Here is a 1,041,660-nt window from a genome sequence, read left to right on the forward strand (position 1 = left end):
ATTGTTAGAACCAATAATAAACTTTGCATTACAAAGTGGAAAGATAATAAATCTGTTTTAATGATATCCACGGCTTTTGGAAGACAGCCGGAAACTGAGGTGCAAAAATGGAATAAAACAAAAAAAAACGTTCAGGCATAGCATGCCCAGCTGTTGTTAAATCATACAACGAAAACATGGGTGGTGTAGATGTTTGCGACCAAATGGTGGATTACTATCGATCTTTCTATTTAGTGTTTAAAGACAAATTATAAACAGGGTGGCAGAAGGTGACATAAAATATTCAAAATTTCATCAGGTATTAGACTTTTAATAGACTACGTGGTATGCATAAGTTATATGTAGAAACATGTTTTAGGGATTATTTATTTGACATATTAACCCCAAAATGCCAATAACTCGACGAACCAACTTAAGTCGTAGAACGCGAAATGCTGCAAGCCAACAACATATACGGGCAAGTCAAACCAACGAGCAACGCGAGATGCGAAATGAAGTTGAAAGGAATACGTTTTTTAATCTCATTAATTTTGGCAGCGATTCGATCGCAAAATGGAATTGCACTCGCACTTGCCTCATCAGGTATTGCAGCTACGTTGTTAGAAGGCGGTCGAACAGCTCATTCAGCACCCAAGTTGCCGTTAAACATGGAAATTATCGAAACTCCAACTTGCAACATTTCGAGGAATTGTGCGATGGCCAAAGTCTTACAACAAAGCAAATTAATCGTTTGGGATGAGTGCACAATGGCAAACAAAAAATCTCTGGAGGCATTAGACCGCACATTGCAAGATTTACGACACAACCAGAACCGGTTTGGTGGTGCGATGATTCTATTGGCAGGTGATTTTCGACAAACATTGCCGGTAATGCCACGATCAACACCAGCCCACGGACTTAATGCATGTTTGAAGTCGTCAAATTTATGGAACTATGTCAAAACACTTAAATTAAATATAAACATGCGAGTCGAATTGCAGAACGATTAATCTGGAGAAGCTTTTTCAAAACAATTGCTTGATATTGGTAATGGCAAAATTCCAGTAGACACATCGTCGGGATACATTAACTTCCCTCCCAATTTTTGTAACTTTGTTGAATCAAAAACCGAACTTATCGAGGAGGTGTTCCCAAATATTGTTCAAAATTATAAAAACCACGATTGGTTAAGCGAACGAGTTATATTGGCTGCGAAAAACGTTGATGTCAACGAAATAAATTTTGAAATTCAAAATAAGATTGCAGGCGATCTTATGATTTATAAATCCATTGATTCCGTTACCAACCAAGATGATGTCATTAACTATCCAACCGAATTTTTAAGTTCGCTGGAAATACCCGGACTTCCACCTCATAATCTGTAATTAAGAGTCGGATCGGTTATTATTATGTTGCGGAACATAAACCAACCACGTCTTTGCAATGGCACCCGCCTTGCGGTGAAGAAACTGATGAACAATGTCATCGAAGCAACAATTTTGAAAGGGAAGTACAAAGGCGAAGACGTTTTAATTCCACGCATCCCCATGATTCCCAACGATATGTCATTCGATTTTAAGCGGATGCAATATCCTGTGCGACTTGCATTTGCAATGACGATAAATAAATCGCAAGGGCAGTCATTTAATGTTTGTGTCATAAATTTAGAAAATCCATGTTTTTCACATGGTCAATTGTATGTGGCCTGCTCCCGTGTTGGAAAACCTTCCACATTATTTATTTTCGCTCCAGGAAAGAAAACAAACAATGTTGTGTATCAAAAAGCGTTACAATAAATATTTACTAGCTTTTTGTAATATTGTTTTGATTTTTTTATTAAATTGTTAGGTATTAACTACGGCGGTACGAAGTTCGCCGGGTTAGCTAGTATATTATAAAATGTATGGAATCAATATTTGTGTTCTCAAGTTTTATTTATGACATTATAACTATGTTTGCAATTCATACATTTTTAAATAAACTTAATTTATTGCGGAATTATTCATATAATCTAAAAAAAATTTAAAATGTATCTCCTGCTTTTTAAATGTATCCTGTATATTTAAAACTAGTTTTAAAATATTAAACATATCCAATAGTCCAGAGCCATAATAATATACAAGTATTATATTCGGGGTAAGAAATCACTCCACACACACTTGTTGGTTGATCCTGTATTCTGCTGTTGTTCGAACCAAATAAAAAAATCTCGATAATTCAATAAGTATTTACCTTGAGGAGATCCAACCAATTTGAAATCGTAGCGACGAGTGTGGAAATTTAATTTAAAGCCCCCTAACAGAACGTACAAAATGACCCTTTTCAGCACGTTTTGGTATTTTTATTAGTTAAATTCGTATAACAGGGCCTTTTTCCTCATTTTCACCTACTTCACGTGATAAAACAGTGTGAAGTGTGCGACTTATGAATGTTTTCTTTATTACTTTCCGAGATTTTGCTTTTATCCGTGACGGGAACTTTTAAAAAGAATTATGCAAACCAAAATCCATTTAGAAGCAAATAATGTTTTCGCAAAGCTCTTCTGCCGCTTTTCGATGAAATATAACATAAAGGAGAAGTCATAATAATTCCTTTTGTGCATCAAAAGAAATAGGCCATAGAAAAGTCCCTTTTCTGAGCTTTAATGGTTTCCCCAAAAAGATATTAAGATCCTATTTGTTCACTTGGGTACATTATTTACAAGTCTGGCATATCCCATTTTTTCAGCAGTCATTATCGGCTTTATCTATGATCCATAAATAAAAAATGGAAAATTTATTAACTTTCCCTCTATTGTTTCTTTTTTCGCCCCCTACAAAAAATCCAATAAAAATATATCATAAACTGCCCCATACATCAATTTTGGTCTTTTATTTTCTTTTATTTAAATATCGAAAGCCTTTTGTATCAGCCGAAATTGGATCTTTGTTTCGCCCCTTTTGATAAACCGATGCCGGTCTATTTCAGTCTACGTTAATAATTTTTCGGATAATAATTAAAAATAAAAAGCCAGAAAAATAGCTCGGCTTATCGATACTTTTTTTGTATCTATTTTTGTTCCATTTAAAGGCTATATCTTTAAACAAGGCGATATAGTATATCTGAAAATGATGGCTATTGATTTCCGGAAACTTTTAGCCATTAGTGCTGCCTAGAAAAAAAAACCATGAATTTGAAACCACTTTTTAATAATAACAGTAAATATAGACACAAAATATGTTGGATAATGGTGCATGTGCATTTATCAAATATGAAGAAAACTTATTAAAGCCAAATGAACAAGAGCTCATTAATGAAAATGGTAAGACGTTGAAGTATTGTAGCATTTTTCCCATTGGTTAGGTGTGAATTAAAGCAATCGAAAATAGTCAACTAATTTATTTACACACTTCACTACGAAAACACGATCACTCACGACCACTAGAGATATTTTTTTCACTCTATTTATTTACAACTATTTAAATCTCGCGCCAATATTTCGAACTTTACTTCACTGAACTATCGGCGATGCGTCTCCTTATATACTAGGCAGAACGCTGTTTCGCAGTTAAACTTTTGTAATATTAAAAGAACTGAGTGTACACTTTAATTTAGGAACTTAACCTACTTCCCGGGTCGTTAAAGACAATGAAATTATTATATTCTTACTTTTTTCCTTCAAAGCGTTACTTCTGCTGAAGCTTGAAAAAATGTAAAATCCATAGGTATATAGGTACCAGGTAAATTATATAATCTTTTGTTATTTCTAGGCAAAGGTGGCGTAATGGACGGCCACACTAGACTTTCAGCTTTTTGTGACGCAACAAACTGCAAGCGCCACTGTAGGAGGTATTGGCATCAGGTAGAGGACAGCGGCGCCGGATGCAGCTATATAAATATGAGATAAAAAAATATGTTTTAAGAAGGTATTTTTTTATGTTTGTCAATAGGATTACGGAATTAAGTCAAAGAAAAAATATATGAGACAAAAACAAATATAGAGGTGGGTTCTAAACCCCTTAAGTAGAAGCCAGGTTGAGAGAAGCTTGACACTGCAGAAAACAGTGGAAAATGAAAAACTATAAAAAAAAACGTTAAGAAAAATAATGAAAAGTAAGTCTTTTTATAAAGTCAGGGAGTGAAAGCTTATTTCTTACCTCTGATGGACGAGGTTAAGTCTATGGTTTAGTTATGAAGATTAAGACCTCTTTTCAGGCAGAAATAATATTTTGCATTGGCATGCTATATAAAAAAATTAAAGATTCAAGAAAGGTAATAAAAAAGCTTTTAAGCGATAATGATATACTGGTAAACTGGAAAACTTTTACTCACGTAGGAAATCAATTAAAGTCCCACCAAGCGGAATGAGTTTTGACCAATATCGCAAATCCTCAGTATCAACAACGTTACGCCAACATGCAGGTAACAAAATTAAGATTCAAATCCGATACAGAACTGTTAATTAACCTTAAAATACCTTAATTTTGCTCAGATTACCCGGCGTACCCATAGAAACTAACTAAGTGATCCACGCCCACTAACAAGGTTAAGGCTGCTCCTACATTGGAAGCGGAATTTCTTCAGACTTGACGGTCTAAGCGGGTCTGAATGGGTCTGACCGAGTCTGACGAAAATAAACACAAAGGCGCCGTATTCCCTCCTACACTAAAGCCAGTTGTCGTGCCGGGAAGGAGCGACGGATCTGAACTGGTCATACAACAACCAAAATAGTTTGTTTTTCTCCCAGTTGGTTCGTGTTTGGTGTTCCCATTTGGCTCGTGTTTATAAATCGTAATAATTGTTGTTATAATGGTAGAGAAAGGAAACTTGATTAAGTTAGTGCGTGAGAGAGTGGCTTTGTGGGATCAGAGGGACAAAAATTACCACAACCGCGATTTAAGGGGAAAGCTGTAGGATGAAGTTGGTAAAGAGCTTGGAATTGAAGGTAATAAGTTTATTATTACTAGTTGATATAATTATTAACTTATTTATAAATAAATATGTATATACAGGGTGCCCCGTAATTATTAACGACCAAAATTTTATCATGCTATAATGTAGGTAAAAAAAACAAACATTTTCATCATATAATGTTTAATGCCATAGTGCAGTATTCTGTCTGCCTTGCTGTATCTAAGGTTTATCTCTTATTGTTAACGTTGAAGACCATTTCATTCTGCCATGAAACACTTCTAGGGCCATTGAAGTAGTCTTTGTATAAATTTCTCACCTCTTGTGCAGCGGTAGAGGATCTGTTAAATCGTCGTCCGCCAAGATCTGGTCTTTCATGTTTTTGTTGGTATTCCTGTAGAGCGTTTTCAAGCACTCGTTGATTCAGTGTAATATTCTCTTTGTCAATAATCAAATTATGCAGAAGGCACATGCATTTGATTATTTTCTCAGCTTTTTCTACCTCTGTTTCAATGGCTTTGTAGAGTAATCTCCATTTTGCAGTTAAAATTTCAAATGCGCATTCTATACACCTTCTGCACCGTGACAATTGATAGTTGAAAACGCGCTGTGCTTCGGTCATTTTTTTCGAGCATTTTTCAAAAAAAGTTGAGATTGGAGAAGCTTCGAATAGGCCCCCGTCACTTTGCTTTCCGAAGGCTCCAACGTCAATGAATATGAATTTACACCGAGCGTCTGCTACACCGTGAAGATTAACAGAGCAAAAATGTTTATAGTTGTACAACATAGTACCACTCTTCCGAGGACTTTTGATTTTAACATGTTTGCCGTTTATGCACACATAACGGCACAGTTAGGAAAGTTCCACATGTTTATAAATTCTGCAGCAATTTCAAGAAATCTTTCTCAATTTGGAAAGGGTAAATAGATTGGAGCTAATTGGTTTCAAATAGCATCAGCAGTTTCTTCTACGATTTTACCCACGGTGTAGTTATTCATGCGAAATGTTTCGCTCAGAGCTTCAAAGGAAAGACCTGTTGATAGATACCTAAAATTAAAAAAATAATAATTAGAAATATTATAGTAAAACAGACATGAGCTAAGAGAAAAGTATATTTAAGTTTATAACCTTAAAACAGATAACCTGTACAATACATGTGTTTTTATATTAAGTATCATTTTATTGTTATTTATACAACTCCTTGTTTCAGGAGATATGGCCCACAAGAGTTGGGAGTTGCTGAGAGATATGTTACGCAAGAAAATTAAGGAAAACTGTGGTGCGTCAGGTGCTGCTTCCAAGTCCAAGTGGGTTTATTTTGATTTATTGAGCTTCTTGCTTCCTATGATGAAGCCAAGAGCTACTTCAGGAAATCTTCCTGCGTCTCAAGTAGCAAATACACTGATGGACATGGAATCAGCTGAAATTGATAAAACTCAGGAATCAGGCGAAACTCCTCGATCACAACATGACTTTGAAACCACACTGAAGATAAAAATGTTGATGAGCCTGAGGAACTTACACAAGTAAACAAAGCTCCACAACCTACTACCACCTCCTCGACAGAAGAGAGTAAGTTTCGGTGCCCCGGACCAAAGAGAAAGCAAAGCCAAAATATTTAAAACGAGGCACTAGAGTTAGAAAGAAGAAAAGTGCAATTGCTGGAATCTCGTTTTTCGGCATCATAACCGACCAGTTCAGTAGAGAAGGATGACGACCTATCATTCTTCAAAAGTTTACTTCCTTCGCTCAAACAATTACCACTCCTAAAACGAATGAAATTACGATCAAATATTCTGAATTGTGTCATCGCTGAGCTTGAATCACTAGAACCAAGCAACACACCATGGACATCGCCATTGACAGTTTTACCTCACCCTCCACGAAATTACACAGGATACTACCCCAATCAACCGTATGCATCCGGTTCTTCGGATACATCAAGCTCCATTCTTTCTCCATGCCAACCAGAAAATTCCGAACAAGCAGAATCTCAAAATATCTCAATTACCTTGCGAAACTTAATTTAATTTTTTTACAATTTAATTTGTTAAAATAAATATGTTCTATTAAAGGTAGGTATTAAAGTAACTTACCTCAATAAAATCGATAGTTTTTCTGCTGGCTCTATACAATTCCTGAAGTTACTCCACTTCTGTATGTCCCCTTTTATGTGTGACAAGATGTAGTCAAACGTTTCAACGGTCATTCTGTGATATTTTTAAATTTGTCTGGATAACCACGCATAGGTAAGCAGGTTAAGTAGTATTCACTTTGCCTGTGGTCTTCATTAAACTCATGAACCCACTTTCTCGTGGGTTTATTGAGTAGTAAATTTTGGTCCATTAATATAAAATCAAAAAGTTCCTCGTCCATTTTTAAATTCAGATAATCACAACTGGGGCAAAAACTTCCTTTCTCGTCGAGAGCTCACACTGTACTGCATCTTGAAACCACTTGCAGTGTAGAAGCGCAGGGTCTGATCGGGATATGTCTGGTCTGGTCTGATTTGGCCGGGTTGGCTGACCAGATCCCATCTGCCTCCAATGTAGGAGCAGCCTAACACCTCTCAAAATTGCTGGTGAAAAGAGACAAACTGATGATTGGCCTTGCGATTTATATAAGGATAGAAACCCGGCCGTAGAGCTGATAGGAGTTTATGGTACCGAGTACTACCGAGACTTAAAACATTACTCAAATTCGGAATATGCAATCAAAATCCACGATCTCTGAAAATTTGGTGTCATTTAATTTTGTGACCTAATTTTACGGCACAACACTTATAACTGGTTAAATAGATTACCTGAACTTTATATAAAATACTTGGCTGTTAAGTTTTATTTTAATTGTTTATTTATATAATGATTATTTTAGAATTAGAATCTATTTGTATTATAGGATTGATGTCCTTTTGGCAATAAAATAACTACCATTATATCACTACCTATAGAAAATTGGAAATACGAAAACAGCTTTTTGCTATAGATTTCCATTCCCATAACATTTGTTCAGAAACAAATCCAAAGTTTAGAAAAATGTTAAATATGCATTTCATGCACATCGCACGACGTCTCGAAGGTCAGCGAATCTTCTGGAATGGTTATCCGAGTATATAAGGAGCCGCGTCGCCGCTGGGAGTCAGTTGTCAGTTCAGAGCAGTAAAGTTCGGAACATTGGCGCGAGATTTAAATCAGACATAATTAATTCTAAGTAAATAAAGTGAAAATAAATATTTCTGATAGTCGCAAGTGATCGGATCTAGTAGTGTAAGCGTGTAAATAAATTATTGATGAGTTAAGTGAGCATAGTGGCATAACGATATTATTAAGCGGATATTGTTCTATCTAATGCATGTTCTTATGGAATAAACTATAGCAAGAGGGTAATTTGGAAAGTTAAGATAAAAGCTTCTGGTTAGGTAGTAATTTATCCAAAAAAGCTGTAGAATAAAACAAAACTTATTTCTGAATACGTATTTTCCTCACACTTTAAAAGGAAAGTAGTAGGCAGAAATCTCTTTAGCCTCTTAGACAAATTGCGTTGTGAGCTTAAGCGGCTGAAAAAACAAAAGTTATCCCCCTCGAAAGTATTCCAATTTTACTTCATTATGGTTTTTCTCCGTCGGTGCTGCGGTCGGTCCCGGACTTTATTAGGATTAACTCTCCAATTCGTAACCTAAATCAATACAAATTGGAGGGATAAACGGGAAACCCTCCTAGGATGATTACCAACTCGAATCAATAATACATAAAAGAAATTATAACACGGGATTATTGACGAAGATGATGCGGAAATATATATTTGTGATTTATATTCAAAAGGTGATTTTAAATAAAATAGGAAGTTATAATCTGAACTAAACAGGTACACAGTCCCTAAAATATTTCCAATAAACTCAAAGGAGCAAGTAATCCATCAATTAGGACAAGAAAATCCATTTGTCTTAAGGGGTGAATAGCTATCAAGCAGCGATAAATCGGAATAAGTGTTCTTCACCAGAGTATAGTAGATATTGGGTTTCTAATATTGTAATGGAACTTAGAAATACGGTTCTCTCTTGAACATAGTTAGGACGGGAATACACTTTTAAGTCAGGTAAACACTCTTTTTATTGTCAACGTCGTACTACAAAACCATCAGTTGGCTTTCTACTTTAAATTGTTTTCCAGATACAAAATCAAACTGAATAAAATGTTATGAATCGTGGTCTTTTTTAAAGACTTAGGCTTAGTTCAGATGATAGGCGTTAGACGCGCGTTCCACCCGCGTATTTTAAATGCTGACTGCGTTTATTGAGCGTTAGTATCATTTTGTTGGTCATCGAGAATGGACGTGAAAGAAGCTATTTGTTTGTGGATTGCGTATAGAAGAATGAGACATCGTAGAAGAGAAAGGGCGTATTGGGTTCAACTAATTTTAAGAAATAGACTTACTTTAAGTTTATACGTGACTCTCTATCCAAGTCTCAGAAGTTATGAACCTAAGTTTTTTAATTATTTTAGAATGTCGATAAAATCTTTTGACGCTTTGATAGAGAAAATTAATCATGATATTGCAGCCGATGACTCATTGTTACCCTAAGGTAAGTAATTACTTTTCTATTTTCGTACATCAGTACAAGGAGCATGAATCTTATTTTTCTGTGAATATGAACGATTATCATACGGATTAGTATATTGCGGATATCCAGAATGGGGCATACTTGTATTGTATCGTTCGCCGTAGGATGTGAATGGATAATTTCTTGATAATGGCGTTTCAACAGGATAGACACTCTTGGAAATCGGCTCAAGCGGTTGCAATTGCGTAGATTGTTTTTGTAAAATGAAGTTATAAATGTCAATTTTTAGTTTTACCCGCAGTTTTCTGGTACTTTTTTAATGTCGCTATATAGGGATAGACAGAATAACTTATCTTCATCCTCTTTTTTTTGTACAGTTTCTGTTCTGTTTGAATTTTTTTCTATGATATTAGCAAAATATTTATCAGCTGGATGGAGCTTTAACCTTGTCGCACTTTGTTTCTGCTTGGGATATTTAATTGTAATACTGTCATCGACATTTTCCAAGCTTGTATTCGGGGTCTGATCATCGCGATCGTTTATTTCAGTTGGTGTCCGTAACATTTTTTGAAATTGTTGGTTGTAGAAATGTTAGTCTGTTGAAATATAAATATATTGTTTTTGTAGAAGCACCTGATCCTGATTTTAAGCTTTTGATTTTCTTGGACTCCCTTACGTAATTGTCGCGCAAGCTTTTCCCCTTTTTTTGAAATGTTGATCCTGAAAAGAATAATATTGTTAGAAAACTGTGGTACAAATGAAGCATTTTCACAAGTTTTTATCTAACTTGCGACGCGTGTATTCATGTCCGTTCGGTTCAAATCTTGTTGTAAATAAATGTGTAAGAAAGTGGAAAATATAAAGTTTTGCTAGGGTAGACTTTATCTGATTTTCACCCACTGGGCCCTGATAAAATATTTGTTTTTTATTTTACAGGTACTTAGCAAGTGGCTGTTCGATTGCAGAACTACACTACGGATTCAAAATTGGAAAATCTACTTTATCTGGAATAATTCAACGTGTATGTCAAGTAATATGAGATACCGAACTGTATCGAAGCACTAGACGGTAAGCACGTGCGAGTAATACAACCGGCGCACTCGGGTTCAATGTACTACAACTATAAAAACTTATTTTCTTTGGTTTTAATGGCAATATGTGACGCTAACTATTGTTTCATTTGGGTTGATATCGGTGCTTAAGGAAAAGACAACGACTTAGGAATTTTCAAAGAATCTACGTTATATAAAAAGTTAACTGAGAAGACACTGGATATTCCTCCTGCAGCGTCAATAACAGGAAATGAAGGAGATAAATTGTCATATGTTATTGTAGCCGACGAAGCTTTCGGAATGATGAAGAATTTGATGAGGCCATATGGTGGAAAAATGTTACCTTATGGGAAAAAATTTTTCAATTATCGCTTAACACTGGCGCGTCGTTATATTGAGTGCATATTCGGCATTATATGCAATAAGTGGCGAATATTATATAGACGTTAAAGCCATACGTGTTTTGCAAAATTACGTACGAATTATTGATGGTTACAATTATGAAGATACACTCAATACAGCACCACTGACAAATTTAAAAGGATCACACACTGGACGCATTGTACGGGATGCAGATATGATTCGCACTAAATTTACAAATTACTTTATAAATGAAGGAAAAGTTGAATGGCAAGATCGAATAATATGCTTACCTAATATTTTCTTTTTTTCATCCGTAACGTCATTATCGCAAAAGATCATAACCATTTCTTCCCATGCTTTTCTTTTTGCAATTTTGTTGGCATATTCCTTTGAATTCATGTCCCAAATCGCAGGCCTCTTCTCAATTTCGTCGATAAATAAATCAGTATTAACTCCTTCACTTTCCATAATAATAATAATAATTGTTTATACCTAGCTACTGTACTTCAACAAATTGAACACTACGACTACTAACGAGGTCTGAAATACGATCTCAATGAAACAACCGAACGCATTAAAATTGGCGTCTCAACTGAACAGATAATAGAAATCTTCCGTATTTCAAAGCGCAATTTTCTGGCATCAATTCCCACCTAAGCAGCACGGAATTTTCAGTTTATGGTTTTTTTATTCAGGTCGTCAAGATATCTTCATCAGACGATTTTATATTTCTTGCAGTTGCTTTATGCGATGAATTTAAAAAGAAAAAGAAAACTAAACGAAAATATTGGGTCCATGACATATTTCGTGCAAGATTGAATGAGGGCGAATTCCATACAATTTTCGGGCGTCTCCAGCAAGATGAATAGAAGTTCTATAAGTACTATCGAATGTCCTCAGAAAAATGTAATGAACTATTCGGTCTTTTGTGCATTTCTTTGACGAAACAAAATACTAAATTTCGGCAGAGCATCAGTCCACAAGAAGAGAGGCTAACTGTTTTTCTAAGGTAAGCAAATTATTGATTTAATTAGTCCAAACATTTACTTTTAAGTGTTATGAAAACATAATTTTTTATTTAACGCAACAAAATAAACTGATTTTATGTTTGATAATATGATTGTAAAAATAAACACTAGTTAACAAAATAGTCCTAAGGAAACACATAGAAAAAATAAACTAAAAAACATATCTCTTCACAAAAAAATGGGCAAGATTAGTGAGGTGTCTATGAGTAAGGTAATTGAGTTGCGAATTGTGAATAGTATGTTTTCCCGAAGAATGTAGATGATTCATCTTGTACAGAGATGTGTTGTTGCAATGGCGGTCGAGTTTGTACAGATGGTGGATTCTGCATAGGTGACTGTATTTGCATTGGTGGCTGAAGTGGTACTGTCTCATGAATTTGGGATGGTGTCGTGGGATTGTGACCCAGTTTTTGACTCTCACTAGAAGTTTCTGTTATCAAAGAGGAATTTGATAACATTTGCAATTGGTATGAATTTACTATTTGAAATATTTTATTTTTCACGGTATCTTGCCATGGTTGCTGCTTTCTGAAAAGCGTCTCTTAAAGTTTTCCATCTCTGCTTACAAACCTCGGCTAAAAAAATGTGTAATAGTATTTAACTATATGTATATCGCGGAATATAAAAATATTTATTTATATAACAAGGTTACGAAATGAAAATTCGCACACGAAGTTGAATGTATTTCTCGCACTAGTATTATAATCAGTTAAAAAACATACACTATTTTTAACAGTTGTAAAAAAAATTATTTTTATATAGAATAGATTATTAAGTATGGTGTTCTTTTTCAGGTTTTTGGCAACAGGGGCAGACTACCAGACGCCTTCTTTTAACTTTAGAATAGAACACTCCAAAATACATAAGATTATAAGTCATACCGCCAATGTTATTTGGGAGACTCTAGGAAATATTGTAATCATCCACAACCCACAACAGAGTTACTTCGGTATTGTGCAAACAAATTTGAAAGTACTTGGAATTTTCCTAATTGTGTGGCTGCGATAGATGGCAAGCATGCTACTATACAAGCACCTCCCAGAAGTGGATCCTTGTATTTTAACTATAATAAATCATTCTCAGTAGTGTTATTGGCGATGGTAGACGCAGAATACAGGTTCATTGCCGTAAATGTTGAAGCATACGGTAAAAATAGCGATGGTGGGATATTTACTGATTCGAATATGGGAAAAAGTCTTAAAAATGGAACATTTGGAATGCCTAAGGATCGACCAGTTACTGTAAATGGGGAACCTTTACCACATGTAATAGTGGGAGACGAAGCGTTCCCTTGTAAAACTTATTTAATGAGACCTTACTCAGGACGCGGATTGTCAAAAGATAAAAGAATTTTCATTTATCGCTTCTCCAGAGCTCGTAGAGTCTCTGAAAATGCAGTATAATACAGATTCACCCAAAAAATGCAGATAAAATAATTTTATCTAGTCTTTGTTTGCATAACTTCCTTAGAAATGAGAATGTCTTCTTGACCGTACTAGAGCAAGAGAGAACAGAAAATGAAGCACCAGTTTTTACAAGTATATCTAACATTGGTGGAAAATGCTCCAATGAAGCAATCAAAATAAGAGATGTATTTAAGGGATATTTTAACTCTGATTCAGAGGCAGTTTCTTGGCAAGAAGATGCAACTAATATAAGAAATGCTTAAAAATGTTAACTAACTAACTGTAAAGTTATTTTATTATTATTATATGGTAATAAATAAAGTAAATTACCCGTTACTTATTAGTTTTAAAAATAGTGCCTATAAATTATCATCATTACTAATTATTTTTTAAAAAGGACTCGTCAATGAGTAACTATGGGTACATTGTATTTAAATGGATAGTAAGAGCAATAACAATTTAATATAAATTAAATAGTTAATATAAATCCAATAAATTAACACTTACCCTTTTTATTAGGTTTGTTACCAATTTCCGTCCAAATTATTTCTCTCCTGTGTTGGTAACTATAACTTTTATGAGCCATGTCATATAGCTCACTAAATCAGCCACAAGAACGATAAGTTTATCAATTTTTTCTCCGTCCATACTTTAAACTAAATCACTTCAGACTTTTAAGAAATAAAAACAAACAAGTTGGAACGAATTGCTGCCTGCGCGCGAATCTTCCAATTCCCACTTGTCCATCAACAAGCAGAGCGGCGAGTTTACGAGCAACATTCTGCGTGTCAATGCTTCACGGGAAATTAAAATTTTGCAGCGCCGCGCTGCTCTGTTCGGCGCTGCATCGCTCTGCTTAGACGGAAACGACCCCATTGAATTATACGTATCCAATTGTAAGCAGCATTTTGCTGCTCTGCGTCGCGCCGCTTGATGCTGCTTAGATGGGAATTGGCCTTAAAGCGCTTTTTAATTTTTGCCACAGAACACAAATATAGAGCAATGTGTGTTGCCTAATAAACAGACAGAAATTCTGTTGACAGCTTTATTGACGTTGTTGACAAAGACGGGGGCATCCATCTTGGGTGGCGTGCGGCGGGAAATTTAAGCTTGATCTATTGCTTGGTATTTAAATTTCAAGTAATTTGCAGTTGCATTACAAAGTTGATGCATTAACTGACGAGTGATGAGATATATTTAAATAGAATTTTATTTTATTTAAAAAAAAACAATATATTTTCATTTTAGAAATACCCACATTTAATTAAAATCATTTATTTTAAATGTTGAGAAAAAAAAAATCTCAGACATCCCTCATCACTTTAATCAAGAATTAACACATTAACTAAAATATTATTTAATTTAAATTTGGTTCTCAAGACATTGCTTATTTAAGATATTTAGCTATAAATACTTACCAAAAATTGGCCCGATATATATGGGACTAAATTTTAAATAAAAAAAAACAAAGCTAAATTGTCTTTTAAATGTTTTATTTTAAGATGAATTAAAATAAATTTAACAAAGGATTTTAAAATGCATAAAAAAGTCACAATATATTCTAAATGAAATACTGCAAACTATAAGTATGGTATTAATAACACCTTTTATGTAAAAAATAGAATTGTTGCAGGTATAAAGCATATTTTAACTGAAAATTCTAATTTCTGGAGTTTCAGGAAAAAATTACCTGTTTTTTTTTGTTTCCATAAGTATAAAACATGATAAGAAATACGTAACAAACATACCTAAATAAAAAATTAAACATATATATTTTTTAACCATCTATACAATTGCAATAAAATAAAATATATCCACAAATTATGGAAAACAAAATATAAGCTCTTATAAAGACAAAAACTGAACCTATCTCTTAAAATAAATCTGGCTTTTCATTGTAAATAAGTTAATTAATAATGACTAGATATAACACAAATACATATGTACGAGTTAATATGCATGTTTTTTTCTATTAAATTTTTTTAGTATAAGTACATAAAAACAAAATATGACTTTTGATTAGTCACAATCGGGTAAAGATGTCACAAGTCAGTGGGGTTGTCTCCAGTAAGTATGCAACATGAAACATAAGAAAACAGATTAAGACAGTGTATTGTGTATACAATATTATATATTCTATCAGGTTAAAATTAAATCTCCTAAAAGTAATTCATCCTAATGATCCAAAATACATAAGTTTTCATTATTAGTAAGTATTGATTATCACATTAGTTATGATTACAATTAATTAAGGTTCTAAATAATACCGTAAAGGATTTGATATTAGTCCATAATTTTACTTTAAGCTAATAATATGAATTTAATTATGGGTCAGTAAAAATAAAATAGGACTGTAAAAAGCATAGCATTTACTATTAAAATGTCTCAGGTATTTTAGGTATTTTAAAAAATAAGATATTACATACTAAAATCTTAGCTAAAAAGTTAAAAAACAAAATTATTCTGATTGTGTAGGTGTAGATCATGAGTATTAAATGAGGATATTCAGGATTTTTGTTTTTTTAAAGGCATTTTAGATAGTCAAATATTTTTCTGTTTTTTAGAATGACCAACACTTAAAGATTGTTGTTGTGGTTTTGAAGTTGGCTTTTGATTTTATACTTTAAATATTTATAAACCAACCAAAAGTTTTTCTCTAAATTGACTAAATGACCATGGCTATCCATCCATAAATGTGTATAACTTAAGGTGGATTAAGTCGATTAGGGAAATCAGTTTTTGAGAAGTATATGTCAATCTGTTTTCATTAAATTGAACAAATAGGTATTGTGTTTATACTCCATGTGAATATCATTTCTACTTAAGAACCAGAAAAGTGTTTGGAGCAAACATTTTTAGTCGGACTTACATGACAGAGAAGATTTTTGTAAGGATGGATTCAATGGCAATTAAAAAAATGTATGATTTCTGTGACTGTCTGGGCAATTCCTCATATATAAACTAGTGAATAAAGAATATTTGTATGAATATCTTAATCTAGATGAAGACAAGGAAAAGGAAATACTTTATATTTTCCCAGTGAAGGTTCAAGAATTAAAACTGAATTGTGAAAAAAAAAGTTAAATTGAGAACAGTGACATAGATATTCCCAAAATAGGATTAAATCTATAATTATATCCTGGAAAATGATAATACATCCAAGATACACCTAAACATTATTAGAAAACACTTAGGTATGTCATAATTGAAATTTACCTGTCTCCTGCTCTATGTAGTTGCACGATGATTCGATGTTGGCACGTTTGTAAAATAATGTATCAACCCAGAACTCAAAAAAACTACAAAAAGCTATAAAATTACTTAAAAACTTTAAATTAAAAGAAAATCATGAGGCTTGGCTTGTTTTCCACCCAAAGAAAACTTAAAAAAGACAATCGTCAAATACAACAGTTAAAATGTCACTATTGTCATATTTGATGTACGTCAAAAATTAGACAACATCAATCGGCCATCTTGGGTGGCAGACTATTCCGCCCCGCCACATTCAACCTTCATACCGGTGATTTTTGCGCTGAGCCGCGTCGAACGCTCGTAATATTTCGAATCGCGCGATCCATATGAACAGTTACTAGTAGTTGGTATAATTTTAAAACGCGAGTTAGGAAAACGCGCGTCTAACGCCTATGATCTGAACTAACCCTTATGAAACAATTTCTTCTGGTCTTTAAAGAAATTATTGTAACAGTCTCGCTCATGGAACTCGGCACAAAATATATAACGAATAACTCAAAAACCGATACATAGATTTATTTAGCGTCAACGGCAAACTTAGATAAATTAAAAACTTTTTAAAATGTTCTTTTTAATTTTATTGATGGATCCCAATTATCTGATTTAAAGGTTCCCGTATTAAACATAGAGCCTCTTTGTAGAGAATTTGAGAATATTAGTTAACCAATTAGTACGATAGATGAGTCTCAGTATGATAGTATGATGTTCTTAAAGATTATTATTTTATATGTATAATAAATAAACTAAAAGTAGAACAAATTTTATGAAATCTCAATAGTGTTCAACAAACACCATCAGCTGGTTTCAATAAAGGTTCAGAAGTATTTAGTGCAATTGCTGAATTACTAAATATAGGTTTGCCTTAATTTCATGGTAGTTTTGATAATTTTTTCCAATTTGTTGACACATTTCAAACTCTTATTAATAACAATCTATAAAAAAATGTGCTTCGCATTTTAATATTTATTAGATTTTCTTGAAAGAGAAGCAAAAAGGGTTCTAGAATGTTTAGAAGTAGTGTCACTTATACATTTGCTTTAGAATTGTTGAAAAAACGTTTATATAATAAACCTGTTATAATATATTCGCTTTTGGCTTTACAGCCTTGTTTTGTAATTCACTGTTTAAACGGGGGTCTCATGGTAACATACAAGGGTTGGTTGATAAAATTTAAAAAAACATCTTAGGGCTTTAGGAGCTTTAAAAGAACCAGTAGTCCATTGGAGTCGACAGGTAATATTATTCATGGAAAGAAAATTAGATTTAGAAAGAAAAAATAATAAGAAATTAAATCAATATTAGACTTTGGTAGTGCCCCTACACTTATTTTTACAGATTTCTTAGGTAGACTTCAATAATAGACCTTCTAAGAGTACTCATACTGGTATTTCAAAAGCATCAAATGAAAACAAAAGTAGTCATCTTAGAAATGAATTTTGTAAGGGCATTACATGTATTATTGTAAAAAATGTTCAGGATTTTCAGTTGCTCCATGCATTCTATTTCATTTTTTATTCCAGTCATCAAGTAGAAAAGTGTAGATCTTAGAACATTGAAAGACTAGAATTAGTAAACAACAACTTTATTCTAGTCCAACATGTGCACAGGGACACATGTTGGTCTATATGGTTTGCAAACATATTGTTTGATTCTTTGTTGTCAAGTTTATACACATTTTCAAAAGATGAAATTTTCAGTTATACATAATAATGTTAATTTATATTATTGATGTCAGATCTTGGATTGAAAATAAAAAGTAGAAATAGATATAGCTTATTCTAAGCCCAAAAATAACATCAAAGCCAAAAAATATAACGTTATTAGCCTATTCCTAAAACCGCTTCTAAAAAATTTAGAATGGCAACACCGTAAGCAAAAACTGAAGTCATCTTGCGAAATATCATCTTGTCAAATGGCTTTGTTTACATTCGGCATATGCAAAGTTCTGTGTTTTTTTTAAGTTTTTGACTGAAAAAGGAAAATGGTCACATTTGACAGCTTTTGTGAAGTTTTACGATGTTAAAACTTGTGTCACATCATGGAAAAAAGGCGCTCTTTTTAGAAGTTACTATTGATCATAATAATATCACATCAAGGGAAAACCCCCATCATAAACCTAGAATAATAAAAATCTATTAAGAATTCTATAATATATCAAAGTTAGGATTACTTTAAAGAAAAGTATATATGTTTAAATTAAGGATATTTTTTTAAATGCATCTGTATAAGATATTGTTACGATAATTCTATGTCACTACAAATCTCAGTATAGACATTTTTAAAAAAAGTTAAGACATCCTTTATTTCGTTTATGATGACGGTTCAATTTAGATCCGCTCTATAAAGATAAAACTGAAATGTAAATTTTTACCAAGGAGACTAAGGAGATTGATCTGTATGCTAAACGTGCGGACCCAAAAATGAACGATAACTAGTTTCAGAAAGTCACCATATCGGCGCGGTTAGTCAGAGGTGTACCTTACTCTGTTGATTGGCTCGTTCCATCTTTAAGTAATTAGGCAATTAATTGTGCTATTACTTATGAACCAGTAATGTTAATTACAGGGGTAGAATATTGTCACGTGTAGAGTAGCCAATGAGAGTGACGTACACTTCTGACCTACAGCGCCGAGGTGGCTACTTTGTGAACCCAATTATCGATTAATTTTGCGTATGCGTCATCCCATTTAGAAAGTTCGGAGATCTTCTAATCTAAGACTATAGCTTCTAACTAATTCTATCCCTTCGCTCTACTAATAACACATAATTATTGTATTTGAGAGGTCTCTGTAGATTCGCCTGTAGGCTATACAGACTTCTTAAAGACATTTGGTAGAATTAATTATGAATTGCTCGTCAAGAAGTTAAATGCTTTAAAAGTCTCTGGTTCTATGCAAAATTGTTTTTTTTTTCGTTTTTTTAGGTATAGAATACAGTTGGCAAATATCGGTTACCACATTTCTAGACCTAGACTCTAACTAAATTTCTAATAAGGCTGCGCAATTAGTTCTCAGCCTTTTGACTTTCATTATAGATTTTAATGCTCTCTGTGTTCTAGGGTTACCAACTATTGCATAATTGCTGATTTAAAATAAATAAATACTGTGACGGTGATTTGAATAACCTAATTAAAAGTTATAATGATTTATTCCATGGGGTACGAGAGCTCGAACATATTTAGAAAATTAAACTTAAAGAGCATGGAGTATCAGTTTCAGAAGCTCCTAGAAGATTCCTGTTAATATAATAAAAAAAATGTAAAAAAAGATCTAGATCGGATGGAGTCCATAGGTTAGACCAATTGACCGGGTTAGTTCTATGGTGGTCGTCAAGAAACCAGATTTATATAAAATGTTGATAAAGAAATTGTTGGTGAACGTTTCCAACTATCCACCTTTAAAGAAGAGAGCAAGCAGAATGGCTGCGGCCATCATAGTTTCAGTGCTTGATGGTAATAAAGAATTTTACCCAATCAAGCTTCAAGAAAAAGGCAAATTATTAACCACTTTGAATGCTGGCAAAGGGAGCAGATATGGCTATCGAAGAGTACCATATGGACTATTATCAGCACCGAAGCTGTTGTATGCCACAAATGTTTTAAAGATATTTTTGATTATTTGGAAGGCGTAGAAGTTTTTATTGATGACGTTATAATATGGGCTTTGGATCCTGAGATGCAGAAAGTGCAATTTCGGCTTAGAAGAAATCAGATGTGGAACCCATTTTAAATAAAGACGACTTAAAAACTAATATTAATAAAATTAAAACAATCCAAAGTATGGAAATTCGTAAGTGCGAAAAAGATTTGCAAACTTTTTTGGATATACAAACTTTTTAAGTTTCTTTCTCTAAATCTTTCTGATTGAACTAATAATTTAAAAACCCTTTTATAAAAAGATATTGAGTTTGTGTGGGACGATAAACACAGAAATAATTTAAGAAAATTAAACATATGTTGCCATAGACCCTAATTTTACGTTCAATTTATATAAAGCATCTACAAAATTTCAAGTTAATCTAATAATAATAATCCACCTAATGTAGTAAATCTAAATGATTGCTTCTATTAGGATAACAATAATTTAAAAACTGATAACTTATTAATAAGATTTATTCTGTCACCTGGAAATAAAAATTTTATAACAAATCCTGTTTCAAAATTTAGTAGTACTCTAAAGACACCATGTTCTTTTAGTGCTTATGTTTGATTTTCTTTTTTTTTTTTGAAAAGGCAGATGTCATGAAATAGTTGTTTCGTTACCAAGTCATGTGAATTCACCTTAAGTATCTTACGCTCGAAACGCAATTACATGTAGTGACAAGTGTCAATTATTATGGGAGCTTAGGTTGAATTTACATGTATTATGATTATATAGAATTATGTAAAGGAGTTTTTCAGTTATTAAAGTGTCCTGACATTTCCCAAATATATTATAGCTAACTAGATCACTATGAGAAATGTGAGATTTGAGAAAAGATTCTAACATCGTTAGCGAAACACCTGTTGAGAGTAAAAATAAAGAGTTTTGGTTCGTGGTAAAATTGTCTCGTAATTTGAGTGTCACACCAAAGGTTCCAACCATAGGACTTTTAAGTAACTGTATAAAAGGACACCAGTTTCGGATGATTAAGACCATAGTAAATAAATGAAAACTCAGTCTAAGGAATTAAGGCAAATAAATCTAGAATGCCTCTTTTGGAGAAACTGGAATACCGAACAACCTGGAAAGCTAGTTAGTGTTTCTATTTTTCAAATTAAACTAGTTATAAATAATATAATGAGCACTCGTGATTATACCAGTCTGGAAAAGTATGATTGGAGTTATTAGAGCTAAAAAAATAAAGTGGAACTTGCCGATACATATTTCTACTTATTGACTTTTTTCAGGCAAGACCACCAGAAATTTTGTCAAGAAAACGAGAAAAAAAAAATAACACAAATTGCATTTTTTCATAACACAATTGCAATTTTCCAGAATTGTCTGAGAATTTCGGGCGAAATATTCGATACATTTATGAAAAATTCCGTTATTCTAAAAATATTTCGTTCATTGATTATTCTTAAACTCTCATCAGTTATTCTGATCCTTTTATAAAAGGACCTTAAAGCTAAGAACAACGTAATCTACATCATTGTACTTTATAAATATAGCAAACTCTCTGTAGTTTCTCTGGCAAAGCAAAAGTAAACAGCAATGGCAAAAGTTAAAGATATTAAGTTTTCCCCTCTCTGTCCCCCAGACCTTCCTTCGTATGTCTATGGAAAACATCTGGCAAAGATTTATTTGAATGCACCCGCCTTCAAAAGTAAAACACTTACAGTTTAGTGGGGACTCGTTGCAAAGTTATATTAAAGCGTTCGCGCAAAGTTTTATTTCGTTTACATGCTAAACATTCCCTTCAGTTTAAACGGGAAGAATTACTGCGCCCTTTGTGAATTTTAATTTTTTTTCAGCGGATTTATGAGATACTGAGAAATTTTAAGTAATTTAGTATATTTTCCTAATATTAAAGAGCTCATCTCTTATAAAAAAAAATTAATTAGGATTTTGGATCAGTGTGTAAGCTTTGATGTATAAAGACGCCTCTTTTCCGCTTTTTTTGTTTGAAAATAAATACAGCCGTGTTTAGTTCTGTTATATTATACCTAAGAGGGGTGACACTACAATAGGCTCTTTTTCTCGACTTCTTGAGAGTAAACCTTGAGAGATTTTAAACCTTGAATAGTCCTATTTTAGTTTCTAAACTTGCACGCTCTGGAATAAGAGGTCCTTTACCTTAATTTCAGAATTGTTCGCAAAGAGTTGTTATAGAAAAACATGGATATGACTAATTTTTTGTGGTGAATATTTTAAAGATATTTCTACCAGAGACTTGCGTCCTTAATATTTGTCTAATAAATCTTTTTTTGTGCTCACAGGATTGTGATTTTGGGATAATGCGGTAGTCGTATATTCTTATTTTAAAAGGGAATACGGTCTGGTCCTGGACTGGCATTAATCTTACAGAGGACTTTTTTGGTAACATGGGTTATTTACTATGGATTGCAAATGTTTGAGTGCGTAATGTCATGCAAAAAATAAATCATTAATCAGAGAATATAATTCAAATCACATATCTGAAAATATTTAATAGGTTTCTCTCTTGATATGTTGGGTATTAGTCCTATTTCCAGAGAGAGTTTTTGACGTTCCGCCAATAACCCAAATTCTTTAGAGATGCTCAAATATAATTAAATTTTAATTAATTTAATTAAAAGTGTTTCTTATTTTCTTGTATTTGTCTCATGCTTCAGGACTTCTTTAACCCTGACCTGCAAGTCAACATGCCCAATAAGGTTATGGAGGAGAGAAGTTGGAGGAGACCAAGGAGACTGTCGTGTTTGTTAAACCCCAAAGAGCATTTAACAATAAGGAAACCAGAGCAAGAATTAGTCCATGATAAAAAACAAGGCTTTAAAGCTTTAATAATTAAAACTGAAAGGTATAAAAGACATGTGAAACTGTGAATGCCGCGACACATATTAATCTCATCGTTGACTGCACAAGACTACTAATAAAATCAATGCTGATAGTGTTGCCATATTTTCATACTAGAAATATTAATTGTTGTTTTGGTGATAACAGGACTTTTTGCCACCCTATTTAATACAAATATAGTATTAATTGCTTTAGCCTATAATAACTTGGGTTAACCTGTAGAATGTAACAATGTACTGGCTGCTTCTACAATTGTGCGATTTTCACGTTCGATCCGCCTATTCCGCTGAGAAAAATAAACACATGCTTAATATCCTTTTTATCTAAAATTGCTTTGATGTTCCTATTTACAAACTCCAGTCTATTATCAGAATTGAAAATGTTTAGGTCTGATAATGGACTGAGTTTCGGACATGGTCAAAAACTTATTTGTGTTTGAAAAAATACACTAGTCTAAAGCCAGCATAATCATCTTTTAATATCCAGAAGTATTTAGAGCCTCCAAGCGACTCTACCTCAAATGAACCACATAAATCAGAGTAAACTACTTCATTATATCGACAAGCTCTTGTATTATTGTTAACAAAGGGTAACTTATATTGTTTTTCTGAAAGCTAGCCTCGGCAAAATCATTATCGATTTCAGTGTATATAATATTATTTTGTTTCAGCATTGACCTCACTTGCTTAAAATTAATATGAGCCATCTTAATATGCAAATTTAAAACATTCTCCACAATATTTGCGTACTTTACATCAGTACGTTTGAGAGCTTACCCTGCTTTCTCGCAATAGTTCTTACTAATTTATCTGTGTCAACAATTTCATATTAATCTTTGTCTGACTCCATCACCAGGTTGTTGCCCAAATCTCTTCCTACTGAGAACAAGTTTACTTTTATTTCAGGGATATATAACACTTTGATATATAACACTTGACTTTGTTCGGTATTTATCCACTCTGTTCCATTCCATACCGGATACTTATTTAACCTAACAACACCTTTAACCTCCAAGCATTAGCCATCTCCTATTTTAACTCTCCTAGTTCCATTTGTTGCTTCCATAGATTGGAACACATGTTGTCACTCACGCCGCTATCCAAGCAACAATTTGAAGAGTCTATTTTGGCATCTACTAACAATAACAGAGCATCTGGTATATCTATCATATTAAAAACATAAAAGCGTTTGATATTGCACCATCTTCAAAATCTCCAGAAGCTCCGATTTCATGTTCATTCCTCTTTTTAAACCAGCAATGTGCTATGAAATGCCCCTATTTATGATAATAATGAAACTTGGCTCTCCCATTTTTGGCATCATCTCGCGATTTGTAAAGAGGACATTTTTTTAATATGACCTTTATGCAAAGAAAGCACTTAACACTTCGTTAAACCAAGTTTTGGGTCTTAAACTTGGTGAAAAGAGCATCTTCATAAAGCTTCTTATTGAGCCTTTCTTTCTCTATCAGAAGTCTGGATGTTAATTCAGTTAAAGTCCTTATATTTTCTGGCAAAAACATTAAAACTCTTGTGATAATCATTTTCTTACGCAACTCTTCACCTAAAGGTCTCAATTGACCCCTAATATCGTCTTACTGAGATATAAAGTCAGACACTCCACCAGTTTTGTACTACAGACTAAAAAATTTTTGGTGCAATAAATGGACACTCACCTAGGATTGATGTTTATACAGGGTGTCCCGTAAATAGTGGTCCAAATGAAAACTCCTAATAGATTGGACTATTTCCAATTAAAATAATCCAACATAGCTCTAACAAAAGTGTTACGGTTTTCGAGATATTTTGATTTTTCGAAATTTTAAGAAATACCTACCTGTAATCAGTTTTTTTATGGTGTATCACTAAATGAAAAAAAAATCACAATTTCTTCGGTTGGATATTATTTGCCGATAGATGCGCTTTATGATGCGTATTAAAATTTTTCAGTTATGCAAATATTTTTTACAGAAAAAATTTTAATTAATTATTTAAAAATTAATTCGGTTTATTTGTGTTTTGCAATTTCACAAAAGGTGTTCAAAATGGCCACCACCTGCTGCTATACACGCCCTACACCTTCTTATAAAGGATCGCTTAATCCGTTGAGCGTGGCCAGCTCTATTTATCTCTTGAGCAGCAGTTTGGATGTGCTCGCGCAGATTTTCAATGTTTTCTATGGGTCTCCTGTATACAATTTCTTTGAGGCATCCCCAGTAAAAAAAATCAAGAGGATTTAGGTCAGGTGACCGTGGGGATGCAGTATAGGTCCTAGACTAAAGGAACATTTTCCAAAGGGATGGGGAGAATATTTTGCAAAAAATGGAGATAATATTCAGCATTGAGATTTTACGGCAACTCAAACGGTCCTATAATTTCACCATTAATAGTCCCTGTCCACAAATTGATTTTAAATTGGTATTGCGATTTATCTTCTCTATTAATATGTGGATTTTCCGGACGCTGGAGGGCGCCACGAGTACAACAGCCAAGCCCGGACATCTAATAACCTACTTATATTTCTTATCTATGACCTATGACACCGAGATTAAAATTGTCACCGATGACAACTTGGCACTAACTTAAGCTTAAAGTTTTTTAATACCTCTAGTCGTTAGTATGGCGCAATACACATCACTTGAGTATGCAAATATGCACATTCATTTACGGCTTGTGTGAAGGAAACGCCAGGGCAGCCTCTGAATTATACAGAGAAAGGTACCCTAACGTTCGTCATCCAGACCACCGAGTTTTTATTAGGGTGCATGCTGCATTGCTCGAAAGAAGATTTCCTGGAAAAGGCGTAGGTGGCGCTCGTGAAGGTAGGCCGCATTTAGAAGGAGAAGAGGAAGTTTTGGAGGAGAGAGATGCGGATCCCAGTACCTCGGTACGTGCCATAGAACGACGTACAGGTATATCAAAAAGCAGAGTTCAAAAAATTTTAAAACGAACTTATGGGTTCCATCCGTATCATGTGCAGCGCGTTCAGACTCTCGAACCAAGAGACTATGAAGCAAGAGTAGATTTTTGTCGTACGATGTTGAGAAGGATGCGAGATGGAAATTGGTTTAAAAATATCTTGTGGGGCGACGAACCAATCTGCCGCAAAGATGGATTTTTGAATCTCCATAATTTACATAGCTGGCAATTGGAAAATCCACATATTAATAGAGAAGATAAATCGCAATACCAATTTAAAATCAATTTGTGGACAGGGATTATTAATGGTGAAATTATAGGACCGTTTGAGTTGCCGCAAAATCTCAATACTAAATATTATCTCCATTTTTTGCAAAATATTCTCCCCATCCCTTGGGAAAATGTTCCTTTCGACATTCGCAGAAATATGTAGCTGCAACACGACGGATTTCCTGCGCACTACGGTGTGCAAATTAGAAATTTTTTAAATGGATCCTACCCTAACCGATGGATCGGACGTCTAGGACCTATACTGTGGCCCCCACTGTCACCTGACCTAAATCCTCTTGATTTTTTTTACTGGGGATACCTCAAAGAAATTGTATACAGGAGACCCATACAAAACATTGAAAATCTGCGCGAGCGCATCCAAACTGCTGCTCAAGAGATAAATAGAGCTGGCAACGCTCAACGGATTAAGTGATCCTTTATAAGAAGGTGTAGGGCGTGCATAGCAGCAGGTGGTGGCCATTTTGAACACCTTTTGTAAAATTGCAAAACACAAATAAACCGAATTAATTTACATCGAAAAAAAAAACCATTTTTTTTTCACAAAATAGTTCTTTCGGCATTAAAACAACCATTTTTTTTTGAGGTTAACAAAAAAATCAAAAAGTTTTTGTCTTTAATACGGCATGGGATAAATAAGTTTTTACGCTAATGGGCACCAAGATTCTATTATTATTTTATTGCGTCATAGGACTTCAAACTTTTTGAAAAGAAAAAAAAATCCGATATTGCAATTTCAAAAATTTTTCCTGTGAAAAATATTTGCATAACTGAAAAATTTTAATACGCATCATAAAGCGCATCTATCGGCAAATAATATCCAACCAAAGAAATTGTGATTTTTATTTCATTTAGTGACACACCATAAAAAAACTGATTACAGGTAGGTATTTCTTAAAATTTCGCAAAAATCAAAATATCTCGAAAACCGTAACACTTTCATTAGAGCTATGTTGGATTATTCTGATTGGAAATAGTTCGATCTATTAGGAGTTTTCATTTGGACCACTATTTACGGGACACCCTGTATATGAACTTAAGCTTATCCCACATTTCAGATGATGTAGAATAGGATAAAACATGAATGAGTATCTTGTCTCCCAACCTTGAAACTATTACCTCTTAAGCTTTTGCATCATTCTTGTCCTATTCTTCTTACTGGCCTTCACTACTTCGAAATCACTTTATTACTGTAAAACTGCCCGTTCCTACTCGTATCTAATTTAACAATGACAATACCCGTGTGCCCGTGCCTTGATCTCTAATGGCTTACTTTGTGTTTTTCCTTTTTTATCGCAAACGCGTCGACTTTAAATTCGATTCTTCGTAACAATAAGAATTTGGTGTGTTCTGTCATCTACTGGAATAATTAGGCCCTTCACTTTTGAAAATGCCCGTATACTTTTATAACTGTGACAAACCAATACTTTAGTGCAATGCTCCATCAATTTTTTAAGTAGCCCTTCAAAACTTCCCTAGGTATACCTGAATAGAACCGGGTTTTAAAAGGATATTTAAAGAGTATGGTCTCTTACTCCTACGAAATAATTGAAAAACAAAATTCCACAGGCCAATAACAATGTTCCGATTAAAATGTATCAACCTATCAACAATGTATAATTGTATATTCTGGAACTTAGGAAGATCGTTAGACGAGTGCTAGGAGAAAAATTATTTGTATTTGGAGCATTGGGTTTAAGTACTTTGTACTTTCGAAACAATAATATTATTAATAGTTAAACAAATAGAAAGGAAAAACCTGTCTCCACTATGAATTTTGGAAATTAGCCAAAAAGCAAATTTTGCTAGATCGATAGACTAAGTTTCATATTTTTTAGATATGAGTTTTGGAAATATGTAGCAGCAGTAGGATTCACTATAGCTAACTATATTTTAAAATCAGCTTACGGGAAAAAATATATATCCAGATCTAGAAAGTCATTATTATCTAATTGTTAAATAGCTTTGTATTTGACACACACTTTGTATTTCATATTATCTAACCGTCCTATTATTCAGTTAAAAAAATTAGAATTTTCTGTTTAAGTCTTCCTATACTCAAGATCAGTATCTTAGTTTTAATATTATATTTATTATTAAAGAAAATATTCAGTTTTTGAACTTGTTCAATTAGTTTTATTACATGAAAAATTATAATGCATAATTTGATCTATTGGTACTGACACTTAAGAAAGTTTTATAACTAAGCCATCAAAATTTCCACAAATCCTTTAAAGAATTCCCGAAAGCTCAATTTAGCTCGGAGCTTTAATATATCGACAAAGTCAAGAAACTGCTTAAAACTTGGCCTGTTAGCCTAACAAAAAAGGCCATAAAAGAGTTTCGTCTTTAAGAATGGAAACTAATCTAGTTAAAGAAAGTCCAACGTAGTGTAATAAAAGCTAGTTATGCCGGCTTTCTACAAATGCCCCTTAAATTAGAAATGAGGAACGACCAGAAAAGTTTGCAAGAAAATTTGTATGAGATGTACTTGACATCATCTAAACTTTTATCGGAAAAATTCATCAAGCCTAAAAAGATTGTAAGAAAGTTCATTCTAACTACGCAATACAGAGACATCCTGGCAACTCCTTCTTGATTAGCATATTCGAGACCTTTCATCAAAAACTTTCGTCCTTATTTCCGACAATATATATTCCGCCATCACCGGATTTCTGTAACCAATAAAACTCGATCCCCAGAAGTATTTTAAAGTTCTAAAATTTTACTTCTGCAGGAAGTTACAGCTTAATCTAATATACAAGTTTGATGTCCATCAGCCGGAAGATTTTGTGCTTAGGGACAGATAAAATAGAAAAAAATTATATTTTTTTTAAAAATCGATTTATGTAAATGAAGAGTTTCTGAGAGACTGGTATACATTCTAAGGGAAATTTAATTTGGATTGAACGTATTAAAGACCATTTTAAATTACGACAGCTTCTAATATCTGTGCTATACATCTCATTTGACGAAATACTTTAGGCCTGGAATATCATGCAAATATGCTATATTTCGTATGTGCAAAAGTTAGGTTTATAGATTTAGCAGATAACTACGCCAGGAATATTTAAGCTTTTGTGCTGTTTAAGTATTTACGAATTATTATTAATGATTTTAAAGATAGGAACTTTCTCTTTATTGAAAATCGAGTTACATAAATCCGATTTTTAAGATAATATGTGGGGACATGTTATCAGTCCAATAAACAAATGCGAAATGCGTGTAATGGAATTATAGTAACAAATAACTATTTAGTTAAATGCAATCAAATGTACTGGATTTAAATAGATTACTCATTTGGCATTTGAGAAGGTAAATCACTCAATATTTACAAGCATTACAATAATAATAATATTAATAATAATAATAATAATAATAATAATAATAATAATAATAATAATAATAATAATAAGCTAAAAGCTACTCTTTATCTCTTAACCTATCCAGTTAAAAAAAAACTAAAATTAAAATTACTACAAAGTAAAACATATGTTCCATCAGATAAGTAACAAATAAATAAATAAACCGAAAACAACTAATCATTGCTGTTTCAAAAAGAGATCTTTATAGAATCTTCGATAACAATAAATGGTAACATGAAAATTAGGCCTAAAATTATTAAATAGAATCACAGCTTGATAGGTGAAAGAACGTTCAAACATTGATAATATAGTATGACTACGACTGTAGTCACATTGATTACGACTGTGAACCTCAGATCTGCAAAATCATCATTTTCATAGAATTAGGATTTATAAGATTTAGGTTTATCAGAATAATAAAACAAATATGTTAAAAAAACAACCAAAAACTTAAATTGCTTTGTTTCCCTACAATTGGCACAACTGAAATTTGTCCGAGTGATCAACATCGGAAGAACACAATCACGCAAAATGGCTGGCACCAGCTAGTAGTGGTCATTTACTTTTCATTGAATTGGCAGTCCAGGTAGATTTATTAAGTTCGTGGTTGTTGTCCTTTGGTTTGGTTTGTCAAGTTGGTTGTCAGTTGTCAATTTGAAATGACTGGTAATAAACGGATCTGGTTCTCGATGTCCGAATAAATTTTCGGATTTTTGTAGGATAATAGGTTAGATTGGATGTTGGGCTTACATAACTTTGCTCACTGTAAGTGCACATTTTCTAGAATTCTCACTTGATTTCCGGTAATGTGGTCAATAGTAACTTAAAAGGGTATTTTACAATTCCATTTTTATGGCCTTTTTCTTGAAAAAAATTATTAATAGACATTAACTTAACAAACCTGGGGAATTCCACCTTATCCCTCAACGTAAACTGAGCACTTTATGGCCACTAAAATGTATAGTTGTCTTCTTTTCAGGCTATCAATTCCTAGGCTTTTTGTCTTTTACAATTTTTCTTAGATTTTCTTCATCTCTATTATAGCTTTCACTTCTTTCATTGCCATGCAATTTGATCAATTATTAATGTACCTGATGTAATGTGCCGCTGCTGACTATCTTTTGTATTTGCTATACTGGACTGACCTGTACTTACCAATAGTTGCTTGGATGGCTACTAAGTAAGCTGTATTTTACCCTTTATTTTGCGGACAACAATATTATGAAAAACAAATTACATAAATGTTTCAATAAAGCATAAACTATAACCTCTTAAAGTTAACAACACAACATAACATTAACTTAAGTAACTACAATAAAATAAGTACTATATTTTTGTATTTTCTATATAGTTTAAAGTCTATATAAACCGCGCATACGTTTGCTGAAGTAGTAATCATTGTTATAATACACAACTTGAGTCCTGCATAAAATTATTCACTTTATCTTTAAATTCATCAGTAATTGGTAAAGATTGTATAACGAGAGTAAAAATATGATAAATAAATAAAATGTGATATACCTTTTAATGACAACACACTTGTTTTATTCCTGTGATAACTCCATCACCCCTTCCGGCCCACAAAAGACCCGGAGAATGTTAAGAGGTGAAGTAGGTTAACAATAGTCATCTCTTTTCTCTTTTTTTTATGTAACAAATTTTTTTATTCTCTTTTTGTAACATCCTGTGTCTTGTCCTACCCAGTTGCCTCCATTTGTATTTGTCTTCGCAGCTCCAAAAATCATCAAAACCGTAAATTCATTCTCAAACATTTTCTGTATTTAATTTTTGATCTTCGTGATACAACTAATAGTGAAATAATAAATCTGGAATACTTACGCATTTATTTCTAGATCCATCCTTCGGATCTAGACGACAGACGAGTTAGATGCCGGAGAACAGCTAATAGGCTCGGATGTTAATCGTAACATTAATATAAAAATTATATACTAGCTGAACAAATACATAAATTGTAGAATGGCTTTTTATTTGGTTAAACAAATACACAAATTACAACTCATAACTTACAAATCCATAATTTGAAATACATAAATTAATACGTCTCGCCATAATCGAGTCACGTTATAATCTCTCCTTGTCAATCACTTATGCCAACCTAACAAAACCTAATAACTGTCAACATAAATGACATTATATCTAAAGGCGCGAAATTCAAATTTTAAAATTAAATACTACAAAATAAATATTCTTCTGAAGATTTTCTTAAAAAAATGTGATATCAAGTGTTCCAGATATGTATAAATATATCGCTCTTTGTGAGTGAATCTTCTAATAAACTTGTCTGGCATACAAGAGCACAAAAAAATAATTTTTCATCCCCCGTAATGCATACTCGTCGCCCCATATGTTATTCCACAAATAAAGCTCTTATTGATACTCCCGCATTTTTCATTCGTCTAAATAAGCGCGCCTCGTACCATCAGCGCATTATTCTATTTCTTGTTTTTCGTGTCTCTGGGGGGCGCGAAAAGAAATACCCTCTATTTGCGTGAAAATATGATGTCTGCAAGACGCGCCCTTTTACTTGATCGGGGTTAAACGAGCTGATACTTGGGCGAATTGAAAAGGAAACTAGAGAAAGCTTTTATTTTTTCGCAACATTTTTTCTTAGTAAATTTGGCAATTTACCAAAAAAATAATAAAAATGAAAGATTTGAAGTTTTTTTGCAAAATAACATTAGAGTTGATTATTTTTTCTCTTAACAGCTTTATTTATTTATCCATCTACGGCAACCATTTACAATAAATATTTTGTATCAATAATATAAAACATGTCATCATACATAAAAATGTGAAAATTGCCTAAACAGCTAATACTAATCCAAAACATTAAATAATTAAAACAAGTACCTAAGCTAATTAAAATTAATACAAATTTAAAATTACATAAACCATAAAAGTTGCAACAGTTATTGCACTGTTTCTCGCACAATGCCTAAATATGGGTTCCAGGATTATTATTATTGGGGCACGCAAAGAAAACGCAGCTTTATATCGGTAAACACAGCTTTAGTATTAAAGGATAAATCAATGTCATAATTGATAAGTAATTTAACTTATAAACTCAGTTTAAAAACAATACAGTAATACTTAATTTATAATTATGAAATTTAAGACTATGAGAGAAAATAAAGTAAAATTAACACTTAATACTTATCAATTCTACATTTGATAATACCTCGCATTATATACTTACTTAGTTCCCAATTTCAAATCAAATCACTGATGGTGGCTATATAAACAATTTTGCTAAATTCAATTTAAAATATGTGACCATCTCTACATATTAATTCCAAAAAAAATCTTTTATAAATTACGGCGAGCCGATAAATCATTACCTGAAGAAACCAGGCCAAAAAGGGGTACCTGAAATCCTGAGTCTCTCCGACTGGCAGCAGGGCCCACCTGGTCTGAATGAAGCTCCGTTGTTGGCAGTTGTACGTTTGGGCCAAAACGGCAGCAGCAGATCAACCAGTTAGGAGGTCTCCAGAATATCTAGCAGGTAGTGAACCGCAATAGGTATTAGGTGTAGCCGATTGGAAAGAATACAAGTTCCGGAGGTGATGATCCAAGAGACTTGATGTGGCGAAACGTGGAATAGCAAGTGAGGTGGAAGCAGTAACAATAAAAAGGGCAGCAAAAGCAGAAGGTACAGGCCCAAAAATGGGGACCACACATGAGGTTTCGCATGACTGTCAGTTTTATGGCATTTTTGTCGGCAAGTAAGTTACATTTTATAAAATTGCTCTTTGAAAAGTTGAATGCATTGATGTTTTTTTTTTAATTAAACCGAAAAGCATGCGAATAAGAAATTAATTGAATAAAAAAATAGGAAATTGGCTTAGGAATGTGACATATGCTAACTTACCGAAGATGGAATGTGGCCTTTTCTGGGGTTTATTTAACACAAAAAAAAAACAGGAAGCCCTATAAACGCTTAGGCCTACTTAGTGCATCAGCAATGAAGCTATCCTAGCACATACTAGTAACTACAAAAAAATTAGGCCAAGGTGGGGTCTACCTTTTCACATTTGCATTAAGCGACACTATCTGTCATACATATGACCAGATAAAGAATGAATCTATTAAAAATAAGATTGTTAGTTTTCCCCAGATTTTAAGGTATGCACTTATCTGTCAAGTACCTAGGTGTTGACATGCTGGGTTTAACTACTAGATACTATCTGGTACCAACATTGGTTTAAGTGATTTGCAACTATGGAGCAACTTATAACTTGAGGCCATAGTTTAGCAACAATGATTTACAAAAAAAAACTGACAAACCATTGTTGACATTAACATTGTTATCACTATTGATCCTTATGACAACAAAATAAACAAATAATTAATATATGCTTAGTATTCATGAAAATCTAAAATAGGCCAAATAACCTGCAAGGTAAAATCAATGGCAGTTCTTAATGCTATTCAACTAACAAAAATATGAAACAATATCCCATATTATTATTTGCTTTCCTCATCTAATAATGGTTTTCCTTCTGTTTCAGATCGGGTATGTTAAGAAGGACCATCTTAATGGTGTATCATATCTGTGTAGTATGTATATATGTATATATATACACACAACCAAACTTATATGGAATCACCTTGTATTAATACGAAATATTTTAGTAAGATATTTTTTGTTGCAAGCAATAAAAAAGTACAAGTATTTACTCTCAAGGACAGCAGTGTAGCAGTGTCGATTTTACTGTTTCACTTGCAAGTCGCATCAAATTTATAATTTATTTATTTTTGAAAACTAAACAAGAATGCCATATATTGGGCTATCGGAAGTTCAGAGGGGAAGAATTATTGCTCTGGCAGAACAAGGCATGTCACAAAGGCAGATAGCTAGAACGGTGGGGGTTACACAAGGTGTTGTTTCAAAAACATATTCAAGATATTGGGAACCTTAAAAAACAGACCAAGGAGAAGTCGTGAAAGAGCAACTACTGAAGGGCAGGATCGCTTTTTAGCTCAAATAGCAAGAAGAAATCCTACAACATCTCATCCAGAGCTTCAAAGGCAACTTTTACAAGCTACGGGTGTGAGTGTTTCTGTCGAAACTATTAGAAGAAGACTTCGCGCTTGGGAATTATTTAGCAGAAGACAGTTAAGGGTTCCAGAACTTTCAAGGCAACATAAAATTGACCGTTTAAATTGGTGTTTGGAGCATGAAAATTGGGATATTGAAAATTGGAAAAATGTCTTATGTTCGGATGAAACCAGAATAGGACTACGATCCGATGACCGGCGGATTCGCATTTTAAAAGGTAGAGGGAGACAAGCTAGACTTCGTGCTGCCAAACCTATCCCGAAATACAAAGGTACCTCCTCCTGTAATGTTTTGCGGTGGAATTATGATTGGTGAAAGAACTCCTTTAATTCCAATTCGACAAACCCTAACAGGTCAAAGGTATGTAGATTTGGTATTGCAACCTGTAGTTAGGCTCTGGCGAGGTGGTTTTGGCAATTTTTTTTTATTTATGCAAGATAATGCCCCTCCACATGCCAGCAGAGTTGCAAAATGTTTCTTAGAAACGGAAGGTATTGCCGTTTTAGAGTGGCCTTCTTGCTCACCGGATCTTAATCCTATAGAGCACTTATGGGATAAGATAAAAAGAAAGATTAGAGCTCGCCAGAATGCTCCTGGTAACACTGAGCAACTTATTCAAGCGGTTTTAGAGGAATGGACAAATGTTCCCTAAGAAGACATTGACAATTTGATAAATAGCATGCCTCGTCGAATTCGTGCTTGCATCGATGCTAGAGGTGGCAATACTGATTATTAACATTTAATTTTAAATTAACTTTCTTGTTAAATTATCATATTCAGAAAAATCATTTTTATAGAAATCTACACTTTTTGTTTTTTGTTCTATTATTGTGAAAATTGTAATCAGTTTTATTATTTTTTTTAATAAACTTGGTTTTGAAAAAGTGCCCTTTAATCCTCAATGACTATTTTTTAAAATAAATTCCATTTTGCGAAATTACTGGGTGATTCTATATAAGTTTGGTTGTGTGTGTATATATATATATATATATATATATATATTTATATATATATTTATATATATATATATTTATATATATATTTATGTATTTATATATGATTTTTAAATAAATAATTTAATGAAACTATGGTTGAAACTTACTTTATCCTGGCAAAAAAAAATCAGTTAATGCTTTAATATTTTTGTGTTTGAATTTAAAGAGAATTAGTTAAGCAAAACAATTTATATCTGTTGGAGATTAAACCTGTAACACAGTACAAATCATTTAAACAAATTGTAAGTAGGTGGGTATCACAAAATGTTCTTTAAAGCTTGTCAAAGAGTCAGAAAAATTTATCTGATAAGTCAAACTACTTAGAAATCAAACGTGAAATAGGCTCATTGACGCCATATAGCTAGTCCAATGGAATGAAACAAAAAAACTTATGCTTCGTCTATTTCCAGAGTCCAACTTAACTAAAGCCAACAATTGGGGGTAGTCAATCATAGCACTGACAACCTGATGCAAGAAACATGTCAATCAGGGTTCTCCTTGCTTCCAAAGAATGTAAATTCAGACTTGATCTAACACTTATATTCATATTCGTCTTTCTAATGACCAGACCTGAGAGCCACAATTCTTAAAAATTTATTCTGCACTTTTTCTATTTGATGGACACAACAGTGATATGAAAAAGACCATACAACAGAACATGATTCCAAAATGGGACATACAAGAGAACAGTATAACTTCTTAAATGTAATTATTGAAAAATCGGTGGAAGATCTTTGGATTAATCCCAATACCTTCATTGCCTTTTAAGTATTTTAGTTTATGTGACTAGAAAAAGTAATTTTAGAATCTATCAGGATGCCAATATCAGAAGTCTCCATTTTAACATTGACTGAACCACAAAATACACAAAGTTGATTGGATTTTTTTGTCTTGAAAATTTTTTCTAATAGGAATTAATTACACATTTTTATTAATATTTTTCCAAAAGAAATGAAGGAAAAAAGGTTAATTTTGGTATGCAATACTCAATAGATATTTTCACAAATATGTCGTCTTTTATAATATTATAATCTAAAAGGATCACACCATGGACACCTGTGAAAGGAACAATTTGAATTTTTCTTTTCCCAATATATTATATGACCATTCAAAAAATTTGCATATATATAGTTTATACCTTCAAATTACAAAAAATTCAAGTCTTGTCTTTTAATTAGGTTTAGTTTGCAGTGTATGTAAGTTAAAACGCCATTGAAAAATTAACCATTCTTACTACTTTTATAAACCACAAAATTTTATCTTTATATGAAAAACCTCCTATTACCAAATTTCGCACTTTGATTTTGTATGAATTATTAAGACATAATAAAAATAAAATTAAATCCTGGATCTAGATAATAAATTTGGTCAAATTTTCAACAAAAGTGTATGCTGTTAATCTATGTCCATTCAGTGTTGTGTAGGTCATAATCATAAATTATAGCAAACATTGGCAACTTCAAATGATTTGTAAATAAAAATTATGAAAAGTTGGTACTGCCGAAAAGTCGTTGTTGGTAGTACTTTTATTAGACAAATTACTTCTAATAAATCTAATTACTACAGTATAATTTTGAACAAAGACAGGCTTATTTATATTTAACCAATGTTTAGTTTTAGCGACAATTTGTGGAAAATTATTAAGCTCTTCTAATGAAACAAAAAATGTATTTATTTTATGTCTTAAGGACTGAATATTTATGAGAAATACGCTGAACTTGCTAGAGTCCGATTTTAAAAAGGGTTTGTAAAATGAGAGAGGGACAGTTCATAGACAATAGATAGACAGAGTTTTAAATTTTAAGCCATTTATATTTAATCGTACGTTTTTAATAATCAAAGTCTCTTTTATATTTACATTTGGTGATAGACAGTATTACACGCATGTCCTATTATAGATTAACTCTTAGATCATGTAATTAAATAAATAAAGCAGATAATTATGATGAGCACTTGTCAATTACTCCAATTAATCAGGCTGTAAAGTGCAAACAATGGAGTCAAACATTTATTTAGAAATAAATGATATTAAAACAGTGATCCACAATAAATATGTATTTTCTCAAAGAAACGATTCTTGACATTGTCGTAATGCTACATGTAATAATGTCTTTATTCCATATATTAAACCTTCCCCTAACTGTTCCAAATTCAGTTCCATAACGACTTTGTCATGTTATAATACGATATCGACTATCTCTGGTCAAGCACACTTATTCCGATTTATCGCTGTTTGATGGCCATTCGCCCCTCAAGAGAAGACAAATGGAATTTCTTGTCCTAATTGACGGTTTCCTTCGGACCTTTGTGTGTATTGAGATAGTTTTAGAAGCATATTAACTCTATAGTTTGGTTTATAGTTTCTTACTTTGTTTAAAAATCGCCCTAAATATAAATCCTAAATAATTTTTTTTAAGTGCTGTATACCCCATTCTTGCTAAAGATAGCCGAAATGTGTTATCTATGGATTTGATGTATAAGAATGCTCCACAACATATCTCTGCGCCTGCATCGAAAATTACTCTCAATTTAGTAGTTAAACTAGCTTTATGGTGAGGAAAATAATACTGGAAAATATAACTGGAGTATCTAAATCAATTTCTTTTTGTGGAATAATTTTCATATGTCCTAATTAATGAATGATTCAAGCGGGGTTACGACAAGCTGATGTTGCTCTTGAGTTTAGACCATCACAAAAAATCTTGTAAGCAGGCTGTGGAATCGTTTTAGAGAAACAGGAATAGTCTTGAGGAAGCATAGACAAGGTCGTAGAAGGTGCACTACACAGCAACAAAATTGTTACATAACCCTTAGTATAAGAAAACAATAAATTGTTTCTACAACATAATTACGACGTCAGCTTGAACATCGTATGGGAGTCGCAATTTCTGTAACGACACACTCAAAGAAAAATCATTGTAAAATCAAAAAAAATAATAATGATTCAACTAAAATGCAATATGTTTTTGCTTTATTAGTGTTTGTTTTTAAATTAATAACAGGTCTAATGATTTTAAACGCATTTTTAAAGTAAGCATGCTCATAGTCATTCTAATTGGTTAATCCTATTAAAACGTCGCACTGTGGTATTTGAAGTAAATAAATATCATTAAGCAATTGAAATGACCTATCTATTTCAATGAACATGAAACACTGTTATTTTTATAATAGTTCTGTATAGATTGAAATGCCGATAATAACATTTTAAAAGTAAATTTGATTTGAAATAAAAATGCTATCCCGTGGATTTAAAGAGAAAATGATTTTACTTCCTTGGCTTTCCTTTTGTTTTTAAATTACGTTCTTTTTCTTTTAAAATACGTTCCTTTTATTTCAAAACTTACAGCAATATTATAAGTTGATTGTAAGTTTAAATCAAATTATTTTCTTTATGAATTAAAATGAACTGTTTATTAATATATTAGTATTTTACTTTGTTTAAAGTTTGAGAAGACTTTAATTCAAGCGCATTAGTACTAACATTTTAAATAAAATCAACATTAAATTTATAACAAAAATATATATTTTAATAATTTTGCATATACAAAAATAAGGTAAACCTATAACAACATCAGTCTAAAAAATAATCAAAACAAGATTGAACTCTAAACTAAAAAACAAAAACAATGAGGCGTATCTCTTTTAGATTTGACTAGATTTGTGTATCCCAGTCTTTCACTGGGATACACAAATCTAGTAAGTTGAAAAGTAAATAACAAATAAGTATTCTTTTTTGTCGACAAATGTTTAGTGTACTAGGACACATTTTTTTAAAAATATAAAAATAAATCAGAAATTTATTAAAAAATATGTCAAATATTTTGCATTTACAAAAATAAGTAAGCCGATATAACATCAGTCTAAACATATCTATAAAAACTCAACTGAATTCTAGTATCTAACAAACAAAGACAAACAAACTAAATAATTTACTTGAAAGTAAAACATCACTAACAAGAAACTGTACAAGAATGAGGCGTATCTTATATTCTTTTACTTTACTTTTACTTTTTCTTTTACTTTTACTGGTAAACTTCGATACACAAATCCAGTAAAAGTTTAAAAACAAACTAACAACTAAATATTCTTCTCTATGGACAAACGTTAAGTGTACCTTACAATATCATGGTATTATTGACAAATAAAAATATTTTTTACATTAACATAAGTATAATACAGACAGATAAATTAAGCTTCTGTATGTTACCCCGCAATCTAAAATAATGAGTAAATTGTTAAAATAGCATTGTTGTAAAAACAACATTGTTAAAATAGGTCTCAATAATATTTTCTTCATAATTACCTTTTAGTATTGGTAAAAGTTGCAATAGATTCCAGATTTCTAGCAATGTTTGTAGCCGATCAAGGTCAACATCTGTTTCCTCTAATTTCTCAGCTGAACGCCGCCTCTAGCAAAATTTGACGTATTAAACCTAGGCTCGAATTATTTAGATCATCAAGTGTCAAATTTAAGATAACAACGCCGCCGTCGCCGGCTTCGTCGAAAACACCGGGCTCGGCGAGAATGCCGGGTTCAGTGTTATCGCCATTTGCCAGGATAATGCTTGGTGGCTCTGCCATATTATCGCTAAGGGAATATGTAGCCGCCTTGCAAATTTCTCAATTCTCACGTGTTAACAATATAAAAGGATATTGTAAATACCTGTAAAGTGTATGCATAACTTTTATTCACACTACACGCTCACGCGGACACCGGACACCATTGTCGAAATGCACATAGACGCCAACAGCGGCTTTCTGATATGCAGGCTGCCAGTCAGCGTTGAACAGGATGGCGACTGCATCGAGTTTCTATTGGACAGTATTAGGTCACGCGGGTAAAATTCGCCGCAGTGTTTTTAAAATGTTAGCGAATCTTATAGAAACAATATCTTCTCGCTCTTAAAATAAAAATGTTCACATAAAATTAAAAGGATGTCTTATTGATATAAGCAGACGGGAAAAACATCTTTATATAATAAAGCATTGCTGTTTGATTCTAATGTGGTTCTTTTAAATCATATAACCGGTAATAATTGATTTAAAGGGAAATACTAGTAAACTTTTCAGAAAAGCAAATTAAAATAAAAATGTGTATATTTCATTGTATCGCCGCCCTGTTAATGTCAGAAGACGAGTAAAACAATTTAGCAATGCTGCTTTATTTTAAATGTAGTTCTTTTAAATTATATGTGATAATATTTAATTTAAAAAGAAGTAATATTAGATATCAAAGAAAAGGAAATTCCCTTAATTTTAAATAATTACATTTTTATTATGTATTCAAATCAGCATCATATCATTAGCGAACGTTTATGAAATAAATACTTTTAATTAATTAAATTAAGCAGATCAACTTAATTATTTTAACCTGATTTGTTGTGCAATTTATTTTAAAACGCATAAATTTTTTGAGTGCAGTGAGAAATCGTGTGCACGAGAGTGATTTATTTGCTCGAAGAGCATTTCGTGGTGTACCCCTTATGCGGGGACACAAAGCACAGCGTTTAAAGTGGGCACAAGAAAGAGCAAATTGGGCTGCAGAATGGAATTCGGGACTTTTTACTGACGAATCTCATTTTGGTTTGCATAGTGACTCAACAAGTTTAAGAGTCTAGAGAGGTCAGCTCTACATCGCAGCTTTTTCCAAGAAGATAAAGGAATCACTCTGGGACGTCGTGCACCTCCCTATATATGCCAAAACAATATGACAGGAATGCTTAATACTTCTGACATCATAAGGAATATCGTTGAACCGATAAGGAAAGCAGTCGGGGAAAATTTTGTTTTTTTTTTGGATGATAGTGCACTCTCGCATCGCACTCTAGAAGTTCGAAATACGCTTCAAAAAGTGGGCATTTTGCATCTTAGGTTAGCAGTTTCTCCAGACCTAAACCCAATTGAGCATGCCTGGGATATGCTTCAAAGGGCTCTTGTAATAGCGTGTAGTAATAGTAGGGACTAATAACAGACAGAACTTAGGAAGTATACTGCCCCAGTTATGAAAAAGCTCCAAGATTAATGAAGTTGTGAAGGTTCACAGAAATCACACATATGATTAATTTTTTTTAAATTGATTCAGCATATTTTATTTTTTCTTAACTTTTAGGAATATAATTAATTTCTGGAATATACGTTTTGCCATTTTTAATTAAATTTGTTTTTTAATTTAGAAAAACTGTGACCTTAAAGTTTTAAAATTTTGTAGCTGCTTATAATAAAAAAACTACTATATTCCCTAATTTTTGCCTCCAGTATATTTTTTCCGCTGTGTTAAATTCTCGATCGACATGAGTTAATTTATCTGGTACCGTCAAGTTCAGATATTTCAAATGAATGTAATGGGTTATTTATAGGAAGTTATATTATGCAGGATTGGAAAAGGAATTTCTACTTTGAAATTATTGTGTACTGACCTGAAAGTCAAATGCGTTTTATTACTACTTTGACTTTTCATTTGATTTATTCCGGAATTAGGATTATTTTTTCTATGCAACTTTAGATCTATTAGCAAATTGTCGGGTAACAAAATCAACTTGGAATCTAAAACTATTGCTCTATACAAAATTCATTCAATTTTATAGCTCTTAACTTTAATAATTGCTGTAGAGAGTAATATCTGACTAATATTTGAAAAAACTATAATTTAAGAAGTTGCGACTAATACTTTATTATTGAAGATCATCAAGGATTTGATGCTTAAAGCCTCCTGTCAAAAGACCATTATACCAGAAAATCAAGGCAGAAAAGGAGGTAAGAATCTTATGCTTGGATGTCCAGTTTTTGCAACCAGATAATCTACACCTTAGAACAGTAAAAGGCTAGAATTAGCATTGCCTTCGAACTATGGGCAGTTTGTTTGCTTGCAACATCTCTGATGCAATGATGCCAAATGCTTATGTAAAAATGGAAAAAAAACTTTATATCATAAAAATTTGTCACTTGTTTTGATAAGCACAAAACAATACTACTGTTCCTCTTTTATTTCAGCATTTTCTTTCATAAAATATAATAGGAAACTATATAAAGAACTCTAAATATTCAAAATGAAATGAATGCAAAAAACGTATATTAGAGGAAGAGGCAACAATATGGCAAGGGCGCTCGATTGCATTGTTGATTCCACCGACACAAGAAATCTTTACCAGTGCCGTCGAAAAAAAATATTTACATGATAAATATTTAATAATAATAGAATATGCTTTAAATTATAAACAATATTACCGTTTGTGAACTCTTTTTAACGTACGCATTAGAGTAAAGGTACCTTTCAAATAAAAAAAGATTTTTATAAAAATTACATATTATATAATTATTCTTATGAAATATTCCTTTACATCAAAGTTTGTATTTCTTAAACTTCATAGAAAGGTAAGGAAACTATTATTTGAATATCTCTATATAATCATTTTGAGAAATACTTTTACATTAAAATATTTATCAAGCATACAGAGTAATTATCGGAAAGACTAAGTTTATTCGATTGAGAAAATTTTATTCTCTTTTTTTAGATGTACATATCATAATTACAAAATCAATTATCATTTTATTTAAAAATTTCTGCAGTTTTCTAAAGCCTCTTGGAAGAAGGTTTATAAAAGAAAACTCTCTATGTTTCCTTAATTGTATAATTAACTATATTAGGAAGATTTTATTAATACAAAAAATTACTTACGCTACACTTGTCTGTTTCTGTGCAATTGGTCTAACATTTTATTAGGTTCATAGAATTTAAAATATTTTTTCCCAATGGGAAAGTGGTTAAAAGAGTTTTTAGGTTAAAGTCGGGTAGAGGTTCTTTAAAGAATGACAAATCAAGATTAATAATTTCTATAGGCATATTTTGAATCACCAGGAAATGTGCCAAACATTTTCCACATTGGATTTATTATTTATTACCTAAGTCACAGGTTGTTTCACTTGTGTGTTTATAACCTCTTCAAATAAAAGATCCCTCAAGCTTTGTATTATTAAAGTAGCGATTGTTGTATCCTGTATCCTATACATTTGCCTAAATTTAATATTTACTTCTACTTTATATGAGATTTAGTTTTTTAATTGCATTTCGAAGTGTAAATTTCATTTTTTCATGTTCAAGCTAATTTTTTTACTTATTCACAGTTAAGAGTGATTAGATAAAAACGGCATCAGATGCATTATACCTGTTCTTTAGACCAAGTAGCTGGTCTCTTGTTTTAAAGATTCTATGTCCTAGGGTAATATAATTAATAATTTAATATATTCATAATTTGAAGACTACATTTTATCAAATTTAAATAGACGCCTTTGAATTAATGCTATTTCTTTATTTCTGTAAAATATTTTAAAGAAACAAATGTATTTAAATAATGAGATGTAAGAAATTGTTTTGAGAAAAGTAACTTATGTCAATTGCCCCACTTCTTTAAATAAAATCGAACATACAACAGAACAGTTTTCCTTGCACTGACTGAAAATTTAGTATTCTGAGCAATTAAAGAAATACTACTGCCTATTAAAGAATAATTGGACTTGGTTTTAATTCTGCCTTTAACCTTAACAGAATACTCTTATCAGTAATATTTATCTGTGCACCGGTGTCAAGTTTAAACTGCGCTTTTTAACTATTTAAAGTTAGTGTAGGCACCCATTTTTAAGTAATAGCACTTTTTCCAAACCACTTTGTTTCACACATTTTTCCAAAGTGCCCATAACGCCGACCTAATGTCATTGTTTCCTAAAAGCTGAACACTTATTGGGTACAAGGAAGTTACCACATACGATACATGATTGTTGCTGGCCACTTTGCATTTACTGATTTCGGATCCTACATTTAAATCTGCTATAATTAAGTCTGTCAGAGGATCTGACTGATCTGAAGATTGTCGAGAATTTTTTTTTCTGTAGCTTGACATATTTCTATAAAACTCTTAATAAAATTAAATTTGCGTTCTCGAAGCAAACAAACTTGAGTCTAGGACTTCACAAAATATCCTATGATTAGAATATCCTTTAATGTGCTAAAGTTGCAATCTTTTGATAATTTTTTCAAATCAGTAACAAACTGATCAATTGTCTGTCACTCTATCTCTGTACTGTACAATTAAAAATGATTGAGGAATGAATAAGCACTTAAACAAATCGAGCAATTTAGCATAATCCTTATTTGTTGCCTCCTCGTCTTTCATCGTATTATAAAGTTCGAGGGCTTAAGATTCTATAGTATGCACTAAAATTGCAAATCTATCCTCACCTATTATTTTGCTGCTGGCCTTAAAACCAGAAACCAGCATATATAATGTAAATTGTTGTACTTTAGTCTTTAAGTAAATAAAACACCAGCAATTAACTAAGAAACTTTAATAAGTAAAAAACTACTCATTTTTACATAATTGGTAATCATAATTCATAACATATGTCAATTGAACCTAACCTCCCATAATAATTGACATCTGTCATTACACAAAATTGAGGGTATGTACCGTTATCAACTATCAGTACTGAATTTACTGGACGTCGTACTGATTTAGTACTGAATGACGTCATAAATGCGTCAGTGACGTCATTAATCTTTACTGGATTGACTGGGGATAAAAGCTACTGTAGGTACAGTAAAATAGTGGGGGAGTGTCAAACTGTCAGAAGTGTTGTTGATGTTGATTTCTTGAATCTTCTTGTTTACGTTGTGGGAATTATTTTCCAAGTTCAAAACATAAATTGTTCAAAATAAAAGCTATGGCTATGAACCCCAATAATGTAGCAGCCATGATAGTGGCAAACACCGTTTCCGTTTTATTATTAACTGATGATGAGGAAGATGAACTGGACCAAGAAGACTTTTATATTGCCCAATTACAGGCTTAAGGACAGGCCCGTATTCGCGTTCCAAATTATTTGGAAAACGTGATAAACCTATATTCCGAAGAGGAATTTAGGATGCATTTCAGGTACCTAGGTACAAATTCAAAAGATAATATAGTATATTACATTACTAGTGAAGAAAGTAATATTTTTCACTCAAGTGGTGATGTTTTTGAAATTCACACGAATGTATGAAATTTACTTTTTTCATGAATAATGTAGGTATACCCAATTTTTCCTAAGACCACAAATTTGCGCTCTTTAGCCCTTTAAATTTTTCAGAAAACTCGTAATTGTGCACATACTGCACTGCAGAGGCACAAAAGTACATGTGTATTTTACTTTCTCAGAGGAAATATGTTTGTTCGAAGTTTTATAGGTTAGGTTTTATAGGTTATGTTCCTTTTTTGGAGCAAAACAGCACGCTGTATAAAATCGGAACGACAAATTACAGTAAAATCAGCACAGTACAATCCACTGACAGTGGAAAATGGTACATACCCTGAGTATCGAGCGTACGATATTAAAGGTGAATTCACATGACTTGATAACGGAATTAGTTATTCCGTTATTATATTAATCTGTTTTTAGAATTTACTGTTTGCACATGTTTATTTTACATGGGAATTTATTTTCCTTCTTTTGAAAATATTCTAAATAACTTAACTAAATATATTTAATGAAACGTATTTTTAAACTAATCTTTCTAAATCTGAATTTCCAATTTTAGTTAATAGAAATCCCACCATTAAAAAGATGTCTATACATACAAATGACTGAATTAAGTTTGGTATTTTACATGCATAATAAATTAAATTAAGATTACAATGAATATTAGAGTGAGTTTGAATGAGCTGGTATTTTTGATAAGCTAGGAAGTTCCATAAAAAATTTTATTTCTACATTTTCATTTCGTTAAATATAGTTGCTATTTAACATTATTATCTGTTTCAACTATTATAGCTTTAAAGAAAAACGAAATATTAAGTTCAAAGAGCATCGATTTATTCATATACAGTTTGCAAAATATCACTTGACTTTTCCCTATTAAAAAAAAAAAATAAGGAACTCATTTTTTACAATTAAGTTTTTTTCAATATTTCCGACTAGATGATACATCGTATATTGCTCCTATATTTCTTCATTTTTCAAATTTCTAAACGAATATCCTTTCATCTTGATTAAGAAGCATAATCCACCCTCAGATAGTCACAAACGATTTGCCTCATCAATTTTGCAGGAAAAATGCCTGCATTCGTTTGACGAATTTACATAAAATTTACTTTGTTACGCGACGTTTCGCAAATGAATTTTATATTGCTCATGTCATATTAGGAAGCTGCCCCGCTTTCCTTTTACAAACGTCGTTTCTTTATTGCAGTTTACTTTGCATAGGAGTTTCGCTTTATATAATATGGAAAGGTAAACTTCAGTTTGATGATAGTTGACGGTATTGCACTCCTAAATATGTTAAATTAATTTATGTTTCAAATGATAATATTTAAACTTGTTTAAATATTTACATTTTTAAGTTGAAAAAAATGGTATGTAATAAAATAAAATGTAAAATAAAATATAAAATACATATTATAGATCAATATGTCAAAAGTATACTTATTGTATGTTTATGTTCCAGAGAGTTTGTTGGCTACCCAATTAGCAATTTTTCGACGCGACAACGTTGCAACTTAAAAGCAACGTTGCATTGTTACGTTGTCTTAACCGTAGAGACAACCCCGTTTTACACCAATTTGAAAGAGAGTTTTTTTGTTGTCTCAATTACGCAATGACTATCCGTTAACTTTCTAAACGCTTTTTTAACGTTTTTAGAGTTACTGATTTTTGGACGGATTTTTGGACAGAATGTTAACATTACATTCTGAGTTCTCATTGCTGCTGCTGCTATATAAATCCTAAAAAATAAAACTTTTTAAAATTTAACATTGTTTTCAAACAGGTTAGTCTTTTGTGTAAAGAAAGGCTATAAAGTAGGATATAGGAATTCTTCGCTTCCATTGCAAGTTTTTTTTGCGTCTTTAGTAAGTTGCAGAATATTTAAAGTCTTTATATCTCTTCATTTTTTAAAGCAAAACGAAAATAATAAATACCAATAATAAATTAAGTAGGTTATGTTGAATTGAATATTTTTTCTTCCTCTTATTCTCTCTACCTTTATTTTTCATCTTCTTCCTAAAACTCTTAACATGTTAAAAAGCTCCTTCTACAGCGAAAAATGCTTAACACAGTCGATCAGGCAATGTATTACGAATTCGCTAACGATGAGGTAACGTCGTTCTTACTGGGTTTTTGATTCGAAAAATTGTACACGTCTGCACGTCGTTGTTTTAAGTGTACATTACTACTGCTACCATCTATAGTAAAAAAATACGTTGTAAAAATAGCAGAGTTTTACAACAGTTGCGATACAGGTGCAGTACGCTAAAGTTTGGTCGAAAATAAACGTCGTTGCAAAATCAACTAAATTTTGCAGTGAAAACAACGTTGCTAGTGGAAATAAGAGTAATCTCAACTTAGGTGACTGCAAATTGTTACTTAAGTACGATCTTCAAAAAGAAATTTTCGTATAATATTCTCCCTTTCGCAGAAGTATTTCCTTTAATAAAAGCATTTCCAACACAAAAAGGAGTCAAAAAGTCCCAACACCACCCACACCCATAAAAAAATTGTTTAAAACAAGGAAAAATGTCCTGTTGTATATTCGATTTTAATTTAATGAAGTGGGCAATTGACATAAGTCACTTTTCTTAAAGCAATTCCTTATATTTAATTTTTTAAATACAATACATTAGTTTCTTTAAAATATTTTTATAGAAATAAAGAAATAGCATAAATAAAAATTTTCAATTTCGTGTTTGTGACCCAATATCTTTAATATTGTGGAGGGTTGTTGGGTGGGGTCAGAAATAAAACAGAAACCTGTTTACCTAAATGTCGACGTTTCGACTTATATTAAGTCATCCTCAGGACACTGAAATGGATTCAAGTAATTACAGAGATAAAACAAAGTAATTTCAAGTACATAAAAAACACTATTAAAATAAATGTTCTTTAAGTTACAAAAATTAAAACAACAAAAAACAAAAACCACGACACAGTTAAAATTACATTTAGGTACAATCCGTTAAAAAAAATTTTTTATTTAAAAAAAACAGTATAAAATTAATTTTTTTTTTGTTTTTTATATACATTACACCTCTTACCTAAGTCTAGGTTTCTTAAGTTATAATTAAAATAGAAGCGTAGAATTATTTTTAACATGGGTTAAATTGTAGGTGTTACTGTGGGCAAGCTAGAATCAACAATAAGCCAAGAAACAAATGTTTTTATTCTTCCGAGCGTTTATTTATTTAATTTTTATGATTTAATGTTATGTTGATAAGTTAAGGATTAGTAGATAAGGAAGATGTATGTATCTATACGTTCAAAACCAGAAACTTAATTTGTTAATACACTGTGTGATCTAAATTTGGGACATACACTCTTTGACAAAAATAAATTTTATGTTTTAGTTTTATCTTTTTGGTAGTAAATTAATTAAATTATAGTAACTTGCATTTAGATCATCGGTGTCTTGTTTTTTATTTATGCTTTCTTTATACTTTTTTATATTAACCATTTCTAGTAAAATTCTTTTTTTATAATTTGATTCTCTGCCAATGATCTGAGTGCTGTTAAAATCAAATTGGTGTTGTTGATTTAAGGAGTGTTCTGCTAGAGCAGTCTTCCCAGATGCTGCGTAGTTCGTTGGTTTTACGCTTCTTTCGTGTTCGCTAATTCTGGTTTTTAAGTACCTGCCCGTTTGACCCACATACAGACCTTGACAATCAGAACAGGGTATTTTATAAACCACGCCACTTTGTAACTCATTTGGTGTTTTATCTTTGAGTTTTGAGAAGTATTTGTTGATGGTATTTTCATTTTTGAATGCTATTCTGACTTCATCATCAGAAACAACTTATTTCTGACCCCACCCAACAACCCTCCGCAATATTGAAGATATTGGGTCACAAACACGAAATTGAAAATAACAAAAACTTGGAACATCGATAGACTGGAACGTAACAACATGGGATTTTTGGAAAATATAAAACGTAATCATGGAATACAAACCTATGAATACTTGAAGAAATGGGCGAACATCAGCAGACAACTTGCGAATTACAGAAATCACAAGTGTTTTCTTTTACAATGTAGAACCAACCAGGTACTTCCATTACATCTTAGTAGATCAATTAATTGTTTGCAATACTTACTAGTAGAGGAGACTCCATTTAAAAACAAATGTTTTAATCTGTTTAGAGACTTTCAAAAAAAATCGCTTAATTTAGAGATTGCGTACACACACTGGAAAGTTTCCCTACTAGAAAATGATTTAAAATTTATTAAACAAACTGTTAAAAATACTTTACCGAATAACATATTTTTGTCTTATGAGCAATCGCAATTTTCGTACTATAATTGTCATTTTAAAGAACAGAAACAAAAGCAAAAAAAGAAATTACAAAGTCTTATTTTGGAGCAGACTGGAATTGACAGTATAACAACAAGCAAAAAATGGTTTAAAAATTTAACAAAGTACACCTTTCCAAAAAATGTAGAAGTAACTTTAGCTTTGGGCAATAAATTTAATCTACCTTATGATAATCATAACTTTCCTCTTGAGCAGATTATAATCGATATAGAGTATGCCATTGGCCTTTCCAATAATGAAGAGTTAAAAATACAAAAAAGAAGCCAATCTATTAACATAATTACTAATTTTATAAACTCATCTATTCTAGATAAATTAAATAAATCTGAAAAAACCCTCCTAAAATACAGTAACGAAACGAAAGAATTCTTAAAAAAACATAATAATATCTTAATAACTAGGGCTGATAAAGGCAATGTCACCGTCGCGTTAGATAAGGAAGAATACCTACAAAAATCAAACCTTCTTCTTTCAAATACAGATACCTATCAAATTTTAAACAAACCCCACTACGTCTATTCAGAACAAACTTAATAAACTATTAGAAAACTTGTGTAAATCAAACTTCTTTTCAAAAGATCAAATAAAAAAACTAAAATGCAATAACGGAGTGCCTCCAAAAATGTATTTTTTACCAAAAATACACAAAGAAAATACTCCGCTAAGACCAATTGTAAGTTTTGTAGGTTCTCCAATATATAATCTCAGTAAATATTTAGCAAATTTACTTAACTTAGCATTTAAAAATAATCAATTCTACACAAAAGACTCCTTTGAAGTAGTCACGCAATTGCAAAATTTTAAAATTCCAAATAACTTTATTCTAATATCATTAGATGTAATATCTTTATTTACCAACATACCAACTGATTTAATTAAAAATATAGTCCAAAATAAATGGCACCTTATCAGAGACCACTGTAACATCCCTTTAGAAGAATTTTTAAGCCTTTTAGAGTTTGTATTTGAAAATAGTTATTTTACTTTCAATAATATATATTACAAACAAATCTATGGTCTTGGAATGGGTAACTGTCTATCACCTATATGTTCTGATCTGATTATGTGAGAATTACAGAAATATTGTATGGGGAAAATAAAATTTAGGTTACCATTTTTTAAAAGATTCGTTGACGACATTGCCACTTGTATTCCAAAAACTGAAATAGAAAACATAAAAAGTACATTTAACAGTTTCCACCCTAAATTACAGTTCACTATAGAGTGTGAAACAAATAACAAACTTCCATTTCTAGACATTCTATTAATCAAAACAGAAGATAATACAATCATCACTGATTGGTATCACAAACCCACTTTCTCTGAGAGATTTCTTAACTACCAATCAAATCACTCATTTAAACAAAAATTAAACATAATTAGCAACCTAGAATCCTGCGCAATAGCCTTATCTCACTCCAGTCTTCATAAAAAAAAATGTTAACAAAATTAAAGATATTTTACTAAAAAACAATTTTCCTCATAAACTATTAAACAAAATCCTAAACAACAACCCTACACCTATTAAAGTCAAAGAAAACCAAAACCATAAATTTGCAAAAATTCCTTATGTCAAAGGTTTGTCTGAAAGGCTATCAGGAGTTGTTTCTGATGATGAAGTCAGAATAGCATTTAAAAATGAAAATACCATCAACAAATACTTCTCAAAACTCAAAGATAAAACACCAAATGAGTTACAAAGTGGCGTGGTTTATAAAATACCCTGTTCTGATTGTCAAGGTCTGTATGTGGGTCAAACGGGCAGGTACTTAAAAACCAGAATTAGCGAATACGAAAGAAGCGTAAAACCAAAGAACTACGCAGCATCTGGGAAGACTGCTCTAGCAGAACACTCCTTAAATCAACAACACCAATTTGATTTTAACAGCACTCAGATCATTGGCAGAGAATCAAATTATAAAAAAAGAATTTTACTAGAAATGGTTAATATAAAAAAGTATAAAGAAAGCATAAATAAAAAACAAGACACCGATGATCTAAATGCAAGTTACTATAATTTAATTAATTTACTACCAAAAAGATAAAACTAAAACATAAAATTTATTTTTGTCAAAGAGTGTATGTCCCAAATTTAGATCACACAGTGTATTAACAAATTAAGTTTCTGGTTTTGAACGTATAGATACATACATCTTCCTTATCTACTAATCCTTAACTTATCAACATAACATTGAATCATAAAAATTAAATAAATAAACGCTCGGAAGAATAAAAACATTTGTTTCTTGGCTTATTGTTGATTCTAGTTTGCCCACAGTAACACCTACAATTTAACCCATGTTAAAAATAATTCTACGCTCCTATTTTAATTATAACTTAAGAAACCTAGACTTAGGTAAGAGGTGTAATGTATATAAAAAAAAAATAATTTTATACTGTTTTTTTTAAAAAATTTTTTTAACGGATTGTACCTGAATGTAATTTTAACTGTGTCGTGGTTTTTGTTTTTTGTTGTTTTAATTTTTGTAACTTAAAGAACATTTATTTTAATAGTGTTTTTTATGTACTTGAAATTACTTTGTTTTATCTCTGTAATTACTTGAATCCATTTCAGTGTCCTGAGGATGACTTAATATAAGTCGAAACGTCGACATTTAGGTAAACAGGTTTCTGTTTTATTTCTGACCCCACCCAACAACCCTCCGCAATAATAAATAAAAATGCCGGTTTTTAATTCAATAATATGAAGTCTTATTATAGCACAAATTATGAAGATGGTAAGTAAATTGTAAACGCCAGTACATTATCCCAAGACATAGAATCTTTAAAATAAGAATAATCAGTTGTACGCTGTGTTTGATTAATAAAATACACTATTTGTATTCAGTCTATATAATAAATTAAAAATTGCTGCCCCACCATAGGCCTTAAGACATTATCAAGGCAACGACACTATTTGAAAAAAAAAGAAAAACGATATACAAGTTATGGCCTATGGTTTCTTAAGTACTTCGCGTATATTTTAAATGATAAATATTTTAGTGTAAAAGTATTTCTCAAAACGATTATATAGAGGTATTCAAATAATAGTTTTCTTACTTTTCTATAAAGTTTAAGAAATACAAACTTTGATGTAAAGGAATATTTCATAAAAATATATCAAAGTTCGAATTACTTTAACGAAAAGTATACATGTTTGATTTAAGGATATTTTTTTAAATGCATCTGTATAAGATATTGTTACGATATTTCTACGTCACTACAAATCTCAGTACAGAACTTTTTCAACAAAATTAAGACATCCTTTATTTCCTTCCTAAAACTAAAATGTAAATTCTTACCAAGGAGATTACAGATAAGGAGATTGATCTGATGCTAAACGTGCGGACCCAAAAATGAACGATAACTAGTTTCAGAATGTCGCCACATCGGCGTGGTTAGTCAGAAGTGTATACCTTACTCTAATTCGCTCGTTCCATCTGGCCAAGTAATTAAGCAATTAATTCTGCTATTACTTGAGGACCAGTAATGTTAATTACAGGGATCGAATATTGTCACGTGTAGAGTAGGCAATGAGAGTAACGTACACTTCTGACCTACAGCACCGAGGTGGCTACTTTGCGAACCCAGTTATCGGTTAATTTTGCGTATGCGTCATCCCATTTAGAAAGTCCCGAGATCTTCTAATCTATTATCTATACCTTTTAACTAATTCTATCTCTTCGCTCTTCTACTAATAACACATAATTATTGCGTTTGAGAGGGCTCTGTAGATTCGCTTGTAGGCTATACAGACTTTTTAAAGACATTTGGTAGAGTTAATTATGAATTGATCGTCAAGAAGTTAAATGCTTTGAAAGTCTCTGGTTCTATGACAAATTGGTTTTATGGTTTCTTGAGGGATAGGATACAGTTGGCAAAAATCGGTTACCACATTTCTAGGCCTATGAATGATGTGCAGAGAAGTAATATTTCTGTTTGCATAAAATATCTCAGCTCATGTAATTTTAAGATGACGTAAACCTATATAAAAGAATATGTTTTATAATGTACAATTAATTCCAATAGATGTTTCAGAAATGTACTACTGATGTCAATTAAGTCACCTTAATACTTTCTTAAAAAAATACTTTTTTTAAATATATATATCGGAAATTTATTAGATGTGATTATAGTCGATAGTCATTACTGATTGCTTATTGGCTCACTTTTAAATTATGTTGTTTAATTTGGTAACCTTATTATTTTGTAGATTTAGTGCCGTTTCACATGAGGCGTACGATGCGCCCTACGTGCTACGCCAAAACCTCGGTTGGCATTGACTCTATTCGTACGTTTCAAATGCAGGCGTTTCGAGCGCGCGTGTACGCCAGCGTAAAATTTACGGCGCGGGCTCCACGCCTGGCCCGTACGCCCGACGTAGGTACGCCAGGCGTAAGGGCATGGTGGCAAGTATACCCATTCACATGCGACGACGCGCGCTGGAAATGGGGGCATTTGTAGTAGCCGTGCTGTTGCCTAAATTCCATTTTTTTTCTTCAGTTCACATTTTGTGTATTTGTATTTTGTATTGTGGTATTCGTGGTTCAATAATGTGATTATTCTTGCTGGACCATCCTTCAACTGTTCAACTCTCAATTCAATGGATCTCGTCGATACAGAATTGATGATTAGTGCTATTGAGGAAAAAAAATATTTGGGACGTTTGCGATGAAAATTATAAAAACAGACACGCTAGGGAAAAATCTTGGGTGGATATTGCTGCTGCTATTATTCCCAATTTAGATGACAAAAGGAAACAGCAGGTAAGTACACGTATTTAGTTTATTTAGATAGGTACATCATATTGTATGCTCATTTATTTTACTATCTTGCCAAGCCACTTTTCCACTGCCTACAATATAATTGGCAAAAGCATCTCTTGTTGTGTTTATAATAGAACTTTGTGGTATTCTGTATGTGGAATCGCGAAATCCATGAATTGTTAATGTATCATATGAGCAAAAGATCTCTCATATGAACAAAATTGTGCAGAATGCAGCAGGCTTTAATAATTTTTTTTTAAAGGCGTAAACTCACATTCAATGGTCTGTGAAAAATTCGCCATTTGTTTGATAATATCCCGAAGGTACATTCGATAAATCTTCTAGCACGGGTTAACCTATAGTTGAATATTTTGTTTTGTAATTCAGCTTCTTTCGTGCATATGGAAATAGTAAATTTTTTGTCAGCGGAAAGGCTTCATCACCTACTATGAAATAAGGTTGAGCAATATTTTCTTCAGGTAAGGGTTTTCCTTTTGGGATATTTAATGAATCCTTTTGAAGTTTTTGCCAAAACGGACCATTTTTATATACTGTTGAATCAGAAAACTTTCCATATGCTCCAACATCGACATAAGTAAAGCAATAATTCGCGTCACAAACGGCTAATAAAAGGACTGAGAAGAATTGCTTATAATTGAAGAAGAGAGGCTGATTAATGAATTGAAGAAGAAAAAGGGCTCCAAAAAGAAATGCATTAGAAGAAAGTCTGGTTAAATTTAAAAAAAAAACTGAAGAGCCTATGAGACAAATCATTTTGGCTCATTATTACCGACTCTTCGGAACTTCAATCAGGATCAAAAGCTGCAATTCCGAATTAAAGTATTAAATTTATTGGTTAAAATTTTAAAAAAATCCAAGTACAACCTGCAGCAATAATTACACAGGAACCCTATCCTCCAAACAATATTTATTATTGTCAACAATCTACGTCATCTGCATCAAGTGGATTTACTTCAATACCAACGATTTCTCCTAGTGCATACGACATTATATCGTCGCCACAATCAAATACATTTACTTCAAGCCAACCACCTGACCAGTATATGAACATTCCTGCCTATACTCAGTTGCCATAATGTAGTTAAAAATGTAATATTATGTATCTCAATAAATAATATTCAATAACTATCAGTAATATACATTATTAACTTACCTGAGAGCTACACACAGTCGTTCGGTCGCCGATATAGATAGCCTAACTACATTTTTATGGGTCAACTTAAATTCTAGTTTTACATTCAATTCGTCGAAGGTCGTAGTACTCATCCGAAAGTAATTAAAAAATTTCCTTGGATGCTTCCTCAACTCCGAATATAGGGTTATAAATGCACCTTTTACTAACCTTTGGCTGACAATAGGATGTACCCAAAATCGTCTTGTTCTTGCTATTTTTCTCTGAATTAAACAATATGCTGCCACGGCAACAACGCCCGAGGTACACAGTTGCGCGTCCATTTTGACACTGCTTCACTATCCCCATGTGAAAAGAAAGTCGACGCTCTACCACAGATTTACAGAATACTGTTTCTTACTGAATACTGTTTTATTCTGTAAATCTGTAGCTCTACGCCCTACTCGCAGCGTAGGACTTAGGCGCGTTGTACGCCTCATGTGAAACGCACTTAGATGTAAACGAGAGTCTACAAAATAAGTTTCTTGGTATTTAAGTATCATTTAAATTATATGTCACATTTTTACATATGGCTGTATACGTTTCCTTTTGAATCTGTATAATCTACAGAGTCGTAAAACAGTGAAATCTACTTTATCTATATAAGATTTTAAATAAAACAGTTAATTATTCAGATTTTTTTAAGAGGATTTAATATTTCCATTTGAGATATTATACATATAAAGAAATTTTAGTGATTATTCTCCTATTCTACACATCAACTTTGATTTGGATTTTTTTTTGGTTTGGTAAATTTTAGAATTGTCACATTGTAGTCACTTTAGGATTTATTATCATTTACTTGGTGCCTATATTCTTTAACCTATAGATTTTACTTACCTTTGTTATAGATATATATTTATCATTTGTGTTGTAAGAGCTATTATTTTTATCGGATTTGTATCTCACATTTTGGTTATAATTGTATATACGTATCTAGAATTATAACGGGTAATAATAATTATAGTGTGTAACTCCATTAAAGTGTACCTATTTTGATTGCTGGCAAACCATTCCCTAAATATCCCTGTAAAATTTATTATTATTTCAATACATTAATATGACGTTTGCTAGTTTCTACACAAATGTTTAGTGCATATTCATGAAATATCGTGCTTCTAGTATTACTAATTCAATTTTAATACACATACCTCAACATTCCATTGCTTATCATAGAAAATTTAATAATAAGCAATAAACTAAATTAATTGTGAAATTTAAATACAGTTACTGGTGTGACTGTTTTACACGTTAAATTATGCATCTCAGTTACAGCACATATTGTCATAAAATAAGCGACCATCGTATAATAGAATTTCAAATAATAATTTTTATTATTATTGACTTTTAAAGAGAATTTTATTTATGACTGAGGTTGGATCTGAATGGATAGCAAGATAATCTGGGAATAATAATAAAGGGACGAAATCTTCACAAAGAATTGTTGATTTTATGCCTGGCGCATTTCGGTTAATTACCATTTTCAAGAGCTAATTAATATTCAAAATTAAAATTTATTAATTAATAGTAATTACAAACAAAAATAATATTGTTAAGTGACATTATATTGGGTACTCCTTATTTTAACCTGCCAGATCTTAACAGAATTTAAAGACTCTCGATGTCTATGTACATACACAAATCACACAATACTAAAAATGCATGACTCTTGTCAATAGATCTAGTTATTCCAAAAGACCTGCGAATATATATTAAAAAGATTTGATTTTATCTTACTAATATTGATAATATCTTAATTTTTAAGATATTTAAATATTTTTTGACTTTCAAAAAAAATCTAAATCAAAGTGTACCTTATTAGAAATTTTCACGCAGACATAACGACATTTTTGGAATTTGAACTAGCATAAGATGTAATGTAAAACCGTAGCACCTATTAACAAACCTATTTTTTTATTTCTTACTATTTAACTTATTTAATTATTCTTTTAAATAACAGAATTAAAAACTAGATGTCTTTTCTATTTATAAAAAGCCAATATAAAAATAACTTTAGCTATTTTATCTGTAGCATTTTATTCATTAATTCATTGCCTTTTCCTATTCTACTCTCAAATTGGGATAGATAAATTAATAAACCAAAAGTTCAGAAAAGTTAGGACAGAGTTACTAAATAATTTATCCGATATAAGTTCATGTTACCTCAACAACCCACAAAATTTATTAAACTAAAGTTTTGGCCGACCTTTTGATTGAATTAAGAAATGCTCTCAAAAGTATTATCCATATTAATTTAATTTAAGTACACCCTGAATATACAACTTCACAAATAAAAATAAAATTTGTCGAGAACTAAATATATAAGATAAAACCGGCCGAAGTTTTAAATTAAGAATTAGGAGCTGACTGAACACTTAACGATCTCCATATGATAATAGATCTACATTTTGTTGTCATTGGAAAGAATCAGATTACAATTTTGAAATCTTGCATCACATCTGAAAATTTGGAAACTATCAAAATTTATATCATTTCGAATATGGTTACACTAAATTTTTTCAAGTTATTAAATTAAACAGGCTAATTGAATATATTTTTATAGGTTGAACTCTTACTTGTAATACCACTCTCTCTATTTTTATCATTTCTATATTTTTTTAACAATATATATATATTTTGAACAATATACCAGCAAAATATACGAGGTTGGTTAAAATGTTTTAAAATTTAAAAATCCAAGATCAAAGGTGGCAAACTCTATTATTTCCAAGTCTAGATATGGAACAAAAATATTATATGCCATAAAGCTTTAAATAAGTTTTATAGCAGTTTTTACCTATAAATAAACCTACATTTGTTGGAAGTCATTCTATAGCACATTCCTGACAGCTTTATTAAAAATACATTTTCAGTGATTTTAAAATTATTAAATAGGTACATTATAGAATATTAAAAGAGAAACTGGATAACTTTTAAAAAGTTTACAACTATGATTTTGAGGACCATCATCTTGATTTCCGTTGTTAGTAACCTGTTCAAGAACTCTACTGTAGAATTAAAACATTTTCCACTTTTTTCAAAGCATATTTCAACTGATGTTCCAAATTCTATTATTTTTAATTGACGAAGTATTACATAATTGTAGAACGCAGACAGATTCTAGACATTTTCCTTGTATAAAAATAAATTTTGTTATGCTTACAGTATTATTTAAATTCACTTTGATAATAAGCAAAAATGTATATTATATACTCTAAATTTTAGCATTATGCCAATAAAATAGAGCAGTACCTAACAAAATTTAGGCATAACTTAAATGGATATCATATCTTTTACTTAATTAATATACTCTAAGTAGCTTCTCCTAGTCACTGGCTATTCCTAATTCCGGTTTAAGATCAAAGGCACCATATTAGCAATTTTGAACCATTTAACAGTTAAATACTGATAAGGGTATGAATGCTTTAGCTTCACACTGACTATAAAAAATATCTGTACTCATTCTTGCTTCAGTTTATTGCAATTTTTTTGCCTAAAAGAAATTTGAACTGACAGTATGGTTTAGGTCGTATCTGTTTATAGTTTAGGTCCTAAGCAAAACAGACTGATTTAATAAATCAGCATAGAATTGGTTACTGTCAGTTTTCTAATTATATTTTCAATTTTAGCAAGAACGTTGTTTGAAAGCAGAAAGAATACCAGTTATCATCAGTTATAGAAAAAACAAGTTCTAGTATATAATTAATGCATTTTCTAAAAGGAAGGTTACCAAAGTAAATTAGTTTTTAATCTGCTCTTTGGTGAACAGGTCTTGTGACATCAGTCTTAGACTTCTCCCAAATCTCGACTTATATTATTTTGTGTTAAAAATATAATGAAAAAATTTTTCTTATAATAGATTCTTTCAGCATAGATCGACTGTCTATTTTAAATATTCTCTTGAAATTTAAATCGAAGGTTATAGATGTAAAGGGTAAAGATCAACAATAATGCGCCTCATCGTATAGAAATAATTAATAAATTCCTTCTTAAAATAATTATAAAATAATAGTATAAATCCATAATTTTTCCATATTATATTCTGTTTCTTTCTAGGAGAATATCGACTGCTTTTTATCGCCATATTTTTCGGAATTATATTCAACGAATAATTTAAATTGTTCATGACTGATTAGGGTTATAAAATTACTTTTATTATCGTAGACGTATATGTTGTATACCTACTACAAGCAGTACGAATTCAATTACGAAAAGTACGAAACAAACGATATCTTTCAATATAATTTTATCTAATTGTTAACTCAATCTTAGCCCAGACTTTTCACCTGGAAGTCATCGACTCGAGTCTGTCGACAACCCAAATGTAAAAAATTAGTTCAACTTCATCACTCTACCAGAAACAGCCCAGTGGTAGGTAAGCTGATAATCATACTTAAAACTATAGAAGAGAAGACTAATAAAACCAAACTAAACATTAGGAAATGAAAAAAAAACTAACATTAAAAAACAAAAACAGGACTCCTTAAGATAAAAAACATAGTAAATTTGAGTAAATCTGCAGTGGACGCAATTGCCAAAGGGGAGCAAATAAAAGAAGCTGCTGAAGTGACAAACAAGACACTTCTATTTCTGTTATAGGATAGCTTAAAGAATGGATGATGTATGAAATCCTTGATGTAATAAAAGAAAGAACACAACATAAATGCAAACATTGAAAAAATCGGATGGTAAAACAGGAAGTGCAATGAAAATTTTAACAATATATAAACAAAGACAAAGGAAAGGAAGGAGCGCTGACTAAAAAAGAAATGTAGTGAAATCGAAGAGTCCAACAGAAGATATATCCACAAGATGAACAAAAAATCAAAAAGCTAACCAGTTAAGGAAAAATCAGTAATTCCCAACCGAGACTAATAGACATAGATGGAAACCTTATATCAGATGATTTGAAGCTCATTGATACATGGAAAGGTGACGTAGATTTACTTTTTAATATTGAACGCAGAGTGACAGAAGGCCAAGATCACGACATGATTGAACTCGAAATACTAAGGTCTAATTGAAAAAAAATATGGCAAAACAGTTTTTATATGCAGGACGAGATTGAAGTCTTATGAAACTACATTAAAGATCCAGAAACATCTTGAGAGAGATTGCAGAGAGGCTTGAAGAACAGGTTGTACACTATAGAGGCAAAATGAGACAACGTTTCGTATGTCAGTGTAATTTTTAATTAAAATCCGCTAAGCGCTTTTGGTCTATTAGACCATTTTCAAGTTGACCGTCGTGACAACAAGCAAAAAAGGTTATGGAGTAGCCAAATATTAATAAATCTAAAAAGACTATTTACATATTAAAGGATACACAGAAAAACTCACTACATAAAGAGGAAAGCTCTTTGTATATCAGTTTATGTCTTTTGCCTTTCTTGTTATGTACAGACCACATCTGTTGTTTTGCATGGACCCGTACTAAGTCGATTTTTATTTAACTTGTTACTAATATAATATGTATATAAGCTGCCTGAAGCCCTTATTTCGTAAGCATGATTTTAAGCACATGTATTTTCATAGCATTTTAAAGAAAATATCACATTTTTGAAAGTATAATTTATTTTAAAAGTCATTAAGTTTTAGTTTTTTTTAGTTTAAATGTTGATATTTGAAGAAAAAATAACTTTTTTGAAAAACACTGCCTTTAAATCTTTAAAAAAATTGTAAAATATACTAATAATATCATTAGTAATAATCAAATTCACTTTTATGAATTTTAAACAAAAAGTAAAGTTTTCGAAAATAATAATTTACCAGAAAGAAGTGATTTTTTCTGGTATATTATTGAGATGTCATTTTTATAATTACAGTCATCAAGCACACGAATTTTCAAGATCTTTTAATAAAATAAATTAGTTCAAAAAAATCAAAAAAGTAATTTTTTCTAGTTTCTGAAAAAATAATTAAATATGTGTCTAACCATTTTAATTAGGCATTATTATAATATGAAGTCTTTAAACGTTATTTTTTTTTTGGAAAATTGCATTTTTGATAAAAGACTGAAAGATGCTATTAACAAAGAGTTTATAACTTTAAATTTTTGAAATACAGGGTATTTTGGAAAATATTGCATTTTGGGGCCTCCTTCGTATCTCTGTTACCCTGTAATTTATCGAAAAGGTAAAATAATATACTAATAGATTTTTTTACAGAATGTAGTGATGTAGATAATATTTATTACATAGCTACTATTTTTAAATTATATACTAAATTTATGTTTTTTTAATGAAACAGTGTATATTTATGGACAGTAAAATTTATCTTCTTTTTTTATAGTTTCAAAGATATATAATACTATACACCTTTTCTCATAAACACGCAAACAATTGACAATTTTGAAGCATTAAATGCATAATTTAATAGTAGACCACAAATAACAATAATAAATCATTGCTAACGATGAATTGTGCGTAAAGTATTCACTTTACACATTTCCCAAGGTTTATAAAGTTTCACTTTTTACGTACTAGTGCCTAAGTAGTTTGACGATTATATACACTTATTTTATAAATTGTATTTTTTTTTTTACGCACTAATACGTAAATTTATTTAGTATTTTTGATTTTTTTAGTATTTTTTTAGATAGCAGAAAAATTTCGTATGTTATACGTATGTAAAAATCTCTTTTCTTATTCATAGGAATTGTCAAATTTTCCTCTTATACAAAAAGGATCACTTTGCACACTTGCTACATAAAGAACTATTTAAAGGTCATGTTCACAAGGACGACCACTTTCTGCAATGCAAAATTGACACATATTGGTAATTCTTTGAAATGCATTAGAAAGCACCATTAGTCTCTTTTTCTCTCACTTTCAAAGTTCTGCTATTCCGTTGTATTGTTATGTATATAGCTCCAAAAAACTAAAATTTATAGATCTGGTGGTCATCTAACAGATCTGTTAGTACCTATCCATATTTGTGGAAAATTATTATCACGATATGCCCTTAAAAAAAGACTCTAAAGTTATGACTTATGGCACTATCTTTTAGATAAACAGAATTAAATTAAAGTAATGGAATACTTTTGAGCAGTTCTGGAATAACCTCCTCAAGGGTTTGTAGGTACCTATGTACTGTACAAAAATGCTGCTTTTTCAAAAATCTTATTAGCTATTTGTGTGCCCAAAATATTACATAACAGTTTCAAATGCGAAGAATCCTTGTTTTGCTTTCTCAATCATTAAATGCTGATTTTGTGTATGCCAGTGCCTGGTATTGTGACAATTAAAAATTCTCGCACTTGAAAAAATCCCTTATCTGACCAGATAACAATTCTTCCAAATAAATTGTTACTATAAATTTGCTGCAAATATGCTAGTGGTATTGTCCTGTAAGTTGTGTCCTATATAAAATTTATGTAGATGATAATTCTTCAGTATTATATATTTTCAGTGGAAAATATCTTTTCAAATTATACTAATTTAAATGGTTCCCTTTTCGACTTTAGAAACCTTAACTCACGTTTTAAACTACGACTATTAGATGACGCCCTGATATTTTTTTTTTTCATTTAAAAAAATTACCGTTGACGTCGTATCTTTTTTTTGTTCCACCCTGTATACGAAAATTTATGTGAAATAATGCGAAACTTAAAATAAAAATCGACGGGTCCGATCGTTTTCTCAAAAAATCATGTCTCAAATTTTTATCGAATTTATTCGGAACTTTAGGCGGTCACTGTATAGTTCAAAGCATGTTTCTTAAATGGCACCAGTAGAACTTAACTCAAAACAAGTGCGAGTTCAATATTTATTCTCACACTGATTAAAAAACGAAGTAATTTATTAGCTTCTAGCTTGTCCTATTTGTTGGTTTAAAATAAGAATTCCTTAAGGTAGGGGAGCGAGGGGGAATAGGAGCCAGCGGGTAATGGGAGCCACCTCGTTATTTACGCCATGATGTGCGTAATGTAATCTTGGAACTCAGCTAACATTTAACCTTGATGCTTTCAAACTACTTGAACGGTTACATCTAAATCAGTTCACTTTCGGCAGTCTTCCGACACGTTTGTCGGTATTCGCAAATTATACTCTAAAGACACGCAATACGAAATTTGAAGTTTTGAATTATGAGTTGTTAGGTATGCTTTCTCCTTTGATTGTATTACTTAGAGATACATTTAGATTCAAGAAACGTGTTTGTTTTGCTGTTAGCATTAACTGTTTTTAAATTAGGAAACTAAAATTAAGATGGCGTTAGTTGGGGTAATTGGAGCCACGATATGGCGCCAATTACCCCCATGGCTCTAATTACCCCAATTTTTTTTGAAATTAAAAATGTATTGTAGGAAATGCCTCGAAATTGGAAAAGGAAAACTGAGAAGGCGGCTTGGACCCTGGAAGACCTACAAAAAGCGGCGCAATTGGTCGGCGAAGGATTAGCTATCAGAAAAGCAGCCGTGCGTTGTGGAATTCCATACCAAACATTGCAGAAACGATTCGAAAAAAAACGAACATCTTTACCCTTCAGCAAGAAACGAAAATGGCACAACATTTAGTTACCCTTGCAAATATGTTTTATGGGCTAACTAGGTGGCAATTTTGTCGCTTAGCTTACAGATGTGCCGAAAATTTAAGAATTAATCACCCCTTTAATAAACAGAAGCAGTTAGCTGGAAGAGACTGGCTAGATGGATTCTTAAGATGGAATTCCACGATCAGCATTCGTAAACCTGAGACCACGAGTTTAAACCGCATCAAGGGTTTTAACAAGGACGAGGTAACTCGCCTTTTTGACAATCTTCACACGGTTTTGTCTAAACAGAATTTCAAGAAGTCCAATATTTTTAATATGGATGAAACGGGAATAACGACGGTTCATGAACCTGGAACTATATTGGCTAGAAAAGGTCAAAAAAGGGTAGGTTCGGCAACTAGTTGGGAGCGTGGCAAAAACATTACTGTAATTTGTTGCATGAGCGCTGCCGGATCGTTTGTGCCTCCATTTTTTATATTCCCCAGAAGACGATTTTCTCCACTACTTGCTAAGGATGGGCCTCCAGATGCGGAATATCAGGTTACTTTTAACGGCTGGACTAATCAGGAAATGTTCGAATTGTGGCTTAGGCATTTTGTAAAATTTGTTAAGCCCAATCGTGATGAACCAGTATTACTTATTCTAGATAATCATTCTAGTCATGCAACGCTTGAGAGTTACAATAACTGCAAAGAAAATTTCATTACGATACTGTCCCTTCCACCACATTCATCACATCGGATGCAGCCCTTAGATGTAACATTTTATGGTCCACTAAAGAAGTCCTACTATAAAGAATGTGACAATTATATGAAGTCAAATAACCTCACACAAATCACTCCAAATGATGTTGCAAGTCTTTTTAATAAAGCTTATTCCAAAGTTGCTTCTTTGGATCAGATGCACAGGTATTTTTCCATACCAGCCAGATATCTTTACTGATGCTGATTTTGTCTATAATTGTGTGCCACCAGCTTGCGTGGATACTAATGAGAAGACAACGGGATCACCGGCAAGTAGCTCTAAAATAACAGGAGCAAATAGCAAAGACAATGCCCAAAATCAGACACGGTCTCCTGTGATTCATAAAACACCAACAAAAGATGAAAGTAGTCGATCATGCGATCCCGTACCAGGTTGTTTGACATGGCAAGATGAATCTGATCAGTCCATTAATACGTCGTCCATCTCTGATCTCCTTTCTATAATATCCCCATTGCCTCAAAAAGACGATAATAAAAGCAAGAACTTAAGACAAACACGAAAACAGCATTCCGAAATGTTTACCCAGGCACCTATGAAGATATTTTTTTTGAAGAAAAAAGCAAAAGAAACAAGAACGTGATGAAAAAAAAAACATGTAAAGGCATGAAAACAGAGAACATAAACAAAACTGAAAAGAACAGCAAAATAGAAAGTGCTAAACGACAAGTAGGGGCAGACGAATTGTGGTCATCAGAAGATGAAGAACCTTTGAAGAAAACAGTTATTAGCAAATATGTGTCCAAAACGGAGTCAAAACGAGTTAATAAATATATTAAATATGCAAAAGGAAAAGTTGTTTACAAAAAAGGCACGAAAAAAAGACAAGTTGCTGAAGAATCGTCATCTTCAGAAGACGAAGAGATAAGTGAATAAGATATTTGTGACGACGACGAGTGCGATGATCTTAGCGACAGCGCCGCTCATATTAGATGCATTATTTGTGACGACGTTGGAAAAAATAATGAACTGTGGTACCGTTGTACAAATTGTGGCAGTTGGGCACACTCTAAATGTTCAGGCGTAGAAGATGCAGAGGGCTATATTTGTGATTTTTGTTTACGACGGTAGTTATATTTTAGCATGTAGGTATTTTTGCTTAAGAATTTATGTTACGTTTGTTACATTTTCAAATAAAATCCATTTCTTATGAGAACTAGCATAATATTTATTAAAAAGATCTTAAAAACTACAATAATAAATCTGGCTCCCATTACCCAATCGTTGTGGGAAATGAGAGCCAAACGCACTTTTTTAAAAAGTTTTTTTATAAAAAGAAATAAATTCATTTTTTCCACAACTGTTATTAAAATGTAACGTTTAAAAATCGTTTTAAACACTGGTATGTTTGAAAGAACTTGAAAGTTTTTTTAAATATTTTTATTGACAATAATGCATTAAGTGGCTCCAATTCCCCCCCGCTCCCCTAAGTGTTGCACGTAAGTAGGTCTTCAACTTCATTGGTATACTTCTTCGATAAAGCGATTTTGTTGAATGTGAATAATTTGTTTAATATGATCATTGGGACTTACTAAAATTTAATGTCAGAAGAAAATAATAATTAACTGATAGAACTTCTCAGGAGATCAAACTAAATGAAGAAAATCTTGTGGTCTTGAGCTTCAACAGATTGATAAGAGTCCTGGACATTGCAATTTATTCCGTTAGGACTGAGTATAAGTTTTATGTCTTTGATGAACTACATACTATTCTTAAATCTGTTTGCAGGCCAGGAATGTCTTCTCCTTTAGATAGGGTCAAATGTTCTCGCCTTCTGAGCCTTAGTTTTTAAGAAAATTGATGTAACATAATTACATTAATACAATTTGTTGATTGGAAAAGAGAACACAAAAAATCAAGTAAATAAAAAATCTATATTCCTGTACGAAAAATAAAATATTGGATAAAAACCAGATTAAAAAACTTTAAGTCCGTTTTTTCACGAAACCCGCAAAATATCAAAAAAAACGTACTTTCAAATAAAATATTTATTTAAGAAAAAAACGAACTTTATCATGCATTATCCAAAAACAAACGTAAAACGTCATTCCATCGCATGCAATTTAAGCCTGTTCTAGACAACCAGGCTCGACGTTATAAGAACTGAAAGTAAACAACCCGGGCAGAACTTTTCGCCTTGCTACCTGAGTATAATTAAGCAACTTTTCCTTAGAAAACTCCGCCAAAGCAAAAGTATACTCGCTTGTTTCTCGAAAATAATCAGACTAATGCAGTTTATTCGCAGGCTGGGGGTAAAGGAGGGGGATTCGTTATACACCTTATTGTCGCGGTTTAAGATTCTCAATTACGACTTTCTGTTGCTTAACATTTAGAATTTCTAGAGAGTGTTTTATTAATATTAAACTTACCAGCAGTAAATATTAAACTTCTGGTAAATCGATACGAGATAAATTAAATTAATTAATTTCATCCGGGTTTTCCGGGTCGTTTTCCACCGCCGGAATCCTTTTTAATTACTTTTCAAACTGCGATTCTCTGCCCGTAAGTTTGCCGTGATTAAGACTGTAAAAGTTTAACTGCTAGGCGACAGTAGCAGCCCGGCTAGAATATGCCCCTATATAACGGCTCCTTGCTCTCAACTTTCATGAAAGAGACAGTTATTGTTTTACTTTTTGTACGTCTTAAGGTGAAACTAGGATATCGAGGGAGAAAAAAATCAAAAGTTTTCTTATTTGCCCGACAAGACGGCTTCGTAAAATACAAAGTGAAGATTAGGATGATCCACGTGCGAACCTCGTTGGGATGCAGCGGGTGTGATAATTTGGCTCCGATGCTTTAGTTAAATACAATTTAGTTTAAATTCAGTCGGTTTGGTCGGGACTGAGTTAAATCTGCAGCTACAGAGGAATGCACTTTAGATTTAGGCTCTCCCGGAGTATTTTAAGATAATCCACTTTACTGTAAAATGTTAGTTTATTTAGTTTATTTTGTCCATTTTTTTTTGGTTTTCACTAAAATCTTTGTTTTAAATGAGAGGAATTAAGATAATCGTGTTAGGCCTATCGCCGTGTTGCCTAAATGACGGAAAGCTTCGATAAGTGAATATTTCTTGGCGAAGATTGAAGCGACATCTAGCGAGACATTTGTCAAGTACTGATATTTACCTTATTAGTCCAACCGTAGCCGATCGAGAGTTCTAGCCGTGACACTGGTTTCGTGGCGTCAAAATTGAAGCCGAGATTTGGTGGCGCACGCCGTACAGTGGAACGACTAAGTGGAGACACCGCGGGACCTAATATCAAAGTATATAGATTTCAAATTTCAATTTAGAAATAGAATTCAATTTAGAAAAGAATCAATTTTAAAATAGATTTCAAAATTCAATCACAGTTAGACTGTGCTAATATTTTACATTTTACAAGATAATATATTTTTTTTATTATTACGTATTTTTAGGTATATGATAAATGTTTTAAATATTTTTTATTATTTATTTTATTTGAGAAATATACATAAACGGTGTTTTAAATTCGTCTACCCTCAAAATACGAAAATGGATAATTTACCCCAAAGTTTCACATTATTTACTTGTAAAAGAATATGCCATATAAAAAAATATATATATTATATTTTTTGTGGTTTTGAAGATTATTGAAAAAAACAATTTTTCAAAAACTTATTCTTGACACTTTTGTGGGTTATCTTGGTTGCTATGGGAAAGTTTTTGCATTGCTGCATTACTTTTTCGTAAAAATGTTAATGCCGAAAACAAAATTAGGTAGGTACCTACGGCAAATTTTTGTTGCTTATTTAAAAAATCGAAAATTTGAATGATTCCGAAGATAATCAAAAAAAAAATTTTAAATCCATTTTAATTTTTTCTGAGCTTAAACAGTAGCACAGTAGTGAGAAATTCGCACAGCTCTATCTCCCACAAGATACATACAGACATATTAATATTATTTTTAATTGTTTTACAGTATTTACTTTAAATGGTTGGATAAGGTTAAAAACGAGGAATAAATTAATTATTATTCAATAAATGCTATAAATTGGTTTTATTTTATCTAATACATAATGGTATATAAAACCATAACCAAAATATTCTTAATAGTTATGGTAAAATAAAATATATAAAAAAAGAAAAACAAAACATACATATACTATATGTACTATATGAAACTAAGCGCATTGGTTTCACTATTAATATTTTAAGTTTTTTACAGCCTTATTTTAATAATCCTTATTTTAAGTTTTCTACAGCCATTTAGTTTTTATTATTTAACCTGTAGTCAATATTTTAATTATTCCTACTCTTATAGTACATAATTACAAAAATATTTATTAACAACAATCAAAACATTTCTATACTACTTGAACACCATATTTAAGACAATATCTAAACAATAATAAAAACAAGACATATATATGTTTATCCAATTTTCCCACAATAAATGTCACCTTCACAAAGTCACCCAGTCCTTGGTTCTCACCTATTAAATAACACTTATCTAAACCAGATAAGTCACTTCCCAGACGCCGGATCAGCAGACACCCACACACACGGTCAACCAAGATGCCTGTTCCCACTGAATCGGCATATTTTACATATAAATAGGATGACAAAAACTATTGTATAGAATTAATTAAATTAGAATTAATTAGATTAGACTCCTTAAGTTAAGTCATGATACTGTAATTTTTGAAACATAATTTTATACAATAAAAATATTTTTTAAAAAAAGTAATTTTAAAATCATTGATATAACATACATATATTCTATACAAAAATAAATAATGTATTTAATTCCATACTGTCATACCGTTACTTACTTTTAAGTTTTTTTATAGCCCTTTGTTTTTTATTTACCTGACTAGATTGAAAAGTTAAATTTCAAAACATTCTTTTAAATAATTACTTTTACAGTAATTATTTAAAATAATGTTTGCCATATGAACAATACATTGTTTGAATATTTGATTCCTATCATCTCCGCAAGAAAAACAAGAAATTGGAAAAATGTTTTTATATCTTAACATTTCTATAATATAATAATAATTACTGTAAAAGTAATTTAAATTTTAAATGCGTAATCTTACTATAAACTACAATAATACCTACAGTAAAATATTATTTCGGATCAACGCACAATATGTGCCCCAGCGCGGAATTTTTGCCATCGCGATGCGGTCGTCGCCTCGCATGATTTCGGCTTCTGTTGTGAGGTATCGATGGAAGCGGGGATAAGTGTCCAGGCTAGAAGTATCGATCGGCAACGGTCCAACCCACGAACTTAATAAATATACTTGGACTGCTAATGCATATGGCAACGATACCTAAAAATGACCAGTGTCTGGTGGCCACCATTTTTATAGTGGTTGTGTCCTTTTGATGTTGGTCATTCTGAACATTTTCAGTGTTGCCAACAAAAAATACATTAAATAACGGTAATTAAGTTGACCATGCTGACGTTTGACGTGTGAGTATAGCGGATTGGATTGATTATAGACGCATGGGTATATCGTCTGCAACAGGCGATATAGCTTCCTCCTTATTTATAACGTGGATAATGTATCACCATCCTTACTTAAACGTATTTGGTTCACTGTTTCTCAAAACCGAATTATTGTGAATTGTCTCTCTGTGTTGCTTATGATCGAATAATATATAGAGTTGTTTATTTTTACTATATAAACCCTTGCTAATTACAAACCCTCATAAAATCATGTATAAGGTACTTGAGGGGAATAAGGCCTAGCTAAGAAAAAAATTGAGTAAAGTGAAAGACTGTAATGTTAATATTTGGTTTAATACACCAAAGTGCTTATAAGGTTATATTAATTTTAACAAACTTGAAAAAATAATCTCGAAAACAACTAGAAAATAAATATTAAGAAAAATAACGCAAATCGGCCTTATTATCCGATGGAGGTTTAATAAAGCCTATACATAAAAATGGCACAACTCGTTAATTGGGCGAAGTTTAGCAGCCATCGGGACACTCAAAATCATCCATGTCATTGACTGTTAAGCCGTTAAGACTGTTATTCCTCATGGTACCATTTAAGAAATTTGCTGCACTGCCTCATATCGGCCTGCCTGTCTTCCTCACATCCATGTCAATACCATTCGGTATTTAACTTTTCCCTGGAGCTTTCAATACCTTTATTCAATTTGGCACGACTTTTGTTCTCCTCGGTAAAAAGATCTCTAGGGACTGGAGTTCCTTTGTAGTTTAGAGCTTTTTTTCGATTTTTTTTAGGTTTTTCATTAGTTTTTAATGGTGTGGGCAAAAGCTTATTAAAAGAAGTGACTTTTGTTGCTCATCTGTCTAATTTAGCAAGAGGGATATAGTCATCAGTCGAATCCGAGTCAGAAGAGTAAACATTGGAATAGGAAAATTTGCCAGACTTGTTGGCATGACATTCCAGACGGCCCAGGTTAAGGAGATTCAGGTGGACGCCTATTTTCTTTGTTGGTATCATCCGGTGCCGGTACGTCTAAGAGAATTGAAGGAGCAAATGCTGTTTCTGGAATTGCCTCGGGATTTAATGGAAACAGACCAGTAGCCTTAAAACCGTTTATAATGTTACTATGTGTCATGCATTTAGACCAAACATTTGAAAGTATGATGTTAAAACGTGATTTGGTCAGCTTTTTGTTAGGATTCTGATCCAAGAATAATAATACCTCATTATCACAATGATGCTCAAATGAACGATATACAAATTTGTCGAGGGGTTGAAGCTCATGTGTTGTATTCGATGGCAAACAGTAGAGATCTATATCAAGTGAGTCTCCAACATCAACAATTAACAAATCAAGATGATAAGCTACACCATCAAAAACTAAGAGGCACCGTCCTGGACTTTTGTATCGGGCTAAGTGCTTGAGGAATTCTTTAAAAAGTTCGTTAGTCATGTAGCATTTACTTGATTTTTCCACTAGAGTTCCTGGTGGCAAATTATCATGTAATTCTGGCTTTAGCCTCTTTCCTTTAAAAATAATCATAGGAAGTATTGGTATTCCAAGGGCATTGACACATCCTGCAATTGTCACACTCTCTGCATGTTCTGACGATTGAAAGCGAACACGTTTTACCCCTTTCTTAGCTAAAACGGTTGGCTGCTGATGAATAGTCAAGCGGCATCCTTTTTCATCCATATTATAAAGTCTTTCAGGGTGATTAATTATATCAAGATCATCATACATTTTCCCTATTTTTGAAAAATGATCATCAACTATAAATTTATTAAGTTTTTGAGCCCTAGCTGGATTCATAAACTGTGCTTTTCTTTTAGAAATTACAGGATTTCTCTTCATAAAAGCCTTTAGCCAGTCTTTACCAGCAAGTTTTGAAGTTGTATTAAATTGATGAGCAATTTTATTATAATCGCAGAATCTGAATACCAATCGACGAAGAATCCGTGAGAAGAGTCACAGGTAGACCTATTTCACTAAATCTTATTATTCTTTCAACGAGATCAGCTTCTTGTTCTTCTTTTAAAATAGATTTACGACCTAGTCTTTTTATTAGGATTCCATTCTGAACATGATTTCTAATGGTTCTTCTGGGAATATTAAACCTTGCCGCAACCCCATATGTACTCAGAGTGCCGCGTTGAACAGATCGAACTGCTGATATTAAATCCTCCTCGCACCAAGGTGCCTTTTAGGAGGCATGATGTTAAAAATCACTGAAAATAAAACGAGAATAGTTTAGAAGTTTAATAATATGTAAATAAAAACATTAAGGATGATAAGGCCTACATGGAGGGTAATAAGGCCTATAGCTTATTTTTATAGGCCTTATTACCCATCCATGACGAAATATTATGTAAATTTATTTAAATTATGTCGGCTAAATTTAATCTAATAAACTATTGAAATCACAAAATATAAAGTCTAACCAAAATATCTGCAGTTATAAATTAAAAATACAATTATAAATACTAAAAATACTTACGTTTTTGTTCGTTGTATCCTTATAATATCACACGCGGTGACCCGTCGACACAAGTTGTTGGAACCACATAACACATAAGAATACATCTACATAATCACATTCTTATGTGTTATGTGGTTGGAACTTACTGACCCCCGAAAGCGAGGAACGCGGGTAGTCCGTTCGAATGTCGTTTGTAAATGGACCAATAGGAGACGCGGACCCAACGCAATCGATTTGCGATTAATTTAAAGGGGTTTTTTTGAATATAGGCCTTATTACCTGCAGGTACCTTATTTTGATTTTTATAGATAGTTGTACCTATTAATGTGGAAACACTGTACATAGAAGGAAAGTAAAATGAGTAATAGTAAAAATAAAAAGAAAATAAACGTGTTTTTAACTGAATTTGGTAAGTAAATATAAGCAAAAATTTAAACGAAGATCATAATTTTTATGGTATTAGGATTTATAAGATACAAGATTATCAGAATAATAAAACAAATATATTAAAGTGCATGCATCTATTCCAAGTTAATTGAAGCTTTGTCTCATATTAGGTGATGATTACTTTCTTTCATAAATTTTAACGAAATTCTTAAAGAAGTTCAAGAAATATCACAGATCCAAAGGCAACTCAATCAATCTTTAATTCTTAACTAAATATAACTTTCTATTTTGTCCTTCATCATTACCTCTCAAAAACTTTAATTGTTTTGTTTCCCTACAATTGACACAATTGAATTTTGTCAGAGTGACCAACTTCGAAAGGACACAATCACGCAAAATGGCGGCCCCTTAGTAGTGCTCATTTACTTTTTATTGAATTGGCAGTCCAGGTATATTTATTAAGTTCGTGGTCAAACCGCACTTTTGACCGGTAAATAACCGTGTTTTTATTTTGCATCATTCGAAATTTTCTATTAATTTAAACTCAAAAACATGTTTGTTATAATAAAAACTGATTTCAAACCAGTTCAAATAAATTATTTTCACCAAAAATCGATAAGTAAGGGAACAAAATTATTGAACAGTCAGCGACGATAAAATTTTGTCTTTATTTAAGGAAGAGATTTGCGTGAAACCCTAGGGGCAACTAACATTAGAAAAATACAATAATTTTTACTCTCCTGTCATTGTGGTACGTTCGTTGCATCATCAAAATAAAATTCGATTTTTGTGAATACTATAAATTTATATCATGTGATATACAGGGTGAGATAAATAGATTCAAAAAAATTCAGGGGCTTATTCTTAGGTGAATTTTAAGAAAAAAACCTTATATGAACATATGTTCTAAAATGAGTAACTTATGAGATACCGGGTGGTAAAGATTGAAGAAAAATATATGTTATTTTTTTTATAAATTTTATTTTTTGAATACCCCTGTCGATATTTTAATAAAATCTGGTATGCATTTTCTATGCATCAAAAGGCATTTTCTGAGGCTTACTAATTTTTTTTATTTGTACCAGTGACGTTCATGAAAAATATGCTACGCGACTTTTAATTTTTTTTTTTGCTTTTGTATTTAATTCTCATTTATTTCTGAGCAAATTTGATCTCTTGACTTTCTTTTGTCCGAGGTTGCATATTCGATTAAAAAAATTAATCCCTCTACCTAAATATATTATGTGTTTAGATGTGATTCTAATTTTTGTTTTAAACCAAATGAAAGAAAAAGAAATTAAATAATTATAAAAAATTTTAAAAATGACCACCCTATGCTATTATGAAAGAGTCTATACGTCGCCGTATTTGTCGACGAATCCGATAAAAAATTCCGAGAGAATTTTTAATTACGGCACGTGAGTTAATCATTCGATTTCTCAAGTCATAAATATCCAGTACCGGAATCCTGTAAATCTAGTGAATTCATATCTGGTGATCGAGGTGGCCTATCCAACGATTTGGATATGTTTCGTCTAAATAACGACGTGCTAATAAACTAAAATGGGCAGGAGCCCCATTGCGCATAAACCACATTAATCTTCTAATATCTAGGGGTACCGCCTCAAGAAGTTCTGGAAGTATGTCTTGGAGAAAACGAGTGTATGTTTCACCATTCAATCTCTGTGGTAGAAAATGTGGGCTATTAAGACCACCTTCAATGATTCCAACCCATACATTTAATGAAAATTGTTGTTGGCGATGAGCTTCAACTATGGCATGGGGATTTTCAACTGCCCAAATATGGTTATTATGGTAATTAATGATTGCCTCTCTGGAAAAATTTGCTTCGTCAGTAAACAGAATCTGCCCTAAAAACTGAAGGTTTTGCTCAATGACTTCTAACATCCAACGAGAAAATTCAAGACGCCTAGGAAAATCTCGTGGTAATAGAGCCTGGACTCGTTGCACGTGATATGGATATAATAACTTCTTTCTTTAAAATCTTTTAAAATAGTCCGTACCGTCATATGATTGACATGTAGCTGCAGACCAATTTTTCTAGTACTGCTGTCAGGCTGTTCATCAATTAAATTAAGTATTGCTTGTTCCAATTTCGATGTTCTAATATCGCGTTGGCGACCACAATCATGCTTTCTTGGTTAAAAAGTTCCAGTTTCTCGTAGTCTTTGATGAAGGCGTGCAAATAATCTATGATGAGGTGCCATTCGTTGAGGGTACATTTCAGCATATATTCTAGATGCTTGCAATGAATTTCCGTTAGCAAAACCATAAACAAAATGCATATCGGCCATTTCTGCATTTGAGTATTTTGCCATTTTGATGAAATGGATTAAAATTACACAAAAAAAATTCTACTTTAAAGGAGGCAAGAACTGACAATCAACGAACAATCATCAGCAGACATTTAACAGGTTAATACAGATTAATAAGTTAATACATTATTTAAAAGGTTAAGTAAAAAACAAAAAAGGTTAAAAAGTTAAATAACAGTGGTGTACCGTATATTTCATCAAAAATATTTACTTTAACCCTTGCACGAACGTCACTGATGCAAATAAAAAAAATATTCCTAAAATGTCTACAGCGGTTTCACAGGTATTGTAAAAAAATATATATTCTTCGTCAATCTTTACCACCCGGTATCTGAAAAGTTACGCCTTTTAGGACATACGTTCATGGAAAGTCTTTTTCTTAAAATTTACCCAAGAATCAGCCCCTGAATTTTTTCGCATCTATTTATTTACACCCTGTATATTAATATATATACGGGGGCATTTGAAAAGTTTCCGGCCTTTTTAAGAAAAACACATAATTTAAGCCGAACAAAAATATATTTCTCGACATAGTCTTCAGACAAGTATTAGAAAAATAATCTTTAGGTAAACCTGAAAAATATAGATTCCACCTCAGTATTTGACCCATATTTTGTCCCTCCAAGAAATTTTTTGTTGGGGAAACAAAAAAAAATCACTCGGAGCTAGGTCTGGTAAGTACGATGGATGTTGAAGCAATCGAACTTCAATTTTCCCAATTTCGCTATTGCGACCATGCACATGTGGACTCGCGCGGTTTCCTGATAAAACAGCATCATATCTTCGTCGGTTGTTTTTGAGTTCCACATTCAATCGGTCCAATAACGCAGCGTTATAGGGTCCATTGATTTGCTTTCCTTTTATTTATTTATTTATTTATTTACATCAAACCTCCTTACAGGTAATAAACACAATTATAAGGGCAAATAAATAATAGCTAAAAATTAAAGCATACAAAGGATAACTACGTTACAGATAAGATGATTGTATATAAAAAAAGAGAATGAAGGTCACAAAAAAAAATTAAAACAAGTACTGAAATAGAAAACGAGATAAATACTAATTAGAACTAAACAGTAGCAAATATATTGCCGCCAAATTAAAATTATACAGAAAATGTGTGTACGTCTTTATAAATACCAATAGCTTCAAATATTTTGTAACTTTACTGCAAAAAGTTCAGCGTACTTTGATTTAGAATTATTGAATAAACTGCTGAAAATTTGAAAATATTTGTATGAGGTTCTATAAGTAAAAGAAAAAAATTACCGAGGCGAGAGTTCAAACGTGGTAGCGAATAATTAAGTTTTTCAAGTAAATCTGGGCAATCTACTAATAACTAGAAGAATGCACATTGCACAGCATGATCAGTAGACCATACAATAGAGGCATACTCAAGTTTAGAACAAACGTAGGAATTAAAAAGTAATTTGGCAGCGTCGATCTGCTAAATATCCTTGGTAGAACGTACTAAAAATTTAAACATACTCAAAACTCTGACACAATAATCTCATAGTGCGGAACAAATTATAATATTGTATCAACTAGTATCAAATTGTAAAACAAACTAACAATTAAAAAAGAACAAGCTAAAATATATTTCCACACAACCCTTATCGCATAAATTCACACGTATATATATATATATATATATATATATACATACATATACATATATATATACATATATATATATATATATGTATTTTTCATAATTTCATAAAATTTCTAAGCAAACAGTCAAATAAAATGACAGACCTATTTATATCGTAGTCCACTCGTAACGGAGTAATCGCAAATAGAAACTAGAAAACGCTCAATTACGTTCAAATCTCTTTCCGTGTTACGGCTCGATGAGTTCAAATGTCGCATAAAGTAAATAGTAAAAAATGTCGGAAAGGCAAATAAGCATAAAAACATATGAAAGTTCTCCGCTGCTTAGACTTTTAATACCCCAGGCACGATGAAACTGACACGATAAAATGCATATTTTAAACGTGCATGAAATGCATTTTTTGTTTTTCAAAACTTATTGTACTGTATTTGTACCCAATGTATCATATATATATTATATATTTGTACCCACCAGAACGTATTTTATTACCCAACTTTACAGACTGTGTTATGATAAATAAAAATATATTAATGGACACTCTTAAAAAGTTTCCAAACTACTTACAAGTTTACACAGATGGTTTTCTAAGACTGCAGAGGGCATCCTGTGCCCTCTGCTATCCCTAAATTAAAGATAGAAATGAGTTTTAGATGTGAAGAAAATGATTCTATTTTCACGGCAGGAGGATTGACTATATTAAAGGCTTTAGAATATGTAAACAATGCTAATAGTCTCTTTAATACTTTAGTTCTATCGGACTCTAGATCAGTCATACAAACTCTAGGTAAGGGATATAACTTAAATCATCCAAACATTTTCAAAATTAGAGTTCTTCTGGGACATTTTAGCCTATATAATAAAAAAATAGTGTTTGTTTGTAAAAGCTCACTCAAGATTATTAGGTAATGAGTTAGTAGATAAGGAAGCAAAGAAAGCCATTTCTTGCAACAATTTTATACGTAGAGTACACTACAGGGACTTATTCCCTTTTATCTACTTAAAAGCCTCTGAGTGTTGGAAAAACACATTTTTGGAATATGTATTAAACAGAAAAAAAACCTATACTTCAATTAGAAAAAGGCTGGATAAAAACACTTTAGTCCTTATCCATAATTTTCCAAGATACTTGTCAATATCCTATTTTAAATTTTTAGTCAATACCTGTATAAAATAAACATGAAAGACAGAAATTTGCGATAATGAGTCAATTGATGATCAGAATCATAGACCTTTTGTTTGTAAAAACAATGCTCAAGCGATTCAAGTTTTAAACATGGAACTTGGAAAACTATCCTTACTTCCAATATGCCACGCAGTCCTTATGGTAGAAGTTACCACGAATAAAAAACTAGAAGCAATTGCAATTTTTGCAATTTTGCAATTTTTGGTAAGTTTTTAAAGCTATGTAAAAATTACATATAATTCACATAAAAACTAGACTAGCATAAATGAATAGTAAAATTGTAATAGTATACTATGCTAGTTTAGGATAAAATAGATAAAATTCGACATACGATGGAAAATATAAGCTAGTTAAAAATACTCTCTATGTATTTCCTAGTGTTATTTTCCTACCTATCTGTCTGAGTCCTGTATTGTCTTATATTAAAACAATGCCTTCCTTGGACTCCAAGGCGAGAAGCGAGTGATCCTTTCTAAAATTTTCAAAAGATGTCCCATTCCGTTCTATTAGGTAGTAGATATATAAAAATTAATAAAGTAAATGAACATTTAATATAGATATTAAAATAATTGATATAAGCAGATATCTATATTATAGAGAGTTAGATATAAATTTTTAGATATATAAGTGAACCACTGAGTTTTTTTAATTTGTTTGAGACACAAGTGTATAGGTAACTGTGAGATAAGGGCCATCACACAACATGCATACCGTTGTTCCGCTTGAAACTTGAAGCTAAGTGTGCAGGACACAACTCTATTAAAAAAAGAAAAAAAAACTCACTGGAGTTTCCTTTCTGATATCGATACTGAAGTCTGAAGTTTACGTTTACGAGTATACTAAAGGCTTATGTTTATTTGCAAAAAAACCTGCGCCTATGAACTTAATTAAAACAAATTATATGAAAACCGTCTTTTTCTATGATTATTTAAGACATTATGGAAAAATCTATATCGAAAGTAAAAAATCTGTTACTGCTATCAATGATTCAATAATAAAGGTTTCGATTATGTAAATTATACTATCTTAGTCAACAAGTTGCAGCACTATGGGTTCAGAGATACTGATCTCGAATAATGTACATCATATCTGTATAACAGAAGTCAATAGAATGAAGGGTACCTAAAGAATAAATTCTTTGTCCTTATATGTTTCTAAAACTTATTTAGTGACTTTAAGCAGTAATGATACGATACTTTTAAATTTTATTTTGAGCCAGTTGGATATTATGGTACTTTATAGAACCATATCAAATAATCTTTAAAATCAACGTTACTATATCCTGTTTTTTTACTAATCTTTAGAACCTTAATGTTGCTAACACTAAAGTTTTGTTATATCAAAATGCGTTAGGTTCTTCTCTAATTCATAACACTAATTTAGATATCGTTAAATCTGTGAAGATTTTAAGTTTATTCTAGAGAAAGAACTTAAAATGGGACTTGCACATCGATGCTTTATCGATGCGATGATTTGCATTTAGATCGTTTACCGGAGATTTTAACTTAGCAACGCGTAAGTCACTCTAATATATTTTCTTTTGAATCCCATACCTGATATGTCCTTTCCTTATTGGGTATCCGTTGTACAACTCAATTTGAATGTATTTTTCAACAACTAAAGAGAGCTGTTTGTTATTCACTTACATGAAAGCAGTATATATGCAGGTAATTACCCTTCTGATTGGTTTTTTATAGCATACGTATAAAAGTCGATAATTGCAGTATAGCTGCCTTTTGTCAAAACTATTTAAATAAAACGATGTAGAATAAAGCGTGGGTGATACCTCTAATTAAAATAATTAGTAATAATTTAATGCATAACTTAATTGGACTTGCTTTTTTATAAGAAACAAATGTGGAATGAGGAATATTGTTGGGAACATTTTTACACTGGTAAGAGGTCACACGGTCAAAGTTTAGATATACAGTCGATCTCAGTTGCTGTAGAAGTCAGGTTGGGTCACTGTCCCTAAGATCTAGTGTGTGAGTCGAGTCGCTGGTTGAAGTCACGATCGAAGTGAGAAGTTGCTCATGAGTTACCTCTATTTCCTTTACTCTTTAAGACTTAACATGGCTCTTTCTCTCTCCGGACCCTTGATGGTCAAATACTGGTCCAAGAGTTGCAGTACACAGTCGAGTTGAGTTACTGCTACAGTCAAGTTGAGGCACTGTCGTCGAGAAGTAGTGTGTGGGTCAAGTCGCGAGTCGTAGTCGTGATCGGAGTAAGAAGTTTCTCACGGAAGTTTTCTCTATTATCTCTATTACTCCTAAGACCCAAAATGGGTTTTTCTCTTTCTTTCTCTCTCTCTTTAAACTTTTAGTGACCTAGGAAGGTCCGTAAGAACCCTTATACTCTAAACCCAGGTCAATAGGTTAAAGTAATTAACCCATTATAATGAGAGTCTAAGCACCATTGTTAGTAGTTAGTAAGAAATGAGTGAAGTTACCTGCTAAGAAGCAAAGTGAGTCTAAGTAAGGTCAACTTAAATATCCAGAAAGGCAGCAAAGAAAATCCATAATTTACAACTGCTTTAATGAATAACTGTTCCATTTTCCTGTCTTCGGATCTAATAAATGAGCATATTTTGTATTTTAAAAGTTTTTGTTTCATTTATTGAGATAATTGGTTCAGCGCCATATAAGCTGTGGTCCTTCGATTGAGTTTACAAAATAAATAAATACAGTCCCCTAGTACTCTCCAGTGGCACAATTAAACAACTGTGTCCCCCTCTATTTGGGAAAGAAGCCAGGCAGCAGTTCTCCCCCGAATAAATATAAAAAAATTAATTCAAATTCAAATTCAAATTCAAATTCAAGAAAATTTCAAACATTATATACTTGAATCTACACTATCACTAAACCTATTTTACATACTCAAAGAAATTATTAAGCATATAAAACAGTAACAGAAATAAATATATTCATTACAGCTAGTTATTACTCCGAAAAATAGGTCTTTATATCATAGTAACACTTTAAAACTAAAAAAGCTTTCAATTTCTTTTTAAATGTTGACAAACTATTGGATTTTTTTATGTCATTTGGCAATTTCTTAAATACTTTTGGACATATTTTCAGGATAACATTTTTTGAAAGAGTTATTCTAGTACGCAACAAAGATAAACCATATGTCACAAATAAATTAAGACTCTTAAAAACCAATAAACACACTTGAAATATATACATATACGGAACAGTTAAAATCTCGAACTTGTTTTTGACCAATAAATACACGACACGCATACGCTGAAAAACCCCAGAATTAGATCCCATACAGAGTGGATTATGGCATAGTATACACAAACTAACTGGTTTTTATTTATTAAGGACCTAATATTTTTTATGGCATAACAAAGGCTACCTGATTTTAATGCCAAATCATTGCAATGTGCCTCCCATGAAAGAGTGCCATCTAGTATCAAGCCAAGAAACTTTATTGTTTGTTGACATTGCAAGAAACTACCATTATTGCTCAAATGCATGTCAAGATCAAGATTTAATTGACGCCGATCAGTGCAAAAAACAATATGATTTGTTTTCTTGGTATTAAGAAAAAGACATGTTTTTGGCCTAAATAACTTTTTTTTTAATTAACTAGATTCATATTAAATTGAGAGATTAATAAAAAGTCATTAGGCCAATTACCACGGCTTATTTTGAATCAGGTTTGGCAACTCAAACTCAACTCTTTTTCATTCCCTTAATTTACCTGGGGAATCTTTCCTAAGAGGGATGAAAAGTCCCGGCAAACAAGCGAAAAAATAAGACACAATACGGCCATTTACATAATTTTTAAGCCCCGCCAGTTGGACGCTAACAAGCTTTCGAAAAGAAAAATACCTTCGCCGACATTTTCAGTCGTTCGTATCCATTTCCCGTAATGAGCGAACCTTTTGTAACGGTACTCGCACAATGGTGTGGGGACCAGATACGACAAAGGGGACACAATCGCGGGGCGCTTTTGTTTTGTTTTTATTTTTTTCCAGATTTGCTCTCTCCCTCTTGCTCAAGGAAATATACAAATGTTTCGTGTTCACTTATAGCGAAAAACCGCCCCGCGATTTGCATAAAAACGGCTTTGTCGAGCGAGATACTTTCCACTTAAATGAGTTTCGTCGTTTGTAGTTTAACCACTACTATAGTAAAGTTAATTTGGGTGTGATGCCGGCCAGAGTAAGATGTAAAAGCTGCAAGCTGGAGAGATTAAAAAACAACGCAAAATGACCAACAATGAAATCACTTTTGGGACTGTACGGTATAAAGGGATTTTCAGTTCTCACGGATGAAATATTAAAAAGTTTTTCTTGTGCAGCGTAAGTGGCAAATGTGATTAAAAGAAGAAAAGTTCGGAAGAGAACAGATTTCTTTTTAAAATTCATCGTCTCTACAGTTCACTAGCAGTTTGATATTTTCTAGTGTAATGTTACTTTTTACACGTTTTTAACTCTAAAAGGCATTTATTAACTTACCGAGAAACATTTAGGTGCTTAGAACTGCGCTTTGACGATTCTGTTGTTTTACAATTTTTTTTGCGATCTAGATAGTTAAAGATAGTTAATAGTTAATCCTACTTCCTTCTGGTCCCATATGCTTAAACCATCTTTCATCAAATAAGACTTTTGTGTTCTCTTGTTACACTATTTCCATAGTGCAGTGGGGCTCCGTACCGAGTTGAAACCAACGTACGAAAATCTTGCAATGGCAGATTTTATGAAAAAATTACTTATAACGTTTCTTAAAATTTCTAAAAGTTTGGTAGAATTTAGTAGTTTATCATAAATTAAAAATTCAACTGGATTATTTTTTAAAAGTCCAAATAAATAACTAACTAAGTAATTTATATTAGTCATCAATTACTCTGTATGTTAAGGCTCAAAAACTACTCTAAGAAATTAACCAGTTGCCGTACTTTTCTGTAGTGTTAATCACCAACCATACATCTTGGAATATATGAATCCTATGAAAGCAAAATCCGATAAATCCACTTTTAGAAAATTTTGGGAAATGAGAAAAAACGACAAGGGGAAGTTAAAAGCTCAATATCTCTTTAAGTTTCTTTATATACATAGAGCAAGTCATCAAGCATCTAATTTTAAACTATTCAACCTGGAAAAACATCTTAGTGTAAAGTTAATTGAAATTAATTTTTTTTTTTCGGATTTTGAAACTGACCATAGTCACCGAACATAAACTAGAATAGAAGGATCACTCTAAGCGCCGCCCAAAATGTTGCCTTTCTCACTCGCTTTCTGATGCTACTCTTTTTTGCTGCCCGGTGGCGACTGCGTTATACAGGGGCGTCTTCAATATTAGAACTATAATAGCGTTGTGCGGAAATTTTGTACTTTAAAAATGCCGGCGATATGTTGCGTAGATGGCTGCAGGAGTAAAAGGGGATATACATTTTTTTAAAATTAAAAATGGATTAGTTCACAGAAAAAAATACACGGTTTTCTTCAGTATTTCTTAAATATCTCGGAAAATTGAGATCCTACAAAAAAATCTAATAAACAAAAGTTGGTTTAAAAACAAAAGATTGGCTTTTGTTTGATTTATCTAGGTGCTATAGGCGCTAAGATACAACTGTGTGAACATAACCCCTTTTTTTAGATAACAAAATATAATGACGTAAAATAATAACGTGAAATAATAAAAAAAAACGTTTTTTAGACAAATATCTAGCACATTTTTCCAAGTATGTACTATCAAAAACTTTAAAAATAAACTTGATTGCATAAAAATTAAAAAAGTTAGGAATAAAATAAAAATAATTGCAGTTTTAAAAAAATTTATCAAAAAAAATTATGTATTTATTTCAAAAATTAAAGCGTAGCCTTCTACAATGTTAATATGGTTAATACGTACCAATAATATGTTCAAAAAGTATCAGCGATTTAGAGTACATATTTTTTTTAAATAAAATATAAATAAAAAATAATATGTTCAAAAAGTATCAGCGATTTAGAGTACATATTATTTTTAAATCGTGATTTTAATCTAAAAAAATGCAAAATTTTTGGTAATATTCTGTTATTAGTGGTGGTTTTTAATAGTGAAAGCTATCCGATTTATTATTAGTTGCATTGCAATCATTTGAATGATATAAATTTTAGCCACTTATACCGTCTAACCATACTTAAAACTGCATTTTTTTGTCATTAAGGGTGGTTTTTAATATTGATGTGTACTATAATCCCCAATGTAAAACTATATTTATCTTGCATATTTATATGAATTCTAGGTTGTAAAACACCTATTTTCATTTTATTTAAATTTTAGTGGTTTGTTTTTTCATCCCCTATTTTAAAAGCAAATAATTAGGCATTTAATAAGTTTTTTTATTTAACTGCCTTTTTATATTTCACTGTTACCGAGTTCCACATGTTGAGTGTTGTTATCACATTATTATGTAAATTTTATTAAATATTTAAAAAATGGCTATATTAACGAAGTTATTATTAATTAAGTGTATGTAATATTAGGTAGGTAGTATTACACGCTGCCCGCCGCGATGTACGAAAATATTCCTTATTAAAAATGTTTCAAACACCCCCCGTATCGTAAAGGATTACCGCCGAAACTAAATAATGATTTACGACCGGGTAAAAAAAGTCGGCACTGTTTAGAAGTCCCTACTTCAAACGGCCGCAAGAGAGTGAACCTACTGTCTTGTTCTTTATACTGTGCCATAGTGGATTTGTCGTATTTTGTAAAAAAAAAACTTTTGTTTTTGAAATACATATTTTATTACGGAAAAAATTAACAAACATAGATACTTATACCGACATTGTTTAAAAAATAGTTTATACTAACAAATCACTTAAATAAGGCATGTTTTCACACAAATTCTCTTAATTTTCTGGAATTTTTATGTTCTCCAGATTTTCCAATTCGTATTTTTCAAGAATATTCCTATAGTATTCCAATTCATTCAGTTCTTTCCATTTATCTCCATAATGTTTGGTGTGGAGTGTTTGGACATCCTTTAGTTTTTTAGGATTTGGCTGTATACCCTTTTGAACTAATACTGGTTTTATATCGGTTGGTGGCTTGCCCTTTTTTAAGACTGATATGAAAATACCCAGACCTAATTTATAGGACTGCTCTCCTTGAAAACCTGTCCAGAACTAGTGCGATTTAATATGTACCTCTTGCATGCATTAAATGAGAAGTGCCATTGTCCAGTAGGTTTTACTGCTTCCTTACAAGCTTTCTACCAATTGTGCACTTCTAAGTCAGATCCAAATCGATAAATTTTACCGTGATCAGCAAAAATATTTAGGTACTGTTCTACGAAGACTAAGACTTCTTCTTCTTTTATATTTTTTTCAATTCAAGCGAACACACGATCTGCAGGGAGAAAAGAATGCCCAACAACAGGAACGATAATTTCTAATTTTGAGCTGACTGAACCTTCTGACTAAGCCATATGGTACAGAATTGTAATTAAAGTAGAGTTTTCATTCTGACCTGCACATCCGTCAGCAACAAGTCTTACATTATTTTTATTCCTAAGATCTAGTTGACAAAGTTTGCAAAATACAGCGCTTGCTATTTCATTTCATCCCTTATGGTATTCGTCTTCAGTCCAAGCATAAATTGACACATTATTTTTAGTGAGGGGTGAGTGTGACCTGCCCGTAACAATGGTAAAATTGTAAATATAAAGCTGGCGGCTATAATAAGCTGATTGGTCAGGAATCTTTGGTAGGACCTGTTTCTTCTGGCAATTAAATGAGTCCGCTTCCTCATTATTTGCATGGCCTGCGTGGCCAGGTATCCAGATGAGCTGGACCCTGCAGCCAACCTGCACCAGTTTTTTCAGGACTTTAATGCACTCTAGTACAAGCTTGGAGCTTACCTTTGCGGCCGTGATAGCCTTAATGGCAGCTCTGCTGTCCGAGCATATTGATACGACTTTTAATACAGTGAATACTTCGGTCTGGAAGACAGTGGCTTGCTCCCCCAGCGAGTATGCCCTACTGGTATGTGGGATCCCACCACAAAGCCCTGATCCAGCTCTGTTATTAATTCTGGAGCCATCTGTGTACCAGATGGTTCCCCTATTTAGCAATGCAGGTCTGTTGGAATGCTGCCACTCCTCTTTACCTGCAATGTGCGTCACGAATCCCTCGCAGTCCACAGTCACTGGAGCCATGCAGTCACTGCCCATCAGAAGGAGAGGACATTCCTGTATGGCCCGTGACCAAATTTTTGCGTGACCGGTCTCTCACATAGTTCGCCGAGGACGTATAGCCTGTACGCAGTCCTCATTGCCTCGAATTGCACAACGAGGTCCAGAGGCGGAGGACTCAGCAGAGCCTCGAGCGCTCTAGTTGGCGCCGTCCGCATGGAACCCGTTATGCAGAGACATGCAAGACGTTGGACTCTGTCCAGTTGAGCACAAATTTTCGCTTTCTCCGTACATGGCCACCAAACGATAGCCCCGTATGTGAGAAGAGGTCTCACAATGCGCGAGGTTCAGGTTTTTCTTCTTTTAAATGATCAAAGAAAGCCTCGGCGCGTAATTTATGTACATGTCTTTCCGTCATTAGTTAATTTTTTTTATTTTCGTCTTTCTCATTTTTTATTTTTTCTGTTAATTGGAGACACACGGAATACTCATCAGTGCGGGGTGAACCAAAGCCAATGTTGAAATTGGTATTAAATATCATTGCAAAATAACTTTTTTTAACAAGGAGGGTTGGTATTTCGTTCATTTTTTGACAGTATAGTCTCCACATCTTTGAAATACTAAGTGTAGAGGGTAAATATTTGCGGTTAGTTCTGTTTCGGCAATAATGAGACTCGATTACCTTAAAACTTTCAATGAATTTCATTACTGACTCTTTTTTCGCACTATATTTTCCAGAAATTCTGTTGCCACCCCTTGTTTCAGATGCCATTTTTCCGGATTCTTTAAACCTCTTTAAAACCCCATTAATCCGATCTTTACCAACTGCTAAAATTTTAGAAAATGCATTCCTGCAAACTGCAACAAGTTTTAAAGTATTGGCATTGGGAATCTTATAAACAACTGAAAAACTTCTTTTGGACGCGCCCTTTTGGGTCCTTATATTGAATATTATGCAAAACACTGTCAATAAGTTTAAAAAAAAACTCACCTCTCATTTTGCTCTTGTTTTCTCTTCCAAGTTTCTGGTTTAGCCACTCTTTTCCTTGCTAAGAGAGGCGTCGTAGGTTTTATTGACTCTGTCAATTTCATTTCATAGAGTTTTAGGCACTTAAAACTTATTATTTATTAACAAAATTGGCAATAATTAAATAAAAGTACAAAATACTACTGTTCGAGTCCGCGAAAAACGTCATACTAACAAACATCGTAAAAAATTCGCGCGTAAAATTATTATTGTTATATGGACGCCGGGAGCGCCGTGATTGGTCGAAATGGATTTGTCGGTTTTTGTTACGACGCGTTGGATTTGACATTAGGATTTGGAGGATTTTGAAACTATAGCCAATACTACTTTAAATTTCAACGTATTTTGACGGTTTTTGATACCACAAACCTATTTAAATCTGCAGATTTTTATTACGTAAACAGTTCAAAACAATAACCTCGTTTCTGACCAAAAGTGGATTTGTCGGGTTTTGCTTCTATAGGATTCATATCTTGATTATTCTGATGCAGCCAGAATTCAGACACTTCAAACTGTTTTTTACGACTAAAGGTCAAAAACAGTTTAAAACACCTAGCCTCAAATTGTACACGTGTGTTTATTTTTGGTTTTAGTTTTATTTAATAATGTAGCAAAAACTAAAACTTATTTTGTTTAAATTTAAAGAGCTAAGTCGGTACCGTGTGTGTAGCATATTGATTTTACACAAGTATTTTTTTTTATTGGAGTTTTTCTAAGCAAAGTTTGTAAGGTTACATTGTGAATAATGAAGCCCTGCAACAAGTGTTTAAAGCCAATCAATGATGATCACATAGAAAAAGCCCCTAGATGTGATAGCTCCCGTGTATTTTTTCATTTGGATGAAAAATGTTCCGGTCTTTGTGCAAGTGAGCAGAGAGCCATAGTTGTGCAGAAACGCATTATTCTGTTCTTTTGTGATGCTTGTGTGCTGTCCTTCAAAAAAATTCCTTTGCTGACAAACAAATTTATTCAACTAAAGGATGAAGTGGAAACATTAAAAAAACAACAGACATCTCAACAGAAATTTTGTGCTCCTGCTAACATGGAATCAATGTTACATGAAATTGAAGATCGTGCAGAGCGGGCGAATAATCTAATGGTTTATGGTGTTCCTGAGTCTGGAAGTAGCAGTATGCAAGAAAGAATTGACAATGACAATGTTGTAAAAAAAACAGTTTACAGTTTACACTTGATAACGGTTGGAGATACTTACTAACCGAAACGTCGTGTTACATTAAATAAATAAGACAATGCAAGTTCGACAAGATGTTTTCACTGTACCATTGTCTACCACCTTCAAAAACAGACAATGTTGTACTCGCCCCTATGTTAAAAAATGTTGGTATCGCACAGGATAATGTTTTAAAGGCTTTACGAGTAGGGCAGGCTTCCGAGGGAAGGAATAGGCCAATTAAAGTTGTAACTAAACACTCAAATTTGGTAAAGAATGCAATGAAAAGGCGAAATAGACTTGATGGTAACATAAGAATGGGCTATGATAAAACAAAGCTTCAGCAAGAACAGTTTAAAGCTGTCCTATCTGAGCTACGCGGCAGACAACAAGAAGGAGAGACTGATTGAATTATTAAATTCATAAATGGTTCTTCATCTATTACCAAACAGCCACTACCAAAAAACCGAACATACTAACCTCCATATCTATTTATTTTCAGAATCTGGATGGCATTGGTACTAAACTTGATCAACTTCGTGGTGCAATATTGCAATGTGATTATGGTCATTATTTTGATTGAGACTTGGCTAAATCAACATTATACAATGAATTAGCTAATTCTGAATATCAGATTTTTTGGCTAGATCGCAATTCCTTAACTACTAAACAACGTGGTGGTGGAGTATTAATACGGTAAACTATTCATTAGTATAAACTGAATATCATCTTTCTTTTCATTTTCAAACAGTAACTCATTGGCAGTAATAGTATGGATTACCCCATCAAACTAATCAAAAGTAGACCTCCAAGTTTGGATGGGGTTTGGAGGTCTACTTTTGATTAGTTCTGCATTCCCTTTTTTATGCCTTAGCTTAATCATATGCCTAAAAATTGCTTTACCCTTTTGCAAAACTTGATTAACAGAAGAACTATGGCCACTTAACCCACAATTAAATGGATTTTTTAAAAAGGGATGCTTGCTATTTAGAGCATGGAATAAGTGGTTCGTTGTCTCCACAAACTCCAAACTAAACCATGAGAAAAAAAGTAAGAGTGTAAGGGGTTCACTTTCAGTTCCTGTTTGGGTAACTTTAGGGGTGCCTCAGGGGTCACATTTGGGGCCTCTACTTTTTCATTTATTTATTAACGATATTTTTAGCATTATCAAATTTTGCCAATTCCCATTTTTTGCAGACGACCTGAAGCTATTTTTACATGATCCCTGATGATACAATCAGACATAGATTCTCTATATAATTGGTCTGTCTCTAATAGCTTACATCCTAATAAGGATAAGTGTTTTATCATTTCTTTTACTAAATCTAGAAAAGTTATCCCATTTGACTATCACATAAATGGTAATATACTTTCAAGAGTATCGCTAATTAAAGATTTGGGGGTGTTGTTTGACAGTTCTCTGACTTTCATACCCCATATAGATAGTTTGTCTAGTAAAGCCCTTCGTACTCTTGTTTTTATAACTAGAAATACTCAAGACTTTTCAGTAGCTGCTTTCAGAGTTTTATATCTTACACTTATTCGTAGTGTCATGTCTTATTCTTTCATAGTCTGGTCCCCTTATTATGCTAACCATATTTAAAGTCTTAATAAGGTCCAAAATAAATTTCTCAGGACTTGTGCCTGGCGATTAAATGAGTTTTTATTGGAACTTCATTGGAAGTCAAGGCTAAATATGACTTCTCTTGAGGACTATCGAACTAAGTGTAATACGATATTTCTTCACAAGTTGATTAATAATGCTATTGATTGCCCTAAATTATTATCGTGGATAAACTTTAGGTGTAATACCTAATCCGAGTAATAATACCGAATCCTTAGAGAGACGTCCCTTTTTCTGGTTGAATGTCACCATACAAACTATGGTGATGTATGGTTTTCTCCAACTAATCGACTCCACATGTTGGGAAATAGAGTTAATTAGGCTTTTGACTTTGTGGATTTTAAGCCTTCAAAACTTAAAAGGTGTCTGAGTGAGTTTACACGTTGAGTACTATGTGTTAAGTATCAAATAAATTTGATTGCTTTTACTTTTTTTATTTTCATTATTTTTCCTAACGGTATGTTTTTAGTTGTTTTATATTTTTTTTTACTCAACTGGGGAAAACTATTTATTGTTGTATTATTTTTTTATTTGGCCAAGGTTAGTCTGTGCCCTAATTTTTCTGGAAGTTTTAATTTATTTGTATATCTTGGGCTGCTACATATTAATATACATTTAGATAGATATATTGTTGATTTATAGAAAATTTGGATATATAATAGATTAAGTTCATTATATATCTTATTTATATATTTGTTGATGGCGGAATAATTATATACATTTAGGGTTAGGATATAATTTATTTTGTAATTTTGTTAGAATGGAGACATCCCGTAAATAAATAAAATAAGAAGAGACCACTTATCTCATAGATTAGCCGAAGCAAACTGATTGACCATGCACTGTCGACAAGACATAAATACCATTTATTTATTTTTATATAAAAATCCTTAATTTAAGACACCTCCATATTTATTTAAAAAACTCAAATTTCATACAGATTTGCGTAATTTTAACATGAGGTGAAAGAATCTTCTAACTATCCTATTGCATAATAAAAAATTACTTAAGAGATTTTTTCATATTTGATTACTCATTATATAAATAAATTTAGGATTAGCCAATTTACTTTTTCCCTACTAATTTTAAACCAACACCAATTTAAATAAATCGTTTGAGTTTCTGTATAGGGTATACCCAAGTGTGGGAAAGACTCTCCATTTTTTAGTATTGATGTTTCTTTTTTTGCTTTAAGTTCTTCTTTACGACTTAATGTGGATCATGTGATGTCATTTATTATTAACTGTAAGCTTCAACAGAATTCAGGCACTATTTTGTTAAATGGTCCTGAAAGTTTGAATTAATGGCCTATTAGTTACCATATAATTAATACAATTTATGATATATTGATAATATTACCATAAAAAAGTGAGCACCAATCTGAGAAAAATATGGGTTTAGTTTGATACTATATTGATTAGAATATACGACTAATTTCCACTCTTTTTTTAGTTACCTAACAAGCTCAAAAAAATATGACTCTGTTAGAAATGTAAAGCAAATTAATACAAATTAATTAAAAATTAAATATATTCTATATATTTAATTTAATGTACCCTAATAGAGTCTTAGATAAAGTCAGATGTTATCAAGCCTCAAATCAGAATTCTATTATATGAGAGTACCCATAAAAAACTTAAAGAGTAGCAATTCAAAAAAACATAAAGCCGGTTATAGGGCTCTCGGCGGAAACCTCTTTCAACCCTTGAGTTTCGTAATGTAGGTGCTCGAAGGAAATATCCCGGACATTTTAGACGGAAACAGGGTGCGAGCAAGCGGCGTACCGTATAGAGTTTCATTAACTAGACTGAAAAGTCTAATTTATGTTACGTTGTAGCCGGGACAAGAGCGCAACATTAGTGGAATTCAGACCCCTTCTCGAAGTAGCAGAGCGTGCACGACGACGGTCGAAAGAACTCTTTACTCTCAATTGGTCTATTAAATGTTATATAAGTTTAAGCTTTTTAATGTTGCATTTACCGGCAAATAGGGAACTTATGGGAGTGAGTATAAGATATGGCAAAGAATAAATGGTAATATATGTTAAAATTATGAATTGAAATACAAAAATTGAAGAACTAAATAAATCATTTTAATCTTAAGATGCATAATTTAAGTGGGCATGAATTACGTTTTTATAATGCTTTACTCCTATTTTGTAATTCAGGTTTACTAGTCAAGTTTATTAGCGTTTTACTCACGATTAGTTATGTTGTATTTAAATTTAATAGCCTCACTTATAAAGTCTAGTTTTGGGAGTTTATTTGGTTTAAGAAGTCCATTTTATCCTAATATAAGTTTATTTCGGTAGATGCTTGTAGTTTTCATAGTACAGATTTTATTTTCCATTTATTTAAAATATCTTTACAGGCTTTGTCAAATAATTCGTGTTAAATATATACATTTTTTACCATCTTAGTTAATTAAAGTAATATCTTTATATCAACAAGGAGAGCAAAAATTAATCTCTTTTAATCATAATAATCTCTTTTTGACATTAATTCTAATTTTCAAATCATCCGTAATGTTTCCGTTGAACTCATGAATTCGTTCTTAATAAAAGTCAATTAACTTTGTTTAGTAAATATAAAGAAGCCATTTTAATGATCAGCAGTTTTCTTTGACTTTAGATGAAATTTTGTGAAGACCAATAGATAATTGTGAGAGTTTGGGTGATTATATCAACTCAGATCTAAGATTATTGACTCATGTATTATTATACGGAATTATTTTGAAAGACATAATATTGTATATGCATAGAGAAGTCTTTGATACACCAAATAGGCTCAATTTGTTGGCCTCATTGGTACCATCCTATTTCAATCCTTTAATTCAGCATGATGTCTTTGGAGAAAATTCAAAATACAAGCCTGAGATTTAGTTATCATGGTGGTATTTAAAAACAAAACAACTTATTTCTGCAAAATTGGTTGATACCGCATAATAATGGTGATCTGTAGTATATACCACATTATTGTCTTGGTATATAGTAAAAGTAAGAATAGAGTCATGCTTTTAAACGCTTACCTTTCAAAATTATTAAAATTTCATGTTCTAGTAACACTAGTAAAGATAATTTAGTAAATTTGAAGAAGTAGTCCATACTTGCAGTGGAGTTAATAAGTCAAAGTAACTAAAATTGTTTCGGTCATCCTCCACTAAATTTATTTGAAAAATCATCTATCCTACATGTTTCGGACATATAAGATGCTTATCATCAGGGATATACAATGAGAGTTTTCGTCACAACATATTAGAAGCAATCGTGCTTCTGGCAAGGTCTAAAGTTAAAATCACAGTGATTTCATCTTATATGTCCGAAACATGTAGGATAGATGATTTTTCAAATAAATTTAGTGGAGGATGACCGAAACGATTTTAGTTACCCTTTAATTTAGTAAAAATTTAATTCAGTAGCTATTGGATCGAAATCGAATGAGTGCCTGGAATTGTATATAATAACAGTTAATTTGAACATTTGAACCGGTGTAAGCAGAAAGGCCACAAGTCAATATTTTGACAAATTGCCATTATACCTAAAATGTGTCCTCCTATGGTAGACGCAACGGATTATGCATAAGGGGCACGCAAGTCCGCATCCCCGATGTCTTAGCAATGTCGGGTAATAATGCTAGCGTCATGCATAAAAGGCACGCGTCAGTGACATGTGCCGTTTATGCGAAATTTTAGTGTTTCAAATGGTGGGGTCAACATGTGTTTGTCGTGCGTTTTACGTCATCAGCAAAAATTCGACTTCAGTTAATCTGTTGGTTGCTTCGGGGACAGTTGCACGCGGCTTTAGTTTCATTTGACATGGATGACAATTCTGAATTAACACCTAATAAAAGACGAAAAGCAGAGCCTTCCAAGTATGCTCGTACACATAGAAAAAGGCAAGATTGGAAGGAAAGTCTTATAAAAACAGTAAAGGCATGCAGAGGCGAAGAGTGTGGGTTCAAATACTACACCTGTCACGTTTTTTCCTTTTTATATTTTTTTATATTTTTTGTTGAATTTTTGTACCGTGTTATTGTTTTTATTATAAAATACGTGACTATTCTCGGATTTAAATTTTATTTGTCAGTACTTAGCAGCTCATCTAGCTATAAGGTAATTTTAACTAATTTTTAATATTTGATTTTGTTTTAGTGTAAGGTTTTATTATTTGTTACGTGTGTTTTTCTGTTTATTGTAGGTCTGATGATGCTTTCTTTATTAGCGAAACATGTTTCCCGATTAATACATATAAAAAGACATTTTGAGACTGAGACTTAGAGTTTTCATTTTTTCTCTAGTTACGTAGGTCTCTTTGAGATAATGGACGAGTTCTTTCAAGTAAAAAATTTTATTCAAAAATAACTAAAGATATTGAAGAAAAGGAAAATAAAGACCTTCTGTCATTGGCCTTCGATTTTATGCAAAATGTCCAGTTACCTACAACGCCTGTAGGTGAGGTATTTTACTACCAGCAGCTTACTGTGTCCGTATTTTGTATTCACAATCTTAAGACAAATAAATCCAGGATGTACGTTTACCATGAGAGACAGGCAAAAAAAAACAGCTGACGAAATTTGTACGTTTGTTCTCGAATATCTTAATGAATTCAAGGAAAATCAATCGGAGCTTCATCTTTACAATGATAACTGCTGGGGCCAAAACAAGAATCATACTATGGTCAGGATGCTTTTGGCTCTCACAGATTCTGGTAAATTTAGCATGATCTGGCACTTTTTTCTAGTTAGGGGGCATTCATTTCTCCCGTGTGACAGGGACTTCGCGTTGGTGAAAAAAAAATTACGGAAACATGATAGAATATGCACCATTCACGAGATCTCCACGATTATTATTACCAGTACAAAAAATAATACAAAATTTTCAGTAAAAGAGGTTGCAATAAGTGACGTATTAAATTTTAAAAACTGGTGGGGAAAATTTTATAAAAAAACCTGTGTCTCTGAAGAAACAAAACATTTTCCTCGTAATGAAAAGGTCAACTTTCAAATAAGCACCTTTTCATGTTTTAAATACACATCCGAACAAAAAGGCACTGTTCAAGCCTATCCTTTTACTGACGGTTTGGTGTCACATACATTTAATTTATCACAACCTGGAATGGCCTGCCCAACTTTGCTAACGAGCCTTGTGCATCCCTTAGGAAAAGTTCCTATTAAGGCCAACAAAATGGAGCATATAAGGAAACGCACTGCTTTTGTTGCAGAAGAACACAAACCATATTTTGATGCTATACTTTAGTGGCCTACAATCAACAATCAATGAGTGATCCGAAGATTAGTTTTTCCAAAACATTGTACTCTTCTATTGAAATTAGCTGTTTATTTTTGACTTGTACTTTACATAATTAGAGCTGTATTAAAAAAAATAAATATTTTTCAAATTTACTAAATAGTATTATTTGCAAAAAGGGCACATGTCAATTCTTTCAAAGTTGTCTGGGGAAGCTAAAATCAATTTTTAAATTTAAAATATAAGGAGACAAATCGTGCTAATTATAACAATAAATGTTAATAATTTTACTTAATTTGATAAAATAACAGTTTTTATCGATTTCCCAAAAATGTGTTTTTTTGACATGTGCCCTTTCTGCTTACATCGGTTTATTTATTTAATAAATACACGTTAACTATACCTAAGCGAATATAATAAATAGTTTTCTCTTATATACTCAGTGCTATTCAGTTGCAAAAATATCTTAAAATAAAAATTTTAATTTTAAATGAATTTTATTGTATATTCTTAAGGTATATGGTTAACGTTTATACAAATTGTATTATTGATTAGTTTAATATAAATAATATAATTTTACAAAATTAAATGTTACTGAGAAGATTTCCATCAGATAATAATTTATATTATCTTTATAATACTATAATATTTTAATGCAGCCTAAAGAAATAACAGAAAAATAAATAAAAAAAAGAAGATACCTAATTGTACATAGAAATGTATAAATTAAAACACAGAGATGATTTTTTACTTTTATAAGAGATTAATGCACACTTTAATAACTTTATAAAAAAAAAATGAAAGTAATTAATTAAAGGAAAATTTAATTTTTGCATAAAACAAAATCATAAAAATATATTTTCTTTAAATTTTTAACCAAACAATTTGAAATGGTACAAAAAATTCTTTATATGAATAAAAGAAGGGAATAAGGAAAATATGTGCTTTCGTTTATATATTTTTGAATAAAATTGTACTAAGAAATCAAAAATGTTAAAAAGTAAAGTTAATATTTCAAATTATAAATCTTAAATATTTAAAATGTATGTAAAATATTAATGTTTTCATTTTAAATTAAAATTGCTTCAATATATTAAAGTAAAAAGATAAGTAAAGCAAGATCGTTGACTAGGTACGGCAGATTTAACTAAAACATAAAAACGTCTATTTGTACGTAATCTTGCTAATTAATTTCTAATAAAAATAAAGGTTAATGCATAACTTACGTGAATCTGACTTTGGTTTTCAGTTTAAAACTTTAATTTTGTTATATAGACGTTATATATATTTAAGTATATTTAGAGGTTTACAGTTAAGCTATGAATAATTAAGAATTAATTAAAAAAGATTAATTTAATTATAATCTTAATCTACGTTTTTACGATATTTTATATATCCTTGAATAACTCAGTTTCAAGGAGTCCGTGAAATGCAGAAAAGTTAATTTGTATGAGTAAACATCAATTATTACCTTATTGATAACCTAATTGAACTCATTAATTCATAACCCAATTGAACCCTATTTATCGTTTCATACATTTTAATAGTTTTCTTTTTTAGCCTCTGATTATTATTAATACTAATGAGCTTATTTTTGCATTTTAGAAAATTAAATAATACATATAAATATCTGTTGTTTATTTAACATTGACAATAGCTGTTCAATAACTTAATATCTAAAAAAATGCTATTAATTTCAATGTAAGTCTTATAAACTAATGTTAATGCTGAATAAGGCATAATTTAAATAAACTTAATATAAATATTGATAAATAATGGGTTAGAAAATAGCCTAGTTATTGGAAAATGCCACCAAAGTAGCTTAAGCAACTTATCTCAGGTAGTTAAAAATATAGAGCAAAAAATATCTTAGGATGACCCTAAAAGTAATTTGTTTCCAAAAGTCCAATTTTTTATTACTCTTGGACCTTGTGGGTGAAAAAGCGCTATAGCTTATTAAGGTTTTGACCTATAAAAATTATTTATATATCAAAATATTTCTTAAGGCATGCACAATGTTGTAGAGGGCACTATTTTTTTAAAAATCTTAAAACACTTTAAAATATTTGCAGTAGAATCAATGCCTGATGCTAAGAAATGCGCAATCTACCAAAATAATCAATTTTTTATTAAAATCAAAATACTTTTAAGTAATTGCATGAAAAACATGCCTCTCTAAAAGTGCTTTACTAAAGTAAATTTTTTATAAAGCAAGATATTTTGTATACAAAATTAATCTTTAAGGATCACTCCATCGTTCTGGGAAAAAATCATGAAAATATCACAAGTAGTTAAGAAGTTATAGCCAAAAATACCTCAGGATGACCTCAAAAGTTACTTACTTCCAAAAGTCCAATTTTTTTATTACTCTTGGACATTCTCATTTAAAAAGGGCTATAACTTATTATTATTTTGAGCTACAAAGATCGTTTATAAAAATAATCCTTAGGGAATGCATAATGTCCTAGAGAGTACTATTTGTTTTAAACATTAAAACACTTTAAAATATTTACAGTAGAATCAATGCCTGAAAAAATATGCCTCTGCTAAAAGTGCCCTACCAAAGTAAATTTTTCTCTGAACTACTTATTTTATATATAAAGTTAATCCTTAAGAATCATGCCATCGTTCTGTGAGAAAATCATAAAAATATTTCACGTAGTTCAAAAGTTATAGGAAAAAATATCAGAAGCTAATCCCTAAAAGTATTTATTTCAATAAGTTCATTTTGACTATTCTTGTACTTTGTCGGATAAAAACAGCTCTAAGAGTTTTTAAGGTACGATTATTCGCATATCAAAATATTTGTTAAGTTTTATTTAGTGATATTTATAGGATAAGTACCGCGATATGAAAATTTGTATCAATTATAGCTAGGTTAAAGCTATGGTTTAAATATAAAGCACTATTTAAAAAAAAAACAGGTTTCGATAATGGTAACTTAACAAGGCGATAAAATAAAAAAATTAAGAGGAGAACATTTGTGTATATGGGGAGAATTTGAATTAAATTAAATGGCGTTTTCGGTAGATGACGGTTTTCTGTAAGGGTAGAAAGAGATATTATTATTAACCTGAAAATTTTATTCAATTCTTGAGAAAATAAATACTCTTAAAACCAGTATATAATAATCTAGAGCAAGGTGAGTCCACATAAGATCCAATGTCATGTACTTAATTTTTGAATTAACTTAAACACTAGTAAATAACTAAGACACTTTAACACCTGACAACTTTTCATTTTAACAGAATTCGTAACAATCACAACACATGTAAATTCAACCTAACCTCCCTTAATAATTGATACATATAACCGAGTAGCGAGCGTACGATACTCAAGGTGAATTCACATGACTTGGTAACAAAATTACTAGCTAATGACAAACATGTGTAACTGCGTAAATATTCTTATATATTTTGGGTAAACCATACAAAAGTGGTATTCTAGGGCTCATGGGGTATAAGCTAGACTTGGAATTTTAAACTCCAAAGTTAAAAGACATTGGTCTAACCGGTTTTTTACTTTACAGAAAAAATTGTTGAAGGGTCTTTATTAACAGGATCAAAGACATCAGACGAAAGAAATGTAGTCACTAGAACTTACTAAAAGAGTATTTCTAAAGCAGATATTTGACAAACTTAAAAACCTTTTATGTAACATAACTTCTTTTTACCCAACTCACGTCTATGTCCCATAACATCACGCTTCCTTATTTAACCTATAAAAAGCTTTTTTGACAAAAATGCTCTCAAGACAATTATTTTTGTACCGTATTTGCAAGATATGGTATTTATTATGTTCCAGAAGGGACAAAGATGTTTAAAATATAAATCATTCTCTTCTGGAGATTTTCAATGTATAAATTGTCTACTTGGTAAATATGAAATAGAGCTTTATCTCAACTTACGCAAAAAAATTGGGAGAACGGTGTATGTAAAGAATAAATAGTTTGCCATTCTGACAAAATCCTAAAGAAACGGAGATCGAAGTTACACTAGATTAACTAAAATACAATATTTTATAGCATACCAGTTAACTATTTTGGTAGATATGATTGTTTTTCTTAGCAGTTATAATTAAAATGAGTTTAATCTACATTTTCCTAGCTGTGAGAATTTGAGAATTGTTAAAAAACATTTAAAGATGGGTAACTGTGAACTAAAATATTTTTATAAATAGTCCGATAAAATAAACGAGATAAACCTTATAAAACTATATTTCACAACCCACGACACATACCTTAAACTATCTGATTTATTTCTTTAAGGCTCGCTTACTTTAAACCATAAAGAATTAGGAAGTTTTCAGTAAAATTTACATTTTTCAAAGAACATAATTTACATATCTTATAAATTCATAAAATTTTCTGTAGTCTAAGACTGAATGCTTGGTATGCACGACCAAAATTTAAACCTCTCAAATTTTAACTTGAAAACACCTGAAATTGATTTCCTTTTAAGCAACAATATTTCCGGAATAATCCACGCCCATTGTGTTCAGACCTAATTTTCCAAGAAATTCCGCGTGCATAATGCAGATATAAGATATTGAAAAATGCAGGATTGGCAACGGTATATGGTAATTCGAGAATATGAAAAATTCGAATATCTCAATGTCGAGAGTTGCGAGCGCTTGGAAAAATATTTTTAAGGGCGTGATGCGTTTTAATAAAAAGAAATAAAATTGGTCATAAAATGCTTACTCAGGACAATTTCTTATACACAAAGTTATACTAGCATGCAACATGCAAGTCCCTTAATTAATATTAAAATAATTATAGTTATGAAAAGGTAATGTTGTGTTTCATGACTTTGATAGCTCATGTACTATTTTAGATTGGTTTTAAATTGAATTAGGAAAAAAATATATTTGGTTATAAATAAGAAATATAAGAGACAACAATAATGAGACTTAGAAGTCTTCTGAAGATATTGTGTATATTATGAAATTTCATTTTGTTATTTCAGTAAAAATGTAATTATTAAAATTATTATTAAGTATTATTAGTATCATAACAAATTGATAATTAAATTACAAAAAATAAATAAATTTCAGCTAATATATATAACCTTTATAAGTTGCTTTATAATCAGCAATGTAATTAAACAAAAATAAAAATGTATTTGTATGCATAATTTAAAAGAAAACTATTCATACTTTTCCCTATATTCTTCAAAAACTATATAAAATTAATAAAATATTATACAATAATATAATAATATGTCAAACCATTTATAAAAATTACCTATTTAAATATTAAAAGCAAATTATTAGTATATTCTTAAACATAAAGTAAGCACTATCTTTTATAGATTAAACAAACTAGATAAATACACTTTTATTTTATTATTCTCTAAAATAGAAACCGTAACTACCATAAATAACTTAGGCTAAAATCGATTCACCAATGAGCTAGTAGCTAATTAAAATATTAATTTAATTATTAAATAAATTTTTTGCATAATTTTAGCAAAGTAATTAATTATCTTATTTATTAATAAATAACGTAAAATGGTACCAGAAAACACTTAATTATTTAATATTATTACGTTAACATAAAGGCCGAATTTTTACCGCAAAGTTCTATGTGTATAACTGTTGAATTAGTTTAAAAAATTCTGGAAGTTTTAGTAAACTGTTAAACACCAATACGCAATCAATATAAAAGCTTTAATCACCATTATATTACCTTGGTTTATAACGGTTCCATTTACTTAAAACCTAATCCAATCTATATTAAGCTTTTTGAAAAATTAAGCATAACTTTAAAGCTAAATATACCCTTATAAGTTAAACCTTTAATTGGTATAAGTAGTAAGTTAAGGTTATAATAGTTTTCTTAGTTAAATTGTTTATCCAATAATTAAAATAGTGAATTATTTAGCCCTTCAGAAAAAACAAATTTTCGAATAAGTTTATACCAGTTTGATTTGTTGAAAATTGTTACCAAATTAGAGAAAATTATAAGAGTTAAGATTTTTGCTAAGAAGAAGTTTTTGGATAATGTCCTTTTAAATTTGAAGATTTTGTATGTTTTCCCTAAGTGTGCCCTAAAATGTTCAAGATCTTATAAGTGATATAAAATCATGTGATAAAGAGCAATTTTTCCAATATCGACTATTTCAAATATTCACTTTTTAATCATAAGTGAGCGAACATACTTTTAAATTTTGACCTTTATTATTTATATTACTTTCGCTTTAATATCTTTTACATTAAAGAGTTCTATGCTCAACTGTAACGCCGCCTTTAAAGGTGCAAATTTGTATAAGAGCTTCTTTTTGTAACTTTCTTTATTTGCCATTAGTTAATATCTGAAACTAGTAACATTTTTGCAATTAACCACATTATTTAAGCGGTTTTATAATATTTAGATATGTATTTTGTTATTTTATAAAAATTAAAAATTAGTAAATATTTTAAAATAGGTATCATCTTAGGTTATATGATTTTCATTGCATTTTGTATCCTCTTTTTACAAGAACTTACTTGGTAGTACTGAAAGGTTAGGATTAATTATTCTGCCTTTCAATATTAAATTAATTGTTGAATTAGCTAAAATTTTTCTAAGGTTTTAACCTTTTTAAGAAAAATATTGATAGTTAAATAAAGCTAATACTAAAAGAAATATTTACTTGCGATAGTCAGGTGTACAATAACTATTCAATATGAAAGCTTTAATCACCATTACCTTAATTTATAACAATTCGATTTACTTCAAACTTAATCCAATCTATATAAACCTTTTAAAAAACTAGGCATAACTTTAAAGGTAAATATACCCACATTCTTTAAAACCCATACTTTTACAGCCTTTTAATTCAATTATTCTTAAGCTTTATTTTAAAACCATTACTTTTTATACATTTATTAATAATTTGGACATTCAATAACTGTAAGTAACTTTAGGTAATAATTCTTTCTTTAACTCAAGATTTATTAAAATACTCAGTTACCAACTCGTTTAAAAAAAATTATGACATAAATTTATACCATTTTTGATCTTTATTATGAATATGGAAATGTATGCAAATGTACTACTTAAATATAAATGTCATAAATATTTTGGAAAATTATTTTGAAATTAAAATCGTTAATATAGTCGCCTTCGCTCTTATCGTGCGGGTTCAAAGGTCACCACGTAATATGAATCAAATTGAAAAATCAGTGGCTGCCAAAATGTTATTTCCTTGAGAGTTTGACAATACATTGAACGTCGTCATGTGACATATTAAAGCTGCTTATACACCTTAGATCATAATTATTAACTGGCGTTGATGCCTTTAACGCCGTAAAAATGTCTGCGGAATACTATGTATCCGAAATTCGACATGTAAAACATACGTTAGTTATTTCCTTTCATGACGTGAAAAAGCCCATAAGTATAAAGCCGCCTATATATGCCTAGAATCCCCGAGTTGCCAGACATAATATTTACTTATCTTTTTTGAAAAATTGTCCGAAATAGACGGAATTCTCAATAACAATTTTTCTTTACGCAATAATATCTAAATCTAAGCATTTTATATTTTTTTATGAGAGCAAAAATGCCTCCCTAGCCTTTTATTAAAATTGTACATACTTCATTTAAAAATGGTTGTTACCTAAATTTTTGTGAAATTAGTATACGATTTAGCATAACATACTAATTTGTCAATTTCAGGGCACAGCATCTAATTTTTAACGATTATTTGATCTTGTCTTCTTCTTTGTTTATGTGTGATTGTATTTTTTTGTAATAATTATTGGGATAATGACAAACAATTATTTTGTATTGTGTGTGATGCAGTGCAGTCACAGATCAGAAAATTACTTTCTTTGTTTAAAGGAAAATTCATGTTACAATCTCACTTTTAAAATGACATTTTAATTTTATGATTTATTGTTTGTTGTTCGACCCAATCTATACGTTGATGCACAGAAAATTAAAAAAGTTTTGTTATCTTTTCTTTTATATCAGTTAAAAGTCAAAAAAAGATAAAAAATAACTAAAAAAAAAAAACTGGTGAATGCGGCGGGCATTTCTATCTCCCAGCGCATTCACCAATTCATTTATTTAACTTTGTTTAAAAAGATAAATACGAGGCGAGCTACGACAGTTCTTTAAAATGTCGTTTTCTTAAGAAAATTTTTTTTTACACATTACAAGGCAAAAAAATATTTACACTAACTAAAAATGGAGAATGCGCCGGGCATATTTATCTCCCAGCGCATTCACCAATTTATTTACTTAGCTTTGTTTAAAAAAAAAATTTGTACTTTTTAATCATACCTAAATAATAAATGAAATGCAAAAAGAAAACTAATTATTTTAATAACGAAAAAGAAAATAAGGGATTGCTTAGAATGTACAAGAAGAAGTAGCTAAAGCGCTTGGAATTAGTTTAAGAATGGTGCAAAAGGTTGTATATGAAAACAAGAACAATCTTATTTCCAAGCAGGAAACAAAGTGTAAAAGGAAGAAGCCGAAGACTGAAGATTTAAGTGAATGTGTAAAAATGAAGTAACAAATTTGACTGAAAATAGAAACTAATTATAACTATCATTATCACTAACAGAGTCGGAAAACTCCTCATCATTTTCCGAATCTTCTTTAAATGGAGCAATGATCAATGATTCAACTTGGATATCGAGTACTTTTTCTCTCTTACACCAGGTTCTAATAATGTTTTCTGTGTGATCCACTGATTTCCGCCAATACTCCTTTGTGATGTGATTCAATGCCTCATTCCAAACAGCTTCAACCTGGTCAGATCTAAGCCCAGCACCCACATGCTTCTCATAATAAGATTTTGACCCTGCCCATATAAGCTCAATGGCATTAAACTGACAATGGTATGATGGCAATCTTAAAACTTCATGGCCATATTCACGTACTATTTTTTCGTCAACAGCATATATTTTTGGTCTTTTCAGCGATTTTGCAATTGAAAGAAGTTCGGATTTTAGCATATATGGCAAGGGATTCTGATTTTCTTTTACTAACCATTCATAAATTTCGCTTTTTCCCCAACTTCCATTTGGTTGTTTATTCAAAATTCTTGAATGATACGACGCATTGTCTAATACTATTAAGGAAGGTTCTTGCAAGTTCAGTATTAACTGTTCCTTTAACCATTTTTCAAACGTTTCGCAATTCATATTGTCATGATAATCCATACTTTTAGACTTAGAAGAAAAAATTAAACTTGCACCTGAAACGAATCCTGTTGAAGACCTGGCATGTAAAATAATAAATCGTTTTCCCTGACCAAATCCTTTTTTTCTTTTCACGCTTTTCACAGATTCATCTTGCCAAGATTTTATTCCACTCCCGTTTGAAAATATCCAAGTTTCATCTAAGAATACCACTTTCCTTAACTTTGATTTTTCATTTTGTGTATATTGTCTTAAAAATCCTAATCGTTGGCTAACAATATTTGGTAGTTCACACAAATATCTTCTATTGTAGTCTTTTTTATAGCGAAAACCTATGCTTTTAATTAATTTTGATAAAGCAGAAAGTCCAATTTCCAAAGTGCCGCGTTGCTTTAAAACATCCCTCAGAAATGGCAGCGTTATATTTATTTTTAGCCTATATAGTTCATAAATCCTATCCCTTACTTCCATTTTTACACATTCACTTAAATCTTCAGTCTTCGGCTTCTTCCTTTTACACTTTTTTTCCTTCTTGTAAATAAGATTGTTCTTGTTTTCATATACAACTTTTTGCACCATTCTTAAACTAATTCCAAGCGCTTTAGCTACTTCTTCTTGTACATTCTTAGGCAACCCTTTATTTTCTTTTTCGTTCTCGAAGTAATTAATAACATCAAGTACCATTTTTTTGGCTTGAGGATTTAGAAATCCACAAAAAGGATTTTTCTTTTCCATAATTTGAAATTTAAATTATCTTGTGACAAATAATGTCATCCGTCAATCGAAACGAAACAGGCATGTTTGTTATGAAAGTAATTGTTTTAGAACCACTGACATTTATCATTTTATCTTCTTTTGATACATTAACGCTGCATATATCTGTTTCGTTTATCTGACGCGTTGTAGTTAAAAAACGTTGTTGCGCAAATTGAAATGAAACGTAAATACAAAAGTTTGTCGTTGATAATCCGATACACCCGCACGGTAAGAGCAATTTTGATTATAGAAGTAATTCGCTAATGAAGACATAACCTAAAAAAATTACTAAATAGCCTAAGAATTATAAGGGCTAAAATCTTAGTTTTTGCATAACGACCTTTCAAATTTGAAGATTTTTTATGTTTTGCCGTTAATTTTTTAAAACTTTGATATTAGAGGCTAGATCTGACATTGTAGTTTTTTTTTGAAAATGTTTTAGCAGCATTCTTAGCATTTTTAAAATTGAAAAAATCTTTAATGATTTTTTTTTACTTTGAATTTACCTTTAAGTGTCCAAGATCTTATAAGTGATATAAAGTGTGATCTTTCCAGTATTGACTATTTTAAATATTCACTTTTTAGCTATAAGTCAGCAAATACAGTTTTAAGTCTTTACCTTTATTATTTATATTAACTTAACAATAATATGTTTTATATTACAGAGTTGTATGTTCAGTTGTAACAACGCCTGTAAATATTTGCATATGAGCCCTTTTGTGTAAATTCATTATTTACTATTGGTTAATACCTGAAAATAGTAATATTTTGGGAATTATACATATTAGATAAGCGGTTTTATAATATTTGGATTATTTGAATAGCTTTGTATTTTCTTATTTGATAAAAATTAAAAATTAATTACTATTTCAAATCAGGTTGGCTATATGATCTTCATTGTAATTTGTATCCTCTGCTAACAGGAACTTACTCGATAGTCTTAATTAATTTATACTTTCGATATTTTCGTGTAAATTAATAATTTTTTTCATTCTCTTTTTAGTACAATACCATTCAAGTTTCCATGTTTTGGTAATTTAAGAACATTTGGTAATTTATTTCTCTTTTAGCCAGATCTTCTTAGAGCTCACTACTAGATAATTGAAATATATGTAAAACTTATAAAATTACAAGTTGAAATTTCGATATTGACATTAACTTTTGTTTTTTCGATAATCCGATTAGGTTGAGTATATAAATAAAAAAAGTATGAGTACATCTATAAAAAAGTATTTTTTGTTTAAAATATTTAAAACCTATTGTATATATACCTTAAGATAGTTCAGTTATTGATTTCTTTACTTTGAAGAGAATATTGGTTACTGAAAAACCAATAACTGAAAAGTGTGCACTTTTTGTCATAGGTGAAAAAAGTTATTCTTGCGCAAACTTCATTTGCACACAAAATATGTTGACAATTGAATTAGACAACGATTGAGAGATTCGATAAGTTAACATAATTATAACAACTAGATAAATCCTAATTCATCAAGGAAATGTCCGTCCTCAAGTTGGCGCACGGTCGGCTTGTTAAAATGCATCGAGTGTAATAATACGGTCCCGGTGCACCGTTTTAGTTATACACAATTTAGCTGAAATCCGAGCGTCGATCTAACGGATTGTGTTAAATTCTGGTCAGAGATTTTATGGTAATCCGCCTTTGCATAATGCATTCCTAGTGCCTACTTTCTGCCAAGTATAAAACAATTCATTGGTTTAACAAATGTACTGGATTAAAGTTTTAACTTTTAAGATAGTGAAAGTTAAGCTCTGACAGTAAAAATTTCACTAAATTATTAAGGATCTTTAGGAAACATGTTAATTTAATTTGATTTTTTGTAATTATTTTTTTTTTTAATTTTCTGTTTTATTGTCAAATAATGTTCAAAATCATAGGGACACTTAAAATCAATGATATTTTTTCAATTGGTCTATCCGACAACAAAAACCAAACCAAGAAAAAAATCATTCTTAAGCATTTGTCTTATAAGTAACTATACTGTTTTAAAGTTTAAATTTGAAACATGTTTTGCCACAAGCGGCGTGACGTCACTTGTTAGTTGCCAATATTTTGGCCGAATCATCGTGGTGTTTACACGATGTTCTAATTAAATAAATATTTTAATTCTTAAAAAATTAAAATAAAAAATTAAGACATTATCAGATCTAGAAGAATTTAGCCTATTAAGCATAATAAATAAGTAAGAATTTATTTCATATTTTATGTGAAATAAATCTAATTTCCGCTAACTCATCGTGAAAAAAAAGCTCCAATCATGGTATTATTAAAAATGATCCAACGTCACCTAAATCAAAGAAGTCACCTTAATGTATGGAAACACTTTCTATGTTTTCATGCATTGCTTCCGAAGCATGTCTCGAACTAACTTTTGACGTCATAAAAAACTAAGAATGTTCTCGACCGCGTCTAGAAATCATTTGAAAAACTCATAAAGCCATCGCCTGACATGTAGTGTCAGTACGAGTATCTTGGGATAACGAACTATGTCACAGAGTCATTTTAAAGTATCTAAAGTCAGCAGCAAAAAAAGCCTTTTAAAATAAGTCCAGTCCAGGACCGAAGAACGGACCTACTTACAGATTAGAATTTTGCGAAACAATAATAAACTTGGTTGATAATAGTTTAATACTTTTAGACTGGATTTTCAGATGAAGCCACTTTTACTATCTTTCAAATTTTCCAAAACTCAGATATATATCCCGAAAACCTATGGTAAAAAATAGAATCTTATGCAGCCATCATAAAAATCAAATGTCAGTAGAAAGGTTTTACGAAATATTTTATTTTTAGACAAATAATCGTTTTGATTACATTAGAAACATATTCAAAACAGGAGTTTGCAATTCCGTACTCAGCATGCTCAAAAATGAAATGTTTGAGCTAGTATTTCTGCCACCATAATACAGAGCTATTTTTTATGGCCTAAAATAAAACGCCCAAAAAAACCTTGAGTCTCTGCAAAATCAAGTTCTTGCAGAAACGCTTGTTTGCAGAAATGATTGTTTTAACGATCATATTATGTGAAACAACTATATGTGTGGTTTTAAATTATGATACTTTTAGATATAAACTAACAATATTTTCTATCACAAATATTATCACAAAGATAAGACTAAGAGAGTAAGCATATTAGAGAGAAACATAATTAAAAAATTATACATAACTGAACATAGAAGTGGAACTTCTACAAGTAATTAGCAACAAGTTATACAGTTTGGGTCTAATATAATTTATGTATCTTAGGTTAAGATTATTAGTACTTTGTGGTAGTTTAATTTGCTAATTACACCTAGTTCTTGTATCATAATTATCATTAACAAAAGACTTTAAATTAGATCGAGTATGTATATAAGACCAGATCGTGAGAGTGTAAATTGATCGAATGTTAAAAATATCCTTATTAAATATCAAATGCGTAGGGTACAATCCACCTTTTTCAAAAATAATGCTTAAAATATATTTTTGTATTATATTTAATTTAGAGAGGCAGTTATTATAATGTCCTGTTAAAATATACCATATCTTATAATTGATTCTATAAATGCTTTATACATCATTTTTAAAGTCTTAGTATTTAAAAATTCCAGGATCAGGAATATAGCTAAACATTTTGTGTTTGAATTTAAATTATATAACTTATACTGCTTCAGTTATTCGTTGATACATGGCGTCTTCTGTACTGTACACCTCAACTGTACACCTCAAGAAATCCATATTGATTTAAGGATAAAATATTATTTATTTTTAAGAAATTCATTAGGCTTATCTTTATACATTTTTCATAGAGTTTCGCAAGATAAGCCTTTAATTACTAATGGATGTTTTGGAACCTGATTCATGAATTGATGTTATTACTGTTTTCAATTTGAGGTTTTTTTTACCAATTTCTAATATATGATTTCGTCTATGTAGGAGTGGATTAATTATTTCTAAATGTGTCTGTTTGTTCTGATATCAGATTTAATACCACCATAATCTGGTGGACTATTATTTTTTAAATACATTTTATTCATAAATTTTTTGTTATGGGGTTAAAATGAATTGATTTTGGTATTGGGGCAACCAATTCCTGTTTAAATTATGGTGATGAAATTGATATTTCCATTTCTACTTCAACATTGATGTAGAAACCTTTTACAATAATTTGATGCTTTAAATGGACCATAACAATTTTCTCTATAGTAATTTTTTATATAATTGAAACAATCGTTTTTATTTTTATCGTTTTTATATGTGGCATTTGTGATTATTTGGTACATATTACATATGATCCTTATTATTTTCAATTTTCTTCCTATAATATTCATTTTTCTGTTTATGTATCAGTTGGTTTAATTTATTTCTCTATGCTTTATATTCTTTTCTAATTGGGTGTCAAATTTTTTTAATATTATTTTCTTTATTCGATCTCTAGTTTTAATTGATATATTAATACCGTTACTAATCCAATCTTCTATTTTTTTGTATTTTTTGTGCTTTATATTGTAGGTTTCTGAAGCACTTATTAATAATCCTTGGTAAGTTTCTAAAAACATTTTTATTACCATCTCTGAGTTTTGATTATTTATCAAAATTGACGAATCGTCTATTTGTAGTAGTCGTCTTAACTAAGAAATATTCATTCATTTCAGTTTTAGTGTCGATGTAAGAATTTATTAAATTATATTGTTTATCTTCTATTTGACTAGCAAGAAACATTATCGGGCTATAATCTGTTATATTTGCTTCTATTATAGATGAATTTAGTTGTAAATAATTACATTTTATTTTTTTGATTAATAAACAAATGATCTAGGCACGTCTTTGAAAGAAGTCTTGTGACTGGGTTTGTATGATGTTTGACTTGGGAGATGTATGCCTTGAATTCTAATGTACATCATAAAAAAATAATTAGCAACATGATTATCATTTCGTTCTAAAATATTGTAGATTGACGTCTTTAGCAAAAATTTCAATATTAGAAAAAGTTGTTGTTTAATTTTTAAAGCTAAGTGTTTTTAAAGTATCTAAATTAATCACTTATAAAATCTGTACTTGAAATGGGTGAAGCTTGTATATTGCTATTAATCTAAAAGTTCTATCTAAAAGTACCATTACTTTTTTCAAAGTTTCTTTTGAGTTTAATTTTTATTATATTTAGCATTATTATACAAAAGTCTAGAGTCTGATATAATAAAACTGTTTATCGAATCAATTTGAAAGGTTTTAAAAAGCATAATAATATTAAAATATAATTTATATGTTTCTAAGTAAGTAATTGGATTATCAATATTCCTATTAAAGCTTCTAATTTTTAAATGAATTAAGCTAACAACATACTTATTTATCTTTTAACAACTTACTTATCTTTTAAAATTTCCAACCTTTCTTGATTCACCATTTTCATCTAGAGTCCCATTTTCTTTATTTATTTTATCCAATATATCATCCTGAGCGTTAAATACCATTTATTATAAAGACACAAGATACATACACTACTTGTTGTTTACTTTTTTATAAGAAAGTACCACAAACTTATAAAAGGTGTAAAGATGTAACAGATGTACTAAAACATCACCAAACTATTCCCTACTTTCCGGTATCGTGTTCCCAATATTTTGTGTCATTCAAGACAAAAAGGAGATAATCTAATTTTTTAAGTCTTCAGATGCGTGCTTTTTTCTAAAATATCGACCGATTTAAAGCCTCTGCCTCAAAAGTAGACAAATTCTTTGATATAAGTACCATGTCTTCACAGACCTTATTAAGGCTGGCAATATCCAACGGTGGAGGTGTTGCATGTATCGGAATACTCGTGGAAGCTTCGGGATCATCTATTTCCACCACAACTTTATTATTGAGCTGGCTATTCTCTGTAAAATTGGATGCGTCTGGAATATTAAAAGGTGCGTCTGTCACACAGGAAGGGGCAAAATTATCATCGTCAAACTGATCCGGAATATAGGGATATATTCCGGAAGCTCTGAATCAGTTTTCTGATCTTCCAATATTGGCGACGCTAGTGTAAGCTTGGTTATATAGTCCGGCAATTTGCATCTGCGTTACTACTTTTCCAGGGTTACTTACCATCCCTTTATCACACTCTCTACTGTACACAGTTTAATGGGCCAAAGAAACCAACATCCAGTGGTTGCATCCTGTGGCTTGCATGAGGTGGTAGAGAGAGTAAATCAATATAGTTATCCCTGCAGAAGTTTATTGCATCTAAATCACGGTGAGACGAATAGTTGTCGAGGATTAACAGTACTTGATTTTCGGCACGAGGTTTGCTGTAGCTTTTGAAATGCCGCAACCACTGACAAAATAATTCTTTGTATATAAACCCAGAGTCCGATATCATTTTGCAGGTACCAGTGGGTGCATTTAAAAAAAGCTCATCTTTAATTCTTTTTCTGGGAAATATCAAAGCCGGAGGAATATATGTCCCTATAATGCTAAAACAACATACCGCTGTAACGACCTGTCCCCGATCTTCCCTAGCTACTTTTCCGACCAGTTTTTTGCCTTTGCTGGATAAAACATTGGGTAATTTATCATTTGGGTACTGCGGATACCCCTGTTTCGTCCATATTGTATATTGAATTTGGTAGGTAGTTTCCCTTTTTATAAGGAGTCAAGATTTTTAAAAAACCGATCTACCTGGCTTTTATTGAAACACATTATTCGATCCATTGAACATTTTTCTGGCTGTCAAAGTACTATTTTGTGTCTTTGACAAAACTCTTTTACTTACGATGCACCTGCCATTTTTTTAATATTGCTGAACCTGTGTTGAAGTGTGTTAGCTTTAGCAAACTTATAAGCCGCTATTTTCAAATCTTTCTTGGTAATCCCATAAAATCAAAAATCCAGGTCCCTTACTTGTTGGGCTAAATCAGCCTCCATATCTAAAGGTATATCAGTTTTGAATTGTCCTGAAGGAGCTGAGGATCGTTCCTGCTTTTAATCGTTTTCTTAGTGGTGCTTTATTTATTCCCATTTCCTTGGGTATACTTCTTTTACTAAAACCATCTGCAATTTTTTGCCTAATCTCTTTTATATTGCCTTCGGTGAACACTATGAAAGCTAGTGCTCACTTTTTGTTTTGTAAGGGCTCATATTTCAAATTTGTTAATTTCTAAAAATAACGTTGATTTCTATGATATATTCACTAGATTACTTATAAGAGTAGTAGTAGTAGACTGCAAAGTCTAAGAGGACGCACTGCGTACTCTTGTGCATATTTTGATAATTTTAGATTTTGCTATAATAATATCTTCAATTTTAACCTACTTCTTGCTAAATTTTAGCCACACAAACAACAACAATATTCTAAAAAACATACAATAACGTGTATTAACCTGTAATGTTTGCAGGTACTTCACAAAATACTAATTATCAAGCACCAATAATTAGATCGCCAACCCATGCAAACACTTCTCGGCCATTTTTAAAACAGATGTGTCGATAATGTATATTTCTATTTTTGTATCCAGTGTCGTATGCTATTTGGAACATGACTGACTGCATAGATAAATTAATAGATGGCGATATGTATTAAAAATAAGCCTGCGTAGTATCATACTCATGCGTACTCTTATACAACATTACCCTACCCATTACCCATTATTGCTTTTGATTACACCAAAATAAACAATCCTTAGTAGCCATTAAACTAATTTTCAATTCGACCTTTCTTAGAGTAAATGAAACACTCAAACAGAAATCCCCCCGTGTACGACTAAGCTACAAGCTAAAAAATGTCACACTTTAGTCGTAAATATCGTCGTGCTCAAACGTCTGACAGTAATGCGTCTTCGTGGTCCCGCCAATTCATCTTAAAGTTAACGGTTTGAGACGGCGAGCTGCCTGGGTTGACCAAAATCGCGACGTAAACCCATAAACAACCCGATGTTTGGCTTACGGTTTACGGAATCTTTGCCAGGTGCCTCTCGGGAATCGAGCGGGAATGTCGGGAATGTGGAGTAGAGGTCGCCAAGGGTGAGAACCTATAAAGAGTAGTTAATAGAAAAGTAAATTTATCTTTGTTAAGCTCATACAAGTTTAAACCTTAAACATCAGTTATAAAAGATATACTTATTTTTTTAATCTTAAGAAATAAAGAAGGTTCTTTACCTGATTGAGAAGATATCAATCTTAATAGGCATCTAGGCCTTTACTTTTTATTAAACTCGAAGCATTCTTCATAACATTCGCAGTGTTCAGTGCATAACTTTATTGGATATGACCATTACTTTGCTATTGTGCGCTTGAATATACAGTCTTAAAAAAAATTATAAAATACATAATTTTCTTACATTATTTCTAAAAACATCAGAGAAAACATATTTTTTTAAATTATGTTTATGACATACGGGGTCCTTCAAAGTGCAGAAACATATCAAAGTTGTGTTTCCTTAAATGAAACACTCTGTATATTGTTTGACTTTTGGATTCTACATCGTAAATAAACTAACTACTAAGTAAAATAATTTTATACGTAGGCTTTTCTCGGTGTTAAGTTTTCATATTTCTAGTGGAAGATTATTAAATAATTAATACCAGGTTACAGGTTTGCAGGTGGTGTGGGAATCTATATAAAAAGTAAATTAAAATTTGAAACTATTGATTTTAACATTGCGTCGAATGAATTTGAGTCAATGTCAATTTTGTTCATCACTATTTATTGTCCATCATCCTCTAATATCAATCATTTTATTGATTGGATGGAGCAATTATTTGGTTTAACTATTTCTTGAAAATAAAATTGTTTTTTTTAAGGCAAAATACAGGAAAAATCAAACTTCAACAGTTACTTGATATTTTTAATTTAAAGCAAGTCATTACTGAGTCTACACGACATAATTTTACCACAAACACTTGAAGTCTTGTTGATCTAATAGTAACTAATCAAACCTCCATAATAAGAAAATCGGGCTCTATAAATATATCAGAAAATTTAACTGACCGTACTGTGGTATTTTCAGTATTAGATTTTCCTATGAATAATAATACCATTAAACGAATTTAATATAGATTTAAATCAGTTACATTTGGATGCAAGTCATTTAAATTGGGATCAAATTTATTACACACCTGATATAGATAAGAAAATTGAAATTTTCAATGAAAATTAAGTGTTCTTATTAAACAGGCATGCGCCTCTTTTAATTAGAATTATACGCGATAAACCATTTACGCCGTGGATTACCAATAATAATTGAACGCTTGCAATGTTAGAGACAAATAAGGAATTACACAAAACATGCTATTACTAGGGAAAAAATTACTTACTTTAATTTGAGTTATTTTAAATATCTCAAAAACAGGGCAAAGAATTCTGGAGGGATGCAAATAATTGAAATCTCGGCCGTAACAAGGATTCTGATCTTACTGATATGTTTTCTGATTCAACGGCTATTAATAACTATTTTACAAATTTGAGAAATACAGCTAATACAACATCTAATGACAAAATGCAATTTTATCAATCACATAAACATGTTATGATCAAATCTAAATTCTTAAATCAACTTTACTTAAAATTGTAAAAACCATTCACTCTAATGAAATCGGTGAAGACGCTTTTTCTTTTAAAGATTTACATCTCTATATGCCTTTTTGTTTAAAGCCATTACTTAATATTGTGAACTGTTGCATTTTACAAAATATTAATCCTACAATCTGGAAAAAGGCAATTATAAAACCCTTAGTAAAGGTCAGTAATTCAAAGGAATTTAAAGACCTTAGGCCTATAAGTATACTGCCGTTAGTATCCAAAATCTCGGAAAAATTTATTCACCAACAAATTTGGGCACATATTAAATCACATTCTTTAATTACTGAATCCCAGGCAGGTTTTAGAAAGAACTTTAGTACTTCTACCAGTTTGGTTAACCTTCTTAATGAAATCAGAAAAAATGAAGACGAAAAAGATTTAACATGTCTTGGGTTGTTAGATTTTAGTAGAGCCTTTCATACTATAAGTCACGAAATGCTATTAGCAAAATTTTATTATTTTGGATTTTCTGGTGATACAGTAAATTTTTTTAGGTCTTATTTAGCTGGCAGGGCTCATTGCGTAGTTCTAAATAGTGGTTTGCACCTGTGCTAACGGTTTCATAATCGAGGCATGGTCCTATTTATTATAGTGGTTTATTTATTGTAAATTGATAATTATGTCTGTAATTTTATTGATAAATACAGTTATTTTGAATTTGAATTTGAAATAACTTTTTACCTCTATATGAAAGAGAGGCACGTATAAGCTCAGAGTGAGGAATCATTAGAATAAGCTTCAATTTTTTTGAACAAATAACGTTAACGATGACTCTTATACCGCCTTTGCTAAGTCCGTATAACAGTGTCTACCTGTTTGGATTCTTCAAAGGCTTGTAGCAGTTGGTATTGATAAGTTAATAAGTTAGTCACTGTCGATCTGTCTTCAGCAAACCCATGTTGGTTGTCAGAAAGAATTTTTTTTATAGAGAAAATTGAGAACAAAAGAACTTGTCCAAAAGCTTAAGTATAGAGGATTGTATACCAATACAAACTAATTTTTTTAGATCCGTATTAAAAAGCTTACTTTCCAAAAGTCTGAAAATACACCTGATAATAACGATAGATTAAAGAGATGATGCAAGTGCACACACATTTCCTTAAGAAAGCAGATTATCGGTATATCATCGGGACCGGATCGATATTTTTTTGTTATTAAGCTTGAGATTCCATCAAATGTCCCTGTTAGTGATAAACTGATAAAATTTAAATCTATACAATAATTATTATTTATTTGCGAATAAATTAACCATATCTTGACCACCTTCAGCAAATTCATTTTTAAAAAATGCTTGCAGTTGGGATAGGCATTTAATTTTGTAATTTGTTATTATGTTTCCGAAGTGAGGATGGATTCTTAATAACTTCAACATTTATCGCACACAAATTTTTACTGTAATCTACTTCAGCTCTTGTTTGTTTATATATTAAGTGTGTAATCTTTTTTGAAAGCAAGATATTGCAGTTTTTTGTTAAACGAGGAAGGGAAATTATTTAATTAAACAAAATTCCATTATGATAGTTTTTAAACAAAAAACTATCATTAATGGAAGAACAAATGAATGGTTGTATAACAAAATTATGGCTTTTTGCTAAATATTTATCAAGTAAATTGTCATATAATACTTATTATAACATTTTCTGTTACACACTATATACATAAAAATGGAATTCGCTATGCGGCGATGTGCAAAATCAATCTAAAAGGCCGAAATGTCGCCGAGATAGGAAATCTTAAAAAGTTTTCTGCGTTTTCCGTTCGTCGGAAATGGAAAACCCTGGGCGCGGTGCGGGTTAAAGGAAAATTTGTCTATTTTTCACTAAAAGACAGTGATTTCCTTTAAATCCCCCTAGAAAAGGCGAATAAATACAAGATTCTTTTATTTTTTAAACAAAGTTTAAGAAAAAAAATGCAGTGCCTAAAGTGGACATTGTAGCAGTGTATTTTTCATATGGACGAACAAAGGCAGCCTGCGGCTAATAGTCTTGACGATACTCGAGCTGCTGCCGCCTTATGTTGTCTTAACATGAACTTTTTATTACGTTTTTACTGCAATAAGTTTTCAGATTATGCCTTTTGTGCCTTTTCCTTATATATTTCAAGCTTAAAAATTCACTACTTTAGACTTTGTAATAAAATTACAATAGCAGAACACGCCTTAAACGCATTTTAAACTTAATGCGAAGTTCGATAATTATTAATTATTTACAATTATATATGGTTGCCCTTAGTGATTATTTAACTTTTTAACGAAGTATATTCTTCCTTTTTTTAGGGTAAAATTTAAAAAATATTATTACATAAAACGTCTTTTAATACTTTAAACAATGCGGGTAATATTCTTTTAATTATTAAGTATATTAACCACATTATTTGGGAGAGGATTAAAACTTTTAGTTTTCTCCCAAGGATGCTATGATAATAAATATATTTTAATTTAGTTACCAATTAATAATATAAATAAAAAGGCATTAAATATACTTGTTTAACTAAATAAAATAAAATGAATTTACCTAAAATACCTGGGAAATTAAGCTTCATAGCAATAAGAAGTGTCATGGTAAGACAATAATTGATTATTAAAAGATACATACATAAAAATATTTTCCAAATTGCTTTGAGTTTTATTCAAACTTACTAATTCAAAAAACGTAAAATATGGTTCAAATATCTATATATAAATATGAACCAAAGCACTTAAGAAAGAAAAAATAACATAAAAAGCTTTATATTTTGCGTCATTTATTGCGAATTATATTTCACGTGTCGTTCATATATATTTTAATGAACGTCCAATTAACCGAAAAAAAAAACATGCCTTTTAACGTAGAACGCACCATCAGTCACACACTGAATCAGATGCCGTATAAAAAATAATGAAACAACTGAAAAATGGTTTTCAAAATTGAAATATCCCGAATCAGAGCGGGCGATTGCACTTCCGTTTGTCAATTTGCTCGACGGTGCCGGCAAAATCAAACTCTTTTTCGACAAGTTACGCAAAAAAAAACAACATGAAAAAGTGTGACAATAAATCTCGTAATTTTTTCATATGCTGGGTGTCAATGATGTTACGTGATTACGCATACAATCCAAAGATTAGAAATAATACGAAGAGTGCTTAAAATAGGATAGTTGGGGTCTGTTTTAGCAAGACTATTTGCTAAAACAGCTTTGCTACTAATGCTAATTTATTTATTTATTTATTATTTATTTTTAGCAATACAGCCCAAGTATAGTATCCCAGTGTAAACCATTTACAGAGCTAAAGGTTACAATAATGTGTTAACAATTTTTAAAATATAACAAAGACATAAATAAATTAAAACTAAAATATTCTCCGCGATATCATAGTATAAACTATATTTTAACAATTTATAGCAATAATCTTAAGCTTCCTATATAAAAATAAGCAATAACAAATTATAAACCCTAAACAAAATAAATACTCTTATACCTAAATCTCAAAGAGAGAGAAGAAAAACATAAACGATACAAACAGCTAAGTTAATTTTGATAATCCCAAAAAAGCTCCTACAACTTCAGCACCAGAGCATACAAAAAACTCACAATATTGTGAGACTCCTTTAGCGTTATTGAATATTACATACAGGGGTGAATATAAGAGTATATTCGTATTTGCCTTGGAACAGTAAAAGGTTTTAGTATTCCTAGAATTTAATTGTGGTACACAAAATTTAATTTATCCAGCAATTCAGAACAGTCAATATCCCCACGCAGAATTCTATGCAACAACACAACTGAGTTTCTCCTGAATTCAAGTGATTCCACGGAGAATCGAGTTAAAAGCAGATTATATGAAATGCTTGAATTTTTTTGAAACTCCTTGAATTTTTTCTATCGAATACTTATGAGTATATAACAGAAGCGTATTCAAGTTTAGAATGTACAAAGCTAAAAAATGTATAATGTTTCTATTGCTTCTATGTTATTAAAACCCCGAGAGTTGTATACTTATCAATCACTATCAACAAATCGTCCTGTCAAAGAAATGCTTTAGGTTCGAATTTTACATTTGAACAACATTATAATTTTTAACTTTGATTTGAAAGAAGACAGAGCTGATGTTGCGCAGATTAAGAAGATGCTGACTGACTTGTGCGAAACTACCGTCAATGTGCTGACGCTTAGTAAATTTGGGAAGCAGAATCGTAACGGGCGTCAGGCTGTTAAGGTGATTCTTGATAGTATAGACGATGTTAGGCTTGTTTTGAAGAACAAATTAAAGACTGCCGGTAAATTCTTCATCGAGACGGACATGACGCCTCGGAAGCGTAATGAGATTAAGGCAGCCAAATCGGAGTTAAAGCGATGCAAAGAGGAAGGAAAAAATAATTATTATATAAGATACATCAACGGTTTCCCCAGAATTGTAGCAAAAAACTAGATTCGCCTTTATTTTCACATGCTAGTGATGCTCACTTAACTTGTTTTTATCAAAATGTTCGTGGTCTTAACCACAGATGTAAATAGCTCCGCTCCGTGTGGAGCTATTTACATCTGTGGTCTTAACACTAAAACCGAGACTTTTTTTCTTGCCGCCACTGCTCAGGATTGTCACACCATATGCATCACCGAGACATGGTTGAGGCCAGAGATATCTAGTGGTGAAATATTTTCAAAGACTTATGATGTTTACCGATCGGACCGAAAATTTGAATCCGTTAATACCACACGCGGTGGCGGAGTTCTCTGTGGAGTTTCTAAGAACATTGTGTCTGAAAAAATTTGTTTGTCTGATTTTTGCAACAGTATGGCGCCCTCTATCGATGTTGTTGCCTGTAAATTTACTATTAAGTTACAGATATTTTACATGATTGTTTTGTACATCCCAACATCTATCACATCTGCAATTTTCGAGCAATTTCTGGATCAGTTTACACTTTTAATATCAAAGCTAAACCATAATGTAATAATAGTGGGCGATTTTAACATGTCTGATGATTTGTATCACCCTGCACAGGAAATTGATTTTACTATCTCATGCCAACATGTCCATAATTTTCACCTTAATAAGAACTTATCTCATTCTTTTACCCTTAGAAAGGTCAACTTACATCTCCTTTACGACTCGATCCTTGAAGCTGCTGGTCTACTGTTTATTTATCTTCTAACAATAATAATGCATGTGGAGCCTGTATGATATATTGAATGGCATATTTACCGCACATATTCCTCTTAAGGAGCAACATAAAAGAAGATTTCCAAATTATTATTCTCAAGAACATTTATAGGAAAGAAAAGGATTTCAAGGACTTTAAAATGTACAAGTCTCCATTCTTTTGAAATAAATTCCATTTTCTTAGATGCCTTATCAAACTACAAATACGCAATAAATATAAGTTGTATATATCAAACACTGAAAGGAATATTTCTATGAATCCATCTAGCTTTTGGAATTTTATTGGTTCCAAGAAGGCTGGCATCAGGATTCCTGGTATGATGAGGCTACCCGACGACGTGGTAATAATAGACCCACAAGACATAGTCAACATCTGGTGTAGACGGTGTACCTAGCTTCTTGGCTAAACATTGGTGTTCTGGCTGATCCGCTGACCTACATTTTCAACCTAATACTGTCAACAGAACAGATTCCTGAAATTTGAAAGACTACTCAAATAATACCTATTTTAAAAGTTGGAGACTCTGATCAAATCGTGAACTACAGGCTAATCTCATTACGCTATTTATTCACGTAAAGGAACTCATCTCTGTAGACCAGCATGGATTTTTTAGCGGGCGATCTTGTGTTACTAACTTATCATGTCTGTCTAGCCACATCTGTGAATCAGTTGATGTTAATACTCAAGTCGATGTTATTATTTATACTGACTTCCAAAAAGGCTTTGATCGGATAGATCACTATATTTTGCTGTATAAATTAACTCAGTATGGTTTTTCAGGGAGATTATTTAATTAAATTCATTCCTACTTGATTGGTAGATCTCAATATGTCGAATATGAGGGCTTTAAATCGAAACTTTTTAAGGTAACGGCAGGTGTACCACAGGGCTCGAACCTGGGTTCGCTCCTGTTTAGTTTTTTTATAAATGACTTGATTGAGTCACTCACTTGTCATAGGCTGGCTTTTGCCGATGATTTGAAGCTATATTTTAGTGTATATGGTTTGGAGAATTGTGTTTTTCTTCAAAACTGCCTAAATACATTAAAGGTATGATGCGCTGTTAACGGGTTAGGCTTGAATGCGGCTAAATATAGTGTGGTTAGTTACTCTAGATCAAAAACATCCTTAAATTTTAATTACTTCATTAATGATACTATTAGAGCAAATTACTGATCTTGGTATCACCATTGATCCTGAATTTACATTCGTTCCACACTTCAACAACATAGTCAAGTCAGCTCTGAGAAAGCTTGGGTTGATAATTAGAAGTTCTCAGAGTTTTACTTTGGAATTTACATTAAGACTGCTTTTCTGTTGCTTTGTGAGATCAAACTGGAGGTTGGCTGCATAATATGGAATTCGCTTTATCAGAATCATCTTGGTCTATTAGAATCTATTCAGCGTAGATTTGCTAAGTTTTTGGCCTTTGGGCAGGATGGCATATATCCAGATCATCGGCAACTATTGGAACGCTTCAATCTACATCCATTACATATTATAAGAATTTCTCTGTAAAATTCCTGCATGGGTTACTGAATGGATTAATTGATAGTCCTGTACTTCTTTCTGGTGTTTATTTCATGGCGCCTAGGCTTAATGCTAGACATCCCTTAACATTCTTTCTGCCAAGGCCTCATAATAACATGTTGTTGAGATCGCCGCTATATACAATAAGCGCTACATTTTATCGGATCTGTCACATCGGATAGTCTGTAATGATATAAATTTCTCTCCTGTTCATGTGATTGTCGATATCTTGGTGGATCATTACTCTTGTGATTAAGACCCATATGTTTAAGTTATAGTTAGTAGGGATATTGCAGTTAATTTAAATTAATTTTTTTGAATATGTGATTACCTTGTTAAATTTTTATATTTGGGTTCTTATATCATATTAATAGTTATTTGTTCTATTTTTTTGGATAACTTTTGAGATTGCAACTTTATTTTTTTTCTTTTCTTTTATTTTTTTAAAGGTTTGTTTTGTGTTTTTTTTTCTTTAAACTATATTTTTCATTATTTTGCAACTGTTCCCTGTTATTGGGCAAGTTGCCTATTGGAGTTATCTATGATAAAAAATGCGATTTTTTCACGAAAAAAACTGGTCTTTTATCAATTTTTTTATGCAATTCCGAAAATTTGTATTCCCTGTGAAAAAAGACTATTAAAGTTAATATACGTATAATTAAATATAACATCCTTTCAAACACAAACCTAAAGATTAAAGATGGTTTATATTAATGTTCAAAAAAGTACTCACATAACAATAAGATTAATTAAAAAACATCAACATGACTAACTACAAATTAATACATTACAATAATTCTTTAAAAGTTGAACGCCAAAAATTCCCCTACAAAATAGAAGGCACTTTTAAAGAATTATTTGTTATTTCGGATTTAAGATTGGTACATCAGGTAGATCTTATATAGCTTTTGACAATCTATTGAAAAATTTAAAACCTCATTGTCTTGGACTATTCTTACCCCACAAAGCATTGAACAAGGGCACCAACCTGTTTCTAAGTCTTGTGTCCTAATTGTAAACCTCTACATAATTATCTTTGTGTCATACATTTTTAATAATAATAAAAATAATAAAAGAAGTTGGAATAACAAGGGTACAAGTGCATTTTTCTAATCGTTTTGTATAAGTTCTTTATTCCGAAGGTAAGGCGAGTACTTGTTTGAATAAAAAGGATGCAAGTGATTTTAAGTAGCAAAAGACCCATCTACTAGCCATTGAAAAAACTACATAAATAAGAGTTTGCAATAAAAAGGGTACAAGAGCACTTTTTATTTTAAAGTAATATTTGTTATTGATTTATTTTCCTGGACCCGTATTACAGTTGCAGTATATACAAGTTGCCTGTGCTTTTTGAACATTTTTATTATTGATTAATTTTTTAAAATAAAATATAAATAATAAAATAATGAAAATAAGTATTTTGTATATTCTGCATTAATATTATGATAAAATGACACGAAATATTTAGGTCAATTGCTATAAAAAAATGTGAGGTTATGATTTTATAAATTCGTTTAAATGTATTTGAATATAAAATATTATTCGACCAATTTGTTTAGTAGATGGTATTTTATTATAATTCAGTATAAACGTTGCGTATTTAAGATCACTATAACTTAAATTATTTAGGCCGATTGAATTAGCGCTAAGTAGTTTTATTATTTAAACTTATTTCTGCTGGGTTTTTTACGATATTATATTGATATTTTTTTAAAAATTTAAGTAGACTAATAAAGTAGTCATTTTTAAATCTTCATCTACTTTTGACTCTGATGGGCATAAGTGCAACCCTAATAACACAGAAATATGCTAGAAACATGCCAGAAACATTCGTTTGCGACAGTAGAAACACGCTAGCAATGACCCTATTTTCTTACAGATAGTACCAGAAATGTTTCTGGCAGCGACCATGTCAACACTTAACGTCTGTATAAGATCTTATTTATTTGACATTCTAGAATGTTGTACATTTCTTTAGTACATGATATATTTTCTATGAAATTTACCATAAATGTTTCATTTAAACCATTTATAGTAATATTTTTTATTTAGTTCTTATTAAAATAAAAATCAATATATAGTTGATACCATTGAATATATTTTATACGTACTTTTATATTATAACACGTAATGAAAATTACACCTATCTTACATAAATATATTTTTTTTTTATCTTAAAGCTAGGGCTGTAAGAAAAAAAAATTGAGACCTGCGACTTAGAGTTTATTCAATACTATTTACTGTAAGAAAGAGTAACTTACCTGCAGAAGCAATACTACAATTAATTGAATTCACAAATGCGGCAATTAAAAGATAGGAAATTACACCGTTAAAATCTGACATATTAAACCATATATGAATACTTCTATATTTTTTCTTTAATATTCTTCTGATATTAAATTGCATCAAAAGTATTCGAACACGTTCGCATCACGTTGTCACGTCACACGAACAAAAACCCAAAAAGCGGCTATTAAACGGATTGAACCGGTGAAGATCACAAAACATAACCTTCAACGTATGTTCAGCTATCAAGAGCTATGTTCAACTATCATCAGCTATTAAGCGTCCATTTAAGATAATTTTCTATGAAGGTTATTTTTTGTGGTGAAGATGACCCGGCAGCATATTTACACATCCTCCTAGGCTATGGCACCGGGGTGCTGAAATCAATGAGGATGTGTAGTAACCGCTCCCAGGTTTCGGCACCGCGCTTTTCGCGATGTTATTTGCTGCTATTTTAAAAATGTTAACATGTTTGTGATGATTTAAACAGCAAGAAAATAAGATAGACATAAGATTTCAGACTTACGAGATTGATATATTATATTAAGAATTTTTTTATTAATTTTGTACATATTATTTTTTTTTTGTTAAAAGCTAGTGAATAGAAATAGAATTGGAAAAACTTTTATCATATTATGCCTTTTAAAATAATTTGGTGAAGATTTTTTATATGCTGCATCTCAATTAAAGAACTAAAGTACTTATAAGGAAGATACAATAAGTTTTAATATACAATATTTTTGTGACCAAATTCTTATAGTTTTTTATTTATTTGATTAGTAAAAAAAAGTTGCTTCTGTACATTTAATAATATTACAACATTGTATAATATTTAATAATATTACATAATTTGATTGGTGGAGGTAAATTTTGTTATTTTTTTATAGAGTAAATATGTTTGGTTTGCTTTTATTTTTTGTAGGTCAAAAAACTTTGGAGATCGCACTATTAAGAGTATGATAGAGATTATAAAGAGCAAAATCAATCAATTTTCTGAAAACGACATATATTCAGTTTCAGAAGATCCTTTCGTTATATGTATTTTAACACCTCTAATGAAACGTGCTCACCATGAAACCTTCAGCAATGAAATAGTATTCATAGACACAACAGGTCTTGTGATCAGTCAGGTTCAAACATAACTTAAGGTTGGTGCGATTCCCCTGGGTTGTGTTATCCATACTTCTCAAAATGAAGAATGCTACACCTATGCTTTTACGGCATTAAGAGAGCATACGTTAAAAGACAAATATGCCCAGCCAATAAGAGCATTTCGGCACAACAGAGGCGTAGCTTGCGTGCCGCCAAAATTCAAAATACGAATTTTTCGATGCCTGTCGTTAAACAGCGAGATTTGGCATCTCTGTCCTATATATTTGCTACTATAGGACTTTGTTTTGTTAGGCATTTAGATCGAAAAAGAAATGCGATGTGCATATAAAGGACGCTCAATAAAGAAATATTTGTAGCTGTTATAGATTAGTAAATTATTGATTTTTTTATTTATATTTACAGCATGATCAAGATTTTTAGGAAAATAAAAATAGACAGTTGTTGCATGGGGTCAGAAATTAAAAAAAAAAAAAAACAGAAACCAGTTATCCTCAGGACACTAAGTCTAGGTTTCTTAATAAATAAGTACAAGTGCATGAGTGAGAACAGTATATATACCGTGTAACGGTAACATTAAACCATCCATAAATTATGGCATTATTATTAATGATAACACTTAAAGTTTTTTTGGTATTTTTATTTTAGCTTGTTTTATAGATGTTTTTTATGGTATTATATTAAAATTTAGTGTAGAATTACTTGTTAGAATTAAACCGATACCTATAGCCATATTCCTATAGGTATCGGTAATTTAAACTTTTCATAATATAATAATTGTCAATGAACGTTTGAAAAGCATTTAAATTAAATAGCCAATTATACATTACTTAGGAGATTGCAATATGTGGATCAGATAATATCGAGTAGGTAGATGATAAAGATTGCCAGGCAATAAACAACTAAAACTATATGAATTTTTAAGAAAAAATCACCATATAAATAACATTTAAACTTTTATTTGACAATTAAAATCAAAATATATAAAACTTATAATCCTAAAAAATATGTGTATTTATTTTAATTTTCAAACTGTTTAGGCATTGTTTTGATAAAATCAATGATGACAAAAAATGATGATGCATCATCATAGCGGCCAAAAGAAGTAAATATTTCATAAATATTTTGAGGTTTGAGTATTGTGATGAAAGTTTTGAAATTAAACAATTCCCATCATATTTATTAAATATCTTAATGTCGACTAGCTTACTGAAATGTTTTAACCTTTAGCAAATATACTTTAAATTTTATAATAACATATTTTATAGTAAACTATACTATGGACTCTATATTATATTAACATGTATTATATTATATTATATCAACAACTTAAAACTAAAATGGTAGAGAAGAAACTAAATCCATCTAGCTTGGTTATAACCATATTATAAATATGGTTATATAATATTATAAACTAGCACTTCTGATCACAACTGATCCTACAAAGGATTAAAATTATGAATTAGTCTAGGAATATAAAAATAAATGCAATATTACCATTCTTTAAAACCTTAAATAAAATTCTTGAGGACCATGTCCCTTGATGCATATGCTTCCCCCAGACTTAATGTTTCTCATTTTACATAAGCTATTAAATCCTAAAAGTAAACAACAAAATATACAATTATGTCTGATAACTAAGAGTTTATATAACCTCTGATGTTTCTCCTGTTACAATTGTAAAATATATGTTATCCTCCATTCTCAAATTTATTTTGGATCTGGCAAGTATAATCGACTTCCCTATCACTTTGTTCTCTATAAGAGGTATATTCTTCAAAATTCCTAAAATTTAAAAATGATTGTTTTATCTTTATTTTATGGATATTAAACAAAAATGTTTGTTTAAACTATTAAAATAAGAAAATGTCTAGGTATCGTTGGTACACATTAATAATGTGTTCATACAATGTGTTCAATGTGACATATAATGTGTTCCTTGTATGCCTGGTCAAAAAATTCTGGGTGAAACTTCCTTCCTGAAACTCGCAGACTTCTCAGATTGCATTTTGTTGGCTAAAAAATACATAATTCCGATTAAACCTAAAAAAATTATATCTTACCTTAGTGTTGCCATAATTATCGTAAACAGAGACTGCAGCAGCTATAAAAGAAATTATAGAGGAAAGAAATCACTGAACAGTTTACTAGAAATTAAAAATCAAACACTAAAATGTTTCTTTTTGAACTCAAAATTAGCGTAGTACCGAATATTATAGACAACGCCGACAACGGAGTCAACATTAAGCACTATGACTGCTGTGAGCACTGAAATAGTGGCAAATTCGATATAAATAATAATTATCGGCGATAATTAAATAATTCAGGAAGCAAAGCAAATAAAATAAACTTTGCAATCTAGGTTAGGGAAAACAAAACAAAATTAATATGCCAATGCCAATAGACACGCGAAATTTTACGGACGTAAACGAAGGGATCAATCGGTATTTGGTCCCATCTTCAATTCTCATTGGCTGGGCATATTTGTCTTTTAACGTATGCTCATTAAGAGATGCTGTTAAGCAGTGTATGTTTTTTGAGAAATATCCATCGGTGATAATGACGGATGATAGTGCGGCTGAAGGTAATGCTTTAAACAAAGTTTTTCCAGCATCCAAACTACTTTTGTGTTCTTTTCATGTGTGTCAGGCAATGTGGAGGTGACTTTGGGATATCAATCGTTGTATTGAAAATATTGATAGGAAATCAATTATGTCATTATTTCGACAAAATTTATTCAAGCCGTAAGAGAGGGTTAAATTATGGCAAAGTTGCGCAATAATATTAATGCTTATTAAAATTCCGTTTAAAAAATTTGAAAAGAGAACGTTCGGAAATATCCGGAAAAAAAACAACATTTGTAAAAATCTTACCACTTGACCACCCTGTATTTAAATTTAAAAAAAAATAAACTTTTTGAGATAAAATAATTGCCCTGTATGATGTGCAATTAAAAGAAAAGCAATACATATGTGATTTAAAAACAAAATCTTATTCGTTAATAAACCACAATTTAATTATAAAATACGTGATAATTTTCACGGTACATCATATAATATACAGAGCAATTATTTTACGTCTTTTAAAAAAATTTCGTTTAAATCACCCTTTAGGATATATTGCAGCAAATAATAACGCTAACGTCTAAGTTATAGCTTGGATATTTCATAACTTATTTCTTTTTAAATTGTCTTGTTAGCTCAATTATTAAAATAGACATATTGATAATTATAATGTAGCAGCTATTTAAATAAAAACATTTTTACGTTGAATGTACCAATTTCGAACAAAATTAAAAAAGCACCAAACGGTCCTAATCTTACTACCCTTATCAAATAAGTTATAAATACTTAATCATACAATGATTATGTATTTTTTATTCAGAAAACAAAAATTAAAACCAAATTATTTTAAAGGTTATAGTATGATAAACGTACGAGTATGCCTATACCCTAAAAAAATGTAGGTAGGTATATTCCTTATTTATACAAAATTATTAATAAAAACCCTTATTATATATCTTTATGAATTAGTTATATTTTTGTTTTGGATTTTCTTGCTGTTTAAATCATCGGAAACACGTTAAAATTTTAAAAATAGCAGCAAATAACATCGCGAAAAGCGCGGTGCCGAAACCTGGGAGCATCTGTAGTTGAACGGTTACTACACATCCTCATTGATTTTAGCACCCCGGTGCCGTAGCCTAGGAGGATGTGTAAATATGCGACCCGGTACTTGAGACTGTTCATAGCGTCACTGCAGGTAGTGCTGCCAACGTAAATGTGGTGTCTTCTTGTTTCTCACCAATAATGTGGATTGGATACCATTTCTATGGCGGTTAATTTAAATAAATAATTTAGATAATTTTGGGATAGTTTTGCCAAATATCTGTAGACATTTAAGTAGTTCATAGAGTCCTTGCAGATAGTGCTGCCAACGTAAATATGGTGTCTTTTTGTTTCTCACCAATAATTAAAAGATAACTATACCATTTCTATGGCGGTTAATTTAAATACATAATTTAGATAATTTTTGGATATCTGTAGAGATTTAAACAAATGTTATGGTGAATTTATATTTTATAATTAGTAGACGATACTTACGTCAAAAACTGGACATTTTAAATTATTTATTTGCTGTATATTACATACAGGGTGTTCATTTAAAAACTTCTTACCACGGATTTATCAAAAACCACTGTTTAAAAAAAAAACTCGTTTTTTTTACGTCTTTGAATTCAAAGAGTGATTAAAATATTATTTAAAATTGTTGATTGTGGCTGTGAGAGGCTTATACCAAGAAAGAAAATATTATGTCAATGGTAAAAAGTTAGTTTGATGCCTACTTTCACTAAATACAAAGAAATCCTACTTCATCTCCTTCATATTCTAATAATTAAAATTACCTACATTAATGGTCATCAAAATTGTGACTGTAACGATATTAAGATTGTTTTTGAAAGTGTGTATGGTAGATATAGGCAAGAAGTAAAATAGTTTTTCGAATTTCGATTGTCCCTATTTTAAATTCACCATGACATTTTCAAATAATTCCCATGCTTGGGAATTATTTTACACCATTAACCATAATAACAATTCTACAGTCTCATATCCTAGAGATATGACATCTGCGTGAAGGGGGTCTCCAGAAGTTGAAAATGTCAACACTGGTCAGGCAATAAAAATCTATTAGTTGCATCCTAAGATGATGTTTGTAAACCCTTTATAGTTCTTTTTCAAAATGCAATGATATTGCTACTTTTGGTATAAGCAGCAAAGTTGGATCTTTAGGAACATTTTACATCGTTAGAAAACTATCAATTACGTATATTGTCAATTTTTCAAAAAAAAACACATGTCCAATATTCCGTAAGCCTGTCACTGAACGTAATATATTCTGTCTTTAAGCAAGGTATCACTAAGCAGAAATGGCAAGAACTTAAAAAAATAAACATAATAAAAAATAGATCCATCCAAATTCCAGAACATCTGTCCAACGTTCAGGAATTAAATAATTATTTTTCGTCGATGAATACCAATAATCAAAACATACATAATGAAACATTATTATCCTATCTAAATAACAAGCTCAATATTACAAATTCATTTTCTTTTATTTCTGTAGCAGATAGCGATATATTAAAAGTAGTTTATAACCATATAAAATCAAATGCAATTGGCCAAGATAAATTAAATTTAAATCTTATTTTATACTGTTGTCCATTTTTAATTCCTTATATTAGACATCTTGTAAACTTTTGCTTGATATCAGGTACATTTCCTAATTCATGGAAGCAAGCCAAAGTCAGTCCATTGTGCAAATCTTAAAAACCTTAAGGAATTTAGCGACCTTCGATCAATCCCTATCCTTCCTTGCTTATCCAAGATTTTAGAAAAAGTAATGGAGACTCAGATTGGCACTTTTATAAATCCTAACAATATTTTACCCGTTAAACAATCCGGTTTTAGACAGGGGCATAGTTGTGAGACAACTCTTGCTGAGGTCACTGATTCAATATTTAAATCATTAGATTTGAAAAATGCATCTGTTCTATCTATTTACATTTGTAACATCTACAAATGATCACCATATGTATGCGGATGATACCCAATTAATTTATAGCTTCACTATTCCTAGTACTGAGGAAGCTAATTCAAAAATAAATAGTGACCTTTAGTATTTATACAAAAAATCGACAAATATGCAGTTTAAACTTAATCCAGCCAAATGGAAGGATAACTATTATAGATAGTGCAAAAAACTTGGGTCTAAGTACAGATCAAAAATTACGATTTAAAGAACACATCACTACAAAACTTAAAATAGTCTATTCAACCCTAAAAATGCTTTATCCACACAGACATTATTTATATCAAATAACAAAAAAAACATTATGCAAATCCTTAGTCTTATCTCACTTTATCTTTTGTGACTCAATTTATGGCCCATGCCTTGATAATAAAACAAAACGTCGAATTCAAGTTGTTCAAAACTTCCGTTTAAGATTTATTTTTGGAAAAAATGTTTGTTTAATATGTAACATATTTAATTATACAATATGTGACGTAGCGCTGCATTTATGGTGTCATCTCTTCTTTTCTCTTCTTTACGCCTTGTTTTCTTTCGATCTTTCTTACTGTTCTCTCTCTCTTTCTTCCTCTTTATTTAGTAAATATATTCTTATACATATAATTATAAAAAAAATAATAAATAAATAAACAGTTTACTTCGTGGCTTCAACAGCCCCTACATAATTGTTATTAGGCTGAAAATTAGGCTATTTATTCCCCTATAATTATATTATTATTATTTCTTTTACAGCAATGTAAATATTGAATTGTTAATTGTATTGGGAATTAATAAACATTATTATTATTATTAATTACAATAAATATTATCCTTGACGATTATATGGAAATATCGTTTGCAACGGTTAATAACAAAACGTTAAAAAACTCTTTTCTAAAACTCCGTCTTCAATAACCTCATTCCACTCGAAGATTACTAAACAAGTGTCTATGAGCATAAACGGCGTCTCTGGTTCAACAAAATATCAAAGAAAGCCCCACATCCCGGAAATCGTTTAGGAAAACGCTAAAAGCTAGTTCGGGATATTTTTGGGAAATATAAAGCAGCTAAAGCTGAGAAGCTCTTTTGGTTGTTTCAGTGACGTCCGGGTAAACAAAGTGGGGAATATTGAGTTCGTTTGTTCCCTTTTTTGTGGTAAACAAGTGAGGGTTTTGGTTTGATTGGTTTTATTTATATAGAAAATGGATAAGCTTTTGATAGAAAAATTAGGGTTTTATTATGGTTTTTTATTTTGTTGGGTATAAGGTCACTATTATAGTAAAAATTCATTTAGGGAATACTCTCATACCCTCTGTTATTAAAGAGAAAAATATACTTATTCACGTATTTATAAATATGAACTGAAATCTTTAACGATACATTTCGTTATATATATTTTACTTCGTTAAATCTTAAATACAATAATTTACTTAAGATATAATAGATTTTTCTAAATATCCAGGAGTTTAAGCCTTATATTATATAAACTTTTATTTTGTCGTATAAGCTTTCTATTACATCTTTCTTTCCTCATAATGATTAGAATAAAATTTAAGATATCTATTAGAATAAGGTAAATTCTATTTTAAAATTTTTGTATATATTTTTTTAATAAAATATCAAGAACAAGGAAGTCGGCTATCAACCTCAGAGCGTAAAATTTATTAGTATATTTCTTGGAGTTAATGTAATTTACAAATAACAATTAATTTCTAAGGTCTATACCCGTAGCCGATCGATAGTTCTAGCCTGGACACTTATCCCCGCTTCCATCGATACCTCACAACAGAAGCCGAAATCATGCGAGGCGACGACCGCATCGCGATGGCAAAAATTCCGCGCTGGGGCACATATTTTGCGTTGATTCGAAATAATATTTTACTGCAGTTATTATTGTAGTTTATAGTAAGATTACACATTTAAAATTTTAAACTACCAAACTATTTTAATACTCGCTTTGAGTTTAAAAAAAAAAATAAAAATTCGGTATTTAAATTAGGTGGGTAAATTAACAATTTTATTTTTAACTTACATTTTACAATCTTAATTTTATTCAGAATAATGTCTACCTCTTGCTGCATTCCTGTTTAAGCTCAGAAAAATTAAAATGAATTTTAGTTTTTTTTTTGTTTCTTTTTTGATTATCTTCGGAATCATTCAAATTTTCGATTTTTTCAATAAGCAACAAAAATTTGGCGTAGGTACCTACCTAATTTTGTTTTCAGCATTAACATTTTTACGAAAAAGTAATACAGCAATGCAAAAACTTTTCCATCGCAACCAAGATAACCCACAAAAGTGTCACGAATAAGTTTTTGAAAATTTGTTTTTTTTTCAATAATCTTCAAAACCACATAAAATATAATATATATATTTTTTTGTATGGCATATTCTTTTACAAGTAAATAATGTGCAACTTTGGGGCAAATTAACCATTTTCGTATTTTGAGGGTAGACGAATTTGAAACACCGTTTATGTACATATATTTTTCCAATAAAATAAAAATAAAAAATATTTAAAACATTTATCATATACCTAAAAATACGTAATAATAGAAAAAATATATTATCTTGTAAAATGTAAAATATAAGGTCCCGCGGTATCTCCACTTAGTCGTTCCACTGTACGGCGTGCGCCACCAAATTTCGGCTTCAATTTTGACGCCACGAAACCAGTGTCACGGCTAGAACTCTCGATTGGCTACGCTATACCTCGTTATGGTAATATGGAAGAAAATATCATTAATATAATGCCAATATATTAAATTAAATTATTTTGGGAACAAATTATGAAACTGCTGCAGAATGGTTAAAACAGAAAATATTCTATTCGTCACCCTAATATTACAAGGTTGCATGTAACATTTCCAGGGAAATTTGGTTTGTAATATCACAAAGTACCATGTGGTGAGCCCTACACTATAATTTTGGAAATAAATTTAAAGCTCACATAGAACTCCGGTAATATAATAAGGAAAACCAAAGGTGTGTACCTAAAATTATGACAAATGGATATATCATAGTTGTAAGTTAAACATAGAACGTTAGAATATAAATGTTTAATAAAATAATAAATATTACAGGGTTCTATGTACTAATAAAATTTTTATTTTAGCTATGTGAGCTTAGGTTTTTGAATTTTTAATCTCTTTTTTTACTTTTTCACTTTTTATTGATTTTAGAATTAAAATTCGTAGTCGTTATATTAACATTCCAACCCGATCCAGTAGCAGTGAAAGCGAATGTGAAGAGTCAGACTTAGAAAGCCATTTAACTGGGTATATAAGTTATCATATTACTTTTTGGTTCTTAACCTATTGTTATGTTATATGTATATTACTTTAACCATTTTACATTTTCGGTGTGGTCAAGGAAAACGCAATAATGTAGATTTATGTTTTGTTTTAGAAACAATCCTGGCTGCTCTACTAGCTTGTATAAGGCTTCTAATTCTGCAATGCAATTTAAAGTAAACAGTAAATTTGAGATTAAAAAATCTTCTCATCCATCTTCTGTTCAGCTGCAAACACATTTTAATAGGTAAAAAATTGTTTATGTTTTATTTGGTTTTTTAAAACGATTTTTTACAAGATATTAGCAAATTTTAAATTATTTCCAACAAAGTTTTAAATTCTTGTTTTAGAAATGTTCCCGGTTGTTCCACTACGTTAACGCTAAACATCTCAAAACAAAAAGTGCCCTCAGTAGAAGATGATAATATTGAAGACCCTGAAACAGAATATTATAATTCTCATAACGCAGCAACCTCACATGATACTACGGATTCTAAAGAAGATAATTTGATAAATGAGACAAACAAAAAGTTAACACGCAAAAGACAAAAAAATACATCCGAATGGGCATGCAATATAAGAAAAACTAAATTTGATCGGGGCCTTAAATATATTTCTTCGCGAAAAAAGGCCGTTCCCGCCAGGGAGATTAAAAACAAAAAAGATTGTTTACAAAAATGCTTATTTAAATGCTCTCGAATAATAAGCGATGAACAACAAAAGGAGATTTTTAAAAATTATTATCTGCTTTCAGCTGTTGAAAAAAAGAACTATATTTTAAACACTACTAAAGTTGATAGTCCCTGGCGGAGAAGAAAAGGAAAAAAGCCTAATAATTCAAGAAAAAAGAGAACCTTCAGATATTATTTTGAGTTAAATGGTCAACCAATTCAAGTTTGCAAAGACTTTTATACAGGGACTTTATGTATAAGTCAGAAACCAATTTATACAGCTCACAAAAATAAAACGGTGACTAGCACATTGACTAAAAGTATACAGGGAAAACATCAGAAAAGGATAACGTCACCTGAAGCTATAGATTTTGTTAAAGAGTACATAAACTTGGTTCCTCGTCTGGAATCACATTATTGTCGCAAGAACAGTAACAAAGAATATGTCGAAAGTGCATTAAGCATTAAAAAATTATATGAACTTTAGGTGGATTTGGCAAAAGAACGCGAAAAAACTCCAGTTTCATTTTCTGTTTATAGGAAAACATTCTGCAATAATTTTAACATTGCTTTTCATAAGCCACGCAAAGACAGATGTGATACGTGCGAGAAAATAAAACTAAAAAAAATAAAAAATAAGATGACAAAAGATGAGGATGACAAAATATGCTGATCATTTAAATGAAAAAGAGTACATGAGAAACGAAAAACAAAAAGACAACGATAGTAAAATCCCAATACTGTGCTTTGATCTAGAAAACGTTTTAACATGGCCAAAAACTGACAAAAAAAAACTTTTTTTATAAAAGTAAACTAAATGCAATATGACTGGACACCTCTCCATAGGCAAAAAAGTATACTGTGCTGTGTGGAGCGAAGCTTTACATGGAAGAAAGGGAAATGACGTTGCAAGTGCGGTTTTCAAAATACTTGATAAAGTTATGCAGGACATTCCAGAATTTACAGAAATTATTTTGTGGAGCGACAGCTACGTTCCGCAAAATAGAAATAGTCTCATGAGTTATGGCCTCAGTCACCTAATTCAAAAACACAACAACCTATCAAAAATCACAATGAAATTTTCTGTTCCTGTTCATGCTTGTATCCAAGAAGTAGATGCAATCCACAGCTCAATCGAAAGGTCATTAAATAAGGTAGAATACTATTCTCCTTTATCTCTTTTACGATACCTCTTAAAAGTAAACCTCCATAATCCATATACAATTGTCCAAATGAAACAAGAAGATTTTATAGACTTTCAGTCTTTTTCAAGCCAACTCAACTACAATGCTGTGTTATTTTCAAAAGTAGTTTCTTTGCAGTTTTCTAGAGCGTTTTTCGAACTCAAGTATAAAGATATCTTTAACCCCACAGAAAAATTTAAATCTCTAAATTTACATCAAAGAAAATTGAGAAAAGGGCATGTTACAGCTGAAACAGAACAACTAATTATTCTACTGGAATTAAAAAGATGCGATAAAGCTATTCCCCTTGCATCAAGTAAAGTGGTGGCAATAAAGTCTATGTATAAATGGATTCCCGAGATGGACAGGCAATATTATGAAAGTATTTTTACCGTAAATAAAAGTTATATGCTTTGCCGTGTATGTTAAATTAAAGACTAGTTTTGTGTTACAAAATTCTATGTTACATTTGGAAAAAAGAAAATTTATTTTTGATATAACGGAATCCTATGTTTTTTTTCAATAAATTATTTTTTGAAGAAAGTGTTGTTTTTTTTGGAATTTTATATCAAAATAATTTATTTTTACTGTCCATTTAATTTTCTTGTTTAATAAAAAAGAAAAGTACTTAATCGTTTGCGTTTTAGGTAAGTCCATTTTTTTAAATCGATTTTTCCTAAATTATCATAATTGTTACATACAACCTTGTAATATTAGGGTGACGTATTGTCTAATGAGTTAACGTTTATGCTGAACGAAGAAGCTAAATTGCCGTTATTGGACACAAGAAAATCCATGTTGGTTGAGGCAAGACCACACTTAATTTCCAGGGAGATGGATTGGCAGAGGAAGAACTTTTGAATGGCCACCAAGAACTCCCGATCTAACATCTTTTGATTTTTTCCTATAGGGATATTTGTAATCCAAAGCTTATGTGTCCAAGCTCACGAACATTAAGATCGAGGAGTTAAAAACCAGAATAAGGCATAAGTGTAGACTGTGTATTAACATTATAATACGTATTTCAATTTTGAGACACCGTATTATAATATTTACATAAATCTTAATGAATGAGTAACAGATTTTATTATATATTAAATAAAAAAAAATATCTTAATTCTCTTGAAAATGGTTAATCACATAAACTTGAAATTTTGTAGTTATGTATAATTTAATACGTTTTTTAAAAATACGCCATAAAAATTAGGGTTGCTTTTGAAAAAAATTGTCGATAACTTTAATTAATTAATTAGAAATTTTGATTTTCAAAATTTACAAAGCAAGCCTTGAAACGAAACGCTTTAGCTTCCATGGAAATAAGTTATGACATCATATTATAAATTTTGACAGATAAAATTATCTACAATTTTAATAATTTTAAAATCATTAAAATTGAAAATAAATTAACGTATATCTTATTTTTGGGACACCCTGTATAACTTTGTTTTTAACAAAAAAGAGAGCAACTAAAATAACTAATCTATGTGCCTTAGGATTTTCTTAAGGAAAAAAAAGTTTAAAAACTACTGAATTTATTCCAATAAGTTACAGACTTACACTGTACACATACATATACTCCTTGATGAATATATAGATATATTTTAATTTTTTTATATTTTAACTTGACGTAAATATTATAGAAATACATTTAACTTGTATTGTTTCTTAATTTTGCAATTTTCTTTTTACCAATGGTTTAATTTTTTTTTAATAAAATTGGACTTTTTAATTTTAAATGATTTTTCTTGCCTTGTTAAAACTCTAAAAATTTACGCCAATGACAAAATAGATTTTTTTTATTTAATTTATTATTGAATGTTTTTTTATTCCTTTAAAAATGTATTATATTTAGACATGTTATTTCTTATAAGAAAATAAAAAATCATTGGAAAAAATTTTCCCAATATAACTTGATTTTACTTTCGTTAAAATTTTAACTACCTGTATTTCGAAATCAAATTGCTATTTTTCTTAATTAAAAAGTAAAAGTTATTTTCCTTGATATATATTTTACTTTAATCAAAAAAGGTTATGAAAAGATTTTTATTTAAGAGTCATCATAATCTAGACACAAATATGAAAACTATTTAATATTTTCAACTTTTTCTTTTACTCAATTATTTATCAAAATTGCCCTTTTCCTAACTGATTTTCTTTAAAGTCCTAATTTAATTATTATAAGCCTAGCAATTATTTTTTAATTCCGGGCCCTCAGATATTCAACAAAAAACCCAAACATTAAAGATTTTATTAGGATATAACAGGAAAATATGAATTTGCTAAATTCTACGTTAACACTTGTTGATCGTCATTTTTAATAAACATAAAATTACCAACCCAAAAAAGGAAATTAACACCAAACAAAAAGAAATCTTTTATAGCGTACTATGCCATTCGGAAAAGCAATTAAAATGGGGGGTGCGCCCAAAACAATAACACCGTTTCAGTTTTATGTGCCGAGACTGGCAGAATTATTCGGAAAACTTTTCTAATGTACACTGTCGGAACACTTAATGAGGTTAACTTTTGGCTAAAGTAATTGCACAACAGGCTAATTTCGTTTCCCAATTTAAAGTGTACAACAGAATGGTGTTTCGAATCCGATTTTGTTCGTTTTCTGGAAATTTAATGTTGGGTTTTCTTCTTTATTTCAAATGTTTTTAATTTTATGGCTTTGACTTTAAATACCTAAGGTGGTATTTAAGGTTTCCTCATAAATATCAAACTATGCTAGGTTTTAAGAAGAAATTACATAACTTTCTTAGCACACACCTATTTTTAGGATTAAAAATTCCATAGTTCTTATACAATCAACTTTATTTTAAAGAAAAAATCATATTAAGGGTGTTCGGAAATTACGCATCAGGATTTTGGCGGGCGATTTTACATAAAAAATTAATGTAAGAAACTTCGATACAATTTTCTCGAAAACTCAAATTTAAGGAAGTTACGGGATGTTAGAAGAAATTTCTTTTTCTTATGTAGATTATTACGGTCTGATTATTTTTTAATTTGTTTGCGTCTCTTTTGTAAGTTTATAATCTGTTTATCTTTTGTGTGTATTAGTTTGTTTATTTGTTTTGAAAAATGGGTGACGTACCTGTGAGCCATCTTTTGAATTTACCCCCTAAAAAACGAGCTTGTAAGAAACATTTTACGGTTTCTGAAAAGGAGGCAATTATAAATATGTATAAAGTATGTGAAGTAAATCATCCAGATTACAGCAAGACACAAAAAGTATCTTTTACAGCTGATGCAGCAGGTATGATATAATAAAATAGTCTTTACTTACTTACATGTATAAAAAACCTGTAAGTTGATTTTAGCTAAACTAAACTAAAATAAACTAAGGTATATTCTACGCACATTGGGCAAACGAACATTGAAAACAGCATTCTAATTTGGCTCACGGTGTAGAAAATATTAAAAGTCAAAAATACCCAAAAAAAAAACTATAGGCGTTTTAATTGACCGGCAGTTTTTTTAAGTAAATGGTTTTATGCCGTTTGAAAAAATAAATAAATAAAATTAATTACAAAATAAAAAATGTAATGTAATTTCATCAGGTGTTTCCAAAGGAGTATCTATAATATAGTCAAAAGTTATGAAAATACTCATACCTTTCAACCACCAACAAAGCATCATAGGGCGAGAGCTATTTTGATGAGCAAACAAAAAATGCCATCCGTAGAATAATCCATTCGTTTTTCCTAAAAAATGAGCCACCAACTGTCAAAAAGATTTTATCAGAACTTGAGAAAAATGAAGAAATTCCGAATTTTAAAGAAACAACTTTTCGACACTTACTCAGGGAAATTGGTTTTCGGTAAGTGGCAAATTGCCATATAATAAAGATTTAAAACAATTTGAGTAAAAAAAACAGAAAAGCTCACATAATTTTTTTCGTTACAGCCTTGTAAAAAGAAGTCGAAATAGTATGCTTAAAGAAAGGGATGAAATAATATGCTGGAGGTGACGTTATTTACGATCCATAAGAAAGGCTCGACAAGAAAATAGAAACATTTATTATTTAGATGAAACATGGGTGAACGCGGGTCACACGGTTTCCAAAGTATGGACAGGTACAACCGTAACCACCGCTAGAAACGCTTTTATCGCTGGTCAACTAGTTTTTGAATCAAAACAGACAAAAGATTATCACGAGGAGATGAATGCTCAAGTTTTTGAAGAGTGGTTCGAAAATATTTTACCTAGCTTAGAAAATGGCTGTGTTATTGTGTTGGATAACGCATCCTACCATACCCGAAAGCTTGACAAAACCCCCACATCTGCCACAAAGAAAGGGGATATTCAAAACTGGTTAATGACCTTGTTGGTTCACTTGGTTAATGACCTTTATCATATCTTGTTCATAATGAATGATGATAAAAGCAGAACTTTTGAAATTAGTAAAAGAAAACCGACACGCAGACACATTTGTAGTGGATGAAATGGCTAAAGCTACCGGCCGAACGGTCTTAAGTTGCCACCATATCATTGCGAGTTGAACCCAATCGAACTGATATGGGCGCAGATTAAGGGTGAAGTAGCTCGGAAAAATGTCACTTTTAAATTTGCAGATCTTAAACCACTTCTTGATCAAGCAGTGCAAAATGTCAGTCCACAAAATTGGAAAAATGCTGTTGCTCACATTATCAAAGAAGAAGAACGCATGTGGACTCTGGATGATTTAATGGAAATTCAGGTGGAACCACTTATTATAAATGTTGGCGAAGGTGACGATAAAACTTCTTCAGATTCTGAGAAAGATTAGTTTTTTAAAGGCCTGTGTGCCTGACTGTGTTTTTTTTGAATTATGGAATTTTGATTTATTAAAAATGTTAACGCCCTTTATTTTAGAGAGAAAGCATTTTTAAATCTATGTTGATAATTAGTTTATTTTTTACATATATTTTTGTAAAGAATCCGCCATTAAATTTTTGTGCAACAATAACGAATAACCCTGTATCATTACATTTGAAATATTATGTATTTACTGTAAATAGTTAACAAATTATAGTAAATTCATATTATTTACAAGGTATAGGGGTGAGCGTAAATCAAAACTCACACGGTGTTTCATAAGAAATTTGTAAAATAAGCCCTTCCAGTGACCTAAATATCTATAATAATAAATTTCTAATAATAAAAAATAAAAATAATACTAATCGATAAAAATACATTTATCGTATAATTATATACGTAAAAACCCGCTCGAAATCTACTCGTCTAATACAACAAAATGGATCGCGCATCGAACACTCGCTGATCACGCGCCAACCACGCGTTTTCCTTGGTGCATCTATTCGGCGCGTCAACTATAGTGTTTCTTTGTATTCACCCTACTAATTTGACGCTAGTCCTCAATGATAAAAGGCTTAAGCTATCCTTCACCTTGGGAAAATGACTCAGAGCATGAAAATATCTTTTAAAAAGGTGCTGAAACGAAATGCTTTACTTTTCATGGAAATGAGTTATGACATTATATTAGAAATTTTGACAGATAAAATTATCTGCAATTTTGATAATTTTTAAAATCATTAAGATGGAAAATAAGATGAATAATAATAATAATAATAATAATTTGTATTTCAACGCAGAACTACGCGAAATGCATTATTATTATGATGCAGCTGGGGGAAATGCGGTAAGAGCACAACGTTTGTACAGAGGAGCATTTCCGAATAAAAGAATACCACGATCGCAAATATTTAGTACCATCCATCAGAGACTAGGAAAATTTGGAGCATTTAAAATTAGTCGACATAATATAGGTCTTCCTCGAAGAACTCGAACTCAAAGAATGAAACTCCGTGTTTTAAATGAGATTGAGGATAACCCTACTCTTAGCGTAAGATCAATTGCCACTCAGGAAAATATTTCAAAGAGTACAGTTCATGAAATTTTACAAGAGCAACTCCTACATCCCTTTCATTATCAAAAGGTTCAAGCTTTAAGCCCTGAAGATCCAGTGGCTCGACTCAATTCTTGCAAGACCATTAGAAACCTTCATAATCAAAATGAAAAGCGCCTCAATGAGTGGAAAGATGGATTGGACGCGGTGGGTTTGTGCAATGGCCTCCCAGATTGCCAGATCTAAACGCTATAGATTTTTTCTTTTGGGGTTGCCTAAAATCTCTCGTTTATAAGGTTCTATTCTTGGAAACCGTAAGTCTTTATTCTTGGAAACCGTTAATTCTACAATGATGCAATAAGAGCACCTTTTTAAAAGATATTTAAATGCTCTTTACTGATTTGACATCCAAATTTATAAAAAGATTAAAACAAAAAAGTTCTTAGTAATTTTCCTAAGGCGAAGGACAGCTTAATACTTTAGTCATTGGCGACTAGTGTCAAATTAATAGGGTGAATACAAAGACACACTAATAAGATGCATGTAAAATTTGGCGAAAATCAGTACACTAGAAAAAAGTTATTAATTAAAATAAGAAAAAAAAATGTTAACGCCCTGTATCTTCTTTAAATTTTAATTTTCGTTTGTATAAGTTTGTTACATTAACTTTTCATGTAGAATTGCCCACCGAAATCCTGACGCGTAATTTCCGAACACCCTGTATAGGTCGAAAAAAGATATTTAAAACCGAGCACCGGTGTCTTAACTATACTTCATTTAAGAAAAATCTTTAATGGCATTGGCAGATCTAATTATTTTCCACTTATCGTCAAAACATGTAGCGAGTATAGAGACTCCTTGTCAAAATTAATTAAAAATATAAAACATTCTTACTACAAAATTAATATAAGCAGTTTGGTGATTCCAACGTTTTCATAAAAATACAAAAAAATAATTTTTATATAAATAAATGTAAAAAAAAATCAAACAACATTTAGTGAATAAGTCCTTTTTCCTACAGTCTATGAGTGAAACGAAACTTGTTAAAATAATTGGCTTGTTAAAAAATATCAGCTCATGCGAATAGGATAAGGCCTCCTTCAGAGTTGGGTAAATCAGGTAAAGGAAAATCACAAAAGTATTAATGAGCCAGTATTTTATCTGGTAAAGTATCGATGTTTTTCTTCGTGACCTTATCCTCAAGACTTTATTATTATTCCAATCCACAAAACTATTAATATAATATTGATGTATATATACAGGGTGGTCCGGTTTCGATGGCGGAAAATTAAATGGCCGACGGAGAACGAAAAAATAATAAGTTTGCTATTATAAATAATATTCGAAAAATGATTCGTTAAAAAATTACAGGGTGTCAAAATTCTAATTAAAAAAATCATTTTTTTTTATTTTTCTTAAACCACTTTAGATATTTTAATGAAATTTGGCACGTTTAGACAGGTAATCAAGACGCATCTTTTTGTGCAAAAATTATTAATTTTATTCACCAGTGGCGTGTGTGCGGGCCGACCTTCATACAATTTTAATTAAAAAAATGATGCGCCACTGTTTTTTTTTTAATTTCTTTTTTTTATGATATCCTTGTTTAATTTAAAATAAAAAACATCTCTTTACTTTTTGTCGTACGACACACTGTTTGCGAGTAAAAAAATTAATTTTTATAAATGCTGATTTTTTTTTTAATTAAACAAAAAATATGAAAATAATAAATTTAATTAAAGACTAAATTATTCTGTTGGGTTCTAAAAAAGACACAAGAATCTGGATTCCGAAATTCAAATAAATAATGAATATAATAATGCCGGCAAGAAGGCAATGCATGCATAAAACAAAAGACGGTTTGTTTGTATTTTATTATGACAGTTAATTATTTAAGTAAGTCAAATAATTGCGTTGGTTAACTTATTAATTTTGCTATTGTTAACAGTGTTGTTATAAAAGTTATAATATAAAAGTATTGTGAAAAATGCGTTTTTCAAGTAATGAATACGCTGATATTCATTTTTGTTATGGATTTTGTGATGGAAATGCGGAAGCGGCAGTTCGTGAATATCGAAGACGGTATCCAAATAGAAGAATTCCAGATGCTCGCGTGTTCATTAGAACACATCAAAATTTTAGGAACTTTGGTCTACGTGGTAATAATGAACAATACCGAAACCAGAGAAATAATAATGAAAATCGTGTACTGCGCACTTTTGATAATAATCCAAGGCTGAGCTCTCGCAAGGCAGCTCAACAACTACAAATTCCTAAATCTCAAATATTGCGAACCTTACACGCTGACCACAGGCATGCATATCACCTACAGCCTGTTCAGGGTTTACACCCTGGTGATGCTGAAAAGAGAGTAAGATTTTGTCAGTGGCTTTTAAACTCAACAGAGGAAAATCCCGACTTTTTACACAAGATACTTTGGACGGATGAGTCTTGTTTTACAAGACGCGGAGTAATAAATTTTCATAACATTCATGTTTGGGCACAACAGAATCCTCATGCAATTCGGCCAAGATCGTTTCAAAATGAATTTTCCGTTAATGTTTGGTTGGGCGTTATTCGTGATAATGTTTGTGGTCCGCATTTCCTACCTCCAAAGCTAAACTCACAACTATTTCTGGAGTTTTTAAATAATAGTCTGCCGGACTACATTGAGGATTTACCCATTAATTTGAGACATGAAAGTTGGATACAACTGGATGGAGCCCCCCCACATTTTGGAATAGGTGTAAGAAACTGGCTTAATAATAATTACCCTCGAAGGTGGATTGGCCGGCTAGGGAGGAATGATATTAATGATGAAAATGGTATTGGAGCAATACCCTGGCCACCCAGGTCACCGGATCTTAATCCACTAGATTTTTACGTTTGGGGAAACATTAAGGATAAAGTTTACGCTAATCCCGTATTTAACAGAGAGGAATTAATCTTAAGAATTCAGGAAGCATGTAATGACATGCAAAATCACAATTTTGTGGTACTGGCTGCAATAAACTCCTTAATAACTCGGTGTAGAAAATGTATTGAGGTCGGTGGGCTGCATTTTGAACAACTTCTTTAATTATTAATTGTTTTTATTTTGTTATTGTTTTTAAACGAATTAAATGTGTTATCTTCTTATGTGTTTTTATAAATCAGCATTTTTACTCGCAAACGGTGTGTCGTACGACAAAAAGTAAAGAGATGTTTTTTTATTTTAAATTAAACAAGGATTTCATAAAAAAAAAGAAATTAAAAAAAAACAGTGGCGCATCATTTTTTTAATTAAAATTTATTAAAATTGTATGAAGATCGGCCCGCACACACGCCACTGGTAAATAAAATTAATAATTTTTGCACAAAAAGATGCGTCTTGATTAACTGTCTAAACGTGCCAAATTTCATTAAAATATCTAAAGTGGTTTAAGAAAAATAAAAAAAAATTGATTATTTTTAATTAGAATTTTGACACCCTGTAATTTTTTAACGAATCATTTTTCGAATATTATTTATAATAGCAAACTTATTATTTTTTCGTTCTCCGTCGGCCATTTAATTTTCCGCCATCGAAACCGGACCACCCTGTATATTAATATATATATATATATATATATAATTTGAAGTGTATTTAATAAAATAGTAAAATAGTGCTTAAAAGCAAATTTACGGGATTACTTTAAAAAGAAACAGAAAAAAACTGTATTGCCTGTATATATAAAAAAAACCATATTAAAAAATAGTTATACAAGCTATGGCAAATGGTTAGAAATTTAACAGTAGGCGAAAAAGTTAAGCAAAAATGTGAAATAAATTAAATACTAATGAACAGGGAGACATACTGATCCAGAAGACATTGCAAATGCCTATCACTATTCAAATATTAAAGTATGCAAATAAAATAGGACCACCAAAAATGTACCGTTATTAAAAAAATCAAAAAATGTTAAGTTCCGTTTTTCAAATTTTTACATCTCCTGGTGAAATAAACTTGCTTATAAAAAGATTAAAATCCAAAAATGCACCTATTAAACCTATTAAACCTACCTATGATTCTATTAAATTAAAAATACCAAAAAATATATCCAAGTTTTTTTAATTAAAAATTCAATAAGTGATGTTATACTTGAAGAATGAAAACCACCAAATTTGGAGGTCGATATCTCGGTTTTATTCCAACGGTTTTGACATAGTTTCGTCCTTACGAATCAAACGAGACCATCTGTAAGGTCGTAGCTCTCATATTAGTCAAGGTTTAGTATTTTTAGAGCCCTTTTTTGGGCTGAAAAACGAGTTCAAAAATCCCTTAGTTCTGTTCAAGGCCCGTTATAACTTTGTGTATTCGCGATGTTGATGATGAGAGCAAGCCGCTGGTATAATTAGTTCGATTTCGGCAAAAATCAATTTTTGGTGAAAAAATTCGATACGGGAGGTATACTGATTACTGATTACTAATTTATTTGCTCATTTGATACTATATATGTAATAGAATAAGACAAGTCAGGAGGAAGAAACTGATAATCCTAATTAACTTATTTAAAAGAGTAAAACTATTCAAAAAAAAACCTAATTACACAGATCTAAAACTTAGAAACTATAATACCCACAAAAGTACCAACAAACAGTACAAACAAAGTACAGACACTGACTAGGCAGGAGTGACTTTCAGCATGTTGCTAAATATGCTGATATCATCGACGGCCGAACTTATAATAGGCCGTTTTAGTTTATTTTTAAATATGTTGAAGTCTAGATAGTTTGCTGCATATCTCGTCAATTTGAGAAAGAAAAGATAGGTGTTGGTCTATTATGCATCCCAGAAACTTAGCTGACGATTTGCAGACAATTGAAACAGTATCTAAAACCACACAAAAACTTTGAGCCTCCAACATATTCTTTGAGAAACTTAGGCATTTAGTCTTTTCCAAATTTATTATAAGGGGATTTCCCTCACACCAATCGTTAAACTTTTTTATAGTAGAGCAGGCTTTGAATTATTCGATTTCCTTCATACTTTCTCCTGTAACTACAATAGTACTATCGTCTGCGTACATGAACAATTTAACATCACCAATGAATTCTGAGAGATCGTTAATATGAAGTAGAAAAAGCAACGGCCCCAATGTGCCACCCTGTGGAGTTCCAAGTTAGCAGTTATAATGACTTGAGAAATCATCACCTACTTTTACAACTAACGATTTGTCGGTCATGATATAACCCAATTCAATACTCTACCTCGCACTTCCAATCTCTCTAATTTATGCTTAATAAAAATCGGATTAATCGTTTTAAAAGCTCGAGATAGGTCAAACAAAAAAGCCACTACATTCAATATTTTTTCAATATTATCCCATCGACATATTGAATTAATTCAATAGACTTATTTTTTCGAAAACCATGTTGCGAAGAATGTAGAATATTATATTTATCAAGAAACCGTACTAATCGATCATAGATAAGCTTTTCAAATACTTTGGAGAAGCTACTTAAAACGCAAATGGACCTGTAGTTCTCAATTCTATTAGGATCACCTTTTTAAACACCGGAATAACTTTCGAACACTTCAACTGTGTGGGAAATATTCCCTCTGCCACAGAATTGTTCATTAATATATACTTGAAAAATAAAAAATCATAAATTTTAGAGGTCGATATCTCGGCTTCTATGAGCACTATAGGAAAAATTTTAATAGTTTTCACTTAATTTCGTCCCTTCCGAGTCCAACGAGATTGTCCGCAAAGTGGCAGCTCTAATACTAGCTGAGATATTGCATTTTTAGAGCCGATTTTTGGGCTCAACAACGAAGTCGAAAAATTACTTTTTTTTAATTTTTAAGGTGTTCTAATTCCCTTAGTTCTGCTCGAATCCCATTATAAGCCAGTGGTTTCGTGATGTTGATGATGGGAGCAAGCCGCTGGTATAGTTACTTCGATTTCGAAAAAAATCGTGTTTTGGAAAAAAATTTCGATGCTTTTTTTGGCTTTGATTTCTTTAGTTCCTTGATTTTATTTCCTTGGTAAAAAAATGGTTAAACCGTAGAAATCACTTTTCATTTGATTTTGAAATTTTCCTGTATTCGTCGTTTGTTTGTCTTACTAGTGCTGATGATTTATTTGTAGTATTCATACCGGTCTTTTGTTCTAAAAAATCTTTACTTTAAGTAGGCTAACTTCTTTTTCTTGCATTTATTTTGACTTTTTGAGAGAACAAGAATCTTTTTTGGAATTGAATTTAGTTTCGGCACCTAAAGCTTCCTTAGCAACGTTCTTGATATTCCTCTTTTATTTCTCACAGCTAGCATTTACATCTTCCCGTTTTTGTATGTGCCCTATGTTGATTGATTTCTTCTTTGAGGCTCTTAGTTTCATCTGTCTGAGTCAGACGATACCATCCGCAAGGTGCTAGCTCGAATATTAGCCGAGATATCGCATTTCAATGAGCTCAAAAACGAGGTCGAAAAATTTCTTTTTTGGTAGAAATCTTTTGTAGCTGGGTCCCAAAGAAATTTCTTATTTTTTACACTAATAGCAATATTCTAGAAAAGAAACATTCCTGAAAAATCAAATGAATGACAGAAAATTAATTCTATATATGCCAGCAATATGCAGTTTACGAGATTTAATATAGGTTTTGACAGGAAAAAGTACACATCTTTTTCGACTTTTGGAACTATTCTTACCATTACTGTTTGTTCTATAAACGTTATAGCTATAATCGAAAAATTCTGTGTTATTAATACCAGAATCTAACCAGGTTTCTGTAAAAGATATAATACTATAATTTTCAGCCTAGTCATTGCAGTGAAAGTTTCAGGCTTCGTACATTTTTTGAAGAGGAGAACATCTTTATCTACTGCCTGTGACGCTCTGCGGACTCCTATTAAACATTTTCTCCAGATATAGAATTGCGACGAGGGCAAAATTCTTTTTTAGCAGTGGCACAGGGGCCATAGATTGCGATCAAGTAATTCCTTTACACCAATTTTAAAGAAAGCAATTTCCTCATTTTTGTCAAGCGTTTGACATTTTATATTACTAATACATAGTTGCTTTTCCATATAATCAATTATCTATTGTTCGGTGGTTACGAGTGATAACAGACACTGGTTGAGGATGATGAGGTCTAATGGCGTCTATTTGAAAATGACTGGTAGCTGAGCCACACGAGACGAATTTATTCTGTCGTTAACGATAGTCGCACAAGCATCAGACTTTTTACATGGCCAAATGTCATACAATTTCTCAAGCTGGGTTAGTCGGTCAAGTAAGTTGAGTTGCTGAAATGATTCCTAAATAGTATTAACTCTCTATAACTCGTCTTTTTATTGTGTTTAGTTGCTTTACTTGCTTGGAGTGTAATGGCTCTAATTCTTTGATTTTATCGTAAAATACTAGGAGATAATTGAAGTAAATTACTAGGTACGTCGACCTGATTTTGGTTGACGCTAAAAAGTCTAGTTAGATGTAGAGTGAATAGCTTGTGGATGATATAGCCTAGCATTTTTAATAGCAAAGATCAAGAAATATTGGTTGAGTTAAAAGAAAAAAACAAACGATGTTTTTGCCCTATAATAATCCTATATAAAGGGTAAAAAACAAATAAAGTATAAACTGAAATATAGTACAGTAAGTACTATAGTAGTAGAGGTTTAATAGCTTTTATTTATTGAGTTATCATTCAAAAATATTTTCTTTTATTGTTTGGGTTGCTGTGTCATATTTAGTTAGTCTGAAGGCTGACTTACTCGTGTTTTGCGTAAACTTAGCACAGAAAAGAGGTTTTGATAATCAATAGATAGTCCTATTTTCACCAAAGAAAATACAAATAAATATTTTGTAAATCTATATTATAATACCGATTGTGACAAATATAATTATTTTGAATTTGAATTAGGATGTTTATAATAAAATTGAAGCTAAAAAATATCTCTAAAAGTTCTTATTCTTACGACTTACAAATAAACAATCCTTACGTAAAATTCCACTGAAATCTTCAAATAAAAGAATAAAGAAAACCGGTACATACAGACAGAAAATCCTTTTAATAAAATATATCCAAAACACTTTTCTTCCTATTCACACTCACACTTTAACCCATACCTAGTTATTTACACCCTTAGCGAAACTGGGTCAAGTACCACCGGTCCTAGTTCCAGAGGAAGCCCTGGAAAGCTTTTCCCGATTTATTCAGAAATATCCGAACAATCCCATAACAATATACCTCCATAATTCAACAGGAGAATTTCGCGAGTGGTGTCGGCCACTAAAGCGCATGAGCCCGGATCGGAGCGCTTCCGAAAACTCGGGTAATAAGGATTCCGGTCTGTGTGCGACAAACAGTTCAGTTTTACATTCTGGATGTGATTGATCCGGATATCTGGATAAGCGGAATTTACGTTAAATAAACGCGCGCGCGAATTTAATTTTTGGATTATTTAATTTTCTTTGATTGACCAATATTGCGACCGAAGTTACTAATTGGTGCATTGATTTTCACGATATTTTGTGGTGAGTTTAGTGAAGTGATTTTAGTGGTTTTGACAGTTTTATTGAGGATTATGGACTAAATAGTTTCAGTTTGAACTTTTAAGGTATAACTAAATTGAAATTTTTTTCTAAGGATAACATAACATAATTTCTCAAAACGATTGAAGAAAAAGTCAAATGTATAATTTAAATGGAGATAAAATACTTCTTAATTCAAAAAAGCCAGATGTGGCTCTCTAGGTTACTGATTTTTAATCCAAGTTAAAATAACAAATAAAATCCCTAAAGTTGGCAGGCATTAACCGATACTGGGATAAAGAAAAAAATATATTTAATTTTTTTTATTATTTAATTTTATTTATTTTACTTACATAAATACTTAACTTACAAAAATAATTTAAAATATTCGCTTATTTTTGTCTTAAGCATTTTATAAAAATTAATGCATAACTTAAGTGAACATGAAAGACTTTAAATTTTGTCAAATAAAAATTAAAAGCATTTAGGAGTAGGAATTGAATCATTTATTTAAAAAGGTTTAATCTATTATTGGTTTTTCTAGTTTTAACAAATAATTATTTTTCTCCACTATGGTGACGCTGGAATTTTCTTTTCTATCTGCTAGAGCTATATTTTTGAATATTTGGATAATTCTTGTGACAAAATGCAACAATATTTGACACAGCAATAATAAATAACGTTCGTATGTGCATTTACAATAATTACTAGTTAATATTCATTTTTTATTAAACAAGAAATGTTTACTATGAATGAGTACAGCTCAGAAACGAGTAACGTAAATAACTTCAAGTCTGTAGCAATAAATTTTATAAATAATGTACTTTTTTATGCGCCGTATTTTCAAAATCCCTACAATTAAATTATTTTTCGATATTATATATAGAGAAAATGCGTTGCAGGTTTTGGACTTTAAATAAAAAGTGATTTTATTTCGGAAAAAATATTAACCTTTTAATCTTTATTTAGGCCTCTTTAAAAATGGAAATGACACGATATAGCTTATAAGTAAATAAATAAATTAAATAAAAAGCTACTATTAATGGCCAATATATTGGAGGATTTTTTAGACACGTGGATAAATAGTAGATTTTTTTTAATGTAGAAATAAATATTAAGATTTGGAATATTTACAGCATAGATGCAGAAGTTGTAAGAATAAAAAAACATAATGCGAAAATCTTTGCCAGTTATGTTATAACTAATTTTTCATATATAATTAAAAAAATTTTTGTTAATTAAAGAGCATTAAAAAATATCGAAAACACAGGTAGTTCTAGATTTACAAACACGTAATAATAATAATAATAATGAAGACTTCAAGTATAAGACTTACAAATAATTCTATCCTAAACATAATTGTATTATTGTGAAAAGAGACGGAGTTTATATATAGAGAACCTATACAAATAGGTTTATTACCTGCTCTACTTAAATAGAAGTAAATGATAAATTTCTTTATAAATATACCAACATAGATTTGCCTATAGAGTTGAAAAAAGTTATATATGCGGGTCTAAAAATTGGCATTTTATTAAACTCTAATGAAATATGAATATTCTTATTATTAAAGATTTGGAGTTTGATATTCAATCTTAAGCCTAAGTTAAGACAATTAAAATTATATTAAAGGCCCTGCAGTAAATAATATTAAAAATTTCTATAAAAAAAGTAATAGTTGTGACTACGCAAAGACTAGTAACAATATCTCTAAAATATGGTAAAAGGACCCACAACTTACAAACCCATAAAGTCTAAGCCAACTTTTAAATTCACCTGTCTGATTGTGTCTATAAATAAAAATATTTATCAGAATCTGAGGGTACATAATGATGTCACATACATACTGTGTTTCATTAATAATTAAATAAAAATAAATTTGGTAATTAAACATATTATTCATTTTAAAATTCTTTAATTATATAGTTGTTACATTTCTATTTCCTTTTATATTATCAAATTTTTTAAAAAATTGATTTTTTATGTATATTTTGCATTATATATACTTCGAGGCTAATATAAAAATATTAATTTCTAATTGCAGATTAAATCCGAAATAACAATACTTTTGTCACTCCAAAGTAATATATTATGAAATAAAAATTTATATTTGCTATAAGTTTATATTGTTTTGCATTTTAATTGTTTTTTTCTTCTTTTCCTTATTATGTTTCCCGTTCTGTAAGTTCTGTATACATTTTCATAATTTAATTTATTTTGTAATCTTGTTTTAATTATTTTTAATACCATTGCAAATAAAAATTATCTTTCAAGAATTTAAAATTAATTTACCTGCATTGCTTAAAATAAAATAAAAAAATCAGTTTACTGATGAAGCACATCAACATAAATACATACAAAAATACAGATCAGTATCTTATAAAAATTTAAGCACATATGCGTATTGAGTGATAATTTACGATTAGCGATAGTCCTTAACTTTTTGTACACATAAAAACAAAAAATTTTAAAATATATTAAAAGGGGTTGACATGAAATTTTACCTAGTTTAGTAAGCCGAATTAAAAAAAAAATGGCTTATTGGGAGATTGCGTTAATCAAAAAGTAGCAAAAACAAAGATGACCTTTGCCTACATGTGTTTCTGCTTATTGGCTAATTTAAGGCAAAGAATCTAAAAAATCAAAAGAAAAAAATATCTAAGGAGTCACGAACAGGCGTGAACAACAAATTTGTTTAATTTTCATGTTAACCTTTTAAATTTGCCTAAAATTATATTCGCTTTTAAAGCTGGTCTATATTTTAAAAGTTAACATAAGCTTCCTAAAATATTAATAACTAATAATTATTATATAAGGTCTTAATATTTTTTTATGAAATTTTAAAAACATTACAACTTGTGCGCTCTTTCAATTTATGCATAACTTAAATGGAAATGAACTACATTTACGTAAGTTAGTTTAAATAGTCAGTAAGATGTTCTAAATAGTTTTTAATTTTGTACCAAGAGGTTTGCGATTACATTTTTTGCAATTAACGTCAAAGAAAATTTACATTTCCGTAAGGAATTATTTTTTAAGATAAATGAGGTGAAAAACGTATGCATTAAAGATTCCCAAGAATAATAAAAAAACCTGATAGTAAATACGTACTATATTTTTTATCATGAAAATAATACTAATTAACCAATGATTTAAAAAACTAAATTTTGATTAGATTAATAAGTTCAGAAGAATTTATGGGTGCATATAATAAAACTTTTAATTTTTAAAATTTCTTGATTACCATGTAATAACTTTTAAGAAATTAATATTAAACAGTATTTTAAATAAAGATCCAAACAGCAGCTCATGAATACTCTCACATAAAAAATATAAAATTTAGTGCAGTCAAAATATTGCTTTAATGAATTAATTATACATATAGCATACATTAATTTCTTCACAATAAAAGTTCATTACAACTATTTAAAATTTTTAGAATATACAGGGTGTTCTGTTGATCATGTTACAAACTTTTAGGGCAGATAGAAAACGTCAAAAGAAAAACAAAAGTTCATATAAACATGGGTCCGAAGAAGCGTCCTCAGGGAGCTAGAGCTCTTTGAAAATAACCTTTAAAAACTAGTTTTTTTTTTAATAGCTCCGGTACTACTTTAGCTACCGCAACCAATTTTGGGAGGTAAATTATTTTTAGTACGTTTATTTTTTGAACCTACAAAATAAAAAAAAATTACCAGGGGCTTCAGAATCAGGGGGGTATATGGTAAATTTAGGCCCATTTCTTTGAGACTTTAATTTCTGCCCGTTTGGGCATTAGATTATGATGTTCCTATGCTTTTTACATAAAAAAGGTGCTCTTAGTAAAAGTCGGTAAATGGTAAATATCACCGTTTTTGTAAAAATTGATGAAAAGCAAGTTATGAGATACAAAAATGAATTACCTATTATTATTAATAAACAATTAAAAAAAAAATCTGGCGTAAATAAAAAATAAATGTTAAAAAAAAAGTTAAGGTAGCCACTTTATTAAATTGGTACTCAAATTAATTAACTGTCACTTTAATTACCTTGAGGCATAAAATATTTAAATGGTTTTAAGTGTAATAAAAACCAACAAATTAACAATTTTAGAAACGTAAACAAATTTTATTAAAGATTGGTATTACAAAAATAAACTTAAAATATTAATTGCTCAAAATGCCGGCCGCCACGATCGATACATTTATTGTATCTAGGCACCATATTAAGGTTGACGTGGTTAAAAATGTCAGGCGTGGTTTGGATTACTTCAGCAGCTGCGGAAATTCTGGCCACCAGGTCTTTTTCTGACTCGACTGGAGTTTCATATACGAAACTTTTCATATGCCCCCAAAGAAAAAAATCTAAGGGTGTCAAATCTGGTGAGCGCGCTGGCCAAGTGACAGGGCCTTCGCGGCCAATCATTTCATTTATAAACTCGCGGACAATAAATGAAAAATGAGCTGGCGCTCCATCGTGTTGTACCTATAAGTTCTGTCGTATATTTAGGAGCAGATCATCTAATAGTTCTGGCAGTACATTTCTTAAAAAATTTAAATAAATATTTCCCGTTAAACGAGGAGGCAACATAATTGGATCAATTAAGCGTTCTCCAACAATGCCGACCCACATATTGACCGAAAAGTTATGTTGATAGCTCCTAAAATGAATACCATAAGGGTTTTCCTCACTCCACACATGATTATTCTTAGAAATAAAAATGCCTTCTTTTGTAAATAAAGCCTCGTCAGTAAAAAGGACATATTTTGGAAATTGAGGTTCTTCTGTACACCGGTCAAGAAACCACTGGCAAAAATTCACGCGGGACATAAAATCATTGGGTCCTAATGATTGCATCTTTTGCAGGTGGTAGGGCCGAAGAAGCTGTTCCTTAACAACGTTCCATACCCTAACATGATTTACATGCATCGCAACAGCTACTGCTCGAGTACTTACTGATGGGTTATTTTCAAATCGCTGAAGCACTTCTTCCTCAAAATCCGGGATTCGGATGTTCCTTTGCGCGACATTATCTTGGCGTTTTATTTTAACGGAGCCAGTCTCCCTGAGCCGTTGATTGACCCTTTTAAAAAGTGTGTGAGCTGGGATTCGCCTTTCGGGAAACCGCTCTTCATATAGTCGAGAAGCAGCTCTACCATTACATCGAACTTCCCCATAAATTAAAAGCATATCGGCGTATTTAGCAAAAGTGTAATCTTCCATTACTTAACCGTAATAAAAAGGGGATTAATATTATGTAAAAAATACTGACAGTGGCAATGAATTAGCATTATTATTATTATTAAAATAATTAATTCAGGTGCTGTATCTTAGTTTGGTTTTAGTCAATTTCCACAAAAACTGTGATATTTACCGACTTTTACTAGGTGCACCTTTTTTTATGTAAAAAGCATAGAAACATCATAATCTAATGCCCAAACAGGCAGAAATTAAAGTCTTAAAGAAATGGACCTAAATTTACCAAATACCCCCCTGATTCTGAAGCCCCTGGTAAATATTTTTTTTATTTAGTAGGTTCAAAAGAATAAACGTACTAACAATAATTTACCTCCTAAAATTGGTTGCGGTAGCTAAAGTAGTTCCGGAGTTATTAAAAAAACTAGTTTTTAAGGTTATTTTCAAAGAGCTCCCTGGGGATGCTTTTCCGGACCCATGTTTATATGAACTTTTGTTTTTCTTTTGACGTTTTCTATCTGCCCTAGAAGTTCGTAACATGATCAACGGAACACCCTGTATAAATAAAGAATATATAAATTATAAAATAAGCATTATATTGTAGCTATAAAAATGAAAAACTAAATTAGCTCTTAGCTAAATTTTAAAAAAAAACGAAAAACGCATAACGGGAATGTGGGCAGTTATCTATACTAAGTAAATTGTTTCGCAAGGATTAAATTTATTTCAATAATACTATATTTGTTCTAGAGATTTATGACCTTTTAAGATAGTACACGTCAATTACTGAAGTTTAAGGTTCAAAATACAAAGGATTGGATAGCTTTATAAGAAGTAACAGAACAAAGGTATATTTGAGTAACTGAATATTTTCATATAATTTTGCGAATATCGAATTACTAAATGATTTCAGTACACAATTTTGTTCTTTGTTTAATAAATTAGATTGAATCAAGTGACAGGGCAATTTTTCTTCATTCTCCCTTTTGCAGATTTATATGAAGCGTAGAAATTTTGAAATGTGGTAATACTTACTTTTCTCATTTTTCATCAATTACTAACCTAAGTTAATTTACTAATATAATATTGTCATAACATCCCAACATTTTAACTAACTTAAAATTAAAGAAACTTTTTCTGAGTAACTATAATATGTATAAATTTATGCATAATTTAAATGGACATGCTTTGTATTTTCATAAATTAGTTCACACAGGTAAGTTTAATTTAATTTAATTTAATTTGGGTTTTTTTCCTTATTTTACGTTGTAGTATATTTTCAAGACATTTTTATGTAATATGCTATAGCTGTACTTTAAAGTATTGTTTTTTGTCTATCAAAAACTTTCATTTTGAAAACTTTAAAATTACCATATTAGTCTCACCACACAATTTTATCAATAAATTAAATCGAATCTGTTCACATCCTGTATAATTTATAATTTTAATAAATAATTCTTAAAAGCTCCGTCAAAAGTTTATATAGTGTGTTACCGCATAAGATGCTGATCTTTAAGGATGTTTCCTAGGTAATTTTAAGAAAAAAAGTTTAAATAAAGCTATATCTTAAGCTAATTCCTTAACTTTTGATCTACAGAGTGTAAGAAGTTGTAACCCTTAGAACCAAATTACAAAATTAAACAAAAATATATAAAAATATAAAATACAAAACCCTGTATGACATTTTTCAAAACTATTTGATATTAAAATACCTCTAGACTCCTAGAATTGGAGTTGTTATACTGTAATGGTAAATCAAATACTTTTGAAACTGAATTTTGAAAGGGTTAATACACTTAAGAATCACCATCTTGTTCGATAACATAAAACATATGTTTTTCTGAAAACACTGATCTTATAGTGTATCCTGTAGTAGTCTTGTTTTAAAGTAAATGCAAATATTTATGAAATTTAAAATATGCATAAATTTGAAATTATAAAATACGTTTGATAAGGTGATGAATGAGGCGATAATAGTTACAATTACTAATAAGGCAAGTATTTTAAAATTTAATTAAAAAAGTGCTCCAACCTATATTACACTCTCTACCTACATAAAGTAATAAAACTTTAAATTAAGTAAATTCAAATAAAAAAAATTAATGTGTTTCTGTTTCGGTAAAAACATATTTGTATTCTGGGCTTTTTATTTAATAAAAACACCATTGTCACTCTAATAAATTAAAATATTCTCTTTAGCCTTTAAGGGACAATTTATCATACCTGAATGTAAAAAAGGGGTTAGAGAGCAAAATATAATTTATATCTCATTTTCCTTATCGAATGGCACTTAATAAAAAAAAATCAATTAACCCTATGCACTTACAAAAATGAGTTTTCAATACGAGATCCGCATAAGCCAGTCATGCAATCCTATCTAATAAATCAAAAGAACCACTTGTTAGACCATGCAAGCTTTGATTTATGCCGGAAGGCTCGATAACGAGCAAAATGGAAACCGGGAGTTTCCGGTATACCCGGACTTAAAAAAAGAGACTTCTTTCAGATGTAAAGTTTTTAATGATTTTTTAAACTTTTGTGCCTAACTTTAATAATTTACGCTAAAGGCATTTAATTATGAGATATTTTACAGCTTACTTTTTAAAAACTATTAATATTGACATTTCATATATGTATTTTTTTAATAATTCATCTTTGGATATGGTAATGACTGTTTTTCCATTTACTGTAAATGTACTGTATGTACTGTAATATGTTTGTATCAAAAAAGAATGCTTTAGCTATTACTAATTTATGTAATTTTTATAAATATTCTTAAATGCTTTAACATTTTTTTGTTCGGCCTTCATATTTCATTTCATAGCTTTTACCTGAAATCCCATTTACTTAATCATTTTTATTTTTATTGTTTCTTATGTCTTCATGCTAATTTTTATATTACGCCTTTATTCTCTCTTATTCAACATATTAAAAGTTTCGGAACAACTTAAGTTGCTGACTTTGAATATGACAAAAATTGGTACCGAAAAGTTGGATTCGTAGGAATAAAGTTAACTAATAAGAATAAGTTGTTCGTAAGCTTTAAAGTGAAGTTTCCTATTCCATTATAACACTCAATTCATTTATTTGTTTTTTGTCAAATTATGTAGCTCAGCAACTAAGCCAATATTAACCCATAACTTAAATGGACAGGATACACATTTCCTTATTTATTTCTATATCTGGTATCTACATATATAGTTGATGATTTTATTTGTCATTACTTCATTTCTCTCAATATATTATATCATTTAAGTTAAAAATAACATTGATTCCACATAAGGGCTCGGTGAATACTTATCAGTTTATCGAGCAGGATGCAGATTCCAGCAAATTTATATTAAATTTAAGGAAGGCATTTTTATTAAGAGTATACTAGCAAGAGTCTATCATAATAACTGGATATTTATTTCTGGATATTATATTCAAATGAAGGATCTTGTAACCAAACAGACCCTAATTATCAAATTGCATGGGTTCAAAACCTTTTGTGGGATCAGAAAGTAGACAAAGCTAAATAACGAAATAGTTTTATAATTAATATGTAAAAAGTGTTTGAAGCTTTATATTCAGTTAATTGGTCTAGAGGATTTTGAATTTTTATCCTTTTTTTAATCGAGATAATTTAATAAACGGTTCACTTCTGAAAGGCTAAAAAAGTTTTGTATGCAATGCATTTAAATGACTAAATAGGTAGTTTATAGGAAAAATTTATTCATCTCTAGACAACTAGAAATTCTGTTATTAACGGTCAAATTTTTTTCTGTTAATTAAATTAAAATGTCATAATCTTGTAGGCATAACTTAAATGGGTAGCATATACTTTAATACCATTATACAACAAAGTAATATTAAAAGTGCAATAATAGTATTCTCATTTTAAATATGAAAAAGGACCTATCAGCTAATTAATTTTTAAATGGTTGATCTTCGAAATATAAGAGATTTTAAACCTTGAGTCCATTTAACCATTTTATAAGTTTAAAAAATGTAATTTAAATGTAAAAGTATTATAGAATTCCTGTTCAGCAACTTGAACTAAAAAATAGATTCTTAATAAAAAAATTTATGATTGCTTTAATTATAAATATAAATTATGTAGAAAATTACAAATAAAATATGAAACTCTACTAGAAATTATTTGTGTAATTAAGTTTAAAAAAATATGCATATCTCTTGTATAAAACATACAAGAGTATCGGTATAAGCTTATATTGATTCTTTAGAAACTCTACTTTATTTGATAATATGTTTCTATAATTATAATAAATATAATGCCAAAAATATGAAGTAATATTTTATAATTAAATTATGTAATAAATTTAACACTAAATTTTTCATTAAAAATAAGAACAAAAATAGCTTAGTAACAACGCGTAAAGAGACCAAAATCCAATTTTAGCAAGTTTCAGTGTACTATAACAGGTACTTAATTACACGTTTAATTACGATTGACAATGACCACTTTTTATATAATTACAAATAACTTTTAATAACTGATTCTCTCTAGTTAAATTATTCAAAAAATCTACGACTTAATCTAAATAGCTGAATAGTTTACAAAAATTAAGTAGTAATAACAACATTTAAGGAGTCTTATATCTCGAAGTCTGCATTGAAAATATGTAAAGCTTTGCATTTAACTTATCTTTACTTTAACAGTACTCGCTGCTACATAAAGCTTTTATCAGTTTATCTTGCTTGAGTGCTCTATTAGGGCCCCAATTTATGTTATTTTATTGTATATTCTTTTACGTTGAATATTTCAGGTGCTGTGTACTTATTTACCTACTCTTATATCACTATTATCTTAAACTTTTTTAACTGGGAGAAAAATAAGACTATAAGAAAAAAACATATTCAGGACTATAAAAAATTATTACATTTCTTTTTATCAGCTACTATACAAATGCTATATGAGATTGAAAGTTATTGTTGGTCCTAGATTTTCTTTTTCCTTATCATTTATTAAAAAAACCAAAAGACAATTCGAACAAAAAAACCTATAACGTATAAGCTTATTTATATTAGTACTTAAAATGTGTGTTGGTATTTAGGATTTATTTTATGGTGTTAGTATTATCTATTCAAATCCAAGTCTATACCATATATTTTAAATTTAAATTAAAATTAAAATTAGCATAAAAGCACTACTAGGGAAATAATACAATGATTTACTTATTTTGCAGTGAGAATGTTACATACAGTTGTGTAACAAATTTTTAATAATAATAATAAACGTTTTTTAACTAACAAGTTAATAATTTACAGTTTTGTAAATATAATAAATACATGTCTAGCGAAGCTAAATTATTAGGTTGGTATTTTCCCTTTTTTTCATTACGTATTATTTAAGTGTGTTCACTAAATAATACGTATTCACCATTGTTAATTTAAGTGTCTTCTTGTTATTAATTTAAAAAATCCTTTCATATTTACGATAGCTGAGTCTGTTGACTAAATAACAAGTGCCAAATTTTATATTTCAATTTATTTATATTAAATATTTTAAAATTATCAGGTATGAAATTATATCACCTTAAATTGCATTATATGAAAAGGACCTTTCATGTAGCGGTAACATTTTGCCTATGAACGCTTCTCCTTGGCAGATTTTTTTTTGTTAAGAGTATTGGTATTGAGAACCTTATGCACACATAAATTTGGGAAATGTAGTTTTTATTCAGTTTTCCAACATCTTCAAGTCATCTTCTATAGTTCTCATCTCAAGTCTTCATATTCCATACTTAAATCGAAATCATGCGTTTTGGTCCTTTGTATTTTCTGTCTATTGAGAGTTGTGACATAGACAGTATATAAAGGCGCCACAGTGAAAATGTGATAGCACTAATAAATCAGGTACATTTTTTTAAAGCTAACAGCGTGCTGATTATTATTTTATAATTTTGGTACTGAAAAGCTTTTTCTTGTTATATTGTGAACGTGCTCACTAAACCTAAGATCTTCCTCTATAGTTAAACCAACATTTATTTTCAACTTAAACTTGTTTTTAATAGAGTTTATTTTCATTTTTCTTATAATAGGTAATATTGTAGTTTTATCGGAATTTAGGTTTAGGCTATCCTCAGCAGACAATTCTTTATTTATTTGTTTTAATCAAAAGAGATAAAGATTGGTGTGTTATCAGCGTATGCTTGCGTTTCACAATAATCAAGAGCAAAAGTTATTTCATCGATTTAACTAATAATTTATTAAAATAATAATTATAATTATAATAATAATTATTATTTTATAAATAAATTATAAATTCAAGATACAGATTTATTTACCAAATACAAAAATCTAATCCTATAGTCTTTAATATAGTTTCGCACTTGAATTACTTGCAACTGAATGCTTGTATTTGCAAATGAGAAAAATTAATTTTGCTCTTAAATTTACAATACTGCTCGAAAAAATGCCACTATACTCTCTCTACTAATTAACTAAGGTACGATGACAAACAAAAATACATTATTGTAACCTGTTTTGTATTCATCAGCGCTATATAATTTACTTTTCTATAAATAATCTTTACAATGTAAAATTCCATGCTACCCCAAACCAGTATAGCATAAAGTAACAAAGATTCCACTAAGGATTAATATAATAAAATAGTAATATTGGTACTAATGTCTCTTTTAGAATATACAATTTATAAACCAATTTTCTAATTTAGGATGCAACATTATTAATTTGGGTCGCCCATTTAAGATTCTGGTCTATCATAATACCAAAGTACTTAATTTCGTTAGATGAATGAACAACATTTGTATCATTTAGGTTTATGGAATTGAAAGTTTGTCTATTATTTGTTTTTGGAGAGAAGGCAATTTACTGTCTTTTTTGCTGTTAATAGATAGTTTAAAACTAGCTAACTATTCTTTTAATTTCTTAAAGCCCAACTATCCACACACCTTGCCTTTCTCCTATGTTCTCCCTTTAAATATCAAGGCTGTATCATCCGTATAGAAAATAGTTTCTACCTTAAGCAGCTAGCACCAAGAATTGCACCTTGTGGTATTCTGATTTGGACAGTTTTTGGACGACTAACGAAATTATTAATTTTAGTGTGGTGTGGTCTGTTAGATGAATAGCGTTCAAAAATATTTAATACTGTGTCTCTGTTACAGTTATTTTCTAATAAGTTTTGTATGAGGCACCATGTCGAACGCCTTGGCAAGATTCATAAATACCACGATTGTTTTTTCATTAATGTTCATGTTGCTGTAGATACTTGATGTTCGGTCTCTTATAGCATCCAGCGTGCTAGAACCTTCAAAAAAACATATTGATTTTTTGTCAGTAAATATATCTTTATCTCTTAGGAATCTGGCTACACTCTTCCTTAAAGCTTTTTCAAAAAATTTTGCGACGTTACTCATACGACTAATAGAGCTATAGTTTTGTATTTTGTATGTTGGTCCTGATTTATAAATTAGTTTAAGTACAAATTATTTAAAATGAGGTGGTATTATTCCAGTTTTAAATATTAAATTTATTATATATGTCGAAAAAGTAATCAGGTGTAAATAAGAAAATTTTATTAATTTTACGAATATTACATTTTTTATAGAAAACTGTTTACTTTTAATGTAAATATCAGGGTAACAACCTCTGCTTCTGTCACAGGACTCAAAAACATAGAGCTATTCAAACGATCGAAGGTCTGTCTGGCGCTAATTAGTAACTCTAACTCTGTCTTCACATTTATGTAGTAATCATGACAAGAGTTCACCATTTCGATTTTTCGTCTTATCATATTTGTAATTTTCAGTTTTTTTAATTTCCTGTTAATGTTCGAATTGTTTTATATTTTTTTTATGTTCCCAGTCTATTTGCCGTTATCTTTATAGAGGTAACTCACTCTTTTGTAATCTGCGGGCGCAGTTTTTTACTAGACTTAGTTGATCTTAGATTTTCTTTAATTGATCAATTGAATTTATTAAGCATGATATATGCATTGTATTGCTTGATTGGGGCTACTGGTTCCATAGACAAGAGCCTATGTCTATGAAATTAGTAGAGTTTCCCTTGAGAGTTTTTCCTTTAGGGTTTCATAATCTACCTCTTTTTGTTCTGATTTGTCAAGCATGTGATTTATTACATTATTCATTTTAGGATAGTGGTCTGTAATATACGTGCCTAAAATGAGTGACTGGAAAAAGATGTTGAGTTTTGTTATTAATAAAAAAGTTGTTATTGCATGTTTCTGTATTATATCTTGATAAAGAGGAGGGAGGATAAAACAGCTACTTATAGCACACCCGACAGATCCGACTTGGTATTGTTATAGACCATCTTTTGCGACAGTTCCCTTAAAAATGAATTTGCTTGTTGAACAGAGTCCGTGTCGAAACCACAATATTTTAGTAGCTAATAGTAGATGGTGACCCAAGGTATCAAAGGCCTTGGAGAAGTCAAAAAGTAGCAGAATATTTATGTAGCCTTTATTGCAAGCCCTGAATATGTGATTAAGAACAGATCGTACGTACTAATATTTTCTCGAAATTGACATTGATTATTAGCCAGCATTTTTTTAACAGTAAAATAAGGGAATATTTGGTTGTAAATAATTCGCTCGAAATTTTTTGACAGCATCGGATTTTTTACTCAGAGTAGTATAAGTAGAATACTACTAATATAATTTGTTAAAGGGCTGCATGTGTATATCAATTTGGCCTGCATCAACAGCGTTAGTTCGGATGTTATGTTTAATGGAATGTATTACATACAGTGCATCCCAGAAGTTATGTCTAAATTCATTTAAAATTCAGAGGTGTATTCGAAAAAAAAACGCTCGGACCCGTCGATTTTTATTTTAAGTTGCGCATTTTTGTACGTGAAGTTTGTATTTACAGAATTGCTCAAAAATAAATTACGACTATCAACTTAATTTTTTCAAATGAATGCACCTTTTTTTAATTTCATTTTTGAATTTCGCGTGGAATTCTACGTATGTTTCATGCATCATGTCTTAAACCTAGTCAACAGTTATCGAAAAAAAGACGACCAAACATTATTATTGAAGTTTACCTTACAAGTCAGCTTATCTCTGAGAATTTTTATACAGAGCAAAATTCCATTCATTCGTGTTTTTTTATTGTTGGCTGGTGACCGTGTATTTTCATAGAAACTGTATGACAGTTGTACGCCAAAGAGATATTGTCAACTGTGAAGTGTACGAGCAAAGTTGCAGTTTTCACATGGTAAAGTTAACGGAACGAGAAAAAATAAAAATTCTGTGCATGGTTGGGTTTGGTGATAGAACACTTAAAGAGAAGTTGCTCAATTATTCAATGAAATCCATCCTGATCGTCCTCCGATATGTCAAAAGGTGGTGAGTAGAATAGAGGCTAAATTTAGAGAATTCGGTCATGTTAGAGATCTGCCGAAATCTGGTCGTCCTGCTTGAGATGAAAATGAACAACTTGACGTTTTGCTTTCTTTGAAAGAAAATCCATGCACTCCTCTGTCGCAGATTGGAGCAAATTTACACATGGCGAAATCTATACTTCACCGAATAGTTAAAAAGCACAAATATAACCCCTATAAAGTTATTCCTGTGCAAGAGTTATTTGATGACAATTTCGATAGGCGAAATGAGTTTTGTGAACGCTTACAAAACATGTGCAATCTAAATAATAATTTGTAACAAATATTATTTTTTCCGATGAAGCCACGTTCTGTTTAAATGGTAGTGTGAACAGACAAAATTGTCGATTTTGGGCAACAGAAAATCCGCATTGGATGATGGAGGTAAACACCCAGTACCCTCAAAAACTAAATGTGTGGTGTGGAATAGTGCACGGAAGAGTAATAGGTCCATTTTTCTTTGTACAGACTTTAACAGGACAAGTGTATCTCGATTTTCTTCAATTTGAATTAGTTCCAGCATTACTAGCTTTATTTCTAAATCCATTGGACCCGCACTATCCTGACGAAGAACGAATTTTCCAGCAAGATGGCGCTCCTCCGCACTATGCTGCCACTGTGCGTACATTTTTGGATGAAACCTTTCCCAATTGGTAGATAGGAAGGAGAGGACCCATCAAATGGCCTGCAAGGTCGACTGACCTAACACCAATGGACTTTTTTTTGTGGGGATACCTCAAGTCGAAGGTATTTGTTAATAGGCCAAATAATCTAAACGACTTGAAAGAGTGAATTCGCAGAGAAGTGTGCGCCATAACTTCGGAAATGGTTGAAAATGTGCAACGAGACCTTATTGACCGCCTTGGATATTGTCAAGCCGTGAATGGCAACCATTTTGAACATTTAACTTAATTTTTGTTCTTTTTTTATTTGTTACATGAATCGTCTTTTTTTCGATAACTGTTGACTTTAGGTATAGGACATGATGCATAAAACATACGTAGAATTCCACGCGAAATTCAAAGATGAAATAAAAAAAGGTGCTTTCACTTAAAAAGATTAAGTTGATGATCATAATTTTTTTTGAGCAACCCTGTATATACAAACTTTACATACAAACTTGCGCAACTTGAAATAAAAATCGACGACTCCGAGCGTTTTTTTTTCGAACACACCCCTGAATTTTAAATGAATTTAGACATAACTTTTGGGATGCACTGTATAGTGCAGCTAAAGAAAATTTAAAGTCAATTTCTGGGTTCAATATATGAGCATTATAATATAATACCCATTGATTATTTGGAATATCTGATATGGATTGCAAAAATGATGTAAAATAACTAATAGTTTTATTAGGCTTTAAGAGTTTTGTTGTATTGTCTAATTAAGAAGTATTTATATTATACCTCTTTTGTGCAACTCTAATGGCAGATAATGTTTGATACTGATACTGTCTAAGAAAAAGTCAGCTTTCAATCTAGTTTTTTATGCTTTTGCCAACTCTAATCTCTTAAGACCTTAAGGTAAAAAATTTAACCAAAGAGCTTTTCGTTTTGTTGCTCGAACTTCTATTATAGTGGAATGCTTATCAAAAAGTTTTGTAATGAACTAGTTGAAAAGCTCTAATTTAGCTTTTAAGTTTTTTTTAATAAAATTTGGTGCCACAACATAATAGAGATATAAAATATTATTCAAAATTTAGTTGATTAAAATGTCTAAAAGAAAATAATATAGGAGGTCCTTTTTAATAGTAAAAGACATATTAACAATGCTAAGTTATGGTCAAAAATTACATTTGAAGATATCGTTCAGAATTATTAATAAATATAGGATCAATGAGAAGGTCTCCGTCACTCTAGTTGGCTTATTTATATGCTGTGGTATTTTTAAAGTTTTCCTTTAATAAATACCTACTAAGTATTTAAAATAAATACTAAATTGACTTAATTTCTACTTAATTTATCTAATCCTTTAATAGTATTTATTATAATATATTAAAAATAAATAAATTAAAAAAATTAGATGTTAAAATATCCCAGATATAAAAGTATAGCTGCTTAAGGAAATCTCAGATATTATATTCAAAAGCATTTATCATATCGTTTATATTTGTGTTAAGTGGTCAAAAAAAGGATGCACATATTATATTTCTGTTTTATAGTGTGACTTCATAAATAAGGATTCTAGTTGATCTGATCAAAAAGTTTGAAAATTGCTAATCAAAACTTATTTGTTTTAAATTTTATTTTATGTAGGCACCAACTCCTTAACCCAGGTACAGGTTGATTTTTATGACAAAAACGATGTGATCGATTTTTATGATAAAAACGGCACTCAGAGAATGCGCAGTGAATCCATAGATTCATTTATATTTTAATTTAGCCACGTCTTGGTTAACATAATAAAAAATAAATTTATCTAAAAAGATAAAAATCCCATTCTATTAAGTTAAAAAAAATTAAGTAACCCACACTCGAAAAACAATAGTGAATAATAATTCTCGTATAAAACATACAGTTTAAAAAAAAATCCCATTAAAATTCCCCGTCAAGCTTTTGTTCTCCCTAGTCGGGGAATAAAGCGCTGCAAACTTCCGGCATATCGCAAAGTCATAACCAAAATTATTTCGCGCAGCTTCTAATAGTCAATTTTAACCTCTTCAATGCTAGGAGGCTTTGTAAATAAAAGAGAATTTATATTAACTTTTTAATGGAAAGGATATTAAAGTTCGCTATCGCTTAAAAAGTTTACTAGGCGAGATATAGGGTCGAGAGGAAATATTCCGTAACTTGGGCTTGCGTCATTAAAAAGTTTCTCCTTATGTGCTTTGGATTTTATGTTTCTTAACCCGCGTGGAAAGTCCTCTTGCTGATCCTTTATTATATAATGCTGAAATTGTACATGATTTTAGATTATATAAAGAATTTTTAATTTAAAATTTTCATGTGCTGTTTTAAAGTGGAATTTTCTAACATCTTTTAGAGTATGTAATTTTTTGAAAAAGATTTTTCTTATATTGCATGTTATTTGAAAAATTATAATAAAAATATTTTAATAATTTTTAACCTTGGTATTTTTTAACAAAATGTTAAAATAAAATAATTGATTATATCGCTGTTGCTAAATCTACCTGTATATCTTGTTCCCGCTTTTTTAATTATTTTTTATTTTAGTTTGAATTATGTCTTTTTTTTTAAGAAAAATGTAACGTAAATAAAAAACGTCTATATGTGAATATACACTAAGTGGTTTTTTCCAGTAACTTTATTACTTTAACGACTTAAATATTTAACGTAATTACTTAATTAAATTTTATAATTTCATCACTTAGGTAGGGTAAAACACCCAATCGTTGGCACTCAGCCTATTGTTGACACCCCGTCTAATTTTTTGCAAAAATTAAAATGAATCTGACAATATTATCGTCAATTTATTAATTAAGGTAATTTTGGCAACATCGCCGAGACTAGTGAAACGCCAATGCGTATTATTATTCTTTAAGTTTAAGTAAAATTGCGAATCGAATTTGACGTGTCGTGCGTGAAACTGAGACAAGGTAGGAATTTATGATTTTGTGGGTTTGGTACTTATAACTAACCTGAAAACTTTATGACTTCTTAATCAAATAGTTATTTTTCTTGTTGGTGATATTGCTAACTATCTTAAGTATAATTTTTCGTTTAAAAAAGTACATATTTTTCAATATAAATTAAAATTTGTAGGGTGCCAATGATAGGCAGAGAAAAATGTTATATTGCCAGTGGTTGGCACCTATGCCAATTATTGGATTATTGCTGCTAATAATATTCTCCCAATTATTGACACCCTATTCTATTTTTTTATTTGCTCATCTCAAGCAATGAGTTTTGTCTTAAAACTTTTTTGTTTTAATTCACCAGGTATAATTTTTAACATTTTTTGAACATTATTTTTTAAATCTAAGGCTTACCATATATGTTCCTATTAACTTTTATTCTCAAAATCAAACACTTCCTGTATTATAGGCTCTCAATTATTAAACACCCTGTATATTTTTTAAACCAAGAATTATTTGACTGTATTTTCATACAGAGTTTTATTTACATTAAAAAAAAAACATAAATAATATAATGGCATTTGTTATACCAACAAAAAAAAATTCTAAAATTTTATGTATCTAAAGAGATATAACAAGGGAACTTGTTCCATGTTGCATCTGCGGTGTTTATAATTTAAAAAATATAGCATATAAAATATAGGGTGTTTCATTAAGAAAAAACTTATGTACACTGTGTCCCATTTTGGATGAGACTGCAGGGTATCTCTGTCATTTTTTAAGATAGAGCTTTGCGGTTTTCACGACCCTGTATCACTTTTTTGTAAAACTTTTAAAGCCACAAACAGAAATATTCTAACTACTTTTGTTCCTGAAATACAGGGTGAAAACGAAAATGTTCACTTTTGGAGATGTTATTATTTCTCAGGCCCTGTATAAGATAGAATAAAAATGAAAACTGCTTATAATAGATATTTTTACATAAAAGTCAGTGGCGTATTTAATTTTTTTTTCTAATGCACTGTTTTTAAGATTGGGCACAAACTTGGTATTTTTTAAATGGAACACCCTGTATATTTTAACGTCAAATTTTTGCATTTTTTTTTCTGAATACATTGATTTATCACAACCTATTCTTTAGTAAATTTTAGCTTCAAAAATCAGAAAAATCCATATTTATTTTTGTTTTTAATAGTAGGCCATGAATTCTTACACACATGCATTTAATTATTACTTTTTTAAAACGCCATGTGATTTAAACCTGTTTATTTAACTATATTTTAAACATTAACTTAAAATATTAATATAAACATAAAAATGTTAAAAACAAAAAAAATATATCGGACCAGGTTTAACATTAAAAACTAATTAGTAATTACAAGAATCAAATTAGAAAATTAATTACAAAAACCAAAAAATAAACAACAAATATAAATTTAATAAAACTGTTTAAACTGCTGTCCATTTTGTCTTATACAAAAACCACATACAGTCTGTATTCGTCTTAAGGCATTTAAAATTATAAAGGGTTGCCTTTGTAACTTTATGAATGCTTCTTCAGTTGTCGCTCGGAGTTCATTTATATTATTATGCCGATTTGCATAAATTTTATTTTTTAAGTACGACCATAGAAAAAAGTCCAAAACACTTAAGTCCGGTGACCTCGGGGGCCATCTGATTGGCCCGTGTGTGCCAATCCAACGTCTATCAAAATGGGCACTTAAATATTCTCTAACTACCCTTGAATTATGAGCGGGCGCTCCATCTTGCTGGAAATATATTTGATGTCGCTGGGCTAAAGGTATGTCCTTCAGCAACTCTGGCAAATTATTTTGCAATATATTTAGATATCGTTGGGCAGTTAAGCTACCCTCAAAAATTGTATATACAATTTTAGTGCCCAATACAAAACAGGAAACACTAAAACCAAATCATCTTTGTTGCTGTCGTTCAAAAGTAATATGTTGGTTTTCTTGATACCAATGTCTGGTATTTTGCCTATTAAATATGCCACTACTGCTTATATGGGATTCGTCAGACCATATTACCTTTTTTACAAAATCTGGATCTTCATTAGTTTTGGTTAAAAACCAATTAGAAAATTCCAGTCGTTTAAACGGATCGTCAGGATGCAATTCTTGAATAATATTTATCTTATACGGTTTAAATTTATGCTTTTTTAAAATTTTTTGCACTTTTGTTTTGGAAACTCCTATCTCTTCCTCTATCTTTCTACAGGAAATTTGGGGTCTTGCTTCCACACACGCTAAAATATTAATTTCGCCAGCTTCATTTCTATCAACATGGGGTTGCCTAGGTTTTGAATAGCAGCCATAATTTAAATGATTAGATTTTAACCGGAATACCGTAGCCCGAGATGGCTGACGTCTTTCTGGAAACCTAATAAGATCTTTTTTATTTTTTGAATTTTGTAACAAAATAAAATAAGCTAGAGCTTTACCTATTTAAATATAATTGCTGCGCCGCTTCGACATTTTTGTTAGAAAGGTTTAAACATTTTATAATATCATACTTTTCAAAATTTTGGAATTCCATATTTTCACCGTCAGCCATCATTATTGATATGTATTGAGTCTGTTTGTGACTTAGTTTCCATGAATGCAATAAACAAAACATTTTTTTATGCATGTGTCAAAGAATTCATGGCCTACTTTTAAAAAAATAAACATAAATATGGATTTTTCTAATTCTTTGAGCTAAAATTTATCAAAGATTAGGTTGTGATACATCAATGTATTCAGAAAAAAAAATGCAAAAATTTGACGTTAAAATATACAGGGTGTTCCATTTAAAAAATACCAAGTTTGTGCCCAATCTTAAAAACAGTGCATTGGGAAAAAAAATTAAATGCGCCACTGACTTTTATGTAAAAATATCTATTATAAGCAGTTTTCATTTTTATTCTATCTGATACAGGGCCTGAGAAATAATAACATCTCCAAAAGTAAACATTTTCGTTTTCGCCCTGTATTTCAGGAACAAAAGTAGTTAGAATATTTCTGTTTGTGGCTTTAAAAGTTTTACAAAAAAGTGATACAGGGTCGCGAAAACCGCAAAGCTCTATCTTAAAAAATGACAGAGATACCCTGCAATCTCATCCAAAATGGGACACAGTGTACATACCTAAGTATAGAGGTTTTATAGGTTCCTTTCTTTTTTAAGATGGCTCCAAAACGAAAACAGAATCGCTCCAAAGGCTCCACCAGATATAGCGAGGAAATTGTTCAAAAAGCTCCTGAAGAAATTCGATCAGAAGAATCAAAAAAGGCATCTCGAAAGTATGGGATTCCAAGGGTAACCCTACAGTTCGGACTTAGTAAAAAATTCAAAAAAATAAAAAAAGGTCCGTCTACATACTTGACAGAGGTAGAGGAGATTCATTTAAAAGAATGGATCATTGATAGTCAGTGCAAAGGTTTCCCAAGGCGTAAAATTGACATTCAAACATCTGTTCAAACATTTCTAAATCAAACTGATAGAAGAACATCATTCAAAAATAATTTGACAGGCGATAAATGCTTCAACCATTTTTTAAAGCGGCATCCTGAATTAGCAAATCGAACTGCAGAAGCGGTCACTTCAGCTTCAGCAAATGTAGCGGAAAGCGATATTAAAAAGTGGTTCCCAGATATCGAATTTTATTTAAAAAAGAAGGAACTATTTGACATCATGAAGGATCCCAGCAGAATTTTTAATGGCGATGAAACAAACTTTTATTATGTGCCAAAACTTGGACAAGTCGTTGCTCTAGAAGGCTCTAAGAACGTTTACGAAGTAGATATGGGAGATGCGATACAGAATCTCACTGTGATGTTCACCTTTTCAGCATCGGGTACAATAACACCGCCGAAGATCATCTTCCCAAACAAGAGCCTTCCACAATCGGTGAAGGACAGTGTTCCGGAAGGATGGACATATGCGTTAACTGATAATGGCTGGATGAAATCCGAAACTTTTTTATTTTACCTTGAATTTGTCTTGCATCCCAGCCTTATCAAATCTGGAATTGTGTTTCCAGTAATAGTATTTGTTGATGGACACAAAACACATGTCACATACCAAGTAAGTACTTTATGCTCTAGGCTGGAGATAGTCCTAATAGCCCTATATCCCAACTCCACTCGAATTCTTGAACCCGCCGATGTTGCCAGTTTCAGACCCTTAAAAAATCTTTGGCGTTATGGGGTTTTGCACTGAAGAAGAAACCATTTATTCATGAAACTACGAAAGGAAGATTTTGCTTCTATTTTGTACACGGCAGTGGAAAAACTTGATGCAACAACTATATTAAACACTTTAAAGCATGTGGATTATTTCCTTGGGACTCCAATGCAATAGACTATACCAAGTGCCTAGGAAAAAATACCCATATTATTGATAGTGTAGGAGAGCCAGAAGCAAATATTAGTGAAGGCCAATCAGAAAAACAAATAATTTTGACTTTGTTCAAAAAGCTAATAGGCGATAGAAAATTTATGGAACTGGGACAGGCGGGAATGATATCGGACGATGAGAATTTTGCAATCTATAATCTAGAAAGAATCTACCTGTCCGTTAGAGTCAACCACGCCATTCAGCTTCTGCAAAAATGTGGTTAAATTTGTGGCTGTTGTCCTCTTATTCATAAAACCGTGCTGTTTTTCAGTGACAACACCGATTATATGATTATAAATTTTGTTATATAATATTGATTCAAAAATTTTGCTTGGACAACAAATTAATGCTACAGGTCTATAATTTGAAATATCAGCCTTGTCACCACTTTTAAATATAGAAGCTATTTTTGAGGTTTTCCATAAATCTGGATACATTTTTTTTTTCAATATTAGGTTAAATATTATTAATAAGGGCTCAATTAGAAGATCAATACATGCTTTAAAGATATAGGGTGGTATCTTATCTGGCCCGATCGATTTTTTAGGTTTTAATTTTTTTGCAGCGACTCTAGGGTAATTAAATATGTAAGGGTTATTAAAATTCAGCACACTTAGAAAATAGGAAGGGTAGTTTTCTTTATAAAACTAAACCTTATATACAAGGACTTAAAAAAATCTTAGTTGTTATCAAAAGTTATTAAGTTCTTTCTGATAGCAACACAAAAAGAAGAAAGTATGAATTTTATGGATTATGTCACTTATAAGTTTTAAAACTTGAAAGCTGAGAAAAAATGCTTTGAAAGAAGAAAAAATGCTTTACATTATATATTTTTTTAACTCACATGTGAGGTACAACAGAACATTTAAAACATTAAAAATGTTCATACTTCTATTTTTGTTTTAAATAAATATCAAAAAAATTATATTAAAGCTCTGTAGAATAATAAAAACTGGATAAAAAACAATAAATTTTATCAATTAGTTCATATCATGATATATTTAGTATTAAAATAAGTATGAAACTTTAAAAATAACTAAAAAAAAAGTCAATTTTTTCATCGTACTTAGTCCTAAAACAAGAGAGCATTATAAATTTCTTGCAAAATATAATATACCCACTTGTAGACAGTAACAAATGGGTCGACCCGTAATACACAAATTTCCCGCTTTTTTCCCGACAGGGCGACAACTCTCGAAAGTTCCACATGCGAAATAAGCATACATTATATACAAAATACATTTTCCAGCGGAAAATGAAATATAAATACGCGCGTCGTGGAAACGAGTCACTTGAAAAGTAAGTTGAATAAATTCAAAATGTAATTTATTAAAAAGTCCCTGAAAAACTGTATGGTGGCAGATATTATCCGGGACCCCCGGAGAATGCCCGGTATTATTATAAACTTTTTTGGGGGTTTCTGCTAGGCTGGACTTGAATTAATTTTATGCTAAATGTTTGAAAATTTACATTTCAAATGGAAAGTTTGAAATGTTATGTGGTTTTATTAAAGGCTTTCTTTCGACTTAGTTAGGATTCATGAGGTTTAAACAAATGATAATTTATCCAGGATATTTTGTTCAAATGAAGTCCATTAAAACAATATAAAAGCTTTAAGTCAGGGTTAAAGCCACAGAATACAAATATAGAGAAATGCGTGCTGCCTAATAAACATACAGAAATTCTGTTGATAGCTATATTGACGTTGTTGACAGAATTACAGAAGTTGATGCGTTAACTAATGAGTGATGAGAGATATATTTAAATAGAAAGTTTATTTTTAAATTAACAATACGCTTATCAGTTTGTGTTTCAATGTGGATATTTTATAAAAAACAATTTTAATAAAATACCCACATTTTACTAAATTTGTATTTTACCATACCCATTTTTAATTAAAAAAAAAGTTTTTTTTTTGAAAATTTAAGGTTGGAAAAAAATAAATATTGCTTATCAGGCGTCACTCATCACTTTATTCCAGAATTAACACATCAACTAAAATACTATTTGATTAAAATTTAATTCTCAAGATATTGTTTATTTAGGACATTTAGGATTTTTAGATATAGATACTTACCAAGAATTATAAATTAGCACGATAAGTATGGGAGCAAATTTCAAATTAAAAAAAAAAGCTAAATTGTCTTTTAAATATTTTATTAGATGAATTAAAATAAATTTAACAAAGGTATTTAAAATGCATAAAAATAGTTACAATAAATTATAAATTAAATACAGTAAACCGTAAGTACTGTACTGTACCTAAGACCTTTTATGTAAAAAATAAAATTGTTGCAAGAATAAAATATATTTTAACTGAATATCCTAATAATTTTTGGATTTTCAGAAAAAAAGGACCTGCTTTTTTTTTCCTTAAGTGTTTAAAACAAAAACATTATAAGAAACATGTATAATATAACAAACATACCTAAATAAAAAATTAAACATATATATATATATATATATTTTAACTTTTTAACCATCTATACAATTGTAACAAAATAATATAAATCCACATATTATAGAAAACAAAATATAAACTCTTATAACAACAGAAACTGTTCCTATTTCTTGAAATAAATCTGGCTTCTTATTATGAATAAATTTATTAATAATGACTAGATATAACACAAATTCATATGTACAAGTTAATATGCATGTTTTTTTTATTTTTTGAGTAAAAGCAAATAAAAACAAAATATAAACTGTAATAAAAACTTATCTTAATCCGTGACATGATATAACTATGTACAGCATGATATAAATACCATAATATGTTTTTTTTTATTTTTCTTTTTTTTTAACCACAAATCAATAAAAACAAAATATAAATTCTAACAAAAAAAAAATAAATAAAATAAAAATTTCTTAATGCAACTTCAAAGGTTTCCATTGTTGCCAAATACCTTAAGCTTGATTTTGGTTAGTCACAATCGGGTAAAGATGTCAAAAATCAGTGGGATTGTTTCCAATAAGTATGGAACATGAAACATAATAAAACAGATTATGGCAGTATGTTCTGTATACAATAATATATCCTAATCGGGTTAATTAATTATCCTAATTAGTATTTCATCCTAATGATCCAAAATACGAATGCATTGATTATCACAGTAGTTCTGATCACAATTAAGGTTCTAAATAATACTTTAAAGGGTTTTATATTAGTCTATAATTTAGCTTTAAGCAAATATTATGATTTTAATTAATCAGTCAATAAATAAAATAGGACTATAAAAAGCAAAGTATTTACGATTCTGATTGTGTATCATGACGATATTTAAGATTTTTGTTTTTTTTGAAGGCATTTTAGATTGTTGAAACTTTTTCTGTTTTTTAGAATGACTTAAAGATTGTGGTTGTGAAGTTGGCTTTTGATTTTTATCCTTTAAATATTTATAAATTACTAAGGAAGTGTTACCTTGAACAATTTGTTTAACATTGTCATGCTGGTCACAGTCCTTAAAAAAATTTTTATAAACCAACCAAAACTTTTTCTCTAAATTGACTAAATGACCATGGATATCCAAAAATTTGTATAAATTGAGGTGCATTAAGTCAATTAGGAAAATCAGTTTTTGAGAAGGATATGCCAATCTGGATGTGTCATCATTTTCCTTAAACTGAACAAATAGGTGTTGTGTTTCTACTTCAGGTGAGTATAAATTTTTATAACAAGTGGCACAGTTGTCTAGATCCAACTTTTTCAGTATATAACCAGCCACATATGCAGTAGCATAATTATTCTCTAACAAAATTTCCTCCTCATTAGTAATATCTGGATCTTCAAAGATACATGGCTGATTATTGCAATTAGACACTGGGAACATAGAATTATCAGCACAAGAACTTTCCGAATACTTTTGTAGAAAATCCCCAAAGTTACCCAGAGATTGACAAAAGTCATCTTCACAATTAGAGTTTTTAAAATAGGTGAACTTAAGTTGTTTATCACCAATGTTTTTAAAGCTCCAACAAATTGTAAACAGGTTGGATTTAAATTGCATATACCATGTTGCCTAATTTCCCCAAACAAGTTTTCAATTGGGTCTTGATTTAGGTTCCTTAAGTTGAGATATTTTAGACCCATTTTAATTAAGTTTTCCATAGAAGCATTACTGCTCTTATTGTAGTTTGCCAGCCCTTTACAAACTTATGTTTATTACTCTCTTTCCCCTTTTCCTTAACAATAATTTTCCTCATTTTAAGCAACATGGCTGACCAAACTTCCCAATGAGGAGAATCATCTGAGAATGCACAAAGGTACTTTTTGCCACTACTGTTTTTAAACTGCGAGCTATTGAGTGAGTCAAAAAGATTGTCAATCATATGACAAAATTCAGCAGTATAATTTGCTTCTGTTGTTAAAGCACCAACAGAACAAAAAGTTTTAATTGCAGCTGCCATTGACTGACTCAATTGACGAGCAGCTACACTAACTTTCATGACTAAAAAACTGTCCTTAAAATTGAAATTATGTTGCTTCAGCTTGTAAAGACATTTATATGTTCTCATGGTATTATCTACCTTAAATGCTTGATAGATATAGTACATAGTGGCAAATTTCCATTTATCAAATTCAATCCTATTTTTTATGAACGAATTTCTTGTATTTTTTAATAAATGTGGTACATCAAAAATGGTAGTGATGCACTGTCCATTTAAAACAAAATGGTAGGGCGTTGGCTTATCATCAGAATATTCTATAGTTAATTCCCTTAAGGCCGCAATATTTGTGCTGCCCTGATCACAAATGGTTGTGCAGACTTTCAAACCAATTGATTATAAATCTTTTATACAAGATAATATAAGTTTTTTTAAAGCCTCAGTTTTAATAGTGTCCTTAGTAAAAAAATAAGAAACAGGCATGTTGTAAGGTTTTCTTAGGCCCCTTACCATAAAAACCAAAGCATGATTTGCCGAGATTAGGGGTCCTGTCAAGCTCACCCAAATCCTCAAAACTAGAGATTCTTTGCTTAGATTTTTCATAAAAAAGCCTAGAAGTTAAGGACATTTCATCAAACATGAGAGCACAGCGGCGGTCTAGGTCACTCACAGACTCTGCCTGCAACTTAAGATGTTCAAGAATAGGCTTAATATGTCCACATTCAAAGGGAATATTAGAAAGTATCGATTGAAGAGTACAAGGTGATGGTAATTGAAAAAAATGTCTTAAATACTTGTACAGTCTGGGACTACGTTTAAAGATGGAAAGGGGGAAAAGCTTTATCCTTAAAAGACCATCTACGACCAGAAGGAGGACGGTTTGCATTTAAAATTTAGCAGTTTATAAAGTCCTTAATTACCTCATTAAGATTTTCCTCAATAAACTGAACCTACCATCATTATATAGTAATTTTAGAGATGCAACATGAGCTCTTTCATTCTTGAGAAGAAACTTAAGCTTAGATAACTTACACATCAGAGACTTATGTACATTATATATAATTTCTTGCTCATTTGTAAGAATATCCTTAGACAGTCCTGCCTTGGCAAGAATGCCCCTCTTATTCTCAAGAAGAAAAGAGTATTTGTCACTATGGTCTCTCTTAGTTTTCAAACTGGAAAAATCAGAGCTGGACGATATTGGAGTATTATCCAGATTCACAGTGTCTAAAGAGATGTTTGGTGAATTAGAATCTGTAAGATTTGGAACCATGATTTTTAAGGATTTTTGCTCTTGAAATGAACTTAGATCTTCTTTTCTAACTTAGTAAAGATGTTCTCTGTCAATCTGAGCAACATCAATGAATACATCTTGAGACACACTTTGGGACTGGGTTGCAAATAGGACTTTTTTTCATTAGGGACCTTTGAATAATTATGACCACTTTGCATTTCAATCTTATGTGGTACAGCATCCCATCTAAGTCGCACAGGATTATTAGGGTTATTAAAATCAGAACCAGAAAAGTGATTGGAGCCAACTCGATAATTGGTGACACTTTTAGTTGGACTTACATGACAGATCTCTCCAAGATTTTTGTAAGGATGAATTCAATGGAAATTTAAAGAATCTATGAGTTCTGTGACTGTCTGGGCAATTACTAATATACAAACTACTGCATAAAGGATATTTGCACGAATATTTTAATCTAGATGAAGACAATGAAAAGGAAATACTAGACATTTTCCCCGTGGAGGACCAAGAATTAAAACTGAATTGTAAAAATAAAAATTTAATTAATAATACTGACATTGATATGTCCAGAATAGGATTGAATTTATAATTATAACCTGGAAAATGATAATACATCCAAAATGCACCCTAACATTATTAGAAAACGCTTAGGTATGTCATATTTAAAATTTACTTGTCTCCTGCACTATGTAGTTGCACGATGATTGGATGTTGGCACGTTTGTGAAATAATTTATACTTAAGAAAACTAAAAAAAGCTATAAATTTACTTAAAAAACTTTACATTGGAAAAAACCATGAGGCTTGGCTTGTTTTCCATTCAAAAGAAACTTAAAATAGACGGTCGTCAAATACGACAGTTAAAACATGTCACTATTGTCATTAAAACAAACTATTGTCATGTTTGATGTACGTCAAAATCAAAAATTAGAATCAATCGGCTATCTTGGGTGGCAAACTATTCCGCCCCACCACATTCAACCTTCATACCGGTGGTTAAAGCTATAGTTCATAATCAAAATAATTAAAGGTGTTTATTGCCTTTTAATAATCAATTTGATATATTGCCCAATTAAGTTATGCATAGGATTTATAATAGTATTTATTTATATTCTTTAAAGATGGCTAGTTTAACTATTAAAAGAAATAACGAAGCCTAGGCTTATTTTTGTATAATTTAATTGAAATAATTCATTTCTTTAAATTTATCCTGTAATTAAAAAAAAACATTTAACAATTTTGTATCTTTGTTTTATGAGGTTCACATACATAACATTTATTTTTTTCTCAACTATTATGTTCATTTTCACTATTTTTGCACCTTGAAGAATACCAAATTTTAGCAAGACGTTGTCACAATGAAAATTTAAATGATTTGCAGTCTTACTAAACCAAATACAAATCTTCAACACTAACATTTTATTATTTGAAATTTTAATTTATACATAAAATAATATTGTTAGTAACTAAAGTATAAATTTAAAATAGTTAGTCAGAGGCTTTAATTAATAAATACTATTTTCTATTAAATATGAAGTGGTATTGAATTAGTTGAGTAAAGAAAACTACTAAAAAGTTGTATAAAATAACTTGGGAAATATTTAAATTAGCAAATGCCATTTTTTAATAAAGACAAAACTGTAACCAATTAAGTTATGCTTATATTATTACTGAATAAAATTGATAATAATCATTATTTATAATTAACATTTATAACATGCATAAAAACTACAAATAATTATTTTAACAATTCGGAGTAATTAGGCAAAATCTTAAATTATTAAATTTTCAAATAATATTTAATTAAGTAATCGACTAATCGTAATAATTTAGTTATAATATAATTAGGTGAATATTGTTTGTACTAAATTAACTAATTTCCAGGATTTTTAAGGACAGATATAATAGGACATTAAAAATAATAATAATAACGACCATCAATTTACTCACTACCTAAAGTTTTAAAATTTAAAATAAAATTAAACCAAAAATCAACGATAATTCAATTTTTGTAAACAATTTTATAAATACCGAATTTGGAGTTTTCTATATAAAATGAACAAACGCACAAATATTAATATTTGTTGAATATTATTGGATATAATGGATATATATATAAGGAAATATTAAATTATTATTTTATGATAAATATTTTATTTCTCCGTAAAGTTATTTGCTAATAAATATGCAATAAATATATAACGTTTTAAAATTTAATCGAAATATTATAATTTTTGTTTTTTATATCAAAAAGCTATTTATTGTCTCTTTAAAGTTTAATTATATTTTTAATACTGTAAATTTAAATATGGTTTATTAAAAAATATTTATTTAGAATATATTTGCTCTTAGTTATTAATAAACAGATTTTTGAAATATTAGCAAAATATTAATAGTTTAAAGTCGTCATGATCTAAATTTAAAAATCTTCTTTTGTAATGTAAATAATTAAACATATTGTTATTTTTATGGCTTTATTAAGTAGCAAAAATAAATTAAAGATTAACGAGGAGAATTTAAAAGGCATTAGAACCATGTTACTGCAGCTTAAATAAATAATAATAACTTAAGCAAATATAGTCGACAATTAAAACAATAATTAACTAAAAATTAGCACCAACATGATAATATTTTATACATGGTACCTTTATTACATACATTTTTGTCATACAGCAAACACAAAATAAAACTTTAACCCGAAATAGTATTAAATAAATCTGTATCACATTTCATAAATTGTCTTTTTGAGTTTCATTGAAACCATCAATAAACTAAGAATTAATTTAAACATGATCTTAGGTTATATATATTTTTTTACTTATTAAATAACGTTCATATATAGAAGAGAAAGTAAATTATAAATTAAAAAAAATATATATTTTTATACATACATATCTCTTGAAATAAACACCTACTGCCCATAGAATAAAAAATTTTATTCAGTCGAAGAATGTAATAAATTAAAATTGTTTTTACACACATTCTGCTATCATTTCGTTTTTTTTTCTGCTTATTTATTAACTTAACTATTCGTTACACTTACGTCAACTTATGTTATTGTATCAATAATTATTATATTATTTTAAATTTATGTTATATCAGTGTATAAAATATTATAATATTTTAAAATTGCGTAAATTTATTATAATTTAAAAGATGCGTTAATTAAAAATATTTAGTTTTTTATGTTGAGGAAGAAGTGCATTCTTGTAGTAGAATTGTACAATAAAACGCTCATAGCCCCCTTCTACTCGCATACATATTAACATTTAAATTAGAATACTCTAAATGTTGCGAACATAAATATGTTTATCCTCAAACGTTTCGAATAATTTATTTTGTTTTTTAAAATATCAATATATAAATACATATATAAATACATAAATTCTTTTTATTTTACTGGAAAGTAAGCCATATAATATATTCACAATCAGGAATTTTGCTTATGAATATGAGTTTATTTTGTGTGTAAAGGCTGAAATTGTTAAAATAGGTTCGAAGGGGGCATACCGCGCGACGTTAGTAAAACCACATCTTTTTAAGTCAAAATCTATATTAAAAGTTCAAACCAAAAGTATATATAATTACATCAATACACATTTACAAGTCAGCACCTTTTTTAGTATTTCACCACTTGCTTAATATAAAGACCCACTTATTTCCTAATAGTTTGCAATTTAATGTACCAAGTTATGACATCGTGTGGAGGTGCTAATAACCTCTAATATTATACTCGTAATATAGGATATTTTGCAATTGTCTAATTTGCTTAATAAACATCCGTTACATGTGTTTAAGGTTTTATATTCTATATATTTGTATGTTTGGTTTGCCATTTTATATTAACTTCCTTGTTATTTTTCTAATATTTTTATTTACCTTATGTTTCTTCCTATGCTTCGTCTGCTTAATAACAGGTATTTTTCTAAGGCTTTGTATTTAGTACACTCAGTCACTACTTTAATCTAATCTGTATATTACCTACTTTACTAAAATATTAAAGAAAATGTACACATAGACATACATTTTTTACACCAAGGGCCCCATCAAGGCAAATTATAGATATGCAACAATTGGGAGGGTAAGAATTGTTAGATAAGCTAAAATATATAGAATAATAACCTCAATTAAAGCTTTCGTCCTACTATATACAAATAGCATAGATAAATGCATAAATACATAATAGCATAATTAAATATGTACAAAAATTTAACTAATAACTAGTTCTCTACTGTATTCCTTCTATATAATTACTAGATTATAAGCATTCATTGATAGCATATTCAACTTGGCGAGTTCCTAATTCAAAAATATGGATACCTATTCGTTTGACTGACATCCAAATAACCAATAGTTTCGATCGTCAATAGTACTTCAACTACTGCATATTACATAATATCGATTTTCGACTATGTTTATTTTGTGTAAGAGATATCTTACATTATCCTGACCCATTGTCATGTACTAAAGTTGGTATTTTCAGTTGATGGCTCCAAGGTAAGTTGGTATTGTTATTTTGTTTATTGGTTTCCTCAAGGTAAGAAATCCGTATTTATCAACAGCTTCGCTAGATAGTCATTAGGCTAAATATCTGAGTGAAAATTAAAAAAAAAAAATTAAACTTTTAATTTAAATTTAAGTATATAGTTTAAAAGAAAATTCAAATATTTAAAACATGCAGAGTACGATATATGAATTCTTAGGGTAATATTTTACTCTAATTTTTTTTCCAATATGACCAGGACTTTTTATTTTGGTAACCCTTTGATAAGTTTTAGGTCGTAAATGCACCAAATATCAAAGAAATAACAGGATTGTTCAAAAGTTATAAATTAATAAATTACAAAACTGGTATTTTTACATTCTCTAATATAACTTATTTACATACATGTAAAATATGTCTCTGAAATGAAATTTCCCCAATAAAACACCCTACTTTTAACAAATATATCTATTTCTGTATAAATATAACCGGATAAATGTGCTGACGTACAACTAAAAGTTAATAACGTAATAAAACCCCGTTACCTGGTGCATTCCATGTCCAAGACTACTTTGTTAAAGGCACAACCCTTTAATAAAACACCCATTTAAAGTGGCCTACAAATGCAAATAGTAATACTTTTGTATAATTGGCGTCATAAATCTAACTATTAATACAACATTTTTTAGATTTAAAACACGCTAAGTTTTTAAACTTTAATTAAAAAATCACTTGGCGAGTAATAGTTATCAGAACGTACTGTTATTTGAGCATAATTGTACACATAATCATTTTTACAATAAATACTATTTTGGGTCATTGCATAGGTAATATTCCATAAAATAACGAATATTAATATACGCAGGGCATTTGTACAATGGCGGCAATATTTCAAATTGTACAAACACGTTACCGCATATTTATTCACCTCTACAAAACTGTAAAATTGTTTACTGCCCCGCAAATGAGTTTAACGAAAATATGTAACAATTTCCCTCGTTGTCGGGAAATGGAAAATTTATTGCTTAGTTGAACAATGCGTTATAGAAAATAGTACAATTTTAAATTAAATGTCGGGCGAAAAATACGCACTTTTTTGAATAAAATATTATGACTGATAGTAAATCCAATTTGCATCTTCGATATTGGACGTTATATTTATGTTGTAATATTTTATTTTTTTGTTATATTGTAATAAGTTTTTATTAAATTAATCATTTTAGCATTAAGTGAAAATATAAACTTTTATTACAAAGCCCTCAAGACTACAGAAAATAGTCAAAATGTTATAAGAACAAACCAGAATGTATTATTTTAAATTATTACCACATAAGTCTGTAAGATGAAATTTTTTCAATAAAAGTAAATTATTGCTGTTATTCAAAAAATCTTTTATTTAGTTCGGAATAATCACGTAATAAAATATTTATGCTTGATTTTTTTTTCTGCGCAGTTATTTTTTTGAGGTTTCTAATAAAGGTTCTATCGGAATATTGAGAAAAAAATCTACGCCTAAAAACAATTATTCCTATTATGATATTATTTAAAAGAAATGATAAAATGCCAAACATACATCTTTAACTATTCCAAAGATAAGGGTAAAGTGAGTGCATAAAAAATAAAACACGACGAAAATAATTTTTCTGTTGATATAAATTTTATTTGAAGTTATGTGTCTATATCTATTTTAATATGAAATGGGTAATATATTATTCCAAGTGTCCCATTTTAAATGGTCTGCAACACTTGGACGGATTCGTTGGCTACCTAAGTCACCAGACCTAACCCCACTTGACTTTAATTTTTGGGGACTTCAAACATATATTAAGTAAATAATTAAATCAATATATGGAAGATCAATCTTAAAAGCTAGCAGACGTGTGCTCAGAAATGTATTGAATAAGATACGGATGTTTTTCCTCATTTATTGCAAATTAAGTAGGTTTACTTAATGTTATTTTAATATATCAAGGGCGCCTGCCTAAATTTGGTAAAACTAATAATATCGCTATAACTTTGTAATTTTTAGCTGATTTAACCGACTCTCTACCTTAAATATTAAGAAAAACTAATACCAACAGTGCCGACTTAATCTAAGGTACCCTGTATAGTTTTAAGTAAAGAACACCCGTCTTATGCCGACAAAATTATTATTTTATCATTTACCTGGAAAACTTTAATAATACAATATATGGACTTGAAAACTATCTAAGGTTTTTCAATCCTGTCTGCTTTTAAATTTAGAAATGGTAAATAAGATTCGGTTGTACCTTAATTTTTTTAATTTTAAATAGCGCAAACTATATTATAGTTACTTATTACTATATTTGTACAAGTTTATATAGGTATTCCATTTAAATTGTGAGACAATTCAGTACGAGTTTAATTCCCCAAGAACATAGGTGCTCATAGTATCAGTCTGCTGATACTGTTTTTCAAGGTTTTGGCTAGTTTGTTTACGATTTCAAATTACTAAAAATAACCAGATGGCATATAACGTTACATGTTTATTTTTCGCCTTTGTTGTAATTTTAATAAAAACACAACACTTCATTTTAAATTACCGCACGGTAATTGCACAAAAGAAAATATAGCAATTTATTTAATGGCACGCAAACCACTTTGGCATGTACGCTGTCAGATTAATTTTTAAAATTCAATTTTATATTAGAAGACGTGTACATGCCATATATCGAGTATGGTAATGAGCAAATTATAATATTGTAATTACCCGTCCAATTGTTTTAAAATTATTAAAAGTGTTTTGTATATTTTAACACAAGTAAATAATAAATTAGTTGCCAAAGGTAGAAAGGGACAAACTTATTTTCTCACGAGCCTATTTTAAAATACTCATATGATGAAACAGTAGATAGTAGTATATTATGAATTAGAAGAATTTTCTTGCCGTCCTTAAATAAATGTTACTTTGTGTGTTAAAAAAACTTTCGGTTTCTTATATGCTAATTTAGCTTTGCATTTTTCAAAATTTTATTCTATTTACCCTGTGTTTTTGCATATAGAAAACGCTTTGACTAAGTTCTTGCATGAAAAAGTGGTTTTAGTATCCATTTATGTTATGCATAATATTAAAAATAAATGTATATTTTTTTTAGTTATTATTTGAAATACTTCTTTTTTAAAATATTTTCGGAAACTGGTAAATATACACATCAAAATGGTCTAAGGAACACTAAGACTTAAAGAACACTTATATTTTCATACGGAATAAATACTACCTTTAATATTAAGATACCAACGAAGTAAAATAAATATTTGGGTACAAAAAATCATGCCAGAACAGCGTTTTTTGCTACTTGCACATTTTGTCGAAATAACGCAAATTATAATTTTTAAATTCTAACGCAATATCGCATTTTCTGTGGTTCCAACTGAACAATTGTGATTTAGTTTTTATTCAATAAAAATGGAAAGACGACATTTAACTCGAGAGCAAATGCTAAGAGCAGTCGGAATGCTTGAGGCAGGAACAAGTCAAAGAGACGTTGCAAGAGCTTTGGATACATCTCCCAGTGTAATTAACCGTTTGTGGACAAGATATCGAGAGACAAATGATGTTAGAGAACGGCATCAAGGCCCGTCGCGAGTTACCACACCTGCCCAAGACCGTTTTCTAACTTTGCAAGCTCAAAGAGATCCCACGGTAACAGCCTCTGTTTTGGTTCAGCAGCTCTCACGAGTGCATAACGTCGAAGTTTCAGGTCCAACTATTAGAAAGCGTTCGCATGAGAGAGGACTTCATGCCAGAAGACCCCTAAGGGTTCCTCAGTTAACTTTAGGAAATCGAGGTGCAAGATTAACGTGGTGCCACGAACATGTAAATTGGAATCAAGAAAGATGGGCCACAGTTCTTTTTACGGATGAGTCTCGATTTTCATTTTATCCTGATTCTGGTAGAATTCGTGTCTGGATAGAGGAAGGAAATGAAAGTCGTTTGCGTCATGCCCGGGAAGTAGTAAGGCAACGTGGTGGATCACTAATGTTTTGAGGTGGCATTAGACTTGACGGAAAAACGTATCTCATTTTTGTGGAAAATACAATGACTGGAATAAGTTATAGGTATAATATACTACTGCCTCTAATTGTTCCATATTTACGCGAAATGGGCCCAAATTCGTTGTTGCAACAAGATATTGCCCCACCACATCGAGCACGGCTTGTACGAATCGCTATTGAGGAAAATCAAATCAATCTTCTACCCTGACCCTCTACCTCACCGGACCTTAATCCAATTGAGCATGTTTGGGATTGGTTAAAAAGGCAACTTCTTCAACGATTTGACTTTTTTCAAAGCGCTCTGGAGCTTCGTCTTGCTGTGACACATGTTTGGGAGGAGTTGCCCCAAGAATTAATTAATAATTTAATTTAAAGTATGCCTAGGCGATGCCAAAGTGTTATTAATAATAGAGGTGGACCATCTAGCTACTAGTTTAATTTGTATTTGGTAAATTTTTATTTTTATAATTTTCTTTAATAAATGGTAATAAATGGGATTTTGTTCTTTATTTTTATTTGGGCCCTAAATTATGAGTAAATTATAATATACAAAAAAAAGTTAATAATTATATTGTTATCTTATTCGAATAATGTAAAAAATCCTTCTCAAAAATATTAACATATTTGTATGTGTTCCCTAGACAATTTTGATGTGTGTATAATGCAAAATATGTTTTATTTATTAAAACGTACTGCATTGCCTTTAAAGTAAGAATCTTGCGAAATAATACACTTAGGCTAATGAAAAAATGAATTATCAAAGCATTTTTTTTTCTGATTTAGTTTGTTTCTTAAGATAACCGAATAAGAAAAAATAGAGAATTAAGAATTGTCCTGTACCATTATGTTTAAATCTTGGGAGCGTGAAGTAAAATTCAAGTAAATCAAGAATTATTTTATATACAAATAAAAAAGATTAATAATATTTTCAAAATATCCAGCTGCTTGTTGAATGCAAACTTGTGCCCGTATTTGACTCTGTTTTGTTGTATTTGTTTAGCAGCCTACTGAATGCTGTCTAACAAATCTTCACTTGTATTTGAAACTTGCGCATAGAATAAATCAAAATCAAGGGGCTGGTGATCAGGTGATGTTGATGGCCAGGCAACAGGGACAACCTCGACCAATTGATCTTGGATAGTTAACGGTAACTCAATTTCGCACTGAAATTCCAAAATGCGTTAGTGTCCTATCCATCTGAAACCACATATGTAGGCAAATATTCAGTATGACATCCTTCAAAAGTCCTTCCAGTTTGTCCATAAGAATATAATGGTGACTGTCAGTGATGATTGCACAAATGGTTTCTGATTCCCACCAATGCAGGTTTCTCAGATTTGTAAAGTCATTATCCATTTCCATTTATATTTATTCCATTATTTTTTCCATGCTACATTTTCGGTACTCTGACATGTCTATAGATTCGACGTACACTGTTCGATCCCTTAAAACTATATCTAGGATTTATCGATCAAAGTCTGCTGGCAAGATTACTATCCGACTAAAAAGATAATCACGCAGACCGCATTCCCAAAACTGTCTGTGTACTGCCAGAAATGTTCTGTAATAAGGCGTCTATTGCTATAGACCGATGTGGATACTCGATAACTGCTTAACAAGTATTGCTGTTACAGTAATTGTATCAAAAATGCATATCTGCGTACTCTTGAGAAAAAAGGCGGTAAGACGTTTTAATAAAGAAATCGTCACTCATTAAAAAGCTGGGACTTTACTTAAACTTGCTTGCTTGGATGTCAATGATTCTTAGTTGCTATTTTTTGACGGTTTATTGATTTCTATACGTATGTACTAATGACGCGCACGTAAAGATAACTGCCTTATTTATCATGAAACAGTTTCATTTGTATTTGTAATCTCCGAAATCTGTAGTATTATTTATTTTTAGTATTTTCTGTATATGTATATCATATAACTTTCACGTAAATGAAAATGGATATACAAGTTTTACGTTTTTTAACTTGAAAAGAAATGTATTTTACAATTCTAAAATTTCAACGTAACGATACGGGATACCTTGTATAAAAGAAAATATTTACTGAATTGATGATTGTTGTTCAATTGATTCATTTTCAGGAAAAGCTTTTTATGTAATATAATCGGGGACCTTTTCTTTCTATTTCTGACTTACTGGTATATCATATAGGCACTTGTTGTGCCTAACACAAACTACTTTTACTGTATACAAATTTTACTTATTTTAATAAGTAAAAATATTTTTTTAAGAGTTTTTTAAATCAATGATCCAAGCATTATACGTTTATTGATAAGATCATTTAATGTATCATTTTAAACATATTATATAAACTATATCTATAACATTTAAAATAAGAAGGCAATATTCTTAATAATTAAATTTCCTATATATTTCTAGTCTTTTATAGTTAATCTCTATATAGAAAATCATACTAATAGAAAATTATTTATTCTATAGAATTTTTGCTTGTTTCAGGATTTGGCCTCTATAATGGTAAAGGGACAAACTTAAAACATTTGTGATATACGTGAAAAGACTTTTAGATTTTGTCATTAAAATGATGATGTACTGCCTCCTTTGTTTGCTCACATTAGTCACCACACTACACGCCTATGCAGGTAAGTTTAAAAAACCTAAATCAAAAACTATGTTCAAATTAAAAAAAACTCATAAAATAAAATGATTTAATAAAAGTGCAATTAAAAAAAAACATAATAAAATCTTTTGAAAATATTTTCAGTAAAGTTTACAAAGAACACCAATAAAATTATATTAACAACCGTGAAATTTCATCGCTTTTGAAGTATATACAAGGAAGTAATAATTAGCGAGAAAAAAAAAAGTGAAGGGCTTACTCTCAAGACGCTTTCGGCAAAAAACTAATTTGTTCTCTTTTGCGCGGCCCCTTTCAAAGGAAAAGAGTTTTAAAAATTAAATTAAACTGTTAGCTTTACCCTCGGATGGCCTCGGAATATTTAAGTGGGATATTTTTGGGTATGCGACCTATTTGCTTCATTTTTTATGAGTACCCATAAAATAAATTCAATTTATTATTAAGGGTGATTTTTTTTTGCATGTAAAATTTTCCTTTAATCCAGTAAAGCCTTCAAATTGGCATATTTTAAAAGTTTTTTTAAATTTTAGGAAGTTCGCAGCTCTTAATGTTTAACATGTATTTATTATGTTCTTGTATTAAAAATATCATTTTATTAAGCTAAATAAAATATAAAAAACTATGTAGCTTGACAAATGTCTGAATATTTTACTGTCTTACGTTTAATATTGTTAATTTTTCATCATTTTAAACATTGACTGATAAACTATTGCGTATTTTGTATAGTCACACATGACACGTTTATTTTTACTCTTAAGTCTTCACGCTTTGAACAGGAGTGTTTATACTAATTATTTCAAATATTTCATACAAGAAATCAATAGGCTTAATGTCGGGCAATTAAGGCAGCCATGGCGTAGCACCGTCATTCAAATTTCAAAAACCGTCGGTACTTTTTGCCGCTTAGTCTGACGGAAAGAAATGAGGGCCAATCAATTGGTCACTAATAATTCCAAGCCAAATATTTATTGAAAAATCGTTAGTATACTTTATAATTATTTTATATGCCTATCACCTACATAAAACTGCATTAAACTTAAGTCACTACTAATGCATTAAGCCAATTTTTATAAATAATATGAAAGGGTGGTTAAATGACAGCTTCACTTGAATACCGCCACCTCGTTTGTTTTCTTGAACTTTGTACTACTTTCTGTATAAATAAATAAAACTATATGTTTTTATTATTATTAAATCGATTACCTAAAATTGCAAAACAGTTAATATATTACCTAAACGACCATGATAAACATTTAAGATAACCATGATAAGCAGTTTTCTTTTAAAAAAGTTGCCGGCACAAAAGAAATTATTCAGATGCAAAATTATCTAAGCTAAGTATTTTTATGCATAATTTTAAGGTATATGATCAACGTTTTTGTAAAGTTTAATTACAATGAGTTTAATCTAAATAAACAGCATGAATAAATAATTATGGCAACAAAATAAACATACAGAGTGTCTCTTAAAGGTCTGTAGAAAATCCTAGGACATATTCCTGAGGTCAAAATAAACTGATTAACAGTAACTTACCTTAGTCCAAAGTTGCTTCGTTTCTCAGTCATAGGATGTTAAATTTAAAAAACTAAAATAGATTTTATTTAATTTTTTTAACATTTTGCGACATACCATATTGAAAATTGGTACCTAGGGGTTTTTTAATATGAGCATCTCAAAAATTGGCATGTTTTTACTGTTGTTGATAGAGAATGCTTAATTTTCTTTTTGGAAATAAAACAATTTCAAAAAAGGTATTCTTGTTAGACCACGTTAAAATTAACCATTCCCAAGTTATTCCATGTTTTATTCATTAATGCCGCACCAGAATTTAAAAAAAAACTTTTTTTATAAGTTATTAGCTTTAGTAATAAAATTCAGTTAGTAATTAGTACCAAATGATTTTTGTTTAAGTTTTATATGTATGTCTAAAAAAGTAATAATAAACAAATATTTTTATTGTAAATAATTTTCGTTATCATCCATGTTTTGAAGAACATAGTGCGAAAATAAATAAGGTCTTTTAAGCTTGTTAGTAAAAATTAAATTTGTAATTTAATTAAATGGCTGCAAGATATAGTTTTAGAGAAATGACGGATATGTTATTACTTTTTGGGCTTGTGAAGGAACTGCCCGGAAAGTATTAGGGTATATGGGCAAAGACTTCCAAAACATCAAACATTTGCTGCTCTTGAGACACGTCTTCGCGTAACTACCGGTAACTCTCCTGTAACTCTCAAATATAAATGGTACCATATGGTCAAGACTCCTCAGATAAAGTAGTAATAAAAGGTAATAAAGAGGAGAAATAAAGAGAATAAATAAATTTTGGAAAGAATCCTCAAAGAATGAAGATCCTATAATAAGCACCAGATGCTTAGGTTTAGAAGTAGAAGCATCCAAGGAAGTGCTTCAAAGAATATTGAAAGCTTTATGCATACCGCATTCAAAAGGTACAAGACCCTTTGCTTACGGATTTTAAACAACATTTGGGCCTCTATCAATTTATCAAAATAGAACCAAAATTTAAATTTTGCTAAGCAAATGTTGTTTACAGATGAAGCATGCTTTATAAAAAGTGGTGCAACTAATTTTTATAATAAACATGCTTACGCTAATGAAAATCCCAATGCCACAAAAGTAACTCATTTTCAACATGAGTTTAGGGTCAATGTGTGGATAGAAATCATCACTGTAATCTTACCATCAAGGCTAACTAGTGCGAACTGATTACAAAAATTTACAAAATACAATACCAGATTCATTAGAAGAATTGCCATTACAACTTTGCCAAAATATGTGGTTTATGCATGAAGGTACTCCACCGCATTTTACTTTAAATGTTCGGAATTATCTGTATCAACAATGTCCAAATAGATGGATTGAAAGAGGAAATGACGCTTCGGTAAACTGGCCACCACGCTCACCGGACTTATCTCTATTAGTTTATTTTTTGTCCTTAAAAAAGATCGTGTACTCTAAAGCGATTAATATAGAAGAAAAGTTATGGGCAAGGATTCAAAATGTTTCAACATACTGAAGAAAAATGAGGAGTTGATGCAAATTAACGTGCTTTAACAGGCATTTGACAGGAATACTTTTCAATATTCTGCAAGTTTTGTACCCCTTTGGATTTTTGTATAAAAACATTTTGTTGACGTTTTCTCTCTCTTCTCTTTAAAGAAATATTTTTGATAATATGAGTCTTCACATTTCTGGCTTGTTATTCATATTGTGTGTATGTTTTGTTTAAAAATATGCTACAGCCAAGATTAGTCGCTTTGTACCAAGAACTTTTGTTAGATCACGCAATTCTAAATCGTCTGGGTATTCCTTGAAGTTCACATCATAAATGTATATGAAGAACATAGAAATGTTGATCGAAGAAGTGGAACTTTTTGCCCAAAAGTAACAACTAAAAGATAAGATCATTATGTAATAAAGTTTTTTCACTCGATCCCGTTCAGTTTCAGTTATAGTCTTACGTGGCCATTATTTAAGATCGTACCAAGGACGAATATTAGCTATCACTACAACAAGGAGGCCTCATGCTGCCAATTTAAGATCAGAAGAGTTTTACGTGTTCCTAGACTATTGTTTCGTTACTTTCACGAAATAAGAATTGGTTTAAGAAGTGACAGACAGCGTCATTGAGTGTGAAGGACATCTGGAAGGGAAGAAAGACTGGTATTCTTCGAGAAGTTGTTCCATACCAAGGAGGAACCATTATGTTCTGGGGGGATATAATGTTTAATCGCCACACACCTCATATTGCAATTGCCGGGAATATGAATGTCAACATTTATACAGAAAATATTTTAAGAGGTATAGTTCATCCACTTCGTAATGTAATAGGTGACAATTTCATATTTATGGATGACAGTGTCAAGCCCCATCACACCAGATAGGTACAAGAGACGTTAGAAGATGTAAATAATATTACGAAATTAGACTGGCCGGCCAACTCTCCTGATATGAATCCCATCGAACATGTATGGGATTGTGTTCAAAGAAGGATCCATAATAGGAAACATCCACCTGTGACCCTTTAGGAGATAATAATTGCAGCTCAAGTTATATCTATATCCCCCAGAAATCATTAATAACCTTACTATTTCTATTTATAGGCATGTCAATCTTGCGGTAGGAAAGAAGCAGATATACTAATTATTACACCCGTTACTACCATTTTTGATGTAACAATTTAAAAAAATAAAATGTTAATAATCTTGTGCATATTTTTTATTATTAGGGTATTAACGATGTAAAATAAAACTGAACCGTTTCTAATAAATGGAACGTGTATATATAAATCCTTGCCGAAAACTTCAAATAAATTCATTACACTATTTTGGAACTTTAAATCTTGTTTATCACACGACAAATGGAGAGTTATCAAATAAAAAAAAATATGACTATCTACTTTGGTAACCCAATTTTCAAATAAATTTTAGTTACGAGAGCTCAAATATAGGGCGAAGAAGGAACAGAAAATATGAGGCCATAAATAACATTTAAAAGATTTCTAAATTTGACTAGTTTTACGTAAAATAGAAAAAATGTCCCCTCAAATTCCAAAAAAAATAAAACCGATCATTCCAGAAAGTTTTTCCCGGGAACCGGTATTGTTAACCCGGCCAAATCCATTATATTTATCTTGACGGCAGGTCAATTTCAGATTCGGCGAGACCGAAATTTCAAAATCGCTTTTAACAATTTGTTACCGCCGTCTAAAAGACCTGGGATATTTCGAAATGCTGGAATTTTATCTCGGGATTTCGTTCCCGTATAGTGTCGTCCCTGTTTCCGATGACGATGCATTCGTTATTATGGTGCCTGCTGCTATTATTGCTTGCTTGCTGCTGCTGTTGCTGTTACCGATGCGGTTTTGTATTCGGAACGAATAAAAATCTCCTAAACAGAAAATGTTCTTGCGATACATCCCTGCTATGATAAACCAAAGCTGGAACTAATTGACTTATTACTTTCGTAACTTTTCGGGATTCTTTTAACGGGCACGTTTCATATATTTACGGAAGTTTATTCTCGGTAGGCTATTAATTGCTGTCTTGTTTCTTGGATGAAAAAAGTTTTTAGGCTGTTCTGCAGAAACTTTATAATAGAGCTTTAGTTTAGTAAGACTGTGATACAAAATATGTATATGTTTTAGTAGTTATGTCGGCTGCAAAACTTTTGTATTATTATTTTCCCAAAGTCTAAAAAATTCCATTCTTAAAACTAAATAAATCATCATCATAAGCTAATAATAAATTTTAATTAATTGAATCAAAATTAATTAACGCGAATAGTAGGGAGCACTCGAATGTACCTTAACCCATATATTGCCGTAATTAATACATCGCCTTATAGCAGTCATTGAATGCGTCTGTCGCCGTATAGTTTATCATGCCTATATTACTGTATAACTTAATATAACTCATGTTTATGTATGTCTCCGTTAAATGAAGAACGATAATTAATCAAGCCGGAGATGGGGACAACAGTAAATGGCTCTATTTGAGTTGTCATAAATTAGATTTTGGTTACATATATTGTTTACGGTTATTATAATAAATAGAGTTAGGATTAAATGTGATATTATGTTTGAATATTAAGTGAAGAATAAAATGAATTGCCTATTACTTTGAACTAATAACATCTTTCATCAAATTTATTAAATTGTATTTAGGATATTAATTAAAGCATTATTTTGTAGAAAATTGCCGCTCCTCATCACTTTGTATAAAACTGTACAGAAGTAAATGCGATATGAACTGTAAAATTAGCTCGGTTTTGAGACAAGAAAATGCTTATCTAGCGATAGTTGCAGATAAAATTCGAAGTGTCAAGTATTCCTGGCAGAAGTGGCTTTTTTTGTTAGCGAAATTTGGCACATTAGATTTTGATCCTTTTCAATATTCAATTTATTATTTTCGCTAAGTCTGCGTTTAAATGATGAAACAGGATGACATTTAGAAAAAAAAAAAGGAATAAAAAAGGATTCGCTGTAAAGTCTGACTGAGGTTCACAGAACTTTTAATTACTACGAAATAAAGCCGCCTTTTAGGAACATCTTAACTCTAAGAGGGGCGATCCAATCCCGTAACCATTAACGCCCAAAACGATCCAGAAGAGAGCGGCAAGGAAAATCATGGTGCTTAAATCTCGCTAAGCTTCTGAAATATCCTGTCCGTCCGCTTCTACGGGCATCGCTAGGTGTAAAGATGGATGCGCTTATTTGCTTTCCAGAAACCTAATCCCGTACCGCCAAAGTGTTTCACTATGATTAAATGGAAAGTAATTAATCCTAAGCAGGGTATAACACGCGGTATTTCAGTCATATATATCGGTTAAATTAATACGCCGACGTCTATAAGATATTCGTCGGGGAATAATATGCTTCAACGGGTTGTATATCACTTAATATGGATGTCTCAGGTATATAGTGTATGTAATTCATGAGTAATGTGTGTGTCTTTGTGCGAATTGTGTGAATACGTGCGGGTTTGGTTTGTGATTGGACTGCTGGAATTTAATTTAAATTATACTGGACCTGCAAGATTGATTAGGTCAGGAATTTAAATTAAAATAAAACTTTAGAAATATTTTGTGCTATTTACTAAAATGGCATAGAGTATGAGCTGGAAGTCCCGAGAAGGGTATTATTATGTTTTATATATTTTAAGTTGAAAGGCATTTATCGTCGAGTTTTGAGAAATATATAAGAGTTAAAGGGAATCTTTGTTTTAACATTTTAATGCGAAATTTGTGCTTTGAAAAGAGTGCTTTCGTTTTAGAATAAATCACTCTTAATAAACAACGACTTAATTTAGGTATAAATATAGAGAAGTCGAATTTTGCATTTCGTGTAGTTCTCTTAATTATTTTCTTATCTCCAGCCAACCTTACTTATATATTAAAAAGAAACTCTAAAGTTACCTATTTAACCGTATCAATAAAAACGTAATCGCTTAAGGTACAAGCAAATGAGTTGTAATAATGAATACTTTATCGACCAAACATTTTGTTATATCAAATAATGTGATCCCAAGCAACTACAGAATGACGTATGATGTGAAAAAAGACGTCGAAATATAGTTATTTAATGACGTAGTAAGAAAAATGCCCTTTTTGTGACGATAAAATAACGTCATTCTAGAATGTTAATTTTGACGTATAAAAGAAGGTCACTGGTAAATCACTGGTATCAAATGAGTTTTATTGTTATCAAATGATTTACTCATTAATAAATAATTTAAAACCATGTTTACATTTCTAAATATAGAATTGACCTGCCTTTTACCGGCATGGCGTTCTGTATTGCTAAATTAGTTATTTTCTAGCTAGATCCACTGAATTTAGTTTCGCTTTAGGATGATGTGGCGTGTAGTAAAATAGTAGAAATATTATTTAGCGGTTACCATGTCTTGGACACGTTTAATTTATAGACAAAATAAATATGTTCTGCAAAAAAATTACTAGTAAGTAATATAAGTTATGAAGGTTTGAAAATGGTAATAAAGTAATGGCAACACTGCGCTTTTTCCGTGTCATTTGTCGATCATCTTAGTTATTAATAGTAATATTTATGCTTAATATTGATTTTAATACCTTTTGTATAAAAAATAGTTGGAAAAAGTATTTTATTTAACTTTGTTATAGAATAATCTTTTTTATTATTTCTTACTTGTTTAACATGTCTCCGCACTGGCATTAAACAGTAAAACCTCTAATGATAAAAGTGTTAATAGGCATATAAAACTGTTTTAACTGCCATTGAAAAAACCATTTTATTATCAAGAAGGTGGTGTATAAATACCTAAAAAAAAATAATAAAAAGTGTTTAGAGAGGTTTTTTGCATTTTGATTTTTAGCACCTTAATTTAAAATAAACCTTGCAATTTTTATAAATGTAAATGTTAAGTAAAATGTAAATGACGAACCAGTGGATATACTACCTACAGCGCCTACCTACTCTACCAAATTTGAGAGCCCTGTATAAAAAGGCTCTGTAGAGACGCAATTAAACATTTAAAAAATAAGTGAGTAGAAGCTTCACTAAAATGTCGTCAGTAAACACGTCTTTAAATGATCGGTAATAAACGTCCCATTTACGTTACCTAACTGACGTTACTTTGGTGGGACTTATTCACGTGATTTTTGTCGTTATTATGACGTCATGTAAAAACTGGTTATAAAAAAAACACTGAAAGAACTAACATTTTAAAGACGTTTACAACCAGCTAAATTATTTTCATTGTTGATAAATATTATAAAACAAGCAAAATTAACTTAGATTGAAAATTTTTGTAATTTCAAATATTTTGTTTATTTTATAATATTGCTCCTAAAAATGTATGTTCTTTCTTAACTAGCAATATTGATTTAGATTTAAACGGCTCGATTTATACCTTATCTCCCTTTAAAGACTGAAAGACTCAAAACGTGTGGTTGTTTCCAAGAGCATTTAAAAATGCTGTGTTTAGTTGCTAAAATTTATCACTTTGTATAGCGTAAATGTATAGAAAAAGGATGACAAAAATTTTTGACACAAGAATTATATTTTTACAAAATATTATACAGCTTCTTTTAAAAGTTTATTTATTAATATATAAATAAGTGTTTGAAAGCCGAAACCAAGCCTCTATATTTTCAGTACACACACTAAAAGCCCATTTGTCAAGAGCCTTTTCCTAAAGAACTTTTGAATATAGAATATTCTTAGGGTCTGTTAGCTATCTCGGTTTTACGTTTCCTATTTGCATATAAAGAGGACAGATTTGTTGGTAAATATTTAAAACTAAAATTTTAATTTTAGCTTCTTTATCTTTTAAATAAGTCAATTGTGAAAAAAATATCCAATACATACAATTCTTTAAGCTCTCTATTTAAATTTAAATAAATGTTTTCTCTATTTCTTCAAGATTTGCACTGTATTGAATTGGACCTCGGCTGCAAAACATGTTATGCAACATAAAGGAAATAGTGAGAAACTTTTAAAAAAAATATTTTATTAATTAATTAAATAAAGGATATCTATTTTTTTTCTTTATTCTATTTTTTTAATTATAAAGATTATTTAAACAGAATAGTAATAAAAATAATAGCTAGAAATAACAAAATTTTTTAAATTCTAGTTTATTAAAAACTAAAAAAAGATAACAAATACCATGTTTTACATGACATAAAAAATCAAACAGACTCTAAAGATAACATAAAAAATATACTTAAATTATTCAGAGATAACATAACATGCAAAAAAAGCAACATGATTAACTAAAAATTTGCATTAAAAACGAACTGGAGAAACTAGAAATAAAACATTTTTAGTCAGTGTTATAAGGGCTCTTTTCTTCCAAATGATTGATTTGTAATTTGAGTGAATAATAAAAGTGTGTACTATCTTCTATCGGAAGGACTTTATGATACTTATATCGCAAATTTGCTATTCGTATCTCTTAAGAGAACTAGGTCTGCCTCGTTTCTTCAAAGAATAGATTTTAGGCAAGCCAGTGTAGGTTTTATGTACAAAAATTTATAAAGGATCTTCACAACAATAAATTAATATTGTATGAATATAGTACTTATCGCGACATCTAGTATAAAATCGGTTTATGACCTTGTAATAAAATAAGAACTCCTAGATGGCGTTAGCTGTTCATCGCTTTGAATTTTAAGCAATTTACTGGAATCAGATTGTTTTTTAATGTTTTATAACTTTGGTGCTTCAGCCTTTCTGAGGTGCAGATCCTTAAAGCCTTCCAATTCTTTAAGCAGCTCTTGACCTCCTGATTGGCTGTGAAAATCTTGATTTGATATTTATCACGTGTAGTGCATGTATCTGATTTTGGACCCTTAAAGGAAATATTATACTCTTCAGTAAATATTATCCTAAATTTATAACAACATATTGGAGTTTTTGCTCCCTGAGTGCATTTCCTGGCAAATTCTTCAAGAAAAGATGCGATATTATACTCAAGACTCATGTACAACTTGTTAGGATTTTTATTGTGGCTGTAGTAGCTCTCGAATTTTGGCAATCAGTCTATGAAATCTTTAATACTTTAAGATCAGCTTCACTATATTTTTTTGTTGTTGTTTGGAGGTAAGCATAAGATAATAATTTTGATAAAATAATCTATAATAATATCACAATAATTTAAAACAGTTGATAAAATAAAAAATTGACGCATTTTTTATCGTTTTAAAATTAAGAATGTGCCTATTTTCATATTCAAGATATTCATCCTCAAATATGTTTTTGTAATATCCTTTTGCTCCTTAAGTTCCTTACACATTGTGGAAATATTAACTTATTATCTTAATAACATAATATTTTACATAAAACAGTCGAAATAACATGTGCTAAAACTAACCTCAAATGTGTATGGCCTCTTCCACAGACTCGCTGTCACTAGGTTCTCCGCTACAGAGTCCCAACTTAAATAGTTAGATTTCGTTTTTCACTTTTATACCTACAACAACAAACACCTGTTAACTACATTGGCCACATTGTTTAAACACATAACACATTTTACTTGTGGCTTTTAGCAAGCACCGCGATTTAACGCAACTTACGTACTTCGAATGTCGCGTCATCTCTGATTAGATTCAGAAGTTAACTTTATTATCGAAAGAGATAGCACTAACAAGTTTTATAACACAAAATCATAATTTTGAGTTTAAATATCACTTAACAGATTTTACAGCTGAGGTATTTAATTGGTCGCCTGAATGTTTGTATATAAAATCTAGGACACATACGTTTCTAAGAAAATTTAAGTTTAATGAAGTGTCGCACTTGGAAAGTAATTTTAACCTAAAGTTTTTTTTAGGTAAAAGTTCTTTTAAAAAATTAAATTAAAAAAAAAATTGAGAACTAAAAAATTGATTTTAATAAATTGTAAAACACATGATATTAACACTGATTTGGCTTTAAAAGGCTAAAAATGTTTTTTGTTGACAATACCATTAGAATATTTCTAAAATATATTCATTTATTAGCACGTAAATATACACAAACAAAATAATATAAAGCATTAAAATGATTAAAGAACATTCATAACTGAACAAACAGCTGAAGTTTTTAATTCACACTCCAGTTATTTTGTGTGTCTTTTGACTTTTATATTAATTACATTAACAATGTTTATATTATACAGACTAAATAAAATATCTTTTCAGTATATATTTAATTAAATTAATTATAATTACCGATATAAAAATAAACTAATAAAAATAATCTGGCGTATTTTTATTTTTGTGGTATTCTTTAAATACCAACCTTTTTTGTTTTTTATATTTTTAAAGGAAACCAGGGAAATAATAAATATCCTTTTTACAGAGCTCTTTAGTATTATATTAAATACTCAATTATTAAGAGTTTATTTCTTAATTGAAGATGTGATTGAAGAAGATACCTTTTGAAAAAAAACACCTTAAAAAAACTTCATTTGATTTAATATTTGGCAAAATTAATTTTATCTTTATTATGTGCACTTAAAGCGAGTATTTAAAATTTATTGAAACCAACTACAGAGAATACTCTAAAAATTTGCTTTACTACCATTTTAACAAAAAATTAGGGAATAAAATAAAAAAGATTGAGAATTATAAATGCCTCCCTAAATGTTTTCATATAAAGTTTTTATCTTAGGCTTATCTAGGATAAAAAGTTTTTGGAAAAATGAGACTTTAAAAAAGGCACATCCTGTGAAATTTAGTTATTTTTAAAGGGTAAAAAATACGTAAGTTTTCTTTTAATATACATGGGAGGAATGCAATATTTCGATGAATAAAAATACTAAAAAGTGTTAAACACAACACTAAAATAGGCTCTAGATTTAAACCTTTATAATCGCTTTTAGGTGCAAATGTGTCTTTATTGATAAATGGATATTAGATAGGTAAATGAATGTTGCCAAAAATCTAGTTTCCAAAATAAAACCTATTTCATTTGAAGTATACAGTTACTGTCATTCAATTCCTAATGAGTCAAATATATACTTACTTATTAATTATTCTTTGTAAAATTGATTAATGTCGCAATTTGAATTAAAGTTACTAGAAATAACGACAGATTTTTAGCAAGCTGGTATTATTGAATAGCTATTAAAATTACTTTAATAACCAATTCCCAAATGAGTTTGCCTTACATATTTGCTTTACTGTTTTTCTTTACATTAAACTGTTCATAGATTTTTCTTTTTATATTTTGTTATCTTTATTTTTAAAAAGTTTTCCCCCTTATCAAAAACATACAAATTTACAAGTGGAAATGAATAAAAAATTGTGTTTTTTTTAAATTATTTTCACAAATCAAGTTAAGTACTGCCGATTAAGTACATTGATTATTTTTTTTAGAACTCACTATACTCTTTATTTATATAACAATTTCTGTTTTCCTCCAGTTACACTTTCTTAAATAAGGAAGTACTGCTGAGAAAAAATCTCCTTAATAATTATTTAAAGCATGAAAAGAGTTATTGTGTCAATAACTTTTTAATGTTAAAAAAAGATAATAATCAGTTCCGAAGAACTACAAAAACTAATCAAAGAAAAAAAAATTAAAAAGTTTACTTACATTGTATCTCTTTAAATTTTCTTTGTATAAAATGGAACTTTGATTGACCAAAACATATTATAACATTGAGTATTGATAACAACTCTAGAAATCAAATATTACTGATTTATCTAAGCTTCTATTTCCAAAAGGCAAGTGTTCAATAACAGAAAATTATTCATAAATTGGTTACATGTTTTCTGACAACTAAAATGTAAATAGACAAATATTAACTAAACTAAACTTAATCAAAATATCAAAGTAAAAAGAAAAAAAAGATAAAAAAACAAATCAAAATTTAAGTTTTAAACATGATCAAATGCGGTAAGCCCTAATCAAAATCACGATAATATGACAATTCTTGATATGACCATGTCGAGAAAGAATTTCAATTTTTCGACATACATCAAATAATTCTTTGGAAATAACTCCACAGATATTGTAGGTTGCAGCAGGAACTGATGCAACCAGGTTTTATTTACCGACCAAGCTTGTTTTACACAGGATGGTTTTTTTAACAGACGCAATTAGAATAAAGATAATCCTCATGCTATACCCCTTCGTAGAGATCAACATCAGTGTTCAATAAATATTTGAGCTGGAATCGTAAATGGGCAGATTTAAGCTCAATTTATAGAGCACGTACTTCCGGATCTATTGGACCATGTGCCACTAAATATAGGGTCTACCAATAAGAATGATATAAGTTTAAATTGCTTAAAAATAAAAACGAATTGGTTAATTTCTATGATTGATCTTTCATGTTGTAGTTTATTATGTAACATTATGTTTTAAACAAAATATCATTAAAATGTTCACCTCGGCTACGGCGGCAGACGTTTAGACGATGAACCCAATTTTAAATCACTTTTTCTAATAACTTGGGCTGAATTTCGCGAATAACCCTAATTATGTTAACTTTCAACTCATTGATGGTTTGAGGATTGAATGGTTAGAATACAGCTTCACATATCCCCAAAGAAAAAAGCCCAGGGGAGTAAGATCACAGGACCTTGGTGGCCAGTTGATATTGCCATGTTGCGAAATTATTCGATCTTCAAAACGCTCTCTTAATAAATTAATTGTGGCTCGGGCGGTGTGTGATGTTGTTCCGTCCTGTTGAAACCAATTCTGTTCAAAGTTTCCACCATCGATTGCAGGCCAAAGAAAGTTTGTTATGTCGCGGTAGCGCTCTCCGTTGACTTTCACAGTACGCCCCCCTGCATCCTCAAAAAAGTATGGACCGATAATTCCACCGACATGCAAACCACACCACACAGTCACTTTTAACGGGTGTAATGGCACCTGTACTAATTTCTGGGAATTGTTCTGACACCAGAAGCGGCAATTTTGCGTATTGACAACGCCACTAAGACAAAAATGGGCTTCATCTGAAAAGATGATTTGTTTTCCAAAATCGGCATTTTATTCCAACTGCAACAGGGCCCAGTCGGTAAACGTTCTTCGCAAACCATGGTCAGCAGGCTTCAATTCTTGAGTTAGAACCATCTTATACGGATGTAGGCCTAAGTCTTTCTTCAAAATGCGCCACAGAGACATTGGTGAAATGCCTAATTGCTGAGAACGGCGCAAAGCAGACACATTGTTATTCGCGTCAACACTTTCTCTTGCAGCGGCGATATTTTCAGCGGTCCTTGCACTTTTTTGTCGCGTTGGTGGCTTATTATCCAAAAGAGTGTACTCCCGTTCAAACTTATTAATTGTGCGCCTTATTGCAAGCTTAAAAGGCCGTTCACGATGGCCAAAATCTTCTCTAAGAGCACAATAACAGGCTCTAACCGATTGCGCATTTTCGTAATACCTTTTTACGATAGCTATACGTTGATCTTGACTTAAACGATTCATGATAAAATGTCAAAGTATACTTAACACAACTGACGCTTGATCCACGTTTTGACACATTCTATTTTGCGTACATGGCCCACTAAACTTCTATCACTTCTATTGGTAGACCCATTATTAGAGCTCGTAGGTGGTTTCAACGCAAACTTTCCTAATAGGTGAATTGGCCGAGGCGGGATTGTTCAATGGCCAGCGCGGTCGCCCGACGTGACCACATTGGATTTTTTTTTTATAAGGTTATGTTAAAACGTTGGTGTGATGAGACCCCCTGTTCCCACTTAAGAAGAGCTTTTGGGACGAATGATTGCTGAATGTGTAAAGGTTCAAAATAGAGTGCGGATATTTAAAAGAGTTCGGCAAAACATAAGCCGCCGTGCTCAGCTTTGCAACGAAAGATTTGGCAGATACCTTGAACAGTTCTTATAAGCTATATAGGATATCAATAAATTTGTAATACTCCCTCTTTTTCTTTTTGTTTTCTGGAGAGTGTTCAAGTAAAAAGTAGTCAAATAAAAGCTCTCAAAAAAAATTAACGTTTTTTTTTAAAGAATTTGGTATCAGTAGATATTTATAAAACGTAAAAATCAAAAAACTTTATTGCAATTTTTTTAATAATGAATACCTACCGTCAATACTATTAAACGGAAAATTTTTTTTTTTATTTCAGCTAGAAATAAATAATGGTTTTTATTTTTTTATGCGAAAACGGTACGTCAAAGAAAAAAAATCCAAGAAACAAAATTTATTCCAAATTAAATGAGGAATTTAAAAATATATTTCTTATTAAAAAAGATAGTGGCGTTTTATGTTTTTTAAGTTAAAACTAGGTTCTAGTAAAATAAATAATTAAATTATGTATTAGAAAATAGTACTAGATGCATAGAAACTACGTACTAATTTTCAGAAAAATATCTACAGGGATGTCAAATTTATCGTAAAAAATTAGATTTTTTTTTTCTTAAAATTTTGTTACTCTATAATTCAAAATCAAGTCATTTTCTGATAGGGATTTATGGCGCAAACTTGCTTATTTTAAAGCCCTCTACAACCTCTTCAAGTTTGTTCTACTATTATGAAAGACCCTGTATATCGCTAAAAATATTATATTGAGATATATTTTACGCAGTGCCTTAGTATTATACAAAATGCCCAAATATTTTCCTTAAATGCAAAATATTTTCACTAAATAAAAATCACTTCCCAATAATCAATTGAATATCTGGAGTAGTCATTTCTCTTTACAATTGGTTTTTTTTTAATTAAATTTAAAAGGAATATTTTAGAAGGTAATTATAATTTAAGCGAAATTTGTAAAATGATTAAAAGGGCGGTCTGCTATCTTTGAATGCATCTACTTTTGCTATTGTCTGTCGTTTGATGCGTGTTATTTATTAAATTGAATATCTGGAGTAGTCATTTTCTCTTTTGATATTGGCTAGTGATGCAAACATTTTATAATTTAAGAAAAATTTGTAAAATGTTTAAAGGGTGTTTTGCTATTTTTTTGTGCTATTTGGTTTGAAATTGTCTCTCATTTTTTAAGTGTTATTTTGTTAATTTTCCACGTTTTTGATGTATTTTGTATGTTATAAATTATTATAATTTTTTCTGAGAGAAGAATAAATGTATAGTGGACTGTATGATACTGTATGTAGACGCAGATTTCTGTGTGTTTTCTTAATGATAAAAAGTGCCTTAGTATTAGAAAAAGTGCTCTTCTATTAGGCCTTACAAAATATTTTTAGTAAATTCCTAAGCCAACTTAATTCGATTGAATATTTAAAGTGATAATTAATTTTTTTTAATATTTGTTACTAAATAAGTCATAAAGAAATAAAGTAATAGTGTAAGGCAACTTCTAAAAAAAAAGTCAGGGACTCATTAAACATATGTATCTATAAATTCTTAAAAAGCTACACGTGTTTCACTCCTATCGGAGCATCATCAGGCTAGACATTCACCTACACAGATTACATTACAATTAACAACAAGAAAGTATTATTAAGAAATTACATATAAATATGTTTAATGAGACCCTGATTAGTTTTTTTTGTGTGTGGTCTCTTGGAGAAAGAATGGATGATATGTTTCAATTCGAAACTTCTAAAATTATTTGCCTATTTTTAATAAGTTTCTAAGGTATCTATTTTGTTTTTATATTAAAACAGTATTGCGTCTATTACTTCTTTCAACCCTATAATCCTTGCAAAATAATTAGGGCAACAAATAAATTAAATTCCTAAGAGCCTATCAACTTATAGGATGACGCACAACCAAACAACCATTAATTAAACTTTTTTTCATCTCTTTTTTTCCTTCGATAGTGGATTTAAAAAATTTTAACAAACTAACACCCGTTTGTATAAAAGAGACTTCTTTTAACATCTACCGGGTAATTAAAGCAACTACCGCTTAAAACAAGGGGCGCATATCCACCGAATTAATTAATATTTTACGTACGTTTCGACATAAAAGCCAGTCGAATACACAAAACCGAAACTTGAATGTTTTGCCGAGACGAGGGGCTGTTTAATTTCTTTACCCGAATAAAGTGTTTTACTTAATTAAATTCTGCTCTGTTGTAAAGGCAACATCATGTTTGGCATATTTCATAAAATAATACCGCTGAAATGCAATAACTTTAGGTGGGTAATACATTCATATGCTCATTTCATTGGGTAAGAACAGGTGAGAATTTTATAGCAGTTAGGTCATTATTTACTCATTACTACTACACTGTGCAACTTTTACGATAGCGGATTTTTAAAATTTGCGATTTTGATAAAAATTAAAAGAACAATATTTTTTTTGAATTAGCTGTTAACCAATAAAAATATTACCTTCAGGATTCCATAAGTCTTAAATATTAGCAATTTTAATTTTACAAATCCTGCTAACAGGTGAAAATTATTCGAACAAAATTTTTTGAATATTTAATCATACAGGGTACAATTTTTGGATAAAGTAGACTTATTTTAAAATATCAAAGTTGTAGGTCGATCTTTATTCGTTCCAAGTTACAAGCCTATAAAAATATTAAACTATGTTATTACGATATAAATGCGTTCACCAAATTATAACTTATTTTAGTTTGCAAATATCTTCAAAATGCTGATAACAGGCTTGTGGAAGTATGCTCGTCATTTCTTATTTCACGCTCGTTTTCTTGTATTTACGGAAGGCACTTAATGAATTGCTGTCTAGTTTTTGTATTTGGTGTAAGCCCTTGTAGCGATCAGAGCCAATCCATTCTGGATAATTCCAAAATGTGATGGAACCACCTGTCTCTTCTTAGGATAAACCGAACTTTCTTTAAAATTTTTAGTTCTCCACTCTTGAAACAAGATTGGTACTTTATTTTGTGGAGAAATATACCTGCTAAGAAGGCATCTTTCTTATTAATCATTCACTTGACTTCTAAAATCGACTTCTTCAATAAAGTTCTTTATAATTTTTCGTCGAAAAGTGTCTATCAATCAGAATTATAAATTATTTTAAAAGGAATAATATGCAACTTGAAGCATGTAGATGGTTTATTCTGTGACTTAAAATATCATCCGCAAACGGATGATATTTTGATTTTACTAAAATTTGTTGGCTTAAGAGATAAGTTATAAAGAAGATAGTACTAATCCTTGTCGCGATTAGTACTATCTTCATACAATATTAATTTATTGTTGTGAAGATCCTTTATAAATTTTTCTTCCTATACTGGCTTACCTAGAAGCTATTTTTTGAAAAAAGAGCCAGACCTAGAGTTCTCTTCAAGATATCATGAAGACCTTCCAATAGACGTAAACTGAACGACACATTATCCTGTTTATAATGGATTCCATCTGTAGAATAGCTTGAGGTTTTGATTGACCCGCCCTATGTATATAAAAAAAACTTATGTTACGACCAACGAATTTTGAAGATTACCATAAAAAGTAAATATCTAATAACTCATTGCACCACAATAATTACTACAAGCCAGAGCCCACAACTATAAAATAAACCAGCCAAATCGAATTTTACATTAGGGACTATTTGTTATTGTGCGCTATATCCAACCATTTCAGAGATAACAGCCGGACGTCGGTGTAGAAATTGAGCTAAATTATCCTCGCAGATACAACACTAAATTTAATGAAACGTACGATTCGGTAGCACTTTGTTGATGATACCTTTTATCCTCTTCGTATCGTCTAAATGGGGCTAGTTTTCTCATTGCTCGATAAAGGTACTTTTTCCAACCATAAAGAAATTTAATTAAATTTCAGGCAAGGCAATAAACTACACAAAACTGCAATACATACCCTTAAAAGTGAAATTAAAAAAAAAAAGACAAACCGTTCTTCCGGGGCGCATTTTTCCCTCATTTCATGACCCAATTCGGTTCCTTATATATACGAAAAACAGTTGGAGCACGCTGCGATAAATCTGCAAAGATTAAAAATATATTTCAATTTGCACCACACTTATTGCAGTACAAGTTGAGAGAAATAAATATCGGGGCGCGGGCGCTTGGCACTTGGCCACGGACACCGAATTAACGGCCACCTGTCCAGATGTAAAGTATTAGCATGCGAAATGAAATCCCACAAGGGTTAAAGGGGTCGCACACAACAAAATGCATCATGGACCGAATTTCGGTTTCCAGGGATCGGATTAGGAGTGAGGGGGTGGGAGTGTGTAGATGGTAATTAGGGTTGGTTCGTGTGAGGATCGTGGATAAGGTGTTAAGTATGTTTAGATTGTGGAAATCTACTTCATTATAGGGGAGGAAAGGTTAGAGCAATTTTCATATTTGAGTAATAATTAAATATTTCGGCGTATTTGCTGCCATTCGTTAAGGTGGGAATTGAAACACTCGATTTATAAAAATTGTCAACTGATTTATTTTATACGTAGACACTACCACTTATGACTACAAACTATTGTCAAAACAGTACTTGTCCGAACAATTGAGTTTTTGTGAAAATAAATTTAGATTTTTAAATAAATCCTGATGTGTGAAATATACAATACTCATTTCAAAACAAACCAACCTTAGACCTCAAAAAAAAAATCAAGTCTGTCTAGATACACAGGGGGATGATTAATTTTATATTTGACGAAGTTCTGTCAATCACCTTCCCAGTTCCAGCTAATTACATTATGCTGCGTCAAGCGGAAATTTGATACATCATTGTAAGCAGAATTAAAATGTTTATTTATCTCAGGGCATTTATCAGAGGCAAAAAAATTAAAGCGGTTGACATACCACCTAATAGTGAGCTAAAATGCCTGTTAATATTAAATATTTTATCGACCTCATACTTTGGTATGTCAAATGGCTATCCTATAGTGTAATACATCATTTTAAAGACCTAAAATACAATCTACCACCCAATGGTGTATAAAAAATGTAAGTTTACAGACTTCTAAACAGTCATGCTATAAAAAGGCTCAAAATGTGCTTCGTTATTCGCGAGACAATAATAAAATCTGCTTTAAAATTCCTCACGAACATTGGCAGTATATTTCTACATTCACGTCCTTTAAATCATTATTATTTTGTGGGTATAAGTGGAGTATTTTAAATACCCACAAAGGAAAAAATCTACTGGTGTTAGTCCGACGACTATGTAATTCAATTGCACCATGCAGCCAATCTACATTCCCGTAAACTGTTTATTAAGCCACTCTCGAACTGCTAAAGCGTAGTGCGCGGACTATCTTATTAGACAAATTATTTCCTTTAGTACCCCAACACCATTTTCATGCACTTGATATTCCAAACATTAGACGGTCGACAGATATATTGTATTTTCGAGAAATTCTAAATAAATTTGTTCAGTTAAATGTTTTTCCAAAAGCCCGATGATCTTGTTACCATAAATTTCTGCTCATACATTAATTTTTTCAGGATACTGATTATAATCTCCTCCACAGTTATGCCGGTTTACCAGTCCATTTAGAAAAAAAGTTGACATGTTAAAGCAGATTACTAAATGGTCGTCAATTCGCTGGTACATCGGTTCGTAAAATTAAATTCTCCTATCAAAATCATCTTCTCCTTGTTGTTAAAGGTTTTGAAATTTTTTACGGAAAAATCAATATTTTTTTCAAAATTTTCTGTACAGAACCTGTTTAGATATTCGCCGAACTCTGCGAAATTTGGAATAAATAATGTGGAATCCGCTGCGAATTTTTCCAGTACGTTGATTTGACCTGCTTCCTTAACCCAGATATGCCTACTGTACGTTTAATCGAACAGTTTGCAGATCGATATTCTAAAATTTTTTCCACGTGTTCTGACACTTGCGGATAGATGGCATACTGGTAGGCGTGTTTTAGAAGTTTTATTTGTTTACTTGCTGCTGTTGAATACGAGTCGTGACTTGTGGTAAAGGTGAAAAAACAATTTCTAACCAGTTGTGTGTCTCATAATGGATAATCCAATCGACTTGCGGCCTGTCGGGTAAGTAAACTTTACGGTAATTGTTTTATTATTGCATGATATTTTACAAATGAGTAGAAAACATGTTTTTATAAACATTTCTGCTACTATCGCATAATAAATTATGGTTTCGGATTCTGCGCAAGTCTCTAAGATCGTGTGTACGTTAAAACATACAGTAGGCATATAGCTGAAATTATCAATTTTTTTATAAATAGTTAGAGACTAAATAATAGGTGTTTTTTTAGTGGCCTAACCTTGTATGATCTTCTTGCTGAATTAGAAGATATCCACACGAACTGAACTAACGATATTGAGATAATAATTCTTCCACCTACAAATGCGAATGATGATTTCACGGATGAAGATTCAGGTGATGAGCAGGAAGTGGCAATCAATAACTTGCCACCATCGCAATTACTAGCAGAAGCAGAATTTCGCAATAAGGATTAAGAGAGTGAAAATATACAAAGCCAAGTAGATACAAGCCAAAAAGAAATGGAAAGACGCCAAGAAGATATGTGGGATGAGAGTGACAATTCGCCATTGTCACATTTTTTGAAATCAAAGTCCAATAAGAAAAAAACATATAAATGCGAAAATCTCGATATTGACAATAGCCAAATAAATATTGCTTGGATACCAGAATTGACAGCTGCAAATGAAAGTTCCCCTTCGCAGCTTTTTGCCAAGTTTTTGATGAAGATGTTATAAAGCTCTTGGTAGAATTTAGCAATATGTATGCTTCAAAAGGAAACAGAAAAGCTGATATAAATTGTGATGAAATAAAATCCTTTTTAGGAGTATTATTGGTAAGCGGCTATTCCTCAGTCAGTAGAAGACGAATGTATTGGGAAATTTCAGATGATTCGAGAAATATTTTGATATCAAATTCTATAAGTAGAGATAGACTTGAATACATTATGTCTAACATTCACTGCTGTAATAACGATACCCTAGATACGAGTAATCGTTTTGCAAAAATAAGACCCCTTTTCAACATAATAAATAAGAATTGTTTAGCAAATGCACCACATGTTGAGCAGCATAGCATAGACGAGGCTATGGTACCGTACTTTGGGAGGCATCCAGGAAAACAATTTATAAAAGGAAAACCGGTACGATATGGGTATAAACTTTGGGTCGGTACCTTATTTTATGGCTATATCAACTGGTTTGAGCCTTATCAAGGCGCCAAATCAGAAATACCGAAATATAAAGAAATGGGATTGGGATCTTCAGTCATTTTGAACTATGCTGATATAGTTTGTTCAAAAATAAATGCCCAATATTATTTTTTTTTTCGATAATTTCTTTTCAACCATTCCGTTAGTTGAAGAGCTGACCAACAGAAAAATAAAAGCCACCGGAAATCTGCGAGAGAACAGACGAACAAATTGTCCTTTATCATCGAAAAAAATTTTTAGAAAATCAAAACGAGGCAGCTGGGATTTTCAATCTACAAACAAACGATCCATCATTATTGCGTCCTGGAATGACAATAATATTGTAAATGTTATTTCAAATTTTGTAGGAGTATAACTAACTCATACAGTTACACGTTTTTCACATGCCGAAAAAAAACGTGTAGGCCTTGAACAACCACAAGCTATTAGAGTATATAATTAATATATGGGAGAAGTTGACCGTAGCGATTAAAATATGAGTTTGTATCGAACGGCAATTAGAGGCAAGAAGTGGTATTTTTCCCTTTTTTGTCATATGTTGATTTTAGCAGTACAGAATGCCTGGGTTCTACGTAAAAAAACAGAGAATGGCAAACTAGATCATCTAACGTTTCGAAGGAGGATCGCTAAAGCATTTCTTAAAGGTAATTTGGGCCGAAGCAACCGTAAAAGATCTCGGCCATCATCCCTGGAAAATGTCGATTCAAGATTTGACTGGATTGACCACCTTATTGATACTCAAGAAAAGCCAACGCTTTGTAGGGTTAGTTATAAAGCAGTTTCTGTGATCTGTAAAAAGTGTAAGGTGGCACTACATATTAGATGCTTTGCGGTTTACCTACTTCCTAAATTTAAATTAGCTAATTTGATAAGGGTTTTCTTCTGTATTTTTACCATAAATATTCTACCAAAAAAAAAAATGTTTTATTTACATTGCCTTTTAGACCTTTTAGACCTAAGTGCCCAACCAAAAAATTAGAAGAAAATTTAAAAAAATATATTTCAGGCATATCTGGGTTAACAACTCTTTCCTCAGTACACTTTTTATTGCAAACAGATCTCGTTTGCTCAAACTTTTTACCAATTTTACTACATATTCATAGCCTACGTTCTTGCCTAGATGTCTGCCATTAAATGCCCTGGCAGTTCTACGAGCACGTCAGAATGATAGTTTTAACATTAATAATCAGCTTAAACGTTTTAAAAGTGCTAGTTATTTTTGGACTTATTAGGTACTGCAAAAAATACTATTAAAGTAAATATGACAAATGCGAAAAATTTCAAAATAGTTATTTTCCCGTTAATAGTAGACGCATATTTAAAAAAATATATTTAAATTCCCTGACATTTACGACGGAAAGCAATTAATAAATATTTTCTGGATAATAGAAATATTATATCAGATTGACAGGCACTTTGTCATTAACTTTCTGTCTGCCTTACTTTGGAGACCTAAAGAAGCTAAAAAGAAAAACTTCGAATATAAAAGCTCATTAAGTAGGTACCAATATCGTGTGGGATAGCAGGTTGGTTAAATATTAAGAAAACTGCTCAGTTGATTATTAGTTACTTTTCATATAAGTATACACCATATATACCATTACACCTTTTTTACTTTGGACACTAAAATGCACAACTCCTTTCCCATTTAGATGATCATGTTTGGTTGACAATACTTTTCTTACCTTTGACAATACCATAAAAAATCACGACATTTTAAACTATATGCAAAAAATAACCAATAAAAATAAAAACGGCTTAAAGAAATATTGAGGAGGAGGAGAGATAATACAATATACAAACATTTAATACTGTGGCCTTTAATCTCTTATATTCTGTAGGTGATCTTGGTTTCTATGAAATTCTAATGGAACTTTTAAATCAATCAAATGCTTTGAAATAATTGTAATAGACGAAGCTCTTAACTTTGAAGGAGGTTTTTCTCGTACAACACATGAGAATTAATTTGTGTACTACACCCTAGTAAATTAGATACATTGGATCTACAACACATCACAAATAAAATATTTTATTTTAAACTAATTATGTCTTACCATTAATTAAAGTTAATATCATATTCTAATAAATAAGTGACTTCACGTTCAAAGTTATGCAGAAATGTGTGAAGGTGCTCTGGTCTTTCATACTTGCGGTAGATTCCTTGGTTTTATATAGTTGCGGAAACTGTTGCTGATATGCCACAGCAGCTTTATTACCTTCTAAGCTACATAAAATTTGATAAGATTGGATAGCTAAATAAATAAAATTATGTACAGCAGTAATTAAACAAGACAAAAACATTTTGAATGAATAGTTTCTTTAGCTTTACGGTAATATTTTGCTTGATTTTTGGTTTGTTGAAAGTGACTACTATTTTATTTTACCTTTTATAGATAATGCAGAGGAAACAGATATTTAATCTACGCAACAAACAAATTGTCGATAAGTATATAATACGACCGAAAAAAATTGTCAATAAAACAAAGGCAGATAATGTTCTTAAGATAATGGATGTTTTTCTTAAGATAATGAATTTCTTATTAACATTTCTCAATTTTTAACATCCATTAATGAAATAATTAATAATTGTGATTTTAATATCCTGCTTAATATATACCAGTTAGCCATAGTCTAAAACCAAACAAATCCCATGGCTTCTTTTTTTATGCAAAAAACATCGAGGGCAAATAATAATTAATTTTAAAATTATTATAAAATTTTAAGAAAATTTATTTTAGTTTTTTTTAATCAAAAAAACTTTTTAATATAAAGAATAACAATTACTGATAAGTGGATAGAGAATGGAATTAATTCACGTAGATTTATTGTGAAAATAAGAATTTGCTTTTTAATTCTTTTACTCTCTAAGGTCTAAAAATATGTCTTTAAATATATACATTAATTTGTAATTAGAAATAATTTATATAGATGCTCGTTATTTTATTAGAGCAAAATTTAATTTGTTTTAATGTATATCCTATTTTATTACAAAGCCTCTCTACTCCAAATCTGCATATTAGACGGACCTATTTTTCTTTTTTTTTTTTCAAATAAATGTAATAAAAATACAACAATAACAATCTAATACCCCTTATTTTATTATACTTCCGTATTCAAATACTTCAAGATTAAAAGCATCCTAAAACAAATACTCACATTTCTGAAACATAATATACATCTAACAAATAATATCCATTAAGGCTTATGATATTCGTTTCCCTCTAAGCTCGACTCTTTGGTCGAAATTCTGCGCTACCACGATGCCGTCCTCAATTTAAACCGGAATGAAGCGACAAGATGCAATTTCTGAGGGACTTTGTAATGTCGACTAATCAAAATGATTTCCATTCGGGCTGGATAAAGGATATTGCCGGCTTAAATTAGGTAAAGGTCTTTCGGGCTCACCGCGAAGTTAGGAAGTGCACTAGCAGTAGCTTTGCAAGTCGAATATTTGATAGAGGTGAATCAAGGAAGGGTCTTAATTAGGGTCTAGACTTTGCCATTATTGTCATTATTATTTTCTGGAAATTATATTAAATCTTCAAAATTTAAAAATTCAAAAGTCTTATAAAATTAATCTTAAGTATTTGAATATTGTAAAAGATAGTTAGACGAGCAAATTAGTTTAAGTACATACCACAAAGTGTGATCTAAAGAGTTACGTGTATAAATAAACCTCAACAGACCTTACGTTTTATTACATAGGAGATTGCATAACTTAAAATTTTATAAGCATTGGCAAATTTTTTTATTAAAAAGTTTGCTTTTATATCATTAAATAGATAACAGTTTCCTTATCCAAACAAAAATTCACTATTATCTAATTTGTGTCACCAATTTATCACCAACTTGTACTACCGCACACACTGATTTTAAAGTGAAGTTGATTACAGGTTAACCTATTTTAACATAGAATTTCCCGCCATCTAAGAAATACAATAAAATGTAAATAAAACATGAAGGACACTAACGTGCCTTCCTTTTTAAATACTGTTCATCCTGTTTAGTGTTCTGTTTAGTCTTTGTGTGTCAAGTATTTTTAAATGTATTATCGTTCCTTAGAATAATTTTGATACTATCAAATGTGTTCCCACTATGGAAAACTTTTAAGCTTAACTGACAAGTGAGTATTTTCCATTCGTGCACCTTTACTAACACCCAACTTATTTTCAGTTAGCACTGATGATGGCTCATACCCCGAAAGCGCTCTGCTAAGTTTTTAAAAATAAATTGCTTTAAATACATCTGCCTTAATTAATTTGTATATCTATTAGGCAAATAGAAAATCCTATTTAAAATTTCCTCAATCAAAATGCCTATGTCCTGTTCCTTACATAGACAGTTTCAAAGTAACTTTTAAACAAGTTAACAATAGATTGTCCGTCATCTACAGACTCTTCATTATAAAACAAGGAATGAGGAAGATTTTGAGTGGGTTTTAAGTCTCGACCATATTTCGAACAATATTTAAGACAATAACTCCAAATTGGGACCAGCAAACTTCTCTCGTTCTTTTACGCTCGGTTCTCAACTTCAAATTCAAGATAATCTAAATGTGACCCCGATCTAATGCATGATTTATGCAACTTTTTGTTTTTGGTAGACAAACATCTTAATTCAGAAGAAAACCAAATAGCATAAGCGCTACTACGAAACTTCTTGAGAGGGACAAATACAGCAATTCTCAATATCTCATAAAAATATTTCAAATTATACTCAATATCGCTAAAAGAGAGGTTTTGTTCCCAGCGAATGCCGCTTAAGATATTAGTAAAAAGGTAATTGTCAAAACTTTTTTTATTTAACACTAACAAGAACAAGAACATGAAATAACCAAGATAAGAGCTATATTTTGTAATTGAATATTTTGTAGAATTGTCAAAGAAAACAAAATGGCCGCCATAAGAAAAAAAGAAGTTGGATATGCAATCTCAGAACCGAAACGTCGAAAACAAAAACTGAATTCAGCTATGCATTATCCTTAAAAAGTTGTCCTTATAATGTTTTTACAGATTTAAAAAATACGTTAAAATAAAAAAAATACAGCCCTTTTTCAAAAATGCAACTATTTAATTTTTTCCAAATATTTCAAAATCGGAAAAAGATAAAATCGTTCTGAAAGCGGCACTTAATTGGTAACTAAATGCTCTACAACTTTCCCCATTTAAGAAATTTTCTATCTCTTATAGTTTCCAAGATACTCATACATGTACACCCAATTTGGGCCACACTGTATACATAAAAATAGCTCTTTTTCTTGATTTCCTACTAGGTCAGCGAGACCTGTCAGCACAATCTAATTCGTTAAAAACTCACTACCCAAATTACTTTCTACTAATACTATCATAACTTGAACTGGTCATAGCCAATTTTAAAGATTCTAGCTTTGTACTAAGCGCTCCCACATTTTGGTAATAAATAAAGTAAGACCAATGTGCTTACATCGCAGGCAAATCTACAGAGACGGCGCTGAAGACTTTGGAAACCAAAGAGGTGTTAATAGCTGCCTTTCTGGGCGTTGAAGGAGCTTTTGACAATACATCAGTCGAGTCTATTACAAGAACCGCAGGACAACTTAGAATAAACGCGAGAGCATGCAGATGGATAAACTGCATGCTGAGAAGTAGGACAGTAAGATGCGAACTGCTGAGTGAAACTCTGGAAGCCTTTGTAACTTAGCAATCTACTCTGCAATCTGCTCTGAAAATCGTGAAAAACGGGACAGAGAGGAAAGTCTGTCCAGAAAATCCCCTTAAATCCGCAATTATACCATTTACCAAAAGACGAAAGATTGAGGGCCTTGAAGCAATATTCTGGCATGGTAAAGAAATTCCTATGTTGGAAGAGATAAAATATCTGGGGGTTATCTTCGACTCCAATTTCTGCTGGAACCAAGATCCCAACAAAATAACCAAGCAATCGTAAACAATTTTATTGACAACCAAACGCATGCATGGGCAAACCTGAAGATTACAGCCCCAAAATGGCAAAATGGCACCAGAATAGTATTGCCTACTATAACAAGCTGCACTAACGTGGTATCCAAAAACCCTGCGAGTAGGAGCAAGGCTTAAGTTAAGCAAAATACAAAGGCTTGCATGTCTAGGCATAACAGGAACTATGAAAACAACACTAACCGCATCCATGTAAGCCTTTCTTAACTTCTCACTATTACACCTGGTGATTGAAGCTGAAGCAAAGCTGGGACTAGAGAGCGAATGGGAAATAATAGTCAAGTTAACCTGACAGAACATCAAAGAATATCAAAAATCTGTGAGGTAATCAAATCAGAACTTATTTCGGATCACATGATTCTAAAGTATTGCTTCCGCATAACATTCAAAGTTGAATATCCAATACGAAAAGAATGGAATGATAGTAACCACAGATCAGATGGAGATCCTTTTTGGGACAGTTGGATCCAAGGCTAACAAGCGAACAGAAGCTGGAATTTTTAGAGAAAAACCTAAGTATGAAATGTTCCATCCGCTTGGAAGACATCCAGCCGTTTTTCACACAGAAATATTTGCGATATGTGCTAGGGAAATTAGGAGATCATACACTAACTAGGTAATTCTAATAATAATAAATAGCCAAGCCGGCCTAAGGGCTTTATCGAATCCTAGGTTTACATCAAAGTTGCTTGCGAATGCCTCATAGAACTATAAACATATATTAGAAAATGTAGAAATAGCAAAACTAGAAATAAATACACAAGTTAATTGTCTGAACGAACCTATTAAGGCCCACTACTGAGAAGCGGCCAAGATTGTACATTTATTTAAGTGGTTTACCACGTTCCTGTGAATTTACTGTTTTTGAAAATGTTCTATTAACCGCGTTTAATCCTAGATGTCTCTATTCGTAATACGGCTTTTTTTTAACCTTTTTATGGACATTTTGTGACAATATCATGTAAGTTTTACTATGTTTTTAATTAATTTATTAGTTTAATAACACCCTTTTATATTCTACTTACATAGTTTTCCCTTGATAATGGTTTAACAACCGAAACTCGTCGGAATTCTTGAAATAAAGATTGTGAAGTAAACAATGGTATTTCTCCCTGGAGAAATTTATGGTAATCATAAAATTTAAAAATTGTTGCATAAAATTTTATGTGTCTAAGTATATTATTTATTATTCTAGCTAATTAATACAATAAAATTAATAAATTCATTTAACTTAATTCTTAAGAGAACTGTAAAAATATTGAGGTAATACAACCCCTCTATAAAGATACGTATGCGTACGTACATGCTCCCTGAAAAGTAAAATTTATAGATTTACTTTCGTGAAACTTTCCTTGGGGCTAATGCAAGAACCATTTTTACTATGAGACAAGATGTTCACTTGACTCACGAAGGGGCGCGGTTCAAGTACATTTTTATTTTTCCACCGCGCCACTTTTCCGAAATAACTTTGATATAGCCGGAGTTTTACGCGCGTCTCGATATAAGAATGGTTTCACCGAGAATACCGTTTTCTTTCTATTTAATCCGAAAATGGATGTCGCGAGCCGCCCCCGGTAGACGCCTTTTGAAATATTGCCTGGCCGATCCATCAAACTGAATGGGTGTTGAAACGTAAATGCCAGTTTGAAGAAAAGTTGTTGCTCTGCTGTTTACGGAACTTTGAATTTTTAGTTCTTTTTGTTACAGCTGCCACTACAAACTTTAAAAGTTTTTAATGTAACTTTTTGGATAGCTAGTGGATTGCCTTTTACTGAACATATTGCCAAGTTATGTAATTTAGAACATTTTTAACATATCTCAGTCAAATCTATATAAACTAGATTATCATGATTTGGGCAATTCTTTGATGTTGATCGACATCTTGTTAATCATATTGTGGCAAAATCTGATACTATCTAATCATAAAAATACTAATGGTACCCATTCACGTACAGGCGGAGTCCAGTCAATAGACTGTCAAATTTGACCTGCAGTAGTGGACTGCATACACGTTCAGTTATATACAAACCAAGCGACCATGCGGCCTGCAGGTCATCACCTGACAGTCCTAGAATTGCAGGTCGCCTCAAACAAAATTTTACGATAAACTTATAGAAAAAATGCCAAATTTGCCTTCTAATGACGTAACAAAGCATATTTTAAATTTCGTTTTTGTGGCAGATGATGCGTTTGCATTACATGAAAATATTTTAAAGCCTTTTCCAGGAAACAATTTAACAAAAGAAGAATCTATTTTTAATTATAGACTTAGCCGAGTGCGCCGCACGGTTGAGAACGCGTTCGGGATATTAGCTAATCGCTTTCGAGTATTCCATTCTGCAATTAATATGTAACCTACAAAAATTGACAAAATTGTACTAGCAGCTTGCGCTTTGCATAATTTTTTGAGACGTTCTAAAACTTCATTTCTAACGAGAAACGATGTTGACACAAGGGATATAATTAGAGGGTACTGGAGAGCAGAAAGGCCATTAGATAATTTACAACTAGGATATGGTCGTAATGCTTTACGTGAAGCCAAAGAAAATAGAATCAATTATAAAAATGTCTTTAATAATGTTGAGAAAGTTTCCTGGCAAGAAAATTTTTTTAATCAATATAACTAGTATAATATTGTATCTTACTTAATAATTTTGTAGAATTAAGGAATTTATTTTAGACAACAAATAGAAGGATTTTATTTGATTTTTTTATTTGCAAAAAATTTCTTTATCTCAGTATTGGCATTGTCATCCTCCGACTCATCATCATTTGAAACTGACATCCTGGGTTCTTCCTGCGAAGCCGTAAAAAGCAGTCATTTATAGTACCAGAGAGTTGGCTCATTCAGCTCTTCTGTAGATGATTCACTTCTTTTTGATTTTAGAACTTTTTTGTGTTCCTTTCGAAAGCCACTTCTAATATTATTAATTTTCTTTTTTACCGTATCCATCGAAGCATTTTTGTCTACAGTTTTGCAATAACTTATTAGTTTCTCATACACCTTTGCCTTTTCTTTTCGATTTGAATATTGTTTTGACTTAATATTCCATAAACTTAGTAATTGTCGATAAATATTAATAAAACTAGTAACAAACGATGGCAAAATAACACGTTATAATATCATAAAATTTTATCATCTAATTTTATAAACGCAAAACAATCCAACTTCTCTTTAATGAAATCGATATTCAACGTTTAATGAATGTAGATAATGTATTTTAAAGAAAACGGTAATGGCATGGTGACGCCGCTCGAACCCATTGTTAATGCCATTGACGCAAGGAATACCAGTGACGTTGTCAAAAAATATTTACATGATAAATATTCACTTATAAGAGTATACTTTAAATATAAGTAACATGAGCGTTTATAAACCATTTATGTGTTTTTTTGACATTCTTATTAGGTTGATGTCTTTACTTTAATGAAGTATATAGGTATACACAGATTTTATGCCATTTTTTTACCACGACAATGAAAAAACATGAAAGTCTTGTTAGGAAATCCATGGACAAAGCTCCAATTTTTTTTTAGGCTATTAATACTGAAGCATTTTCAAAAAAAATCTTTAAATTTTAAAATATATTTATTCATACTCGTATTTCAAGCACACATTCACATTCCAGTTTTTATATAGGCTTATTGCTAACATCGCCTATTCTACGTTTATGAAGACGTTTCCCTTATAATGCAGTGTTATGAAAGTTTGGGTTTTCAATTGTGTTTAAGACATCGGTAGTCGTTACCATCATAACAGTTCACAAAAACACCTAAATGAGACCTTTTCTGTTTTTCAAGAAGAAACGAAATAAAAAGCTCACAAATGCCAGGTGTGAACAGAAAGCCGTTTGAACTTGAGAAGTTGACATTTTATGTACGTTTGCGGTGTTGCCGCGCCACATTTTTTAGAAGCGATAGGAAAAAGAATGTTAATTTTTTTTTTTTTTTATTTATGTGGAACATCTATTTCTACGTATTATTTTTAATCTACCGATTTTTATCAACTGTCAACTGTCATTCTAGGTATCAAAGTGCAAAACACAAAAAAACATAGTGAATTTCGACCTATTAACACAGTTCCGATCTACGAAAAGCTACTAGAAATGTGCGTTAAAGACCAATTAGTGCAGTTTTGTGACAAAAACCAAATAATAGTGCCCAACCAATCAGGTTTTCGTGAAAATCACTCTTGCGAGTCTGCAGTTGTAAATATTTGTGATGAATTTCTTAAAGCTATAGATTCTGACAACTACGTTTTGGCTGTGTCTCTGGACTTTAAAAGAGCCTTCGAGACTATAAATAGGGATATTTTGTTAAAAAAATTAAAAAGCATAGGTGTAAAACACAATGCTCTAAAATGGTTTAAATCTTATTTGTCCAACAGAGTTCCATACATTCATTCATTAACATACAGTTAAATATAATAATTTTTTATCTGAATATGTAATAGTTAATTACGGCGTACCACAGGGAACAGTATTGGGCCCATTACTGTTTTTGTTATACATAAATGACATAGTAAGAATAACAAAAAAATGTTCTATAGTTTTATTTGCAGACGATGCCATGTTATATATTATTGGTAAAAACTTAAATCAAATTATAGAGGACATAAATTATGAACTTAAAAATCTATTTTGCTGGCTTTGTAAAAACAAATTAAGTTTAAATACCAGTAAATCTAAATTCTGCATATTTGCAAAAAAATCTAAAACAAGTTCACTAGATGTCCAAAGCATTGCTATAACAATAAACGGTGAAAGGTTGATGTACGACGAAAATATTAAGTACTTGGAAACAATTCTGGACTCAAATTTCAATTTTCATTCACACGCTGATTACATTATGAGGAAGTTTTTAAAAAAGGTCGGATTTATAAACAGAGCATGCCAAAATTTATCACTTTATGCTAAACTTTCTTTATACAATGCCATTGCACTTCCTCATATACAATTTTGTTCCACATTGTTATATAATTTGCCTCAGTATAAAATCAACCAAAATGAGAAAATTCAAAATCGAGCCATGGAACGATATTAAAATGCAACCGATACACACCTATTAAAATTATATTAAATGTTTTAAATATGTTATCTGTTCAACAAAGGATTGCTTTTAATGTTTAAATGTTTGAATTTTTAATATTTTAATGTTTAATTTTTTTAAATTTAAATTAAAACAAGGTCTTTTGCCAAAATATTTAACTGATAAATTATCAAATTTTCGAGACGTCCATAGTTAGAACACAAGAAACTGTACTGATTTTATTTTAGTTAATAGATGTAATACCAACCAATTGCTAAATTCTATTCTTTGCAAAGGCTTTAGTGAGTTTAATAAATTACCAAATGATATAAAAGTTTGTAATAGTGTTAACTTCTTCAAAAGACTACTAAGGGAATACGTCTTAACAAAATATTAATGTTAGTATAACCACAAAAATGTAATTTTTCCCGATTATGACAGATTTTTATTTTATTTTTTATTTTTTATTTTCTGTAAATGGGTAATATATAAATGATTGTTTTATATTCTTAATTATACTGTAAAATTGTTTTTAATTTTAAATATTTAGTTTGTATGCATCCATATCTAGGTCATGGTCTGACGCACTAGAGTGGTGTGTTTCTATGTTGCCGGGATGTCGTCATTGTCCTGGTGACCCGGACAAAACGTGCAGCCATGGAAACAGCGTGGGACCGCACTATTTTGGCTGAGTCAACAAGGCCGCAACCCGACCCGAGCGCAACCAAATCAAAACATCAAACATCGATTGTGGAATTACGTGTGTGTGTGTGTATGGATGTAAATTAAACTATGTATGTATAAACTAGTCATGTAGCATTTTCTTGCTAAATAAAGATTATTATTATCTAAAATTTAATACAAATAATTTATATGTTATGTGTTAATACATCGCTGAAAATTTCCCCTTTTAAAAATATATGTAAGCTTGACAACACAGAATCGATAAATATGTTTGTAAAAAAATACTCTGCTCCTGAGCCCATATTCAAGTGATACAAAGTTGTTGTTTACTGTCTTTCTAGTCAAGTTTTGCTAGGTTAATTTCAGCGAAAAATGTCTGCTGTCCTGAAATAGTGGCTTCTATTGCTCACTGTATTTATACATTATTTTAAAAAAGTAGAACTGGTTTCCAACAAAAGAATAATACTTATAATAATTGCTATAATTAATTATGAGCTTTGTTTTTCATGTCAATATCGTAGCTATCATCTCTAATCTCATTGGCTTCAGAGAATTTCAGTTTGTTAAAACAGAAATTTTTCAAATTTCAAAGTAAATTTCTTTATTGCATTTTTTTTAAAACGCTAAAATAGGTGTGCAATGAGTTTGTTAGAAGAGTGTCGTTTCCCAAATACAGGGTGTTGAATTTTTTTTAAAAAGTCGATTGTTTTCCTCTGTATTAAAAACGTTTATAGCGATTTGAATGATATTTTTAGGTTTTACTTTTAAATGATAGGTGGTGAGGCAACTTTTTGAGGAATTGCAGGAGACTTGACCTGTCCAAGGGCGGAGTTGCAGCACATGTATGTTAATTTTTTTACAAAAAAAAGATACTCCACTGTTTTTTTGAAAATAAAATTCTTTTCGAAATATTTTGTTTATTTTTCAAAAAACAAATCCCTTGCATTTTTGCAATCGTTTCCGTACAAAAATATAAAATCGATATAAGGATTCTTACGAAAATTTTAATATCTTTGCAATAAAAAAATTATTTAACTAAACAATAAATAATTTAATACAAAAAAACAACTTAAAAAGAACAATTTAAACAATAAACATTATAAAACAATTTAAACAATAAACAATTCAAACCAAATGCTCAAAGTATCCTCCATGCATTTCCACACATTTTCTGCACCTGTTGACCCAAGATGTACGCAAGCAAAGACCCCTGGATCGTTTCCGCAAAAATGCAAGGGAAAAAATGTAACGTGCATGTGCTGCATGTTTGTCCCTGGACAAGTCAAATCCTCAATAAGTTGCCTTATCACCTATCATTTAAAACCTAAAAAAATTATTCAAATCGCTAAAGCGTTTTTAATACAGAGGAACAAAAAACGATTTTTTTTTGAAAAATTTTAACACCCTATATTTTAGAAACGAGGCACTTCTCGCCATTAATGTTCTATCTCAAACTACTTTTTTATGATTCTTGAATATACTGTAGCATTTTTGACTATTTGAAAGGGGACACTCTGCATAAATAATATAATTTTTTCCTAAACTTCAAACAGTGACTTAAAAGAACCAAAACAAAGTCTTATAGAATTTCCAGGAAAAAATATTAATTTGGTATAAATTATTTTTACTCTTTAGTCCATCGTCCATAAAACCATCCATATATATGTATAATATTTCTTCTAATAGAACCAGCAAATTTTGAATTTTAGTATATAATATACGCAGCAATCGATTTATTTTAAAAGGCCATATTTCAGACAATAAAGACTTGCAGCTTTTCCAAGGGAACTTACGACTCCAAAGGGAAATCTCATAAAACCGTAAAGGCAAATATTTAGGTCTTATTGGTTATCTCGAAAAAGCTGCTAAATAATTCCACTCTTAGTTGATTTTTAATGAAACGTCATAGACTATTTACAATTTTTAGAGTGGATTTTCTAAACAAGAATTGTTTTATGCTGTCCCTTTTTTGCAACAGAATGTTTTAATAAATGTTGCCCATAGAAACCTCGAAACTGAAGGTTGTCTGACTTTACCATTGGTACCCTATCATCATAAAGGTAGTTACTAGAATAAATCTTTAAATAGGTAATTGGCTTTGGGAAGAGAAAAGATCCAAATTTGGCTTTATTTTACAAACTTTGATGAACAGATACTTCAAAATTGGAACTTGTAAAGAATGTATGGATTTTTGACTAACGAACATGTAATTACATCTCCAGACTTAATTGTTACTATACCTGCAATATAAAATTTTCTTTTCTGCTAATAATAGCATCACTAGAGGTCCCTCAAAGACATAGTGGTATATCATTATAATAATAATTAGCCTAACATCAATAAAAAATTTGTATAATCGGATTAAGCAGGAAAATAGTAACTGGTGGGATGTAGATATATACACTAACTAAAATAATATAGAAAAACTCAGTAGCCCTCGAATATTTCGCTTCCCATAAATCATTTTAGTAATAATTATTTTCATTTTAATTATTATATATTATTATTATAATTCGATACGGAGTGTACGATATGAAAAATTGACAAAATATTGCATTGCATAAAGCAGACGCGAAAAGTAGATTATCAAGCAGTGAATAAAGATCTAACCACAAAGTTCAATCAAAAAGTGAGACGGATATAAATAACAAATCTATCTTGACAGCAAAAATATGTTCTAGATATTGAATACATACGCTTGCTCCGCACTTGGTGACTCCTCTAAATTTTCTATACTTGCATCAAAACAATATCTAAAAAGACATAATATCGTTGCCAAGATTTTGCATCAAGCATTGTCCAGAAAATACGTTGCATCTGAAATAAAGTCTCACGAGCCAATACCAGTTCAAGAAAGTGATAATTCCTCTATTTATTGGTACCGAAAGATAATTACAGATAAACCAATCCCAAATAATATATCTGACATTAAACCTAAAAGCTAAAGGAAATGTTTTTATTATAAATATTAAGGTTCCTTAAGGCAAGAATAAAAATAGAACTTATGTTAAAAAAATTAATAAGTACTTACTCTTGGCTGAAAAGATGAAGAGAATGTGGAAAGCAAGGTGAGTTACTATTGTCGCAACACTTGTTGGTGCTTTTGGCAATTCTATAAAAAATATTATTGTACTTCTGGACTTAAACATCAATATACACTTACAAAATGCAGAAAGCCGTACTTTTAAAGATATGTTCGACCGTACGTGTAGAATGCTAAGAGAAGTAAATATCGTTGCTCTTGAAAAACCAAAAAAAAATATTCATTAAAGAACAAAAGCTATTAATTACCTAGCAAAAAATATGCTAGAAATCACAATCTAAAACTATGCTAATAAATCATGTGCTCTTATTATAGGATCCAATAAAATTCAACTCGAAGTAGCAAGGGATAATTATACTGTAAAAATACAAATATACTAGTAGTGGATGAAGCCAAAAATTTGGGATAAATTGTTGATAGCAGCTTAAGCTTCTTAGCCCATATAAATAAAAATTAAGCATTGCCTATATGCGTCTAAGGGGTCTGCATAATCTAAAGCTTCACATTCCAGCCAAAACTAAATACTTCTTATGTAATACATTAATACTTTTTTTGTTTGACTTTTGCGATGTAGTTTATAATAATGCAATTACTAGTGCAATTTCTAGTTCTATCCAAAAACTGCAAAATTCCTGTATAAGATTTTCTTATGGAATATCATACATCTTCCCTTGCATTTATTTGCCGAAAAAGTGAAAAAGATAATGGCCCTATCAGTGTAAACTGAAAAAAAAAGAATATAATAATAATAACAATAATACCGTCGACATAAACCAAATTATCGGAGTACTATTAAGGCATTAGAGCTCATTTTTCAAATATTAAGTGGAAGATTTATCATATAATTGTTTCGACAAGGGATTAATATCAAATTAAAAGCAAATGCCACGGAAGATTAATGAAAATACATTTTTGAAGGTAATATTTCAATTTTTAAAAAGAGATGAAAACCTTAAATATTCTGCCAATATTTGCCTAAATTACGAAATCATTTTGGAGGTTTTAATTAAACACCTGCCCAAATATTTGGCAATTTACGTAGACCTCTTTGGGATTAAAGCCTAATTGGATGTAGGCTTTTAAAAAATATGAGAATTATAATGGTAATTTTTTTATATCTTACAGTTACGAAAGGCTTAAAGTATAATTAAGTAAAAAAATGTATGATTAGATTTAAAAGACAATTAAGCCATTTTTTGGGTCTGGACGTTAATTTTTCATTTTAAAAAAGTTAAAATAAAATATTTTTTTATTTTACTTTTAATTATATTCTCTTATCTGTAAATTAGCATAAAATCAGCTGACTCTATAAATATGAATTACATAAACAAATAAATCTGCATTTTTGTATAACTATACTTATATAGTAAGTTGTTATAAAAATATTTACTTTACAACACTTTACATTAGAACACTTTTCAAATTTGACTTTTCTACCAAATATTTCAATATTTCCAAGAAGTCATATAGATTTACTGAACGATTTCTCATTATTTCTAGCTGTAGATTGATAAGGAGCAAGAATTTCTAAAGAGCCCCAAAAGTCTAAGCAAAGTATATAAAATCTAGAAAATTCAAAGTAATTGAGGAGCGATCAAGCAAAACCATATAAATCCACTTTTTAACAAAAATAAGTATATAAAATAACATATAAAACTCTCTAAATCACTTTTAAAATCGATCTGAAAGTCAAGTAAATGAAGCAAAACCAAATAAATCCACAAAATAAAATTGCGATTCATGTTTTTTTTTGTAGTGTGTATTTTGTACGAAGAAATGTAATTTAAAAAAAGTCTTTTTTTTCTTATTTTTTGTAGTAAAAAATAAACGTGTGAACATATTTTTTTTTCTAAGTGAATATAATATTATTTAGCTTAAAAGAAATGCGAATAACATCATACATACATTCAAATATTCATTTTACATTATAAAATAAACTAAATATATTACTAAAATACATACAAACAAAAAATTTTGATGTTAATTTTTATCTTAATCCTATAAAGCGTTAATGTTAATTTTATATTTGTTACTTACAAAAAAGCATAAAATATGTTGAAATTTATGTCTTCTTTTCAATTAATTTTTTTTTGTAAAGTATTTTATATTTTTTAATATTTTCGTCTTTTGTGGCAATAAAGCATGTTTTTTTTTATTTTTAAGTCTCGTAATAATGCGTCTAAAATATAAAATCATTATTAAATGAAGCATGCATTTCATTTAAAATTTTACGAGATATTGGATATATTTTAAGTACCACTTACGTTTTTTAACATAATTTCCAAATTTAATCTGGAAAATATGAGAAACGCATTTTTCAAAATGGAAAATTAATTACAGAGCAACTTATTGGCCTTAAAAGCCAAATATAGAAAACATATTTGCAGAAAAGTTTAAAAATCGAACAGAGAATAAAAAAACAGAGTAAGTGAGAGTCAGGTCCACTTAAGTTATGCATTTGTAAATATACCTCAAGAGTTTTAATTATGTTTCTGTATTTGCGGTGTGATTAAAACAGGTCAATTATTAGTCAATAAAAGCAAAAGTCTATAAATTTAAATAAACAGTTAATAATTAAATATAAGTAATAATGGATACGAAATTAAATTTTACATTATAAAATAAACTAAATATATTTAACTCATGCAAAATCTGATAAATCAATTGTTATATTGGCAATAATTCTTATGGACCAAAATATTGTCTATTAGGCTTATAATATGAAACCTTTCAAGTACACTATATTTTATCTTGCTAAGTTCACTGATGCTCTATTGCCACGTTTTTTATTAATATCTCGAAATTTTATGTAATGGTTTTGCTTGATCGCTCCTCAATTGGATTATCAATATTATAATCTAAATTAATTCAAATAGGGCCCTCAGATAAGATAAGCTACTAGAAACTAATAAAATAATAATAAGCTAAAAGTAAATAAAATCCTCTGACGAATACTGAAACGAATACGGCTCTGGAGATATCACATTTAATTATTTATACCCCATAAATATTGTTTTTTTGAAATTTTTATTGAAAAACCTAGAACCTACTTTATTTGCTAGCATTTATAGTATAGCTACATTATGCTTATTTTAAAAAGCAGTGAAAACTGATATAATCCTCTCTTTAAATAACGTATTCAAATGAAACCATTGTATTGCAGAATCGTCTATGATATTCAGAATTTAGTGTGAGAATAGATACTAATAGCATATAAGTCTTCCTTTAAAACATAAATCATTGAATTAAACAATTTGTTCCCTTTTTACAGTATGACAATATACATGACTAAAGGTGCCAAAAAGGGTAACTGTTCAGACAAGTATACAAAAAAATTAAACTTGTGTATAAGATGTCTCTAATCTTTTTAGAACTTGGCTGTTATACTTCGCACTTGTTACACATGTTTTTTTTTTTCCTTAAAATTTCTCTGTTGCCTGAAAGATTTTTTTTTTCAATTTCAGGTATTGATGAAATATTGTTGTATTTAAAATATTACTGAACTACCTGGAAGAGATACAAAATGACGTCGATTACCTGAAAGGTATGTGGAATTAGCCCAAAAGCGTTAAAAGAATGAAAACTATGCCCAATTAAAAAAAAACAAATTTTTCGACAATTTTTGGAATAAAAATAATTAGTTTGTGTTTCCTTCGATGCACTTGAGGTCGTATTTAACCGCCTGAAAATATCCCTCAATTGCCTGGAAGATTTTTTTCTTAATTCCAGGCATTGAAGAAATATTTTTGTATTTCAAATATTACTAAACTACCTGGAAGATATACAAAATGACGTGGATTGCCTGGAATGTAGGTTGAATTAGCTCAAAAGCTTGAAAAGAATGAAAACGTATGTCTAATTCAAAAAACTCAAAATTTTCGACAATTTTTAGGGAAAAAAATAAGTTGACTATGACTAGTTGCCCAATTTTTAATGTTTTGTAGGAATTATGCTTGATAAATCATCACTGATGTTGTGAAAACCACAATACTGCCAAAGTCACAATTAAATATTTGCACCAAATACGCTATTCACTAATAAGTACGAATCGTGCTTAACGATTACGTAACCAGTTCCAGACGCGAAGGAAGTAGAGATGGGATTTTTAGTTCATTTATGTGAACTAGTTCACTCGGTCTCATTCATAATCCAGAATAGTTCATTAAACTAGTTCACTAGTTCACAGTAGTTCACGTTTACTTTTATAGAAGAATAATTAGAATGTACAATTTTAACTTTCTAAAAATTATTCGATTGAGGAAAACATGATAAAATACATAGTTTTCAGACTTTTAGACGTTTAATTCGTCAATTCAAACAAATTTAAACAACTGAATAAATAAACCTAATACAATTAAAAAAGGACAATTAAAACGGTTTTTATTTATCCAAAAAGTGAATAAAATTTTTATTTAAACAATTTTAAAAGGCTTTTTAAATTTTAAGACAAAAAAATAAAGTTTTTTCAAAACTTAATTATGAGTCATAGTTGTTTAAAAACCTAAGTTGGTATTCAAAGACATAAACCACTAAATGTTGCTGTTAAGAAATAAATTTGGGAAACTTTTTTAGATTTCAGCTGCGCACGTTTTTGTTTTAAGACTTGTCCTGCTTTTGAAAAAATACTTTCGCACGGAACTGACGTTGCAAGAATACATAGTCGACTTTTCATAAATCGATAAATCGTGGGATATACATAGCGACGTTCATACCACCACTTTAATGGGTCTTCCTTTCGGTTGAGAAGGGGTTCGCCTAAAAAGTTGGATTTTTTCCGGTGCCAATTTTTCAACAGTTTTATCAAACATGGACCACATGGATGATTTTTTTTCTGATGGAGTTCTTGAAGACGCTTCCTGATTTTCTATGGGTTGAAGTACATTTTTAGAGGAATAAATATGAGGCAATTTTTTTCGAAGATTTGCAACCGTGTTGGCATATTTTTTAACATCTTTAAATCCAAATTTTTTAAACCGAGGATCTAAAACGATTGACTTGGCTAATAAAATGTCCATGTCTTCAATATTTCCAAATCTTTAAAAAAAAATTCGCGGAAAACGTGAAGTACCGCCCTAAGTTCTGGCTCTATATCTTCCTGCGTGTAAAAGGTTTGGATATGCTGATACATTGCATAAACAAAGACTACCTGATTTCTTCTGTGATTTCTTGAAAAATTCGCAATATGTCTGTCAACTTTTCTAACATAGCCCAATCTGTGGCGGAAACTGTATTTAATTTTGCGTTTACAAGGGCTAAAGTGGAAATTAAGGCATTTTTTATAGTAACCGCCCTTTCTACCATATCTAGAGTAGAATTCCACCGGGTTACCACGTCTTGCTTTAATTTAAGTTTAGGAAGCCCCATTTGCTTCTGAATTTCTTTTAGCTTTGCTAACGCCGAAGAACTTTGTTTAAAAAACGCTATCACCTTAATTTTATTTAAAAGGTCTGAAATTTCCTTCAAACCATTTTGGACTAGAAGGTTAATTGAATGAGCAAAACAACCTTTGGACTTCCACCCACCATTTCTCACAGCCGCTAGAATATTTGCTGCATTGTCACTAACAACGCAGACAATTTTATTATCTATTTGAAATTGTTCAAATTTTGATCTTGATAATTCTTTTAGGTTTTCGGTGGTATGCCTTTCATTATACTGGAAACAATCAACTAAATGTGATTTAAGAGTTAATAAGCCATTTTCTTCTAATAAATAATGTGCTGTCAGTGCAGTAAAATTATCATTATTTATTGAAGTCCAGGAGTTTGTAGTTACACTTACATATTCGACGGAAAAAAGTTTTGCTTCAATTTTTTCTTTTATTTTTTCATAACTTTTTGACATAAGACTCTCGCTTATTGTTTTTCGGCTAGATACCTTGTATCCAGGAACAGCAAGTTCCATTAATTTGATAAATTCCGGATCTTCCACCATACAAAAAGGGTAGTATCTTTTGACAATCATCCTTGAAAATCCAGTTCTTTGCTTTTAGAAAGAGGTATCGGCTTTGTACTTCGTAAGTATGTTGAAATATCAGATTGCAGTTGACTCACCTTACATTTTTTACTTTGAGTATTGTGGATCTCGCTGGGTCCAGGGTCATAGTCATGGTCTACAAATATAATTATCCAATATTAAATTAACGAACTTAATTAGTCCGGATTAAAAAGTATAGTTAATTTTTCTTAAAATCGTTTTAAAAACGAATTATTTCGAACGCAAGCAAATATTGAAATAACTAGCATTTGCGGTAAAAGATTTATATCTACGCACAAATGCGCATTTCTAACTAAATTAACAGCCACCTTTTTTACACACTAAAAGAAATACATATCTATTTTTATTTTTTCAGTTATTTTGTTTTTACTTGACACATTATTATTTATTATTTTCAAACTTTAAAGTTAACATATTATACGCAGTTCCAGTTTTATTTAATATAACTTACCGTTTTGTGTTTGTCCTTCTGTGATTTTAGACATAGTTAACTGAGCTGAAGCTGAAGTATCAGTGTTCGAAACATGTAGCGGTGGCTCAGATCTTGTAGCGGGTATAGTAGAATGAATCTTTTTTATATGTCTGGTCAAGTTTCCAACCGATCCCCCCAATATTGATAAAATTTGCTTACAGTAGAAATAAACAAACAAACCAAGCTAATAGCTGAAATGAACCGAATACGAAAGATCGGCGCAAATGCAAAATAAGTCATTTGATTTTACGTACACATCTTGTTCACTACGGAGAGTAGTTCATTCGAACTAGTTCGTTCGTGAACTACACATCTCAAGAAGTCTTTAGTAGCTCTTCATCTCTCACACTGTCGATGCGCTCGATCTCTGTATAAGAAATATTTCCCGGAATTTCTAAAAATAGTAAAAAGTTTAAATATTGGTTTTTTTACTAGCAGTTTTTCTCTGTACTTCAAGTGTTGTTAAAAGTAGAACTAATTTTAGTATTAAAAGTTTTGTTGTACCCTTGAATGTAAGTGTTGAGTAAATAAGTGTGAAGTATTATGCATTTGAAGTAGTGATGTGTAAAAAAACGGATTCTTTTTTACAATATTAAAGGGATGTAAAGAAATAACCCTTATGTGTATTTTAATGTAACTGTTGCCTTTCCTGGGATAAAATTCAACCTATGGTTGTGGTCCTTCGAAGTCAATAGTAGAATCAGTTACGCAGTTCTACGTGGTGTAACTTTAAGTGTTGCACTCCTCTTAGATGTTGGGGATTCAGGAAACCCTACCCCTCCAACTACCAAAATTTGTTGACTCTTGCCATCCATCATTACTCTAAATTCAACTTCATCCGTAACATAGAAGCTACTTATATCCGTTAGCTTCAAATTACGATGACGCTATTTTGACGTCTGATAAACTGTTATCTAAAAATTTTTTTTTGTACATAAGGACTAAAAAACAGCAAAATAATCACATCTCTCAATCAAGTTAATTTTTAACCAGGTCTTGCAAAAGGTCAGGGCTTAACTTATTAATAATAAATTGAAATTTATTATACTCACTGGCACTTTTTCTGATTTAAAATATTTATTTGCTTCTTTGACGCCTGAAAAGCATTTGAAATTTCCTACTAAATGCCGAATAAAAACGCTATTATTAATTCAAACAAAACATTATTAAAATTTTATTTCAAATCATGAAGAAAAGGAGGTCAAGAGGAATGTCCCAAGGTATCAAATATTATCAAAAATATATATTAGATGTCAGAAGTATATGCGTTAAAAAATAATCTTTATAAATTATTCTTCCTCGCGAGTTTTCTGAAGAAAAAAAAAAGACAAAACAAAACGCAGACTTGCCCCAAAAATTAATTAAATCAGATGTCAGACCGGTTTTGGGCCACCTATTTTATATTCATGAAAAAACGTCGCCCTTCTCAGATAAGTGGTGTTATTTAATTTAAATTCATTAAGGTTCATTTACCTTCATGCCCCACATAAAGGGCTCCGGATTATCAGACCGCTTGCGCTACAAAATTAAATGGCCCGAAAATAAATGTTTATTAAATTAGTTTATTTTACAATAATGTCATTTATGTGCTTAGTATTAATGCGAAATGTACATCGGTTGACATGATTTGCATAAATAACTCGACTTTGCGCCAAAATTTTGGTATGTGGTGAAATAAATATAACTGTCAAAGTTTATAGACTAAAACGTTATTAAGGTTCGTTTTGGGAACCAAGTACCAATTTACTTGTAATAGTAATTCTATGTTTCTAGAAGATGTTTTCATAAAAGGAGACAATCTGTTTATTTATCCTTGAAAGCCCATGTAATTAAATTAAAATACTATAGAACCTTATTAAAAATCTCTCTGAAATTGTCAGTATTTTTTATAACTTATGAATAAAAGCTCATTGACTTTATTTTAAAATATTTTAGTTCATGTTTAATGCGACATAAACTGAAAGAAGAAAAAAAAATTAAATATTAAAGAAGAAATGTTATTACAAAATATCTTATATGCGTATATTCCAAATTTATCGAACATATTATTATTGTAGATACTACTTTTACCAAATAGTATGTACTTATTAAATTGTGTTTCTGATTTCAGTGCTTAATAAACACAATATTTTTACATTTATCACACGTTGTCAAAAATAATTTCTAAGGTCATTGATTTGCATTGTCGTCTTCTTTGGAATCATTCTAATTCAAAATCATATGTTATTGATTGTTTGGAAGGAATTTTATTATTCAGAAAAAATCAAGTATTTGCCTTATTCTTGAGAATATTCAGTTATGGAAGTTTTCGAAAAATTCATCCATTATCCCAAAGATGCTGGTCATATACTTTTATAAAAGGTAAAAACACAAAATCTATTCGTGATGCTGTAGATTTTGTGTTTTTACCTTTTATAAAAATGGAAGTTTTGTCTAAAAAAGGAAATTTGCCAATAAAACACCGGTGAAAAAACTTTTAGTAGTAATTCCTCGTTCGCTATTCTACAAATTGTTAAAACAAATCAGATAAAACATGATAGCCTTAGTTTTTTCCCCTTTGCTTCCAGGATCCCTACCAGTATTGACTTAAAGATTGGATAAATATGACTTCCTAATATCAGCAGCGCCTACATTTTTACGCCATATTGCCCTGAATTTGATTTTTTGCATTTCTCCAAGATGTATCTTGCACAAAACCAAACTAGTTATTCATAAATCATGTTAAATTTATATCGCTCAACTATTTTCTAACATAAAAAAATACATTTTAATAAAAAAAACTTACTTAGTGCAGTTAGGACAAACTTTTACTGCACATTGTTGACAAATAGGCTTTTTACAATTATTGCAAACAGTATTTGTTTTTCGGTCCTTTGACCATGGGCATATGGCAAATCTTTTTCGCTTGGACGTTGTTCTATCAGTGAGTGGCACATGAGGTTCTGGAATCTTAGTGTGAAATATATTGGAGCCCATTTCTCGAACCTTTCGGGGTATCTTTGTATTTCCTAGTTTTTTTATGACGAACGGCTTGCATAACGATACCCCTAGCCGCTTTAGAAAATCATAGCGCGTAATTTTTGTTTCATTAGATGCACAGTTATATAAAACATAACTATTAATTCCAGCAATATTCAACCATACAGCTATTGGCCAACGTCTTGTTCTGCGCGAAGTAGAATAATTTGCGCATTTTTCGTCAAGAGCATCAACCCCTGCTTTAGTCCAATTGTAGTACTCGAATATATCTGGTTTCAATGAAATTTCATTTATCTTATTATCGTGGTGCATACTTGATACTAATATAACTGCTTTATTAGTTTTTGGAACAAATGATACCATGATAATCGCCGGAGAAAAACCAAACAGTGAACTTTTATGTTGTCGCTTACGGCTGGGTTGAAATTCTGGTGGTATGTGACGTTTATTTTTTTTAGAGTGCCTACGTAAGTAAGCTTATTATTCAGCAGCTCATTTACTATCTCAATTGAAGAGTACCAGTTGTCAGCGGTTACATTGCGGTTGGTACCCATTATGTGCTTTGTCAAACGAAGCACAACCTCCGAAGGATTCGAAAAACGTTTTTCTTTAGGGGCTCGATCTCCAATTTGGGCACCTGTATATACTTCGGCGTTCAACATATAGTGGGTCTTTGAATGAAGTGGGAGTCGCAAGAATTTGTACTTTCAAGCCATACTTAGCTGGTTTACTAGGGATGTACATACGGAATCCGCATCTACCTCTAAAGGGTACCAACATCTCATGCAGGGTAACATTATCACCAGGATTATACATTTCCCGTGCGTTATCCATAAATGTATTAAAAACTACTGAAATCGGCGCCAGTTTGTCCAATTTGATCATTTCCTTCCTAGTTTGTAAATCATCAAAGCGTAAACAACAAAGCAAAAAAGAAAATCTTGCAAGGCCCATTGTAGCTCTAAAAATGTCTCTTCCTGTTCCATCAGCATATCACATTGACCTTAGATCCTCATGACCAGACTTGAATAAGCCTTGAAGATATAACAAACCAAAAAATGCTTTTAGCTCATCTTCACTTCATTTGTTTTGGCAATAAACGTTGGCTGAAATTTTCTTCTGGCAGCCCTACGTTTTTTGAAACTTTTATATTTGGCCCGACACAGTCCAATTTTTATCTTTAGGATCTTATCATTTATAAGTAAGTTCCATGCTGACTCAGGTGACTTGGGTGGATTGGACAATGCAAAGTTCTTCAAACCTGGTTTAGTGTAAATAACGTTATGAGCTGCTGCTCTTCCACGTGTTGCTGCTCCTTTTGACCATCTTTCTACTCCAAAGAAGCTTTAGAATATCACTTAAAATGTCAACATAAAAATCTTTTCTTATCTGAGTTTAGTGTACTTAAAGTATGGTCAACAAAGAAACAAGAAAACATTTTTCAGGCTTTGCTACAGATAGATACAGTCACTTTTAAAAGACTAACAGATCAAAAACACATTGTTGTCGGGCTTGATAGTTGTCAAATTTACGATTCAACTTCTGTAACTCGTTGTTTTAAATGTAATAATTTTGGGCACTCTAATAAATTCTGTAAAAATAAAATTGTTTGTCCTCTATGCTCAGGCTCACATAAATTTAAAAATTGCAATGTCTCAGAAGATAATTACAAGTAACTGTAGTAGTAACTGTAGCTTTGTAAAAGATAGATTTAAGTTAGACATAGACACCAAACACGCTTCTTGGAATTACAAAAATTGTTATTCATATAAGCAAATTAATGCAAAGTATAAATCTGAAATATTTGGGTCCACTCTGTAGCAATCATCAGGTTCACACCACTCTTCCTTCTCGCTTTACGACACTCTCTCGCTTCAACTTAACTCTTATGGCTGCAGTGGCTCTCAGTCGATCGAGACCCGGCAGCAGCAGCGTACTGACGACCTTTGCATCTATTATCAGAATACCAATGGCCTTCGCTCGAAAACAAAATCTTTTTTCAATTCTGTACTAACATGTACATATGATATTATCGCTATTACAGAGTCTGGGCTGAATGTTTTTTTGATTCAGAACTTTTTCCGAACGAATACACAGTATATCGCTGTGACAGAAACTACGCCGAGATGAGAGAGACAAACTTTTTTTGTCGTAAACCTAAAATTGGTTCTTCCTAACGATTTGCGTAGCATCATAGAAATCATTGGCCTAAAAATATTTATTAATCACACCAATCTTATTTCAATATTTTTTACTTACATCCCACCCGGACGTTTTTCAGAGGTTTTTGATTACATTTCAACGCTAACGTACCTTTACAATTCAAAAATTATGTTTCTAGGAGACTTTAATATTCCAGAGTACATTTTGTATTCGAGAGGAGCTAATCCGTCATTTAGAGTTAACCAACTTAATAATTTGTTAGAATTTTTTGATTGGAAACAAATAAATTTTATTGAAAATATCCAGGGACGGCTTCTGGATCTTGTTATTACAACTCGATCAGATCTTTGTAAAGTACAGAGATGCCATGATTTCTTAGTTAAAGAAGAAGATATTCATCCAGCCTTGTTGATTAAGTTTAGATATAACCTTGACAAAAAAATAAATAGCGGTAAAGTTGAAAATATTTTTTATAATTTTAAAAAAGCTGACCTAAGAATTTTATATCAGAGCTTTCTTAACATTAACTGGAATATATTGGAATCTGTGGATAATATCAATTCTGCCAACGAACTTTTCTATAATAAAATTTATAATTGTCTTGATAACTGTGTCCCTAAAACTGCCAGGCGCAAACGATCTTTTCCACGCTGGTTTACCTCTGAAATTATTGAATCAATTAGAAATAAACATAGCTCGTGGAAAAAATATAAGCGTTTTCATCAACAATATGATTTAACTAAATTTAGAGAGCTGCGATCGAAAATCAAAAAAGATATTGAACTGTCACACAGACAATACTGTGTTAATCTTGAAAATAATTTATTTTCCCAACCAAACAATTTTTGGACGCTAATTCAAAGCTCACAAAATAACAATTTGTTACCTTAAAATATGACTGACCAACAAGGAATGATTATGTCTGATCCTCAAGCTATTGCAAACGCATTCGTAGATTTCTTTAAAAGTGCATATATTTCTTCCATTGCTACACAGCCCGGCAACTATGCTCAAAACATATTTGCAGATACCATCATTATATCCAGATTCACGGAAGATGAGGTATTACGAGCTCTTAAAACGATTAAACCAAAAGCAACTGTTGGACCCGACAAAATTCCTGCTTTCCTTCTCTATGATTGTGCCATAGCTTTTGTTAAACCATTAACTTTCCTTTTTAATTTAGCGTTAAAACAAGAAAGCTTTCCTGATCTTTGGAAAATTTCTAAAATTATTCCTGTACACAAAAAGAGTGACATAAATCTTATAGAAAACTATCGCTCTATAACAATAATTAATAACTTTTCTAAATGTTTTGAACGTGTTCTGCATACTGCTTTATATCCATCAATGAAACATCTGATTGACAGTAGACAACACGGGTTTATGAAGGGCAGGTCTACCACAACAAATCTAGTTTCTCTTACTAAATTTATAACTGAATCAATAAATAACAACTCTCAAGTCGACGTCATATATACCGACTTTTCTAAAGCCTTTGACCGACTCGACCATGGCATTCTCGTTAACAACTTCGATCGAATTTATGGCTTTTCTTCCGGCCTAACGAATCTTTTTAAATCCTACTTGAGTGACCGCCCCCAGTACGTAGAATGCTATGGTCGAAGCTCGGCAAAGATTGTTGCCGCCTCTGGAGTCCCACAGGGCTCAATTTTGAGACCGCTTTTTTTCAACTCATTTATTAATAAAATATCTGATGAACTTTCTGTAAATAGTCTATTCTACGCGGACGATAAAAAAGTTTTTTATCGAATTAACAGCATTTTGGACTGTATTTTACTTCAAAGTGACTTAAACAAACTTAATGCATGGTGTAAAAATAATAACCTGCCTCTAAATGCTGCTAAATGTAATGTTGTTGCTTTCAGTTTATAGAAGAAAATAATTATTTATGACTATACCATAGACAATGTCACAGTCTCTAGATCAACAGTTTTGAATGACTTAGGTGTAACATTTGATAGCTCTCTTTCTTTTTAGCTATATATTACAGATATTGTCAAACGTAGCTACAGAATGCTAGGTTTTGTAATACGTAACTCTCATAATTTTAATAATATCCTCAGCCTAAAAATCTTATTCTTCTCATATGTCAGATCCATACTTGAGTATGCTTCTCAAGTTTGGTCCCCTTATTACCAAAACCATATAAATGAGATTGAAGGTATACAGAGAAGATTTCTAAAATTTCTTTGCTATAAATGCGATGGAGTGTACCCAGAAATCGGTTTTCCACATGCACGGTTACTGGAAAGATTTTTCTTTCATTCTTTAGAAGATAGAAGAAAATCTGCTGATTTGCAGCTTCTATATAAATTAGTGAACAACTTAATCGACTTGCCAGAATTATTACAAGAACTGAACTTTCACATACCTCGCATATCAGCCAGATACTCACAAACATTTTACTTACCTAGACCAAGGATTAACATTAACAAATTTTCTCCACTACGCAGAGCCTGTAACACATATAATTCTGTTCAGGGTCACTGTGACTTATTTAACTGTAGCATAGCATATATCAAAAAAGTACACTATTCTTAGTAAAATTTTGTTTTTTTTCTTTACTTTTCTCATTGTTTTTCTTTTTAATCATTTCCTTATTGTTATTGATTGTAAATGTTTTTTTTCCCATTCAGTAATTGGATGTATTTCTGTTGATTGGCGTAAATAAAATAAAATAAAATAAATAAAATAAAAATCTCGTTCCATCCTTTCCAACCCAAGACGTAAAATTAATTAGAGGTTGATCTTCCTCAGAATCATCATTGCCAGAAACCCCAGAAGCCTGCTAATCCTAGAATTTATAATACTAGTATTTATTTGGTTATACAGGATACAGGATAAAAACAGAATACAGAATCGATTTTGATTGTACATAGAAGCATATTTTATATAATCAAAGAGAAAACCAAAAAAGAAGAAAAGAAAAGTCAAGAGCCAACATAAAACAACAATAATAAAAAAATCTGATTAACAGATATATAATTAATTTTAAATATTAAAATTATTCGTTAAAATACTCTTCGATGCTGTAGTAAGCTTTTGGTAAGATTAATTTCTTTAGTTCTCTCCTAAGCTTTTTAAGGTCTCTAACAGTTCTTATTGAAAAAGGAACATGATTATATATTTTACGATTAATAAATATAATAGAGTTTCTCGTAAATGAGGAACTCAGGACGTATTGAGTATTTTTATGCAATTTTTGAGAGCACTAGAAAAATTGAAAGGATTTTATGCTGTTCTTAGAAAAGAGCTTTAGAGGTCTGATTAAGTCTAGTAATTATTAAAAGCTCTATTTATTTTAACTTGCTAATTCTTTTCACATAAATATATTTTAACTAAATATATCACTAGAGAACATAAAAATGTTGTTTTTTAAGAATATCTTGTAAAATATCCATTAATACTTTACTATAGCTTAGAAATACTAACCAAAAAGGTTTGACTTTATTAGCAGCTTTAAATGAATCATAAGTAATGTAAAGGATGTTACAAGTGAATATATGACAACAAATTGGTCTTATACAATTGGATTGGGTGCAAAAAATACTATTGATTGTAAAGTATAATAAGTTAGATGAATTTGACAATTTTCAAAATGGTGTTATAATAAGTTTAGTATTATTTTCTAAACAGGGGAGAATATTTAGACAAAAGAAATGTGTTTCCTGAAATAGAAAATTCTGGATTTTTTTAATTCAGGGAGATCTTTATTTAAATCTTAACAGAAATAAATAAATATCTTTAATTTAAATATGATGATTACCTCACAAGATAATAACTTATTTTTCAATGCTATTTAAAAACATTCCAGTAATGTTAATTTTTTCTATTTTTTGTATGTTCCTTTTGGTATTTAATACATATGCAAGTAGTGCATTTAAAATATACCAAAATTAGTCTACATGATAAAACCCTTATAATATATTTCTGCTTAACCGAACTCGTTCAAAACAAAATTCTCCTCGCCACACTTAATCGTATTAACAGGCGGTCGCGCATCAAAATTTCCGCATTGAATAATGTTCCTAATTTAAAAAAGTTCTTTCGTCGTTTGTATCAACCCTATTCGAGTTATCTCGTTTAGTTTTCCAGTAGATTTCCCCTGACCCGGTACAAACATGTTACGCATTACACCCGGTGCAATTCCCACCGGAGTTCAAACATGCAGTTTTCCGATTTCCAATTAAATTTCATACTAAAGGAATAAGAATGAACCAAACCGAGACCACGGAGGTCAGCACTAATTAGTTTGGTCCCTTTCCTACTCCTGGAAAGTTTTGCCCGAATTCGATTAAAGTTTTCCCATCGAAACTGGGGGCTCTCTTGGCTAAATCGATTGAATTTTGGCGAGGTGAAAAACCATTACTGCGTGATCGAAATTAATATAAATTAATTATTCTTGAACGTAAAGAATCGGAACGATTATGTTTTATGTGGAAATAAATATTTTAAGTGAAAAACTGAGAATCAACGCGTAAAAACGGCATTATTCAAATTCAGTTGAGTCTGCTCTGACGTTTATGTAGTAATTTATTGAAATAATGGCACGGTTCGAGAATATTGATTCTAGGTGACGAGAAAAGCAAATATTATCCGAAATGCAAAAGCTTTTTCCATTATTCTGGAAAGTCGGATTTATTTATGAGAATTTCGGAATATTTTCTTTTTTAGTTAATATTTTAAATGCAATAATTCAATTTTAATGCATCTTAGCTTTAAAAAAAATTAAAGTTCATAAGAGGATAGTAAAATAATTATGCGCAGTACCAAACATTTGTTTATATATTTTACATCAAACTAGTTAAAATATAGTAAAATATTGATGATTTGTTGGTTTTAGAAAAATATTTTTATTTAAAAATGTCATTGAAAACTATAATTTAAAAAAAGCTGGTAACTGGTCAAAGACGTGAGATAACAATATATTATTGTTTATGTAAACAAAAGCTAACCAGTAGCTGGAGAAGTTTTTTATCATTTATGTTTTTTGTCTTAATAGTGACCATCATGATTTTCCCCGGATATTAATATTTTTACTGCGTATCGATATATTAACTGTCGTTATATAATAGTTTATACTTAGCAGAGGAGTAAAACTATCTATAAATCAAAATATCATTTATTTCGGCTATTGTTATAGCCATCACCATATATAAAACTATATAAAACACCATATAACTTGTGGCTTGCGTTGTCTTTATTATTTAATTTTTAAAAGTAACAATATATTTCATATAAAACTGCATTTTAACATACTAGTTTACTTGTTTGTTGAAGCACCAATTTTTACTTCATATGAAAAGGATTGTGATACAGAGGGTAATATTTAAACCGAAGAAGACTACGAATTATCTAGAATAGAAGAACTAAAGGAAGATGATCAAGTATAAAATTCGACTTCCGTAACCTCAGAGAAAAATTAATAAAATTGAATATGGATATATTATTGAAATTTATTTTTAAATACAATATTTTTTCCTTTTTGTAGAGAGAGTCCCAACTACATCATTCACCTTCACCTGAGATTTTCATTGGTAGTTCTTCCTCCTGCCTAATAAGAAAGAGTTTGCCATTACGAGTGTAGATTACATGCATCATATTTGCCTTTTTATACTCTCTGCATTTTTTATATAGTACCTGTTTCTCTGTAGTCAAACCCTCGATAATTTTTTTTTCTCTTCAGCTGATAATATTGCATTTTTAATTCTATTAGATTTTTTCTGGCCGTACAGATTGTCAGCTTTCTTTATATTTATGTAGCTATATTAGAATTGCCCTAAAAACTCTTATTTATTGAGCCTGTGTGTTTCGAAAGGTCAAAATAGTTTAATTTTTACCCTGCTTAAAATAGTGTCAACAACCTTTTTTGTTTTTTCAGTTGGCTACACATAAATCCCACTAACTATAACATTGTTTTGCTTTCTCTTTTGTAACTGCGAGTTCATCTTCTCCTTCACCATCTTCAGTCTTCTCTTGATATCATTGTTTTTACATTCTGGTTTTTTAAATTTTACTGTTTGCCTTTTTAGGTTCCTTTTTTTGCTCTTCAAAGCAATCTGATGTAAACTGAAATGATCTTTTGAGTTCAGCGAATTCCTTATTAACATAATCTTTAAAGGGATTTACAATTCCTGTTAGTATGTTAATGGTCATCTTTTTTAGGGAACACCTACTTTTGGATTTTAGTAGAATTTATTTCCTTGCAACATTTTACAGTTTTGGCATTTCTTTCACCAAAAGTTAAATTTTTTTGCTCAGACCTACTAGGATGGAAAGCTGAATTACAATTTACGCAATTCTATGTATTTTAAAGACTCTTTTTATAGTGCTTATATACTTCCTTTGATGACATTGTGGCTTTTGTGGTCATTAAATAAGGCACACTTTTTGAAGAATTTAATTTATTATCACTAAACAAATGAATCACACTTTAAAATTGTCTAAAATTACAAAGAACATAAATAACGTTAGAAAAGCATCTCGGCATTGGAATGAGCGAGAGATAACTACCGTCAATTGTTGCTGCCATCCAAGCAAATAATTTTTTTAGACTTGTATTTCATTAACCTACTTTGGATGCTTGTATTCTTCTGTTTCGTTTTTAGTATTTCCTTTAAATCTTTGTTTAATTTTCTTATCTTCTGTTCAAATTCTTTGGCTGAATTTGGTTTTTCTTCAATTATGTTTGCCTGCATGCTGAATAACGTAAATATTGATTGACCTTAACTGAGTTTTATAATGTTGATTCTAATCACTGATTGTCGATTGTAATAAATTCTTTTTTATCGTTTTCACTTTTTCCTCTTTTTGTTCTTCTTCTGTTAGATTAAGCATCACTTCAGGACTCGTCCTTTCCTTGCTACACTTGTTAGTTGACTTCCTTCCTCTTCCCTCACATGTGACTCTCAAGTGGTATTATGTGAATCATCTTAGCCTACCATTTATAGATATTTTTTAGGCGTAGACGTTTTTTTGAAATTGTGAGATTTTACTAAATTTTAAATTCTAATAGGGTTGATAATGTTTCTCTTCCATCAGTATTTATAATTCCTATAATTTTTTTGTCTTTACCGATTGTAATGCAGGAAGGCCAATTGGTATACCATAATTTGGATACTATACATAAGATGTCTGGCTTAAAGATGTTGCGTAAACTAAGCATGCTTAGTTTACGCATTACCTCTATAAAGCTTCGATCTAGGACTCAGCGTCAGCAGCCATAAGGACAGCTTTCAGTGTCCTGTGAAAGCGTTCAATTCACTTATTCTACTGTGGGTGATTGTTGAATTTTATGACGATTTAGGTATTTTAAATGTTTTTATATTTATTGGCACTTTACTGGCCCTTAAGCTTATTAGATTCTAGGAACGGAAAAAACCTTTTTCTTTGTTTGATTTGTTAAGTGTTTCCATATGCGAGACCATCTGGCATTCCGTTAGGCGAAATAAGGATCGCCTTTCTCTTTTCGGTAATATAGATAGTGAGGAGGATAGTGAGTTCAGCGAGGCAATAGCATTGCTCTTTAGTCTTTCGATTCCGTTTTTCATTCTTTGTAACGCGTAGTTTAAGTTTATTTGAAATTTTTTTTTGTCTGGTTTATTCTGCTTGAACCCTAATATTTAACAGTGATACAGGGGTCGTCTTGATGTGGTGTACCTCCAGCATTGTATTAAACTGGCGGAATAACTGGCATTCGAATTGTGTTCCTCGGTCAGTAATTACTGTCCTTGTTATGCCAAAGCGAGATATCCATGCTACGAACGGTTTTACTGCTATTGCCCTCAGCAGTTATCTCTGAGATAGGTATGGCTTCAGGCCACCTTGTCAATCGGTCAATGATGGTCAAGACGTACCGGAAATCCTGGTTAGGCGGCAGTGGTCCTACAATGTCAACATGAATATGGGCGAATCGTTTGTCTGGCATATCTAATGATGATATAGGTGTAACACTGTGATTCCCAGTTGACATTAAGGGCACTGTGTAGACCACTGTTTGACTTGGTTATTCATGTTATGCCACACAAAGCGCTATGCGATGAGTCGCAGTGGGTTTCCTAGATGCGACTGAGTAGGGAATTTGAAAAAGGCATCTCACTGGAAGGTACCGGTTATATAAATTCGTACAAGCTCATCCTGAACACAATAAATGGGTCTATTACTCTTTGGTAGAGTGTTGCGTTGGAAATTCAATGAACTAGCAGGATTATTCAAAATTCGGTGAAAAGGTTCATCTGTAGACTGGGCATCAGCAAGGCGCTCATAGTCAATGGTGAGAGGCAGTCGGCGACAATATTTGCTGACCTTGTACATGGCGGATATCAGTCGAAAATTGATCAATAAATTCTAACTGGCTTGTGTGACTGGCTGAAGTGACGTTGTCAAATATGTTAAAGATTTATGATCAGTGTGTACGGTTGCTAGCATGAAGGGCAGCTCCCGTTGCCTCTTCTTCTGCCGACATAGGGGGCGGTCAATGGCAGTAGTTCAGTCGCAGCGTGTGACAACCAACGACGGTAAAAATTAACCATTCCCAAGAAGTAACGTAACTGTCGGTATGTCACTGGCTAAGTAAAATCATAAATATGCCCTGACTTTTGACAGTAGCATTCGTGGGATCCGAAACTTAGACTTTTCCTGATTAATTTGAAAGACGTTGATTTCCAAGATCTGTAAGACGAATTCTAGGTGTTTCTCGTACTCTCCTTCGGTCTCTGAGGCCTCGAAAGATGTGATCGAGAAACCTCTGTAGGGTTTGCGTGGCATCACGTAAGTTGAAGAGCACCAAAAGGAATTAATCTAAACCTTAGGGCGTGACAATAGCTTATTTCTGTATGTCTGAAGGCCGGATTGTGATATGGTAAAAAGCACGAACAAAATCAATGGTCGAAAAAATGTTCTTACCATGTAATTGCTCTGAAAAGTCCATGCTTTTCTAAAAAATTATCTTTAATTCAAGGGATCACTACCGACCCCTACTTCCATTAAAAAAAAATTAAGAGGTGACGTGTGACGTCAAAGAAATGTAATTTATGTCAATAAATATCTCCTTCAATATGTTTTTTAGGTTTTAGGTACAAGACGATATCAGAGATATTATTTAAGATTGTTTTATTTGTAATTATATTCCAATAAATCTAATAATCGTCACTTTCTTGGACTGGTGTTGGTTCGTATGAGTAGAATTTTTTTTATTTCAGATTCAAAATATTTTCGGATCATGCTTGATGCAGAATCTTAGCTCTCTAGTAACGTTATTATGCCTTTTTGAATACTGCTTTGGTGGCGGCACAGAACATTCAGCTATTATATGTTCAAGACTTTTTTTGATCTGTTTGCATATTCTTGGCACTTGATTTAAGGCAAGTTTTCCCTTAATAGTTTTTGATATATTTTGTCAAAATAAGCTGATTCCTATTAAAACATATAAAACACTCAGCATTGCACACACATTCATTTGCAGAAACATATTCCCTGACCATCTTCAAGATTGCGATAATAATCTATCGATTTATCTAGGTATTTTACATGCATAGATTTTTAAGCAATTTATCTTTAAGTTCTTCGTATTTATTTATATTGAGTTGAACGCCGTAATTTAGACTCTAGAGAAATCCTGTATATTTATCTCCTTAAATTTCTAAACTTGTTTGGTACTAAATTATAATTTGTATATTATTATAGACTAACGTAGAACGAGAATTTTCAAATAAAACACATGAAAATGATCTTCTCATTGAAATATTTTCTAATAGTAAGGGTTCAGTAATGGCATTAGCATTACTTGCAGTAATTGTTTAAATCCTTATATTAATCTCACTTCTCTAAGTAAATTTTAAATGACCTCTATATCTAAAAATATGTCTGCTAGCTAACACCAAAAATTCCTCATTCCCCTCCTAAAAATGAATGAGGAACCAGAAGTGAGAGGAGTGGACAAGCACTTAAAAGGGAACCATTTTAATGTATTCGAGGCATTTGAATGTATACTTCACTAGTACTCAAATTAAGTAACTAATCCCGTAAAGCCTTGCCGGTTATCGAAAATACCGGTCGGTAGCAGGAGTGACGGGCAGCTCAAGTATATAGAAGAAAGGAATCAACAACAGTCAGTATGTTCATTTTTATTATCCTTTTTCTCTCATAAATTTATTGCTCTCACCCCCACAGTAAGAATTTGATATTTTAAATGCATCGTCTTTTAAATACTCACCTTATTATTCAAAATAAATTAACTTTTTATTTTATCAACTCGTTCTCAAGAAATATGAATAAATTCTGCAAACTCTGCAAAACGTCAAAATATACCGTAAATACCGTATATTTCGACGCTTTGTTGGTTTAGTTATTTTTATTCTGGTATCAGTATTTTGTTGAAGAGAGCAATAATAACGGTAGCACGAAGTAGTTGTTTAATCTACTCCTGGTGATATTGACAGTATTGATAACAATGGTTTATATCCTGCAAGATGGAATTGAGTTGGTGAATTCGATCTTGCATAATCAACAAAGTAAGTCTAGAGCAGCAACACGTGCTTTTAATGATAATCATCCGGATTAATTAAGTCAGTTTCAAGAAACAGGGTCAGTACAGAACAGAATTAGGGATAGGTTAAATTTTGAGAGAAATTAACTGTACAATGTCTGTTTCTTGAATGAATGCTCCTTTTATTTACATAGTAAAGTCAATTAACACAACTGTTGATACTGGGGCAAATGAATAGGCTGGTATCCTGGGGATCATATTGTTGGATCTTTTTTTATTAATACAAATCTTAATATTAAAAATTACTTGGAACTCTTCCTGGTCGGAAAGGTACCGTAGAATGGCCTGCTAGATCTCCCGATCTTACCCTTTAGGATTTTTTTTTTGATAAGGTAATCTAAAAACCAAAGTCGAAGGCCAAAGAGCCTGACTCTCTTAAAGATCGTCGAAATAGAATTCTTAACGAATATTAGTTAATAACTAGAAGTTAAGTAAGAAGTCAACAAATATCTTGGAGGGGAGGACGCCAGAGGAACATAATTTCTCTCAACAAATGTCTCCCTCGTTCCCTTGTTCTTGGCTAAACAATTTATTTTTAAATATTTTCACGGTAGACTCTCTTGTGTCAGACACCCGGTATAATAAGCAGGTTACACCCAAAAAGATAACTTTGCAACTTACCAATTAATATAGAACATAAGAACACCAGTTTTTATTAGAGCAAAGTTTGTAAACAAGTTCGACTTTGACATTTGAGGTATTAAATAATAAATAGTATAAACAGCCCTAAGCTGACTAAACCTGATACAACATAAAAGAGGATTTAATTTTTAAACCACATCCTAGGTGAAGAGAAAGGATTATCTTGAAAAAATTTTTAAATTTAATTCTCACCTTTCATTTCTGTTTAGCCTTAATAAAGCTTACTACAGCACGTAAAAAATATGACTAGAGAATGGGGTACTAAAAGCCAAAAACTAATAAAGCCCGTTATTTATACCGAACGCCGGGTAGCGGCTCTCGAAAAAGGACCGAGTGTCATCACTTATCTATTTAAATTATACCATTACTAGGGCCGAAAGAGATACATTCCTCTTTTCGCACCGTCGTTCCGCTTGAGTGTCGTGTAAATGGAAAAGAGGACTTGAATAAAGGATGTCGTTACTGGGCGTCTCGTCGAAATTGCACCTTGACAGGGTTGCGGTTTTATTTCGGCCACTTCGATAGAGTGTCCATTTTTAAAAGGCGCAATGTGGGTATTGCATTTCCGTACTTTTGGGCGCTTCTTTCACTTCTTTAGGCCCTCGGAATTTCATCATAGAGGGCTTTCAGAAGCCCCGAGGGCTTTAGAGCTTTTTGTGGACTTGGGTAGATGCATTCGGTAAATAGCAGCAGGAAATTATTAAATTATTTTCAATAAGAAATTCTTGAGATTCTTTAAAGTCGCCTCTGGGATTCAGAAAAATATGTAATGAAAAGAAACTTTTTTTACAACGATATTTTGCGGCATAGATAAAAACTATGTCTATTGCTTGTAGAAACTGTAATTCATTATTGCAAAGGTTAAATGCATATATAGGGTGTTTCAAATTCGGCCCTTAACATAGAGATCTTAAAATCTATAAGAGATACAAAGATTGCTAAATTAAAGCAATATTTAATATTAATAAATTTTTGAGCTCTACAATAAACTTAATCAGCTTATTAAAAAATTTAATTAATTCCGAATAGTTCCGAAGATAATCGAAAATTATCTTCTCAAGAAAATGCCCTAAATTTACCTAAAAGTGGTATTATTGTGGCCGACGATGCTTTTGCTTTAAAAAGATCCTTTTTAAAACCATATAGAAGGACAACAGGCTTATCGAAGAAGCAGAAAATATTTAACTATCGCTTGTCTAGGGCACGCCGTATAGTTGAAAATAGATTCTGGATTTTGGCTGGAAGATTTAGAATTTTTGAAAAACCAATTGCAGTTGGAATTGACATGGTGGATATAATTATAAAAACGGCCTGTGCGTTGCCTAACTGGTTAACAAATACCGCAAGTGAAATATACAGGGTGTTTCCTAACTACGGTACGAAACTATACAGGGTGAATCGTTTTACCCTGGGGGTAAATTTAGTAATGTAGGGGTCGTTTTATCAAAAAAAGTTCCTATGAACGTATGTCGGGAGTTGCTTGGTTTCTGAGATACAGAGCGATGAAGGTTCAAAAAAATAACGGTATTTTAAATATACTATAACTATCCTTAAACCGATTTGGTTGAAATTTGGTGCAAAGTTATAAGACGCTTATTTAGTTGTAACTAGATTGAAATTATTAGGTCCAGTGGCGTGTCAGTGCTTATTGTTGAGAAAAAAAACAAGGCCAATTATTAATTGTTTTACAGCTTTTTATTTATTTTTGTATTTAAGCAACTAAAAATACAACTTTTTCGTATCTTATATTATCTTCATATCTGGCTTTGTTTTCGAAAAAAAAATTTTAAGTATCTTTAACTCATTCTAAAAATGATCCATGACAACATGAAATAAAAACCAATTAATTCGATAAACAATTTCGACCTTAAAGTAAATGAGCAAAATGCCCACCTTCTGATAAAATACACGACTGCAAACGATTTGCCATTGAGTGTCTGATACGCTCAAAAATACCTGGAGTATCCCTTATGATATTGCAATTGATAATTATCCGATTCCTTAAGTCATTCACATCTAGAACAGGAGTTTTATAAACAAGAGCCTTCAGATAGCCCCATAAATAGTAATCCAGGGGATTCATATCAGGACTGCGAGCCGGCCAATTTTGAAGTCCTGCACGTCCAATCCAGCAATTAGAGTAGATGACGTCGAGATGCTGATGAGCAAGAACATTGAAATGAGCTGGAGCCCCGTCGTGCATAAACCACATGTTGACTCTTGCTTGTAGGGGTACTTCTTCTAATAAAGTGGGTAAATGGCGTTGCAAGAAATCCGTATAGGATTCACCTGTTAATATTGCCTGTTAATCCAATTAGGTAGTCACCAATAATTCCTATCCAAACGTTTAGCGAAAATTGTTGCTAAAAAAAAGTTTCTCCAATAACGTGGGGATTTTCGTCGGCCCAAAATGATCATTGAGGAAGTTTATAATAGTATCTCTTGAAAAATTTGCCTCGTCCGTAAATAAAATATTTGGTAGGAAATTATTATTGTGTGCCATCGTATGAATCAACCACCTGCAAAACATTAATCTTGGATAAAAATCCCGAGGCAGTAGAGCTTGTACACGCTGTATGTGATATGGATGCAGGAGGTTTCTTTTTAGAACTTTCCAAACGGTTTTTGAACTGACTTCAAGCTGCAGTGCAATCTTCCTGATACTATTGGAAGGATCTTCTTCCATCGCATCAAGTATAGCTTCTTCCAGTTCAGGCGTTGTTATAGTTTCTGGTCTTCCACCACCCATATTATTATTAAAACTCCCAGTTTCACATAATCTTGCATGTAATTTTCTAAATGTTTTTGCTCATGGAATTACTATTAGGATATCTGTCCTGGTAAATTCTTCGTGCTTCTTCCGTATTTTCATTTGCTAATCCATAAATAAAGTACATGTCGGTCATTTCATGGTTAGTAAAATTATTCATGATGGAGTAATGAATCCCTGCTAATTGACAGCTGGATTTTACTTATAGCAATTCTATCACTGTCAGCTGGTCTCTAAAGCAGGTAGGTACAAAGGAGGTACTTGAATGGACTTGCCAATTATTTGTCATAAGAAGCAATGTATTTGTTATTTTGTTGTATTTCAAAAATCTGATAATAAAAATCGTAGTCAAGTTCAATCAAAGTTGAATGTTTATTATCATAGTAAACAAGACACAAGAGACCAAAAAGTCGTGCATTGGATGGTGGACATTTTGCTCATGTAATTTAAGGTCGAAATTGTTTATCGAATTAATTGATTTTTATTTCATGTTGTCCATGGATAATTTTTAGAATGAGTTAAAGATACTTTAAATTTTTTTTTTCGAAAACAAAGCCAGATATGAAGATAATAAGATAAGATACGAAAAAGTTGTATTTTTAGTTGCTTAATTACAAAAATAAATAAAAAGCTGCAGAACAATTAATTATTGGCCTTGTTTTTTTCTCAACAATAAGCATGTGGTGCCCACTGACACACCACTGGACCTAATAATTTCAATCTAGTTACAGCTAAATAAGCGTCTTATAACTTCAAATAACTGCACCAAATTTCAACCAAATTGATTTAAGGATAGTTATAGTATATTTAAAATACCGTTATTTTTTTGAACCTTCATCGCTCTGTATCTCAGAAACCAAGCAACTCCCGGCATACGTTCATAGGAACTTTTTTTCATAAAACGACCTAACGATTCACCCTGTATAGTTTCGTACCGAAGTTAGGAAACACCCTGTATATACCAATAGGTTTATTTGATACTAAAGATTTCGATGCTGGTTCTGTTATACCAGGCCTCTGGAGATCCGAAAACAGCCCAGTAGCTTTACGTAAATTAGACCACAACTTTGGAAGCAATAATTATACAACTGAAGCTGCAAGCAAATGTATACCGAATATTTTTCTGGTCCTGGAGCCGTGCCTTGGCAAGACAAGTTAAAATATAATTATTAATAATTGTTGATCCCAGCGTTCGTTTATACTTCCAATATTTTAACTGCAGTAATTAAAAAATATTTATAAAATTGCATATACCAAATTTGAAATACTCTCCCTTGTAACTGACACATCTCTCAAAAATAACTTCAATCATACTTAAACGATAAAATTCGAAATTTTGTGCAAGCGATTTTTGTCTTTCTACAAAAATTGAAATATCGGTTCACACGAGGATTTTTATTTGATTCTAGGTCATCAACAAAAGTCGTTCAACGAAAATTGACTCGTAAGAACCCGCCTTTAGAGTCGTTAGTACTAAGATGAATGACAAAATATGAAAATTGTGTATTATAATAATTTTTAGTATTTGTTAAGTTATGACATTAATTTTCTGTGGTAGGTACATTAAAATAAATATATTCATTACTGTCGAGTGAGCTTTCGCCAATATTTTTAATAGTGAAGTATTAAAAGTATACAATTATGTATACCCAATTTTTTTTTTAAATTAGGAAATATTTGGAGCCACATATACCTCATAAATATAATACAATAATACTAAATTCAAATTAGCCTGTGCAACGACTAATGTTACTTGAAAAAAATCAATATTATATGTTTGTTAAAACTATATAAAAGTCATACAACATTATAAGAAATAGAGCTTATTATTATTATTACTAATATTCATAATTTTATTTAATAATAAATAGTTAGCATATCTTCATACAATAAGTATGACGTATTTTTGACTAATTTTAACGCATAACTTGTGTGCTGCTATTTATGTACAGGAGAAATAAATAATAATAATATCAATAATTTATGATCTATTTAGGTAGGAATTAATAATTTTTAAAAATTTAATTACGCTACAATAAAGTTCGTATTTCATTTTTTAAGAAAAATTCACAAAGAAAAAGTACCATTTAATTTTTGCAACAAACTATTCTTAGTTCCTGTTTTTGGTGGAATCCAAAAAACAAAGGTAATGTTCATGGTCTAAAATAATAATTATATCTGACTATTGGAAACCTTACCACAATTCGAAAGAAAAAAAATTTAAGGAATTTTTTATTAGCGACTTCTTAAATTTCATTAATTTTATAATTACTAAACTACTCATCCTGAAAATATCAGGCGTGCCTGGTTAAAATATAGGAGATATCAAAAGAATTTCAATTTTAGTTAAATATCGAATTTTAGTTATTTTGTTCGTCATAACTTTGTAATTTAAATAAGGATTAGGTTGGATTTGGATGAGATCAGAGATGAACGCAACTAAAGAACGGTTAAAGAGATATTAATTTTAGTAAAAATTCATTAATACAGCAAAAACTATGTAAATTTGAAAGTAAACAGGTATTTAGAAGCAATAAGGAAAATAAACTCAAATTCAAAGTCTCACAAATGTAGCGCCTATTAATTAGGTTACGCGTTTCGCCTTTCGGTAGCATCAAACCTGAAATAAAGATTAAAATATGCAACTATGGTTAGACAATAATTCATAAAAAAATATACCTTATTTTAAGTATAATAACACATAAAAAAGAACGCTTATGATATTAGATGCCACAGGTAAACATAAGATGGTAACCATATCGTGTTTCGCTATGTAGAAAAAAATAATTTCTTTTTTCAAAGATCAGTTAAATTATGGCAAAGTTACATAATTAAATCTTTCTATTTGCTTCTGAAAGTCTTTAGCTAAGCCATAGAGAAACATCAGTTATTCTTTTTTATGGCTACAAATACTCTCTTTTGATATCAAATTTATAAAAAATTATAGTCGTTTTGTAGTGTCCATGATCAACAACAAATTTTCTTGGGGGCACCATATTCGATTACACATATTTAAATACTCTCCATTATTGCCATTTCATTGTCTCCATTCTCATAGAAATTTTATGGAAATAATTACTTCAGGCTTTACGAAAAGCCAGATATTTGAAAAAACCATTTATCAATTTTATTATCTGATAAGTTTTCTCTTGAACAGTCATTACACGTTTTCTTGTAAATATAGCCGTTTTAAAATTACTTAGTAAAAATGTTGAGAAAACTCATTAGGAGCTTCCTCTTTTTTTATTCTTGAACTCTCGAGAAAGTATGGTGACGTAATGATTTTCTTGAAAATTTTTAGTCGCTTAAATATTACTTTCGCTAATAAGATATCATGTCCAATTAGATTATGCATACTAGTACTAATATTTACTTAAGTAAAAAACTTTATTTATTCGATACTATGCCTATAATATTTTAATTTATGATTATTACATAAAATCCCTTTGGTAAGCTAAGAGGGATAACTTAAAATAACCGAAATTTACAACAACCGCACAATAAATATCTCCGAGCTATTAATGGCTTGGATTACAAGCTCGATGATAAATGGTCCGAAAGCTTAAGGAAATTCGGGGAATTCCTCATAAACCGGGTGGCGAGCATTAATATTTGAGTACCGGCCTATCACCATAATTCGTCGCCCTGTTTTATGTATGGGGTGACGCCCGTCAGGGTTCGTGCAAGCCCGTGGCTTTCGTGTTTCCAGCTCATTGTCTCCGTTCATTCTGAATTTAAACTAACCGCAAACCGCCACAAAATGATAAATTCCGGGTGCATCTTTGGCATAAGGCAACGAACATGCCGGTGCTTGATTGAGTATTCATGATTCTGCCGACCCGCCATCGTCCAACAAAACGAAACACCCCCCTTGCTGCCTCGAATACGAGGACATACTACACCGACGGCTCAATTTTTGTTTTTATTGTCATGCTAGATATCTGGGCGCTAAACAGAGCGCCTTTGTCTGAGCGGAATTTTAAATTTGATGTTAAATGTTACTGATTAACATTTTAAAAACTGTTTAAATGCTTTCTATTTTCTAGAATTGTCGCACTTAACATCCAAAGTTATCAGATTTCGTTTTCTAGTGGAATAAAAAGACCGATCAAAAAAAATCTTAGACTGTAGATATATCTTTTTCTTCTCAGGCCTAAATTGTAGATATGTTTTTAGATTTAGAAAAGCCTTCGATACTTTAGCACAGGAAATGATGCTTAAAAGACTAAAAAAATATTGTTATTAGGAAAATTTTATTAGTGTGATTACTTGAGCAAGAGACTCTATTTAATTATTTATTATTATTTAATTATTTATATTCTAGCATCTTCACGAGAAAGTGAAAAAAATGTAAACTATTCTTACATTATAATGTGTCGCCAATAATTCAGTCTCATGTAAATTTAAAAAAATTTCTTGTCACTTATTAAAATCATATTTGAGTACAAAATCTCAACAAGTAAAAATACTAGATAAACTACTAGTAGGTAATTCATTAAAAGTAAGGTTTGATTTGCTGATCATGTCATCTTTCTTGTTTAATACATATAAGTTGCTATATAAGTCTAAACCGCTATTTCAGGGACATATCTTAAATTTTTTAAGACAAATTGGCAAACAACAAAAGAATTTCATATGGCATAATCTTTGTAAACAAAAATTTTAAAATTATTTGTTTGACACCTGTAGTAGTACAAGGTTTCCCATTTTGGGTACTTTTGCGGGATATCTCTGTTATTTTTAGAGATAGAGAGTTGCGGTTTTCGCGACACTGTGCTACTTTTTCGTAAAACTAAAGATGCTGTTAACAAAATTTTCATAACCTTCTTATTTTTTAATATACAGGGCATTTTTGAAATTTTTGCATTTTGGGACCCCCGTCGTATCTCCGTTATTGTTAGAGGTGTTGTAACAGTACAAACTCATTATTATAGATTTTTTTCTATAGAATCTAGTGGTATAGATATATTTTTATTTTAATTAATAATTTTTGAGTTATAACCCAAACTTATGTTTTTTTAAATGGAACAATCTATATATTTATAGCTCATAAAATTGATATTTTTTTACCTATTCAAAAATATATAACAGTATGGACTTATTTTGAAAAATACACAAATAACTAAGAATTTTCTAAATTAAATGCATAATTTAATAGTAGCCCATGAATAAGAATAATAGACAAATATAAATTTTCAAATTAATAACGACGAATGGCGAATTGCATCAGTCTTATTTTTTTTTGTAATAAAGGAACATAAAAAACAAATATATTAATTTAATAAACACTATAAGAAAACAACTATATAACAAAACATTTTTACAAGAGACGTTCAAAATGACCACCATGTTCTCTGATACAAAATTGGCACATTTTTGTAACCCTTTGAATAGCATTCAAAATAATAATTTGTCTCCTTCTCGGATTTTCAAATGCTAAATGAATTGCGTCTTGAAGTTTTATGAGATTATTAAATTATTTATTTATTTATTAACGGTATCCACCAATTTTACAAAAATAAAATAATACAAAAGATACTAATATTAATTCAACTTAAGCTTGATAATAGTAAGACTTAAATCAATGTTACCAATTCATTTAAAGAAACATGTTAATTTAATAAAAAATAGTTTATTTTGTCATTTTTTTGTTTCTTGTTATAAACCGCCATGACCTCCCATTAAATTATGAATTAGATCATTTAAATTTAGAAAATTGAATTTTTTTTGGGTATTTTTTAAAATAAGTCCATACTGTTATATATTTTTAAAAAGGTAAAAAAAGGCCAATATTATAAACTATAAATATATAGGTTGTTCCATTACAAAAAAACATAAGTTTGAGTTATAACTCTTAATCAAAAAAAATATATCTACACCACTGGATTCTACGGAAAAAAATCTATAAGAATGAATTTTTACTTTTACAAAAACTTTAAAGATAACGGAGATACGACGGGGGTCCCAAAATACAAACATTTTAAAAATGCCCTGTATCTTAAAAAATAAAAGACACCCTGTACGGCTTCAGTGCATATCTTCTTCCATTCAATAGCTGTCTGCGTGATGCAGTTTTGCCATTTATCTACATTCGAAAACAATCTATTTAATTTTGCAAATAACACTGCAATGATGCAATGATCATATAGTTGCTGTTTTTTGGATGCAGTCAGTAGTCAACAGGAACTGTATTACAAGATATGGTTTACTACAAAAAAAAAATAATATAGTATACTAGCCCTTTCTTTACCAGAGCCGTATATATACGACAAGACCTAGGTGGGCTTTTCTTCCCACTGCCGTATATATACGTTCACCGGCCAAATGTTGGGAATTCCCACTGCCTCATATATCCGAAACCTAATTAATTTAAGAGTATTTGTAGACCCACCGCCACATTCATACGTCAGCCTTGAGGTGCTTCTAAACCCATTGTCGTATGATTTCGTTCAAATACAAGTGGCACTAGAACCAGTGTCGCATACATTCGGCATTAGCGAAAATACCCGAAAATATCCTATCGCATTATTTGTCATCGATCTAATAAGATAATTTGATTTTTAGTCTGTTCCAGTATTGCTCGTAGTAGGTACAGTAGTCAGTGGATATAAAATGGCGTCGAGTGAGCCGAATACATCGCGAAAAAGAAAACACGTTGAAAAAGAAAATAATCGTTTTTGCGGCCTTGCAGAGGATGAAATAAATAATATTCTAGGGTGTCTGGATTCTGTTGAGGATCCGTACGCTGACAGTGGAAGTGAGTATGTACCAACGGATAGTGAGGCAAGTAGTGATGAGGAAATTGACAAATTGATATACCCCGAAAGACTTAGTGAAAGTGACAATGAAATAATTGAGGAACAGGGTAATAATTTACAGGAAAATAGAGAAATGCGAGAGGTAAAGAACGCTTTACATGAAGATTTTTCTATAAAATGGTCTAACCGCAAATTTATTCCTTTAAACCATGACTTTGACGCTTCAAATTCTGGCGCTTGTGTGGAAAATATGACAAATACTTTCACAGAATTAGATTATTTTCTTTTATTTTTAAAAGATGTGATAGATATGATAATCACTCAAACAAATAAATCTGCCTTAGAACAAAAAGAAATAAATAAAAAAATAATTTGGATAGCACTTACTAAAGAAGATTTCCTCACTTTTATTGCTGTACTTTTTCTTGCTGCTCGCCATAGAAAAACAAATCAGTAGAGAATTGGTCCATCGATGAACTACTATACACTCCGATATTTGGAAAAGTGATGTCCAGAAACCGCTTTCAAATAATATTACGCATGCTTCATTTTGCAGACAATGGCGAACAAATTAAAGGTGACTCATTCCACAAAGTTCGAGGGATTTTTGACAAAATTAAAACTACGTTTGCCCAGAAATTTGTTCCATTCCAGAACTTGGTGATTGATAAGAGTTTATTGCTTTTTAAAGGACGTCTGTTATTCAAGCAGTTCATACGAACAAAACGACATCGTTTTGGCATAAAACTGTTCCTCCTGTGTGATTGTGAGACAGGCTACGTCCTAAATTTTATCATATATATATATAGGCTCAAAAACCGAAATTGAGTTGTATTAAGATCTTGGCATATCAGGGTCGGTTGTAACAACATTAATAGAATCTTATTTGAACAAAGGTGATTCCCTCTATACTGACAATTGGTATAACTCACCAGCTCGTTCCACCTATTTATTTAAAAAAAAGCAAACACATGTGGTACAGTTAGGAGTACCAGAAAGCAAATGCCGGATCTATCAGGAAGATTGGACAAGGGTCAAACAAAATCCATATCTAGTGAAAATATTTTAGCTATCAGATAGAAGGATCGAAGAGACGTTAACATGTTGACAACTTTCCACAGGGATGAAATGACCCAGTTGACTAAAAAAGATAGAAAGACGGGGGAATTTGTAAAAAAACCAGCATGTGTGGTGGAGTACAACCAAAATATGGGAGCAGTTGATAGGACTGATATGATGCTAAGTTCGACAGAATGCGTAAGAAAAACTTTAAAATGGTACAAGAAACTCTTTTTTCACGTTGTAGATCTATGTGTTTTGAACAGCCATGCATTATTTCTAACCCAAAATCCAGGAAAGTTACCACTAGCAGATTTTCAATTAAATCTTACTCGGCAACTTCTTGAGAGGTATAATGATTCTACAAGCATATTATTTTCAACACTGTGCACTGTGTGATTGTGTATCTCTCTCTATGCCACTGATTTTGAGGATTACGGGGCCGTACCCAAAAAAAATTTTGGGCTGTTTTTGTATTACTTTCGTCGTGTTTTTAAAGAGATCTTTAAGGATGGGTCTATCGCCTTTAAAATAGTTCTGTTGGATGGGTCTATCACCTTTAATAGTTACTTAAACCATAGACAGATAGATGGGTTTTAATGTAAAAGTTTATTTTAAAAAATATACTTCCACTTTTCTGACTACAGAATTACTTTTTAACAAAAGGTGTTCGTAGTAAATATAGAGATGGGGTTTTCATAAGTAAGTTATTATAATAATATATCATACTATGTATAAATTAAAAAAAACAATAATTAAACGATCAATTGACTTACCTTAAGGATAATTGATCTATATTATATGAGTATTGCCGTTCGAAGAATTACAATAACTACTTGTAGTCGCAATTTTTTCTTAGCTCGGTCATCACGAATAATTTAAAGCAAATTCCCTTAGTACGTTCCACTTCCCTGCAACCCCACTCTAGCCCATATTCAGTCACCGCCACAACCAGTCTTCACTGCAATTTTGCTGAAAATTCTGGATCAACCTATCCGGGTGGGATACTGGGGTGGGTTTGTAATTCTTCGAACGGCAATACTCATATAATATAGATCAATTATCCTTAAGGTAAGTCAATTGATCGTTTAATTATATTTCGTATTGCCGTTCTCGAATTACAATAACTACTTGTAGATGTTCAAAGATAAAGATCTAGAATTTTCTCCAAAAATATATTTGTAACAAAATACAGTATTTGTACAAAATATAAATATAATATAATGAATTTTCTATATTAAAGGAACACAACAAACTATAAACACATAAGTATCTAAATCTATTATTTAGAATGCACTATACCTAAGATCCCTTTAGCAAATGCTGCAGGATCTTCTGACAGGGGTCTATTGTAAAATCTCGCAAACGTGTTAGATTTTTGTGTCCAACCCGCTCTAGATCTTATAACCTCAATAGAAACTCCTGCCCTATAGGCTGCCGAAGTGGCTGCATGACGAGTACTGTAACCCGAAAATTGAGTGGTATTAATGCCACTAGCTGCAAGAGTAAGCTTAATCCATTTGCTTAATCTCTGTGCTGACACTGGATGAAAGGGTTTATTAACTGTTAGAATTAAGAAATCAGTGTCTGGGGAACGAAGATCCCTGGTTACCAGTATATATTGATCAATGACAGAGGCCACGCAGAGAGAAGCATTTTCTTTAAAATATGGGATTATCAATATTGGTTGAAAATTCTTATAAGATGAAGTTTTAAGTCTGTCTGAAATTTTTATTTCTAAACGATCTGGAAATCTAATGATATTTTGTAAACGTATACATGCCAAAGTTTGAAGCCTATGGCCTGTAATTAATGCTAATAATGTGGCCAGCTTCATTGGTAATTGAAACCTAGAAATGTCAGACAAAGGATATAGACTGGATAGATGTAAAAGAACCGGATGTGGGTCCCACGTAGTTTGGTATTTTGGCCTAGATGGTTTTTGGTTATAGATGCCTTTCAAAAAACGTCTTATAATATTTTTCTCTGATGTTTCTATTGAAAAAAGTAGGACTATAGCCGCATGTTGCGAGTTAATAGTAGAGTAGGATGCGCCACTTTGAAATTGGGTGCTTAGAAAGTCCAAAATCAAATTTAATGAATATTGAAAAGGATTATGGTTTTTTGTGCTGCAAAAATCCCACCATTTCCTTAAGTATGCAGTATACTGCTTTAAAGTAGATGTGCTGATTGAATATTTAATGGCCTGAAGTCCTATTGCTGGGACACCTCGTCTGTGAAAAGCCTCCCGGATAAAATTCCAACCTCCAGGGAAAGGGTCTGCCAAAGTGGGTGACAATCTCTGAAAGGTGAAGAAAGTAAACTTTGATCTGGTGTGAAAACTAAAGGTTTTGTTACGAGAAGTTTACGAAAGGTAGAGTACCATGGCTGGGTATTCCAGCGAGGAACTACTACTATTCCCTGGGCTCCTTCAGCAATGATCTTTTGTAAGCATTTTAATACAAGGCTAAATGGTGGAAAGGCATAGAAAAATTGACCTTCCCACGAAACAGTGAAAGCATCTACAGTGATAGAACTAGGATCTGGTTTCCATGAGATATATCTAGTACACTTTGCATTTAATTGTGATGCAAATAGGTCAATAGTAGGTTTACCAAAATACTGACATATCTTTTGAAAAGCATGATTTGATAATTCATATTCTGTATTAATTGAAGTCGATCGAGATTCCTTATCTGCATAGACATTATCTTTAGTATTAACATATGAGGCAACTAGGAAAATATTTCTAGTTTCACACCACAGCCAAATTTGTCTTGTGATATAATTAAGATTTTTAAACCTTACACTACCCATACGATTTATACAGGCTATGGCTGTCACATTATCTACTCTAAGTAGAATGGAACAATTTGATAAATCTGAAAAAACGAACGAAGTGCGTTAAAAGCTGCTAGCAATTCCAAATAATTAATATGTTTTACTCTGTCACATGTGTGCCAAAAACCATGTGTAACTTTACTTAGACAATGAGCACCCCAACCCGTTAGAGAAGCATCTGTAAAAATCTCAAGGGCAAACACTGTATTTGTCACTATATGTGTACCATAATTATGAGTTAAGGTTTGATGCCACCATTGTAATTCAGATTTTATACAGTCTGAAAGTAATAAAGTTGACTGATAATTATGTCTATTAGAGCGTAATGCTAAATACTTTTTACGCTCTAAAATTTTTAAATGAACCCAACCATATTTAACAGCAGGACAAGCTGCTACAAATTTACCTATAAGTTGAGCCAGAGTTAAAATAGAGCATTTGTCCTTCGTTAAAAGTTTTAAAATTTGTGCCTGAATAAGAGTTGCCTTCTCGATGGGTAAAAGTACCTTAAATGATATGGAGTTATATGCAAAGCCCAGAAATTTACATGTCTGAGAAGGAACTAAATTACTTTTCTTGGAATTAAGTAAAAAACCTAAGGATTCCAGAAGATCTTTTGTAGCTTGGCAGTCTTTACAAGCTGTCTCAAAAGTTTTACTAATAATGAGAATGTCATCTAGATAAATAACACATACAATGCCATTAGACCTTAAGAATTTTACTACAGGTTTCATGATCTTTGTAAACACAAATGGCGCTGTGCAAAGACCAAACGGCAAACAGTTAAATTGATAATATGAACCTTTAAAATCAAAGGACAAATATTTTCTAAATCTTTTATTCACTGAAATCAAAAAATATGCATCTTTAATGTCAAGTGATGTAAAGAAACAATTTGGATATAATAATTTAAAGACTGTCCTATGATCCTCTAGTTTAAAATAAGGAGGTCGTAGAAAACGGTTCAAAGCTTTGAGATTTAATATAAATCTATAGGAACCCTCGGGTTTTGGAACCAAGAAAATTGATGAAAAAAACTGACTAGATCTTGGATAAGTCTTTGACACTGCTCCTATCTGTAACAATTGAGTAATAACATTTTCCAATTGAGATGCCTCTGTTAATGTAAAACTTGATTTTGGTAAATAAGTTTGCACTGGTTTCTTCCTAAATGGAATCTTATATCCAGAAACCCAAGAGAGAACAACATAATCATTAGTGATAAGAGCCCATTTTTCTAAATATTTAGAAAGGCGGCCCGCGTATTTCTTATTTACCTGGCTAGTTAATAACTGATCTGGTTCTTCTCTTAACGTGGAGGATATGTTCTCCTGGAATGGTGGGTTCCGCTCCCCTCCTCCTTTTTGAAACGAGTCCGGCGCTGTGAGCGCCGATAGTTTAAAGATGTTGATATACCTGAAGGACCGGCTTTAGGTTGATTGGTTTTTTGTACAACCGGAGATTTGAAAGTAGTATATTGTGGAACCCCAGCTTTCTTCCTTATACTGGAACCCAAACGTTGTGCTTCATTAGAGCTTTTTAATTGGTCCGGGAATGATTTTCCAAACAAAAATTCGTCTATCGGGCAATCATCCAGAATTTTCTTCACCCCAATGTCCAAAAAAGGAACAATACCATGACGTCGATGTAAAGACAGGGCGTGGAAAACATCCGAAAATATTTTAACAGGATCACATTTTTTTTCTAATTCTTTCTTTGCCTCTTCAGTTTCGGTTTTCTTGGCTACTTCATATTGTTGGTCAAGCGGAATCGCTATCGCGCTTATACCAGCTGCCAACTGGGATTGTAACTTTCTTAGGAAATTATCCTGTTTTAATGCGTTTGCATCCAGGCAAGATTTTATTTCTGGATTAATTATAGGTGGTTGAAGTGCTGTGCAGTTAGCAATACATGGATAAGAATCTATGGTTGCATTACGATTTTCTTTATCAATTCCTTTAGTAAGAAAACCTGAGAGAAGAGCAGCTACATCAGAATTAATCTCAGGACCTTTAGTAACTGATGATTGGTTGCTTAATAAGGCTAAAATATCTTGCGCACCTTCATTAGCCAAACCAGCTGTTACTGCGGAAGTCGGTGGCACCAAATTTATTAATGGCGCATCCGAATCCGAGTCCGTCCCTGGTTCCTCATTTGAAAAACTTTCGGACGAACCTGCAATAAAGCAGAAATATATAAAACCATCTACGAACATCTGTGTGCATTTGTCGTAAATATTTACGCGATAAGAAAATTCCGACCGCCCCGACCTTGAGTTCATGTGAAAAAAAGGTGGACGGGGAATGCGACCCTTCGTCGCATCGAGACAAGTAAAAATCAATTTTAATACAGCATTCATGTGTATACTGTAAAAAAATTGTATGGCATTCTATTAACTAGACTTCATTTGAAAGTTCTAAATAATAGAAAATTACAGGAATTCATATGAATCCTATGGTAAATATACAGTTTAAGCATATCACCTATGTGAACACTACTGTAAATCACGCGGTCACTTGTCTGTTTTTCTTAAGAAATATAAGGGAACCTAAGAGAAATAACAAATAAATAGAATAGCAATATTTTACTTACTTGAGCTGTCCAATAATTCAAGTAACTTCTTTAGCTTTCTTTTCTTTTGTTTGATCGACACTTGTTTTGAAATTTTTCCCATTTTTCACAATTAAATGTTAAGATCAAGAATCTACGCGTCAACACCGAGCGCACGAAAAAATTGCAGTGAAGACTGGTTGTGGCGGTGACTGAATATGGGCTAGAGTGGGGTTGCAGGGAAGTGGAACGTACTAAGGGAATTTGCTTTAAATTATTCGTGATGACCGAGCTAAGAAAAAATTGCGACTACAAGTAGTTATTGTAATTCGAGAACGGCAATACGAAATATAATAAAGGACATTAAATGTGGCAGCCAAAATCCCCGTTAGTAGTAACTACCAAATAAAAATAAATCTCAATAACCCAAAAAAGGAAATATATAAAATTTTAAGACAAACCAAAACATTTTACCCTTAAATCCCAAATAATGAAATTTATGCCTTTTGATGATTTTAATGCCCGGATGTGTGTGCTACATTTCACACTTGAGTGGCTGGGACTGAGGTCAGTCGTCTAACAAAATAGTACGTGGGCGTCTGTAGTCAAATTTTACACATCAAATGTATATTTAAAAAAAAATTAATTTTTTTTTAAATTAAATGCAATGATTAAATATCGCTTAGAATCTTACTTTATGACTCTTTCCACATAAAATTTGGGATTTAAACATGCATACCATGTGACAATACAAGCAACACCGGCACACGGACTATTCGCGGCACATTAAAGATTCTAATAGACCTCTGAACTGGACTTTACCCACGTTAGTCTTACTTTCTTGTATGCTGCCAGTGTTGCCAACGTGTCTCTGCAGAATCGCCTTGAGGACAGCGTGACTATCAGAGTAGATTTAAATCATCTCGTTACGTTTCAATGCTTCTGGTTTGCTTGCTACTTTAAGTATAGCAAATACCTCCGGTTGGAGAACTGTGGTATATTTTTCTAGCAGAAAGGATTATTTTGAGTTAGTTTCCTTCATATCGGCTCGAAACCGTGAGCTCCCTGATTTGATTCGTTGACCATTATCGTGATCTAAAAAATATAAAAATAATAGTTTATTTAGAGGGCTTCGAGCTCAAAATATTTATGGTTTTGGTTTGTAATTTCCTTTAATTTTATTTGTCTATAACTTTCCTTTTGAATGCATTTTGTATTTTTTTATTTTTATTTCCAAAGATTTCATTTATAGGGCTAGAACCTACAAAATCTATTTTATTTCAGTTCATTGTGAACTTCTCTACATTACAAAATTACGTTATCGTAAGGTCAATTCAGGTGATACATGATAGAAACTAAATATAAATGATAAATTAAATCTTATCTACATAACATAATGCATAGTTATCTTAACAATTGCCGCATCACAATATAGAAAGTAAAGAGCTTAAACACAGATGGTTGCCTAAAACCATTGTTAAATAGCCAGTACCCAATGCCATCTAAGCACACTCTGAGCAAGGGAATGGTACTATAGATTTCTAAGTTTCGCCATTTTATGAGTATAAAGGATTGTTACATATTAAACTATTCTAATATAACATTGACATGATACAATTTTTCATTAGCCTTAATTGTCAGTCGCTGTAATACATCTGGATGTCAGAATTGGTACGTTCTTACACACCCTGAGATCTATGAGATCAATGGGATTGCATTCTTCGCTGTCCTTCATCCGCGTAAACGCCCCCATGTCCTTTTCATTTTAGACTGAGTTAAGTTACTTAAATAGTTAGAATCATTTTTCCATAATAAAAAAAGGTTGTACAGACTACGGACAGTACAGAAAGGTTTTAGCTTTGAAAATCACTGGATATCGAATTGGGGGTTATACAAGAATCCATTCTTGAACTTTATACGTATTTCTTATGATATTCGTCAATCCGTGTTTAATGGATAATATATATAACAGTCCTTTAGTTTGCCATGTTGCCAATGAGTGTTATTAATAGTGGTATTTTACCTTGAGTCTTAAAAAGTTGATTTTTTATGGTGTTGAAGGGTACTTGTATACTTATTTTAAATATTGAAAAGAGTCCCTTAATCGTAAGAAATCCTTTTAAAAAAATTATAGGCAATTTAGTTATCACAAATCTTTATTGGTTACTCTTTATTTTACTTCTCCCTAGATCAAACTCCTTTTTTTTGTTAGTACTATACAAACTGATACACCAATTTATCCTTAATTCAAATAAATAATCCATTAGTAGCGACGAAAACTTTATCCCCCAAGCAATATTTTCCAGGCATATTAGGGCTGATAAATTGGGCGCTTGTTTCGCAGCAACAACAAACTTATTGTTTCAAAATAAAGTGTCGTCGTCGACTTTGTGAACGTGTGAACAAGTGCGCTTTTAATCTTCTTTTATCACGTTTTTGGTTCGCCTGCCTCTCGTTGCTCTGGCTAATTTTGTGCTTTTGCTGGTTAAAGGCGAGATAGAAACAGAAATCTGTTTTGTCGGTGTTATATAATGTGACGTTTATATAGGGTCTTTTTAGTGTAATATATATAAGTATTTAATATAAAATATTTGTATTTTAAGCATCTTTCTAATTACTTAGTTTTATTTACATAATGGACATATGACCTTTTTATTGAAATTATTTTTTTAAAGGAATTCAAATACAGTTAGCAATTATTACATCGTTATAATCGTTTCATATCCAATTTTTCTGAGAAAGATCTTTTTTACACTAAAAATTTCTTAGTAGATAAGGTAGATCCCATTTCAACATGATTTTCAATTCAAGTATAAGATATAGGATTCTTGGAATCTATAATAACAGAGCGAAAACAGTTAGAAGAAGTAACCCAGTTATCCCTTATTGTCCTGGGGACGTACTATATTGGTCGCAAATGTCCTTTGTGGCATTATCCAAATAAAAATACCGTGAGATGTGTCTTGGATGTCGTGGATCGGATTTGCAGACGTAGGATATTCATGGGTTCACTTGGATATTTATATTTATATTCATATATAATAAATACAGGTATGTCATTATATTAAATAAACATTTATATATAATTTTTTTAGTGAAGCAGTAATCGTGAATATAGATATAGCTTTTCTAACGTTTAACTAATTTTAAGCACGCTTTTATGGAATAAAATTCAAATTTAGCGCCTTATTAAGCCGTTCCGTTAGACATGGAAAGGTCCCTATTGTCCTAGGTTTTCTTTGTTATTACAATGCACATTGGTAATCGAATGTTCGGTTCATTCCATTGGTGTAACTGATATGTTCTGCATCCTCCATTTCCTTTTTGGATTCGGTAAATTTGATCCCTACTGGCAACTAATTTTTTATAATAAATAACTTTTGACTTTTGTTTTGCGGCTTTTGATTTCATCCCTCTATCGGTATTTTGTGGTCGCGACGGTAAGTAAAAGTGGGCTTTGAACTGAAGTCCCTCAACTTTAGCTTCATTCTAAGGTGCCACAGTAGGGTGTTGCAAGAAGGTTAGTACCTGAATTAAATTTAAAATGCCTAACGATATAAAACCTTTCGGTGAAAGAACTTCACTTAAAAATAAATGAAAGTAATTATTTTATTTTATTTTAAAATTAGTAATTCTTAACCCAAAAATTACACAATTTACACGAAAAGATATTGAGATTATGCCATGATTGCGCCACGCCGCTGAAAGGATAAAGCTGGCAAAATAAAAATCGTCACGGTATAATATTAAAATAACTGTGATTTTTTTTTTAATATACCTCTATATAAGTACATGTTTTTCTACCATCTCTTATCCTATAAATATTTGAAAAAACCTAAATATTCTTGTCTCATATACATCCACTGGACAACCAATAAATCCAGCATACGTTTATAGTACTATCCAAAGGACGTCTATGAGCTCAAGTTGGGATACTCAGATTTGTGTCCCGCACTATTGCAGAACGACATCCCAACGATTTTTATGAGATGTAACGAGACGTCCCTGGGATTTATTCTGTCTCATTTTTGCGTCACTGGGACATCCAGGGGACCGATTTATGCTGAATAAAAAATAAGCCTATTTGGTGTCATTTCCTTCAGAAGATCGTAAAAAATAACTCAGCCTTTTATTTAATCTTCTTTATTTCATCATCTTCGTCTTTGATCATGGATTTTAGACTTTGAGTACATAAACTAAAGTTATTAATGAAAATTCTTCGGAATATATTAAATGCATGTTTTGCTGAGAAATTTGACTCTGCTTTAGAGTGTGTAGTTGTTTAACCTTAACTTCAGCAGGCTTATAAATTCTACAGGACAGATAGAAAACTCTCAGATAGAAAGCCTAATATACTTAAATCTTTTGTTGAGCTTTGTTTGGGTAAAAAACAGTATATAAAAAATAAAAGTTTGACTTCTTATAGGTTATGCCTAGTTCTCCGTTGACTATGTTGTAGTCTCTGGCCTTATTGTTTTCAGCCCTGGTTATTCTTAGGATCATAAAGAACCACAAATGCCTAAAACTGAGAGGGTTTTCATCAGTATGCTTCCAGTTTTCCGGTTATTTTTATGAAATTTTCCTTTGCTGTTGCATTGTTCACATGTTCTATTTTGCAAGTTTCAAGGCTTACCTACCTTGAGAAGCTCTGTTAAATGAAGGAGCATGCCGATGTGACAAAATATAATATAAATCATGATTCAGTTTCCCGCGGTTTTCCTGAAAAGCCGGTTTTCTTGTACACATGTGGCCAGCTTTTGTCCTGCTGTTTTCATCTAGAAATACCCGGTTTTGAGAGCTGAAACTAAGTTTGTTTACCATATAAGGTCATAGCCTATAAAATCGTACCGTTTTTACGAGGAAAAACTCTATTTTCATTAAGTTTTCCCAATTGCATTTTTATCCAACGATTGGTTCCGAGGATGTTCGTGAGTCGTCGGCATCCAAATTCCTGCGATGGGTATAAAAAGGTTCCAGGTCCACCAAGGTGAGACATTCGTCGCAGTAAGGTCGTACCATACCTTTCGAGCGAAGTATCAGTAATTTTTTAGTTGTAATGTGATCTGTGTAGGTCTAGGCCTGATGATGCTCCGATAGGAGTGAAACACGTGTAGCATTTAAATAGTTATATGGATTTGATGAGACTGTGACTTTGTGTTTTTACCTTTGTTTTGTTTTCGTTTGGTCTCTTGGAGAAAAAATGGATGATACGTTTCTACCTATTTACATTCTATAAGATATTTCTAGAATTTTAAAAAATGTTCCAGAAGAACAAATATGAATGAAGAAAACAGGGTCGTAGTAAGCTTAAAAATTTTGCGCAAAATCAATGTTTTGAATCACAAATTCAATTTCATATTTAAAGTCAATGATGTTACACATAATTTGTTTATAAATAAAGGAATCATTATAAGTACAATGAATATAGGGTGGAATAGTTGTCCTGTTTATATTGAATATATTCTTGTCATTTCGGCCTATTTAGCAATGAATTTACCCAAAAAAAATATACCAAGTACAGTGAGCAACCCGATATTAAGGAATGTCAAAAAATTTTAGGAAATGTGTGAATTGTCTCTTATGAAATAAAAAGTTATTCCATACTTTTTATAAATATCGATCACGTCACTTACTCAAGCGATATAAATCAGTGTAGAACACCGAAGAGAATGGAAAACATGCGAAAATAATATTTAGATGCTGAGATTGGCTGAGTATTAAATATTTCAATTATTAGGATTTTTTTTAAATAATAAAAATCATACAAATGTGTTTATAAATAATTCACAACCAAAACACTTATTCTGAGATCATAATCATAATAATCTAAGAACTGGAGGAGTATTAACTATAGAATGCATGCAAAATATAGTATGATACGTAGAGTTAAATATCTGTATACTGTTTTGTACCATTCTTCTCAAAATAAAAATGTGAAATTTTTGGTTTATTTTGGCAGTTACCTCTATAAGGTGACTATGTTTGAGGATGTCAACATAATAATGAGAGACTTTCATTTTAATTTATTGTTTGATTTGTTGAAACCTTTATTTATGGTGCAAAAATAGTACTATTTTTAAATAGTAGTACTATGCACGCGCCTCTTCTCGGTATTATCCCGCAACAACTTTAGTCAGTGTGTTGCATATCAACTGACTATATTGTAAGTTTCACTAGTTACTGCTTTTTCATTTTTTAATAATTTAAAACCTAAATGAAGAAATGCTTTAAAAATTATAGTGCAATTATATAATTAATTATATATTATTATTATGAAGTAAGTAATTAGTTATCACTAAAAACTATTTCCAAGCCGTAAAACTCGATTGGTATCGACTATGTCGGTTAAGTTCTATGTCGGTTGCCAGATACGAAATTGATATATGTCGGTTGTCGATGACCTATTTATCCAGGTCCGTTGCAGAGGCAAACCCTCTATAAATAGATTCATATATTCATCCTGGACACCTGCAAAATTGTTTATTAAAATCCTATGGGATTTTTCGAACTTATAGCCGTTTTAATTACTCCGCAACCGTTATATGCTGGGTTTTCATCTGCTGTTAACTGGCATATTAAAGGATCTCATTGGGGTATTAAAAATAATTAAACATTTCGCTGTATTTATTGACATTTAATTCTTTTTTATACACTATTACATTATTAAAATATATATGTTACGCGTATGTAAAATCATATTTTTTTACATTAAGAGCTATTTGAACTCTTTTGAATACTTTATATATTGAACAAAAATTAAAGAATTTTTAAAATTTTAACTTTTTACCTGCAAAATAAAAACCTATAAAACCTTCTAAGAAATACTTGTTGAATTTTCTCGGCATTTAGGTATAAGAACAAAAACACAAAAAATCTCTTGATGATCAAAACAAAAATATATTATTATTACAGAATGACTTGCACTACATAGACAAATAATAATATATTAACCTAAATATTTATACATCATGCCAACGTTGCCAGCTTTATTCTTTCAAGATATAATCAACAATACTGCTTTCTTAACCTTATAAGCTTATTAATAAACCTCAAAATTAACAAGTTTTAGAACGTTTAAAAATAGTTTAAATTTATGTAACTACGGTAAACAAGAAGCTTTATTCGGGCAGGTAATAAAAGCCCCTGGAAACTATTGATGGAAGCTGCGATTCAGTAAATTAAACATTGCCATAGCAAGTAAACACTTCATAATTTAAGTTTGTTTTTGGTTTTACCTTTTAATGACTTTATTGGCTTAATGAAAACTTCATCGCGATAGGTAAGAAGTCTATAAAATTTTATAATTTTACTTGTTAGAAGCCTCCTAATATTTAACAAAAATGTTACGTTTAAGGTTGTATTCATGAATATATTTTTTTACATTAATCTGAAAATGTTTAAATTTTTAAAAAAATACCATGAACCTAAAATCTTCAAAAATATTTCATAATTTTAAGTATTGACAAAATTTGTTACTTAACCATTTAGTGATGAGTTAATTTTTTGTCTATAGGACATAATTTCATATTCTTTCTTTGTAATTTAGTGAAGCTGCTAATTTTTTGAATTATTGACTGTCTGCATCTGTATATGAAGCAAAATATTTGTAAATTATTTGTTGATCTATGCATTATTTTCCTTAGCAATTTCTAACTTTTCTTTATTTGTTTATTAGTTTTTTGTTCTTCATCACTGACTTATAATTTCTTGTCCAAAATTAGGCTAGCCAGTAAAATCAACATAAATTAAGTAACATTAAGTGCTAAAAATCCCTATAAGAGTATTTTAGGATTTTTTTTGCTAAAAAAAATAGTCCTCAACCTTTCTGTGGCTATAAATTAGACCAGCTTGTAGAATCAATCTGAAGTAACCTTCAAAGGTGATTTTGATTTATACGTTTTAAATATTGCATAATCTTTATTTAGAATTGCTGCCTTGGTAAATGTTCAATAAATTACTTAAAAAAACAATAAACTTTAAGATTGCGATCGTGCTAGGGGCCAAAGGAAATGGTATTGTTTCCAACCTTATTATATAGTCGAGCACGCCAACAATGTAAGGTCTGATGTTCCAGATAGTGTTAACCTAAACTTTCGTATTATCTAGTTAGAACAGAATGGATTATTATATGCCTAATCTTCGTGTAATCCGAGAGCTGAAGCGTTCCAGATAAGAAAAGGGAACAAGTGTATTTTCCCTGCCATTGTTTTTAAATGTTTTAATGTATTTTATAAGATGATTAACTACAGTTTGTAAAGGTATTACTTTTTATCAAATATTGGGGTTTTAGAAATTATAGAAATCAATTTTTTAACTGAGTAAAGTTGGGTTTAAGACCGCGTCATTTACTGTTCTTCCTGGACCGGCGGCGGTGCATATTCCAAGTAAAAGCGCACAATTACAATTCAGGAACAAAAGCCAGGGTCTTGCATATTTAATAAGCTCCAATTCTATGGAAATTCTGCGAGGCTTGGAAGTATCCGCTTTTCATAAACTTTGTTTACAAACGTTTTCAACTATATAAACTTATGCCTTATGGATTTATAATTTTTCATAAAAATATAGATATTTTCTTTTTAATTAAACTTAAAAAAAATATCTGCATAGCAGAGTTCGATGTATAACCATTATTTAATATATCATCTAGTAATATTATAAGATAGAAACCTTACCACGCAATTACACCTTATAAGTGAAATTGATTAAACAAAATGTAGATTCAAACGCTAACTGAAAGCAACTACTTCATTCTGATTATGCTCGCAATCTACGGCTAATCAGGTAAATAAATTCGAATGGCGTATGCAAATTAAAATATACTATTTCCAAAAAAGAAATTCCTGAATTTAAGCCTGTTTACTTCCCTTTAAAGTAATCCTGACTTTGATATATTTCTATGAAATATTTCTTTACATCAAAGTTTATACAGGGTGTCATTGAAATGGTGTAAAAAAATTCGGGGGGTGATAGTACTCCTAAAAATTTTAAAAAAAGTTCCTATAACTATAGGGCGGAAAATGCATATTAAGGGAGTTAGGGGCACTGAAAGGGTAAATTTAAAAAACGGTTTTTTGAAATTGTAGGCTTAAAAAACGAGATAAAATTTCGAAAAAAAATCCTCTGCCATAAATTTTGACCCAAAATCAAATGGTGATACTGAAAAATAATTTGGAAAATCGGAAAGGGTAGTTTTTGCAAGGGTAGGGGGTTAATTCGTAAATAACTTTTTTTAGGTTATTTTTTTCGCAACGTGGGTTCATTTTTTTAAAAACTATATACTTTTTCCTACAAAAAAGGTACTCTTGTTGCACATCGCCCAGAACGATGGTTTTCGAGAAAATTGAAGGCAAAAAGTTTGCTCTGATGGGTTGCTAACTGGTTAAACAACATAAACCTATGAAAGTTATGGGGTTTCAAAAGTAAACACGTAGTTATTAAATAATTAATTGAAAAATCTAAATTTTATGATTTTTAAAACATCTTATTGCTTTAAAAAACGAAATAAACCAACTACCAAAATTCCTTATTAAAATAATGCATTTCTTAATTCATTCATAGTAAATGTTCAAAGTGAATGTTCAAAGTGAATTCATTTCAATGCAGACATCTGCTCTTCTTCTCCATGATCTGCGTACCCTGTGGAATATCCCTGGGGTTGTACGAATTTGATTGGAACAGTCGATAATGCGTTGACGTAGTTGCTCTTCAGTATTAATCGGCACTGAGTAAACCAAAGTTTTCAAGTGGCCCCAGAAGTAGAAATCTAATGGATTAAGATCTGGTGATCTTGCTGGCCAAGCTTGTGGACCACCACGTCCTATCCAACGCCTCTCAAAAACTTGGTTTAAATGATTCCTCACCGCTAGCGGAAAATGAGCTAGTGCACCATCATATTCAGTACGCGGACTAAAACCTCTACATATTCTCAAACCTATTAAGTCACAATTTGGAGTAATTTACGTGTAAACTTGTCAACTCGCGCACGTTGAGTTTGAGAATAGGGGATTGGGTCCGCGTATTGAATATTTGGTACTCGCGGTGTAAACTAGGCTAATGAATCAAATAAGTATGCATTTAATAAGGAATTTTGGTAATTGGTTTATTTCGTTTTTTTAAAGCAATACGATGTTTTAAAAATCATGAAATTTAGATTTTTCAATTAATTATTTAATAACTACTTGTTTACTTTTGAAACCCCATAACTTTCATAAGTTTATGTTGTTTAACCAGTTAGCAGCCCATCAGAGCAAACTTTTTGCCTTCAATTTTCTCGAAAACCATCGTTCTGGGCGATGTGCAACAAGAGTACCTTTTTTGTAGGAAAAAGTATGTAGGTTTTAAAAAATGAACCCACGTTGCGAAGAAAATAATCTAAAAAAAGTTATTCACGAATTAACCCCCTACCCTTGCAAAAACTACCCTTTCCGATTTTCCAAATTATTTTTCAGTATCACCATTTGATTTTGGGTCAAAATTTATGGCAGAGGATTTTTTTTCGAAATTTTATCTCGTTTTTTAAGCCTACAATTTCAAAAAATCGTTTTTTAAATTTACCCTTTCAGTGCCCCTAACTCCCTTAATATGCATTTTCCACCCTATAGTTATAAGAACTTTTTTTTAAATTTTTAGGAGTACTATCACCCCCCGAATTTTTTTACACCATTTCAATGACACCCTGTATATCTTAAACTTTATAGACATGGCTCAAGTACTCCTTTTTTTATAAAAAGATAAGTAAACTATTATTAAAAAATCTCCAGATAATTGTCATGAGAGATACTTTTAGTTTATCAAGTATACAAAGTTATTATTGTAAAGACTAAGATTATTTGATAAAGCTAAATATATTCTTTCTTTAAGATGCGGATACCATATTAGAAAATACGGAATTATTAAAGTGGTTTAAAACTGATCTTGAATTAAGGAGTTTAGTATTAATACTCAAAAGATTCAGTATAAAGAACTTAAGTTCTTGAATTGATTATAATTTAGTTTTTTAATTAAGAATGTATTTAATGGTCCTAAGAGTATGTTGTGCTTGATTTAAAACTATACATCTTTTATGTAAGTTTGCAGTTTTTTGATTTATGGTCCAAAAAGTTCTTGATTTAAGGAATTCTAGAATTAGTATCAAATATCAGAGTCCTTTACAATAATTGAGACTATTTATCTTAGAAATGAGCTGCTCCACAATGCATTTGGTGCAGGTGTTTATCAACTCCATTTTTAAGCAGGTCTTTTGCAATGTGATTCGTCTTAATTATTGTTAATGACTTAGTTGCATAATAAATTATCTATCTAATTCAAATTCTAAATATCGTACTATTCATGAGGATAAATCAATCATAAATACACATATATTATGAAAAATATAACTTTATTTGAAAAAATAAATATAAATTTTGCTTATTTATGACAACGTAACGTAACCCAATATCTTAAGATAATTAAGTTTAGAGTACAAAAATAATAATTATAATAGATTATTTTCAGTAATTTTTCTATAAAATTGTATTTTACTACAAATTGTAGTGTTATATCAATTGTGAATCTTCTCTGTTTCATAAGTTATTCAATTAACTGTACTAGGAAGATATTAACAATAAATAAAATTACTTACTTTTTAACAATAAAGTTGTATATATGCCGAAGAATAATTTTGACTAGTCATTTTGTTGTTGGTTTCATAGTATTTTAAAATACTTTTTCCCAATGGAGATTGGATTAAAAAGGTTTTTAGGTCAAAATCGGGTAAAGGTTCTTTGAAGAATAGTATTATATTATTTATTATTTTCAAATGGATTATGCCTAAATATAGTACTTACACCTACTTTATCTGAGATTCAGTTTTTTAAGTGCATTTCAAATTGTAAACGTTTGCCAACTTGTGGAATTAATTTGTTTCAACAAGTCTGCTCTTCTATGCAAACTTGATAATATTTCTATTTCTCTTTTATTTTCTAAAATGTTGAACAATAAATCTCCAAGTTAATTTTTTCGCTTATTAAGTATTAATTTGGCAAAAAAATTATAAAGACCTAGAGTATATAGATAGTACTCAAATTGTACAATAAAAATGACTTGGGTCACAACAACTTAAAAATTAGACTGACTATGCGTACGCGATCCTGCAATATCAAAGCCCACAGGATGCTTTAGTATCGCCATTATTATCAAAGAGCAACATGATTTGACAGGATTGTTTAACTTATCTCTAAATGTTTTAGTAATATTTTCATCGATGCCCCAATTTTTCAACAGATCATCCATTGCTAAATTATTTAAAATAATCCTTCCAACTAGTTTGGCGCAATCAAAATCAGGAAACACACTTTACACAAGAACAATGCAAAAAGGTAGTGGCTTAAGTACATCGGACTTCGGAGTGATCAGAGAAGAATGGTATCAGATGCGTTATGCCAGTTCCTTAGATCAAGTGCCTGGTCTTCTGTTTTAAAGATTCTGTGTCTTGGGGCAATATACTCGCGTTCATAATTTGAAGACTTCATGTTCTTGAATTAAAAACAGGCATTTTCGAATTAATGCTTATTATTTATTTTTATAAAATATTTTAAAGAAATTAATCTACTTAAATAATAAAATGTAAGCAATTGTTTTGAGGAAAAGGACTTATGTTAATTATCCACTTCATTAAATTTAAATCGAATATACAAAAAAACTTTTTTCCTTGTTTTAAGGAATTATTTTTAGGTGTGCATCTATTTTTTTCTATTCAAATAAATGGTATAAGTAATGCTCTTATACTAAGCCATAAGGTCAATAAAGTCATATTTATGGTTTATATATTGTTGCGCTGTTTTTATCACAAAAACCTAATTTTGGAATAAAATGCAAACGTTGTCAACAATGTCAGAGTTGTCAAAATTAAATTAATCTCCTGTTGATAGTATTAAAAAAAGTTATAAATTCAATATGGCTTAAAATGAAAAAAAATTGCAATTTACGCTAAATTAAACTTTATACAAGTTAGATACTACCTCGAATTTACATACATTATCAGTTTTTAGCGTTTCAAGATTCAGGTGATACTTATCAACTATAAAGCAATAAGAAGAAAGAAATATATAATAAAATATTAAAAATTAAGCCCAAAATTATCCTCTAAATACTCTGAGAATCTAAAGTAAGCCTTTCCCAGGATTAAGAAACTTTAATTTCCCTACAGATTTATTATAACCTTTAATTTTTTAATTAAAAAAATTAAGATGGTTAAAAAAATTTAAACTGGAATAAAGTAAGAGATTCTTTATTAATGTTGAATGAGGTATAGGCAAGGGTATAATATGAGTTATATAACTTCTTATAAAATTAGAGTTATCAACAGCTATAACTGATTTAAATTTAAAGGTTTATAGAATAAACAAGGATGTTAGTATTAATATTTTTTAAGGCTAAAAAATGGTTTGTAAGATTGAAAATGAATTAACCGACACATAAATGTAACCGCTCTTTTTAGGAGAATAAAAAGCGTTTGAAAAAGAGTCTCGTCACAGGAGTTAACACTACGGCATAATAAACGTCTTTAGCAATCCTGGCACCTAATTTACAAGCTACCACAAGCCACACAGCATAGCAACCACAAGTCACCCTATTTGCTTTCTTAATGATGTGCGTGACGAATCTTAATTTTGAATGAATCCAGATACCCAAGAACTTGTGAAACTTCTAAACCTCTCAGAAAGAGGCTCCAAATTTATAGTGGGGTCCGGCAACTGACTTAATTTATTTGCCTTAGAAACATTGAGTGGTAGCAAGTTAGCCTTACACCAATCTCCAAGAATATTCAGATCCGAGCCGACAGTTTGATGAAGATCCACCTTGGACCTGTTGTTCCCCAAGACATCAACAGTGGTGTCATCAGCAAACGTAAAAAATTCTCCAGAGATATTATAAAAACTCCACAAATATTCGTTATTGTCTGTCGTAAATCCAACACTAAAGCAGGTTCAGGTTCGTATACTTTTGCTTCAAATAGCCTCATAAAAAAAGTCTAGAGGTGTCAAATCTGGTGAGCGAGCTGGCCATTCCACATGTCCTTGACGGCGATTTGAAGCAAAAGGTGTACGAAACTAAACCTGCTTCAGTATTGGACTTACGACAGACAATAAAGAATATTTGTAGAAATATCGATGTGTGAAATTTTCGGATCGACTGTTCTTGTGTCAAGAAGTTCAAGGCAACCTTTTCTAGCATCTTCTCAATTGAGTTCAATGTATTTATTCGATATATCAAGTTCAATGTTAATGTATTCAGGTAATTATTAATGTACCAACATTTAGTGGTAGGTAAAGATATTGAATTTATATTCTAGGGTTATAATGTACTCGTTGGGAGCTTCAAAATACTTGCCACAAGATCACTCTTTCTATTTAATTTTTTTCCCAAGATACAGCAGTCATCTTGAAATTTTCATTTGTCAATTTTGCTTTAAAACATAGTATTCATTCATCGCTTGCATTACCTCAAGTTCTAACGTTCAAAAAATAAAGAAGGGCGGGACTATGTTTATTAGATACGGTAAGAGGGATTTAGCTCGCATTTCTTTAATAATCGCGATCCATAAAGCGGTGTTAAAAGTGTTTCTTACATCTAGTGTTACTAGTACCCACCATCTCTCCCCACCAATTCCGTCCCTTTAAATCCTGGTAGTGTTAGCATATTCCAGAATCTTTTACACAGCATGCATTGTAGACTTGCCCTTGCATAATCCAAACTGGTTTTCCAAAAGGCTCCCTCCCTCACTTCATCCAAAAGTCTCATTTTAATCAGCTACTCAAATGGCTTAGCTACTGTATTAGTAAGGCACAGAGTCTTATATGAATTAGGCTGCTCTAGGGGCCTATTTGGTGTCGGTATCAGGACAAGCCTGGCTACTTTCCATGGTTCTGGAAATCTTTGCTCTACCAGCTATGTATTAAGGCTTTCCAGAAATAGTTTCGGCTTCATATTTACAATTTCATTAATTATCTCTGGTGACTCTGGTGATTTAAAATCTAACCTAACCCAAGAAAAAAGTGTAAAAATGTTGAATCTTTAAAAAAAAATCCTAGAGGGGTTAGTAGGGTTCTATTGTTTAGCCCAAGTAAGCAACGAACAACTCTTTTTTGAAGCTTGAAATTACGGTCAAATTAAGTAACCCAGAATGCAAGGGCATAACGGAGATGCGACTCAGAAAATGAGACAAATTAAGAAACTGATCTTAGCGCAAAACAGGCAGAGCTTAATATTTTTGATAAAGCATCAATGTGCAAGTCTTATCTTAAGGAGTTATCCACAATAAGCCCCCAAGAATTTTACTTAATCAACGACGTAGTAGTAGTAGTGGTGTTGCCGCCAGTGCACCAAGTCTTTATGGTCAATAGATCAATAGAAACGATTCTACGGAATGTTATGTTGTCCGGATTGCTTTATGTGAGTCTGATATCGTCCGCAAAGAGACAAATTGTCCCGCTAATATTTAGATTAGCAATGTCGTTAATAAGCAACAGAAACCAAATAGAGCCTAAAACAGATCCCTGTGGTACTTCACATTCGATTGGCTTGCAGGAAGACATTGTCGAATCAACCCTTACAAGCTGACGTTTGTTACTAACATACGACTTAAGCCATTCAAAGGGCATCCCTTTGAGTTCGTAATACTGTAATTTATTAAATAAAATCTTGTGTCTTACACAATCAAAGGCTTGTGAAAAATCTCAAAAGATGATCGCTATTGAAGGATGGTTGTTCATGCTAGTAGTGTACACATTACTTAAAAGATAAAACATAGCATCATTTATGCATTTGTTATTCAAAAATCCAAATTGATAGGAAGTGAGAATTTTATATTGGGACAGAAATGATAGGAGCCTTCTTTTAACCGAAGTTTTTTTAACGAGAAGTGCAAATGGGCGATAGTTCGCAGCTTCCTTTTTATTACCTCATTTATGCAGGAAAAAATTTATTTATTTATGCAGTAGTAAGATCATTTAACGTACATTCCGGCAGGTTCGCAGACATTTTTGTTGTTAGTCCATCAGTTCCCGATGATGAAGATTTGGTTTTAATGTCTTTAATTGTACTGCTAAACTCTGCTATTACGATGGGTGTAAAAAAGGAACTCTGAAAGTTTACAGTAGAACTTGAAAGATATGACAACGGATCAATTGAGGGCTTTATGGTCTTAATTAACACTAAATTTTTAACTGTATTTACAAATTAATCATTTAAAATGTTCCTTGAACTAGAACCTTGAACTTTGGCTTAATAATGGTATGCCTTGATCCTGTATCAAGCAACATTGGCTTAAAACTGTTGTAGATCTACTTCACCGTATCTCATCTTTAAGGTACGCACCAGTAAGTTCAAATATAGGTGATCGTTAGATGGCACCATTCTTAGTATTTCTATATCTTTTTCTCTAAGGCATAGCTTAAGATAATTGCATTTTCTTCATTATCCCAGCGATTTCTCCTAGCAATGGCCACGAACTGATTCAAGTAGGTACTTTATGCTTCTTTCCCGTCGAATTTTCGTGTCTTCACTTTCTTCATTGTTTTTTTCCAAAACCAAGATAAATAGGGGCACGCTTTCTTACCATCTTTAGTTCTTGGATCCTTTTTTGTACTTGCCCCAATTCTTCTTTAACAATTGCTTCGAAGTTAGTTAGAAATTGTTTTTGTTTTATCTACAGATCTTTTAAATTGTAAAACTCGTTCCTTATGTTTTCTATTTCATTCGTCCTGCTTCTTTTTAAAATAATCTTCTTTTTCTATAAACCTTGCTGCTTCCTATCGTGCTCTTGTTCTACTTTCGTTTCGTCAAACTTCTTTAATAGCAGCTCCATTCATTTCTCGGTTTCTACTTTGGCCTGACTTCTTGTTACAGGCATCCGCTAAAATTAATATAATGCAGTTCAGGAACACATTCCTTTTTGAAACATATTTTTATTTACAACGACAAAAAATCTAATCTAAAAAAATCTAACCTTGACTCTATCGCATTGACTCTCATTTACTTGCTTCCGAGGTAAACAACACCACTGATTAAACTGATGAAAATATCATGAAACACGGTCACTTTTAAAGAACTTTTTTTTTTAAGAAACTTTGGAACTCAAATGAGGCCCTTAAACAAGATGAAGTACTAAAAAACGTATAATATACACTATAAGTAAAAATAATGAACTAAACTTAAGAAGAACCCTAAGTAAACCTAACTAATCAACTACAAAAGAACAAATTAGTACAAAAAAGAGTATAATTTGAAAAAAAAAATCCTCAATATTGCATTAGCTTTAGCTTGCTCCCAAAATTTAACATTTTTGTTTGTAAACACCATCATACAAATTTTATTTGTATGGGTCAGGGCCATCCATTTAGGTTATACAAAAAATTTTATACTTAATTACCTCCATCAAGCATCAAATTTTATTTATACATTCCTTTTTGTGTTCAAATAATTTGAAATCGTCCGTTTTAATTATACTACCAGGGAATGGTCCTGTGATATATAAGTGTAATTAAAGGCCAGCGCGAAAAAGCAAAGTACCCTATTTCTCTTTATATTTGCTCCCTCCTCCCCCACCCGGTCATCAAAAGGGTTAGATGAGGGTCGAGTTTCGTATAAATTTCATTTATATGTGGGAATTAGGTCGCTGACATGTGAAGCCTTTTTAATTGGGCGATTTGGTGAAATATAATGTTAAAATTGAGCAATCAAAAGGGAAAATATGGCATGATTGTTATAGAATTAGGAGCCCTCAGGCGACATTGTTTCGGAAAGTTTCCAAGTTGCTCAAACCTTTTCAAACAAACGTTTCCTTCACCTGTGAACATTCTTTTGTGGTGAGCCCGCCATAGTTACAATTCTCGTGTGCTAAACGACCGAAACTTTGATCAAAGTTTGTAAGTTTCGGTAAGAGCGGCCTTCCGATTTCTCTTTTACGATAAAGTTTCTACAAATTAGAGATCGAGACTAAACGAGTCGATATGCTTTATAAAATGGCAATCTTTTGCGGTCCGTAATGGATTTTATCTTTTGGTATTTGGACTGTCTGTAGAATTTTTATTTTATATATATTTAATTAAATTTTTTGTTCTAGTTAAAAAGGAATACGCTCACAGATAAAGACATTAAAATTTAAAAAATTCTTATGAATCATAAAAAAACAAATAGGTTTTCACCTCATAAGTGTTTTTAATTAAATCAAAGCAATATTGGCCATAGTCATTCTTACCGTTTAATACGTTTAAACCTTATTTTAAAACGGAAAATAAAATCTTATTTTCCTAATAAAATTTCTTATATTTTTAAATCTGCTTGCAATGACGTACGAAATTATACATACATTCTAAATATATTTTTCCTTAATAATAATTAAAATATAAATAATTTATTCATAAATCAAAATAAATACGAAATTTCAATACTACTAGGCAAAAAGACAATGTGTCGTGGAGACATTGTGTGTTTTACCTTATCTACTTTTTAAACAAGAAACAAACAAAAAAATGGCTTACATACTACAAAAAACAATATATTGAATATTTTTCTATTGAAATAATATGCATAGTATATAATACAAAATGTATAACCAACTAATTTAACAGATTATGTTCGATATAAAATTCATATCAATCCATTAATCAAAACTTTGGTACGTTGTTAGTTGTTATGACTTGCTTACAAATTTTTTTTCAACGTAGAATATTTAAAAATTAATATCCTGCATAGCATAACAAATATCCCGTTGTGTACCATCAAAATTTAGAAGAGGAACAATGTAGTTTTTAAGAACTCTAATTTCATTTTGTTATTGATAACTTTTATGTAAAAATTCTATTTAAACTATTCTTTTTGTTAACTACGGCAACGCCGCCCAATTATCATTTTGATAAGCGCCACCAGAGGTCGCAATGTAAAAAGTCGGTGTGCGTCCCTCTTGCGCGACTCTCTCTGTAACCATATTATCGAAACCACTAAATACGTTTAATCCATGTTAGAGCTGTTTTGAACCAGCAGTGTTTATCTATATTAAATATTAGCTAAGCTATCGAAGTGTTTTCTTCGCCTACCAAAATACACGACCTGGCGGGCAGAGACTTTATAGTTATTATCAAAGTTTTTAGTTTTGATGAAACACATATTACCAACGCAGAGTAAAGGCCTCATTGTTAGTAATTCTGATTTCTAATAAAGTCAATGTCGGGAAAAGCGCACGATTTTGCGAATTTCACGTATTGTAACTATATTTTAATTTTTACATCGTGAATGTACAGTCCATAGATTAAATACTTCTCAGATAGGAAACTCCCATGAGAGCCAATAGATCACTGAACGTCGACGCGTTGCGCCCTCTAAGTGTCGAGGAGTAGTACTAACCGAAAGTAAAATTAGGTTTGTGGCGTCATAATAGCGGGTAATTTAAAATTTGGTTATAGCGCCAAATTTAAAATTCGCTCTTCTATACATTGCGCTTAAAGTGGGAAATATGTGTATCTTTCGTAAATTATAGTAGGCAAATTGAAAAAGTGGTAAATTGGTACTTCTTGTCTCCCTAGTCCTCGGTCCTCGATTTGTCACTTTTCCTATTTGCGTACTACGATTTTTTAAAGACCCATCCATTTCCTACTAGATATATAGGTCTGGAATATATAGGAAATAGATCATAGAAAAAAAAATACAATTTCAAATTCAAATGCTTTATTTACCCAGATATAAAATTATAAAATACAGTTATAAATCTAAATTAAATTTTGACAAAAAGGATTAATTCTCGTTCATAAAAAGCGTTAATCTGTTGGTACAGACGAAATAACCCTTACAAATAATTAATTTATATCAAATATATAAAAAAGAAACAAGTAATAATAATAATAATAATAATATTAATAAAGAAAATTAATCCAGAACGGGAAAGCCGTAGATACGGCAGCGGATAAAAGAACCTAGGAGGGTAACGCCCAATATTAAGACCCTAAAAAAAAGCAAAAATGCAAAATGTCGATGTCGATGTCCACAAGGGGTAAAGACAATTTTAAACTAATGACAATTAATAATGTTTTTTTTTTTTTTTTTTTTTTTTTTTTTTACTTAATAATTATTTTAACTCCCGCAAATTTAAAAGAGCGCTGAAATGATGCGGTTCTATGGCGTGGCACAACAAAAATATCATTGTTTCGCGTCATGTGTTCATGCTCAAAATCCAAAAATTCATCTCGTAAGTTAGCCGGTTGGCCTTCCTTTATAATCCGATAAATAAAGTTAAACATATGATGCTTTCGTCTGTTTGTCATATTCAATACATTTTGGTCATTAAGATATGGCGTTATATGGTTTCTTCTTCTTTTATATGGAATATTATAGGCAAATCGCATACAGGAATTTTGAATTTTTTCAATTGCGTTTTTGGTGAACGTAAAGAGCCACCATATACCACATCGCCGTAATCGAACAAAGATAAAACAAGGCTTTCACAAAGTAAATATTTTTGTTTTGTGGACAAGTTCCGTTTAAATTTAGAAAGGTTTTTCAGGCGTAAACAGGCTGCTTTAATTTTGTTTTTTGCATGGGGTTCAAAAGAGAGAGAATTGTCAAATATGATACCCACATTTTTTGCCTCTGGGACAATTGGAACTGGAGTGTTATTTATATGAATATTTATCCGATTTTCAACATTTCGCCTTAAATTATTATTCAAACACATTAAAGGAATTTTAGATTTTTCAGCATTTAATTTGAGGTTGTGATTTTTTGCGTAGTTTTCTAGATTCATTAAATCAAACTGAAACTTATGCTGAAATGAATTATTATTCATATCTTCAATATAGAAACAGGAATATACAGTTGTGACTCGTCAGCATACTGCTGTAATGTGGAATGTTTTACAGTTTTATACATGTCTGCCACGTAGAGTGAAAAAAGTAGGGATGATTTTATAGAACCCTGAGGTACACCTTGATTTGTTTGCCTAAACTCTAAACATTGTTTTTCTAACCGTTGGACTGTCATAACACAACTTTCACGATTATATAAAAGAAGAATCTAAAAACTTTTCTTTAAAGAAGTTAATACCATATTCAGAGATTCCAAAATACCTTAGTTTAGCCAACAACATTTCGTGGTTAAGTGTGTCGAAAGCTTTACTAAAATCGAGTAGGGCCACACATGTCGCTTGATTTTGCTCTTCATTCACTCTTACATCATTTAATATTTTAACTAAACATGTTGACGTGCTAAAATTCTTTCTAAATTCTGACTGGCAATCGGGAATTAAATTATAAGCTTCAACAAAATTAGAAATCTGGTTATAAATATGTTTTTCAAACACTTTGGACACTGCAGGCAATATACTGATTGCTCTTAAATCCTTGTATTCTTTAGGTACTGAATTTTTTGCAATAGGTTTGATTATTGCTTTTTTCCATAAATTTGGATATTTTTTCTTAAGTATGCACTCATTAATTATATGTAATAACGGATTTAAGCAACATTGAGAACAAAGTTTAATGTCCTTAATTGAGATACCATCAATTCCCACTGCATTAGATTTTATTGAAGATATTATTTTAGTTAGAGTATTCAAGAAGCTGAAATGCTAACACTTCATTACAAGCTAGATTATTTTTATAGTAATCTATTGCTTCTCTACTTACTGTATTCAGAAGGGCATTAATACTATTAAAAAAATTATGAATTTCGGTTGGATTTAATAGATTAATTGGTATAATATTTTGATTTTTATTTCTTGTTAGATGAAGTTTGTCTGCTACTCTCCAAAAATCCTTTCCTTTTTTATCTGACAGTTGATTAAAAAAAGTGATTTTTTCTCTATTGATTGCATGTTTTATGTAATTTCTTAGTTCTCTATAATACTGCAAATGCGCTGGAAATTTAGTTTTTAAATATTTTTTATGCGCACGGTCGCTAAGTTTCATGAAAGTTTTTATATTTTGTGTTATCCAAGGACAAAACGGTTTTTCCTTGATTTTTTTAGTTTTAATAAGTGCATGCCTATTTAGGATTGTCAAAATGTTGCTGTTAAAAATGTCAACTTTTTCATTAATATCAGTCATGCAGTTCATCTCGTGCCAGGGAATAAGTTCCACATCATTATAAAAATTTTCGATGTTTATTGCGCTATAATCTCGAAAGGAAATATGTGTTCCTATCGCCTTTATATTCTTAAATTTAAAAATCGAAAAAATGATATTATGATCTGATATGGTATCTGAGATGGGCAATGATAGTGACTTCAAAGAAATCAAACTATCGCTGCTTACGATGTAGTCAATAAGACTTTGCGTTTCCAGTTGCCATATTCACTCTCGTTGGCTCTGATATACGTTGAAATAAATTAAAATATTCGAAAATTTGTTTAAGCCTATTTAAATACGCGTGCTCTTTTAAAAAATCAATATTAAAATCGCCTGTCATAATAACATGATCAAAGTTTAGAGTTAAACCAAGTAAGTCTTCCACGTTATCTAGGAACCTTGGTATACTACTAGATGAAGGACGATATATAGTAATTAACGCAAACGATGTTTCTCTTATTTCAAAAGTTATTCCTGAAACCTCGAAGCTACCAAAATTAAAAGTGGTACACTAACGTTTAGAGAGTTTTTTACATAGATCCTCATTCCACCACCACGTTCCTCCCTGTCTTGTCTTATAAATTTATAACCTGGTAGATCAAAGCATCTAGTGCTTGCGCTCTTATCAAGTCACGTTTCCGTAATGCAAAAGAAATCAAATGGATATTGAGAAAGATAGCATGAAAACTCGTCAAAGCCCGTATTTATGGATCTGATATTCAAATGACCCACCGACAAATTTTCCGAGAAATCTTGTAGGCACACTCCCATACCTTCATCGAGACTCGACACCTGCGGACCGGTGACCACCCCCTTCGCATCGCCACTACCGCAACATCCAAGATTATGCATAACCTAAATGCTAAAATACTCTCAAAAATAAAAATGAAACAAAACAATTAAACTAAAAAATATATACCAGTAATAAAATAAACCAAAAATTGTAATATGACCGACCAAAACAAACCAAATCCGCTCATTTCACAAAGGTCTATATCCTGTTATAGAGGCTATAAAAATTAGGCAACTTTAATAGCAGATTGACCAAGAGTACCTTTACATACATGTAAATAAATAAATTTTATCTTGTTTTTGTTCACTTATTTGAGACTGTTCACTTATTGAATTTAAGTAACTATCAATAAATTAGTAATAAAAGAGGCAATGAGAAAATATGTTAGAATTTCATACTTCAAGATATGTGTAGGTTCCAAAATTGCTCGAGCATTGAAACTCCTGAAATTGATCTTCTCTCAGGTTTAATAATGTCAGATTTAGAGTAATTTTTGACATTGAGGCTCTCAAAAGTTCTATACAGAAACTAGATGAAATTTTCTGCGTATTGACTTGGATTAGGTAATTTATTTTGAATTCCAATGTCAAGAAATAGAAGGAAGTATTAATTTTTTGAATCATTCAAAAAAATTAAATCTCACCCCATTTTGCTAAATTGTCCAACTAGGATCCTATGGTATTACTAAAGACCTGGCTTTCAAAGCATATTCTGTTCTTGGCTGCTGCTCTGTGTGATTAAAAGTCGTCAGTTCTTTCTAATCGTGATCTGAAACAAGACATTTTTAAATGGAATGTCCTTTATACTTAAGAACTTAGACTTAAAGGAATAAAAATACATTATTTTATTGTTCTCGTGAATTGCTGACCAGATATTGTGTATTAGAAGAGGTATTTTGTGGGTGTATTGGTCAATTATTAAACAAAACTATTTGTTCCTAGCCAACATTTCGAATTTTATTTAATTTATCTTCAGGATTCAAAGTAGTTTTCTCTTGTTAAATTTAAAAAAATCGGTTACGTAGATACATATTTAAAAGATGAAGTGGAACAAACCGGTAGACTAGAGAAATTTACAATATTATTATAGAATTTCACGTGGGATGCTGTTTGATCCAACATGACCAAAAATGTAAGAATTATTGGCTTCTTTGATGTGTGGACAAATAACCGATTGGTTTTTGTAAAATCCTGTTCAGGTATTATACTTAAAGGTGTCCCAATGAGCAGGTGTGCAAGAGTGATTAGTATTATTAGTATTAAACTCAATAGAATCAAAGGGAAGATGAAAAAGAGGTCTGGAAATGAGACAAGCTTGTATTTGGTGAATTACAGTACAAAAATCTTGGAAAGTTAAGAGGAGCATCATCGCCTATTACACGCTTCAAATGGTATTTTATAGATTTGACACCTGACCATAACAAATCGCCAAGATATGGGGCTCGTGGTGGCATTGTAAGCTATCATTTAATAGATCATTGAAATGTTAGTCATTGTTATTTGCACTAATGAAAGTCATTGTCAGTACATGTTTGTAAGCATTCGCCATGTGTACCCATCAAACGTTTTATAAATAATAATACCGTGTGATACTCCTTTCCGAAAAAATCGTGGTAAATAAGGCTCCAAGGAAAAAAAGGTGAAAGGTGAATCAGCTGCGGAGCAAAAAACATTAATACAACCATCACATGCCATTAATGTCAAAGTCATGTGTGCAAGAAACATGTAATAGTAACAAGCCATTGCGCTACTTGCTTCGATGAACACCCAAGTGGATCAGAGTAATTTAGTTATTAGTTCTGGTTAAAACTTTTTTTAAGATTTTTTTTCACAAAAATATAATATACTTTTTAATTTTTGTATTTTTTAGGAAATTTTGTAGTTATATTTTTTCTTATATTTGTTTAAAAAGTTATTAAAAATATGTGCATCTTTAATTTAATAGATATTTCAGGCAAGATAGATTATTATTTTTTAATAAGGAACCCAACAAAAAAAGCAAAACAACCTAGTAATTTGACAAAATTAAACCAAATCACTTTATGCTTCACGCACCTGCGGGTTTTATAAAAATGGGCGCAAAGTTAATTTGAATTTTTAATGGTGCTAAATAATTTATTGTTTTTATATCCAAACAGCATTTTAACCCGATGCCCTTTATTGAAACTATACTTTAAGTTAAAACAGTGCTGTAAAATCGGTGTACAACGGCGTATCGAGAAGGTTTCGCGAATTTATGTTTAAAAGATATTTATCCCGTTCCGGTCTTGAATTTAAATCGCACGTTTAACGAAATTGCGAAGATGTTAGCAAGATTTATATTTTTGCGGGCGTGTTCTTTTTTATGGAAAACGCCGCAGTTTGTCTCGCAGGTAGTCGTAAAAAATGCGCAAACTTTATCAATAAATTTACCGTTTAAAATAATAAATCGATCGTTTTATTATGCCGGCAATATGGAATTATTGTTTATCATCGCACGGAATTTCCAGAATGATAGGATGAATATAACAAAAAAAAAACAAGAATGATCGGAATGGAGTGAATTTGCATTTTACCCCAGATACATGAAATTAATTCGGTATAGGGGAGATCAAATCACTGTTTGGTTCGTGCACTCCGATGTGAAATATCGGATCAATTAAAAATTAAATGATCCAGCTGATTTTTAAAATTGATATGAATACGTTTATTTTTAAAAAAATTAGTTTAATTGAAACGAAAGCCTTTTTCCAGGAATGTCACTCAAGGTGGATTTATAATATTGACGGCAGCCACTGACATCCTCATCTGCTCGACGCTTTAAAGGCGAATTTATAAACCTGGAATTATCAGTGACGGCCTTGATTAAGCTTGTCGCTGGCATAGTTAGAATTGTTCGAACCTGGAATTTTTCTTTTGAACTCTCTTTGACTGGCGCAATTTGTAATTCTTGTAGGTTTATTCTCTTTAAAGCATTGCATTATTAAAAACACTAAAATACTAGTTATTTAAAAGGAAAATCAGATTTAAAATGTGGTATATTACTTGTCAAAGTTGAACTAACTAATGGGTGTTTGCAATTGCAAATTCACTCAAGAGTCATCCTCATCATATAGTCACCCAAAAACCTAAACATCATATAAAAATAACTTAAATTACTGTTCTGTTAACTTTTGGAATATTAAAATATATTCACTGGGGAACCTCGGTCTCCTTGCAGTATTTCAGTTTATATCAATTAACACAATGTTACATTCCAATATTTAGATATATGGCACTAAGATTTTTTTTTGTTTGAAAACAAAGGAAATTCAAAACATATTGGAGATACTAACATGACCATTAAATTACTAAGTAAAAAATTAGTCTGACAGCAAATACCATAACCATTGCAAATTATACATGGAAGATAATGGAACGAATTGACATATGATGCGAATGTTTTGGACTGGAAAAAATTAATGAGTTTACTCTATAAACTACCAAATTATAAATTGAATGTCTTAAAGTATTAATCGAAACCTCAACCTTAATATTTTATTTTTCCAACTCAATTTGGTTATATTCATCTGTTATAATACATACAGTTTTAGAGCATCTCTAGACTAAGATACATCATTTTTAGATCAAGTTGTGGTAACACTTACAGTTCCATATATTATAAAGTGCTTATCATGTTCATATAAGTTAAGCATTTGTTATAATTTTGTCAGCCATGGAGTTGCCAGTAAGGTAGGCGTAGGGTAGAGTTGGGACAGATGACGCACCTGTTTTTGTTGCGTGATAAAGTTTATAGTTCTAACATTGGGAGACAGTAAATAAAAACCACATTTAAATGTTTAAGTTTATACGTGAAAAATGTATTATTTGAATTCAATAAATCAGGTATTTCTGTCAATAACATTTTTTTTCCTTATTATGCATCTCACCCATCCTATATGGGTGAGTTGACGCCGACCGAGTGGGTGTTAAGTGAAAAATGTGTAAGAAAAATGTAAGTATTAAGCTCACATTAAATATAGGTAGCTTAAATAAAATAAAAAAAGTAACAGAAAGAATTCTAGATAATATGAATTAAATATTAACATGGCTATTTTGTAAAAACTAGTTTAGCACATAACATGCAATGTTGTTCATATGAGGTGCAGCAAAAAGCATGAACCCATTTCTCACATTTCATCCAGTCTACAGTGGTTGTTTGGTCGTACTTTTCTAAGCAACCAACACATTCATTCTGGTGGAATCATTAATTGAAAAATCATCATCATTATCTGATGATGACGACTGACTTTCAACTAATTTGCGTTTGGCAGAATTAAAAGCACTCACGCGAGAAAGTGAGAGAGGATGTTAACGTGGATTGAGGACGATCAGGTTCTGAGCGTTCACTTGGTAAATGTTGAGAAGGTAGTTCATTTTCCTCGGCAGAAAGAAAAACATGATCTGGGATAGCAGATGGTTTCAAGGGGTAAATTCCTGTAGCACGAAATCCTGATATTCCAATCTCAGTTGCTGCTGCACGTGTCCAAGAATCAGCAAGTTTCCCAAAATGTCTGCGTTCAATACGTTTGCCTGGATTTGCCCTTATAAATTCATCACATGTACGTTTAAAGTAACTTTTCAGTGGCTTAAAAAAAGAGCGATCAAGGGGTTGTAAAAAATGGGTAGTATGGCTGGGCAGGCACAATAATAAAACGTCATTTTCCAGGGCAGTTTCTAGCATTTCATAGAAGTTCATATGAGAACCACGACCATCTAAAATCAGGAGACACTTTCCAGCTGGCTTCCTGGGTATGAAGTGATTTGTTAGCCAATCCATGAACAGCTCTTCACAAATATAAGCAGACTTTTTCTCATTTTAATTATGGCTACGGGCGACATATTTTCTTCCCAAACTTGTTGCTTGTTCACCCCCTTAAAAATACAATATGGTGGTAAAAATAAACCTTCTAAATTACAGCCACAAGAGTTATAGTCCACCACGATTGCCCTACGATTTATGTGGGACAGTCCGGGAGAAAAATTTCAACAAGGGTACAAGACCATCTAGGTCTGGTGAACAAGTTTAAAGCCACCGATATTGTCGAGACCAAGTCAGCGTTTGCCAATCATTTATTGTCAACAGGTCATAATTTTTCCTACCCCAATAATGTGGCAGTGGTTCATGACCGTCAGAAGGGCAAAAAGCTGGATCTTCTAGAGAAGCTAGAGATTACAAGAGCGAAGAAGAGTCCAGTTTTAACTTGCGTTAACGACGTGTTCAATTTTGAGTCGGGACTCATTTTTAATAACATCTTGTAGTCTCCTCCTTTCTTTCCAAGCTATCGCATGAACGGTATGGCCTAGCGGTCAACGCAGCAAATGGTAACAGTCTTGCTGCAAGGTTGTAGGTTCAAATCTCGATAGTTCCTTTTTACTTCTTTATTATTTCCTTTTATTTAAGATGTATGTTATTGTTTTTTATATATTTGTGACGTCAGTTTTTTAAACTTATATTTTACCGTTCAGTGTGTGTGTATATTTGACCCAGTCGGGCGTGTTTTTAATCTTCTTGAGGTATACTTTTTTGTTTTACTTTAAGGTCTTTTTTTAATATTATTTGGTTTTGTTTACATTATTTTTTAGGTCTGATGATGCTCTTAGGAGCGAAACACGTGGCACCATTCTAACAAATCAAAGAATTTTTTAGACCGAGACTTTTGTGTTGTTCTCCTTTGATTTATTTTATTTTTTCGGTAATAACATTATAATATTTTTTATAACTGAAAATTTTTCCTGAAGCTTTATTTTTATTTATATCTAAAATAATTCACCTTTAGTACATTTTTTATATTTTTTATGAAAACCTAAGCCCTTAAATAAGACCTAAGGATATAAGGTAAAAGTATATAATTATAATAGCTTTGACCTGATTCAAAATATAATATACCAAAGGAAGAGACAGAAATAAATAAAAATTTAATTAAAAAAAACTAAGTCAGTTAAATTTACCAATGCAACATAATTATAGAAAACTAGCTTATAAAAGTAATATTAATTGAAATATTTGTTCTTTCATGCTTCTAAAGATATATATTCCATGTAAATTCGCACAACTACAATCCAGGAAGTAAATCCAGAAAGTAAATCCAGAGACATGCATATTAAACAATCCCTAATTCTAAAGGAATTCAGAACCCCTGGAAATAGCTGGTTACTGAAAATTATGTGTCGTTTACATAACTATACATATATGCGCAACACATGTAAGAAGGGTTTTAGTATAATTGACCATTAATGCGTCTTAATTATTTAGAAAACTAAATTCATTCCCTCTGACCTAGTTTCTCGCAAAATTAATCTAGCGTTATCAATTATTCAGCAAAAGCCATACGATAAACAGTTACCATAGGGAATATTAATATGCATGCGGTTAATTTTAATCTGGAATATGCATATATCTTTCATCATATATATTTCCTTGAAATTAGCTTTAAATATATAATAAAATGTGAAACTTATAATGGATAATTAAACTAAATCATAGTTAAACTCAGTTTATGGAATGCCATTTACGCTTAATTTATTTTAAGTTGGCTTTCCAAATGTTGGTATTTGAAATGGCCTCGTAAATGTTTGTATAGTCTATTGTTTAGAAAGTATGCAGGAGAACTAACCTTAAAGTTAGTAGGATCAAACTTTGCTTAATATCCAGTATTAAATGATTGAAAAATAACTTTTAAACCATAATAATTAATACTACAAAGTGTCATTTTAAGCAAAATTGAGGTATATGTGAGCCTAGAATTTTTCGTCAATAAATACAGTTTTCAAGTTCAAAACTTTTTCTTTCCTCATATTCTACCATGGTTTTTAATAAAAATTAAATGCAAAGCGATTTAGCCTGAAGGAAGAATTATTTTATTATATATGCAGGTTGTTTTGTTTGATAACAACATTAATCTTGCGTATAGAAAACTGTTTGTTTGTAGCCTGTTTCTCAAAAAATCAAAATAAATTATCCTTAAAAAGATGCTTTAAAATAGTAGGACAGGCATACAAAAATATATATAAAAGAAATTACAGGACGCAGCAATACAAGATAAACAAGTATTAAGGAGAATATAGTATTATCAAGAATATAATAAATATATTATCTTTAAGAAATTACTCTACACTTTTGACATAATCATAATTTTATTATTACATGTATATTACAACAAACGTACTAAATAAACAAGACCATAACAGAACTTATAACTGAATAAAAAATATGCATATAATATCCATTTAAGTTATGCCTACAAGTAGTCTTGTCATAACATATTATACAAATAGCCATGCAAACAAATTAACGATTTTTGTTACACATTTAAATTTTTAATAAAGTTTTCTAGGTATTGATGAAATTAATTTTTAATAAAGGCATAAGCTCGCAATAATTTATTTATTGCAATTACATAGTTACTATTAAGTTACCTTGATGTGGCTTTCTGCATAATTGAGTAAACTATTTTCAAGTCGCTATAAATAAGAAAATGAAATAATTTCTTTTAAACAGAAATATTATAACTCAAAATAATATGCGATAAAATAAAAATCATTAATCTTCTATAAAATACTGCGCCACTTAAATGGATATTTTCCGAGTCGGTCACGATATTTTCGCATCAAAACTCGCGTTTTACGGAAAAATGAGAATTTTGCAATGGAATAAATATGATATTTTTTACCTTATAAAATAAAATATTGTGGAAAAAATACAGACATATTAGAAAATAAAGTTGTCGCAACCAGTATTTTTATTATCTGGATAGGTAGGATATTTGCTTTTTGGTTCATTATTTTTATAGTGCCTTTTTTCATTCATATATATGTGTTAAAATGTTCTAAAACTAGTATAGAAGAAGTTTAACGCTAAAATAAGTGTGATTATATTTCTTCCTCGTTTCGTAAATAAGAATATTGGTAGTTTCTACTCATACTGTACAACACGAATTAAAAAAAAAATCATCCACACATTCTCCTGGTTTTACAGGTTCTTATGATGGTCCAGATACATATCTATTTAATTCTATCTTATATTTAATTTTATATGTCAAGTGTACTCGATTGTTAATAAAAATATAATTGTAAAAAAATCCAATCTACATCTAGCCTATATGTTCAATGACCAAGTGATTGATCTGGCAGCATATGCGATATAGAATGGTATTTTCTTAGGCCACCAATAAATTGCAAACAATTTTATAATAAAATTTTCGAATAAATATTTTGGTTTTTAATTAAACCATATGTAAATGTTGTTTGAAGAAGTTTGAGAAAGTGATGTTTAAATGAAAATAGCAGTTTTAAAGACTGTAGTACGTAAATAAATATGTGCGGAAACATGATTTGAACATTTGCTTAAATTTGCTTGAGTGGTTTTTTTATCATCAACAAGCAAGCAAGCAATCCAATAATTATCAGTTAATCGTAAGCATTAACGAGCTAATAAAATAAATTAATTAACGAGTTAATAACAAGGTTAATCATAAGCATTTTTGGTAAAGTCCAATGCAACGATATATTAGAATGGTCACCCGTCAAAACACCAGCATTTTACTTCTCAAACAATGTAAATGTAATGTTTTGACGGTTGACCATTCTAATATATCGTTGCACTGGATTTTAATAGTACCACATTGCATTTTGCTGATGAAGAAAAGTAGTTTTGTTTTTGGCTATTAATATTGATTAATACAATTAGCATACTGCAATATATTGGAATTGTATAAAATAAATATAATAAAGTCCTTAAAATGGATCTTAAAGGAACAGAATTACAATATATAAAATTATATTATGGCCCCCAAAAAATCGTGATTAATATCAAATGCCTGGAATAATACAAGAAAACCATAATGACGTAATTTTTTAAGCTGCGACAGTACTACGTTTCTCCCTAAATGCAGACTGTCAAGTTAGCAAGATGTTATCAACAGTAAGAAAAGCAGACTGCTATATATAACCGACCCTTTTTAATAACTCTCAGATATCGGTAAAAGAAAACTTTGGACGAAAGTCTTGTAACGATTAGGGGTTGAATACTTTGGGGATTAGGCACATAATTGAGTCACGCTATGACTTTCGGAAGTAGCCTGTCTCTAAGCATGAATAATTAATGTTTGTAATATGATCAACAATTTGTGGCAGACAAAGGTGTAGGTAGCATTTACAGTAACATGCGATCATTGTCTGATGAATTATATTCTTTTTTTATTATTACAGCTTTCATATTATTTAAATATACTTAGAAAGTATCGTCATTAATTCCATCACCCATTACTTGGGCATTACAAAAAATGCTAAGCGGGTTTTTAGATTCTTAAGTATTCCCAGTACGTCACTTTTTTCCATCTTATATAGACTAATGGAAATTTACACAGTTTCTTATAATGGTACCAATTGTCAACACTTTAAAGCTTCCTAAATTTAGATAGAGCTCTGTCCCCCCTGGCATTTCACTCCTTTTGATCATCGTCTTATAAGCTTCATGTTTGCTAAACAAAAGATTAATTTGGTTTTCTCAAAAGTGTACTTTATCGTTAATATAAGTCACATAAAAAATTGTATTTTAATAAAAGCTAGAAAGATCTTAAAATCTTTTAAAATCACAAATTTTAATTATTTATGATAAATCGCCTATAATAGGACAATAATTATATTTTATCATTTCATGTCGTCAAACTTCGTCTAAAAAACTCAAAATGTCAGACACTTTTATGTTAAGAGGATGGAACTGTTATAAAAACCAACCTTATTATCTAGAGACAGAAACTGTTTACGTTATATTACTGAAATTTTACTTTTTTACTTTTACGTTATTTATGTTAACGTTATTATGTAAATAATCTTGCTCATTAGGTTTGCTCATGACCCTCAACTCTATTGTTCTTATCCTCATAAAGAGCCTACAAGCGCACAAAGAAATTGGATAATTTTTTAGCCGTTGCTCCTTATTATATGGAAGATATCTTTTCGTAAGTAAATTCTTTTTAAACTCTTTTGATTTTGAATTTTTGCATCCAAAGGAATGTCTATTTTTTTATCCTGTTCTATAATGATAAATGATAAATGATAACTTATTAAAAATTTAGCAAAACAACCTATTATATTGAGAATAGTTCTTAATAAAAATAATGAACCTAAAAATTAAATAAGGATAAAATTAAAAAAAAAAGTTGCTAATAAAAAATTTTAACAGAAGCTAATTCTGTACATGGAAATTAGAAAAAAAATTCTTATAGAAGTTAACATAGCTACTAAGGCTTTCTGTTATTCTAGTATTAATGAAATTTGTGATAAATCAGAATCTAAGTCAGGTTCAAAATTGCAAATACTTATTGTGGTATTCCTTTGAGATTATTCAACTTATTCAAAAAATAAGCTTAAGCATAAACTTTAATCTTAAATCAAAAAAATCACCGTTCCACAAGAGCTTCTATTAAAACTAACCTCAAATCTGCCTAGATCAAGTATCTAAACCACGTGGAATCTGGATTACGAACAAATCCCTAAATGTTTTGGTCATTTATTAAATCCCTAAAAGATTTGGGAGATATCATGAAGGAAATGGTATTTAAGGACAAAATTTATATAGGTTCTTAAAAAAATGCGTACAGATTTACAAGATTTTTAAGTCCGTGGATATTTATGACAATACCTTGCAACTTACTTGCCATTTAAGCTCATATCATTTTTTATGATCGGTTGTTATCTGAGAATGAAATTTTAAGCTATTAGTAAAATTTAAGGGAACAAGGTTATTGGTGCAGATTGCATTCAATTTTGATTGGATCCAATTTGTTAAGACTATAAGAATATCTTTTAACTTCTATTCTTAAAACTTCAGAACTTTCCTATATATTCTTTATTCTTAATCTACAATCCCTAAAAAACAAGATGGATGAGCTTCATCTTTTGCTGGACACATGTAATTTTCCTGATATTGTACTTCTGACTGAGCACTGGTTGAGGCCTAGTGAATGTTTTTTAATATCTGATTATGTTCCTATATCAAATTTTTGTCGTCAACAATCTATACATGGAGGAACCATGATCTTGGCTAGGCAAACAATTGAAACGATTTTTTGTAATATTGATAAGTATGATAATCTTCTGTTAGAGAATGTTTTTGAATTCTCTCTTTCTTTTTGTAAGCATTTTAATTTATATATTCTTTGTGTTTATAGGCTACCTACAGGAGATATTGCTATGTTTTTGGACAAACTTGATTCTCTTTTATCCCAGTTGTCCCTACACTCTAAGGTTATATTGGCTGGTGACTTTAATATCAACTACACTGATGAAACCCTGCCACGTACTTCTCTTTTACGTATTTTAAATTCTTACGACTTAAAAATGCACGTTCTTTCTCCCACACGAATAACTTCTTCATCTGCAACTACAATTGACTATTTCTGTACAAATTTTGATGACGTTTTATGCACAGTACTCCAATCTGGTATTTCCGAGCATGAAGCTATTCTTGCTAAAATGTCATATAATACTGTATTATCTTCATCTCATTATATGGGAAGAATTTTCAGCAGGAGAAATTTCAATGCTTTTTCTGCTGCTACAGCTTCAGTAAATTGGAATGCACTTGAAACGGCTTCTGACCCACTTACTTTATTTTTGCAAGTTCTGTGTGATAAGATCAATCAGTGCTTTCCTAAAATGAGGCTTAAAACTAAGAAACGAAAACTATGGGTTATAAGAGGCCTTAGAATTTCAGCTAAAGACCTCCGTTTTTTGACTAAATTGTGCAAAAAGCAGTTAGATACTTGTATTCTGCTAAGTTAAGAGATTCTTGCAAACCCTTCTTCATTTCTGAAAAAATCCTAACTCTTTTTTCACTCTTTATCTTAGAAACAGCTACTCTTATTCACAAAATTCCCAAACTACCCTCTGATACTGGCCATTTGACTCGTCGTGTAAATTATGTTCCCCTACCTATTCCTACGTCTTCCCTTACCAAAAAATCATTAATTTACATAAGTAAAAAAATTTACAATCATGTTCCTCTGTGTATTAGACATATATCGGATATTAAGAAATTTAAAAAAAAAATTAAAGACGCTTTTATTGGCTAAGGTATATTATAACCTGGATGACTTTTTTAATGTTAGGTTTTAACCTTGGACATGTTGGAAAGTTTTGTCAACAAGTTTACCTTTATTTAGTAATTGATTGTTTTATTTAGTTATCTTAAATTCAAGTATGTTCAAAGAGTTTTGTCTTCTTGTGTTTAATTTTGTTTATTGTTTTGTCAATTTTTGAAATTGTATTTTTGTTTTGTTTTTTTTTAGCTTGTAGGATGCTTGTACGCAAGATTATTCTTACGTAATATAGCACATTTTCTTTCTTTCTGTCTTTCTTTCTTTCTATATACAAATCTGGCTCTAGAAATGTAATTAAGGACAATCGCCCAGTTACTACTATAGAGCTCTATTTCTAATATCTTTGATTTAATTATCTTTGAGTTCCTTTTATATCTGCTCACTTTACTCATGAACATAACATGGATTCTTGCCAAAGAAACAACTATAACAAATCTTGCCTCATTCTGTCAATATGTCTAGGAAGCCATCAATGAAAATTATCAAGTCAATGATATCTAAACAGATATGTAGGAAACATTTACTTAAGTAAGTTAATATACTCTTACCTAATTCAGTTATATTTCGATTGAATCCTGGATTTAAAGGTTCTAAGCATATTCATTTGTCTTTAAAAGTACCTGTGGTGTTGTTCCACAGGGCTTTAATCTTGGACCACTCTTGGTTTTCGCTACTGTTAATTAGTTTAATTTGCAATGTTAAGAATAGAAGCGGATAAAGATCTCCCGTTTCAAATAATTTCTTCATATTTAATCAGAAAATGATTGTCAGGCGTTGCAAGATGATTTTTTTGATACTGCGAGCTATAATAATTATAGTGCAATTTAAATAGCTTGAGGGTAAATATAAGAAACTGAGAAAATCTGTATTGTTGTGATGAATTCATAATGATTTACTTATTTTATTGGGTATTACGTCACTTATAGCAAAAATTAACTTAGAAATTTTTATCTCACACGCTCAAAAATTGATTTGAGCCAGATTTGAGTTCGTATTTCTTTTAAATGCGTAAATAAGTCTATTTTCTTCTTTTTCTTCTTCTTTTCAATTTTTGAGCGTGTGAGATAAAAATTTCTAAACTGATTTTTGCTATAAGTGACGTAATACCCAATAAAATAAGTAACTCATAAGAAACTGTGTCAGTATGTAATGACTTTATGTCATTTACTCCTAAACCATAATATGCCATAATTTTTATTTAAGCCTTATAATTTTATGCATAACAATCTTAAAGAGATAGATCCTTCTGCTGCCGTAGGACAAAGATTTAGGAGTAATTTTTGACACCACCTTTTAATTTTCGGCACATATTTTATCTAACTGGCATAACAAAATTTTTTAATAGTTGATTTTCCCAGTTTTGGAATATGCGCCTATTATTTGGTCTCCTCAGTGCAGTGTCTGGATAATGAGTTCAAAGAATATGTTTGAATTGCCTTAATTTGGTATAATATATCCCCAGAATGACTATTATAATGTTCAATTGTTAGAAATTTTGATAGACTATTTCTGAGTAAAAGAAGAATTTACATATTTTTGTACGCCTTTTTTTTAAATACTAGAAACCAAATAAAATGTTGTGAGATTCATACTTTATATTTTATCCACGAACCAACCTTTATTCTCTCATTGATAAACTTGTGAATGAAACTGTGTATAAATAGTAACCTATATGCTTCCGATATTGACATTGATTCAGCTATTTTGAATCAGTTTAAGATAAAAATATCAAATAAACTGAAACTGAACCGAACTTTCTAGTAATATGTTAGGTATTGATTATTGTGCTTTATTGCCAAAGGTAATTTCAGCGTTAATATATGTATTTACTCGTTTTTGTATTTCACCTATCATTTATTTCAGGTATATTTTATAGTGTCTTAAATTATTATCTGTAAGTGGCTTGATATCTCTTGATATATGTAACAAATAAATAAATAAAATACTAAAAGAAAATAAATGTTATTATTCTATACCAAAAAAAAAGATAATAAACGGAATATATAATTATGCTTAAGCTATAATGGAACTTTTAATGGAATAAGCAAAATGAGAATAATACAATAATATATATTAAGAAAAATATCTGAATAAAACTAATAATGCTGTAAGGTTTTTAGTATAAATAATAGTAACATAATATGAGTGTAATAGCGGTCAAAAGCAAAATCAAAGGAGTAAAAAAGCGCATTATTTTTCTTCTATAAGTATTTTTCAATTAAACTCTATTTAGTATTACAATTATTGTACGAAAGAACTAATATTGAATTAAATACGACCTCTGTTTACTTTATACAATTGAATAATCAAAATCAAATGTCCAGCATTATCCAATAATAATTTAATCCTAATGTTTATTTTTGTAATTTATAAATGAAAACAGAAATAAGGTTTTAATTTTCCTAAAAATGTCCGGTTTTATCAACAGCGTTGAGTTTTAAAAATATAAAATGCAATTTGCCGCATCCGGTTTATTTTAATTATCTCGCATACGGAGATTTGCAATTTATTTTTTATTAAAACGTGTATGAAGCTAATTATAAATTGTTCTTTTGTGGTTATTATGTTGCACAGTGTTTTAGCAGTTTGGATATTCTAGCTTTATCCTGTTGACATTATAACATAAAGGGCTTGGTAGGCGAAGCGTAAGTGAGAAGATCAAAAGTCTACGCTACTGGTATTAATATTACACAAAATTCGTATACTAGAGCTCTCTTAACAATTTTAAGAACAAAATAAAATAGCACAAAGCATCAAAACAAGTAAATATTTAAATAATAGTTAATGATTTTAGTCAACTTCCTTTAATAAAATTTTGAAATAAAAAAAAATAACAGTACTTATACTGAAGCATTTCGCAAAAACATCTTTTATATAACGTTTAATTTTTTTTTGCATCAATTAACTTGCCTTTACATTTTTATTGTCATCTATCATTCGTTATAAATGCAGCATGAATTTTTTGTATTTAAATAACGTAATTTGTTCTACTTAAAAAGTATAAATAAAAAAAACTAAGTCGAGGAACGAACTATACCACCCTTCCTATCTATTTCTGAAATTGTCGTTATAGAAATTATAAAAATAATGGTATTATAAGTTCTCGATAACTTAAGCTATAAAAATGTTGATTTATAAGTTAAAATATATTTACTGTTGAGCTCTAAAATAAAAGTATAGTAGAAGAAAAAACGAAAATATGAAATAAAACCTACTAGAAACTGGAGTATCTTATTTTTATTATACCGGTTGCTTACTTAAATATTTAGATATTAAAAGTTCCAGATCTTAAATCTCTTATGAATATACCCTTCAAGAGGGGCAAAAAGCTAAATACTGGTGTTTCCATTTATTTCCCCTAATGCTAGGAAGTGCCTATGCATTTTTAAACATTTCTTTACTATTTTTTATCATTTTAAAAATATACCCTATAATCCTAATACATTAGTGATGATAAAAGAAAGTAAAAAGATCTATATATACATGTGATATATGTTAGAGTACTATAATTTTATACAGAAACAAGAGTAGATGTTAAGAGATTATCTGGAATAATATTTAGGCTACAGAATAATATAAGCAATTTAAAATCCTATATCTTAAAAATAAATGCTGTTTGGCTTAACGTTTTTAGTGGGAACAACCTCTCCTACACTTTTGTCATCACAATTCTATAATATTACTTATATTAGGCATAACTTAAATGGATATGACTATCCTTTTAATAAAACAAACTGCCTCAACCATATTAATAACTTAAAAATTAAAATAGGTAAATTTACTAGTGTTTCAATCATTCTTCTTTCTAGGCCACTTTTAAATTCCATTAAAAACATATCTTATTTTTTAATTTATTCTCCGAAATCTAAAAATCGTTGCATTTATAGCAGACACGCAGCTTTTTCCATTAAATTATTACCGTATAGATTATCAAATCTCCACACTCATTTCCGAAACTATCTCGAGCTTATCTTACGAGATGCGTTGTTATATTTTAGTCGGTTAAAGTTTGCGTCGTTCTATGACACAACCCCGAAACGAGATCTGCACCCCCGGCGGTATTTCGTGTCTCCCCACAAAGGAGCATCAAGTGCGCCCTCAAGATTTATCGGATGACTTTACGCGGATGATGATGCGACCCCAAGATAGGTTATGATGTACTCGCCATTTAAAGTTTAATGTTCTTTTAAGTTAATATTAACAATTTTAGATAAAAAACGACGTAATTATATTCAAGCACTTTTATTTTTGTGACCTTTTTTTTAAGCTGCCAAGCACAATAAATGATATCTTTTATCGTTACTTGTGCGTAAGTTACAGTAATTTAAAATTAATGATTCGACTTTTTGCCTTTCGGACTATCATTAACTTTTTTTTGGACAAGTAGGCCATCTAATCATTGTTTTAAAAAAGTTCCTGTCGTATTTACTTTTTTGTACTTAATATATTTTAAGCCTGAAAGTTGATTTATATACAAAGTATCTTAAATAATTGAAGAGGCGCTTGTAAACAAAGCAACTCATCAGCCTTGTAAAACGTTCACGAAATCGTTAAAAGATTTAGCGTTCATTGACTGTATTAATGTTTTTTTTTCTGATCTAGTCAAATCTACGCAATACATCTAAAATAGCTATAAAATGCTTCTAAGTTGAACTAACATTTTAAAACAAATTAACCGTAGAGAGTTATTCTATATGATTTTGCCTAAATTACTTATTGCTTTTTCTATTCATTTAATAGTTCAACCGTAATTCATTATGTAGTTATTTTTTCAAAGTTAATTTAATTATAAAATTAAAATGCAAAAGTAGATGTTTTCCTAAAATTGAAAAAGTTCTACATATTTCTACAAAATACGAAAAAATACAAATATTTGCTTCGTTCTAGTCGTAAATAAATCCAAAAGTAAAACAAATGCTTAACTGCCTTATATTTGACAAATTCGCAATAAATAATACCGTAACCAAACAAAACAGACAGAGGGGGATATATTTTAAAATTCCCGCTCGTATATCTCGTCGAAACATCCAATTTAAAACAATACCATCAGACCGGGGCCGTCTCGTGACAACTTCTGCGAAAACGCTGCCTGTTCCTGCTTAGATTTATTCCTTAGAACGATCCTTAAATTTTGTGCCAAATTAAACAGACTGCCAGCTGGGGATCGTTGCTTTTGCACGCACAAAGTTTGCGGTTCTTTCTTATGTTTGTAGAGGGACCTTTTTTTTGCTTTTAGCTACGTATAATTTACCTAATTTATTATATGTTTGAAATCTTTTGAGCATATGGGTAATTTTCGTTATATGTGAACCATACCACTGACCTTCATCTAGTCCTATTTTTTACTACATCTTCACAATTTCGTATTTTTATCATATTGGCCCCTATCACTACATTATCTTTTCCTGTCTGCCTAAATCATCCTAGTTGACATCTTGCCTATGTTTCTCTATAAACAATCCCAATATCTTTATGCTTTGATGTGTACTACATGACCTGCCCATGCAAGCCTTCCGGAACCTCTTGTGCTAGTGATCCATGGCCGTCTATCCATTTTCCTTACTATATCATTTGGGCATTTTCCCTTCTAAACCTTGTGGTTGTAAACCTATTTTCCCTAAAATTTTATTATCGAAAAAGAGCAGCCTTTCTTGCACTCTAATAATCAATCTCTCACAGAAGCACTGGAATTACCGTTGTATTATATATTTTCAGTTTCATTTCTCTTGGAAGGCTTCGTGATCAAAGTAAATTGCTTGCTACGACTCTATTTCTGCTATATATTCAACACTGTTTATCTGTCAGCTCAGACATTCCACCTTTTTAAAAGAGCCATTATCTTATTAGGTTAACGCCTCTGTGTATTTCTCTTCGATTTAATTTAATATATTTAGTTTTTCCTTACTTATCGTAAGCTCTATTCTCATTTCTCTCTCTTTAATTGACACATAGAGTCTTTTAAGGCCTTCCTTTGATCCTTGAATCTTGCACGTATCCTAGCGCCTTGAATTTGTTGCCTATTTCTACACCCTCATCTTTATCAAATTAAATCAAATGTGCTTTGTTGTCAAAAAATATGTAGACAAAGCTATACGAAAAAAGAAAAACACACAAATATAGAAACCAAAATATAAGTACTAAATAAATATATACAAAATTGGGTACAAAAGACATAAATGTACCTGGTCAAATTTCTTATACTAAATGTAAAAAGTAAGAAAATAGAAGAGTAAATAAAAATAGTAACAAAAAAGTAAAATCAAAAAAGGAAAAAAAATTACAAAAAGAGTCAGAAACATTAATACAATGTTTAAAAAGTCATAAAAAATTTAATAATTAGCCAGTGCGTGCATGATACTCAAAAATTAATATTAAAAAAAAATCATCTACTGCATATAAAGCTCTCTTCAGTAAATATGATTTCAAAGCATTGCGAAATCGAGGAAAAGTTGTCAATGATTTAATTTCTAAAGGCAGATTATTGTACACTTTTTTAGCTCCGTAAAGAATAGAGCTTTTTATTAATTCTAACCTTGGGAGTGGTACATAAAGATCATGCTCTGCGTTTCGAAGTGGATAATTGCGAGATGGTCTATTAGGAATTTCTGATATATGCGGAATTGCTGATATATGAAAATGCGCTCAAACTGAGATTCTGGAGCACACAGCATGTGCCCCAGAATGAAAGGGCGTAACGAAGATGGGACTCAAAAAGGGCATAATACACTGGTCTTGATGACGAAATATTTAATTCCCTGGAAACTGATCTTATGGCAAAACGAGCTGAACTTATTTTTTTAGATAAAACATCGATATGTAATTCCCACTTTAAAGAGCTGTCAACAATAAGTCCCAAAAATTTCACAGATTTCACAAAAGTACAAAGGGTTGGATAGTACCTTTATAAGAAAACACTTTAGTTTTTGAGATGTTTAAGAAGAGAAGATTTGAATCGCACCACCATTTAATGTTGATAAGGTCTTTAGCAATAGTTGCACGAAGTGCCGCAACATCCGGATTGCTCCATGTAAAGCTAGTATCATCGGCAAAGAGACAGATTTTGCCGCTAATGTTAAGATGGGCCATATCATTAATAAACAGCAGAAACAGAATTGGGCCCAGAACTGAACCTTGAGGTACCCCACATTCTACTGGTCTGCTAGAAGATAAGGTCGTATCAACCTTTACAAGCTGACTTGTGTAGCTAAGATAGGACTTAAACAATTCGAGATGCATTCCTCTGAACTCATAGTGCTGTAATTTATTGATCAAGATAGTATGGTTTACATAATCAAAAGCCTTGGAGAAATCACAGAAAATAGTTGCTGTTGAATGATGATTGTTTATACTGGAGTAAACTGTTAAAAAGGGAGAACATAGCATCATTAGTGCATTTATTACTCAAGAAGCCAAATTGATGGGGAGTTAGTATTTTATGTTTAAACAGGAATGATAATAGCCTTTTTTAACCAATCTTTCTATGATGTTCGATAATGTTGGAAGGAGAGCTATTAGACGATAATTTGAAGCTTGCACTTTATCTCCTCCTTTATGCAAGGGAATAATTATTGCAGTCTTAAGGCAGTTAGGAAAGACCCTCAAATTCTCAAATGGTTTAAGGTGTTATCAGGCAGATTTGAGAACATTTTTAGAGTAAGACCATCTGTACCTGATGATAATTTGTTTCTTATTTCATTTATTGTACTTTGAAGCTCTGTTATTAGTACAGAGGTAAAAAAGAAACTATGTAAGTTTTCATTAGAGAAATATGAAAGTGGATCATAAGAGGGTGTTATAGTAGTCATTAGGTTTTAAACCACGTTTACAAAGTAATCGTTAAGATTCTCAGGTGAAGAGGGGATAGTGCTAGTCGAAGAAGGCTTATTTCTTAACTCGTTAACAATAGACCATGTTTCTGTAGCAACGTTACTAGAATTAGCCAGCTTGTTCTAATAATAATAAATATCTTTTACGGCTTTTATTGCTTTTCGGTACAATTTCCTGTATAGCCTTACATAATTATAAAAAATTATGCTGTCCGAAATTTTTTTTAGTTATGATAAAGAGCGCATGTTCCTTGTAGACACACGTAAGCCTTTAGTTGACCAGGGTTTATGATGCTTAATTTTAATGGGTCTATAAGGAAAGGACTTATTTGCAATACTTGACAAGGTCTTTACAAATCTAGAAAACTCACCATCGATATCATCAGAGGTAAGACCCCAGTCAGCTGTTTGGCATAGATTCTTGAACCAAAAATACGGCCTAATTTACGAAAGTTATTTTTGCTTAAAGTGTCAATAGTAAATCTGGCCAATACAGCTTCATGGTCAGAAAAACCTGAATTGAGAACAGTACAATCAACGAAGTTCAGAGTAAAAGATGACACGATATAGTCAATGGTGCTGGAACTATTTTTAGTTATTGTGGTTGGTAAATTTACATGCATTAAAAAACCCATTGAATCAAAAATAGACTAAATAGATTCTTGAGCAACACACACACTGGAGTAGTTAATATTAAGGCCGCCACACAAAATTTTTGGAGGTTTACTTTTTAGAGGCATAGATTCTAGCAAGCTTAAAAGTTTTAGACAGAAATTCTGTACATCAGCGTCAGGTGTTCTATAACCACAAACTCAATCGGTAATTGTAGATATTATCATAGTACCTCCATGAGATAAATTACTTCTGTTAAATCTTGCTATTGTAGTGTAATTTTTAATAAAGACAGGTTCATCTATGTTTAACCAATTTTCAGTTATAGCAACAATTTCTGGAAAATTAAGCTCTTCTAATAAAAGAAATAGATCATTAGTTTTGTGTCTTAAGGACTTAATAGTAGTAGAAATACTAAGCCTTAGACTTAGTAGTAATGACTTAGTAGAAATACTAAGCTTGCTACTGTCCGATTTATCAGAGGGTGCTTGATCCTCTTTTCGCATCACTTTATCTAAAAAAAATTATTTCTAGATGGGGAACCGCTAGAAAAATAGTTAGCATGACTTTTTCTCGAGAAAGATGAAAAAAAGGATATAAAAGCAGAGAGGTCTTCTTCAATTTCGTCCGAGGCAATACCATAGACGTCGTGGAAGCGGTTATAAAGACGTCGCAGCGAATCCAAGTTAGCAGTTAGTCCCTGAGATGCCAGCATTAATTTTGCACTGGTGTTGAAGTACCCTTCAAAACATACATTGAAGAGTTGGTCATGGAGGTATGCCAGATAAAGCGTCAGGGTTTTTAAGATCAATGGGTTTCTCAGTCTAGCGAGCAAGTAACGTCCATTATCAGCATCCGAATTTTGCGACAGCCGCACTATTGGTGAAATGATCGGGTCTATTTGTAACCCATCATCGTCCGTGGCCTTCTCTATAAACTTAATGGTGACATGCTCCCGTCCTAGTGACTTGCTTGCAGCTATCGCCTCTTTATCGGAGCCAATCGGCCGAACAAACAACGGCGATAATAGATTCACTTCAAGACCATCAATTACAGTACCAGCTGGCCAAGTATTTGGCTTTTTCAGCTGGATAAAAAGATCCTTATTTTCAACACAAATTTTAAAAGTGGAGTCTGAATTATTCTTTTTCTTCGGCAATGGAAAACATCGGATAAAGTCAGTAGTTCCAAGTTTTTCTTTGATGGAGTGAGCAAGTTGATTAACTGTGTAGTGGGATGGAATGTTGGATACCACTACATAATGCCATTCCTTTCTAGCAATGATTTTATGAGGTGTAGGAGATTTTGATTATGAAGAAGTAGAAACCTCCGTGATCTTGTCGATCTGGGTGGAAATGGACTTTTTTATGATAGGCGGGATGTATTTGGTAACACTTGGTGTATCTTTTACGCCTATTTTTTCCATTTTAAGTGTCATTTGCTTGACACTCCAGCGTAGATCCTCCATTTCCTTAAGAAAATCTTGCTTAGAGGAATCGTGAATTTCAACCTTAACAGTTTCGTTGTGATTTCCCATGAGTATTGATGAGATGTTAAAAATTTCTTGCTTCATGTCCCTGACCGAATGAAAAATTGATTCTTGACCACACTCAGACTTACTTTTGGTTAGAAGGTCATGTATGTCATCCATTTTTTCATACAGGGAATTCCATTTGGAATCATGATGACTCAAAATGTCGTAGAGTTCGGTCATGACAAGGAAAAGGTTACCATTCTTTTTGAGATATAATCCCAAAGCATCAATAATTTCTATGGGGATCTGCGATTTTTCCAGTTGTGAAACTTTGTCGTGGAGATATTTTAAAGTAGCAGAATCACAAATACTGCAGAAGAATCTAATGTTGTGATACTTGTCCTTGTCCATTTCCGTACAGGACATGCCGAAATTACGGCGACATTCCCCACTACAGCGAATTTTATATTTTTCCTTCTCCAAGATGGTCCTTTTACAGGAATCATCAAGCTCTCTTTTGACATATTCTAGAGCTGCGTTAAAAAGTAATTGTAAAAGCGCGTCACTCTCTTATAAATTAGCCCACTTTAAATATTTAAGACTGCTAACTTTGTTCTTTAAACTTTAAATTGTACCTTGATATTTGGATTGACATCTTCGTCAAATTAATCAGCTTGTTTGGCAAATTGAAGTTATTCATGATTTAGTATGTTTATTTAGTGACCCAGTTCAAGTTTGTTTCATTTTAAGGGTTATATTGGATGTATGATTTATTAAAATCCAAGCTGTTTAAATCTTTTTTGTGTGTGGTGGCTGGTTCTTGTTCCAGAATTCTTTTAATTAATTTTACAGGGTAGCTATTTTTTAGAAGTAAGGTTTTGCTGTTATTTATATTTTTGTTGAAATGGGTCCATTGACTTGCAATTGAGTAGTTTTTTAGAAAACGTTGGTTTTGTGGTACCAGTCAGTTTTTGAATAATTATTTTCTGTTCTTAAGAGTAAGATATCTAGAAATACAATTTTGTTGTTCTTTTCAACTTCAGCGGTAAACTGCAGTTTATGATGGAAACTGTTAAATGTGTTCATAACTGTTCGAACCTAATTTATTGGAACACAAGTAATAATATCATCGAAGTATCTTTTATAAAGGGGAATTTCAAAATTGATATATTATGAACATTTTTTTGTAGTTCTGACATAATTATATATAAACATATTGACAGGTTTCCATACCTAGACTGAAAATCTGTTTAAAAAATTTTGCGATCAAGGGTTATAATTAATATCAAATGTGAAATTTAGAACTTGAAAACATGGTTCTTTTGATTACAATCTAGTTGAAAGTTGACAATTTTATTTTTGGATAATTGGTATGTTGAGGTTAGTTGGAATGTTTGTAAATTGAGAAATAACATCGAAATAAATTAGTATATTCCTATGGGGCATAATACAATTTTGTAGATCAGAGATCATTTCAAGAGAGTTCCTTGTGCAATACTAGTCTTTATTAAATGCATACTGTAACAATTCAGAAAAATGTGTTGAAAAAAAAGCTGGTGGTGGCCTCTTTTTGTCAATGTATCGACAGTGTATTAGTAACTTCTTGAAATACAAAAATCTTATTGATTATTCGCAAAGAGACCGACATACAAAATTGACGGAAACAAAGAAAACACAAAATCACAAACTTTACGTGTTTCGCTCTAGCTCAGCATCATCAGGCTCAAAATCAAAAATATTAGTCAAAACAAAACTAAAAACTTAAATAAAAGACCCTAACATACCCGCCATACAATTGAATGCTTGCCTTGTCCATTTAAATTATTGACCGTCTTAATAGCAATTTTAACATTTAGAGACTTAGAGAATCTAGCTAAATTGAAGGAGATTGAACCAAAAAAAGACAGAGATCTAAAGGAACTTTTTGTGTCCTTATTATGCACTATATTGTAGGTCAATTGAAGAGCGGAAATTAGAAAGGACTTAAGTGCCAAAAAAAGGTTTTGAGATAGTAGAGAAAAACTAAATAAAAGTCAGAGAACTTTTTTAAGTAAAGCTTTATTAAGTATTATGCATTTAAACTGAAACGGAAGACCTACTTCTTAACAAAAATTTGCAAACTAAACTTCTTACTACAAAACAAAAATGTTTAAACAAGTAAAATTAGGAAAAGGCCTAAGTGCCATAACTGATTATTAGTATAGAAATATTCATAAAATACATTTTACTTCTTTTTTTGTTCTAAATCTGAAGTAGCTGTTTATAAAAACATTGGTGTTCTAGATTTTGAAGATAAGGAATCATGCTTCGAAGAGATACCTTTTTATATTCCAACCTTGCTTTCTGATGGCAGCTTAATTATATTAGCCTGTCTGAGTCCAGCTAAAGTTTTCCCTTTCTTTGAAACATTAACTTGCATCCCTTCTTCAAAATCAGAAAATGAAGTTTTTATCTTAATAAGTGTAGGATTGGTAGCTTCGATCGTTATTACTGTAGCTTTACTGATATTTAACTTGGTAGTGTTAATATACTCATCCGCCGCTTGTTTTAGGTCCCAAAAGCCTCGTGAAGTCATGTCAATAACATTAAAAGGTGGAACGTACTTAGCTGATTTTACTATTGCTTGGAGGTCTGAGGGTACAAATGCCTTAAATACTCGTACTTTCTTCCATTTTTCTACTAAAGCAAAATCACAGGGCATGAAACTATGGCTACTTACAAGAAATTTCTGTTCAATAGTGTGGAAAACCCCATTGGCCACCAAAAAGATCAATGTAAACAATAAAATTCTATTCTTATTTTGGCCCGCACAATTATCACACCATATTACCAAATGCTCCTTAAGGATCAATCCACGGTTAAAAATGTATAAAAGACATGATGCAATTTCGTTGGCTCCACGAGAAGCTACTCCCTCATGCCACATACACATGTAGGCCTCATTTGTATCCCCAATATGAGCTCCTAACTTGTAGCAAGACAGCTGCGAAAGGTAGAACATGTCGCTGTGTGTCAATGATGGAACAAACATGACCTGCTGTAGATCCATGGATAAATAACACTTTGTGCTTTCGGGATCTTGAGACTCAATCGTATCTTGCTTTAATATCTCTCTTGCCCTTTCGGCCTTTCGATGATGGATTTCCAGCTGATCTGTTGCAGATTGACTTGACTTAATGTTGGCTTTAATTTGATACTCTAATTTGTCATATGTGCTACACGTATCAACTCGTGGTCTGTGAAAACTTAGGTTGGGAAAATCCTTGATGTAAACAGATCTATAAAATTTGTATGTGACTGGCGAATCTGGGTGTAATTGTCTGTAAATTGGTGTAATTGTCTGTGGATATTTAAGTCAGGACTAAGGTATTCTTTTTCGGATTTGGCCCTTGAATAATAACCAACTTCCCTTGGTATCATGTTTACATGATTTTTTACCAGAAGACGATCAGCTTCAGAAAATTTTGGAGCAGCATGTCTGGTACGTTTATCATTATAACAGGTCTCACCCACTTTCTTCTTTTCAATGAGGACCCGTACTTTTCAATCGTTAACACCGAATGTATTTTAAAATTTTTACTTACATACCCGTTTAAATTTTCCTTGGCCATTAGGAAGGGAGTAAAATATATTGTTGCTTGACGTCTGCTATTTTGCTCATCCTCATACGAACCATGTCGCCTTCTTTGAACATCACAAACACTTATAAGCCCCATTAGAAAAGTGCTTTGTGTTTTTATATTTTGTGCATGGTACTTTTCAAAAAGAGAACGTCTTCTTTCGTGGGTAACACCTTTGCAGTTGAACTTACATTTGCATGTAATCTACAAAAAAATAAACAAAGTTATAACCGGAAAAGAAAACAGTAGCTATTTTCGCGGAGATCATCCCGAACCGGTTCTGAACACTAAGGCCTACCCTACAAATACATTCACAAACCAACGTCAATACACATACCATTTTTTTAGTGTAATTCCTGCCTTAGTGTTGAGAACCGGCTTGGAATGATCTCCGCGAAAATAGCTAATAAGTTTGTATTCCATACCTGCTGTTCTTGACAGTTTTTTTTAGGTACTATCTTCCTTTTATAAGTTTTGTAGGACTTTCCACTTGTTTTTAAACGACTCTGTTCACTTCTAAATGAACCACTGCCTTTACTTCAGCTTTTTCCTTAGGTTTCTTCCATTATAATGTATTTCAAATTAAGAAATTATCACACACAACGTACACGTGCAAATGTCTAGACATAACTAAGGTAATAAATATATGGGACTTAGGACCTTTCTAAGGAAAATGCTTGCGCACATAAAACTATCGACATTTACGAGGGACTCCTATAAAGGTAAAAATGTAATTTTGGCACTTAGTACTTTTCATAGGACGTTTCTATGTAAAAAAACTGAATTTCGGCACAATTTATATATATTTAAAAAAAAATTTTATCTATTAAGTGAAGGGGAAATCCGTTGAAAGAGCAATATGTTTTATAATATTCAGTTCTTTAGCGAAAGCTTCTTTTCACAAAGGGATATTAACCAGTCTATAGAAAAGGGATTGAAGGAGGCAAATTTGTAAGAGTATTGAATTACATTATCGGTAGTGGTTAGCTGACAATATATGTCAAAAATAAGTTTACTGTTGTATTTCTTTATTAAAAGGTCCAGAAAAGGCAAAGTAGCATCTCTTTCTTTTTTATTGGTGAATGAAATGTTAGACATTTTTGGTTGAACTTTAAAGATAAATATCGAATAAAATATCCGCGTGATACATCTTGACGAATTCAATTAACAAGAAGGTTCATTACATGTTAATAATATACGATTACTATTTCATAAAAGTTAAACGTTTAAGTCTGGCATGTTGCTTACTATTTAAAGATGTTTACAAAATGCGTTTAATAGAATAAGCTGCTGCACAAATATACTTGCTTAAAAATTAAAAATTAAAAAAATGTTTGAGTTTTAGGTATAGAAAACCAGTATAAAATCTTTATTTTAATCATTAAATAAATGTTGATATTGAATTTATAATAATGGTATTTATCTAAGCTTAAATTATGGAAGGTTATACCCGGTCTAGGTCCAGAAACTACCCACAAATTTTACAGGGTGATTCTCTTACTAAAAATAGGATTATTTTTATATTAATGTATATTATAAACTTCTCACTTTCGTTTCCATAAAGTGTTAAAACTTTAAAAGAAATATTTTAAATAACTTTACTACTAGTGTCGATAATTTTTTAAATTTAAATATTTTTTATACGTCAAGTGACGTATTTCGACGTATAAGAAAAAAAATTACCAGTGGCGTACATACGAGGTTTATTGTAAATAATTTTCAAAAGGAAAAAAGTACATCACTGAATTTATATAAACCTAAATTGTATAATTCGGTTTTTTTATTTGAATATCTTATTTGGCATAATGATAATGCATTTCCTACTTTTTTCTAGATTTCCTTGTATCTGATGTTCCATTATTACACTATACTATGTATACGTGTTTAAAAAATTTATCGTATACTACACAGTGGCATATATGTGCTATCGAGGTTATTTCATCAAATATTTAAAGTGTTGCAATCGAGTTAAAAAAAAACTAGATGTATTTCGTGTTTATTTTTTAATGAAAATTTTTTTTTCTTATTTGTGAAAGAATAGTATTCTGCAGTATACGTTTGATAAATATAACAAAACCAAAAATTTACTAAAAAATCGTTGAATAAATATATATTTAACGATAATAATATATGATGTGTTTGGTTGGGTTCTTGTGTATAATTTTAATAAAAATGTTTGGAAGTTCAGCCTTAGGATATTTTATTTAATTTTTCAATAAAAAAATATTTTTTTCAGGATTTTACCAGTGGTGCATTAATGCAACGGATTTTTTTTAAATCTAGAAATGTTAAAAAAAAATGTGGTAATTATTTCTACCCCTAGGAGTATACAGAAAAACCATATTGTTTATATATAACCTAATTGGTTAATATGATGCTCTGATAATTTTCATAATTTATAATGTGATACTGCTCTCAAAACTTTCTAGTAATAAAACTACCTAAGCGCCAAAACAACGAACGTCAGCAGAAAATCTAAAATTCACCCTCCGATTTCCTATAATCACGTTCGTATCGGTTTTCGAGGTTTTCGACGCGATAACAACTTTTTGCGGCACTTTCCATCGACATCGAAACTTCAACAATACGGGACCACTCGTAATAAATTATGCTCATAAAAACTTTCACCGGTCGTTTTACCCTCATAAAGTGCCATAATGGGAGCTTCATAAGACAAACTTTTTACCGGGCACGGTAATTTACAGCGGATATTAATATTTGATGGAGGAACTCCGTGCCAACTTTTTTTTTGCACTCCCAGTGTGATACGCGTAGGTTAAGGATGTTTGCCGGGTCTCGAATTGTGGTTTTGTGAAATTACGAAGCGGACGCGTTGATGTGTGTCAGATTCGTGACATTGGCAAATTATGATGGAACTTTATCATGAAAATAACATGTTAACCATGAAAATAAATTTATATATAGTCTAAGAGTAATGTATATTGGTGTTGGAGTGACTCTATAAATTTATATTAAAAAACCTGTTAAAAACGAAAATTATATTCTCTAATTTATGCGTTATTAGAAAATAACATGCGCATGGTTTAAGGAGGAAACTGCCATAATAATAAAACTGGTAGCGCTGACTAACAGATTTCCTTTGAGTGAAAATATCTATATGCCTAACTAGAAGTAGTATATTAATATTTAATTAAATCACATTGTTTTTGGTTTATTGGTCAGAGATTAAAGAAATCAATTTTTTTTAGGCCAATGTTTCGAAATATATTTAATTCACCTTTAGGGCTCGAAATTATAGTTCTTTCTTTAAATATAGATATCGACAGCAACATAGAGATTTTTAAATCACAACAGAAAGTTACAAAAAAATTACATAAACAAAAAAGGTAATTTTGTGACTCAAAGGTCCCTGTGTTGTCGGTGACATCTATGTTTGAACCTGTGATGTTCTTTTTTCTTTATAAGATGAATTAAATATAATTTGAAACGTGGGCCTAGAAAAAATTGTTTTCTTTAGTCTTTGACCAATAAATCCACAACTACGTCACTTACCTGAAATAACTCAATATTAAATCATCATTGTCAATAGACATTACGATTTGAAGAAAGCACCTTATGAATGACGGAATTTAATGTATTGAATTAAAAAAACTAAACTGAGTGGAGATATATTAGCAGTAAATGCTACCATTATCATAAAAATTACAACTACTACTACTTCTAAAGAAAATAAAGTACACATAGTGCTTGAAATAGTATAAAAGTTTTACCAAAAATTATATCCAATAAAAGTTATAACAGTAAAAAAAAGTCTTTAATGTCATTATAACCACTAACTACTGTTTAAATTTGGTTCTGGAAACCATTTAATAAAAGTTATTTAAGAAAATAACCAAAATTTCAGTAGTAAACAATCCTAGTTACTTTGATGAATAATGAAGTGAAAGAAAATACTTTTTTTCAAACATTTTCCGGACACCATCTTATTACGTAATCGTTCTCTGAGTGATATGGTTATATATTAGGTTAAGGATATTTTTCTGACCTGTACTGGGATTCTAACATTACGACTCGATATGACTGATTCTATATAAAATTTTTAATCGTGAGTGTCTTGCGGATTACCTAGTTTTTAACGATTTGTCGACGACACGCTTGGGTATATCGTATGCACCAGATGAGATATATTCTTCCTTATTTAATATCTGCATAATTTGTTAGCATCCTTTTTCAAACCTATTTGTTTCATCGGTTGTTTATCAGGTTTTCATTTGTTTATCAAGAAGCTTTTATAAACCTAACAACTAATAAATCTAATTCGACCATATTTTCCATAACCTCCTGTCAATAATAGAGGCAGAGGACGTAGAGCTACCATTAAATTAGCAGTTTTAGTATGTCAAAATTTTATCCCACAGGTTTTGGAATTACTGTAAGTCGTAGGATCCATAAATCTATTAAAACCAAAAGTGGATGAATACAACAAGTGATTTTCCATTAATTCAATTATTATTTCCCTATGGGTAGTGGTGGTTTTAAAGGATATTTTTTAATAAAAATAAATAATGTGGGCATATATTTAAATAAAAAACAAGGGGACGAAAAAATTAACAAAACAAATGAAAATTCTTAGAGTGTTTATCAATAGAAAAGACAATTGACGTTTCCATCTGCCAAATATTGGAGAAAATAACGAATATATACCAGCAAACCTAAATCAAATTGAATTAAACGAGTTTACCTGACGATTGAAATTTGGAATCATCTTTCTCGTCATGACTGAGTCGTGATCAAATTCGAAGTCGTGATCGTATCGAGATCGAGTCGTGATTTTAGATCCCCAGCCCTGATTTCGAAATAGATCCGAATATAGATTTTATCACCAGTAGTGATAAAACAAAAATCACAGTAAAGTTTTAGTTTTTTACAGTCTAACCTTGTGCATTCCTTAAAATCAGAAATAATAATAAATCATTATATTGTTCCAATTATTTATAACAATTTTGAAAATACAAAACCTCAGGCCCATAAAACCTCACTCACTGAGAAGCTGCTGTCTGATCCTTCTTTTGAAATAGGATAAAGATATATTACAATGTGTAACTTGAAATTTATTTACGGCTGACGCCATGTTATAAAAGAATCCTTTGTTAAAGAGTTCCGTATTATGCTTGGAAATCGTAACGATGTGCTTTCTACGCACATTTATATTATAAACATCAGTTCTGTAGACAATTTTCCTACTGAGATAGATAGAAGCCTAAAATTTAATGATGTTATAAAACAGACAAGCCGAGTTTAGTACACGCCTATTGAACATTGACAACCAGCTAAGTTCTTTAAGCTTATGTGATATGTGTTGTCCACGTCTTATGCCACATAGAAAACGTATGCATGAGTTTTAAAGCTTTTCCAATCTGCGGGCCTGTGTTGTATCCAGAAAAGGACCATAGACACTATCCGCGAAGTTAAAGTGTGGTAGTATAAGTGCATCACATAGTTTAATTTTGGTTTTCTTTTCTAAGTAATGCCTGTGAGGAAAAACAGATTCAATGGCGCAGTAGCATTTTTTAATACAAGCTGTTATGTATTTGGTAAATTTAAGTTTAGTGTCACAAATTAACCCTAGGTGTAGAGGAATTTTTAAAAGAAATATTAGCGTTTCCGATACTAAGATCCAACTGACCCAAGATGTTTTCTCGTAGTTCATCATTACAAAATAATAAAGCCACCGATTTCAAGAAGTCCAACCTCAGCATGTGACCCTCGGACACCTCACAAAGCGCCCGAAGGTCCGTATTTATTCTAAGGTTAGCTTCTGTCGCGTTTTTTAGCTTAAAAGAGTATAAAATTTGAGTGTCGGCAGCATATAAATGATAATCACAATGGTGAATAAAATTAGACGTGTAAATTGTAAAAAAAGGGGCCCCAAGATACTTCCTTGTGGGATACCTAAGTGTAAATTCATTACCTCAGAGTACTTTCCATCAAGTAATACCCTCTGCATCCTGTTACTCAGAAATGATTGAATCATATATTGGGCATTAAACCAAAAACCCATATAAACCAAAATATTTAACAAAACATCATGGTTTAATAAGTCAAAAGCTTGTGAATAATCTAGAAATACCAGGACACTCGGCTTTACTTTGCTTGCAATTTTCTATTAATACGGTCTGTAATCTCAGTTGTAGAACTATGTTTACATCGAAATCCTGACTCCTTTTCTGCCAAAGTATTATTACTTGAAATAAAGACAGAAATTTGCATTGCCATAACTTTCTCTTAAATTTTGATAGATCTAAGCTATCCATAGTCATTGGGCTAATTAACTTTTGGAAAAGGAATAACAATGGCCGATTTCCATGCACTCGGAAATGTTGAAATTCGTAAACAATAATAAATTAAATGTTTTATATAAGAAATGATAAAGGATAGCACAGTATTAAAGTAGTACTGTTTATATCATCGCTTCCAGAAGCCTTAGATTTCATCCCTAGTTCAATATTGGAAATTATATCCTCTGTTACCTAAGTGAAACTTCTAAAAGGTCTTTGTTGTGCCAACAAAATGTGAATTGATCTCGTTAGGTTTTGCCGGAAGTAAATTTATTTTTTTATTCACAAATTTTTTTTTTAAATTCAGCTCACTTTTGTCTAGAGTTTTTATTTTCATCCACTTTATCGAAAATATAAATAGCATTTCACTTAATTGCTTCCAAGTCTTGCTGAAGTTGATTTATAATTATCCTTTTGAAATTTCTAAAAGTTACACTAATACTATCCGATTGAACTAGATCCTGATCAAGTTATGTACATGTTATAAGATAATGATCAGAAATATTAATATCTTTCACCTCAACACTAATTCTAAGGATACTATTAAAACAGATTAATTTAATTAAGCTCTCGCAATTTGTGTCAATCTAGTTAATTAATAGTAAATATTATCGTTGTTTTAAAAAAACAACTTAAAAAAGAATACAATATTATTTTCTTCCAAAGCTGATATAGGTACTTGTTAAGTTATTATAGATCAACTAAGATATTTTTTAAAGTTAGAAAACTTCTTAAAATATATCAATTTTATCGAACAATCTAATAATACTCTTACACCTTTTACCATTTACAAATAGTACACAAGTGAAAAGAAACTTACTCTAAGCACTCCTTGCTAATGCTTCTCTAAAATTTCACAAACATAATATTCCCATTCAGTGGTGAGATTGACACCCGTTCCAAAACTTTCTTTTTGCCTAAATAGTTTTTTTATCTTCTTGTTTAAATAATTTTCTTTTGTATTGCATTAAAAACTCAATCGATATTGTAAAAAAAATTAAAGATACGTATATTTCAGACAACACTATTTTGACCTTACTTGACGTAACTAACCTTTTCACGTTTAATTCCACGTTTTGAAACTCATTACCCATTTTCAGCGGTTTTTATGAACATTGTCGTGAGCACGTTTACCATTTTTAGCTGTCTTGTTTCTTTATCTAGCAAATTATCGTTATTCAATTATTCACGTATCTAAACAAATTTCTTACATGTTGGAAGAAAAGAAAATTTTAAGTAATTTAAATATTTTCATTTGCCTAATAATTTACATTCTTCTATTAAATTCAGTTTAGTATCGGACACGGATAATAACCTTAAATATCACAATTATTTAAAAGAAGAATTATCTTTCAATTCATATAGAGGCATTAATTATTTAAATGAATCATATCCATTTAAGTTATGCATAATAATGTATAATATATAAAGCATCATAAGAAGATTATGTTGTAACTTTCAATTTTTGTTAAATTTTCATCTAGATTAATCAATAGTTTAAATAACAAGAGTAAAACTATATTTTTTGAAATCTAAGTAGTAGAAAAAAAAGAAAAGTAGATAAAAAAAAGAAAAAACTAATATTAAAGAGTCTCTTCTTATATGTTACTAGTAGATAGTCATTTTGGATTTCAAAAAAGGAGAAAATATTTTAAAAAAAAAGGAAAAAAGTAGAAAAAGGATAAGCTTGTAAAAACCTTAGGATAAAGAGGTTTATAAAACAGAAAGGAGAACAAAATGTTAAGCATATTACGAATGCAGACGAAATACGAATTCTAAATAGAAATATCTTAAAGAGCATCAGAAGATCAATAAATAAGAAAGTTTTAATTTAAAGAAATGGGGAAGTTTAAAAGATCTCCAAACAAACTTCTCCTTTACTTAAAGATAAGATACCAGGAATATCTATAAGCTAGAGAATGAATCAAGCTGTACTAATTACAATAGGAAAGAAATTTTAAAGTTGGTTTCGGACTGTAATATAAAATTATACAAAAAAAGAGAAACACAATATGATTGTAAAATTGCCTCATATACAAAATAAAGGTTCAGAGATATATTATAATAATATAACAAAATTGCTTTTGAGTCTATTAAGGTAAAAGGAAATATATTGCTTAAGAATATATGTAATCTTCTCAATGCATGTCTCCTGAAGGCAATAGCAGCTTTCCAGTGGAATTATGCTATAATAATCAAGATGAATAAAAACGTCGCACGTCGTAAAACTAGAAGTCAGCTTATTATCTACAAGCTTCCTATGAAGATGGTAACGAAGCGTCTGATATCTATATTAGACTTATATCACCCACGTAAATGGTCGACTACCTTTAATTTATTAAAACGCTATTAAAAAAATGTATCGAGTGTAACAAGCCACTTATTTTGGTATTCATAAATTTCAAAAATTTTAAAAACCTGGACTCAAAATGTTGCTAGCATTAGAGAACTCTTATATTTATCACGTATTTACTTCTCTATTAAAAAACTTATTTAAGTGAATAAGTGCATGTCTAAAGTTAGATGCAAACACAAATAAATTTCAAATCGCAAGACTTCGCCAATTGAAAGGTTAAGAGCTATATTGTAAAACAGATATTTTGTAATGAAATTTTGAAAATAAAAAAGTAATTTTTTTATTATTATTAATAATAAATAGAAGTTCTTCAGGGTGACTCAATAACTCTGAAACTACTTACCACCGTATTGGAATATAACTATAAAAGAATAAACTTGGAAGAACTCCTTGCCATATAGGTAATGCAATTTTTCCATTCTTAGATAAGTTATTTCTATATCTAGAAATTAAAATTAAGCAAGCAATCATTCACGCATCTTAATCAGTTTTAATCATGTTGATAGAAAAGAAAATTTTAAGCTGGCACATAAACGATTGTTTCATCAACATTTTTATTTTCCTAATAATTTACACTCATTTATTAAATTCACTTTGGAATCGAAAACTCCTAAAGGCCATATGCATCACAATTATTTAAACTACCTCTCATTTTAAATATTCTGAATACTAACCCAAATCGACGACATTGTCCCCTTTTAATATGATCATCCCATATCTAGTACAAAAGATTAATATATTGGGAAAGCAGTAATTATTAAACATTTATTTTACATTTACTTAAAAAAAACACATTAGTTCTAGTCAATATATAGGCATTGATTATTTAAAAGAATCATATCCAATTAAGTTATGCATAATGATGTAAATATTTGCATATGTGGGCAAATTAGAATTTATTTAATAATAAATAATAAAGAAGTTCATTTAGTATAATAGCTACATACATTACAATAATTATAATTATAATATAAAGCAGTACTAAAGTCTACAAAGAAAATAAACCACAATAATAATAATAAACCAATAAAAGTTCATTACATACAGGGCTACATTAGGTATAATAAAGTGGTGACAGCGTAATGAAAGAAAACCTACACAACAATAATTGGTATAAATAAAACCTAACCTAGGACAACACAAATGGTATAATAAAACTTATAACTAAAATCATAAAAAGTATATAATGTACAACACAAAAAAAAAAGAAAATAGAAATACTCTTAGCTACCCTTATTTAAAAGATGTTTTCTCAATAGCCTCCTAAGCTGGTTTACATTATCACAGGTCTTAATTATCACAGGCAATTTATTAAATTCTATTGAGCCTCTAAATAAAATCGAATTAAGTAACTGAACAGTGTTACACCTATCCACTATGGCGAAATCTTGACGATGTCTAGTATTGTATGTGTGTACATCCTCAAACGATTTTAACTTATCACAGATATAGCTGGGTAACAAACGATGTTTCAATTTAAATATAAACAAATAGACATTAAACTTTATATGTTCGTCACACACATCATATTTAGGACACTTAACATACATTTAATTGGTGTATATCGATCACATTTTAAAATCAGTCTCATAGCTCTATTCTGTATTACTTCCAACTGGTGTATTTTATATTGTGGCAGATTAAACAACAACATGGAGCAATACTGTAAATCCGAAAGTGCAACGCTATTAAACAAAAGCAACTTTGTGCTCATGGAGAGGTTTCTTTCCACTCTGGTGATATATCCATCTTTTTAAGAGAATTTTCGCATGACGTAGTCTGTATGTGCACAAAAGTTTAAATTGGCATCTATAATAGTACCCAAATACTTAATTTCATTTACAGTAATGCTCACACTATCCATGTCTATTTGATTAAGTCGTAATTTTTTGCTAAATATGCAAAACTTCGATTAAGCTGTATTTAAACACAATTTGTTAGTGCAAAGCCAGACAAATAAACTATTCAATTCATTTTTAAGGTCGATTTGCATTTGCTATAAGTTTTTGCCTATAATATACACCATTGTATCATCTGCAAATAATACCACCCTACACTTTTCAAAAACTTTTACCATATCATTAATGTCCAGTAGAAATAACAATGGTCCTAAAACAGTTCCTTGAGGCACACCATAATTACCAGAAACACAATGAGATATACTATTTTCAAACATTACACGTTGAACTCTGTTGGACACATACGAATTAAACCAACCCAAAGCATTATCCCTAATTCCTAATTGCTGTAGTTTGGTAATTAAAATTTGTCGATCTATCGTTTCGAAGGCTCTCTTAAAATCTAAAAATACCGCTAAAACAAGATTATCACAGTCGATAGCTTTGAGAAAATCATTACAATAAATTAATAATTGATTTGAAATAACTTTAAAAAAAAAAAAGATTAATTTTCAGATAAGAATAAATCACATCAAAACTAAGAATAAAATGGTTAGTCGTTAAAATATGGACCCGTTTAAAAAAAAACTCAGAAATATGTAGACAATTTTTAAAAGACTAAAGTATTAACTTGCATCTGCAGTAAAAATGCAAACATTCATATTGATGATAATAAAATTGATAAAATGATCACTGCACGCTAATTAATAATTATAACGTCTCTTATACTGCACAGATTCTCTTTAACACGTTGAGTGCCATGAGAAGCAACATATGTTTCACACTAAATTTTTTTTTCTGGGGCCACTTGAAACGTATGTGTTGCACACGTCAAATTAACTATCAAGGCTTGTGCAATAGCTCTTGCTTCTCATCTCCATAAGAAATATATGGGCAACGAATCTATATGGCCTATGGGTACGGCAAATGACTTTGGCCTGTTATTATGAACGCATTTTAATTGAATTTTAGAGAGTAAATAATTTAACATATTTTTTACGTTTTTTTCATTACAAATACAAAATCAACAAAAAAAGTGAGTTTGAAGTTCTACAAGCCGTTAATCTAAATAAAAAATTAAAACAAAACAAAATACATTCTGAAACAAAACAAAATAAATAAAAATATGTTTTCTTACAGAGTAAGCCAGACTACAAATAATTTTACACAAAAAAATCAATTATTTTTAGTGCATTCAGGTACCTCAAAGAAGCACGAAATACAGTAATGTTTTTTACAAACTTCACAGAAAAACTTTGTATTTTTGGCGTTTATTTGGGCCTGTTTTCTACCGAACTCTTCGGATAATTTACGATAACATTCAATGAATTGTCTTCGGCACTCTTTTTCCGTTAGCACATGTTTCTGTTCATTTCTGTTTGGCGCTGGTTCATTGTTAACACAATTTATGTCTAGAAGTTTTTCACACAAAATCTCTTTGAAAGTAGTGATACTAATTTTATTTTGTATAACAGAACAGTATAAAATGTATGCTTTTACAATAGTAGTTCCTAATATCATTTCTATCGCAAGTTTATGGTACCACTTGATACCTCTCCTAAGTGAAGAATTATATGCTTTTAGTTGGTCCGACAAATCGATGAATGCCTTTGAATTGTTATAATCCATCACAACTAAGAGCTTTACAACTTCTTTATTTCGCCGTTTTACTGTAACAACTTCGTCGAAAATGGCACTATCTATATAAAGAAATATCATCATACTTTTATATTTCTATAAATGCACCTATTTGATTATGAAATCCCTATAAATTGTTACCTAAAATATTTCTTCTTTACGTTTAAACCTTTTTTGAATTGTAGTAATTTGCTCATGATACTGTAATATTTTTTTATTTCGTTAAACTAGTAATAAAGCATAAAACCAGTATATTTAACTTAATCATTATAGAATTATCGAAAAAAAAATAAATTACCAAGATATATAGACAAAACTGGAAAATTCCTAATTAAATATTTTTCCAAATAAAAAAAAGTATATTTACAGATATAAAAACCAATCCTTGTTTTTATATCTACCCCAGATGTTAGACGTTTTTGTCAGAATCAATTAAGTTTACTGGAAAATTAATTTAAATAAAATAGTGATGCAATATTCCAACTCATTTTCAATCTATTAAATTTTCGTTGTTTTTTTAGTCCATATACTATTTTAACGTCAAGGTGGCTCTCCCTAATTCAAGAAAAAGATTTAAAAGTTCGTGAGAAGGTTATTAAAGAAAGAACTCCTAAAGAAACCAGATATCGAAACAAACGTTCCGACTTCAGTTTATTTGATCGGAAGTTTACTAAACTGAAAAAGTTTTGGAAAGCTGAAAGTAAACTTTACCAAATAGACATTTTCCTTCAAGTGGTTTCCGTCATCACAATATATATTTACTGAAGAATTTATTAGTTGATGTGTGCGAATTTATACTGTTTTTATTTTTACAAAATTAAATCATAATGCTTTTTGACATTAATATGGGGTTAATTCAGTAAACTAATTTCTGAGAAAAAAACCGCTTTTATCATAATACAGCAGAACTATTAAAAAAATTAAATTTTAATACCTCATTAAATTGGATTTATCCAACCGTTCCATGAAGGTAATAACAGCATCATTTTCGTCGAATCGGCTTTTCGCCTTCCGGGAATAATCGACGAAAGCGATATTCCGAATGCGCCTTTTCAAATGACATTTTGATTGATAATCCATGCATTTGTTAGGCAGGATTAACTTCATTCCTATAAAATTATATTTACATAAGACGAGGTTTATTTAAAATTGGTTATAACGGTTATGTCGTTTTGATTAACTTTTGTTTGAAATATTTCTTATATTTGACTTGCATTTTATTACCAGAACTGTCGGAAACTTTACAGTTACAGTGCATAAAATTGCTTAAATATAAATAAAAGAACCTCTACCATATCTTTTTAAGTTATGCGTTATACTAAATGCGTTTTCCTAAAAATGCCCAGAAGTCGATCTCTCTAACTCTACGTTTTCAAGAATTTTAGGATAAACAAATCTTGCAGGTAGATATTTTAGGATAAAATAACACTAATAAAATAGTAGGTAAACAAATTATTAAGATATTTAGAATTTAGTAGAATAATCTCTGAATTTTGACTTATTAAATCTTTATAAATCTTTTGTTTACTTTGAAATTTTATATTAGTTTAAGGAGTGTAGGTAAGAAGGCAGATCTTTATACTAAAAAAAATTTTAATTTATCCTAAAATATGGTTACTATAATTTACACAAATAAATTTTTCTTTTCTTATTTACTGGCGAAGTCTAGCCTAGGACTTCTCAAACTCCCTCATCAAACCTAGTTAACAAAATGTTTTTAAGAAACTATGTATAAAAAAATAAGTATAAATAAATAGACAGCGCCTTGTATACATGTAAGAGTTACATATTTATCAAACCGAAATCTTACTACTAAGATAGAAAAAAAGAGAAAAAAAACAAATAGGCAGATATAGAAAAAAGAAAGAATTGGTGATAAGTGAGATTATAGTGCCTAATTTGTTTATGGAATATTAACTTTAACACATATTTAAATTTATTTATTAACAAATAAAGAATTTTACAGCATTATAGAATATTTTATGAAAAAAAGTTCTAAGATGTAGTAGCCTATTTTCCATATTTATCCAATGAATTTCGATTATTTTATGAAAAACACTATCAAATTTTCCAAACCTAAATATTAGGCGACAGCATATATTTTTTTAATTCTAGAGCGCTTAGTTTAAATAGGAGAATGCTAAAAGAGTTACTATATTAATTATTATAACTAATTTATTTTAATTATTTGATTCATGTAATATTTATTACTATTAGCTTGCATATTATTAACGAAACTAGCACATCCTCTCCCCAAATCTGCTAGAAGCTTATATACAATATGTTATAAACCAGTTTTGTTATAAATAAATAATCATGTGCCATATCCATTCATGTTATGCGTTACTATAAACACCTTTTCTTAAAAATGCTTAGCACTAGTTTTCTTTAAACCAACCGATCCATTTCTTGTCAAGCCAGCCTTGCCAGAAATACATATTTTACATTTTTATGACTGGAAAAAGAATTTTTACGATAAACAAACACTGCGGACGGTTTTTAGTGTAAGCTTTTACAGGTGTCCTTTATCCAGACGATTCCCACGATTTTAAAATAAAATAATAGAAAGTAGTAAAATAGCAGGGGCATAAAATAATAAAATATTTAGATTTTCGTGATTTTTATTGTGAGTTTTTAAATGTTAAATTGTGTGGTCTTTTGATTATTGCGAGTAACATATAAACAAATTAAAATTATTTATTTTTATTGGTACTAAATACTAATCCCTCAACATATAGCTAGCATACTATCTTTACAAGCTTTTGGGTGTTGATTTTTGTTTGGTTGACAATTTAGCGATACTGGTATCAGAAAATATTAAATCCTAAACGTTTGACTATAACCTTTAAACCAAAAATATTTTAGATAATTTAAAGAAATTATTCCGAGAGTCTATACAAGAAACAACATAATACCTTATTATACTAACTCCTGGTTCTAAAATATGAGTGACTTATTGTGATTTCTTACTTATTTGATAAAATTAATCAGATATAATTTATCTAGACATGCTTACGCTATGTTGCTATTATTCTATATTGTCAATAATGTTTTTTCAACATTAATTACTGTTACATCATATTTGAAATTCAAAACGGAATTATATAGAACTTTAAATTGAACGGTTTGTTCTTAGTTCTCCATTTCAATATCAGATTCTAATCTTCTGAAAATGCTTTTGTTTCCTTAATGCGAACAGCGAGAAGTTGCACTAGTTCTCTTTACTTCATTTAATTCTAAAGCAATGCCGTTTTATAATAGAAATGTCAGAAGAGCTCATTTTGAAACATCTTTATAATTGTATTAAGTTTCTAAACAGTTGTATGGGTTTTATTTTTATTAGTAAAATCATTATTCTTAGTTACAGAGAAATATAATTAAATTATGTCTGTTTGCTGCAACAAGAGTTTCTGTAAACAGTGTGATAAGCTTTAGAGGTTATGATATGAACTAATTTAATAACATGTTGAAAGTCACTCCTGCCTAATCAACCTCTGTACTTTGCTTATACTGTTTGTTAGTATGTTTGTAGTTGTTTTACTTTGTGAGTGTCACATAATATGTGTAATCAATTTTTTTTCTCAACTTGATTTATTCTATTGTATATGTAGCAATAAATAACGAAATAAAATAGTAAACAGTACATAATAATTTTATCTAGGTTCTCTATAGCTATTAAATGAAAGCTAATTTTAACGTCACTTTTTGCCTTTCTACGGTTAAAAATTATATAAAAATGCATAACTTAAATTCATATGATACCCGTTTTGTTACAAGAATGTCAATTCTTTTGTTAGTTTTTTTATTTTTTATTGAAATGTCATTTTTAACAATTTCTGTACTACAAGAATGAGCAATTAGATTAAAAATGTAATTGATGCCTATTTATTGGCGTATTTTGGGTTTTTACTCTTTAGATATTTGAAATTTTTTTTAACCTAGTATGTTTAATATAGCATTATTTAATTTTATATTTGCACAAACGTTAAAATGCATGCAAAATAGATTATAATAAAATGGCTTTTAAATAATAATGTATTATTGCTTGTAAGTATATCATTTAAGCCACATACGGTTCTGCTTTTATTATAAACACAGGATGTCAAAAAATGTTAAGTATAAGTATACAAATGTTATATATTAGAAATAGTCTGTCTCCGAAAAGCAAAACTATAAAAAAATATCCCTAATAGATTCTTCTTAAGGATAGTCCTCTATTTTTTATCATACTAAAATTTATTGAAAAGACAGGTGTTTCAGAACTATGGGATCAAACTTCTGTGGGTTGTTTAGTGCAACAGAAGAATGCATTTGAGTATAGGAACCCATGTCCGGAAATGCGTCACTACGCCACTATGGCCCTAAGATGCGTTAAAATGTATAAAAAACATTAATTACCTAAATTGGATCTGCTGCATTTATTTTTACCTTTTGTACATGATACCATAACAACAGTTGTTTAAAATCAACGCTTATCAATGTCAATTCTCAATGTCAGGTTTAAAAATTTTATAGCTTACAATTTTTAAACATTTATTACTAATGGAAAACTTTACCTATCAAGAATTGGCGGATATGCATTTGGCATACCGAGCAACAAACTGCAATGCACGAGCAGCATCGCGGTTTTATCATAAACGTTATCCCGACTGACAGCATCCTGGATACAAAAAGTTAATTGCGGTTCATCGGCGGCTCGCTGAGACAGGCATGCTTAAGACCAAGATGCATGATACTGGTGTTGCTCGAACCGTAAGAACGGTCGAATTTGAAGAAGAGGTGCTTCAGCGAGTTGCCGATGAACCATCAAATAGCACACGTGACGTCGCTAAGAATATGAATACGAGTAACGCTTCTGTCTGGCGGGTACTACACGAGCAACAACTCCATCCTTACCACTTCCAGAAAGTTTAAGGTATGACTGCAGCCGATTATCATCCTAGAGTTCAATTTTGTCGATGACTTCTGTATCACATCATTACACAACTAAATTTTTTACGATATGTTTTGTGGACCGATGAGGCCTTTTTACAAGAGACGGTATTTTTAATAGTGGGAATAGCCATGGTTGGGACGAAGAAAATCCTTATGCAATTTTTCCAAAAAAACATCAGAATTGTTGGTCTGTCAACCTATGGACAGGCATTGTTGATGATTGTTTAATTGGGCCATACCTTCTACCGGAACGGTTAACAGGACCTATTTATCTGCGTTTCTTGGAGGAAGTTCTTCCAGAACTCCTTGAAAATGTTTCACTTAACGTTAGACAGTAAATATGGTTTCAGCATGATGGAGCGCCGGCTCACTTTGCTGTACAAGTACGCGAGTACTTGGCTCAGCGGTTTGGGCACCGTTGGATTGCCAGAGGTGGAGCAGTTTCTTGGCCTCCTAGGTCACCCGATTTAACGTCGCTCGATTTTTTCTTGTGGGGACATATAAAGTCTTTAGTCTACGAAACTCCAGTAGAATCAGAGCTAGACTTAATTGGACGAATAACAGCAGCATTTGAAATCATTCAAAACGAGGATCAAACTTTTAGTGTAGTCCGCCGAAATCTTGTGCGGCGTTTAAATCGGTGTATTGAGATTGGAGGAAGATATTTTGAACAATCTTAATTCCAGAGTTTTCCTGACAACCTGTCAAATAGGTATTGGAGTAGCTAATTTGTTACAAAAAAATATTTAAAGAGTTTTTATGTCTGAATGGAATTTTTTTAGCTTAGATAAAGTCTCAGTATCATATTGTACTTTATATCCTTATTTTAATGTAATTAGGCTGTTAAGATTATTACAACACTCATTTTTATTAATGAAATGCATAACTTAAATAAGAATGATGCTGATATCGATGTATTTATTAGCTTAATAGAAGTTTAACATTTATATAACAATGATTTTTTATTTATTAAAATAGTCTAGCAAAACTACACGCTTAAATAAAACTCTTTATTTTTCTTCACCAGTGTTCGATTTTGAAGATCAAAGTTAAATCCCAATAATTTTAAGTCACATCTCACAAAGTGGTGATCTATTGTTCATACAATTAATTATTTTAGATAAATCACGTGATATCTCTACAGATGTGAAGATTACAAATTTTAATAATTTCGAGTAAGATCCTCTATTTAAATAGAAAATCTTAGATAAAATAATCATGATTTTATCTTTTAAGCAAATTTATATAATTTCAATACTAAAAAGACACAGAAAATTAATAATACCTCAAAGAATAACAAATTTAAAGAAGTTTAATCAATATCCATTATTTTATTAGGAATAAAAATAAAACTTGCAACTTGCAATTTCATTATTTTAATAATTGTTTTTTATACGAACATCTTAAAATCGTCTGAAAGGACGAGAAAAATTAATATTTTTACTTTAAACTGCCCACTCTATCAATATTATTTTCAAGTTCTCCTACCTTCCTTAACGATATCTTTTTAAGAAAATCGTGGAAAGAAATTAATAAAATTGAAATCGGTGGGCTTCGTCAGCACATTCGTATCAAAGGACCTCTTGATAATTTTAATTTTATAATTTCTTTGCGTTTATATATTTGCATAATTTGAAAAGATATGATACTTAATTTCTATGAATGATAATAATTGAGTGTAATTTTATCTATTGGAATACTACTTTATTATTAGGTACACAATTAGTAGGGATACTAAAATATAGCTAAGCCTCTCAAAATTAGAAAAAATTTATTTATATTCGGTAATAACCTAAGTAGCGCTGATGGAATTCATAGCTGTCAAAAAATGAGTTTACATATTGCTGAAACATTTTTAAAAATGGTAATAAAATACCAATGTATTTAAAAATACACTTCTTATTTTTAGAAAGACTTAAATATTATAATGATAATTATGCTTCTATACTGGTTATAGTAGGACTACTACTTCATTCCGTATATTTCAAAGGTTACTTAATTATAATTGTGCTTAATTTTTAGAATTATTTTTTTCATGACATTATTATTTGGTCCTCAATCTAAGCTAGTTAAAAACAATTTAAGTTATTAACCCTACTTTATATTTTTGTATTTTTAATAGGTTTTATATCAGCATTATTGACATAACTTTTGATAACAAATAAATTGTACTACTTATAAAGTTGCCTGTGCTTTTTACTTACTGTATAATTATAGTAAATAAAGGATGTTTTATTAGGCAATTAAATTCAATTTTTAATAACTTCAGTAAGTAGTAGATATTTTCAAAGTTTGTGACTAAAAGTTGTATTTTTTTCAGTGAGTTAAATAAACATACATTAAATTAAGCATGTAAAAGTTAAATTAATAATTACTTGGAAATTGCTAAATTGTCAAAGATTCTAAATTAGATGTTGTATTTTCTAGGTAAAACAACATACTTAACTTATCATTGACTAAAAACTACGTTAGTGCGTAAGTACTAGTCGGTTAGAAATAAATATTTTTATTCAGCATTTTACCAATTTACCTACAAAACATAATATTAAATTTAATAAATGCCCTTGCATAAAGCAGTGTCGGGATGAATATGATTAATATGTTTTAAAAATTTTAGCAAGAGATGAAGAAGGAAGAATAAATTTACCATTTAAAATAAAACAAATATTTCATTCATAGATTCATTTGTACTATTCCAATGTAAGTAATAGTAAATATTCCATGGTTGTTGAAAGGATTAGAAAATGGTGAAAAAAAGTTGAAGATGGTAAAAACAAAAGAGAAAATGCTATATAACAACAGAAATAAAATATAAGCGATTTACTACTACGAACAGTGGAGGAACCTTTATGCTAGGCTTATTCTAATAACTAGCTACAAATATTTTGAGAATCAATTAAGTGTGCGACGAGACTATTTTAATTAATTTTGAAAACATTAAAATAAGAGTATTTTATTATAAAGGATTATGCTTAAGTTTCTATAGCATATTTCAGTTCATTTTATTTATTTCTATATTAATATAATAATATTAATATAGAAATTTTCACTTTAATTATTATACTTCTAATAAAACAAAAATTATATTAAGAAAAAAACTGAAACCTGTCCAAATATATAATTCGTCATTTAATCGCTATTTATACTTATTTTTTAATGTTCCGGTTTATAGTATATATACTTGTATGAAAGCAAATTTGACCAAAGTCAATTATTAATAATTTCTTTAATAGATACTTGAGAAAATTTTTAAAATTAAATAAGTTTACCACTGCAAGAATAATCTTGTCCTTTTAGACTCAATAAATCAATAATTATGGGAAACAAATGCATAACTTAATTGAATATGATGATAGATAAATTTGTATTTCTTATTTCATATTATTTCTATTCTGAAATTAATATTCAAATTATTTCTACTGCACAAAAAATTTTAAAAGACAGTTGCAGATTCACCTAAAATAGGACAAATTTAATATTAATTCGAAAAAGGTCTCTATCCACTAAATATCTTTACAAAATTATTAGTAACATTTGTTAACAATGATACTAATAACTAATTAGCACCATTTTAAATTTTTAAAACTAATAAAACTATTTGTACCAAAATATTATTCCTACATTCACAAAAATTATATTAAAGTTTCCTGCAGTTCATCTTTTCTTATATTATAAACATACAATGGCTTTTAAAAAATGCATTTGACTTCGTAGCACGTTGCAGCATTTTCCAGAAGTGCTCTTAAAGATATTAGTAGTTTTTGTCCCATCCAATTTTTTAGTTAAATATTTCAATTTCCATGACCAGAAATACATTTCGACTGAAAAGGCTAAAAGCGTGCTCTTCCACTTGTATATATTAAAAATAAGTCTATATATTAATCTACAAAAAACTTTGATATTATAACAGATAAATTTTTAAAATGACAAATATATAATGGTGAGGTCTTTAACAAAACTCAACGCAACTCAACTCAAGCAAACTTGTTCATAAATTTTACCTCTTGAGTGAATTTCTAAATCAGAAACACTATTTATTATCTTTAAAGTAATTGTAAAATCAATGATAAAATATTTTAAAATAAATCGTTATATTTACAGTTTGCTCTTAGATAGAGCCCAACTAAAAGGTCGCATTTCTATTTGTGACCTGTCGCTATATTATTGAAAAGGCTTTTTGGGAAGAGAGAGTAAAAATAATAAAAATATAATAACAAAATAAGAACAATTTTAAAAGCTACTCTTTAATTGTTTAATGCATTTCATTCAGACAAAACTAATTACTAATTAATAATAACTGTAAACGATAAGTAAGTCAATAAAATAATAACAAAATTTGAAGAAACTGGATGTGTAATATTCGCTTTTCGCGACTGCTTTTTCAGGATTGAGATGCTCAATAGTACAAGGATTTTGAAGGACAATAAATTTCACTCGTACAAAGTAACGCTTGTCCATGAGCATTATTAAAGATGATTTTGATAGAAAGTTAGAGTTTATTTATTAATGCAGATCTGTTTTTGGATGAGTCTACGTTCTATAACAGGTGCTGTAAGTAGACATAATTGTGAAAATTAGAGTGATTCAAATTCACATCTATTTCCAGAGGTACACTCGCCATATTGTGATAAAATAAATATATGGGTCACCATTTTCGGAAATCGTACCTCAGAACTTTCTTTAATGCATGAAAACTTGCTGGTTGAGACTTACTTGAACATTTTAGAAGATAGAATACTGCCATAAATTACCGAAGTATTAGAAAAATGTGTTAATTATAATAAAACTGACATTACTTTTTAACAAGATAATGCATCACTGCACTAACTAAAGCTACTGGCTCCAATACCACAGTTTTTTACACCCTTTTCAATCCTAATTATATTATCTTATTCTGTTATATGTTACCTTTGTTACTGCCCATTCTCGTATTCTTGCCTTTCAGAAAATTCACTGTAAGTGATTTTTTTAAATTTTAAACTTCTTTGGCAAACAAGCTGCCAGTTTGGTATACAGAAACCATTTTCCCTGAATTTTATTTTAACCATTTTTTTCTTCATAGAATGATGTCGATGGCTTAAAACATGAATTTAATGGGTACAATAAGATGAAAAACAGATTATCTTTGAAATTTTTTGGGCAAACAGTGGATGTTAATATTTTTAAGTATTATGGATAAAACGACACCCATATTTCTTAACAAAAATATTTTGTATCAATGCATTTGTATTTGTTGAATATAAAATACAATTAATTAAAATAGAATTAGGAGTTTTAAAAATGAATTGAAAATAAGATAATTAGATATTATGTAAGTAAAATGGAGAAAAAAATTTGAGGTAATATGAGGAATAAATGTAAAAAGGAAATATAAAAGAAAAAAATGACGCATTTGAATATAAAGTAAGAAAGTTTAACAAATACTTATTTCATTTGCTTTTAATGTTTCTTTTGCAAAACTTCAACAAAAAATAGGGTACTATGTTCCTACAATATGATTTGGTTTATTAGAATCAAGCAAAATTAATAATGTTTTAATTTTTATTCGAAATAATTTTTTTTATTTCTATTTTTGGAAAAAAAATATGGAATTTATTTTATTTGCATTTTTTTAAAATTTTACCTTAATCTATGTTTTACCTGAACTTTGTCTTTTGTATAATGAATTATGGCCTAACAAAGAAAAATTATTGCATAAACTGGTTGGAAATGAATTGAATTGAATTGAATGAATGTTTATTTTTTTTATATTTTTAAGTTAATATTAGAGGTATATAAAATTTTATTTTTATTTGCTGGAAAAACAAACAGTATCTTTAGCATAAATTAATAATTACACAATGTGATAGAAACTTATTAATTATAACTTATTATTATGAAAATGTAAATACGTTAATTATTCTCCTAGTTTTTGTACAATTTTATTAATATTCTGTAGTTAAAGTTGATTCGTAGGGTTTCTTTAGGGTTCTACTTACGTTTGGTTTATTATTTTTATCTATAGTGTTTAGTTTTTAAGTAGTTCATCTTGTTCGAGAGCCCCATTTTGACCCCAATTTAGGTTATTTGGGTTATATTATTGTAAATCCCTGTAGTTCTAATTTTCAAGAATTTGTATACTTGCTTGCTTTGACTGTCAGTATTCTCCTAAAATTATTGTCTCTTTGGGCAAAAACAATGAAGATAATTCTAAATATTTCGAAACTGTTCCATCGGGTTTTAAAAAGGACGCGCTTCATGACAATTCATTCAGTTTTAATTGTTTAGTCAGTTTTTACCTTGGAAACAATTAAACGACAGTCAAGACGAGTTAGGTTAGTGTTTTTGACGTTGACAATAAAAGTGTGTTCCTGAATTTCGTTACACTATAATAAAGTTAAAATAATTATTCGAGAATAATATACCTTTGGGTATTGTGTAGAACATCTATAGTTTTATTTTTATCGCATCATATAGTTATACAAATAGGATATACCTGTTAAGATACCCTGAGAAAAGTTGCAGTACTTAATTGTTTACTATAAAATATAATGAAGTTTAATATTGACCACTCTAATTAGAAAACAAAGAGAAAATTTTAAAAAAAGGAAATTTTTATAAAAGGTAAAATTTCTAAAAAATACAACTGGTAGAAAAGCTTTTATTTAAGTTGTGTGATTTAGCAGAGCAACTTACTTTATCCACTAAAGCAAATCAAAGATGCATGTGCATCTTATCTATTTAAGTTATGCTTAGAAAATTATAAGAATTAAGTATTGTCTTACTAGAGTTTATAATTAAATTTCTCATGATATATTTTAATTTGGCTTCTCAGTTTTATATAGCATTTTTAGAATAGATTTTTTTTACTAACCTTGCCATACAAACTTTTATTTTTTTAACGAGAAAACTGTAGATGTATTTTTTTGATTTTGCTTTTTATTATATTATATTTAATTTTTTTTTTGTAAAAATTTGTGGTATATTAAGCAATTTAAAAAAAATTGTTTGTAAAAGCTTTCAATAATTCAGATTAGTATAACTGTTTTAAGAAATTTTATTCAAAGTTTATAAAAGGCGCAGTTAATAATTATTCAGCGAATTGTTATCCTCTACACTAATTTATGATTCATAATATTTAAGGTTAATATTATTATTTATAATAAATACAATATTTAATATTTACTTAAACATGTCACAACTTATATAAGTATATAAGTTTCTTTAGAAAAAGGCTTAGCAATTTCCTGAACGGACGAGAAAAGTTTATTTTTTAATGATCTTCCTGTCAAATGCAAAGGCTATATTCGTATTTTTCTAAAAATAAATAATTGGTTATACCTGTAAATAGAAACCATTATGTAAATATATTGTTTAGTATACAAAATTATACCAAAATTAAATTAGCACTTTTCCTTTGGTTAAAATACATTTATTTATGTAGTGCTTTTATTTCAAAATGAGCCATCCATAATAAATTTCTTTTGAAAAAATACGGTAGCTAGGATATTACAAGAAAAATGTAATTTTTTATTTAGCAAGTTTGGCAATTTTTCTCTTATCCCATTAACATATTTAAATGAGATCAACCGAAGGTGAGAAGCTGATTAACAGGAAATTTCTAAAACTGAAAGTTAATTTATTTATTAATTTATATATATGCGTAAAAAGTTACGAAATTTAATTAAGATTTTTTAATTATATAAATAAGTAATTTAATTAAGATTTTTTACTATACGACTAAATAATTAAAGTGAATAGTGGCTTTCCTCTAAAAAACTCTTTTTCATTATATTACGAATCATTATTCTCTAACCGCATAAAACCCGACCCATTTAACATTTATAATACAACTGGCATAACCTTATTTAATATCTAAAAGTAACCGCCGCTAATAAAACGAATTACTTCCCGTGCTACCCACGGGGATTTTATACGTTTTTCTAGAAAGGCAATTTTGTTTAATCATAAAACTTTTAAATTGAAAACCCGTACTTTAGGATTTAACGTGAGAGATAATGGAGGCCAGGTAATAAGAGTCGGTCGTTAGAAATCCCATTTTTCGAATTATTATTCTATTATCGGAACGAATAAAGGCATCCCCCGGGTTTATAAAAACAATAAAATATCATTTCGTATAAAATAAAGTAAATAGGTTTTAAAAGCTGTTGGACGTAAATTTAGAAAAATAACAGGAGAGTAAACTCAAATTTGAGTAGTAAAAACTTACAGTTTTATGAGGAGAGACATTAGGTTTAAATCGTTGAGGGTACAGAAAGTATTAAAAGTAAATTGCAAAACTTTATAACGAGATAATTAGAAACTCGTTAAATTGGATTTTATATTTTCAAACACATAAGGCCGGCACTAAATAAAATACTAATATTTTATATAGAGCGTAGTAAACTCTTTATAACTATAATTGGCTCAACAGCGTTTATCTATGTTTTACAGTATATGTTTTGGCAATGAATGCATTTGGACCTATTTTGGATAATCAAACTATGTATCGTATACATTTAAATTATGCTTTTAAAATTACTACTTATCTTGCGTTATGTGCTCTTAGAGTTTATATTCATTATAAATATTTTCGTAGTATATTAAAATGAAATTAAGGAAATAATTACTAATGTGGTTCTTATATATTCTTAGCTCATTAACTTTTAAAGGTTAAAATTAGAGGTTTTTTTCCAGTAATACTACCATTAGGTTTCTATTTAGTTTTCAATTAATAAAGTCCTAAAAAGGACATCGCACAAAATTAAAAATAAATATATATTGTTTGAAACAAACAAAATTTTAATAAAAAGCTAAGATGCTGGAAAAAGATAAAAAATACATTAACTATATTCTTCTTTTTTGATTGCATTGCATTGTTATTAAAACAGTTAAAAAAATTAAATAGCACATCATACTAGAACAGAAATCATAAAAAATAATTTAGTAAAAAAGATAAGATGAAGGAAAGAAAAAAAGGGGCTAAAATAATGAAAAAGTATCCAAAGTAATTTTTTGTATTTGCCCTTATTAGTTTCATATACATATAGAGAAAGAGAGAGCAAAAGCAAAACAGTAAAGCAGAAAATTAATGTTGTCAAAATAAAAGGTCATTTAAATTATGCTTTACAAAAAAAAGATTAATTTTTATTTTAATTATGAAATTATAAAGATTATAAAATAATTTAAATCAATATGGTAAAAAATTAATATTAGGTTTGCTGGTGATTTTTATTGACACACGATTACTTGGATCCTTTCTATTTAAAATGTCAATACTAATCTATTTTAAATACTGCAAAAGAAATCTATTACAGTGGGAGGCTGGCAAAATCTGGCAATGTAGCTAAAGAAACATGGTTTATTGTTAACGAAGTAAGAAATAATTCTACCTCAACTAGCACTATCTCTACATCACCCCAGGACCTAAACAATTACTTTGTAAACGTGGCAACAAATCTAATAGCCACCATAACACCTTCTGATGATCCTCTGTCATATCTCTTTAATGAAAATTTGCACTATTTCTTTTTTACGCCAGTATCATTTACAGAACTTCAAAGTACAATTAACGAAATAAAAAACAAATCATCAGCTGGTACAGATGGGCTTACTCTTAAAATGTTTTCAAATATGCCTGATTGTACTCTAATCCATTTAGTAGACCTAATGAATATGTCATTTCAAAATGGGGTCTTTCCAAACTGCCTTAAAACTGCAATAATCAATCCATTACATAAAGAAGGAGATAAAGATCAAGCCTCAAACTATCGTCCAATTGCACTTCTTTCAACCCTCTCAAAGATCACATTAGAAATAGAACGCCTGGCTAAAAAAAGGTTTTTGTCATTTTTGTTTAAATATAATATCTTAACCCCTTATCAGTTTGGATTTCTGACCAAAAAATGCACCAACGATGCTATGTTCTCCCTATTTAACAGCGTTTATTTAAATATCAACAAAAATTACTTAACAGCAACAATTTTCTGTGACTTTTCAATGGCTTTTGATTGCGTAAACCACATTATTTTAATTAACAAATTGCAGCACTATGGATTCAGAGGTATATCCCTTCAATGGTTTAAGTCATATTTGTGCAACAGAAGTCAACTTGTAAAGGTCGATACGTCAAGATATTCTTGTAAACCAATTGAATATGGGGTACCTCAAGGTTCCGTTTTGGGTCCTATGCTCTTTCTGCTGTTTATAAATGACCTGGCCAGCCTGAACATAAGCGGAAAAATCTGTCTTTTGGCTGATGATACTAGCTTCACTTGGAGCAATCCGAATGCAATAGCACTACATACAACAATTTCCAACGACTTGGTCTTCATTAAATCGTGGTGCGATTCCAATCTTTTATGCCTAAATCTCTCAAAAACTAAAGTCTTATCAGATAAAACGACTCCATTTATTCTAAACAATACCAGTTTGGAAGTTGTTGAGTCTATCAAGTTCTTGAGTCTTGTTATGAACGGCTCTTTGAAATGGGATTTGCACATAGATACGTTATCTAAAAAACTAAGCTCGGCATGTTTTGCCCTAAGATCAATCTCAAGAGAATTAGGCTTTTTCAAGGCCAAAACAGTTTATTATGCTCTTTTTGAGTCACATCTTCGTTACGCCCTTACATTTTGGGGTACATGCTGCAAGACCCAATTTGAGCGTGTATTCAAACTTCAAAAGAGAACGCTTCGCTACTTATTAGGACTTGATAGTAGAGCTCACTGCCAAGTAAATTTTATAAAATATAAGATCCTTACTCTTCCCTCGTTATTTACATTTGAATCTATCTGCCTTATCTGCAAACATGTGTCGCAGATTCCAGAAAGACCATCCCACAGCTATCCACTAAGGAATGTTGATCATAATCTTCATCTGCCAATTTCACGGTCGGAATTAGTAAAGAACTATATACTTTATGCAGCAATAAAAATGAGAAGAAATGTACGGTAACAGAATGCCGGTAAAAAAAAAGTAGTAAAAAAAAATATTAAAAAAAATACAATAATAACAAATAGGTCGGTGACATGGAACCAAACCCTAGGGCGTATATCCAATACCAATTTTAAACCTTTTATTCCCTGATGGTGAACACCACTGTGTCCGAAACATGTGGAAAATTTTAAATAACTAAATGCTTAATAAATAAGTGGAGAGAAACTGCAAGATTTTCATTTTACCGTAAATATTAAAATATTGTGACATTTATTTTATTCAGTGTTGTAATATTTTGTCATTGCCATTATACATGTGTCATCTTAACTTTAATTTTGAGCGTATAATTTTATCTTTACTATTTTTAATCTAGGTTAGTTTTTATCACTTTTTAATGTTTAGTTTTTCGTGCTTTTCAAGGTTTTTGTATTTTTTTCTTCTTGCATTCTTATGTATTTGGTATTCTTTTTTGATACCAGTTTTTTGTATGTAGCTGTTATGCTAAATAAATGATATTATTATTATTGAATATACAATTGAATTAAATATTATTAAAGATATAATTTAAGATTTAGGTTCATATCTCTTGCAAATGCGTGAATAAATCTATTTTCTTCTTCTTTTTAATAACTAACCGAATTATATAGTATTTTCTAAATTATTATTTACTGAAATAGTAACGTAGGTCCAAACATAAAAGGTAACTAATATCCTTGAGCTATAATAAAAAAATATTTACCCCCCATTTAAAACTTTATGCCCATAGGTGAGTGTAATATAAGAATGTCGTGACCAAACTGAAAAACAATCTATTAAAGCGATGTATATCGGGCTTTATAATGAGTAAGCTTAAATTATAGGCATGGCGCTAAATCATATTGGAAACTAGCTCACAAAAACAGTGAAAAATGTCTTCCTTCGTAAAAACAGTGTTCCGCTGACCCAATTCGACGCTTTAAAAACTGTTTAATTTTAGAATTACTTAAAAATTATTAACACGAACAAATGTTTATCAAATTCCCTTTGCAAGGAGGGCAAAAAACCTACATAATTTCGCTAATGCGCTTAAAATTGTCGACGCGCCCCGCTACTAGATCTAATTTTATTTCCTTTTTGCGAGAGTTTTCTTTATGCGGCCTTTCGCTATAGCTCAAACTAGCATTTAAAATAATTCAGCTTTCGCAAACTTTAATCAACAAAATGGGAAAATAAAACGGCTCGAATAAAAGTTAGGACTCTAATTAAGTCTACTTTAATCACTTTGTTATTTTTAGTCTGGGGTAAAAGAGTTAATTCCTAATTAAATAAACTAAATTAAATATATAAAGTGGTGAAAAAAAAAAATTTTTGGTTAAACCTATTTTTGGGCATAAGTAAGTTAAGGTTAATTCAGATTGACAAAATAATTGTTTAGTTTTCCTAGTTCCATATTCTATATAAAAAAATCATTAAAATTGCAAGGATTCAATTGCTTTATAAAGTTTTTGAGCAATTATTTTTAAAAGTTCATATTGTTATTTTTGCTTATAGCCTTTATCAATTTTTTCTTTCGATGACTCTTTTTATTCGTCAACCGCTGATCGACTCAAAAATTGTAAAATTTCTTTATTAAGTAGGTTTCTGTTGTAAATGCATCTAATGTCTATAGGCAAAAGGTTAGGACTAATAAAATGTTACAAATCTTTGGTTTTTCGTTTTAGTCATTTTTTAAATAAGTATAAAATACACAAAATAATCTACTGAGTTTAATTCAGGAAATCTTCTCGACCAAGGAATTGGTCTACTTTGCCCAATGCAATAATTTGGAAGTTGATTGTCTAGATAGATATTCCTGAACATGCCTACCAAGATGTGCAATTAAAAAACGTAAAAAGCAATTTAATGCCGAATCTTTATAAAATTCAAAGATTCGAAAATAATATTTTCACTGTGCCTAAATATGCAATTCGTAAATCTTTTAAAATTGTTTAATAAGGATTCTATTTAAATCTCTATACATTCTGTTATTTGTCACTGAGATGTTATTTTTATATTAATATTCTGCTTATTATAAAACATACAATATAGAAACATTTTAAAGTGCCAAAAGAATAAATAATAAATAATATTTCGACATTTTGTGCAATATTTTCTTTATTTTAGTTGCTGTTGATAGTTTTTTTTTATTTACAAGATTATTTTATATATTTACATTTGGAAAATAATATTTACTAATAGTAAATATCTTACTATTAATCTTTATAAGCTCTGTTTGCTTGATTGCATTATTACAAGATTTAATCAACAAATGTTTCTATTTCTTTGTTATAATCTCTTTAATTATTTAAAACATATAAAAGTTAAACTAAATCAAATTAGTTTAACGAATTAGTAAAATAGTATAAAAAACTACTTTAAATATTGATTCTATTTTGCTATTCTATTTTCAAAATTTCAAGTTTTGCTATAAACCAGTCTAAAGGTCTAAAAAAGTCTCAAGTTCTTTCTGGATAAAAAAAGGTAAAACAAATCTTTAAGCTTATTCTTCTTCACTTCCTTGACAATTTAATTTATTACTTTTTTTCTAATAGGCTTTTTAAATTTACATTTACCTAAAATTTATATTTTTTTGGGCATAATTTTAATGGATATGACACACTTTCACTGGCTAGTTTTTTAAAACATGTTGGAATAGATATCTTGCTATTAAATAAATCTCAAATTAATTATGTGCTATTTAATCGACCATAAATAATAAAGAGTTCTCTTTATAAAAAATTGTTTATTTCAGTTAAAACTAGATAAAAAAATTGAAGGCTTATCATTAACGGGAAAACCTAAATAGGAATATCTGGTTTAAATTAAAAAAAGCGTGCATTATTAATTTTTTGCCAAACTAAAGTGAAAAAAATTTTGGTAAAAAATTTTACTGTGAACCCAATTAAACAATAACCAAAATGTTAATTTTAATTAACTTGTAATTTACCAGTGCCTATTGTACTCGTATTATATCACGAACAATACACGAAAAACAATGATTTTTGCATAAATAAAATAAAAGAGCAAAAAACCTGCTCGGAATAAAATTACTATTTTTTGCCAAATCCCACTGAATTATTCGATAAAAATCTAATTATAAACTCTAATGACACAATACTCATACATTACTATTGTTTTCATCAATGCTACTTAATTAAACCCGATGCATGTTTGGCTATAGATTTTTTAATAAATTCCTACATCATACAACGCAAATAAATGCTTTTTTACTAGTTCAAATTATAAAGCCTTTAAGTAGTTTTTGAACATCTTATTTAGCGTTTCTGTTTTAATTTACTTTTACTAATTATAGAGTTTGTATGTCTATTTAGTATATTAATTTTAGGCCTATGTCTGTTTTTATTTCAATTGCTATGCAATTAACCAGCAGGTTTTTAACTAATACCCCTAAAATTATACAACCAACAATAACATCAATAAATTAAAGTGACTTATCCTTTAAAGTGCTGAAATAAAAATAAATAAAAATATAATTAGAGCTCAGAATTTAATAACCTGGAAATAATAAATAAATGTATATTATTTTAAATTTAAAGAACCCACTGAAAATATTCTTTATTAATAAAATTATTTGAATTATAGGGCAAACATTTACCCTGAATCCTTAATAACATGTTACCCAAAATTTTATATTATGTATACATTGTACACTTATTTATTGATCTAAAAAAACAAATTAAAACATGCTCTGCTTATGGATATCATAAAATATTTATATTTTTTTATTCATTTATAGTAATAGAGAGAGAAGAAGCTTTGCATTTTATTTGGAGCAGTGTTCTTATTTGTGTTATTTTTCTTTAATTTTCGGAATGTATTTTTTTCTTTTTATTAAATTTTCTTTAATTAATACAATCTATAATACGTAAGTCTTATGTAATAATATGTAACTATTATCCACTAAAATTAAAAGCTCTCTAGTGATAATACTGAATTTTTTTGTTTTTTTTTTATTAATAAGTTTCTAACATAATGCTTGCTTACTCTTTATATCGCTTGGTACTGACTTATAATTTAATACTAAACTATCGTACTACACTTCTACAACTACAGTTTGAACGAAATAATAAACAATTTTGATATCAAAAAGCTCTCAAAAATATTTTTGCTAAATTGGATTAAATTATACAATAAAAGTTTAACCCTAATATTACATTTTCCAAAATTTGTTAATTTTGAAATGCACATAATTTAAGTATCAATATTAAATTCAATAGATATGCCCTGCTAAAATATGTACCCCAACACTTAAACAAATATTTTTGACCTAATCATAGTTATAAAGGAGTTTACGTTATTATGTCATAACTTCACATTCACATCATTGTGAATTAAGTCTAAGGCAATTATTTCTTTTTCTTTTTTCCTTTGATGGTATTTTTCCAGTATCTATTTTTTTCCGTTGCAATCTCTTTAATCATTTTAAAATATTTCCTATAGATGGAATAATAGACTATGTTGGTACTTTTTTAAGTTTAACCTCTAGCATTTTTTCCTTTTTTTGATGATTTAGCTATTAGATTCTTTAGTATATGCACTTTAATTATTCACTGTTGTACTGATATGAGAGCTATAGGAAAAATAGAGAGTCTAAAGTTTTTTCTCTCGATAACGTAATTTGAATTTAAGTAGGAATTAGAATAAGTATATGTTATATTCTTTTCTTATTTTTTTTTATTAAGATTTAATATCAATCAATCAAAATGCTTTATTGTCAGAAAATTTACATTTTATTGACAAAGCTAAAGGAAAAAAAAATACTAATATAAACAAATAAACATAAAAAATAATACTCAGACAAAATACACACAAAGTAAATAGGTACATAACAAAACAAAAATACTGTACAAATTATCAAATTGTACAATTTGGTCGAAATACATAAATAAAATAATTTTTATATACAAATATACACACAATTATATGTATAAAATTGTCAAAAACCTTAGTCTCAAAAAAACAAAAAAAAAACATACAATAAAAACCAGGCACATTGTGCAAATAATAGGTGGCTAATACAGCCAGTGTGTGTGCTTTAAAAGGAAATATTCAAAAAGTCTTCTACTGTATATAGGGCTTTTTGCAGTAGTAAAGATTTTAGGGCATTGCGAAAACAACTAAAAGTTGGTGGTGGATTTTTATTGCTGCATGATGCATAATCATCCGTCCGTTCGGTCCTTGTCAACAACAGAATGTAAATATTGGTTGAAAATGAGACTAAAAGGCATTGCAAGAGCTTGTGTGCATGCAAAAAATGTATGCTGAAATGTTGTTTTACCTGTCGCTTTTTTGGGTTTTAGTTCTTTAATACTCTGAAGAACAATTGTCAAAAAATTACAACATTTTGTAGACAAAGCTAATTAAAAAAAAACATATAAAAACAAAACAAAAGACACAAAATAAAAAAATAAAAATAAATACATGCAAAACTGTACAAAAACAATGTACCTGGTCAATATACATGTTGTATAAAATGTCAATAAAAATAAACACAATAGTCAATAACAGTAAATTAATTAAATACAGAATGAAAGTGCAATTCATTTACTCATTCATCCTCCACTGCGTACAAGGTATTTTCCAGAAAGTACGCCTTCAAAGCCTTATGAAATCGAGGAAAAGAAGTAATTGATTTAATTTCCAAAGGAAAATGATTATGCATCATTTTGGCTCTGTTATTTAAAGATGCGCTCAAATTGAGTCACACCGCATGTGGCCCAGAATGGAAGGGCGTAACGTAGATGTGACTCAAAAAGGGCATAATAAACTGTTCTTGATGTTTGAAAACTTAATTCCCTGAAAACTGATCTTAAGGCAAAACATGCTGAACTTAATTTTTTATGTAGGGCATCAATATGCAAGTACTATTTTAGGGAGTAGTCAACATTAAGTCCCAAGAACTTCACAGATTCAACGACGTCCAAACTGGTGTTGTTAAGTACAAAGGGTTGAATAGTAGTTTTATATGATAAGACTAATTTAGTTTTTGAGACATTTAGGTTCAGAAGACTACAATCGCACCACGATTTATTGGTAATTAAGTCATTAGAAATAGTAGCATGCCCTAGCATCCGCATTGACCATATTAAGATTGGCCATGTCATTTATCAAGATCAGAAACAAAATAGAGCTCAGGACTGAACCTTGGAGTACCCCACATTCTATTGGTTTGCGTTTGAAGACTTCGTCGTATCAACCTTTACAAGCTGATTTCTGTAACTGAGATACTATTTAAATCACTTAAGGGGCGTTCCTCTGAACCCATAGTGATTCAATTTGTCAATTAAGATATTATGGTTTACACAATCAAAAGCCTTGGAGAAATCACAAACAATTGTTGATGTTGAATGATTATTATTTATACTGGTGTAAACACTATTAAAGAAAGAAAACATAGTATCATTTGTGCACTTGTTACTCAAGAATTCAAATTGGTGAGGAGTAAGAACTTTATATTTAAACAAAAATGTTAAGAGCCTTTTTTTAACTACTCGTTCAATGATCTTAGATAAAGTGGGAAGGAGTGCGATTGGGCGATAGTTTGAAGCTTGTTGTTTGTCTCATCCCTTATGCAAAGGAATAATTATTGCAGTCTTAAGGCAGGTAGGAAAGACTCTATTTTGGAATGACTTGTTAATTAAGTTTGTTACATGGATTAAGGTGCAATTTGGCAGATTGGAAAACATTTTGAGAGTGAGCCTGACCAGATGATGATTTGTTTTTTATTTCATTTATTGTAGTTTGAAGATCTGTTGATACAATGAAGGTAAAAAAGACGCTGTGTAAATTTTCATTTGGGAGATATGAACGAGGATCGTGAGAAGGTGTTATGGTAGCCATTAGATTTTTAGCTACATTAACAAAGTAGTGATTAAGGTCCTCAGGTGAAGTAGGGATAGAGCTAGATGAAGAAGTCTTATTTCTTAATTCATTTACAATAGACCATATTTCTTTGGTAACATTACTTGATTCGATCATCCTTTTATTATAATAAATATCTTTTGCAGCTTTTATAGTCTTATGGTAGATTTTTCTATAAAGCTTGACATAGTTATGAAAAAATACGCTGCCTGTAAATTTTTTCAGGTGTGATAATGAGCGCATGTTTTTGCAGAAAGAACGTAAGCCTTTAATGGTCCATGGCTTATGATGTTTAATTTTGATAGGACTAAGAGGAAACGACTTATCTGCAATACTTGATAAAGACTTTATAAAACTGGAAAATTCACTATCTATATCGTCAGAAAGAAAATCCCAATCAGCCGTCTGGCATAAGTCCTTGAATTGTAAGAAATTATTTTTGCCAAAAACACGGCTTAATTTACGTAACGTGTTTTTGCCTTTAGAATTTATGGAAAATTTAGTTAATGCAGCTTCATGATCAGAAAATCCGGAATTAAAAACCGTACAATCTACGAATTCAGAAGCAAAAGATGACACGACATAGTCGATGGTACTAGAACTATTTCTAGTTATTCTGGTAGGAAAGTTAATATGCATTACTATACCCATTGAGACGAAAATAGAGTGAAGAGATTCTTGAGCAGCACACACTGGAAAAAATCAATATTAAGGTCGCCACACAAAATTAGTTTACCTTTAAAGGGCAAGGATTCTAGAAAGCTTAGTAGTTTTTGAAGAAAATTCTGTAGGTCAGCGTCAGGTGTTCTATATACACAAATAATATAGAGGTCGTATGTATTATGGTAAACTATGGAAAATTCAAATACTTTTTGTGATTAAAAGTTATCAAACTTAGTTACCGGTGAAAAATCGTTGTCATAGACATAATCATAGTGCATGAGCTAAATTAGTTCTATTAAATCTTGCTGTTGTAGTGTAATTTTAAACAAAAACAGGTTTATCAATGTTTAGCCAGTGTTCGGTTATAGCAACTATTTCTGGAAAATTTAGCTCTTCTAATTAAAGAAATAATTCATTAGTTTTGTGTCTTAAGGACTGAATGTTAAGAAGAAATCCGCTAAGCTTGCTATCATCCGATTTATCAGAGGGTGCTTGATCCTCTAGTCGCGTCACGTTATTTAAAAATTTTTGTCCCTAAATGAGGAACCACTGGAAAAATAATTAGATTGACTTTCTCGTATTTTTTGAAGCCTTAAAATTTTTTCTGAAGAAAAGAAGGATCCAAAAGCGGAGAGGTCTTCTTCCACTTCGGCTGCACCAATTCCATAGACGTCGTGAAAATGGATATACAAGCGTCGGGGTCTATGTTAGTAGGTTAGCCCTCCGAAGCTAACATTAGCTTGACACCGGTCTTGGTGTGGCCTTCGAGACAGACGTTGAAAGACTGGTCATAGAGGTATGCCAAGTAGAGCCTAAGAGTTTTTAAGATGGTGGGAACAGGTACCGTCCATTTTCCGCATCAGATTTTTGGGGTAGTCGCACTACTGGAGGAATCATCGAGTCCATATTATGCAGTCCATCATCATCGTTGGCCTTCTCCAGAAGTCTGAAGCTGGCATTTTTTTGCCTAAATGACTTAGATGCAGCTATCGCATCTTCATCTGAACCAATTTGAAGCATATAATTAATCTAAACCATTTGGCTTTTTAAAAACAGTACTATAGGATTGCGCAAATGCATTTGCAATAGCCTGATAACTGGTTATATTTTCGTGTTTACAAGATAATTCTAATAAAATGGTATTAATAAAAAACCAGAAATTGTTTGGTTATGTATGCAACTTTTTTTTTATGTTTTCATTGAATGATTTTGTTATTAAATTAATTTTATCTCTCTTTTCAATATTTTGTATTCATATGCAACTAAAGAATTGAAAATAGTTTTATTACATGGATTTAATTACCTATGAAGATGATTTTTACGATTAATTTTTGTAATGAGCTCAGGAGTAAAGAAATTAGGATATGTGTTTAATATTCTGAATATTATTGGTAAATCTTGGCTGAGTATTGATTAATCAATAGAAACATATAAGTTTTCATAAAATAGCAGCATACATGTATTTACATCAGCACAATACTCCAACACACTTTACTCAATCTTGTTTTTTCTCTGCATATTATAAAATAGTTGTTAAAATAAGTAGTAAGTAGAAAAGTAAAATAAGTAATAAAAAAAACTTGGAATACAACAAAATATTGTAATAGAGTTTAACAAAGAGTATACTGTGCCAAAAAGTTACTGTATTATTTTCCCTTGCATACAATAATATGGCTTGATAAAATTTGTTAAATTAGAAATAAACATATGAAAAAGTATATATTAATTAGAACAAGAAATAGAATAAGAGTGCTATCAATTATTTTGTTGTTTAAGTGTCATTCATATTCAATTTAAAATTTGGGTACTGAGTTAGTTATATTAAAATAGATCACCAGATAACAGTAAAGTAATGGGATGTTTTGTCGCCTCATCTATGAAAATTTTAATACCATTTTAAAACAAAAATCTCTCAAACTAGTTATTAATATTAAAAGAAAGTAGAGGGTTTGTGAGGTGAGATTATACGTGGTGGTTTCCTCGCAAAAAAATCATAATTTGAATGTAGCAAGTGATTATCAATAAAAGGAATATTTTAGTTTTCGATGTATAAGGTAATACATAATGTTTTCCTGATAAGCAAGTCCATTTATCCGCTTTTTAGGTAACTAAATTTCTTATTGTTTATCTTCCTTAAAACATTCAAGCCTATAGTAAAAATTGTATTATTTTCCAATTAAATTTTACACAATCATTATGTGGTATGTGACTTACCAACTATAGCTAATTATTTTCCCAAAATGTTCGTATATTTAGTTTAGCATACAAAACTAAGTCACCCTAAGGTCCTTAGAACTATGTTACAAAATTAGGTCAGAGATTACATGATTAATAAACTGGAAACTTTGGGGATAAAAGCTCTTAAACTTTTAAAAGGATGTTTGAACATGATTTATGCATAACTTTAGTGACTATGAAGAATACTTTAAACAAACTAAATAATAAATAGAATAATAAGGTGAATACTCCCATTACGCCAAAATCAAATCATGTATAGTTTATTAATATTTCATTCTTGCGTAATTGGTGTATTTGCGAATATCTCAGATATCTTATGGTCTTTACAGTGTTAAAAATTAATTTTAAGAATAATAATAAAAAGTTGGGTCGAATAAACCAATTGGCTAATAAATTAAAAACCTTTGAGCAAGTACAAGATTTAAACTTCTTTCTAAAAGACTAAATTTTATTAATTATAAAAAGAAATAGGAGTTAAAATGGTTTTTAATGTTTTATAACTAACCAAATTGTGAACATGTTATAATTTTCAAAACTAATAATTTAGGCTTTTTACAGCCCTAAAGATGAGTTCTCGCTAATATTCTTGAATTTAGTTTAAGAGAAAAAGACGGTAAAGTCCTGGGGATATTATTACAAAATTGGGTCAGCAAGATTACACCGTTATTAAATTTGGAACTTTGCGGAAGTTATTAGTTAAATTTTGCGATAAAAGCTCTTAAAATGATATCTGAACGTGACTTTTGCATTAGTTTAAATTGGGGACAATTTCTAAATATATAGTAAAACCACTTTAGGGATATATTATTTAAATTCTATTAAATAGAACTTTCATGCCATTAGTTAAAGGCATTTACATAAATAAATTTTAATGTGGAAAAACATTCCTCTTTTGAATTTTTTAGTAGGCAAAGTGTGAACTATTATGAACTTTGGAAGTCTTATTTTTGGCTTAAAACTTTTTGCTCATCAATAAAATCTAACAAAATTCTGTACTTTTTTAATATAACTAATAACGTTAAAGAACTAGTTCATCTTTGCAATGCAGTTGTAAAGTAGGGTAATTAATATATATATATATAGATATAGACTGTATATTTAAATATTTAATTTTACTTATAATTGAAGACACAAGTGGATGAAGGATCTATGTAACATTTAAAAAAAAAATAGTTTTTGTGCTTGACCTATATTTTAGATATCTAGTTACCTTTTGATTTGGGTTTTGTGTCTCTACGATCAATAATAGCTAAAATATCTAGCTGATAAAGGAGTGATATACATATTTTTTTTCCAATGAATAATTGATAAAAGATCTATGTACAGCTTTTTTATGTAGATAACTCCTTCATCCACTAAACAAACTAAAATATTGGACTTAAATCCTTTATCCATTAAGATGCATGTACATGAATCCTTTATCCATTTAAACTTGGTCGCTTTTTATTTTAGACCTTATTAATCGGTACATAGATCCGTAAATTGAGGTTAGATTTGTTGTTTGTTTATATTTTGTGCCTGGTGATTGTGCAGTTTTTCTTCAAAAAAGCATAATATTGGGTATAAAAATTGCTAAAAAGTGTAATTACCGAACTCCTACAGTGCAAATATGTCATCAAGGACAAAGTCAATGCTGCAACGTGCAAAAATTATGGTCTTTATTGGTAAGTATATATACCTCAAAGTTTTTAAAAAAAGCTTATCATACAGCAGTCCCTAGCAATGCTACAAAAACAACAATTTAAATAATCAAAAATTTTAGGGTTTTTAGTGAAGGGGTTTTGAATAATAATCTATAATTTCCCGAAAATTAAATGTGTTTTAATCTTGAAGAAATGTTTTTTTACCTTAAAAAACATATGCAAAAATAGTGCTAGTATTTTTACATTATTTATAAGGTTCTCTGTAAGTTAAGAGCATAAGAGTCATAGCAAATATAGGGCAAAAATTAGAAAAGTTCTGTTTGAATATATCTATATAATATATTTGGTGTTTTTAGATTCCGATATTGATGACGCTACAAATATATCTGAGCATGGACCTTTCGAAAGAGTTTGTACCTCAGCTTCAAAAGATATTAGTTGCTGTTCGGCTACAAAACCATTCTTAAGTATTTTTTAAACTTTTTACATAATATATTTCGTTTCTTTGTTTTACCTCCAATAAATTAAAATATATTTTAGGCCTAATTTACGAAAATGTTAGTATGAATTCGCCAATGTTGTCTGCTTTGCCGAATAAAGATCCTGAAATTTTAAGCGCAGATATTTTAGAACCATACCTTGACCTTAGACCGCCAGATGATTTTAGTGGTTAGAATTTTATTTACCCACTTTCATTATTTTTGTGCACTTTTATTTTTTATTGCCCTTATTTAGAAGGGAATCTCAATGTGGCGCAGGCGTTACCAACAGTTCAAAATAATGAAACAAAAAATAAGTTCTCTATTCCTTTTTATTAGTGCCACTGCAGTATCTGTCTGAATTTATGTTTTTTGAGGTTGATTTTTTTTTAGAACTTAATGATGAAAGTCACTATGTGTCTTCCGCATATTGCCGTTCCACCACTAAATCCCGATTTAACTATGAAGACATCTGTTAAAATACATTACAATATGGGTAAAGTTTTATTTTAATTTTCTTTTTATTTTCTACATCAACATAGTTTTTTAGATTTTTCTAACAATGGTTCTTCGGATAACTATAGTCCATCAAGTAGCTCTGATGAATATAGTAGTGACTTTTCTGATTCTTCAGGGGAACGCCAGAAAAAAAGTAAAAAAAAGTAGGTTCTGGAATTAAAGTTACACATATTGAAATAGAAAAACGCAATGCAGAACAGAATAAAAAAGAAAATAGAGATCCGGATACAACAGATATGCAAAAAGAACCACTTAGTGATTTGAATCCTGTTCAAAGAGTAAAAAGAAAAATTATTGAGTTGTCTGAAAAAACTTCTAGAACAAGAAAAAGAAGGGAACATGAATGGAAAAGAAAAAAAGCAGCAATATCTAGGGAAAAGGGAGAGAGTTATATGTCGCAAAAAGGAAAGTTAATTCCAAGTAAAAAGATTGAGTTTGGTCTTTTATGCAAAAGAGACAAATGTAGATTGCAAAGTCACTCCAAATTTGATGAGGAAGCTAGAACAAGCATTTTTAAAAAAAATTATTCTCTAGACATTAATTCCAAAAATGCTCTGCTATTTAGTAGTACTTTGATTCAGCAAGTTGCATGCCGTAGAACAGACAGGCAAAATGACAAGCTATTTTCTTTTAAATAGCGGCTTACTTTTAAAAAGGAGGAAAGGTTTGTGTGTAAATCGGATTTTATGAATCTCTACCAAATTTGTGCTAAAAAAAAATCAGCTGATTCAGAACAAACTTAAATCGGGTTCCACCGAGCCTACTCTAGATGAACGAGGTGTTCATAAAAAAACATTCAAAAGAAGTAATAAATTTTATTATTTCTCACATCCAAAAATTTCCATCAGAGCAGTCCCACTACTCCAGGAATAAAAATATTATTAAATTATATCTCTCACCTTTACTAAATTTACAAAAAATGTATAAGCTGTACATCGAGTCATGTAAAGAACAAAAGCTCCCTAAAAAATATTTGTTGAAACAGTGCACTTATAGTAACGTTTTTTCAAAATACTTTAATCCTTCTTTTGGGCAGCCAAAAAGCGACACCTGCTGCACATGTGATGCAGGATTAGACAATGAAGAGCATAAAGAAAATTACAAGCAGGCTTATCATCAACAAAAACGAGATAGGATGAATGCCGAAAAAAGCCCCATTACAGTTTATTTAACTATGGATCTGCAGCAGACGATGCCTTTGTCAAAATTAACTACCTCCAAAAGTTTTTACTTAAGACAACTCTGGCTTTATAATTTCGGAGTACATGCGGTTAGCTAGTTAGGTGATAAACCATTTTTTTTCACTTGGACGGAGGATGTGTCAACGAAAGGGAGTTTAGAAATAGGTAGCTATCTGTACACATTCGTACAACTGTTTGCAGTTTCCAACACCATTGACTACTTAACTATTTGGTCAGATTCATGCGCGGGCCAAAATAAGAATTTCAATATAATTACCCTTTATCAATACTTTATTCTAAAAGGATATTGCAAAATAATTGACCATAAGTTTCCTGAAGTAGGGCACTCTTACATCGATTCTGACCGGGACTTTGGTCGTATAGAAAAGTTGCCGACATCTATACTCCTTAAGAGCATCGAGATCTTATCAAATCGGCAAGTGTTAAGAACTTTGTGGTATTTGATATGACAGATCATTTTTAAAAAAATGAGGATATTTCCGAAAAAATGCACCTTGTAAACAAGAAAAAGAATATCTTAAATCAGCAAGTGTGCTTTCGTGACGTTATTAAATGGATTCGAGTGGAAGAATATAGAAGTTATTTATACAAATCAACTTTGGATGAGAATACTCCCTTTTCGAAGGTTGACATTCTTAAACCTAGGTGTTAGAGGATCAAGGCTGAGGATTTTACACTAAATATTATAAAATCCAAAACTAGCATCATTTTAACAGAAAAAATTTTAAACATAAAATGAGCAACTTATTTATGTCCATGAGGAGTTATATATTATAGATATTTTTATCAAAAAATCATTGATAATGCAGAAGATGTCTCCAAGACAAAAAAAACTAAAAATGCAAAACGAAGAACAGTTTAAAGAATTATAAACCCTTTATCAATTTGAGTTTTTATTTATTTATATAATATCCTATTTGATAAAAGATCTATGTTACCTATGGTGAGACTTAAATCATTCATCCATTTTTGTAAATTAAAATTCTGTTTTTTTTTAATTGATAAAGGGCTTATGTAACTTTAAAATTGTTTTTACAAAAATTAGTAATTATTTTGGGTTTCTAATAAAGATAACTAAAATTTTTTAATAAACATCTGCTTAGATATGGTGACAGTATTTTTTTTAAACCTTCAAAAAAAAAGTAATACATCGAAAACTTTAAACCTATTTTCCTCATATTATTTTTTTGTTACATGAATCCTTCATCCACTTGCGTCTTCAATTATTCAATTTTCCAACATTATTGCTTAGTTTAATATTTTAATGTAAAAGACCCTAATGTATTTAGGGTAATATTACAGAAGTGGGTCGGAACATGGTCAATAAATTTAAAACTTCCCCAAAATTACTGGCCAAATTTGTAGATATAAGCTCTTAATACGATGTAAGATCATAATTTTTAAATAATTTTAATTGCTTCTGGGAAAATTTCTCGATAAAAATTAATTTTTTCAATGATTTTAATATTAGAAGAATATTTATGCTGTATTTATGTACTTTCTATGAAATATTCAATAATATTAGCTAAAATTATTGGATAAATTTGTTGATGAAAATATCTAAAAGAATATTTAGACGTAATTTGTGCATAACTTTAATGGGCATGGTAAACTCTAAAGAGTAAGTCATCAATAACGTAAGAATTAAATATTCAGTTTATGTATTAGCCAACCCAATATTATTTACCTATTTTATTAATTATTACGTCACTATAAACTAAAAATGTATACAGTATTATAACTACTACGCCAGAAAAACCCGAAACAAATTTTTATAGTTGGATTAATTATATTATATTGTAATTCTTCGCTTTTTGTTGATTGAATTATTAATGAAATAGAGAATTTGGTTAAAAATCTATTAAAGACCAGTTTAGGTATACTAACGTGATTTATTGATTAGTGTGGTAAGCCATTACGATATCTAGGTAAGTCAATTTTAGTGTGTAATAATTTTTACAAATTATGCATATAACATCAAATAAATCCCACTAAACAGGTAAAAGTCTAAGAATTCATGCAGTGCCTACTTTACACAAAATAAAGTAGATACTTTGCGCACAGTAATAGGAAAAATAGATTTAGGCACTTATTGTTTTAATATAGATAGTCTAAAATACCCTGATAAATAATCAAATAAATTTGTTTCTATAAAATTTAATAAACCTTTTTAAATGAGCTAGTGACATAAAGTAATATTAAAGTTTTCTTCTGCGTATGTTATATTCCATTTTTGCTATCATACAATTTCAATTTTTCCAGGGCTTGTCTGGTCGTATGTAAAGAAAATTAGGAGCATCACCCGGATTTCATTATATAAATGGCGAGGTGAACCGTGAGCCGCAGAGCATGCATTCTCATCATTAAACCGCATCGCATTGTACGACGAACCTAATGAGGTTTTCAGTTTCGGAATGAAAAATAACCTTTTGTTTCGTTAGAGTTGTTGCAAATTAACCTTTTTTAAGGGCTATACCGGCTCAGCTAGTTCTTAATATGACTAAAATGTCAAACAAAAATTTAATATGCTAGAGTAGTAAACAGAATATTTAATTTTGTCGTGCAGATGTTACAAAATCCGCTCTCACTATTAAGTAACTTTAGAAGGTGCAAAAAAAATTGAGCTGAGGCAAAGTTCCACAATTTTGTAAGCTGGTGTTAAATACACTCTTAAATTTTGGCAAGTTTCAACGATATATTAAAAAAACTTTAAATTAAAAAAAAATAGTTTTTAAGATGATGTAACTGTTAGTAATATAGTAATAAAAAAGTACCAATATATATTTAAGGTAGTGTGCCTATATTGTTCTCCTGACATAAATAGGCAAGAATTTCTAGATGATTTTTTAATGCAAATTTAAAGTAGTAATATTGCCGGGCAATTTTAAAATAAATATGCCGAATAAAGACGACTATAAAGTAAACTCATATTTGACTATGTTGAACTACTTCTTGGGTATTTATCCTGTATAAAGGGCCCAACGAGAAAAAAAGCACGTCTAGACCATAGTTTTCTTAGAAATAAAGTAAAAATTATGAACTCAATTAATTTATAGACATAAACATAGACCTCCCAGATCATGACTCGGTTATGCAAAATATTGGTAAGGCACACCATGAACATGATAAAAATAGAAAAAATATTCTTCAAATAAAAAGACCATTGAGATTATTAATGAACAACGGTTGTATAATTTAATTAAAGAATGAAGTTGGAGGACGATTCCAGACTGCTTTAGTGAAACTGAGGCTACCGGTACTTTCTATAATACCATAAATAATTGAATTTTACAATCAATAATCAATAACTCAAACAATAATTAAAAAAAGTTATATACAATTTCATAAACACCAGCCTTCAATTACAAATGCATTCAAAAATAAAGGTAAGGACACAAAGTCACGGGCTCATCCAATCTATATAATTTCTTAAAAAAGCTTAAAAGCTACACGTGTTTCGCTCCTGTCGGAGCATCATCAGGCCTAGACCTACACAGATCACATTACAACTGGAGTTGTGACTTTGTGTCCTTACCTTTGTTTTTGTTTTCGTTTGGTCTCTTAGAGAAAAATGGATGATACGTTTCTATACAAATGCATTGATTTAAAGTATTACAAAATTATTAAGAACCAAAGGCACGAGTATTATAAAAGCGAGGTTGATAAAGTAGGATATAATATTTATAAATTGATATCAGAGGCAATAAACAGAGACTGGAATGGCTTAGCAGCATAGAATAGTATATTTCTACACCGAGAAAAAACTTCGTTAACGGTTAAAGTTAATGGTTAAAGTTAAATAGGTACCAATGAAATACTCTTATTGGCGCAATGAAAGTGGTCTAATTGGTGCTAACAGATATTTTTTTAATCACAAAATAGTTAAATGGATTACTATATTTGTAGGTGTAAAATTGATTAATAGTCTTTAACAAAAACTTTGATTATGGCAATCCAATTGCTCGTTTATCATAATAAAAAACTTAGATTATTACAATAAAACTCTTTGATTGTGATAATCAAATGGCTTATTAATATTAGAAAAAAAAATCGCTTTATGATTAGAATTTATAACCTTCAATATATCAGAAAAAATTTAATGAGAATTACCTAATAATTTGATAATATTGTTTCTAAACGGTACTGCAGATTATAAATCGTCCTATAAGAATAAAGAGATATACACTGTCTGTGAATAGGTTTTAATTTAATGATATTCAGAACTGTTTCAATTTTTTTTTCAAAATCTTTCATGAAAAATAAAAAACTTTCCTTTATCACCGTATATTAATATTAACATAAATTTTATTAAAACTATGACTATTTGTTTAGGTAAAGATAATTAAATGTATATAAAAGACAATAATATATAATAGAAAAACATCTGTAAGAAAACTTAAAATTATTATCAAATATCTATTTAACTATATGATTATTTATTAATGCAAAACGCATTTAATGCAATAATGGTATAAAAACTTACCTTGGTAATCAAACTGTTGCAGCTCGATTTTTCGATGTTTAATTTCCTTCAGAACCTTTTGACACAACAGGCCACGTTTGGTATATTATGTCTTTACATTCGGAGAATCTTAGATTAAAATCAATTTCTATCTAAACAAATATTAAAGGTTTATAAAAACATCGTATTCTGTTTTTCTTACCTTTTTTTATATTCCCACTTATATGTAAATGCATAATCTTAAACATGTTTATTTGCCAACAATACTCGTACCTTATACCAGCACTATTATTGTAATATTATCCTTATTTTTTGGTTTTGTTTTGGTTTTTAATTTTAATTTATTGGTTTTTAATATTATATTAAATATATAAAATACTATGTATTTTATTTTTATATAGCAGATTTTTCTAAATAAAGAAAGATTATTATTATTATTATTATTATTTGATTTCATTTTATATTCTATTCTTTTTCATAGGTAATTTGTAGCTAATAAACATTTTTCTTCAAATTACAAAGATTTTCTAAAAGTACAAACAAAGATTAAATGAAAGCATTACTTACGAGGTCAATTTCATTGTTCTGGCCTAAACACGGGTAACTTATAAACATATCTGCTTAGCTTAAGTAGAAATCTTTTCTCCTTAATTTGTAAGTTTCTTGCCATGCATATCGAACTTTTTAACAAGATTCAATATTAGCAAATAGAAAATTTAGTAAATCTTCTTGCTCGGGCGTCTTTACAGGTGATTTTACCACAATTTCGTTATTTGTGGACAGATGAATTCGCGGCCTTAAGTGCATTTCTAATATTGCAGTACCTGTTCCATAGTTTGCCTTTTGCAGCTATACCTTTTTTGTTTTTTCCATTAGACACATAGGGAATGTAATACGTTTCGGCATTCTCATTGGGAAAAAATTCTCAATTTCCTCTGCTATTTGAAGAAGAGTACTGCTTTTAGTTCTTAAAAAGAAAAAAAAACGTTTATAAGGGATTTAAATACATGATGAAAAGTCTGCTAAAACACTTGTATTAATTTAGAAAGGGTTTCCATCAACAAAATACTTAATCATTACCGTGAAGTGATATAATTTCATTCACAAGTATCAAACGGCTGCTGTCACCTAGTTGAATTGCTGTTTGTGGATGGGCTCTTCTCGCAAATATTTGTTAAAGTTAATTCGATAAAATCTATAACTTAATTTGTATATTTTTCTTATTATATTTATAGTCTTACTTCCTTGAATTTTAACTTTTTGATTTTTTATAATTGCAGCAATCTTTGCACTTCACCTGTATGTTAACTGTTATTTTTTAAATTTTTGCTTTTTATTATCTTAAGTATCTATCAAATTATTCATAAAAGTTATCTCTGACATTATTATAATATTTTGAATAGAAAAATGTATAGTACAATATAGATAATAATAAATGGGGAAGGATGCAGAGCTACTGTATTCCCTACACCATTGAAATTTAGATTTTTCTTTAAAAAATAAAATTCATAAGAAAATTAGCAAATATAATAGGTTTTTAATAAGTAACTAGAAAGCGTTACCCTAAAACACAAAATCTCAACTAAAATGTTAATTTTAACTTTATATCCCATTAAGAAAGGTGATATCCGAAAACAAAGCATGTAAAACTAGATCAAAACTAACTCTAATCCAATTACCCGAGGCATCATGTTTTCTAAAACTTCGATAGTCTGCAGAAGCTAATAGAATAACTAGTAAGTCAGCCTAATCCGTGTTAAACTTTCGATATTGTTTCCAAAGTTAAACCAGTTTAATCCTGTTTAATCCTAATAATTCGAAGGAATAACAAAAAAAAAATTAAACATCAATTTTCTTATCGGCCAACACCGTTCGTCGAAGATGTTTTACTTTTATTTGCGCCGCTCTAGGTAAATAGAGGCAGATGGCTATCTATTGGTTTGGAAAACGGAAACATCATTCCGTACATCACGCTATTTATACCCCCCTTTTAACTCCCGCAACACTATCTCTGGCCTAAATGAAAGTGCCAGGTTAAATAAAATATTACACTTTGTTCGGTAATGCTGAGTAAAAGATAGTATTTATGCTCCGTTGCATTTGCAACTTAAAATCTCTAGATGTCTTACTTATATAAACAGAAAATAACATTATCAAATTTAATTGCTACCATCGTGTTTAAAAACATTATTTAAGTACTTGTTATTGCACCATTTTTAACACAAGACTAAGAATATCGCACGATCATCCACAGTTGCTTCATTTATTTTTAAAATACAAGAATTATAGCATATCGATTTAAATAAATACACTATGTTTTGACGTGACCGAAACTCATATATTTCAGGAAAGAAGGATAGAAAAGGTGATTTAATTACTGTAAAGAAATTCTCAAATAAATGCTACAGAGGCTTCAGAATTCTTAATTAATGTGGAGTAGTTTTAAAACTTGAAATGAAACTTGTCTACGTATGTTGTGTCCACATTCTTCCTAGTAATAAGATACTCTATTCAGATTTTACTTTAAAGCTATCCTAAGTAAAGATAAAATCAGTAAACGTACTCACATGAACTGCTCTTGGAGAGAAAATAGTGTAAAGGATTATTTGCCGCCGAGAACGGTGAGTGCAGAATACTTGGATCTTTTAGATACACTGCATTTAATGTGGACTTATGCAATATAGTAATGTCAGAAATTATAACAAAAGAATACAACAAAATAGAACAAAGTGAGTCAAGGAAGATAGCCATTACCCGGCCCTCGAATTTTAACTTCATTTAGAATTTTTAAGACTCATTGAAAAGTAAAATTTCAATGAAATTAATATTAATTGATCCATTTTTTTAATAGTATATTGACTACTAATAATATTGTTAATAATTTAAATCCATTTTATAACATTTTAATTATATAATTTATTAAAGAAAACGTAGCTCTTATTTATCAGACTAATGGATATCCACAATATTTTTCAAGGGAAAATTAAATAATAATATTTTCTGGGACCTTAAAAAAGGTTTCAATTAATTATATTATTACTTTAAAGTATAAACAATTAAAGAAAAATAGGGTAAGATCAAAGCGAATTTTTAAGAAAAGGTGACGATAAATTTCTAAAATTTTTTTGGAATGTTATTTGTTATTTTTGTTGAATGTTATAGTGGCGTTGAAGAAACCTAACTACTCGAGAGTTATTTTTAGTAAATAACGGGTACTAGAAAATTGATTTAGGGAAATTTATAAATTTTCAGCATAACTTTAGTGAATACGATAATCACATAACTAATTTTTTTTTGATTTTAGTCAAAGCTGCTTTTTTTGATCCCGCATCTAAATTAATCCTAATTAATTTAAATTTAGATAAAAAAACTACCACATAAAGCGACTTATTTTATTTTTTTCTTATAAACATATTGTCAAATTTACAAAATATTTGTCGTAAGACTTAAAGAAAATTCCTTTATTAATAAAATAACTGCTAGAAAATTACTACAAAAAAAAGTTAACCTATAATATTGTCGTTATTTTTTAAGGCTTTTATCGTAGAAATAGGGATCAATTGTTTAATTTTTTTTTAATTTTTTAATTGAATTGAAAAATTGACTGGACTGCTATAAGCCATTTAATACTTTAAGATAATGGAAAATTTATTTTTTTACGGATTTAGTAGTTAACTCTAATAATAACTCTTTTTTGGGTTAAATTATTTGCAAGTTATAATTACCTTGAGCAAGGATATTTGTAAATGTTGATTACCCTTAATGTAACTAAAATAGAAAAACCGATTTTTTTAAATTTGGTTTCACTTGATTATCCTGTAAAGTCCCCTACTGTACTAAGTTTCGTCGTTCCATATGAAAACTAAAATATTCATCTTTAGCAAAAATATCAGGTTAACTAAGATATCGAACTTTGTCATAAAATAAGGATAAGTCAAATATATTATATGTTTTTTATATATTTGTAAACATTTTTATAAATATAGGCAAGATCAAGGAAAATTTGTAACTTTTCTGCAAAGTCTAAGTAGATACGATGATCATTGAGTTTTCCAGTAACCTATTTTATCTTAAATGAAGTATATTATGAAAGCTGAAACAAAAACACAATATAAAAAATATATAAATAAATAAAAAACACAACCAAAATCAATTTATATACATATATTATTTTTGAAATAAAGTTAAAAATAAACCCATTTTATTAATAGCTTTAGGATAAATATTATTTATATGATAAATAAATACTATTATGTTAATTTTTTTAAGCAAATATACTAGCAACATGTAATTAAAAAAAATACTTATTATGATTAAAATGTAAATTGCCTGAAATTATAACATGCTTGTAACTTTCTTTTAATTTTATCTCTGGATAATAACGAAAGCTGAGAAAAAAGCAAAATCCTAAAAACTAATAAAAGTTTCATCAAAAACAGAAAATAATATTAACTAGATCAATTTAAATTCCTTTGTAGAACTCTAAATAATTCCTGTGCAAGATTTATATTGTGGTTTTAATTTTATGTTAACATGTGTGTTCTAGGTTTATAAATTTTAAATCTATGTTTTGGAATCATGTAAAATATTATTGCTTAGAATCACGTGACTGGTTTTTCAAATTTATAGAGATTGCCAGGGGGCTTACAAAGGTCATTGGCGGTACTTATTTTTATTTATTTCAACACTAAAACTCAAAATAAATAATCTGATAGACCCATAAACCGCACGACTACGGTATAGCTGCTAAGTAGCAAACCATTTCATTTTATCATCTTACTTTAGTTAGTTTTTATTTATCTAATTTAAAATTTGTTTACCAATGTAGTAATAATAAATAAACTAAGTTGTATAATTGGAAAATGCTATTCATAAACGATTAACCTTCGAATTTGATGCAAAGTAAAAAAATAGGTGAAACTCTTGACTTAACTCCGTAATAACTAGAACAATAAAAAGATAAAAAAAAACATTTACTTAACTATTTTAAGAGAATTGGCAAAAATAAAACACTTCGACCAAATATAAATATATACGATTATTACTTTTTAACATTTTTGATTTAGGGCTTTGGTTTGTCTAATACTTTTTTTAATGTCTTTTGATAACACTGGATTTTAAGCAATTATCATCATACAGATTGTAAGAAATATAGCTCAAAAAGTGCAAAAACTTTTTTTAAATATTTTAATTATATAATTCAATATTACATAACTGAACTTTTATATTTTACTGAATTAAACAATATCTGAAAGTTATTTATAATTACTAAAAATATTTGCAAAAATAGCAAAATTTCATGACATATGCTAATTGGACCAAAATCTGCAGCATCAAACTAATTTTTTTATTCATCGTCAATTTTATTATTTTACATGTTATAATTACTTAATTACGATTTCTTAGGTTAAGTCAAAGCCTTTTTTTTATCTCCTAAAATATGCGAGGTTGAACAAAAAGTTATGATTATCTTACGCAAGAGTTACGATATCTTAAAAAAAATGGTTAAGATATAGGACATATTTAAAAAAAAAATTAAGGTATTTCATAGATAAATTTAATATTATGTTAGTTAAGGTGTTATTTTATTAAAAACAATACATTATTTATGATAACTTTTTGGTGACCTACACTGCGGATATTTTTAGATTATAGTTTTTGCCAACCCTACAATTTTGCTAAATTTTAAATTTTAACTTAAGTAAATTAGACGTTATCTTTAATGTAAGCTTTATTGACAGCCTGTATATTGCTTCATTCTTAGAATAATAAAAAAGCAAAATACTATTTTTTATTTTATTTAGAAATAGAAATAGAAGTGATCTGAGCCTATTTGCAATCTTCTGCATAACCTAAATGCATCTGATGGCATTAGTATTTAACTTAAAGCTTTAGTTTTTCTTGAATAAATTAGTCAATATCTTCAATTATAATTAATTTGTAAAGGAATACTTACGTAGTTTTAAAACTTTGGATTATGACGGAATTTAAATTTTTTTCCACTAAATCTATACAGGCGTTAATCAAAAAAGAAATATTTTTGCTTGAAATAAATTGTTTTTTTCTTAAAGTTTTACAATTAAATTAAATGTCGTAAAAACTTTTTTCAATTTTCCAAAATTGGTAAGTGCCAAAAATACGAAAATATTTAATATATCTATTTAGTTTATGCTAAATGTGGGTTTTTTTGTGAATTTTTACAATCTATTATTTAAAATCATTTAGAAAAAATACTTATTATTTATTCTTTTTAAAAATGTATTTCTACTTTATTTTATTTTATAATAATAAATCATATTCTAAAATTAGTAGCCACAATTTCAATGCACTGAAAAAGCAAATAAATCATAGAAAACATTGAATATTTAAAGCTACAGTAACTTTTCTATTATATTCATCGATGCTTAAATACCTCCCGACTCTTTCTCTTATTAAAATTTTAGAAAAATTGGGGATTACATTTTTTTCTAAACTAATAATACTTCTCAAAAAATATATAATTATTTATGTTTTACTCCAGTCATGGCATTTAATGAAAATCAAAGTTTCTTTAAGAAAGCAACTAAAAGATAACGAAGGATTCAATACTGAATCAATTTTTTAAGAAAGTTTAAAAGTTCATACAAGAGAACTTAGGTTATTATCTTAAAAAGTTACTTTTTTAGGTATTTTATTAAGGCATAATACAAAACCCTTTTTTTACCCTTTTATAAAAACTTAAAACCTAAAAATCCTGTCACAATACATTTCTTTAAACATGCTAAACCAAATTCGTTCTGGCAAGGTGCCCCAGAAAAATTCCACAGGGTACTTATTAATGTCCCATCTCATCCTATGTAACAAAACACCGCAGCAAACCCGCCCCCGCAACTTATAAAATTTACAGCAGTGCTTATATTTTCTTGTACCAAGTAACTTTTTCTAATTTCCCAACTTCTCCGTAACTTTCAGTTTAACATTAGCATATTAAAATATATAAGTCGCTAAACTTCTTAAGGGATTTATTATTAATGTCTTCGCAAAAGCTTGTTGAAACTTGTTGATAAATTTAGTGAATAGTTTCTTTTGTGCTTTTAGAAGTTTAATGGGCCGACTGAGTTTGAAATTGGGATTATAGGAATAGAAAAAAAATTGATTTGGGTGTTTTTTTATTGTTTTTCGAGTCGGCGTTTTCATTCTACGGAATTTCTATGAAATTTCCATGCGTGATATTAAGCTCTGTTTTCCATTTGGCAAAATGCCTCTTTTAAACATAATTAATATTTGTACTTAGAAAAAGTATATTCAAATCTGTGAAAACATGCACATAAATTACCATTACTTAAGATATCCTGATATCCTCATACCTAAGATTCCTGTAAACGTTAAGGATCTGAGACCAATTAGTATTTTACCGGCAGTTTCAAAAATATTAAGACAAACACATATCTATAGGTTATTATTACTAGTATATTTTACACCAAATAATTTTTTTTGGTTTGTTTACAATTCTATTATTATATCTAAAACATGTTTTAAATTTGAACTAGTAAACTTAAACTAAGTCTGGATTGCGAAAGTAGAAATTATATAAAGGTATGATATTAAAGAAACTACGAATCCTCAGATCATCGGGAATAAATGTAAATTCGACCCCCGTGCTTGCGTAATATACAAACAACAGTGACGATGAATTATCTGGTAATTCTGGTACAATTCTCCATTGCCAGGAACTATTCAAAATATATACACAGATGACAGCTTAGCTGATAACGTCGCCTCAGATAATATAAAATGGAGAATTCCAACAACTATTTTTATTACCAATATTTTCCAATTACATTGCTGACCAAAGATATCCTCAATCACACAAGCTACTACAAATGAGGTAGATGTAAGAATCAAATCTGGGTTACATAACTGGTTACCAATCACAAATAAAAATAAAATCAAGAAAGTTTTTGGCTTGCTTTCCTATATATATATGTATAAAAACTCTATGGCTTCCAAAGTTATGACCCAAAATAGATTTCAGCTGTTACTACGTATCTTGCATTTTGCAGATAATCAGGATAATCCAGAAAACGACAGGTTCCATAAGATTTAACCTTTTATTCACAAAATAGCTACAAATTTTAAATCGACTTAGGGGGAGATTGATACTACGACAATACCTAAAAAACAAACTCCAAAAGCATGGAATAAAAGTATTTAAGTTATGCAGCAAAGGAGGCTATACTTACAACTTTAAAATTTATGAGGAAAAAACTTAGACCAAGGTCGTACTACAACTACAGATGTAGTAGTAGTTATGAGTCTTTTTGAACCCATATTAGATTTAGACCGCACTCTCCTAACAGATAACTGGTATAAAATTATAGATTTGGCAAAAAGGAATTAAGATAGGCAAACATATTTGATAGGAAAATTGTGGAGAAACAGACGAGGCCTTTCTAAAGATCTGGTAAACAAAAAACCTAAATCTGGGGAAAAAGTCACAGTAATTTCATAGAATTAACACAACCGTAGACACGACAAATCGCAGAGAAACGACGTCTGAGGCCAATGCAGCATATAATGCAAGAAAGTCATCGGTGTATATCTTTGATCAAATGACAGCTTATCAGGCGCCTCTACGTAGAACTTTTAAGTGGTACCGTAACTTAGCCGTGGAGATAATTCTGAATACTGCGATGGTGAATGAATGGATAAAGGAAACTGTGGATGCCACATTTTCTTTATTTCAGTTTGGAAAATCTGTTACATATAAGTTATGTGATACGCAGGATCCTTCAGATCAACCAGATGCAGAGATTCGTCCAAAAAGAAAACGCCAAAAGCACGAAATCAGTAATAGTGACTATACAAAATGAAGACCTTAGAGAAAATGCTATGAAAAACTTAGAACCGAAAAAGGATGTAAAGAAGCATGAAAACTAACTAGAGTAGTTTTTATTGTAAAGGCTGTGATGGAGAATTGTTCTTCTGCTTGGAATATAGAACAAAGATATGAAAATCCTAAAATAGGAATATTTTTTTATAATGTTTGTTCATATAATATCATGTAAGCTACTGGTTTTTGCAAAGCAAAATAATATACGAAGGGTCCTGTTTACTTCACAATCTTTGTTTCAAGAATCCCGATGCGTTTCGGTTGTTAAACCATTGTCAAGGGAAAAATTTTGCTTTTCATAATGGTACTTCACCCTGCAGAAATTTATGGTAATCTACTGGTTTTTATTTAAGATTATTTCCAAAATAAACAATTTAAATAAAATATTCCCGTTTTTCCAATCTACTATATCCAGGAATAAATTATGCATCTCGAGTTATAACTTTTCTGAAATCCAACTTTTATAGGTGTCAGCTCTTTTCTCTGTTTATGCAGCAAATACCTTTCCTTTTTTTCCGTGTGGTGATTTTCCCATATTTCAACAAATTTTGAATGGGAAATTATTATGATTAATTAGTATGCACAAAATTACAATTTAAGACTTAATGCAATCAAATCATTAATCATGCTTTTTGGTAACAATAAATATCAAATAACCGAATTATACACCACTTTGCCAATGGTTACTAAAGCGAAAAATTAACGAATGTTTTTTAATAATGTTCTTTCATTTTAAACTCGTTAAATAATTGTTAAGCAAATATTTGGTACTAGCTGAATGCCCGCGGCGTTGCTCGCGTGAAAATAAAAGAAAAGTCGAAGAAGGTCTCCAATAATAGTAAATACAACCCACAATACTCAAAATAAAATCCGAAGCCACGGCTCAATTATTGTACATGCAACCCACAATACACAAAAATAAAATCCGAAGCCTCGCCTCATTGATAGTACATGCAACCCACAACCCACGCCGTTTTTCTTGAGGTCAACGGGCGCGATTAATGTAATTATTATAAAACCAAGACACAAATTATCTTCGAATGATTCGTTAGATGCAGAGCGAGCGGTAAGACTGAGTCGAGTCTCCTCTCGGGTATCAGTCTCGCATGGACCCGCCTTGTTGTTATGTCTACCAAAATATAAATAATACAGAGGCACTTTTTCAATCGTATTTATTAATCAGTTTTATGCCGCTATGCGATATTTATCATATCGCTAATACAGTTCGTTTGTATCCGGGGCCTACATTATAAAAAAACCTTGTTGCAGTCAATTTTTTTTTTCTTAAGTTGATGCCTGCGACTCGTTGGTGCGGGCAGTCTCTGTTCAAACTCCGAAGCCATGCCCCCTTAGTTCTTGAGGTCGCGGGTAACAATTTTCTCATTTTTTACCTCTTATCGGTGAAATTTCGAAAATCCGTTCTTATCCGGTGCCTACATTATAAAAGGAACCCGTTGGCAAAATTTCACGTTTCTAGCTATTGTAGTTTGGACTCTGCGATGATGAGTCAGTCAGTCAGGACAAACTCTTTTATATATATAGATAGCATACATGCGTTTAACAAAAATAAGCTACTTAAAAAAATATTTGCTGCTAAAAACTAAATATTATCTATGCAAATCTCTTGTTTTATCAATTTTTGATTATGGAGATATATTCGATTATATTTTATTATAATTCTCTTATATTAGCTAACTCTAAATCTTTACAAAAGTGACAAAATAAATGCATGCTTTTTTAATTTAATGTAGCTTTCAGAAATCACATTCCTTCACATTGGAATAATAATTTGATTCCATAAATGTTGAATAAATGCAAATGTCAAGTTGTTTATATACCGAGTAATACAAAGTCGAGATCCACTATATCTAAGGACAGTTTTTAAAGCTCGTGACCATACTCACTTCACTAGAAATAAATATGATTTTAATATTCGATTACATAAGAATAATTTTTTCTATAATGTAAAGGAAATGTTACATAATCTTGTAAAAGAAAATATTTCAAATTAAATTTATTTTTTTAATCGTAAACGATTTTGCAAGCAACTTGTTAAAAAATGCCATCCTCTCCCTTTTATTTACAAACTTAATTAAGTCAAACGTAATTCTATTACAATAATTCATAAGATATGCTTGGTAATTGGTACAAATCCAGAATCCAATGGTCTACTTGAAGTTAAAACTTTATCATGTATATACAATTAAATCTCCAAGTTATTAGGGAAAATGACACCAATATGACCTACCCATATATCCAGTATTCTCAATCTATACCCTGTATAAGGGTTACAAATAGGATGAATTAAAAATAATAACAAAATTAAAACTAGATTTAACCTAAACATTGTTTCCTTGCCCCACTTATTAAAAGCACAGTTAATTGTTGTTTGCCTTATAATAATAAAAATAATGTCGACTCAGGTTGATCGAGTCGGTTCGGTTGCAAGCAGCCGATGACACACATTTGGAACTTAGTTGACCTTGCTGACCAGACATATTGGTCCCACCGTGTAACACTTAGAAATGCTTCGGTAGTTCCAAGAAGCTGTAACCAGTATCCTGGTCAGCTCAAAAATACCCAGTCAACAGATAAACCCACAATCAAGATGATGGTTGGAGCGGAAACAATGCATACTATAGTAAAACTTAATAAACTACATAATAAAATAATAAACATAATATTATTTATTCATGATAAATTTTTTCAAGAGCCCTCTGAATTGAATCAAAGTAATACAATTTTTGATGTTGGCAGGCAAGTTGTTGAATAGAATTAAACCTTTGTATAGAACTGAATTATGCATTTGGGTTGTGTTACATCTGTCGACCAGTATGAAGTCTATACGATTATATTATGTATATTTCCAAAAACTCTTAATTTATTACAAGTATAATCAGGGAGCATCTGATGTTTTAATTTAAAAATAAACAAATAAACGTTATACAAAATTCTTTGATGTACAGACAATATATCTAGGACATCCAACATAGAGACAACAGGCGTGTAACGATTACAATTTAGAATCAGTCTCATAGCCCTATTTTGAATTCTTTCCAGTTGGTCAATTCTATACTGTGGCAAGTTAAACAATAATGTTGAACAGAACTATAAATGAGGAAGAGCAATGGCGTTGTAAAGTTTTCATTTGATGTACATTGACAAATTTTTTCCAATTCTTGTGATAAATCCAACTTTTTTTGAAAATTTTCTCATTACATAATCTGCATTAGCATGGAAATTCAGATTGGCATCGAAAATTGTTCGCAAATATTTAATTTCTTTGGCATACAAATTACTTTCTCCATTCACAGAAATCTGTATATTGCCCATGTCTATATAACTTAATCTAGATTTCTTCCCAAATATACAAAACTTGGATTTACTTGCATTTAAACTTTTATGCATTTAAAAGTTTATTTCTACAAACCCAGATGAATAAGTTATTGAGTTCAACGTGATTGAGTTCATCATGACCTGTTGCAGTTAATGAATTATCATTATAGGATTTAACAATTTAATGATAAATAAAATATATTATAGCCTGTAAAAAATGTAAAAAACACTGAAAAATTTTCTTTCAAATTATGCACCTCATCCTAGACTTTTGTTCATTAAACGTCAACCCAATAAATGACTTTAATAAAAAATTTTAAGACTTAATACGGGTCTAGTTTCGAAATATTTTTATTATTCTGTTGAATAATTTTTAGCCAAATTACGTGCAATAAGTATTTAAGTGTAAGCAATATGTTTTTTATAAGAACATGCCACGAAAATTTCAACGTTAAAAAGTAAGCCATAAAAATACATATTTGATAGAACTTAATTTACTATATGAAATTAATATACATTTTTATTATGACAATTATAAGAAAACATTGTAAACGAAACCCATCCATAGTACATTTATAAAAGGCATATATTAATCATAATTATAAAGGCACTATATTAATCATCGTAATAAAGAAGTACTAAGCTATTAGATATTTAGCTTTTTATTAAAAAAGAGTAAAACTGATATTTCTGCGAGTAAAAAAACGACGTTATCTGCGTTATTTCAAGTTAACTATTTTGGACATTTTTTTATATTGCTATATGCTCCTAAAATAATACTTATAAAAGCTTATACATATTTCTTTTTGTTTATAAAAAACTATTATACTATAAGCAATCCTCGCTCAAATCCATCCTAACCTACGGGAACACATTAAAACTTTCAAAATTGTATTGATTTAATATCCTTGATTCAATTTAGCATATGTAATTATGAAACCTTCCCCTGGAGAGGCTAAAATTTTAATAAGTTTACATTTTTGTTTCAGGTAAGCCTTTTAATAGCCATAATAGAAGCACGGTAAGTACTAACCCAAAATTATTTACAAAAGAGAGGAAATTTCAGCTTTTAAAAAAATTGGCGAGGGATTTACATATCTAGTTTTTAAACTCGACTACTATAACTTATACTCCTCAGATCTTTAATGAAATGACCTCGATATTACAAAAATATAATTATACCACTATGTAGCATACGATATACTTTTCATACACGTATATATCTTAAAGTATAATAATGGAATGTGATACACAATAAAATCTAGAAAAAAGTCGGAAATGTATTAACGTATATGAAATGCATTAACTATACCACGCCGCGTCTTGGCAAATCAGGTATACGTATTTTATCTGCTAAATAGTCTTTTTTAATTTACACAAAAACAGTGTCTCAGATGAAAAAAAAACAATAATACAAATTTGCTCAAAACTAAATAAAGATTTAAAAATTAAAATTTATTTTAGAAACATGCGACTGGTAAAAATATTTTATTTTGCAAAGAAAAGAAAGCAACTTAACCCGTAACTGTTACTGACAAATAGTTTTCCCACAACTGCTATCGACGGGTCACTCTGACCCGTCGATAACTCCGGTTTTAAAATATTAAAATGAAAGATTTACAATTTGGGCACACTTTCAAAGCACATTGCAAACATATAGGTAATTTGCACACAATGCAACATGTATTTGTTTTTCTATCTTTTTTTCCAGGACAAATTGAGCACCTCCTTCTTTTTGATAAATTTTGGGTTGGTAATTGTGTAGGTGTATCCTCCATATCTACTCCAAGAATATCGGCGGCGAGGCAACGAAGTTTCCGGGGAACTTTTTGGTTGTAAAGTCTTTGCTTCATAATATGTGGAGTATATAGTGCAATACCTAGTTGTTTCAGAAAGTTGTAGCAAGTTATTTCCTCTCCATGTAAAAACTGATATATTATACTATTTACACCAGACACATTCAAAATACAGTGAAAAATTGCCATTGGTCATCGACGGGTTCGCCGGGAAGTATACATACGTTGCACATTTTTCATCTAAAGCATCTATACCTGCTTTAGTGCTGTTATAGAACATAATTATTTCGGGTTTCTCAGTACTTCCATCAAGTGCTGTCGTGATGCATTGACTATATTAAGACAACAGATTTTCCTTTCTTCGGGACGAAAGATACTATGGTTTTGTCCGATGTAAATCCGAAGTTTGAAGCCTTTTTCTGTCCGGTAAAAATTCTGGAGGCATAATTTATTTATTTTTTTCACTGTACCTACATAGGTAATCCCTTGTTTTTTTAACTCATTAGTCAACTCCATTGATGTGTACCAATTATCTCCAGTGACATTTCGGTTGGATTTCTCAATTGGTTTGATCACCCGAAGAACGACATCAGTTGGATGTGAAAATGGCGATTTTTTTTCATGTTGGATATTTTTTTCCAGTATAGACCTCAGTGTTATACATATAGTGTGTTTGAGAATCGACCAAGATCAGCACTTTTAGCCCGTATTTTACAGGCTTATTAGGTATGTACATTCTAAATGCACATCTTCCCCGGAATGGAACCAGCATTTCATCTATAGTTACGTGAGGTCCTGGATTATAGTTCTGCTGAGAGTTTTTCACAAAAGCTTTAAAAAGATCGAATATTGCAGCCAGAGCTTATTAGTTTTTACTCTCTCGGACCTTGTAAGATGATTGTCAAACCTTAAACAGCTTAACAAAAGGGACATATACATCTAAATAAATCTCTCCCAGTTCCATCTGTTGCCCATAATGATTTTAAATCCTCATGGCCTGACTTAAATATACCCTGCATGAATAAAAGACCGATGAAAGCTTCTATCTCAATTTTATCTGTCTTACCAATAAAAGTTGGAGCAAATTTTTGGCGAGAGTTTTTACGTCGTTTGAAGGTGGAGTATTTTGATGTCATTATGTCAATTCTTGTATTTGTGTGCTCAACTATAATTTTCAACATTTCATCAGTTATTAACAATTTCCAAGCTTCTTAGGGGCTCAATGGTTCCTTCTGTCGAGCAGGACGTTTCAGTCCGGATAAAACCCTAATAATGTTATGGGATTTTACCTTAGATCTTTGTGGAGGTTCTTTGGCCCATTTTGTGGAATCTTTTCTGTACCAAGCTGACTTTGACACGTTGAAAGTGGCTGTTTGGTTACTCGAAGCACTATCAATTTCGATGTCACTAGACCAGGTATTTTCTTGCACAGATTCAGTCTGAAATTCACTATCCGTATCGTGTTCAGTAAATTTCGTCGTAATCGCTTTCGCTTGCATGATCAAATAATGTTTGTGCGGCTTGCGATCCATTTTCTACTTCTTGAAGAGTTTCGGCCGCCTCATTTACATCTTTCAACTCTTCCCAAAACTCTTCGCTATTTAGAATGTCTTCCAGCTCCGCTGAAGTTAGCTCCTTGCTTGTAGAAGCCATTTTATCTAGAAAAAAAAAGTCTATCAGTAAAATAACATATTTGAATTTAAATAAAAAAATTGCCTAAACAATTAACAAAAGTTTACACAAAAAATAATAGCGAAAACGAGTACATACCTGTGTAATGAGATAACACTTTGTTTACGTAAGTACTACAGACAGGTCACGGAGACCCAACTACGTAATTATTTCGAATTTGGCAAAATCAACAAAACCACGCGCCACGTCTCCGAGAGAAGCACTAACTAATAGGAAAATAGCTGGACGTACAGCTCCCCTACCACCAAGGTTACTTAGGAAGTGCGTATTAATACTAACGCCGGGTCACACGGACCCCTTCGGTAGCAGTTACGGGTTAAAAAAATATATTTACATTAGTAGTAAGTTTTAAATTTAAATTTTAAGTTTAAGTTTTAAATTCTTAACACCTTGTAGATCTGACAGTAAGAGGTTTAGAACACACATTGAAAAAAAATGTTTTTAATATTTTCTTATGTAGAATTACTATGTGGGGTTTGTCGGTAGAGTTGCTGGTCACCCGGTATAATATACTATAGTTTAAGCTTAAATAGATGCCTCTACTATAAACTCCATATCACTAATTATTTATGGAATAAAATAAAGTTTTTATACTGGTTTGTGTAGAACTTACATGTTTGTTTAGAAGCTCTATATATTAAACGCATTTTGTCAATATCTTTAAATAGTATACATTATGATAATTGTATATTAGTAACATGTAATATATCTTCTGGGTAAACGTAAATGACATAAACATAATATTAAATTCCTCGAGGTATATCACGCACATTTTATCCGATATTTATCGTTGAATCAAGTTCAACCACAAATCTACACCTGGTGTAAACCAAAAATAAACGTTTATTTAACTATTGCGTGTTGCTCGGGTACCTATAGGCGACTTACCATATGGAATTGCTCTACAAGCACAAATCTTCTATTGGAAAATTTTAATTTAAAACATTTTTACTTGACAGTTCCCAGCCAAATGCTTAGCCTTAAACAATAACACCCTTCACCATATATATCAGATCCTCCTGGTTAATTAAGCTGCCCCCAGTAAACTCGTAAAATAAAGGCCGAAGTACCTGTTTTGAATTTTCAAACGCCCGGGGCGCCCATGATTCTGCATAAAACTTTATTGGTTTCCTAATGAGAATAAAACGAAATGTCCCTAATAAAAGTTGGCCTAAGATAAACTCCATTTAGTTTCTCTCGTTTGGCTTTACTGATATTTAACTTTAATTAGGTTAAGTTGAGATTTTTAGGGGGCCTATTTAGTGTTTTAAATTTTGGGTAGTGGTTTGTTATATTACATTCACTTATGGAATATTAAAGGGTGTTCATTTTAAATGAAATGTAAGATTAAGGTTTTAATCTCTAATTAAAATATGGCGAGAATTTATACCAAATATGTATCATTATGTGAAGTTCCTAGAGTTCCTAGAGCATTAATTTTTTTCGGACCTGGACAACTTATTACTGAATTAATTAATTTATGGTTCACCAACGCGTGCGATGAAGACGCACCGTTAGCGATTACGTACTGTTAATTATATAGAAGGAAGCAATAAAAGCAATAAAAAATCCAAGTAATTAAATACTTAAAGAAGCAATGCATCGTACAAAAAGAAAGTACTCGACTTACCGTTATTAGTATTAATGACGGGTCACAGGATGTGAAGCAAAGGAAACCTCCCAATTAGCCCTGTTGTATCAGGGCACACGTGACGCGACGTATTAAGACGGATTTATTTTACACAATTATTTAGTGCTAGATTGATTCTGCATTATTGGTCCGATCGGTACTGCCCATTAGTTCCGTTGTCAAATTTCGGCCAAATCGCTTATTTTTATTGCCTCTCTTTTATAGGAGGGTCCATAAGGTAAAGTAGGATGCAAAATATTAGATTTAGAAAAGGACCATGGGAGTATGAGAGTAAGAAAATGTAAGATAGGTCAAGTTAAATATGAATAGGATATCAAAAAACGCATGTGTTATACCAGACGGACTCTCATATGCAAAATAAGTAGAAGTAAAATAAGTCGTGTGTAAATTAATATAAGAAAATAAAATAAATATAAATTTATTATAATGTAGTTTGCCTAATTAACTAATAAAAAGAAACTTAAAGCAAAGTATAAAATAAATGAGAGAGAACGAAACAGTTTTAATTTGATATGTTCTTTGAGTTCTCGTCTACGAACAATATGATCGATAAATAACTCTCAGCTTTTTTGGAATGTATATATTATAATAAATAGTTAAATAAACTGCTCAAGTTTTAATCATCTTTAGGGCTAAAGAATATAAACGTATCTAAAAGCATATATACGTTTTTATAGAAATTTAGTTTTATGTAGAAATATTTCAAAATATAAAAACTGTTCTGACAGCTCCTTTTTATTAAAAGAACAAGTTATTTTTTTATTAATTTTATATACGCAAAATGTTATTTTACGTACGTTTAAAAATTATTTAATATGAAATAGAAATATATGACAGACACTTGTTAAAATTGTGATTCATTTTTTGATAAAAGTATTAAATGTTTTCGTAATTTTAGCTGAAAAACACAATTTATTTTAAAAATAAATAGCTCCCATATGTTTTAAGCGAAAAATATAAAAAAATGCTTATAAGTGGTTTTTATTTTTTTTATGTGTTATGAATGTTCTGTTTTTTTTAGCAAATATAGATTTGGGCACATTTTAATTTATTTCTCTATAGCCCAAAATGTTCTTAAGGGAATCATATTTTTTTTTAGTTTTTCGTTTAAATTAATTTTTAACCATTAAATAAATAACCAGTCAAGAAAGTTTGTTTGGGTTTTTTATTATGTAAAAATTAAATATTGAAATTTAATCTTTCCTTTTACTCCTAAAGCAAAATAATTAACAATTCTACTACGAAATTGTAAATCTTCAAAGATCTGAATTTTAATTCCCTTATGTATATTTTTCGGTATTTGATTCTTTAATAGTGATTTAAACACAACTTCAAAAAAAAATAAAGTTTCATCATATTTAAAGACTCAAAAGTTCTTTTAAAAATTGTTGTCCAAGAATAGTTTTTCTGAGATTAACATAAAAATACTTAAAAAATATTTCTTAAAAAAATATTTTGTTATAAAGTTTTAATTAAAATTAAATTGATAAAAAAAAACGAGTAACAGACAAATACGATATTTTAAACAAGTAATTAAGCAGATTTTAATTATTTCATTTTTACTAACAAGCAAGTGTAAATGCAATAAAATATAATTTAATTATAGTTTACTCTTTCATTTAATTTAACGATTGATGCTAAGTTGGAAATAGTTAAAATGTCTCCAATAGATTTTTTTAAATATATAAAAATAGAAATTCATTAAATGCACATCCTTTTTAAAAAATGTATTAATATAATTCTGTATATTTAAATATAATTTATTTCAGTTACTCCTAGTTCCTATAGGCTCTAGATTGAATTCCCCAATATTTACTAAAATTTATAATGGAAATCCGTTTCAAACACATCACTAGTGATAGTTCCACTGCATCTTATAAAAAAGAATTCAGAAACTATTGCCAACTTAGTTTTTAAGTAATTCATTAATTATTCCTTATAGCTACTTAAATCTGAAGCACTTATATTCAGTATTAAATTAACTTCGGTGCACATTATTGAATGCAATATATATATTAACCAAAATGTTTGTATGCAAAATCTACATTAACATGTCACTAGTAACCTTAATTTTGATTGAGAATTAAGAAAAAAAAAGCTTAAAAGAGCTCAAAATTTACATAGGTATTCAAATGCAAATGAAAAAAAAAAGACTTGGCAAACACAGATCAATAATAAGTCATTTCTTATTAAGGTAATCCGGGGTAATACAAGAAGCTACAGAAACGGTACTTGGATACAGAAAGAGGCAAACTAAAAAAAAGTGCATGACAATCTCTGATAGGGTCAGATTATAAAATGTGCAACACACTGAAATATTTAATTTCCTGTTTGACATCATTAATTTTATTTTAACATTTGGAGGAAGACCATTTGATGCATTTATTGTATCGTAGTTTTTTAGATACTCTTACTCCAAAAGTGGCTGTTATGGCAGAGAGGGGCTATAAGCATAATGAGCATTTAATGACCTCCAAGGACTGCATATTAGTTATAAAAAATATAATTAAGTACTTGAGACTAAAAAAATAGTAAGTTTAGGGATCCACATTGAAAGGAGATTTTTTTAGCACCTCATGCTGGTATTGATAAAATGTTAATTTCTTATACTGGTCAAATTATTAAAATAGTGTGTGAATTAATTAATTTACAGTACAGGAGAAATTAAGGATAAGAAATTTGTCACGAATATAAAGGTTAGATAAATATAAAAAGAAAGCATGTAAGCTTCTGAATCTCCGACATCTTAGTTTTATAATTTTTCACTAAAAATAACTTATTTTTAGTTAACGTTAGTATTTTTCTTATTTACAGTATAAAAGCAATCAAAATAAAAGATGAAATCAGCATGTGTTTTCCATACTTGCAGTTTTATCTTATTATTTAAAAGTTTTTGACATATTTAAATCATTTTTAGGGTTTTAATAATTAAAGAACAAAAGTGTCCAATATTTAGCTCCAAAGAACCTTTTTTTAAAGTTAATTTATAATTTTTTAAATATTAAAGAAAATAAGCATTTTTATATACATATTCAACTTTATATTATATCTGAATTATTACTTATATTAAATTCATTTTTAAAAAACTTCGTTTTCCAGTCAAAATCGACGAAGTCTCTAAATTAAAACAAATATAATATTTCTCAAATGTGGGTATATAAATAATTATCTAATACTTTATGTAATTATTATTATGATTTTGGTTTCTATAAATATATCAGTCCCTTTATATGTTTCTGGTACATATATGTACCACTTGATGTTTTAACAAAATAATAATAGATGGAGGTGTATGGTGATTCTTAAAATGTAGGCATAATATCTACTAGCGAGCAGTGGTCTATTTGTATACTACATTTACTCTCAGCTCCATCTAGTACAAAATAAGTACACTATTCGTCTTAAAGTGGTACAAATATATACCACTGGCATTTTTAAAACATATTTGTATCACTAAGCGTTAAACATAACTCTTAACAAAATTAGTTTATTTTTGTTTTTTGTCGTTATTTTTAGATGAATGATAATAAACATGTTTTTGCCAGGTCTTTTTTAAAGATACGTATTTTGGCACAAAAGTCGTAAATAAGGCTTATTTTTATTAAAAATCTTGTTGTATAACATCTTTTCTTTATATAATTTATACACATATAGCATAATAAAGTATTTTTTATATAGATAAAAAAAATATATTCAATCTAGAAAATCCCAATGATGTCGAGTATCTTTTATCGATCATAGATGATGACATGGCCATAAATTCAGAAGCTGAAGGTGATTCAGACGCTGATGACGAATTGCCTCTATCTACATTTGCGAATACTTCTTCAATCCGATTTTCAAGTCCAACTCTCTCTGATCAATCTTTTCTAAGTACTTACGTAGATGAAGGTGAGATTGGAGAAGAAAGTGCGAATGAAGAAGAAGAAGCAAACAAATTTGCCGAAAAGAAGCTACTCCTAGAAATATAAATGAAGAGGAAAGGGATGAAACAAGCTCATCAGATGTTTTGGATGAAGAGGCGGCCCCAACCACATGGGCGCGCCAATCGCAAACACCAAAGCAATATATAGACCATGGAGAAGATTTCTCGGGCCAGAGATCTCGGCCATGTAATATATTCTTATCAGTACTTAGTAATATATTTTTATAATATATTGTCAAGCAATCAAATTTTTATGCGATTCAGTGCATTAAAGTATTAGATTAACTTTGGATGAGCTAAAGGCGTACATTGGTATACTTGTAATTATGGGATTTCATTCTTTACCCAATATCAGGCTATTTTGGAGCTGCGACCAGAATTTTGAAGTGACGCGAATAAAAAATGTATTGACTGTCAAAAGGTTTCTCAAAATTATGCGCTTCTTGCACCTAAATAATAATACTTGTATGCCAAAAAAGGGAGAAGAAGATTACGATAAGCTCTATAAAGTAAAGCCATTTTTAGAGTACGTCACAAAACGTTTTAAGCTTATTTTTTGTCCATCAGAATTCCTTTCCGTCGATGAATCAATGATAAAATTTAAAGAACGAAGCAGTTTGAGGCACTATATGCCAATGAAGCCCATAAAACGGGCATTCAAAATGTGGGTGATAGCATGTGGTGTTACAGGTAAGACATACAATATCTAAGAAAATTATGATGACTTTATTTTGATTATTTCAGGTTACTGTTTAGGGATGAAGGAGCTGAAAAAGAAAGGACAGCTATGGGTTTAGGAGAAAGAGTAGTATTAAAATTATCACAGTTTTTTGAAGGGCTCGGATATTGTCTTTTCTTTGACACCTTTTTTTCATCAATACCGCTGGCAAGAAAGCTTTTGGAAAAAAAATTCTTTTCATGCTCCACCATTCGACAAACTAGAAAATTGTTTCCAAGGACTATGCTAAAAGATGATAAAAATATGAGGATTGGAGAAATAGATGGGCTCCTAAAAGGGAATTTGGGAATATCTAAGTGGAAAGACAGGGGTAAGAAGTCTGTTTGTATTATAATTACTAAGCATAATCCTCTCAAAGAAACTGAGGTTCTGCGAACCCAAAAAAACAGGAGAAAGAGCCAGTGTCAAATGTCCTGAAGGAATTGCTGACTATAGTCGCTATATGGGTGGAGTTGATCATTTCGAACAAACTGTTTTCAGCTTATAGTATTTCATGGAAAAGTAGAAGATGGTGGATGAGAATTTTCTATTACCTTTTAGACTCATGTATTGTAAATAGCTACATAATCTATCAAACAACTGTCAAGCAATTGAACAGCAAGGATAAGCCCATGACTCATTTGCAATTCCGATCAAAATTAGCGACATTAGCTCTGTCGCTCTAGGTTCATTCCGTGGATGACTAAAGGCCGGGCCAATTTCACAATTTGGACGTGCAAGAAAAAGAAATCATTCGGATGGTAGACTAACTGTTTTTAATACTGTACGACTTTATAATGTTGGAACTCACTTACCTATAAAAAGTACAAGACGCAGGTGTGCTCAGTGTAGCACAAAAAAATTACAACAAAGATCAAACATTATCTGCAAAAAATGCGAAGTTGCTCTTTGTCTGGAATGTTTCCTTCCTTATCATCAGTCATATTGATATTGTCACAATAATATTGTTTTATTATAACTACCTAATGATAAGGGTTTATTTGTTATAATATGGATGGAGATTGATTTTATGTATTATTAGAATATAACCTGATATGAAAAAAGTCTGAGGATATACCAAATAATATGTATTTCTTTAAGAATTAGCTTTTTTATTTACTGTTTTAATTTTAAATAAATAATAAATGCTATTTTAAGTTTTGTTAAATAAAATTAAATAAATTAAATAAATTTCTTATAATATATTATGTGGTACACATATGTACCACCCCATAACTCAAAATAAAATCAGAAAAACTTTCTTCTCACACTTAAAATTTCTTAAAAGGAACATACTTAGAAGATATTTTTCAAAATTGACTGTATTAAGTAACCCCCAGAGTTCTGCCCTATAAAGGGTTAAATTAATTAGGGTATATTAAAATAGTAAATTGTCATTTTAAATTCTTGTGAAAAATATTTTTTTAAATCCAGTGTTATATGTTATTTCAGTTATATATTTGAATTTTAAAATTATTTTGTTCTACTTTTTAAATACACCTAACACACGGTATTCTATGCAAATATTGCTTACTATAATATCCAAATAACTCTATTAGGTTTGGCACCATCTTGTGGCCAGTATACAATATGTAGTGTTTATTTCACATTAAGGAAAAATGTAAACCATTTTCTAAATATTGACTTTTCTTAAATTTTTAAATTCAAATTTTTCATTTAATCCCCTATAATATAATAATTACCGATCTGTATTTTTGCCAAGAAAACAAATATCTATAATTAAAATTAAAATTCTAAGTTTTCTTTAATATGAATATTTTATAAAAATTTGTTTATAATAGTGACGTTGTACGTATTGGAATCTAGGAACCTCCGCGCAATATATTTGTTAGAAAAATTATTAAATCAAGAAAAGATTTTTAATTAGATTCTTATTATAATATTGACAATTAACATAAAACATTTTAAAAACAAATAAATCCATGTAGTAAGTTAACTTATTACATATATTTATTACATTATTGTTCTACTTGATTTATATAGATTGTGCCTGTATAGATATTACCTAACACGGGAAAAATGAAAACCTCCTTTATTACCTAATTTGTTTTTAAATTTTCCTTGTTAAAAGTTATAAATAAATTTTACACGTACAGATTGAATAATTTCAAAAGCTACATAACATGAAAGGCCGCGAAGCTTTTCGTGGGCAAATTTTCCTTTACCCAAACCTTCACTTACTAACGAGGAAAATAAGCTCGTTTTATTTTTAAGACGCGTTTTTTTATTGAAAATGCTGCTGAAAATACCCTCTGAGGCTCCGTTCCGATTAACGCCTGCGAGTATATCAATATTTGCTTTTCGTCGCTTTTATTCTCGCTTTTTTTGTCACAGGCAGATTTTTTTAATGAAATAAAACTCTGCTAGGTTTTCTCTTTTTATGTCAGTTGATTTTAGAGCGAGAAATTGCTTTTTTTATTAAAGAGACGATAATTGGTAATTTGTCTTTTTGTTTAATCGTTATGTTAGGTTAAACCAATTTTACATAATGGTACATGTTTCAGTGTAGACTGTATTGGTATTTGTAAGGTCGAGTATTTTCAAACATTCCTATATTTGTATTGACATTATTAATATATTTACTATTTGTCCAGTATGTAAATGAAGATTTCTTATAATAAATATATATATAATAATAAATATATATATTCAATTATTTTTTTTTGACGATTAATAAAATTATTTTAAATTGTTCCTTACATCCATTTTTTATAGGTTTTACGAAATTTATTTTTTCGAATAACATAGCCTGTAAACATATTACAACAATAAAGTGATAAATGATTTAAGAAACGTGTAAATTTTTACCGCGGGCAATTGTAGTATGTATGTAGATAAATATATAAAAATATATGTTACACAACTGTTGGAGAACAAATTTCTGTTTGTTTTTTATTTATTTTTTATTGTTGTGCAGTTTAGGTCTTTAACACGTTTTTTTAAAGAAGGACAAAGCTAGAATCAAGGGTATGAGTTATCCCAATAATTTAAGGTTAATTAGGTAGGTTTATTAAAAAGAGGAAAAGAAATCAAAACATTTTTTTTTGAAATATTAACGCACATATGTAATTTATGTACATATACGTAGGCGTAAGGTTAAAATAAATAAACGTAGTAATTGTTTTTTTTTGTTTAGTAAAAACACATTCTGTTAATTTATTATCTTAATTTTAATATATGTGGAAGGGAGCCTTCCACATATATTATACATATATATGGAGAGGAAGATGAACTGATCCCTTCAAAAAAGAAAAAACAAAAAAGAGGCATATATTAGGTTTCACTAAATATTCTCCTAGCAAAATCAAATATACAGCTTAGTGATAACACACTTTCCTGTACCTCATTATTTGGAAGCTATAGATCTTGACGACACGTGGTTTCCCTATAACGGTGCCACATGTCATACCGTCCGTGAAATATTGACGAGTTTGCTTCTGGTCATGTCATTTTCCAATTTGCTTACCAGAATTGACCTGCATGCTTTAGCAAATTAACGCCTTTAGACTTCTGACTGTGGAGTTATCTAAAGTCACAGATTTATTCCAATAAGCCTGCAACCATCGAAGCATTGAATGTCAAAATTAGAAGCTGATTCAATTAAATATTTGTTTTCATATGTATGTTATTATAATCAAAAAATACATAGCAAAGATAATTTTTTTAATTACAGCGTGAAAAAACCTATTTGCGCATTTGCACATTACATTTTTAACAACACCTACTATATTAAGTGAATTATTACGTCTGTAAAATATGAATGTTTTTAACAACAGAGATTTAATGTTCATTAAGCCATGACTTGAATTTATTACAAGATTATATTGTTGCTGTAACGCAGAAATAGTACACCGCTTTTAAACCGAATTTGATACTCCTCTAGATATTTTTTTTCTTTATAGATTTTTAATTCAATTTGTCCATAACTTCACTCAAAATCAAAAATCTTAAATCACCATATCCATATTTATCTTTTAATGAAATCCGGTAATTACTAGTACATAAAAATCTTTAGAAACGATTTTTCCAACTATTTTAAAACTTCCATCATAATAAAGTTATTAATTTAAGAGCGCCAATTATCACATTCGTCACTCGATCTGCATAACGTCGCTTCATCTTATATAAGGTTATAAATTCCCTTCAGCGTCACATGTTGCATTTCATCCTCAATTTTCCTCAATATATCGTCGAGATCCCGTTGTTTCCCATATTGAGAACGGAGGTATATCGGCATCATATTGACAGCAAATAGAGCCTCTTGTGCCGAATAATCGAAACGTTCAACATATAAAGGGATGTCGGTTCAAATAGGGTGATATTATCCTGATGTGGCGCAAACAAAGCGATCGAGGCTCATGCTGATGGTATACGGTTTACAGTTTACCACCTTCGTGCTTAAAAGGCCTGTATTGTTTTCCGCTTAAACATTCTCTATAATATAAATGTGAGTTTAAATAGGGTTTTATTGTATTTTAGATAATTTTTTTTCTGCATTTATAAAGTTATAGATCTCTCACATATCTAGGATTGCGATTACGAAGCCTATAGTCAATTTACTGTTTTCAAAAAAAAAACACCGAAAATATTTTGTTAAGGCATTTAAAGTAGAACACTCTACTTCTAGTCTAAAGTTAATTTAAGAAGATAATTTTTTAGTAAGGTATTTGACAAAATATTTATTATTAATAATATTTATTTATAAATACACTAGAATAGGTTTTTAAAATAATTCTTGATTATTTGAATAAAGTTAATTATATCCTTACGAATAAATTTACAAAATATCGGCATAACTTAAATGGATACGATACTCAATTTACATTAATTGTGTTATTAAGAATAAGTACAATCAGTTAACGTCTTTTATAGTTTATATATTTTTTTTAAATCACTTTAATCATATAGCTAGAATTTCCAATATTATTATTATTACATATTATGTCAAAATGCTTACGTACAATATGTCAAGACGATACCAAAAGTCTAAATTTAAAAAGCTTGCGTAAAATGATTGTCGAAAGTATTTTCATAGATAAGTTGACACAACTGTCCACTATGTTCTGTTCATTTTAAGACCATTGTTATCCCGGTTAAAAGTTATTAAATAAAAAAAAATTACCTCGAGAACACTGTTTCTTTATCTCAATTATTTGAAAATATAAGTATAAAATATTTATTATGATTGTTGACATTTTATTCGAATGTAGAAAAAATTTTTAACAAAATCAGTATTTAACATTTAATTATTAATTTTTTGAGTTGCTAAAAGTTAATAATATAAAGAAAAAACGTAGGGGGCGATAAAGATTATACTGGAGTAAAATAGAATGTCATTTAATCATCCTATAATCAAAAGAAACATAAAAAATAAAAATGCAGCACATCTCATTACCGGTACGTACACGGTCTCATTACCATGGTAATGAAACTACCGTAAAGTGGGGCTACTTTGTGACAATTTCTTAGGTTTTTTGATGATAAATCATGTAAACTTGCAAATAATATTATTTTAGATATACCAACTTATCGTTTCATATTTGTTCTTTCTTGATTCAAATCGACATGTGAAGTAGAATTTGAGAAAAAACAAAATAAAATGTCACAAAGTCACCCCATGGGTCGGGGTTACTTTGTGACAGGGATCATTTTGTTTGATATTTAAAGTGAAATACAATTTTGGCACAAAGTAACACCCATGCTTTATTTATATACAAAAAATATATAATATTAAAATTTCAAATAACGATATTTGATAGATAAAAACACATAAATAATTACAAAATAACTTTTACTTTACATGTCTAAGTGCTCTTATGCAAAATATTAACAAAATATTTATTAATGTGTAGGTAACTTTAAACAAAAGAAAACTAAGTAATAAAACTGGTGGTAAATTATATATGATACACCTGTGATTACACAACAAAATCACTTAACTCTGGAATGTCAAATAACGCTCTTCTTCCACGTTGAATTTGGGCATTTATGCCCATAATAATTTCCTCATTTCTATAAAATATCTCCTTTTTCTTTTGAGGCCACTTCCACTGCTTTCCAACACGTTTCATTACATTTACTGTCGCTCGTATGCTGTATACGGTCGTAACTTGACCTGGAAAATACTTTCCTTCAAATTTAACAACGACGTACTTTCCTTCTGACTTTTCTGCTTTTTAGGCTACAGTTCTTTCTTCAAGTACCCGTTTATCTTCATCACTGAAAAAATGTTCATCCCATGGACTGTCATCACTTTCCATATATTTAATTTTCACTGGAACTATCTGATGTTGATCCATTATCTCGACCGCTTTTTAGGCGTTTCTTTTGTTGGATGCCGGAGGGTCCAGGTTGAGGGTCATCATTGTTTTGCGTATTCTCAGCAGAAATGGGAGCAGATGGGATGTTAAAATCACTACTACCTATGCTTTTACCAGATGGAACGTATAGGTGCTTTCTTCTTTTGATCTGGCTCCCTTTGGTTGCATCAGTCCTTCCAAAACATTGGTAAGGTCTTGAATAAAACTATTACCCACAACCTCAGCTATTTCGGTATCTGTTGTTACAATACGAGTGCATAAACGGTTCATGACCTCGTTTCGATCTAAAAGATAAATGCCTAACTTTCTAAAACCAGATCTTAGGCTATCACGTCCTCTTTCTTCTAACTGACTCATCAGCTTTTTTAAAAGGCTTGGAAATTCATCCTTTGGTATGGAAGAGACTCTGCTGTTTAAAATTTTGCGCCATTTTTCCTTTATTGGGCGGAAAAAGACCACGTCAAGTGGTTGGAGTAGATGCGTTGTATTAGGAGGTAAAGGTGTAAAGCGAATATTATTAGCTTCACATGCTTGAATGACCTGCTGATTTAAATGCGAGCTAAGATTATCTCCTATAAGGGCCTTTCGCCCTTCTTGCCATTTTAATATTGGCAGCATAAGATTTAAAAACCAATCCTCAAAAACTTGGTAGTCAAACCATCCCGAAGCCATTCTATTATATCGCGCGTTTGCGGGTCCATTTTCAATCCATGTTCTCCATAATTTTTAAGATTTTTAATTATTATAATGTGGAGCTAATTGACTCTTGGCATTTTCGCATGCCATTAGAGAAGCTTTGGAAGAGTTTCTGATTCACTCACTTTCTGCTCCCCTTTTGGTTATTATTTTTGTCTGGCCTGGGTCGTCAACAAGGTTTGTTTCGTCATAATTCCATACATTTTCTGCAGGAATTCCTTCTAACTCAGCCTCCAAATTATCAAAGAAATTTTTTACAGTGTCTTCATCAGTGGCAGCCCTAACATGTGTAATATTCTGCGCGATTCTCTGTGAGAGCTGCGGTTGTCGCTTCAAAAAGGACTTGACCCAATCAGGTCCTGGCATATTGTTTTTAAAAGGCTTAACTTTTTGCCTTGACATTCTATGTACGATTTAACTATACATATTAGATCAAATGTGCTTACGGGAAAACCAAAAGTTGACACAGTGATAATATGGGCGGCAAAGGCATCTTCTTCTTGGTCGGTAAATAATTTTTGTTGTCCAGGCCTGTTTTTGTGCCGTTCTTTAATTTTCAGCCATAAAGTATTTCGATGTATACCATATTTTTCCGCAGCACTGCGTAATGATATTCGTTTTTTTTTTATATCATTAAGAGCTTCAGCTAAAGTTTCTTCTGTATAGTTTTTGTAGCTGCAATAGCCATTTTTTTTTGTTCGCCCTTGGCATTGTATCTAAAAGAAAACAATTTTTTTGGTCTTTGTTTAACAGGCAAGGGGCTACTTTGTGACATTTTTTTTGTCACAAAGTCGCTTCTCGTTTTGTACTTTTTTCGTAAAAATAGAAAAAACAAATTAAAAAAAACTCTAAATTATACAATTTTTATAGTAAAGCAAGCAAACATATTATTCTTAAATATAATCTTACCTCAGTTGAAAAATCTTTCACGGTTTGCGCTTAATAGAAAGTTTACACACAAATCCAAAAACACCTGTTTGCCTAGTTTTCAACTCAGCTCTGGTATGAGGAGCGATGTTTTGCTACCGGCTTTTGTCATATTGACTATACACTATTGTTATATGAAATTTAAATCGTTCTATCGTTTTTAGCGACCTGGTAAAAAAATTAATTTTAGTTAAAAGTGTAGCTTGTGTTCTGACTTAAATTTAGTAGCCAACTTTACGGTATTGCAAAAATTGAAAGAATTTTTAAAAACACTTACTTGAAAACCAACATTTGCAGGCAAATGCAGAAAATGCAAGTCAAATTATTTTAAGATGCGATTATTGGAAAACCTCTTGACAAAAAGCCACAAAGTAAAATACCAGTAGAAAGAGAATTGAAGGTCCTTTATAACAATGTGCCACTTGGCTCCTATTTCCATTTAAGATTCTAAGAGTGATATCTATGCATCCTAGAGGATTGAAATAAAAAGTCTAATTCATTTATAGTATTCCTCTTACAAATAAACTTGACGTATCTTTCTGATCTTTTATATTTTTAGCTACAAAAAAGATATTAAGGATGGGAAGCTTTTAAATTGACACCCGATATAAGTATTTAAACAATATATTTCTCAAAAGTTCTCTTTAATACTTTTTTACAGCAAAACAAATAAAAAGTCAAAAGAGAGCATGAAAACGTTCCTAAAATGCAAGGTTCTACACACCTATTAACACAATATTGGATGTTCTAATAATCTTGTGGAATGTATTCAACAAAAATATGTTTAACAACATTATACATTCGTTATTTAAACATTAATTTTATCGAAATATTATTAATTTTATTATCGGTGTTAAATATTTTCATTGTAAAAGAAATGTTTGCTTAACTTACTTAAATTTTTCACCTAAATTTAACATTTTACGAAAAACCTTAAAGGATTCAAAATTATATTTTGTAAAAAATAACTTTCTTTTTTGTCAATTGTAATTCAGATATTTTAGTCACCAACATCTATTTTATATGACTTTTTAATTTTTTGCCTAATTACGGTAGTACGATTTCTGGCATTTATTAAGTAAACATAGTATTGAAAAATACATAGATATAATACTTATGAAAAACCATTAAAAAATAAGCCAGTCTTGGCCTAATAATGGCCAAACAAGTTGTTCATTTAAATTCATTTACGGCTTGACCATTCTAGCTTGGCCTCTGAGATTTGGTTCCGCAGTAGCCTAACGCTGATAACGCATATAGTATAGTGCATGCCGGATGCGAAAATGGATTTTTCCCCAATGCCTATATTAGGTGGAAATAGCAGCACGAGTGGCGACTACCATCAAGAGATGAACTACTATAATTATAAAAAATGGATTTTAGAAAAACTCATTTGAAATTTGCCACAAAACAGTGTTGTGGTCATTGACAACGCCCCATACCACAACAAACAAATTGATAAAACGCTGACAACATTGACCAGGAAAGCGGAGGTGGAGGAATGGTTAAGGCTACGACATATCGATTTCGACAAGAAACTGTTGAAACCTCAGTTATACAACATCATAAAAATGCACAAACCTAAATACAAGAGGTATGAAATCGACGACCTTTTTAATAAAAATGGTCTTTTGATGGAAAAATGGTATTTGGCGAAAAGAAATGTAGATTTTAATTTTAACAAATTCATTGAGTATTGTGACAATTTCTTTGAGGAATTTCCAGTGAAAAAATGGAACGCTTGATGTGAGCGAGCCAAAAGGTTTGAGCAAGAATTCATTGACAAAGAACCAACAATGGATATTGTTGTGGAGAAACTGATTATTAGGTTGGATGAAGACAGTGACTCTGAAAGTGATTTGGATGCAAAGAATAAGGATGACGACCATGATGATGTTAACGATGGCTTATCTGGAATCGAAGAAATTGGTGAAAATGACAAAGACCTATTAGTTGAGGACAATAACAAAACTTATTTTAGTTTGCAAATGTGCAATATATTTTTAAATTATTATGTAAATAAATTAGTTATAGAATTAAAACTTTTAATGGAGTTTTTTTTTTAAACATAACAAGTTTTATTATTGTCCTCAACTAATTGGTTTTCGCCATTTTCACCAATTTTATGTATTTCTTTTCTTAGACTTTCTTTACATTCTTGGTACTCCATGTCCTCTATAAACCCCGTGTCGACTAGTTTTGCTTCGTTCTTGATTCTTAGTATATTCCTTATAGAAACACCTGTAGCTGCAGCAACACGTTCCTGAATAATTTTTATTGGTTAACTGAAGTGCTTTTTGCCTTTTGGGTGGGATTAAGGGCCATTGCCATTGCTAATCCATTACTCCGAGAAATTTCAGATCAAAATATACCTTTGCGAGAGGAATAACTTCTTCACCATTGCCAGCAGCTACTGATTCTGCTTGCATAAACTTCAATACGTTGCTAACTATTGAAGATATACAACAAAAATGGTGTTGTCCACTTAACACTTTATTTTTTACTTTACTATACTGAAATTTTAAAAAAGTTTCTCACTTACCGAAAATCATGCAACAATAAAAGTAAACCTTCGTGTTTACTCCATTTTCAAAGACAAACTAGGCTAACTAGGAGACCCACATTAGTTCCGTTGTGACCGCCTTTATATCTCGAATCGACTAAAAAAAACCTGATGGTTGTAAGTTTATTGGTTTAGAAGTTATTGCGTGGTATGTGTAAAAAAAAACATAAAAATATAATTTTGATAAATTCTGGTTATTTTCCGGGATAAAATATGTCCGACCCCTCAAAATATATTGTAATTAGTGATTTCACATACCCAGAGACCCAACTACTAATCCTGTCTAGGTTTCATGTGGTTATACCTAAAAAAAAATTTTCGAGAAGAAAGCTTTTTCCGTTTTTTATTCCGCTATCTACTCCACTTGACACCATCTATGCACGGACTAAGATTTTATTAAACTGCCCGTCCTCTGTCTTTGTTTAACACTGACTCTCTCATTCGCACGTTCGCGCATCTCAGAGGCCAAGCTAGAATGGTCAAGCCGTACCTTGTCTCCTAAATAGCCAGTTTATGTGTAAAAGTCTTATTAATTTAAAAGATGCCAATTTGGATGCATATAAATATCCTTTTTATTATTTTAGTTATTCAAACTGAACATTGTGTTTCACTCTTATTGCTTTAACAATAACAACTTTTAAACTTTTATGTGAAAACTCAAAGATATAAGAAAAATTTTATTGAAAAAAAAATATATTCTGTAAAAACAGTTTCTTCTATAGGTACCAAAAAATTATTTCTCCTTTCACAGTTATCCATAATTGCCGTGGAATTATTTCGAATTTTTTTCCACCATTAATCAATTTCTTTACAATACTTAGATTGGATACTTGGAATTAATTTATTTCCATATTAGAGTATAAGAAATGTACTTAAAAACTATGCTATTCTGCCTAAAATTTAATTTAATTTTAGGCTAGTGGCATATATACATTCTTTGAGACTAAAAAGTTAATCAAGAATCCTAATCGTGGGTGAAAATTTTAACAAGCAATGAAGATTTTAATAAGATTTATCACTTATATTTATCCTTTGTATTAACATATATAAAAATAAATATTTATATTGATAATATACTAAATTGTTAGCATTTCCCGATTTAATATGTTCATCGCCGTGTCGCCTGCATAACAAACTACCTAACAAATATGCGAAAAAGAGGCGTTTAAGCAAAAAACATTTAATTCGATATTGGCATACAACATGCACCTGTTTTGAACTAAATTCCCCCTTTTGCAATTTGTTTGCCCGTGAAATACTAATCAAACAAGACCCGGAGAGCTTGAAATTGCATTGGATTTAAAAAATTGATTCGTATGCACTGCAACACACGCGAACGTCGTCCGATAATTGGTGTATCGGAGATGAACTTTTTTCTAGTCGTTAGCGATTCAGAAAAGCGGCTCCTATTCAAATTCAATTCGCAAACAAGCGACACAATCTGTGGTCTACAAATCACCCCAAAATCCAAAACTTAAATTGAATTAATCCTTGGCGTTGCCGTTTTCGCTTAATCCAAAGTTTCCAGAGACAAAGAAGTTTCCCGCTGATGGTTGCGTGCGTTCCTCGCAATGTTAAGCCGGCGACACAATAGTTTCGGTTTCAGAATATACAAGAAACTTTCTATAAAGACGGTTTGTTGTGTGGCTGGCGAGTCGCGTGGGAGTTCCATTTAGTCATTTAATTAGGGATGTAATTGTCAATAGGACTAAAAATTGTTTATTTAGGAGGCCTTTGATAAATAAAAATGTGCTTGTCTTCTTTTATTTATTGAAGTAATGATAAGTCTCTGTACAGAACAATTGATTGAACAATTGAGTATTTTACTTCTGAGGTATTTTACAATAAATTTTTTTTAGTCAAAGATTAGTATTTTTATTAATGGCTTTTTACAATTTAACGAAAGCATCTTATTCAAATATACCTTAAAACAAATAGATACTTAAACTTAGTAAAGTTGTAAATAACTAAATATATATGTATATTTATATATATTTATAAATGTACTACTATAAATAAATTTAAAAACTATTATTTATAATAATATTAATTAAAAAGTACAAATCATGTCCAGATAAATTATACTTAGGATAACTTGATGCATTATTAATTTTCTAGCAGGATTTGATTGACGTTACATACAGATAATAATGGATTGTGTAGGAGACGTGAATTGATTTTTGGTTATATTGACTAAGTAGGTCACTAAAGTATCTTAATTCGAATTTAGTTGCATATTGTATTAAATCATTCCTAACTGAAAATAAGTCCATAAAACCAATAATTTTATTTTTATATATTACTTTATATTAAAAAAAAAGCTCTTATCATGATTAAGTATTTAGAATAAAACCCCAAAAACAAACAATCCATCAATGCGGTTAACAAAGCGCGCATTAGCCGCCACAAAAAAATCCGATCAATAAAAAAACGCAGTTGGGCCAATTAAAACCACAACAAACATGACCCGTAAAACTGTGACTTTTAAATCCGTATTATCAAATAAAGGATTTTAAATTTTCAATTTACTGAGGCCAGATGCCAATATTTTCCATTATTTCGCCTGCGGTAGATAAATAGTACTTCGATATTTTTGTTAAAATAATTAACGTTATTATTATTGCACAAAAAAAAACATTTTATTGGTGGGTTTTAATTTAAAAATTAATATATTTTAGGATTTATTTTATTTCTGTTATGCTTTATAAACCACCATTGCTTAAATGATTTTAAATTTCTCTTACAGATTTATTTTTTATTTTAATTCATTATAATTGGTAACAGCTTCGTTCTTGTATAATCTAAATTTAAATTTAATATTTAGACTGCCCACTTAATTCAATTAAATAATACAAATGACAAATCAATCCGCAAGACAAATAAAAGCGGTTTTATTTATTTATTTAATATTTAAGGTAACCATATAAGGACGTAACTTTACTATGCTTATAAAGTTAACAGTACTTTCCATCTCCTATTATGGAGTATAGCACATAATAAAAAAGAAACTGTAAATCGTATCCACTTAAATTATGCAAGACATCCGCATAAAGTTACATATACGCGGCGTAAGCATTTCCGTTTATCTAAATAAAAAAAGAATTTTAGGGCTACAAAGAATATTGCTTTCATTGACTTTTAAATTGTATTGAAATGATTATGGGATTATATTATGAGTTAATTTTTAAGGTAATAATGTCATTTAATTAGCTCATGATAAACGGTGGTAGTCGATTTTTTGAAAAGTACGCTTTGCCCTTGATAAGTTTTTTTAGGATAAGTCGCTTTTAAGATAAGTTAAATTTTATGTAACAAATGACATTTTCACCCTATTAAATTTATATTATTTTCTAAAAGAAAAACTTCTAACACGAATTAGGGTTGGGGGTCTAAAAGAGTGAAAAATGAGCTTTATTCTTATTTTGTTAATGTTAAATAAATACGGCTAGCCAAAAGAAATTTCTTTGAAATATTGACCATTTTAGTTTTAACTGTTATTTAATAAAACATTTAAATAACTGATATTTTTGGAACAGAAATCTATTCGTAATTTTAAATTGACTTTTTAGATTTTGCTCAAAGTAATTTAAGGCTAATTTTAACCACCATTCATTGATTATTAAAATACTATTAACTTAACTGGAAAAAATTTACACTCATTTAGACACTCAATTATGTATTATTCTGCAAATATCTATAATAATTTTTGTACAAAATATTTAAAAAATGATTAAACTTAGGTAGAAGATTTTTAACACTACTTAATATGTTTAAAATTTTATGAACAAAGCGAAAAAAAAATAGGTAGGATATTTTAGGGTATTATTTAAAAATCAATAAAATAAAATTTAATGAAACTTCTTAGAGGAAGTAATATCCATATTTTTTAGTACGTTTTTGTTTATTTTTTAAAGGAAAATGGTATAGGATTATATATGCTAGAGGTCTGTGACGTCTAGTAACTAGTAACACCTAAAGCGCATTAACTATGGAAGTAGGGATCACCAGATATTAGGAATATTAATACTGGCCTGTTTGAACAGTTCTTGGTTTTGCAGTATGTATGTTGCTTCTAGAAATCGTCTTTTCCTCCAATGTTTCTTGTTGCATAAAATATGATGATCAGTGGATCGAGCGATCAAAGCTGATCCTGATCCAAACTCCTGTTTGATATCGAGTAAATATTGTGACTTTAATATTAAACGTCGAATTATCTGAAAATTTTTGTGATTTTCTTTGCAATTTTCTTGGTTTATGGAACTGTTTAAAATCCTGTAGGATACTGCTTTCTTAATTTCTTTTTTCTTAGTTGTCTTTATACCCATTCTGCTATAAGTCTTTGGCGATGTTTTCTATTTCATGGCAGAAATTTGAAAATAAATGTTCCATAATATATGTACAGTGCTTTCATTTCAAAACGATCCACTCTTAATAACTTTCTTAAAAAAAAAAAAAAAAAAAAAAAAAAAAAAAAAAAAAAAAAAAAAAAAAAAACACGTCAAATTAGATATACAGGGGGACGTTAAATTTAATTTATTATTACGTTTAATTATGCATTTACTGAAGTTCTGTCAATCACCTCCTCACCTCCAGCTAACCTCACTTTAATATGTCAAATAGGAACCCTCATCCAGTACATCACAGTAAGCAGCGTAAAATTCTCTATTCAGCGGTACCAAAAAAAAATGAAATCGGTAAATGTGTAAGCAAATAGTTAGCGAAAATGTCTAGAAATAATGAATATTTTATTTACGCCAAACTTTGGTATGTCAAATGGCTACCCCATGGTGTGATACATTATTTTAAAGAGCATTCATTATGCTATCAATGGTTGTAAAAAAAAATAAAATTGATTAACCAAGAAGCAATTAAAGTGTAAATCATGTGAACAGACATAACTGTATAATGAAAATCATACTGGGATAATGAAAATCCGCATGTTTTCGGGAAGGCCATACACAATATCCCCAAAGAATTAATATTTGGGCAGGAATTTATAAGAATGAAATAATCGGGCCATTTTTTTTTAAGAAAATTTGACTGGCGAAATTTATTTAAACCTTTTAGAAAATGCAATATACCCTTCCATCATCCAATCTATGGAAAATCAAGTAGATCAACTCTCAATCAATTTTCGAGAAAAGTGGATTGGCAGACGTGGTGCAATCGAATGGCCTGCGCGGTCTCCGGACCTAACCCCACTAGACTTTTTTCTTTGGGGCTACTTAAAAAGCAAAGTTTATAAAACCCCACCTGAGAGTATTGAGAATTTAAAAATAGAATATTTCAAGAATGCAGAGAAATTAGCGGGCAGACCCTTGCCAATGTTCGTAAGGAGTTTAAAAATAGGCTTTTTTATTGCCTTGCTAATAACGGCGCGCATTTTGAACATTTAATAAAATAAATTTGTTAAACTAATTAAATTTGTTTTTCTACCCTACCGATTTACACTTCACTTCACTTTACACACATTTACACTAATTGCTTCTTGGTCAATCAATTTTATTTTTTTTTACAACCATTGATAGCATAACAAATATCCTTTAAAATAATGTGTCACACCATGGGGTAGCCATTTGACATACCAAAGTTTGGCGTAAATAAAATATTCATTATTTCTAAACATTTTCGCTAACTTTTTGCTTACACATTTATCGATTTAATTTTTTTTGGTACCGTTGAATAGAGAATTTTACGGTGCTTACTATGGTGTATCACATGATGGGGGTTCCCATTTGACATATTAAAGTGAGGTTAGCTGGAGGTGAGGAGGTGATTGATAGAACTTCAGTAAATGCATAATTAAACGTCCCCCTGTATATCTAATTTGACGTGTTTTTTTTTTTTTTTTCTAAGAAAGTTATTAAGGGTGGATCGTTTTGAAATGAAAGCACTGTATATGGCTGCTTTGCCAGACAGGGTTTTTTTGATGCCTCATTCTATTTAATTAAGATCATTGGAGTTATGGCGTAGGTATTGTGTGTTGGGTTGCAAAAGCCTTTGTTTCTTAAAAGAATATGTAAGAAGGACAATGCTGACTTAGATTCCAACTACTTCGTTAACTTGATGCCGTTAACTAACGTAACGTGCTCCAGAAAGTTTGCTAGCTTTATATCAATTTGTCCAAAATAATAAATGTGTCACCAACATATAGAAGCAACAGCTTCGACTCAGACTAAGCTCTCTTTACAGCATACTTCTCCATGTAAAGATTTTGTGCGAAGGGCAACACTGCAAGAAAGACTGTATTTTTTCCATAGATATAACTTACATTATGCAAATCCAACTGTTAGAAATACTTCCCTACCGGACTGCACCAATTTCAAATAAAGAAAATGGTATAAAAATATGGTTTTTACTACTTATTTTACTACTCACATTTAAAAACAGAATAAGAAAGATAGCATGCATAATTTGTGGGAACGTAAGCCGTATATATTTATATTAAGGTCATAAATTCCTGCATTTCATTGTGAAATAGGGATAATAAATAATAAAAATGCAAATCGTATGCAATTTACATATGCAATGGAGCTTATTACACAGAAACTTATTATTGTTGTTAAAATAATGGAAAAGTTAATTTAAGCCTGAACTAGTTTTATCATATGAGAGCACAGTACAATTTTCTAAACATAGAATGTAAAGAAGAAATCATTTATGAAAATATATCCGGAAGCTATTATGCAATACCTTCGTTTAAGGTATAATAATTAAATTTGGTGCCCTTATTTAACCTTTTACGTTGAATTTAAGAAACTTAGCAAACCTAAATAAAATGGTATTATATAGTACCGGACTCGCTTACGATATGTTTACTCAAAAAATCTTTTATTAAAATTACTTTGTACTATTAATTTTTTACTAAGTACTTTTAGCATAATTTGTTAATTAAAGTTAAATTAGAGTTATAGCATTGAATGTGTAGAAAATCAATATTTTCTTGCATCCATAGTTACGCTTAATGCAAGTTATCATTATGATTGATTTGTTTACGCAGTTTTTATCATAAATTACTTTCAGAAGCGATAAAATATTAAAAGTAAACATCTGGTGGGCTAAGATCTGGTAAGCAAGGTGGCTAAGCATAATGCTTGCCGCTATATCAATATTTTCGTACCAAATATTCAATGGCTGTATTTTTTTAGAGTTAGCGAATGAAAATTATGATATGTATAGCTTCTTATATTTTAATAAAAATAACCAAATCAATAAAATTATAAAACAAGGTAAACAGAGATTAAAAACATGCAGATCGTCTGCATAAAAATAATTATTATTACTTTTTTTTAAGGTAATGAAAAAAGTAAGCTTAGTAAGGAAAGGCTTCAAAGAGGATAAGAATAAAAAATATTTATGAACACTTTTGCAAACTCTCACCCTGCGTATTACGCATTTCTTGCTCTAATTTGGGATCGCCTTTTGGGAAATCTTCGAATATAAACTTTGGAAATGTTTTGTTTTTTTTTCTCATTTCTTTTTAAAATATGACAATGAAGAGACGCTGAGTAATAATATTACTTCATAATAAACAACTAATTTAGTTAATTAAGTTAAATATTTTAATTTTTTGGTTAGCTTTTATTTTAAATTAGGGTTTCCATTAAATTATTTATTGTTACAAGAAACTTGATTTTTTTAACTCATTGTTTTATACATTGAGTTGTAGATGTTTGCTTTTAAAATTATTTGTAAAAAAGTTTTGCTTTATAAAATATAATGAGTGACTTTTGCTGAGATGTAACAATTTTTTCCAAAAAAATTTATTTCAAAATTTTAAGCTTTGATTATTTTCGGTTAAACTGAAATTGATAGAAAATATATTTTTCGCCGTTTTTACCTTACGGTATATTGCTAAATTTTATTGCTTATGTTATAAATCTTAGCAAATTTTGGAAAAAGTTGAGTTACTTTGCTGCAGTCATTTGAATTAAAATTTAAGTTTAACAGTTTATTATTTATTTATGATTTTTAGTAATTATAGCACAAAAAACACTTATTTCTTTATTTCAATAAAAAAAATAATTTGGTTGGACAAAAATACAAACTTGAATTTAAAAATACATTTTCAAGGAAAAAAGTTTAAGGTAATAAAAATATAATGCTTTTTATAGTAGCTTACTATTATTAACTTTTAGTTCAATTTATTTGTTTTTATTTTCTTCAATTATATATTTTTTTCAAATATATTATTTTTCAATCTATCACAACTTAGGATCAACTAATATTACATATTCTTAATGAGGTTTAAGTCTTCGAATTGAGGATACTGTAGCCATTGACTTTATTTTCTTTAAACCAAGCCATGATACTATCGTGTTGAAATATGTTTTTCACAGGCATTGCCTTTATTTATTTAAATACATGGCTTTCCTACACATATGTTAGTGAATATAAATATAAGTAAGCGCTTTGCTATTTGTTACACTTTCACTAAGCCTAACAAATAAACTTAACTAACTTAATTTTTTATTGGTAACTTTACAATCATAAAAAAACGTTTAAAAACTTTACAGAAAGACTATAGAAAAATGAGGACAATAAAATACATTTCCTAGCAAAATAGTGAAAAATATGTTATCATTAAAATTAGTTTGTTAAAATTTACCTTGTCTACATAGTAGGCAGAGTCTATTAGATTGCTAATGATCTTATAAAATAAAACTAAATTATTTTGATGACACTCCAAGGACTTAATACCATAATACTTATAATATAATAATACTAAGTTATCCCAGTACTTAACAAAAGTCTAATGCCTATTAAAGCGGATATAAGTATATTTACAAACTTGTGTTGTACCTTTTCAGTTTGGTCAATATATTTGTGATACATCGGATTTCAAACTACTGTCGCATATTCTATAGTTGGTTTAATAGTTGCACTGTATAACAATATTGGTGATGTTTGATTACTGAAACCTTTTGTAGTTCGAGATATAAAAGATCCTGTAGAACAATGTTTTCTATATGAACATTGAAGAGCAGATTGGATTCCAATGACACAAGTAAATCTTAAATATACTCTACATATGTTAAGGTAATACCTCCAAGATAGATATCACATTTTTTGTATATTTAAACTGGTTTTCTACGAAAGAGTATCGACTGAAATTTTTCTGGATAAATAACGAATTTGTTTAAGGTACAATACCCTGAAAATTGGAAAGCTCAGATTGGGGGGCAAGAAAATCTAATACCTGCTTAACTATTACGATGATTTTTAAATTACCTGCATATGCAAGATATTTTCTGATTAAAAACAGAGATGAATGTCATTTAAAAAAATTGAAAGCAATATTGTTCCCAAATGTAATTCGTTAGATATTTTTGAATAATGTTGAGCAGGGCCTCGTTCACGACAAATTTCTCCAACTTTATAAAAAATTTAGGGCGATCAACCTTATCAAAAGCCTTAGAAAGGTAGGTGTACATAGTTTATGTTACCAGTTTTTCAACATTCTCATTTACACTGTGAATAAATGGTATTAAGTTGGTTATTATTGATGGTTTTTGGAAAAGTCGATGTCGGTTAACGCCGATGGCTTCTTTAACCCTAAAAAATAATTGCTTTAATAGTAAAGATTTGAATAGGTTATCAAAGTATCTAAGTAGGAAAATTGTTTAACGAAATCGATTTCTCCAAATCTGAATACAGGCACAATTTGAGTTATCCAATCCTTCCAAATATTGGGAAAAATACTACTGGACAAACATTGGTTGTACAAGATATGTAAAGGCCCCCGCACAAGCCATGATAGGACTTTGTAAAAAATTAAACTATCTGTACCAAGTTTTTTTTAAGATCCACAGATATAAGTGCAAATTTAACTTTTAAGTAAGCTTAAGTTAAGTTTAGCGTAAGCTTTTAGTAGTGTTTTTGTTGAAAAAATGACCAAAAATATTTAGTGTCCTTGACAATGTTTTTTTCGGTTTTGTAAACATACTGCCTATATTTATTGCGTATAGTTTAATAGCCTTAAACTGCCTTTAATTAGGCTGATTGTATACTTAGAAAACCATAAAGGATATTTTCTCTTGTTGAACTTAATTTAAGAAATATGGTTGATGACAATGTCATCTGAACTGCATAAAATCTTTTAATAAAAATAATTTTTCTTACTGAGTTAAAGTGATAATTTCATTTATGGCGTCATAATTGGCATTACTGAATTTTCAATTTGTATGAGTTAGTAGCAATATTTTTCTCCGATAGTAATCTAAAATTTATTGTTTATTACTGCTTTATGACTATATGGAACTAATCTATTTGTTCAGAATGTTTAATTACATAAAAAAATTCATTCTAGGATATCCCAAATCCTCAGAAACATGCTATCATGAAACGTCCACCATAATCCAGTTGTATTTTATTGGATGTGTTTTTTTTAAATATGATGCTAATGATAAGAAGAGATTTTGTGCTGACATGAATAAAGCCTTAATCTGATAATTTTCTTCTTTTTGTGTTTGATTTCTCCTGGAATTTTTGAGGTATTTCTTTGTTTCTTAGAAAAATAGTTACTATAATCCTTAATATAAATTAAAGTTATTTATAATGGAAGTCCTGTAAGTATTACATCAAATTATGATTTTCCTACAGCCAATAAACCAATTATGAACAATGTGAGCATTCTAGAGTTAGTTTAGAAGAGTTAGTTAGTTTTCAAACAAGTTTAGTTAGAATTTCTGTCTTTATAATAGTGGAATATGGTAAATATTATAGTTAAAAATATGCAAATCATACCCACATAAATTATGCAAAGAAACTGAATACACAGATCGACTGTCTTTATACAACGACCGTAAGCATAACCGTTTATCTAAATATACAGAAGGACCGCAGCGCAATTTTACCGCAAACAATATTGCTTATTTGCCCTGCAACTATTTAAACGGCAAATTGAATACTGCAATATAGCAAAAAGGTAGGAAAATTATGTTGTTGAACAATATCGTTCCGCTTCCGCGCAGATGTTTAAAATTAAACCGGGCGGCGGCGATTCCAATTTTAAAATTTGCATTTGAATGCGAGAACAATTTATATGAAAAATAGGTTCCCATTAAATCGTACACCCCGAGTAACCTGAGCTTTGCAGTTTATTTTCAGTTCTGTTTTATTTGCCTGTCAGGTTTTTTAAAAAAAAAAGTCCCTATAATATATTTTTTTTATTTGCATTTTTTAGTTGAAATCTTTGTTAGGTTATATGAAAACTGCCAGTTTCACAAAAATAGTGACGTATTTGATTTGCCAGCCGCAGAATTATGAGTGTTTAATTTAAAATCCTTTTTTAGCAGTTTTTATTTCAACAAAATAAAAAAATTTTTTTACTGAATACTAAATTTTATTTAGTCAAGAACCAAGGTACAACCCTTAATGAAAGTTTGCTATTTCCAGCCCAAATTGAAAATATGTTATTAAAATATATAATGAAGGCGACGGAGTCGAGCATATAAGAAATCATATCAATAAGGACATACCAATGGTTTCATCTAGCTATAACGTAATTATTAGTTTCCTTTAGATTTAAAAGAATCTTTTAAATTAACATTTTATAATGGTTAGTAGCCATAATGTCAAAGAGGAGCATTAGGTCCAAAAGCTCACCTGTTACTTAGCACTTATTTGGATGGAATCAAGAATTATATGTGGCTTCAGAAAAAAAAATTAGAAACTAGATTGTTCAATCACCTTTAGACTAATATACATACACATCTTTATTAAAGGAAGAGAAGCATCTAAGTTAATAACTGAGAGGTATAAGTGATTAAGTAAGAATACTGAGTGATGAGATGGGATTTTTATTAATCGAATTCTTGCAAAGTTTCAAAGCACAATGTTGTTTCATATTTCTTATAATAAATACTGCTACCTCTATTGTGTTTTAACAGCAATATTTTTCAGTAACTATTTTTTCTATTAACTAAAAAAAATATTAAGGATTTAAAGCATATTTTATTAATGAAGGAGTTTTAGAAAAATTTATATTTTTTTTCTTGGATAATTCAAAATATTAGGAATAAAAAAAAACTAAATATAATATTTCAAAAGAAATATAAATGGCTTCTTTGAGTTTTGCGTATCGTATAAATTCCCTAAATTTAGACCTATATCCACAATTTCTTGTAATACTTTTTATAAAACGATAATTTTACGCTTTTAGCACTTAGTTTATACCTTGCTTATTCATTAGCAAGGTATTAAATCTGATTCTTAAATTAATATTTATTAAGTTTTTTTTTGTTTTTGATTAGGTTTTTGTTATGGGGATTAAACAAGGAACTTCAAATAACTGGATATATATTACCGGCTTTTAAAACGAAACCTGTTTATTTAATTAATAAATATATATAGTTAATAAGCGTTACCAAAGATACAACTGAGATGAGATATTTGCATTTTTTTTGTTACTACCGCTTGGTTTTATGTAGTTTTTTTTTTAATTATTATAATGATTTTAAATGTAGTTATTTGTTATCTGCTCTTAGTTTTGGATCTTAGCTTTCTTGAAATTAGAAGTTATTTTTCTAAATTTAATTAGGATGAATATTTCTTAATTTTATTATATTTGTTGATTAGTTTAAATGGTATTAATGTAATGTAGGTTTGTTAAGAGGCTGTAATTTTTATGCGCTGATAAGTACAAAAAAATTACAGACATTAAAGTTATAAATTATCTTTTTTTTTTAATTTCGTTAATTTAAACAAAAATATTTTCATTGGAATTTATGATAGGATGTCATTGGGTTTTGCTTCTAAGCTATTATATATAAAATTCAAATTATCTAAATATATATTTTTTAATTTATATTTTAAATAATGGTTTCTAACAACTTATTTATTTATACAGTGTTTTCATTTCAAAACGATCCACCCTTAATAACTTTCTAAAAAAAGATATATATAAAGAAAGATAAATGATACATGAGAAATTATCTTTTTTTATAAAAATGTTTTATTGTCATAATGTATGATTCTCAAATGCATAAAATGTACCTTTTCATATATTTTATTTTAATGCAGCAAAAAAATTAAACAAAATTAGTTGAGGAGTATTATAATATATCTCTAGACCCTATTAATATGAAAACCAAATAATGCACGTTCTTTTTTTACACGTCACGATCCATGAACATCATGATTAATAGAGAGATTACTTATAATAGTGCCTGATTTAAATATGATTAATCTTTAAAGTTTTAGTCATTAATAAATTATAAACGTTGCTACGATAATAAAATTATAGTTTTAAAACGTTTCGAGCATATTACGACACATGCTTGTCTACGTGGCGTGATAGAACATTTCAATTCCGATATTTTATAAAGAATTACAGCCTTCCGGTTTTCCAAAAAATATATTTATCAAAAGGTCAAACTCTAAAAGAAATCAAATAACAAAAAAAATTACAAAAGATACACGTGAAATAACTTTTGAAAAATAAATACAAAGTCAAAGTGTCACTCTGAAGTTCACAAGTTATTTTTTATGTTGTCTGCTTGCCTAAGAGCAACATTAGGCCTAAAAATTTGAATAAAACTATGTATGTCAGATATAAATAAGAATGAAAAGAAACCAAAGTGTGTAGTTTTCTCTAGAAAACTACACATTTGGAGGAAAATTGTGATTGACATGTAAATGACTTTCAGAAGCTGACCTAGTTTCTGTGACATTACTGTTTTTTTTTCAGTATTAGGTGCTGATGCATTTGATTCTTGTTTACAGTCCTTTAATCTAGGGACTTTCATCTTGCAATTCAGAAGATCTGCTTTTGGATTTAACTTTTAGAGTTTTTTTAACTAAAAATCTCTCTAAATTAATCTGACTTCGCAAATCCACAAAAAGCAACATCATTGATATGTTTGCCTTTCTTTGTCCTGGTTCATTAACCATATATATAAATATATACTTACTACAGGATCTATTGACATTAGTTGATTTGACATCAGCAAACCCGACTTTTTTGACAATTTTTTCGTCTTTAATATATTCTCCACCGTCCCATCTGAAAAAATCCTTACACTGAAATAGATAAAACGTGCTATTCAATTACAAAATTGAAGTTATTTGAATATAATATTCAAATGTAAATGCATAATCTAATTGGATAAGATAGACTCTTTTATACAGTTTGGTATAGGGCAGAAAGCAATTACAAAATTAATGAGCACTGTCTTTTAACATTAATATACAAATAAAAAAAACTAATAAATTAGCACAAGCATTTACAGAGAGAACAAAGCCAGTTTTAAAAATAATTAAATTGTGCCTATAATTAATTAAGTTATGTTAATTGTTGTTAGACTTATTTACATATTTGAAATGTGTATATTCAAATATTTAATTTCCAAACATAAATGCTAAAAATAATTATAAATAAGCCCTGTACAAATCTTATTAGTTAAACATAATTTTTGGTGACTGACATATTATTTATTTATTAACTAACTCTTAAGTATCAAATTTATTTATCAACTAATTATTAAATTACCTGATTTTATTGATAGTTTTTTCTTATTTTTAACTCTGAGATATCTCAAAACTACGTTAGAAATTACTTATATAATAAATTCTAATATAAGCCCAAAACTTAATTGAGCACGACAGATATTCTAAGATAATTTATATAAAGAAACAAACACAAATAAAACCTTAAAATCGTTATTATAGTCAAACGTTATTTTACCAAACATTATTATGTCATCAGGTTATTCTTATAAAAAATTAACAACCTAAATAATTATTGAACTGACACGATGATTAATGGCTTTTGTGACATTATTTATTAATGTAATAACACTTATCTAAAAAAGAAAATATTTATTATTCTTATATTATACGAATAATCTTTTAAGTTTTAAGTATCCTCAACTACCTAATAATATAAATATTTAAATATTAAATTCAAACCTTAAATGGATGGACAAAATTTTAATATATTTCATTGTAAGGCAGGCAACAACTAAAAATAAAAACTATTATTAATTTTTTTTTTAAATCCATTAATATAAAGGAGTAATGACCCAAATTATTGTTTAACAAATATGATGATTAATGATCCCCGACAAATTATTTATTTATGTGTTAGTATTAAGCGTTTATTTATTATTAGGTGTATGTCTAAAATAGAAATAAAGTTGTCAAAGAATTAGATTTTTTTGAAAGAGCAACACATAATTTAAATAGCAAATTAATTCTATTAGTTAAAAAATTAATAAAATTTATTAGATGGCGAGAATTTCTCCTTTTTACATATTTTTAATAAAACCTAATTGAAATAATTCAATATGCACAAAAAAGTATAAAACACATTATGCTTTTCGAATAAGTATAAAATTTTTTCATACAGGAATTGTATGTAAAAATAATTTTACACTTTATTATAATTTAATTATAATACTTATTTTCATAAAAAAGCCTCTTATGCTGTTCGACTTATACTTATATTTGAAATGTATATATAAAGGTATTTAAATAAAAAGATTAAACGTATATATATATATTAGATAAAAGCTAAAAAATAACTAAAAATCATTAATAAATATTCCAGTAAACACCTTTTTAGCAACAAATTAATTTATCAACAAATGAAGGTATTTGTTACAAGAATTTTATTTCAATAAGCAGATTTTAAACTAGGGTAAACTTTACAATAATTGTTTTAATAGTTTTTGCTTAATTTTGTGACCTAAGTACCCAAAAATTACATTAAAAAATATTGAGATTTCAAATTCTAACATAAGTTCTAAACTTAATTGGACAAGAATTGTTGTAGGGAAATTTTAATATATTTTTAACGAAGAAACAAAATCAATTGTAAGCCTTAAAATTGTTATTACTGTTGTTCATTAATATTATAAAAAAAAATAACCGAAATAATTGTTTAACCAACACGATAATAGTAATGTAATATTACCTATTTTTATTCTTCTAATCTACGAATAATATTTTAAGTTCTATGTATTTAAGAGTACCCAATAATATAATTAAATATTAAATGCATAACTTAAATGGATATATTAAATTTTGATGTAAGATGATTGATTGATAACTTGGGTTTAAGATAAGAACAAAGTTGGTAAAGAATTAGATTTTTTTGGATAGAACAATACTTCGTTAATTATCAAATTAATTTAATGAATAAGAAAAAAAATAATAAAATTAATTTCTTAGCAAGAGTACTTTTAATATAACTTAAACAAAATAGTTAAATATATTAAAACCGTTTATAAGTTAAAATACTCATTACTTAATCGAGCCCGCATTGCCATTTGAAACCCGAAACTTCCTCTTCTATACTAGCAAGAAACTCCCAAGATTAGCGATAGCGCTATTATATAGTATATAGCTACTATCCCAGAAACGAACAGCGGCACATAACTTCCTGTCAAGTTTGTTGCGAGAACGTACACAATTAGCATTATCGTCGGAGAATGAGAAACTCAAGCAAACATATGAAACGTGTCTGGCATTTACGTATAATACGTTTTGCCTACATGCCTTCCACGTTATTGTTAGAAAAGGTAATATAGTTAAGATATTGTCTCGCCATTACGACCGAGAATTTTGTGCAAATTGCTCCGGTGTTCCGACAATGGATTTTCTTAATAGTGAGGAAAATTTGTATAGGAAAAGATTTTCGACTACATTACTTAAAGAAAAAGATATTAATATTATAGGTGTCATTTATGGACCACCAAAATTCAGTAGTGTAGTAGGCATTATTCTCAATTCCTATCAAAGTATTAAAAAATATATATAATATTTACATCTTTGTATGATAATATTTTTTGTATAGGTCAATTTAATATAAACCTTTAACACTGTGACAGAAATATAATTTTGACATTAGAGAACCTTTAAATTTAAAACAAGTGGTCAGTGAATCCATTAGAGTAATTAAAACGACTTCTTCACTTATCGACTTAATATTAACTAATTTTGAACAAATTGTCAATAATGGTACTATAACCCGAGATTTTTCTGTTCATTTTTGTATTTATTGTGAAGCACAGATTTCTCGATCCAGTTACAAGCCCAAGACTATTACATAAAGCAATTTTTAAGAAATAAACTATAAACTCTGTCAACATGATCTTAAATCAATTCCGTTTAATAACATCCGCATCTTTAATGATGCTCTAATTAACCTTATAATATGCCCTTTTTAACATTATTTTGCACGTTATTTTTATATTTTGGGTAGTTTTAAATATTTATTTTTATAATAAATATACAAATAAATATTTAAAAAAGTGTATAAAATTAAATAAATTTTGAATAACATTAGGTAAATTTTTCGTTCAAGCTTCTTTTTGTTCTATTTTGTACATAGTTTAGGTAAATTTGTTTTTATAATTTAGGAAGATCACAGCTTGCTTCTTGCAAGTTGCAAAATCTGATACATTTGCATTTATTTACCTTTTTACTTTCTCGTTTTGTATTGCTGCTGTACTTAATTTTATAAAAAAACCGCTTTCATTTAAAAACTTTTTTTTATAGAGACTTTATCGAAATATATAAAATGAATGATTTTCTTTCAAAGAGTAGCTCATAAAATTCGAATAAAACTTTTACAATATATTACGAAAATTTTCACAAATACACAATCCAATTAATAGATACAACTTAAAAGTTATAATATAATTCATAATACGAACTATAGATATTTTAACAAAAAATAACGTGATTCTTTTTTTTTATATTATCTCAATTAAATAATGAATCCATTAGAATGAAACGAAAAATTTTACTAAACCACAAATTAGGCCGGTGTTCAAAATTTTTCATTTCCTACATTAATGCAAAGAAAAAAAAGTTTTTGTTTCCTTTGTAAATAAATAAATATATTATTCTACTATAAGGAGCAGAGGAGCGGAGGAGGCACAAGCAGTAACTATTAGGAAATTAAAAATTGTAAAACAAGTAAGTCGACTTTCAGGTGATTATATTTTATGAGAAGTGGCCACTACGTAAACTGATAATTAAAAATTATTAACAAATGCACTTTAAATTACTTTATCAATAACTTTTTAAAACTATTATAATTTCGTGCAATAAACTGTGTTAGTTCAATATTTAATTTCTTTTGGTTATGACTTCTCTCAATTAATTTTTTTTTTTAATTTTGCTGTAAGATCTTAAGAATTTTTAGAAGTAAAAATAAAATATTTCTTTGCAAGTGAAATTTGTTCTCATTCTGTTGCTTCTTTGCATTTATCAGACAAAAACATAATTTTAATTACTAAATTTAGAAGAAAAAAATAAAAACAAGTTGATTTACTATAAATATCTTCTACCCATTATTCATGTATTAGTTAAAAAATTAAATAAATAAAATTTAGTGCTCTGCTGTTACGATCTATTTTTTTTACTAGACACTTACATATGTTTTTAAATTATTTTAAAATAGTATTACAAAATAACATGAAATTTCCTTAATTATGATAGACTTAGTGAAGAAATATCTGTGAGAAAAAAAATTTTAATAATGAGTAAATTTAGTAAATAAAGTTACATTTTTTTGCTAATTTATTCACAAAATATTAATAAAAACGATATAATTAAAGCAGAATAGAAAACTGTTTTGAGATTAAATAAATTATAGCGAATGATATTACATTTAATTTGTAATTTATGAAGCGTGTGATTACATTATTATTATTTATCACAAAGCTACTGAGAATAATATAATAAAACAAAATATAATATTAATGAATACATTTCATAATAAAGGTAAACTATGTTATTATAAATATTTCTCATTTGATATATCTTTAATTAAAAATTATAATATTAGTACAAATAGTCCTATTGAATTTCAAAAATATTTGGGTTATTAGGAATTCTTGCTAAGACAGTAATAATTAAATATATTTTTAAGGTTCTAAAGTAACTATGATATGTTTTAAAAAAACTTACTTTATTGAACATTGTATTTTGTTAAAACATTTAATATATTTTATACTAATTATATATGTTACACGTAAATTAATATCCTCTGTGATAATTATAAAATAGGATTTTAGAAAGTCTAATGAAATTTAATTTAGTAAAGAAACCTGAAAAGAGAAAAAACTTAGACTTGAGAGCAATTTTATAAAAAATTATAATTTTGCAACACACTTTTTGACTAACAATTTTTTCCCAGAAATTCGTTTATATAAAATGTAAATGAGAATTTATTTTCGATGAGGAAAAACAAGTTTATTAAATATGAATTGGTAATTAAATATTTGAATAAATATGTGTATTTAATTTTTAATTAGTTAAAACATTTAACTTACATCCACTATTTATTAATATTCAAGTATAAATATAAAATTAATGAATTTAAAAAGTTCGGTTTAAACTGCTGACTTTATAAATAAATCTGACAGAGAGAGAAGTTTTAATTACCAGGAATTTTGACGAATAAATTTGACTGAACTAAATGTTTTTTTTACACAGAAAAAGGTTAGCAGTATATTGCTAAAAAATTTCAACATGACCTGAAATTTAGGTTTGTTCTTTTGTGAAATTATAATGATTTTCATTCGTAAAAAACAAAATAAAAATTACAAAATTGCTTTATACTACATATAGATTGAAGTATCAATAATTAAACATAGGCAATTACGAGCGCTCCATTACCTTTTTTAAAAATGATCAAGACATGTCGCATTTACCGCAGAATCTTATTTGGAAAGGATGATTGAGTGATATGTCGTTGAAAAGAACTTTCAATTGCCTTTACAATTTTATTTAGTATGATATAATATATGTACGTACTTTCTTAGATTTTCGCATATATACTTTAAAAGATATAATAAAGTAATTACCATATAATAGATTATTTTATGTCAGGAAGTAATGTAAGAGTACTGGAGGTTTCAGTTTTATTGACTCGTACATTTACATATAACTTTCCGGTTATTGATCAAATCAGGTCACCTAAAATTTTATCGGATAGTATAATTATAGTAACTGTTAGATCACTGTTCCTGATTACGATTATTACAGTTACTTGCCAATCGACTTAAGGTATACTTAAAAAAGCAAAGAACAATCATGTGACGCATATTTTATTTAATAGTCTATTATTAATAGGAGATTTAATATTACATTATAAAAATAGTCCAAACATCGCGGGAGGCTTACTAAGTATAGATAGTTAGCAGGCAATTGATCAAATATATCATAACTACCTTTGGTAAATTATTTAAAGTGGATTTAATAAAAAAATGATAAATGTTAGAAAAATGTATATATAATATTAAGTTCAACATTTTGAGTTAACGATTCAGTATTACGTACGATTACATTTTTTAATTAAATTTTTAATATAAGTGGTAGACGAAAATTACTAACTGTATAGAATTGTAGCCTTCGCTGATGATTATATAATTATAATAATGATTTAAAGGTACTAATAAATTATAATAAATCCGAAATCATTCTGTTTATTAAATACGAATCTAGCCGCTTGCATTTAGATAATTTTGTCGCAAAATAAAGTATCAAAATTTAAAATATGCAGGTCTACAAACATTTTAAAGATGATATTGGTTAATAAAAATTGTATGAGTGTTTCAACAAAAATATTCAAAATTTGCCAATAAGAACTCAACCTAGGAAATTTGAACATAATCAGAAAAAATTGGCTTATTAATATTTATGCTCTTTCTAAATATATACAGGGTGTCTTTTATATATTGCGACAAAATTCAGGAACGTGTTCTTTGGACAAAAATTCGCAAAAAAGTTCCTATAAACATAGGTCCTAAACCTTTTAGGTTTTAAGCTACAGGGTGGTAAAGTTTTAACAAAAAAATGATTTTTTTTCGATAACTTAAATACCCTTTATATATTTGTCCAAAGATTGGGTTGCAGGGTCTATGTAACCAGAGCCATTTACCAACATACTTTTAACATTTTAATGTTCTCCAGTGGCGTGTGTGCGGGTTTTCCGCTGAATAATTTTATAAAGAAAAATGGTATGCCACTGGTTTTTCTTGTATTAAAAAATATTTTTAAATTCCCCGTTTTATTTGCAACATTTTTGATCCCCTGGACTTTGTCTGTTAGATGTACAGTTTTCGCACAAAATTTGAAAACCATGGACATGTTGCTCAGATTTGATTAGACTTTCTTTATTCTAGTAGGTAATTATTCGTTTTTTTTAGTTTATTGCAATTTTAATAATAAATAATAAAATTTTTATTAATTAATTTAGTACAAAAGCCAGCCCAATTTAATAAAATTGTAATTGAGGATTTAAAACTTTTGCTTCTGCAATCTTTAATTTAAAATACAAGTTTTTAAGTGATAAAAAAATATTTCATTTTGTATTATTTATTTAAGTAATATTATCATTTTTACAAAAGTTGTTCAAAGTGTGCTCCTCCAACATCAATACAAGCATCTAATCGACGTCGCATTGATTGGCGGACACGTTCAAAAATTCCTGGTGTCTGCCGAATTATGTCACAAGACGTTATAATGCGATTACGCAATTCCTCCACATTATCAATTGGATTTCTATAAACCAATGATTTAAGGTGGCCTCACAAAAAAAAATCCAGCGGATTTAAGTCGGCAAGGGTGAATACTTCCCCGATCTATCCAACGATTTGGATACGTAATATCCAAATACTGCCGAGCCACTAAACTAAAATGGCCTGAAGCACCGTCATGTAAAAAAAACATTTGCTGTCTCAGCTGAATGGGGATATCTTCTAGCAACGCTGGTAATTCATTTTCAAGAAATTCTTGATACATTTGTCCAGTCAACCTTGCTGGTAAAAGAAATGAACCGATGAGAAAGTTTTCAATAATGCCGACCCATACATTAAGTAAAAACTGGTGCTGATGACGATTTTCTGCCACAGCATGTGGGTTCTCATAATGCCATATGTGGTTATTGTGAAAGTTCATAATTGCGTCGCTGGAGAAATTAGCCTCATCGGTGAAAAGTATTTTTCTTATAAACGGTGCGTCTTGCCTTATGCGTTCTTGCATTCAACGACACAAAGCCGTTCTTTTCGGACAATCGCCTGGCAAAAGTGTCTGCACCCACTGAATATGATACGGGTATAAAAGGTTTCTTTTAAGAATATTCCAAACTGTAAAGTTACTAATGTGTACCGTCTAAGCAATTTTTCTAGTGCTTGTGGTGAGTTTCTTAAAGCTGCCGGTTTCACTTAGACATTGGTGTAAACGCGTAAACATGGAGTGATGAGGAATAACGCGATTCGGGTAACGTTCAGCATAAATACGCAAGGCTTTTCGTGCGTTTCCGTTAGCCAGTCCATTAATGAAGTGCATATCGCACATTTCATTATTTATGTAATTATTAGCCATTTTTTTAACAAATTAATCTTGTCAACTGGCGGAAAGTGACTATGATTGAAAATTTAAAATATCACAAAATCTTACAAATATCAACTTTATCGTGGGCAGAGGAAAAATGTGGTAAAAAGATTAAACTCTTAAACAAGAATGTGATTATCGTTGCGGCGGCGTTGTCCGTAGTTACGTTAAAAAAAATTATGTTCACAGGCTACTTCGCGATTTTTGAAGCGTGAAATATTAACATGTTACTCACATGTCACTTTCTTTAACATGTTAAATAAAGTGACATATTATGAACTACAATGAAATTTACTTTTAACTTACTAAATTTAAAACTTACTTTTTACAACGATCATAGAAAAAATAAATTTTAGCGATCAGTCAAAGTAGAAAAATGTTTTTTAATTTTTTGTGCAAAAACCGTGCATCTAACGGACAAAGTCCAGGGGATCAAAAATGTTGCAAATAAAACGGGGAATTTAAAAATATTTTTTAATACAAGACAAACCAGTGCAAAACCCGCACACACGCCACTGGAGAACATAAAAATGTTAAAAGTATGTTGGTAAATGGCTCTGGATACATATACCCTGCATACCAAAGGCAAAAAATAAAAAGGCAAATATAAGAAATGCCAACTAGAAGTGGAGGATTGAGTCTAATAAATATTGCAGTTAAGGTATTTGCATTGCTTTTATAAACATAATTTCAATCATGGACAATGCAGTTTAGCAAAACATGGTATAAATCCGTTTATAATAATATTTTTAATATAGAAAATAAAAATATAAATATTTTATTAACTCGATTCGATAAAATAATTAAATAATTATTTCCGTACCCACCTTGATAATTCAGACTCGCAGTTTTCATTTTATTTCACTACTTTAAAAGCATTTAAAGTGTTTCCCTAAACTTTTAACATATTCCAGAAATTTGAAGTAAATCAACTTTTTCCATAGATTTCAAGCTGGATTTAATGCTTTTTGGCTTGTCGGTACATTTCTTCTTTATTCCAGGAATTTGTGATTATATTTTACTTTATTCCATTCAATTTCAAAGTTTCAATCAATTTTTAATATGATTTCAGGAGTTTAAAGCCAGTTAAATTTCCTCACGAAAATTTACAGTCATTGCTTAATTTCTTCTGGTTTCTTGGGGGACTTTTATTGTCCTTGAACCTCTGAAGTGATTTTCCATTTATTCCAGGGATTTGGAATAATATTTTACTCATTATTCCAGGAATTTCGAACCAGGTGCTATTTTATTCCAGAGGCTTTAAGCAATTCTCAGTTTTATTTAGGGAGTTTAAAGGCATTTAAAGTTCTCCCAGAGATTTCCTTAAACTTTTAAAGTCATTTTCTATATACATATTTTAAAAACTTGAAGTAAATCAAGTTTTCTACATGGATTTCAAGCTATTTTATTGATATCTACTGAGTTGTCGGTACGTTTCTTCTTTATTCCAGGAATTTAAGATCAGTTTTCACTTTATTCCTGGAATATTTGATTTCGTCCAGGTATGTGAAGAATGGAGAAAAGAAACCATGAAACTGGAAATTTTTCGATCATGGCATAAATAAAGAACGAAACGTCGCCAGTTTTTGGTAAAATAAATTCAATTTTTACTTGAAGCTTTAGAGCTGCTAGAATTTTTCTTTACTGAATACCAATAATGTTAAATTTGAATTATATTTCAGTCTTTTAAAGTGATTTCTTATCTTATCATATTAGAAGAGAGGTAAAGTAATCAGCAATTTATAAATTGCTAAACAAAATTGAGCGAAAATCGCAGTTGCAGGGAAGTCACTTCTTTTTATCAAACAACTTGGGCAGGTTAAAATGTATAAATTGAGTAAAAGGGCAATTGGTATCGTTAATGTAGCACTATGATATTATTATGTCAAATTCGGCAACTGTGTTCTTAAACGAGAACTTGGGAATAATTTTATTTTAGCAATAGATATATATTGATGTATTCATGTAGTATTACAGTATAGATTTATTACTGTTTGAGGTTGTGAATATTTATTTGATATCTTGCTATGATTGACTTGTTGTTTTATTATTTATTTGTATGGTCTAATAATTTCTCAATATGCTTATGTCTTTTTAGTAACCTTTATCGGATATTGAATAAGAATTGGCACCCAGTTGCAATTGACTTAATATGAATCTATTAAAGTTATACTTTTTTATTATATATTGATAAATACAAGAATATATTATTTATTCATAATATTATGTTCGTCATAGTTTTTTTTACCCTTATATACAGCTAAAAATTTTGGACTTACGCCCAGAGGTTTTATTAAATTTTAGTAAACAAGTAACAAAATGCAGTTTTCACTTTTATTTAAGCACGTTTTATAGCTCTAGCATGTTTGCAAGAGTTGGCAATCAGAAGACTACCACTTCATCATCTCTTATTGAATGCTGAAAATATTAAACTATTTCTAATGATTTTTTCATTAGCATATTTTTGCTTATTGATTATGCAATTTTTCTAATTAAGTTTTGCTTGGTTGTAATTTGCGAAAGGTACTTGTTATTTGTTTATTTCTACTTTTTCTTTTCCTCGCTTTATTTTATTTGTAATAATATATTCTTTTGACTTAGTGTATCTTATTCTAAAGCAAAAAACTTTCTGGCATTAAATATCTTTAATGAATTGGCCATTTCTTTTGAGATTTCCTATGTACTATACCATTCTCTTAATGAACTTTAATTTTTGATATATAACTCCACCAGAATATCTGTTAATTACTGATACTTCATAAAATAAACTTCTTTCATCATCTTATTACGCTTATATATTGGTTATACCTACAATTATTCTCTAACTTCTTCAATCAATACGATCCATAAATATTCCAGTACCCGCTTTTAAATCGAAATCACAATAAATTCCAACGCCAAAAGTAAAACAAAACAAAAACCCGGATTACGCCGTATCGCTCGTATATATTTTACTCAGGGCGTCTTGAATTACATTTTGCTCGCAATCCCGCTCAGGCTGTTGCATAAATATGTATTTTACTAAGGGGAAAAAGTGTATTTTCTTTTAATCTCCTGTCTGCATTTTATCTCGGTTATTATTAATAGAAGATCTTATTCCAGGACTAGTGTTGAAAAAATCGAAATTGAGTTGGTTACAATAGATAATCGAATGCAGCAGAGAAAGTTCTACTTAATAATTTTTTTCTTCAACTTAAAATACTGACTTATAAAATGTTGAGTTTTGCTATATGTGAGACCAACAATGAGATCTTGAGTTCCCAAGTCTAGTCTTTCAAAAAATTATGGCAAAAATACATTTAAAAAGAATTTGCTTTTACGTTAGCCCAATGAATGCTGAAAATAGCCACCTTCATTCTTTATAAAATAATACAGATTTTGCTTAAAATGTTTCTGAAAGTTTTGCAATACTTCGGGCATCATTTGAAGGCATTCAATGTAAATCTTTTCATGAAATAGGTTTAGTCTCTTAGAGGAGTATTTAGCGATCGTGAAGGCCGTTTGTGTGGGGGCTATTGGGTTTAATACTACCTCTTCTTTTGTCATTTTGGTTTTCGATTATAGTTGTTAATGTCGAATCAATGGCCTCTTGCAGTATTTAGGGGAAAATAAGTATTTAACAAAAAGTTTGCATCGTGAATAATTCAGTTTATGAATCTTTGGGAAATTCTACAAAAGCGTTTTTGGAGAATTTTCAATTGGTCAAGCTTTCCAAATAAAAAGTAATTTATTTGCCATAAAGAGTCAATACATCCTTAGAAACAAAATAGAGATAATATATTTAATATTTTAAATTACATCTTCTCCCGGCAAAAAGGTCTGTCCCGCGATATTCAACAACCGATACTCTTAAGCTACTGATAAAAGAAGCCAAAAGTGGGATAAATCCGTTAACTTAAAGTTAATTAACAAGGAAACTAATTAAAAAAAAACACAAAAAAAGTCATCAAAGTAAATAAATTATTACAGAAAGAATAATAACAAATTTGCATGAGTGTGTGCTAGGAATCAATATAGGTAATTAGTTTTTTAATATATTTTTATTTATAATATAGTTTTTCCATAATAATTAATTATAAGCCTAAGGCTAGACGGAGACGGATGATGGACGGTCCAGACAATTTTTGATAATGTTTACTTGTATGTATTTTACGTCAAAAAGCGAATGCGTGCACCTTTATTGTTAAAAAGACAAAGAGAAGAAAAACCAAAGGCAAGAGTAAAACAAAAATGTTTGTACATATTAGTTAGTTGCGAGCCTATATTTAAGTCTGCAGGAGCATTAATTTTACATGCCTTTTAAAACTATTTAATGTATTATGTTTTATTGTATTTGGAAGGTCATTCCAAATCTGACAGGCCCTGTATGTAAATGATATTTGAAAGTTTGTCGTCCGGTGAAGAGGAACTCTATATAAATTAATGTTTCTAGTTTCATAAGCAGTGTGTATGGTAGTGGCATTAAACAGTCATGCAGATACTCAAGCTTCCCAGTCTTAATTATTCTATAGTACATAAGCCGTACATATGAAGCTTTCTTGTATTCTCCATGGTTAAAATTTTGTTATTATTTAGATCTGGAGTTATATGATCTCTATTGGAAATGTTAAAAGAGAATCTCATGAATGTATTTTGTAATTTCTGATTTTTTTTATATAAACTTTTTCTTAAGGTCTCAAAAACATTGTCATTCAAAAAGTCCTTGACCTTATCAACATAACTTGCTCTATTATTAACCACCAAGCAAGAACCTGTGTTCCTGGCGAAATCAGACTTCCTAAATATTAATGACTGATCTGCTTAAAATTCAATTTACGAAGGCTTAATTTGGTCTATGATTTCAAGTATTTATAGAAAAATGGATATTTTATTTTTTCAAGGGTAGTGCAGCATATAATCAGTTACTGCTACTTCTGATTCTATAACAGAGTATATGTCGGGTTTCACCTAGAAAAGTGTCACAACACTAATGTTCACTAATGTTTATTTTTCTTATATATAATTACAAAAACGTAATAAAAAAAACTTTTTTCTTTAGTGAAGCTTTAAAAATTATGGATTTTTGAAGTATAACTTCTTTACGCACACTTGAGAGGGAAGTAAGCTGGTGAATGCGTTACTAAAGCGTTGCGAAAAGTGTGATCGGGAAAGGCGAACGGTTGTCGAAAAGAATGAGTTAGTGGAGATAGAAAGGGAGAGAGTTACCGTTTGTATAATACTGTATAAGCAAGAGAGAGCCGTGCGCGTGCACATATTCTTTCTCTCTTCCTCTCATAGCCAGTGCATATAATATATATATATACAGTGTGGCCCAAATTGGGTGTACATATATGGGTATCTTGCAAACTATAAGAGATAGAAAATTGGTTAAATGGAGAAAGTTGTAGAGCATTTAGTTACCAATTAAGTGCCGCTTTCAGAACGATTTTATCTTTTTCCGATTTTAAAATATTTGGAAAAAATCAAAAAGTTGCATTTTTGAAAAAGGGCTGTATTTTTTTTTATTTCAACGTATTTTTAAAATCTGTAAAAACATTATTAGCACAACTTTTTAAGGACAACGCATACCTGAATTCAGTTTTTGTTTTCGACGTTTCGGTTCTGAGATTCCATCCTCAACTTCTTTTTTTCTTATGGCGGTCATTTTGTTTTTTTGCTAAATTAAAAAGATCTTTTTTATCCCTTTAAAATGATGTATTACACTTTATGAAAATATTTTATGTTTACGTCAAAAAATTAAATAGTTTATTTTTCGTTGAGTTGGCCATGGTTTTTATTGGCATTTTGTCGTACACACAATTATTATTAACTTACTAACTTGCTAACTTATACTTTTACGTAATTTTTAAATAAAATAAATAACTACTTGTAACAATAATATTAAATGAAACTATTCAAAATGACGGCCATTTTTGTTAAAACATTTTTCACATTTCTTTAAAACACTTCTAGTTACCTTGCGCAGGGTGTTTTTATTTATATTATTTAAGACAGTCTGAACCCTGTCCTCTAGTTGTTCGAGAGTCGCAGGTGGTTTAAACTCGTAAACTTCATTTGTAACATATCCCCAAAGATAAAAATCCAAGGGTGTAATATCTGGAGACCTAGCTGGCCAATTTACAGCACCGCGGTTCGCGATATGATTGCTTGCGTTAACACCCGTCTTGTTGAAACCACACTTCACTCCGTATTTGTTCTTCAGGTATTATAGCATTCACGGTAGGTAATATCTGCGCTTCCAAAAGATTTAAATATCTTTGCCCTTTATTGCCTCCATAAGAAAAAAAGAAGTTGAGGATGGAATCTCAGAACCGAAACGTCGAAAACAAAAACTGAATTCAGGTATGCGTTGTCCTTAAAAAGTTGTCCTAATAATGTTTTTACAGATTTTAAAAATACGTTGAAATAAAAAAAATACAGCCCTTTTTCAAAAATGCAACTTTTTGATTTTTTCCAAATATTTCAAAATTGGAAAAAGATAAAATCGTTCTTAAAGCGGCACTTAATTGGTAACTAAATTGCCTACAACTTTCCCTATTTAACCAATTTTCTATCTCTTATAGTTTCCAAGATACCCATACATGTACACCCAATTTGGACCACACTTTATATATATATACAGTGCATCCGTAAAGTAAAAGCGGATAAATTCAATAAAATTGAAATTTACCGTTTCTGAAAAAAAATGCCCGAACCCGTCGACATTAATATTGGGTTAAGGGTCTTTCTACGTGGAAATTAAATATACAGAGTGGCTCAAAAAAAAGGTATGACGTCATTAATATGTTTTTTAAATGGAAACCACTATTTTTTAATACAGAATCAGGAAGAACGCATTTTTTTTACAAAGGATATGGTACAATGCAATTATTTGAAGTATTTTTACATTTTCAAGTGGTGTTTATTCTTTTTGAGAGGCAAACGCAGTCTCATCCTGCTTTTTATTAGTATTTCTGTTATTGTATGAAATATGACAAAATTAACCGAACGTAAAAGAATCAAAATCTTGTGCATGATTGGTTTCCGATATATGTCGAGTACTCAAAAGAAGGTGGTTCAGTTGTTTAATACAACTCATCCTGATCGGTCGCGTATTAGCCAAAGCAGAGTTGAAGTAAATTATCGTGAATTCGGACAGGCTCGAGATACTCAAAAAGCTGGTCGGGGTTTAATAACTGAAGAAGCTGAGCTTAACAATCTATGAACGATCCAAGATAATCCCAAAGCCACAATCACACGCACGGATTCTAATGTTTACTTAGCATGATCTACTGTGAATAAAGTGTTGAAAAAAGTGCCACCCTTATTAAATATTCCTACTTCAAGAGCTATCGGAAGATGATTTTGATCTCCGAAATGAATTTTGTGAGCAAATGCAGCAATTATGTATTGATAACAATAATTTTGTAAAACGTGAACAGACAGAATTGTCGATACTGGGCGACCGAAAACCCTCATTGGTTCACGGAATGTCATATACAACATCCTCAAAAAGTCAATGTGTGGTGCGGTATAGTGGAAGGAAGAGTTTTATGACCTTACTTTTTTAATGACACTCACTGGTGAGAGGTATTTGGACTTTCTTTAAAATGATCATATCCCCGCTCTAATAATTTTGTATACGGATTTGGATGAACCCGACATGTACCAACGTGATCTTTTTTTCAGCAAGTTCAAGCTCCGCCATACTATGCTTTATCCGTTTGCAAATATCTATTGACTGGCCACCCAGATAACCAGATTTAACTCACTTTTTAAGGGAAGACTTAAAAAAAAGTAAAGTGTATGTCACTAAATCAGCGAGTTTAGAAGATTTAAAAAAATAAATACGCCAGGAAATTAGAAGTATTACTCCAGATGATAAGAAGAATTTTTAAATAGCCTTGGTTATTTTTAGGTTATTAACGGTGCTCAATTCGAACATTTTTAAATAGGTATTTCTTTAATTTTACATTTTATCATCTTTTTTCGTTTAAAATTGCTTATTGATTTGTACCATATCCTTTGTAAAAAATGCGTTCTTCCTGATTCTGTATTAAAAAATGGTGGTTTCTATTTAAAAAACATACTGATGACGTCATAGCTTTTTTTTGAGCCACTCTGTATATTTTATTTCCACGTAGAAAAACTCTTAACCAAATATTAAAATCGACGGGTTCAGGTATTTTTTTCAGAAACGGTCCATTTAATTTTTATTGAATTTATTCGCTACTTTACGGAGGCACTGTATATTTCAGTCAGTAGTTTGTTTACGAGTTTGCTAGCGTTACTCGAACGACGATTGACGTCTTGATTATTTCGTAATTTCATTTCATTCATGAATGATTTTATAAATTAAATTTTGTTGTTCAATGTACTAATTATTCTACGTTTAAAGTGAGTAAAATTATAAATTCATTTTGAAGTTCGTATTTTGTGAATTTTCGGGTGAATAATAAAAAATTATGGCAGCAAGTGATACGGACTCTAAATATGAAAATAAAATAAAAAACTGAAAATAAACATCGTGAAATAAAAAGGGCTTCTGTTTCTTATTTTGCTTTTAACATAACCTTATTTGGATCATTAATAAAATCTGGTTACACGATTGACAAAGGAAATAGGTACCTAGGACTCCCAAACTTGCAGCAAGTTTCTGCGGATATTACAATACAAAGAGTCGTGTCGAAGATAATGCTCGTCAAATATCATATTTGCCGATCTGATTTGAGGTATAACTTCTAATTATATATATTTATTTTTTAAATTGGTCAACTTAATTTTACCAAAAATCTCATTCCAGCCTTTTTGCGTTTTTTTTCTTGTTTTAACTTCGCCTATCAACTACATTAATTATAAAAACATAAACCTGCTAAAGTTCTTAATGAAGCGTAGTCCAAAATCATTAGGTTCTCTTTCTCGCGACCCAAACTTCACTATCGTAAATTGAATTTTCGCGCTTGCAAGATGCACAAACGCTAATTTCTCCCTGATAAAATCGTCGCCTCCCTAAAAAAGCGCATCTTCCAAGGAGGAAACGCTCGGAAAGTCGCGGCTGCTTTATTTGACACAAAACCGAGTGTATAAACTTGGTTTTCACTTGCTGCATTACGCTTTATCTCGAAGATGAGAGCTTTCGCCTGAAAATTGCCTGAAGGCTGCCAACATATGCGAGTTTAGGGCAAACACATAATAAATTTAGTAACATTTTCGGTTTGACCATGGCACAACTGGTGTTAGACATGAAGAATGTGTGGTGGCGGATTATATTACGGTAAGTAAAGTATATATATAAGTCTTTGCGGTTTTCTTTTAAAGTGGAGAGCGAATAAGTAACGAGTTACTGGCAATTTGCAAGGCGATCAGACTAGATATACTAAAAGGAAATATTGCCGATTATTGCAAATAAATATCAAAACTATAAATGATCATCCTACTATATGAAAAATAATATATACAGGGTCGTCACTAAGCATGGATTGCGGCTATATCTCGGGCTGTGACAACATTAAAATTTTTGTTGACATAAAAGTGGCCAAGAGAAACTGCTGACAATTATTTTAACTCAGAACTTTAGCCACTTCTTTTGTTCATTTGGCACCTCCTTTCGCAGTTTATTTATACATCGGATAAATCCGAATTATGTAAAAATAAAAAAAAAATCTGGGTTATTACAATAAAAAGAAAAAATTAATTTAAAGGTTATAATCCTAATCTAATTAAAATAATATGAGGCAAATGAAGATAATTATGGATATAAAACAAATAAGATAATTTATTTTTGACACTTGACATTTTTATTTAGTTGTACATTGGTCTATTTCAGTACATCATTTTAATTCAGCGTTGCTGTTGTATTTTTGGGGAGGATTAGTTTTAAAATTTCTTATACCAGTATCGAGGCTGCATATGAAATGCTCGACAAATATTTTAAGTATCTTGAAAATGCTTCTATTATTACACTTGAATATGCTACAAAATATCTTAAACGAAGACATTAAAGCAGAAAAGAATTTCGACAACTGGTATAGTGTAGATGACTTCAATTCGAACACCTTACAAATTGGGGTACGGTCAATATACTAAATTCACGCATTGAAACAAATAGCAAAATATATAATGAGCGGTCCTTGTATATTTAAAGACATCTGATCGCTGGAAATTCCTAAACCCCGGCCGGCCGGTTCAACGAGAAATTTTGTCAGAGAGAGATAGGCTAAGTCCCCAGCAATGACGTGTAAAAGACGAAGACAAAAGATTACTACCAGCGCTTGGGGTTTGAATTGTAGACGGGCCTATATACGATAAATTTTACATGAGCCTGATGCCAGTGTCGTTTTATGTTTTATTTCTGGTTTAGAATCAGGTGTCTTAAGAGTGTGTTGGTTGCTGTACTTGTTTTCTGTTTATGTGTAATTTTTATGGAACTTTTGTAAGTTTTGTATGGTTTTATTTATACTTGGCTTTGTCTACAAATTCAATAATTTTTTGAAAATAAAGCAATATATATAATATGTTATTTAAAAGGTCTTTTATTTTTTGTACCAAAATGGCTGATAAATATGATTTTGATTTAAAAAAAAATTGCCATTTATGCCAAATAATTTATCTAATTTTTATATATTTTACGACATTTAAAAGGTCTTATCAAGTAGACGAAAATATATTTTATTTTATTTTTTATTCGCAAATATCATATATTTTGTAAACAAAAATATATGATATTAACAACTATTAATTTTACCCAAAAATTAAAAATTCAATTGATAGTCACAACGACGACTGGGATGCATTTGACTTTTACCATACAATGCAAAATAAAACACAACGCAATGTTTGTACGTTTTTTTATTCATTTTGAGCTTTATTTTGTTGTGACTTAAAACATGTAACATTTTTCGATTTTTTGCACAACATGGCAATGTTTAAAGGCACCAAAACCTTCGTTTTGACAGTCCATTAGATTGCCTAATTTAATCATATAACAGTTAAAAATCACTACAATTGGTGAGTATAAGGTACAAATATACCTTTAAAATATTGTTTACAATCCTTCTGTGCTGCACGCCTATGGTTTACAAAGAAGATACCGCTAATGACCCGAGTTTTAGTTTTTCTGCTGTTCGGATTGAGTTCATATGGACTATACTTTTAAGGACATCAAGTAGTGTACATTCCCTTCATGTTTAATTAGAAGGCGTCCGGTAGCTGTAGCAGTATTTGAATCTGTACCGTAATTTAAAAACGAAAGAAATTTAAAAGAATATAAAATTTCTTTATATTATATAGCCAAATGATTTTGACAAACCACATGACCAGTGTAATTGGCTTTGGAAATTGCAAAGGAAAAAGCAACTAAGCCAAAAAATTGGAAATTTTGGCTTAGTTGCTTGTATCATTAGTCCTAGAAAAACCCTCAGTAGATGTAAAAATTAGAACAAAACAGAAATAGAATTATTGCCAAATATGATTCTTAAAGGTCGCGTAATTTTCTAACAGTTACTCGGATCGCTGGATTGGAACGAGTACTTATGACGACGAATTAAAAATATTGCGTACAAAACACGTCTTACAACAAGATCATGTATGATAGAGCGTATTCAACGGTCTATATTCAATTCGTTACGCGGAAATTGTAACAGCTCTTACCTTTCGGAAGTAAAATATGAGAACTGCATTTTAAAAAACGGATATTTTGGATACTTGGATACTTTAAACACTTTGTTGTTTATAGAGCAATTTTGCCATTTTCCAATTGAATTCCTTCACCCTAAAAACATTTTCGCAGTGCTGCTGCAGTTCATCCAATTTTTTCTTATTACCTGACTGCTTGGGGAAATTTTTACCATATTTAGAGAGTACTAATATGCCGAAAACGCTTTATTCATTAGATGTTTAGACTTGCATTTAGGAAATCGTGTTGTTATTTTAAAATATTCACATCACTTAAAACAGCTTTAAAATATATATTGTATGACTACTCTTCCTACTCCTTGTTCGAATTTTAATAATTAATTTGTATATCTATTTTTAATTTTAATATTATTGACAATTCCGATGCATTGTACACCCCATGTCTATGGAAATAATTAAATTAAATTGAACATTTGTTTATTGTTAAAGCTTTTATTCTTGTCCTGTGATTGTAACTGGTTGGTCTTTAAACATGCTTTAATTTTTTTATGATTATGATGTTCAAAATAAATATTTTTTTCTATTATAATACCTTCAGAATTTTTAGAAATATTGGTATTTTTACATAATTTGAATAAGTCCGATATCTAGATGACCTGCAAAGGGAATCAACAAAAGAAACTCAATAGTTATTAATCCCAAGTGACATACCCGTATTCAATTTTTTGATTTTGCTATCAAAATTATACCGTGCCATTTAAGTTTTTGCGAAAAAATCAAAGGAGCAATGTGTAATTCAAATGACGCTTTCTACTTATTTTATTACAGACTTTCATGTACTACTGAATACAATACTTAAAAGTACTTACATTTCACTTTTAAGCAACCTCAAACTGAAGAAAATCGGATAAGTCTTTTAAAATTGATAGCCATTTAAACAATTATACTTTCACTACCTTCCTCTACTTTATGAAGATTGGTACGCACGCGTCTGTTTAGGAATTTTTGACCAAAATAATTAACAAGAAAAAAAAATTTTCCAAGGTTTCTGATTATTTAAAGAAAAGGTACCTTACGCTGACATTTTCTGAAGAAAATTGAATTATTGTTCTTTTAGTTAGTTATTTATTTAGACAGTTACGCTTTCTACTGGCTAAATGTTGATCTTTTGACTGCTTTTAAGTATAAATTTTTTTTTTAATTCTTTTTCTGCATTATAAAGCATTTGTGTTAGCTGAGTAACAAAAATAGAGACTTTAAAACGTGAAATAAGTAAATCTATACTTGGGTTACCGAACAGATGGAGTGGTCACGTGATCGTTCTGCGCTGGAGGTGTGGCCTAGAGCCTCGATAGGGTTCATGACTTGGGGTTTTATTTAATTTTATTAGTCGAGCGGCTTTAGATCGTTTTGGTTGAATTTTCTGCTATTCGAATATTTGAATCTTCGCAATATTTAAAAGTTGAGATTGTGTTTATTTTTTTATTAATTTGTTAATTTGTTTGTTAACAAATAATGCCTGACGCGCCACGTACACCCCCATTGTCACCCCCCAAGAAAAGAGTACGAAAACATTTGACCATTGCTGAAAAGGAAGTGATTATGAACATATATAAAACATGTGATAACGAGCATTCAGCATACAACAAAGTGCAAAAAGTCCAGTTTACAGCAGAAGCAGCAGGTAATAAATATTTTTAATATACAGTGTGTCCCAGGATGAGCGAATTTATACGTGAAAATGACAAAAAACGTTTTGGATAAAATTTGACCGTTTGGCATCCAGCCCTGCTTGATTAAAAAATAAAATTTAGCATATTATTATTTTTTTAAAATCAAGCTTGCCTTGATACGAACATTTCTTAAATTTTATAAGTAGGTAAAGTGGAGGGTAAAGTAGTAATTCTAGGCAAGATATAAAAAAAGTTTATAAGAAAAGGTTGTTTAGAATGCAAAATTATGCCCGAATACCGAATTTCATAACCATAGACCTACTTTGATTTTTACATTTTGTGTACCAATGAATTTTTTTATTCATATTTAATTATTAGAGATTGAAATTTGTAAAAATCAAAGTAGGCCTATGGTTACGAAATTCGGTATTCGGGCATAATTTTGCATTCTTTTCGGTAAACGCCAATATATTAACATAACTTTGCATAACAAAATACTTAAATAGGATTATTATATCATTACCTGGCACAACTTCAAAATCGGTTTGGACCCATTTTACAGGCGACCGTATTATATTTTAAAAAAAGCTGCTTACAAAGCAAAGCTGTATGGTAAAATAATTTAAAATAAGTAGGCATAATTCTCCTCGTCTAAATCTGCCAAGGTTGCATCGATGGGCGGGCCTATATTTCGCGCACATCATTTACTCCATCTGTTCGGTAATCCAACTATAGAGTGGAATTAAAATCCCGTGTTTGATGTTTAACTGAAATTTTAAAAAAACTGCTTTTATTGTTCAAACCTCTTTTAACACATCCTAGTCACTACCTCCTTTACAAAATTATCATCTTGACAAATCTCAGAATTAATACCGCTATTGTGGATCAGTTCTAGTAAACAAACTCCACTGGATTAGAGCCTCTCATTGGGGTTCTCAGAATTAGGCTCTCTATCAACTTACAAAAAATCTGATAAAAAAACCTGAAACTCTCATTTTGATTATATCATAGATTTTTAACTATATCAGTTTATCACTAATATTTGCGGCAGTCTTAACCTTAAAAAAATTTTTGTTTAAAAAATAACTGTTTTCCTAAAGAAATGTGTGTGCAAATCCTTGCATCATTTCTTTAATTTCCCGTTATTATCAGTGTCTTTCCAGACTTCTGGAAAGTAAGCGTTTGAACACACATCTTCAAAAATGGGAATAAAACTGTGTGTAATTATAGCGGTATTAGTATACAATCTTCTCGGAAAACTCTTTTGTTCTCAATTTTCTCGGGATTATAAAAAAGTTCTTTTTGACAACCAACATGGGTTTGCTCAAGGCAGATCAACGGTGACTAAGTTGTTAACTTATCAATACCATGTGCTACAAGCCTTCGAGTATTCTAAACCGGTAGCCACTGTCTATACGGACTTCTCGAAGGCTTTTGATAGAGTTAGTCATTGTCATTTGGTCAAAAAATTGCATTTACTTTATTCTCTGGACAGACGCAGTTAGTAAAAAACAATGATTAAATCTTTAACAGGGTTCACATGTTAGTCTAATAATTTTTTCACTTATTTGTTAGAGATTTGAGTAATGTCATTACTTATTAAAAACATTAACTGTTCGCTAATGCTCTGTTTTATAAAATTATTAAATCTGTGCTAGATAGAGAATTACTCCTGAAAGATTTAGATGGTATGAGTTTATGTTATCTCAATCGTAAACCATTTCCTCAGTAATAAAAGGAAAATTGTAAAATTTTGTAAGATTTGTTCTTAGAATGGTTTTTATTATAATTTTTGCCACATTAGTAAAATGGACCTTTAAAATATTTGAATTATTGCCCCTGTTTAGCTCATAATTGATCAGGGCCATAAATTTTTGATTTTGTAACTAAAATCATAAATAAATTTGTAAAAGGCCAAGCCAAAAGGCAATTTAGTAAACTTAATTAATTTCTGATATTCTTTTAATGTTCAAAATTTCAGTGCATCCCTTTTCTTGCATTAGACAATTTTTTTAAACTCTATTATTCTAATTTTTGTTCCGTTAATAGCATATTATCTGACTATAGATCTTTTTTACTTAATGGACAGTTTTTGCATAATAAAACAATTTTTCTGTATAGCCTAATCTAGTTGTGTTAACAACCAAGCTTTACTATTTATAGAATGCAATTGAAGAATGAAGATTTTTTACTACTGTATTTCTTTTATTACAGCTTTATTACCTTGTAGCTTAAAATATAAAAACAATTTCTAGAATTTTGTCGTAATATTAAAAAAAAAACAGTTTAAAGTAATACGGAAATATTTATAGTAGGTTTATCTATAAATTGATGCGTTCAATTGTAGTGAAAAGAAATCAATGCTTCCCAGTTAGATAAATATTTACCAACCCACTTTCTCTCCGAAAGACTGTATATTTACCTACCAAATTACCTGTACATCTGGAAGGTGCAAGTAAAACAAAAACCTTATCCTGTTAAGCAAGTATGGGGCTAATAAAGTGTGTTTACATATTGGATTTTATCCCTAAAAGGGAGTGCTTCCGGTGCTTACCCTTGCCGAGCCATAACGGCACGAGTTCCCGTAAGGTTCTTACCTTATTATGAATGAATTTATTTTTAAAAAAAGTTATTTCCAGGCCCATTTAAATGTTTTATAAACATTTATGAAACAGGGAAGTTAATTGCCATTCCGGACGATTTGTTGGGGAGGGTTTTGATTTCGTTAGGTTATTATGTTCGTAAAAAATCGTATTTTTTTTTAAATTAGAAGTTAAGCTTAAGGAATTTTGTTTTTTCTAAATAAAAGCTTGCTCTTAACAATGTTCCCTATCCGCTTGCTCCTAAGAAATAAATACGTCTAATATTGGTCATTTTTTAATTATACATAAATAGCTATAAATATCTCATATAATTGGTCTCTAAGCCACAGTCTAGTTTAATTTAATGAGTTCCATCTTTGTTACCACGTTTCAATTAAATTTCCTCAGAGATTATTGATCTTAAAACTCAATTCAAATCCCCAAGACAAATAGGATTTATCAAACATGGAACTTAATTGAAAATCCTTGAAAATCCTTCCTCTTAAGTTATGCTTTTCAGATTGTCTGATACAACCTGATCCCAACCTAAAGTCTATTTAATTTTTTTTAATTAGAAGCTTAGTAGACATAGCCCCTATCTAAAATCAATTAAGTCTTTTTTACTTTTTGTATTTTTGCGGCCCAATAGTATTTTTAAGGATTAGAAAATGATGGAATGAGGTCCAAGAAGCATGAAACAAGTTTTAATTTTTTCATTTTTATAAGGTCATTTTTGGGATTTTACAAAGATTTAACAGTAAAATATCAAATGTTTTTTAATTCTCTGTTGTGAAAAAAATTTTGAAATACAGGGCAGTTAAGATACAAGGAAAACTCCAGGAGTTAAATAGTAATAAAAATACTATTAATATTAATAATTGTATATTATTACTCGATTGTTCAAAATTGGAAAATAAAATTAAAAAATTACATGGTATACAATAATTATCATATTAAAATATAAATACGTTCAAAATTCTTGTGTATGTAGAACTATATTTACCTAACATAAATCTCTTTTGAAATTTGACAAACTAAAAGGTGGTTACGCTTTTTAAATTATAAATAACATAAATATAAAAACCTAGATATACACAAAATTACAATAAGCAATTTCAGAGATCCAGGCTCTTAAGCAAAAGCTTTCTTAATTGCAGTCCGACTATATATCTACTTTGATCCAGATGTCGCAATGACTTTTAAAGGACCTTTATTAACTAAATTTTAAAACAATATTTAACAAATATATATATTTAATATATTAAAAAAAATCATAAATGATGAATATAAAATATATTAATTTTTGTTTGGCATTTTTTCTACGGCACATCGACTAACATTAAAAGTTTTAAAGATTTTTGATAAATAAGAATGCACACTATAAATTAATATAACTAAATTAGCAAAACAATTTAATAGTAAAAAATATGAAATTAAATTCCGTGTACAAAACACCTTTTAAAAAATGAATATAAAAAAATACTTGGGGCATTAGGTTCGTATACTTTTATTTAAATGCAAATAGATTTATCTCATTTTTATTTAGAGAAAATAAAATGAAATATAAAATTAGATAAGCAGAACAGATTAAAGTATATTAACTTCATCTGACTTTATCATCTGATTTTACATATCGTCGCCCAGATGTTAAAACCTCGTAATTAAAAATATATCTATTTTGAGATATGAGGTTTACCATGACTAGAAATCCATATTTCATCGATTTTAGAACTAAGTAACTCCATTAGTTAATAAAGATCATGCGCTGTCCTAAATTTAAATTCCTCGTATCTCGCGAAAGGAAAAATTGAGGTGTCAAAACCTCGTATCTTCTTTTGTTCTCATGTAAACACGTGTGTTGGTTTACGCGGCGTTTAAAAATATTGTTAATTAAGGTAAGTACTAATGTTCTAAATAATGTTGTGAGTGTTAAGAATACGGTGTTTTAAATAGTTTTTAATTTTATGATTTATAAAAGCAAGTTTTTAATTTACTTTATATATTACAGATGTCTTCAAGAAGTGAACAAATGAGACAGTTGAGTTTAAAGGGAATGGTTATGCCATAAATCTGGTATTGGTACTCTTGATGCCAACATTTTTGATTATTCGGAAATGGAGGATAATAGCTTTATCTAACCTAATACACAAATTCTAAATTTGACCGTACAATCAGAAGAATTATCGAAGCCTAGCTCATCTAGGTAGTAGGCTCAAGGTACTAGACTATCATATAATAGTCTAGTACCTTTACCTTCTGAAAATGAAAATTTCTCGGCTAATGGTTGTTATACTGAGCTTACGCCGGTACCTAATGTTATTATTAAGGATTTAACAGTAATAACAGAAAATCCATTATTAAAAGGTACAGAAGAAATGCTTGTAATATCCTCTGATAAATTAAACTCTAATCAGAAAAATGCATTCAGTGATTCAGTATCTAGTTTTCGACCATCAGGTAATAAAAAAAAGCAAATTTTTTATTAATAATTAAACAAGCTAATTAAATAAACCTTACTTTTAGATACTGACGGGCATTCGGATGCATCCTCAGATGACTTACCATTGCTAAGGCTAATCAACGGTAAACCACATAAAAGGGCGAAGAAAGGAGTCGCCGATCCACTTACATGGCAAGTAAACAAAACTAAGCATCAACGCATGAAGGGCGAAAAATACGTAACTTATAAAAAAGAAAAAGATGGTGGCAAGAGCAGAGTTGAACGGAAATCGCGACAGTTGGGAAAAATATGTGAATCAAAAAAATTTCAAAAATCTAAAATAAAAAGGCAGTGTCATTTAATAGGCGAAGAAGAAAGGCAGGAGCTATTTCGACGTTTTTGGGCTGACATGGACTAGAAACATCGTAAAACTTATGTTAATGCAATGGTAACTCAATGTAAAATAAAGCAAAAGACTACTAAAAATAAAACTAGAAGGCAAACAACGTTCTTTTATCACTTGAAAATTGAAGAAAAGTTGATTCCAGTCTGTAAGAAACTATTCTTGTCCACTTTAGGGCTGGGTGAGTGGAGCGTCATTAACTGGGTAAAAAATAGTAATGCTGGAATAACGAATATGCAAGCATGCTTTATTTTAAACAAAAGTTAGCATGTCACAATTTCACAATTTATAACGTGGTCACAAAGGCTGTAATTTGTTACATCTGGCATGAGGGCCAGGGTGGCATGGAAAGCAACTATTTTGCTACATGCTTAATTGATTTTTTAGATAATGAATTATCTAAGGAAGCAAAAAATAAACCTATATTCAAAGTATATAGATTTCAACAAGTAGAATCACTTCTTTGATCGCCTCGAAATGCCGCCTTTTTTTATAAGCGGTCGTAAATCACTTGTAAACTACGCCGGCACCCCTCGCATGATAGGTTACAAGTCCGTCCACAAAGTACACATTAGAAATGCGTTTACGGGGGGCAATAAGGCAAGTATTAAGTTTAATAATATTATGTAAATGGTAAAATCAAGGTTTTTTATTTTAAAATATTTTGATGAATTTTGACGCTTATTCATTATATTCGACACATTAAATAAACAACAACTAGGTAACAGGTAATATATTTATGTATGCATCCAGTGGCCATTTTTTCTTTGCTTGTATTTCTTTTTATAATACTAATAAATTGCTTAAATTTCAGTCAAAACCTTAGGAATGTTGTTAAGAAAACTAGAATCTCCTAAAAACCCTTTAATCTTAATAAAGGTGTACCTAATATAAAGGGTGTAAACCTAAATGTATGCCTTAATTGCCGACTAGTTAAGCTGAATTTATACAGACAAATAGAATAAAATAAGGCCTTATTTGACATTTAAACAGCAAAATAAAATAAAATAAGAAATAAGGAATTACCAGTCACATGCCAGGTATATTTCAAGAAATTGACCAATTACATACTAGGTAAAGTTTATCTATTTGTCTTTCAATGGGTTTTCTGATCAAAACGCTGTGCGTACTTTCGTTTTCAAGTAAAAATAAAATATTAGTTGCATTTTGGTCAACTTTTTATTTATTTTGCTGTATAAATGCCTTATGGGGGTTTGTGTAAATTGAACTCTTACTTTAGTCTTATTTTATTCAATCCAGCATTATTATTCTCAATAATAAAAACGTAGGGTTGTACCGATTATCTTTATTATTTTGATTGACCTGGTTACTTAAGAGGAATTATTTGGTTCAGACACTTAATTTAGACACCCTTTATTTAATCCTTTGCTTGTTTGGGAATTTTGCCAAAATCCACTTTACCTACTATGTAGGTATGTAGAAACCTGGACGTTTATTAGGATGTAATTATTTCTAGACGTTTATTTCTACCTGGATGTTTACTACCATTTATTATTAAATATAATATTAATTTGTTGAATCACAGTTGGCTGATCAAAACACATGTAATTAGTGGGAAACTGCAAAAAGGAAAATAATTAAAAAAAACACTTGATTTATATGTAGGTATATGCATATATTTCTTATTTGTGAATAATCGTAATTGCATTACAATCCACACTTACTATTCTATTACACAGTAAAAAATATTAAATATATCGCTTACCTTATGTCATCATTAGGAATACAAAAAAAAAAGAAACACTTGGGTCGTTTGAATGTTTTTTGCAAGATTTAACACAGCAGTATTGTCTGTGAGAAGCCATTACCAAACAATTACTATTAATATAAATTATATTAAAGTAAAAGTCCGTAAAACTAGCACTAAATGACAGAATATTAAATCCATAAACCAAAAAAATATTTGCACACTCGGTAAACGTCGAAAATAAACTGAACCGAGTCAACCCTATAACCACATTTCGTCGACGAACCGGTATAAATCCCCCGCATGCGGGGGATCGATAAACTCCGATAGGCGATTTCCGATAGGGGCGGCGTCGGCAGGTGCGGATGGTTAGTCGAAAAGGGTCGAGTGACTTGACTGTGTTAGACTGTGCTATAATATTTTATAGCGACGGCTGCGCCGCACAAAACAGGAATGCTTTGCTTTCGAATGTACTGCTCGATTATTCTATTCGTACAAATACGGAAATTATGCAAAAATACCTGTACGTCCTGGGAAAAGAACTGGTGACCCTTCTATTACAGATATTAGAGCACTAAGATACACAAAGTCTGATGGCATTCAGTATAAGTTAGACTTTGAAGATAAGTGGATTCCACTTCCTTCACGAAAAATGCTGTTAAATAATAATAAGGCTCACAAGAATTTATATAATAATTCCCTGCCAATTATTTCTCGCGATAAGTATAATAACTTACAAACTCTTAAATCTGTAACTCATAGCGATTATCATTATTTTCTTAATTCATTGATTCACGAATAGTTTTAGTTTTTTTTACGTTATTTAGCAATAACTAAAGTTAGTTTGCTTTGGGCTAGTTTGGTTTAAGTTAAAAAAGCTTATTTTTGTTGTATAATTTTTTTTTGCGAGCAAAGCAAATTATTTTCCTTTTAAGAATATCAATCCCATTATTTAAATAATGTAGAATAATCAACATTCAACCAAATAAAACAATATTTAAAAATTAGTAACACGCATCTCATTTAATCCATCAACATTTATTTTAAAATCCTTGTATCTCAACTTTATTTTAAATTATTTTCATTGTAAAAAAAATATACGGGTCTTATCATCTTAAGTACATTTCGTAAGTAACATTAAACTAATTGGCAAAATTTTAAAAACAAAAAATCGGTAAACACGTGATAAGTTTTTTTAATTTCCTGAAAATTGTGGTTTTTTAAGATACAAGGTTTTAATATCTGGACGATGATATCATATATTTAACCCAGCTTTTTTAACATTTTTTTATTATTATGTTTTTTACGAGTCAAAATGTCAGGCCAATCAAACCATTTTAAGGTACTAAATGTTTTACGAATGTCCTTATAAATCCAAATATACGATTTCCAGTTTTATTTTTTAATATATTTTAATATTTTCATTAAAAATTATCATGACTTTAATCCTAATGTGTATAATTTAATTTGACATGATAAAATATATTTTACTAAAAAATTATTTTTAAACTGAACATTAGTCTTTCGTATTAAAATAGGCTCTTAAATGGAAACCTAGAAAATTGTTGACAAATAAACACCTTTTGCAAAATTTAGTCCAAAAAAAAGGTTTTGTGTAAAGTTTTTATGACTTTTTCTAAAAAAAAAATTATGAAACAGAAGCTATTCATTAAGCTACTCTCAAACTATCAATGCGTAGTGCAGAGGAGTTCCATACTTCTGAAAATGCAAATTACTTTTATTACATATTCTGCATTCACATGCACTGCATTTGTCGCTTTCAAAAAAATAATGCACATAACAATATTTCCTATTACCTTTTGCTATTATAAAAACCATATATATACATTTCACTATAGGAGAACGAAATACCTTCCTTCCACTTTGACTTACCCTTTACACGTATACCTCAAACCCAAATACAACACCGAGACCCTACATATGCAACTCCTTAAGTGTAAAATTTAATTAACACTGGTAACTTAGGTCAACAACGTCTTTTGTATAATCATTCTTAATCCCATTTACGACAAAGCTTAGTTTAATGACTTCGAGGTTAACAGGGTGCAAGTTGGGAAGCCCTATATATCATTTTTAAGACGCTCTTATAAATGTGGGGTACAGTTTGATTTGAATAAAAGACAGATAAATTCTTAAAATCGCTGCATCTCCTTTTGGTTTTTATTTTATTTATGATTTAGTTTCTTTGTGACTTTTATGTATATATTACCCATATGACTGGAATAATTTGAACATATATTTTGTTTTAAGAAGAATATATTATAAGCCCATAACGTTAAATAATGTATGTTAAATTATGATAAAACATAACAAATATTTATTTGGCATTATACGAAATGACTGTTGAGTAGGTTGGTCGTTTAATTCACTAATTAATAACAATGTAAATCCAACAAACAAATAATTAGTGTAAAAGCGTAATTAAGCCAAATAAATTCGGATAAAGTCGCAACAGATATCGACGATAAATGATTTAGTTTAGGCGGTATTTTATTTGGGATATTTATAATGTTATTGAGGGTAAATAGCAAATAGATTGAATTTTGGCTTAATTAGCAGAAGCGGTAGATTAAATGGATTTACTCAAAAAAAGGGTTTCGTTTTTTTTTGTAATTAGTTTTAGTTTTTTTGCAATTCCAGGAAACTAAAGCTGTTTTACGCTCTCTAATATCACTCTATAAAATGTTTATTTGCTATTATTATTTTATTGCAATTTGTAAATGCAAACCGTAAGTAGTCTCATACTTGCTTTTCCTCTTATATTAATAATGAATAACTCCTCGATAACTGCGTTTTAAAGCTCTTTCCTAAACCTATTAAGCAGATATTAAAGTTATTGGTTTAAAGTTGATATATAAATTCCTAGGCCGAGATTTTGCGCCTTTTTTTTGCGCTTTATTTCAAAATTCTCAGCAAATTGAAAAAATTGCCCGTAAGTGCAAAATATGTCAAATGCATTTGCGATGTGAAGAAAAATGCCAAATCATTGTTAAGAAAATTCTAAAGAAAAGAGTTAAAGAGATACTTAATTCAATAACAAGTTCTTCAATTTTGAAGTGACCGTTAAAGTATTTGAAGTAAAAAGAGCTTAAATTTACTTAAAAATTATACAACTGCTAATTTGTCTAATTAAAATAATTTTGTTTAGTATATCTTGTCAAAACTGCAAAGAAAAACATTGAAAATTAAAATATACTTTAATTCATATATCTTAAAAAAACACTTTTTCTTAAAATCATTTATACTTATTATTACATTCTTTTTTATTTTAATTTATGAGAAATTTTTTTAAATCCTTAAGCAATTTAAAGATTATTTTAAAATTCGGTTCGCCTAATTATTTTTAAATTATTTTAAATTAAAAGTAATCAAAATAAAATAAAAATATAAATTTGTTAATCTAGAAATGTCTTAAGCTAAATTAAAAAAAAATCGAAAAAATGATAATAACATACAGAACATCTATCGTACTTTGACAAGATTTTCTGGCAATCTTTTTTATTACCAAAAACCGACGTTGCATTGACTGGCGGACGCGTTTAAAAATTCCTGGTGTCTGCCGAATTATGTCACAAGACGTTATAATGCGATTACGCAATTCCTCCACATTATCAATCGGATTTCTATAAACCAGTGATTTAAGGTGGCCCTACAAAAAAAAATCCAGCGGATTTAAGTCGGGAGACCGTGGAGGCCAAGGGTGAATACTTCCCCGACCTATCCAGCGATTCGGATACGTAATATCCAAATACTGCCGAGCCACTAAACTAAAATGGGCTGGAGCACCGTCATGTAAAAAAAACATTTGGTGTCTCAGCTGAATGGGGACATCTTCTAGCGTCGCTGGTAATTCATTTTCAAGAAATTCTTGATACACTCGTCCAGTCAACATTGCTGGTAAAAAAAATGGACCAATGAGAAAGTTTTTAATAATGCCGATCCTTATATTAAGTGAAAATTGGTGCTGATGACGGTTTTTTGCCACAGCATGTGGGTTCTCATAATGCCATATGTGGTTATTGCAGAAGTTCATAATTGCGTCCCTGGAGAAATTACCCTTATCGGTGAAAAGTATTTTTCTTATAAACGGTGTATCTTGCCTTATGGGTTCTTACATCTAACGACACAAAGGCGTTCTTTTCGGAAAATCGCCTGGCAAAAGTGCCTGCACCCGCTGAATATGATACGGGTATAAAAGGTTTCTTTTAAGAATATTCCAAACTGTAAAGTTACTAAGGTGTACCGTCTGAGCAATTTTCCTAGTGCTTGTGGTGGGATCTTCCTCGAATTCACTGAGCACCTGTTCTTCAATTTGAGGAGCAACTGTTCGGGGATGTCCGTTTTCAGCGGTGAGTTTTTTAAAGCTGCCGGTTTCACTTAGATGTTGGTGTAAACGCGTAAACATGGAGTGATGAATAACACGATTCGGGTAACGTTCAGCATAAATGAAGTGCATATCGCACATTTCATTATTTGTGTAATTGTTAGCCTTTTTTTTTAACAATATAATCTTGTCAACTGGCGGACAGTGACTATGATTTAAAATTTAAAATATCACAAGATCTTATAAATATCAACTTTATCGTGGGCAGAGGAAGAATAAGGTAAAAAGATTAAACGTTGCGGTCATGTCACTTTTTGAACGTGTTAAATAAAGTGACATATTATAATTTACAATGAAATTTTAAATAAAATTTAAAAAAAACTTACTTTTTAAATAAATAAATAAATAATATCTTTATTTAGCAAAAGCTACATTCAATAAAATCATAAATGAAAAATAAATTAAAAGTTGGCCATAACTATATCAGGACTCTCCGGTTTGTCCATAGATGGTCTCGGTAATCCAGAAACAGCATCCCGGTTCCAGAAATATCCTGTCACAGGTAGACCATAAATTAAAACTAGACTTAACCTAAACATTATTTCCTTGTCACACTTATTAAAAGCACAGTTAATTATTGTTTGCCTTATAATTATAAAAATAATGTCGACCCAGGTTGATCGAGTCGGTTCTGTTGCAAGCAGCCGATGACACACATTTGGAACTTGGTTGACCTTGCTGACCAGACACATTGGTCCCCCCGTGTAACACTTAGAAATGCTTCGGTGGTGCCAAGAAGCTGTAACCAGTATCCCGGTTGGCCCAAAAATACCCAGTCAACAGATAAACCCAGAATCAAGATGATGATTGGAGCGGAAACAATGCTACTATACTATAGTAAAACTTAATAAACTACATAATTAAAATAACATAATAAATTATCAAACACAATTTTACTTATTCATAATAAATTTTCTTAAGAGCCCTCTGAATTGATTCAAAGTAATACAATTTTTGATGTTAGCAGGCAAGTTGTTAAATAGAATTAAACCTTTGTATAGAACTGAATTATGCATTTGGGTTGTGTTACATCTGTCGACTAGTATGACTATCTATACGATTTCTCGTATTATAGTTATGTATATCTCCAAAAACTCTTAATTTATTACAAATATAATCGGGGAGCATCTGATATTTTAATTTAAAAATAAACAAATAAACGTTATACAAAATTCTTTGATGTACAGACAACATATCTAGGACACCCAACATAGAGACAACAGGCGTGTAACGATTACAATTCAGAATCAGTCTCATAGCCCTATTTTGAATTCTTTCTAGTTGGTCAATTCTATACTGTGGCAAGTTAAACAATAATGTTGAACAGAACTGTAAATGAGGAAGAGCAATGGCGTTGTAAAGTTTTAATTTGATGTACATTGACAAATGTTTTCCAATTCTTGTGATAAATCCAACTTTTTTTGAAAATTTTCTCATTACATAATCTGCATGAACATGGAAATTCAGATTGGCATCGAAAATTGTTCCCAAATATTTAATTTCTTTGGCATACAAAATACTTTCCCCATTCACAGAAATCTGTATATTGCCCATGTCTGCAAATGCATTTACTTGCATTTAAACTTAGTTTATTTCTACAGAGCCAGATGAATAAGTTATTGAGTTCAACGTTCATGACCTGTTGCAGTTGATGAATGTCTTTACCCACCACATATAACATTGTATCGTCCGCAAACAACACCACATTACACCCCCGCACTACCTCCACCATAAAGTTGACATACAATAAAAATAGCAAGGGGCCCAAGACCGTTCCCTGCGGCACACCATGCTTTACGTTAACACTTTCAGATGAACTATTTTTGTACATGACTCGCTGAACTCTACCACTTAAATAAGATTGAAACCACTTCAATACATTATGTTTAAGGCCTAACCGTTCTAATTTCCTAATTAACATTTCTCTACTCACGGTTTCAAACGCTCTCTTAAAATCCAAAAACACAGCAAGTACTAGATTATCAGAGTCAAGGGCCCTGGGAAATTATCAACTATATTAACAATGACAGACTCACATGAATGATTCTCACAGGAACAATAGTAGAAAGTTTCCAGGCTTGCGGAAAAACCCCAGTACTTAAGAATGTATTGATAATATCCAAAAGACGATCACCCACAACATAAGCAACATCGCAAACAACCTGCTTAGAGATGCCACTCTCTCCACCACCAACGTTTTTTAGATTTTTAAGTATTTCCTTCATTTTAGTCATCGAAACTTTATTAAATTGTGTCAAGGTATTCTGGACTGAAGGTGGTTCAATGAAATATGTTTGACCACTTGCTGCTGGTGGAATATCTGCAAGAATAAGATCAATACTATTCACGAAATAATTATTAAATCTATGTGCAATAACATCCTCCTGTGTAATGATTTCATTTTCAAACTTTATTTCATTAGGCATGTTTTGGTTTTTTCCTGGCAAAAGCGTCTTCAGATTTTTTCAGAGTTCTTTTTGGTTATTTTTATTTAGATTTATGGTATTCCCAAAAAATCTATCCTTTTCTACCCTTATCTTGCTTACTATGTTATTTCTTATAGCTTTATATTCATTCCAAATGTTGTCGTTATTTTCTATGGCAGCCCTTTCATATAATCGATCCCTTTCCTGCATTTGCTCCCTTATATCTTAAGTTATCCATTTTTTATCGGCATATTTCTGTTTTTGCACAATTTTAATCCTTGGGCACATACTGTCAAGAACTGTTCTAATATCTGTGACAAAAGTATTAGCTAGTAAATCAATATCTGAACTATTTCTATTCCAATTGCATGTAAGCAGTTCTTCCTAAAGTTTATGGCATTTGTAGGTTTTAAAAGACCTAGTATAACTTACTATATCCATTGGCTGTTCCTTCGATTGATCTATAGAAATTGATATAATAGAATGGTCACTAATTTTAGGAGTTTGATGGACTTTATGCGAAAGAGATTTGTCATCTGAAATTAAATAATCGATCAGAGTCTGACTTCTTTGGACTATTCTAGTTGGAGTCTTAATTATTTGACTAAACCCATTGGTATAGTATTTAATATAATATATAATATATAATATAATACTTAATAATTTGTTACTATAAAAACAGTTTTTTAATAAATCAAAATTAAAATCTCCAAGGATAATGTTGGTGCCATTAAATCCACTAACTTGCTCTAAATATCCCCCAAAAAACTCTATAAATTTGGCATCTTGTTTCTGAGGCAAATGGTACAAAACAGAGCACAAATATTTACCTCCACCCATAGATAGCTCAAAAGGCAACAACCAGACATAATCATCAATAGACAATACAGATCCCACCTTATATCTAATAACGTTTCTAATAAGGGCCAAGACCCCACCTGTTCTCCTGGTGTTACTAGTGCATTGCTCCAAATTGTACCCATCAATACTTAACTCACATGGTTCCAATAACCGGGGTTACGTGAGTCTCACTCAAAAGCAAGATCTTAGGCCTCCAGTCATTTACTAGTAAAATAATGTTATCTTTGTTGTTTAGATAACCTTGGCAATTCAAATAAACAATGTTGGTGTTAAGTGCAATATTTAGGTCTAATTGCTACTTAATATATTTATTCCTTTGTAACTCTTCAATTCGCTTATAGGAATCACAACTAGTTACATCCCAAGAAACGTGATTGACGTTTAGCCTAAGACCATACTTTTCATTAGATACTACACAATTGATACACTTAACGCTACTTACATTACATTCTTTAACATCATGGGATCCACTACACTTTGCACACACTTTATTTTCTTTACACTCTTTCAGTAAATGACCATACCGACAGCACTTGAAATACCTTCGGATACCATATTCGTTGAAGACAGGACAACGGTTCCAACCAATGTTCATCTTCTCTTTTTCAATAAACACTGCATACATGGTACCATCAAATTCCAAGATCATATTGAACTTTTTGTTTACGATTTTAGTTTTTCTCACAATTTGAATTTTTCGGTTTGGAGATTCTGGAACATTATTTTGACTCTTTATTTTGGCCAAAATTTCATTATCTGATAGATTGTACTCAGACTCATTAATGCCTACCACCTTAATCCTGTGCTCTAAAAGTTTTGGTACCTCAACACTGTAGTTGTCACCCATGTTGTTCTGGATCTGCGACTGAATCGAAGTTAGCTCCTTCTCATTGCCACACTTACTTTACCTAGCGATAAACCGGCTCCAATAACAGTAGGATTAACTTTCTTTCTTAAATCCTCCTTCACTTACTTTACGTCTTTCTCAGGATACTTTTGCTTTACAACCAAAACTTTGCTGTCATTTTGGGTGCCTATTGCTGCAGCATATGACAACTTGGAGTTCACACTTGATGGGGCTGTTGACGGCTTACATTCCTTCGGGCTGGCAATTTCACGTTTCAAATTCTGGTTTTCGTTTAACAGGAGATCGACTTTTTGATTTAACTCGTTAGTTTTACTGACTAAGTGCTGCAAGGTGGCCATAATATCTCCTACATCATCTAAATCAATAACAATGTCATCTGTTCGACTTCTTTTCCTAGCGCGCTCTGTTTTGTATGCACCATCACTAAATGCAGAGGGATCACACGATTCACATTTCCATGTCGATTTTCTCAAATGAAAACCTCGCATGTCAACATTAACACACTTTCCATGATAATACTTAGAACACCTGGTACATTGTATTATCGACTTAATGTCATCGAATACTAAATTACATTTAGCACAATTACTTCCTGGATCACCGTCATCCGTAGTACTTCCACCAGCCATTATTACATTAGTAGTCACAATTTCAAAATCACCCCGTATATGAAATAAATATAAGTTAATTCAAACAAATACTGTTTACAATAGAAAACCCGTTAATGTAAACACTGATGTAATAATCACGTACGTGCACTATATTTATGTTATACTTATTACACAAATTGGAGAGATAAAAACTGAATTTTACTGATTTATGGCAACCGTGATTTTAAAATAACTCAATACTTAGCTTAAAAGATGCAAAATTTTGAAAGACTTCTTTTGATATAAGTTATTAATTAAAAACTGCACTTTAATCTTTTGAAACACGCGAAAAACTATGGATCGCCTATCATACGTGTTAAATGCTTGGACTACTACTATATGCTTCATAACGATCATAGAAAAAATAAATTTTAGCGATCAGTCAAAGTAGAAAAAAGTTTTTTAATTTTTTGTGCGAAAACCGTGCATCTAACCGACAAAGTTCAAGGGATCAAAAATGTTGCAAATAAAACGGGGAATTTAAAAATATTTGTTAATACAAGAAAAACAAGTGGCGTACCATTTTTCTTTATAAAAGTATTCAGCGGAAAACCCGCACACACGCCACTGGAGAACATAAAAATGGTAAAAGTATGTTGGTAAATGGCTCTGGATACACAGACCCTGCATACCAATCTTTGGACAAATAACTACAGAGGTGTTTAATTATCGAAAAAAAAACATTTTTTTGTTAAAACTTTATCACCCTATAGCTTAAAATCTAAAAGGTTTACGACCTATGTTTATAGGGACATTTTTGCGAACTATTGTCCAAAGAATACGTTCCTGAATTTTGTCGCAATATATAAAAAACACCCTGTATATTGTAATCATTGCTTTTCTTAAGCACAAAATCAAAATGAAACATTTTACACATTTTTTCAAAAAATATACATAAGACTGGCTTTTTTTTAAATTAATTTTTTTACCTAATTTGTAATTTTTAAAAGCGCGTGAAATTATCCAATAGCTTTACTTTAACCAAGAACAAAATAAAAAATATCTATTTTTATATAAACCTGATATGTCTGTAATGTGAAATTAAAAAAAATTAAAACTTCTTAAGCTGTTTTTTTTAAATTTTTTTAAATAGTTAAAATATCAAAATAAAAATAAAAAAATACACTGCTTCGCATTTAAGGGTAATTCTTATTGTCAAATATGACTGGCCTGGAAAATAATTTAATTTTAAAGGGCTTCCATTCAAATTTTAATTACTTTATAGTCTTTTTGGTCGGGATTAAATACGCTCCCATTTAAAAGAACATAATTGGTTTTTCCTAGCTTGTTGTTTACCTTTGTATTTTGTTTATGTTTTTTTTTAATATTTGCCCGGCTCTGGAGTTGTCCAAGTTAATTATACTGGCGAATTCAGTTTTTCATTTGACATCCGAATAAAGAGGCTTGAAGGGCGTCTCTTATTTCCTAAAATTGCCGGAAGCAAAAAAGAATGAAAGAAAACGCTGACTTTTGTTTAAGATGGATTTTCAAGTAAATTTTGATAAGTGTTCTTGCTTAATCTAATTAAGTGAAAATTTATTTTTTTTTATTGTTTTATCCTTAATTATATTATAAGTCGAAAATAAAATACCCGTTTATTTTAACGCGTTTATTTTTTTATTTTGATATTGGTACTGTGAAGTGAGCTATCCTGTATGAGGTTTATTTATATGTAACATATATACCTTGTCATTATTTTTATTTGAAGTAATAAAAAAAGCATCCAGTTAAATTAATCTATAAATATGAGTATGCGATTTTGTAACTTTTTTGGTTTTAGACTGATACATGTCTTTAGTAGAAAAAACTAAAAATTAATATTTGATCCATATTTCAATATTTATCAGAATTTAAGAATTCACTTGATGAATACAAAGAAAAAAATTGCCAAATAAATTTTAAAGCACTAATAATTTTCTTTTTTGCTCATTTTTAAGACAATTCTGTATATTTTTTTTAAGTGTCAACTGAATATATTATTTTGTGTAATTTAACATAAGTAGGACAAACATATTTCAGGTATTGCCTAAATAATTATAAGTTTTTTACGGACAAATGATATTAAATATAGTAAATTAAGTGATTTTATATCTTCTGCTTCAACTAAACTTCTCTATGCTGCTAATATATTTATTTCTTGTTATAAAAAACAAATCTTACCTTAAAAAGATAAAAAATATATTTTTAAATTAAAATATGTCTAGGTTTTTAATTTTAAAATAGGTTTTTGCGTGAAAAATACAAATTCTATATTTAAAGAATATTTTAAAAGAGATTTTGATTAAAATATTGTTTAAAAGATTTAAATTTTCTGAAACATTTTTCAATTTTTTGTATATTGTTTTGCATTTTTGCATTGATTGCAAAAAATTAAAATATTTTTTGCAATCATGACAAAATTTTTTTTTAAACAAACTTTTTAATTTATTTATTAAGGGTAGTCGTAGATCAACCTACTTACGCCTAATAATCTGCATTTGAAAAAATACAGTTTTGTTACTGCCTTAACCTTAACGATCATTTTATTACTTTTATAGTCTAGTAGTAACTAGTCCTTTTAAAGGGTAACTAAAATTGTTTCTGTCATCCTCTACTAAATTTATTTAAAAATCATCTATCCTACATGTTCCTTATATTCATCACCGAATTCTTGAAACTTTGGAATCCTTACGTATGTGCAGACTATCACTCCGATGGCATTGGGAAAACGGTATTTCTCTGACCACAACCGTTTGGCTTTTACAACAGCTTCAGCACTTCTAGGAAATTTAATAAAAATATTGGCCTTCTCCAAAACTGCATTCATTACCGAAGTGAATGTCTTACAGATAGTGGTTTGGTGAACACCGAGTTCTTCACCTACATAATTTTGAAAGCCTGGATCTGCCAATACTTTCAGAAATATTTTTATCTTAGTTTGAGGTGATAATGCAACTCCTCGTCTTTCACCAGTACTATTTAAGAAGTAATTTGCTAACCAGTCAACATTTTCTCGGTCAAATCGATATAACTTTCTAAAATCATCATCTCTCCAATTTTTACGCACACTGTATATTTTAGTTTTATGCACAGTCATATATTTAGCCATGTTAACCCACACCGACACACTAAACTTAGGTTTGTAGCCACAAATCAACGAATTTACTGTTATCAAGCAAAATGATGCTACAGTTGACCTTCTTTAATTTTTTTTAAGCAATTATTGCTTCACTACAAAAAGCAATTTCTTAATTTATTCATAATATTTTTAGCAAGTGATAGCAATTGCTTCTAATATTTAAGAAAAAGCTTTGACTAGAATCATTTTCTGACCTTTTCAGCAATTGCTGGAGGCAAAAGCAATTACTTCAGGTTTTATTCATTGCTTTTCAAGCAAATACTTAGATTTTATAAGGAAAAGCAATTGCTGCAATTTTATTCATTAGGCTCATTAAACCAGTTTGAAATAATACAAAATAGAGCTATGAGACTGATTCTTAAATGTAATCGTTATACCCCAGTTGTGTCTATGTTAAATGTCCTAGGTATGTTGTCTGTGAACCACAGAATAATGTTTAATGTTTATCTATTTATTTTTAAATTAAAACATCGTCTGCTACCAGACTATATCTGTGAAAAATTGACAATTTTTAGTGATGTTTACAATAATTATTTTACTCGCAACCGAACAGATTTCCTATAGTGGCTAGTCCTTAATCCTGTGATAGTTTTAACGTGTTTAAAAGGCTCTTGGGAAAATTTGTTCTAGATATTTAGTATTTGTCTTTTTTATCTTTTTTAAATTTTATATTTTGTATTATATCATTTTACGTTTTATTTTATAGGTTTAAATTTTTTTATGTCATTTAAAGTTTTATTTATTTTACCTTAATTTTGTTATATGTTTGTGTTGTGATTTTATTAAATTTTAACTCTATAAAAAAAATTTTATTTTTATGACTCATGTTTTATTATTTATTCTTTTCGTTTAGCTTAAGATTTTATTTATATGATTTTATTTTTACATTTTATATGTTTGTTTTTCTTACCTTTTTTATATATTCCCACTAAAATGTGAATGCATAATCTTAAACATGTTTATTTGCCAACAATTCTTGTACCTCATAGCAGCACTATTATTTTAATATTATCCTTATTTTTTTGGTTTTTAATTTTAGTTTATTGCTTTTTAATATTATATTAAATGCCATGTTATGTATATAATTTTTATGTAGTAGATTTTGCTAAATAAAGAATATTATTATTATTATTTAAGGCTAATAATAAGAGAAAAAAATATATATTTTTTTTGAGTATATTATTAAACATTAAGAATTGTTCATCTTATTCCGCAAAAGTAGAATAGGTCCCTTACAATGTATATTTGATGCGATACAGCAAAATAAAGCCAGTAAAACCGTATTTTCTTACACGGCTTATTCGCCCTTCTAAACCATATACTAGGTTATTCGTGGGTGAGACATCACGAGCGTATATTCGACGTGACAAGCATCACCAATATCGTAATTCTTTTATGACCCGCCAGGCTACAAGGGGGAGAGTTTAGGAGTCCAACCATGGAAATATAAAATTTCAAAAATATTTTACGCTAAATGAGCAGAAAGTATCGCAACAATGTTTTATGTAATGTGGATAGATACTATTATGAACAACATTAACTTTGACTGTAGTAAAATCGAACGGTTGGATTTTATTGCTACTCCTCGTAAATTTTTGAAAAGCAACGGGACCCATAAACGGCTAATGGCAGTTTTAAAACGTTTATTTACTGGGGAAATTGGCTATTGTAGTTTTATACCTAAATTCTTACAGCTTTCCAGATTCGTGTATAAACTTGGTTATAATAATGTACATTGTGATGGTAAGGAAACACGGTTCCGATGTAATAATATAAAAATCAATTATGCTATAAACGTGCCTAGAATGGGTGACAAATAAGGCATTTTGTAGGTTTTACCTTAGATTTATTATAGTCGTTTTAAGGTAATGTAGGGTTCGTTGTTTCTCTTACTATCCCTTTTGTTTTATTTGATTTTGAAAAAAACAAACAATTTTTATTATTAATTATACAGATATAAGGAACGTCAGTCAACTTTACCAGAGTGCGTTCTAATTATATGCATTTGGGATATTAAAAGGATTCTGGAAATATAATTTAAGATCTTGGGATATCATAGGAAAAACCTGAGCTGAACCAGACATAGTTAATCCTTCAAATTTTAAGGATATATTATAGGGTAATTTAAGAAATATCTTCAAGTTATAAAAAAAGATTTTATAAAAAAAGTTTAACATTCTTGGAATACACAGTTTTTTTTTCCAAGAGTGTTTTAGTGAAGCAAGGTGACTTAATGACATTAATAAGTCTTGGTAAGAAATTCATAAATATTTTTGACTGATCTTCTGGCTTTGTCGGAATGTCAATCGATATATTTTATTTAGATATATTCATCAGCTCTAAATAAAATTTTCTTTAAATATTTCAAAAGAAAGTTCTTCATTTAACTCAAGAAAAGAAAAAAATTAATTTAAACTTTTCAGAATCCAAGACGCCTTATTGCTGTTTCCAAGTTTTTCTAGGGGAGATTCCTGAATATCATCAGGATCGTTATGTGAACTTCTATACAGAATTTATTTACGCTATACATCTTTCTCATAAAACAAGACATGAAATCTATGAGACAATTATGCTTCATTAACTTCTTCTCCGTATGACCTCTGCAAATTAGGGTTAATCCAACATGAGTCTTAGATTTAAGATATTTGACATTGGTAAGATCCTAAAACTAAAGATTACAACGTATCCAAGATATACAGGGATTCAACTGGTTTTATTAAAATATAGTAATAATCATTCCGATATTTAGCGTTTATATTTTTGCTTTGGATGAAATTTATCAAGGAATCAATCGTTCCTTTTTAATAAATTATGAAAATTAAATTCTTCATTTTCAAGTAAACTGAGCTAGAACCTGTGGAAGGTTTTTATTTTTTTTGACTCGAAAACCTTGCAATATATGAAAAAAGCCAAGGAATTAAATTTGCTCTAAGCCGAAGAAGGATATTATATGAAGGAAATAATTTTCTGTTTTTAGAAAAAGCAGTAGCGTACCTTTTTCTCAATCATGAATATTCAATTGAAAAATACGTACGGACACAACTAATCAAAAATTTAAAAATCTTTTAAATTAAAAAACCAATACCAACTTTCATAAAAATATTTCAAGTAATAAAAAGTATTGACTAAATTTTTTTCCAAAAGTTGAATACTGTATTTCAAAAACAAAGCTTTTCTCAATAAATGTTTATAAAGAAAATTAAGGCCTGTTCTAAACACAGAATGTGCTGCTTAAATTTAGACACTGATACTATATAAGGCATATATTGCAAGTTCCATCTAACTATATTTGGATTGGTGATTCAATACCTTATTTAAGTACTAAAAAATGTTTTAATATTATAATTTTTTATTATATACGATTTTCAGAATACACAAAAAAATACTGCTAATAACAAATAGAAATATAATTTTATATTTTGGGGTGCTCCTATGCTAAGAACATATTTAAAGACAAATATTTTAAACGATTTAATTTTTTTTTAAACGATTACTTTATTGTTGAATTTAAAAAAGTCTCTCTTATTGAAATTATAACAAAAACAAACATGTAAAATATTTTATTGTCATTGTCCTAGAAATATGCATCGACATTTATTACATTTGTATATTAAGTTTTGTTAAAAAATAATATTAAATATAATGAAAGAAAACATTCAAGAATCACTAATTTAATATCCTAGAGAATTTTAAATATAAGAATATTATTTACCTGACTTGATTTCATACTAAATAGAATAAACACCTATAGTAATTATGGAAAATCTTTCCCTTAGACCCATGCTATTAGGAAAGAAAAAAACACACGTAATTGAGGCATAAAACATATTTTTCAATGTCTATCGAGGATTTACTTTGAATTTATTATCAAAATTTCAAGTAATCCATATTTTATTTGGCTAAATAATCGCATCCATTTAAGTTATGCATTAAATTAATTTCAGCCAGTTTACAGTTAAAATATGATCTGATATCAAATATCTTTGATACCATACCCCAGCCTAAATATTCAATCATTAAACATAAATGAAATATTAAATCGTAGGTATTCTAATGCGTTTTAAATTAATCTGTTATAATGAGGCCAAGCCTGTCCCGGTAAAATAATTATTCTAATTCCTACGAGCAGATAAATAGCAAACCACCACTGGCCACAATTACATGATAGGATCCCATTAAATAAACAATAATGCACATTTGCCCGATCACTGAAATAATTTATGGGCGACGGTGAATTTGTTTATTGCTACATCGAAAAGCCGACTTGACTCACAGCGTTGCAGTCAATTAAAAACATTTTAAAAATTATGTTTAAAATTTTTTAAACAAATATTCTATAGAAGAGACTATTCTATATATATTTCTATAGATAACATTTTAAAAATCATGTTTTAAATATTTTTAAGCATATATTCTATAGAAGAGACACTTCAATTAAACTAGGTAAATTTTTTGTTGTATAAAAAAATTGATTTAGACGATCGATTTATGTCAGATTAATCAACGTTTCATTCTTTGTGAGATCATCCTTTAAAAGATACACGAAAACACAAATAAAACCATATATTTTGCTTATGTAATATACTTACCCGCGATATTACTATATGAATATACATACTTTCTAATATTTTTATTCCCATAGATTGATAAGTAAATCATCTTTACCTTAATATTTATTTCGTTTTAGTTAACTATATTATTTGTGTGTTTTTCCAAACCAAATGCATTATTTGGTTTGACCACTTACATTAAATAAAATCATGGCTATGATAGGCTATTAATGTTTAAGATTAAGAATAATTAAGTGGTTTTGTTCATGGTTGTAAGTTACCTTTTGTACTTCATTACGATATTACCGGTGGTGGTGGACTCGTAACAATAAACGTAGTTCCTTAGTAGTCTAACTCTTATTAGTAATATTTAAGTAATATACAAATACAGTAGTAAACAATTCTCAAATTCATCTTTTTGCCCAGGACTATTTACCACACATAGTTACGAAGGTTACATTTTTACGCATGATTATTATTGATAAATTAAAAGTATGTTTTCTTTACAATAATTTGATTATTAACATCTAAATCACAACTAAAAACAAGAAAAAAATAGAAAAGCCTAAATTTAACTGAATTTCCAAACTTTTTAATTTAGATACGAAAAGATTAAAACAGATAATATGGAAAACATTCTCCAAAAATAAAAATTGATTAAAAAATTCATCCTATATTGTACATCGTATTCGATTTATAGGATATTTATAGCCTGCAATTTTTAGCTTTGTAAAAATCAATCTTATGATATCTACCTAGCTCACTTGAGAAATCAATTGGGCTCCAGTTCGTTAAAAAAATGGATTTGCAAATTTTAGAACCAACGCAATTCCTGTAATTATTAGCAAAAGGATTTATCACTCCTAATAATAAGTCTGATAATATCTTACTAATATAAAAATATATGCACTCGGTTACACTGAGTATTAATATCCTTTCAAATATTCCGAAATTTTAGGATAAAACGTTTTCTAGAAAATTGGTCTAATAGCTTTTTGAAACACTAAAAATTAGTTTTTATATTATTTTCTTATTTTATAACAATAATTATCTTGTCCTAATAATCGTATAAAGTAGAGCACTGTTGTAACACTTTACTTTTTACTGCTATAAATAGTTAGGCAGGGCCAATAATAAATTACAACATTTATTTATTTAGTATACTATTTTGAGTTATGCTTACCCTAAAAACAAGTTCATTATCTTCCCCAAATAGACAAGTAACAAAAAATTAATAATTAATAAAAAAAAGGTTATAAACCTATTTTCTTCCCTAATAAATAAATTCTTACCTAACTAATAAATAGAATACTTTGTATTATTTTTGGTTATGTCTAGTAAATGATAAATAAACTAAGATAAACCAACTAAGTTTTGAGATAGTTGTTCCTGATTCAGAATATCTTTCTTTGGTAAAATAAGTTTGAGATATCCTATAATTGAGGAAAACGGGTCTTAAAATAGATAGGTATTGAAAGTCTATAAACTACGAATAAATTATAGAAAAACTATAAAAAAGTTAAGCCGGCATTTTTCGAAAATAAGTTTTTAATGTTACCTTTTGAATTACATTAATTTTGAGGATACTTCAACTAATATGCAATTTTTTTATGGTAAATAATATTTTTTTTATTTAGATTTAAATGCAATTTTTTATTAGGCGTCTAATTTTACAAAAAGCTCTTTGGTTTAAATAAAAAAATCATATTAGAAGTATTTTTTATTATTTTTTAATGTCCAAAGCTCATTCTTTTTATTGTTTCCTTTTTTATTCTATTACATTAAAACAATTTTTATTTATGATCGGTAATTTTTTAACATTTTTAGTTTCGACTGTTAACTTGAGGATGTGGTTATACATATAATGAATAAAAATTAGAAAAAAATGTACATAGAAAAAAGTAGGAGTGCATGGCAAGACATGTAGGAGTTGATAAATCTTGAATGTAAAAAGATATAAATTCAAAAAGAAACAAGGGGTTTGTAGAAAAACTTACTACTAAAAGTGGGTCATCATAATATCTATATCAATCAATCAATCAATCAATCAATGCTTTATTGTCAAGAAATTGTTACAATTTGTAGACAAAGCTGTAAAACAAAAAAGACACAAAAATACAGACAAAACACAATTAAAGAAAAGAAAAACAAAACAAAATTAAAAAAAATAAATAAATAGAATAGAATATCTACAATATATACAGATTAATACAATTTAATGTACACAATGTCAAAAAAAAAATCTTTAAAAAATCTTTTTATGATAAAAAAAAATCCTAAAATAGCTAGACAAAGCAGTATACCTAAACATGTACAGATAGTAAAAATACATAATTAGCTAGTGCGAAATTTCAAATCAATGATTAAAAAAAAAAAATCGTTAACTGTGTAGAATGCTCTCTCCAGTAAGAATGCTTTTAATGCTTTACGAAATGCAAAAAAAGATGTGATGGACTTAATTTCCAATGGCAGATGATTGTGCATTTTTTTGCATTATATAATATCGAACTTTTGACCAACACTGAATGTGGGGTGGGGAAGTTATGGATCATGTTCCGTGTTTCTAAGTGGATAACTATGGGAAGGCCTACTAAGGAATCAGATGCTCAACCATGTTTGCGTATTAGACAAACGGAGTCAAATTAATATGAATAAAGATGGAAGGGTTAATATTTGAAATTTTTTGAAGAAATGCTGGTAATGACTTCTATATTTAACTCTTAGTGTATAACGTAAAGCTCTCTTTTGTAGTCTAAAAATACGGTCAAATTGAGTTGCACTACATGTACCCCAGAATGGAAGGGCGTATCAAAGGTGCGATTCAAAAAGGGCAAAATAAACTGTTCTAGAAGTAGACAGGCTAAGCTCCTTAGAAATTGATCTTAACGCAAAACAAGCGGAACTTAATTTTCTTAATAAAGAGTTAATATGTGTCCCATTTTAACGAGTTGTTAACAGTTAGCCCTAAAAATTTTACAGAATCAACTTAGTCAATTGTTGCGTTACCAAGTACAAAAGATTGCAAGGTATTTTTATAGGACAACATTTTAATTTTGGAAATATTGAGACAAAGGAGATTAGAGTCGCACCATGATTAGATAGTAGTTAAATCACTTGATACGGTTCTATAAAGTGTAGAAATATCCGGATTACTCCAGGTAAAACTAGTATCATCAGCAAATAGACAGACTTTACCGTTAATATTTAGATTAGCAATGCTATTGATGAAGATAAGAAACAAAATAGGGCCAAGTACGGAACCTTGAGGCACTTCACTTTGTATTGGCTTGCAAGAAGATATAGTCGAATCAATTTTTACAGCTTGACTTCTGTTATTGAGATACGACTTAAACCATTCAAAAGGCGCTTCTCTGAACCCGTAATATTGCAACTTTTTTAATAAGATGTCATGATTAACACAATCAAAGGCTTTAGAAAAATCACAGAAAATTGTTGCTGTAGGGTGTTGGTTGTTTAAGCTAGAGTATACATTATTAAAAAGAAAAAACATAGCATCATTTGTGCATTTATTATTTAAAAATCCAAATTGATAGGAAGTAAGTATTTTATATTTAAGCAAAAATGATAGAAGTCTTTTTTTAACCAATCTTTCAATAATTTTTGAAAGTGTGGAAAGAAGAGCGATAGAGCGATAGTTGGAAGACTGATCTTTGTCTCCTCCTTTATGTAGTGGAATTATTATCGCTAACTTAAGGCAGTTAGGAAAAACACCTTTTTGAAAAGACTGATTAATTAGAGTAATAAGATGATATAATGTACATTCGGGCAGATTTGAAAACATTTTGAGAGTAAGTCCATCAATTCCAGAAGAGCCTTTGTTTTTGATTTCCCTAATTGAACTGCAAAGCTCTGGTAACACTACGGGCGTAAAGAAAAAACTGTGAAAATTCTCATTTGCAATGGGAAGATATGAAAGTGGATCATAGAAAGGAGTTATGGTACTCATTAAATTATTTGCCACATTTAAAAAATAATCATTAAGGTTCTTAGATGAAGTGGAGATACTATTCGACAAAGAAGGCTTATTTCTCAAAGCATTAATAATCGACCATGTTTCCTTAGTCACATTTTTAAATTTAGCCTCTCTCATATTATAGTAAATATCCTTGGCGGCTTTTAAAATTCTCTGATAAATCTTTTTGTAAAGTCTTACGTATTCATGAAAGAAAGCGCTGCCTGAAAATTTCTTAAGATGAGATAATAAGCGCATGTTCTTAGCAGATGTACGCAAGCCTTGGGTAGACCAGGGGTTATGTTGCTTCTTTTTAAGAGGGCTCAAAGGAAAGGATTTGTGAGAAAGACTAGATAGCGTTTTTACAAATCTAGAGAATTCTGAATCAACGTCGTCAGAGAGAATATTCCAGTCAGTTGATTGACAAAGGTGCCTAAAATGTAAACAATTTTGATCCGAGAAAATACGGCCTAATTTGCGTGGAACATTTTTACTTTTAGATTTAGTTATAGAAAACTTTGAACACACTGCTTCCTGGTCTGGGAAACCTGAGCTTAAGACAGTACAATCGACGAAATCTGGCTCAAAGGAAGATACGACATAATCTATTGTACTACAGCTGGTTTAAGTTATTCTGGTAGGTGATTTAATGTGCATGATTAAGCCAAAAGAGTCGAAAATGGACTGGAGAGATTCTTGACCAGCACACACACTGGAAAAATCAATGTTTAGGTCTCTACATAAAATGAGATTGCTTTTTAACGGCAGAGACTCAAGCAAGCTTAGTAACTTTTGGAAAAAAAACATTTACGTCAGCATCAGGTGTTCTGTAAATACAAACAACATAAAGATTAAAATTATTATTGTAGACAATGGAAAATTCAAATATTTTTTCAGAAACTAAATTATCGAACTTGGTTACCATTGAGAGGTCATTGCTAGTAGATAATATCACAGTACCTCCATGAATTAGATTTGTTTTATCAAATCTGGCAACTATAGTGTAATTATCTACCATGACAGGCTCACCAACATGCAACCAATGTTCAGTTATGGTTAACGATTTCTGGAAAATGAAGCTCTTCTAGTAAAAGAAATAAATCATTTATTTTATGTCTTAAGGACTGAATATTTAGAGAGAAAATACTAAGCTTGCCATTGTCCAATATTTCAGAGGGTGCCTATACCTCTGTTCGCGTCAAGTCATTTAAAAAATTTTATTCCTGGCGGGAGATCCACCAGAATAATAATTGCTATGACTCTCTCTGATTTTTTGAAGGCGTAGCAGCTTTTCTGATGAGAAGAAGGACCTGAAGGCTGACAGATCTGCTTCAACTTCAGTTGGACCAATACCATAGGTATCGTGGTACCGAAAGGAGAGCCTCCGCAAAGAGTCCACGTCACCAGGAAGTCCCTCTGATGCAAGTGCCAATCGGATGCTGGTGTTGGTATGTCCTTTAAAACTCACACTGGAGGGTTGATCATGCAGATAGGCAAGGAATAGCCTAAGAGGTTAAGATGGAAGGGTCTCTCAGTCTGGCTAATAAATAGCGACCATCAGTCGCATCTGAGTTTCTGAGTAGATATGTATAGATTTTTTTTTTTATTTTTTGTAAATGATATTTTATAAGGTAATCACAAAGTTAACCTTATATATTAATCTCTTTTTCATAAATTAACTTTAGAATTTTAGGATTAATAATGTATATAAAGTGTATATATATTTGTAAGGTGATTAATCAATGAGTCTATACACTGGTATTAGATTATAAAAGAATAATTCTAAAAAGGTAGTTTAATTAATTCTCATTTTATAAATATCATTATATCATCAAATATAAACTTACAGAGTAAGTATTACAAATGCCAGATCTTAACAGGGTATTCGGTAAATATTTAAATTGAAAAAGGAAATTCAAGGACAAAAGCATAGTTTCAAATGATGTATTTATTAAAAATATTTTTGAAGTTTAGGTTAAATCTTAATAAAGGTAAATAAAAAAAACTAGGCGTCTTTTGTTTTAATTTATGCAATTTTTTTATTTTCTTCTAGTTAATTTACTTTGTTTTTTACCAATTTTGATATTATCTGTTAATTTTTAAATGTTTAAAAATCTTATAAGAGCGTAAAATTAATTTATAGTGTCATAAAGAAGCGAGTATATTTGGCAAAGCGGTATATTTAGATACCTATATATAAGTAAATAAAACAATTATCTTTTTACAGTAACCTTTTTAATGTTTCTATTTATAACCACCCATCATTTGTTTTTTAATCTTAGAAAAAGAATATATTATTCATCTTAAAAAATGGTTTGTCATTATTTTTCAGTCCGCAGTAATACTATATATACTATTATATGATTTTAAATTTTTTTATTAATTTATTTTGCACATATAAGAATTATGAAAGAATAAATTAATTTACTAAGAAAAACTCATTCATTTTAAAGATGATTATTTATTCCTATAAAGCGGAACACTGTCGTGTCTAAGGCGTTACAAAATTTTGCTATAAATAGTTTAGTAGGGTAAATAATAAACATGAAATGTTAGTTATTTAGTATCCTTTTTTAGGGCCTCATTTATTTTAAATTGTGTCCATTATATAGAAAAGTATCTAAAAATAGATAGGCAATAAAAAATGAAAACTCTAAAGGTACCTTGACCTATTTAATAAATGGTTTGAGCCAGACAGCTCCGTATTAATTTAGGTTATGCATAGTAGTTTAGTTTTTAAATATTTATAAATTGGTATTTGAAAATAGTGTTTGTTGGTAAAATAGATTACAGGTATAATACAGCGAAAAGCCTATATTAAAAGAAAGAGGTGGAAAAATAATTAGGAAGATTAAAATAGACAAAATTTCATCTACGTTAACTATAGGGCGAAATATTAACAAGAAAAATTTTATTTTTTAAAACGAATAAAAAAAAAATTAGGTCTACATTTTTAAACAAAATTGCTCTTTAATTTATTTTATTGATTAATTATTTAATTATTTAATTAATTAATTAATTAAAAGTAAATTAAATTACAGAAACCAAACTTCTCATTGTTTTGTGTTACTGTTCAACAATTTATATTTTTTATTCTAATTTTTCTAACGCTTTATGTAAAACTATTTCAATTTTTCAAAAATCAATTATTTTATAATGAATATTGAAAGTCCCAAAGTAATTTATTTTTATAAACAAATACATTAAACTCTTATTACTTGTTAATTAGTAACCATTATAAAAGTCATATAGAATAATATTAAATCTAAACATTGATTTGTATTGTAAGTACGCTAAACAAAATATAATTTATTATTTTTACAAACAGAAGGTTTACCATTTTATATAAAGGTATTTAAATTTTAATTACAGAACTAAATTCATATTGTTATATTTTTTTTATTGATTTTTATTATAAATTTGATTTAACATAAATAATAATAAATTATGTAAAAATATTATAAATTAACCATAAATAAGGTGCACTAAGTAGGCACGCGTTAATATAGATTTACATAGACTGTAAAAAGAGGCTTTAAAGAAGTTAGTTTTTTTTGCTATAAAGATGCTATCCTTAAAACCTTAGTCACAAGCAAATACCATATTTAAAGTAATGTCTTAAAAACATTTTCATTATAGATCTCTCAATAAAAGTGATTAGTAACTTAAGTCAGAAAAATTGCATGTGTTTTAACAATGTTCTACTTAAAATGTTCTTATTATTTTAAATATTAACGTACTACTTTTTTTACTATTTAATAATTTATATTCATAATGACAACAATAGATAATCAGCCTAGCTAATACTGAAAGGAAAATATATCATATATCATATATGCCTATAAGATAATTATTAATCAATCAATTTATGGATAGTAAAGATTCATAACTCGCCAAATAAAAAAAAACATCATAAACGACCTCATTCAAAATTACAAAGGGTAAAGAAGTCCATAATTGAGGTCGTAATTACATACCAGCGGGGTAAATGTATGACTTTAACAATTGTTCCCAGATAGGGAAAACGAAAACATTTTAGGGTAGATACACAAATCGTCAGACATAATTATATACCGTGGAATTTCGTAAAATATTACCCCGAGCCTTTTCGAGTGAAAACACACGCTTAAATCTACTATTTTTTTTGTCGTTGTTTATGTTTAAAGTGCTTAAATTTTTTGACGTCAAGTTTTAAAAATACTTTTTTAGACTATATCATATTTATATATTATACCTATTAATTTATACTCTATTGAAAATTTAAAAAAGGGGTAATTGACACTATTTTATTATTATAGATAGTTATTATTTGTTAAGGAGTATTTTATATATCTATTGTAATAATTCGAAAAACCTATTCTAGAATTTCTTGACATGCTAGTTTTATTTTTTCTTTTAAGCCTTTAAAGATTCGAAGCTACATTTTATTTTAATAGAATTTTAATTTATCCTGCTTCATTTAAAAGACGTTGGCTATTTTTTATTTACAAAAAAGTCAGTTTTCACATGCCTAGATATTATTTGTCCTGTTTATCTTACAACAAGTTTACTATGCATCTGCGCATTTATATTGTAATGTTTTGGGAATCTTGGAACTAAGGCCATATTAATAATAATAATAATAATAATAATAATATGTCTTTATTAAAAAAAGGCAATATTAATCTTACAATGTTACTTAATACTACATTGCCAAAGAAGGCGAAGATTAGCTTAAAGCTATTCTTTAACTCTTAACCTTCCTAACATTCACAGTTTAAATGGAGAAAACGAGAAAAAAAAAACAAAAAAAGAAACAAGTATATATAATGTATTTATCTTCTAGAACACTAGACTATATTTTGGATTGATTTAAAAAGAAAAGTTTATAATATTTCCTATACACAATTAACGAAGTATTAAATATTGGTTTATAAGTATTAAAGAACTTAACGGCATTATAAGTAAAAGATCGCTCGAACAAAGCCGTGGAATGGTGCGGCATGGTCAAGATATTGTATCTAATATTTCGAATGTGAACCTGGTTTCCTGGTATTAACTTTTCAAAAAGATATTCAGGTCTTTGACTAACATATAATCGATAAAGAAAAGTAGAAGTGAAGAATTTGAATAGGTAAGGTAGCGTTAACCGCCTCAACTGAAATATAGAGTCTGATACATGATCAAACTTTCCGAGGTTAAAAATAAATCTACAGCAAGTATTCTGCACGCGTTGCAGGCGGTAACGATTTATTTGGTCTAAGCAAGGATAATAAACTATAAGGAAGTAATTTAAAATAGATAAAACAAGAGCCACTACGAGTTTTTTCCTAGTTTTAAAATTTAAAATTTGTTTATTGGCATAAAGCATACGAATGCGTTAATAACACCTCTGCAGAAGAATATTAACATGTTCCTTAAACCTTAAAGAATTGTCTATTTTAAGTCCCAGAACCTTCATAGTATCAGAGAACAAAATAGTTTCGTTATCCAATTGAATGTGAACAGTTTCCATTATATTTTATGTGATCCTCGGTTTGAAAACAAAACCATTTTTGTTTTATTAGTATTAAGGACAAGGTTATGCTCTTTTTAAAATTAATTTATTACGTTAAGATCAGCGTTAATAGTATCAACCACGTTATCAAAATTAGCAGAGTCAAAATAATGTATGTATTGAGTATCATCAGCATACTGATATATTTCAGAATCTTCAACTAGACCGGGTAAGTCTAAAGTATATATAAGAAATAATAATGTGCCTAGGATCAACCCTTGTGGGACACCAGAAATAATATTTTTTGAAGCAGAATATTCATTATTCACCCTCACTTTCTGGGTTCTACGCCATAAGTAAGTTTTAAAAAAGGGCAAAACAACCTCACTACAGCCATAATATTTCAGCTACAAGCAAATCATGCATACAAGCATATATCAAATGCTTTCAAGAAATCAAGAGCTATCATAATGGCTGAAATCTTTTTGTCAAGAGCTCGCATGATATTATCGGTGACGTTTAGAAGTGAACTAGCTGTACTATGATGTTTCCTAAAACCAGATTGATGGGAAGGGAGGATATTATTTGACATTAAAAATGATGACAGCTGCATATAGACTATTCTTTCGAGAACTTTGGAGATTACGGGAAGCAAACTTATCGGACGCAAATCTTGAATACTTTTAGGACTGGAGGATTTGGGAATCGGACATCCTACCTCCAAAATATCTAAAATATCCTACCTCCAAACAACAATTTATGAGTGACATGATCCAGTATATCAGGGAGACATAAGTGTAATATACGTCGAGTTATGTTATCCACACCAGAGGCATTGGACCTAATATTTTTTATAGCTTTTTCAACAGTATTTTGGTCTACTAAAAAAAAATGAAAATTATCCTCGGTAAATTTATTACTGGAGGAGAAGTTAATTTTGTTTACACATTTATCAGATTTATTAAAGACGCTTACAAAAAATCATTTATTTGATTTGGATCAGATATATTAAACGGCAGCTCGTTATTATTCTTGGTTGTTTTAATATTTAAACTTTCTAGACCTTTCCAAAGTTTTTTACCAGTTTTGTCACTCTCCAAGCTTGCAAGATATGCAGCTTTTTCTCGTCTTATTGATGCCATCGCAAAATTACGACACTCCGTGTAATATCTCTAATTTTCTAAACACTTGTGATTTTGGTATTTATCACGTTCCTTTAACATAAGTCTTAAGGTATCCTGTCAACCAGGGAGCTGGCTTTTTACTGACTCTTATAGTTCTGTAGGGTGCATGAATATTAAATAAGCAATTAATATTTTGTTCTAAATATTATACTTTTTTATTTATGTCCTCAAGATAATAAATATTATCCCAGTAAATATGTGATAAATCGATCCTAAAATTTATCTCGTTGAAATATTTAAAATTGCGGATGGTTATAAATTTTTGTTTTTGCCTTTTAACTACTAACTTTAAAGTGCAAAAAGGTATTTGATTGTGATCACTTAAACCTGAAATAACGGTGCCACTTTTATGACAAATATCTTTAGTATTATTAAAAATGGGATCTAAGCATGTTGCAGTAGTATTTGTTATACGAGTTGGTTCATTTATTTATTACGTACGTACCCAAAAGAGTTAAGCATAGAATATAATGAATTAGGTTTTAACATATCAATATTTAGATCTCCGAGAATTACTGAATAATCATAGGTCACTAAAAGATGTGGAACAACTTCTTCCAGGAAATTTATAATTTCAAACGCTTTCGATTTAGGGGGCCTGTATATTATAAGTATTGCAATATTGTGTATACCAATTTTAACATTTAGGAGCATAAATTCAAAGTTTACATTATTAACATTAATATTTACAAATTCGCACTGAAACATTGACCTGACATAGATGCCAACACCTTAGTTGTTATTTGTCAACCACATATTAGTTTTTGTTTATACAAAAACCCACCACAAGCATGTATCATGCTTGAGGCTGAGTCTCAACGTGTTGGGGGTCTTATTTTACTGAGCTTGGTTTACTTACATCGCCACCTTTTTAATACTAATGGACACCAGTATTCAGTCTATTATTACTAGGGACAAGTGAAAAATATATTAATACCTTGTTAGAATTTTAAAAAGGATGTTACCAGATATCTGTTGTATAAGTGTATATAGAGTGCGAGTCCCTAACTTTTTTTTGCGAAAATATGCTCGGATACATCCACTATTATTTTAAATTGACTTTATTTACATAATAATAATAATAATAATAATAATAAACGTCTTTTATTTAACAAACAAATAATTTACAGTTGTGATTATCATACATACATTTCTATAGGGATATAAGAGAGGCGAAGTCTAGCCATGTGGTTACTCTTACTTAACCTACCTAATCCCTCTGAAGTGAAAATAAAACAATATCATGAAACTTATTAGCGAATAGCTCTTTAAATGTACGCACACATTGTAGAGAAAAAAAAGTTACTTAAAGAATTATTATACACAACGACAAACTGTGCGATACAAAAGACCGTAATATAGCTGTATCCAGTAGCAGGTAGAGATTCTCTTTAAAAAGTAAATAGTTGTATTTTAAAATAATTTCAAAGCCTAGTCCAGTTCAACATACAGTGCCAATACCTGTTTATAAATTCTTCAAATATATTATAAGGTTGGTTTATTACATAAGTCAAATACACTTTTCCTGGTTATTCTCCCATTTTTTTTATTTTATTATTTAAGTATTGCCTCAACATGCTCATTTTAAGTGAAAGTTAAAAAAAATCCTTTCTCATTCATGGTGAGTTTGTTGATTAAATAAAAACAAACGTATTTTGTATTTAAATTTATTAATATTAAACATTTTAAAATTATCAGGTATGGAATTATATAAGGTGATTGCATTATATGAAAAGGATCTTTTATACATAGATGTTTTATGTAACGGGATGGAGAATTTGTTTTTGTTTCTAATATTTTGTCCATGCATGCTTGTCTTTGGCAGAAAGTTATTTTTAAGAGTATTCGAGGTGTTAGTGGTATTGAGAAGCTTATGCACAAAATTTGAAAGATGTAGTTTTCTACGGCTTTCCATATTAAGCCAGTTAGATTCTATAATTTTATGAGTAATATGGTCATGCTTCCTGATTCCATATATCAATCGACAGCATGCGTTCTGTACCCTTTGTATTTTTTGTTTATCGAGAGCTGTAAGACATGGACCGTATATAAAGTCACCATAGTTAAAATGTGAGAGTACTAATGTGTCGCATAAGCTTTTTTTCAAAGAGTAGTTAAGAATGTGCCGATTATTATATAATAATTTCAGCGCACAGAAGCTTTTTCTTGTTATATTCTGAACGTGTGCACTAAATCTGAGGTCTTCGTCGATAGTTAAGCCAAGATTTTTTGCGCTGGATACAAATTTTAATGTAGTATCATTTATTTTTAATTTTAAGTTGTTTTTAATAGAATTTCTTTTGATTTTGCTGCCAATACATAATAGTTTTTGTCACAATTTAAGTTTAGGTTATGTTCAGCAGATAATTCTTTAATTACCTGAAGATCAGCGTTTATTTTATCGGCCATTTCTTGCGATTTTTTATAATCAAAAGAGACATAGATTTGTGTGTCATCCGCGTATGCTTGTGTTTTACAGTATTTAGGTGCGAGAATTATATCAATGGTGTAAATGATAAATAGAAGGGGTGATAAAATAGCTCCTTGTGGCACACCCGACAGAACATCCAATGCATTCGACGTAATATTGTTATAGACCACCTTTTGCGACCGCTTGCTTAGAAATAGATTAATTAATTGAACAGAGTCCGCGTCGAACCCATAATATTTTAGCTTAGCTAATAGGAGACGGTGATCCAGAGTATCAAAGGCCTTGGAGAAGTCTAGAAGTACCAAAATATTTATGTAGCCTTCATCGCAGGCCCTGAATATATCATCAGATGCTAAAGCAGATTCTGTACTAAAATTATCTCAAAATCCACATTGATTATCAGGCAGGATTTTATTAACAGTAAAATAAGTGAATATTTGGTTATAAAGGATTCGCTCAAAAATTTTTGACAGGGTAGGAAGAATACTTATGATCCTCAACTCAGAAATATGGGAGGGCTGTTCTTTGGTAGTGGGATTCCCAGAGCAGTTTTCCAGATTGTTGGGACTTGTTTCTTCTCTATGGCCGTGTTAACAATCTGTAAAATTATATGATCTATTAAAGGGCTACATATTTTTAGCATTTTTACATTAATTTGATCTGTACCAACAGCGTTAGTTCGGATGTTAAAAATGTCAACAATTTTGATGCAGTATGTCTGAAATATCAGCTATAAACCATCTAAATTAATGACGTAATATATCAATTATTTTTGTTAAATGGAAACCCTATTTTCTTATTAAAGGATTTAACAAGTTACACAAGCATGAAAAATTTCAATTTTTGAATCCTTCTCTTTTAAAAGATTAATAAAGATTATCTATTTCGAATAGTGAATTTAATTCGATAGTCTTTTTTTCATAAATACTTGAAGATTTAGATACGATAATACTTAAGTATAAAACAGTAAACTACAATACCATAAAAAAATATTTGTAAGTTTCTAGAAAAACATAATTCTTATTATTCCAGGCTGGAAAAACGTCATTTTACTGATTTTAGGCATTTGAGAAACAAAATATTTAGAAAAACAGGATTTCATTTATTCCAGGCAGTTAAGAAACAATCTATCTTTTAAAATTTTAGAAAAATGGTATTCTAATTTTCGGTAGAAATATAGCCTACTATTAACTAGGATATATATGCCAGAAATTTACTTTTTCTAAATATATGGCCATTTTACTATTTTCTTACATATCATCAACTTATTTCAAAATAATTATATATGAAAAAAAAAGTTATACATGATACTGCTCAGTATTTACCTATATATCAAAGGCGTCCAAGTTCTTTCTGCTTGACCATCCATGTCTTACAGGAATATAAGAGCAGGGAATATACATAGCACTCTACTGTCTTTAGTTTCACCAAAAGGCAAGAGTTCTTAAGGCTGAAAAATTTCATCATTCAAAGCAACAATCCCCCAGGAACTCACCGAAGATTATCCGAATAGAAACCTTTAGTTTTGCGAGCAAATAATGGATCTACTAGACAGGAATATTTTACAAATCGAAAACGTCCTACTTTCTGATCAAAAAGTCAATATTAAGAAGATTATTGGTGATCGAGTTATAGGATCGATTTTCTTCCAAGAAAATCTAGCAGATAGATCCGAATTTGACTATTGTGTTCCCTTTTTTTAAAGAAGCTGACCTCCCGAATCAACTATTTGGTCATTTTGTAAGACCTGGTCGTGACTACCTGGATGATGTATTGGCAGAAGAAAACCCTTTGAATGGCCATCCAGATCTCCAGATTTAACACCTTCAGACTTTTTCCTTTAGGGTTATTTAAAGTTTTTAATTGCAAACCGGCAAATATTAAGAATATTGAAGAAACAAATAAAATAGGAACACTTAATAAATAAAGACCAGTGAATGGAATTCATTTTTTAAATCAGATAATGTATGCTAAATATTTTTTAAAAGTCCAGAAGTAAAAAATGGAAATTTGACATGCTTGCGTAACTTCTTAAATGCTTTAATAATAGTCATAAAAAAACAGGTGTTGTTTAAAAAAACAATCATATTTGGACAACCTGTATAAAACTTGTCACTATTTTTAAATGGCAATATGTAACCGCCAATTTTTTCAATTCCTATTTTTTTTTACTTTATAGCGTTTCTATTATCTAGTTTTTATACTTTGAAAGCAATCAAGTATTCTGAATTTTTAATTTTTGAGTTATCTGCTTAAAAAACCAAAGATTTTATTGTTTGCATTTCCATGTTTTAGAATTTCTCATATGACTAAAATGATAAAGATAGTTTTTAAAATTACACCCTATACGTCGTAAACCGCGGGGGTTAAAAGTAGAAATTGAAACATTGTATCGGCGTATACCGGATCGGAATTATTATGAGAATAAACGACGTGTTTTCTAGTAAAATAAAACTTTTGTTGCCGGGAACTTTGAAAAGGGTGTTTGTTATTGGTGTCGTTAAACGTGATTTTACGTTTGAAAAGTGCACAAACTAGACGTTGCAACATTAAAGTAAAATTAATCTGACTGGAAGCTGGATTAAGACAAATCCTGATTAAAAACAACTGGGGCCACGTTTAACATTTTATAAAGACCATGTTTTAAGGGGTGCAAAAAAAATTAGCTCGTTATAAAATTAAAAATTAAAATTTATTATGTCTGTAGACAAATAGGATAAAATGAAGAAGAATAAATTGGATTAAGCCAGCTAGGTGCACGGAGTAAGTGTTTTTAGGGTTTTAAATGGTAATACTGGATTTTCTTGAAGGAAGTCATTATTTATGTGTCAAGGCTTATTTAAGTGTAGAGATATTTCTCTAGCATTGCACGTTATAAATCTTTTAGGCTTAAATTCGTATAATAAGAAATATAATGAAAATTATTATAATTTTTAGATCTGTTCTGTCTTATATGTTTAAGAAATGCAATATGTTTTTTTTTACCACATGTCGCACAAAGTAAAAGAAAATAGACTTTTTTACGTTTTGAGATTAGCCTAACATATCTTTTAGCCAAGATCTTTTATTGTCATTGTGACTCTTGAACTCTAAACTAGCTGTGTACGGAAGTCATTATATTTCGAATCAATTCAATTATTACCACTAATTATAAGCTTATACTTATAACCTAATACAGAGTGAAATATACATTATCCTCTGAGCACTGAACAAGTAAAGAAGAGGCTGGCCAGCTACAGCAAGGAAATCTTTAGGATAACACTATGTTGTGTTCAGGTACGACATTTTAAGGCTGCACATTTTACTGCCTTTAATTGTTTTCTTATAAAGTTTAATTGATCTAATGTAATCCATCATCAGTTCAAAAAAAACCAGCACTGAATACTGTTAAAAACATTATACAAACTTTGGCGGACTTTGAATTTGTAAGAGTAAATGTTAAAACAAATAACCAAAAAAATATGTAAAAGTATAGTTCTTTAAATGCAGTTTTGACCCTCCGTATGCAAACCTTCTTGGTGGTTGCTGCAGCCTTATAAACATTTTTAATAATCCAGATAAAAAATCAAATAGTTTAAAATTAAATCGAATAATTCTCTTGAGAAATTATATTTTAATGGCAAATAATTAAAACTGTTTGTATAACTGCGCATAACTTTCGTGAATATGATTCATTGTTTATTTTAGCGCTGCTATTAATATATTAAAAAATAGGTAGTAACTTAAAGTGCCATTTCCTACATACTGTGCATAATTCTAATCATTATTCAAACAAGTATTTACTGACATCTGGGAAGCAGGATGGCCAAAGATGTGATCCGTTGTTGCCTATCCGTTAATGGTAAATCATATTTATAGAGGAGCCCCATTGTGATAGTAGAATAGATTTTGATAATCAGTGAACGGCAATTTTTTTAAGTAATTTATTTCAAAATTATAAAATATATTTCGATAATACTCACCTAGAAATTATTAAGCATTGTACACCTGGAATTACTATTAATTTAATACTTATTATTTAAATTGTTTTCATAAAATTTTAAGGCCACGATGTTGTCCTTTCTTATGGCAGCACAATAAACATGAAATTGCCAGGACTCTTGAAAATTTAATTTTCTACATGGATGCACATTTATGTCGCTCTAGTAGTGGAAATTTGTTGATTATAAATCCTATTGTTTGTAAACTTAGCTTCATCCGGCCAGATATTTTCCAAAATAGGTAAAATGAATTTAGAAAATTGTACTCTTCTTAAAAATTCGATCTTAAGATGCTTAACGATAGAAAAAATATATAAATCAAACTTGTGTTTTATAAAATTCCTATTGCTGATGACTGGAATATTCCTGATTCTAATGCTACTTGCGTTGTTGTTGGAATTTCGATATTGCTGCGAGCTTACTTTTCTGTACTCATACTAGTATCTAAAATTCTTGAAATTTTATACAATTTTCTTAATAGTATTTGAAAATAATGTCAAGAAAATTATATAAGATTTAGTGCGGTTTCTGTTTTTTTCGAAAATCAGGTCGTAAATGCAAGTTCTCAAAATAATGTTATTACATTCTTCATGAGTCAAATTGAATCGTCCTAATAATATTTATCACTCACAATTTGCAATTGATAAGTAGATTCATCTCTGATCTTTAGAATATTTAGGAGATTAAAAATTTTCAACTTTTTTTGATTTCGGTATTTTTAAGATGAATGTTTAACTAAAAAACAAGCGAAAAATAAAATTTTAAAATACGCACACTGCTTTACTTTTAAAAAGAACTTTTTTTACCCTTATAAAACAAATTAGTTTTTAATCTTAAATAAGCATGTTCAAAAGTATTAGCTGTCTTACATGTTTAAATATGCTGTTTTTCAATTCCAGTTAATTTAGGAATTAATAAAAATCTTTTGTTTATATCTATAATATTTGCAATAAGTATTTTTATTAAATAAACTATATTTAAGCTATATACATTAACTAATAACTACCTACTAAAGAAAAAATAATAAATCCATGATCCTAAAATTTATAAAGTGGATTTTTGACTATAGGTATGGAAAATCAATAAACTTAAATTTTCAGAATGTATTATTTCCTGATTATCTGGACGTATTTATAATTTTTACTGTATATCCAATAAAACCACTGCAATCACGTTTCACAGACTCCAATCTATTTCAATGTTCCATCGACTTGCTTTTCCCATTTTAAAGTATACAAAGATTCCGAGGTGCGCTCTGCAGTTGCAAATATTCTACGTGTCTCGAATGCTCATCGACTATTTTAAGGCTTATAGACTGTGTGTTAAAATTACTAATGCTTTAGAGCCTCAATAGTTTTATTGGAGTTCCAAATGTTGGAAAAGTGTATTTACTGTGAAAATGGCATCTCACTGTTTTAAAACGTCATTTCACATGGCAAACATTTTAAACGGGCTTTGAAATTGCGCATAACTTTCATGAGAACGATTGGTCGTTAGTTTTATTGTTGCCAATAAAATGATAATAGGTAACAACTCGCAGTACATTTTTCCATATTTAATCTACTTCTAATGGTTCTTTTAATTCCTTTTTTCGTCATTTGAAAAAGTAAATAAAATGCAATAATATAGCTTGTGTAAATCGTATCAGAGTTATAATTATTATAAAATAATAAAACGTTTAGTCGCAGTATTTTTACTACAAGTATGTGTATGAGGAAAGGATTTTGACTTTTTTAGTTTTATTGGATATCTCCAATAATGTATTCCCAAAATAATCCCAATACTGAGAATCCAAAGTGAATACAAGGAATTAAAATAACTAATTTTAATAGTAACTTTTTATGCATAAGCCTTTAATGCTCTTTATAATAATTATTTAAACGGTTTTAAACCTTGCCACAAAAACCGTATCCGGTAAATCGCAAATTCGCATTTCATTTCATGAGTGTTGCATTGTATGGGGTGTATTGTATATTCTCAAATAATGCAATATGGTATTTGTGAATTAAATTTACTAGAATCATTTGAATTTCCATATTTCAAATTTCACTATGCTTAAAATCATAAGTAGTATTAAAATTGATCAGTATATAGTTCTAAAGATTACTCAAACAAGAATATTTTCTGATCTAATAGGAGTCGTCTAAGACATATAAAGATAATAATAATATTATAAGAATAATTTTCTTATTTTAATTTTTTTAATCCAAAAAAATTAAGTTTTTAAATAAAGCATTTTGATAGTGACTATGTAAAGTAGTTTAATTTAAAATTTTTATTTTTCCTGGATTTCCAAAAGGCTTACTTTATTTCAATGATTGACAGCTTAGCAACAAGATGAAGAATTTAGAACTTGATGATGTTCAAAAAGCTTATGTTAATTTGTACTACTACACAAATTTAGGATATTAAAGATTCTGATATATGTTAAAGGTACTAGTTAGTTATTAGTGCTTTAAGGTATAGATAGTTTAGGTAAAAAAAAAGTAAAAACATATTATATAACTATAAAAATAGCTTTTACTCTTTAATAATGATATTTTTTTATGGTAAATAATTAAAACTGTCTTTACAACTGCGCATAACTTTTATAAATACGATTCATAGTTTATGTTAAAACTGCTAATAATATGAGAAAATAGGTAGTAATTTAGAGTGCTCTTTTTTACATATTTTTTCCAATTCTCACCATTATTTAAACAAGTAATTACTGTGAGTTATTAAGAGCTGTATATAAAATAAGAGTAGACTACTTATTCTTATTAAATATTATGTAAATATTCCAATGCAAGTTTTAAAATATTTAAGTAAAAATAATATATTAATTTGTAAGAATATAATGTGATTCTAATTATTCGTTCGCACTAATATTTAGAAAAAACATGTATAAACTAATAAAAAGAAAACATTAAATAACTATTTATTTCAAATGAAATTTTCTAGCAGCAACTCTATGAATCAATTAAGTGTTAAATTATATGGAGTAATTTTATAGTTATAGCGGCACAGACTTTATATCACTTTAAAACTGTTTAGCATTGATTGAATATATAATTGCTTTAGTGTAATATGTCAGGCTTTTTAATGACAGTTTAAAAAAAAATTAAAGTTTTATGATAGCCATTTAAAGATTTTAAAACTCCAAATCCCGAAAAAAAAAAGAATTTTAATTAACCCAACTGAATTTATATTTCTACTTAATAAAGAAATATTCGGAATTTTTTAAATAATTCCGGTATTGTTTGGTTCGAGAATTTTTAATCACGGAATTATTACTCTGCCGTTTTTTCATCGGATATTTTGATTCGGTATTTATATTTACCTGTTAAATTTTCTACTATTCATAATTTATTGAAATGTAATTTATCTTTTTTTTAAAATTTACTAATAAAATTACTTCTTGAGAAATCAATTAAGTTTTTTCTTTCATGATTCACATATGTATGTTATTTAACGGCAATATTAGCTACCACTTTTCTAATTATGAGTATTCCAAGACATGTGCACGTGTCTCAAATATCATTTAATTTGCTAATAATCTATTACAAGTACATCTGTAAACATATATATCAGGTGTTAAATAAATAACTTTTTTGCAGTTAGAGATATAAGAAATCGGAATGACACGTTAATTTTATTTGTAAGAGGGAAGGCATAGTGACACATTATTTTAACAGGCGTTCAATTCTCTTTTCAGTATTTTCCTACGTTGTTGTTTTTATCTAGAGGCTTTCTAATAGTCGCATTTCAAAGCTGGAGAAAGAAAAACACATATACTAATGTTTTTTCTCTTAAATTTTAATAAATAGCAACTTCTGGGGAAGGATATGGCCTTCCTCTGCCTTCTCGCTACTGCCATGGGTGGCACCGTTTCAAATATTAATTACCTACCTAATTAATTTGCATTCATTTGATATCTTGTTACTAAAATTCCATTAAAAGCGTCGCTATTTTATCAACAGTATATACGAATACATTGTACACAAACATGGTGACCAAATTTAAAAGATGTAGTTAAAACAGAAATATTATTGGTAATTTGGTTTTGCTTGTTGACATATTCTGTGCTAACTTTCATTAAGTATATTAAGTCTGATGACACTTTATTCTCTACAAGAAATAACTATAATTATTTTTATTTATAGAGGGGTGGGAAAGTACGTACAAAGAACGGAATTGGTTTTTTTCAATGTGTAATGTATGAATATATATTCGTATATATAAATATCAGTAATTTTAAAAATACGCATTTGCGGTAATTTTAAAATTACTTTAGACCCTCATCTTACAACTGTTCAATTTCCATTACCTCGTATTGAGTATTTGTATACACAGTTACTGGGTGGTCAAAAGTTTTCAAAGATAGATTTATCTGAAGTTTATAAAAAAATAAAACTTTCTCAACCATCTAGAAACCTATATCGAATTCGACACATAAAGGTTTATTCTCTTATACCAGATTACCATATGGCATAAAAACCGCCCTCGCAATTTTTCAAAAAATCATGGAACAAATTTTTTCAATACCGGGAGTTGCGTGTTGTATTGATGATATTCTGGTTACAGGAAAGGATGATGTAGAACATTTGGAGCGCCTGGAACAAGTTTTTCGCCATCTCCAAGAATGTGGGTTAAAAGTCAAAAAAGAAAAATGTTCCTTATTTTAAAATACGGTTCATTACTTGGGTCATAATATAGATAAAAAAGGTTTGCATATATCTAAAAAAAGAGTAACGGCAATAACAGAATGTCGATACCTAAAAATGTAACTGAATTAAAATCCTTTTTGGGTATGATAAATTTTTATTGCGAATTTTTAAAAAATGCATCGGGCATTATGAAACTTTTGTATAATCCTCTAAAGAAGGATACAAAATGGCATTGGACGGATGCCTGTAAAAAAAGTTTTCAAGAAGCAAAAAAATTATTGATTTCATCTAGGGTACTAGTTCAGTTTGATCCATCGAGAAAAATTAAATTAACTGTAGATGCATCTCAATTTGCTTTAGGCGCTACATTAAGCCATATTTTTGATAAAAATGTCGAAAAACCAATAGCATTTGCTTCGCGACTACTAAATAAAGCAGAAATTTCTTATTCCCAAATTGAAAAAGAAGCGGCTGCAATTATTTTTGGCGTAAAAAAATTTTTTCAGTATTTATAATCAAAGGTTTATATTAGTTACAAATCATAAGCCGTTATTAACCATTTTTGGCGAAAAAAAGGGCATTCCGGTTTTTGCAGCTAATAGGTTACAATAGCGGGCCTATATCCCATTAGCTTTCAATTTTGAAATTCAGTCAGTATGTTTGTTCAGAAAAAAATACACCGGACTTTTTTTCTAGAGTTCCTTTAGAAAATCAAATTAAAGGGCCAAATGAAGAACTTTAATTTTTTAATATAAGTGCTGAAGGCTCAAATTTAAACTATTTACAAAATCAAAAAATTCCTTTGCATTTTGTACAAATTAAAAATGAAATTTTTAAGGACAGAATTTTGGATAAGGTATGTTTTTTTTTAAATGGATGACCAAAGAGCTGCCCTGACAATGATTTTTTACCTTTTTTTAAAAGGAGGCACGAGCTTAGTATCGAAAAAGGATGTTTGTTATGGGGATTTAGATTAATTGTTCCATTAAAATTTCAAGAAAATATTTTAGAAGAATTACATTCCACTCACAGAGGAATGGTTTAAATGAAAGCGTTTGCTTAATCCTATGTTTGATGGTCTCAAATGGATTCTCAAATTGAGTTAACAGTAAAAAAGTGTCAGGCTTGTAATGTATTTTCCAAATCCCAGCAAAAAGTTCCTTTGCAAGTTTGGGAATGGCTACGTAACCCTTGGACACGCTTACATGCGGATTGTTTTGGTCCATTTTTAAATAGGAATTTTTTGTTGTCAGGGATGCCACTTCAAAGTGGATTGAATTCGAGGTACCCAATTTGATGGCTACAACAACAATTAAAATTTTACGCGATCTTTTTGCACGATTTGGACTTCTCGTGGAATTTTGTACTGATAATGCAAAAACTTTTACATGCGATGAAATGCATTTTTTTTTAAATGAAAGCGGCATAAGACATGTATCGAGAGCTCCATACCATCCATCTACAAATGGCATAGCAGAAAATGCCGTCGGTATAATGGAAAATGCAATATTAAAGGCTCGCTTTGAGAATCCAACTATGGATATTAATTTAATTATTAATCGTTTTTTATTTTATTACCTTAACACACCACATTGTCCGACAGGAGAAACACCAGCTAAAATTTTAATGGGTCGTTCTCTTAGAACTAAATTTGATTTGCTTTTACTCTCGGTATCAAATTTAGTTAAAGAAACATAAAGTAAACAAGTAAAGTAATAAAGTAAGTATGGATAAAAGATTTTCACAGAGGCAAATTTTCATGGTGCCCAGGAAATATTGAAGTGCTTGGTAGAAGAACCTACATAGTAAAAACAGATTGTGGAATGACATGCAAACGTCATACAGATCAACTTAAAAATATTTTATCAATAAATAAAAATCAAAATGAAATTTCGATTATTCCACGCTCTGAACCAAATTTAGAAAATAGTTATGTAAACAATAATAGTAAAGTAGCACCTGGTGTAAGTGATCGAAATACAGTTAAAAATTTAGAATAAAATAGATAATATTAGGGTGTTAAGGCGTCGCAGTAAGTTACAACCACCTGATAGATTAGTGCTTTAATTAATTAATTTAGATTAATTTGTAGAATTATTAAGGGTAAGGGTCTAATGTATGAATATACATTCGTATATATAAATATGGCTGTACTAAATCTCCTTAATAATTATTGTTAAAATGCCAACATGTTTTTCTATAAATTATTGATGCTTTGGCCCTGTCTCACACCTGTGTATGTAGGAATTTTGACCAATTATTATTAAATGAACTTACTTTATTAAATGAAATCAGTAGTAATTTTATTTAAATTATTCCCAAATTCATATTAATTTGTAGAATATCTCAAGATATGACACAGTGAAAAAAATCGAAATTTAGAGTAAGTCATGAAAACCAAATATAGCACTTGGTGACAAAGTTCTCCAAAATCGATTTCGTGAGAAATTAAAAAAAAACACCCACGAGAGATGAATGAAGGAGCTCAAATTGAGATTTAAGGATTATCTGCTGTTCAGTCTACTAAATCCTTGCAGATAATATGAAAGCAGACAGAAATACCACACGAGATATTAAAAAGGGTACTATTTTTTTTTTTACTTATAAATAAACAAAATGCAGATACCTCAGAAACTCTATGATGACAATTTGATATTCGTCAATTTTCTCAAGGAGACCTAAATTCTAATATCTAATATTTTTCAAGGAGAAAATGTCACTATGACCGCAAGTTTGCTTCTTGAACGTTTCGTGTTCAGGAAGAAATGTTCTAATGATGCTTTTAGGAGCGAAACACTTGAAACCGATTTTCTAAATTTAAAAAAAAAACGAGGTAAAGACTTTGTGTAATCCTCTTTAGATTTTATGATTTATTAATTCAATGCCATTTTTAATATTCTGTCAAATATCTGTTTCAACATTCTTCGTTAAATTCTTTCGTTCGTTTTTTCTAAATAGAAATGTTAGCAAACAAAATTGTTAATTTTGAAGTGACGAAAATCATCATATTTTTCAAAAAGAATACACACAATATCCCCAAAAAAGTTTAAGCTGTTTTCTTTAAAATGCCATTATTGACCCTTGATTTATTAAATAAAATTTGACAGGAAAATAGTATTTTAATATACTTCAACAGAATATTAATTCTGTTATCATCCATGAGCTGTAAACTTAAATTGCTACAGAGGATAATTTAGTTTTACAGGAGGATTTATGACTATTCCAGCAAGGCAGAATGGAGCTCCACCTTATTATTTTCTTCCGATTGAACAAAGGTTTAACGAAAGATGAGAGGGCATTTAAGATTATATGATTTGAGATCCTTACACTTCTTTGCTTGAGGACATCTTAAATTAATTGTTTATAAAATCTGCTTATATTGCTGATCTTAAAAGGTAAAATGCACCAGAATACTCAAATCGCTTAATTTCCCGCGAAGTTTTCCCAAATGTTAGAAAGAGTTTAAAAAAAGAGTTGCTATTGTTTAAAGAAAAATATGTACAATATTCTGTTTTTTTTTGTGAAAGTAAAATAATCAAAGAGAAGTCTATTCTTTGAACTATATTTTCATTCTATTATTTAATAATTTCAACAGTGAAATCCAATTTCCTAATCATTTGTACTACAATGAGAAGCAATGCAATAGTTTTGTTTAAACACTAACCTAAAAACCAAAATTTCAATGCAGATAAATTGAATTGTTTCGTTAAAACGTAATTATTCCACCTTGTTTCCACCAGTTTTTGCTTTAATATACCCTTAGTTTATTAAATATACCCTTGCTATTAATAAGTTTACACGTCACATTAATACGAATAGAAAAATGCTTTGGAATGTGTTTACACAACGATTTGTTGGTAAGAAGAAGTTTTAAGGTTGACGCTGTTTTCTACTGCCAACCTTAATAATTTATTGATAAATTACTTAAATTTAGGAGATTGAATAAAAATATGTCTAAAATAAGAATAGTTCTTTAAATTTTACGAAAACACAATGATGCACACCACAACAAAATCAAAGAGAACATTTTTCTACCTATTTCTATTTTAAAAATTGTGTTAGTTGGAAGTACTGAAAACTAATTTGAATTTGGATCTTTTCCCATATACACGAAACTTAATGCACATTACAGCAAGATCATCCATATGTATATTTAAAATACTGCGAATTAGGAATGCTCAAACTGTGGTCTGTAAACATGATATATAATACGTTAATTATATAATAAATCCTATATTAAATATTTTTAAGCTTATACCGAGGTGATTTACGGTTAGTTTTAACGGTTGTTAATAAAAACCTTATGTGTAATAAAAATAGTAGTAACGGATGATAATAAAATAAAACTTGCCATTTTGCATAATTTTTATACGTTAGTTAACTACTTAACTTATTTTAATATGCATTTACTATAAAGTTAAAGGGTTTTCGAATTAGGCATGGCAAGTATACGCTTAGTTTTAAGTCAAGTCCATTAATTTTACAATTTTAGAATTAATTTTAAGTTTGCACAAACCAAATAAAAAGCGAAGTAAATACTTGTTTCCAGAAGCAACAGCTCTTTCAGCTTATATTTGTGTGTCAAATTTTGTAATGTAATACTGGTTATAATATAATACAAACTTGGTTTTTGCAAAAAATTCCTCCGCTTTGTACCAACCATTTTAAAAATTCACATTTTTATCAATTTTCCGTAAACTTTGAAAAATAAATTTTACTCAAAAAATAGTTATTTGTCAGAAAAAAATATATATTTATATTATGTAAAAAATTAAAAATATTTTCTAATTCAGCGAACCCAAAAAATTAAATTAAATTGATTTTGATTGAAAACGCCATCTTTTTATAAATGCCGGTCGCTATTTTGTATTCGCCATTTTGAATTTTAAGAAACAAATATCATTTTTGAATTCAATGACCTGAAAAATTTTGGGGTATGTACATTTGCGGCAACTGCATGGTTTAAGGTGTGTTTTCTAGATTTGGCATCGGCCTTCTTTATAAAATAGATGGTCCAATGTACAAATTAAAATATCTAAAGATTCTGTCTCATCCTTTGACCTGCAGAGAATAATAAGCCTTTAAAAGACAATAACCTGAAACACACTTCTTAAATAAATAACTTTTTAATAAATATAAAATTGAACTTATTGAGTGGCCAGCACCAAGGCCCGATTTCAATCCAATTAAGGATTCATGGGATATAATAGATAAGCAATTGCATAAGCAGTATCCCGAAAAACTCTAAAATTCTGATAAGCTGTTTGAAGCAATCTAAAAAATATTAAATTCCATTACACCTAGGATACTTGAGGATCTCATTGGATTTATAAGAAAAATATATCAGAACGTAATAAGAAACCATGGTTATGCAACTAAATATTGACTTTACGGAAATAAAATTAATAATTGTTTTGTTTCTCTCCTTTTGCTTCTGCTAAATTAGTAAAATGTTATATATTTTCTAAGAGATATGCTAATACATGTTTTGATTATTCCAAAATGTACAATTTTTGTTTTATAAAACCTGCAATAAAACTGATAGATATTAAATTTTTCTTTTTCTCCCCACTGTGTGTTAACAACTTAACAGATAAACAAACTTAAAATAAGATAAACAGAATATTCAGTAAGTAAATTGGTTTCTACAAAAAACTTAAAGTGTATTTCTAGATACTTCTAGTACTTAAATTTCGCGAAACTCTTTTAGAAGCATAACTGAATAAACCTTAATGCTAAAGACTCTAAAACAGAAAATAACATTTCTTTAATATCAGCTTTTAGAGACTCTTTTTGTGAGAAAAAGAAACTTTTTTAATGACTCTATTGAATCAAGGACCGCCTTTTTCTAAACCGAGCGACAACTTCAACAATTTCTTTGGGCATATTAATTATCTTATAAAAGGTTTCCCTTTTAAATACTTTGATAATTTCGTTTTTTTTTTTTCTTTCTTTTAATCGGTCCATTAAAATTCATGGGAAATAATTTGCTGGCCCTTTTTATAAGAAATGCTCGGTCATTAAATAAACTTTATAATAAAATTCCGATGTAAAATAAAGTTTAATGACGGTTTAATTTATTTATTTTTTGAAGGGGCTTTTCATTCGTTACGCCAATTACCGGAGTTCTTTGTTTATTCTCTTGTAAATTTAATGCTGAAGGCTGACTCTAAAGAAATAAATGAACATTTTTTTAAGTTGCCTCAGATAATTATTGATAAAATTTGTTGTCTTTGCATAATTTAATTGAATACGATAGCATTTTTATGGCCTCCTGACATTAATGTTACTTTATAACCTCTTTAGTTTTTTTCAACCAAAAACTGATATTGATGACCATTACTATGAAAAAAAAATTGGGTCGCTTACATATCCGATAACAGCGCAGTCCAGAATCCAGAAATAGGTTTGCATTATCCTTGCCACATATCGAGCTATCATTTATCAAGGTCCATTAAATGGAACAACACCCAAATACACGCGGTCAGCAATAAATTTATTTACCGTTTCAGGTACGTACTCGGGACGATGTTTGTTTCCAGTTCCAGTTGAATACCCCAATGAGATCTTTGTCGCATCGGCGCTGTTATGTACCACTCTATGGACAAAACTCGGTTGGATTGGCTTTCGCTTTTGAATCGAACAAAGTGGACTATCTGGTAATTTATTGGCAAGTGATATAAATAGATATTCAGAGATATTGAGTTTCGGTTATTATCTTTGCAGTTTAGCAATTTTTGTACGGGTTTTTTAATTTTATTCTTATAGACGAATGAAAGCATATAAGTGCGTTTTTTTGGGATAGAGACGATAGGCGTATTAGAACTATATAAAAACTTTAGATCTCTATGCAATGAAGTACTATCTGAAAAGTTGCTCCCCAAAAAGTACGTTTTTATTGCTGCATTTACATCAATGAACCTACTCAATACTTCGCTATAATAAAAAATATATATATTTTTTAAAAATAATTATGGTTCATAAATATGTATAGTATGAAATAAGTGTCTTTGAAATTATAGTTTAAAATACACGCATGCCTAAAAAATCAGAAAGGATCAAAAACATATTTTTAAGGAGAGAATTATGATGAATGATGAAACACAAAAATATATTTTGAAAATTATTTTTAAATTATATCGATTGTACACTACTCATTTGTTATTTAATAAGGATATTTTTAACATTCGATTAATTTACACTCTCACAATCTGTTTTTGTATACATACTTGACCTAATTTAAAGTCTTTTGTTAATCATAATAGGCAAATTAAACTACCACTAAAATTACTTTCGACCTGAACTGTATAACTTGTTACCAAGTACCTGTAGAAGGCATTTGTGTATATCTGAAAACACTCACAAGGTTTTTCATCTAAACATTTGATCACAAATAATGTCATAGTTGGTTGTAGTTAAAATTATGTTTCTCTCTAATTTGCTTATTCTCTTACTTTTTCTTATCTCTGTGATAATATTTATAATATCAAATATTGTTAGCCTATACCTAAAAGTAAGTAATATGATTTGATACCGCATATACAGGTGTTTCAGATCTAGGTACTTGATTGTATCAATATTAAAACTATTACATTTTCTCTGAAAATTATTAAATTAATGACTATTTGTAAAGGACTTACGTAAAGGAGCAACATATTTAAAGACATTTTTTTGCGAAGAATAATGTAAATAAGTCTGATAACTGGTTTAAACTTAATTTATAATTTTTGAAAAATTTTATTTAAGAAAAAAGATCTAAAATATAATTTTTAAAAAAAAATCACCTGTTCTAATAAAAAAACAATTTTATTAAACAAATTAATTTTGGAAGTAAAATAAATAAAACAAGATCGGCACTTATATCGACTTCTTTATTAAAAGAATAATTTTTATATAAATATGTTTCGTCCATATGTAAAATATTAGGTAATCATAACCTCATGCACTAAAAACTATTACAGTACCACTTAAACTTCTTAAAATGTTGATCTAAAAAAAAGTATGACTAACATCTTTTTAATTATGCATTATTTAACATAAAATTTAAAATATGTTCTTTACTTAAAAAATATATTTGCTAAAATTCACTAAAAAACCTATCAAATTTAGTTAAAAAAAATATGTATTTTACACATTCATATAAAAATGAAATGTTAATTTTTGGACAAATTATTTTAATGGTAGACTTGTTAGTACTAGAAAAATCAAAAGAGTAAAAAATTGATTTTATTTCAATTATTTGTTTTAAGCTTATCAAAAAATTACAAATGATTAGCAAGAAAATCTAAAAATGTATAAATATTTATTTAATATTTATGCAAACAATTTTTAGCAGTAATCAATCTCACAGAAGTTTTATGTTAGTAAAATATTTTTTGTTTGGCATCGTTGGAAAGAATATAGTAGTAAATACATTAATATTGTAAAGAATAACTATATAATTTAAGATTCCATCAAATATTATTTATGTTATTTTTTTTTAAATTATTTGATAAGGTTGCAAATTAGGTTGCGGCTATTTTGTAAAATATTTTAAATAACCAGTCCTGATAATTTTGTCGTTAATCTTAAAAGAGTCTAAAAAAAATTGTTGTGTTTTCTTCCAAAATAATAAAAATCAATGACAAAATTGCCACTTTTTAAAATAAATCATTAAACATTATTTAAAATACTTGCAAATTGATATAAATCCTAAAGATCTTCAATTTTCCCAAAATAGTTTAAAAAAAACAAACATAAGTTAAATATTGTAGAATAGTAATAGTTCGATAATATTTTGAGTCCATAGATGTTTGGAAATAATTTATTTTTTCTTATAAAAACACTTTTTCTAGCAAATGTTACAACTTTTCCAATTGGATACTTTGAATTAATTCAGTTTTATAAAAGTGAGTATAAATTTTAAAATTTTTAATGATAATTAAAACACATACATTGTGGTAACTTTAAGTGGAATAAATTCAGTTAAAACTAATCAAAATTTATCTCGCAAAATTCCTGAGACCCGTCGATTTTTGTTTATTTTTTTTTTTACATTTCAAGATAGTCTTTGTATTTTTTCACCTACAGGGAGGTCCAAGTTAACCGTAACTTTTTTTTTCAAATGGAAAGCCACTTTTTTTAAACTCTCATTGAAAAGAGCCCTTTTTCCTGATTAAATTGCCCTATTTATTTTTGTGATTATCTAAAGGAGAAATACGAAAAAAAAAACATTAAATTATTAAAAGTCTCGAAATATTTTGTGTTGGTAAATTTTTGGCGTGTTTGTTTATTTTATTGATATCGAGACATTTCCTGACATTGTTGTAGTGTCACTGTTAAAGTGAATTTCAATCAGTTAAATAAGTTAACTTATATTGAAAAAATGCCTTATTTATCCGAATCCAATTAATGATGATTGGTTATGGGGACAGAAGTCGTACTCAGCCAGAGGTTGTCCACTTATTCAGGCAGAAATATTCAGATTTGCCACCTATTAACCAAGGTACGGTTAGTAAAATCGAAAGCAGATTTTGAAAAGTTGGGCACGTGAGGGCTGTTTCAAGACAAAGGTCTTCTAAAATCGATAAAAACACCCAATTAAATGTATTGTTAGCGATGGAAGAAAATCCGGTAACTGCAGCCAGAACAGTTGCTCACGAAAACTCTATTCATCATAAATCTGTGCTAAAAATGTTAAAAAGTGCAAACAAACGACCTTATAAAATGCAACCCGTTCAAGAGTTATTGGAAGACGATCCAGATCGCAGAGTTCAGTTCTGTGAATTAATGATGAATGCCATTGACGAAAATCGCATATCTTCGGAGTGGATTCTTTTTTCTGATGAGGCTACATTCACCCTAAATGGCCATGTTAATAAGCAGAACTGTCGCTACTGGTCTGACGAGAATCCACACTAGGTAAGGGAAACTTATACACAATATCCCCAAAAAACTAATGTTTGGGCTGGCATAATTGGCAGGCAAGTTATAGGGCCCATATTCTTTAATGATACTTTAACTGGGGAAAGATATCTAGAATTTCTTGAACATGAACTAGTTCCAGCCTTACGTGCCTTATATCCGAGTCAGTTCGATCCAGATTTGTATGATGAAAGAATCTGGATGCAACAAGATGGTGCTCCCCTACATTATGCCCGTAATGTACGCCAGTATTTAGATGACACAATTTTCCAAGCAGATGAATTGGTAGAAGGGGTGCAATCGAGTGGCCGGCACGTTCTCCCGATCTCACCCCACTTGATTTTTTTCTGTGGGGACATTTGAAAAGTCAAGTTTATATGAGCAAACCAGGAAACCTAGACGAACTCAAAGAACGTATTAGGCAAGAAATCCGACAAATATCTCCAGAAGTGTTAGAAAATGTCAGAAACGGATTTTATTATCGTCTTGGGCTTTGCCAACAAGTAAATGGTGCTCATTTTGAACATCTTATACATTAAACGCAACTTTTAATAGTTTAATCGTTTTTATTTTTTTTTCATATTTCTCCTTTAGATAATCACAAAAGTAAATAGGGCAGTTTAATCAAGAAAAGAGCTTTTTGTAATGAGAGTTTAAAAAAAGTGGCTTTCTATTTGAAAAAAAAATTGGGGTTAATTTGGACCCCCCCTGTAGGTGAAAAAATACAAAAACTATCTTGAAATGTGAAAAAAAATAAAGAAAAATCGACGAGTCTCAGGAATTTTGCGAGATAAATTTTGATTAGTTTTAACTGAATTTATTCCAGTTAAAGTCACCATACTGTATACACTACTTTAACGTATTTATTATTGACTAGTTTATATCACACAATTTATTTTCTGAATGATTTAATTTACTAGTAGAACAAAAAATATGCTATTTTATACTCACAACAGTTATTTTTTTTGTGAGCATATTTAATTTGCTTACTATTTGTTTAATTTATAAGCCCGGATTTTAAATCAAATTGTATTGAAACTGTGTCGATATAATTAGGCTTATTATTGTGAAGATAATAATTAATATTCGATAACAAAATTATTGGTTTTTGGTATTTGATTTTACAATATTATAATAATATAAAGTATTGTCCGCAAGTGGATAGAGAAAATTATAATAGTATTTATTTAATTTTTTTATCAAATAATGCTTAGCCATTTAATATTTATATAATTTTTCCCTTAACATAAAGGAGTAGTTAGTATTGCATCTGTACCAACCATTTAAATCACAATCATTATTCAACAACCATCATTGAAAATCTGTACCAACCTTTAAAATTGTTCCATATAGTGATAAGATATTTAGAAATTCCTCTGGCTTTAAGATTTTGGCTTCAATTTCTTTGTCATATTTTTGGTATAAATAAATTACCCCTAATTGGAAAGTTTTCCTTAATCTTGGAAACTGTATTTTATTTTGATAGCCAGTAACTTAACATAAAAATTAGGGTGGTATTTTTATTCTGGGTTTTCCCCCACATCGATCAAACATTAAACGAATGGTGTAAATTTTTGCAAAATTAGCAGATGAATCACTTTCAGTTCAACAAAAACTTGTGACTGTTAAAGGATTTAATTTAGACTTACAAAACCACCAAATCACGAAGATCATCATAATTAGAAAAAATTGTACCATAAACATCTTTTTACACCTTTCAATATTAAGAGGAAGTCTATTAATCTTGCACCAGTTTTAGAGTAAATTAAGATCGTTTTAGGGAAGCAAACAGTCCTAAATTTTTCTCTGTAAATTTCACCGCTTAAATATAGTTCTGATAGGATGGCGACTGGACTTAAGAAGATTATTTCAAAATTGAATAAACATAGGTAAAGTATAGGAGTTTAATGCTAGAGATGTTCTCAAATAATGGAGAGTTCGGGACAACAAAACCCAGTAATAAACATTATGACAAACTTTGCAGGCAAATTTGCTAGTAATATACCAATCTGAACAAATTTTGTAACTTAAAAAAATAGCAAATAGATAGGATATTTCTCGCTTGAAAAAATAATAATTTATAATCCCATATTTATTGCGTTGGCACCAAATAACCTTCTAAATAAATATAAATTTTTAATAGTAAAATTCTGTACTTTATGTATTTTTTAATGGGTTTAATAGCTAAAATATTCGGTAATAAATTCGCGAAAATAATATTTTGCAGGATTTATATTTTAAATATTTTTTTTAAGGGGCATTTCGAATTTATTATGTCAATAAAAACAGAGAGTTTTTTTTTTTAATTAATTATTATTTCAACTGCAGCTTTTGTAATTTGAATTTCTGTTTTTTTTTTCATAACAAAAATATTGGTAAACTGTTATTTAAATTATGTATATGGAGATACGATAACGTAAACTCTTAAAGCGCCTTAACTTGTCCATTTAAATTCCAAATAAAAATGTTAAAAATAAAATTGAAATATTGCATTTACATAAAATGATTTGGATCTTAGAATCGCGTGTCTTCGGATAATTGGCTTTTTGAATAGATGAAATTTAAAAGCGTTTTATTTATTCGAGAGTATTTCCATTTCTAAATGGCCTGTCTTGGTTTAAGAGCTTTTTCATTTAAAATGACAACTAAATTTTATTCAAGTTTTTAATAGTGATTCTAAGTATTTTAAAAATTAAATACATATGACCAAGCCTCTTACTACTTCAATTTTTTTTAAATGTAAATTTTAGATCATAATTTTAATTATGAAGTTTTTTAGTGTTACTGATGACTATCAAGAGAGATTTGAAGATAACTGATTACTACTGATTGTTTAAACATCGGCAAGTTTCATTAATGTTGGTCTTAGAAGTCAAAGAGAAACATATTTTTTTATTTAATAATAAAAATATATTGAAAAAACATAATTTCATTAAAAAAATTACAGATGTCAAAAAACGACTCCTTATATCATTTTGTCAAAAATGAAAATTCCTATAACTTTTAAATCAGTGAAAATTATTGACATTAGTTTTTCGCTAACAACAGTGACAAATGACAGGTGACAGTTTGTCATTAAGTTGTTTGTCATTGTTATTAATTTGATTTATGGTATAGTGATCCCTCAATGACAGTCATTTGTAAATACCAGGTGACTTTTTGCCATAGCTGCCAAATCTACAGCTTATTTAAATCCAAGTGATAATTGTTTCCTCAATAAAGTTGGTAATCTAATTTGTAGTCCGATGACTCCTCACATACCACAAACAAATTGTATGCATATCCCCAGGATATGTAATTAACATGTTCATATCTTCCAGGAATATCTCATATCTCACTTGGCATATGCAAGGCATATTCAGAAGATATACAAAGTCACCATAAAATATATGCCAGCAATATATTTATTTCTTTTATAATACATGCTAGGCATATCACTTGCGTATATTAAGGATATTTAAATCTCATGTCTGCAATATTTTTTTGACTTTAAAAATATATCCTGGCCTATCTAACTATTTATACAGATGGTCAATATAAAAAGTTTTTCTGTGAATATCTTGGAAAATATAGACATTTAAGAAATGTAGTACGAAATAACAGTCATAGAGGTTGGAAAAACTAAAATCACGGTTAATTATGTGAGACTCTTGTTCTGTCCCATTTTAATTATGCAGACTTTATCTACAGACCTTGCCTTAAACAGAGTGACAGCTATAGAATACAAAAAATTTAAAATAATGTGTTGTCGATTAATTTTTAATTTAAAAAAAATTGATAATATTTCACATAAAATAAATGAAATTGAGTGATTAAACATGTCAAATAGACGGCTTCTCCATCTTGGCTTTTTTTTCACGAAATAATAAATTCAGAAAAAAATATCTCCTCTACATTCAAAACAGAAATCAAAACTAATTCCGCTGTTCACTCTGTAAATACTAGAAACGAGAAAAACTTGTTATCCCCAAACATGACATGAGGCAGTTTACAACAAAAAAATTCAAATTTAAATTTAAATCCTTAATTTGTATTAAATAAGTGGATGAGTATGATCTAACCAATCGCTAATCTTTTGCCAGTGACCCAGGGTGTGAAATGATTAGACTTAAGTAGGATAGTTGTTGTTTTTTTTAAATATAGCTTTTCTTTGGAAATTAATCATTTTTATTTTAAAGGTATTTTATGCTATAAGGGCATATTTATTTATTTTTGTTAAACTTAAAAATAATTCTGTAGGTGGGTTGAGTCGCTAACGCCCACTATTAGGATTAAATTGTGCCTTTCAAATATTTTCTTTAAATAATAATAATATAATAATAATAAATGTCTTTATTCTTGTAAACATACATACATATGTACAGTGCTTTCATTTCAAAACGATCCACGCTTAATAACTTTCTTAAAAAAAAAAAAAAAAAAAAAAAAAAAAAAAAAAAAACGTCAAATCAGATATACAGGGGGGCGTTTAATTATGCATTTACTGAAGTTCTGTCAATCACTTCCTCACCTCCAGCTAACCTCATTTTAATATGTCAAATGGGAACCCGGAACCCCCATCGTGTGATACATCATAGTAAGAAGCGTAAAATTCTCTATTTAACGGTACCAAAAAAAATGAAATCGCTAAATGTGTAAGCAAATAGTTAGCGAAAATGTCTAGAAATAATGAATATTTTATTTAATATTGATAGAAAGGAATGATATGAAGAATGCTTTTGATTCAGGATTTACGGATTATTTCAAGGCTTGAAAGGGTCTACGAATATATAGATTTTTATGAAAAATCTGCTTGTTTCAAAGAAAAGATGCATGACTTCTTTTCACTTTTCGCATATTCACAAGATAATCTTTATTAATTTGAGAAAAGAAGTGTTATTAGGATAAAACAGTATAGGATTAGATAGTTCCTGAATATAGTGATTTTCTTCAGTTGAACAACTTTTTTACGTGAAAGCTAAATAGGGCAATTAGGCTCTCTTATGGACATTTCCATGTATGGAAGAGCGTAAGGTAGTCTTTAAAACTAACCTAAGTTCTTGCAGTTAGAAGTTAATTAAAATTTTAATCTAGGATTCGTGAGAGTGGCCAACTCTGAATGTTATATTGCGTTGTCCTTGCATTACGCATCTAAATTTACTCATAAAGTTTAAATTATACCACAGTTGATAGTATAGGAGACATAGATGGTGCTGACAAATTTAATAATGCCAAATTTCTTTACAAAAGACATTTTTCCAATTATTTAAATAATAAATGAATGTACAAAAAGATAAAATTGAATCTTCTATGGATACAGAATCTTTACTAAATAATAAGTTTTTTCGCAAAACCATCTATCAAAGTTGATCTTGGAAAGCCTGATTATTGTCTAGAGGCTAAAATACATTAAATGTACTAATTTTTTTAGTAATTTTTTTCTGTTGTTTTGAAGCCAAAAAGAGGGTTATTGGTATAACAACATGTATGTTCTTTTTTTGGTAGAAAGACATTAGCCCGTATTTATAAGACTAAACCATTTACTTTGAAGTAAAAGGTAGAAGTAAAAGGTTTTGCTCTAATTCGTATTCATAATCTCTACCTCTTCCTTGCAAGCAAATGCTTCAGGAAAATAAAGTAAAAGGTACAGAGATTAGCGATTTCGACAAGACATGACTTGCAGCATGCAGTCACGCGTATGTGGTCTGTAACTGATGGGGTTGATCTTATTTGTTTCATAATCAAAAGCAGTTCGAACGTCAAATTGATGTAAAGAAGATCCATCTAATTTATTTGTGCAGCTATTTTAAAGTGAATAAAATATTTAAAATATCTGACACCGATAGTGAACAGGAAGTTACCGAAGATGCCCCTAACAAGATGATGTTTATCGCTGAAAAAAAAAGTCCAAGCATTTCCGGAGATTCTCGAGAAACCTCAAGTTCCAGCGATGAAAAAAATCAAAACTGCTGCATTAACTGATATCATTAAGGAATACGTTACTTTATTTGGCAAGGAGATGGATATTAAAGCTTTTATGAAAAAAGTGAACAATATGAAAACGCGACTGAAAAATAAAACTGACAAAAATAAAACAGGAAACAAGCCCATTCGTCTTTTGTCCTGGGAGAAAGTTATGTTAAATGCTATGGATGCGGACATAAATCCTGTACTAAGTCGGGTACCAGGTGAGAAATAGATTCAGGTCTTTAATATTAGCTTGTAGGTACTTATCATGCGTGCATATTTTTATTAGAAGCTCTTGCAATTGGCGTAGCAAGTCAACCTTCTTTACCTACTTCAAAGGATGACATTATGGTGAAAAACGATGCTCATCAGGTGATTATGCCTGAAGTAGTAGCTAACAAAAAGCGATCCTATACATCGGTTGAAGAGGTTGCTGCAAAAAAAATTCCTCCGAAGCCTACCTTTGCTTCGGGCAAACAAGAGTCTGATGAGACGAGGCAGTTAACAACAACCCAGCTTCAACGATTAGTTTTAGTTGAACAACTGAAAGTCGCTCGTCTCCAACAACAATATTACTCTGCCAAGCTAAAAAATTTAAACGAGGCATCAAACGAAAAAGCCCCGCAAGAGTATGTTGTTGTTGGAGATAATATTTACCAAAACTTGTAAAAATAGATGTATATGTAATATGTACCATTTATAACAAAAAAAATAATTAAACGTTTTTTTTCCAGTTCAAACGTGTAAGTTTATTTTTAGTTTAAGTAAATACATCTTTGTACGTTTGAAGTAAACGACATATACATAGCATTACATGAAAGTTTAAATTTAATCCTAATTATACAGCTATATTATTATTGGTAATAAGACGAGCTAATTCCTCTCGCCGCCTTTGTATTTGTGCGCGAATAGCATCTACATTTTCATTCTCTATAAATGGCAAGTCCTGTTCTTCTTCTTCGTCATTTTCTTGAAAATCTTCATCTTCATTGCTTAGCTATATTGTGCAACACAGCACACGCAATTATAGCTTTTGAAATACTGGTCAGTTTTAATCTGCATCCATACTTCAGGATAGGAAATCGCCGCTTTACTTTCCCAAATGCATGCTCAATCACAACTCGCTCTGATGTAAGCAGCCTGTTAAAGACTCTCTGATATTGATCATGATCTCTTTTCCATGATCCATCCTTTTTCATGATCTCACACACTGCCGAATTTTTCCATATACGAGCATCATGGACCGATCCAGGCCAACTTGCATCTATACTAGTTATAACAGAATTCTGGTCGCATGTAACCTGTACATTAATACTGGCCTTTGCCAGAGCTTTAATTCCGCTCTGAAATCCAGGGTTTGCACAATACCGCAGAAATATTTTCATTTTCTGCACAGGTGACTGGGCTGCTATACGAGATTCGAAATCCTTGCCAAGAAAGTAATTTGCCAACCACACCACATTTTCTTCCCCAAATCTAAACAACGTCTTGAAATCTGACTCACGAGGTGTACGTCTTGGTTTGTAGTATTTTCTTGTACGTAAATGCACCACATTAGCCATAACTAACACAATACTGCGACTAATCAACCAAAGATCGCTTAAACAAGCCCTTACAAATAGATTTTATTAAATGAAATGCACAAATTTTAAGATGCAGGTTCTAAGATGCCGGGACAACTAATGATAAAATGAGAAAAGTTGCTTTAAACTAGAATCCTTTTTTTAGAAGCAAATCATTTAGTTTTTAAGCAAATGCTTCTTTTTATAAATAAGAAAAAGTTAACACGCTTTTACTTTGCAGAAGCGAGACCTTTTCCTTCACTTTTTTTATGCATATACTTTGAAGGAATTGCTTTATTTTTTGAAAGCAAAAGGAAAAATTTGTTGACTTGTTTTAGTTATTAATATTCTATTATTAACAGCTTATTTTGAAAGATCTGTTTTTGTAAATTCTTCCATCCCTAAAATCTCAATCACGTTCCACGAACAATTATTAGAATCGTAGAACGTGATTAAATTTTAAACTGTTTTGATCTACTACATATAGAAATTTGCTAAGCTTCAAAAAGACAACGAAGCTTAGTCTAATACGGCCTGACTAAATTTTTATCGTTAAATTCGGAAGACCTAAGTTTTAGTTGATATTAATGAAAATTTTCCGTTAATTAGGAAAATTAAATTATTTATTGTATTAAGAACTCTTTGCGAATGCTAAAGAAAGGGTGGTTCTTAAAAAGTCTTGAAAATTAATGTTTTTTTCTGGTAGAACTTTTTAAAACTTTATATGTACAGTTTTTAAATAGAATTGTCAAACCTAGATAGATAATTAAATATATTTTATTTAATCAAATTAGGCTCAAAAGCATTAAGCATTTTTATAAGGTATTTCAACGCATAAATAACTACCTGGATAGATAAAATTTAAGAAACTATTACATATTAACTTATAAATTTCCCATCATAACTAGATTCGACTGGAGAATGAAATATATGTTTTTACATATTTTCATACCAGGGTTTTATACGCCACCCCACTTTATCTTCTTCCTGTAAGACAATTGTTACACAATGCATTCTCAGATCAGTGTATTGGGAGAAGAGATCCAATGGCCCGACGAGATCACCAGATCTAAAATCCCTTGATTTTTTTCTCTGTGGTCACTTAAAGAGTTATTTAATATGCGCATTTATATTGTTGTTATGTACATTTATGAAGTGTGCATTTATTTGCAGGAAAGGCAGAATGTTAGAAATGATTCTAAAAAAAAATGTTATGCTTCTTGCTAAGTGAGTTGGTCTGGGGTCAAATAAAATTCGAGTTTGGGATTTTAATATTGCCGACGTTTCGGCTTTTGTCCATAAACATTACAGCTTGCAGTCATCAAAAGCGTAGTGAACCTCAAAAATGCTTATAATATTCAATGGTCTTTTTGCTTTAGTTTAGAAAAAAGGAGAACCAGCTAGCGACTTATGTGATATGAAAAAAAATATTTTTGATTATCGAAATTTTAAGCTTTCAATTAAATGAAATAGCACTTTATAAAACAGAGTTTATTTTATACTACTATTGAATACTACTCCAAAGGACCTTAAATTTAAGGTATTACGATAGAAATGGCGCAATTAATAATTTTGGGGTTGGGATACATCGAGCCCAAAGGGTGATTCACCCTATAATTAAAATATGATGCCGCGTAAAAATTTTGTACCAAATTGCGCTTTTACAACTTTTTTAGTTTTAAATATATTTGCACTAAAAGTTTTCAGAGCGGTACCCTGGATAATACTGCCTTCATATTTAAAAAATAAGCTTACTACTAGAGAGACCACTAAAGAAAAAAGTTTTACATTTCTTCTTTTTGGAAAAAACTAGATTCTATAATCTATTGCAATAAACATCTTAAATATCATAAATTTAAATATGTTTCTTACATGTCAACAGCTTTTAATTTTGTTTGTTTTTGCTGAATACATTCGCTTTAAGATAAAAATTAAATTAAAATTCTAACAGCTCGTTAAATTTGAAATAAATTAGGAAATACAATATTATTCGCATATAAAAAGCTCTCGAGCTAATATTTTATTCTTTCGAAACTTTTTCTCTTAAAGCTCTGGATTTCTTTATAAAGATGTTTTACCCCAAGACAGCTTTACCCTCCGTTCAAAACAGAATATTGAATGACAATTTGCCTTAAATCGACTGTAAAACGAGAACGGAAAATATTCTCTCCTGTTTGAACAAACTATCGCGGATTCCATTACAAGATTTTTAACTGAACCATTACAACTGAACCGTACATCTGAAAACATGATTTGCTCTTTCATCTATAAATAACCGCTATGGTTGACTGTAGGCAAACAGACCGGAATTGTGTTTACAGTGCCTACAGACCACCACAATTTGTTTGCTGTTTCATATGTAACAGAAGGCCGATTGCTTGTTTTTTGGGACCGAGATTTTGCTTCAGATTTGTTGTTTGTACGTCTGGCCGCACGAAAATGAATGCGCTTATAATTAAAATGGGATGTTTTCGTTCGACTGATGTTTTGACAAAAGCGCATACGGGATTTGGATTGATGTTTGATTTAGTGCAGAAAAGGTGCGTTTTTTTGTATGTATTTTTATCTTGTCAAAGCTACCTTGATTTAATTCCTTTAATTTCCCTTAAAAATCAATAATTTTGTGCAACAGATTGTTTTGTTAGGGCTAATTAGCTGACAGATTTTAGAGACTACAGGGCATAGAAATTAAAAAAGAAATTTCTGATAAATTGTGTGGTCGCCCAAAAATCTAATAGTATAAACATGTTTCTAGTAGGCTCGTAAAAGTTAAGTCTATTCCTAATTAAAATAAAGAAAATATTAAGAAACTTGAAAACAAATCAGTATATTCCAAACCAAGTATTATTGACCTTAATATTTATAATTACTATCGTGTATATTTGTATTTAATAATTGTTCATATTTATTTTTTTCTTACAGAAGATGCGTGTAAAAAAAGATGGGCTAATATACGAGATCAGTATAAAAAACATATGAATAAACGTAAAACAAAAAGTGGATAGGGTGCTACTATTATAAAGAAATATAAATATGAAGAAAACTTAACATTTTTACTCCTTCATGTACAGGATCGACATACGATGACTAGTATCGAATCAGATAACGAAGGTATCCAAGACATGCAAGAAATACAAACACTTCAATTTACACAAGATCATACAGAAACGAATTGCAATAACGGCACAGAAACCAACGAACAGCAGCAGCAGTCCAGCTCAGCATCCACTGATCCTAAACCAAATTCCCAGGGCACTACACAATTTACCCGTTGTAAAAACCGCAATCGTCGCATGGTTTCGCAATCTCAACCAGCTGCATCTGCTTCAAATAACCCAATGGAATATATAATAAAAAACAATGGGAAGGAAACCCATCCAATAGATGCTTTTTTAAATGGCTTAGCACCCACAATAAAAAATTTTCTCCCTACCATCAGCACTTAGTAAAGGGAAAAATATTTGCGGCAGTGCAAGAGGTAAAGTGGGCACAAATGTCAGTAGAACCAAAGTTTACTGAATAAAATACAAGTTGCTTCAGTCGGCGAAAAACCTTTCATATTTCGATCTCAAATGCAGGCCGCCGGGCTCCTCGCCGACGAGGAACTAGCAAAAAATGTAAAGGGGAGTTCGGGTAAAAAATAGCTATTATTTTACGAGTTTCGTCTAATTCGAACTGTAGGGGAAGACGGAGCACAATTTTATAATAACTTTATTATCTGGCATAAAATTATTATTTAATGTACCTACTTGGGAAAAATATGTAAATTGATAATACTATAAATTATTTGTTTTTATAGCCACCAAACTAAATAAATGTTACATTATCAAAGTTTACGTAATTCAAGAACTAAATGGTTAAATTTTTTTTGTTAATAATTAGGTACTTAGGTATCTTATTAAAGGTTGTTTTGGTACGACTGGTTTCATTAAGATTTATTTTTAAATCAAAGTCATAAGTTTGTGTGAAAAAATGCATATATTACTGTTACTAAACGTAACAACTAAAGATAGACATAACTACTAAGTAATGACATGTTTGAATTTTCAATGATTGATTACTACACTTTTTGACGTTTGTGTAATTTTGTCAGACTAATAATAGCATTATCAAAGACATTTTAAGTAATAAACGTAATGTTTCATTCGTAACCAGCCCAAAAATGTGGAATTTTATTGTTTTAAAATCAGTAGTGAGAGAGAAAATGATGGAGAAAGTGTTGTTAGTACCCCTTGGCAACAATGCTTATTTTCAATTAATTTTTGTTTGGTTTGTTGCCAGTGGGGTAGAGCTTATGCACTAGTGCAGATAATATTATAATAATCGACAAATTTTTAATTTTCATTTTCCCTCCCTTACAAATCGGGTTAGGATTGTGTAATGTACAAATAATTTTCTATATCTATACGTGTTGTTTTCGTCGCTCTTGTGCAATTAACATAATTAATTAACCTTAATATTTTTCATGTGATGACGCTGGTAGTAAAAATACAAAAGTCTTTTGCTGTTTAAACGTAAACACGCCCTTAGACTCAATAATTTAAAGCATTTATTTGTTTTAATTCCTTAGCAACATCGCTAGGGATTCATTCATTCATAATTTTTGACAGAACTCGAAAAATAGTAAAACGTGCGAAGACTGTAGCGTAATGTTGCCCAAGTGACTAAATTTTTTAATGCTCCAAGATATTTTTGTTTTGACTACTGCTAGGGCCAAGATAAAATACTGACACTGCAAATTTTAGGTCAGATAAATTTAAAACGGAATCCTAGTTAGCCCTACATAAGAAATTATTGATGCTAATATAATATTCACACTTTTTTTTTCAAAAAACGAATATGCCGCGCTTTTGCCTCAAAATATGGAAGGCTTAAAGAGCCTAAGTCTGTTCTTCATTGGAATATAAATTACCCATAATAGCGCTCGAATTCGAGGAACTCTATATTAAAAAACAAGGTAAATACGGGCTTTTATTAAATCAGTTATTAGCAGGGTAAATTAATAGCTTAAAACAAAAAAATCATTACATTGCATGCTACTATTATTTTATCAAGGTTTTTGTGGAGGTTACTATAGCAATATTTGAAAAAATAAATCATAAAAGAGCTGTTTTTACTGAATAAAGCAACGGTCATAATAAAAAGATTTCATTCATTTCATTCATTTCAAGTGAAAAAATCAATCGCTTGAAAAATAAATTTTCAATAATCGCGCTTCAATTTAAGTAACTCTATATTGTAAACAAGGTAAATACGGGCTTTTATTTGAACATTTATTAGCGGGGTAAATTAATAGCTTAAAACAAAAAATTTAGCATACCCTAAATGTTTTATATTATACTACTATTGGTTTATCAAGGTTTGGTGATATTAATTATTTTTGATAGTTTTGTCCTTCTGGTATGTTTTTATTATATAATTATTAATAATATTGCTGTATTTAAAAAATGTTTATAGGTTTGTATATCTTTTAATATATGTAGTTTATAATTTAAAAAGTATAAATTATCCACATTAAAACATTAAAGGCCCTACTAATTTTTAAATTAGAATAATTCTATTTTTACTTATCAATTTTTTAACAAATTGTATTTTCCACTATAATTTATAAAACGTTTGTAGTAATTTCCTTTCTAATAAAAATATGTGCCTTAATCTAAAGTAATAGCCATTTTTGTTATGCATCGGAGCATAACTTAAATGAACATAAGCAAATTTTCTTTTTTTTTCTCTTCTTTATTGTTTACCTTAAAAGAAGTTGAAAGTGTATTAAAGTCTTGGAACAACTATGATGGCTGTATGCTTAAAATAAAGAAAAGATGATTTTCTCCTAAATAATTGCAAGCGAAGAAATCAATTTATTTATTCCACATAACGAAAATACCAGGTTTTTGAACTATGTTGAAATAAAGTTGTACCAGTTACTACAGCAAGAATAAAAAGAACGCATAATAAAAATAAATTTAAAAATAAGTCAGTGATTTACTTGACTAAAAATATTAACACTTCTAAAGCTCTTATAAAATAAACTTCATTTTGTATTTTATTAAAATAGTTTTAATGGTTAACTAAGTAATAACTACTATAAACAATTTTTTTTTATTTTAGAGGATGATGTGGGATGGGACACTATAGAAAAACTCATAGAGAGCTTTTAATAAACAGCAATTTTTCTAATAAATAAATCACAACTTAATGAAAATTACCAGCTATTTTTATTATTTCCTTTTTTTACACCATTTCTTTCGGCCTGCAAATTACCAAAAACTCACGCAAATATTTAGTAATTTACGAAACCAATATTTTTTACACCCTTATATCCCTCTTTGGCTCTTTCATTCTCGAATTTCTAAAAGATATTATACCCTAAAGCGACCTCGGGCCTCATATTGGTTTCAATACGACCAATAACATAATATTTTGGCGATAATAAAGTGCTGGATACGACATTTCTGTTTTCTCTTGACTTTATTGCTCTCCTGTTCAATTTGGCCTGTACGTATTGATTGATACGGGTTTTTTTTTAATTATACCGGTATTTCTTGTACCTCTTAAATTAAGCTTAAGGGTTCGATTCTTAGTAAAGCTATGTATAAGAACCGCGTGACAAAGGTTTAGAAGTGTTATTCTTTATAATATATAATTTTTACAAAATGCATAACTTAAATGGAGACCAATATTAGTATATAAACTGACGATTTCTAACTAAATAATAAGAAATTATTTATTTCAATATCTTAGACTTCTTTTTTAATGTAGTGTGAATAAAATCACGTGGTTTTTTAATTGAGAAGGTGCAAATTTTCAACTAACATATGACCCTTGTACCTACTATTCTGCGGATCAAAGGTGACCATCATGTATTTTAATTACGATAATACGTCAAATGCAGCAGAATAATTATGGTCATTACCTGCCGATATACAATGCTAACAATAATCATGCCAGGTTTGCGTTAAACCATAAATCAGGGCGATTAGTATTCGAATCAGGTGGAGAAAATACAAACGCTGCACTGTCTTGTTTGGAACAAGGCAAATATTATCACGCTCTAAACTGATGTGGTTTTGAAAATGTGGCTCTTATATTTAAATGCGCTAATTAATAAGTTATTATTTAGAGAAAGTATTTTCCTTATTTATTAAATATCATAAAATTTTTGTCGGTATTTATTGTTAAAGAAAAAAAAGTTAATAAGTATAACTAATATAATGTTACAGGTATTTAACTGCACTTTTTAAAAATGTCTATGAGAAAGTAAAGAAAACTTACATCGAAAATAAATTACACTCAAGTTCTATTAAGTTATGCAGATCAATAAATATATTTAATCAATAGAAGATTTTTCTTAAATAAACCTAAGAACTAAGTAGTATAATGTTTTAGTGTAAGGTGTATTTAAATAATTAGAAAATATGTATAGAAAATAAAATTTATCGGTAGGTAAGTTATAAAAATTTTAGCAGATGTTAATGAACAAATTGGCATAGCTTACAATATCTTAATTTAAAAAAAAAACTAAGATTTGGAAAAGTACATTAATATTTTATCAAAAGACACCGTAACTAATGCATAAATTTCGAATTTAGCGATATATTAACATCCATTACAATTACTTAGTTTTAATAATTAATAAGTAAATCTATTGAATAATACAAAAAACTACAATTCTAGATTTCGTTTTTAATTTTAAGTTTTTAAATAATTTGATTATAATATTTGATTAATAAAATAGTTTGATTACAAAGTTAAAATGTTCATATATATATTATGTTCATGCATATATATTTGTTCTCATAAAATAATATAGACAATAGCCGTCATTAAACAAATAACTACATAAAATCCATGAATATTATATAAAATACATTTTAAAGAAAAGACTAAATCGTTTCTATTAATAATTATTTTTTAAAATTACATAATTTATTAATTAATTGTTTTTAACATTTTTTGTTAATTTTTTTTGCGAAATAGTAAATTCTTTGTAATTACTAAAACTAATTTAATAATCGTGGGTTGCCGATTTATTACTGGTTCAGATTTAATTCTTTAATGTATACATCATTTAATATTATATTAAAAAAATAGTTTTCACTTCTATATAAATAATATTCCCTAAAAACAAAGAATATTTAATTCAAAGATGAGCTCTGTCTTAAAAAAAATAATTAAAATATTTAATGAAATTAAAACTAAGTGTGTAAATTTTAATTCAAATCATTGAGTTATAGTAAATAAACATATTGAATAATTGGGTTTAATATTAATGCGTAAATAAGAATGCCAGGCATTTCAGGCAATTTAAGACATTTCTTACAGTTAGACCCCAGAAATATTGATTTCAGGCATTAAATATAAAATTTTATTCAATATGTTATTTGTTAAAAATTACTAATGTAGCAAACAAAAATAAAAATAAGTATTAAATACATCACAATATTTAAATAAATTTAAATTAAGAATAAAAAGAAACTTATTTTTAAATAGGAGAAAATTATACTTTCATTACTTCACTAAAATAAAAACATCAATCCGTAAAAGAAATTTAAATAAATTATTTTAATTTTAAACAATTGATTTATTGAATTTATTTATATCAATTTCATTTTTATATTAAAAATAGTATGAATAGTTGCCATCTTTCTTAATAGATTTATTCTTAAAATTATGTCAAAACATTTAAATATTTATTTAAATTTAAATCACCGTCAGATTTTTAGACTCAGCTTTTTAATCTTTATTGTCCTAATTTTTAGGTTTATTTGATTAATAAAATAGAAACAACTTCTTAGTTTAAGGCCTATTTTATTTAAAAAATTACCGATGAAGATTTGCATTTTTAATATTGCTTAATTTAATTCTAAATAATTAAGACATATTCATTCTTTATATAATTTTACACCTAAAAATACATTCTGAAATATTAAAAAAAAAACGTTTTTAAATTTTAGATTTGAATTTATGTTAAATATAATACAAATAAATGTTAAAATCAAAATAAAAATAAGAAAACTGAAAAGAAAGGAAATAAATAGAAAAATTTTTGAAACAAATTCCTTATTAAAATAAATATGGTTTTTAATGAACTTATGAAAAAAAAATACAAAATGGATTTTTCTTCATTGACTGAGTTGTCTAAGTTATTATACATTTTTTAACAAATTAATATCTAAATATATAAAGAACTATTATCTGTAATAAATGTTATGATACTTTTGCTCATTGCATTCTTTAATTCCTTTCCTTCCTTCCAAAATGGGTGCTTGTTCTAATAGTTATCATATATTATGATATATTATGAGCATAACTGCTTTTATATCTCAATTAAATAATATATTGCTTGGGAAAAAAAACTTGTTCGGTTCACCCTAATAATTTACACTTATAACCCCATTATCCCTTTATAGTCGGCCATAAAATTTGTATACACAAAAACCCGTTGCCAATCATTTCTTGGTAAATTGGACGAGTTGTAAAGAATATTATATATGAAAAATGGGGGCGTTCTATGTTACGATGTACGGATATATGTTATTGCCAATGTTACAGGCGATTTAACGCGAAGCCGTAGCGTGTTACGCATAATGTTCTCATAAAAGTTTTTTTGAGAGCCGTGCAGAACAGGACTGACAAAAACATGTAATTATGGTAATTGAATGGCGTTGTTTTATGTATTGTGTATAGGAATTTAAATAGAAAACATATATGTTTGTTATTTATACACATATAAATGTAATATAATTTTGTTTTCTTATAATAAAAAATAAAAGAAACAACTGAGTAATTGACCATACAGCCAAAAATCGTATCCATTTAAGTTATGCGTTATTAAATAGATTAATTGTTACTATAAATATAATTTGTATATGTCTATATATGTTTGTATAGACATATTGAAATTTTGAATATTCTTTTTGGTTTTTGCCTTTGGCTCTCGGCTTGATTTTTTTTACCCGGAAAGAAATTTCTGCAAATTTGATAATTTTTTTATAGAATTTGCGGTTTTCTGTCAGTATCTTATAAATAACAGGACCTACAGAAAAAATGTAAATAACAAACTTATAAGAAATAAATTTCTAAACTACTAATATTAATACTTAAATTACAGACATCTTTTAATTCTTTGTCATGCTCATAGACGAGCAACAATATATAAATGCGCTTGATGTATCACACGTATTTCGCTTACTGTAGTATTATCCTCAGGAGAAGATAAAAACTGATATTGTCATAGCAACAATCTTGTGACGTAAATATTATGAGTCTGGTAATATGTTTACTTTGGTTTTATTTTTCCATAGCTTCTTATACTTAGTAACCGACGAATTTTTTTTTAATAAATAATTAAATAGTGCATTTTTTTCAGTTTTCTCTTTTTGTGCTAAAACGTATATTCTTATTCAAAAAGTGTATTTATAATTTATTTACTAAAGTGGAAACGACTCGATACTATTCATATATTTAAATAGACGTAATTCCTTTACAAAGCATTCCTAAGCCCAAGGTATTACATAATTCAAATTCAATTCCACAAATTTTTATCCTTTACGAATTCAATATTTAAATTTGAAAAAGACTGCAGGTCAAATGTACAGAGCACTTTCCAAAAACTCCATATTTATAAAAATAAAAATAAATTAAAATTCAATTAAGTTATGCATATTTAGACAAATTTGATCTAAAAATATTTATTAAAAATTAGTTTTTCTGGAGATTAATTTTTATCAATTACTTTGTTTCTTAAATTAGTGTAAAAAGAAAATATCATACGTTAAGAAAAATAAAAAGCAAATTTAATTTTTGTTTAAAATCTGTTAGAGATCATAGCATTAATAAGAAATACAAATTTTAATAAGCTAAAGGGAATAGAATAATTTGCATAGAGCATTCTAACCTTTAGGAACATATATGCAATATGATAAACGATTAACGAATCCTAACATCTTCAATGAAAAATGTAATTTGAAGCAAACATAAGCTTTTCTAATTTCCTTTTTTTTTAAAGAAAATTTATTCAGAAGAGATTTTTTTTCTTATATTTACTGAAACAAAACTTAATCGTGCATTAGGTTACTTTAAGAGCAATGCAGGATATCATTTTGTGATTCTGTGATTGGAATGTTACCTTAGCAGAATAATAGAACTCACTTTACTGACATACATTTATTAATTTTACTAGATAATAATTATTTTACTTGCTGAAAAAACAAGTTATAGAGTGCTCCTGTTATCCAGGGCCTTTGGTATATGACCATGCTAAGAAATAGTTTTATAACTCCCATATTTCAATTTCTGACATTTTTATAGAAGAAGTTTAAAAAACTTATATATATTTTTAACTTGAAAACATATTATATCTTTGGCTCAGATACCAGCAAAAATCTGGCAACATGTATCTTGGTAATTTCGGAGATATTCATGGAATCTGTGCGAATGACGTTAATTTACTCTGTCGTCGATTTTCCGTGCGATATTATTATTACTCGAGAAAACTGTTACATTTCAATTGACAAGCTATACGCCACAATCTTGCGGATTAAAGTTGTAACAGGTAATGTTACAACAAGAACTTTAAACGGTTTTCGTGTAAAATTAGGCTGTTTATCCAATCGCACAAAATGAAAAAGTAATAAGAATAATATAATGTTTATTATATTTATATTAATGATATTATAAAAAAGGAAAAAGGCACCAATTCGAGCGTCATGATCTCACTCAGATATCCGTGTGCTTGGATTGATTTCATTTTTAATTATTGATAATAAACAGAAAGACGAGACCTATAAATACCTAGGATCCGCCCAGGCTCGAGAAGTTACAGTAGGTAAAGTCGAAATCAACAACTCATAAGAATCACAATATTGCATGCACTATTGTGATAAGTTATCGGGGGGGAAAGGATGACAGACATGCACCTCCGATTCAAAAGCTAGGTTAAATTGTTCAGGTAGTGCTTCATAATAGGTGAAAGCAATTACACGGCAGGTACCCTAAAATCCTTAATGAACATTCATAGCATAGCCACATGTAAATAACTTTCCAAAATCTTCTTACTCCCAAATATGTTTTTTAAGGATGGGAAAATACAAGTTACCGTCAATGTGTTGAGGGGCATGAGAACATAGTGCATCTGCTTAGAGAATGTAATAAAATGGCACCACGCGAATACACTACAAAGCATAACAATGTAGCTAAAATATCACATGGAAAATTTACCACAATAGGTCTTATTAAAAGAAACTGCCGTACTAATAAACAGATAGAGAAGAACAATACGAACAAACTATTATCCGATCAGTAGACATCAGTCTCCTCAGCTATTAACATTGGACGGCATAACTCTCTCCATGCAACTTCACAAATCAGAAATTTTATCATAATTTTTATGAGTTACCTTATTCTTTATTTATTAACAACTACCTATAAATATTTATTAAAAATTTGATTATTTAAATTTCTTTACTACAAGGCGCAAATAAAAATGTAATCGTATTGACTTAAATTATGCATTATTTAAAAAAATTCTTACATTAAATATTTAGTAAACATTGGCCTAATATTTACACAATATTAAACGAAGCATTACCATGCAGGATAAAGAATATTGACTTAATAGAAAGAAAGAGATGGTCTATTATTTAATACAAGTAAGACTGGTTCTCTAAAATTATAAAATAATAGTCTATTTCTCGATATAATGTTAATTTCATATTATTTCTAAAACTTGTCAAATCCTATTTTAGCAATCTCTGTTAAACATCTTTATATGTTATCAATATATAAAAAAAGAAGTTAAGTCCGGACCTGTTGAAAACAAAAAAAGGGAGTGTGATAATGCGACAGTTTCAACAATAGCCGTCGAGTCGAATGGTTTTTGTCAGCCCTAAAAACATTTTCGGTTCGTGTTTTGTCCGTTTACCAGCCGAGGATGCTTTATGACCCTTTTGTCCATGTTTTAAGTTAAAATATTCCATTCTAGATAAACATTTAACTCGATAGTAGTCGACAATATGAGATTGATGCTGACTTTTATTAAGAAAGTCAACGAATTTTATTGTTAGTTTCTATTGTGTTCGTTATTTCATTTCCTTCTCCTGTACTTGTTGAAAATCCTCTGTTATTGAAAAGATATATTTGTGCAAATCCACTTGTTTAGTATAAAAGTAACGACATATCCAGTTTATAGATGAGTAGCTTTACCGCAAAACTTAACAAGTCATAATCACAATTTTCTGAAATTGAAATATAATATGAGTATTTCAGCAAAACTTGACAAATCAACTTATTTTGCATTTTGTGTCAAAACCAAACACAAGCTTAAATTATGCTATATTTTATAAAAAGCAAAAATGAAGATCTCACAATTTACAATCATATTTAGACTTTTGACTATTTTAAGGTGTGTGGAGCAATATTTGCAGTGTTAAAGTTGAAGAAAACTATCATGAAATATATTGAAAAGTAGGCTTTTTGAAGGTATTACAAAAAGACTTTAAACTTTACAACGTTAGAGAACTGACAGAAAATATAAGAATAAAACCTTATCCAAATTTACAAACTAATATTGCCAGTTTGAAATTAAATTTACTTAAAATCTCTACAAATTGTCAGTTCTTTCAAATGCATTTATACACAAAAATAAATTCAAAAAAATTAGTTAATGTTAGTATTCTACTTCGTATATATTTTATAGAAAATTGGAAAAAAGATTTGGACTTTGATTTGTACAAGAATTAATTAAAAATAACAATGGTAATGAGCTACTGTTATTATGGTCTAATTTTTTCCTTTAAACTAAATTAAAGTGAATTTTGTACCTTTTAATATAACTGTTTTGCTTTCTTTACTGACAAGTAGTAAATTTCTCTCAAATCTTAATAAGACCTGTTGCTGCAAAATAAATAAGTCCAATCTTGTTTTGTAAATGTTATTAAAAGAAATTGTTTGTTCTTCACAGAACCTATTTGACATGTTAGTTTGATTTTTATATTACTTAATTATTAGAAAATTTAATTTGCAGTAAAATCAAGATAACTTTTATCTTGACTGATAACCGAACTACTTAACTCCTGTAAAATTTAGCGCAAGGGACTTCTTAACTTTTACGGGCAAGCTACTGAGATCCTCGTATAATATTAATTTTATATTGTAACATAATTAAAAGTCCACAAAAGTGCATCGTCATTTATTTATTTCAATTAACATAATTAAAACGAAGTTGATCATTTGAAGAAAACTCGTCTCTACATTTCCAGTTTCGACTCGAGATTCAAAGTTTCTTTATGATTTTGTAATTGCCGGGCCCTCCTCCTTGCATAGTTAATGTACTTTAAAATTAGATTTTGCAAGTAAAATTTAAACCCATTATTTAAGAAAGAATTTCTTAGAAGTGCACGTAATTGATATTTTTCGCTAGTTACTCTACTCCGTAATTCAGTAAAATTAAGCACATGACAGTAAAACATGAGTTTCATTAATTCCCAATTAGAATTTTTAAATAACTGGTGAATTCCTTTTTGTCTGTTCGGCGGGAAAATACCTCTTTAAGTCGCTTTAACCAGTGTCGAACTAGTGTCGACTTTCGCTAGGGATTCAATTGATAAATCGCCTTATTCGATCCGATATCGAATGTTCGCTGTCGCGTAACATTTTCATTAATTTTCCAGCCTTACGAGAACCGGAGATAGATAGCCAATTCGACACTAAGAAAATAGTGTCTTACCCTTTAAATTGATTAAAATTTTTATCAGCGGATAATAATAGTTTGCATTATTGAATTTAAAAAAATGTATATATAATATTACATTTAAACTTGTCACTTGTGATTTTTTTTCTATTTTGCTTTGAAAATTGTCGCAGTCTGTAAATGTTTATGGCAAAGTAGCATAAACTATCAAGTTTCTACACAAGTTTCTACGCTGAGTTCTATTATTCCCTAAAAAAATAGAAAATAAAAACATCTTAATATCCTGTTTTTATCAACTAAGTCATAAATGCAGGCAATCATGTTATTCTTCTCTATTTAACCTCATATCTTGCTAAAATACAAGGATGTCATTTATTCGTCTGCATGACTTTACTGGTCACAGCTATAATTTCTTTAATTTAAATAATTTACGTAAATTTTTAATCATACCCAAAAAAATATCTCCATATCATTAACACGTTGACGGACACTCAAAAAACGGGTTTCAAGGTAAAAAAAAGCACCTATACTTTTAATCATTTTTGAAACAGTGATTATAAATACTTTTGAAAAAATTTATTTTTAATTTTTTTTAAATTTTTGTTTTTGAAAAAGGGCCGATGGGCATAGACGTCATGCCCCATGACACATGACTTTTGTTTTATATGGGATTGACGGCTATTGCCGTCCACCCTAAAAAACACAAGGGTTTAAAAATATTTATTGAAAACATAGTAGAACAGTACATAATCGCTTAATTCAATATTGAAACGTAAAAATGAAATGTTAAAAAGAAAATTTATTTATGCCACATCTCAAAACATGTCCCTGGACAGTGTGGAGGCATGTCTGTACAAATTTTGCAACGCAATGAGGTCTACTTTCTGATTTTATTCTTGATGCAGTTTCTACACCGTAGATAGTACTTTCCTTTTTTCTTAAAATTTTCCGGAATGGGAATATCTTCCAAAAAATGTTGTTCTGTTTCTTTGCCTGATTTTGACACCCCTTTTCTTTTTCTAGAAGGTTTCGATGTCACAAAATCCCTCCGTCTAAAGCGTCAGTTGTTGATAATCCCAGAAGACTTTTTATTATCGAGTGTCGGTAGTTCAATAGATCCAAATTGGAATTGACATATTTTTTATGAAGAAAATAGGCATTCCAAATGCACAAATCCAAAATATGAAAAATAACTTTTTTTGGCCATCTTATTGTTTTTCGCGGACAAGAATAATAAGGTATTGATAGAGCTGATCATTTGATCAGCTCTATCAATACCAGACATATTGTCATTGTATGCTGCAATTTCTATAGGTTTTTTTCGGGATTGGCCATATCAGTTTTGTACCTCAATTTGATTGGGTTTGTAGCCAGTCGTAAGTGCAAGAACCTCCCGTTTATTTTTTCACTTAGACACATACACATCACCTTTGCGACTCCAAATGTGTTCTCCTTTTTTTATTTTTTTGCCGACGATGTGTTTCGGATTTCCACGTTTATTACTTCATAAAGTCTCAGTAGTGTGCGTTTTAAGTCTGTAAGTAACTCTTTAGAAAGAGCTACACTGTTATAAAAATTATCCATGTATCAATGGTGGCCTTTATTTAGGTAAGGCATCATGAGACGTTTCACCAAAGCAGTAATTTTTGGTTCCGTTCGTGCATCATCATCTCCTGTTTTTCCTCAATAAATTTCTAAATTTAGTACATATCTGCACATATCTACACATCCATCACTGCTATAAAGCTCATAAAATTTGATTCCATATCTAGATTTTTTATGCTTGATATAAACACGAAATTTCAGTCTTCCGCGAAATAATAAAAGCGATTCACCTAGTGACAAAGCTTCTTGGGGATAGAAAGCGTTTTGTGAATTTTTTATAAAAAGCTCTACGAGAGCGCTTATTTTGTATAAATTATTATTTTGCTCTTATATTATCTTGCATCTTTTTTTGCACAGTTCAAACACCGAAGTATTTGCTCAAATCTACGTCCAGACATTGTGGCAAGAAATGTAGGATGATAATACATAGGGTCATAGGAAAACATGTGTCTAATTTCTCAGCATTTTATGTGCGCAGCCAATAAACAAAGCCCAAAAAACTTCTTTCCACTAAAGTAATTTCTCTAAAAGATTTAAAACGCTAGTACCTTCTTTTAGCTCTATTTGCATCAACTAACTTTCTACCATATTCATTAGTTTTTTCCAATAGTAAGTTCCAAATTTCTTCAGACCACAATACCTGAAAGGTCTGAAGTGGATCAAAATTATCCAATGACTGCTTTGGCTCAGATTGACTATTATCGAACATAAAATCAATATTTTCTTTTACAGTACCACTCCATTCTTTATCGTCCCCTATACCCTCACTGTCATCTTGAGCTGAAAAAAAAATATATGAGGGGTAATGAAATTTGCGATTTACAAAGAAACCTACTTTCTGCGGTTCTACGGTCGTCATCACTATCTTCATTTAACGGATTGTGATTTCTCAAAGCCTCATTTGATATATCCGACAATCCATCGGCCTCCAAAACATTCAGGTGACCGTCTAAAAATACTATAAATTAGCTGTCACAATAAAAACATACCATAAGGACAAAACCTACCCCTCACTACGTTCGCTTCCGAGTCCGAATCACTCAACTCATAATTTGGATCCCGAACAGAATCATCATCGTCTTCACTAAAACTCTCCCACTGCTTAAATTTCTCCCTTGATAAATTTGAATTATTGTCATCGCCCTCATCAAGATAATTATCGTCATCACTAGGAATTTCGTCGTACCACTCCAGAAGTTGTTTTTTGACTTTTTCGTCCTTTTCTATGGAATGCACACGCTTTGGTACTTACACCAAAAAACATAAATCATTTCATTCCAAATAACGTAAAAATATAGTACAATATTTCCACCAGTAGACTTTGCATACACAAAAAACAACATACAAGCCAAACGTAAGATATTACCTACCACACGAAAACACACCGCAAGAAAGAAAAACAATATCCCAGTTTGACCGATAATAATAAACCGCGTGCATGTGCATAAGTTACCGCGCAGAATTCCCACTTAATTACGCGGCGAGGTGGGAGCAAAGTCACTTACAATCACAAATGGATTCGCCAAAAATAGCAAACCAATCAACTTCTTTTAAAAAAATTTGCATGTCTAGTAGGACACTACTAATACATTTATATGAAAATACGACGGGAAACCACGTCGATGTTATATAAGCATAAATAAGTGGAAGACCGGATCACCCGTCCAATTTTTAAAGTGCCCACTGACGCGTTTTAGGCAAAGACGGGAATGCCTGTCGAAGTCCGTCAACGTGTTAATGAAAAGTTCAATCAGTTCGCAAAATATTTTTGCGATATCCTGCTATAATTATTGAATCATTCAATGTTTAATAAGATTGTATTTAAATATTAAAAAGCGAATTGACTTAGCCGTTAATATTTAGAAATCGCTAAAATTTGTATTTATTTCTTAGTACATATAACTAGGATTAGCTGCTTAACAATATAAAGATAAAAAATAATTGTGAGGTTTTTTTTTTTTTTAAATCAACAGTTAAATTATACAAGTGTTTTAAGATCGTTATATAAAACGACTTTTAGGATTATTGGGTTATTATTTAAAGTCACTCATAGACAATACCCATTAAGAAAAATATGTATATTCACTATCATAGTTATTAATGTTAGAAAATATTTTACTATTTCTATTTCAACAATTTTTTTAATAGAAGCTTTTTATAATCAATAAATGATTTTTTTTATTTAGCATATTCTTTTAACTACTGATTTTCTAAATAAAATACATTTGAAATATCGTAATTAAATCCCTTGTGATTTAACTATATGAAATAATTTTTCGAATATGTAGTGATCATTTTTAAAACACTTTTTTTTAACCTTTATTTAATAAAACTTAAACTACATTTGACAAGTATACGATATTCTAAATTAAAGATTGCTAAAGTGGCTACGTGCCAACTCTAACTTATAACAAAAGAAGCTATATTTATATATTTTTGTTACATTAAATTTCAACTATGTCTAGGGATAATTATTACAAAAACATATATATTGTTTTTCTTTCTATTCGTATGAAAAGTATTCTAATAAAAACAAAACAAATATTTATACTTCTTTCCTGCCAAGGACACAATTTGAAACTGCTTCTTAATTTATTACTAAACTTCTCCAGCAATTGTTCCTTGTTTTTGAAAAAAAATAATTCCAAACATAAACCAATTAAAAGTTTCATCTTTTTCCTTATTTTTAACTCTAATCTCTAGCAAATCATATATTTTGTTGCAATTTTGTATATTAATATTTAATTCATTCTTAGTTTTGATTTTAACCCAGTTGCATACTACTTTAATATTTTTTTATTTTGTGCAGTAAATATTTATCACATATTTTATATTTTTCGTCTTCTATATTTTGTATTTTCAGTTTTTCTCCAGTCGCATACACATTATTTATTGTTTTATATGTTGCATGTTTTGTGTTAACCTTATCATCTTTTGTTATATTTTTTTTTCTGAATTAAATCATAATATTGATGGTATTTTTCGATATATTTTCTTATTATTTTTTTCAAAAATTTTGTGAAAAATTACTCATATCTAATATCTCGATTTTTCTTATTCTATGATTTAAAATGACTTTTAATAAATAAAGTCGTTGGTATATGTAAAACATTTATTAATTTAAGCCCACCTTTTTTAGTATAACTAACCAGACTAAGAAAATTTTTTTTGTTTTATTTTCCCTACACATTGATGCTAAGGATAAAACCTGTGCTGTATACCACACTTTTAATAACATAAATACATTTGTATACCACACCTTCCTTATAAGATAAATCCTTTGTATATTAATTCTTTAATGTTCCTTGTAATTATTTGCAAGATTTTAAAATATAGCTCCAATATTTTTAAGCTGCTTTTATTATTATATCAGTAAGTCCTAATACTTATCTTTATAGCACTTACTGATAATTTATCTGTAATTACTAGAAAGTGGTATACAGAAATTAAAGTAGATATGGTTTAATACATAATGCTAAAAGCTTTATCGATAGTAATTTTACTAATGAATTTATCTTATTAATGATTACATTTTAATGTTTATAAGCTATTATAAGCTAATAGTAGCATTTTAAGAGTATTTAAATCAATAACTTTATCAATACCTTAAAGTAGTTTATCTTAATTGAAACAAATATAAATTTTTAATAAAATAAATCTTTAAAACCTGTTATGATTATTTGTTACGATTTATGTTGAATTCGCTGTAAAATATTTCTTTTAGATTTTTGTATCTTTCAATTAAACTACTTTAGTTTCCTTTATATTTATCTTTTTTTATAAGACTTTTACTTTGTATCATTTTTGAAAATTATAAAATAATTTAACTCTACTTAAGTCTTTTAATACCATAGGGAGTTCAAATGAAAGGACAGTATAAAATGTACTTTTCAACAAAACTTGAATAAAATCCTAACATTTTTATAATTTAGCTACATTAGGCTGCATAATTTAATAGAACTTAAGTGTAATTTATTTTTGATTTTTTTTACTTACTCATAGACATTTTTAAAAGTGCAGTAAACTACTTGTAACATTTTATTATTTATACTTATTAACTTTTTATCCTAAGAGCTAATTTGTGTCATAATAAATATATCATTAAGTTTGAATTAGCATCTGAATGACTGGATTGTTTATTTACTTTAATAATATTTTTAAATAAATGTTATATATATATAATAACAGATTTATAGATTCACAAAGCCCTATTAAAAATTTGATATCACTAAATAGTTGTCTAAATTCTAAAAAACAAATCAGATTTAATATTACGTTAGTATCACTGTAATTATTAATAAATTATTATAAGGTAATAAAAAATTATCTAATTTATAAGTATTTACTTTCTGATGTATGATAATTATAAACTATAGATTTGCAAAATAATAATATAATAAAACTTTGCTGAAAAGTTTAAATAATTAAATTTCCTAGTCTCATTCTAAAAGTTCCCTGGGTTTGATAAGCGAAATATTAGATTTTCCCCATGAGCAAAAATTTATTGAGTAAAGTACAGACATTTTTAATTTTTTAAATTATTTTGAACTTCCAGTTTTTTGATAAATTAGGTATATTTATTCTTTTATCTTAATACTACTTAGTTTTTTGTTTCTTTCATTAAGGAAAAACATATCAGCTTGATTAAATACAATAATTGGTCTGCTTAATTCAATTGAATATTATAGTTATATTTTTCATCTCGTTTTATTATATATTTATTAAAATGAGAATTTTTGCGTTCAAAAATTAGCAAGTTTACATTATTTGATTTTTCAGACGTTACAAAATTATATTCATATATTTTTGAATTTATATTTTGTATATTTTTTTGATTAACGAATTATCATTAAAATGTTATTATTTATTTAGTTTAAAAGTTTCACTTTTTTTTAAATTAAAACAAAATTAGGTCAGGTGTAACCGTTAGTAACATAATTAAAGGAAAGTAATTTTTTGAATTTAGTTTTATTATTTAACAGCGATAGATTAAGTAATTGCAAATCATATGAAATTCCTTAAATATTATTTTTTAGTACATACTGTTCTATGAATATTATTTACTACTTATGCTATTTAGTGTCGAATTACATGCATGAATAAATAATTTCTTACTTAAAAAGAATTGTCAAATTTTTGTGATGAAATAAATGATTAAATTATTATTATTCTTTATTTCAGCCCATATTATACCCTACATTTTTATGTATTTTAAAAATATAGGTCTTTAATAAAACTACTGCTTTCTAGACATGAATAAATTATTAGTCATAAATATATTTACTTCCAATGTCATTTCCTACGAAATTACCTCTTTCTACCCTGTAATATATTATAACATCTATGATAATACGTTATGTTAAGCTGACATTATATTTATAAATATAAATAAATAATGTAAAAACTTCTTAACATAACACTTTTATTATAGGATTTCAATATTTATACTTTTATTAGATCCTTGTATTTTAATTATCACATAATAAACTCAATATGACTCGGTTAATCCAGGTTTATGTTATTGTTATTTTTGGTAGAACGAGAAGTTAATATGCTATATAAACTTATATTGCCAACAACTTTTATTAAAGAATTTTAATATTTATAATCTCATTATATCCTTATATATTAATTACCACGTATTAAACCCAATGTGGCTGAATTAATCTGGGTTTATTATTATATTCTGTAAAACGAGAACTTCATATAAATCAAATATATACATTAACCTGAACATGAGTGCAACATTTCTAATAGCAAGGACATTAAATTAAATGCCTATAATTTTATAATATATATAATGTTATTATCCTTTTATTACGTTTGCGCTATTTGCTGTAAATAATATTTAATGCTTGTTTAGAAAATACTAATTTTGGGTTAAGGTAAGTTTAGACAAAAATTTCTTAGTTTATCTTATAGTTTCTTTTATAGGTAAAAGTCAGACTGACTAAATATATTTATAAATGTGCATAACTTAACTGTACATGTGGGGCAAAGTTTCTTTTAAAACAATCTTGTAGCGAAATTTCTTTATAGGAATTTTTAAAAATAACCAATTGGCAGGACTAAGAAGTGACACATCAGGATATCACCGAACAGTCTACATACCCATCAAAATATCTTGCATACCAGATTCTATTAAAAAGAATATTATTATATCCAAAAACCTACCGTTATTGACTACTGAAATACACAAAGCTATTCTTCTGACAAAATCTTTGGGTTAAGTGACAGAAAGTTTTGTCAAGAATATTATCAATTTTGGTTTTAAATAAAACGATTTATTGCCTGTAGAATTATTTATTTGTGTTTTGTTATTTTTTGTAAAAATTTTATCTGAGTAGGTGTTTAAAATGCCTCAATTAACTAGAGCTTATATATTTATATTATAACATTTTATTAAAGTATTCTAATTTCTATTACAGGTTCATTATGGCTAAATTATTAAATGTTTTTCATCATTTCATGACAAGTAAAATTCACAACTTCGAATAAATCATCTGCCTAAATATTGACTATAGAACGTATAGGCAGAATATCATTCGATTATAATAAAATGCAAATCCGGATTTCCGATACGACAATCGCCCAATTTACGATTTAAAATGCGTTTTGTATGTTTCGGTGGACGACAGTTTAAAACCAGAATAAATTAACATGAAATGTAAAATCGGTGTATAAAAGCAAAATAATGATATATTCGGACGAAAAAAATATATATTTTATGAACACGAATTTTATTTCTACCATAAATGTATTTAGTTTTGTTATTTGACGATCAGCTTACCCGTATGCAGGTCGTTTCAAAGTAAATAGATGTGAAAATATTGAAACATTGTGTAAAGGTACATAGCATTTGTATACAAAAGTATTTTTTAAAGGTAAAAAATATATAGTAAACGCAATTAGTTAGGCAAATATTATAAGTAGCTCATATAAAAAAAATATTAAAAACTAGATAAAAGAATTCTTGCAGCAAAATTATGCTATGAGATTTTTCCAGTCAAGGCTATTTAAAACATTGAATATATACCCGACAAAATAAGTAACTCATTATGAATTCATCACTATCAAAACGTATATTAAGAAGAAAATAATCTTAGTAAGTAAAAATAATGTTGATTTTTATTAATAGGAAAAAATTTTTTTCTTTTTAACGTATTAATTAATCTATTCACTTTTTAGACTCTAATAGACTTTTTTTAACTTTCTTTAAAAAAAACCTTTGAGCCGCTACAAATTTTTACAAAATTTTTTAAGTGCATAACTTAATTGAAATATAAGGTACTTTTCTAAGTTTTGATTTCCATAGTATTAGCTATATTATTATAGTAGGTAAAACATATAATTAAATACGGAATAAAAAATATTTTAAATTTATTTATGTATCACATGTTTCAAAGTCTAGTCCCAAGATAACGAATTTCGGACTGCAGAAACGACATTTCAATTTATGTCTGAATATTGTTTTAATAACTTATTTTTTAGCATAAAGTAGAACATCATAATTCCTCCTAATTAAGTTTTGTGTTACGCGATATACTTAAATATATATTAAATTATTATTTTATCAATAATAATTTAATATATTTTGACTAACTATTATAAATAAAATTAATTAAATATTAATTTCACAAAATTCTGTTTTTCTTTTTCCCATTCTAAATTATAGTTAATTAATATCTAAAAGGCTCAGTTGCTTTGTGAATTAAATATTCGAGCAAATTTGCTGCTGCTGAATCGTTTTTTGTATTATAATAAACAATTTTACGTGTTGTATAAATAACTGCTTTATACGATAATCGTTATATTTAAATAATTTATTTGATCGCATGCTCTATAATGTTCAGAATGGCGAATGATTGTGCATTATGCAAAAGTATCCTTTATAGATCTAATGTTTTTTGAACTTCACCTTATTTAGGTAGTTTAATTAATTTATTTTATTTTACTTCTATCCACTATGCTGAATTTTCCGGTCATACTCTTCGTAATTATTAAACATATTAAGTAATTTTTAACTAAATAAAGAAGGTTTATATTAATAAATTATTATCTATAAATAACAAATTCCAACTGAGATCTAAATAATGCAGTATTTAAGCCTCTGTTTAGCAGTACATTAATACTTCTTGACGTCCTAATAATTAGGTTGTTAATTATTAATATCGTAATTAAATTATTAACAAATGCTTGTGGAGTTCTTTGAAATTTCTCAGTGGATTATTTTAATTATAAATAGCTCTGGCTACATATACGCGGTCTGGCATTATTGTCCATAAAGATAAACTTTACCTCCAATTCATTAAACAAGGGATTAGTTACACGATTTGTAATATCTTTTAGTCTATCAAGTAAAGCCGTCTATGTAAATTATTGGATTTTGTTGATCAAATATTATGTTCTTATGAAAAATCTTACAGTTACATCTGACTATATTATAAGTCATATATAACTGTCTTGTCGATCAATATTCTTCTTCTCTAGAGTTTTGTAAGTCTATTTTTTATAAACAGAAAAATGTTCAAATGCTTATTTTGTACATGTTCTTTTAAATGTTGCAACCGAATTATTCCTTTTTTACAAAACTTTTTAACAAAATATATAAAAAGGCAGATAATATGTTACTATGTCATATTTTGAAAATAAAATTCTATGAAATAGATCATTTACAATAATTATTTTAAATGATATTAACAAAAATTGATCATGATCATTGAACTTAACCTAAATTAAACAAATGTAAAAAACTAAGAGTTGAATTAAGAGAGAAGAGAGAAATACCAATGAAGTTGCAACCAACACCATTTGCCAATCTGAAAAAACGACTCAAAGGACTTTTATACCTTTAGTTTGTTTGATGGTAAGGGATATGGAAAAAACCTTATTTCTAGGGTTTTGACAAGGAATTTGGAAATTGATACTGCTTAAAAGATCAGGATAGTATAAGTCACCTGCAATCAGTTTAAATAATATACAGTTAACAGAGAACTTTGAATCACCTTCCAAATTCCTTACATTCCACATTGCTCTCATATCCCGAAGAAGCTTATTCTGTATAGCTTCAATATTATCAATATGCACCTTGTAAAACGGAGACCATACAAGAGATGCATACTTGAGTAATACTGATTTTACTAAGAAATTATAAAGAATTCCTACTAAAGGTATAGACAGTTTCGCAAAATTGTGTAAAATAAATCACAACTGTCTCAATCCTTTAGAAACAAGTGAATCAATGTGGTATTGGAATAAAAGCATACTATCCAAAACCTTAAGGCAATGATATTCACCCTGCTTAAGTCTGTAGAGTCGATATAATAATGAGATATTATTGGTCACTTCTTCTGCGAAAATATTATGCAATGGATGAATATATAATACTTTTCAGTATTCACAGACATTCTATTTTGAACAGATCATGCAAATTTTCAAATCAATTTTTAGATCATCAGCAAAAAGTAGCACCATACAGTCTTTGATTGAACTTAGTTAGACCTAAGAAATATAAAATGAATAAATATGGGATCCCTAAGAAACTAAGTTAAAAGTTTTAAGGGTTTAGTTGAAGAAATGGTCTTTTTTTATTTTAACATTAACATTTTATTATAAAAAAATGTATGGATCATCAGAAAAGTTTTAAATAAACGGTGTTAAGGTAATAAAAGTTTTAACACCATTTATTTAAAACTTTTCTGCTGATCCATACAATTTTTTTATATACAGGGTGTCCCGTAATTAATTGGACATAGGTTAATGTAGGATGCCTGACATGAAAACAAACCAAAGCAAAATGCTATTAGTTTTCGTTCTACAGGGTGTTAAAACTAATTTTTTACCAAACATTTATTGAAATATTTTGGAATCCACTTGACAGATTAACCTAAAATTTGGCGTACTCTTACTATTTGGGATAAGGAACACGAATGTGATATCTGTTTTCCCATTACCTCTAGATGGCGTTACATACAACAACATTCAGTGATTAAAATGGTCATAACTTTTTTGACCTACCTGTACGCACATTTGCGAGTGAAAATAATAAAACAGCATTTAATTCTAGTCAAAAAAGGTATACTTCTTTGATCTCCAAAATGTAGACCGTTTTCGAAATAAACGCATTTTTGTATTAAGTTGCGTATGAACAAATTATTATCGAAGTTTTACAAAATAGACTTTGCCTAGGATGAACACATCATAACTACGATCTGTCAAGGTGAAGTATTAATAAGTAAGTCTTTAATTTGGTTAAAGCTTGTATTCATACTGTGTTATTTTCGGTTAAAAATGCCGCGTCAAAATGATTTTTCTAATGCTCAGATGCGGGATATGGTATGTGTATATGCTCAAGAAAATTTTCGTAGTCGAAGAACAGCGCAGCGTTATTTAAATCTGTATCCGCATAGAAGGCAGCTAAATCATTAAACATTTAAAGCGTTGCACGATAGATTAGGCGAAACGGGCTCATTTCGTTCAAAAAACGTAAATGCGGGCAGACCAAGGATAATTGGAGCAGATATGGAAGATGAAATTTTTGTTCGTGTTATCCGAAATCCTGAAACCAGCACAAGACGTATTGAGGCAGCCACTGGTGTAAGGAAATCTTCGGTGTCCAAAATTATAGGCCAAGACAAACTGTGTCCGTATCATTTCACTCCAGCTCAAAATCTTCTTCCTCAAGACTTTCCTGCAAGACTCCAATTCAGTCAATTTTTAAGAGAGCGCCAATTGAAAGATCCATTTTTTGTAATAAAATTTTATTTACGGATGAAGCCACGTTCACAAGGAGAGGTGGTTTTAATTGGCGTAGCAATCATATCTATTCGATGGAAAATCCTCATGCTTTCCAAGAACACCATTTTCAACATGAGTTTTCAATAAATATTTGGTGTAGTATCTTTGGGGATTGTATTGTGGGACCGTTTGAATTGCCAACTAAGCTTAATGGAGAACGTTATCTAAATTTCTTGAGGAATGATCTACCCATTCTTCTAGAAGATGTGCCCCTGAATTTAAGACGTGAGAGTTGGTATATGCATGATGGTGCACCGGCACATTATTCACTGCAAGTCAGAAATTACTTGGACGAAATTTATCCTCATAAATGGATTGGTAGATGTAGTGAATATCCGTGGCCTGCGCGTAGTCCCGATCTTAATCCCTCATATTTTTATTTCTGGGGCTACTTGAAATTACTTGTGTATAAAAATAAAATAAATAACCGTCAGAAATTGTGGCAAAAGATTGTGGAAGGAGTCAATACCATCAGGGCCCAAGAAGAATCATTGTTTGGTGCCAGGCAAAATTTAAATAAAAGAATTAGACAATGTGTCCCAGTGGATGGTGAACATTTTGAACAATTTATATTATAATCAACAGCCCTTTCTAATTTTATCATTGTTAATTAAATTTTAGATTAAGTGTTCATACGCAACCTAATAAAAAAATGCGTTTATTTCGAAAACGGTCTACTTTTTGGAGATCAAAGAAGTATACCCTTTTTTGACTAGAATTAAATGCTGTTTTATTATTTTCACTCGCAAATGTACGTACAGGGAGGTCAAAAAAGTTATGACCTTTTTAATCACTCAATTTTGTTTTATGGGGCGCCATCTAGTGGCAATGGCAAAATAGATATCATATTCGCATTCCTCATCCCAAATAATAAGAGTACGCCAAATTTTAGGTTAATCTGTCCAGTGGATTCCAAAATATTTCAATAAATGTTTGGTAAAAAATTAGTTTTAACACACTGTAGAACGAAAACCAATAACATTTTGCTAAGTGATATTGAGCACAAACGGTTTATTTTCTTGTCAGGTATCCTACATTAACCTATGCCCAATTAATTACGGTATACCCTGTATATTACTTAAACTTCTTAAATGCAATTATTTTCTAAATCTTAATATTTAATGTGAAACAATTCTGATTACTACTTAATTAATATTTTGACATTTTTACCTCTCGCCTTGTATATATAGTGTACATTAAAATACAGTATCTATTTATTCTTTGGCCAAAGGCAATCGATATAAAAAATAATATGCGATAAAAAATGATATGTGATATAAAAAAATAATAAAAAGGGTTTCAGTGCATTTTAATTTGGTTCTTATTTCTGAATTAGAAGAGTTGTTTCATATATTTTGTGTACATATTTAATTGGGAATTTTTATAATAAACCTGATTGAAACCTGATACAAAAGTCTTGTTCTATTCAAAATCCTTTTTCAGTATTTAGGTAAAGGTATTATGATTTATATTAAGTGGCGCCTAACTTATTTTTGATTTATGGCAATGTGGTAAGTATTTATCAAATTACGATCGAAGGCCTACCAATATAGAGCCGCTGCTCACTTTCTAGTAATATTTATTTACTTATAACATCTTTAAAAAAAAAACGCTTCATAATATTCACAATTGTCCAAAACCAGTAGTCTGACATTATTTATTCAAAAAATAGAATTTTAAAACTTGTTCAGATTCTGAAAGAATTTCGAAAAGAAGATAATAAATGATGAAGACTCGTTTTGCTAATTTTAAGGACATTTTTAAACCTTTTTAAGAGATTTTTGATGAATGAAAAAAAAAAATGAAATGAAGTGTTTATTGGATAAATTATTAAAAAATTATCCAATATTTTTTAATTCAATAAAGTTAGAGAACGAATTAAAAGTTCTTTATGCGGATCCGAATATTTTTAGCAAATCAGATAAGTTGACGTGTTATGTACCATTTTATAACTTCAAATTCTTCACAAAAAACAGTTCCGGAAATTAATAAGTTATTGTCATCAATTCTGTCACTGCCACCTCTGCTTCAAACGAACGAGATTTTTCTTATCTTAAAAGGGTAAAAACTTACTGCAGAAGTACAATGAATCAGAAAAGAATGTCAAATTTATCTCAACTTTCAATAGAAAAAAAACTTTTAAAATTACTTCAAAAAAATAACAAGTTTTAAGACGATGTAATAAACCATTTTGCGACATCTAAGCAACGTAGGCTAGGGTTAATTTATAAGCATGTTTAGGTAATAAGTATAAATCAAAAATAAAACAAACAAAAAATAAGAAGTAAAACGGGAAATTGGTAAAACCAACATAAAACGTAAATCTCCTATGATGATTGTTGGTACATAATTCTTTTACACTTTTCTGAAAAGTTTTTTTTTAAATGCCTGCCGCTGCCAACCTTATCGCATAACCCACGAGCCGCTACTGATTAAATACCATAAAAACTTGCAACAGTAAAGTTCTGTTTAAGAATTTAATAAGAGCGCACTTACTGCCCTGAGAACTGAAATAAATTTGTGATAAAGTGCGGGATGTTTCTGGAACAACTGACAGCAAAGTTTAGTATCTTATGATGCAACCAAAATGCTGCAAAGTACTCTAAAGATATTTTTTGGATTTAGCAGGAGCCTTAAAAGCTTTCTTGAAAACAATCTGCTCCATTATCGATTAGAAAATCGAAATACATCACTAATTAATAAAAATACAACATAGAAAAGCATGCCCTGACTTTTTGTAAGATAAATGCTGCATAATTTTTTGTTTTTTATGCAAGCATTATGTAATGAAATTAGGTTCTTTTTTTAATTTTAAAATAGCTTTAAGACTATCCATCTATTAAAACTTTATTTTATAATTTGGTTTCCCTAATTTCTCTTCTACAATAACGAACCTACGGTTTTATGTTTTGAGTTTTTAATGCAAACAAACAATATTAGCATTTTTATCGGAGGTCATCGACAATCAGGAATCCACATCACTACAACCGCTTAGTTTTTAAGCCAAAAAAAGTAAAAAACGAATGTAAAGGGCGCGTATTGTAAATTTTGGAGTTAAAAACACATCGAACGAATAATTTGTGGATTATGCAAGCATTTAAAAACCAAATAACTCGTTTTTAGTGGTCCATTTTTGAAGGGGATTTGAAAACCCATACGGATTAGTGCCAAATGATTTGTTTTTTTCGTACTTGAATAAAAATAGCGAAAATATTCTACTTGTTTATATGGACTTATTGGGTATCTCAAGTCGCAATTAGCAACCTTGTACATAAATCAAAAATCTATTCTTCTAGTAAACTATTCTATAAAGAGTAAAAAAAATTAAATAGTATTTTTAGCTAGTTAAGAAGTGATTTTAAGGCACCAACTCAGAATTGAAATGGAGAATAAAATAATCTTACATAAAAAAATAAACTGTAGGAATTAAAAAAGGGCTTTAAATTTAAGATTCATGTTTTTTAAGAACAAAATAATATTTTTAATTAAAATTAATAAGTTTGTGCTGCAGATAAAAAATATTTAAAAAATATATTCATTTTTATTTTTTTATCAATTAATTAAGGTTTTTTCTTTAAAATGATTAAAGAACCTATTGTTTTAATTATGTAGTGTTAATTTTCAGTAAATCTATGTTTTGTCCTATTCACATGCATTTTAATATATTATTTTGTTTTTTTTTTAATTGTTTTAAACATTTAACCTTGTCTGAGGTACTAGATTTAGTTTTTATGTAGGTGTGTTGCTTCTAGAGTTTCTATTTTTCGACAATGTCAAAAAAACAAGGCGGAAAAAAACGGCCATTTTGAAGTTTTGCAAAATGAGCTAGAAACCAAAAAGTAGTATTTAGATTGCCTATGATCCGTACCAAATTTTAAATTTTTATATAAACCTATTCAAAAGATAAGAGGGTAAGGGGATAATTATGAGCCGCAATGTATATATTTCTCTAAATTTGTAATTGTAATTATTCCTTTGACCTGCTTATTAATACAAAGAAAATGGTTTTGTCCTTTACCATTTAAAAATTCCACAAAATTAAGAATTTTATGAAACATTTATTTCTCCTATAAAATACATAAAAAAGATTAACGATATTATAAAAAAACAAATAATAATTAGTATGAATTAACTGCTTAGGTATTTTAAATCTGATAATCTTTTTTTTTCAGGTAAGGCAGCCATTTAAATAAGAATTAATAATTGGTAAGTATTAATTCATTTTTAAATAAATTTACTTTTATGATTTTCAGGTTTTCGTTTTGCAATATACCGAGTAGCCCAGAATAACAGACCCTTTTTCTAACTTATTGTCTTTTTAAGTAAAATAAATGAACCCGTAATAAGTTGGCAATAGATGGAGATTGACGAATTTATTCAGTTGCTTTTTGTTACTTCCGCTTTGATTTTAAATAAGTTAACTCTAATTAATTAAAAGTTAACTTTAAATAATACAGTATAAAGCATTTTTTTGACAATTTTTTTATTTTTTAAATACTATTTTCTATCGAAATATGTTAAAATAAACTGAATACTAAATATACAAAAATCAAATGAATGAATCAAAAATTGAGTATTTACAAAACATTTCTACAGACCAAATATTATTTGTTTTATCTTAAAAGGGTATAAATTATACAGGGTTAAGTGTGTAGTGGTGTTAGTAAAAAAGTGCAATAACTTTCAGGGGGTCATTCTGCATGGAAAAATAATGACAGTTTGCTATATAAACGTACGTCTGCAAATGCTTCGCTTTCCGAGATACCGAGTGTTCATATTTGTGGTTAGTATTTGTGGGTAGAAGTTTTTCATAAAAATTGACGATTTATTTATTGCTCTGAAACCCGTCGATATATGCAAATGAAATTTGAAGGGTTTTAAGAGGTAGTTATCGCGCATTTTTTGACATGCAATTGACAAGAAAAAAAAGGTACGCCACTGAGATATTTTAAATTAAAAATAATTTTTTAATTCTTCGTTCAATTTGTGACAAAAAAACCTCTCCCACTTTTTTTCGTATGTGGCGCCGTTTTTAAGCAAAAAAAAGCATCTTGACGCGTATTTTTCATTTCTTTAATACATTATCAAGAACTATCTAATACAACAACATTAAACCAGAACAATAATAGAAAATAACAAAACTAAAATTTGAAATAGGCACAAAGCTACAAGTGTTCAAAACAACCTCCCTCAGACTCACAAGATTCAACTCTTCGCCTCATTGATTCTCGTATTCGCGCAAATATTCCTAATTTATTTCTTATTATCTTACAGCCGGCTATAATTCGATTTCTCAGGTCATCAACATTGTCGACGGGAGTGAAATAAACTATTGACTTAAAAAAAATCTAATGCAATAATCCCAAATGCAAAAATTTAGAGGATTTAAATCTGGCGATCGAGCAGGCTAATATTCTGTACCTCCCTTACCTATTTAACGATATGGAAATACTGTATCTAAGTGATTACATACATTGATACTAAAATTGACTGGTGCACCATCATGCATGAACCATAAGTGTAGAGGAATTTCTTCAAAAAGAACAGGTAACTCGTGCTGTAGGAAATGCAGGTTCTCCTGTTAGGGGTTGTGAGAGGAAATATGGCCCGATTAGATCGTCAAATATTCCAAACCATATATTTATTGAAAACTGATGCTGAAAATAAGCCTCGAAGACTCCATGTGGATTCTTCTTGGCCCAAAAGTGATTGTTATCGAAATTTCGTATGCAATGTCTTCGGAAAGTAGATGAAAAGATTTGATGAAGACTCCATTGGCAAAAAAATAAACGCAGAAAAAAGTCTCTAGGTAGTAGAGCTTGCACACGTTGAATATGAATTGGATACAAATGATTTTCTTTAGGAATTTCAAATACAGTGCAGTTGCTTTCATTCAATATGTTGGCAATTTTTCAAGTACTTGTTTCAGGTGACTCCGCAATTAACTCTAGAACTGCTTCTTCTAGTTGCACCGTTCGTACTTATCGAGGACGCCCGCAGTCAGTCGTTCCTTTCTTAAACGTACCATTTTCACGCAAACGTTGGTAAAGACGAGCAAATATTGTGTGATGGGCTAATATATACGTTCTGGATATCACTCGGCATACAATCTTCGAGCTTGCCGACCATTTCCATTACTTCGGTCATAGATAAAATGCATATCTGACAGTTCCGCATTTGTATCCCATTTTATTCGATGAAAAACAAATTAATTACTTATTGATAAAAACTAAAAGCTTAATATTGAAGGAACGCTAATTTGTCATTTCGTATTTAATATTATATAAATGTTGATAGTAACCTACTAGATTATGAAAGAAATGCAAAATACGCGTCAAGATTTTTTTTTGCATAAAAACGGCGCCACATAAAAGATAAGAGAGGTTTTTTGTCACAAATTGCACGAGGAACTCAAAAATAACATTTTTGCGGAAATAATACTTCCAAGAATTTTTTGCGAAAAAAGCAGAGTAGTCAAAATGTTAAAGGTAATATAGTATCCAAATACCATTCCCGAGGTTAATAAAATTCAAAAATCTTGTACATTTTTCGGAAAACCGGTACGGTTCTAACCCAAATTTTTTGAGTTAAGGTTTGTGAATTCTCTTCAAAAACTTTACAAAAAAATGTCAATTTTCCGTTACAAATTTACTGCACTATTACTTTGGATTAACTGACATATTTTTTAAAAGATTATGTAATTAAACGGCGCTCTAAAGTTTGTAATATTAGGAGTAACTAAATAACTAATATGTAACTAATAAGTCGAAAAATATTTTTTTGTTATGAGCTTTAATAGAAATAAGCGACTATAGCATGGGTGTGTAAACATAATTTTTTTAAATTTATTTATTTAATATATTGACTTCAGTCTATTGAGCCTACGGTGTAAAGGTATGAAATTCCTTCTTAATTCTACTTGTGTGTTTAAGCATTTGTCTTTCTCTTTATTAATTTCGATGTCCTCCGAAAAATCCAACCTCATAAAATTTCTACTAAAACATTAATTAATAATTTTGAATCCTTAACAGGGTCAAATTTATGCTTTGATGTTTTTAAATGATGCTCAAAGGGCGACTTATTCGGGTTTTTTAAATGTTCCTCAATGCGGGTCTTCAGAGGTCTACAGGTCCTTTCTATATAGGAAGTTTCACACTCTGAACAGTTTAATTTATATTCACCGCTTTTTTGAAGCTTACTAACTTTGTATTTTGAGTTTACTAGAGCCTTACTAATATTGTTTGTAATTTTATGAGAAACTTGGTTATTAGGGATGTGTTCTTTAAATATATGACAAATGCTGTTTATTAGATTAATATTAATAAAGGGTATACAAATATATTTGGGCTTTTCATTTAAAGTTGGGACTAGATTTTTAGGCTTTTTAGTTTTAATTTTGTTAATTTTCTTCCCAATTAAATCTGGATTTTAACCATTATTGCTAGCAATTTGTTTAATTGGTTGAAATGAGTGGTTGGAACGAAAGTAAATTGCGTGTTTTCTATATATTATACTAATACTTAATTTATCGTGTTTTCGTTTAATTGTGAGGTCTAAAGAATTTATAGAATTGTTGTTTTCCCCATTGTTGGCTGATTTAATAAAGCAGTTATTTTAAGATAACGGAAAAAAAGTGTTTTTAGTGAAATCCCTTTTAGGTAGCACTGATGATGGCTTAGCAGCCGAAAGCGCTTTGCTATAAGTTTTTTTCTTTAAATATGTTATACAAACATCTTAGTCTTTTATTTAGACTTTACGTGTACGCAGCTAAAACTTCAAAATAAACTACTTAAACCTACTGCTCTCTTCTATAGAAACAAAATATTTAAAAATATAACCCACGTTTTTAAGTAAGCAATTTTGACGGGTAAACACGCTTACCTTTCGAAAGCAGAAAAACCCCAAACGTTGCCATAATTATTTTTTCCAAACCCTTTCGGTGCAAATCCGGTAAAAGGAGAGGAAGATTACATCTAATCTGGTAAATTTATAGTTTAAATCCCGGCGACGAATGGTGTCAGCAGGGTTCCCGGTAACATGGCATTTTCTCCAATTTGGTCGTCGTTGTCTAAAAACTAGCTCGAAATCGTATTTTCTGTGGAAAGTAGCGAGAATATCTGCATACCTTGCAGTAAAGCCACTAGGATCCTAATTACTAAATTACTGCAATTTTCCCTTTCGTCCTTCCTTTCTGCCTTTACCAGTTCTGTCGCTTACCGGGGTTTAAAGATTAAAAGAATTAAAAAGTCTTTGTTTCCTGCAGCGGAAATAAGCCTGCGTCGGAATTCATTACAATCAGAAAGAATTTGAAATTAAACCGCAATACGGTCGACATATTTTAATTTCTTTCTCCTATAAATGTATTTCACATATAATCAGGTCGAATGCATAATAACCATAATACGTCTGGATAAGTTTGCATTCGGAGCACGTACAATTTGCACTACATACAGTACAGCGAAATGTTGTCAATTGTCGGTATAATTTGGCACACCTATAGCAGTTTCATTTAAATGTACGCCTCGCATTGTGGTGGAATTAAATGGGAATTGAGTTGAAAATCAAATTGATAATACTAATTTAATTTTTGAAATTTATGCATAATAAAACGAAAATTATTTCTTTATTGTGATGCATTGCTACCAAAATAAAAATTATATTATTTTTTCAATAAGTTTTAGAAATCTTGCCTTTCAAATTTAGTTTTCTGGTGACATATTTCTGATGATATATTTTGCCTTAATAGGTCATCATCAAACCTACAGTAATTAATATTGAAAAATGGAAAAAATACACGATAATTTACTACTTGCCACTATAACTAAACAAGCACATTAGATCTACACGTATATATACACATTTTGTTCTGGCGGAAAAGTGTGTCTATTTTCTAAAAGATGCTTTGTGAATGTTGATTTACTGTTAGCGATGACAGAGTTATTGAGTTTTTCAAAATGATTATTGTATTCTTTGATTCGAGTCAAAACTGTCCTGCCAGATTGTCTAATATAGACAGCTGTACCCTCTGGACACCTGATTTCGTATAATTCAGAAGAAATCAATGGATCTAGCTTGTCTATTATCTCTTTAAAGTGGAAGTATTATTATTATATTTTGCAAAAAAATAGTACAATACTTTAGAGATGCCACGAAAGTATCACAAAACTGTATGCCATTCATTCGGTGTGCATTAAGTTAAAAGAAAATGTATGTTTGTTAATAAATCTATACTAAATTTTCTTATTCTTCCAATTAGAAATAGGTTATTATAGGCAATTCGTTTGATAGTAGTAAAATTCTTATTGCACACTTCCCTTGATAATTATATATTAAATGAATAATAGAATAAGGAGCTGAAGTTATACAGTACAAAATTATGGTTGGAAAATTAGAATTGCAAATTTCTCAGTCAGTACTAATATTTCAAGGTATTATATTGTTTTGCTTGTTTTCAATGGTAAATTTATTTCTCGGGTAAAGATTATGCACTAACTTTCAAAAACTATTCACTTCACAGGATGCATATAGTATCAACTTACCTTTTGTACAGATAATTGGAAAATTGGCTGCTATTTATTTTTTATTAAGTGATTCATAGACATCTCTTTGTTTTTTAAAAATGTCTAATTAACTAACCATACTAAGAGCCTATAACTTACAAAAAAACACTATTGGTTAGGTAATTATAATAGAGCATACCATTTTGCCTGGAAACAAATATTTGTCAATCTAAGGAGTAAAAACAAAATCTCGAGTCCTTGGTGAAAAGCACGCTACCCTAATCATTTACAATTGAATTTAAGTACCCTGTTATATTTATTAAGATGAAGAGTAATGGTAGGTACTCTGACCCTTATTCCAGATTGCTTCATAATAAGGCTTTTAATAATATCCGTAAATTTCAAGTGGTAGCGAACTTATGTTGCAGCTAAGTTACATTCAAAGGTTTTTGGGGAAAAGCTAGCAGAATCAAAAATCAATTATATCATAATTATGTCAGAGAGCAGTTGATAGTCACCAACCTGGTACTGGTCATCTGTCATACACTCCTATTTTTTGCTACTTTTAATAACCATGCGAGATAGCGTGCATTGATTAAAGCCAATTAAAATAGTTACAGATTGCTTACTAAGTCCATCTTCAATAACAGAAATTATTCGGATCACTATGACTTTATAACTGTGGCTGGCTACCTATTTTTAATATCTTTTATAAAATTTATGATTTAATGAAACAAGTGTACTCTTACGAGAATTAATTTACAAAGTGGCAAAACACAAAATTATCAAAATTGTTTAGCTGCTTTTTTTAACATAATTATTTGCGCCGCAATCTTGCATAGGAATAATGTCTTGACCAGGTAATAATATAAGTATCAAAGATCAAGAAAATTTAAGAAAAAATTTTTTGCAAGCAAATATATTTTTATTTAAAATAATTCTCTTAACTTCTATTTTTGTCATCACAAAGTCATCTACTTAAATTCGATTTTCGAAAAGTGTAAATTAACTAATTTATTTAAAATTATTTACTATATGCAATCGCAGAAAGAAGTTGAAAAGTTGTTTTTTATTTATGTATTAAGTGTAAACTTTTGCTCTAATTAAGCGCAATTTAAAATCTTAATAATAGGGTGGAATGAAAACTATATTATAAAATTATGTTATGGGGACTTAAAAATTTTACGTTCATTTTTTTGTAGTGGTTTTATAAAAAAAAATATTTAGATCTTTAAACCAATTTTAAATTGGACCCTAAAAATCACTTCTCAATTGGCTAAAGAATCCGACTAAAATCCTTTTACTCTAATGTAATAATCTGGTCTAAAAATACCTCTTTTCAGCTCTTTATATAAGGCTGTTAATTACGACTCTAAATTAAACTCAATAGACATGATATTTTTACGAAATTAAATCTAATAAAAAATTTTTTTAGTTATTATAGTGATATATCCAATTAAGTTATGCCAAATTTATCTAAAAAAGTAGAGTTCCTTGTTTCCGTTTTTCATCCATGTTTAAAAAAACGACAAATCATTTAACATTAATCCGTATGTGTTTGCAAATCTCCCTCAAAATGGCCCACTAAAAACGAGTTATTTGGTTTTTAAATGCTTGAATAATCCGCAAATTATTCGTTCGATGTGATTCTAGCTGCAAAATTTACGATACGCGCCCTTTAAATTTTTTTTATTTTTCACTTTTTTTTTGGCCCGAAAACTAAGCGGTCCTCGCGATGTGGATTCCCGATTGTCAATTGTCCCCGATAAAAATGCTAATATTGTTTTGTTTACATAAAAATCTCGGTACAAAAGGCCACTGTAGTTAATTTGCCCTGTTTGAGAACACAAATTAGAGAAACGAAATTGGGAGTTTCACATTTTTAACAGACGGTGAATTATAAATGATTTTTAAGTCTGAGATGAAAAGAGTTATTTATAAATATTTATACATATTGAAATTAATACTTGGCTAGAGATATAATTAAAAAAATGATTAATTTTAATTTAAGATATTTAGTGTTCCTTTGTAAACGTTACTAGAATATAAGCATCATTTTTTTAATTTGGGTAGTAATTAGTATAGCAAGGAATTTGTTTTGGTCATTTTTAGGTAACATATAAAAGAGAAAATTAAATAAAGAATTATTATTATTAACGACATGTTATTGCATACCATGAATGTATTTAAATTTGTTTTTTTTTATTTGTAGCGCATTGAAAAAGACCTAATATAAATCGAAGATTTTAATGGACAGCACATTCAACTTGAAAATAGCATTTTTTTGCAAAAAACATATTATTAAATAATCATAAAAAATTATCCATAGATCACAAAGATACTAATTATTAGTGTTATAATATTAAAGAGAAACACAAATTCCCTAATATTACAGTGAATTTAATAAAACTTGCCAAATGGTGACATGTTTCGTCTTAATCTCGGATGATGCTCAGACCTATAAGTAAATAAAAATTAAAACCTTAAAGAAAGATTCGACTAATATTTTTTAATATCTTAAAAAGAACTCCAGGTAAAGCCATTTTGACCCTCGGATATTTTAATCAAAATAATTATATGGTTTGATAAAAATTCATAAACCGAATATGCCTTAAAAATCGGTAATACCGTCTATTAATTTCTTGTGTTATAAACCTTCATTGTGACTAAGTAAAACACTCTGAGAATTTCTGGGCTTTTCTGATGATATAACTGTCAAAAGTTTGATCATACTTTTAAAATATATCGTGAGCAAATATTCACCATCTCTCTCAGTAAAAAAAATATTATCTTCAAGCATTTCATCAATAGATTGCCTATTGCCTGTACATAAGCTTTTAAAAAATAAACTTCCAATTTAAATCCACATTTGCTTACATTACTTGTTCTGGTGTTAATATTTCTTTTAGCTTAACATGGCTCTTGCTTGTCTTCTTTATTTATCGAAGTTTTTATATATAACTTTTAAAAAAGATCTTTAATAGTAATTTTAATATCAACTTAGTAGTGAAATTTTCAAAAATTTCTCTACACGCTATAATATATTTAAGACTCTTCATTAGACAATGTAATATATTGTAATTTCAACACTCCACATAGCCACAAATTTGCCAGATTTAACTTTTCATTTAATGGATTATTTAACATCTCTTTATCTTGCCAATCTAAAGATTTAATAGAGAAGTTTGAATAATGAAATCAATTGCTGATCAGATTTTTTTAAATAAAAACTATAAAAATGATCTACTGTTGGTTCGTAAATAAGTACAAGTTATCTTTTAATGTTGCTCATATGAATAAACCAACTATAATAGTACCTACATATTTATGACATATTTTTGGAAAATTTCATTGTAGTTCGCAGAAATTAACAAAGACAGATTAAATTATGTACTATCTTCCTATTATGAAATGAAATGTCCAGATTTCTCTGCTAATTATGTAGGTCAATAATGTAGAATAGCTTCTCAGCACTTTAGAGAGCTTGAACAAAAATTTAAAAAACATGAAAATAATAATTTAACACATCAAAATCAATACTCGCTAATCATTTGATTAATGAGAAATATTTCTTTTCACTGGAAGATGGCATTAAATAATTGCATGCCTGCAACAAGAGTAAGAATTTGGATATTGGAAAAATTGGATGCATAAGCATTTATTTACACCCTTTATTTTATTTCGTTTTTAACATACCAACCTACATTCAAAATTGCCTACCTATGGTGTAAACTATTCTAAAATTTAAATTTTATTGTGGTGGATTAATCATCAAATCTACCTCACTACCAGAAATAGAAAGAATCAAGAAGGCTGTAGAAGAAAAACTAAACAAAACATACCATATTGAACTAACAAAATTATGTATGTTCATATTATGGCAAGAGCTATCAGTACGAGGATCGTGACCAAAAAGTAAAAGGATGCGCAAACTGCATCAAGGCCAACAATAGGTTTGGACTGTTTCACGATATAATGCACTGATATACGAGGGTGGTCCCAGAAGTACCCGGCCTGACCTAGAGATGTCGGTAGTAGTTTGAAAAGTATCAGTGTATTAGAAAATATACAATCTATAAAGCATATGTTTCAAGTTTGAAGACGCCACGTTGTTTAGTATTTGTTTGGCAGCAATCAATAGTGAACATTTTCAGTGAATTTGTGAAAATGGAGAATATTAGTCATCGTTATGTGATACAATACTTTTATTTAAAAGGCCTCAGCCTAACCAATATAAAAGCTGAACTGGATTCTACTCTGGGTGAGTCTGCTCCTTCGTTAACAACAGTAAAATATTGGGTAGCAGAGTTTAAACGAGGCCGTACGAGCTGCCAAGACGAGCATCGCAGTGGTCGACCAAATGAGCTGACGACTCCAGAAATTTTAACGAAAATTCATAAAGCGGTACTGGATGATCGTCGACTGAAAGTGCGCGAGCTAGCGGACATAGTAGGCATTTGAAAAAGTGCGGTACATCGTACATTAACTGAAAATTTTGACATGAGAAACCTGTGTGCAAGATGGGTGCCGCGTTTGCTCACACTCAAGCAAAAACAGTGTCGTGAAGATGTTTCAATTGAGTGTTGAGTTGAGTGAGAATTTTTGCATCGTTTCATAGCCATGGAGATCACTTCACACTTGAGACAAAAGAACAATCAAAACAATGGACTCAAAAGGGAGAACCGGCTTCAAAGAAGGCGAAAACCGTTTCATCTGCAGGCAAGGTCATGGCGTCGTTTTTTTTGGGATGCGCGAGAGATAATTTTTATGGACTATCTTGAAAAAGGTAAAACTATCAATGGCGAGTATTCTATGAATTTATTGCAACGTTTGAGCGAAGAAATTAAGCAAAAACGGCCGCATTTGGTTAAGAAGAAAGTGTTGTTTCACCAAGACAATGCACCAGCTCACAAATCCGGTATTGCAATGGCCAAAATTAACGAATTAAAGTTTGAATTGCTACCTTATGCACCCTTTTTGCCAGATTTAGCCCCCTCAGATTATTTTTTGTTTCCAAACTTCAAAAACTGGCTCAGTGGTCAAAGATTTTCCAACGATGAAGAAGTGATGTCTGCAGTTAATGGCTATTTCGAGGCGCAAGACAGTTCTTATTATAAAAACGGTATCGAACTTATAAAGTATCGCTGGAAAAAGTGTATAGAGCTGAAAGGAGATTATGTTGAAAAATAAATACGATTTTTTTTTCAAAATTTTCGTGTTTTCTTTCTTGAGTCGGGTACTTCTGGGACCACCCTCGTACATCATAATTATGATTTAACATGCCCAACATTGAAACTTCGAAATAAAATAGATTACGAAATAAAGGCATTTTTTTGGTTTTCTTCCTTTTTTTATACATAACCCAAATATTTATTAATAAAATAGTAAATTATTAGGTATTTTTCACTGGCTAATGATACGGTAATTGCATTGAATGAATTAGAACAAGACCAAATTCAACTTGAGTTAATTAGAGATCAGTACTATGATACCAAAGAATGTAAGATTAAAACCCATAAAAACGTGGATGTGGTGGATGGATTAATGATATGCATAATATTCAATATGAAATTAAACACACTACGTCCTACGTCGAAAATAATGCTAAGTCACCTTTTATTCTCTATTAATTCAATATATTTTTTACTTATAGTATGTTACAGATCCCTAAGTACACTGACACTGAATTTCTTACTGTTTTGTAAATGTATCTAAATTATTTGCAAAACACAGATAGTATAGGCATAGTGGTCAGTGATTTTAATATTGATATTTCAAATATATCAAGCATTATGAGTTCTAGATAAGTTAGTATGCTTCATTAGTATGGTTCGACTGCAATTAATAATTTCTACACTAGGGTAACACAAGATAACTAACCATTATTTTACTATTTAAACTATTCTAGAAAAATGTATTTTGATAACAGAAGTCATTCCTCATTGCTCTGTAATATAAAAAAAATAAGTCAATTCAAAAGAAAATAATAATCCGAAACATCTTAATTATGCACATTTTTAAATTTATTAAACAACAATATTTGATACGGTACTTCGACTAAATTATACTTTTTCCCAACCTACCCATCCAGATTATTTCTAATATTATAATACCTCTCAGAATTTAATTTTGCTCTGTCAAATATTTGTCTTTTACAGGTCTCCGCAAAATTTAATATTTCCCTCGTCTGTTGTCTCGAAATTATTATTTAAAAAGACAGTAAAATAAAAATTAAGCAATATATTAAATTTTCTTTCTTCAGTTTTGAAGTTTTCAGTTTTTTTTTTAAATTTTGTGAAGGTCTCTTTAAATAAAATACAATAGTCGTTATTTATGAAAGTCAAATTTTGCAAATTTTTTTATTGTACTTTATATAAGTTTTAAAATATCTGAAAAAGAACTAATTTTATGTTTTTTTACAAACAAAAACCGGCAATATTTTCAAAAATTCTCTAGTATTATATAGAAGCTCATTATCATTAACGGAGCACCTTGCATGTTATTTTATTTTAAACAATTTAAGCTATCATTTTTGTATACAAAAAGCCCAAGTATTTAATAATTTCTACCATCTTTTCGATTTTTTTGTATTTCAGAATATTATATTTTATCAACATCTTATAAAAAACTATTTTTATTTTGATAATTGTTTGAAATTATATTTTATTTAAATATTCTTAATTATTGTCATTTATAAGAAATGTGTATTAAAAATATTTAAATTAAATACTTGACGTTAAAAAATTATTTTTTTTAAGTGAATAAGAAGTGCTCAATTAAAGTTAAAAGCACCAGAGCATTTTTTTATTTTCATTTTAATAAAATAACCTGATTTGAATATATTACTTATTTGAGTTATTATTTTTTTTTTACAATATCTTTAATATTCAATTTTGCATTTTGCGAAATTCTCTTCAATTCAAATTTTTCGTTCAAGAATCTTCTTTTTAGAAGTTTTTTATTTTCTTTTTATGTCTTAAATATATTTTATATGAACATTTTGCTCATTTGGTATTAATTTTTTAACTTATAGTTAATTATTTTTATTTACACAACCAGGCATTTTTTGAAACATCTTATACAGTAAAAATCCAAAATTATTTAAAATCCAACAAGCAATAACTGAATTTTAAATGAAAATGGCAATGGAATCCATTTAAGTTATGCTTATAAGTTAAAAAAAAGTTGATTGGTCAAATATGCATAATAGTACATTCTACATATTTCTTTCTTCACAAAAATCTGAAATATAAGTATTTACTCTACTTTTGAGTCATACTGAACAGATGTGTACAATCTTAATAAAAGATGGCTTGTTGTAAACCAAATTTAATACTAGGTGCATAGGTTCATTTTAAATACTCAAACTATGATAAAATCTTATATTTTTATTTTCATTATCTTATTTATCCCTACACATCCTGTCCCTTTCAATTTGTTACTTTATAGGAATTTTTAATGATTTTACAAATGTACATATTTTTTGATATTCTTTATATTTTTTATAAAGTGATTTGTGTCAATTGAGACCCTCAAAAGAATTCAGGAGACATCCTTTTGTTGATGGCACATTCAAGTCTAAATCTATTAGTTACATTAATAAACGTAAAAAAAACGAATGATATTCATAAATGTCGTCAAATATTTCCTTCTAAAACTTTTGGACTAAAGTAATTAAGTTACTAAAGTGTAATTTTTTGGTTTTGGTAGTAACTCAACTCTAAAACATTTTATTATTATTATATTAAATTATTTAAACTGTAAATGTATCAGTAAATTGCATACTGTTTTAATGACATTGTCGAGAAAATTATATTAAAATAAGATTATTTTCCCCAACCAGTGTACTCAGATTATTTCTAATATTTTAATACCTCTCAGGAATTTCATTTTGTTTCATGAAATATTTGTCTTGTTCGCGTCTCTCCTAGAATTTAATATCACCTCCGTCTGTTGTCTCGAAATTACATTAAAAAAAAAACAAAAGGAAACAAAAATACAAGAGCAGATTTATCTTCCCTAAAAACAAAAATATTTTTTCCCAGTGACAGTTTATTTTCTTCCCCGAGTAAAAGAAAAAATGTACAAATAATGCCTTCCGGGGGGCCAAAGCCAGGCCAGATAAGCGAGAAAATCTCCGCTACGCTTAATTTGAATTTATTATCATAAGGTAAAAAGTCCCAAAGTAAATTAAAGGAAATATTTTATTTAAAAATTTCTAATTAAGGCACCCTTCTTGCTACACTCGAGAACAATTTAATTATTTAGAACAGGTAAGAGAAGGACGGATAAGTATATGTACATACAAACCGAAGGCGTAATACTATGGTATAACAAAGAAAAAATAAACGACATTGTTTTGCACTGACACTGATTTAGTATTCAGCTCTTTATTTTCGCTGCGCTTAAATGCAAGCACATACCTTACTTTCCTCGGCAGGATATATAAAGATTGGCTTTTAAACATGTTTGTCACGTATTAGTTGCCGCTGAGGCAAGTTGTTGCGAGTTTTGGGTAATGTATGGCTAAAAGCGTTAGAAGGATGCTAAATACTATTGTATAATATATTTTAGAAATCCCTATGATTTAGTGCTACAAAATCTTGAAAAAAGTCAACAAAATACTAAGAAGGGGTGGAATATGGTGGGTGCCAGATCTTATTATTTTATGGGCATCAGAAAAGATACTTCTTGATTGCCGCATTTAAATATCCCTAGAAACATAGAAAAAAATCTGAACATATGTCTGATTTAAAATCTACATATGGTATGACTAAAATCAAGTCTGAATTATTGCTAACTCTTTTGTATTTGATAAATATATAGATAATTAATGGCAACTTTTTATTGGCTCCAGTAAAAGAAGTCTAAAAGGTGTTTTGTTACACTATGGTAATAAGCTAGCCTCTGTTCCTGTTGCTCATTCTGTTCACCTGAAGGAAAATTTGAAATTTATCTTAAAAAAAATAAAATACCGAGAACATAACTGAATGCTTTTTGTGGAGACTTGAATGTCCTCTATGTTTCTTGGGCAGCAGTTAGGATATACTAAACATCCGTGCTTCATTTGTGATCGGGACAGCCTAGCACGAGATAAACACTGGAGTCAAAAGGAGTGGTCTACAGGAGAAAACCTTACGCTGGGAAGCAAAAATATATCTGTATAACTGTTTCAACAATATTTATGCAAAATCTTCCAAGTTGTCTGATGCCAAATTAAAGGAAAGAGTTTTTGTAGTCCGATATTTTGGCTTTATGTAGAGACCAAGACTTTCAAAATTCTATGACGCCTATCGAAAAGGAAGCCTGGTGCTCATTTAAAGAAGTTATTGACAAGTTCTTGGGGAATAACAAGGATCCAGACTATAAGAACATAGTCAGGAAAATGTTGGAAAATTTTCTTGTGTTAAGCTGCAACATGAGTTTGAAGGTACTATTCTATTCGCACATCTAAACCACTTTCCGGAAAATCTTGGGGCAGTTAGCGAGGAACAAGAAGAACGTGTCCACCAAGATATTAAAGAGATGGAAAGGCGTTACCAGGGTAGATGGAGTGTATCGATGATAGCAGACTACTGCTGGATGCTACAACGTGATAATCAGCATAAAATTCACAGTAAAAATTCTACAAAACGCAGTTTTCTAACAAAAAGGCGAAGATTTTATTAAGTTAAGCATCAAAATATTTACGTTATATTCTAAGCATAACTGATATTTTTTTAAAATGAATAAATGTATTTGTATTTATGGCTTATATTATTTATTTTTTATGATTTGCAAAAACATCTTATGTGATGCAAAAGATGGATGACAAAATTATATTAAATTTATATAAAATTGCTTATCAAATTAAAATCATCTGTCAAAAAGTATTATTTTGTAGACATGTGTTTTTAAAAATAGTTTATAACTTACCATCTCATAATCTGTAAAGAGTGTCATTGATTATTTATTTGCTGTTTTCACTTTTTCCTGGCCCAGTTTATGCATATTCACATTTGGGAGAAAGCCGTTTCTTACTCTCTTGTAAGCACTAAGAACATAATACGTTTAAAATCTTTATACAAAATGATTTAGAAAATTAAAAAGGGAATTACCAAATTAATTAAAATTTTTCTATATTATTCACTAAAAAGAAAGAAATAAAACATAAATCTCCGTAAACCATTTAAACGCGAAACCTACATACACTTGGAAATAAAAGTCACTTTAAGCAAGACAAAAAGTACCTGAATAATCTAGTGCAACAATTAATTTTTATCTCAAAAAGAATAAAATATGAGGTTTTAAAATGGTATGTGGGAGAGAACGCGAGGTAATGAAGATAGTTAAAAAGCAGCTAGGACTGGACGGTTTTATTAATCTTTCAGGCTATTTCGGGTTGATTTAAGTACGTAATTTCTTTGAAAGTAATTTCTTTTATTTGGTTATGTTGTATAGACTTCATAACTTTATAATACAGTAATAAAATGATACAGAACTGCCTGGCTCCTTAAGTGTACTACCCGACTTTCAATACTTTTTACAGTCTGCAGTTCAAATATTGACAAGTTGAATATGTAAACAAGAAAGGAATAAATGACTTGAGATTTATGAGTCAACTAATGCATATAATAAAAAAAAGATATGATACAAATCTAGAAGATATTTTTTAGGAATATTTGTGGAAAATACTTAAAACTGAAAGAAAACTATTTTCTCCAAAAAACAAAATGAATTTGGGTGGACTAATGAATAAAGTCGTTAATTTACAGAATTGCAAGCAAGACCATTGGAATACCTTAATTAAAATAAAACTAATAATTCTAATATTTTCTAAGGAGAATAAAAAATTAGAGCTGTCTTTCCTGTATTGACCACCGTCTATTACTAGTGAGGTAGATTTGAATCAGACCCTTACATATCATTTGTATTTAAATAAAATACAAATTCCTTGACAAATCTTTTGACAATTTTCCAAAAATATTGTTTGGATGGAATTCGTGTAGTAAGTAAGTAATCAATATGCAGGACGTAGATATATTAGAAGCTACTACTTATGTTTAAAAAATAATATGTTCATATATTTTGGGTGAATTGGATAATAAAATAATCCGACTAAAAAATCTACTAACAAAGAAACTTGTCAAATCGATCACATGATTTTTAAATGTTGAAAAACTGATGCTTCTTTAAACGCTTCTTGCTAGCATTTGTTTATATTTGACCACTACTGAAAAATGCTTTAGTTGAAAACAAGTTTTATGATTTAAAATATAGAAAAAAACAAGAAGCACTTGACAAATATCTTGACAAACCTAAATTAAATACAGTAAGTAAAACACGCTAAGCTATTATTTATAATAAAGTGGCCTTGAATGATTGAACAATTGTCACAAGAAAAAAAATGATCAAAACTTTTCACAGATTAGATTTTTCTTAATTAGGTCAAATAAAAGAAGAAATTATCTTTACAAACGTTTTTTTAAAAATAGAATATATACCAACCAGTTATAAAATTGCATAAAGTCATTAAAATGCAAATAACAAAAATAAGATAGAAACAGCAATAGTATAAAGCAAATTATAACAATTTTTGATAGTGCTAGTTTCAAGTCGACAATCCGTGCTATTTATCAGGCTATGATAAAAATACTAAACTCAGTAAATGATAAGAAAGAAACTGTAGATTTTTTAAAAACTGCACTTTTGCAATGGGTGTTCCCCAGGGATCAATATTCTGGGCCCTTTGCTCTATACTCTGTATACAAAAAAGTTGGATGATGTTGGAGAGACTACTAGACTCTACGCAGATAATATACTAATAAATACTTAGTCCCAAAAATATGGAGACACTTGGAGAAAGAGTTGAGTCAGTACTCGAGTACCTGTAGCCTGCTTTTAAGTGTATCCAAAACATAGTGCGTACTCTTTAAAAATAGAAAAAATGATAGTTGCAGTTTATGAGAATATTACAATTTCATGTGTGAAAAATTAAATTTTTAGGTATTACTGTAGATTAAAGGTTGGGTAGGAGAACATATGTTAGGAAAGCTGTTACTGCTTAGAATTATCACAGACAGAGTGGGTGAAAGTGCCACAATATCGGCATACAGGGTGTTCGAAACATAGACGGAGATATTTAAATGGGTGATTTTTTGTAAAAAAATATAAGAAAAAGTTTCTATAAACATGGGTCCGGAAATGCACAGTTTTCAAGATACAGGGTGATACATTTTTAAAAACATAATAATTGTTTATTAATACTATTTATTTTTCTAGGAGAACTGACACTTGTCAATGTCAAACCTCCATGCAGAAATTATTTTTGATTTTCCAAGGCACCGGTGATTTTTTACCAAAAATTAATAAACCAATTATTTCCAGTGGCATGCAATAAAACGGTTTTTTTTTTGACGAAAACGAAGTGAGATGCGAAAAAAAATACAAGAGGCCAAAAAGTTGTATTTTTAAATGTTTAATTAAACAACAAATATTAAAGTTGAAAAAAAGGCAGTGGTGTACATTGTTTTGCCAATAATATTTGCTAAGATGTCCCCCGGGACGCCACTAGACCTTATAATTTTAATCTAATTAGGGCTAAATTAGCCTCTTAACACAACAAGTAATACTGCCAAATTTCAAAAGAATCTAGTAAATATTTTCTTAATATTTATAAAAAAATAATATTTAAAAAAAAATGTATCACCCTGTATCTTGAAAACTGCGCATTTCCGGACCCATGTTTATACAAACTTTTTCTCATATTTTTTTACAAGGAATCACCCATTGAAATATCTCCGTCTATTTTTCGAACACCCTGTATAAGGGTTTATTTATTTTGCAATAAGGTACAGACTCATTTTTCCTTTTTAGCAAATTCTGCTGAGTTGGTAAGGGTACTTTTGTTTCAAAAGATATGAAGACAATCTTTAAGATTAAACAAAGAGAGTCATGTATTAATATTGATATATAACAATAATCGCAATGTATATATTAGAGTATGTTTTATTTGACAAAAATAATTAGGATCTTTTTAGTAAATCATATCCAACACATAATTATAAAATTGAAAGAACTCGTCTATTATCTGAAAGAGGCCTACGTAAGTAGAGATGAAATAAAACGTCTCGGCCGATGATGTCACGAGATGACCTTCTTTGTACTGGCTTTGGTCAGTACTGACTTTGGTGAGATATACTAATAATTTATAAGGTCTGATGGTGCTTTATTTTAAGCGAAACATATAACTTTCGGACATAAAAATATTTTGGGGTTGAGACTTTGAAGTGTTTTTTATTTCGTCTCTACATAATTATGATACAAGAACTAGGAGTAGCCTGGTCCCTCAAAAAAATAATTTTCATATCTTTAGAAAAATGTAGAATTTTGTATTCCAAAGATATTTAATAACTTACAAGAAGGGTAGTAAATCTTAAGTAGTAATTGGGCAATATGGTCAGCCAGTACTAAGCCCTATGAGAGATGTCAGAAGCAGCTCAAGTATATTCAATGGGAGGCAGACCATGGATTTAGAGCTAACCATCAAGATTTTCACGATCGATGACAAAAATTATATAAAATGGGAAAGTAAATGATGCAGCTATTTCACAAATAAATGAGAAGGTCCAAATGATAGTTACAAAGGGATAGATTAAAGGCGAACTTAGAATGTAGCCTTTTTTGGGATTTTCATCCAAGAACAACATAGGAAACCCTAAAAACTTTTTAGTATGTATCTTTGAACCTGCCCAAGTAAAAACTTTAAATTAACTCACCAAAAAAATCAGACCTAGATAGGGTGTTTTTTTTAAATCGGCTCAAAGCAAAACCAGCGAAAATCTTTAACTCTGTAACAAAATGAAATGCCACAAATATTTTTTAAAATCCTCTTTACAATTTAGTAAAAACAATACAATAAAAGTATTTATTTAAAAATAGCTTCTTTATTAAGCCAGTAAAGCATTTTTAAAAGTTTGCTTTAAAAGGGGGCTTAGCGTGGCACAAAACGAAACCTCAGGTCGATTTCTTCGCCTTCTGCCAAAGCTGCTGCAAAGAGAAGGAATTTCGTTTTATTTTAGTTAAAAGTTGGAGCGATGATGTGCCGCCCATTACCGGCATGCAACGCTCCTGCCAGGACCGTTCGTTTACGTGTTAATTAAGAATGTTTCGCTTTCGGAACAGACAAGTAAGCGCCGCGGATAGCAACTCTACTTGATCGGTTAATAGAGCCCCGCTCAACGCGAACTTCGGATCTTCCTAGCCTAAATTTAAAATTTAAAAGGCGCCTCTGTCTACCATATTTATGATAATGATGGGTGAGATAAGTTAGCGTGAGCTTTCAGCTTTTCTTTTTTGAATTTTTTTAATTTTTGATATTGATTTGAATATTGAGAACTCTTTATCCAAATCGCGATGGACTTGGACTACACATATAGAATATTACGAATTTTTGTAGTTACATTCATCGTGGAGTGAACATTTTTAGCTAATAATAAATGTCTAACTTTATGATTAGAGCCTTTAGTGTGACACTCAAATCACAAGACAGTTTTACCATTAACCAAAACTCTTTATTTTACTTTCGACACGCGTTAACTAATATCAAAAAACACATCAGTTTGTGATATTGCTAAACGACTAAGAGAAAAACATTATTTCTATTTAAAAGCTGATAAGGGAAACAAAAAAAAAACGATTTAGATAAACTATAATATTTTAAACCAATTGATAAACTTATTAAAAATGGCCCATTTAATAAGATTTCTATTTAAAGCCCTTTATCAAAAATTACCTCGCAGGGTTAGGCAACATTAAATGATTGCAAAAATGTTGTTTCCTCTTCTGATAAATTCAAATTATAATTTTCGAACCCAGCAACTTTAAAATTGTAGTGTATACCAAAAATCCACAAACCTAGTTAGTCCGCTATAGAAACTCCAACTTACTTTTCAAGGTTCTTAATAAAAAATTTGAGGCAAAATTATCTAACAAATATACTTCAAACAAGAACAGCCAACAGATATTAACATCCTTGTTTTTTTTTAATGTATCTTCTTTGTTTTCAAGCATTGATCCACCAGAACCTTTAGAATATTTGATTGAGCTTTTGGAAAGTAATGGTTTCGATATTATCCAAGAAATAACTAAATTAAACACAAAATATTTTCAATATAACAACTCGCACTATAAAGAATTAGAAGATACAGCCATGGGTAATTGTATCTCTGCCTTTTAATCAGAGCTCTTAATGAACCGCTTTAAATTAAATATAAAAAACAAATTGCAATAGTTTTTACGAATTTGGATAAGATATGTTAATAAGAAACTTCTATTCTCAGATAGTCTTGTCTGAATTTAATATTTATAAAAAATAAATCAATATTTCTTGGTATATCAAAATCAAATTAGCATTTATTTCTCAAAATGAATATAGCTTTTCAAAGAAAATCTAAGAAATAGGTCTAAAAAGTATTACAATCTCAAACTCAAAAAAGTTACCATACAAAGTAATTACGAATTTTAAAACACTAAATATTTTCAAACGTAAGACAGAAACAAAATTCAGACAAGACCAAACTAAGAATTAAAACACAAAAAAACACAATAGAAAACTTTCAAACAGGCATTAAGGCGACTAATTCTGGTCGAAAAATTGTTTTAAACTATATGGCTCTAAAGCACACGGAAATGTTATCACATGTGAATATGAATCAATAATCACAAATATAAATCACACCTTTGATCACCCTTAAGCAATATGACATTACGTGAAAGATTGTTGATTAAGGTATCCATCTATAATTTTTCTCAAATATTGTTCTTCTCTACCTAGGGTAGTTCTCCAGGGCCCTCCAAGTTCTCCAGCCTCCGTAGAGAATTTGTAATAAAACAGATTCAACAGATGACAACTGTTTTATTAAAAATTCTTTCGTTTTATCAAATGGATATTAATAAAATCCCCTGATATTAAATAAATATAATCAAACTCATTCAAAATATCCAACAATTCTGACAATTTGTCTAAAAAAACATAAATTTCACTTGTTGAATTTCGGTAGAAAGAAACAATACTTTTACAAGTGGAAAACCCACACAATACTTCACTCAACAACTCAAAGACCTTTTCTTGCGACTGCATTAAAATCTTCTCGCACATATACTGCTAAGCCTCCATATCTACCAGCATTCCTGCAAAAGTGAGACAGCAGCCTTAGAGTGATATATATATATATATAATATGATATCATATTTCTTAGAGTGACTTGACCTATACAATTATCTGATTGCCAATGCTCAGTATTGCACATGGTTACCGGTTTAAAATTCTCAGCAAGGCATTTTATACGGTTCCACTTTTTGCCCATGGACATAATATTCTGACGCAATACTATTTTTATTAAATTTTCTGGTTCAGCCTCATCATTCTTTCTAAAAAATTGCTACTGTATTCAGTAACTGTTTTTGCTAGATCAGGTAGAATTTTTAGACAAACGGATAGGCTTACGCTTTTGCTCTGTAGCTTTATTACAATAACACCAGTTGATCCTTCAGTGTCACCTATATATTAATTAATTTATGAGTGAGACTGACATCGTTTGGTCTTGTTTCCTCTAATTATTAACAGATTTAATAAAGAAAAAGCAACAATTAAGACAATTGCTAGAGTCAATGGTTATGACAATAAGATTATTATTAAGCTAATTAGAAGCCATAGGTTAAGAGTTGTTCTTAAAAGCTCTACCACATTTTTAAAAGATGAAAATAAGTAAGCTTTGGTTGCAATACCCTATGACCCTATTTTGATAAGAGGGTTTGATAGGGTTTTTAAAGACTAAGGTCTAAGAGAGGTGTATCAAAGTTACCAAATGTTTTAGGAAATCCAAAAGATAAAAAAAAAAAGACTAATGAAAAGTTCGGGATCTATGATATTAATTGCAATGATTGTGATAAATAATAAATGAGACAAATAAAGAAATCAATTAATGTCAGATTTAAAGAGCATGTAGCCCTTGTAAAATATGGAATAGCTGAAAAATGAAGTTGAAATAAAAAGTACTTAAACCAGTTAATAACAATAGAAAATTAGATAAATACGAAAGTTTAGCAGTATTCAAAAATTTGAAGAACCATCCTTAAAAGGGTAAAGTTGTAATCCAAGGTTAGTGCTTAAGATTTGTTCGACCTTGCTTCTTTCCATTTTCCACTTAGTTTAGTTTTAATCTTCTTCCGAAGATATCTTAGGGATATTAAAACAGAAGACAGAGTCATTGATTTAATTAAAAGTGATGACTCTTCTCAACGGATGTTCTTATACCATGCTTCTAAATTAAATTAATCATGCAAACCTCTAATTTTACTTAGGTTGGCAACAAAGTTTTGTTATTAAAAGTTAAGAATCTTATTACCTTTATTTTTTGGCTCAGATATCTTTCTGTTCAATCTACGGTTTTTAAAATTAAATGTTCTCTAACTTCCCTAACAAAGAGAAAAGAGGAGAAATACACATTTTTGTTTTTAAGGTTCTTTTGGGGATTACCAACACCTAATATAAATCATATGCTGCATGCAACTAAACGAATTCTTGTACATTTGATACCCTTTCAGGTAGGAAAATTAAAAAAAGTATAAAAGTCGACAGGCCTATTTAGAACGGGGTTGCATGCGAATAAGAGAACAAATAGCCCGCAGTCAGTCTTCCAACACGTAAACTCAAACAGTATAAGGTTATTTCCGAAATCGATAAGTGCAACTTCTTTTTTTTATAAAAGTAGAAAACCAGTGCAACTTTAAGGGATCTGTCACGATGCGTTACTTATGTATACCTCGAATATTCAGATAAGTTGAGGCCCCTTAAGGAGTTTAATATTAAACTTGTGAAACAAACAATTTGCCGAGCGTTTAAGCTCTGACCCAAACCGACAGGTAAACAAGCACATACCAATTCCTCCCTAATTTAATGTAAACACAATAAAATACCGGAGAAGTTTCCACGTTTACCCTTTTGCAGATTAACTGTTAGAAAACTAATTAGGTATTTATATAAGCGAACCTTCCGACAACAATTTGTTAAGTTGGTAAACAAAATGTTCGGGCGCATTCACCGTGAAGGGTCCTATTTTAAACTGAGCCTTTTTGCTCGAACAAACAATTAAAATTTTAAATGGGTTAATTTAAATTATTTGCTTGATTAAAATATTTAAATTTAGTTAATTGGATGAAGCAGACATGTTTTTAAGCCTTGCTACTATATAAAATAAAGTTAAACAAGTTTAATTGAATAAAAAATGTGAACATGCTCAGCCTGATAACATAAAATTAATTCCAGAAACACATTTATAAGAATGAGGTAAATAGGGATCGAGGTACACGATGTGTCGATACTATTTGGAATTTCCATGTATGTACGTGATCAACAATGTATTATTTTTCTTTTGTGACTCATTTCCATATATGGAATAAAACATGGAAATTAATAATAAACAAAGTGTTAAAGTATCGGATACATATTACATTAGTTTATATTATTCAATGTGTAAGTATTGTAGTATATATATTCATATTAATAGTATAATTTATGAGCATTTCTAGAGAGTGTATGAACAATAGATTGGAATCACTGCAGGGAGATTTTATAGGACTTGTTTATACGACTTAAAGTTTGTTGATAAAATATATGAGTATTTGTTTTTTTTTGATCTAATAAAAAAGTTTGTTTGTGTTATAAGTATGGTATTTAAGTAGAAAATAATAACTATGAAAATCACATTTTTTTTGGCATATTTGTGGTATATTCCAGGTATATTGGAGTAGATTTCAAACAAGATATAGGTGGCATATTTCATAGATATTGGGTGCCGTCTGGGGCAATTCCTAAATTATAATACTTCTTAACTAAACTTTATATTAGTTATTAAAATTCTCTCGGTTAGATTATTCTGTTTGAATTATTTCGTAATTCTAACTCCCGTGTAAAAATTACTTTAGCGCTTCGCCGGAAAATTGTATAATTAAGCGGCAACATGCAATTTATATGCATAGCAAGGGAATTGGAAGGGAAAACATTTGTTTGTCACTGTTTTGATTCTGTGATTTGTTAAATTCGATTGGCCGGTGAGATATTAACTGTCGGAAAAGGGGACAGGGACAACCGTTCATTCAGGAAAAATAAAAAAAACATGTTTTCAATATAGTACAAGGTAATTTTAAAACAGATTTTTATTGTAAGATTAATTTATATTAAAACGCCAAAATAAACTTTCAACATTATGTAAACGACCAAAATTTTATAAATAAGACACGAGTGCTCACAACAAATATATTTTCCAGACTACCGGGCTTTTCTTTTTTTTAAATACATTTTAGCATATCTAAAGTTTGTCCAATTTGATGTGGGTAGATTCCCACCATAGTTCGAATGCTCATTAGTATTCTTATCACGTCCCAGCCTAAGGTTGCTTTTAGCACCATGTGGTTTCATTTTGGGCCCGGTACTTTTCTGTAGATTACAGTCAGTCATCCTGACCTAACCGCCTGTCCTCAGGTGGAGTTAATCTGCAAAAAAACAATCGCCTTGGCGTTATAAGTAATTGCCGAGGTTCGTTGATCTCAACTAAAATCCGTTGATCTTAGTTCGTATAGACATAGATCCTTTAATCTATGGAAATCCGTTGACTTCAATTAAGACACAATATTTACAACTTAAACACATAGATCCGTTGATCTATGGAGATCCTTTGATCTTAATTAAGTTCCTTTGACCTTAATTCGTAAATATAGATCCGTTGATCTAGAGAGATCCGTTGATCTCAACTAAGATCCTTTGATCTTAGTTCGCATGCATAAATCCGTTAACTTATGGAGATCCGTTGATCTCAGTTAAGATTATTTTTTTTTTCAATTCGTATCGTATTGGTCCTTTGACCTAACTTTGTAAGTATACGTCTTATACTAACAATTCATCGTCTTGAAAAGTATTCCATTTCTTAATCAAATGAGGAGACACCACCATCGGTCTGCTAACTCGTTTGGCTCCCTCTCGTAAGTCCTGGACCTCATAGCGATCATTAATTAACACTTCTGTTATGCGGAATGGCCCTCTAAACTTTTTCGGTACAGTTTTCGGCTTGACTTTGTTGGAACCTCACTGACTATTCGCACCAGCACTACATCTCCTTCTTGATACTTCGTAGCCTCTTTTTTGGTTTTGTCATATCTTCCTTTTTGCTTTCGTTGATCTATGGTTATGTGTTGGGAAATGCTCTCTCGCAACTCATGTAAATCCAATCTTTCAATTTTCCCTTTCTTCCAATTTTTCTTGATTAAACATTCCATTGGTGTGGCATTTATAGCTCGATTAAATGAAGTATTTAGTGAGCATTGTATTTTTTTGATAAACTGATCCCAGTTGTAAGCTTCTTTTTCTACTGCGTTAACAATAGTCTTATTATACCTTTCACATTGGCCGTTGGCTCTCGGAGTAGCAACAGCATTTAACACATGTTTTATCCCACAAGTCTTGCAAAAGTTATCAAACGTTTTCGAAGTAAAAGCTGTTCCTCTATCACTTATAATACGATTGGGAACACAAAAAGATGAACTAGGTTCATGAAAGCGTAAACAACATGTTTACTTTTTTGATCAGGTACAGCTTCCAATACACAAAACTTGGTAAAACAATCTACAATCACCAACAGAAATGTATTCTTCTTCTTGCTTGTAACAAACGGGCCCACGTGATCGATGTGAAGTGTATGAAATGGAACTGCTATTTTTTCGATTGGATGTAGTTTACCTTGTTTGATTACGTCCATTTTCTTATAATAAGCACACCGTAAACAAGCCTTGATATACTTTGTGACAAATCGCCTCATTTGTGCAAACCAATAATTTTCACAAATGCGCTTTATGATTTTATCAATGCAAAAATGACCAGAATTATCATGGACACAGTCTACATATCTGCATTTTTGCCATTCGAAGAACTACTCATGCTAGTTTCCCATCTTTTAACTTCTTATATAATTTATTATCTTTCAGCTTATATTCCTCGAAATACTGCTTCGTTTCTCGATTTTCTTGACGTAATTCTAAAATTTTTCTTATACGGTTGATGTGAGGATCTTCAAGTTGTGCTGCTACTATCCATTCGGCTTCTGTTATATCTACCTGGTGTACTTCTACATTGATTGAATTTCGACTTGACGCATCGACGTGAGCCATTCGTGTGCCAGCTCTATACTCGATTTTAAATGTGAACTCTGATACTTCCAACCACCAATTACCGCATCTATTAAAAATTCGTCAGAAATTGCAATGCTCTTAACTTCGTAAGCTTTTGAAAGCAATAATCCCCCAAATTTTGACTAGGTTGAGTTTCATAATTAGCGGCCTCACGAAGTAAACATGCAAATGGAATGGACTTACCAAAATGTTGTGCCATACTTATCTTCAACTCACTCACAAAGAAATATCACATTTTTCATGTTCGTCAAAAAATTGTCTTGCATTCCCACATAAACGACCAGCCACTAAACGCATTATTGCATCACCGTCCCAACGATACCTTTCTGCCACTTTATCAATACGCTTAATCCACATTTCAACACTAATGTCGTCCTTCTGTGAATCAAACAATGGAATCAGGAATGCATCACTCGCGCTAGCACCCGGTCGATTCCGTAACTTTTTCACTTCCGACTACTACTAGTAGTCGTAGACGAAGAACTCGAACTTGACTTCTGGCTTGGTTTTCCCATTTTAAAGTTGTTTAAACAAAAGTCAAAAATCAAAAAAAAACCGTGCCGATTTATATTTTATAGTTTTTTAACGTAAAACGTATAAAAGTACACAGTACAGTCCACTTATTTGAGCTGATCTCACTTCTGACAATTTGTAAGATTAATTTATATTAAAACGCCAAAATAAACTTTCAACATTATGTAAACGACCAAAATTTTATAAATAAGACACGAGTGCTCACATCAAATATATTTTCCAGACTACCGGGCTTTTCCTTTTTTTAAATACATTCTAGCATATCGAAACGTTGTCCAAACAGTTGAATAACAGATGTGGGTAGATTCCCACCATAGTTCGAATGCTCATTAGTATTCTTATCACGTCCCAGCCTAGGGTTGCTTTTAGCACTATGTGGTCTCATTTTGGGCCCGGTACTTTTCCGTAGATTACATTATTTGATTTAAAAAAATTATTGAATCTTAAGATATGCGGTATTAGTTATCCTATTTTATCATAATGAAAATATTTGTAATCTTCGGAGTTCATTTGGTAGCTGATTATGAATGCCGTGTAGAAACCCCTTTGCACATACATTCAGAATAAATAATGCTCTTTAACAGACAGACATTTTACTGGCAACATTTTTGTCATCTATTGGCATTCATTATTTTAAAATAAACCTATCTGACTTAATTTTCTTTGAAGATCTTCGTCTTACATGTCAAAAGTCTGTGAAAGGATATAACTTGAGGTTTTTTGTACATATAGATAGAAAACGTGTATTCCAGTTTACTACTTAAATAATAACTGTCATCTTATCTTTACCTTTATAAAAAAAATTGACTTGGACTTTTTAATTAATTGTCGTCATATAACTGGTTGGATGGTTGGTATGGATGGTTGTAATTCGGCAATTATATTATTCGTAATTTTTATGTTTATGTATAGTCTTAAGAATACAATTATAGAACAACGTACATCCTTTTTTTAAAACAATTCCTTTGTCAAAATGTTACAAATTTAATTTTTACTCCACAGACAAGATAACCGGTATCTCTCATTTACTGAAATTCTGCTTTATATCACCTTTGTACAATTTGTTCAGCATTACTGGAGCCTTTTTATTTTTTCAAAAGGTCGACTTTTCCATGGCGTCTAAAGGCAGTTAGATTCTAAATTATTAAGTAAGGACAGTAAAGGAAAACTGTTGTAAATTGGTCTGAAGAAAATCATTACGTAAACCAGTTTTATCGATTACGCACACCTATATTTACAGAAAATAAAAAATTTATCCTAATTATAATGAATTTAGAATTACTTCATAAAAAATATTAAAATCTTCATAATTTAAAGTGATTATAATGAATTCTTTTTACTCAATATAAAGTGATCAGCTTGGGGCTTTTAATTTTTAGTTAATCGAATAACTTTTCCATTAAATTCTTCTATTGAATTGAAAAGGATTAAAATGTTATAGGGATCAAATTAAATATTATAGAATTTTTTATTTATAGATGAAGCAACCATTAAAAATATACAGGATATCAAGTACATTGAACGTAATGGACACTTAAAGGATCATTTTAATATTTTTTTTTACATAAGTTGCAAAACTCTGGCTTTATTCCAAATAGTAAATTTAATTTAATTTTTTTCTCTAAAGTGAATGTACCAATCAAAAACCTTGTCATATCAAATGCGCTTAATAAATATATTAAAGTATTATAAAATTTCTAGAAAAAATAAATTTTGGAATTTCTACAAAAATAACGAATTTCTTCGAGAACGTCGACCACATTTACTTCTAATGAACACACAATTTATAGTATTGTAAATCCAATATGCAATTATAGTAATAAGCTATGCATAGAAAATTATTGGGAATTAAGTATAATAAGCAATATTAGCGAATTTTTTAAAAAAGATCTTATAAATATAATTATCACTTATTTTCGTCGCTGTAATATATTTTGCTATTAATAGTGCAAAAAAATATAAATTTTAAAACCCATATAGAATACAGTAATTTCGTAAGAACCGTATTTTCTTGGAATATTATTTAATAATACATTTTATGGAAATAAATTTTTAAGCCTCTATTGCATTACTTTCATATTGGTTTCAATGAATAACAATTTTTTTCTAATAAAACTTTTTTTTTCTGTTAATTTAGTTTCCCTTTCCTGCGAAATTTTGCACTCTATTAAAATAACTTTCTGTAACTCCAACAATTATTGCTTAATCTGTACAATGACGAATGATTTGTGATGTAACACAACAGTTTACAAAGGAAAAAATAGTTGAACATATAATTGTCCACGAAATTGAAAATTGGCAATGCATTAAAAATAGCCCTTTATGGAATTTTTGATTTAAGTAGTGCGATCATTACAGCACTTGCACTCGACGTCCACAGTCCTTCTACAATAAATCTTTCTAACTTTCAAATATTACAAAAAAAAAAAAATTCCAAAATTAGCAACAAAAAAATAATAAAATGAAGTATTATTTTTAATATTTAATAATATCACGATAAACTTTTACTTTATTAATTTATTTGCCCACACTAACTTTTCTTTTTAACAACTATAAATATTTTTTAAGTACAAATGCAGTTTATTGGAATATAATAAATTGTATTGGAAAAACATGAATTTCGTAATTTTGCTAGTACACCAGTAACACTAGCGAACCAAGCTGACGCCATTCCAAATACGTAAACATGCATAAAATTGCACTGTATCCTGATCGAAACTCTCATTAAGTACAAAGGATATTTAACAATTCAGAAATGAACACGGGTACAGATAATAAGAGACCATTTCCTGAATATTAAATTTACCAAGCTCTCATTAGGGCGAATTGTAATGTATTTCGTGAATGCAATTTGCTTTTCATTTAGGATCCGATAACTAACCGGCGGCCTTTTGCTTCATGTTGCGGTAGGACACCACAGGACCATACAAACGGTGATCATATGTTGCCTTTTAATTATTATTTTTTTAAATAAATATATTAAATTTATTCCAGTGGCAATTACAGTCTACTACTTTATTTAACATTTTCCCGTTCAAAATCAGAAACTTTAATCAGATTCGAGAACTTTGGCTAGTTAGGGCGGATTTGTTTCCTCCACAAATCCAAAAAGTTCGTATTTTTATTTTCCATTAGAAGTTACTTGAAATGCAGGTAGGGAAGCGCTGATCGCCTTTTGTATCGCTCACTCGTAATTTAATTAAGGTTGTCAGAAGCAAGTTTATTTAGTTCTTTTTAACTTGAAATATGCAGAAAGAAATGCTTAATTAAAACATCTATGTACGCTTTTAATGATTATTATATTGAATACAATAATATATTACTATAAATAAAATAGTGAATGTCGTTAATGTGGTTAAAAAAAACAAAAGTTTAATTTCTTTCTAAATTGGCACCCTTTAAAGTATAAAAAACAACTGCACAAAGAGTGATTAAGGTCTTAATTCCAACTCCTTAAAACTGATAACCACTATGGAACCACTATGGTAACACCTATGAAACTTGGAATTTAAAAGTCGTAATTAAGTCATATAAGCAAGGTATTTTTAAATGAATTATTTTGGAACAACTCCTATTTGTAGTGTGCCAATCAATACATCCCTACTATTTTTCTCCTTTTTCTTTAAACATGGTTATGCACTAGAAATCTATCAGGATCCGTACGTAAATTCCTGGTTAATAACCTCCTATGGGCAGAATTCATTCATTAATCTTGACATAAGATTGCTTTCCAGAATGTTATTGTTGCCAACGAGTATGAGCTCCAGTTAGAACCTTCTTTAAGAAATTTGGCTGTTCTGCAAGAAAATCTTCATTCATTTTAAATTTGAATAAGAGCTTAAACGCTTTACACCTAGTCCAAAACATGAAACCAACATGACTCATAAGCATTTCCAAGTTCTTTCGCCTTTGATAAGCTGTTAAAGATTCTCCAGAAATCCGTTAGGATCCTTACGTGAATTTCTGGCTTGTTACCTTTAATGGACAGAATTCAATCATTAATCAGTCTCCCTGGTCTCCTTCACCTTCCTTGTATGGGCTTTTAATATGTGATGTCATTAAATAGAGTATAAAATGTATTTAACATATATAGCATAACTTTTCAGCTATAAACCAATTTCAATAACTGACATCTATTTATTCTAAAAAAAAGAGGAAAAAACACTAAAAAATAATAATATACATACCTATCAAAATCCACCAAAAAAATACCCTTTAAAATAGGCACATTTTTGGCGGTTTTTCCAGCAATTTTTTAAACAGAATATTCATTTTTTTCTCACATTTTTAATGTTTGCCAGTATCATATTGTAAAATGTAGGTGCCAGATATGTCACAAACTGTTGATTTAAGTCACGTTTGGATTATAAAATATTTAGATTTGCATTTGAATAATAGTGTAGGGTACTGCCTGACTACGTTTGACAACGAAAAAATTGCAGCGTTAATAACCCTGGGTAGTGGTTGCATAGTAGTTGCAAAAGTAGTTATTTAAAATAAAAAAAATTTACCGATGGTGGTGCACTGAGCTATATAAAAAACGTTCCGGCGTAGAACTTATGCAAGATTTAAAATTTCAGCAGACAGTATAAAAATTTGACATGAATGTCACCAACAAACTTTGAATTTTTACTGCAAAAAATAAGTGCATAAATCGCCGAAAAAGAAACTAACTTTTCGAAGCAAGCCAATATCATGTCAAGACAGCTCTTTATCAGTAATTTTCGAAACACCCAATTTTAAATATGAAAAAATATTTTTAAAAATAATGAATAATTATATAATAATAAATAACCGTTATAACCCGGTGTTTTTATAATGTAGGTGATGGGAGCAAGCTGCTGGAATAGTTAGCACGATTTCGAAAAAAAATCAATTTCGATTTCAATGTACCCAAAAAATGAAACATCCCAATCTTTGGAAGTTGATATCTTGGCTCCTATGGGTACCATTGGAAAAATTCCAACGGTTTTCACTTATATTTGTCCTTTCAAATCCAAAGAAACCATGCGCAAGATTGTAGCTTTCCTATTAGCCGAGATATCGGATTTTAGAGCTCATTTTTAGGCTCAAAAATGAGGTCGAAAAATTACTTTTTCTTAATTTTCAAAATCGTCTCATTCGCTTAGTTTGATCGAATCCTGTTATAACCCAGTGTTTTAGTAATGTAGGTGATAAGAGCAAGCTGCTGGTATAGTTAGTTCGATTTTAAAAAAAGTCAGTTTTTAGTGAAAAATTCGATATGGGGGGAGGGTGTACCCGAAAAATTAAAAATCCCAAACTTTCGAGGTCGATATCTCGGCTTTTGTGGGCACTATCAGGAAAAATCCAACGGTTTTAACTTAGTTTTGTCCTTCTAAATCCAACAATGTCATCCGCAACGTTGGAGCTCTTATATTAGTCGAGAAATTTAATTTTTAGCGCTCACTTTTAAGCTAAAAAATGAGGTCGAAAAATGACTTTCTCCCAATATTTAAAGTGCTCTCAATCCCTTACCACAGTGTTTTAGAAATGTAGGTGATGGGAGCAAGCCACTAATATAGTTAGTTCGATTTCAAAAAAAATCTATTTATGGTGAAAAAATTCGATAGCCAAAAAATTAAAAATCCCAAATTTTCGAGGACGATTCCTTGGCTTCTATGGGCACTATCAGGAAGACTTTAATGCTTTTCACTTAGCTTTGTCCTTCAAGACCATCCGCAATGTTGTAGCTCTTATATTAGCCGGGATATCGCATTTTTAGAGTTCATTTTTACGCCTACAAATGAGGTCTAAAAATTACCTTTTCCCAATTTTTAAAGTGGTCTTGTTCTGATCGAATTCCGTTATAACCCAGTGTTTTAGTAATATAGGTGATGGGACCAAGTCGCTGGTATACTTGTTCGATTTCGAAAAAAAAATTCTTTTTTCAAAAAAAACGGTTGTTTTAATAACTGGCAAAAAGGAACACTAGCACACTATAATGCGCTAATAACATAAAATAATAATAGTTCCTGCCGCAAATTAAAGCAAAATTGCGAAACCATGATCAGAACAATGTTTATATGCTGCGTTGCCACGACATTACTTTAGAACTTGTTAAAACTCTTTTTATTTTGACGGTGGTTTGATATCAATAAGTGTAACTCAAGTTTCATCCTCTTCTAATACATAGGTTACTTTACCTTTTTGCACATGGCTTGTAAGTTAGACAATGTACTTCTAATAACCCTAATTTTTAATTGGATTGCAGTAAACTTTTTCATTACCTAAAGCCAGTAGTTTTATTATTACCATAGACTTCCACAACCACACTCTCCATCCTTCATATCAATTCGTTCGGGGAATCGTTTGGAGGAGTTATATAAAGTATATCCTTTGATATACTCTGTTTTATCCAGTGTTTGCTCAATTGAAATCGGCAATCCTTATTTCACTATTTTAGGTCTTACATTTCACCTAGCTAGTAGTACACCACATTTTTTAAAATTGTAAGTTTTCACTACCTCATCGTTAAATTTATTGTCTTTGGTTTTATTTACTAAAACAAATTTTGTTAAGCATATTTCTTTAACAGAAACTTTTATACAACTATGTTTATGATTATTAGGCGTTCATTATTAGTCTACGGTTATTAAGCGTGGTTTAGGTATTTCACTTCACAACCTATTTGTTTTTACACGATATAGAGCCAAGAAAGAACAGAGAGCATAAGGGATATAATTAGAATTAAAATATTTGTTATAATTGCCTTTTAATATTTTGTCAATAAGAGTATATTTTATTTTATTAATATATTAAACCATTGTAAACCATAAACGTTTATAAAGTATTTAGAAAAAATAGCTCTATATATTAGCAATTTTCATAAGTGCACATGGAAAATCTAGAAATGTCATTACTTTTATTATACTTGATGGATTGAGAGTGGTAGCTACAGGTAGCTAAGAAACGTCAGCAGTATTAAAATCAAAAACCTGAGTTTATTTGGCTCCAGATCGAACTCGCTTATCAAAAAGCATAAAATAATAATCCTAGTTACTATTTTTTCTTTATTCGATAAACTATATCTCCTAACCACCGTAAATAAGCGTGCCTCTTTTTAGAATTGTGCAAAATTTTAAATTTAATATTTGATCTACCATATACATATAATGATCAACAAATTAATAATTAGTGCGAAAGTAAGCTAATTAACCTGTTTCTGCAATGCAGCAAAATACAAAACGCCGAATGTCGATGTAAAAATATTAATGAAAATAATTAGTGTCCGTTCACGGATTTCAGTGATTTAACCAATTAAAAATCGTGATTACTAATTAGGGTTTGTTGTATAATCAAGGAATTCAATAACGTTAAACCTGGAATTTTATTTACACCACGATGCAGCTTCGAGGTTTTACAATTCCTTTTATTCGTCGAAACAGGTACATAGTGTCCGTCCCGGGGGAAATACAATCTCGGAGACTCGGTGAGATAATAACGTTATTATAATCTCGTTTCGAGTTGACGTAAGAATCACGTAACGAGTACCGGCTAGAATTTTGATTACTGTTTAAGCCAGAACGCCGACAACTTCCGGCTTTTGCAAGATGGAAAAGGAAGTAATGCGAGATTTGGATAATTAGGTATCATCCTAGTAATATTATTAAAACCACATTAAAACATATATATACATTAAAACGACTGCCACGGGAATTGATGAAATTAATATATTTACCACCCGACTATGCTTGCCTTTTCTACTACTTTATATTGTCCATGTCAACTTCTGTCTCGAAAATTATGTTTTTCCTTCAATGTGGAAAAGAGCGAAAGTTAGCTCTTTACCCAAGACGTTAAATCTTTTTACAATAAGCGATAAGCATTCTTCCAACGCTATCAAAAATATTAAAAAAAGTTATGGAAATGCAGCTTTAGAAATATATTAAAGACAGCTAATTTTACCAGTAATACATCAGGGTTTAGGTCAAACTACAGCTGTTGTACGGCATTGGCCTCTGTAACTGATATTTTATCAGCATTTGATTTCAATGAACTAACGTTACTGGTAATTCGAAAAATTCATTTATTTTCTTACAGATGCTGGTCATACGTTTTTATAATAAACCTTTTATTTATATGTTAGGTGTTTTGTGTATGTTATGATATGATGATGCTCTAGTTGGGCAAAATATGTAACCTTTATCATTTTATTAAATATTTCTGTAATACTGTAGATTTTGTGTTTTTGCCTTTTATAAAAAAGTACTGGTAATGCTTGACTATAGCAAGGCTTTTGATACTCTCTTTTCTTTAAATAAATTTTTTGGTTAAGGAGAGGAGGCATGCGCGTTGATAATTGGGTAGTATCTAGTTTTTTAGAGATTTCTTCTGGCGGGCCTCAGGGCTCCATCCTTGAGCCAATCCTTTTTTCAATTTATACTATAAACTAATTTTACTGTTTTAATAATCTCTTATTCTCTAATTTTTAAAAGGAATTTTCCTTCAATTTATTCAAGTTATATTGTTAATATAATTTATAGTTAAACTCTAATGTGCTTAATCGTTGATAAATTGTTTTTGTTATCGTATATTTAAAACTTACTACATTTAAACATAAATGCATAAAAAATTATATGTTGTGCAATTAAGTTATGCATTCTTCATACAAGTTATTTATTTTAAACTATTATTATTGAGGTGTAAGAAATAAATTGTTTAATATACAATAGTGTATTAAAGGGAAAAGAGTAGTACTTGAGTAAAAATCTTATAGGCTCAGTTATTGAAAAAAAAAACAAAATAGGCTTGTTGACGTATTTAAAAAAAAATATGAACTAATGTCTTAACTTTGTCTAATGTTTGAATGACAAAATTAAACCTTTTCTTATATTTAATCTAAAAATATTTTTTTATATAGCCAGAAGCTGATGTTTCATCTACCGACCTCTAAGCTTGTCTTTTCATTTCAATATCCTACATAACTTTATATTTTTTATTAAGATTAAACAGAATAAAAATATTATTTATTTATTAAATTATCCTAATTTTGTAGTAAGTAAATCTAATGCCGTTATCAAAGGCAATATAATAGAATTTAATATATAAAACTACTTATCTTTTTTGTTCTTTGCTTTTTTTTATTATAATTTATTAAGTACTTCTTTTAATTTTAATTTTTGGGTGGATTTGACTTTGATAAATGAGCGGGTCAGTGGAAAAGTGGTATAAGTAAAATTTTTCTATAATTGGAGATAAGTGCACTACTGTATAGTTAAAGGGTATATCGGTTTAGGAGAAAAATGGTACAAGTTCTATTTCAACATTATTGTGCCTTCTATGAATTAGTAGCTGAAGCTCAACTCTTAAACGGTCTTTTCGTTTGGGAAAAAGTAGTACAAGTGCACTTATGCCATTTTTCTATTTAGTAAATTAGTAAACAATGCTTGCATATTTGAATACGTTCTAGTGTTTTGCCAGTGACTAAAGTGACTTTCGAATAATAATCTTTGTATTTTCTACTAAAATGGAGAATGGTAAGTTTGTTTTATTAACTAATTTTTAACCATCACATGTTCGTGTAAAAATTTAAATTGCCAAAATTTATTTCTAACCTTACTTTTAGAGTTTTCGATTTTTAACGAGCCTGGTACGTCCAAAACAAATTTTCCTGATAGAAAATCTAAGGAATACTCAAGACAGTGACGATTTGCCATTATCAGTATTAAGAAACCGACAAGGTCCAAGTGTTGAAGGTAAAGTTCGAAGTTGTAAATTTAAAGGAAGTGTCTGCCCTTACAGCAGCATGTATACGGTTTAAAAACTTTGTTTGCCTGCAACCTCGTTTGAAGTGAAATGGTGTTTTGGGTAAAATGTTAGACTAGCATTCTAAAAATTCGATGGGTTCGAATCCTAGGGATTTATCCGTAACAGTATAGACAGATCCAAATTTAAAATCGGAAAATAAAACTATTAATTTCTAACTTTACTTTCAGAGTTTTCAGTTTGACGATTCTGATGCTGACAAAACATATTTTCCTGGTAATGATTCAAGCGATGGAGGTTCTGAGGACAGTGACGATTTGCCATTGACAGCACTGAGCCACACAAACAGTCCAACTATTGAAGGTATAAAAAATAAAGGAAAGAAGAGAGTTAGAAGGCCAGCAGGCCATAAGAAGCAAGTGCAAAAAAAGTGTAATAACATCTCTGAAGTAGACGCACGGCGAATTTTTGACGGTTTTTGGGAACTGGGTAATTGGGATTTACAGACTGCATTTATCTCGTCTTGCATTAAAATTGAAACTCCCCTGAGAAAGAAAACTAATGCAATATCCCATAAGTTAAAATCTGTTAGTGTGACCTTGAAGAATCAAATGGTTTGCAAGGATTTCTTTTTAAAAACATTAAAAATAAGTAACGGAAGATACTCACGAGTTGTTAACAAAAAGACAGATGTCGGGTTTGTCATACTTGGTGGAAGAGGAAAGGCGCCAAATCCTTATAGAATTTTAGACGAAGACCGCGATTTGGTCAAAGATCATATTAACCGATTTCCAAGATATACAAGTCACTATTGTAGAAAGGATAACCTTAATAAAAAATACCTGCCTTCTTACCTTAATTTAAAAAAAAATGTACAAATGCTATTTGCAGTTTTGTGAAGAACAAGAGAAACGTCATGTTAAAAAGTGGCTTTATCGTGATATTCTTAACACGGAATTTAATCTCTCATTTCATCAACCGCACACTGATATATGCAATAAATGCGACAGTTTTGATATTTTACTGAAATCTGGAGATGAGGAACAGAGAAGGAAGGTACAAATAGAAAAAGACGTTCATCAACGGAAAGCAGAGAATGCACAGGAAGAAAAAAGACGGGCGAAAAAGCTTGCTCAAGAGTCAGCAGGTGAAACTGTGGGCATTTGCTTCGACCTTCAAAAAACACTACCAACTCCTCGTTTAACGACGAATAAAGTATATTACCTGAGAACTCTATGGACTTACAATTTTGCTGTCCACGACCTTGGCAGTAATAAGGCTTTTATGTATACATGGGAGAAAAGCATCACTTGTAGAGGATCTTCCGAGGTTGCGTCTTGTTTACTGAAGTTTGTTAAGCAACTCCCAAAAACGAAAAAAAATATTATAGCCTTCAGTCACTCATGCGGGGGCCAAAATAAGAATAAGAATGTATTATATCAAAATTTTGACATACAATCTGTGGACCATAAATTCTTAGAGCCGGGGCACACTTATATGGAGTGCGATGAAGACTTTGCATTAACTGAGAAGCACAAGCGCCACGTTCAGTACGCATGTGTACCTACTGAATGGAATGAAGCCATTAAAGAGAGTTGCAAGAAATTCTCTGTAACACAAATTACATCGGCTGACTTTTTCTGCTTTTCAGAGCTTGAAGGTATAATTACCATTGTTCGCAATGACAAATAAAAAAGGAAGATTGCCTGGAGACAAATTAGATGGATAAGACTTGAAAAAGATCAACCATTTACAATGAAATTTAAAGACACTCTAAGTGCAATAATTGAATTTTATGAAGCATATTGGGCCCTAAGAAGCAAAGGAAGACCATCGGCACAAAAACTTTGCCCCTTGTATAAGGAGGCACCAAAAATAAAATTTCTTAAATGGCAAAATCTTCAAGAGCTATTGCAGTTTGTACCTCCGGTATACCACAATTTTTACAAGAATTTGGCACATGAAGATTCAAAAAGTCAAAAACGGAGCAGGCAAGAAACGATACCTAAAAAGAAAACCAAAGCAGGTGCTGGCAGTACAGAAGAGCGACGTGACAGCGATGAAGATATAGTAGATGAAAGTGACAGGATTATTTTAGAATCTGATAAAGATTAGATAAAACAAACTGTATTCATTATACTTTTTCTTTCACTTCTTTGTTTTAGAATGTTTAAATAAAGTATCTTTTATGTCACTTATACTTCTATTACCACAAATCATCATGTATGGCAAAATGGTACAAGTGAGAAAAACTAAGTTTTTTAGAAAAATACAATATTTTTAAAACCCGGATATATAAGCCCAGAAAACATTAGAATTTTTTAAATAGATATACGTAACCTTGGATTTACTTTTACTAGGATTTTAGTATTAGCCATTAACTTTGACCTTAGATTACTCAAAATCATGTCAATGTTACTTATACCACTTTTCCACTGACCCCCTCAAATTATTTCAACAAGTAGCAAAAAAAATACAAAAGTTCCTTTTATAGGAAATACATGGATAACATATATATACAAAATTATTAATTAATTTTAAAATCACCCTATTCTACTTCTTTTTTTTTCATCAACTGAAGAAGTAGCTATGTATTTATCTTTATTTAACATTATAGATATTTTTTTTTTAATTTGTGTGCTTAACTTTATAAGTGGTTCCTTTGCTAAAATTGAGGAACCAATACAGTTTATTTGATGGTTATTGTTAAATGCATGTTATGTAGTTTTATAAAACACAATGATATTCAAAATCATTGTGTTTTATATAAGATTTATATTTATTGATTTATTTTAGTAATGGTGTTAAGGTTTCACCTATATAAAATTTACCACAAGTACAAGGAATTTTCTATATTACATTTTTATTTAAATTGTTTTCATTAAGAGTTCTTGCTAATAAATATTGTTATGTAATTTGTGTATTAAAAATATTTTTTTCTATTTTATAGCTACTCTTTTAATTTTATCTAAAAAATCAAGAAGAAATGGTAACTGGTAAATAAGATTTTGGTATACAGTAGTGAATTTAATTTTATACGAGGATAATAAAATTCTTTAAAGCAATTTTCTAAAAATATTTTGAGTAGTTGTTTTGTATTCAGATGTACACAATTATTTTTCTTTTCAGTAAGTGGGCGTATGAAAGAGTAAATATTTAATTGATTTTCAATGAAATAGGGATGTAGCACCTAATGAAAAAAACTAACTAAAATTAATGTATGTAATCGTTTTTTTTTTGCATTTTAGTGAAACTTTTATTTTAAAAAAAGAAGCTTTTTTATCAAGACTTTCTATATTGTATAAATGTCTAAACACATAAATCATTTGAGAATAACATATTAGTTTCTTATAATGTACACTAATAAACTAATTATTTATTTTGCCTAAATTTAATAAGTTTTTTGTATAATTTTTTACAAAACGAACATTAAAACTAGGCATTTTTTTGCAAAATTGTAGTTGTTATACATTAAAGTAAAATTCAGATTTGCAGAGAAAGGCACGAAAAAAAGTTGGAAAAACTTCAAATATTCTTTGACGCATTTGGACACCGTATGCAATTAAATTATGCATTATTTTTGACACTATAATAATGGTTAAGTAATGTTATAAATGTTTAAAAGTCGTAACTAAACTTCAACGTGTAATTATTAAACGGACGAAATCTTGGCTAGCAAAAGTTACCGACAGATTAGGCCTATAATAAAATGTTTTAGATTAGCATAAGTTTTTCTATTCTTGGTATATAATAAATTTATTACATATCATATATCAAAATCTTAAAACTCACATAAAATGCAAATAAAATTCTCGGCAGTAGATTTTAACCTCTAAATAATTTTTTTCTTCTAACCAGCTTGTTTAAAAACTATGTGACTAGAAAACTCGTAAACGTAATTTACTTCCAATTTAAGTAAGAATAAATATAGCACGAAAGCGGTTTACGACGTTACCCCCTATAAAAGTTAGGTAAATACGTTGCGAGGAACGTAAAAGGATTTTCCGACTCGTCGAGGGTATTCAAAATCAGACACGTAAACTTTCCCTTTTCATATTTTATTTATGATTTTTTTCAGGCCGCTGATTTATCGACATCCATCGTCCCATCAAATTTTATTTTCCGGATCCTAAAAATCCAATTTATAGGCGTTCTTAACAATATATTTTTTTTCTAACAGCTTATATTACGCCGTCAATAATTTGTATAATTTCACTATTATGTAAACAGTTCGATTTTCGTTTAAGCCAAAATTGATGATTGCTTAGTCAAGATAACGATATGAATATTTCATTGCGACTCCATTTATATAAATTAGGCTGTTTGTTCGGGATTTAAGTAAATAAGAACAGCTTGAGGATGTCGCTTTTGAATATATTAGTTATCGAGTTCTTCTTCGAAGATGACATTTTACCCTAAGGTTAAGTTTGGGTATTAGAGGAGGGTTGAACCCCTCGGGAATCTCGAGATTTTGAATATTTGAAGAGGTCTAACAAATTTACTTACGCTTTAAGTGGATTTAGTATAATTTAGTATATAGCCAATCGATTGAGATTAAATTGCATTAGGTTTATAATAGGTTTTCTGGTTTTATTCATGTTCGCTTTATAATAAAAAAAAGAATATCAAAGCTTATTTGTACTGGATGTATTTCAATAAAGGTTAATTGAATAATAATGGATTTTTTATGGATAGTTCATATTAGTCATGCGAGTATTAAACCCACAGAAGTAGGAAACTAACCTCTATTTTAAGTGCTTCAAATATATACGAGGCATATATAAATGTAGGATTTTTATAATTTTTTATTTATATATGCTGCTGTAGTCCACTCATAATTGATATTCGAAATATATAGAAGTATTCATTAGTCCATCATGATAATTTTTGATTAAACAGTTTCATAAGGAACTAGGTTCTTTTTATCTAGTAATAAGGAAGAACGACTACTTACACATTGCCGATGAGGTATAGGAGAAGCAAAGTTAGAGTTTGAAGAAGAATTCTAATAACTTCACTGCACAGCTATTGACAAATTATCTTGCCCAAATTCAATTATTCCAAATGCTTTGCTGATTAATATACACGCCGGGTCAAATAAGGTCTTGATTGCGGAAATCTAGGAAATAAGTTACAACTTTAAAAGAGAACAATATGATTATTAATGCATGGTTTGTGCAAAATTACAATTTGTAAACTTTTATCCTATTACAAAATTATTTAATAAAATAAAAAGATCTATACCTAATCGATAAAAACCTTAAATTGACTGCACGACACTAGCCACCCACTAATCGTATTAATGTACCATTAAATATTCTGCCTGACATGACTATTTAATTTTCATAAAACGGACCTGTCTTATTATTTTGTTTTACATAAAAAAAATAAAAGACTCGCCCCATATTTATAGTACTTTCAGATAAATAATAAGGCACCTTGCTCCTATGGAAAAAGAAGTAAGGTATAAATAAATCTTCTATATAGATGAAAAATTTGTTAAAATATGAAGTTAAGTAAATAATTAAAGCTAGTCCTATTTCTTCAAATTATTCACACTATTAAATTAGTTAAAAAAAGAGAAGAATAAATTTTAATTTTTATTTTAAACCACTATCAAAAGTAAATTCCTTTAGACCAAACCAATAATTATCAAATGCATTAGTGTTAAATAATAAAAAAGCACTCCTTACATTTTAAGCCATTAAAAAACCATTAATTTTATTTAGCATTGAATTTGTCACGTACCAGAGTGCTTTACAGCTAAACTAAATATATATGTTTATATAAAAAAAAAATTAATTATAGCTCGTAATAATATTTTATTAACGGGGATCGTTAATTGAGATTTTCACTCCGTTCGCGCGTTTTTAGTTAACGATTTTGCATACATTTCATGCATCATATGGCCCGATAGATTAATAATAAATTGTTTTAACTTTAAATACATTTATTGGATAAATATGGAACGAAACAAATGCAGTTGGCCCGATATAAAAACAAACCGGCTCCATACCCGTAAAGCCCATATATCAGCCATTAGAGTTCAACATGGCATCTGGCTAGAATTTTCTATTGCCGATTACATGTCGGTCTCAGTTGGCTTAGACACGACCTTTCCAACCTAAAGATGTACGTGTGTGCAACCCGGAATGTTTTTATTGCCAAATCTATGGTATTTTAGGTGATATCGATGTACTATTTAAGTAAATTGTGGTTTTTGTAGCCTGGAAAGTTGCTATAATATTTTTTTAATTATAAAGATACAATTTTAAGTTTGTACATTAATTTCGAGGTAGATATTATGATGGTCAAATGAAAAACGTTTTTCTTTTAATTTTTTTATTCCATACAAGTAAAAACTGAATTCTATAATGCATAACTTAATTGCATACCATAAATGATAATATGTTTTGGATATTGAAGAATTTAGATTGTTACATAATTATTACAGTTTCTGGTAATTTTAATGTGTAATCATTTCGATGATAAGAGATGTATGTACTAGATAGATATTTTTCCAAATTTAATAAAGCGGAAGTATATGTGAAAAATAAGATGTTTTGGAACGCTAAGCTTTATGCTTCTTAATCTCCATTCTTTCCTTATGCATGGTAATACATAAGGAAAGAATCTAGGGAAGAATGCAGCTAGAATAATTACTCAGTATATCAGGAGGTCATTATCAGAGTTTTAGACTGGCCAGCAATTAGTCCGGACTTAAAGTCTATAGAGCATACTTGGAACCTGCTTTACAACAACGAGAAATCTAAAAACTTCTACCCAGCTAATCCTAAAGTATTAAATATGCGTTTTTAGTTTTTTTTATTTAAAGATATCTCATATGGTTATTTTCGATTTATATCATAATTTATAAAGTTGCTTAAATAGGACCACTATTTATGTGTATTTTTTAATTGGTTACTTGCAAAAAATTTAAATTTACGATCTTGTTATATATAATTTCAAATAATTAATATAATTTTTTTTAAATATTAATATATGTTAAAAAGGGGTTTGAAATGTGATCAATAATTCCTAATTAAAATGATATATTTTTGGCATAAATTTATTATTTTTAGTTTATTAACATTATAACATAAAATGAAATATAACTTTAATAAATATTGTACAGAGACCTTTTAAATATAAATTTGAACCACATCTCTTTTTATAACGTTAAACAATTTACATACCAGTAAGCTTGGGCTTATATGTATGTTATATTCACATCAATTTAAGTAGAAACATAGCTTTGGAGATTATCAAAACATAATTATGAAATTTCAAAAACTTAAGATATATAAGAGTTTACATACAAGCCTGTAGCCTATCACACCTACCTTAATATATATAAGAAAAAAATTAACCTTCATAAAGACCAAATAATATAAATTTGCAACATATTTGCTTGGTTTTGCACAATAAAATTTATAATAACTCGTCTACATATCCTTGACTCAGATTTATGTTACACATTTTTAAAAGCATAACTTAAGTGGGTATGCTGATTACGAGATTGAAATATGGGCTTTCAGATATCTGCATGCATAATAAATGTATTAATCTGTATATAGTATATATATTTGATATATCTTGTTGTATATCTCTATGTCTATAATATAGTTGATATATCTATTATATTTTTGCAATCTTTTTAAATCTACCTACAACAATTTCTAGCTGCCCTTGTTAATAAATTTTGATACTTGTTTTAAAATATATTTCGGCTATAAAGCGCTTTAGAAGATCAAATAAATGTAAATAAAAATGAAAATATACTTTAATAAATCAGATTTTTCAGAGTTAATTTGTTCGGAATTATGAATAATTAATAATAAAAACCTAGAACTTTAAGGCAAAAAAAACTAGTGCAAGACTTATATGATTTGGTGTAAATAATAATCTGGATATTGTGTTTATATCAGAAACGTGGCTCACTGGTTATATAGCAGATGAGATTCTTCCCAAATTATAATTTAATACGACGAGATCGTACTACTGGGCGGGGAGGTGGAATATTGTTCTATGTAAAGGGATTTATTAATTTTCAAATAATTAATAATGGTAATAGCGTACACTCGGAACACATTTGGATAAAATATAAAATTGGTGATACTATACATTATTTGGGAGGTTATTATAGGCCTCCTACTGGTAATCTGAATAGCTTTCGAGATGAATTTGAGGTAAATGTGTCAACTTTATTAACAGAATATAACAACTTTATGTGTGTGGGAGATTTTAATATAAATATGGCTAACTTACGATCCAAACATGTTAAACGCTTCTCATCCATTTTAGAGTCTCTTAGCATAGAGCAAATGGTGAACGAACCAACTCACCTGGGTCTGGCAGGGGAGACTCTTTTGGACTTGTTTATTTATTCACATGTTAATCTAATATGTACTCTATATGTTGACCAAAACTCTGATTTTTTAGATCATTTTTTTATTAAATGCGAGCCAAATCTTAAAGTATCGAAACCAGAACCTTTCATTTACACATATAGAGATTTTAAAAACTTTAAAAGGCCCGCTTTTCTTGAACATCTTAATACTATTCCTTTTATTCTAATATATTATTTACCAGATATAAATGCCAAGGTGGAAGCTTTTAGAAACTTTTTAATTGATACCTTTGATATTTATAAAAGATCGGCACGGATTACCAAAAAGAAACTTCCTTGGATAACACCTAATTTAAAATATCTAATGTCACTTAGAAATCGAGCATTGACTAAATACAAAAATAGCAATTCTCCTGAAGACTGGGAATCTTATAGACAGCTAAGAAATCAAGTTACTGCAACAACCAGGAGAGAACAGAAAGCTTATCGGGAGCATCAAATAAGAATAAATGGATCTAAAGTAAACTGGAAACTTGTGAGGGGTCTGGACGTTTATGGGAAGTGTAGTAGGGTAATTCCTAGCGGTCGCTGGCCAGCAGATAAAATCAATAACTTCTTTGTTAATATTCCGCAGATTGATCCAGATGAAGATATTCTAAATTTTTACTTAAATAATACATTGTCAAATCGGCATATTTTTCGTTTCAGATTGGCTAATATTAAGGAAGTTAAAGATGCTTTATTTTTAGTTAAATCCAAGGCCATTGGAAATGACCGCTAATATTACCTGTAATTACACACTTAGTGAACTTCTTCATAGAAACATCATGCTTTCCCGATCATTGGAAGTGTTCCATTGTAATACCTGTACCTAAGGTAAATAATTTAACTGAACTAAAGGACTTACGGCCAGTAAGCATTCTCCCTACTCTGTCTAAAACTTTAGAACGTATGCTTAATAATCAAATGCGAGAATATGTTCAACAGTACAATTTATTACCAACCACCCAGTCTGGATTTCAACCGGGATATAGTTGTTCAACAGCGCTTTTGAAATTAACACATGATATATTTCAAGCTATCGAGAATAACGAATTAACTATTTTAGTCCTTTTAGACTATTCAAAAGCGTTTGACAAAATAAATCATAATCTTCTTTTGGCGATTCGACACTACCGCTTGTAATCTAGTTACCAGTTATTTAAAGGATAGAAGTCAGAGGGTTAAAGTTAATGGCGAAGTATCTGAATCCGTGCCATTATGTTTTGGGGTTCCACAAGGCTCAATTTTGGGGCCTCTTCTTTTTACCTTGTATACTTCCCAAATGGCAAAATACATTGAATCTTGTAATGTACATTTTTAGGCAGATGATACACAGGTCTACAAATCTTTTAATCCAGGTCGTGTTCTCTAGAGCATAAATGAAATAAATAAAGATTTGGAGTCACTGCTCTTAATTTGTCATAAGCACTGCGTCACTCTTAACCCCTCCAAGTCTCAGGTGTTGCTCTTTGGCAGAACTCAATCACGACAGTTGCATAAGGATAGCATTCAAATAAATTTAAATAATAATAATAAACTTGCACTTGTTGACCACGCTAAAAATCTAGGGCTGGTTCTGGACAGTGATTTGAGGTGTTAAGTGAGGTGATTTAAGGTGTTTACTGAGCATGTCAACATATGTATTAAGAGAGCATTCCTAAATCTAAAGCTTATATTTAAACAAAGGCATCTATTGACAGAGTCATTAAAGAAAATGCCTTGTGACTCTTTAGTGCTTTCGCACTTCAATTATGCCGGTGTAATTTATGGCCCATGTTTGCTGGAAAGAGATAAATATCGCATTCAGTTAATACAAAACCACTGTGTAAGACTAATTGGGGGTATGCGGGGTAGAGAGCGGGGATTGTCGGCTAAGTTGAGAGATGTGCATTGGCTTAGAATGAATGAGAGGCGCGTCTTCCATTCAGTTGTGTTATTTTATAAAATAATAGCAAGAAAGTGTCCCGACTACTTATACAGGAAAATAAAGTTTCGCTCAGAAATCCATAATCTAGATCTTCGCGATACGAGCTGTGTAACTATACCTCTTCACTCAACTTCTATTTTTGAAAGGTCTTTTAGTTACAATATAGCGAGACTTTATAATAGAGTTTCTCTGCACATAAAATCTCTCACACTATATTTTATGTTATTAATATTGTTCAGTTATTCATGTAGAAGACTTTATATTACAATAGTTATTTCTTTATGAAAATGGTTGCTGTAATTGGGTTTATACTGTGAGTAAGGGCATTTAAATTTGGATGTATATGAAATGTTAATTTTATTTGATTGATTTTTTATTGATATTCTTCTGATAGGTGAATGCTTTTTGGGGTTATATGCGAATTATTATGACAGATCTGTGTTGTTATGTGTTATTTAGGTTTAGACCAATATCAAATGGTTCAGTAGAGTAGCTTCTAAGCTAGACTGCGCCATATTATATCTTGTAGTAATAGCTCTTTACTGTATTTGTTATTGTATTTTTTCAAATAAAAGCCATTATTATTATTATTATTATTATTATTATTATTATTATTATTTGTAGTTAATATTTCGTTTAACATTTGTACGCGAAATATGTAATTAATTAAGTATTATTTTAATTAGTATATATCAAGTAAGGCGTAATTTAAAAAGTAATGTATTACTTTTGTTTTAATATTAATAGTTAATATACTTGGTAATTTCTTAGTTTACTGTTCATTAAAGGTTTAATGGATTTTAATTATTTTTAGATGATTTTGCAATTTCTTAATTTAGTTTTTAACTTTCTTTTTTTGCTAAATATTTTCTCATCTAGGATATTTAATAACAAAAACCTACATACAAAAATTTTATAATATACAATATTATAAAATTATACAATATTTATTATAATATACAATAGATGCTTACTAAACTACTTATAAAGTAGCACTGTAAATATTGTAGTTAGTCTTAAACTAAGCATAACATACGAGTATGTGGGTAAGGCAAAGTATAATTTAAAAAAGTTACTTAGAACTTAAGTGCGTAAAGTAACGTTTTTGAATTTAAAATATTGATCTATAGGTGAAATATTATTTTGTTATTTTTTTTGAAAAATAAAAGGAAGGTTTTATTTTCTATTAAAATAAATGGTACTGTAAAAACACTCTTCATAATATTGTTACTTAATAAGCCCATGAACAATAACTCAATAACTCTACGTATAATTTTAAAATGGTTAAAAATTATCATACAATAAACTTTAATTTAATATTAATATTTTAATTAATAAATATAGAATTTAAAGTAATTTCGGGCATGGAAATTTAGAATATTATTATGTTTCTTTTTTTAAAATATTAGGGTGTAATTACTTATTTTAGATATATTTTTAATATTAGTTGTAGTATGCTTTATATTATTAACTTTTAACTTTTTTATGCAAAATGTAGAAAGGAGAATTCTTAGAGAACCTCCTTACGTGTGGTATTATTTTAAATTTGCAACACTTAAGCATTATAACGTACAGTTTAAAAAAGAATTACATCTAACTATTAATTTAAAGGGTCATAAGCATTGTATATAATATTTATTTAAACAGTTTTTAGACCTTAAGGCATACAAAGTTTTATGTCAAATTGATTTTAAGTAATACTTGGAACTAGTGAGATTTGAAGTGAAAAGATTTATATGCAGAGGAACCCGGAGGAGCTTTTGAACTCTATTATTTGAATTCATTTGACCTTATACATTTGTGTACATTTCTCTAATTTGTATGTTTATTCTATAATATTTTTTCAAATAAGAGTTTTAGTAATTGTGATAACTCCTAATTAATTTTGTATTGTGCCGTGTATAATATCAGACATGACTTAAATGAATTTGTTGCACATTATTTTAAAATATATTTATAATTTTTTTAAATCTTCAGTTACAGTAATTTCGAAGTTTAACATCCTAAAAAAATAAATTATATTGTCACAATTATATATTTTTTTTACATATTTCTAGATCATTTTCCTACTCAAACTTTCATAGCTATTAAGTAATCCTTAGTATTTCTCCAATTTTTAACAACGCTTATTAACGCTTATAACTTAACGCTTCCAATTTTTAACAATAAGTATTATAGTAAGCCTTGACTTAATTTCTTTCAATTAATATTTGAAATCAAGCATAACATAATGGGTAAGTGGGTATAGGATAGTTTCACAGTTATTTTGCGTGGAATTATGAATATTTATTAATAAAATGAATACATTTGGAAAAAATACTGCTGCATTTTTTAATAAAATATTACTTTAATAAATATTTATAGAATAAAGAATAATTAAAAAAATGATGTTTTTTTGTTTGTTTAAATATTATTGTGTAATCAACTTAGAATTTTCGTAATTTACTGTTCGTTTAAGATTTAATGGATATTACTTGTTTTTAGATATTTTTGTCAATATTTGATTTAGTTTTTTAGTTGTGATTAAAATCATTGCCACTTATTGTTTTGCTTTTATTGAAATTTACTTATTTAGGATATTTCAGGTTATTTAATATCGTTAGGTAATTAATTTTTTGTACTTAATAATAAAAGGCTATATTCTCGTGAAAAAAGACTTTATTAATTTTTCACTTATTTTTCCCTATAACTTTGATACGCAAAAATTTTAACCATTAAAATATAATTACTATATTGGAGCTTAATAATAATAAATATGATTACTATATACTAGATCGTTACTTTACTACTTATAACGTAGCACTGTAAGTTTTATAATAATTCTTAAATCACATTTCTTTTATTTAATGCCTAAAATCAAGCATAACATAAGTGGGTATGGCAAATTTTAAAATACTCATTTACAGATTTTTTACTTTTATTATGTAATATATTGGGTTTTTAAAATATATGACTACAAGTAGGTAATTATTTTATAAATTAGCTTTAAAAAGCAAAAATACATGGTCATTTTAAGGTCTATTAAACTAAATGACTTTACTGTAAAAAGTTTTATTTTAAGTAACTTTAATAAGCTAAAATTGTAATTATTGTTATAACTTTATTAATAAAGGCAAACTATTTTTTTATAATAATATAAATTTTTTAATATCAAATCTGCAAAATACTTACCCTTTATATAATTATTAAAGATTTTTAACGTAATTAAAAACTACTTATTATTTAAACCTTAAATGCACAATTATGATAAAAATATTTCTTTACCTTTAAGAACTTCGAGAACACCGAGTATTCTTTAAGAACTTCTTTGAAAACTTAGAAAGTATTTGAAGAGTTTCTTTTGAAAGAACAAAGTTATTTTATAACGGAACGCGGATGGCTGCCAAGTTTAATTAATGGCTTGTTTAATAAGTAACATTTAATTAACTTAGAATATATTTATCAAGATTTTATAGTGAACTTAGATAATTTAGTATACTATAAAACTAAGTTAGTAAAACTTGATTGATATATCTAATTAAATAATTCCAAAACATCGCCTTTTAATTCGCATTCTGACTTCTATCTAGGCGCTAAAATGCTCTTTGTATGTAAATTCCCACCTCCGGACGATTTGCTGCTAACCTGACCAGAAAGTGAAGCTTTTCACGTATGTTAATTAAGGGCTAATTAAGGGCACGTCTGAACGCCAACGCTCAATTCATTCGCTAATAATGAACATGAAAACGGACAAGGATCATAATTTGAGAGTTCATTTGAATAACTTGGTTAAAAAATTACGTAAAATTTAATCATTAAACTTTGCTGTATGCTTAATACTTTCCCTAATTAAACCTGTACTGGAAGATTTATATTACTGACTTTGTAGAATTTCTCAGAGTAAAATACCAAGATGGAAAATTACCAAGCTAAATGGAGTTTCTTGAAATTAATTACGTTTGAGTACTTAGTTATTTTATGGAACTGTGTGTGTTTATGGAAAAGTAAATGTGGTTTTCGGTATTTATGCTATGAGTTATTATTTATTTTAGGATACACATATATATATTCATATTTTAATTAAAGAAATGAGTTATGTATATAGAATCTTGCTTTCTTAAATTAAACTTTGGCTATTATTGTTGGATAAAATGAAACAAATTCGCCTATTTCTTTTAAGGTTTTACATTATTTCAATAATATTTAGGTAAAGAAAACAGCAATGCAGAACTTTAAAATAATTAAATTTACGTTTTCCGCGCTACTAAAAAGCGTAAAACTCGCCTTTTACCTTTGAGGCGTACATCAGTCATTCTGTTTTTTTTATATCTGATTCAAATATTTTATCCTTAATTTGAGAAAACCTTGAATCTCCTTCATAAATTTTAATTAAGCGAAGAAATCCTACATTAGATTGCACACTCTTTCTAATTGGATAATTTGATTAAGAAAACCGCTTTTGTTTGACTTAATTTAGGTTTTTAGAATTTAATTCAAAAAAGTTTATATAGAGGTATTAATTCATACAATCATATCATGTAATCTACAGTTATGTAATAATAACCACAAAGTCATAATTACCTTTTTTTAATTATTAATTATGTCGTTAATAAAATATAAAGTTTGACGTCTCTCCTACAGGTCTGCGTCATGGACTTTGTTTTAATAAATTTAATTTGGGATTAATTTATCCTTAAACTCTGGAATATTTTCCAATTTATGAAAACCATGAAAAATTATTTCTATTCATAAAAAAGCAAAATAATAAATTTTGCCCTATAACAATCATAAAAAAAAAACAAAATTTTCCGTTCTTTCATTCAACTTAACCTCATTCTGCTTATTTTGTTTATTTTTATTTTATTTAGTTTTGAAACCAGATATAATGTGAACCACAGCAATTTTTATTTTTTTTTATATGTAATTATTTGTTATTTTCACTTAAATGTTTGTGGTATTAAATGAATAGCTTTACCGATCTGATGATGCCTTACAGCGAAACACGTGTAATAGTTTTTTAAAAAATGAACATGACCATGTGTCTCTCAAATCTATGAATTTCCACAAATCTAGTTATGATTACTGAATTTATTTCTGATTCAGTTAAGTCAAATTTATATGTAGACGTGATATATACGGATTTTTCAAAGGCCTTTGACCGTCTTGGCCATAGCACTCTTATAGATAATTGTGACCAGTAATGTGACTTTTCAAAAATATTAAACAATTTTTTGAGACTTATTTAACTTATCGTTTACAATGTGTACAGTTTTATGGTCCAATTCAATAGTTACTAATCAGGAACGTAGACAGAAGGTCCTTGCTGTGACACGTTTATTTAATGACGATAATAAAATATATATACAAATTAATAAAATATCAGATATTCTATATTCTACTTTAGGAAGATCTTGACAAAATAAATTCCTGACTCATAAATCATAATTTACCTTTAAATCCTGCCAAGTGTAAACTAGTTTCTTTCGCTCAGAAAAAAGTCTAATATTTTTTTTATATCTCATAAACGATACACCAATATCCATGTTAACATTATTTAGGGAATTGGGGGTTATTTATGACTCTGCTTATTTATTTATCCTATTCACAACTGATGTGTAGATTCTACTAATAAAAAAATTTGAGTATTTAGTATCCCTTAGAGTACCGAGATAAAAAAAATTGAGTTTGGGGTTTATATTTGTGTGTCTAGGGAGCCAACATTAGAAAAGCACAATTGTGAAACAAAATTTATTACTTTGTATGGAATGAAATAAAACAGTTTTTATCTTTGGTTAAACAAAGAAAAAAATTATAGTTTAGGCAACGCATTCTAGACCGACTTTTGCAGCCTTCTAACCTGCATTTAACTAGGTTCTTCATTTCTTCATTCTTTGGCCAGTGTTCAAAACCATCAAAGCGTTTGTCTGCACAGGCCAAACTGGAAGGTATTCTTCTCTTTTTTATTTCATTTCCTTCAATACTAGTCTCTTTCTCTATATTTTCTTTGCATTCTGTTTCCTCCAATACACGCTTCTTAGTACCGGCAATTAGATATTCCCCAAGATTAAGTCTAAATTCCAAAAGATCCATAATATCTTTGCTTCGAAAGTTTAGACTATAACAATCCCTTCGATACTCCATCCAGCTGTTTACTATTGGTAAGTTAAACAAATGTAGGATGGCTTTAAGAGTCCATTTCCGGGTTCGAAAGAAAGATCGATAGTATTCCATCATTTCGTCGCAAACATCTACACTGCCCTCCTCAGTTAAAACGTCCTAACTACAAAATTCTCTTTTTTTGGCATATTACATTTTATTAACCTATCAAATGGTATCTACCTCCTTGGCCTAAATTAGAAAGTTTTAACTACATTTTTTATGCCTTAAATTCACCTAATTATATTGTCCTATGTACAAAAAAGACGATAATCCCAAATTAAAATGTCCTATTTATCTTTTTCTAAGTTAAAATGTCCCAAGTAGCATTCCGTTCGTAGAATATTCATTTGTGCCAGTATGGGCATATTCGAAATGTGCACGAAGGGGTTGCGGGTCGAAATAAGGAAGATTTAATTTCAACTTCTTTTGATTTTCTTTTATATAACAGAGACATGCGTAATATTACGATCTGGCTTGACAACTGTGCAGCTAAAAACAAAAACTGGGCCTTATTTTGTTTTTTTGTTTACGTTTTAAACTCTACCGGGACTGAACTGGAGAATTCGGAAATAAAATACTTTCAATCTAGTCACACTTTTATGTCCGTGGACTCGTTCCAGGTAGAACAATCATTGAAAAGGCACGAAAAAGTATTCGATTTTAATAATGATGGGTTACCAAAATCTTCTTGCCGAACACGATGTAGAGGTGTAAAATTACAAAGAAAACAAAATTTAATTTCTAGATTTACTTTCATACTGTTTTTAATATTGTAATATTTTATTAGTTATTAAGTTAGTTATAATATTAATTTGAAATGTAACTCCTATGTCTTTAATGAATATCAGTTCAAAAACAGATATATTTTTTTATTATAATTACTTTACTAAGTATTTTAAAGTCCTATCTAACTTTATTTTCTAAAATTTCACCAAATTTTAAATCTACTCTTTCACTAAACTTTACTCACAAATGTAAAAGACAAATTTCTAAGCATATAAAAAGAATCAGGTAATTATTTCAAAATATGAGGACATATTACTTTTCATAAAATCTCAATTTGCTCAGCTTATCGATTTGCGAGTTACCACCACCCATGCTTTCGTTGTATGATTTAACAACAGCTGGGCATGCTATGCCTGAACGTTTTTTATCTGTTTTATTCCATCTTTGCACCTCAGTTTCCGGCTGTCTTCCAAAAACTGTGGATATCATTAAAACAGATTTATTATCTTTCCACTTTGTAATGCAAAGTTTATTATCGGTTCTAAAAACTTCTTGACTCTCCCCTATTTATTAAAATCAAACCCTTTTACTCTGTTGGACATAATTGTAGCAGTTGCATCTATATTCAAACTCATCAATTTGTTCCTCAAAGCAATAGTAGAAAAGTATCTGTCAAAATACAGGTAACTATTTTGAGGTAATGTTTCTGCTAGATGCAATATTATTGAGGGTCCCAAGCCTAAGTCCCTATTTTTTAGTGAAGTAGTATTGCCCTGGTAGATTACAAAATCCAAAACCAGTCCGTCGGATGTCGTAAGAACGAAATTCTTCAGTCCCACTGGTCTTGGTTTATTTTTAACAAATTGTCGAACTGGACATCTTCCCAAAAAAGGAATCATTTATTCGTCAATAGAAAAAGCTGTCTTTTCTTTTCTTTCAATGGCTTTACATCTATTGCAAACCAAATCAATTACCGGCTGTATTCTCCACAATCTATTCTTTTTTTGTTCCCCTTCTGATACTCTAAGATTGTCAACGACATGTAAATTTACACGCATCATGTAAAACCTTTCTCGGGTCATGACCCCATCAATTAATGGGAACTTATATTTTCCGCTCCAATACATATGTATCCTTGGAAGATGAATACATCCCATCAAAGAATTCATTACGAAAAATATAATAGAGATAAAGTTGTTTTCTTTTGCATTTTGTTGCAAGAAATACTGGGAAGTGAAATTTGCGGCTGACTCAAAAAAATCATCATCCAAATATTTAGCAAAATATTCGTTTGGAGTTTTTACGATGGATGGAGGATAGTCCTCTTTTACAGGAAAGTTTTTGCTTCTAAAGTTTCCATGCTTCCACTGGAGAGTCTGGAAATGTATGAGGGGTAAATCATCTTCTGAATCTCAAGAGCTATCAGCTTCATTTGGTGCTACAATTGGGATCTTTTCGTGAATTTCAAACTCATCATCTTCATCCTCGGACTCTAAATCCGACCCAACTTCGTCCAGAAGTTGGAACAATGCCTCCTTGTCATCCCTTAGATGGTCCAAATCAATAATTTCCTTACTTCTTCCTGTAACAAAGAATTAATTGTATCCAACTTAATTAAAACCAAACCACGTTAACTCCCGTGGCTCATAATTGTGATATACATAACAAAACCATTCTTGGAATCAACAATTTTGAAGATATTTTTTAATCTGTAAAAACAATACACTTAATTGAAGTTTATTATACCTATTTAATATTAAGCACTTCTTTTTTCCCCTAAATTCTATAAATAAATAATAACTTACCTGCACGAGCCATTGTTGAAAATAATCTGAAACTTTTCAGGTTATACAAGAATGCACTCCCGGCAAGATAAACGATTTGCGCGTGCACACCTATAAAATGCACTATTCACAATCATGTCGCACGGTTCTCCACTCAGATTAAACATTTTTTGATCCTTATAACACTAGTAAATAAGGAAGTCACAATTGTGACATCGGATAGCGAAAGAGGTATAGTAGTTCTCAATATTTTCATATTGAAAGTGTGTAATTCTCACTAGTTAGGTTAATATTACAATATAGATTTTAAGTTTTGTCACATTTTAATTGTAATTATTATCCAGGTCAACATTATTTAAGGAATTGGGGGTTATTTTTGACTCTGTTTATTTATTTATCCGATCCACAACTGACGTGTAAATGCCACTAATTAAAAAATGTTAGTATTTAGTATAGAAGTGTTCAATATTTCCATATTAAAATTGTGTAATTCTCACTAGTTGGGTTAATATTAGAATATATAGATGTCAAATTTTGTCACATTTTAATTGTGTGTAAGAGTGTGAAAAAGAAAGAAATTTAACAATAAATTTGTCTGCGACTTAAAAATATAATTAATTTGTATGATATTAGCTATATATTAGCCAAAATGTTTTCCAAATTATCGGAAAAAAGATATATATTTTCCGAAGTCGGACGAACATTTAATAATAGGAATGATTCCGTTTTTTATTTTATAGCTTATTTCCAATATTTCGAAGTCAGTAAAAGTCGGATCAAAATGATAATTCGAGTGTTTTAGATTCTTTTTTTATAAAGACATAGGCACAGTTCTTCTTCTTCTTCTTCTTCTTCTGAGGAATCTGTTTCTAAGCAAATAAAAAGACTTACTATCCATGCCTCAGTTGAACCATATTGCGGCAAGATAAAATATTTCATAAGGATGTATGACAAGTTTCTTAAAACCAGAATTGATTGCACAAACATTTAGGTGCCAAAGTACATAATGATCAAAAGCAAAATTTTTCCAGGAGTACTCATTGCTGAAATATGCTACCTGGCTCTCCTTTATAAATCACCCTGTACAACATATTACTTACAATTTCTTAATGAGTTACTTATTATATTGGGTATTACGTCACTTATAGCAAAAATCAATTTAGAAATTTTTATCTCACACGCTCAACAATTGAAAAGAAGAAGAAAATAGACTTATTCACGTATTTAAAAGAAATATGAACTTAAATCTGTAACGATACCGTTCGATATACTTAATTTAATTTAAGTTCAATAAGTTTTAAATACAATAATTTACTTAAGGTATAATAGATTTTTTATATACCTAGGAGATGAGGTTCAATCTATTAATCTTTGAGCTCGTTTCTTCTTTTTAATATCCTACCTTACTTTGTTATGAATATTACAATTAAGAAAAAAAAAAAAAACAACAAGAAGACCTACTTTTTTAAAAATACCTAATTTGAACCAACGTTTCGGTAGTTATATCTACTACCGTTATCAAGGTAATTAAAGTAAAATTAAATTAAATTAAAAATAAAATATAATTATCTTTCAAATTTTCAGCAATGTAGTCTCATCAAAATTTCTTCCTAATTCGAAAATACTTTATATACTTTTTTATATGATTTGACGGTTTATTAATAGTTTGACAAACTATTTTGAAAGATAACAAAAATTTCAAAGGTTACTTTTTTAAAATTAAAGGCGTGTGATTTAATGTAAATTAATCATAGAAAATACATGAATAACAAATATTTTAAATCATTAATTAATTTTGAGAATACCCTGATCTACTTCTCTCTTTAGCAAAGGAATCCATGTATTATGAAAATCAACCGAACAAGTAGCTAAGCATTTATCTTCATTTAACATTATAATGTGGTTATTGTCGAATGCATGTTGTGTAATTTTTGATTTTTGAAAATCATTGTTTTTTATATAAGATTTATGTTCATTAATTCTTTTTGGTAATGGTCTACAGGTTTCACCTATGTAAAATTTACCACAAATACAAGGAATTTTATAGATTACATTTTTATTAAATTCATTTTCATTGAAAGGTTTAGTTTTTGTTAATAAGTATCGTAATGTGTTTTGTGATTTAAAAATAGTTCTTATATTAATTTTTTTAGCAATTCTTTTTATCTTATCAGAAAAACCTGGAATAAATGGTAAAATAAGATTTGTCGTAAAAAATGGTTGATTCAATTTTATACGTGGATTATCAAACTCTTTAAAGCAATTTTCTAAAAATTCTTTGGGATAAATATTTTGAATTAAGATATTTTTAATAAAATCTTTTTCAGTTGTTAAATATTGATTATTACAAATAATGTGTGCACGATCATATAAACTTTTTACCACTCCTTTTTTTATCATTATTGGATAATTAAAATTAAAATTAAGATATCTATTAGTATGAGTTGGTTTACGGTAAATTCTAGTTTCAAAATTTTGTAAATACTTTTTAATTAAAATATCAAGAAAAGGAAGCTGACCATCAGCCTCCTTTTCAAGAGTAAATTTTATAGTAGATTCTTTTGAGTTAATGTAATTTAAAAAATGTATAAGATCTATTTTGTTATGGTGATATATTGAAAAAATATCATCAGTATATCACCACCATTTTTTTTATTGTAATATTCATAACAAAGTTAGGTAGGATATTGAAAAGAAGAAACAAGCTCAGAGATTAATAGATTGAACCTCAGCTCCTAGGTATATAAAAAATCTATTATACCTCAAGTAAATTATTGTATTTAAAACTTACTGAACTTAAATTAAATTAAGAATATCGAACGGTATCGTTACAGATTTAAGTTCATATTTCTTTTAAATATGTGAATAAGTCTATTTTCTTCTTCTTTTCAATTGTTGAGCATGTGAGATAAAAATTTCTAAATTGATTTTTGCTATAAGTGACGTAATACCCAATATAATAAGTAACTCATTATGAATTCGTCACAATAATACAGATTTTACTTACAATTTCTTACCTATAAAATAATAAATAAAACCATAAAACGTCCATAGCTAATATAATTTTTTTTTATTTCAGAAGAATGGTCGACCGTCCACCTCTTGGAAGAGCCGGAGTTTGTAGGGCCCATCAATAATTTAACTGTCCCGGTGGGAAGGGAAGCCATTTTGTCCTGTACCGTCAATAATCTGGGGAAATACAAGGTAAAGCGTTTTGTGCTTTCGCATCCGTTCATATCGCCTATAATTCGTGTTACTTTACCGATGCTCTCTGGCCCTTTGTGTTGTAAGGCACCCAAGCCGGTTCAATTCAATTTTGTTGTTCCAGTTTATCTCGAAATTCTAACTTAAGGGTATTAAAATTTGAGTAGTGTAACGTAATTTAAGCTTTATTTACAATGTTTATGGTGAATTTAGATGACTATGATGTAAAATTTTTGGAAATATCTGAAAAAAGAGACATCGTGTGCCCTTTAGTTTATTTTGTATAATAAAAGAATGCTTACACTAAGTTTTAATTGTTTAAAAAATTACTATTTTTTTTTAATTAGGTCAGTAGTTGAAATTTTATAAAAACGTTTTTATATTTTTGTAGTTTCCTTAAAAAAAAACGAAAATTTTGGAAATCTTAAGCTTGCGTCACCTAGAAGACATAAGCAAAAGAACAGGGATATTCTAGTGTTCTTGTATTGTTTAGATCAAAAAAGTTCTCTGGTTAATAGCAATAATTAGTCTCGTTATATAGTTTCTTAAAATAGAAGTTGTTTATTTCATATTATCTCTCACGATTTTTTTTTAAATATCAAATTTTAGAAAATTTGCAATATTGTTCAATAATTTTTAAAAAATGGTAAATAAAGGATTAAATGTTACGTACATTTTACCAATGAAAAATTCTCTAAACTGGAGATACCACAGACCAAAACATGTAAATACCTTTGTCTAATAGTTGATAGTTTACGAGATACAGGATAGTAAAGTTTCAAATTTATTTTCTAACATATCTTACTACTTAAGAAACATTTTAGATATTGAAATAAAATTTGGTATAGAAAGACAAGAAAAAGACAAATCAAGACTCTATGGCCAAACTATTATTATTAGAACAAAATAGGTCTACTTGTTTGAAGTATCTAAAGTTAATAGATTTGCTATGGTGGCAAATTCTTTGTCGAAGATCACTTTCATTTTGAATCATCCCAGACGAAGAAATCCACAGTATATACAGGGTGATTTTCAACCAATGCGCATAAACTTGGGAAATGATAGCTGATGAGTAATAATGAAAAAAAAAATGTAGTAAAATATTATTAGTTTTAAAGATATCTATATTTTTTCAAATAAAAAACGTGTATTTTTTAACGTGTTTAATTTAAACTAATTTAAAGCAACTGTTCGAAGTTGTTTCCATTATTTTCGATACAGACTTGAGCTCGCCGAATCCATGAAGACGTACATGCACGGGCCAAACCAGGCTGTAGGCGAATTGCGTCACTGGCAGCGTTTATGCGATGTCGTAGCTCTTGCTCAGTATCAACTTCGTTTACATACACCATTGCTTTCATATGATCCCACAAATAAAAGTCTAATGGATTAAGGTCAGGCGAGCGAGGGGGCCACCCAACTGGACCATCACGGCCTATCCATTGTCCGGGAAACACACGATCTAAATGTTGTCGCACTCGTCGTGAAAAATGTGGTGAAGCACCATCATGAAGAAACCACATGTTCTGCCTAACGTTGAGATTCACATTTTCAAGGAGCACTGGTAAATTGTTGCGCAAAAATCCTAAATACCGAGCACCAGTCAAACGATTTTCCAGAATAAAAGGTCCGATGAGCATCCCGTTCAGAATTCAGCCCATACATTTACAGAAAAACGTTATTGAAAGACGTATGTTCTTCGTGTAATATGCGGATTTTCCAAATCCCAGTAATGAGTGTTATGAAAGTTGAAAATTCCATTGCGCGTAAAATTTGCCTCATCCGTAACTAAAATGTTCATGGTAAAGTTTGGGCTTAACTGCTGGTGATGTAACAACCACTCACAAAAGTGTACTCGAAGCGGCAAATCTCTTGGAAGTAGGGCTTGTACCCTCTGCACATAAAACGGGTACAGCAATTCGTGCCTTAAAATTTGCCAACTTGTAGATTGCGATATTCCAAATCGCACTGCAATTGTTCTAGTGCTAATTTCAGGTTATTCTTCGATAACTTCTAAAATATCCTTCTCTAGATTTAGAATGTTCCTAGGTCTAATAGCTCTTCTATCTTGTCCAGGCCGCGGCCGCAAATTGCCAGTTTCTCTACCCCGCTGAATAACACGTAAGAAAGCCCCACGTCTCAGGTGATATCTTCGGGGAAATCTTTGGGCATACAGATCAGCTGCTGCCACTGCATTCTGATGCGTTTCTCCGTAAACCAAAACTATTTCGACAAGTTCTTCGTTTGTAAAAATGTGCGCCATTACATTTGACGCTTTTTATTTTGTTCGTGTGAAAATAACGATCACAGCCACCAACAAAATAAGCACTGCTAAAGATTCCAAATAACAAATTCCAAACATTATGACTTGTTTACTATCAGTTATTAATAAACAATATAAGTTCGTCTGATACACGTTTTGTTGACATTTGTTTAACTTTATTTCGGAAACCAAAAATATTTTACTACATTTTTTTCTCATTATTACTCATTATGGATCTTCATCTACCATTTCCCAAGTTTATGCGCATAGGTTGAAAATCACCCTCTATATCTGGTGATCTAGCCGGCCACGATACAGATCCTAATTGACCTATTCACCGGTCTAGATAAACTTTATTTAGATGCTTTCTAATTAATAAACTAAATTGAGGTGAAGCACAATCATTCATAAACCAAATATGCATTGTAAATTCCTTTGTTTAATTATTCCTGCTCATAAACTACTTTGAAATGTACATGTACTTGGCGGGTTTATCTTATTACATGAGGATTTTTGTCAGCGTAAATATGAAGCTTATATGAAATATATGCGAATTAATCTATTAATTTCTTGAAAATCCTTTTTTGTTAGAAAATAATAATAATGAAGTAAATCCATACCGTGGTTCAACTTCCTTAAGAGCCATGTACAAAGCTCTACCCTTGCAAGGTAATTATTCACGCTTAAACCATTGCAACTGCAAGCGCATATTTTCTTTGCAGGTGGTATGGAAACATTGTATTTACTGCACATTTGGAAACTTGCAATTCTCGAGCTTCCAAGTGTAGGATTTCTAAAACATTCTCTTTAACTTCAACTGTATATACAGTTCTCGAAACTGCACTGTCAGCCGATATTTGGAGCAAAACTACCTAAAATCTAATTCGTTTTTACTACTTAAAAATAAGGCTAAAATAAGTTTTTAAATATTGATTTATTTGATATATTAGAAAGCCTTTGAATTACGCGGGTGTCTATTTAGGGAATCTGTCAGCGTACAATCTTCGTGATTTTAAAACATAATATCTTGCCTTTACTACCAGTTTACTCTTGCCGCTCTTCATTCGCTCTTCTTATTGGAACAATGTGGCCTAAGGTTGTATATTCATTTGAAAATGTAATATAGTGATTTCCCAACAATTCATTCTTTAATAATCTTTATCAAGAGAGCAAAACCTTAGAATCACCTAATTTATTTAATGAAGTTTAAAAAAATATTTCACAATAAATCGTCCGCTCTTATTGCGTCGAGTTGTCCTGGTAAAATATGACTCATAAAGTTCTTCCTCTTGAGAAGGCACACATTTTCTTTTTTTGGGGTTCTTCAAATTTCTAAAATCGGGCAAATAGTTGATTAAGTTACAAGGGACACAATTTATTTTTGACACACATCTGATTTGCAATAATCCATCCAATAACACTGTTCTGCAACACAAGAAGATTACATAGCATCTCTCTTGTATTACAGAATAGTATTTGCTGATTAGAACACAAGAGCTAACCGAAATATCTGAGCCCTCAAATTAAATTTTGGATCAACAAGATTTAATTCTGCAAGAATTTTAGGAGATTTCTATTAAAATTTGCATTGGATAAACTTTTCGTGATAAAACCAAATAATTAATTCCTAAACTAAACTGACTGTTTCAGGATTGTATTTCAAAATCACTCCCCTTATCATATCATTTACGCTGGAAAGCTCCAACCTTTAAAAGAGATCTTCCAAACTGGTCAGGATGTGGTCCTAATGACTCTTTTCAGAATTTACGAGGCATGTTTTTAAAGTAAGTACCGTAAGTACGCCATTACGACGCCGTTTGATCGAGTCTTCGTTTGTTTATGTGATTTTAAAATGCCGCCTACTATCAAGAATCCTGCCGACTGTGAAGTACGTGGTGTGATTCTCTGTGCTAAAGGCTTAAAAGCAATTGAAACGATCAATGCAACCGCGTACTGTGAATCTTTAAAAAAACTGCGCCGCGCAATTCAAAACAAAAGGCGTGGCATGCTGAGTGCAGGAGTCGTTTTGCTCCACGAGCATTACTCGTCCACATTCGGCAAATCGAACGCAAGAGCCCATCACTTCATTTGGCTGGGAACAATTGGACAGTCTCCATTCCTCCATGTAGTCCCGATCTAGCGCCTAGCAACTACCATTTGTTTCTGAAGACGCATTTGGCGGGGAAGCGTCATCCCGATGATGAAGATGTAAAAACGTCTGTGCAGCAGTGGTTGTCCAGTCTAGCGGCAAGCTTCTTTAACGACGGCATACAAAAGCTGGCTACAAGATACGACAAGTGCCTTAATAATAATGGAAATTATGTTGAAAAAAGTTACTTGTTGATTTTTTTATATCAAAACGGTACTTATTTTAAAAACATGCCTCGTATATAATTTACCTATTAACAAGCATCTATAAAGTAATTTTAAAGTGCGACTGATTAAGAAGGACTTTAAGAAGGATTGTAGTATTATTATTATTTTCTAATATTGAAATTTTATTAATATATTTTTTAAATATTAATTGCAATTAAACTTACATTTTCGTATCGCAATTGTGGAAAGCGTAGGAAACTTAATTATAAAATAAGTGTTTCTATTCGTAGTTGGATAAATCTCATTGGATTTTAGAATGATAACGCATAAATAACTAAAATAGGAATATGTCCGAAAATCCGATCAAAAAGTCAAGATTTTGGCTCTCCTAAGACCTATATCCAATGCGCAGTTTAAAAATGATCAAAAAATTATTATAAAATGAGTGTTTTCATACCTAATTGGATAAACCTCCATAGAAAAACGTAACTTTAGAATGCTACTGAGGATATTAAACAACGAGATAGGGATATGCCAAAAAAACATACCAAAAGTCGAGATTTTGGCTCTCCTAAGACCAATATCCAGGACGCAGTTTAAAAATAAGGAAATGATTATATTAAGATAAATACTTTCATACGTAATTGAATGAATCTCAAAAGAAAAACACAATTATAGAATGATACATTTAATATTTAAGAACTGAGACAGGGCTTTATCCGAAAAACTGGACAAAAAGTCGAGATTTTAGCTCTCCTAGTTCTATATCCTGGACGCATTTTAAAAATAAGCAAAAAATTATTATAAAATTAGTGTTTTTATACGTAATTATTAGAAAAATACAATTTTAGAATGATACTGAGAATATTAAAGAACTGAGACAGGGATACGTCCGAAAAATCGACCAAAAGTTGAGATTTTGGCTTTCCCGAGACTTATATACTGAACGCAGTTTAAAAATAAGTAAGGAATTATTATAAATTAAATATTTTTATATGTAGTTGGATAAACGTCAATAGAAAAACACAGCTTTAGAATCATACTAATAATATTTGAGAAATGACAGAGGAATATGTCCGAAAAAACCATCAAAAAGTCAAGATTTTGCCTCTCTTAAGAGCTAGATAATGAACGCAGTTTAAAAATAAGCATAGACTTAATAAAAAATGAGTATTTTCATACGTAGTTAAGTAAACTTCAACAGAAAAACACAATTTTAGAATAATACCGATAATAATAAATAACTTAGATAGGGATATGTCCGAAAAAGCGACCAAAAACTCCAGATTTTGGCTCTCCTTAGACCTATATTTTGGACGCAGCTTCAAAAAAAGCGAAAAATTATTATAAAATAAGTGGTTTCATACGTAATTGAATAAATCTTAATAAATACTTACAATTATATTTACTTTACAGAAAAATACATGTTGGGTATTTTATTTTCAACTGCAAAAATCTTAAACCTTATGAATTTACTTTAAGTCTTACTTTTTCTGAATTACTCTATGAAGTTATTTTAATTATATGGTTTACTAGGAACTTATTAACTATAAATTAATTAATAAACATCATTTACATATTTTTAAAAACGCCTTGAGCCGGGATCCTTAATTAGAAAAGATGCATAGAAAACTGTTTAGCAGTTCTATTATTATGTCTTATTCAATCTGACGTAATTTCTGATATGTTATCCGATCCTACATGTGTCATGATTTCTTGATCTTTTCTTCGACGATTGTGTTTTTTCACTTTCTCGAATATCTGGTCGGATTATTTTCTTTATATCCTTATTAAGGTGCTTATGTCGATCAATATATTTCTTGCACTTTGTTCTATTTACCATTAAGTCTATTGTTTCTTTCTTGATTTTGCTGCTTCTTGATTCTTTGTTTCGCGAGCAGAATCGCGAGATATTTGTTTATATAACTCATCCAAGTCTAGATCTTTAGGATTATTTTTCTAATTCCTATTAATCCCTCCTACTTGTTAAGTCTTTATTTGTTGAAAAACTTGGTTTCTTGAATAGTTTCTTTTTCTCCAATCTTAGTTTAATTGCTCTTACTGCGTTGTTATCGCTACGTTGATTTAGAATAATGGCATCTAAAAAAAATTTAGTCAATTTCGTTACTTACTTTGTTTTCTAAACTTTGCCATGTCCACTTTTTATAGGGGAGTTTTTTCTACAAGGATTTAAAGCAATATCACTCTTCTAAAAATGTACTAATAGTTATATGGCCTCTATTATTTCTGTCTCCTGATTTGATTGGTTTTTTTCCACTATTATCTTCTCAATGTTTGCATTTATTGCATTTATATTCAATGTCTTCTGTTTTTTTGTATGTAAGTCTTTATACATTCATGACTACATCAAGTTCGTCCACTTGTTGGAGCATAGGTTTAAACTATTTGTACACTATATTGCTTGTTGATTTTAAGGATGAAATAATTATATAACTTGATCTCACGCTGCACGAAATAACTTATCAGGTGTTTACTTTTTGTGAATCTTGACCGCCACACTTCCCTGTGCAAAGTAAGTATTTTCTCATACATAATATATTTTAGCTTGGATTGTGCATTTTTTATTTTGTTGTCTTGTCTCACAAAGCGCCCAGGATGTCTTGTTTAAAATTTTCACTTTTTTTTCTAACTCTTCAAGATATTTACTTATTCTTATTGTTTTTATGATGTATGTGATTATATCTATCCGTCCCATTTGTCTCTTATTTTCGGTTTAGGTAGTGTTATTCAAGATGAGTTTGTACTTCCCCAAGAATTCGTGCGGTTGACTGAAATATCTTTAGTGTGAGATTCCGACCAATGGGCTCTAAACACCTGTGATAGGTCTCTTGTAATTTTTAGTTTTAATGCCTTTTTTTCCTAAACCTTTGATTTTATTAGTTAACTACAAAACAAAAAAAAATCATTACCACTTAAGTTATGCAATTTATATGATCAAGAGCCTCTCGAAAAAAAATTAATAAAAGCCAATAATAAATAACTCATTGTCTCGCCATTGAAGTTTTTGAGGTTTTATTAATTAATGACAAAACAAAAAAAAATCATAACCACATAAGTTATGCAATTTATATGATCAAGAGCCTCTCGAAAAAAAAAGAATAAAACCCAATAATAAATAACTCATTGTCTCGCCATTGAAGCGAAAAATATCGAAAACAATATATTTCCTTAATCACTGCAAAACCGGGGCAAAACACAATATCGGGCCCTTAACCATTAATCTTAAGACTTGCGGCACGCGGTCGCCCCCCCTTTTCACCTCTTTATGGGAAAGAAAAAGAAAAATTGAAAACATAACAGGGCCGAAACAAGAAAGGGACCGTGTTGCCGATCCATCAATTCATTCTAGGGTGAAAATTGACGCAATCTATTTTCAAAAGTACCTTTTTAGGACGGTAGAGTTAAAGGAAATTCCGGTATACTAGTAGGTGTGATATTGGAAAAAATGTAATACTATGTTTTATTGCTTGAGTAAAAGAGGTTTTTAGGTTATGAGTATGTTTTTGTACTAGGTAAATCTTTTCAGAAATTCATAGATACGCCAAAATAGTACAACAGTATCTGTTAGAAAGAACAGTTAGCAGTCAAGGATATTCCAAAAATAAAAAGTAATCATTTGGCTTTCTAGAGTGGTTTTAAATTTTTTATGTAATTACCCTTTATATATATGACAACAAAACTTTTATATCGTACCTAATAAAGCAACTATATACTTTTTGTGTGAATTCTACCCATTCATTATACACTTTTATTAGTATAAAGCTTTACGCTATAATTTAAATTACTCGAATAGTTTTCGCTTTTCTACAGTTTCACCTATTAAATTAGCATTAAATTGACTGTATAAACTCTGCCTTTTGTAATTTGCCGGTGCGTGTTGGAGTTTTAAAGTCGAAAAGATAGTTACGTAAAGTTAAAAGAGAAATTCATTTTGAACTTTATTTAGGCGTAGTGAGGTGATTTCAATTTGAATTAGTTAAGCTAAAATAGTTAGCTTATTTAAACTTCTATATATTTTCAGTAAAGTAATAAAATTTAGTCGATTTAAAAGTAAAAATTACACATTCTAAAATTAAATTTTAAATATGAATCTAAGTTCTAAAGCAAAAGCAAATTAAATAATTAATAAATAAGTCTAAAGCAAATTAAATATTCTATAAATACACTGGGATTATGTATTTCTTTAAACTTATACCTTTAACGCATTCACAATTTTTTTTAAATATTTTGTTTTCTGAATCATTACTGTTTTTGTTTTTTTTTCTCATTTCTTGGCTTAAAATTATGAATAAATATATACCGTCCGTCCAGGAAATATACCGACAAACTTTACGGGGTGATTCTAAAAATACTAAAAAATATAAATTTATATGAATATTTGTCCTAAACGTCTTACTTTCAGGTGAACAGAGTGTTAAGAATTTTTTTTTTATATTTTGTTAAATAATTTTACTACCAATGTACATGTATTTTTTTAATTTGCATTTTTTGACATACTTGAAAAAAAATAATTTTTAACAGTGACCTCCGTATGGGGTTTGTCGTAAATATTTTTTAAATCCTTGTTTAGTTTTGAGCAAATTTGTATTCTTTAGTTTTTTTACGTGAAATAATAAAACCCTTTTTGGAATGATTGAATTCATAATATTTACTCAACAATTATTATTAATGTTTATAAAGTTAAATCTTAGGTTTATTATTTTAAAATGAATTAACTTTATTTTTTTGAGAAATAAAAGCAATTTTTCGGCATTTTATATGTGAACTGTGCCAAAAAGCAAAGCAAATGATGTTTAAGTGTAAATTTCTAACAAAAATTTGTGATATTAAAAAGTGTTTAAATAATTTTATTTATTACAGACTTGAGCTAAGCGGAAATTGCATTTATTATTTTTTCGTTTCTAATATATAATCATTCTAAGTATTTAAATAGTCACACTGTATGTATATATTTATAATATGTATATGATATTGCTAGTTACTAAAAAACGCATCGTTACAGGACACAATAAACTGGGCTTATTTTACCTTTATTAGATATTTTATTAACCTTTCATAATTTTTTAAGAATAATCCGTTGAATTTGTTTAATAAAATTATACATGTTAAATTGATCATATTGTTTTATTTATTTAGAATAATTAAGCGAATTATATCTAAAAATGTGTATACTAATTGTAAAGAAGTTATAAAATACCTATTTAAAATTTATAGGATATAAAATATTATTAGTGTTAATAAACATTTTTTTTGAGGTAAAAGTAACCCAAGCAACACATTATTTATTACTACCGTTAAATATATATTTATTCAACGATTTTTTAGTAAATTTTTAGTTGAGGTATATTCATAAAACTGTAGAATATTCGTATATCATATAAGATTTTGTTTACAAAAGGGAGAAAATTTCGGTATTTAAAAAAATCAAATAATTGATGAAATTCTTCTGAAAAAATCACTGTTTTTGGTTCATATTATTTAATCTAATATAGCTGATTTTATACTAAATATTTATATATAAAATTATGTCAAATTTAAAGAAACAGTGCTAATAAATTAAATATTGAGTATAAATTTTTTGCAAAAATATTGTTTTTCATCAACAATACCCTTACCCCCCCCACCCACCCCAAACATTTGACCAGTAAGAAAATTCTTATGGAAAATTACCGTTTTCGTTCATAACATCCGATCTAATAGCACTGTTTTTGTATTAAATATTCATTAATAGACATGTATACAATTATCTCAAATTTAGATAAAAAAAACTGTGTTATTAGATTAAATATTGACAACGAAACCAGTTGATATTCATGCGTATTATTTTCGAAAACAATTTTTTACTGGTAAGTTGTGCGGGGCGGAGTGGGGTAAGGGTAAAGTTAATAGAAAACGTTTTTTTTACATAAAATAATTTCCTGAGAAAAAAATGTTTTTTAAGAAAATAATAGTTTTTGTATCTATACTTTTCTAATATAACCATAATTTTATTGATCAAAAATAAGTCGTATCGCTATAAAAATTGCAGTTGTTGTGCGATTTTTTATCACAAATAAGTAAAAATTAAGTTTTTATAGGATAAATTATTAAGTTTTAAAAAAATTCCATTTGTTTTTTGATTCTAGACAATTTTTCATAATCTATGGTAAATATTTAAATATTTAGTATATATTTATTAAACTATAGAATCTATGTATATGACATACGATTCTGTTTATACAAGGGAGAAAATTTCGGTATTAAGAAATTTGACAAGGCATTTACATAATCTACTAGTCTTTACACTCAGATATGTGATAAAATGAACCCGATATCATATATATGCCACTGTATAGGATACGATATACTTGTTATACACGTATATATCTTATAGTGTAATAGTAAAATATCATACTCAAAGAAATCTAGAACAAATATAAAATGCAGTACCGTGTATAAAACAATAATTATACCAAATAAGATACAAGTAAAAAAAATCAGTTTTGTTCAAAACTAAATAAGAGTTTAAAAAATAAAATTTATTTTAGAAAAATGCAGTGATTTTTTTTATTAAATAATATTTACGATAAATCCCTTGGAGGCCAGTGGTAAAAATATATTTAATTAATAATGTTTTTTTTGTACGTCGGCAAATGCCCTCTGATGCATAAAATCCGTATCTACATTGGTAGTAAAATTATTAAAAAAAAAAATCTCATTTCATTAACCGCATTTTATACACGTCTTCAAATAGTATACAATATACAATATTTAAGGAATTTAACATAATATAACAACAAATATTTATTGTTGTTATTTCTTATTATTTTGTATATATATTCTATATATTGCTGTTCTTATTATTGTCTTTTGTCTTTCTTACTAGAAAATTTAGAAAATGCCAAAAATGTTGGTAAAAATTCAAAAAAGTTAAAAGGTAAATGCTATGACGGTTTAAAAATTTACTAAAAATAAATAAAAAAAGTATAGAAAGGTCTTTTTTTTTGGAAATATATTGCCTACTTACCAAGACTAAATATAAAATGCAAAATATAGATCTAATATTTAAAATCTAAAAAATAATGTGAAAAGGAAAGTTTTTTAGATTTTTTATTTTGTTTTGATGGACTTTAAAAGTAAAAAAATGAAAATAGCAAAACTAATATTTTTAAAACTCTGATGAAAGTTCTAGGGCAATTATCTTTTTAATATTTAGTTATTAATTTTAAGACTCTAATAACGAATTTAATAAATGCAAACTTAATATAAAAGTAGTATCCAATTATTCATAAAATAAGTTATCTGTTAAATATGAATTAATCATTTAACAATCTAACTCCGAACATAAAGGTTTAATTTGCTAATTCTTCTAAATCTATATAGATGTTACTTCGTAGGTATGATAAGATGAGTTTTTTAAAATCTGAAGCCAGACGAATTTTTTCCATTAATAAAATATTATTAAACTAGCTTGCTAATTAATTATTGAACTTAAAAATTATTGAAAATATCTCACCAATCGTATATTTATGAAAAAATTAAAGTTATTATAACAAAATGCACAAAAATAATTTGCTGCGATTATTTGTCTAAACAAACCCCATTTTAAAATTAATAAAAATATGTTTTTAGTATTAAGTGGGCTTGCGAAATATCAACCACCAACAGAAAAAACATTTTTACTAATTTTATTGCGTCAATCATACAAGCTCCCAGTTATTTACCTTTTTTCATTTCCATTCTCATCTTTATCCCGTATGGTTCCAAGATGAATAGGGTATTAATCACTTTTTCTTGAAAGTAAACTACAAGAAAGTGAAATTAAAATTTAATAAAATAGCGTCATATCCATTAAAATTATGCATAATTTGTATCTCATGATCAATATTCTTTTAAAATGGCTAAATAATAATTCAATACATGCTTAAAAATATATTTGAGAATAAGTAGTAGTCAGTAATATATACATTCATATTAATCTTGCCTTAATTGATTATAGATCAAACAAACAAAAAAGAAGCATGTATTAATTACTACCTAATCTAAAAATTAAATAAAATAAGGAGGGTTTTCCGCTATAAATTTCCTACAGATGCAAAGAGCTATTTGTAGACCTAATTTTTATAGCTACACATTTGCAAAGATTCTCCGTGAATCTTATATTACTCCTACTTTATATATTTTTAATTTCTGGATCAATCATATGCAAGACGTAGTTTATTAATTATTTGGGGCGAAGTATATAAAATAAAAAAGATTAGTAATCATTTTCAAACGTTTTTTATGATACCTACTCGTAAAAATAGGGTTACAATTCTTGGACCGATATTCTGGAAAACATACCTTTATAAATAAATAGAGTATCTAATAATTAATTTTTGTTTATAAGTCATCGGAGCGACTAAATAAATAATGGTTGCTTAAAATAGTTTTTGTATACTATGCAAACTAAATGACATTGAACCAATAACCAGAATTTTTCTTATTCATTTAATTTTATATCTTATACTCGTATTGGCTTCTCTTTAAAAAGATAACTCTTTTCTTTATTTTCATTAATTCTCATCTTACTGCCGTAGTATTCCCATAATACTCATAATCCAAGATAAATACGGCGGTAGGCATTTTTTCTTGGGGATACTTCAATAAACGCTCTACCGCAGAAAATATTCGTTAGCCGTCAAGGCATAAATAACAACGCAGTCTTCTTTGTGTTGTAGCAGAGTATGCAGACACAAAAAGGCCAAGAGATAATTGGATTTTTTACGAAAGCCAAATTATTAATGTTGCCGGTACAAAAAGAACAACGAAATATTATTTTTTTCCTTTCCTTCAACAACATTCTTACGTAGAAGCTTTCATTTTAGCTGTTTTAAAGTGCTAAAACGTTGCGTTTTAAATCTAGACATAAGGACAAGGCGTGTCTAAAGGGCCTTAATGATCTCAATAAGTCTCTTAGAATGCCTTTAGACTGCTATGTAATTGCCTAATCCAGAGTCTCTTATGTATATTCAACACATTAGTTTGAGGGTCTTTAGCTCTGCCTTTATGGCTTCTAATTATTTTGGGGCTATGTAGAACGACACAAAGTAGCGACTCGAGACTCTCTCTTTGCAGCTTTGAATTTTGATTATTAAATTAGTTTCGGGGCAGAATGGCTTCTTATCTTGTTTTTCCATGTTTTCCCTAAGCCGCACATAAAACAAAGTCCCATGAGAGGGTAAAAAAAACCTTTCTATATAGCTATATTTCCGAAGTAAGTATACGTATCGAGATTGCCCTTTTTTTTCTTGATACATGGAAAATGAAACACTTTCCTTTATATTTCCCTTGGCTCTTTTCCCTGTACGAAAACGATTGAAAGAAGCAGAAATATTTATTTAAGAAATATTATCAAGAAAACCGTTTTTCGTGTTAAAAATGATCCCTAATATAAGTTCAGCATCCTACTTAAAGTCGTCTCAATAAACTGTATGGAATGTAATTTCAAAACTGAAATTCTTTATTTGCTCGTAAAGGCGGGCGTGTATCGTCATATAATATTACCGTCACATATGCTTAAGCTTTTAGATCAGCTTTATAGGTTCAATAAAGCGAGGCCCATTTAAATCTTTTTATTTTTCGTTTTAGCAGTAAGAACCCTATAGATTATTGTGTTTTTACGTATTTTTCCGTAACGCCGTTGCCTGAAAAGTGATTTCGTTATTTTAAAGTAAGGACATAAGTACTTTTGCTTATGATGCAGTAATTCGAAATAAAATACATAAAAATTATTTCTTTACTTGGTCGTACATCAGAGTCATTTAAGTTATGGATTTGTTTAGCATTAAAACACATAAACAATTAGTTTAACAGCTTGTGTGTATATCATTAGTTAATTAAAGCAGAGCATTGGCAGACGTCAATTATTTTAGAGAAGTTAATAGTAGTGAACGAGATAGTTGTTTTCGTTAGGATATTAAGAGAAAAAAATTAACTTTATTTAAAAGTACTTGCTTAAGGCATAGCTAGCAACTACCACAAAATAAAAATCGGAATTTAATAATTTTTTCTTATGATCCTATTTTTTCTGCCAAGACAATTAAATTACAGCCTATTATTAACTATACTTAATCATAAATTAATCACTTATTAGCTCATTGACTATATAGAAATAAGTAATTTATGCGGCATAATAAATTAAAGTTGGATTAATTGTTTACAGAGTAGTTAATGTTTGTTAGGTTTCTAACGTTACTCATTTAAATCAAATATTATACAAATATAGTAAAGGCACAACTTGTAGCTACTAACTTGATTTAATTTAGTGGTGCAATAATTATTTAATATTGTTCTAGACCTGAAACTAATTATATTTCTATTTCAAAATCTAAATTATAATTTAATCACTATAAAACATAATTAACGAGCACAATATATATGTGTTTTTTTATGTTCTTATTACTCTATGATATATAATCAGCGACTTTATAGATCTATTTAGGTTTAATAAAATATTTCTATAAATTTTTTAAGCCTTTTAAACTCTATTAGTTAGGAGATTATCATTAAATTAGTGACATGACCATTAAAGTTATGCATAACTCATCTATCATATTGAAACAGCTAAATTAACCGTAATGCTATTTAATTACTATCAAATATTACTTAATAGTTATTGCAGTTAAAAATATTAAGCCTATGATTTTTTTGTATGGTCTCTCAATAAAAACTACAATTTAAAAAGATCGTATTGAATTTATTAAATAAATCACAATAAATATTTGAAAATAGCTATTTATTTATTAAATTAGGCTAGGTAAAAAAATGCTGCAACCATTAAATTTATACATTAGTTTGCTTATTTTTTATATTCTCTTAAAGAAGCTACACTAAAACCTAGTATTATTCAATTCTTTACTATATATTATCCTTTTTTTATATATATTTTTTAAACCCCTAAGCTTCACTTTGTATTTTTCGTTCTCTTAAATCATTTTTTTGGGAGAGTAGACTAGAATAAAGTATTAAAGACAATAATGATTAGAATTTAATAATTGAATTTATATATTTGGTATACTTTTCTGATTATTCTGCTAAAACAACTTAATTAGAACCTAATATTATTCAACTATAATCAAACTATAATCAATAAATAACAACACATAAATCTGAATTAAACTCAAATAAATGACTTACTAACTCATGGAATCTATGAAAATAATGTATTTAACCTAGATCTAAATTAAAGGCCATTAATTGTTTTGTAACAAAATCGTTAATAATTCTAACGTAACTCAACTAAATCGACTGTTATGCAAATATATTTTAGGCACAACTTGCAGTTAATAACCTTAATTAAATTCAAGGTATTTAATTTACTTTATAGATTCGTTGACTTTAATTAAAATGTTTCTAGATGTAAAACTAGTTAAATTACTTTTTTTTTAAACTTAACAAAGTACTATATTTTTTAAATATTCGTACTAATCTGCAGGAAGAATATACTTATTTTAATATTTTATGGGTATTTAAAAATTATACCTGGCAGCCACGAACTAACTCCGTACTAAACGTATTTAAATTAAGCGACTTTATAGAAATATATTTTTTTGGTAATAATTGATATTTCTATAAATGTTTCAAACTTTTTAAAAGAACTGTTTTAAATTTAAAAAAAAAACAAGAAATTGTAAATAAGTTAGAATTATACCCATTAAAGTTATGCATAACTTATTGATTTTTAGCTTAAAATAGCGAAATTAAACCGAAATAATATGCAAGTAAATTAAAAAAAACATCGAATGAGTAAATCTATATATTCTGTATATAGTATATAAAAATAAATTATCGTTGAAAATATAAAACCTATGATTTGATTACAATTATATTAGGGCTATGTCCCTATACAGATAATTTCAATTTCAAAAGATCATATTTATTTTAATATATTAATTGTAATATAAATTTTTTACAAAATCCATTTATTCATTAGATTTAAACCAGATATAAATAACGAACACTTAATGAAATATAAGAACAAACAAATATGACAAATATTTTTTTCATTTTAAGACAAATAAAAATAAACCTCGATTAAAATTAAAGATTGTTAAATGTAATTATATCTTTAGTTAGTTTTCTTAGGGTTTTATTTTATTTATTATGGAACATATCTAGTCATAAAATCACTGTTTTATTATTTTTAAATTTTGTTCTCTTTAATATTTTTTTTCAAGTTTCAATTATGATACATTATTTTAAGGGCAAACAAGACAGATTCTTTATTGAAATAAAACTTATTGGTATAATGTGGTATTTAAAAAGAAATAATATTGGTTTGAAAATAATATTAAAATTAAATTTGGTAAAATTTGGAATTTTGCTTAAAAGAAATGTTACAAGATTTTTTTTACATAAAAAGTTGCTTTAAAAATCTATGGATCATAACAATATTCATAAGTAAAAAAAGTAAGTTAGTAAAAGTCATAAGTAGGTAAAAAGACTACGGAGTATTTCAGAACGTATTATTGTCTATCATAAAAAGACAAAATTGAAATCTAAGCAGCATTTATTTGCAAATACAATAATTGTTTCACAGTTCTTCCTTTTAATCGCTCTTTCTAACACTTTTCGATATAGCAATAAGACAGATGGTATATTAATTAAACTTGCATAGAGGCGTATTAACGCCTAAGAAATACGTATTGTTAGTTGAATATTTCCTATATAGCTTTAAGCTTTGTTTTGTCACTTTTACTCGTATTCGTTTCACTGTTCACGTTTTCTAATTCCTATTATTTACTATTAAATAAAACGAAAAAACAGAAGCTAAAAAATTAAAATATAAAATATATGGCATCAAAAAAGCAGGCAACAAGAAAATGAAAATGCACTTTTTTCATTTATACCATAACAGTAATCTTTTATTACCATTGGTATTAGGGTACTTATTTTTCTCTAATACTAAACAATAACCAGTGGATACCAATTAAATATATAATAAACATAATTACATAGTTTGCTTATAGAGTCGTCTATTTTACGAAAATACAAATATCTTATTTTCAACCACTAACTCGATGTTTGCGTTCTTTAATCATTATTTTAGCTACAAAAACAAAATAAAAAAAGCACGTATGCACTTATCTTCCTCACTTTCCTAAATTACATAAATAAATAAGTAATATCGACTTTATACAATTAAATACTTCACTCGCATTATTATTATTTTCCAATCAACAACAAAATGAAGAAACCTGGTTCATATGGGGTTATATGTATACAAATATGTTATATTTATTAAATTAACTACATTTATATTGAACGTACATTAATTATTATCGAATCCTCATTTCAATGGAGATACGTGCTTATCTTGTACCCCGTTTCCGGTATTATAAAAATTTCTTTCGAGCTGTAAATTAATTATGCAAAATGCCATTAAATAGAGAGTCGGGTGATGAAATGGCTTTCGGATCAAAACCGGGCGCGAGCTCACTAAAGTCGCCTTTTAATGGAGGTGCAGTAAATTATAAAGTAGGTATTTCGTAAATTGCGCGGAACTTGTACACGGCCCTTTGTGCACGTGTGTGTGTATAATTTTGGTTTTAATTATTGGATTTTCTAAATGTGGAGCAAAGCGAGTTAATATTTAAGCACAGATCGACCCTGTTACTTTTTGTTTGGTTTAAATTTAACCTCCGTTTATTTTTATTGAATATATCATATAGTATTGCATTTATAGGCATCAGGCTTCTCCTTTATTTTCTTAACACAGTATATCATTACTTGATTTAAATAATCGGATTATCAGTGGCACATTTTTGGACTGTCCAAGGCGCATCACTCTTAAATCGGCCAATATACTACACACGAAAAATTGTGAAGATGGTCATGGAAATATTGATAATATTGAAAAATATAAATAATATTGAATCAAAACTTAAAAACTATTTGATACACCGACATAGATTTGGTTTGATCAAATAACCAGAAATTTTGCACCGTCTTAAACAGAGTAGATACAAGAAGAGCCCATAAAATGGTGAGTGCATGTTTACGCATAGTCCTAAGATGGGAAAAGAACAAACTGATCAAGGCAACAAGATTCCTGACAAACGAGTTACTAGCAGTTTTAAAAAAATTACCACCGGTAGAATCATTGACAATATGGATCTGAACACACTAAGTGAAATAATTAATAATAATCCTCAAATGTGGTAACACGAATACATAAAGAACTAAACGCTAATAACACCCAACTATTAATAATATGTGAAAAAGACAATTCGTAATAATGTAAGACCTATAAAATAAAGGTCATTAAAGAAGCAATTAAATAAAACGAGAACATAAGAGTTATTAAATCAAAATAATCAAAGGAAAAAATCAAGATGAATAGACTAAAAAATAAAGCAGGTATTATATATCGATTTCAGAGTAAGTTGCCAAAATAATTTTTGTAATACGGAAAACGTCGTTGATATAATAAATATGAATAGTAAGGATTAAGTATGTATTTCTATAAATTTGATTTTACTGATATACTTATTGACCTATAAAAAGTAAAGAAGATTATAAATAAGGGAAGATAAGTGCATACATTTTGTAAGTATGATGTATTTCTATTTTCTAGCTAAAATAATGAACAAAGAAGGCAACCAAATATTATAAGTGGTTAAAAATAAGATACATGTATTTTCGTAAAACCGACGACTCTATAAGCAATAATGTAGTAGTTGTTAAAAATTACAAATGTTGAACATTAAGAGCATAACTTTATTGCATGTTAATAACGTTTTCTTATTCTTTTGCACTATAGCTTTTCGTTGTTTCCAAATCTTACCAATGATAATAAAAACCCTAATACCAATGATAATAAAAGATTACTGTTATGGTATAAATGAAACTAATGCATGTTTCATTTTAATTTTTTTGGTGCCTGCTCAATAATTATTTTAATACTCTTGTTTTAGTTTAGTTAATATAAGAGAGTAATTTAATAAATAATTTAGGATTTCTACATCAAACCATATAAATCAACAACACCCAAGACCAAATTGATAACAGGAGATTCACCAGAAATAGGGTGTAACGAACTAAGATACGCCTTGAAAAGAATAAAGAACGTAAAATGTTCTGGAACAGACCATGTTCGGAAAAAAGTATTTAAAAGCATTCCAAAAACTAATAGATGCTTTGAGGACTAACCAACTGCTATAATGCTAAAGTTGTGATCCTGTTTTGTTGCCACATTTATTTCACGCAAATTATTACAAACCTTCTTACAAAAAACTACACTTTTACCAATACGCCATTAAGCAGAATTCCGTAGTGCTTTCAGTATCATTGGCCATTTGCAATTATTATCTCCATACATCTGCCATTTATAGACTTCCATAAAGCATTTCAATAATCAATCCAAACATGCTCCTTCCTCAATACCAAGAATAACGCTAGAATCGACAAGATAGAATGCAGTCACGAAGGAATACAGGCAAAAATTGACGGACACATAAAAATATCTAAAAGTAACCTTAATAGAGGAATTCGGCAAAAACGGTTTACTCTGGCATTAGAAGATGTGTTAATATGAATAAAAATAAGGCTACAAACATACATTAATAAAACCAAGATACTGTTCTTAAATGACTTTTAATTATGACTATGTAACGAAAATATTGAAAATGTTGATTATCTACGTATACCTAGAACAAGTCATTAAACTAGGAAAGGAGAATCAAAACGGAGATATATCTGTCGGAGAGTGACAGCTCGGATTTGTTTTGCATTCATTTTAAGAGGAGGTGAGGTAGCAGCTCATATAAAAAAGAGCTAAAGCTTGAACTGATGGATTCTTAAGTAAAATTCATAATAAAAAATATGCTTTTTGCGTCTTTATTAATCCCGACTTTAATCATATTGTGAGTTATTTAGATAATATATTCCCTAGTTTAATTTCAATATTTAAGGAAGTAGTATGCATGACGGTATTTATTATAGACCTCCAAGTTTTGCCTAATATCTTAATTGACTTTTATGGAAATGCTTTATGAGGGTAATATAGGTCCAAAAAATTTAATCGATGCTATTTTTCTATCTAGTGTTTCAGTTGTTATAAAATCTGGAGTTTTACCTGCAGAATTGATTTTTCCTGAGCTAAATCTTTCTAAAGTTCTGTGTGTGTAAGGAAGTAGTATGCATGACGGTCTTTAATATAGCCTCCAAGTTTTGCCTAATATCTTAATTGACTTTTATGGAAATGCTTTATGAGGGTAATATAGGTCCAAAAATTCAAACTCCTAATAATTTACTAATAACACTGTTTAATTATTAACTTGATCCGTACTAGGAATCACACATTACTAAAACAGAAGTAACTTGGCTTACTGAAAATGTAAGAATGTTTATGAAACAACGAGGTAGTGCATGGAGAAAATGTAAGCAAACCAAGGATCATCAATCCCCTATATTGGGATTTATATATACCCATATGAAGTTTTATACCAAATGAGTAAAAAGGCTAAAAAAAACTACTTAGATTCAACATGTCAAAAAAAAAATCAAGAAAGGCCTGGAGAGCTTTAAAAAAATTAAATATTTGATCAAATAAATATAGTACTATACCACAGAATACCTCTGATCCAGATGAAATTAATAGCTATTCTACCTCTTTATTGAAAGAGTAAATTTCTACAACCATCACAAGTTTAATTTTTTTTTTCTTTTTAGTACAGTAAAAGATGTTGGTATTATTTCAAAAAACTTAAAAGCTAGTGCAACTGCTATTTTTTTTAATTTTTTTTATGGTAAACACAAGCAGAAGAGAAATGTCCGATGTCACTCTTGGAGTGGTGCTTGCGCGAAGATATTTGTGGGCGTTTATCTTGAATCGCTGTAGGTTGTATGCGTCGGGAAATATGTGAGGTGGAAGCTTGTTCCACAAAGAAGATGTTCTCCAAATGAATGAGTCCCGATACAGCGATGCCCTTAGGGTAGGCAGGTGGATTTGATGTTGATGAGCCGCAACTGCTAGACACGTCCTTCTTGCCGGAACAGCCCTGGGTGGAATCAGGCCTGCCAGCTCAGAGGAGCACCTACCGTGATAATAACGGTAGAATAAACAGAGATCAGTCACCTTTCTCCTGTGCTCCAGACTATCCAGACTCTTTGTCAGTTTTGGTTTGTCGATAAGACGAATAGCTCTCTTCTGTATAGAATCCAGCAGGTTTAAACTATGCTTGGGTGCAGAGCTCCAGACATGTGAGCAATACTCGAGGGAAGGGCGTATTTGAGCTTTATAAAGAGTCAGCAGCTGTTCTGGTGTATACAGTTGTTTCGTTTAGAAAAGCACTCCGAGTTTTTAGAAGCCGCCCCGGCGACCTCGGCAACGTGGTCATGAAAGGACACACTGTTGGTGACCTCGACTCCTAGAAGATGTAAAGATGATTTCATTGGCAATGTTTTTCCTGCCATACCAGCTCCGGGTCACCAAGGTTAGTCTTTATCGTAAATACTGCAGCCTGCGTTTTTTTAGCGTTAAAATTGACCAGATTGTTACCGCCCCACTCCAAGATTGCTCTAATATCGTTGTTGATTAAAGCTACTTGTTGCTGCCTAAGATTCTGAGAACTTGCGGCTGTCGTTGGTTTGGCGGACTTAAATGTGGAAATAAGTGTGCTATCGTCCGCAAAGCTATAGATTGGATTGACAGTGGTTCCTAGCAATTCGTTGATATATATCAAGAAAAGGGTGGGGGGTAGAATGCATCCTTGAGGGACTCCAGTGTTAATGTTAAATTTGTCGGAGAGGTATCCATCGACGGCTACTTGGATTGTTCGTTGTTTAAGAAAACTTTTGATCCAATTCAATAATGAGTTTTGTATGCCGATCTTATTATTTTTTAAAAATTGTCAAACCTAGATGTAAGCGTTGCAATATATTTTTTTAACGATTTAAAATTTTACCGAGGGCCTTGTTCCACAAAATCAGAAGCGTGTTTCTAGGTTGAAGGTTTTTAAAAACGTTAGTTATACCAAAATCTATCTAGGCTTTTGTTAAATATGTGATGTTCAAGAATATGAACCCATCACACTGTGGTATAAAAAATTAAATGATTGAAAGTGGATGATCGGAGAAATTTAAATTATTGCAATTTTTTTTTTAATAAAGATTGTTTTGAATCCATCAATGCCAGCTTTTCTTTAGGAATCACCTTATATTCAGAAATGAAGTTTAGAATAGGATTCTACCGAAGTTATTCATTCAAGTTCTTCGTTTACCTAGAATTCTGTCTAATTTGATAATTCCCTGCTCGCTAATCTTGCCTCTTTTTCTGATAGACAGTTTGTGGCTCAATACAAACAATTTTTGCTCAGGAATTTGTTATCCTTGGAATTTTCTATATAAATTTGTGATTTGTTTTTTTTTTATTTGGATGGGGTAAATAGGTTATTAAATAATTTTTTCTGATGGAGAAGGATAATTGGATTTCTGAATAAATGATGAAGTTATAAAGTAACTCACATAAAAAAGCAACACTAGTTTTTATTTAATTTTTTTCTTTGGTTTTTTTTAGGCTCTTAAATTATAAATAACCTATTTCCACGGTATCTGCCGGCGCAATATATAAAAGCGACATAAAACGTTTACGACAGTCAAAAATAAAGCACTCTTATTTCAAAATTGCGTTCCGAGTACACGAGGCGAAATCTGACGGTCTCGGCAACAGAAACAAAAATATTTTATTGCCGATATTGGAGTACTATACTATATGAAATATATGAAATGCCGCGCTCTATGGTGTATTGAAAAATATCCATTTTGTCAGATTTTAGCCGTGATTTTGTATAGGCAATAATAAAAATCTTTTGAACATATCTCTAGCACTTTATTTTGTCCGATGGTTTTTTGAAGTATAAAATGATGTTTGCAAATCGTCAAAAATTATTATTTATTCTTATATGGAGGTATTCATTCATTATTTAATTTTAGGTTTTAATTATTATGAAAAAATATCGACCTTAGTAATTATATTTGAGTAATACTTAACAAATAATATTTATATAAAAAAGCAGTGAAAAAATTTAATTAAAGAAATGGCAGGCTTGCTACATAAATAATAAAACAATACATAAAGTAAAATTGAGAGTTTTTAACAATTTATATCTCGATAATATGTGGTTTTATAAATATTTGACAATACAGTAGTGGCCAAAAGGAGATAGACAAAGTATTATTTTTATATAATTGTTTAAAGATTTACCCACAGATCCAGTAGATTTTAAATTATTGTTAATTGTAAGGCGGTCTATAAAAAGATACCAATAAATTTCAGTTAAATATTTTGCTTGCTATCAGATAAAGCAATAATATAAATATAACTGGTTAAAAGTAGATAGACAAAAACAATTTTGGAATTATTTTTTTGTCTAGATATTTATAAAATAAAATTAGTATAGTATTGCTTCGCTTTACCTCAAGGTGCAACATGCCACGCGGAATTAGATTTCCTCTTGATTTAAGACAACGCATTATTAATGCATATCGCGCGGGTGATCGTCAAATTAATATTGCTCTTAGATTCGATGTTAAAAGAAAAGCTGTTTGGGTAATTATCAAAAGATATAAAAAGACAGGATCATTAGAGCCAAAAAATAAATATGGTCGACCAAAAAAAATGGACATTAGAGTTGTACGCAAATTAAAACAAATTAGCCAGATTAACCCTTTCATGACTTCTCGTCAAATTCAGATAGAATTACAGGCTCTAGGGATTTGTAATGGGTCCTTAAGGTCTTACAGACGGTTGGTAGAAGAGAATCTATTTGTACGTAGGCCAGCAAAAAAACCATTGCTTTCAAAAAAGAATCGCTTAGCCCGATTGGAATTTGCCCGTGAGCATATACACTGGACAAAGCATGAATGGAAACGTGTTTGCTGGAGCGACGAATCGATGTTTAATTTATTTAATTCCGATAAAATTCATTATGTTAGACGTCCTTCTGGCCAGAGTTTGAATCCCAAGTACACAAAACCCACAGTTAAGCATGGAGGTGGATCAGTGATAGTTTGGGGTTGCTTCTCAGGTTATGGAATGGGCCCGTTACATCGCATAGAGGGCATAATGGACAGGTTTATGTATAGGGATTTTCTCAGAGATGTTATGTTACCCTATGTCCTCCTCCAAAATTATGAAGCAATTTTTCGAAGAAGAACAAATACCAGTTTTAAAATTGCCATCCCAATCACCCGATCATAAGCCCATCGAAAATTTATGGAAAATTGTAGATCGTGATATTAGGGATACAAACTATTCAAATAAAGGTGAATTATTCGAACGGTAGCAACAGAAATGGAAAGATATTGGTTTTAAACTCCTAGACAATCTTATTGAATCAATGCCACGTAAATGTCAGGCTATAATAGACAAAAATGGGTATTTTACAAAATACTAATATTATAGATGGTTTAGTTTGTAATAAAAAAAATACTTCAAAAAAAAAAAGAGCATTGGTTATTTTTTAAATTTGTCTATCTACTTTTGTCCAGCGTATATTTAGTTATTTCTTATTATTTACCAAATTAGTTGAAACTTAACAAAAATTGTTTCTAAAGAATGTTTTATTATTTTTATACATGTTTATGTTGCCCATAATATACTTAAATATTTTTATTATAGAATTTTTATTTCCTTTGGTTTATTTTAAAAAACCATTTGTCTATCTACTTTTGTCCATTACTGTATATGTTTAGATTAAAGAGGGTCGATTTCTTCATAGGGATTAAGCTGGAAGCATCAGAGTGGGGCGTTGGGATCTACGTACATACATAAAATCTTTACTGTATTATAAAGTTTTGGAAAATTTTAAAGGTATTGAGGATGTATTAGTGGCGGTGAAGGTTACTCGTGAGCTATTTGTCATTGATTCTGTGTATACACTACCTGGGTCTAATTGTGCAGTTTTTTATATCAATTTGATAAAATATATATACCGCCACCCATTTGTCCTCTTCAGCTTTATACAAAGTTTACTTTATCGATAAATAAATAAAGCCATTTATTATTATTATTAATGTTATATGATGCAAGAGGGAAGTGTAGACAATGTGTGTAGACAAAGTGAAGACAACAACAACAACAGTGTAGAAAGATACAATAAATTTAGAGAATTCTTTAACTTCTTATTTAATTTATTATTTCCTGTAAATCGTTTATCATATTGTAAAAATCAATCAATAGATAAGGAAAATAATAAATTCTGCATAAAATGAAAAATTTTGCATATCTTTCACGACAATTGGCATACGGCATAAGGCATTCGTTATTTGGAAGCAGGTTCTGAAAAGTATTTTCTTAAATCCATCTAGCTCTCAAAAATTTACGACATATTAATGAATCTCTTTAACAAATACTTGTCAAGAACTGATGAAGTTCCACTTATCATCAAGTAGATATTTGATTTTAAAGGTGGCGAAAGTAGTACCAATCTAGAAACAGGGAGACCACCAAATACCAAACAATTAGTGACCAGTGTCACTACTCCAGCCAGTGTCAAAGGTCTCTGAGAGAGTGCGACAGCTAGTAGATATCATTAAAAAAAAGTATCTTTACAGTTGCATAATACAGTTTTAGACAGTCAAAGTCTACTGAAGAATAGACTAATAGAACAAATTGATAAAAACCAAAAAAAAAAACAAGCAGGATTTTTATTGCAATCTCTCGGGGCTCTGTGACACTATTGACCAGAATATTATTATAGAGCAATTGCATCTCTACGAGTTTAGTAGTATTTGCTTTAATTTCGTCAAGTCATACTTAAAACATAGAAAACAGTTATTATAACATAGGATACTCAGTGCTGTTCTTAGCCTGTCTTTCTGGGGCAGAGTATATCTCAAAGGTTTATTCTGGGCACTCTCCTGTTCCTGTTGTACATGAACAATCTACTTGAATGTATCATAATCGATATACTTTATCAATTTGCAGATGATAGCTCGACTATTTATTTTATTGCATAAATTCACACATGATAAAAACCTAAAATTAAACACAAGAAAAACTGTACTTGTGGAGTTGAGAAGGAGCAGAAGACCACCCAAGAGTCTCTTTATATAACAATAAATAGAAAGCCAGACGGAATGAGTATCTGCAAAACTAAACTCATACTGTGGACTCATACGACGAATAAAAGACGAAATTTTTCTGGAAACTGTAATTATTTTACTATTCAAACATACAATCATCATTTAGTTATGGTATTCTAATTTTAGGGGTAGGGAAAAGTGCAGCTGATGTTTTTATGTCACAAAAGAGAATCAACAGATAAACATTTAATCTACACCCCAGAACATCATACAGATTCTACTTTTATGACCACGTACAGCGCCGTCTTTTTATTTTCTTGATGCGAAAAACTTCTCATATATTTAGATCATATTAAGTAACAAGAAATAGAAATGCACTTGGCGTATACTTTAACAGTATACTGGGAAATCAAAGTTTTTAATATGTTGTCCACTGAAATTAAGCAGGCTCAGAGTCTACAAGTTTCAAAAATAAAACTACACATTTTTTTTTTTATACAAAAATTTTTATTCTTTTAAGTTTAATTTCTAAAAAATTATATGTTTGTGAAATGAAATGACTTATTTGTTGTCTTAATATTTGACTTGTTCATAATAAATGTTAAATTTTATTTTAATAGGTATTTATTGTTTTTTTTTAAATTAGCTATAATTGAAAGGTCTGTTCTATAGATTATTTGATATTGCTTAGTCTTTTCATGTAAGATATTGCTAGAAAATAAAGGATAATCATATTATTATAAACCTGGTTTCTAGTAAAAGTTTGGCTATTGGTGAACAACAAGTACTAATAATATAATATAACAATATCGATAAAAACTACTCAACGAGAATAGAGAGCTAAAAAAGGGACATGAAGATCTGCGAGGCAGAACTGGTGTCAGGTGAAGATAATTCTAAGACAACAATATATAATTAATATAATTTAAAATAAACATCATGTATAAAAATGTTGTTAAACACATCGTTCTTTTTGGGAAATAAAAAAAATCTTAATACCTTATAACTACCACAAAACTTTGACCATTGATAACACAAAAGCTTTTAATAATTGTCAAAGGACCTTTCGAGGTATTTGGAAAAACAACGACAAGAATTTCCGCAATATCACGACCCCAGGGCCTTCTTTTACGTGTTTCGAATTCCTTATACTAAATATTAGATTTTTAACAGGTTTGGGTAGATAAATATTAACCAGTTAAAGAACAAATGAAATGTTTAAATGTATGAACGAAATTTATAAGAAACGGAACATCACCTGCATTTAAATTATGCATAAAGTTATTTTGAATGTAACTAATCAACAAGCTTTTTTGAACTAACTAGTTTGTTACTAATTAAAGTAAATAATTTTTACTAGTTTGGTTTTTTGATAATATTTCAGAGACTAAATGATAACTAAACGTAAGCAGTATTTAAGATATTTTGCTTAAAAATTAAGGCATACCAGCAATAAGTTTTTTTTTATCAGTTCATTATTTACAATATTTAAAAAAATATATTTTATATTTACATATATTTATATATATAAAAATCTGTTCACTTTTGGCAAAGTAAGATTTTAACCTAAAATATTAGTCTTAAGTATTTTAATATGTAGCCATTCTTAATTTATGGCTAGTTTTTAAACCTATTGAACAATATGCAAAAAATTAAATAAAGAATAAGCTTGATGATTAGTACTCTATTATTAGAAATTATAAATCTCGAAAAATATTTAAGTTATACCAGATGAAGAGAACTATTTCTGATTTTCTTTCAATAAGCTTATTGGAAAAGCCAGTAACACGCCGAAGACGAATTGTATTAATAAGCAAATATATTGGTTTAAAATACAGTGGCTTTATTTTAACAAGTCACACCAATATAAAATGAACCTACTTCCTGGTAAAAAAAGGTCGAGTGACAGAATATTCAGTTAGGAATCTTAATTTTGAAACTTCGTTGCTTATTAGTTCCAATAAAAAGTTTAATATGGTGGAGTTGTATCAGTTCTTTAAAAATCTTAAGCAAATGCTAAAAATGACATTAGTCTTGTGGTTATTTAGTGCTATGTGGTTTATTTTACATTTATATAATGGATTTTTTTTGTAGGTCTAGAATCAGCTTTATAAAAAAAGATATTAAAAATTAATTTTATTTATATAGGACAAATTCAAAATTTGCTGAGAAAAATGTTAAATAATGCACTTAGAGTGTTAATGAAGTGAGCAAACTACTAGGATGCCAAAAATGTATATCTTGTTCGATAAGATAATTTAAGTTATTTCTATATTAGCATAATCAAAATATTGAATTTTTAGTATTTTTATTGAACATTTACCAATAGTACGTTAACTTTGGGTCTAATTATTTATTTTAAAATCCCATTTTTGCAACTTAAACCATCCTGGTTTTTAATGCCTCAAATAACTGAGTAACTTAAAAAAAAAAGTGAATATCAAACATTTATCTTCATTATGAAGTTACAATTTACGTCAACCAGCGTCAGCAGTAAATCTATCAGCAAACACGATTTTATCGTCTCCTAACTCAATCCAATTATCAATAGATCTGTAAAACATTATGGAGGTAATTTACAGGATATTGTTCTATTTTTCTGTCCCACAAAACCGCCTAAAAATACACAGCGTGCAAATTATAAATACTCATCACTCATCGAGCCAAAAAAAAAAAGAGAGAAAAATCCAGGACCGCTCTCAACCGGCCGAAACATGTTAAAAGCTTTAACCCCCGGTCTCGTTTTTCTTCGGGGGTTGGTCGGAAAAAACTCGATTCCATCCATCAAATGTATTCGTATGTCATTTTGAATCCGCGTGTCCGTTATCCAGCATCGTTTGTCCGTGATTTTTCGGCGTGAGATATATATTTTGCCATATGAAGGACACCTCCGTCGGATTTTTCTTATTTCAACGCCCGAACTTATCTGCCCGTCAAACGGCAGATAATGCTTTTTGTTGGGTCGTCGAAAAAGACTCATTTCTGGACTTGTAATGGTTACGACGGGTCGGATGATTGATTTTTTCCCACTCATTGGGCCGTTTCCGATCGAGGGCCCTTTAGCAGTAGAGAAATAAGATTTTTGTTACTGGATTTGTATTAAAGAGCAAAACGATTTTTATAGGACCCACGGAAATGTTAGATTATTTTTCATTAAACCTTGCGAACAATAAGAAACAATTAAAATCAAGAAGATAAAAAAATTTTGACTTCCCATTACTATATGTGCTTTTATGAGGGTCTTAAAATATTTAACCACCTGTCGAGCAATATTAGAGAGGCAACACTTAAATGTTTTAGATGCCGATTAGGATAGTTTTTTATACTATTGCGGAATTTTATCAACCATGGATTTTTTTTCTTTTCCGTCTGCGAGCATTGACTAAGAGGAGGAGAGGCAAGGACTTTTCAAATTTCTGGGAATTAAGCTAAAAGTGACTCCTCAATGGTCTTACATGAACATAAATACATGAATACATATAAATTAATTCTCTATAATTATTGCTCTTACCCCCACAAGATTTAAACTTATATATTTAAATACATGTTATTGGAATAATATTACCACACTCAAAAAATGGTTGGATAAATACTAAATTTAAAAAACAAATTTATTAACAACAATATTTTTGGGTGTCACACAAATAAAATAAGAAATTAAGCGACTATTAAAATTTATCTTATAAGTTGTTCATATAAACTTCATCAATCTTTAGGAATCATAGACTTAATATCCTGTAAGTGATCATATTTAAAATCATCAATATTTTTTGGTTTTACTAACTCATACAATTTGCCAAATAGGTATAATTTAGTGATTTTTAAAAAATTACTAGGCAGGCATATTTCCTAATTTTGTAAGCATGTTTCAATAGCACTATGGACAGAGTCACACTTCTCCAAAAACTTTCGTGTAATTAACACATCATACTTATCTCGTCAATGAAGAAGGGAATTAGCAAGACATCAAGCTATCAAGATAAATAATGGTGGTTAATTTAGCTCCAGGTAAAAGTTGCTCTTTCAAATATTCAACTAAAAATAAGTATGCTTAACGAATAACAAACTTTTTGGCTGTTGACTACATTATAAGTTGTGAAATTATAACGACATAATTTCTGTATATAATACAATCTGTTAGCTTGTATTTGTGAAGAAAGCCTGCATATCCATGGTTATCATGTGGAATTCTCCATTTAGCGCCTTATCCTTATCTGCTTCCTTCTGCCTGCTTATTGAATTTTGTTTTATCAACGTATTCCGTGTATTCTTTTGCTTTTATATTATAAATTAATACAATTTTTTACAAAGAGTTATCAATTGGTAACTAATAATAAAAAAATTATTTAACGTTTAGGATCTACGAAAGGTTTTAATTTTTTTGAAGGCACCTTTTACCACTGACATTGCAGGTTTTAAAAAGGATCTCCAGGATAAAGCCAAAAAACGTAAGTCTTGTAGTGATTCTAACTTGAAAACCTCGAATAGTTGTCTTGAAAGCCTGGTCAAAAGGTTTTCTACCTTCAAAAACTCTATTGTAGCAATAATTAAAGGGATGAGGGAAGACATTGGGGACCTTAAATCAAAAATGTCCACTGCGCAGCCTAGTTCGACCAATGAAAATGCCATGCTGGCACACGGTCTCAAGATGACGATTTGTATACAAACATTATGAGATTATCGTCGGCCAAAATGAGTTTTAAGGTTTAGAAAACCGACTTAAATAGTGATTTAATGATCTGCATTAAAAATAATAATAATAATACGTTTATTTTCAAAATTACAAAATTTAAATACAAAATACTTAATCTAATTTACGTACAAGTACAAGGAAGAAATAAATGATTAGTACCGAAGCTGCTCTATTTAGAAACTTGTTGATACTTTTCCTTTAGGGATATATATAGTCCAGTTTGGCTTTAAAGGTCAATATCGGATTTTTCTTGTCAAGTCTGAGAAAAAATAGATATAATGAATAGACATCTTTTCCTTTATGGGTCTTGGTATAATATTATAAAGTTTCGGTGCTAAATATTTGAAATGACGCTGACCAATAGTTTATTTGTTCCTTCCAACACGCGCATTTTGATTAAGCCTATTTCTTGTGGGGTATGTGTGCGATAAAGTTTTAAGAATCATTTTTTTTCTATATATATTTATACTTAAATTCAAACAGTAAAGTTTCCTCATGTCCATTATTTTTGTTTCCTTATAAAGTAAATTGGTTGAAAATAGTCGATATTTTTCAAATATAAGTTTTAGTATCCATTTTTAAATGATGGTTAATTGCCCATCCTAACACCACTCCACCCGATCAATCCTTAACTCAAATGAGATTAAACCAACGAAGTATATTATGGTAAGGTTCTTGATACTTAGGTTGTAGCATTTTTTTGTTCTTATAGGATATTCTTTAAAATACTACAAGTTTTGGTTTGTATAAATTTATGTAAATTATCCATTTAATATTATTGTATGAGGTTTAGACTTTATTTTTAAAATTTTGGTTCAGGAAGGTCAACCTTGATCTATGCTAGGTACCGGGGTACTGCTGAAAATAACAAATTAGTACCCGGTTATTATTTTGAATTGTTGACAAAATATTAATATTACCTACTAATTATTAAATCATGAATCGGTACTGATTCCACTAAGAGCTCCTATTATGGAATTGGTGTTGGATTTTGTATTTTTTATCAAATTAATTCCCTGTGCTTTCCGGATTACTATTTGATTTGATCCTTCTTCCGATATTTTGTGCAATTCAATATCTGTATTGACAACATTGGTGACCAAAGTCTTCTTTGACGTAATTTCTCGAAAGACCGGTCTTTTTACGCCTCAACTGGAGGATCTGATAGTCGTCCCTTTTGATCTACCTCTTAAAAAGGGGAAAGTAAAATTTTAAAAAACAGTCAACCAAGTAATAAAGTTTTCCTTTCGGGATTTGTGAATGATTAAACTTACTTCTAGCTTACTTAAGTCTGTTTTATTTGCTGAAATTATTTTATGGTAACGTGAATTCTTTGTGTGTTCCTCTAGAATTTTGACATCATATTATCCATTTATTTATTGCTGCCCTATTATGTTCTGCCTTGTCCATGCTGATATTTTGCCACAGAATTAAATTTAGTTAGAAAACCAATTTTTAGGGGGTTCTCCAAATGTTCTCTACAGTTCCCTAAATGTCCCCTAAGTGTCTCCTAAGTTCTATGGATTTTCCTCAGTTTCTTCATGTCCTTCTTAGCTGATTGACCAAGCTAGGCTATAAGTAACCTGGTAAAGAAAGCTGCTATATATCAACACCTCAACCCTCAACTGATAGCATCCTCAACACCTCGCCGTCGATTCCCAATTGTGTCGAGAGGTATATGACCGAACGAGGAATAATACTGGCAAGTCCGTTCTAATTTTGTTATAGTTATATTTATTGCTATTTTCACATTCTAAAAAGAAAATTAAATAAGGAAAACTCCAAAATATTGTCTATTAGTTTAATAGTATAACAATTTACCAGTTTCCTAAACAGTTAAAAACCTTTCACTTTTATAAGAGTTTGATAGTTTAATTCAAGTGTAGATGTATCCAGGTTAAACAGAATAATAATATTGTATTCTCACTTATGTAAATATAGTCCTGTGTTTGCGGTTTATTTTATCATAATAATTAGTGGTATATAAATACTTGATACTTGTTCCCCTGCGCCGAAAGTTCATGAATTTTCCCAGGTTCTAAAAGAATAATTATTTCTAACTATTTATTAATTACTTAGCGCACATAGAACTGTAATTTCGATGGGAAAAGTTTTGGAGTGTTTTATTGTTTAATTTTATTGTTACTCTATAGTAATGCAATAGAATTTACTATTTATTATAACTTTATTGTGGTAAATACATGGTATGGCTTTGGGAAACCCAACTTGTTTTACTTGGGAACGATACCTGACTGAAAAGAAATTTGTTTATGAAATAATTAAGTTTTCTTGATTTTCCTGATTATAAATAACACCAATGCTTTGTAAATTAAACTTTTAATAAATCAAGTGACATCCAAGGCGGAAACCAGTAAGTGTAAGGACCAGGGGATCACCCACCCACTACCCTGCTCACCTGACGAATAGCTGCCGTGCTTATGTGTAGTTAATAATCTACTTAGGAAGAAAAATTGGTTACAAGGTATTGTTTTAAATATTTAAAAGTTGAAACTAAACCTCTAATTTTATTGGTCAACTACTTTAATTGTAAATCCCATTTAAGATGTTGGTCTACAATAATACCCAAATATTTTATGGACGGTGATGCAAGAATTGACAACAATTGACTAATTTCTAAAGAACCCATTTGGGGAAGATTTTTGGTGTAAGAAGTAAAACTAATATATTTTGTTTTTTGCCCATTTAATATTAGTTTACTTTTCTTAAACCGATCTGCAATTAATTGAAAATCATTTTCGACTGTTTGTTTTAGGGCTTGCCAGCTCTCTCCTGTGTAGACAACAACTGTGTCGTCAGCGAAACTTATAATTCTTCTCACAGTTCTTATAGAAAAATTATGATTATATATATAATAAATAAAAGTGGTCCCATTATTACTCCACATTTGATATAGCTCATTTCGCTATAAGTGTTGTTAACTTTGACCACTTGTTTCCTACCTGTCAAATAACTTTCGATAATTTTATTGGCTGCGCCCCGAATGCCGCAACTTCGTAATTTTTTTTAAAGTATTGAGTGGTTAACCGTGTCAATGCTTTTGTTAGGTCTACAAATATACCTAAGATTGGTTTATTTGCATCCAATGCTTCATACAGCTGTTCCATTAATTTAATAATGGCATCCTCGGTTGACGTCTTCTCCCGAAACCCACATTGGTTTGGGGATAAGATCTTATATTTTTTTAAAAAGCTATTTACTCTTTGTTTCAAAATCATTTCAATTATCTTGAATACATTCGAAATAAGGGAAACTGGTCTAAAGTTATTTACATCATCCAAAGACCCCGATTTATGAAGTGGTATAACAGTGCCCATTTTTAAAACATCCGGAAAAACACCTGTACTAAAGCATAAATTGTTATTAGACATAAAGGCTGTGAAATATTTTTAGATTTTTTTTCAACTTCTTGCTGATCGGTCAAAAACAGAAACATAGACTCTTTCACAAAATACCCTCAACTCTCTTGACAATTAAACTTTGAGGCTAATGTTGGTCCTATGTTACTAAAGAAGTCATTAAAATATTCTCACAGTGCCTTATTTTCAGAAATAATATCACCATTTTCGCTTTCTAAATTTATTATCTGCCTTTGCTCGGTGTTCTTTCTGCGACACAAACGATCAACATTTTTCCATAGGATCTTACTATTATTTTTACTTTTATTTATTTGTGAAGATATACAGGGTGTCCAAGATAAGGATCCTAAGCATGGGGATCTCGGTACCTGTTGGAGATACAGCTTCGGTTAAATCAGGAAAAAGTTGTGCACTTTGAAGCGTATTTACATGCCCTTGAGAAACTTCGAAAATTTCCATGGCCTGCTGAGATATTTGGAAAAAATGGAAATTTGCCAATATCGATTTTATTTTTTCTTGGCTTTATTTTAAAAGATATCAAAAAACTATTGACACTTTCTCATTGACACTTTTGATGTAGTACGTGATGGCGCTTTTAAATTTTATATCCGACGTTTCGTTTTCGAGAAACCATCATCAACTTTATTTTTTTATATGGCGCGAAAAGAAAGTACACCCTGTATCTGATTCCATTTTTTATTACAAATTCAATGATGTATCACATGTCACATTTTTTTTGTTAGTTGAAAGGATTGATCAAAGTTTCTCAACGGCATGTAAATACGCTTCAAAGTGCACAACTTTTTCCTAATTTAACCGAAGCTGTATCTCCAACAGGTACCGAGATCCCCATGCTTAGGATTCTTATCTTGGACACCCTGTATATCCTTTTTTGGCTTTTTTGCGCGATTAACCAAATTATTGAACCTTTTGTATTCTACTTTTAGCTGCTCATTATTTGATTGTTGCATAAATTTTTTAAAAAGATCGTTTTTATTATTTATCACCTTAAGTAACTTCTTATCAACCCAAACTGGCTTACCACAATTTTTCCTTGTTCGTTTTATTGTATGCGTATTTTTTTTCTATGTAAGATTTTAATTTATTAATAAAATGATTTGTGTAAATATTAACATCGTTATTACAAGTGGAAAAAGACTGTATTTCTTCTTCTTCCGTGGTTTCTAGAAAAATTGAACGATGTAGTTATAATTGTTTATAATTTTAAATCCATGAATTACCGAAATGTAATTTTATTCTAAGTGTAACAAGTTATTTATCATTATTTATTTAGTGCTATATAAAAGGTAACCAGGTAACTACCAATTTAGTTAATTTCACCCTAAACCCATAGATTTACCAGATGAAGACCTATTGTCAACTAATGTGTAATTGTGTACATATGGAAACAGATCACTGCAAGTTTAATGGCACGTCTTGTGAGAAAATTGATTATTAATACGTGAGAATAAGTGTCTTTTAAAGTATTCAAGATCAACATTTCAAATTGTGAACAGGTTGACATCAAAAAACTTTTCCCTTAAATTTCTTATTTACACGAAACCACTTTATGGCCCCCACTAAAATATTTAATTTGACTAAAATATTCTATGGAAGTTCGAAATTGCTGATAGTAATGAAGCGGGAACAAAAGCAACCAAAACACGTGAACGGGCAAATGGACTTCCAAAAGGCATTTATCGGTTGGAAATTAGTTGAACTTTCGGCGGTGAGGTGTTTGATTTATGACCCGAATTCATATTGGCGTTCCCAAAACATCTTGTTTGCCGACCACCAAAATTGATTAGTTTTTGGTTAATTTTAATTAGTTGTTTATTGAGCTTTTCAATTACGAAAATGCAAGGATTTATAGAGGAATTTATTATTTATATATAGAGCCGATTTTAACAATTCCTATTTTAAGTCGTTGCTGATGTAAGATTTACTTGTAGATGTAAGACGTCTTTATTCCAGTTTTCAAGCTACTATATTTTTTATTAATTTTTAATTATTTATCTTATGAAACGTTAAGAAACTTAAAGCCTAAGAATAAAATAAAATAACATACAAAAAATATATTTCTATAAGCTTGTAAGATTTATTTTGTTTTGCAAAATTTATATATTTTTTTTATTCTTTACAATTATATGATATTAAAATAACACTTTGCATAGACTTTATTTAAAGTAATAAAAAGAACTAAATCTCCGCGTACATTTAAAATTTTCGCCTAAAATATATTGAATTTACCACACTAATCAGTGTTGCCAGGTGTGGCGTGAATTTTAATTTGAACCGGTACTTCTTAAACCTAGTAAAGTATTTTGTTTTTGTACCTATATTTTTTAATTAAATAATTTGTATTTGTATAAACATGGTTGTTTTTATTTATGATCAACAACTGATGTGATTTTTCAAAATAGCGAGTGTCTATGTCTACAAGTTTTACAATAAAACTATGGGTAAAAAGAGACCCATGTCAAAGATAATTATACTAACGAATAGATAGCCCACGTAAATGGCAAGCTGTGAACCGACAAGGAGACATCAATGCTTCCTTAAATAAGAATATTTTATGCGCTAACCGTGTAAGAATCGAAGCGACGTTGCCATTACTGATAACATTTTAAATTTTATCTGTTAGTGAATAATTATTCTATCGCGCCGCGCCGCGCCGTATAAAGGCAGAACGAGGTATTCGCAAAAATTAAGTTTTGGGAAAATGGATGTTTTAATTAATTTTTAGTTTATTCTTAACATATTAATTTAACTTATTATTAGAAACTTGTGACTATGTTTTTTACCTTATTTATTAATTTACACTGAGATAAAATTGCTTGGGCCTTAATATGTAGTGAGGTTTTGTCGCCTGCATTATTTGTCTCTGTAAAACTACATAAAATATTACACCTATCATATTATTGCATTGAAAAAATTTGTAAAAATCGCGAAAAATTGTTGAGTCATCATTTTGGTTTTGTTCGCATTAAAATTAAAATTTCTCCATTATTATTTCAAACGCTAAAATTTTAAAAAAATGCACGTGCCTAGAAAAATAAAACGATTCCAAATCTATAAAGACTTAATTTTTGGCATTTTTTGCATTGATTTGTCTTTGTACCGCATCGCAGAATTATTACTGATAAGGCCTTAATCTTTAAAGTTGACATTTGAAGTTAATTAGGAACAAAGTGGAGGAATATGTTTTAATAGAAAATAATTCTCACAAATATTTTAAATAACAAAATCAAAGAAACATTACTAGTACCTATATTATTTTTATGAAAAAACTTAAAGTTATGGTTTAAAGCTAATTAAACAGGACAAAATGCCGGGTTGAATTTTGGTGCATATTCTTATATAGGCCTTTAATCGAAAATACGAGAGCATGTGTTGCTTTTTTTGAGGAACGCCCTAAGACACCTAAATTTTCAAATCCTTCAATAAGATCGAGTTTTTTGTTGTATTCAATTAGTTTTTTTAATGCTAATCTCGTCAAAGGCTAACACACATTTTTTTTCATTTTTGGTCATACCCTCACATTTTTTTTTAAGATGATACTTTAAACCGTTGTCAATATTTGTTTTAAATAAATTTTCGCTCATCCATCTTCGTATTGTTGAAACGGACGGTAAAATAAAACCTTTACGCTTCAAAAACATATATGCCGCAGGAGATTTATAAAAAATTGACACAGACACTTCTTTTTCCCTGTTGTTCCATTTTTTTCTAGACGGTCCATTTAATTATTAAATGTACAGTCTAGAAATTATTTTATTCTTATTATTTCAAAATAAATTGTTTTGGTACTACTGATAGAAATATTAACAACGGCATTACTTTTGAAATTAAAGACTTATTATTTTTTTGTTAACTTATTAACTGTAAAAGTCGCATACGGAATTAATTTTTTTTGAATTTACTTCCGAGAATTTTTATTTGTTTTTTTAACATTCATTTTCTTGGCGTCATTGTATGATTTGGAAGTTTAATTATTTCCTCTAGTTTTTTTGTATTATGATCGCCTTCGTTTAAATGTAATTTTTTCGTTACATTTTCGTTGGTTGTCGGACTGTCTGTAGGTAAAGCTCGTTTTTCCCCGAATAGGTCCTTTCTGGTGATAGTACTTTTAAATGTTCATCTGTTGGGAAATATACATAGGGTATTGCATTTGTTTTAAAATAACGCCGCTTTTCCGTCCGAAAAGCGCTATCCGCAAAATGTCTCTCACAAAGTGTTTATTTTTCAGGATTTCCAGATCCATACCAAGTAACGTTGCGTTTCCTGAAATCGGTAAATAATAAAAATACCGTTTGATGATTAATTTTTATTTCGGGTGTTGCATCGCCAAGAGGAACCCAGGAAAATATTGACTCTCCTTGTAGAGAGAAAAAATATTTAAGTTAATTAAAGAATAATATAATCTTCTACCAACAAAATAACTTTTATTTTTTTTTATTGGTCTGTTTAGAGTTTAGATGTCCAAAACTCTTGATGAGGTTTTTGTCACGCTGTACTTACAGGTACTGCTTAAAGTAAAATGCCAAATGACTACTGTATTGACTACCAATACAGTAGTCATGTATATAATGCCAAACTTATTTGACGATCCACAAGTCAAGATAAAAAAATTTTGGTTGTTACCTGTAAATACATTGCAATAAAAAAAGATAATTTTTTATATAGATTTTTGGCTATAAAGCTTAATAAAGCTCACAGAATCGGTGTGAATTGATATATATGTCAAAGGTATTTTGACTATCAAAGTAACAAGTGGTAGAGATTTAAGCTGTTTAAATAAGTAAAAAATGCCTTTGCGTGACGTGCTATTTTATTGCTGTGCTATTTTATAGGCTGTAGATTTTAGTGCTCTTTAATAAATTTTAATACTTTTTTCTCTAAGTTAAAGAGGAAAGCCAATCCCTATAAAAAATAACATGGGATTTCCTGTGTCCCACTTAGCAATGGCAACACTAAGTATACTTAAGTGCATGAGCACAAAAAAACGATGGCGCGCAAAAGAAAAATTCTATCAGAAATATTTATATCAACGATCCCATCCTCAAACTTCCTCAAAATCGGTATCATATAATACCTACTTATTTAAAAAGAAAAGCGTAACTTATATTTTTTGTCAACCTAATGATCTAAATTTGACGATTTGCTTTACAATTTTAGGTTACAATTTATCTTTCTAATTTTTGAGTTTGTATACTTTAAAGTTGGTCAAGATTAGAAGATTCAGTATAATAAAATAAAATAATATATTTTTCGCCTTCACTCAAAAAGTTTACTTTATTGACTTTTACAGATGAGGCAGTAAAATTATGAAGTTTACTACACGAGCTTTAGCGAAAGCAGTAATTTTAAAACGCCTATTTTACTCTAATAAATAACTATTATTATTTGTTATGGTACTATTTTTTAAGTTTTATCTCAAAGTAATTATTGTTTTGGAATTTGACTTTTTAAACCGGTATTATATATTTTTATTCTTTAAATTTAATTTTCAGTATTCAAAAATTAATTTTGTACATCACCTCATAGTTTTACCACCTTACACATTTTTCATTTACCTAAAAGTCAGAAAATTATAGTTTTTGGTTAACTGTAATTTTCATTACCGAATAGTTCCCAATTAAAACTTGAGATAGATATAGATTGTAGGTGATGTTCATTTCACAAGTATTCAGCTGTAACTTTGCGTAAAAATACACGTATTTATATCTGGCTGTTCTAGGATCCACAGTTAAAGACCCATGAAACGAACTTTAGGTACAAGGTGTTCCATTTAAGAGGACAAAACGGCATATTTTTTACTTCTTTCCGTATATTTACAAAATTGAAGATAGCCAATCGACGTATTTTAACTCGGAAAATTTGAAAATCGTAATAAGAAAACAATGTCGTCAGTCTTTTTTGTTTTTTATGGAATTGTTTTCTTATTACGATTTTCAAATTCTCTGAGTTAAAATACGTCGATTGGTTATCATCAATTTTTTTAAATATACCGGGAAAGTCAAAAAATATGCCGTTTTTCCTCTTAAATGAAACACCCTGTACTTACTTACTAAGGCACTGTTAAGGTTGAGTATGTTTATAGAACTCTAGGACTTATTGTGTTGCTCAGCCGAGTCGCAGCCGCCAAATTAAATTTTGCAACACAGCCAAGCGATCGGCCAGATTTCAACGCGTAATTTTACCGATGTATCCTCGCTCGAAAAACGGGGATCCTTTTAGGTGGTCAAAAAATTTACACAGGATGGATTTTCTATAGTTTACTATTATTTTCTTTGCCCATGTGTTTAAAACTTCCATTACTTTAAAAGTGTAGTATAAGTCGAGAAATCCATATCTCGGTTCGATCGAGTTTGACCACTTCAAAGAAAGTTATGCAAGAAGTGGTTTTTAGGGAGAAATAAATTCTTTTTTACTGTCGCAGATTTTTTAAACTAAAGTACATGCAAAAGATCTACTACTACTAAATAAGAATTTATTTCATCCTGAAAAGTTTTGGCGATATTGGTGCCCCCTAACTTTCTTCCCGTAGTTTTTACAGCTTTGTTACATGAGACCAAAATTGTAGAAAATTTATTTCTTCCCATTTTTTGTCCCATAACATTTTCTGTGAGATGAATTTCTGAGTGGCGTTTCTCAAAAACGGATCGGGAGAGCGGGACAATTTTTTTTCCAATTTAAGCCCATTTTTATGCTACTAGGTTCATTCCTAGGTACATAGGTTGACTGCGCAGAACACGAATATACAGGGTATAACATAAGTGATGACTTTAATTTTAAGGGGTGCTTCCTTGTCATATTTTAAGAAAAAAAGTTCATATAAACATATGTCCGGAAATGCTTCGTTTTCGAGATACAGGGTGTTAAACTTTTTTTTTTAAATCGATTTTTTATTAATATCTCATAAACGCATTTACCGAATTTGTTGAAATCTTTACATTTTGTTAGTCACTTTATAAGGTACCTTTTGGAATTCTCACATCTGGCCTAGAAATTTCAGGGGCGTGCCCCCGGGCTAAGTCGGATGATTTTTTTGTAAAAAAAATATCGCCCGGTACATTTTTTGTAAGTATGATATTTTTTTTAAATAAAGCATCTAAAAATTAAACTTTTTTGTCTCTTAAATTTTTTGCGTATACCATAGAATTTTTTGTTCCGTTTAGAAATAAATAATTAAAAATCATATCTCAGCACGTCTCGGGACTCTCATAAAAAAAAATTAAATGCTTTAAAATTAACTGACAAATTACCAGCTGTTTATTATTTAATAACTAAGACAAAACCTTAAATAATTTTTTTGCAAAACGCATACTTGACCAAAACAAAAATTAATAAGATGCTATTTTTGATGTTTAAATTTTAATGCAATGGCGTCGCAAATGGTTACCTATTTCAAAATTTATTTGTTTGTGTACGCCACTATTTTTTTGTGCGAGATATTCGTACAAATTTAAGCAATTAAAAATACGATCGCTTAATTTTTGTGAAAAATAATAAAAACTTACCTTAGTTTTAAGTATCATCAAAATTTTATTAAATCAAATGCTCGAAATGAGAATCACGACTGTCAATACAAGCACGCAATCTTCTTCCCATCGACTGGCGCACACGTTCGAAAATTCCTGGTGTGTTGCGTATGACATTAGAAGAGTTTAAATCGTTTTCATCCACAACTGGCGTCGCATAAACAAGCGATTTCAGATATCCCCCAAAAGAAATAGTAAAGGATTCAGGTCTGGAGATCGTGCTGGCCATAGCTGAGGTCCCCCCCGACCTATCCATTGCTGAGCAAAAGTATCATTTAGATAGTTTCGAGCGACAAGACTAAAATGAGCAGGTGCACTGTCGTGCATAAAGCACATGGTATTTCTTGTTGCTAGTGGTACGTCTTCTAATAAATCTGGCAATATTTCTTCTAAAAATCTGTAAGTATCACCATATAGCCTAGGAGGGAGAAAGTGCGGTCCGATAAGATGATCACCGATAATTCCGGTCCAAACATTCACGGAAAACTGCTGTTGAAATCTACCTTCTCCAATGGCATGGGGATTTTCAAAGTCTCAAAGATGGTTATTGTGGAAGTTTCTGATGGCTTCCCGTGAAAAACAGACCTCATCTGTGAAAAGAATTTTTTTTTTGAACTTTCGTGGCTGATGTTAAACTGTAACGATAATCTTCGTGTGCTAGTTGACGGATCGTCTTCCACTCTGCTTGCCGAATTGCTTCCTCTAGTTGTGGCGTCATTATTACCCTCGGTCTACCAACGGGCTCAGCATGAGCATTGACAGATCCAGTCTCACACAGACGGACATGGAGTCTTATGAAAGTTCTTTCTGCTGAAATTGGTCTATCGGGAAAGCGTTCATGATAAATTTGACGGACTTCTGCACCATTTCCATCTGCAAGGCCATAAACGAAATGCATTTGAGCTAATTCAGCGTTATTCATAGTTATCTGCACAGTAAAAGACATTCAACTAACAGTACCCAGTACCTGGTAAATGTTAATGTAAGACATAGGAATGTTCTTATCAGAGAAATTTTTATACATATCTGCATAAATATGTAGTATTCCCAATAAAATCAATTTTGAAGCATTTTAGGTTTTTTTTATGGAGGCCCGAGACGTGCTAAAATATGGTTTTTAAAATTTATTTCTAAACGAAGCAAGATACGAAAAAAAATTAAAAGATAAATAAGTTTCATTTTTAGATGCTTTATTTAAAAAAAATATCATACTTACAAAAAATGTACCGGGCGATATTTTTTTTACAAAAAAATCATTCGACTTAGCCCATGTGCACGCCCCTAAAATTTCTAGGCCAGATGTGAGAATTCCAAAAGGTACCTTATAAAGTAACTAACAAAATGTAAAGATTTCAACAAATTCGGTAAATGCGTTTATGAGATATTAATAAAAAATCGATTTAAAAAATAAGTTTAACATTCTGTATCTAGAAAACGAAGCGTTGCCGGACATATATTTATATGAACTTTTTTACTTAAAAAATTACAAGGAATCACCCCTTAAAATTAAAGTCATCACTTATGTTACACCCTGTATAGAGAAGTGGTAGTTGTATACAAACTGATTTGTATACAGTCTGGTTGTATACAGTCTGAAAATTTTTCTGACAAATCAGCTAGCGTCCTCTCGCTTGGCAACGGAAACTGTTGTAACTAACTTGACAGTTTGACATGCCCAATTGGACCAATCAAAATGATGAAAGGCATGGCCAAATTAAGGCGGGAAATAAAATTTCATTTAATCTGACAATCTTATCATTTAAACGTAATATTTAAAGCAAACGCCTTACACATCTCGTGAGAGTTCATAGAGAAAAGAGCCTTTTTGATTAGGTGTTAGGATCAAATATTGATCTGAACAAAAATAAAACTTTTCAGCTTTATTTTACATGTCTAAATGAGTTAATTTACAGCAATAATCTAGGACAGTGTTCTAACAATAGTGTACGACATTCACAATTGGACACATGGAAATAAAACAAACATAGAAAGTTTTTTTCAATACATTTATTATTTAATTTTCCTGAAAAAAAAATTACTTAAAATCATATACATAATATAAAATAAACTATTATAACGGACATTATACAAATTAGAATTAATCTAAAAATGTTTAAAAGAATTTTGATTAGAAAAGGTTGTCAAAATGTTTGTGCTATTTCCTCATCGTACATCTAAAGGCATTCTTATTAGGTAATAATATCCTCATTTTATTAACACATAGATTAAATAGAGGATGAATTATCCTTATTTAATATGTACTTGTATCTGTTTCCTAAAGAAAAATTAAACAGATTTTAAAATTATTTAAATTATAATTTTTAAAATTAATTAAAAAATTCTATAGCAGAGTAATATCGAAAGAAATAATATATCCATCTATAAAACAAAATAAACTCTTTATACTAAAAACTTACATAGTATATATTTGTTGGTCTCTTATAATACTAACAACATATCTTGGAACTATAATATTAATAATAACTTAATTTAAGGACAGATGTTTACATAAAATAAAAAGAAACTGTTAAAAAAACCCAAGTTGTAAGGAAAACATTAATTCTAATCTCTATACCTATGTCTCGTCTCAGTGCACACAGGACGTGGTATGATACGAGCATGAAATAAAATAAAAAAAATAGGCGGTGCAAACCTTATAAATCAATTTACTAAATGATTCATGTGAAAAAAAGACAAAATAAATGTTTAAATAAATATGTATTATAGTGTGAAGCCAGCAGTATCAACATTAATAAAATTTGATACGGCGATAAGGTAGATATCGCCAGATGTTAAGGTTGTATTGGTAAGCATTCTTTTAATGTATTACAAATGATTTTATGTTTTAAGGCAGAATAAATGAATAAAAAAGATCTAACCCAAGTCTATCTAGTTTTATAATATAACACATTCTATTAGAATGTGGCACCAGTAATATTTGCAGTGTACTTACTCTTCATATGATTTGGTTTTATTGATTTTGGTTTTTCAAATGGTGGTTTCCATTTAAAAAATATATTAATGATGTCATCCACATAGAAAAATCCTAAACTAACCTAAAACATTAAAATCGACGGGTTTAGGCATTTTTTTCAAAAACGGTCCATTTCATTTTTAATGAATTTATCTGCTATTTTACGGATGCACTGTATAAAACATATATTTGGCATTTAATTTTTCAGTTAGGTTGATATTAGGTGTAGGTAATTGAGTGTTATACATTTATCTGAATATACGTTAATATATTAAAAGATTAAATCACAGACTTCATATTCCGAATAATCTCTATTTTAGATTGAGAGTAAGTAAAATTAGGCCGTTGTTAAAGAAAATGGCACCATTGTAGTAGTATTTATATTCCAATTAATAAATTCATGGGTATCCAGAATCAACTGAAACAAACTTTTTCGACGAAAAAGAAGAGCAAAATCGGAGAGACAGAATAATTGAAAGTGTTTCGGCCGGTCGAATTGCGGTGCGGCACGGCGCGTGGGAAATGATTTGTCACCGGACGGAGAGAATTTTCTCGTTTTTCCGGGATAACATTTAAATGAAAACGGGGCCAGTCAAATAAAGTCCCCGGGGATTTTTTGCCGCTGCAGCCTCCGGACAGATACCATCAATTTGCATCGCGCAACTCTTCCAACTTTTCCCGACACCATATAGTGATAAAATTTAAGAACGCGACACTTTTAGGGAATATGAATCATTCAAATTGCCATCCTTACTTTACGTACTGGAAATTTATATGGGGGAATTATATAGCGGAGAAGAAATGATGATGTTTAAATCGAGAAAGGCCACGTATCTACAACTCAAGTGGCCGATGAAATTTGGATGCGCAGTGGCAAAACCCTTTGATCAAAACCGCAGTTCATTTAAAGAGCTCTAATCATAGATGCATGTTTGTTTATATCGCAGTGTTATAGCCGAATATTATAATCGACATCAATTATGTCACAAGGGTTTTTTGTGCATTTTCGAATCATTAGTTTTAAAGTGTATTTTAAAAGTAAAATAAATGATTAATTTAATTTAATAATCTATTGTAATCATTACATTTTTATTGTTTATAAATGATCTTGCCAAATTACTGTCTTGTCAGAGTTTACTGTTTGCGGATGATATAAAATTGTTCACAAAAATAGATACTGAAGACGATTGCGAATTCCTTCGGGTAAATCTTAATAAAGTAGAGAATTCGTGCAATGTCAATAGACTATATTTAATTGTTAATAAATACTCTATTCTCTCATTTTCTAGAAAACTGTTGCCAATCAATTTTGACTATAGAGCAAATAATGTTGTGTTAGCCAGAGTGGATGAGGCGATTGATCTGGGAATTACTTATGATGCGAAATTAAGTTTCGCCAAGCATGTAGCAAAAATATTTTCTGGCTTTGTCAAATTGTTGGGTTTTATTTATTGAAACTGTCGGCATTTTAAAAATATTAATACTTTAAAACTACTTTTCTTCTCTTACATACACTCAAAAATAGAATACGGATCTCTAATTTGGTACCCAATTTATAGCTGGCCTGATAGATAATATTGAGCGCATTCAGCTCAGGTTTATGAAGTATCTCAGGTTTAGAGAGGAAGGTGTCTTTTCAGCCAAAGATTTGGATTATCAATTATACTTAAATAAATTTAATATTATACCCTTAGCAAAAAGAAGAGAAATTCTTTCCAATAAATTCTTATATAACCTTATTAATTTTGATTTTCCATTTTCATACATATTTTGGTATTTTCTTTTTTGTTTCCTGCTTTGCATGTGCTGAACTACAAACTTCAACATATTTTTATTGTTTCTTTTTTTTTATTCTATCCTATAATTGGGTAATAAACCTGTTGGAAATAAATGCCTCTTGTTTTTTTATTACCACCACCAATTGCAATAATGGCGAGTAATGGAATGGATAAAATATGAAATGGGTTTAGCAACATACTTAATATAAATAGTTAAAGTAATATAAAAATATACTAAAATTAAATCTTGCTCTAGCTAATATATTAATTTCGTCAAATTCTTAATCAAGTAACTCTTAGTTGTGTTAAAAATATCATGTTGGTTTGCCTTAGGATCTGATTATACCGCTTGTTGATTTTTTTGATTTGATAAACTTTTAATGTTAAAATCACCCAACATGCTTATACAGGCCAGGCCGTCTTTTAATATAAGAGGTTTTTTTAAAGCTTAGCCAGTGGCGTCCGTTCAAGAACGTAGACTAATTTTTTTTTAATATTACGTACGTCACTGCTTTTCCGTAAAATAAAAACTATTTTTATAATCCCTATTTATTTTAGGCCAGATTTGATATCTTGACTTTTTTCGGCCGAGATGCGATTACCGCGGAAAAAAATAAAAACATTTTTATGTAAACATAATTATGTACATTCTTTTACCATAACAGTATAACAACTCTAATTATAGAAGTCTAGCAGTACTTTATTATTATTTATTTAAAAAAAATTATACAGGGTCTCCCGAATTTGGTTCTAAGGATGACAACTTTAAACAATCTGTAAATCAAAAATTAAGGAGGTTAGGACATAGCTATATTTTAACTTTTCTTCTTAAAATCATCTAAGGATTAATACCCTTAAGGATCGGCATCTTATTATGTAACACTCTGCATGTGAGACCATAAATGGGGATGTATTATTTTGTTTAAAGGAAAGGTGTCTCAGGAACCACTTTTGAACTTTGTCTATGTGGATTTGGGCTGAAGGCATCCAGATTTGGGAAGCATATTGCAAATGTGGTCTCACTATAGTATTTATTAAAAAGTCTATTATCTAATAATAATAATATCTTATTTCAAATATTATTCCATAATATCAAATTTATGATTAATTAGTTATATATAAAGAAATTAACAGATAACGGTTGAAGCGACAATATTATGGCTTGTTAGCGCTATATAGGTCCATCCGGGTTTAATGTATCTATTAAGGGTTTTTTAAAGGGGTTACTTTCTGCTATTTGTTTTAGATTAATACTTCTAACCATACTTAAATTTTACTTTTTAATGCAGCACTATCACAATACTCACAAATCATTACAATCACTCACAAGATTGACGCAATGATATCAAAAATACAAAATTACTTGCAAATTAGTTTATCCCATTCCTAAAAAGAGCGGTGAATATACTTTCTATTTGATGTTTATGCTACGTAATATTAATTTTAAATGATTTCTTGAAAATTTCACTCTTTAACTCTTTGAGCCCTAGTGGTTACCCTGCTAACCACCTATTAAAAGTAAGGATGTGCGATACGATACGATTTTCTCGAGTACCGGTTTTTTTTCTTCCGATATTCAATATTTTGTACCGGTACTTTAACGTACGATACGGTCCGATCCGTTTGAGTTTTATGCAGTACCTATCGTATCCCGTATCGAAGAATGCTATGAAATAAATTTAATTTAATCAAAAAGATACCACATAAATTAATATGAATGAAGCAGTGAAGCACGGACTTACTCATGTTTCCTTCTGTCTTTCTGTTTATGTTTATCCGTAGTGTTGGCAGATGCAACCCATTTTCTGAACGCCTATTTTCAAAGGCTGATGCGATAATGGATGAATACTGTAACAGACTTCTTGGAGATAGACTTTCAAGACTATTAATTTAAAAGTCACGCGTGTAGTTTTCTGCTGGTTTCTCGCAATAGACATAATGTATAATGGGTAGCCTAACGTTGAATAAATATTATTCAGCCGCGCAAATGCTCGCACATGGTTTTAATTAGTTATAGCCTACTGCTCTTTTAACATTCTAGGTGTATAGTTGTTCAAGTTGAAAAAAAAAGCCTTTTTTAAAGTGCAAAAACTCCAAAAAAGGACAGTTTTCTTGACACACACTTCTCACGTTACTCGGGTAAATACATTTTCAACTCAGGCTGGACCAAATGTTCCAGATATCATAGAAATACCTAATGACATGTTTTGTTACTTGTTTCCTGATAGCGTAGTTGACCATATTATTTTCCAGACAAATCTATATTCATTGTAACAAAAATGGAGGAAACAATAATTTTGTTACAACAACTAGTTCTGAAATACGAGCATTTTTGGGTGTAAATATGCTAATTAGTATGAAAAAGATGCCAAGATGGTCCTTTCTGAGTGAAATACGTAATTATTTCATAAGCTCTGTATTATCGTCTGACAGATTTTCATGGCTTCTAAGTAACCTTCATCTAAATAATAATTTAGTACAGCCAAAGCGGTCAGAAACTAACTATGACAAGTTATATAAAGTACGTCCTTTGCTTTCTAAGCTAACCGAAACCTAACGAGTTTTAATCAATTGACGAATCAATGATTAAATTTAAAGGCAGAAACAGCTTCTATCAATATATGCCAATGAAATCAACAAAGAAAGGTTACAAGGTCTAAGTTAGGGCTGATAGTATTGGCTTTATATAAGAATTTCAAATATATACGGGCAAAGTCAGTTCTAATGTCGTTGAGAAGAAGTTCGGATACAGCATAGTAAAATATTTGACTAGAACATTAGTTGAAAAACATCACAAAGTATTTTTCGGTAATTACTTGCAGCGAGACTTATTGGGCGATGAAATTTATACCTGCGGAACGATTCGTAAGGGAAGGAAAGACTATCCGGACTTCAAAGAGGACAAGGCTATAAAATGGGGAGATATAGATTAAAGGATATCCACAGATGGCCTAGCAGCTTTGAAATGTATTGATCGTCGAAGCGTCTTGCTTCTAAATAATAATTATGACCCGTCTATCATGGGACTTGCATCCAAAAAAACAAAAATGGTGCGGCTGAACAAATTCCATGTCCTAATATGATAAAAGATTATAATAAGCACATGGGATACGTGGATAGATTTGATATGCTAAAAAGTTTATACGAGGTGGATCGAAAGTCCCATAAATGGTGGCATCGATTTTTTTTATTTTTTCGACGCAATATTGTGCCCAATAATGCCTTCATATTGTTTCAACAAAGAACCAATACTACAAATATTTCACTAAAACAGGTTCGTTTATCTGTTGCTCGAGGACTAATGGGTGTCACTCCTGCCAAAAAGCGCCAACATTCTGACGATAAAAGGCCAGGACCAAGTAATTACAAAAAAACTATTTCCATTGAGGTACGCCATAATGAATGCGCACATTTGCATGTTATATGTAAATCATGAGGTAAGGTATTAAAGAGCTTTGGTGCCAAATACTTCATTTATTTTTGATAAGAGAATCTCCATATAATCTATCTTGAACCTGGTATTTTGAATATACGAAGCACATTGCAGCAGAATTTTTTTCTTACTAACTCACATCAAAACCTTAAAATGATATAACTGTCTTATATCAAAAATGTTATGCTCTTTGTAAAGTAATTCTCTTAAAATACTAGTAAATTAAATTAAAGTTTTTTGTAAAATAAACTGTTGGTCAACTATTAAATTAATGTCGTAAATTTGAATAAACCTCGAGTAGTCAAACACGTGTTGGGAGTTTCGTAGTTTAGTGATAAGTCCGGGATTGTTTATTAAGAAGAAATGTTACATGGGGTATTGCGCATTGAGGAACAGTAGAACCCCAGTGACGAATATAGCTGCATTTTCTTATTGCCTAGGAGGCTTTAAAACTATGGTTGCCTATAGGAACTGAAGATTGTGTTCCCAAGCCTAGTCTAAGATGTGGTCGAAAATAGACCTTGGCTGAACGTTCCTGGGTTTCCCCATAAATTTTGTCAAAGTTTCATTTCCTTCTGGATGCTGTCTCTCGTAGATTCGTATTTGAAAATTCGGTTCACTAGCAGATAAACTGTTAAAATGGACCGATTCCGCGAATTTTGTCGGATATCGTTCAATTAAATTCCGTATGACTGCGCCAGTTATGATACGGAGCCACGAGAAAAGCCTTTTAAAAATTCTAATGTTAACGTATTTATGGCTTAAGTCTATCTATAATAAAATAGGGCCTTACTCTTATTTATAATCGAGGAAATAGTAAGATGCTCCATAACTTGCTGTCTTTACTTGAATAGATTTGGTTTATGTTAGAGTTTCAAATATGTACTTTATTAAGCCTATAGGAAAAATTATTTTGGTATTTTATTTAGTTGTTTCTATTTACATTTTTTTTATTTGTAATATTTTATAACTTTGAAATTTAAAATTCACCAAGCAAAACTTAAATTTTCAAATTTTAAGTAAAGAGTCGCATTCCTACTCACAAGAGTTACGACGAACTTGGCAGAATTGCGCCTTTAACCTGTCAACTGGGATTATATAATATTGAAACCTACTGAAACGACATTTCATTCAGGACATTTCCCTTTTCGATTTCTCCCTCACTTCCCCCTTTGACTTATTTTACGTCAAAAAGAAATCAGTTTAAACTGAAAGCGACAGCACTTCTTTAGGCATGTCTAGAAAAAGCGAGCCCAGATGCATGTATCCCGGGAATAAACACTCACTCCTTTCCTGGTAGGGCTCCTGCTTTGTCAGCCAAGTTCCGCAAGTGGAATAAAAATAGAATACTTTTTATCTCGAGTTAAACTCGTCCGTTTCAGGACGAAAGTGGGTACAGGTGATTTCCTTTTTTAACCCGCCGGAGTGCGCTCTTAAAGGGGTCTATAGGGGATACACTGTATCAAGACTCAGGTTTTCTTTTCAGTGTTTGTTGTCGTTCTCGAGTTTGTAGGATATTGCGATTTAAATAAACTAAAACAGTGAAGAATCATTGAATTTGTTTGTACTGGTTAGCAGTTACGTAAAAAAATAGTAACAGCTGTTAACAGTTTCAAGTTTCTCATTTCCTAATTATAGATCATATACAGGGTGTCAATTTGAAAACTTCCCACCCCTATTATCTCGAAACGGGTTAGGTTTTTATAAAATCGCTAGGACACGTCGATTTTATTATCGAGGGGAAACAATTTTTATGCAGAAATCACTTCGCCTCTTTCAACCCCCTACCCCCCAGAACCTCCCTCTCAAAAATCTTAAATGGCAATAGGGGTTGAGTGATACCTCATTTGAAAGAACTTTTTATTCTCTACATTTTGGCACCTAATTTTTTAAATTTGAGTGCTGCGTTGCCAAGTTAGGGTTATTTAAACATTGTTAAATTACTTATTATTAAACATTATTCCTGTAAGTGTTTTAATTACGTTAAAGCTATGATTTGCATTGAAACATGTTATTTAGGTTAATATTATTTTTACTAAACATTTGCATAGCCGTTACAATTATGGTCTTTACAAAAGCACGCCTAAAATTTATTTTATTAACACATCTACTCTAAGAGGTGTTCAAAGTGTTCTCCATTGTTCTCCAAACAAAAATAAAGTCTATTCTCAAATTCTTCTCGAACATTCTGAAATACCTCTTCTGGAATAGCCCTACTTGCCTCTGTAATTCTTCTTTTTAAATCTTCGATATCATCAGGCTGAGTTTTGTAAACAACCGATTTTATGTGCCCCCATAAAAAAAAATCTAACGGCGTTAAGTCTGGTGACCTAGCAGGCCATTCTATCGGTCCCCTTCTACCAATCCATTGGTTAGGGAATCTGGTATTCAACCACTCCCGCACTGGCCGAAAATAATGCGGCGTAGCTCCATCTTGCTGAAAGTGTAGTTCGTTTTCTTGCAAAATGTTACCAACTTGATTTTCCAGTTCAGTTGTTATCAAAGGATCAATTACATCTTCAAGTAGGTGTAAGTAGAGCTCTCCAGTTAAGTTTTCTTCAATAAACAACGGTCCTATAACAGCATTTCCAAGAATACCGGCCCAAACATTAATTTTTTGTGGCCGCTGTGTAGCACTCTCTCTGAAAATGTGGGGATTGTCCTCACTCCAGTATCGATAATTCTGTCTATTGACATGGCCGTTTAGGAAAAAGGTACATTCATCACTGAAGCAAATGTTGCTTACCACAATTGCACGAGTGTTTATTAAGTTGGACATAATTTCGCAAAACTCTATTCTCCTATCAAAATCATCCTCATGAAGTTCCTGTAAAATTTGCATCTTGTACGGATGATATTTATGTAACTGTAATGCTCGTCGTACAGTTTCATGTGACATTCCAGTTAGACGTGCTACTGTACGGAGAGAATTGGTGGGTTCTGCAACGAATGTTCCCAAAATCTCTACTTGAGCATCTTCGTTTAAAACACGCCGACTTGCCCTTTTTTTGTTTCCAACTGAACCCGTTTCATTAAATTTAGCTACTACGTCCAAAATGTATCTGTGACTTACATTACAATTAGGATTTCTATTATTAAAAACTTCTGCCGTTCTTCTTGCGCATCTTCCTTGCTCGCCATAAATAAAAATCATTTCAATTCTTTGCCTAAGCGTGTATACCATAGTAACTAACAATAACACACAAATTATCGAAATAAATTTTAACTGATTTAAATACCTAGTGACATTGACTGGTAGGAAAGTTCACTAAATACTATTTTAAATTTCGGATCATATCATCGAACTGTATTGAGACGAATTCCATTGCAAACGAAAATAAACAAAAAAGAAAAAAAATTAAATGTTTATCTTTCATGACCAAAATAATTTGTCGGATTGATAAACACTTTCAGTGAGAAATGCACCGGTTCGCTTTATGGTCAAACACGTTCCAATAGAAATCATAGCTTTAACGTATTTAAAACACTTATAGGAATAATGTTTAATAATAAGTAATTTAACAATGTTTAAATAACCCTAACTTGGCAACGCAGCACTCAAATTTAAAAAATAAGGTGCCAAAATGTAGAGAATAAAAAGTTCTTTCAAATGAGGTATCACTCAACCCCTATTGCCATTTAAGATTTTTGAGAGGGAGGTTCTGGGGGGTAGGGGGTTAAAAGAGGCGAAGTGATTTCTGCATAAAAATTGTTCCCCCTCGATAATAAAATCGACGTGTCCTAGCGATTTTATAAAAACCTAACCCGTTTCGAGATAATAGGGGTGGGAAGTTTTCAAATTGACACCCTGTATATATATTTTTATAGTGTTGATATTAATTTTTAGCCTTCCACCTCCTCTTTAATATTTGTGATAAAAAATACCCAAATTACGTTAGACGCACGTTATTAATTTACAATACATTACAAATCAGTGTTTTACTACATTTAGTGGTTTAATTGAGACCCGCAATTTTCTTATAAAAAATTAAAAATACCTATGCAATAACATGTATCAGAAATCCATAGGATATTCCTTAAGTTAAAGAAAGAACGAAAATAAATGCATTCTGCCGCCATAGATTAATACTACTGCAAATAGGACACTGAACTGTCGACTGAGAGCGCCATCTGGATGTCGAGGAGTAGTACTAATCGCAAGCGGAAATTAGTTTGTGACATCATAATAGCGGGAAATCTGAAATACGATTATGGCGCCCAATTTTAATTTCGCTATACTATAACGTGCGCTTAAAATTATTCCTATATGTTTCGTTCAGAAACTATAGTAAGCAAATTAAAAAAGTGTTAATTGAAAAGTGGTCATTTTTTATTAGGATTATTAGGAAAAAATACTCCGTTTATCACTTTTTCTATTTCCGTGTTATAATTTCTGAAAGATCCATACATTTTCCATTAGATACATAGAATGTGGATCGGGGATTCAGAAATTAAACAAATACTATTTACAAAATATATTAAAAAAAGAGATTTTAGTACAATTTATATAATAAAAATTAATAGTTATTGAATTGCAGGAAATAGATAATGAAATTGAATAAGTGAATATAAAGTAAGAAAAATTGGATTTAATCGGCGCGACGCGATACGCACAAATCCTTACCTGATAAGGAAGGCTTCTTAATCGGACTTGGATACTGGAATGGCGATTACTCAATTCATGACTCACACAGGATTAATCAAGTATTTGGGTTGAATCCAGAAATTAGTGGTTCCGGAATCTCAACGCAAGAAACAACGCGGACGGTACCGTCACTTATCACACCGGAGTCCGTTCTCGTTCCCCACTCAAATTGGGCTTGCCATATTTATAACTTATGGGCATGCTCGATGCGAAAAAGACGATCTTTGCGTATATTTAAAAGAAATTATATAAAGCGATACTGTATATTAGATGCGATAAAAAAGTAAGATTATTTTGCGTTATTATTTTTAATATATATATGTGCTGAAATTTTTTTCATTCAATTCAAACATTTAATAGTCTCCAATCATTTACCAAGAGAAAATAAAATAAAATAAAATAAATATTTTTAAACAGTTATAGTATTTTACACTGTTGTTAAAACATTGTTTATTTCTCAGTTCTTATACAATAGCTGCAATATAATTCATGGCTTTTTTAGACATTTTTCTTCACCCCACGTGTCAGCATACCTAAATAAAAAAAAATAAACCACTGAACACCACACTGGACTAAATACCTGGGACAATTTCGTGCAAAATATGACAACCAATCGATTTTGTTAAGTTTTTTACAAAATTTGATTAATGAAAGTTGGGGTATAAACATTAGAATATAAAAAAAAACAGTAATAGAATTAAATTTTGGCAGAATTAAAAAGAAAGCATCTACAAGATTCTATAAGCTAAAAAGGTAGCAAGAACAGCCTTATTGTATATGATATATCAGATGCTTGATAATCCGTGCCGTGAGACCGTAGTTTTGCTTTTATCTGTATTGGAGGAGTAGAAGTTTTTTCGGTATTTTCTTGACACGTCTTGGTCATCTATAGGTTTAATTTTAGTTGAACTCTAGGCAAAGTAGGAGAAAGTCTATCATGCTTTTATTACCATAAGACGTAGACTCATTATTCCAAGTTACTATATTGATTTTCGCACCCAAGACCTTCGTTGGCCGACCCGGTATTTTTACCGTTCTTACATCTTTTGGGCATTTTAACATGATTTTAATCTTTTAGGTATTTTAAATCTGAAGAGAGTTATTTTGATTTATTTTTAATACTAGTTTAGACACTTAAAGTTATTCTTATATTGGAATCTAATACATATAAAAATATTGAACCTACTGCTATAAAGCGGATTCGAAGTAAGACGTTTCCGAGAGCTTTTTGCAAAAGAAAAATTGAGCTGGACAGGAATTTTTTTTTAATTCTATGTTCTACAATGGAGGATTTCAAAATGACTATTAAATTGATGTTTGCATTTCATAACCTGGTTTTCTTATTACTATAATTATAATTTAAATTTCCAAAGATCTTATCGGTATAGGTTAAGCAGGCAATGTCAGGCGAAATGGTTGTGTCGATGCGGCCTAATCTCAACTAATTCGTTGCTATGCACATGGCTATGGAAAAATTTAACTCGCAATTGCACATTCCGTGTGCCAGCATACGAAATTTGTTCGTGTCTAAGATTGTTGATTAATATCATAGATAAAGACATAAATTGCAAGGACTCATCCTTGTTAATGCGTCTAATCTTGTTGCACCCAGGGCCATTTATCGGTCTGAAATAAAGTAATGGCTTACGTTCCTTATTACCAGATGGCGCGCTACGCAAGAGCTCGCTCTTTTACGCGGGATTTTCAAATATTTTGGCTAGTTATCTTTTACTATCATTGTTTTAACATTTAAAAAGTAAAAGAATTCCTGAAAAAAACACTTCATTTATTTAAACAAATTGTATTAAACTTACATGTAATCAAAATTTTAAATTATTAAAGAAATATACATTTACATGAAAATAACATACTTAATGAAATCCACGTACATGTACATGTACAGGGTGTCCCAAATTCGAGGGTGACAATTGGAATATCGGAAACCGTAAGAGTTACAGGGTCAGTTAAATGAAGGCAAAGTTGCGCAATTTGAAGCTTAATAAAACGATGTTTAAAAAATTTTAAAATTCCGGATACTTCCGGAGTTATCCGAAAAAAATCGAAAATTGTCAAAATCGTTTTTACCCTTTACCGACCTTATTTAAAGAGACAGCGAAAAACTAAAAACAGTTTTTCATTGCCACTTTTTATGTCCTACAACATGACGCAAAAAAAAATTAACTCGACGTTTCGTTTTTTTTTCGTTCATCATCAACTTTTCTTATGGGCGCCATATTGGATTTTCTCATTTTTAAAAAGTATTTTTAATTGCTTTTAAAATGAGGTATCGCACTTGCATGTCCGATTACTCCTTCTAGTACTTCCCATAAGATCTACATGAGTGTAGGAGAGAAAGATATATCAATGGGATTTCCAAATAAACTGATTTTATATAAACTGTAGCTATAAAATGCCCTGTATTTAATATAGTTTTTTTTAAACCAATTTAATGAAAATGTATCCTTTCCTAACCTAATATTTTGATTTTTTTAAATCTATATAGTATTTTTTAAATCTATATAGCCGATTAAACTTAATAAAATGAAAGCTGGCTATGGACTAAAATAAAAATAATGTAATTTTTAATAATTAAAGCTTTATTAATACTAAGACTTTATATTTTTAAGGTAAAAAGAACGCGAAATTTCTCTTATATAGGGTATTAAATAATCGTTTACAAAAATAGTAACAAAATAAAAACTAAATATCTAATCTTACAAAAAAAAAACTTAAAATAATCACATAAATGTAATAACTAATTAATATTACAAAATATGTTCAAATTGATATCCTTCTGCTTCGATGCATTTTGCAGAAAGTCGACATAATTTTAATTTTGCACGTGGAATGTTCTTTGCGGGAATTGAGCCAATTTCTCTTATTAAATTACGCCTTAATTGAATTATTATTATTATTATTATTATTATTATTATTATTATTATTATTATTAATATAATTATAATTATTCCCATTGAGTTCTTATGGGAAGCACTAGAACGAGTAATCGGACATGCAAATGCGATACCTAAATTTAAAGGCAATTAAAAATACTTTTTAAAAATGAAAAATCCATTATAGCGCCCTTAAGAAAAAATAAAGTTTACGAAACTTCGGATTATTTTTTTTTGCGTCATACTGTAGAGCATAAAAAGTGGCAATAAAAAACTGTTTTTAGTTTGCCGATATCTCTTTTAATAAAGTCGGTAGAAGGTAAAAATGATTTTGACAAATTTCTGTTTTTTTTGGGATATCTCCGGAATTTTAAAATTTTTTAAACGTCATTTTATTAAGCTGCAAATTGCGCAACTTTGCCTTTTTTAACCGACCCCGTAACTCTTACGGTTTCCGAGATCCCAATGGTCACCCTCGAATTTGGAACACCTTGTACATAAGTTTTCTGCACATTAAGTTTTTAAGTACATAAGTACATATACCTAAAAACGCAACTACATTTATTACACCAGCAAAAGAGTGACTGAATTGATTTTATAAGAATCAAATTGATAGTCTTTATATATCTGATCTCATTTCGCTACTTTCTGGATGTTCTGACTCATTTTTCTTTGGTGTCATCTACAGACCTGTGAGTAGCTAAGGGTCAATTTGGTCCTTGACTAATATGGAAGTATTCAGTTTCGGAGATTTCTCCATTATTAAGATATTTTAAGTTTATTTGTTGATTATATAAATTTAGCTAGATTTTATTCTTCACTTTCATGCCCCTTACTAATCGATGCTTTGTGGCCGCAGATTAAACTTTAACTGTAATTAAATAATTTTTTTTTTTTAATAATTAGAGAACGTTCACTAACAATTACTCTAATCCCAGGACTTAACAATTCTATAAAATTCACACATTTTTTATACAACGCCGTTGTAATTCAATGAAATCATTACAATTACGTATGTTACATGTTCTTATATATGGAGTGGCACTGACCTTTTGACCTAATGGAGCACCCACGACTGGTCAAAGATTACTATATCCAACCGGGACCAAATTAGAATTCACAACTAATCCGGTTGACATTAACATCTTAATTGAAATGTAATTGTAATCATTATTAGGAGTAATTTCCCTGGAGATGATGTGGGTGGATGCGGTGGAGGTTATTCGAAACCGGATTAATTAAAATATTTAAAACCATTTACCTAATTTGACATTTTAAATATCACATCTATATGTAATTAAAACCCGACGCCCACATATACATGTCGTAATTATGTGTTTTCAAATGGCATATCTAGCCCCTGACAGTTCTGTAAGCGCGCTAATCTGTTATTATCTGCTCTTGGTTTGAGCGCTGTCAATCTTGCCTAGTACAACATTTATGGTGAACAATATTATACATGTAATTACGGCTTCTCTGGTTTACACGGTAAAATTAATTTCGTATAACGACGGAAATATTGAAGCGAATCTGCTCCAAATATTTGTAATTATTCTCTGTGAATTATTCGTTGAGAGGGTTGTAAATGGATGAGGTTTGTCTGTATAAAGGACTGATAAAACTTGTATCGTCGAACTGCGCCCTTAAGTTACAAAGAGAAATTATTAAAATCACTTTGGAGTGAGTTTTTCTCATACAGTTTTCATTCTAAGCCAACTACAGTTTCAATGCTAAACTGTGTTATAAATAGAAATAGTCTGACGCCACAGAGGTAGCAAAAGATTCATATGAAAAACTCGATGTGAAAAAAATCGCTGATTTAAAATGAGAAGATTTACATTAAAATTACTTTAATGTTTTAAAATATTTTAAACCTATATTTTAACAAAGCTTGTTCGTGTATTATGTCCCGTTTTTGTGTTAATTAGGGGAGAGGATAGAGGGAGCGGATACCGAAAGTGTTTTAACCCAATACTCACCAACTTTTTTCATGACATGTATCGTTTTTTATTAGGAACTTTCTCATTGCCTCTTTTTTTATGTTAAACTTTAATTATTCATTATTATCTTAATAATAACATAAAAAAGTAATATTTAAAAAAAAAAGTATTCCGTTTTATACACCTGGTCGGGTAAATTGAGATGGTATTAAAAATAGTTAAAAATATCATGTAAAACGTAAATTAAATATACTGAACCTAAAAGCACAATAAATTTGGTATCTTATATTAATAATAAAAATAAATGGATATTTTAATCTCTAGAAAAATCCTACGAGTACGGCTTTGCATCATTTTCCACTACACCTTAACCGTCTTTAATCTTAAGTATAAAGTATAGCTCTTTACAATTTATTCAACTTTTATCATTTTCTTCCCCTTCTTCTGAACTGCTTTCTATTTTCTTGTGTTTTGACTTCTTATTTTTATTTTTTCCTCTGTTATTTTTTACTTTCTGGTTTTCTTTCAGGTTTAGTTTGAGTTTCTTAATAAGCTTCTTGTCTATGGATATTTTCAATTTTAGTGCAGTTCTGTGCTAACCTCAACACCGTTCTTTGTACGGTAAAAAGCACAGCTGTTTTTTCTGTCATTAGTATTCACTTCTTTCTGCATAAGAAAGTAGAACTATTTGTTCAGGTGGCACTGTTTTATCCTGTTTTACCCACCTCCCAGGTATCCTATTTTACCTAACTGGACATGGTTAAAGTTGTTTCTAAATTTTCACAACAAAAAAAATTGTGTAATATTCTCTTATCTCTCTAAATACAGCCAAAATTGCCGGATTTACTCCAAGAAATTCGTAGCTGAACACTAACAAAACAATATACAATAATCTTGGTTTTTCGTACTGTTTTTTGTTACTAACCGCAAAAATAAAATAAATAAGAATCTCCAATTACTACTTTTAGATAAGTGTTATTTTTAGCGATTCACACTGTCATTCGACAGTCGGCGCTGCTTGTTTTGAAAATAGTACTGGTACCCTATTTTACCCAACTATCTTATTTTAAGTAACCCTCCCCTATATAGTTGAGCTCTTTATATGAAAAATAATATTCTAATGAAAATATTGAGATGGATACGCGTGAAATATTAATGATTCACTTTTAAGGTGGGCTGTCAGTTGATGAATTTTGCTTGTATTAGTTTGTTTTAAAATAAATTATTTGAAGCTAATGCAGCTCTCACTCCTTACTATTTTTTCGATTTATTTAAAATCTGTCAAGTGGTTCTCTTCTTGAAAATGCGATATAAAATGAGAATATTTTGCTATTTTTTGCTTAACACCCCTTTAAAAAAGTTTGTGCTTAAAAAATTAGTCAAAAATTGCCTTTGACAAACTTGAGTCGCTGAAATATCGTTTAAATATATCTAGTGTGCATCTTTTGTAAAGTTGCTTTTTAAGGGAAAAAAATTCTAGAATCTAGGTCTGTTCAAGCCAATATGTACTTGAAAAAATCGAAAGATCATTCTGTGCATTCTGTGTAACAGCCACACCTGCATGTTAAAGGGATTGTAAATGATGAGTTGTTGAATTTTTTCTGTGTAAGTGACAAAATTTTATCACAAGTACTTGAACTTTGCATATCCTCGGAGTCCTTTCAAAACCTTCCAATCTTCATAATATTGTTATGAAAATGTAAATACGTTAATTATTCTGATTGTTTTTGTAGTGTTTTGGGGGCTCCACTTAGGATTAAATTTTTATTATTGTAAATCCCTGTATTTTTAATTTTCTGTAATTTATTTGGTCACCTTGACGGTCGTCAGGATTCTTTTAAAAATATTTGTGTCCATCGGTGAAAACAATGTAGAAAATGTTAAATATGTCTAAATCGTTCCACAGATCTCTAAAAAGGAGTGCTTTTTGTGACATTTAAATTAAGTTTGTCGTTTATCTTGGAAACAACTAAACGATAATCAACACGAGTCAGGTTAGAGTTTTGAGGTTATCAATAAAAAGTGTGTTCCTTACATTAAAGATTGTTCCGGGAATAAGTGTGTTCCAGAATGGACTATATTCTTGCTTTACATTACAATATTTTTAAATCATCAAAATATTCTTCATTAGTATGGAGATTTTCGAATGATCTCGCGTTCAGTCTTTGACAAGACATTTCGAAGTAGTATCAAGTTTCAGAAGTAGAAAAAGGTGCTTCAAGAATAAATATGGAAATATTGAAACAAGTTCATCTGTATGCTAACGAGGTTGGAAAATGAGAATTTTTCGATCGATTTCAAAATTTTATGGTCAGTGCTTGTACTTTGCATATCCTTTCAGTACTTTCAAAAACTTGCAATCTTTATAATAGTTTTATTTTATCAAATTATTTTCTAGTAGGATCGAGTTTTTCGAATGATCTCAGGTTTAATCTAAGGTAAGGCATGTATGTCTAATCAAAGAAAAAAGATGCTTCGAGAATCACAGTGGAAATGTTAAAACAAATGCACCTGTCTGCTAAAGGAATTGTAAGTTGGTGTTTTTTTTAGTGACAAAATTTTATTACAACTACTCGATCCTTGTATTTCCTTGAAGTCCTATCAAAAACTTGCAATCATAATTTTTTAATTATATATGTGAGATCAAGATTTTTGAATGACATTTCAGTCTATGATAAGATATTTTAAGGTAGCACTAGAACTTGAACTAGAAAAAGAGAAAATGTGTATCATCTGATCAGAGAAAAAAGGTACTTAAAGATTCAAAATGTTAAATGATTTGGTGGAAATATTCAAACAACTGGATATGTATGTTAACAAGATTGTAAACTGATGTTTTTTTCTGTGACTGACAAAATTGGTATTATTACTAAATCTGCCGTATACAAAAACTATATACAGATCGTGTTATCGTGAGCTACGTATTACCCAAAATAATGGCAAGACCGCTTGGTTGCGGCTTGCAGCCGGCGGAATTTTTCGATTTTATTTTTTGAACCGGGAGTCAGCAGACCTCACTTTGCTGCGTTACTGCACGTTGCATTAATAATTTTTGAGCGTTATTTTCGTGTTTTTTTCACTATGGCTGTTTATACCCATTCCGAAAGAGTGTAATTAATTAAATGGTTTTATGGAGGCAATTCGGCAGTACAATGTAGAGATTTCTTTTCAGTGACATTTGAGAATAGACCGATCCCTTGTGCAAAAACGTTTTTATGTGTGGTTACAAATTTTGAGACATCTTTTTGTCTTCAAGATTGTAAAACACCTGTTGAAGTGGTCCAGGATATAGAACGGCGGGAAGAAATGGTTTGCAGTACCCTAGAACTTGATTCGACACGGTCCACGAGAAGTGTTGCAGAGGAACTGGGAATGACCAATAAAACTCTTGCTCGTATCTGGAAAAAATATGGTTACAAATGTTTTAAGTATTCAAAAACTCAGGAAATATTTCCTGAAAACCAGTGGCGAAGAATGGAATTTTGTGAAACCATGATGGAAAAGGCAAATGAAAACGAATATTTTTTAAAAAATATTTTGTTTTCTGATTAATCTTCTTTTCCATTACATGGCAAACACAATCCTTCCATTGTTCGTTATTGATCTCAGGAAAACGAGCACAGAAGTTTTCAGTTTCGTACCCAGTATCCTCAGAAATTGAATGTTTGGGCAGGTATTTTGGGCGACAATGTTATAGGGCAATTTTTTATTGATGGCACTTTAAACGCCCAAAAATACCTTGACTTGCTGCAAAATCAAGTTCTTCCTGCCATTCAAATCCTACCTGATGTAGACCTGGGATCGGTTTATTTTCAGCAAGAATTTTTAACAAATACTTTTCCTAACCGCCTTATTAGTGGGACTGGCGATATTAAATGGCCTCCTAGATCTCCAGATTTGTCTCCAAATGACTTTTATCTGTGGGCTTACTTTAAGCAGACCATTTACAAGCATGAATTTAGTAGGCCAACAAATTTAGAGGAGTTGTGAAATAAAATTGTCGAAGGTGCCAATTCCATTTTACCTGAAACTCTTTTGGAGGTGCAAAATAGCTTTTACGATAGGTTAAGTTTTTTTTAGAGAAAGAAGGCGGTTTATTTGAGCCTTTTATTTAAAAAATGATATGTTGTTAAGTTTGTTTATTAGAGTTTTATTTCTGATTTTTTATTATATTTTTATCAGAGTTGATATTTTATTTTTTATAAGAATAACGCTTTAATTTTTATTATGCAAAACACAGCATAATATTAAACATTTTAAGATTACAATTCTATGCAGGTTTCACACATTGTCATGTCTGTAAAACCCGCATTGTAATAAATATTTTAAAAATGCCTGGATTTTCGAGTAATATTTTGGGACATTTTGTCGCCAAACGACGTAGCTCCCACGAAAGTCAGATGTTTATTAATCCCCATAGAGAAAATTAATAAAAGGAGAGTATCAGATCACGTACTATGACAAGAGTAATGCTTTGCAGCACACCCTTCGTAACTTGTGAACTAAAGACATTTTATCATATAGCGTTTATCGATAAAACAGGTATCTTTATTACCGTCTGAGAATTAAGGCGGGATATTCAAAATTTACTTTCATGGGGAATTTCATTGCAGTATAGACAGCAGACATTTTAAATCACTATCATTATATAAATATTAAGTTTTTTTTTTAACTTTAAATACGTCTATAAAGACAATTAAATGCGGTGTTTTCGAATTTTATATTTATTTCTTGTCTGTCAAGAAACAAAATAGGTTTATGAAATACTAAAAAACAGCAGATAATAATTATCTCTTGTACCTTATGACATATTTAACTTTAAAAAAATCTCATTATTTATTGATAGTGTTTTAAAATATCAACTGCCAACACTGCAATAAAATTCCCCGTGAAAGTAGCAAGTCTTGACTCTAATTTTATTATTGATTGGACTCTGCTTTGGGGTTTTTATCCTTAATTTAGAAATAAAAAAAAATAAAACTACAGAATGAAAACACAAATTTATATTTGTATTGAAAAAGGGTGTTCAGTTCCATTTCAAAATAAAAAAACTTTTAAGTTAGTTTATACAAAACATAAGCACATCACATGAAACTTATATTAATTTGAGTCATAAATAATTATTTATGATTTAACATAACAGTGTAAAAAATATACAAAGGGTTTGTAAGTTCCAAAGCAAAACTAATATCCTATAAACATTGTTATAACATAAAAAAACACAAACATAACATCTTAAACTATTTTATTATAACAATATTATTTTAAACAAATCCCAATTTATTTAAAAATAATATGAAAATGTAACTGTATTGTTTTTGGAAAATTTTAATTTTCTTTTTAATTTGCAAATTGTATTTTTGTGGATTTTATTTTGTAAAAACAGTTTTTTGTTCCTGGGTGTTAAATTTTTAGCCCTAGTTTCCCCCAAGCTTAACAAAACATTTTTTTTTCAAAACTTTTTGTGGCTTTCTCAGCATTCTTAAGGGTTTCATTTTCAATAAACGGATTTTGGTTTGTAGATATCATTGAATTTGGTGAAACTATTTGGATATTGCTAATTATTTTAATATTTGCATTGGCTTCACATAATGGGGTCAATTTAAGTTTCTTTGAATATGAAACGGGGCATTCAAGCTCATTTGTAAAATTCTCTTTTAACTCTGAAAGTGCATTTAGAGGATCAATCAATGATGGTTCAGGAAATTTCAACAAATGGTTTTTTAATGTACTTGAAAATTGTGATTCCTCAAAATGTTCAGAACATAAATAATACCTTTTTTGTGTAAATCGCAAATTTAAGTTTTTAAACCATTTTTGTCTTTTCTCTATATCTTTTACAGGAAATTGAAAAAATTATTTATTTTTATAATTGGAATTGGTAACAGGAAAATAATATTTATTTTTACATGAAGCCATGATGCATCCATGCACATATGTACCAGGCTCGGTACCAGGCACTTTGCCTTCGTTGTTTGACATACTTATTAATTAAGTTGAACCCCAGCACAAAAGATGTTTAACAAAAAAAACTGATTTCCATCTACATAGTACCTTACCTATATATAATTTATATACCTTGCTATTGCTATTTTTTCAGATCTTCAGGCTGAAAAAAAAGGAAAAATAATTAACATAGGAAATGGTTTTTTAGCAATATATTAATATCGTATTTATTTCTCATGCATACCTACCTAAGAGTGTCAGAATAGAGTAAAGTAAATATTTGCTTTTTTGGTATCCTACTTTATCTCCAATTCCAATATTATGAAGTACTTTTTTTAGGAGGGCTACAAACAAAAATAACAAAAAATAATAATGTTATATAAAAAAAACTTTTAATTTAAATATTACAAAAATACATACTTAATCCAAAACAGTGTTTGCTTGTTGAAACTTTTTGCAGACTTGTGTTTTGTTGTTTTGCCCTATCAGATTTCTTGAGTTATTGACACAAAAAATGGAAAACCTAATTCTGAGGAGCATAAAGAAAGCCATAGAAAAATGTAATTATGTTTATAACTAATTTCTGGCAGATTCTGGTCGTTTGTATAAATATACTCCTTTTAGAATTATTAGGTTTATAGATTTAGGAAGAAGTCCATCCTTACAGTGGAGTTGATAGATAGGTGAAATGAAACACTCGCAGTCTCCCTCCACTAATATATTTGACTATTTTTTGGTAGATTACTTAAAATCACCAAGAAAAGCCCAACATATTTCGAATATAGACATATTCATCATCAGGGGCAAGCCAAAAAGGGGTTTAAACTGATAGGAAATGTTTTACACTACATATAAGGTAAGATTTTATACAAATAATGAAATAGTAAGGCTTACCAAGGATTGATTGTTACATTTTTTACTCCTTTAATTGACAACAAATCTTTCATGCTTCTCTAGGGTAGCGACAACAGCTCAGAGTTAATTTGTATATTTAAAAACTTAATCAAGATGGGCATAATACACAATTTATTATCCTAACCCTACCCCTAAGCCTAAGCAACAACTAGAGCACTTAGTAATATTAGTATGGAATTTCAAGGAAATGAAGTCTAAACATAATATATAATAAAAACACTAAAAAATACCTATAACAAATATTTAACTTTTTTAAGTATTACGCTAAGCCTAAACCTTAATATTGGTAAAATTATAGGAAGGTATTATTTATTAGAATATTGTTTACCTACCTGGAAATTCGCCACAGAAAGCTTGCTCCTGTGGTACAAAAATACTTACAACTGAGTACCTACAATCTATTTTTTTTGTAGTGGCAAACTGCACAGAACACAAATTTAATACAGCAACTGGCAAAGTGGCAAATACGCAAATAATAAAAATAATGGCCGCCTTTTTCCCTTTTGGTGGTGTTGTCCGTGTTGTTGTTGGTGTCGGGATCGGGTAGGTTCGCGATTCTCGTGCGACTTCGGACTTTAGTTCCGGCGACAAGGGCGCACCATGCGCCAATTAGTTGGGCAAGAAACAATGTGCCAAAGAGCGTCTATTATTCGGATACTCTCCATATCTAAAAGGAAATTTTTAAAATTAGTTGGAGTTTATTTATTATTCACTCTTTAATGTTTTTATATTTTATTTTATTTTATTTCTGTAAGTTGCTCTTTTCTTTCATGGATTTACAAACGATTAATAATTCTAGTAGTATGGCTAGATGGTCACCTTATCGAAATTCACCCTAATGAAACTCAGTAATATTAAATGAAGATAAAAACTCGAAGAAAACAAACTTTAACAAAAAGTACCAGAACTGAACAAAAAAAACTATAATATATTAACAATGCTTTGCATATTCTTGGAACTCGTTGCTATATAAAACCTCCTTCATCAAGCAATCCAACAACAAGAAAGTGTTCGTCGCATATCAAGACGTTCGAGACTTGACCCAACTTGATCCAAATGCACAGTTTATTAAATTTGACAAAGGATTCTACTATATCCTTATCATATGCAATGTGTTCAAGGCGACTTCTAACCACTGACTATAAAATAAGGATTCAGTTTTGTCGGGAAATACTGCATCGTAATATAGAAGCTCCTTTTTTATATTTTGCGGAGTGACGAAACAGATTTAAAAGTACGGTAATATTTAATATACACTATTGGGACTATGCTAAACTAACAGTGGTGATCAATTATCGTTTTCAGCCCTAGCATTTAGTCAATCTATAAGCGGGCATCATTATAAGGCAATATCTTGATACTACTTTTAATAATCGATTGATTGGAAGGGTATGAATCATTCAATGGCCGCCGCGTTCACCTGACCTGAACTCCATAGACTTTTTTTTATATAAGTTTTTCAAAGAACTTGCTTCCATCAATTAATGTCAGAATAAAGTAGAACTGCAAAAGAAATAAGGCAAACGTCTAACGTTATTATATACAATGGAAGAGCCTTCCGGCGCGTAAAAAATAATTTCATCAGCCGTTGCCGAATGTGTATTAGGGCAGGTGGTTCACTTTTTGAATATTTATTCTGATGTTTACCAGCAATAAAATCCCTTATCGAGGAACGACTAGCTTAATAAAAATGTCAATTAAAAAAGACTTGTATCGCTTATCTGAAAGAATTTCACCATACAAGAATCTTTTTAAATAAGTAACTTTTCCCGAAGGTTGTTAATTTTTTGTAGGAAATCTGTTTATGACGCTAATCTTTTTTGCAACTTAGGGCTATTATGATATTCTTTCTATAAATTTTGTACATGATGCATGAAGTGATTTTTATAAAAATCAAAAAAACGGTAATAATTTTTAAGTCAACAACAATCGTGTAATAATAAGTATATACAGTTGTTTTCTTTGCCAATGACCTGCATTATCGCTTCCTTTCGTTTAGACGTCCACTTTTGGGACACCCTGTCTATGCTACTAAGCTATCTACTTCAAATGACCATCTTAAATGGTTAATTAACTAATAAGTTCTACTCTTTAAAGACCCCTTGCTAGTACTAAATAGAAATTTTACTTCAAGAGTGAAGAACATAATCACATAACACAAAGCCTATATAGCTCTGGAATTTAAAAAAAAACAAACTCGTTCAGTTTCCATATAAAATGTTTTTCCCAGATGTCAACAATGTTCGTTTCGGCTTAAAAACTAATTCGGTACGTCCCTGATCCTGTTATATTTTTTAGTCGCCCAGGGACAGTATAGAGTTCACGCTTACGCTATCACACATATTGTCGACGAAACAATATTGCATTAAACTTCTCTAATGGAAAATGTTCGAAGTTCCCCTCAGCCATAAAAACAAACTAAACGAAGGTCGCATCGCAGGAGGGAACTCCATTTTTACTTTGTTATAGTCAGCTAAAACTGAAGCGAGGCTACCGTGTCGATGGAGTTTTTATTTTTTCAAATTTGATATGGAACTTTTTGTTGTTTGGAAACTTGTTAATATTTCGCCATTGGGTGTGTTAAGTTAAAACGGATTTAAAATATTCCCAGAGGTACTTTTAAAAAAATTTTTTTTAGTTATAAATGAATATAGAAGGTCATTTGCTTAATCTCTGATTTGGCTAGTATTAAGACTATTATTTTGTCTTTCGTTGCGATTTTCTTTAACACCTATCATTCTTTTTTCGTTACAAGTACTTTTTATTTTCTTGCAAACAAGTATAATTAATTATATAATTACTTTAAGTAATATCTAGCTCATTTAGAAGCTTTTAAACTAAGTCCTGTATGCCTTAATTTGAATTTCGTGAGTTTGTAACCTCATACAAAGTGACAAAAAAAAATCCACTGACAAAAGACTAATCAGATAACCCCATTCTTCCAACTTTTATTTTATTTAAATATGGTATGAATGAATACTTATTAAAGGAATATTTTTTTGCATAATATGTAAGCACTTATTTTTCCATGCTATTTTTTATTAATTATACGTTTAGTTATACGTTTTTTCTCAAACAAATTTTAAATATTTCGCTCCTCTTGAATAATTTGATTAATCAAGAGGGGTTGATAATTATTCTTTTTAACATATTTTATACTATTGTAATATATAAGTCGAATTAATGCTAAAATCCTACATTATATTGAAAAATGTCTTATTTTCATGATTTTTAGTTTCTCGACGTTAAATTCATAGACATTAGACAAAACAATAATTTTCAACGTCAAGTGAGTTTTTTAGAGCTTGTGTAAAAAAATATACTAGATAGCGCAGCAACCATGTAACAAGCTCTAATTTTTTTTGGATTCGAATTTTTCATATTTTTATTATGGATGGACACGAGCCATGATTCTGCTTAATTTTCATTAAAAAAATATTTCTGTTAACTTCCGGTTTAAAGTAATCATAAGTTTCTTACTTTTTTATAGAACCTTGTATATCCTCTTCAGTCCCAAGGAATTGTTTTAGTTTTTTTTTTTGTGAAACTTTTAATAAAATAGGCTTATAAGTATTTAAAAAAAGCAAAAAAAGTAAAAAATTACTACAGAAAAAAATATGACATGTCCAGTATTTTGGACAATTGGACTTAAGTCTCTAATTATGAAATTCAAAAAAACATTGCCTCTCTGGAGAAATGCATAAATAAAGCTTACATTTCACACAAAAAAATCTTGTTTTCTTTGTACAGCCTTGATTACGGCAGCGCATATAGGAATTTTTGTTATTAACACTGCATATTGGTAGATGTTCATTACCAGTTGTCTTGACATCTCTTGGTGGCATCTCCGACCTCTTGCATATTTTAGCAGGCTGACTTATTTCTTCATCTAATGAACAAGTTGGATCTTGAAAACCTTTTGCTTGTGCCCCAAAGGTAAGAGATTTCCCGATATACAGTATAAATTCAAGTAAATCCATGATAGAGTTTTTTCTATCTCCACGAGCGAAGCAGTCTTGGCGGTATTCAACCCACGAATTTGTAAATGCCAAGTCCACAAAATGCCAGAAAACTCTTATCGGACATTTTTTGTTCGCATACAAATGCGATAGTAAGATATTAGTCTATCACACATGTCCACTCCTCCCATAGAATGGTTGTAACTAGTGACAGAGTTTGGATATGAAAGAAGAAGGTACTTATTATTTTTCTTGTCCCATCGGCGTACTTCTGTTACTGGCGCAGAGCCTGAAGATGTTGATGCCATTGTTACTGATCTATTGTCCATCCATTTCAGAATGGTCATTTTTTTGTCTTGTCGCACAAACTCATCAAAGGAATCACGACCATTCGAGAGGAGCTCTTTGATCTCGCGGAATTCTGTTATTCATAATTGTCCCTGTTCCCAAAATTCCTTTTGTTAGTAAATGATCCAGTAGCTTGACTGAAGTAAAGTAACGATCAAAATAAATTATGTGCCCTGGCGACAAATCTTCTGAAAGCTTCTTTACAACCGATCCACCTATTCCCAAATTTTGATCGGGTGAACCATCTGGCCAAGTTTTTGCACCTTGATAAATCATAAAATCTAAAACCAGTCCGGAAGGTGTAGCTAAAACAAATTTTTTAAGTCCTACTGGATTTGTCTTGTTTTTAACGTACTGTCGGAGAGCAGTAGTGCCTGTAAAGGGGATCATCTGCTCGTCGATGCTCAATTCTTTACTCCTTGGTAAAGTAATACACTTTTTACGAATTGCATCAATGATAGGTTGAACTTTCCATAGCCGATTTGACTGCTTTACCTCATTTGAAACACTAAGATTGTTAACAACATGTAGAAAATTTCTTAATTTAAAAATACGGTATCTAGGTAGCTGAGTAATGCAAGATATTTCAATTCCCTTCATAAAATACAACCGCAGCCATGGAAGTCCAAAAATGCCCATTAAAATATGTATTCCAGTCAATATTCGATATTCTTTGGCTGTTGACTTTAGTGTTTTTTTTTCATTTGCTTGCATGGCACGAATATTACTTTGTTTTGATAAATTTTCCCTAAAATAATCTGAAAAGTATTAATAAAAATAGTTCAGAAGTGTCCAATACTCATGATCATCTTGTAACTGCCTTTCCGGGTCAAGGTAGACATCTTCTCGACTTTCAAAAACATTTCTTTTCCATTTTACTTCTGCGGTTTTATTGCTCCTGGAGAATCTGCTCTCTAATTCTGGATAAGAGAACATTATCGTCAGCAGACTCCTCTTCAATGGTATCAGAAACCGAATCTGCGTCTGCCGGCGCCGGCTCGTCGTCCTCATTATCATTTGCCTCAATTGATTCACTGTTTTCGGCGGTGATTTCCTCATCATCATCGCTCAAGTAGAAGTCACTGTCATTTAGAATCTCTTCAAGATCTTTATCCGTCAGTGGTTGCATACCACCTTAAAAAAAAGACGAAATAATAATAACAATAAAATTTTTGGGTAAAAAGTAAAAACTTGAACCAAATATAGTCCCGACGTCCAAAATACTGCACAAAATCAAAAGCCGAATACTCTGTAGAGCGACGTTACATTTTCTGTACGTATATTTGTTGATTTACTAAATAGCAGTCAAATTATTTGATTTTAATCAGTATTTTATCAAAACAATCGAAAATAATGTAAATATTACCTAGTTTCTGATACGACGCCATGATTTACAACACAACACCTGTTCCGTCAAAACAAAACTGAAAAAATCCAACGTTGCCAAATATTTGTAACCAAATATTTTTTGGCGTATGTATGCACGTCCAGTCCGCTGCACGGCGGGCTCCAAATCACGTTAAGTCGTCGTGAGCCCGTACTAATATATTTTGAAAAATGTACAGCGGGCTGGACGTGTGGACTGAAGAGGATATGTTTTACGCCATTGGTTGCGTATTAACAGTTTCTTTTCAGCGACATATCACAGCTTCACATTTAATTGACAAGAGACATTTAAAAGTGATTTTAATGTAAATCATCTAGATGGCTATAGATACCGAGTTAGGAATTGCTTTAGGTAAGCATACTGGTATTTAGAAATTATGAACATGCCTGTATTTAATTACCATTTTATTTGGAAAGAATGTTCCTAATTTTTTTATGTATTTTGAACACTAGGATAATATAAAATATTATAATTATACATAAAATGCTTTTAGTATTATTTAGTTATTAATGTTTTAAACGCATAAAATAGTGTAAAATAATCGTCTAAAAAATAAAGCAAATAAGCTTGGGTTTCGCGAAACTCAAATAGCACATAATGCTCTTAATTGTTTCTTTTAAGTATTGTCAAATACGTCAAAATTAGCCAATAGAAGCATTATCCGCAATTCGCGTTTCTCAATTTGCGAGGGTCTGAACTGAGCTTAAGGATTTTGAGGTATGGTGGGTTGCCTAATAAATTATGTAGTGTTATGTTGGTTTAGCTCCTTTTCGCCCTTGGCAGAAAAATTTAAACTTTGTACGAGTATAAAATAAGACAAATGAATTTACAATAAACTACTATATTTATAGCAAATAACATTTCTAATGCCAAAATATTTTTCAAAAAACCAGAAGTGAAAGTCTGGTTCAAACTGACCCAATAATTTCGCTGAGACAAATATAAACTAAAATTGGAGTGAACCATAATGCAGCTTGCCGCATTTTAAAAAAGTATAAATTTAAATCCTATAAATATTAAATACACCAACATTTATACGAAAACGATAATATAACACGGGTAAATTATTAGATATAATTATTCCTTGATCATTTTAATGCAAACTAAATTTTCTATTTTTTTTTTCAAGATTTATAAACCTCAATATTTAATCGAAATAATGCACGGTCGCAAGAAAATCCGGTAAATAAGTGAATTTCAAGAACGATTTGAGTTTAACTTGTGGAAAAATAATTAGCCCTATTATATTTAAGGATATTTAATTTAAAAAACATATATAATTTTCTCCAGAATGAAATTGAGAATTTTCTCGATGAATTTCCTTTAAATTTTGCTTCCTTAATATTCCAACAAGATAGAGCACCGCCACATAACACCAGAATAGTCTCAACTTTAAGGGAACAATTTGAAAAAAATTGGTTATGCACGAGCGGTTCAATAGGATGGCCAGCAAGATCACCGGATTTTATCCCACTAGATTTTTTTTATTTCGGAACATCTTACAAAAAAAGTCTTTCAAACGACTCCAACTGACAGAGGCGACTTAAAAGAGATGTACGAAAAACGTACTGCAGTACGAATAAGTAAAATTCTAGAACAATAGTTAAAACAATGTGGTACAAATATGTTGGGATATTAATAATGAACATTTCAAATATATGCTGTGAGAACAACTTCAATTTTGATTTCGATTATGTTATTGTTACTGTTTCTATACACACTTTAGATTTTCTGTTTTGCTTTTTGTATTTATGGTACAGAATTTATTAAATATAATCTTAGAGCAGTTTACCATAAGGTATAATTAAACACAGGCATGTCTACAATTTCTGAATACCAGTACACTTAGCTAAAACAATTGCTAATGCGGTGTTCATAGCCATGTAGATAAGTTACATTAAAATCACTTTTAACTGTCACTTGTCAATTAAATGTCAACTTGTGATATGTCAATATGAACAAAATAAAATATTTTTTAAATGTAAATTAAGCAGAATCATATCCAAATTTAATGAAAAAATTCAAAACCTAAAAAAAATTAGAGCTTGTTACATAGTTTCTGTGCCACCCAGTATACAGTCTTGTAAACAGTATAAATTATTCTTGGTGTCCTATGTTATTTAAATGGCAAAAAAGACAAACCTAGCCATCCTAACCCGGCCATCCTACTTTTAAGCTGTAGTTATAGACTGAAATCACCTTAAGAAATTCTCAATTTTTGCTTTAAAGGTTGATATAAAGAAAATTGAGCCAAAAGAAATGCCTGTTCTATATATTTTCCCTATTTTATTTGTATTATTTGCTCAGTAGATCCATATACCTTATACCCTATTAGAAACATAAAACTAACTCGTTAAATTTTGTCATCCATCTACTTTTCCAGGCAATATATATACCAGCTTCTCTGAAAAGTATGAAATTTAATATTTTAATTTTAACTGGCTTAGATAATTCAGCTTATGTGTTTAACTAATGTTTAATATGTTTTATTAACATATTAGAATGAGAAATTAAAAACCAACTGGTAATGAGTCTATAAGCTATATTCGTGTGCTCATTGGTTAATCCAAGTATCTTAGGTATTGCGAAAATATTGACACTTTTCTTCCTTAACATAAAGTTGGAAAATTAAATATTAAAGTTTAAAGAAAAATTGAAAACTTAAGAATGACAAAGTACTTACAAGTAAGCAAGTTGCCTTAACTATGGCAAATTTAGACCCCAGCTCAAAAGGAGAATAGGGTAAGTAATAAGCGCTTTGACTTAAGGTAGAATCAATTAGAGTTCCCTCGATAGTCTTAGAACATATTGATAAACCCAAAGACCCACTAAATTAAACCAATAGAAAAATTATGCTAAGGTCATTGAGATTTACATTACGTCAATGATAAGACATGAGAGTTACATACCAGGTTTGTATACCTACCAGGATCTTAAAACAGTTTACAGCTTGTAGGAGCTCTTTATACAATAGTTGTCAAACGGCGTAACTAGATGTTGGTTACACGATTTTTTATTAATATCGTTTTGTTCTGGCTTGTATCTGGCTTCAATAGCACCTTGATCATGTGAATAAGGCTGGACTGATAATTAAAAAAAAATAATTAAGTCAAAATTGACGCGTGATAACACTTTTTACGATTTTATTTTTATTTATATTAGACGCATTGACTTTTACCTTCTACAAGCAGCGTTTCAACAAAATTTATTTATATCTCTTAAAATTTATTTAATTTAGTCTATTTATAGTCTATATTTAGCCAGACTTAAGTAATAAAAAAAGCTGCATCCAGAGTTTTATTTGAAATTTTATGGCTCAAGTCAAAGCGATTGACATCGCTTACTAAAGTCACAGCTTAATTTTCTAGTGGTTGGTTTAAAACCTAATTTGTATTATTTATCAATCGCAATTAATAGTTTTATAAAATTTCAAGTAATAAAACCACTAGATGCATGCACTAAATAACATGCATCTTATCCATTTAAGTTATGCATTTTTACATTCAATAATTTTTTAAAGCGAAAAACCAAAAAAGGTAATTTTATAAATTCAACTTAATTTAGACAGCTAAGTGCTGCGATGCACATTTTAATTTTTAATAGATATTAATTTATGCTTTATCCCTTTAGAATCTTTTCACTTACTTTTTTTACACTAAATTCTTTTTATAAAGTATGATTGTATGAAGTAATTACGCATGAATAATTCTAGCAGAGCCCATTTAAAACTAGTCTCAAAAATATTCACATAAAACTCTATCCAAAGTTTTATGAGGAATTTTTGTCAAATTAAGCGCACCGATATTTACAAAAAAAATACGGTAAATGGGAAAACAGAGCTGAATTTATGCAAATATCGTAAATTTTGTTTTAAAATTATTCGATCGCATAGCTTTTACCTTTTCTGATTGTTTTATTTGAAAAAAATGTTATTCAGCTTTATTCCAAATGAAGCGTATAAGAGCAAAACCAGACATTTGACATAAGCCATTTTGAGTAAAACGAGAAAAACCTGCCAAAATCATAATTTTTATCTAATTAACTTCCGGTTTTAAATAAAATATTTGAAATTTTGATAGCTAATAATATTGTATCACTTATTAAAATATAGCTTATCAGTAAAAAGATATCTTAATAAAAAAATGGATATGTCTGGTTTTGCACCTTAGACCAGCAAATATCTGTTTTTGCATCTTATTTTTTATAACTGTTGTGATTATTTTCTTAATGAGACTAGAGAATAAAATTTTAAAAAAAATTTCTTTGTTAATATAAAATTTATAATAAAAAAAATTCTATGGTGTCAAAAAATAATAAGCCTTTGCAATAAAACAAAAACGAACTTTAAAGATAATGCTTTTATTAACCAAAATTAAATTCTTAAATCTTCATCCTCATTATCCTCTTCAGGGTCCTCTAGATGATCTACATAATGAAAGTTTTCAAAATCAAATGCCTGTTTGAAAAAATTACGGTGTTCGTCAGTCGCCCAATCTTCCTCATAGTGTTTAGCTAATAAAGCAGATATGCTTTTGATTTTATTAGGTTTTAAGCTTCTGCCTACCCTTAATTGTTGCAAATTAATTTGAGAGATTTTCTTTCCCCTTTTACAAAGACTCTTGGCATCAGAAATATTATTTTTATAAAATGGTTTACCTTTGACCAAAACTAACCCATTACGGTTTTTTAAAAATATTAGTCTTTTCGATGGTTGAAACCGAAAATGCCGGGTTGCAGGAGTTTTAATCACTTTTTGTACTTCAGTCTTCCAGTCAAAAACTGAGTAATCTTCTCCCATCTTTAACACTGTGGAATATTCTTTTATAATATTGATGTAGGTTTCTGGATCAATAATAGTGGAACATTTCTTTACCTGTCTTTCAATTTGAGCAAATACTCGGTCAGGGGGAAGAAAAGAATGACCAACAATGAGACAACAACTTTCATATTGGGGGGGAGAACAGCATTGCAGCCAGTATTGAATCATCCGTACATTGTGGTATTCTTATTTTGTCCCCCACAACTATCGGCTACTAAACATACTTGCTCGATCTCTTGATTAAAACTGAAATGTTTAAGAGTGTTAAAAACGGCGGAAACTATCTCATTGGAGCTTCTTTGACGATCATTCTCTGTCCATATGAATGATTTTACTGTTTGAGGGTTAAGACTGGACTTTGAATGTCCTTTTACTACAGTAAAATGATAGAGGTTTATCTGCATACTAAAATAACAAGCTTGGTCTGGAATTTTCGGCAGCGGTAAATTTTTTTGGCAGTCAAACGAAAATATTGCAATTCTGGGATTTGTATCTCTTTGTTTCGAACATTTTTTTTAGATTTTGGTACCAGGTCACTCTTTGGTTTATTCGTTACGCAGTGTTTCAATGTAAACAGATCTTGATATGATTTGGATGCCTGATGATAAAACTTTTCATTAAATTTTCTTATTTCGGTCATAGTAAGCGACAAACATTAAAGCTTTTTTGTTTTATGACCACACGTGGGAAATTCAGAAAGGCGCTTTTGTAAATATCTAAAAATGAAAATTGTCGCTATAGGATGCACTAATAAAAAATTCTTAAGTAAACATACCTTTTTATTTTGACTTTTTCTCTTTTCCATTCCTGCTTATTAACCAGTCTTTTTCGACCCTTGCCTGTTGGACTAGACTCAATAGTAATGTCTTCATGTACTTTTTTTACTAAATAATTTTTTTTGCTTAAAAAATCTTACAAAATTATTTTTTCATACTTTTTGTCGTACCACGTTTTACCTCAAACTGATTAATTTAGAAAAACTAATTTTTTTGGAAAATGTCAAATGTCTGGTTTTGCTTTTATACATTCACATTTTGTTCAAAAGTTACCAGTAAACCATTTTAAGCGCGGTCATAGGTTTTGTGTTTTATTCACTTAAAAATATCTATATATCCTTCATAAGCTTATACAAGGAAATGTAATTATGAAGAAACCAAGTTTTGCTAAAACAGCTTTCTCGTAGATCAAATTAACTATTTATAATTTACTAATTTCGTACTGAAGTCACCTTAAAAAACTACATATTTATCTGTTATTTTCTAAGTATCAAAATAAAAAAAATTGGATCAAACTAAGTATATTTATCGTTTATGGTATCTAATTGTTTATGCTTATTTCTTATTTAGTTAAACTGATCTTTGAAATTTGTCATATCTACACTTTTCCAGGCAATATTTTGTTCCGGAAATTAAGGAATTAAATTTTTTTAGTATAAGCAAATAAGCAAATTTAGTGTTGAGTATAATTATATAAAACACCTGTAGACAAAGCCCTGGTTAATTTCTGATACTGGAATTCTGATATGCTTCACTCACTTTTTAAAAATTGTCTAAAAGTTATCTGGGAAATACATAAACTCGACCATATAAGATAGCTTATATGTAAAAGAAACTGTATATTCTATTCAAACATTCTAGATAAATTGGTTTTTCTTAATTTGTACTAATCCTGCCTCCACTTTAACAACTTTACCCCTACTTGATTTATTCTATTCAGACTGGATTCATTTTTTTTATTATTCGTACTCAACTAAAGCGATAAAAACGGGGCATTTATTTCACATAGTCATACAAAAATAATCCTATCCGACTAATTTTAATTAGAGCCACGGCTTGCGCAATCACTCATGTCTACTTAAAAATAATCTCGAAAATATTCACATGAAACTCTATCTAGAGTTTATTAGGAATTTTTTTCTCTATATTAAAGCGACGATATTTGCTGAAAGATTATGGAAAACGTGGCCAGAATTTATATGGAAGGTCGCAGCAAATTATCCTTCCCCTACCGCTTTTTAAAAAGTTTATTAGTTAAATTTATAATAGTTAAAATACTTAATTAGAAGCTTATTTAAAAACGTGCACCATATCCATTTAAATTATGCATATTAAGTTAGTTTTATATATAAAATATGTTTTCAGGTCGCCTGGGTGAGAGCAGAAGACCAAACCATCCTAAGTCTTCACACAAAAGTAGTAACTCACAATAGTCGAATAGCTGTACATCATGACAACTTAAACACTTGGCAATTGCGCATCAGACAACTTAAGGAGTCGGATCGTGGATGCTACATGTGCCAAATTAATACCGGAGTCATGAAGATCGCCGAGGGCTGCTTAGATGTTTATGGTAAGTAAATTACCTTCATGCAAGTAATTGATTTAATAATAAAACAAAAATCGTGTCGTTACTTGCACTAACGACCAAAATAATTAACCTTAAGGTCCGCAATTAGTGTAATTATAATCATATTTCTGTAATAATTTATTAAGGGGGGTGTCGGTTTGCTAAATATGGCTGTTTGCGTGTCGGAGCTATGAAAGTTATGTTTTTTTTTTCAAAATTACACAGCAAAATTTTTATATTGCTTAAAAACTATTGAAATAAATATGACAAAGTAGATTTTAATTAATTGGTATGCTGTTTTTATTAATTTATATCGGTTTTTGTAAAAAAAAGTTATGTCACAACTCAAAGGAAATTAAACGATTATACCAATTTAAAGGCGTTTGTTCAGATTAATAACATGACCGAGGACCAATTTTTTTAGAAAATAATTTTAAGTAATATTAAAATTAAAGAAAAAAGTAGCAATAAAATAGATAAAAAAATAAAATTATTTATAAAAGATTTTTTTGTTGATTTATTATTATCTAAGAGCAAGATAATATTGATGCAATAATGAGAATATTTTAATGCAGGAAAAAGGCAGAAAAAGTTAAAGAGATTAGTAATCAAGCAATTTCTAAAATGCTTGATGCAATTTGGAATTTCTATCATACTTGTATAATTATCGAATTTGGATGTCCTATTATTAGTAATTTTCGATAAACTAATAAAGAAATAAATGGAGATTTTTTTGATGTTTTAACAATTTTCTTTGTCAACTTAAAACAAATAAAAGTTAGAAACATACTACCCACTAAAGTTATGCTCTCTTGTTTCAAATTTCAAAATAACTTTACTCCGCCTATATAATTTAAAAACATAACATAAATATATCCTACAGTACATCATAATGCTTACCAGTAGTTTGTCAAAGAGATAAGTAAAGGCTTGGTCGTATCATTAGATATATTATTCCAAGTTATTTAGAATATTTGCTACAAAAGACTTTTTATACTCTGTATAAAAATAGCTTCTAATTAATAATCGCATTATCTAATTTATTTGGTAGTCCAGCTAATTAATTATCTATGCTATAATTTATGGATTAGACTGAATAACTTAAATATAACGTATAAGGAATATAACATAAAATTAAGACAGACTACGTATTAAAGTATCGGTAAAGAGTTGACCTGACTACTATAACAATTCATAGATTTTATTCTCAAGAACTTTTTTCTTATAAGATTGCTCTTCTAAGTTTGCTTTAGACAGTTAACATTTGGTGAATTTATGCCAAATATAAAACGTTCCTAGACAACCATTTTTCCTATTATGTCGGCGTTTCAACCACAACTCGAGGTCTATAAATTGAAATGTTGAACAGAAAGAAATTTCACCGAATAACAAGACATGAGCACATTAGTGCAACGAAAATAAAATTTAGAATTGAATATATATACTTAATATACAGGGTGATTTTTATAAGAAGGTCATGGTAAGGCAAAATACAGGGGTTAAAGCTTTTAAAAAAATTAAGAAATTAATTTTTAGTGTTTTGACTGTTTAAGATATCGGTGTCAAATTTTCTCAATAAAGCTACCTAATAAAGATTCTTTAAATGTTAAAAGTAAATGTTTTAGTTTCAACCAGTGGCGTAGATCAGATAGGCATTAGAGTAATTTTTTAATAAAAAAATAGTACCCCACTGATAATTAAAAATTTTAAGAATCCTTGGTTTATTTAACAAAAAAAAAGGTATCTTTTTGCATCTTTTTCCCAAAAGGCACCATTTTATCAGAATTTAAAAATAAATAACTTTAATAAAAACTAAGGAAAAAAAAACTTTATTGGATAACGTTAAAAAATACTAAATAATAACTAATAATAATTAATAATTAATTTAAAAGGTGCTCAAAGTGACCGCCATTTTGCTGGATACAGAGCCTGCAGCGTAATGTTAAATTGTCGTGAATTTTCTGAATAACTTCACCCCTATCTTTAATTTCGCCTGCAGCTACTGCAATGCGAGCCAAGAGATCATGTTCATCTGGCACAGGTGTAGAATAAATAAATTGGTCCAAATGACCCCACAAATAAAAATCACAGGGATTTAAATCGGGGGAGCGCGCTGGCCAAGCCACTGGCTCTCCCCTCCCAATCCAACGTCTAGGATCAAATAGATCTTTGATTCAAATATTCCCTGACAACGCGACCATAGTATGCCGGACAACCATCATGTTGAAGCCACATTATTTGCCGAACATCCAATGGCACATCTTCTAAAAGTTCAGGCAGTACATCTCGAAGAAAAATCAAATAATTCCCTGCAATGAGACATCTTGGCAAAATGTACAGACCAATCAACTTGTCCCCTACAATGCCTGCCCAAACATTCACAGGGAATTTTTGTTGGTAGCCACGGATAAATTTAGCATGAGGGTTTTCATCAGCCCAGACATGATTGTTTCTTGGGTTGAAATGTCCCTCCCGGCAAAACGTTGATTCGTCACTAAACAAAATAGCTTGGCGAATGTCTGGGTGTTGAACCTCTTGTTGAAGATACCAAGTGGCAAACGCGAACCTATTAGCATAGTCTTGGGGCAACAGATGCTGAACCTTTTGTTTTTTAAATGGATAAAGGTGGTTATCATGCAAAACTTTCCAAACCAACGTTTGGCTTATCCTCAGATGATCAGCAATTTTTCGGGTACTTGTATTTGGATCCTCTTCAATATTGTAAAGTATTTCTTCCTCAACATTATCACGAATAGGTCTTGCACGAACTCTTATGCCTGGGTTTACCTAAAACAAAAAGTACATGTAAATTTTTTGTTTTTATTTTTTTTAAGTAGGTTCTTACTTGTAATTGTCCTCTCTCACGTAGACTCCTGTCGACCTTAAGAAAAAATCTTCTCTCTGGGACCATTCGATTGGGAAAACGTTCAGCATATATCGCGCGAGCCAATACAGCATTTCCTCCGGATTCACCAAGGGCTAAATGCATATCTGCCAATTCATTCCACGTAAATCGCTCCATAACATTCAAAATAAAGCAACGGCAGAACAACTACCTTATTTAAATTAATCAGGAAGATAACGTTATAACAAAGTTTTGATTCGTATGTCAAAAATATCCTAGCAACCATCAAAGCTATTAGTTATTTTGTTATCATGTCCCTCTTTGCAATTTGCATGGCATTGAGTTAGCGAATGTGCACACTCGGCGAATCCGATGAGTTCGTGCGACACCAAATACAAGTACCCGAAAAATTGCTGGACACCAACTTTATCCAATTAAAAAACAAAAGGTTCTGCCCATCTGACCCATCTTCAACAAGGGGCTAAACACCCAGACATTTGGCAAGCTTTTGGTTGTGGTAGCCTGCATGGTTTCTTAGCCAGCGAGATCCCCTAATTGAAATCCTTGTCATCTACTTATTTACTTGACACCAGTTCAAGAATCATGTGGCTCGCATTGCCAGTACCTGCAGGCGAAATTAAAGATAGGGGTGAAGTTATTCAGAAAATTCACGACAATTTAACATTACCCTGCAGGCTCTGTATCCAACAAAATGGCGGCCACTTTGAGCACCTTTTAAATTAATTATTAATTATTATTATTTATTATTTAGTATTTTTTAACGTTATCCAATTTTTTTCCTTAGTTTTTTATTTTTAAAGTTATTTATTTTTAAATTCTGATAAAATGGTGCCTTTTGGGAAAAAGATGCAGGATACCTTTTTTTCTGTTTAATAAACCAAGGATTCTTAAAATTTTTGATTATCAGTGGCGTACTATTTTTTTTTATTAAAAAATTACTCTAATGCCTATCTGATCTACGCCACTGGTTGAAACTAAAACATTTACTTTTTACATTTAAAGCATCTTTATTAGGTAGCTTTATTGAGAAAATTTGACACCGATATCTTAAACAGTCAAAAAACTAAAAATTAATTTCTTATTTTTTTTAAAAACCTTAACCGCCTGTATTTTGCTTCTGAGGCATGTCCAACTCATAGTGTCTTATATCAAAAGTTGTATTTGAACGTCCCCTATCATCGTCCAAAAGCATGACCTTCTTATAAAATCACCCTGTATATTTTACTTAAAAGAAAGCACTAAGAAAATTTAGGACATAAAATAATGATATTGAGTTTATAAACAAAGCCGCAATTTTTTTTTAAAAATAGGCAATATGACACAAACATATAAATTAATAGCCTTTATTACCGAATGATATAAAGATTAATAGATTAAATCAGATTAATTATTCATAAAAAAATATACAAAAATTGTACATTCACTAGTCAGAACATAGTTCTTCTTTTACATTGTTATTCTAAAACAGCTTTTATTCGTATTTATAAAATAACTTAAAGTAATAAAATATAAAGTATTTCACAAATAAACACCACTATCAATGTGTGCAAGATTGGTTCCAGGAGAAAATGGTGTAAGTTAAGTAAAAAGGAAAGGATGCTATGATAGCTGTTTGGGTGGTTTTTTTAATAGGTTAACTAGCATTTATTAACCTATCAAAAAAACCACCCAAACATCTATCATAGCATCCTTTCCTTTTAACTTATCCTTTTACTTTTTTCTTATTTTATGAACTTCTAAATGGCATTGGGGCAGTAGTGGTTCAACAGCATCTGTGTCTAAACGTAAAGTAAAATGTATACCTTATATTTTTGTCTGATAATATATTTGCAAGAAACAATTGCCAAATATTTTTTATGTTAATGTTATTAAAAGATAAAACATTTTTGACGCCCACACCATGAGAAAATGACAGGTTTTTTATGCAGATCAGGAATAATATAGGGCTCAAAACAGTTCCTTAAGGTACCCCATAATTTAAGGATTGGTTTTTTAAAAACCTATTGATTAAAAGAGATATTGAGAGAGATATGACTCCAGCAGGAGAAGAGCATTGTTATAAAAGTTGTAGAAAGCAATTTTTTAGGAGAGTACTATGAGTGACACAATCAAAGGCCTTTGTGAGGTCTAGAAAGGAAGTTATGTTAATATAACTCTTAAACCTTTATAAGATGTTGCTAGTAAAGCGATCAATAGCTAATTGTTCTTAAAAAATCCTAACTGAATTATAGCAAAAATCTTTTAAATTCAAAATGGTTAATATTTAAATTTTTTAGTATACGTTCAAAAATTTTAAATAGGATTGACAGTGGAGATATTGCGCGACAATTATTGCAGTCTTCATTAGACCCTTTAATATATTTCTCTTTTTTTTACTTTTAAGAGAGCACCACTATAAAGGCTTTAAATACTTACGCCGATATTCCTAAAGGCAACTGATTTGAATTTAAATATAGGAATATTTTCCAGTGATATTGGATATAGGTAGTTTTCCGACTGTTGAGACTTTTGAAGAATATTTAGCATTTGAAATAGTAGTTATAAAATATTCTAACTTAAAAACTTTTAGAAATATTTAAATAATATGGAATAATTTTTATTTAATCAAAGCTACATTGCCATTAAAATCTTAAAGGAGGTCTTAATTAACCTCCAATTTAAAAACAGATATTTCAATTCTAATGGCGAATTTTATAAACAGACATTTGAATTAGGTATGGGAAACTGTTGGTCTAGAAATCTACTAGTAAATTATCTTTTCGGTTACTTCTTTCTATAATGTTTATGTAATTTTTTATATAGCGTTGGTGACATAATAGAGTTAATTCGTACTACTTTTATTAATTTTCATTTAGGAAACTAGCTTCTTGATACTTTACTTGTTATCATCGAGACGTACTAACATAGTAAAAAAGGAAAAAAATAATAATAATTTGTTACGATCCATACTATATTATTTCTAGAATGTAGAATTAAAAAAAAGAAATCTAGAAGTCAACGCTTAAACTACCTATGCAGAATGAACTTAAAAACTTGTACCATTTCCATTTAAGTTATGCATTCAAAGTCAGTGCTTTTAGGACCCCTTTAATAATATTAACATTTTTTTTTCTTTACACATTAAATATTAAAAATAATAAATAAAAGTACTGCAATAATATAAATTATGTTTAGATTGATAACAGATATTTGACGATTACGGCACTTCCATAAATGCCGGGACTATTTAAATGTAGTTATTATGAAAAGGTATTCATACAAAGCATTGCATAATCCTTAAATGTATAATTGTTTATATTATTTATATAATTCAGTAACGGAGATTTTTACCAGTTTATATATATAAGTATCATATTGCCTTTTTTTATTTGCATTTTTCTTATAATTTCAATAACAGTTTATTTTATATAATTATAATTATTAGTTGTGTTTTTACATAAAAAGAATAAATATTTTTTAGAAATTATTTTTATTAATGTTTAATATTTCAAATATATCTGTAATATTGTGTCCTGAGGATGATCCCAAAGTGGTCAAAACATTGACATAATATAAAAAAGTAGTTCTCTAAGAGCCTTTAATTATTGGCCTGAATCCGACAAACATTAGTTATGCAAGCACATGACTACTTTATGTTTAGAATGGTATAGCTAAGTTAAAATAATATACTAAGTTTTAATTAAAAACCCACAGGCAACTAATGTATTTTATAAAAATTGTACTATTTTCATCGCTTTAGCTCTATCAGTAAAATTTAATAAACCAACGACATACAAACATGATTAAGTCCCAATGTAAATAGAGCATTTTAAATGAATCTAAAGAGATGCGAAAATTGACGAGGAAAACATTATAAATGATATTTTAAATTAAAAATCAGAAGTATATTTAGTTATATTAAGTATATTATAGTAATTTTCTAAATTAGTGAAATTTATGGATGATTCGGATAATTTGGAATTAGGTAATGAAAAGGCTGTCATGTAGAGATGATTAAAATTGACAAAATATATTACTGCTAAACCTAAACTGTTTGAACTAGTCATTTAAGTTCAGAAATGTTGGGCTGCAATAATGTGTATGCTGTGAATGTTCTACGTCTTATATTTATTGACAACAAATTTTTCCAGTGTTTACAAAGATCCTCTAATTCTTTATCTCCCAAATTAATGATCTAATCTTATTATTTTCAGGTTCTTTCAGATTTTTTTTTATAGTTTTACGTTTCCATCAGCTCCTTAAATCTGCATTTGAGTTTAACTGCTAATCTTAGTAATTTTGTTTTATATGTTGATCTACTGCAATGAATCTACTGAAGAAGCCATTTCAGTACGTCAACTTTCGTTATTTGATTATATATTCTGTATTAAGTGCTTCGATGGATTATAGGAAAACTATAAGTTAAAAAATATTTAAAATTTAACAAATGGTAGGGTCATTGATACTAGTCGTTATGAAATACTCCAGATGAAGCTAAGAATTATACACTCATATTACTACTTCCTATACTATCTAAAGTTAAGAAATATCTGCCTGAGAAAATTGTAAATTTACTGAGAGGGATTTTGGAGGAGTTTTTTTAGTGAAAACTTTGGATATAGAAAAAATAAAAGTACAAGTTGGGTATCCTTAATCTTATATCTGCCATTATGGATGCTTTTAATTATAAGTGATTTGATTTCGGCTGTGTTAACTGTGGAATCCTTCTGCGAAAGCTTGGTGCTATTGCATACATCGCTATACATCGACAAGGATGTTGATTATTTCAAGGATAAACCGAGCACAACGGAAAATGTAGCAGGGTACGTCTGGACCAGAATGAAAGAAGTTATGGACCATCCGGAATGGCTCTATGAAGTCGAAATATATGAAACTGAAAATAATGTTTTACGTTATAGGGGCGACTAAATGTCAATCTATGATTTTTAATGTCACTTATATGATAAAGATAAAATCATCTTTTAGAGAAAGTCACAAACTTAATATGTTTTATAGGATGGTTTTGTATTCTTACTAAGAACTTTAAAAATAAATGATTATTATAAATATTAATTTCTTTTCTATTATTATTAATATTATTATTAATATTAATTTAGAAATACAAGTGTTTGACTCTTATACCTTTTATAGACGGGTACCAAGTTTTACAGTATAGTGGTGTAATTTCGTCCAAGCACGAGATTAACCTTGGGGTGCCCCAGGATTCTACCTTGAATTCAATACTTTTTCTTATATATAAAAATGATTTCTCATTAATAGATCAAAAGCTAGGTTAGTGGAGGCTGATTTGTCTTTAACAGGCATTATTTAAGCAAATAAAATTCTGGAGAATAAAATGGTGTCAGAATGGTCCACGCTGTTAAAATACACTTTATTTAAATGCTATTATCAGTACTTAAAGAGACTATATATTATCAATGTTTTGTTTAGACTCTAAAATTTTTAGTGCTTGTATATATTTGGGATTTACTTTTGTGTTTTTTTAATTACCAATTGGTAGTCACTGTATTTTTTTTATTTATTGACGTTTGTATATTCCTTTATGTAATTTTAACAAGAAGAACAAAAATTTTTTTTTCTCTCGTTACATACAGCTTTTTTATTTATAGTTTTCCTATAATTTATGGATGTAGTGCTCGTTGATAATTGGCTTATAAGGAACGCTGGATTTCAACAAAAATATCCCTAAATACATGTTCCCAACTGTTTTTTTTTCTTTTTTTTTTCGAAATAGAAAAAACCCGTAAACCTTCCAGCATAAAAATTGTAAAGTACGTTATTCCGGCCCGTCGTACAGCAACATATTATCTACCTAACGGGGTTTTTACTTGCGTTAGGTAGTGTAACTGCAGTGAACAAGAGTCCTGCGAGATTACATATTCTGCTGCTGACGTTATTCAAAAGGGATGGATACAAAATGTCAAGGGGGGAAATGGGTCGCATTTTTGCCCTTTTTGAGGCTTGACATGGGTTTTTTTATAAAAGGATATCTAGGTTCAGATAAAAAGGTTAAATCTCTCTTTTTCTAATTAAAAACTTAATGTTGAGTTATATTCCTTAGGTATGTTAATTTATAGGTTGTTTAAATATAATTTCTTTCAAGGATTATTTTCTGCTAAGAATAATGGTTAAAGCCTGTAAGTAGGGAATCAACTATATTCTTATTGAGTTTGGATAACCAATAAAAATTTTACTGAAGAATTTTATTAAATTGATCTAATATCGGTAATTCTTTAAAATCATTAATTTAATTATTTATTACAATTATCTAGTATACCAATACTTTAATTTATTTTAGATCAATCATAATAAAATACTATATAAATATGATAATTATTAAATTACGATTTTAAGCCGATCGCGGCTTTTATGTATATAGTTGATTAATTATGAATTATTCATGATCTTTTATAATTAGGATGATGATTACTATTTATTATCCTCGTAATATTTAAATTTAGTTTTAATCGAAACATTTAAAATTAACTTTTAATAAAAAAGTAAATTAAACATTAAAAAAGTTAACTATTTTGGTGTAAAATTTTATTTGCTTTATTGTCAAAGAAAAATAATTATAAAAAAATTATTGACGGAGCAAACAAAAAAAAATACAGATAAAAACATACTAGTCAAAATAATATAAGTATAGCATAAAGCTATGATAAAAATAGTTTAGAAAGAAACATAACAATTAGGAAATGCAGGAATTCATATTTTCTTGACCCTGTTTTCTAGTCCTTAGTCTGAGATGGCTCTTCTGGAGTTATATACAAATATGAAGAAAGAAGGGGGTATTACTATTAAGACTCAGTGAATAATAAACAACACGTCCAAATTTCCTCGGTTCTCTAAACCCGTGCAAATGTTACCTGCAACCTATTAATTAGGATGTTATGACAGACTGTCAAAAATTTCAGAAGAGAGAAATCGCAGAAAATTGTTGCTATTGACTGACCTTTAATCAGACAAAAATAGACTTTACTAAAAAAGAAAAACATAGCATTCTCGATCAAAATATTTCAGTTAAAATAGTATTTGGAACTCCGAGTGAAGACTGATCCGGGGGAATCTATCATGCCTGAAACAGTTAGGTGAACTGTGTGATATAAGAGGTCTGAACACGAATATAAACGCCGTGCACCAACATTTGCAAACAAATAGATCTCACATTTTGGTTCTATCAGAGACGAAACTAAGCTCGACTTAGGTATAACGTTGGAGTCGCCATCTATGTCAGAAGCAGCTCTGGAATCCCCATGTTTCGATGTTATGTGGTTTAAAATAACAACCGAGACATCCACAAACCTTTGATTCCTTTAGCGACCACCCAGCTACAGAAGCTTCCTTTGGTGAAAACACTGACTTTGCTGATAAATTCGATGAACTACAAGCAAACCATCCAGAAAAAGCAACCAGTATCAACAGACTATGTATCAACTGAATAACGTACTCTATCAAAACTGATGACGATGTATGTTAAGCAGACTTTACTGATAGGGAGACTTCCCTAGCCTCCTGGATCTATTTCTCACGATGGACCCTGACTCGTAACATATTACAGTACATGAACATGCACCAGAAATGAGAACTCACGATGTACCCAGGCCGAATACAATTAGGCCCTGTGTTTCCTTGGACTACTGAGCTTTCAGCATGATTAACGCCGAAATGGAGGCTTATATTTCAAACACTCTTTAAAAACTCTATACACAGCAAATAAGGGTTTGATAAAAGTTGCAGTAAAAATAGTCAAGTTGCTTATCGTAAATGATGCAAGTCAAGTAAGAGACTCAAATCCTGGAAATCGCGTCAACTTTGTTTCCCTGAGAAATGCCTGGAAGAAAACGACTAATACCTGCAAAAAAAAATATAATGAGAGAATGAAGAATTAACTTCTTAACAGCCCAAATGGATCAAGATCACTTTGGTTTGCAGCAAAATCAGTCGGTCAATGTTTCTCTGTGTCAAAAATTTGACTATTAACTAGGCAAGATGATTCGATTGTAATAACCACAATACAAAAGCAAACTTGCTAGGTCAGATATTCGCATCAAACTCTACCGAAGATCAAGAAGGCAAATCACTACCGACTTTGCCAAGAAAGGCTTTCTTCGATGTCGGAGAGAGTGTTCCGTTGCAGAGGTCTTAAAGGCTTGGCCAATAACAGTATTAAGGCCATTAGCCCTAAGGAAATACCACGAATAGTATTAAACAAGTGTGCGATTTTACTGACACCACCCTTGAGCAAACAGTTTTATCTTTACTGGAGAAGAGGTCTCTTTCCTGAAAACCGAAAACTTCGCGGAAAAAAGCGCGGATTCTTATATATTTATATAAACTATAGATAACTTTAGATATTTCAAAGGCATTCAATAAGGTCTGGCATGAAAGCCTCTTTAACCAAGTATATTTTAATGGTTTGCCACCAACTCTCGTTCCTTGGCTTGGAAGCTCTCTCAAGAATTGATCCATCCAGGTTGTCATTGATAGACGCACCTCACAGTTTAATATTAACTCTGGTTTCAAATTGACTCTGATATTCCTCAGGGATGCATATGGTCTCCTACCGTTTTCCTATTATATATTAAGGGTGTACTTGGCAAAACTTTTAATCTAATTCACAGCTATACTGATACCAATATATTGATGACAGCTAAGATTCAGGCTGCTGTATTTACAAAAATGGCTGCCTCTGCTGTCACCAGTCTTCCTCAGTTCATTTATAAGGTATAAAAGTTATAAATACCAATGGAAAATATGTAGAATAATAAAAATAATATGTCTTGACATGATCATGTAATATTATGTCTTGGCTTCTAAAAAACTAGGTCTCTTTTTAAAATGAATGGGCTCTATAAACCGTAAGAGCTTTCAACACTTTACAATGCTCAAATTCATTCGTAAGTATGGTTCTCAAATATGGAGCTCTGCAACCAAACATACTTTGAAGCTGCTTGATTCTATTCAGAAGAGGACCATGCGTCTTATAGGAGATCCAGGTCAAAACGGAGTCCACCGAGTCCATGTAATAAATAATAAAAGTACTCAATAAAACCTTTTAAATGAGGTAACACAATATTTCTATTTAATGCATTTATTCAAGATGGCGCTTATGTGTTATTTTGACATTTAGAACTGTCGTTTTTATGTCAAAATAAAATAATGACGCATTTATTTTCGTACACTGATTTTTACCTATTCAAAAATCATAAGAATGTAAAACGTTAAAATAAAAAAAATACTTTTTTATTAGGCCGCCATTTTGAAACGAGTTAAGATATGGGTCTAATATTTCAGAGTTATAAATTACTCATTGAGACCTTTAAAATGAGGTACCACACGACCCCCCTTTCTATTTAAAATTTTTTCTCAAGATGTCGCCCAGCCGCCATCTTGGAATTTACAACTACCTAGTTTACAGTGAAAAATAGTATCTATAGACCAATTTACTTATGCCAAGTTTCAAAAAATTTTTTTGACCCGTTCAAAAAATAAATGGGGGGGGGACTTCAAAGAAAAGCACTGTATATCGAGCACATCTGCAAACGCCTAGAAGGACACTATATCGGAATCGTGTTTATGAAAAACTGCAAGTCTGGGAAATCAACTCCCAATTCACGCCTTTTCCGAATATTACTTGCAGTACTTTACCTTTGTAGTTCTTCCTACACTTAAGTACCATAGAGTTTGCCCCTTTGTGTCAGTGATTTCTATCATTTAAAAAAAAAATGTGTACTGCGAAGCTCTGCTAATAAGAACTTGCTGCTTTTTAAAGTTTGTTTCACAATATTTACAAAGTAGTTACTAAAACACATAGGTGAAATTCGGATTATGCTAGATGAATAGGTCTTATTTAGTTTATGCATAATTTACCAGGACTCACTGTAGACAGTACCTGCTTTGGCCATTATAATAAATATCCTTGGCAGCCTTTATAGTTTTGAGATAAATTTCTCTGTAAAATGCTACATATTCATGGATCTTCATCCACGGTCCTTGAGAATTTATGGTAATTTTATAACTTTAAAAATGCCATATAAAATATTTTGCACTTATATCTATATTCAATAATAAATCTTTTCAAAGTATAGGTTCAATATTGTTTAGGTAATAAGTAGTAGTAATATATATAAACAGATAGTAATATAGTGAAATATGTTAAAAATAAATACGAAACTAATAACATTTAGGAGTAAAGCAAAGCATTTTTAAGTAACATGCAATAATTAATGGTTCCTAAATAAAAGATGGTAATCAATAAGAACAAGCAATTATCGATTATTTCTTTTCTGGTAATAGATAAAAAGGCAATAAATTATAGGATCGTAATATGTGATAACTTTATTTACATTTGCAATTTCAAATCACCCAAATTAAAAAAGTCGAGCACTATTTTACTTGGAGCTATTTTTGGAATAAGATTACCAATTTTCCGTTCTTGAGACCTATGACTTTCATAATAATAATAATAAACGACTTTTTATTAAACTCGGCGAAGGGCAGCCAAAGCTGTGTGCTTAACCGAACATACAGAAATCAGCAATACATAATATTATAAATTACATGGTATAAACAGTCCTAATTAGTTACAATAATTATGATAATGAGAAATTTACAAAATTCATTTTAAATATATTTAAAAGTTCACAACCCTGGTATAGAACTATATTCACTCAGCATAAACCCTTTTACATTTTTCCTAAAACTTGACAGACTAAAATTTTGAAGTTTATTATGCAACAAATTGTTATATAATTTTGAAGCAAGAAACAAAAAGCTACGTTGAAACATAGCTGTGCGATGCTTTGGTATATTTAAAAGGGTATTTTGACGTGTGATACGATCATGAGTGGAGAATCTAAAAGTTAAACGATCTCTAAGATACTCAGGCGCTCCACTAGAGATGATTCTATGAAGAATTCACCAGTTCAAAACTGTAGGGCATTGAATATTAACGCCACTATTCTTAATATCTTTACAGTATTTTTCTGCAATATCTTTCCCAATCAATTAATAAATGATTTATTTATTTAGTGTCATTACTAAATTAGTAACATATTATTTTAAATATCTTATTTGTTATTTATTTCAAGTGAGTCAATAAATGGAGAAAATCAAAGACATATTTTATATATGGATTCCTCTAACTACAACGATAAGGTTAATATAAGATGCAACAAATCAGATCAGACCAAAACTTTTTTCGCATCAAATTTACTGTTTTGTTTTATCCCGTACAGTTCAGATTGGTCCAACTTTTAGAAATTTGATAAGTAGAAATCCATCAATATTAATGGTAGATGCACTTAACTTATAATCCTGTAATAAAATAAAGAGATTCTTACAAAAACACATTTAGGGATAATTTCGAGCAAGCATATTAAAAAAATTAAATTGTCCAAGTTCTAGGATCATACAAGAGAAAATTAAGTAGTGTTTAATTAAGGGTCCAAGAGCAATTTATACTTTGAATGAGTAATAATATGGTAATAGCTAGTATGCAAAAGATTGAAAAAGAGTCTTAATGCTCCTGTAAAGGCTGGAAACATTAGTTAACTTAACAAAATCTTAGTCTTAAAAGTCAAGTCTTACTTGTACTATTATAAAACAAGGTTTTAAATAAATATTTTAATTTTTTTATATCATTTTAAACCTACGCTTTAAGTGTATAATTTACTCTATTTTACTTAATTTAGCTAATATTCAATTAACTTTTCCTCATAACAACCCTAGTTTTAAAATTACTTAAAAATTACAATCAAATTAATTACTACTTCGGCCTTAATTAGTAAAGATAAATTATCATCAACTTTTTTAATATAGCAACAGCAAATTTTTTAGTTTTATAGCAGAAGGTCATGTTCTAAAATTAGTTTCGTTAACATTTCATTAGTTGATATTTCGTTTTCGATTTTATTAGTTACAATTATCCTTTAAAGAACAATACAAAAATTTAAAACTGAATTAATCAAACAGGAAATTAATATGCAGTGTCTGAGGCTCTTAGCAAGATATTAATGCATCTTTGCATTCCACTTATTAAAATAAAATGAAAATCCTGCAGTCTCCCTCCACTTATTTATTAAACATTCAGTTATTTAAAACTCCCGACTTGTTTCGGACATCCATCATCGGGACATAAAATTGCTATTAGATATACGCCCCAGGGTTTTATTCCATGTCAAAAAAACCTCTATTTTTTATTATTGTTTTTTCTTAAATTTATTTGTTCACAATTGTAATATTTGTTTTACATTCCACTAATTAATTGTTTCTTACGAGATAACCATGACTCAAAGAAGAACCACAATAAATTCTGACACATTTTGGTGTATTATGTGTAATATAATTTAACTAAAATTAATAGACCGACAGCTTAAAGATGATTTTGAACTTGACTTTTGGTCTTTGTATATGTATTTTAGCGGGCTGTAACATCTTTTTTATTTAAATTTTATTATATTGTTTTAAATGCCCACATGAGCGAATAACGCGTAACTTTTTACGTTACTTTCGTGAGACCTTCTAGGTCATTTCATACATTCTACTAGGAATTTTCATAATTTTATTTGTCTCTATTAATTATACAAAGAGATCAGGGACACGAATTCCTCAACCAATCAAAGTAATTACATGCACGTCCGTAAGAAAGGAGCTTAATTTTGTTTCAATATGCAGACGGGGTTTATATACAATATATAAAACATAATACAATTAAGCGTTATTCTACTTATTGGTCTGGCAATGTTACAAGAGTTGTTAAAAAAAACATTTGAAAGAACACGAATGAGAGATTTTATTTTACATAAAACTCGCAAGTTTAATAGGTATGCAATCTACATTTTTAGCAATTTAAAGAAAACTGTTTTAGTCTCAAAACCGTCCATTCCCACTTTTGTGAAAAAGTGAATTTGAATGAAGTTAACTGAGGCAAAATTAATTTAGCCGTTTCCGAAAAAGTTTTTAAACGGGGCGTCGCGACGTCAAAGTTCGCGATGCCTTAATGAAAACTTTCGTTTGATGGCGTTCGCGGGGCCAAACGCGATTATTTATCTTGGGCGAAATTTTCCCTTCATAAATCAGTTTTATCGCGTGTTACAAAAACAGGAAATTCTCGGAAATTATCGTTCATGAAGTTGTAAAGCCTATTAAATGGGGGCTGGAAGCTTATTATTTCGACTTTAATAAAAGGCGTTTTTCACGGTTTGCCTTTGCTTTGTACGGTTTTACTCCAATGCCCTACATTTCGATTTTTGAAAATTTTATGTGACTATCTTTATTTCGTTCTGCTATTACAGCAAACCATACGTATTTATTGAGGTATTAGGAACGAACTGTTCATTAAATTTTGATATTTCGAATTTTTTACTTCCTTAAATTGTCTAACATTATTTAAGAAGTTTATTAGTCACCAAGAAATTACAGCATCTAAGCACAAAGAATAAAACTAATAGGTAGGTGTGTTAACTTTTACAAAATTTCAAATATTACAAAATTCATCTAAATATTGAGTATTTTATTATTTACCAATAACAAAAAAAAATCGAAGAATTTGTAACAAAATAAAAAAAGTTATAATGCAAGGTGACCAACAGGCCATATTATGCAGATTTACAGAGATATCCCTTACACAAAAGGATCCCTGAATTCTGTTGAGGCCAAAAAAAATGATAAAAAAAAACAATAATTTAAAAATTTAATAATAAATATTCTACTGAAAAAAAAAGAACATACCTAATGGGAGCATGGGAAGAGGATCAGGATATTAAAGAAAATATGAGGGGAAGGGAAGATGAGGAAAATTATATAACGATTTATGGCAACGTTCAAAGCCTTTTAGGAACAAAATCATGAACAATATTATACACAAAAACGTTAAAAAAAACACTCATACACATAATTAACCAAGGAGAATCAGCTTAATGTTAACTTTAAAAGTTTTTTTTGTCAATGTAAAATCATTTATTTTAAACCTATTTATATAGTGTGCAATCAAGTATGAAAATGACTTTTTAAATAATTCCTTGTTGTGCGCCGGAATAGTAAGCAAATTCTTTCGCCTAATATTTAAGTTATGTACATCCGTTCAGAATCTAATCTTTCTAAGCAAATATGATGGAGACTTTTACTTAAGTAATTTATAAAAAAAACAAATAAGATGTAATACTCGTCGACTAAACATATTTAACCAGCCCGAATCCTTTAGCTTATGAGAAATATGCTCCCCTCTCCTTACGCCAAATACAAGTCTTAGGCACAGATTTACAGAATAGTATTCTATAAATCTGTGTCTTAGGCCCGAATTCTGAAGTTTTTGTATCCGATAGGCATCTGAGCAGTCAAGACAAGGACCGTAAATAGTGTCGCAGAAATTGAAAGGTGACAAAACCAATGCTTCACAATGCATTTTTTTAATATTAGTACTTAAGTAATTTTTCTGCGCGTAAATAGTTTTTAAAGCAGAGTATCCGATATTAAGTTTAGGTGTAACATGCTCCCTAAATTTTAGTTTATGGTCTATTAGGAGCCCCAGATTATTGGCTGAATTTTGAAATTGTATAACATGGTTATTCATTTTAAGTCTAAAGTTATTTAAAATCTCAATCCGGTGAGCATCACTACAAAAAAGAATAGCTTTAGATTTGGCTGGATTAATTTTTAAAAGTAGATTTTGAGTTTCAGCAAAGATATTATTAAGATCTATATTAATAATATGGTTAGCTTAAGGAGCATAACTGGGTTTAAATGAATAATAAATTTGAGTATCATCTGCATAGCAGTGATGTTTACATCTATTTAATTTTTTTGTTAATTGTATATAGCAATGGACCCAAAATACTACCTTGTGGTACACCAGAAATAACGTCCAAGTGCCTCCAATATTTTTCCGTTTAGCAGAACTCTTTGTTTGCGGTTTGAAAGAAAAGATGACATAAGTGTTAAGGCCGACTGAGAAAATCCTAGATAATGTAATAGAAATATGAGTATCTCATGATTCACCATGTCAAATGCTTTGGTAAAATCTAAGAGAATTAAAACAGTTGCCTGATCCAAAGCCCGAAATATATCGTCTATAACTTGAGACAACGCAGTGACACAGCTATAGCCCTTACGAAACCCAGACTGATATTCTGGGATGAGATTATTGCTATTTAAATAACCAAGAATTTGGCGCTCCATAACTTTTTCCAAAATTTTCGAAAAAAAAGAAAGTATAGAAATAGAACGATTGTTGAATTCCGTGGGATTTTTAATTTTAGGTAAGAGAATTATATTAGCCTCCTTCCACTTTTGCGGAAAAAAGCTTTTCTCTAGACAACAATTTATAATGTGGATAAGAGGATTAATAATCACAGGACAGCAAAGCGTAACAATGGTAATATTTAAATTATCGGATCCAAATGCCTTGCTTTTTATAATTTGAAGAATTTTTTCTACTAAATCCTGGTCTACTAAATTAAACATTAAATCGTATATATTAGGAAAAATTCTGTGCTCCTTAAAAAAATTTATAAAATCGGTATTAGGCTTATTGTTGTTATTGTTTATATTAGTAAAAAAACCATTAAGTTTTTTAACATCTTGTAATGATATAGGAAGCTGTATATTAGATTTTTTAGAAATATTAATTTTTTTCAACTCACTCCAAATTTCTCTATTACTACAAATGCCAAGTTTATAGGTTAAATATGCTTTTTTCTCTGCACGAATCGCAGACGTTGTAATATTTCTATACTGTTTATACGTGTTCCAGTCCTCCCGATCCTTACTAGCTCTAAACTTATTTAGAGCCCTATTACGAAGCTTTTGCAAAAACTTGATGTTGGGGGTTATCCAGGGGCTATGTTAAGGTTTACGTTAATTAAAACACCTGAATTGTTTTTGACAGACAAAAAAAACGTCACGTTGTTGTCAACGACGAACTAACGCCGTCAAATAAGCCCTCCACTTTCTTTGCATATTAAGTACATTTTTCTAAAATAAAGAAGTGGTTCACGATGGACTTGTTTGTTTAATTCAACTATAAAGTAAAATACAGTCCACAAACAACCCTTGCTGTTCCCAGCAGCAGAGACACTACACAATTTGGTGATCCAGCAGCGGAGCAGCAACAAAACAGGCTATATGGTTTTTTTTAAATTATTAACCCTCTTAATTGGCGCATATATGTCTAGGATATTAAGTATCGACTGTGTGAAAAAATCAACCTTAGATTCAATTTCAGGCATGATATACATACTATGCCATGGTATCAAATTTGTATGATGTAAATTTCGTTAAGATTTCATAAATCATTTATATAAAATACATTTTATAACGTTTTCATCTAAAAGGAAATAAAGGTCTAAAAATAAAAATATTAACTCGGCTTGGCTTTTCCACAAAATTTACTTATACATTTCCAAAAATAATTAATTTTAGTTCTATTTAGGGTTTATTAAATATTGAGCTTTATTCTCTACATTTTGCGAACTCAAATTAAGGTTAAAGTCAAATGGATTGCAATAGTTAATTTCAAATTAAATGAGCTCAAAGAAAATTAGAATCTCGAAAAGTGAGGCTAAAAAGATTAAAAGCAAACTGTGAATAAATAGCAAAATTTACAAAGAAAATTTAATTTTTATTACAGCCTTACTTTATTATTGCCATTAAGTTACGAACAATCGTTAAATATTGTGTTGGTTAGATATATTTCAAATAAGTCCTAGGTATATTTTTTTAAACGAATATTAAAAGCATATTGAATAAAAAGCTTCAATATATTATCTAGCATTTCCTCAAGGTCTCAACATTACATTTTGAAATGTAAACGTAAAAGATAATTTATAAAAAATATAATATTTAAAAGTGATAACTCGATTATGATAATTATTATTATAACAATGTTTGATAATTATTATTATAAAAATGAAATTGAAAATAAATCTCCTTATAAGAAATGAAGATAAATTGAATAAAAGTTAAAAAAAGTTAAAATAGAAAAAAGGAAGTGAAGTCTAATATGAACAATAATAATTTTTTAAGGTCTGTTACGGACTTTCCTTGAATTCAATAAATAAGCACTCTTAAACACTAAACTTTAATTTACTACTTCACTTACATTCACTTATTGTTTCTAATCACTTATCAATTATTTAGCTCAAATCAGGACTATGAACTTTAACTCAACATCGAATCGGGGCGTTATAATATACCCAATAACATTTTTCAATTAATTTCTAGAATTTAAACAAAATATTGTTTAAGTACCAATGTAAACGAAATAAATCGATTAGAATAATCCGATCAAGACAGGCCCCTAGTAAGGCAACTTTGTAACATTGCTCGCCTCATAAATCTGATCATTCCAATCAATCTGACTTAAGCCTATCTAAATGAACTGCCTTTATTTTTGCCCTAGGCCTTCGCTGGATTCTATAGACGTTATCATTAATCCTCTTTACTATCTCATAAGGACCAGTTTTTGTGATTTCTCCTTCTTTCTTTGAGTGTTTCAAAGTTATATTTTGTCACCTTACTGAAATCTTTAACAGTTTGCTTTAAGGTCATATAGTGTCTTCTTTCGGATGCTTGCGATCCTTAGTCGTTTTCTAAGAAAAGCGTAAACATCGTGCAGTTTCATTTTTATTTTATACATTTATTTTTTTCATTTTCGTGCAGTTTCTCCACTGTGACTTCCCCATTGCTAGAGGTAATAAACATCAAGACATATATTTTCTTAAAAACACTATGCATTTTCTTAAAAAAATTTATATTTAAAAATAAAAAAGTTATAGCACGTCACGTTGATTTTTTCATTTTGATTTTTTTTATAAGTAGTATGTATATAAATCGTCTGGTTTTTTGAGTATAATTCGTCCAATTAAGATAAAAATCGTTCCTCTTCTAATTTTTAAAATATGAGATAGATATATAAATTACTATACTATATAATATAGATATGTACCAACGTCCAGTTAACTAGACGCATGGTATCTTTCATAGGGTAGCGCGTCTAGTTAACTAGACGGATTTCAAATGCTGATTTATGAGGATCTATATATATTCGGTTCATTTTGATTGACTCAGTATTTAGTGTTGGGACAGAAATTACTAATAATTTTTTATGCTAATAAATTTGTTAGTGTAGAATACCCCTAATGTGTTTTGTAGGTTGCCTATCCATGTTCATGTAAAATAAAATAAATATTCTCATTCTAACTGATTTGATGAGTGTTTACGTAGCGGTTGAGATTTAAAGTTTGTGATTTTGCTTTTTTTGTATATTATGGCTGATGATCGTGATTTACCAAGGTAAGTACAAAGTAAATAATGATGCCGTTGTAGTTGTACATGTATGTAATATCTTAAGTAAGTATGTAATATCTTAATAAAATTATATTGTAAATATATATTTGAGGTTAGGTTAATTTGGTGGTTCTGTCAAAACTTATTTGCGATATTACCATATCTTGCTAAAAGTCTTTGATTTGCATGGTATACTCTTTTTTTTTTTAATTTTTGCATATGTATTTCTTTACAAATTAAATTGATAATGAGTAGGTATTTTTATCAGATTGAAGCATCCTAAAAGCAAGATTCTAGTTTGCTTTTTTTAGCACAGTTAAAAAATAGATGAACATTATAAAATACGGTATATTTTATAATAATAATAAATAATATATTTAAATCACATAAAGAATTACATTAGGCATTAAAAAATAAAAAAAACTTTCAGCACTTCTGGATACAATAAAAGGAAACGTCACTGCATTCAAAATCCATAAAGGCCATTAACAGAAGCAGAGCTAGAGCAATGTTTTCTTAAATCAGAAGAAAGTGGATCCGGTAGTTCTAGTGACGATGATTTACAAGACAAAACATTTGTGATATCTGATGAAAAAAGTTCTGAATCCGATGACGTCGATAACCTTTTCGACGGCTCCGAGCCAGAAGATGATGACGCTATTCAGGACCACCCTGCACAGACCAACATCAATTATTATGATGACGACTGGACGGACACCGAAGAAGATCCTCCTAATATTCCATTTACAGGGGTGCCACACGTGTCTCTAAATTTAGATGTAAATGCAAATCCGTCACAATACTTTTTTGAACTTTTTGATGATGACTTAGTTCAACTAGTTTGTACAGAAACAAACCGAAGAGCACATGCAGTATGCCAACCAAATACAAGGACAGTGACAAGTGAAAGGAAATCATAGGGAGACAATGAAAAAGAAATTGAAAAAGGAGAAGTTTGTTGGAAAAGAAACGGAAAAGTGGTTATTACAAACTGGAAAGACAAGAGAAAAATGCGAATGATTAGCAGCAAGCATAAACACACAATGGTTGAAATTGTTGGTAGAAGAGGCACAAAAAAAAATAAAACCGGCTTGCGTTATTGATTACAATAAGCATATGTCCGGTCTAGATCTATCTTCAATTAAATGCTCAAATTGAGCTCCATCAGCGTCCACGCAAGCTTCATATCGTTGAAAGTTTTTTCTTGTGCAAGCTGTAATAATCATGGGAGCAGTAATTGTTTGACAGGCTTTACAAATCACAAAATTCGGTTTTTAAACTCTCTAAGTATATTGAATGCTCGTTGATAAGAAATATCCTTTAAATAACCGCTGACAAAAAAAAAACCATTGAATCATATCTGGAGAGCGGGCTAGCCACCTAATAGGACCCTCTATTTCCAATCCACCTATAAGAAAATCTATTGTCTAAATAATCTGTAATAATTTCGGCATTATGAGGTGGAGCGCCATCTTGTTGCCAAATCATTAAATAGCGCTCTAAAATAGGCACGTCTTCTAATAGTTCACACAGTGAATTTTAAAGAAAATTTTGAGTTAATGTACCTTTATAAAAGTACGGTCCAATATAATGTCCATTAAATACACTGGCCCACACGCTTATGCGAATTATACTTTGAAAACGAGTTTTCATTATCCATCGGGGATTGTTTTTAGGCTAATAATGTGCCTCATGTGTGTTAACTGTCCCATTATTAGGGAAACTTCTTTCATCAGTCCAACAGATTTGTATGATAAGGGATGCAATAAACTGTAACCTTCGTTGGTAATCAGTAGGACGAAGTCCTTGTACTAAATGGGTTTTAAAAGGGCGATGTTGCTGTTGTGAAAGAATTCGCTGAATGAAACTTCTTGCAATATTACGTTCTCTTGTGATAGTACGAATAAAATCATGAGCATTTGTTGCAACATAAGCCAATGCAGATATATTTGCCTCAGTTCTTGCTGTCATTTGATGATGGGAATGTTTTAAATTTTTAAGTGATCCAGTGCGCATTTTTTCCTTCACTCTTGAAAACGATTTATATGAGAGTATAGGACGATTAATATACTCGATAAACCATTTCTGCTTCACGACAATTTTTTCTATACCCTCCGTAAATAAGAAGCATATCGATAGTAAGAAGTTGGGGCTTTTTGCAAGACAATACGAAAATTAAATAGCGGAAACTATGAAACTAAAATGTGTATCACCTTTACAAAAAGGCAACAAAACTATATATTAAAAACATCACAAAGTACGAGCGAAGTACTTTGATCAGCTGGGACCAGTAGAAATGTTCCTTAATTTTGATCAGTAGAAAATTTTTTAGATACAATTTAAGTCGAAATAACCATTGAAGATTGTTGAGCAGTTGCTCCGACAACGCTACTCACCGCGTTATATTTCTTACAAGCTTTGAGTCTACGGTTTTTGGGGTATCATGTTTCACAGAACTATGATGTGATAAGAGCTCCGCTCGAATTTAAGTATGCTTTAATATTTAATATAACTTCAGCACTTGACGTAAAAACACATATGCATAATATTTCAAAACTTTGCAAAAATTGAAAAATCTTATCCTAAATAAACCTCAAATGCCAAGTTTTACTGAAATCAGACCGATAGGAATAAAGTTTTAATAGTCACGTAACCTTAAAACTCAATATTTCAAAAATTTGTTAATAATTAATAATTATTTCCTAAATAAATTCCAAATACCAAATTTGAATAAAATCGACCCATAGGAAAAAAGTCTTGGTTGTCACGTAACCCTAAAAGTCAATATATTAAAAATTTTCATAAAATTAATAATTATACCCTAAATCAAACCCAAATACCAAATTTCATTCAAATTGGGCAAATACCAAAAAAGTTTAAAAAAAAATTACCACATAAAATAATAATACCCATTAAATCCCGATTAGATTTTTTTTTTATCATTAGGACCCACTGTGTTGTAATTTTTGTCTAGCAAAATGCCTTGTATAAACCACTGTGTCGCATGAATATTATAATAATACACGGAAAATGCTAAAACGTCAAAACGTTGCGAATTATCACGGCTAAAAAAACCCGATTTGGTAAAAGATATGCACATATTCGGATTTTCCAGAATCTCTTGAATAATTCCATACCAATTTCAGGAAGTTCTGAGCTATTTTAGGCATTTTATCAATGAAATTAGGAAGCAAGTCCGAGCTGATTCATCCACGTTGACGCCATGTTGTCAAAACCGCCGTAAAAGTCGGCATTAAAATCACGCGTAGACGTCAAAATCGACCATTTTCAGACGATAATTTCGGGTATAAAAAAAGGTTTTTGCCTTATGATTTATATATGGAAAAATAGTATAAAGCCTTAGGAACAGTTTAACATTAATTCTGGACCGATTCCAATCGGTTTTAGTAGTTAAACTTCGATTATAAAAAGGGTTTTTATTTGGCGAAAATCGCCGTTTCCGTTGCCATGGAGACGCGGCCATGGGCGACTTTGAGAATTCATCAGTGTGCAGGGTGATTTTTGGCAATTTTTCGTGCTTGGGACTTTTTTGAGAAAAAAATATTTTTAGGGTGCTTGTAAAAATAGCGAAAAAATTAAATTTTAGTATGTTATAGTAAAATGAATGGCGCATCTGCTCGATTGATTTTGGTTTATCTATAACTTACAGGGTGCTCACAATTAATTTCCAAAGTCAAAAAATTTTAAAAAACTCTTAACTCAAAAACGGTTTTACTTAGAAGTATGGTTAATATTGCAAAACATTCTTCTTGTCACACGCTACAAACAGCCCATAAGCCATTTGACTCTAAAGGGCACCACTAAAAAGTTATTAGGGCTGGAAAAAAAAGTGTAAAAAAGGGTATTTTTTACTGAGCACTGCTCACCCTGTATAAATGATAGCGTTAAACTTAACACGCCGTTTTATTTGGAAAGAATGGAGGTGTAATTAATTTAAATAAAATTTTTCTAAATTTTGCACCATAAAAATTTTATCCTAAAAAAACTAAAAAAAATCAATTTTTTGAGGTTTTTTTAATTTTTCTCCCAAAAGAAACTATTTTTTGAAAAAAAATTCTTAATAGAATTTGTAGCTCCTAATAAGGCGAACATATCTTCTGTGAGTCATTATTTCCGGAAAGATACCGTTAAACTGTCGGAGGAGCTAGAAGATATCACATGTCTAAAACTTTGGACGTTAAAAAAAAACTTCCCGTATGCTGAGAATAACCAAAAACTATACCGCACTGTCTCACATAAACTCTAATCGATCTGTAGAGTTTTATAATATTCAAAGAACCGTTGCGATCTGTATCGAATCAAGACTGGAAACATTGGACAAACATTTTTTTTTTACTTTAAAAGCATCCTAGTTCTAAACATAAAAACAAATGAAAATTTGTAAATAATCATGTTGTAGCCTTATATTTCTTGATTACAAAAAGTTAAACAACTTTTCTCTAACCTAAATACAACCAAAGTTATAAGCACTTTTGTCTGGCGGGTCCGAATTTTGTGCGAAAACTCCACTGCGGGAGAGCCCCTCCATTAGAGCTTCGCTCTAATAATAACAGAATACCAAAACGAAATTGCTTATTTAAAGCATGCATGTATTTGACCATAATTTTTTTTTACTACCCTGCGTAAAGTACTCACTTTTAACACACTCCCAGGGTGTGTTAAAACTCACTTTTTACTTACTAGTTCCTAAAAAAATCTTTTGACATTAATTTATGATTTGGCAACAAATGTTTTGATTTGTGTTTTTTTACCGTAAGTCGTTTAAGTGCGTAAAGTAATTGGATATTTTTGATATTTTCTAAGTAGTATTTAGAAAAAATTATATGTTATACGTATATAAAATTCCCTTTTTTTATTGTATTAATAATTTTACAAGCATTCCAAACATTAGAAGAAGTAATTTTTTATAATATAAATGCTATGGTAAAAAAATAACAAATTTCTTAGTAGCACCTAGGTGTACAAACACCTGTGTGCTAAAAATTTATATATATATATATATATATATATATATATATATAAATATATATATATATAATATTAAAATAAAATATATAATATTAAATTTTAAATTAGTTCACATAATCAATTTACATCCATTACATACATATCCATTCATTGCATCTCAATTTAATTTAGCATACTTTTAAATTTTTCTTCATAATACTGATAGATGTATGATTTTACTTTCCTCTTAAATAAGGTTATATGTGTTATGTCTTTAATTTGCTTTGGTAAAATGTTGTAAATTTTTGGCCCAAGCCAAGTAATAAATTTGAAATTGGTGTTGTTTCCACTTAAAGGTATTTCAATTAATTGATCTGCTCTACCACGTGTGTTATGCATATGATTGATATATCGTTGACGAAATGTGTTAACCTGCTAACTACACTTTTTCACCAAAACGGTTTTTTGTATGACTAATATTAGAAAAAAACCTTGCTTTCGTAAGCAAAACCGCTACATCCATTTGAGAGACACGTTAGCGTATTTTTTCGCCTCAATAATCCCTGCTATCTCCACCCGATATAAATTTGACACATGCAATACTGCTATGTCCAGTATTTGCATTACGATTTGTGTGTAGACGTGCACGTGGTTTTGTTGCTCTTATATTTTTGACGATTTTTCTTAGTTTTTTGAAATTAGTTATATTCTAGTGTTTGTTTATGGCTAAGGTATGAATAAAACAATGGTTCTATAACATAATTTATCAAAACTACGTTGTTACCTATTAAAAATTTGTATTGTTTTGATCAAAAATTATCACCATTTACTAGAATGGAGATAGCGACTTTTACATTGTAAATATTTGGGTATTTAGTTTAAATAAAAGGATTAAGCAGTTTTGCATTTTTTCTAAATGATAAAACAAAAAAGATTTTTTAATGTAATAATTAAATATTTTTTGTAGATAACGAAAAAAACTTAATTAAAGAATTATTCAAAAAATGTTATTGAAACATTTAATATTTAATTATTATTTGTAAATATGTTTTGCCTAATATTTTAAGTTGGTATAAACTGAATGAAATATTATTCTCTTTACACGAGTTTCGTTAGTATTTAATTAGTACAATAATTATAATAAATTTTTAAAAAGTAAAATTAGCTTTAAATATTCACTAAACTATAATTGTTGCAATCATTTATTAAAAAACCATTTTTTCAGTACTATGTTCTTAACTTTCAGATGAGTACCCGTGGAAAGTTAATGGTTGCCATGGCAAAATAGCTTCTAATAAATCCAACTATAAAGAACCATCAACTTTGATTCTTAATAATAGCCAAGAGATTGCTCCCTCTGTAGATAATGACATTATAAACTTCACAGAAAATTATAATTTTGTACAAGATGCTGAGAATGATGTGAAAGAATGCGAAAATTATTTTGATGTTCCTTCGATAAGCTTAACTGCAGTTAAAAATAATGTTGAATTTGAATTTTTAGAAGTACTTTCCACTGAAAAAATGGAAAATTGCACAACAGAGATAGTGTTTTCTTAGTCCGGTGACATAGTACCTACAAGTGATACGCTCTTATCTGAAGATTCTTATGCCGCCACAGCCACAGCTTTGGGTATTATAGATAAATGTTCTATGGATATAATCCTACCAGCAAATAATGAAAATATGGAAGCAAGCAACACATCATTAGAAACAAAAGAAGGCACTCAAAAAGAAAAAAATGTGACACCCCTGAGAGAACCAAATAGACGTTTAGTTGATCCTGACGAAAAAATTTCAGATGACAGTGATATGGAAATAACTTTTTGTACCGTATTCAGGCAGCTCTACAACTAGCTCAGAGTTAGAGGATTTACCAAAAAAAAAACGCAAGAGAAAATTTGAAGTAAATAAGATGAAGAGGTTTGCGGAAAAAAACAAAATTCAACGAGAAAAAGGTGAATCGTATTTAGGTCGGGTAAAAACCAATAATAAATGGTCTTATGAGAAGCCGAAAGAACCTAGGAAGATGAAGAAAAGGTGTGAATGTCAAAATAGAAAAGGAGGTTTTAAAAAAAACATATTTGAAACTTTTTAGAAACAATTTACATGGGGTGAAAAGAAAGTGTACATAAATACAACAGTAACAGCTCAAGGAACAAAGCGACATCGCAATAGAAAAGAAACGGAAAAATCTAGGAGATCCCAGTCACTGATCTGTCACTTAAGAGTTGACGAGTTTAATGTGAGAGTCTGTAGACCATGTTTTTAAACACCTTAGGTATAGGTAGATGGACAGTCCTTAATTGGAAAAATGACTTTAAAAATGAAGACCCCCAAAGCGCCCAAGCGATAAAAGACTAATAAACGAGGATCGAATTAAACCATTTCGAGAAAGCAATGAACAGTTACAAGAATTTTTAAATTCTCTTCCGGTAATGGAATCCCACTATTGTAGGGCGTCTACTAATAAAAAATACCTTTTACCAGAATGGTCATCAAAACAATCGCTTTATCAATTTTATGCAACAGATTGGTGTAAGTCACGACATAAGATTAAGCCGCTATCAAGAACAAAATTTAACACGGCTTTTGAATTGAAAAACCTTGCTTTGTTTAGGCCCAAAAAAGATGAATGTGAAAAATGTGCAAGATATAAAGTAAGCCAAGTTAGTAAAGATGAATATCAGTTGCACATTTTGAGGAAAGAAGAAGCAAGACTAGAAAAGGAGGCAGACAAAAAAAAAACAAGCATGTGTTTTAACTGCAGATATGCAAGCGGTTTTGTTAGCGCCGAAATCACAGGTGAGCAGTTTGTACTATAGGACGAAACTCCAAGTTCACAACATTTGTTTTTATAATTTAATCAACCTTGACGGTTTCTGTTTTCTATGGAATGAAACCGAAGGAAGTGTTAATGCCGAAGAATTCGCTTCAATTTGGACATATTTTTTAAAAGAAAAAATTTTACCTTTTATAAAGGCAAACGATAAAGCCGAAATAATTATATACAGCGATGGATGCAGTTACCAAAATCGTAACGCAGTTATGGCAAACTAGGTATTAAATGTGGCTGTTATAGAACAAATAACCATAATACAAACATTTTTGGAACCTGGCCACACCCAGATGGAGGCAGCTATGCATGCATTCTTGCATAGAAAGATGCTTGCGCAAAAAGTCGTAAATGTTCCGGCTGAATACATAAAACTTTGCATGACTGCTCGACGAAACTCTAAACCTTTTATTGTCCAATATTTGAAACACAAATTTTTTAAGAGTTTTTCTGATGTTATGGCTTATAAAACTCTTCGTCCAGGAAGAGTTAAAGGAGACAGCAAAGTTACAGATATACGTACTTTAAAGTACACACCCCAGGGCGAAATATTTTATAAAGAAAGATTTGGTGATGAATGGACAATTTTACCTCAAAGAAGAAATGTGATAGAAAATAAAGGTTGGACTGAACTAAAGCAGTTACATGGAAATAGACTTTCCATTAAAGCACGAAAATATGCTGATCTACAACATATTAAGAGTACTTTGCCACCAGATTACTATGATTTCTATGATAACTTACCATACACTTAGTTTTCCTTTATCGCCTTTTATAAAAAACTGTTAGTTTTGATTTTTTAAGATTTATTTTTGTTTTTTTTTTGAAAAGTTTTGAATTTTTTTTTTATAAAATAAAGTTTTTCATTAAAAAAACTTCTTTTCATTAAAAGAAATCCTGCTATCTCCAATTTTTTTTAATAAAAAAATATCTGTAATACAAATTTTTTATTTTTTGAGATGTCATATTACTGCCCCGACATAATATGCTAACAGTTTTTTATCTGCAGCTAGTCTTAAAATATTTCTATGACGTTTTAATGCTCTCCTGACAAATTTGTTAAATTAGAGATAGCAGCTTAACACATTTCGTCGACGATATGTTAATTTATTTTGATTTTTGTGGATATACATGGAAACTGTGTGAATATAAATACATCTTACAATTTGAATTTCTTCAGTGAAAAGTAAGTGGGATGGGTATCTCCTAGGCTTTTTATAAATTATTTTTAGAATCGATTTTTGGATTATGTTAAGCTTATTTAAATAAATGTTGTACAGCCTACCCCATACTAATATGCCATAACGAATCACAGCTTCTATCAGATTTTTATAAATTGTTTGTAAAAGGTTTTTGTTAAATATATCTCTGAGAAGAAAAAATGTATGTAGCAGATTTCTGATCCTATTCGTCAGATAATCAATATGAGGACCCCATTTTAGGTACTTATCAATTACTATCCCAAGATATTTGGTTTTTGAAACTTCATTAATTTTATATGGTGGTGCCATTTGAAAAAAAAAGTTGGGGTGGTTTTTAGGAGATAAATTTACCGGCGTTAGTTTTTTAAAGTAATTATTGGTAGTGGCTCTATAACTATTAAAAATACGTATTCTTAAAAATTTTCTATTTAAAAATAAAAAAGTTACAGCCTGTGACGTTGATCGTGGGATACCCTGTATAAACTCTATAAAATATTTCTACTAATTTCTAGAATTTTAATAGAATGTTGTTTAAGTACAAATATAAACAAATATGAATCTATTAGAATAATCTGGCCAAGACAGGGCAACGTTATAACAATATCATAGATTTTCCTAAACGGTCATTAAATCAGAATAAAGTACTGATACAAGAGCACTAAGAATATTAAAGATTAAAGACACAATTACGATAGTTAATTTAATATTAAGTAGTAAAAATAGTTTTCGTTATATATATTTTTTTAGACTATTTTTAAAGGATTTATAATTAATCTTCTTTTATCCTGTACCCTCATAAAATATTTTTCTAGCAAATTATAAGCTACAAAATCACTAGAAACCCCGATGTTTTATCATCTTGCCACAAAATCAATTTGCAGAACATTATGTATCGCTGCATGCGGCAACTTCTATTAACCTTTTTGTAATTCGCTTGTGTAAAGAGAGCGTTCTTTCCTCGCCCCTCGCCTCCTGCTTAATGTGGCAAAATATATTGTGCTGTTTTATGAAATATGGCCATGGCCAACATAATTTTAGCTAAAGTTTAATTAGGTTAGACACAAAGGAGAGTTAGTGGAGCTTTTGAGAGTTAATATTTGTTTTATATACGCTCTCACTGAGAAGCACGGGGACGGCAAGGGACCCTTTATGTTGCCTGTAAAATATTTAATATAAAGTTTAAAACTGGACTAGGCAGTTTGAATCAATGTTACGTGATTACGTTGGTTCATTTTAGAATAAATTAACTAACCAGGAATTTAAATTATGTTATTTTAATATTTCTAAAGTACCTATATTAAATTATAATATGAAGGGTACAGGCTAAAAAGGGGGAATGTCACTTTTTGCTCATTTTGAGCTATTCAGTCCGTTCAACTTTTAATAGACAGAAGTATCACCTAGTAACATTATACAGACGAAAAAAGGGAAGAGTCGCCAGATATCGACAATTTAAATTAAGCTGTACTGGCTAAAAAGGAGGAGAGTCCGCGCGCCACATGCTAAGAAGGGGGAACGTCACAAATGCACGTTATTCAGGAACTGTCAGAAGGCTCTCTTGACTGCAGTTACTTTTATTTTCTGATTGTGTTTACTGGTTCAGGTGTTTATTTATTGTTCGTCAAACTTTTAAAATTGATTTCCTGAAAATCAACGATTTTTGACATTCCCCTCTTTTAACCTGTACTCTTCATATGCTTTTATTTTTTCTCTGCATTTTGTTAAGCCCGTATATTAAAATTCTACATAATGAGTGTTTCAAATTCGACCCTCAACATGGGGATCTCGGAATCTATAAGAGATACAAAGATGGTTAAGTTGAGGCAAAGTTCAGAATTTTTGAGCTTAACAATATGCCGTTTAAAAAAATTCCGAGTATATTTGAAAAAATCCGAGATTTTTAAAAATTGATTTGATTTTTCTCTGGGCTTACTTGTTAACCGAATTTAAAATAATTGGCACTTTGGCATGGCCACTTTTTTCGTGCTATATGACGATGTTTTTAGATTTTTATTACGACGTTTCGTCTTTTGCCAACCATCATCAACTTATGGGCATTATGTTTTTTCTAGGGCGCCATATTGGATTTTTTCATTTTTAAAATCTATGAAAAATTACCTTTTTAAAGATTTATCATACGTAGTATTTATGTTTTGAATTTTTGAAAAAAACTAAATTTGCCACATTTGGCTGTAATAAACTGAAAAGACAATATATAATGTTTATACTGTCATAAATATCACATGTTTTAAATATTTGCATGTTTTCTTAATATTGTAGTATAAGATAACAGGTATTTTATTAATAATTTAATCAATTGTAGCATTTACGAATGAAGAAAGATATATGAATAAAATTTATCATAAATAGTTTTTTGAAATATCACATGTTGGTTCTTCATAATTTTGATGTTTTAACGACAATTTTCATGCTGAATGAGCTGTAAGTTATTCTTCTGCTATTCCAGAAGAAGCAACTGCAAGCGCAATGTTGGATCTTGGATGAACAGTGGCTAAAACTAATGACATGCGAAGAAGTTTTGCCAGTTCCACCAGAGGCATCCAGGAAATATAAGTTACTATTTCCATTATCAATTGCCTTCATTAATGAATGTATCACAAACTTAAACTACTAAGTCTAATTCCTGGTGATCATATTCATGTTCCCGTTCCACTTCTTGATTAAATGCGTCATTAATTTCACGATTTGGTGCCGTAAACCGGGGTTACTTTGTCACTTTTTGAACACACTTTTACTTGTAACTCCGGTATCCTTCGGAATTTGGGTGGCCAAAAATTATGAGTATACCGACGAAATCATCCTTTACAACTATAACTATGCTAATTTTTTTTATAAAAAGCGATTTAGCTAAAAAAAATATATTGATGGTGACAAAGTAACCCCGTGGTTGGGGCTACTTTGTCACAAAGTTTTATTAACGTTTAAAACACCTTAAACGACGTTATACTGACAAATAAACCCCAGATATGGGGCTAAAATATATTGGCGTGTGTCATATAGGTAGGTACCTAATTTTTTTTAACATCCAAATGGTGAAAAACACGAAAAATAAAGAACTTGCTTATACAAAAGTTGAAAAATATTTATTTCTAGTAAACAAAACAAGAAAATAGAAAACAAACTTATACATACATTTGGTATCGGTAGGTAGTAGGCAATTAATGCCTAAATAAACAGGAACTTTGATACACAACCTTAATGCTGTAGTAAACATACAAAAATATTCAACTTAACATAAACTCAACAAAACAAAAAGTAAAAACTTCACTGAGGTTAATCAATACGGCACTAAACGTTAAGGCACTAAACTTTAGCACATATTCGTCTTCTTCGTCTGTATGATAGAACTTCATCCGAACTATCTTCACATCTATCACAAATGACATAGAGATTCCTACTATCATTATTACAGATGCCACAAACCCATTTTTGGCATTTGCAGCATTTTATCCATTCAACTCGATATTTGTAGTTTTCCCACAAACACTTACAGATGCCACATTTGTTTGAATCATCTATTTTTCGTGTCGGTTTTTTTAATGGGAGATTTTTTTCTTTACCCCTAACACCCAACTTTGATTTATTTGTTGCGCTCTTCGAATTTCCTTTAGAGGTGGATGGTTCTACATCATCATCGACAATATTCATGGCGCTCTCGCCTACTCCTGGGGAGGTGATGGACGAAACATTTTGCCCTGGTTCTATTTTTTTCCTCGTTTTCTTTTCTTCTTGGGATTTTAAACTCCCCTATGTTCTTTTAGCAACTCAACTAAACTTTCGTCTAATGTTTTCTCAATTTCTTTTTCCTAAACAGCAGTATTGGGAAGTTTTCGTAGAACCTTTTGCTCATTACATGGATATAAGCCGGTGGTGCGAAATCCTGATATTAAATTTTGCGACACTGTGTCACTAATGGCCACTCAAATAAAATGGGAAATTGTTTTTTTGGAATTGACCCAGGATATCGACTTTCTCTTCGCCAGCTTTCGAGAACATCACGCCATCTCTTCTTCATTGGTCCGAATACCGCCACATCTAATGGTTGCATTAGATGTGTGGCATTGGGAGGAAATGGGCTCATATAATAATATATATCATGTTCTTGTGCTGCCTGTACGACACTTGGAGCAAAATGGCTGGCCAAGTTGTCTCCTACGAGGATCACTCTTTTTCCAGGTTCACTTGGACTATTTTTGTAAACTGTTCCTGGTGGGCCGCCTTTACACCAGTTTTCATAAATATTATTGGCTTTATATACCACCATGGGCGGTAACAAGACTCCACTGGCGCTACCGCAGACCATTATGCTAATGGCTGTCCTGGAATGATTTTGGACACGTTCGACCCTTTTCGAGTTTCACATCAGTGACGTTTGTTTCGTCATAGTTATATATATGATCCCCACTAGAGTCTAATAATGCAGGTGTAATATTTGCAAAAAACTTCAAAACATCCTCTTGGTCTACTGAGGATCGGGATCTTTTGATATTCGAGGCTATTCGAACAGATAAATTGTTTCGTTTGATGAAAGCACTAACCATATCATCCCCAGGGGTGTTGTCTTTTAATACAGGTATAACAATACCCTTTTTGTCAAGGTATTTTTTAATAACAGCCTTTATATCTGCCTTTGTTAGTGGAAATCTCCATTCTGCCACGACTCCCAAGGATCTTAATATTAACCCTTCTTTTTCCTTACTGAGGACTGTCGGATGTCCAACAGACTTTGGGTGCCTTCCAAGGCATTTATAGACTAGAGTCATGCGTGGAATCCTATAGGTTTGGGCCGCTAGTTTTTTGCTCATACCACTTCGAACGGCCTCCACTGATTTTTCTAAATTTTCTTCGCTATAGTTGGCTGCCAGGGGTTTTTTCGTAGGTCCTCATGGTTTAATTAGTTACTTGGATCTGTAAAAAAAGAACTATCATTTTGTTTTAAATTGCAGCCGCACATTTTTCCCTTTATCAAAAAAACAATGGCGCGCTACCGGGCGTGACAAAGTTACCCCGGGGTGACAAAGTAACCCCGGCTTACTTCCTAACCTGACTAATAAACTACCCCACACAAGGTCGCATATGTTTTCGATCAAAGGTAAGGCCTGATTTTATATCTTCTCATTCATCTCAAGATCGTGATTTCTGGCACTGACACGAATTTGATGTATCTTCTAATATATTATACTTGTATTTATGCCACAGGTTAGATAGGTTAGATGAAAAGCATGTCGAAATGATGATAGCAAATAATGTGCGTATCTGACTTGGAGATGCAGAGATAATGGCTTCAACGTTTATCGTATCTCAATGGGTATCTAGTAAATTGAGTTCTTCACATGCAGCACGATATGTCGGGAATATTGTAGCATTAATAGTTCGTAGTGAGGCTCAAATGATATTGGCCCATGCACATTTACTAGCAACAATCGCAAATAGGGGCATTTATAATTCTTTGGATGAACTGTATTTATCCGACATAAGAGCATTAGTAGAACGAATATCTGGATAACCAGGAACATTTTCTACCTAACCATAAATAACCTTAAGTTTAGCTGTCACTTTTATAATTGTCAAATTTTAACTATACTTAATCATAGACAAAATCACGTTTAGCTGTCATTTGCATTTTGCTATTCGATATCAGATGCATTTTTGTTATGCTGCGTTTTATAGGGACTTAACGGAAACGCGGTCAAACGGGATAAGCATTATATGTCCGTCTTAAGCACCTACCAATTTTCAGCCAAACTAACACGACTTTCTTTTATGTATATATAGATTTTAAAAAGTGTTAATGTAGAAAACATAGATCTAGTAGAAATCTTCTTCACTCAATTGTAGACAAATTTACACTTTTTTACATCTCCACATTACTTTTTTACATTTACACATCTTTTACCCACTTATAATAATCGTATTTATGATGGGGACCAACAAATGACCCATTAAAATCATCTAAATTTAGCGTAACAAGGGAGCAATAAATTATTCTAAAAGTAAATATAAACAAATCAGCACTTGACCTCTGAATGAAACCAAGTACCTTTATATAACTGATGAGGCAATCAAATTATTCATAGTTAAGACTAAATGAGTTGAGTCCATCCAGATTACCAAGTCGGAAACTTCTATTTAGAGCTAATTGGACGGTTATTTATTGAGTAAATAAAGTTTATAGGTTTTCTTTGCCTTGAACAAGTAATTTCATGGCATTTATTTATGTTGGAATTAGATATTATTTTTTCTGTTGTTAATTAATTACATGTTAATCAAATGCTGTAATTTTGAGTTATGTTCATTCTATTAAACAAAATATGGTATATTATATTTAGTCTATTTATATTCAGATTATTAATCTCAGCGTCTGTAAACGACATTTTTGTCCTTCAAGCCAGATTTTTCGAAAGTTTATTTACTGTATATCTCGTTAGCAGTTTTTTCAGAGAGTACACATAGATTTCTGGAGTCGTCGGAGTTACGAGTGCCTTTATGTGCCTTCACTGCAACAACGTGGAAAATTGAATAAGGTGTTAAAGTCACAATAGACTAAATACTAGAGACCTAAATACCTTGAAAAGTTCTGATTGGGAATCAAAGCACCTCCCCAATCTAATTATACATCTAATTCCTCATTGACTCCCAAATATACATACCTGTGAGCTGCGAACATTTAAATACAGTGCAAGAAAAACTGAATTTAGACTTATTAAACCTAAATGATTGGGCAGACAATCATAACCTTAAGTTGAATGCCACTAAGTTAAAAATTCTGATAATGTTGGCAAATAATTTATTAAGGGAAAATATAAAAAATACCATTTCTATTGAAATAAATTATCACAAATCCCAATAGTAGCAGAAGTAAAAAACTTGGGTATAATTTTCGACCAATCTATGGGTTTCGAATCCCATGTTAAAAACAAAACTAAAGCTGCATATCTAAGGTTAAGGCAGCTTTATAAAATAAAAACATTTCTCACCCCAAAACAGAAATATCTACTTGCGAAAGTCTGGTTTTGTCTTTGTTCGATTATGGGGACGTAATTCATGGAGATTCCTTATCTGTAAACACCAAAAAGGCTATTGAAAGAGTTCAAAATTCCTGCATAAGATTGGCACATAACATTCCATATAGACATCACATAACACCGTATCTTAACGCTAATCAAATTCTTAATATGAAGAATAGAAGACTACTGCACATGCACATGTTTGTATACAGAGTCATAAAAAGAGGACAACCGGCATATTTAAGACGCCAGCTTCAAGAATTTGTCAATTCTCATGCAACTCAAAATAACGATTTTATTGTACCTATCCACAGATCAGCAGCTTTAGGCGTTCTTTTAAATTTGTTACTGTTAAGATATGGAACAGTCTCTCTCAAGAACTAAAGGAATTACCTCTCCAAAGCTTTTTTAAACAAGTCAAATTAAAAATACTTTTGGGCAAAGATAATTATACTAACGAATAGATAACCCACGTAAATGGCAAGCTGTGAACCGACAAGGAGATATCAATGCTTCCTTAAATAAGAATATTTTATGCGCTAACCTTGTAAGAATCGAAGCGACGTTGCCATTACTGATAACATTTTAAATTTTATCTAATTCTCTCGCGCCGCGCCGTATAAAGACAGAACGAGGTATTCGCAAAAATTAAGTTTTGGGAAAATGGATGTTTTAATTAATTTTTAGTTTATTCTTAACATATTCATTTAACTTATTGTTAGAAACTTGTGACTATGTTTTTTGCCTTATTTATTTAGATACACTGAGATAAAATTACTTGGGCCTTAATATATAGTGAGGTTTTGTCGCCTGCATTATTTGCCTCTATAAAACTACATAAAATATTACACCTACCATATTATTTCATTGAAAAAATTTTATTAAAAACGCGAAAAATTGTTGAGTCATCACTTTGGTTTTGTTCGCATTAAAATTAAAATTTCTCTATTATTATTTCAAACGCTAAAATTTTAAAAAAAATGCACGTGCCTAGAAAAATAAAACGATTCCAAATCTATAAGACTTAATTTTTGGCATTTTTGCATTGATTTGTCTTTGTACCGCATCGCAGAATTATTATTGATAAGGCCTTAATCTTTAAAGTTGACATTTGAAGTTAATTAGGAACAAAGTGAAGGAATATGTTTTAATAGAAAATAATTCTCACAAACATTTTAAATAACAAAATCAAAGAAACATTACTAGTACCTATATTATTTTTATGAAAAAACTTAAAGTTATGGTTTAAAAAGTAATAGGATATCGGAAGTTTCCAATTCTTATATAGGCCTTTAAATCGAAAATACGAGAGCATGTGTTGCTTTTTTTGAGGAACGCCCTAAGACACCTGAATCTTCAAATCCTTCAATGAGATCGAGTTTTTTGTTGTATTCAATTAGTTTTTTAATGCTAACCTCGTCAAAGACTAACACACATTTTTTTTAAATTTTTGGTCATACCCTCACATTTTTTTTTAAGATGATACTTTAAACCGTTATCAATATCTGTTTTAAATAAATTTTCGCTCATCCATCTTCGTATTGTTGAAACGGACGGTAAAATAAAACCTTTTCGCCTCAAAAACATATATGCCGCAGGAGATTTATAAAAAATTGACACAGACACTTTTTTTTCCCTGTTGTTCCATTTTTTTCTAGACTGTCCATTTAATTGCATCAAAATAAATGTTTTTGGTACTACTGATAGAAATATTAACAACGGCATTACTTTTGAAATTAAAGATTTATAATTTTTTTGTTTTAACTGTAAAAGTCGCATACAGAATTTTTTTTTTTAAATTTACTTCCGAGAATTTTTATTTTGTTTTTTTAACATTAATTTTCTTGGCGTCATTGTATGATTTGGAAGTTTAATTATTTCCTCTAGTTTTTTTGTATGATGATCGCCTTCGTTTAAATGTAATTTTTTCGTTATATTTTCGTTGGTTGTCGGACTGTCTGCAGGTAAAGCCCGTTTTTCCCCGAATAGGTCCTTTCTGGTGATAGTACTTTTAAATGTTCATCTGTTGGGAAATATACGTAGGGTATTGCATTTGTTTTTAAATAACGCCGTTTTTCCGTCCGAAAAGCGCTGTCCGCAAGATGTCTCTCACACAAGTGTTTATTGTTCAGGATTTTCAGATCCATACCAAGTAACGTTGCATTTCCTGAAATCGGTAAATAATAAAAATACCGTTTGATGATTAATTTTTATTTCGGGTGTTCGCCAAGAGTGACCTAGGAAAATATTGACTCTCCTTGTAGAGAGAAAAAATATTTAAGTTAATTAAAGAATAATAAAATCTTCTAGCAACAAAATAACTACTATTTTTTTTTAATTGGTTTGTTTAGAGGTTATGTCCAAAAATCTTGATGAGTTTTTTCTCAAGCTGTACTTACAGGTACTGCTCAAAGTAGAAAGCCAAATGACTACTGTATTTACTACCAATACAGTAGTCATGTATAAAATGACAAACTTATTTGACGGTCCACTAGTCAAGATAAAAAAATGTCTGTAAATACATTGCAATAAAAAAAGATAATTTTTTATATAAATTTTTGGCTATAAAGCTTAATAAAGCTCACAGAATCGGCGTGAATTGATATATATGTCAAAGGTATTTTGACTATCAAAGTAACAAGTGGTAGAGATTTAAGCTATTTAAATAAGTAAAAAATGTCTGTGCGTGACGTGCTATTTTATTGGCTGTAGATTTTAGTGCTCTTTAATAAATTTTAATACTTTTTTCTCTAAGTTAAAGAGGAAAGCCAATCCCTATAAAAAATAACATGGGATTTCCTGTGTCCCACTTAGCAATGGCAACACTAAGTATACAAAACTGCATGAGCACAAAAAAACGATGGCGCGCAAAAGAGAAATTCTATCAAAAATATTTATATCATCAATCCTCAAACTTCCCCAAAATCGGTATCATATAATACCTACCTATTTAAAAAGAAAAGCGTAACTTATATTTTTTGTCAACCTGATGATCTAAATTTGACGATTCTTAAAGACGACGTTTAAAGTTGGTCAAGATCAGAAGATTCAGTATAATAAAATAAAATAATATATTTTTGCCTTCACTCAAAAAGTTCACTTTATTGACTTTTACAGATGAGGCAGTAAAATGATTAATAGGGAGTAAAATGATGAAGTTTACTACACGAGCTTTAGCGAAGGCAGTAATTTTAAAACGCCTATTTTACTTTAATAAATAACTATTATTATTTGTTATGGTACTATTTTTAAGGTTTTATCTCAAAGTAATTATTGTTTTGGAATTTGACTATTTAAACCGGTATTATATATTTTTATTCTTTAAATGTAATTTTCAGTATTCAAAAATTAACTTTGTACATCACCTCATAGTTTTACCACCTTACACATTTTTCATTTACCTAAAAGTCAGAAAATTATAGTTTTTGGTTAACTGTAATTTTCATTGCCGAATAGTTCCCAATTAAAACTTGAGATAGATATAGATTGAAGGTGATGTTCATTTCACAGGTATTCAGCTGTAATTTTGCGTAAAAATACACGTATTTATACCTGGCTCTTCTAGGACCCACAGTTAAAGACCCATGAAATGAACTTTAGGTACAAGGTGTTCCATTTAAGAGGAAAAACGGCATATTTTTTACTTTTTCCGTATCTTTACAAAATTGAAGATAGCCAATCGACGTATTTTAACTCGGAGAATCTGAAAATCGTAATAAGAAAACAATGTCGTCAGTCTTTTTTGTTTTTTTATGGAATTATTTTCTTATTACGATTTTCAAATTCTCCGAGTTAAAATACGTCGATGGGCTATCTTCAATTTTTTTAAATATACCGGGAAAGTCAAACAATATGCCGTTTTTCCTCTTAAATGGAACACCCTGTACTTACTTACTAAGGTACTGTTAAGGTATGAGTATGTTTATAGAACTCTAGGACTTACCGCAATTTAAAATCCAACGTTCGCAAATACTTTTTTTACGGATTTTTATAAGGAAATTTAAACATCTTTAACGTAGGATTCTCTCTTCTAGTTCACATACAGTCATAATATTGGCATACATTACCCGACATTATGTATTACAGAACCAGTGACAAAATTTTAAAAAAATAACAGAATTATTTGTAAATAAGTTTTGTCAAAAATCGACGGAGAGCTTTGCCGGTGTTGATAACCTGTATCGATACGTCCGTCACAAGAGCGAATAACAAAAATAATATTGTGTTGATCAGCCGAGTCGCAGCCGCCAAATTAAATTTTGCAACACAGCCAAGCGATCGGCCAGATTTCAACGCGTAATTTCACCCATGGATCCTCGCTCGAAAAGCGGGGATCCTTTTAGGTGGTCAAAAAATTTACACGGGATGGGTTTTCTATAGTTTACTATTATTTTCTTTGTTTTGGGTCAAAATAAGAATTGATTTTATTTTTTTGTTTGTGTACTTGCAAAAAAAAAACAGTTTTACGTGTCTCCGACTAGTTTCGCCCGTTATTTGCATGCCGGTCCCCCTTCTCGCTTTCTCGCATCAGCGCTGCCTCCCTATCTAAGCTGGTATCCCCATTCCCCATTGAGGGTATATCACTACTCACTGAGTGTACATGCCTTTTTTTTATTAATATTTTTCTTAGTGGTTTTTCTTGATTTTTTTTTATGTTTTTACATTCCTATTCAAATATAGGTTCCTTTAATTTTGGCTCATGAATATTTAAAAAGTATTGCTGGAATGTAAACAGTTGTTTAAGGTCTTTAAAAGGGTTGTCTCACTTGTACTACAGTTTATTGATGGTGCAGGCAAACGGTTGTTTTAATCGAGAGACACTCCTATTTGTCATAATAAAATAAGTGAACACAAAAATGTAACTTGATTATAAAACTGACAAATAAAATATTTTTATATTTGTATTTCTATTTGTAATTCCACTCTGGTAAGGATCGGGTTATACGTGTCATTATATTAAAAACTCAATCTAGAGTATTGCGAAGGTGTGTCCTTAGCCTTGGCAAGACTGTTGGCAATCTAGTGCTGAAATTACATGTAGTATTTAAGCAAAGTTAGCGTACATATTCTTGAGTTTTAATTGTTTTTTTTTTTATAGTCAAACCAAGTCGGCCTATACACGAAAATAAAATTTTCTTTTATATTATACGATTAAATATGGTGCTATTTTGTTGTTATATTTATTAAAAAGTTTCTAAACAAAACAATATTTTTTTGTTTGATTTTGCATATGTAGGGTTTTTTTAATGTTGCGCGATAAAATTTAGGGACGTGTTTCTTGGGCGAAATCCAGCAAGTCCTAAACATCTTAGTTTTTATACTACGAGATGCTAAAGTTAAAATAAAAAATATAAATTTGAGATAAATTTGATACCTCTGTAGATATTTTTCCTAAAATTGGTACGCAGTGTCTAAGCGCCCATAGAGTAATTCGGTGACGAAAAAAAAGGGGAATAGTAGAGCAGATCACGGTTAATTAGGTGTCTCAAGGTAAAATTGTGAGATAGTAGGACTGTCCTAATGATATCTGCTGGAGATGCAGTTTTTTCTTTGTCATATCTTAGTAGTTTGGTATACACTGGTATATACTTTCTTATCTAATGCATTATTCTCCCATCTATAATACTAATTTGCCAGTACGGTATATTACAATAATCAAAGTCATTGCATCCCTATTTCTCTCTTCTAGGCTTTTAATAGCACATGGAAATAGGTTAGTATTAAAGAATAAAGCAGCTAATTGTAACTGATTCTTTAATAGCAAGTGGTTGAGAAATTTTTTTAGTATGATCTTTTGTCCCTAAAGATAACATATGGTCATCTAAGATAACACCTAGAACCAAAATGATCAAGATCTAATTGTAAGACCTCAAATCATCAGCATACCTTCATACGTTCTGAAAGCATGTGGTGATATCATTCATTAAGAGAAGAAAAGAAACTGGTCTATAAAGGGATCCTTGAAATATTTAAAAAGTCACCACTACTTTTTTGACAGACAATCGTACATATTTATTCATTAATGATGACTGCTGACAAAACACCTTATCCTTAAAAATGTTTACCAGCTAGCTAAATAAAAAATAGTTTTTTTATAAATATAGTATGAAGCGTACTGTTGAATGCTTTTAACGGCCAAGGATAGAAATAAAACTTAAAATTTTAATTATGAAAACATATTACAGAAACACATATGTGAAATCAAAAAAGAAATAAATCTGCTACTTTCTGAAATAAGTGATGTTGCGTAAACGCATGAACGGCCTATAGTGTTAAGTTATATTGCCGAAAACAGTCAGCGTGTAAATAAATAGTGCAACGCTCACAAATATAAATTGTTTGACTTCTATATACACGACATCTTCTTCGGGAGTCAGTCCTACTGATTACATGTCCAGACTGATCAACCTTCACTTCACTGAGTGGTTCTAATGGAAGTGGTCTAGCGACAAAGTTCTTTGTTTTTAATAAGTGTACGGCGATGAATGATTTAAAATTCAGTTGTGACATTTTATTGTGATTCACCGTGTTGTAGAGTTTCCAGGAATTAACAAGAGTACTGTCTATTGTATTTTTAAATAGTGGCCACCACCATTTCTTACCCATCACACCGATTCTATAATTTGCCACGCCATTACCATGCAAATCTACTCCTCCCATGTATTTATTATATCTTGAAATTACAGCTGGTTGTGGGATTGACACTTCTTTTTTCGATTTTCTATTATATCTTTTAGCAGAACTAAGAGGTTCTACATGATAATGGGTACTAATTGCTAGACTTGTCTAGACACACTTGTGACAGGCAATTTCAGTTAATCGGCCGGTGATGCGAGAACGCAACAGCATAATTTATGACCTAATTAGGAAAACCCTGGTTCAACTAGGCCCCGGTTTTCAATTTTATGGTGTAGTGTTAAAAAAATACAAAACATTAAATATATAAGAAAAAGTCCGGCTTTTTAAAAAATTCCTACAAGAAAGCAAATGAAAAAAATGGGTCAAATTTAATTCTGTCACTTTTGTTCAACCTTGCGTCAATGGTACCAGCCCATATTTCAGGCGAAAAAAGCACTATTTTTTTGTAAATAAATCATTAGTGCGTTTACGCATCACTGGCCATAAATGGGTTAATAGATCTAGGTAGATTAAATGTACTTATTTTTTTTGCTCTCAAAAAAATCCTAGTAATTAGCTAGATAAGCTGACGTAGATTTTTCTACAAAGGTTAAGTTAAAAAAACCACTTGCTTTCGATCGAAATAGAAAAGTAAATTAATTATTATTAAATTAGCTATGAAAGCTAAAAGCAAATGGAGTTCAAAGCAACATGTTAGAGTAGTGTTATTAACTGCAAATAAAGCTCAATGACTATCATCACAGTAATTTTCTTCATAAAAGGAATTACTGAATTTAATTGACTACAGTTGCTATTACTAGGCAAGAAGATTATTATTCCAGATATTCATATCTCAATTAAATAATAGGACTATTATATAATTTTCGGTTTGATGTGAATATATTGGTAAATCAAAAATACTGAAGCTCTATTTGCCTGATGTAGTTCGCATGATTAATTTAAGTTCGAATTTATCAACTATAATTTACATTACGGCAAATATAGAGCTACTACTCTATTGAGAGATAAATCAATATTTGCGCAATAATGTAATGCTTAAAACATTCTCGTTTTAAAAATTTGAACAGGAAAATACCAAAATTTTTGAATTTTTTAAATTTTCAAAAAATTAAAAAATCTTTGAAAATAAAATGGGTGTGGTCAATTTTTCATTACATGCTAAATTATAAATAAATTTTACAAGTATTCCTCCAAATATTGGTAACAAAATAATGTACCTTAATTAATAATGAAAATAGAATAAACACATTAAAATAGTTTGAATTAGATAATCATTTATTTCTTTCAATAAGTACGTAACAGGTAAAAAAATATAAATAGTACACAATACTAATATTATCACAAATGTTCTAAAATGTAAATGTTAAGAATTAGTTCTAAGAACAATTAGTTCTAAGTAGATTTTACTATAGACTAAAATTTTTACCCGTTTATAAAGCAATGGCTAACAATCCAGACTTTACAAAGGAGTTTATTGAAATGTACCGTGCCCATATATGTTTATGGAAAGTGAAAGATGCAGTATATGCTAATAGAGCACTTAGAAATAAGGCATACGAGGAGTTATTGCAATTTTACAGAATAGTGGATCAACAAGCTACAGTCGATTCTGTAAAAAATAAAATAAACAATATGAGAAGTGCTTTTCGAAAAGAGCTGAAAAAAGTGAAGCAATCGAAAAGAAGCGGTTCTTCTCCAGATGATTTGTATAAGCCAGTGTTGTGGTATTATGACAGTCTTTTATTTACTGTTGAGCACAAAGAGTGTCGAACAACTATTTCTTCAGACAGTGATGTACAACAAGAAGAAATGCATAACGATGAAGAAATTAATGAAAGTGCGGTAAGTTGATACTGATTCACTTTCACTATATTTATGTTTTCTTTATAATCATCTAATACAAAGCCATGTTGTTTAATTATAATAAATAGTTATAAACAGTAATACACAATTACCAATTCGGTACCAATAACTACAAAAAATTATCTTGCCAAGATAGTTTACCGGTAGTAATAAAATAGTTCTTATATTTTTCACAATTTTGTTATGCATTTTCCGGCACATTTTTATTGTGTGACGTGACCCAGTTGCAGTCCATCTAAAGTGTGACCCTGTCTCCAGTCGCCTTGTACTATTTCACCAGTATCTAACATTTCCTGGTCGCAAGTACTTAAAGGCGTGTACGATGATTTGGAATGCCTGCGTAGGAAATTGTGTAGTACACAAGCTGATAAATACGCAGCACGATAAAATCAATTTTTTTTGGATCCATGTTTATTGCGGTATGAAAGACTCTGAAACGGTTTGCAAGAATCCCAAAAGCGTTCTCCACAGTGCGTCTTGCTTCCGTTGTATTTTGCGTTGTTTTCCGTTGTATTTTGGTTATCTGGCAAGTTTAATGATTTATTTAATAGTTTGTAATAAAAATCGATGCACTCGAAGACACCACCATCCGATACTCTACCATTGCAACCAACGTTTACATAAACAAATTCATAGTTAGCATTTACAAGGGCATCAACATCATCACCATCAAGAACACCCACTCCGACTCCTCGTCGAAAGACAGCAAAACAAAAAAATCACTAAATGTTAAGAATCTAGTTAAAAATTAATTTAATGGCTAAAAATAAACGATTTAAATCTCGATCAATTTAACCCTAAACAACTTAATGACCTTCATCATAATAATTATTAACTGTAAATTATCAAGAGCCCTTAAATGATTTAAGTTATGTTGTATGTATTTTACAAACTATTAGCTATCCTATTCATTTGTATTTTAAAGCTATTTAGTGAATGGTCGCTAATTTTATAGTTATATGAAAGATAATGGTTTAGATAATGATTTATTAGTAATATTTTTCGGTTATCTGGTGAAGTGATAATGGCTCGAGTTGTTATACTCATTTTGAATCTGAAACTCAAATTCGATTTTAATCAAACCATCTTTTTACTCAGAACCTTAAATCGCTTATAGTAACTAAGTTTATTACTATAAGCTTTTTAAAGTGTAGTAATAATCTTTTATTAAAGTGTAGTTTGAAAAGGAGAAACAGAGTGAAGTTTTATTTTGTGTTTTAGTTGTGAGGTTAAATAGGTCCTGACAATTTAAGACACTTTCTTAATTAAGTAATTGAAAATGTCTGCAGTTAGTAAAAAATCTATTTTTTGGGATTAATAAAAAAAACGGACAACAAAACCACAGCATATAACATCTGCAATAAGGTTTTAACGTATTTTGTAAGCACTACTAATTTAATGCAACATTTAAATAGAATCCACCCTATTTAGATGCAAATTGAAAATAGGCCCACAAATGAACCGAAAAATGTAGTTACAGAAAATTAGAAAAATTACCTTCTTGATATCCAACGGTCTGATGTCCAACGGCTGATCAAAGCCAACAGTAAGTATTGAAAATACAAACAAGGAAAGAAAATACAAACCTAAAATTTAAAAAAGGCAAAATAAAATGGAGCTACTAACGAGCTGTCGGAATCAAAATTTGCTCAAATTAACCAAAAGTTATTAAAAATTGTATAGTCCATTTCTTAATCCGTAGGAGCACACGAAAAGGTCGATAGCCATAAAACGGTCGTAAACCATTGGCGTACCGTAGGTAGGTAAATATGGAGGTATAAGTATTATAGGTACCTAAATTGTGCAATCTTAAATGTAAACAGGTAGTTATATTTCATGGTATATAATGTAGATATCTCCTAAAAACTTAACTTATTTTTCAGTATTGTTGCGCATTTGTTGTAAGAATGTAAAGTTTAGCCCTGTAGTGTGTAAAGGTGTTTTAGATTTTAAAGCAAGGACTATAGTACTAAACGTACATGATGCACTTGTGCATCAAATGCCTCTAAGTACTATTAGAAATCTAGTTTCTACATATGCCAATATGACAGGCATAAGTAAAGCAATAATTTACAGACTTCTTAGTGACAGAAAAAGTGAAAACCGTGAGAACTTGCCTAAGAAGAGTGTAAAGAAAACTGCCGGCAGGAAGCCGATAGCAGTTGATAAGACTGCAAAACATATCATCAGGAGGACAGTACATTCATTTTATTTTAAGAATGGAATCCCAACTATCGACAAAATGTTGACACTTATAAAAGAAGACGAAAATGTACCAGAAATGGGAAGAAAAAAATTATGGAAAATTTTACACGAATTACATTTTTCTTGGCAAAAGCAAAATAGAAAATCTATTCTAATAGATAAAGAAGAAATAGTCTGTTGGAGAAGAAAGTATTTAAGGCAAATTAAGGAGTATCGAAAAGAAGGAAGAAACATTTATTATTTGGATGAAACCTGGCTTAACGAAGGACACACCGTGAGCAAGTGCTGGCAGGATAAAAATGTTGGAAGCTCCCGTCAGGCTTTTTTAGAAGGTTTATCGACTGGCTTAAATTCTCCTTCTGGTAAGGGCCACAGATTAATTATTGCACATATTGGGAGCTATAAAGGGTTTTTAAATGGCGGTCTGTTTGAATTCGAATCGAAGTCAACTAAGGATTACCACGAAGAAATGAACGCTGATGTTTTTGAAGATTATGTTTCCGAAATGATCAAGTCAATTCCCGAAAATTCAATTATTGTTATGGACAATACCAGCTACCATTCAAGATTAATAAAAAAATTACCATCATCCTGCTGGCATAAAGGGGAAATAAAAAACTGGCTTACCGAAAAAGAAATACCTTTTGGAGATGACGCGGTAAAAGCAGAGCTTCTGACAATAGTTACAGAAAATAAATCAAAATATAAAAGACACGTTGTTGACGAAATGGCAAAACAACATAATATAAAGTCCAGTGCAACGATATATTAGAATGGTCACCCGTTAAAACACCAGCATTCCACCTGCCAAACAATATCATTCACCTTCTATTTACATTGTTTGACAAGTAAAATGCTGGTGTTTTGACGGGTGACCATTCTAATATATCGTTGCACTGGACTATAACTGTACTTCGTTTGCCACCTTACCATTGTGAATTAAATTCTATAATAGAGTTAATTTGGGCTCAAGTAAAAGGATCTGTGGCTAGAAATAATAAAACCTTTAAATTGAAAGATGTGAGAGAACTTCTGAAAGCAGCACTGGATAACGTTATCCAAGAAAACTGGAGCAATGCTGTGAATCATGCTATAAAAGAAGAAGAAAAGATGTGGATCATCGATAATCTTCTAGAAGAAACTGTCGAACCCTTAGTTATAACAGTGAGAATGTCTGATTCGGATGAAAGCGATGAGAGTAATGAAATGTGTGATTTATAAATTGATTTTTTTTGTATATTTCGTAAATATTTTTATTGTAATATATGTAAATATGGTTAATAAATTAAAATATCCTTATATTTATGTACCTTTCTTATAAATGACAAGATATGTTTGGAGAGTTGCATTTTTTATTGGTTGGTATTAAAAAAATTAAATTTTACAACAATTTCAAATTGCGGTATTAATCAAATTTTTATATTTCATTTTATTTGCCATAGTTTTATAATGAGGCTTTTCCGCTTTTAAGAAATGTTTCTTGTTAATTTAATAAATATAGGTTATACCTACCAACCATACTTTTTCTAAAAATCTTTATCTAATAGATAATAGATAATCCAACATTATTTATAAATTTTTCATAACAGATAATTATTTAACTTAAAAATTAAAATCAATATCCATAGTCGGGACGACACTGGCAACCCGTTTGTCATAAAAATGAACTCGAAACCATTGTTCCGAATTTTACGACCTATTGTATTTGAGACCATACAGGACTTGTCCACTTAAAATTGGTAAAAACAGCCTGGTTTATCATTTTGTTACATGTAGAAAAATGGAAGACTCACCCTATATTTATGCTACTTCTGCATAAATGAGGCACTGTGCTCTCACCAAAAAGGAAATAGAGTATAGTTTCTGATTTTCAGCCAATATCTATAGTAGAAAATATTGGACTTATAGAATATTCCAAAAAGTTAAATTTATTGTATAAGCCGCCCAACAATAAAAAAATTGCCAACGAAATTTTATAAAAAGTATATACTGACTCAGATTCAAATTTTAAAATGTAAGATAAAATTAAATAGATGTTAATTACACTGGATATGTGGTCTTATGATAATATACTACTGATAATACAGACGCCTCGTTTTACCCTAACACAACGGATTATCTCGAGGTATAAGTGGACCGGTTAAACAATGAATTCCTTATCGGCGTATTATTCACTATTTATATTAAATACCGGCTTGGACGACTGTTACCAGCGGTTTAAAAACATTTTTGGTTTTTATTATAATTTTGGCTATTATTTTAAAGGGTACTAATTTTTTTTAAAGGAAATGCTTTTATATACTTAAATAATTTGTTTTAATATTATTATTTATTAGTGTAACCTAATATTTATTATGATTTAATAAGGTTAATTTTTGAATTATGGATTCGCAAGAAGCAAACATATTACTAAATATCGGTTTCTATCTTCGGGTGAACGCCGTTTAGTTTTAAAAGTACAAAATTATTTTAAACAAGAAAAAAATAACAGTGAGCCATTGAGATGTGTTTTGGCAGTAAAGAAGCGGACATGCCAGATCTCAAGAAGCACTTTACATAAGATTTTCAATATAGACGAAGAAGAACTGGACAAACCAAATAAAAGAATCCGTCGGCATCCAAAAAGTCTGGACCTACCCCAAGCAATTAAGAGCGAAATTAGAACCATTATTTATAACATGTATAAAAGTAAACAACACGTGACGTTGGCTGCCGCACTACAAATAATAAAGGATAAAGAATTTTGCGACATTAGTTTAACTAGTTTGGCAAAAGTCCTAAAGAATTTGGGATTTCATAACAGAAAGACGAATAATCGGACAGTACTCTGTGAACTTTCACGTGTAGTGACAAAAAGATGGAATTTTTTGAGAAAATATTTAAAAAATAAAAACTCGGAAGATCCCAAATAATTTGTGTTTCTAGATAAAACTTGGATTTTTGTTAAGAGGATCAAAATCATCATGGCAAGCTAGTAGCACGCAACGCTATCCCAGCAGCAGTTCTAATTGTGGAAAAAGGTACATTGTGCTACATGCAGGAAATGACGAGGGCTTTATCTCCGACGCTAGTTTAATTTTCTCTTCGACGAAAAAAAGACGACTAGCGCGAAAATATGGATGGCGATATTTTTGAACATTGGTTTGAAAAAAAACTCCTCAAACTGTTGGAAAATCCTTCTGTTATAGTATTGGATAGCGCCTCATACTATTTCATAACAGTTGGAAGAAAGAGGAAATAAAAACATAGCTAGAGAAAAAAATTTTGCTCATGACGATATATTTTTAAAGGCTGATTTGCTGCAGAGATGTAAAAATGTACAGGTATAATAAAAAGTACGTGACCGATGAGATGGCTCTTAAATATGCGCATGAAGTCCTGCAATAACCGCCTTACCACTGCGAATATGGATTATGTTGAGTTGATTTGGGGCATAGTAAAAAATTATTATGATAGCACGCTTCCAAAACAACCGATGAAGTCAGTGTCAAGTGTATTTATGGAAAGAATCCTTACATCAAATAAAGAAAGAAACATGGAGAAAATCTATAAATCACACAGAAAAAATTATAGCTGAAAACCATCAAACCGAGCAAGTGATAGACGAGGTACGACCCTTAATTATACGCCCAGACGACTATTCAAGTAGTAATAAATCTAATTATTCCGACACTGACATATCTTCAAAATCAGACTAAACTTAATTTAATGTATTTAGTTTCAGACTAAACTTCTGAAAAACTAAAACTCTGTTTATATTTTTTAACGTTTTTATTTTTAACATAATAAGTCTTTTTAGCCTATTTAGGTATTTTTTTTTAATATTTTAGGAGAAAATAAAATATTATTACTTACATCCTTAGAAATAAATACTAATACCATACAAATTAAAAAAAAATGAATTAAAAAATTATTTGAGAGCCGCTTGTTTCTTAACCGGGGAACTTCTATTACTTATGTGTTAGGATAAAGCGTGCCGACTATAACAAAGGATATATAACAATAACTTGTCATTTTATAAAGGGTGACAAATTATTTTCTCGGATTTTAGCTATTAAAGATGCAGCATTACTTACATCATTAGGTTTGCTTACAGCTGAGCACTTAAGGAAGGTAATAATGGCTATTCTAAACAATTTGGACTATTTATGACAATAAGGCCGACATAAAGTATGCTGTAAACCATTTACTTAAAATACATCACCATCCATGTATTGTACACACAATAAATCTCAGTCTGAATGAGACTTTACAAGGAAATCAAATATTAGTTAAATACATTATTAATATTATTAATTAATTATATTATAAAGTTTATTTATCATAAATACTTCCATAGGAGAAACTAAATAGCGTACACAGGCAAGGCACGTCATGAACAACTGTCCAATTACTTGGCAGTCATAATCGGATCATTTTTCATCCAAATGATCCCATCACTAGTTGATATTATTCTGTTGGGATTTTTTGTTAGCTTGGTTGATGTTTATGATTTTTGTCGCCTTATTTTCCTGTAAAAACTTATTTTTTGCTTTTCACACTGCAGCATTTTTCCCAATAGTTGTACCTCATTTGTTGTTTGGTCATCTTTAATGGTTTTCATTTCCGGATATTCTCTAGTGTTGGAGGGTAAGCCATCACAGCATATTAACCGAATGGTATCCATAAATTGTACTTTCCTGGAGTAGTCGCAATTTCGGCACAAGACTTATGAAATGCTTTTCCACACTTGTGTGAACACAATTGTACTTGACTTACTAGATTTATGGCACTTAAAGTAGATATTTGTGGACGAGTCACTTGACGATGTATTCTTGTCACCCGCCATCTTTTTTTGGTAGGTGGAAGTATGTGGTTTATAAAAAAAGGTTTTGGATGGTAGTCTGTGGTTATATATATAGTTAGAAAAGTTTATAAAGAACCGGTGACATCAACAGGCGGCAAAATCCGCGCATCTCGTTATTCTATCGATCGGGTCAGATGACTATGTCGAGGTCTGAAGACAGTGACGGCGGCACACTTGTTGAAATTATTAATATTTATTTGTACTAGAGTTTAAATAGCCCTAGATTTTTAGTAGGTATAGCTAGCGATATTATAAGTGCGTTTGATTTAGTTGAAATACCAACTAAGAATGCATATATTTGAATTTAATTGCTCCGAGATTCGTTTAAAAAAATGTAGATAAATTAAAATTATATTTTTTAGCATTGTGATGTGCCCATAAAAAATCTAATAAAAAATAGTTTTACTTACAGGAGGATGCAGTTCGCTAATTATTTTTAAAACAGGACTTATAGACCTAACTAAACCAAATAGGTAGCTGAAAATTATTCTTTATTCGCATTTTTTTTTAAGGATTAGGTATTTTAAACGACTTGTGTAAAGAAACAAATTGGTATAAGCTTAAAGTTTTATTTCATTATTTTATATATTATATATTTTTATTCACTATCAGATAGTGTATTACAACCTAAATCAGATTCATCCGATGAAGACCATTTGATCTCTTTATCAGATGAGCCTGTATTTACTGTAAATTTTAAAGAATCCATTGCTTCATCAAAAAGGTGACGACTTTTGAAATATTGTTTTTCTATGTTGTCTATATGGTTGCAAATATTTATCCACTCATCATTCGAAATTTCCGCAAATTTCTGCCTTGTCAAAGTTTCGACATCCGCCAATTTAAATGTGGAATTTCTGTTTGCTACCCAATTCGTAACAGTTGTCCAACTTTTTTCTGTCGAATTAAGCTCTGGGTGGTATATGGAGGCAAACGTAACACAATATGTCCATGCTTTTCCATTAGGTCGTCCAACTTGGTTTTTACAGGATACTTTTTTTTATTTTCAGACACTATTTCATATAACTCTGTCTTGGTGAGTTTTGCATCAAATGTAAAATTACGTTCCTTGAGCCAGTCAACTATTTCCTGCTTTTAACTTTCAGATGTAACATTCTTGACTACCGGCACATTGTGATAAGCTGCATTGTCTAATACTAGCACGGAATTAGGTAGTAAATTTGGAATTAACTGAAATAATCTCTCTCCCTTGGCTGTAAATTATTTGTCCCTGTTTGCCTACTTTCTTAGGTGACATCTAAAAAAAAATTAGAAAGTAAAAAAATTAATATACACATGCACACTCTAGGCTGTACATATATACCTACAAGTTAAATACCTATTATTTTGTCACTTAAAATCAAAGTATATTTTAAATAATATAATTTTTAACAGTAATTAATTTTCATTTATTTTTTTAAATTATTAGACAATTGAATAATTTAAACCAATTTTACTTACCTTTTACAATAAAAATCGGATAGTCTAACTAAAAAAAACTATAGTCTATTTCACTATTATACTTTAAAAAAAAACACAACAGATTTTAAATGCCTTATAACACGATTAACTCACTTCCCGTACGAGACGACACTGAGTAGGCGTTCAGGCTACGTCATAGGCTTTAAATCCCCGGCAGGTACAAAGAAACGAAGTACGGCGGCTGCTTTGTTCTTGCGGTTTCTTTAATAAGAAGCGAGAGAAAATATATTGCGGTCGTCTTTTCTCTCTGCCACCGGATTTTCTATCGATTTTGTGTTGAAAAATGGGTTTGTGCGCATATTGAGCAGCCGGTTCTTTATAAACTTTTCTACCTATACTGGACAATTAAATTTTAATATTAGGAATTAAATATCAATTTTGGCCTTACAACGACTTAAGACTAAATGAATGTTTGTTGTAAATTTTGCAGAAACAATTTTAAATTGATGCTTATTTTGTTTATATCGGGACTATTCTGCTAAAGCTTTCTTTGCATGTTATGTAGGCACTCTTCTTCTAATGGACATAATTATTGCTTTGTTACGTTTACTTTCATTACTCCTTTCAGTAATATTTTTTATTTCTTTAAGTTTCTTAGTAACCTACTGATTTCGTGTAAATGATATTTAGGCGTTTTCTTGCTTTGTGTTGTCAGAATCTATACAGATCAATTATAATCAATTAGTTTAATTACATATGAATACACAATACTTGTATTGTGTTGCATTACACAATTCAAGTTGTAACCACTTGATTTCCACATTTTCAGGTCTTAGTACGCAGTCACCAAACTTCTCATAAATAAAAAATATTTAATGACTATTACTGATAATGGAATTAAAAATTGGCTAATAGAAACAAGGTTATTAGAATGTGTCTGAATCGATGTTAAGCGATTACGTAAGTTAATTTAAAAATAAATTGAAAAAATTCTTTTCTCTGTAGTAGAAATGTGGTCGAAAAAGCGGGTAGCCAATATTTTACCCTCGCCGCATGAAAAACAATTTGCAGGGTATTATATCGCGCAACATGCGGCAATTTCTATTAACCTTTTTGTATCTCGCTTGCCGCGGGAAAAATACTTTATCTCCCAGAGTGCGGTGTGGGAAAATAAACCATCATGTGTGCTTTATATAAATCGATCTCGTTACGAGTGCATTTTACCGTTCATTTAGTTTATTTTGAATTTTAATTTAGGTGATGTGCACTTTGAAAGTTTGAAATAAGCTACTTCGAGTGAAACTTTTGTAACCTTTTTTTATTTTATTCAGTCCGTTATTTTTGTGTAAAAAAACATAGCGAATACATATTTTAGATTTCATTTAAAATTAACTATAAAGAAAATTAATTTTTCATATAAATGACAACAATATAATTTTCTTCCATCTTTCTGTTGCAAAATTGCTACCGCATCTGGCGTGTAAATAATATGAAATATGGTATCATTCCTACAAAACAATACATGGCCCTAATGAAGATGATTTGGATCGTCGTGCATAATTTTATAAATGAGTTGTGTCAACATGTTTACACTTTACTTTACATTGTGAAGTCAATAGACACAACTGTCGATACTGGAGCGACACTAATTCTGAGTTATTTTGAGAAACGCATACGCAGCGACCTCAAAAACTCTATGGGCTCGTCGTCTGCGAAATCATTTTAATGGACCTTTTTGTATTAATACAAATCTTATAACTGAAAACTTCTTGGAACTTCTGCAGGACGCCATGAATCCTATATTAACTGAGTTACTTGAACAAGATGATAACTTTCTACAAAATGAACTACTGTTTCAACAAGACATGGCAGCACGACATTATGCTACTGCCGTTCATCATTTTTTAAGCGACGTATTTCCTGCACGATGGATTGGCCCGTAGAATGGCCCGCTAGATCTCCCGCTTTTACCTCTTAAGGCGGCCTTACACTGAGGCAACTAATGGCAATTAGGCCGCATGCGGCGCAATCGCATGCTGCAAGCTGCCAGAAGTCGCACAGTCGTATGCTGCTTGCGGCGTTTCCCTCCACTAGTTGCTTTGAGTCGCAGGTGATCCAACGCTCGTGGTTTCAGTTGCTAGTTGCCTACGGCACGATGTATTGGGACCAGGAAACGACAAAGTGTTTGATCGAAGATTACCGCGAAAGTAGAGTTTTATGGGATTTGCGCGATTTAAATTATAAAGATAACCGAAAAAAGTTTAAGATATGGGAAGAATTGTCAAAAAAATAAGAATGTTCTATAAAGGATCTAAAGTACAAAATAAAAAATCTGCATACGACTTTTCATCGAAAAAGAAAAAAGAAGTCCGGGTCAGGCAGAACCGAACCATGGGTGTACGTTGAATCATTGACTTTCCTTTTGGAGGTAGATGTACCAAAACAAAGTGTGTCAAAAACAAAGATAAGGACACAAAGTCACGGTCTCATCCAATCTATATAATTTCTTAAAAAAGGCTTAAAAGCTACACGTGTTTCGCTCCTGTCGGAGCATCATCAGGCCTAAAAAATACATTAAGATATTTTTCTAAAAGAACGCTTATAAAACTCATTACCTAGATTTACACAGATCACATTACAACTAACAACAAAAGAAAAGCTAGGTTAAGTTAACAATTCCCACCATAGATAAAAATTTTTTTAAAGTGTGTCAACTGAGGAAAATTTTGATGAGGTAGGTTTTAATTTTTAATGATTTATTATATTCTGTTTTTCTTTTTAATTCCATTTCACTATCAAGTTTTTTGTAATATTGGTGTTACCAACAAGCCATTTAAACAAGCCTACTCCTTATCATTTTATTATCGTTATTAGTTAAATGCATGCCTAAATGTAATTGTCCTGCCAAGGAACTTTGCCTTCTGGGGTTTTAAAATACGCTTTAAATTTATCTCTGATAGACTTTGGCCCTTCTGCAGGTCTTCTAGGTAGTCTTTGAAGTGGCAGAGTACCAGAATCTCCCTGCGTAATGTTTCTCCATATTCCAGGAATAACCGACCCATCCTGTCTGTCACAGTCAAAGCTTCCTGAAGAAGTATATAGGTTTTTAGATTTGCTTCTTATTCTATTGTCACAATTTTAACGTTTTCCACATTTAATAGCATTGGTTTTCTAAAGACCCGAAATACTAAACACATTAACGCAAAAGTATTTTCGATGAAACGACGGGCCCGACTAAGTCTATAATTGTATATCCTGGAATCTTTATCTAGTTGAAGACCAGGGAATGGTTTCATCAGATGTTCGCTTAGGGCGAAAGCATCATCTGCCAAAATAACATATGGTTGCATCATTTGCCGTCGGGGCAGAGGCTCAGGAATTTGTAAATTAAATTTATTCTTTTCCAGCTTTTTGAAAAAAGTTGTTTCCCGAAATGCACCTCCATCTGAAATTCTGCCCTGAATCCCTGCATCAACGAATGTAAAGCAATAATTAGCATCACAAGTGGGCATTAGAATGATACTAAACGTTCCTTTGTAATTAAGATACATACTCCCAGCATTATTAGGGTTTTGCATTACGACGTGTTTTTCATCAACACATCGAATGCAGTGAGGAAAATTCCACGCAACATCAAAATTCCTGCTTACTTCCGCCCTTTCATCATTTGTGCTTGGCATCTAAAACAATGAAAATAATAGGCGTAGAAAAAAGTCAAACAAAATTTATTGTTTTTCTATCATTTTGATTTTCAGTAATTATTAATTTTAATATTTATTAATTTTTCAGACAGAGGATGAAACTGATCAAGAAACCGACAGGTCTGTATCTCCAGGACAAACCAGCACAAGCAATCTGCAGAAGAAAATTCCGCTTCCAAAAATAAAAAAGCAGGTATCAGAGCGAACATCAAGAAGCTGATCAAGAAAGCGAATTAGAGCCAAACAGACCTGAACCTGAAGTATCTGTAGGAACCAGCACACAACGCAACCCAGATCAGCACAAGCAACCTGCAGAAAAACAGTCCGCTCCCAAGAATTAAAAACGAAGGTATCAGAGTGAACGTCAAGAATAAGCTGACCGAAGAGCAAATGAGGCTTATAAAATACTGGAAACAGCTTCACAACAGGATGAATTTTTTATATACGGTCGGCATGTGGGTAATGAGTTGCGTAAACTGACCTCAACCTCGGACCAAATTGCGAAAAATTACATAAATCAAATTTTATTTGACGCTGCTATGAGAAAATTAGAGCATGATGTGGAAAGATTCGCGCCTGCTATGAGAAGATCGGAGAACTCTGTTCCTTCAACCCAACTCTGCCCACTTCCTTTATCGTCATCTCATTCAGCTCCAGATTTATTTAGCTGCTTTTCAGCACCTGCGCTTGTGTGACTGCGCGCACACAACTTACAAACAAACGACTTTCCTCCTTTAGATCAATCACCTACTCAATTTAGTGACCAGAATTTATTAACAATATCGACAGACATAAGGACAGGTACATCTTCAGCTGCTATATCATTTACTGACGATCTCTTAACACTGTAGAAAATATCACCTAATAAATATTTTTTAATTACCTACCAAAAAAAAATTTTTTTTTCCTTACCTTAATATATTCCTTTAGAACTAGAATTATAGCTCGGCAGACCTCAGGGATAAAAAGGAAAATTGTAGAGTCTGATATTCGGAACAGATACATCAACGAACGATAGGAGTCACCAGTCGCCAAAAATCTTAAACTGCAATACAACTTAACTTTTGCTGGTATAGAACATCGAAAATTTGTATCAGCTTTAGAAATTAAAGAAGCTACTTTATTTAAAAGGTAATCAAAATCATGTTTATCCATACGTGTGAAATTTCGAAACAGAGCTCCGTCATTAGCCATAAGTTTATTAAACAAATCGTTTTGGTTATCATCACTATTCACAAATAACTGCCTACGCCATATTGTGCGGTTTCGTCTTTTTTTTTCGTGCTCTCAAAATTAAATAATAAGCCGCGGCAGCAACCATTTGCAAAGACATCTCGGAATTAATTAAAGTTGAAGAAACCAGTCGCAATAGGTGTAAAGGAAGTAGTCGCATGCTGCAGTGATTGCTATCAGCCACTTGCGGCGAATAGATTAGCGGACTTTAAAATCATCGCATGCGGGGTCGGCAACTGGATTGCCTATGGTTGCCTCAGTGTAATGCCGCCTTTAGGATTTTTTATAGGGTCATCTAGAAATCAAAGTCTTTGCCACGAAGCATGACTTCCTTGAAGATCTTCGAAATATAGAATTGGTAACGAATATCCGTTAATGACGGACAAAATGAAACAATTGTATTTTAGTATGGAAGTCGACCGAGATCATTTTTAATATTTAATAAAATAGGTTAAATATTTTAAGTAAGACTGTATTTAAATTTTAACGGCAATAAATAATAAATTATGTAATTATTATTTAAGAAAATATATATTAAACGTGACTATGTCAAAATGGTACTCACCCAGTATACTGCACGTCTGGATATTCAGTGTCCCCTACTCAGCTTGGCAATTTTTAATTTTTTCTAATAATTGATTAACAATAAAAAATAATGGACCTAATTAATTTAGGAGGAAGAAAAGGATAATTCTTTCAGTAGTAGGTACGAAATTTGCGTAGTGTCACTAACTACCTTACTCTTTTGTCTCTTTCTCTCAAAATATCGTCTCTCTTCCACGTTCGCACTCCAAAGTCGTACCATTAGACAAAAACGTTGTGAATAAAGATTGGTTCACGCGAAATTGAAATTTAAATGATCTGGGCATTATATGTTTTTAAGTTTATCCGCCAAATTCAAACATTTACTGTATTACGGCGTGAACAATAAGGGTTAAATACTTTTTTTTTAAATTTAAAATAAGGTTACTATTTTTGAAATAAAACTTCTTTACACACGAAAGCATTACGAAAAGTGTGATCGGGCGAGGCGAACGTAGATGAGAAGGAGATATGAGTTGGTGAAGATAGAAAGAGAGAAAGTTCTCTAAAAAAATCTTCCAGAAACCTATGTCAGGGTGTTAAAGTTTTATTTGTATTTTTATTTTTTCTTAATAATTTTGGTAGTTACACAGATATTTGAACGAAAATTGGCATCTGGGGGTTTTTTGATACGGTAAATTCAAATTTAATGTTACGAGGGTTCGCACTTGTGGAAAGCGCTACATACACGGTTTTTTATACTTTAAAGCGTGATAATTTTCTTATGGTTGCTTAAATTTTTTTTTTTACAAAAAAATAAATCTATCTATCATTTTCACGTAAAAAAGATATCTTGGTCAAAGTCGCTACGAGCCAGCGTTTTGGAGATTTTTGGAATTAAAATAATAAATGCATTACATTTTAACATTTTAGATTCGAAATATCATCAGCTTTAAATATGAAATCCGGAGTTTTTATTAAGTTTTATTTTATATTTGAGTCAATATTTTATTAAGTTTTATTTTATATTTTTTTGTTACAAAATATTTTTTATTTAGTGAAAAAAAAATTACCCAAAGTTCATACGACAAATATCTGCTTTTAAAAAAGCCACTTGGTGGAACATAAGTTATAACAGTTGTTTAAAATGTGAACCCCTAACTGCAATACATCGATTGGAGAACTCGTTTAAATATTCCGGGTGTGTGTTAATTGTTTCACAGGATGCGATAATGCGATTTCGTAATTCTTCCACAGTATCTACTGAGGTTGTATAAAGCAAATGTTTGGTGAAGCTGACCCCAAAGGAAAAAGTCCAAGGAATTAAGGTCTGGAGATCTGGGAGGCCAAGGTTCAGTTCCTCCTCGGTCTATCCAACGATTCGGATACACTGTGTTCAAATATTCACGTGCAACTAAACTGAAATGAGGTAGGGCTCCATCACGCATGAAGTACATTTGCAATCTTAACTGGAATGGAACAAAATTCTCCAAAAGTATGGACAATTTGTCATCGAGGAAATGACGATAAACTTCTCCAGTAAGGCTCAATGGCAAAAAGAATGGGCCTATTAAATGGTTTGCAACAATTCCAACCCAAATGTTAAGAGAAAATTGATGTTGATGACGGTCTTCTAAAATTGCATGTGGATTCTCATCCGCCCATAATTGATTATTGTGAAACTTCATTAAGGCTTCTCTGGAAAAATCTGCTTCATCCGTGAATAATATTTATCTTAAAAACTGGGGGTTTTCGCCAATTTTTTGTTGCATCCAACGGCAAAAATTTAGTCTTAACGGAAAATCAGTCGGTAATAGTGCTTGTACCCGCTGGATATGATAAGGGTATAAAAAGTTAATCTTTAAAATTCTGAAAACCGTAGGACTTACCTTTAAGTTTAAAGTAATCTTTCTAGTGCTTATTGCGGAATTTTCCTCAATTTCATAAAGCACATTTTTTTCTACTCGTGGAGTTGCTGTTGTGCGCGGTCTCATGTTACCAGTAGTTTGTTGTTGAAAAATTCCAGTGTCACAAAGGCATTGATGGAGACGGACAAATATCATATGATACGGAATAACACGATTAGGATATTTCTCCTCATAAAGACGCCTGGCTGCTAATGAATTGCCGTTGGCCAAACCATAAACAAAATGCATATCGCACATGTCACTATTTGTGTAAACCATTGCAAAAAATTAATAATTTAAAAATTATTAAACCCGTTCGGAATAATGGATAAATGGGTACTAAATGTATGTACATACGTTACAGGCCTTTTCATACATGATTTTTATTTAGTATTTCTGATGCGTTTAGGAATTTGTTATACACATTCCTTTTACATTTATTATTTAAATTTTTTAAAGGAATTTGACACAACTAAGAAAAAAACAATTATTGTGACTTTTAAAATGTAATGCATTCAGTATGTTAAATCTAGATATCTCGAAAACAGTGGCTTGTAGCGACTTCGACCAAGATACCTTTTTTTCATAAAAATAATAGATAAATCAACTTGTTTATTAAAAAAAATAATTTAAGTAACCATAAAAAAGATATGACACTTTTAAAGTATAGAAAACCGTGTATGTAGCGCTCTCTACAAGTGCGAACCCTCATAACATTAAATTTGAATTTACCATATCAAAAAACCTCCAGATGCCAATTTTCGTTTAAATATCTGCATAAGTGCCAAAATTATTAAGAAAAAACAAAAATAAAACTGTATCTTAGAAATTAAGCATTTGCGGACATAGGTTAATAAGGACTTTTTTTTATTATTTTTAAGCAAGGAAACTCCCCCTAAATTTTTTCGCAATATTAATGAAACACCCTGTATATATATTTCAGTCGGTAGTTAGTTTGCGAGTTTGCTAGCGTTACGCGAACGGTGATTTCTTTATTATTTCGTAATTTCATTTCGTTCTTGAACAATTTTAGACATTAATTTTTGTTGTTCAATGTATAAATTATTCTACGTTTAAAGTGAATAAAATTATAAATTCATTAAAAAATTCATCAAAAATTATAATTCATTAAAGTTCACATTTTGTTAATTTTCGGATGAATCGTAAGAAATTTTGACAGAAAGTAATACAGACTCTAAATATGGAAGTGGTGCTCCAGGACCCTCGACAAAGACGAAATTACGTACGGAAATTGTGCATAAATATACATATGAATGGAGCTAAAGATGTTTTACTTCAGTCGTGTGGTCTCAAGCGCACTAATTTTTTTATGCAAATTTATCCATACTTCTTAAGACTGAATTGATAAAATAAGAAAATTAAAATAAGGCTATGTTAAGAATAAAATTGCCTTTAATTCAAGGTATCACTCGATTCCTATTCCCATTTAAAATAAAAAGTACATAGGGGGTGAGGGGATAACGCCAGAAAAACGCAATTTCTGTCAATAAATATAAATATTAAATTTGACTTGTTCCGTCATTTTTTAAATAAACAATTTATTTTTAAGGACTTTCAGGGTGAACTGTTTTATTTCGGATACCTTGTATTTGAATACAGTACTTGCTCATATAATATTAGATTCATAAAGAGGCATTAATGCCCTCAAGATGGTTAGTTTCCAAAGTTAAAAGTTAGTGAAAAATGTCTGCCAAGAGTGATACACCGATCAGATCTCCGTCCGACTCACAAGTAACAACAGCTTAAATACAGCTAACTAAGCTAACAATCTTAACCTTCTAGCGACAATTAATAAAAATATTTGAGTGTTGAAAAAAGTGTTTTTTTTACCTAAAAGAGACATAACGTCAAATTCCTCTCTGGTTGTAAATAGCCACTATTACGTACTTAAGATATAGGCTTAGTAAAAAATAGGGCGCAATAAAGGGAACAAACAAACTGAATATTACATCCCTTTCATCATAATTACAGGCACTTTCTTCTTGAACAATTCGCATCGTAAATCCTTGAGGCTTTATCGCGAATGGTACATCTACACTGTCCCATTATCCTTTTTCTTTCTGATTTATAAAAGAGGGGTATCATTTACGTAAATACGGGACATTTTTCATACTCCAGCCTGCGAATCTGTCGCACCTGGAGTGGGCCCACCATAAATAACCGGCCGAGCTATTGGCAAACCGTTTAATATTGCTGCTGACATTTAAGTTATGGCCCGTAGGGCGGATGTTGTATGACGGATTACAGGAATACAGTTGTCTGCGGTGAACGCATGAGGGAATGTATTATACTTTTTAATGGGTTCAGTTACCAAGTACTAAAAGCGTATTTTGCATTTTAAAATTGGAAAATTATCAGTTTTCAATGTCTCATATGGAAATTACAGTCTGAGCTACTATGTGGTCCATTTTCCAGTGTAAACTATTAAAAACCAAACCAGAAGAATACAATTTCTTAATTTTATAAATAGCAGTTGAGAAATTAAATGAAATTATGTTTATTATATGTAATTATACAAACGATGCTAGAATAAAATGATTTCTAAATCATCCAGATAATAATAAAGAATTGAAATGGTAATATAGAAATAAAAGGGAAATGTTCCATTTTCATATTTATAGCCTTATTTTGTTCTAAAATACCTTAACAAGTAATAACTAAATTTTTTTTTAAACAGGTTGGTTATAAATTAAGGAATAAATTCAATATCTCATTCAGCATTTTTATTTAAATCGCTCAGATCCGTCAATTTTGTTTTTTTTGTCGGGCATATTTTGAGAAAAAAAAATATATAGGGTGCCTCCAAAAGGCTTTGCTCATTTTTTTTGTCAAATTGCAACTTAATTTTTCTTCTGCGATTTTCGATTGTCCTTACAATAATTCTAATCATTTTTCATATAGCATATACTATAGCTAAATCTAAGCGTTTTGGAGTTATTCTCATTCAAAAATTGGTTCCTATATTGGCATTAGAAAATAGCATGCAAACAGCACATTAAATCTCAGTATTGTAATAGACTATGATGTTCTTTGAGAATTTTTTTAAAATTATCTGATGAATTTGCTTCGGCGGCAGTATTCAACTATTAACTTCAATTTAAACAAAAATCAAGAACTGATGCAGTAAACTGCATTATTAATAAACAGTTTCGCATATTGAAGAACACCAATGTGCAGTCTCAAATGTATAACGCAGTCTTCTGGTTCTAATCTTCAAGTAATTTTTTTGAAAATTGAGTCTAATCGATCTACAAATTCTTGCTGCACATTTCGAACCATTTCAGGCGTTATTCGACATATTTTTTAACGGATGCATTGTGTTAAATCATCTAGATTTTCCGGTTGGCTTTTAAATACTTTTCCCTTAGGATATCTCCACAAAAAAAAGTCTACTGGTGTTAGATCGGGTGATCTTGGTGGCCACCTAATAACACCACTCCTTCCAATTCATCTGTTTGAAAAAGTGTTCCTGTTTGGAACTTCCACAGCAAAATGGGAAGGAACACCTTTTTGTTGGAACCAGATGTTATGGTGTGGCAAATCCGGACATTTTATCTCGGTAGCCAAAGCTGTTTAATTTTCTTTAAAGAAGAAAGGTCCGATAATAATGTTCCTAACAATGACAGCTTACACATTTATTTTTTTATTGAGTTATGTATTGTAGTAAATTATGATTTAAGTAATTATGATGTAAGACATAGTGGTTTGCTCCCATACATCTTTTTATTTTATTTTTTTTTTAATATTTTTTGGATAGCTGGATAAGGTCTATACTTTCTAGTATCTGCAGTGGGTAATTTGCAATTAAATCGGAATATTTTATTTTGTTTTATATACTGTTTATTCACATACTTAATATTTTTTTGGTAATACTTTATGCTCGACAAACTTTATTTGTCCATTTTTTTTCCCGATATTTCCTTTCTGCTTCCTTGTATTTTCCTCATTCTTATCCAATTGCCCTGGTACCTACACTAAAGTGAGAAGAATGTTAGAAAAAAGTACCTAGGAGAAAAAGGTAAACGAGCAGTAGCAAGAATTAACGCGCACGCGACACTTGAGATACGGCTTCTAATTTACTGTGCCAAGGGTTCGACCTATTTTACCCTTATTTGTGCTAAATTATGGGTAAGTCGAGCTTTGTTAATATCTAACTACTTCACATTTACCGCCCATTATAAATACTGAGGACTGAGTCAGGGTATAAAGAAAAAGTGAACTAATAACTAGAATCAGCTTCCCTTATCAAATACAGTCCACTTAAAAACCATCTAATCAAGAATAAATCATTTTTGGCCTTCGAGCCCAGATTTTAGAAAATTTTGTCAGTTTTCTGCGTGCCTAACGAACAGCTCTCAGTATTTTTTTTATTTCATTTGCAAAGTGCCCACGCCTTTAAATACATATATCATTTTTATATACGTAAAAATGTTTAGTAAAATAATAGCCCTTTAGTATTAATACAGTGTTACAATTTATAAAAAACCAAAAATACGGTATACCGGAGATAAAGTTCAAGGTCAACGTGTTTTGCAGTACCTATTTTACAAATTTAGGCATATTTGGTATTTACCGGGGAAATCGATAAGTTGCTTCTATCTGCGATCGATTTTAATAAATTATTTACTTATAAAAAATTAATATACTTATGTTCCATACTATATGATTAATTTAAATTTAATATTTAGTAGAATTTAATCATTATTCAAGTTAATTCCATTTGTTCTTCGTCGGTGTTATTACGGTGTTAATTTTTTTGTTTAAGATAATGCCTTCCGCGGAGGAAAAATTTTTGCGTTGTCAGGTGTTGCGGCAGACTGCAATTAACCAACTTAAACTTTTATTTGATACCTCTACTCGTGCTAAAACTAATGATAGTTGGCGTAATAAATTTAAAGTGACTTTTAGAAATTTTTCAAAAATTTGTAAGAGTTTTGAAAAACAACATAATAATATTTTATCGTTAGTAGCTTCTGATAATGCTAAAATCGAAGAAGAAAATGCTATTTGGAAAGATTTTATTGATCTTTCCCAAGATATTGAAATTACATATTACGAAATGTTTGAGCAACCACTAGAAGAGTCTTTAGTAGAGCCTGGAGCTCCCCATAACAGCACCATATTTGGAAATAATGATCACATTAATATTTTACCTAAAATTCAACTAGTCACCTTTAAAGGTGACCTTAAACTTTTTACGACCTATCAACAAACCTTTAACTGCCTTATACATTCAAACAGGTCACTTAGTAACATAGAAAAATTTAATTATTTACTCTCTACTTTGCAAGGTCCTCCTTTAGAATTAATTGCAGATTTGCCCGTAACACATGAAAACTACCTAACAGCTTACAATACATTAATCGACAGATATAATAACATACGTTTAATGGCCACGTCTTATTGGAAAGAAATAGAAAATTGCTGTCCCTTGACATCTGAAAATCCAACCTCTTTACGAAATTTACTAGATACATTTAATAAAAATTTGTCAGCTTTAAAAAATCTAAAACTCGATACAGATAGTTGGGATTTTATTTTGTCTCATATGTTGCTGGAAAGAGTGGATTCGATTACGCGAAAGGCATTTGAACAGGCGCATGCGTCAAATAAAATTCCAACCTATGAAAGTGTTAAAACATTTGTTAGCAAACAGTGTTTAGCTTTGGAGTCAATTCCTCGAAAGGCTCGTCAAGAGTCGTCTAAAAATTACCCTGCTCATCATAGCCCTCGTAGTAATAATAATTTGAGTTCTGGTTTTAAAAGTCGATCTGCCCTGTTGATTCATTCTGATTCCACTGATATTGCAGGTTTTTGTTTTCTTTGTAAAGAAAAACATATTATTTTTAAATGCCCTTTGTTTTTACAAAAAACACCCCATGAGCGTTATGACATTATTAAAAAGCAACGCGCTTATATTAATTGTCTTGCAACTGCTCATACTTTTGCGCAATGCACTTCGCAAAAAAGATGTCGTATTTGTTCAAAGGAACATCATTCATTATTATGTTTTGCAAATAATAATAATAATCTTCAAAAATTACCTGAAATGCAAAATACACATTTTAGTGATGGCTTACCTTGCCCCTCTACTAGCACTCATTCTGGAAATATTGATTCAAATATTCAAAAGGTCTCAAAGGTCGGTATGCTATTAAATAATCATGAAATTTTATTGTCAACAGTTTTAGTAAAAGTTAGATATTTCAGGAGATTGGCAAATAGCTCGCGGTATCCTCGATTCGGGTGCGCAAAGCTCTTTTATAACAAGATCGTTTGCCAATAAATTAGGACTCCGTAAATATCATACAAATATGAGCTTACATGGTCTTGATTCTATGAATGCCATTGCGCATGCGGGAATAAACTGTACGATTTCCTCACTTCATGATGTCGAATTTACTTTAGATACTACCTTCATTATTTTGGATAAAATTTGCGAAAATGTGCCAGCGGTTTCATACGATGAAAGCTGCTTTACTTTTATACCTAACTTATCCCTTGCAGATCCTCAATTTAATCAGTCTCACAAAGTTGATATGTTATTTGGGAATGATATATACCCTTATGTGATGAGAGAGGGTAGAATTTATTTCGGTCCTGAGCAGCCCGTGTGTCTTAACACATGTTTTGGTTGGACAATAATAGGCAGATTGGCTACGAAACCCCCGTATAATAAAATTGTCAATACCTTTTTTACATTAACCGAGAGTAACCATCTGGATTCTATTTTACAAAAATTCTGGGAAATTGAGGAGATGCCTTCTTCAAACCACATTTCTCCTGAAGAAAAGTACTGTCGCGATCATTATGCTTCTACAGTATTCCGCGAAGAAAATGGCCGTTTTGTTGTCTCAATGCCGTTTAAAGTACTTGAACCTGATTTTGGTGATTCTCGTAGTTTGGCACTACGACGTTTTCTATCACTTGAAAGACGTTTGTTGCTAAATAAATCTAATTATTTAACATATTCTGAGGTTATGCAGGATTACCTGGATCAAGGACACATGACTCAAGTTTCATTTCCCGGTGATCTTCACTATGATTATTTTTACATTCCACATCATGCGATTTTCAAAAAGGATTCCAGTACTACACCATTACGGGTAGTCTACGATGCAAGTAGTCATGCGGCTGGAAAACTATCACTTAATAATGCTGTTTTTACAGGTCCTAAGTTACAACAAGATTTGGGAGCCATACTTTTATCATTTCGCTTGCATAAGATTGTCTTTCAATAATACAAATCAATAATATTTTTGCCTTTTCGGATAGTCAAGTGACATTGAGTTGGATAAAAGGCTCTTCACATCAGTGGAAAACATTTGTTGCGAATCGAGTCGCTTACATACAAGAGAAAATTAATCCTAAATTCTGGTTTTATGTGCCCTCTGGACAAAATCCTGCTGATTGTGGTTCAAGAGGTATGTATCCCTCGGAGTTTCTAGATTTTTCTCTCTGGCATCAAGGTCCTGACTTCTTATATCAACCAATAGAAAGTTGGAATTTTCTTACAACCGATTTACCCTTAAACCTGGAGAACATTGAAACAACAACAGAGAAACAAACTGTGACTTTGACAGTCTCTCCCTCAAAAAATTTTGTTGAATATTTATTTGAGAAATACAGTTCTTTTTCTACTATAAAAAGAATTGTGGCATACTTTTTACGTGCTATACAGGCAATGAAAGGAATAAATAATTATAAACATAAATATTTAACAAACGTTGAGTTACACAATGCAGTTTTATTTATTGCTAAATATTTTCAATCAATATATTTTAAGAAGGAAATTAATTTGCTTCAAAGTAAATCTTGCTTACCAAAGCCTTTTCAAAGGTTAAATCCTTTTCTGGATGAATCAGGTATTCTACGAGTAGGTGGACGTTTGACTCACTCAGATTTATGCTTTGACCAAAAATTTCCTGTACTTTTACCTGGTGATTGCAAATTAACGAATTTACTGGTAACCTACATTCATTGTTCATACTTACATTGTAGCATTCAAACAACAATGTTTTTACTTTTACAAAATTTTTGGGTTTTATCCGCTAAGCGCGTAGTCAAAAAAATTTTGTATCGATGTCAAGTTTGTTGGAAAACTAGACCAGTTTCTTTTCAACCCTTCATGGGAGATTTGCCCAAATTTCGAATTTCGCAGGCAAAACCGTTTTTACATACTGGCGTTGATTTTTGCGGACCTTTTACAATCACATTGGGAAAAATACGAGGCGCAAAAACTATGAAAGCCTATGTTTGCTTATTTATATGCTTCGCAACCAAAGCTCTCCATTTGGAGTTAGTGTCTGATATGAGTTCTGACTCATTTTTGGCAGCATTGCGGCGTTTTCTGGCTAGGCGAGGCCGCGTTACTTGCATTTACGCTGATTGTGGAACGAATTTTGTAGGTGCTAACAAGTATTTACGACAAATCTTTGCAGAATGCGTTGCTCAAGAGACTTTATCATTTCGTTTTAATCCACCTGCTAGTCCTCATATGGGAGGAATCTGGGAGTCATTAAATGTGTAAAAACTCATCTTTTAAGGGTAGTAGGAATACAGATCCTTACCTACGAAGAACTGTCTACCGTCCTAACACAGGTCGAAGCTGTTCTTAACTCAAGGCCAATTAGTCCTATGAGTAGCGACCCTAGTGACCTTACCGCCCTTACTCCTGGCCATTTTTTGTGCTTAGAGCCTTTGACTGCCCTCCCAGATCCCGATTTATCAAATATTAATATCAATCGACTAGATAGATGGCAACTATTGGTACGTTTACATAATGATTTTTGGAAATGTTGGAAATCGGAGTATCTCCATACTCTCCAACAACGAGCTAAATGGCATACGAAAACGGATTCTGTTAAAGAAGGTACCTTGGTGCTAATTAAGGAGGAAAATGCGTTACCACTTAATTGGCAGCTCGGTCGTATAATGGAACTTATTCCCGGGCCCGATAAAATTGTTAGAGTGGCTATTGTTAAGACGGCTAAGGGTGTCTACAAACGACCCTTGGTTAAGTTGTGTCCTTTACCAATACCCATTTAAATTCAATGAAATGCTGGGGCATTTCATGGGGGTGGGAATGGTTTGCTCCCATACATCTTTTTATTTTATTTTTTTTTTTTATATTTTTTGGATAGCTGGATAAGGTCTATACTTTCTAGTATCTGCAGTGGGTAATTTGCAATTAAATCGGAATATTTTATTTTGTTTTATATACTGTTTATTCACATACTTAATATTTTTTTGGTAATACTTTATGCTCGACAAACTTTATTTGTCCATTTTTTTTCCCGATATTTCCTTTCTGCTTCCTTGTATTTTCCTCATTCTTATCCAATTGCCCTGGTACCTACACTAAAGTGAGAAGAATGTTAGAAAAAAGTACCTAGGAGAAAAAGGTAAACGAGCAGTAGCAAGAATTAACGCGCACGCGACACTTGAGATACGGCTTTACGGCTTCTAATTTACTGTGCCAAGGGTTCGACCTATTTTACCCTTATTTGTGCTAAATTATGGGTAAGTCGAGCTTTGTTAATATCTAACTACTTCACATTTACCGCCCATTATAAATACTGAGGACTGAGTCAGGGTATAAAGAAAAATTGAACTAATAACTAGAATCAGCTTCCCTTATCAAATACAGTCCACTTAAAAACCATCTAATCAAGAATAAATCACATAGGGTTAAAATAAAACAACCTTCTTAGGGTTAAGTAGGATCTATAATAAAATATCAAAAAGCTACATCCAAGGATCGTTGAACTTCCCGTTGACCTGGTTTATGATAATGCTTACTAGACATTATAATGTTTTGCTATATAGAATTAATTAATGTATTATTACAATATAGTAGATTCCTACTTACATAATATTTGTTATACTGGGTGATACTTCCATATTTTGCCTTTGGCTAAAGCTTTCAGCGAGTTATTTGCTTTTCAGGAACTTGGAACAATTGGTTAATCGTTATTAGGCATTCACTTCTCAAATCATGATGGAAGTTACCCTATACAGTCACCGTTCACCGGGTCTTGTATATTATATGTGTAAAGTCCAGCTGAAAAAAATTTCTATCAACTTTTGTTCATTAGATAATATATATAATTGTCTGGCATCATATACAATAAGTTGTTACTCAAATTTTTATTAATCAACATAGATTTACCACAGACACTAGGATATTCCCCATGAAAACGAAATTAATTAAATCTACCTTTTCTCATCATACAGTTGAATATTAAACCTACATCAAATCTTGAGCCGCTTAAGTTTAAAAAAGAAAAGGTCGACTTTCCAAACAACATAAAAGGAATAAAATTAAATTTGCCATGTTATACAAAAAAAAATAGGAATGGAAAAATAGTGTAATTGTTTTCGAGTTGTTTTTATTACACTTACTGTGTCACTTTTTAAACAATTTATCAAAGTCAAAGAAATATTTTATTGTAAGCAAAACTGTGATTGAGTGCTTCCGAAAACACAGAGATCTACAAACAAATGTTCTTTATATTTAACATGAATCATTTTCATTTCAGTTTTTTTAAACCTCGATGCTAGAAATTGTATTAAGTTAAAATAATTTTCCATTTTTTTATAAAATAATTAGGTAAATTAATTTTGAGGATAAATAAGCCTAAAAGTTAATTAACCTAATTAAAGGAAATACATTTTTTGCAGTTTATTAAATCTTAAAACTTTGTTTGTTTTTATTCTGTATATTTTTCCTTCTTATATATTTTTTAATAATTTTGTTTAAATTTTTTTGATTACACATTTACCAGGATTTTTGAGTATAGAACATTCATATTATTATTGTGAACAAATATTTTATTTTCTCCCACGCATGTGTGTTATGATTGTCGGTGATAAACCGATGTCCTGAATATTTTTGGATAGCTTTGTCAATATTATCCCCTCTACCAAAATTGCCCGATCCATCCATAAATTTGCTTGATCCATCCATGATCTCGTTCTTGTTGAACTGAATTGATGTTAAATGTGAGAGCTCTGTATTGCAGATTTTAAGGTGTATGCCCCTGGGCCAATGTCAATCTCATTAGTATGTCGTTAGATGATTCGAGGAGTCATTGTCTCAGACTTTGCTCTTAGGTTCTGCATGACTTGTAGATGTTTACCATTTCTTAAGCATTTTTTTTACAAGATAAACAAAGTCTTTTTGTTGATACATTCGTGTGTAGATATCAAAATGATCCTATGATCAACTTTCAATTCATCGGCTTTACTTTAAAACTGTTTGAATAATGTAAACGGTTTTCGGGCAGGATATGCTCTCTCAGGATTTCTTCGACAATTGAGTGTGTGTACTCTGAAATAAGCCTTGTGGTTCTTATAAACACCCTAATAACTTTTCGTAACCTACACTGCTTGTATTATTATCTCTAGGTTCTTGTATTTTAGCTTCTTCCGTCTGTGATTTTATAATTAGATAGGATGAAAACATTTATAATTAAACACTGTTTTTTTCACTTTGTCTTTTTAGCACATGCTTTCGTTTTATGGCTTTATAGATCGATCAATATGTATATTTTGGTCCTATATGAGTGTGACCTAATTGATATTTAATGCAGGGTCAGATATGCCCTACTCTTTACATATATTTCAGTGGAAGTACATAGCTGCGTTGTGATGTTTTAAGATATTCGTTATTGGTAAGAATCGAGCAGGCTAATACAACAAGTTGAATAATTTCACATTTTGTCCAACATAAGCAACATTTTTGATCTGTGCCGGTTTTCAGGATTTGTGCCTTGAGATTATGAGATGCGATCGTTTATTCTTGACATGCAGTGATAGGTGCATCCATCTCCACAATTCTCTATATTTGAGTGAATTTCACGTATCTGCTTCGTTAGTAGTTTTTTCTCTTATTCTTTTAGAATCTATGCACGTATTTTTCTACTTTCCATCTGTTAATTATTTCCTGATAGTTATTTTTTATTTTAGTCTTGATCTTTTTTATTTATTTGATTTCAGCTGTATTTGTAGTTCTATATATAACAATAAAAGCATGTTTACATTGTTTTATCGCTTTTCGCCTGTAAACTATTTTGAGATATTTGTCATGTCATTTTAATTCTAGATATCGTACTAGTACCTAAGTTGTAACCTCGAGGCTGATTTCTGTATTAATAAATCCAATTATTATTATTATTAATTTTATTATATTTTTTTAATGTAATTATTACATTAGTAAGTCAGAAAGTAATCAAAAATATTAGCTCTCAAACAAAACAAATAATATTTACATATTGAAGCTTTAGTTTTACGTTTTTAATTGACTAGTACTAAAATTAATACTTTATAGACTATTATTTACACAGAATATAGTCAAAATAGATAATAATGTTTATCTCTAATAGAAGATAACCTAAATAATTACAGCACAAACGTCCATGTAGTATTAGAATATTATTCAGATCTGTCCTAGGGCACCTGATTACGATATTGTATTAAATCCGGACAACGGAGCTTATAACTGTAACCCGGAGCTTTCTTGCTCCCTAGTGGATTATTCTGACGGGTTAAGCTATTCACAAATGAAATGCTAAGTAACTGTCTTATTGGTAACCAATTAAAACGGTTTTAATTACTTTTGTGAATTGGTATATTAGTAGTACAAAATTTCACTTATGGTCAAAAAAGTTTTATTCATCCTCGTAAGCTGCACGATATTACGTAGGATTTAAATTTTTTTTTATTAAGTAGATTTACTAAAAAACTAGTAATTTTACATTGCTTTTATTATTAATTAATAATATTCTTTAAAGATGTTGAATATACCCCGTACTCTTTAAGTTAATAATTTTCACATCTTTCCGACCTGAGGCTTCTCCTCTATTATCTTTTATACTAACGAAATAACAATAATGACCTAAGCAGTATGTGACGTGAAACCGAGTATAAAGGATACTTCCCTTGGGAGGAAAATACAGGGAAAACCCCTTGGGCATTTTGTATTAAAAGTGATATTCGTTATATTATATAATTTGTCATATTTATCTTAATAAAAATATATTATCTGGAAAACGCACGACAATTTACTTGAGCAACGTATATCCAAGATGACTTGTGTTCGTTCGAGCAGAACAGCCGCTAGATGGCGAAGCTGGGCTCAAAAAATAGTATTCAGAGTTTAACACGCGCGTGTCTCTACTACAGAATTTGCTTACTGTTGTGCACTGTCAGTTTAACGTCTGTCATATGTCATACGTGACCGCGTTGCCACATTTACTATATGTGCATACTCCTCCATATTGAACGGGTATGTACAACAGAAACTCTGCTTAGCCTCCTGGATCTTGTAGTGGATGCAGTTTGCGAATTGCTCGCTTTACTTCACCTTTACTTGTACGAATAGTAATGACTCGGACTACATTTTCTGACCTAGGATGAATTGCAAGTAACCACTTGCACTGCAGAAAGTTATCCTCTTTTAGAAATACCAAAGCATTTAAAATAATATTCGTTGAAGGCTGTCTCCACTTGCTTCTTCACCGCTGCTCATTTAAGTACTATTTGAATCAATTTTTCCAAGAATCCTAATTTATTTTCTAAATTAGAAATGTTATTGAGAGACTACCTATTTTCATTTCTTCAAACATTCAATCAGGAACTATGGTGATGATGACGCTTAACCCCCTAATATCAGATTCCCATAATCCACCAAGTGGTGGTGATCGTGGATGAATAAAATCCCACCCCATGCGATAATCATTTAATAAAAATTTTGGTAAACGAATTTGATAAAAATTCAAACAATTTGGAAAATTGTTTGTTTTCGCCTACAAAATTTGACCGATGCACCTTACCACGTCTTGCAATAAACCTTCTAAATGTAGCAAGAACCACATCTGTACTTAAATCTGTTAAAAGTTCGAAGTGCACGCAACTTTATGCTCCTTTATGATAAAAAGACCAGCATAATATACATCTGCAATATTAAGTGGAAAAGAAATTGATACTCAATTATCTGGAAAATCTGCCTTAATAGGATTGCAGATGCTAGGATTACATTTGAAATATGTAACGCACTAACGTACTAATGATTTTACTATACTCACACCATTTTAAGCCAGTACCTTTCTGTTACCGAGTATAATAATAACTGTGGTCCCGCATGCTGCAGCCGAATATAATCACTTCTAAAATTTTCCTATTTTAAACATGTCTTGACATCCAATAATAATCGCTAGCTATTATATTATATTATGTTATTAGGGCATGTTTTGTCAAGAAACCTGAATAACGTTAAGAATGTTGAATATTCCGCATATTCAATATTCAATATTCATGCAAGATTATATTGATTCGAAGCATATGTCGGTAATTAAACCCCATGATTCTAAGAGTTCCTTAGGTTGCTATATTCCGCATTATTGTGTATTGAAGCCGGAAAGTAAAAGCACAAAACTTCGGATCGTTTGGTACTGTTCAGTAAATAATAAAAAAAACATAATAGAAACGTATCATCCATTTTTTCTCTAAGAGACCAAACGAAAACAAAATAAAGGTAAAAACACAAAGTCACGGTCTCATCAAATCCATATAATTTCTTAAAGCTACACGTGTTTCGCTCCTATCGGAGCATCATCAGGCCTAGACCTCACAGATCACATTACAACTATACATATGAAAGCTGATATTTTTGCCAAGATGCCAAGTAAAAAAGGAAATCTGGATATTTTTTTTGCAAAATAAAGTCCTAAGGTTTGGACTTTTGGATCTTAGATTGTTATCGAATTTTAATGCAGCAATGTTTATATCGCTATTATTACAAGTATCGTCCCAATTGTATTCAAAATCACAAAGCAGAAGAGACAAATTTTACTTGCCAACGCGTGTTTCTGTTACTACTACTATAACTATGGAACAATATCACACCTGAGTGCTAGTCAATATAGATTAAAAAAAACTTTCACTTTTTTTATATAAGATATTTTTTTATACAAGAATTTTTTGCACAGCAAGATTGTTGAGTTCAAAAATGCCTGACTATCGCTGAAGAAAAAAAAATATTCTCATTGAACATCAGTATATAAAAAACATAATATCTTAAAGTGACGAGTATTGAAGCTTTAAGCAAAGATTTATTTTTTGTTTTGCGCATGAAATAAAATTAAGATAGAAAATAAATTTAAGTAGTTTTTTGACGAGATATCTACAAGCTGAGAATAAGGACTATGAGAAATAAAAACAACATATATATGGCGTTGGCCTTGGGCTAAATTCATCTTTTTTAAATAAATAAGTCACGGTCTAAACTAACATTACAGCTCAACCGTTATATAATAATAAATCATTAAAATTCATGAAAATTATAGCGGCCCAATACCCCCCCGGGGCACGGAAAATAAAATAAATATCGTTAAACTTTAAAGATATTTATTTGAAATGTAATTTTTTTACATGTGCGCAACTTCCTAGTTAGAGAGTTATTAAATATTGACAAACCCAGTTGATTCGTTATGATAAATTCATTTCGAAAATATATATATGTGTGTGCTTTCCATAATAAAATATTGTAAATGCCCGCTTTTGTGTCCGTAGAATAAATATTTAATGCATGGGTGTTTCGAATTTTCCAACATGTTTCATGTATAAAATGAATAATACTTACAGGTATGCTAAAGTTAATATAAAATAGTAGCTTATGTTTTTTTTTATAATAATAATATTGTGATGAAAACAAAACAAATGTTGAAACTGAAATGATGGCATTACTTCGACCTGGTTGTAAAAATTAAGCACACATTACTTGACATCGATGCGCCTTTTAAATTATTATTGGGAATTTCTCATGGGTTCAATAAATAAGCACAGTTATTGATTATATAGAAGACTCAAATTACAACTATAAGCTTCTACCACAGATGTAAATAGCTCCGCACGTGCGCTATTTACGAGCTATTTACATCTGTGCTTCTACCCACATGTATGAAGTTTGTATGGTGAAAATCGGAATAGTCTGTCGGCCATCTTGCTTGGCAAAATTGACAGGGAGCTGACAGACAGTTGTTGACATTGACTGATGAGAGATTGAGAACATCATTTGTAATTGTCAAACCATTTGAATTTGTTTTTCATTTGAATGAATGCAAGCGTGGGTTGAGTTTGCTATTTGTTTTAAAGATGTTATTTTAAATTCATGACTTCTTCTCTAAAAAGTTCTCTTTCGATGTTGGGAGTAATATTTAATTGATTTGCAGCAAGCAATTCCAAGTTTCTGGTAAGAAAATCTGATTTTATTTATTACTATTATATTTTTGTATTGTCAATCTTTAGTCTTTAATAAAATCAAATTCAGTTGATTTCAATTAAGAAGTTTCACTTGTCAAGTATTTAAGTTTTGACTTGATTATTATAAATACATATCTCATTTTCTATTCCACAATTAAAAATTGTTTAAAATTTCCGTGATGTAAGAGTATCTATATTTTAAATGATTCTGAGAAACAGTAATAAAATATTTTTTTAAGTTCCTTCAGTTCCCATTACAAGAAAAACATGGAGAGCGATATGTAATCGCTCTCCATAGTAAATTCTATTAGGACTTTGAGGTATAGAATTTCTTCTGATCAGTTCTCTCCACAAATTTTAATAATGCTGATACTGCTGGCTTTACACTAGAATACATATTTATTTAAACATTTACTTTGTCTTTTTTTACATGAATCCTTTAGTAAATTAATTTATAAGGTTTGCACTTAATTTTATTTCATGCTCCTATAATACCACTTCCTGTGTTCACTGAGACGAGACATAGGTTTAGAGACTAAGGGACATGAGCCCCCAGAATGGATCAGAATTAATGTTTTTCTTACAACTTGTGTTTTTTTAAGAGTTTCTTTTTATGTTATGTAAACATCTGTCCTTGAATTAAGTTTTTATTAATATTATAGCTCGAAGATATGTTGTTAGTATTATAAGAGACCAACAAATATATATAATACTATGTAAGTGATATATGTTTATACTAACAAGTTTCCATTTTCAAAGGGTTTATTTTATTTTGTAGATGGATATATTGTTTCTTTAGGTTTAGATAATACTCTGCTATAGAATTTTTAAAATCTTTTTAATTTTTCTTTAGGTACCGATACAAGTACATATTTGATATGGATAAATCATCCTTTATTGAATCTATGTGTAAATAAAATAAGGATATTATTAACCTAATGGGAAAGCCTTTAGATGTATGATGAGAAAATAGCACAAAAATTTTGACAATATTTTCTAATCTGTTTAAAATTAGGGTAGTTCAGTGCTAACAAAATACTGATTTAAAACATTTTTAGATTAATTCTAATTTATATGTCTGTTATAATAAATCATTTTAAGTAATTTTTTTTCAGGAAAATTAAATAATAAATGTATTAAAGAAAAACATTGTTTTATTTTCATTTGGTGATATTGGTACACTATTGTTAATTTATTGCAGTAAATTAACTCATTTAGATATGAAAAATAAAGCTGAAAAGTTTTATTTAAATTCAGATCAATATCTGATGCTAACACCTAACCAAAAAGGCTTCTTTCTCTATGAGTAACCTTTTTGATTAGGCGTTTGCATTAGATATTACGATTAAATGATAAGATTGTCAGATTAAATAAAATTTGATTTCCCGCCTTAATTTGGCCACGCCTTTCTACCATTTTGATTGGTCCAATTAGGCACGTCAAACTGTCAAGTTAGTTACAACAGTTTCCGTTGCTAAGCAAGAGGACGCTAGCCGACCTGTCAGAAGAATTTCTACCAGTTTGTATGCAACTACCACTTCTCTATATATTTGTGTTCTGTGCTTCTACCGTTGATTGAAAACACATATATATATATATATATATATATATATATATATATATATATATATATATATATATATATATATATATAGGTCCCATTCGATGTTAGGTAGATATATATATACCCAGTAAGTTTCTTCTACTTAATTCTAAGATTTTAACAGAATGTTCTGTTTGTTTAAGAATAAATATAAACGAGTATTAAGTCGATTATAATATAGAAAGAATTGTCCAAAATTAATATTAACAAAATGGCATTCTTTTCTCTCAATTTTGTCCTACATTTATACCATACATACACATAAATAAATTAGAAATATCACAAACTTATTCGTCATGCAGTATGTTTACATATGTACATTTAACGTAATTTGTAAAAACCAACATGGCGGAAATAAACCTAAATAAATGTCATTAAAAAATGGCGTCATTAGATAAATCTATTGAGTTTTATAAGACACACTAATATAACATATTTATTTTCTATGTAATTAAAGTGATATATATTTTGTCTAGTAAAGAATCGTCTTAAAACATAATAGTTTTATTAGCGAATGCTAGCAGGACTTAATAGATGTCGCTTTAAAGGTGTGAAATTCAAAGGTCAGCTGTTTTTGGTCAAATATTTTTTAGGCGGCATGAAGAGGAAAGGTTTGCATGAATGTTTTACTACTATGATTGTTTTGTTTGCAACCTGAAGGAATCATATTTGATTTTTTTTTATTAAGAGTATTGATTTATGTTACAGTTTATTATCCCTGTAAGAATTAAAAGACCTTGTCTGTCATTGACAAACATATATCTTATGTTGTCGTAGTCAAAATTTTGAAATTATTAATTTATAGACTATTTTTTTAAAGAAACGACTAAAACGATTGCACTAAAAGTCAAGATATTAGAATTCTGATTTCAGAAGTACCTGTAAGAAACAAAAGATTTTTGTCTGTTTTTGATAAATACACATAGTGGGTTCTCGTAAACAAAATTTAATTATTATTGATTTGTAAGCTACTTCGAAGACTTTTTTGAAAAAATGACTAAAATCGATGCACTAGAAATCAAGATACTGGAATTCTTATTCCAGGAGTGCCTGTAAAAAACCAAAGACACAAGAGACATCCTTAGCTCATCACGGGTCTCTATGTTTTTAGAAATGTCAGTAAGCTTGTAAACCTTATTATTACTATTTATAACTTCTTCTGCATCATCGATATCTGATATGTCATATGATAATTATGTCAACATTCTGACCAATTACCAATCTTTTAAGTTTAGATATGTTTTCTGATAAAGATAGCGGTCTAATTGCCTTTATTATATTTGAATGATATAGTTTTTAGAATATCCCTTTTACTTTCCTTTTAAATTTTTCTAATTTTTTATGTTTTTTCCAAGATGAAATACTATCCAATTTGGGAAAGTAATGGTGTGCAAAACAAAAGGTTATATTCTAAAAAGATCTAGTATTCTTAATTAATTTGAAGGTTCGTCTTCAAAAGTTATGCAACCTTTTTAAACAACAATTTCGTGGACAAAAAAAAACACATTTATTTTATAAAACTTCTATATTGCTTAACACAATATCGTTATATTAAAGATATGTATAAGATTGTTACAATTCTTTATAAGACAGAATTATTTTAATTTAAGCCGTTAAGTAATAGTTTATTGTTTAATACGTCCTTAGTAAATATAATTAATATAAAATAATTTTGTTTGGTAGTAGACTTTGAGTGCTTTTTGGGAAGGCAATTTTAAAACATTATAGCGACTTAAGTGTCAATATCAGGAAAATCGACACAAGCAGCCTAGTAAACAGTCGTTCTTTTTTTATCATAACAAAAACGTTTTTTAATTTTGTTATAACAACATCATGAGTATCATGGAAAGATATATCGAGAACTATTTAGAAATTTGGCTAAATAGCAAATAAAAAGTTTGAAAGAACGTGAAAAAAATAAGAACAAAACACAATTTTAAATTAAAACGAAACGGAAATTGCAAATCTACATCATTATCATCTACATTATTCTCTACTCTTTCTAACTCCGATGCAAAAGTATAGCAAAACCGAATATTGACTATGAGAGAAAGTGGTACCAGATAAATTGCATGAATGACCACTACATTATCTTAGAGAAACCTCTTGCAGATACCCGCATGAATGTAATCTAAAGTAAATGACGAATAAAACATGTGAATATATCGAAACATAAGCGCTCGGTCTATGTGAGCGTAAACGGAATAATTTTAATTATCGTATGTAACATGAGATCACATCCTAAAATGTGAGACGCTTATAGATGCAAACTTCAAGATTGAGCCCTGGCAACAAAGTATATAGGATATATACCTTAGAATCATGGTGACAGATAATGACCAAACCTTTACACTTTATCTTACACCGAAGCAATTTACCATATTGTATCTGGCTATACGATCATACTCAAAAAAGAGTTTAATCATATGTTCTAATATATAAAGATTAAGTAAAATTAGATCATGTTTTGTGAATAAATTGGTCAAATACTAATTTTTTTCTAAAATACATTTATTTCATCTTCGGGTCTCTACAATAAATAGAGAGAAATTCTGAACTACTTTTAAGAAATAATCCTATAAAGTTGTTAATCTCTTGAATTACCGGAAATCGAGTATTATAGATCTATAAATGAAAATTGGCAGAAAGATCAAGAGCATTCCTCCCACCCCCCAGGAAAATTACGGATACTAACTATGGTTTTAAAACAGCTTTGTATATTCTCTAGGCCCTGAATGAAGTGCTTCTTTATTAGGGGAAAGTTTTGATGTGAAAATTGAGTATTCAGTTGAGAATCATTGGAGCATTGGTAAATGTTTCATACAAGGAAAGATATCTGCGACATATCGTGATCATAGTAATATCCCCAAAATAGAAGCTTAAGAACTTTTGTATATATGAACTTGTAATCTGGTATCACACAGTGCTCTCTGAAGAATTTTACTGCATTATTAGACAAACCAAAGTAATGTAGTTTCGCTAATAGTAGTTCGGTATCACTAGTATCGAAAGTTTAAATAAGACCGAAACAAGTTAGTTCCCCTTGAAATTTTATTCACATTTATTGAGAAAATGTATCAGACTGTTATAGGTGCTGAAATTCCTCTTAAAGCCCGATTAACTTTGCGGAATTATATGGTCCAAGTTAGCAATTGCAAGTTATGAATTTATTGATGAATAAATTTTAGATAACAGTGGTAGAATATTAATAGACCTACGATTTTTAAAGACTAGGTATAAATTCAACAGCCTCGAGAAATATGTCGATTGAGCTTAACTTCATCTATATGTAGATGCAAATAACTTTTAAATCTACATTTACAGCCTTTTCAATCTCCATTACACCTTCAATAAATTATAATATATTAGAAAAAAATGTGAATGTCATATTATTAAAATTATAATAGAAATCACAGAATTCATTAATAAAGTCGAAAAGTTCGTAGAACTCATAATCTTTATAAACTACATAAGCTTGTCGTAATGTTGGATAGTGTCCATATACTACTAAAAATGTAAGTCAATAATTTGATTTGCACCTAATATTACTAATATGCAACTAAATTACATAAGTAAAACTAATACTACTGACAACAAATTAAATAAATATCAATGATAAAACCTGAAATGAATGGCTGGCAAACCGCGTCACGTGAATACTCAGGATGTCCTGCTTGCAAAAAAGAAAACTTTCATAAAATAGTCCACAACTATGAGACCAAAACTCCTGTTAACCCAGTTTCAAACTAAAACAATTTACTACTTTACTTTGCCTAACATTAATGTACGCAGACTTTCGCCCTTCCAGTTATAAATTCTCCCTGAATTTTCTCTTGACTTTGTAAAGCAACTTTTCAGCTCTATGGCACAATTTCTAGTTAGAGAGACGAGTTTATTAAGGGTAAAAAGCTATTTATGAACAGCTTTTTAAGATGAGATAATAATAATAATAATAATAATAATAATAATAATAATAATAATAATAATAATAATAATAATATTCTTACAGTTACAAAACTTAAACAGCTTCATCTCTCCATCTAAAAATCTACTGTGCGGCTATTGCTGTTATTAAAACCTTGGAATTAATAATAATAATTAACCAGCAAAGTATTTCACATTATAAAAGTCCGACACCGCCATGGGAATATTAGGAAAAACACTGGCCGACTAATATACATCGGAGGTATTAGAATCAGAAAAGTCCAAAAAAGAGTTGAAGAAATAATGCGTAAATCCAAAAACATACACAGCAAGATCCAAAAAACTGTACTCCGAATCAATACCTAGACACCCGTAAATATATAATCAAATGACGAAATAACTAATGTTATAAAAAAGCTACATAGGTGCAGAGCTCCAGGAGTATATTACGTCCAAAATTACTGGATAAAGAAATTTTGGAGAACACATTAAAAACTGACCGATCTTCTAGACGACGTGCTTATGAATCCTCAGAATATGTCCAATTTTTTTACAGGAGGTACCACTTACCTCTTGTCCACTTGTTTTTGACCGTCAAAATAGCTAAATATCGGTGAATAATATGCTTACCCACATTTTATAAATTAATTACATCTTGAATTATAAAATATATTCACAGACATTGTGCCCAGATCGATCAACAGACACTATATTACCAGAGGTGCCATGGGGTGTAAAGAACAGCTAATAAGCGGGTGCCTAACGGTAACTCCTTTAGGACTAATATGGTTCCTGTTCATAGGGGTATATTCCAGGGAGATTCTTTGAGGATATATAAATAGCCTTTGTACTGAATAAGTATCGTGACTGTAGAGAATATTAAGGGTAAGCTACAACCAGCAGAATATCAAATAGAAAACGGTCAGATAATTAATGCTACGAACGAAAAAGAATCCTACAAATATCTAGAAATGAAGCAGGCACAAAGAATAGACTATAGAACTATAAAGATTAAGCTGATTACTAAGTTCATTACAAGAATGCAACGACTCCTTAAAACAAGTCTTAATAGCAAACACTTATCTAAATGTTTTAATACATATGGTGTCAGTTCACTAACTTACTCTTTGCGTATTAGAGGATGGACTAAAGCCTACATCGAAAATATGCAAAAAAAGGCTAGAACGAACTACGCTACCTCAACATATGGAAGGAACAAGAATGACCGACATAGGGAAGCAAATGACTCAGCTATTTAGTAACTTGCAATCCTTTTCCTTAAGAAAGACTGAAACATTAGATGTTCATCGTGCCGTATGTGAGGCAGATGACTCAAACCCACTTAAACTCTTGCTTGAGCTTGTGCTACCCATACACCATAGTACCGAGCAAGAAAAAAATGCAAGTTTGGATGAGAAACCATTAGATATCAGGAATATTCACGAGGCACAATAAGAGTATGTCGACATGTCGAATTTTTCCTAAAAATGGAGGGCTTCATGATAGCTATCCAGAACCAAATGGTAAGTATTAGAAACTACGTGTAGCACATTGACAAAGATCCCCAGATACGAGATGACAGGTGTAAAAAGTGCTCTGATGTCATATCCAAAGACACAAAAGCTTTAGGGTACATAGTCACCCCTCTTAGCTGCCACAGCAAGTCATGAGTTTAAACACTATGCGAATAGTCAGAAGAGTCTTGAATCAAAAATGGGCAAGAGTACTTGGTATTGTACCCGCACTTCGCTCTAAACACCAGAAAAACCTGAGAATAACTGAAAATGTACATGGATGATGCAAAATTATTCTCCAAGACAGAGAAAGGTCTCAAAAGCCAGCTGAGATGCATTGAAAATTTCTCAAATGATATCAAAATAAAGTTTGGGTTTGACAAATGCAAAAAGATCAACATGATAAAAATAAAATGGCACGAGTCCGAATGTCACGAAATCACCAAGATGTCAGGAGTTGGAACTATTGATGTTATGCAAAAAAAAGTGATCTAGATATAAATACCTAGGATTCGTCCAGGCCTGAGAAATTGCAGTAGATGATGACAAAACTGAACTTGTAGATGCAGAACTACCACAACCTTGAAAGCAAAACTTTTTGCACAAAACACAATGAGAGCCATTAACAGCTATGCTGTTTTTATTATACATACAGATTTAATTTTACCCAGAGCACTCAAACTGACCTGGACGAGCACCACCGCATAATAAGAGTCATTCTCACGGAATATCGTAAGTTCCGTGGGGAGATAGATAGCAGACATGCACTTTTACTACAAAAGCCAGGTTGAATTACTCAGAAAGTGTTTCTTTAGTCAAGCAGCAAATTCAACGTGATATAGAGCAGTAGTTGCATTACCATGGATTCTATATAAAATTTATATAAAGATATGTAAAATATTAACAGTGTTACTTTTTCAATTAAAATTATCAAATTTATTATAAGACTTCTTACAATTTTTTCGCAATATTTTCAAATGTGTTAGTTTATTGGAAATGTTTAAAACAAGAATAATAAGTTTCTGCTAAGATTCTGCTTATCCTAAAGGTTTTAATTTTTCTATGAATTCCTTTAAGAAAGGGGTTTTTAAAGAATATTCTAAAAAACATATTCCTGATCATTTTTAATGCATATTTTTTAGACTGATTTGATGATACTTCTTAACAGTAACAAAAACACAATAAATATGATCGAGAAGTCTATTGATCAAGTGAAAAAAATCAGATTTGAAGGTTCGAATAATGTGATGAATACTAACGATGTAATGAACTCAAGAAGCATTACGAAAACATAATGGTATTTTACAATATTCACAAATTAATAGTTAAATAGCCGTGTTTCGGGATTACATTTCCCAAATAGCACTCTAAATTGTCGTTTTAAATTGTAACTGTAATTTGCTCAAGAGTAGCTGGAAAATATCCGGCGTATTTATTTACGTTACATTAACAATCAGAAACTAGTATTAAACTATGTTTCGCATTTCAGATATCACAAACGCAATATTGAGTAACTAATATTACATGAAACATAATAGTAAACAAATTAATGTTCACCGCAGGCTCGCCAGCAACTATTTGCCCTTTTGTCGCATAATTGCAATATCAACTAATTTTTTTTATAATACATTTATAACTGGCATTCTGTTTATAATCAGTAAGAAGCAGAAAGGTGCTTTCTTGTCTCATATAATGGGTTTCTTCGGTTGGGAATATTCGTTATATTTTTTTTAATATATTTTTTTATTAATTACGTAACATTACAAGAAATAAGAATTACACGCATGCGTCCGTTATAAAATAAGGATTCAATTGGTTTTTGACGTGACAGTCATAACGTAATTTCGCGGAAAGTTTGAATTCTATACCGCCGATTACTGCCATTAAGCAAACAAAAATAACTACTTAATTTACAAAATATATATTTTTTAATATATTAGGTCTTCATTTTAAATCTATTTTATTGTTTTTTGATTTTGGGATTTTTTTTTCTTGTTGAAAATAAAGTTTTAGGTATTTTGTTTTTAAGTATGAAATATTATTTCCGTCTGTGTTTTCAAATCTGAGAAAAATTCCTCTTTTGTCATTTTGGATTTGTTCAATTTCAAAAAATCATAGAAAGTTTGAGGTATTTACAGCTTAAATGTAAAAATTAAGAAGTTTGACAAAATGTTTATTTAATTTGTCGCTATTCGATGTATTTCGTTTGAGTTTCAGTATGTTTGTGGATCACACTACTGACCATAATGAAAAAAGCTATTTTTTTAAGTACAAATTAAGAAAAATGATAAATTTTTAGTCTTAGATTTCAGTTTTATGGCTACTCGTTATTTATTTTTTTTCCATTGACCAGAAATAAATTTTAAGTTAAAACATTTTACAACATACTGATATACAGGGTATTCCAGCTCTATTTATACACGATTTTTTTTTCGCCCCAGTATAAAATAAGAAAAAAAAGTTAGTTCGGAAAAAACAATTTTGTTGACAGTATATGTATACAGGGTGTCCCGGCTTATTTGGGAAATCTCTCGGATCCAGGTAGAACGTCGAAAAATAATACTGAACAGATAAAAAAAAAATTCCTACAGGCCTTCTTTACGAAGATACAGCCTCCTAAAGGACGCTGCTGGAAATTGGTTTTTCATAAATTACTTTTAAACTACCCGGTAGAATTTAATAAAAATTTTAGTTGATGAACACTATTAGGGACCTCTTAAAATGAAATCCTTAAAATATATTTACCTTGTTTACTTTACCAGGGGTGGACTAAGTTGTACTGCGTATGTATGTATGTTTGTAATGCGTATAATTTTAACACCCTGCATGTTACAAGTCCAAAAAAAATAAATTTGGATACCTTGAACCCTAGACTAAAAAAAAGGTACTCTTGTTCATTATCGATAAAATGAACCGTTTTGGAGAAAAAAATAATAAACGAGCCGATGTTTTTTTTTTTAATTTAAAATAATACATGTTCCTAAAAATACAGTGGTGTCCTAAAAAATACGTTTACAAAATAATTACAAAAAAAAACCTATGATGAGTGTATGTTTTTAAATTAAAAAAATTAACTTACAAAAAAATGCCGAAAACAAAATATGTAAAAAAAAAGTTAAATTCTTCAATACGAGCAATAAACAATTAAAACAATTAATTATTAAAAACTTAATAAGTAGGTTCGACGTGGGCTCCGTGAACTCTAACACATTCGCGGGCACGACGAATCGAGGACTGCTGAACTCGCCACAATAACCCAAGATTGTTTTTTATATTATCACAATGAAATGTAATTCTTTGGAGCAGTTCTTCCCGAGTATCGACTGGGGTGGAATACACCAAGGTTTTGAGGTGACCCCATAGATTAAAATCTAATGGCGTTAGATCGGGAGACCGAGGAGGCCAAGCACCAGGTCCTCCTACACCTATCCAATGGTTTTCAAAAGTATTACTTAACTGGTGTCTTACAGCAAAGCTAAAATGGGGTGGGTCTCCATCATGCATAAAATACATATCTCGGCGGGTTGCAAAGGGCAAATCTTCTAATAAATCTGGAAGATTGTTTTGGAGGAATTCTTTTTTTTTTCAAAATATCCTAAAATTGCATTAAGGAAATTTAATAGTATTACCTCATTAAGTGAAAAACAGAAACCTACCAATTTCCCTTAGACGTTGATCAACACGTTGAAATGTTTTCTAATCCAGAATAACGCGATTGGGAAATCTTTCTTCGTACAATCTTTTTGCTTCCAATGCATTGCATGACGCCAGACCATACATAAGATGCATATCTGTATAATCAATAAAAGTAAACTCCATATTTTGACGTAATTTAAATTAAGAGTTACCAAAAAATACAAAAATTTAAAAAAATATTATCAAATAAACGATGAATATGTTGAAAAAGATTAGGTTTAAATGATAGGTATTTGCTAAATTTGGAGTATATAAACGTTTGTAACAATAATGCGTTCAAAAATGCAAAAATTCCGATAAATAAGTCAGGTACAATACAATTGGTTTACATAATTTTTTTAGTTTTTTTATGTTTAGTTTTTATCTTAAAAATAACAAAAAAGAAATAAACGTATAATAAATAAGAAATATTTTGTAAAAGTATTTTTTAGGACACCACTGTATTTTTAGGAACATGTATTATTTTAAATTAAATGACTTACATCGAAATTTCTCTGTTCTTTAAATAACTAGCGTACTTATCTCATTAAAAAAAAAATAGGCTCATTTATTATTTTTTTTCTCCAAAACGGTTCATTTTATCGATAATGAACAAGAGTACCTTTTTTTTAGCCTAGAATTCAAGGTATCCAAATTTATTTTTTTTAGACTTTAACATACAGGGTGTTAAAAATATACGCATTAAAGTGTACAACCTAGTCCGCCCCTGGTAAAGTAAACAAGGTAAATATATTTTAAGGATCTTAGAGGTCCCTAATAGTGTTCACCACCTAAAATTTTTTTTAAATTCTACCGGGTAGTTTAAAATTAATTTATGAAAAACCACTTTCCAGCAGCGTCCTTTAGGAGGCTGTATCTTCGTAAAGAAGGCCTGTAGGAATTTTTTTTTAAGGAACGTTCGGTATTATTTTTCGATGTTCTACCTGGATCCGAGAGATTTTCCACATGAACCGGGACACCCTGTATAGTTTCTGAAGAACAAAATATTTAATGTCTAGTAAGTTTTTAAATAGAAATCTCTTTAATAAACCCCTTTATTCAATTATATAACAAAAATGTATAATACACTATATGTCGAAGATTGGTGTTTTTCGAAGTTCCTTGTCAAGACATTACTTTACTACTAAAATAATTACTACAAACGGGGTACAACGGCAATGCTGTGAGCCGCCAATAGTTTCTATCTCTTTCTAATTTCATAACCTAATTCATTGAGTAAGGCAGTTGACAACCGCCTTTTGGATAGAAACGTGTTTCACAAAAAACACACGTTTTCCACATTTTCCACTTTTTTCTATATCATCGTTTCATTTGTTTTCATTTTATCGTGTTTTTCTCCTTTAAGTTGTCAAATTAAGCCCGAAAAACATCATTAATATTTCCATACTATTTATATTATATTTAAAATAAATAAGTTATAAAGGCACATTTGTGGTTATAATTATTGATATTATCGTGTGTATACGTACGTCTGATAAGTTAAGCTTTCTAAGGAACAATCTTCTATGTTCTTCTACGTTCTATTCAGAATAATATCTGGCTTCAACATGATTATGCTTCACCTTTTAAGTCGCAGATTGTATCAAATTTCATTGACAATAGATTTGGAAGGTACTGGATCGGAATACAGGTTCTGTCAGGTGGCCATCCCGGGCACCTGATTTAACACCGCTAGATTTTTTCTTGTGGGGATATTTAAAGGGACAAGTTTACACTGAAAAGCTGGACAATTTTGAAGGATTTAAAAAACAAAATTACACGTGCTTGTAGAGCAATTCTGGAGTAAGTAATAAGAAGCACCTGTACCAAAGAGCTAATAAGAAGGAACGAACTGTTTCAAACCGAGAACGGTCAGCAGTAATAATTGACATATGGTGTATTTTACATTTTTTATTTAGGTTGTAAGATTATGTTTCCCTTAATCGGATTTGTATAAAAGCCGATTCATAGATTTTATAATTAGTAAATTGGACTTGTATGTCAATAGTTGGAAAGATGAGAATATTATGACCAATTAACCCATATTACTTATTTGGGGATTGAGTAAGTCTTCCCCTTCAGTCCCATTCGTAAAAATATATTCTTGATTAAGTGTCTAAAGACTAATCTAAACAAATTCAGATCAATCATCCAAGTTCACAAATATCCTAGGCTGCTTTTAAAAACCGAAATTCAGTATCCAAACGTACCGTTCGCAAACTCGAAAAACTCCAATAATTTACCAATTTTACGAAAAATTCTGAAACTAATTTCGCCACACGAGGCTCCAAAAAAACGCTTACCTGTTCAAAAATATTACCTAGACGTATAAATTCCGTAAACCCTTCAATTCTGAAAAACCGATACAAAACTGTAACAAGTCGGAAAGTTTTGGCCGGAGGGCAGCAGCAACGAAAACGACACCATCTGGGCAAACAAGTTTGCAGCAAGAAATGCAGTAGTTTGTTCCGGGCAAAAGTTTTGCGATCGCCACATTTTGACCCTAACATATTATCCGAGATTAAAAGTCGATGTTTTATTCAAGAAGCGTTCAGGTTAGAGTGCCATATGTTTAGTGCCCTGATTGAATCGGTTTTTTCTTTTTAGATGAATGTTAAGAGTTTCTTATCCGCATAACTTAAATGGATGTGATAAGCTATTTTAAAAAAAATCGTTTTTTATATAGTTTAGAGTTTCATTGATGAACAACTGATGAACTGACATCTTCACTGCTGAATTATTAGGCTTAATGAGCAATTATTTTAACTTCGAACTTAACCCAATGATAAATAAGCACCAAAAAGATCAAATTAATAATTCTTTTATTTGATTAAGCTTTGATTGTGCCCTTGCCCGATGTATCTTCTTGCTACGATGTATATGTATCCTTTATCTGGATAAACAATATCCAATAAATAAACAATATCCCTTTCATTTAGGCCATATTCATGACCTGTTGTCAGGTATTCCAATCTCCATATTTTCAGTACCCTTTCTTCACATTCAGTATTCATTCTTCACTGCCATCTTACATTTCAGGACCGATTTCATAATTACTCGCCAACTAGCTGGAACTACATATTTCTATTATTTTTCTAAGGAGTTTATACGGTTAGGACAAATGCCTTTTTTGTATTTTTCCATTCATTTTATTTTGTATTTTTCATACCTCTTGTTTTTTCCACACATTAGGTGCTTCTTCAAAAAAATTCTTACGCTTGTTTGTAGTTATTCTATTTTCATTATATCGTTTCCTCTTAGCTAACTCCTTACATTTCTATGTAAAGTATCTCTTCCAAATCGTCATTTCTTACTTTCTTCCTGTCGTAGGAAAAACCTCCAATTTTTGGACTATATAACTCTATATAAAATCCCTGGGCAACCCTTATGATTGCCTTTTATAACATACTCTCTGGTTTAAATCAAAAGACAACAACACAAAGTCTCAACACAAAGTCTGATCATGCTCTTAGGAGCGAAACACGTGTCACCACTTTGACTCAAAAAATAAAATTTTTAAGACCGAAATTTTGTGTTGTTGTCTCTTGATTTATTTATGTCAAGGTCTCATTAAAGATATGGACGAACTCTTTCACTCTCTGGTTTATTTTTCAGCTTGAACATATGTGTTCGTACACTAGATATTTAAAATCCTAGAAGCTTCATTGATTTCTGTTAACTCAAACTGAAATATGCGCTAAGATTGCAACTTCTAAGGGCATTATGTGCAATATAGATATCGAATATTAGACCATACTACCCAGACATTTGGAGCTCATATGATTATACTTTATTATCATATCAAGCTTAATCAAATAAAAGAATTATTAGTTTTATCTTTTTGGTGCTTATTTATCATTTGGTTAAATTCGAAGTTAAAATAATTTCTCACTAAGAGTGTATATCATAAAGCCTAATAATTAAGCAGCAAAGTATTTTTCAGTTGTTCATCATTGACTATATATTTTTTCTTAAAAATCTCATCCATTTAAGTTACGCGAGTATGAAACTCTAATGGTGTAATTGCTTACTAGTAACTAGTATGTTCTGTTATGCGAGGAACTCTATATATTATGTCTGACAGAATAGGTTTTTGATTCTGTGCTGAATGTTAAGAGTACCGGCATAACTTAAATGGATATAATAATCGTGTTTCTAAGAGAAACACTTTTTTCTCTCTCCAGTAAAACGCTCCATTTACGGTAGAATTATTTTTAGCAAAAGGCGTTGCGAAAGCCTGTCAGAATCTAACGCAAAAAGCGCTTATGTACAATAAATCGCTCAGTGTTCTTGACACATCGATTAATATTGTATCAAGAGTATATAAATAATGAAAAATATACGTGCGGAGTAAAGAGGAAAAGGAAACTCATGGAAAATAAATTAAAGGTTTTGTGTCCCGTAAGTTTTGAACTTTTTTACGGGAATAATATATATTTTTAATTTTCACTTATTACATATTGATGTCCGCATTTTATATACCATTCTACGATAGGTTTTATAAAATAAAAACTTATCAAGCATTAAACATTAATATATTCTTTTTTATACAAGATTAGAAAGCTTGATTTCTTTGAATGTTGTTATTATTATAATATTAATATTATATGTTTTGGTTTTTGAATATGAAAAGATTCTATCTTTATTACATGATAATATGTGCCTGTTTGGATGAAATATTCTGATGACATTTTTTGAGATACGCCTGAAATATCTTTTAAATACTTTTCTTTGCAACTTATTTAAATTAAATTTACTTTTTTTTGATACAGTAATATATTTTTTGTATAAAAAATATCAAATAATTTTTTTTATTAATTTTTAAAATTTGTTTTAAGCTTAATTCGTTAAATTTTTATTTTATTTATATTATATTACTTCATTTAAATTTTAAAATAAATTCAAATTTAAAATTTACAAAACCTATTTTTCTATTATTTTCTTTATTTATTTCTATTATTTTTTATTGGTATTTTTAATTAGCTATTTTTTAGGTTAAATCCGTAAGCCAATATCAATAAAAAATTAAAAATTATAAATATTTTTTTCAGATATCTCAGGAATGTTTAATCAATACTTACTTAAAACTATAATATTTCTGTTATAAATTGTCTTCGTTGTTATATCAGCGGGTAAATATAATTAAAACAAATGAAATTTAATTGTTTAAATTAACAAGACTGATTTTCTAAATTTCTCTGAAGTTTACTTCTGGAAAAGGCCTTATTAGGACTTACTCAGAATATTAATTCGTAAACTATTTTCATTAGAAATGTATTGAGTACTCAAGGTACTGGTAGAAGAGATATTACTACATCAGCCTCAATTCCTTTTAATGATAAGCCAAGATGTTGATCCCTTGAAGGCTGCCAATGTATCCAGAGTAAATGAACCATTTTAAAATCTTTCTTATGCCGAATGTACGCAAATTTTCTTAATGCAAAATCATAAATCTTAGCTTACAGTTCGTAACTCATAAACGTTAACAGTGCTACTAAATAAAACCCATTTAAACACCGTTTTTTATAGCTGATAATGCACAAGTATTAGGGATAACTTATAAGTTTGAGAAAAAAATGCAACTTGAAACTATACAAATACTGTCCTTTGGGTGATAATAGCTGATCACCAAATTTATCGATATTTTTTTTGTGACAAGTAACTTAGTGGACATAAAGCAAAAAAATATTTTTTGGTTGAAAGTATTACGATTTGACTGAGACAGATTAACCTGAAATACAGAATGTTAAAATTTTAATTTTACAAAAAGACAATTCATACAAAAAGAAACATCAACTATCAGTAGGAAATTTGTTAATAGAGGATTTTTGAAATTCAGAAATTCGAACTCAATGTTAATTTAAGCGTAAATCCTAGAGAGGACTCTCGGCGACACTCTAACTCGATAAAAACGTGGTCTAAAAAAGGTATACACTTTTTAGAGTAATATTTGTTGAAAAGCTGAGTTTTTCATAAAAAACTCATATATACTCTAATGCACAAAACAGTTGTACGCGTTTTTCTTACTGTCTTTTTTTCAGACCGTGTAGATCTTTCTGCTTTTATAAAACTCAATAACTCAAAGTCATAATTAATTAAGTCATTGTTAGTTGAGATTATGCTTATGTATTGAACTAAGAGTTATAAGTTATGTATTAGTAAGAGTTGTATAAGTCCGGCATCCATTCTATCCATATTACTATCAAAATGTAAATAAAATACAGTAATTATTCTCACAGTTTTTCGTACTGTTTCGCCCGTTTTCTGTAATTTAAGTTGTGAGTTAAGTTTATTTAGAGTTGCAAGTTAGTTTAATATTTTCACCTATAGAGTCCTGTGATTTAGTAATTCATCTTGTTTGAGGGCCCCAATTTAGGTTATATTAAATATGCAAATTATTAGTCTCCATTGGCAAAAAAAATGCCGAAATTGATCCGGTCCCCTGGACCGCGTTTCGTGACGTTTTAATCAGTTTTCTTATTAATCTTAGAAACAATTAAAAGTCAATCAACGCGAATCAGGTTAAGGTTCTTGACATAAAAGAATATTTCTGGAGTAAGTGTGTTCTTGAATTACGTTAATAATGTTATAAATGCGATATTCCCTGTGTTAAAAAAAAGTCTCGGACTTTCTTAATGATCCACAACGGCGCCGTTTTATCGAAGAGTATCCCAAACAAAAATTATAGATCTCTTTCAGATCTATATTAAAAAGATAACTGTGCATTTTATACAGAAGGAATCACAACACTAGTAGAGACCTTTTGTTAAATGAAATGATATTCTTTTATGCATTCATGTAATTATATTATATTCATGTAATATATGCTACACCTTACTCCAGCAGCTTAAGAAATAGGATAGCTTAAAAAAGGACTTCAATTAATAAATATGTTAGTTGTTAAAGATTTTTATTTGTTGAGGTAATTTCACAACATTTTTGCTTATTTATGACATCTGTAAATGTTAGTTTACTTATAATTATTGTCTTATTGAACACCTGAATTATTTAACTAATTAGTTTTTAATTATATTTGAATAAGTGCGTAACTTTTTGTGAAAGAAAGAATCACGCTTTTTATGATTCGAGGATATAATACAATACCTTATACAATATTTTTAAGACCCTACATCAATTTCGACATCCACAACGATATATAATAAGTGTAAGTCAGAGATTTGAATCAATTGGAAGTTGCAAAGACCGTCAACGAACAGGGAGGCTAAGTACCAGAATGAGGTACGTCATGAATCCCAACATCCATTGGATGAAAACCGGCATTGAATACGCGAAACACATACACAGTATCCTAAATATGTAAATGTTTGGGCAGGTATAATTGGTAATAGGATAATAGGTCCATTTTTTTATTGACGATAATTAAAATGCCTCATTTTGGAGTTAATGTAAGGAAATTCTTATACGATTTTTCCAAATGGTTGGCTTAGCAGAAGAGGTGAAATTCAATGGCCAGCAAGAAGCCTTAATTTGACACACCTAGACTACTCTCACTGAAGGCATTAAAAAAATAGACTTTATGCGGCAAAACCGGAAAATAATAACGTATTACACGACAGGTTTTCTGTCAAAACCAAATAAGTCTTGAAACATAACTTCCAATGCTTGAAATAAATGAAAATGAATATAACTTTAGGAGGCACCAGAGATTATCAAGAAAAAAATCATAATAGAACCTTCTCATGGTAATTCTTTGGTCAGAGAAGGATGCTGACACAATACAGAGCATAATGATTAGGGCCACTTGTATAGTGGAAAAATGGTGCCTCAAAAAAGCAGAGCAGTGACAACTGCGCATAGGCTCCATGTCCTTGGAAACTACGGGCTGGTGAGACTAGACATGCAAAAATCTGGTCAGGAATGTCTTATGCTTCTGCATAAGATCGTAGTACATAAAGATATTTCTAATGTTTAACGAATTTCGAGAAACCGGTATAGGCTGCAGGGTTCAGATTATATGTGTGCCTGGTCGCTCAGGCTGAAAACGAGGAAAATAACTTCCTTGCTAAACTAGGATTTGTGAAACGGTCGGTAGACCCTGAATCCATAATCAGTAACCTCCAACGTGTAGCTGTTGCATCAATAAAGAATCTGCTTTATAAGTGAACTCCCCGCAGATAGACCGAAGCACCTAGCATGAGATATGCTAAGGGATAAATAGATGCGCCTTCTGCCTGTCTCACTAGACAACTACTGGGTTTCAAAAGATGCGAGCTTCGGCTAGTGACAATTCTGTTAAAGATACGCTGGAATCTCCACACCATGGCTATTGCGGAGAATCCAGATTGTCGATACTATTGGGAGAAGGATGAAACTATATACAGAGAGTGCCCAGCACTGAGTAACATTGACAGTTTACCCAGTGAAATTTAAAGTCTTTTTAACTAGTGTGTACTACTAAGTGTCTCACTAGTTTTTCCAAGGCTATTGGCCTCGGTTGGGGCAGGACAGGTCCATTAGGAAACCTATGTGCATAACAGCCCCCTTGGCTGCTCACTGCCTTATAGTTATAGCTCTTCTTTATTTCGCAGCATTCATTTAAGCTTGTTGCTGATGACACGACCTTTCCAATTTAAATTTCTAACGTTGCTCTTTAAAAGCTTCATAAGCGACACCCTTTTAAACAAGTAGACCCTTAGCGTGTACTTTAATCTACACAAAAAAATTATCCAAGTAAGGTAGACGTGTTCTCGTAAGGCTTTAAGTTTAAACCTTAGCCTCGGCATGGTCCTCAATTCAACTTTTTCTTTTTTAGTACTTGATAATGTCGGCAATATTAAATACGGAGAGAAAAGGTTTTATGATATATTATACTAAGGAATAAAGTTAATTTAAATATGAATTATATCTGAATATCATGGTTCTCTGAACCATGTTCAGAGAACCATGATGTGTAAAAATAGCATGAAAATGCAAAAAATAGCAAATAATCTAATTGATTACTATATAGTTTTAAAAACACTATAGATATAAGGAATGTAATATATATGAGGTATAGTTTCACAGCAAAGTTTGATATCATAACTATTTGACATTACTATCTGTATGACGCAAAATATAAATCGGTAGACTACAGAATTTACAAATAAAAAAAAAACTATTTCGGTCAGATGATACGGAAGAACGGGCTAAAAAAAATTGTGATCCGAAGGAAAGTAGAGGGTAACAGAAAGAGAGGCAGAAAGCTTTAAGATTTATAAATCAAAACAAGGACCTTACAAATATGCGAATAACAGAAGTAATGAGAATTGTACCGGATAGAGAAGCTTGCTTCATCACTCTAAATCGAGCAACTACTGGAGAGGGAGAAAGAGAAAGAAAGAGAGAGAGAGTTAGGATGCTTTGGTGTAATCGACAAGTGGAAGTAAAGTTTTTTCCTAATTTTTCAATTTTAGAATTTTCTTTATATACCTAACAGATCTCCAAACGTCTTTATAGTACAAGAAACCTCACATAAGAGATTCTGATCTCGTGGCTTTAATTAATTATGGCAGCCTCTATCAACCTTTTTTTATCTGCTAAGATCAAAGAGACGAATGATCAATATAGACTGAGTTCAAAATCATCTAGTTTTTTAACTTTGTTTTTTTTTACGTTTTTGAATAACTTTTAATAACATTTCAAAATTTAATTTTGTTATTGAACTGTTTTAATGACTGAATTTTATTCAAGGTCCCTTCTAAATAATGCAAAAAATAATTGCGATGACTTGAAAACTAAACCAGATTATAGATTGGCAAGCTAAGTATTATACTAAAAATACAAAAATTCCTAATTCATCTTCTCTGAAGTATACGCTAAACAGTCTTTGACTCCTTAAGCACCATCAGACTATATCAGAAAAGCGGAAAAATAAAAACTACAATTTATTAGAGTGGCAGAGATGAATTAAAAGGGTCTTGTGTGACATAATCACGAACTAAACTGACACTGGCGCGGTTATTCGTTTAACGATGCCAGATTATCATGGCCGCTACACTAGGGGTTGAAAACGTTCTGTTTTAATAATGGAAAAAGCGTCAATTTTTTAAATGTTTTTTTTTATGGTTGCAGCAGCAATGGTGCTAATAGGGATGATGTGTGCGTACAAATGTGATTTTATACATAAACATAAAGTTGATTATTTGTAGCGGGTTAGATATGTACATAAAATTATGGGTATTTTTTTATTTCTTAGCTCTGTTAATTAATGGCGTGATAAAAAAGATTTATTTAAATTTTATATTTTTATACACATAATGCATATAATATTTACTTACTATCCTTATAAGAGTTACTCAGAAGCAATGTTTAAAAAAAAGTGAATCAATGAATTCAAAGAAGCAAAAACGCGAATTGCTTTTTGTGACATCAAAGGGATGCAGCAGCAGCAGTGGTGCTGATAGGGTATGTATCCGTAGAAATGTAATTTCACATATAAAAATATGAGTTTTATACATAAAATAATGAGTTTTTTTTCATTAACCCTGTTAATAATTAGCATCATGAAAATGATTTATTTAATTACCTTTGATATCCACATAAAGCATATATTATCTACCTATTACCCTTATAAGAGATAGGTACTAAGAAGCGATGTTTTAAAAAATGTGAACCAATGAATTAAAAAAAGCAAACATGCAAATCGATTTCTTTAACATCAAACAAATAAGAAAGCTCATATCCTGATGTATATTTTTTGCATGTATGCATGTATTCTGGTCTGGAAGGTACATTTAAATTAAATAAGCTAACAAATTAAAAATTAATCTTATAATTCTTCTATATATTTCAGAGAATTCTTTTATTGTTATGTATCTACTTTATTGCACTTAACGTTCATTCTACAGGTAAAGCTATATGTTTTGCTGATGATACTAGACTAATTTAAGCCCTTGATTAATCTCTGGAACAATGTCATCAATATGATTGACAAAGACTTATAACCCCATTCAGTTGTTTTAAAAATGAAGTATTAAAAGATCATTTTGATAAAATGTTTTTTATTTAAGATTAACTTGAAAGAAAAAATTTATGAGATTTATTGGGCTTGGGAAATTTAAGAGACAGTATTAAATTAAAAATCGCTTTTAAGGATTTTCATAATTCTGCCAAAATGCAATCCTGGACACGCCTTTTTGTATTTTTTTTCTGATATCAAAGAATTGTTTATATGAATTATTTAGGAGTTATTTTTCATAAAAAAAACACTGTATATCTATGTATAATAAATGTTTAAAACTTTATTAATATCATCATAATAAAAATAATAATACCTGTGCTATTTCGGTTCTCACGTATTCTTTTGGTGTTCTTTAATAGATGAACTTCAGCTACATAAGTTATTATGACAAAATATAATTCTAGAGGTTCTATAATTATAACCACTTTGCAAAGAAGTGAGTGTGAAAGACCTTTAATAAGCTTAATTAATTTACGCTTAAATAAAGTTACTTAGTTGTAAAAAATCTCTTTTTACAAAGTTCAAAAGTTCCAATTGCACCAAGTCACTAAATTTGCTGATCAAGCCTATTTTTTGCTTAATATCGCAAATAACAACGTGTCGAATGCTTAGAAACAAGTTCTGATTTATGTTTTTAAAAAAACTTTTATTTCGTTAATAACTATAATGCGAGTAAAATAATAGTAATACATATATAATATGGTATGTTTAAAACAATTGCTTAGCTCTGACTGCTTAGCTCTGTAAATGAAATTGCTTATACAGCTAAAAATGAACTTAACAATTATAATGATTTTATAGAGTGAAAGGGGTATGTAACTCACGTAACACTACATCGTCGACTCCAAGTATGGTTCCTATGAAATTAAAGAGTTAAACGCAATTATTGCTGGCAAGGTTTTTTAGAAAGAATGGCCACAAGAAAATCTATTTCCAAATAAATTTTAAATACCAGAGTTAGTGAAAAAAATTTAGTGTTCTTCCAGTAAATGAAGTTGACACTTATCTACTATTTAATCGTTTCTTTTTATTAATTAAATTGTTAAGAGTTTAGTCCTACTGTTGTTTTACTCTTAATGGTAAATTCAGTTTTGCTGATAAACATAAACGGTTAGTGAGTCCTTTATCTCCTAAAGAGTTCGCTATGAGTTCATTAATGAAACTAGCTCAGGTTGAATCATTTTCCAATAAACCATCACTTTTGGTTAAGGATGGCATGACATGAAATTTGAAACACAAACATATTTTTAGCACTAAAAAGTTTGATTCTTTGAGTGTCACGATAACAAGCGGTGATATAGGAAACTGGATTTAGACGGAAAATTAAAAGTAAACATCCAAAGTCCTTTAGAAGGTTGGGTCCTGGAGGTAAGATTTCATTAAGGCTTATGTTTTTTTAATTTCTTAAAGCTACACGTGTTTCGCTCCTATCGGAGCATCATCAGGCCTAGACCTACACAGATCACATTTACAACTACTACAAAAAAAAAATGAATGATACGTTTCTATTTCATATAGTAGTGCAAATTATCATGAATTTAATATTACTTACAATTTTTGGTCATGCTAGCAAAAATTGAATTAAACATTTGTGCCACCTTCTAATTGTTCAGTGTAAGGATTTTTTTTTCCAAATGCTATGACTGGACGAAATATTATAGATGATGGTGATCCTATACAGAATTTTGTTAAACATAAATCGGTGAAATAAACATTTTCATGAGAAATGTTAAAGCATTGATATGCGTGACATTTTCATTCGAGAAAAGCAACATGAAAAAGTGAAATGTGTGAGCCTGTAGTATTGGAGGTTCGTAAAATAGAACTTAGACGGAAAAAGAGTTACGTGAATGATTCTGCGATCGCTGTTGATTCTGATTTTGCGAATGAGGTCAGTGCAACTCTAAAATTCTTAGTTGAAAAAACTAAGGAATTAAACCAAAAAGTGAACCTATAACTAGAAGAAAATTGAGGTCTTAAGTAGAGGTTGCCAGACTAAAAGCAACAATAAGGTTCACCAGTACTCAACATGAACGTAGCAAAGTCATCAAGAAAATTTCTTTAACGCTTAAGCTCATTTATCTCTGAAGCAGTTTCTTCTTCCAAAAAATAGCTTTTACAAAAAAGAAAATTACATTTACGTAGAGAAAAGCGTTATTTAGTCCGAATCATCGGCAAGGTTCATCACAGTTTAGGTCCCACAACCGGTTAAGTAACGTAAGGTACCGCACTAAAATTTCAACATTCAATCACACGAAAACCACACTTCTGCATGGTTTATCCTCAAAAGTCCCTTTCAGAGCAGGTTTCCGCAAAGGCCTTTGACGTCAATAAGGATCAGAAAATTCGGCCCAGCCCGTCAGTCAATGTTCCACAACCGATTAGGGCAAATGTTTTCCTCATAAAAAAAGCCGTTAAAAAAAAATTCCACCATCACGTACTCTCGTCCTTGGCACAGAAAACGGTGAAAACCTGAAAGAAAATCGCCATAGAATCATCTAAGTTATTAGCGTTTATCCGTCGCAGGTCAAAACTTCCACCAATTTTTTTTTGATGCGTTATAAACTCTCTAACAAGAAAAAAACAGTTTATTTTGTAATGCCATTATAGGCAGCGGTGCCTACTGAGTCAGCTTTTACCTAGCATTACGTTTTAAAACAATAGAATTTTTTTTCCTAGACCAGGCTCTGGATTTTTCATAACGTACATTCCCTAAATCATTGTCCACGCCTTCCCCGAAATGTCATTTAGGTTTTCAGATTAAAGATTAATGGTCTGGATTAATACGATAAATATATGAGTGACAAATACTTCTCATCAGGTACTCTCACTGCGCCCACGATTTATATATTAATGTTAAAAGGGCCAATTAGTCTAATCTGCTTTCAAAAAAAATAAATAAATAAAAAGAGACTGTGGCCCGAGTGATTTTTTTTTAATTCTACACCACCGACCGCAAACACAAAATTGTTTGCGCTACAACAATATTGTTCAGCCCTTTTGTCACCGGATAAAATACAATGGCCGCCTGTATTTTTTACGGCAAATGCGCGCCAGCAGATAATGCCATTAGGTCCCCATTGTTTTTACGTATAAAAACGTTGAATTACATCAAATACAATTGAGTGTATCAACAAAATTAATTTTCGATGCCTTTTGACGCTTATATATTCGAAATTGAAAAATACCGTTTTTTTATTTTTTCAATTGACCGTTCGTTTGGCTTTAAAACAATTACGTTTTATTGACAAATTAAGCCGCTATATATTTTTTCCTGTTTTATAATTCAAACGTCAAACCCCTTGCCTCATCAAAATCAAGGGAAAGTAAAACGTTCAATTAACGTTGGGTACAAAAGGGCCGAGGGTCATATGACCGCAAACCGCAGTCCTTAAATACGCCGTAAGCTTAATGTGCAGATTACAGTGTAATTAGTAGAAATGTCGTGTTGTTTTGTTTTGCTTAATTAGTTTATAGAGTACAGAAGTTTCTATTAGAGTAAGTTAGATTTTATGGCAATTATAATAATATTAATTATGATTATAATAATGTTAATAATAAATGCGTTTATTTAAAGAGGTGTCATTCAACTTATATATACTGTTTATTAAATTAATACTAAGCATAATAAGAAAAAATAAAATAAAATAAAATATTTCCCAATAAACTAATGATCGATATTTTGATATACAGATAAATTATTATTTTGATAACAGTAAAAACCAACTCTAAAAGGAACTCAATCTCATATCTTTGTCAATTGTTTTGTGTAATTTTTTTTACACTTTATACTTCCTTTGAACATTGAATGCCTAGAATAAGCCTAGCTGCAAACCAAATCTAGAACCCAGCATATGTCGTTTGCCAGCAACCTATTTACAGTCCGCGCCCGCTGTTATTTAATCGATATAATGGCCGTATCTCTTAAAATGCCCAAGGAATTTAAATATTTTTCGTCCAGATGAAATCAATAACTAAATCAATTTATAGTGGCTATAAACCTCTACAAACTAATTTTTTTTTGTGAAAATTACTTATTAAAAAACCACTCAAAATATCCTTATAATACTAATACTGTACAGCGGCCCACTCACGAGCGAGCATGTTCGTTAACATGCTCGTCAACGTGGTTGGTGACAACAAATTTGTTGGTGTGTGGCTAAGTTGCGCAACATGCTGCCAAGTTGCCGGTTTTTGGAAAATATCGAAAGAGCCGAGCATGTTGCAACGTGTGTGCCGCTGTGTCAGGTTGCCGACGTCAGCGTGGTTAGTCGTACCCAGTATTGCGAAGAGGACACATTCTTTCAGCGACAATAAAGAGTTCTGGAAAGAGTTTATAGAACTTTATGAATGCCTGCCTTGCTTGTGGAATATAAAAGACAAGAAATATTCAAACAAACATCTGAAAGAGAAGGGAATGCAGACAATGGTAGAAAAATGCAAGTCTATTTTTCCTGATGCGGATAAAGAATTTGTAAATAAAAAAATAAAATGTTTACGGGCATCGTTTCTAAGAGAAGTCAGAAAAGTACGCGGGCGGGTCAATAAATCCGTGACTTTTTGAATTTCCCGCCCTTTAATGGAAATGGCAACTCTGCTCCTATCAACAGAGAACTGTCAGTTGACGCCTGTTAAAATTTGAACAAGCTGCGTCATTTAGTTTGTGTTTGACAGCTGTTGATAGCAGACTACCACTCGTTTTAAGAAGAAAATGGAAAAAAGTGAATTTCGTGTGCTCATTAAGCATTATTTTTTACGGAAAAAAACCATCACTCAAGCCAAGGCTAAGCTTGATAAATGTTATGGGGACTCGGCACCATCCATTTCCATGGTAAAGAAGTGGTTTACTGAATTTCGATGTGGCCGTACAAGCACGGAAGATGCCGAACGTTCTGGACGCCCAGTCGAGGTCTCTACATCCAAAACAATCGAAAAAATTCACGATATGGTTTTAGCCGATCGGAGATTGAAAGTGAGAGAGATTGTGGAAGCCATAGGCATCTCACATGGTTCAGTAGTTTTAATTTTGAATGATCATTTGGGTATGAGAAAGCTTTCCGCAAGATGGGTGCCGCATTTGCTCACAATCGACCACAAACGCAACCGTGTGACAATTTCCCAGGAGTGTTTGGCGTTATTCAACCGCAATATGGACGAATTTTTGCGTCGTTTCGTCACCGTGGACCTAACGTGGATCCACCACAACACGCCGGAGACCAAACAGCACTCAAAACAGTGGATTTCTCGAGGTGAATCGGTGCCCAAGAAGGCGAAGGTGGGTTTGTCAGCCAATAAAGTCATGGCGACCGTACGCAGTATAATCCACATTGAATATCTTCAAAAGGGGAAATCAATCAATGGAGAATATTATACCAACTTATTGGATAGATTCAATGAGGAACTGAAAGAAAAAAGACCACATTTGGTCAAAAAAAAAGTTCTTTTCCATCAGGACAATGCAAGGGTCCACACATGTGCAGTTTCCATGGCAAAAATCCATGAATTAGGTTACGAATTACTTCCTCATCCACCCTATTCTCCAAATTTAGCCACCAGTGACTATTTCCTATTCTCAAACTTTAAGAAATGGCTCGGCGGAAAGAGATTTGACTCCAACGACGAAATCATCTCTCAAACAAATGCCCATTTTGATGACCTCGACAAATCATATTTTTTCGAAGGGATAAAAAAATTGGAGAAACGTTGGACTAAGTGTATAGAACTCAAAGGAAAAATAAAATAACTTTTTATATAAAAACCTGTCTTTTATCCAAAAAGTCACGGACTCATTGACCCGCCCTCGTAATCAAGTCAAAAGGAACGGGGACCTCACCTGATGATGTATATGAACCTTCTCTTTGGTATTATGAGCTTCTTTTATTTACGGCTTATTGTGAAACTGTAAGAAAAGGCAAATCGTCTATGATTGAGATTGAGAGTGATGAGGAAAGTAAGAATTCACAGGTAAGGAAGATATAATATATATTTTCGAAGTCACAAAGCAGATGTATTTTATAGATAAGATCATAGGTACTTACACTAAAAAAAATAGTTAAAAAAACACCTCTAAAAAACGATTTAAGTTCTTGCAACAAATTCATGTGCAAGTACTTTGTCCGGTTTAAAAGCCACCTTTTGGTCCATACTCTTCTTTTATTTTTCTTTTTCTCAGATATTATTGTGAGGCCTATTGCAATTGCCAGCTTCTGTCGCTTCGATAACAGTTCCATGCTAGGTACAATGGGCCGACTTCGACAGAATGTGCGCACTTGTTAAACTGATGTTCGATCCAAGGTTCGATCAAAATTTGCAATTGTGTGTGGCCACCGCAACAACATTTTGAGGAGCATGTTGACGAACATGCTCGCTCGTGAGTGGGCCGCTTACGAAAGGTGCACCATCCAAAAGTAAACAACGAGCGCAGTTGACAAATTTCTTTATCGCAAGAATTTCTGGGCAAAATCTACAGAGTTGCCGCTGTATGTAGAATTATTATTAGTGTTTAGTGTAAATATAGTACAAAATAGACACATCTCGTGAGAGTGTTTCACTCTTTTTTTTTGCTTTATAATAAAGAATGCAACTCAGTTTCTGCTAATTATAATAATTTATAATATCACTTTATTTTCTTCTGTTAAAATTGAGTACACATCTCGTGAGAGTGTACTAAGCATGTTTATCAACAAAATATCCCCTCTGCCCCTGTGTAGATGTTGCGCTCAATCCAAAGCAGCCAATGTTTATTCTAGTGTATTCAATGTTCTAAGCTTATTCCTGAATAAATTTGATTTACTTGTTAAAAATTTGTTAAAAAGTCTTCAGGCAAAACTATTGCAAATTAGGCATGCATTATTTGAAAAACATATCTGTAACAACGCAGAAGTGTCTTGGGGTTAGCATATTAATATTCTCTTTTTTACAATTTATTTGCCGTGTTTTAGTACTGCTCAAAGTTTCTACCAACTCTTACAAATTATCTTTAATGGTAACTATAAAGAAAAAATCTCCCGATGACGCATCATCCACTCATGCAGGTCTCTACGCTTCTACACTTTGTCCAGACAAATATTTGGGTACTTGTATAGCTTAAAGATTTGCCATTTAAATTCGAACTAGACCAATTTTTTATTTATTTGTTTTTTCCTACTTTATTACAAAGAGAGAAGCTAGCAGCCAGTTGGTTGAACCAGTGCCAGAAAAAAAAAGAAAAAGTAAAGATTTGTGGGTGGCATTCTTTCCAAAAAACCTATAATATGGGCTTTAATGAACTTCCAGTAGAGTTTTTTATTTCAATGATTTTGAGTTCAATGATTTCAGATCATCCACTTACATTGCCTTCAGAAGAATGAAGCAATCTTGCTTCATTCTTTAAGCAAGATTGCTTCATTCTTGTTTTTGATTTTTATTAATGATATTTCCACGAGCATTGGCGGTTTCTACTGTTTGTGGATGACATGAAGGTTTTTCGTTTTGTTAAGAATTATTATGACTGCATGATTTATTACTGCATGCAGCTCCAAGATTCATTGATAGGGTTTATAAATGGTGTAAAGTCAACTAACTCATTGTTCAGAAATATAAAAAGATGTCAATTTCTTTGCTCAAAGATGACATTGATTTTGGTTACGTAATAACTGGTAACACTTTTCTAAATGTTGACTCTGTTCGTGAGTTCTTGGAGCCTTTGTTGATAAAGACAAATACCATCATAACATCTTCTTTAAAGACATTAGGCTTCATCAAAAAAGCTATTTTCTTGAACTACCGACAATTTTGTACAATTTTGTTTAACGCCTCAGTAAAATCATTCTTCTGTATGCATTTATTATCGTTTGCTAATTCTGCAGTGCATATTAGCAGGATCAAATCAGTACAATTAAATCTCTACAAATATATTAGTCTTAGGATGGATGATGTACATATTATAAAAGCCGAAGTTTAGCAAGAATAATATCTTTATGAGCATGTTGTGTAAAATTTTTAACATTTTTACAAACCAGCATCTGTGCATCAGTCTCATTCAGAGTAAGACCGTGTTCCTTAGAATGCATTGATATATCCTTAAGGTTTAATTAATACTTTAAACTACTTTCTGGAAACAAGGAATAATAAACTTACATGTAATCTGCTGATATGATGATAATTTAAGACGTAATGATCTATGGTAGCAAAGGCTCTCATATAATCGAGAATTACAAGACAAGTTGATTTTCTTTTAACTCAAGCTGATAAAATATTATCACTAATTTGTAAAAGAGCGGTTATTATACTATGATGACGAGGAAAATTAGAAGTGAAAGAATGTATAATATAATTTTACAAAACATTTAAAGTTAATAAGCCACCATAATCTTCTAAAGAAATTTGAAATTTAGGAACTCATTAAGTATAATACCATTTTTTTTGCTTTACCCCTAGAATATTAAAGAAATATTTTTTTACGGTTTAAAACCATAAAAAAGCGCATTAATAAAACGGGCGAGTGAGCATCATGGCGTAGCAAGGCGTCATAGCATGAAAGGAAATTATGGCCATTTAATACCCGGAAAGCTCAACGCTTTAAGTTCATCCTCTATTGCTCATTAACCGGATTATTTAGATAATGTGCGGATTAAGGAAAGCCCATCCGACCGCAAATGCATCCAAGACCGAAACTGAGGGTGTAATTAGCCTCAGGGATATCTTTGTGCACGTCATTCTCGCTCTGCTTTCGGAAGCTTGATTGTGTCAATCTTTTAGGGGAAAACACGTAATAAAGACCCGTTTATTACGTAAGATAGACGCTTTGGTTAAAATTTGAAAAGCTTTATCTTCGAGTCATCTATGTTTGGACATATATCATCACCATCTTGTGATTTTTTTAACAATGGGGTAGTACTGAAACATGTGTTATTAGATAGTTTTTTTTACCTAGAACAATGTGAATTTATATATGTAAATATGTGTAAGTTCAAGATTAGTAATTTATTTAAAGTACATTCGAAAAATACTCAGAAGATTAAAACCATATTCCTTCATTTCCATTTGTTTGAGGGATATGCACCCTATATATTTTACGAAAATTTTGTAAAAACTATAGTTCACATGAGTATAACTATTTAGACATAGGAGAGACTGGCCTAAAATGACATACCACTTTATTTTTGCTTATTAATTTTTTATTCTTTTAATGTAAACATACAAAATCATTAGTAATTTATAATACTAAAGGATTATAATAAAAATATAACCTAAATTTTTTAAAATAAACGAATAATCCTGGCAAAAAAAATATAAAAAGAAATATGTAAATGTGTGATTTTACCCGAGCATACTTGGGTAAAATGACATAAGAAACTTACATAGGTACATAAGGTCATTACAAGTTAAAACTCTTTAACCTCCTAAGTTGCTTATATCCTCGCAGCTTTATAGTCTCAGAAAGTCGTTTCAAGCAGCTAGGAGATTGATCTACATGAAGTACAACAATAATTTTAGAAATCCTTTTTCCTGCAACATTTGACTCATTGTCACCTTTTTATAAGATATGTAAACTTAGACAAAGTCTTAAAAAGGAAAAAATAAATTAAAAGGAACTTTTATTTCTGAATTCCTTTAAACATTGCGAACAAATTTCAATTAATTAATGACTAATTAGTCCCCTATGACTTATCCTCATCCATTTACTAAAACATCAAATACTAAATATTACCCCGATCTAACCCTATTCTTCCTTCATTCGAGGGATCAAATCAAAGCGATCTTATACCGAGAGTCGAGGGTTAATACATCATTAGCAAAAGAGAGAGAGAGAGAGAAAGCGAGATTCCGAAAATTGACTTAATTACGGCCTCAGCTTCAGCTGCGAAGCTGCCGATTGCGGTCTCTAACAATTTCGCGACGCTTAGATAAATACGTTAATTGGTGTTTCGAGGTTACGCCAAGAATCTCGCGCCCTCCGAAGCTGTATAACTAACGCTAAAGGCCTGCATTGAATACCGGCTTCATTAGCCACATCGGACGAGACAATAGTGATTAAAAATAAATCTCTATTGTTTTCTTTTTTTTTCTATTTTAATTTAATTAACGTAAATAATCCGGATTTCGAAGCAAACAATCCGATTAAAAGTCGGTGTTGGGCGAATTAGGATTTAACCCCGAACATCACCTTAATGATAAATGAGCTGAGGCAATATATGGAGAATGGTCCCTAATTTTACCCTTATCATAGCACCGAAGGCATATTTGTGGATTGCCGGTTGACCAGGACCCTTGATCCCTTGCTGCTATAATAAATGCTATAATTATACAAAACCAAGAGGTTACTAGGATTTTGATGGGGGACCTCTTCTAAATTTTAATTGATCATTAGGCTGGAAGAATGATTAAGTAGCATTTTCGGGCAGTGTTAGTTTTGCCGTTGAAATATTAAGTTGATAAAGGTAAATTGAGCTATGGTTTGTGGCATTAAGGTGTTAGGTCGCATTAAAGGTGTCAAAAATTTACATGAATTTGAAATTCTATAATGGGTCAATATACTGGGGTTAGAACTATGGGATCAAACTTCTGGGGGTTGTTCAGTGCAACAAAAGAATCCATTGAGTATAGGAACCCATGTCCAGAAATGCGTCACCACGCCACTACGGCCCTAAGACGCGTTAAAATTTATAAAAAGCATTAATTACCTAAATAGGATCTGCTGCATTTATTTTTACCTTTTATACATGATACCATAACAACAATTGTTTAAAATCAACGCTTATCAATGTCAATTCTCAATGTCATGTTTAAAAATTTTATAGCTTACAATTTTTAAACGTTTATTGCTAATGGAAAACTTTACCAATCAAGATTACCAATTTGCGAATATGCATTTGGCCTACGGAGCAACAAACTGCAATGCACGAGCAGCATCGCGGTTGTATCATGAAGGTTATCCCAAACGACAGCATCCTGGATACAAAATATTTTATTTGATTATTTGATTTTTTATTTGATTTTTATTTGATTTTTTATTTTTTATTTTTTTATTTTTTTATTTTTATTTTTATTTGATTTTTTATTTTTTTATTTCATATTGTTTCTAATATTCTACCACGCCCTGACTTATCCCTAAAATCTAACTGTCATCAAGACTCGTTTTCCTTCTGCGCGCTCCCATTCTCTTCAGAAGTCTTACTTTTAATTTGTCTTTTTGTTTTCTTTTGTTTTTTTTTGGGAATTATTTTATTAAGTAGTTTTTTATTTATTTCTCTTTGCATACTTTATATGTACTATTTTTTTAATTTATTTTTTGTATTTATTATAGTAGCTATTTATTAGGTTAAGGGTCCTTTCGCAGGCGTCCGCTCAGCGGTCACTGTTACCGGTTTTGTAATCGTGAATTGGTCCTTTTTTGTCAACTGTGTATATTATGTGTAACTAAATGATACATGTATTTTTTACTTTTGGCAAAATAAACAATTTTGAATTTGAATTTGAAAAAGTTTATTGCGGTTCATCGGCGGCTCGCTGAGACAGGCATGTTTAAGACCAAGATGCATGATACTGGTGTTGCTCGAACCGTAAGAACGGTCGAATTTGAAGAAGCGGTGCTTTAGCGAGTCGCTGATGAACCATCAAATAGCACACGTGACGTCGCTAAGAATATGAATACGAGTAACGCTTCTGTCTGGCGGGTACTACACGAGCAACAACTCCATCCTTACCACTTCCAGAAAGTTTAAGGTATGACTGCAGCCGATTATCATCCTAGAGTTCAATTTAGTCGATGGCTTCTGGATCACATCATTGCACAACCAAATTTTCTACGATATGTTTGTGGACCGATGAAGCCTCTTTCACAAGAGACGCTATTTTTAATAGTAAGAATAGCCATGTTTGGGACGAAGAAAATCCTTATGCAATTTTTCCAAGAAAACATCAGAATCGTTGGTCGATCAACGTATGGGCAGGCATTGTTGATGATTATTTAATTGGGCCATACCTTCTACCGGAACGGTTAACAGGACCTATTTATCTGCGTTTCTTGGAGGAAGTTCTCCCAGAACTGCTTGAAAATGTTCCACTAAACGTTAAACAGCAAATGTGGTTTCAGCATGATGGAGCGCCGGCTCACTTTGCTGTACAAGTACGCGAGTATTTGGCTCAGCGGTTTGGGCACCATTGGATTGCCAGAGGTGGAGCAGTTTCTTGGCCTCCTAGGTCACCCGATTTAACGTCGCTCGATTTTTTCTTGTGGGGACATGTAAAGTCTTTAGTCTACGAAACTCTAGTAGAATCGGAGCTAGACTTAATTGGGGGAATAACAGCAGCAATTGAAATCATTCAAAACGACGATCAAATTTTTAGTGTAGTCCGCCGAAGTCATGTGTGGCGTTTAAATCGGTGTATTGAGGTTGGAGGAAGACATTTTGAACATTTGTTGTGATGGTATCATATACAAAAGGTAAAAATAATTGCATTAGATCCTATTTAGGTAATTAATATTTTTTCTAAATTTAAACGTATCTTAGGGCCGTATTGGCGTAGTGACACATTTCCGGACATGAGTTCCTATACTCAAATAGATTCTACTGTTGCACTGAACAACACCTAAAAGTTTGCTCCCATAGTTCTGAAACACCCTGTAAAACACAAGTCAGCTAAAGTTCAATCAACGATGAGAAATAAGTATTTTTTACTACCGGTGAGCTTCTAGCAATTATTTCTTAATAACTTACAATCAACAACTCTTATAGCATAGCACACCACAACACTTCACGCAACCATCTAAGCTATCATTTTATTTGGTTTTTTTTTGCGAAATACACTCAAATGGACATCAAATGGAAAACCAGTGCTACAGGTGCCTATTTTTTTAAGTTTTAGACGTTGTAATGTTTGAAAAAGACTTGGAAGTTGATTCCACAGACATACAGTTCTACATAAAAAAGAGCTTCCGATATAGTGACTTCCTATGCACTCGATATTTATGAGGCATCTGCCTGTCGAGTAGATCTTGCACGTGTAGCTCTAGGTGGAATGATATGGGCCAGCTCTGATGACTATTTACCATCATAGTGATGATAAAGCAGAGTCAGATCTGTCACCTTCCTTGTAAATGCCAAATCGACCAAGTTTCTAATTGGGTCTGTATCTCCTATAAATCATATGGATCCAGAAGAGGGATCTTAATCTGGATATAATCAAGCCGCCTTAAAGTGTATTTTATGCGCAGGGTGTTCGAAAAATAGAGGGAGATATTTCAATGGGTGATTTCTTGTAAGAAAATGTGAGAAAAAGTGTTTATAAACATGGGTCCGGAAATGCACAGTTTTCAAGATTATAAAAAATAAATACCGTTTTATTGTATGCCACTGGACAAAATTGGTTTATTCATTTTTGGTACAAAAATCACAGGTGCCTTGGAAAACAAAAAATCAAAAACATTTCTAGGAGCTTTTTATTGCAACACCAACTACAAGAAATGTTGGAAATGTCCACCATCCATTTCTGTACACCTTCTCACACGACGAATCATTGAACGACGCACTCGAGCTAAAATTCGAGGTCTATTTCTCACTTCTTCGCAAGCATTTACAATTTTATTTCTTAACTCTTCTATTGTTTGTAGCATAAACCAGATTTAAGGTGTGGATTAAGTCAGGGGAGCAAGGTGGCCATTGAATTGGTCCACCTCTTCCAACCTAATTTTCCCCAAAGGTGTTATTGAGATGAGTTCTAACCTCTATACTAAAATGAGGAGGAGCTCCATCGTGCATAAAAGTTATTTGATTACATACATTTAGAGGAACTTGTTGAAGGAATTCTAAGTAAGATTCGTCATTTAATCTTAAGGGTAAAAAGAAAGGCCCAATTAAATTGTCACCAACAACACATTTAAAGAAAATTGCTCTTGGTGGCGACATTATACGTAAGCATGGAGATTTTCGTCACTCCATACATGAGTATTATGAAAATTAATAATAGCATAACGCCGAATTCCAGTTTCGTCTGGTTTTAGTATGGTTTTATTAAAATTTCTGTTATTATTAACTTTTCGTAATACCATTGGCAAAACTGCAAATGGCAGAAAATCTCTTGGTAGTAATGCCTGCACACGTTGAAGATGATACGGATACAAAAGTTGTTTGGAGAGAACCACTGTTCACACAGTGCTGTTGGAATAATTATCCCCTAATCGAGCAACCCAAACTCAGGCGTTCTAACGAACCTCGGCCGGCCTCTATCATTGGTGGGAATGCCAAAACTTCCTAAGTAACTTTATTGTCAAAAACATTACGAAAAATAAATAAGAAAATTTACTTCTTTTCCACAATCTACGGTCTACGCAAAGGTTTTACTATCTGTAAGTTGCTGTTAAGGAAACGCTTCTGCATACAGGCATTTCGCTGCATAACAATTACTGTAAGCACGTGCATACATTACATGCATGTCTGTCATTTCCCAAAACTGTAATTTTCCATCACAAAAACCGAGATAAAAACTTTTTAGAGAAATTTCACCAAGAAAATTAGGTAAATAATAATTTTTTAGGAGAACTGACGCTTGTCAATGTCACACCTGCATGCAGAAATGATTTTTTGTTTTCCAAGGCACCTGAAAAAAACGAAGTGAGATACGAAAAAAATACAAGAGGCAAAAAAGTTAAAAAAGTTAAGCATTTAAAAAGTATTTTTAAATGCTTAATCAAACAACAAATATTAAAGTTGAAAAAAGGCAGTGGCGTACATTTTTTTGCCAATAATATTTGCTAAGATGTCCCCCGGGACGCTACTGGACCTTAATTGTAATTTTAATCTAATTAGGGTCTCTCAATACAACAACTGAGCCAAATTTCAAAAAAATTGAGTAATTACAATAAGTAGAAAAGTACAATAATACCCGTTTCAATGTATAAACCAATATTTGCCAATGTTATGAATTAAAACCAAGATGCTGTTACGTTTAGTGCCAATGTTACATAATCCCAAATTCAAGGATCCCAATTTAATCTAAATTCATTCAATTAGCCACCGCTGTTGTATCTGATGCAATTTTATCTGATCCATTTTACTGAGTTATATCTGATGCATTTTACTTTCACCTTGATGGAAAAAATAAGCCAATTAAAGTTCACAATTCGAAATATTTAACTAAATAAATTAAGTTGAGGGTTGTGATTTACATAGTAAATCTTAAGGACTGAATGGACGTTCTTGTGCCCAACTAAATTAGATATTTAGCCACTTAATATTCAACTCTACTCAGGGGTGAGTAAGTTACGTAACATTTAATGTCATCGACTATCAATGAAGGTCCTGGACTAGATAAAATTACACTTACAAATGAATATATTATGTATATGAGAACATACATACAGTGAACGGCAAAAATATGGATCCAATTTAATAAAAAATTAATGAAGGCGTGTTCGAAAAAACGCTTGCCCACGTCGATTAATATTTTTGGTTGCGCACTTTTTTCGATAACAAATTTGTATACAGGGTGTCTCATGTAGCCGTGGTCAATAACAACTTTCTTATTTTTAATAGAATACCCTTTATGTGATTACATTTTTGGATTCTACACAAAATTATAAACATTTTGATGTATCACATGCCATGCTTTTATTAAAATGTTTCTAAGATACGCGGTTTTGAAGACTGCTGTTTTTATGAATTCAAAAGCGTCCAAAAGTTATCATATACAGTGCATCCCAAAATTTATGTCCAAATTCATTTAAAATTCAGGAATGTGTTCGAAAAAAAAACTCTCGGACCCGTCGATTTTTATTTCAAGTTGCGCATTTTTGTACTTGAAGTTTGTATATACAGGGTTGCTCAAAAATAAATTACGACCATTAACTTAATTTTTTCAAATGAAAGCACCTTTTTTTTTATTTCATTTTTGAATTTCGCGTGGAATTCTACGTATGTTTTATGCATCATGTCCTATACCTAAAGTTAACAGTTATCGAAAAAAAGACGACCAAACATTATAATTGAAGTTCACCTTATGAGTCACCTTAGCTCTGAGAATTTTTATACAGAGCAAAATTCCATTCATTCGTGTTGTTTTATTGTTGGCTGGCGACCGTGTATTTTCATAGAAACTGTATGACAGTACGAGCAAAGTTGCGGTTTTCACAATGGCAAAGTAAACGGAACGAGAAAAAATAGAAATTTTGTGCATGGTTCGGTTTGGTGAGAACACGTACTCAAAGAGAACCTGCTCAATTATTCAACGAAATCCATCCTGATCGTCCTCCGATATATCAAAAGGTGGTGAGTAGAATAGAGGCTAAATTTAGAGAATTTGGTCATGTTAGAGATCTGCCGAAATCTGGTCGTTCTGCTCGGGATGAAAATGAACAACTTGACGTTCTGCTTTCTTTGGAAGAAAATCCATGCACTCCTCTGTCGCAGATTGGGGCAAATTTACACATGGCGAAATCTATAGTTCACCGAATACTTAAAAAGCACAAATATCACCCCTACAAAGTTATTCCTGTGCAATAGTTATTTGATGACGATTTCAATAGGCGAAATGAGTTTTGTGAACGCTTACAAAACATGTGCAATCTAAATAATAATTTAGTAATAAATATAATTTTTTCCGATGAAGCCACGTTCTGTTTGAATGGTAGTGTGAACAGACAAAATTGTCGATATTGGGCAACAGAAAATCCGCATTGGATGATGGAGATAAACACCCAGTACCCTCAAAAACTAAATGTGTGCTATGGAATAGTGCGCGGAAGAGTAATAGGTCCCTTTTTCTTTGAACAGACTTTAACGGGACTAGTGTATCTCGATTTTCTCCAATTTGAATTAGTTCCAGCATTACTAGCTTTATTTCCAAGTCCATTGGACCCAGACTATCCTGACGAAGAACTAATTTTCCAGCAAGATGGTGCTCCTCCGCACTATGCTGCCACTGTGCGTACATTTTTGGATAAAACCTTTCCCAATCGGTGGATAGGAAGGAGATGACCTATCGAATGGCCTAGGTCGCCTGACCAAATACCAATGGACTTTTTTTTGTAGGGATACCTCAAGTCGAAGGTATTTGTTAAAAGGCCAAATAATCTAGACGACTTGAAATAGAGAATTCGCAGAGAAGTGCACGCCATAATTCCGGAAATGATTGAAAATGTGCAACGAAATTTTATTGATCGCCTTGGATATTGTCAAGCAGCGATTTTTGTTCTTTTTTTATTTGTTACATGAATCGTCTTTTTTTCGATAACTTTAGGTATAGGAAATGATGCATGAAAGATATGTAGAATTCCACGCGAAATTCAAAGATGAAATAAAAAAAGGCGATTTCATTTGAAAAAATGAATTTGATGGTCGTAATTTATTTTTGAGCAACCCTGTGTATACAAACTTCACGTACAAAAATGCGCAACTTGCAATAAAAATCGACGGGTTCGAGCGTTTTTTTTTCGAACACACCCCTGAATTTTAAATGAATTTAGACATAACTTTTGGGATGCATTGTATGTAAAAAAATATGATACATGTCAAAAAAAAAATCAATGTGCGTAAAATTATAAATAAAACTCAATGAATGAAATATTTTAATTATCTTATTAAGTGTTTAAAATCCGCACCATCTACTTCTTGGCAAAATGCTAGTTTTCATTAGTTTGGCTAATTTCATATCTAATTTTAAATTTTAGATCATCTAAATTGCGCGGTTTCTCTTTATGAACTTTTGGTTTTAAATATCCAAAAAAAAATCCAGGGGTGTGAGATCTAGGGATCTTGCAGGCCATTCCATAGGATCCTTCCCACCAATCCACTGTCCGGAAAATACCGCATTCAAATATTCGCGTACCTGAGCAGAATGGGGTGGGGCACCATCTTGTTGAAACCGCGTAGATCTATTTAGTATATTAAGATGATTTGGATTTGGAAAAGAAATTGCGATTAATTGGAATTACATCATTTTTGGAGAAATTCTAAATATCGGTGTGGGGTAAGAATTTAATCGAAAAAAAAGGTTCAATATATTGATTATTTAAAATCCCTGCCTAAACATTTCATTTTTGCGGATGCTGTGTATGATTTTCTCTCATCCAATGGGGCTTATTCGTATTCCAATACCTAAAGTTTTGCTTATTTACCGTACTATTTAAATAAAATGTGGCTTCATCATAAATAATATCTGCCAATAGAAAAAATTCCAGATTTCTATCAAATTTTTAGAAAATTCTAATCTGCGATCAGGATGATCATATTTTAGCCCATGCAGTAGTCTAAGTTTGTATAAATGATGTTTTTCTTTCTTCAATACACATAAAGTTGTTCGTTGGCTAATAACATTATTTGAGGCTACTTCAGAAGACGAAATATGGAGATTATCTTCCACTTCTAATAAAATATTCAATCTTGTATTTTCATTAATTTTTATACGACCTAGCTGCATACGATTTTTCACTGTTCCTGCTTCTCTAAATTTTTATTCAATTTTACTTACTTCTTACTTCTTGTAATGGGCCTTTCCGGATATTTTGCATTAAACAAATTACAAACTTCTTCTTGAGTTCTTTGCTAATCTCCATATCCAATAAAAATTAATATTTCAACTCATTGAGTTTCATTTAAAAAAACCCTATTTACTCTAAATACGCATTGACACAAGTCATATTTGACAATTTACTTACTATGATAATATACCTTGTATACTTTAAGTAATGCTTGTTTTTTTATTAGACACTTAAACAATTTTAAGTGCATTTGTTCTATATTTTTTGACATATAACATATTTTGTATGTTTTCAGAAAAAAAGATTTAAAAAGTAAGAAAAAAAATTGAAATCGTATGATGCATAGAAACCGTAATTTTCAAAACTGCGTATCTTAGAAATGGAATAAAAGTATGGCATGTGATATGTCAAAATGTTTATAATTTTGTGTAGAATCCAAAAATGTAATCACATAACGGGTGTCTCATTTAAAATAGGAAAGTTGGAATTGGCCACGGCAACATGAGACACGCTGTATAATAAATAAATAAATAAATAAATAAATATGTCTTTATTTGGTATCAAATGCACATTACAATACATTTGCCCAAAAAGGCGAAGATTAGCTAAAGCTTTTTTTATCTCTTGACTCTAATAACAATAATTGCAAATGTTTTGACAAACAAGCAGTAATAGTAATATAAAAATTAACCAAAGAACAAATTGAGAGAAAAAGAAAAACTAATTAAATACATTTGTAAATCCGCAGAGAAAAAAAAACTAATTGTACAATTGTTCTTCCAAGAACAAAACTTTATAATCATTTTTAAAGCGAGATATTGGAATTGAAAAAATAGGTATAAATCGATTATAAATTGTTACGGCATTGTAAGTAGAACTACGTGAGAAAAGAGCTGTGCTATGATGTGGTAATGTCAGAGTCTTATATCTTTTATCTCTATCATGAATCGCACTTCTTGGAATTAATTTCTCTAACAGATATTTTGGTTTTTGGTTTTTATAGAGCCGATACATAAATGCAAGAAAATGAAACTTAAAAAGAAATGACATTTTTAGCCACTGCAATCGATAGATATATATGGACACATGATCAAATTTTCGTAAATTACACACAAATCGACAACACGTATTTTGTACACGTTGTACACGTATTTCGTAAAACAGTAATTTAAAATGTATAGCACTAACGATACTGAGAGTTCTTTGTGTGTCTTAAAATTTAAAATATGTTTGTTAGCATAGAGCAAACGCATACGCAAATAGCACCTCTGCAAGAAAGCACTAATATGTCCTTGGAATCTTAAAGAAGAATCAATAGTTAAACCTAGAATCTTCGACGCTCTCAGCAAAAGTCAAGGGGTTATTATCATATTGAATGTATTTTTTTTTCTCAACGTAAGCACGACGATTTTTATTGGCAAAAAGTATTCCGTTAGTCTTATTGGCATTAATATTAAAATTGTGTTCTTTCGAGTAGCGCAAAGTTTACGTCTCTATTTATACTTTCAGAAGCCTGTTCCTGTGTCATATGGACCGAAATAATAAATTAACTGAATATCGTCAGCGTACTGGTAAACCGCAGAACTCTTTACGACTAAAGGAAGATCCGAAGTGTATAGCAAGAATAAAAGAGGTCCCAGAATTGATCCTTGAGGAACTCCAGAAATTATGTGTTTCGAATCGAAGTAATAATTATTGACACGTACTCGTTGAGTAGGATTCCAGAGATAGGGCTTAAAAAAAGAAAGAACAACTTCATTGCAACCATAAAACTTTAACTTGACGACTAACCAGTATACAAAAGTTTTGTTAAAAAAAATTCTCAACCAAAAATTTAATTGACGTGTGCAAGCGTTTTTTCAAACACGCATTCATTTATTTTTTATTGAATTTATTTCATAACTTTGCCGTTCACTGAATATGTCTGTTGATTTACATTGCTGTGGCTGTGAATGTTAGTTTAATAACTAAGTTCCTTAGTTCGTAGAGAGTATGATCATAGGTGCCTCACAAGTTGACCCAATTAATTAAACTAAACTTAATAAAGCAGAAGTGTGTATATAATTTTTGTTAAAAAACTCGAACAAATTGTCCATTTTAAGTCAAAAATGTTTTCAACTTCTGAGCTTTTTACAGTAACGTTATTAATACACCTGTCGTAGAATTTATTTATCAGAGAAGCACGAATCATCAAATTAGAAATCATATATACCTAACTAGGTTTAATAGTAGTGTATATTTCGACACCCTAACTCCACAATAAACTCTCCAAATAACTCCACATATTTAAAATTTAGAGACTGTATAGGCATCAATCTCTACAATTTGTTACCACCGGAAATTAAAAACATAAATAATTTTAACATATTTAAGTACAGTCAGGCGATATGTATTTAGGTTTTGTAGATACTTTTTTCTGAAGTATTTAAATTTGATTTATTTTTAAGTAGCATTTTGCTCCCTGATGCACAGACCCTGAAGCTCTTTAGTAGAGCTTTTGAGCTATGGAAGAATTGTAATTTGTATATTTTTAATACAGAGTGGTATTAAAAGTGCTCCTCATGTTATTTCTGTATTTCTCAAATCAATTTAAATACCCATTTTAATACTTTTGTTGGATTTAAGATAGTGAAAAAAATTATTTTTACCTTTGAATTTTTTGCTTCAATTGACAAGTGACAAGCGCTAAAACGATTTGAAATTTGTTTGAAAAACTTAACCATTAATTTAAGGATTTGAAGGCTTTTTAGAAAAAAACTAATACTACTTGAGACATTTCATAATAAATTTCAAAATGGTAAACGTCTAATCCCCAACAGCGAATTTGGCTTTCACTCTCAAACAAGTTCACCTGAAATTCTCCCGCTTGATATTAATTCTAAAATCCTTTAAAGACGAAGCGATTCCCCCTTGAAGACATACGACATCGTTAAAAGATCCCCAGGAATTAATAAATTATTTCCGAGAAACGATATCCCGGGGGAGGTCGGGAATTTTCGGAACGTCGGCAAAGTAAATTTTAAATTGACGCCTATTAAGCCGAATTTACACTAGACTCAAATCGGTTTATAAGGAGAAGAATTTTTGGTCCTCAAATAATATTAAGGGACCCTTTCTGAGTAAATAGAAATAAATTCATGCTCATATATTCCACTCACATTTATTTTCCAAGGGATATTGTTAACCCTATTTTGAGAGGGTCTTACATTATTTGTAATATCGTAGACTGAAGAATAAATAGTAGAACCTTCTTAATAATATGTTATTGTTATATAAAATAAAATGGAAGATTTCAGTTTTTCTTGCATCATACGGCAACAAGGTTAAAGCAATATTTAAAAAATTTGAAAATATAAATTAAATTTTAATATTTTTTTTTTATAAAAATTGAATATTTACAATGATGATTTTAAAGTTTTTCACCTCTTTTATTAAGAAAAGGATAACCTAAAAATGTATAAGTCAAAGCACTAATGTTAAAGTTGACTTTCGAGAAAGAATACGACAATAACCTAATTTTTTCTTGACAAGTGACAGGTGCGTAACTAGCTAATAAATTTACATGATCATTCCAGTGTTGCCGATTTGCAATAATGAATATTAGAATACATTAAGGAATACAAAAAAAAATTTACTTATTTAGATTTAAATGTTCTGGGTTTTTACTATCGATAAAATAACCATAACAATAATACAACTTTAGTGACAAGTGATAATGACATGAAATATAAAATTATATAAAAAAAATAAATTATACTATTTGTACTGACTTTGTCAAAGCATAAATCCTAGATAAAAATATTCTCCATTAAAAAAGTAATTAAGTTTCTGGAGAGAACTTACTGAATTAACTCTGGCAATATTATATTATTGCTCCCAAATTCTATTATAAAAATATATACTTAAATTATTAACTTAACTATAATAACTATTATAATTTCAAAAATCGCGAAGCAAAAATTAAAATGATTTAACTTTCGTATTTGTTTAAATATGGCTTAGCTGGCCAGGTATAACAAAGAATTATTTACATAAATTCAAAAAATATTTAAAAAATAGAGCTATGAAAAATTTCATCAAAATGATATATATTTAATAATATTGAATGTGAAAAAATATAATATATTAAAACAAAAAAGATAAACAAACAATGGATGTTAGAAGGTAAAAAAGCGTGTTAGAAAGATACATTGGATAAAAATTACTACAAAAGAACTTTTGACTCGTATAAATACATAAAAACTAATATGCTTCGAAGAATCATTATTTTTTAACGTACAATGTTATGATAATATATTTCCCGATAATTAATTTCATGCATTTATTTATTCATTTTTGTTTCTATAAAAAAAATAAAATTTTTATAAACAAGATTCCTATGGCTTTATCCAACATTGTTATACAAAATAAATTACTTTAAAAAATTAATATTTAATTCCAGGATACAGGTTGTGTCTAAACAAAACCTTTTATATACTACACTATACATACGAATACTAATGAAAAGTAATCAGCGATATATAAGTAGATGTTGTTATTTTCATTCCTTTTTTGCTCCATTAAAAGGAAAAAAAGAAACTGTAAACACTTTTGACCGCAGCAAAATCTCGACAAGGAAAAATAAACGGAATAAGCCAGGAGCAAAAAAAAGCGAAATGCCAACAGCATAATAAAATAATTGGTCTTTACATTATGTTTCTCAATTATATTTTATATCGTAAATTTCCCCAGTATTTTTTCATAAAAATGGGCAAATTAAAAAAATGCTATACCAAAAGAGTTAGGAATAAAAAATTCTAATGTCCACATCTACTATAAAATATACCTTTCATTCCTATATATGAATGAGACTGTCCCAAAAATATATAATTAAATTATTAATGTTATATTCACCTGAAGCAAATATTAAAAATGGAAAATATAAAAATAAGTCTGAAAATTAAAAATAGAATTTTAGATGTATAGTGTTGATCAAAACATAAACATTAAGTCGAAGTGTTGTAAATTTATTAGAAGAACTAGACATGTTTCACCCAATTTAATGCATTATCATGGCTTAATAACGCATAAACTTTTTTAATTTTAAAAATTTTAAATGTGTATGATCTAACTCAATCAAAGTGAACAAATTAATGGAATTTAAAAATAATATAGAATTTGACTAATATGTCTCTGGTTTACTATATTCTGCTTTTGATTGCATGTATTATAACCATTGTCTTATTTATCCAACGGTACAATGTTATTGCACTCTCGGAAAAAACGGAATGAAGAACTTAAAGTTGAATTGGAAAACTTAAAAATTAAAGAAGGTGAATTGTTGGCATTACTGAAAGTGAGTGAGATGGCAAGTCTTAAGTTCAATTCACAAATTAGCGAGCTAAATATCCTAAATAAAAATTTAATTGTAACGATAAAAACATTAGAAAATGAGTCTTCAACCTATAAGACTGAAATAAACTTGCTACAAAAAGACGTAAACGACTTTGTAGCGTTTTATTTTTCTACTCTTATTTTCACTAACGCTCCATTGATATTTCATTAATTTCAATAATTATATTAATAATTTCAGTCAACTTCTTTTATCGATATTTCTTTAAGTTCACACTGTCAATGACACATTACTACTCTAACGCATCACTCTCCTGGTTTAATTATTCATGCTTTCTGTTGACGGTCCGTCACTCTTCTGGTTGGTCTTAATTAATGTTTTCCCTGATTGGATTGACATTGACAGCTCAGGCGAGAGGTGGGGTTGTTACTTATTTAGTCGGTACTGCATCCATTTTTCGAGGACTTGTTCCCGTGTCGCAGGTAGAAGCGCACGTAAAAGGCCAGTTTTTTATTTCCGAAGTCTGTGAAGCAGGAAGTGGCCAATATGGTTTATAATTTATAGTCCTTAATCTTGTTCCTTTAGGGAACTGTTTATTTCATAATTCTGGTGCAGGATGCCCAAGATTTTGATGGATAGATAATGAAACTTAGCAAGGTGAGTGTGTCACATTTTGAACGCCATTCATTTTTATCGACAGTGAATACAATGGCAACCGTTGTTTTAGGGTTTTACTTTTCCGTTTTCCTCTTTGTTCTTCTTCAATTGTTGATGGCTGCAGGATTTTGATTTCCCCGGGAAATTGCTGTAAGCTGTGGAGCTGGAGCCAGAGTTAGAGCTAGTATTAGAGATTCCCAGTCCGGATAGCTAAGCTACAAATGGCACACATTTACAGCCTTGATTTTGAAGGCTAACCGTTCATTTCTTGGAGGAATATACAGGCCAGTTTATTCCATTTATTTAAATATTACTAACCATAGATTTTTCTCACTTATTTAAATTTTTATTAATATACTTTTAATTTCAATTTATTGCTACAAATATTTAATCAATATCATAATTTAATATGTCAATTTCCTATCTATAATTTTAGTTATTTTTTGTTCAGTATTTTTCAGTACCTTTTTTGGTAGTTAAGTAGATATAACTCGGTTAAGGCTGATATGCCTTAGGTAAAAAGGTTCATGAACTTTCCCCTGCGTAATACAAATATTTACTAAAAACTTTAATAATTGCAATTTATTTTTCAAGTGCTGAAATCTACCTAGTAGCTTAATCATAATTTAAATGTTACTTTTGTCAAACTTATTTTAATCACATCAACATTATTCATATTTTAATTCATAATAAATTATTAACATTTAACAGATTAGAAAATGAGGTGTATACATATCTTTGATGTAAATATAATTTGGTTGTATTGTTAAGATATATTTTTTTTTGCCTCTTTAAATCTACTTTATCCAGGGTCATTTAATTGTTAATTGAAACCTATATACCAAATCTTTTTTCTTAGTTTTCTTTCATTTATAAAAAAAACTAAGTGGCGCCCTCTTATTTAATAGTTATAATCAAGTATAGATTCTTTAATAGCCAGTCATAAGTGAACCTTCGAACAATCCCAAGCCTTCAATAATTCTGAGCTACCGTCTGCAAACTCTTGGCAAAATAGTAACACTGTAAAGTTAACGCCACAACATAACTTAAATAAGAAGATGTTAGACTCCGTAAAGGTGTTGGAAGTTGAAAAAGATACCTGTTATTCCGACATTTGTGCATTGAAGGAACAGTTACAGATATCTAAATCTGTTGTTATTAATTCTCCAACACAGCTACCAACTAGGCCAAATACACCTGACGATAGTCGACCTCGGCTTCTCTTTGTTAAACGTAAATGTTCCTAAAACATTTACGTTTAAAGTTTGAAGCTTACTACAAGGTCCAGTGTTTCCTGAAGCCGGGCAGTTCAAGCAGTGAAGTAATTAGGACAGCATCAAATTTAGTTAACGACTTAACGAAAGAAGATTTTTTAATAGTAATGTTAAATGGAATTTGTTCTTCATCTGATGTTTGAAAAAATTTAATTCAAAATCATGTTGATACAAACACTTTAGTGATGACAAGCTCTTATACTTATTTAAACCAAAATGTTATCTATAATAGTAATAAGGCTTTTTATCGTACTTTTCATGCAAATAATATTAATCTGTATGGGATTTTAGAGTCTAATCACGCCAGTAACTTTGGTTCAGACTTGGCATCATTATTACATGCACATATTTTCAAATATTTTAAAATTAATATTCCATCGAATAAATTGTCTTTGAATCATCAAATTAATGATTCTAAACTGATAACTGATCGTGAATTGAACTCTTCTTTTTTATAGACATGTCCACGAAGGTTGAATCTCATTCATGTTCATATTCTACTAGTAAGATTGAAATTAGCTCTTCGAAAAGCTTAAGTATCTTTATTCTTAATATACAATCCCTTGAAAAAGATGGATGAGCTTCATCTTTTGCTGGACACATATCAGGAACATTATATTGTACTTCTGACTGAACACAGGTTGAGGCCTAGTGAATGTTTTTTAATATCTGATTATGTTCCTATATCAAATTTTTGTCGTCAACAATCTATACATGGAGGAACCATGATCTTGGCTAGGCAAACAATTGAAACGATTTTTTGTAATATTGATAAGTATGATAATCTTCTGTTAGAGAATGTTTTTGTATTCTCTCTTACTTTTTGTAAGCGTTTTAATTTACATATTCTTTGTGTTTATAGTCCTCCTACAGGAGATATTGCTATGTTTCTGGACAAACTTGATTCTCTTTTATCCCAGTTGTCCCTACACTCTAAGGTTATATTGGCTAGTGACTTTAATATCAACTACACTGATGAAACCTTGCCACGTACTTCTTTTTTAAGTATTTTAAATTCTTACGACTTGAAAATGCACGTTCTTTCTCCCACATGAATAACTTCTTCATCTGCAACTACAATTGACTATTTCTGTACAAATTTTGATGACGTTTTATGCACAGTACTCCCATCTGGTATTTCCGACTATGAAGCTATTCTTGCTAAAATGCCATAGAATACTGTATTATCTTCATCTCATTATATGGGAAGAATTTTCAGCAGGAGAAATTTCAATGCTTTTTCTGCTGCTACAGCTTCGGTAAATTGGAATGCACTTGAAACGGCTTCTGACCCACTTACTTTATTTTTTCAAGTTCTGTGTGATAAGATCAATCAGTGCTTTCCTAAAATGAGGCTTAAAACTAAGAAACGAAAACCATGGGTTTCAAGAGGCCGTAGAATTTCAGCTAAAAACCTCCGTTTTTTGACTAAATTGTACAAATATACCACAAATGAAAATATCCTTGTATATCATCAGAAATACCGTAGTCTGTACAAAAAGACAATTAAGGCAGCAAAATCTAATTATTATAGGGATCGCTTAAATATGTCATCAAATAGGCAAAGAGAGTGTTGGTCGATTATTAATGATTTTAGACATTGCCATAGAAAAGTATCTGAATCGGAGTTAAGACCTGACATTTTAAACGACTATTATGGTGATATACCTAATATCTTGCTCAAGGGCATTCGTAGTAACATGGATCCCTTACACTATCTTCAACATTCATGGTTGAGCATTCATTTTTCTTTCACCCTGTCGATCTTACCGAAGTAAAAAATGAAATCAAACGCCTAAAAAACCATAAATCATCTGAAGCTGATGGGATATCTTCGAGGTCGTTACTCTTTTTGCCTGATTCCAGCCTTAAATGCTTTAGTTTCTGCCATAAACAATTCTTTACATATTGGCATTTTCCTTCATGTTTAATAGAGGCAGTGGTTATCCCTCTTCATAAGGGTGGAGATTTGGATCAGTCTTGTAATTTCCGTCCCATTTCTATTTTGTCTACCCTCTTTAAGATAGTTGAAAAACTTGCAAAAAGCAGAATTTTGTCCTTTTTACATCATAATGCCATTTTGTCTGCAAATCAGTTTGGATTTCAAGCCGGTAAAGGGACTCATGATGCTGTTTTTAGCTTTTTGGAGAGCGTCTATGTGTCCTTGAATTCTGGAGAGTCATCGGCGGCAGTGTTTTGTGATCTATCCAAAGCATTTGACTGTGTGGATCATGGAATACTGTTATCTAAGCTCGATAAATATGGTTTTAGGGGCGTAGCGTTGCGATGGCTTGAGTCCTATCTTTCAAATCGTGCTCAGAAGGTTACAGTGTCTGGGCGTTTGTCTGCTTCTAGATCCCTAAAATGCGACGTTCTCCAGGGTTCAGTGTTGGAACCACCTTTTACTGTATGTGGATGACTTGAGTTCATTGAAACTGCAGGGCAAGGTGGTGCAGTTTGCTGATGATACCACCAAACTATGGAGCCATAAAAATTCTGGTTATATTAAGACTTGTATCCTCGAATACCTTCAGATTTTATCAGGATGGTGTGCTTCCAACAGGCTCGTGTTTAATGTAAGAAAGACGTCTATTATGGAGTTTAAGTGCGATGTTCAGGGTCTGATGTTTGACGAAAATTCCCTCTTGCAGAATAAAGAGTGCTGCAAGTTCCTAGGAGTTACCATTGATGGTCGCCTTCGGTTTGAAGATCATATTTTACATTTAGCTGGGAAATTATCTTCTGGATGTTTTGCAGTAAGAATGGCAAAACAAGAGCTGGGAGGGGTGGTTGCACGTTCAGTGTACTTTTCACTTATTGAATCTCATATTCGGTATGGCTTGCCTTTTTGGGGTTTAACCAATAAGGGGCTACTTAACATTGTCTTTGTTATTCAAAAAAAAGCAGTTAGATACCTGTGTTCTGCTAAGTTAAGAGATTCTTGCAAACCCCTCTTCATTTCTGAAAAAATCCTAACTCTTTTTTCACTCTTTATCTTAGAAACAGCTGCTCTTATTCACAAAATTCCCAAACTACCCTCTGACACTGGCCATTTGACTCGTCGTGTAAATGATGTTCCCCTACCTATTCCTACGTCTTCCCTTACCAAAAACTCATTAATTTACATAAGTAAAAAAATTTACAATCATGTTCCTCTATGTGTTAGACATATATGGGATGTTAAGAAATTTAAAAGAGAATTAAAGACGCTTTTATTGGCTAAGGCATATTATAACATGGACGACTTTTTTAATGATAGGTTTTAACCTTGGACATGTTGGAAAGTTTTTTTTCTCTAGTTTTATCAACAAGTTTACCTTTATTTAGTAATTAATTGTTTTATTTAGTTATCTTTAATTCAAGTATGTTCAAAAAGTTTTGTCTTCTTGTGTTTAATTTTGTTCATTGTTTTGTCAATTTTTGAAATTGTATTTTTGTTTTGTTTTTTTTAGCTTGTAGGATGCTTGTACACAAGATTATTCTTACGTAATATAGCACATTTTCTTTCTTTCTTTTTTTCTTTCTTTCTCTCTTATATTTTTTTCTAAAGTCTATATTTCTTTCTTTATTTAATCGGATTTATTTTTTATGATTTATTATGGCTAACTGAAAGTTCAAACTGAAGCTCTGCAATTAATTATTACTTCGCTGGCAATTTGATTTTCTGTGCTTTCTTGTAAAGCTTCTGTGATCTTTTTTCTTAACATATAAATTAAATCAAAGTAGCAAGAGCAGATAACCTTATTAAATTCCTCTCATATTAAAAAAAGTGTCTTCAAATGACTGACCGTAAATAAAAAATCATCACAGTATAGCACTAAGGTCAATGTCAAGCATTATGAATGTATTGTCATTTTATGACCTTTAAGTTCCAAATCTAACGACATTTAAGATCTAGTGCACATAAGGAACTTTGCTCGGGCCCACACATTCCACCTAGTTTCACCGTATTTTGCGTCATTTTAATTGTTTTCAATTGTTAGTCTGAAGTGGGTTTTGGCAAAAATACAAAACCCAACATTTTTTGCCAATAATATATTTTAGGCATCAGGTTTTAAATCTCATAATTGTGGAATATACATGATCCAACAAAATTTAAAAAACCCAGAAATACTAACGAAATCATACAAAATACATAAGAGTCATGAAACTAATTATGTTCCAAGCAATTAAAAGACTGAAATTTCGTAACTGTTAAAAGGCCTATGTAGCCTTAAAAAGTCGACTACAATGTGACATTCAGGGTTTTTTATCAAAATACATCAACCTTCGCAATGTTGGACTGAGGCTTGTGAAAAAAAGCCCTTTACAAACAAATTTCCTAATTAAGAATTTCCAATATGCCATAAGTTTCGTGCTCTAATAAGTTCCGAAATTATATTTTTTTCATAAATCTTTCGGTTCGAATCTTGATGTTTTAATTAACCGCCTCCGGAATGACGAATAGGTCTGGAGGAGCCTTAAAAGCGCTGAAAAATAATATGGGTGCGAAATTGGAGCTTTTTAAATTAATTATTGAATATTAATTGGCAGTCTGGAAGTTTGCGTTTGGTGGTAGCTTATAATTTGAGAAATTAATGGAATTCCGTTGTATTGATAATTTAATATAATATTTTGAAATGTATTTTAAGAGTTCTTAATTATACAATTTATCTATTATTATTATAAAAAAGTAAATACAAAATTATTTTCATAGCAGTTATTTTATATAGTTTAGGTTGGTTAAATGTTCTACTTGCCTTTAGTTCAATAGGTTCACTATAGGGTTTAATTTCTAGTCCATCTTATTTGGGTGCTTAAACAAGGTGATTTATTTTATAACTGTTAGTCCTAAATTAGGCTTTATAAGTTATTTTATTGTAAATCCTAGTAGATTTGATGGTAATTTTCTATATTTTATGTACTTGCTAGCTTTGTCTCTTAGTGTTCTGTTAAAAAGAGACCATGTTTTTTTAATATTTTAATCAGTTTTGTTGTTTCTCTTGAAAACAGTCAAAGGCAGACAGGTGAAAGTTTTGTAATCAAATGTTGACAATAAAAAGATGTTTTCCAGACGAGAGTGCCATTACAACATATTTTACATCTCTTAAATAATAAATATTTTGGTGAAACTGTACATTAGACAGACTAGTTAGAAGGGCCTTAATCAAGCATAAAAAAATTAGAGACAAATAAAAAATATTAATAATTTATAAAAAAAAAATTTAAGATTTACTTTCTTAAATTAATTGTTCATAAAACTATTAACCCAGATAAAAAAAATGCTTCAAAAAAGAATCTTTTACCTATTTAAGGTTATATATTATTAGGATAAATAAATTTGAAAGATATCCAACAGGTAAGGCAACTTCAATGTTTTTTCGATATGTATTTTAGATCGATAAGTTTTCATAATTTTATTATAAAATGCATTGGTACAAGTTATGGCACATATATTTTCATAATTTGCTGCTATCTGTTGAGAACTGGATATTTGTTTTTAAATTCGATAAAAGAATGTTTCAAAATACATATATAACTTGCTACATGAAAGTTTCGGGAAAGATTCAAACTTACACATTCTGAAAACCCAAGTAGTGACTAAAACTGATACGACACAAAAACCTTTAAGGTAATCCATGACTTGCAAATAATTGACAGTAATTAATAACGAAAAATTGAATGAATCGAGAAAAATCCCACCTTTATTTAACATAACCTATAATACAAAAAATAAAAATTACATAATAAATAATAAACGTATAAGAGAATTGTAAATTTTCAACGTGACTATCTGCTATTACTGAAAATCTCAGCATTAATAACATTAAAGAAAGCAAAATGTTCACATCCACGCCATATTTCTGTTTCTCAAAGGCTTCATGCGAGCTCTGGATCCCACTTATTTTGCTTCCTTGCAAAATTATAAACGACTCGTTATTTCTTTTATATACAGATGCTGCTGAAATATACAAACAAATCAGTTACATATTACTGGCTTGATTGTGCTGCAGGATTAAGATAATTTGGACTTAAACTTAGACAAATGTGTTAAGATAATAATTTTTTGTAAAGTTAAGCCTCTCGACTATATACAGGGTGGCGAAAGGTTGCAAAATACTATAGACCAAAATATATGAAATTACTTAAACACTCAAAACTATTTTATTTCCTATCTTTTCTTATTGCTTAAAAAGCATTTAAGCTTTTGACATAAAACTCAATATACGAGTTTTACAGCCTCAATAGAATTCCGCATTGCATCTTTATCCCACAACTGTCTCGTTGATGTTTTATCTACGTTTTTTTACCATTATGTAGCTAAAAACAAACAACAAAAATTATACAATTGAAAATTTCATTTAATTATAAAGTTTTTAATAAAAAGGTTTACAATATTGACATAATGTATCATTTTACTAGTAAAAATGCCCATGTTGTTTTCCCCGTACTCTCTAATACTTATTTATTATTACTAAACTATTTTACCTGATCTAAAACAGAATAAGAATAAACATACCCAGAATTATATACTATTAAATTTACACTTATAGTTTACAAGCTAGCACTTGATTTACTTTAAAACAAATACATACCTCGTAAGAACAAACTAGCACCACAAGACATAAATATTTTCTACACTTTCTATTTTTTGAGGTTAATTTCAATGTCACAAATGTAGAGAAATACATATTGCCTCGTTAACGGGAAGAGATTTAGGCCCTCTACGGAAGGTGTAATAATTCTAACTAATTTTGACATTTGTAAGCCATAAGCCTGAATGCACATTGGTACGTAATTACGGATACGTGAGGCTGTCAAGCCTATCTGTTACTTTTATCCCATCCAGAGATAAGCGTAAATGACGTTATCTTTACTCGAGTTTTTGGTGTTTGCAGTTTTGACCTTTGACCACAATTGCTTCAACCTATTTTTATGCCTTGATTCTAAAGGGTTCTCGGATCCCATAGAGGTTTTTTGACATAAATGTATGAAACCAAGATTTTGTCATCTAATTTGCTGTGTTTTTAGCGACTAAAGTTAAAATATTGTCCTCATTGGCGCAAAGCTCGAAGGTCAAACCCTGGTTCTCCTCCATATATGGCTGGATTTAGGCTGACTCTATTGGCAACCCGTTTAACCAATCAGATTTGAAAGAATTCGGGCTCAAATCCGGCGCCAAATTTGAATTCAATTAAGCACAGGAAATTTCAATTCTAAGAATAACTGGAGAAAACTACTAAGTTTCACAATCTACGGGTACTTCACTCAGTTAAAACAGATTATCATTAATATGTATTCTTTAATATTTAACACATTTCCTTATTATATTTTTTAAGTTACAAAAAAAATAAATAGAATTTCCACAGAAAATCCTATCCATTTTTTTCCTATCCAAATCTATTCCAACCAAGCAGTAAAACCGGGTGACTGTGTCACAGGCATAAAAATAAAACACAACTGGATGATGATTATGTAAACACAAAAATACATTATTTATTTATCTGGAAAATAAAAATTCAAGATTTACAGTATATAATTAGCACTGTTACAAAACAAATTGTAATATCATAATAATAGTCTTGGACTGAACCAAATACTACAATAAATAAATAATTAGTTCAATAATAAAAAAGGTTGAAAATACCCAATTAGCAATTTTTCGACGAGACAACGTTGCATTGTTACGTTGTCTTAACCATAGAGACAACCCCGTTTTACACCAATTTGAAAGAGATTTTTTTGGTTGTCTCAACGTTACGCTGTGACTACCCGGTAACTTTCTAAACGCTTTTGCAACGTTTTTAGAGTTACTGATTTTTGGACGGATGGACGCCATAACGACAGAAAAATTAATTACTTTTTTAACAATAAACTAATAGATAACTCCAGTAGGCAGTTACTCCAAAAATACAACCTTTTTAATTCATCTTTTGAAGAGTCCTTTAATAATATTATTACTATTAATATTTGTTTCGTATGTAGTTTAACATAGTAAATTATACGGGTAAAATAACCGTTTTGAAAGATTTACAAGCACTTATTGTGAAAAGATGTTATTTTAGCCCTAAATAAAAGGCGCGCCCTGAATTTATAGCGGATTTCGAAAAAAAAATAAGTAATTTTTTCTATTGGTTACATAAGAAATTTGCTGTCGTTGTCCCTGGTTGGTCTGAAGCAAGAGGAAGAACGGATGGACCTAACCTAAAATTTTAATATTTCAATTATTGTTTGCAGTTTGTTGCGCGTATGCAGCACGTTTTTTTACAAACTTTATTAAACAAAAACTTTAACTTTTACAACAAAATTCCTAAGCTCTTCGAAAAATATAAGCATTACATACATTCTGTTTACATCTTGTTTTTCATCTTCTTCGTAAAACTCTTAACATGTCAAAAAGCTTCCTCTACAGCGAAAAATGCTTAACACAGACGATCAGGCAATGTAATACCCATTCGCCAATGATGAGGTAACGTTGTTCTTACTGAGTTTTTGATTCGAAAAATTGTACACGTCTGCATGTCGTTGTTTTAAGTGTACATTACTACTGCTACCATCTATAGTAAAAAAATACGTTGTAAAAATAGCAGAGTTTTACAAGAGTTGCGATACAGGTGCAGTGCATCGAAGTTTGGTCGAAAATAAACGTCGTTGCAAAGCCAACTAAATTTTGCACTAAAAACAACGTTGCAACTAGTGAAAATAAGAGTAATCTCAGCTTAGGTGACTGCAAATTGTTACTTGGGTAGTATCTGTCTAAACTTCTAAATAGAATAAAGAGTACGAACAGCACAACTAGTTGTACAGACCTTCATCCCAACTGACTATATTCATAAATAGATAATTATTTTATATCCATATTTTACTAAAATCATAAATACATTTTCTTGGTTTGAATTTTTACCCAGAGAACCTAAGTGTTTAAACCCTGAAACTCTTACTCATGACTTAACTTAGTTAACTCATAACTTATAGAGATATATCATCAAAGATCAGGGCTCAACAACGATGTAGTTCACTCATTGACTCTGCCAGTAATATAAGGTGTTCGAAAACTGGTTTAATTTGTCCACAATTGAAGAGTGAGCTTGAAGAGTTCTTGGAGATGGTAATTGGAAAAAATACTTTAAATACTTGGAAAGTCATGCAGTCCATGGTTTAAGGATTGAGAGATAGATTGGGAGGTTGGACAAAAAGTATGACAGTCAATAAGAAATTCCAATATCACTCACGTGCATCGGCAAATTTTCCACTGCGAGAAAGACTTATGCCAAATTAGCATTATGTTTAATATTGATGTGTCTCTTTCTTGGCTGCAAAATTTGCGTATACTGGTAATGGGATGATATCAGTATCGGAGTTTATAGGTATATGGCTTTGGCGAATCAAGCTTCATGGAGCTGGTAACAGAGAGGCGTAACAAATATCGTGCAAACAAGATCTCAGGTGGCGGATTGCTAGGTAAAAATTCACTTATTCACTAGATGTCGCCATTAATTCCGAAATGAAACACACTATGTACACTACTTTACTGCTCTACTACTCTACGTACTACACTTTCGCCTTATTATTTATTTTTAAATTATGTAAATATACAGAAAAAAGATAATTTTAATACAATTCTTTGTAACACCTGCTTAGACTGAGCTAGTGATTTAAATAAAAAACTTGAATTTCTTTACTTTTTTTTCTCTACTAATATTAAAATTTTATTTCTAAATTACTGTTAATTGTTTGTAGTGGTTTGTAAAATGGGACTCTTATAATTCCGTATTCTAAATACCTTCAATAAATTATTTGTTATTTTCAGTTCCACCGGACATAATAAATGATGACACTAGCGGCGACTTGTCAGTATCGGAAGGAGACAACGCGACCCTCTGGTGCAAGGCTACAGGCCATCCGACGCCACGGATAGTATGGAAAAGAGAGGACAGCCAATCAATTGTAATTAGGAGAGGCCCTCGAGAATATACCAAAGGTAAGGGTCCTTTATTCTCTAATTTAAATCTACGTTAATGAATCTTTTTTTTTTAATCTATATAACGGAAGTGCGAAAAAAGGAGTGTGCTCAGTTTGTATTGCATTAATCTATATAATTTTATTTTTCACTTTTCGACGCTAGTTTGCATTTATATCATAACAAAAAATTATAAATAGTATAAAATTAATGGATAAAAACGTAGAATATATGGAGTTATTTTACGGAGCATAGATTATTACTTCTTAAATAGACTCCGATAAGAACCAATAGAACACTGAACGCCGATTGACTGTTATGCCCTCTGAATGTCGAGGAGTACTACTAACAGGAAGTGACAATGGGTTTGTGACGTTAAAATTTCATTATGGCGTCAAATTCTAATTTTGCTGTACTGTACCGTGCGCTTAAAATTAGTAGGAAAGGTGTGGTTCTTTCGGAAATAGTAGGCAAATTGAAAAAGTGTTAACTCGGGACTTTTTTTGTCCCCATATTAAATTAAGTCCTCGATTTCTCACTTTTCTATTTGCGTACTATAATTTCTGAAAGACCCATACATTTCATACGAGGTACATAAGTCTGAGTTTTAGAAATTAAACAAGAAATATTCCCAAAATGTATTACTATATTATAAAAAGAGAAGTAGTTTTCATTAAGCTTCTAGCTTAATAAAAACGCAAGCCATGCAACGTCAAAACGTCGCCATTATAAAATAAACATTGGAGTACTCTATTACAAAACGCCCAGCCTTTGTTTCAGCTACCTTCATTCAACAGACTTCGTTCGAAGAGATCTTCGATTAAGAAATATTTAGTTTAAATTTTTTACATTTAATGCGGCGTAAAATTTATACGATCTTTATAAAAAAGAGGCGGAAAAGTGTGTCTTGTGCCAATATCTGATCGAACGGAGTTCGAAGCTCGGCTTTGGTCTGGTAAGTCTGGAGAAATATTATTTTTGGCTGAAATTGGAACGGTTAGTTCATAAACGGAACGAAATGAAAGATAAACATTAAATATTATGGCTGCCGCTAACGTGCAGCGAAAAATCTTGTTCTTTGTGGATAGTTCGTTTACGTCGCTAAAATAGATAAAACGGTAAGTCTTATAGGTGGTTTTAAAGTTAAAAAGTAATTTTTTTACGTCGAAAGAATTTGCTTTTTTATTATTTTTATACTGTTTTTCTTGTTTAATGCTCGTCCAATGTCGTATTTATTCTGAAAAAGCATATTGTTCCAATATGCTTCTGCAGAATAAGCTATATGTCCAATTTGGGTAGTATACAACCAGTTCTGGCTGCCTGCAAATTAATTAAATACCTTTTAGTTGATTTGTAAGAAGAATGCAAGATTTAATTTTAATAGGATTGCAAAATTTTAATTGCATATTATGTTTGGCCGTCATATTGACACATGATTATGACCTGGCAGAAGGAAAGTTGACACATGGGAGTTCCGTGCAAAGCGCAACAGCGCGTCTCGATTGTAAAAAATTGTATTCAAAATGACGAAAGTTTAATTTTCACTATTCGTAAAGTCAAATAATCGGCCGAAATAATGTTCCTATTTGATACTCTGTGAAAAGAATAAGTAAAAAATTCAAAAGTTTTGGTTTGGTTAGTGATGTTTGGGTGTAGAACAAAACATCATGCAATTTGCGAGAGTGTGACAAAAAAGCCAGGGACGTCTTGGGTACAAATTGGGGGTTTCAGCCGACGCTCTTCAGCGATTATCACTAAATATTTATGGCTACAAAATCCAACTGACTAAACAATGTCTGCCGGCAGACCATAAACATCGAAGATAACTCACCAATTGGATCAAATTTTGAGATTTAATTTTAATTGAGCAAATTTCAAGGATCCAATTGGTAAATTGCCTTCCTCTTGCAAACAAAATCATTTTCAGTAATGAGGTCCATTTTCACTTCGATAGCTTCGTTAATAGTCAAAACTGTCGCATTTAGGAATTCGAAAATCGGCGAATGATTCATTAAAAAGCAATGCATCCAGAACGAGTCACTCTTTAGTGTGCATTATGGTATCTAAAGGAATAATTGGAGCACTTTTCTACGACAACGAAGAAGGTAATGCAGTAAGGGTGAATGGCGATTTTTATCGCGCTATGATAACACAGTTTCCTATAACTCATTTTAAGCAGGAGGGTGCCACATGTCATAATGTCCGTGAAACATCTTGATCACGAAACAATCGATGTTGCGCGAGTGTTGCCTAGTCGTGTCGATTTGGTGACCAGAATTTGCCTCCACGCTCTTGCGATTTAACGCCCTTCGTCTTCTGGTTGTGGGGTTATTTAAAGTCACAGACTTAAGCCAATAAGTCTGCAACCATCAAAGCAATCAAAGCCGAAATTAGATACTATATCAATGAAATACCACCACATGTATACAATAACGTTATGGAAAACAGTGCACATATGCTATTAAAACAGTGGCGATTATTTGCACTGAATGGCGAGTAGAAGTGTGAAAGGATCTAACCCGATATTTAACCTCATAACTAGAATCAGCCTCATGAAGTCCTTAATCTTTCTTCTAGTTTTGCATTTAGTTTGTCACTTAAGGTGGTAACCAAGGATGATAATTCGCTGGATATTGTCTTTAAACATATTTCTGAATCCTTCTAAGAAGCCAGTGTTGCTGATGTCTCTATGTGAGACGACCTGGTTTTTTTCTTTTAATTTAAATGGGGCCTACATATCCCCCATCCTAAAGGTCGGGATGTCAGCTATCGTTCTAGAACACACTTGGGTTTACTTCATTTCTACAACTCAGTAGAGGCAATAAGGTAACTTTTATTATATAATTATATATTTATTATATAAAACTTTTTAACAGTAATGTGAAGCAAGCGTCACCAAGGCAAATAAATGCTTGTTATTTTAATCATTTATTTGCTAATGTTCCAGACACCTTAGAAGAAGCTGGTAATTGAAATCATGGATTTGCTTTTTTTGGACTGACTTATACTCAGGTGTACCAACTAATTTGTTCTATGAACAATAGCTCAGGTATCTATCTATCTGATTTGAATATACGGTTCATTAAAATTAGAAAAAACTTCATTATTGTTCTTTTAAGAACATTAATTAACTTGTGGATCACAAATTATTTTTCTTATATTCCTTAAAGTTGCAAAAGTCATACCGAAAAATAAGAAGGATTCTAAGATGGACTTCGAGAATTATTTGCTAATTTATTTAGAACCAATTTTTGGTAAAATCTTTCGAGACTTTAGTGAAAAGTCAAATGAAAGAAGTTACTTTGAACAAAATTCATTGTTTTATGTTAAGCAACATGACTTTAAACACTCAACGAGTATGGGATGTGTGCCAAAATCTTATAAGGTTTTCAGTTTCCACTTTCAGACAATATTTTTTTATTTGATTGATTTGTAAAGAGCTTTGAATTGTGTTGAGCATAATATACTTTCCCAAAAGCCCGTTTATTACATATTTAATAACATAAATATTAACGTGAGTTCCAGTCCTACTTAACAACCAGGAGTAAATATGATCATTTTGAGCGTGGTAAGTCCCAAAGCTTGTTGACAGATCGCATACCGCAGGGCTCTTTTTTTGGGCCCACTATCTTTCTAGTGTGTGTCATCTTTTATCTTTATGCTAATGAAACAAGATCCCTGATTGCTGATTTCCCCCCTAGAGGTTATAGTCAAGATCAACAGACTTCGTATAAAGTTGTAACTTTCTTGGTCTCACTCTGGATCTTGCGAAGAGATGTATATTCCCAATACAAACATTGTTCACTTCAGTAATGACGTATTTGTTTAATTCACTTTGTTATATGTTTAGAATCTTCGAATATTAAATGCCTATAATATGCCTAGCTGCTAACTATAGGCGATGTATTTGGTCACCAACTCTCTGATGCTATAATCGACTATTTATAATCCGCGCCTGCTGTTTTTTAATCAATATAATGCCCGCATCTCCTGTACCATCAATCAATAACTAAATCCTGTACAATCGATCAATAACTAATTTTTGGTGGTGCCAAACCTCTACAAAGTAAGAATTTTTTGTGAAAATAAATGAAAAGGTAAAATGTTAAGGAAAGGAAAACAAAAGGCTCCAGCTACCAAAACTTCAAAGGATTTGGACAAAACTTTTTTTATAATATATAATAAATATCTAAACCGATTTGAACCGAACAATAACATGCTGGTCACAAAAAGAGAAGTCCTTAAAAAAATGTTTATAAACCAACCAAAACTTTTTCTCTAAATTGATTAAATGACCATGGTTATCCAAAAATTTGTATAACTTAAGGTGCATTAAGTCAATTAGGGAAATCAGTTTTTGAGAAGGATATGTCAATCTGGATGTGTCATCATTTTCCTTAAACTGAACAAATAGGTGATGTGTTTCTACTTCAGATAAATATAAATTTTTATAACAAGTGGCACTGTTGTCTAGATCCAACTTTTCCAGTATATAACCAGCCATATAATTATTCTCTAACAAAATTTTCTCCTCATTGGCAATATCTGGATCTTCAAAGATACATGGCTGATTATTGCAATTAGACACTGGGTACATAGAATTATCAGCACAAGAACTTTCCGAATACTTTCGTAGAAAATCCCCAAAGTTACCCAGAGATTGACAAAAGTCATCTTCACAATTAGAGTTTTTTGAAATAGGTGAACTTAAGTTATTTATGACCAATGTTTTTAAAGCTCCAACAAATTGTAAACAGATTGGATTTAAATTGCATATACCATGTTGCCTAATTTGTCCAAACAAGTTTTCAATTGGGTCTTGATTTAGGTTCCTTAAATTGAGATATTTTAGACCCATCTTACTTAAGTTTTGCCATAGAAGCATTACTGCCCTTATTGTAGTTTGCCAGCCCTTTACAAATTTATGTTTATTACTCTCTTTCCCCTTTTCCTTATCAATAATTTTCCAATTCCTCATTTTAAGCAACATGGCTGACCAAAATTCCCAATGAGGAGAATCAGCTGACAATGCACAAAGGTACTTTTTGCCACTACTGTTTTTAAACTGCGAGCTATTGAGTGAGTCAAAAAGATTGTCAATCATATGACAAAATTCAGCAGTATAAATTGCTTCTGATGTTAAAGCACCAACAGAACAAAAAGTTTCAATTGCTGCTGCCATTGACTGACTCACTTGACGAGCAGCTACACTAACTTTCATGACTAAAAAACTGTCCTTAAAATTGAAATGATGTTGCTTCAGCTTGTGAAGACATTTATATGTTTTCATGGTATTATCTAACTCAAATGCTCGATGGATATAGTCCATAGTGGCAAATTTCCCCTCTTCAAATTCAATCCTATTTTTTATGATTGAATTTCTTGTATTTTTTAATAAATGTGGTACATCAAAAATGGTAGTGATGCACTGTCCATTTACAACAAAATGGTAGGGAGTTGGCTTATCATCAGAATATTCTATAGTTAATTCCCAATATTTGTGCCGCAATATTTGTGCTACCCTGATCACAAATGGTTGTGCAGACTTTTAAACCAATTGATTGTAAATCTTTTATACAAGATAATATAAGTTTTTTTAAAGCCTCAGTTTTAATAATGTCCTTAGTAAAAAAATAAGAAACGGGCATCTTGTAAGGTTTTCTTAGGCCAATTACCTTAAAAATCAAAGCATGATTTGCCAGATTACAGGTCCTGCCAAGCTCACCCAAATCCTCAAAACCAGAGATTCTTTGCTTAGATTTTTCATAAAAAAGCCCAGAAGTTTATTTCATCAAACATGAGAGCACAGCAGCGGTCTAGGTCACTCATAGACTCCGCCTGCAACTTAAGATGTTCAAGAAGATATTAGAAAGTATCGATTGAAGAGTTCGAGGTGATGGTAATTGAAAAAAATGTCTTAAATACTTGTACAGTCTGGGACTACGTTTAAAGATGGAGAGGGAAAAAGCTTTATCCTTAAAAGACCATCTACGACCAGAAGGAGGACGGTTTGCATTTAAAATTTGGCAGTTTATAAAGTCCTTTGTTACCTCATTAAGATTTTCCTCAATAAACTGGAACCTACCATCATTATATAGTGATTTTAGAGATGCAGCATGAGCTCTTTCATTCTTGAGAAGAAACTTAAGCTTAGATAACTTACACATCACAGACTTATGTAAATTATACATAATTTCTTGCTCATTTGTAAGATTATCCTTAGACAGTCCTGCCTTGGCAAGAATGCCCCTCTTATTCTCAAGAAGAAAAGACTATTTGTCACTATGGTCTCTCTTAGTTTTCAAACTGGAGAAATCAGAGCTGGACGATATGGAAGTATTATCCAGATTCACAGTGTCTAAAGAGATGTTTGGTAGATTAGAACCTGTAAGATTTGGAACCATGATTTTTAAGGATTTTCGCTCTTAAATTGAACTTAGATCTTCTTTACTAACTGAGTAAAGATGTTCTCTGTCAATCTGAGCAACATCAATGAATACATCTTGAGACACACTTTGGGACTGTGTTGCAAATAGGACTTTTTTTTCATTAGGGACCTTTGAATAATTATGATCACTTTGCATTTCAATTTTATGTGGTACAGCATCCCATCTAAGTCGCACAGGATTATTAGGGTTATTAAAATCAGAACCAGAAAAGTGATTGGAGCAAACTCGATAATTGGTGACACTTTTAGTTGGACTTACATGACAGATCTCCCTCCAAGATTTTTGAAGGATGAATTCAATGGAAATTTAAAGAATCTATGATTTCTGTGACTGTCTGGGCAATTACTAATATACAAACTACTGCATAAAGGATATTTGCACGAATATTTTAATCTAGATGAAGACAATGAAAAGGAAATACTAGACATTTTCCCCGTGGAGGACCAAGAATTAAAACTGAATTGTAAAAAAAAATTTTAATTGAGAATACTGACATTGATATGTCCAAAATAGGATTGAATCTATAATTATACCCTGGAAAATGATAATACATCCAAAATGCACCTTAACATTATAAGAAAACACTTAGGTACCTATGTCATACTTAAAATTTACCTGTCTCCTGCACTATGCAGTTGCACGATGATTGGATGTTGGCACGATTGTGAAATAATTGATTAACCCATTACTTAAGAAAACTAAAAAAAGCTATAAAATTACTTAAAAAACTTTACATTGGAAAAAACCATGAGGCTTGGCTTGTTTTCCATCCAAAAGAAACTTAAAATAAACGGTCGTCAAATACGACAGTTAAAAAATGTCACTATTGTCATGTTTGATGTACGTCAAAATCAAAAATTAGAATCAATCGGCCATCTTGGGTGGCAAACTATTCCGCCCCGCCACATTCAACCTTCATACCAGTGGGTGGCAGACTATCCACTCCGCCATATTCAACCGTCATACCCCTAATCCAAACGTACACAATGAGCGCAGTTGCCAAATACCTTTATCAAGAGACGTTGCGTCGACGAGCGTTGCCGCTCTGTATCGAAATTTGGCGATTTAAAACAGCCAAATAAAAAATATCAATTATTATTAGTTATTAGCATAAATATAGTACAAAGCAGTTTTGGTTATTATACGAGTTTCATTTTTTTATTATATTATAGAATGCAACTCAGTTTCTGCTAATTACAATAATTTATTATATCGCTTGACCCCTGTGTAGACGGTGCGCTCAATCCTAAACAGTCAATCTCAATCAAAAAATCATCTCATAACGAAGATCTAGTATAGTGATTGCTAATCTGCGCCATAGAGAGTGCTACAGTTTAAATTTGAAAAAATTGAAAACTTTCCTATGCCTTCTATTTGTCAAGGACAATTTAAAGTACTTTATGACTCAAGCTGATATTCACTGACACTATACCCAAAGCAAAGGCTTTTTTGTACCGAGGTAGCAGATGATTTGCAGATATAGAGTTCTTGGGGAACTGCAGACTATATTACAACTATTTTAGAATAATAGCAACCTATCTTTACACACTGAATTCAGTCACTCAAAAACTCTATCCTAACAGGAAACCAGAAATAAATCTAATTGCAAGCATTTCAGTAAGCAAAATCATGTGATCAATACGATCAAATGCTTTTGAAAACTCTTTGTTACTTTAATCAGTTTAGTTGGTTTTTATACATACTGCTTTCTATACATTTTTATGGATAATACTTTCTTTTCAGATATCAGGGAAAAAAAAAGATTTCAATAATTTATCTAAAAGTAAAAAAAGAGAAGGCGTAGTTGTACAGGTGTATAAGTGTTAATTTACTCATATTACGGCCAAATATGAGTTAATTAAAGCGTACAAATTTTAAAGAAAATAAAATTATAGCAAACCCCGAGGAGCAAATAAATTAATATGTAAATCCAAAATCTGTATTCAATTATAGTCTTCGCTGCCATTTACAGGCGAATTAAAGAAACGTTTCCTAAACTTAACCCGCTTTTCCCGATTTTACCACTAAACTCAATTGATTGGACTTTTATGTTTCCCACTCCCTTTCTCCGATTCTATTCAGATACCCCATTCAGTGATTTCAGATACCGATCCCGAAAATGTCCTACAATTTTATCCGCAGAGTTTAAAGGCGACATTTCCTTTTCCGTTCTCCCTCGACCGCCTTTCCACAGTTCGACCCGGTGTAGCAAATAAAAGAAAGAAAATTGAAAATGGCCTGTGATTAGGGAAATTTCGGGGTTTAACGTCTCTCAAATCATTATAGAATAGTGTCAAGTAATTCGATATATAAAGGGATATGCATGCTGGTTTTTTCTCGGGAATTTTCCCAAATTAAGATGAAACTTCGTCATGAAAAAGAACGGAAAAGAAACGTTTTACCCGGGCCTCGACTCGTATTAAATTTAACACCCTTAGCTCAAAAGAAATGGCTTGAATGGAATTTGATGGGCTCTGAAATTTCGCAAATAATGAAGCCTTTTACGGTTGTTGCTTGAGGGCATACATTATGTAAATATGGCGATTTTTTTTTCATTTACAAACTAAAGGAGAAATGAGTTATGATGGGAAATTTTATTTATAAAAAACTCTATAGAAGAAAAGTTTATAAATATAATGTAAGATATATGTTTTAAATTAGAGCACGCTAGTAGTAGTAGAGGGGGATAGTATCTGGCAGGTAGGTCCTTTTCCGCCAACCTCTGACACCTTGTCACTGAAGTGACCTTCTTGAAGCCGTCATTTTGACTGACTACCCTCTCTAGTCTCCCTAAACAACCATCCTAATAAAATAAATAAGATTTAGTCATAAAATAAACAACTCATTACATTTATATCACAAAAATTTGTATACAGTCATTTTTCTAATTATAGTAAGCCTACGACAAATAATAACTGCTAGTAAGTTACTTATTCCTAATGCTAAAACGAAAAAGCAAAACCATAATTATCCTAAAGCCGGCTACTCACTACGCGATGTTTGACAAGTACTTGTACTTGTTTAAGTACTTGTATAAGTTTAGGTATGGTCTACACACTACTCATTAACTTGACAAATGGCAATTCTTGCGGGAACCTCAAGTAAAAGTATTTTTTAATGCTAGTGATAATATGGAAATTCACAGTGAAATTGAAGTGGTAGCAGCATTTGTGGTGATGACCAGTGGCTATATGTTAATGAAAAATAAAAAGCGTAGAAAGCGAAGGTGGTGGGTCTCATCATTCAGCAGAAGCGAAGGAACCTGTTCAAAGTGTCGTTAGAATTAATATTTAAAATGGTACCTGAAGTATGCAGAGCTTTAATCGAAGAATTGAAATACTTAATTAAGGTAAATTATACTAATGTATTTATTTATTTATTTAGCAAAAGTAAGTAATATTCAACATGGAAAGTAATAGTAAAGAATAATAATTAAGAAACAAAGGAACTGAAATGAACTCCAACTTAACAGTTACAAAACGACATATTTTATTAGTTAATATTTTGCACTCTCGGCTGCGTGATTTGACATAGAAGGGATTGATGGTGGGTTGGAATCTGCTTGCGAATCTGACGGTGAAGGGGTAACGGTAGAATGCGTTGGGTTTGGTTGTATGGAAATAAGCCTATTCAAATGTATAATTGGCGTGAATTGGGAATAATTGGAATGCTGCTCGAGTCGCTGTGAAAATGCATGCTGAGAAGACCGTTTTTTTACTTGGTACATCAGATATTCTGTTTCATGCATTACGTCGTCTCTTTCATTTTCTTCCAGTGCTCGAAGTCTTCGAGCTATTAATTCCCCAAAAACGTCACATTCATCCTTTTCTTTTGGGTGTAATTTTTTCCGCATTATTTCATACGCCTTTTCCATTTTATCATAAATGACTTCCTGTGATACTTTGCTCTTTTTTGTAGTGCCAGATTTCCATTCTGGAAAAAAAAATTAGAAAAGCTGATTTAAAAATATTACTGAAAAATACCTGCAGAGCTCTGAGATAGATAAGTACAAGCGCGTCGTGTTTCATGATGACCGTCATTACCCTTTTGTATTAATCCTATGTTCTGAAAACGAGAGGTTAGAATAATTCCATCTGAAATAGAAGCTACAAAACAAAATTTATTAAGAGAATTATTATCAAATTACTTGGGAAAATTATGTAAGTAGGAAAAGTTAGGTGTGGGGGTCAGGAAATAACATTAAAAGAATGTATACAGGGGCTAAAATTTTACTTTTAGTACCTAAGCAATGTATATCGACGAATGGAAACCACTTTGAAACATCAATGCATTTAACTAAATATAATTATTTTATTACAAATTCCCGCTAACACAGAAGAATGGCAACATATAGCAGCTGACTATGAGAAATTGTGGAATTTTCCGCATTGTTGAGGATCGCTAGATGGAAAGCACATTATGATGCAGTCGCCAATTAATAGAGGTTCCGAATTTTGTAACTATAAACATTTCTTTAGCGTTGTTTTAATGGCCCTCGTCGATGCAAACTATTGTTTCACTTTTGTGGAATGTGGTTGTCAAGGTAGGCTGAGTGATGGAGCTGTTTGGCGGAATACTGAGCTGTTCAAGAAAATTGAAAATAACGAATTAAGTTTTCCTCCAGACGAACCAATTATCGGCAAAGCTTTGCCGCATGTGTTTGTAGTTGACGATGCATTTGGTTTAAGTAACCTTATGCAGGTTTCAGCATACGACATTTCCCGGTACCAATACAAAGGAAAGCATGGAAAGAAAATTTAATAACCGTCTCTCACGTGCGCGACGAACTGTAGAGAACGTTTTTGGGATAATGTCGTCGGTGTTCCGAGTATTGAGGAAACCAATGCTTTTACAACCAGACAAGGTTACCCTTATCACACTAACTTACTGTTTTTTACATAATTTTTTGCGAAAAATCGAGTTTTACGCTCAATTTATTCACTAAGTGGAACTTTCGATTCGGAAATAGCAAGACAATTTATTCCAGGAAATTGGCGCAGAGACTAAGAGAATATTACTCCGCTATTACCACTACAAAAAATACCTAGAAATTCAAGTATGGACGCAAAACATATCAGATAGGAGTTTGCTGAATATTTTATGAATATGGGTAAAGTTTCATGGCAAGATGAATATTGTTAATACGCAAAGGTTATAAATATATGAATATATGAGAGATGAATTAAAAACTTCGCCATTCTCGAAAATGGAAACCAGGTAGGTTTATATAAGTCGTCAGAACTAGCGCCACTTTTTTCACTTTGTTTCACTTTGGTCAAACAGTTTGTGAAGGTGGCCATTAGGGATTCCTTTTTTTTTCTTTAACTCTACTTTAGAGATTTCCTTGGAAAATTCAGTTTGAATTCGCTTCCATGCATCGTAGATTTCATTTCGTTTTTTGTGTAATGCATGAGACGGGTCCAATAATTATTTCTTACTCCTAAAGGTCCAAAAATTCAAAGGTTACCTCATTAGACCACTCCATCATTTACTAAAAAACACTTGTCAAGTACTTGTCTAGTATCGCGTAGTGAGTAGCCGGCTTAAGAGTGCAACAAGCCTAAGATCTGATGAATCAGACATTGTGTGCCACTACACTCCCCAGGTCAAATAGAAGCTGTGAACAACGTTTAGAGATGCAGATGTATTCAAATTCAAAATATTACGTGCAAAATACATATACACATAGTAGTTGTATAACAGAGTACCTGTATTGTAGGCAGGAACACTGCAGTAAGATGAAGAATGACAAAAATGGAAATTTGGTTATGAGGAAAAAATTTCATTGTGTTTTTTTTTAAATTTAATTTTACTGATAGGGCTTTAATTAGGCTGAAGATATTTAATTTTGTTAACTTTTGTTTAATTTAAAATGTGGCAATTAAAATATAAATTTTTAAATAATTTTAACTTAGGTGATCTGCTGAGACATAAATATAATTTCACTGGGGTTTAGAGCTAGCGAACTGTTACTAAGACAACTATATTTACCTCATTCCAGGAATCCTGAGAAAACAAAACAAGAGTGTCATCCGCATATGATATTAAACTGTTTCCCTGAAAAATATTTCATTATCAACATTATTGATGTATATAAGGAAGAGTGTTATTTATCTTAATGCTCCATTGGAGAAATAACTTTTTAGTAAATGTAATGGGCTTTCCAATATCTTCAAGTTTATTAAAAAGTATTTTGTGAGAAGCGCGAGTGTCGAAAGCCTTTGTTAAGTCCATAAATACAGCCAAAGTTCGAAAATGGCATGCTCAGTATTTTTGTTTTCAGTAAACCCAAATTGTTAAGTCAGTCAAATTGTTCCCTAATATAGACTAATATGATTGTTCACATTCACATTGACGTTTGAATTTTAATAATTAGAGGTTAGGTTATTTGACAACTATGACATTTGCTCTCGTCAATATACTAAAGCTGAGTTTACATATTACCTTTTAGGTTTCATTTTGCTGACTTAAATTAGTTAGTGCTTTATATTTCCTGCCTTAGTTTCGGGGGCATATTAAGGCAAGATTTGGGGTATCGTTGCACGAGGTTTGTAAAACAGGAGGCGCTTATAGGTACTTATATATACAAATTGGGTTAAGTTTACCCACACCACTTTCGTGGGCTAACTGGAGGCAATTTAAACCCTGGATACCCCTATCTGCCATAAGCCACCCTTAATTGGTAAATTCTTAACTTAATATACACTATATAATTTTATTTCTGTATGAGCCTTTGATAGTATTTCTTTGGCCTGTGGGTAATAGCTACTAGCAGTTCCTACTTCCATTTTCTCTAGTTTTTCCCATCTCTCGTTGACTAGAATATGGGAAATGTCTTTCTTACTTAGTTCAAGATAGAGCTTGGGGCCGATCCGATGCAGTGGAAGTTGCAAATAAAAACAGCAGTTGTTTGCTGGTAAAATCAGGAGAATATTAAACGCTTCACCTGGTGTGGTTCTCGTGTCGTACGTGTAATGCCGAGACAGAAAAGCCTTTGCAGCTAATTTTTGAGCGTTTGTTGCCATTTACTAGAACACCGAGCCATACATTGCTCTAGGTCTGATCACAGTAGTGTATAGCCATTGTATGATTTTGTATTTTATTTCCCATTTCCTACTGACTACCCTTTGAACTTGTGACAAAATAGCAACTCCTTTCTTGACTGCCTCGTTGACGTGTTTAGTACTCCACTTCCACTTACTTGATTTTCAAAGGGTTTTTGGTACAATAATAGTGCTCCGAGTTCTGTAGGATTCCTAAAGAACCCTATTTTATATAATATTAAAGTTATAAATATTTTTCTTATAAAATATATATCCTAATGCATCGGAATAAATCTATATTTCGTAAATAACAAGTTTTATTTTCTTCATTTTTAAACAAGATCCAGTTCCATTCGATGCACCGGTTTTTCGACTCGATGAGGTATAAGCAAACAAAATACTAGACAGAATTTCATTCCGGAAAAAGTTTTAAATTTTAAATTAAAAATAGATCTTATAGCAAAAGGACGTCCAATTTAATATTAAATAAAAGCTTTTCTAATTTAACTTTCTTAATAAAATGGTATTTGATGTCCCGAAATGCCAGTTTATTAAATTTTATAATATTAAAATGAGTAAGATTTTTTATGTTGTGATTTTTTATGGTTTTTTATCTGTCTCCAGCCTAATAGATATTATATTTTTATTTATTACTTACATATACACTATTATTAACTGAAAATATAGCAATACTATTTTTTAAATATTATTTGGCTTAATAGTTCTTCTTTGTCCAGAGACTGATCTAGTTGGTGAAGTACTCGATGATTTTAAGAGAAAACTTCCAAAGGCAGCTGCAGTAAAGCAGCGAAAAATAATCAGGGAATTTCTAACTATCTAGTCTGACTGTATTCGTAAAGAAGAATCTTAGATTTCATAGCATTTTTTTTAATAGTTAATTGAGAAAAATACGTTAATGTTAAACTTGAATAAGCGATGGCCTACTTTTTTTGTTTACTTAATCTCGATCCATGTTTAGGACTGTTAAAGGCTTATTATATTCATCTTGTAACTTTCTGAATGAAATATAAAGATTGGAACAATCGTTTCAACGTAACATTTTCCAGCTTGTTTTGAATACCATATCGAAAATAGAGATTCCTAGTTTGATCTAAAATCGCTCTGACCTTCCATATTAACTTCAATGATCTAGTCTAGAATAGCTTTTATCTGAACCATGAACCAAGTATTTTGGTGTAAGTCGGTGTTCATAGTTTAAAAAATTGTAGTATTGCATTAGATATTTGAGTATTTCTACTTTCTGGATGTATTCACAAGATGTAGCTTCGGGAATATTTAATTTAACAGAATTGGACGCGACAATATTTAAATCAAATTAATATTAAAAATGGGTAAGAGCCATGAGAGAAGAATATGAAAGATGGTTACTAATAAATCTTTTAAAAGTGAAAATTAACTTTCCTATACGACCTGATTGGATCTAGATTTAGTGAAATATCCAATCTCTATAGTGAGCTAGTGGAGGTTAAGTAAATAAAAGAAGGTTACATGCTGGTGAGAACTCTCTTTTACCTTTATGCTTAGGAGTCATTTTATTATTATCCAAGTAGACACATAACAAATATATCAGCATCACAATACCTTTGAAGGTTTTGAACTTGAGTGGAATTTATCATTGGCTTTCTTTCCAAAGTATTCCATAAATAAATTGGCAGAAGAAAAAGAAGAACGTGTTGGTGGAAGGTATTTCTCGGTTAAGCATAATAGAACAGAAGGTCTACTCCGAAAAGATTCTGAAAATATACTAACCGCTCCAGACTTGGACATAAACAGTAAATTCGTGCCAAAACTGATTAGAGGCATAATTTTAGGATTTTTTTGCTAATGGACTAAATCGGACGAATTAAATAAAGAGTTTTCAAAATTTTTTTTTTAATCAGTGTCATTTATATTTTGCATAAGAACATGCTGTATATCCTATGGTCTTGAAAAATTGGCCTAGGAGAAAATACCTCATGGTTTCTTTATGTAGTGACTATATCTTGATGGCTTTCTTTCTCTGGAAGATTTAGAATTTTTTTGAAGGTCTTGGTAGGATACACTCGAAAGTTACACCCGATTTTATCACTAAGAGTTTGACCTATGACCTGCGTTATTTAATGGCAGTTCAAATGAATTCAGTTTTTCCCTCGGTTATATATCACAAGACCTATTTAACTTTTTTCAAGCTGATTTACCATTTCCTCTTTTAAATTTGTATTTTACGTATGTAAAATCTGCTTTTTTTATTTCGTATTACTTATCAAGAGATTCTCTTTTGTTTAATTGTATTATTTTACACACTTCTTATATAAATAACAATTATACTCGTAGATCAAAAATTGTAAAATAGTAATATATCTAAACGAAAGTAAAATATCCTTGAAATAACAAATTTTATTCGTTTGATATTAAAATAAGATTGAAACAGTTATTTTTATGCCTCGGTTTGCGAGAATATGCAAATATGGAAAATGTTTTTCAACCTATAGCATCGTTAAACAAAATACTTTTTCCTTAATAAAATCCTTTCTGGAAGGTTCTGAATTTTAAATTGGAAATATATTTTATGGCAAAGGCTTACATTTATTATTATATTTTATTCAAACACCTTTCTAAATTTAACTCCGTATTTAAAGTGGAGGAAAGGGATTAAATATGTTTTAGTAAATGTTATGAATTTACATAGTATTTAATGGTAATACATAAATTAAGATTAATGCTTTTCTAATAGGGAGAGAAAGATAAAGATAGCATAAAAATGAACAAGAATCTGCAAGACTGCCATTTTGCTATTGGTAGAAGCAATGACTTAATATTCTAGGACCATAAAGCATTCAGTGGGAGTTTTCAAATGATGTATCGCATGACTCTCCTTCTCGAAAAATTCATCCATTATCCCAAAGATGCTGGTCATACACTTTTATAAAAGGTAAAAACACGAAATCTACAGCATCACAAATACATTTAATAAAATTACAAAGGTTACATGTTTCGCTCGACTAGAGCATCATCAGTCCTAAACAATAATTACTAACACAGTAGAAAGGAGCAAAAGTAGATTTTCCACCAAGAGTCAATCAAGTTTCCCCCTGAGAAGATCTTTGACTAAGACCAGACAATCAGCGGGTGGAATGCTTGGAAATAAGTTTTTCACGTCTAGCCATATAAGCTGGGCTGTATCTGGAACATGAACATTCTGAATACTTTTGGCAAAATTCACTGAATTTGTTACAGAATATGGCGCTTTGAAGTTTGAGACATTTCTAAGAACGTTATTAAGCCAAAATGATAACTGGTAACAAGGGGAGTCAACAAAGGAAACCACAGGTCTAATTGGCATGCTAGTTTTATGGACTTTTGGCAATCCATATAATAGAGGTGTTTTAGGGTTCATGGGATATAGTTTTTGTTTTGTGGAATTAAAATATTCTAAGGTTACCAAGGTCATGTCTAAGACTTTTTTTAATTTATTAAAGAATGGACCTGTCGGATCTCTGTCGACCTTTCAGTCGTTTACGTTGTTTTACGTTTTCTGTCGGTCATCTGTGTTTAGAAAATCGATTACTTTATTTATGTAATCGTCTCTTTTTAAGGCAAGTAAGCATGATCCCTTATCGGCTTTTGTGAAAACTATATCGTTGTCCCTTATTTTATTTTTTATAGATCTTAATATTTTGTTGTTGTTTTGATTTATTCTCTGTTTATTGTTAAGGAAACAATTTTGATTTAAAAAGGAAATTATTCTTGCTTTTAAAATGTTCTTATTTGATATATCCGTTGACTGTAGAGCATTTTCAGCCTCTATAGCCAATTTTTTTTAATTGTTGTTAAGAAATTTTAATTCTTCTTCAGAAAAAGAAACACCACTAAGGTTCATAAATCTATCGTGAAGAACATGACTAAAATTACTTTTGCGATATTCGTGGAAATCATTGAGTCTAAGTGAAGTTATATATTTGTTTTTAAGGTTACTAAGTTTCTTGTGTAATCTATTAAAATTAGTAGAGTCGAAAGTTGTTACTTCATCTCTGAATTTACAATCCAAATAAATAAATTCCGCATAATGTAATAAGTTATTAAGTTTGAAAAATAGAAACTTTGATTTTACATTGACGTTGTTTAAGTTCCCGTAGTGGTTTTTGATTTCTTCTTTCAGCCATGATTTTCTAGCTTTTCTACCTGCATGAGTCCTTGTTCTGCATCGCCAAGAAACGAAATTTGGCGTAAGGTGAAAAAGCAAGCATTATTGAGTAAGCTATATCATCAGTAGGTAATTCTTTCTTGAGATACGGTTTTTCTGGTAGAGGCGGATGAGTGAAGCTTGATTAGCATTATTTAACTCAAAAAATTCATCTATTATCCCAAAGATGCTGGTCATACACTTTCATAAAACTTACTCTCCTTCTCCATTTAGCGGCATCCCACGGCTATTTTGCAGTTTTGCAAAATAAGCTAGGGACCAAAAAATAGTATTTAAAGTGCTAATGATGTGTGCCAAATTTAACATTTTTATATAAACGTATTGAAAAGATAAGAGAGGGCGGACCATTAAGAGCTGCACTGCACATTTAATGGATTGCCGTGAGTTTTTTTTTTAATTTGGAGTCAACAACTACTGTAATCCTTTTCTCCTCAAGGGATTTTTTGCGGCTTTGTAGGCAGCTTGTTTTGGTTTGATCAGAGATCAGATATTTTACCAACACGAATCAAATTATCAATTGTCGATATTCTCTGTTGGATTTGAAGCTTTTGAAACACAGCAAATATACGAACTTCACCACTATCATGTTTAATCCGATCATTAAGAGAAGGAGGATTAGATTCTTGAAAATTATAGAGCATGAGATTTTTAGCCCTTTCAACACGTTGTTGAATTTCATAAGAAACGTTATCAGTTGGAAAGCTAGTAGTGCCATTAGGGTGGCGAGAACTAGCTTCCAATGAAGCAAGTTTTTTTTTAGCAATTTGGTTTCTCCCTCCGCATAAATTGCAACAGTACATAACATAACTTTTCAGCCAGGTGAAATCTGCTTCTACAGCTATCACATATGACCAATTGCTTCTTATTCAGATCCAAACTACATGTACCACAGCACAGTTATGAGCCAATGGAACTTCCACTAATATTTCATCAATCCTTGGATATTTCGTAAAAATTATTATCAAATAGTGGAGAACACTCATCAATTGATCCAGAGGAATCAATATTTTTATTTATTAGTTTTAGGAACTTAAAGTTTAAGAGCATTAAGAAAATAAAATTTCTATGAAGCACAAAATGTAAACACACTCGATTGGGTTAGGTTAGTATGTCAATCTCTTAACCGGACAACGGAATATCAATTCAGAATCCTTATTCTGACGCATTGTTGTAATCAAAAATGATTCATAAAGGATATTTTATTGACCTCAAACTTTAGGATGTTAAAGTTGACCGTAAGGAGGCTCCATTTCCCTTAAACATTACGTTATCGAGATATATATATATACCCCTTTGGGCGAATCAGCCGCTAATAAAACTGAGTATCATTTGCAAAGAGGGTATGCTCTACATTAGTTTTCAATTTTATATCATTGATATAAATTAGAGTATCAGTAGAGTGGAACAGGGCCATAAGAAACACTTGTCTGAACACTATACTGTACTCTGAAATAAAAATCAGTTATTATTTATAAAATATTCAGTTATTTAGATTGTATATATATTAAATGATAGTTAAAACTATAATTTTTAGATGAATTTTACATAATTTTTGTCATTATAATAGTACCCTTTTAATATTTTTCTTTAATAAGGACTTTAGTAGAGAAATATCCCACTCCTAATTTAAATTAATTACTTAATTGAACCAATTTTTTATAACGGAAAATTTTCTTTGATATTTATTAACTTTTCTTAATACTTGTGGAAAGATGGTTGGTACTCAACATTTTTTTTTAATTATAAATACTATACATAAAGTACCATAGCAAAACTACTAGGAAAAATATACCCTTTGCTGTCATTATTCATATTCTACTCCCTGTAAATTAAAGTAAGGAAACAAGTTACATTAAGTACACAATATGATCATATAAAAACCAGAAATAATCATTTAATATAATCATACAACATTAAAATATTGAAATCCGCTTCAAACTAAACATTAAGAAAATCAAACATTTGATTGAACCAGTATCATGACGAACCCCTTATGTAAATTAATTAAATTAGCTGATTGATCCCGAATATCCCCTGTCTAATTTACCTGATAAAATTACATTACACGTTAGCTTAATATTAGGTATTTGTTTGACTAGAAAATTGCTTGATTGGGTTCTACATAATTACACATTAATTAATAGGTCTTGTAATTAGCATTAAATAAGACTTTAATTAAGTTTTCGTGATAAGAGCTTAGGTGTGTAAGAAGCTTTGAACAAATAGAGCACGTGAAGTTGTTAGTAAGAATTTGTAGGAAGGGATAACTCTGAAGTGAACTATTTAATTTACAGTTTTATAAAAAACTTGGATTAATTTTTTTTCAAAAGTTTTGCCGTAGAAACTGAAAATATTTAATTAAAAACCTTATTTACTTCAATTACTTGGTAACAAAAGTAAAACTCTTTCTTTGGTGCTTGAATGAGACCAAAAGGAGGAAATACAAAAATTCCGTTCAAATGTACAACATTTAATTAAAGCCCGAGAGAGACAGAGCCAAACCTTTCTCTACTAAAGATTAAATTTATCTGTTTTAAGTTGTTCCCTGGCCGTAATTGTAATTGTTGACGCAAAGAAAGCATCGCTTTCGTTTGATTAAATTTCTAGTAGGAGCAAACAACGGGAGAAGATCAGAAACAACTGGAAAATAATTTGAAATTAAAGATGAAGAGTTTTTCATTTGGAGCCAAAAAAAGGTGTTACAAATTAATGCTGAAATATACTAATTTAATGATTTTTCCCAATGTGATATTTTCGAATATCGAATAGGTTTGATAGTAAAATTTTTAATTGAGAGACAAATTATTATTGCAGTTATGTAATCAAAATGACTCTCTAAAAATGTAAATAAATCAATTAACTCCAATAAGGAATATAACAGATATGACAAAAAATTCATAGGGGCTTTTCAACATCTTCAAAAAATCTCTCCTCCCTTGTGCAAACGTTGTGATAATAAATCTACTGTTAAATATCAATTGTCACATAATTGAACAAGTTTGATCTCAATGATCTATGTATGAAATTCATCGTAGAAGTATAGAAGACTTGGTTGAACGTTTTGGTTGCTGATATTAATTTGTCTGATGCAGTGTAGCCGGATCAAGAGTCTTTAACATATGTAGAATGGCTTTTTATTCGGTTAAACAAAAACACAAATTATAACTCAATCTCATAACTTATAAGTCCATATTTCCAAATACGTAAATTAATACGTCTAGCCCACGACTTATAAATATATCTGGACTGCCAATTCAATGAAAAGTAAATGACCACTACTAGGGGGCCGCCATTTTGCGTAATTGTGTCCTTTCGATGTTGGCCACTCTGACAAATTTTAGTTGTGCCAACCATAGGGAAACAAAACAAATAAAGTTTTTGAGAGGTTATATTTACAAAAACACAAAATAGAAAGTGACATATAGGTAAGACTTTAAGATAGTTGCGTTAGATCTGTGATTTTTCTGGTATTTCTTCGTTAAAATTTATGAAAGAAAGTCATCCTCACCTAAAATGAGACAAAGTTTCAATCAACTTGTAATAGATGCATGCACTTTAAAATATTTGTTTTATCATTCTAATAATCTTGAATCTTATAAATCCTAATACCATGAAAATCATGATATTCATTTAAACAACTCATTTATTAAAAAACACTTATTTTCTTTCTATTTTTACTATTACGAGTTTTACTTTCCTTCCATGTACAGTGTTCCCACAATTATAGGTACAACCATATAGATGATTTTGTGAGGGTTTGTAATTATAAAGGGTTTATATAGTAAAAATATATTATTCTGTCGACAACTCAATATATTATTCTATTATAAACAACACAGACAGACAATTCACAATAATTCGGTTTTGAGAAACTGAACCAAATACCTTTAAATAAAGATGGTGATACATTATTCACGTATTAAATAAGGAGAAAGATACATCGGGAACATCCGATACAGACGATATACCCAAGCGTCGCTTCCAGATCGCCAAAAACTAGGCAATCCGCTATACTCACACGTCAAACGTCAGCGTCGGCGTCGTCATCTTCATTTACTTTTTTACCGTTATTTAGTATATTTTTTGCTGGCAACACTTAAAATTTTCAGAGTGACCAACATTAAAAGGACACAACCACTATAAAAATCGCGGCTACCATGCGATGGTCATTTTTGGGTATCGTGGCCATATGCATTAGCAGTCCAGGTATATTTATAAGTTCGTGGTCTTGCCATAATCGAGTCACGTCATAATAATCTCTCCTTGTCCAATTTCATCACTCATGCCAACCTAACAAAACGTAATAACTGTCAACACATATGACGTTATATCTAGAGGCGCGAAATTCCAATTTTTAAATTAAATACTACACATCAAAATATCATCCATTTCTCACAAAGAGACCAACATACAAAATTGACGAAAATAAGGAAAATACACGGTCACAACACATGGCAGCCTGTTTCGCTCTCACTTAGAGCACCATCAGATCATTAAAAGTCATTTAACGTCACTTAGTGTGAACGTTAGGTATCTTTTAAAGGCTTGATGATGCTCTAGCCAGAGCGAAACGCGTGTAGCCATGTGTTGTATGTTGTCAAACGGTCACTGTGTTTTTATTTGTTATTATCAATAAAAGCCGTAAGTTAACATGAACTTCAATATTTTGAATTTCACAATGTGGACTATATGAGTATAATTGAATTCTTTGCATTTCAGAACTGAAATAATATTCTTAAACAATGATATGTCGCTTGTGAAAAACTCATACCGTGGTTTATACTGCTCTTAATTTATTTGTTAAAACCTTAAAAGCTAAACTTTCCTTCCAGGTATAGTAATTAGTAAAACCGTTAAAGGTAATTAAATATTAACAAAAAGGGGATCTCTAGAATGTTTAAAGAATTAGGCGGTCATTACTATCAGGGTTTCTTCAAACTGCGTGCTAATGGCAAGTTCTCTTTTAGATGCAACTGTTATTTAAGCTATGTAACTAAAATTAAAATCATTTTCACAAAATATCGGGGGTTTTCTAGAAACAACGTTTTCAAACAAGAGGGTTTCCTTAAAATAATGCGCTACAATGGCATGTTAAATTTAAATAGGCAAAAAGCTAACGGCTTAGTTTTCAATAATACAGATATTTATAAAATTTTATTGAAATTGAACTTCTATACGACAGATGGTACCAAATGTTCAATTCATAAAATTTACGAGACAGGGCGCTGACAAAAGTAGATCATTTCCAAAATTTTCTAATTTTACTGTAATATACATATGTATAATTCAGAAGGAGAAATAAATAATTATTATTATTACCTTTAGTATCAGCAAGATCCTATAATTTAATAATAACTTTAATAAATCTTGCTATATTGTCGTTATTATTGATGGTAAGCTTCATTTGAGCTATCATTAGTGTCAAAACATAACCTAAAAAAAATTGAGGCGCCAAAATGAATACATTTTATTGGTACTTGTATTCTTTTCAAATTTTTTTTCTAAAGTTAAGTACCCCAAAATGAAACGAACCATCACGTAAGCCTTTCTACAATAATTTCCTTCCAACATTAAATGTTTACGGTGGGTAAAATGAGTATGTAGGTAAATAAAGCATTGTAGACACGAAGTTAATAAATAATCCTGGACTGCTAATTCAATGAAAAGTAAACGACCACTACTAGGAGGCCGCCATTTTGCGTGATTGTGTTCTTTCGATGTTGGCCACTCTGACAAATTTCAGTTGTGCCAATTGTAGGGAAACAAAACAATTAAAGTTTTTGAGAGGTTATGCTTACAAATACAAAATAGAAAGTTACATTTAGTTAAGAATTTAAGATAGTTGTGTTTAATCTGTGATTTTTTCTTGTAAAGAAGAAGTAGAAAGAAAGTAATCCTCAACTTATAAATCTAAACTTAAACTTGAATCTTGTAAATCCTAATACCATGAAAAATTATGATCTTCATTTAAATTTTTGCTTGTATTTACTTAACAAATTCGGTTAAAAACACTTTTATTTTCTTCCTATTTTTACTGTTACGACTTTTACTTTCCTTCTATGCACAGTGTTTCCACATTAATAGGTACAACCATCTATAAAAATCAAAATATAGATGATTTTATGAAGGTTTGTAATTAGCAAGGATTTATATAGTAAAAATAAACTCTATATATTATTCTATCATAAACACAGAAAATTCACAATAATTCGGTTTCGAAAAACAGTGAACCAAATACGTTTAAATAAGGATGGTGATACATTATCCACGTATTAAGTAAGGAGAGGTATATCGCCTGTTGCAGACGATATACCCAAGCGTCGCGTCGTTTACGAATCGCCAAAAACTAGGCAATTCGCTATACTCACACGTCAAATGTCAGCGTCATCAACTTATTTAATATATTTTTTGTTGGCAAAACTAACAATGTTCAGAGTGACCAACATCAAAAGGACACAACGCTCGTGTTTTTATTAAGAACCTATGGTTATAGCCGAATTTATTGTAATGAAGAACAGCAAAATATTCAGCTTAATATTTCATTCTGAAGTAGTGATTTAAAAAAATATTTTTGTAGTAAATCTTCTCAAGGGGAATAGAGGTTGTTTCAAAAGGTTCGTCAGTTCTTTGCTTAGATTTAGGATACCTAACCTATTGTTCTGTGGAGCTTATTGCTTTGAAGATGAAAAAAATTTCTGAGGCTTTTTATTAGCAGGCTGCAGCGATATGAACGCGATAGTGTTATTCATTTAACTGGTGCTTTTGGGTGGTATTTTAATTATGTCTAATTAACTACTACTAATTACCAAAGGAGTAAAGGACTATTAAAGAGCAGATATGGCGTAGCTGTAGCAAATTTCAGAAGGTTATGAAGGCTTGTGTCAAGTTCTTTGTCATGAATTCTTTTATTTGCTTGTGTTCTATTTTATAGGTCTGCAGGGTTCCAAAGTATTTGCACGGTGTGTTACTTATGGCATTAATTACTTTTCCTGGGTTCAGTTTGATGGGTGTTTCTTTTTGGGCATTTGTACAGTTTGACATTTTTTCAGTCCAAATGACATACCTATGTCTGTGCGCCACTCTTGAACGAGTTTTAGGTTTGACTCGAGATGTCCTGTTTTTAGAGTTGCACCATCTCTAGTTCGGTTTAGGTCCATGACAGTGGATTCAGACATATACAGAACTATAGGGCTAACAGTGAATCTCCTTGGAATATTACTATTATTAATACTTTTATTATTAATATTAATATGTAGAAACTAAAGTGAATTATCTACATAATAATGTTATATTGTTATAACATTATTATGTAGATAATTATGTTATAACAATAACGTATTGTTATGGACTTTCTTTAACAACCTTCCTCGTATGCTGCAGTTCGCAGATGATAACACCATCAATTCGACACTATCAATTTTTTATTACAAATTTTCAAACCAACGATGTATCGCACTTATTCAAAAAAATTATATTAATGGATGTTTTCGTAAGAATAAATTAATAAATGAAACAAAATTCTTCAATATTTTTACTCGTCCTGTGTCCAATAATCGTGAATGCTTATTAAACCAACATGCTTTTTTCTTCTTAAGAAAAAGGAGTCATCATGATAAGAACTATTATATCTCGCACCGAAATTCAAAAACGGCTGGTGAGCTCTATTTGTTGGAATATCCAGAAACACGACAACCGCATTACACTTATTTTGCTAATATTGATAATGATTTAGATCAACATGGAAGTTTTGCTTAAATTTGAACTTTAGTTTTGAACTTTAAGTAATCGTGGACATAATTTTTCCAAATTAGTATTAACTCACAAAGCAGTTTCACTCAGAGTAACCAAAACTCATAATAAAATTATCGGCCATTTTTTCTTTAATAATCCTAAAAGTCCAATATAATGGAATCCTTTAATACAAGACTGTACATCATCTCATAATGAAAGAGGCATCGCTAATTTATCAAATAAATCGCTGGGCAAACGAATGAACTGAAAACCAAGGACCCATTTATTGGCCCGCCAGAAGGCCCGACCTAAACCCTCTAGATTACTTTCTATGAGGATTTCTTCAAAACCGCCCTATCAAAATACACTCGTTTAGGCAACAGAGCTTTACGTCAGGACTTCTTAAAGAAGATCAGGGCTATTCATATTTTTATATTAGTTTTTAAGCTTTATATTTTTTATATATGTGTGTATGCAAAATATATTTTATGCCCCTCTTTCTAACTACTTAGAGAAAAATCTATCAAAATACATTTTTTAAATAAGTGCAATATATCGTTGGTTTGGGAACATAAAAGGGTTTTAAATTGAATTACTCATAATGAGCCATTCAGGACCATATTTAAAAAAACAAAGATGATGGTGGCAGCTTAAACATGAAACGTCAGTTTGAAAATCTGATAATAGCAATGAGAATTATAAAATTTATTTTTTATACCTATTTAAATAGGGTCGTAAATAAAAAAATAAAAATGAAATCGGGCATATTATAGTTTTATCCAAAAATGTTTGCAAGTATTCGTACTCTTTTCTAATTTAAAGGCCTTTGAGGCCTAGCGAGCACCAAAATTAGCAACTTATTTAACCGACCTCATATCTCTTCCAGTTTCCGAGATTCCAATAATGAGGCTCGAATATGGACACCCTGTATAGTCCATTAAATTTTGCCAGTCACCTAGAAAATATACGTACACCAATATATAATATTAATTAAAATAATTATTCGCATTTAAGCCTTACAAATAAATTATATCGTAAATATCCCGAGGTTTAAATTAACCAGATTTTAAATTATATACTATTTTTGGTTTGAAAAAAACTTTAATGGGCAACCTGAATAATTCAACCGAAATTTAATGAATATTAATTGCGTTTTACAGTCACCCTTTTTATGTGACAAAAATTAATTTAAATTATGCTAATCTATATAACACATATTAATTGTCCTTGTTCATTAGACTTGAAATTCGAGTATGTTTAAGTACCACTACGCGTATTTCCAGAACGTGCATGAGAGAGATTACGCATTTTAGATATGAATTTGCAGCAATATTTCTTAAAATCTTTTATGAAAATTTTACTACTAGTAAACTACAATTTATTGTCAGGTACTTAGAACATGAATATATCTAGATATTTTTCAGAACTATTAGAGTTCATAGCGATAGCAAAGGGGTGTCTATATACAATTTACTTATTAGACAATTAGAATATTGTCTAATTATTGTTTGATTTTTATTTTTGTTAAGAAAGTACTGTATCGAAAGCTCACTGTTGAGAAAAGTGGACTGTATTTATTGTTTTTTGACAATTAATGGTTGTGAGACCTTACCTGATTTTCTCTCGATTACAGTTTTTCACTCGCGTTAGCTAGCCAGCTTTTTCTCAGTACGAAATGAGGTTTATCCTATAAACACGGGATTGTATCGGGTGGTACTAGATGCGTGAGCGATGCGGTTTAGCGAATTTACTTCTTCTGATAATGGGTTTCAACGAACAGGTTCAGTATGTTGGACGCGCACCTTTTTATAAGGCCTCAAAACATTCTTTTGGATGCATTTGAATAGAAATACTTTAACTAACTGTTTCTACACAGTGAGCCAAGCGAAATTGAGTTAAAGTTTAAAGTTTAATGAAAATTTGAAATAGAATGAAGAATGAATTACTTGATTCAAACTGTTGTAAAATTTAAGAAAATTGAATGTATGGTGCTGATACTAAACATCTAGATATAAACCATATAAATTGTGTTGTTGGAATATAACTGCAGACTTGGTACTGCCTAATATCCTAGTGATATTAATATTTATTTTACATTTAGCGAGAATCTTTTACTGCCATCGGCTGCTATTGCATGTACCACCTAATTTATTTTTTAATATTAAAACTAAGTGAGTGAGTTCCTAATACTTTACTCTTACTCATAGCTCAGAGTAAGAGAAACGGCACTTATTTTCTATTTGCCTGCCTCAGAAAATACCAAAAAACTTGCAAGCAATTTTACTATTTGTTCATAAATCCTTTTATTAAATATATGAACTAAATTAATTTTTTGTATATTTTACTATTCTCACATTTTCATTTTAATAATTGTATTTAATTATTTACATCGATCTTTAATAAATAAATGTTTATAAAAAAACATTCTGGAAAAAAAAACGTCTCACGCATCTTTCCTTCAAAAAAATTGATTTTTTACTTCAGTATGTAGAAAAATACATTTTGATTTGTCATATAAGTGTTAATTCTAACACCAGCTATACTATTTATCAGCTGTAATACATTAAAAATATCCTACAAGCATAACCAAAATGGAGACGAGTCATCTTATTTATGATTTCTTTAATTATTTGTATTTTCATTATTTTATTGCACGTGAACTACGTTATTTCTTGTCAATTCATCATTCCTTGTCGATTTCCATTTCAAATAGATATATGAAATTAATCAGGTTTTCAAAAATTTTCCTTGTAATAAATATACTGTAATATTGAAAAGTATATGAAAACTTGGTATTTTATATTCCTTTGATTTTTATGCTATATATGCCAATTTTACAGATAAGCTGGAATTCGATACGCATTACTTTGACAACAACCGGTTTAGATTTTCTGGATGGGTTCTGTAATTTTAATTTTATTTTATGAAAATCTAGAGTCATTTATAGTGAGAGTTTATATGATTGGTATGGTAGAAAGGAAAGTATGGGGAGTTATAAAAATCTTACGCCTTTTTATATATTCTATAAAAAAAAACACGAAAATATACTATACTGACAATTTATTATATTTTAATAGTTCTGTTTTTACTTACGTTTGTTTTACTGAATTTATTATTTTTGTAACTGTTGTTTTCACTTTGATTATTTTCGTTACTTAATTTAGTCACAAGATGTAAATTTTTTATTCAAATCTAATAAACGAATCTAGACTTATGGTCAAAATAGTATTTTTAAAATGTTCCTAATAAGAAAGCTTACAAAGGCTAAGAAAATATATATTTATTTTTAATGCCATAAGTATTTAGACATTTTTCAAATATCAATAGGCAATTTTGTGCCAATTTAATCGATAGCGCTATTATCGATTCTTTCTATTTTTTACTTCGATGTTCATAAATTTTATACCTGGAAATAGGCACTGATTTTTATTTGAGGATTTTAAATTAAACCAGATATTATTAGTTTCTGTTTACTTGTTAATTATTTTTTATTAATCTGTGTTTTTTGTTTCATAAATGGTAAACTCTATCTGTTGTAAAGCCTTTGTAATAAATAAATAAACCCTTAAGTTGCATTTACCAAGTTCAAACTACGCTTTATATAAGCTCATGCATAATTAAAATGGTTACGATCCATCTTTTCCAAACACTATATTATTTGTAGCAAGGATACGACTTTTGATGGAGTTTATATTTCGCTTTTATCAAAACTTGACTGTATATTCTATTAATTAAACTTTGCACTCGTACTTTGCGCTTTCAAATTATATTTTTAACGTCACTTTTAAAATTCTTATAAATAATTGAATTAAGGTACATAAAACATTTAAAAAATACCTTTAAAAATAATAATTTCGGTTTTTTTCCCAGCAAAAATTGGATCATGAAAAGCTATCAGAAAAGTAAATATTTTTTCATCAAATATTAGATCACTTGAAGTGGATGAGCATTCAGTAAAAAGTAATAGGTTTTATTTGCATTATCTGTTTATATTGTATTTAGAATATTTTTTTTATAAATCTCTTTTTGTCATACTCTTGAGTCCGAGCTTTTTCTATATTAGTTAGTTTTTACCTGTTGAACCAAAAAATCGAATTTATTTTTTAAAAGACTATTACCTAGTTCATTTCATTAGTTCGTTTCTTAATAAATGAAAATTATTTGAAAAAAAAATAATTAATTATCTTAGCAATCAGTGGTAATCCAAAATCACGTAAAAAATGTATCTTTTTTTACGTGTTTTTGGATTATTACTAAGTAATTAGTTAATTTTTTTTTACTATTTTTTTCATTCTAATATTCAAAGAACGAACTAATGAAATGAACTAGAAGTAAAGACTAGTACTAGAAGTAAGACTAATAGTTTTTTTTTTATTTTTTGTTAATGATTTCTATGTTTTTTATTATTAAGCTTCTAACTCTTTTAACTGCGCTGTCTTTTTTGTATTTATATCTGAACAAAAGCTGTAATTCTTACGCATTTTAAGGAAAGGCACTTCTTCCTATTTTGTTATGTAAGTCCCAGTCATTATTTCAGTGCCTGAGGAAGCTGGAATTAAACTAACCCATTTAATATCAAGGACGGAAATAAGAAAAAAAAGACAACTTTTTGCTTAATAAATACTTTTGCAAAAAGTATTTATTGATGTAAATAAAAGAATATATTTTTATTAAAAAAAAAATAGCTTTTTTGTTAATTTTAGGAAAAAAAGGTGGTGCGTGAATGAACCATTGGGAACGAATAACATTTTTTTTTTCTTAACATTTGGCCTTACTCTAAATATTTTATATAATAAACTTATATTTAAATACAAATATTTATAGAGAGCTTCAAAATACTTTTAGTTTTCAAAATTTGTTTGGGTTCTTTCAAAAAAACAACTTTTATTACTGAACCACTGGTAGGTACAATTAAGTTATTTTTGGTGATATTTCACAAAACAACCTGTATGCAAATGAACATTATACTTTATACAGATATATATTGTATGACTATGACATATGAATATGACATATGACAATTACATCTACGACGCAGCTTCTGAGCATGAGAGACCATAAGGTGGCCTTGGTTATCGAAGCGCAATTCATCGATATTAGCACCAACGTTCCTTACAACTCTATTAGCGTCAGTTTTTAGAAACTTGAAATCTACTTGTGATATTTCATTTTCATTTACCAAGTTGTATATCTTCCATGCATTTACTACCAAACTATCCAATGCATTGCAAAATATCGGCCACCACCATTTCTTTCCCAAAATTTGGGATCGGTTGTTTGCAATGCCATTGTCGTGTAGATCTACCCCACCCATAAACTTATTACATTGAGATATTGCATAAGGCTGTTGAATGAATGTTTCTATTCGTTGTTTTTTATTATAACGCTTTACTCTGGTGAGCGGTTCTATATTATAAATATTACTTCCAACTGTAACAACTGAATTGTCGTTCCAACGAACAAAAGAAATTTTTGACTTAGTTTTTTCCATTTTTTTATTATCCAATAAAGGACAACGACTTGTTCGATTGTCACGGATGGTGCCTGTTGCAAAAAAACCATTTTGTTTTAAGTGCCCAAAAAGTTTGAAAGACGAAAAAAAGTTGTCAAAAAAGATTTGATGATTTTGTGGTTTTTTTTACTACAGACAGTAAGCTCATAACAACATCACCACCCAAACCTAGCTCTTAGAGTGTTTTTTTATCTTGAGCTCCAGCATACGGAAGGGAATAAAAAAGGATCCATTAGATGAACAAAGGCACCATAATTTGAACCCAAAACGCACTGGCTTTCCCTTTATAAACATTTTGCAAGGGTGTCGGCCAAAATATGGCACCATTTGTTCATCTATTGAAAGATTGAAAGCAAAAATTCCAAACTGCAAATTTTTCTTATTGAGTAAATCTAAAAAAAGGCCTAACTTTGGAAAATTTATCTTTCTTGTCCAATAAAGAATTATCTGATAAGTGCAAATTTTGCTCTATTTGTTGAAATCTATTCCTGCTCATGTACTTTTTTATTAGATCAATTCCTTTATCCTCATTGGTTGACCAATATTGTTGAATTCTAGGTAAAGAATAATATCCCGAAAATAAAAGAATGTCTATGAAATTTAAAAGTTCAGGTTTTGTTATTAAAAAATCATGGCGATTGTTATCATGAGCATACTTCACAGAAAAATTTAACAAAAGTTCTACGACATCGTCATCAAAAAACAAATAAAATATCTCAAGGGGAGACTTTCCAAAAAGAAGGTTTTGTAAATTTTCCCTAAACTGAAATTCTGTAGATACAGGTTCATGGGTATACGTTATCTGACCTTTTTTCCACTTCGGTAAAATGACTTTTATACTTGCAGAAGCGAGCAACTTTCTACTTTTTGAAGCCAATGTTTCTTCATCCGAGAGATCCCACTCTTGTTCGTTTCTCATGCGTTTGCCCTCATTTTCAGTATCATTCTCATTCAACTCTGGCTGCTCTAAAACATGTAGCTCAAAAGTTCCAACTATGTCATTAGGCCTTTGACTAACTACCATGTTATTATCATCATCAATCTCCTCTTCGTCTGTCAATATATCAACATCAGATGGAATATAAACAGCATCAATGATGTCTAAAAGTAAAAATAATATTTTTTGTAATGCTGATGTTGTAACAATAATCGAGCTATTATATTTTTATCATAGTAAATAAAATAATTTATAATGTACCATACATCAAAGTTCCTAACAAACTTATCATTTTCCTGATTTTCCAAGCTCAGAACCACTTCGTTCAAGGCGTCTTCTAATTCACTTTGAGTTAAAAATTTTCGGAAAGACATTTTTTTTAGCACAGTTATCACAAAAGATGTAAACTCTTGCACACTATAACGAATAATGATTAAACACATTTTTCATTTAGATATTGAAATTGGTCTAGGTAGGCGAAATTTAATAGTTTATTACACCAATAAAACCAGTGGTGCATTGATGAACCATTGAATACATTCCAAGAATTTTATAAAAACCCACTTTTAGTGGCAACCCATTTTTGGTATTTGCATAAGTATGTACACATTATGTTTTTATTATAAACGATATAATATTCGTAAAACACACAATAATTATTTTGAAAATGGCGATACAAAGTTATCAAAAAAATAATGATTTTTTAGCAATAGTTAAACATCTATATTTCTATGCTTTATCGACGTAAAACATATTCCTCCAAATTTTTATTTCATTTTATATCGAACTACTCATACGTAACAAAAAACTAAAAAAAAAAATTGTGAATGTTTTACATAGTCCTAAAGTTAGTGGTTCACGAACGCACTCTACTGGTACAAAATGGGCTAAACTCATAGTGTTTTATGCCTACTCCTAAGTTCCGACGAACTCTGCCATTTTGCAAAGAAATTCATTTAAGGAGACGAAATTTACAATAATTACTCTTAGCTTAATTCTTGCTCGAATTTCAAAAATAAGTGAGTGTTTAAAACTATGCATTTTTAAGTGATTTTAAGACTGATTATGAATTTAACAATATTAAAAAGTTTGAAATTTTATAAGTATCACTAATAAATTCCGGCTCCTTCGATTGTCAATACCTCTGCAGTAAATATAGAAGCACAGTCCTCACACTTGCACTTCCTTTTAATATTAATTTTCGTTGATAATTAACCTATTTCGTATTGTTTGAGCAGTCACTGTAAGATCCCGATCATTTTGAAGCTTACTTTTTAGCTGATTTCATATCATACCAAGTGCTCTTAACTGTATTTAATGATAGAGATATTGACTATATTGCAGGCACAATTAAAACCAATTTTTAAAAATTGTACTGAATACATTGTTTGGTATACCAAATATGAATCGGTATGGAAATTGCATTCGGGCATAAAACTTAAACTGTAACTTGCTTATAAGGTTTAAAGTACTCACTGATATCTTTAAAATACGGCTTCGCCAGGTCTCCTTTTCCAATAAATTTGTAATATTAAGGTATAAAGTCTAGGTGACACCGTTTTAAAAATATGTGGAGGGAACAGTAAATGGGAGTACTTTATAACACTTGCACATAACCAAAATGTATATGATAGATTTTTATTAAATAGGTATCACCTTATTTTCAGAAAAACATTCTTAGTTTCGAACCTATATATTATAATTACGTATGAACAGATTTTTTTTTTGAGAATTGTCGTAGAAAAAATTAAATAAAGTACGTGTTAAGCCATCAAAAAATTAACAAAAGCTGGAAGATTATATAGGTTCAATTCTTTGAGTGCCTTGGCTTATTCTCTATGTTATTTGTAACTTAATTAAACATAAAAAAGTTTATTTAATATTAACAAATCAACGAATAAAATCAATTACACAATTCGTGTTTCCCGACACGAAAATGCAAACAAGCCGCCATACAAAACCAGACATCTTGTTTAGATGGTATCTGGCTTGTTGCCCCTGGTAAAAGAGGGCTTATAAATCGATTTTCTCGTTGCAGTCGACACTTACAACGGCAGCAGTCTGCATTTTTGGAGATTAGACAGGAGACAAATGGGAGCGTACCTGTGCATCGCTAGCAACGACGTTCCTCCGGCAGTTAGTAAGAGGATCGCCCTAAATGTAAATTGTAAGTATATAATCTAGAGAGAGGAATGATTTTCGTGGTAAAGGAAATTTTTTTTAAATTCAACTATAATTAGATGAATTTTTTATTTTAAAAATTTATAATACGAATATAAAAAAAATAAATATATAATTAAAATCCAATTTCTGGTTGTTAATAACTCTTAAGTCATTAGTATTATGTTAATGCATCGTAATAATTAAAAATGTAAAAAAGTGGTAGAAAAAATATTTTTACAGTATACAGAGTATCCAGGACCCACTGTACATACTTAGGGTGCTTTATTCTTTATTCATTAAAATAATACATCTTAAACAAAATATATATTATACACAATGGAGCATAGCTCTGTGTGTGTACAAGGGTATTTAATTACTTTAATATATATCTATTTTTTACAATATAACAAATTTTAATAACCCATAAACTACATATTTTTTTTTTTCACAAAATGTAAATATAAGTAAAATAACTGATAAAACTTGCTTGTAGAAGAAACCTTAATCTTAGTTGTACTAATGTATTATGCCAGCAAAATTTAAAAAATAATAATAGCTATTAATTAATTTTTATTTATGCAGAAATAACAAAACATTGACTAATATATAAAAATTACAAAGTATTGACCAATTTATCCACTCAATTCTTGAACATCTAAATGTCTTTTATCAGCAGCTTAAGTATGGGTCCGGGAACACTCTGTAAATAGTCATTAAATTATGTTTTTTTTTAACTTTTAACAATAATTTTAGATGTACTTATTAATAAAAACAACCATAAAATTAAAATATGATCTTATCTTCATGGACGAAATATCAATTTTACAAATTAATTATACTCTTACTAGTAATTTTGTTTATCTAAATCCAACTATGTCTGTTTAAAACGGTGTATCATAAGATCAATGTAAAAATAGATTTTTTAATATTTTAAATGAAAAATTGTGTTTGTAACTGTAACTACAGAGGATAGTGCAAATACCATTGCACTCATGTATTCGTTACTAAAATATTTTATTTGTACATGAATAAATTAAATAAACAAAATCAAACAAAGTTAGGTACCAAAGCAAATTTGAAAAACATTCCGTTTAAAATTTTTTTTTCTAGTTGCTCCAATGATAAAAGTGCCAAATCAACTGCTAGGAGCTCCCCTTAACACTGACGTTCAACTAGAATGCTACGTGGAAGCATTTCCAAACACCATTAATTATTGGATAAAAAATCGAGGAGAAATGCTACTGAATGGGTAAGTTGATTATTTTTGTACATTTCCGAACTTAATAGATTTTTTAGATTCGGTCTTAATAGATTTTTCTACATGTTTTAAATTTGATTAAAAAAAAATACATTGTTTCTACTTGAACCTCAGTGTTTCTCTTCAAATCTATCACAATATTGCAATATATTATATTAAAAATTCTCTTGTAAATTAAATGTTCAACAAAATCACTCTATTTTTAAAAAATCTGCTACTGTGCATAAGGTTTTTCTTTTCAATGCAGTTTCAGTTCGCTAAAATAGTTTATGTACTAATTCGTAAATTCATTTACTATTCTTTCGCTAGTAATTTTTTTTTGAACGTAAACTAATTAAAAACTCATGTGTAAATTATAATTTTTTATTAATGAGAAAAAAGCAGTTACAGTAAGAAACAGTTGGTTTGCTCTTTTAAGTTTGTCGGTATTTTTTCAAGATCCTGTAACTTAAGGCGCTATACAAATTTTAATTTATACTTCTGATGTTAGAACAAGGTATTGAAAAGGTATATGTTAAATTTTTAGGTAATCTTTTTAAGATGTTTTCTATAGAATTTCATATCAGTGTGGCTCGAATTGGGTATACATGCATGGGTATCTTGGAAGCCATAAGAAATAGAAAATTGATTAAATGGGAAAAGTTGTAGGGCATTGAATTGTCAATTCAATGACGATTCTTGGTTTTTCAAGTATTTAAAAAAAATCAAAAAGTTGCATTTTTTAAACAGTGCTGTCGGATTTAAGGAAGAGTCCAGTCGGAAATTTTCTGAGAGGGCCGAGAGGTTCGGCACATTTGATAAATTAACTCATTAGCTATAGAGCTAATAGTTTCTTATTAAATACAGGATGTATTGCTTTTCATTCGGCTAAAATTTCTTTTGCAGAATCTAAATTGAGTGAGTTAGCGTGTGATTTTCCGCCGTAGAGAATAGATTTTTAAGTGTGTCAGCTCGTCCCACTCATGCACAATTTAGGAATTGTAGGCTTATATAACAGCCCTGGAGCCTTCTGCATATATGTTAGGATAGTCGGGGATCATGTTTTTAGAGAGCTTTATCGATATTATCCCTTCTGTAAAAATTACCAGTAGAATTGTAGAGACTTTGTTCAACTTCCAGATTTGATTCAGTTCTAGTTCAAATCTAGCTATATTTTAAATTTCGTAATTTTTTCCGTTTTGGTTTTGTTGAGATTATTAAAACCGTTTTTTCTATTTTCTTTGAAGAATTCGATGACGGGTCTATTGTAGTCAACTGTCCTATCCGTCCTTAAGGGTCAATTTCAATATAGTACCATTGTAGGCGTTTCTAAAACTGCTTGTGGCTCGTATTTATAATATGGAGGATAGGTTTCAAGAAATCCATTTTTGAGAGCGAGTTGTTATAAATAGTTTTAGCAGCTTGACTGTGGCGACCTAGAAAGGTAGATCGAAGATAGGTTGTCTGCAAATTGTCGGCAACCTGAAATGTGTCCTCTTGATTCAGTCACTCTATTACATTTTCTGCATCTATCTTCTATTTCAAGTGAAAGGCAGTATTTCTCATAGTTTCGTATTTTTGTTACTGTATCTTGGATGAGTCTCTCGGATATCCGTAAAAGTAATGCATTTGTTCAAAGTCTTCGCTTGTAAAAGGGGCCGCGCGTATAGCCATATTCACAAAATACAGTACAGAAAAAAATCGACTTTACCACTTACAAAATAAATAAACTTAAACTTGAAATTCCACTTAAAAAAAGAAAATAAAAAAACTAATTCAGATCAATGTGCACACAAATGTAAAAGAAACCAGTTCGTTAAGACGTATTTATCAAAAATCGCTAATGTACGTGAAATCGCTACTGTACACTACTAAGTACTGTACTGTTTAATATAAACACTAGTTTTTCATTTTAGTTGTTATTACAAAATTCTTAGCTTTTATTAAAGGAAATATCGCAAATTTAAGTGGCTATAAACTGGGTAATATTATGTGGCAGCAGAACAGAACTTAGAGGACTTTATGAATTGCTGTTTAGAATTAAATAATATATTTTGAAATATCCCTCCAAAACCAAGCAACAAAAATGTAAATTTCAATATAAAATCAACATATTTCTGACAGGACGGTAATAAATATACGTCACTCTCAGAATTGCATAGAACACAATATCCAAATTGGCGAAAAGGCGCGACGCGCTTCAAAATCCAAACCATACGTTCGCAGAGAAAACCCATTCAATGTAATGTTATTCATAGAGCAATATATAACATTACCTTTCCTCTGGCTGTATCGGTATTAACCCCTCTTTATATACAGGCCCGTATTCAAGACATAAATTTTTAAGTGTAATAAAGGCCCTAAAGCTGTCGCATGATTTACTAACGGGCCTAAACTCTCATACAACATTTAAATATTGCTATTTATGTAGCGAGGTCTTTAGATGTTGCTTTTCATGAATATTGTAGAGATTTTTGTTCCCCATCCTCCCACTTCCTATACGAAATAAATAGATTTAGACGTGGCAATTTATTATGGCCGACTTGCAGGTGGGTAAAAGAGCGTTAGGGCTGTTAAATATTTAATCGGTCCTAGTTTATGTGTCTGGCTTTACTAAAGGTAAAGTTTGACCATCGAAGCAGTGTTTTAAAAATAAATTTTTTTGCAGTTTTAACTACGGTCCTGGCGCTTCACGAGTCGTTATAAACCCTTTTTTATATTATATAGTTCGCGTGTGGAGTTATAGTTAAAATGCGTGCAACATATACCAGAAAAAAATCTGTAAGGCAGCAGGACTGGAACGTATTGTTTTTATTTATTTTAAAATCAAATTAAACAAACTCTAGAACTACTGGAGTAATGTTAAAAAAATCATTCAAATTGGTTCGTTTTATCCGAAGTTCGTTATAACTAGTAAAATATAAATTATGTGCACATATTTTGTGTACTAATGTACAAATTAAATAAGAGTAAAACCAATTCATATAAAATAATATATTTCTTAAAATAAACAAAAATATATAGTTATAAAAACATATGTGTAGAATGTGTATAGAAATTACTATATAACACACTACCAAAATCTAATATGTCTAAATTCTAAATGTACGTACATGTATCATATGCATTTAATGAGGAATTGAACTTTAAACTTTAATATATTGTTAACCGAAAACATAAATAAAAAAATCACAACACCTTAATTTGCTTGTAATCAGTAATTTTCGATTGATTAATATTCCTGTTACAAAAATAAATGTTGTTTATATAACTTTAAAGATCAAAAACGCCTTATAATAAAATCTCTGCTCGCAGAATTTGCAATCGATGGCCAATGGCAATTTTTGGCCAATTATTAGATATTGCCGCACTAAACTCTTTTATTTTATGGGACATCAAGTATCCAAAAATCAAAAAATCTAACGATGACCGACGATATTTTTTGCTTCAGTTAGGAGAATCTTTGGTAAAAGAATATATTGTACGAAGATATAATAACTCAGGACGCTTGAGCAAGACGCTAAGGCAGTATATGCGCGATGTTGTTCCAGACTTGGCGTCTCCCCCAATTGAAAACCAAAATGAAAGACTTAAAAGTGGACGTTGTTATCTCTGTGATCGAAATAGAGATCGCAAATCTAGACAACTTTGCAAGGAGTGTCAAAATTTTGTATGCGCGGAACATCATGTAAAAGAAGTGCAAAGAAATTTAACTATGTTTTTTTATAATTTGATTAGTTACAAGTTTATTTTATGTATTTGTATAATTAAAAACATGTAAATGTATCAGTAGTATAATTATTTATATTGCTTTTCGTATATTTGAAATTATTTTAGTATTAGTTTCCATATTGCTAAAAGTTTTTTTTGACAATAAAGCAAATTATTAATTTTGCGTGTTATTTTAGTAACTCAGTTTAATTTTGCTAATTTTTAGGGGTTTAGTTGGATAAAGATTCAATTCAAATCCAAGCTTTTCAAAATTTTTTCCTTTAATTTCAAATGTGTCACCCTATATTAGGCCTTCTTCAGGGCGAACAGAGACGCGAGAAGCTTTGATTTTTCTGTTCGCTCTAAAGCTAGCTTAATATAGGCTGAAACGTTGGCAAATAAAGGAAAATATTTTGAAAAGCTTGGATTTTAATTGACCACTTATCCAACCAAACCCTTAAAAAATTAACCAAATTATAAATCCTATTTAGGAAATTGACAATTTCTTAATATTTGCATAACGTTATTGTATATATTTGTATACTTCGAAAACTCTTTTTTTATTTATTTCGCCAAACAATCTTTAATTTTTCGTATAATACGTACCAACATAATATAGTATACATAATTGCACGTGTTGGCTTATATGGTCTATTTAGGTGCATACTAACAAAGCCATATGGTTCCGTGTCAATAAATAACTAAAAGGAAACTGCATTTAAACTTAAATTAACTTAGAAACTCCACGTATAAAGGTAAATAGCTTGAAAGTTTATTTAGGTCTCTAACTAAAATTTACGTGGAATAAAGGTGTATTATTTAACATTATCTAAAGGATTATTATTGTACCAGAAATGGGGGTATCTTTGAGCATTTCAAACTTATTTGTTTTTTTAGGGTAATTATTTGACTTTTGCCATATTTGTTTTTCTCCTTTATAATTTTCTTGGGAAAATATAGTTAGCGTTCCCGAGAGTGTAGATGTATGATTTGGTTTAGTATAGTACTGACTTTGAGTGATTAATGATGACAGTGTTAAAAATACAAAAGTTGCAAATCTTGAAAATTAAATGCTAATCAAAAAAGCCTGAAACAAATCTAGTAATTAATTTTATTGAAAATTAAATATCTAAAGTTTAAAACACAAACTAATTAAATATGTAGAATTGTTCTCGTAATAATCATCCTGAATTTCACTAGCAATCCATCCTTCCAATTTTCTAAAATCCTATTTGGAAAATCAACTACTTGTTAATATTTGCATAGCTTAGTTGTACATTTTGCATATTTCTTACATCGAAAACCCTTTCTTTTCGTTTTATTTTTTCAGGTTCACGTTCTTTAATTTTTCGCGCAATTACAGGGTTTAGGTTTTTCTTTTTTCATAAGGTCTATTTATGTGCGTTCCTTAGAAACTCCACGCAAACAATTTGAAAGTTATTTGGATCCCTAAAATTTACTTTGAATAGAGTTGTTTTGCTTAATAATATCTATAATGTATTATTTTTTTACTAGAAATAGTGATCTCTATTTCTAATATAAAATATAGGTCTTTCGAAATCCATTTCTCCGTTCCAATTTCGATCTTAAAATAATCTGATTCAATAATATGGCAATCATTTGCAGATTGTCCTCTTGTACTATTGACTATATAGTATATAATAGTATATATAACTATATACTATTGTGTCCGCCTATGAAGCCATTTTCTTTAGAATTTTGCAACATAAACAGCAAGAAAAATCTGTATAACGTTTTGGGCGAGATTCTGGCACTACTACTGATAACCACTTTAACAACTTATGTGCTTCTTCAAACTGGAACACGATTTTTAAGTCAGAGGATCCAACCTAACCCAGCATTTCAATTTTACAGCTTTTTTCCATAAAAACTCGCAAAAATCTGTGGTCTACTAAAGTTCTATCTATTTCCTCAAAAAAGTTTCGGTCGCTCCATATCGTCAGCAAATATACGCAATCTCTATATTTCAATGAGTATTTTACTAAATATCGCTCCATATTTCGTCGCTTAGTAAGACTTTGCAAGGAAATATAATATTCCAAAAGGCTGATTCAATGGCAAAATTCGTAGGAGTGTTGAAATATCATACAAGGCATACAAAAAAACTATCATTGCCATGCTTCCACTCCAACTATTTCACCAAACGCGCTTATCTACTTTTATTGACCTCTTTTATGACCTTCAACTACGCTTGTCATTTCGTATTATTTTTTGCCATCAGTAGATCCAATGTTTTCTTATCAGCTGTCAACGTTTCAGTCTCCTTTCTGTTTTTTCCTACTGATCTGACAGCATGAAAGAGTTTTAAAGTCAATAAAAAACAAAAACAGTCTTGGTAAGGATGGCAAGAGTCTCAATATTGATAAAAAACCTTATGTCTAAAAACATTCAAAGATATTCTGGTCCCTAACGAAATCTCTAAAATTTACCTGGATTACGGGTGGAATCACTGGAATCCCTATTCAGTTATTGGAATGATATTATTAAAAGTCTAAATGTATTATTTCTGTTAGTTTAGTGCCTACTTTGAATGATTAAACTACTCTGGTGATTAAGATTGATTTTACTAAAATTATAAGTAAAGAATATATATTTTTTAATTGTTTTCCATTAAAAGATATTTTCATTGTTAAAGCAGATCATAATTAATGCGGATTTTAAATTTCTTTAGTTAAATCTTTATAAATCAAATAAATAGGCACCTGTTTTAGGGATTTTTATATATGAAATGAAGGTTGATTTACATATAATAGAAATAGATTACGGTCAGGTCTCAAATAAACTGCTGTTAAATATATATTTAGTTTTTTATTTCTGTACCCGATCTTTTCTTCTTCTAGTTTTTCGTTCGTTCGTCAAATTATTAACGATATATAATAATTTAATAATTATTTCGCCATGGCGAACATTATTAGGAATTATTTGTATTAAATTAATTTAAATTTACTTACTTCTTTGCCTATGTATGTAATAATATTTGCCTTATTCAAATATATATATTTATAGAAAGAGATATACAGATCGTGTTATTGTGAGCTACGTATTACCCAAAATAATGGCAACATCGCTTCCTTGCGGCTTGCAGACGGCGGAATTTTTCGTTTTTATTTTTTGAACCGGGAGTCAGCAGACCTCACTTTGCTTTGTTACTGCACGTTGCATTAATAATTTTTGAGCGTTATTTTCGTGTTTTTTTTACCATGGCTGTTTATACCCCTTCCGAAAGAGTTCAACTAATTAAATGGTTTTATGGAGGCAATTCGGCAGTACAATGTAGAGATTTGTTTTCAGTGACATTTGAGAATAGACCGATTCCTTGTGCAAAAACGGTTTTAAATGGTTTGCAGTACCCTAGAACCTGATTCGACACGGTCCACTAGAAGTGTTGGAGAGGAACTGCGAATGAGCAATAAAACTGTTGCTCGTATCTGGAAAAATATGGGTACAAATGTTTCAAGTATTCAAAAACTCAGGAAATATTTCCTGAAGACCAGTGGCGAAGAATGGAATTTTGTGAAACCATGATGGAAAAGGCAAATGAAAACGAATATTTTTTTAAAAATATTTTGTTTTCTGATGAATCTGCTTTTTCATTACATGGTAAACACAATCCTTCCATTGTTCGTTATTGGTCTCAGGAAAACGAGCACAGAAGTTTTCAGTTTCGTACCCAGTATCCTCAGAAATTGAATGTTTGAGCAGGTATTTTGGGCGACAATGTTATAGGGCCATTTTTTATTGATCGCACTTTAAACGCCCAAAAGTACCTTGAGATGCTGCAAAACCAAGTTATTCCTGCCATTTAAATCCTACCTAATGTAGACCTGGGACCGGTTTATTTTCAGCAAGATGGCTGTCCTGCTCATAACGCGGCTAGGGTAAAAGAATTTTTAACAAATACTTTTCCTAACCGCCTTATTAGTGGGACTGGCGATATTAAATGGCCTCCTAGATCTCCAGATTTGTCTCCAAATGACTTTTATCTGTGGGGTTACCTTAAGCAGACCATTTACAAGCATGAATTTAGTAGGCCAACAAATTTAGAGGAGTTGCGAAATAAAATTGTCGAAGGTGCCAATTCCATTTTACCTGAAACTCTTTTGGAGGTGCGAAATAGCTTTTACGATAGGTTAAGTTTTTGTTTAGCGAAAGAAGGCAGTTTATTTGAGCTTTTTATTTAAAAAATGATATGTTGTTAAGTTTGTTTAGGAGAGTTTTATTTCTAATTTTTTATTATATTTTTATCAGAGTTGATATTTTATTTTTTATTAGAATAACGCTTTAATTTTCATTATGCAAAACACAGCATATTAAACATTTTAAGATCACAATTATATGCGGGTCTTACACATTGTCATGTCTGTAAAACCCGCATTAGAATAAATATTTTAAAAATGCCTGGATTTTTGCGTAATATTTGGGGACATTTTGTCGCCAAACGACGCAGCTCCCACGAAAGTCAGATGTTTACTAATCCCGTCATAGTTGTTTTGGTTCCTGTTAGAATCGTCCTAGAATTGTTTTGCACATGCGCAGATTGTTTTATGCGTTTTGGTTAAATTAGAATTGATTCCGAATTGAAAGTTTGGTGTTTTGGTTTTTTTTTGGACCGGTTCAGAATTGTCCTAGAATCGTCCAAATATCCCTGCTCGAGAGTAGGGATCAATTCAGAATCAGGCAGTTCGCACATGCGCAAAAAATATATCCTTACAATTTTACTCGACTTCACCAAATTTGAGAAGAAGAAGGGGAAGAAGAAGTAAATAAGTTATTTTTTATGCTTTGTTAATGTTTATTGTTTTTCTTGTAGATAGATTTCACTTAACCTAAGAATTATCTATTGATTTTTTTTTAAATCTATTGAAATTTTTATTCCAGTCCTAATGTTTAAAAAAGTTTTAAAAAGGTCCAAACCCAAAGCAATAAGCAATATTCAAAATTTCAAAACAAGTTGTGTTTAGTAAATAAACAATCAGAATCAGCTGTTTACTGTCAGTGCGTCAAGCGTTCGGGTTCCATACCATGCAGAATTGAAACGGGAGCGATTCCGGATTTTACTTTACGGCGCAACGAGTTCTGCGCAGTTCTAGAATCATCCCAAAATCGGAACCAAAACAAAGCTAAAGACGTAAATCCCGACATGAATCCCGTCCTCGGGCCGGCCGGGGCGGTGCTCTGTCGCAGGCACTCGTACACGCGCGACGTTGCAAAATTTAGCCTCTATGCGGTTTCCTATAAGTAACGAACGAAAACACGATCTGTACATATAATGGAATAATTTATTAATATATAAGAGATCGTTTAAAATTAAATTAAAACATAAAATGTAGATAGATATTTTTAGTCGAAGAAAACAACCCATTTACTATGAAAATTAAATATAGACAAATAACTAGATACTATATTAGGTCACATCTGCTAGACTTACATTGCAACTATTTTAAAGCACTATTGCCAATATGTAATACCCTTATTCAGAAATAAATAATTTTCTAATATTTACATAAATTATAGGTAGAAAAGTTTATAAAGAACCGGCTGCTCAATATGCGCACAAACCCATTTTTCAACACAAAATCGATAGAAAAATTCGGTGGCAGAGAGAAAAGACGACCGCAATATATTTTCTCTCGCTTCTTATTAAAGAAACCGCAAGAACAAAGCAGCCGCCGTACTTCGTTTCTTCGTACCTGCCGGGGATTTAAAGTTAATTTAATTTACGTAGCCTGAAGGCCTACTCAGTGTCGTCTCGTACGGGAAGTGAGTTAATCGTGTTATAAGGCATTTAAAATCTGTTGTGTGTTTTTTATAAAGTATAATAGTGAAATAGACTATAGTTTTTTTAGTTAGACTATCCGATTTTTATTATAAAAGGTAAGTAAAATTGGTTTAAATTATTCAATTGTCTAATAATTTAAAAAAATAAATGACAATTAGTTACTGTTAAAAATTATATTATTTAAAATATACTTTGATTTTAAGTGACAAAATAATAGGTATTTAACTTGTAGGTATATATGTACAACCTAGAGTGTGCATGTGTATATTAATTTTTTTACTTTCTAATTTTTTTTTAGATGTCACCTAAGAAAGTAGGCAAACAAGGACAAATAATTCACAGACAAGGGATAGAGATTATTTTTAACGTGGCAGCTTTTATGAAAAAAGAAGCAGAGCAAGCAATTACTATTTCTTTAAAAAATGTTAGGTAAGTGAACAATATAAATTCATATTTTATTGTAGGATGTTTTCAAATTTTAATTTTTATTATATTGATAACTTACAATAATAGTATATTTTAGACAACGTACGTTAGCTACCACTCGAGTATCCCAGTCAACTTACAGAAAAGTGGTCCAAGAGTCAGAAGATATAGAAAATATACCTTCCTGTTCCTTTACCAGTCCAAGGAAAAAAAAGGTTAAGAAAATGGGTATTAAATTATTGTAATTATATTAATTAGTAAATAAAATTTGGGCAACTGATAAGAATTGGGTGGCAAGCAGAAATTTCACTTTTAAATTGGCGGATGTCGAAACTTTGACAAGGCAGAAATTTGCGGAAATGTCGAATGATGAGTGGATAAATATTTGCAACCATGTAGACAACATAGAAAAACAATATTTCGAAAGTCATCACCTTTTTGATGAACCATTGGATTCTTTGAAATTTACCGTAAATACAGGCTCATCTGATGAAGAGATCGAATGGTCTTCATCGGATGAATCTAATTTAGGTTGTAATACACAATCTGATAGTGAATAAAAATATATAATATGTAAAATAATGAAATAAAACTTTAAACTTATACCAATTTGTTTCTTTACAAAAGTCGTTATATACAATACCTTATCCTTAAAAAAATGCGAATAAAGAATAATTTTCAGCGACCTATTTGAAGTCCTATTTTAAAAATAATTAGCGAACTGCATCCTCCTGTAAGTAAAACTATTTTTTATTAGATTTTTTATGGGCACATCACAATGTTAAAAAATATGATTTTAATTTATCTACATTTTTTTAAACGAATCTCGGAGCAATTAAATTCAAATATATGCATTCTTAGTTTTCAACTAAATCATCATCTCGTATTTCAACTAAATCAAACGCACTAATAATATCGCTAGCTATACCTACTAAAGTCTAGGGCTATTTAAACTCTAGTACAAATAAATATTAATAATTTCAACAAGTGTGCCGCCTCCACTGTCTTCAGATCTCAACATAGTCATCTGAACCGATCGATAGAATAACGAGATGCGCGGATTCTGCCGACTGTTGATGTCACCGGTTCTTTATAAACTTTTCTAACTATACATTTCTTTCTGTACATCTCACATTCTTTTCCTTTTCTTCGCTTTCATCGCCATTTTACATCACTCGTTAATTTTTCACGCAGTAGGTGCTAACATAATTGCAACTTTCGGCTCACAAAGTCTATGTAGGTGTATTTCAATAAGGCGGTATGGTTCCGTGCCAATAAATAATTCAAAGGAAAGTTCATTTGAACTTAAATTGACTTAGCAACTCTATATGTATAGAGGCAAATAGCTTAAACGTGATATATTTCTCTAAAATTAACCTGGAATAACTTGTTATAATGTGTTAAATGTTCAACCTCATATAATTTCTTAATCTATAAATATGATATTTTTTTTAAATTTCTAACTAACTGAACTGATATTAATTTTCATCAACAATTTTTAATTTATGATAATTTATTATTTCTTAATATTCCTACTTGTAAAATACACAATTTCCTAATATTTGCATAACTTAATTGTACAACTCGGCCATTACTTATATTGCAAATCTTTTCTTTCCCTTTCAGATCGCGAAACTTTCATTAATTTTTAATGCAATACGTACCAACACAATTGCAACTTTCGTCCCGCAAGGTCTATTTAGGTGAATTCTGACAAAGCCTTATGGTTCCACGCCAATAAATAATTCAAAGAAAACTCCATTTGAACTTAAATCAGTTTAAGGCAACTCGACGTATAAAGGCAAATAGCTTGGATATTCCAAAACAATTCAACTCTAAAAAATTAGTAAATTAATTTAGGAAGTATGACTAAGTGAATTATGTATGTTAAATTAATAGTGATGTGAGGTTCATTTCTAATTAAAGATTTTTTTTAATGTTATACCTAACATCTTTAATTAGAAACTATATTCCAAGAACAGTCTTTGATCAACAGTAAATGTTAATGCATTTTTCCATTTTACATATTAAATGCTATCATCTTTAATCACTTAAAGTAGGTAATAAATTAGCAAAACTACTTCAGATCCAAACTCTAAGGAAATCTAATATATTTCCATTTAATAGGGTTTCCCCCTATATTTATGCAAGAAATGTATGAAGGATAAAGCCAATTACTATGTTGGCTTTTATATCCTGAGTCGAGTCGTTACCGTAAAAAAGAAGTAAGTTTTAATTGCTTAAAGAGATTGGCATTACGGGTATAATACTAAAGCATTAGATAACATTAAATAATACATTTTTTTTCCAGATAAAATTTACAAAAATTTAAACAGTTTTTCTTTAGATGAATTTCCTAAATTCCTGAAGTTTGGCAAAATTAAATCAAGAGAAAAGGTTTTTTTAATTATTTGATTTGATTATAAGGTTACTTAAAAATTATAGAGTTAACTTTTCCAAAATTCGAATGAATGTTAAAATATGGAAATATATAAGAATGTTGGAACAGATTTAGATAAGCCAAAAATTCATTGATTACTTTTCACAGGTCCATTAACATACATACATTTTAAAAATTAAAATATTAAAATTTTCAGCTTTCTACTGGTTTCAACAAGAAAATTATAAGAAAAAAATTATTTAATTATAGTCAAGTTATATTTCATTAGGCTTAAATTTTAATAAAATGTTAACATTTTATATCTATATGATAGATAATATAAAAGCTCTTTCACCTGCTTTACATGTTAAGCGATGTGATCGTTAATCATTCAAAGTAGGTGAACTAAGCTAACAAAAATAATACATCTAGATTTCGAGGAAAACTAATATCATTTCAACAAGCTAATAGGGATCCCACCTGTATTTACCCAAGAAAATCATGAAGGATAGAGACAAACATGGCAAGAGTCGAATAATTACTCTAAAAGACAAATAAGTTTACATCTCTTAAAGATATCACTACCACGAGTATAACAAAGCAAAATATAAGATATTTTATAATACATAATAAGAAAACATGCAAAGGTGGAAAGTACCTCTAGGCATATTTTAATATCGTCAAAAAATTATATAATACCTAAAACTAACACTAGGAAAAAATTTGAAGGTTGGGTGGGGAGTAGAAATGACAACTATTAATTTAATGAGTATATCTTGTACGCTATGCTTACTTAATAAATAACAGTAAATAAAACACACTACTTTTTGTATTCAGTGTATAATTGAAATTTAAAATTCGGGTTACAGCAGTGTCCAAACAAAATTATTAAAAAAAAACGGTACATAGCATATTCGCCTAGTGTCTATTTAAGAAACCAAAGGCAAAAATGCTATGTACTGTTTTTTTTTTTTTATAATGTTGTGTGGACAATGCTGTAAGCAGAATTTTTAATTTCAATTATACGCTGCATATAAAAAGTGGTGTGTTTTATTTACTATTAATTTAGTACGACGTTTTACCGGTTTAATTCCAGCTTCCTCAGAGACTGAAATAAAGGCATGATTTCATAATTTATTTAAGTTTCGACGAACTCTTAATGTTTTACAAAGAAATTAGTTACACTTGTATCTATATGTGAAAATAACAAGTTTGGATAATTTATCCGAAATCTGGCCCCTCTCTTAGATAATCCTTAACTTTATGCTTCGAAGTAGTGTGATTTGCTTATTTAAAACTTACAGCTTAGTACTGCAATGTGCCAAGGAATAGAAAAAAAAATTATAGCACATATCTAACGCAGTGTCCTACGTGAGCGATCAGTTGCGACGAAGCTAACGACGCGATGCGATGCATCTATCTATAAGGTCACAGGCGCAAAATGAGACGCAGCTTGGTGAGGTGAGGCAGAGTGAGTCACGGCGCGTTTCATGCGGGAGAAAACTGCTAGATGGCATACCGCGCAAATACGATAGCAGTTTTCGAACGGCCTCTAATATTGTGCGAGAAGTATCTGAAGCAATATGGAAAATGATGCAACCGAAATATTTGCCGGAAGAGGACTGGAAATCAGTTGAAGTTGATTTTGAAATAAAATGGCAATTTCCACATTGCATCGGTGCCATTGACGCTAAGCATGTGGTGATTAAAAAACCTGGAAAAAGTGGATCCTCTTATATCAATTATGAGCGTACGTTCTCCATTGTACTATTGGCTGTCGTCGACTCAAGTTATAAATTCATCACTATTGATATAGGATCGCAAGGAAGATTTAGCGATGGAAACGTTTTCAGTACAAGCGTTTTGGCAAAGAAAATTCGGAATCATACTTTACATCTTCCAGCACCTTCTGTACTGCCTCCAATCTTGAACCCAATACCATATGTGTTTGTAGGAGATGAGGCATTCCCATTGTCTGAGAATTATTTGATGAGACCTTATCCTAAACGAAGCTTTACTGATAATTATGAAAACAAAATCGCGCCAAACGGTTGAATGCGCTTTCGGTATACTTGCCTCGCATTTTTGAGTTTTTCGAACTCCTTTTGAGATTAAGGTAGAAAGTGTAATTAATGTTGTCAAGGCAGCTTGTGTATTGCACAATTATTTAAGGAATTATTCAGTACCTCAAAGCGAAGACGACGGAAAAGAAGATATGCCGCCAATACTCGAAGTGTACAGAAAGTTTTTACGATTCGACAGACTTTTACCAATTATTTCAACTCTGCGGGAACGGTACCTTGGCAAAGAGAAAGTGTTGCTAGAGGGAAGTACTAAGATATACAATTTATAATAAATAAATAAAAAGGTTTTCATATCAACTTCTTTAGCGATATCTTCCCACTTTTCAGTTTTTAGTTTTGTCCTCATGTAGTCTACATGACTAGTATCGTATAAAACTTGTCGATTTCGCACCGCCTCGATTAGTTTTTCTTCCATATTTTTAAACCACTCACCGTGAATAATGGACAAAACTGCGGCAATGAGACTGCGTTCCGCAGGATCACGTTCAGCTAAAACTGCGTCACGACACGCTGCGAAAAAATATGCGCAACAACTATTCTTTATTAGGTTTACAAAAGCTCGCCGTGACTCACGCTGCCTCACCTCACCACGCTGCGTCTCATTTTGCGCCTGGCCTAATGCGATGAGGGGCGAAGCGATGCGATTCGATGCCGCTGTTCTATGTGGGAATCGCGTCGCTCACATCAGTCATGCCACAGCGTTTCACGGTGGTCTCACTATGAACAAACGCATTTCTTTTTTGCTCGAAAACTCTTACTGGAAATACAAATTCGTGAAAAAATTTCAACGCAAAAGAAGTAAAACCAATATTATATACTTGAAAAGGCATTTACATGGTGAATTCCATCATCTGTATGAACAGTTGAGAAGTCAACCCACCAAATTTGCACGAATGTTACCAACAACATTTAATTACATTTTAAAGGCTATAAAACCTGCAATACTATTAAGTTCTACAAACTTCCAACGGCCTTTATCTGTCGAAGAAAGATTAATGCTGACCGTGGGGTAAGTAAAAAAAAAAGTTCACAAAAAAATCTAATGAAATTCTGAATAATATAGTTAATATCTTAATACAGTGGTTATGATCTACTCTAACATGTTTGTAGGAGTAACCTTCGAGGAGGGCAAAGCTGAATCATTTTTTTCCAGTTCTTTTATTAATATTTGTTGCATATGCGTCCTAAACTGCAGTTTATTTAATGCTGGGAATTGTTTCATAAACGGTAATAAAGACTTGAACCAGCATATGTCATCATCGTCCTCGTTGATTTGTTCCTTATGCAAAAAGTTTATTTTCTCTCTTTCAATTTCAAGGAAAGCCTCATGAAAATTATTCGCCAAATTTTTTTTTTACAAGAGCGATTTTGTGTTACTGGAGCTGCGCGCTTTGGAGGCATGGAACGTGACGGCGTCTGCTGAAGAATGGAACTAGAGGGCATCTGTTGGAGAATGATGCAGTCTTGTGTGTCTAGCCCAGATGTGGAAATCGTAGTTCCTGGTTGCAGAGTGATGTGATCATTGCTTTCCGTGCATCCTGTTTCTGCTGTAGAACTGCTGTCCTCTGCCATAGACATCCACAACTCAAGCTCACTAATTTCTTCAACAATTATATTATGTTCACCTGTGTTTTGTGATTCGTCATCCATAGTTGCCGATTCCGATAGAATTGTACTATTGCTTTCTTGGTTAGAGAATTCTTGTAAATTTTCTGATTGTCCGATGTTACCAGTAGTTTTTCGAGGCTTTATTATTATTCTTAAAAATGACATGCATTCAAAATAAGGCCATGTGCCTTATATATTTTGATTCGCTATCAGCATCAGCTCCTGAACGGGGTTTTGGAATTTTTTTCAATTCCCTACAATAAGTATCTCGCAGATGTTTTCATTTTTTCTTGATGGTAACAAAAAATTTGTGAATTAAACCTGCTTTTATTCCATACTCCAGTTGAACTGTAATGGAAATATTTTTTTTCAAGGGCTGTTCCTCGGGTTGTTCTTAATGTTTTACTCTGTTACATCAAATAATTTTTAGAGCTTGTATAAATAAATAACGTTTTGATTTCAGATACTTGGCTACGGAGGTACAATTTCGCCAAATCGCTTTCTCATTCAGAATTTCGAAATCATCTGTTTCCAAGATTGTCATAGACGTTTGTATAGCCATATGGAAAATATTATTACCAGTTCACATGGCTAAACCCACTGTAAAAGACTTCAAACTAATAGCGCAAAGCTTTTGGGATAGATGGCAATATCCTCACTGCATTGGAAGCATCGACGGGAAACACATCCGCATAAAAAAACCGAGAAACTCTGGTTCTATGTATTATAACTACAAGGGTTACTTTTCAATCGGATTACTGGTTGTAACTGATGCAAATTATAAGTTTGTAATGGTTGATATAGGCCCCTATGGTAAAGATAACGACGCAGGAGTGTTTGACAATAGTCCCCTTAAACAGGCTCTTGAACTGGGAAGACTGCAACTACCCAAAGAAGAAAATTTGTTTTAGTGGGAGATGCTGCATTCCCTCTGAAAGAATATCTAATGAGACCTTTTCCAGAAAAGACGACAATTAAAGGTGACCCTAAAGGCAACTATAACTATCGCCTATCTCGGGCAAGAATGGTGGTGGAGTGCTCTTTTGGGCTCAATAGTATCCAAATATAGAATTTTACAGAAAGCTATCGAAACCAATGTAGAAAATGCTGAGCATATAGTGAAAGCAATCACTTTGCTTCACAATATAATTCGCGATTTGGAATCCATCACTGAAGCTGAAACCACATCTTTTCGTGAGACCTACCGATATTTGCCAAAAACACCGCACCACAATTTAGGAAAAAAGTTTAATGCTTCATCCCGGGCAGCTATTGTAAGAGAGAAATTGAAACAATGAAAAAACAACAAAACAGGACGTTCCTGTATTAAATGGATTAAAATTTCTAGATCCATGCTTTGATTTAGTTCCGACAATCACGTGCGAATTGCGCGAAATTATCAACCCAACTGACTATGTCGCATCGCTTTGTATCGTATGTACGCCGCTCGTCGCGTGCAATCGCTCACTTAGGCCATGCCATATGATCGACAGCCGTTTGATTTTGACGCATCGCATCGCTTCGCTCAGCATCGCAACTGATCGCTCACGTAGGACACTGGGTTAGAATAGGCATATTCTCGGTTTATCAAAAAAAAAAAATAAAGGGGGATCTTAATATTTTTTTCTTCATATATGAGTGTGCGTAGACTAAATCGGCCATATTTATAGAATTAATTTTTCAAATATCTTTAGTACACCTCATACATTTTATGTTTTTTGAATTTAATATTTGTTTTGTTAAAAACGAACCATTTGCAATATTGAGGTGTAGTAAGGGAATACGGAGAATCAGGATTTCAGTAAGATGTTTTTTAATAGTCAGAGGTAGATTTGCTTTTTATTTTAGTAACATATTTAGTTACATGACCATCAAAGTACATCCTGTAACCCATGTATGTACAATCGAAAGATTTTTTACATGTTGCTTACCTGCCAACCTATTTCGACATTGTTAAATTTAAGTCATACAGCTGTGACAGATATTAAGGTTTATTCCGTTTCGAAATTATAAAAAAGTCTGCGTTTTTGCAAAATTAGTAAACAGAGAAATATTCTATGAGTTGCTAGTAATAAAATTTAAATCGTGGGACGTATTTTACTGGCTTTAAAAAATAGATTGGTAATTTGCCTGCATACCATTTTATATGCTTAACCGAATCTGAAGTAAAAGCCCAAAATAAAAAGTATAATAGTAATTCTTTTGTTACCGTTAAAATAATACAAGTTTATTCGAGGTGAATTTTAGAGAAATAAATAACTTTTAAGCTATTTGCCTTTATACGTGTAGCTCCTAATTTAATTTGAGTTCAAATGGAGTTTCTATTGAAATATTTATTGACACGGAACTATAAGGCTTTGTCGAAATTCACCTAAATACACGTTATGAGCCCAAAGTTGCAACTGTATTAGTACGTGTTGCATTACCAATTCATGAAACTTTGGCAACGTAAAATGAAAAGAAAAGGTTTTTTTTTCAAATAAGAAATATATGAGATGTACAATTATGTTATGCAAATATTAGGAAATTATATATTTTCTTAAACACTATATTAAAAAATTGTTGGATGTAGATAGATCTATGATTCATTCAAGATCTTACGTAAATATACAGGGTGTTTCAGAACTATGGGATCAAACTTCTGGGGATTGTTCAGTGCAACAGAAGAATCCATTTGAATATAGGAACCCATGTCCGGAAATGCGTCACTACGCCACTACGGCCCTAAGACGCATTAAAATTCATAAAAAACATTAATTACCTAAATAGGATCTGCTGCATTTATTTTTACCTTTTGTACATCATACCATAACAACAATTGTTTAAAATCAACGCTTATCAAAGTCAATTGCCAATGTCATGTTTAAAAATTTTATAGCTTACAATTTTTAAACATTTATTGCTAATGGAAAACTTTACCAATCAAAAATTGGCGGATATGCATTTGGCATACGGGCAACAAACTGCAATGCACGAGCAGCATCGCGGTTGTATCATAAACGTTATCCCGAACGACAGCATCCTGGATACAAAAAGTTTATTGCGGTTCATCGGCGGCTCGCTGAGACAGGCATGTTTAAGACCAAGATGCATGATACTGGTGTTGCTCGAACCGTAAGAACGGTCGAATTTGAAGAAGAGGTGCTTCAGCGAGTTGCCGATGAACCATCAAATAGCACACGTGACGTCGCTAAGAATATGAATACGAGTAAAGCTTCTGTCTGGCGGGTACTACACGAGCAACAACTCCATCCTTACCACTTCCAGAAAGTTCAAGGGATGACTGCAGCCGATTATCATCCTAGAGTTCAATTTTGTCGATGGCTTCTGGATCACATCATTGCACAACCAAATTTTTTACGATATGTTTTGTGGACCGATGAAGCCTCTTTCACAAGAGACGGTATTTTTAATAGTAGGAATAGCCATGTTTGGGACAAAGAAAATCCTTATGCAATTTTTCCAAGAAAACATCAGAATCGTTGGTCTGTCCACGTATGGGCAGGCATTGTTGATGATTATTTAATTGGGCCATACCTTCTACCGGAACGGTTAACAGGACCTATTTATCTGCGTTTCTTGGAGGAAGTTCTCCCAGAACTCCTTGAAAATGTTCCACTAAACGTCGTTAGACAGCAAATGTGGTTTCAGCATGATGGAGCGCCGGGTCACTTTGCTGTACAAGTACGCGTGTATTTGGCTCAGCGGTTTGGGCACCGTTGGATTGCCAGAGGAGGATTGGCAGTTTCTTTCTGTCTACGAAACTCCAGTAGAATCAGAGCTAGACTTAATTGGACGAATAACAGCAGCATTTGAAATCATTCAAAACGAGGATCAAATTTTTAGTGTAGTCCGCCGAAATCATGTGCGGCGTTTAAATCGGTGTATTGAGGTTGGAGGAAGACATTTTGAACAATTGTTGTGATGGTATCATATACAAAAGGTAAAAATAAATGCATCAGATCCTATTTAGGTAATTAATATTTTTTCTAAATTTAAACGCGTCTTAGGGCCGTAGTGGCGTAATGACGCATTTCCGGACATGGGTTCCTATACTCAAATAGATTCTGGCAAATGTTTTTTTTTAATTTTTTAACAGCTTGACAGAACGTCTTTTCCCTAATTAAACCCAAGCTCTATCTCCAATAAATACCGAGATATTCATGTTTAGGCCTTATCATGGGCACCATACATATGCTGAAAAATCTATTATCATTTAAAAATTTTACCACGCACAGCCTTTTTTACCACACATAATGGGGTACATATATACAATTATTTCTTATTTTTAACAACATCATTATGCACCGATGAAGCACACTATCTTTCATTCCAAGACAAGCTTAAAAAATACCCTTTTAATAACGTCAACAAAAAAACCTAAATCTGTATGCAACTGACTATCCAAGCTCATTAAATATTAAATATTTTTTTCTTGCTATTATAAAAGGGAATCTTAAATCAACAAAACAGCTGTATATTACATCAATTATTTATGGCGCTTCTTACCGCTTACCAAAGCTACTGACAGCATTATGGCCGTCATTACGTTTAAAAATTTACAAGGAAAATATGGCTGGTGCAGAAAGAGTAATAAAATAGGTCCGCTGTACACATAAAACGCAATTTTAAATTATATAAATCCTTTTTATTTTCCGGATCAGATGTTTAAGAATATATTAGTCTGAATTTTATACCAATATCTTAGTTTTAAACTTTTCAAAAGGACTATTATTGGCCATTATGGTTGAAGTTTCTTAACATATTTATTATTTGTGAAATGCCAGCATGGCATTAAAAACATACAATTATAATATTTTAATTGCACAACTTTGCAACAAATTGTAGAATATTTTGAAAACCCCAAAATATCAATATAGATTACTGCATGCCATCTTCATTTTTAATCCTAAGTATATACGACAAAATTATTAAAATAGGGAGTTTCTATTTAGAAAAATAACAAATGCAAATGTTTTCAATTTTATTTTTATACTTCTTTTTCAGTCACGAGGTGCGTCGACTTATTAAATATTATACCAATCCTAGTAAAATCGACACTATTTTATGATGTATTAAATCCGGTTTTAATAATGACAGCTCGCGTATAACAAAAAACATATTTTTGTTAAGTCAGTACTTAGCAGGTCATCTAGCTATAAGGTCTGATGATGCTTTATTAGCGAAACATGTAACCTTCGTGACACATGAAAAGATGTTTTGAGACCGAGACTTGAAGTTTTTTATTTTTTTTTTGTTTTTTATTTTTTTCTCTAAAAAAAATATTTAATTTTCTATTTTTTTTTTTTTTTTTTTTGACGACTTTTTTACATAAAATTTTCAATATTTTAAGAATCATTTTACCAAAATTGTCCATTTCGTCTATGGCAACGGTCTAATTAACCTAAAACCTGACAAAATATATAACAAATATTTTGTAAAATATTAAAAAGTAAATTTTTTTTTATTGTATACGTTTCCATAAAAAATATCAAAAATTTGTTTTTTCTTTTGAGAACGACCGCAGATTATAAGAAATCATATGGCAGAAAATTTTAAAATTTAACAGGAAACAAAAAATGTTATAGTATTTAGGACATTAAATTTAAAAAGATCATAACACAATCGAAACACAATCACTCACAACTACTAGAGATATTTATTTTTACTTGTTTATTTCCAACTATTTAAATCTCGCGCCAATATTCAAGCTATAAGCTTTACTTCACTAAACTGACAACAGACTACTATCGGCGATGCGGCTGCTTATATACTCGGCAAGTCGCTGTTGCGGAAGATTCTCGCATAACCTACTAGATGTGCGGTGTAGCACTTGTGTTATTCAGGAATGATGTAGAATCAGCAGGTTTCTCGATGCTTACAATAAAGTTACAATAGCTTGAATCTGGTAGATCATTTATGTAAATGAAAACTATATAAGATTAACTATATATACTTTATTTTTATTCTTTATGTAGTCTGACTTTAATAGAAATTTAGACCAGTTTTTCAATACTTTTCAATACTACCTGGTCTATGCTTTTATCTTTCGAATTGGATGAGTAGGATACTGTGGCAGATATTATTATTGCCTTGCTAAGATCGCAGAATATCACGCATATTGCAACTTCTGGAGTCGTATATATTTATACTTTAAATTGCTAGTACATTTTTTCTTTACAATAACCAAACTGGCTATTTACAAAGGTTATATTTATTTTAGAAACGTTCATGATCCACCGAGACATACATTATTCTAAAATTAAAAAAAGGTAGTAGGAAAATTGGTCTGTAATTTCCATTCCTTAACTGCTGTACGTCCCGGTTTTTGTACATTGGACAAGCAATTGCTTTTTTAAGAAATACGCACTCTTGATGATCAATTTACTGAGTATGGTATAATAATGAAGTTTTCAATGAATTTAATCGTTTTTTATGATTTATTTCATCTTTCTGTAACTGTACTGACTCTTGTTGTCAAGTCCAGAGTTGGTGTCTTACCGGTACTTTTTATTTATTAGGATTTCGATGATTGAGATTTCCATTTTTTCAGTTATTATTTGCTAAGAACTGTACTGTTGTAACCTGTATTGTTATATTTGGACCAACTCGGAGTTTTCGGGGTAACACCAAAGGAAAGGCGGCTTTAAATGGAAGTCAAAATATATGGTTTCCACTTGACAGGACTCATGATAATAAGGGATGTCCAAATAGATATATATGTAGTAATGAACCCATTTCTTGACCTAAATATTGCCCGGGCTTAATTCCTTACAATTGTTTTCCCGTTGCTATTTATTCACTGGGTGCCTGAGAATGAACAATAAGTAAATACTATGGAAAAACGTTAACAGCACAATTAACAATTAACAATTCTTGTGATTTCATCTTGGCTGCCAATGATGTTAGTTAGGATGATTCTCAGGTGAAGGAGTCATGAGTATGCCGATCAAAGACTTTGCATTTGAACACACGGAAACAATTTTTATCATATTCGTTTCGAATAAATATTTGATATATATTTTATGAATATTTTATGTCATAAGACAGTTATAAAAGTTGCGGATATTAAAGTACCTTGTGATTTATGAGACAACAAGCATCGAATATATAACAGTAACAAATCAAATAGAACAAGCCCTAAAACAGAGATTAAATATAATACTAAAAACACTAACTATACTCACGATCCAGAATTGAAGCCTTGAGAAATTGAGAGTCACTTACAAAGCACTACTTCCATTACCCAAACTTCTCTGTCAATCGACTGTACCTGCAAGGAAAAAGAAATCGATCGATATGTAAGGAACCTAAAAAAGGGTCACAATAACAAAGAAATAGGAAATATGCATACTTACCTTAGATCAGTTCAACGTCCACTGCACCAAGCACTCGTATCCATAGATTACCAACTGACTCCTCTGAACCTCGCAGAGAACGTGATACCAGAAGAAGAAAATAAAGATTATTCCAAAAAGCTAGAAATAAAGTGGAAACAAAAACATCTTCATGAAAGATATGCTATTAGATTACGATCGGATAATGTAGACGCTAATCTTTCAGCATTACACTTAACTGACAGCCTTATAATAATGGAGAGTGCGGAGTTTATTGGAGCTTTACAGGATCAGATAATTGCAACTAGAAACTGTCGTAAGTATACACTTGTCGTATCTGCAAATGGACTGGTCGAAAAGCATCTTCTGGAAGAACTAAAAATATCTAAAAATAGAAAACGATTCCTTGATGTTTGACTTCTAATTGGCTCTGATAGCTTTCATCAATTATTTTTAAAATCTTATTCAATTATCTTGGTTACATTTAATACAAGTGATATGGGTCTATAATTATTATTGATATCTTCTGCATCACCATTTTTATGTAACGGAACGACTAAGACATTTAAGATATTTGGAGAAGTACTTTTGCTAAAGCATGAATTTGTATTATATACCAGCGGTCTAATATCTCTTCATCTATCACTTCAATATTTTTGAATCTAGAATAACATTAACAACGAGAGATTTTGGTTATTTCTTTTATCTGCTGTGAGCTTAATAGCTGCTAAATCGTTTTTTTATTTTCAGGACTAAATACTCAATACGAGAGGACCGAAGTGGCTACAAGGTGTTCATGTGGCTAATCATCCGGTCATTTTCCAACGCGGACATCGGCACTTACAACTGCGTCTCTACGAACTCTTTAGGGAGGGCCGAGGGAACACTTAGACTTTACGGTAATATTTTTTTCCTTATTATTAATATAGAAGCACCTTAATCCGTGACATGACAGGTCATTAAATATAAGGGTAAAACACGAAAAGGCTTAGCGGCAGAAATCACACTTAATTTTGATGACATGGGTCAGACGCGTCAGCATATAAATATAATGATAAATTGCTCACGGTCCGCTCCTTTCGAATATGGCCTCTTTATTACATAGCGAAAGGTCGGATTATATTGTTGGAATATTGAGATGCTGACAATGATGTCGGAAAGGTTATGGGGATAAATCAAGTATGAACTGTTTGGCAAGTTTCTCTTTTCAGGGACATTTTTTTAAACTTTTTTAAGACTTGCAATGTTGACAATTTATACAGGGTCCGGAACTGGCATGTGGCGTTTCTCTCTATACTGTAGCAATTAAAAAATTTGTTGTAAAAAAACCTTTTAGCAAGACTCGTCTGTCTTTTCGGGTAACTAAATTCATAAATTATTGATTTTGTACAATATATTGTAAAGCAATAAAACATTTACTAATATTGTTATTATTAAATATCTAAGCTCTCATACACTTAAAAAAAAAACAAAATATAAATTTAGTTTTCTCGTTCTATGATTCAATAAAAAATATTTAAATTTTCATTTTTTTACTTCAAAAAATAATTTCCCATTTCTGTTCTTCCGGTCTCCATCGTTGCCAAAATAAGCGTTTGCCTAATGGTAAGTAAAATTGGCCCATACCTCAGAATGTCGCTCGAGTGATTAATACCGACAACGAAATGGGTTTTTGCTGGGAAAATGAGATTTTCTCCCTTTTTTTGTCCCTAAAAAGATTGGAGGGTAATGTAGTGTGGGTATTCTAATACCTTCGGAACCTTTCCGGTTTTATTTGACGGTTCAAACTATTATGGTAATATGTTATAATTTATTTAAGTAAGAAGTATTCAAATAAATTATATTCATTGTAAACCTACACACTTTTTTAAAGGAAATTATCACCCAACCTATATCCATTAATTTTATTGCCCTATCTTAACACCCAATCAGCCTAACTACCCTAAAAGCCACAGCATTGATTAACATAGGTCCGAAAATAGTCTAGCGGATATCAGATCCTAATTTATACAACTTGATGGTCATTATACTAAAGTAGTGATACTTTAGTGGGCTTATATTTGATGAACTAGATTGATTTATGTTTTTTTTGTGTTAACATAAAGTGACTAAAATAGTGGTTAGTATGTGTTAGCTAATAAATCATCAGGTATAGAAAATAATTTGTGAAATAACCTTCATATATGAACGATATGTTCGATATGAACTTTCTCTTAATTAGCATATTAACTTTTTTATTCCCAACCCTTTCCATTCTTTTCATATGGTTGTTCTTACTTTCAGTTTAATCTGTCTCACTAAAAATTCTTAAATAAATAATGAATTGAATTATCGTCATTTGAAGAATAGAATAAGGCTGTAAGGAATGAAAATGATAAGTGAGGTAGAAAACACAAAGAAGACCTGAAACAAGAAATAATGATGCCAAAAGTTCCATACCAATAAGGAATATCAGCATAAAATTTCTACAGGAACTTATTTGATTTGTACCTCCGATTTTTCAATAATAATAATAATAATAATAATAATAATAATAATAATAATAATAATAATAATAATAATAATAATAATAATAATAATAATAATAATAATAATAATAATAATAATAATAATAATAATAATAAGTCTTTTCTTTGCCACTGTTTACATGATAATATTTAACGGATTTGTTTAACATCTTTAATTATATCTATTTACAAAATTAAAAAAGAAAAAAACAAAATAATACCATATGATCTATATTACGCGTAACACAATCCTATACTATACCACACACACGCCATACACATATATGTATATTGACATTACTAGCATAATAAATAACTACTAAATAACTAAATATTTATAAATAACAGCACAATAACACTCAGTGCCAAATAAATGCGATAAAAATTTAACAGGGAATCATTCTATTCTCGTAAAAATTTCTTATAAAAAAACTTAAATCCGTCTAAGGATAATTTTTTAAATCTTTCAGGAATTTGGTTATATAGGATATATATGTTAAATGAAAGAGATCGTTCGTAAAAAGATGTTGTGTGCAGCGGCGGAGAGATGAATCCTCTATGCCTTAAATTTAAGGAATGAACATCCGTTCGGAATCGAATTTTGTTTGTCAAATACGAGGAACAATTAGAATGAATTACCGAATAAAATAAACTTGCAGCATGTAACTTCCTTCGACATTCCATAGACAGCCATTTGGTTTCACGCAGTTTGTAGCTTACCGGTTCGCGGCGACGAATACCGTATATAAATCGTAAACAAGATTTTTGAACCCGTTGTATTCTGTCTTTATCTGTTTGATCCAAGCATGTCCCATACACTATGTCAGCAAAATTAAAATGACTCAGCACTAGTGCATCACAAGTTTATTTTTTGTGATATTGAAAGTAAATGCCTAGATGGAAATAACCTTTTTTAAATTTGCATAGCCTAATTGAATACATTTACTTACATGCTGTTTGTATCGAAGGTTGGTGTCAATATAAAGCCCCAAATTACGAGAACAATTAGAAAGCGGAAGTTGTTCCGCAGAAGCCATTAAAATTTGATCTTCTTTAAGTGCTCTCCGATCCTTACCAATAATTAAAAAGTTTGATTTTGATGCATTTATTACTAAATTGTGTTTGATAGAAATACTAATCAATCGTTTCAGATCGTTATTAATTTTGCTGGCAGCACTTTGTTTTTGCTCAGGAAAAAATTAAAAATATAGCTGTGATTATCTGCATACAAATGAGCTTTGCAATGTTTTAGGCAACTAATAAGGTTACAAGTATAAATGCAAAACAAAATTGACCCCAGGATAGAGCCTTGTGGTAGCCCACACACCAGTGTACCTTTAAATGATGCTGGTTTCAACAAACTGGTTCCGGTTTGTTAAATAATTTTTAATGAGAGAAAGTGCATTATAGTCAAACCCCACATAGCTCAAAATCGCATAAAGCAGTTTGTGATTGACCGATCAAATGCCTTGCTATAGTCTATATGGTTCGAGATGTGACTGATACCCATCTCCAAATGCCTCATCAGATAGTCGTAAACTTCTTGCAGCATCTCCTCCTAAAGCCAATGCAAGGGCAATTATCTTCTTCCTATATAACGAACTTTGATTAATTTACGTAAATAGACTCCATCTAACTTTAGCGATCTAGGGTATCTGTAGTCCTTATATATCTAAAGAAATATAAGGAAAATCACAGGCAGTTTATCTGTAAAAATGTATTGCAAACTCTTTATTAAAACATTTTATTTAAACATTTTATATTCAGAAAATAACTAAAAGCAGCATGATTAAAGGGACGGGGTGATGAAATTTTATATAAAAGCAGATACGGATGCGGGTGACATTCGAGTAGCAAAGCCAGAAACTCAGCGCCGACAAGTAAAGCAAGATGAATCAAATAAGTCAGCATTTAACCCTGCTCACATTAACATTTGAGCGGTAATTAAATATTGCATGAGCCCGGGTACCGCTTTACAAAACGGAAAAAAGATAAGCTCAAGTAATAATTCGCGGGTGCATGGGAAAAAAGTTGTATGTCAAAAATAGCGAATTTCAGTAATTCGCACTTGAAGTGTTATTTTGGGCTGTGACTAAAACCTTAAACATATATTTTTTTTTGCTTAGAATCAAGTAGAATAAAAGGAGCATTTTTATTGTAAAGTAAATAAACTTTTCTAGTGTTTGGTATAAAATAGTATTTACATTATTTTTGACTTACAACATTTAGATTTCTTAAAATTTTGACATAACTCTTTTTACACAATAAAAAAAAACAAAGGATTGGAAATATTATTTTAATTAACGAATGTACCAACAAAAGCATTTAAGGTAAGTAAAACTATTTAAGTCGTCCTCCAATATTTAATAAATTTAAAAAAATTTATATATATTCTCTACATATGTTTCGAGAGTGTAAACTCTCATCTTCAGTTTCTATTTTTGAAACCAATAAAACTGGAGAATTCCATTCACTTTGTGCCCTTTCAACTATACCATTTTGGCACATTTTAGTTACTTTTTTATGTATTTTATCTTTTTGTGAAAAAGGTAATCTATATGGTTTAACATAAGAAGGTGTGGCATTATTGCGAAAATGTCAGTGCAAGGGTAAGTTTCCATCATTTTGCGTTTGTACTTATATTAGTTTAAGACCATTACTTTTGTAGTTATTCTCCTGAAGATGAGAGTTTACACTCTCGAAACATGTAGAGAATATATATAAATTTTTCTAAATTTATTAAATATTGGAAGACGACTTAAAGAGTTTTACTTACCTTAACTTTAAACTCCAATTCAAGCAATGAACTGTTTCTTCAACTTAAAAGCATTTAATTTTAAAACAAAGAACATATTCAAATTATTTTAAGAGGAATAAAATATTACTCATCACTTGATTCATCTGAACTTGCATCAGGATATGTATCAGCATTTTTGTCTTTGGTGGTGGTCAAATTTTTATAAAAATCCGCAAAAGTGTCGCTAATGTATGGCAGCAGATCTATAAGATTACTTTTTTTTCACTAGATATAGGAACTGGAACAGGTGTTAAATATTTTGCTGTGAAATAAGCCATATGTTTGACTTAAATCCTTTTTCACGCGTGATTGCAAAAAAACTAAAATGCATTTGTAGTATGTCTGACATAGAGCATTTAACACGATAAAAGTGTAACTTTCTCCGCACTAGCTATTTTGCGGAGCTATTTACATCTGTGGTTCAGGTTTTTGCTACGTCCGGGTGAGTCCGGGCAGATTTTTCTTAAACGTCCGGGTTTTTCTTTAAGACAAGAAAGAACATAAAACATGCAAAATAGTCATTTATTTTGAAAACATTTAGATATTTCAAATCGCCGATAAATTTAGTAGTGTAAATTCACCTTTAGTATTTAGCGGAATAAATAAAGTGGCGTCGCATCGGTATGTCAATCGCTCGTCTATAACGGCATGTGCGGCAAGAGGTTTTTTCTTTCGGGGAATCCCCAATGCATTTATTTACATTATTTTCACAGTGTTTACGGTAACGTTAAGCAGTTCACGACTTTTTAGGTTTTATTAGTGAAGATTTTTAATTATATCTTGTTAAAAGTCTGAAATTGGTTTTTGGTGATGCCAAAACGCAAATGTACTTATTCAGATGAAATTTTTTGGTTATACCCTTCCGTTAAGAAAGGAAAAACCACCAGTGAGGTAATTTGCAATGTGTGCAATTCTTCAATATCGATTGCTCATAAAGGCAAGCTTGATATTGAGACCCATATAAATAAAGAAAAGCACAAACAAATGTTAAGAGCTCAAGCGGGAACTTCTGGCCTTCAAAATTTTGTGGTAACTTCTGGAGAAACCAAATCAATAAAAGCTGCTGAAGCAACATTAGCTTTCCATACAGTTTGCCATCACCAATCTTATAAGTCCATGGATTGTATAACCATGGTACATTTTTAATTATTATTTTATGTGTGTAGTTTATAATAATTGTATGTTTTTGTTGTTAGTTAAATAAAGCAATTTACCATGATTCGGCAATAGAAGGTTACCTGTGGACGAACTAAGGTCGAGGCTATTATAAATAGTGTAATTGGACCATATACTCTTGAAATGACTCTCCACGAAATAAAGAAAAACAAGATTTCATATATTGGTGTAGCTACAGATGCAAGCAATCATAACGCACTAAAAATGTTTCTTGATTTAATTTTAGATACGCGTAAAAAAATAATTTAGAAAAAAAATGTGTCGCATTCTCAGGGGATAATTGCAATACAAATTTTGGTGGCATAGGCAGAAAAGTTCAAAATAATATTTTTAATAAATTAAAATCTAAAGTTAATCAAAATTTGGTTGATGTAGGTTGTCCCTCTCATGTAATCAATAATGCAGTGCATCATAGTTGTGACAAATTAAAAGTTGATATAATTCAATAACAAAACAAAAATAATTCAATCACTTTAAAGATACTTTTCACTGCTTTGTATTTTGTTTAAAAGAGTTAAATTTTCTGGCAAAAGCATAAAATCATAAAACTCTAAACAACTCATATGTTTGAAATAATAGTTAGTCATAACTATTCCTTTCACAGAAAATAAAAGCAGTCTAGTTCTTTCTTTCGTCCACTGAGCGGTGATAAGTGAAAATATTCTTTCCACATTGGCATTGTGAGATGGGATTGCAAAAAGAAATTCGGCTGCTTTTAGTAATTGTGAAAATATTTCTTCAGAAATACTCTCATTAATGTATTTTGCCCATTTTTCGTTAGTAGGCAAATTGTGGTCATTAGAGTCAAACTTTTCCATTATATATTTTTTTAAGTTACAAAATTCATCAAAAAATTTTGTGTCATCGATTTCGACTCCTTTTGATGTTAAATATACTAATGAGGGCATAACGTCCCTGTCCCAATCATATTTAGTAATATCATTTAAGCTCATCCATTTGAAACATTGGAATTCTTCAAATGGTTTGAGCCAGTTTTTTATAATATTTTTTTAAATATTATTTTATTTATAATTAATATTATTTTATAATATTGAATTGAATTATTATACAAATCAAATAACTCTAATTTTATTTGGTCACATTCGCGTTCTAAACCATTTTCAATGCACTTATTAGAAATTTCTCAAACTTTTAAAGGAATGAATTTGTTAGCTGCTCTTTCTTCTAAAGTAAAAATAACATTTTATAAAATTGCCATTGTTTCCACTACAGAATTGATATGACGTTCAATCTTTTCCATATTTGTATGGAAAACAGACATCAAAGAATGGACAAGAAAAAGATAGGCCTCTGAAAAATCGTTTTCAAAAAATGATTTAAGTATATGAGGAAGATCATCTTGAGACAAGAAATATGCCTTGAGAGCGTGAAACATTTTTAAAACTCTTTCAATAGCGGGAAACAAAGATAGCCATCTAGTTTTAGAGTGACATAAAAGAGTCTCATGTTCTGTGCCCACAAATTCACAAAATTCTTTTAGTGATTCAACTCGTACAGTGTAAATACTAAAATAGATGAACATTTTAAGTATGATGGTTTCTATATGTGTACTTTGTAACTCAGTTTCTAATCAAGTTTATTAAGTTTAAATAAATAAAACTTTAAAAAAATATGATTTTGGTTTTGTTTTATTAGTAAAAATCAAAGTTCATCTCGGCAAAATGTTTTTCGTCGAAAAGACGCCAAAAAAAATTTTTAGTAAAAAAAAAATTTTTTTCCGGATTTTCTCCGGATTTTCGTTAGGGTTTGTCCTGGATAGGCAAGTTTTGATCTGGTAACCCTAAACGCACCCTATGCAGCTATTGCGAATAATCGATAATGCATTTTATTACAGTACCGACTAGGTCATGTCAAGAAAACCGCAGGATATTCGAATTCAGAATAAGGTGTTAGATTTAAACTTAAGGCGTGCAGGTACTACACATTTATGACCAATATATCTCGCAAATTAATTGTACAAAAAAGAATCACAAGAAATCACTTAATTTGTTGCTACTTGAAAATAACTGGTCTTTTAACCAGCTTTGAAATCAGTATAACGATCTCGTAGTAAATGAAAATAAATTCCACTCTAATAAAAGCAACGTAGGCTAATTAATTTCCAGTTCACCGGAAAAACATTTTAAATGTCACAATATACATTTTTAATTAAATATCCTTGACAAATAGCCACTCGAAATTATATTTTATGCACATTTATTTGTTAATTTAATAATATAATGTTTAATTTGTTTTTATTAAATTTGAAATTTCGTTAAAAGGTAGCATCTGATTTTGCCAGCTCTCGATATCAAGAGAATTTTAATATAGTTACTAATAATTGAATAATATAATTGAGTTACAGTTTTTAATTTAAGCATATGACAAAACAGAAAATTTTAAAATATTTATTGTATTTTTTAAATGCATTTTTATTATTTCCAAATATTAGGAATATCCCCTTTAAACCTTAAATGCAAATAATAATATAATAAATGGGTGTATCACCAGTTGGTTAACACAATGGTTAATATTTGGGGTTCATTCAAAGACTCAAACTTTTGGAATACAAATTCTAATTATAATTTTGTCTGCATCTATATCTAGATTTAAACTTTGCTCACCCTACGGCAGTCTTTAATTTCTAAACAGGATTCGGAAAAATCAAGCTGAATTTGAGATCATAAATATTTTACTGATCTTCACAGATACCATGCATTAAGTGGTCTTCACTTATTTCAGAAGGTCCTAAGATGTTTTGTGAATGAATTCCGAACGTGGTTGATCTAAAGCTAGAATTCAACGACAAAACATTGACATCTGCTCGTAAAACAATAGATGAATAGACCAACCTGCAATATACCCATATCAGCCTCAAACTGCTTGAATTTAACTGTATAAATCAGCATAATAAATTTAAACTCCCATTTTCCTTTCTTCAATTTTCTGACATTTCTATAATTTATAAAAGTCTATTATGAAAGATATAGATACTAAAAAAAAATCAGAGATGATTTAAAAAGTGATAAAAAATTACTTCAGAACAAGAAGATTAGAAGATAGTTATATAGAAAAAGAAGAAATGCCTGAAGTAAGCTTAATTAAGAGCTTAATGAGTCGAATAATGTTGCTTACGGGCAAATTCCTTATAATTTGTTTTATCTCACTTATTTATTCGATTAAGAAATATACAAGTAAGAAAAATACAATGGAATACAAAGTATATAGAATAAAAATAATGAATTACCTAAAATTTCTAATCTTTAAAGTACAAGACATGAGTTCATTATTTAAGTTAGTAAGTCGCTGGTTAGTTTATCCTTGTTAAACACATGTAAAAAATATATATTTTTTTAAATTTAAAATATGACAGGTAAATCGTCTGTTGCAGTTTTTTTGGTTTTCCCGCTTTTTTTCATTCCCTTTCTCTTTACCTTTTTTTTTGATTTTTTAACCATTTAATAAATATGGAGGAAAAAATTAAGAAAACCTTATAAAATGCAAATGAAGAGAAAAGTAAAATATATATGTAGGATATCGGACAAAAAAATATTATTAATCTTATGCCAATAGATAATAAAAGGAAACGGAAAAAAATCGGAACAAAGTTAAAGAAAAAATTAAAAATATATCGAAGGATAAAAGAAAAAAATTTATAAATATCATGAAATGAGGTTTATACTAAAAATGATTAAAGAGTAAAGCGGCAGATAACTGAAAAAATAACGCCAGAAAGGAATCATTAGACGAATATTTCTGAAAGTGATGAATTTAGAATGAAAATTATTATTTAGGCAGAATACATAAAAAGAATTTTAGAGAGGGATTTTAATAACAGCAGTAAAAGCTCATATAATAATAAAGATAGAGAAGTAAGAGAAAACGCAAGAAGTGCATAAAAAAAGCAAGACCTATTCATAAATTTACAAAATAATAGACACAAAAAGAACATGTAGAAAATTTAACACATTAGATCTAAATTTACAACCAATGGTTAAAAACTGACTACTATTATTTTCTAAATATATATAAAATAGTTTTCTGGTGGATATGTTCGTAGGTCTTCTAATTTCGCTTACATCTAGCTCTTCGAAACAAGTAATAACTGGCTGACGTAGCTCTGCTTTAGTGTTTACTGGTGTTACGTACACACTTTCCTTTATATTACCCTATAGATAAAAATCAAGAAGTGTCAGATCTGGTGATTTTGCCGATCAATCCCATAGTCCTATATCGTCGGCCTAATGTGAAAATTGCACAAGTCCAAGAACTAAATTTTACAAAAGAGCAAAAAAACTATTTTAATTCTTCGTTCGATAGTACAGAGCTGATACGTTCGATTTCGGGCACAACAGTACTGACTGAAGGTCCATCGTAAAAACCCTATTTTTTGAATTTTTGTCTTCTGCTTCCCGTGCTGCTTCTTTCTTGATAATGTGTTCCATGTAAACAGATTCCTCTAAATTTTTTGTCTTGTAGCCTACGCAGACATCGCATTCGTCTTTTTTTGGCAAAAACAACGCTAAATTCAGATCTTCAAACATGTTTGAGAATGTGGCAATGGATAATCGAGTTATGTTATGTTCTACACACCAATTATCTTTATAGAGAAAATAAAACTCCGATTTGGTTTTGAACGTTGGCTCTACATATAATTTTGTTGACGATTTCCGGCAATAGTGTGATTCAAGTTTAGGCAGGTCTTCAAAGAATTTTTTCAAATTTATCTCTCCTTCATCAAATCGTGAAGGTTTATTTTGTATAATTTTATCACTATTCTGTTCATCTTCTCTTTTGGCTGGGTTAGACATTTCATCTTTTATCCACTCTGATATGGTTCTCATAGAAATTCCTAATGTATTACAAAACATAAGCTTACAAACCCTAATTTCGTCGCTTTTCTTTTTAAGAATATACTTATACGAAGTTGTCCTCTGTCTTACTTCCAGATCCTTTCTATGCCTTGATCGTTTCGTTTTATTCTTTTAAGACTTTTGCAGAAATATAGTTCTTCCCAGGCCACGAAAGGGACCAAAACTTTGCGAAAATTAATTTTCGCTCATCATCAACTTGTAACACTAAATTACTATTTCTTTACCGGTTTTCAAAGGTTGGTTTGAACACAGACATCTCGCTTTCATTACTCTCTTAGTTTTCTTTCTGTCGAATTTGTTATTTTTTCTACCCATATACTCAACCCGTTTCTCTCTATTTCTTTTATTACCATTATATTTCCATTCTGCAGGATTAGAAAATCTTCTCTTCTTCCTTTTTCGTGAAACTTCTTCACTAGAATCATTATTTTCTTCATCAGAATATTGTTCCCTATCATTGCCGATTTGATATGTAGGGTCATTGTTTTCATTATCTTCTTCTTCTGGATGATTTTTTGCATCTTCTTCATTATTATCTTCATTGCTAATATTTCCTTCTTGTAGGTTTTTTTCGAAATCTAAAGAAGTTTCTGTTGGCGCGTCTATATCGTTTGTTGTATTTGCATTGAGCATCTCATCGGAAAAAATAAAACTATCAAAGTTTGTATCCGTTTGCTCTATGCCGGATATTATTGCATTATTGAGAAAGCTGGATGATAAATCATTTTCCCCCTATGTCTAAAATGTTTTCTGTCAGATGAATTTCTTCTTGTAATTCTGCTAGAGCTGACTGTAGTTTTTCCTCGTCTTCTTCTTCAAAACACTTTTCATTTTCCGCGCTCTTTGTATCAGTATGATTGTCTTGATCTTTGTGTTTGAACAGTTTTATTGTCGTGTTTAATTCTATTGAATCACCAGTTAATGTTGCAGAACTATCGTTAGTTATTATGTCCTTCAAAGCGTTGGTCGGATGTTTTGTTAAACTCAACAGTTTGAAACCTCTGCTCCTACGATCCATAGCTGATCTGAAACAAAATACTTGTTTATACCTACCTATAGCCACAAACTAAAGCCACTGGTAAAAACGTCCCGGTAAAGAAATCCCATGCAAAAAAAGCCCCTCGAAAATAAAACCCTAATAATATATATAATTTTTCAATCAAGTCAAGCATCCAAACAAAAAATAAAATAAGTAAAAAAAAACTCTACAATCACAGTATAAAAACAACGTTGTTTGATTATACTGTGTAGCTAATATTTACAGTAATTGGTATTCAAAATGCTTTGAAACATGCATAACTCCCGTGAGTTCTAAATATATCAACAGTGTGAAAAATGCACAACTCCCTAAGTTTACAAAAATGACATTAATCAAGTCTATGCTATGTTAACACATTTCAAAAGCTTAAATTTATATAATATGTACTTACATTAATGATACTGAAGCTCAGTCTAATAAAATAACGGCCAATTTAAAGTCTGACAAACTAAAAGGCACGACACCGAACAGAGACAGAACAACAACATACACTTCCTAGGACTTCTTCTTCTTACTGATGTAGAACGAGTGGGACGTACGCACATTTCATACTTCTGTTTCTAGCGCCATCTAAATACTTTGTACACAGTTATTTGATTTGAATGTGTAGATACGCTGCTTCTCTAACAGATGAAGCTAAAAACTAATTTTGTGAAAAATTGTACTTATGCAATTTTCACATTAGGCCGACGATATGCCTAAACCATCTATCATCAAACATGTCAATACATTCATAATATTACCTTCTTTATTGGTAACTGGCTTTGTTTTATTTATAATAGCTGGGAAATAAATAATTTGTTATCTCTTTGTTTTTAACAAAAAACAATTTAGGCAAATTAATTTTTTTCTCAAAAACCGGAAATATAGGGTATGGTTAAAAAAGGCTCAAAATAAAGCAGGGGATCAAAATATCTATATACGGCTAATTTACCATCGGTCTTCAATCAGCCTGTATATACATGTAGGACATATAATGTATAAGCGCTTTTAACTAGGGCAAAATTTCTTCATTCTTACTCTCGTTTCAAAATGAGAACCTATGGCGCCATCTAAAAGTCATTTTTTAAGCATGGAATAAGGTATCTGGAGCATAAAAGGTAAACTATTTCTTTAGTTGCTACTACTTTGCTATTTTTCACGTAGCTGAAAAAGAAATATCACCAGAGAGAGATAAAAATAAATACACAATACGTTTCATTCACAAATTACGATAAATGATACTCAAAAGAGAGCAATTTGCTTTCTGGCTTAAGCTTTCATACTGCAGTTGCTCTAGATACTATATACTAGAGTCAATAGCAAATAATTTCACTTCTCTAAATAATAAGTAATCAAAAAAATATGGATTTATTATGTGTTCAACGGTGCGATAAAACTTCACAAATCCTTCCTAATGTCACGTTTAAAATTTCACCTGATTCCCTTTAGCGGGGGTCTCGATTTCCGTAGCACGTTCCCCGGATAATAGTAGCACACAGCAGCATTACTGCCACAAATAGCTGCCGGTATTAAAGGTATCAGCGGAGCTAATCCGCGTTAATTAATCTTCGCTTGTCTTATTCCCAGAACCGAAGTTTGTGCGCTCGTAAAACTTTTCCAAGGCAAAACAAGGGGACCGGTGTTTGCATCGATCTAAATAAACCTCTGGAGCGAATTTCCCGAGTGGACCAAGGCTTTATGCCCTATTGTCTTTAGTGATTCGATTAAGTTTCGTGATAATGAGAGGACTTTGAGGGCGTTAGATATGAAGTAATTCGGTCTATCGGCCGTCTAAACTTTTTAATCGTTTTAATCTCTAAAGATAATTGTAGGGAATGGAAGAAAACAACACTTAAATTAAATGAAATAATGATTCTAAGTTCTCTTTTTAGGAACTCACGAATTTAATACCTACATACATTTAAATTTACGAGGGTCATTTCAAAAATGTCCGACCTTTTTAAGAAAAACACATAATTCAAACCGAACAAAAATTTATTTTTCGACATCAAGTCTCTACACAAGTCAATACATTTGATCAAACGCTTTTCCCAACCCTTCAGAAAAATAATCTTTAGGTAAACCTGAAAAATACTTTCTATTCCTAGTCCACCTCAGTATTTGATCCATATTTTCTCTCTCCGAGAATTTTTTTCAAGTTGGGGAACAAAAAAAAGTCACTCGGAGCTAGCTCTGGTGAGTACGGTGGATCTTAAAGTAATTCGAACTTCAATTCTTCCAATATCGCCATCGCGACAATGCACGGATTGACTCGCGCGGTGTCCTGATGAAAGAGCACCTTCTTCTTCGCCAATTGTGGTCGTTTCTTCTTGAGTTCCGCTTTCAATCATTCCAATAATGCAACGTAATAGGGGTCCATTGATGGTTTTTCCGTTTTGAAGGTAATCAACCATAATTACGCCATGGCTGTCCCAAAAAACTGCTGCCAGCACTTTTCCGGCTGAAAGAACGACCTTTGACTTCTTCGGAGCTGGTTACCCCACCTCAATCCACTGCATTGACTGTTGTTTAGTCTCCGGAGAATGGATGGTTTCCATGTTTCCTCGACAATAATTAATCGACGTAAAAACTAAGCACGATTCTTTTGTAACAGCTGAAAAGTCTTGCGCGACATGTCCATGCTTGTACGCGCTTTTGGTCGATTGTCAACAAACGCGGCACCCGTTCAGTCGATATCCCGCAAACCTCAGCAATTTCTTTAATAGATAATCGGCGATCTTTCATCACGGTGGTGTCCACTAAGCTGAAGGCATTGTCCGTGGAAACAGTTTCTGTACGTCCAGAACGTTCGTCGTTAAAAATGCTTGTACGACCACGTTTTAACATGGCCATCCAACGTTTCACTGGTTTTAAATAAGAGCGAAGATTTGCCATGCACGGAATCTAACTCTTCTTTTATTTCCGGAGTTTTTTTCCTTTCAAATAGAGGAACTTTATCACCGCGCGATATTCGATTTTATCCATTTGTTTAAACAATTGTCAACTTTGGAAGGGTACCATGTGTTTCGTACTGACCGAAATGACTTAAAATACAATGCATTGTTCTCTGCTGAATCCATGCACTTGAAGATGAACACCAAAAGCAAATTCCATATCTTAACTCTGATTCCACTAATGTGGAACAGACATTTCAGCACAACAACAAGCTCACTCACATTACCAGTATGTGACTTAAATTTTAAAATGGTGTCAATACAAAAGCTCAAAAGCGTTCAGTCCTCTATAAACATTTTGACTAATGCATTTAGAATGTAAATTACTTAAGTTTGATTTCATTCAGATCTTCATTTGTAATTTGCCTTAGAGTGATGGATCTCTGTGATTTCATAAGATAGTGATACTATCAGTGAATGGTACAAACCATGATTCCACATGGAAAGCAGGTGTGTAGAGTTATGAAAGCATATAACCTAAATTGGTTTTATTTAATAAAATTGAAACTACTGCAAAGGTTTTCCTCTGAAGCCATAAACTGCCAACTTTATCAGCAAAATACTGTGAACTATACATTCAAGCACCAAATGACTTGACACCCCTTTAGAATTTAGTCATCATACTGGCTTCGGTGATGATCAAAGATCATGTTAAGGATATCCTAATTGACTAATACCCCTTGTATTAGTTGAGGCTGATTATGGCATTAAATCTTTAGCATAACTAAAAAAAAGGAACTCCTACAAGGAAAAGGGTAGTCAGCAAGAAGAAGAATATGAATACCTAAAATGATGATAAGATGTTTTTACAGAAAATGTATGTAAAATTGTTGGATAAAGACCAAAATACTAAAAGGAGAAGGCAGGGTTACTTCAAATCATTAAAACCAGAATGAAACTCCCTTCTGATTGTGATATTTTGGTTAAATATTAAACAGGGGTAATGAGTTACGTATAAGTAGATTCGAAGACTTACAGCATCACATCGACTGCCGGAGACTTAAAGCAATAGGATTTCCTAATGAGTGCTTTTAAAAAATACCTTACATCCTTATAATGAGAAGTAAGAAAATATTTATAAAATATCTCTGGTAAATTTTTTGTTTTTTTATATACCTTTTTAAATATTCCGCAACTAAAATAGTTAAAAATCGATTAAAACGTACCAAATTTAAGACTCAAAGTTCCGTTTTGACTCAAGTGAATTTTTATGGGCGCCAAGGGGATTTAGCTTAAACTACTTCTAGTAATCCCTTTTAGCGTAGGAAGTTTTGTTTGAAGGAGTAAAACAAAAGGTCCCCCAAGAAATATGCAAATAAGGGAGACGGGATTTGTGGTAATGAAAAAGGAACACGAAGAGATTACCGGCTCTTATTAGAATAACGTTAACCGATAAAGCTTGGCACAAATGCGAATACATTTGTAAGGTATTTAAATAGAGACTATGTTCGTTTAGTTTCATGGCTTTTATTCGACCGACTAATCAATTTAACAATGAATAAATGAGTCATTTAATAATAATTACTATAATAGATAACAATTAGGCAGTTCCTAATGAATGAATAACATTAATAGCTTTACTTGTATGTGACGCCCCTACCAAGAAACTTTGACCCTAGTAAAACTTGCAGCTTTGGGAAGTCGATCAAAAAGTTTCGGGGTCTGCTGGAAGCCGGTTCTCCTTAACTGGTTGTTAGTTAACCTGAAAGTTAACGCCGCTAAACGGTACGAATTGAGTAAAGTGCCGTCATTTTCACTTTTCGAACTTTGTGTGGAGTTTTCCCTCGGCTGCGCTCTTATAAAAGATTCTCGCTGACTACGGTTTCCCTATGAGGGAAATTAGCATTCTGGGATTTTGCGTGAAAGGACATACGTGTGACCATTAGTCATTTTTAATTAGAAAGTTTTGGCTAATGTTCATGATAAAGGACAGTTAAATTTAGGGGCGAAACCTTCATTTTAGAAGATAATTGTTTTTTATTTGTTTCATAATTTAATTCAGATTTCATTTATTTCAGAAATTAAAGTTATTCCAGGGAGTTCGAACGAAGATACCTTAAGCATTGTTGGTGGTAAGTTTCATATATTTATTTACAAAATTTTTTAAGTTCGATTTAGGAACTTATCTTTCTTGCTTACATACAAAAATCTCATCCATTCTTCTTAAAGTATAAAATTGACGAAAATAAATAAAACACTCGGTCACAGTCTCACAACATATAATAAACGGCTACTATTATAGTACACGCGTTTCGGTCGCTAGTTCTGGTGCCCTTATTATGAAAATTTTATAAGCGTTTTTGGATGCTAATTTCATATGCTAATTTAATTTTTACTTTGATTTTTTTTGTTTGATCCAGTGATACCTACCAAATGAGCCTTTGCTAATCATACTTCTAAACTTGTGGTACCGGGTTCTTCGATTCTTTCTATGTTGATGCGTTTCACTTTTTTTAATTCTTCATTTTTATAATTATAACGTAGAAATGTTTGTTTATTTATGTAGTGTATATCGCTTTTAAAAGTTTTTACTGTTTTTTATTTATATTTTAATTTTGTTTAGACGAATATTTTTGATTAAACTTTTTTTTGACTACAATATGTTGTGAGATCGTGACTGTATGGTTTCTTTGTTTTTAATAATTTTATTGTTTAGGATTAATAATCTAATGAACGTTGGTGTTCATAGACTATTGACTAGTTATAAATTATATTATTTTTTCAAAATGGCACCATCGAACATTTTGAAATGTGAAAAGGTCTTAAAGGATAATAGGATTTTAATATTTGTATGTATCTACAATGGAGAACGATAAGCTCAAGTTTATAAATAAGGAATCATTAATATATCGCATCTTATCGCAGCATTTTTATCGCTTCAAATTACAATAAAGTTTCCGTTGCTTCAACAGCAACCATTGACACTAAATAACTTAATTTTGTCGCCTTAACTACTGACATGGAGTCTAGCAGACTCCGCGACATAGATTTCTTACTGTTACTCCCACCACAAATTTTTCTAGCGTCTGCCGCGCCAAGTACCTTCCGCATTTTTAGTTGCCTGCAGCGTGTTAAAGTGGCTGTATCTTGGAGTTTTTTTTGCTCAAGTTATACGCACCTGGGAGTCTGGTAGACTCCGTGTCAGTGTTTACGTTAGTAATATTTTTATTATTATTCTATTATCATGGCTAGTTCAAAGCCTGGCACATCCAAACAAGTCAGTGTTCTTGACTCAAACTTTGAAGAAATCGCTAGAAAGTGGTATGAAAATCTAGACAGTGATAATAGTGACATTGAACCCGAAGAAAATGAGTACATTGAGAGCAAGCATGAATCAGCAAGCGAACAAGAACTTAGTGATGATTCTAATTATGAACACCATAATGAAACTCAAAAGATGGATGTTTCTAGCAGTGATAGTGATAGTAAAAATAGTAGTGATAAAAAACTAGACAGTGACCATTTATGTAACAGAAATGGAGAAAAAAATACTTCTATGGGAAAAATAGATTCAAATGGAGTACAAATGAACCCACAAGAAATGTACGTACTTTAGCGCATAATATTGTACGTTTACCAGCGGTACGTGTTGTTGTAGGTGATAACACTAATCCAAAGGCATTTTTCAGTCAATTGTTTCCTGCCCAGATGTTTGAACTGATTTTAAAGTGGACAAACAAAAAATTAGCTTCCATGCGAACAAAATATAAACGGCAAAATAAACCAGAGCTTGTAGACATTGGCATAAGGGAATTAGAGGTGCTTTTGGGTTTATTGTTATATACTGCGATTTTCAAATCCAACGATGAAGACGTTAGAAGTATTCTTGCGACTGATGGTACAGGCAGGGATGTCTTTCGAGCAGTAATGTCTAAAGAACGGTTTCTCATACTATTAACAGCTTTACGATTCGATGATTCAGATGACAGGGAAGAACGAAAGAAGGAAAATCCAGTAGCTGCTATAAGTGAATTATTTGACTTATTCATTGAAAATGCCAGAAACTCCTATACGATAGGTGCGAATGCTTGCATAGATGAAATGTTGGTGGGATTTCGAGGCAGATGTAGATTCAAGATATTCATTCCCTCTAAACCAGAAAAGTATGGCATAATAAATAATGGCACTAACAGATGCAAGAACCCAATATTTATACAACGCCTATATTTATGCAGGCAAAGATAGTGACGGTCGTGGATTGACGAATGAAGAGAAAAAACTTTGTAAACCAACTCAGTCAGTCATAAGGCTCGCCAAATGTTTGTACAATTCCAATAGGAATATAACTGCTGACAACTGGTTTTCATCTGTAGAACTTGCCGAACACCTATTTGCAAATAAATTGACATTTATGGGGACCCTTAGAAAAAATAAAAAGGAGATTTCTCTTAAACTTCTTCCTAGAAAAGATCGCAAACGAGGTGATACGCTTTACGGATTTACAAAAAATATGACTATCGTTTCACATACTCCTAAAAAAAATAAAGCAGTTATAATTTTATCAACTATGCACCATTGTGAAGCAACTGATGAAGCAACAGGAAAGACTGAAATAAATGCCTTTTATAACTGTACGAAAGGAGGAGTTGATGCCATGGATGAGAAATGTGCTAAATATACGTGTAGTCGCCGAACTCGACGATGGCCATTGGCAATTTTTTATAAAATTTCCGATATTTGCAGTGTAAACTCTTTTATAATAAACTTCCTTTCCTAATAATGATTTGTCCTGTTTCACTTTCATTAAAACCTTAGCATCTCAGTTGATTCAGAATCATATGAGAGATCGATTAGAAAATTCATATGTTAACAGAGATATAAAAGGTCTAATTCGTCGAATTTTGAGTATGCCGGAGCCTCCAATTCAGGAAGAACGTCTATAAACCAGGAAATACTGCTATATTTGTCCTTCCCGATTGAATAGAAAGACTGTATACACCTGTATAATATGCAAAAAGCCCATATGCCTTCAGTGTTCACGTAAATGTTGCATAAACTGTTGTCATGGTCCAGAAGACGTCTAAAACATTAGCGTTACTGTTTCATTTGCAGATTTTTTTGTCCTTCAACTTTCGATTTTTTTAAAATTATTTTTAGCTTTACTTTAGTTTCATGTTATCAATTTTTTCGATACAGTTAGGTTTAATCAACATATTCTATGAATAAGGACCCTTAAGTTGTATTATGTTTTGGAAATTAAAAATTTTATATCTCAACTTTTTTTGTTAGTTTTTCGTAAATAATATACAAATATGTATTTTCAATAAACGTGTGGTAAACGTATTTGACGTAATAATGTATAAATATGACATTCAGGCTTTTGTTATAGTTTTTATTTATATATATATATTGACAGGAGTCTACGAGACTCCCTGTCAGTATTACTGTTCGAAAAACAAGTGTCCGTACTTAAGGGTTTAATATTAATGTACAAATATATACATAATATTTTAATAATCGTGATTTACTTTGTCGGTCAATTTTATCATAGCAATTTCGTTAGCGCGATAACATCGCTGCGAGAAATAGTTTCGAATTTAGAATAAACCTTATGATCTGTTTATACTCAACGCAATAATATCGAATTGCAAATTCCTAGGAAAAAAAGCTTAAAAATATTCAACAAACTTAAGAAAAATATATATTTCAAGAAAATTATTAAAACCCGAGTCTTAAGCATATTGAATTAACAAAAGTGAGTACCAAACTACTTTTTCTTAGGTTGGTTTCTGACAGTATAACTTCTTACGGCAATTTTATCTCGTAGCATTTCTGATATTTTACGGGAGTATGCAATACGAATAATGTTCTACAAAAAAAAAACTAACTGCGTAATGCTAAAGGCTCAATAAATTTTCTTCGGGAAGTGTCAACATTAAAAACTTCCCAACAAGCCGTTTAAAATAAAATGCGTGATACACCTAGAACCCTCTTCGGTTGTTGAGGTAGTATCAGTCGAAAAATGCGTTAAATTTGACAAATCATTAAAGCATTGCTTGACTAAGTAACTTTTGTCGTATTTGATAACGTCTCAGTTCATCTTCAAGGATGTTCACGTAAATAAGAAGAAAAGTCAATTTTTTAGTAAAAACTCATAAATCCCTATAAAAATTATAACTGGTAAAATATTATAACATGATTTCAATGATGTGAACATGAAGTACATAATTTTATTATACAATCTTATCACAGCTTTGACATCGTTTGACTCCGATCTTATCGTACAAATAAGTTGCAATACTTCTGTGTATTTGGAAGAAAATTACGTTACGAAAAATAAAGTTATTTAACTTGTTGCGCTATTGACATCGTCGAGTGAACATAAAGCGTAATTTTATCACAGCAATATCATCATGTGTCTTAAGCTGTATTACACAAATAAATTGCAACAGTTCTGTTTATTTGGGTGAATATTACGTAACCAAATATAAAGTTACTCAACTTATTACATTATCAACTTTGTTGTGTGAACAGAAAGCGTACTTTTATAAAGCTATAACATCGTGTGAATCACTTATCGCGTAAATAAATGACATTGGTTCTGTCTATTTTAGTAAATAAGTGGCAGCAGCTCTGTTTATTTGGGAGAAAATTACGTTTCGAAAAATAAAGTTACTCATCTTGTTGCGTGATTGATTTCGTTGTGGGAACATGCTGATTTTATGATAGCAACAATATCATGGAACTGAGATTTTTTACGCAAATAAGTTACAATAGTTCTGTTTAGTTGAGGAAAATTACGTTACGAAAAATAAATTTACTGAACTTATTGCGTAATTTCGTTGTGTGAACTTGAAGCACGATTTTATAGCAGCGGCTAGTTGATACTGTAACATTTTTACAAAAATAGAATCGAGTTTTAAAAACTTACTTAGAATTTTGAAGTTATCTTAATTCTCACGGCAAACGTCATTTTATAAATAACAATCACCAAACAAGGCCTGCAACGTTTTGTATTATGATCGATGTCATCACTTGAGTATTCTCATTTAGTTTTATTGGACTTAATTATATCAAGACGCGCAAAATTAAAATCTGAGTCAAACTTAATTCAAGTTGGTTTCGGGCAATACAATTCCTGATTGTGAGTTATATCACTAGTAACTTTTCTAGAATCTCTATTTTGAACTTATAAGTAAGAACTAAGTGATATCAAGCAAAGATGCTTTGATTTTAAACCATGTTTATTCTAATGACACTTTTTGACTTTTCAACTTATTGCATTTCATGCATCCACAATGACGGGTCTGTTTTTTAATGGATTTCTCACAGACACCATTACACAGGCGCCAAGTACAATAAGTCCCGACGCTAGGTCACTTCAAATTACAACTTTTTGCAGGGTTTCGTTGTGCGAACATAAACGCGATTTTTTGACTTCAGCTATTTGGCTCTATAACATTTAGTATCTGTAAGAAGCTGTATCATGACATTGCTGCCAGAAGAGTTAAAAAATACTTACACTCAGGGAATGTATAAAATGAATGTGATTCTTCGTGAATCGTGGTGTGAACATGCGAATTACCAAGAGGCGATTTTACCGCTACAATAATATTTCTGCAAAGTTGTGACATTAAAATGTACCATTATAAATACTCAGTAACTTTATTGCAAAAAAAATTTTAATTCTCTTTTATTTTTAATCTTGCGATAACCTACGAACTTTACGAAGTAAAACACTAAAAATATTTTAAAAGATCTAATTATTAATCGCGTAAAGTAAATATTGCGTGACAAAGAAATAATTAGATATTAGTTTGATTAACGGTTATTGTCACCAATGACCATTACTGTGAACTATCTTTTTAAATTACGTAAACATAAAGCGCTTTTTTTATCGCAGAAAACGGTTGATGCGATGTTGCTTGGTTAAAAGGCGCTTTAGAAAATTCCCTCAGAAAATATTTTACATATTACTCGTAATCAAATAAATGATCATTTAATTCGGAAATACGTAAAATTGAACCAAAATCTGTTTGATTCTAGGAGTGTAAATCATGTTTCTCTAATGGCATTTACCAACTTAACTTGTCCAATTTTCTTTTTTTTTAGAGGCGGAGAACTTTAAATTGAAATTAAACACAAAATATTTTATTGATATGAACAAATTTGCTTTTATATTAAAATTTTTTTTTGGCATTGATATTTAAAAATGATTTCGGGCATGTGACCCTCACGGCTGGCGCGTACGTGGCGTAATCTAGAGGTCCAATTTTCACACACTCTTTCCAGTACTGCAGGCTGTATTTCGGCAATCACGCGTCGTATGTTGGCTTCCAAGTGCTTAAGTGTTTCGGGTTTGTCAGCGTAGACATGCGACTTAACATAGCCCCAAAGAAAATAATCTAATGGCGTCAAGTCGCACGAACGAGCTGGCCAGTTTACAGGTCCATTCCTTGAAATTATTCGTTGCTCGAATGTCTCTTGCAGTAAATTAATTGTTTGGCGCGCTGTATGGCACGTGGCACCGTCCTGCTGAAACCACATTTCTGTAACGCCTGCAACAGCTTCCAATTGAGGCACAAAAAAGTTGGTTATCATGTTTCTGTATTGCTCACCGTTTACTGTAACGTTCTGACCATCAGCTTTTCTGAGACATAAGCACCAATGATTCCACCGGCCCATAAAGCGCACCAAACGGTTAGTTTTTCTGGATGTAAAACGGTTTTTCGCCAATAGCTCGTGGATTCTCATCCCCCAAATTCGGCAATTCTGCTTGTTTACATAGCCATTTAACCAAAAGTGTGCTTCATCACTGAACAAAATTTTCATATGAAATCGTGGATCAACAGCAATCTTTCCTTCCGCTCATTCAGCTAATGTACGGCGCAAAAGATGATCCTGGGGTTTCAACTCCTGGACAAGTTGAATTTTATATGCTCGCAATCCGAGATCTTTGCGACAAATTTTCCATAAAGTGGATGGACATAAGTTCACTTGTTGAGAACGACGACGATTGACACATATGGATCATTATTAACACTATGCTGCACAGCAGCTATCGCTTGTTGCGTGCGCACTGTACGGCGTCTTACGGGATGAGTATTGTCGACTAGAGTAAAAGTATTGCGAAAACGATCAACAGTTTCTCGAATTAATCTCTCTGAAGAACGATTATGAGCACCATAAAACTCACGTAATGCCCGATGTGTTTCTCGAATAGAACCATGTCTTTCAAGATAAATTTGAACAATTTGGAAAAGTTGCTCCGGCATGAGTCTGTTCATGATGAATTGCCAAACCAAACTAATCTAAAAATGACCCGGACCTATCAGGTCGGCTGTCATAAAAAACAGTGTTGCCAAATGAAAGTTCTCCGCCTCTAAAAAAAACACCCTTTATAAATATTGCCAACCAAACTAAGGAAGTTAAATTATAGAACTGAAACTTTTAAAAATATTTACATATATTAAAATTATGAAGTCATACTAATTTTATTATATAAAACGTCTCTGTCCTTCATTCAACAAATTGAAGTGCCAGCTGTAATTCTAAGTTTAAAAATCTAAAAACCTCTTAACACTAAGTCGCTCCAAGTAGTTGCACGAATAATTTAGTTAGCACGATAAAATTTCTACGAGAAGTTGTGTCAAAATCGCACTTTAGACTAGCATATTCCTCTTTTATTATCCAATAATTAAACTTTAAAACGCGTAGTTCAAAATGAAACACCTAAAATAAATCGGACAGCAATTTAACTCAAGACTAAAACATAAGCGAGTTCTACATGATGCACCTCTCGCAATGAGTTTATCGCACAAGTAAATTGCAATTGCAAAAATAGTTGGAGCTTTAAAATCGATGAGGTTGCATCGTATTTTTTTTTTAATTTTAAAGCAGTTTGAGTTACTAAATTGCCGCAAGTTAATGCAAGAACATGATTGGCATGATAAAATTGATGCTATAAATTGTATTATCAGAGAGGAAATTAGGAAACTGAATTATTTGTTTTTAAATAAAACGTTACACAAATCATTTACAAAATTTTCATATTTATTGGCTGAGAATTTTAATTTTTTTTATATCTAAATGGAAAGAGCATCCCAAGTTGCACACAAGCTTTACACCACTATACATTCGAGTATTTAAAAAATCAGAATATTAAGTAAGAGAAAAAACAGATTTCTAAGGCTAGAAAAGGATATAAATTAATAAAATACAGGGCGTCTCAGAATATGGCGGCAAACTCCCAAATAACTTTAAAAAAATTAAAATTTTCGTATCCTTTTTTGTAAGTTATTCCTGTCATTAATATTGCTCCCTATACTTATGTAGCTTTAATAATATTTATTCTTTATTTTGTTTAGGTTTAGCTGAACCAGCCAGGGGTCACCGTGAACACTCCAGTGCGTCCGCCAAAGATCCATCTCTCCTCATCATACTAATTTTATCATTTTTACATTTAAGGTGACTACACTAAGAAAATCTAAAAATAAAAATCTATAAAACAAAAATTATTGTACTGAAAAATGCAAAAAAATGTCTCTTGTATATAAGAACGAATTGTGGCAAAATATTTTGATGTTTATAGGGATATGCTTAGGATGTTTATGATATAAGCATACTAAACATTATGGGTAAAGTTTTGTATAATAATGTTAGGTGTATGTACAGGTAAGTAATATAATAATGCAGTCGCGGGCGTATTTTTTTTTAATTTTGAAAAATTAATATTTTTTTGATATACCCCATTGAAAGAAACAATACTCAGTGCAGTTCAAAAAGCAATAAGTCTTTATTCATTTTACTAAATATTGATTTTAATCCTGACTTTTGGACCGCACTGTATATGTTTCTAAATTAATTATGTAGTTTACCCTGGTTTGTCAAAAAGTACTGAATTATTTATTCTAATAGTTACTCCTGTGATATTAAATTTTATCCCCGAATATGATTTAAGCTGCGTCAATTGACTAATTTTTATTACAACGAAATTAAATATTAAAAATGTGAATAATTTAAGCCGTTTTAAATAAATATTGCAGTCGATATTTTGCTTATAGGGTGTTTTCTTGATAAAGGATAACAAGTATACCCCCTGTAATATTTTGTAAACACCCTAACCCATAACAAGTTAGTGTTAAAAAAAAATTAAGTTAATTAAGTGTAAAAAAAAAGATTTATATGAGGTGCATTCAAAAGCATAGAAAAATACTATTTCAAATATTTTTATTGAATACAACTCGTATAAAAGACTGTAATCATTAAATAAATAAAATAATTTTGTTGCTCAGTACTATTAAGTGTTTAAAAAAAATTCAGGTTAGTCAAACTTTTTGGCCGGCCCTGTATATATTACTCTATTTGTATTTATGTAAATGCAATTGTTAAGTGTACCCAATATATTTGTTCTTTTAATTTTTACTATCGACCATTACTTTATTAGGATAATATCCGAATAGACTTACCCAGAATATCTATATCCATCCTTGTCAATAATAAGAAATAGGACCTAAGCTTAGCTGGACTTAATAGTAAGATTAATCTAATACCGATTATAGTAGAAATTAAAAATTTTAGTTTTTAAACATTGTTAATACCCATTCGAACATTATTAAAAATAAAAATAATTTTTAGGGGTAAGAAGCATAAACGGCAACTCGTGTGTAATATTTTGTAATCATAAAATTTTGAAAATAAATTTGAAGTTTGACACGGTTTGAGTTTTTTTACATAAACAAATCTGACAATATGTTCTATATGTTTATACTCCATTATTTTGTAGATAAAATAATGTGTACAGTGTTGCCAACTCTCAGATATGAGCAACCGCAAAATGATAATTTTAAAACCTGTAGAAACCGCTAAATCAGGGACGCCACCATTGAGATTGCAAAAAAAGCGTTAGCGCTAAAATTACCACTATTGACATCCTTAGCATCTTCGTTTTAATTTAAACTTTATTTAGTTCGGGAGAAAGTTAAAACTAAACTAAAACTACTTACCAAAGTGACCTTATATAGATACTAAAGATGTAACTAATAGAGGGGAAAATGCAACGAAGCATGGCCGAACAAATCTTAAACACTAACTAAACTCTGCAATTGACTGTAAGGGATTGGACCTTTATCCCTGTCAAGAATCCCTTTTTTTTTTCTTAATTGGAGTCTTAATAGAATATACGTGAAATATTGTAACGATATTGCACCTGTTCTTCATCTTCTGGAATCATCTCGGTGACATAAGCGGCCACTTTGCACGACATCTCTGGAAACACGTAGAAGATTCGCGAATCTTTCGGAACAATGGTCTAGCTGGTAAATAAGAAGCTCTCGAATCGGTGAAGCAATTGATTTAGAGAGACGAGCAAAGAACAGGCACTAGGATCGAAAGTTGGACTGATGTTAAAGGAAATGTAGCAAATTGAAAAATAGCACATTGTGTGACTAAGGTCACATAAAAAGACACTGTCCAAAAGATGCTAGTTCCACTATCGCTAAACTAAGGAAGGTCGATGAGAAGGGGCAATCGGCGATCCGTATTCAGCAAACCGTATCAAGAAAATGCTTTTTAGAAAAATGCAAGCATTGTCAGCGGGCAGAATAGAATGATGGTCAATTGTTAGGAACCACCATGGTCGATGAAACTTGGAAATATGAGTTATATTTATACATTTTATTTATTATTTATTTTTAGTTATATAAATATTACCTTATATGAGATCAAGAGAAAGATCACGATATTCAGATAGTCTTAACCTGGATAAAGGAAGCGAAGGAGTTGCCAAATACTCTCCCAGTGTCAAGTCATATTGGGCACAATGGAACTACCTAATTTCGGAAGGTGGACTCTTTCGGTGTAAAATAGTTAACCACGATTGACAATCGTTCTGCCTAAATATCAGACTTCGGAGTTGTTAGAGGAAATCCATGCTGGTGTGCCGTCAGTATAACGTGGGATGTCCTTGCTATTGATATTTTCGGTCCGTTTGATCAACCAGAGTCGGCTTTGGCATTCGATAAATTCATGCTCCATCATTCTAAGGACCGAAAGAGTCGGCAGGGTATGATTTGTGAAATTCAGTAAGACCTATTTATGCTGTAGCTGAGTATTGCTCTCTCTGGCACATTGTGTGACTAAGGACTTACAAATATCTGGAGGAGTATCTGAGATTTTTTTTTTAAAGTTAAAGAGCTGCATCGATCTAACTTTACAGTCAGGCTGCATAGCTGCTTACCAAAAAGGCGTCACATAAAAAATCAAGCTATAAGGATGTTTGGGATGCTTTATGTTCTCTAAAGAAGGAGTTGCTGGCCAAGGACTTAAGAAGCCTGGCAACTGACAAGATGGCAGGCGAACTCGACAACCTGGATTGAGAGATGATTCACAGCACATTAGAAATGGTCTTCGGTTCTCCTCACGTCCAAATTCTGATGTGCTGTTATACTTTTTAAGTTCTCTGGAGAATAGCGTGGATTGCTAGTTCTACGAGAGGTCCTGTTGCACGAGGGTAACCTTATTTCTATATCGACATCCAGGTTTGGTATCATTTTAAGATGAAATGAGCTTAAGGAATATTCCGGAAAAGTGGTCTATTTGGTAAATATATTTTGATCTCTCGCCGCTGATAGGGCAGTTCAAGTCAGTTAATTGGCGCGTTAAAATTGACATAAATGGTAGTAAATAAATACTAATAGTCTACTGCGGACGCGTTTAATGTGTACATATAAAATTATTCAGTTGATAATTTTGATGCATTGGGTGGTTTAAATCACAGGCCTAAAGAAAAATCTTTTACTTACGGTACATTCCAGGAGAAATTTATTCTAGTCATCGGAAGCGCCAAGAAAGGAGTACGCAAAAAATAGGATGATTTCCAAAATAACGACACCATGCAAATAAAAACAAAAAATATATTTTCTATATACTTAAATCTAAGTTTGCTTCATAATACTCATTATCCACTCGAGATACTTGCTTGCATCGGTAAACACCACATACTCTTTTAGATTGCATGATCTATGTGTGGCTTCCGATAGGGCAGTGGACACCACACCTCTTAAGTAAAATATTCCATTTTTCCTTAGTAGAAACGCCGAGCCACTGTCTCCATTACATGGACCCGAGCCGTTTCTGAAGCCTAAATGAAGCAAAAATTTAATTTTTAATGAAAAATTACGTAGGAACATTAGTTACCAGCACAGAAAGTATTTTTTGATACAATTTCGACCAAAGCTTGGCCTGCTGTAGAACTTCCACCTTTGAGGCATTCCAAGTTGTCTACGATAGGCATGTTGACTTGTCTGGGTTCTGCAGTGCTTATGTCACCGTTTTCATCTCTGCCCCAACTGAAAGATACGTTAGCAGTTAACCGAGACATATAATAAGACAGATATGTCAAATATATTCTATTTTGTAACATCTAATGTAAATAACATTATAACCAATTAACCAGAATTAGATTGTTTCAGTATGACAGGGGGTATAGGGAATATTTAAACATTTTTGGATCATTTGGATCATTTGAAGCTACACCATCGAGAGTTTTTGCATTCACTTCGGAATGACCACTATAGATGAAGTCAAGTAAAAGATATGGTAGTTTGAAAAATCTATTAAATTAGAATTTCATAGAGTCAAGTAGATCTTGAGACATATATTAGTCTATTGTATATAATAAATTAAAGCTATTGAAGCCTCAGTCCAAAAGCTTAAGTGACTCGCTTGTTTTTAAAAAAGTAGTAAAAGAGTAACTGTAGAAGAATTCATTTTTAAGCAGTATAGCTTTCTTGAGGACCATGGCGAAAAAACATAGAATTTAAAATTTCCATCTTCTCGTCTTTATTTTAAATTTAGCACGACGTTTCGGTTGGGAATTATTTAAACCGTTATCAGGTGTAAATTAACAACAAAAGCTCTTCGGATTTGGTTGGGTTGGGTTTGTTTTAGTTGGTTTGGGTTAGGTTGGGTTGGGTTGGGTTGGGTTGGGTTGGGTTGGGTTGGGTTGGGTTGGGTTGGGTTTGGCTTGGGTTGGGTTGGTATATGAATCTTAAACCTGAAAACTTGATTGAAAATAGAAAAAGAAGATGTAGGTAGGAACCTCTAGTTATATTTGTAGAAACTCCTACTCTTTTATCTCATACACTTAGAATTATTTACCATCTTCTAGTTATTTCTTTAAGAACCCCTACTATTTTTCATGTTAAACTTACTTTTAAAATTTTAACATTTTTTCATTCTCTCATCTTTTTTATGTGGGATTTATTTGTTTTGTTAATAATAATTTTAATTTTATAATTTTTTTTTACCCAAACTGTAAAATCGGAAAAAAAAACTTGAAATTATTATTGTTCTAATTACCTGAATTAGCACCCATGAGTCTATAAAAAAAAGGGTCACCACAAAAACTACCTGCTTTATCGTCGGTGGCGATGATGGTAATGATTTATTTACATAAAATTACATTACACAATCTTCTTCTTTTTCGATTTAATATTTAGACCATTTTAATTTTCATACATGTATATTATATTGGAAAAAAAAAACCAACCAAGCAACCAACAACCTCTAGCTATTTATTTAGAAACCACTACTTTTTCTTCTTAAACACCTTAAATAATGTGATGATCCTCTAGTTATGATAGACTTTTTTTTTGTTAAACTATTAGTGAGGAGTTGGACTTTGTCATTTTTTCATAAGTATTTCGAAAATTACACAATTTTAAAAAACTATTTAATGCATTTGATAAACCTTAAGAGGCTATTAAAAAAAGTATTATAAAAAACTTTTCTATCTCTTACGGTTTCTAAGCTATAGTTGTTTTTTGAATTTTTAAAAAAACTTCATTACTCCTCACCTATTTGAAAGAGTAAACTTTTTATTTTTTTTATATAAAACTATGATAATTAGCTAAAAAAAAGTTCCTTATCACTTATTTTTGCGATTTTTTTAGACCTTAGTTTTTCATTTATAAACATTTCAACCCTCACTTTTTACTCACTCAATTTTTTTTTAACTTTTTTTTACATCTCTTATATGGTCCCTTTTCTCCTCTATACGCTCCTGTAATTTTTGACTTTTTATCTATTTTAATAATAACGTTATAAAAAAAAACTTAACTTCCCTCCCATAGTGAGGAGGGTCATGAAATTCGGCAAAACACCCTATATAATTTATCTAAATAATCTGTGAAAAAATCACCTATCTATCTTTAATAGAACGGCCACGGTATACGCTTATATATTAGGGGTTATGGGTAATATATGAAGTCTGATCATGCGTAGAGCGCCTTAGATATATCTATAGCGCAATGTCTCGATAGTAGCAATCCCAGATGTTGGGAGTATCAACACTGGACTGGCCAAATATTCCTTAATTTTGCGTTCAAATAAGTTGCTTTCAGGAATCTTCTTTTCTTCCAGTGTTTCTTCCAGCTCCCTGGACAAAATCTTTGCTTCTATCCAATGTATGTTGCGGCCATTAGCCAACCGTATTCTGCTTTCTGACCTGACAATCTCTCCTGTTCAGGTTCACTTTCAATGTTTGTTTGTCTTGACTTCCAGTTGTTGCTTTGTCTCGTTTTCTATTTCTCTGTTAAGGTCAACTTTGTTGCTCCTGTCGCACCTTTGTTGAACCAGGATGATTGGAGTTGTAGTGTGTTGGTTTGCGATATATTAAAGTTCTTAGGAGTCAGAAGGGCAGCGGTGACTTAGTTTCTAACTCCATTGTCAATTTGATGCTTGGCCTAATCTAATTATTGATGTTGCTAGGTCTGTATCGCTTTTGTCCTAAATAATAAATAAGTCGTCGACATATCGAAGCCACACCTTGGGTTTGGATTGAGGTGTCGTCACAGCGTTCTCTTCGAATTACTCCATGTATATGTTGGCCACCACTGGAGATAACGACGAGCCTATTGGAAGCCTTTCGTTCTGGGTATAAACTTAAAAAAAAACTCCTGCTTTAAGTCGTACAATATTTGAATTAAAGTAAGAGTTACAAAAACAAACTTCCAAGAGGTCCAGTGGAAGTCCAGTGCGTTCGGTAAGTATTGCGTCCTGTCTGAGATTTTGCCTGATAATGTTAGGGAATTCTCGGAGTCTCAACATCAAAACTTAGTTTGATATTGGTATATGAATGGTGTATACATAAATTAGTCAAGTTTTGATATTGGCGAATCCCTAGACCTGGCAATAAACATGACCACATTTCGATCTTGTTATGGTGTGAAGTGAGTTTGGTTCGCAATGCATTAAAGAGATCAGCAGAATGATTTTTAAGAGCCCTGTAGTTTTCATCTGTTGGTGTAGGATTTTTGTTAAATAGTTTATATTCACCGTTATTCAGAGCTTCTCTTTAACCTTGTTGTTGTAGTTTTCTGCGTCCATTACCGCTGTTGCATTGCCCTTGTCCACTCGTAGAATCTTGAAGTTAGTATCTCTTTTTAGATGTTTGAGTGCAGTCTGGTTCTGTCTGAAAATATTCGTTTTTGGGTTGTTTCCTAACTTTACCAGTTGGTCCAGAGTACTTCTTATCTTATAGCGAAATGTATCTTCTTCTGCCCAAGGTAAGCTGATAGACTTCATAGAAGTGAAAATAAAAAAATCCGAGACCATAGGCTTTGATGCAATCACAAGATTAAGCTCTTTGCTTATTACGTTTTCCTTAGTACATCCATTCACAAGCATTCCAGTTTGTTTCGGTACTGGACAGGATTCTCTCGGATACCTTCATGATGGTTTTTTATATGGTAGAGTCAATCTTGGCAAAAATTGGATTGTCTTCATCTAGCGTAAGTTCTTTATTTTCTTGGTATCGTTGGTCATATTCATTTACCAGGTATGTCTTCGTCCAACCATGGTATGCAAGTTGGGATCACAGCAGTTCTTTACTGGTGTGCTCTAGAATCTGCACTGATCTGATGCCTGACATTGCGAATTTCAAATTAGAATAGTTATTCCTGGTCTCTCGTAGGAAGTTGATGTGCTTTTCCTCCTTAGTCAATATAATTCTCGATTTTTCTAAGCCTCTGAATAGTTAACTGGTTCCGGGTACTTGTTTGTACTCTAGCAAGAGAAGTGATTCCAAACTTTTGGTCACTCTGAGTTTTGATAACTCTTCTAGAATGGTAGTTTCTAATGCTAGACCTTCCAGATCTTTTTTATAATTATTAGTCAATTCTTGAAGCAATGAAAAATGGATTTTTATTGTATACACCAAGAAGATTGCCAAGCAAGAAATTTAAAGGAATTTATTCATGTAAATAAGCCTGAGTAATCTTCTGCGATCATGGCTCCTGTGATTCAAATATTTAAAAATAGACAAAATAAAATAATTTATTCATCTTTGTAATCATAATGAGTAACAATAAGCGTAGAAATTTACAGGAATTATTAGACATGTAGTAGAAAGTTTTTTAAGTTCTAGTAAATATGCTTTAAAAAACTAAACATACTTATATTAAAATTTTAGTTCTCAAAGTCATTTCATAATAGACTTATACTATTACATATCAAAAAAACTCAATTCAGGAAGCTTCTTTTTACACCATATGGGCAGGAAAAGGTGACTCAATTCTTGTACTTACCCTACAACTGTCCCTATATTGCCAACCACTTGGGTAAGGTCATTGTTACCTCTCCAAAGACACACGGGCATAATAATTTTACTAAATGGTATTGGGTCTGGGAAAGTCATTATTGCAATGTCTGCATTGGCTGTTCCTGGTTCGTAGTCTACCAAACAAAAAAAGTTATTTATTTTATAATTCTCTCTGAAAGTGTTCATTCTTACCAGGATGAACTATAATAGAATCTGGCTCAACCATTTGTTCCCCAGAGGCAGTAGCCCACTTTCTAATGTTCATTTTGCCAAGAACGCATACGATCTCTGTAGGTTTTACGCGTCGATACTCCGTTTTTACACAATGGGCAGCTACAAAAGAAAATTTAAAAAGTCTATCTTACCATAGCTACCAGATTTAATATCTTACCAGTAACAGCGTGTTTTGCTGATATAAGCGATCCGCTGCATATATAATTGAGACTAAGATTCTCTAGTTGCCTGAAAATGGCTATTAACCAGGGAAAAGCCCCTCTAGGCACTGACTGGCCATTCACTATTAAAGAGTTAGTCGTTATTGGTCGTCCGCATATTCGGTCTAAGTTGTCTGTGGAGGTCCTACATAAAACATATTATTTACATTTTTGTATAAATGCCTTGTTATATGCTTAGAATATGGAAAGGCTAGAATTAGCAATACCGCGGTCAGCAACATCTCTGATGCAATGATGCCAAATGCTTATGTACAAATAGAAAAAAACACACTTTATAATATCATAAAAAATTGTCACTTATTTTGACAGGAGCAAAACAATACTATTCCTCTTTAATATAATATGAAGCATTTTTTTTATTAAAATATGATAAGATACTCTAGAAAGAAGTCAACATTCAAAGTTAAATGAATGTAGATGTATGACGTATATTAGAGAAAAAGGCTACAACATTGCAACGCCGCTCGAGCGCATTGTTGATTCCACCGACACAAGTAATCTTTATCAGTGGCGTCGTTAAAAAATATTTAGGTACATGATAAATATTTATTATTAATAGATTATGCTTTAAATTATAAACAATATTACCGTTTATAAACTCTTTATGCGTTTCTTTAACGTACTTCATTAGAGTAAAGGTACTTATCTAATAAAAAGCATTTTTATGGAAATTTAATATTTAATAATTATTATAGATTTCTTAATAAGTTTTATTACTCTACGTTTATGACGACGGTTGTCCCTTGATATGATGTTCTGACAATATCGATATTTTCTTGTGAAAAGAGTAAACACAAAGCCGTTTGTCAAAATGACATTTCGCAAGATGACATCAGCTTTTGCTATATATAATCTTTTCCTCTTTTGAAAATGCGTGTAAACGTGACAGCAGAGAATCGATAAATACGTTTATAAGCAAAACACCCCCCTTGCCCCTGTGCACATGTTGAACTCAAACAAAGTGGCTGTTTAGTAATTCTAGCCTTTCAATGTTCTAAGGTTATATGACTTACTGGGGCAATGAATCCCTTGAAGGTACTTTAGTTGTTAAAACCGGTCTATCAGTACGTTGACTAAAGAACGGATTTTGGTCATTTACTAAAAACAAAAATCAAAAATTATTTCAATATAGAGCAACAAATATTTTTGCTTACTTTTGACATCGGAATCTCTATTGGGGTCAGGTGTCGACAATCCATTAAAAAACGGATTATTGGGATTTAAATCTGGTGGAGGACCTGGAGGGGGACCAGGAGGGGGACCTGGAGGAGGACCTGGAGGAGGTGGTCCAAAATGTGGAGGAGGTCTACCAGGTCCTCCTGGGGGAGGTCTGCCTCCAGGGGGTCCTGGAGGTCCATGCGGAGGCCCATGAGGAGGAGGTTCTGGTCTATTAGGGTTAAAATGGAAAGGGTTATTCAGGCCAGGATTAAAGTCTTCAAACTTATTATTTGAGGCGGATGGAGTGTGGTCCGCTCTGATGTCAAACTCAGGGTTCGAAGTTTCTAAAAATTATGTTTAGAAATAATGAGACAATAAATGTTTTGCAATGTTTACCTGGACCTAAGCTATTAAAATTTGGAGAGTTATCGATAGTAGGGTCAGACGATGAAGCCAAAGGTGTTACTCCCAGGCTCAGCTTGTGCTGAAGGTTTATTATTGTTAGAACTGGCACCATTTGTACTAAAAAAAAAATTAACTTTTATAAAGAGTCGAATTTTATTAAAGGCATACCTACTGGGTATTCTAGGTCCACTACAAATCAGATTTCCATTTACGGAAATTTTGGTGATTCGTGGTGGAATATTGCTCCAGGCCGGAAACAGTACTCTATAGAATATCGGCTTCCGGTTCATTATGTTACTTATGACTTTTTGACGGTCGTCTGCCAATACTATCTTACCATTATAACCCTAAAACAAATCTATAATGTACTAGTTTTAGCAGCTTTAAGAAAGAAGTAGTGCTCTAGTTGATCGCTATATGCATACGCGATATCAATAAATTTCATTAAGAACTAGAAAGAAACAGTCGAAGAAAGCCAAATCGAATTTTCAAGGTCGAAGGTCCATGTCATAAAACGTTGATGGATTAATATTTTATAGCAGCTGTGGGAAGATTGTGTTAGTCTACAGTTTTCCATCCAATAATGATGAAAAGATGGCTACCGTGAAACTTATGGACGAGTAGTATAAGAACTTCACGTCACTGGGGAGATCCAGAGTTCCTTAATACTTAACAGTTTGTTAAACATTAGGTATATTATTTTGGTCGTAGACAACATTAATTTTCTTTTTAAATAAAGTTCATTTGGTGGTATAGTTCAGTTCAGAGATCTATTAGAATCTTTGATGTGCCGCGAATAATCCGTGTGCCGGTGTTGCTGGTATTATCACATGACATGCATATTTAAATCGCAAAATTTAATGTGGAAAGAGTGATAAAGTAATATTCCAAGCGATATTTAATCATTCTATTAAATAAATAAATGTTCTAAGCATTTTTTTAAGAATTTATACATTTGATTCGTAAAATTTGACTACATGCGCCCACGTACTATTTTGTTAGACGTCTGAACTCAGTCACGGCCACTCAAGCGTGAAAAGTTGCACAGGTCCGGCCTTAAAATTTATTTGTATTTAAAACTTATTATTATTCGGGATTTTTTTGGGGTTTAGTTTTATTAAGTTAGAAATTCAGGATAGTTGATTTTGCTATACTTAGAATCCTTTACGATACTAACAATTACGATATTCCTCTTCATATCTTATAATTTTTTCCTCAGACTTTCTCCACTCTTCTTCTCCTAAATTCATAACTTCCTCCTTGATAAAATTTTGGATACTTATTTTTCCTGCGAATTCTCCTTTTTAGTTATCCCCCAATTCAACTCCATAGGATTAAATACACAATAATATGGAGGAAGTCTGGGAACAGTATGACCATATTTTTTAGCTATGTTATCTACTATATACTGCTTTTCCCATGATTTAGTATTTAAAACTTCCAAAAAATGTTTCTTTGTATAAGATTCATGAAAATAGAGATTATTAAAGCATTAAAAATGTCTCAATTTCCAATTTATGTGAAGATGTGATTTTTTCAAAAAGTCTTGAACGGTATGATACATTATCCATAACAATCACACTGTTTTCCTTTAAATTTGGAATTAATGTTTTCTCAAACCAGGTTTATGATAGTCCACATTGCACTCTTCTATTTTTTTGCCACACAATTTCAGTCCATCTTTCACCCAACCTTCTTTTGAATCACAATGAATAATGATCATCCGAGATCCCCTGTTTGGTGGAACATCTTTTAGGACACATTTGTTAGAATTATCAGTCCAACCCTTTTTTGCCGTGTCATGTGTATCACACCAGGTTTCGTCTAAATAATGTATGGATCTTTCTTCCTCCCGAATTTTTTTAACATTCTCCAAATATTCTATACGCCACCTGACAATTTGAGTACTTTCCATTACAGCAGCCCTTTTGTTAACCATCTTAAACTTAAATCCAAGTTTTATTAAATTAGGTATCTCTGCAAGGTTGAGACTGCGAAATGCTTGTCCCTTGCCGATAAGGTGTCCTTAACCATCTCTATAGTTGGAAAACGATCGAGATGATATAATACCAAAACAAAACCACACACATGCAAATAAAAAAACACACTGCCTCATAGTAAAAACCGCAAAAAATTTAGACGAATACAGGCCAAATTCTAAATTCTTCACTTTGATAAACGTGTAAAAAGCAAAACCGGCAAAACACATCAAATAATAACCTCACATGACCCCCCTCCCAACTATTAAAGGTGATAGACCCATCCAACAGAACTAATTGATTGATTGATCCTTAAAGATCTCTTTAAAAACACGACGAAAGTAACACAAAAACAGTCCAAAAATTATCTGGGTACGGCCTCGTAATCCTCAAAATCAGTGGGATAGAGAGAGATACACAATCACTTGCACAGCCTAAAGTAGGAATTGCCAGATCGCAGGTGTTTTATCTTTGTTTAATAGACTAGCTAAAAAGAGGTGACAGTCTAGGAGTGCTGCGAGTTCTTAAAATGATTTGTAAAATGCTTGGATTTTAGTCCGCGGTCAACTTTTTGATATTATTTTACATATTTTCTTGTGATATTATTTTCTTTTTAACAATGGACATTTTCGAAAGAAAAATAAAAAATAGTGTAAAACATGGGGTTTTACGTATATTTAAAACCGTAAATTTCATAGATAAATTATATGAAATTTTGCCATTTAAACATGTATATCATGCGACAATAAATACGACATAGACGCACGGACTATTTAGTGCGGCATCTGCGACACATCAAAGATTATAATAGATCTCTGAACTGGACTTTAACCAACGCTTCAGTATATCAAGATATCAAACAGGATGGCGCTTAAATATTGGGCAACATCTACAACTGTAAAAAAAGGCTAACTATAGACTCTCAGATCGACGGTTCAAATGGTCAATCAAATATTTAAAAGTTATATCCTATGAACAATTGATTAGCTAATTTGTTACTATATGGCAGATTTGGATAGATGATGTGGTCTATAGCTATTGAATGAGTAGATAAAATGTGTAGAGTAGATGGTTTTCTGTGGAATAAAGTTTAATTGGTGATAATAGTTAATAAATATAGACCTTTGCCTTACTTTTATGATCTCCTTACTAAGGAGATCCGCATTTAGAGAAATCCGCTTTTGGACCTAATATCTTGTGTTAATTGCTAATAAGATCTTTTCTGCATCTGATCATAGCCTCACTAGAACAAGAGATATCACCTGGATACTGCCAGATAGAGATATTCCATGAAATGTTTATCTGATAATAAAGTTTATAGTATATGATGTTGTATAACCTTTTATGTATGAAGAAGAAAAAACCATTTTTATAAAAGAAATAGGAGATCAGCCTTAGATTTATTTGTTAAAGGTTATAAAGTGCATATTTTCGTTACAATAACGTTGTTTGGTGTTAACAATATTAGTGGACCAAAAGATATCAGGTTAATACTCAAATATTAATTAGTTAACAAACATTGGTTAATCAAATTATTTGCAAAACATGCTTTTATGTCAGAGAAGATTCTTCGGAATACTGCATACGTAGGGAAACAGAAAACGTAAAGGAGGTTACTTACCAATACGTGTTTCGAATTATTGACTGCTTCAGTGCAAGGCGATCTTATTTAGAGATCACAGCTATATTATATTAAGGAATATCATCTGTAGACTCCCAGATTGACGCTGCAACGTTACTCTGACGATAATGAAATTGTAAATAATGATAACTTATTAAGGAGTTGGTCCGCTAACAAATTGTATGTTAGTTATGTATAAACGATATGTTTTTATGACTTATAGCTTTTGTTCTATTACCCAAAAACTACATCTTAGACAAGAGAATTTTTTGTTGGATAAGAGCTCCGGATAACCAAAGAAGTTCACAGCTTCTGTGTTACATATTAGTTCGGTTGTTTTAAACGTCTGAATATAATATATTGACTGTAGACTTCATGTTAGCAACTATTGTCTTATTGACAGTTACTCGGAAAAGTTGACTAAAGATATCCTGTACCCGCCTCAACTTGTTCAACCACGATGTTCTGCTTCCTCCTGATGTACTACGCTTGACCGACATGACCAAAATATTCTAATTTATAAAGCTCAACTGGTATTTAGCAAATTTTAAAATGTATCTTATAAACAGTTTATTAGCTCAGAAATTTTATGATAGCTTTGTATAGACACTGACTATTAATAAAGTTCAATAAATGACCACTGAAACGTATACTGAAGGTTTTCAGTTAAAATCTTTTTACTTAAAAGCTGGCTTCAGATCTTACTAAATATTAGGTTTAGATAGGCTTAATGCCTCGTTAAATATTGGGTTTGAGTCAATGTTATAAGATACAATAGATATGTACTAATGGTATTAAAGAATCGTTAAACAGTACTATTCTGGAAATTTTTATTAGACCTCACTAAGCAAGTCGACACCTTCTGATTCTCGATCGTTAAATATTACGTTTAGAGGCTAAAGACCTAAACAAATAGTGGATTTTCTTCTAAATAATGTATATTTAGTGATCACTAGTCTACTAGATTAGCATATATTAATTGTAGACTCTTAAGTTAATACTACAAAGTTTAGCTGGCATCAGGAATTAGCTTTATGGTAACTTTAGATTTATGTTAATTTAAGCCATAAACTGTTCTATAACTTTGCTTCTATTAACAATGATTAAAAAACAACAACTAAGAGAGATATAGGAGATTTTCATGTAAGACCTTGTTACTGTGAGCTTTTAGTTATGTGTAAATTGTTTCTTATAAGGAAGTTATTTGGTAAAGAGACTTTAGATGCTCCAAGGTCTTACTGGCATCGAATTTTATGCTGAGATATATTATAAACCGTTAAAAGTAACTTATCAAAATTTTTTCATGCTGAATCAAGGATAGAGCATTTCAAAACCTATAAAATACCTCTATCCTCCTGGCTCTCTTGTTTAGAACTTCCTTGTTCAGAATGTAACAAAATTTCTTTTAATAATTTAACTTACTTGTACCGGATTCCCAACAGACATTTCAATATCTAACTGAATCCGTCCATCACCATCTGTAAGGTCCACCATAACAGCCCCAATCAGGTTTCCGTTTTCGTCATTTTGGTATTGAAACACGTTGGGACAAGGACTCTGACTATTAAATTGGCCAGTGTCCACACTTCGTGAGTATTTATATCGTCTAAAACCACATGAAACATCGTGATTTATAATAAAAGTTAAAAATATTATCACATAAAGCATCTTTGCTCCTATACTTCAGTTTCTTTCTAAAGGATTGTTTTTAGTATGGTGCTTTGGGTCCATTTTGCTTAAAGGTCGAACGGAGCTTCTGAAATAAAAGAAAACCGGATTTATAGTTACAGTGTTATATAATATAAGCAGAATTAATTAATTGGAGTGTTTGAATACACTGCTTAATTTAGTGCCAAACAAAAACAGAAACAAGTTTGGCTCGAGGATCATTTCGAGAACCCGTCGTCTATTGATTTTCTTGAATAATTTAATTTTATTATTGGGTATTTATTTAATGATAATTGCAGCAGGATGGAAATTTAAATATTAAATAGCATAATAATTTATATATTTGCTTGAATACTTTTATTCACTAATATTCATATTAGAGCGAGTTCTAAGGGTAGATTTCGCATTTAGATAGTAGATTTGATATACAAATTGTGCAAAGCGCAATCTTTGCTTAAAATAAGTTAAATGTATAGGGAATATACAATACTATATTCTTCTGAGATAACTAATACTTCCGCCGAATTTTTTGATTATATACGTATATTACGGAGATAACTTCTTCCAGCAACAGTCACGTTTATTGGAAAAAGGGTTAAAGCATGTGTCTAAATTCCGAGAAATCTCCGCTTTAAGATAACAAAAGGTCCCACGAAGGTCAAATTCAAACTTAAACTTTGCTTTTGAGATAACCTTGAAAAAATGGGTTTAGAGTTCTGGTTTTTCGTGCAATGTGTTAGCTACCTGCCTTGAATGAAAACATTAATCTGTTTGCCATCTCCGCTTTTGTTCTTTACTTGAGTTTAAGACATAATTTTTTTTTTAAGGTTTGCGCTACCACTTTTAAAAATCAGATCGCTAAAAGGTGAACTGAGTAGTCCAGATGCTGTCAATGCCGGTCCCAAGTTCGGGTAAAGAATGAATGAGTGAAGAATTAACTCACGCTATGACAATGACAAGGAAGAAACGAGCTTGGAAACTGAATCGTAATACTAGCAGAGTGGACTGCTGTAACATAACCCCACCAAATGATACCTGGCTGCTTTCTCAAATAGAGGAAGAGCAATTGCTTATTTGTGGCACTGGATGGTACAGTGGACTGTATTTATTTTAGTTGTGACCTTCATCGAACGACCACAGCTTATATGGCGCTGAACCAATTACTTATTAAGTGAAACAAACTTGTACCTACAAAATATGCTCATTTATTAGATCCAAAGATAGAAAAATTGAACAGTTGGAAAAACTAGGAATTGTCTTTGCTATCTTCACTTATACTTAATGAAACTTTATTTACACTGACGTTTGCTTCTCAGCAGAGATTCTTCTTGACCCTCCAGTATGTGGGACTCCTTGCCTGGTTACCCACTAACATTTCCCCGCTAGGTAGTACCAGTTGCGTCGCTGCACTATCTGCTCTGTTGCACCCCTATTGTGCTCCATAGATTCACTCCTACATGTTCCGTTCTGTTGTTTCTAGGATGTCCAATATTTTTCGCAGTGGGGCGGTTCGTATCCTCTCTGGTGAGGGTTTGGCTTTGCCCAGGACTGTCGCCTTGGTCTGGTTGAATGCTTCGCAGAAGCATAGCATGTGAATAGTGGCTTGTTCCTCTTCCTCACAACCTCTACCTATAGCGAAGTATCTACTTTCTCGAGTCTGTGCCTGGAGTGGGGGCCCGCCCAAAATTTGTTAGGAGGCTTCCAGCTTTGGCAGTTATTCCCAATAGTTTTTATGCTAAAGTTCAAAGCGTGTCTGATATCCCTTTTCCTGGTTTTATCGCTGACACAGCATGCTAACTCTGGGCCTGACTCTGTTGCTGACCCCCTTCATTGCAAGTTGGATTGCCCTTCATACAGCACGACGATGTACTCCCCGGCGTCAAGCAGAATTATCATTTCTGCACCGTGAACGAGCTTAGATTTAATTAAAACTACTTCCCACATAAAGAACAACATACAGCTTACTTGATATAAGAGCCCTAACCCTAGACAACTTAGGAAGGATCACAACCTCATACTATCTAAATTATTATTGGAACTGCCACGCAAAATTCTAAAGCCAGCAGTTTACATTGAAAAGTACAACACAGAATGTGTAGAATCAGAAAGGACGCGAAGACTGTATGAAAACAGATAAGCATAAAAGTTAAACGAGCTTAATCTTAATAAATGCAATATGGAAACTTGCTGGAATAAAACTAGGGAGAACGGAAAATAATTAGAATAAACTGTACTAAATCATGGTTAAAAAATTAGAGGACCTCGCAGAACTGAAAGAGATACCTAAAAAGCAAAAGCTCCGCAACCCACCAAAAACACGCAGAACACACACACACTAGAAATAGAGATAGCTCACGAATTAAAGCTATCAAAAAAGAAGACTGGATCAAATTTCAGTGATATGAATCATGACATATACATCACCCAAAGGAAAGTTTGGAACATGTTAAAGAATAGAAAGAAGTTGGTGAGTAAGTTTGTACAAAGGAATGGCATCGCTATAGAAACGTGGGGAGAATACTTTGGAATACTATACGATAGAATATTAGCTGTGAAAATATAAAGTGAGACTGATAAAGATAGACTAGAGAAACACATAGCAAATAGAGAAGAATAACAAGGATTGAGGAAGAGTAGATGAACAACTGACGGCATATTCATCACCAAACAAATAAAAGAAAAGGCCATAGAACATAACACACCGGCATTAATTAGCTTTGTCAATCTAACTAAAGCACTTGGCAGAGTGCAACTAGACGACCTCATAAAAACTTTGATGGAAAAAGAAACACCGGCCAACATAGTTAAGTTAATCGCCAACACTAGGAGGAATCAGACAAGGAGACGACCTTGGTCCATTCCTATTTAATCGTCTCATGAACAAAATAATAGAAGAAAGGTCAAGGCAGCTCTTTGCCAAGTAAGCAGTAACTATTAACCTAACATGAGCATATCCATTGAAAAAACAAAAAGCATGATCATAACCTGTCAAATGTACTCGTAATTACATATCATTCTATAAAGCAGGTAATATCAGGCTGCCTAAGAGAAATTGTATGAGCCAACTAAAACATGTAAATGGACAGCAAGATTAGGATATACAAAGCATGCGTAAGACCCGTCGTGATGTACATAATAAAAGTGCGAGAAGATACCAACAAAATCAAAAGCATACTACGCGTGGCAAAAATGAAGGTGCTGAGAGCCATAGCTGGCAAAACCAAAAGAGACCCGTGTATAAAGCGCTTCTCACACGATCAGTATTACTGACAGTATTTTGAAATATAGCCAGTAATACTGATCGTGTGAGGGCAAATACTGATAGACTGTCAGTCGTAAATAAATCACAATGGAAGAAACTCAGAAAACGACCGCTCTGAGCTCCATAGCTTCACCTGATTTGTGTGAAGCAGACGAAAAAGGAAAAAAAAATATTTTAACGCAATTTATAGACCTATATAGGTCTATGCCCGAATTGTGGAATTCAAGTATATCTGACTATTGTGACAGAGATAAGAAAAGAAGAGGATATGAAGCTCTGCTTAAAATGTTTGTGCAGTACAAACCGAATGCGACCATTGACGATGTGAAAAGACAAATCAATACGCTAAAAAGCAATTTTAGATGAGAGTTAAAAAAATTAAGGATTCCAAACGGACTGGATTGTTGATTACACACGATGTGTATGAACCAAGCGCGTGGGCGTTTCATGCACTTCAATTTTTATCTGACGTGGAAATACCAGATAAAGGAAAAAACTCCATGAATCCAACCAAGGTATGTAAAAAAAGTTTAAAAGTTTTTTATATTTTAGCGCTCAGCTTTAAGCGCCTCAGATATTGCATTGCAAGTCTCCATGACAATTTCACTTATAGTAGTGGGAGAAATTACAGTAGAATATTTTAAATCCTCGAATGATCTTCCAGTTGCCAGAAAACGCAAAGTTACTGCTAATCGTTCATTTGCTGATATAGGATTCCTCATGTTTGTTAAGGCTTAACCAAGACCAAAAGTTTGTTGTAGACTACACTTGTCATTCAGAAATAATTTTTGTAATCCTCGGGGTCTGTGTCTTTAATAAAATTTAATAAATTCAGATGGGTATATTTTTCACGTTGACTAATCCATTGCTTAATCCAGCGTCTCTTTTGCTTATTAGGTTTAGCACTTGTTAAATCTAAAATTATAATAGCAGTTAGCAGCGCAAGCTTTCTTTTTATAATCCATAGCAAAATAACTAACAGATAAATGACGCGACCGCTTTAACTTTCAAGCTGCAGAGGATTCGAGCAAATCAGCAGACTGGTGACTGAACACACTTCAAGAGACGATTCGAGCAGACTGATGACTGATAGGAAATACTGATCGTGTGAGGTCGGGTGAAAAATACTGACGAAATACTGTCAGTCTTCAAGACTGTCAGTAATACTGATCATGTGAGGGGCGCTTAAGAGATACAAATGTAAGAGAACAATGAGGCTTAAAAAATATAGTAAGATGGGGAAAACAATGAGGAAAAAAATTGAAAAAAAGTTGAAAATTCGTTTTTCAAAATATTTTTGATGATTTGCATGTTTTTGAACCAATTTTCGAAGCACTTTTTTCTGATTGAGGTAACTGCAAAAATGCTTTTTGAATCCGTAAATCGCGATCCTCGGATGTCGAAAAATGTTGACTACGCCATTTATGTTTGATATGCCGGAACAAAAGTCATTAAGTAAGTGCTAAATCAGGACTGCTGTACGGCGGGTGATCCATCAATTCGATGTTTTGGTCAGTCAAAAATTCGTTTGTTTGAGCCGATATGTGAGAGTTTGCATTGTCAGAATAAAAAATTATTCCCCTCTTCTTCTGCTTTTTTCAAATTTCTCTGACCACTTCTGGCTGACTGACGTGTATCTTTCGTTATTGACCGTTCTACATTTTTAAACGCCACTGTCGCCACGTGACCGGTAATACCGAAGAAACAAGGCATCATTTGCTTCGATGTGCTTTTTCTGCGAAGAAGCGAACTTATACAGTCGATTGCTGTTTTGTTTCGGTCTCATATGCATAGATCTATCATTCGTCACCTGTTTAGATGTTATATACAGCCTTTGATGCACCTTGAATGAATTTTTTAAATATTTCCTGGCACTAATCAACACGAGCTTTCTTTTGTGCGACTGTCAGGTTATGCCACCGTGAAATTTTTTTTACAATTGTTTATGTAGTAACTTCTTGATGCTAGTGATACTAATGCCTCAATCTTACCTTTTATCAGTTCACTTATACCATCGATATTTTCTGGGCAACAACTGATTTTCGACGACGGAATTGGTCCTGGAGCGAACGTCGACCACGATTAAATTCGTTATACCAGTTTTTTACAGTGCTGAAGGATGGTGCTTTTATTATAAAGATTTAAGATCGTCGATATATACGTCTTTATCAATTTTTTCATTCTATTCTTTGCACGAGATTAATTTTATAAGTTACTGTAAACAACACAAATTGCACTCAAATGATAAAATATTCTGAAGAAGGTTATGTTCAATAATGTCAAGTTTTCACACTTCCGCGTCATCCATCACCCAGTCAATACATGGTTGTTCTCGTCCTTTCTTATCCTACGGATTCCTTTCCTTGACCCCTTCCTACCCCTTGCCGTTAGTTACAACGTGCATTTCAGAATTAAATTTTGTGAAAGTTTCTACCCCACTTCCGCGTTATCCTTCATCACATAAACACGTGATGGTTCGTCCTTCTTATCCTTTAAATCCCTTTCCCAGACCCTTCCCTACCCCTTGCCGGTGGTAGCTGATCCTATTCACGCCGGTAACCAGGCCGGATGATGCCGGATGCATCGTGGGGGAGGCGACATCGTGCATTGAAAAGTTTCGATTGTGATTGATGATTTAATATAGTGAAAGTGTCGATTCGGGGAACAGGGTACATACTTGACGGTTTTCTAGAATCTCCAAATCGTGCTGGCAAATTGCCTCGTAACAGAGCCATCAATTGAACAGAACAAGGACAAATGTCAAGTTTTCAATGAAAACGTCAGGTGGCGCTGACACTGACTGTTACCAATACTAGTTTAAGAAGACCTAACCTGGAAATGACCTGGAAAAATAGTTTCAAGGTTAAAGTGATGAAGTTAAGATTTAAGCCCTTTAGGTTCCTAACGGTTATTATGTAAAACTGAAATATGAAATATATTGTTTTTCATAACCCTAGATAATGAAGAATTCCTAACTATTTAAAGAAATCTTATTGAACCTGAAGAATAAATCCTAGGTGAAGGACTTCCCTTCGATATATCACCAAAATCTTCTTTTGTGCATTTTTGTCTTCTCTAAAGCCACCCTTGCTCTATTACGGATGAATCGTCCTTGGAAGGAAGAGATGAAGTACCTTTGACCAACTCAAGATGCAAGAGCGTACGAAGAGTATCCGCAAGGAAGAGAGTCTGCACTAAAGACTCTTAGGTAAGGGATAAGGAGGATCAGTCAAAATTCCAAGTGCAGGTAAGTAATATGACAATGTGGTGATAGTGCTAAGAACGTAATTAAAAATATAATTAAGCAAGTATTAATCAAAGGGTAAATATAGCTGATTATTCAAAAACCTACGGTTTACCGTAGTTTAAAAAACTACTTTAGAATAAGTCCACGAATCAGGTAAAGCTTATTATTTAAGGACCTTAAACTCCAGAGAATCACCAGTATCCTGCAAATTTCTTTTCAACGATCTGAAAACGGTCCAGGGAAAGGTATAATCTATCGTTCACTTTGTAGATCTATTTCGGCCTTTTAACGTTATTCCACAATCACACTTTTGTATATCAATGTGCCTATGGACGTCAACTTTCAACTTATCAACTCGCAGAGTACCGGAGGTACATTTTCGTAGCTCCTACATTCAAGTAAAAAAGATATTTTACGCTTAGGATGAGGGGCTGCTAGTCTTACTATCCTATTATAAATAAATATTTGTAGCACCTCAAGAACATCACAACCTCAATTACGTTCACTATGAAAACCGAGAAAAATGTCCTCCACCTCACTTTAGCAGAGAATATTTAACTAATACCTATTAATACTACCTAACCTCTGGACTTTATGGGGCTATATGAAACAAAAAGTCTACGTCACTCAGCAATCCTCGATCTACGTCACTTTCCAAAATATTTGTCAAGAGTTCACCAAAAGCTTATTTTACTATCTTGAGTTAATGGTGCATATTTTCAATATCTTTTTTAGTGAAATAGTAACATTTTGTGTTGCCTAAAGTTTCATTATTTTAAATCTCTCGAGATTCTCGTGTTAGGTGCTACTGGGGCTACTAATTATTGTAATTTTTTATTCACCAATTAGATCGCTTTAAAAAGAAACCTTTTAGTAGCTTTTAGGTTAAAGAAACCTTGTTAAATAATTAATATGCTAAGTGGTAAATAAGGAAGTCTAGACGGTAATATAAGAATTTACATAAAGTTTTTTATGTTCATTTAAAATTTTCTAATGATAAGTTAATGTCGATGGTATTCTTAAATTTAACTCGAATTTCTGTGACTTAGCACCCAGTATCGTCACTCTATACCTGATAAAGGGAAATGGCTGTATCCTGATATTTAGTTATAGAAAATACCTAGGGATGAGTAAATGTGGCAAAAAACTTGTGGGGTAGTGTGTCCTCTTAATGTAACTCGACATTCAGGATCCAAAACATTAAATGTTAAATTTATTTACAAAATAATTTCCATCAAATAAGATACATTTTAGAAAGGGATTTCGAAGTTTTAGAAACAAGGAGATAACAGAGTTTCCATTTTTCTTTAAGAATCTCCCCAAGGGTAGATGTTACTTTGTCGAAATCTTTGAAACTGGAAAATGTAAAACTTTTTCGGTTTTTTACTGGTATATTTTTAGGGAAAATACCCATTAAAAAAAATGTCTAAGTGTTATAGGAACAAAATTTTATACTTATAAGAGGTATATAGCCTGGTAGAAAATCGAGGGAAAACAACTGGTATTTTCGAAGCACATTTGTAGCTAACTATATTAAAAAAAAAAGAATTTAACATTATGTCAATGCCGATTTGTGTCACACTTGAATTTTTGTTACATTTCCCATAACAATGTAATTATTGCACTACTGGAGTCAGTTGTAACGTCATTTAATGACGCAAATATGACGTCTATGAAAAAAATGATGAACAATCAAATCACATAAAAACGGCATATTCAAGATATTAGAAACGTACAATATAAAATGAAGTGAATGTTCTTCTAAAAAATCCATCATCAAGCCCTCTCCAAGAGTGGTAAGGTACCTTTCTAACCTACTTATTTTCACATGTAAATTCAAAGCATTTTATTAGTCGCAATAAAAACTATATGCCTAAATATTGAGCATATATCAATATAAAACAATATAACTAATACGGACTGCACTGCAATTATACAGGTTGGGGAATCAATCATTACGCATAGAGAGGGGCTTAAAGACGAAATATGGCAACGCGTAAATATGTATTTAGTGCGTTCTGCTACTTGCCTCGTCCACAGATGTAAATATGCTAGATGTATATTTACATCTGTGCCTCGTCCGTCGTTGTGTTTCAGTATGACGTTATTAAGCGTCTGACTTAAAAATATAAACTCTTTAAAGTAAACGAAAATTGATTCTTTAAATAAAAAGCTCAAGCGTACCGGACCTCCTATTTTGTTTAAAAAATAAGTTTAAACAAAAAAAGCCAAATTCGTATTTCGAAAAGAGTTTTTGCTGAAAAAGAGTTGATCCCTTCAACAATTTTCTCTCGCAACTCCAAATTTGTTAAGATAACTATAGGTCATTTAATATTGTCAGTTCTACTAATAACACGGTTAGGAAAAGTATTTATTAAGAATTATTTTACCATAGCGACATTATTAGCAGGAAAACTCAGGTCTAAATCAGAGGGGATCTAAATAGTAGGATGAACTTGGTTTTGTAGCAACTCATCAAGGTAAATTTGTGCGTTTAAAGTACTATCAATAAAAAAGACTCTTTAATATGGCCGCCCAAAATACCAGCTTAAATATTTAATTTTTGAGGATACTCAGTATGGAATTGAAAACTTACGTGCTCATTTTCTCGAGGCAAATATCGAACAACGGAAGAATTATGTTTCCCACTTAATGAAAAAGAACATTTATTTGAAAATAGAATATTTCGTAAAAAATGTTTGTTTTTATTTCACAAAATTCAATTTTTTAGCACTGGTCTTTGGTAAATATCTTTTTGGAATATTTGAAACATACTACTAACAGTTTTATGGTTCATACCCTGTTCTTCTCCAACACTTCGACTTGATCATGTGGAATCCACCTCTACACAAAGGATCGGTCTATTTTCAAATGTATTTGGAAACAAATCCCTACATTGTATTGCCGAATTACCTTCATAAAACCCTGCAATAACTTGAACTCTTTCTTCTTGAATCATAATAGGTTGACAAAAAAATAATAGCGCTTTTAAATTCAACAGAGCAACGTGCAGTCACGTAGCTAAATGAGGTATGACGACATTATTATTTTTATTATGTAAAAAATAAAAATAGCAAATACCTGTCAGACGACCGTTCGTCGACGAGAGGAAACTGTATTGTCATTATTCTGGACTATGCGTAATCTTCAATTCCCCAGCCTGTATAACCGAAAATACACACAAATACCGTGTGTGTCTTGCAGACTGGAAGACCTTAGATTGAAGCTTAACAATTTGAGTTTTAAAAAAAGTACTTAGAAAGTAGATATGTTAATATATAATTAAAACATGTAATAATAATATTAAGGAATCAAGAGGAATGAGCAGCAGGCAGGGAGCAAAAAAAGCGATCCAACACGACCATTTAAAAATAACACGAAAATTAATTACATAATACTCAAATGTTTGCAATATTATCTGAACCAAGCATAAAACAGTCAATCCGTGCACCATTTTATAATTATTTGTAGACTTTCAAAATTATTTAATTTAAATTAAATTTTGTGGATGAAAACACTTTTTTATGTATGTAGACCCTATTTTAATGGCAATATGCTAATTCCGCATGTATATTTCTACATATCAAAAAGATTTTTTTTTAATGTTTTGTGAGCCGGAATGCTAAATACAAAACAAAGTTCTTAAATAACATGCGGCCGGCTCTATATAATTACTTAATAGACTAAATTCTACATATTACATTTTCTACGGTTACTCATATTTAGAATACAATTTACATTTAAATAGGGAGTTATGCGATTCCTATAGGGTATATTAAAATAGCGCATACAACTATTTTGCAACTTTTGTGTTGTGACAAAAGAATCTCGAATTAACATAATATATCAGGGAGAGTACTGTATGAGAGAGTATTTAATGTTCTGTGGTAAGCAGCCTTTGTATTGAAACAAACTTTTTGATCGAACATAGGAAAGTTTAGTTTTAACTTAGGGCCAACAAAAGTCACTAATATTCATTGAAGGATATACGTTATAGAGTTTCATGAATAATTATTTAAAAAACGATTTATAGTACACTTATTTCTTACGTGAAATGAAAAAATATTGCACACGACTTTGAACCATTTAACTTCATAATTTAACTTATGGTGTTTGGCAAATCAAGCAATTTCCCGTAAATCAAAGCTAAAATAAATTTTTTCCTGTGCCTTAGGCCTATCTGACATACTAAAGGAATATAAACCCGTGAATCGGCCGTAAGTTGCTGCATTTTTTAGTGTTTTAGACGTTAATATATGTAAGCAACTTAAAGAGAAAAGATTCACAATAGAGCCTTGGGGCACATATTTACTGTTTTTCATTGCGCGGTCAGGACGTTCCTTTAAATATGACTCAAAAATTTTATAGTATTGTACAAAAAACCAATGTAGTATAGCGTATAAATAGGGTCTACCAATAAGAATGATATAAGTTTAAATTGCTAAAAAATAAAAACGAATTGGTTAATTTTTATGATTGATGTTTCATGTTGTAGTTTATTATGTAACATTATGTTTTAAATAAAATATCATTAAGATGTCCACCTCGGCTACGGCGGCAGACGTTTAGACGATGAACCCAATTTTCAATCATTTTTTCTAACAAGTTGGGCTGAATTTCGCGAATAACCCTAATTATGTTAACTTTCAACTCATTAATGGTTTGAGGATTGTTAGAATACACCTTCGACTTCACATATCCCCAAAGAAAAAAGTCCAGGGGAGTAAGATCACAGGAGCTTGGTGGCCAGTTGATATTGCCATGTCGCGAAATTATTCGATCTTCAGAACGCTCTCTTAATAAATTAATTGTGGCTCGGGCGGTGTGTGATGTTGCTCCGTACTGTTGAAACCAATTCTGTTCGAAGTCTCCACCATCAATTGCAGGCCAAAGAAAGTTTGTTATCATGTCGCGGTAGCGCTCTCCGTTGACTGTCACAGTACGCCCCCCTGCATCCTCAAAAAAGTATGGATCGATAATTCCACCGACATGCAAACCACACCACACAGTCACTTTTAACGGGTGTAATGGCACCTGTACTAATTTCTGGGGATTGTTCTGACACCAGAAGCGGCAATATTGCGTATTGACAACGCCACTAAGACAAAAATGGGCTTCATCTGAAAAGATGATTTGTTTCCCAAAATCGGCATTTTGTTCCAACTGCAACAGGGCCCAGTCGGTAAACGTTCTTCGCAAACCATGGTCAGCAGGCTTCAATTCTTGAGTTAGAACCATCTTATATGGATGTAGGCCTAAGTCTTTCTTCAAAATGCGCCACAGAGACATTGGTGAAATGCCTAATTGCTGAGAACGGCGCAAACCAGACACATTGTTATTCGCGTCAACACTTTCTCTTGCAGCGGCGATATTTTCAGCGATCCTTGCACTTCTTTGTCGCGTTGGTGGCTTATTATCCAGAAGAGTGTACTCCCGTTCAAACTTATTAATTGTGCGCCTTATTGCAAGCTCAGAAGGCCGTCCACGATGGCCAAAATCTTCTCTAAGAGCACGATAACAGGCTCTAACCGATTGCGCATTTTCGTAATACCTTTTCACGATAGCTATACGTTGCTCTTGACTTAAACGATTCATGATGAAATGTCAAAGTATACTTAACACAACTGACGCTTGATCCGCGTTTTGACACATACCATTTTGCGTACATGGCCCACTAAACTTCTATCACTTCTATTGGTAGACCCATTATATGCATTTGGTAATCGATCGTATTCAATTTTGAAGAAAGGTAACAGTGCTGTCTCTCTTCGGTTTTTATAATACTTTTAAGGCTGTTTATAGTATTATACGACTTTCGAAAAGCTGGTTGGTAGTCAGGAATGAGTTTTAAGGTATACACAAGCTGAATGATTTTATTATAAATATGGCCAATATCCTTAAAATTTTCAGGACTTGACATTTTGGGCCGAAGTATTGGTTTTTTTCATTCACTTGCAAATATATTGTACTGGAAGTGTTTTGAATATCTACTTTAGGTTTTAGTTTTTTCACCAACATTACATCTATTTGAATTATAGGAATTAATTTATTCCTAGAACGTTGAATTCCTACGATCAATAGAACCTTTTTTTGTCTCTTGACCTAATTAAGGATTTTATATTTTACTGGATTGTGATCAGTGATTTTCTCAGTTACGCATGTAACGGTTACAATAACGTTAAATTTTGATTTGAATTTGGTCATTTATTAATTGACGAAAATTTAATATTACTGATTTATAGAAAAATTTAGAAACTTTTTTTGCAAACTATATAAAGGACTTCTTAACCAAAGTGCTTTTCTAAAGACAATCATACTAGTTGTATAGTGCTTAACGTATCTAGTAATATTAATAATTTTTTATAAACCTGCCTCCACCACAGGCGACCATTACTACAAAAAGAAATTATATTTTCAGTTCAAATAAATATTCTATTAAATATTCAATATTTAAAGAATAAATGTCTTAATTTGTCTTTGTAGAGCATTGCATTGTAAGTATATTAATCTAAGTATCAATCATTAAGTTTAACCTGTAGATACATGAACAATTTCCTTCATAGTGGTACACTTATATTAATTAAAAAATGTTTTACCGTCAGTGGCAGTTTTATAGCTGTTAATAAGTTTGACTATTTATTAGAACCGATGACATTTGAAGTTTTAATATGTTATTTTACGCAATTTAAACTTTATATTATCTGTCTTTATCGTTCACATAAAATGCTAATCCTCTGATTTCAGGAGTGATGCATTTCGGCAAGTGTTCTTGCCATCATCAGACTTGGGTTACTTAACACATACACAAATTCTAAACAATCTTTTAGATTGTTTAGAATTCAAGATTGTTTAGAATTTGTCTATGCGTTAAGTAACCCAACTCTGATGATGGCAAGAACACTTGCCGAAATGCATCACTCCTGAAATCAGGGGATTAGCATTTTATTTGTGGAGAAAAGATTTCCCCTTAACTTTTCAATATTATATTGACTCCACTTCAGAATGGACTTCTTCCTTAATAAAATATTAATTTAGTTAATCATTTTTAAGCTAACTTTTTGGATAAGAGTTCTGTATAAGTAGATATTCGTGCCAGGTTACAAACCTGCTTGTTACATATGGCTTAAATATGCATATTAACTTGTACGAAATTTATTCTATGGTAACCGATTATGTATGCTCAAAAAAAGATAATATAAAGAGTTTAGTTTTAAACGCTCTCTGATTAAGAAGCGGTTAGTTGTACTATTGACTGCCAAAATTAATATTTTATATTTGTTTAATACAATAAAATATGCTATAAAGTATTACAAATGTCTATCTTAAAACATGAATTATTAAGAAGTCCATAAACGGTAATATTACTTATATTTAAAGCATACTCTATTATAATAAATATTTATCATGTAAATATTTTTTGACGACGTCACTGGTAGTGATTTCGTGCGTCAATGGCAACAACAATGGGATCGAGCGGCGTTGCCATGTCTTTACCTTTTTCTTTAAAATACATTATCTACATTCACTTAACATTGAATATCAACTTCATTAATGAGTATCTTATCATAGTTTTTTTTTTAATTTTTGATATTTTATTGAGGACAGTATTGTCTGTCAAATTAACTGAAAAATTGTTATGATATTATTGTGTTTTTTTGTAATTTCTATATAAGCACTTGGCATCATTGTATCAGAAATGTTGCAAGTAAACACACTGACCATAGTTCAACGGCATGCTACTTCTAGCCTTTCAATGTTTTAAGTGTGCAATAAGAACTTATTTTGTTTTTTTGTAACAAAAAGGTACGAGCTTAAACAGGTTATTTCGAAAATAAAAAGTCAAGTGGAGTTGGTGAAATCTCAACGTTACTCTTGAAATTTAGAAGGAATCTAGTCTGCTAAAGCCTTGGAAGTCCTTTCAGTGTGTATTAATGAATTTTGGCTACAGTGTGTATTTCTTTATACAAGGTTGTTGATTGGAGTGAGCCATCCAACTTTCGTCCAATACCTTTACTTCCTTCATTGTCCAAAGTCATCGGAAAGATGAAGAATTCAATTTTCTTCAATCATTTAATTTAATATCTTCGAAAAAATTTGATTTTAAGGAGGCCAGAGGTACTGATACTACCTTCTACATTTCTCTTGAGAATTTATATTTTGGAGTGATGGGAGCGGTATTTTGTGATCTATCCAAGGCTTTCGATTGTGTGGATCACCAAATACTGCTGTTAAAGCTCGAGAGGTATGGCTTTTGAGATCTGGCTTCCATCTTATTTTAATTGCCTTTATTATAAGTACTCAAGAGCTATCATCATTAGAAGTTAGCTGTGGTGTCCCACGGTGTTGTGTTTTGGATCCTAAATTGTTCCTGCTATTTATTAGTTCTAAGACCATTCTTGTTCGGTTTTTTTTTCAGCAATAAAACACTTTTTGAATTTACTTTGACTATTTGTAATTAAAAGTGGAAATTTGTCCAATCATATTTCGGGACAGGAGCTTAGTGTAAATGTTAGATCATAGTAATTCCTGTAGTCCAAGCAAATTCAAGCATGGTACAATTAAAATTTTCGTGAAAACAAAAATTTAATTGAAAGTTTTTTTGATAGATAAGCAGAACTTAAGCACACATCCAAGAGCCCCTTTTCACAAAGAAAAAACAGACAGTTGATATTTGTAATACTGCATCAGCCCCAGAAAACCCTCCTATAAGAGATCCATGACTGGACCAGAGAAAAGTATACAATTCTCAAAACTGAAAAGCCTAACTGCTTTGAAAGTAATCTCAAGGCAGGGTGGTATAATTTCCTGTAGAGATCTACAACTGCTCGATATTGTAGCATTTTTGCTCTTCGTTAGGTGTGAATTAAAGCAATCGAAAATAGTCAACTAATTTTTTTACACACTTCACTACGAAAACTCTAACATTCGCAACTACTGGAGATATTTATTTTAACTGCATTTATTTACAACTATTCAAATCTCGCGCCAATATTCCGAACTTTGCTGATGCGGCTCCGTATATATTCGGCAGAATGTTGCTCTGGAAGATTCCTACTAACCTTCGAGACGTCATTCGGTGTGTCAACCAAGGATCATCTGGTTTATCGGTGTCTACAATATAGAAAATGTAGCCATTGCAATTCTATGAAATTTTGCACATTGGAGATGTTAGAGAGTGCTGAAGTCAGTATTTGCCGTGGCTTCCAATATTTCTCAAAAAGCCCAAAATATCACCCATGTTGATCAGAAACAATAGAGAGCCGAAAATGACTGGCTAAGTTTATCACACTTGTTCAATTTATTTATAAAGAAATTCATATACATTGCCACTATATGTTATCACTCACTTCATATTTATTACTACGAGCACATAAATAAGACTCATAAGAATATGGCATCAAATATTCTTTTGTCGTACTGGAAGCCAAATTAAATAATTAAAAGGACTTTGTTAATATTGAAAAGTAAAGCATTTATATTCATTTCGTACCAGTTTTAGATACAGTAATTTATTGGATCCTTAAGTGCATTGAAACCAGATGTTATCATAACCAGCAGATTATTGGTTTTTAAATATTTTGCAAATGTTTATGATATTATAGGCATAACGACTTGTGAAGACTTAAAATAAGGAATTAGTGATGCTACTCTCTGCGATATAGTCTAAGAGATTGATTGCAAAGTAGTTCCGCTTCAGAACAGTAGAAAACATGTAAGTTATTGGAAGATAATTTGGATGAAGAAAATTATAAAAGTTATGGAGTTATGGGGCTTTTACCTCTTATTTCACAAATATTAAATCATAGTTTTATTTTATATTATTTTATTCATGAATTGTTTTATTAAGTAATTTGTTTACCTTCCTTTAAATAGACGATATTTAGTAAGCAGTGTCAGCAAAAAATCACTATTATAAATAATTTTTTTTATTGTGTCAATGAAGACGGGTAAGTTAAGTGTGTGAGTCAAGTCAACTATAAAAGGAGTTTCTTGCGCTCATTCACTCACCATATAATTAATAACTTGTTGAGAAGGCTAATGAAATTTAGTGAATCTTAGTTATTTAAACATGACATATTCATTAAAATTAAAACTTTTTGATTTTTTAGAATGTGTTCAATAGAATTACTTGTAATGATTGCAATGTAATGTCCAGATGAGGTAAAAAAAGAGGTAATTGATAAAACGTCGGTAAGTATGTATGTAGTCGTATTGTAATAATCTTCATCATGATTTTTAACATCTACGAACCTTATTACTACTGCTGCGTATATTTTATTAATTACGAAATACTTGAATTTGTGATAGTATATTATATTACATCTTCTTCTCCCCACCGCTAGCCTCACCTTGTATTTATTGAATAAATAATTAAATTTACAAGACCGAATTCTTTATTGTTATTTCATATAAATATCCATGGTATGTTTTCAATTGATATTGTGTACAGAATTATTAATTTTTTCCAAGGATTGAAATATAGAATAATGATCTGCATGGTTTTTGTCTGTATGATTATTCGTTATATAATTTTTAATACTTAGCCTCTAGGTACAATTTTTTTAACTGTATAGAAAACAGTGTCATATTTATCTTTGAGTTATGTTATAAAATAGTCCAAGGATAATTAGAAACACATTTTTTCCAAATTTTTATTTCATTTGAATATGCCTTGGAACTCTATCGAATTATGTTTATTAGGACTTGAATAGCTTTAAAGTTTTAATAACTTAATTAACTCACCTCAAAACTTTGTAATTTTTGAATAAGGAACGTTAAAAGATATCAGAATCAGAACACCAAAATTAAAGAAAGGTCATAAAAATATGAAATATAGGAAAATTTACGTCTCGGTAAAAGGATTTTTCTTTAATTCTGTTGATATTTTGCCTAGGTGAAACAATAGGCGTCATCAGACTTGAAACAACATTTAACATGACACTTTAAACGTAGACGTATTTTCCAAGGGGACGTTCCCATATTACGTCACCACGACTAGAGATGGGGGTTAATCAATTGTTGACAGATAAGCCTGTAAAATTATTGACGTCAGCATTTTTAATTTAAAAAAATCTAATTTTATCTCAATTGATTTTTCAATTTGCCGCACTAGGCTGGCTATTTGGGAGTTAAATTTTCCGATAGAGAAATTCGTGAATGAGCATTTAAAACTTCATGAAAAAATTACAACGAATGGTAATATGAAGAGGATTTTGATGCAGTTGATCAAACAATTTACTGATTTATTTTAAGTACCAATGATAGAGGTACAAATGATTTCGAAAATAGTGTAGCGTATTAATTTTTTTTGTTATTTTCATAACGTAACAATTTAATATTGTATGAAAATAGTACTGATCGCGATATCTAGTGTATTGTCATTGGTCACATACGCCATGCTCAAGAATCAATTTTGTAGGTATTGGCATTTTCGTTTTGATGAAGTCCCTGTTATTTGAATACTTTGCTTTTTGGAATTAGATTGATTTCCCTACTCGCAGCAACTTAAATCTAAACCACAGTATCAAGGAACTATCTTATAATTTTTACAACAATGATTTATTTAAGTGAAAAATTAAACAACGAGCACTGACCAGTATTCACAGATTTTGGCCAGTTAAAGGTTCTTTCAACTGCACTTTAAATAAATACATCAAACTGGATGGCGCCCACAATTTAAAAGGTAAGCATCTCTAGAATAATTCATGCCACCAATTAGTGCTCTCCAGACTGATAAGCTACCGTTAGCATAAGTGCTATTCTAATTAAGATTTTCAACATCGGTTAATTTTTTATTAAAAAAACAGAAATTTAATAAAAAGTGGTTACAATAGTCCAAAAATTGATGACGTAATATGGGAACGACTCTCAATTCTTTATTATTCTTCTGGTTTCTTTGAAAGTATGGACTATTTTTTTAGAATATTAAATTAAAAAAGGTTTTTTTTAAGAAAATTGAAGTAAAGCCATGTAATGCCTAAATTATATAAAAATTTCGTAAATAACCAAAAATTACTTTACAATATCTTTTTATAACTGGTGTTCTTCCATAGTCTATCAAAAACTTTATTTTTCTTAAATACGGCCCTGGAGTAGTCTATTTTTTCAACACCTTTGGGATGAATAAGCACTATAGCATATAGAACTCTATGCAAACAATGTTTCTATTCAATTAATAATTAAGAAACTTAAATATCCAATTCTGCCTAATACAACATCTTCGTCATAAGTTTACCTCCGTTATTATGCAGTTGAGCTCATATCTGTGAATTTTTTTGAAACACTCTCCAAAACTCACTTTTTTATTTTTTTTATATATACTCTAGTATTAATAAGTTAGACAAAGATAACACATTTGGAGAAATTGGGAAATTGTATCTAAGACAGAGAAAATTTTATGTTCATATCCTCAAATGATCTAATGTCAGCTCCTCCTTATTGAGTCATTAACTATCTAAAAAACAACTTTTATTTTATTAAAATTGAATAGTTTATCATATGCTACTATATAATTTACCAAAATATTAAACATTTTAATGGCCCTATGTGAATATATACTTCAAGGAAATTGGATTTGGTCTATAGGGTTAAACATTACTTATTTAGGAAAAATTACCTTAAATATAAAAAATAATTATTTAAATAAAAATAGTAATATTAATAAAGTGGACGATTTAAAACTCTGGCGGATATTAAATATCAACTTGAGTAATAACTAGGAATTGTAGATAAATTCTCGATTGATATATAAGGATTTATTTTGGGATGGATAAGTGTCGAACATTAAACATTCGAAAAGATCTTTTATTTCAGCTATTTACGAATAAGGCAAGCACAAAGAATAGACCAACGAATAATGAAATAAGAAATAATATCCGACATATTTGACAAAAGGTTGAAAAAACTTCTGAAAACTGCACTCAATAGAAAAAACCTGTCTAAGGCTATTATAATACATATGCCTACTTAGTGCTGGGACATTAGCCATCTTAAAAAGAAAATCAGGACACTTAGCACAAAAATAACCACCTAAGGAGTGCTGTCGAAAGGACTGTGTTCTCAAGAAATAGGAGTGAAAGAGTTATAGACTTAACGGAAACATCTACTTCTAGAATCTGTTTTTACAGAAAGTCTGCTGAATAAAGTTGATGAATTCACCCTATTAGAGTTAAAAGAAAATGACATTTGACAACAACAACAGCTGAAAAAATACGAAGCTGGAAACAAACGCCTTACACGGATGACAAATTACCGAGATCATGCAAGAACATGTTGACCGCACGATAATAATAATAATAAAAATGTTTCGGGAAAAAGAATTAAAAGTTCTATTGTTTTTACAAGTCCAGACTACTTGCAACAAGCTACAGACTTAAAAACGACTGCAGGTACATGGAGTAAAATGGATACTGTCTAAAACAGAAGAAATTAAATACCAATAAGAAACTTGAAGTTACTTCAAAAACATAGAATGTGCGTATAAAGCCTACTTTACATGCTTTGGAATAAATAAGCTATGCTGTGCTTAAAAGTTGAATGGCGCCAGTACTTGAGTGGCTTTAAATGCCTACATAATAATTTTCAAGAATACAATGCCAAACACTTACAAAAAAAATACAATTACAAAGTTAATAGTTTAAAGGCGAGATTCAATGCACAAAAATTCAGATATCTAAATGCCTGTTCAAAGTTTATAATCAAGATTATAATGAAAATGATAATTTACTTAAATATTCTCAGAATTTTTGTAATAAAATGTAATAATTATGATTATTATACTGATAATGATCACGTCATTCATCAGGATATCGAAGATTTTCAAAGCATAAATAAGAATAATTATAACCCCGAAAATTCTATAAAAGAAGCCTCTCAAGACCAATCAAGCTGACTGAAATAGTAATATAATAATAATAAGTTAAAATTAATTATTTTAATATAAAACTTCTTATTGATACAGGTAGTAATAAATCAATTTTAAAACCATCAATTGCTGAAACTTTCTCTCCTGATTGTAAATATAATAGTAAAAATACTATTAAAACAGCCTTAGGTAGCCAAGAAACTCAATTCCAAGCTACAATACCAATTTTTAAAGAATATGGTATTCATAATGAAATAGATTTTATTTTATTTGATTTTCACGACTTTTATGACTTTAAGAAATTCCAAAAATAGCTTGCAATGATTCGAAGCTATCAAAAACTGATTTTAATGAGGTTTTCGACCTACTGAACCGACATATATTAATGTGTAAAGAGATAGGGAATAATGGTTATTTCTTCTAATAGTATTTTCTTGTCCTATAATGATCGAATATCTACAGGTGTTATTTATTATACTTGTATTGGCAACAGGCCTACAAGAGTCTCACTAATTTTTATTTTATTAATTATTACTCACACCTTACAGGGATTACTTATCTTTTACTTAATTATCATTTTAATATATTTCAGTGATCAATTATAATAGGGATATTTGTTTATAAATCGGTATAAACTTTTGTAATAAACAAATAGTAAAAAATAACCCATTTGAATGTTTAAAGTGAATAAGAAAATTTAAAATAGAAACATATCCAAATAGACAAAACCAAAAACAAAACAAAAGTAAAAACTCCAAGTCACAATCTTATTAAATAAAATTAAATAATTTAATGGACCGTGACTTGGAGCTTTCAGAATTGTTTTGTTTTAAATATAAAATGACTATAATAAGCACCTGGAATAAAATTGACAATTACTCCTTCCAGGTATTTGGAAGATAAGAAGAGGCGAGAAGGAGACACAAGTAAGACGTTTATAAAAGCCTGTCATAAATACACTTAATAAATTTATGCTTTTTTAAATATCTTAGATGTTTTGTAAAAAAATTAAAAGCAGAAAATGAAGTTTTGTACCAAATTACTTTATTTTTACAACCATTTTAACAAAGAAACCATAATGAACCTTCATTGGGATATTTTCATTTTAAATTGGGGTTTTTCCATTGGAACACATTTGAATTAAATTATTATGACATTTTATGGTAATTAGTGAACCCAAAGGCTATAAATATCAAAATAAGAAAACAGGTACAAGTTTCCAGTTTATTCGATTTGGGTCAACTTATAGGCTTAACTTATATATTCTTGTTATTTATTTAGTTTTTATATTTATCACTTTATGGCATTATATTTGAAAAAATTACTTCAAAAGTCAAAGGTGATAAGAAATTGTCAAATAATCTTGAAGTAAGAAATGCTAGGAATTAACTAAAGTGACTTTAAAGCAATGGAATAAAATTAAAAATTACTTGAAATTTCATGGACACAAGTCCAGTCTCCAGAAGATATAAATGGCTTCAAATATTAAAAATAATAAACTCGAAATAACTTTAAATGCCTGCAACAAAATATTAATGAATTACTCCTAATATCTAAACGTTTAACATAAACTTAAGAAGTTTGCGAATAATGTAGAAGACGTAATAAATGGCTTCGCCTATTAGTATTAAACTCTCTATTAAATGCTCAAAACATCAAGATCGCCAAATACATAACACTATATATAAGGCGATTGGGGAAAAAATGTTGTCCGAGGCACATCAATCTGAGTCAACAATCGATTTAAAAAAAAATGAATATCTTAGGATGATTATTTAAGATTTTAATTTTTTTTTTAATTTGCATTTGATGTATCGAATAAAGTTAAAAGAAGAAAAATTAAATTGTAAGCGCCTGAAATAATTTTCAACTATTAATTTGTTTTTTTTTAGAGGAATTCTTGCTATCAATAATTTTGAAATAACAGGAGGCAGTAATTTAAAAAAAAACGAATTGTTGCTGTATTTACTGCAGTGTTCCACATCTCATTAAAATCAAATTAAGGCGTTGTAAAAAAATGCTTTTGTGACATATTTGCCTTGTTTCACGTCCGTATCAAACAAATTATGAGCTGCCATGGCTAAACGTTTTCAATTATATTTTTCTCAACCTAATTAAATGTTAGGGTGTAGAGGGGACCCAAAGGTAATAAAAATTAAAATAAAAAGAATAGGCAATTATGCTACAAAACAACTTTATTTTGCTATAGAAGTCTAAAATAGTTTCCCAAATCATAAGATGAGGCTCAAATTATAACCAAATATCGGTAATAAATAAAATCAAAATCTATTTGAACATATATATTTAATTCTTTACTGTTTATCAATTTATAAGGTTTGCTTGTGGTGAGTTACCCCAAAAATATGTTTATCTAGATTTAATCTCGTATTATGAATTTTACAATTTTTATCCTGTCTCCCATACATAAAAATAGTCTCTGATTACATTAACTTAATTGCTATTCTTATGCTTACTTTTGATTTTAATATTTAAAAAACATACTTACCATTGCTTTAAAAGATAAGCGCACATCCATTTATCCATGTAAACAAACTATAAATTTTACACTAATAAACTGGTTTTCACTCACTGCAAGCGGTCCAAGTTCAATTTTTTTTGTATTGTCGTTCGATATTCAAATATTAATTATAGTACCATCATCAATAAGTTCTATGTCGTAATATTTGAATTAAACTCGAAAAGCCTTGACCGGACGCGAGGTTCTCTTACAAAGTTAATACTGGCCGGTATCAACGGCTCCTCGCCTCTTTATTTATTTGCTTATTTTGCTGGTAGGTACCTACTGTGAAAAAAAAAACAGTCAAATAACCGAGGCAGATTTGGGTATGGTACCTTTGTCACACTGTAGAATACCAGTGGTGTCGGTTTATACATATACAGGTGAATCATATGATGTGGTTGAGAAGCAATGATTGGAGGAATTTAAATGGATTTATTTTCATTTTATAACTGTAGTGATTGAGAAAAATGCATTTTAGTGGGAATCCCGGGACATGTTGGAATGGAAGAGATATTAAAGGTGCGGCCTCGGGAGTGGCATAAGTTATGACTGAACTTTAAAATAATTTAACAGTGAAAAAATCATACAATTTTCACTGAAAAACCATATTATGCATAGTCTATACAAACTAAGATTATATCAAGAGGTGTTTTAAAATGCAATAACTTTAATGTGCGCTGCACAAACAATATACTGATGATTTTTTGCAAACACTCCTTGTACTAACTAAAAATCAACAGTAAAGTTTGTAAATATTACAAAACCAAAAAATATAAGAAAAAAAAACAAAACAAAAGATGGATCAAATAAGTAAATACAAAATATTATAAAGTAATTAACAAAACGCATCCAGATAAAATTCCTTCAAGCTTTATAGCGGACACAAGGAGGCTCCCAGGAACCCAGAATAATAAAAAATGTTTTTAAATAACAAGAAAAAATTTTAAATATTGTAGCGTTTTTCCCGTTCGTTGGGTCTGAATTAACATAATCGGAAATAGTCAACTATTTTATTTACAAACTTCAGTACGAAAACACGATCAGTCACAATACCCATTTACAACTATTTAAATCTCGCGCCAATATTTCAAACTTTACTTCACTGAACTGACAACTGACAACTGTCGGCGATGCGGCTTCTTATATACTCGGCAGATCGTTGTTTAAGAATCAGTTGGTCTCTCAGCGTTTACTATATCGTTACCTCCTCCCTAACCTGATTCCGTCTCGAAATGTTTCCAAAGATGGTGGATATCGATACTGGCAAAAGGTTTCCCGCTTTTGCAACTGGACCCAGTAAAATATTTCCCTCAATTTTTTCAAGGCAAGAATCTTCCTAATTTTCTTCTCTAATTTTGCAGCAATCTTCCAAAATTAGAGAATTCCATTATGCCCAATATGACTTAACATTGGGACAATACTTGGCAATCAAGTTGTTTTCCTAAGTTGGCTTTTTCACTTCCTTTATCCACACTAGGACTATCTGGATATCGGGATCTTCCTCTTGGTTTCTTATAAGATACCCATTCTGCCAAATACCATCGACGATGGTGGTTCTGAGCATATTTCCCTTCTACCCGCTGACAATATTTGTAGTCCTCTAAATAGATTCTTCTTTATAAGGCATCTTCATTTCCATGGATTCTCCCAGCTCGGTATTCAGTGTCAAAGTCTATCTGTGTCGTAAGATCTATCTTTACGGGTTTTGCTGAATTACGTGATATGATAGAAGCAAATAATTTTGAGATATTTTTGTTGTTTGAAACTTGGCTGTCTGAGGGGGATGATTCTGACGCATTTAAGATTCCGGGTTACCAAATGTTTAGAAAAGATAGGGTCGGCAGGGGGGGAGGTGTGGCTGCTTTTGTGAAATGTACATATCAAGTTGATATATTGACTTTTGATTTTAATATTAATCCTAAACTTGAATACCTTGTTTTTAAGATTAGGTTGGGAAATAAGTATTATGGCTTTTGTGTTTTTTACAAGCCACCAACGCTAAATTTTAGTGCATTAACCGCTGACTTTGATAATATATTTTCATGTCTTTATCCTGCTGTAGAAGAAACTTTTTGTTTAGGGGACTTTAATATTAATTTATTGAGTCTTCAAAATCCACTTACTACACTTTTTGAAAACTACAACCTACATCAAGTAAATGAAGAGCCCACACGAGTAACGGCAAATGTAAGTACTCTTTTAGATGTCATATTTGTTTCTAATGTGCTGTTGGTTTCTAATAAGAGTGTGTTATCGGCTGATGCCGTATCCGACCATAAAATTATATATTGTGAATTAAATTTAGCAAAAATAAATTGCAGTCAAAAAATTGTTAGGTACCGTTGTTTTAAAAATTTTAATGTATACAATTTCAATGCAGACATGTACAATTTGCCGTGGGATAATATTTTTTACGAAAATGACATTAATATGAAGATATCTATGTTTAATAATTTTATTTTAACCCTTTTCGATAGGCATGCGCCGGTCCGAGAGCACCATGGCTCACAGAAAACCTAAAAATCTTTATGAGACAAAGGGACGATGCCTTGCGTATATTCAAACAGTCAAAACTATTGGAAGATTGGAATACTTACAAAGGTTTAAGAAATTTTACTTTGTCTCGGGTTCGGAGAGAGAAGAGGAAGTATATCGATTCACTTTTTTTAAATAAAAGAGAACCGAGTCAGCTGTGGAATGCACTAAAAAGTTTTAATATTTGTAAGAATAAGGATGGTCTAATGCCGTCGTTTCTCTCTGATCCCAATGAGATAAGTAATTTTTTTGACTTAACTGCGCAAGTCAATCCAGGCTGTGAGGAAAAAACGTCTTATTATAATAATAACTTTTATAGAGATGCGAATATGTTTAGTTTCCATTTAACGAGTCCGGATGAGGTTAACAAAATTTTAAATAATATAAAAACAATTGCGATAGGTACCGATGAAATTTCTTCATTAATGCTTAAGTATTGTAGCCCCTTTGTTGACTTGTACTTAACCCACATTATAAATTGTTGCATAGAGATAAGTTACTTTCCTGATCAATGGAAAACTTCAATGGGAAAACCTTTGCCTAAAATGTCTACTCCTACAACTCTTAATGACATTCGCATTATAAGTATTTTGCCTGCCGTTTCGAAAATTTTTGAAAGAATTCTTTATAATCAGATATATAACTATTGCTTATCTAATGAAATAATACCAAATTCACAATGTGGGTTTAGGAAACATTTTAACACTTCGGTAGCACTTTGTAATGTAACTGATGACTTATTTAGAACTTGTGATAAAAACATGCATACCGTTTTAGTGCTGTTGGATTATTCTAAGGCGTTTGACACCATTAACCATAATTTGTTGTGCGCTAAGCTTAAGTATTACGGTTTTAATAATAAGTCCTATTTGCTTTTAAAATCCTATTTGTCTAATAGATATCAAACGATTTTTTCCGATAACAGAAAGTCTGAACAAGTAAGTATTAGTTGTGGAGTACCGCAGGGTTCTATTTTGGGTCCTTTGCTTTTTATAATGTATACCTCAGATGTTTTAAAATCGCTTAAATATTGTAAGCTTCAGGCATTTGCTGATGATACGCAAATTTATTATTGTTTTGATTACAGCGACTATAAAGAGGCCGAATCACTCATAAATGAAGACCTGCAAGCACTAGGCTTAAACTCAAAAAATCACAATTTAAAATTAAATCCTAATAAGTCCCAGCTTATGATATTTGGTAACAAAAATCAAAGAGAGTTTTTAAAATCTAATATAAATATTAATTTCGATAATACAAGATTGGAATTTGTAAACAACGGTAAAAACTTGGGGGTTATTTTGGATGAACAATTAAGATTTAAGGAACACCTTAAAAAAATTTCTCAAAGAACTTTTATGTCCCTGAAAACATTGTATAATAACCGCCATATGTTAAATGTAAAGTTAAGAAAACAATTATGTGAATCCCTTGTACTGTCTCATTTTAATTATGCTGACGTAGTTTATGGGTTTTGTCTAGATTTGGAAAGTCGGGTAAGAATTCAAAGGGTCCAAAATGCTTGCGTTCGATTTGTTTATGGACTCCGAAAATTTGACCATGTATCTTATTTATATAGAGATATTAGATGGCTTAAAATGGATATGCGCAGGATATTACATTTTGCAGTGTTTTTATTAAAAATAATTAATGACACATCTTCCCCTGTCTCCGTTAAAGAAAGACTAATTTTTCGGGACACTGTTCATGGTTTAAATATAAGGTTTTCTAAAATAATTACGGTTCCACTTCATCATAGTGCCATGTTTCAGAGGTCATATTCTTATAATGCAGCAAATATTTTTAATAAAGTACCAATAAACCTAATTAATTTATCAATTCAATCTTTTAAAATAAAATTCAAGGAACATCTATTTAATTTGCAAACCAATGGTGATTTTTTTTAGTGGCTTTTGTTATTTGTGCAATTTTTCTAGCAAATTTAATGTTTGTTATGCAAGTTTCTTTTAGTTTCTTCTAATTGTAATATTTAATTAATAATTTATTGTAATTTACTAATTAATTTGCCTAAGATAATTTTTTTTTTAACTACCTAATTTATTTACTGATGGTAAAGTATAGCTTCTGGTTCAGTAGAGTAGCTCTTTAAAGCTAGACTGCGCCAGTGGTTTATGCTACTTTTTTTTTAATAATGTTTTTTTTTTCAGCTTTTTAATAATGTTTTTTTTCTCAGCTATGTTTATGTAATTTTAAAAATAAAAGGCATATTTATTTATTTATTTATTTATTTAAAGTCAAACTCCTGTAGCCTCTCTATCCTTCTTACCACTTACCCTCCTGATTTTTATACTAAAGGAGCCTCTTTAAAGCTGCAGGGTCAGTTTGCAGCAGGAACATTCTCCCATAGAGAAACTTGTAAAAGTGCTCCATCGCTTCTACAATAGGTAGCAACTCTCGGCAAATGACGCAATAGTTGCACTCTGCCTTGCACAGCGTCTTACAAAAATAGCCAATTACATTTTCTTCTTGGCCATCCTGGATTTGGAACACCGCGGCTGCTATGCCCACATTGCTAGCGTCAGTATCTAGTATAAATTTTCCTCTAGGTACCCTACATAACTCAGGATAGGTGCGCTGGTTACAGACTCTTTTAGGTGGTCGAAGGCTTCTTGGCAGTTTTGGGACCATTGAAATGTTCATTTTCCTTCCGCTTTACACATCAACAAGCCTCAAATGATCGGAATCTTTGATAGAATTTCCTTGACTGTATGATGTGACTGATGTGACCCAGATAGCTGCAGAGCTCGTTAAAACAGATGACATTTTTTGTGCTTAACCTTAAACCAGAACATCGAAAACCAGGCAAATCTTCCTGGACAGTTGTCTTAAAATCGGTTCCATCAATCTTTTCAAAAGTGGCATGCACAGAGTCCAAGTGGCATCATTAAATTGCCATAAACTAGCACCCACCGTGAAAGCCATCTTCTCCCGTTCTTCAGGAGCCAGTATCCAGTTTTCATGTCCAGTGTGAAAAATATCTTTGAAACAGCCAGGATGTCGATAGTGTCATCAATGCGAGGAAGAGGATAGTTCTTCTTTTTAGTCAGATTACTAAGCTGCTGGTAATCTATGCAGAATCTAGTCGAGCAGTCTTTCTTCTTTACCAGCACCATCGTTGAAGACCTGATTGCCTGACTGCCTGATGGTTCTGTGACGCCTTCCTTGGCCTTCCTCCTTCTTTAGTCTAGGCTTAGATCGATGCCCGACGAAGATAGCAGCTCTTCTAGTTCTTTTAGAATGGCTTCCCAATTAATGTCCACAGCCGTAACTTGTCAAAGTATTGCTGCCAGGATAATGATTAACATTCAATACCCTCACAGGAATATTCTTTTCAGCGCATACAAGGGTCTTTACGACTGCTATCCCTCGACCAGCAGCCTCGTCATGCATTCCAGTTTCGAACAAGACTACCACCGTTCGTGGTCTTGCTATCAACTCAGTTCTCCAGAACGATCTCGCTCTGTTCTGGTATCAAAGATTCCGCCGGAAGTAGAACTCGAACAAGGTAGTCTCTCTCACGATGCAAAATAACTTCCTCATCATTTATCTTCAGGACTCCCTATTCAAAACTCAACTCGAAGCCGTTGGTATTCATGTTCATGTTCACATGTGGCTTTTTCTATGGTGAACGGGACGTTTGCTTGACTATGGACATTTGGTCGATCTCTCATCGCAGTTCGAATCTTTGCTACAAATTTTACTATGTCGGGTCTTATGATTATCTTTACGGCTCCTGTATAGCTAGATACAGGAGACTGCGGAAGGTTCCATTCACACACGTGTTGACGAAAACATTACTGGTATGATGCTGTAGCGAGGAGACCTGGGTGGTGTTTTCTGGGGCTTGCTGAAGACAGGTCAAAGATCGCCCCTTCGCATCGACCTTCTTTAGTTTTCGCGATTGGCGGGTGTGGAACTAATGTTTTCTGTACAGTGTCTTCTTATGTGACTTGCTTAGCAATATTTTCAACACTCCAACTTCCAGTCCTGGTGGCTACGTCCTATATTAACCTCTCTGATCCGCCTAACTCATTCCTCGAAGCCGTTCGTCTTCTGATGGTATCATTTACCGGACATAAGTTTGGCTCCTGTTCGTGTTCTTAGCAGCTTCGAATCTAAGGGCTAGTGTCAGGGCTAGATTAAAAAAAGGTTGGTATCTGCGATATTAGGAAAAGAGATAGGTAGTTCTGTATATTATTCCTTTGACCCTTGTTCTTATATTTAACTAAACCTAGAAAATATAGTAGAGAGTGTATTTTCATAGAAACTGTATGACATTTTCACAATGATGAAATTAACAAAACGAGAAAAAATAGAAATTCTTTGCATAGTTGGTTTTGGTGATAGAACACGTTCTCAAAGAGAAGCTGCTCATAATTATTCAATGAAATCCATCCTGATCGTCAAATGTCTCCCATCAAAAGGTGGTGAGTAGAATAGAGGCTAAATTTAGAAAATTCGATCACGTTAGAGATCTGCCGAAATCTGATCGTCTTGCTTGAGATGTAAATGAACTACTTGACGTTTTGCTTCCTTTTCAAAAAATTCACGCAACTTGGGGCGAACTTACAATGATGAAATCTGAAGTTCGCCGAATAGCTAAAAAGCAGTAATATCACCCATATAAAGTTATTCTAGTGCAAGAGTTATTTGATGACGATTGCGATAAGCGAAATGAGTTTTGTGGACGCTTGCAAAACATGTGCAATATAAATAATAATTTAGTAACAAGTATTATTTGTTCCGATGAAGCTACATTCTGTTCGAATGGTTGTGTGAACAGACAAGATTGTCGGTATTGGGTAACAGAAAATCCGCATTGGATGATGGAGATCAACACTTTAACGGGACAAGTGTGTCTTGATTTTCTAGAATTTAAATTAGTTCCAGCATTACTAGCTTTATTTCCAAATACATTGGACTATCCTGACGAAGAACTAATTTTCCAGCAAGATGGTGCTCCGCCAAACTATGCTGCCACTATGCGTATCTTGTTGGATGAAACCTTTCCCAATCGGTGGAGAGGCCTGCTAGGTCGCCTGACCTAACACCAATTGACTTTTTTTGTGGGAATGTTTCAAATCGAAGGTATTTGTTTATAGGCTGAATCTAGACGAATTGAAAGAAAGGATTTGCAGAGAAGTGCGCGCGGTAACTCTGGAAATGATTGAAAATGTGCAATGAGAAATTATTGATCGCCTCGGATAGTGTCAAGCTATGAATAGCAACCATTTTAAATATTTAGTTTAATTTTTGTTATTTTATTATTTATTACATAAATCGTGTTTTTTTTTTCAAAAACTTCTGATTGGGTATCGGATATGATACATGAAACATACGTAGAATTCCACGCGAAATTTAAAAAGAAGATCCTTTCAATTGAAAAAATGAAATTGATGGTCGCTATTTATTTTTGAGCAACCCTGTATATAAAAACTTCACGTGCAAACAAGCGCAACTTGAAATAAAAGGCGGAGGGTCCGAGCGTTTTTTCAAAAAACCCACCGCTTCATTTAAAATGAATTTTGACATAACTTTTGGGTCGCACTGCATGTTACATATTGTGTTACATATTATGTTACATATTATAACAAGAACAGTTGGCATTTTTTTTACCATCTTTAGAACAGGCATCAAGCCATTATCAGTAAACCTGCAACCTAAAGAGAGGCTTATATATATTTTACTGCTCTGTATAAACATTCTTTGGAAATAACACTTTCTAATAGCCATCTGTCCTTTTACATAGGGCTCACAAAATTGATATTACTTAAAACTGTTTTAAGCTAATTTACTATAAATACGAAATTCCAAAATTAAATTTATTTTGTAGAGAAAACACAGTCGAAAAAGATCGTACAAAGCTTAAAAACAGGCCTTAGATAAATAATTTACCTGGAGTGATGAAACAGGGCTTTATAAACAGAAAATTAAGATGATGTATCATTTTGCTTCGAAAAATACGGTACATGGATACTAAAACTTAAAATAATAAATATTTTAAGATATTACAAAAAGCGTTTCTTCAAGATACGCAGTGAAATATCCCAGTTTGTAGATGAATGAATCATGATCTGATTGAGAAGACATGACTGCGGCATTTTATGACTTTAGTAATTAGGGAAAAAATACATTTTAGTGGGAATCCTAGAAACCATTAATGTGCATGATGTTGGAATTGCAACTGTAGGTGTTACCATGGAAAAATGTCTTAAAAACACATGTCTTATATATATGTAAAATTCAATTAAATATATTATGGAATAATAATAACTGCAGATTTATTTTAATGTATCATAATAAAGCAATGAGTATCAAGACACTTGCAAATATTCGAACGGGTTTTCTGTAACGATTGGCCCATAATCCCGACAAAGAAAAAGATGCTTTACAAAGGGGAATTACCCATCATAACCGTTGGGTACCAACGCCCATCCACACAACTGTTCTTTTCATAAGATCAATGCAATGTAATGTAACCGGATCCTTTTATGATAAACAATTTGTATTGTGATTATGGGTATCGCAATCTGTCTCACTCGCCCACAAAAGTCTTTTGGTGTTTTTTTCATTTGGTTTATTTTAATGGACATCTGCAGGAGGCGAACGGATCTGCTAACGAGAAACAAGGTGATTTTATTCTTGGCGATGATGTGCAAAAAGCAGCTGCTGCCGGATTCTTTTATCTTAATGATTCGGGAATCTCAAACTTAAAATGGTTTACTTAAAGGTCATTTTGTTAATGATGTTATGTGCAGTGCCGGCGTAACCATTATAAATGACAAATTTAATAATAAGCTAGACTAAAAAAGTTTATATATTTAGAACAAATAGGATCGAATCAGTTATTACACCAATGTCACCCATTTTGGGGGTCCGCAGATCTATATATTAAGGTATTGACTTCTTCTGAGGGTATAGGTAAATCTGCTTGAATTGGCCCTAATAAGACCACAATATATGTGCCGATCAAACTTTAAATAAGGAAAAAAAGCCCTTAAACATTTTCACGATTTCTTTTCATGCAAACAAAATAATTCAACAGTAAGTGTGAAGTACCAATGGCTCGTGTATATCATCGATTCTCTACCAAAGCGAATAAAGAGGCGGAGATCGGATTTCCCGAGTACCCGGAACATTCTCAGTTAAATCACGACTGCGAGTTTCGTTTGTTCTACAATAAAGCTTTCATGACTCTTTTATTAAGACGAATGGTTTTGCTTTATGCTAATTATGTTTTTTTGCATACACATTTAGAAAATGATTAGTATTTTAATACAGGATGTCTGATGTAGTACATTGATCTATATTATCGAGCGGGTATTCCCATCTAAAAATTTAAACAGGCGCCTTATAGTTTTTGCTCCTTTTGCATTTATAAAACCAATAACATCCCAAATAAATGTACTCTTAAAATTCTATCAAAGTTTTGAATGTTCACAACCTCGTCAGAATGCCCCTGGAATATTCCTAGAAGTATTCATGAAATGTTTCATAAGAATATCCTGTGAATAGACCAACAATTTGACCAGAAGTGAAGAAAAGTAAGAGATTGAGATATCTTACTGTTTTATACTTTCTTGTTAGGACACCGCATATATGTAAGATATATGGAAGTATGGTAACTAAAGAGATAACTTCGAACGTAAAGGTCTTAACCCAGATGCCTAAACGCAAGATGAACAAAAAAGTTTTAAATATTTTTTATTCCACATAAGAAACATATGTATATATGTATGTATATGTATACAAAGATATACGTTTATATAGGTGAAGCCTTAAAACTACTAATGCGAGGGAAATCCAGGTAGAAACGGTTTTTTGATCTAGTACTTCCGGAATTAAATGAAAACTCAATTTCAGATAAGATCCTGGGACAATCCACGTAATTTCTAATAATTTTAAAAAGAAAAATTATACATATCTAGAAATCGAAAAAGAGAAAACTCCTCTGTTCTCCATAGATAAACCTTCATGTTTAAGTGTTTTGATCTAATTACTAAAGCGTTATTTTGGGCAGTTACTAAGCTTTTTAAAATATAAATATCTAGGAAACTTTCTTTAGATATATGTTCAATACAGTTAATCCAAGTATCACATTTGGGAGATCATAATATAATATAGGCATATTCTAGTTTTGGCAAAACGAGACCTTTTTATAAATATACTTAACACTACAATTTGGTTAAAATTCTTCGTGGTTCTAGCCCAAGACTTTATACGTTTCTTTACCTTCAGTACCAACATGATCAACAGAGTTTAAACCAGCATCAAATTAGTTTATAAAAAAATAATTTCTGCACACCACTTGACCACTCTATTAAGATCATCCTGTAAGAGATCGTACTCACTACTATGTCCATCAATTTCAAATAACACTTTTAAGTCAACAGCAAGAAAAACGACAGTACAGTATTTGGATGGCTTGTCATATCAATAAAATGGTCCCAAATTTGTCCCTCGAGGAACATCCGAATTACTAGGATAAGGACGACCTAAAAACCATTGATCTTCACAATATTTTGCCTCTACAAGTAAGGCATCAGCAACATAATAAGAGCAAGTGCGACATTCATTCCTTAAAGGGCATTAATTATGACAGTGTGTTCAACTTTGTCAAACGCCTTTTCAAAGTCTGTGATTACAACATCAACTTGGGACCCAATGTAATGTATTAGCTTTTATATAAACTTCTATTTAAAATATTAGCAAAACAATCCTCTACCTAACCCTCCTAAATAATATAAATTCTTCCAACTCAGGACTACGTTTTTACTACCAAACCTATCGCCAATCATATTTACCAAATTGAGTAAAAGATGTTTTGTTGATGTCAACATCAGAGCCTTGAAATTATTAATACTAGGAAAATCTATAGTAGACGTAAATTGACGTATTTTATATTTCATTTATTGTAAAATACATGGCAGATCATTTCTTCATCATTTAGAGAGAACCCATTTGTTTCACACCAACTGAGTATATCAATCATTTTATTTTTCAAAGTAACAGTCAGATATAGCAGAGTTAGAAAACGCTAAAAATTATATTCTTAAAAAATGGAAATAATTAGACAAATGTATTAATACTCACCGCAATACTTAGTTATTATCATCACTATTTCAATTTGAAAACAACTGCTTCAAGTACTTTTCGTTTAAATGCTTTATCATTATCTTTTGTATAGCTTTTATAGGGTAAATTTAGTAAAAAATTGAATGCACCAAATAGTGAATTGGAACATGCTCTCTGTCCTTGATTAATGAAGTAATGTTATCTGTTTGTTTATCTGTTATTAAGTTTAGAAGACACGGTAGTATAGGAACAATTATTTATCCACCGGATACCAATAAGACATGAATACAAGTTCTGGGTGAGATCAACAACATTTAGGTAGGGTTTGTCAATTGATTTGAGCCTTATAAAGGCGCTTCGACTAATATCACAGTTTAACAGTTCTAATACTTTGTTCTAAAATCTATATATACTTTGCTAATATCAGCCATACTTGGAGTATTTATGGTGTTAATGGGGCTGCATTATTAGAATATGCCGAATAAAATGGCTTGAAGAGAAGACCGATAATTTCTTTGACAACTTTTTTCACACAATACCACTTATGGGGTAACTTACAGGTAAGGGCTTTTGTGCTGGTAAATATCGAGAAAATCGATTATTTCAGCAACCCTTTTGTTGCTGACTCACAAATTTAAAAAAAAATAGTACGGTGGATTCTAAGCTTATAAAAAATTGGCAACCAGTATATACGCTACCATAACGCTAATTTTTAATAACGTAAAAATGTTTTGCGAAGGGTAAACATATTCAGGTAAATGATATAATCAAAGCAAAAATAAATGAATTGGATTTTTAAATTTTACAGCCTTTACCTTTGGATGTTTATTTGTACAATCGAAATATGGATGGAATACGTATACCAAGCAGACCAGTATATTGCATTATATAGACATCATCAGTGAGGGAAAAAAGTGGCATTTTTTTTTACAAATAATGTCTGGCATTTTCACCCTAAAAATGATAGTGAGGTGGATCAATTAAAATTTAGGAAAAGCATAGCTACTGCTTTATTATCCAAGAATAAAAAGTTACTTATTCTCTAGAGGATGGCTCTCTACGATAAAAAACATTGACAATAATGATTTTGTCATTCCTCAACCTAAGCAAATAAGACGTGGTCATTGCCATGATCGCCAAACTACTATAAGTGCCTGAACTGCTACATTGGGGTGTATGTAAGCTGTTTTGTAGCATCTTACCAAAGTGAACAAAACATCATTTTATTTGCCTAGTGTTAGGTACTATACAGGTTAGGGGATTAAAGATTATTTCTTGCGTTGTCGTAAATGCGACCGCCTCTGATCATCTAGTACACATAACATGAAAGTATACGTATTTGCTGATAGTATAGATCTGCGAGGTATTTGCTGCTTTTATGTTTTACAGAATACACACCAACAATAACATCGGTATGCCTCATCATTTTGCTGTACAAGTGTTGATATATTTTTTTTTAATTATTGTAACTGTTTATACTCCTTCCGAGAAAGTTTAATTATTAAATAATTTTATGAAGACAATTCGATAGTACAATGTAGAAATGTATTTTCTATTACATTTAGAAATAGACCGATTCCTTGCGAAAAAACACAATTTTAAATGTAGACAACAGAATTAAGTAGGCGTATTGTAGAGAAACTGGGTAAAGAAAAGATAATATAGTAAATTAAGATAAAGAAGGTTTTTTGTAAAAACCAGTACTTTGAAAAAACATGGGTACAATATTTTTTCAAATATTTTAAAACTCAGGAGATATCAAGTTACTTCCAGTTGGTCTTGCTCTTGATCTCTAGATAGTTTGTAGTACCATAGATAATTCAATACGATCAAGTAGGAGTAGGAAAGGAAACCTATGGGTACAACATATGTTTTAAATAATCCAAAACTCGGGAGATATTTCCTGAAGACCAGTGGCGAAGAATGGAATTTTGTAAAACCATGATGAAGAAAAATGCAAACGAAAATAGTTTGCTTGTATTTTGGGTGCCCATATTATAGGGCCATTTATTGCCCTTTTTATTTTATTATTTTTAAATTTATAGCACGTTAAACGCCCAAAAATATCTTGAGTAGGTTCAAAATCAAGTTCTTCCTGTTATTCAAATAGTCCCTGATTTAGACCTGGGATCAGTCTATTTTCAACAAGACGGCTGTCTTGCTGATAATGCGGTTGTAGTAAAAGAAGTTTTAACAAATACTTTTTCTTACCGTTGTATTAGTAGGACTGGCGATATTAAATGGCCTCCTAGATCTCCAGACCTATCCCCAAATCAATTTTATTTTTGATGTTATCTTAAGAAGACCATTTACCAACAAGAGTTTAGAGCAGTTGCTAGAGAAAATTGGGAGTACGAAATGGTTTTTATAATAGGTTTACTTATTATTTAGCCAAAGAAGGAGTTTTGCTGCCTTTTTTTTAAATCAATTGTTTTTGTTCAGTTTGTTTTTAAGAGTTTTAAAACTATTTTTGTATAGTCTTTTAATTTTTTTACTTTTATTAGAGTTTATATTTTATTTTTGTTTAAATTACCTTTTAATTTTCATTATTTCACTGCGTAATAAACATTTGAGATAACGATTCTATGTGGGTTGTACGACACTGATGTAATTAAGCATGCATCAGAAAAATATTAAAACAACAACGTAGCATAGAGCACGTAATGCATGCGTGCGCGTTGCCATATTTCGACTTTTCTCGCGCGTGTACGAGTGCCTGCGACGGAGCACCGCCCCGGCCGGCCCGAGGACCGGATTATTAAATATCAGACTTTCGTGGGAGCTGCGTTCGTTTGGCGACAAAATGTCTTTCGAAAATCCAGGCATTTTTAAAATATTGATTCTAATGCGGGTTTTACAGACATCAATGTGTAAAACCCGCATCGAATTGTAATCTTAAAATGTTTATTTTTGCTGTGTTTTGCATAATGAAAATTAAAGCGTTATTCTAATAAAAAATAAAATATCAACTCTGATAAAAATATAATAAAAAATCAGAAATAAAACTCTAATAAACAAACTTAACAACATATCATTTTTTAAATAAAAGGCTCAAAAAAACCGCCTTGTTTCGCTAAACAAAAACTTAACCTATCGTAAAAGCTATTTCGCACCTCCAAAAGAGTTTCAGGTAAAATGGAATTGGTACCTTCGACAATTTTATTTCGCAACTCCTCTAAATTTGTTGGCCTACTAAATTCATTCTTGTAAATGGTCTCCTTAAGATAACCCCACAGATAAGTCATTTGCAGACACATCTGGAGATCTAGGAGGCCATTTAATATCGCCAATCCCACTAATAAGGCGGTTAGGAAAAGTATTTGCTAAAAATTATTTTACCCTAGCCGCGTTATGAGCAGGACAGCCATCTTGCTGAAAATAAACCGATCCCAGGTCTACATTAGATAGGATTTGAATGGCAGGAAGAACTTGGTTTCGCAGCAACTCAAGGTACTTTTGGGCGTTTAAAGTGCCATCAATAAAAAATGGCCCTATAACATTGTCGCCCAAAATACCTGCCCAAAGATTCAATTTCTGAGGATACTGGGTACGAAACTGAAAACTTCTGTGCTCGTTTTCCTAAGACCAATAACGAACGATGGAAGGATTGTGTTTGCCATGTAATGAAAAAGAAGATTCATCAGAAAACAAAATATTTTTTTTAAAATATTCGTTTTTATTTGCCTTTTTCATTTCCTGAGTTTTTGAATACTTGAAACATTTGTACCCATATTTTTTCCAGATACGAGCAACTATTTTATTGCTCATTCCCAGTTCCTCTCCAACACTTCTAGTGGACAGTGTCGAATCAAGTTCTAGGGTACTGCAAACCATTTCTTCCCGCCGTTCTACATATATCCTGGACTATTTCAACAGGTGGTTCTTGACGTTTTGTGTGGCATTTTTTACAATCTTGAAGACAAAAAGATGTCTCAAAATTTGTAACCACATTTAAAACCGTTTTTGCACAAGGAATCGGTCTATTCTCAAATGTCACTGAAAACAAATCTCTACATTGTACTGCCGAATTGTCTCCATAAAACCATTTTATTAGTACTCTTTCGGAAGGGGTATAAACAGCCATAGTGAAAAAAACACGAAAATAACGCTCAAAAATTATTAATGCAACGTGCAGTAACACAGCAAAGTGAGGTCTGTTGACTCCCGGTTAAAAAAATAAAAAGGAAAAATTCCGCCGCCTGCAAGTCGCAACCAAGCGGTGTTGCCATTATTTTGGGTAATACGTAGCTCACGATAACACGATCTGTATATTTTCTATATGTATTTCTTTTTTATTAAATATACCTCTGGTATCCATATTTACCAAATTTCTCTGAATCAATTCAAAATTAAAATTACTAATAGGCAAACATCAATCTGCTATGTGAGTTTACAGCTGTAAATTAATGATTGGCCTTTTATCTTTTTGTAAAATCTTTTCAGTCGTGTACTATTACGTATAATGTTATGTATATTCTGACGGTATTTTCATATTTCATCTGTAATTGACATAATTGCTGCTGATACTGTAAATTCTCATTTTCACCAGAAATTCGAAAAAGACAATATTTTTTACACAGTGTAGCTCAAACATTAAAAGGTTCGGGTAGGGATATATACTTATAGGTTGATTGAACTTTTTTTCTTAAAACATACCCTGTTATTCCTGTATAATTTTCTAAGATATATTTAAGTTAGAAACATTCCTAGATAGAAGACTTTTTTATATTATACTTGAACTGCATGCAGACGTCTTATGAATTCAGGCCACAAAAATAAAACACTTTAGACAAACATGTGTTTATTTTAAGTCGAACTGCATAAATTATATTATTATACTTGCCTACTTTTAATCAGAAAAATAAATATAAATAAATAAATACATTCCAGGAATATGAGATTATACATTCTCAAAGCAAGCAAATTCGTTAAAACTTGCTTGCTCTGAGGCATATAAGATTGAAATAAAACTAGACACCACAATGATTGTCGTAACTATTGGTAAAATAATATCAAATAAAATCTACTGTCTGCATATAAATATATAAAAATTTCTTAATAAAAATAGCAGACGTTTAAATTTACAATACAATTGAATGCAATTAAAATAAATAGAATTTAAATTTATAAACTAGCTACTAAGAAAAATCACGTTGGTTTTAAAAACCTCAGCATATTACCCTGGCCTTTCACCAAAGAACTTTTCTTTATATTTTCTTTGTGATTTATTGATCCTTTCTTCACAGCCTTGCTTTGATTACCACTACTTTGCGATTTTTGCCCCACATTCATCTCCAGATGTAACCGTTTAGCGGCATGGAAATCTTGATGAACATCCCAGTCACTTTCCCGAATTTTCATATTACATTCCGTACATAAAGTTCCTTCTTCATCTTGTGGTTTAAAATAGTTGTTTATGGGTTTGATCGGAGGACTATTTTTTGTGTTTAACTGTTTTTGGACTTTGTTTTTGTGTTTTTCTGTTTCTGATTGTGTTTTTCTTTTTTTAGACTCGGCTTGAGGGGTTAACGTTTCATTTTTATATAGATGTGCTTCGTTTTTTACAATACTTAAGGCAAAATGATAGTCTAAATGCGATTGATAATCATGGGGGTTGATCATTTTTCCACACTGAGGACATTTATTGTCTTTTTCTGGAGAATAATCATTAATAGTTTCTTCTTGCAGTAACACATTGGATTCTTCAGTACTTGCATCATCAGATGTATTACAGGGATTATCAGTACTACATTGATCTTTTACCTCAAAAGAATCGATAACCTCTTGTTTACTACTACATCGATCATTTACCTCCAAGGAGTCAATAACCTCCTTACTACTACATTGACCTTTTACCTCCAAGTTTTTGGAAGTATTAAAATCCCTATTAACATTTCCGCTAAAATATTTCCTAAAGAATGAATTTACTGGAGGACTTAATAACACTGGAGACTCGCCTCTAGTGTCTTGGGATATTTCGTTGCTAATTGAATCATTTGATTTGGAATCTTCTTCAGGGGTCATTAACGGACTTGTAAAGTTGTAGTTTTGATTTTTTACAGATTCGGGATAAATTTGCTCAAAGAACGTCACATTTCGGTCATCAGGACTCAATTCCTCATCGGTTGTTTTGAAATATATGTCATCATCGATATGATTTACTTCAACCTGGGTCCGATCAATGATGTTATTTGTAGCAGCCATTTTGTTCTTGTTGTTAACCATGTTCTTAAAAAATGAAGTTATTTCTTTGATTTTTGAGACGTCTTGGAAGTTTCCAACGCTAATGCCTAGAACAAATACACATTAAGTACTTAAAAGGATATCATCAGGATATCATTTTTTCTTTTGAATGCGTTTATATAAAAAAAATTATTTTTCGCACACATCATTAGCAATTTAAATACTACTTTTTGGTCCCTAGCTAATTTTGCAAAACTTCAAACTTTAAAAAAATTAAATTAAATAGAAAGGAGGGTCATGCGATACATCGTGGGAAAGATCCCACTAAATGCTTTATGGTCCTAGAATATTAAGTCATTACTTCTACACATAGCAAAATGGCAGCCTTTCAAAATCTTATTTTTCGCATGTTTAAAATAACTAAACTTTAGGTAACACAGAAACGTAACTATTTAACTACCAAAGATGTTGAAAATGTCAACCATTAACTTCACGGCAGTAAAATAATCTATTGGAGAACTCTTCACGAATATTTTGGAAGGTGGCAATATCAATATTGCGACATCTACGTCCCAAAAAAAAGTCCAGAGGTGTAAGATCGGGCGATCTGGCTGGCCACTCGGTAGGACCTCGACGACCAATCCACCGATTAGGGTAAGTATTAGTCAAATATTCTCTAACATTTCTGCTAAAGTGATCCCATCTTGTTGAAAAACTGTTTCCAACTAAATTCATAAGGATTGTCTTCAATAATCTCAAGGAGCAGTGGCTCTACTGCATTTCCCAACATGTTTAAGTAAAGCTCCCCTGTGAAATTTTGGTTTTTACAACAATTGAACAGAGGTAGTTAAGAGTGGGAGCTTTCATGATGTATTGCATGACCCGCCTTTCTATTTAATTTTATTGTTCAAAGTGGCGTCCCGCCGCCATTTTGAAGTTTTCCAAATTGAGCTAGGGACCAAAAAGTAGTATTTAAGTTGCTAATCATGTGTGCCAACTTTCAAATTTTTATATAAACGCATTCAAAAGATAAGAGGGGTTGGGTACATTTAAGAGCCGTACTCAATCTATGGAGAATGGTAACACCGAATAATTGAAAATTCAGCAATATTTGCTGATAGTTGATGAGGTGAGAGATAACATTTACTTTATTTAAATTTGAAACCCTATATATATTTATTTTTATTTTTGTACATATGTAGAGCCTGAACAAATAAACCCGGTTTTCTTCTATTTATATCTTGTGAACTACACATAACAATGTTAGCAGAAGTTTCGATACCCTTAAAACCCCCGTTAAAAAAATTAGAAAGCCACTATTTTACATCTTTACATGCTCCTACCCTTTTTAATCCGACCTTCCTTTGCTGTTCACTGTCCCAATATATTACCTTTGTATATTCTTAAAGATTGTTAGTTTTTATTTTAGCAATTAAGTGAATTATATTTAGTTGATTAATACTGAATTTAAAATTTTAAAATTTATGCCCCTGCTTTGTAATTCGAGGTTCCTGTTAAGTAATGTAATAAATAAATTAAATTTGTGTAAATTACTCATAAGTGCTTTTAGATGTTGTTCACTTAACTAAACTTTATTTCAAATTTGGACCAGTTACTTTATACAAACCCCAGAAGTTTTTGGTATAAGTTTATAAATAATAGTTAATAGTTAATAATAGTTATAATAGTTTATAATAATAGTTAATAATAGTTATAATAGTTTATAATAACAGGAGAGCAACGAATATGCTTCCTGATTTGATGACCTATAATAATGGGAAGTTTGCAGGTTGTAAACAAATTGCAGAGGGGTTTGCCAAGTTTTTTTCTACTGTCCATAATGGAGATAATAATGTCTTACCTTCTCGGCAGGCTGGTGTAAACATGACTATTCCAAATCCTAAATTATCTATTGGATTAATTTTTGATAAGATCTTTCGATTACCCCTTAAACTTAGTGCTGGCCCTGATGGTATACCCAATTATTTTTTGAGAAAATGTGTATGTGCCCTCTCTTATTCCCTCTTTATTTTATTCAGTAGGTCTTTAGACTTGACAGTTTTTTCATCCCAGTGGAAACTCAGTTTTATTACGCCTATATTTAAATGTGGTGCTGCTAATGAAATGATCAATTACAGGAGTGTGTGTGTACAGTCTGCCATTCCAAAACTTCTGGACAGTCTTATTTATGACCAAATAAATTTTTATTGCAAAGAACTTCTGTTAAGTGAACAGCATGGCTTCAGTCGTGGCAAGTTTGCTATTACAAACTTGTTGCTGTATCAGGGCGCTCTGTTAAATGCTTTGGAGAGGGGTGAACAAGTGGATGTAATATATACAGACTTTTCCAAGGCATTTGACAGTGTCAGCCATAGCTTATTACTAGAAAAATTGAGACTTTTTGGTTTTTCAGATTGTTTGGTGGCCTGGTTTGCAAGTGTTCTTTCTGACAGATTTCAGCAGGTACAAATTGGGGATGCTAGGTCGCATCTTATCAGTGTGACCTCTGGGGTTCCACGGGGTGGTCATTGTTCTCCTCTGTTGTTCAATATTTTCATTAATGATATTTTGGTTTGCTTTAAAAATAGTAATTTTTTTGTTATTTTCCGATGATTTAACGTTTTATAGGGTGATCAGTTCAGAACAAGACATGGTTCTCTTGCAAGATGATCTGAATAGATTGTGTGAATGGTGTGTTGGTAATAGTTTGGCACTGAATGTGGGTAAATGCAGTTATATTAGTTTCTACAAAAGAAACAAACGGGTAATTTCCTCCTATACTATTGATAATGTTAATCTTAGATACACTGAAGTAGTAAAGGACCTTGGTATCTTTTTTGATGAACAATTGCATTTTAATACCCATGTAAATACTATTATAACTAAAGCATCTAAGGGCCTTGGTTTTATCCTGCGCAATTGTAAAGATCTGTCGGTTGAAACTTGCAAAAGGTTGTACATATCACTTGTTGTCTCTTTGTTGGAGTATGGATCAATAATTTGGTCTCCTCTGTACATGAATAATTATATGGCACTGGAGAGGGTTCAAAATAAATTTCTACGATTCTGCCTTTATAAACTTCGCATTCCAGTTCCTAATGACCATTGTTATGATGAAGCAATGAACTTGCTGAATATGCGGAGTTTACTTAAGAGACGCACTGAGAATGATTTGGTGTTTATTTATAAACTTTTGAATGGCCTTGTGATTTGTCCCGAACTACTTATTAATAATTTGAAATACATTTGATCATTGTCATTGATAATAATATATTTTGTTTTTTCTTAGCTAATTTTGCATTGTTAATTGTTCAGATTTTGAGAGAATATTGTTACTACTTGTAAAACAGTTTAATTATCCTTGGTATTAAGATTAAGTCTGATAATTATTGTTAATTAGTAATTAGTGGTTGGTTAGTATAGCTTTTATTTCTTTTTCAGAAATATATATATTTTTTGTAATGGGGTTGATCCCATGTATTGATTAAATAAATAAATAAATAAATAAAAACATTTGAATTTGAATACATGATGGTTACTTTCCACACTTGTGCTCAACATTGAGATATCCTAAACGATGAGATATACACCACTGATTAAATTTGAAAAAACAGAATACAACATAAACATATGTCAATCTTGTCTGACAATTCAGATCACTTTATTATATTCGTATTTGGCAACTATTATGAAACTTATTATGTAAAGATTTTCATTAAAATTATCAAAATGTGAGTGTTGTGAATGTGAATTGTGAATGTTTATATTCTTGTAAAGGTTTTAGGCAAAAAGGAAGTTTTTCCCTTTTAATAATTATTCGTGTTTCTAATGAATTCTTCAAATGAATAAAATTCTCTGTAGGTCTGGAAGTACTCCAATGAGCAATGGCGAAATATTGTATCTCAAATTACATTTCAAAAACCTTTATTTTAATGACACAGGAGCTTTTTCCTTTTTTTTAGAAATGACTTAATCCAGGATTTCAAACTAATGAAAAAATTGTCAAACATTCTAGAGACCTCATCTAAAGTGATCTTTCGTTTATGAGCCCTTGTGTTTTTTACCCACTTCTTGGTTGGTTTTTCTGCTTTAAATATATAAAAAGACAAAAATTATAAAGTCATAAAAAAATCCAATAGAACAACAAAGAAAGCCCAAAAAACACAACTTTTTAGCTAGAGTTCCTTACCCAATAAAAACAACTTATAACTCCCATCATCTTGCATGCAATTTTTCTGCAAAATCCTCCAGGCATTATCCACAATTTTACTTTTTTCATAACAACTCAGTGGATGACTTTTACTTCCATCTCCACTTTCTTGTTGATAAGTAAGAACCATCTGCCTGCCTTTTCTGCCATTTTCATGAAAATCTTTTTCCAGTCTTTCACATAATTCTTCAGCGAGTTCATTTAGCCAGTGGTCGATATCTTCCTTCGATGTTAAACCTTTGCCAGGGAATTTTTTTGAGCACCCAATCGATTTTGAGACTAAACGCGAACAAACTGGTTCTGTATCAATACCTTTTGAAATATTGTACAACCAGTGTGCATTTTTATCATCAAACACTTTTGTTAGCTCTTTTAGAGTGAATTGAGCTAATTGTCCCATAAATTCAATGCCGAGTTTGCTCACAATACTATCCCCAAATTTGCCTCCTAAACTTTTGATCTTTTTCAAAGGAAGATCTTTGTATAGCTCGGGCACGGCCTCGTGAGGCAAAATTGTTTGTTTATTAGGCTTATTCAATCCACAGACGAGTTTTGCGAGGATTTTATTGTGTGCTACTCCTGCCGAACATCTGTAACCTGAAATACAAAACGTTTAATCAAAATATTTGAGGGTAAATGATTTTTATGTTTTACCAGTTACCCTGAAAACTTCTGCACGAATTTCCTCAGCTATCACCCCTCCTAAAGCAAGCCTAAAATTACTTTCATTAAGATATTTATCCCTCGTAACATTCTCTATAAAGTCCTCAGTTAAATTGCCAACAACAAACGAATTTGGTAGTTTATCTACGGTTATATCATCATTTTTCTCCTCAATTCTCTTCTCCACAAGACTAGTGATGTCTAGGTAAGCTTCATCCACTGAAGCCCTTTCCAAATTGGTCGTAAAAGTTTGTAAAACATCAGCCACTCTTTTACCAGCATCTCTATACTTTGACAAATCTGCTTTACCTCGAGAATTGGGCACTATAGCCAAAATGATTTCAGGGCATTTTGCTTTGGCATCATCTCCACGCATGTGTCTGGTAACCCCTTTGTCTCTGGCCGGGTAGTTTACAGCGATTATACTGCAATGGTAATACATTTTTACTAGAGATAACAGTCATTACATTAGAAAGACTGACTGCTAAGGTTAGGCAATTGACCAAAATTGAACAAAAAATTAGTAGTTATTTATTAACATCTTTTTGTATGTATTTTCCTGCTGTGCATTCATGTGATTTCCTAATTCAATAGATGTGGAGCAGACTTTCCATATGCATTTTGTCCTTTTTTTCAAATTTTCAACCAAAGATGGCGTTTCAAGCTATATACACTTTGCTACAGTATTATGCCACAAAAGACGTTCCAAATGCACTTTGTCCCATGCAAATTAAATAATGAAAATACCTTGGACTTTCTATATGGTATATGTCCATTACCAGTAGACAAACTAACAGAAGTTTGTCCTTGCACCGTGGACTTATTGCCATTTGTTTCTCGTTACACTTGTTGCGGTTAGAAGTGTTTATTTTGAGTACTTTCAAGTTCTTTGTTTTTTACGGAATAAATTTAAAATAATGGATTTCCCTGTGACAGGGGATCATATAGTTGGTGATACGGATCGTGGTAGTAGAAAAAGGAAAGAAAATCCTACGTCTAAAGAGCGTAAAAGTAATGTCAGGTAAGTCTTACCTTTCCGGTACGCGGCCATTCATATTTGCCAGCGGATCGTGTTTTTGGGCAAATAGAAAAAGTTACAAGATCCTACAATACAATAAAAACACCTACAAAATATCATGAGATATAATCCAAGAAGGGAGACGTTAGACAACTTAGTAAGGACTGGGTTGTTTACGATATAAAAACTGCGTTAACCTCTTTAAAGGGATCAGGGGAAATGACGATCCATCCAAGCAATTTCAAACGTTATTAAAACGCGGAAAAAAGCTTTCGACTTTACAGCTACCTGTTGTAATGCTTCAAAATGATCTTAAAACAAAAAAGCTCCAGAGCCTCTCAAAACTTTTGGTGGAACTATCAGGGGCAAATTGGATTAATGATCCTGAGTTAACATGGTTTCAACCTATTCTCTCTAATAACCATGAACAAAATGAGAATCAAGTGAACCGAGATGAAACTGAGGGTGATAATGCTAGCGAAGAAGGTGACATGCTATGTGATTGCAATAATGATGACGACGGGGACCTTTATGACATTTAAAAATATTTTGTATATCAAAAATAAAATACTGATCTTATAAACCTACTTACGTTTTTTTCATATCCTTGCTATACTTATTCATGCCGCTTTGTATAGACAAAGAAAATGCAATTTGTCCAAGGTTGAGAAACTAAATGCAGTATGTCCTACAGTTTTTCCAAGTTTTTTAGGATATAATCAATACCAGATTGTCTGCATATAAGTACATCATGCATAATTTTTGATCAATTTTTCGGGTATATCATATTTTCGATAAATTTCTTGCCAGACACGTAGCAGTTTTTGCTTATTTGCCAAAATTACAAAAAATGGACAAAATGCATCTAGAAAGTCTGCTCCTCAGATATTTTTGGGAGATTTCACCTTATTCTATCAATATGTTACTATTATAGGAAATATTTATGATTACAAAAAAATTTCAAAAGCATAATGAATTCACTGGTTTTTTAAGGGCTTTCAATTACAGTAGAATTCCTCTTAACCGGTCACCTCGGGACTGCATAGCTGGCCGGTTTACACATATATATGAACATAATAAATATAAAATAATGGAAATATTCTTTATAGTTATGTATTTCATATTTACATACATGAAGGTGCTACATGAACAAATATACATATTATGTATGTAAGTTTAATATGTAATTATTTTTTGAAAAAGTCTGTGATTTTCTTCTGTTTTTTAACCTTCAGTGAATTTCTGAATGCGATATCCCTCCATTTTCTAATCACCAAAACGTCTAATGCTGTTGACTCATGTTGCTGCTCAATGAATCTTAATGCAAGTTCCATTAAATTTTTGGCTTCTTCATGAGATATCGTTTTTTCCTCTTCAATGTCACTATTCTCATCATATTCCTCTGGTTCTTTGGTTGCTAAATTTATGATTTCTTCATCATTCAAAAATTCATTTTCAAGGTGATCGTCACAACTTATCATCCAATTTTCCACATATTCTAATTGCAATGTTTCGTTACCCGTTAACTTTTGAAGGTCTTGTAGAGTGGATTTGTTTTCTTCTTCTTCAGTCTCTGCAATATTCGAGATCGCAACTAGATTCTCAACATCTGGCCAAAGTTTTCTCCAAGATTTAATAAACGTTGAAGAGGGCATTTCTTGAAATGCTGTAGCTAACATATAGATAACGTCCTTGATATTGATCTTTCTGATGACTTCTAAAAGACCTTTGTCTTCACTCTCCGAGTGTTGCAGAATTTCAGAAACAAGTTTACGCCTGTATCGTCTTTTTAAGCTCTTTCGATCACTCCTTGGTCCATTGGTTGCACTAAGCTTGGTTGCACTAAGCTTGTCACATTAGGAGGAAGATAAACTAGTTTTATGTCATCTACATCGCAGTCATGAGGATGGGTTGGAGCATTATCTAACACTAGAACTGCTTTGATAGGCAAGTTAACACTTTTTAAATGTTTTTTAACTCTTGGAACAAACTCTAAATTAAACCACTCTTTAAACAGGTCTGAATTCATCCACGCTGATTTTTGTGACTTATAATAGACCGGAAGGGACGATGGATTCAAGTTTTTGAATGCCCGTGGTTTAGCAGACTTGCCAATAACGAAAAGAGGAATTTTATCAGTTCCCGCTGCATTCGAACAAACGGCCACTCTAATACGTTCTTTGTTCTTTTTAAAGCTAGAGGCAGACTGTTCATGACTGCCTAGAAAAGTTTTTTCTGGTAACCTTTCAATGTTTAGCCAGGTCTCGTCCATACTATAAACGTTCTGGAGATAATTCCTCTGTTTTAACCATTTCACCAAACTTAGTCTTGAATTCTCTCGCACCTGAAGTATCAGCAGGCAGTTTTTCTCCACTTACATGTGCGAAATGAATTCCGTGTCGCTTTTTCCAACATTAAATTCTGCACAGACTTTCGCCACAGATTCACCGCTTCAACACTTTTAAACGTGTATCCATCAAAACCACAATTCTTTTGCGCTTTGCACTCATTGTTAAGGAAATAGTGTTTTGTACGTAGCCACAGCAAGAACAAACCAAACTGATCAAAACGACAAAATAATCCTATCCAACATCGTTTATAGTTCAGTTCACAGGGATCTCCCCATAGTAACGGGGAAATCCCAGCCGAATCGCCTCGCCGGTGAACTTCTTGGAAAATATTGCGTTCGGCTGTTGTAAACAGGCCGGTTAATCCGTCGACCGGTTAATGCGAAGCCGGTTAAGAGGAATTATACTGTATTTAATCATTTTTATTAAAACGCAGTATTTTCGTTTTCAGCATTTCCGATTAAAAAGCTTAAATTTCCCTTTTCTATTAAATGTATTTATTCATAGTTTACTTTTTTGTTTGTATATTTTATTTGTATACACCTTTTGCTGATTTCTATACATTTGAATATGTATATAATTTTTATTAATAAATAAATCAAATTTTATATCCCCAAGAAAAAAAATCAATTTAGAGCAGTAAGTAGTTAAATCTGAAAAAAAATTACTATTAAGTTCATTTCAATACAACTACTCTTCACTGTACAAATATGTTTAGTTTAATGAGCAATTTCGACTTTTACCAACAAATCTATGAAAATCAAGCATTTATGTCTGTCTCAAGATTCTGTGCTAGGACCATTATGATTCTTGATTTTTTTCAATGAATTACAAAGATACAACTCAAAAAAGACTACAAAAGAACAATCTCAGCTTGCATCAAAGATCTTGTGAGAGCTATAGTTTCATCAGACTCAATGTCAGATCGGAACAATGGTTGTATACAAACAAGCTGTTTCTTAATACAACAAAAACACAGTTCTTAATCTTTTCCACCAGAAACATTCCTAAAGAATCTGGATAATAATCCTGTAACACTTTTTTTATGTTCTCCTTAACCCTGGTATTTAAGCAGAGCTTTGCTTTCCCTTGAAAGCAATCTTCATGTATCTCTTACTGTGTTAAAAAGTACATATGGCACATTGCATATGTCATTCTTGCCTGGGGCTATTGTGTGGGAGGTACTGTTTGCAATACAAACACTGTACCTCATCTCATAAGTCAAGTGTAATTCGCTTAAAATTTGGGTCTGATGATTTCAACTATAGAGAGCATGTTGTTTCAAACATCAATCAACTGGAAAGATGTAGGGTTAGCCCTTTGTCTGTGGTAGAGCATTTCTTTAATAGATTGTTCTTTCCTATCAGACAATTGGTCACACCCAAATTTATACTAGACGTAAAACACCTACTCTTATCTAGTAGTTAATTGACAATGAAGAATATCTAAACACTTGGTCATAAGAGTCAATATCCTTGCATGTTATTTTGACAGTGCTAGTGGTATTATCACTTTTTTTCATATATATTGTTAAAATATTTTATAATGTATTCATGTATGTTATTTTATTGTAATAATGTTAATGATTTTATTTTACCTCTATATTTTGTTATTACTAACTTCTCATGAATAAGCTGTGTTTAATTTAAAACTGTACCATTTTAAGTTATTAGTAAATATCTATGATTATCAGTTTTTAATAAAATTTTAGTTGTCACAATAATCCTGTCGCTAAATCAAAACTTTTACAAATCTTTCGAGGGCAGCTCCTTCTGTACTAGCTAAATACTTTCATGCCTCTATTTTGAGTGGCAAACTTGTTGACTTTTTAAAGCAAGCTATTGTAATTAACCTTTCTGTTGCTAATCCCTGGCAAGTGTGTAAGGTGAGTACTTTACCCACGGTAATAGAACAAATATTTTTCCAAAAATCCTAACAATGCCATTTTTCACCTTCTTGAAGAAATAAACTTCATCAACTTCATTCCTTGATTCCATGCCTGTTCTTACAGGCAATTTTCTTTTTACATTTCATCCGACTAATGTTGTAAGAGAAAACATTAAAAGATTAAAAAACAGTAGGAATATACTGCTTTGATATTAATACTAGAATATATCAATCTCTTAAAAACTTATAATTGTTCTATTAGCCAAACTAATAATCCCGTGTATTTCGGCTGGTATTTTTCCAAGAGCACGTAAAAGACCTACAGTAGTTCCTTTAATTATATGTAAGGCAGATTTCATACCAAAGAGATAAACAACAAGCGATTGGCGATATGCAATACGCAACAACGATATTGTATCGCTTCTATTTTCAGTACCACAACGATACAAACATACAAAATAAATCAATTAAAAATGGCAACCGCAAATGTAAATAACGTTTTGATTGGATTTTATATGCCACGTAGACGCAGGCAAAGACAAAAAAACAAAAAGCGTCGTTTTGGGTACGGCCTCTTCACCTAGAAAATATATGTCATTCAGCAACTGTTGTTGCTGCAGAAATGCATTCAGACTCCGAAAAGTTTCAAAGTTTTCATAGAATGAATCAAGAGAATTTTTTAATATTAGTTGAACTTGTTTGCCCATTAATACTTAAAAAAGATACAAATTACCGATTGCCAGTGTCCCGTGAAGAACGTCTATTGATTATATATAATGGTAAGTTGAACATGAACACTTATTTAATAACGCGGGTATAGTTTACAGTTGAATTTTAAAAAGTTTAACTTAATAACCTTAAAGAATAAAAAAAGTTTCATTTATATAAAAAAAACTGTGGTATGTTCCATGTTGCAAAATATTCAGCAGCCGACGGTGATGTTGATCTGGTATTAGAGTTGTCATATACTGATGCTGCAGAGCTTAATGCCGGCGATGGAGCTCGTTCGTTTCCGCTTGCAATCCATTCTGGTAACATCTGGTAGGAGACTTTGCAAAAATTCCAAATCTGCATTTGGCATAGTGGGGAGCGTTTGCTTTTTTACAAAGTCTATAAAACATGAGTCTTCTTTTGCTAACGTAGATGTTGAAGAGCTGGAACAAATTCTTTTGTTTTAAGTCCTATTGAACTGATTATGTTGGATAGGTAAAGTATTGTTTTGAGTTTCCTTTTCAGTAGTAACACTCCAATGACTGTAATTTTGGGAAAAATCTTTTGCTGGTAGTATCTTGCTGATCTGCCGAGTCTTGTCCAATTTGGTTTTTTGAGCAATTTTCTTTACTTGACTTTGGAGCGTTTGACGTTTCTGATTCCATCATAGATTCGTCATTAGGTTCATCGCTTGAGGTTGGGGAAGGTAAATTACCAGATTGTTTCCTTGATTTTATAAAGGGCAAGAGAAATACCATCGCATCCTCTAAATAATTTTTTTTTACTAGCCCGTGATCCTGATGGAAGTTTCTTTTTAACTCTCCTTAATGCTTCTCGTAAGTTCTTCCACTTTTCCTTGCATTCTACTACCAAAAATAAAAGAAAGGCATTTTTATAGAACACCAATGCAAATAATCGGTTATATAAGAAATCTTTGCAATTTTTATATTACTTTATATTCAAGAAATAAATTCTAGTAATATAGACATATTTATTTTTAGATATTTGGCTACAGGGAGCAGTTTTTCAGCGGTGTCATTCATGTTTTTTCGAGGAATCAGTTACGACATCATTGCAGAAAAAGATGCTAAAATGGATAGCATCATCTAACCGATAATATAAACTTTGGAATCTACTCAACCGTATAGGTTCATTTGACGGGAAACACATCCGAAATAAAAAATATCGGAAATACTGGTTCCCAATACTACAATTACAAAAGTTATTTTTCTGTGGTTTTAATGGCAACAGCTGATGCTCATGGAATGTTCCTAACAATGGATGTTGGCGACTGTGGCAGAAACAGCGATGGAGCTGTGTTCAGAAGTAGCAGGCTGGGAAGATTGTTCGACCGAGGTGAATTAAAAATTCCGGCACCTCTACCTCTCCCACACGATACAAGTGGAAATTCTTTTCCATTTTTTTTTTGTGGCGACGAGGCTTTTCCACTTAAATGAAGCATAATATGAATCCATTTCCACAAAGAATTTTGGATGATAAAAAACGCATATTTAATTATAGATTGTCTCGCGGTCGCAAAAGTGTCGAATGCGCATTTGGTATATAAGTGAGCAAATTTCGCATTTTCGAAACGCCTGTTGCATATAGGGAAGAAACCGTTAATAGTATAATAAAAAGTGTTCGTGTTCTTCACAATTTTATTCGCAGTAAGGAGGGCCGATTTACTAGACCAGCTTTGAAAATGGAGAGGGAAAATATAGAAAACACATTTGATACCAATTTGCCACCAGAATGTATGCGAATAAATGAAGCAGGCTCTGCGATTACACTACGAATTATTCAAATGATTCATAACTCCTGAAGCAGCAATCCCATGGCAATAAAATTGTTGCATAAATAATATTTACAATTAAAGTTTCATCAAAATAATAAAATCTGTAAAAAAAATATTTTTTTATTTTTTCTTACCTGGTAATTGTGCTTCTTTCGAAACCAAATTCCACGCTTTTTTAGATTCATTACGCTTAGCATATTGGGTTAATTTATAATTATAAAGACTAGGGTACTTTTCAACTAGTTGTACAAACAATATATTCTGCTTTTCATCCATATCGCTCAAACGATCAGCAACAAATATCTGTCGCAACCTGTTTGAAATGTTTCCCAGATACGTATCGTCTATCACTTGACGATATTTTCTTGAAACGATTTTGCCGCTCTTTCGGTGTGAACGGTTGTCATTTAACTCAATGTTATTTTCACTAGCGGCGCATGTTGCTTATCACGTATCGCTCATTGCTTGTTGCTTATCTCTTTGGTGTAAAATCTACCTAAGAGGTCTCATCATGAACTAACGAACTACTGCCTAATTTCTTAATATTTTGGAATAAATTGTAAAGGAGCACTTAACCACCTATTTTGAAAAAAAAAATTATTTAGAGGCATCCAATTTGGTTTTAGAAATTAGAAACAGACAACATTAGCAATATATTTCACATACAATATATTTCACATACACAAGATATTTATAGTATTGAGAAGTATCGTGGGAAGATGGGAATTGGTTATGGATTCTTATACTTCATTTTATGATCTTACTAATGCATTGTATCTCTCATGGAATCCTCCTCTTCATATACATAAATGATCTTCCAAATGTTTAATATTTAAAACCTATCCTTCTTGCAAATAATACTAGTAATGTTATCCAGTAAAAATATGAATGGTTTTTGGCCAATGAACTTTCCTAAGCAAAATGCTAAATGCCTTGAAGACCAACAAGTTAAACTTAAGGTCGAAAGGAAATTTTACAAAATTTCTAGGAGTTAGTTTAGATGTTAAATTAACATGGAAATCACCTGTTACTCAAACTGAGTAGAATACTTTTCATGCTAAGATCCTTAAGGGCTATTATATTCTTGTCCACTATTTTGCCTACCTACCATGGTTATTTTTCTGCAAATATGTGCTATGCAATTTTGAACTGGGGCCATTCTAGCCATGAACAACAAATCTTTAAGCTTCAATAAACATGTGTCAGAATCATGGTTAAGCTATAGAGATTATTCTAGGATGTACTTCAGAGACCTTGATACACTTACGTTTCCAGGCTATACTTACACTTCCTTGTGCCTACATCAATCATTGTTTAATTTCCATTCCTAATATCATCTTCCAGTTTAGAACTTTTTCAGATATACACCATTACAAGACCAGGCATAGTAGGAACATTATCACAGACTTTCTCGAAACAGATGACTATTATTATGTTCAGTGCTTTAATATTATCCCACTCCATAATAAATCTTTAAGCCATAATATATTATATTGGTATATGGTGCTTTTTATTTTTTTGATGAATATTTTCAAGTAGTTTTAATTTCCTTTGACTGAAGATTGTGACTAAAATTGTAACTGTATCCAAATAAACATTTTAAAATTTTAAAATTACCAGCATTTATTTTCTGAATCTGCCATTTGTTTTCTTTCAGCTTTATGTTTATTACATTTTGTTTGAATTGTATTCACATTATATGTAGATTGATTGTATTCATATGTATTAATTTAATTTTCTACTTTTTCATAGATATTTTTTCAAGCCATTTGAATTACATAACACATACTGTGTAATGTACAATAAACAAATATTTGATTTGATGGTTCATTGCAAGGAGTTAAGTGTCACAGGGCTCTGTTGTTGGCCCACTCTTATTTCTTTTTTATGTTAGTGACTTACAAATGATAGTCGGACATGGCCAGGGCACTTTCTTTGGTAATGACACTACACTTCTTTGGCATTGAAGATAGTCTAATTGGAATAATAAACCAGGATCTGGCTGGCATTAAAGAATGGTGTTAGATTAACTATGTAACATTTAATATATCAAAAACAAATATTTTAAATTTGAAATGTATTTTAAAAGAGGAGGATGTCTCATTAGGTGTCCAGCTTGTTTCTATGATGATTATGGCTAAAATTTAATAACCATATGGTCTAAATTGGATTCAGGTTGCTTTGCAATTAAATTGCCTATTATTTGTCATTTAAGGTGTGGAACTTGCTTTTGGGATAGTTCTTCTGCCTAATATGTCTGTGCCTGATATCTAAGATATCTCTGTGGACTTAAATATGGGGAATCATTTAAGTGTCATTTAATTGGTTTACAAATTTTGACTCTTCCATCAGTTTTCATTCTTGAAGCAGCTTGTCTGATGCATAGAAAGTCTTCGCTTCACATGCACTTTATACAAATAATTAGATAAATGATATTTAATAAAAACTTAATAAAATTTAGTTTTGTAAATCTTGGAATATGCGGGTCTATTATTTGGTCCCCCCAGCACAGTATCTGGGTAGCAATGGTTGAAGGCATTCAGACAAGATTTTTTGAAGTGCATGTATTTTAGGAGGCTTAGTATATATCCCCAGAGAGGCTGTGATAATGATCATTTGTCACAAATTTTTGATAGACTGTCTCTGAGTAAGAGAAGAATTTTTGTGACGGTGAAACATGTTTGAAACGTCGTGTTACATTAAATAAATAAGACAATGCAAGTCCGACAAGATGTTTTCACCGTACCATTGTCTACCACCTTCAAAAACAGATTATATGCTTCCGATATTGACATTGATTCAACTATTCTGAATCAGTTTAAAAAAATAACACTAAATAAACTAAAATAGAACTGAACAAATCAGTGATGTGTTGGATATTTGTTATTGTATTTTATTAAAGTGGATAATTTCTGTGTTATTATGTGTATTGTGTAGTATTTCCTTTTATTATTTATTACAGTACTTTTTATAGTATGTTAAGTTAGTATCTGCAAAAGCCTTTGTAGCTGTTGACACTTGTAGCAAATAAATAAAATAAAAATAAATAAATAAACTTGCTAATACTTACAGCAACATTACATTTTCTATCAAAGGAGAAAAAAAGTGAATTACCTCCCATCTTCCTTTTCGATTGTTATGTACAAACAGTTGAGGAAAGAGATTAAGAAAATATTGATTAAAAAGGCAATACTTCTTAGACTAGCTTAGATTAGGCTTTAGTTGTAGTCAAGTTCTGCTTCATGTTACTTAGAATAATTAAGTTGGTTCCCTTATACTTTTTTTTGTTAATGTTTTTTTTCTTTTGTGATATTGCATTATATGTAATAATACGTGCAAATAGATTATTTTATATTTACACTTTTTTACAGCTTTGTCAACCACGTTTAGTGTTACAAGACAATAAAGGCTAAAAAAAGGCACTAACGGTCGTCAGAAATAGTAAAAAAAATAAATCATTGAGGAGTTTTTTTTTCAGATGTTCTGATCCTAAACGTAATTTTCAGTAACATTCCTGGAATGTATTTGTATTATTAGCTTGTGTATGGTGTTTCAGAGGTTGTTCTGGAAGATAGGTAAGTTTTAATTTTTTCTCATTACATTCTTATAGAAAATGTAAGTAAAACTGTTGATTACAACGGTGCCATTTTTCAGACACTATATTATTATATCCCTTAAGTATGTGAAAGAAATATGGTTTCTTAAAAAAAAAGAATTTACCCTCCTCCTCTCCACTGATTGTACTGAACCACAGCCAAAGGTTTTCCTTTCCAATCAGGATTCAGGTTTTCCTCCACTTGACAGTAAAAGCAATCCATGTCAATTAGTAAGATTACCCTATTTGTATGGCTCATTTTAAATAGGATCTTTTAAATAAAACAGAAAATTTAAAATTAATTTATAAAACAAATAACAACAAAGCAAGTCTAAATATTATACATAACCTATAAATCTAAATAAACAGATTTTCACTTTCTGACCTTACCAGTCAGCGCTAATTTCACTTCGGTGACTTGTTTGAACATTCTTAAGTTTACATTATTTTACTTTATTTTCAGGTTAAGTTGCATAATTTTATATATATAATTTTATTTAATACATAATAATATATAATACATAATTTTATTTAATAGTTTTGGCAAAGTTGCATAATTGAGACACCTTATAATTTCAAGTTACAGTATAACGATTAAATAACAGCGGGCGCGGACTATAAACAGTTCGCTGGCAAACGACATATGCTGCGTTCTCGATCTCGCAACCGATCGGACGTTAGCTTCACACATTAGTTTACCGGGTGAATTGGCAACGCTGTCATCCTTCCATTTAAATGTTCCCGCCAAACGTAATTTCTTCCGTTTATACAACCGAAATGTAGATTTTTCAATACGAAATTATGTATGTATTATTCTTTCACAATTTTCCAAATTTGTATTATGAATTTTTGATTTCTAACTGTCTAAAATCATAATTTCTTCACAATTGACAGGCCGATATGTGAAATCACCTGACATGCGTCAATTGTTCGATTTCCTCTTCCGGTCGTGACCCGGCGGGCATGGACTCGCCGCCATTTTGTTTTGTTGTTTGGCTTCGTTCTTCGGCGTTGTTTGAGTTTGTCTCCACAATTTTCACATTTTTTTCATCTGTTTGGGTCATTCGATATTAAAAAAGAAGACTAAAAATGTCGAGCGGACGAAGCGATTGTAGGATCTACGTTGGAAATTTGCCCCCGGATATCCGCACCAAAGATATCCAAGATTTGTTCTACAAATTCGGTAAGGTAACGTTTGTAGACTTGAAGAATCGACGGGGGCCCCCTTTTGCTTTTGTGGAATTTGAAGATAATAGGTAAGAAACATTTTTGTTACATTCATAACTTTATGCATTAGTATAAGAAAAACGCAAAAGAGTAAGGTTGGTCATGACTTATGGCTTCTCAATACTTCAAAATTAGTACCTAAAATTATTAAAAGCTAATGCTAATGGATATATACATCATAATGAAATGGTTATTTAAAGTAAGATGACTTATGTGTGCATTAGCATGTATCTAAACGACATTGTTAATGTCTTCAGCCTCACATCTGATTTATATGACCCGCTTTCATTGTCCAAGTCTTATTACCTTTTTTCAATAAACAGAGTGGCAGTTATTATGGTGGTAACTTGAATGCCTTAAAGATGCCAACACATGGTCTTAAAGTTCTTCAAACTTTGGCAATAATAACACAATAATTCTCACTCATATGATTCTATATTGTCCATATATTATATCAAGCTAAGATTACAGCCTAAAATTTAAAAAATAATATTTTTTTTGCAATTAGTTTTTAATTTAGTCCATAGAGTTCTAATTTTCTCTCTCTGGTGTCTTAGGCTCCACAGTCTGACATATATAACTTTCATTGTCGAAGTCAACCTATTATTACTTATTTTAGCAACCATTCTAGCAGTTTTTATGATGGTAATTTTAAGCCCTACATATGGCCCTAAAGCTCTTCAACCTTGGGTATACATACAATAATTCTCACTACGATCCTAGATACCTATTGTATTTATATTTTCTAAAGTAGAAACCACAGCTCAAAATTTTGAAAATATTGTTTTTTTTTTATTAAAATTCAGTCATGGTAAATGGTTTTGGTTTTTCCAATGTGTTCTATCCTATGTTATTTAAGTTGACCACTGATAAAAAATTGGGGGGTAATTGTAGAGGCCATATCAGGCAAATTTGCATATGCATATAAAGCACCATGAGGTTTGCATTGATATGTACAATATAGCTGCAATTGGTCCAGTTTGTAATGCAGATCTGTCTGGGTTGGAATTTACTTTACCAAAAAAAAAAAGGTGAATAAATGTTAAAAGCAAATGAACCATCTTCAGTTTATATTTATCATATTTAAACAAGCCTAATACCCATTTAATGTTGTAAGAAAACTAACAAAACTTGAAAAATTGTGTTTTTCTTGTTATTGTATATGAACACATAGGCACAATTTATTATTTTTATTTATACTCTTACCCCTCCAAGGGATCAAATATTACAACTTGACCTAATTTCGAGGGGGAATATACCGGGGTAGCTGATTTCGAAATTTGGAAACATTTTCTGTTTATTTGGGTATCATGCCTGTCATGATTTATAGCCTTAAGTGGCATCATTCTGAAGACATCTAGAGTAATGTGCTCTACCAGCTAGAGTAGGTAGAGTATATTGTATAGAGTATGCTACAAAGGAGAATAAATTTGGTTTGTTGCAAGGGATGGTTATAGGAATAAAGCTAGAACATTATTTAAACTATTTCCAACTCACTAATGTTACTTGCTATTTTTTGCTTATATTAAAACATCAAGTTATGTTACATACACAGCAAATTGGTAATGTGTTTGTCTCTGTTAAGAATCTGTTTTTTACTCTTTTAACAAGTATCTCTTGTCCTACTCAGTAACCTGATGTAGTGGGTTATTTTTAGTTACATTTGTACTTTTGAGCTACTTTATAGTAATAATAATTTTCAGTCATGTTTTATTTATACATATTTAGCTTTTATGTTTCTTGACTTATGTAAGAGTACTTTACTTGTTGACATTAATAGATGAATAAATAAATCTAATCCATCTTAAATATTAATGGTTGTCACATCTTCAAGTTATCTGTTTCAAAATTATATATTTTAAATTTTTGTATGCATGACTTAACCGTCAAATGCTTTTGACATATCTGCTTATATATCACCTCTATTTGTTCACTTCTTTGGTATTATGGTTCTTGGTAGTTGGAAGAAATAATTTTTAATGTCTTTTAATCTTTCACTGTATAATCACTTATAATGGCAGAGTTTTGGATTTCATTTTCTCCTATTTCACTGTTACTAGTGGTGAGGTGTTTTTTGTTACAGAGGACTTACATTATCCTGAGCTGCAAATTAACCTCAATATTTCCTACCAGTGTATTATAATTTGCTTTGTGATTTAATTCTTGAGATCTACTGATCATCTGGATATTTATCCCTTAATTTTAATGATGCATCTAGAGGCTTATGCCATCTTGGAAACATAAAATGATGTATAGATTCAAAAACTTTTTTCAAAGGAAACACACACCTACTAAAAGAAATTATATTGTGAAATATTGTGATATAAAGTGAACTTTTTCTTTGTGAATAAATGCAGTAAGGAATGTACCACAGCTTATTTTATGCGGCACCTCTAGTGAAAAACAGATACTTCTGGTTCTGGGTATATTTTCTCAAATCCTTTTCCCACTGTGGGAAAGAAATTACACTATCTTATGCCATATTATCTATGACCTTTCAGAGGAATTTCAAATCTTTTCAATCTTGAATGCTTTCAAATTATCGACTTTTTTTTAGAGAAATTGCTACATTTACCCATGTTTTTGGAAATGTTAATTATAATAAGACAATATCCAATAAATATTTTTAGAAAATCTTACAATATGCTTTAAAGGATTGTTTTATAAAAAGTTCTGGTGCAAAAATGATGCAAATTGGTGAAAATTGATCAAATTAAAGCCATTCCAAACAACTGCATTTCAAGAACACTCATTAATATTGTTGCACTGCTATGCACCTTCTGCCAATTTTACTTTAAACTATAACTGTACTATTCTGAATCCCTGGAGTATAAGTGAACATTTAAGCATTAAATTAAAAAAAAAGCTTTTCTTCAAAAGTTTTAAAGTTCAAAGGTGGCATAACCTCTTAAGCAGAAATGGTGGCAGTTTGAGAAAAGTTTAAATTCTCATTAAACTACAAATATGTAATGATTGTAAAAACAGCTCTGAAGGAATTTATTTATTAGTCCATCTAGTTTTTGGGCTTTACAAATGGTGAAAAGGGTCAGTCTAGAATTCCTGTAATAGTAAGTTGTTTGTGATCCTTAAGCTATAGTAAATGGTTGTCAGACCTTGCATCTGTTCAGTGATAATTATACCATTATAGAAGAATCTGATGATCAGCAACTAATGGGCTGCTTCAATCTATATATGTTGTCCCTCAGAAGAAATATCTTCTTCAAAAAATAATATGTAATAAATATAAATAGTTTTTCGGTTTATGTGATCACTGATTAATTTTTACTTTCAGGATTGGCATTAGTATATAAGTTTAATTATTATAGATATATTGTTCTATGGTTAAAGTATCCTCTATATTATCTTGCTTGTAGGAAATAAAGGCTTTGGCTGTGTCTGCCTAATCCTCCAATGCTATGAGTTGTTATGAGTTTGTTGATATTTTAATCAGGGAAGGGCCAGTAATTCATCCATGTAACAAAAAGACCAAACACTTTCTGAAGTAACACCTCTGCATTTATTAAAGTCCAGTGCAAGATATATTAGGATGGTCACCCGTCAAAACACCAGCATTTTACTTCTCAAACAATGTAAATAGAAGGTGGATGACATTGTTTGGCAGGTGGAATGCTGGTGTTTTGATGGGTGACCATTCTAATATATCGTGGCACTGGACTTACAATAACTAAATAGTCCTTGAAGAATCTGAATTAGGAAAATTAAAGTAATAATCCCAAAAAAAGGGGGAAAACAGAAGAACAACTTTACATAGTTGCACAATGTTTAAATGCAATTAATTGCGGGCAAGAAGGGTGGCGGGGACCGAATGTGTTACTGGTGGAACTTGTGTCGCTCAACACTTTTCTTATAATATTATTTTACCGTAAACGATTTTTCAGTTCCTGGAATATATCAATGCTTAATCAATTTTTATATTACCAGTTGGCCTTTATTTTATACTTAACATTGAAAGATAAAGAAAATTTGTTTATATCTCTACAGGCTTATTATTTACTATTATGTATTGAAACCACAGAACCAGAATAAAATCCAGTAAGTTCCAGTTACTTTAAATTAATCTTTATGATATACTTATTATACTGTGTTACAAATCATTTATGAAACAATAGTAATTATTTGTAATATAGTATTTATTGCTTCTATGTCAGTTTTCTTAATATTTTGCCTTGAGGTTAGGTCTACTGATAACGCATTTCATCCATAAAGTTCCAGTTTATCATCTGATTGTCTTTTATTTGCAGATGAATATAATTAATAATCTAAAATTAAATAATCTATAACCTAAAATTATTTTGCACTATAGAAAACAACAACCACTGCTTTCAACTGCAAAAAGACAGACACCTTAACATCCTGGTGCTTAATAAATAAACTGCCTCTTAACATTAAAAAGTGCAAAATTATGTCAATCTCCAACCTTCACAATGAATTTAATTTTAACTACAACCTGAGTAATTTTGCTCTTGAACGAGTTAGCTCTACCAGGGACTTGGGGGTGGAAATTAACAACAGACTCACATTCAGTAAACACATAGATGAAGTTGTAAAAGCATCATTAAAAACTCTTGGTTTTATCATTAGGTCCACAAAAGATTTTCTGAATTTGGAAAGCCTTATTGCTTTATAATAATAATATAATAAGCCTTTATTTTCAACAGGCAACTTGCCCAATAACAGGAAACAGTTGCAAAACAATGAAAAATATAGTTAAAAAAAAAAAAAACACAAAACCAACCTAAAAGAATGAAAAGAAAAGAAAAAAGTAAAGTCACAATCTCAAAAGTTATCCAAAAAATTAGAACAAATAACTATTAATATGATATAAAAACCCAATTATAAAAGTTTAACAAGATAATCACATATTCAATAAAATTAAATTAACTGCAATATACCTACTAATTACAACTTAAACACATGGGTCTTAATCCCAAGAGTAATCATCCACCAAGATGTCGACAATCGCATGAACCGGAGAGAAATTTATATCACACATGTGACAGATCCGATTAAATATAGCGCATATTGCATATAGTGACGATTTCAACAGGATGTTAGTATGAGGCCTTGGCAGAAAGAATGTTAGGGGATGTCTAGCATTAAGCCTAGGCACCATGAAACGTACACCAGAAAGAAGTACAGGACTATCAATTAATCCATTCAGTAACCCATGCAGGAATTTTACAGAGAAGATCAGATCTTTATAATAGCTTGATAAAATCTAAATTGCTTTATGCTGCAATGCTATGCTTTCCTAACTATGAGGTACATATTGACAGGCTCGAGTACGTACAACATAAATTTTTAAAAGTATTTAAGCTTCAAAGCTGTTGGTTTTTATCCCCCAAGAGGCTATGATCATGGCTTGCTTCTTCAGAGATTTAACTTTTTATCCCTTAAACATTGTGTCATACTAAGCAGCCAACTTTTTCTATTTAAACTTTCTGCAATAAAATTGATGCTCCAGACCTTTTGGGTGAATTAAATTTTTTTGTACCTTCTATACACACAAGAAGGCCAGTTCGATTTTATCTTGAGAATACCTGTACCTTAACAGACCTGTACTTAAGCAGAAATGCTCCTTTATATCAAGCCTGTTCATGGTTTAACACACTAAATAGTGAGAATAACATTGACCTTTTTAATGGCTCTACAACTGCTTTTAAAAAAAGGGGATGCAAGCATTATCTAATGCAGCATAAATTATTGGTTCTCAATTGATTACAGTTAATTCATTAAAATTCTTGATTCGATCAATATTAGGTTGGCTGGAGGTGCTTTGGGTCAGTTTTTTTTTCTATTGTACTACCCATAATTGCTTTTGGGTGGGTTTACTCTTGTTATATGCATAGTTTGTTAGTTGAGTTGTAAGTTTTTTGTTACCATATTACTCATAATTGTCTTTTGTATTGGGATTTTCCTGTTTGACAATAAATGAATAAATAAATAAATAAAATTCCACTTCCAGGGATGCAGAAGATGCAGTTCACGCCAGAGATGGATATGACTATGATGGCTACCGCCTCAGGGTAGAATTCCCCAGAGGAGGTAGTGGAAGTAGCAGTGGCGGAGGAAGTGGTGGACGGGGCCGTGGAGATGGCGGTGGTTTCAGAGGAGGCGGACGTGGTAGAGGAAACAGGGGTCCTCCAGCCAGACGAAGCCAATACAGGGTTTTAGTCACAGGACTGCCACCTAGCGGATCGTGGCAAGACTTAAAGGTAAGAAATTAGGGATTCATTTATCAAGTTTTATTTATTACTACAAAGTATCAATAGCAGATGTGTGTAAATTGCAGAGTCTACAAAAAAAAATTATACTATAGCCCAGTGGCGGCTCGTCCTAACAGGCCATGGCGCTGACCAGATTGAAATAAAATTCTGGGAACTATATTTATTTCATTATTTGCCTTAATTTTTGGTTTGTACAGAACCGTGTTGTTTTGAAGGGTATAAATAGACTATAAGCTGTTTGAAAAATTAAAATATTTTTGTTTTTGTATTAGTAGTCAATAAGAAAAATATTTGAATATTGATTTGTTAAACCCAAAAATTGTGAAATGTTTATATGTTCTATACAGGGTGGAATCAGGACAGATATGATTAAATTGCGAATACTTCCTAAAATTAGGAATATTTTGGTGTTTTCCATTCATAAAAGGAGCACATTTATTTGTCTTTGCTCATCTTATGTTAAGCTTATTTTTGGTGACAGAAATCAGGAAATCAGTACAACAGCAATAACAATTTTATTTAATAAAAGTAATATATTTTTTACTATTTTTATTTAACACAATTGAGCCAAAAACGTTTCTCTTTTTTATATGTTTTTTTCATTCGCTTTTTTCTGATATTATTTAAAGCCGTAGAACAAAATAATTAAACACACAATAAATTACACACCTATTCATGGGGATTATTTGACCCTACGAAGTTTTATTTATTTTCCGACTTATCAGTATAAAATAACAAAACCTTGTTATAGTTTCATTTGAATGGCTGTTATTTTATTGGAGTCGCTGCGATAATTTTACTACAAAATGTTGAAGAAAATATTCGTATAGTGCTGTGATTTTAAGACGTCGCCTTAAGTATATTTTGAACAGTAGTTCGAGCTATTCCCAAATCTGAAGATAACGCACGAGTTCCAATATGCCTATTAAACTCTACGTAGGCCAACACATTAATAATGTTTTCTTCAGTTCTTCCAGTAGAGCGACGCCTTCTAAATTTGGGCCGACTAAAACTCCCAGTATCGCGTAGTCGCTGTACCAACCGTGGAAAAATTCTTCTGCCATAATGGCGGCGATCTGGATAGCGAAGGGCATACTGTCTTTCAGCTATTGCTGCATTTTGAAAGCACTCAAAGAAAACCGCAATCAAATCCACAGCTTCATTATTTGTTAAAGGCATTTTACAAAAAATGGAGCAAAGAAAATTGAAAACAGATTTAAACTGGCCGTCTAATAAATATTTGACGTTTCCATACAATCCTTTTTAAAAGTTTCTTTTGTTTTTGCCGCCTACTATACGTTAACTAGACATTCTAAGGCCGAGCGCTAGATGGCGGTATATAAGTTTGGACTCGGTGCGTAAAAGACTTTAATTCGCTATAACTTTTAAACAAGCAAAGATATCATCGTGCGGTTTTTACAGTATTTTGCAAATTTTACCTACTTTTTAAATAAGATGTCAGAAATCTACCATTGGATTTGAATTTTTGGAGCAAAATGAAAAAAACTGGAATTATTACAAATTACGCCCTCTGGTGGTTTTATTAGGAACTATAGGGTAGTGATGATCAGACTTTTAAAGCAGCTACATTTATCATGCAAATAAATTTTGAATCGCTTAAATCGAATAAGTGGTTTAGAATGTACACCGATTTTAATGATTCCACTTTCAATAGCTTCCCCCACCCCTACTATCGTTCGTACGTCAATGATTCATAAAACCAGAATTATAGCAAATTATCTAGGCTTACTAAAAATAATATCAAAAGTATAAGTTAATACTTAAGTTTTCGGAGAAAAAGACGTTTCTTTTATTTAATGTTTAGTTGCGCCCTCTTGCGGTGAAATACGGAACTTAAAAATAATTTCCAGAATTTTCTCACAGCCACGTTTATAATAATAAAAAAAATTCCATTGTTGCCAGATGTACAGGTCCTGAGATACAGCCGCTTACCTCGCTTATTTGGCCACCCTATACGTATACCTACCTGTACAGGTAGAGCCTATTTTTTAATTAATATTAAAATTATTTTTGTTCATAAAAATCAATTTTTAGGTAAAACATAAAGCATTGTATGCACCCCGGGCATTGTTAAGACTCACAGAACACAAATATATAGAGAAGTGGTGGTTGCATACAAACTGAAAGAAATTCTTCTGACAAATCAGCTAGCGGCCTCTCGCTTGGCAGCGGAAACTGTTGTAACTAACTTGACAGTTTGACGTGTCTAATTGGACCAATCGAAATGGTAGAAAGGCGTGGCCAAATTAAGGCGGGAAATCACATTTTATTTAATCTGACAATCTTATCATTTAATCGTAATATCTAAAGCAAACGCCTTATCAAAAAGGTTACTCATAGAGAAAAGAGCCTTTTTGTTTAGGTGTTAGCATCAGATATTGATCTGAACAAAAATAAAACTTTTCAGCTTTAATTTACATATCTTAAATAGGTTAATTTACTGCAATAATCTACGAAAGTGTACTAACAATAGTGTACGACATATCACCAATTGGACAAATGGAAATAAAATAATGTTTTTTTTTGCTTTAATACATTTATTAGGTATTTAATTTTCCTGGAAAAAAAAATTACTTAAAATGATATACATAATATTCAATAATTCATTATAACAGACATTATATAAATTATAATTTATCTAAAAATGTTTAAAATTATTTTGTTAGCACTGAACTACCCTAATTTTATACAGATTAGAAAAGGTTGTCAACATTTTTGTGCTATTTTCTCATAATACATCTAAACGCATTCCCATTATAAGGTTATAGGTTAATAATTAATAGTAGGCATTATAGGTTAATAATATCCTCATTTTATTAACACATAGAGTCAATAGAGGATGAATTATTCTTATTTAATATTTACTTGTATTTGTTTCCTAAAGAAAAATTAAACAGATTTTAAAATAATTTAAATTATAATCTATATTATCGAAAGAAGCAATATATCCATGGACAAAACAAAATAAACTCTTTGAAAATAAAAACAACTTTTTAGTATAAACATATATCACGTACGAGTACATAGTATATATTTGTTGGTCTCTTATAATACTATCAACATATCTTGGAACTATAATATTACTAAAAACTTAATTCAAGGATAGATGTTTACATAAAATAAAAAGAAACTTTTAAAAAAACAAGTTGTAAGAAAAACATTAATTCTGATCCATTCCTGGTGCTCAGGTCTCTTAGCCGCTATACCTATGTCTTGTCTCAGTGAATACAAGCAGGAAATAAAATAAAAAAATAGACAGTGCAAACCTTATAAATCAATTTACTAAATGATTCATGTAAAAAAAAGACAAAATAAATGTTTAAATAAATATGTATTGTAGTGTAAAGCCAGGGGTATCAGCATTATTAAAATTTGTGGAGAACCGATCAGAAGAAATTCTATAGCTCAAAGTGTTAATAATATTCCCATTGCATATCCCTCTCCATGTTTTTCTTGTAATATGAACTGAAGGAAATTAAAAAAATCTTTTATTACTGTTTCTCAGAAACATTTAAAATATACATACTCTTACATCAAGGTCAGGAAAATTTCAATCAGTTTTTAATTGTTGAATAGAAAATGAGAGGCCAGACATTTTGTAATATGTATTTATAATAATCAAGTTAAAAATTAAATACTTGAAAAGTGAAACTTCTTCATTGAAATCAACTGAATTTGATTTTATTAAAGACTAAAGAATGACAATACAAAAACATAATAGTAATAAATAAAATCAGATTTTCTTACCAGAAACCTGGAATTGCTTGCCGCAAATTAATTAAAACACTACTCCCAATATTGAAAGAGAACTTTTTAGAAAAAAAGTCATAAATTTAAAATAATATCCAAATAGCATATTAAAATAAATTAATTTTAACATATTAAAATAAAAAATTATAAATAAATAAATTAATTTTAACAAATAGCAAACTCAACACACGCTGGCATTCATTGAAAATATTGAAATGAAAAACAAACTCAAATGGTATGACAATGACAAATGATGTTCTATCAGTCAATGTCAACAACTGTCTGTCAGCTCCCTGTCAATTTTCCCAAGCAAGATGGCCGATATACAATTCCGATTTTCACCATACAAGTTTTATCCATGTGGTTAGACTCTAATGCCCATCAGGTGGAAACCTAGCCCGAGGGTTACTATTTCCACCTTCCGGGCATTATCGTCCGTACAATGCCCTTGATACATAAATAGCTATTTTGTTACGAATATCGTTTATTATTGACCAACTCGCCTTTTGCTTGTTACGTGCATTTGTTAACTAGTTTCTAATCAAATTTTGTTGTAGGATCACATGAGGGAAGCCGGAGATGTATGTTTTGCTGACGCTTTTAAAGATGGATCTGGAGTGGTTGAATTTTTAAGATACGAAGACATGAAGTATGCCATCAAAAAGTTGGATGATTCAAGATTTAGGTCTCATGAGGTAAGAGTTAGAAATGAAAATTTGCCGTTTTAGCAGTAAAAAATGTAATTGCTTAGGGTGAGGTGGCATATATCAGAGTAAAAGAAGACAAAGGTGGCAGCGACGGTCGTAGATCTGGTGGCCGTTCCAGGTCAAGATCTTTCTCTCCACGTAGGAGAGGCTCGCCGACTTACAGCCCCGTAAAGCGGAGTTATTCCAGAAGCCGATCCCGCTCATAAGGAAGTAAGTGAATAACACTTAATACTTTCTTAGTTTTTAAAAAATCTGGTTTAGGTCTAAATTATTTTCAACAAAATATATTTCTTTCTAGGTTAGCCTTAATGAAGACATGATTTGGCTCTGATAAAGTTCTATACAATTATGTTTTGATACAATTTAGTTTTAGGCTTTGAACAGATAATTTTGTGTTTTTAAGTGTCATTTAAAAAAAAAAATTTGCAATTGATATTCCCCCTGCAATTTCTCGGGTGGTTTTTGTGAGTGTGGTTTTGTATCTTCTAAAATGGTTGACAAAATCGGATTTTTTTGTCTGAAATTGTATTATAATTGATTAATTAACACATTATGATGGATACATTTGATTAAATATTGTGTAGTTGATAAGTAACTAATTTTGTATTTTATTTTTCAATGTTGGGCACCCACCGGAAAAAAAAGGAAAATACTGGGACTTTAAGCGTTTAAAAAGGAAAAGGATTAAAAGGAAAGGAGGGACTCCTTGGAGTTGAGGATTTAGTTTTTTTGGAGAGGATGATAACCTGGATTTTAATCTGGAGAGGATTCAAAGGGCTGACAAACTTAAGGGGGGAATAAAGTTTTTTTTCAGAATTTAATTTTGGGTGGGTCTAATTACATCTTGACAACTTATTTAATTAAAATAAATCTGGGAAAGCATGAAAAAAAGATCATCCAGGAGGATTTCATAGAAATTAGGAAAGGAAGGATCTGAAGAGTAATCTGGATTATAATGGGTAAATAGACATTAAAAAAAAACAATTATAAACTAAGACTGTTTTTTTAACCTTTTTATTGTCATTTTCTGCTTTAATTTGTTTCAACACATCCACTGAATTTTAAAGCAGGACTTGTTAGTGCTAACAGTTCAAAAACAACCTAACCAAAAGATCGATCATCTCACCTAATAAATCAAACTTTTCATCCCAGGTCTTTCGGATCCAGATCCTTTCCTGGGATATCTAAGAAACTTCTTAAGGATATAAAACACTAATGGAATTTTAAAAGGATTATAAGAGGATAAACTAAAAAAAATTGGATTTCTACTCTGCTTTCAAATTAGTGTCCCCCAAATTTTAGTCATTTAGGATTCTATTAAAAGGATTAAGGATGGAATCAAATATCAGGTATTTTCCTTTTTCTGTGTTTACCTTTTGGTACATTAACCCCATTTATTTTTTTGATCATACAGAGTGTTTAATTTTCATTCTCTGCATGAAATTTTATGATTTAAGTTTGGAAATAAAGTCACTTAGGTAAAAAAAGAATTGAATTTTTATTTTTTCCTTAGATTATTAAGTTCCTTAATATATTGTAAGTGCAAAATATGCAAACAAGAGTTTCTTTTTCAATGTTTCATATCTGATTTTCAGAAAAATGTAAGTCAATCCCAAAAACCATTTAATCTTTTCATTAAGATATTCTTAAAAATGTCTTTCTAATGTCAAAGAACATTATTCAAATATATGTTCAATAATGCTCCTTAAGCTGACAGATTTGATTGAAACGTTTGTTACATCTAACAAGTAAGCAAGAAACAAACCTAAAATATAATTTTCATCCTGATGTTAGTTATTGAGAATAATAAATCTTTATTTCGGAATTCTGTTACAATCGCAAAGTTCATTAATTTCTGGATCATAAGAAAACATTCCTCAGTATATTGCTGAGTTGCTTTTATGTTTATAAATAAGAGCAAAAGTAAGGAACAGACACTGTTTAGTCTAGCCAAAAGATGCTGCATATGGTCAACATCATATTTAATGCAGCATGAATCGTAGGAACCGAGTAAAAATAAATATGTTGAGGCAAGATTTATTGACTTACAGAAAGCCTTCGACTTAGTAGGAATATGGAACAAATGGGATGCCGAAGCACACTGCAAAAAAACTCCTTCAGACCTACTCAAAAAAACAGGAAGCACTATACTTGAGTAATAAAAAATGTATAATGTGGCACAAGGGTCGGTGCTCGGAGATTACAAACTTTAAAATAGATATTTAGGTGTGAAAGCTAAGAGATATTTCGTATTTGCTGATAATACAGTACCGTCAATGCGGGTGACTTGATAACAATTTTGACATGTTCATCCCTCTACGAGACACAGAATAATAAATTGGTTTGCAAAAAAAAATATGGAAAACTTGCACATAAGTTTGGGGAATATATACATCGGAAAAAAACTTTCAAATTTCTTTTAGTTTTCAAAAAAAAAAATAATAAACAGAAAATTTCAAGTCACCCGCTTTAACGGGTGTATCGAAACAAAATTAGTTAATTAAACTAATTTCTTTGATTGTACCAATTATAAAACATTATTTTATATAAACTAAATATAGCTTAAAACACTATTCTAATTTAACACTGTTTTTGAAAAAAAAATTTTAGTGCTCCTCTCCTTAACTCTTCAGGACGCTCAAACTTCCTGATCACCTGCTCTATAGTAATGTCACTAATATCTGGCTTAAGGGGAAAAAATCTTTGATTTTTTCAGAAGGCCTAAAAAATGAGCAATGTATAAATCTTTGGTCTACTTCCATTACTTTTGCCAGATATCTTTGTTGCTTTTTCTTTAGTGTAGTAAACTCTACCAAGATGAAGTCCCCTTCTACCAAGTTGTCTAGAGCGATTTGCGCTTTCTCGACTTTTTGTAAGCTTTCCGAGTTAATATATTTTTTTCTTGCACTGGGTTTACAAAGCAGGGCAGCTCAATACCTTCAAGTTCCTCTGATCCTTTATTTGACAATATATCTTCTTCTGGCTCGATTATAGTTTCTTTTTCCGATTCCGAAGAGTTTGAAATCTTTTAATCTGTAACGCTTTCTCCGGGCGCCACTACCAATTTCTTACGGTTGATTTGTTTGGCTCACGGTTCTTTAAATCTGGATTCCTTAAAAAGAGAGGTAACTGACTGCAACTAATGATGTAACACTATTATTGGCGTCAGTCTTATTGTCGTCTGGGACTTTAACAAGGACCTTTTCTCGATTAAGCGGATGTAAACCTGTAGCCTCAAATCCAGATTTGATATTTTTACCAACTGTGAGAGCAATCGATTTGATTGTCCCGTTCAGAACTCGGGAAAATGATCTTTCTGTAGCAAACCTGGATTTGACATATTCCATTTTTTTAGCTGCTGGGTTGTGTCAAATGGGTACTGTTTGCTGGTAAGAAAATGAATCTAATATTTTTTTCCTTGCATTTTTTTATTACAGCCTCTGACAAATGACTTGCTAGATTGTCCCCAATGATAGCTTTTGGGCCATCTAGACGTCTATAATAAGGAACAATGATCTTAAAGAACCAATCCTCAAACAAACTTTGATCGAACCATCCAGACTTGCTGCGGTTGTAAATACAACCTTCAGGGCCACTTTGAGTCCAAGTGGACCACAAATTTTCAGATTTGTAGACAACGTATTGAGGTGACAAAAGTCCAGCCGCTGTTACAGAGAACATGACTGAGTGGGCAGACTTGGTGGATTCACAAACTTTCTCTGCGTGCTTCATAGTTCTTCGTAAACCAACTTTAGGCCTTCCGGCATCAGCAACAAAATTTGTTTCGTCATAGTTTATTAAATTCTCTGGTGTTACGTCTTTAAGAGAAACATCCAATTTATCAAAATATTCATATAAAACTTTTCTTGATACACCTGCCCTAGATCTTCTTATATTTTCAGCCAAACGAACCTTTAATACATCTTTATGCCTTGTAAGAAAGTCCGTGCACCAATCTTTTTCAGGCATGTTATTAGAAAACTTGGTCACCTGTTTGCCAGCTCAATCCAAGTAGTTTTTAACTAATAATTTTATATCCTCCTTCTTATATGGATAGCCCCATTCTGCCGCCGTAACAACAGCTGCTTTAATGGCATTTTCTTCTCTTTTACTTAAAACAGGTTGTCCCCCACACTTTTTCGGGTGTTTATAATCTTCCTCCATAGGATCACCAAAGGAATGTTATATATTTGAGAAGTCTCGGAATAGGACATCCCATCTTTAAGTGCGGCTAGAGCACTTTCTAGGTTTTCATTTTTATAATTCACATATCGCCGTCCGCCAATTTTCTTCTTATATTTCTGTGGCGTGTTTTTTCAAGTCACCCTAAAAATATAACCAAAAGTCAAAAAGATGTGAAACAGTTTTTTAAAGCAAAACTGTGATGACATCTTCAAAAGAACTATTTTTTCCATCTAATATTAAAAATTCATACCGTTGACTGAATTCTAACTATGGCTCAGAAGTAAAACTTTTAGAGGTTCACAAAATCAACAATTTTTATTAGATACTTTGACCTACGGCTACGGCCACAGAACACAAAGAGGAAAATGTCCTTGGTCTGTTTTCTGTGGCTACAGTACGTTAATTCAGAATGGCGCGGCAAGTTTAAGCCTAAAAGTAAACATGTACCAAGGTCAAATGCGCGGCAGTGCCTATGCAGCGTGCTCCCGTGCATTTAGGTGATAACTTAAATATCCGTCCGACCGCGTAAATTTTTTCACCTCGCCCTCTGATTTCAATTTACCCACTTTGACGGTACTAGCAAAGTATATAGATTTGTTAGACTGGTACTAGTGTTACCTACAGCTAATTTAAACCAACTCGGAAAAACTGGCAAATGACAACTTGACTGTTATTATAAATGCCTAGACTTTATTAAATTAACTGTAAATACAAATAAAACTAAAATAAACAACAGTGATATAAATTTGTTCCTCAATAATATAATACTTAAAGAAGTAGAACGGTATACATATTTAGTAATAAACTTAACAAATAATCTTATTAGAAAGTGTAATAAAAACATGCACGGAGAGTTTAAATAATAAATGAAGACATTTACTTTATAAAAAAAGTTACAGAAAACTATTAATTTTTAAACATTTAAATTAAACTTTTAGTATTATCACTTCTCTTGCAAATAGGAACTATTAGAGATTGCTTCATTGTTTTTAATTGCCCACAGAAATCACTAAAATAGAAATGTTATTATTTCAGCAATGTTTTTAGAGAAGTGAACTTTTCATCTGTCATATTGCTCTTTTTCTGTTTAAATGACTTTAGTCTGTCAATATTTCTGCTTTATTGGTTAATTTAAGTAACATTAGTTTGTTAAATTGTATTATGTTGTCTCAAAAAAAAATTGTTGTAAAGAATTATGAGGTAATGTCTACTATACAGGGAATACATCCATTTGAAAATTATATATATGAAGATACTGGAAACCGTAAAAAATAATCTAGACCGACTATGTTAAATGAACGAAGCACCATTTGTTTTTCTTTTGAGCGCTATATTGAATTTTCAAATTCTTCGTTAGAAATGCTCTTCAATCATGTCTATGTTCGGTCAAGATAAATAATTAAATTTTTTCATGGTAGAAGGCTTTGATATTTCTAGTAATCATTATTTTAAATTATTGATCATACAACGAACAAGTAACATTTCAGGATTAAACTAGGCATTTAAATAAGCCACTGTTTTCTAGCACGCACATTATACATAGTCTCATTACTGGTTCACAGGATTTTTTGGTAATTTCTGGGGTAATTCTGTGAATAGCTTCTATAAGAGCGTGTCTTCGTTTTTATATGACCTCCAGTATACATATTTTTTAAGGAAATCCCATTTTAAAAAATCCAGCGGTGTTATGTCAGATCTCGCAGGCCAGTAGCATTTCCATGTTGCCTATCTACCCGATAGGAAAATTATTGCGAAGCGCCGTCTTGTTGAGTTAGTTGTTTTGTAGTTACTGGAACCTCCATAAGTGCTTTCGCTAGGTTAGTTTGTGAGAGGTTCAAATATCTCTCGGAATGTTAAAAAAAGACATTATCTCGTGGGTACCGACATTACATAACTAGAAGTTAAATCCAAACTTAACTTGGTGCCTAACTTGACACACTAGCCTTTGGCTCTCATCTCACAAAAGGACTATTTTAATGGAAAGTTTGGTATCTCGTTATTTTTAGACAAAATACTATTTTTCTAGTCGGATCGCTATTCAGTAGTTAAGGGGTCGTCCGACGATAACGGGTGATATATTTATGACGATTTAAAATTGTTATGGCAGTTGATCGCTTAAAACCGGTTGTGGCCTCAATTTGAGGTAAAGAAGTTTGTTTTTATATACAAAATTCCTGAAAAGTACAAAATTGTCAGCTCTAAACAGAGCTGTACTACCAGATTGTCGTCTTTCTAGATATTTGTTTAAATACATTTCGTCTGCCTCATTTCGATGACAGAGAATGAGACACTCCAACAACTCGAATTTTTTATAATTTGAAAATGTATTCATTTTGAAACATAATTAATTACACACACTTCATTGGCACAGCCAAAAATTCGATTCAAAAGTAAAAGTTGACTTCGACCTTATTAAACATAATTTGCCTAGATAATTTTTTTAAATTCACACTCATTTCTTACTCCTACCCTTCAAATTTCATTATTGTATATCTTTTGTAATAATCAAGATATAAAGGATTTTATAAAACGCACTTTTTTCTTTTTTTCCCTGTATATTCGTTCGAGTTCGTATTCGTTCGTTTCGAGTTTAAACAAGTAGATAACAGAGACAGTCTACTTGTATATTTAACCATTTTCCAATATCTCCATGTACATCATTTTCTTAAAATTAAATATTAGTCTTAAGTCACCCAAAAAGCAAGAACCCTTGCTGGTTTCATTGCTTCACTTCCTCTTAGATCCTCCATACCAATAAGAAAATAATTTAACAGAAGACCAAGCATAATACAAAAAAATAATTTCAAAAAGAAGTCTTAAATATTAATATACAATGATTTATTATTAACAGAATGCTGTTTTAATCTTAAAATCTAATCAACATACAATCTCACTACATCTGTTGGCCTTGCCGCTAATTTTGTAACAGGACACTTCTGGTGTTCTACAAGGTAGTTTAAGATGCATTTAAAACAAAAAATGTACCTAAAAATTGCAGTCTCATAAGAAAAGGTCCTTATGTGGTAAGCATAACTATAAACAGAAAATATATTTACCCTGAAACTGGAAGTGCAGCTGGTATCAACCATTTTTGAAGGCAAATTGGACACTTCCCTCCATAAGTTTCTGCTCTATTATCACACTGAAAAATAAAATTGTGTATATATAAGTTCCACTTCCAAAAATTTACAATATCACAAAAAGATCTCATCAAAATTGTTCTTAGGAATAAATTAGTTATAAATCATTAGTATCAGAGCACTGTTTGTATAATAAAGCTCGGGACTAGCGCTTCACTGCTTCGGCAATAATTAAGCTGCAGATTTAATCTCATGTAATCATCGTTTAGTTCTATATGATTTAGTATCATAATAAGCTATAATAAACTTACTAATGGAGCTTCACTTCTTGGAAGATCTGTTATATTATAATTTGGATTATGGGCATTCCACGTTTGAAGTAGCTGCAGGAAAAATGCTGTCGTTTCAAATATCGTACTGACCGCACCTCGCACTGAAGCAAAACTTAAATCTGAGAACCTATAAACCAGAAACATAATTATGAAATTAACTGTGTGAAGTTCAATTTACCCTAATTTTCCACTGAACAAACTGCTCCAAAAACTTTTACTAGGTTGATCATTTGAGTATACAAGTTTTAGCCCTAGCAACTTTAAGAGAGGTTCTTGGAATTCAGTTTTATTTCCCATATATTGCAGGTAATTGTTTAAGGTAATTAACCCCCAAATAACTTCGAAGGCTGAATGGGAGTAAATGAGAAATCTTTTTGATCTGCCTTCGAAATCCTGAAAAACGTATGCTTAAAAATCTATTAAATACAGGAGCCAATCTAATTAATTATTGAAATATTACAGCTTTATTAATCAAATATGGAATCACAGCTTTTTTCTTTAATGTTTTTTTTATTTTACATAATTTTTTTGCTAGATCAATTCTAACTAAAATATAGAAAAGGTCATTTCAATTTTAAATGATTATATAGTGATCCAAATCAACTTCAACTAGTTTTAATGAAAATCAACAGAACTTTATTGTAGCTGGTAGACCAACTGTAAGTAGTAGGATTACCGAATAAAGTGATTGTTCAGTATGACTATTCAATTAACATGGGCATTTAAAAATAAAGAACAGTCAAGTCAAAAGATGTAAACTTAGCTAACAGTTTCAAGTGCTAACTTTCGTAATTACTTGGTTTTATCAAAAGTACATTACAGGATTTTACGTTTGCTTACTTTAAAATTCTTTGTTTAAATTGGTACATCCGATCAGTTTTGAAATATGCTTGAATGATCTAATAATGTCCAATGTATACAAGAAATCAAAAGATTACAATAAAAGTTATGGATAGGTGAATATAAATTGATGTGAAAACTTTCCAAATTCTAAATGGGTTAATCTGCATGAACTACTTTCCATAATAGAGCTAAATGTTTGTCAGAAACCTTTAAGGGAATTGAATATTCAGCATTAACATGTTTTGCCAGTACATCAAATGGGTTGACTCTGTTTTTTTTAATTATTCTATTAATATATTTAGTGCAAAATTAAAAAAAAATATATTTATTTTCTTCTCATAACTACATGTAGTAAAATATGAGTACCAGATTTTCCATACTTTTTGTTTTCTCATAAAATTATGTATCATCCTTTTATAAATGGATGGTTTGTAAAAGATTTATCTATTTTAAATAGGTGAAAAGCTAAAATTGACCTAATAATGTAGTGACAGAAAACGGATTCAAAATCATTGCCTGTATGATCATAAATATATTATTTTTCCATAAAAAAGATATTCAAAAATGTATACCTATCATGAAACAAAAATATTAAATCATATAACTGTACCTTGGTAGAAAAAGGGCCAATGTCCAAATTTCCCATATTTCAGTTATAGGCATAGGAAGTTAGTTTATTAATGACTTAACATTATTGAATAGGCCAAAGTTCAAAATACTTGTGTTTTAGCGAAATAAACAAAATACACAAAGGCCTATGTCCAATTCTAGTTAATAGAAAAAAGGCCAATCTCTGGACTTAGGCCTTTTCAATATATTAGAAGAATTAAATGGAAGAATTAAAAGTCCATAATATGGACATTGGCCCTTTTGTATTATTTTATTTAGGAGATTGGCCTTAAGATTTTAATGCGTACCTAGTTTTTATAACCTCAAATTTTTAGTGTAATTTATTATATTATTAGTAAACTGTGTCCTGTGTTTGAATAACGTTAAATTATCAAAATGAGCAAAAGGACCCTGAAAATTTTGCAGAGATGACTGAGAAAAAAACTAAAAAACGTATAAGGAATGAAAAAAGATGGATGGAAAATGAAAGAAGGGATCGCAAAGAAAAAGGAAAAGAATATAAGACAAAAAAGGAATCCTACAAAGGGCAAAAGAGCTAAAGGAGCCATGCGAATGTAAACTAAAATGTTGGCAGAAAATTTGAAGATGTCCAAAGGCAGAATCTATTTAGAGATTTCTACAATTTATCAAGGCATGGTCAAGATCAGTTTATAGGGGAAACTGTTAAGGAATGTGCAAAATTTAGAGAACGACAAAGAAAATCAGCTAATAAGCAAATTAAGCCTAGTCGAGGAAACTTTTCAAGAAAGTGAAGATCACAAGAACTTGGAGGTTTGTCAGAAAATGTACCTAAATACTTTTGATTTGACCCTTAAAAAAGTGAGAGTAATTGTCGCAAAAAAAAGATTAAATAATTCAAATATTTGCTCTTCAGACGGTCGGGGAAAACATCAAAATCATTATAAAGTTACCGAGGAAAAAAGAGATATTATTAAATCACATGTTAATAGTTTCCCTACATACAGCAAGCACTCTAGAGAGAGGACATCAAAAAAATATTTAAGTCCCGATCTTTCAATTGCCCAAATGTATCGACTTTACATTCAGTATTGCGAGGAACAAAACATAAGCCCTGAAAAAGAGTCACTTTACAGGCAGATTTTTAATGAAGAATTCAACTTTTCATTTCATGCCCCTGCGAACGACACTTGCTTTAAATGTGACAGTTTAAATGTAAAGTTAAAGACATTTGATGGTAAAAATCTTACAGAAGAAGAAAAAAAACTAAAATTGAAGTTTTGGAACAAAGAAACGCTCACTTAAACCTCTCTGAAATGGCTTACAAACTTAAGTCACTAGATAAAGAAAACAGCAAGAAAGACATCAAAGTTGTTGTTGCATCATTCGACCTACAAAAGTGCTTACCTACACCATATTTGCGTAATGGCGTTTCTTTTTATAAAAGACAACTCTGGACTTATAATTTAACTGTTCATCAGACTTCAACTGCCGGCAATTTGGGAATTTGCTTTTTATGGGATGAGACAATTGCTGCTCGTGGAGGTCAAGAAATTGCTTCATGCGTCCGAAAATACATCTTGTCATTACCAAAGGAAACAGAAGTTTTAAATCTTTATAGTGATTCATGTTCGGGGCAAAACAGAAATATTTTTATGTGTACAATGATGAGCTATGTCTTGAAAGAATGTCAAGATCTAGGACATAATTTGCAAGAAATCAACCACAAATTTATGGAGCCTGGTCATACTCATATGGAGGCCGACACAATCCGTGCAGCAATCGAAATATGCAAGAAAAAAACGACTGCTGAAATAGAAGTCCCCCTGGACTGTGACTGGACTAATTTTATAAGAACTTGCGCCGAAATCCACCCCTACAAGTTAATGAAATGTTACAAAAAGAGTTCCTAAATTTTAACAGCCTTTTGACGGAAAAAATTGGTTCATAGAAAAAAAAATTAGATTGGTGAAGTTGTTCCGTGGATGCGGATTAAATGAATGAAGTTCTCCGTTAAACACCAGTTTCAGATTTTTTACAAAACGAGCTTTAACGATAGTAAAGAGTTTAAGGTTGTTGACCTGAGAAGAGGTTCTGTACGAAACCGGCCTGCGATTCTGGATATTGATGTGCCTAAACCTATAAATCAAGAACCTTTTAAAATCAAAGATTTGTTAGATTTGCTGCCTTACATTAGCGATTATAACAAACCATGTTATGAGAACTTATAAAGATCTTCCGACTTAAATGTTGATTATCTTGTATAACACCCTGAGCATGAAGAAAATAACTAACTTTCTCTGTTATTTTAGTGTAGATATCATAAGCAGTAAAGATTTATGGCCACAGAAAATTAATTTTCTAATGCTAAAAAATACGAATTTCGTGTATAAATAAAGATTATTTTCGTAATTGGGATTGTTTTATTGTAGCAAAAAGGCCGATGTCCATTAGCTCTTTAATACCACCTTGGCCAATGTCCGCGCTTAGGGGCCAATGTCCGTACTGCTTTTCGATTCTTGGGGCCAATGTCCATTTTTTTTGCAATTTAGAAGACTAACAATAGATTTTCAAAAAGAATCCCTTCTTAATATTTAAAATCCCAAAAATAAGTAAAGTAGGAAAAAAGGGTCACAATTTATAAAAATATAAAGTCAATCCATCTCATTAACCCTGTTTTTCTCAAAACAGCTGAAATGGACATTGGCCTTTATTCTACCAAAGTACACATAAATCACAGCTATTTTTTGAATATCAAAACAAACAACTATTAATTAAAAATATTATTTCATTATTAATTTAATAGTAACATATATCTATATTAAACATCTGTATCATACTTTCATACCAACTTCAAAAAAAAATGTTTTTTAAAGGTATAAAGATTCTTAATAATCTAACAAATCAGCGCAGTTTATAAACTACACTATACAAATTATTTAATAAAGATCTGAAGAAAATGTATCACTTCTTAATAAAATGTTATTATAGTAACAGTTGTACTTATTGGCCTTTTTTTACTATAATTGCTTACTTATATTCTGTCTGATGTGTTTCTTATTATAAATGAATGAAATAATATAAATTTCTGTAAACAAATACAAAGTACAGTAATAACTGAATATATAATGTTTATAAAAAATTAAAAACTGTATTATGTCAGTTTTCTGGTAGACTAATAAGGTGCTGTTTATGTCTCAAGTTATGAGAAAAATAATTACAGTTAAGTATTATTATATCCACCATTAAAAGCAGTACAATTAACTACCTAATACTACAATCAGCAGAATAAATTATAAATAGGAAAAAGTTGAAATTCAGACATATCAATTTGGTGAAAGAGCAGAAGCTTTACTTTGTGACATCTAATCAATTTGTAGATTGAGAAGGGAGTCGTTTCGGCTGATCCGCCGCTCAGCACTGCTACCTGTGAGATATTTTGTGCATAACTCTACTTGTCTTAGTTTGTCTCAAAAAGTCTTAGACTTCTGCCGTACAAAGCTATATTTTTGGGAGGTAGTTGTCCCACTTCTTGAGGTGTTGGTTGTACCCCTTCCAGGTATTTGAGCCTCTTGCAGAGTTGGGTCGGGCATTCACAGAGCAGGTGTTCTGCTGTTTATGTGGCATTGCTGCAGAATCTACATTGGTCGTCCTCTGTTATACCTATTGCCTTTAGGTGATATTTCACTGGGCAATGACCGGTTAGGAGTCCGACTGCTGTTCTGATGTCCGACTGCTGTTCTGTCTGTGGCTCCCTACACTGCGGTCTGCTAAGAAGCAGTCCTATTGTGTCCCATATGTTTAGTCCCACAGGTTCAATTCTGTAGCTTCAAGGAAGTCCAGGATTGTGCCCAGTGGTAGATTTCTTATACCCTCTGGTGTGGGTTTCTCTTCCCCCAGGAATGTTGCCCTGGTTTGATTAAATGCTTCACAGAAGCACAGTTTGTGAAGAGTTGTTTCGTCCTCCTCATTGCATCCCCTACATAGCGAGGTAACTGATTTCCCTAGCGTATGCAGGTGTTTCCTGCTGGGTGCATGGCCTGTAAGTAGCCCTGCGACCCTTCGCAGTTGTTGTCTGGAGAGGCCCAGTATGTTCAAACCCTTCTTGAAGGGTGGGCTGCCTATAAGTTGTTTGGATTGTTCCATCTTTGGCAGCTGCTCCCAGTAGAATTTGTTCTGGTTTGTTAGCCAGTTGCCGATTTTCCTCTTCCAGGTCTTATCGCTGACATAACATGTTGGTTCAGGGCCTACCAGGCTGTTGCTGGCTCCCTGGGTTGCAAGTTGGATAGCCCTTCTTGCAGCCTTATTGTTGCCCATATTCTCTGCTAGGATTATCTCTGGCCTATTTTGCGCTTCGGCGGGGTTCCTGAGATCCTCCCAGCAGCTTTGCACTGTCCTTGACTTAGCCACATTAGTGTTACTTGATTCTTTGTTGTAAGGCGCTTTAGGGTTTGTTTGCACTCCCAGACTAGCTTTGAATCACATTTAAAGGCTTTCAGGGCCTTTAGAGCAGCTTGGCTGTCTGATAGTATAAATATGTGTTTTCTTTGGAGGCCTTGGTTGATGCACTCTTCTGCACATATGTCTATGGCAAGCACTTCAGCTTGAAAGATGTTAGGGTATTTGCCCAGTGACTTTGAGATCTTAATGTTAGGGCCTGACACTCCCAGTCCTGCTCCTTCTGTTAGTTTGGAACCGTCTGTGTACCATAGCGATGCATTGTCGGCTTTTGGTACTTCTTTTTTCTCCCATGATTGGCGATCATCTATGATCACTTCGAATAGAATTTCTAGATCCAGCATGGCCGTTATGTGGTCACGTGGTTTGCTGGCATTTTCCAGTTTAATTTCTTCGAGGATGCGCAGGTGACCACTTAAATCCCCAGGTTTGAATTTGCCGGTTTGGAAAAGCCTGTGAGCACTGTTAATTGCCTCTTTTTTCACGCTTATGTGAAGTGGAGGCATGTTTAGCAGTGTCCCTAAGGCTGTGGTAGGACAAGTAGACATTGCCCCGGTTATTCCTAGACATATCAGCCTTTGAACTTTGTTTAATTTGGTCTGTGCGGTTGTTTGTTTGGTCTTCGGCTACCATACCAGCGAAGCGTATGTGATGATGGGCTTAATGACTGTTTGGTAGATCCAGTATACCATTTTCGGTTTTAGTCCCCATGTCTTGCCAACGAGTTTGCAGCATGTCCAGATTGCCACTATGGCTTTGGAAATGGTCTTGTCTAGATGACTGTTCCAAATTAGTTTGTGGTCCAAGGTAACCCCCAGGTATTTCACCTCGTTAGAAAATGTTAGCTGAGTTCCGTTTAATATAGGTGCTCTGAGTTCTAGCTTCCTTCTTCTGGTAAACGGCACTAAAATTGTTTTTCTAGGATTTAAAGATAATCCTTCAGTTTCGCCCCAGTTTTGTATAGTATTTAGGGCACTTTGCATTCAATTCGATATTACGCCCTCGTGCTTGCCCCTAACTATTACTACCAGGTCATCTGCGTAGCCTAGAACTGTGAATCCGGATCTACTTAATATGTTAAGAATTTTGTTTACTACTAATGTCCACAGTAGAGGTGACAGAACCCCTCCTTGGGGACATCCTTTTACTGTGGTTACTGTAGCTGTCGCTCCATTTAGTTCTGCTGTGATGGAGCGGTGCTTGAGCATTGATCCTGTCCACTTTACGATGGGGGCTTCCACCCCCCAGTCTTGCAAGGCTTTTGTTATGGACAGGTGTGAGGTATTGTCGAATGCTCCCTCTATGTCAATGAATGCAGTAAGAGCAATTTCTTTGCAGTCGTTTGACTTTTCTATGTCTCTTACGAGGCAGTGCAGTGCACTTATTGTAGGTTTGCCTGCTTGGTAGGCAAATTGTCTAGGGTGGAGTGGTGTTCTAGAAAGAGTTACTCTTCTTATGTATTGGTTGATTGCTTTCTTCATTGTTTTTAGAAGAAAGGAGGTTAGACTAATCGGGCGATATAGATAAGATGATTCTAAATTATTTAGAGTATATGGAAAAGTTTAGTCAGCCAGTGTCTTGGGCCTTATGAAAAAGTAAATTTCTACAATGAAGTAAACACCTGGAAAATGAACACTTTAAATTCTATCACTATCATCCTGATCCAGTCCTATGCTTTTTATGTGGGGAAGTAAGCCGGTACATTCACACACAATAAGTTGAATAATTATATATTGTTTGAAATAATTATCAGGTCTTTATATTGATTATTACTCATATATTTAGCTCACCTTTCGCAAGTAGCCTTCTGCATGCTCTATTCGATAAATTTGCAATCTTTCCTCAATTTTTCTCTTGAAATATGGAACTACTACTAAGAAGAGTAAAGACAATTCTTTTTGATGTTTCATTAATGGGCTTTCCCCAGACATAACCCTTTTCAGTCCATAAAAGTTTTCAGAAAATGAAGAATCTGAAATGTATTCAGTAAAAGCAAGGGTGGTTAACATCTTAATTTGACACTAACCATAATACTTTAGATAGTATAGTTGTAAAGCACCATTAAGTACAGCGAAACTTTCCTCGAAGTACACATTTAAAAACCCAAATTTTTGGGGAGAATGAGTGGAAAGGTATAGGGCGATTTTCTGGAATGCAGGGTACAAGGTATCATGTAGGGATTTTTGGGCTATGACTTCGAATATGGAGGGTTTGTTTTCGAATGTGGAGGTAAAATTTGCGGCGTGTTCGGCCATATCAACATGACTAATAAATAACCAAGGGACAGCACTACATTCACATAGAACAAGAAAAACAAGACTTAGACCACCTTAAAAATTGAATGTTACTGATCAAAAGTCAAAACAAATATATTGAGGTTATGTGGCCTTGCTCTGCTTCTTCAATGTGTTATGTTTTAAATAAAAACAGTCAAAATGTAAGTATTTAGTTTATTACTAAGAAAAGGTACAATTTACTGAAATAATAATAGTCCTAAAGGGTAATTAAATCTATTTTTGTAATTCCTTAACCTAAGTGAGAGATCTTTCATGATCTTCATTTATCTGGCATCAAAGACTACCACTGTGATAAGCTAGTTAAGGAAAATCAATTTTGGGAGCTTAAATGTATTAATTTGATGCTAATTTGCTGAAAATAAAAAAAATTAAAGGATACATCTTTTGGTCCTCTTCTTGTACATAATACGATAACCACATTCTCGACAACGGATCGGATCTCTGGGCCTTATTTCATTTTCATTGTGGCATTCTTAAAAAGAAAAATTGCTTTAGACTTGTTATTCTTTGCATATTCACGAAATTAACTAAAAATAACTTGATAAACAAAACAGGGGTAAGTTAATACATGTGGGTTACAATGAGTTATATTTTATAAGCATACCCCCACAGATGTAAACCATAGGCGCTTTTAAAGCGCTAGTATCTTTGCTGGAACCTTCAGACATTTTAAATTGGTTATGCTTTTTTACTGTGGTATAAACGATCTAATAAAATGTGTTATGAAAAAAAAAAACAGTAAAAGGAAAACAAATTTTTGAGGTTATGGTCACATCATACTAAAGTAGCGAAGTGTCAAAGCTGTATGGGTTTTTACCTCTTGGACTGTACATGCAATAAACGATGTGTGTGAAGCTAACTTCCGTTCGATATCCAGCGACGAAATCCAAAACGCAGCATATGTCGGTTGGCATCAACCTATTTATAGTCCGCGCTCGCTGTTATTTAAATTTGTATTGATTAAATAACAGTGAGCGCGTACTAATAATTGCTTGGTGGCAACCGACATATGCTGCGTTTTCGATTTGGCTCGTATCTTCTGAAGTTCCCAAGAAATTTTAATAATTTTTTGTCCAGATATTAACATCTAACAATTCAATAATTTTTTATCAACAAATTTTCGTTTGTAGAGACTTGCAACCATCTGAAATCGGTTTAGACACTTATTAATTTTTACTTAAAAAAGTTTAGTCCAAATCCCTTGGGAATTTTGGGTAGTAGAGCCTTTTTCATCTCTTTAACATTTGACTTCTTCTTCTTCGATTAAGGTATTCATTGTTAATATCTGCACAAAAAATTATTAAAATCCCTTGGGAATTTCAGGAGATACGGGCATTATGTTGATTAAATAACAGCGAGCGCGGACTATAAATAGGTCGCTGGCAACTGACATAAACTGCGTCTTCGATTTTGGTTGCTGGATTTTGATCGGATGTTAGCTCTTCACAGACGAGTTAGAGCCTTTTTTATTTCCTTAGTATTTGAGTTTTTAATTAATTTTCGCAACAAAATCTTAGTTTGTAAAGATTTAGTATCACCATAATTCGATTTAAGTATTCATTGTTAATATTTGGACAAAAAAATATTAAAATCCCTTGAGAATTTCCGCAGATATTGATTAAATAAGAGCGAGCGCACACTATAAAAACTGACATATGCTGCGTTCTCGATTTGGTCGCTGGATACATCGATGCCATGCTTCACACACATCCATAAACGACACAACACTGACTGGGCTTTAAAACCAAGGGGTAAGAAAGAACAACAGCTGTTTTGACAATTTTAGGTTAGGATATTCTTTGTTTTTAAATAAAAATAGCTGAAACTAAAATATGTTTTTCTACACTAAATAAATTATTACGAACATATAAGAAAGTACTCTAAGGGTACCTTATGAAAAAAACACGAATCGCATCATAATATTTAAAATGACCGAAGTAGATGTCTTCATCACTAATTACACCCTTGTGGATCCGGAAATTTACCAGTTGTGGATTGAAGGGCATTCAGGTATAATATATACATTCCTTTTATTAATATTATTCCCTTCATAAATCCAATTTTAGCCAGTGAAGCTGTAGCAATTCTTGATAAAAAAGGTCTCGGTAAACAAACTGGAGCTTCCTTAGAACTTATTGCTAGCGATGTTTTGGACCACTATCGCACTTATTCTTTATTGGAAAAGCTATTGAGTAATCCAAACAAACTTCAAGAACAACTTGCTTTTCAAATTGAACCAGAAACCAGGCAGTTACTGATAGAGAAATACTATGAGTTTGATGATGTAGTCGTTAAAGAATTACTAGGGAAAAAATTGAGTTCTAAAAATAGAAAAGACTTGGATGAGGTGTCAGAGAAAACTGGGAAACCTTTGAAGTCATGCAGGTAAAAGATTTTACTTAAGTAATTATTTTATTGAATTTTGTATGATTTAACCTTCATATACTAAGGTGGCATTGTTAGACAACACAATAGTAACTCAAATAAATCTACACTTATGATTTATGTTTTTTTCTTCTCTGAGAGAAAGAAAAGTGATGTGTACAAAGATTTCATTTCCTTCCTGTAGAGCAGAAAAAGTAATATGAGTAATTAAATGAAAAGGTGTTGAGAAAACTTTAGTTTAAGTTTAAATATGTTGCCACTGATTATTTTTTTTTTTTTTATGTGCTTGAATTTTAAGATTAATTTTTATCACAAAACAGTTTTACCATTAACACAAACTCAAATATTAAAATTTTAAGGTTCCAACCTTAGAACTATTGAATTATATCTTGATGCTAATGAAATATTTTACTAACAGAAGGAAATAACTACCCAAGATTTGCCTACCAAAGTATCCTTAGTTTACCTACAATAAAAAACAATACAACAATAAAATATTCTCTAGGTAAGAAATATCCAAAAGTACCTCAGTATAAATTTCTCCTTTTGGTAAAACTACTAGCTTCAATTTGTATAAAAATCTCTCCACTTTTTCCTGAAAAAACTACTCTTTTTTTAACAAAAAGGTACCCAACTTTGTCAGTTCAGTGATAAGCATTTCTTATTTTTTAGGAGGCAATTTGACAACATAAAAAGAGTCTTTAAGACAGTTGATGAAATTCCAGGTTCAATAGTTGAGAATATCAAGAGCTCATTTTATTTGCCTGACAAATTAGCCAGAGATTATGCCAGTATAGTATTTTTGGCCTCCATAAGATTTGAAACATCCAAAAAGGTATTTAAAACTATATAACAACATATCAGAAGTATCCAAAAACAATTTATTTACTTAGAAACTAAGCACTATGACATTTTCTGCATGGAAAAGGTGTTGTGAAGTAATTATGGCCCATTGGACCTACAAATTAACTGGTCCAGAAAGCTATGACACTGAAATGGATAAAGAATTTTTGCTCGAATTAAGAGAGTTAAAAGTGTTGTTGGATAGAGAAAAGGAGCATAAACAGTCAGTCACTTTTTATAAATAAATCTACATTTTTATCAAGTTTTTTTCAGGCTTGTCTCTGTCATCCTTAAACCCAAACTTCTCCAAAAAAGCTATGCAGAGTTAGACAGTAACTTCAGAAAATACACTGCTGCCATAATCACTTTAGGTGCAACCCTACACCGATCCAGAGACATGAGAAATCTATTTATGGACTTTTCACAGATTTTGGACCTGTTTAGAACTGGCAACTGGACTTCACATGACTTGCAACAGTTTTTTAATGCTTACACCTTGGCTGGTACAGAATTAGATATTATGAGGTACCTAGTCCTATTAAAAATATTTCTTTTGTTAATGAACTTTTAATTTTTTTAGGAGTGATGCAGACCTAAAAAGTAGCTGGGAAAAATTTATGAAGGTGGTAGGTGTTTGTATGGTTGTAATGTATATCCCACCATAAAACACTTTTATAATTAGGAATATTAGGATTACAATATAAATAATGTAAGTGAGAATACCTTTGACATAGATTTAAGATTTAATCATAATTTATTGTTGTGTTTTTAATAATAATATATATTTTGTTGTTGTGTTGTGTAATTAAATGTATTTAGTTATACATGAGTGTTTTGTTGATAGTAAACAAACACCCTTTATCTTATATGTATAACTAAGCAACTATTTTTTTTTAAGTTATTCACTGACAACTGATCCACGATGGCTGCTCTATTTAATGCCAAAACTAGATAATTCATAAAATAGTCCGGTTCCATACAAACGTAGTTGTTGAAAATCAGTATTTTTAAAAATTACGATATTTTATAATAAAATAGGTATCTATAGCTACTCAGTTATAGCAGTAAAATAAAATTAGGTTTTTCTACTTATCCAATTGTTGCTTCAGTCTTTGTGAAACAGTGAAGCAATACATGTATTAAATGCTTGTGAAATTTTATATTGTATGGCCAAAAACATGACTTCTAGAAGCAAAAGAATAGTTGCAGCAGCTTCTAAGAATGTTGGTAAACACACAGGTAAGTTTCTACTTTGTTTATCCTTACTTACCTTTATTTAGTTATCAAAAATAATAAAGAATATTTCCGAAGTTATGCTTATTCCTTTTTTTAATGCAGTATAATAATGGTTAGGGAGGATTATAGCAGTTGTTTTAACGGTTCTAATTGTTTATGATTAATTACGTGACGGTATACTATCTATATATGGGGTGTTATAAAATTTATGCGTATTTTTAGGATTAAAATAGAATATTAATAATCTATAAATGCAATTTCCTCGATTAATTTATTCATATCATTTTTGTTAAATATCGCTGGTTGCCTGCATATTTAGCTAATATTTAGGAACAAATGATTTGGCTTTTCTGTTTGCGCAACTTACTAGGGCTTCTAAACGAGATGTATACAACCTAAAATATTTTGTTGCTCCTTTGTAATCAGCGAAATTAAGTGTTAATTAAGTCCGATGATAATGAGTTATCTCATTAGAGATGCATTTCATCAATCTTGAAACATGATTGGCCTTTTATTTTATGGAGATAAGATTTCCTTTTAAGAAAGTATTAATTATTTACTAATATTATAGTTCCTTATTAATTATTCACTCCACTTCCAAAATGGACTTCTTCAATAAAATACATAGTAGGTACATTTTATCATGTAAGAAAACTTAGTTACCAGAACTGTCACCTTTTAATTCAGTTACATTACTTATTTACATTGGAAAATTATATTATTTTTTTATTATTGTCTAAAGGTAAGAGTGTTTACTATTCGCCAAATTAATTTTGGTGTTTATCTATGATTTATATGATTTGGTATTTACTAAGTTGACAAATTTAGTAATATGACTGTTAAGTTTTCATTTAATTTTCATTTAGTTTATTTAGTTCATATTGATTCATGTTCTTTTATCACTCGGTATTTTTCTTTAGTTAAATTTAATGCCTTTGGTTGACTCACCTTGTTAAGGAAGTATTTCATTTGTTTAAATAATTTTTTTTTTCTTGAATTTCAACTCCTCGTTTTGAGGCCTTAAACAGTGCGCGATTCATTCGAGCTCTAATCGTCAAACAGTTTAGAGTCGCGACTCAACACCGAAAAATCGCTAGCGTGAAAGTGTAGATAATTCGTAAATCTCGGCCACCGATAATAAAAGGTAAGGTCTCACAACAGCTTTTTCCAGGTTTTTAGTTAATCTCATTAAGTGTTTACAGTCCACTAAATTACTTTTTTTTTCCTTTTTTTTCATCGTGAGTTAACTAACTTTTTAATTTTATTTTTTATTTGAACTCAGCGCAATTAATCAACATGATTGAACTCTCAATAAAGTTTAAATTAATTACAAGTTTCCATTTTATGCTGGGAAGAATGATTGGAGTAATATGAAAACATATTTTCGGTTTATGTGGTTTTGCCTATTTGAATGTTGTTGCTAAGGTCAAGTCTAACAAATGCTTATTAAAATTAAATCGTAGTTGTAAAAAATACTTGCCATAGGCGGTAATATTGTGTGGCATAATAAAACAGCTTAAATTGCAAACAGAATTTTATTAAGTTAGTGCTTTTAAAACAGTTTTCTCAATATAAAGCTTAATAAATCGAATATATTACATTTTCGTAAAATTTGTGTTTAAAATATCTCTGGTTTTAAAGAGTGAGTAAGTAGTAAGAGTAGGTGGGTGTGCTGGACTCCGCCCCTCCCCAGATCCGTTGGGCACTTTGCGATTGGCTAAAAAGCTTTTTTAGGGGGAAGCGGGGCAAATCAATACGCCATGCCCGTACAACACGCAAAACACGATATAATTAATAACCAAATTGGTTTACAGGTAAAAAATACTATATTTTATATGGAAACAAGTGGTTTTGGGGCGATAACGTTAAAACATAAATTTAATATAGTGTTGCCGGCAAAAAGAAAATAAAGTCGCGCTATTCGAGTGTGTCACGATGTAAAACTACAACAAATAAATAAAAATATATACAAAAGGGAGCACTGTATAATATCACATCACATTTTATATAAAGACATCACTTTATATATACAAAAATACACCAGAGCCAAAACCACTTCTTATCCGAAATATAATAAAAATCGACTAGATGGATGAACGTAAGTACAAATTTCGGATCCACTCAAATAAAAAATACACCGTTCATTATCGAATTACGTGAATTTGGGTTCCTACTTAAGTCTAAAATAAGTTAGTGAGGTATTTTCCTTATTATATCTCAACAAACGGTTATTTTGTCTCAAACAGATCCCTAATTAATATAAATCGGATATAGGCCTCAATATGGAACACCTATTGGTTGAAAAGTGTGGGGGGAGAGGCGACGCCTTATAGGCGTGACCTCTGCGTGGCTCCTCCCTCTCGTTCGTAAAAGAGGACGTAAGCTTCTGGAGAAACGGCGGACCGCGCCGACGCTGAACTAACACGTGAGTCGTTATATTCGTGCCATCTGAAACAATAATTACTTACATAATAAAAAAATATATATTAGAATTATTATTATGTGCATTTTCTAATTTTTTAATAAACTAACACAATTTTTCAGGTTTCTATGGTGCCACGATATTACTAGCCAAGCGATAAATCTGGCAATTTTTTTTTAAATTTAGTGATGTTTCATGATGAAAAAGCTCAGTATCCTCGGTTTATCAGCAGATTCGGTATGTTTTATGGGGTTTCTTGCTTATGAAGAGAGATGCGATTTTTTCGACACGTCCTACTTTTGAAACTCAAGATGTTATGTATAAATTGACTAAGCATATTGCGTAAACGAGTCGAAGCAGAGTTTATATCCTTGTAATTTAAGATCTTCAGAAACAATTATTTGTACCGAGCAAGAAATTTCAGATAAAATACTCTCCAGACCAAAAAGAAGTCGCTAAAGTCTGATATTGGCGATCGATAAATATCTTGCACCCAGCCTATAAATATAGCCTATAAATATAACCAACGCTTCCACATCCCATTCAGTCTAGTCCCACGTTCCGTCCCATCACAAGCTAGAGCATCTCGATGTGACCAAGAAAAAAAAAGATAGGCGCCAAAAACGTAAACAACAAATTACATCAGGAAACCGGCAAGAGCCAGCGAAGCTACGCCGGAGAATTCAGTGCAAGACATCATCATCATACACTTGGTCTAGAGAACATTACCCAAAATTCTGCTCCAAAAACCAAATATCACTAACCAGAATCATGCAGCCTACCTGATACTTACAATACTTAGGTACTATTGTATAGTTAGGTAGATATAACAATTCATTCGTCTTTAACCAATGTTCTGTTAGTAAAATAATGTTTGTATTTTCAAGTAATTCAAAAAGATTTCGAGTTCAGAAGCTTTATTACGCAGTGACTAAATATTAAGTAAGAGGAGAGAATATGCTTCTATGTGGTTAGATTGAATTGAATCGTTTATATGATTAGTTAAAAGGAGTTAAAAGTATCTCATAGCCGGTTGTTGAGGAATAAGAAGGAGACGAAGACAAGCCTATTCTAGAGTCCTTAGATCTGGATTTTTTGCAAAACTTGAAAACTTCAAATTCAGATCGCACACATCAATTAGGTAGAACGGCATAAAGGCCTGGTTTCTCTGACCAAATCGGTCCGAAATATTTCGGCGATATGGAACGAAAAGTTCGTCAGCGGTTCCGGTGAAACCCAGGATATGCGGATGACATAGTAGTGGTTTTTATAAAAGATCGGAATGAAATTTCGGGGAGGTTCGCGGACAGCAATTCGTCGAATGCAAAAAGTTTTTGATTTGAACGATTTTAAACGGCTCAGTTCGCCGATTCGTTTGTTATTGTATAGACGACTGCGTGTTAATACAACAATATTTCTAGAAAAAATTACTTTTTAATACTGATATATTAATAGAAAAATGTATGTGCTTAAAAAGTACCATAAATCTGTCTTTTCCGCGTTAGAGGATAAAATATTAATCCAAAAAGTAAAAGAAAATCCTCTGTTATATGCAAAAAAAAATAAATAAAAAGTTACTAGCCTCCTGCTCAGGAGATACCACCAGATTGTACATTAAACAGCTACTTAGAAGCACTTAAAACCCATCGAATAATACGTAAAATAATATACATGCTTTATAATTAAGGTATATTTCTATCATTTTTTAAAACCTTTTATAAAAAATAAATAAGAAAAATATTATTTCCTAGATCTTCCTCAGTTTGACATGTTCACACTACATAATGACTTTTCCGCTGGAGAAATAAGAGTCGGATTTTTATTTGTATGTTGCGTACTAATTTCGTCCTTTATATGATGTATGTAGTACAGTGTAAAACAGTTGCGGCGTTAAACAGAAAAATTCTTTAAACTTTGGGTAGTTAACCAGAATAACTAAAAATAGCTCCACCACCATCGATTACGTAGTATCATTCTTTGCTCCAGAACTCTTAAATTGTACTGTTTTCAGTTCGGGCTTTTCAGATCATGAAGCTATGTTAACCAGCTTCTCTTTGGATTCAATTAACAATAGCACTTTGCGTAAATTAGGCCGTGTTTATAACAAAAATAATTTTCTAAATTTTAAGAATCATTGTCTAACGGAAAACTGGAACTTTCTTTCAAATGATGTCGATAATGAGTTCTTCAGATTCTTAAATTCGCTATCAGATATTACAAATATATCTTTTCCTCTAAGGCCAATTAAAACTAAAAAACAAAAGCCCTGGTCCTCCAAAGGTCTTCGTGTATCGGCAAAAAACATGCGCTCACTTTCCTACCTAAAAAAGTTCTCAGAATCTATTACTTTTCATAATTACGTCAAGCAGTATAGGAAAACTTATCTTAAAACAACTAAAGCTGCAAAAGAAATCTATTACAGTGGGAGGCTGGCAAAATCTGGCAATGTAGCTAAAATAACATGGTCTATTGTTAACGAACTAAGAAATAAGTCTACCTCAACTAGCACTATCTCTACATCACCCAAGGACCTAAACAATTACTTTGTAAACGTGGCAAAAAATCTAATGGCCACCATAACACCTTCTGATCATATCTCTCTAATGAAAATTTGCACAATTTCTTTTTTACGCCAGTATCATTTACAGAACTTCAAAGTACAATTAACGAAATCAAAACAAATCATCAGCTGGTACAGATGGGCTTACTCTTAAAATGTTTTCAAATATGCCTGATTGTACTCTAATCCATTTAGTAGACTTAATCAACATGTCATTTCAAAATGGGGTCTTTCCAAACTGCCTTAAAACTGCAATAATCATTCCATTCCATAAAGGAGGAGATGAAGATCAAGCCTCAAACTATCGTCCAATTGCACTTCTTCCAACCCTCTCAAAGATTATAGAACGCCTGGCTAAAAAAAGGTTTTTGTCATTTTTGTTTAAATATAATATCTTAACTCCTTATCAGCTTGGATTTCTGAGCAAAAAATGCACCAACGATGCTATGTTCTCCTTATTTAACAGCATTTACTCAAATATCAACAAAAATTACTTAACAGCAACAATTTTCTGTGACTTTTCAAAGGCTTTCGATTGCGTAAACCACATTATTTTAATTAACAAATTGCAGCACTTCAGCACAGCAGATTCAGAGGTATATCCCTTCAATGGTTTAAGTCATATTTGTGCAACAGAAGTCAACTTGTAAAGGTCGATACGTCACGATCTTCTTGTAAACCAATTGAATGTGGGGTACCTCAAGGTTCCGTTTTGGGTCCTATGCTCTTTCTGCTGTTTATAAATGACCTGGCCAGCCTGAACATAAGCGGAAAAATCTGTCTTTTTGCTGATGATACTAGCTTCACTTGGAGCAATCCGAATGCAATGGCACTACATACAATAATTTCCAATGATTTGGTCTTCATTAAATCGTGGTGCGATTCCAATCTTTTATGCCTAAATCTTTCAAAAACTAAAGTCTTATCATATAAAACGACCATTCCTCCATTCATTCTAAACAATACCAGTTTGGAAGTTGTTGAGTCTGTCAAGTTCTTGGGTCTTGTTGTGAACGGCTCTTTGAAATGGGATTTGCACATAGATACGTTATCTAAAAAACTAAGCTCGGCATGTTTTGCCATAAGATCAATCTCAAGAGAATTAGGCTTTTTCACGGCCAAAACAGTTTATTATGCTCTTTTTGAGTCACATCTTCGTTACGCCCTTCCATTCTGGGGTACATGCTGCAAGACCCAATTTATATTTATACGTATATTTAAACTTCAAAAGAGAGCGCTTCGCTACTTATTAGGACTTGATAGTAGAGCTCACTGCCAAGTAAATTTTATAAAATATAAGATCCTTACTCTTCCCTCGTTATTTATATTTGAATCTATCTGCCTTATCCGCAAACATGTGTCGCAGATTCCAGAAAGACCATCCCACGGCTATTCACTAAGGAACGTTGGATTTCATCTGCCAATTCCACGGTCGGAATTAGTAAAGAACTCAATATACTTTATATACTTTATGCAGCAATAAAATGCACAACCATCTGCCTTCCGTAATAAAATCGATGACTACTTTTAGTTGTTTTCGCAATGCCCTAAAATCTTTACTACTGCAAAAAGCCCTATATACAGTAGAAGACTTTTTTAATATGTCCTTTTAAAGCACACACACTGGCGTTATTAGCTACCTATTATTTGCAAAATGTTTGCCTGCTTTTTATTGTATGTTTTATTTTATTGTATGTTTTTTTTGAGACTAAGGTTTTTGACAATTTTATACATATAATTGTGTGTATATTTGTATATAAAAATTATTTTATTTATGTATTTCGACCAAATTGTACAATTTGATAATTTGTATAGTATTTTTGTTTTGTTATGTACCTATTTACTTTGTGTGTATTTTGTCTGAGTATTTTTTTATGTTTATTTGTTTATATTTGTATTTTTTTCCTTTAGCTTTGTCAATAAAATGTAAATTTTCTGACAATAAAGCATTTTGTTGATTTTGATTGGTTATCCGAAAGATGCTTTAACACTAACAATTTATACACTCCCTCTTTACTCCCATTCTCGAACATTTTTAAAACTATTTTTCTATTTTCATTGTCTACTGCTAACAACGCAGATACATCATCATCGTCCTGTTCTTCTTCTAAAATCATACCAATAAAAATCCTTTTTTAGTTTTTAAATGGAAGATGTACTGCACGTAAAATTTTAAAAGACTGAAATATATCGCAACGAATTAATTCTGAAGCTAGCTTCAGAAAAACCACGAAAAGACGAAAGTTCTGAACGAACTGAGTTCGGAAATCTGGAACGTTTTGTACACGAATATTCACCGAAATGTTTCGGGCCGATCTGGTCAGAGAATCCAAAGCTTTAGTCTCTTGTGGCACAGTATAAAGAACAAGACAGTAGGTTCACTCTCTTGCGGCCGTTTGAAGTAGGGACTTCTAAACAGTACCGACTTTTTTTACGCGGTCGTAAATCATTATTTAGTTTTGACGGCAATCCTTTACGATACGGGGGTGTTTGAAACATTTTTAATAAGGAATATTTTCGTACATCGCGGCGGGCAGCGTGTAATATATGGAATTTTTTGAAATTAAAGGCACTTTGTATTATTGTTAAAATGAAATTGAAAGAATATTATTAAGTATCTCTTTTGAACAAATAACTGTAAGAAAAGCATTTGGTAGATAGCTTTAAAATTAAATTTATTAGAATGTACACAATTAAATCTTAGCTTTACGTTCCTTTCATGCTCTTTTCTTAACTGACCAAGAAACTACCTACCTAATATTACATACACTTAATTAATAATGACTTCGTTAATATACCCATTTTTTAAATATTGAATAAAATTTACATAATAATGTGATAACATCACTCAGCATATGGAACTCGGTAACAGTGAAATATAAAAAGGCAGTTAAATAAAAAAAACTTATTAAATGCCTAATTATTTGCTTTTTAAATAGGGGATGAAAGAACAAACCACTATAATTCAAATAAAACGAAAATAGGTGTTTTACAACCTAGAATTCATATAAATATGCAAAATAAATATAGTTTTACATTGGGGATTATAGTACACATCAATATTTTGAAACTTAAACCCTTAAAAACCACCCTTAATGACGAAAGAATTGCAGTTTTAAGTATGGTTAGACGGTATAAGTGGCTAAAATTTATATCATTCAAATGATTGCAATGCAACTAATAATAAATCGGATAGCTTTCACTATTAAAAACCACCACTAATAACAGAATATTACCAAAAATTTTGCATTTTTTTAGATTAAAATCACGATTTAAAAAAAATATGTACTCTAAATCGCTGACACTTTTTGAATTTTTTTGTAGGATCTCAATTTTCCGAGATATTTAAGAAATACTGAAGAAAAGCGTGTATTTTTTTCTGTAAACTAATCCATTTTTATTTAAAAAAAAATGTATATCCCCTTTTACTCCTGCAGCCATCTACGCAACATATCGCCGGCATTTTTAAAGTACAAAATTTCCGCACAACGCTATTATAGTTCTAATATTGAAGACGCCCCTGTATAACGCAGTCGCCACCGGGCAGCAAAAAAGAGTAGCATCAGAGAGCGAGTGAGAAAGGCAACATTTTGGGCGGCGCTTAGAGTGATCCTTCTATTCTAGTTTATGTTCGGTGCTTGTAAGTAGGACCCGATACTGCGCATGGTACAAGCATGGCATCAATAAAGCATGACATTTCCCTATTCTGAGAGGCTATAAGTAGATTAAGCACATGTCGATCCGTTGGTTAAAACAAAACCAGTGAAAATCTTGCCACGGTTTTATCAGTCAATCCGTGGATCGCGCTTAAGAAAAACAACAAGGGACAGATAACGGGCACATTTCGGTCCTCTCCGTGTCACATGAATATGATTTCTTTGACTTTAACGTCGATGTGATATATTTATGATTATTTTAATGTTGCATGAAGTATTTTACTTTAAATAAAATTATGTAGAAGAGGAAAGGACTTGTTTTCATTGTAGTTCACTTTTCATCCAAAGCATTTAGAATAAAAAGTAGTCTCATTTGAAAGGTGGAGAATAAGTTTTTAAAATCTTTTCAGTATTTTGTGTACTGAAGTTTTTTTCTTCTTCATGTTTTTAAACTATATTTAATAAACTACAATTATGATTATCGTTACCTTGAATCTACTGGGTTTTTACAATGAGCAGTGTAGTGGCCAGAGTAGGGAGTACCCGAATGTTCTGAAACTGCGTACAAGCTGTACCTGGGACTAGGACCGCTTTGTGCTTCCGCAGCGTAATGCGTCAAGTCCAGACCTTCCACGGGAAATTCCACTAGAGCGTTCAGTTTTCCCCTGAACCTTTCGAGAGGTGAAAATCTTTTTAAGTGTATGACTAGAACCTAAAAATAAAAATTGATTTTAACTGAAATATTAAAAATACAAATTTTATGTATAACAAATAGTTCCAAAAAAATGCACATAGGAGTAGTTTATTTATACTATAAATACATAAATCACGAAAATTTGTACGTAAACGACGCAACAAAAAACTGAAGAATACGAAAAACAAAGAATTATTTCTAATGTGAGAGCGATAGAAAAAAAACGAAAGATGCATGTAGGACAACTTATTTCCAAATAGTACAACCAACTTGACGGTTTTCCACGACTACCTGTCAAAAATGAAAGAAAAGACGAAAAAACGTAACAGTTATAAAACTTATGTTTATGAATTAGTTTTTGTAGTAGTATTTCTTTAAAACTTTTATAAAATAAATAAACCCAGCTCTGGAAAAATAATTGTTGGTGGCATATGTTTATTTAAAATAATGCATGATATCGTCATCTCTATTGCCGCATTTACCTTTTAGTTCTGGTTCATAATATATTTGCTGATTAGCCCTCTATGATAATCCTACATACAGCACCAACTTGCCTAGCAATTCGTCTATTACCCTATTTCCGAACAATTATTGTAAATACTTTTTTAACATCGACGTATTTCAGTGATCTGTGAATAAATCTAAAACCCATTGTAAAAGTTTTTTCTTGCACGATTTATTTTACTGTATCTTTCTATTTCTAGGTATTGTTTTCATTGTTAACAGATTAAGCTTAGTCACCCCTGCCTTAATCAATATTTATAAATATTTAAATCTTTGGCTTGTAAAACGGCTTTTACATATATTGACAATAATAAGGTTAAGCTTAAATAATAGGCTTAAGTTATATCTACACTAGCTGTTAAAGAAATACCAAATAATCTGAAATTTAACATGGGTTTTTTAATTATAAACCTGAAAACAATCTAAATCGTTTTGAAATTGAAATATCCACCTGCGACCCGGAACGTTCGGACAGAAACGTTATTAGCGTGACGTCAGAAGTTAGTTTGAGACTTCAAGCTACAGGAATAATGTATGAAAACCACATAGATGCCGTTTGTGTTAGTCGCTTTTTAGTGATTGAGGAATGAGTTAATCATTTTATTTCTTTATTTTATGATTTATTTTAAATAGTACGAAGGGCTATGTAAAAGCGCAATGAGAATTACTGGAAGTAAATACTAAATATTTTACCTTTATCATACTAAAAAAATATTATACTTAATTTAGTAATGTCTCTGAGATTGACAACACTGTTGTGTGGCTAAATGATATTTTGTGTGATATATTTGAATTCAACAAAATATTAGCATATTATTTCTTTGAGTCCAAGATGTATAAGACATTCCATTTAAAAATGTTTTTTTCAGAACACCATTATAAAAGACTAACCACTTTTGATCACATAGAGCAGCTGTTGACAACACAATATGATGATGGATTGAATGTTAAAAGGTGCACCTAGGTCTTTAGTAATACCATAGGATCCTAGATGGACAATATTAAGATTATTTCAATTATTTTAAAAATTAATATTTCAAAATATGTATCTTTCTAGACGTTGAAGTCCAAAATAAATTACTATAGACTTTTTGACAGCCTCAGTGTCAAAACTTACTTTACAGCTGACGCCAAACCTGAGAGAAGAGCTATTTCATCAGCTTTATTTTTTTTCCAGATTTTATACAAATCTTGGAGTCTATGAAGTGTTTAAAAGCAAATGGAAAAAATAGTAGCTTGTGTAAATTTTACTTTTAGCACATTTACTTAATGCCTCTTTCATTGCTAGTTTGTTGATAGTTATATAATTTATAATATTTACTAAGGAACATTACTAGTGAATAGTAGTGGGAAATTGCTTGGTGATTTTATTACATTTTTATTGCCTTTATACCAAACTTGTATAAATGTAAATTTTTATTGTATAACTTGTGAATTTTTTGGTATAATCTCGTTTCACAATATAGTAATACATTTTGTGAATATTTTTGTTTAATTTCTGAAACTCAGACCTATTTACCTATGTAGTAGAAAATGTATGGGGCTTTCAGAAATAATAGTACGAAAATAGAAAAAGTGATAACTGACGGACTTTGTTTAATATGGAGACAAAAAAGTCCCAATTTAACACTTTTTTCTACTTGCGTACTATATAGTTTCCAAAAGAATCACACATTTTCCACTAATTTTAACAAATTTGGCCCATAATCAAGTTTTAAATTCCCCGCTAATATGACGTCACAAATTCATTTTCGTTTCCGCTTAGTACTACTCCTCGACATTCAGAGGGCGCAACATTTATTGACGGTTCAGAGTTCTATTGGCTCTTATGGGAGTTTCCAATCTAAGAAGTATCAATCTATGGTTTTGAACTTGTTACTGCTCTTCCACAAAAGAATATAGAACTATCCCAACTAGCATTTTTGGCAACAGCTACGTAATCGCGACTATAAAGAATACTTTAAAGTTGTGGTTACTAGTCGCGGGAACCGTTTAGGCACCGTTCTGTTACCACTTTTTTACCAAAATTGGGAATGATTTTGCTGTAGCAAATACGTAATTCTATCGTCTCGGGAACTTCTTTTTAACGTCCCATAGTAGTTTTCGGGATGTCATAAAGTAGTAATTGTGCAGTGCTAGTTACTAAGAAGTTACTGAGACAATATTATGCAAACATTTTGATTCTCTTTCTTTGTCAACACAAATAATTTTATATGCATGTCTTTATTCTAAGTGATGGCGTTGTATCGGGGTTAATCTACTTCATATTGTATTTAATATAGCTGATATTATCGCTTACCGGAGTGGAAAAATGTAAACGAAGCAAATTTTAGTGTTAAACATAGGCAATATAGAACGAAAATAAAGAACGCCTCATTAAAATAATGACTTTTAACAAAAAAATATACCAAGTCTAAATATTGAAATTTAATTTTTTAAAGAAGGTAGATAATTTTTTTCACTCCTCTTTACTCCTATGAATATAAGAAGTCTATAATTTAATAAAATTTGCATAAAATGTAAAAGTATTCCGATTTTAGCAAATTCATAAAATCGTGCAATACCTTTTCACAAAATGGAGTCAAATAATTAAAAAAATATGGCGAATTGTTGTTAGAGTTACCAAGAAGTTTCTTTTGTTACTTCAAAGTAAAAATGACTTAGGAATAAGTTAATTATTTCAAAAAAATGCTACTATAAAGTATATTTTACTGCATAGTAGAAATAATTACTTAAAGGTAATTTGCTTTAATAGCCTTCTTTAAAGTGTAAATATTACTTTAAATAAGAAATAAGAGTAACTATTTCGGTCTTGTTACTGATAATATTGCTTGCAATGTGTATTACTGCATGGTAATATTTTGATGTTCCTATGTAGTCGCAAGAACTTGAAATTTAACTTTGTAATCGCGCTTACTTAAAAGTTCCCATTTAATCATCTCACCGACCAATATTTTCTACTTTATAGTAACGACGTTGTAAAGGTAATTAGGTCAGGTCGTTAAGCGGTATCAGCTACCATCAGAGTTACCGCAAAGTAATAATTACTATATAGTCAAGTATTAAGTTAATATTACGTATTTCTTACTACTATTTTTTACTTGGCAGTTATTTTAACTTTTTTAATCTCTTTTTTTGGTACTGTTCAAATCATTCAAGTTACCGATTTATTACTTGAATAAAGTAATATAGTCAAACAATGTTGTAGCCGTAACTAAAATTGCTAGTTGGGATACCTACTGTGGTGACTTTTGACATTAAGCCCTGATAAGTATGATGTGTATTAATTTTGAGATCCATAATTACTGAGCGTTCGCGCTTAATGTGTACAGCAAAAATATAGGTTAACTAACAACTGCCGTCTAAGTTTTTATGCAAGAACCCCGGTATATTGAAAATATACAAACATTCTCACCTGTGGAAACCTCTGTATGGCAAAACTCTTCGTACACCTCCTTCGTTCCTTACACTTTGCGCATTTGGGTTTCTCGTCGCCGTCCAACGTTTCTTCTTTCGTAAATGCTTCTAAACAATGCGACAGTCTGATCGGACCAGAGGACCTCCCCGAAGGTAAGGGCAGCGAGAGGTCCCAGAAGGGATCGAAGGTTACACTGCAGTGGCCGCAATGAGTGCACCTTAAAAATCATCGATTTTAAAGTAAATATTTTAAAAAGCACCTAATTGTGAACCTACTTAAGGGTCGATTTCAGTTGACCCACAAAAGCATCGACGATCAGCGAGTCCTCCGATCTTAAATATCTCCTCCAGGCTTCCGCGGCCTTCTCCGAATCTGGCAAATTATCGTCAATATCGGTCGTTATCGGTTTCGGTTTTATCGTTACTCTGTTAACATCTTCATGTAGACCTACCAGTAAAAAACAAAATCAGGATTATTCAAGGTGGTTTGAATAAATCATTAGGAATGACGGCAACGCTGTTTCTAAAATGTTTTGCTATTAAACTATGTACATTTTGATTATTTTCGATTTTAAAGAGAAAAATAATCAAAAACTGCATTTTAAATAATAATATGCATACGCAGATTTTAGAGAAAATTCACGATTTAAATAAGAACTTATGAATTCTTGAACGACAAAAAATTAATTTAAATAAAAGCTGACTTGGATGGAAACGGAAACACTGCGCTTACCAAAATACTTTAAAAATTGACTTATATATGAATAAAATCTCTTGACTTATAGAGAAATAATATGATGGCTTTTTTTTATATGAAACGGTGCACATAGGAGTATTTCATCAATCTGGGCGGCCAAAAGTCCGTTTTCCGAAATCGGGCCGGAAAAGATTTTATACATGTTTTTAGGTATCCAAGACTATAGTGCATCAAACCCAACTGTTATTTATTGTTTATGCCTTATCAACGCTCTTAATTGTCACTTTAAGGTTAATAGTTTGTGAGGTCTATATCAAAGTGTTTAGAATGAAATAAATTTAATAATTTGAATTGTGTCGTACCTAGATTATTTTAAGAAAAGAAAAGTTATGGAGTCTAATACAATAGGTAAGTACTTACAAACTGCATTTTTATTTTTTTACATTTATTGTATACTTTCTTTGGTATTCCATTTTTGAGATAACCTTTTAGTAATAACCATTTAAAAAAAAAATATATCAAAAATGATTAAGTCAAAGTGCCGGGATTTGCCGGGCATTGATATTAATATTTTTGAATAGCCTACATATTTATCTTCTATGGTACAAAAAATAAATGTCCACTTTTTTCAACTTTTCGAACTAACGCCTTAAAGGAGGGAGGAGGATATCTCAAAATATCGAAAATTTGAAATGTGACATTTCGTGATTTTTTCATGTTTAAGCTGCATCTGGCTTTCGAAATATGACACGTAGGATGCTATTTACATTTGTCAGGGAGTCAGAAGGTGTTAATATAACAGAAAAATGCAAAAATTTTCGGTTTTCGCTACAGAAACCGCAGAACTTTATATCCAGCTGTATCCTTGGCATCCGATGACCCCCACGCTCCACAAAATACATATCCATGGGCCTCAAGTGATAAGACCTGCTTTGCTGCCAATCGGACAACTGTCTGAGGAGGCTGCTGAAGCCAGGAATAAATACATACGCCTCTATCGCCAAAACTTCGCAAGAAAATTTTCTCGACAAGAATGTAACGCGGACATATTAAACAGGTGAATTATCTTTATTTAGTACTAATAATAACTGTTATGTACCGTCTTTTTTTACAGACTTCTTCTAAACTCGGATCCTGTAATGACGGGAATGAGACCGAGAAGAAGAAAGCTGTCGGAACCTTTCTCAAAAGACACCATATCAATGCTACAGTCGACTGTATTTAATTAGTATTTACTGTAGTTGGTACTAATTAATATTGTTGTAGTTGTAGAAACCTTTCTCAAAAGACACCATATTATTGCTACAGTCGACTGTAGTTAATTAGTATTGACTGTAGTATTATTTTGCAGTATTTACTGTAGGTAGTATTCACTGTATTAATTGTTATCATGTTAGAAACATGATTACAAACCAAAAATAATTTTGGCCGCCCAGATTAATGAAATACTCCTATGTGCGGTGGTTGAAAGATATTTGAATAAGTTTTAAAAATGTAGTTCTAGCTAATATGCAAAATTTTCCTACACCAAACTGAATATTATTTATGGACGTAATACAAATTGCTGAGCAGAAAATTATCGTTACATTTACCGAGTTGAGAATTCTATAAATATTAATACCGATTTTTTTTTGGAAGCAGAGTCCATTAAATATGAAAATAAACCAATGACGTAAAATGCGCACAAACCAAAAGAAGAGACCATATTTCCCTGATGAGGTTTACTTAACCGTGAATACACGCATCCAGCTCTTTCACAAGGAAAAAGCTAAAGTCGTTATAATAAATATACCTCTTCGCTTTATTCATCACAGTACCCTTGGATATTTGCTGGTGTTTCTCAACAAGCCAGTGTCGTCGCACTTGGAAAAGCTTTAACTGTGTAGAGTGTGCGAGTTTGTGTTTACTTACTTTCTTCTTCCAATTTTGGTGTTTTTAAATTTAAAGACTATTATAATTATGTTAACTATTAACCTGTAAAAGGTAAGAAAATTGTAAGTAGTAGTTTTTTAAAAGATATCTTACAATTAATGAATATAAATAAAATGGTTTTGTTAAAGACGGTCTGCTTGTATTCCGCTGTTCATAACTTAATAATATTAACTGTTTTTAAATTTAATAATTATAACATATTTTAGGTTCTAAAAGTAGCGATTATCATGGCAACACGAATCATGAAAATTTTATAAAATGGGTGGAGATTCAATTACTTCCAAATTTTCCGCCAAATTCTGTCTTTGTTTTGGACAACGCATCATACTATAATTTATTAAAAAAGAATATTACCTTAGGAAGTAAGAAACAACTCATGACTGATTGGCTTAAGGAATATAATTTAGAACATGATTAGAAACTGACTGACAAAAGTCGAACTTATATGAAATAATTCTTCAAAATAAAAGATTTTATCCAGTAAAGTGCAAACTTGAACTAATGGAAAGTCACGGACATTCAACTTTTCAGTTGCCTCCATACTACTCGGAAGTGAAACCAATTGAAAAAAGCCACTGTCGAAAATTGTAGAGGTAGCAGAAATACAATAATTTTTAAGTCGGCAGATGTAGAACCTTTGACGAGGCAAAAATTTGCAGAAGTATCTGTCGATGATTGGAGAAGCAAACTTTGAATTCCCTAAAATTTGCTGTACTTACTACTATATTTAGAATTTTAGTTCCTCTAAATAAGGCCATAAAATGGCCTTAATAATATACCCTTATTTGGAGTTTTATTTTTAATATAAACATTTTTTGCATTTGTTTAATATCTTTAATTGCTAAAGAAAGAAAAAAAAATTACAACATATTTTACAGATTTATTTTAATTTTAAACATTTTTATTACAAGATTTCCACAGATTTTTAAGAAATATATCTTAAAGGATATATTATTAAATGATGATTAGATTAATGAATATCAAATAATGTTTGGATCATAATTGGTATAAAAAAAAATTCTTTAACACGTATTGTAAAACGTTATTTTGTTTGACGTCACCGGCATATTCTCTTATTTTATGGACTCTATGTGCAGAATAAATCCAATGAAGGTACAGATTTTTAAATTCGGTTAAATTGTCAAATAGCAAATTCCGTCCAAGTTCCACAGTTCACGCTGAATTACAAAATGAACTGGATTTCGGACGGTGCTAGATCATATGGGATTCCCAATTCTGAATTAAAATGCTCTTCTTTGTATTTGAATACTCAATCTTCAAGCAATCTCATCTAATACATAAATTTACCAAATACCCCCCTAATTCTGAAGCCCCTGGTAAATATTTTTTTTATTTAGTAGGTTCAAAAGAATAAACGTACTAACAATAATTTGCCTCCCAAAATTGGTTGCGGTAGATAAAGTAGTTCCGGAGCTATTAAAAAAAACTAGTTTTTAAAGGTTATTTTCAAAGAGCTCTAGCTCCCTGAGGAAGCTTTTCCGGACCCATGTTTATATGAACATTTTTTTTTCTTTTGACGTTTTCTATCTGCCCTAGAAGTTGTGACATGATCAACGGAACACCCTGTATATTAGGTATTAGAGTTATAATATCTAAGCTAACTACCTATTAGTAATATTATAGTCTTTCATATTATAGTGGATTACTTTTTTTGGTAGATCTCCTATTTAGATGACAAAGAGCAGCATCTTGTGAAGTTTATTTTAGTAGGTCACTAAATCTCTTACATAAAAGATTTAGGGGTTTATCTTGAACTGAAAATGTGAAACACTATAAAGCCAAAAAATGGGTGGCACTGTTCAGGAGATTGGTTCAACGGGTAAAAAGATAAAAAACGAAATGATGCCTATTACTAAGTCGGGGAACCACAATTTTTATTTTTGACAATAATTCTGGGCAATCTGTGTCATTGTGAAAAGTAATTTTTTAGCGCAAATTTAATGTCTTGCCTTGTTTTCCGCCCGAGACGCGATACTTTAATTCGCGTAACCGATAATTACCAAAGTTTTCCATTAAAGAAAATATAAAACGTATTAACTATGCATATCCCTTTAACTTTCATTCATAAAAAAAAACGTTTGCAAAAAACCAATGTTTGCAAAGAAAGAAAAATGAAGGATGTTTTCCTCAAATTTTAACACCATGTAACCCAACAGTTAAAAAAAGAAACTTTTTTAACTGTTAAGAAGTAACTGAGAGGAAATTAGGGCATAATGATTAATTCCTTTAACAATCAACAATCTTAATTTAAAACACTGTATATTTACCTTCTAAAAGATATCTAAGGAACTCCTGAGCGTCTTGTTGTGAATATCCCATAAACCTGGGGGCGAACCTTTGAATCTGAGACTTTAGGGCAGCCGTGTTCACTGGCCCCGAAGGATCTGGGGCCCATAGTTCCTTTATCACTTCAGCGAAAGCTTTGACCAGTGCACCTTTAATATAAAGAAATTTAAAACATGATCATCGTTATTGTAACTAACATTACCTTTCATAGAAGACGTGGTGGTGTTAATATCCTTCTGATAAGTATCTTTCCTAATGTAGTCCAACAGCACTCGAGTATTACTAAGACACTAAAATAGTTTCTTATCAATATGATATTTTGTTGTTTTTGTTAACGTTTTTGCCAAAAACAGCCCTTATCATTCGTTGTCTTAATAAAATCATTTTAATAATCTACGTGAAACACAACTTTAATTCGACAAAAAAAGTGTTGTTTCCTGATTAGAAAACCGGTAACAGAAACGCAGACGCATATAAAAAATTAGTTTTTTTTAAATAAAAAAAGTCTAAATTTTTATAATAAAATCAAAATTTCGTATTTTGTTTCATCCTATAGGATGACTTTTATGTGTTTTATGACAGATTTACGGAACTTAGAGATGCCAGATATTAGATACTCTTTTTAAGTGCAAATAAAAAAAGAGGTTTTCAATAAAATCCGAGAAGGTAAAAAAACAAAAAATTCGATCGTTTATCTTATATATACATCGGGTTGCTAAGCATTTATTAATTCCAAATTTTCATGAAATACATTTTTCTATAAAAGCTTGTTTAAAGTCTATCCGTTCTGAATTGAATAATTCGAAAAAACACAGATGCAAAAAATATTCAAAAGGTTTTCTCACCATCAGAAGCATACCATTTCCGAGATTAAATCCGGAGTTTACGGCAGTTAGCTACCATTTCCTTAATTATAAAATGAGAGAAAAACTTTCAACAGGGTGTCTGCGAAAGGTTGGGAAATCTCGAAACTGGAGATACTACAGACCAAAATATGTGAATTGACCCAAATATACCTTAGACAAAAGCAAAGACTGCATGCATTTTGTTAAAATTTCAAATACCAGTTTGATTGTCCTATAAAAAGAAAAATATGTTGAAATTAAAGGTTCCAAGTCGTGTGTCTTTAAAAGTAGTTCTGGTGTTCCACAGGGCTTTAATCCATGGACCACCCTTGTTTTTGGCTGCTGTCAACAGTCTGACTTAAAATATTAAAAATTCAAGGGGGTTATTGCTTTCCGATGATTTCAAGTGATTCCTTCAGATTCAGTCTAAGAAAGATTGTCAGGCTAGATGAATTTTCCGATGTTGAGAGATGGTGCGAATTAAATAGCTTCAGATTAAATGTCGGTGATTGTGTGATTGTATGTCATTCACCCTAAATAGAAATCCCATAATTTTTAACTACACCTTTAATGGTGAACAACTTCAAAGAATACCCCAGCAGAGGGATCTAGGAGTCATTTTTCACCCGACTCTTTGATTTTCTAAACATATCTAAAGTAGAAAATGCCCAAAAATGTCTGAATTTATTGTTAGAACTACCAAGGAGCTAAGTGTTGAAATAAGTCTCAATCTTTTTGATAGGGCAATGGTTGAAGGCCTCCAAAGGAGGTTTTTCGAAGTACATACATGTATTTTAGGAAATTTTATATATATCCCCAGAGAGTGTGACAATGATCGTTTGTTGCAGGTTTTTGATAGACTGTCTCTGAGTAAGAGAACAATTAGAATATTTTTGTGCACTCTTTTCAAAATACCGAAAAACAAAATATATTGTCCTGAGATTCTTAGTCAGTTACCTTTTGCTTGACACAAAATTCACACTCCCCATCCATTAGTATTTTATCTGACTTATCCACGAACCAACCTTTATAAAAATTCCCATCTATAAACTTTGTGAATATTTTAAATTATATGCTTCCGATATTGACATTGATTCAACTAGTCTGAATCAGTTTAAAAAAATTATACTAAATTACTAAAACAGAATTGAACTGATCAGTGATGTGTTGGGGATTTGTTATTTATGGTATTTTATTAGTGTGGGTATCTATAAGTGCCTTGTAGCTGTTAATACTTGTAACAAATAAATAAATAAATTGGAAGCTACGCCTTGTTTTTTACCATAGAAAACCTATCGGCAAACGCTATTTTTGCGGATTTAGTATATAATTTTAAAATTAAATAAAGATTTTATGATATTGGTTGTTTTTGTAAAAAAAACAAAAACGTTTCAAATGTACCTGTAGGACACTGTTCATAAAACAAGTGTTGCCAATGTTCCTGAGCCCGACCAATCCGAGACCGTGTCGGGCGTCGGCGGCGGTGCCGCGACGCGCCTGCGCCAACTCGTCGTCGTCGCCGTCGGCGGGCGGCGTCACCAGCGAGCGTCGGGAGGAGGGTCCGGCCAAGGCGGCCACGTTCCGCCCTCCCCCCTTCGCGCCGCCTCCCGGGGGAGTCGACGCGCTCACGTCCTGAAAAAGAAAAGGGCAAACTCGTTATTAATGTTTATGATAAGACAAAAGTTAAAGTTTCGGTATATAATAAACTTTTGAAAGTGTTTACCCCAGGTTTAACTAAATCGATAAACCTAATAAACTGAAATCAAAACTGGTATTTACTTGAAAATATAATGGGAAGTGCTAGGCTCATTAGAGGTAGACCATCTTAAGAAAGCTAGGCCTTACCTTAGACCGAAGACATGCTAAGAGACATGATAAGAATGCTTTTCTAATCAAATTATCGAACTGCTAAAGAGGACCGACCTGATTGGGGCAGTATAAACACTTTAGGAGTGACCTATAATATACCTAAGAAGCAGTGGAGGGACACAAGGTGCTCCACTCACAACAAAGCTAACATAACCTGGACTCATTAGATATTTTTTAAGCCTATATATCTTTATCACAATCTTCTTGGATTGTTACCTTAAATAGGAAACATGCAGAATGCCATTGCAAGTTAGTAATCAGTTTATACAGTGGAACATCTACAGAAACAGAACCATTTTTATTTTTAGTATCATTAAAAAAAAGTTATTAGTTATAAAAAGTTCTGCATATTCAAACCAAGTATCAAATTTTATTAGTCGTATACAAGGTTTGTCAGAAAATGTGAATTCAAGTAGAAAGTATATTTAATGAGAAGTAAAGTATCTTTATTTTTGACAATACCAACCATAATAATTAGTTGTAATAATTATTTTAACGAGCATTATTAGCTCCTTCAACTCGCTAATGGGTCCATATATCCGCCTTCTCTTTGAATACTAGGTTTTATCACAAAAGTTTTTCAATACTCTGCTAATCATAACCGGTTACTCTGAATCGATTTTGTAATGGTTATTTCCAAATGACCAACATCTGTAAATGGCCTTTGAAGATATAACTTTTGCATCAAATAACCCCTTAAGAAAAAATTGGGTGGCGTCAAATCTAGAGAGCGAAGTGGCCAAAAAATTCAATTTTCAAGATATCTCCAAAAGTCTTGAATTTGGTTAATATTTTCGTTACTGTGCCATAGTGAAGATTTTTCTATGGGTATCGAAATGCAGCTAGAACTTGGAATTTGGAACCTAGAGAAACTAGCCAACCAGCTCTATTATCTTTGATAGAACTCTAAATAGTGAATTATACCTTTAATTTTGAATTAATGATATATGATCCAATTATTAAAAAACGTAATACCTCGCGACAAGAAGAAATGTATGTCTTCAACTCGATCGGGGATTAATTTCATTTTTCATTTATTTGTTAGATACTAACTACATAAATACTAGATCTTTTCTTATTTTTCTTCTATTATTACCAGTTATTTCGCAATAACTCTGAAACGAATAAAGGTATCGATATGCGGTTTTCGCAAAATGTAGATTTTATAATTCACTTTTATAATTTGTAAAGTAAGCATACCGATCCATTTGAAATTTTATAAAAATTTCAGGACTCTAACAACAGTGAACAATTCCACCTAACTTCTTTTTTTGAAACTAACTTATTTTACCGCAGTCCAAGTCCAATAAGAGAGATGAAAATTATTAGGTGTATTATAATTTTTGAATATCGGCATTGTATGAGACCTTGCTTAACAGGTACAATGGTGCTTGGCCAATCTTAATTTTGTGGATAAAAGTGAGCGGCTAAAGTAATAGATGCTCTTTAACTGGAACCATTTTAAATTTTGTACCAATTTTTTTACAGGCGTCAACTTTATTTTTCCTAGTACTGGCATTGCTCTATTTTACAATGTTTTTAGGCTAGATAATTAATTTTGTTTTAAAATAAATAAAATGCTTAAAAATATAACTAAAGATAGGGGATCTTGTTTCATATATATACCCTAAACTACCAAAAGATAAAACAAAGCCAAAAAGGCCATAGACAAGCTCCAAAATTTAAAAAAAAGACCCCAAAAAGTAAGATTCTCCTGATTCCACAGTGTTAACTTAAAAAAAAATTAAATTAATGTCATTATTTTTAAAACAATATATAATTAAAACTAGATTGGAGAGCTTTCTTCTAAAGCAGCTAAAACAACAATAATTACATTGAAAATCGACAATTTTCGAAATGAAAGATTTTAAGTTAAGTTATACAGGGAGACAGAAGTTAGGTGCAATCTTTTAAGAGGATGATAGCGGACGTAATTTAAAGCTAAACATAATTATATAAGTGAAAATACGTTTTTAATTTTTTATTGCAATTTTTGAATTTTTGCCAAGCACTCTTTTGCACTGTGTTAAGTGACAAAAAACATAAAGACATTGAATCGTGAAAAATATAATAAAATCAATAAATATTAGCATTGCTTTAATAATTTAATAAAAATACTAGTCTTGTAAACCAGAAATAAGACTTTTTTTTTAAATTTCAGGAAAAACGAGAAGCCTCATCATAATTTTTTAAACTATTTCCATGTTATTTCAATTTATTTTTTATTTTTTATTTTTTATCCTAAATTGCATATTTTCCACACCTGTCTTGAAGGTGTTCTTTAAGCATAAACCATTTTAATAGGCATATTCTCAAGAATATTTTATGTTAATTCCTTATTTAAGTACATTATCTTTTTAACTATAACTGGAGGCATACTACTCATATTTACTAGACTATCATCAAATGAAAAATGTATTCTACCTAAATTTATATTAATTTTTAGAGCACTAATAATGTGTATCTTACTACTGATTATTGTATTTACTGATACTTTTTATGCTTATTTTTTAATTCAATTAGAAATTTAAGACAATTAATATTTCCTCAAATTTGATTGAAAAATTTAACCATTATCTTGTGAAGCCATTATGTCACCTAATAAATGTAGTCTTTAAAACAGGAATTTTCCTGGACTAACAAATAATTACAGGCCAATTGCTATGACAAGCACAATAAGTAAAATAATAGAGAAATTTTTAAAAAAACAACTAGTAAAGTACCTTGAAAATAACAAATTATTAAATGATAAGCAATTCGGTTTTAGAGCGGGGTCAAATACGGAGAATGCACTCTGCAGGGTAACTGAGAAGATACTAAAAAATATGGACAAGGGAGAAAAGGTCATAGGTATTTTCTTGGACCTCCAGAAGGCATTCGACACAGTGTCACACCCAGTTCTCCTATCACGCTTAGAGGATAGGGGCATTAGAGGTGTTGAATTGAATCCTACCTTAGAGGAAAAAAACAATGGGTAAGCATTTCAGGAGAAAACAGTAAACATCAAACTGTTGAAATCGGGGTGCCACAAGGAACCGTCCTTGATGCTTGGTGTATTTTAAGTGTCCGAGCGACACTTAAAATACACCAAGCATCAAATTGTAACTTTGGCCTCTTATATAAATGAAATGTTAAAATTAAAAAGACAGAATGTATCAAATACCTAGGAGTTTACTTAGATGAAACTTTTTCTTGAAAAACACAAATTAAATATGTAATAGATAAAGTAAGAAAGCTAATTTTTAAATTTTATGTATTAAGAAATATTTTATCATTGCAAACATTAAAATCAGTTTATATTGCCTTAATTGAATCAATTTTAAGCTATGGTTTGGTTGTCTGGGGAAGTGCGGGTAGCACTGTTTTATCTAAATTAACTAAAAAATTATGATTTTTAAAAACAGAAGATACCCTACAGAACTTGTCTTCAAGGAAAGAGACCTGCTTTCACTTGAGTAACTTCATATTAAGGCAACTATAAGGTTAATGCTTAAATCATTATTTTATAAAAAACAAATTGATCATGGGCTATACCAGAATGGCTACACAAAATCTTGTAATCTTACAAAATCCTAAACATACCCTATGTCAGAAACACATATACTATGTAGGACCTATAATATGTTGCTATTAAGCTCTATAATATGTTGCCAAATGAAATTAAATCAAGTCCATACTATAAGGTAAAAAAAGACATAAATAGGTGGATAATAGAAAATAAAATAGAAATTTCCTATCTCGTTTAATTTAAAATGATTTAGATTTTAGAATAACACTATTATATATGTATAATCAGTGTTTCCCTTAATATATGTATACATTTTTTTTTGGCCGGGAACATTGGTAATAAACAATAATATTGTTTAATGAGAAATGGATATATACTTTGTTATTGTTGTCAAAACTAATCATTAAGGATGCACATACAGTATTTTAAATGCCATAGTGCATCTATAAAAAAAGAGGCATTGGCAGTACGATTATCTTTTTGTTACTGGTTAGGTAAGTTTATATATTATGTCATAAGTGATGTTAGCCTGTAAGAGATTACTACACATAATTGTATTGTATAAGTCAACATAATGAGAATCAACAATATTTTTAAAGATTTTATTTCGAGGTAATGTACTATTATTGTAACTTAAGTCTGTAAAATGTATATTGCCTTAAATAAATAAAAATAACAAAAAAATCAAATAACCAATTTAACTTAAAAAATATTTACATCATCATTAGTGTATCTCTGCATCCATTCAAATATTTCAACACTTTGAAATTATGGCAGACTTTTAGGATTATGTCTTTAAATTCAAATTTTAACAAAAGTTTTTCTAGCAATACGTTTCTGTCCAAATATTGTTTATTAATTGTATTTATATTTTTTTTATTTGTCTGTATATCCATATTTGAAGAGGGCTATACTATGGATCTTAATATTTAATCGAAACCTGAATATCGAGAGTAACAATTAGAGCAAATGGCGGAAATAAGCAGAATAGTAATATTAAACATTAAAACTTAAAATTACGCCACAATAAGGTGCTTGACTTGTACTTGAGGCTCTAATTCTGATGATTGGCCAGAAATCGGCATGAGTGATAACTTAAAATACAGGACAGTAATTAGTAAAAATCAACCAAAGTATTTATTTAAACTCTATATACTAATATTTTTCACGTTTAAATGTCTCTATTAACACAGATTAAAAAAAAATCGCTTGGAAAAAATGCAAAAGTTGCAATAAAAAATTTAAAAACGGATTTCGGCTTTTACATGTTTGTAATTAGGACAGCCATCATTCCCTTTAAAGGATTGCACCTATCTTATGCCAGACACTTTGTATAAAAAAATAACATTATTTAAAATGAAAAGTTATATACAATTAATACAACAAATAACCTTCCCTTGATATCTCAAAATATTTTTTTAGGAGTAAATGTGAGTTCGAAGGGGGTTATTTTAGGTCCACAACTTTCCCATTTGTAAAACTCTCAGGGATTTATCATAAAGAGAAATGAAAAGAGAAAAAAAACTGTTTTTAAAACGCACCCCTAGATATTTCCCTAAAATGAAGTAGTAAACTGAAATTGTTGGTAACTCTGTAAAATTAGAAATAAGCCCCTTGGTACGTACCGATCTAATTAAGCAATACAACTCATATTGTCTAAATCCTTTGGCATGTATTGGGCCCCTTTTTGAGGCAAAATTCACTATTATACCAACCGCAAACCCGTACATAACAATAATTAATAAAAAAAACCAACTCAAAAATAAAATGTAATTGAAAATATAAAGAGCAGTATTTGACTCATTAGACATTCTTTCAAGTTAAACCTATATAACTAAACATATTTTTACACGTGGGACATACTACACAGTAACCCAAATAAAAAAATTGATAATCACCAAAATTTTCCCGATAACCATATTTTTTTTAAATCCGATCACTAGTGACCAAGTGACCTGTCAAAATCTCGGCAACCACTTAAACCCACTGTTCGGAGCCGCACGGTAATTCGTTCACTTTTTTTTTTAAATCCAGATACGGAATAACCATGTGAGTAAATATTGGTTTTCGAACGATTGTTTTGGAGTTAGCAATAAACCAAAATTAGAAATTATCTATGACGAGTGCGGTATACGAAAAAAGACGCCTGTTTGAAATCTAAAAATACTCTCTCGAAATGTTACGGGGCTTTTACAATTATAACCAGTCTCGCTGAAAATCTTAGAGAGGTTTCGCGTCACATAACACAATCGCGACTATAAAATCAAAATAATGAATGTAATGTGTTAAAAAAATTATGAGCTGCTGACCCATTTAGTTTAAGAATGGGAAAAACTAGTATGTAATTCAAACGAGAGTATTGGATGTTAAGTGCTAAAGCTCTCTAATATATGACCTCTGACTGGTAAATTAATTTATAAATTTTCGTGGGCTCTTTATCAAGGATATAAGCAATTTATTTTTTATCAAATTCTCACGTGGAACTTATGAATGACGTCTATACATGGATCTATTTACTTTGGAATTATTGATTAAATATATAAACAATACATAAAGGAATACTAGCTTTTTAATTATTACCAGTATGTGTTTTCTGCTCGCTGTAAAAGGGGTAGGGCGTTTCTTCAGCATAATTTCACATAAAGGGCTTCCAAGCGGGTTTTGACTGATTTTTATACTTTAAATTCATTTTTGTTCAGTTTTTTCTGGAGTATTTTGACAGTGATTTTTGAAAAGGTGTTTGCAAATGTCCATCATTTTTTGGTTAATTTACACAGGATGATTTTAAAATGTCAGTGATAAGCTGGTGGATTCATTTTTATAAGGCAACCAAGTTACAAAATTTAGTTCGTCTTTTTGCATAAAATAAAAAATAATTTTAAAAGGCATATGTAGGCATTAACTAATTTTAGTAAAGAATAAAATGTCAGTTTTTGGTTACATACGGAAAAAATTATTTAAAAAGTTAATTTTAAGCAGAGTGGAAAATAAAAACATTAAAAAACTTAATTTCTGAGCAAAATTCAGAAGAATTTAAATTATAAAGTTTTCAAATTCTCAGTATTTCTAAGTATTTTCTCATTTGTTTTCTGTAATTCACAAAAGTGTGAAAGTTTGAAAACTTTTAGCTTAAATATGATCACGGGCACACACGACTTTTATTTTTTTAGTGAGTTTTTTTTAATAAGGGCTTCTATTCTTGAAATGTATATATATTTTTAAGTTGATATTTTATGAGTTTTTCAAGTAGGACCATCAAATCAAAATTTGAGTAGCTATAATTATAATTGCATTGCCGTATCTTTTAGTCAAATCGTGTGTCTTTTTGACCTTACCCTTTTTATACGAAAATTACTATTTTTCAATCCTAAACATATTTCGACTTTTTTATGTCAGGAAAAAGTCCTATATTGAGTTACATACCTCAATATAAATAGTTAGCCATAAAAACCATACGCAACTCCCTTGACAAGTAGCAAATAAATAGAACCTCCAAAAAATTTAAAACTTGTAATTTTGTAGGCATAATTATAGCCATAATTCGATTTTTGTTTGTGCAACGTGCATTGGTTTGTAACTTGGGAGTCTACTTTAGAAAGCGTGTTAAAAAAGAGGCCCATTTAAACTCCAGATTTTTGTAATATCCTGTATAATGAAAACTTGTCCGATATAGATGTGGGCCTGTATAATGCCAATACTAAAATAAATGCAAATATTTCAAAAATCATTACATATTTATACAATAAGGAAAGTGGAATTTATTAGTAAATAGCAAAGAATTAAACAGATGCATTTTAAGTAATTTATCAATTTAAATCTTAAACTCGTTAATTCCAAAGAAGTGCCTATTTATAAAATAACTCTCTAAAATTGATTATTATAGCCGCGTGTCACCTAATTTTAATGTTTTTTTTTTTAATATTACTAAATACTTTAAAGTGACCATGGCCTTTTTTTAATGATGAGAGCTTGTTAAAATTCTGGGAAGATTATTTATAATAAATTTAAAAAAAAACAAGGAATAACTGCCTATTGCCAGTGAAAAGTAGATAGATATGAAATACCTATATCCTTATTTCGTTTAAATAAAACAAGTTTATTAAACTAGGTCAATTTATTATGTGTTCCAATTGAGCTCCGAATAAACGTTTTGCTCAAAATGAAGTCTGATATTTTCTAGAACTTAAGGTATCATCATCTGACACTCATGTATAATTCTTTGGTCTTTCTGAGTTTCTGGTTTGGTAGCGTAAACTTTAGTGTTTAAATGCCCCCATAAAAAAAATCAAGTGGGGTCAAATCAGGCGACCTAGCTGGTCATTCCACAAAGGGTTCCGTACTTCCAATCCAACGATCAGAAATATCTCATCAAGATATTCCCTCACATTAGCAGCTAGTGTGGAGGATCTTGTTGAAAAAGGACTTCATCGTAATCGTTGCCGCCTCCAATTATTTCTATTATTCTTGGACTGACCGCATTTTCCAAGAGGTCTTGTTACATTTCACCACTTAAATTTCCGGGTAGCAAAAAAACTACTTGCCCAATAATTTTCCCAATTTTTTTAAATTAAAAATGTTGCCTTATATCTTAAATGAGCAAACTAAATTTGACAGCTACTTCTTATTTAATTCCTTAAGTCCTAATAATAATAACACTAATATTTGATTTGATTCATCAGCATATTTAAAATAGATTTATTTTTATTTACACCCTGTAACACTAATCTGATGGTCCTCCTTTAATTGTCTACGAGATGTCGTGCAAGGTACTATTCGAGAATTATTTACATTTTGTGAATGTGTTAAGTAACTTTCTATAAGTTTTTTACAATTTTAATCTTTTATTATAATTAGCCGTTTATTTGTGGCGAAAAGACTTCCCTTACCAACTTTTCTAAGGACATAAAGACAGTTTTCCAAGTTCTGTATATAAAAAATGTATGGCACGTGCATTATTTTGACATGCAAACAATATATGGTTCAGATTAGCAATTGAAATTCAAAAACTAACATGAGATATTGACAGGTATCTTTGAAAATTATGGCTAAAAAATACGGTGCTTTTATCCACGTTTTTTCTAATTGAATTGAATTTAATTAATCATGCGCGTTAGGGGGCGACACACAGCGAGTAACTTTGTTTATTATAATATATTATTGCGACTGTGTTTATTTATTGTTTATATTGTTTTTTTGGTCACTTGCGAAAAAATTAATAAGGTATTTTTAGTCAAATATACAGGGTAGATCTACTACCATCAAATTACACTATCAACTCTTAGAGAGATAGTTAGGCAGTTTGTTTGCTTGCAACGTTTTTGATGCGATGATGCTAAATGCTTATGTATACATTTAAAAAAAACACTTAATAATATCATAAAAATTTGTCAATTAATTAGACAGACAGACATAAAACTATACTACTGTTCCTCCTTAATAAAAATATCAATTTTTTTTTATTACTATGATGAAAATGTTAACAGATATGAGCAATTCCATTAAGAATTGACAGATGACTCTCAAATATATACTTCGTTTTCTCTAGATAATATAAATGAAAATAGTGAGAAATTTAACACAGACTTAAATAATTTTTAAAAATTATTTGATGATCATGATTTAAAACTAAACTCCTCCAAATCCTGTACGCTATTTTTTAATGCTAAATATCGGATGGAGAGAATTAGGCAACTATTTATTCCACAAATAGATAATATGCATTTGGCGTCAGTTTCAGTGGTGAAAAATGTGGGTATACTTTTTGATGATTTCAAACACATATTCATAATAAATTAAAAATTACTTAAATAAGAATAAAAAAACTTAATTATTTCAAAAAATGGCCACCAACCAAAATAAAATATCAATTATGTAACAGTTTAATATTATCGTTATTCGACTACGGTGATGTGGTGGATGTAATGATTTATCTTTGACGGTGCAATTAGCACACCAAATACAAAAAATACAAACCAGCTGTATGCGTTTTTTTTACAATATTCAATTTAGAGAACATGTTACACCTTATTTAAATAATAAAAATATCCTTAATATGAGTTACCGTAGAAAAATTCATTTTTGAACTTTTTTACATAGAATCTTAAAAACTGGACAACTCTTATACCTTGTATAGTTATTTAATCCATTTTTACCCCAGTATCATACAAGATTTGTTAATAAATACAGGGTAACTCAACATCGCCCTGCAGCTTTTCAGAAATCTTACATAGGGATTGAATTGTGGAATGATTTACCAGATGAAGTGAAGGAATTTACTTATAAAAGATTCCTAAAATACTCTAAGCAATTTCTTAATAATAAAAAAAAAACCTATATTCCTTCCAAATCATGTGTACTCTGCTATCGTCAGATTTTCACCCTCTTTTTCTGCCATTTAGGAAACTTATTATTAACAATTTAGGTTACACAGGGATACAGCGCACAAATACACGACTTTTTGTGTTATCGGCCACTATGGTCGCAGTGTAGTCCTTTTTGTTCTCGGGTATATATTTGTAAAAAATTGTTTGTGTGTTTTTATATAATATGTATATATTTAAAGATACTCTTTAATGAAGTCGACGTTAAATGTTGTAATGAAGTTCAACATACATAAATCATAGAACTGGAGTTTTGTCCATGGTTTTACTAACAGGACTTACTTCATGTTTTGTTGTTGTCTTGGCAGAAAAGTGGCATAATACCTATGGACACCTATCTAAGGTTATTAGTAGCTAGATTAGTTCCCGATATAGCAATACTGTTCCTTTGAAGAAGTTAGCACCCTGTATATATTATCTGATGTGATGTAATATTTGTTTAATATAATAAAGTTGAATTGAGAAAACTATGTATGAACTATAAATAGTTCATAAACCATAATATTACTTATATTTAAAGCATACTGTATTATTAATAATAAATATTTATCATGGAAATATTTTTTAACGACCTCACTGGTAGTGTCAGTGGCATCAACAATGGGATCGAGTGGCATTGCCATGTTAATACCTTTTTCTTTAAAATACATTAATTACATTAATTCTTTAATGAAGTCGACCTTAAATGTTGTAATGAAGTTCAACGTTAAATGAATGTATATAATGTATTTTAAAGAAGAAGGTATTAACATGACAACGGCTTAGTGATAACGGCTTTTCTGGCAAAAATTGGCTTTTCTCCATGGTGCAACACAAACGGCACCAGTTTTTACTATCGTAATATTTACAAAAACACTCAAATGAGACCTTTTCTCTATTTCAACAAGTAACTAAATAACGCAAAGCCTTTTGACGTTGACAAGATGACATTTCAATGTTAATGAATTTTTTCGTTTAAAGCTGTTGTGTCTACTCTTAGAATAGGTTACATCTATTTCTACGTTCTGTTTTTAATCCAAAATCCAATACAAATAATATATATTATGTTTTATATATCTGAAAATTTCGTCTTTGGGAAATATGTGTAAACTTGACAACACAAAATCGGTAAATATGTTTGTAAACAAAACACCCCCCTTGCTCCTGAGCACATGTTGAACTCAAACCAAGTTGTTGTTTACTGATTCTACTCTTTCAATATTCTAAGTATCAGAAATGAACTCTAAAGACGAAAAAAACTTACATAACTATACTTCCTCCCAATCTTCTCGTTCTCACTCTCCAACTCATCGCTCGGCGGTTCGTTCGGTATAAAACTGGCGCACTGGTTCACCCTGGCAGATCCCCTACTGCTCACGCTACTCCGCCTCTGGTCCTCCCCGTTCACCTTTTCCAACTCGCCGTTCGTTTCCGCTTTGACACCATTCAATTCCTGTAAATCCCCGTTATTAAGCTTTTGCACTTCCGGACTAGAGCTGTCTTCGTCACTGCTGCTGTTGCTAAGCAGGCCGTTGCTAAGCGATAGGGCAGCGATGGGGGCGGGACTAACGGCACGCCCATTGCTAATTAACGAGGAGCCGTTGCTAAGAGAAGCCGATGATGCTGCGGCGGTGACGGATGATGATACCGGGGAAGCCTTGCAAAAGCGACATAAAAATATAAGTGAGGTTGGGTTGCGGTGTGTGGGTTAGGGGAGCTGCGTTGTGTGTATAGGCGCCACTAGTATGTGAATCTAAGATTTTTTTTATTAAAGAATTAGCTTTCTTCGCATATAAATGAGCTGCTAAAACAGCATGGGAAAAACAGTTTTCAAATCAAAACTTGTTTAATTCGATGAGCAAGCTCTCATATTTGCTCTCATATTTGCTTGAAGGTAATTCAAATAGTATTTTTACTCTTTACTTATTTAGATAGGAATAGATTGGTGTGCAAAATTTTCTATGCAGTTGAAGCAATCTTCTGGTTCTGGTTGGTATATGTTATATTCTCTTGGCACAATTGTTTTTTCTAATTTCTTAATAAAATTTTAAAAAATTCATAAAAAAAATATAATGTTCCATAAGAACTTTGCATGAACAGGAATATTTTTTAAATATTTTTTATTAGTACAGGGCTTACCATAAGTATTAAAAGGAAAACTTTTACTACAAAAATTGGTTGGTTTCCTCTCGAAAAGTTTTTTTTTAATTGGAAGACTCTGTATATTCTTGGCCAAAAAGAAAGATGTTTTCATGCCGATTTCAAAGTTATATAGTAAATCAATATTTGAGGAGGTAACAATCAAAACGTGTTTTGTCACATTTTTATTATTTTGGAGTTATAAGTGCAAGACAATTTCATACATCTTGCATTACTATTTTAGCTACAATAAATCGATCAAAACAATATAGCTCCCATATAAATGGCAATTGAAAACTGCCATATTGTGCCGAAAGGATGTAATGTTTTTGTGCCATGCCTACATTTAAATAAAAAATTATCTTGTCGCAATGTGAATCCACAAATTGTAAAGGAAGTTCGAGAAAGACTTTACTCTGTTCCAGAGAAACGACGACAAGACACTATAGTGGCTTCGCTTCTACGCACGGTGCCAGTTAAGAGACGCTGACCTAGACCAGCTGACCAAAATAAGAAAAAAAGATCAGGTGGTTGCCATAATTACAAGGTTTTATATTTTTTTAAAACTAGTACTAATACTATCCCCGTTTGCCAAAAATTGTTATTAAGTATTACTAAAATAGGGAGAACAAGAGTAAAAAATATTGCTGATAAACTTCACAGACGATAAGCGTGGTGGTGACCGCAAAAGCCATAAAAGTCTTGGAAAAAGAAACAATGTACGAAATTTTATCGCAAAATTAAAAGGAACTGTAAGCCACTACAGCCGTCAAAAATCAAAACGCATCTATCTCAGTTGTCAGCTAAGTAGTATTAAAAAACTGCATGCTATTTATAATTGTAGTGTCCCCGATAATTTAAAAGTGCATGAATCTATGTTCCGTAGAGTGTTTGTGAATAACTTTAATATAGGGTTTAAGTCTCCTGCTTCAGACATTTGCAGTTATTGTTCACTTATGAGTTTTAAAATTAAAAATGCAGCTCGCAATAATCTTGCAGCTGATAAAACCAAATATATGATTGAAAAAAGAGTCCACAAGCTTAAAGCAAAAGCTTTTAGGGAACATCTATCACGAAACGTGCCTGACCCTATTAGTCTTTGTTTTGATTTGCAGCAAATTCAGCCTCTTCCAAAGACTGCAATACAGGAAGCCTTTTATTCGCGGCAAATTGGACTTTACAATTTTTGCATTGTAGACCTACAATCTAAGGATGTCCACTTATATACATGGACGGAAGAAGAAGCAGCCAAAGGGAGTGCAGAAATTTCTTCAGCATTGTATGACTACTTGCAAAATAAAGACTTCAATGGCAAAAGAAAGCTTAGATTATTTAGCGACGGGTGCGTGGGTCAAAATAAAAATAATATTGTTTTACGTACATTAATGTTATTTTTGGGGCAAAACGAAACTCTTGATGATATAGAGTGCTTTTATCCAGTTCGTGGACACAGCTTTATTCCACCAGATAGAATCTTTGGGCAAATAGAATTGCAACTAAAGAAAAAGACCACTATTCTAACCAAAGAAGATTATCACGAGGTCTTCCGTAAAGTTGGAGTTGTAAAGATTATTGGAAAAGACTAGAAATTGTTAAATACAAAGTTATTAAGCACGTACTATAAGGATTTGCCAATGATCAGTGATATGAAAAGAATTCAAATTCAGCGAAAAGAAACCAATAAAGGCTTTAATGTAGTGGTTAGAGGACTGCAGAACTTTCGTTTTGAGTCACTGGTAAAAAGAGGAATCAATAGTGGTAAAATAAGACGTATGAAGCTTAAAGAACTTCCGCTTAATCATGCAATTAGTGAGGACAAAAAGAAAGACGTTAACAATCTTTTAAAGGCAATGTATGAAGATTGGACAAATCTGGGTGATGAGCAGTTTAACTGGTATAAAAAAATCCTTTTTAACACTCCTTCAGCAAGTGTGGATGAAAATGAGATAATCTGTGATTGCTTGGAAAAAAATGTGGCAGTAAAAATTTAACTTTTTTTACGTTTCTCATTTAACTAATACATTATTCTATTTTTATTACAAATAAACTGTATAGCATTCAAAACAAATTTTGTCCATTTATTTCATTCAAAAACCGATTTGTCCATTTTTTAATTAGCCTTTTCAACTACTTTATTTAAAAAATTATCAGCAGTTCTTTAAATATAACTTAATAATGCAGTGTAGAATGTATTAAGACAATAAACTAATTGCTACTGATACGATTTAGGTAAATAAAACGTTTTCCCGCTTTTACCAAAATTCTGATTAGTGTGACAAAACACGGTTTGATTGTTACCTCCTCATTTATTTGAGCCATTAAACACTATTTTTATTTACTTTTACGCTCTAAATAAATAAATTGCCTTGTATTTAAATATATTTTAGTTAATAAATTGTATAAATGTAAACAGTGCATTCAGGATGAAAGGAACAAATTCAGGTACTTTTTTCTTCTTTTATTTTTTGGACACATCGATTAGTATTGTCACTTGCGCTTTATTGAAATTTTTATACAGGTTCCCAAGTAGAAACTATGGCGTCAGCATTCATTTTTTTTTATAGAACAGCGTGTATATTATAACGTTTTACAATTCTACGATATTTGCTGAATACTTTTTGTATATCAAACCGTATGCCTAAAGTCAATGGTTTGTCAAATATGACGCAAAAGACTAACGAAACATATGAAATTAAATTATAAAAATTTATACTAAATTTATTGCAACTAATGTTTAATATGTTGTCCATTTGATTAGATGCGTCCTTTGTGATGAAAAACTTTAAGTAGAAACTACGACGCCAACATTAATCTTTTATATTATGATTTCTTAGAAAGTAAGTAGACTTTATTATTTTCGAACAGTTTCAAATTTTAGAACCTACTTGATGCCCGTTTTGTATGCAGTTGTCAATATAATTTCTTCCTTTCAAGATCCAGCATTAGCAAAATTAAATCAAAATTTAGGGAACACGGCCATGTAAGAAATTTATTTAAAACCTCCAAAAATACCTGAAGATGCTACGCTGAATGTTCTATTAGACACGGAGAATAATCCGCATGTTGCGATTAGGAATTGGAATTTATCAGTAGGGTCAATGGCAAAAATACTTCGTGTAAATAAATATCATCTTTATAAAATACAACTGATACATGTATTATTAGAAAACGATTTTGAGTGCCGAGTGCAGTTTTATAAGCAAATTCTTGAGGACCAATTGAGTGGCCACCAAGGTCACCGGATATAACCCCATTAGATTTTTTCTTATGGTGCTATTTGAAGTCCAAAAATTATGTGAATAGACCATTTGAAGCAAAAAATTTGTCAAGAAATTAGGCTAATCGATCTACAAGTGCTTAAAAATGTGCAATTGGACATTATTTACCAACAACAAATTGAACATCATTTGCAATAAATATTTTATACATTTTTGTTTTTTAATGTCGTATGTTTCATTGACAAACCCCTGACTTGAGCCATGTGGTATAATACAACCGCTAGCTAAGATCCTGTTTTTTTGAGAGCTCCCCGCAATATTACAATTGATGTTTTTTTAGTCCATTCTAAGCATGTTTTGGTTTGTTACCTCTCAAGATTTTGGCACATTAAGTTTTTCCAACTTTTCAATGCATTTTATATGGACGTTTTTAATCTGATGCATTAAAATTGCATGTTATGTGCTTTAAATTTAATTGGGGCCGTAGTTTAAATTCTAAATAAGTTTGTAAATGATCCTAATAGTATTTAAAAAACATTTTGTGCATTTTAAGTGAGGGTGTGCAGCGTAATGCGAAACGTTAGCCGAAATATGCGAAAAGTACAGACCAAATTTCTCTACATATTATTATGCTTAGAGTTTAACATCTAAATTTTTATTTAATGTGTTAAATTGATATATTATGTTTAAAATATATTTTAACATTAAATTTTTACTTCGTCTAATAACTTAACTGCGCCTATGACCTGACTTTTGTTTCTTTAACTCCCGAACACGCAAACAAGTGCTGCAACGTTTACAATTCGAAGAATTTTTTAAAGAATATGACTCATCTAATTAAGAACCAGAAATAATTTCTATTCAAAACTTACAAGACACATTTCTTGAAAAAAATTTGGAAGAAGCACATGCTATTAATGAAAAATTTAAAGAGACCACAAAAAAATTCTTAGTAGATTTTAAAACATTTATTTTTAAAAGATGCGATGAATCCAATCTTTTTAATTACTGGAATAATGTTTTAGTTTTAATAGGATTGGCACGCAATTTAATTCGAGCAGATCGCATGGCAGACTGGAATTTACATTTAATTACATTCGACTTCAATCCTTTCTGCGTTAATTTATTTTAAAAAATGGTTACCAATTCTGGCCTGGCGTTTAACTGGTTTGTAGTGCTACAAATACCGAAGCGTTTCAATCAACATCATCTTCTTCTGATTTATTAAATATGTTGGAAAGAAGAGAGATTGAGGAAGCTGATATGAGAATAACGATTAGCTCAGGCAGCACGTGAAAATCATAAGAAAATATGTATTTTGTCATCTGAAACTGACATTATAATCATGACATTATATCACTTTAGAAAATTTGAATCTGTTGGATTAAAGGTAAAGATTTTCGACACTATTGGTTTTAAATATTAAATTTAATCTTTATCATGAACTATGGATAAAAGCAGGAACAAGGGCTACAAAACGAGACATCGCAATACATATTATGGCATTGCGTTGTGGCACAGAAACCTGTTTGGTACTTCCTGCACTTTACCACTTGACTGGAGCGGATTATACGAGCAAAGTTGGCACAAAAGGTGCTGCTTTTCAAGCCGAACCAGAAAAGTATCTTTTGAACTTTGCACAAGGTATAATAATATATAACCACTATAATCCATAAAATTATACCACTTAATTATTTTTGTTTTTAGGTTTAACAAAAAGTGAAATTGACAGCTCTGTTCGGCTTGCAGAAGAGTTTTTGGTAAAAGTATACCGCAAGGACAGTTCATGTAAAAACTTTAATGAACTGAGATATTTGATTTCCCATCACCAAAAAAATGTTTCTTTAGAAAAGTTACCCCCAACTAGTGCAAATATTAGATTTCATATTTTAAGAGCTTTTTTTATTGTTTATAATCAAAACTTTTGTTTCAATACATTGAAACATACCACTTTGCTTGATCCACTTTGTTTTGGGTACAAGATCGAGAATGATTGCCTTACCAAAATCAGGAACTAACCTTTTTCCCCCGAGTGACGATCTTTTACCAAGCTGCAATTGCACCAAATGTTCGCGGCAAAATAGTTGCCGTTGTAGGGCTGCTGGGTTAGAGTGTTGTTCACTTTGGTATTGTAAAGGAAGAATAAACCAGTGTAAAAATCCGTACAATAAATAAATAAAGGTAAAAAGTATATTGTGTTTAAATTATTTTAACTGCAATTATTTTTCTAAAATTTGAGCCACCCTGTATCATTAAATTTGTTTTGCTATATATATTATTGTCCACTCTATTTCACAATTATAAGACACATTAAAAGTTATATCGCAACTAAAAACTTTATATATGCCAAACCATATTATTTGCAAAATTTTAGACTGTAATTAGGGGACCACCCTGTATAAAAACTTAATGTGCCAAATTTGGGGGTGGTAACAAACCGACTCGTAATAAGTACTCATATCACAACAATATTCTGCAAAAACATTGCGGGGAGCTCTCAAAAACACAGGATCTTACCTAGCATATGGACTAGTATTCTATACAAAAAGTATTCAGAATATATCATAGAATTGCAAAATGTCATAATATACAGGGTGTTTTATTTTAAAAAATCAATGCTAATCGACGTGTCCGAAAAATAAAAAAATACCCGAATATTAAATGAAATTGTTCCTTTCATCGTGAATGCGCTGTGTATATTTTGAAAATAAAACTTAATACATAGTTGGCTAATATTAGGTAAATTAGCTTAGGTAACACCCTTGCCAGAAAAGGTATAAAGTTAGTTGCGCCTATAGTGTAGTTGTTTTTGCGTGTAGAAGGTGTATAATCTATGGTGAATGAATGCATACTAAAGCAAAGCGAATCAAACCACTATTATTCACGATTCGAAAAAAAACTATTATATAATGCTTAGATTTTTATCAATAGAATTTAAAATTCACTAATATTATTGTAAGCTTGAATGTTGATTCGCTTTCCCTAAGTATTCTATAATGTAAGGAGTGATGATGAGTTGGTTAGAAAAAATGATTTTTTTGTTAATGTTATCTTACAACAACCCTAAAAAATTAAGTAAATATTTAAATGAATTAGGCAAAAAATAGAAATACCTATTAAAAGTCATTCTAAGATCTGACAATCATTAGGATTGATAATAACTGAGATTTTGTCAATCATTTATAGAAGTAAACTTAAAAAAACACCTTTTTAAAGTAGATAAACTTTAACTTCGTGAGACTTACTTATTACGTTTGAGATTTCTTAGTTAAATACTTAAAAACATATACTGATTTTTATTTAAAGTTAATTAAGAATCACTTTGTTGTTTATAATAAATTAGATAGCCAGTAAAATGTGAATACATTTAAATTTACAATACTACAACTTAACTGTAGGAAATACCTTTTTGACAAACCTTTCTACGAAAAAAAGAAAAATAAATAAATAAAATGTAAAATCCAAAAAAGCTGCTCTACAAAAAAAGCTGTAATGAAAGATTCTTGATACTCTTTATAAAAGGATTGAGGTGCCAGTTGGTTCCGCTTTCAAGTGGGTATGCGATATAGCCAATAGGTGTACTAATAAAATATTTACAGCCAATATCAATTCATATTGTAGATGTATTTTTGGGCGGCTGGAAAACTAAGAAATAAGTTTGTTCTCACAAGATCCTAATGAATGAGATATCGTGTATGAATAATATTGTTATGAACATAAAAAACATAAAAATTAAACAAATACTGTCGAAAGCGCGATCCAAATAAAAACTACCACCACCTTAGAGATGCCTATTAGCAGAAACCTCTGAATTAATTTCTTTTTCATAAGACCGTATATATCCTATATTATCACCCATTCATGACTATATTATATTGGTTCTATTAACTCCAAAGACAGTCTTTCCCATTTTCTAAGTTGTAAAAATAACACAAAGAAGTTTGCAATTATTTAAATACACATTTCATGTGACAGTAATGATCCTTGTCCTAAAAAAAAGGTCAATACTTTTTAACGTAATTTTTGCCTTTAGTTTACATCGAACATAATGATATACATGAAAATAGTACAACAAATGAATATTTTATAGGTATCATTAACTAAGTTTTATAATAAACTATCCCCTAGTTTGAAGACGAATTGTTTTTTTTACAATTTCCAAGCAAGGGGTAAAAATTTGTACAGAGGGATTTTCGGCTGACGCTGATTAAGATTTCGTTGTCATTATTTTTCCAAAAAATGCCCTATTATGTTCTTCTGAAATTTGTAAGATTTAATCATGTAGTAATAAATTATTGTTGGGCGTGTTTTACATCTGTATTAAGCAAAATGTAATTATATTTATCAAAAAAAAATAAACACTCACCTTTTATATTAAATTCTGGCAAAAGATCCAAATAAAACACAACACAGTACAACTTTACCTACACTTATTGGACAGAAACTGAATAGAGCCCTTTAAAGTAACTTAAAATAATCTTTTATAAGCGTTTGGTCTAATTGACTTTTCTTATTAGTGTCACCTTTAAAAAAATAAACAAAATCTTATTACTGAGACCTCAGCAGAATAAAAAAATGTGGTCAATTCTTGATAAGCTTTTATATACCTCACATGATAAAAAAAAATCTGTAGGTTATAAAATATAGTGGAATAAAACTTACAATTGTAAATACGCGAAAACCGCATTTAGGAATATGCCGAATATACGCCACAAATGACAAATGAAAAAGTGTAGCCAATATAATATACCGGATGACACAGGAAAAAGGGAACACTTAGTATCTTTTTTACTTTTCAAGATAAAGAAATGAAATTTGGTATATCGATAGAATAGTTATAAGAGCATCTTTTGACATATTCTGTTATTTTTTGTTACTTCCGGTTCACCAGGAAGTGACACTAACTTGTTTATCTTAAATAGGACAATTCATATATTATTCCGTATTTGAATAGAAAATAATATTCTGAGAATACTTGTACCGCATTTGCTACTTTTTGTTTTATACTCATAGAAAAAACTCGATTTTCTAAATTTGGAAATAAGGTGCCACAAATGCATTGAACATTTTAATTTTTATTTAAATAATCAATAATAATATTCATTGTTCAAACTGATTTATTACTTAAATCAGTTTGTCAGAAATACAGTTAGTAAACATTTTAATTATTAGTAAACACAAAAATTATATAATATTATAATTGAACTTGGCAAGATGTCAATTGAAAAATAATTCAAGAATGTGTCATAACGCAGCCTCCTAGTCAAGAAATCAAAGCCTTCTATACTATTTCTATCAATTAAATACGTTTATTTATATGACTTAAGTTTTTCCTTCTTATGGGCTTTTTTTATCCACCGATTTAATAATCTTCCCGTGCTATTTAAAAACATAAAGTAAATGCCAAAATTACTGGTTCGGACATTTTAAATAGGCGTGTAAAAGATTTAAGTCATAAAATGCAATGAAAACTATTTTTCTGTGATTTCTTGATCAAAAATTAAAACTTTCAACGCATTCATGGCACCCTATTTTAAAATTTAAAAAATTGATTTTTTGTATAAGTTTAAGACAAAAAGTAGCAAATGCCGTATCATTATTCTCAGTATTGAAATAGATGTATTTAATAGTCAACAAATATGACTCAATATATTTCTATTATTGGAGAGGTTTATGATGTTTATATTTAGTTTAAGCCAATATCCACATCGTCATCTTTCTTTATGAAAACAGAAAGCAATGTAATATAAATGCGTTTGTATAATAACTGACGTAGTGTTTTTACTAATACAAAGACCGATTCATTAGGTCCGTATTAGTCTGTATTAAAAGGGATATATTTAATATTTATTCCTTTTTCGACTTTTGCTTCATTCGCTGCTTAAATAATAAAAATAAAAGAATAGTTATAATAATTTGTGTTTTTGTTCTACCCATATTCTTAATAGGTTATGGGCCCAGAACGTTTGTTTGAATAAATTCGGTACGCGATAAAAAATTATAAACTTTCAAAGTGTAAATAAACTTCAGTGTTGTTAGTGCAAAAAAAAAAAAAAAAAAAAAAAAAAAAAAATAGTGACAATGGAAAACAATAAAAAGGTGCGACGTAATATTACTTCGTTTAATGGAACTAATTATTCAATATGGAAGTTCCGCATAAAAGCTCTTATTGCCGAAGAGGGTGCATCACAAGTGTTACAAGAAAATCCACCTATTGACTTACCTGTCAACTGGCAACAATTGGAATTAATTGCTAAGGGTTGTATTATTGAATACTTAAGCGATGTAATGGTGGGCATGATTACCGAGGAGGACACTGCTCGTGCAATTTTACAAAAGCTGGACACCATTTATGAAAGAAAAAGTTTGGCCACCCAGCTTGCTGTTCAAAAGAAATTGCTAAGTTTTAAATTCAAGCAAGATACACCTTTAATCGAACATTTCATCAAGTTTGATGAAATGATTATTGAATTAACATCCGCAGGAGCTGTATTAAGCGAAATGAGTAGAGTAGCCCACTTACTCTTAACTCTGCCGCCTTCATATGATGGGATAGTGACTGCAATTGAAACTTTGTTGGAAGACACCATCAATTTAGGTGTAAAAACACGTTTATTGGGTCAGGAAACAAAATTGCAGCAGGAAAGTGGAGACACGACTAGCAAAGTTTTGCATGTCCAGGTAACAGATCCAAAAATAGCAAGGCCGTTTAAGAACCAAAAATTCCACTCTTTTAAAGGCAAAAATAAATTTGTCAATAAACGGAATTTTAAAACAAAATCAAAGTATAATAACAATAGTAACAGCTACCCGAAGAAGAGATATACTTTTACAAGGTGCGACTATTGTGGTAGGACAAATCACCTTAAATCAAACTGTTTCTACTACAAACGAGAACAGGAATCCAGGACATTACATACGATTCAAACCAATCAGGATGAATCAAGTTTTGCATTTATGATGTCTAGTAGCAATTTGCCAAAACCTGCTAACCATCAAAGCAATAATACTATTAAGTTTCTTCTGGATTCTGGAGCCACCGATCATATTATAAATCGGCACCAATATTTTACCCATTCTACGGAATTAACAAAACCAGTGGACATATCAGTTGCGAAAAACAATACTGCTGTAAAGGCTTATCAAAGAGGAGAAATCAATATTATTACCAACTTGGGTGTCCATGGAAAGTTGGAAAATGTGTTATTCACTCCCGAAGTTCCATACAACCTACTCTCGGTAAGACGCATGCAAGAGGCAGGTATGGATGTACTTTTTACATCAAATGGAGAAGTGACGATAAGCCATGAAAGTAAAACCATTATAACTGGTAAGGTGATTAATAATTTAATACCAATAATTTTTAAAATAAATAAAAGTCTGATTCAAAATATTGCAAATCAAATAAATGTGCATGAAACCAAAGCGCCATATGATAATTATATATTGTGGCATAAGCGCTTAGGTCATATAAGTAAGAATAAATTTTTAGAACTAAAAAGGCAGAAATATTATGAAAAATTAAATAATGTATATCCCAGTACTGGTTTATGTGAAGCTTGCATTTATGGAAAGCAAGCATGTTTGCCTTTTGCTAAAAGTAAAGATAAATCTCATATTCTAAGACCACTATATATTATTCACTCAGACATTTGTGGACCTATTTCTCCACCTACAATAGACAATAAAAATTATTTTATAACATTTATTGATGAATTTACTCACTATACGGTAACATATTTATTAGTCTATAAATCAGAAACATATAATGTTTTTCGAGATTTTGTACTAAAAAGTGAGGCCCATTTTTCTTTAAAAGTAGCATTTCTATATTGTGATAATGGGCGTGAGTATCTCTCTAACGAAATGAAATCATTTTGTAAAGATAAAGGTATTTCTTTTCATTTAACCGTTCCATATACTCCTCAACAAAATTCTGTTGCGGAGAGAATGAACAGAACTCTTACAGAAAAAGCTAGAGCCATGATACATGGTGCAAATTTAAATACACGTTTTTGGGGTGAAGCTATTTTAAGTGCCACATATATTTTAAATTTAACCCCGACAAATGCACTACTTAAAAAGGAAACACCTTACGAATTATGGCATAATAAAAAGCCCAAAGTAGATCACTTAAAAGTTTTTGGCTCTACTGCTTTTGTACATAATAAATCTCGAAAAACAAAATTCGAGCAAAAATCTGTCAAGGGCATATTTGTTGGCTATGAACCGAATGGTTATAAAATTTTTAATTCCCAAAATAATAAATTCATTACAGCTCGGGACGTTATATTTGATGAAACCACTTTTAACACATCAAGACCTCAAATTGAACTTGATGAAAGGTTTCACACACAAAGCTCCGAAGGTATTAAAATATCTAAAACTGATAAAAACCCGGTACCGATTGTTTTCCCTTTACAATCGGAAATTAAAACAGTTAATAATAAAGCTGTCAATAAAACGGAGGATAAAAATCAGTTATGTAAACAAAATACCGACCAAAAATCTGGGACACCCGTTACGGAACCCAGACGGAGCGAAAGACTCATAAATCTTCCTAAAATTTCATATAACGAAAATGAAATTGGTACTTTTATGAGTGTACAAACACCCCACTTAAAAGTCCCTTCTTGTTTTCAAGATATAAATAAACGAGCTGATAAAAATGAATGGGAAAAGGCTATTAATGAGGAAATCGAGTCTTTGCTAATTAATGACACCTGGTCTTTAGTACCTAAACCAATAAATAAAAATATTGTAGACTGTAAATGGGTGTTTACTGTTAAAAACAATATACAGGGTAGTTTACCCAAGTATAAAGCTCGATTAGTAGCCAGAGGTTTTAGCCAACAATATCTCCTAGATTATAATGAAATTTTTGCCCCAGTTGCCCGAATATCGACTTTCAGAATATTTTTAGCAATTGCCAACCAATTTAATTTGCACATTCATCAAATGGATGTTAAAACGGCATATTTAAATAGTATATTAAAAGAGGAAATATATATGAAAATTCCCGAAGGTGTTAATGCAAAAGACGGCTATGTATGTAAATTAAATAAATCATTATATGGGTTAAAGCAATCAGCAAGATGCTGGTATGAGCATTTTGATAAAATTTTAAAACAGCACAATTTTCAAAATTCAAGCATTGACCACTGTTTATATTTCTTAAATAAAGGCCATATCACCGAAAATGTTTATGTAATTCTATATGTAGACGATTTAGCAATAGCTACTGGTAATATTAACACAATGTTGAGTTTTAAAACTTATTTAAAAAAATAAATTTAAAATGGTTGATATGAATGATTTAAATTATTTTTTAGGAATCAGAATTGAAAGAAATCAAAATCAAATTTCTTTAGATCAAAGTAATTATTTAAAAAATGTGCTTAATAATTTTAATATGAGTGATAGCAAACCCGTAAAAACACCTCTGCCGTCTAAATTAAATTATTTAGCATTAAATGCCGATGAACGTTATGATGCCCCATGCCGAAATTTAATAGGTTCTTTAATGTATGCTGCTCTTTGTACTCGACCAGATTTGTGTACAGCCGTTAATCTATTAAGTCGTTATCAAAACAAAAATAATAAAGAGTTATGGCAATGCCTAAAAAGGGTTTTAAGGTATATAAAGGGTACTTATGATTTTAAACTAATTTATACCAGAAATAAATATACCGACATTTTAATTGGCTATGTAGATGCTGATTGGGGTAGTAATGAAATAGATCGAAAAAGTACGACAGGATTTTTGTTTAAATTATTTGAAACTTGTGTAATTTCATGGAACACAAGAAAACAAAATTCTGTCGCTACATCTTCGATGGAGGCAGAATATATGGCAATTTTTGAAGGGGTTCGAGAAGCTCTCTGGATTAAGTCCTTATTAACAAGTATTGAAATAAATATTTTTAAGCCAATAATTTTATTTGAAGATAATAATGGTTGTATTTCGGTTGCTAATAATCCTGTTGATTTTAAACGATCTAAGCATATAGATATTAAATATCATTTTACTAGAGAGCAGGTACAAAATAAAACCATATTAATAAAATATGTTCCCACAGGTCAACAGTTGGCTGACATTTTTACGAAGCAACTTCCAGCTCCAAAGTTCCACGAAGTCCTATTCAATTTGAGGCTACAAAAACTATCGAATAAATAAGATAGTATACTTTTAAGTGGAACTAAATGGTTTGATTTGGTTTTTCTTTTTGGGGTTTTTCCAAATCCTAGCAACGAATGTTGGACCATATAAATTATTTTCCCCAGATATGACTATTCTTTGAACGTTATTACTTAATTAGGTTATAACTTATACATTTTTATTTAAATATAATTGATTCATTTTTGAGAGGGTGTATTGAAATAGATGTATTTAATAGTCAACAAATATGACTCAATATATTTCTATTATTGGAGAGGTTTATGATGTTTATATTTAGTTTAAGCCAATATCCACATCGTCATCTTTCTTTATGAAAACAGAAAGCAATGTAATATAAATGCGTTTGTATAATAACTGACGTAGTGTTTTTACTAATACAAAGACCGATTCATTAGGTCCGTATTAGTCTGTATTAAAAGGGATATATTTAATATTTATTCCTTTTTCGACTTTTGCTTCATTCGCTGCTTAAATAATAAAAATAAAAGAATAGTTATAATAATTTGTGTTTTTGTTCTACCCATATTCTTAATACTCAGAATATTATTTTCTATCAGAATACATAATAACATACTAAATGTCTCATTTAAAATAAGAAAGTTTCGGTTAAACAGGAAATAACGGAAAACAACAGGATAAGTCAAAAAATGCACTTATAGCAATTGCATCAATATACCAAATTTTATTTGTTTATCTTAAAACGTAATACAGTGTACTCCGTCTATAACGTACATGGGATGTAACGTACTTCCGGTTATTACGTACTTATAATTCGGAACCCGCCCAAATAGTCTTGTCATTTTACTGGATATAACGTACTAACTAAAATTTTAACTCCGGCTATAACGTTCAATATTTTTGCCCAATTGACAGTAATTTTCCGGTTGTAACGTACAAAGGTACGTTATAAGCAGAGTAATTTTCCACCTCTGTCGGGGATTCCCATTAATCGATACTGAGAAGTTTTTCTGTCGTCGCGCGTTGGCACTGAGGCCGCCGGGGATTTCCAGTTCTCGACTCTGAGAATTTTTATAGAACATGCAAAATGAGATGATCGGTAGTTTTAGATTGGGCATTGCGTGTTATTGTGCGAGTGCGAGTTTTAGTAGTTTTTTTTGGTAAAATGACGGATAAGCGCAGAGCTATAAATTTGAAAGAAAAAATAGACACCATTAAAAGTATTGAAAGTGGCATTAACAAATCGGAAATTGCGAGAAGGAAAAATATGGCAAAAACAACAGTTTCTACAATTTGGAGCAATCGTGAAAAAATCAAGCAAGCAAGTGAAAATAAATCGCAAACAATTAAGAAAATTAGGAATCCCGTACGCCCAGATGTGGATCAAGCTCTTATTCGATGGTTTGAGGTGAGAAGAACCGAAAATATTCCTATAAGTGGACCACTTTTAAAAGCAAAAGCGGAAGATTTATCTAAGGGATTACACGGTGGAGATTTTAAGTGCTCTACGGGTTGGCTCGAGCGTTTTAAAGTTCGTCACAACATCAATGTCGGTGAAGCCGGAGGAGATGTTAGCAGGGAAGGTGTGGTGAACTGGTTAACCGAGAAATGGCCAGGTATTGCACAAAATTACAGCTGTGAAGATATTTTTAATGGGGATGAGGTCGGACTATTTTACAAGATGAGTCCAGACTGTACACTGAAATTTAGAGGAGAAAAGTGTGTGGGAGGCAAACAATCAAAGCTAAGATACACCGTTTGGGTTTGTGCAAATATGACAGGTAGTGAAAAATGTAAACTTCCTGTCATTGGTAAATACAAACGACCGAGGTACATGAAAAATATTAAAAACCTGCCTGTTATTTATAAATCGAATAGACGCGCATGGATGACTTCAGACATTTTTATTAATTATTTGAAAGAGTGGGATGAAAAACTAAGACGTCAAAAAAGAAAAATATTGCTTCTAGTGGACAATTGTGCAGCTCATCCAAAGAATGTAGATCTGACAAAAATCAGATTAGAATTTTTGCGTCCCAATTGCACTTCTGTCATACAACCAATGGATCAAGGCATAATAAAATGCCTGAAAACCTATTACCGTAGATATTTTATGTATCGCCTAATTCAAGCATTGGATAGTGAGGAAACGTTCAATCTAACAATTCTAGACTCGATAAAAATAATTGCGAAATCTTGGAATGAGGTTTCACAAAAAACGATTCAAAACTGCTTTCGACATGCTGGTCTAGTGAAATCGATCGAGGAGTTTGATTCAGATGATGACTTGCCTCATCATTGAATCAGTGGCACGAGAAATATAAAAGTGTTGATGATGATGATGACTGGGATATTCCGCTAAGTTATTGGTTGCAAAATCACTGTCAAGACATAACTACTGTAGAAAAATATCTTCCTGAACTAAATAATTTTACGACCATCGACGATAATCTGGTAGCAACGGAGACCTTAACGGATTGCGACATTATTGCCGAAGTCAAACTGTTAAACGAATGATCTAAGTTCCGATAACGAAAGCGGCGATGATAATGGACCAGTGAACGAACCCATTCCAAGTTATTGTGAAGCACTTTGTGCAATTAAAACTGTTACGAATTTCTTACAATATACTGATTACGGATCTGATGATACAATTTTACAAGCCTCGTTAAAAGTTGAGAAGCACATCGAGAATTTCAAATTGTGTAAAAAAAATCAACAAACAAAAATAACACGTTAAGTTTTTGAAAAATCGTAACTAATAAATAGTACAGATTTATTTTGATTACATATGTATATGTATCCTATTTCAATGTTATATGTTACATATTAATATTATATCTTTTTTTGTATTTAATACTTAAAATGTATATTTTGTTAATTTATTCCTTTAATTAAAACAAATAAATCTTTACATATTTATTTTTATGGGTTTCTTTTATAGCGTACCTCCGGTTATAAAGTACTAATTTTATTCACCCTAGAGGGTACGTTATAACCGGAGTTCACTGTATATTGATTATATTTAGTAATATAGTTTAGTCTTTGTCTAAGTGTTTTTTTTTGGGTCACCCGGCATATGCGATGCCAACATTATTGACTGAATATGCTGAATATGCCTAGATGTAACTAAAATCGAAATGATTCCGAATCGCTAACAGATGCGTCATGACAGAGTCGCTTTAAAATTTCGACATCGAAATGAAATAGAATGAGCGCTCTAACCCGGGTATGGTTGTTTATGTTTCTCTTTACAGAAATTGATTCATGGTTCGGAACGCACGTTAAATGGTAGGTTCATCAGAAAGTAAAGAAAATAAGAAGGAAGAAGAAGATCTTGTGAAATTCATCAATCATCTTCTGAAAGTTCAATAAATATTAATTAACTCCTGTAAGAACAAACGAATTTCCTCCAACCAAACATAAGATTAAAAAATAATTTCGAATCACCTCTCTGTGCACCCTGACAGTGTCCTGTTCGGCACCCCTGCTTTTAACCGCCTGTCTGCCGCCCACGACCCGCGCGGGCGCAGTTCGGGGCGGTTTACCGTCGCCCCCTCCCTTGCCGCCCGACGGTTTGTCATCGAAACGCTTACACAAATCGGCGACGCTGGTCCGCCGATTACCGTTCGCGTCTGCGTCCGGCAAATCGACCGGCCTGCCCCCCGTTACGTTATTAAGGGCGGTTTTGTTATTCGCGCAGTAATTGTTAGCGTTATTGCTGTTAGCGGATGCGTTTGATGATGCGCTGTTGCCGCCACTACTCTTGTCTGATGGGGTTACCTGTTTTTTACGCGACTGCACCGACGGGCTGGTGGCTTTTGGTTCGATTGGCGGTAAACCTGAAAGAAAAACGATCGGTAGGTATTGCTGTTTTTGTAGTAAAAGTCGATTCTTTTACCTATATCATTTATTGACTTTGATCTAGAAATATTATCGGTTTTGTTTCTGTAAATGGCCGGAACGTAATTGGCGGGCGAGTACTTATTTCGGAGTTCAGCCACAGACTCTATCACTCCGGATGTTGACAACCTGTCTGATCTGATTAATGAACTATCCCTAAAATGTAAAGCCATTGAATAATCAGTAAATAAATCGAACGTATAAAATTAAAAAAAGTTTTTTGGATACTAAATATGAGTAAGAAGAATAAATAAAACTTCACAGATTTCGTTTACCATCCGGGTGCATGGCTTTACATGCTTCTATAGTATGTAAATATTAAACAAAACATTTTAAAATACCACTTGAGGACCATCAATTTAATGTATTGAAATTAATGAATTCCTTCTCCTCATTAGAACACAAACATCAAATCTTAGCCTTACGTTACCTTAAGTCGCGAGCACGCTTTTGATTTGTTTTATTTCATTTTTTATGGTTTTGCATGTATTTTATGGATTCTGTTCACTTGTATATAAATTTTGCACTAATAAAGCACTTTTAAATTTGAAATTTTATGTAAATGGTCATATCATCAGCAAACAGTATAATGTTACCACCCCTTTGAACTTTACCAGACCATTTACATAAATGAGAAAGCAGATTGGTCCTAGGGCAGATCCTTGGGGCATACCCAGGTGTCCAATCCCTTCTGAGAGTTTTGTTGGTTGTAGAATACATATTAGCCTTCATTGGCTAGGCAAGACATTTGACTATGTGGATCACAGAATACTGTTAAGGAAGTCAGTGAGATATGGTTTTAGGGGGCTTCTTTGGATCATATCCAAAGGGTTAATTTTGGTGGTCATTGCTCTGAAAACTACAAACTACTGCAGAAGTACCCCACGGTTCTGTCCTGAGGCCGTTATTGTTTCTTCTTTATGTTAATGACATTTCTTTCCTCCCCATAAAGGGTTGGGTTACTATGTTTGCAGGTGCCACCACCATCATTTGGCAAAAAAAAACACATTGAGCAACTGAAAATATTTCTGGATGCTGACTTGTTTATGATTAAAGAATGGTGCAATGCAAATCGACTTAGAAAGAGAAAAGAAGAAATCTTTTAAGTTTCACATGTTTAATGAATTCTGCAACTATCAATAAAGAGCCGATTTCAACAAGTTCTTAGGCTTGAAAGCTGATTGCAGATTGAAAGTGTAGTATTGTCACAGGTTGGTATGCCCTTAGAGTAAGTTCTAAGAATGTAGACTTTTACGTAGCAAATACTGATTATGCCCTTGTGGAATCGCTATGGGATTTGTGTTTGGGGCTCATGTATCCATTATCTCTTTAATACAGTGCTCACAAAAAAGATCAATTAGGGAAAAACAATTTGGGCCTTTTGTGAAGTGAGGAGTCTTTGATGATCACTCTTTGATGCTTATATATTCATAAAACAATAACTACAGAGTCTTTGAAAAGCACAAGCAGGAAATTGTAAAAGGCAGTCCGTTAGATACACCGTGCGGTTGCCCGTTCCACATTCAGACCAAGTGAAAAGTTTTAATGACATTTCAATTAAATGTTCAATCACCTTCCTTTTTGAATAAGAAAAATTAACTCTTATATTAGATTTAAAAAGCTTTTGAAAAGATTAAATTTACTAAGGCATATTATATTCTATACCTAGACAAGTTTTTTTGTAATGCTCTGTTTACCAAATATGTATGTGTGATTTGAAAGATAAAATTATTGTCTCTAGCTTTCAGATATCTATTAGTTTTAAGTTTTACTGAAAGATTAAATAAGGCTTTGTCAATAACTCTGTTTAGGGCAATAAAGCGACTTTTGAATTTGAAAAAATTTGAATTGCCTCTCTTTGGAGCGGTAAGGAATCCCCCAGTAGAACACTCTCCAAGTGAAAATGATAAGAAAATACTATGAGAGACCCAGTCAAATGCTTTGGTCAGGTCCAGACATGATACAAAGGTCTCCTTCACATTTCAAAACCTTCACCAATGAAGATAGTTTATTTCCAACATCTATTACTTTGAAAGACCCAAATTGTCTCTGGAAGGACAAGTTATATTTTTTGAAAAAACTGTATCATCACAAATTTATATTTTCAAACCTTAAAAATTATAGAAACAATAGGAAAGATTGATTTTGGACTATAATTGGATTTGTCATCTGGTGATCCGTTGTTTTTGAAGATTGATACAAATTTTTTTTTAAGATATTTGGATTTCAGGGAAATTACTTGCTTGATTAAATATAGAGTATCAAGTTTTTCAATTATTTTCAATGCTTGTAACTTGTGAATGAACATTTTATTTATTTATAAACAAAGTTAAGCTATAGCTTAGTTTGTCTTTGATTTGATTGATTATAACCCAACCCAACCTTTCACCCTGTACATAAAATATTAATAAAGAAAAAACATTATGTAATACACAATGAGTAATCTCTACCTATATTTAATTCCAATATCACAACTCTTTTGCACCCTGTATTGATGGTAATGAATAGTCTTAGTCTATAAAGGGATCTATTATTTTTAGGAAAGAAAATTTTTTTTAGGTTTTATATTTTGTAAATGTCTTTAAAATTCAGAAAAAATGCTTGTGCATTTTTTTAAGCAAATATGCTTTTAAAAAGCTTGGCAGATTATTTTGGCCTTAAGCCATGTGCTAAGTCTTGTGTACAAAATATCCCAAAACCTGGAGCCAACATGTAGGAACATCCTGATTTTATATTAGGACACAAATAATTTTCTGCTAATTTAATTGAAATTTCCTTCTGAGACTAACTCAAATAGTTTAAACTAGTATTGTTTTTTAATGTATTTTCTACTGCATCGGAAGCAATTCTTTATTATAAATTGAATTTGTATTCTGAATATAAATTTCAATCTTGTCTATGGAGTTATTTATGTACACCACTCGAAGGCAAATAGTAAAAATTAAAACTCTTAAAATTTATGTCTTACCTTCTCGGGTAATCCAGGACACTGCCTTCCCTTATGGAGCTAATCCCACTATCCCTAGACAAAGATCCCTCTCTAGATTCCTCCCTAAATCTAGTTGTAATTCCATCTTCAGTAATTGAACCACTTCTGTAACAAAGATTTCTACATGAGAAAAAATTCATTTTTAGCTACAAACCAGAATAAAGAATTTGTAAAGCTTACAAGTGGTGTGAATCATGAATACTTTTTTCGACATTCCTTTTTTGTGTCTATCATTATATATATATTATCATATAGGTAATCAAAGTTGTTTGTTTCATATAAGTAGATAAGAGATGAGATAATTAAGTAGTAATACATATTTGGTGTTAAAATTATTGGGAGTAAACAATAGATTTATATTATCATTTAAAATTTTATAGAGTGTGCACAAAACAAACTAGTGGGAAAAATTACGTCAAACAAAAATGATAAACTTACCTAGAAAATACTCTCCTACCATCAGTATCTGTATATGATCTACTGGTGAATCTTTCCGAGTAAGTTGATACTCGGGGAGTATAACTGGACCCTCCATAATAAGGCCTGTCCAAGGCAGAAGTGTAAGTAGATCTATAAGAGCCGGTGAGCCCCGACGAAGAGCTCCGTTGTGGACTTAGGACAGGCATCTTTACTATTCAAATGAGAGAAAAGCAAATATCCAAATGTTGACCTTATTTAGCTGTGTTTTTCGTGAACCATGTCGATATTGCGGCGCTGAAAGGCGTAAAGAAAGGTGAAAAAACGCTCTCACTGCGGTAAAAATAGCCGCTTTCTGGCTATTTTCTAAAATATGTCACATTTAATACGAAATAAAAGTAAGGGGCTAAAAATAGAGGGCCCATCATACATACACATACAGCCAGCCGAGAATATGCTCGAATTTGATTGTTTTTTTGCATTTAGGTGATCTTTTATTTTGTCTGTGTGGCTGAGATCGAACGATTCGGAGCATTTCGAAAGGAGATCCGTGATATTTTTAAATAGAAACCTAAATTTTTGGTCCTTCGAACTGACGTTGCAAATAAAATAAACATATATAAAAAACCATGCTTTACTACGTCAAAAGTTAATTAATAATTTAAAAGATGAATGTAATGTCTTACCGAGTCCTTATCGCAAATGTAATCAAAATATTAATGAAAATTTTCGGCAAAAAATAAATAAAAAAGCAGCCTTCGGAATTCACGCGGCGGCCATTTTTTAGTAGTGGCGCATCGTTGCCAGATTTTAGATTTCACTTTCTTTTCGTGATCATTTTATACACTCTGCGACTAAAGAACGAAGTTAAATTCAGTAAAGAGACGTAAAAATCTGTTTCAAATTTACGTTGATATAAATATTTAATAATAATAATAATAATAACGTTTATTATTTACCATGGAAATTACATAGAATATAAACTTACAGGTGTATTCAATAATTGAGGTAAATAAAAGCCAATGTATTAGACTCCTGCATTGAAAATGCAGGTTCTGTTCTACCTACATAGCTACAACATAAAAAACTTTTTAAACTAAACTACTTTTTAAATAAAACTAACGAATTAAACTAACAACTAATAAATTAAACTAACTACTAGATATAATGTACATACATTACATCTAGGTAGTTGATGATTTGGTACAGATTACAGCAATACAACAATTAAATACGGAAGAATATATCTAATACTAGCCATTCAATTACAATTTATAAACAAGAAAAATGAAAAATAAATCTTCTAGCTCTAATATGCATGTTACTGATTATCCAATAAGATTTGCCTTACTTTTGTTTTGAATCTATAAATGGAATTCGAAATATCAGTTATATCGGGTGGTAGCGCATTAATGATATGAGAAATATTATAAGAGAATGATTTTTTGAAAAATTGATTTTTGTGTTTAGGAATAGTTAAAGATTTTCTTCTTAAATTTAAGTGATGAATGTCTGTCCGAAATGTAATTTTGTTGTATAGGTAGGGAGGACTGCGGTATTTAATAATTTTATAAAATAGTACACTGGAATGTAGCTTACGTCTATTAAACATATTAAGCCACTTAAGATCATTAAGCTTATGTGATACATGACCTCGCCTATTAATGCCATAAATAAAACGAATACAAGAGTTTTGCATTTTTTGAACTCTATAGGAGTCTTGACCATCTAGACAAGGTCCATAAACCACATCACAATGATTAAAATTTGACAACACAAGAGAGTCGCATAGCTCACGTTTAATATTCAGATCTAAGTAATGTCGATGAGGGTACATGGTTTTTAGAGCACAATACGACTTTTTAAAATTATTTGATATGTGTCCACTAAACTTTAGCTGTGAATCGAGTGTTAAACCCAAGCTCTTGGTGCTCTCAACTACTTGGAGTTTTTGATGTCCAACAAACAAAGAAAATTCTTCATAAATAGTCCTTATTTGAACGTTACTTCCAAAGAGAATAACTACAAATTTTTTAGGGTTTAATTTTAACATATGCTTACTAGAGACTTTAACAAGTGTAAAGCAGTTAAATAATCAGAAGGTACAAAGGAGTGATACAACTGCGTATCATCTGCATAGAAGTGATACTTACAGTATTCAAGATATTGAGGAAAGCATGTTGTATAAATACTAAATAGTAGTGGCCTCAATATACTACCTTGAGGCACCCCATTAAGAACTGAAAGACGACTTGAAAAGGTTGCATCAATTTTTACCATTTGAGACCTATTACTTAGAAATGACTTTATTAAAGCTATAGCATGATTTCAGAATCCTATGTAGTGCAGTAAGCCGCTACCAATATTTGATGATTTAAAAAATCGAAGGCTTTAGTAAAATCTAGCAATATCAGAGCAGTGACTTTGTTATTATCTCGGGCACGAAAAATGTCATCGGTAATATCTGCCATTGCTGTTGCGCAACTATATCCACTGCGAAATCCAGATTGCTTAATGGGTAATATTGAAAATCTATTAATATGGTTCCTTATTTGTACATCCAATACGCGTTCTAATATTTTAGACATAGTTGGTAGTACACTAATGGATCGAAAATGTGTATAGTCAGTAGGGTTACTTATTTTTGAAAGGGGTAAGACAATGGCTTCCTTCCAACAATTGGGAAAATAGTTAGTTTCTAAGCATTTATTTATTATGTGTGTAATATATTCGCAAATATGAGGACAGCAAAGCTCAAGAAGAGTTATGTTAAGACCGTCTGATCCAAAGGCTTTACTTTTAATTTTTTTAATTATGTTAAATACCTCATAATTTTCCACTGCTCTGAACTGCAAAGAGAAATCTATGTCACTTTTTTTATTGGTTGAATAAAAATTTAAAAGTTCCTGATCTAAAGGCTGGTTTGAGATAGTAGAGTTTATAAAAAAATTGTTAAATTGATCAACATCATTAAACTGCACCGG

General features: G+C 30.8%; 10 protein-coding genes and 2 long non-coding RNA genes across 17 annotated transcripts; 5 read left to right on the top strand and 7 right to left on the bottom strand.

Annotated features, from left to right (window-relative positions):
• The first annotated feature begins 176 nt into the window (after window positions 1-176).
• On the top strand, window positions 177-1,798 carry LOC126750313 (uncharacterized). The gene is made up of 2 exons (XR_007665681.1): window positions 177-298; window positions 359-1,798. It is a non-coding gene; the product is annotated as an uncharacterized LOC126750313 (long non-coding RNA).
• A 103,655-nt stretch (window positions 1,799-105,453) lies between these two features.
• Window positions 105,454-881,798, top strand: LOC126748396 (lachesin). 2 transcript variants are annotated; one of them, XM_050457624.1, is made up of 10 exons: window positions 105,454-105,956; window positions 189,516-189,658; window positions 581,277-581,401; window positions 660,839-661,046; window positions 796,040-796,210; window positions 830,104-830,232; window positions 831,339-831,477; window positions 855,562-855,710; window positions 872,159-872,212; window positions 880,448-881,798. In XM_050457624.1, exons 2-10 carry the CDS (start codon window positions 189,598-189,600, stop codon window positions 880,549-880,551), a joined length of 1,140 nt encoding a protein of 379 aa, XP_050313581.1. In that variant the 5' UTR covers window positions 105,454-105,956; window positions 189,516-189,597; the 3' UTR covers window positions 880,552-881,798. The 2 variants fall into 2 exon arrangements, with proteins under 2 accessions (XP_050313581.1, XP_050313570.1); XM_050457613.1 differs by lacking the exon at window positions 105,454-105,956 and adding an exon at window positions 150,261-150,511.
• Window positions 139,836-140,847, top strand: LOC126750570 (uncharacterized). The gene is made up of 3 exons (XM_050460219.1): window positions 139,836-139,899; window positions 140,108-140,482; window positions 140,654-140,847. The coding sequence occupies exons 1-3, from the start codon at window positions 139,836-139,838 to the stop codon at window positions 140,845-140,847; spliced, it is 633 nt and encodes a 210-aa protein (XP_050316176.1).
• Window positions 284,979-403,293, bottom strand: LOC126748461 (uncharacterized). Its single transcript, XR_007664711.1, has 3 exons — window positions 403,157-403,293; window positions 288,731-288,855; window positions 284,979-285,175 (listed from the first exon to the last, which is right to left on the bottom strand). It is a non-coding gene; the product is annotated as an uncharacterized LOC126748461 (long non-coding RNA).
• A 2,181-nt stretch (window positions 881,799-883,979) lies between the features above and the next one.
• On the bottom strand, window positions 883,980-919,170 carry LOC126748366 (serine protease gd-like). Of its 2 annotated transcripts, none has more exons than XM_050457549.1 (11): window positions 918,847-919,170; window positions 895,722-896,055; window positions 890,872-891,046; window positions 890,691-890,816; window positions 890,291-890,638; window positions 890,150-890,234; window positions 889,073-889,260; window positions 888,874-889,014; window positions 888,668-888,815; window positions 884,277-884,428; window positions 883,980-884,220 (listed from the first exon to the last, which is right to left on the bottom strand). In XM_050457549.1, the coding sequence occupies exons 2-11, from the start codon at window positions 895,965-895,967 to the stop codon at window positions 884,015-884,017; spliced, it is 1,815 nt and encodes a 604-aa protein (XP_050313506.1). In that variant the 5' UTR covers window positions 895,968-896,055; window positions 918,847-919,170; the 3' UTR covers window positions 883,980-884,014. The 2 variants fall into 2 exon arrangements, with proteins under 2 accessions (XP_050313506.1, XP_050313515.1); XM_050457558.1 differs by lacking the exon at window positions 918,847-919,170 and adding an exon at window positions 913,220-913,386.
• A 16,300-nt stretch (window positions 919,171-935,470) lies between these two features.
• Window positions 935,471-953,243, bottom strand: LOC126748315 (DNA polymerase eta). The gene is made up of 4 exons (XM_050457463.1): window positions 953,028-953,243; window positions 941,540-941,973; window positions 940,865-941,482; window positions 935,471-936,782 (listed from the first exon to the last, which is right to left on the bottom strand). Exons 1-4 carry the CDS (start codon window positions 953,159-953,161, stop codon window positions 935,641-935,643), a joined length of 2,328 nt encoding a protein of 775 aa, XP_050313420.1. The 5' UTR covers window positions 953,162-953,243; the 3' UTR covers window positions 935,471-935,640.
• A 605-nt stretch (window positions 953,244-953,848) lies between these two features.
• On the top strand, window positions 953,849-965,454 carry LOC126748431 (serine/arginine-rich splicing factor 1A). The gene is made up of 5 exons (XM_050457682.1): window positions 953,849-954,158; window positions 960,116-960,365; window positions 964,706-964,843; window positions 964,900-965,065; window positions 965,154-965,454. Exons 1-4 carry the CDS (start codon window positions 953,992-953,994, stop codon window positions 965,059-965,061), a joined length of 717 nt encoding a protein of 238 aa, XP_050313639.1. The 5' UTR covers window positions 953,849-953,991; the 3' UTR covers window positions 965,062-965,065; window positions 965,154-965,454.
• Window positions 965,455-966,645: 1,191 nt separating this feature from the next.
• LOC126748437 (jerky protein homolog-like) lies at window positions 966,646-969,410 on the bottom strand. The gene is made up of 2 exons (XM_050457692.1): window positions 969,291-969,410; window positions 966,646-969,181 (listed from the first exon to the last, which is right to left on the bottom strand). Exon 2 carries the CDS (start codon window positions 968,822-968,824, stop codon window positions 968,207-968,209), a length of 618 nt encoding a protein of 205 aa, XP_050313649.1. The 5' UTR covers window positions 968,825-969,181; window positions 969,291-969,410; the 3' UTR covers window positions 966,646-968,206.
• Window positions 969,411-971,856: 2,446 nt separating this feature from the next.
• On the bottom strand, window positions 971,857-980,703 carry LOC126748417 (peroxisome assembly protein 12). Its single transcript, XM_050457658.1, has 6 exons — window positions 980,368-980,703; window positions 980,132-980,313; window positions 972,631-972,845; window positions 972,432-972,579; window positions 972,097-972,182; window positions 971,857-972,025 (listed from the first exon to the last, which is right to left on the bottom strand). Exons 1-6 carry the CDS (start codon window positions 980,594-980,596, stop codon window positions 971,914-971,916), a joined length of 972 nt encoding a protein of 323 aa, XP_050313615.1. The 5' UTR covers window positions 980,597-980,703; the 3' UTR covers window positions 971,857-971,913.
• A 74-nt stretch (window positions 980,704-980,777) lies between these two features.
• On the bottom strand, window positions 980,778-981,416 carry LOC126748452 (DNA-directed RNA polymerases I, II, and III subunit RPABC4). The gene is made up of 3 exons (XM_050457709.1): window positions 981,243-981,416; window positions 981,018-981,110; window positions 980,778-980,924 (listed from the first exon to the last, which is right to left on the bottom strand). Exons 1-3 carry the CDS (start codon window positions 981,304-981,306, stop codon window positions 980,902-980,904), a joined length of 180 nt encoding a protein of 59 aa, XP_050313666.1. The 5' UTR covers window positions 981,307-981,416; the 3' UTR covers window positions 980,778-980,901.
• An 841-nt stretch (window positions 981,417-982,257) lies between these two features.
• On the top strand, window positions 982,258-984,690 carry LOC126748405 (acidic fibroblast growth factor intracellular-binding protein). 2 transcript variants are annotated; one of them, XM_050457645.1, is made up of 7 exons: window positions 982,258-982,389; window positions 982,458-982,648; window positions 982,705-983,023; window positions 983,696-983,858; window positions 983,917-984,089; window positions 984,140-984,391; window positions 984,447-984,690. In XM_050457645.1, the coding sequence occupies exons 2-7, from the start codon at window positions 982,567-982,569 to the stop codon at window positions 984,529-984,531; spliced, it is 1,074 nt and encodes a 357-aa protein (XP_050313602.1). In that variant the 5' UTR covers window positions 982,258-982,389; window positions 982,458-982,566; the 3' UTR covers window positions 984,532-984,690. The 2 variants fall into 2 exon arrangements, with proteins under 2 accessions (XP_050313602.1, XP_050313593.1); XM_050457636.1 differs by lacking the exon at window positions 982,258-982,389 and having other exon boundaries at window positions 982,396-982,648.
• Window positions 984,691-986,623: 1,933 nt separating this feature from the next.
• Window positions 986,624-1,039,525, bottom strand: LOC126748323 (ubiquitin carboxyl-terminal hydrolase 2-like). Of its 3 annotated transcripts, none has more exons than XM_050457482.1 (13): window positions 1,039,363-1,039,525; window positions 1,038,698-1,038,973; window positions 1,038,239-1,038,364; window positions 1,035,269-1,035,426; window positions 1,035,151-1,035,209; window positions 1,017,137-1,017,325; window positions 1,005,538-1,005,768; window positions 1,003,494-1,003,581; window positions 1,003,273-1,003,440; window positions 998,632-998,803; window positions 998,354-998,573; window positions 994,229-994,452; window positions 986,624-987,550 (listed from the first exon to the last, which is right to left on the bottom strand). In XM_050457482.1, exons 2-13 carry the CDS (start codon window positions 1,038,883-1,038,885, stop codon window positions 987,430-987,432), a joined length of 1,944 nt encoding a protein of 647 aa, XP_050313439.1. In that variant the 5' UTR covers window positions 1,038,886-1,038,973; window positions 1,039,363-1,039,525; the 3' UTR covers window positions 986,624-987,429. The 3 variants fall into 3 exon arrangements, with proteins under 3 accessions (XP_050313439.1, XP_050313431.1, XP_050313448.1); XM_050457474.1 differs by having other exon boundaries at window positions 1,017,137-1,017,529; XM_050457491.1 differs by lacking the exons at window positions 1,035,151-1,035,209; window positions 1,035,269-1,035,426; window positions 1,038,239-1,038,364; window positions 1,038,698-1,038,973; window positions 1,039,363-1,039,525 and adding an exon at window positions 1,034,818-1,035,112 and having other exon boundaries at window positions 1,017,137-1,017,529.
• Window positions 1,039,526-1,041,660: the final 2,135 nt, after the last annotated feature.

Source organism: Anthonomus grandis, chromosome 2, assembly GCF_022605725.1.
Source record: "Anthonomus grandis grandis chromosome 2, icAntGran1.3, whole genome shotgun sequence".
Lineage (NCBI taxonomy): Eukaryota > Metazoa > Arthropoda > Insecta > Coleoptera > Curculionidae > Anthonomus > Anthonomus grandis.

Coding starts and splice junctions, on each gene's coding strand:
- LOC126748431 (XM_050457682.1), top strand. CDS start 953,992: ATGTCGAGCGGACGAAGCGATTGTAGGATCTACGTTGGAAATTTGCCC. Junction 954,159..960,115: donor GTGGAATTTGAAGATAATAG/GTAAGAAACATT, acceptor TTCCACTTCCAG/GGATGCAGAAGATGCAGTTC. Junction 964,844..964,899: donor CAAGATTTAGGTCTCATGAG/GTAAGAGTTAGA, acceptor GTAATTGCTTAG/GGTGAGGTGGCATATATCAG.
- LOC126748417 (XM_050457658.1), bottom strand. CDS start 980,596: ATGGCCGAACACGCCGCAAATTTTACCTCCACATTCGAAAACAAACCC. Junction 972,580..972,630: donor TTGTTCAGTGGAAAATTAGG/GTAAATTGAACT, acceptor TCTGGTTTATAG/GTTCTCAGATTTAAGTTTTG. Junction 972,183..972,431: donor CAAGAAGTGAAGCTCCATTA/GTAAGTTTATTA, acceptor TTTATTTTTCAG/TGTGATAATAGAGCAGAAAC.
- LOC126748396 (XM_050457624.1), top strand. CDS start 189,598: ATGATGATGTACTGCCTCCTTTGTTTGCTCACATTAGTCACCACACTA. Junction 831,478..855,561: donor GGAGAAATGCTACTGAATGG/GTAAGTTGATTA, acceptor TTTTATTTTCAG/GACTAAATACTCAATACGAG. Junction 855,711..872,158: donor GGGAACACTTAGACTTTACG/GTAATATTTTTT, acceptor CATTTATTTCAG/AAATTAAAGTTATTCCAGGG.
- LOC126748405 (XM_050457645.1), top strand. CDS start 982,567: ATGACCGAAGTAGATGTCTTCATCACTAATTACACCCTTGTGGATCCG. Junction 982,649..982,704: donor GTGGATTGAAGGGCATTCAG/GTATAATATATA, acceptor ATCCAATTTTAG/CCAGTGAAGCTGTAGCAATT. Junction 984,392..984,446: donor ACAGAATTAGATATTATGAG/GTACCTAGTCCT, acceptor TAATTTTTTTAG/GAGTGATGCAGACCTAAAAA.
- LOC126750570 (XM_050460219.1), top strand. CDS start 139,836: ATGAAGAAATTCCGAATTTTAAAGAAACAACTTTTCGACACTTACTCA. Junction 139,900..140,107: donor CTCAGGGAAATTGGTTTTCG/GTAAGTGGCAAA, acceptor TTTATTATTTAG/ATGAAACATGGGTGAACGCG. Junction 140,483..140,653: donor AAGCAGAACTTTTGAAATTA/GTAAAAGAAAAC, acceptor TTAAATTTGCAG/ATCTTAAACCACTTCTTGAT.
- LOC126748315 (XM_050457463.1), bottom strand. CDS start 953,161: ATGAGCCATACAAATAGGGTAATCTTACTAATTGACATGGATTGCTTT. Junction 941,974..953,027: donor AATCAGTGGAGAGGAGGAGG/GTAAATTCTTTT, acceptor TTACCATTGCAG/TATAATCGCTGTAAACTACC. Junction 936,783..940,864: donor TTATAAGTTGTTTTTATTGG/GTAAGGAACTCT, acceptor TATTTGTTCTAG/GCATTAGCGTTGGAAACTTC.
- LOC126748323 (XM_050457474.1), bottom strand. CDS start 1,038,885: ATGCCTGTCCTAAGTCCACAACGGAGCTCTTCGTCGGGGCTCACCGGC. Junction 1,017,530..1,035,150: donor TGCAGTCGCGTAAAAAACAG/GTAACCCCATCA, acceptor CGCTTTTGCAAG/GCTTCCCCGGTATCATCATC. Junction 1,003,582..1,005,537: donor TTATGAACAGTGTCCTACAG/GTACATTTGAAA, acceptor AAACTATTTTAG/TGTCTTAGTAATACTCGAGT.
- LOC126748437 (XM_050457692.1), bottom strand. CDS start 968,824: ATGCCTGAAAAAGATTGGTGCACGGACTTTCTTACAAGGCATAAAGAT.
- LOC126748366 (XM_050457549.1), bottom strand. CDS start 895,967: ATGCTTTATGTGATAATATTTTTAACTTTTATTATAAATCACGATGTT. Junction 891,047..895,721: donor CTGTTGGGAATCCGGTACAA/GTAAGTTAAATT, acceptor GATTTGTTTTAG/GGTTATAATGGTAAGATAGT. Junction 890,235..890,290: donor TAGAGATTCCGATGTCAAAA/GTAAGCAAAAAT, acceptor TTTTGTTTTTAG/TAAATGACCAAAATCCGTTC.
- LOC126748452 (XM_050457709.1), bottom strand. CDS start 981,306: ATGTCTGAAGGTTCCAGCAAAGATACTAGCGCTTTAAAAGCGCCTATG. Junction 981,111..981,242: donor TATGGTTTACATCTGTGGGG/GTATGCTTATAA, acceptor TTTCTTTTTAAG/AATGCCACAATGAAAATGAA. Junction 980,925..981,017: donor CAAGAAGAGGACCAAAAGAT/GTATCCTTTAAT, acceptor AGCTTATCACAG/TGGTAGTCTTTGATGCCAGA.